Source organism: Passer montanus, unplaced genomic scaffold (assembly GCF_014805655.1).
Source record: "Passer montanus isolate IOZ18808 unplaced genomic scaffold, ASM1480565v1 scaffold72, whole genome shotgun sequence".
NCBI classification, from domain to species: Eukaryota; Metazoa; Chordata; class Aves; order Passeriformes; family Passeridae; genus Passer; species Passer montanus.
The window spans coordinates 2615423-3768855 of NW_024372370.1; the positions used below are offsets into that span (position 1 = coordinate 2615423).

The 1153433-nt window shown below is 39.9% G+C and overlaps 10 protein-coding genes and 1 long non-coding RNA gene across 27 annotated transcripts; 6 read left to right on the forward strand and 5 right to left on the reverse strand.

The window, feature by feature from the left end:
• Nucleotides 1–78623: 78623 nt before the first annotated feature.
• RAP2A (RAP2A, member of RAS oncogene family) lies at nucleotides 78624–110190 on the reverse strand. The gene is made up of 2 exons (XM_039730418.1): nucleotides 109726–110190; nucleotides 78624–82658 (listed from the first exon to the last, which is right to left on the reverse strand). The coding sequence occupies exons 1-2, from the start codon at nucleotides 110037–110039 to the stop codon at nucleotides 82421–82423; spliced, it is 552 nt and encodes a 183-aa protein (XP_039586352.1). The 5' UTR covers nucleotides 110040–110190; the 3' UTR covers nucleotides 78624–82420.
• Nucleotides 110191–127461: 17271 nt separating this feature from the next.
• Nucleotides 127462–234178, reverse strand: MBNL2 (muscleblind like splicing regulator 2). Of its 9 annotated transcripts, none has more exons than XM_039730488.1 (10): nucleotides 234030–234178; nucleotides 195824–196671; nucleotides 160833–160997; nucleotides 157649–157849; nucleotides 156232–156495; nucleotides 150580–150633; nucleotides 149757–149910; nucleotides 146527–146562; nucleotides 145031–145125; nucleotides 127462–130412 (listed from the first exon to the last, which is right to left on the reverse strand). In XM_039730488.1, the coding sequence occupies exons 2-10, from the start codon at nucleotides 195995–195997 to the stop codon at nucleotides 130398–130400; spliced, it is 1158 nt and encodes a 385-aa protein (XP_039586422.1). In that variant the 5' UTR covers nucleotides 195998–196671; nucleotides 234030–234178; the 3' UTR covers nucleotides 127462–130397. The 9 variants fall into 9 exon arrangements, with proteins under 9 accessions (XP_039586422.1, XP_039586425.1, XP_039586424.1 ...); XM_039730491.1 differs by lacking the exon at nucleotides 234030–234178 and adding an exon at nucleotides 233456–233742; XM_039730490.1 differs by lacking the exon at nucleotides 234030–234178 and adding an exon at nucleotides 217426–217648.
• Nucleotides 234179–321165: 86987 nt separating this feature from the next.
• OXGR1 (oxoglutarate receptor 1) lies at nucleotides 321166–322140 on the forward strand. The gene has a single exon (XM_039730456.1). The coding sequence runs from the start codon at nucleotides 321166–321168 to the stop codon at nucleotides 322138–322140; it is 975 nt and encodes a 324-aa protein (XP_039586390.1).
• A 38640-nt stretch (nucleotides 322141–360780) lies between these two features.
• HS6ST3 (heparan sulfate 6-O-sulfotransferase 3) lies at nucleotides 360781–633269 on the reverse strand. Its single transcript, XM_039730476.1, has 2 exons — nucleotides 632552–633269; nucleotides 360781–364657 (listed from the first exon to the last, which is right to left on the reverse strand). Exons 1-2 carry the CDS (start codon nucleotides 633082–633084, stop codon nucleotides 363952–363954), a joined length of 1239 nt encoding a protein of 412 aa, XP_039586410.1. The 5' UTR covers nucleotides 633085–633269; the 3' UTR covers nucleotides 360781–363951.
• Nucleotides 633270–648786: 15517 nt separating this feature from the next.
• UGGT2 (UDP-glucose glycoprotein glucosyltransferase 2) lies at nucleotides 648787–728125 on the forward strand. 4 transcript variants are annotated; one of them, XM_039730457.1, is made up of 39 exons: nucleotides 648787–648981; nucleotides 650897–650979; nucleotides 659212–659342; nucleotides 660439–660551; nucleotides 664847–665021; nucleotides 666972–667071; nucleotides 668159–668240; nucleotides 670279–670379; nucleotides 673305–673404; nucleotides 677138–677198; nucleotides 679935–680026; nucleotides 681079–681229; nucleotides 682221–682340; nucleotides 684829–684914; nucleotides 686080–686215; nucleotides 687722–687853; nucleotides 688559–688723; nucleotides 689159–689282; nucleotides 689381–689479; nucleotides 691302–691396; nucleotides 693760–693966; nucleotides 695186–695317; nucleotides 697305–697432; nucleotides 698735–698830; nucleotides 699959–700061; nucleotides 704678–704757; nucleotides 706198–706387; nucleotides 707192–707350; nucleotides 708379–708464; nucleotides 712843–712927; nucleotides 714395–714480; nucleotides 717213–717311; nucleotides 718556–718640; nucleotides 719059–719241; nucleotides 720475–720635; nucleotides 720943–721057; nucleotides 723583–723699; nucleotides 724641–724785; nucleotides 725754–728125. In XM_039730457.1, exons 1-39 carry the CDS (start codon nucleotides 648824–648826, stop codon nucleotides 725774–725776), a joined length of 4584 nt encoding a protein of 1527 aa, XP_039586391.1. In that variant the 5' UTR covers nucleotides 648787–648823; the 3' UTR covers nucleotides 725777–728125. The 4 variants fall into 4 exon arrangements, 3 of the variants coding, with proteins under 3 accessions (XP_039586391.1, XP_039586392.1, XP_039586393.1); XM_039730458.1 differs by having other exon boundaries at nucleotides 666975–667071; XR_005629992.1 differs by lacking the exons at nucleotides 724641–724785; nucleotides 725754–728125 and having other exon boundaries at nucleotides 718540–718640; nucleotides 723583–723671.
• Nucleotides 728126–729323: 1198 nt separating this feature from the next.
• On the reverse strand, nucleotides 729324–760071 carry DNAJC3 (DnaJ heat shock protein family (Hsp40) member C3). The gene is made up of 12 exons (XM_039730421.1): nucleotides 759870–760071; nucleotides 753952–754062; nucleotides 750806–750930; nucleotides 749586–749660; nucleotides 743825–743977; nucleotides 742351–742532; nucleotides 740319–740438; nucleotides 738444–738549; nucleotides 738228–738348; nucleotides 734343–734475; nucleotides 733419–733567; nucleotides 729324–732980 (listed from the first exon to the last, which is right to left on the reverse strand). Exons 1-12 carry the CDS (start codon nucleotides 759949–759951, stop codon nucleotides 732823–732825), a joined length of 1515 nt encoding a protein of 504 aa, XP_039586355.1. The 5' UTR covers nucleotides 759952–760071; the 3' UTR covers nucleotides 729324–732822.
• Nucleotides 760072–764191: 4120 nt separating this feature from the next.
• Nucleotides 764192–766109, forward strand: LOC120512310 (transcription initiation factor TFIID subunit 4-like). Its single transcript, XM_039730438.1, has 2 exons — nucleotides 764192–764386; nucleotides 764468–766109. Exon 2 carries the CDS (start codon nucleotides 764982–764984, stop codon nucleotides 766107–766109), a length of 1128 nt encoding a protein of 375 aa, XP_039586372.1. The 5' UTR covers nucleotides 764192–764386; nucleotides 764468–764981.
• DZIP1 (DAZ interacting zinc finger protein 1) lies at nucleotides 765652–804853 on the forward strand. 4 transcript variants are annotated; one of them, XM_039730427.1, is made up of 21 exons: nucleotides 765652–765738; nucleotides 767473–767544; nucleotides 768736–768805; nucleotides 768881–769375; nucleotides 773986–774070; nucleotides 775591–775715; nucleotides 777839–778000; nucleotides 778743–778880; nucleotides 779886–779948; nucleotides 781188–781328; nucleotides 783779–783827; nucleotides 785128–785187; nucleotides 790978–791037; nucleotides 794064–794209; nucleotides 794499–794694; nucleotides 797194–797323; nucleotides 797502–797552; nucleotides 798358–798560; nucleotides 798907–799037; nucleotides 802002–802173; nucleotides 802904–804853. In XM_039730427.1, exons 3-21 carry the CDS (start codon nucleotides 768803–768805, stop codon nucleotides 802984–802986), a joined length of 2493 nt encoding a protein of 830 aa, XP_039586361.1. In that variant the 5' UTR covers nucleotides 765652–765738; nucleotides 767473–767544; nucleotides 768736–768802; the 3' UTR covers nucleotides 802987–804853. The 4 variants fall into 4 exon arrangements, with proteins under 4 accessions (XP_039586361.1, XP_039586360.1, XP_039586362.1 ...); XM_039730426.1 differs by lacking the exon at nucleotides 765652–765738 and having other exon boundaries at nucleotides 767493–767627; XM_039730428.1 differs by lacking the exons at nucleotides 765652–765738; nucleotides 767473–767544 and having other exon boundaries at nucleotides 768668–768805; nucleotides 794499–794688.
• CLDN10 (claudin 10) lies at nucleotides 804726–859457 on the reverse strand. Of its 2 annotated transcripts, none has more exons than XM_039730431.1 (5): nucleotides 859209–859457; nucleotides 810714–810875; nucleotides 810468–810549; nucleotides 805800–805907; nucleotides 804726–805098 (listed from the first exon to the last, which is right to left on the reverse strand). In XM_039730431.1, exons 1-5 carry the CDS (start codon nucleotides 859420–859422, stop codon nucleotides 804984–804986), a joined length of 681 nt encoding a protein of 226 aa, XP_039586365.1. In that variant the 5' UTR covers nucleotides 859423–859457; the 3' UTR covers nucleotides 804726–804983. The 2 variants fall into 2 exon arrangements, with proteins under 2 accessions (XP_039586365.1, XP_039586364.1); XM_039730430.1 differs by lacking the exon at nucleotides 859209–859457 and adding an exon at nucleotides 818054–818352.
• Nucleotides 826859–851393, forward strand: LOC120512304. The gene is made up of 4 exons (XR_005629990.1): nucleotides 826859–826921; nucleotides 832510–832626; nucleotides 837674–837818; nucleotides 851077–851393. It is a non-coding gene; the product is annotated as an uncharacterized LOC120512304 (long non-coding RNA).
• Nucleotides 859458–890444: 30987 nt separating the features above from the next.
• Nucleotides 890445–1031942, forward strand: ABCC4 (ATP binding cassette subfamily C member 4). Of its 2 annotated transcripts, XM_039730451.1 has the most exons (31): nucleotides 890445–890746; nucleotides 903761–903871; nucleotides 905800–905920; nucleotides 906548–906757; nucleotides 911046–911135; nucleotides 911469–911632; nucleotides 915745–915870; nucleotides 918653–918902; nucleotides 921057–921161; nucleotides 925623–925712; nucleotides 926062–926253; nucleotides 927769–927863; nucleotides 927971–928057; nucleotides 934253–934349; nucleotides 935555–935773; nucleotides 937131–937271; nucleotides 938647–938684; nucleotides 938994–939094; nucleotides 942008–942154; nucleotides 967298–967377; nucleotides 985160–985310; nucleotides 985952–986071; nucleotides 989362–989472; nucleotides 990947–991047; nucleotides 992762–992953; nucleotides 997075–997230; nucleotides 1001364–1001453; nucleotides 1001923–1002095; nucleotides 1008347–1008452; nucleotides 1022617–1022751; nucleotides 1027551–1031942. In XM_039730451.1, the coding sequence occupies exons 1-31, from the start codon at nucleotides 890673–890675 to the stop codon at nucleotides 1027656–1027658; spliced, it is 3981 nt and encodes a 1326-aa protein (XP_039586385.1). In that variant the 5' UTR covers nucleotides 890445–890672; the 3' UTR covers nucleotides 1027659–1031942. The 2 variants fall into 2 exon arrangements, with proteins under 2 accessions (XP_039586385.1, XP_039586386.1); XM_039730452.1 differs by lacking the exons at nucleotides 1008347–1008452; nucleotides 1027551–1031942 and having other exon boundaries at nucleotides 890594–890746; nucleotides 1022617–1022741.
• Nucleotides 1031943–1153433: the final 121491 nt, after the last annotated feature.

Here is a 1153433-nt window from a genome sequence, read left to right on the forward strand (position 1 = left end):
AAGTTCACAGGGCAAATCTTTAATGGATCTTGCTGATGCTGAGGAGACACTTGCTGCTTCATCATTTTGAACACCCCAGGCAGCATTTTAATTTTTCAATTCTGACACCAGACAAGTCAAAAAAGCCAACACCATATCTACACCCCAAACCTGGACAGCCTGGCTGTCACTGTGATTAAATGCAGTGAAGAATCTGATCCTATTTTTGGAAAAGACTTTTCAGTCTAAAAACATGAGATAGCCAAGACTTTGTTTTTGATACATTTCAAATAAGAAATCAATCATAATACATAGTTTTTGTGACTTTGTTCTTCAAAATAACATTCGTAAAGAGAGAAAGTCTGGCCACCAGTGCACAATTCATGTTTGGACCCACAGAAATAAAGTCAACTTGACAGGCAAATCACTACTAAAGGTGTCTCCGGCAACCAGGACCTTCAGGAACTAAACTTATCAAGGTAAAAGCTCCCCTACAAAAGATCTCCTCCAAAAACTCTCTTTACAAAAGATATCCTGCCAAGATCTTTTGTACAGCAAGTTTTGAAAGTTTAGCCCAATATTAAGAGGCAATACTCCATGTAGAGTGTTTTTAATGTCTTATCTGTAAATATAATGTAGCAGAAAATGCATGCTGGGGAAAAACCCAAGTCATATTTGTGGATTTATGAGATTTCTGCAGTTTGTCAGGAAACTCCTGGTACTGTGTTTTCCACAGTACAATGCAGCATTGTTGGGAGGGTGGACAGCAGCATCTCTGCAAGAAGGGACATGTCACTGCATGTGCAAACCAACCCCCTCTGTTGCAGAAACACAGTCCCATGTCCAGTTTCTCTTCTGGTTTTGCTCTGGGTTGGGTTGCTGCCATCTTTCTAAATGTTACCCTCATGCTAAGGTATACATGTAAGTATAATTTCAACAGCAAATTGCTACAATTATTTATGCAAATTATGGAAACAATAGTTTGACTGGCATGTAGGGTGATATGGAACTTGATTATTTAGAAGTTAAGGGCAGTCACTGAAAAAGAGAAGCGATTATCCTTAAATAAAAGCAAAGTCTGTTTAGAACTGGGTTTCTTGTACGATTAGCCATTGTAGAAGAGTAAAAATTTATTCTGTCCCTTATTATTGCCTGTATTAAATATATTACTAAAATATTTATTGCGTCTCAGTTACAGTGTCACCACTAAGGTAACATGCAGGGTGATGTGGAACTGATGTTTACAAGTTAAGGGCAGTCACTGAAAAAGAGAAGCGATTATCCTTAAATAAAAGCAAAGTCTGTTTAGAACTGGGTTTCTTGTACGATTAGCCATTGTAGAAGACTAAAAATTTATTTTGTCCCTTATTATTGCCTGTATTAAATATATTACTAAAATATTTATTGCGTCTCAGTTACAGTGTCACCACTAAGGTAGTCCATATAAAATCATCACCTGCAAAAATTTAAAAAGTTTGTGTAAAAGGATGACCACCATTACCACAGCTTAACTGAAGTGTTAACTTGGTGCCCAAGGTAGAAAATTAAATCTCACCGCTCTATATTTAGAAAAATAGAATTCTAGTCACTTCAATCTTGGCTTCTTCTCAACTTTTGCTAATAATAGGAACAAAATTAAAAACTGATGCTTTGAACAAGATTTCAAGGAAATATATTTTTCAACCTCCTATGGTGTTCCAACCAGTTACTCACAATATTTTTGCCTATGCATCTACTCTCATAACTGCAAACTAAGAAAATAATTTCCTAGTTTACACATCTTCATTTACAAAATAATGAAATTTACATATGTCTCTGTACTGTCAAGTATTGTATATTCTTCTTCATTATACCCTCATATCATTCCTGTTTTGTCCTTCATCATGTACACTAGTGTCTCACGAGCTACATATTTAATTCTCCTCATGTAATTGGTAATTTCTCATTCACAGTAAATATGGACTTTCTTGTCCATTCAGAATCAATTCTCACTTGATTGATAGGAGATTAACCAATGTTAAATGTTTGTTTCACCATTGTAAGAGACATCTGTGAACTGATTTCTTACTACAATTGTTTAAATTGACATAATTATTTTAAATGACACTTAGATGATTCTCCTTTCCAGAATTTTCAGTATAAACATTAATGATTGTTTACCAGTCTTAGGTAGAGGTTAAGCAGAGAGCAAGAAGTTTTATTTCTTGCTAAGGTTCCCTGAGAAAGAAAGGGAATAAAGAAGGCTAAACCACAAGATTTTTAAATTGTGTGTTATTTGTGTGACAGAGGAAGGAGCTGTAAGACTATGAGCAACAGCGCCTACCAAAATAATTTGTCCTTGAGCACATGGGCATGTACACAGGTGGATGTTTGCATGCACATAGATGCTGATGCCCAAATCTTCCTTACGCAGCCTGCTGCAACACAGCTTCTGCATCACAAACAAACGGGAAGCACACTGTGACTGCCAGGTTGGTGCATGGATTTTGGCATATTGACCTTCTGTGCTTTGTTTTGCTGCTGTTTCTGAGGGGGACATGGTGTTGTGGGGCAACTCACACAGACATAACAGTGTGCAGTGGCACATTTTACACAGTAAAACCGAAGGGTTCATCCTGTTGTTACATAGAAAGGAAAGATGTTGTGCATTGCTGGAATGCAGCCAGCTCTCAAGTCAAGATTAGCATCCTGGAAACAGCAAACATCGGCAGCTGCGTGCTTCTGAGCCCAGGAGCTCTGTGCAAGGCTGGCAGTATGCTCTCAGGCTCTGCTGACACCCCTGAACAAGGCAGGCTGGGGCCCATCTGCAACAGGACATGAGTGCAAGGTGTGCATCCCCTCCCTGTTCCTGAAGGGGCTCATCCACCAGGTCTGTGATAGGGGTCAATGCTGTGATGGAAACATCTGCCCTGATTCTTCTTGTGCAGGAGGGATGCAGACTTGGTGTGTGCATAGATGTCCCTCTGTTTCCCAAGTCTGGAAGGCCACAGGCTAACCAAATGGTGGAAATGGCAGAAGTGAAAAGCTTTGTTTTGTGAGGTATTGGATTGACATCCCCAGTATGACCCTCAGAAAGATAGAGAGCCATAAGAGCTACCTAGCAGGCTGTCTGTTGTAAAAGTGAATCCTAAGTTTGTGAAATTGCATAAAACAAAGATTTTAAGTAGTGGTTTTATTCAGAGCAAGAAAAAATATCTGCAGATAATTGATCCTTGTCAAATTAAATGAGCCTTAGGAGAAACCTATGTATTACACTCTCTCCTATGTAAAATAATCAGCCTGTCTTATCAAATGCATTCCACCGTTCAGTTTTGTCAGCCCAAACTGGAGGCAGGGTTTCTGAACATTTTATGTTCAGACTTATTGACGCTATCTGCTGAACACTGTTTGTACAAGTGCAGGTTTGTTGACACCACCAAGCTGTGTGGTGCAGTTGCCACACTGGAGGTAAGAAATACCATCCAGAGGGACCTCTGCAGGCTTGGGAGGTGGGTCTGTGGGAACTTCAGGAAGTTCCACAGGGCCAAGTGCAAGGTCCTGCACTGGGGTTGGGGCAATGCCAAGCACAAACACAGACTGGGGAATCCAGACCAAGAGCAGCCCTCAAGAGAGAGAGCTAGGACTCGTGGTTGATGAGAAGTTCAACATCTTGGCATTGTTGGCTTGCAGCCCAGAAAGCCAAACATATCCTGGGCTGCATGAAAAACAGTGTGTGACCAGCAGGTTGGAGGATGTGATTCTGCCCTTCTCTTCTCTTCCTTCCTCTTCCTCTTCTCTCCTCCTCATGAGACCCCATCTGCATCCAGCACTGGGGTCTCTAAAACAGGAAAGACATGGACCAGTTGCAATGAGTGAAGAGGAAGGTCATGAAGACTATCAGGGATCTGGAGCACCTCTCCTGTGCAGACAGGCTGAGGCAGTTGTGGTTGCTCAGCCTGGAGAAGAGAAGGCTACGTGAAGACTTTAAATCAGCCTTTCAATAACTACAGGGGGCCTGAAAGAAGGCTGGAGAGGGACTTTTTACAAAAGCATGTGACAGAACAAGAGGGAAAGGCTTTCAAGTTAATAAGAGTAGGTTTAAATTAGATATTAAGAAGAAATTATTTACTGGGAGGGTGTTGAGGCTCTGGAACTGATTGCCTAGAGAAATTGTGGATGCCCCTCCTTGGAAGTGTTCAAGGCCAGGCCGGATGGGGTTTTGGGCAACCTGGTCTAGTGAATGGTGTCCCTGTCCATGGCAGGAGGGTTGGAACTAGGTGATCTTTAAGGTGCCTTCCAAACCAAGCCATTCACTGATTTCAGGATTCCCTAAACTTACACAAAGGTTATATAATTCATGGAGTTGGTGAACAATCAGGCAGGACATCAATGGCATATTAACAAACACAAAAACTCTACTGCATTCTATCTTTTAAGATAAGAATCCTTGCTATGACAAGAAGGACGCCAAAAAAGCCCAATAATAGCTGTGAGGAAAATAATAAAGGACAAAAAATGCTAAGAAAACCACCTTGATTTGGATTGCTTCGAAAGTAGTCCTCTTGCCTTTTAATCAGCAAAGGCCAGGTCTGAAGTCAGGGCTAGATGTACAGCCATGTGAGGGATGAGCAGGGCCCTTTTCTGACCCCCAGGCATTTCTTCTCCACAGGAACCTAAGGATAAGCAGGGAAAATGTGTGAGACTGATGGCCTTAAGAAGCTCCCATAAAAACCTTTGGGACTGATTCAGCCTGGGCCAGCAAACATCAGGGGGAAGGAGAAGAAGCTGCTTCTTAAAAAACAGAACGATTCATATGAAAGTCTACACAGGAGACTTACATGAGGTTTCTCAGAACCAGGGTACACATTATCCTTCACTCAAAAACTCTGAATGCAATGAAAATTATCCTGTTTTCTTGACTTATCTGCACTTTCCTCTGCAGCAGAGTGAAGCTTTCAGTGAGAAAAAGCAAAACCCAATTTATAAAATGACAACCATTTTAAAGCACTATTGCCTTTAGAAAAGGCTTTCACCTATTAAGCTTTATGCCTTACAAAGCCTAACGTTTGTATTGAAAGAGTCATTGAATCCATACAAATGCATCACATGGTAACACTTGTTATAAATCTCAGGTCAAAAACAGAAGAAAATAAGTAGACAGGCAGCATCTTTCTAGACTATTTTTGAACATAATTTAGAGACTGTAAGTAGTCTATTTTCAAAAATGCATTTTACTGTAAAACCCACTAATATATAATTCTATTACTCAAGCAGCAGAACAAAAGTTATAAATATTCATCAACATGGCAAAAAGACAAAATTTACAACCGGTTTTAGCCTATGTAACTTTTGCACTAATTTATAGAATTAGACTCTTACGTTTTTGAAACAGATTTCAGAAACACCACAAGAGAATTTGTGCATTCATCCATGTAGGAAAGAGAAAGGCAAATCATCTTTATGTATGTGACAGCACTGTTTTCTGGATGGCTGGTGCCTGTTGTGCTTAGAAATGGTTGCCTATGCCAATTCAGAGCTACTCTGGAGTCCTGCATGCATGCATAGTTCCATTAATATGTCTAGATTGCTCTAAATTTTGGTTACAGTCCACTGATAATACTAAATTGCTCTTTTGCAAAATAGCAAGATATTTTTTGAACAGGCAGCGGCATAGACAACTCTGACTCAGTCTCATTGGAAAATATCGAGTCATTTATGTCTACTTTGCTTCAAATCTGATTGAAGTTGATAGCAAAACCCCTTGACCCTGATTGCAGTGGAAACACAGATGGAGAGGTTCCAGCCTGTGTCTTCAGTCCAGTCTGGTCAGCACGAAGGGGATGGGGTGAGTAGCAGCTAGTTATCATCACAGGAGCCACACCGTCCATCTCTGCCTCCCCAAGTGCTCTGTGTTTGCCACTAGCTAGGTGTGGACAGGTGGCTTTGCAAAGCTTTGGATGTGTTTTTTCTCCCCACAAAATATTGTCCAAATCCCACAGGCACTTAAAGGAAGATACAGACAAAAGGGAATTGTCGCTGATTCACATGGTAGGAAAATCCACATAATGTAAATTTAAAAACTAGATACTCTGCTATCAAAGACTATAATTTAAAACATTATTAAATTCATTGATGTGACTTTTTCAGTAGAAAATTGCAGTCTGGTTTATATCAGATTAGAAATTTAATACATCTGCTGTTAAGTATCTAGAAAGCATTGCGTAACTTTCATCCATGAAGAACAGAGCCCGAGTAAAAGCACTAGAAGATGAAGGGAAACCTGCAACAGGGGTGTTGCATGGCAACTGAAAGCTTGGCTCTGCCAGTCAGTGGCTGCTCTTTGTACTTTAAACTCTATGGTAGGGAAATTAGTCATTAAAGTGAATCTCAGATGGATGACTCTTAATTTCTGAAATACAGCTGAAGCTCTGCTGTACACAAAAGCTTGCTTATGAAAACATCTCATTTTGAACACAAGTGTGCTTTGTGAAGAGCTGGAGATTAAAAAAAAAAAGAAAAAAAAGAAAAAAAAGAAAAAGCCTGGTGCACCTTAATCAGAGACAGCCCTTTGCTCTTTTTCCCTAACCTCAAATGATTGAACATGCATCCTGGTTTAGACCTCACACAACATTCAATCTGTCCTTAATTTTAGAGAAACAATACTTTCTCTGTTTGGAAAGCAACATACACCAAATAAAACTGCTTGGCCCTGAAATTATATTTTCTTCCCATCCCCTACCCCCCAACTTGTTTCAGTAATCAGCAAATCCCATAGAAGACAAAGGATTAGTTACATATGCATTTGCTCAGTTTTTCCATAAAAGTTGCACAGACTGAGCAAGGATTGCTTGTAAACATCTTGTCCAGTGGGTGATCTGTTTTTCACAAAAGGCATAGAGAAGCAAGAGAGAAAGGTCTTTAAAATGACTGGCTACTTCTTTTTCTACCAACAACCAAAATCTGGGAGCCACTTTTATTTTCTATGTATTGCCCTGGCTGAGGGCCATGGATGCATGAGGGCTGGGACCTGCTAGGCTGGGGAGGTCCTCCTGAGCCAGGTCTGTGGCTGGATGTACTTCTCCTGCACAGGGGGAATTTTGTCAAATCCCCACTGGGAGGAAATCATGCAAAGGTGTGTGGACCTTAGTTCCTTCTCTAGGATCTGAAAATGTTCCTCATATAACAGTGAAGACTACTAAAAGGAAGACTAAGGCTTAGTCATTACTGTGCAGAAGACAAGATCAGTTGTGTTGTACCTCAGGCTTTGATCATGGGTTTCATGGTGTTTGATTTTTATGCTGAACTTCCTGAGTCTTGTAATTTGTGAAAATTATATTTTTGTTAATATTTTTGGACACAACACATATCCAGAGGCAAACCTGTGTACCTGGGGAACAGAGGAGGTGGTGGTGAACAGCAAGTGTCACAGACACTGCACAGATGCTGTTGCAGATATGTGGTCCTCTATGTTTTATTTCCAAAAGATTTATTTTACTGAATTTCCAAAACTGAAGTAGCTAAAGATGAAGCAGCATGCTTGGAGAGAGGCTGAGGGAGATGGTGTGGAGTGTTTTACTGAGGGTAGGCAGGGACGTGGTGGAAGAGAACTCAGAAGAGCCTGGGAGGTTAAGGTGTGAATGTAGTGAAACAGATGAAGAAAGATATGTAAAAGGTTTAAATTTGATCTGCTGATTAAGCCGTTTGTAAGTTGAAATGTTTATAAATGTTCACACTGTATCATCTTAAACTTCAAATGTGTTAGACCTGTGCCTGCCTTTTCAGTTTATTTCCTAACACTTCCTAAAATTTCACATTTCTCAGAGAAATAACTCTTCTCTCAGAAATCTCCCATTTGAAACGTTTACTTGTGCTGTAGAAAGAAACATCATGGGCCCGTGTCAGGGTTTCACTGACAATCTTGCTGTTAGAACACCATGTACAAATTGCTGCAAGGCAAGTGCTTGCAAGAAGGGTGAGTTAGAAGTGTGCTGCATCTCCTTTAGATTCAGAAAGCTGAGGAATCAGCTTCTGAATAAGGCCAGCACTGCTGGGGCCACTCTAGTGTCTGTGGCTGGGGCCATGGGGCTTGAGCACTGAAATCACTGAGCTACCTTTGAAACCCCATTCTTAGGATGCTCAGATATGAGTGTAGGACACCAGCTTGGTTTGGATCTTGGCAGCCTTTTTGAAATAAAATGATCTGAATTCATTAGGTACATTGAAATCAGTGTAAGCAGGTTTTCTTTCCTGGCACCTTACAATGAAGCTGTATTCTTGATGAGTTTTTGCCACTAAAAGTTGTTCCAAAATAAAACAGTCTCTGTTTTATAAATAAATTCACATGTTTAATTCCAAATGCAGTTTCACTAAACTCAGAGGCCATGTTTTCCAGGTAAAGGGATGCATATTTTACAAAATGTGCTAATGCCTGTGGCTATTTTCTCATATTAAGACAAAAAACCTAATTAACAATAGTGCTGGTTTAAGTTATTTTGGATTTAACTTTCAATTTAAAAAAACCCTCTATTACAAATTTGAAACAGCTTTAGTTTGATTTTAGTCACAAATCTGATTTTAAAGAAATGGTTCCAGTTGGTCATTTGTCAAACCCTGAGTGGAAATCTTTAATGTGATTTTTATTTTGGGCACCTTCTCATGGATTTTAAAGGCATATATCACCCTGAGCAGAACTTCCTGTGGATTTGTATCCTGTTTTGTTTAAGCTATCCCTCTGCAATATTCCAGCTGTCCCTCATGTCTCCTACAGTGCTTCTGCTTGGTAAGCATAAGCAAACACTGTCACCAGCCAGGTGTGGTGTTCCTGTGGCTTGGGTTTCCAGCTGCTTCCAGGTGATAAATAATGTGTGAGTTTGGTCTGCTTTTCTGCCAGTGGGAGCACTAAGTTAGCTTCCTTTGTTGCCTGGCCATGAGCATTCTCAGAACCTGTAGGAACTTGGTTGTCCTCAGCTGCTACACATTAAGGTGAAAAGCCAAATTGGTTCAAGAAGTGTTAGGGAAAACTGGCAGACATACAATGTGACTGTCTGAAACTAACTTTCTGAAAAAAGGAAGCTGACAGGGAGTATTAACTGTAGTAGACAAGAGGAGGGAAAAAGGTCACATGTTATAGCTTGTGCTGTCATTGAATTTACCTAGAAAGAGGAGGGAAAGTATGGGGTGACAGGTGGAAAATTGAAGTACTGCAGTGAAATGGAAGGACTGAAGATATGGTGGAAGGGATTAGGGGCAGCAGAAAGGATTCAGTGTTGGTGGTAACAAATTGTAAAGGGGAAAGAAAAAAGTCCTGCACCTTGAGAGGATTATGCTGGAGAGGCTTGGTCAATCTTCCTTTCCCTCTGGGTCTTCCTCTCGTTGAAATTCAAAGAAACCCTCAAGGTCTCCATGAACACAGAGGAAAATTGTGGATGTGATATAGGCAGAGAAACAGAGTGGTTGTCTTCCTCTGGGCAAGGCTGCTTTGATGGATGCCTATGAGCTTCCCAGACATAACTTTTGGTTTACCCTTTCCCTTCTCTCCCTCCAAAATAAACAATCCACTCTTGTTTGCTCTTTCCTCACCATCCCTGGGTTTGGTGATTTTAGTAATTCTGGTCTTGTTCTGTAATCTTCATAAGTCTGGGAATCTTCTCTATTCCCACTGTCCTCTGACATTCATCCATCCAAGAAGAGTTCCCAATACATCCCTTTCCCCTGTGTGATATCTTTCAGTACCTTGGGTTGTTTTGTTAGTTGAGCCCCAGGCTGGAGTTGTCCAGCCATTTTTTTTCCTTCCATTGCTCTCAGCAGCTGGCAATTTCTCATTTTGCTGTCATATTGTCACAATGCTGGAAGCTGTGGTGTACAGGAGTGGGACCTAAATGCTGCAATCTACTGCTGGAAGGGGGACAATGGAGAAGATGGAACTCACCTTCTCGGAGAGGTGCACAGCAAAGCATGAACAGGTATTGTAAATGCAGGCAAGCCCCGTGGCAGGGAAGAATAATGCTTCTGACTCCATCTTATCAGAAGGCTGATTTATTACTTTATTATACTATACTATACTAAAGAATACAGAAAGGATACTTACTCAATGCTAAAAAGATAATAATGAAAACTCGTGACTCTTTTCAGAGTCCCGACACAGCTTGGCCCTAATTGGCCAATAGGTCAAAACAACTCACACTGGAGACCAATCAAACAATCACCTGTGGATAAACAATCTCCAAACACATTCCACATGAGCACAACACAAGAGAAGCAAATGAGATAAGAATTGTTATCCTTTTCTCTCAGGCCTCTCTCGCTGCCTTTCAGCTTCTCAGGAGAAAAACCCTGGGTGAAGGAATTTTTTCAGAGAATGTGAATGCCACAAACAGGAAACAGTAAGGAGCTGCAGAGAGGAACTGTTGACTAGAGACAGATGAAAAAATCTTCCAAAAAGGAGGGTTGAACATAGAAACAGATTGCACAGAGTAGCAGTGGATCCTCTCTCCATGGAGGTATTAAATACTTGAAAGAGACAAGGTCCTAGGGAACCTGATTTAACTTTCAAGTGTCTTGCTGCCCTTTTGATCTGGTCACCTGTCCAGGCTAGTCAGGAGGTCAAAGTCCAAATCCTCCCTGAGACCTGCAATAAGCAGATTTACGTGTCTTCTGTAATTGAGATTTGAAAAGCAATTTTACCTCAGGCAGTATTATAGCAGTCAGTTGTCATGTAGACAAGTGTGCTGTCTGAAAGAGGCATCCATGTAAACAAAGAAACACTGGCTTTTTACAGACCCTTTACTGTGACTTTTCATAGCTCCAGTTCTCTACCAGAACACCAAAAACCAATCACTTTTGATGTACAAGGTAGTTTTCTTCAGGCACATGGAGAATAAATATCAAATCTCCCAATGTCCAAAGCATCAAACAGAACCCATTGTCTGAACCCCGAGGGGCTCCACAGCTTGTCACAAATGTCAAGAAGACCAGGCAGGTGAAGGCTTGGGATTCAGCTGAGCAGTGAACTGGGTGAGAAACAGGCTCAGCAGTGAATGAGAGAGTTGTTTAGGGAATGAATCACTTAGGGAGAAAGTTGTGCAATTAAACTGATAAAGTTGGCAGCAAAACAAAAAGCAGAAAGAGAGAATGAATGCAACAATCAATCAATAAAGCAGTGAATCAATTGTCTAGTTAATAAGATGGTTAATTATGCAGAACAGAGCAGGAAAGGCAGTGTAGTTGGTCAGTTTGGCTTCAACAAATCTCACCAGTATGTTTCAGTCACAGCATCATTTACTTTTGCTGATTTTTGTTAACATAGGCAAGGTTTCACATCTGAATTAGTACTGTCCTATTTTAAAGATGTTTCTAGGCTGTTATGATTTTTTTCTTTATATTGTTTGAAGAAAGCAAGAATTAGGTTATGATCTGGGAGAACTAGTATTCTACTCTGTAAAAGCAATACTTACCTATCAGCATATTCTCATTTCTATTATTTCAGTATTTTATGTTGTATTTTATTATTTAGTTTCTATTTTATATTACTGTGCTGTTTATTGATCTTTCTACTGTCAACACAAATATTCTAAGTGCTTTCTAAACTAGAATTTGCAAATCTTTCCTCAAAATAGTTTCTATTCTGAAAGTATCCACTTTTAGAGCACTTTGTTATACTGTTGAAAGAGTCCTCTCCACTTTCTCGCCATTGTACAACACAGAAACTTGGATAAAGGACTGATAATTCAGTGTCCTTGCATCCTAAAGTGACACAACACCGTAATGCAGGAGGCAAAGAACTACATGAAATAGTCACCTTGTTGAGGAGGATAGAGGTGAAGGATTTTGAGACATTGTCTGAGGCTTGGACCCACCATGTGGATAAGATCTTACTGTAGGATCTGTCTACATGATTTGTCAGGACTTTTGTGGTACTGTTGTGATCAGCTTTCACATAGTGTATCTGCAAAACTGGGCAGTTCTGGACACAGCCCAACAACTGTCTCCATGCTTTGGCTGTGGCTGTGCCTTTACTCTTGGAGATGGACTTGAAGATACCTGAACCCCATGAGAACTTTGGGGTTTTTTTCTTCTGAACTTCCCAAGGCCTCCTAAGCTTGCCTCTGTGTCTGCATCTGCCCACCACTAGAAAGAGCTCATCTACTTGATACCTGTTTCACTCCTGAACCTGAAAGAGATCGTAATTCAGCTTTCCTTGTCAATCCACAGAAGTCTCCTGGTCCCAGGCCAATTGCTCTCTCTGGCATCCAGCTCTGCAGAAACTGCAGTTCAGGTGGCTGGTCTCTGTTCAGATCAGCAGCCATGGTGTGATTCCCATCTGCATCCAACAAGACTTCAGTGGAAATTAGGAATAATCCTGCCAGCAAACTTCTGTGGAAGGATCATCCAGAGTCTGATGTGTTGCAAAACAAGTATTCTACTTGAATTTATGACTTTTAATATTCAGTCAGAAATAGTAGTTTCTGGAGCTGTTTTTTGATATGGTTTTGAAGATAGTCCTTACTATTAAAGATGGAGGGGTTGAAGATGGGAAGACTATTTTGTGAAACACTGCTGTTGAAGATAGTGCTGTTCTTCTGTATGTGAATTCAGTCTGGGTTGCAGGGGTTGCTTGTTTTCACTGACATGGTTCTCAGGGACACTAGGTGACAAAGGTTTTTGTTCTGAGATGCACATATGAGAAGACCTTTATTTACTGGTGTTTCTAACATCACATTGGAGAGGTTTACATTTACTGCACCGGCCTGATATTGCTCCATCCAGAAAATTTAAGTCCACTTGTCCTTTGCCTTGCTAATATTGCAGACACAGAACAATCTTGTAAAAAGGTTCCAGCTGTCTCCTGGTCTATTTATGGGGTAAATATGGCCATCTCTGACTAAAACTTCAGACACGTTTTCACGGTTAGTAACCTGTTCATTATGTCTCCTTGTCCACCTGTTGTGGACTGAAATAATTTTAGGCAGCTCATCTTGTAGTGTCACTAGAGACTTCTCTTTGCCTTTTTACATTACCTGGTATCATTTTGACAGAAACACCTTATATGGGAGCAGTAACTTCTGTGAGGAAGTTGGGACAAAATGTTCTACAGACACCCAGATAATGGTCTCTGCTCCTCTAATTCTTGTTAACTTCATTTACTCCTGTGCAAGAAGCCTCTTTGCTGAAATGACAAACACTTTGACATTACTGAGTAGGTATTAAGACCTCCATTAAAATTCTGGTGACTGTACTTAGATCCTTGCAGTGCTGTATGTGACAGGTTGGAGCCTGCCTGCAGCACGCTGTCAGATGCTTACACCTGTGGAACACACTGTAATTGTTTCGTGTCTCCCTCCACGAGCTGATCTGCCTAAAGGGAAAAGTGTTTTTATTCCTAGCAGACACAGCAACCATTTTTCTAGCTCAGGAAGTCAGTGTTTGGGGCTATATGATTTTGTTGTCATTAGTTCCTCCTAGTCATATTTTGGGGACTGAAAGGCTTGTAAGGCTTGCAAACACAGCCAGTAAGCCTGATTTGTCATGCTGAGGAGAAACACTGTGAAGAGGAGCTTGAAGAAAACAACAAATATGCTCTGTGGAGCAGCCAAAGCATTATAGACTTTATCTGGGCTATGTACAATAACCTCTTCAGTCACTGTCACTTTCTAGAAGCATGTAACAAGATGCAGAAATATAAAATAGTGCAGAGGCACTCTAGGAGCTTAATCAGAACATGGCTTATTACAGTGGAGTGCCAGTCTATAAAGAACTACTTGGTAATATCAGCTTCCTGTTAATCCCATAACAATCAGATAATGGTGCAATGTTGATTTATTCACTGATTTACTCTTAGCTAGATTGAAATAATGGAGTAAAATGAGCCCATTTAGACTGGTCCTTAAATTGAATGCTCCTAATTGCATTTGAAAGAATAGACCATAATGCATTTGAGTATCGCAATGACCCTGCTAATCTATGCAATTAGTTAACTATTTTGGAAAGGAGACAACCTTACATGTAGATTTGTCTTAAAAATTAGAATATATTTCTCATGTACTCTGTGTATAATTCTGTACTGAATTCATTGTCCATGTAAAATCCTCAGCTTTACTCCAATACTAGTCTCTTTCTGTGTAAGTTTGCAATGGAACAGCTCAATTACTGTATTATATTTCCATTTAATTATTCAACTAGAATTCTGAAATTTGCACAAATTCATTCTGGGTCACAGAGTTCAGCATGGGAGGGAATTCCAGATTACACATTCCATTAGATATTATCAAAAGGCCATCTGTCTTTCTTAGTGAGTTTCAATCACTCAAGAGCCTGAGGATATTTAGGCAGGAAAGGAGAAGTAAGAGAGAAAAACTCTTGCAGTAAATATCTGACTAAGGCACTTGCAAATTTCTAATGTTTCTAGAGGGGTAGGGGCTGACTGCAATTTTACAAGAATCTCCTGCTCCTCTTAATGTTTCTCATCCTCATATTTTTGGAGAATCACTTTTCAATTTATGTCTCAGCAAAGACTTGGTGATCTCCTGTCTGTTGAAGCTGCTGGCTATACTCCTGGCTACTGAAATAAAACAAATGGAGGAGACAGGCTGGTGCTGGGCATTTGAGCACTGCTTCCAGTCAGGATCCCCTCCTTGCCTTTATTCAAAGATGGCTATATTGCCAAGCAGGCATCATTTAAAATGAGATGTCTGTGTTAAGCTCTTCTGTGTGTATTTGCATCGTGGTCCATTTTTGCATACAGCTGATCATTTCCACGTTTCTACTGTGTGCAGCTGCAAATGGGAGTAATTGAGAGCAGGAGACTGTGCATCCCCACAGCCTGGAGCTGAACCCACCAGTTCCACCTGCTGGGTGTCCCTGAAGATAAAAGAGACAAGCTGGATGAGACTGGACTATTACTGTCTCCCTGCATTTCTGTGTTTAAACATTTAATTTCTAGGGTTTTCAGAGGTTATGGCTATTTTTATGCCTGGCCTCAGATTCATGCCCCACCCTTGTCCTGATGCATGCATAAAAGAAGTCCCAGGAACACTCTAGCCTTTAGCCTTCCAAGTACAATGGAATGCTTTATGCCTGTACAATTAACATGCTTTTAAAATATGCTGTATGAGCTTTGTTTGTTGATATTTCTGGATTCTTTCCTAAATAATGCAAATGTTTTCAAGTCATGAGACAACTGTTACAATAACAGAATCTGACACTCTGCTTAACACTGATGGAGTATTTTAAGAGAATCTCCTGGGAGATGAGCAATAAATGGTTTATCAGACTCTTTGCAGGAAATAGTTTGGGAAAAAACTATCAGAAGGGCTGCAAAGAGGCCTATAAAGCTAGTGGCACACAATTTCTGCAAGTTTCCCTTCCTGAGCTTGTGGAATTGGTGGGAAAAAAGTGCAAGAGTAAAGGCACTGGATGCATCCACACCTCCAGCTGTAGATTAGGCTGAGAAACTTTCAGGTTCCTCAGATTTTGTAGTAGATAGCTCTCTTGATAGTAGAGCTATCCAAGGACAAATAAAGACAACAATTTCTAGGGGCTGCAGCACCATCAGCAGTAGAGGAGAAACCTCTCCCCTACAAAAGCCACCTGCCTGATGGGCTCCACTACATCCAATGCAGGGTGTTCTGTTCCCTTTCAATCAAACATTACAAGAGCTCTTGGGAGAATATGAATGGTGAAATGGTCAGGTGTCCTCACTTTGAGGATGGTATCCAGCTGAGTGTACTGTGAAGTGTGCTGTTTGTCAGGAGTCCCAGTCCAAGATGCTCATTGTTAAATCTTGAGTTCTTTGCCATGAATTAAAATAAAAACATATTAAGATAGTCACAGCATGGGTGAGATCATCTGGTCCAACCCTGCTGCTCAAGCAGGGCCCCCTAGAGTTGATTGCCCAGCCCATACTTCAACAGCATGTCTATGAGGAGGTTATCAGAAACAGTTCCAAGAGCCTTACTGAAGTCAAGGAAGAAAAGATTTCCTGTTCTCCCCCCATCCGCAAGATGGTAATTTCATCATAGATGTTTGTCTAGTTGCCAAGTGTGACCTGCCTTTATGAATTCATGATAACTACTCCTAATTTCCTCCTTGTCCTTCATGTGCCTAGAAATTATTTCCAGCATGACTTGTTCCATCACCTTACTAGAGACTGAGATGAGGTCCATTGGCCTGTAATTTCCTGGGTTCTCCTTTTGCCCTTTTTGAATACAGAAGGGATAACAGCAAGAGGACAGAGAATGTGCGCATGAGATGGATGGTTTCAAGTTCCTGGTGTCTGATAAAATTCATCATACTGTATTTACAGAGCACCAGCAGTTCAGGAGTTGTTGGTGGCATAGTTAAGAGCTTCTGAAAAAAAGACTGAGGCCTTAGAAAATCAGAAATGAGAAAATTTTGTACTTAATTTCTAAAAGAAAAAGATGGGACCAGTCAGCTTAGCCTCAATTCCTAAAATTGACTGGAGGAATTACTAAAGTTGTTGTTGAGCACCTGGAAGTTACAATAAAGGCAAAATTGTCAAGACCAATTCACGTGAAAACAGTCTAATATCTTCTGACAGGTTTGGCTGATAGGAGAGGATCTGTATCTGTCATTTCTTGACTTTGGTGGAACTATTACACCTGACATCCTCATATGGAAGCTAGAAAACTCAGTTCCAAAAAAAACATGTAGCAAAGAAATGTACAAAAATGCATTGCTTTAAGAATAGATACCAATAGTTTGCTGTGGCAATGGGTATTTATGGTCATCTGAACTACCTCTCCTACACAAACAGCACTGCCTCAGAACCTCCTTCCCTTTGCAGACTTTCTTTCCCTTTCTAAATGAATATTTCAGGCTGCATAAATATATAAATATATATATATGTCCCTGCATATATATATGCTAAGTCACTTGGACTTTTTCTGGGAAAAAGAGCAGGAGATAATTAGGCAATATTGCTGATAGGCAAAAAAAAAAAGATATATCAGAAGGGAAGGCTTCTGTTGGGTAAGTTTATTGGAATGTGGCACTATGGGTCATGAATGTGAGAGTGGAGTCCCAGCTAAAAACATGGTCTGAGGAGCACTGTAGTTTATGTGAGTTTCTCAATCCTTCTCTGCCAGTTTACATTTTCAACTTGCTTTCCTGCCTCAGAATTGATTTCTGTGCTCCCAATATTCATGGAAAACTGAAATTCAGAACAAGGTTTAGAGCCACGTGTCACAGCTTCCCAGTTTCCTAACATCTTCCTCTCTGAATCCTCTCTCCTGCCACTGTTGAAAATAATATTTATAGAGAGCTTGCTTGTGTGATGAAACCACTGCCTGTCAGGCACATCAATATCCAAACAGAAAAGTAGATGTGAGCTAAATCTTTGGACAATAGTCTTGAGATTTCATAGGAATGGAGTTTAAAATATCTTATATCACATGGCCTAGTATAGCCAAGGATGAGAATGTGGAAGGGATTATGATATTTCTAAAGGATGATAAGGACTGGAAATAATGGTGCTACTGCATATTTTCAAAGCCTTCCCTTGCAAAAAGAAGAACCTTGTGAATAATAGAGCTAGACAAAGGCTGCTCCAGGAAATTCACACCAGACACCACTAACAAGGACGTGGGAACTGTCCTGCGTTAGCAGCTTCCAGGTAGGCATAGAATCGTTAAGGTTGGAAAAGACCTTTAAGTTCATAATGTCCAACCATCAACCTCACACCACTACCATGTTCACCATTAAACCAAGCCTTTAAATGCCATGGCCAACACACAAGTGTTTTTTGAACACTTCCAGAGATAGTGACTCCACCACTTGCACGGGCAGTCAGTTCCAGTGCTTTATAACCCTGTCCATGAAAAGGTTTTTCCTAATATCTAATCTAAACTTCCTCTGCCACAACTTGAGGCTGTTTCTTTATTGTAGAAACCTTTCTCCCAGCCATCTCCATTGTCTGAACTTCCACATCAGGCATAGACATGGTGGTTTCTTTGTGAGGAAATGGGGAATAATATGGAAAAGCTCATAGAGCATAAGTAAACTGTAGGGTTAGTTCAAGTGTGAGATGGATGATGAGAGTTGCTGTGCTTTTGAGATGGATTTCCCAAATTGCATCTTTCTGCAGTGAAGGTGGAGCTGAGCTCTTTCTGTGTCTTTTTCTGCCTTAAATTTATCACTGTCACTGTCCAGATCTGGATAAAACCTGCACATTTGACTTCACACACTAGGCAGCAGTGCTCAGTCCCCTACCCCTTGCTGAGCTGGTCCCCTTTAGTTCAATAATAAATAACAGTGTTTATTGGAGCAGGATGTGGATGGCTGCTAATGTCATCCAGTTGGTACAAATCTGCCAGAGAAGCGTGGAAGCTGCTGCTAGGAGCTCTCCTCATGTAAATTCATTGTCTGTATTTCCACAGCTGCATGCCAGATAGGGAAGACTTGTTTGAAACAAAAGTAGTTGGGTGAGCCTTACATCCGGCAGCAGAGGGAAGAGACACGAGACCTCCAAATAGTTTATACCCTTTGTCTAAAGCAACAGGTATCCTAATTGTTTATTCCTTGTTAAAGTCCCTTTGTCCTTCTTGTTCTTGATCTGTTGGGTTTTTTGTGGGTGTGTTTGTTTGCATGTTTTGAGGGTTTTTTTTCTTTTTAAATGTTACCAAGTTAAATTTTTCCTCTTGGATTCCCACATGGTGATGTAAGATTCCTGCAGAACTCCCACAAAAGTGGGGTTTGTCCAGAGGACACAGTAATTCCTGTCCTGCTGCAGAGAGGAGACTGGGAGAATGTGCTGCAGGAAGCAGGAGCAATTTAGCAGGAACCCTTAAAGTGCAGGCAGAGGTTTGAGCTGAGATGAATGTCAGATGTTGCAGGAGATGTACAGGCTGCCTGTGGGAATCACTCCTCATGGTCTTTCTTGACCTGCACCATTCTTAAAGACAGTCTCTTTGTAACTGCTTCCATAACTTTTATGGGATGAAAAAAACCTTTGGGTTTCTTTTTTTAGGACAAATATCTCTGTGAAGCTTTCTGTGGATTATTATTGCCTATCTAATGCCAATTAATTATTAATCTTTTTAGAGCTGCAGGTATGTGTGAATAACATATTTAAGCACTGAAATTTGGATGGGCTCCAATTTTAAGCTGGTCTACACAGACCTGGAACCCCCCAAAATCTTCACCCTCACTTCTGGGTCAGGGAGCAGGTCACTGCTGGCACCCTGGCTGTAAACACAACTCAGGCTCTTACAAAGGCTTGATGAGTTTTTCTGTCCAGCTCCTTTCTGAACACTTAACCCAAGGTTAAAATTTCAGACTGAGCTGGGCCCTGCAGTGAGGAGCTCAGAGAGGGTGAGGGTGACTTCCCTGGGAGGTGCAGCTGAAACCCCCACCAAAGATGGGAATTGTGGGAACATGCTTACCAGAAGGAGCCAGGGAACAGCTGGAGGAATAAAGAGAAGGCAGAGAGGAGGAGAGCAAACAAGAGAAGTTTTGGACAGCCAAATTTCTGCCCTTTGCTTACCTGTATGGTTCCTGTAGGTTGCTATTTTAACCAGGACCTTCAGGCAACAACTGCCAAGAACAAATCCCTTTTCTTATGTGCTTAATTGAATTGAAAATTAACAATAGACTAGATCTGGCACTTGACTGGACTTTTTTTGCCAGTGTTCAGAAAAGGAAACAGCAGCTTAAGGACAAATAGGTCTCTCAGCTCTGATATTTCTCAGAGTCGTGTCACCAGATGGAAGAAGTGATGGCACTGTATGGTGCAAAATGCTGAGAAAGCCTTAAAAAAATCACAGGCTTGATATGGATCCAATTATGTTCAGGACTAGGATGTGTTATTCTAGCATACCACAGCAAACTATAAGCTTGTTGAGAATGAAGTACCAATGGAAAAAAAATAAAAAATCACATTTCCATGATACTAAGGCAAGCCAGAGAGAGATAGAGAGAGTGTGCCTGGGAACAGCATGTTATAGGGACTTCATGTCTGCAAGGGAGCTGTGCTAATGACTTCCCAGTGGGTGGAACTGGAGAGGAAGTCTTATCTCCAGCCTCCTCAGAGATAGGCAGTTGGAAAACACCGGCTCCTAAGCTAATATTTCTGCCTGACTAATAGAAGTGCAGAAGTCAAAGATATGGTATGTGTTATGTGTCAAAGCTGCAACAGTTTTCACCAAGTCTAAATCATAACTGCATTGTCAGGCAGAAAACCTTATGGGGAACGCAAGGATAATGACAAAAATAACAGGAAGATAAATAAAAGGTGGAATCCAAGGAGCCACCCAACCATCTGAAATCCTACTATATTTAATTTGCTTCTAAGAGAAGTGTTCTCTTGTGGCAGACAGACAAAGATGCATCATTGGTTGAAGTAAATCAGAATTGCCCTTCTGAAGCCAGCAAAGCCATATTGATTTACATTACTTGATGGTCTCTGCTTGAAAATTCCTCATTGTAACAAATACTATAAAACTCTAGGTTTGTCACCAGCAAAGAGCCTTTAGGGATGGCAGAAGGGAGTCATCCTTCCTGCTTGAACAACAGGATTACTCAAATGGGAAACAGGCTTGCACCAGTCTTCCTTCAGGATATGATGCCACAGCACTATGAGGCAGAGCAGTATGGGCAGTAATCCTGGAAAGCAGATGAGTCGCCAAAAACCAGGAACGTCTGGCAGGTGAAAATGTTAAACAGGAAGGAAAGGCAAAAAGAAAGAGAGGCTTGTAAACAGGACATGAGTGTTTTACTGGCCATACACTCATGGCCAAGGAACTGCATGGATGGATCTGTACCACAGGAGCAGAAAATGAAGTAGGATAGTCTCCATGGGGTCTGTGTGAGGAGCATGGTGAAGCCCCAGTCTTGCTTGGAAAAGGAATGTTGGTTGGGGATTTAGGCTTTGTAGGAATGGAGAACTGACTTTAATCTATGACTTGATTTGAAAGTAGCACACCACTGTGCACAGGTTTGGGAATGCTGCATTCTTGGCCCCAGCAGAGGCTTGCCACCCTCAGGAGCCCCACAAATTATCAGCCATCAAGTAAACAAGTCCTGATATATACCCTGTTTCTATTAATGGTGCCTTTCTTATTGCAAACAGGGGTCAATTCTTTCTTTATCTCATTGTCTGAGTGGGGACTGTTAGTGGATGTCATCTTTCTACATTTATTGTATGCCACAGGAGCTTGCTTTGTACTGTAGAACAATCCTACACAACAGAGGGAGTGCAGAAACTAAGCAAGCAAAATCATGCAGGAATTCACAGAGCTTGTCATTGCCTGTGTTTAACACACACTAGAACCAGCAAGCTCATAATCAACATTTTTTGTTATTCAAAAGACCTCCCAAGCCACTTCCATCAGCTACACGACACTGGGGGAGGAGAATCTGCGCTTATTTTCTAAGACATAAAGCAGATGTTTCATGTTTTATGGATGGAGAAGACACCACAGGTACCTTTACATATACAAACACATCATCGTGTGCTCACGTGCCCAAGCTTAAGCATTGCATGTCTTAGTCCAAAGTCCTATTGTATCTTGTGCTTTTTAGTAAGAAATTTGCTTTTGGTTTGCTTTGGTACTCAAAGTTTGGCAAGCTGTTTTTTCCATCTCTTTTCTTGGTATTGTGGCAGCAGCAATCTAATACTATTTACCTAGAAGGCTTCCTTCTGAAATATATCTATTTATCTTCTGTCTAAACTGTCCCCCCTCATATTTCATGTACCTATAGGATTTCATTTCTGTTTTTAAAAGCAGAGAAGAAATTATAGCCTGTGACTTGATAAGGACACTTTGCAGCAATCTTGACTTTTGATACAGATGACCCTTATTTTCCCACGTGTAAAATTCAGATTCAAAATTTTCTTCCGTTTTGCTGCAAGGCCTGATTTCCCAGTTTGTTTAAGACCTTGGAATGGGAAATAATTGTGAAGTGCACAGAGAGCTAAATTAGCCTGGGCAGTAGAAATATACTTTAATGGGGCCAGACTGATTGAAGTAGCTGAGGTTGCACAAGTATTTTGAGACAGTGCTGCTTGGCAGCCAGACCCTTTGCACTAAAGGATTTCCCCTGAAAGTGTGGAGCATCAGGAGATTATCTGCCCAGCTGGCTGACTAACAGTCTTGAGTGAACACACACACTTCAGTTTAATTGTCTTCAGTGTGACAGCCACCTCACTAAATGCAGAAACACAATGATATTAAAATTATGCACCCTCAAAGGTTGAATTCCCATGGGTCATTAATTATACAAACATGCAGAGTTCTTCCATACATTTTTTTAAACAATACTGTTACAATATGGATTGTATATTGAAAACTAAAAATGAATCTGGAATCCTTGGAGGGCTTGAAGATGACTCAGACAGTGTAAAGGATTTGTCATGTTGTCCTGAGGATATGACAGTAATTTATACTGATATGGATGTGGTGACAGAGAGCCACATCCTGCAGACCCTACTGAGGCAATCTGTCCCACATCCCTGCTGGCCACATCCCACCAGAGGATATCTGTTGGAGATACAATGATAGTCCCAGCATCTGAATCCCTAGCAAGTTGGCACATCCCCAGAACAAATCCATGGATGCTTCATTTGCACACATTTGTATCAAATGGCTTGGACTGGGATCTAAAAGGATGTGGCTGTTACTGGCTGCAGGAGCTGCCCTGGATGCCAGTTTCCCTGGGCTGACAGGGTAACAATGTGAGGAAGGCATCTCCTGCTCCTGAGGCCCTTCCTGAGGGACATCCCATATGGGGCATGGCAGACCTAGCACTTGGCTGAAATTCTCTGTGTGACTGCTGTGCTCAGCCCTTTCAAAGGCTCAGCCTGGCAGCCTGCTCACATTTTGTCCCTGATTTCCTGGGTCTCAACATCCTTACTCTTCCACAGAAATATATAAAACACTGGGGAGCTTTTCTCCCCACCAGCTGACTTTTCAATTTTGCTTTTTTTGTAAGGGCTTCTCCCTGGGGCTCCCCAGCAAGACTGAGGAAAACTCCCACACAATTTATTTAACTGGCTTCTCACCCGCTGGTCTCAAAGGCACATGCTGGGCAGTCACTCATGCAGCAGCATGTCCCTGGCCTGGGGTGCCAAACTGAGGGGCTTCACAGTCAGCCCTGAGGGTTCAAAGAACGTCTGATAACCCCCTACTGCCACTGGGCTGCTCATGACCTCACAATGTATATATGCATATATACACATATACACTCATACATATATATACATACATATATTTTATAAATATATATATATATATTGTTTTGTGCATATGTTTGTGTATTTATACAGTCAAGGTATACAGAAAGCATGAAGTGAATTCTAACATACAGTGAGAACACTTTTTACCCCAAAACTGCTTTCTTGTCTTAACACTTTGCAGTTTAATTTAGGGTGCAAATTCATCCTGAATGACTCCGACATGATGGCAGGATGCACTCATCTGTTCACTTTTGAATATGAAAATCCTCAGGGGACATCAGTCAAGCTTTCCTAGTGACTTCCCACATACATCCATCCATCTTCTATATTTTTCTACATGCTCACGATGCAGTAAGCTTGAAAACAGAAAAGTTACAAACCCAGAGCTATGCAACGTTGTATAAAATAACAGTATGTCTCTGGTCGTAATTAACTGCAGAACTGACACTAAATTAAAGCCAGCATATATGGATGTGTATGTGTAGGTTTTAAATCCAGTGGATATAGAAAAAAAATTGGGCATTGCCAGAAGGACAGAGAAAAGAAGCCATGAGATGTTCCAGAGTCTTTGTTGTGCAGTATGGGTAGAGAGAAAAGTAGGATATGGTCCAGGTTTGGTGAAGGTGTTGATGTTCATTATCTAGAAAAGTGACATATTATCTCTTTTTCTGTGTTTTTAATTCTAACAGGAGTTCTTTCCTGTACAATTGCCAGAGTCTTGCTCTGTGAATGAGTTCTCTACTTGTCAGCTGGTTTTAAGGAAGCCCTGCTTTCCTGTCTTTCTGTAACTTAGCTCCCTATGTGAGGCTTGAGTTGACCCTGTCAAGAGCCAGCTTCACTCTGGCATAACTCTTGAGGTCACCAAAATACATAAACTTTCCCACCACCTCTAGATGCTCTCCCCTGGGAAGTATCATCCTACATACACATGTATATATAGAATAGAAACATAAAACCTGGGAACTCTGAGAAGGCAGCAGCCTCCATGACTTACAGGCACAGGGCATGTGATGGAAGTGGGAACATCCCCTGAAAGTTCAACCCAAGATTTGTCCCACGTGTATTACATGCCATGATTATATACATTAAAGTGTCTCAAATTTTAAATATACTCCAGATGCTTTTTCCTGCCCTTTCCTCCCACTCAGCTTGACTTTCCCCCAGCTGACTGATTCTCATAGTTTATGTTCAGGGATTCAGTGTTTTGCTTACTTGCCAAATTAGCTGTTTTCGGCACACCAAAAGCTGCCCCTTGAGCCTGGGGAAATGCAGCGTCATCTGCTGAGGAGCTACAGTGTATGAGAATGGGATGAGCAATCAGAGTGGGAGTGTTCAGCTGTACTCAGCACCAGACAAACACTGGGCTTTGTGAAGTCAGCAGGACTTTTCCCAACAATTCTGAAAGTACAGAATCAGGCCAGTGTTGGAAGAGCTGACAAATGCAGTCTATCAAACAACAGGGAATCATTCCTTCTGCTGTGATTCTGAATTCTTTTCATATTTTTCCTTTTGTATGCTTCCTAAAACATGAAAATTGTAGACTACCTTTTGTCCCAGGTTGCCTGCTGCATGTAACTTATAATTCTCCATTGCTTCAAATTTCTAGTGATGGGCAAACCCTACAAATATCCAGAAATCCCCCCACCATTTTTTATTCTCTGCCTTTGTACTGCAAACTCACACCTTCCCTCTCCCCAGAGGAGGAAGCAGCATGGTCTTGTTCTATTAGAGACCTCACGAAGATTGCTCTCTAGGCACCAGTTGTGTGTAGCCTGTAAAAATGAAAGGAAGATGCAAACACACCTGGGACACGACCCAAAGAGGAGTGATATTCAAGAACAGCCCTGGATGCAGAACAAGCTGTGATCCCATGAGTCACAGAGTTTTGGTTTCCTTCTCTGGCAGCTGTCAGTGCCGGTGAGATCCCGAGTGAGTTTGGATATCTCTCAGCCCTCTTTAGCCCTGGAAGCTAAAACCTGTGGGAAGTTTTTGGAATCTGCTTTACACATACAGGATGGAGGAAAAAAGCAATATGTCAAAATTCTCATGAGGGCATGCAGGGAAGTGCTGATACGAGGAAGGAGGAGGGCTGACAGGCAGCTTCCTTTTCAGGGTGATTGCACAAAACCTCTACAGCCTCCACTTTTGTTTGATTCATTCAAATAGTTCTTCCTGTATCTAGTTATTTACATATTAACAGGAATAATATTACTCATATCTGATGATAATGATTACCCAACTGTACTTAGATGTACTAAGATAAAAGAGTATTTTTTTCTGATGCTTTAAAGTAAGAACCGTATATATATTCTTATCATTAAACTTATCAGACTGCAGACAACACATATACAGAAAGCATCATCTGTCATGGATGAGAGAACATGAGAGAGCTGGATTTTCCTGCCTTGTCTTGTTTTGCCATGCCTGTCCTGGCCTTTCATCAGGGGCAGAGACCACTCATAAGCTCTGTGGTGACATTAGCCAGTGAAATGTGTTCTCCACAGCACTTTAAGTGGGGAGGTCTCCTTATTGCTGTACTGAATCACTGGTGATATCAAAACTCAAGATCCCTTGCCATCTGCTCAGGATCTCTTGGCTGGTACCCCTTGTCAGCTCACCCCATCTCACCTACAGGCGTCACTTGTTTGGCCCCTTAGCAGAGAGCAATCACATCCATTTGTTCACCTATCCCCTAGAACTGACATTTTAGTGAACTACATTCCCTAATGCTGCTCTTCCTTGGTTTTGTGATGCCTACTTTTTTTCCTTTTTCTAGTGTGAAAGAACACATTTGATTGCTTATGAACCAGAAGAAGCAGCACAATGGCAGAGAACATAGGCAATTCACTGGCATAATAGACTAAAGTAAATACAACCTGCAGTGCACAGGTCAAAGGGAATTCCAAAATCATCATGCTTTTCCTTGGCACTTTATTGTGACCATTTATTGTTGTTTTATTTGTTGCTGGTTTTGCAGCAACATTATTTTTCTACTCTCTCTGACTCAATTCTTTACTAATTCACAGACAGTATTACATTACATTATATTCCTCAGCTTTGTCTTCTTTAGACAGAGAAAAACATGGTGCTAATTACTCCACTTATACTATTTTTTGCATATTCTTAATATATTCTTTAGATATAACATTCCCAAAAGCCTTTCACTCTTTCTGCTCACATTTATTTTTCTTGAACTTTTAACTCCTACTGTACACAGCAGTACAGATGATATCTCCCTGCTGCCTAATGCAGTGGCATTAATATTTCTCCATTTCTGCTAGACAAACTAATGTTTAAGGAATGCATTTGAACTTTTCACAGCCTCACCAGACTGGTAACCTACAATAATCAAATGATAAATAATACTCTTCTTCCTTTGTCCTTTTGCATAGTGTCCCTGGTCTATAGCAGAAAATCTTGTGAATTGTCTGGATGTACATTATTCCTGCCTTTCAAGCTTTTGCATGTAATTTCATTTCAATTATGTGAGTCTGCAAAATCATTAATTTTTTCACTCAAGATATTCAAGGCCTTGTAGCAAAATGTCTTTAGCACATTTCAATAGCACACTCACTTTGGATCAAATATATTGGTGAAAACATCAAATAAGATCAGCCCCAAGACGAAACCTTGAAAAACTCTGGTCACAACCTCCCTCCAGGCAACAGCTCTCTTTTCACTGGCCTGGTCTTCTGTTCATCTGCTCTCTTCTCCCTTACATTTCCCATACCAGTGCTAATTTATACTAATGGTTTCCAATGTAACAAAGTACCATAAGCTTTAGAGAATCAATACATGTATTTCCTTTGTCTGAAAAATCAACACCATTTTAAAAAAAGGTACCAAATACAATATACCTTTGATAAACCTGTGGGGTTTATCATTCTTCTCCATATTTTTGATATTTCTTGCCTTTAAAGTCTATTCTAAAGCCCTTATCTGTCAGAGATCAGGTCAGTTATCCACCAGAGTTACTGGGACCAGAATGATGATCCACCATAGCACAGACTACCTTCCCATTTTCTTGGAAAATACGTCATGAAAGGCTCCACTTGTTACTCTCTATTCCAATTACACCATCTCTGAGATGTGAAAAAGTGCTGAAGATCCTTGCTACTGGCCCTACAGTTGTACATCCATATTCTTTGTGGACGATGGGCTCTAGCCCAGGTGCTTTGTCATTTTTGACCTGAGCACTGAATTTTGCTTTTCTAGTCCTTGTTGCAATGCTCACTTTAATTGATAGTGCTCCTCTGCCTCCTGTTTTTTTATTGACCTTCCTTTGGAAGTACATTAAGAAGGGTCACTGAGTTTTGTGCATGTGACTCAGGCTCATTGTCCCCCACTGCAGCTGAACAGATACCATCAGGATCTTCCCAGTCAATTCCCTTTGTGGGACTTGGGTTCCTGGCCCTCCACATCACTTTTTTGGAGAGGTCACTAACTCCTGTTTTTCCATACTTTGGATATCTTGATAATCTTGCACTGAGTCAGATGCGTTTGTTGTTCTGATAGAAATAACCTAACCCACAGATAAAGAGCCAAATTTCTCCACAGAGTCAGTCAGATTGCCCTAGGCAGGATCCTTAATGGGCCTCATCTCTTCTCAGATAAGCTGTGTTTTCCCCATGTTTATACCTCTGTTCAGAAGCTCCCATACCCCTGTTCAGATAGGGCATAGGTATCCAAATATTAGAATTTGCAAAATGTTTTTTTACTAAAAAGTAAAGTGAATTTTTACCTTTGTTTTTCAGATAATGTGGGTGTTTTTTGTAAGCTTTGAAGTGACTATTTCTGTTGTTTAATAGATCCCTCAGGATCTTTCTGGGTGTTGCAGGGAATATGGATGGTTTGTGATGCTTCCACACAGTTGTGCTGCAATAGGTTTATGTGCACCCTTACTGAGAAGCAACTGTCCAGACCCCTGTGTGTTTTACCACTGGAATGCTCAGAGCCACACACACTTCATCTCCCACCCACACAGCACAAGGGAATGACAAAACACAAGTCCTGAAATGTACCTAACTGTGCCTCCTTGTCATCCAGATTTTAAAATTGATTTCTTTGTTTTGTTATTGCCCTTGTTTTTGCAATTTGTTTTTGTCTTGGATTTCTACAGAGGTCTGTGCACGTTCCTTTTGGCCACATCAGAACAGTATCAAGGTTTGTAGAAGTAAAATGATACACTACTGACCAAAAAGCTGTCAAGTTTTGATAAATATGTATTCTGGTCCAAAGAGTGAGGATCTGCTCTACCAGAGCTCTTGTGTTAAGCTGTGATAACACATCCTACTCCCTTCACAAGGAAAGCAGCGTCTCTCTCAGCCTGCTGGCAGGGCTGTTGATGTGTATTTGCATTGGCTCTTCTTGTTTGGGGCTGGAGGCAGAAGAGCCAGTCAGGAGGGGTTTTGTGACTACAGAAGAAATAGTGGGATGTGGAGAAAATAGTAAAGTCTAAAGATCTATAGTGCCAACAGGGTGTTTTTTGGCTTTAGAACAGGCCTTGAGCTGGCCAGAAGCCAGACCAGAGTGATTTCTCTGTATCTGAAACTGGTCTGTTCTGGACCACTGCTGTAAATGCAGAGGATTCAGTAACTGAAAGTGCAAGGGCCTCTTCTCTCTACCAACTGTGAAGACAGCCAAGTGCTAACTCTGCCCTCACAGCACTTTATATGTTGATTAAAGATTATTTTGGCATGAAGACAGATCTGAGGAAATACAGTAGGCCTATCTAGTTGCAAAACAGGGATAGTATTACAGTGTTCTTGCATTTTAACCAAAAAATGGCAAGATTTCCTTTCAGATGGCATGCACCTTTTCACTCCAGAGAAAAGTATGTGTTAAACTTGGTGATGAATAAAAGCAGAAAAGAATATCAAGGTAACCTTTTGTAGGTAGATGGCATACTTTATATCAGTGTGTACTTAATAAGTAATACTTAATAAGTATCCATTCTACCTGGCAACCTTGCCTTACCCATATTGTCAGAAAATTGCTGCTACAAGAATATAACTAATATAGAAATACATTTGTTTACACAGTTTTTTAGGATTTCTATTCTGTTTATTTTCTAGATGGGGAAAGAAAAAGTTCTTTCCCCAGCTTTGGTTTGGAGGAAATTTACTACTGAGATCCCATACAATAATTCTGATTTCCCTTTTTTTTTTTTTTCTTTCTGTGTGACTAAAACTAAATCTTCTTAATAGCATTTTGGTATCTTTTCAAGTTGGAAACCATTCCCTTTCTGATTAATTCATGCTGCCACACGAGTCCTAGAGCTATGCAGCTAAGCTGAATGTACCACACTACAATATCTGTGTTGTAAACCTAAGGGCATTCATGGGCTTTTCAAGTGAATGCACATTCATACGTGAAGTAGGCAACACACAGTGAATGAGCTACATTATGTGAATGTGCTCAACAGCTGAAAAATGAACTATGTCATGGATTTCAGCTTCATGGAGTGAGCAGCTGAATTTGTTGGTGACACTGGGAGATTGTTCTTCTGTATGACTCAGATTGATTCACTGCTCTGACAATTCCCCCTTCTTTGTAAATCCTTCGCACCTGTAGATGCACAACACTAACAAAGGTCTAATTCTGGCACTTAGCAAAATCCCAACTGTTAGCATGTTGAAATAAGTGCAGCAATTTTTCTGATGTCCATGTTCCTCCTAACACTCATTATATGCTGAAGAATAGCATTAAACTGATATGTTCTTTGAAAAATCAGTTTAAGATTTTATGTCAGAAAAAATATCCATGCTGAGTTCAAAAGACTCTCAAGAAAATTACAGAAAATATATGATTCCTAGACTGTAACACTGCAAACTTGAAGCCAAATAGAATGACAGTTGCCTTTCCTTTTAGGCCACTTTGTACTAAATTCTTTGCAGGATAAATAACATCAAGCCACTAAATGAATATTATAGATTTCTCAGGAAATCTAAGATGACATTCCAATGTCAAACCACAGAAAATCCCTACAGACTTTAACCATAGATTTTCTAATCAATATACCTCCAAATAAATATTAAAACCAAAACCACAAATGGCATTTTCCTTGCTGCTTGAGATATACACTGAGCTGTCAGAATATTAAAACTGTCTGTACCCAGGTTGTTTATAAAGACAATAGTGGCTGTAACAGAGCTGGAAATAAGGAAAAAAATAATCTACATGAAGCTTGCTTCTGGCTAACTAACTTCTGATGAGATCCCCAGTTTAACTGTAAATCAGGTTTTAAAAGAGAAAGGGAAATAAATCATTCCATATGCAAGAAAAACTCATCCAAGTTTTTATTGCAGTGGAAATGTCAGCACCTAATTTTTAGCAATCATTTTATGAAAATGCCACTGAGAAACCATAAATCTTCAAACACTCCTGCACACCACAGAAACGTGCAAGAACCTCTTGAATGCACCTAGAAGTGAACTACAGGGCCAAAATACAAATTTGGATGAGATGCTGAAGCATATTGCTGGTTGTATGATGATAAATGGTGTGTTCAAGGTTCTTGTTTGGGATTGTAGTTCAAACACGGAAAAAAATAGAGAAGTGCTTGATTCAGGGTACAGCAGTCACCTCAGGTAACTGCAGCCTAGCCTGGAAGCCAGGCTGTTGAATTCCTCTCTGTGTGATCAGTGACGCAGCCCAAGACCAAAAATGTCAAATGCAATAACACATGATTCAGAAAAGATTCAGGAAGGGCCCAGACAAAAAGAGCAGAGAAGATGGAAGAGGCCATGCAAGGACAAAAGAGGAGGCAAGGGAGGTTTTTTCTCACTGCTGCCTATTCAGGCAAATCTAATTTTAAGGGCTGTGAGTTTCTTGAAGTATTACAGATTTTTTTTTTTTTTTCTTTACAAAGACATTTTCCTTTAAGCACACAAAGTCACAGAGGAAGAGCTTTGGCTAAATCAAATGCATAGATTGGATTGTGCTCTGGATGCCTGTTTAGATACATCATTAAAGGTGATTTGATTGCAGCAGTGGTGGCAACGCACATACCTAAGGAGTCCCTTCCTTCAAGAGAACTGTTTTTGGAGGTACCAGCATTAAAAGTGCCTGTGCCAGCTGGCCAGCACACCATCCCAGATGAGCTGTGCATATTTAAAGGGCACTTCCATCTGGGAATAGCCTTCTCTGGGCAAAACTCTCTCCAATTCCTTGGGCTGTGCTATTGCTTTGTGGGCTGAGACAAAGATCTGAAAATGCCTCTTCTCTACTTCTACAAAGGACTTCAAGGCAAACACTTCATTTCTGTTTTCAAACTGCAAAGTTTTAGTTTAAAATAGTAATTTTCATGAGTATAAAGACATAGAAATAATTGTGGTAGCTTTTAAAACTGTCTGAAGGACAAGGTTTGCTGCCATTTTTCTCTTTCTTCCCCTAAGTGCCAGTCACCAAGTGGAACCCTTTTATTTCACAGAGGTGTATCTGTACTGTATTGGAAGATGCCTTGAACTAAAATTAGTAGGAGTAAAAGCAAGGACAGCCAAGTAGTGTCATTTGCTTAATATAAATTGAATCTTTTCATATCGAAATATCTGTGACCATGGCACTTTGCAATGTCATAAAGGAAAGACCAAGTGTTCCACATACTCAGAACAGTGCCTACTCAATATGGGACAGTGGGTAATGAAGATGGTAAGGAGGGTAAGGTATGAAGGATTAACACTGGAAGCATAATAAGAGACATCATTAACATAAATTTAAACATTAGTTTTGCAATTCTTAAAAGAAGACTGCAGACCTCCGAAAGGTGGACACAGAGTGAAAAGGTTTTGGAAAACTGAGAGGCTCTTGGTAGCAGCTCTGCCCTAAGTAAGGAGAGTAGGTGGGAAGGCAGGAGCCCAGGAAATATTCAGCCTTCTGCTCTCCATCTATCTGAGACAGAACATGAGAGTAACCTCACTCAGCAGGACCTTTGCTAAGCTCCTGCTTAAATGCTCTGTTACACTGCTCCTGGGCACCAGGCCATCTCTTTCCAACTGCAGCTCACTGAAGTCAGAGCAGCTAAAAAAAAAGATGAAAAGTATTTCTGAGTCCTGGGACAGCACAGGGTGACAAGAGACCTGATAGAAGAAGCTTATGATTGCAAGGGCAGGCACAGCTCAGGAGTGTGGTCAGAACAGCAGCAGGTTGCCTCATGAGGGATGCCAATGAACACCATGAAAAAAAGGACATCATCAGGTGTCCAGGAACATGGTGAAACTCACAGGATGATGAAAAGGGGAACTGATTTTCTTGCACAAATAATTGCTCAGAAGCCCTTCTTGCAATTTAAATAGGAAAGGCTTCTTCTCCTTTTTTTTTTTTTTTCCCCAGTGTTAAATGAGAACACTCACTCTCATTGGAACAGAAAAAGAAGAGCAAGAATGACAAGACCATGAAGGAGAAAAAACCCCAGCAGTGTAAGCCAAAGATACTATAATTTCCACTCTGCCCTAAACTAGGAGCTTCATAGGATGAATTTTAGTGAAATCAAGCCTGGTTTGCACTGGAGTAGAAGGGAAAGAGGCATCTTAAACCTGACAACACCACTGGGCTGCTCAGCATGCCAGAGGAGCTGCTGCAGCTCCTCTGAGCCTGCTCCTTCACTCTGCTTCTCCTGCCCTTTTGGCCTGAAAAGAATACAGGCGGGTCCCCCTGTATTCTGTGTTTGAGCAGGGTGTGGGACAGGCTCCTGCATTTCTGTCCCACCTTCTCCCCTCTGGGTGCTGCTCATTAATGAGAGACGAGACGGGCACAGGCATAGAAGCAGACCTGCAAAAATTGTGAGAAAAAAACTGTGATAGCCCAACTCATTTAAATGCCAGGAGTCTTTAGGTACATTATATATTCAACTTATTGTTGGGTTTATGGTCAGGAGCCAATTTTGCTCTAATGAAAATAAAGGAAAGTGTTGAAGTTCAGAGGCTATGCAAATAGAGATTAATACACACTTTCAAAATGGTTATTTAACATTTTTACTGCTTTAAAACTATAATGCTTTTTGATTTTGAACATTTTCAGGGTTATTAACTTTGCTCAGATTTAATGCAAGAAATTTATATATGTGAAATGGAAAGACAAGCATGCAAAAATTATTGTACAAAGTGAATTGCAGAGTGAGGACTGTATATGGGTGCTGAAAGACTCCAAGTATTTAAAGACAATAATTTTGGGGATAATGACGACTGAGTCATCATCACATACTGCATGTCTTTATGTGCCAAATAAGAGTAACAAATGTAGTCATAAGGCAAATCTGTGTGACTGAGTAATGAAGGCTGAAAAAGACCTAATGGCTGGAATAATTATGGCTGGGAGGGTTGCTTGCTATGATAATATGTGGTTTGCCTAATGAGGAACGGGCACAGAAGAAGATTCAAGATATTGCACTGTATATTAGAAACCAAAAGACTGAGGGAAGATGGCCAAGTCAGCACGCAGGCAGACTTCAAAGAGCTTGTGGTGCACACTCAGTGCGTCACAGAGAGGCACCTTAGAGCTGGCAGGGTGACAGGGTATCCTTCTTCCCAGAGAGTTTGCACCTGTGGCTGCTGCACAGCATGGCACACTTGATCTGTGCTGTGGGGAAAGGAAATGGGCCTTGGCACACCACGCTTGAGAGGATGATGATGATTGTCACAAGCTGCTGGTGGGACAAAAGCAAGTTGTCTTGTTCATGGGAAAGTGGGAAGTGATTCTGGAGAGCTGTTGGTGGTGCCTCTGTACTGGGAGAGGTTTTGATGCAAACAGTGATTTTCCAGTTCCAAAACACAAACAGGTTTGGAAAGTCTGCACCTTGTTTGAAGATATTTCAGTGAGAGTTTTGCTGTAACTTCAGGAGATTAAACATTTTTTCTACAGATGTCTGTAAATAAAAATGGTGCAACACTGAGCAATGGCTTAGCTTGAACAACCTAATATGCCAATTGTGAAGTAAATTATCTGCCTTAAACTCTTCAGTTAACAGAAGCAATGAACCATGCTCTAACTTCATTGGTAATTTTCCCTATGTAGATAATAATTTCTCATTAGATTTCAGTGAAGTCTGTATTTTGGACCTCTGATAAGAGTGTCATGATGATTTAATGATTTTTATCAGTTGAATTTATTAATAAATTTTATATTAGTTATTTCTGAAGGCCTATAATTTAATCAACACGAAATGCAGAAGAATTTCTCAGTAATAGATTAGCACTATCTATTAGTTATCACTTACTGTCAAAACTAATCAGTGAAGAAAATTAATGTTTGGGAAAAGCCTGGCTTGTCCACAGTGAATATACCCAAGTTTTGCACACTGTGCAGGACAAATATGAGAGTAGAGATAATTTTGAGCATTGCTGGAGCATTCACAGGGTCATTTCTCAAACAGAGCCTAGGTTCACAGCTGAGAGCTGTGGCAGAGAGCTGCCATGGAGCATCCCCCTAGTTCTAGCCCCTATGCTTCATCTCTCTGAGCTATGAATAATAATAATATTATTATTATAATATTAATGGATAATCATGCATGAGATCCTGGGTTTGTGTGTGCTTACACCCAGCACCCTTTGGCTGCTGTGCTTACCTCAATGGGGCTGTTAATGAAAATGAAGGTTTGCTGAGCTATCTGCAGGGTTGTGTGCCTAAGGGACAGAATTTTTAATGGGTCATAAATCCAATCAAGATTTTCATACCATGTGAGGAAGCTGTGCAGTTTGTGGAAAACAAGAGCCTCCCTGAAAGCTACTGTTATGCAAATATCAACACATTTGCAGCATACATTAACGAAGCCCTCAAATTACAGCTTTCTGGATTGACACAGGAAATAAAATGAGACCGGGAGGGAATAGTACTGGTCAATTTGCAAGACGAAGATTAATGAAAATAACTTATCGAATGATTCACGTGGAAATTTTATTGTTAACTCAGTGTAAGTTTTTTTAAAATACCTCTTTTTAACTTTCTGTACCAGAACTATGATTCATTCACACACAAAGGTTATATGAGAGGCACAATTTCTTAGTTCATTCAGGCTTTCCTGTTCAAAGGAGAGAGGCTTTTATGAGATCTGCTGTTGTTCAGAGAGGGAATTAGTTTCATTAGCAGTGTGTCATTCACAATGTGCCTTACACATATACCAGCTTCCTCATTTCTTTTTATTTTCCCAGTTTGTTAGCACTGGCATGGTTTGGGATTCTCAGTATGAATAAAACCCATTTTCTGCTTCCAGTATTCTCACCCAGGAATGACATTTCCTTCTGACCAAGGACACAGGACTCCCAAAAAAGAAAGAGAGCACAAAAAATCCCCCAGCAATGCTATTCTTGCAGGATGTTGATGTTACCAACTGATTTAACCACAGAAATCTTTCTGCCTCATCCTTTCTTGAACCTTAATGTGTTGTTTTTTGCACTGAACTAGCTCAGGAGCTTTTCCAAGACCTTTTGTTCTCTTTGCTAAGAGCTGCATGGATGGTGCTAGAATTAATTCCCGCATTTGGGAGAACATTGAGGCCGTTCTCTACAAAGTGAGCCTTTATTATTCACAAATCCTGCTAGGATCACATGAAGCGTGGGGTGTCTCCCTGGTCCCTGGCAAGCAGACACAGCAGCCACAGCCAGCCTGCCCTGCTCTAGCTCTCAGACAGGAGGAGTGGGAGCACAAGAGGTCTGTGTCCCCTTGCTGAGGATGCTGTCCATGTAACTGGTGTCCAAAATTGGCTGCCAGCAGAATTTATGTGTCTCAGTTCAAGCAAACAAGCAAGCCAGCCCTTCTTGCACCAGGGCATGGTTGGATCAGCTCTCACATGCAGGTGACAGAGCTCTGTGCTGCATCAAGGAAGTATCAAGCATTTGTAATAATTTGGGGTTTATTCTCAGAAATTAGAAGTCCAGGGGGAACTGCGAGTGACCATCTCTCTAACTGCCTGCATATTGCAGATGGTAAGCTTTCTTCAAATTAATTGGAGCAAGAGCATCTGTTCAAGAAGACATTCAATTCATTTCAAAATTCTCAGTACCGTAGAAACCAAAAAGCTAAGCAGACTCAGAGAAATCACATACTTAATGATTTGTGCCATGTTTCTCGTCTGAAGTTTTCTGTTTTCAACACCTGGGCACTGCCTGCTGTTACATTTTTCTTTGCAGAATAAAGAACCTTCAAACTTCTGTTCCTTACATTACTAGCTGTAGGCTGTGACCATATTTCTTCCTTCTGCTTAAGTAAAACTGATGGAGTTTCTGGATTATTTAATTATTTAGCATATTTTTGCGATCACATTCCTTGTCTTCTGGCTTTTTTCCTGAACACTCCTCATATTCTCAATATCCTGCTTGACCAGAGTATGGGTAATGGATAGTCCACTGTGGCAATAACCATATTTGCTGCAGGTATGATGGATGCATCCTCCTCCTCCTCCTTCTGCTCCTCCTCCTGGAGCCTGTCCTGGTTCTACAGCTTCTGATCAAGGCTTGTTCAGACCTGCTGGTGCAGCATGGGCTATTGAATAGCAGTGGGCATATTTTAGAGGCTCAGGTCTTTTCCAGGACATCTCAATATACCTGCAAGATAGAGTTCTGTAAATGCAACCTATATTCTGCAGTTACAGGTTTTCAATTTCATATTTGGCTGTGCTAAAATGCCCTTGGGTTTCTTCTGTTCAAAGCAGTGCATGATTTTTTTTATCACCTGCAAGTTTCTTATTTGTGATTTATTTTTCTTTTGCTCCTCTCCCTAAATCACTGATTAAAATATTCATTAGAAAAAAAAAAAAAAGGAGTCAGTAATTGATCTTTGTGGTACCTGCTTAGAGAGAAATCCACTCCTGAATAATTCCCCATTCACGCAGGCCTTTAGGGAGCTGTCAAACAGCTTTTAATCCATACTGCTAAGAGCATAGCATTAATTTTGACACTATTCATGCCCCAGTGTAAAGGAGCATGTTCCAGGACTGCTGTATTTGACCAGAACTAAGTTGAACCTGCAGCTGTTTGAGTTTTCATGGGATTCAAATAGCAGACAGCTGGCTGACCATCTCAGGCTGTTCCAGCTTGATAGCTCCATGGTTTTTTGAAACGGAAAGGCAAACCTCTGCAGTGATGTGTTGCCAATGTTTTAAGTCAGAGTTCCCATAAAATGTTCCAGCTTGGTGTTATAAATCTAAATATCTAAATTAGCCTTTGCAAAAAAAGAAATATCAAGGAAGAACAAAAGAAAAAAAAAGGGGGTGTGGAATCTATTATTATATCTTAACTCTTTATGTGCTTTCCTATGATACAAGAAAAAGAAGAATGAGAGAAAATTTTCCTTAGTTAGATATAATGCAAGCAGCTATAGACTGCTCCTGGTAAATATGCTGGGGATATTTGCAGAGCCCCACTTGTGCACGGGTATATGGGCTTCTGGGCAGAAGAGGTGCCAAATGTTTTCTGCAGAGAGATTTTGCTTTCAGTCCACCAGAGCCTTTGTACACCCTGAGCAATTCCATCTACAAATTCTTTGCTCTCTGTAAGCAACCAGGATGTACTCCAGAAACCATGCTTTTCTGGATGGCAGAGAGCTATTACAGGGAATTATGTGCTATATACTTCCCAAAGCCTCCCTTGGGTCTGAGGTAACGCATGAACAGTTCACAGTGCTCCCTCCTTCTCTGAAAATCAGCTGTAGGGGAGGAGCAAGGGGAGAAGTTTTGGGCAGGGCTCTGGCCAGGACAGCAGGTGATGCCTGGATACCCCCCGGGTGCTCCTTTCTCAGCACAGTGAGAAAGCAGCTCTATAATGGTTGCTTTTAGTGCTGTCACTTAAGATCCTTTGATGGATCCACAACCACAGTCAGGGACAAGGGGAAAGTGGCATGAAAAAAATCCCTCTGGTTCTCATAGGTTTCTGTCCATTGTGACTGGGTCTCTATCTGCTAAAATGAGCAATTTTTTCTGGTGGGAGATGGAACAAACAGGCGGAAGCAGCAGGTAGGGCTGCAAACCCAGCCTGAGGGTCCTGCAGTTAACAGAGCGACTCCAAACTGAGTGGAAGAAGATGTCTCTTTTAGGCTGAGATAGTTTAGCTATCATTTATGAGAATTATTCATACCTTGAAGCGTAATAATCCATGAATGTTTATATACCAGAAAAGCCCCAGATCTTCACTGAAAATGAAGGATGCAGAGGCACTGTAAACTTCTTGAAAACAAGCAAACAAAATACAGGCAAACCCCATAGCAAGCAAAATTCAGCACCTAGATCTTGCTGGTTGAAAGATGAGCAGGCCTTTTCTTCCTCACTCAAATCACACTTAAGATCATCTATCTTCATTCTAAAATTGTAAGACCAGCAGCCACTAACTTTGGCACATGGGAATAATTACATAAGAGGCAAATTCATCCGCTACAAATCTGAGGGAAGAAATGACAGAAGTTTCCTATCAAACGTTCATCTTTCAGGAAGGACAGAGAAATCAAATCCATGAACCAGACTAGCTAAACATGCCTCATTTCTCTTGGTCTTTCTAAAAAAACAATTTTTTTTCTCCAGTAAGAATACAAACTGGTTTATTTGTGGAACAGATTACTATAAAATTGCAGCTAACAAAAAAAACCTATTAAAAATTGCCTACTGCTCACCGATAATGGGCACAATTTCTCTTTGCAGCAAGTGAAATGAAATCTGGCACATCAGTCACTCTTACAAGGTTTTTCTGCTGCTCCTATCCCACTCACTAGACACACGCGTGTCAGTTGTGCTTGCATCATTGTTAAAAGCCTTAATGACTGACTCATTTTTCCATGGCATGTGGCGAATGTAGGCTGGACTTCTGCGGGCTCTCGGAGCCAGGGAACAGGAGGAGGTTTCGGGGAAGGAATACCTGCAGGAGGGCAGGCACTGGGAAGGCAGCACAACGGGCAAGGCTCCCCCCACCAAGCTCTGTCTGTCATTTCCCCGTCTTGCTTTGCCCGCTCTGTGTGACTTGCTTGTAGCCAGGCATTCACTTTGCAATCTGATCAGCTGATGGAAAACCATGCTGACTCCAGATAAATGCCATGACTTCTCCAAGGGAAGTGACCACCTCCCCCTCACACTTCTGTTAGCAAAGGGGGTGGCACAAACACATCTTCAGGGACTTCAGGAGCGCTCTGTGTTTTCCTGGCTCCAGCTGGTTGCACCAACCGAGCTCACCTAAGCCAGGGAAGAGGGAGGAGCATGCACAGAAGAGGTGCTCACATATACAGGACAAACATTGGTCAATGTCACCGTTCTCTAATATCTTCTCACACAGAAAGTTGCTTGATTGTTTTGGGGAGTGTTGCATCAGCTCATCACACTGTTCCAAGAGAAGCAGTGTCCTGTTTTTTGTCCCAGGCTTCCTTAGTATCATCATCACTTTTGGAGTTAATAAATGATAAGGCAATTATTCTTTTTACTCAGATGTTCTTGAAAAATTGGTCAAGTTGGTCCAGAGTAAACACGTCCCAAAGACAGTCTCTGATTTGTACCAAATGGATACTTGGATAGACAGGCAGCTACAGCAGCGATGTTTAACAGCGGCTGTAAAGTCAAGTAGATCAAATGTTTCAATTTTACTTGGTTTTGAAGTAACAACAGCTGTCTGCAAAAGGTACCAACATTCTGACTCTTCCATGCGTCTGTTGTACATCTGCTGTGGTGTTGAGGCAGGGTTACCTTGCTTTGGTGGCCAGAGGGCAAGGCTTTTCCAAACCTGTTGTGTGTGACTTGTGTGCTCCACGAGACTGGCATCCCCTGTGGGACTGGCAGCCTCCATGCTGCCACACAGAGGGTGCCATCTGGGCAGTGGCTGGGCACAGCTTCTTCTCACCTTTTGGATAACACATCTCAGCCCATGTTGCAAGAAGCTCACTTTCAGAAAGAGGAGACAGACATCCCTGCTTGGTTTCTGGCTTCTCTCCTGCAGCAGCAAGAGTATCAATTAATATCAGCAACGATGCCAGTTAATTAGTGGTGGTAGGCTGGAGGACACTGACGCCTTTTTGCTTGTATGTCCTCTCGAGAACAGATTATTCCCAGGCGGGTCAACCAACTGTGTGGCAGATGGCTGCAACCCTCCCTGCTGCTCAGCTTGGCTGGGGCTGATCTTGATGCTCAGCACTGCCCATCTTGGTGTTCAACATAACCTTCCCAGCCTATCGTTCAGCCACACAGAATTTGGGGTGAGATGTTAATTCATCAGCTTAGTTTGGAGAAGTAGATAGAAATCATAAACACTCATGCCACAGGCACATTTTTTTCAGAAACCAATCTCTCAAGGAGTGAATTCCTTCAAGTGAAATTTCTATACAGTTGAATAGGTCAGTTCAAAGGCATTACACACTAATGCTGCTGCAATAACCTGTGCACCGTTCAGCTTTATGATACTCAAATATAATTTCAAGTAAAGCTAATCTAAGACCTCATTCATCTGTATTGATTCCACAATAAGGCACTAAAGGCAGTCTGGGAACACCTAGGATCAGCTCCAGGCTTCACAGTGGACTTTGCCGTGTCACTCCCGTTGCACATTCATGCTACCTCTAGACTTAGTTCTTCTCCTTGAAGTTAGTTGTGTTGGCTCCTCCTAAGACACCAGAGAGTGTGATGACCTCATCTTGCTCAGGTGATCAGACAGGAGAAGACAAATTGCTCTCTGGTGACCCTTTAAGAGGTCCCTTTGACTGGTGTTTTTCTTTCGTCCAGAGATTTGTTCCCTTTGCTTTTAAACTGTGCATTCTTGGCATGATATATGGGAGGCAGACAAAGGCTTGTGCAGTAGAGTTCTGCACCTCTAGAGCTACTCTGCATCTTTGTGACAGAAGCAAGGATCAAGCTCAGTTTCAAAGTGTGCTGCACAACTTCTGGAGGAATATTAGGTCTGAAATTATTTTAACTACGACTTCTCTCCAAGACTTTTTACTACACCGTACATGCAGATGGTTACAGAGAAAAACACATTTCCTTCAGTGTCAACAGTGAAGAACCAGGCTGCTCTGACTCCAGTGCATGTACCACCCTGGAGGGGTCAGTGGGCTCTGGGGCAGCTGACCAAAGGCTGGAAATAGTTGCACCTTCCTACCTTACCATGCCCAAACATGGCTGTTCAAAGAACAGTGATCTCATCCTTCAACTGCTCTGAAACTTCCCGAGTCTAACAAGCTTTAACTACTGCAACTCCACTTCTCAGAGCAAGAAACCATGAAACAAACTTCTTTTATATGTGTCTCCAACAGCAAGGGCTTATTATAATACAGAACTTTTATATTTTTTTGTAATATCTCTCCGCCCATCTTTTCCCACACATGAGAGTTGCATTTCTGTGGGTTTTGTTTCTACATTTTGCTTGAAAAGAGGCTTGAATGTTGGGGCACAGGGGGGTGCTGTGGGGGCACACACTTTCCAGCTGGAATTGGCACATGGATCTCACCAGGGTGGTGGATTTCATGGCTTTAAAGACCCAAAAGAAGGAGAAACCCGGCTAATGATATGCTAGAGACATAGGCTTAAAATCAGGCACCAGTTATGACTTGCTTGTTAATTCTTGTTCTCAGAAGGAAAGTCCTTTTATCTGGATAAGCTATACTTAACTGCTCCACTTCATAGAACTGGGAATTGAGAAGCTTTCCCAGTTGGGGAGGCACCAATGTGGGCTAATCAACTTTCATGTGCTTCTCATTTGGCTAGTCTGAGCTATCTGCTCCAGGTGAGGGCCAAGATTAATGCAAGCATCCAGCAAGATACTTCCCACATGGAGAGGGTGCATCTCTTTCAGCAGGCTTGCCTCTTCAAAGGTGCAAACTGCTCAGAGCACTGAAGTCAAAATGAAATAGGCACAGTAGAAACATTGCTTTCCTTTGCCTTTGCCCTTCCTTGTGCCTAGATTTTCCAGTTTTCAATGACCTCTTGAAAAAGTGGTCCAGCCCTCAGAGATGAAAGTCAGCAGTGCCAATTATCACCCAATGGACAGAGGGGCAGAAAACCAGTCCCTGTGGTCTTACCACAGTCATCTGGACATCATACCCCATGTGGGTGAAGCATCCCCAAGCTCTTGTGGCCTGCAGCCGGGGAAACAGTGAGCTTGGCTTCCTCAGCATGTCTCAGTGCTGATCACACCACGGTTCGAGAAACAAACCGAGCGAGCACCAGAAGAGACAGAACACAAGGAAATGCGTAAGAAGTCCTCTGCTGGCTGCAGTGATTAACCAACCATACAGAATGTTCCTGTGGCGATAACATTACACAAAATTAGAAGCAGGAGCTTGAGACAGGTTTAAAATTATGAGGAAGAAACTGTAATTGTCCAAACAGAGCTGCTCTGCACCTGTGGGGAGCAGTGAGAAGTTTGCTACTTCTGCTCTTCACTCACTTTTGAGTGTGGTGAAGAGCAGGTATTAGATACTGGGAATTAAGAGGCAGTATTTATAGGAATGCCTGACTGAGTCTGTAGACAACCACTTCTCTCTGTCCCAAGGCCTCCTAATTACCAATTTTTTTTCCTATGGCTGGAAAGCTGATGCAAACTGCTGCTAGGTGGATAATAGCAGATGTGTTTGCCTCTGAGCTATTGGCAGCCAAATTATGGCTTGACCTGAAGTTCCTTAAAAGATCACTCCAAGTTTTTCTCTTACTTGGATGTGGATGCAACTACTTGGTTGAAGAAAAATTTAATCAATGAAGGCAGCAGCAGCACAAAATGTGCCATGTGAGATCAGCTTCAATTGCTGTCAGGAGGAAGAAGCTGTGGGAATCACTGCTTTTACAATATTGTGATTACACCAAATACAACATTCCATTTTGGATCCATCCCAAATCAAACTACTTCTGAATTCAGGACAAACATAAAGGATTTCCTGAATCAATTTAAATATTATATTCAACTCCCAATTTTTTTTGAATGCTTTCTTTTCATCTGGGCAAGGGGTTGGAATGTTTTACTCAGCAGTGTGGTAAGAAATAGGAGGAAGGTGCAGATAGACCAAGGTTCTGACCTGGGGCAAAAGATAAATGAAAGAAGGAAATCTAAGCCACGTCACACCTCAGAATCATGTCCTGACTGCTGGGAGTGTCTTTCCATGCTGCATGGTTTTCTGACTGGTGGTTGCACAAATTTTCTCAAGTTTTTCCCTTTAAGCAGCAAGTATTCCTCAGAATTTACAGATAATTAAGTCTGGCTGAAACAGAATTTTTTTCCTGCCAAGATCTTTTTCCAGGCAAGACATAATTCAGAATTGATAGCAGGTATGTAGCAGAAGTCTGCCTGACTGTGCCATACAGAGGTAATAGAGCCTGCAAAATGACCCCAGAGGGACAGGAGTCGTGCCTTCCCCCAGCCTTTGGACATGATTAGCCATTGTTAGTCCTATAGTATATTCATCTCAGAGCTGCAGAACCTCTTTGTAACAAAGACAAATGTATATTGTATTTCTCCAGCTAAAAAGAGATGAAGTTGGCAATTTATAATGTTGAATTGCAAGTTCAGCCGAGTTTGGTGGTTTGCAGAGCTTAATCCTCTTTATTTAAAGTTTTATTCAGTGTGGCTGCTTCATTCTGAGCAAATTTTTCAATTGACCCTCAGTAGATGGGGAATCATTTACAGCCTTTGACAGATTTGATCTCTTATCATTTTTAACTAGGGATTTGGAGATGTAATTATTTTAATGCTTTTTTAATTTGAAAATTAAACTTGCATTTATTTTAAGAATAAAAGGACTAATGAGTTCCTCAGAGGGAAGGCCCTGCAATGAAATAACAGAAGCATACAGTAAGAACATAGTCTTCGAGCTGGTTTGGGAGGAGCTGTCTTTGAGCCAATTCTAAGATCAAGATTGTTGCCATGTTCATTTTTGGAAGCCTCCTCCATTGATTTTTCATTTGTGTATTCATTAAACTGAAAGCCCACAAAGTGCAGTTGATAATTACCATCAATGGTCTGGTTTGAATTCTTTTCAGACAAAGTTGATAATTCAGCTAAGTATCTGAATGGCTGAGGCTGCTTAATGCCAGCCTGCTACGTTGCCTTTCATTTCTTCTCTTGAAGGCCTTTGTGAAACAAAGCACGGGCACACACACAGATTATCCCCAGCTTTTCTTGGTGGTGAGATGCCAGCTCCCCTGTTGATGTATATCGTATTTTTGCTGCGGGAAGTTTGGGCTCAACAACCTTGTTTTAACAGAAATTAACAACCTTTTATTTTACAACAATGCAAATTGAAAATAGTTGTATCAAGCAGCAGATCAAAATGGTCTCTCCTACCTGTGATTTAGGCAAAATTTTGACCATTCACTCTTCAAGAACAGGGATGCAGCAGGTACTGTTGTACTGTGAGGTTTCCCATTCTTTAAAAGGTATAGGAAGATGTAGGGGAAAACAGGCCCTCCACTACAAAAAGAAGGTGGAAGATGAGAAGAAAAGGTTATTTTAATATCACAGCTTGCAGGTTTTTGATGGCTGTTCAAGGCCAGTAATAGCTTATGGTAAGAGTTACTTTTTTAAAAAAACTTGAAAGATAGGGACATCATAATGTATAACAAAGGGTTTCATGAGAAAAATTACTCAAACACAACCCAGCCTCCTGTCAGCCCCCAAGACAAGACTCCACAAATAAAGACTGGAAGTGAAAGAAGTAGAAGACCCCTAAATTCTTCAGATGCAGCTTCCAGACTGTAAGTAGGCTCTCATCTTCCCCCCGCCGTGGTGGCTGCTTTGTGGGGGTGGAAGATATAGCTGCTGAACATGCAGAGCACCGAAGGATGCTCCTGGCTGAGACTTCTGATAAGCCTGCTGTTAGTGTGTTCTCCATGTAATCATCCATATTTAGTATTTTTTTTAATGACTAGTTGAAAGTTCCCCAAAATTTAAATAAAATTGGCTTGCTAATGAAAATCTGAAACATGCAAGAACTGTGACCTTGATAAAATTTTCAGTTTTTAAATATTTCTGGTAGAGTATATTTATGCTTTTTCACAAGGAGTGCCTAGGAAAGGGTGCTATGAAACTGCCAGGCATCAGCAAACAGATAAATCAACATTTTGATATTTTTGGCTTATGTAGCTCACAACATCCAGAGATCATGAAACACCTCAAATTTCAGACTACTCTTGTTTCATAGATTAGAAGAGAAAGGGGATAGCTCTTGGTCCTCCAGTAACGTGCTAAAAATTAGTGGAAACCTTTCCTTGACATTATTTTATCGCACTTTAAATCTGTGTGATTTTTTTCCCCTTAAACAATGTGATAATTTAGGTAGGTTTCTGTACTGGCAGCCACAACACAGAAGGTATGGTGAAATTCACAGAACTTCTTTTGTATGAGAGCTGTCGTGCCCCAACACGTCGATTGTTATTTTTAATATCTCAGCTCTGAGACAGCTCTGTCGAAAGGCAGCTCCTGCAGCATGCTCAGCACCCACGCTCCCTACCCTGGCTCCAGGTGCCGGGAGGTGGTGCTGATGGAGGTGAGGGTGCTGTGGCAGCCGGTCTCGGGTCACCCATGGATCCCTGTGGCCCCCCATGCTGTGCCAGCCACAGTGTTGCAGCCTCAGAACTGGCTGGAGTAGGGGGATGGATGGAGTTTGGGATGGTTTGCCAGAGCAGATTACACTGGGGTCTGTCACAGCAGGTTAAATGAAAGCATGCCTTTTGATTTACAGTACTGTCCAGGTTTGCTAATACAGGGACATCCAGGCTTGTGTTGAGGGGCACATTGCAATCAGATTCTTATTTCATTTTTCTTCTGAATAGAAATGAAATGTTGTAAAATATTTTATTCTCCTAGCCTGGTTATTTTTTCAGCACGGGTCGTTACCAAATCACTGCATCACCGTCGACATGCCTGAAATACTTATCTTGCTTCAGTTACATTTCTCTGGAGCCCTGGCTGGCTGTGTCTGCCAGATAACAGAGGGTGCGCCTGGAGCTTTCTGTGGGAGCCGAGGTAAGTCATATTGTGTAGGCTGAGGTGTTCTAGCTTCTGCATACTATTGCTCATGCCTTGCAGTCCTTGGAGTCACCTTGCTGCCTTACTCTACTGACTTTTTTAAGTGCTGCAGTGCTGTTTGTTACTAGGTGGAGAGCAAGGCTGAAGACTGCTTTGAGGAGGAGGTTGCTGCAGCTCTGGAGTGGCAGCATCCAGACCCTATTTACATTGTCCTTCTGGTCTCCTGTCTTCAACTGTAGTTATGCAGAGAGAAGCTGTTTACTTATTTTGCATGGCTCCCAAATGTCATTTAAGCATTATTAACACGAGGGTTACTACCTCCCAAATTTCTAATTAAGGTCTTCCCTTCAGTCTATTAGCTGTGCTTTTCTGGACATATTCTTTAATTAGTTCTGACTTTCTGACTCCAGTGCAAAGTAGTTTTTAACTACTGTCTGCAATGCCCACGAGTGGTGAGTCAACCTATTAAAAATTAAAAATCAATTTTAGTTTCACCAAATGAACCAAGTGCTATTTCATCTTATTTTCATTATCACGATGACTAAGAATCCAGGTGTTGGAGAAAGCTTTACAAACAGGGAGTAAAACCAGCCACAGCAACAGGCCCTGGCTGAGGGAAGGGTTGTGCCCCCATGACCTCATCCCAAGGAAAGGAGGGGATGTATAGTAGAAGAAAATACAAGGTGGATAACTTGATAGGATGGGGATGCTGAAATCCCTGGGTTTTGATGTCTGCCCTGTTATGGGTGCTGACCTGACCCCACCTGGTAGCAGCTCTGGGGGAAGGAGACCCCACAGATGTTTCCCTTCCTGGTTTTGCCATTCTGAAAAAACACTGTGTTTTTTCACAGCCCTGGGGAAAACATCTTAGAGACTTTAGACAGCAAAACCCTGAAGATAATGGCTCATCATAACCTCAGGTCATTTTTATCTGGGTTCATACTGACCTTTTGAAGTCACACCTGTGCACTCAGCACATAGGCATCCAGCCTGGGTCCAGTGCCTGCTATGGTTCCTGTCCCGAGTGTGACAGGAGTGTGGGGTAACACACATCAGCTCCCAGTTAATGACTCCACCCACAAAAAACCATTCCCACTCTTCCCCTCCACCTCCCACTAATGTCCTTGTACCCCTTCAAGGAGCTAAACTGGCCGAAAAATCCCCTTCTGCTGGCTTTTCTTGGTGCTGGCTGGGGAATGGGACAGGGACATGCCTAAACCTGGGCCAGGGAGAATCACTATTGTCTCTTGCAGTGGCTGCTGGTGTTTAATGGACTGTAATGAGCAATGTGAGGACACCAGTATCCAGAGGGATCAGAGGGGAAAGGACATCCACCTGGAACAAGGAAGAGCATGACTCCCCTTGAACATATGTGAAGATTCACATCTAGATTTGCAGCCCTCAGAAAAGGAAAATTTTGAGGCACAGAGCTGTGATTGGGCCCTTTATTCATGCTGCCATGATCGGATGCACACTGGTTCAGAAATCTGCTCAAAGCCACTTGCAAGATCAAGGCCTTTCTTTGTAGCCTCTTGTAGACCAAAGATGGTCTCTTTTTCTAAAATGCTTCATGTTCCTGCAGCCTTTGCAAAAGGAGGAAATTATGCCAGCTCTCTGAAACATTTGTGTGAAAACTTTTTGGCTCAGACTTGGTGTTCACCTTTGTGCTCAGGCTTGATTTTCTAAGTGTGTGCATAATTATTAATGTATTCATTAAGAGTATTTCCCATGGTGTCAAACAACTCTAAATAGAAACCAGAACAGAGGGTCAATCCAACCACTGTGAATAAAAGGTTAAAAAAAAAAGATCTGTAAAAACAGGTCAAGAGGAGTCTAATTATGGAGCATCTTTTGAAAAAGATTCATATGTAATTTTGGGTATATATTTCAAAATTTAAAAAAAATTCACAGACCATACTGATTCTGTGTTAACGAGAACTAAGGATAAATTATCTGCACAAATCTAAATATAATAATTCTGTTATGCATATAATTTAGAACATACTATAGCACATCAAATGCTCTTTGAAAATAGTAAATTATTCACAAATATTGACATTGTCTGTCAAAATTTCATACTTGACAGTTTGCCACAAGTAGAAGAAAGTCAGTCACTTTATGGCCTAAAGTGTTTTCTGGACCATGTAAATTTTCCCCAAGTGTTTTTGCTTTTGCTTTAACCACATAGCATCTGAGTGGCAAAAATTATGCAGTACTAAATTATGAGGTGCTGGGAATAAAGTCTTAATTCCAGGGCCTCTACTCTAATTTTGGTTGAATTCTTCTGCTAGCATCATGGCCAGTAAGAAAGGAAGACTTTCGGAGTTCAATTAGCAGATTGAAAGAGGGTAAAAAGAGGAGTTTAAATTTGCCATTGGAAAATGTTTTGGACGAAAGAACCTGGAGCTGGGACTGACTAGGTGTAGGAAACAAAAACATAATGCAGGGATGAACAATGGGACATGTTGCCCTGACAAGTTGTGCACTGTCTGTAACTGGAGGCTCCCAGCATCCAATAGGACAAAGTAACATGGTCTGAAGCCAATGCTGACCTAGTTCTGAGCCATAAGTTGGATCTGAAATCTGATGTCCCTTCCTGTCTGAGTGACTTGGCCCTTCAGAGTGAATGGGTCCACCACAGCCTAAGGTGAAGTGGCTTCATAGCGAAACCTCCAGTCCCAAACACCTGACAATGCCTGTTTGGAGTTTGCCAAGTCTGGCTGCCTCAGAACAACCCAGAGCTCAGGACAGGGGAGCTTCATCCCTCACCAAGTCAGGATCTGTGCATGGCAATAGGAGCATGATCTACCCATCTGTAGGACCTGTGTGCTCCATTGCTCCTGTTCCCCTGCCTAAAATGGGCATTACCCATTTAGGTCAGACCCATAACCTAAAGGGATGCTCATGGAAACCATTTCCCTCCCACCACTGATGGGGAAGAGCCTCCAAGAGAGAGGCAAAAGCAGAGGAGAGGTTGACAGGGCTGTGTTGGTATCTTCCCCTCTCTGGATGCCACCTCTTGCGGATGGAGAACCCAGCCCCTGGGCTCAGGGCCCCTCATTCTGGTTCTGACTTTGCTCCATTTTCCCTTGGTTTGTTTTCATGGTCCAGCATGTGCACTGCTGGGGTCCCCCCTAAGTTCTATTGGCATGGAGGGGCCCACACAGCAGACACCAGCTGGGCATCACCTGTGATGCCCAGGTCTTCAAAGGTCTACCCTCCATCTTTCTCAGCTGAAAACGACAATGTCTTCACATGCTGGCATGTGAACTCAATGACACATCCAGAGGACAGGCTAAGATAGCCAGTCACCAGGAGGATATTTGGGGACTACTGCCCGCTCCCATCTTCTCAGCATCCCAAGGTGGCTGCCAGGGATGGGGCTGTCTGGGGCTCAGGTTAGCCTCTGTGCAGCTCTTCTTCTCTTTGACACTGCTGGAAAACCACTAGGCATGATGGGCATCTGGACCCAGAGAGGTCCAGATGTTCTGCCTGTACATGGGAGGGATGACCCCAACATCCCAACAAGCACCAGGAGCTCTGCAGCCAGGACTTGGCTCGGCACACATTAAACAAACCCCTGTGAGGAAGGGGAAAAACCTACCCACAAGGTCCTTTACCTCCCACCAGCTGATCAGCTCAGCATTGCAGCTGGATCCTCAAGCACGGGTTGCAGGAGTTTTATTGCATCTCAAAAGGGAAAGACTTATTTCCTCACAACTCCAGCAGAACATCCCACCCATTTTTCAAATCCTTTGGCAGTATTAGTCATTTATGACTATAAGTAATGATTTTCCAGGCCTCCCTTCACAGCCAGTAACTAGGAGAAAAAAAAAATACGCCAGAACAGAAATTGTTTGTGTTTCTAAATCACAAACATCAGCATTGTGTTATCCTAACTGCTATCATCTTTATTTTTAGTATATTTAATCAACTTGAATGCTTTCAGATATATTTTAGTCAGACCACTTTGCTCTAGCTTACCTCCGAGTTCTGGTTGCCATGGCATAACAATGATTTCTCTTCTAGCTAAAAATAAACCTTCAGCAACAAATGTATTAGCCATTAAAAAAAAAATCACCAAAACCAACAAAAAACCCCTCAAAACCAACCAAACCACCAAACAAACAAAAAAAACCCACCACCAAAAAAACCCACCAAAAAACCAAAACCAGAAAACCCCAAACCATTATGAAAAGAAAGCACCTCCTCATATACCAATTCACATCACCCCACACAGCTGCTCCTTTGGCATTAGTTGTACAAGGTCTTTGATGGACTCTCTCTGCCTCTCCTTTCCTATTTACACACTTCTATATTTTGTTTAAGGAAAGACAGACAAATGCATAAAAATGCATTTTAAAAACAGCATAAAATCAAGTGCTGTAACAGAGACTGCTGGTCCTAAGTGAGGCAGAACTGCCTGTCCTCAAAGCCTCTGTAGCTCCTGGGTGCTGTTGGGAGAAATATTTTCTTTCTTTGGCATGAATCCAAGCAAAGGAAAAATCCCTTCCTTGCCAAAGAGGCTGATGGAAGACAAAGCTGGGGCATGAGGTGCTTCTTCCCCAGTGTGGAGGCAGCCCTGACCCCACGCCTGCTCAGCCACCTGTGACCTTGGCAGGGTGGTAGAGGATGGGTGAAGTTCTACTGCAGTCTGGTACAAGGCATTTCATCCCTACTGGTGAAAAATTCTCTCCTTTGCAGCTACATGTTTTTGTCAAAGACAAAGCAGTATGCCACATATTTAACAATAAAATTAAATTACTGGAAACCAAAAATCAAATAAGTCACCTTATGAGCATCTCCACATGATTTGCAAGTGTTAATTTAGAGGTGCAGAAGGCTACAGCAATGCTCGAGATCATAAAAAAAATAATATTGGTAGGTTCAGGGAGATGTTTTCTTTCAGTTTTGAGTACAAAAACCTCTTCCTTTCTCTTACAGTCCTCTGTGAGTGCAGTGCAAAAGGAAGAGGGCAAGTCTGGCCAGGTCCATCCTGCCCTGCCCTCATGCCTCTCAGCCCAAATGACTGGGTAACCTGCCCACTGGGCCCTGGAAGGAAATGCCTGAGCCACGCAGATCCCAGCACGCCTGTACAAGGGTGTGGAGGAGAGCACACAGCTCGTTCTGTTCCTTGCTACCAAAACAGCTGCTGGCCAGCCACAGTGAACACAGGCAAAATGGTAACCTGGATGCTTTTGAAGTTCACTTAGAGAAACAAGACTGCAGCAAAGAATAGAATACCATCTGTAATTTGGTGGAAGATGACTGGCTCTTTCCCACACTGTCCATATTTGCCAGGTCCTTACATTTGTTGATCCTCATGCTTCTCTTTTAGCCTGCGAGACTGATCCTTGTCTGTCTCTGTAAACACAGTAGATAAAGGAAGGAGAGGAGCAACTCCTGTCCCCAAGGACTGCCTGGCTCCTGTCCATGCAGCAAAACTCCCCATCCTTGATGTCATCAGCACACTGTTGAGAACAATATGTATAAATGTATATGTATAAAATACACCTATAACGCTGCTGTCCTCTTGTAGCTGCTAAAAGCAGAAAGGTTGGTGGCTTTGAGAGTGTTTCCTTGTGAACCTGTTTCCTCAGCTCCTGTAGAGACAGCCAGCAGGGTAATATTGATGGTCCCATGGTTAAAGCCTGGCAGGTTTGGGGCAAGGAAAGCTCTGTCCTCCAAGACCTGTGTGTCAAGGCTGGGGAGCTCAGTGGGTGTTCCCCAGCCTGCAGCAGGGGAACACACTTTCAACATGCTTGCAATGGGTGTCCGGTCCCCCTTTGACCAAAAACAGATGGAGCATGGGAGTTTCTGTAATTGGCAGCTCTTTCAGAGCAGTTGATGCCCTGGGGCTCAGCACTGGTGTGGATGCTAGCACAGTGGCTAACCAACCCAGCAGGGTCACCAGCTGAACTTCTTGTTTTACCTGTTGGCAATGCCAGCATAACACTACCTGAAGAGCTGGCCTGAGATCCTCTCCCAAATTTGTACCTATATCCACACAAGCCAGGACATCACTCTTCTGCTTTTCTTCACAAAACACGGCCCTCAGGCCTGGAGTTTGTATTTGGGTAAGAGAACAAAGCTGCACTTTGTAGGTGGATGGATTAAAGCCTCAGGCACAAGGCACCGTGGCTGGGCCAGCATCCCCAGGTGTGACCTGAGAACCTGCAGGCTCAGGGAGGCTCTCCAAAAAGACACTTCATGTTTCTTCCTTCTCAGGCTTTGATGGACATAGAAGGTTCATCCCATCTCCTCTTCTTACTAGTGAAACACAACAGTAAAGAAACCAATGTCACTAACACTGCTGATGGGCTTTGTGAAGATGGTTTTTCCATAGTTCCACTGTCCAGCCTCCTCCTTTCATGTCTTAGCAGCACAGGTTTGGAGGAACAGAAGAGCAGGTTCCACATGAGCCGTGCCATGAGCTCACAGTGGAGGGGCTCACAAGCTGAGTGAGGATGATGGGGAAGCTGGCACAAGAAGCACCAGAACCATGCCAATGCCACCAGTACTTGGAGGAACATGGCCTTCCACTCGTTCTCTTTCTCCTCTGGGCTGTGGGAAGAGTGAGAAGATGGTGGGTCTGTCTGCAGGTCCCAGTCATGGCAGAGTGGCTGTGGAGCTTTGGCTGCCTCTTCCCCAGGGCCTGGCTCCTGAGGAGGATGTGTAATAGCCCATGTGCATAGAAATTTCTGGAAGGGCTGCTCAATCTTGAAATTTCTTTTGGGAGAGACAATGAAGAAAGCAGATCCATTTTCTGCCCCAAACTCAGCAAAGCTGCCTTTATTGGGCCTACAGAAACACTCCTCTGTCTCTCCATTTGAATTTCTGTTTTCCTTTAGAGCTCACATTTTTTCCTTTCTGCTGCATGAGTTGAGCTGACGTTTTTAAAGATCTTTAAAATCCCTATTGCAGTGTCTAATGGTTTTCCCAGAGCATCTTCCCTGTGTTTTACTCTCCTCCTCTCTTTGCTCATTATATCCATATTTTCTTCTGGAATGTGTCTCCAACCAGCTACAGAAGACCCTTCCCTCCTGAAATTATTTTATTACTAGTTCATCATCTTGGAAACCAACTGTTTTCCAGCTCTGCTTTTAATAGATGAGGTCATTTCTCTTCACAGATACCCAAACCTGAGTTTCTGAGAACAAAAATCCCTCTGTTGATTATCAGCGTTGTCATTGTTTGGGCTTTATTTATATTGTTTCTTTCCACCTTTCCTCACAAAGAGAGGCTAAACCCACTCTGATGCACTGCCTATCGTGACTGTCAACTAGCTGGCATTGTCATTATTTTCACTGAAGCCAGTGTGATTTGTCTGCACTCAGCTAAATGTGATTGTGTGTGTTTGTAGGCTTGAGAACAAAAAAGAAATGACAATATCTGAAAACTTATGATAATTTATGGATCTAGACTTCCACCCCACTAATGGAATCCCTGTGGAGGGTGAAACAAACTGCCACTGGTCTGAAACAGGATCATGCAACCTAAAATAGCCCCATGCTGCCTCACTCCAAAGTGCTTGGCATTTTTTGCTGTCATCTGTCTGGCGGACCTAAAACAGCAAGGGAGCCTCAAAACGTGGCATGGCCAAAAGAGCTCCCTGAGCTGTTCAGCAAATGCAAAGAGAATAAGGGGTTAAAATCCAAGAAATAATTTTCTTTGAATTTATCTGAAAAATCCATCCTGGAAGCTTCTGCAGGAAATGTTGCATTGGGCAAAAAGACGCCATACACTGGTGCACTCTCGGTGCTTCCAGTACTAAGTACATTTTTTAAAGTACATGCTTTAAGGTCAAAGAGGTGGCAAATCTGTGGGAGAATCTTGCATCAGACTCAGAAGGGCTTAAAAAAATCGCAGGATTTTAATGACCTCTTCCTCCTCCTCCTCCTGTGAGCCTCTTGCCTAGTCACTAAATTGTTTTCCTGCTGCTCAGATGTCATCCAGCAATGGAAGAAAAGTGCCCAAAAGCTGTGTGCTGGTCTCTGAATGCACAGCATGTGCTGCTGCCCATTCACAGGAGGAGAGGCACTTTCAGATGACAGACAGGTATTTTAACATCACCACAGAGGCTGAGAGCCTGGCTCACCCCTGGGCACATCAAACATCTGCACAGCTGTGCCTTGGGTGCCTGGCTGGGGGAATCACGGAGCCGCACCTGCGAGTCAGCTCACTCTGTTTCACTGCTGCCAAACCATCACCCAAGGGAGGAGAGCTAGCTAGCAAAGTAAAGGTGGTTTGTAGGTGGTTTCCATCAGGACTGCACATTCAAGAGATGACATTGCCCCCTTGGTTAGCTGAGTGTTGAGGACACTGTTTGGAGGGGACTGGTCATCACCCTAGGGAAGTCAGAGTCTGCCAAGCAGACACCATGTGAAATGCCAAATTTTGGGCTATTTTTCACTGGCTATTTTCACCCATTGAGTTTCATCTGGTTTTCCATGCTCTTCCTCTTGCCCTGGTTTTATTCTGCCTGCATTTCTGTTTAACAGTGTAAGGGAGATGCTGTCTTTAGGTTATCACTGTCCTTTGTAAAATCGTATCCAGAATAGGTATCTAATGAGGTCAGGTAAAACACCAGTGCATTCACATGCTTAGATGTCTATGACTCACCCTGACCATTCCTGATAGAGCCCTTTCTAAGGGTGTGACTTTGTTCAAAACTACAGGTACCATACCTTGTACCTACGTGTAGATAAATATATGTTGTGTGTGTGTGTGTGTATACACTCATATAGTCTTTAAGACTGTATTTACATGAAAAATACATATGAAGCTAAAATAAATATGTATGTAGTTAGATTTTGGTAGCACTACAGCCAAATGGGTTATAACTCACCTTCAAATGTACAGTCACTGTCTGCTGGTGCTGTGAGTAGGTTAGCTGTTGGTTAGGTCTTTTTCTGTGTGCACATATCTGTTGAATTAAGAAAGTTACTGATTTTCCTGTGTAAAAGTATAAGTAAAACTACATCGTGGAGGATGCTCTAATGAGCTTGCACAGGAGACCCAATACTGAGAGCACCTGCTCAGCCCCACTCACTCCTCAATCAATTCAGAAATCTTGGTGAGAGCATCCAGCATGTTAGGGAAAGCTCTTAACTATGGCTAATTTGTGATTATTATGCCAGAGGAAATATGATGCCCTGGATCCTGATATGAGGAGGTGATGGTGGGCACAGCTCCCCCAAAACCTATTCCGGGGTCTGGTTTTCTATCTCATTCACTGTGGGAATCTGCTGTGAAGCAGAGCAGCCCTCTTCTCCCAGCCTGCTCACAAGGAATAGAAATCTCCAAACTCCTCTGGTGGGTTTCCAAACTTCCAGATTGCTACAGATTCAAGATTTTTTTGACATTGTGTTCCAGATTGAAGTTTTCCCATGGATCATGTTCGTAGTGGAAAAAAGAATCACTCTGGGTCAGATAAAAATTAATTTAGAACTGGGATATTTTTCATCACAAAAAGATTTTGCAACATTTATTTAGAACCACATATCAGAAAATTCCTGTTTCTATACACATCCCTATAGAAAAAAAAAGTTAGGACAAAAGATCTCAATATGCTCCAAATGTTTAGGGTTTTCTTTTCTTCCCACATTTAAAAACAAACAAACAAACAACCCAAACAACTCCCCTCTCCCCCGTATGGCTTAAGAAGATATTCTGGATTTATCAGAATGCTTCTGGGCATAAAATACCCAACCAGAAAGACCTGCACTTGGTTTTAGTTCCTTGAGTCCTCCCTAGAAACTTGCTCCTTTCTTCCACGGCACACCCTGATCATTCCTGTGGCAGCCAGAGCACCTCCTCCTGCAGCTCCAGGCACAGCAGGCAGCTGTGGAGCATTCAAGTCCCAGATCAAGCCACAGCTTGATCTTGTAGCTGCAAGGGAAGTAAGTGCTGGCCTTGCTGCTCTCTGGGATGCTGGAGCTGGCCAGGCATGGAGCTGGGAGTCAATTTCTACAGGTCAGAAGTTAATAGAACTGTTCTTATAACACAGGCACCTTGACAATCAGCTTTGACAAGCAATTCAGGAAAGCTCCTCTGTACTCCTTCGAGCTCCTTGAGTTTCAGGGTAACAGGGGCTCTGCTGTTAAATTAAAGTAGCAAAACCACAAAAAATGTTGAAGAATTGGGGCAGCAAGTCTGAAAAAAGCTGTGTCTAGAGCAAGGGAGATACAGGAAAGCAATTCCTCTGAGAACCTCCTTTTGAATAGTGTTGTCCAGATCTTCTGTTTGTGGACCTGCAAGTGTCTGCATCGTGTTTTTTTTTTTCTGAGTTCAGAGTTCATGGGCCAGTGCAGAACAAAGAGGGATTAGTAAAACAACCACATCAATATTTTCTAGCTTTTTCCTACTTCTTTTTCCCTTGCTCTTATTCTGACTTGTCTTTATTAGTAGAATTAATGCAGAACTAAACCCTTAATTCCCTACATACTAACTGGCCACAGTACTGCTGTCCATGGGGGCATTATGGCAGGGCCAGGACTGAGTCATGGAGCTCAGGGATAACTGACTAACGTAGCAGCAGAAGATTGCACAGCTCATTTTGATCTGCACTTTGTTGAACAGGGGCCAAAGTTCCAGCACTAATGTGCAATTTGATGTGGGACACTTGGGCAGATCAGCCCCACAGCAGTGCTGGCACATACCTATATTCTCTCTACAACTATGTCAGTCTGTAAATACCATTTTCAGCCAAGGCTTTCTTGTGAATAGTTATAAGATTTGGTAAGCCTTTTGCTCAGAGTGGGACTGACTTGGGCAACAGCAAGAAAATACCCTGAAAATTCCTCCTGTCACTCTGTGAGGCATTGGTGGGATTTGTGGTCTGAGAGTCTGGGCAGTGGACACGCTGCAGGGACAGCGCAGGTTGCCAGTATTTCACCTCCTGCCTCCATCCTGTCCCTGCTCTCTGCCATGTCCCACCATCGATGTCTGTATGGCCTTGCAGCAGCTGTTCTCATGGGAAAATAATTTATAAAAACTCCTGTACTGAGTTTGCATAGCTAGATCTGGGTAGCAGGGGGCAAACAGAGGTGTCTTTTGTGAGAAGCTTCCAGAAGCTTCCCCCATGTCCAACAGAGCCAATGCCCAGCTCCAGGATGGACCCACTGCTGGCCAAGGCCAAGCCCATCAGCGACGGTGCTAATGCCATCAGTAGGCTGGGGCTGGATCTAGTCTGGGCAGTGGACATGTTGCAGGGACAGTGCAGGTTGCCAGTATTTCACTCCTGCCTCCATCCTGACCCTGCTCTCTGCCATGTCCCACCATCGATGTCTGTATGGCCTTGCAGCAACTGTTCTCATGGGAAAATAATTTATAAAACCTCCTGTACTGAGTTTGCATAGCTAGATCTGGGTAGCAGGGGGCAAACAGAGGTGTCTTTTGTGAGAAGCTTCCAGAAGCTTCCCCCATGTCCAGCAGAGCCAATGCCCAGCTCCAGGATGGACCCACTGCTGGCCAAGGCCAAGCCCATCAGCGACGGTGCTAATGCCATCAGTAGGCTGGGGCTGGATCCTTGGAGGGGACACCACTGACCCAAATTAACCAAAGGGTTATTCCACACCATGTGATGTCAACTCAGATATAAAAGCTCAGGAGAGGAGGAGGAAGGGGAGGAAGGGAGGCGTTAATTTATTTGCAATGTTTGCCTTCCGGAGCCAGTGCTAAGGGTGCTGAAGCCCTGCTTCCCGGGAAGTGGCTGGGCACTACTCACTGATGGGAAGTAGAGAGTAAAGCCATGTTTTTTTTCTTTCCTTGTGCGCATGCAAACTTTCTCTTTTGCTTTAGTAAACTGCCTTTACTCAGTAAAGGCAACCTGTGAGTCATTTTCCATCTTATTTTCTTTCCTCTGTCCAGCTGGGAAAAGGAGTGATAGAGCAGCTTGGTGGGGACCTGGCATCCAGCCAAGGTCAACCCACCACAGCTACAAATCTAAGTTAAGCAAAATTTCCATGTTAAAAACTGTCTTATAGGCTGTCTGCCAGCAGCCTCTAAAATAAAAAGGAAAAATCACTCTTTAAAGTGAAAAGAAGGAAAGAGTTGCTAAAATTTATGCTAGGCTTGCATACAAAATCCATCGAATTTTCATGCTGGCAAACATGAGGACTGGGTATATCAACAAAGCTGTTAGAAATTGAGTTGCTGAGCACCACAAATAAAGAAAGGTCCCTGACTGTAGGGCAGGGCCCAGCCCTTCCTCTGAGAGCTCGAGACTCTACAGTTGCCTGCTTGCTGCAAATGCAGCTCCAGGTTCCAAGTGCATTTGCTCTTTGAAAACAGAAATTACCTTTTAGATGGGTATTTTTACAGAGTTTGAAGCAATGACTGGGCGTTCACCCACTAGCTCAAGATACCTATGGACTTATCAAATTGCTTCTTTTTTTTTTTATACTGCTTTTCCAGAGTTACTGGTGTAAGAGCACTGCTTGTTTTGACAACATGACATACGTGCAAGACAGTAAAGGTGACCAAAGTGGCCTCAGTTACTCAGTTACCAGTGTCCAGACATGCCAGGCTGCCTCCCTGCAGCAGGGTGTGTGCTGCCACCACCCTCCTGCCTTGCCACCAAGGCTTAGGAGTCCAAGAATGAGCAACAGGTTCTCTCCTGGATTTCCAACAAGCAAGCTGCAGCTATCCCTCAGGTCTGTACATCCTGAGTCAGTAAGCTTGCCACCTCACTGACCTTTGGTTGGCCTATGCTGCATTTTAGCTTCACCTTCTGCCATGTCTTCAATTATTTGTTCGCTCAAAATGTGTTTTATAGGGTTGTAAACCAATGAGGTCGGATTAATGAGTGTGTAAACAGCTTGGATCATACCCTCCTTCCCATTTCTCACACTAACTGGAATCCTGTGTTATGGTATCTGTCTCTGATTTGATAGATCAGAAATCCTTACTATCAGACTGCCAATTTCATGGGCCAGTTCCCTCAGCTCTGGGGATGGAGATTATCTGGTCTTTTTAGCTGGAATATATTAAACTCAGAGTTTAGCTTCCATCTGCAGCAGAGTAATTTCCATTTCTCTGAACATTTCCATTAGTCATCCTGGCTCTGACCCTGCAGTCTAGATAATTATTCTTATTGAATTGCAGCGCCAAGCTAGTCTCTTATGTTTTGAGACCTGAATAAATTGTTACTCCTTTTAACCTGAGCAGGAAACTGAATGTCAGGATCTCACAGATAATTTCATTTGGAAGGTAAATCAACAGGAGGAATTGAGTGGCTCTGAAGAAATTTTGTTGGTTTGCTTGCAAAGAGGTGCAAAGACCAGAACAAAATGCTCTGATGGGTTCCCAGCTGCCTGTCCCAAGCCCATATGGATGGTGCTGGAGCAGCCAAGACCAGGCAGGGCTTCCCACAGAGCTGGGGCCACTGTCACTGTGGCCACCCTACCCTGCCCGCAGTCAACTGCAATGCCTCCTGCCCAAGCACGCAACATTTTGTTCATCTTTGAGAAATTTTTCTCATTAGCCTATCATTATAATTTAATTTTGTTATCTGTTAACTTCAGCTGAATCTGCTCATGCCCTTTTGGACCAAGGTCATGTTCTGCAATGAGATTTTCTATAACCAGTCCAAAGGATGACAAATTAGGTTGAGGTAATGTCACCCTTACTTGGTTCAACCACAAGTGAACTGCTGCATCCAAGAATACCTGGGGCTTGTAACTATTGGCAGAACTATTTTCCAGATAGCAACTCTGAACTTCAGGTCTTTTCAGTGATACAATTCTCAAGAGTGTCTATTTCTGCTGAAACTGCAAAGCATTCTCCCACTTCAAAAGCTGCTGCTCAGTGTGTGTGGCAGAGCACACCAAGTCTGTTTCACAGTCCCTAGTTCCCCAATCATCTATTCCAAAATTAGCTGGTAACATCCCTTGTTTCTGTTTGCATTGGTTTCTCTGTTTCCTTAACAGCTCATAGATTGCTCACTGTTCCTTCTGTTTATCTGTTTGTCTATCTATCCATCTATTATCTTTAGCCTTACCTGTCATGGTCATTGTTTTTGCTCCACCATTGTCTATACAATATCCACATTTTCTTCCCTTCACTCACCCTGACCAGCTCCATAAAAATTGTGCAAACACTGCATTTGTGTGTTTCTGATCCTGTGCACATTGTTACCTGTGTCAGGCCCAGTTCCTCCCCTTCTGCACTTTAGGCTGTATGAAAGCTTTTTTCAACAGTTGGATTTTCCTTCCATCCTTCCTTTTCTCATTCCTTTGTCCATGGATATCTCTGCTTTTAAATTGCTTTTCTCTGTCTCTGTAATAAAATCAAGCAAATGGCTTTACTGAGTCTCACATAACTTCTTCCTCCTAATTTTTTTTTGAAAACTCTTCTATTTTTAGGCTTGTCAGCATTTATCCCGCCAGACTGGTAGATTAGGCATGCAGGTGAAGTCCCTTTGCCAAGAGAAGTTCCATTCCTGGAAATGGCTATTATTGCAGCAAGAATGTGATGAATGTTGTGTTCATGCTGTGCTGCCATGAGGGATGTCACATGAGTTTTCTTTGTCCTGGACCCCTGAGTACTTTTCAACATTATTATCAAAAACTTATAAGAATTTGCTGATTATTTGTGGAAAGTTAATCAAGCTGAAAAGTAGATTAACTGCATTAATTCACTTGCACTTAGCTTTTACTGGAGTTTACTTATTCAGCAGTTATTTGCTGAACTTGGAGATTGTTTACTTCACCTTGTGAACAAACCTTTATGTCTACCTGCCTCTGTAAGTGTCTGTAGCTTTTATCTTTTAAGGTTGTCAAGGTAGGTGTAGATATACAAGACACAGCATCTTGACTCATCTGCCCTGGCCCCTGGCCGGGGCTGGAAGTGTTGAGATAGCAGTGCCACTGGCTTTTGTTGGGATCACATGGAGGGTTGCACCTCCTGGGTCAGCCAGACATAACCTGGCAGGAAAGAAGTGATCCAAGGAGAGCAATAGCAAACCCATTGGTGTGATGATGTGAAAACAAGCCTTCAGGCCAAAAGGCTTTTGCAGACATAGACTGAGCTGTTTGAATAGCCATCATGCCCCCCGGTATGACTGCACCCCCCACTAGCTGGGGCTGTCACCATGACAGCAGGGCCCCATCAGAGCTGTATGGAGACTCTCCATGCCACTGTGGCAGCTAAAATCTGCTTCATTCTGCTAAAATCCCTGGGGAGCTCACACTGAAAGGGAGCTGGAGCACTCACACAGTCCCTTACAGGGCTGCCTGTGTGGTTGCCCATCAAGGGCAAATAATGATCACCTGGGGTGGGATTTCACCCAAGGATGCACATCTAAAACTGAAGGCAAATCAGATACCTACACCCCACTGCACTTCAAGAGTGACTCAGACACTCAGATTTAGGTATACACTGGAAGGTGAGAGGAACAAATTTAGGAGTCCACCAAATGAACCTAAATCCTGTTTTTGATGACCGATAAAACCTTCATCTTCTCCAAAGGTTTCCTAAATCCCTACAGCTGTAAACCCAGGCACTTAGTAAACAAGTTGGAGGCTTTTCTGCAAGGTCAGTCACAGACCCAGAAAATGCTAATGGTTATCCTCCCATTACACACTTTCTCCATCCATCCTTGGGCTGGAGAAGATACTCCAATCCCCACCTCATGCCTCTTGTGCTAGAGCTGGAGGGAGAGCAGTGACTGCTCCTCTCCTGCCCCACAGGTTGTGCCACAGATGTGGGTCAGCACAGCTGTTGGGTGGCACACACAGGGCAGGGGAAACAGTCACTTCTTCCTTTCTATTACTTGTGCTGTTCAGTGCCTGGGGAGGGAGCCTGTGTTGGACTGGGGATGGCATCTATGCCAGTGTGTGGCCCCATCCCCCCCTCTGTCAGTCAGGGCAAAATGGCTTAGTGCTGTTCCTCCTTTTGCCCAGTGGAACTGCAAGAGGGGTGCATTTTCTTTGCCATTTCTGTCTGTGTTGGACTGGGGATGGTATCTATGCCAGTGTGTGGCCCATCCCCCCCTCTGTCAGTCAGGGCAGAAAGGCTTAGTGCTGTTCTTCCTTTTGCCCAGTGGAACTGCAAGAGGGGTGCATTTTCTTTGCCATTTCTGACACCTCTAATCGCTGTTTCAAAACAAGCTTTCTAAAACTCAGGAGGAAAAGCATTTCCCTCCCTTCTCAGCATAGATGTGTTTTCCTTGTTGCCTGTCTTTCTGCACTGCAGTACCAGCAAATATGCCTCACAGGAACATTCAGGCATCTATTTGCTCCAAGATAGGAGCACCGAGACTTTTATTTCCACTGCTTAACATGTTTAACCTTGTTTGTCTACTAACAAACCCCATTTAAGTGCTGCTCTTTTTATTTTGGTTGCTGTTGCACAGAAAAAGAAAGTTCATCAGGAGAAAAGCCTCTCTGCTCATGCCAAAGCTTGAAGAAAAATAGGTTTGGGTTTGAGTTTCATTTTTTCCCTTGCAGAGAGGTCCAAACCAATCACAGGGCTCCTCAATTCCTTCAGTGAGTCTGCAGCTGATGCCCTCTGGGAGATGCTGTCTGGGACCACAGGGCTTCCCATCCATTTCTTGACCACCTGGCAGTGATGCAGCGGCAGAACTGGGAAAGGATGGCAATGGGGAACAAGTCAGTGTCCCCAGGCACACCGATCCATCTGGCAGGTTGTCCTGAGACCACATGGGGACAAGGATAACAAGGAGTGGCCTGTGCAGCAGCCAGCTCATTCTGCTGCATGGGGTGCCAACCAGATGTCATGCATTCCCAAGAGAGACAACTATCCTGAGGGGCAGTACCTGACTGGCATGTTACCATTTGATGTGTATGTTAAGCAGCACTGATTGCAAATTAACCATTTTTTAGCCTGCATTAGAGTATTGCCATAGAATAACTCTGCACAGCATGAAAATGCCCACTGATGGTAGGGCAATTTGAAGATTAAAATAAGTTCCCCTTGAAGTGGGATATGCACAGTTACAGCTTCTGCAAGGTGATGGTTTTTCCATGGTACCCCAGCCTGGGCAGATAAGTGCACTGAGAAAACACGAGTCAGAATGCTTCCAGAAGAACCCCAATGTAAACAAAGAAGCTGTCAGGACTGTTTAACTGAGCAAAGACTCTTGGAAGCACATTCTAAGCCCCGGATGATAAATCCCCAAGTCGTGCTGTACTGAGTTGGAGCGTTCCAACAGCAGGAGCCAGGATTTGCCCCTGGGTGATGCAGGTGACCTTCTAACTCACGGTGCTTCTGCCAGCTCTGTACCATGAAACCACTCTGGGCACCAGATTTTGCTTCTGGAGAATTGTGAGAGGTTGGGACCAAGAGCAGGTCTGCACCCCCGGTGGGCAGGGAGCATTTCAGGGAATATTTCAGGGAGCATTTCAGGGAGCCCTGTGGCTCTGTGCAGAGCACCTTAGGCAAAGGGGTTTGGGTACAGTGCGTCCCTCAGAGTGCACATCGTGCTCATGCAAGGCAAAAAAGGGGGTGGAGGGTGGAAGCAGGGGAGAAAGGAAACAGCTGCCTCACACATGAAAAGATTTTCCAAACTCCCATGGTTAGATTTAATAGCTGGGTGCTGCAAGCTCAGGAGAACAATGTAATTTATGTCATTACTGCTAAAAGGCTGGTTTGATGGCAAGGGCTTCATTTGAGTTGCCTAAAATGTTTAACAAAGGGGAAAGTGAAAACAAACATGAAAGCTGTATTAAAAATTAGGAGGATTTTGGGGAGACTGCCAGGTATATTTTTCCAGTGGTACAAAGTCCTCTCCTGACAAACAGCTCATTTTGCCTATGCTAACTCTAAGATATGAAGCTGGAGCTAGAGTTAGAGGGAAATAATTAGGTTTTGCTTTAGCTACTGGAACAGTAGTTGGGTCACCCTGTTGTGTCTGAATAGCAGAAGGAATAGTGTGATTTTTTTCTTTCAGTATTAATTGTCTCTTCTTGAAAATCTACTTAGCATCTTTTAAAAGTATTTTGGGGATGGGAATGGAAGGAGACAGAATAGGTCCAAAGGGAGGAGGTCTGGGTGGTTGTGCCAGACCCACCTTTTCTATTAGTGCATTGAAGATGACAGTCCTGTTCTCACAGCAGCAAAAGCAGTGTGTGTGGCTAACCCTGCTGTTCTGCCTGGTTCTGTACATGGTGCTATTTTTAATGCACCAGCTCATACAGCCTTGAGTGGAGCATGGTGGGAACTCAAGTTTAAAAAGTGCTGCTGCTTCACGAAGGCACCACCAGGCTGCCCTCAGCTCTGTCTGCTATGAGGCCATATGGTGCTGGGTATGTCCAGTCCTCTCCCAGGAGCTCCAAATTCTACTGAGTGCTGCAGGGGAAGCACAGCTTACAGGCAGCACATTCACGATTTTCTCAGGGCTGTGCTGAAGCTGGGTCAGGGTGCCTTCCTTGGCCGCCTGCTCATCCTCTGCCAGCACAACACTCTGAAGGACTCAGCCACACCAGGAAAACTGAGACAGTGTCAGCCTCTGGGTCACCATTTAGGCTGAAGGGCTTCTCTGGGACATTCTTTCCTGGAGCAGACAGGTGGCATCAGCTGCCATTGTAGCCAGGGTCCTCCTGCAGCGCTGCTTAGGGTGGTAGTGCCTAAATCACTCACGTTGGGAATTCTCATATTCAGGAACACAGATCCCCCAGCCTGCAGAGGCCTGCACCTGTCTGTATTTGCCCACCATTTGGCACTGGTGGGACCACTGGGAGCAGGCCAGGTGCTGCCAGCCCCTTTCCCTGAAGAGACACGTGCTCCTTACACCAGTTTGCATTCCCACCAGAGGCTCTTCTCCCTTGTGCAGCCCCAGGCAGGCGTGCCAGGGCCGCTGGAGATGGCGGTGAGCTCACCTTCATCCAGCAGCGCTCATCTTCGCTTGCTGTTAACCACAGCCAACAGGGCAGCAATGATTTTGCACAGAGCGGCTGCCAGGCCATTCAGATTATCTGCTCCAGCGCTTTGAGAGACAGCTGGTAAGGCAAATAGTAACAATCCAGAGAAATTATCTTTATTTGCCTGTAAGCACAGCACTGTAATGCGAGGCTCAAATGAGCCTCTTTTGGCACGCAAGGTCAGCGTTGCCTTTTGCATATGGCATGTATTAAGATAAGTCCCAGCCCCACATAGCATCTCTTAACCAAGAAGCTGCATTTCAGAATTAGATGTATTTTGTTGCTCTTGTCAGAGATCAGCTTACAGAATTGCCTGGCAGGGAGATTTTAAGGTCCATGTGTGCAAATACTTGAATACTTTTGGATGAGTTTTAAGAATACATTATTATACTTTTTATTGCTCCAAGACTTGTTGCTGCGCACAGGAGATGGTCACCAGCATCCCATCAGCTTTAATAGGACAAGATGCAGGGTATACACTCAAAAAAATCCTGATTTTCATGATGCTGAACATCCCATTCCCCATCCCTTCTACCCGTATGAGGTTAATGTTATAAAGCTGGTGGCTATGAAGGTGGTTTCTTATAGTGTAAAATATGCCTTTTGTTGAACAAGCCAGACCCACAGATCCTCAGACTCTGAAGATCTCTGTAATGTAAGGGTCTGACATTATTTTTTGTGGGTTTTTTTTTTTTTTAATAGGTGTGTGCTTTGCTGCCCTGTTCTCTGACTCTGAAGCCAGGGAAACATGGCAGGAGAAACACTCAGCGATGAAGCTGCTGGATCTCAGCATAAGGGTCCCAGGCACTTCACAATGCACCATCATACAGGACTTCCACATGACTGAGGCAGTTGTGTCAGGGCCCCAGGAAACCTCTACCCTCTGTCTCAGCTGCCACTGCCTATGGATCCCCACCTGAGCATTGCTGAGGGTGCTGCTGGGCTGTGAGGGCTGTGTGAGGACAGGCACATCACACATGGCCAGCACTGTGCCAACCTGCTTGCAAGAAACTTCTCTCTTAGCCAGTAGACCTGCAGTCTGTCCTCTGGCTGGCTCTTCCATGGAGCTTTCCAACAAGGAGAGTGCTTCAGTGCTGGAGCCAGCTTGGAGCAGGTGCTCCATGGAGATCTGACTCAGACATGCAGGTTGCCAGATACCCACCAGCTGCCAGAGTATTTCAGTCATTAATAATGGCAGGATTAAATGAAAAGTATCAACAGTGTTTCCAGAATGAGCCAGGCTTTTCAGCTTTACTGCCTTTTGCTTTTTCTTAAAGGATCCAGATCCAGCATGGATGGTGCCCCTGGAAAGGTCTTTGCTCTTCTTCAGGTTGTGTTCATCATGTTTGTACCATTCCTGCACCGTCAGTGCCACTGAGTGAGGATGTCACCAGAAAGAGCAAATGCTACTCCTGGCACAAACATATAAAAACATTTCATTGACTCCGCTGGACCATTCCTCCCAAGGCAGAACATTTGAGGCACTTTGTCTTTTCCCCCGTGTCCAGCAGTGGCTACTGAAAATTCAAGACATTGGTTTGGGTGGCTCTGGAGCATTATGGCTGCTGCTGTGCTTTTATTCCCTTCCATCACTATGCATTTAAGTGTTGTATCAGTTTCAGCACTATCAATTCCTTCATGATGCAATAAACGCCACTGCCTTGCATTTGTGCTGTCTTCAGATGTTTTCCCTTGTGGAGTTGTATGAGACAACTGGTGCATGGACTGAGCTGGATCTGCATGCAGTGTGCTACTCACCAGTTGTCACATCTTCACCTCTGAGTCTCATCATATTAGACTCATCTCTGTCTTGAGCAGTTCTCTTTTCCCCACTGCTGACTGCAGAAGTTTTGTGTATCACTAATCCTTTTCATTCTTGTCTCTGGCTCACTTTGCTGCTGCTGATGTATGATGTGAAATGGCAGGCTAATAACGCTCTACAATCTTTCAAGTGGGAGTACAATAATTTTATAAAAAAGCTCCGCATTTTTGTCAGTTTTCAGATTTGGTGTCTATTTTGAGTCCAGGTTATTGAACACAATGAAGTGCAACAATGCCTGGATCGAGGTGACTGGAGTTACTCTAGGACCTATGGTCTATATGTAATGAAAACCTTCAAATCATCCCTTTCTACAAGTACCTGGAAAGCACTGCTGTGCTATGCATCTAGTTTTCCCAGTTAGCACCATAACCTCCCAGTCTTCCCTGGTATTTATGAAAGTAGCTGTATATTTTGCTACCAGCCAGTTCTGCACCCACACTGCTGTTACAGGTTGTTAACAGCTCTATTAATCATTGCTGCCAGTTTGGAAGGAGAGCATACCCAATTCCTCACCTCTTGTTGAATTAAAATGAATACTTTCTTCTTCCTTCTTTGTCTCCTGCCTGTTTCAGTTAATATTCAGAAGCATTTTTGCCCAGTCTTGCCATTTCAGGGCTTTTGCTAGGCGAGTAGGAATGACAGATTTGACAGTGCCAGCGAGCTCTTCTGCCAGGTGGTTTTTGCTGACCAAGTTGCAGAATTGTTCAGATTGAAGAGGACCCCGACAGAGCACCCAGCTCTGAGCAGAGAAGGGAGTTGTGGGAAGATGTTTCTGTGGTGTGAATAGGGTGAAATTTCATGGAACACTTGAGTGTACCTCCCTTTTGGCTCCAGCAGTACTAGTTCCTATGATTGCGGCTGGGCAAACGGTCAACAGCCAGCCCTGAAGATGTGGCAATCACTTGTTCTGAGTTCAAGAATGTCCAGGGTAGCTCCAGGAGGCAGAGGCTCAATAACTACCCTTCCCATGGCCACAGAAGAGGCTTGCAGAGAGGAGGACAGCCTGCAAAGGCTTTAATCACATTTGCTACCCAGAAACCAACATTTGAAGGAGAGTTTGCAAAACAGTGAATTTCAAATGCCTGCAGAACAGGCACTGGAAATGAATTTCAAATTCATGTCAAGCACTGGTGAGAGGAAGTTTCTTCCAAAAGCCACGCTCAATCAGGGAATAGATACACCCCGTGACCTTGCATCCCATCAACATGGCACGAGTGCTGAGAATCTCAATTAGCACCGGCAGTGCTCACAGCAAACATTAAACTACCATCTCCTGGGCTGGAAGAGCTTATTCAAAAGTTGCTGGGTGGAGGATGGAGAGCATGTTGTCACTGAAACTCATCACCTGTCTACTAAAGGGATAGTGACAGAGGTTGTGAGGGCTTTGACTAAAACTGCTTTTAGCCCAACAATATGAGGAGAAAAAGAGTGCAGTGAAGTATAAAACCCCACTGCTGCCACCCATGTAAGGCTGCCCTCACTGACTGCATTTGAGGGACGTCAGGCAGGGGGGCCATGCTTTGCAGTTTGCAGTTCCTAATAATTATTGCCTGCAGGGCTGGCAGTGAGCACAGGTTTTGCACGTGGCCTCGGAGGAGCTTGTATCCATTTTCTCCCTCAAAGAGCAAAGATCTCTCTTCAGTGATGAAGGCGGAGAAGACAAGGACACACAGGCACGCTTTGCAAAATGAGCGTGCAGCCTGTGATGCAGGTACAAGAGCATCTCTGACCACAGCCTTCATTTGAGAGGTTACAAACAAAAGTACCCTTGGCAGCCGAGGCTCTCATCCCAAGGAAGTGTTCTAGTGTGTGTTCCACAAGGACCCGAGCGCTGGTGTGGGCAGCAGAGCAGAGGAATGGTTGTCAGCACTTTTCCATTAGCAGGGACAAGTGTCTGTGTGCAGCTCAGCAAACAGCCAGCCCTGGGGAGGAGGCCCTGAGCCCAGGGCTCTGGCCATGATGGATCTGTTGCCAGCAGAGGTGGCCAGCAGCCCCCACAGGGGCACAGGCTCTGCTGTGGTGCCGGCCCAAACCCCCCAGCTGGACCTTGCAATCCCTTGGGTGTTTCCTTTGCCTTGTCTGTGCATCTTGTCCACTCAGGCCAGGGCCAAACCCTTCCTCAGGAGTGTCAGCCACCTCACACTGATGCCTTGGGAAGCCTGTCCTGGAACAGAGACTAGGTGGAGCTGAAGAATAAAGCAGGTATTTATTAGGAGGCCTCAATGGATCTACCTTGGCCAGCACAAGAGCCCAGCCAGGGCTACAGCCCAGGTGAACCCAAAAATGGTCACCAAATAGATGACCAGTCATGGGGTCTCACACTTGTATAAGTTTTGATCCATAAGAATAATGGAGTTAATTGTCCAATTACAGATTTAGCCCGTGAAGCCCCATCTTTCTTGTTTTTCTCTCTTCAGTCCACTGTTGTTGATGCTCTTGGGCCTGAAATTTGGATAATTTCTCCTTGGTCCCCAGTTAGAGAAGGAATTGCTTTGTCTATCTACTCTATGAAGAGAGCTTACTATTTCCTAATATGAAGCCCAGACCCACACACTAAAGCAGCACAGAATCTGAAGAATATAAAAGCTAAACCTGAGGCATCAACGCCAGCCCTGACTCGACAGTGCTGAACTCTCTGACAGGTTCATGTGGAAAGACCCTTTGGTGTGTGCATTCCTCCTGCTTGCCCAACTCTAAGGTGTGCGAGTCTGAAACAAGATTGAATTTCCTTTAGCTTTTCTCCCTTGGAGGCCATTTTAGGCAAATTAATTTACTGGGGGATTTCAGCTGGCTTCGGCCTGAAAATATGAGGAGGGTTTAAAAATTGTTTTTAGCAGCTCTAAGGAAGCATTTCTCAGTAGGTATGTGCCAGCAGAGACTGCCAGTTCAAATCACCTCACAAGGGCCCTTCAGAGCGGCTCTCAGACACAGGCAATTTTGATAGTGAGAAGAGACATTTCTGCTATCACTTTTGCTTTCCTCTTTAGAAAAGAATGGCTACTTAGCTCTCTTTTTTTAATGGATATCATTGGATTGGGGTTGTTTATGTGGGGGACTTTTGCATACTGACTTATCTCCTGTTTTTATATTGCTCCCTCTCCCCCTGCAAATTTCTCAATCAGTAAAAGCAGTTACTATTAGTACAAACTTCTCTCCTGATTTCTCTTGGGATTTGCATGACAACAGGAGTCTGTGGAATCACTCTTTCCTCAGTCCATTCAGGGTATCCCATGCACTCATAAGCTGGAGTGCACCACAGTGGTTGCTTAAACACTGGCTGTGGGAAGATCTGCCTGCCTTGGTAGGGGCTGGAGAGTCCCCAGAAGGCTCATTATTCACCACACACTGCCAAACAGACTGGTGAGCTTGCTTCTGCATAGTCAGTCTGTGATAACAGGTTCATAAAGCATTGTTCTGGCTTTTTCTCTCCCCCACAACTTAAAGATCAGGAAAAGAATTCAGCATCTACAACCAAGATGTGTGCAAGAGAGTAGCTCCGTCCTTGCTTCCCTCTTTTGAATCCACCCAGCCAGAATGCACAGAGAACCCCCAAAAAGCATCTTTTATTCCCTCTGACCATTTAAATTGTGAGCAGAAACATGCTAATGCACAAAAATGTACCCTTCTACATTTGTAACAGCTCTTTTAAATAATCCCTGCCAATTTACTAAGCCTGACCTCATGTTTCCCTGACATCACAAAGGCCAGCTCTATTCAGGCTGTCACTTTCCAGGAGATTCCCCATTCAAGCGCTTGAAATGCTTTTTGTCTCTTTGGCCACATACTCTCTGGCACTAAAAGGACTAGAGTAGAGTTTATGTTTACCCAGACTACTTTTCTAAGTACATCAAGATCTACAGAGCCACTTCTTACTGCATCAGGATTTTTAAACACAGGAAAAGGAAAGATTGAAGGTCCAAGTTTTTTTAACAAACAGAAATAGTGCCAACTTCATTTCCTCCCTTGTTGCTTTACATTCAGTATATGCTGATGCAGAATGGTTTCAAAACCAACGGTCTTCCAAGTTTATTTAGTTTCAGGATTTAATTTTTTTTTGTCAGTTATTTTTACTAGCAGAATAACTCTCAGTGAGGGGAATTTTGGGATCTGTTGTACCATGGAACACTCCTTTGGATGAATATCTGTTTCTACAACATTCTTTCCACAAGCATGAAATGAGGATATAATGCACACATTTCACTCTAGAGTATAAAGCTTATTGCCTCAGAGCGTGATATAAATATAGACTATAAACTCCACGAAGGAAGGCAAAAAAAATCTGTTATTTCACAACAAGAGATTGTTAGACCATTAAAACAAAAGACTGTTGATAAAGCTTATGTGCACATTTGGATAAATTACTAGTAAAGGATCTTTTAAGTATCAGCAGAGGAAAGGATTCCTTATTCCCAGATTTTAAGATGGCACATGTGCAAAGGTGTCTCCTTGCTTCAACAGGAAAAAGCTGGGAAGGACAGATCATTTGAGATCCTCTGACTCTAGGTTCCTGAATCTAAGTCATCCTTGAGCCACTCAGCTGAGGAAAATGTGACTGCACATCTTTTCCAAAGTATTTTTAAATAGTTGTGCAGAAAGCAGAAGTTGGAAAAATAAGTCTTAGCTGGAAATTTCGTTTTAATTCAATATCACTGGTTTTATTTCAAATGCTATTGTACTGTAATCCCTAGATGAGAAGACTTGCCAAGTTTAATTTGATTTTTATTTAGCTTTTTTGTAGGAGCCTCCAATTTACCAGTTTCCATGACTATTTAGTTAACTACAGGAAAAACTTCTGTGCTCTCAGTTTGTTGCTTTGGTCAGTATTAGTGAAGTAATGTGAAGAGACATTATTGAGTGTTTTGCCAGTGAGAGTAAATTGTGCTTACTGAGAATTGGACAGGTAAATGGTCAGGTAAGAAAGACCCCATCCTTTGAAAAACCTCAGGTGTGTTGGTAGTGAAAGAGAAAACATCCTACGTGCCCTGACACAAGGACTCCTATCACCTCCTGCACCTTCAGTGACTTGCAGGTGGCCAGATCCTCTCTGCACACCCTGAAAATCTCTGAGTAGAGAACTGAGTTCTGCATCCCACTTGGTGAGTCCCTCTGGGTGGGATCCCCTGGGACTGTGAAATAATGTTTGCAGCCCCAAACACTTCAGCTGTGCCTCAGAGGCAGGGCAGGCACACCAAGGACCAGGGCCAGCCACCCTGTGCCTGGTGTGTCTGCAGCACATGGGTTAAGGATGTTGTCAGGGGATGTGCAGGAAGCACATCCTGGAGAAACTGGGGTAGCAATGCACCCACAGTGCAGCACAGAGGGCATTTCACAGTGCTGGAAACCCACACAAGCATCTGGGGCATTGAGCTGCTTTGCTCTTGGTGCCACTCAGAGAAATTTATGGATCCAAACATGCTGACAGCAAGGATGCTGAATTGCCCCCGATACACCTTTGGCAGAATGTTTGTCTCGGACAGCCATGTTTGCCTCAGCCATCAGGCAGCAGCCAGAGCTTTTCTGGAGTCTGTCCACACAAAGCCAAGGCAATGGGAAGCCTGCTCTAAGGGGATTAGAGGGGATCTCTGCTTAATTAGTCTAAGAGGGCTGATCTCAAAGATTATTTCTCACACAGAGCAGAAAAAGCTACCAATGATCTCTGGGTCAGTCAATTACTGCCCATATTGGGTGATGTGGCAGAAAACTGGTTAAGACTTTGGATGTAGAAATCCAGTAGCAGAGTATCCATCCTGACACACAGCTGGTCAGGGGGAAGCATAGGCCATACCCCTCTCACAGGGTGGCAGAGCAGCAGCCTCTGAAATCATGCTGGCCTGATTAGTCCAGCTTGTCTGGAAACATCCTCCGTGGTGGCTCCTGAAGGCAGAACAAGTGTTCAGCATGATCTGGTCCTGCAGTTCCTGACTAACACATGGAAGAGAAAGATGCCCTGACCCCACCCTTCCTCTGCGATGGACAGCACCTGAAGGTGGTTTTTCAAGGAAAATGCAGGTTTAGGAGCAATTACATCAGTTAAAGAAGCTGCATGTCTCTAAATGCAATAAGTCCCAGCTGTGGTCTGCAGAGAAGCTTTGCTAAAGAAGGTGACTGTAGCAGCTGCTGCAATGCTAATCCAGCTTTCTCAGCACTCACAGCACCAGTGCAGGAGCAGGCTGCTCACATGATGTGGCAGACACTGCTCATTCAAGCACTCCCTTACAGGGACACATGTATGGGTAGAACTTTTCTTATCATTGCTGCCACTGAGCCCCAAGTGACCACCTGCTGCCACCATCTCCTTTTTGTACTTGATCAGGGAACTTCATGGATTATTTTGGTATTGCCATCCAAGCTCAGTGAGATGTAAGAGTTCTTCCCCTCCCCAAGTCTTCCCTTTTCCCGCCTTTTAATTTGCATTTATAGGTTTCTAGACACATAAAGGTGACAAATAGTAGCTGAAACCTTTTTTTGTTGTTGTTGAAGATAGCAAGATGAGGAAACCTGAATTTGGTTTGTACTGTTTTTTTATCTTGTTTGCTTGGTTTTTACTGTTTGGTGTTTTTTGTTCATTGGTGTGTTTTAAAACTTTTGACAAACATGCCAAAATCTGGAACAAATGAAAAATGTTTAACAAGGAGCAGCACTGTGAACTTTTGGAAAGTGTAGTTTTCATAATTTATCGGAAAACTTTACCACTTATAAACAAGCAATCTAGGTTTATAGCTTCAGTGATGCATAGGCTGTGTACATTTCTGAGTCAGAATGTCTCCAGAGAGCAGGGGAGACGCAGCTTCTGCCATGAACTATTGATTCGAGGGCACACAGTGGTTGCTTTGTGCAAAACCTATACAAGATTAGGAAAAAAAAAAGAAAAACAGACAAAAAAAAAGAGGAATAAAGGAGGAAGAATCTCTCTTGTCTTACATGAACCAAATTGTTTTCCACACAGAAAAAATGTGAAAAAAGAGGAATATAGGAGGAAGAATTTCTCTTGTCTTACATGAACCAAATTGTTTTCCACACAGAAAAAATGTGAACATGAGAACATGATGTTCACCCAACGGCAGAGGTGACTTCCCTGGACTGAAGACCCTTTAACTTCTCTGTCACTATCCTTCCTCCATACTGACAAATAAAAGGTTTTTTACCAGTGTATGCTTCTGGATAAACCAAAGAGCTCTGAAACTGGGGATACCTCCCCTAATGGGAAGAAAGCAAAGTGAAGAGCCTTTAAGAGCAGTGTAACTTCCCTGTCACTATCCTTCCTCCATACTGACAAATAAAAGGTTTTTTACCAGTGTATGCTTCTGGATAAACCAAAGAGCTCTGAAACTGGGGATACCTCCCCTAATGGGAAGAAAGCAAAGTTTATTGCTCTTCAGATTTCCTGTAGCCATGAAAAATGGCAAGGAAAACGAGCATTTTGCTTTAGATCTGATACAGAAATGATAGTCCCCTCCCCACAGACATTACAGAGAGCTTATTTGCAGGTGGATGTTGTCTTGCTGGATTAAGGATATCCACCTGATGGGTTAACTTTAAATGCAGAGATTAGGAATTATCTCAGTAAACTACCAAGCACAGCATTCCCTGGTTGAAAAGGGGAACGAGTAGACAACATGCTGTAAGTGCCCACCCAGTCTTCATGATCTCTGCTTGAATAAGCATGTCCCTAGAAAAAAACACAAATAGCACCTTCATCAAGAAAGGTTGATTGAGTTCCCCTAATAAAGAGGTGCCAACTCTTATGAATCCTTGAATCTTCACAGTTTATCTTTTCCTGAAAAAATTAGGCAGAACTAGAAGGGTCTTTGGTGTTCTCCCTCCATCTTAAAACACAAAGATAAATGTTACATCAATTACTGCATTTAAGCGTTGTCTTGCCCCCAAAAAAATTTCAAGAGAGCCACACAGGAAAAAATAAACTTTACCTAAAAAGCAATTAGAGAAACACAAAAGCCTAGAATGAATCCAGCCCAGTTTGAGCACCATCTGTTACAAGTCTTGAGGCTTCATGGAGAATTTGAGAAGCACCTCAATTCACATAGCATTGAGTGTCCTCATCCATTTACTCTCTACCAATAGGACACTTATGTATCATTTATTCTGGTGTGTGGAATCTTATCTTCTTTGCGTTAATCAATTGTTTGTGTTCCTGTATTTAAAATCCCACACTGCAAATATTATAAAGGTTAAATTATTTTTGCCTTACTTAGGCAAGGACTTCTATGCAAAAACACACTAGCACTTTTGGGAAGTTTTTCTTGTGTTTCTGTGTCAGTGGCATGCCATCAGGCAGGTTATGAGGTTCCTGTGTTCAGACCAGTCCTCCACTACTGGTGTTAATGAAGTCTGCCTCTGAATCTGCTCCTAGATGACTTCACTGCCAGCAAAGCTGATTTCTATTCCTTAAACAAGAAACATTAAGATCTACAGTTGGAAATCCTCCCTACTGAAGTCTCATCCCACTCTTTCCCACTCTGTTTCTCAGCTCTGAGCCAGTGTGTACAGACAAGGACTGTGCCTCTCACCCAGCAGTTACTATATATGAAATACAAAGAGCAAAAGCATATCCAATCCACTTGAAGAGTCTGGATGCAGACATTTCTCCCTCCTTATATTAGGCAAACCATTTTTTCAGAGGCTTATAATTTGGCCAAGTTTAGACCCATGCACCACTATTGTGGTGTTTTGGGCCATTTCCCAGTGGTTCAAACCAGAATGATGCCAGGTTTTGACAGAATATTTTCAAGAATTTAGCATATGCAGAATGGTGCATCTTCAATTGTTTTATCCTTAGAAACTGAACCATTAAAAAATAGAGAACAAACAACCACCCCCAAATCTGGGACAGAGAGATCATCCTGAAAAAACTGGAGCTCTACTAATTAGTTTGGAAAGCAGAAAAATTTTTTTTTAAAAAATCACCTTGTGTCATTCTGGAAAGTGCCAGGCAACCTCTATTCAGTTTGATTATTCCATCTGCATGAACAAAGGGTGAATAGCAAAAAGAAGCCTATGTAATAACCAAAAGAGCTGTGATCTAGAGTATATTCTTGGCTGTAGGATGAAAGCATGTTTTGTTTTCCTAAGCTGTGTTGTACAACTAGAAAGCTAAGGTGCCATGTCTCAAGTATTTGGGGATGATATTTGAAGTTAATGTCTTTTGGTTATTAAACTGTACAAGGATTGTAAAGCAAGAAAAAAATCAGAATCTTTCCATACAACATCTCAAGAAGCAGCTTTATACTTATTTCAATGAAATGTCTTGTAGAAGGCTACACTTCAGATCCAGTTCTCTGACCTACCTAATAAGCACTTTTGTGCAAGAACATCCTTAATCTTAATACTCGTATTTCTACCATTCAACATAACACTCAGGGTACCTACATATTTTTCTTTAGCAGTCTTTGAGGTTTATAAACTTACCTCTATAACTTAAATCTACCCCCATTCTCCTCCACTTCTGCCAGCTCACTGTTCCATTCTTCAGTGAGACTCCTACGTGGCTGTCTGGTTGTCTACATACGTGGTCACTGCACCGTGAAGAAGTTGAAATAAATTCTCAGTGCCCCACAGACTATTTCATATTCCAGTCAGACCACAAAGCATGTGCTTGAAAGTACACAGAAAAACTGTTCCAGCAGAGAGGAATGAAGATGTGCCGTTAGCAGCTCCAGCATCGCACAGTGCCTGGCTCACATCAACGCGCCGTTTTCTTCCACCCACTTGCAATCCAGCCTGTAAATGCAACCCACAGCTTGGAGAAGAGAAGGCTCCAGGGAGCCTTCTGGCAGTCTTCCAGTGTCTAAAAGGAGCTTGCAGGAGAGCTGGAGAGGAACCTTTGACAAGTGCCTGTAGTGACAGGACAAGGGGGAATGGCTTCAAACTGAAAGAGGGCAGGTTTAGATTTTAAGGAAGAAATTTTTTCACTGTGAGAGCGGTGAGGCACTGGAACAGGCTGCACAGGATGCCCTATCTCTGGAAGTGTTCAAGGCCAGGATTTGAGCAATCTGGTCTAGTGGAAGGCATCCCTGCCCACAGCACAGGGATTGGAGCTAGATGAACTTTAAACATCCCTTTCTGTTTGAATCATTCTATGAGCCTATGACTCTTAGTACTTTTTACTTCCAATGTGAGAAGGAAAAGATGTTGGTCATCAGACAACTGAAACCCTAAACAACTAGAGTCAAAATCCAGACGTATTAACTGACCTCCCTATGAAGAAAAGAAACCTAAATATCTGACTGCAATTAGCAAAAAAAAAAAAACCAAAAAAAAACCCAAACAAAAAAAATGCAAGAAAAGTTCTTTCTACAGGTTTTATGGCAAAACAGGAATTATGTTTAAGACAACTGAGTAGGTCACTAGTGCATTCAAACAGTCATTGGAAGATAGAAATTTCTTTCTTAAATGAGAATGACCAAGATGGTGGCTGCCAAAGGAAGAGATGACTACACTATGGGCCAAGACAGAGCAATACGCAGTTTCCAGCAATTTCAAAATAAGTCTTCCTGCTCTCAGAAAAATAGATGTCATTTGATGGAGAATAAAGCACAAGGTGAACAGCAACGACACAATGCTACTGGAGGTAACTTGGGATAGAAGATGTAGTCCAGTGATTCCCTGGTCAAGCAACAAAAATATTGACCAAAGGTTGGTGTTCCAGTTAGACTGATACCTGTGGAACACTGATAACAAGACATTATAGCCAATCAAAATATTTTACAGCGTAAAAAACTTTCTGCAGTAGCTAGAAAGAAAAAAAAAAATGGGGGAGAAGTGTGCAGAGGGACAGAGAAAGCATTTGCTAGGAGTGAAAAGTTTAAAGTTTTCTAGCTGTTCAGTTATTTGAAAAGAGCATGTCATAAATTGGCAATTTTCCAGCTGTTCAGAACAGCCCAGTGAATTTGTGTTGTCTCTCTCTAGGTATCTTCTTGGGCAAAACAGAAGGATATTACTAAGCTAATGGGACTGGAAGAACCCATCAGCAAAAGTTCCCTTGGAACCGATTTACAGAATGAATGGGCAAATCAAAAACATGCAATTAGCAGCATGTGTCAGCCTTCTATATGATCCATAGAACTAAAAGCATTTAAGATGTGCCAGCCTCAGGTTTCTTGCTCCTTAGGGCATGCATGACATGAAAACAAGAGACTACCAAGCACCCATCATTACTGAAAATAGGGTATTTTAGTGATACTGGCATGACTAAAATGTAACTGCTGATCAGTGCCAATTAGCTAGAATAATCCTGTTAGCATTAGCTCAACTGTTCATTTATAAATCTCTGCAACACTAATTGTATTTGAAGTTCTTTTAACACTAACTCCTTTTTTGTGGTGCTGAAAGCCTTCAAAACACTCATCAATTGAACAGCTGATATAACAATCTTTCTTTAACCCTTTGCAGTCTCAGTGCTATAAAAGTAGTTCTGCATATTAACTATATCATATATTGAACAAGTTTTTGTTTTTTTGATATAGTGAACATTTCATTATATATTTAAATAAACACTATTTTCTCTTCCATAGCAAGAGCTGTATCTTATCAAATACTGAGTATTACTGATTGCCAGTGTGTACCCCACTAAGAAAAGTGAAGAGAAAACCCCCTTCCATTGCTATTGTTCTTTATCAAGCTCATAACTCAGATCACAACATCCATCCATTCGTCAAAAATAAATTATAACTGATTTTTACTTATTGCTAATTAATTTGTACCAGAGGAGCATTTTGGCAGGAAATACTTTCCTGAACTGAATATAGTTGACAATGTTGTTTCCAATTACTGGGCACCCTCATCAGCTCTGGATGAAGTTTTTAATCAAATCAAAATGGACAATACAGAAAATACAAGGAAGATTTCATTAAATAAATTTATTTGTTAAAATAATTTAACTCCAAATACAACTGCTGAGTTTGCATTGAGTTCTATGTACAATTCTTGTTTTATTTGAAACATCAAGGTTTAAACAACTGACATTGTTACAAAACAAACTGTTGCCCCATTTTAAGTTGCCAGTTGTATTAGAGCTCAACAATTAACTGTGAAATACATTAATTCACCCCTAGGAAACTCCAAATCAACAGCGTTAAGTCTGACTCCAGAACCCACTTCAGTCTTTCTTCAAACCCTGATCAAGAATTAACAGATGCACAACAATGCAGATAAAAGCCTCCTGCAGTTGTCAAACATTTGCTTTTGTTGCGGAGTTTCACAATTAAAGCCTAACCAGTGCTTTGATGGCACACTGGTAAAAAAAAATTAAAAAAAAATTAAAAACAAACATGCACAAAACCCCCCAACCAAATGGCTGACATCTTTAGGTAACATTCTATACAGGAAAGCAAATACCAGTAGTTTTCCCACAGAAAAGTAATGGCAACTGTAGCACTGGGGTTAGGGAGAGGCTAGAATCAGAACAGAAAATGTCACCAAATTTCTTTTCTTGATGCTCTGAAGGGGTGGGCAGGGGGATGGGCACAACAGAAAAAAATCAAACAAAATCCAATGCAAGTTGTATTTAACACTCTTGATCTGATTCTGGTTTGTTTGCTTTGAATCACTTTTGTGTGTATTTTTAAGGGAAAGAGGAAACAGTTGCTCTCACTATCATAGCTTAAAAGAATAAAAGTTGCAACTTTTTTTAAAAAAACCAACAAAACTGGAGAAATGCTGCCTTTGTAGAAAAGTACAAAGCTCTACAAGAACAGCCAAAGGAAAAGTGGGTCTTTGGAACAAATCATAATATTTTAAGGCATGTTACAAGAAACTTTCAAATACTATAATTGGTAATCCTATCAGGGTACAAATGAAACAGTGACCCAAGACCAGTGATTCCTGCAGGGTGGCCAGACAGCTGCTGTGTGGCTCACCTACTGCCTTTTCTGCTAACCCTATAACTTGAAAAATCTGTCGAGTGCAACTGTCATTGATTCAAGCTCCACTATCTTCACATTAGTGGAAATACAAATAGTGCATAACTACTTCCTCAGAACTATACAATAAAAAACAACACTTACACTTTGCTCCCCCAGCCAAGTTGCATGGTAGCTTACATATGGCCTATGCTTTTGAAAATGTAAGAGTGTAATGAAGAAACAAAACTGGGAGATATTTTCTTTAATATTTGTTACAAATTTACTGTGCAATTTTCCCTATATTTAAAGCCCATCTGCTTTATATCATGAACTTCATGTTAGGCTGTTCATACTCTACTTCATGCCATTTTCTTGGCTGATGAACAATCTGTCAGGTAAGATTTTTAACATCTCTGTAAATAATCTCACATAACATGCACTTCCAACTCAGTTTGAAATTTGGCTTTTGTTTGTTTTTTTGTGGGTTTTCTTTTTTGAGTGCTTACGCAGTGGATCTCACACTAACAAGCTGTTTTGTGGATGGATTGTGCTGCTTGATTAACCATTTCCCAATCTAGATATTTGAAACCCTGAAATATCATTAATCAAACATCTCACATCTTGTTTAAGCATGGCAGCTGACACAATGGGCAGGCAAGGGGGTGGTAAGAGAACATTCATACCATCTAGTTTAGGCATGTGAGTTCTGTGACTTGAAGGACTAAAGTTAAAAGCCTAAGTTTGCTATACAGTCAATGGAAAGAGGTAGGTGCCTCTAGGAGGGCGATTCAGAGCACCCAAAATGGGCATTCAGATGCCAGAAATAAACGGTGTGCCTATCTCCCTAAGAGAACAAAGTACAGTAACAAAAGCTCTGCAAAGTAGATGGGAAATGGGCTACATTTACGTTCTAGTAAGGCTTAATGCTCTGTGACATCTAATGCCCTTTGTCACACCGGTTGTGGAAAGGTCTTGAAAGATTAAGGGCAGAGTTGGCCAGTTCTCTTCCGTGAATATGATTTTCTTTAGTTATCATCCAGTGAACTATAATTCAAATGTTAAGGATATTTATGTATGGAAATCTGCAAAGTGTTTTCTACTCCGTGTCCTTTGTGGCAGATGAGAGCGCTTTTAGGAAGTTCTGCAGATGGAGGCAAAACTCTCGAACCTAACTCCAATTACAGCATTTCTAAGGGCCATATACACACACACATACACACTCAACACACACACACACACAGCCCAGCACCCCTATTTTCACTCATTTAAACACAAGGAACTACACTGTTACTGCACAAGATTTAAAAACTAATAAACGCATGGTGTTATTTAGACCACAGGCTCAGTGACTGTATTTTTATGGCCAATTTTACCTATAAAAGATCCAGCTCAAGACAATCTCTCCAGCATTTAAAATCTAAACATTGCGATTGAAAACTTTTCTATACTTTGATTGTAAGACTTTGAAATAGGTATTTCTGTGCCATTAGTCATGCAAATGATAAATACTTCACTGCTATGAAACTAGCAAGTCAGAGCTCGAGCATCCTTTCCAAATAAAATATTTGCTCCCACCATTAAACACTCCAATAATTGGGGCAACCTTTGAATAGTGTGTCAGGCAATTAAAGAGCCATTTCCACACTCACCTAAGGAATTACAACCGTAACTATTTCACCTCTGAACCAAATGATTTCACATGGTTATTCAATTTAAGTTTTCAACATTAAAGCTATCAAATAGCAAACTGGATTTTCAAATGTTAGTTTGGGATCACACCAGAGAATGTAGCCCTTAAAGGCAAGAAAAACTGTTGTCTTTAACAAACTTAAAAATGCAGGATGTTCATACTGTCCCACGAGGTTTCTGCAGAAGGGAACATATGGATGAAACATGGCTTAATTTTCCTTACAAGATGGTACTAGTTAATCTATTAAAGTGTTCCTTGTTAGTAAGGCTCAGCAATTTTTTTTTTCATCACAGTTGCTTCCTCCTGGTTCAGTAAAGTGAAAATAAAGATGCTTCCTGCTTTGTAAACAGAGGGTTTGTTTGGCTTTTTGTAGACCAAAACCTGAAGCGATCCTCCATTTTCGAGCAGCAAAATGAAAGATTTAAAACATTCCAATGCCAGACTGTTTCTTCACCCGTCACTTGTTTCCAGATCTTGCCTCTCATTTCACACACTGATACAATGTTTTCTATTTCAAGATGTGGGATAAAGTGTAGAAATAATAGCATTGATTTTGAAAAGAATCCAAACTGTATGGGTCTCTGGTAGCCTTTTCCTCCAACACTGTCAGAAGTCCTGGTGAAATCAACATAACTGACTGAACAAACTCAGCCACATGTGATAGTGTCCATTCTGAAGCGTGGTAATCAGACACCAAAAGACTTGGCTCTCCTTTTCATGCTTATGCTTGTGGTGGAAGGTCTTCAGAGATATCCTCTCCACTGCTTTTGTCTCCGTTTCCAAAAGGATTCTGTCCTCTTCGGAAATAGTTGCTGTTGTTGCTGTCTGACATGACAACACACGTACGTTCGACTGGAACGACCCTGTAGATCAACTGACTGTGCCATAAAATTGCAGGTGCTCAAAGGGAAAAAACGGGTGAGATGTGGTCATTTAACCCAATTATATTCAGAGTCAGTGATTGACTTTCAATGCTCAGCTCTGAGTTAATGTTGCTACTTCACTACAGATGTATTTCAAGTGACCCACAAACCAGGAAGTGAAGTAGACAGTTTTACCACCTTACAAAATTTCTTCAAATTAAGTCCAGGTTAGGTCATTTTTAATGCTATTGTATATTACATGCAGAACAGCATGGATCATCTTTGTCTGGCTGTGCTGCATAGTTCATTTGTCTAACAATTTCCGCAAAGAGCTCATCCACCATTGTTTTACTTTTAGCAGAGGTCTCCATAAAGGGGCAGCCCCATTCTTCAGCTAAGGCTCTGCCTTCACTCAATGATACTTCTCTCTCACTTTCCAGGTCCACTTTATTACCAACCAGAATTACTGGCACCTTCTCATACCTACAGTTGAAAAATAAAAACAACAACAATAATTACTTTTTAAAAATGGCAACATTCTTCAAGTTAAAAAAAAGAAGAAAAAAAATCTATTTGCAAACAGTACAAGCCCTACAGGAGAGAGACATTTGAATGATCTTAAAATGTTACATTTGAAAAAACGTGTATTTCACATTCTAGCAATTTGTTGCACATCTTGTTCCCCTCAGAGCTTTCAGAGTTCTACAAAAATCTTCCTCCTCTGAATTTAAGAGACATTTGAATGATCTTAAAATTTTACATTTAAAAAATATGTATTTCACATTCTAGCATTTTGTTGCATATCTTGTTCCCCTCAGAGCTTTCAGAGTTCTACAAAAATCTTCCTCCTCTGAATTTTCCTTCCCTCCAGGAAATATGCCAGGAATACTTTCACACTACAAAAATGAGGAATATAATACTATTTTCTCTGTTTGCAATCTCCATGTGTAAGAACAGGATGGACACCAAATCCTCCCTTCAACATTACACCCTCCTTCTCCCTGAACAGATATTTTGTATCTCCTGCTTGGGATAACAATGCAACACTCTCCCTTTCAAGAGAACGTTTACCTTTGGTCAATATACATGGAACTCTCTGAATAGAAATAAATGAGACAAAACCAAAGGTCCAGTAAATCTATTCCAAATTTCAGGAAATGTAGTCCACTTCAAGTACTGCATACACACATAAGTACTGTTACATAAAAACACATATTAGATAATACAGAATGTATATCTCTCCCTTGCAGCATTCACTTCATTATGCCAGTTAAACAAGTCGAAGAGACAAAAAAGTCACAATTAAGTTCCAGGCAATACTATCACAGTTCTGCTTCATAATCAACTTGGACAGCACAACAGATCATGTTGCTATGAAGGAATTCTTCACTTTGCACCTCCTTGTGAAAAGATCCTTGCCAAATTTTTTTACAAAATTGAAATGCCTGCCTTTTTTTTCCATCCTCACATTCATAAACCTTTCTTCAGACATGAAACTGTTTCATCAGGTTTTGAATTTACATATTTGCCACAGAAAAGAAAAGAGAGAAGAAAACACTGGGCCTATTTCCAAAATACTCTTAACACAGGTTTTCTCATGAAAGCAACTAGGACTGAGAGAAAAACCACTCATGACTTTTCAGCATTCAAACCAGACCTAAGAGAAGCAAGATAGTACCTTCTTAACTAAACCTGATTTTCTCCTTCGTATTTTCTTAGTAGTATTGCTTTGAGTCAAATTGCTGGAGTAAGACTGAACTGTGGGCAGACAAAAGACGCAGCTGACACCTGCAGCAGCAGAAGATGTCACCTTCCTTAAGCTACTTTCTTCATCCCTCCCACCCATCCCCCCTGCCTGCCAGGCAAGGCAGCAGAGCAGTGCTGGTGCATCTGCCTCATCTGGTTGAGGGGAACAGCCTGTTTCCCTGTCTGCCCCCACTCTGCATGGGAACAGGTACCCTGTGTGCTCCTGCTGCAGGGACAGCAGGCTCCCTCAGAGTCCAAAAGGACAAAAGGCCAATAATGTCTCAAACCACATCAGCAACTCTTACATCACCAGACTAGTATAAAAAAATTGTCCAACTATGTCATAAGATGTAGCTAAAATTCTAAACTTTGTTATGCCTCTTTGCTTACTAAGAGAATGTAATTTGATCCATAGTCCAGGCTGTCATCAATAACTGCAGAGAATTCCCCTCACTTCTGCCATTTTTCCTGCTTTCATTTACCATCTGAATAGACAGAATCCATCTCTTACTCCATGAATAAGTGTTTAGCACAATGATATCGTTGGAACTCTTGCAAGAACTAAGCTGCCATTAATAAAGTACCAAAATACACACAAGCATCTTGAAATCTGTCCTCCTGCATTTAAACACAAGATAGCATAGTCTTTAATTACATAAGATGGATGGCATTCAACAGATAAAAAGAAACACTGAATTGCTGTCTTATCTTTATTGTTCAGATGCATGTGCCCTATTGTATTTGCTATACAGCATTAAAAAATCCTTTAGTGCAAATAGCATCAGGTACCCCTTTCACTGAATTTCTTGATTTCTGAAGGCCCCGAACTTCCTCTCACTCTCCACTGGCTTGCCTTCTGGTAAAACTGAGAAATCCAAAGCAGGTGCTTGAGAAAGCCAGATGAACCAGATTTAAAACACAAGATCACCTCTCTGAGTTTTGTGACATCAATTGTTGAGAAATATATAAGGAAACATACACACTTGATGCAGACTTACAGTCAGTTCCACTGAAAAATTCAAGTGCTTAAAAGGTTTAGGAACCCTAGAAAAACTGGGCTCCAATTGTTGAGAAACATATAAGGAAACATATACACACTTGATGCAGACTTACAGTCAGTTCCACTGAAAAATTCAAGTGCTTAAAAGGTTTAGGAACCCTACAAAAACTGGGCAGCTAAACATCTGAATGTCTGTATGCTATGAGTACTCAGCACCTGGGAAATGGAGCAGTGGAAACCCTGATGTTTTGTACTGAAGAACAGAAAGAACTGATGAGCTGACAGAAAAGATGTGAAAAGCCTAGTTTAATTTATTTGCACACGACCATCAAGGAACTATTAGGTGGAACTGATAGAAACAATTTTCTGTATTGCTTTTCCTGTTGCATTTACCCAATTCACTACATACCTTCACCACCTAAAATGAGATCCTACAGTCAATAGCCTTATTCACATAATTCATTCACCCAAACAACCAATAACTTTACAATACTGAAATGTGTAAGAAAGTGTTTCTGCAAAGCTCTCATTAGGTCTTCTTAGCAAAAATAAAGTTGTTCTTGCAGAATACATCCCTGTACTACCTAGATTTTGAGTAGTTAATTTTACAGAGAAAACACATTTTATATATATATATATATACATATTCTGTGTGACACATATTTTAGATTTTTATATATACTTACATCTGTCTGTAATAAATACCATTTTTCTTTCTACATAGAAGAGTCAGTGTCTACTACCTAGAACACAGCAAATAATGGAAATACAGTCCACAGATACTGAGCAGAAGACTGGCTCTGGTATGAGCTGGACTTAAGTGCTCCAGCTCAGTATCAGTCCTGCCAGACCTAAGCTGAGTAGAGGGAGTCAGATCAGACTTCTGTGTATCATATTCCCCAAGTACCAATAGGATGATGAACAGTGTGTCTTCATTCAGAGTCCTCAGGGCTTTGCACTTTCCAGTTTTAAATTCTGGTAACACGTTATAGAAAATCTAGCTCTTGTCTAAATCAAACTCTACAAGCTCTGAAGTTCACGCTAGCTCTGCACCCTTTACCTCTCAACACTGCCAGAATTTCCTGCCTCAGTATCCTGAGCAATTGTTTTTCTGATCAGTACGGGGAGATCCCTGGCTCAATACTTTCCCTACTACAGCTGCTGATCTCACTGGAGGCAACTTCTGCCTGCATCTGGACATTCCACTTGATACTCAGAGCTTTGACTAGCCAGATGTTGGACCCCCACCACTCAGGTGCTGTGTGGCAGCACAGGCCCACCAAGGGAAGGGCAGTTTCTCAGATCTGGGGGAATAATATGATTCTAATGAAATTTGAAGGGAAGAAGATAATCTCTTCACAGGCTTTTCACCCTGTTGAATTTCAGTGGCCCAAGAGAAAAATAGGTTCTTTACAAAGGAAAAAACAAATAAACACCAGAGCCACCTTGCAATGTCCAAGCAGCAACTCATAATCCTTCCACACAGCCACAAAAATCAAACACAGGAATTCACAAATCCTTCCTCCAGTAGGATCTAACTCACAAATACTTTTAGCAGAGCAAAAGAGGCTAAAACCCCACCACCTATACTGAAGCCCTGAATCTAGGCTGCTGCTCCCATCACAGGATCTGTGAGAACAGCTCAGCCTGCAGCAGGAGCTGGGCAGAAGTTTTGCCTTTTGCTGCAGCCCACCTGCCCCTGCCTGTTCCCTTAGCAAGGGGAAAGTGGCACAGTTCTGCTCATTTCTGGAGCATGAAAATCCAATTTTCTCAGTATGGCTGAAAAGCTTTGAGCAGCACTGATCATTCCTAATGAAAAGCATGAGGGCCACCTGAAAATAAGAAGTGCTGATACTTTTGTCAGTATCAAAGCAGCACAGTATGTATTCTGGGGCAAATATAGCAGAGCCTGTAAGAAACACTCTCAAATGTAGCCGGGGAAGGCTTGACTTGGTAAGACCTCTTCAGGAACAAATTTTTGCAAGACCAATTACATGTGTTTGCAGAACACGATTAAAGAACAAGGCACTTCACCCTGCTTAAATGGTCTCATTATCTTCAGCTCCAATATGACAAATACTGAGCAGTGGCGACTCCTGAAGAGTAGCAGGACTGCAGACATTTATAGTCCTATGAGAGACATCAGTACAGAGTCAAATGCCATCATATCTAGGGTTTCCACTAGTGGCAAGGTACAGTCATTGCCCCATAAAAGACAATCAGAGTGTATTTCCAAGTTCTAGATAAATTCAGTGCTAAAACCCACCCTGTTACCCATCTTTAATAAACACCTGGGACCAATAGCCCACAGTACATCTCTCAGTTTTCCTGAGGATGGACACCACAGCCACAATAAGTAAACAAGCATCAAATGTTTTATGTGGCCCAGTTATACACCACTGACCACACAGCCTTATATGTCACACAGCAATAAATATTTCTATATTTTATCTTATCTCACACAGCACACACATAATCCACATTTCTTTACATTACTATGAACACTTTGATTAACAGCTTAGAACATTTAGAAAGCATCAAGGTGAATGGTATGAGAATGATCTTCAGAGACTTTTTCCTCACAGCTTTTCCACCTCCAATCACACCCCAAAAAACATGGGCAGTACCTGACTTCTTTTACAAGGTACTTCTCAGATTCTGGTTAGAACTGTCATTGGATAAAGATAAAAACAAAGATGATGTGCAGTGAAAATATTAAAAAAATGAAGATTGAAACAGCAAGAATTTAAAAACAAAACCCCCAAATATACACCAAGGCTAATAAACTGATCTGATTCCTTTAAAGAGTGGTAGAGATTGCCCAGTACCCCTGTGCTCTGTGTGCGTGTGTGAGTTGCAGTAATCAGTAGTGAAAAATGTACAAGCAGGTTCCTGTTTTCTAATTTGACATTCTGGAAGTGGTGTCTCTTTTCTAAGGTTTTTTCCCTGGGCTTCATATCAGACCCAAATATTTTGAACCAAATCATTCTATGTAATAAAAACAAACCAAGACAATACCATGTATTCTTAAAGACCATTTTTTAAGTCCTGTTGAAGTTTTTGGAAAGAGGCATGATTACAGCTTTATATGATAAAAACTGGGACCACTGAAATACAAAAGGTATCTACATGGAATAATCAAAAGGAGTCTCCAGTACTAAATCTCTTTTATTGCTTTCTACATACAGGGCATCTCTCTTTTTTTTTAAATGCATTTCTGTCACTTTTGATAGTATTTAAGAAAAGGAAATTAATTTAAGGGATACATATATTAGTGTTGAAAATTATGCAAATAATATCAAAAAGTCAATTAAAAATTGTTCTTCATTTTAGACTTAAAAGAATTTGTAGTATGAATCTTGCCAAAACACACAGCAAAAGAGTTATGGGTAATATAAAATAAAGTATCAGAAATGACAGTTAAATGTATTAGGTTATTTACAAATTCACACTAAATGTAACAAAACATCCTTTTGTAATGCAACTTGCAAACTTTGATGGCCTTCAGTAAAATCTGTCCAACTTGAACAAGCAGTTTCCTCCTCTAGAGGAAGAACATATTCCAAGTGTAACTATCAAGAATTTTTCTAATACCTTTCACATAATTACTTGGATATTGAATGCAAAATCCTTGATAGCTAAAACTCACATCAGCTATGAAGGATAAGAAAAGGCACCGGGTGTCCCCTGCCTGGTTCTGAGCCTCTCAAACACCAGGATGAGAGGAAGCAATACCACAGAATTTTCAAGGAGAAAACCATCTTAACCCTTTCTTGAAGCTACCAATACTTGAACCAAAGCAACAGGAAAAAAAAAATTATATATACACGCACACTTCTGAAGCTATTACTACCTTAAGACACTCAGACAGAGGAGACACCTCACTTTTACCAAACCCCTATTATTTGTGCTTTGGTAGCTTTAAAAACTGCAGCTATTGGGGATCACTGTGCAGAATTATGTTTCCATGGACTCCTGCAAATAGACACCAACAAAGACGTGTCAATACCTGTATACATGTATAAATGTGCCAGAGAGATACTCAAATCTGAACAAAGGTAGGTTTCTGCAAAGTTTGAGCACTTTTCCCTCTAATGGAAATTGTTACAGCTTCTCAGGCAAAACCACACAGAACAGCTGTAAAACTCCCACGATTCTGCTGCAAACAAGTCATTCCGGTTTACTAATTAATTGCATTTAATATTCAGTTTTGTAAGTTATATTGTGTAGTGATTTAATTTCTTAAGCAATAACTCCCAACTAAAAAAACAGTCTTAAAATAATTTTTATAAATGAGTAGATGTTAAAGAGTTTATTGGAAGTCCTACTGCAATTAGGTGTCTGAGTCATGAATCAGTTTGCTATAAAGAACAGTGTATGGCCTAATTGCAGGACTGGGATCTAACATTTTATTCTAGGCTTTGACACAGACTCCTTACATAGCCTTTGGGAAAACAAACTCTTCAGATGGATAGATTGAGGTATATAAAGTCATGATAATTGTATTTACTCATAGGACAGCAAATTAAATAATAATTGCAAAACAACTTGGGAGGATAATATTAGAATAATAAATAACACCACACCATATCACTTTTGAGGAGGCTTCAGAAACTTTGTTCTTGTACACAAAACTTTCTGGAAATAATGCCCTCAGCTTAAATAAAATACTTTAAAGCCAATTCAGTTCTGTGGGTGTTAGAGCTGGCTTCACTTGCCAGTTTGGCTCATCATTGGTGCTGTGCTTGTAAGAAATTAGAGGAAATAGTTCCAAGCAAAAGCCCAAGAAACAACAACCAACCACAGTATACAGAAGCACTATAAATATCTGCTTCCCAGCTCTCACAATAAGCACTTTCCAACCAAAGCACTTGCACACATTATTCCCAGGCAGCTTACAGCTGAGACCTTCCAAGGGACTAGAACCATGGATTGTACAACCCAACACACATACTCAAAGGACATGCAGTAAACTTACACACCCCTGCTGCAACAGGATGTAATGGGAGAATGGTATGAGAACGATCACATCATCTCTGTATGAAGGACACCAAAGATCTTTACAGGTCATTTCCACTCACTTCAGAGAAAAATTCTTATCAACAGAGGATTTTCTGCAACTAAGATTCCATAGGAGAACTAGAATAACAAACTCCTTCCATGTTTTCAGCCCACTTCTGCAAGTCACTACACATAGAGCCTACTTTTGGCTCTTCCTCCAGCTTTTTAAGATAAAATGTCAAGAGCATCTGAAAATTCAAAGGTCTATCAACATGTCTTAAGGGTTCACTAGTCACTAAAGTAAGGCTTAAAAAAAAAAAATCCCTGATCATTAAGATGTTAGGGAGACATTTTCTCATTAAGCTTGCAGAACTCCATGAATGTTTAAACTATGCCCCATGATGCTGTCTGCCAAGGGACTAGAACCATGGACTGTACAACCCAACACACATACTCAAAGGACATGCAGTAAACTTACACATCCCTGCTGCAACAGGATGTAACGGGAGAATGGTATGAGAACGATCACATCATCTCTGTATGAGATGATGTGATCTTTACAGGTCATTTCCACTCACTTCAGAGAAAAATTCTTATCAACAGAGGATTTTCTGCAACTAAGATTCCATAGGAGAACTAGAATAACAAACTCCTTCCATGTTTTCAGCCCACTTCTGCAAGTCACTACACATAGAGCCTACTTTTGGCTCTTCCTCCAGCTTTTTAAGATAAAATGTCAAGAGCATCTGAAAACTCAAAGGTCTATCAACATGTCTTAAGGGTTCACTAGTCACTAAAGTAAGGCTTAAAAAAAAAAAATCCCTGATCATTAAGATGTTAGGGAGACATTTTCTCATTAAGCTTGCAGAACTCCATGAATGTTTAAACTATGCCCCATGATGCTGTCTGTTCCCCTCAATGTAAGGCTCTGGCACAGGTGAAGGAAAACAGTTTTCTGAGTGCTGGGGATGACAAGGAGCCAATCACACAAGTAGTTTCAGTTCTCATCTACTGCCATTTCAGATGCTCTGAAGTCTTCACAAACAAGAAGTTATTTTTCACCTTAAAAGGAGACTTCTCCCTAGTATATATCATTAAAATTCATAGCTAACACTGAAGTCTATTATCAAGAATGAAAAGACTCTAAGGGATATATAAAATCTACCTTCTTAGCGGCAGGTTTGCTGGGAGCATATCCAAACAAGATTTTAATCCTCGAGTTCCCTCTCTATGCCAATCAAAATTCTCATCTTAAAACCACTGAGCATCAGCATCATCTTGTTGAAATCCTTGGCACATTTAGCAACTCAGAAACACTGGAATTTTCAAATGGGAATTTTCTGTTCCTTGGTTTAGCTTAAGAAGCAATAACCACAAGTAAATAAAAGGCAAACGTTTTACCTGAGTGTTTCCATTGTGACTAGCTGCCTTGTTTCTAAAAGCAACTCAAAAATCAGAATGTCCTACCAATCTGAGATTCTCACAGCTGCACCAATTTCATCTAGGTGTTCTCTCTCTACTCAGTTCATATTGAAAGAAGTCTGCTTGTCAAGAAAACTACTAACAGATTATATGGCATGCTATGGTTGCTTAAATACAAAAAGTTCTTGCTCAAAAAATTTCCAGACATTAAAGCCAAGCACCTAATTTTTAAAAAAATTACTGCTATTGCTGTAGGAATAACTCAACATCCTGAAAATTAGGTCTCGTATTTCAATATTTAAGCTTTGCATCCATAATTGAAAATTATTCTTAATAACCACATTAGTTTTCTTACTTGAATATTTTTAAGCCATATCCATGCTAATATACTAATGTTTATTCTAATACAATGAGCATGACTGGATATGTAAAGGCTTTCAGTACCTAGCAAATGTGTAATATATAGAAGATTCTAAAATTAAAGAGGTTACCATCTATCTTTTGTTTGTATGCTGAAGTATCAAAAAAATTTCTTTTAAATGACAACTTTTTTCAGACATAGCCACTTACAATTAAATCTTATCCTCAATGTCTTAGAGCAAAAACATTAAGCATCAAGCAAGAGGAATGCTGATATGTGATTTAAGAGATGTGGGTTCAGTTTCACACCCTGTTATAGACCACCTGTGCAATTTCTAGCAAGTCCCTTGAACTCTGTACCTCTGCTCTCCATCTGAAGAAGAGCTGTCAGCTTTAACCTCTATTGCCTATGGCACATAAACACTTCTGAGGTCCTCCATCCCTAGTGATGGAGGTAATCTGAACATCTTGAAGCATGCAGTAGCAGTTTTGCTTGCTCTTCAACTGAAAAAGCACCCTGCATCCCAGCTATTCTCAGCAGTAAGCTATGTAACACCACAAAACTTTGGGATTTCTTTACAAAGTATTAGGAACGTTAGGGCAGATTCCGTGCCAACATCAAACCTGTCAGTAGCAAGACTAAAGCTGGCGGATTAGGTGTGCCTTGAAGCAAGAACACCAGCTTTGGGGTCAAAGTCAAGGTTGTTACCCCACTTCAACACCACCAACTTGAGCAGAAACTGCAAAGGCTCACAATACCTTTAAACATACGCTGACAGAGAGATTTCTCCTCTTTCTTGCTCCTCTGTACAAAACTCTACCAGGTCATAAAACCTGCCTGTTCTGGTGATGTGGGACTGAATAGGTGCCTTTACAAAGGCAAGGAAAAATGCAGCTATCTATTAAAAGCAATGCAAGCTTCTTGCACATCATACAAATCTATGGATTCCAGTTGTTTTATAGTTTAAAATTATTACATTGATGTGTTCAAACAACAGTGACCCTAAAATGTGTTACTATATATCAACACACGCTTTGTCACAAGAAATTTCTCTCGAAGCATATCTTGATGTGAAAATGTTTAGATAAACTACTGTAATATTTTAAAATTCACTGTAAACTTCCTGTACAAGCAAGCACTGACAAAGGTGAGAGAGGAGAAAAAAAGTGACCAAAGAGATTTGTACCAATTCAGATATATCAAAGTTTATGCCAGTAGCTCAGCTAAAAAATATCTTTGCAATAAAATACCGTTAACAATCCTCCTGGAAAAGCTGTAACAGCATCCAGACTTTGTATAAAGCACAGAATCTGTAAAGTAATTTATGAGTACAATGGTGAGTCTAGTTTCTTATAGAGTCTATCAATGCTGCTATCTAAAGTTCCAGTTTTTCCTTCTGCCTACAACTTTTCCCCTCACCATTCTCCAGTCCATAAATAGGATTAAGCATGTGCCAGTTTCTTCCATAACTACAGCAGCGACAGTATGTCTTTCCCACCAACAATTCTGACAGAACGAAATCATTATTTACATTTCTAATTTGTTCCAGATGTTGATCTGGGCAGGAAGGGACCTTGGGAAGTCTCCAGTCCAACCCCCTGCTCGGAGCATGGACAGCCAGGAAATCTCAACCAGCTTCCTCAGGGCCATGCACAGTTCAGTTTTGAAAACTTCCAAGGACAGGTCTTCCACGATCTCTTTGGGAATTTGTCCTAATGTTGAATTTAGTTTAACTGCGCTGCTGAATTCAAAACCTACTGACAGGTAATGGAGGAAGATGAGACAAGTGGACAACTGAGTTGCACAGTGCTTGTTTACATAGAAAATGGCCGAGAAACAAATGACAAAGTTATATAAATATTTATAGCCATTCATTTATGTAGAGGAAGTGATAATCATAGTTACAGGCCTTGAGATAGACACGTATCTTAGAATTTTGAAGGCAAAATGAACTAACCAGATTTTGCAGAATTAGCTAAAGCTCAAGCATAAGTTAATGACAACTTCAAACCCTTTATCCTTGTTTATTTAAGCTATAAAATTGAAAACTTTTTGGTGGATATATAAAGTAAAAATAACAAAAAATAGTGAAATGCATATGCATTTTAAAAGGGCCAGAAGACTATAGTTCTCTAAGTATTAGTTCACTTTTCAAAGCCAACACACTCTTATATTATTTTAACCAATTTATAATCACTAATAAAAATTCCACTGCAAAACTTGTTTAAACTATTTTAATAGGATTTTCTCTAGCTCATTAAAATTACACTTTAACATTCTTCAAGAATAGACTTAACAATTAATTCAAAACCTTCTTAGTAGCATCACCCACTTCCAAAGGATTAGAGTTCAGGAAGAATCATGTTGTCCTGTCCAGTCAGAACCACAGGGAAAGAAACAGTTTCTCTTCCATTTCAAGGTAAGAACCTTTTACTCCAAAAAGTCTGTGCTCCTGACTTTTGGCATTACCCAGATCTGACCCCTGAAATGCAAACCTTGGTCACAAAACTGACCTCTGATAATTTGATTGCCACGATCTAGTCTGCAGAATCAAGCATTACATACTGATAGAAACTGCAGTTCCATAGAGGCTTTTATTTATTTGCTTTTCAAAGAATTTGACTGTTTGCAATGAACCTAGCTGCAGGTCACTAAAACTAAAGAAAAAGTAAAACAAAAATAACAGGTCAAATTGGCAAACAACCTGGCCTGAACTTCTGCTCTTTGATCAGTCCCTGAGTAGAAGCTAAGGAAGGTAGATACTGGAGTTTTTGTGATACTGAATAGCCTGAAAAGAATTTGTGTGTCTAGTTCAAAGCAGAGACTCGCGTTGCCCTAGAAACTAAAGAAGAATACAGCTTAATGTCCTTCAAGCTAATAAAAACATCCCACAATGCACACAAAAATACTTTGCAAAAAATGCTCTGCTGAGACAGATCTTCCTCACAATGGTACAATTAGAGTGGAACTCTGGATATTTTTCAGAAGATGACCTACTTTACAGAAACTCTAAGCAACTGACCACACTGATCCAGTGAACCAATTCAGGACAAAACAGTATAAATGCATTTTCTCTTTTACTGCAGAAATAGCATTCTTTTTTCAGTTCCTTTTGACCATAGTCAAACCCTCCTCTACCAAAAAGTAAAAGTCCAAGGCCTTGACTAGTATCATGAGCAGATGCTCTGAAAGCCTCTTCACTCCTGCCAAGTTTCTATCAGAACATTTTATTTTCAACTTGGTACGCAAAACCATTCTGCCATGACTTCAGAAAGCTGGTGGCCTTTACCTTACAGAACAATTTATCTAATTATCATATGCCTACTATAAATAAATAGAGCCCCAAGAAGGTTTTATTCTCCACAGGTTTAACAAGTCAGCTCCATCTTCAATATCTCAACTTTCTATCTCCAGAAATTGTATTCAAAAAGTGTATATTGTCTTGTTAAGTGAAACTGTTTCCATATCTAAAGATGAACAGACCAAAATAAGAGCTTCAGAATTGTCAGGATTTTTTGATAGTTTGATAGTTGTTTGTTCTTATTAAAATAAATTCTGGTTCATCTTCAAATACAAAATATTGCCTCCCAACATACTACCTCTAAGTGGAATAAAGACAAATATAGAGAACAATTTCTTGATAACCTCCCTTCTATCTTGAGCATAAACTTCAGAAATAATTTTCTTAGGAAATATTTTCATTGTTTCTACAATAAGATGGGTACCAATTAAAGAAAAACAACAGACCACTTCATTCTGAATCAGTGTTGTGAATATAATCCATTTGAATATCCAGATATTTCTTAGTAAGAACCTGTTTATAAGATGACATTAAATACAGGGGGGTACCTGGTAAAACAGTAAAATCTAAACATTTTACTTTTTCTCACATACATAGATGTGTGTATGAATAACTCAAATCTAATACTTGATTAATTATCAAAATGAAGCCATCTAGAACGAGGAACTCAGATATAGTCATCATCTCAGATGTCGAGCTATTTATATTTTAACTACTGTATAAATGTTAATTTCCTTGGGTCTACTCTAGGTTATAAAAAGCTTCTCTTTCCCAGAAGAATTTTACTAACCTGTCTGACAGGCATTTTATTGTCCACGAAGACACTCCGTGGCAGCCAGTCAAGCCTGCAGACTGTTTTATCTTGTACCTGTTAACCCCAGCAGCAAGGCTGGCCCCTGGGACTCCACCAGCACCACGCTGCTGCATCTCTGGGGATGTGGGCACCTTGGCCGTGCCAAAGCTGTGTCAGCAGCACCAGGGTCAGAGCCCAGGGCTCCGGCTGGCAGCATCCCTTGGGCAGCGGAGCGGCTCCATGCTGGCATTCTGCCCGTGGCCGTGTGCCGGCCGCTGGCCGGTGTCACCCAGCGACGGAGAGCACGGGCCTCCCTTGCTGACAGAAAAAGCAACCCCTGCACAGGTGTGTGAGAGAGGGAAACGGAATTAAATCAGTGCCTGTGTTTCTTACTGACATAGCTTTTTTTTCAGAGGGAAACACAAATAAGCCAGGCAAACGCAAGAAACTTCCTTAAATGCTGTAAATTCCTGCATGGATACCAATTTTCATATTGCCCAAATTAGGTATGAGACAAACAATGTGGCTTTACATTAGTTTAAACAAATTTCAGAAGCAATTTGGTGAAAGAATTTTCACATGTAGACAAAGCCTATTTTAATTTTTTTAAAACAGAAGATGACTGCAGAACCTGATAGAATTCATTCATTTTTTTCCTTTTATCCTGAGTCCTGATCCCATATGGCTAAAAGACTGAAAATCTCTTGTGCGCATATATGCATATATTTGTATGTGTATGTTGTACACACATTTTAAACATCTCTCCTTCTGAGCAAACTTAATTAAAAAAATCCAGCAAGTACTTAATTTTATTCTAAGAAAGAAAATATTACCCCAATATTTACATGTCTATTTGTCACATTTTAGGTAGAGAAAGGATGGTAATTTGTATACTTAGCCCTGTAAAGTAACAGTAAGAAAATATTTGAAAATATTGAAATATTTGAAAAAGAAGATTTTCTTTTAAGAAAGAGGTTATGTTTAAAGGTACTGCGCACACATCCCCGAGTCCATTACACCTTCTTCATTGAATCACTAATTGGTAACTAGAATTTCCTGAAAACAGTTCATTAATTATTTTTTCCACATTAAGTTGTCCTATTCAGAAAGGCCATTCCAATTAATCTGAAGGTGTGTGCAGAGGTGTGAAGCCTAGTCTGTTCCCAGTCCTTTTAATCTAACCACATTTCTTGCTGACAAAGTCTTTCAAAGCAAGTGTTTTGATAATTTCTTGGAGAAGAATGTAAACTTCAATTACCAGACTAATTATCCCAGCTAGGAAGGCAATACAATTGCTTAATTTTAGAGTAATGACGGACTTTCAAAGTGTGACTTCTCAGCTTTCATCCAAGGCTGAGCTCACCATTGTCCCTCTCTGGCAGATGAAGCTACCACAATGGCAGTCACTATTTCTGACTAAAAACCAACTGGAGGAGAATTCAACATTCCCCAAGTTATGCGATTTCACACCTTTAGGTTATTTGTTTTCTTTCTTGAATAGACTAATTAAAAAAAATTATGCTTTTCTCTTTTTTATTTTTTACCAAATATAGTTCATGAGAAAAAATAGAAAAGGTAATATTCTGCAATAAATTGCAGCAATTATATTGAATGATGAAGTTTTGAGAAGCCATGGAAATAAAATATTTTCTTTTTTCAAAAATCATACTTCTTTCCTCTGTAAAGCCTACAATGCAGCAAATCTTTCCAGAGGCGAAAACTTTGTAAACACAGGGTGGTTTCTTTTTCTCCAATGTGTCCCTGTCAAGCCTAGGGACACATTAGCAAGCCCTGCAATTCATAGCACCCACCTTCCCTCTTCCTTATGTTCCAGAGCAATTTGGACATTTTAAGTTCAAGTACTCCAATCGATGCTTTCTGCATATTTTGTTTTCCTTTCCATAAGAAAGTTACATTTTAAGCTTTGGTAGGTAAAACCTGAATTGCATGGATTTGTTCAAAGAGTTAGTAAAGTACCTAAGACAAAGCAGTCTGGATAAACCACATTTCCACCATCAAGCTACCAAGATGTTTATCTTCAGTGTCTTGTGATATAATTTTGAGAGATACAGGCCCTTTGAGCAGGTCTGCTACAGTTTAGTCTTGTGATGGAGGGTTCATTTCATCTGCAAGTGCCTGTCACCTCCTTCCCTTGAGAAAGGGCCCTGCTTCCCATTAAATGTTCACACGTCCTGTCTACAAACCATCACTGCAGCCCAGCAGTTGAGCTCTTGGCAATTACAGGCGTAACCAACAGTGTAACATCAAAAAGATGAAACAAATAGTAGCTCCAGTCCATCAGGAGACTGTCCAAGGACTGCACTTGCTCATTGTGGTTCCTGAAAACCACCTTCACACAGATGAGGAGAAAGTCTTCCAATTACATGGTCAGGGCGGAATCTGGGGCAAAAGGCCTGGTGGCAGCAGCACCATTCCCACAATGTAAAAACTGGAACTTGGAGTGGTAATATGAACAGTATTCCGTGCCAAGGGTTGTTAACAGACTCATCTGACAGGTAGCAATATTCTGATTTTGGTTGCTAAGAGATCTGGTTACAAGACAGTATGAGAAATAAAGGAGTTACAAGAAGTTTGACTACAAACTGCTAGATAGTAAAAGGGACTCAGAAATTTGCAACAACTACATAATTAGACAGTGATACTTTGTTAAGTAACAGGGCTTCCAAAATCCCAGCTGGGACAACTACATCCTGTATGGTACCAGACTAAAGGTGAGACTATTAGATAGCTACCCATTCATTCAGTCCAGGCAAAATTACCAGCTGATCCATTATGTTATCTTTAAAGGCAGCAGAGGACTCTTGAACCCCACTCCCATCAAAACACAGCCACACACAGCAGGCAGCCTGGCATCTCTCCAGTTTTAATCAATTTTGGGAATATTTGGATTGAGTGAAATTCTACAATGTGTCATCATGCTTAAATTTTCTAGAACATCAAGGACCAAGGAGCACAAGGCTATTGATTCTCTCACATGGCTAACCTATACCAGCTAGTGGAGAAAGAGATGGCGTGAAAGGAGACTGCTGAGCATCTGCAGCTTCTGACGTTAAGCGAGGCTGCAGACAACCAAACGAAGAGACAGAAGAGATAGCTAATGAAGGCAAACTAATCAAGTTTCTTCCTGTTTGATAGTGAACACTAAAACTCTATGGACTCTTGACAGGCTATCCTAATATCTTCTCCAGTTTCTTTCTAGGAAAGAGGCTGTCATCCCTCAGACAACGATTTGTATAAGGTTAGACTTCTAAGCAGAATCTACTCCAAATAAAATTTTATAAACAGCAATATAAGCTGTGCATAGAACTCCTTCTAGAGAAGGAAGGGATCTGAAGTACAAGACTTGTTAAGCCTGTGCTGTGGATGATTTGATCAAGGCTGTGGCCTACTCCATATTCTATACTAAAAAAGTCATACAAAGGCATTCAGAAACTCACTGCCCAAAACATACAGAATGAAACTGATGTGAAAATGGAGGTAGAGAGATTTACTCTTTCTGATGGCAAATATTTCTGGGTCTGAAAGCAAAACTGAGGTAGAGAAATATACTGGGTCTCCAGAAGTGTTTAGAGGCCCATGACCAGGAGACTGCTTCACAAAATGTCTCCCTCCCCAGTAAATTTCTTGAAAAGCTGCTCCCACCCAAAGTTTTTGTCAAAGCAAGGTATCTGTCTGAAGGCCTAGAGCTGTGCAAGTCCAGCTGAGCCACATACTGGAACCAAAACAGGGTCACACACCGAAGGTCTCTGCAGGCTTACACAAGCAGCCAAGCCCCTCAAGAGGCCTAATTCACTAAACATTACTTACTGAGGCTACTAACACAACAACAGTGAGATATTCAACAAATCCACAACAGAGATCACTTCCACAGAAAGCCCTGGGAATAGAAGCCAGTGGTGTCAATGCTGTTTCTCACATTTAACATAGTACAGCGATTACAACCCTGATCAATGAGGTGACAGACCTGCACTACACACCTCCTTTAGTCACAGGAGTTTCACATCTGCCTTTCCCAGAAGACTGTTCTAACCACTCATCTGCAAGACAAGTTCAGAAAACACTCTTCAATCTTTTTGTTGAAGATGTACCACTATGAAGGTAAGTACAGACACAAGGCAAATTCACAAATCCCAAGGGAACCACAGAAAAGGATGTACACGATAAAGAAAGGTACCAGGACTGGTACCCAGTCATTTCTCAGGACTGCTTATTCTCTTTAGATTCTCTTTAGATTAAGAAATCACTGCAAAAATGCAAAATTGATATCCCATATAGTTAATGATCACCAGAAGACTCCCCTGGTCCAGGTGACCATAATATTTCAGGAAAGGTCAGCTGTTGCTTCATGATGACATACTGACTTCTACTTCTCTCCCATTCTTTTTAAGTGTTTTGACTCGTGGCCAAGCCTGTTTCTCAAGAGAAAAGATTCTGTATATATAACTTGGTAGTTTGAGTGGTTTGCTGCAACAGTATTATACACCTTAGAAGCAGATTCCTAAGGAAATGACCAAAAATAGCTTAGTGTTTTTTTTCCTGAAAGGCCTAGGTCTCATTTATTTATAAATGAAATGCATTAAAAGAGAAGGTTGGCATCGGAGAAAAATATTTTTAAAAAGGCATCTGTTCCAGAGCACTGCATGTTCAGAAGACTGATGCCAGGAGTGCCTGCTTGCATCCTGCACATTTGGTACAATAACGAAACCAAGCTCTCCTACCTCCAAAGCCTCCATGCATCCTGAGGAGCTCATCTGTTAAAGAATCCAAGCAGATTGAACAGATTTAAGTGGTACCACACTGAACACTGCCACTCCCCACTCTCCAAACCTAACACCACACCCAAATGGAAAAAAGGAATGGGAGAACTCACTTCACATTGTCACTCGGACTTTGACAGTGGACTGCAGCAGCCTTAACCCAGCAGAAGGTGACTCATTCTTCTCTATTCCAGGCATTGTAGGGAATGACATGCATGTCAGCTACCAAGAATCTAACTGCATCTGAAACTGTTATAACGGAGCAGATGCCTTCTTTAAGCACTGAGATGGAGAACCTGGATTTAACTGGAGACTGAAAACACTCAGACCAGTTTAGATTTTTTGCTTTGTGGGGTTAGAGGTGTATGAAAGGCATCTGACAAAATCCTCCAGAAGAAATAGTTCAATGATCATCTTCTGCCCTCCCAATTATTAAAGAAACCCCAACCTGAATTTTTGAAGCTAAAAAAACCTCACAACTAAACCACAAGACACCACTGTGTGACAGGCCTTCAGCAGAATTATTTCAGCAGAAGGGCAAATTCTGAACCTGGTGATAGAAGACAACTACTAGGAAAACCCATAACACATCAAGTTCTTTTGGCAGAGGAAAGTCATCCACAGACTGAAAACATACCTTCCTAAAAACATGTATTTACAAGTAGCAGTATACAAGTTACGACTGATGTCATAGTTCAAAAAATACACTTGTTCAGCATTTCGCAGCACTAAATACAGAGGTGGGTGAAAAAAAACCCCACCAGATTTTTTTCCCCACTCATTTATAAATTCTGGGGAAAATGGTATAAAACCCCAACATTTTATATTCATTGTTTAGTTTTAACAAAACCAAGGAGTTTATAAAATTTATAAATTAAATTAAAAACATAGTAAGGAAATTTCAAAAGTAAAGGAATTCCTGAGGAAAGAATTGATGCATTTCTATATTGGTCTTATAAAGTTCATAGCTTTTTGAAAAGACAGAAGCATTCCAATTATTTTATAAAACGTTTCAAGTAAGATTTTGCTCAGCAGTTTAAAAGATGTTACAGCAGTGCTGGAAACTGCAACCAGATCTAATCAGATAAAGTAGGTTGATCAGTCCTGGCTTACACTCTTTACTGTAAAATAAATTAGGGGTAAGAGGGCAAACAATTCAAACATTCTCCTATGAAAACTTGCTCATAATTCAGCAGACATGCTTATAGGCTAGTGGTGACCTATTTGGCTGTTTCTTGAAAGCATCCTTTCTTGCAATTAATCAGAAATCCAGGATCAAAGCTCTTCTTCACAACATTCAGAGCACTTAAGTTCAGTGCCTTATCCAATTCATTTCCAGTTTAAATTAAATTGTAGTTGAATTGAAACTCGCATGGGAATCTCAAACACTATTAATCTTTTAGTTAAGGTGGCTACCTGTTAACCAGAACAATAATGGAAGTCCCCAAACCATTCTTGAAAGTAAGAACTGTATTTTATTTTACCACAGACCACTACCCTAAGTATTGCATCCTAGTATTTTAAAAATGCTTTAATGTCTTCCTCATTACCATGAATTTTGCAGAAGATAATAATTAAAAAATTGTTAAAGCTCCATCTACAAGACACAAGTGATATTTCAAAACATACGAATCAATCCTAAAAACATTCATTTTGTTTGTCCTTCACCTGATCTTTCACCCAGTCTAGGGCTAACCAAGGCAAGAATTAAAATACTGTCACCATTGCATTTTTGAAGAGTACAGCACCCAACTGTACTGAGCGAGCCCCATGACATTCATGTTGAGAAAGGATAACATGCTCATAACACACCTTTAATTCTCTTGTCTAGACTAGGATTTAAGACAACACAGCTGCCAAAGTGCATCCAACCCATTGACAAAGAAAGTGTTCAAGTTGCACTCACCATTGTAAGCTGCACCTAGACTACAGTGTTTGCCTTAGTGCAGCAAAAACTGAATACTAGTCCTCTATTGGAAACCTCTGGAAAACAAACCCAGAACAGAACAAAACAAATCCAACCCCCAAAAAAAGAGCAGAAGCAAGCTAATGAATAAGAGAGCCCATAGAAGCAGATAGCTATAGTTCTTGTTACCTTAAAATCTTTATACATAAATCTTTATACAAGTCACTACGTGCCAGGATAATTTAGCATTGCAGTCCTGATTGCTTCCCTATTCTCTCTCAAAATGTTATCATCACATACCACCTACACAATTTACAAGGAGGAAAAAAAACTGTTTGAGCAACACTTCTAATGCTCCAGAAATTAAATAACCAGTAACCCCAGGTTTTTTCTTAGGTACAAGAAATAAAAATCTGACATTCAATTATTAAGAAAACCAGAAAAGAAATTTAATGGAAGGATTTGATGATTTTTTTGGGCAATCCACCCACTCAGACATTTCACATTTTAATTTAAAAACTTTCAACAGCCAAAGAATGTCTATTTTTGAAATTCTGGCCTAAAAAGTATGCCTGATAACATAGGAGCTTTAACTAAACATAATGTTACCCAGAATGCTTCACGTTTGACCAAAGAATGAAACTTATTTCTATCCACACACTATCCAACTGAAGAATTATTTTGAAAGAAAATATTAAACTTACTGACAACTGTGTTGGCTATAAAAAACAGTATTTAAAGAATTACTGGCCTCTCAGCAAAACAGAAATTCAAATGCAAAACTAGAAATTCTAATGAGCAATAATTTTTTTAAAATAAAATTTTCCAAATATTCAAAAACTCTTTGTCAAAACAGTCTAATGAAGTGCAAGATAGAAAACATTCAACCCCAAGCACTAATGCTATATTACTGAACTAAATTATGAAAGCAATTAAAGCCATGATAATATTTGGTCTTTAACACATTAAATGACATTTTTACAACACAGACACAATCAAGCAATATTGCACAACCAAAAACAAATTCAAGAAGTTTTGCCACATACTGTTCTACTATTCGATAATTGTAGCTATCCAAAAATTATCCACACATCTCTACAACAACATAAGCTACAGCAGCAATTAAAACCCAAACCCAGAAGATGATGCTAAGGAAGGCATCATTAAAAAAAAAAAAGCACTATACTCTAAACTAGCACAATCTAAACTAAACACACATACAAAAGGAGCTTGCCTACCTGGCTTTTTCAATAAAAGTCCAAAGAACACCTAAAAAGCAGGAAGGGATAAAAAATATTTATATTCAGTGTTCAGATATGAAAACTATCATGTCATTTTACCTTACAGAGAAAAATAATTAAAAGTTGGGAAGGAATACCTATAAAATTATCTGGACTAGGCCGTGGAGGTGGTAAGGAACAGGGAAACAGCCAAAAAAAACCCAACACATTAGAACACTCTGATTATAAGCATTGTCTCCAATTTTCACATTTTCCAATGAAAGAAATTCAAAGTAATATGAGTATTTCAGATTATCAAGAATGTGAGAGTGGGAAAGTGTGAGGGGGAAGAGTCAAGAGAACTCTGCAAATATGTAATTAAATTCAAAAGTTACTACAGAAAAACATTAAAGGTTACATGTTCTGAAGATGCACGAGCACCTTGAAATACGTGATTTTAAGATTAAGCCAAACAACTTTAAAATAGTCTTTTATAGCTTAAAATTGTACATTGTCAGAAACATTTTTTAGAGGACTGTCTATATAAGACTTGTAGGAACCTATAATTTTATCTGACAGAATTAGTTCATTAATTTCATATTAAAACAAAGGTAGATTCACACACACAAAAAAATTAATCTAAGCTCTGTACAATGCTTCTTTTGGTCTCTAAAGTTACTTTAAAAACATGAGAGCACAAATCTGAGTTATGCTCTTTCTATTACAGACACTTTCTAGAGGACAGTCTATGTATGAGTTTCCCAATAAAACACAAGAGATGGCCAGACAGCTGAAAGTTCTGATATTATATACAGAGTCAATTAAGTATGACTGACTACTTCTGTTTACTTCTCCTTTATATCTCTACAGATGCTTAAAGCGTTTACATTTTGTTCCTATAAATCTGTGAGGTTGCCACCTGATAAGCAGCTATCCATAGGTGTCCCTTAACTAAGAAAAAAGAAAAATGGAGAGCAGTAGAGTTCTTCTATCGTACTTGAATATGTGCAAATGTTTGCTGAGATTTAGAATCTGTTAATCTGTTCTTCCAATGAAGTCCCAGATTTCATCTCATGGGTGCACAAGAGTGGCTGGCAGCTTGGCCAAGGGGAGAATGGGGGCCATGCTTTTTACCCACTCTGCCTTTTTTTACCTGAAAATGAGTACTCAAAGCAATCCATTACATTAAGATGATTGCACAAAAAAGAACTCTTCCTAAAAAAGACTTAAGGATTTCAGTGTGTGCTTATTTCTGCCACCTCTACACAGCTAGCACCTATGAAAATGCATAGACATTTGTCAAGCTTTGCATACAGCACGCTTCAGAAGAAACAGGATTTTCCATACTTCAGCTCTACCAAACACTGCAGTGTTTCTTCCTGAAAGGTTGAAGCCATGTTTGTGGTTGCAGGTGTTATACTAGTGTTTATGAACAATCCTCTAACTACTTCTCAAAAGTAGGAAAAATATTTTCTGAAAATAAGGATGCAACATACAGAGAACTTCAGAAAACTGAAAATTTGACCTTGTTTAAAGAGGTCTTATGTTCTTTGAATAAAAACCATACTTCAATTTCAAAGTATTTGGAAAGCAATATTTTCAAGTAAACTTTTGAGCAATTTGTAATTTCAAATATAGTTTTCTAGACTTAATCACCATTAAGTCACTAAATACATCAATTATCATTGACTGAAGATGCTGATTTCACAATTAATAAATTTCAATGATTACATTTCTTGTATGTTTTAATACTACACAGAATTCCTAGACTGGGAGGCAGATTTTCATCCTGATCATAAACCACAGAGACTACAAAGAATATTGTCATCTCAAAGATAGATTTCTGTGATATTTCATTGCAAGACACTTATATAATTTAGTCTACATTCTCAGCCAATCTAAATAAAATAAATGTTCTGGTCTTTTTCTTCTAGAGAAAAAGCACTAGATTAATAGAGTTTTTTTCACTACTTGGAGTCAAATAGCACTTCTGAGAAATACTGTAAGTAGGCTCTGTTAGTCTCTAAAATGTGAATGCAACAGCCCTGTACCTAAAGCACAGGTCAGACATCTAGAAAAATTACAAGTGAAGAACTTGAATTAACTTTGAGTTTGCTTTTACTTCTAGGCTCTAGTTTTCTGCTTGAATAGAAATAGCAAAACTTTCCTATTTCATGGGGTTCACCTGAAAAAAACACCATAAAAACACCTGTAGAACAGATTGGGAAATTACACTATTGAAGGCTAACCAAGCACCTAGAACTTTAAAACTCACCCAGTGAGTTTTAAACATACCTTCATAATAGAAGAACACTGGCAGTCATATTAAAAATTAAAATTCAGTATTTGGCAAATACCAACAGATTCTCTTTAGAGAGCTTTCTAATCACAAAACAGACAAACACAAAAGCGTTAGAAGATACCCAACTCCTTTTTCCACAAAAATAAAAATAAAATTTGCACTACCTAATCTTCATTCTCGCTAATTACTTTTAAATCTTGACATCTAACTGGGGTATACCACTTCCAATCTGTTCTTTTGACAGCTTCTGTTCTTCCTTCACTGCAGACCTCTGTTGGCATGGGCCCACTCATCCAATTTAGCCCTGCTCTCACAAATAGAAGGTTTCTCCAGAAAACAGCTCATTCTGAAACGATGGTGAGTTCTGTCTGCAGCATAAACAAGTCAGTTCTTTGCTGCCAAGCCTGTAGATCTAAGGAAGAAGGCCCCAGAGCTGCAGCACCTACCAATGCACAGGTGACATATTTTGTGTATTACCTCACCAGGAGGCAGTAAAGCAGCAGCTGGTTCTTTTTATCCTTCTTGAATACAGAAAGTAAGTAGTCTTCAAAGCTACCTTATGTACACTCCACCTTCCTAGCAGTACAAACCTTCAGCATACACAAGAATCAAGAAACAAGGCTTAATGGACCTATTTGGCAAAAGCATGGTCCAGAAACCAGTTCTAAGTGCCCAAACTGGGACTGGATCAAGGCATTTCAGATGAAGCATCTGGAGGAAGAGCAGCAGCTGTGATTTTGTACCACCGTGATCCTTCATCTGACGCTGGCAGCACTCTGCGCTGCAGGAAACTCTGGCCCAGAGTACAGTGAGCACTTCTGAAACCTCTTCCTCCTCCTCATCCTCTGTCTAGGCAGAGCTGCTGGGGGTGCACCTATCCACCCCAAACTGGCAGGGCTCCCTTCTCAAGGTAAAGCACCTGGACTCTCTCTTAGAAAGATCTAAACAATTTTTATTTTTTTTTTACCTTGAAAAGAGGAATACTGTTTACATTTTAAAATGTTCCCAGGAAAAAAATTTAATTATCTGTTTAAAAGTCATGGAAACATCCTCCACTCTTGACAAAGCCGTGTACCATGACTGAAAGGGATGCAAGGCCTACACACACTACACAAGGAAGCTCAGCTTCACAGTTTTGCCATTAGGGGAGTTCTCCGCAAGCTGGCAGAGCTGGATTTCAGACTAAGCCTATTTATGTGCTAATATTAAATAGCCATTTAAAGAGAACAGAAACTAGAGTGGCAAGAGTGATCTCAATCTCTTCTGACCACTAAGCTTCAGAGCTAAGCGGAGGTCCACTAGTTTCCTCTCTTTCATTCATGAACATGTCACTCATGCCTCTAAGGTCACTCAGATTCATCAGGTGGGGTGCAGGACTCTCTGAGCTTAGCTGGCCTGGTATGTGGTGGTTAGACCAGGGAAGCAGAAGACTCAGGTGTGCATCTCTTATCCCAAAGAGGGAATTTCAACTGGCTTTTCTACTTCTTGGCAGTGTAATTAAAATTACTCTCTAATTATGGTATAACACAGGGATTCTTTCATCCGAAAATAAAACAAAATAGCAAGGACAACATGTAAAATGCACAGATACCTACCACTTAAGAGAACCTGGCCAATTGGTTTTCGGTACAACTAAAGCTCAGAGATTTTTCAGAACACGGTTTTGTATCAATACAAGCATACAGTTGTCATCCAAACCCCCAAGAAAATAGTACTATGATTATTTGTTTCTCAGCATGGATTAAATGCCTTTCTGCAACTGTAAATTATAATTTAGAAGTCCTTGTACAGCTGCATATTGTATCTGTAAATATGCATTTTTCAGGTTCAACTGGTAAGAAAGATGCAAGCTTAAGTCTACAGCACATTAGGTCTTACACTGCCTGCAAACCTGAGTTCCAAAACATAACACCCCCACCACAACCCACATATGTAAATCAGGCGAGTTAACAAGTAAAAATCTGGTACCCTTGCTGAAGCTACATCCCTTTAATGCATCATATTCCTTTTAACTACAACTCAATTAAAATTATCTGGGCTTGCTAAAATTTTCAGGATTTCAGCTGCATTTAGATTACTTTGCATAAATGAAATTTAGGATTACAATGTTGCTCATATGTCTCACAAAATATCTAACCAAAAGCTAAAAGCTGGAGTCTTGCAGTAAAAGAGCTGGCAGATGAAAAATGAGAGCAGCATTCAGACCCACTCTCAGCAGTGCTGAGTCAATGTAACTATGGAAGTACAAGTTGCCTTCTATTCTGCTTCACCTATCCACAGCTGGTCAGCTGGGGTCTGAATGCAGACGCTCCAGCACAAGGTACAAAGCAAGCTGCAAAAGCCACAGATATAAATTCAGAAGCAGAATGAATTTATAGTGACGATTATGTACAAGAAAACCAAAAGCATTTATTAATTAATGAAGCCTATGTGAACTACTTAAAGAAAAAACCTTCTTCTGCAAGGTATGCGCAAATGATAAGAATGGAAGGATACTGAAAATGCACTTTTTATAATAAATTGAAAATAACTCCATTACATTGGTCTTTGGAAATCTCCACTGAGAGAGTCAGGACACACATTAAGAAACACCCACTATGAAAAAGTTGCAAGTCTTTAAAAATAGCAGCGCTTTGCCTCCTCCCTCCCCTTTCCCCTACTCACCCTCCTCCCCAATTTCAAAATACATCTTCCCCAGGCCTTGGTCTGGAATGGCAGTTTCTGTGAACAGACCATACCCGACCGTACGATTAGCCATTACTATTATCATCACCTATTATGCTCTACTCTACATTAAGATGCAAATCCAACAGATGTGGTCCAACTAAGTTATTTACAAGGGTTTCCCTTTCAGACGCCCAAGCCAAAGCTACAACCAGTTCTGCGATATAATTACAGCCTCTCTCCACGGGCAGTAACAGACCTCTGTCTGCGATGGTCTGGCCAGCGGCATTTTCTCATCTACGCTCTGGTTCAAACGGTTGCTATGATTTCAAATGGTGCATCTACCCTTATTTTAGCGCGACTGGCTGCGTTTCAGCTGCCGACATCTGACTGATTGATGCACATCTAAACAACGCAGCGATTATAAAAACACACTGGCAGTAGGCACCGGTGTTTCACCACCGTGGGCTCGCTCCTAACAGAGCGGCTGGCAACGAGACCGTGGGAAATTTAAGAGAAACACCAGCATACATGAGGCCTAACACTCACAGCCGTCACTTCCAGCGAGAAAAGAGGCTGGCGTCCTGCACTTTTAAGAGTGGGAAGTTCATGGAAATACCTATGCAGGTATCTATCTGAACAGGCAGATCTCTCGCCTGCCGCACGAAAGCATCCAGGTGCTTCCCCTGCACATCGGCCACAGCACGTCCACCAAGAAAGTGCACTCGAGGGCTGGCTGACCCGATGCACCACCGGGGCAACTGCTTTTCCGCCCCCACGGTTCCAGCCTCCGGCCAGATTCTCCACCGTATTCCATACGGGAGCACCCTAAACTCCCCGCACACGCAACTGGGGGGAGGCGAGCGGCGGAAGCCACCGGAGCCCCCGGCCCCTGCCCCCGCTCCGCCGCCCCCGGCCGGCGCCCGCCCACGGGGAGCCCGGGGCTGGGGGGGGGGCAGGGGGGGGGCGGGAGGCCCGCAGGCCCCGGCGGGGCGGGCCGGGCCGCAGGTGGGCGTCGGGCGCGGCCGCCGGAGGAGCGGCCGCCGGGCAAGTCACCTCTTGACGCGGATGATCTGGTCGCGCATGGGTCGGATGTCCTGGAAGCTCTGCTGGTTGACCAGGCTGTAGACGAGGATGAAGCCCTGCCCGTTCTTGATGTAGAGGTCCCGCATGGAGGCGAACTGCTCAGTGCCCGCCGTGTCCAGGATCTCCAGGACGGAGGGGGAGGCGTCCACCTCGATCTCCTTGCGGTAGAAGTCCTCGATGGTGGGGTCGTACTTCTCGATGAAGGTGCCGGTCACGAACTGCACCGTGAGCGCCGACTTCCCCACCCCGCCCGAGCCCAGCACCACCACCTTGTACTCGCGCATCCTCCCGCCAGCGCGGACCGCCCGCCCGACCCGCACCTGCCGACGGTCCCTCCTCACCCCCCCGCCATCGGCCGCCCCGCCCTGTGCCCGCCGCCGCAGCCGCCTCCGCTCCGCTCCCCGCCCGGCGGATGCTCGGGGCCGCCGCGGCGGCTCCGGGGTGGGGCGGCGGCCCCGCCTCCTCCTTCCCGTGTCGCCACGGCAACAGCCAACGGGGCGGGACGGGGGAAGAAAGAGCGGGGAGGAGGAGGAGGAGGAGGAAGAGGCGGGCGCCCTCAGCCCCGTCACGTGGCGCGCCCCCCTTCCTGCCCCCGGGCGCGGCGGCCGCGCGTGATGCCGGCGGGCGGCGGCGGCGCTGCCGTGGCTGCTCTTGCGGCTGCTGTCGCCCGCGTCCCCTCCCCTCCCCGCGTCCCCTGCCGTGCCGTCGCTCCGGGGACACAGCGTCCCCCGGCCCCGCCGCCCGGGCCGGCTCCGAGCGGGAAGGGGCGGGACGAGCCAATGGGAGCGCGGCCGGGCTCCCGCGGTTCCGCTTCCCGGGCGGCGGGAGGCGGCTCCGGCGCGGTAAGTTCGGGCCGCTCCGGACCTGGCGGCTTTCCGGCCGTGGGAGCCCCGCTGCTGCGTGTAGAAGCCAGCGGGATTCGTCAAATCCATGGCAGTGATCCGGAGCGCTTTGGATGCCTTTGAACGCACTGCGGTCTGGGCCGTGCCTGCAAGGGGGCGGCCGGAGGTGTTTGCTGGCAGTGGTGCCTGCCTTCTCGCCCCCTTCTGATACAGGGAAGGGGCCAGAAAAAGTGGTGGTGCAGTTTGGGAAAGGTCAAAACAGTACAGAAAATGAAGATGATTGATGGGATGGAATTCACAGATCCTCCCAGGATCTGGTATCACTCCGGAAAGATTCTGTCCTGTATGCTTGCCTGTCTGCTACAAGACAGACTCCTTAACGCTTCTTTTTTATTTTTTTTTCCCTCAGTCATAATTGGCTAGAATTGTTTGATACAGGGAGTAAAGACTGTTTTCATTAGAGGGTCGAAGGTCAGCCAGAGCCCTTAGTCTGCTGTTCAGATGCTTTCTGAAAATGCTTTCTGGCTGTCGGAAATGAGCCCTGTCCTGGTGCTGTGTTTCTTGTTGTGCTGTTCTCCCCACTGCATTGTCATAGCTTCATCTGAAGTAAGGCCCAAGGTGTCGGCCTGCTTTCCAGGCAAGGCTGGTTCTGCTTCCCTTTTGGCTTGTTTTCATGTTTCCAAGCCTAACAGTGGCAGACGTATTAAGGGCTTTTTGGAGCACATTGGTCCCTGTCCAGGTTTTTCAGTTAAATGCTTGCCAACTGCAGTATTTTAAGCTTTGCAGTGTTTTGCTTGAGTATTCTGTTTGGCTTTTCTTCTGTATGTTTTTAATTCTTTTTTTTTTTAATTGCAAAGCTTCAAAACAAATTTTTCTTAGTAGGATGTCGATAGCTTTGGTGCATTGAGAAGAAAGAAGATTATCTGCCAGCTTCTTGCAGTTCCCATGTCCAAAGCTGCCAAAGTAAACCGGAAACCACATGTATTTGAGTGATTTAAATATATCAGTACCAAAGAAGTAGACAACTTTTTACAGGACTGTCAGAATGCATTTGTAAATAATGCAGAGCCTGGTCAGAACTGAGTAATAGTTTCAATGAATGACCTAATTTCTATTGGTGACTTGAGACCTTCAAGTATTAGAAATGAGCCTACAAGAATGTGTCATATCACAAAATACAAGACACTGTACAGATTAATAACTATTGTACAGATTAAATAACTGTAACAAATTAACAGTAACAGAGTAATTAACTGTAACTAATGTACAGATTAATAACTATTTGAAGTGTGAATCCAGGAACCCTCCAGCAGAATAATGGGAAAATACCTGGATTTATTAGTCAACAATGAAAGCAGGCTGACAATTTAATGTGGTTGTGAAAAAACTGACTGTGACAGTGGTGTGCACACAGCCAAGCTTCTGGGTGACTGGTGAGACATTACTGTATCCAGTTCTGATAAGTCACATCCAGGAAAGAGGAGTTTGTGCAGAAGTACTTCCGGGAGGGTTACTGGAGATGAAAACAAAGCTTATCTACAAGAGTGCACTGGGAATATTTGTTTGATTAACCTAGGAAAAGCAAATGCAGGGGAGGGTTATGAGTAACCAGTAAGGCAGGGTGGAGTCAAGCTCAAGCAAATAGGCGTTTAACCTAATGAGCAGCACTGATGGAAGAACACGGATCTAAGCTGATTATAACCTAGGTAGAAAACTAAGCCCTGTCTCAGTGCAGTGAGGGCTTTGTCTTCCATGAAGAACAGTGAAAATGGACTTATCTAACAGGCTTTACAATTTGTTGTGCATCAGAATAGGAAGATTATATGTAATTATACAAAACAGATTTAAGTGATCAGTGTTGGAGGGAGGAGTTTTGGGCCTCCCTGACTTATCCTGAGACCAGAGCAACCTCCTGGTGTTCAGCAGAAAAAAAGCTGTCAACTGCTGCTTCCTGGTGGGGAGGGTGGGAAGGCCACAGTTGAGAAAGAGGTAATAGGAATGCTCCCACTAAGGACATTTACACCAGGGGTTCAGTCTCTTAGATTTGATGGGCAGCAAAATGTTTACTTAATAAATGTAGAAACTGGAAATACAGAAGGGTAGTGTATGTAGAGTATGGAGGATGTAAAAGAAAGTGGAGGATGGTCAACAGGAGGAGGTGCTGGATGCTGTGACTGTTCCTGGGGATCTCACATAGCTGTTTTGAGGCTGAACATCTTGTCATTGCCCAGTGCTGTTTTTCTGAACTTCATTTTTGATAGTAATTCATCTGACAAGAGCAACAACACTGAAAATTCACCTAATAAGTGCTGGAGGCTCAGCCCTGAAAACAAATACAGTATCAGTTATGTGTAGTTATTTATAGTGAGGTGGAGAACATGGGGTCATTTAGGTACTGCCAGTCTGTTTTTATTGCATGTTGCTTATACTTCTGTTCTTCTTTACTGAAGAACGGGAGAAAAAAAAATAAGGTAGTAAATTGCAGGGAAAGAGAAACTTCCTGCCATAAAAGATTGAATTGGGCAAGGCTTGCCAGGCAAATATCTCAGCCCACAGCATGATTTCCCAGCGTGACTTCCTTTGTAGCTTCTCACAGGAGACTCGAGAGTCATCTAGTCCCCCTGTGCTGTACAGCTGGGCTTTTGCCGGCTTCCTAGGATTTAGAAACTTCAGTTTTATTGCTCACTTCTCAAGTCTTTTTATGTCTCGTATCGAGCTGTCTTATTTCAAGCTTCAGTGGCCTGCGGCTTACCGCACTGTTTTATGGTAGCCTGGAGTTTCTCAATAAATATTGAATTTTTATCTTGTGCAGCAACCAACACACTGGTTTGTAATTTTTTTGCTAGTATTGTAGCCTCTGATTATGCATTAGGGTATATATTTAAAAAGAGGAAAATGGCTCTAATACCTATTTCCATTTTAAAGCCAGGGTTTGCCAATTCTTCACTATTAACAGTATCAGTTGCAAAGTGTACAATGTAGCACCATGAAAGATGGGGGAATCCGTAGTTCCCTTCCTCTGAGAGCTGGTGATGGTCTTTTGGCACTGAAGTGCAAGAAAATGTGTGATAAAGCTGTCTGTGTGCTGCAGACTGTTCTGGTGCACATTTGTTTCCCATGGTCAAGTGTTCTTTTAAATGCTTATTAGTAGAACACAATTTCCTGTCCTTGCTTACCATCATGTCTTTGCACTCAGGCTGTCAATGCAGTTCCATCATCACATGGATTTCTCCTAATTGTGTGTCATTGCTGTATTTAGGAAGTGTTGAGGATTAAGATTTTGCTTAATCTTTAATATTTCTTCCTAGATAAATTGTCTTGTTAGTAGTGTCCATAAAGTTGTTAGCAAATTGAGGATGCAACTAGTTGCAGTAAAAGGTGGCTGACTTGGCTTACCCTGTCCTTAGCATTTTAACACCTTACCAGGTTATCAGACTGGTAATTTCCCTTTCACACTGGCAGTAAAGTTGTCCCATTCTTTTAGTAAGTGCAAAATTATAAATGTTTGACACCTTTGTTCATGCTCTCTAGGTGAGAGCAGGAACTACCACTACCTGTAAAGGTGAAGGAGGCTGGACCTCCTGTCATGTCTGGTGGCAGCTCGGGTTGCCCAAGAGCCGCCCATCAGTGACAGCCAGCACCATCTCCAGCCTGCTGGAGGGACTAGGATTTGGGATTCAATTTACCATACTGGAAGAGCATGTTATGGAAGCAAGGTTTCATTAACTTCTCTGCTTGGGGTGTTTTGTTTTGTTCTTAAGCAAATCTAAGCCCTTGTTTTGGAAGGTGAGCGTGCTTTAGTTTTGTAGTGGTGAAGCCTTGTGTGAGCTCTGAGTGTATGACTTTTGTCTCTGTGTGTAGCCTCACTGAAGTCAGGGGTGCCAAGATGAGATAGCAGCTCTCCACAGACCTCCCTGTAAGACAGAGTCAAAATCTGCAGTGATGAATTACAGTCATCATTACTTGTCTGCGTTGGCTGGAGCTAACATTTCCCTATGTGCAGGGTTTCATTCCTATGTGCCATCCTGAGCTCAGCACCCTAAGCTGGTAAATCAGGCTGATCTTCCAGTGTAGCAAGTGTGATGGACATCAGTATTGTTATGCTTTAGTTCTGGTACCTGGTTTTGGGAAGACAATTCACAAAGCTGAGGTAAGCTCTAGGAAATTCTTGGCAAAACTGAGACTTTAGCACTTGGATTCCCAGCAGCCAAGCATGCTGAATGGTGAGATTTTAAACCAGATGATTGGAAATGTTCTTTAGGCAACTCTTTTCTGCTCAGTTTTAATTGCTTATAGCCTTCACTTAAGCACATTTAGAGTCAGAGAGTCAAAATCTGAAGTGGTCTCGTGTACTTCCTGTGATCCATAAGGGTGAAAGCAGACCCTGGAAGCTGGATCTGTTAGCTCCCCAAATCTGCCCAACCCCACACTGCCTTTCTCCCTCTGACACCTGTGCTGGGCCATTTCAGCTCACGGAATTTGTAGAAAGTGAACCCAGACTTCAAATACAAATTGCTTTATAATTCCTAGCTGCCAGGGGCTCAACCATGAAAGAAGAACAGAGTTAACTCTGTTAACTCACAGTGTTGAGTTAACATCCTCAACTTAAAACACTTTAACCCCCCACCTATTGATTCCCAAGAGACTGTTTTGTGTTGTGAGGGAAAACAAATGAGATTACATTCCAGCAGAATGAGATTCAATTAATGTGTTTTCCCTTACAACTAGAGAGGACAACCAGGGTGAACACAATTACTGTGGCTCCACCAATAGATACTCATTAAATTGCTGTACCTGCCACTTTCAATTGTGTGATCCAGTCCCCAGGGTTTGGGTTCTTCTGGTTTTTAACAGTTTGCAAGGGATGGAGACAATAGGAGTAGACATACCAAAGTCTTCTCTCAGTCATAATTTAATTTTCTAACCAGAAAGGAGCATTAAGGTAGTTTCAGTCCCATGGGTTTATTTCAAAATTCGATAGGTCCACAGATCCCCACAGCTTTCTCATTATTGATCTTTCCTAACTTCTGGTTAACTGTTAAAAGAAAGGGATCACTTGTTGAGGGATAGGAATGATGATTTTTTAAACTGTTTTATGCAGTCAGTTGGCCATCCCTGTCATGTATTAAGGTCATTGTGTTTAATTGAAGATGGTGGTTAAATTAAAAAAGAGTAATTTCTCCTGGCACCTCTTTTTACTAATAGTGAAAATTTGATAAACCATCCCCCCCAAAGTGAATCAAAGTGAAAATAGTATGAATTAGCTTGTGACCTGATTTTTACTGTTTTCAGTGGTTTTGGTGGACTTTTGCTCATGTATTATGGCATTTCACAACGAAGTTTTCCTTGCTTCCCATAAAGCAAATGAGAAATCTGGATATTTGATAAACCACCCCCCCCAAAGTGAATCAAAGTGAAAATAGTATGAATTAGCTTGTGACCTGATTTTTACTGTTTTCAGTGGTTTTGGTGGACTTTTGCTCATGGCAATTTTGGCATTTTGGTATTATGGCATTTCACAACAAAGTTTTCCTTGCTTCCCATAAAGCAAATGAGAAATCTGGATAGTGCAATTAATTTAAATTAAAACTTCCACTGCATATTTAAGTTTTGTAAGAAATAGTCATGACTAATTAAGTAAGTGTTCAGATGTAAAAACAGGGGAAGTCAGCTTCAAGATAGAAAAAACACAGCAAAATAAACCAAAACCAGGTAATTTATTATTCTATTTGACTCTGCCATTCTCTCTCCTTATGATGTTTAAAAATAAATCAATTCAATCACCAGACTTAAGAGAAAGTTAGGACAATGATAGTCTGTTTTTATTAAGATACAAAAGTTTTGCAATATCTGTCATAAGTCAACATTTTTTTCTGAGTCGGACTTTAAAAAGTCCTTGTTTGTAATAATCATTGTATAAGCATCAGGGACATTGTACTTGTAGACATCAATAAATATTACAGTTACAATAATATTTGCTTGTTATGTGGTTATTTTTTTGCAAAATATTCAGAACTGAAATCGTAAGATGTCTTAATTGCTCTGAATTATACTGTAAATTAAAATAAGATTTCCAATATACTTTTCACAGAAAAAGGGGAAGCATTTAATCTTGTTTTCACATAATCCAGTCATTACTTAGATACATTCAATTCAGTACATGAACTAAAACCAAGTAGGTGGTTTTGGTGCATATCCAAAGGGATGGGTTTGTTCTGAATGTTCGGGTTTACATCATCTGTCCTGGTGGAGTTGGTTGCTGTGCCAAGCATTGCAGTCACAGTGGGAAAGGCCTCGGGAGGGTCCCTGGGGTGAGAGGCAGGTTTTAAGGGCAGGAGAGGTAGGTTAAAGGGGGCTGGTCACTGCCTGGGGGAAGGGACAGCCCCTGGAAAAGACCCAGCTGCCACTTTGCCAGCAAGTGCTGACCCTGTCTGTGCACACAAGGAGGTGGACAAATGTGCCGTAACTTGTCTCTGCATGAAGGTCTGGAGTTTCTGCTTGTAGGAGCTTGTGGAGCCCAACCTCTTAATTAGTGGAACAGGAAATTTTAACTGAATGCTTCAGGATCATGTGGTTTATATATGATCTTTATCAACACAGGAGCTCCTAACTGCTGGCCTTCAGAGATAAACATTAAGGGCCTGAAAATAATTGCCTCCCAACATTGATTATTGGGTTTGCCTTTTGGTCGTCAGTTGTTGTTGCTTCTTTTTGCTGCTTTGTGATAGATTGTTTGGATTTTTTAACAGAAATCAGGAATCTCATGTTTTTGATGCCAGTAGCTGATGCTTTAAGACAACCCAATACCATATATTTATGATAAAGTCATTCTGAGGCTAAAGAAAAGATTCATGCAAGGAAAAACTAAAAGCAGCTGAGTTTGTGAGGTTTACAAAGCTCTCATACTCTTCTTTAGGTCTCCAGTGCTGTATGTGAGTGCAACAGTGAGTACTGTTTTCAAGCAGCCTTTCAGAGATGTGTTATAGTGGGAGGTCTATGCAAGCAGGAGATCTGCATATCCTACTTTAGGAACCACAGCTCATTTGCTTGAGGAAAATAATACCAAGAATTAGCTCCAGCCCCTCACGGCATTTTCTCTTGGGCCTTCAGTGAGAGCTGATACAATTACAGGTGGATGCTTGCAAAATAATTTGGGAGCAACCCACAACACACCAAACAAATCCATTAAATTAGATTTTTCCAGAATTATTTTGGGACTTTCATATAGATCTGGTCCCACTGCACAGAGATGAACTTTATCAGGATAACTTTTCTGGGACAGATTCCAGCAATATTTCCTTGTGGGTTTGGGATGAACATACTGGGCATATTAGATGACTGAGGAAAATGCTAGAACTACTCCATGACAAACTTCTCAGGGTGGTTAGTGTCTAGTCATGCCTCCTCTGTAAAAAAAGCATCATTAGGTGATTATTTTTATCAGGTAACATGATGGCTTTCTTTATGTGGAGGGAGACGTGAGCAAAATTAGTGGTCTCTGTGGCCCTGTAATGTTCTCTTAAACCATACAAATCAGCCACCACCTGTCCAGTTAAGGACTAGTTTTTCATAAAATACTCTTATAAGCAAAATTTTAAAATTATGAAGAGGGTGCTGGAAAAATTGGTGTAGTGTTTTAAAAAGTGATAATTCAATTTCCATATGTTGTCTAAGTATGTGTGTGCGTAGTTAAGAAGATATGAAGGAGATTAAAAAAAAGAATTCCTTGCTGCAGTGTTTTCCATGGACATGAAATCCTTCAGCCAGTGTTTCTGCCACTATAAATTGGCATAAACTCTGATATCTTAAAGCTGTGTTAGTTTATGTGACCCAAGATGACCTCTGGGATTTGTGGGACCACTGTGTAAATACCAAACCTGCCAGGACCAAAATAAATAACCTCTTTGGTACATTCCTGGCTCCATGCTTACATCTTACTCCTTGATTTAAGCAACATTGTGTGAAGCAGAGCAGGAGTAAGGGAGCCTTCAGCAGCTCTGCATCCATCCCCAGCAAAACCCCTACCAGGCTGTTGCCATTTTCATCTTGCAGATGGAAACTGATGAAGAGAGAAGCTGTCTCCTTACTGTGGGCTAAAAATGCACTTTGTTTTTGGCGGACAAAAGAGGCAGTGGCACAGCTTTCCAGCACTAAGTAAGGGGCAAACCCTTCTGAGCAACATCTGACATGACAAGAAAGCTTTGTTCCTCCCAGCCCCTCACTTTCCTGTGGAGTGACACAGAAGGAGAAATGCTCTTGCAGGGCTGCAGCTCTGCCCTTGTGCCCACACAGATGCTTCCTTTGTGTCAGGACAAAACAAATTAAATGGTCCCCACTGGCTCCACCTGTGCAATGTGCCCCTCTGTGGGGGTGGGTGGATGGACACTCAGGGATGGAGCTGGGCAGGCTAAATTGCTAGGAATGTAAATGCCTGAAGAACAGGCTTTTAAAATTGTTTTATTTTCCCTCTGAGACAGAAAAGGCAGTGATTAAAGACCTTGGCACTTTTTGCCAATCCGAGCTTTATCCAGTGGAAAAATGCAGCAGTCTGGGAGGTGCCAGGGATGCTCCTGGCAGGACTAGCAGAGCGCAGAGCCATTCTTCCCTGCAGCAGGTTTGCTCCACTAGCAGGCATAGCTGCAGGCTGCTATCATCATAAACCTCCAGCTATTTTCATTTCACCAAAACAAATGCAAAGTTTGCCTCTAAACAGATATAAAATGCTCTAAAAGAGTCTTGGGCTTTTTCTCACACAGGGAAGATGCAGTGAGGCAAGCCCTGTGTGAGTAAAGGTGTGGGGAGAGACACCAGGAAAGGCTGAGGAGCAGTTGCTGGGAGGCTGGGCTGAAGCTGAGAGAACAGCTGCATGTGAGCCTGTGCCACCAGCATTGAATTAGTGGGATGGCTGCAGGGTTGAGGGCCTCAGGCACACAGGTCCAGCCAGGTCTCCCTTCTGAAGGAGAAGGAGCTTTGGCAGCTCCTTGGCTGAGCAGGGACCATCAGTGGCCAAGGGATGCTCAAGGGCAGAAACAGGCAGGTGTGTGGCAGGCAAGTTTTGTCTCACCTCAGTTGCCTCTGAGATCTGCAGGTGCCCTGTGGAGTTAATCAGCCTCCCAAAACCCCCGACTTCTTAATTTTACTGATTTAAAAATAGCCTCAGGCGCCCTAAGGGGCTGCAGTTGAGGAGACTCCCTTGTAACCCAGCTGGCTGAATGAGCCCTGTAAAAACTCACCTGCTCCCTCAGGTCCTCCACGGGGATGGTTTTTTCCAAGTGTGGTAGAAAAAGACATTTTTACATTTCTGTCTTTGCATGTGCTCCAATTCCTGTGTTTTGACAGAAGGAAACATGGCACAAGGGGATGGCTACAGGGGATGCCAGTGCTGGTCTACAGCAGAGTTTTGGCAGAAGAAATCCCAACAAGGAGAAGCCAACAGGATTTACTGTAGAGGCCACAGACTCTTCTTCATACTTGCTAACTTCTCAGAGAGCTCCTGCTACTTCTGATGCCATAGGTTAGGGGACTTCGGGTTCTATTTATTTACAGTGATGCCATTTTTCATGTGCAGGAGCAGGATAGCTGGCGAGGCTGTTTAGATTCTGACACAGGATGTGTTGAAGGAATTAAGATGAATTCCCCAGACTGTGCCTCTGAATCCTCTCCTTTGGGCCTTCCCATTCAGCTCTACCAGAAGGCTGTAGTGTGCTCCTGTGGTAAATCTAGAAATCTGCTGGACAAAGCACCAGGCACCTGAGAAGACCTTCTGTGTCTTGTTGACAGCCAATCTAATTATCCCTGTAGTGATTGCCACAAACACACACATTTTGGGATCCTGAAAGTAAAACATTGTTTAAAAAGATGAAGTACTTCCAGTTCTGTGAGACAGGGTACTTTTCACTGCTGAGCAGCTACCCACAGCTCTTGCAGAGCATGAGCAGTGTCCATAGATCCACACATTAACTTCTCCTAACACCCTGCTCAAGTAACCCAGCCTGAGTCTATTCCTTTCAGCTGTGCATCCAGCTCCAGTAATAAGTGTTCAATCCCAGTGCAGCCCAACTGCTGCAGGTCTTGCTTCTGGGGGACCCCCCCACAAACTCTGGATGTTTCTATGGGTATCAGCCCCTGTCACTGGGAGCTTCTGACACCATAATGCTGCAGCATGCATTTCTAGATAATACTCACCTTGGGACATTGCTGAGCAAACTAAATCCAAGTTCTACAAATGCCACATCTTATCAGGGCCATTTTCTTTATTAGTTTTATTGCAAATTGGCTTCAGTCTATTGACTCCTAGAGCACGAAGCCACATCCAGCTAAGTCTTAGAAGCTGGAAACTAAAGGAGATGCAGCTGTTTCTCTCTGGAGCATTCATGAGGTAATAATAGTAACAATAAGGGGAAGGAAAATAGAGCAGTTTCATTGTGATATTTTTTAGAAAGTAAGGATTCCATTGAATATAAAATGGTCATTGATTTTAGGCACTTTGATGGACTAATGTTTGGTTTTCATAGAATCATTTTCTGAGAAGAGCAGGAAAAGCTGTGTCAAGAGGGAACAACCCTCACTTTGTATGGAGAGGTGTTGCTGAGTAGAAGTGCTAAAGTCCTTTATTGAAATAGGGGTAATTATATTGCACAGGAAACTTGGATTTGAAAGCAGTTCCTCTGATACATTCCTCTTCAGGAGTAATTTTCTGCTGCATTCACCAAAGCCCGAAGGCTGATCTCATATCACACTGGATCCTCTGCATTATGGCTAAAATTAAAACAAAGGGAGAGGAAACAAGTAAGAAAGGATGTAAAACTCCAAAATGCCAGGTCTAAAAGGAAGTCCTTTCCATCAAGATGGAAGGTGGAATGCCTTTTAGGGTGAACATCTGATGTAGATGGAGGTTAAAAACAAATAAGAGAATAATTACGCTGCACTTGGCTTCCACCAACTGGCTTCTCGCCACTTGATGTCCCCTCACTGCTTTGGACCTTCTGCTTTTCATGGGGTTTCCATCATACCCAAGGAGCTCTTATCAAAATCTTTCCTGTGGACAGCATTCACTGGGAAAGACTGGAAGACTTCTCTCTTAATAGCATGCAGAGAGTTGCTTCTGCTGCTGAGGTGGAGACTTGTTTGCAGTCAGCCTGCTTCATTTGTCTTCTTCCTGACCATAGAATGTTGGACGGAGCAGATGAGACACTGTCTTCATGGAAGTCAGATCCTCTCTGGGAAGGCTTACACCACCTTACCTTCCATGCAAAATGAATCCGTAATTAAATGATGCTTTAAATGCTCAGACTGTTGTGGTTTCCTTCTTTAGTTATGAAAATGAAGTTCATTTGGTCAATTCCACAGGAACTGACTCACAAAGGCTTCCATAACCTTGCAAGGCACTTTTCTGTATGGTCAAGAACAGCGTGGCCCTTAATTTGGATCTATGGATCTCCTAAGGAAGGCCAGCAGAATCACATGGGTGAAGCTAAAAGCCTCTGCACAAATTAAGACACGATTGGCTAATGCTCTCCCTTAAGCAGCAAAAGGACATTTCCCCCCTGAAGTTTCTCTAAACATTAAAGGATTCACATTAATGTGCATGTGTAGTGGTGGGGAAAGGTGTTTGATTACTGCAGAACAGATCACTTAAATCATCTCCTCATCTTTCAGGCAGCATGCTCAGTCTGTGGGGGCAAGATGAATCAGTTCATTGCTCCCATTACAGTCCTGTGGGCCTGCAAGGGCCACAGCGTGCTGCCTGCCACATGGTGCTGTAAAAGCCTACATCGTCTCTAGAGTCTAGAGAAGTCTAGAGAAGGAAGAAAAGGGGAACTAGATGGTTTGAAAAAAACAACCACCCTCAGACAAAAATAAAGGCACAGAAGCAGCAGGTGGCATGGGGTTCCCATGGTGCAAGTATGCTTAGAAGACAAGCTCGGGTGAAAGCCAGAGCAAGAAGGAGCTGGAGGCAGGATTGGGAATGCACAGCACCCTGCTCTTTGTCCCAGCTTGATGGAGGAGGGGTCACGCTAGGCACCTCTGTAGGCAGCAGGGCTGGAAAGGCTTCAGAAGAAGCAATTCTGCCTAGAAGTTCAATGTTGTTACCCTCTGGCAAAGCCTCAGTCACTCTCCATTTCCTTATACAAGAACCCTGGGGCTGAATGCAAAAGGTCTGAATTTTGTGTGGTAAAAGCATGTTTCTGTTCTACCTGCACACAGAAAAGGATGCTCAGGAAGAAACTGTTGCCACTGTTCAGGCAATCCATACCGTCCTACATCTGGCAAATAGAGTGGCTGCAAGTAAGAAAGTGCTGAGCTGGCTGACAATTGGATTTAATTTGGTTTCATTTGCTTTATAGGCTCTCTTTATAGAGTCATAGAATGGTTTGGGCTGGGAGGGACCTTTCAATGTCATCTCGGCCAACCCCCTACCATGGGCAGCTTGTTATCAACTCAGCCAAGTTGCTCAGAGTCATCCAACCTGGCCTTGAATGTTTCCAGGCATAGGGCATCCACAACTTCTCTGGGCAACCTGCTTGAGTTTTTTGTTATCCTCATTGTAAAAACCAGAATTCTGTCTTATATCTAATCTAAATCTACCTTCTTTTATTTTAAAACCATTATCCCTTGCCCCATCACCACAGGCCCTACTAAAAAGTCTGTCCCCATCTTTCGTATGGGCCTCCCTTAGGTACTGGAAGGTGCTCTAAGGTTTCCCTGGAGCTTTCTCTTCTCCTGTTAAGCACCCCAACTCTTTCAGCCTGCCTTCAGAGAGATGCCCCAGCCCTCTGACATCTTCGTGGCCCTCCCCTGGACTGACTCCAACAGGTCCACATCATCCTTATGTTGGGGACCCCAGAGCAAGCAATCTAACAAGTTGGTGAGAAAAACACCAAAAGAAAATTCCCATACATACCTTCAACTCCAGACAAAACTGGACTTGAAGAAGTCCAGCCTCTCCCATGATCTAATTAAAATGAAATAAAATGAGAAGTCCCTTGCCACAGCAGGAGTTGCCAGCATGCTTCTACTGCTGCCCAGAAGCACTTACCATGAATTCTGAGATAACAGCAGAAGAATGGGCAGTACCATCAGCCCAGGGACTTCCTCCAGTGACTGCTCCTGCAAAGTTCACACTCGTGGAGGAGTGCATTGATTTTCTACTAGAAGAGTTCAACCTCATTTATTTCCTCTGGAATGGGTATAAAGTAGCCACTTTTAAGGTCAATAGAAAAGGAAAACACTTTCTATCCCATTCTGTAGTTAGAAAGTCCACTGAAATCTGCTTAAGGCTGACCACATGCATCCATGTGAGTTCTCTTTCACTTGTAGTTTCTTATGTAGCTTTTCTTTTGAGCCCATCTGGCTCGAGGAAGGACACAAAACAGGACTCTTGCCTTTCATAATCATTCATCTTAAACCTAGAAATGGATGTGTAGGCTTTAACAACGCCTGTCCTAAGGCAGCTTGTTATCAAGACTTAGAGAAATTAAAGCAACATAACTTGGTTAGAGTGGGGTAGAGTCAGTTCACATGTTAAACAGAGCAATTTATTTGCATACAGGGACAGTCCATCCCATTGCAACTGCACTCAGCCTATGTTGTACTGATAACATCACACCTTCATTGGCATAATAACTGAATAAAGTCCATGTGGAAGTTAAGCCTGAAGAAATCATATCACATCATAAAGGGTTACTATATGTTGTGACTCCTCCCTACAATGTGGTAAAACATAAGAACAGCTTGAATTCCTGTTGTAAATTTTCATGAGTTTCTCAATAATTTTGTGAACTGCTCTAGATTTACACCTGTGAGTGCAGGAACATGTTAGGTGACATGAAAAGCATTTCTAGGTACCACAGTAGGAGAGAAAAAGCTTAAATATGCAAGCTGAACATCCTCCAAATACCTACAGAGAAGATCAGGATTTTTAACTATCAGACAATTTCAGTCAATCTCATGATTTTGTGATTTTTTGTGCATGATGGGTGTTTTAAAAGCCATCAGAACCATTGTCCTTTGTGAAAACAGGCAGGATTCATTGACTAAACTCATCTAAGGTGTTGTAGAGTACCTGAGACACCTGCATGGGGCTGGCAGACTCAAGTTAACATACTCACCCAGACCTGTGCTGCTCCATAGCAGCAGCTTTAGGCCAAGTGGGTACTCTGCAGTGTCCCATTTGAGACTCCACTGATACAGAAAGCTGGATCCCACTCCAGCAGTTTTCCAAGTGTGAAAAACTTGCCCACTCGCAGTCCTGAGCTGTGCTGTAAGCTACCAACTTTAGCATCTCTGGATGTGCTCCACTGGCATCCAGTGCAGTGGCGACAACCATAACCCAAGGAAGTAAAAGCACTTTTCCTTCTAGCCCTGTGTGAAAAGGAGAGGCAGTCATGGCGAATGCAAACACAGCTCAGGTGTAGCACAGGCAGCACCTGCATGGCCATCCCTGGGGGCTGTTCCTACAAGGTGAACCTCACACCACTGTGGTCACCCTGACACCTCCACATCCTGGCATCTCTTTGGTCTGGTGGCCCTCTGAGGAACCACACAGGCCACACCTTGACTTTTTTGTGACAATTAAGGCTAAGGAAGACAGTCACCAGAATTTGTTTTCCTTAAAGGTAGTATCCAAATCCAGCCCTTTGAAGATGAGAGGAGCAGGGCGTCTTTCCTGTAGTAATTTTCCTAAATCATAAAGCCAAGTGTCTTCCTCACACTGCAAGAAGCCTTGATGGAAATAATGCAACTGCAACCCAGCACTGAGTAAGCAGCTCACACCAATACCTTTCACATTTCTTAGTATTGCATTTTTTCCCCTGTTATAGCAGAAGGTATTTTCTGTAATAAAACATGTAATTTATTTTCTACAATTTCTATGTTTTTTATAATTATAGAAGAATAACACTTTAGAATGCATTTCCATAATTTATCCATTCACAGATAATCAAACTATCTATTGCATACCTTTATGCTCGAATACATAACATACCAGGAGTAATGCAACAGCTGAGGTGATTTTGCTCTCACACACACTCACTCCAGCAATAAGCATAATCTTGACCCATGTAAAATACCCTCCAGAACTGTCAATTATATGACATTTAAAAGGCAGGCTAGTGGATAAAAGGCTTGGCTAGAGAACTGACTGCAGGCACAAAGAGCTCGGTATGCTCAGATGACCGTACAATCAGATGCCAAGGAAGGTGTCCAGCAATTCCAGGTGAGGTAGTTTTTTTGGTCCCATGAATTCATGCAATAAATGTCAGTAGCTGGACATGCAATGCCTGCACTGTTGAGCAGCCTTGCTTGCAAGTCCTTTTATCTATTGTCACCCACAGTATAGAAATGTTGGGTTGTTCCTGGGCTCTCTTCTGGAGTGAAACAACTCTTTCGGAAAGAAAACCCAGTTTCTGTTTCAGTAACTTGCACAAGAGTCACTCCCAAAGTGCAGCATGAATAAGGTTCAACCAGTTTTGGCTTCCTTTGCTGTATACAAACATGCAAAACTATCCTAGCAGTCTATCCCTCAAATGTCACATCCTCTTTTGTTTCATGCTTTTAATTTCAGTGGATTGCGAGAACACCCCAGTGCTCAGATTACTTCAGACTTTTGAACTGACAACCAAGCAAAACAGAGAATAAGTCTTATGGCCATAGCTACCTCATGTGGGGCTCGGGGGAAAACCAAAGGTTTCTAAAGGCTCTTCTCTAGAAGTAACTTGCTCCATTTTGGAAACTCTGATGTTATCTGAAGGGAGGACGCTCTGCATGTGGACACGTACAGACACTGTGGGTGTGCTGTGGCCCCTGAAAGCTCACGGCTTCCATGAGCACTTCTCCAACGCCAAGAAAGTGTCAAATTTGACAAGAAGCAAAGCAGCTTTTAGACAAGAAAAGTGACATATCCTGACCCTTCTTGGCAGTTGACAAGTGTCCAGGTGGGGTTTAACTTAAGAAAGTGTCAACAGACAGGCTTCCTGCTCCTGAGTCATTAGGAGCTCAATTTTAATAATTTGCTGCTTCTGCTCTACAACGCCCTTGCAGCTCTCTAAATGCTCCAGTCCTTCCCTGTCCCTGCAAGTCATCCTATTTCTCCTCTCCATCCCACATACTCATTCTCAGCAGGCTTCTGGCTCAGTACACCTGTGATACATCCAAATGGACCGGTGGACCTGGTGGTTTTCCACATCACTTGTGACTTTGGGCTCCTTTCAAACCAGCTGATGAAGTGTAGACAGCTTTATGACACAAACTCTTCTTGATTCTGCCGGAATTGTATTTTCTTTCTTTAGAAGCATTTAAAAAAATAAAACAGAGAAGGCAGTGTGAAGTAACCACAGAGCTGCCAGCCAGAATGTTTAATTTAATCCCTCCTCTGTCACTAGTTTGCCATGCAACCCCTGCCTGTGGGCACACAACCCCTCTGTGATTCTGCTCTCTCCAGAGGAACTAGCAGATAACAGGGATTATTTGTTGGTGTAACACTCTTCAAGATGTAGGAAAGAAAAGAAGATGCAAAGCATGTGCCACCAGAAATTCTCTCAATGGTCAGGCAATTGTGAGGCACACCCCTGGGATAAGCAGTGCCTGCCTGCACCCCGGCACGCACAGTGGGCGGGAAGGGCTCGGGATGGCTCTTGGAGCCCCGTGGTGCAGCATCCTCAGCAGGAGAAGGGCAGGGGCTTCCTCACACAGCATCTCCATGTTCTGCACCCAGGGATTGCACTTAAGGATTTGTTACCTGAACAAGCAATTAAGGAAAAAAAAAATTTAAAAAATACATATCTTGTAAAGATTCCTATCTTTTGTTACCCCAGGCCCCTCTTCCCAGAGCGCGCCACAAGAAAGGATCGCCCCGACTCCGCTCTCATTTTAAAATGCTTCTTTTTATTTCAGTGGTTGTACATTGGGTGAATGAATTTAACGTCACAACAGAAATAGAATGGCTATTTAACAGACCACTAGTAATTATATATGCTGGAAAAGAGTGAATGGAGGGGTTTCTTTTAACTGTTACTGAAATATTCATTGTACGTGTCGTCAATTATGCTGGATGAGAGAGGCAAACAAAAAGGTATTTTGGTGAGGTGCTGTATCCTTTGAAGGAAATAAGCACTGAGACATCTCAAGTCACTTGAACTCATGTCCCAGCTACAGTATTCACTGTCTCCGTGTTGGCCCATCTCATGGTTTTTTAGGGGGTTACATTTCTTGTTGTATTTTTTTTAATTAAACAAAGCATTTAAAATTTAATCATTTTCATTAGACTTTTCTTAAAATATAAACAAAGTTTTGGCAAATAATATTTATACAGAAAAATAGTTTTAGATCTTCCCAAATTTTGAAATAGTCTATAAAATTACTTTATAAATAAATAAAATGCAGAATCTGTTGTACACGTATTTGCACATCTCTGTAATTGCCTCCTTACTGTTAGCATAGGTTTGTACTTGTACAGTTTCAGGAATATTACAAAGTCATAAAGTCGGAAAGTGGATCTCTTATTAAAAATACATTTTCTCTTTTTGTCTGTCAGTTTATCTGAATGAAAGACCTGATGTATCTGAAGCTTCGTCATCCATGGGCAAAAAATAGTAATATTGGATTAATTGTAAAAAACATAGAATAACAGTAATTTTGAAACATAAAAAGTTCACATAAAATGATGTCTTGAAGAGTTATCTACATAAAATATTTAAACATGGATAATTTACCATTTAGTATTATACAATAAACTACCCAAATGCCTAAATTAACTATTATAAAAAAATAAAAACAACTTTGACAGATATAGGCAAGTTGCAGTGTCAACTACCTAGTTATAATGACTGAGAAAGTCTACAAATATTAGTGTTTTAATAGTATATAATGGTGATACCTTAACTGCTAAAGTAACAAGTTAAGATACATTATTTTCCCACAAATTAAACTAACGCAACGTTACAAGCACTATGTTAATTTTACAACCAAATCGTGATTATTTTTTTTTTCTTTCGGATGATCAAATCTCCAGCTTTATATATAAATAGATAGTAATTAGACATCGGACAAACAAGATTTAGCCTGGAAAATAATTTCCTAGACAAATAATAATATGGTTAGTGCCTTCAGTCGTTCAGAACAGGCAGTGCTGCCAAAGTTTAAAATAGTTTACAATCAATCTGAAGAGGTTAAGTTAAAATACTGCAATCACTAGTAATGTCCACATAGAAAACTTATGCTGCAAACAATTATACATAATATCCACTTATAACAGCTGTCTTGTTTTTTTAAACAATAATTTAAAAACTATGTCATTTATGTGATACATGTGCAACATATAAAATGTGAAATATGAAATATTTGGTACAATAGTGCTTGAAACAAATCTCAAATCAAACAAATGAAATTTTAATTATACATATATAATTACCTTGTAAATCAACAAAGTATTTAAAAAAGTAAACAACATTAAAATCTGCTTCATCCATATATATGTATGTATGTATATATAACATGTATATAATTGTATTAAAGATATCTTCATACTTTTGTGACATAAAATATGTTTTTAAAGGAAAACAATTAAAAGAACTATTTTTTCTCCACTCTAATCTGGTTACAATCTTATAATCCAATTAAAAAAATGCAAATACAGTAATGATTTATTAAACTGAATCTCATTCTACATTCTTAGTGTTCAGTTAATAGCCTAGATTAAAGTCACCTATGAAGTCCCAGTGACTCAACTGAATTTTAATTAAATTATAGTATCATACAATCTCTTCATCTACAGCCTTTCTTTTTTTTGCCTTTTCTTTTGTTAGTTTGGTCTTGGTTTTTTTATTTTGTTTGATTTTACACTTCTAGAAATTACTTCTTAACAGCTTGGATCTTTTTGGTAACCTGACTATGAGTTTCAAAGATTATTCACGTCCGATGAGATTTGACTGTTGGCATCAGGCTCACTTTCATCAAGTCTGATGTGACAAAATTTAGGCACTTCTGCAAAGTCTATTTTAAAAACATTATAAATATACTCGTAAAATAATATTCTCAAGACTTTGTTCTTTTGGGGATTGAAAGGGGTATGAAGTTCATACTGTGCAAAATTTTTAAAATTTTCTTCTGCTATTCTGCTATGATTCAAATGCAACTTCTCCATACAAGTCAAACACCAACCATGTGCATCTAAAGACTTTGTGCTTTACTTTGGACTTCTGGCTAAAATATCAGATTGGCAGGATGATGTGCAGGACACCGGGCTGTGTTTCACCTCCTTTGTCTTGGAATCAACTCACCAAGGGAGCAAAACCAAGATTTTTTTTTTTTAACTGAGAAGAAAATCCCGAATCATAGTTTGGGTGAGAATTAAACCTGCAACTGGGGAAAGTTTTTAGTCAATGCAATTCAATTATTGCTGAGCTCGAAAGATTCATAAACACGAAATCTCACGAGACTAACTGATCTGGACCATTTTCATTAGGTGTAGTTATGGAGAAACGACAATATTTGCAATAAGTAAACTATGCTTAGAAAATCTTTAAAACTAAATGTTATCCTTTATGTCTTGAAACATCACAGCTGGTATCAGGTAGTTAACTATTTTAGGTTGGAGTATAGTAAGCATACCATATTTAATATTCATATATGACATAGCAGCACTAGCTTTTTTGAGTTTTTGATTTGTCCATAAGAACAAATTCTTGACTTAGCATGCAGTTTGTGGCAACTCTAGAGAGGAGGAGACGGGGTAGTATGTACAGTAGCCGTGCTTGGCCGTCCGCAGGGAGGCTTCGTGACACTCCGTTCCGCTCCTGCCGGCTATTTCAGGATTATCTGTTGAGAGAAAGGGAAAGCGTGATCGCGCTTTAGGTGACGCGGGAACAGCAGTGCGCCCAGCCGGCCTGCGCGGGCCTGGCTGAGCTCAGGCACAGCTCACACAGGACAGCATCCTGTGGGGGACAGGGCCCCATGTGGAAAACGTCCCCTGTGGGACAGTACCCATGTTGGACAATATGGGACAGCATCCTGTGTGGAACAGCGTCCCGTGTCCTCAGGCTGCCTGGGAGGCATTTGTGTCTCACACACCTGGTTGTCACCCCCTGCACACACGTGCATGAGAACACACAGAGGGGGTACTTTATGTCTCAAAATACTGGAGGGCAGTGCTGAATCCAGGGCTGGGCCATAAGCAGGGTGTGCACCCTCAGCGCCCTGCCCATCAGTGGAGGTGGAAGCCCTGCACCTCCCGGAGGAGCTCAAAGTGCATCTGTGCCCAGGGCGGTTCTCCAGCTCCCACTGTGCTCCCAGAAAGTCAGGAATGACCAGGGGACACAGTGGAGGCAGGGCTCCTTGCCACTAACAAGCAAAAAGATGTACTGGGCTGGATGTTTTGACTAAGCGGAAGTGTCTTTCCAATGCATTTCTAGCAGCTGCTTATTCCCTAAAAACATTAACTGCAGATCAGTGAACTTGAGAGGTTTTATCACACTTCCTTATGGCAAGGATTCCAGGGGGATTACCATAGTGGTACCTCTGTGCACCTAACTAGTCACTAACCTTGCTGCTTTACCTTCATGCTGTCTCAAATGGAGGGTGAAACAATCATTTTACAGGTGTATTTTACTTGTGCTTCCAATATTGCGAAGGTTAAATGCACAGTGTGCTCAGCAACCAACTCCACCTGCTCACAGTATTGGAAAATGGTTCAGATTTCCATCACCTGCCTGAAATGGCTGTCAGTGAAAGTGATATCAAAAGGCAGAGGTGTGATATTTTCTCCTGCCATTACTATCCTAAGCTCCACACTTAAGCATGAGTCAAGGAATTAAGAGTGTATTGCTGCTCGTCCTCTTTCATTTGGCTCTTGGCATATTTTAAGCTGTATTTGCAGGTGGTATGCAAGGCAGTCTGACAGTACTTGGACCTACTTGTGTATTAGGAAGCTAGACCACTGCTTAATGCAATATTTCTGTTAAATGAAGGGGGGAAAAAGGTGTTTGGAAAGTAACTTAAGCAACATACTACCTCTGACATACACACCACTGAAAAGAAACACACTTGGCTCTGCATGGCAGGTGCTCATCCAAGTCCCCTGCCCATCACCCCACTGCTCCTCACAGCTGCACTGCCTCACTCTCTGTACACAAGCACCATCTCCCTGACCCCAACGACCTTGCCAGCAAGCCAAAAAGCCATCTTTGATTGCCATCAGCTCTGGAAAGCTTGTGACATGTGAGGCCCTGTTGTAATGACACTGTACAAACACCTGCTGCTCCAAAGGACTTAACATCTAAATACATCATGCACACAACAAGGACATATATTTTTAATGAACTTCCACCCATTGTTAGTTTGTTAGCTTATCACCTATCTTCTGTTTCCTTTTGAAATAACAAAGAAATACCTTTGCTCAAATAATAAAGCCCTGTCTGTGATAACCCTGGTCCAGCTCCAGCACGGTGATTTGACAATACGCATAAAGAACACAGCCATGCTGAAAATAAGACATGACCAAGATTTTCAGCACTGGTATTTTTAGCATGTTACAACCCAACATTAATGTAATTAATAAAGCAGCTTTAGCTACACTGGGTTAGCCATAATCACACAAGTGTATTTAAAGGATCCTAAAGACTCACTTAATGGTACATAACCTGAAACTTACTCAGTAAAAGCCCAGAATTTCAGACACTGCAGCTGACTACATCTTCTGCCAACTTTTGAGGGGATAAACTTGCATTTCCTATAGCTTTTTTTCCTCAAGTACAGGGAGACAGTAACTGCCCCTTGTGTCCCACTTTGGTCAAACAGTCCCACAAGACTGGTGTTCACAGTTCCCCCAAAATGTGTGACAGAGAAAGGCAGAGGGCCTAATCTCAGGCTGTTTCTCAGGAAAATGGTAGGACAATTCCTAGCATTGTGATTAACCCAAGTGCCACTCATCCTGCTGTGTGCCAGGCAGGACAGAGGGGTCCTGGGCAATGTGAAAGAACAGAGACCCCTCCTCTTCCCTGCCCTGCTGAATGGCAAAACCCACGGTAAGGACTTCACTGCTGTGTCCCTATTCCTGCCTTTTCTCTCCTCCTGTCAAAACTCAGGAAAACAGTGAAGACAACGTGAACACTTTCCTTTTCTGTGCAAGCTGTCCTGTTTGTGGGTTGCAGGTGCCAGAGGAGCAGCTGCCATGCCTCTCCTGCTGCCAGTGGCTGTGGAGCTGGCTTGCTCCCACCGCAGCATCCTCGATGTGCCGCCCCTTGTACAAGGGCCGTAACTAGGGCATGCTGCACCCAGCTATTTCTAGCACACGTAGGAGTCCTCCTAGGAAAAAACCCTCAAGTCTCTCTTTCAGAACAAGCTTCTCCAGTGCAGAGTCGCGGAACTGAGGAGCTACATTTCTTTTTTAACCTTAGCCACAAAGTGTAAAATGTCTCCCGTAGTCTTTAATTACATGTTCACACCCTATTTCTCAAAAGATATCACAACTCTGCCACAGCTACGTACACAGGCATCAGCTTCTGCCAGTGTGTTTTTTTTTTTTTTTTTTGCTATGTCTGACAGAGAAACAGAAAATGCTAAACTACTTTACATGGAACACACACTGTGAACCTCTCCTGTTTAACCTACAAATGAAGTAATAAACTGTGATGGAGGCAGAGGTTATCTAAGTCTGCATCACTGCTAATTGCTCCATCACTAGCATGCTGAAAAAGGAGAAGCTGTACTGGAGAAAGAACGTCCCTGCAAACACTTTCTACAGAGTCTGTACTCCCTTGTTACTTGTAAATAGGTCCAGCCACCTTCATGTTCACCACTCTTTGAAGAATTACATCTCAAATGCACATATATATGACTTGTCATATTTTCTCTGATACCATTATAATATTATATTTCACAGCAATAGGATGCAAAGTCATGACACTTTTACCATAGTATATATAAGAAAAAACCCTGAAAAACAAGATTATACAAAGACAGGTCAAGCATGGGAATGCATTCTCTCATGCTCTGAATGGTTAATATCCACAGGTCTGGATACAGACATGCCAGAAAACACACCTTCTGCTACTGCAGTAAAAGATGTAATAAGAAGACTATTTCCAGCATAAGCAAAATAGCCTGGCACTTAAGAGTCTTGAGTAGTACCTCACAGAAGATTTAATAACAGAAAAGGGCATTTTTTTGAGGTAATCACAGACAAAGGTACCCTCTTCATCATCTTCTTTCTTGGTACCTGTTTGAAGTGGCAGAAAGCTGTCTACTCTTTAGATTAAAATCATTCACACTGTGCCAATGACAGTAACACAACAAGTGAACCCAAATTTCTGCAAACTACTTCCTAAATTTTTCAGCTCTTTAGAGGTGACATTTTCAGCTCCTAAATGTCAAGATTTTCCTACCACAGTGTGCCTCTTTTAGACCTTTACCTTCAGGGCTTCTGAGTGATCATAGTGGTGATTAAGCCCCTTGTGCAACACAGATCATCCTGAAATTCAGGGCTGCTCATAAGGTACAATTCTGCAGTGTCATCCAGGGGACTGACAACCAAGAGAGATATTACTGCCAATGGTTTCAGCTTCTCACTAACTATCAGTGCAGATAAATTGATTTGGGAGTTCCACAGACTCAAAGGTGGCTGTGATCAGTCACTGCCTCAAGACTGAAAAAATAAAATTGAAAGTATTTTTAAATTAAAGCAGAAATTCCATTTTTGTGAACTCTCTTCTGACACCCAGGTTACTGCTTTACTTGATACAATTCATGGAATCGACCAAATTACTGAGAATTGTGACTAGGTTCTAGGAATTACAAGAACACGGTTTGGCTTGAGATTTTCTGTTTTGAAGCTACAATTCACAAAGCTTCTTTATAGTCTCTGACTTAAATTCATTTTCCAGTTCCAGATTTATTATACAATGATGAATACAGAAAATTTACCATTCTGCATGAATTCAGTGAACTCTTGTTCAACTAAAGACCTGTCACAGTGGATCAGCTGGAAAACATGACTTTGCATCTACCATTGACATGTTTCTTTTGCAGAAGTTTTGAAATTATTACTCCAAAATACAGTGTGCTTTATAAGCTCTAATCTATTTTAATAAGCTGTTAAGATTTTATTTGATCTCTACATTAGAAAGCATTTACCCCTCCAAAAATTAACTCAGACATAGCAAACATTCTGGTCTGCTCAGCCTTCCATTTTGAAAGCAATGTAGTAACAGGAGTTTCTTGTAAACAGGATTTATCTCAGAGCATCTCAGACACGAATGCCTCAGCCGGTCACCCATTTTACATCTTCCTAGGCTACCTCAGGCAACTTATTTTAGCATGAGACAGATTATCAACTCATGATGCTTTTTTGCCCTCCACCAAATGAAAACCTGTGGTGAACAGTTTGCACCAAGGTATTTAACTTTTGAACACCTGTGTCAGGATAGATCAACCCTTCCACAGTGACATTTTCTGTTTGCATGTTTTTCACACGAGTAGCAGACTGGTCAGATGTATCTGGGGTATACATTAAAAATGACAGATATTTTCAGACAGCCGGCTCATATCAGGCTGTCTCATAACTTCTCCCTCTTTCTAAAAATAAAAGTAACACCAAGTATTTCTTCCTTATGACAAGGAACCCAAGACTATTTATATTTCCCCATGCCTTTGGGAAATGCCTCCATGTCTTTATTTTTCATTTTCTCTTAGAATGTTCTCTTGTGATATGTGCCTTGTTCCTTTTCTTCAAAATAAACAACTTATTTTTTTTTCTTATTTTTTTTTAAATTAGTAGTGGAGAAAGATGAGTAAATGTTCAGACATATCCCGTGGGATAAGTTTTGCCTCTGTCTTGACCAGTGACAGCTGAGCCAGCTCCAACTCTTGCTTGCATTAAATGCAGCCTGGACTTTTTTCCTTTGCTACTCCTTCTCCCCTGAAACCTCGTTCTCATTTCCAGAATATTATCATTTAGTGGATATGTGCTTTGTTTTATTCACTAACCATGGTCCTCTCTTCAATCCAGGGCTGAATGAGGATTTTCTCTTATTGCTTTCCCATTAATCCAGTTCAGCCCCAATATATTTGTCGACTTTGCTCATCAATAAGATGACCTCTGATTTGAACACAGTGAGCGAGATGTCTGGGCCACAGATGCTGCCTGCCCATACAGGGTCTAGTATGGGGGCATCAGGTGTTTCCTGAGGGCTGGAGGTCCTATTTCCTTGCCTTTCTCATAGCTCATTCCCTCACATGGTAATTCTGGCACCCTGTGCCATCCTCTCTTTTCTGAATGTGCCCAGTTCTGCCTGTCCCATATGTTGACAGTATGCCCCTGGAAATAGCTGAGGGTCAGATGTCCACGCTGAAGTGGGCACATCTGCTTGCACATTTTCATTCCATCACACACAAGCTGTTGGACATCAGAGTGTCATAAAGCTGACAAAGACCTTGTCTGAATCCAGCTCTTCACAATGAGCTAAAAAAAAGTTCAAGGCAATTATGGGATCCCAAAGGGTTCAAAGGTTCAGCAGCACCATTTTTCTCACTTAATTGTCAGCAGGTCTTGAGAAAAGAGACCAAATCCACTTGTGCTGCCAACTTCTTAGCTTGCCTATGAGCTTCAATAGGTATTTACTCAAGTAATAATGTACAATATTTAAGTTCAACTTAATAAGTATTTACTCAGTCTGGAGAAACAGAGGATTAGGTGGTTTAGAAATGAAAGCAATCTGGCTTTATTTATTCTTCTTTAAAGTAATAAATAATGCAGTGCTAAAAAATTGATCATAATATACGCTAATATATTCTACCAAAATCTATTTTTAACTCATTGCAGAGGCAGCAGACAGACTATACAGAAGTGAGAAAACCACTGCTGTGGTATTTTAGGAGCACCCATACAGGGACTGTTTTGGATAGCCACTCAATTCTACCTCCCAGCAGGTCTGAGCTACTGCAATAATCTGTATTTTTCACTTCCTACTTTTAGGTCATTTTCCTCCTCTTCTTGAATTTTAAAAACTACCAGAATAGGCTTGTACAGAGAAACTGAGAGCACAAATTAGTGAAAGCCAAGCCCAAGTTGTGCATTATCTGTGGAAGTGCCCATATTTCTCTTGCAGGGGTGTTACTTCCCCACCCCGACATCCTCGCTTAGCCTTTTTTTTTTAACAGAACCTGCTTTGCATTTTCCTTTTAGACACTAAGCATGCCCACATCATGCAACACAAGGCTGCCAATACACATACAGCATCCTTTTTAGGTGAAGGCCCCACTGCAAACAGAGCACAGCTGGCACATCTGCAGACTCCTCAGCAGTTATCACCTCTCCGAAACCCCTCCTCTCCCAGAACCTGGCACTCCACTTCAGACTCCCTTCAAAGCAGGAGACAACATCCAGAACTAAACTTGAGCACAGAAAAGGACCAAATTTATGTTCATCAAGGGTACTCCTAAGACCTTGAGTTTTATAAAACTCACTGTACTAATAACTTCTCTGAGGAAATCTCAACCTTCCTGGCTTTTGACTTACCACTTCCTTAATTTTCTTCTTATCTGATTACTCTCACATAAACAGCCATGCATACTAATGTGTGCCATGGCAGGTAATATTGCACCAAAAATGAAGTCAGGCAAGTTAGCAAATTTTTGCATCCAGCTGAAAGTCACAACAGACACAATCAACAAAAAGAAATATATAGATGTTTTCAGTGTAGCCTACTGCACACTCAAAGCCAAAGACTGGCATTTCTAGTAGGCAATAAATCATACACCAAGATAAAAATATGATCTTTGTTTAATTAAAGGGAAAGTACTTGGAGCACCTAGAGATGTCCAGATGTAATTATTTTAAAGGACAGGATCCCAGACAAGTACATCTGGAGCTCCATGCTGCTCTGTGTTGTTAAAATTTTATGTGGGAAAAACCTGGACTCACATGGAGCTGTGTGTATAAACCATGAAACAAACCCATTTTCCCCCAAATGCCTACAAAATTAGTGGACCTCAGAAATAATTTCCTATGTTTAAATATATACCCCAAAAGACTTTTACTCCACTTCTCAAAGTATCAGCTGTTGAATAATTGAAATCAAGAACATAAAAAGAAGCTATCATATCAAACACTAACACTTCTTCTTTAAATTTCTATAACAGGGAAGGGAAATCTGTTTTGATTTTTGTTATATAAAAGAATGAAGCCTTTGCTTACTGCTGATGTTGTGTGACACTGCCATCTAGCAGGATACCAGAGAAAGTCAGGTTTTAGTCCTGTACAGGGGAGAGGGGTATGATGGGAGAATTTCTAAAAAAACCACCAAAACAGAACCGAGATTTTTCCATTTCTTCCCCACTGGCTTCTTGCATATGAACATGCAATCTAAAGTTCCATATACAAGCCTGCTGGAACTTTTTATCATCTACAAAGAAACAACATGCTATGTTAAGAGGACAAAAAATTATTAAAACAAAGACTCAGTAAAGTTTGCATGAAATTAAAATACGAGTTCCATTGTATTTTCCAGGTTAATCTTTTAGTTTTGCTTCTCTGGTGCCTTAGAAAATAGTTCTGCCACTTATTTTGTACCATCAGTTGTTTCAAGGCAGTTCAAAGGATGTTTTCTTGATACTGTTCAAGATTTTCTGTGGGCTTTAATATTGGAAACTCTCACTTCTTGAGCCTGTGAGCCCCAGCTATTTACCTGTGTCAGACAAAATAACTTGAGATGAGCCTTGTGATTCTTGTGTGTCTAGCATGAAAGAAGCAGCAAGGAGTTTAAGTTGCCCTTCCTACTTTGACAAGCTACTACTATTTAAATACCTTCTCTAGAGAAATGATTCTTCATGATCAAGGGTCACTCAGATTTGTTTTTCCAGCCTGGTGCAAGTACAAAGCAAGCTGGTCAGTCCTTAGGTGGGCTCGCTAGCTGCCCAACACTGTTCTCCTCTGAGCTGGCTCCCTGAAAGTATTCCCTCTGATAATGTGTCTGAGGATGGAACCTGTTCCTCCGTCTCCTTTTCTGGACTTTTCCAAGTCAGATTCAAATCACTGTTTCTGTTGTTGGAATGCAATTTTCTATAGAAACATTTAACTTGGAACTTTATGGAACTTTCAGTCAGAAAAAAACCCAAAACTAAACTAAAATTATTTAGATACTCAGTATTAGTCATTATTTTGATACTCATTATTCCCAGAAGAAGTGCTTTCCTACCTGTTCCCTCATTCCCTCAGAAACTGCAATTAAAGGTTTTCTATGAATTCTATGAATTTCTGTGAATTTTGCAAGGCTCTTATTTGTAATGTTCTTGTATGCTGGCACTAAGGATGTAAATAACATTTGTTTCCACTTCCCACCTTCTTTCTCAAAAGCTTGCTTTTAAACAACAACAAAAAAGTCCATTTCCTACTATTTACCAGATTTTTCAATTCATTTTCTCAGCATATTGCTACTTTTCTCCCTGTTTACAAGTACAGCAGGTTTCCATGAGGAAGCAAGTGAACGTGAGACAGTGAAAGCCTTGTCAGCGGCGCTATGGGCAGCTCTCTGCCCTGCCAGACAGCCTCCTGGGGTTACAGAGCAATGGACAGGAAACCCTGCTGGGGGACACCAAGGAATATTTGCACCAGGGAGCAACTTGCATGTATGCTTTGTGCAGAAGGGGAGATCACCTCGAGCCAGTGCCCCTCAGACCTTCTGGTCTGAGAAGAATCTGCCTCCCTTGGGAGTGGTGCTGCCTTTGTGGGCACCTGGGCAAGGAGAGGTGCTCTGTTGCTGCATGTCTCAGCTCTGCTCCTTCCTGACAAAGCCACCACACATGGTGTCCCCAATCCCAAATCCCCAATCCCTGACATGTTTGTATTTTACACTATGTTAACTAGTTTTTCAATTCTGGGGCAAATATTTTAATTGTCCTTTTGTTTGTGACACTCGAACATAACTATTTTTATTTTTGCTTCACTGTATTCTAACAGATTTTGACAGAACTGAAGGTTACTGAATGATTTCATAATTAATATCTGCATAATTGCCACCTAATTCAGTTAAAATGCTGATGCATAATTTAAAGCAGCTGTGCCAGATAATCACAAGCCTTAGCATTAGACAGCCTGTTGATCTTATATTTCTTTTTAGACACAGGCTTCAAGTATTTCATTTTTCTTTTGGATATGTTCTTTACTATTTCCTTCTTGATAAAAGGTCATATAACCAGTAGAATAATGTCATGAAATAACATCTTTAAGCATCATTCTCTATTATGCTATTTTTATACAATCAGTCTCTGCTCTCTGCCCATTTTCATTGGTACAAAAAGTAAAGCCATGTACTGTCATGAACTGATGCCATGTGAGCAAGACTCACATTGCTTGGAATTTGGTATATGTCCTCTAATAACTAGGAACTATGGAAACACTTACTGAACCTGAGGACACAGATTAGGACACAGAAATGAGATGACACAACCCAGTTAGTAAGCCAACAAAGCTGGAGATCCCTTCATGTGGCCACCAGCTGCTGGCTTGGGTCATGTGCTCACAGGGGTTTACTACCACTTAGGCTAAGGGCTAATGTCCCTTCCTGTCATCTTGCTGCCAGTTCAGAAGTAGGTGTGCAAATTTGTCTGTAGGTCCTGTATTGCATCTGCCAAGCTTGTGAAAAGAAAATGTCTTGGGAAATGCAGACATCCAAGGTTATCTTAGGACAATCTCAAACATCACCAGACACATGTTTAGGCAACTGAACCAAGCCCTGTGAGACTTCTGAAGGACAAGCCAGGCTACTCTCCAGATTTCACCTGACTGGGCTGATAAATTTCATGGTCTACAATGGGTACTGAAACTTGTATCTTGCATGCAGACACCCATACTTAGACACCAACACTTAAGTGTCTTAATTTTGGGCTGAGTTCTAACCTTCTAATCCTTGTAGGACTCACCAAGATGAATATATATAAATGGAACAGTAGTGAGGCTTTCTAATTTAGACATTTAAAGCCCCCACAAGGAGGTGCTTACCATTATTTAAAACTGAACTTCAGCCCCAAAAGTCAGAAAAACATCTCTCTCAAATAATGTCAGGATAAACCATCCTCTATTAAATTACCTTTGGTGTGCAGGGTGGAGGAAGTCAAATTTGTCTGCATTTCCATTAACAGGAACATCCTTATCTCGAAATAGGCTCTATCTAATCTTCCTCCAAGTTTCTAATCCTGTATTTTCTCATAAAGTAAACAGCAAAACAAGAAGAGAAAAAAACCCTCCCAACATTATTTTCCTTAAGATCTATGACTTTTATGTCATCCTGAAATTGCAGCACTGTACATGCTTAGCCTAAAAAACCAGTCAGTAAATATTGCTCTTTCCCTCTACAACGAACCGAAACAAGGTGGGGACTGGTCTCTTCTCCCAAGTAACAAGTGACAGGATGAGAGAAAATTGCCTCAAGTTGTACCGGGGAGGTATAGATTGGATATTAGGAAACAATTCTTCATGGAAAGGGTTGTCAAGCACCGAAACAGTGCCCAAAGCAGTCACTATCCCTGGAGGTTTTTTTTAACCCTGGCAGTCCTGGGTTAACACTTGGACTCGATAATCTTAGAGGTTTTTCCAACCTAAATGATTCTGTGATTCTACCAGTGAGTGAAGCTCAGCAGGTAACAGTTTCCAGGCTTGCTTGAGCATTGCTAGCCCACCAGCTAAAGGAATAACAAGAGCTTTGTTAAAGATCTCAGAAGTACATATTTACACACAAAGACTGTATTAATATTTTAAGCAGGACATCTTGCATACCTCTGTCCACATGCATGCACTAGAGGGAGCTAGGACCAAACCCTCTGTATTCACATCCTAATGCTACTTCTCACCATCATTTCACATAGTTTCAAACTGCTCCAAGAAAATGCTGTCAGCATCCCCAGACAACTGAACTGAAAGTTCATCAAGCATCTGCTGCTGAAGTGGGGTTAAGCAGCTGAGGCTTCAAGCCCCTCCTGGCAGGAATGGCTGGAGCAATTGTCAAGAGCAGAAGAAGGAAAAGAGGAAGGGCCTTTTACCTCTGACCAGTCATACTCCTGGATATGTACCTTTCCAGCTACCCTTCACCGGAAAGCTGAAGTCCCCTCCCCTCCATTCCCTCTCACCACAGCCTGGCAGCTACAGTAAGTGAGGCATTTTGCTGCATCCTGTTTACATTACATTGCACCAAAGCAATTCTCTTCCCCTCTGAAGTACACTGCAAGAAAATTATTTTTAAAACCTAAGCTTTGTAAGTCAGGAAAAGCAAGAGAAGCCAAATTTCCATATATTCTTAACTGGTGTCACCCTGCATAGATGTTCACAGTTCAGCCTTTAACTACACATGTGTCTCGTGCCATACATTGAACACACAATGCCCAGAGCCAAGGATGACAGTGTGTGCCAGTGCAGGTGTATTTTGAGCTCTAACTCATTATTTTCTGAAAGAAAGGATATACAGAAGACATAAGACATAGTGATTTTTTTGGTTTTTTTCAAAATAGAAACTGACAGCACATACTAAATAATTTACTGGACCCAACAGAGTTATTATGTTTTATCAGTCATCAGCTGAGACTCCATAACTTTTGGGATGTTGACTTTTCCCTTCCACTTGTGCTTCAAAGACACTGGGATCATCACACTCAATCCCAGGAAGACCCACAATCTTTCCCCAGGTCAGAATATTAAACAAAATGATATTAAGATAAATTATTAAGCCCTACTGAAACTTTCTTTTCATGCCCAGAATTGTGAGAAGCTGTGGGACCTGAAATGGGACAAGCTGAAGGCTGCAGGTTGTAAAAAAAGTATGGTAGAGACACTGGAAAGAGGAAACTGTACCTCACAGATATGTAAAGTAGTGTGGCACAGGCCAGAAAAGGAAATTGTATCTGGTTGGGAATAAAAAAGTCTTTTTCTGAAATACTCAGGAGAGTTTAAACCCATACAAGAGGACACAAAGAATGCTATGACTATGAACAAAGTCATGCTAATTACCATGTTAATAACCTGCTCCTGCTATGTTTCTTGGGTTAAAGAAATACTGAGAATTAGAGTCACAGAGTACTGTGGGGCTTTCCTAGCATTGTAGCTTTGTCTCCAATCTTAGGACATTGTAAATAAACAGAAAACTTGGAGTTTTGTCTTTTATAAAGAAGAATTAAATACTACTGCTTTCCCTACTTTGAAATACATGGTTTTTTAACAGTAGCTTTTAAAGACTGAAAATGGCTAAAACAAAGACAGGAGAGAGAAAAAAGAAGACTGTGATGGCACATGCTACAGAAGCCAACAAGCTCCTGAGGTGGGACTCGGCTCCTCCCCGTGCAGTGGTGCAGAGCTTTGGTAGCATTCATTCTACAGGCAAGGGACAAAGGCAAGACCCTCCAGGGCAATTTTCCCTGTCCTAACACACACTTCCAGAAAAGCAGATTATCTAGATGCCAAACTTACAAATGGCTGAAGTAAAACAAGTGAAAACCCATTCTCCTGTTAAACCATCCATTAATTTCAGCATGGAATTGTATGTACACACACACACACGCATACATGCAACTAGATAAATACAGACTCTTTCTACAGTTCCTGTTAAATTTAAAATGCTATAATGCTACAATGCAAACAAAATCTGCACTGGGAAAGAAGGGGCTCTGCCTACCATCCTGACAGATGAAGAAGAGCATTAAGACACACCTTTGTCTTCTCAGTGGCACTAGTTACTTGCATGAAAGTGTTCTCATTAACTCAAAAAAATACTGCTTACTCGTCCTTTTGTAGGCATTCATGTATTTATTCTACCTTCAGCCCCAGTCAGCCCCTCTGGCACTCAGGAGCTGCCCCAGCTACAATCCTGTGCTGGAGAGGGTCCCTGGCTCAACCTCTCCCCAAACCATCCCATTTTCTCTTAGTCCCTTAGCATCTTCAAGTCCCTCTGTCACCACTTTGAGATCACAAAACTACACTGGATACCACCAAACAATTTTCTGCTGTAGACACTGTTCTGGGAAGGACTGTGTAATGCACTGTTTGCCTGCTGCACTTTCAACCTTAACCCAAGCATTTTTCACAAGCTAGCTCTCAGAAAAGTAAGCACAAAACAACAATCCTCTTGTGATGAAAATGCTAGAAGCAAAAACATCACAATGTCAGCAAATTACCCTTTAAAAAACCCAAAGAAAATGGACTGGTTTGTATTTCTTTAAGAAAGTAGGATGTATTTCAGAGGTAGTATATTTTTCCTAAATTATTAAAAATAAACTCTTGCAGTGAGTTCTATTTTTCCATGAGATACCTCAATAGTTTTGGGAATGCCAGTAAAAAAATAAACCTGTTAGTATATCATTATTAAGCAAAACATTTTCACAGATTTCTTTCTAAGTCCTTGGCAAGTGGAGGGGAAGGAACCAACAGGACAGCATTTCTACTGGGTCTGCAACAGCTTGTCAATCTGTTCAGGAGCAACACAAGGAAAGATGATGGGGATGTAGCCCTTTGCTTTCTTCTGGTGAGCAAATCTGCTTGTTTGCTTTTCCATCTGACCTCTAAGAACCTGAGGGGAACACATCTCAGGTGGAAGTGCCTGAGCATGGTTCCAGAGCAAGAGAAAAGCCAGAGTGATCCAGCTGCTGTGCAAACTCCTCTCTCAGCACATCAGGGTGGGAACCACCCCAACAGAGGAGTCAAAGCTACACACCCCGGGCTGCAATATATGTGTCTTCCCTGGGAATTAGGTCCTACAGGAAGAGGGAAATCCCAGCCAAAATGAAAACTACTTAACTAAAATGCAGAAGAAGAGGAGAAAGTATAATCTTTCTTAGCCTACCTCAGACAATAATCCCTGGGATTCTTTCTATCAATGTCTTTTCTTAGGGAAATATAATTCCCAGGTTAAAGATACACTTTCAAATATAAAGCAGGCATAGTCATAAATACCTTCATTGCTGTTTTGATCACTAGTATTTACAGAAAACATTCAATTTTTTTTCCAGCTGCCTTGTCCTGCTTGTGATTTTTTGACAGCTTCCATGCTTACAAATTAGACCTCATAGAGAAGGCTACATTAACACACCTGAATATTTGAAACCTGTGATGATCCTCCTTCTGAACTTAGGAGTTAATAATAGACTTTTGTAAGTAGTCCAGTGCTACGGTGATTCTAACTTCAGCTGGGTTAATTACACAATAATTAGGTACAAACATCGCAACACAAAACACAGCTACATCATTATTTGCAACAAATGTTAACTCTAAATAAGTGCAACCTGTCCCACAAACACTTGCTATAAACGACTTAAAAATAAAAGTAAAATTTGATGGGGTAAACACAGAAATAAAAAAAAAAAATTCTCTGTGAGAATTTTTTTTGTTAAAAAAATAAAATAAAAATCTCAGCACTCATTTAGAGTTCAGGATCTTGTGAAAGAAAGCTTTAAAAGGAGCAAACCTGATTTGCTGTGGCTGTTGCGGCGAAGGGAACACTTGTTGCAGGAGTTGTTGCTGCAGAGACAGTGGCGGCCGTAGCGTTGTGCATCATGGGTACTTTCAGGAGGGGAACCATGGAAGCAATGAACAGGAGGGTGCAGCATTATGGTAAGAGAAGTGGTATTTTTGGCATGGTGAATATCAAGAGCGGCAAGCCATCGTCATGGGTTAAACCGGCAGATGGCATGCAATCACAGTGCAAAGCGAGAAAGCGTGGCGGAGAAATAAAAAAAAAGGGAAAATAGCTTATTACAAGTACAATTAAAGGAAGGTTGTCAACACAATCGGCGATTCCCAGAAAAAAAGAGTAAGGACCACTGAAAATGCAAGTGCTGGCTCTAAGAAGAAGATTACTTGTGCAAATGAGGCCTTTACCAAAACAGCCCATTACCTGTGAATTGTTACGTGCATAATTTGTTTTCCCCTAGTACAGCTATAATGCACTTCAAAATAAAATCCCAGTGGTTTACACTGGGAAGAAAATTGTTAAATGTTCATCTTAATTTTTAAACACAGTTAAAAATGAATTATTTTCATGTATCTTCATTTTGAAGTAAGCTAGATACTCACTGTCTTTCTTTAAAATCCAATTTATGCATTTTTTCCTACTAGCACTGCATAACTGTTTGACTTTATCAGAGTTAAATTACCATCTGCTTGAGGCAAAAATCAGGAGAGGGATGATAATAATTATCCTGATATATATTCTACTTTGTTTGATCTAAAAAAGCAAGATCGATTTTGTGAAAGACACAGCTTTTGCTCATTTTAAGAATGAATTTTAATCAGCATCTTCATAGGGGAATTATTAATTTGATGTTTTAAAGGCTTGATATTTTAACTGTTTATGTGAGTAGGCCCAAAACCCAGGAATGAAATCACTGGATAAGGCAATAGAAGAAAGATTACTTTTCTGTCTCAGAGGCTGTGGCATTGGACTTCCACTCTGCATGCCCAAAATGTTAATTTCAGGTTGCAAATATATTTAAAGAAGGAGTGAGATTCTGATCACGAGTTTCAACAGAACCTCTGTGCATCAAAGTAGGCATTTCTGGGAAACGCTGATAAAACTTTCTAACACACAGCAAAGGAGAAATAGGCACACCACTATGAAACTTTAAAACACTGATGAAATTTGCTGGCTTTTTCCAGTATTTTATGATTTTATAGTACTAGACAATATAAAATATAAAGAGAAATAAAACTTTGAAAACTGAAAAGCAGACTGGAATTCATGGTATTATGCTTTTGCAGTGTAGTTGTTATAGCAGGTGATATCATGTCTAAACTGCAGCTTTCATCTACAAATCTAAACACTCTGCAAAGTCAACCAGAAGGACAAGCGAACCTTTAATTCTAGTCAGTGGCTAAATCTCGCCTAGAATTTTTGAAACAAGTGAATATACATCATATACAGTATGAAAAAAAAAGAGATCAATAAAGAAATTTGGAACCTACCAATACTGGTAGCGGGTGTCATGCACAAAACTGACCCTGCGTGTCATGCAATGATAGGTGAAAAAAGTGGATAAAGGGAAGAAACAGGTTAGCTGTTTAGAGTTAACATTCAAAGTGAGATTCAAGCATAACCACAGAGAAGTAAGTTAGTTAAATGAAACTGTAAGGTCATTCACAGTTTTGCTTAAACACAAAGAGGTGATTGTGTTCTTACTAAACTCCTGTATATACTGTGTGGGTTTTGGCATGTTTCTGTACATATTCAAGATACTTCATAAACTTTTTTACTTATTAATGTTATCCTTTCACTTAGTGCTTTTGCAGCAACAGGTTTTTGTTTATAAAAACATCTGTGGTTAAAGACGAGAGTATCTGGGACTTTTAGAACTCATTGCATAATTCAGACAGCTCAATGTTGCGCAATCAATTTTTTGACACGTGGCAGGAAAAGAAAGTGGAATTAAGACAATATTCTATTGCAGGGCTTTGCCAAATTCGTGTTTGATGTTAATGTACCCATTCTTAACACAAAGAAAACAGTACTTTGACAAGTCCCAAGCTAAACACCTCAAAGCGTGTAACATTCCAGCAGAAGGCTCCCAGCGCACCACAGAGATGCTGTGGGATGACTGCTCACCTGCCAGACAGTTTACCTTTGGTGCCTAGCCCACCTTTAACCTTTCTGGAAAGGCCAAATGAAAGAAAGAGATCAGCCTATTTCCAGTACAGTGCATACAGCGAGCTGGTGAAGGCAAGCAGGTAAGGAGACTAATGCAAGGTAGGTGCATATTTGACACAGAGTCGAATATGCTTCCTTTATTCCCGCTGAATTACTACTGCGGCCCCGTATGGGACCGTCGCAGGGCTTGCGTGACTATGAATGACCTTACCCAAGAACAGTCCCCAGAGAACACACAAAGTTCCTCCTCTAGAGGCTATAGGAACACTAACAAACAGCAATGAGAAGAGAGAAAAGATCTGCTGTTTTTGAGATCGTTCACCGAACAATAAGGAGAAGGTGACAAAGCAATCAACTGATGTAAAACAAACAAAGTGCAGAACTTCGGAGGTAAGCCATGCTAAGTCAAGCCCCACACTTTTTATTGGGGGAGCCAGTGGTTAATAAAGCAGAGAAGTTATATAAAACAATTAAGTTTTATATATAATCCAGCAGCAAAACTTGTCTTAAAATTTAACACACACGCACACACACACAAGGAACACATTTGAAAATTATACCAGTTTAGAAAATATCACATAATCATTTAAAATCCAACGGATAATGTCATGCATCTCTCCTCAGATGTGGGTTGCATGACAGTTGTTACACCCACCAAATCCAACCTTCCCAGGAAATGTGGGAATATCAGATGTATCATCTTTAATGGAAAGCTCATGACACCCATTCCTATAGAGGGTGTTCCCCTTTCCTGAACTCCTCCCATACCCCACTCCTCTCTTTAATATCCTTCCTTGGAGCTGATGGTGTTTGAAAAGAGCAGGAGGTTCATCACTTTAAGAAAGGTTTTCTACTTAGGGGCTTGGGCTCCAACTGGTATTTTATACCTCTGTTTCTTCCTTCTTTTTATGCACTTGAGTTGGGACTTGACAACAACCTGGCTCTTAAGGTTTGGTTCCAAGATCCACCCTTACTACCACCAGAAATTGGTCAGCTAAAACTAGAATTACAATTAGCTGGAAAGAGGGATGGACAATAAAAAGTACAAAAAGTGAGGTACTTAAAGAAGCATGAACATTCCAAAAGTCTGGAAAATATCCAAATGCTTTCTCACCAAAAAAGGTTTACTGTATTTTCCATAGTTAACTTGAAGTCCTTGTCAATTGCAAATAAGAGCAGTAAGCCCTGAAGGGGAGTGCTTAAGAAGGAAAAATACCTATCATGCTACAAATTCTCATAGTTTCAATGTAAAATAAACTTGTGGACATTTCTGTATGTTCTTCAAGCACAGGGCAGTCTTCCTTCATGTTCAAATAGGCAGTCTCACCATTTATTTACTTTTTTTCAAACACTCCCATAAATGTCAGTGTGTTTTCTGCCACACATATTCTGGTGCACCAATGTGCTAAAAATAAGGCTATGCTATTACTTACTATTACAAATATGGGGGCAGGCTCCAAGGTTGTTACTGAGGCCTTATAGAAAAATTCCATGAAGTCAAAGCCATCTGTGTTTGTTTTTTATCTTTAAAAACATATGGGAATGCTGATAGATTGGGAAATCATCATGTGTTGCCTTTCATTCCTTGTTTAACCGACATTATTTCTATAAACTAAAATAACATTGCTGAAATGTCAAGCACATTTGCAAACATGTAGTTTTAAACTATTCTGAAGTTCACACTTGAGAACACCCTGACACTAAAATATGTAATTTGTTAATTATGAATGAAATCACAGAATTCCTTAGGAGGGAAATTCTCCTTTGGGAAGTTGGAGTGGGGGTGACTGACACAATTTAGAGGGTGGTGTTGTTGCTGCTTACAAGAGCACCCAGCACATCCCTTCTCTCGCCCTGCTACCAGCCAGGGTGCAGGTCAAGCCATCTCTGAATGCTCTGATTTTCACAGAACTCCGAGCACTGAAATATAAATTACAGTCACTCATCTTCAGATCATCCCTATGAAGAATTATAACCCCAGCTATGAGCCACAAATGCTAGGAAAAGTTCTGGTGGTGCTCCAAAACCACGAAAATGCATCTGGTGCCTGAAAACCCTTAAGTGCAGGGAGTGATGTTTTTTGCCAGTGCTTCCATGCAGGTATTGACTGGAAGTTTATGGCTGGTGTTTCCCTTCTCAGGGTGCCTGTGTGGGGCTGGGGAAATCCCCACAGCTGCAAGACAGCAGCTGAGGGAGCAGGAGGATGCTGTGGCATCTCTGAAGCATAATGCTTTTCCCAGCATTTTTTTTAGTGGAAACAGATACGAGTCAAAATCTCTCTTTCTGCCAATTTACAGTAGGCAGAAAGGGGCAAACTCTGGAGAATGATGAGCAAGGCTATGAATGTGCAAAAAAGCAGATTAACGGCACGTTGAAATTTCTGCTCGAATTCTTGTCCTTTGCAAGAGGAATTAAAATAATGTGCAATCTTCAGTGCAGGCTTCATCTCAAGTGGGGAAGGGAGCATAATAAAACCTTCTGTTGAGTGCAACTGCCTGAGACAGAGGCTACCTCAGGGACACTAAAGTGGTTCAATGTGGATACAACATACCTGTCGGGATAAACGCTGCATGTTGCTGCAACTGAGCATTGGCAAGAGCCTGTTGATAGTGCAAGACACTGGGATTGAAAACGGCACTGGCACCATTGCTTTTTTCAAGTGCTTGTCTCTTTGGTAAAGGGTGAAGAACACCAGGAGGAAAGGCCTGTAAATAAGAAAGTTAGTTAAAATGGCTCAATTTTTAAGACCTTGTCTGTAAGATATACATAAATACAAAAACTTAGTATTTTTAAAGCGGCTAAGGATGCCTCGCCATGCATATTAACTCAAAGCACAGCAATGTAAAATGGGTGAAATTTTGTTATTGGTAGCAAAAGCATGGTACTATTCACCTAGAACTGTAGCAGCACAACTACTGAAAAGAAACGTTTGCTTTAAAGCAACGAAAATGGCATTGCCTTTAAGTAGGTTTTCGAATATTACAGGGAGAAAAAACCACTTGTGTTTCATTGCCAAGTATTTTATTTTATTTTTAAATTTAAATATAATTTCCTATTATTATACAGATTAATGGATTATGTTATGCATTTTCAATTACAAAAGCAGTTTTATCTCAATTCAACTTTTCATGAAATATTTAAAAAAGATGAAACTGTGTTAGGAACCAAACTAAATCATCTGCGGTCTATTACGTATGAGAATGAGATGGATAAATAGAGCTTCCGGTAAATTAATGAGTATGTGAAATCATTTCTGGTTGATGTTTGAAAAGTAAAGCGATACAAATTTCATTAGTTGCTTCTCTGAAGGAAAAAAAAAATTAAATAAAATAAAAAAAGCTACATGCAAAGCAAAAGGTGAAAGGTCAAAGTACCAGGTCTACAGTTGCTTCGAGAGGTCGCTTCATTGCTTTGGCAGTCGACTGAGTCTTTTAATAACAGGCAGCGAGCACATGATGGCAGTGGGCCAATGGGAGTCAAGCGAATTAACATACAGGTAAACAGCAAGCAGAGGTGCGTCATGGGAACGGCATTGCATTTGTGGATAGGTGAGAAGGAAAAAAATATTCTGAATGCAATATACAACATACAAAACACTAGGCATGCACAACAACAAAAATGTCTTCTAAAGAAATGAATATTACACTTTGAATTAGTACCGAAGCAAAAATGCATCTACTATACCTTAGTTAAAAGCATATAAGAGAGTAAAATATAGATGTTTGAAATTCAGGAAAGTTGAGTAAAACAGCAGCTTGCAGACACTATTAAGCATCATATAAACACTTCACAAAGATGCAGAAAGTTTTAAGGATACACCTATTGGAATTCCTGATAAGTCAGTTTGGTCACATTTTGAAGTGGGAAAATTAATTTTGGAGGTTACATTTTCAAATACAAAACACTAGTGAAAGTTGTAATGCATTACAAATTCTATTAATATCAGTGCTTACAAGGTGATTGTCTTTTAATTTAGAGAAGTGAATCATTCAATGGTGAAAATGAAAGAGGTTCTCATTCACCAATATAAAACACAGTACATAGGATGTCCAGTTACACTAACTTATCATTAATTCCTTTTCTTTTCTCCTACAGCTGGGTCATTTTTGTAGATTTTTTAAATCTTGTAACTTACCACATTACATTGAGAGGGAAAAAGGTCTTTCAGAATTGAAAACATACTTTCTAAATTTTGCTATAACCTTTAGTACTAGCTTCAGGAGCAGGGAGTAAAATTGGGCTCCCAGTTCATAAGCCAGCATTAACATATGAGTTATGGTACTAGTCCAGCATTTATTAATTTTTCAAAAGAAAGTATTTAGGCATAGTACATAGGCATATACATTTATGTATTCTTTCACAGTAAATTCAAACTTATGGCTGATATGACAGCATTCTGTAAAAATTTTCTTGTATAAAATATTACTTTCAAGTTTTATAGTGTAAATAATTCCTACAAACCTTTAGAAAGGAAATAAAAATTTAGTTTGAAATCAAAATTTTTAGTTTTATTTTTTAAACACAGGCTGATACTTAGCTCTTTTTAGAATACGCAGATTATGTCTACCTTGAAATCAGTATGTGGAAATAGGGAACAAAAGTCAAGGCGCAGGAAGAGAACAAGGCACAAAATGCCTGCAAACACCTTGTGGTGTTGATAAGGTGCCAACAGGGTATTCTGCAGGATAGTCCTTATTTTACTCATTCCTTGTAGCTGCCTCTGTACCATGAGTCTTGTCAATGCCCTCCTCATCTCTTCTTTAGCACTTTTCTGCCTTACATACCCTGATCTACAGGATCTGCTCATCTCTCTGGACCCAAGACCCAGACACAAGAAGAAACACCTAGTCTGAAGTGGGGATTGGGACAGACTTCTGTCTAAGCAGGACACTGTGCAGGTACCACTGCAGAGGACATCACTCCACTGCCTGGGGCACAGCCTCTGAGCTACTCTGCCTCCACCACAGAGGGAAGTCTGCACAGAGGTGATGCAGTGCAACTGAATTCAGCATTATGCGGTGATGAAGTCCACAAGTTCAAGCCAACATCGCTAAGAGTAAAGTGTTTTCAGTTAATTACCTTTATTATCCAAATACAAATCTTATCTAATCTCACTTGATAACTTATCTCTCTGTTTATTATTGCCTTTCTCCAATTTTTCTCCATGCTCTTCTTAACATCACCTTCCTACTTTGAAGCTTTCTTTTGGCTTTCTCCTCATATTCCCCAGCAAGTTCAGTTTTAATCTTCCCAACCTGAAGGCTTGGTCTGTTCTAAACATACTCATCAACCTTGCTTCCATGTAGTCTCCCATTCTTTTCAGACTTTCAAACTGCTCATTTTTCTCTCCAATATCAATATTTTCTTTTATTTCATCCTGATACTAAAACCTCCTTTGCCTCTTTCTGTTCCATCAGATTATCTCCTTCTCAGCATTTGATCTACATAACTAACAACCAACGAATCAATAGCTACAGGATGGAGAGGAAGAGGATACCAAAAGGAAATAAAGATAATATTAAAAATGACCTAACATCCAAGGCATAGTATTTGCCTGCCATATGGCACACATGCTATAATTTCTCCTGGAATACAAACAAGATCCAACAGCAGTGGCCTCCATGAATGTGCAAGGAGCTCCTGACTAAACTCAAATGAAAAAAGGAAAGCCCACAAGAGGTGGGAGCAGGGACAGATGGCTCAGGAGGAACAGGGACACAGCCTGAACATGCAGGGATATGTTAGGAGAGTCAAAGATCACCCGGAGTTGAATCTGGCAAGGGATGTGAAAGACAACCAGAAAGGCTTCTGAGCAACAAAAGGAAGACTAGAGAAAATGTGTGTCCACTGCTTAATGGGGCAGGCAGCCTGGTGACACAGGACATGGAGGAGGCTGAGGTTCAGAAAATCCTTTCCATCTCAGTCTTTACTGCCAAGACTGGCCTTCAGGCCAGTGGGAAACCAGTGGGAAAGTCTGAAGTGAAAAAGATTTTCCCTTGGGGGAGGATGATCAGGTTAGGGAACATTTAAACAAGCTGTATGTACACAAACCCAACCAACAGAATGCACCCTGGGTGTTGAGGGAGGTGGCCAATGTCACTGCAAGGTTATCTTACTTATCTTTGAAAGGTCCCCCCAACTGAGGGAAATTCCCAAAGACTGCAAGAAAGTAAATGACACCCCTATCTTCAAAAAGGGCAGGAAGGGAGGTCTGAGGACTGGCAGGTTGGTCAGCCTCACCTCAGTCCCTGGGAAAGCAATTGAACAAATCCTCCTGAAAACCATCTGCAAACCCATGAAAGCCAAGACAATGATGGCAAATAATCAGCATAGATTTATGACAGGGAAATTGTGCTTAACCAGCCTGACATCCTTCTATGATGAGACTGGTGGAGTGCTGAAGGGAGAGCAACGGATGTTGTTTCTCTTGATTTCAGAAAGGATTTCAACACCATTTCATCCTCACAGACAGATTTATTTATCGTGGGCTAAATGGGAAAGAGGGAGGTGGACTGACAATTGTCTCACATGCCAGGCTCAAAGGGATGTGACCCATCACAACACAGAGCCCAGCTGGAGACCAGTCACCAGTGGAGTGAAAGTTGGAAGAGTGGTAAATACACAAGATAGACGTGCTACTGCTCAGAGGGTCCAGGAAATCTGGAGAAATGGCACAGAGGAACTTCACAAAGTCCAACAAATATCAAGACCTGTACCTGGGGAAGAACACCACAAGGCCCCAGTACATGCTGGGGGCCACAAAGGCTTGGCAGAAAAGAGCCTCAAGATCCTGGTGGACACGAAGCCAGCAATGTGCCCTCAAATGCAAAGGCAGCTAATGGAATGCTGGACTACATTGGGAAGAATATCACCAACAGGTGAAGGGAGGTGATTCTTCCCCTCTACTCAGCCTTGGTGAGGCCACATATGGAGCCCTCTGTCCAGGTCTGGGCACCCCAGTAAAAGAAAGATACAGGCATACTAGAAAACACTCCCAATAAAGTACCTGAAAGATGATCAAGGGCCTGGATTCAGCCTAGAGAAGATACAGATGAATCTCATCAGTGTATACAAATATCTGATTTCAGGCTAAAGATGGAGCCAGTGGTGCCCAGGGACAGGATAAGAGGCAATAGAAACAAATTTAAATAAATGAAATTCCATTTAAATGTAAGATTAAAACAAAACAAAAAAAAACCCCGCAAAACATTTCTTTTTACTGGAATTATGAAGCAGGTTTTCAAGTTATGGCCCAGTTAGAGATATTAGTAATCCAAACAGACACATCCTGGGCAATCTCCTCTAGCTCCCCTGCTTAAGCAGGGGAAACAGGCTGGAATATTTTGTGCATATTTCTCTGCAAAATGTTACCCTGAGTTACAGGTCCCTGTTGCCTTCTCCTGTGACATTAGACTGATAACATTTCAATTCTGTGTTTCCAAAGATGCTTCATCTTGCTTTGAGGCTAATGCAACTCTAATTAAGCCTTATTTAAAACCCCAGGATATATATCTGCAACCATTACCGAAGCACAAAAAAAATTAATCCCATCATCTCTCTCCTTTCTTATTTAGTATAGTGCCTAGAAATATTACATTCTCTAAATGAACAATAAATATTGCACAACAGAAGCTAATCAGAATAAAAACCCAATCTTCTCTGCTTTAATTTCCAGATGGTATTCAATTCCTGCAAGCACAGGAAACTTTAACTAAAAATCATCCAATTTGAAACAAAGGCTGTGATACTATTAGAGAAAGAATATTGAAACTTAAGAAATATTCTTCTGCATGATGGTTTACTTTCTTGCATAACTTACCCTTTGTCCCTCAAAAAAGTCTGGTCTTTTCTAATTTGTTAAATACAATCGCTTGGGGTGGTTATGTACTGTACTGTATTGTGTTTCTTGTAGGCCTTTAAACCAGAGAATAACTGTATTGTCTATAACTATTGTATGCACTGCCCACAAGTCCACAAACCACATCTGCTTAATTATTCGTCCACTGCCAGCAATGAGGACAATGATTCTTTGATTTGCTGCCAGCAGTTTTGTCTCTCAAGTCAGATCCTGGGTGTTCAATTTATTTAACTTTATTAATACCACTGCAAACTCATCAACTTTCCTGGTAGCAACTGTAGGAGGAATCCAATCCTGGTGAAGGGGTGGGCTGTCTTGTCTGAACAGTTTTAAGTAAGAGGTTAAAATATCTGAAAATAAAAGCCCTCACTCTCTTTTCTTCTGACTGTAGCCACAATGTTTATTTCCTAATGATTCCCATTACAGTTCACTACTGTAAAACCTCATGATTCAAGCAATTGGCCCACAATAGCAGGAGAGGCAAGAAGTCTCCAGGCGTGAAATGTGTCTAACCAAAGTTCAAAAAGATACAGGCAACACTTTTTAGTCATTGGTGATAGTTGTAGATCTACAGAGGGCAGCTCTTTCTCATCCTCAAGCAGGCACTAATGGTACATCAGATGAGTGTCCTGGTTTTTCTATTCTACCAGTTCAGTGAGACCAAGGTGGCTGGCTGGTTGTCTCGTTTCTAAGGCAGACTGTGCTGATCGCAATACGGGTTTCTGTTCTACTAGTGATCTCTGAAGCAAACACTGTCTCTTTGCTTTTCTTCCAAATTTCCACATGTATATCTGCCATCAAAGAGCTAAAGCAGCATATGTGTCCCTGTTTTCCTGGGAACACTGAAGCTTATCAGTTTTGTTTCTGTTTGGAAATACGAGGGGCAAATTTACATATAATTAAGGCAGAGAACAGAAGTGGTATAGAGTGTCATTTGCTTCACTGTCTTGAATAGAAATACAGCATTAAAACAAGGGCATAAAGAAAAGAAAGTGCTTCCTCCCATCAAGCAATAGTAATAATTTTATAAACTCTTATCTTTCACCAAAATAAAAAAAAAGAAAAATTAAAAAAAGAGGCAAAAGAGAAAAGAAAGTATAAGCAAACAGCATTAAATTGAAGCAAAATAGGCATCAAAAAAAAGGCAGCCATACATGCCAGCACTTACCATCACAGTCGCAGCTGCCGCAGCTGCCTGGGCTGCCACTGCAGCCTGGTTGGCTTGGTGTTGCGCCGCTTTGATTTTGGCCTGCAAATGTGCAGGAGGGTGAAAATACTTGCATTTCTCCCTCATGCAACGACCTTTTATGTAATCCATACACACGGTTACGGTGTTGTCATTTGTGTCAATCATTGTGCTGTCTGCCGGATGCGCAAAGCGGCAATCAGTCTCTCCACGCGCACAGTTCCCCCGCTGGAACTCCCTGCACACCTACGCGCAAAACAACACACATTGCAGGGGCACAGCTTGGTGCAGCGTGAAAGGCAGGGAGTGTCCCACGCCCCCAAAAGACAGACCTGCCCCCTTCCCCTGTTAGTTCAAGTTTTACAACAACTTCAATCTAATAAACCCTTCATCTTTTGGTGGGTGAGGGGAATGCACCTATTTTATCCTTATGTTCTTGGCTCCTTGGTACTGTGGCTAAATAACAGAAGCATTCCCAAATGCCTTTCCTTTTTCCTGTTTAAAAAGCAGCTGGGAAGGATACTTACTTACGTAACTGCTCCTGCAAAACTAGCTGGGAATCACAAAATATTTTGTCTCTTTCTGACTACACTTTGTATTCTTGCAGGCAGACTGGTAGGGAAGGAGTTTCTCTTGCTGCAACCCAGGGAAAATACACATCAGATGCACTGCATTTTTTATGGAGTCTACAAACAAAATTGAGAGCCTACTTAAAAATAATTTTCAAAAATGGGCAGAATGAACACACTGATTTTCCTGAGAAGAAATGTGCTCTAGACACCAGTGCTTAGGCTTTTGGGAAAGGACATTCATTTCTGCTAGATCTATTTGGCCTCCTTGTGTACTTGGATCACAGATTCCACTGAGTCCAGCCACGAAGTGATCCAGCAACTGCTGGGAGGCTCTACACATAGCTTGAGGGCTTGTCCCTTCAGAGTGCTGCAGGGTTGGTAATATTCCACATCTCCATTGGCAGCTCAGGGCTGAAGTGCTACACCATTCCCCTAATATCTATCCATAAAGCTACAAAATTCCCTTATTATCAGTGCAGAAAAACCAGGACAATTATTACAGAAATAAAAAATGTGCTTGATAGATATTTCATCGAGGGATGCCTTTACAGTCACGTATACCTGAGGTTTTTTTTAGATGATGAACTTTAATAAAAAAGGAAAACTCATGTTGATGTCTGTGTATTAAATATCAGCAAAAACTACCTTAAAAAGATCAGTGTTTAATTACCACTGGCTGCAAGTGCAGAAATCCTGCCTGGTTACAAGTTTTTTATCTGTACCAACTACATTTAAGCTTCACTTCTAAAACAACCGTTATGCCCTCCAAGACCTCTCACACAGCCTAACAGAGAATGTGTTTCTAGCCACAGTGGCGTCTACAGTACCTCCAGTTTATCAGTCCTGAGGAGTTTCTGGGTAGCAGTTGAACTGGGGACTGAAACCGGTGGACTTCCAGGGACAATGACAGGCGGCGTGGGTAGGATCTCAGTCGGGACTAAGCCAACTCCTGGTGTTACTGGCGTTAGGTAAGGAGCAAAGCTAATAGCCGTGTTCGTTCCTATTGTGGGACCCACCGGAAATGTGGGCTGAAAAAGGAAAACACACACCAAGATGAAACAAAAAGCCCCTTAATCAATAGCTTACTAGTTGTCCTTTGCTTGCTGTTCTTTCTGGCGCTGATTCATTTTCTTAATGAAAAAAACTTTAAACACCTGGCAAAATACACAGTATCCTCTCTTCTTTTAATCACATAACACATTCCAGCAGCACACGAAGAACCACCTTTGTAACTCTATTATTGGAAAAGAGTCTGCAGATGCAAAGGAAGTCCTACTTTTGAACCTGAATCTGCATGGAGGTCTTGCTTACCCTGCAGGCTTATTTACACACCTAAATGTAGAAATAACATAGACTTTATTGCTTTTTCTCAATATCTGTTTTCCTTGGGAAAACAGGCTGTTTTTCAAAGTATTCAGATTTCATAGCTGAAGTGTTATTAACTATATTAAAGCCATATTTCTAATAAGAGTACATATAATGAGCTCTTTGGCATGTAGCTTCCAGTATGTTTGCATACCGTATTTTGCCACCTCCTGCAATTGCAAGTTACTGTGTCTGTTACACTGAAAAAGCTCAACTTCACAAACGTTTGTGTGCTCAGCTGTCACCAGTGGCAAGCAGAATAAATATTACAATCTCAGCTGGACACAATATTTAGAAAGGGATTGTTCAAGCTTATATTAGTTCATCATATGAAAAACTTTGATTGGAGGGAATGATATGGGTCTAAAAATCTTGTTTTGTTTCTTCCTACAGTGAGTCGGTGAAGTCATGACCAGAAGAAAGAGCATTTGTGTGATGCTACAACAGCCATGATGAGGCAGAATAGTGGGTTTGTTAACACCAGCTCCACAGGGGGTGGAGGCAGAACATCACCATGGTCAGCTCATCCTCAGACCTGCAGAGTGCTTTAGTTCTGCAGAGCTGAGTACCCCAGAGAGTGAAGCTATAATTATAAATGCAGAAAAACTATGTGGAAAAACGGGACACATCTCCGATCAGCTTTGTCAGAAATTAAGTTCCCAAATAAGCCAGCAGCTAGAAACGCAACAATTCAACACTAATGCTTCAAAACACTTTAACAAAGGAGTCTTTCTCATTAAAGTGGCCTGCATGACACAAAGTATGTAGAAAATACGCAAGACAAAACGCAGAAGCTAGAAGGCAGTTTTTTCCTTTTTTGTTTGTGTTTAATTTTCTTGGGGTTGTGTTTAATTTTCTTGGGATTTTTTTGTCTTTGGAACCAATTACTAAATTATAAATGGATGTGACTTAGCACCAATAAGATGCTCTGAGTATGTAGATTAACCAGGATAACCAAGTATACAGAAATGGCATCTAACTGCCCTTAAGAGTTAAAAATATATTATGCTGTGCTCTAACCAGTGATCAAATCTGCTTGATATCAAGCAACCCAGTTTATATGTCAGACATGAGCTAAATTCTGAAGAGCATAATAATCAACATTTATATGAAACAATGGTTTGACTATGTTGAAAACAATATGTGCTATGTGAAATACAAATAACAGCTTTGTGTCAGATCTAATTTTAAGAATAAATCCACTCATCAAATGACTTCTATGAAATTTTCTTTCGTTTTTTTATCCATTTGGTCAAGGCTGAGTCATCTTAATCTGGCCATTTGTGTGAGACAGACCTGGCATTTTCATCACAGCAATCAGTATAGAAGACATTATGTCAATGAAATTGTAAAGTTCAAATGATGAAAAGGATGAGAAGAAAAAAGTATAATTTTTCCACTTCAATTTTTCTCATAATATTAAGTGGTGGAATCTATTACTTCATCAAAACTTTTTCTGGTGAAAACTCAAGGAGTAAATGCCCAGGAAATATCAAGGCAAACATCACCAGATACAATCTGATGAACATGTACCAGAAATTTAGGGAGTCCTGACACTCAATGCCCAATCCCACCTGACAGTAGATGTTTTGATTATAAAAATACATTACTGAAAAAGGCATCTAGGGTGAGCTTCCTGTGACCAAATGCAGATGTCTTCTTCTGAGATACTTACACTTGACTTCTGTGGTAGCCCATGGAAAGACAAAGGCACTTTGAAAACTAGATCATCTAATCCAAATGCTGATGTCTGGAATAAGCCGAGCCAATAGTAACTAGGAGTGCTTATGTCTTTTGGTAAACTATAAATGGACGTTGGAAACTCACTGCAGAAGTTGATGCCAACACTCCAGATGCCTCAAGTTAGAGAAAAAAATCCTACTCTAGTGGGATGCCTTATACTAGGAATTTAGATTGAAGAAACATCATTAGCAGCCATGTGTGAAAAATTTAATTCAGATTACTTGCCACACCATGCTTTGGAATTCTGCTACACTGAGAAGCCCAGACGCAAGGACTGCCCAGATCACTTCAGTGCATATCCAAAGATGCTGCTCATGCATGCCAGACTCTAGTTCTATATCACCTCCTGGGTACATGGTGTCTCAGGCACCGTAAGAATCACCTTGAGACAAAATACTGAGTTTGAGAAATTCATGCACCACCAATTCTCTGTCTTATCCTCAGACACTTCAGACTTCAACAGAGTAAGAAAATGCTAATCATTAACCTTTGTTCCTGGTATTGGGATTAAATAATATTTAAAGCCATTCAGACCCATAGGCTCCTGAGAGACTGTTTTCCTACTCAAATTACTTACTAGCAAATTATTGCTATTATACAAATTTTCACCTCCAGAAGGATTATAGATATAAATCTTGCAAACATGACATGAAATGCATTAAGGGGGCAAAAAAAGAGAGAAAAAAAGCAAATTATTATGGCATTAAAGAAAAATAAATCAAGTCTACAGCAACACTCCATTACATCTTGAAATGCAAATATAAATTAATATATCTCCAGCATCTTGACCATTCCTTAAGTTAACAGACAGGGACTATTTTTCTTGATACTATTTAGAGAACTTTTGCAGGTCAATAAAGTCTTCTTTACTTACCATTAAGACCACCAGAGAAATATACTTACCACTGGCTGTAGTGGTGTCCCTGGAAACATGAACTGCATTTGCTGGGCGAGCATTGCTGCTGCAGTTTTTTGCTGGATTAAGTTGTTCCTGCCATTGATTTCCAGTTGAGTTTTTAAATGTGTTGGTGGATGAAGGTACTTGCAGTTCTCCCTTGTACAACGACCCTGGAAAAAGAAGTCACACTAATCAGTTGGCTGCTTTTGATGATAGTTCAGTGCCTTTGAGCAAAATATTACATCATAAACTAAGCAAGAACTAATGAAACACAGGGTGTTTCCTGGGAGCTATGTAGAGGGCTGAAAGGAGCTGATGGCCTTGAGCTCTGCCTCAGCCCACTACCTCTGATTGATCATTAAGGCTATTAGCCAGGGAAAAAAAAGGAGAAAATCTGTGAATCAGCATTTTCATTGTTAAGTACACATCGCTGCCATACAATTAATAATCTCAGAACTGTCCAGACTGCCTGAACTGCCTCTCATGACATCCTGGCTAGAGTACCTGCTGTTACCATAATATAAAAGCTTTTTATTAAATGACATCACATGATGAATAACCAATTGAAACCTTCTTTAAGAGAAATGCAGCTTTTAAGTACATCATGTTAAAAATAATTGTGTGATTATAGCAGGGAGGATCTAAAGTTGCCACTCTCTGCTAGCGTTCTCTCACACATTCACCCTTATTCCAGTTCACTGCCTTCCAGCCTCCTGTTTTTATTACATCAGCACAACTTTGAACTATTTCCATTCAAGTATAAAAGAAGTAAAGGTGGTACTTTTACAGCCTAAATTTAGAAGCAGTGCATGGATCTAAATCTGAAGGTACACAGCGAAAGGACAGCTCCAGTCAACATGAAAGGAGGAGTTTTTAGACAGTTATGAGATAATAAGAGACTATAAAAATATAGGTGGGCTGTCATCTTGAGGTGGCTTGGGTAGGAGGACATGGATGTACAAGCTGACCACAAACATAGGTAGAGCGGCATAGGATGCACTGATATATTTTCCCCCAGAAAGGGAAATTGTAGGGTGCACCAGGAGGTTGTGCAGCTGCAGGGCAGGACCTGCTGAGATCAGAGGCTGCTTGATGACACGGCTCACAAACAATCACAGAGTTTTAAGAGCTGCGACTAGAGGCCCTAAAGCATTAGTCAAACCACATTGGATACACTCAGCTTCTGTAAATTTTTTCCAGATTGAGAGGTTTTTAAGAAGTGCTTTTTAAATTTCCCATTCACTGGTATTAGGGCTTTACTATTTGTAGACAAGTAGGAATACCTCCTATAGTCAAGAAAGCATCCAGATACCTATGCAGGAATATCACACAGTACAGACATACACTGACTCTGTGTATGCACACACATACACACTGCTACAAAACTTTCAACAGGCTTCAAATGTCCCAAAACTAATGTTATTGTTATACTTTTGACTTAGACACCAAAAAAGAGTGGATTCTGCCTCTAATTTTCTACAAGGATGTCATAACTAACTGTTAAGGGGTGAGTTAAACATGTTCAGGAGCTTCTCCTGTGTTGAGGCTGATGGTAATGCAAACAGCTATTTCCACACTATTAAACTATTGAGAACAGCCCTTTTCAGAACTGCCACTAGCTGCTGCTGGTAGTATACTAAACAGCAGAAGCCAGAAAATGCAAGTAAGCTAAAAATTTAAGAACAAGCAATGGTCTCAACACTCAGGAGCAATGGTCTCAATGCTGTTTTAACCTCTTAGTACAGTTGCAGCCACTTTCAGGATATTAGGCCTTCCTTGTGTTGAGAGAATCACTAATGATGCCTGATTTAATGAATTACACAAAAAGAACATTACTTTGTCAGCTGGCATGAGCAGAACCAGAAATAGCTGTGATTTGATGGATACAAAAGAAAGTTGGCTCTTTCACTTGGGGGGAATGTGGCCTTTACCATCATAATGCTAAACTGGAGCAGACTCAGCACAGACAACGACCATATGCTTTTTTGTTGGCTGATGAGGCCAACTGATTAAGACATTTTTAATTGATATCTATTTTACCTTAGCCTATTTTGTATATCAACGGCTCCTACAGCAAATCTAAAAATTAAGAAAACAAAATCAAACTACTGAATCTGATGGAAATATCGACCTATAGACTCAAAAGGTTTCCTTAAACAAGGACTGAGAGCAACTCTCATGCATAGTGGCTTCTGAAGTACCTTAAACCTGAAGAGTGCCTTCAGCCAGACCTCCACTCTTACCTCTGAAAGCACACAGCTACTGTATACTATCACTTCAAGTTCTGCAAAGCAACCCACAGTGCACAAAAGATTGGTTATTTCTGAAAACTTTCAAAATAATCCAACCATACAGAAATGTACTGTCCTCTCTGAAGTTATTCATGTCTGTGCATCGTTTACCAGTTTTTTTGAGCTGCCGGTTAGCAATGAACGTATGTACTATAAAAGAGCTGTGTGGTCCTGCCATGCTGCTATAGAAAGCCCTCTAAACAGATCAAGCCTTGTTGAAATTAAATGACCCAAAATAAACTACAGTGGAATGAGTACTGAAAATAGTGAGTAAATTAATCCGCTCTCACTACCAAAATTAAATAAATTCTGAGACCGGCTTTTTACTTTTTGAATCTCCAGTGGTAGCAGGAGAGGAAAACATCTAGAGGAATCTTTCATTCCTTTTTTTTCCATATGATCCATTTCCCAGCTACTAATTACTGCACAAACAAAAATTCAAACCTGTAGTATCATTTCAGTCAAATGAAATTATATTGACCCTGAAATTTTTTGTTTATTAAAAAGTCAAATATGAAGTCCAACTCACATGGCAGCACATACCAACTAAAAAGCAGAACAGGCAACTATACACAACATGCAGGGGTATTCAATGCTGGGTCACCATCAGTGAGTCCACTCTGTAAAAAACTACTATGCTACAAGGCCTCGTCATCACAAATGCAGAGCCAAAATCAGGTACTTTAACTTTCAGGCACATCAATACCAAGCTACTGGAGCAAGGCTTGCTTCATCTTAAAACCACAGCAGTTTAGGAGCTGTGCCACAGACATCCAGTCCCTCTGGCACAGGACGGCACAAACTCAGCAGGATAAGGTAGGCGGCAGGGGAAAATAATTGCTTCTTACAACTTTTAACCTGCTGCCAGATATAAGTCAGAGTCCTGAAACCGAGGGAACAGACAGGTTGGTTTGAAACTGGATCCCTAGAAACTCCTGTCACCCATGAAGTGAAGGTTATCAACAAGCACATCATAAGCGGTTGTGCACTTTTCATGGGAGTTCATGCAAAAAAATCACTTTCAATGAGCTGTCTCCTTATCTGCAATGGATAGGAACAGCGAACAGACATCAGATCACATTCCCAGCAGTCTGTTACTCCCCTCATCCTGGAAGGATGGTACCTAACTCTGACCTTTTATTTTTTTGCCTTTGTCCTCTACAGTTGTCCAGCCAACTGCCCAGCACCCCATTTCAGGCAGGTAATGCAAAGTTTTAACAGAAAAACTGCTAACTATCCAGACTAGATTATCTACTGCTAATTATCCAGACTAGAACATGTTGTGGCTCGCGTCACGCTGTCCTACAGGTTTCATTCTAGCAAAGCAGTGAGAGAGGGAAAGGGTGCATCAAGGAGCTGGGAACTCAAAGGACTTCAGTGCCCAACACTAGGGCACAGCAAAGAGAGGCTCCGCTTCGACAGAGGAAATGGTCTGGGGAGCTGCTGCCTGACCGGCTTGATTTCAAAAACACATCCCTTAACAAGCCATGTCACACCATTGGCTTTTTTTTTTTTAAATCAATAGATTTTCCCATTAAGAACAATAGGTAGTTTGTCTAAGATCAATGCCATGAGACAGCACACAGACAAGAGTATATTAAAAAGCTAAATATGTGCTTAGAATTTTACATTTAAAATAAGCAAAATGAGGTGAACATAGAAGTAACACCCCATAACTTTGCATGTTAACACATGCAAAGGATCTACATAAGGATCCATCTCCTGTCTTTGAATATTTAATAAATTCACAACTTCTTTCAGTATTTTACTCTTGCTCTAATAGTAACAATAACAATAATTAATTCAAGCTTGGGAATTACTTCTGTAAAGTAATGAGCTAGCTTTAACTTATTAAAATCATCATTCATAAAAGTTATATGTTTAAATAGAAAAAAAAAAGGCAAAACAATGTTTCTTCTATCTCTTAAGGCAAGAATCAACTAAAGCTTCCAAAATTATTTTGCTCAGGTATGGAATTTCAGGCAATTTATTGATGCTATTAGTGGGAGATAACAGAGCATGACTCTCCCTACTCAGAGCACACAGTTAAAAACAGGTTATTCAATGAGAAGCAGAAAGGAGGAGGCCTGCTGCCTTGGAGGTGTCTGTCCCTTTTTCTAAACCTTTCTCCCCAGGGTGCTTCCAGCTCCCCCTACTCAACTCTCCGTAAACTCCCAGCTTCCTGCTGTACCCCACCTTCCTCCTTCCTTCTCCCCCAGAGCAGGCTCCCACCTCTCCTAACTATAGCCCAGGAAACAACTCACAGGACAATTATAACTGGCTGGAGCCGCGCGCGTCCCGAGGAGCCGGCCAAGACGCGCACGCTGCTGGCAGACCACGCTCGGGAGCGGCTCAGTGCCCGCTCCTGCCTCTTCCTTAATAGGGTAAAAATTTGGATCTGCCTTCTACCCAGACACTGGTTTTTGCATAACCAGCAAGAACTTTGAGATATGTCTTCGAGATGTCTGCTTCTAGCTGCTTTGCTTGAAATTGGCTACATTGTTCAGAAGTTATTAGGGTGAGAGGATGACGCTGGCAAAAATATGGACAGTGCAACCTGTTTCCTTGAGAAAATAAGCTAAACCTAAAATGCAGATGAAATTGTACGAACTCTCAAGATTGAATTGCGGTCTAATGAGAAAAGAAGAAAAGTATATGACTTCCAAGACATAAATGGTTTCAGAAGGCATCTGAGCAACTCGTTCTACAAGGGAAAAGAAGATTTTCTGGTTTCCAGATAGACACTATGAGATCTAAACATTTGCTGGAGTAAGAAAAGACATACACAAATTTTTAAAAAGTAATAATCATCTAATGCCACAACTATTCCTCCCACTCGAACAAAAACTTTTGCAATTTTCCGCATGCCTTGCACATGCCTATAAAGATCTGAACATGTTTTAAAACAGTAATGCCTTTGCAGCTGTGGGCATGCTGCTTAGCTAAACATTGCCTACTGAAGGTATTACACACTGTTAAAACCCAGCAGAGTGGGAGCTAGCACAGGCCACTGTCCAGGGTGGTGGCAGCACACAGCAAGAATAGCCACAAAGACAGCAGTGTCAGCAGCTGGGGCGGTACCTAGGGCATAAACACTTCTTTGGAAGAGTTTCTGTCAACAGCAAAAACTGTTTTTTCTCCTTTGGGATTCCTCCTCAGCAGCCTCTCAGCAAATTCTGTTTGGGAACATGTGTGGCCTCACTCAATCAATTAAAAAATGTCAGTATTACATAAACCAGGAACTTTTCAATTGTGATAATCCTGTGCTCCCTGAGGCTAAAAATAGTCCCAGTCAATAGGAGGGCAGGTACTTTGAGATATTTAAGCTTCTGCTCCTATGCATAGACAGCCACAACTAACTCTACCAGCCCAAAACATCCAGTTCAGAAGTTATTTTTCAAATGCAGAAATACCAAAAAGGAAAACAAACCCACCCCAGAACTAAAGAAGACACTGTGTATTCATACACAGAGTGGGATGATTCCTCTTCTTCTATAGGATTTGAATGCAGGCATTTCCCCACATATTTTAGTACATTAGAGTTCAATCATTCAAGCACTTTCAACAGCCACGGAAAACCCTCAGACTCCAGTTCAGACTGAATTAAAAAGCACTTCCATCTAATATCACAATCCATGAATTCAATTTTCCTATGCAGGTCAATCTGCTTCCTAACTTCACTCAGGAAGTGAAAAACCAGACACCATTAAGACACAGCTCCATTAAAGTATTCCCTTTGCACTTGCTGTGAATATGCACCACCTCACACAATCTGTAGGACTACACATGCTCATAGAGTTGTGCATATGTCCAAGGACTTAGGGGATTTAGTTAAGCCTTAAGAATGACTAGTCAGAGATTTTTAAAAATGTAACATAGTGTTTTCTTTCTTCTTTAAGGCATACCAAAAAATTTCAATTTTTTTTCAGTTTGCATAATTTCACATTGCCTTGCAAACATGTATGCTTATGAAACACATTTTTTAGCCTAAGCAGAATTTTATACAATTTCATAGAAATAAATGGAGATCAGAATAAGATCTCTCATCTTGAAAATGGGGCACACTTGAACTATTTGTGAAACTGAAAAATAATTCAGACGTGCCAAACTATACTACTAATAGAAATATTAAGCTTTTGATGGTGAGTTCAAATACCTCAGACTTTACAATTTGCCATACATCTTATAAACACAAAGATCTAAAGGGAAAAAGGTATTTCAAAACAACACAAGCATCTCTTATATTACACTTGAAATGGTTTTTGGATCTGTTTTCCTAGGAAAAAAAACCAAACAAAAAATCCAGACAAAAGCTACCCACAAAAACAACTTAAAAACAACTTTAAAACATTGCTGAGAACTTAGTTCTGTATTTATAAAGCCACCTTGCAAGTCCACCCACCAAAGTTAGTGAGTGTGCATACATATTTATACGCACCTACACACTTCCGTTTCAAGAAAAAGTAGAAGGCAAATTCACTTTCCTACTTTAAGGCAGAAAAGAAAGAAAGAAAAAAAAAATTCTCAGGTGACTGCAGTCTGATTCAGTTTCCAACAAGTTAAGAAAACCCATTAGCTACTCTTTTAATGACTTCAATTTTTTGTAAAAAACTAAAAGCTGGTAAAATAAAAATGATCATTTTATTCATAAAACTAGAGAACAAGAACTGCCTGTAACTGACAGAAAAAATAGAAAAATATTGAACAAAAATGGAAGCCTTACAAAAAGATGGAATGTCTAAATGATGTAAGAGTCTTACCACTAAAGACTTAATAGGAGATATTTATTTAAATGGAAAAAGACAAAATGTTCTACTGAAGAGCACATTTGCAATGCACAAAGAGCTCTGAGTCTCTCAAGATGCTCTTTCAAACACATGTTGAGCATAGCTATAGAGAATGGTTTAATAATTTGCCTTGCAATATCAAGGGAAGTGTACTCAATATTAAATTGCTCAGAAGACAAAGAAGTCAGGCAGATATAGCAGACACCAAATAAAAAAACAACCACTTATGAAATTCTAAGTTGTTTTACAAACATCCTCAAGATTATTCTAACAAATAAGAAGAAAACTCAGACAAAGAGACAACAGTTTAATATCAATTTATTTTATCTCTGTGTTTACTGCCTTGAAAATAATTTGAGAATAATAGGGCCATAGAGATTATTTCTTTCCAAATTATGTAGCTCGTTTTGTTTTTCTTTTCCCATTCCTCCCCCTTCACTGGCACTCAAAATCAACCAGTTATTTTTATCTTAGCATCAAGTTTGGCTACCAGCATTGATCAGCAGTACCTCACAAGCAACAATCCTTGAAATAAATCTTCACTCTAATGCACACAGACAACTTCCACGGAATGAGAGGCAGCAAACAGGTAGTATAAGGGGAAAACCCAGCAGAATGAACATAAAGAAAGTGGAGGGAAGCATAACCTTATTTAGATAAAATTCCTCAGATGTCTGATTTCTATTCCATGGGTGGTGAGAGTCTTCACATGGCACGAAGCTGCCTTGTGCAGGTCTCCAACACAGCTCCCCTGGGGGAGGACTGGATGCAGCCTGCCATGGGACTCAAGATGGGTTTCAAAAGCAGAGCAGAGATTTAAGCCCTCCAACTCTTCCCAGCCAGAGAAGTCAACATATTCACTGATTCCTGCATTATAGAAGAAAATGCATTGTAGAAAAAAATGTCTAAAACCTTTACAGAGTCTCAGAAGAGAGTATTACACATACTTAACTGTTAGCTGGGCAGCTTTAACACATCTGCTCATCTCAAGGATTGAATGTTTTTGTGGAAGACAGAGGAGAGATGTGTAAATTGCGGGCTGGACCACACAGTAAGTCAAGGTGACACAAATTTTTGCTGGTAAACAACATACTACACCATTAAATTTAACTTGACTGAACTGTAAAAGAAGAGCTTGATAAGAGGCAATTTTTCTTCAATTTTTCTCAATATCTCAAGAGCAGACAAAAGTAGCCGTTGCAGAATAAATAACAGCAAAGAGAGGTAAGTTGTTTGGCTGCAGGGCAGATGGCAAGAGAAAAAGCAACAGTGGTGTAGCAGAGCAGCAGAACACTGAACAAGAAGAAGATGGGTACAGCTCAGCACCACCTCCTGACATACACCTTTCCCCACCTCCTTTCCAATTCACATAAAAACCTTCAACCAGACACATGCTGACTTTAATGCACGCTTGCTCATATGAACAGGATTGAGATTAAATTCCCTTGTTTTGGAAACACCACTTTGCAGTGGTAAGGTAGGCAAGGGTAACTGCAGAACTGACAGCCAAACCCTGAGACACCTTATTTCTCTCGCAGTGGCCCGTAAAGAAAGGGCACTGTGGCTCAGCACACAGACTTCACCCTCCTATATCCATAGCACATATCCTCCACCATAACTACGTTTGAAAAGAAATAGTGAGTAATGGGGAGAGGTCTTTGCCAATGGAATGCCCATAGGATGAACAGCCCAGCAAGGACCAGGCAATGAGCTGGTGTGCTGGCACTGGTTCCCTCAGCAACACGCCAGGAACCTTAATGCACCTCAGGAAAAGCCATAAAACCAGTTATGTGGCATCAAAAAGGAACAGAAGATACACTTTGGCACTGAAGAGCCTGGTTGACTGGATCAGAAAGAAAGTGGGAGTAGAGTGCCATAAAAGCGACTACATTGGCTTCCTACAGCAATTCACCTGGCCAAGGGAGTCTTGAGAAGTTGCTTCATTTGAGAGTTGCAGTGAATTAGATGTGACTTGGAAAAGGCCCATTATTTGGAATAGTGTCACCATACGGCATCAGTATGATGTTCCAAGTCCCTGACACACTAAGGGAACCACTGGTGTACTACAGAGAAGGGCAGACTCAACACACACCAGAAGCAAGGGACTACCTTGGTCACCAGCATGCCACAGCCCCCAGCTCTCAAGAAGGATGCCTAGCAGCCCTGAACTGCTAGCAGGTGACCTGATATGCCATTGGCAAACCCCTGTGCTGCTCCTTGGAAATATGTTTTCACTCCGGCCAGGCCACCCTGCACCCCTCCATTTGCTGAGGCTCCCATTCCAGCTGGGGCTTCCTGGGCTTCCTGGGCTTCCTGGGCTGTTTCACAGCCAATCATTTTGTAAACAAATGGAAAAAGCAAGGGCCAAGTTAAATACATAGATGGCCAAGGACACCTTACATAACTGCAGAGGTGAAAAGTACAGAGTCTTGTCCCTCTGCAGAGGAGGAGTGTTTACCCACTCCCAGTGGCAGCGCTGGCACTGCAGCTGTGTTATTAATAAATCATTGGCCTTGCTTCTAGGACCAGCCAGCAAGGGCTGGAGTCTGACACCAGCTCAACTGATTGGAAAGTTCCTGCGAACAAACAGAAATTAAAGAAAAAAAACACCTAAAAATTAATATATATGCATTTTCGAGGAAGAATCACACAAAATCCTCCTTAATTTTTATAACTGCTGAGAAGCAGCAAACAAATTATTGACATTAAAAGACATCATCTCTCTCTGGGGCTGCCTACAGAGAGAATCAAGTACACCTGATTTGAAAAGCCAAAGGGAAACAGGGCACCTTTCCTCACCTTTTCTACACCCAGTTCATGCTTCCCCTCTTCTGGGAATTGGTTTATCACAACAGTGAATAATTTTAGTTTCTGTCTTTTCTTGCAGTCTGACACGCCTTGAATTTCCCTCCTCAGGGAATAGGGAAAACAGCACTACTAGCAAGAGGGGCAGTGAGACCCCTTCTCTGAAGCAGCAGGACATAAGAGTTAGCAGTGAAAAATGCCCAGAGAATCAACACACTAAATCAGTTAAAAAAAAGGGGGGGAGAAAGAACAATGGTAAAAGGTCCATAAACTCAAGCAAGAGGAAAGAATGAAGCCCTGTCATTCCAGTAATCTAAATCTCCCCTCCACCCCCTTTTATTTTTGCTGAAAGGCTATCTATCCCCTTCAACCAGGTATTAGGAAGCTTCCAGAAGATATAGCAAAAATAGCAAGAAATATAATGCAGTTACATTTATCTGAAATGGTAGCTTATGGAATTAGGCAGCTAAATCATGGTTATGAGAAAAGATAAGACACATTAGGATATCTTATTACTCTCCCTGAATACTATATTCATTCCAGTACTAGAATATGGGATTGTGGTCTCGAGAGTGCTTATACCTTCTCAATACTGTGTTGAAGGAGCACATAATTATTCTCTTCCTTAAGACAGATTCAGCACTGACTAAATAAAATTCTAGGTTTATTTCAAATTAAAATAATGCCTCTAGGTTTTTCAAGGCATATATCCATGACTTTGGGAGGAACACACACACTAGACTCCCTAGCATTTATTATATGGCAATGACATTGGAGTGCCGTGACAATCTCTGTGGTACCTGTCTTCATCAGTAAAAGCAGTGATATCAACCTCAATTACATTACTACATCTACTATTTTGCACAGCCTTTTCCACACAGCAAATAGGCAGCCAAATGGTATTTCTTTTAACCCTGACAGTCAGTGGTCAATACTCCAACACGTGTTCACTTACCTCCTGGCCTGAATGCAAGCTACTCACTCCCTTTTGGGCATATGCATAGGGCTGGCTCTACGGGATCACATTAGGAATGGCTCAGTTAAAATTATTAATGGATTTCTCAGTCTTCTTGTGATATTAAACAGCATTACTCCCACTCTATGCAGAATAAACTCAGATCAAATATGGTTAAAGAGTTGAGAACTGCCTGCAGTTTTTGGCTGCAGGTGTCTGTCCTCCTTTCACTTTGCTGTTGCATCCACATGGCACATGCAAACGCCTCACTAGACACCTACTGCCCTTGGGATTTGGAAATCCACCCACCTCACGGCTAGCAGCTAAGATGCCAGCTTCAGCGACACACTCACTGGTTTCCAGAGGAAGAGGTAAACACCTGACCAAGAGTCCATCTGCTGCCAACTCTGCCACTGCCTGTCTCTCTTGCTGCACCAGAACCCTTTGGGCAGAGACCTGACCCCTCCATATGCCATCTCACACTGAGGCACAGGGAAATACAGGGCTGGAAGAGAGCACATGCTAATGTTGCCTGGACAGCACATCTCCAATACATTTTTCTTAACTCTTGGCTCCTATCCAGTTCACCTGATCAAACCCCTGCCTTACCCCCCTCTCTCTCTCCATTTCCTCACCTTCAGCCTCTTCTCTGCTCCTGGCACCAGCACCTGACACCACACGGAGCTGTGTCATTGGTCTGAAAACAGCTGAGTGTATGTGGAACCTGCCTGCCTGAACATAGCCTCTGCTAGGAGTGCATGGATGGTGAGGTTTCACACTTACAAAATGACCAAATTTGGGTGAAATTTCACAAAAATAGCAGAAGGTGAATTACTGATATCAGAGCAACAGTTGTGGTGCTGGATCTCGAGGTTCAGCTATAAACAATGAGAAATCAAGTTTATTATTGAGTCAGTTAAAAAAAAGTGAAAGAAAACAAAGGTATTTACCTCTCAACAGTTTTTCAAAGATGGTTGAAGTGTTTCACCAAAACTTTAAATAAACACTCTGAGTCACTAATTGAAATGTTTCAGCCCAGATAATTTCATTTTGAGAGACTCAGAAACCACAGAAAAGGAGGATATTATTTGGAAAGTGGTGGGGAAGATTAAATCCAGGTGATGATGATGGCACGCTGTTTATTGGTAATAAAACACTCATGTGTGCCTCATCAACATGCCTGACCAAAGGCTAATGATCACAGCAACCCCAAGCATTTATAGAGCAATAAAAGTATTTAAGCACAATGGCAGTAAGCAACACATTCATGTAAAAAATAAAATCTGATGGACCATTCATCCAGAAATACTTTAATAAAAGCAGCTGCTATATGTTCAAAGCTGATGCACTCCACTGACAGAATAAAGAGTTACCAAACAGCACTTAAGAGAATATAATGCTATAAGCACATCAACATCATTTCAAGGCAAACACTTTGTTCTACTTCAAATTGCATTGAAAGGAATCATGTACTAGTGTACCAAGACTTTCCAGTATCACAGCAAAGTCCCAATGATTTATACAGAAAGAAAAAGAGTCATGACTCGAATTGACCCATTTGACTTGACATGACTTGAACAAGGACTACTTTAATTTGTTTTCTTCAGCATTTTGAAGATGATTTAACACCTTTAACTCTTAGCAGGGAAAAGTTCATCAAGTATTAACAGCCTATCACAACATCTAGTGTGACACGTGCAAACTCACTTGGAGAAAAGAACCACTTTTGTTTACTTGTTCTTCCTTTCCCCTAAAGTTTCTGTGGGAGACAAGCAGGCTCCGCTGCAACAGCGACCAACTGACAATTTTCAGTGTTCTGTCTCCTGGAAGCCTTCACAGGTTTGGCACCATGCTCCTCTGTTTCTCAGGAGAAACTCAGGGTCTGAAATACTGTTCTGCAAACAGGAACTGAAATACAACATAATTTATGACTTTCCTTTGTGGGTAAAATGTTTTCACTGCCTGCATCTTATCTGAGCAGGAGTCACAAGACAGAGATTCCCATCAAACCTCTTTTTGTCAAATGCTTCCTTTTGTTTGGGTGCTGGGAGGGAAGAGGCAGGATGCGGTCAGGGGCCAAGAGCACAGCCAAGGCTTCCGTCACTGCTTTTTATGCCAAAATGACAACAACAAGCAAGTGAGAAGCTTTAAGTGAAGATTATACCACCCTCTCCCTCTCTGCTCCCAGGCAGGAACAGAGAGACCAGAAGTGCTGAGAACTTTCCTCTCTGGAGCAGGAAGGAAAAGACCACAACCACCAAGACCTCAAAACTGCACACATATTTTCAGAAGGTACTCAGCTCATCACCTGGCCTGGCAGCGTGGCTGAACCATGTTTTCATTGCTTCCAGGAGACTCATTCATCACAGTTACTTTAGAGGACTTTGGTCTAAATATTCTTTATAAATGTCACAAGGCTGAAGAATACATTAAACTAAAACTCTACAAACCAAAACAAAGTTTATGGAAGAAAAAAATGTATAATGATCTTATGTTTTCCACAAGAGTGGCTCTTTCACAGCCAGAAATGCTTCAGTATTTGTTTCTATTTTCTATTTGTCTGATGAGCACAACATAAAGTGATTACAATAATTGTGGCATCTCAGACTCAACCTAAAGGACATACAGGTTAGAATGCAGTATGGTTAGAAATGTTACTCATAATTGAAACCATCTTGATTCAGATTTTTCAAAAAGCCTTTGTAATTGCAGACAGTCTGGAAAAGAAGTATTTAAATGGCCAATTCAGTGGGTTTTCCCCATCCTGCTGCTTTTCAGCAAAGAAAAATTGTGATGGATGGGTACCATTCATCAGGGGAAATAGTCAAAATATGAGATCACTAACTAGCAACTAGACAGGGTTTAGTCAACTCCCTTGTTTAATCACTGGGGATTCAGTGTCTGGATGGAGGGAGGCTGGGAGGGAGTTTAGAGGATTCTTCAATTTAATAGTAACATATTTAAAAAAAATTAAAATATTATAACCTTTTAAACCAGGCTGTAGTAGCCTATTTCCAGCAGAGCAGAGAGAGGGACTCTCAATCAACACAGACTGCATGAAAGTTGGCAGTATGTAGCAATAAAAGCTATTTTGGCATGTTAGCAAGACAAAGACTAGAGTTAGGTCTTCTTTGTCAAGTGCAATCTAAAATCATGCCCAAAAGATACAGTCCCTGATACAAGCTATCATTTATCTCCCACCACTCATCCACAGGGCAGCTTATAGAATATTAGTCTTCAGGCCATTAAATCCTTATGCTATACTACTTAGCAAATGAATAAAACAATAAAAGCCAAAGGAAGTTGTCAAATGTGTTTTCACATCTTCAGGCCAGTCTTGGAGGCTGCTCTGTGGGGTAAGAGGACACCAAAACACAGTATGGGAACTCATTAGGGATCCCCTAGGTGACCTGTGAGACAAATGGAGTATCTTCCTATGAGGGCAAAGCTCTGACCCGAGGCACTGCAGCATCGAATGTGAGCACACAGGTGAAAGACGGAGGAGGCTGGGAGGACTGCACTCATTTCCTTCATTGGTAGGCAAGCCAAACACTACAGAACCCATGGATTTTATATATATGCATACCAATCACATACAAACAGCTTTATAAGAGTACCTCTACTTCTCTAAAAATATGGCTTCTGACACAGAGATTGCTTTGGAAATGAGTTAAACATGAAGGCACCCCAAGGAAATCGTTATTAGCTTTACAATTATAGAGTTTCCTTTGGTTTTAGATTTTTAGATATCTTTAAAGCAGACTGATTAAAAGTATCTTGCCTTCCTACAAAACATATTGTGGAATATAGTAAGTAATCTCAGTCTTCCTTAGCAACTTCACAACAAAGGAATAAACTGCGAGTGGGGGAAACATCTTTTAATTAATTTAAAATCAACACTAAGATTACAGAAGTTTTGTTAACATTTTTTTAAGGAAATCGTCTCCTTCAGTACTTATCAACAGGATTTTAATTTATTTTATTTTACCATCCCACACTGAAAACCCAGTGTTTCATCAGCATGTATCTGAATTCTTCTCATCAATGGTAGTTTCAGCCTTAAAGTTATACTGAACAAAAAATACCAAATCAGCTTTAAAAGTCAACTGTGTTTTAAGAAGAAGAAACATAGTGAATTTAAAGGTGTGAAGGCCTCGGTAGAAGATTCATCACATCTACATCTACCCACCATACTGTAGACCATGCCTTATTCATTTTCCCATGCTATAATCCTGAGAACAATGAAAGAGAGACAGTAAAGAATGGAGATGCATGCCTGAAAGACTCCCTTGGCTGGAAATGAAGTGTTCAGTTTTAACTAGTTAAAGAACATTTCATTAGCATAGCATAGAAACCAAAGAAAAGGTAAGACTTTACCATCCCACACTGAAAACCCAGTATTTCATCAGCAAGTATGTATCTGAATTCTTCTCATCAATGGTAGTTTCAGCCTTAAAGTTATATTGAACAAAAAATACCAAATCAGCTTTAAAAGTCAACTGTGTTTTAAGAAGAAGAAACATAGTGAATTTAAAGGTGTGAAGGCCTCGGTAGAAGATTCATCACATCTACATCTACCCACCATACTGTAGACCATGCCTTATTCATTTTCCCATGCTATAATCCTGAGAACAATGAAAGAGAGACAGTAAAGAATGGAGATGCATGCCTGAAAGACTCCCTTGGCTGGAAATGAAGTGTTCAGTTTTAACTAGTTAAAGAACATTTCATTAGCATAGCATAGAAACCAAAGAAAAGGTAAGAGCTATGAAAAACCTTTTCAAACATCAAACAGAAATGAAACAAGCTTATAAATAGAGTTGCCTGCAAGCAAACAATTTCTGGAATGTACTGGGGGAAGCAAGGGAGAATCCCACAACAAAGGAGATTGCAAAAGCCAACCCAGTTTAACAAGTGGAATTACCAGTTTGGAGACTGCAGGGAAACAATGCAAAACCACCAGCAAGTCTGATACAAAGAACTTTCCTCAGCATTTAATAAAAAAACACCAACATAAAGGCCAATTGCTAGGCAATTAAACATGGCTCTTTGGAAATGCAAAGCCTTACACAGACTTGGTTAACTACTCATGGAGTACTAGAATTAATGAGGAACTGCAGGTTTCTTGGCGTAAAACGGAACAATTTCAGACACATCTGATCACAGTCAGAAAATGTTGAGCTATTTGAGTACCAGACAACAATTTATATATCATCAAACAGCTGTCTGCCAATTTATCATCTACTTCTTGCAGACACAAGAGATGATAACCTGTAAAGATCTCAAAACCATGATTCCAACACTTTAAATCTACCTTTTACGTGTGTTGTTAAAAACAAAGTCACCCATACACACTAGACCCGAGATGTACGATAACACATTTTTCAGATCTCTTACTACAGCTAAGAGGATGATGACAACCCTGCTATGATGGAAACGTGGTGGTTGCCACTGCTGTCCAACACCCTTAAAACCCCCACAAACCCCTTAAGGCTGTAGAAGAGTACAGGTAACTGAGATTTGCCAGTCTCAAAGTGAGAGACTGCAACATTTCTCCATGCCCATGCATGGCCCAAGCAGGCACCATGGCTCATGGATCCAAGCAGCAAGATGAGGAAGTCCCTCAGCTGTTTGACACCATACAAATACTCAATGTCCTCAGCTCCCACTGCCTCTTCCCACAAGACAGCAGGATTATCCAGGACAGCCCAGGGTAGCCACGCTGAGAGCTGTGGGATTGTTGGTGCTGGCTACAAACCAATGCCCATCTCTGAGGAACCAGCAGAAAAGCCAGCAACCCAACCCAACCTACCTTACCTTAGCACTGGCAGTTCCCACAAAACATGAGGTGAGCCAGCCTGGACTTGTGTGTTCAAATAATTAGCTACATAAGCACCTATTTAATGGACTTCAGATAAACATCGTCTTACCATTCGGAAAGGTAATTTATATACAAAACAAACTGCATCCAGTCTTGTCTTTTGATCATGTTCATGAACAGATCAGAGACTAACACTGATATCCCTACATCTCTTTAGCTGCCATATAATTAGGAAAAAAAAAATTCCTAATGCAGAAGTTTAATTTTTTTCTTTGTTTAAACCTAAAATAAAAAGACATGTAGGCGTTCCTTAAAATGAAAGTGCTTCAAGGACAGTGGAGTCAGATAAAAATATATTGCCTGTTGGCTACTGCACCATCATCAGAGAAGTGAAAATTGCTATTCCAAGTACTACAGCCAGGAAGTATTTAGGACAGCTATTCAGCCAACTTTAACTAACTCCTGAGCAACAAGTCAACAAAGCCCAGTATCTGTAAATGCTCTGACAATTTATAACATAAAGAAAGGGTGAAGGTTTGCCAAATTTCTAGCTCCTTTTAAAAATAGAAAAAAAGAACATAAAGGTAGAAGGTGAATGTATCATGCAATAAAACTTCAGTTAAGTAAAAAACACTAACCTTCTTGAAAATAATTAAATCAGATTATATACTTCATCACAAAATCCATTAATGATGATAAAATGGGTAAAAGTACAGTGAAAGCAAATTAGAAGTTCTAGTTTGGTGTCTAAATGTCGAAATTGGTTGAAAATTCTGGGAACACAAATCCTAATAAAACTTTCATATTTATATATGGCCAAATAAGCAGATAAAATTAATGCCCAGGAATCCTTTCAGATTTGTCTCTCACGCTCTCATTGTACAACCATTTTCCTTAGTCCAGCATCATTAACAACAGCCACATTTGGGTTCAATGCAGCATCTCATCAATGCCTTGATGAGTTCAATGGTACATAAATTTGGAATAGCAAAAAAATGAACATAATAAGGCAATTGAGTTCACATTTCTGTCTTCTTCTTAAAACAAACCAACCAAACAACAACAACATAACCACTAACTTCTTATTACATTTAAGTATCAAAATTAATGTTAAAACAGAAGTTAGTGTGAAAGGTTCTAGTTGTGGGCCCTTATAGTTTTGCTAAGCTGACTATTTAATAAAATATTTACCACCAACACTTTTGATATAGTATTAGGGAATTTGGACACCTCCTCTCACCCAGTTTTCTCCTATTCCCCTTCCTGAGCAGTGGCAACAACAACTACCAAGACTGGGGCAGATTTTGTTCCCCTCTGGCACACTGTATTTCCCTGAGGAATGCAAGCTGGGGTAGCTGCCCTCTTTCTCTGCTGTTGTGGTCTCCAGCTCGTCTCAAACATCCAGATTTTTTGTGAGTCACTCACTTTGTTACAACACATGCTTGTTGCCTCTGTACTTGACAGAAGGTTACAATTAGGAACACTTCTGTAATTACTTAGATGAGCTGTTGTACACCTCTGAATTTGTCTTCATATTCTCAAGAGCAAACCACAGACTCTGCTACTCAAGAGCCACTGCAGCTGCATACAAGTAAATAAATAGAAATCCCTTTTTTTAAATGCTTCAGCATTTAAGGAAATAAAACAGCTGTACTGTGTTAGACCAAGGTCCATCTAGCCCAGTATCCTGTTTCCAAAAGCAGTCAGCAGCAGATGCCTAGGGAGTAGTATAAGAACAAGGAAACTATTTAATGATATATATTGAAAATATTTTTCACATATTCTTGATGGAAAACAGAGATGGAATTTTGACAGAAGAGGGAAAAAAAGGCAAAAGAAAACAGGGAGTCCAACACACACTCCCTCTGCAAAAGCATGAAACATTCCTTTCAAAATAAAAAGAGAACTGAGAGGAAGATAAATCTTATAGATTTCCTCCTTTTTTTCTTTTGGTTTTTTAAAGAAGCCCTCAGGAGCAAGAAAAACCAGCAACTTACTTGCTATTCAAAAAAACCAGTGTAAGTACATACTGATGCACATCATACTGATGCACTGGCCAGCTAATTTTGAAGAACCCTTGACTATCAGTGTCAATGGCTTCTCTCTTGTGAAAGGGCCCTCATGGAAACCTACTCATAGGGATTCACATCATGAAATCCCAGATGAGAGCTCCCAAACAATTAAAATTAATGGATTTATAAATACAGCTTCAAAAATTATATACCTCAGTCAGAGGGAAAGCCTGCTCCACTTAATTCCCTGGGTCAGACAAGAACCATTGAGGCACTAAACTGGAAACAGGCAAACCAGGCTGCACTCAAAAAAGTACACAAAGTGTGGGGACAGTGATGTGCCCCATGAAATCAGCTGGAGGTTTACAGTTGGTATAGTGGAATATGGGATCAGTTGCAGAAGGTCATCCATGGGGACACAGGCTCCTAGAGGGGCTATGAAATCAGAGATGCAGAAAACAACTATTTTGATTACACTCTGAAGGTTCATATCTACAGGACACCAGATCCATGGTTTCTAGATCTGAGTTTTTCAGAAGCTGCAGCTAAACTAATGAAATGTGGTGGTGATGACTCTTGCTTATTTGGGAATGGGAAGACAGAAGCATCAGGGTATGACAGAGGATGATGAACTTGAAATTCAGAGAGCAAGAATCAGCATGAAAGAACAGAGCACTTCTAGGATGTGACGTGAGCCTCACCCATAAGTGCAGACACAGACTGGAAGGTGTGCAGCTATAACCTGGAGAGGGAGCTGGCCATGGCAGAAGAGAACATCATGGATGCTTTGATCAGCTACTGCCTGATGGTGGAGACACAGGTGTGACACACCATGGAAAAGGCAGTCACAGCCCCAGGGATGTATCAAATCATGACTGCTGGGCCAAGGCAGCAAGGCTTCTTCCTCTCCTGTGGAGACTTTATTTGCAGTGCCACACATGCCTCTGGTCACCAATGTCCAAATCAGCTGGGTTAGACCTGAAGCAGGCATGGGCGAGGGCTGCCAAGATGACTCAGGGAAAGGAAAGCCTGTCTTACAAACAGAGAAACAGAGTGTGGTGGGGTTTTTGACTGAATTAAACACAAGCTGAGGAGAGGCATGTACTAAACATTTCATCTGTATATCTACATGTATGTATGTGAGCTATGGATTCATGGACTCCTAGGTGCACGACAAGTTGTGTCAGTGATGCAGCTTTTTCCAGATATTTTAAAATACTCTCATTTTTTTAACAAGTGAGTACTGACAGGCACGCTCTGCATTTCCAAGATGATCTATAAATATTATCCAAAGAAAAACTTGTAAATACAAAAGTTGGTCTGTTTTTTCCCCAGCTATGTTAGCATGTCTAATAGAAAGGTTTGACTCTCCTTACTAACCTTGAACAGCTTAGTAAATTTTCCTAGTTCTGAAAGGAAAAGAGAGGCTAAGCAAAAAAGAAACAACCAAAAAACCCCATCAGTTGCATCCCTTTCACAAAGGGGAAAACAAAGGGGCAGAGTTGTTAAACAATTTCCTTGAAATAACAAAGAACATCATGTCAAAAACCATCGCTCAAAAAAACGTCTTCCAATACCCAAGGTTATCTATGACGCAAGTGCTTATTATGACTCGTAGACTGAAGACTATTTCATCTCAAAACAGGCACATTCAGGTGTTTTGTAAGGGTGGTGTGTTGAAATAGAAGATGGATATCTTCTGATTTACTACTCACAAATTTTTAGATGAATATGAAAGAAAGCCAGTCTGACAATTATAACTAAGATTTACAAAAACTGTAAATGTTTTACAGATTTTCAAGAGGTTTGTGCTGCATCATTAGACAAATGGAGCCTTAAACAGAGAACAGAAAAAAGTATCACCTTTAGGAAATTGTAACTACATGAAATTGAAGCACATCCTCTCCAAATTCTGTGGGGAAGGTAAGGCATCCTAAAGTTGCTGTATTTATACTGATAAATTATGGCTATCTATTTAAACTAGGGTTTTAATTAGACACAGTGTGCACATAAGAAATGCAAAATTAAAAAAGAAATCAAACCAAATTTTAATAATGATCCTGCAGATACCATATCAGAAAGTTTCAGCCTTCCATTTGGATCACCTGAGGCCTTTTTTTTAAATTTTCTTTGTCTATAGTTGCACAGTAATTTTTTTCCATATGATAATGCTGCTCTCCAAGCCAGTCTAAATGAAACAGCCAAACCTGAGGACATGCATTACCATCTAAACATCCTCAAAACAACCCCAGTATTCCCATGCTCTCTGCACCTGCTGGGTTTTTTATCATGCCTGGAAACAATGAGTTTAGAGAGAAGGTTGCCTCATGTCACATGCAACAGCAGCACATCTGTCCACAGCTTTCCCCTTTCTCTGTGCCTGCAGTATTCTGTGGAATTTCACTGAAAAACCCAGTGAAAAACACAGTTTTCCAAACTGTGCTGTCCTCTCCGTGGCCTTCTGCTGGTATGCACAGAGATCCAGAGCACCAGAGTCTATTGCTAGGCCCTGCTACCTCACCAGTGCCAACCTCTCTTCCTTTGGACTCCTCTAATCACATCTCATTTCAAGCCATAAAGCTGATGGAGATTCCAAGGACACTGGAAACAACATAACCTGTTAGGTATAAGCAGTTAATTAACTTCTGTTGAACTGAACCAAAAATCAATTTGCTACCATTTCTTTATGGCATCTAAAGATGCTACACATTTATTAACTTATTGCACTACTTTTTCATTTGATATTGCCACATCTGTATTAATAAGTTGACCCACTAAATAGAATTTGGCCACATATACAGATATTGGCCACGTATACAGATATATTATGAATTAATTAACCTTCAGTTGCTACTTAATTAGCCAGTGATAACATTTCTCATTTCACATTAAAAGCTTGCTGGCTACTTTCACACACCTGATTCTCACATGCATTGCTGAGATGCACAGCTGCTTTATAGCAAATCAAAGCACACCAAGATACAGCTGACACAAATCACAGTGGATCTTTTTGCAACATCCAGGACTGAAAGGCAAATAACTAATTAGAAAGAACAGCCTTATTTAATTACCTAATAATAAACTCCCTTGCTCGTTAAACACATTACATATATTGTAACAGCTGGCATACTGAAGTATCTGATAAGGGAAAACCTGCCTATAGTACTGTTGGTAATTTAGGGAAAGCTAGATAAATGGGATTTTTTTTATAGTAGTACTAATTTAAAACACCATCTACAGGTCCAACAGTGGAGGACTTAAACTATACTGCAACAATATCAAGGCTGGGTGAAGAAAGTAAGAGTAACCATCTCTTAGGCCAGCCCTGAGTGATGCAGAAGACCAGTTTACTGCTGCAGGATACAGGAACAACCCTAGAGGGCTGCTGCCCCAAAACCAAAATGAGATGCTATCAGCTTAGGACAAAACAGCATATGGTTCTTACATAAAGCACAGTCACCTTTATTTCCAGGACAGTATTCCTTTTTCTCCTTCAAGTGGCTGTCTAAAGAAAAAATGCCTCAAGAAACCCAGCAGCAGGGATGGTAACTGCAAACCTCCTCCTTCCAGATGAGCACTCCCCACAGACTCCAGCGTGTTAAATCTTCTCTCGCTCTCTCTTACTGCCTGCAGAATTTCTGTGGTGCTGTCTATACAACAGCCAGCTTCACTGAGGGGTGTCACCTTCCCCACCTATCATCCAGCAGCCTTTCACTGCCTTGCACACCCATAAGACCTAAATCTGCATTCCTAGTGGAAATTTCCTCCTCCCTGAAGAAAAAGAAGTCATGGTGAGCATACCAATGACTCAGTAAGATAAATTTGCTATTTGAAGAGTGAATATGGAAAATATCATGAAAACTAGGCTCAAGAAGCAAGCAGAGGCTAAAGGTAAGGGAGAATAGCTTTAGGCAGTCCTTTGCCACATGTCTGCCCGACACCATTACTATCATTAAATGGCTGGTGCTGCAAACATCAGCTCAAATGAAGGTGGAGCTTTACATCTTTGATTGCAAATCCCAAACCCCAGCTTCTTTGTGGTTAACTGAGTTTTAAGGATTTCCCCTTGTCTGCATGCTCTAAGAACCTCTTCCATGTGGGAGGGCTCATGGGTCTCTCTCTTTCTTCACTCTAGTACTAGGCTACCTGTTTTTAAAAAACTTGTAGGAACCTCACCATCCTTGAGAGTATGATCTCTGTCAAATTTGGCTGAAACTGGCCAGTGGGTTTACAAATTAGCAGGGGAGGAGGGAAAGAGAAGCAGACTGACTGTGTAAGCCTCATTTCCTCAAGAATCCAGGCTAAAAACAATTATAGCCAGAAGGTTCAATTAAAGGAGACTCATAGACATTTGCTGCACTTCAAACACAAACTGGTTCATGCATACTAATCAGTTAACACAGCTCTCACTGAAGGAACCAGAGTTTTGCAGCAAATTAATATTTATATTGATTTAAACCAAGAACTGTGGCAGGATGGAATTTCAACAGCATCAACATGTTCAGCATGAAGCACACAATCACCCTCACATTCCTTCATACTAACACTAATTTACGTACATGATAAGATGCTCACAGTATCTCCACAGCAATATCCACACACCTCCAACTCTGCACATGCAAAACCCATGCCTGCATTTTTAGTGATGCTGACACACATGGTATGACCAGTGCTTTGAAGCACAATGTGAGGCAAAATGCGTGCGGGGAACAGCCTGTATTTTCATGACATCCATTATTATCCACTAGTTAGAAAAATTACCATTAAGATACTGTTGGAAAAGGAAATGTCCTTCTCTCTTTTGTATCTGAAATCAACAAACTACATGTATATTTGATAGCACTTGACAGATGTTCATGTGTTCACATCTGCAAATGAAGTAAGGAAGAATTGTACTTCAGAGGAACAAGACTTCCTTGTTGTAAATTTCATGGTTTTTTCAAATGCATATTCTGGTTAATTTCTAGCTTTAAAATCTTCATAAAGCAGTAGTAAGGGTTGGTATTTAATTTAGATTTGCAAAAGGTTGTCCATCTTTTTATTTTTAACAGGCTGAGTTCACTGCCATAACATTCCTAGAGAGGTTTTCTTTTTCATAGATTTACCTTTCTCATAGGTAGGAAAAAATGAGTCCAGTTACATGGGTCACAATCATTTCAAACCAAGGAATTTACATTAGCTGTTCATGTTACTAAGGGTGAATTCTAAATTACCCATTAGTTCATTCCCTTCCTGGTCTCCACAAGGGCATTCTTCCACTACAGAAGACAGGCTTCTCTGAGCCTGGCCTATATCCCAGCTTTTTTCTTAGCCAGATCATCACTATGGCAAATGCACTGTCCACCTTTTTACCCAAAGCAGCTCACACCAGAGTTTCCAGTTAGTAAAAGAGCTAACACTGCCTCTCAAGAAGGGCTTCACTCTGTTACCACAGAGAAGCCAGCAGGAGCACTTGGAGCACCCTGGGATATTCTGGACTGTAGCATGGTGCCAACAAAGGCGACACACTTCTCTGATAAACCACTGAAAAGCCATCAAGAGTATCCAGGGCATCTCAAAGAAAATCAGATGCCTCTGATCAGGCAGCTCAATCAAGCCCAAAGACTCACATTCTATCCTCAGCAAATAAATATATATTAATTTTAAAGTGATGGCCTAATCTAGCAAATGATCCTTAAAATAACTTCCAATCATGATACATCTCCTGACCTTCATATTTTATATCTAGCTTAAAAAGTTGATTTTTGTTGTGTGTTTTACCCAGTTGGGGCTGAAGGCTAGGGGCCTGTTTGATAACAGTCAGTGGGGCTTGGTTCAATGTCTGACATGCTGGATTTTATTTTTTGGCTCACTGTGAACCAACAGAGAAGGTCCCAGCAGCTCAGCTGGCTTTGAATCACAGCTGAGCAGTTCTTATGGCCACTGCATACCTGTACAGAGGTAAGCTCCTCTCGTGAGCTCTTGTGAGATCTAAGATGGTAAACAAACTCATTCAGTCAGAGGCACAGCTTCATTGTGGAATGGGCAGTTCTTATGGCCACTGCATATCTGTACAGAGGTAAGCTCCTCTCGTGACAAGATCTAAGATGGTAAACAAACTCATTCAGTCAGAGGCACAGCTTCATTGTGGAATGTTCAATGCCCAAAGTGAATTTCAAGCTAGAGTAAATAAACTGGGGTTTTACAAAGTTTAAAAGTTGCCTGGCCTACTGGCCATCTGGCCATGCAGGTGAGGTGGCAGCAGCACACCTGGTGGGCTGCTAGGCAAGGCCATCCCTGCAGCTGCCATGACACTGCACTTTGTAGATCTTCTCTCATTCAAGCCAAGAAGGCCTGTGAGGAAGCAAGGGCTGAGAACTTGTAACACCTCAAGAGAAAGGGAAGATCTACAGTGCAGTGACTGCATCAGGTCACCTGTCAGTCAGGAGCATGGCATCAGTGCTGGGCTGTGGAGCAGTGTGTGAGCCTGCAGGGTGACAGCAGCCCAAGGGAGCAGGACACCTCCCTTGGGCCTCTGAGGCAGCAAGTACACACCAGGGTTTGCACCACAGCTGCTACATCCCTCATATGCTTTTCATACACAGTATTCCACTGATTCTCTACTTCTTTGTCTTTACTGCTTGATGATTTGATCTTTCCAAACATTAGGGCTTTCTGACTCTTGAGGCACTGCTCACATCCCCTTGTAACACAACTCATTAACAAAGCAGAGGAGAAGACAGTTTATTTTCACCATTATTAATTTCTTCTTTATTGTGGTCAAGACCTTCCAGGAATCTAATACTGCGTGGCAGACCATGCCCACAGCCACAAGACAAACATCAAGGTCACAGAAAAGGGACACTTCTAATTGCCTTTTGCGTTTCAGTTGTGGGACTTATACCTCACAGCAGGTTTTCAGTGGTGTTCCAAAATCTCTAAAACCACAACAGTTTTCCTTTTATTGCAATACATTTCAAATGAAGTTCATCTCCTCAAAAAAAGGTGCCAGTCCTCATATGAGGAGATAAGTTGGGAGAGGGCACAGCTGTCAAACAGACTTGCAAGTAAACTCCCCAATTATTTTTTTATTGATTTTTAAGATTTTAAATATCTTTCCAATGCTGGGGATGAATTGGGCCAATAGGAATACAGGTCTTGTTTCTGCTAGGCTTCTCCATCAGACAAGCACAACCTTGTCTTTTGCATTTTATGATGCAGTCAAAGTATAACATCTTGGGAAGAAGAGCTGACGCCTGAGCTGAGCGAAAGCTACGTACACAAGGCCAAGGGAAAAAAAAAAGCACCTGGAATGAAAGAGGAGCCACCTGCCAGAAAAATAAAGGAGTAGGTGGGGAGACCTGGAGAGAGCAAGCCTGTGGGAACAGTGAGTGACCTGAGTTAATAGGGAGTGTGGGGGAGGAGTGGGCAGTGAGCAATTGCTCTTGTGTTCAAAATCCTAGTGATGGGATGAGTCAGAGACTCTGATTGAATTTTGCCTTCACTACACCCACAAACTGGTTATTATAAGGCTTAGGGGAGCATGGATCTGTGCAGCAACAAAATCTACACAGTGAATTGATGGGTATATGAAACACCCCGGAGTGCCTGCAAATCTGAAGCACATCTGGCAAACACCATGCCCTTTCATACTAGGTTTCCTGTGGCCATAACTAATCTGCCTTGCTGCTCTTCTTCACCTAATAAGATTTAGACTGATAACCGAGTCGCAGCTGCATCTGATGTGAAGGGGTATGGCACAGCACCTGGAAATGCTCTTTGCAAGTCTCTTCTGGAAGCAGGAAGCTGGAAGAGTTTGCTCAACCCAGCAAGACCAGTGCCCGGGAACTACTACATACTCCTTTGGTCCTTCAGGATAACACACTTCAGTGATGACAGATTTGTACCACCTCCCTCAGTGACTGTTCTTTAACTGCTTTTGCTTTCAACCATTTCTGCTTCTCATGCTCATCCTTGTCCCCAGGCCAGGTGACCTGCTCAGCCAGCCCTAATGCACTGAAACCAGCAGTGGAAAGAGCACTGGTAACAGACCCTCATTCACATCTGGAAACTGCACTGGTAACACCCCCATGCTCACATTGGAAACAGTGCACTGGTAACCCCCATGTTCTCATCAGGTGGCCCTAACAGGCCAGAGGATGACAGGCTGTTGTGACACATCTGCTGGTGAAAAGTGTCTGCTCTGACCATGGGGAGGCTTTGCCACTGAACCGCACCGCTGGGAAGAGAGGCTGCCTGTGACTGCAGGGGGAAGGAAGGCCAGGGTAGCTCAGTACCCAACTGCATTCTCCTTTGAAAATGGAACTTATAACAAGGTGTGCAGTTTTAAAATCTGGCAGCTCAGGTGGTGACAGGTGATAGCAGTGACAGCCAGGACAGCTTCGTGTTCTTGGTGCTGCTGCTGAGAAGACAAATGAGGAAACAAAACAAGGCCTTGGAGGGGACACACAGCTTCTGAAGCAGGCTATGTAATGAACTTCAACTGGTTCAACTTCTCTGCTCTTCATAGCCTTGGTCTGAAGCCAGAGACTTGGGCAGCAGGTTAAGACTTGCTCCTCTGAGCAGACTTGATGGCTAGTGGCCCTCTACCACAGAGGTCAGCCCTTGGCTTAGCTCTAGCAGTTCACCGGGGCTCCTGCAGGTTAAACACCACAAGTGGTTGGGGTCAGCTGTGCCTCCAGACTTTCTTCTGAGATAAATAAAAAATTTTCCTCTCAGCAGAGAGACAAACCCTAGCAAGGAACATGATGCCCACTGCAGTGATCAACAGCCTTTTTAAAAAACAAGATTAAAAAAAAATTAAAAAGCTAAACACCATGTAATACAACAGCTAAAGGCTTACTGCAGTTTCTCTCTTAACCAATTTAAGTCAAGCTCATGAATTTTTAAGTGTGTCAGCCCAGCAGTTCAGCTACTTGGTTTTTAATTTTACCTCCCTTTTAACCCTTTGAAGCCAGAAGAGCTGGCATGGAAACAGCTGCATGAATAGATATGAGGGAGACAAACAGGAAAAAGGAAGTACTAAAGGAACTTGTGCCTGCTGAGGACTACAGGGGAACATAGAGAGTTTTTATCAGAAACCAAACAAGAACAAGTGATTAAACAAACAAGGAATACTAAGAGTCCCTAAGCTCAGAGATAAAGAAGAGGTCTTCAAAAAAAAGCTTATCCGTTTTTAAACCCCTTTTACCTCAATTTATGGAAGATGGTGCTGCCCAAATGTGTAGTTTCAACTTATATTTAATGCAGTTCTTCCCTTTTCTTTAGATCAACTCAAGTTGCATGGCTGCATGACCACCTGAACAGAGATAAAAATGGGGAGCTAGCTGTGATAGGCCTGGATGGAATCACCTCTTTTTAGCAGCTGCACACAGTTGCATGGATTTGGTATAAGATGAAATACACTATCAGGAAATAGAATGGCATAATTCCATGCAGCACTTAATTCTGAGTGCAAAAATTGCCATAGCCTGAAAAAGCAGGGCCTTTGGGAATTGTACCTGTCCTGAGAACAGCATTTTCACAAAGCAGATTTAAAACCTTCTCTCATAAGGCTTCCTTTGAACTCACCAGGGAGAAACATGCCCCTTCCAGAGTGATGTCAGTGGAAACAAACCCACCCAGTTTCATCATGAGGACAATTCAGAGGAGAATCTCTTCTATTTTCCAGTATAAGAACTGGGGACATCCACAAGATGGGGAGGTTTGAAAAGAACAACAGAAGTTGGTTTCCATATTGTACGTAATGAAGTTGTGGAGGAGGTTGCTGTGCATGTTGAATGTGAGCACAGTTAAAGTGCAGGACAAATCCAGTGGAAAGATGGTGACTGAGAGCTATTAAGTACAAGTATTCAATGTCCTTTGGAAGCACATCCCTAGGAGCCAGCAGAGTACTCCAGGAAGCCACTGCATGTTTACACACCACCTCCAAGACACCCATTACAGCCATTACTGGGTCACTGGGCTAAATGGGGCTTTGATCAGCCCCAGGGTGGCCATTGATATTCTGAACACAGAAGGAGCCCACAGAGTTAATTCAGTCAGAATTAACTCTACAGAATTAATAGTTATCTAAAACTGGCCTTGATTGGCACTTTCTCTTCAAGCCCACACTTTGCAGCAACTCAGACACATGAAAGCTTCTGCCAGGTAGTGTTCTCAGACTACCTAGAGATTATTGGACGTTTTACAAGAAAAAACAGAGGAGGGTGAAAAAGGAAGCTGTTCTGCAGGAAGAATGAGACCTGGATTCTGTATCCTCCATCTGAAAAATTACACCCTGCAAGTTCCACATCCCCAGAGCCCATAACTACTGAAAAGGGCAGCCTATTCCCTAACATCCTGCTGAAACTGGGTCACTGTGAAGCAAAGCAGGCAAAATTCATGGGCCCAGGAGGTATAAGCCACTCTATCGCCCAAGAGAAATTACTTTGCCCATTTCAGTCATTCTTTCCCACCAGCTGTGGGCACAGTCCTTGAACTCACCTTGTCTTTGAACTCTGTCACACCACATAACCAAGTGATGGACAAAAATTCAGCCAGCTAGGACACTATAAACACTCATTTAAATGCTTTCTAGTATAGACAAAACTAGCTAATCCCCTTTCCTCATCTGAACATCTATAGTTCAGAATGCTTCACCTGCCAAGTGTGAGCAGGTACCACTTACTTCAAATTGTGAAATGATCCTGAATTCCTGACATTTGTAAAACATTCAGAGACCCACAAAAGAATTACAGGAAGACAAATTACTACCTATAGCCTCCCAACTCAAAGCTCATTCTGGTACAAACACCCTGCTCACTTTATAAAGCCTTTTCCCTCCTTTTTCTGAATAAAGCTGAGGCCATCTTAAGAAGATTATTTTCAGTCCCAGATCTTTTAACATAGCGGATGTCCTAAAATTTCTTTTCTTTTGTTTTCCCAGCAACCTTTTAACTTGGTAAACAAGCCTGTGCACAGCTTTCAGTTACTTTTTATTCTGTGGTGCCAAATGAGACCAGATAGACATATTCTTAAAAAGCTGTCATGAAAATGCAGATGACCAGTTCACAACAGTCTGCTCTCTCAATAAACAGAAGAGTTTGAAGTGTTTAGGCATTCTGAAAAACCGAAAAAGTTATCAGGAGTCCTAAAGAAGCTTTTGCTTCCTTGTTACCACCATAAAACTTGCAACAACAGTATCTTCCCGATACCACCGCTGTTACCTGTATTAACTCAGACAACATATCTTTCAGGTAGCTCACCTGCAGAAAGGGTATAAATCTGAGTCAAGAAACGACACCAGGACTGAAAATTCAGACTTGCCTGCAACATAAGAGTTAACTCTAAGCTAAATGCACATGATTGTATTTTCTTATTTGCCAAACTTTCCCCTTTTCCTCCTCCTAAACATCACCATTCATTTTGTTGTGTTTTTAAAAAAAATATTCCAATTCAGATACAGCAAAGTGTTGCATGTTCTTGTCCTCACACATTATATTATATATTAGTATTCATTTGAAAGGATTTTGTTCTTTACTACTAACAGGACAAGGAAGTCTTGAAAACAGACTTGCTTATAGTGTTCAACTTGGAGGGATCTAAATGTGATATACTAAATGTTGTACATGCACGTTATTCAATTCTAAATTAAGCTACTTCAGCCCAGAGAGAAGTATAAAATCATAAATGAAGCAGTTTCTGAAATTCAATCTTTTGTGTTAAACAGGTCACTTCACTTCAGAGACCTTCCAAAGGCATCCAAAGGGGAGCCTGTGAGGGCTCCAAAAAGGTTTCAGGATAGTTATGGCAGCAGACAATGCTCTGGCAGGGCTTCCTCTGCCCCTTTATCTTCCCACCCTCCATCAGGGCTCAGGGCCCTGCCAGGACAGGTCCCCTTCATTCACCTCAAGCACAGTGAACCAGATTAGCCCAGAGTCACTTTCATCCTCACACTAAGCTCACCAAGGTCACTTGCCCAGTACAGTCTTGGGTGAGTTTGTGTGGCCACACTGGTGACCCAGTCATGTGGGGCTTCTCCTGGCTGGAGCCTCATTGCTGACAGCAGCGTTGTGGCCACCTAATGTGCACACATCTATGCACCATCCGTGGGGTGCACAGGGATGATGCATCCTCATTCTCCTAAAACCCCACAAATGCCCTGTTCAGAACAGAGCAGACTTTGTCCTTCACCAAAGAGGGAGAAACAAATGCTGAGCTGCCTCTCAGAAGCACATACAGCAGAACCTGGCTTGAAACCAGCAGGTTTCTGGCCTGACTCTGACCCAGGCTCATTAGTCTTTAGCTATTTCTGTCTAGCCTGGAGCATCTCACAGATGAAGGATATTCAGAGCCCAGACAGTCTTCCACAGTGAGCATTTTGGCTCCTCAAAGCTGTAATCAGTCCAATGGGTTGCTATTGCAACTTTTGATGGGTTTAAAGTCAAGTATTGCAAGAATAGGTATTGGGAGCCAAAAATGCCTTCTCAGTTAAAAGTAAGCAAGGTGCACTAAATTTTGTTGACCTTTTACTTGGCACCACTGGAACTACAAATATACTTCTTTAACACAGGATAATTTGGATTATGATGCAATTATTTTACTCCAGAAGGCCAGCCTAAGGCCACAGCACTGTCACTGGCAGAAGGGATCCAGTGCTCTGCTGGTGCCACGTAGCCCTTTTCTCTTCTGCAGCAACTACAGCAACAACTTATGTTTCCAACCTGGTACGCTGCACAATCACAAAGAGAGCAGTGAGAGCACAAAGGAGGGCATGGTGTGACTTAGAGGCAAGTGTCCCTGGCTGGGATTACATCCTTTGGTCCCAAAGCCAGCTTTTGCTAGATGAGAAAAATCCTGAAACAATAGGAAAGTCTGTGTGAAGGTGCCTCTGGTCCCACAGTCACAGGATAGTTGCAGTTGAAAAGGTCCTCTGGATGTCATCTGGTCTAACCCCTGCTCCAGCAGGGTAACCTAGAGACAACTGCCTGAGGACTGTATCTTAGACAGTTTTTGAGGATCTTCAAGGATGGAGACTCCACAACTCTCTGGGCAACCTGTGCCAGTGCTCAGTCACCCTCACAGTGAAAAGGTGTTCCCTGATGTTCAGAGGGATCCTCCTGTGGTTCAGGTTGTGCCCGTTGCCTCCAGCCCTGTCACTGGGCAGCCCTGAGCAGAGTCTGGCTCTGTCCTTTTTGCACCCTCCCTGCAGGTGTTTATACACATTGATGGGATCCCTGAGCCTTCTCCAGGCAGAACAGTGCCAGTTCTCTGAGACTTTCCTTATGACAGGGATGCTTCAGTCTCTTCATCATCTTTGTGACCTTCCACTGGACTCTCTCCTGCAGCTTCATACTGGTGCTCTGGTAGTCTGATCCATCTGCCAGACACTGAAAGCATGCTCCCTTGTCTGCCCTGGAAATCTGGAAAGAAGATGGCAGGCAGGGGAACATATGTCCATATCCAGAACAGGGACTCTTTTGATCAATCAGTGTGTAAAGGAAAGTCTGTCTCAGAGTCCTGTATCTTGTGTTTGACTGACTTCTAAGAGAGCAGCTGTAACTACCAGGCACCACCTAAATGTAACATAACTCCAGTACAGACTAAAAAAAAATAAAATTGTCTTTTCTGGGTAGAAAGATGTTTATCCAGAGACTCAGCATAATTTATTTTTACAGCAGATATACCAGACCAAGACAGTCAAAAGGCTAAGTCTCCAGAGCTCTAGATGCTATGTAAATAAATGCTAAATAATTGCCTGCATTAAACTGTGGTTCAATGTTCAGCAAGGAAAATAGCTCTTGTTTTTCTTAAATTAAATTCTGATTTTATCTATAATTCTAGACTATTTTGCTTGTTCATTTACATGAAAAGTCATCCTACTTGTTAAGTGCCAAAGCCTTATTCTCAAACTGTATGATTAACACCAGTACTTCCAAAAGCTACATACCAAATAGTTTTATGTGACTAACCTAAAGTCCCTCAGACAGCAATATAAGCATACTGGCCTAACCAGGCACACACATTCTTGCTGTGGAAATGTCAATTTACAAGCACTCTTCTGAATAACTGAGATAATGACTGTGAGGACACCAGAGAGCAGAGCCCAGAGCCCTGCACTCACAATGGTCCCAAACAGCTTCTTGTGCACAGCAGCATCAGGTAACACATGGAAATGCACAACTCCAACTCAGAGCTGGTGGGCAGAAACCTGTGCCTCCACCTCTGCTGCTTCAGGCACAATCTGAATTCTTGCTATAATTGCTCAGAGCCAAGGAGCTGCAGTTGAAGGCACTATCATCCCACTATTGGATTTCCCTTAACCTGTAGCAGAGCTGGTGGGAAGAAACCTGTGCCTCCACCTCTGCTGCTTCAGGCACAATCTGAATTCTTGCTATAATCCCATCTTTCCCAGCAGATGTAAGATGGAATGAGCATGCACAGTGCATGCTCTCTTCTGCATGAGAGAGGGTGATGATGGGCAGTGGCACAGAGCAGCACCAGTTCAGCCACCAGAGCTGGGCTGGAGTGGGATGGCCCTTCAGGACAGATGTCCTCCCACACTAGGTGAAAACATGGCTACTTCCTTTAACTACATTTTTTTACAAGGTTTTGGATTTGTCTCCACTGAGCAATGATGCTGGTTGTCAGTAAATTATCCACTGTGATCCCTCAGGATTTCTCTTCACGGTATTATTAGCTTAGTCTGTGACTCCAGTTTTATTTGCAGACAATAACCATCCTGAACAAAAGTCTCCAGCTTGAGTAGCTGGCAACTCCACTGTGGGTGCCCAGTAGTAGCAGGGAGAGTGATGCTGTCCTCAGGCATCAAGGACAGGTGCATCACTGCTTTGGCCAGCACAATGCAGCAGCAGCACCTCCTTCACTGCAGAGCCACTGTCCTGCCAGCCCAGGGGTGACCGAGTCCTGCTGCCTATCTCCAGCCTCCCAGCCACAGACCTGAGACTTTACAGCACATAAAAATAGTACATAAAAACCCCCTTCCACTGACCTGCTTGTTTTTTGTAAAATCAGAGTACTGCCCATTTGCCGCAGACACTAGTCTGCTTGTTAAAAAAAAATATCCCATTGGCAGACAACCAACATACAAGAACATCTACAAAGACGCTGTTACAGTTTATCGTGCAGTAATCCATGGATTAAGGTCATTAATAGCCCTCTATGACACACTGCCATGACTCCAAAGGTGCTCTTCTGGCTTACAGGACAGATACACAGAACATAACCCCCTCATAAACATATTCCCTGAGATACTGTCTTCTAAGTCTTCAAAAGAAAAGAAAAAATGAGAAAAAACAGAAGGCAGATGCCTAACACAATATCTTGCATTGCATAAAAAAAAAAAAGTTATAATGGAAATAAACAACATTGAGTTTTTTTATCTTTCAGACTGATGTTTTCACAGTAAAAGAGTCGTTGGTAACCGAAATTTTGAACCTCAGAGCTAAAATAGCAAGCCAAGACATTCTCCCATGCCCAGAAGATAAAGTCATAAGTAAAACTTTCAAAATAAAATCTGAAATTCTCAATTCTACCCTTCAATTATTTATATGAAATAAGCTTTCTCCTCCTGTTGACATGAGAACACAAATATATCATCATGGAAAACACTGTGTACTCCTCAAATCCCAGGGGGTCATTAATCTTCTTTTATGCAGTACATGAACTGTTTTCACAGAACTTTTTTAAATAGTTTTCTAAAGCATGCCTGATGTCATTAGGAAGTCTGAAGTAGCTTATATTGAAGAACAATATAATTGCTAAATGTCCTCCAAAGAAGAGAATCCCTTTGCTCTTCCTAAACTTATGCTCATGTCTGCACTACCCATACATGTAATTATCAATGCTATTAATTTACCTGAGTCCCCAATACCAAGAGTAAACAACCTCTGTGTCAAATCTGAACTAATGGATAGACTTTTCTCACTTATGTTAATCTAAATGAAAAAATCTGCACTCTTTCCATATGACTTGTTTCTTTAGGACTCTGGGAATGGCATGGTATTGTGCCACTGTGTATTTTCATTTACCAGGAAACAATTATAATTCATAAAATGTACTCAGGAGAATACAATTGTTCTACCAGCTGCAGCCAATTCTGTATCCCCCAGTCACATGCAATTTTTGTAAACAACATAGTGACATTTAAAAGAAAAAACCAAAACCTTAGAAAGAAACTTAAAAGCTTCAGTAAACAAACATTAAGATAAACAACATTTGTTTCAATATACATCTCACCAGGAACGAATCACTCATCATTTCCTATTTTACTTTCACTACGATGTAGTAGCATTTTCACTACACATGCAGTTTCTTTTTCTTACCTTTAAGGAATCAAAGCAGGCAATAACTCTTCCATTTTCAACCTGGCAACTTTTAGGGGGGTGTGCAAATTTGCATTCTTCATCAGAGCGTGAACAAGTTCCCCTCTGAAACTGCCTGCACACTTCTAATGTCAGCCATTTTGTGTCTCTTACGGGAGCAACATTCAAAGCCATGATGAGAAGCTGATGTTGAACTTGTAAGTTGCTGTCAGGCGAATTATGCTGAAGAAATTTCCAAAACTAATGACAAAGGAAAAGGGCAGGGGGAGGGGGGAGGGAGGAAGTCAGAAAAAAATAACTTCAATTCTAATGGAAAAGAAAGTTAAAAAAAACAAACAGTGGGGGACGATTAACGACGTCCAACGCACACAAAGCAGAACAAGCAGAGAAAGTTTATCAGCAAGCAGTCACTCATCAATCATTAAGTCCCACTTGTAGACTTTTGGCTGGGAAAACACATGCTCAGTCGCATTTCTGTCTGTAAAACACGTGGGTTTGTTGATTGTAATCACGGATGCACTGGTTTTAAGCCAAGGTCCATCAATGCAATGGCACTCCTTGATAGAATAGCAGTCCTCTGATGGTTGCTTGCCGGTATCGATTACACGAGAAAAGCAGTGCAGTCATTTGTTCATGTCCCAGGAATAAAAATAATAATAATAATAATAATCCTTTTTCTTCTTTCAGTTTCCCATCAACTAATTGGCAAATGGAGACAGCTGAGGTATCTTCTGCCAGATGTAGGTGAAGGCAATGTCTGGCTGGCAAAGACGGGATTTTGAGAACACGGGCGTAGCAGTCCTCGCTCGTAAAAGTGACTTGGCAAAGGCACTTTTTAAGTCACTGACCTGACAAAACAAATACAGCATCAGTTCACGTGCAACTCATTCAAATCAACATTATGAAACCTACAGTCCCTTTTTATCAGATATTATAAACATACAGCCAAAGTTCACTCTTAAAAAGAAAAAAAAAATCATCCTCCTTTGTGAAGTTACACGTGATAGGGAATAACCAGTTGAAACACGTACTGCAGTAATATTCCAGGCAGCAATCCAAAAGTTGGGAATGATTTAAATAGATGAATGTGGCAGACACAATAATTAGGCATGCTAGTTGTGAAACAATTCAATCAAATGTGCTTAGTCTCCAAAACTGTATACAAGAACCCTTTTCCATTAATTTATCACTTGGCCCTTTAGACTGTGTTACTACATTATAAATTGTTAGTCATTACTTGTTCTTTCTTAGAAACCAGGATGGTAGCATTCTGCTCAGATTTTTGCATCTCCCTCTATTTCTCAACAAAAAAGAAACCAAAAAATATCATTCCAAATAGGAATAGGAAATAATACCCTCCAAATGCAGACAATATAGTTAGTTTTCCCATTAACCTCGATGCTGTTTCATAAGGGCTTCATTAAAAGGCTTAACCACCAAGTCACCGTGCTCCAATAAGTCCTTTCTAATATGAAGCAGTCTTTATCTAAATATTCTTTTGATTTAATTAGTCTTTGTGTACCTCTGCAAATACATCCTTCAGCATCAAAACATCAGATTCCAATATGGCACTTAAACTGTTTGGGGACTATAAAATACCTAGGATATTTTACAGAAAAACAGATCTGAAAAATCAAAGGGTTAAATATTACTAAAAATTTTAACCACTAACTACATTTTATACATAAACAGTGAAACCATAGACTTGATGTTTCCTTCTATTCAGCTTTAAAGGAACACAACTTTACTTTGCAAATACCAGCCAGAAACAGTTGATGGATTATTTTTGTGTAAGAAAAAAGAAAGGGGGAGGACTGGAATAAGTGAGATTTTAAAACACGTCAATAAAAATAGTTCTAAAAACACTGTCAGCTTTTCCATGTCAGAACAATTACCATTCTGTGCTTGGATTCACTGGTCTTAACTGAAGTCAGTATTGTTAGTTAAGTAAGAATTACTCACACCCAGTTTCAGGACCAGATCTCAGTTCTGACTTCTAGGTCTTCATATCAAAAGGCTTTTCTACCACTTAGCAACGCTACCAGAAGAGGTTTTACCATGTGACCAATACTTCCACCAAAAGTTCCTACTGCTAGCACAGATAAAGGCAACACAATGCTAATTGCTCAAAAAATCAGTTTCAAGTCCAATGTGCAATAAGATGGGTCTGGATGACACTTAGCTTTACTTGGTCATGAAGAACAACAAGGTGCAAGAGAATCAGTACATTTTGAAATAATTCTATGCAATTATAGTACAGCACATAAATTACCAACTCCTTAAATTAAATATTCCATCAATGTTGTCTGACAGCATCAATGAAGAATGAGATTAAGCTAAAAGCATACAAAGAGGTGAGAAAATACTCATAACTGATGAAAAGGAAAGAGAGGAGGAAATACAAGAAGAGCCTCTCCACAAGGGCTTGTTGAGCTGATAGCTTGTTGGGCTGATGATTTAGCTGGCTAAATGTAAAAGAGGAAATACTCTCCCTAGAGCCACACATTCCAATTCAGAAATGTCAGTAACGGTTTTCAGTAATAGATGTAGGAGACAGACGGAAATTTTGGGAAAAGGGTAAATGTTATACTGCACACTGCTAAAAGTCACAAGTAGTAATACTCTGCAGGGCTGCACACCATAAAATTGACAAAGTTGTTTCTCAAGTAGTAGGTGTTAAGACTGAAAAAAACCAGACACAGCACGTGGCAGCAAAGCAAACAGCACACAGCATAGAAATGGCAGTAACCATGGTTTTTAAAAAAGAAGTGCACAGCAGAATCACATACAAGATTTGTGAGACTACAGCAAGAATTCACACCAAAAAGCATTTGGGGTTGGAGGATAGATGAGTGAAACACAGTATCATCCTATTTCCTACCCTTATGCTACAGGAAGATTTTCTAAAGAAAGGGAAGCATGAAAAGTTTGGCTCAAAAATCCACATCTTGTCAAACATAACATTGCCATGTGATTTCTCAAGAGTCATCAAATGCCTCAGGAGTTTCTATTGGTATAAACTCAGGAGACGGAACTGAGTCCTTTCTGAAGGAGGCCATGCCTTCAGCAGGAGGCAATTTCAAACATGGAGAAGACAGAATATTTTGGAGTGCTTCATCTCTACCACTTAAATGACCTATGTGTTCACAACCACATGCTAGGCAGCTGTCATACCTCCTCTGCCCATCACCTGCACCAGGAGGATGAAGGAAGAGATGCCACCTTGAAAACCTGAATGTGACAGACGCAAGACGAGGAGGAGGGAGAAAAAAAACAAAGCAGAGAATGAAATTATTCTTCCTGGAGAAGCCAAGAAAAGTAGAACAACATATGAGGAAAGTGCTCAAGAGAAGGAAAAAATGGGAGAGGAAGGTAGGAAAAGGAAATGGCTGGTTATGAAACAGAAAGGGAGAGACTTCATAGGAAATGGAAGAAAGATGGAGAAAGGCTATGAACATTGGAAGAGGGAGAGACAAGAGGAAATTTTAGAAGAAAAGCAGAAGAGACTGTGGTTACAGGGAAAAAACTCCAGCAGTTTGAGTAAACAGGGAAGTAAATAAGGGAAATGAATGGAATTTATATAAGAAAATATAGCAACAATGACAACAATAATCCTCAATAAAATGCCTGCCAGGTTACACACCATTATTAACATCGTTGCTTACCTTGACCTTGCATGTTGCAAAACCCACCTATCGGGAGAAAACCAGTGGCTTCAGCAAATGCAAACTCTGCTCCTCTTCCCACTGCTTCTAATTGTGTCCCAACATATCAGCCAAAGTTAGCTGTCCTGCCAAAACCAATGGTATCTCACTGGCATAAAGCCCTCAGCACCAAGTGTCCCTTATCCTGGCAGAAGATTTTGTTTGCTTGATGGTTTTGTTCAGTTGTTTTGTTGTTGTTATTATCATTAATGATCCCAGCTCAAGACAACACTCCCACTGTAGCCAAACAATCAAAACTTACAAGCAAACAACTGAGCTGCAAAATATTCTTACTGAAGATGAAGGAAATACTCAACATAAGAACAAATTCTGTTTTTTTACAACAATTATTGTTTATTTTCACTCTCACACAGAGTTGGATCAATGGAATTGATCAAGAATGCACACGTACAAATGCAGCTTTTTGTAGGTTTATGTGAAATTAAATTCATGGACATGTATTTGTAAAGGTTATTTAGCTTTGGATCCCTTTTAGGATGAGCATCACTTCCCTTTCACAGAAAGCTAGCAACGCATAGCAGTAGAAGGCCTTTGTCATGGTTAAGGAAAAAAATCCTTTTAATTATTAAACAAGACAAAGCACACAGACACTAGAAGCCCACAGAAAAAGTTCTCAGAGAAACACAGGGCAAACAGCCTCATCTTTGGGAATTGCAAGTGAATACAAAGCCCTGCCTTATTATAAACCAGTTGGATCTTTCAGCTGGAAAATAGGAGCTCTTGCTATCTACAAAATATGAGGTGCATTGGTACAGTAGTTTTACTTATCAGCCAGATTATGTGGCAATGGATTATGCAGTATCTGTCTAATGGTGAAGCTGAGACTTCCTGGATGTGATGTATTCATGCTTCAGCAAATAACATGTAGTAATGAACAAAGACCTCATCTTCAAAAGTCATCTCTGCAGGTGATGACTTCCAGTAAAGGAGCACAGTCTTCTAGATGGTCTCACCACAGACCTCTAGACGAACCACTAAGTCCACTCAAAAGGTGTTAAAACAGTTTTACACTTTTTGAGGTTTAAACACTCTGTATTATTCATCACATCAAAATTTTCAGTAAGAGACGTCAACACTGGGACTCAATTTGTTGCTCCTACTGTCAAAATTTATCACCATGATCCATATATGTCTTCAATAAATATAGCAGAAACTCAAGAACTAAAAAGTTAGAAAATCCTCAGTTATACTTAAAGGGGACTGTGCAGTTTGAAGTATATAAGCTCTTCTTTCCCAGACAGAAGAGATGTACTAAATATACTTAGCCAAGTACAAGTTTGATAATTTGTATTATTATACAAGTTTGATAATTAGTAAACAATGTTCTGTTTTAAAAACAAGGGAACAAAAAAACAAAACCAAAACACTCCCCAAACCCTAGAGATTCACTATGCTGTAAAAGCAAGGTGAGCCTTCTCTAGGTCACTGCCAGGGAGAAACATGTTGACTTACAGACTGCTACCCAAATTCAGCTAACGCATGAACTCAGGTGGGAAGAAACTCACCTTCAGGACCTATCTACATCCACCACAACTGACCTACTGGATACTCCAATGCCAACACAATGTATGGAGAATTTAGTTTTCAAACCCAGCATACATATACTGCCACTCTTCAGAGACAAACGGTTTTCTCAGCCAAATGTGAAATCTTTTTAAGGAAGACCAAGGTCAACTCTCTAACCCCAGGGAAACAACACTGTACAATTTTAAGCCTTTGGCCCAAAGAAGTTTGCTTCTACAACTTTTATCCATTTACACATAAACAAAAACTCAAGTTGCTTTTTTCCAGAAATCATGTTCATAGTCTTAAATTTCAAACTTTTTAACAGAGAAACAATAACAATGACCCTGCAGGAGACACCAGACCTAAAGAATTTCGTGTCAAAATTTTCAAGTCTGGCTGGAAGCTGGGAGCAGTAGAAAACAGGGTCTCTACCCTTAGACAGGGTTAACCATAAGCATGACTAGCTTCACACTCCACAGCACAAGTTCACGAACCAGCAGTGTCTTGACCACATACTACTTTAACTCAGATTCTCATGATGCTCCTTTTTGTTCAGGAAATAAACAGATCTCTAAGAAAAAAAAAAACCAACAAAACAGTTTATCCACTTTTTCAGCCTTTTCAGCCTGGACTTACTAGTTTTGAATCAGATTTTCCCTGGGTCAGATGATCTAGGACAAAACACATCCATCTCCAGATGCCTCAGGACATCTGAAAACACAGACTAACCAATGTGCCCACTCCACAGATGCATCTTCAGACTACTGACAAGAATCATGTTCCTTCAAAAAGCTACTGCTGGTTCAACAGTTGACCTATTTGCACAGGAAACTAGCTTTGCATTTCACTATGTTTACAGACAAAACCCAGTGGAAAGATTCCATGCATAAGTTTAACACATAGGAACGCTTCTGTAACCAGATCAAGTTACATATCCTGAACATTCACAATGGAAATACAGATATTTGAAGGCTAACAGCTACTGAATCCTCACCTTTATTCCAGGAAAAAGCATTCAAATCCCACTAAGTCATACCTCTTGTTTGCAGCTGCATAGTGGACTCCACTTTCAAATCATTCAGGACACAGACATGTGTTTAGAAGACATTGGCATGTATTTTAGTCCAAAAGGCGGTGGAACTTTGCTTCTATTTTTCAACTAAACCTCATATATGCTCTTAAATGTCCTTTTTCCCCCACTGTTTGTGCTTGAAATAGCATTCAAGGCTTCTAAACCAAAGATAAGCTGCCCACTAAAGGACAGCCACAACCCCACAAGCTCACTCCACCGTTGCTTTAAATGCCAGCTACTTGCCATTTCCTCGACTCCCCTGTGAAGTTCTCCCTTGAGCTCCCCCAAACTCCCTGCTGAGGAAAGCAAGACTGCGGCTTAATCCCAGGCTGGATCCATTCTGATCTGCCTCACCAGGTGCAGAGTAACACAGCAGCATGATGTCCCCTGCCTTGCACATGGCCAGCTCAACAGAGACATGGCCACCTGCTCACATCCCACTCCAATGGAATAGGGAGCAGAGCAAGCAGGACAGGGCACCCCACCTGCAGCAGGTCTGGCTCCTCTTTGCAAGCACCTTTAGCTACAGTGCTGTATCCCACAGGACATGCTCCCTGTCCCTGGAAAGCAAGGCTGGCTCTCAGGCACCACACACTGATTTAAACTTATTCCCCACTAACCAATACAAAGAGGATCCTACATCAAAAGATGCCAACATGAATTAAGTAAAAAATAAAGTAATTTCACAGGCAAATAATGTGACAGACAGCATGCTTGTTAATCACACTTGAATACACTATATCTTAAAGAAAGAACATGTGGAAGACTCTCCTGTGGTGGATAGGCTTTTCTCATCCCATCAGCTTTCCAAACTAGGGAAAGAGGACCAGAAGTGATGCCTGAGTACAGAGGTATCATTCATCAGTGAGTACTATACCAGCTTTGTGCTCTTCTCTTTAAAACAACTTCTAATATTAATATTTTTTATATGTACCCTTATACTAGATATCTACTAAGACTGGACAATGCACAGTAGAATTTAGCAGTGTCTGCACAGTAACATAAAAAGACAGCATTAAAACCAGAATCGAGCTTTTGGCTCTCCTCCGAACTATCGTGGAGTCACAAAAAGTAATAATCCCTAAATTCAAGAAACAAGAGAGAATAGGACAGGTTTCCCTGAAATATCATCCATTCTTTGATGGCAAATATGAAATCTTTCTGTCACCATAACATTTTTAAGAAGAGCCATTCAACTACAGCAGAGCATGATGAATGCATTTTCTTCTTTGAATCTCAAACAAAACTTACAAACATTTCTTTAATCACTTTCAGGGGTTTCTTTCCACTCTAAGATGTTAAGCAGCTCCCATCATGTGAAACTGAGGAAACCAGTATTGCTCAAATGAGGAAGAAGCCAGAACTGCCGTATTGGGCAAGCAGCCCACTTATTTGATCAGGTGGCTGGTAGTCAAAAATTCTAAAATTCTAACCCTGGATCTTGTATTAATTCAACATGAAGCAGCTGAAGTCAGAAGTGTCAGGACTTACAAAAAAAGACATTATTTATTTTATTTGCTTGACTTGGAGGATAACTATTGCAACATCTCTTTACCTGTTATACAGCCAGCAATGAACATTTATGAACTGTAATTCAGATGAACACTTTACACAGAGACCATCCTAACTATTTTAGTTAAGCTGACTGAAGTCCAGGCCAGGGACAGACTAGAAAACACCAGTCTGCTTTATTTAAACTGAGCATGACCTTCAAATCAATTTTGCTAAATGAGCCATATTTTCCTTGTCATGATCACTAATGTGCCAGGTTCAGGCTTTTTAATATGTCCCCCACTATTTACAGCATGGCAATGAGCTTCTTGTTAAAACCTGCCGCTTCCCTTTGAAGCTGGCTTTACAATATAGTAACACTAATGTCCTTTGTCCCCGGGGAAGTAGGTGAGGAGGAAGGTGTACCACTGACTGTGAGACAACCTACACAGCCTGGGACCTTTTCAGCAACCCACTGTACTACTTTGCTAATGGACCGTGAAATATTTCTGCTGAACTTTAGGTCAGTGGATGACTACAGCCCACAAGAGCATTTTCAAAAACCAAAGTGCTTCGAAGTCTTGCTGGAAAAAATAATGCTTATTATGCTTCAGTTAAAATGCAATTGCAGAACAGAGTTTTCTTCTTCTAGCAAACTACTTTTGTTTTTATTCTACTCCTCCTCTCTTGGCTTGTACCTTCTCACAGTTTTTAACTTCAACATTTTCTAAGTCCAAATTAACCTGATTTTATCCTCTATGTGTATGAATCTCATACAGAAAATTCTGTTCCCACCTTGACAAGAGGGCAAAAGCAATTTCTGTTTCTGTGCCTCGGCAAGCAGAGTTAATCATCCCCAGCAGCAATGACGTTACCACTTGGCCTCTTGTGGACACAAATGTTTTGCTTTTGGCAGAGTGCAACATGTAATAGCTATTAATCAAACCCAATTCCCCGGGAAAGGGTACCCCAGTGCATTAGGAGCTTCTACTCACACCCAGCTGCAGACATGCATTGTATTTATGGTTTTTTTAGGACTGTAAAATATTTATAGAAAAGTGTGCTTACATACTGTGAAATTTTTACAGACTGGCATGGAGGGAACGTGTGATCAAATGACTGCTCTCACCTGCCAAAGGACTGATAACATGCTGATACACAGGAGCACAATCTAAAAGAGCTCAGGCTGTTGTAAATTTTCTATTTTCTCTAGTCCAGTTTTGCTCTAAGTCAAGAAGGCAGAATTCTTGCTGAGATACTTGTTTATGTGACAAACAGCATCCCTTTGCATTGAAAGACAAGGATAAGTCTGAATAAACCAAGGACTGTATGTAAATTAATGACATGTTGAATTCAGAAGCTGCACATGTTTTAAGATGGCCAACAGCATTATTAATAATATACTCCAGCAAATTACCCAGCTCTGGGAAGCTGCATGGCACATCCAAACCAAGGTCCTAAGGTGAGTGCAGCAAGAACACTACCTAATGCTATTAACCCCAACTGCTTCTTAAGTGCTTAACCCATTCTGCTGAACAGATTTCCTACACCATATTCAAGCAGCATCACTGTTCTGAGATAAAATACCTGCATTCCTATGCCATTTCCTCCACCTTTTATCTGAGTACAGAATAACAACACACAAAAGAATGACCCTAGCAGATGATCCAAAGAGTCCATCTTGCCCAAAATGCAGCCTGCAACTACGACTTATACTAGATGTCTTCAGAAGAGTGCAGAACCCGGGCAGGCAGAGCATGATAATTTCCATGAGTTTTCTCCCAACAACCTGTAACTGATGTCTTTGAATTTAATAGGTCTCGCTGAATTTTTCTTCCATGGATTTCCTCAATCTCTTTTTCAAATGCTGCTCTGTCAGAAATGTCCTTTATAATGGGCATGAAAAGCAGGATAGCAAGAAGAAGCCTGACTGGCTCTCACAATTGTTGACAAAAGTATAGACTCTCGGGAGAGAAGCATGGATATGGAAAGAAACACTTGTGGACTTCTTTAGAGATTCACAAAAATTTGAAAATCACATTTGGAGCTGGAGATGACTGATTACAAAAGCCCTCAAGAGAATTCATATTGTTTCACCAGTACTCCTGAGTGTGTTAAACTAAAAGCTCTAGGAAAAGAGGAGCTTGGAGAAAAAGACTTTTAAAACCTACTACAAGAGGAAGAAACACCAAGACCCCTTCCTTTGCACCCCAAGCTGTATCACTTCGTAACATTCCCAGAAGCAGGGATCTCAGCAACCCAACGGAGAAGGAAGAAAACCTGAGAGGCTGTCTAAAGGAGCCTAAGCAAGGCACTCTTGCATTCTACCAGACCCAAACCATTTCATAAGCATCTCAAACATATTTTGGAAGAAGCAACTTATCACAATGGCAAAGTGCTTCTGGCAGGGAAAAGAGAAACCTCAGTAGTGTCTTTAGTACTCAGAGAGTTGCCCAAGCAAGCCTTCACCAGAGTCCATTTTATCACAAGGATTCAATTCCCCTTTCACTCCACTAGTAGCATGCACATAATACACAGCACTGGCTTTATTTACTTCCAAGACTAAAGAAATCCTCATGAAGCAGAACATATTCAAGTGCTTTACTGCTGAAATATCTCACAGGACACACTGCAAAGCCTGATTAGGTGCCTATGCCAGAATACTTCGTATCTTACAGCAACTAAAGTCGGAACAGCAACCTAACTTTAAAGTCACCTATACAATAGTAGGTAGTTAAATTAATAATCTTCAATTATGATTTTTTTTTAAAAATGTAAATAGTGTTTTTATACTAACATTCAGACAGGAGCTGAAATCTCCCATCAAAAGCCATTTTTTTCAAAGACCCTTCCCAGTTAAGAAAAAAACAGAAATGGGGGGTTTAGCATGGCCTTGAAGAAAAAAAGGTAGTATTTAACAGGTTGGTCTCTATTGGTCTCTTCTGAAGCTAGGTTGCCTTTTTGTGTTGTAAACAGAGATGGCTTTCTGCCTGATTATCTTTGGTCCTCCAAGGTGAATAAAGAAAATATTTAATCATGTTCCATGTGATGATGACAGTAAGAAACTTCATTTTCAAAATTCATGCATTTGTCCACAAGAAAAAACAAACAACAAAAAACCCTAAACAAAACCAACACATAAAACTTCAAAGGCTACCTGTGTTGCATTTGACAATACATAATGCATGCTCTTTCTTTCTGAAATAAAATAAATTTGCATTTAGTGAACCACTATTTAGTTGTCAAATAGCTATCACAAGTTCAGAAAGAGAATACTTTTCTCCTAAATCTGTTTTTGCAACTGGTGGCAGAAAGGAAGAGACAAGCTTTTCTCATATGACTTGCAACTTCTGGTGAATGTCTGCTTTCCTGGAAGTCTTGAATACTTCTATTTAGTCCTGAGGCAAATAATGGAGTTACAACTGCAAGTAGTGCACAATAACCATCTGCAGACATTGCCTACCAAGTAAACATTTTTTTTTCCCCTAAGCTCCAGGATGACGAATTTTGGGTTTGATGTGCAGTACTGCTACTGACCTTCCTTTTTGCTTGAGCACCAATTAAGAAGCACTGACCCAATAAAAATGGGTCATATCGATCTGTTGTTTTGATTTGTGTAATATGTCTCCCTCAGCCCAAAAAGCTCCCACCCGTTGCCACTTGAAGAAAGTTACTTTTCAACTCAGTTTCATTTTAGAGAGTAACTTCTTTTCTTATATTTTTTTTTCATTTACAACTAACAGGAGATAAAGTACTTAAACACAGAAAGGCTACACAGAAATCAACTTCGAAAATTTATTGGCCTACAGTAAGGACACTGTATGAGTTCACACTCATTATTCTATCATGTGTATAGTTCATTTGTCTGCAACAGTAAGTGGAAATAAACTACATTCAGGTTTCTGTCAGGGGGAAAAAAATCCCAAACTACAACAATAATCTCCAGCCAGTATCTTTCAAGAGCAACTTCAACATATGGAGCCTTGGTTTTAATTTCTCTTAGCTTAAAAATTGAAAAGGGCATTTAGGCAGCTATACAGATTAGGCAGTGTTAGCCTATGTCTCAGAACTAGGCATGTCCTTACCTTAAATCAAAAATTTTCTCAATATTCAAATTACAGCTTCTATTTTAACTCAGCTACTTATTGTGAAGAGAGCAGTAGGAAAAAAATAAATTGAAAAATCAAGTGCTTTCATGCTTTGACACAATGAATTGCAATGTTTTGCAGTGAAAACTGAACACATTTCCTATTAAATGGTTTGAGCTCTCTTCCAGTCTTTTTTCTACTGTCTCTGCTTACTGGTAACTGCAGAGATTTCCCTGTCCTACTGGCAATGGCAGAACAGGTAAGCACAGCCTGGCATTTTTGAAAGACAATGTCAAAACTTCTGTGTTACAAAGCTAATATTATTTGGTCTAATAAATAACATCATCACCATCTCCCAGAGATTAAAAAAAACCTTATATAAACACAAGAAGTGGATTGTTTCTGTTATGCTTACACATATTTCTATTCCAGAAACAAGTTTTCAAAAATTACTTAAAATGTGTTTTGAATGTGCCCCATTTTAGTGCAATATTTGCTCAGCTTGTGAATAAGAGATTTTACAACTTCTAACCTTCAGCCTGTACACAGCATTTCCAGGATAAAACAGGTGAGACATAAAATCAAACCATACCAGAAAATAATACCCAAACTAAAAAAAAAAAAACAAAACCCAAAAAAAACCCCCAAAAAACCAAAAAAAACCAACCTCACTCTCAGTCAAAGTTATGCCCTCTAGTAATCCTCCACAACTTTATGGGATGGAAAGTTTGCACTACCAATATTTGGCTTTCACAGAGATAACCACTTTATAGCAATGCATAGGTTCTAGAAATCCTGAAAGACTATTTGAACGGCTCTTCTCCACATTGATCCTTCTGCCCACCACCTGAAAGAACAGAAACCATGGTACCACTTTATAGCAATTGTACAGGACTGTCCGCTATAAAAAAAAACCAACTCCTGCCCACCAAAATACAAAAAAACCCCAACAAATAAAAACCAAAATAACCAACCAACCAAAAACCCCAAAAAACCAAACAAAAAAAAATCACAAACAAAAAACCCCCACAAAAAATCCAAAAAACAAAAAACCAAACCAAGCCCACTAGCCCCCACCAAAAAACACCACAAAAAAAATTATACTCTGAAAAGACAGAAAAGAGAGGGACAACAAAGATGCAGTGGTATTCTAGCTCTATGCTTTCTTACAACAAAAGCTCACTTAATTTACATACTGGGGAGTGGTCAGTTTAGTTCCTATGGTTCTGTAAAGTTGAATGGAAATCCACAATTTAAGGCCCCATATTTTTTCACCACATGAACAAAGCCCATCAGGAAAACACTTAAAGAATAATATTGCATGGTGTTTCCTAAATTTCCTAACTGCAAAACTGGAGTCAAAATAGCCACACAAATTTAAAAAAAAGTAATTTGAAATCAGAAAAGTAGAAACCTGTCCACAAATTTTAATGTCCTCTTTCAAGAAAATAATTTTTACCTTCCAGTGAAGCACTTCAAACATTACGATCATCACATATACCTTTCCCCTAAGTGAAAAGTACGCTGATGTTGTGGTGATTGGAGACCCAGATGGCTTATCTTCACCCAAGGTGATAGCCCAGGTGGTTATCTTCACCAAAGCAAAACATTACTTTTAATTTCATTTTAATTTTTAATTTAATTCAATTTAATTTCATTTCTCTTTAAGGAAAAAAAAATCTGCCAAAAAACCCCCATACCAAACCATCACCACCTTATCCTGATTCCTATTACAAGAATCTTCAAGTTAAAGAAGAGAAGATACTGCAGCACAGTTATCTCCTGCCCATTTCACTGGAAATCTGAAAACATTAAGTTCATTTCATAAAACCTTATCACCTACAAGTATGTTTACAAGCAACTGTCAGTTTTCATTCAGAAGTACAATTCTGACAATGGTAGGGCAAAGCTAGGAATTACAAAATCTAAAGGCTCAAAATTAAGCAAAATGAAAGCAAATTAATCATCTCATCTTTGTAACCTGATGATGTTTGTGGAACCCAGTTATCATGACGACTTAGGCCTCATGGATGTTAAAGAAATTTAATTTAAAAGAGCAGCAAGAAGTGCTAAGCATTTGCAGACAGCATGAAGACTAAAGTCAGAGCAGAAGTTCACCACAAACTCACAAGATTAAATATCATGTTTTACTTCTAATAATATACTGTAATTTTTATAATTAGGTTTGCCAAGAGAGTTTCCTTCTCTGTTTCATAACAATAGCCATAACCAAAAAGACAGTTCGCAGTTAACATAAAATTTTTGCGAAGTCATACCTGAAGCCAGCTGTGAGGAGTTACAAAAGGATCTCATGATAATGAGTTCACTGGGTGATAAAATGACATCAGTTTTAACATAAAGATAGGCACAGTAATGCAGATGAGGGGGAAAACAGACAAATAATGAATAGCAAACACACAACACTAGGTTTCAAGAAGACACTGCTACAGAGGAAAGACCATGCGGACATTAGAGGCAATTCCATGAAGACTTCTGCAAAACATTCAGCAGCTGATGGAGGATAAAACAAGCAGAACATTTGGCACTATCAAAGGAAAACAAAAAAGAATTACACTAGTGTGTACAGACATGGAGTATGTAACTCTGGAATGATAAAAGAGTGAGAGAGAACAGTAACAGCACCATCAGCACTGCGGAAAGGCTTACATGTACAAAGAGGCAACTGCAAGGCTTTTGACAACAGAAAGAATACAAAATTCATGTAGACTGATGATGAGGATCACCACATTTTGACTAGGAGGCAGGGAGAGTTCAGTCATTTACCAGGGGGGAAGCCATGGAAAAGACAGCTGGTTTTGCACACAGCAAACAGCACAAGGGTGAAGTTAAACAGCAGATGATGTCAAAAGAAAGTCAAAAATACCAGTAAGTTAAAAAATAACTTTTTAATTAAAAATCAGATTATTTAAATAGTAATCAGAATTAACAATGGCTATTATTGGCCATAATCTGGCCCTCCTCAGAAAGCTTCTCACCCCGGTAGCTCAAGCCATGCACCAGTCAAGGCACTGCCATCTTCTGCCTTCTTCATCTTTGGAAGGCAGCACCTTACAAGCGACCTAGTTCTGCAACCAAGACTGGCTACAAATCCATAATAGTCATCAGAAGCAACAATGGCTACTATGTCTGAGAAGGAAAGCCCTCCTCAGAAAGCTTCTCACCCCTGGTAGCTCAAGCCATGCACCAGTCAAGGCACTGCCATCTTCTGCCTTCTTCATCTTTGGAAGGCAGCACCTTACAAGCGACCTAGTTCTGCAACCAAGACTGGCTACAAATCCATAGGGACACACTGATCCTCAAGCCCCATTGCAAGAAACTCAACATTTTCATCCCCTAACAAGCAAATGTATTTCAGAGATGACAGACTCATCCCACCTAGCTTTGAGCACTTAAATGAGTCACTGGTGACCAAAAAGCACTATCTCCTTCACCCTCCTTGTGCCAAAGGGGAGACAAGCACCTGGGGCCACCATGAAGCCACCAACCTGACTGGACAGACACATGCCCACATGGACCAGCAGATGGATTGTGCCACTGCCTCTGCACTCCAGAGGAAAGATTTACCAACTTGAGACAGCAAACAAACCCAAGCACCAACATATTTGCTCTCAGGCCTTACTCTCTCGCCTTCCACTTGTGTCCTCCTCCTCAAGAAACTGGGGAAAGAAGCTGGGACAGAACCAGAGTGAAAAAGCAGAGAGGTGAGAGGGACTGTATCCCTCCTGCCCTACAGAAGCGTCCAACCAATTCTAGCTCCACAGATGAGGTCCAGGATACAGATGCAGTTACAGGTATCACTCTCCAGCTCCTCCCACCAGGAGGGATGTTGTGGCTTCTTACCACTTAGGACCTTTTACACCAGGGATTAAGCTGAAGGCTTGTTCCCCGCTGGCATTTCGACTTCAAAGAGCTGCTACTGTGGATACTAAAGCCTTTGAAAGTGGCCTTGCTGCACAGTCCTGAGCATTAAATGAGGTCTTTAAAAAAAAGGAGGGGGGGAAAAGTGGAAAGTGCCCTGGCTTTATAAACACATCAGTGGGGCTACTTTCAAAGCCTTTTATGCCATCTACAATGTGACAGAGAAAATCTTAGAGTTTTTAGCCACCACCACCCCAACTTCCTTAAAATTATGGCAATAAAATAATCCATCCCCAAACTGTTTCCCAGCGTTAGCAGCGGGGAACTAAAATACACGAGGGAATTGTAAAAAAAAAACCACACACAAAGCAAAAAAGTTTTTAAAGACAAGCGCTAGACTCCAGGACAGCGGCGCGCCGTGCTGCCAGAGCATGTTCAGCATGCCAATAAGGACTGCAGCACTGCAATCCCCAGCACCAGCAGCCCACGCACCGGCGTCCTCCTCTGCAAAAGCCTCCTGCCAGCTGGAGGAGGTGCCCCAGGCCACACCACTTTTTGGCTACGGGGTGAGGAGATGAAGGTGAGAAAGCTGGCATTGGTCTCCTCACGGCAGAGAGACGCTGTAGCAGGGAATGCTGTGCCACAGGTGAACACAGCCATCAGAGAAATCCCACACGTGTTATCACAGCCTTTTAAGTAAATAAGAGCGAGGCAGTGCTAAAGTCCTGAATCATTAACTGGGTGCAGAGGTATGCTCCTGCCAGCAGCGAGCCTGCCTGTCCTGCCAGGGGCACTGCCAGAGGGGTCTGCTGACAAACCAAGGCAGCTCTAGGCTTGAAATATGCATACAGCTGCTGATGACAGCACTGCAGATAGTCTGAAAAGTGGAAGCAAATACCCAAAAATATTTAAATGGATTAAAATAGGGCTTTGCCAGTGCTACAAGGACTTTACCCACCTCAGCATTAGCAGGAGTGCCCCACAGAGAGCTACCAAAGGACACTGTGAAGGCACAAACCTGACATGCTGAAACCCAGCATTGAAACATCATCCTTCTGAACAACGGGAAAAAAATGGAAAACTTGTCTCTTGGAAATTGTAGGTTAGTTTCAGACTAATTTCAAAACACTGCCTATGGCACCTATAAAGTACGTAAGTCATGACAGACTCAGAAAACTAGGGGCTGGGGGACTGTGCCATTTAACATGCCTGAAGTATATATAACAGAGCAGTAGGGTAAAAAAACCCAAAACAACAACATAAAATTTCTCAGAAACTCAAGTTAAAAAGTATTCAGTCTGGATAGGAGTGAACACTAGAGGGTTAAAAAACCAAAAATTTATTTGCCAGGCCTCTTAAAAGCGATCATACACAAAAACTGTACTGAAAAGCTGCTTTCAGAATTCTCATGGAAAAAAAGAAAAAAGGCATTTCTAACCAAATCCTAGCTTTCTCCTTCCATAAAACTACCACAGGTAAACCTTCCTGCATTTTTCCTTACTTGCACTCTCTAATCCTGCCTACTGTCAGAGGTGCTGTATTCCCTGCAGGAGACAAGACTTTACAGCTCATGAACCTCCAGACTGACCTTGTCTCTATTTATGAGCTCAGCAATGTATGATACCCAGATCTTCCCAAAACACCTCCAAAATGTTGATCATCCACTCAGAAACTGATGAAAAAAATAATTATCTAAAATAGAAAAAATTAATAGACTCTGATATGAACCATCTGCTCCTACTTCTTGATCCACTTCTTTATGCAATATCACTTAATCCCTCCCACTGTCTTTATTAGCTATTGTTTTTGTAGTACAAATATCACAAAGATGAAAAAAAAAAATTATGAGTGTGTGCATATTATGTGTGTGTGTATGTATTCATGGACATATATCTAGGTAGGAAAAGAAGGGAGAAAAAAGAGGGAAAAAAAGAAAATAACTAATAAAAATAGTGTAAACCTCTGTGTTTACCAATTTGTTTACAGCTGAGCTCTTCTAGCTGGCAAAGATTCAGGTATCACAAGCCCACCGGGTCCTTTGCCAGACTTACGACTCCAGGAATCCTACAAGTCTTCTGCAGTAGCAGCAAACTACTACAGTAGCAGCAGGAATCCTACAAGTCTTCTGCAGAAGCAGCAAACTGCACACTGGCAGTTCTCAACAGCTTTAGTCATCATCTGTAGCACAAAGAGTCCCCTACATAATTAGTATTTCTTTGTGTTAGTTATAAGGATTTTGCATATAATCCCCTGTTAGGTATGCTCTTCAATCTTCACAGCCCCAGACTTTTCCTTTTTTAGCACGCCTGAAATACGGAACTAAGAACTTGACGTTGCCAGCTTTACTGGGGAGAGAGCTCGGTGTGTTAACGGCCCGGTTAGAAAAGAACAATAAAAAATTGTGGTGATTAAGAAGTTGAAAGATTCTAGAAAGGAGATGCATAACTTCCTTCTCCTCGTGCACTCTCTACTCCAAATTGAGCCAAAAAGTCTGGTTTTAAAAGAAGACTTTTTAAAAAAAGAAGACTCTATTTATTAATAACCAACAACTGTCGCTGCATTTGCTAATAATGTATAAGGAGATTAGTTTAATTAGTCAAACAGTTAATACTGCTATTATTTGAACTAGTTTTAAGCACTGACACTCTCTTGAAATGAGTTTTATTTTCCTCAGGCTATAATTTCAGCCTGTTTACAGACCAGTTACATAGCACTGGTGCACATTAGTTAACCATAATACATTGTATTAAACACATCAAATTTGCTTCACAATCAAAGGTTTTAAAAAGACAATACATACTAACCAACTTTTTTCAAAGTGATTTAGTTATCTTTTGCTAAATTTTTTTATCTTTTTTCATAAAAAGAGGGAACAAATAATTTGACTTAAAAAAACCTGTTTCTTCCCTGGAAGAGAAACAACAATCCTCAAAGTCAGAAATTCCTAGCACGGTATCACTAATAGCTATCATGTGAAATTTAAATATTAGCAATGTGTTAAAACTGTATGCAAAATAATTCATTTCAATTAAACACTCTATTTTTCATCTCTCAGTATAATAAAAGTGGAATATTTTACAGAGATTTTACAAATAAACACAGTACAGATTACTTCTGACATATTTTTGAGCAACAGAGAAGATAATTCATTCACAGCTGAGCTGATACCTGAGTGCCAGAAATCCCACGCAACATTAAGAGCCATTTTTCTTGCTCAGAAAAAAAAAAATGGTAGCACATAATTATCTCACACTTCTGTAAAATGTACACTTACAAATTAAGAAGTTGATTTGCCTTTATAAATGCTCTATTGTCAAGCACTATACTTCAGGACCTTTAACTCATTATAATAAATTCTATCTTAGGAAAACAGAGCAATTCTAAACAAAGTAAATATTCCTTGAAAATAGACAGACTGCAGTCAGAAGGTTACCACACTAATAGCTCTGATGAAATATACAGAGCGATTAAGCAGAAAAGATATTACTAAATTAAATAGGCACCAGAATCTGATCTGAAATACTTTTAATACCAAATAAATGTAAATACAGAATATTTACTGCCACCTCTACTCTGTAAGCTGAAGGTTCATTTACCTAATCATACAAAGTAGTAGTATATATATGCACCTTGACCAGGAAATATTTTTTTAATCCTTTTGTCATTTGACTGTCTGTCAGTAGTTTGATACAAACTACTTGACTAAGTGATGAATGCAAATTTTCACTTTGGCAGTCAGGCATAACAAGATAACTCCAGATACTGTGATCTACAAGGTACGGAAACCAGACACTGAAATTTTCTGAAAGTAAGAGATTGTCTCAAAACAGGAAACTGAAAAGTTTTCTCTGAGACCTATGCATGAAAACAGTTTTATTTGCAAAAACTAAATATTTGTCTCATATTTTACAGAGAAATCTCTTGAAAAAGATTATTTTACTCACTTGCTTCTAATTATCAGTCTTTGCCTCACATGCTTAACACAGTCTGCACACAAACAACACATTTAAGCATCAATAGTGATAGAGAGTTAAACATATGTATCCATACCCTATGGATTTATAATAATAACGCTCTACATCCTGACACTTGTTTCATTTGTTAGCAGATCTTGAAATTCTCAAAAGACACAAGGCTGTTTTGACTTAGAAGACTGTAGCCTTCAAAAATAACTGGTTCATGAACTGAGTATGTGTCAACAACCCAGCCACAGGTCACCAGCAAGTACTTGGCCAGGGAGCAGGGAAGTCGTATCAACCTTCCCTGAGCAGAGTCAGCTGTGAGGAGGTGGGAGGTGACATTTTGGGAGTTCTGAGTACATGTCCTGTACTTCTCCTTGAAAAATGGGAGGGGCAATGGACAGTAGGTCTATGGATAGTTGGGCTAGAAGGGCCTACTTGCCACAATACTGTTAAAACTTGTGTAACTCATTCCTAGGATGAAGGAAATCTTGAAACTTTTCCCCTAAAGTTACACCACTGAAAGGTTTTTTTAGGCAGCAAAAGGTTCTTCTACCTGATTTCTCTTTAAGAAATTGATCTTTAGTCTTCCTCAGTACATACACTTATTTTATCTATCAACATCCTAGCTGAATATAAGTATGCACTGTACATGGCTATTATAAAATAAGTAAGAATGCAACATTTTCTTATTTTAGCAATGGGTAATCTTAGGGAAAAAAAAATTTTAAACCCAACTATAGTATATACTGCACATATAAACCATGCTGCTGTAACACAACTGAAGTCAGCATGTTAATTTGGGTCACTAACTAGGTGACATCCTGAAAGGAACTGAGCACCATCAATACATATGGCAGTGTGAGAAAGTTGAAAAGGCTTCAGCATATAACAGGATATGGTAATGTTCTCAGAGCCCTCCTGCAACACGATGGTAAAGTTTGCTTTCTATCTAATAAATAATAAAAACAATTGAAAACTACTCTATTCTTCCAGAATTTTACAGACTTCTGCTCTCTCTAGAGTATTTAACATAAATCTTCTTCATTCCTTACTGAGGCTCCTCCTCTGGCAGAAAGTTGATGTGCCTTAGCACAGTGAAATCATTGCTCTGAAAGCCAGCCTGCTCATTAAATTATTCTGCTAGCTGCGTGTTCTCTCATTAAAAATGTATAAAGATCAGATAATTGCAGCACATATTATTAACCTTGTTTTCCTTGTTTTCATGTACAGGTTCTGTTTTGCTGCCTAGACAAAGACTTGAAAAGGGCAGTTTTCTGCAATAAACTACCATAAGCTAAACTACAATATGAAAAATTTCCCCAGATTTCATTGAAGAGCACAAGGAATCACAGCACAGTCAAAAAACCCCATACTTTCATAACAGGGTAAAATACTCTAATCTTGTTGTATACACCTTCAAATCTAAAACAGGCAGTCTTGGCTTCAGTTAAAGCTTCTGATAGGGAATTATTTAGATCAGCCAGTCTAATTCACCTAAATCTTCGAACATAGCTGCTATAAACTTCACAGATTTCCAGGTTGACTCCTTCTCCTTCTTAAAGCCAGGCTGCACTTCCAGACAACAACCCAGCTAAAAATCCAATTAGGGTAGCAGCACTTCTGAAACACACTGACCTATTTCTTTTTTTTACTTGTTTTAATATGCATATACTCATGTTCTATTTCTGAAGAGAGCTATTTACACTGGAAATTAATACCCTTTGAAAACAAGTTACCATAAAATCCACCTATTTCACTCAAATAGAATCCATTCACGAGAGAAACAATGTTTCCCCGACTCCCCCGAGCAACACATCCAGTATGCAGTATACTGCAGCAAACTCTTGAAACATTCGATAAAAGACAACAATCCTCCTACCTTGTTTAGCCCTGTCTATTCGACACATTCCCAACGTGAACAGGAACATCTGATATAAACAAACAGCCGCATCTTCCCCATCGCATCATGGTAACTAATTCTCACACCAAACGATGAGCAGCCTGTAATGTTTTGGGTTTGTTTTTTTTTTTCCTCAGAAAGCCTTGTGACTTATCGGGGGATTTTTCCTCAGATGATGAAGCAGACACAGCCTAAACTCTGTTGCTGAAAGACTGCAGCCCTTCCTTCTCACAGAGCCCTCCCAGCATATGGCAGCCAATCACACCCAGCTTCGTCAGCCCTACTGCTCTTAAACTGATCCTAACGGGATGATTGACACAGCAACACAGCACTTCTAATGTGTAAAAACAATGCATCCATACCAATGAACCAGGAATTTCCCTCGCACAGGGAAGGAGTTTTACTGGTGAGGCAAAGCGATAGCTCCATGAAATAACACACACAGCAAAAGCAAACAATTCCCTTTCCCCCCACTGCAACAGCAGCTTCAGCATTTCTTGCACAAGGATTTTCAAAGCTTTTGCCATTCGTAAATGTGTGCACAAACATTTCTGAAACCGCAAAACTGCAGTGGTGCTGTTTTGTGTGTAAAGGTGAGACATGCACCATAATAAATCAAACCATCTGTCTTTTATTTTAACATGCAGCCAAAACATGCCCCGATTCAGGCAGTAATATTCTCATTTTAATACTGCATAATCTTATGTGCAGTGTCTGCATTTAACAGCAATACACCCATAACATCTTTTTGATTATTTCAGACCGGTTGTTAGGGACTGCAGGTATGGGATGCTTCTCAACGAAAATGCAATCTATATGATGGTGTTTTAATTCACATCCATGGCAGACAAATCCCATCAGCAGCATCTAAACTGAAGTCCATGCAATTAGCTTGCAACTGATGTTCATTTATGTCAGGGTTCTGGCATAAGGACTACGATACCAGTTGCCATTTTCAAGTCAAGCTGTGGGCAGCTCAACACGCTTGGTACACAAGGTCTGCTGTCAACCAGTTTTACAATAAATTTTTCTAAAGTTTTAAAACAAGAGAACAAAGCAGCCAAGGATTATTAAACAAGAGTTGCAATTAAGAAAAACACAAAAAGGAGCTTAAGCTGAAAGTCATTCTTTATCCAAAAAGGGATAAAGACTGCAGTGCAACAGTACTTTAGGCAGCAGTTTAGGCAATTCAAGCCATTACACAAAAAATGTGTAAAATGTGTATAAAATGCCACTAAAAGTTTAGAAATATGAATAGACAAGAGGAAAACAAAGCTCTCATTCACTGGCAGTTCTGTCCCAAGGCCCCATTGTTTCCTGTGGACTATTTTGCATATTATAAACACAGCTTCCCAAAAATCCATTATTCCTCTATCCAGCAAGCAGCAACTCTCCTTTGGGCTCCAACATCTCCCACACAATTTGTGAAAACCCTCCCCTTCCAGGCATGGCTGAAATGTGTTCTTGCCAAGAAGGTTCCTGCTAGCCAGCCCTTACTTTCTGTTCAATCACCCCCTCCATTCTTCTTTATTCTGCGCTATATAAAAAAAAAACAATAAAAAACAACCCTCCTTAAAAAAAATAAATCCAAACAAATGGCTGATTCTGGTGGGTTCAAGAGACCCTGGGACCCTGGGGACAAGGGTGGTAACTCCACCCATTATTAAGACAGCTTGGTGCATCTCGTCAGGATTTTCCACATTCTTTTGACTCTGCCAAACTTGAGCTGCCCTTGTTAAAAATTTTCCATGCTGGACATCTGCTGCAGGATTTATTGACTTTTCTGCCAAAACACAGTTTGCCTATTTCTGAGATAACCTAGACAGAAACATGTTGCTCTGCCATGCTTGTAACTCACTGAGGAACTCTGGCTCCTCTGCCCACGTTGGGGCAGCTTTCAAATTTGGCAAAGTGTTGATCCCTTGCTTTTTTGATGTTGTTTTTCAGGGGGTATTTTTAATATATTGAGGGGGTTTTATATGTTTTGCTATGCATATGAAAATATTTTCCTATTTGACAAAGCTTTAAAACCTGCTAATATTCAGCTGACTCACAGCATCTTTTTAATTTTTATTTCTGATCCCTACAGTGCAAATCTCGGAAAGTGCTCTGCAGTAAGCGTCTGACTCCTTCAGCCATCCGTCCATATGCGGCTGGAAAGGCACCAGCCCCACAGTGCGACTGAGCATGTAATGGGCTCAAGTTACAGGAGATTAGCAGGATTTCCCCTGTAACTGCTGCTCCCATCTGCCAGAGACCAGACATTGGAGCTGACAGCAGGAAGACAACCTCAGAGCCTGTTGCTCTCGTGACCCTTCGGCTGGTGCCCCACGGACGTGCGCAAGACAAGCCCTTCAGAGCGCCGCACAGGGGATTGTCAGAAAGGTCAGCTGGCCAAAACACACCACGAGGCCGGGCAGAAAAGGGAGAGAGGGATGAGAGGGAAAGGGAGGAATAGATGCGAGAGCCAGAGCCTGGCTGGTCTAGTCGAGCAGGTTACAGCACAGAGGAAGATGGTGCCCTTGCCAGACAAGGCAGAGTAGGCAGCACCAGCCAGCAGGAGCCGGCCGCCCTCTCCACAGACCCATGTTCATCCATACCACAGCCCCACCAAGAGCTTCTGTGGCCCATTAGTTTGCTCCAAAAGAGGGAGGAAACTTGCAGCTTCCCACAACTCTTCCCACTAACACAACCCCTGAAAAGGCACAGGTTCGGCACTGCCTGTACAACCCAATTTCTTGTGCCACTGCTTCATAGTGCACACACTGGTCTCTAGCCACTGCAGAGCTTTAACTGCAGTAAAACGGGGCTGTGGTGCTTCCATCTGCCAGAGACCAGACATTGGAGCTGACAGCAGGAAGACAGCATTCCTAGGACTCCCAAACCACAAACACAAAACTAGCAGCCACACACCCATCCAGATCCTCATGTTGGTTATTATGTTACAGATTCTCCCATGACAAAGGATCAGAAGATCCTTGACTCAATTGGGAGCACTGATAATACATCACATCCCATTTGCGAACCCTTTAGACCCATCAAAAAACTCAAGAGAAAATATATGCTCTTGAACCCTTTAGGTAAGACCCATCAAAAAACTCAAGAGAAAATATATGCTCTTTCTCAAAAATGGCACCTGAGTAGTACCATAGTAAGGCATGACTTCATGGACTGCAAAAAAAAAAAAACAAAAAAAAAAAACCAAATAAAAAAATAATTGCTCTGTACAGTGAGGAGTGAGTAGTTCTCAAATGGAGATGTACCCATGTACCCATTAATTTTTCACATCAGTTACAAAGAAAAAGGCCAGAAATTCAATTTTCACTCTGATTTATACAACTATATTATGTATTTAATTGCAAAACAATATCATCTTACAGAAGCTGAGAAATTCACATGTCAAACTCAACAAAGAATAACAAAGGTAAATTCCCAACTCAAAAAATGCCATCTGCTGTGCCTGATATGCTCCTGTAATTAATGAATCAACGGAAAAATGCTTCTATCAGTGACTATTAGACACAATTTTCTGAATGGTCTTGATACAACTTTTGGAGAAAAGTGAACTATTTTGGAAGTACTAAAGAGGAGGAGAACTGAAAAATGCAGAACCCACGCAGTTATTTTTCCTTCCTTACTCTTGAATCACAGCAATTAGGTCTAATTCCAGAAACAACAAAACTTGTCAATTTAAAGGGAGTTTTGCAAGAAGGGTGGAACATATGGAACACTAGCACTGAAGTCACCAAGCAATTGATGTGATATTCAGTTGCAGCTGACTGATGATTTTGAGCTGTGCCTAAAAGACCTATGGCAACAGTGATGTTTTGGTAAGTTTGCCAATGACAAAAAGAACTGTAAAACTATTTCCTGTGTCAGTAATAGACTCTTCCCTTAGTAACTTCCCACAACTGTTACTACAAGCAAAATTCAGCTTTGGTAGCTATGGTCTGAATGACAGCATAAAGAAAAGTCAAAGCAGCTGCCAAGTTTTTAAAACTAGGCACTCCTGCATAATACCACTGATGCCAGCTTTTGCAAAATACCTCAATCTCTATATTGGGGCTGAAGGGATGGTGGAAATCATTATTAAGTTAAAAATTTAGAGAGTAATATCAAAATTCCAAATTACTAACTGGGAACAGGTTCTGAAAGGATGGGTCTAATTTTTCTTTTAAAAACAGGCTTATCACAAGAACTAACTCTGGCTTTTCAACTGTTTTAACTTCCTACCTCCCAGACATCCCAACATCTCCCTAACCTAGGAAAACTGGAGATTGTGCACAGAAAGGAAAACAGACTATTCTATTTTCATCATATATATGCTGAGAGAAATATAAAATGGAAATGCTCCACAGAAGCGAGCACATATCCATGTTACATGTTAGGAATCAATCTTACCAAAATTAAGGTGGCTCCTGGAGGCTTTCCAAATGCTCTCTCTCCTTCCGCTGCTTGCACAAGGAGTTTAAGCCATGTCTAAATTGTGAGATCCAAACACATGGATTCAGGCACACATCCAGTCTGCATCCTGACTTTATTTTAGGATGACACCAATTCCCCATCGGGATGAAAACTAAGTACATGTGCACAATTCCTTTAGAGGGTGGTTCCAGTTGGGAAGGGTGATGAAGGCATCAGCCAGAGAAGAACTGCAGTTCAGTCCAACCAGGCTTTTGTAGCTGAATGTTTGAGACACATACACAAGGTGCCATGGAGAGCTGATCTGCCTCAGGATTGTAGCCTTATGCACTTAGCTTGAAATACATTTGACCAAATATAAACAACCACATTTCACTGAGTCACTTCTACTCCCCCTCTCTCTTTATAGTCACTGAAGAGAAATAGGCATTTGTGGGCTGTGATTCATCCTATCCCGAAGTAGCTATTCTAAGAGATTCCATCATATCCTAAAAGCATCTGTGTTTCTGTATTGGTTACCTGAGATGGTCACCCTTAGGCTTTTTCTATCATGTCCTTCATTAAACATGTAGGAGATGAAATCTTACTACAGAAGAAGCCTTATTACGAACATAAATATTTAGATATTTCAGTTACACACACTGGACAGCACTTTAGATTTTCAAAATCAGTTCAAATAACTAAAGACATTAGCATAGAGCTAAAGGACACCTGTATTTTGACAATGTACAGTTACAGCTTTGGTGTAAATCCTCAGCTTGCCATAAGCATGTTCCAGCTATGTTGCTATATAAGCTACATAAGCTTGTTCTCTAAGCTATGCTGAACATGTTCCAGGTTTTTTTTCCCCTGACTGAACAGCAATCTTTGCACTCACTCACGCTTTCCTCCTCTGAACAACTGATGGACACAAATTAACCTAAGAAGAGTGAACCGGGATTCTCCTCTTGATTTTCTTTTTTGTTTTGGAAGGGGACATTTTTGGGGAGACGGAAGGGTGGTAAAATAACCATTATCTTGCTGACTCTATAAGGCAGATACTATAAACTGGCAAAATAATAAGCTCAGAAAAATAAATTGGCAAACCACCTACACTGCCTTACTCTTAGAACACTGACTTATGCAAAAGTTTTTTCAGGAAAGTGATTCTGTTTTTCTTCATGACAGCTGAATAAAAAGCCATTTTCAGTTTGCTCATCTGAAACACCAAATCATAGAAGTATTAAAATGTTAAAATTGAAATTTTAATCATACAAACTCAGATAGATATCTAGTTTCTTCTAGATGGCCTAGGGAATTTCTGTTGGCATTCAGTGGCCATCGCTGGAAGGACCGGGTTACTGGTATGTCTTATATTTGCCAGTCCCACACAGATGTCCCAGATATAAAATTGTCTAGTGCCATTTTAGATACCATATATTTAGATACCTGTACCCATCCATAAATGCAACCATTTCTTCAGAAATATTCCTATCAGAACAGATCTTCCCAAATCTTCCAGCAGAATGTAAAAGGGTTATATACAGAACAGAAACCCTTTATCATCAGCTGCTGAACCCTGTCCAGAATATGTTTTATGAATCACAAGGAATCACAGTGTAAAAGTACGAGCACTATTTAAGCCAGAAACATGTATCATAAATTCAAGATAAATCTCTCTCTGCTAACTGACTTCATGGCCCCCTAATTTGTACAATACATGCCACAGCCAGGAACTTACCTGATGGAAGCCTCCTGAGCCTTTGACTTCAGCTGAAATAAACACCAAATTCTTAAACCTTCACAAAAATGTATTGCAAATCCACGTGGTTAGGAAGAATGCTTCCCAAATGTGTCAAATTAAGAAGAAAGTGAGTGTTGTACCTTTAAGTTTTTAATACTCAATTGGAAACAATGCAAAGGTGTAATCCAGCACTACCCACTAATGCATAAATCATCTCTAGTGAGATCCCCATGTATTGGGAAGTTCTTCCATTGCTGATAAAAACATGCTCCTTCCTCCTCAGACCCCTCCATGACTAATTTCCTCCATACCCATTGTTCTGGCCTCAGATTTGGAGTAGTTCCTATTCAAACCCACAACAGGAAGAAACCATTTGATAAATCACCTTTTCATAAAACCTACTAACCTCAGCCACAAAATCACGCGGGCATCGGAAAACCCTCTTGTGTTTCAAGGAATGTAGTGGAGGATGCATACACTAAACTTCTGCCCCTTATCTTGGAGATTTCCAACATACTGAGAAGACACAGGAGCAAGAGTTGACCTCCAAGAAGCTTGTAAATGACTAAAATTAGTACTTCATGTAACTATATGAGAGATGTATTCCAAGTAAATTTTCTACATGCAAACCCAGTATTTTTTAAATCTATGAAGATTCAGTTATCAGCCTCAAATATATTTGAAATCCTGCATATAATTCAAGCAATGGCTTCAAACAATACATCTTTAAATGAGTGATGTAATGTTAACTCTCTAATTATCCTTTAAATCAAAAGCTCTATTTTATTAATCCATTATAAACCCAAAGGGAAAAAATGCTACTGAAACTGAGCTACATTTTGAATTTTCCCATCTTCAATTAGCACAAAAATAATTCAACTTGCTCTTTCTAATTCATTAAAATTACAGTATTGTTTTGGCACACTACTGCAATACAGGTGTAAAACAACCTAATTTAAGAGGTGATGCTGCCTCCCATTTCTCTACAAGCTGTCTCTTAACAGCCTGAGTCTGTAGGGTAGATGCTCAGGGGCATGCAGCAAAATCAGCAAGCAATCTCCACTGTAAGCAGAGAAAATAGGCTCCAGGAAACTTCACAGAAAATGAAAGCCAATTGGATAATTTTTGTTTTTTAAAATCAGTAAGAGCAGCTTTCAATCCCTCACCCTTTTACAGCAATTAATAACCCACACATGTAAGAGCAGAGGACTCTATATAATTAAAAAAGCATTACTTTGGCAAGAAGAGAGGGCCTGGAGTATGTAAGTGCAGGGTTTTATTTCTTTCTGTGAAGTATGGATGACAGGTAGGAGAAAGCTATGCCAAGTGAACTGTTGGCAAGCAACTAGTCTTTTGGTTAACAGGCAGCTCTGTTTTGTGAAGTCTATGAGTTTGTGTTCACTTAGGCAAGCTTTTCTTTAAACATTAGACTTAGATGCATTCAGTCATGAGTTTTGCACCAAATTTCCATTTGCACCTCAAAAGAGGTTGCTTTGTTTCGGCTTGTTTTCTGATTACTGTGAAGTGTCAGGAACACTTTGTTGTATAATGCTTTTAAACATTACATGTGGATCTTTGCCTAATTACTCTGCCACAAAATACTAGATACATGAACATGAACCTTCAGTTTTCCCAAATGTCATGTAGCAGAAACCAAGAAATAAGTAACTGTAAACACAAAGAGAAACAAGAATTGTTTTCACATAGAAAAAAATAAACAAACAAGTATGAGTAATGCAGGGCAAGAAACAAGGTCCTCTAGCAGAAGCACTGTGTGGGATAAAATGGCATCCAACAGCATGACCTCTGAAAACGGCATGTTTCAAGTAGCACATGTCAATATTTAATCCCACCACCAGAAAAATGAAGTAAATTACAGAAAAAAATGCCTCAAAAATCAAAATGCATACAGCACTTCATTCACCAGAGATCCAAAGAAGGAACGGAGAGTTTATTTGTAGGGAAATGTCTATAAAGGGATTCTTTCTAAAGCTTTCTAACACAGCTACTTTACCCATTCTGTATTTTTCTCCAACTCTCCTTTTCCTCTTGCTCTCAAAAAAAAAAGGCTATAAATTGACAAGACCATTCATTTGGCTGTTCCCCCTCATATCAGTTCTAATAATGATAAAATACAACCACTAACATATTAGTAGAGCCACAATAAGGTTAGAATATATCCTGTCTGCTACTTTTGGCTTACTTAAAGGTCGTACTACTAAGGAAAGGGGAATGCAGGGAAAAAATACAAGATGAAAATTGCATAGGTCTTTTGCTGTGGGGTGTATAGTCTTATAAACTTACGATTTTAAACTAAATTTCACTGCAGACCACCTGCCCTTTTGGGAACTGTAATGCCACCTCATCCCCCAAAGCTATCTTCAGCAGACCCATGAGGAGAGGTTTGCCTGTTAGGGCAGGATTGTATTAACCAGCAAAGAGTTCTGTCCCTTCCTTCAGGGACAGGTAAGAACAAAAGAAACCTGTTGACAAAAATATTCTGCTGGTCCTCAGGCCATAAATAATAACAACAATACTAATCTAGGTATAGTACACTGAAACATTACTGTATGAACTAAAAAAGCTGTATCGAGGACATGAAAGTAAGTTTACCACCAAGCAACCCACAGTAGCTGGTCAGCTCAGTCCAAAATTGTCTAAAAAATTATTTATTTGAGAAGGAAGGCGGAGGGGAATTTTCTTAGAAACTTGGATTGTGAAGAAACCGAAGGGGCTTTTTTACCTAGTCCAGCTTCTGCCTCAAAAGAAAACTATCATCAAGAGCAGACTGGGTCAGCATTGCTTTTCCTTGGTGAGTCCTGAGAAGCTCAGAAAGCAGATGATACTTGCTCCTCTGGACGATCTGCTGGTGTGCCGCACTACTCTCCTAGTAACAAGATTTTTCCAATATCCAACCTGAATCTCCAAAGAAACAATTGGTTGTCACTCTCCCTTAGTGTCACCTGGCACTACTAAGTACAGTTTGGCCCTACTGTTTTCATAACCATCCTCCAACAGCTGTAACAGCTACAGGACTGTCCCTTGCCTACTTTTCGTCCAAGCAAATAAACCCAGCTCCCTCACCCTAGACGCCTACTCATAAAAGTAACTTTTCAATGGAGCTAGACCTGGCAATGAAACTTCATGTGAGCTAGAAGTATTGCCTTGACAAAATCTGTGACCATGTGCTCAATTAACACTGGATGAACTAGAAAGACTTCTGCTTTTCTCTTCCCTCTACTACTGGCTACATATACAAGGGACTACTACTCAGATGTTTTGCATTTGCTTCTTTTGATTCCTCTTTCTACTGCTGACAGAAAGGATATGTTAAAAGCTCTGCAACCCGTACAGAAATGTCCACAGAATTTCAGACCTTTCTATTTCAGTACTCTCAGATATTTTGCATATTGAATGCACTTCTATTTTACAAAGGTATCTAAAACCAAGCCACCTAACAATAAAAAATGAAGTTACCAGTGCTTATTTTTTATAGGAGTTCTTTATGGGTCCTTTAAAAACCCCCAAATTTTATACAGCTGTTTCCAGTTATGGCCATCTCTAAAGATTTTTTTTTTGAGACAATGTAACTTCAAGAGTACTGGCAACTAAAAAAAAACCAAAAAAAACCCCACAAAAGTCGGGGGGGGGGGGAAGTCAATCAAAAAATCTAACCTTTATGGATATCCATTCATTCTGCTCCTTTTTCAGTCTATTATGCAGAAATCAACAAATAACTAAGAACCCGCTGACAAAATCTTGCTGGAGTAAGCAAAGTGGAACTACAGCAGTTTCAATTATTCTTCCTGTTTAGAAAAGTCATTATCTCAATCCTAAAAGCCTTCTGCACAGTTCTGCACTAATGACATTTTCCCCCACCCCAGTACGTTTCCAGCAGCAGACTCCACCAGGGACTCGGCAGCAGTGGGAACCAGCTCTAGCAGATTAGGAACTGCTCGTACCACGTAAGGAGAAACACTTCAGTCATCTTTGAAATTTGTAAAGAATGGTGTAAGCTTTCCAAAAAGCAAGTACAGTGCTGTAGTAATCCTCCTTTCAGCCCCAGGGCCATCTCCACAATTTAGATGACCAAACTCTTCTGCTGCTTTGTGAGGGAGGAGTATTGAGATCCACCCAGCTCTGGCCTCCAGTTATTGCCACACCATTAGTCAAGTGGCCCTTTTACAGCCCAGGAAGTGGACAGATTTTTCTTTTCCTTTCCTTTAACTCATAACAGCAAGGACAGGTTATTTTAAAATAAAAAATGACTGCCTGAAACCACCAACACCATCTTCTGATGGAATGTGCCTTAATCTTAGCTTTACTCTGCCCTCATCCTTCCTGTCCACACTCACCACAGCTCCCATAGGAGGCATGTCCAGGTCTAACCATTCCCAGGATTCAACAGATTGTGCCTCCAAGACAAATCACTTGCATCTCTTGTGGGACCCAGCAAGCTGAATGACATGGCACACTTCTTTTGCCAAGGTATAAACTGGACTGGGTTTTCCACAGAATTAGAGGGGAAAAAACCAAAGAAATCAGATACTTTCTCGTAGCTTCAAGTAGCAGAAGAAATACACTCCACTACGAGCAGGAAGCAAAGAGCACAAAGCATTATGAAATTAAGTGAATGAATTGAGTAATGTAAGACCTACCTCTAACTGCCAACAGGCAACACACAATCCCGAGAGTGAAATACATGACATGCATTGCATCACCCAAAGCTCTCTCTAGATGAGACATAAATCCCATGTCTTTTTTCCCTGTTCCTCACAATACAGTGTCCAAGACAAGCAGACACCAAGAAGCACTTTGTTCACCTGTTCTGCAAATGTAAAATCTAAGGTGCTTATATTAAAGCATCTTTATTAGATTTCATTAACCTGGAAAGCCAAAGCTAAAATTTATTCACTCAAGTATTACAATAAAGAAACAACTTTAGGAAGGCTAGCATTAATACTATGCAATGAAAGGTAGCAGAATGTCCCAGAATTACAAAGCTTGAGAATTTCAGCAGATACTTTGACACAAGGTTGAACATGATAAAACCCCCAAATCTTGTCTTAAAAAACCTTATTGGCTTTTTTAAGAAAAGCCAATTCCTCATAGTCTTCTTGGCACCTCCACAGATCACACTGGAACAACCTGCAAAGCTGATCATATTTTTGACCTAACACTTGACAGAGAAGTTGAACATTATGGATATCACAACACTACGCAGTTATGGAAAGAGCATTGCCTCATGCAGGAAGTGAAAGCATGGCCAGCTTCCCAGGAACCAGAGAAGGCCTAAACAGAGTAAGGACTGAGAAACTCCAAAATCTTGCAGATCTCATCAACAGCAGCAGGGCAAGGGCCTGAGGGCTCAGAGACCCACACATCAGCCAACAATCAAAACCACAGCCAACTCCTGACAAACACTGCTCCAGTAACATACCCAAAAAATCACCTTGATGTTATCTATCAGTATCTCACCATAGGCATAGGACAGAAACTCAAATGAAGAAATGGCCAATAAATGCTGAATAATCAAAGCCTATGGTAAGGCTTTCCATGCTCAAGGCCTATGACATCCATACAGACATACTGCACAGCAGGGAAATACTCCCCTTTGAGAAGGCCTTGTGCACACTTGGAAAGCCCTCTCAGGAAACAAAACCATGCCTCGCCCATACCCACCAACAGCCAGCTTACACAGCTCAAGCCAACCACATTTAGACATCACCTCATCTTAAAACAGGGTGTCTTTTTTTCTCTGAGACCTACAAATTCAACCATGCTCCTTCCAGTCTGAAATCATTAAAAAAATACTTGGAGAACTTCTTCCTCCTTGAAAATGTAACAGACCTACTACTGCTGAGGAACTTATTGTGGCTATACTGCTCAGAGCACCCACTGGTTAGTGCCAAATCTCCCATTCCTGAAAAAGATAAGCAGCAAAAGCAATTATTGGCCCATTTCAGTAAATCCAATGGTACAGACCAAGGACATCAAACTAGAGAAAGGACCTGGATCTTCCCATATTTCAAATTATCTCTTTTCAGAGGAGGTATGGGATGATATAAACTCAGCCTCACAGATCTCCTTTTTGATACCATCAGCCATGAAATATTTGCCTCTCACCAGGGGGGATACCTCAAAAGGGCCCACAAAAATATAGTTTGGGTGCTTCCTAGATAAACTAGGGGCAATGGAGAAAAGCCAGCAGTAGAAAGGTGCTTCCACATCACCTCTTCCTTCCCCTGTAGAGACCTACAAAGCTCAATTCCCTATACACTACTTTTTAACATCAGTGTCAAACCACCAGGTGAATTAGCCAGCAACAGTCTCAAATTCTGCCAATGTGAAAACACAACAGATCTATTTAACATTCAGCACAAACAACTGCAGCACTATCCAAGCAAGGAGGAATAGCTGAAGTTAAACCTAAACCTGGAATTCAGTGCAGAACAGAGGAAGGCCCTGTCAAGAGTTTGCAGCCACAGACAGATCCTAGGTTTGTTGCTTTAAGATACATGATCCCAGCTGGTCATAGGTCAGAAGTATTTCTGGACTTTACACTGACATTATACTTTCATACTGAAACACTACTCAATAACAGCATTGCTGTCTCATCTCTATCTAGGCAAAGAGTCATCTGTGTCCCCATGGGCAGCCCATGAAGCCTTCCAATCTAGGAAATCCGATTACTCCAGAATGTGTTATGTCCTTCCCTAGGAACATGGCGTGATACCATCATCCTCCCATCTTCCAGGCTGCATCCTACCTGCTATCTTAGAGCTCCCTGAGGCCCCAGCCCTGGGCAGCAGCAGGGCTACCTTGGGCTCTGCAGAGGAACAGCCCCTGACAGTCACCACTGCCATCAGTCCATCAGGCACCCAACGTGTTCTCAACACTATGGCATGCAGCTGCAAGGCAAGATAAACTGTTGAGTTCTTCAGCACTTCAAGATTTTTGAAGAGGCCTACTCTTTCTTCATACCTGTAGTTGATTGAGCCATGTGTTTTTATTCTGAAGCTAGTTGAGTGTTTTGATACTGTGTTTCTCTCAAGCCCTAAGCCAAACGATTGTGTCAAATGCAGTTACCACAAATAATCCAACCACAATGATCAAGACAGCAAAACGCACAGGGAAACAAAGTATCAGCAGTAGAAAAGAAAGAGATTGTTTTTGTTTTTGAAGGTTTATTCATGAGAAATGAGTAACTTGAAACTGAAAAGCATTTTTGATTAACACTCTGCATTGACTTTCATTTCAATGACATTTTAATGAACACTTTCTAAGTAGCTCTACTTGCAAATGAACGTGGGAGAATATTGAAGAAAGGTAATGGGAGGGGAAAAGAATAATCCATCAGTCATTTTATTTCTTAGGTGCCTCTGAGAAAATAAATAATAATTCATCAGGGGAAAAGTGATCCAGCAAAGATTCGACTGTCAAAAGACATCTAGAAAGGAATAATAAGTAGAATGGAAGAGTCTGAATTATGATAGAGGGCTGTGAAGAAAGATACAGTGTGATCTGGAAGCCAATTAGATGACTTTGTAATTCTTCAAAGATGAAGGCAGTATGTTCACATCTGTCCCGAATACTTCAGCCACAGAGAGCTAACAATAAACTGTCAGAAAAAAATTTATAGAAGAGCAGTAAATGTGATTGTAGGACTGGCTGGAGCCATGAGAAGTGAGATTTCTACCCGAGTAACTGACAGCACGAAAATACCTTCTTTGATAACAACTTTAATGTGATTCATAGTTCTTTATTTCTATTTTTATTGCCAGATTCAACAAAATTCAGAAACGCTCAAGTAGAACTATAGTAAGACCCGTGAGGGCCTATTAAAAGGGGAGTGAGGAGTGAAGGCAATATAAACAAGAAAACGGTTTATTCACCTAGCACGGCACGACTTTTAGTGAGAACATGCCACATCTAAATAAATTAGGCTATATAATTCTACTTGGCAGCATAAGGAGTAAAATAATCACATAGTGTTGCTGAGATTCCAAGAGTTACCCAGAGGATGCAAAAAGCTAACACCATCAGGCAGCAATGGGAATACCAATTTAATACACTTTTTCTTTCTTCCTGCCATAAATCAGGACAAAAAGTTAACAGAACTTTTCCCAGTGCTTTGTAACCAAGCTTTTAACCCAAGGAAAAGCAAAACTAAGAAGGTTCCCCAAATGGCAGTCACATGCCATTGGTGGCAGGATTCATGTACTACTTTGCTATGGTTGGTATTAAGTTTAAGAAACCCTAGGAGAAAAAGCATTTAGTACTGCACAGTACAATTCTAGAGACTGCAACCAGCAGAGAAACTGCAGAGCATCTGGAGTATAAGAGATGAAAATTTCACCCACCAAGTGTTAGCAGCAAGTAGACTTTATTTTTAATCTTCTTATGACAACTGTTATTCTATAAAAGCCAAATTTAAGAAAATGATGCTCAGATGAAGATTTCAGCATCACAATCCCAAACATACCAATTCCAAAGATTAGAGATCTTGGCAGGGCTGCTGTTGACTAAACCCAGGCTATGTCTTCAGAGAGAGGGCCATAAATAACAGAGGAGGTACATTTCAGAGGAGAAGATATGTTCAAGTGACCCGTGTTATATCATCCACCCACCTATGTGAACAATGCAGATAGGTACCACTCCTGTGGTGATGGCAGGCATACCACAACAAAACAGCCCATCTCTTCAGCTGCAGGAAACAGGCACCATCCTGCAGCTTACCTTGCATGGACAGACAGACACCCATGCTGTACAAATCACCAGGGTGGCCCACTGCTATTCCAAATTTCACTGACACGGAGATAAGCCATAGCATATGCTTGCAACTATGGCAAGTGCTGAAGACTGGCGTGCCCCGACTGAGAGCTCCAGCCTGTGGCAGAAGTTCTGCTGCTATGATCTCCAACGAGACCCACTGGAGCTGGCACCCCACCACCACCTTATCACTGGAGAGAGAAAGCGCAGGGCTGGCTCTGCCCAGGGGTTCATGCATCCTCTAAAAACATGAGGTTTACAGTGCACAAAAGGGCCTTGTCCACAGTGGGAAAAACTACATCCCTTCCAGCAGCAGTATCAACTGTACTTGACGAATGCAAATAGTATCAGTGCCAAATACAAGCTACAAACTGACATAATTGATGCCGGACCAACTATTTTTTTAACTTGAAATATACTCAGAAACTGTATGAAAGACGCTTTCCACTAGTCCTTGAAAGTAACTTTAGAGCATTTCCCAGAAGAGTTGAAATATGTATTTGGCCCTAAAGCTTACCGCAGGTACCTTTTTCATTTGCACAGCGTGGTACGTGCACACATGAAGTGAAAATAGAGGACAGATGGCTAAATCTATGCATATTTACCAAGGTACGAATACCACGTTAAAATCATAAGTACTAGGCCAAGTCACATGTTTAAAATTAATTACACTTCCGCTACTACCTACAAGTCCACACTGCTTTAAAAATCTACAAGTCTGAACAAGATACGTCAGTGTGACACGATCACTTAAGTATATTAATCCCACATGGATATCCTCTGCAGCTGAATTAAAGGCACACAAGTTATTCCTTGCTACTGCTCAAATACATATTCAGCCACATTACTGCTGTCTGTTTCCCTCCCAGCGGAAATGTAAATATGCCCAAAAGAAAGAGAAAACAAAACATCTGGAAACAGAAGCCTATAGGCAATGTTCTCACAGTTCAAAAAATACGTGTGCATATTCTGTGCACATGCAGACAACTACATATGTACGTACAAGGAATAAGTATATAGGGTATCCACACAAAACCAGGAGTAAGAAAAACATTTGATTTCTGACAGTTTTTCCCCCTCTGTCACACTCACCTTCACGGGTGGCAGTCCCGTGTCGTGTCCCCCCCAGGAACCTGCCCAGCGCTATTCCCCGCTGGCTGCAGCGAGCCCCCGGCGCGGGGATGAAGCGGGCGGGCATGGAGTGGGGAGGGAGGATTTGGAGGAAGCCGCTGGGGCGGCCACGGCCCCACGGGGCCCTTTCCCTTTCCCTTCCAGAAGTAACACAAAGTTATGACTCCCGCTCGCCGCTCTCCCCGCTCGCACGCCGTGCCAAATGCTGAGTTAACAAAACCATAAATCACCGCTGAACCAGACGCGACGGCCCGGCAGCAGCGCCCGCCGCCTCTCGCCCCGTCCCACGCCGCGGCGGCTTCCCCAGGGAAGCCAAGGGGAGGCGAGCGGCGGGGGCAGCGGGCACCCGGACGGGCGCGGGGCTCGGGGCGCTCACCCTCGGCGGCGGCAGCGGGGGGGACGGCGGCTCCAGGTGCGGCGGGACGGGCGGCAAAGCGGCGGCAGCTCCCCGCGCAGCCCGCGCCGTGGCCCCGCAGCGGGGGTGGGCTGGCGGCGGCGCGGGGAGCACTGGCGGCGGCGCGGGCGGCTGCCTTACCTCGGAGCGGAGCGCGGAGCGGGGCTTCACCCGCTTCTCCCAGCCGGGCGGAGGCGGCTCCGCACAGCGGCGGCTTGTCACCTCTCCCGCCGCGACCGCGACGGCGGCGGCTCCTCGCGTAGGGGCGGTCCGGCCCCTCCCTGCCGGGGCCGAGCGCCGCTCGCACCGCCCCGGGGCCGGGGCCGGGGAAGGGGCCGCGGCAGCGCGGGGCCGGGGCTCCGGCGGGGGTGCGGGCCGGGCCGCCGTGCTTTGCCTGGAGCCCGGCCGGAGCCTTTCCTCCGCAGAACAACGCGGGCAGCGGCGGGCGGGCGGTGCTGCAGAGCGGCCAAAATCCTGGGTTTGCGTCGTGTTGTTCGGCTTCCTTTTGACTGCTGGAGCTATGGCGTGTCACCCGCTACCGTGGACGATTTTCTGAAGGAAACAAACGCGTGTCTTGGCTTCCGGGGCTTATTCTTCCCGCATTTTGACCCGAATTCGTGAGCAGTTTCTGTTGTGTGAAGTGTCGTTCACAGGCAAAATGGGCTCTCTTCCCCTCGCCCGCAGCAGCCAGCGCAGGGCCCCGGTACCCCCCTGCCCCCGTTCCCCACAGGCCGCTGTCCCTGGAGCAAAGGTTGGCGCCTTTCCCTAAAAACCATGGAATATTCCCCATCCAGAAAGAGGGGCAGCTGCAGAGGTTCCCGGTTTGCCTCCACTTGCGCCAGGTGAAGCTGGAGGTGCGGTGGTTCAGCGGAGCTGTCGGAGCACTGCCCGCTCCGGCCGGGCGTCCCCGGCGACCCCTGGCCCGCAGCGAGCCCTGCCCCGAGTGCTGGCAGGGCTGCAGCCTCGTCTGGCAAACCCCACAGCTCCTTTCCAGGCAGCTCAGGTCCCCGAACAGGGTCTCCAGAAAGCCAGGCAGCATCCAGGGGTGAGGCCACAGCTGCCCCATCCTCGATGGACCTTAACCGCTGCAGCATCCCAATGTAAGGGTGGTGGAGCAGGAAATAAATCAGAAAGCAGCTGCGCTTCAATTTCAACTAAATTCCTTTAGACTGTCCATGAAGTCTTTCACAAGGATCAGCAACTGAACTGCTACAGAAAAATTTGTTACATTTTGAGAAGAAAAGTAACCCTTTCAACTTAGCCACATCCTTTTGGCGTCAGGAGGCTGAGAAAAAGAGGCAAAAAGAAAAATCTGGGGGTTTTAATTTTTTTTTCTTTATTTAAGTAATGACCAGAATGACAAATTATTATTTGAAGGCTAATTGGAAACCAGTTCTAACCAGTCTGTTCAAGGCTACCCCATGCTTAAATGCGTTTGAATATACCCAATGAAATTATGGTAATATTGTTCTACTTTGAAAGGGAAATAGAATAAATAAACACAAAGCCGAGCTAGAGCCTAGCTGAGGATGCGACCAGGTACAGTAAGCACCCTCCCCCAGTTTGTAGGAGGAGACAATGGCTTTGAAAAGGGTGGAAAATAAAATTTAAAACTCTGCTGCTGCTCCAGCATAACCCAGTGCTGAATATGGTAGCCCCTAGGTGACCAGAAGCAGCAACATCTCTATTCCTACCCTCCTTTTGTATGATTTTGATCTTGGTGAATGGCAATTTTGTGAAAGAAAATAAATGAGATTGTAACATTTTTTTTTCTCTGGCACATTGTTATTAATCTTCATTAAATGAGAGAAAGCAGAACTAAAGAAGTTGTTAAATATGCAAAAAGCCTCAACAGGAAGTTCCATCAATGAGAGTTTAGTGCACAGCTGATACCATAAAACACAGGATCTCCTGAGGCCTTCTATTAAGCATCTATGCCCAGAAGCAGAATTGAATATATTTCAGGCCAAATCCAACACAGGTTTTTACCGTGCTTTTAAAAACCAGCCATGAGGTGCCTATTCTCTTCAGGCAACTTGATGTGCCAATCAACTGGCTTTGAACAAGCCCCTCTTTCTGCAAATTAACCTGATTATTAAATTCTGTCTTCCTCTTTTGACTGTGGAGGATGACTGATGTTATCCTATTTATGGCAATCTTTTACATATACATCTAAAGCTATAATGAGTTATAGTTTCCCTTCTGATTTTACTGTTTGATTCAAATTGCCACATTTTCTCAAACTTGTATCATTCTTGTTGCTCTCCTCCAGTCATTGGAATGAAACATCCACAATAGGACACTGTAGACCAGCCAAGCCTCAGAAGTAATGAAGAAAGTAGAATAATTAATGGTGACTTATATATTGAATTTTTGCCAATAAATCCCTCAATGTGATTTGTTTTTGTTGCAATGGCAATTTCATGCTGACTCATTGAGTAGTGGGTCAGTGCCAAGAGCACCCTTTCTTCACCAACTCTTCCCTGTAAGGATTTCATGCCTTCCTAAGTGCCTAGCCAGCACTTGCCCCCATCTTGTTCATTTTGCATACAAAATTGAGAGCATTTTTTAGTAGCAATAGTTTATCAATGTACATTCTGAAGTGGCTTATTGATCTTGCAGTATGGATCATTAATTTTGCATTTTTCTTTAAAAGATTATTTCTCAATCAGCTTAATGAGGCTTAGTCAATATTATCCTACTTGGAAAGGTGCAGCCCAGAAAACTGATGAGAAGACAAGACAAAGCTGAATACCATTAACTCTTTAATATTTTCAGGGATTTTTTTGGTCTTATTTGTATTATTAATTTTTACTACAAACGTACCACAAGGACTAAAGGGGTTTTACCATTTAAACAAGATGTTTGAGTAGAACTATTCATATTTTTTAAAATTATAAAATGATATTCAGAAATTATGCTGTATTTTGCTGAAACTTGTCAGCTTATCTGTCAAATCTTTTAACCGAACACAAGATCCACGTTTCTAAGCTCCATTCTCGCCTTCCCTGCTGCACCAGGGGGTTTGCCCTGGAGCTGCCCGCTATCCATGGAATCCAGGAGAGTCCCACGAGCTAGCCCATGGAAGGAGCCAGCACACGTCCATTTTCCACCCGCAGCCATCCCCCGCCCAGTAGTGCCCTCATGTGTCTCCGCACGTGAATTTCAAACACTGGGATTCCAGGAATTCGTTGGACTTATGTGTCACTAGAAACCCGGCATATGCCATCTCTGTGCCGTGCAGCGCCTTTCTCTCTAGCCTAAAATCAGTTTGGGAATTTCCTACTAGGGAAGGATGTATGGAGTGAAATAACTTGAGTCCATACCGGCATAATCTGTGGTTTTACTTGCTTTTATATACAAATGGCTACCAAGAAAATCCAACAGTCAGTTTCAGACCATGGCAAATTCCTAGATTCAGATATGAATTCTCCTTGCCCCTTTATTTTCAAGGCTACCAGTAAGAAGAAACTTTACAAATTACCCTTTTTTCTTTTTCTATCTATGTATTCATGTACTGCAGGAAGGGAAAGTTGGCATGGTTTCACTGACATTATGCCTGTCTCCACAAGTTAAGATTAATTTGCTGTTTCAAAGGCCATCAAGCCAGTTCAAGCCTATGTCATTTTTTTAAAGCATAGAAAAATTCAGCTGAGTATCAAGTTTTCCTCTGTGTGGGCACCAATATATGTACATACAGAGGCCATTAGAATTCATAGCTAGGTCCATAACTCATTATTTTCCCTATTTTTTTTAATAGTAAGGAGAAAACATGAACTCATGCAAGTTAATTGTATAAATATTTTATTATTAAATTCTGGAGCAAAAGATTACCTAAACAACTCACCCAAAGTTTGTGCAATGCCATTATCCAAAGAAACAAAGTATGCAAGCTGCTGCTTCTGCACAAGTTTTGCAATGTCTTTTTTTCCATGTATGCAACATTAAATTTGTTCCTATGACAATTGCAGCATCTGCCCCATCTGTTCAGGGTGCTCTTGGGAAATAACACTTCAAATACATTCACGATACATTTATTAGGAAGTTTTGCAGTCTTTCATTATTTCAGGACTCAAGACCATATTGAATCAATAGATTACAGATATACCATGTGCCATGTGCTGTTAAATTTTCTCAAGGCACAGCCACAGAGACCCAGCCCAGTGACATTTTTCTCATCTTCAGCAATCACAGCAGAAGCTGTCTTACCCCACAGCAGACTGAGCTTTGCATGCTGTGCTCAAAGAAATGGAGAAGCTGAAGATGACCAAAGGCCTGGTAGGGGCTGGCTTCTTCTTTAATCTGTAGTGGTGCCATATTGCCAGATGATCCTAAGAGAAAACCATTGCCCTGTTCTTCAAAGGATGACAGAATAATCCTTACTTGGAAGCAAATTATTTCCCATTTATAGATTGATTGAATTCTTTGCCACTTCATTCACTGGGAGAAAAAGCTGTAGAAGACAAGTATCTGAGAAGAAAGTTTCTCCATATAATTGCAGAAAATAAGTGCTTCCCACCAATATTCCAGCTCATTTCTAGTGTGTCAGAGTAACCCTCTACCCACAAAGTACAATTGGGCTATTGTGCAGCAGAAAGAAGTCTTTCCATACTGTGACAGCCAACCAGCTGAAGCCCAGACATACAAGATTTTAATACATTCATTGTTTTAATGAAGAGCTGTAAATGAAATTAACATGGTCAGGGCAATACAGTGTTCATGTCCTCCAACAGGACTGCAGAGGGACATCTCCATACTACCTACACATGACTTTTCTCTCACTCTAACTCTTCTAACTTGACCCTGTGATCAAGTCACACTTTGTGTTTCATGCCCATGGCTAAACTTTCTTCTACGCCCCTTAAAGCTGGCCACATTTGTTCTGCCTAGTGTGCACAGTTATTCCCTGGTCTCAGAACATGGTGGTGTGAGTTTGCATGCTCAGTATTGTCTGAAGGTGTGTCATGCAATGGTACCATGTGGTAGGTAGTTATTAAACAGTGCAGAGGAAAGCAGACTGCTGGTGCTGAGCCTGTGCTCTTGCCCTGTGCAGTTTACTTCTATGTACATAACATCGTGGAATTTTCTGATCCCAAGTTTCCTACTCTGTACACACAGCTAATGTTGCCAGATCCCACATGTACTTCATTGTATTTGGCCTTTTAATTTGACTTTTTTTTTGTTGGATTGTGGCTCTCAATGAGATGATTCAGACTCACTGGCAAAAGCAGTACGTGCTTTGCAGTATTTACTACCATCTGCAAACTTTGCCATAATATTTTATGTTGTCTAGATCATTGATAAAAGTATTAAGCACAAAAATAATTTTCTGGGGGGAAAATCATTACAATAGCCTCTTTTGTTTATGTCTTTTCATTAACAATAACATCTGGAGATCAAACAGCGAGTCAGTTTTTAATCTGTGTAATGTTAATTTCGTATAATGGAACTTCTTTTAAATCAAAGTGTTATTGCTGTATTGACTGGGAAGCTTTGAAGGGATCAATGGCTGTCATGTGAACACAGTTGTCTGCAGCACTTGGAATCACACAGTTTTCAAAACAAAGGAGGAAACACAGACACAAACTCCCCAGCAGAACTATAGTAACTACTTTCTTGGGTGCTGTGTTGACAGATCTTAATTGTATTTTGACCTCTAATTTTTGCTAATAAGTTCCAAAATTAGCAATCTCTTCCTGTGGTTAAGAATAACACTGTTAGTTATCAACAAGTCCTTTCAAAGTTTTCAAATCTGATGCAACTTTAACAATATTCTCCTGGAATTACCCATGACCTAGGAAAATGCCTTATTAGCAGCTGAAGACAGGTTCTGGAAGTTTAATTTCAGCAGAACTTGGCCTGCTAGCTTTCTTAAAAGGTGATTTTTTTTTCTCACTCTGTCTCACATGGCTACATAATCCCTTTGTTCCAAATACCAGACAACTGTTGTATTGCTTACCTATCGTATTTCATGTGTACTTGAGGTAAGATTCTTCCTTGCTTTTCCTCCTAATATTTATGTAAAGTGCCCTTTTTACTGCATTTAATCCAGTTGCCTGCTACTACTCCAGCAAGTAACTTTTTCTTTTCTTGCTACTTTTAATCCCTGTCATTAATTACTTTGTTTCCCCACCTGAGTCTTTACAAATTGATTTTCTATTTTCTCATTTCCTCATTTAATTTTTTAACCAGGGTGGCTTTCTGCCCAGTAAAAGCTTTACATGCTAATGAAATCTTGTCGATCTACATATCCAAGTGGCTATCTTTGAACGACTGGCAGTTTCTCTTAACGCTTTCTACTTCAAAGCCCTGTTCTCTGTCCTTTATGCTGACAATTAGTCTAAGCTTTGGGTAATTAGCTCTTTTAGAGTTTCACAGATGAATATTGGTTGCTACCATTGCCTGTTTAGGCAAATGGAGTGTAATCAGATTCTAATGAGAAATACATAAACAACAGGGTAATTTTTAGAGTGACAATTAACTATACTTTGTCAAGAGAAGGTCTTGTAATGACTCATTCCCTTTGGGAGGAAGGATACTGCATTAAGAAGATTTAAAAAGAAAATAATCCTTCTCCTTAAATGTCATCACTTTTGAGTTTCTTTTTCTGTGTTTGTTGTTGTTGTTGTTTTGTTTTGCTTGGTTTTTTGTTTTTGTTTTTTTGTTTGTTTTTCCCATGCAAACTATCCAGCAAACATTCCCTGGTTAGACTTAACCAATTGTATTTATTTTCCATCTAAGTGCTTTATATGTAAATCATAAGCTTTAGCATAAAACATATTGTCATTTGCTGAGATTCAAATGTTTTGACAACTCATATATAGGAGAACATATTTCAGGTGTTCTTTACCCTTTAGCTTTTTAAGGCCAGTTGAGACAACAGCTATAATCCAATCAGGTGTGCATTAAAATAGGACTTACACCCAGGGCACATTCACCTAAATTCAGAGCATCAAGAAATCAGACATATTGTCCATGATGCTGTATAAAATGGCAGAAGAAGTTGTATTTTTAAAATAATATTATTTTATTTTTATACAACACTTCATTGTGTATCTATTTCACCACATGCCTTTTTAAAATACCATTTTTGGACCTAAATGTAATCAAACCATTTAACTTTTTTAAATGACAGCTCTCATATTTTTAAATATTGTTAGTCCTTGCCAGAGAAGTTTTCTTAGACCCATTAGAAAGGTTGCCACAGTTCATACTTTACAGTTTCACCTACATCTATTTAATAATTTACAGGCTGGGAATTGCAACACTGAATTCTGTTTCAACAAAGCACTTAACTTTAAGGATTTGTTTAAGTTTATCGCTATTTCTCAGACCACTTAAGTATGTCTTGAAGTTCCAGTGGAGCCTTGGTATGTTTAAATGGTTTGCTGAACAGAGATTAATTTAAGAACACATGTTTGTTTTAGGGGGCTTTTTGTAGGTTTGTTTTTTTTTTTTTTTCTGTATTAGAGATTTATTCTTCAATTTAGTTTACATTTTTCAGCATTTCTCCTATTAACTATCTAAGAATAATAGCTGTTTAAGAACTTTGATTTTAAATTTATCCAGGAAAAATAGGCAAATATTTTTATAATTTTATCATTTGAACTAGAGAATGAATCCCGATATCCAGTGCCTTATAAACTATAGCAATTTTTAAAAATTTGCAAATTACTCTTATAGGGATATGCTCAATGAATACGTAACAGATCCCTAGAGCTACTGGCATAACTTCACAGGAATTATGTCAGAATTTTTTACCTATACAGTACTTCTGCAAATGAATAAAGTTTAAATGATTAATTTCCTTCTACATGAAATGCATTGACAAGCATAGGTGCCCTCCCATCTACCAGAGCCTCAGTTATGGTGTGAAAAAACAAGTGAGAGTTTCTGGAAGCAAGAAGGTACAAAACCAACATAATCATAGAATCGTTTAGGTTTCAAAGAGACCTTTAAGATCCTTAAGTCCACCTGTTAACCCAACACTTCCAAGTCCACCAATAAACCACAAACCTGAGCATCATATCTACAGTCTTTTAAATACCAGCAGGGATGGTGACTCAACCATTCCCATGGGCGGCCTGTTCCAATGCTCAACAAGCCTTTCCATGAAGAGATTTTTAATATCCAATCTAAACCTCCCCTGGCACACCTTGAGGTCACACATTTCATCTTGTCCTGTTGCTGATTTCCTGGGAGAACAATCCCAACCTGGCTACTCCTTCCTTTCAGGCGGTTGCAGAGTGTGATAAGGTCTCCCCTGAACCTCCTTTTTTCCAGCTGAAGAATCCCAGCTCCCTCAGCTGCTCCTCACAGGACTTGTGCTCTAGACCCTTCACCAGCTTCATTCCCCTTCTCTGGACACACTCCAGCCCCTCAATGTCTGTTGCTAGTGAGGGGCTCAAAACTGAACACAGAATTACATGTGTGGTCTCACCGGTGCTGGGTACAGAGGGATTATCACTGCACCTAAGTCATGAGCAGTAGTTTTTTTCCCAGGAGAATGCTGTGGGAAGCAGTGTCAAAGGCTTTACTAGAGCACAGGCAAACAATATCCACAGCCTTTCTCTTACCCACCAGATGGATCACCTTGTCACAGGGTGAGATCAGGCTGGTCCAGGATGACCTACCCTTCATGAACCCATGCTGGCTGGGCCTGGTCCCTTGGCTGCCCCACATGGGCTGCATGCAGCCCATGGTACTCAGCATGGTCTGCCCCATGACCTTCCCCAATATCCAGGTCATGCTGGCAGGTCTGTAGTTCCCTGGCTCCTCCTTCCAACCTTTCTTACAGCTGGGTGTCACACTGTTTAGCCTGCAGTCAACTGAAACCTCTCCAGCTAGTCAGGGCTGATGATACAGGATGGGAAGAGGATCAGTGAGCACTTCTGACAATTCCCTCGACACCCTGGGGTGTGTGGCATTGTGGCCATAGACTCTGTGTCTCTAAGTGGTATAGCATGCCACTGACCATTTTCCCTTGGCTTATGGGGACTTCATTCTTCTTCTCATCTTCCAACTCAGAGGGCTGGGGCGTGCCCAGAGAACAACTGGTCTTACTACTAAAGACTGAGGCAAAAAAAGCATTAAGTACCTCAGGCTTTTCCTCATCCTTAGTCACTATGTTTCCCTTCACATCCAATAAAAAATGGAGATTCTTCTTAGCCCTCCTTTTGTTGCTAATGCATTTATAGAAACATTTTCTATTATCTTTTGTGGCAGTAACCAGATTAAGTTCTAGTTGGGCTCTAGGTCTTCTAATTTTCTGCCCTGCATAACCTCATGACCTGACTTAATGAAGTAAGTAATGTAAATTCTGACATGAAAAATGACTGTTGAAAACAAGAGGCAGCTAACCCATTTAAATGTTTTAATCCAATAAAATAAAACAAAATAAAATAATATAAAGCAGAAATTTCCCAACTGCAATGAAGCAGACTCGCAGCCAGGTGATTTTGAGTGCCCCAGTTCCAATTATCATCTGAATTGAATATTAAAAGTCTACCTGCAATCACAGAGAAAAGGCTTGTAGTGACCAGCTAGGAGCTGCAGATGAGACAATCACATTGGGTGATCCTGGCAGAACATGGAACTGGAACTAAGCAACTATTTGAGCAGCACCAGAAGAGTTTTTATTTCCAAATCAATAGAGCAATACAAAGTGAAGCAGCAGATGGGAAAGTGATACATGCTTTCACATCTCCATAATTCACCACTAAAGTACAATTCATATAAATGCTTTCATGTGGATGAATTCAACATTGCACTGTGAAGAAGCAGCACATCTCTGGGTTAACTTATAAAGGATGTGCCAGTAAACAGGGAAATCTTGTACTTGATTTCACATCTTGTACAGATGTTACATATGGAATAAAAATCTGGTTTGGCTATGTCCTATTTCTAATTGTGATTTGGCTAGTCTGGTCCAAATTTACAGCATGTAGGGTACAAACAGTACCTTAAGTATGTTGAATGTATGCCCTGACACTTAATTGTCCTTCTGTACTTTGTTTTACAAATCTGAAGAGCATTTTATCTTTGGCTCTTCTCTCATATGTTTTGTTGAGTGTCCTTTTTTTTTAACCAACATAATGCAAAGGAACTTAGCAGCGGAAGTTCTCTACTTACCTATGTTATAATCCTGTTCATGCTAAAAATTTTTAAAATAGCCTTATTGAAAAAACCCCAAAGCAACAAACAACAAAGAAAAGAAAAGAAAAAAAACCAAACCCCCCAAATAAACAAACAAACAAAAAAATGCAGCTGTGAAATATGTTTCTCCTAGAAGCGTTATGGAAACATGGTACTTCACCATGGCAAGCTGAGCTGTGGTTATATTATCTTAGATACTATTGTGGCTATATTATCTTAGATACTACAAAAACATACAATATAAATTCATTTGACTTAATCTTATTAATAAATCACCCATCTTTAAAGGAATGTTTATTTTATAGAGCAACATATCTTAAGGGAGCTAGGTAGGGTTGGAATTATATAAGACTATTACTGTAAGTTCTCACTGGATTTAAAACTGCAGCTAAAATTTAGCTGCAGTTAAAATTTGCAACCACGTGAATTCTAAGTAATAACAAAGGTCATCAGAATTTAGCCCTTCTTATTGTGTTGTTTTATCAACCATTAGAAAATGTCCCATTGTTGTGGCACTTGAGATCTCCAAAAGCAAATTCAACCCACTGGAATGATAATACAAAACAAGAGTGGCACCACAGGAAAAATGAGTTAGGGAAAATGGATACTAAATCACTGCATAATAAAAGAAAGCACTCTGTATGAATTGAGGGGGTTGTTACAGAGCTCTTTCTGTTACTGATCTTTCAGTATTTGGGAAACTGAGGATTACATGGAATTACTAACTTGGGGCAAATCTGAGTTTTGGGCTTCATTTTCTCATTGCCGAAACAAATACTGATACTTTTTTACTCCCAAGGAAAACTATCACTGTCTTTTTAAATACTCAATGTCATCTTTTGCTGCATGATCAATACTTCACAGCACTTTACCTCCTCAAAGTGCAAAGCAAGTGCTATGAATTAAATATAATGTTAGAGTAAAGTTTAGTAGGCTAAGGATTATAGTCATTTAAGACAATGCTATTTAGTTAGAAATTAAAGTGAATCCTCTTGTTTGTGTTATTGATTAGGACTATGTGTATTTTCTTCGAAGGCTTCTAAGCCCACCTACATTGTTCTTGTCTATTTTAATAGGGTCTAATACCAATGCTATACCATTTGACTTCTTCTGTACTCTCCCTGCCTGAACCATCATAGAGTTTGTACTCACTTCCTAGCAATACTGCAATACAAAGACTTGTTCCTTAATAATCTCCACACAAGTTTCTTCTTTGTACTGAATATATATGAAAAGATTGTCTGTCACACCATCCTTTTTCTTCCTTGTCTTTTGATATGGATGCACATGTCTATACTAAAGGATTTTCCTACTTGGTCCCATTGAGCCTGCAATAAATACAACATATACTAGTGGTAAATATTACTGGCTTTCTATCTTAGATATAGGTTTCCTAAGATGGTGCCTCACATGTCAGGAAGAAAAGGCAGCAATGGCACATTTCCCTTGAGGACAAGACATAGAAGCTGTCTGGCTCATGTCCAAACAGCCTTGGCACACACACCACAGGTATATATTCTCGATGCATCAGGCTGCCTGGGCTCAAGAGAGGTCTAAGCAAAAGGAGGACTTTATTTCTAGGCCTGCAAAGAAGCTAACAAGCAATATACTAAGCCAGAGCCAGAAAGCACAGATACAATGAGGGATTTGAGAAAACATTAATTCTCCAGGGGAAAGATTAATGTGAGTGACAGAGGCTCTGGAAAGAAATCAGTTTTGTCCAGATCTTCATACATGCTGGGCTGTCTTAAGGATAAATACTGGTTTTGTCCCTTTCCTGTATCTGAAGAGGGCCACCCTTGTAGTTAAATGAGACAAAAATGTGTATAGGTTGTTTGCTAAAGAAATAATTTCTAAGCACATTTTACTCAATTTGCTAATGATTTTCATCTTGCTTTCAGAAGGCATTTTTCTCATTCTTACATGATTACCATGACAATGGGAAGTTGACCCAGATGATACAGAACCACCTGATTGCAGTCAAAGGGAGTCAAAAGTATTTACTTTCTGCATCACAAAAAAGGTTATCTTTGTGGTTCTTCGGGAATTTCTTGGCCTGCTATATTTTTCATTCCATCACTCAGGATCAGAATGTTATATCCCTTTTCCCCCATAGCAATCTGAACAAGATCATCAGTGCTATTTCATCTGTGTGTTTAAATCCCCACCTAAAATATTTACTCTAGTAATATTTTAATAATATTGAAAGCAGCATCCATTTAGTTATGTGCTCCTACTCTTGCAGATAGTGCAGAAGACCTTCACACACAGTTTGCAGCTGTGTACTAGCACTGTAATGCTTCCAGAAGATCCTTCCACATTCAGGACATACACACATAGAGAGTCTGATTCATATTCTTAGTCCTTTAGGATGATGTTTTTTTGGACAAATAGAGAAGCGGATATTTACAATCTTTTCAGGTTCCCAAAGAGACATGGAAATGAAGCCTGTTGTACAAGTTCCAATTTCTCATCAGATCCAGAAAAAAACCAGCAGAGAAAGGGAGAGATTTGGACACAGCATTTTATTATGTTGGAATTCCTTATGAGAGGAATGGTGATACTACAGTCTTCTTCAAATTGTCTTCTGAAGCACGTGAAATGGCAATGAGCAGTGACTGATATTACACTTGCATTATTTACAACCCTCTAAAAGGCAGATTTAAATTATTCTTTTAGTTACTATGGCAATCTAGGAGACCTTTGCAGCCTCCAGCTTTCTGAGTAAGGAATGAACTGTTGCTTCAAAACACTTTCAATATTCCTACAGAAGATTATTTATGGTGCTTTTTTTTTTTTTTAATCTTTCCCTTTTATATTTGTTTGGTTGGTAACACATTAGATTTCTGGCATCTGGAGTGATGACTTCAACATAATAATTCTGCCACCAGACCTGTAGACAACATGGGTTAAAGACTTTTATCTTCCTGTATTAGGATGTAAACCTAGAATTGCCTCATGTCAAATCATAAAAGTACTCCTGATTAATAAAATATGAAGCAAAAATTTGGAATGTATTCTAGTATGATGTTGCATGGACTTTTTCTCCCCATTTTCCTATTTTTTTTAAGTCTTCATTGGAGGATTTGCATGGAAGATAAGATCTAAGTTATTCTTACAGATATACTTCCTATGTTGGAACTTATGAAAAATGTTTACAAATATTAGCCTTGACCTTCACCGGAGAGTACTAAAAATTGATAAACTGCTTTAAAATATTACTCTGTTATTCAATTTTCATGCAACCTGTGTGCAAATAAACAATTTATTTGTTTCAAAAAAGGAGCTGTGAAAAGTGGGAGACTGGAAGGACGGTGAGACCTTAACTCAGAGAGAAGGTGCGATGCCGAGTATTTCGGTACTGCAGGTTTGTGTGTGTCCTCACCATTCTGCCCACACCTCAGATGAAAGCATCAGCAGGATAAGAAGACATTTCCTGTCTCTATGCTCCTCTACCTGCTTACTGTCCAGGTACCCGAGTTCCTTGTTAGGCATGGTGGAAGTGGGTTGGAGTTTTGTGATGCACGCGTCAGTCTTCAGGGAAATCGGGCTGACATCACCTGTATCAGGGAATGGTCATCCCAGTGATAACAGCTTTTAGACATTACTGACTTGGATTTGATTTTAATCACAGATAAAAGGATTAGCTTGAAACTTGTTTTCAAGTTTATTCTTTCTTGTTTCAATGTCAGTGGATATAATTTGCATTCCTTTCATACTAGGCATAATTCTCGTGTTGATTAGAAATTATGGTTTCAATTAAAACATATACTTTTAAACCTTCTGCTGTTGAATTTTCCCCAAGTTTGTAAAGGTAGAGGCTGCTAAGCACTCAAGAAGCTTGAGTAGGTTTTGCATTCAAATCACTTGCTTTGTCCAAACTCCTCTATATACCACTTGGAAAAATTCTCAAAAATATAACATAACTTTCAAGTTTGTGTGAACAATCATGTTGCAGTGGTAGCTACAATTTCGGGACTCCTGATAGCTTGAGTTGCTTTCCTGGAATTTAAATCCATTACTTATTCAGCATCAAAATGTAAGTAAAATTCATATTGATACAACTCATGTTACTTGCCAGAGAAAGGCACTGAAATAAAAATTTGGATTTCTCCACCTCATTATGGCCCATTCTTCAATTTCAAACTGCTCTAACCTGCTCTTTCAAGAGAAAGCATATGGAATGACACCAGATTTTGAGTTGGACATAAATTGTACACATCTTGTTGATGTGAAGGAAATGTTGAACAAGTGAGCAAATATAATTAGAAAATTAATTAGGCTATGTCTATGCTGAGATTTTGACTTGAACCCTTAAAGCATTTTTGAATCAAATTCCCTAGTCGGTCACACTTGCTGCACATTGTTGCGTAAAAGGAATGGGGCTTGTATATACAAACTGTATTTCCTTCAGAGGAGCTAAATCTCAAGCCCTACACCAGGTGCTCCCCAAATGTGCTCCATCCCCACGTGGGGGTCCAAACCACAGTGCCCAAACCTAACATCAGACAGTTTCTAACCACGTGTGTGCCAGAGACATTTGGTCCAGAGCAGCCCTTTAGACCTACTCGGAGTGGAAACTTCAGACCAGGTTTATTGAGCATGTAGGAGGCTCAGCACCTAACAGTAGATCCATTGATCTTCCCCTAATGCATCATGGTGCTGGCTGACACGCACATGGTCTCCCTTCTCTCTGCATGTGCAGGCCTGCTGCAGCCAGAGGAGGGGATGTCTCTGCGTGCCTTTGCAGAGCATTGTGCAAGCCGTGTGCTGGGGCTGCTGCTGTGGATGACTGCACCACAGCTATTAAACCTTGCCCTGGGACGTGCTGATCATTGCTCTAGCCCTGCTACAGGGCTGCTGTGTGCTCAGTGTGCAGGCCAGCTCATGCCTGCCCACCAAAACCTGCATGCCCATCCTCAGGGCACTGTTCCACACGTGCTGGATGGGATTCTGCACGGAGCTTCCTTAAGAGCAGGAAGATCACCCAAGGATGCCGCTCCCAGGCTCGGGGCCTGTTCCTTTTCCCCTCGGAGGAATGTTCTAATGATGGCATGTGAAATTATACAACACTATCAGATTTCAGCCAAATCGGACCATAGGTCACGTACAGCACAGAGATGTCTGGAAAACAGATGCTCCTTGTAGCTTTGGTTATCTAAATGTATGTGGTGGATTGCCTTTTTCGTGTTAATGAATAGAAATCATGGGAAGCCTTCACATAAGGGGTCAAAACAGAGGTCCGAAGATGTTTTGCAAGCACACTTAAAAATGCAACAGCTCTGAAACTACAGTGAATACTTGACAAAAAGATTTGTCACTGTCAATATGCATAATGTTCTCCTTATTGTTGTTGATGAGATATTCAGAATAAAATTCTGAGGCTTATTTTTAAGCCTATTTGTGGATTACTTCCAGCAAGTTGGTTTTACAAAACAATCCTAACAAAAAGCACACGGTGTAGCTCTTTATAGCAGTATATTTCCTATTCCTCTTTTTTTATAGCTACTTTATAGTCCGCCCATCTTATCACATAAAAGGAAAAACACTTTCATTACTGAGAACTGACTTTCATATGAAATAGCATAACTCAATACTTTTCTGCTAGGTAGAAAAATTAATCCTCCCTTATTAAAAAGAAAAACTGTTTTCATTTTACTCTTTTCTCTTTATCAGCCAAAGAAAAGATGAACAGAATTCAAACATATGTTCAGTATTTCAGCTAAAAATCTACAAGTGTATTTGAAAAAAAAAAATCAATCTTCAAACAGGCCAGAAGATAGTTTCTTTCTTGTGGCACAAGTTTGAAGGACACTTGCCAGACACTTGCACACCCACTTCCTCAGCCAGAAAATCTTTTAGTAACTAGAAATTACAGTTCAAGCGTACATCTAAGTGCTAAGTATTAATGCCCAACATTAAATGCTCTGCCATCTCTACAGCCACAATGCAAAAGAGCTTTGCTTTCTCTTTTTCTGTCTTGCAGTTACTTCAGCTCCCTGCCTGCACTCATCTTTTCCTTTCTTATCAGACATAGAGACATTGTAAGACTAATATCTATAACAGCTTGTTCAAAAAATAGCTTTTTTCCTGCAGGGTACAGAGGACTGGATGGCCAAGCAGTAAAATTTGCTACTGTGAGATCTATTCCTACAAACTAAATGAGGGAGAAGGGAAAAAAAAATTACTAATCTTCCTAAAAAAGATAAATTCTAACAAAACCTTGAAATACTTCCTAGCATTTCACAGAGTTCCATTTTCACAAAATTGATCTTACTTCTTACTACTTCAAACTTCAAGGAAATAAAAGGAAAAATATCTTAAGTTAGTAACTCCTGACTTTCCCAGCCCAAGACAAGTCATCTTCAGTGTGCTAGAGATCTTGATGGTTTTTTAAATGACTTAAATCAGCCAAAATAGTCCCGTTGGAGTCAAGAAAAAATTAACACCACCTAGTCCTACTGTGACCTCAGCTGGAGTCCAGTGAAAATAAAAGGAAAAATATCTTATCCTGACTTTCCCAGCCCGAGACAAGTCATCTTTAGTGTGCTAGAGATCTTTCTAGTTTTCAAAATGACTTAAATCAGCCAAAATAGTCTCATTGGAGTCAAGAAAAAATTAACACCACCTAGTCCTAATGTGACCTCAGCTGAAGTCCAGTGTGCAGCTCTGCCTGACCATGCTTAAGAGAGAAGGGCTGAAATTCCAGCAGTTGCAAATGATATTCAGATAATCCAAGGAAAGGAGAGCTTGTTTTACAAGAGTAAACTAAAAGGCCTTGGATTGCTTAGTCTAGCAAAAGGGTGAGTGCCGGGGAATGTGATTCATATCATGTGCCTGGACTTGCTCCAAGCTGTGTGGATTCTGAGCAGCAGGCCAGAACACACGTGCTCGTTGGTTAACGGGAAGGCTGAACAGATCAAAGTCATGTTGGAGTCTCTCCAACTGTGGCCTGCTGATGTGCTTGCCTACCTAGCAAAGCTTTTGGTTCCTTAAAACTCATGAAAACTTCACCTTTCAATCCGTTTGACAAATTCAGCTGAACTGGAGCCATTGCTTCAGAAGATACTGAGTTTAAAGAGGACTGATACAGACCGACTGACAGGCACAGACAGAATCAATAGTTTCTTAGGAAAGCAGCTACAGACACCTCATTAAAAATGTATAGTGATAGTAAACATATCTAAAACAAGGAAACAATGTGGAGACAGAGAAGTGAGGGAAAACAAGAGATATTTGCATACACTGAATAAGCCAGGAGAGAAAACAGCTCATTTATGTTGTTGATCAGCAGGAGCAGTGTGTTACCTTTTGAGCTTCTCCATTAAACAAATGTAGATTGCAAGTGGGAACCTCTACATGAAAGATACAATAAGCAGCATACTGCATTATTATTTCAGATTACAGCAATCACAGTTTAAGGAATTGCATTGCTGAAAAAAAAAATCAGCAGTGTGGTTAGTGAATCTGCAACTCAGTTTGCCTACAAAAATAATGCTACATTTTAGCATTTAAACACTTATTTTATGTAGGCTGGTTCACCAAGGTAACTAAAAAGCAAAAGAGATGAGTGTCTCTGAAGACCTCTACCCCTTAACTTCTTAAAAAACTTATTTTGAGAATGGTTATTCAACAGGCATCCAAAATTGAGCTACAAGTCAGTTATCCAAGATACATGAATTGAACATGATACTTACAGTGAAGTATCTTAAGTCCTCTGGTTTTTTTTAATCAATACCTTATGAGCTGTAAGAAAGCATTTAGTAAGAAACCATAAAAGTAAGCACCATAAGAAAGCATTTCCTTTCTTTTTACACATGCACTGTGAACAACACAATATCCTGGTCTCCAGCATTGTAAAGTGTAGATCCCTCCCACATACATTCAACATTTTAACATCCCACTGAAACTTTTATATCTTGTTAAGGAGATGACTTGAAAGGCTGAATGATCAAATAGATTTAAATAGCTGCTGTCATTCATGAGTTTACATAAGACAATGTTGAGGTTTTCTGCCTTACATGTAATGTGGGAATTAAACTCTTTTTGCAGTCAGATTTATTTACAGGAAACAAGAAAAAAGTTTAACACTCTGTGGAGTTCCAGACTTGAAGGATCTGTAGACAAGAATTAAAATACATTTGAAATACTGAAACATTATTATGTTATGCTTATGGATTTTAATCAGCAAGAGACATTGGTGACACTTTCTGTGAGTATCCAACTTTTACTTTGCACCAGGTTTCAATTGCAGTCAGTACAACAGATGCCAGTACAGGAAGATTTTCTCAGGGGCATGAAGGCAATGGGAAATATAAAAGAAGACTTAGTGAGAGGTGGAGGGGGTCCTGTACCACCTGCAAGAGGAGGATTGCCAGGTGGCTTCTACACCATTTCTGTGGAGCATGGCTTCTGAGACATGCACACACAGCAGAGAACTGGGGAAGAAAAAGAGTGCAGGGGATCCCAGGTCATGCATGGTCAAGCACAAGGAGGATTGTTTAGTGACATCACTCAGCAGGGTGATGTATGCAGCACTCCAGGTGGCTCGGAGACACCTTCCTCCAAATTGCTGAAGATGGCAGCTTTGCCTTCCCATTGCCAAAGGCAGTGCATGCCAAACAAGCTGAAATCCAGATGCTGGAACTCTCTCTTGTCTTCTGGATCTCTACCAGTGAACACAAGCATAACAGTGAACATACCATGATCCTCTGAAAAACATGTCCCTGTGAAGAAACCATATGGAGATGCAGAATTGCAGTTTGACAGTTTTTACAAAGGTGGGGACTTCTTTTCAACAAAAGCCTTAAAAAGAAACAAAACAAAACAAAAAAAAGTAAAGAAAAAAAATTTAAAAATTAAGACCAAACCAGTATATTCTAGGCTGTTTTGCAGTCTAGTTCTCCACGGAAAGCCTGTCTAATCTAGCAATTTCCTCACAGTGACTCCAGGCCAGTAACTGAAAATTATCAGGAAGACCAGCATGCTGCCATAAAGCCCCACTGAACTGGACCACTGCTCAAGATCAGGTCTACCTAGCACCATAATTACAGCAAAGTTTTTTTGGTGAACACAATGTATTTAAAAGAGAATGATCTATTTAGAATTTACAATATTCTAGCACTTATTTGAGACATTAGAGACTGCACGGCTAAGCACAGTCTGGGCAGATGGACTGAATGATTCAATGTAATGAAATCCTTTCATTTCCAACATCTGTAACAATGTCTCCATTTGGCATTTGTGACAATGATCTTTGCTTGCTGTATTTTGGATTAGTTCTCCAACTGATATCCTTTCCAAGTATTAGCAGACAGAATAATAATAGCTCATCGTTGTAGATGGCAGCAGGCATAAACAGTAGGAGACACTAATTATCACCTTTTTGGTTTGCAGCAGCAGAGACCACCATTAAAAGAAAAAATCCCAAGTAAAGGATAACCCTTCACTACAAAAGCTTCTTTTCCTACCAAAAGGTGACTTAAAAAAAATAAAAAATTTGAAATTATGCCAAATTTGATTTTTTTTTTTAATGCAGTATAGAGGCATTCTGGAAAAATATTTTTTGATCCTCCAATTGGCAGATTACATTTGAAATTATGATTTGTTGTATGTGGAGGACAAAAGGAATGAGGGTCTGAGATATGCCACTAGAAAGCAAGCACAGGAAGAAGGAAGGGACTTAGATGAAGTGCCTGCCTATATGTTGGTAGTGACAAGACCATAGTAAACTAAGACAAAAGGACAGATGTCACAAAACTTAAAATTCTCCTTACGCCTCTGTCAAAACTTAGTTTTTTGATGTAGCCACATTATCTTTGTCTTGGTGTGACAGTAGACTAATATCAACTCATTGTTGCCTCAATTGCAGTTTCTTCTTTTCATTATTACATTAATAAATCTGCATTTTATGCTACAAGTATTTGGGGCATTATTGCAAGGAAGACTTTCAAAAATGTAGCAATCTGTGGTATCAAACCAATTCATAGCAAGCAATTGAAGAAGTGTAACATTCATCATAAGCATAAGGCTCTCTATCTGTGTTGTGCCTCTCAACTTTATTACTCTTAGACAATTTTTGTCAGGGTTTTAGAAAAAGTAATAAAAAGATCATGTTAGCCCTGAAGTCCCCCTTAGAAAGATATAGTTTAGGGAATCTTCTCTCAAAAGGAGATGTGATTTAAGGTGAGGCTATAAGAATGTACTAGAAACATTTTTAAATGGTTGGGATATAATTGAACTTAAATAATGTAATGCTGCTTTACTCTGGAGATCTTTAAATGCCAAATCTGCATCTTGAGGTAATTAAGCAATAATTCTGCTTTATCAGTTTCATCTATTTTAGATTTTCTATTTGTAATCCTGAAATTGACCAGAGGTGTTGGATATAAAAGCTGCAGAGCAGCCATTTGGGAAACAGTATGCATTAAAACCAAAATCTTTTATCCCAAAGAAGATTTGACACTGATCCAACTGACCTGTCACAGCATAAACACATTGCTGCTATACCACATCAGCTTCTGCAAAACTGACCTGTGTGATTTATTGGCTTGTGTGTTTGTAATCTCATCCTCCGGGTTTTCAAGGCTAATGATTCTTCATCTGCCTCTTGTTGGAAGTTCCTAATAGCCTTGGCTATGTATCTGATATTTGATATATACCAAACAAATCCAATTTGATTTTTAATGAAGCACCCCAGCTCTGCTTTTCAACAGTATCTCATACCAAGAAGTAGATGAAAGCTCTTGAAATCTCCCTTCTGATGGGATTCCAGGAAGGAGAATTCTGGGACACAGGGAGGCACAGACACAGCAAAGCCACCTGTGGCAGGTGAGGTGTTCAGCCTGGGTATCCTCACACTGTTTGTTGATTACAGATACTTCTGCATAAAGCTTGTTCTACCACAATTTGCCATTCTGAAGAAGGCTGTACATCACAGATTTCTCGACAGTTTAAGAAAACACTGCCACTGAAAGAAGGGGTCCCCCATCTCCCCCACTCTCGGTGCCTCACTCCCACTGTGAGCAGAGTTGCTTCCATGGCTCCATGCTCGGTGGGAAGGGACATGGGGACGGGACATGGGGACAGGACATGGGCTCTGGCTCTGTGTCAGCCTTCAGCCGGGCCGTAACCCAGCCTGGCTCATGGCGTAACTGCGCAAACACGCACGGCTCCATAAAGCAGTGAGCGAGCAGCTGGGGACCAGTGAAAGCTTATTTGGGCTTAAAGAGTTCCTCAAATTACAGACTTGGCTGTGAGCCACACTCTGTGATGGCTAGGAAGGCTTGTCAAATCCTGAAAAGACCCCCAGGAACATCAGAGGGACTTACCCTAGTGAGGCAAACAAATAACATAATGTCAGATTAAGCTCAATGTCACTGGATAACACATGTGTGAAGGGAAACTTGGAGTTATTTGGAATCCTTATTCAGGAACGACACCTGTTTACTACTAGAGACAGCTCAAGTGAAAGCCTTTCTTCAGTATGCAACTATATTCAGAGTCAAAACTTGCCCTTATATTGCCTGTGCATTGAGAAAAAACACACACAAAAATTACTATGTACCCATTATATTAAAAGAAAACAGGTTGCAACAGTATTTTCACCATCTACCAACAGAATGCAGTACAAAACAGAGGTCGTGGGTATTGAGAGGAAGGCAACAGAACTGATTAGGAGTGGAGAAAACCCATGCATGGGTAGATTGAAATGGGTGGGAGAGTTCATTTCACAAGGTAGACATTTAAAAGAGAACATGATAATAGCAGTTAAAGTAAGGAATGGTACAGGCAAGATAGATAAAAACCTTTGTTGAGACAGCTCTGTTCCCTGGCTCAACACAGGACTATGGAGACATTAACTGAAATTGTAAGGTAGCAAATTAAAAGCTGATAAAAGCCTAACACCTTTTAGCAAATATGTAATTAGAAGATGTGGTACTGATGCAGGCTGTGGGGTGACTGAAGTAATTTGAGGTTTCTTACTCTTCAGAGAAAGAATAAGGTACTTAGGGTGCAGAGTAAGGTAAAAACCCACAAAGTTACGCAGTTACTACAGATCAATGACTGCCACCAGCTGCTGTCAGACAGGAGCTTTCTGTCTATCCCGACTTGTAACCATCTACCTCTTGTCTACTTGAGGGGCTTGCATTTTGACAGAGAACAAGGCTGGCATCTTCCGAATTCTGTGAGAGATGTCTACTCAAAGTCAAGTACATTCACGTTATGGGATTCAATGCATCCAGGCACGGAATCGTGTAGAAAGGGATTTCCTAAGAGTTGTCTACAGGGGACTTTTGCTGCCCACAGAGGAGATGCATCATCACAGAATGTGTCTGTTCTGCTTCTGGACAGATAAAGTGTTATGTCTAAAGATCTAGGCCAAGTTAGTGTACCCAACTCTGGGTATGGACCTGAAGTGACAGCTCCCATTTTCCCACTGTTGGGCAAGCAGTGAAGATCAATGCGTGAAGTCATCCAAAAAAAAAATCACCTTGGAATAGAAGATCTAAGTCTGTATTGGTCATAATTAAATTTGAAAAATTAGTGCATGAAACACTTTGTGGCATGGAAACACACACACATACACATGCACATTTCAGAACAGACTGCTGACAAATGACATTATCCTGTAGACAAATGACTCTCTGCACACAGCAATGCTGGATGCAGCTGCACTTCACCCATGGGTTTGGGATAGAGACCTCACAGACTCATCACACCCTGTGTCCATCCATGAGCTGGGCTTTTCAGATCTCACGGGACACTCCCCTGGGGATGGTCAGTGGGATGGCAGGACAGGGTGGTTTGTACATTGCTTGTTCACCAGTCCTGCCTGTGGCACCCTTCCCCTTTGAGGCAAAGGAAAACAGCAATCTCTACAATTTTAGTCATGAATCTACTACTCTGTATTGGGGGCTGGAAGTGAGACCCAGAGAAGCAGTAGGAGAAGCAGTAAATCTATATTGGTTTCTCTCACTTTAAAGTTCTGTCTCACCAGCACAGCCCACTTGTTCTCTCAAACCCTTTTCCTCTTTGATGAGCTGGCTCTAACAGGCCAGACATTCTGCTCCCCCTCAGTCCCCTCCACTCATATGTCCTGCAGCCATGGAGGTTACTCTTCCCCCTGCCTCATAAAAAAATGAATGATCACAGAAGTAATTACGTTGAAAAAGGTCTCTGAGACCTCCTCAAGTCCAACCTGTGACTAAAACCACCATGGCACTGAGTGCCATGTCCAGTCTTTCCTTAAATACTTCTGGGGACAGCGACTCTACAACCTCCATAGGCAGCCCATTCCAATGTCTAACCACCCATTCTGTGAAGAAATTCCTCTTAATGTCCAACAGGAACCTTGCCTGGCACAGCTTGAGGACATTTCCTCTTGTCCTGTCACTAATTGTCTGGGACAAGAGGCCAACCCCTACCTGGCTACACCTTCTTTCAGGCAGTAGTAGGGAGCAATATGATCATTCTTGATCCTCCTCTTCTGCAGACTAAACAACCCCAGCTGCCACAGCCACTTGTCATAAGATTTGTGCAACCTGACTTATGACAGCAGCTCCATTGCTTCATTTTGGAATGACCTGCTGCTGTCTCTCTACACAGCATAGTCTTTCATACATGGCAATCTCCTTTCTTCTTTAGACAAGTTTTTCATATTAAATAATGTTTGGGGTTTTTTTTCTGTTACATTTCTCTCATGATTTGGCTTAGGAAGGCATACAGTTTACTCAGTCTAGTTATGGTCAAATTTTTGCCTCCCTGTGATATAATTTTCAATAAATATTTTCTGACTTTTCCCTTCCATCCTCCATGTGAGAAACAGAACAGCCCTGTAGTAATTTTTATATACATATATATATATATATATATTTTTTATATATATGACATGCAAGGTGGACATGTCATATATGGGGCTTCAGTAGGGCTGAAAACACTGGAGGATCTGGACTTAGTTATTAGCACAGCCTCAGCCAGATCATGTTACTTTAATTTGCAGTAGTTTGTCAATGTTCTGTGAGAGCAGAGGACAAGACAATCATCTTTAGCAAAGTCCTTGCAATTTGGTACAGAGCACAGCAACTGTCCAGAGAAGGTTAGGACCTACTTGTTGGAGAGCTCACCAAATAATTTTTTACTATCAGGTAAAAAATTGTATTAAATGAACCAGAAAACAATCTAAATTGATGAGGATCATGAATTTTTCTACGGAGATCTGTGGAGCTGTTTGCACAGACCAGGCACCTGCCTGAAAGTCTGCAGATAACTGTGGAAGAGTACATTCTTGGGATTTTATGATGACTAAGCTTTGCCAAGACAGGTACTGATATTGTCATTATAGCATTTGATGAATGGCAAATCCTTCTAAATTATCTTCTCTCCTCAGTGTTGAAACTTAATCTCAGGATGATGTTTTGATAAAACAAGCTTGTGTTCACAGACTAGTAAGGGGAAGAGTTGCACCCAGACTGCCAGTATTTGGTACACAAGTTGATAGAAGAACTGTAGAATTGGCACCCTGAAGCTGTCAGACCTCACACTTGTAAGAGAAGATACAGCTTGCTTGGTACTAATGGTGTCTGTGCCAAGGACTGTTAAAGTGTCTTGAGTTCGTGGAAATGTTGGCAGTAGCACTGAACAGGATCTTTATATTTACAGCAGTACTAAATCCAAATGACCTATTCAGAAATGTAGAGGTCATCACATTCATTTTGTAACAGCTTTTGTTAAGTGATATTAGCTATAAAAAAGCACTGAAAATTGATGTTATTTTAGGCATGTTTCTCTCTGAGGAAAGCTGAAGACCATTTTGGCTCCTAATCTCAATGTATGTCCTGTCATTTTTTTGAAGGAGAGCTACAATAAGCCAGTGAAGTCAAGCAGAAAATACTGGACATAAGTGAGAAAGAAAAAGAAATCCACTATTTCTCCACATGGCTCATAAAGTGAAACTGTTAGGTAGTTGGAAAAAAACAGGCTGTGTGTTTTGCCAGCAGAAGCACAAGGTTCAGGGTTTACCAAGAGAACCAAAGCAGAGACAAACTGCCTAACTTTGCAATGTCAACACAACTTACATTCAATAATTAAGTGTGAGACTGACCTAATGAGACAGGCAATAACCATATTTCAGGTTCAGTGGTTCTCAATAACCGCACTGGAAGAGTACAGCCGAGACTGGAGACAGGAAGGTTATTTTTAGAAGCATTAATACTAGTGCAGTGATTAGAAATAAGATCATTTTCTCAGGTAATAAGTGTTTTAACCAAGAAGTGCAATTCCCAATGTTTTGAGTCATGACTGTGTGACAGAAGTCAGGACCAAAATCTTATACAGACACATATCTCTGTTAAGCAAAAAGCAGAGATTAACTTCTTTCCTGCTTGAGGGAAGAGAAAAAGGATATTTACTATGAGACTGTCATAGTAAACTGTAAGACTGTATTTTCTGCAGTATAATTAAGACCCCTCTATCTGCTTCTTTGGACAGGGAAAAAAAGAAAAAAAGAGAAAGAGGTTTTGGTCTCACTGAAAACTTTGTAAAAAAGCCAGTAGTATGATCAATATTTTTGATGAGACATTAAAAATGTCTAGATATGTCTATATCCTTGGTTTATTGAACTTAAGATGAGGTTCAAATTAATCCACTGGAGTTTTGTGAACTGCTGTTTACATGCATTCATCAGTAGAAACATTTATGGCAACTAGAACAGCTAAAAATTGAGTATTACAATGGCAATACATGTAAGAAATAAATTTTGTTGACCCCAATGGATGTAAAATATCTCTGGGTTTTTACTAGTGCACAGTGGGATACAAAAAAGCATTCCTGCTGGTATGCTAAACTGTTCTGTGATCAATAAAACTGTTTGAAAACACGAGACTGGATAAATAAAACTGTCCCTATAATTAATGTCTTCTCTTCTCCCAGAGTATTGCACTGCTCTTCTCTACCTCTGAACTTCCGTGCTCCCACTGCACGGCTGTGGCCATCTCACATTTTTATCATCTGCTATTTTGTTCTGCCTTCTCCCTTGTCGTTGTTTTGTAGTGTGTCAGGGACACAGGAGGAGGGAGATAGTGCTGTGGTTTTATCAAATGGCTACAACTGGGGGTAAAAACACAAACCCACTAACCAAAACAAACATCTCAGCTCTTATCGGTGACCCATTGTGAGAGCAATAGAGAGGAAGGAGATCTTGAGCTATTAACAATGTGGTAATTCTGTACATCTACTCGTTCCAGCTGTGCAGCTCATCAAGATCCAAAGCACTTTTGATACAAAATAGTAAGTCTGACAAGAACTCATACTCAGCAAAATGACATTTGCCAACCAAAATATTCACATATCTTTCCTTCCCTCTTGCTGTTCTACTGACACTCCTTTGCCAGTCGTGTTTTCTCACCTGCGGGCGAGTGAGTGGGTTCATGAGTGTGCCACTTGGCACCACTCCTGATAGCAATACCCTTTCATGACATTTTACTTCCGGGCTTTTGAACAACAGAATCCATTGAAAACTCGCAGATTACCAGAGCACTGTCATCTTCAAAACAGCTGATTTTCTGTGCCCATTTAACCATGTGAAATGGCCATAATTTAACAGAGATCATGGGTACTCATGGATGGAATAGCCCTGCTTGGCAGTAATCTCAACACTCCTGCTAAACTTTACTGCATATAAATTACCCTAATTCTCAGTACAAGTTGTGCTGTGATACTGATTTTCATTGTTTTGACCTGTTTTGGAGCAATGATAGCTGATGACTGGTTATAGCGTGCAGTAGCCTTGCAGAAAGGAATATGTGGAAGGAAATCCTCAAATGTCCTTACAAATACAGTTTGTTTTGATTTTATGTTCCCAAGAAAACCAGGTTTATTTTCAGCCCCTTCCACTCAGAGATTATGCCTCTCTCCAGAAGGGAAAGACTGGCTGCTCTCTGGGGCTGGCACGGTGCGGGAGAGATGGCTCCCTGAGCTGGGTGGGTGGCAGGGCAGGGCCTTGTGAACCAGGGCTGTCCCACAACCCCAGCCAGGAGTAGGGCAGCCAGGGACGCCAGGACCAGCCCCTGAGCATCAGGCACCTTCCTGGGGTTGGGTTGAAGATGAGACAGGACTTCAGCCCTGGCTTGGTGTTCACCATGCAGCATCTGGCAGGGTAGCAACGTTAGCAGCGGGATATTGAACCAAAGCTAAAGTACAGCAGCACCAGGCCTTCCAAACCTCACAACTGTGAATTCTTATGATTTCAGAAACATCCTGTAATGAATACATTTAACTCCATTCAATGCAGTTCCTTTGAAAACTGTCTTACATATATCTAAATGAGTGATCCTGCATAGGACACAAAAGTGTTTACTAACCTCTGAACCAAAAGCCAGTAAAGAGCTGCAAGTACAGTTAATTTGCTACTGAAAGTAGTTATCAATTGCTAGGAGGAGGTCTTCAAGAGTTAAAGAGATATATTTAAAGGAGTTTAAACAGATTCATGATTGCTGGGACTGTTCTGGAAGTCCTGGACATGGCAAAAACTAACATGTTGCCTACTTAGTTTTACTGAGTGAAAGACACCTGAGGTCAGTTCCTTTTCTATGCATTCATTTTTATAATTATGGTGTCACAGAAAGAGATTTTGTGGGCAGTGGAGGTGGAGAGAGATGCTATTTTGAAAAAAAATTGTATCTGGCCAACTGGGAGCAAGGGTAGGCAACAGGGAAGCTTCTGTCAGAGAGATTTCCAACAGAACTCAGTGAATGGATGACAAAAAAATCTAAGTGTACAAGACAGAAAAAATGATAGTATTGTACACTAGACAGTACTATAGTATATTATGTAGTTCCTTTGGCCAATGGAATGAAAAAAAAGCAAATAAAAACTTTGGGTTTTTCTTCTGAGGCTCTGTGTTGCTGAGCACAAATGGTGATTCACTTTTCCTACAGGAGCAGCAGTCAGTGGTGATGTACGTAATTGTGCGTACAGTGTACTCAAGTGCATAAACAATCCCCGTCTCCTCTCCACAGGCACATTCTCTCCACATTTTTCTATTCTGCTGAGCGTACAGCGTGGCAGTTGTTGCACAAGTTCTAAAGAGAAAAAGATTTGAAGTAAACCATGCCAGACCAGATATTGATTTGCTTCAGTGTGGAGCAAAAATATGTTTCTTCATCACTTACTATAGGGAAGGGGTGAAGGAATCCTCATTCTTCCCTCTGTTTGAAGATGCACTTTGGTTTGCTGAAAGAGAGCAGAAGTTTCTCCTAGATCTCCTGCAAATTATTGAGCTCAACACCTAAGTAATTTCCTCCATGTACCAAACTCAAAGCAGTTTAGTGTCCGCTTGAAGGCATCTAAATGAAGCACCTCCACTGAAAGCTTAGCTCCCCATGGTCCCCGTAGGGAAAGTGGAGGGAGACAGCCCTCTAGAGGTGTCTGTTTTGCCCTATTGAGATATGAATTCCTTTCTGGAAATAACATGATGGAAAACATCAACAATCAGCATTGCCATTAAAGTATTTCAGTGAAGTAGCTAAAATGAGATGGCATGAACTTTTCCCAAAGAGAAAATCCCTTCCTGAGATTTCTGTTATCCAAGACTTTGAACTATTGTTGTCAGATGTCTTCAGTCACTGCTCAGGATCCTTTTAGAACTTAGTGCAGGTGGAGGATGTACACACACCTTCCCTAACACCCCATTCTCACCTGCACCTCAAGGATTCCTGAAGTGACCACAATACAAAAGTTTTCATGCCCAGGTCAGGGTGATGTGTGAACAAAGCAACCAAGGCTCTTTGCAAGGTTTTCCAGGGCAAGGGGAGGGGAACAGTGATATTAAAAGGTATATTGTTCTCGAATGCTTTTGTGTATTCCATACTCTCTGTGAGCAGATCCTCAAAGGCTCCCAGTTGATGCTGAAGTACCTGAACTTCTACCAAAACTTAACTTAGAGTTAGAAGCTTGGTTATCTCTGTACATCATGGCCTAATGACACTATGTTCAGGGACATGAAAAGCTTATTATCTATTTATGAAAGGCCATGGTTACAGGCTTGTAAATAATGCAGATAAATTTTATTTAATAACAACAATAAATTTTAGTTCTGCATCCTGTATTAACAGTAAGTGGCTGATGTTTAGTATTGCTGGTGCAATGCAGAGCAAAATAGATCCTAAAAGGCCAAGTTAATTTGAGGTTCATCTTGTCCTAAGGGAGTTGTAAAATATGGCAATACTGTGTCTTAGAACTGCAGAGAGACTGAAAAAGAAGAGAAATAAAGCTGCTTGTAAATCATACCTCAAAACTGTGTAAGTGTTCCCCTTCTGTGTCAACGTGACTTGAAAGCATAAATAATTTTTACTGAGAGTTAGGCTGCATGGTGCATATGGCATCCTGAAAAAATATAACCTGTATTCTTAAACCTTTGATAAAGTAATAAAAGCCCTGAAGAATCATATGAGCACAAAAAATTGCCACAGAGTTGCTTGGTCTGGGAAGGAAAGCGTGATTTGGGGTATTGCCATGGCCTGACTGTACAGGAGTGCTCGCTTCAGTGCCGAGTACTGCAGAGGAGCTGCTCTGATGCAGCTCTGAGCCAAGTTCATGGAAAACATTCCACTGTCGTCAGTGAAAACTGGACTCAGGTCTTGATTTTGTGATAAAAGGATGGTCTTTCTCACCCACGGTAAAAAGGCAGGCTGAGTTTTTCCCTTTTGTGGTTTTTCACTTTGGAGATGCCCTTGCAAGCTTTTATCTATTCTAGGAGTCCCATGAGACAAGAACATTCATGCTGATTTCATGGAATGGACTGAGAAGTTTCAAGTGAGCTTCTGAGAAGCACTTTATGCCTCTGGCTAAAATCTGAAGTACAAATCTACAAGAGAATAGGGAATTAGGCTAAGAAAACCACACAAAACAGAAAAGAAAACAAAAGAATTATACAAGAGATGAAAACATGGCAACAGAAACAAAAACACGTTTCCCTCTGAAGTCATAAGCTATTACATTTATTCTCTGTAGAGGGAAGAAAAAATTAAAATTCTACTTAGGTAAATACAATGGAAAGGCATGGAAGTAAGGGACTGAAAACAGATACTGATGGATCTAAATATTCACTTTTCAAGGCAGGGATTAGAAAGTTCATCCTGTAATGCCCTCAGAAAACTTCTTACCTAAAGTCACCATCATTTTAAAAGGAACCTCATTACATGTTTGTTCCTTGAGGAAAAAAATGTAGACAAAGTTTAAACAAAACTAGAAAAAAGAGCAAAGGATAGATCCTGATTTTTATCTCACCACTCTTTTCTGAAGATCTCCATCAACCAACATCTGAGCATTCATGCAGGGCAGCCAGACCTTCAAATTACCCATAGAAGATGCTAGAGTTTCTCTTATTTACTCTTAGAGGACACTATTATTTCTTATCACAAATTGTTTCAGACTGGAATTTAGCCTCTTCCACATGAGTTCTTTTTTTCACTTTCCACTGTGGTCTATATTAGTATCTGGAGAGTGCACTGGAAGGAAAAGTGGTAGGATAAAAATTAATGGTGTTCATTTTTCTTTGATTAGATCAAACAGCAAACAGTGTGAATTTGGGTAGACAAAGGACCTGTTGTTCCATTTTTGGGTGAGATTAACTGCTACATAACATAAAAGCTTGCACAGTGGTCTAGAAAACTGTTATCAGACTAAAAGGATAATAAAATGTTTTGGACAGAAATACAAACAATGGTGAATAATGAATATCTAGCCATCTATAATTATGACAAAGGTTTTTCTTTGAGGCTATGTGTTAGAACTACATGCACATACACATGCTCAAAATACTGCAGTACTCAGCATGATTTATGTACTTGATAAAATGTCTCATAGTAGCCCAAAAATAGAATTGCACCAGGTGCACAACAAACAGACATGCTACTTTTAAAAAACTCAAGTAAGCCAACTGGAGTGGGAGCCAATGAGAGCAGATGATCAACATATTTATTTTGAAAGCAGCCAGAATGCCTCAACCTTCCTCAGTCACAACTATCTGAACTAAGTCATGGCAGTCCCAGATTCAGCTAATCCCTGTTATGGCTCTGTTATCAGGTGAGAGTAAGAGTAATTCTTTTACTCCGGCCAGCTTTCTCATTTCTCATGACTCTCACGATTGTTTACTTTTACTGTCCATGGTCAGATAAATATGAGGCTTCTTGAAGTCATGACCTAAGTTCATATAATTCAATGTCCAAATAAAAACACAGAGAAGTAAACAAATACAGCTCCAATAGCCCAAGCTCCACAAATACAGGGAAATAGGCCAGTGACACAAAGAAGTGAGTTGATACAAAGTCCAAGGTAAGGGGACATAATTGCTCTGGTAGGGCTGAAAGAAAGGAATTACACCTCCTGCTAATGCAGAACTGTCTTTGAATGAGGTAGACTCTACTGTGAATTAAAACTGGACATTCTTTCTCACTAACTTTTCCTAAGCAAGGGAAAATATCTTTGAATACTTGTATTAAAATTTTAGATTTTATTTTAAATGTTTGAGATGTAGAAAGATAGAGTAATTTTAATTTATCAGTGAGATATTAATATTTTTTAAAATAAATAATCTGGGTAGTAAAATTAAAAAAAAAAACCAAACAAAAAACCAAAAAACGAGAATTATAGAATCTTAGAATCATAGAATGGTTTGAGTTGGAAGGGGCCTTAAAGACCATGTATTCCAACTCGCCTGCCAAAGGCAGGCCACCCTTCATCAGACCAGACTACTCAGAGCACCATCCAGCCTGGCCTTGAACACTGCCAAGGATGGGGAGTCTACAACCTCTCTGGGCAACCTGTTCCAGTTGGGAACAGTTTATATAAGGGCCTCACTGCCCTTATATAAAGAATTTCTCCCTAACAGCTAATCTAAACCTACCCTCCTTCATTGTAATGCCATCATCCATATGATATCTAAGTATGGGCAATGGTAGAAAGGAGGGGAACAGAATAAGCACAGATTTGGTGATAAACAGCAGTTTTCCAGAATGTAATTCTAGTATCAGACTAAATAAGAGTCAACCAAGTAGAAATTCTGCTGTTGTAAAGTTATCATTGCTAAAAGTTTGAAGGGAGAAAGTAAATGTCCTGTCTTATAGCTGTAAGGACAATGTACTATTTGGTCAAATTGATAACTTGACTTTCCAAATTTATGGATGGTGAAAGCAATTGTTGAAAAATTAGATGTGTGGAGGTATTTTGTAGTGAAGACGAATTAGCACAGGATCAGAGAGAAGAGTGAGATAGGAAGAGAAAATACCAGAACAAGAAAAACAAATCTGGACTTGACAGAGGAAAAGCAGAAATCAAAGGGTTTATGTGAGCAGAGAAAAAAGCTGGGGGAGTGTGACAGGGAGGTGAAGTACAGGAGTCAGACAGCAGAGGAGGCAGCTTCATGGAAACACCTTAACCATGACACAGTGATTTTACCTTGAGAATAGGTTGGTGGGTGTAGGGAGAGAAGGTTAGGAAACCAGAAAGAAATCAGAAGTGCAAAGCAGGTACAAGGAGACTGGCAGTGCAGAATGTGAACACTGTAGACTTCAAAAGGAATCTGTTGATGTGGATTTCATTGGATGTCTTGTGTTTGCTACGAGAAAGGTATCAAAATGGAGACCCATTTAACAATGTAGATCTCTCCTGGAACTGTGGTAGTGTACTTTTGTTGATTAGCATTTTAATGACTCATAATAAAATATAATATGCGGATGTAATCTGTGCACAAATGCTTGAGGAAATGAAAGACTGACTAACAACCACTGCATAATTTCAACATGGAGAAGTTATTGCCCAATTCAGATGTCAAAACTATGCAAATAGAAATGCCTTGGTCCTACTAGGTTAATGTTCAATTTGTTTTATTACCATTTCAAACATAAAGTAACACAGGCAATAATATTTCTGATTTGGATATTTAACCTTTATTCCAGTAATTTCTATTCTGGATGAAATGAAGCCTAGAGCTAAAGCAATCTAATTGAGAACAAGGTTTGTCACCTAAGTTCCGTGATTATGCAAGCATCTTCACATAATAAATCTGGCAATACTTTCCCTTAAATCAATATTTCCAGGACAAAAAGGTCTGTGGTAGACCTTCAATTCCTAATTTATTGAACATAACAATTCTCAAGTCCTGAGCTCCCTTAGAACAATGGATAAAAAGCTGAGAACCACTATTACTTCAGTAAAAACCAGTGAATTTGTTCAAACCTAAGTTATATCTAACCACAGCCACAGGGCCCCCAGCTGAAAGGTATGTAATGTATACTCCTAAGAAGAACAAAAACATCTTTATTTTTAAAAAAAAAGAACTTTAAAAATTAATCATTTTCCTGCCCCTCAAAATATTTGGTTTGCATGCTTCATCAGAGTAGAAATGGATTTTGAAATCAGTTTTCCATATAGTTGGCAAAGGTTGTGTCTTAAATGACTTTCCTTGCAGAATGGTATTTAATGTTCCCATGAATAGCGTGAAGAGAAGGGAATACAAAGTACCGAATCAGGGAGGAGATAGTTAAGTAAATAGGGAATTTAAGACAAGGAACCATTAAGCACACTCCTATTAGTTCAGGAGTGAGTCCTTTTCAAGGACAAGGGAAAAACAAAATGTACAATGCAGCTCCATGGCAGTAGGTTTAACATTTTAATAGCTGGCACGCTGCCTGTATCTGATGCACTTGTTCAAATAGGCAGATGCTGGATTGGATAAATGGAAGGGCATGTAAGGACAGGGAGTCTAGCTCCTTGCTGCATTTATTATCACAATAACTCACCGACTACAGAATGTGGGAAGAAAGTTCCCTGGATGTTAAGAGAGGCTTTACACTGACAACCTGAGGTGGAGGCTGGTGCTGTGATTAATGGACACCAGAGTCACAGAGCAACTGAAATTATTCCAAGTCCAACTCAACCACTGCTTGCAACACTTACTGGTAAAAAAGACACTTTCCCCCTGCTATCAATTCAAATATAACTCATGTAATTTATGTTCTCACACAGGTAATTCTATACCACCCAATTCCTTATTAACAGGTATTTTTATTCTGCACACTTTTGTTGTTATACAAAAGCCAAATACCTTTTTTTTTTTTGACTGGTTGTGATGGATGGCATGGCTCACTAGAGACACCAGATCACCATATTGCCCTATAGCATCCAGCTGGTAAAGTCTGATAATCAGTAAACTGATGACAAGACAGCTCACGATTTTAGAGCAGAGGGATGTCAGGTTTTTCACCTTTTTTATTATGTTTTAGCGCCGACATTAAATTTTCTCTTACCCAAGCCACTAGGGATATGATTTTACTTTAAAAATGGATACGATTTTCTTTGGACACGATCCCTCGTAACTCATGTTACCTGTCCTCGCACAGGTAATTCTATACCACCAAATTCCTTATTAACAGGTATTTTTATTCTGCACACTTTTGTTGTTATACAAAAGCCAAATACCTTTTTTTTTTTTGACTGGTTGTGATGGATGGCATGGCTCACTAGAGACACCAGATCACCATATTGCCCTATAGCATCCAGCTGGTAAAGTCTGATAATCAGTAAACTGATGACAAGACAGCTCACGATTTTAGAGCAGAGAGATGTCAGGTTTTTCACCTTTTTTATTATGTTTTAGCGCCGACATTAAATTTTCTCTTACCCAAGCCACTAGGGATATGATTTTACTTTAAAAATGGATACGATTTTCTTTGGACACGATCCCTCACGCAATTTTGAGCGGATTTGAAAAGCTAATTTTTAACCAGTGTGCATTCTTCTAGTCCTTGATGGTATCCCCCACACTTCATGTACCTAGGATGTTCTTGTTACTAAAAACTGCCAGGAGATAAAAGCGTCACCTGGTTGCTAAGGCACGGCGCTGCGATCCGCAGAGCACCTGGAGTCGCAGTCGCGGGTGGGGGCGGCTCCAGCCGCACAGGTACGCCAAAAAGCTTCCCGGGAGCCACATCCCCCGCCATCTGCCGCTGCCACGGCCAGCGTCACAGGTGTCCGTGAGTCAGCACTGCAGTCCGTCCTGCTCAGCGCAGGGAGAGGCTGAGCCGAAAACTCCCGCAAGGAAACAGCGCAGCGGCCGGCCGGGCTGGGATGCGCGCAGGGATGCTCCCGCAGGCTGGCTGCGTGAATTAAAAAGGGAAGAAAATGTTGATTGGCTCGTGCAGCCCTGGATTTTGGTGGGGAAGGGGTTTGTTTTTCTTTTTTTTATTTTTTATTTTTTTATTTCTTTCCGTTGAGTAATGACTGCTCTCTGCTACTTGATAGCCAAGGCTGGCAGCGCTATGGCAACCGGGCTGCGGGAAGGGCGGAGGGGAAAAGTCGCTTAGCAACTGGAAGCTTTAGGCAGGCGAGGCTGGTTTAAAGCACAGCAGTTAAAAAAAAAAAAAAAAAAAAAAAAAAAGCCACAAAAAATCCTCTCCTCAAAACAAACCCGCAGTTGCTACTAGAGATGACTAAAATACAGATCTGGGGAGTTCAGAATTTAGAAGAAAATAAAAGAAAAAAGTGCATGACAAAGCCAACAAAAAAGGAGATAACAGCTTGGAGGGTGGTGGTGAGGGGGGGAAGCAGAGATATTTCACACCGATCATCCTAGATACAAGCTTCATCAATGCAAACAACAGCCCTAAACCAGCACAGGCTGTCAGATGTTTATATTTTTCTGCAAAGCAGAACTCCACAGGCATCACTTCCCTGGCCCCTCAGGCTTTGGCTGAGCATGCAGAGGGGCTGGGTGCATCCCTAAGCCTGGGTATAGCCCCCGGGCATGGCTCCCGTGGACTCCTGGCACACCCAGCCCACTGCCAGTGGGGCCACCACTACTTGGGGAGGTGGAGGGAGCAGCAGCCTGTCTAGTCTTACCCTCTCTGCTTGTTATTTATAGGCTTCCTCTGGCATGATAAGGGCTCTACGTTCAAGAAAAAAAAAAAAGTAATATGAGAGGTTATCCAATGCACCAATTCAGATTTTTAGTAATAATTTTTTCTGAGATGTTTTTCCAGTGCTCCAGGCACCCTGGCACTTCATTAATAATGCAGTAAAATCCCAGCAACATTACATTAATCACCCCGGTGGGAACCCAGCCAGTCAGGCACCTCTTTTTCAACCCTCCATCCTCAGCCTTCTCTAAGCACTGTCTCAAACAGAAGTCTTTCACTGCATGCTTGGAAAGCTGCCCAATTTGAGCTATTTTGGACTAACAAAGGGACAATTTCATCCAAAGACACAGAAACCCCACAGAGCTACTGCCCTCCCCCTCTCCAGTGCAATGGGGGTTGGGTGTTTCTGCTGACCAGAATTGGCCAGGCAGGAAAACATAAAAGGAGAGGCTGCCTCGGTCTAACCTTTCCCTTTAAAGTCTACCTGGAGGCCAATGGGAAGCCAAATCACATCTGCAGGTAAGAAGAGCCACAGACTCCTCCAGGAGCGCGGGGCCCGGCGGCTGAGCTGCGACATTTGGCGTTGTTTTGTTAATGCAGAGAAACCAGTTCACCATTGGAAAAACCTGATCAGGCAAAAAATCAAAATAGACGCTGTGAATGTGTCAGTCTGGTCAAATATCAGCGTGGTCAAGCCACAGGCGGGTTGGCAGGCAGATCTGGATGGCAGAGGTGTTTTCCCAGCCAAGTAACCCAACCAGCAGCCAGCACGAAGCCTCTGCCCGAGCTCCTGGCCACTCCTGCGCCCTGGCCTGTCCCTGCAGCCTGTCCACTGCTGGCTGCCCGTCTGCTCCCTCGGACCTCTCTGGCTGCAGCCCTGCCACCTCCCGGGCTCCCGGGCTCCTGAACCAGTGCTTTTAGGCTCATAATGCTACAGCATTTCTGTGTTCGCGTTTACCGGCTGCATTGTCTCCCCAGCAGATAATGCTGACTAAATTGATACTTTACAAAGGCACAAAGGAGTCAGCTTGTGACTGATACACAATACTGGTTAACAAGACACATACAATGGTGGTATTAGTGGGAGGAAAGAAAAGCTCAACTTTCTGTCAGTCATAGGTTCATTAGAAAGTAAAGAGTTGTTAGCATGCAGAAAAGCTCTTTACATGCATGAAAATGGTACCGGTTTTGAAAAAGGGAAGTAAAGGAAAAATTAATCTTGCTTTAATGGTAGTGGAGGAACTGACTCAAACTATCTTCCCTCAAGAAGCAGGGAACTTTTTAAATAGAATTAAGAATTCTATTAAGAATTAATAAATTAACCTTTATTAATAGAATTCTGAAATGTGTACACTAAAATAACAAGATGAGTTGTGGGAAATGGATTTGTAAAGAATTTTAAAAACTTAATAGAAAGTTCACACAGTATTGTACATCTATATGGGAAATCCAACAATCAATGAAAATCCCTTTTTTTTCTTTTCTTGTATATACTTTGTCCAGAGATGGGTACTGTCAACCTGAAGTTTTCTGGGGAATGTCATAGATTATTATAACACTAATGATCTTGCTTTAATGGTAGTGGAGGAACTAACTCAAACTTCTTCCCTCAAGAAGCAGGGAACTTTTTAAATAGAATTAAGAATTCTATTAAGAATTAATAAATTAACCTTTATTAATAGAATTCTGAAATGTGTACACTAAAATAACAAGATCAGTTGTGGGAAATGGATTTGTAAAGAATTTTTAAAACTTAATAGAAAGTTCACACAGTCTTGTACATCTATATGTAGATGTATATCAATGTATATCTATATCAATGAAAATCCCTTTTTTTTCTTTTCTTGTATATACTTTGTCCAGAGATGAGTACTGTCAACCTGAAGTTTTCTGGGGAATGTCATAGATTATTATAACACTAATGGCCAACAAAAACTTCTAGATTTACAAGAAATAAATAATGTGAAAAGTACATTATCTTTTCCATTTGTTTCTTCTAGTTTTTTTTTTCTTTTGAAGATAAGGGAGTTCTTGCAGCCAGAGGATATGAGGAGAAAGTATATAAAATGCTTTAAATCCTCCAGTCACACACAGAAAATAGAGGCTGCAAATTTTTCATTTAAAAAAATAAATTCAGTGATTCTTGAGTTTAAAAGTCCAAGAGACATACCTGCATGCCCTAGCAGCTAGGTGTTGATTTCATTTTTTCCTTTCCAACAGCTTTGTGCTCATCATATGAGCTGTCAGAATCTCCAGCACAGCCTGGGAATCCTGCTCCTTTATTGCTGCACAAGTTGTACAAACCTTATTGCAATTCTGTTTTTGTTGGACCAGAAATGGCAAAATGCAATCCACCACCTCTCATGGTCTTACAAATCAAATAGACGTTGATTTTAACCATGGCCTATGGAAGAAGGCACCACGCTCAGCACAGGACACAAAAATCCTGATACAACAGCGAATATGTAGATTCTCTCATCTCTTTGCACTCTCACTTAGCCTTTCCAATTGAAAAAAGTCCCAAAAGTGAAAAGTCCTGATATTAAAACATGTAATTCATATGGATATTGTGAAGTGCACAGGCACTGCCATTTACTGGGCTGCTGGCTGCCAGTGACACCAATGAGATACTGGACTCAGCTAGGTAAGCTGCAGGTGTTAGGTTTGCCTGGCTTTGTCATAAACAGCAGCAAATAATATATGTGTTGGCAAGGACAAGCAAAACAATCTTTTTTTTTGTTAAATAGTAACTTTTGGCCAAAGATAGTGGTATGATCTAATTTTGGCATAATGCTAACAATTTGTTTGTAGTATCAATATTCTCAGTTATATAAGCCCTTAGAGGACAGATGAAAAAAAAAACCATGGAATAGTGATATGTGCCCTTGAAGGTTCTTGTAATAGATGCAAAACAAGCTATACTTGCTCAGGCCACCTGTTTTCTTTGTTAAATTTTGAGTATATAATCTCTAAAGTTTAATGGTCTTCAATAGAAGTTTCTTGCGCTACAAGAAGTCCGTCCCTTTTCTCCTTCTATATGCAGGGACATTATTATTATGGTTATCACGGCTGGGAAAGCCTGTGAAGAAAAACGTATTGCCCTAGTACCATCTAGTGGAGGGAGTGCTGGAGAGAGATGTAAATCGAAGGAGAAGAAATAATGGCAATTATTTGAGATGGAAGCTAAGCTCATCAGGGCCGTGACAGTTCGTGGGGGAAAGAAGATGAGAAATAGTCGTCTTCAAGCTGTGAAGAGACTTTTTCAAGGCTCTCTCTTCCCAGCTCCCATAGAGATTAGTAAATTATCTGGGACTGAAACACCTTTAAATAATACAGACCATCAAGCTTAAGAATATTTTGAAATTATACCCTGTTTTTCTGGAGAAATCTAAAGGCAAACAACATGTCAGTGATACCACCTGCTTCTTATTTGACAGGAACCATCTGGACAGCAAACACTCTAAAGCCAAGAAAGTCATTGCTGTCTGCAAGGCAGAATAGAGAGCTGTAATTTAAATGCCCGAATGTCATCTGCAATGTGGAGGATTATATGTGGCCCAAGGGCACAAAATGGAAAGTGTGCCTGTGGCTGTAAGCCTTGCATTAGAGAAAACAATGATTAAACATGTAATGTAGGGACTTGAATGGTCTCCTACTCACCCTCTTCCTGTTTTCAATGACCCCTAGACAACAGAGAAAGCCCTTCCAGAGATTAAACTAACTTAGAGGTGGCACAAGCAAAGCAAAAGTACTGAAGAGCCCGGAGGATGCACCTCATGACCTCATTCACAACCTGGGCAGCAATGAAGTAAACAGCCTACACATGCCTCAGCTGACTTCTGGCTGCTGGCTGCTAATCTGACTCTGCTTTCCCTAATCCTCCTTCTCAGTATCCCATCAGCCCTCTGTTTACCTTCTCCTTCTTATTTCCTTCCACCCATCCATTTGGTTCCTAAAGATTAAATTAAAATTTTTAGAAAGTAAAGAAACAAACAAGCAAAAGAAAACAGAAAGAGCACTAGAAGAGTCAAGTCCCACATCTCATTGCAGCAGGGCAGAGCTCTGCACAAGTGAGAATAACATTCAATGGAAAGAACAGGTCAATGAGACAAAAATAAGTAAACATTGGAAATGAAAGTGTATAATTTCCCTACCTGTAGCATGGTTATGTTTAGCATGATAGGTCCAAGATATTTTGGAATCAAACTTCAGTACCTCACGCTTTCATCAGGAGATGCAGTAGAAGGTCTTTCCCATGTGATTCTCCCAAAGATATAAGTATGAGAGTGTTATGTCCATAGCAATGGCCCACACTCCTGCCACTGAGACAGGCAGCCCTACCTGACACCTACAGCAATCCCTCAGAGAACTGTAGCTCAGCCTCCACCTCCTTCAGCATCATGGAGGAGCCTTTGGCATCCACCTCTGTACTGGAAGACACTGAGGGACCAGCCCAAGTCAACATTCCCTGTACTCTGGGTTCTGCATGGAGATGCTAAAAACCCTAGTGTGGTTACCTAAAAGGCTTGTTGTACATCTCACACCTAAAATGTGGACTTTGTGTGAGAAGATCCTACTAGGTCCAACTCAGAATATTCTATGATTCTATGATTTTATTATTATGGGATTCAGCTAGACTGGTTTCTCTGCAAAACTTTAGCCTAGAGGAGCTGGCATGGCCATGGCATCAATGCTACCAACTGCAGCCCTGCAATATCCCTGAGGCTAAGACTGACACCGAAAGAGAGCAGGGTGTTCAAGTCAGCACAGGCAGAGGGAAGAGAGGTAAAAAGCAGGAAGAGCCCATCTGTCTCTGCCATGTGATGAGTCCCATGGTACTTCCCTGCTGTGTCTGTAGGCTGCACTGCCAAGTGAATGGAAAGCCTTGTGCTATTTCCAGTGTCTTGCTGGGAAAAGGAGACGACATTCAAGATCAATAATAGAGCTTTGGCTTGGTTTGCTGAGGAACTTGCTGGCAATGTCCTGTTCATTGGAAATATCTGGGAATGCTACCAAAACCCCTTTGCTCCCTGGGAATTGGTCTGGAAATGGCTGCAGAATGTCCTGCACAAGTAGTTTACTTCATTCTCCTAACACAAGTGACTGCCGTTGGCAGGAGGGAATCACAATGCTCCTGCAGGATTCTGAAATTCCAGGTAGCTCTGCCCAGAGCTGGTATAAAAGGTTTCTCCCCAGTCTTGGTGTTTTGCCTGCCTCAAGAAGGGAGCAGTGCCTTTTTTGTCCCAGACAGCATCCAAGAATCTCCTCAGTCAAACCTGTTTCTTCAGAATCCTGTCCTACACGTGCCAACCTCTAACCAGAACAGCACCTGGAAGGCCAATGTTTGGCCACTTCTTCAGCTTTCTGGGCACCAAAACAGACACTAAATCTGGGTCTGAGCTGTGGAGGGTTGTAGACCTCTGTAAGCTGCACTGTACTCCCAGCTGAGGTCCATGGGAGAAGGACTGGGCTGCTGAGTTCCTGGCTCTCACCAGGGCCTGGGCTCACCTGTGCAAACTAACACACTCCAGGGCACAAAGTGTGACTTCTTCCATCCTACACAACTCCTGGCTCTCACCACTAATGTCTTTTTTCTTTTTTTGTGCAAACTAACACACTCCAGGGCACAAAGTGTGACTTCTTCCATCCTACACAAGCTCCTAATGCTATCCCAGAAGGTTTTATAGCCCCACATGTGCCATACACACAAGCAGCTTCATGTCACACAGCCACCACCTCAGCACGCTGCAACACAGGATATAAATTCCTGCACACATCTTGAACTGGCCAAAATCACACCAAAAGAAGCATTTTCCATTGGACCACGTAGGCACCACATGGGATGAGATAAGTCACAGGGACAAGAGCTGTGCAGCACAGATCAGTCTGTGCTTACCCACTCAGCCTCAGTACTGAGGATTAACTCCTGGCTCTCTTCTATTTAGCAGTGTAGCCACAGGGCCTAAGTAACCTTCTTCAGTCCTATCACAGCTAGAGTTGTAATAACATAATCCTATTATTCTAAATATAGCTCAAGCTCCAGGGATCACTGTGAAATTCAGCCATCTTTCATAGGTATACTTCCAGACCATCTGAAGGAAAAGATGGTTGGGTTCAGCCTTTCTGAAGAATAATTTCAGGTCGGTTTAGATCCATACCATGCATCAACAAATACAGTCTAGGCCAAATAACACATTTATAGAGGTGTGGTATTTATTCCATTATCTTTTATATTTGAAATGATTGCAGGTTGCCTTTTTTATTTCTTCTCTCAAAAGTACAGTGTGGCATGCATATGGCTGGGGTACTGCATTTGGAATTACCAAAATGATAAAATTAATTTATTAGGCTTTTCAAGAGCTCTTAATCTGAAATAATAAATGAAACATCATAGATCCAAAAGTTATATGTTAACAGTCAGAGTGAAGGTAATTAATAAAAAAAGGGCAGAAGAACTTGGCCAAACACCTCTTTACTTTAAGAAAGAGCTAAAATATAGATTAATGCTGTTTGAAGAAGAAGGCAGATTGATATCATGAAATGTCCATAACCAATAGGAAAAACCTACTCAGTTAAATGGATGCCATCTGTGTATTCTGGCATTTGGTAACATAAACAGCTTTTGATAGATTTGGACTCAGAAGCAAAACTCGATCTGATGAACCTTCCAGAAATCATAAAAGACTATGAATTCACAGTTTTCAGCAACTCACATTTCATGCTTGTAACTTAAACTTTGTTCCATGACTTTATGACAGGAACAAGAAGTAAGACTATCTTTGCAGCAGCCAGCAAATGTCTTTGTCATTGACAAGGATTAAGGAAAGAAACAGGAGAAGGTGCCTACAAGAGGCTCAGAGCCAGAATGCAGCACAACAGGCAGCTCTGATATGGATCCAGCCTCCTATGGGCTGCCCTGGGTCTGGGTCATCTCTGTTGCTTGGGACTGGACAGTAGCACTGGGGCATAAAAAACCATTTCTTTCATCACAGTTGTTTGCATTTGGAATGTAAGCATATACTGACTTGATTCAGCCATGAATCAAATCTATATTGGTGTGATCTGTGTTATGGGAACACTAGTTTAATTTATATGCCAGCTTAAATCTCTGTGCTTACCTCACTGAAGTAGGTTAAATTGATTTTTCTTAAGTCTTTTATAGCTTGTTTTGCCAAATAGAGACATGGAAAAACTTTCTTAAGGTATATTTGTTTAGAAAAAAATAATAATGGCGGTGTGTAATTTTCGGAAGGCAGATTCTATTGGAAGGTGATACTCTTCAAAACTTTAGTTATTGCAAAATCATAGAATCCTAGAAATGCTATCCCAAATATTGCTGGAGTGCAATTCTTTTTCAGAGGAAGGCTGGTGATTATTTACACAAATCTAGCAACAATATGTAATAGTTTTATATTTGGTAGACAGCCAAGGAAATGCCACCAGTGTTTGAATTTACCTATTGCCTGTCTTTAACCCAACGTGATCCAGAATTCTGAAGTTAATAAAGATACTCTGTAGAGGAAAAAACATTTAAAAAATGGTATTTGAAATAAAGATAAGTGAGGAATCTGTATTTCCTTGCTTTCCAGCTGTCTGCTTTTCAGGAGCACTGTAACCTTCCTCAAATGAACACAGAGGACACAAGAACTGGCAGAACTACAACCTACCATCATCTCGGTGCTGTCTGAATCAGGGGGCACTTCCTCCCTTCAGGCTGGTAGGACTTTGGTGGTGGTGGGTGGTGGCAGACTCTGCCATGACCAAGCATGATCTGCAGAGCAGTGGAAGTCAGATTTCCAGCAGTGAAAGCAGAAGTGTCTGTCTCAGGCACCTAGACGTGGGTGGGATGTGTTACATTCACAGGTGCTTTTTGTAAACCACAAACTAGTCAATTTTGTTCAAAGCACAAAGAGAAAACATTTTAGAAATATACAATGTTGATTTTCAGTGTTTTCAGAGCAAAAAAGGAATTACTACCTCCACAGAGGAAATTAGGTACTGGAGTGCTCTGTTTTCCACTGAATAGCTAACATAAAATGCTTTAACATTCATTGTAGATGAACTGGGATCCAGGCTGCTATTATACCATAGAACTGCCAAGGAAGAAACTGGCTTCAGCTTCTGAGAAATGAGTGCAAGTTGTAGCATCATGAATGACGCATCAAAAGAGCCCGCAGTGAAAGCCTGATTTATGGCAACTCAGTGTTAACAACAGAAATCATCTTCCTCCTTGGCATTCAGATAGGTTGGAAAGCCCTAAGCAATATGGGTAATGTGTCCAAAAGTCTGTAATCATCAGATATTTGAGTAAGTGAATTATAAAAAGGATTTTGCAAGATATTTTGTGACAGTATTGGCTGCCCTAAAACTTCTTAAAATCCCATGTTGTGTATCTGTGCTGAGTAAGCCACGTAGTAATTTATGAACGTAGCAGTGAAGTCATAAATATAAATAGTGACATAGTAGCTGTGCTTTATTTTATATATGATAATGAAACATTCATCTTACACAATAAACTGTCCTTCAAAGCAGTAAGCCTTGGTCCTGGATGCTTTGTATTGGTTTGGGGTTTTTTTCCATTGAATTTGCTGAGAAGTCTGTTGGACACTGCAAAGGCAGAAGGCCAGACATCGTAATTTCCCTTCTGCCAGTTGAAAGGATTTTATGGGGACATTGGAAATATGAAATGCTTTGTTGAATAGCTGGCACTAATGTCTTTTTTTTTTTTTTTTAGGAGCTTAGAAAGAGTGTAGCAGCTCCTTTTCATTGTTTGTGGAGAACTTTAGTCAAAGAAGGACTTCATAAACAACTGCCTTGCATGGGGTTTGGTATGTGCAACGCTATTAAAAAGCTAATTTAAATGTAAGGTAGATCTCTACACACTCAAAAGGGTTGTTTGCCTTCTTACCTTCTGATTTCCAAACACAGTCTTTGTCAAAATATACATATAACATATGTTAAAAGAACAGCTGAGCTGGGTTGTTCTTCGTCTAAAAATTAAAGGGCCCCACCATCATCATCATAAATGATTCATTACCTTTGAGGTTTGGCAGGCTTTTAAGGTCACCTCTCTTTAAATTTGAAAATGCTTGCTCACATTCAAGTCTTCCTGCCAGGAGGACTCAATTCATTAACTTGCACTTATATGGATGGCTATTTTACTGTTACTTTAACTGAACTTTTATGCTGGCTGCCTGCTGTGTCCTGAGTGCTGTGAGCATTTCAGAAAGTAGGTACATGCTGTGAAGGCAGCCCTCTCTGTAAATAATGTTCCAATTAATAAGACAATTATACAGCACTGCAGTACTTTATTGGTGTTCTCTGTTACTGCAGCGTTGGTCAGAGCACAATAGTGAAGAGACCATCAACATTTTCTTACAAGCCCTTCTCTCCAGAAGCTTAGACTTAGAAATTCATACCACTCTGGAAATTCAATGTAGCCAAGAAGAAAAAGGCATAGATTTTACAGTGTTCCTATATAAAACTGTTTATAGATTATATGAGTAAAATTAAAATGAGAAGGGGGCATTTGGTTTAGTGGTTTTCTGTTTTGTTTTTTTTTTTAACATGAAATGCTTTCTATTTTATGGGCTGTAAGAATAAAAGCAGACTGGAAATGTATCTTCAGTTACATTTTGAAATGTTTACTATGACTCTCCAAAGGCATTTTAAACTGAAATTTTACAGGTCATTAGTCTGTTATATAAATGGGTCCTGGAACAAATGTAGATTGAAATTTCTAAGGTCCAGGCACAACCTATAAAGACCTGGGTAGAATTTAGTTGCCCAGCACAAAAGATCCTGCATTCCCCTGCTGAGCCATCAGTGTTCCTCTGTCTGAAGCCTGTGGTCTACAGCTGCTTTGCTCTTTTCATTTAAAGTTTCCCAAATGCCTCAGTTTACATTTCTGGTCACAGAAAGCATTTCTCTCTAAATCATTTGGTACCAATGTCATGTCTCAGCCCAAAAGAGATGCAAGAAGTAGCATCTCTTTTCCCCTCTGGGCCCCAACACTGTGAGGGAGCCTCAGACTTTGCCCTCCCAAGTAACAACACCTAAAAATGTCAGTACTGCATTATTTCGAAATGTGTGAGAAGGAGATGCTGCCAGTTTTCCATTTGACAGCTTTCTCATCAAATAGTTAGAGAAGTAATAGAAAAAGGAGTATGTACAGGATGAGACCAAGAAATAAATGGGAAAAAGAAAGCAGAAAGAGAAGAACTTACAGCCCTGTGGCAAAACCACGCAGAGTAGGTGACAGTTTTGGCTCTCTGTACCAAATCCAGATACAGTCTTCCATTCACCTGTAAGTGAATACATTGGTATAGACACATATATAATCTGGAAAATGTTCTGAGAATCTTATACAGTTCATTTCAGATGCGATCAACACTAAAAATATTAGTTTAAGTAACATCAGTATCATTTTTCCATGCCTCTGTTGCAGTTCATTCAGCCACTATGAACATTTGAATTCCATAAGATGTAGAACTCTTTTTTTGTATATTTGTGGAAAGTCCAATGCATTGGAGGTCTAATACTCCATTTGGATCCTTCAAGTCTGTCATAATATTTAATAAGTATCAGGTTTGCCCATCTTGTGCACACATGTGCATTTTTCAGATTATCAGGAAATCATGCTTCTTTTCTGTCCTTATCAGCTCTCACAGTTTTACTGCAGATTATTTACTGTGGCTTAGGTTTCACAGTATTAAATTTAGAACACACACTTCAGAGGTTTTTCTAATCTATTTGATCTAAAATCCACTGCAGAAATACCTAGTCTCAGCACCATTTTTCTGAACAGGTTGAAGCTGTCCTTTAAGCTGACCATCAGCCAAACCACATGAATTTGTACTATTGTCAGAGGACGAGGAAAAAAAAAAGTTTTTCATGTGCCTGTGATCACTTTTCAGGAGCCCTCCAAGGTCAGCTACTAAAACCCCCTCCAAATTCCTCTGGATTCAGTTTAGGTGCCAGTAGTGAGGGGATCCACACCTAAGCTGTTAACTTGTCTCCAATTGTACCCCAAAATGGTTTCATCAGTTGGTAAAGTCACTGGTGTTTCAAGATCAAGTGAAATAACTTAATATTTGTTTTATATTGTGGTGCCCAAAACTGCTCACAGTACTCAAGGTGAGGCTGCACCACTGCTGAGTAGGTATAAATACAAGTTTCCCTTAGGCTTTCTGGAGGTGCAGATGTTCCCCTTGTTGTGTGCCCAACAAAACAAAGACAGTTCACTGGTTTCTGTAGGGCCTGACCCAGAGGAAAGGCAATTGCAGAGAGGAGAAAGAGGCAACATGACACAGCAGGAGACACAAATAGACCTTGGTAAAATGATCTTTCTCTGCTGGAAACATTCCTCTTCTAATGTATTGCCTCGTACTGCTGTTGGTGCTATTTGTTTTATATTCTGGTGCCCAAAACTGCTCACAGTACTCAAGGTGAGGCTGCACCACTGCTGAGTAGGTATAAATACAAGTTTCCCTTAGGCTTTCTGGAGGTGCAGATGTTCCCCTTGTTGTGTGCCCAACAAAACAAAGACAGTTCACTGGTTTCTGTAGGGCCTGACCCAGAGGAAAGGCAATTGCAGAGAGGAGAAAGAGGCAACATGACACAGCAGGAGACACAAATAGACCTTGGTAAAATGATCTTTCTCTGCTGGAAACATTCCTCTTCTAATGTATTGCCTCGTACTGCTGTTGGTGCAAATGTAGGGAATGGAAGCTTCTGCAGGAACCCAAGTTTCCTCATGGGAAAGCATGGAGGCAGCTGTTGTGGGAGACTTTCCATGTGTGTATGGCTGTGGGGAAGAGGCTGATGAGGAGGGAGGTGTACCCATGAGCCAGGCTATCCTGCAGGTCTGTGTGACACGTTCTTGCTCCAGAGTTTAGGTGAAAAAAGTTGTGACAGCTAAAGGAGGTTGGGCAAGGAGGCACAAGTGAGCCAGCTTTCACCACAGCCCCCTTTTCCACCAGGAACCAGTGGAGAGCTGTCACACCAAAAGCCCTGCTGTCCTGCAGACAGGGCACTAATGACTAATGGGGTTTCTCCATGGCAGGGCTTGGACATGGCACTGGGCGCCAGCCATCACATCATGCAGCAATTTTGCAGAGGGGTGTCATACACAGAGCCCAGTGCCTGTTATGGAGGTGGATGTGGCTGGAAGTGCTGAGCAGAATGGCTATTTTTGTGCTGCCACTGTTACACAGCTGAACAGCTGGTTCTGTGCTCTGACAGTCACTGAGGGAAGTCCAGCATGGCTTGTGAGAGAGGAGTGAACAATGAAATCTGCATGAGAGGTTGTAATGCCCAAATCAGGCCATCAAGTTCCTTTAATTTCTTTTGGTAGTTTATAAGAGAAAGGGGAAGAGGCTGATGAGGAGGGAGGTGTACCCATGAGCCAGGCTATCCTGCAGGTCTGTGTGACACGTTCTTGCTCCAGAGTTTAGGTGAAAAAAGTTGTGACAGCTAAAGGAGGTTGGGCAAGGAGGCACAAGTGAGCCAGCTTCCACCACAGCCCCCTTTTCCACCAGGAACCAGTGGAGAGCTGTCACACCAAAAGCCCTGCTGTCCTGCAGACAGGGCACTAATGACTAATGGGGTTTCTCCATGGCAGACAGGCTCAGACACTGCACTGGGTGCCAACCATCACATCATGCAGCAATTTTGCAGAGGGGTGTCATACACAGAGCCCAGTGCCTGTTATGGAGGTGGATGTGGCTGGAAGTGCTGAGCAGAATGGCTATTTTTGTGCTGCCACTGTTACACAGCTGAACAGCTGGTTCTGTGCTCTGACAGTCACTGAGGAAGTCCAGCATGGCTTGTGAGAGAGGAGTGAACAATGAAATCTGCATGAGAGGTTGTAATGCCCAAATCAGGCCATCAAGTTCCTTTAATTTCTTTTGGTAGTTTATAAGAGAAGCAATAGAAGCAGAAGAAACAGTAGGAAAACCAAGAACTATATATCTACTTTATAAAAATATGTCTGTATTTTAAATATCTTACTCTTAGGTTTCTCCGGGCACAGAGAAACCAGAAACCTTTCTGGGGTTTGTCTGTGACATTACTTTTTCATTTCAAAGTTGTAGTATTTTTCTGGAAGCACTTACTATAAAATCCATAAGTTCTTACAAGCTTTCTAAAGGAAATCCCAGTCTTCTGATGAATTTTGTGGAGAGTGTCTGTTATAGTTGGTCCTGTGTGTGATTGCTCTGCAGACTTTCCTTTGCTGTACAAGCCAAGGACTTTGCCAAGAAATCAGGCCAAAATGATTACAACAAAGTTATTTATAACAACCAGAAAAATTAAGTCTTATCAAGTGATAGCATTATCTTGTGGTAATAGACAAACTCTTCTTTGTTTGAAAAAGCTATTTTGTATATTAAAAAAATTCAGGCTGACAACTAAAGCATAACAGTTGATATATGGAAGATGATTTGGTTTCCAAGGTTTAGTGCATTTATTGCTGCTCTGAAAGCTCAGACAGACCTTTAACATGCCTAACCAGTGGCCCAACATGTAAGATTCTTGCAAGCCTCATAATGTTACCAGCAGCTCCATTTCAGGCTGTTAAAAACCTTTAGTAATGCACCACAATAACTGGTTAAAAGGAAAACACACTGTTCAAACAAATCTCCATTAAACTGTCATCTTTACTTTTGTACTTCTTTTATTGCTGTTAAGGGGATTTGCGTGATTGCTTCTCCTTTTTTTGTTTGTTTGGTTTTGGTGTTTTTTTTGGTTTTTTTTTTGTCTCTCCATTAGGAAGAGGTAGCAAGTGAGTCCCTAAACAGAATTTTTCATGGTTTGAAGTGTACACAAATTGAGCAAGCACTGTACACAGAACATGGAAACAACACACAGCAGTGCTCCTTTTGTCCAATTAAGCAATGTAGAGTCTTAAAGCAAATTCAACTACAGCACTTCACATACATATGTTATAATAACTTATATTATACAAAAACTTAGGTCTGCTTCCTGCTCACAAGAAAATAGCCTTCACCTGGGCCAAATACACTGCAAAAATTCTGACCCATGCATTAATAAATATAAATGTTAATGTGGAAGGGTAGTAAGTTTATTAGATTGAGATACAAATAATGAATGGCATCACAATTAATTTTTTATTAAAACCATAAATGAAAATGTAGCAACAGAAAAATTCTGAGCAGGGCATCAGAGGAGTATTTTTTTAAAGGCCAGGGGAAGAGCCCTTCCTGGGGTAGGAGCCTTCCTGGGCTTCCCATTGCCTCCTCCTCACAGGGCTAGGAGTGAAGCATTAGGCAGAACCCCTGGGAAAAGTCATCCAGGCCCCACAGGAGGGATGCTCATGGTTGGGGTGGGGGCATCCAGGTGGTGCTGAGAGGAGAAGAGGCAGAATTTGGCTGGTGAGAGATGGAGGAAACCTAACTCTATTCCCAGGTGTCCATCAAAGGGCAAGCGGAGACACAGTCACTGGGGACAGTAAGGAAAATGTCACTGCCAAGTAATGAAACAGATTTTTCCCCATGAAGCACCACATAAAGGTGGCTAAGCACTGAAGATGTTTGCCCAGGAAAGTGGAGGATCCTTGGAGATCTCCCAAATGAGACCAGTGCTCGTTATTGCTGTTCTCTGACAAAGTGGCTGACACCAGCAGATCCCCGGACCTTCGCTGTGTGCTGTCAGGGAGCTGTGTGAGCTCAGAGATGTCCTGCCTTGGTTCGGACACATTGTTTAAAAATCCTGCACCCTGCAGCAGCGCCTCCCTGGGAAACGCTTCCAGCTGGCCTTGCTGCCCATGCCTCCGCTGTGCCTGCTGAGTGTGAAGTCCTACAGGGAAGGTCAGAATATCCTTTAAACTGCACAGTATCCACCAAACCTTTCCCTCCTGCCAACTCACTCGCTCGTGACTGCAGGGGGAAACAAATGCGCGCCCTTTGGCAGCTGTGCAGCTTTTCCTGTGCCACAGCACTTAATGACATGCGGAGCATAGGATGCAACAAGCTTTTCTTCCCACCCTCTGCTTTTTTTGGTAGCTCTTTCGCAATTGTCTTTCCAGTCTTAGAACTCATTTCACTCCTTGTCTCACTTTCAGAAATCTTTAGTGCGGCACCAACTCCAGTTTTTCTCTTTCCTGTCTGGAACGTTAGACTAAGTTTTTAACAGATAAATTATTTGTGTCATACTTGCAACTCCGAGTCCAGTGTCTAATTGTTTCTTTTAACAGAAGCAAAGTCTAAGTAGCACCAGGGCAGTTTTCCACCATAAGGCCTTGGTGAAAAAATTGTCAGTGTTTTCTATCTAGGCTTGGTAAATGAGGTTGACAATTAAAATCAGATAAGAACATCTTTTTGGTAAACACTTTTTTTACCTTCAAAATAGTGCAGTATCAGCAGCCTGCTGAAAAGTGTTTTAAACCATGACACAGAAGGTTCTCACTGTGTAAGAATGGTATTAAACAATAATATTGGGAATGCCAGTTGCCACTGAAGATTATGGTCAACTGTTCAAAAAGTTATTTTAAAGCACTGACTGAAAATACCCAGTTGTCAGCATTAAAAGGTCATATATTCACTCCTTTAAAGATAGCAAATAACCAAATAGTTAATTCCCTTCTAGCTGCACCTTTGTAATTGTTCCTCAAATTTTGTAACATTTTATTGACTTCCATTGACAACGCCAGTCTTGGTCCCTGTTAAAAGGCAACCCATTTCTGTTTAATCAGAAATGTTACTTGGCCCTTGAACAGGGAACATACTGGGAAAAAATCCTGTCTTCTGACAAAAATATACACATATATTGTATATACATATCTATTTATAAAATAAATATACATTTATATTTATAAATAAATATACATATATTTATTTTCAAAGCAATTATTTAGGCAAAGTCAGAGGAGAAACATACTGAAATTTGACCAGAGTGTAGCCAAGAAGTCTTTTGACATTTTGGTATATATATATATATATATTTTACTTCACAGTGATGAACATTTGAAAAAAAAAGATTTTTTTTTCAACACCATAATACATTTTGCTTTATGTAGCCCTAAGGCTGCAGTGCATATGTGCATGAGGCTCACTGCATAACTTCTTTTTCCTTCAGCTGTCACACTCTCAGGAAGGTATGGAGCAGACTTTGGTAGATGACAGCAGGTAAAGCAAGGCTGACTGCAAACATAAGAAAAAGTTCTTGCATTCATATCACTGGGAGCACAAACAGTTGCAAAGAGAGAGGAAAAAGCCCTTTCCAGCAATTATTTTACTGTCCATATGTATTGCTATGGGAGTTTTCCTTTTGAGCTTCTAGTAATGAATTTTATTGTGGGAACTATTATTGTTAGTTCTGGGTAATATTTTTTAGAGAAAGCAGTTAACATGGAAAAAAATGCTGGGTTTATTTTTTCCCCATGCCAAAACTACTTTTCCCAGGTTTTTTATCTGACATTAGAATCAGACTGGAGTGGGTAGCTGTGGTCATAAGAATTGCAGACAAGTTTCTGCCACCCCCTGAGTGGGTGGCCAGCAAACTGCAGTGCTCACCTGGGAAATGGGGTAATGGGGTTTAACTTCTGGTATGGTCACCAAGATTTTAAACCTAAATATCCTGCTTCTCATGAGCATACTGTACCCTCCATGTTATAAGAAGCAGAGGATGAAGTGGGGGAAACACCCTTAAACCTTGTTCATGGCACAAGACCTTGAGTAACTGAGCCCAGCACTTGAGGATAAGCTTCACTGACACTCTTGCTGTGAGCTGCTGTTGAATGGAAAATTACAGTAAGTGGGAGATGGCACAGCCCAGCTGTTTTCATTAGTCTTCACTGCTATGTCCTAAAAGAGAGGCACAAAGCTCAGGAATATTGCCTTTCAGCATGGTAAATATGTGAATAGCTACTGTATGGCATCCATAGAGGCATTACAGTCCTGCATAATAGTTCCATTTCAAGAGATATAAAAGAAGGAAACCCTTACATAATGTTTCATAATCACATATTTCATTCAAAATATGTCTATAAAGCCCAATTTTCCTGTCCTACCAAACTTCTGCTCCCAGTAAGGAAAAGCATGAGGCCAGCATAAGTCTCCCACATCTTTTGTTTGCCTGACAGGCATGTGGCTGTGCAATGAGCTGATAATCAAAGGCTTTACATAAGAACAGCCATAATTTTTCTGATCTCTTCATAAAACATATAAGCCTTATAGAAATAATTCAAGTTTGAGTCTATGCTTCCAAAGGAGGCTTGTGGGTGTTTTGGATTTTTAGGTTCTTGTTTGTTTGGTTGGGTTTTTTTAAAGGATGAAAACATTACCACCTAGTGGCAAGGCTTCAGAACATAGCAAACCTAATGTGAAATCTTGGATCAAAAACCACATATCCTGAGATTCTGTGCTCAACAGAAAAAGAACAAGATGAAAAGTAATTATGAATTAAAACAGGCAGCAGAAAACTGGGTGTAAATATGTCAGCATAGGGGTGAATTTCTGAAATTCTCAAGTTGAATTCTGTGGCTTGACAGCAGCAACTGGTATATGCTGGTTGTAAAATTTCATCTCATCTGAACTGGATAAACACAGCACATCATGCAATGGACAAATAAATGTGAGATGAACCCTACAATTAGGAAGCTGACCACACACTGCGCTTTTGCAGATGGACTATTCAGAGCAGGCAAATTAGCCTACAGGTGATATAAAGAAGAGCTGGTGCTGGTGAAAGGAGCTCCCAGTGTGAAGTAGCAATCTCAGAAAGAAGAAGTGAGTCTGGAAAAACAGCAGCATGTATCTGGCCTGAAGGCATAACCCAGCAGTGGGGAGGATGGAGGACACCATGGATAGCTTGCAGCCCGTAATGCCTGAGGCTGTTAATGAAGAGCAGCAGCACAGCAGAACCAACCTGACTTTCTGCTGGGCTGTCCTCAGTCAGTGCCTCGTCCCTGCTGAGACGGATGGTGACACTTGGTGACCACAGTGCTGGGGTCAGCCAGGGAGCAGGTGGCTCAGAAAGTAGAGTAAATCTCTTGTTTCTTAAATAAGCCCCAGTTAATCCAGAGCCACTGCAGGTTGTTGTTCAATGTGTCTCACCCATGAGAGCACCCTATTTCCAAATTATCCTTTTCAACTAACTACTATTGCCAATTACTATGTATGGTTGAATTAATGAGCTTTCCCTTTATATTATCTAAGCCCTTTGTTTAATTAGACTTACACACGTGCCAACAAATTTACTTTTTTTTTTTTTACATACTGCCACAATTTTGCACAATCTATGATTAGGTGGATGCAACTCACTGAAAGAAGGTGTACATTGACTTCCTCTGGAGAAATTCAAGAACTGCCAGGCTGACATACAATCCTGACAGGGTTATTAATAGCACTGCTAATTTGATAAATCTGGCATTTTTCAAACATTCTTCTATAAACAAGCATTTAATGCTTGACTGATATCTCTGTTGGAGTGGGTATAGAGTGGGATTTGGAAGGAATGCAATGTGTGGCAGATGTGTATTTGTGAAATATCTCGCCTTCAGCATCTCTCTCAAATGATGTCCCAGTTGTAATTCTTCCATTCTGCTTTTCTCTTGAAATTGTATATCCACAGAAGACATTAATTATAAAGAAAATTGGTGTCTCTTTTTGGAAACACCTTCTGGTTCTAGCAGCAAAACTCTTGGGATCCAGACACAAATGGAAGCAATTGTGTAATTATTATATCAAAACTAGGGATTTTTTTTTTTCTGCCAGGAAAATTATCTTATGTGAAAAACCTTTCGAAAGTCTACTATTTGAGAGAGGAACTGATTTTTATAGATCACAGCCAGATCTTTAGAGGAAGTCAGAAATTACTGTGATTTCCCCACATTGTTAAAAAATTAAGTTTACTGTGATGTACAGTGAGAGTTGTCCTCACCATGAAAGCAACTAATATTTCTTTTCAGGCAACCTGTTTCTTAACTTACTGGGACAAAAAGGCAAATAATACAGGTACTCCCACAGGTTGCCATTTTGCAGGCATTTTTCCTGTGCCTGGGCACTGGTCTGTTCTTCCAATGGACTGGTCTCAAAGAGACTCTGGATATGTTATTAAAACATGAGTGAGGTGTACTGACACTCTTGATTGTACAACTTGTCTGCAGCCTTTTGAAAGCTCCAGCCCTCAGTGCTTGGGGGACAACTGTGATGAAGTGGTTGCACAGCTTCTAGAGAGCTGCTGAGCAGAAAGGAAAGCAGGCTTTGCCTGCGTGGCTTGGGCCGGCAGCCTTCCACTGTCAGGCACTGTCACAGAATTTGTTCTTCACACACAAGATGGATGGCCAATAAATTCTCCTTTAGCCCCTCAGTACCCAAATTTACTATTAAGTTTCCATGGATTAATGTATCAAAATGGTGACTTTTGGACCAGGTTGGCATAATTTAGCAGGCTCCCAAAACACATTTCAAAGACTGAGCTAAAACAAACCAATGAAACAAAAAAATAAACTGTAACAAAAACCACACCAGAAATACACACTTCATTAGGGATTCCATACACCTTTCTTTAGGGACTAGGAACAAGGTGGAGGGAAAATATCTTGTTTAGGAAGGAGAAGGCTCTGACCATACTTTATTGCAGCCTTTGAATACTGACAGAGGGCTTATAAGAAGGCTGTAGGGGGACTTTTACAACAGCATGCAGTGATAGGAAAAGGGGCAATGGCTTTAAACTGAAGGAGGGCAGTTTAAGTTAGATATATGGAATAAATTCTTTACTGTGAAGGTGATGAGTCACTGGAACAGGCTGCCCAGAGAAACTGTGGCTGTCCCATCCCTCAGGTATTCAAGGCCAGGCTGAATGGGGCTCTGAGTAACCTGGTCTGGTTCACAGTGTCCCTGCCCACAGCAGGGCCAGGGGTGGAACTAGCTGATCTCTGTGAGTCCTTTCCAATCCAAGTCCATTCTGTGATTCTACAAAAGTCATAATTTGCTATGTAGGCATTTTAAAATCTCAAAATAAAGTTTTCACTCAGTAGCAATTATGATCAGCAGTCACTCTTCCCTCACAGCTATACACATTTAACTAAGGATAGAGCATTTCAGTAGAAAAACCAAGAGGTTGCCCAGGGAAGCTGTGGATGCCTCATCCCTGAAACATTCAAGGTCAGTTTGAATGGGGCTTTAAGTAACCTGATCTAGTTGAAGATGTCCCTGCTCATTGCAGGGGCTTGGATTAGGTGACCTTTAAAGGTCCCTTCCAATCCAAACTGTTCCGTGATTCCATAAGTTAGGCAAGAGTGACATCTACTGTCCATCAGCACCAGCAGCCCAGAGCGGATGCAGCGCTGTCCCACTGGCCAAAATCCTCAGAGAGGGACCGATGGAATGTCTTAGCTCATTTCCACCCTCAGATTTTCAGATTGTGTTATCAGTTAAAATGAATGAGAGGCAGTGTTTTAGTAAATATTATTCAATCACACAAACGTCTGGTTGATGAAAAAAATGGAATTTGGAGCTGTAATTCCCAAGGCACACATGACCAAAGCAGTATGACTAGCAACTCAAAACTGATTGATCAAGAAAGTGGAAGCTCTCAGTAACTGAGGGTGTGTAAGCAGAGAGCCAAATCCTCTTTCATTTTGAAGAGGAATCTGCAAGGCATGAGAATCTGGGCTGTGAAATCAAACTTCAATTAAATACATTGAAGCATTTTGATACTGACAACAGATACAATCTAATCTGTGAACAGATCCCAAGGCCTCTCCCTATGGACTTGTGTGTGACCTTTGCCCTGTCCTACACTGAAATACCACAGTGCAGACCTGAAAAAAAAATCCAATTAAAAACAAACCTGACAATTTGCTTATCAGAAATAAGATTAAACAGTAGAAATATTTTTCAGACACCAAGTCAAGTCAAATGTGTAATTTCAGGATACAATTTTCTATCTAAATACATGCTACTTTCTGCATGTGAATGCTCAGCATAACCAAGCACACAGACATGTACACAGCCATACATATTCAGCTCTTAGGCATTAAGAAGGAATAGAAAGGACTGCATAATATTGAGGACTAATAAAATAGAAAAATTAAGCTCTTTCAGCTGAAAATTTTAGTTTGGCAACCTCATGAAAAATAAGGAGTGAACAGACAAGCCTGTCTGGTAAACAGAACTCTCTAGCTGTGGAAAGGATTAGATGTAACACAGGGTAGTTTTTCTATAAGGTCTGTCTTTCCTGAAGCAGTAGGACACATATACTTCTCATTCTTGAAATGATGGCTTAGTCTTACTCTTGACTTTTACAGTTTGCAGACTTCATAGGAGCAAAAGATCCTGGAGTCAAGCAGGTTGGCAGGGGCATCAGGCGGCCTCCAGTGCAACTGCCTGCTCCAAACAGGGTCAGCACTAATTTCAGACCAGGTTTCTCAGGACTGTGTCCAGCTGGGATTTGTAAATCTCCAGGGATGGCACCTGCACAACCTCTGTGGGTGGCCTGTTCTACTCCTTGGATGTCTTGAGGGAAAAAGGTTTCTCTTACTGTGATCTCCAAATGCTTCCAAGAATATTTGACTGAATGGCATTTTTGGTTTTGGGCCACAAAAAGGCAGAGATAGAGGTAATAAGGGAAGACACAGGCATTTTGAAACATCATCAGGTCTGTGGGCCTGCTGAGCATGCAGGTGAAGACTACACAGACACCAAGAACATGCAGACACTGGCAGACTGGCCAAACACTGCTTGGGACTAAGAAATGTTTCACAAGAGGTGATTATTATGCCTAGATCTGCACCCTCATCTACACTTCCACTAAACATGCTCAGTGTTTGTAACTGTGCTGGATGAGGATGTCATATGTAAGACTTTTATTCTTGTCTTCCAGTGAAAGGACACAAAGGCAAAGGCGGTCCATGGAAATTTTAGCTTTTTGCCTGAGCTAATCTTCCCACAGCATAAGAACTTCAAGAAAGAAAAACAAAACACACCAAAGACTAACATTTCCTGTCTTGTTGTACAAGGCCTCACAAATATTTTTGGCGTCCTTCAATGATTTTGTTGTTTCACTCCAAGAAACATTTTAAAACATGTGGGAAAAATAAATTGGGAACAAACTCATGTCTCTGGAATACCAACATCTGACTTGCAGAGCTGCCATGCACAGGAAGGGTGTGGATCGATCCAGCATGCACCCACCTACCCTGTCCTGCAGTCACAGTGATACTTCCATGGGGGCAAAGATGCTACACCAAGAGGGAGAAATCGAGGTGCTGGCATCCACCACGTTTTAGCAGTCAGAGTTTCCCACTGAGTGCAGGAAGGAAGTGTTCAGTGCAGGAAGGGGAATGAATAGCCGGAAGAACACATGGTGTAGGTGCCTCAGTGGTGGAAACTGCTAAGCTGCCAATGCTCACAGGACGTCTGCACCCTGGGAATTTTATGCAGAATCAAAGGAAAAGGAAAGCTTTTGCCAAAGGAAAAACTGTGGGTGTGAATGAAAATACATGTGTGTGTTTGGTGCATGTTTTAAATTGTCTTGATGACAACTGGTGAATGCATTTCAATGGAATGCCCTTAAACTATCTCAACTGCAAGTGTAAAACCTCTCTGTTGAGAAAAGAGGGGGGGAACACAGCAGGAAGGAAGACTGTGGCCAATGAAATCAGATTAAATTTATTGGGGGCATGAAGGGCAATTAGCATCTGATACCCATAACACTTTTGAGAACCTCGTATCAGTCAATGTGTGTGCATGTTTTAAATCGCCTTGATGACAACTGGTGAATGCTTTTCAGTGGTATGCCCTTAAAATCTCTCAACTAAAAGTGTAAAACCTCTCTCTTGGGAAAAGAGGGGGCAACATAGCAGGAAGGAAACCTGTGGCAAATGAAGTCAGATGATATTTATTGGGGGAATCAAGGGCAATTAATATCTGATCCCCAATGATGCCCATAATACTTTTGAGAACCTCGTATCAGTCAATGTGAAATCTGGCAATCCGACAGAAAACATCTTTGAAGTCTTCAGTTATAAGGCACCCAAAACATAATGACAGAGTAATTTCAAAGTCATTCTTTGCACAGTATGAAAATTGTTCAAAACTCTTTATAGGGAGATTACACAATGGATCATGTGGGATTTGTGTAAAAATACATGCTAAGGAACATCTCAATTTCAGCAAAGAATTTGAAAAAAACTAAATTATTTAAGAAAACCTCTTTCCAAGGAGAAAAAGCAACCAGGTTTTGCTGGGAATGACAGCAGGAGAATCCCCTTATTTTCTGACAGAAGGAGGCAACCTCTAACAACTGAATCACCTTAAGGTATTTATATTTTGGCAGCAAGCTGGAGACCACATAGCCCAGCATAGTCACATCTGAAAAACAGGAGAGACACTCTGACAAGGTCTATGGTATGGAGGCTTTCCTTCCTGAATTTGCGTGACAGCAGTTTCTTTGCTCTATAACTGTTCTTTGCTGTATAACAGTTCTTTGCTGTATAACACTGCTCTGTACGATAAAAGTGGGCAGCACAACACGTTCTTTGCTTTGCTGTTGCTGATGCAGCATCAGCATGGGGTTTTTTTACTAATTGTAATTTTTCTTTCTGCTTTTCCTGTTCTGGGATTATGCTGTGGAGGCTTTCCTTCCTGAATTTGTGTGACAGCAGTTTCTTTGCTGTATAACTCCACTGCTCTGTATTATAAAAGTGGGCAGCACAACACATTTTTTGCTCTGTTGCTGCCAATACAGCATCAGCATGGGGTTTTTTTACTAATTGTAATTTTTATTTCTGCTTTTCCTGCTCTGGTTGATGGTTTCCTAGCCCAGTACATCTCTTTATATTCCCATCTCTCCACGTAAGAGGCGGAGGAGAATATTTTCTCAATTTTTAAAGGGAATAGGGGTACAAGGATCTCTCCTCCCATCTCTCCCCCATGGCAGGGCAGAAAGTGCCCAGCGTCATCACCTGGTGCTCCAGAAACAGAAAGAAGGAATACCTTTGTCATCAGTGGATGAAGAGACAGAAACAGTAAAGATTCACTGACTGCTGCAAGAGAACATTATGTCTTGGAAGGGTGGAGTGTGCAGAACAGTCCACCCTTGACACCTCAGCAGAATCCTGATGCAGCTTGGGCAGAGCTGGCTGGTGCATGCACACTGCGGCTGCCTGGGGTGTCTGTGAGTCTGGTACTGCAGGCAAAGACATGGCTTCAGCCAGAAATGCAGAAACCCAGCATGGAAGCTGGAGGACCTAGAGTTCCACCTCACAAAGCCAGTGGCAGCATGAAGAATAGGTAGAGAAGCCCAGATGCTATCCCAGAATGCCTAAGAGACAAAACAATAGGAAAGAAGTGTGAAAAGAGATTGGATTATTAAATTTAAATATTTACACATACAAAAACCAGCAATTGCTAAATGGGCTTCTCTCTCCTTATAGCAGAGACACATATGAAGAACTTAAAAGGCTGAAAGTACAAACTAGTGAGTCATACTAAAGTCTAAACGTGATTTCAGCTGTGGGCATGATTTGCCATTAGAACAAACTATCAAAGGAATAAGAGGATTTTCTCTCTCTCTCTCTCTCTAAATCAAAATGGTCCTCCTAGTAATAGCTAATAAAAAACCCCATGCTTAATACAAGTTATAGGAATTCAGAGCTAAAATCCTATGGCCTTGAGTGTACATGGTCTTGGGGATACAACCTCTTCGATTGTATTTTCCAGAGCCTTTAAACCCTACGAATCTGTCCTGCAGCGTTGTCTAACAATATCATCTCATGTTTCTCTGTGTCTGTACTAATACTTATGCAAAAGAAACTCAACACTGGTTCAAAAATTCCAAAGATGAAGTACCATCTTACTACAGGCAATTGTTTCAGTAGCTACCCACCCCCACAAAGAATTACTTGTTCTTCACTGCCACCCTGCAGTGGCATATCTTAAGCTATGTGGATGCCAGAAATCTTCTCCAATGAACAGGATCATGGCTATTGCCTGTTTTTGTTTAAATATGCTCTCAATTAATTAATCTCTAAAACCTCAATGTCTTGCAAGGCATGTCACAACATCTCCCAGTACTCCATTTATTCCTGAACAGCTATTCACAACTTTACAAAATCTTTTTCTGAACTACAAACACTAAATCTGAGATGAAGAATACAAGTAATGATGCCATTTAATATAATTTGAATTGTAATGCCAGAACAATATCCAGTCTTATTCCAAAATATCACACAAGAGCAGAAAACTGTTTCTTAGACAATTAATTGAAAAATAATAAAAAACCCTCTATCTCTTATATATTGACAAGAATTCACAAATAAAATGCAGAAAGTCCTTCATCCATGTACATAGGGGTAAGCTGGGACTCCTGACTTCACACACTTGGTCTCTCTATGACTCCCCATATGCCCTTTGTAGCATGTACAATTTCCATGATGCAGAGTACTGAGATTAGTACCATCTGGCACCCAAACACATGGTAAACAATTATTTCAACCCTTTCTGTAGACAATGGTGGTTCATATCAGCTATTACTCAGGAATTTAGAAATCCAAAAATAATGCTCACTCTCAAGGTGATGTTACATCATTTATCCCAGAAAGAGTTAAGGAGAATAAATTGTTTAAGACAAATAAGCTGAACTTGTCATGTGAAAATTGCAAATACTGAAAGCATCAGGTAAACAGGACAGTTATGCAACCATTAAAAAAGTTATATTTATTACATAGTTTGAGTCTGATTCATCATTACATTATGCAGTACATAATTGCTGATATCTCCAGGTTCACATCTCTTATCATCATGAGAAAAAAAATAATGCCTTCAAATGAGATCTGAGATGAAGTTCAGTGTTGGAAAGCATTCAAGTTTTTTTCAGCCTCATCTAAACATTTCTCTCTCAAGATAATAACTTTCCTACCTGTTCACAGAAGTTTGCAAATATTTAATCAAAATCAAATCTGGAATGCTTATGCTTTTGAAAGTGCTTTATTTCCAAAAAAAGAGAAGCCTGGAACCAGCTTAAAGATCACTGCTCTGAAACAAGGTGGAAGTCCATGCAGACCAGTCAGCACACGTCAAAATCTTTTGAAGAGAAGATCAAGCAAAACATGCAAATACTGGCACTACAGGAGATCTCTGCAATCATAAAATCATAGGATTATAGAATTATTTGTATTGGAAGGTACCTTTAGAGATCATATAGTTCCAAACACAATGTCATGAGGACACCTCCCACTCAACCAGATCTCCATTCAACCTGGATTTGACCACCTCCAGGGATGGGGCATCTACAGCTTCTCTAGTCAACTTGTTCCAGTGTCTCACTACTCTCACAGTAAAGGATTTCTTCCTTAGATTTAATCTAAACCCTCCTGCTTTCAGTTAAAAGCCATTCTCCTTGTGCTATCACTACCTGTCATAATAGGGTCACAGCAGGGTCATTGTAGCAAGAACTACACACTGGAAAATGGAGTCATCCCATGAAATCTTCAATGTCCACACCGTGGTTACACAGGAACCTCTAGGTGGGCCATGCTCCCTCCAATTCACTCTGCACAGGACGTGAAACCCCTGCTGTAAGGCACACAAGAATAAGCACTTCCATCTCTAAAGGAAGAGGAGATTTGTGCCAGACCCTTCTTGAGAGCTGGTCATCACATTCAAGAAGTGCTGGTCTTTCTCTTGCTTTATTGCCAAGTTATGTGGGGACTGCAAAATGCTCCAGATCACAGGGCAGGCTGGGTGTTTTTATAACCATAATCAAAAGGAGCACATAGGTTGACATAGGTTTCTGCATTCATATAATCATGGAATAGTTAAGATTGGAAATAGACCTCCAAGATCACCAAGTCCAACCTTTGACTGAGCACCACCATGTTGACTAACTTAACACTAAGTACCATGTCCACTTGTTTATAGAACATCTCCAGGGACAGTGACTCCTGCTCCTTCCTGGGCAGCCCACTCCAACATCTAATCACCCCTTCAGGGAAGAAATTCTTCCTAATGTCCAACCTGAACCCTCCCTGCACAACTTGAATCCATTTCCTCTTGTCCCACCACTGGTTGCCTTGGAGAACAGGCTAAGCCCCACCTTGCTACAGGCACTTCTAAACCACAAGTTGTAGAGAGTGATAAAGTCTCCCCTCATCTTCCTTTTCTCCAGACTAAAGCTTCTTCAGGTACTCCTCACATGATTTAATATTTAGACCCCTCTGAGTAAGATTCATGTTTGTTCTCTGGACACACTCCAGCTCCTCAATGTCATCCCTGTAGTGAGGGGCCCAGAGCTGAAGGCAGCACTTGAGGTGCAGCCTCGGCAGTGCTGAGTACAGAGGAACAATCACTGCTCTGCTCCTGCTGCCACACTATTGCTGACACAGGCCAGAATGCCATTTACCTTCTTGGCCAGTGGCACGTTCTGGATCATGGTCAGCTGCCTTTTGACCAGCACCCCCAAATCCTTTTCTGCTAGGCAGTTTTCCAACCACTCTTCTCCAAACCTGGAGTGCTGTGTGGGATTGTTGTAACCCAAGTGCAAGACCTGGAACTTGGTCTCACTGAACCTTCCAAATTTGACTTCAGTCCATCAATCTAGCCTCTCCTGATCTCTCTTCAAAACCTTTCCTCTGGCCTCTGGACAAGTCAGCAGTAAATGAAAGAGTCATGTAACATCTTTCTGTCATTCAGAACAGTAACATTATTATCTGTCATTCATGCAATCTTTTGCTCCATCAAAACCTGTCTCCACCTGGGTTGCCCTCACAATCACATGTTCTTAAATACCTCTCCAAGACACAAGACCCATCTGAGCCCTGGTTTCACAGTCCTTGCTCTCTCAGTGTCAGATCCATCTATGCAGAGGGACAATAGATCCCACCAGCCTCCCAGTTTGGAGAGCTTTGCTGTCCTTGAGAGGCAAGGATTTGGTCTGAGCTCTCAGCATCCACCAAGCTCTCTGCAGAGAAGTTCCTGTCGGTTCAAAACCGCACTCTTTCCACATCCTTCCCCCATCTCCCACCTCTGCTGTGCTCTGGGACTCAGAGAATGGGAATCCCTTCAGACAGGCACTGAGCTGGTGCTGCCTCTCACTGCCTGAGTGCTGCTGGCCTGCCGCCCTCACTGAGGGCTGGAAGCAGCCCTAGCAAACCACTCCAGCCAAACTGGGCAGGTCACAGGCAGTCCCAGCCGATTGTGACAGCGAGACAGGGTAGCTCTTTAAGTCCTAAACAAGGAGGCCAGAAGGGAGGACAGGTGACACCAGGAGAGCCCTGCTACTGGGGACATGGCAGCTAGTCTGCAGGTAGGTGAGAAGGGGCAGACCTGCTCTCACTTAGCACCATGGAGCCCATGCTGTCTTCACCTGGCAGAAACCTGGCAACAGAGTCAGAACGTTCCCACAGCTTGCCTGATAGCCCATGCAGGCTTTCTCAGCCAGTCTCACTGCACAAACCCATGGAATTTAAAGGCAAACTCTGCCAGCTGGAGTAAGATATTCAAGAAACCATCTGTGAAGAGGAGAGAAGACAACACTAAGGGTTTATAAGTAAAATACACATTTAGATTTAGAGGCAGGAACTTGGAGGGAGGAGCAAAGTGGAGAGATGAGTAAAGGGTTACAAGATGATGGAAGTATGAAACAAATTAAACTTACCTGAGATGCGCCCAACACTTAAATCCACATGCTCTTTCTGCATGAAAATATCTCCTGAGTTATAAATGGTAAGGAGGGCTCACATCTCGATCCCTAAGTATATCATTTGTGTCTTTTAAATCTAAGTCAGTTGAAGAGTTGAACACTGCGAGCTAAATTCTATTTAATTTATGCAGCAACACATCTGTGTGAAATATAGTCCAATTACAGGCACTAGGTTACTTTGCCATGGCTGCAGCCATTTGGCTTTTATTTCCAGCAGGCTGTAATTAAATTATCGCAATGCAGGAGCAGACAAGTTTCCCTTATACGTGACTGCAATTAAAGACATGCAATCACAACATTTTTTAAAGTGACTCCAATCAATTGGTTACAGTAAAGAATACCATGTAATAAAGCAGTGACTCCACCATTAAGACTGAAAGAGGGTTTCTATTTCAATAATCTAGTTCCCTTCTAGTACGAGTTCTGCTTTTGGATAATTTATTTAAAGTTCATTATGTGTCTACAGCATATATCATTTGCCCTCAGCCTGGGCTGCAGAAGTGCCATTATGGCCAATTACTTAGTGTGATAAAATCTGCCACAATACAAACTGTTCCTTAATTAGATTTAAGTTTTGTCTAAATTCTATTTGTAATTCAGACAGCAAAAAAACAAGGCCAACAGCAAAGACTCACTGTCTTCTTCCTTTGGTCCCTGTTGTAACCTGCTGTAACCTTAGGGCAGTTCAGAACTGACACCCCACACATTTGCTTGTCTTGCAATGTTTGTGCCCATTTTGTGTTTCCATAACCAGTGCAGGGCTTGGGGTGTGGTCTGGCCTCTGGGGGAGTTTCTTGACCTGCATCCAGCCGTGACACAGAGCACATGGACAGTGAAGGCTCCAAAAACCCCTGAAGTCAAGTGGCCACCAGTAGGAACCATACAGCTGAGTGCCACTGATGTGTTTTTGGTGATCACAGGCATTTCCCCTCTGGCCTCTATCGTTTGCTACAACAGCATGGTGCTTGGTGGTGAGCGAGCTGCTGACAGGATGAAATTCTCCCATAACCACAAAGAAAGCAGTGTGGGGAGCAGCTCCCAGCCATGCTGGCTCCCTAGCTGTGCACTGTGAACAGTGGGATGGGCACAGCCCTGGTGTCCCAGTGTGAGAGAGCACAGCACAGCTTCTGCAGGGTGCAGCTGCTGCTGCCAGCCTGGTTAACCATTAGCCACGGCAGAGGCTTCAGTTTTGTTTGGGAATGATGGCATTGCTGCACAACTGTGAAGTAGGACCACTGGATTTATCCAAACTACTCCTGCACTATCCCTAGCAATGACAAGAGGTTTAAAACTGTTTTGCTCTTTAAAAACCATTGCCAGTGTTTGGCATACATCTTTTCAAGCTCCAGATTCAATTTTCAAAGTATTTTAAATATGTTTGAACCAAATGTTCAATACAAATTTGAATCCAAATCCTGCAACTTTTTTTCTATGCAACCTCACAAGTGAGGGTAGAAGCTACAGCAAGAAAATTCAGAGTGAAACAAGAAACAGAAGCAGTGATTCAGTAGGATCCATTTAAACAGATCCAGGCCACAGTAATTTGAGGACAGGCATCATCCTATAAGAAGCTGCATTTCTCTGGAAAAAACATATGCTAGATGTATTAATTTTCTTCCAGCAGAACATTTGCTCCATTTTAGAAGAGGGCACTTCTTCACAGAAAATGTATTTACTGAATGCCATGTTAACAGTTATTTGCTATGTGCAACAGTGACCATCTATTTTCTGCTGTAGAGACTGTATATCAGGCTGTCTTTACATTCCTTGAATCCTGCTCAAGTCCCATATTGTATCTTGCAATTGGCTGCTTTACAAAACTGGATGAATTTATTTTGATATTTCAGAAAATTTCTATCTAAGACTAATGTCAAAGCAAAACACCATTTAAAATTTTTACAGGGATGGAAATTTACATAGCAGCTAACGACAAGCCTAAAAATAACTTATTTCTTGGCAAATCAATCTTGTTAATGAACTAAAATAATGAAATATTCCTCTATGAGTGGTTTCCAAGAAACAAGAAGAAAAATGTAAAAATATTAACCAACCATCCTCAGTAGCAAAAAGAATGTGAAAACATGTTGACATCCACCTTGGTTTTTGGTTTTTTTGGTTTGGTTTTTTTTTTTTTTTTTTTTTTTTTTTTTTTTTTTTTTTTTTTTTTTTGTTTGGTTGTTTGGGTGTTTTTTGTTTGTTTCAGTTTTTGGAGTTTTTTTTGTTTGGGTTTGGGTTTTGCCTTGGTTTTTGTTTTTTTGGGTTTTTTTTGTTTTTGTTTGTTTGTTTGGATGGTTGTTTGGGTTTTTTTTGTTTGTTTCAGTTTTTGGAGTTTTTTTTTGTTTGGGTTTGGGTTTGGGTTTTGATTTTTTTTTCAACCTTACCAGGTCTGCAAACCTGGGCACAATCAGGTGGCTGCTGACCAGCCTGGCCTTCTTCTTGTCCTTGCTGACAGTGACTCTGTGCTATGTGCTCATCATTGCACTTTGGCCACTGGCCCCACATATGGGCTTGCTACAAACAGATGCTCTAAGACTCGCTGTTGTTCTTCCCTTCCCTTCCATGTCTTTTGGGTGGCTCTGTTGCCTAAGACTGGAAGAAAAACGTGGTGGTACTTCCTTCCCTTCCATGTCTTTTGGGTGGCTCTGTTGCCTAAGACTGGAAGAAAAAGCTTTCATTAAAAGACTGCTCTCCATGTTATCAATTCTAATATTGTTTGGAAAGTTTTTCTTCTAATCTTAGGCAACAGCTCAGGTTAACTACAGTTGTGTCCAGTCAGCTGTCACATGGAGAATAAATCCACTCTTCCCACTGTGTCTCTGGGCCACTGGCTCCACTCAACACATGTGACAACTTATTGCTTTATGTCGTGGTGGGAGACAACTTCCAGCAAGCCATGCCCTCTCCTTCAAGGTGTGAGTGAAACAAATACATCCAGAAGCAAGTAGTCCAGGAGCAAAAACTACATGACCATCACATTAAAGTTGTGAAGGAGTACCTTGAAGCAAATTCCAGAAAAACTAGGATGGCTTTGGTGCTCTAAGCTCCTAAGACAGTAGAATTGCATCTGACTTTGCCCTCTCCCTGCTGCAGAGGACTTGTCAAAAAGCTTTCTTGGAAGCATGTTTATATACACCTCTCCTAGCAACCACAGAAAGAGGAGGGAAAAGACAAGACTATAAGCCACCTCAAAGGCAAAATTTAAAACCATGCAGCCAGAGTGTTCCCAAAGACATTTGGGAAACACAGGGTTCTCTAGCTCTGGGCTTTGCTATTGATTGCAGAAACATGGAGAGCTTAGTCTGGACATGAGAACAACTTCCACTGATTTCAGTGTTGTCACTGATGTAGTGCTTTGTTTATTACAGCCTGAGTAAAACACAGCAGATATTGTTAGGGTTGCTGAAACCACTGAATTGCACACCTAGAATGCTCCTAGATAAATCAGATGTTTTCAGATTGGATGGAAGTTCAATGAACTTCATCATAGGGCACTGAGCAATTTAGTGGAGAAATCTGTTGGCCTAGGGGAGGATGGGAAGAATAGGAGAGGAGGACATACATGGTAACTACAAGGCTATATAAGTACACACACACACACACACACACACATATATATATATATATATATAAAAAAGTATATATAATTCTTATATATACTTATATATATATAGGAATAGATTATTTATATATTCTTATATAAATACTTATATATGTATAGGAATATATATATATATATATATATATATAAGAAAAGGAGAGGAGGACATACATGGTGACGACTACAAGGCTATATAAGTGTGTATGTGTATATATATATGTATGAAAAAATGGAGAAAAAATTAATGAAATCATATTAATCTACAGAAGATAATTATAGATGAGTACCAGCCTGTATGAATCTATCAACTGTGTATGATCCCAGATTATTCTGATTTCCTACTACAATAAATTAACAGGCTCGTACATGAAGGATAGGATGATGTCACATATCTTTACTCCAGAAGAAGTTTTGGCTATCTGAGTTGACTCTCTTGTGTGTAAGCTAAGGAAACTACTCTAGCTTGTTCCAGAGTTCATGCTCAGAGTCAAGAAATTAGTAATTTACTATCAGAGTAGGGGGAGCCACAGGGTGGGGATTTGACCAGTCTGTCCTGGGTTCAGGAGTATTTAGTGTTTTCATTATCAAATTGGATAGTGAAATAAAGTCTGGTTCTTCTATTTACCTATTTACTTGAAGCTGAGAGGACAAAATTAAGCTGACAAATTACAGCTATGATCTGCCAAGACACAGACTGCTACTAAACAGTGACAGGTGCAAAGTTCTGTGTTTAAGTAGAAATAATGAATTGTGCAAGCACAAATAGAAAAAAAAAGGAAACCATTATTTAGGTAGCAGTTTTGTAGAGAGATATTTGTGGTTACTGTGAATCATAGGCTGGACAGGAGCTGACTGTTTCAGTGGGCTGACAGTGTCTGCTGTGGCAAAAAGAGCTGATGTATAAATAAAAATAGTACGTATGATGCCTTGTGGATATTTAAAATACTTTACTAAAAGACCATCCATCAGATATGTCTTTCAGAAGCACTGCCACAGACCTTTTGAGATGTTTTCCAGTTTAATTTATCTTCTTCTGCACTGTTGCCAAAGGCCAAATTTTACAGCTTGCCAGTAGGTAGTGATCAGTCATGGTCAAGCTACGTGGTTTCACATATGCATGGTTAATTCAACCTCAAAAGTTACACAACACAAGGTGATTCACACAAAATAAATATTTTCTGCCATAGATTCATAACATCCTAACCCTCCAACAGGTGTAAAAAGTACAAACACACTGCACAAATTCTCTTCTCCCACATCAGTGAAAAAACAAGATGTGTCTACCACTTACATGTCTACATCTGAACAAGTGGATTAAAATTATCTTTTTTGCTCTGTCAGAGCATTTTTAATTCTTGTTCTCAGAAGCTCTTCCCTCTCAAGCCCAAGATGAGCTTATCACACTCAAGCAGAAGCTCTTCAGTATAACTACATGTTCAATATAAAATGAAGCAGCTGAAGGTAAAAATTGTGAAATTGAAGTGTTCAAGGCTTTCCATCTCTAACAGCAAGAGTGACAGTCTCACAGTATCAGTGACTTGGAGAGGGGCTATCCTTTTGTCCCCTCCTCTCTCTCCTTAATAAGGATGTTGTTTGGTTGCCCTCTTCCTACCTCACCTGCTCATCCACCATGTCTCCTAATTTATTTTGGGCTAAACTAGCTGATTTTAAAGTGCCAGAGTAGGTTAGGGGATGGTCCTGGAGCTGTAGTTCACTGGTGGGGAAAAAAACCACCAGGGGAAGGGCAGTCATGTCCCCCAGTATCATGGCTGAGTCTGGAAAAGGAGAAAAGTTCAACCTTAATAGACACTTTTAAAGGATTCAAGGACTGCTCAGGTGCTCTGTAGGAGTGAGAGATCATTATCTCATGCAACTCATTCCTTTTGCTTACTGTGAAGCTCGATAGCGTCTATTTTTAGCTGCTGTTAAGTTTACTGCTGAAACAAGGATAAGTGCTTCAATTGCAGTAAATAGGAGACACTTTTCAGGCTCTGTACACAGTGTGACAATATAGCTACATAAATTACTGCACTCTTGCAGGATAATTCACACCATAGCTATGCTCCAGTGAGCAAGCTTCTATCAGAAGTCTCTGGTAGGTTTGTCTGCAAGGACAGGACACCAGCTCAAGCACCTACCAGCAAGCTGCTCTCTGCCTGGGACTGCAGAGGGACCAAGAGAATAACTCTGCAAGGCAAACCTCTCAAGGGAATGTCAACTCTGATGACATTAAAGGTGAAACTTGCGAGCTGCCAACTGTTTCTGTAGACAAGACAAACCTTATTCCTCACAGTGACTCATGTACTGTCACAGATTGCAGCAGAGATATTTTCTACCTTTGTTTGTCCAGCTAGGCAATCAACAATTTTTTTTTTCCTTTTCTCCCCAATTCATGTGTTCTCAAAAGAAATGAAAGCAAAAAGGCCTTCCTCATGTTCAAACCTCCCAGAGAGCTAAAATACTGACAGTAATGTCCTGCATAAAAGAGAATTCACAAAATCTGTACTAATCTGGCTGCTATGCAGAACACCTACGGAGAGAGTTGTGTAGAGGACTGCATGTAGCATCAAAATGAATAGCTGGGTAAAGAGCTAGTGGAGAGAAATGTTAAAATGACTTGGAAATGGTCTACTTTGACAATGTCTGTGTTGGATATTGCTGTGACAGAAGGCTTCAATTTTGTCCTGACGTAATGAGATATATATATATATGTATTTTTATATATTTATTTATATATATATATATACACGCATATATACATATATATATGTGTGTATATATCTACATCTATATCTATATCTATATCTATATCTATCATCTATATCTGTATATATCTATATATGTATATATCTATATATCATCTATATATCTACATAACTATAGATCTATATATCTGGGGTGTTGCTGCAGCAGCTGTGCAGTGTAACAGTGCACAGAGCCATGATCCACCACAAGTAGTGCAGGGCAGTGCCAGGCTCACCACTGAGTCATTTAGGCCTCACATAGATGCTGCCATTTTGCTGATAAGGCTAAGTGAGCAAAATGAACTTTGAATGACTGCTTCCATCTGCTAAGATGTTCTGCTGTGAAAAAGCAGGTTGAGTGAACCTAAACTTTAAAGCAGCAAATGACTTTTTTTTGAGCGCATCACTGTTCAAGTCCTACCAGCTCTGAACTCAGTTTGCTTTTCCCTGCCAGCAGAAAAGGAGTAGACATGTAAAGGAAAATACTTTGTGTGTTCCCTTATGTTTTGTGAAAGTAGAGGCATTCAACACTGCCAGCTAATGCCACTTCAATGTAAGTGCCCCAGAATTGAGTCAAGAAGGGGGAAAACCCATTTATACTGAAGAAAATCTCTTTCAAGGCCTGTTTTTTAAATAGCACCCAGAAAAGAGCAGTATTTCTGACTAAGATGTCTTTCTGGCTTGTTGCCCTAGCCCACAGAGTGCTGTGGTAGAGGCCAGAGTGAGTTGCATGCCTCCTAAAGAAAGAGAAAAAATTGCATTCCCACCTTCAGTCAGAACTGTGCTTTGGAGAAAAGGAGAATGAGACAATTAAAGTTGGTAAACCAAGCTGCATATCTTTCCAAAACAAAATTTAGAGCTGAAATGCTGATTTTTTAAATGCATAGAGGAAAAATGATTTTTCAGAGCTGCTGCAGGCAAGTATAAGGCTCAGTATGTTTGATTCATCCTTGCTGGAACTTTAAAAAGCACTTGAATTATAAGGTGTGTTATCTTCTAAGATTACTCCTTGGTTTCTCTACTCCCCCAAATGGTTGATATCACTGATTTCTGAACCAAAAGAGAGATAGTTGCCTGGAAGCTACAGTACCAGTGATGCTTTCCACTCTTAAAAGAAAACAAAAAATTCTGAGTTTCTGTTTTGTTTATTGAAAAAAAAAGTGTGGTTTCAAATTACTTTATTAATTCCCTTCTATTTTGTAAAATAGTGCAAGAAGATGAGATGAAGCAGAAAGAAATACAATTTTGCACACAGATGTCTAATGCCATACTAAATGCTAATAAAGCAAGCAAGAAAATATAGTTCCTTGAGAAATCTTCCTTTTTTTTAAAACATAGTTGTATTTCCTGGATGATCCCTGCTACCCAGACCAGCAAACCTGATAGCAGGTTACTCCATCTTTGCTTCTACATCCAGCTTAAGACACATTCAGTTGCTTAAGACCCGTCAGCTTTCTGGAAGAGTGATTAGGAAGTTGATTTTGTCCCTTTTAAAAGTTCTGCTAAAACCTTTGTGGTTCCCCTTTGCCCCTGAATGGCACAAGATGAGTGGTTGAAACCCAGGACCTTTCCAAGACAGCTCCTGTGCATCTGGCAGAATTGGTGTTTTCTTGGCAGATCTATGACAAAGTGTTTTGGTACTACCACAAGAACACCCTGTGATATTCACACTACTCTAATTTTCAAGGACTTTCATGGTGCCAGCCACTGTGCAAAGTGATGCCCTGGACCTGCAGCTGGCAGGGATAGAAAACGCCTTCTCTGTAGGTGCCTCAGAGGGTACCCAAGGTAAAAACTCCAGCTCTGCTCTGGTTACAGATCTGTAAAGCTGGGCAAAGAAAAAAGGAGGTGGCTTGGCACAAAGCAGGAAAGCATTATGGGTGGATTTATTTCCAGCCCCAAATGATCCCAAAGGGACAATTTTCTACTGAGTGAGCCAGGCTGGCCCATCACTTATGGCCTCAGCAATGAAGAAGACCTGGCAGACAGTGGCACATAAATGCACTGTGCAACAATTTCAAGCATAAATCTTTTTGGAAATTCTCTTTTCCCTTCAATCCATGATGTTTTTTATCAACAGAAAGTTATCTTAACAGACAAGGCAGCAGCACCTGCCTAGAGGAGTTTCCTCACATTACCTTTCTGCTAGTAAGCTGCTCTGAGATATTTATATATCATCCCTATTTTACAGGTGATGAAACTGAAGCACAGGGGAGTTAAGTGACTTGCCTCCAGTCACAAAGCAAATTAGCAGCCAAGTGGGGAAGAGATCAGTTCTCAGCCCAGAGCTTTTACAAAGTGCATTTTTGGCTTAGGGAAAGATTTTCAAGGGAGTCTTGATTGCTCAGTGGTGGCACTTCAGTAATAGAAGCTGAGTTAGAGCAGTGTCTGCACTGCCCAGGCCCTGCTTCATCCCCAACATCATACTCTGTATCTGTGCAAAGAGCACTCCTATTTTATTTCAGAGAAGGTTTCAGGGAACCATCTCACTAAAGCTGATTGACTACCACTGTGTATGACCTTAGCCAAGAGCCAGTGATTAATAGCTGTATTCATCCTTTATAGGTTTGTATCAAGAATTTTCTAATTTGCAGGTTAACACAAAATATTAGCAGTATACAGGGAAACTTTTCTGGCTGAAATGTGTGCATGGCACCACGGGTTGGGAGGTTGTTCTTTGTGGGGTGCTAAGGTGAGAAATAGATTCCATCACTACCCAGCTGCCTTCACCCAAGGGAAGGGTAGCACTGCTGGCCATGCATGTGTGCCAGCTCTGGGAGAGCACAGGGTCCAGCTGTCATTCCTCAGAGCTGGGCCAGGCCCTCTCCCTGGAGACACTAATCCAGATCCAGCAGCCCATGTTCTGCCTTCAGAGCTTTTCTTCTACTGGGAGAAGAGCAAATGGAATTAAGATGTAGATTTATCATATGTCTTCTAAATTTCCATCCCTACTTTGACTCAGCATGATAAATACAGCCACACTTGCTTATCAGAGCTAGATACTTGTCAATGAACACCAGTGAAAAATGAATCTGTCCCTCTGCCATAACAAAATCCCAGCAAACACAGTCCCCATCCTTTTTGCCAAAATGCAAACCTGCATCTCACTGAGGGAAGAGAAAGACAGGAATGGGGCATTGACTTTTTTGGGAACACTACGAAGATTGGCTGTGCAGTAATTCCAGGGTTGGCTGTGCCCAAGGGACTCCACCCTTCTGTACTTCCGCAGCTGGGATCTGCAGGTGTAATAACTCAAATTCCCACTAGAGGGTAGACAAAACTTTTCCAGTGAAAGGATCGCTCTGGAAAAGCATAGAGTATGCAGGAAAGCAGTGTCTGATTTGGAAAGGCAAATCTGTGCTTGAGAAGCAGCAAAGAGTAGGAAAAGGAAGAATATGTTTATACCATCTGCAAGAGCAAGGTGGGAGCATTGTTTCAAATTTCTCTAAAGAAACATAATCTCTGCTTTGTACTTTAAAATCAAATACAGCTGGAGCGGCTATGTTGTTATAAATACATAAGCTGTAAATCAGATTTACGGAAAATACAGATTTGTGATTTTCAGAAATACAGCTGGTTTTAACCCTGCAGATGTCTTACAAACACTGATAGTGGCCAATTAGGAATTTCAAATATTTAGAAAGGATAAATACAGGGAATTAGAGTTTAGCCACTTTGGGAGTGAATTCACCCCCTCCTGATGGCCTAGCCAGAAACATCAAATAGTGTATCTCTCTCTCTTTTATTACTGACAGTCTACTATTGCAGGTAATGATGGTTTGTGTTTTCTCCTCACACATTTCTCCACTGCTGAAATGCAGCCAGGTTTCTCTGAACCTTGCTGCGGGAGGGGAAGTATGGCTGCAGGCATCAACACATCTTCCCCTTCCTGCTCTCCCTGAAAGAGCAGCTTCTTTCCAGGTGAGATCAGCTGTCTCAGGGAGCTCCCTGCACTGCAGATAAGGGCACTGTGAAAAGGTATTCTCACCACATATATGACCACTCCAAAGCAAGTTTTCACACTGATTCAACAAGCCAATTCTAGGGAAGTTAAAGCAATTCAGAGTTTATTTTCTGAGTTTATTTATTTAGTTCCAGATCAACAAAGACGTCCTAAGACCCCCAAGCATTACCTCTCTGAACTAAACGACTTTTTTTGAATGCTAAGCAAAGATTTGCTTCAATCTTCTGAAACTTGTTTGTGTTGGCAGAGGTATGAACCAAAGAAGAAGAAGGAGGCCCAGCAAAGCAGCAGGGCTCTCAGAGCCATTCCTGCAGCTGGAACTCCTCCCACAGCTAGGATAAGTAAAGGCTGAAGTAACTGCACTTCACAAGACCAGCATGACAGTGTTTGCTGTCACAAGCACTGCATTTATCTCATCTGCCCCCTAAATAGGGGTGGGCTTTTGAAAGGAAAACCACTGTTTCCCTTCTGTTCTGGATGTGTCCCATCTGGTCCCACATAATCTGGTGGGTGGCAACAATTCTCTCTGGCTACATAAGCTGCTGACACTGAGTGTCACTACAGGCAGCAGTCTCATCACTTGTCACAGCAAAGGGCTAAACAGGAGATATGCCCGAAGTAGGATTGTATTTGTGGCCCTAGAGAGCCAAAGAAAGGAGCCCTTTGGGCAGCCAGACAGGTTTTCCCTGCAATAAGACACAGGAATCCATGGCAAAGATTTTCACAGCACAGTATCGGGAGCAAAGGAAGAAGAATTAATCCTGAAATACAGTCATGTATTCTCTATCTGACTTGTGCTGTAAGGTGTGTGGCAAAGATTTTCACAGCACAGTATTGGAGCAAAGGAAGAAGTATTAATCCTGAAATACAGTCATGTATTCTCTATCTGACTTGTGCTGTAAGGTGTGAATAATGGGTCTGAGGGATTGTGGTATGGGCATTCCATGGGCATTCCATGGGCATTCCAGAGGTATCTGGAATCTGAAGCAGGACTGCATTTGGTGTCCACTACACTGTTTCATATTCCCTGTGGTTATCAATACCTCTACCACCTGTCCTTGCCATGATAGCTGCAAGAATTACTTCAAATGATGCACATCTCATGCAAAAATCTCCTGTCTTCATAATTCTGAAAAAATAAAGACTATTTTACTGAAGAAAGTGTTAATGCTATACAAAAGTCTGTGATATGAGGTGAAAAGTAAAAAATCTCTCTTTCAGGGAGACAAGGAGCTGGATTTAGTAAAAAGCAGATGGATCTCAGCAGCTGTGCTCTTTCACCAAGCAGTTGCCTCAGGGTGGCAGTTGATGTTAAATTTTCTACAAAATTTCCTTTTCTTGTGTGTATTAAAGGTATCAAAAGAGAGAGAAAGAGATGACCTTTATTGTGGGACCCTCTTTTCCATTTTTTTGTGAGGATTTTGTAGATATTGAAGGCTCTTCAGTTGGCTTACAAAGCTAAAACCACACACCTGGTCTCAGCTGTAAAGAAAGTCTTCTGTTCCTGTCGTCCTGGGGTCCATGAAATGCACCATCTCATCAACACAAGTTTCCACACTATTGCTCCCAAGCAGAAATGTGATGGTGAAATGCTACACCAAGTAGCATTTATAAAGTGATTCCATAGGATTTTTTACAGTTATAACAGTGACTTAATTATAGATTCACAATATTCACAACACCCGTATCACAATCAATTCACACACACATACACACAGGCAAAGGGACATCTATATCTGGGCATGTAAAAGTACCCATCCAAATTTTCCCTTGGAAAATACAGGGAAATACAACAAATCCCTGAGTGTTTCTCCACAGACATAGACTGCACCTTGAGGAGAAGGTGTGTGTGGGGGGGTATCAGCCTAGTCCTTGTCACCAGCAAGGAGCAGCTGAGGGAGATGGGGTTGTTTCACCTGGAGGAAAGGAGGCTCAGTTTCTACAATTCCCTGAAAAGAGGTTGTAGTGAGGTGGGGTCAGCCTCTTCTCCCATGTAACAAGTGATAGAAGGAGAGGAAATGGCCTCAAGTTGTGCCAGGAGAGGCTTTGACTGGATGCTGGGAAAAATTCCTTCTCCAAAAGGGTTGTCAAGCACTAGAACAGGCTGCCCAGGGAAGTGGTGGAATCACCATTCTTGGAGGTATTTAAAAGATGTGTATAGGTGTCACTTAGGGACGTGGTTTAGTGATGGACTTGGCAATGCCTGGTAAACTGTTGGATTTTATGATCTTAAAGGTCTTTTCCAACCTAAATGATTCTAAGATTGTCCTTCACCTGGGCTGGTAGAGGCAGCAAAATTCTTTGCTGCTACTTACCAAAGTGATCAGCAATCACTCCTTGCTGTCCTGGAGACTTCAGCTCAGTCCAGGTGCTGCCATGGTAGTGCTGAAAGTTATCTGTGCATGTGTACTAAGGGAATGTTTTAGGAAAGAAATTGCCCTGCCTGAGATGAGAGGTTCATCTGACCCCTGAATTAGGATTGACTGTCTCAGTATCTTGCTTATTTGGGAAGAAATCAGACAGGTTGATCTCAGCTAATCAAGTAATTTCTGACAGAATGCTTCTTCCCTGCAAACTGTTGAATCAACAGAATCAAGAAGTTTAATGTGGATGTCTTTAGTCTATTAAAGAAGCTGATAGAAACCAGGTAGGCAGAACACAGGGAAGCCCCCCAGCTAACCAAGCAGCCCCAGACAGAGAGCAGGGGAGCTGATGATGGACAGGTCTGCTGCTTCCTCCATCAGGATGGTCCAGCAGAATACAGCTCCTTTCTTGGGATGGAGCAGGCTTCCATCTGAAATGCTCTGTAAGAGAGCAGAACAGACACAAAACTTGGCAATTTTGAGAAGCAAAATTTGCTCCTTTTCTCAGATTTTTGCACAAAAACCAGCACTACTGGGAGCTGTGGCTAGGCTGCTACTCCAGGCACAGATAATACTGATGTGAGTTTCTAGGAGAGAAGTGCAAGGCTCAGCTCTAGGATATTTACCATGACAAAATTTTCCATCCAAGTCCAGATTATGCAGTGAGCTCACCCTTATTATATTCACTAGCAATTTGGGCAATGGAGTAGAAAGTATACCCTTTAAGCACGCCGATGACAAGTGAGGGGACTCCAGGCTTTCTGGTAGATTCATTAGATTCAAAGCAATCTACAGAACATGGAGAAATGGTCTAGAAAAAAATAGAATGCAAAACAATGAGGACAAATGCAAATTTATGTTTGGAGATTAATCAAAACTCTACAAACTGGACTATCTGCTTAGGCTGCAGTACTGAATCTGCTCAGGACACAAGCTGAACATCAGCCAGATATCCTCTGCTGTTGTGAAAAGGGCAAAGAGCAGAATTGGGTGTAGAAATAAGGCACAGGCTTCCAGGTAGGATGATTAACCCCACTGCTTTTGTAATGTGCCTCCTGGGTGGCATGTCTGCTCCAATACTGCGCTTTGAGAAGGACGGGGACCTGTTGGATAAGGAGCAGAACAGAGGTTCAGAAAAATAAAAAAATAAAATTTTGTGAGATTGAGTGTTCAATCTAGGAGAAGGGCCACTGAAGGAGAAGTGATGGTGATCACACATCTGACCTGTGTCTGGAAAACAGAGTGGCCCCAGCTAGGACTAGATCAGGAAGGTGACAGGCATGAGACAACTCATCCTTTGGGCACAGAGAAGCAGGGTAATAGTTTGGTAGAGAGAGAAGCTCAAAAAACATTGGAAAAGCACCTGCTGGGACTACCAAGAATATGACCCCATCTGGGGCATGTCTTGGGTTTCCTTCTACCCCATCTCCTGAAATGCCATGGGAAATACCCCTTTGAATCATGACAGGATTTCAGGAGAGACCATCATCCTGCTGCATGCACCAAGAAAGCCCCTCAGAGAGGAGAGATGTCTGTGCTCAGGCCTTTGCAGTGACTGTGCCATGAAAGACAATGGATTAGATGCTGCTGAGGTGGGTTAAGCTGAGTTAAGAAGTCAGTGGCAATGCACCACTTTAGACCTCCTTAGAATACGATGTGCAAAACCTGATAAAAGTTTGGTTAGAATCCTCTCCTCAGATCCCAGAAAGCCATCAGACATGGCAGTATGAAGCAGGAGAGTTGTATGTTGGCAAAATGCAGAGTAGTGGGTAAAAAGCCTTACCCCAAACAGCCTGAACATGCAGAGCATTGAAATTTTTATATCCTTTAACACACTGTATCATCTCATTTTATCAGCAACTACTAAGCAGTTGCCTTTTAAAAAAATCAAAAGCCAAGGTCAAGCACAGGGAGCTTTTTCTGTCTTTTCTTGTGTCATCTTCTGTCCCATGGTGATGTGATTTCTTCAGTTTCTCTATTATTGAAAATGTCAATAAATACAATAGAATGACATTCACATTTAACAAAGTGCTGGTGTTTTAGCTGAAACTCGTGCTCTGATGGAGAAAAATATGATACTTCAACTTACAGCAGAGCTCCCCAGCTGACCCAGATGTGGTGAATAAGCCCAGTGCTCTGGTAATTCAAGTCCTGCAAAGCTCAGAGGGAGATCCTGAAGCATTTGGTGAGAGGTGGCATAGAAAGGCAAAGCAAGAGAAAGTCTCTGCAGAGAATAGCACCTCTCTTCCATGTATTTGATTTAGATAAGAACAAAATAGCCAGGAAAAAAAAAAGTTAAAAAATAATGAAAAGTATGAATTCCACAGGTTCAGTTTGAATGAATTATCTCTTTGAAGGCTATTTTAGCAATCTGCACCTCCACCCAGTCTGAATTGTTGGAGAGCCAGTTAATGGCCTGGGGATAATAATAAGCATCATTTAAAGAGCACAAGACTTTTTCAAATGCAGGGAAACTGCATGTCTCTCAGGGTGAGGCTTGCAGAGCTGCCTCTGCCAGGAGGAACCAGAGGGAGCTGGTTCTCTATCATGAGGGATGGAATGGGAAGTGCTTGGGCTGAGGAGCCTGAACACCTTCTCTGTTGTACAGCTCTCTGTCTGATAAAAATGGAATTTGCTCCAAAAAATACAACACCTTTGGCTCTGTGGTTAAGTGATGATTTGCAAGGCATTTCCTTGTGGATTTCTGCTTCTGTTATGTCAATTTTTTTCAATTTGAGTGAAAATTACTTCTGCTTACTGCTTTATAATATTAAAATTTTACCTGATAATTTCAGCTACCTGTTTACCTTACCAGAAACTAGTGCTAAACAACTGCAACAACTAATTCAGTGGTACGTAATTTCAGTATGAAGCAAAGAATTAGATGATCTTGGGAGATAAATTACACTTTTGAAATATGAAATGGCTGAGTTCCCTTCCCTGTCCTGTTTGTGCTCCTCTTGGCACCAGCCCCACTGGAAAAGGCTAATTTCCAGAGCACAAGTGTAATTTCCAGAGGTGGGAACCAAAGGGGTTAGGGCTGCAGGTAGGAGCAGACATGGGTGGTGCTGGTAGCACCCAGAAGGACCACCCAGAGTCCTGCCAAGAGCCAGGCAGGGCTTGTGAGGGATACTTGCCAGTATCTGCCTAATAAGAAGGCTCATCTTTGGCTGGGTACATGAAATTCATGTGTTGAGGGCTGTGATGCTACAAGTCACCTTCTGAAGACAAAGCCTTATTAGAGTGACCAGAGGCAAAGGGCACACTTTCCTTCACGTGCCACAGCATCCTGCAACAAATTACAAGAGCAACGGCACCACAAGGGAATATATCTTCAGTGACTGAAAACTTGCTTGTACACTGGAAGCCACACCAGCAGCATTCTTTGCTGAATCCTCTACTGACCCATTACTGAACACTAAGGAACCTGCTTCATCTTGGAACTGAAAAAAACCCAACAAAATAATGAGGCAGCAAATCGGTCCTCTCTGTTTTCAGTCCCACTGAACTGGGTCATTTTCAGGAAACAGACTATTGCCTGAAACAATTATGGCTGTTGTCACATCTCCAATGGGTTTAGTTTGGTTTTTAGTGTCTGCTGGGAAAACTTTAACTGGTGCAGCTGCTGTGTTTAGAGCCACTTCATAGCTGGGTGCTCCTGTGGGGCTTTTTATTCGCCGGTTTATGCTCTTGGCAGTGCTGCACCAGAGTACCTGAGCACATGCTGGCTTTGAGCAGATAAATTGTCCCATTGTCTTTCCTCTCCCTATTTCCCATGGGGCAACACACCTTCTGAAAGTTTAGTCATCATGTAAGGGCTGCAGTAGATTTTATCTTCTATGCCCTGTAGTTGATGAGCTCCAATTCGCTTTGAGGACTAATATTAGGCAGAAAAGAGTGTCTCAGATCCATATGGGCTATTTTTGTAACTCTGTGGAACTACTTCTGCTCAGCTGACGTGGCAGCAGCACTGCTTATATTCCAGATTATATATGTAATTTTCCTAAGGTAAAATATCCCTTTCCAAAAGTTTTCATTAACAGTCTCTATTTCCTACATAATTAGATGACAGCATTTAACTGTGATTAATTTAGAGTTACAGTGCATTTAGGGATTAAAAAACGCTGCCCTTACCATTCTGTCTCAGGGAAGAAAAACGAAGGGAGAACTGGAGTTGATTTCCCCATGTGATGAAGACACACAGTATCATTCTCGACAGAACAGAGCATCTCCCAGTGGGTGGTCTGATAACAATGGTAATTAGGTATTCAATCACACACAGAGTAAGATCAGCCAAACAAATGCATGTCTGCTAAGGGAAATAACCCATGCAAAGATTATGTGTTTGCTGAACCAAAAGTAAAATGTATAATGAAAGCTCTTAAGACTCTGGAGCCTAACCCTTATCCAAAAAAATGCCTGTTCTCCTGCACAATTATTAATCAGAGCCATTTCTACTGCACCACACTGGGTGCTGTCATGCCTGAAGGTCTAATTCTGAAAGGAGTCTTTCAGTCATGCCTGTGGATTTTAGGTCAGGTTTTATGAAATGAGGATGGCCCCTGTGCTGTTTGTGGACCCTCATGCCTGCAAAGCCTAATTACAGTTAAGCTCAGCAGTGATGCTGAGACACAACAAAAAGCCCTGCTATGGCCTCTTCCACCCCAATGCCCACAAAAGGCAATAGCCAGCCCATCTGGAGGAGAGAGACATTGTCTGGAACCAGCCACAAAGCAAAATAAAAATACTGGGCGTTGTTCTCCACTTCTGTATTTCAGACTGGAAGTTTTTGAAGGAGGTTGTGTGGCCCAGGAGGGCAAACCCGTCAGTCATCCTGTGCATCCTGTTCACCTGCCATCACAGAAGGAAGAACACAGTATGAAACGATGATCCTATTTGTGACATCACTCTCTGATAACTGGCTTTGCCTGTAGAACAAAGTCTCAAGAGGAAACATTAATCCTACCACCAAGTCATTCCAGTTTCCTTTCTATACAGCGACTAAGAGCCACATTAATACATTCACATGAACTCCATAGAATTTTATTATGTCAGGGAAAATGTCAGCCCCTCTGACTAATTAATCCAGCCTACCTGGAAGGCTGTTGAAACACAAAGTAAGTGCTGTCCCTTTGGAAACATTGCTGGAGACCAGCTTCAGCTGGTGACTGATTGCTGGGTACAGTGAGTGAAACACAACTTCACAGCAGGAACCCATGTACAGCTTCAGTGCCAGCCCCAGCCAATCTACCCCTGCTGTTGTCCTCTTGCCCCCAGCCAGTCCCCACTGCTGCTCACCATAAACCCTGGAGCCCACACACCCACAGAAAAAGCCATCACCTGTCACAACAGGGCCATAAAGCCAACAAAAGATTAAGAAAACTGGTTTGGCCTCAGCCAGCTCACTTATCCAACACATCCCGTGGTTCCACAAGCACTGGGGTCGTTGAAAACGTGTGGTTTAGGATGACAGGAGGAAGGTGGTGCTGCCAGCTCTTTTGACTGCAGCGTGCAATTAGAGTCACTTAAGCTGACTGTGGAACTACAGGGTATTTTGATTTCCGTCCAATGCTCATAGAGGGGAGAAGGGTGAGGGCAGCCTTAAAGTACAAAAAGCCTCTTGTTTTTGTGAAGGATCACAGTGGTCTACCCATGAGACGACTTAAGATGTCCATGGACATGAAGTGGAGAAATGGCTGGTAGAGAGAAAAGGTCCACAAACTGAAAAGTTGAAAGTCACACTGTAGAATCATCCCTTATCCATCTAGATTCTACATGAGGCTAGATAAGCCATTTAAACATGTGGTCCTTGTTAGTTTATTCTCAATTTCCCTAGTGCCTGACAGGAGTCCTAGGGCCAGTCACATGGCTGTGACAGAAATCAATGTTTCCAAAGGTCTCTGTGCAATGAGGAGCTGCTGTAGCCCTGGTGAAAAATGCAGGGAGGATGCAAGGATGCATCCTTGTAGCCACAAGGTCTCTCCAGCTGATGATGGGACAAGATTTGGGCAAACAGGGAGGATGCAGGGATGCAGGGGTGCAGTAGCCACAAGGTCTCTCCAGCTGATGATGGGACAAGATTTGGGCAAGCTAAGGAGCATATCTCCTTCTCCATGCAGAGCAGCTCTGTCTGAGTTGACCTTATATTAGTCATTATCTCCCAAAATTGGTCTGAAAACTTGTGTTTTGTTTTCTTCTCTTCTCCTGTCCAGAGTTAGAAATGCAGAGCTATCTCCAAAAACTTGTGTTTTGTTTTCTTCTCTTCTCCTGTCCAGAGTTAGAAATGCAGAGGTGACCCAGGGTCTGGTTGAGACCCCAGCACACCAAATTCCTGGCAGGTCTAGGTCACAGTACCAGGAAAGCCCATTTCTGATTTACCTCAGGCACTGCCAGTGCCAAGGAAGAATAAAAACCAGGCAGTGCTGCACAGGTTCCCCATTGCTCAGGGGTATAATGGATTAAGTAGTGAATGCATTAAATGATCCCTAACTATAATTAGCTCCCTCTGTGCTTGTAACGCTACAGTCTCATACAAATGGTTTCTAATGACACATGCAGTGCCTAGGAACAGGGTAATAGCTATTTAAGCAGTTGCTGATCCTTCAGCTGGTACATGACAGTGTATTTTACAATTATTGAGAAACTTTGGACATTTTTTAAAAGTGCTCTGTGCATTGACCTAGAGAAATCTTGGTTAGAAGAGAGCAGAGAGGGTGCCCTTTCCCTAATGGTAACAGACAGACAATGATCTAGGTGTCAGGCATTACTGCTGCCCCAGTCCTGATCATCCCCATTACCACTCTTCCCTGCAGTATGATTAACAAAACAGATAGCCAGCTCCCAAATTCTGCCCAGTACAGGAGAGCCAAGACACTCTTCTGAAAAATACTCCTATATGTACATACATACATAATGTTCAGGCATGAAAGCTTGCTCATTTAGTACTGCACCGTAAACTCATCAGTGAGAACAGACCCATCAAATGTACCCAGACAGAAAGGCTGCTGGCCACACTGAGCAGCTGGAGCTTCTGTGCATGTACCAGGTTGCCAGCTCAAGGGCTGAAGACTGCAGTTTCAAAATTCAAGATGCAATGACTGTTTTAAAATAATAATAATAATCTCTTTTGATCTTGTTCCTCGAGCTAAGGATAATAATGAGATTTTTTATTCAAGAACAGTCTTTTGGCTCGAGAAGCACAGAAAATTGCAGATCTTGTGAATTATGAAGCCCAAAAGCAAAAGCTCAAAATAAAACAACTTTGCAATTTCAGCTAGTCCAGTAATAACCAGCCAACACACTGTTGATATTTTATTCACCAAAAATAAGCAGAAAGAATGCCACATTTTCTGAAAAGCACATAATGCCAAAAGAAACATTCATTTATTTCATGAGATGAAATTTGTACTCCATTAGAAGTTTGATTTTAATGAAGACAGTGTGTCATAACACATTTCACCTGACCTTGAATTGACAACATGCCTTATTCACTTTGGTGCTCAGGTTTCACTTCACAGGAAATGGAGAATAAATTTAATTTCATCTTTCCTAAGCACATGCACTCATACATACATGCTAATTTTAATGTGATTTGCTGCTATTTGAATACTACAGGTCTGCCTCAGCACACAGAGCTGCTGCCAGCAAAGCCTCATCTGCCCACTGAAGGCAAGACAGGGTGAATGACAGAGGGAAAAAGGGGAGTCCTTCAGCCACCCAGTTCCAAGAGCTGACACTTGAGCCAGTAACTGAGGTTTTCTGCCAGTTTCCTAATTCACATGGAGCCTCAGTCAGACAGGGAGTGAATGTATATGGCTGCAAAGCCATACTAAAACCTGCTTCACTGCAAGGAAGACATAAATACATTTCATTTCAGCTCTTTACTCAAAGCAATATCAGAGGGAGAAGCAGAATTGCAGGTTTTCAGGTAAGCAGTATTTCTCCATTTTCAATTTGGAGGGTTCAAGATTGTGGTGAAGAACTGATCAGCAGTGCAAGAAAGCCAAACTGGGGATAAATCAAATATTCTAGTAAATTTGTCTAACATGATATGAAATATACTGGAGAGGCATAAATGTGGGTGACAGTGGTATCACTGAGCAGCAGAAAAGAGAGAAAACATGCACACCCCTAGCTTTTGTGATTGTAAATCTGGATTGGTTTAAAACAAGCTTGACAGCCTTTCCCTAGTACATCTTTTACTGCAAAGCTTCTATACCAAATCCAATACTCATGTTAAAAAGTATTAGCATTTTAACTAAATCGTGGGGAAACTGTTCAGATTTCACTCTGAAGTGCTTCTGAGTAACAAAGAGATAATCATCTTGCTGAGTTGTTATGATCAAATAATGCCCGTTGTGTCCCAGATTTAATGAATGGGTTTGTCAGAGCAAATTGTTCATGTTCTACCAGTTATTGGGATAAGGAACAGTCATTCAGGTAACATGTTGAATGCTGTGAACTGAATCACATTTTCCAAGACTTTTTTACAGGTATAGTGGGTTTTTTTGGGTTTTTGTTTTGTTTTGGTTTGTTTTTTTCTAATGTGTTGATTTCACCCTGGATGTTTCATGTAGCACTGGTTAAGTTTAAAGATGCTGTTTCTGGGACAAGAGAGGATCTAGGCTTGATAATACCCTGTCTAGCACTTTATGAACTTTCTTTAGAATATTTTCTCCCATGGAATTGGTTCAAATCTGGAAGAGTGGTACTCACCTGAAGTGCTGAAGACACACAGTGGCACAGCTCTTGCCTCACTTGAGATATCCAAGGCTGAACTAGTCACCTTGGGCTACCTTTTGTATCAGTGGAAAGAAATAGGTATGCCAAAAGAGTAAATAATTTGTCTTAGAAACCTCAGTTTTGGGTAGATACATTATGTCTTGGAGGAACTTACTTCTGTCCTTTGATGATAAAGTGAGGCTTAGGAGGACTGGCTCCAATTTAAGCATTTAACTTTCTGATACCTGAAGTTAGATGATCTTCATGTTTTCAGGTTAAAACACTACCAAGAAATGTTATGTCTTTAACTCTCTGTGGAGAGATCCAAATCGGCTATGTCAAACAAGAAATCATTTCAGAGACAAGTCCACCTAGCTCCAATTGGCATAGAGTGGGAAGTAAGCTTTCCCTCTGTCCTTTCCATTTTCCCTCTTCCTTTGAGAAACAGTCTTTAATAAAGTAAATCAATTTCATGCCACTGCGGAGCTTGATTAAAAAAAACCAAAATAAAATAACACCTCTCCTCCAAAAAACAACCCTCCAAAAAACCAAAACCAAAACATTTATACTACTTTTATACTCTGATGACTCCAAGAGAACAAAATCATGTTCAGGGAGCAATCTGTCAGGTTACAGGGGCATCAGGTCTTGAGATCTGTAACTAAACCTAACATTGTTTGGCTTTCATGAATGCAGAATGACATCTCTGTTCCATGAGCACAAAACACTGATTAGCTCAGATTAGTGAAGATAATATATGGATATGGTTCTACATTCTGAAAGGTTAAGACTAGTTCACTTGCAAAATCTAAGCCCAAACTCCCTCTAGCTCTCTAAATGTGTGCTTCCTACTCCTGAAGATTTGCAGATAAGCAGTAATTGTCTTCTTCAATGAAGGAGGCTAAACAAAGAGAGAGAAAAATTAATAATTATCAAAATTAAATGTGAAAGAGAGGAAAGAGTGAAATTAAACATTTCAATGGTGTTATCTAGGTCAGACTGGGTACATTAGCAAATCCTCATTTCTTCTCACTACTGTGCCTTCCCAAATGTACATTTTCTCCAGCAACAAAAGGTTTAACTGACAACATTTGTTCCAACAAACAAATTAAAAGTAAACATCTGATTTTTGTCTTAAGGAGACTTCTGCAAACATGGCATCTGAACGCACCAGCAATTTTACTGCTCAACCCAGCTCTGCAGACCGATTGACAAGCTGCAAGGATGAAGATTTCTTACAGGAGAAATTGTATGTCTCTGTCCTTTACAGCCTAATCTTCCTGGTGTGCTTTCCAGGAAACATTGCAACAATTTTTGTTTACTGTGTCAAGATGAGGCCCTGGAAAAGCAGCACCATCATTATGTTGAACCTGGCTATCACTGACCTACTCTATGTCGTCACACTTCCTTTCTTTATACACTACTATGCTAATGGAAACAACTGGATTTTTGGAGACTTCATGTGCAAATTTATTCAGTTTTGTTTCTACTTCAACATGTACAGTGGTATTTTCTTCCTTAGCTGCTTCAGCATCTTCCGCTTTATGGTAGTTGTGCGCCCAATGAAATCCATTTTTCTTCGGAAGCGGAGATGGGCAGTGGTGACCTGCGCAGTCATTTGGATGGTTTCCCTGGTGGCCCTCAGCCCCTTGGCCATCCTGATTGTCCCAAGTGACAGGCAGAACAAGACCATCTGCCCAGACCTGGTTGCTGCTGATGACTTCATCACAAGTCGCTGGTACAACTGGGCACTGACTGTGTTTGCCTTCCTCTTGCCCTTGCTCACGGTGACTCTGTGCTACATGCTCATCTTTGGCATCTTGGCCACTGGGCTCCACACACAGGCTAGCTACAAACAAAAGGCTCGCAGACTCACTGTTCTCCTCTTGCTGGTCTTCTACGTGTGCTTCCTGCCCTTCCATGTCATTAAGGGGATTCATCTGGAGCTCCGAGTACAGCCAGTTAGCTGCCACTTGAAGAAAGCTATCCTTTTAATGTTTATTATAACTAAACCTTTATCAGCATTAAATACTTTTGGAAATTTGCTGTTCTATGTAGTGTCAGGAGATAACTTCCAGCAGGTGATACTCTCGCTCTTCAAGGTTTGGACAAAGAAGAGTTTGAAGTAGAAGAAATTGATGCAGTTTAACATTTATGGAGGAAGGATTGAAATCTGCCCTCAACCAGCCAAGCACAATCTCCCTGCCATTAGATTACTCAGGTTAACCCAGCCAGTGCCAAAGGAGAGTTAATCTGTTGTGGGTTACAAAGTGATCATCAAAGGAGAAAATTTATGATTAAAAATAAAATGTTTTAAATAAAATACTAATAAATAAAATGTGAAACTTCTCAGAAATGTGTCTGCAGTTGCTTCCTGAATCCATGGTAGCTCTTTTGGAGAATGGCCTGTTCTGGAAAAAAATACTAGTCTATTAGTGGAAGATAGAGATTCAGGATGGGAGTAATGCTAAATTAATTTTATTAACTTAAAATATAAGTGTAGTCTGAGCTAGAGATCTGTCTCACTTTCTTCCTAAGTCATGGAGACCGGTAAGATCCTCTGGAGATCAAAACCTGTCTTAGGCCTGTAAGAGGTTCATCTCACCTCCCTGGAGACATTGACAGGGTGGGCGTGTGCATATAGCACCTTGTCCTCATTTTATAATTTTCCATTATAATGGAAAGAAATAAGCAGTCTTAGAGTGTGGTTCATTGAATTATTCTTGATGTCTGCATTTGGACAAGGTGAATCCTGACCTAGAAGTGCCTGTTTCTCTCCACTGACTGTAAAAGGTAAGTAGATCAGACACAGACTCAAATGTTCGTGCCTGCTTTTAAAGAGCTGAGGCACAGTTCTAGTACTGACTTTTGGCAACTCCAGAGGTTTCCAAAAGTGCAGGTTGCACCATAAGACTCCATTCAGTGCCTTTAGTGATTGCCTAAAGAGTGATGGTGGGGTAATACAAGATCACTCTTACAAGGATTTCCCACACTACTGATACAGAATCTGTGGAATCATAGAGCAGTTTTTCTTGGAAGGGACCTTTAAAGGCCACAGACTCAGTCCCCCTGCAATGAGCAGGGACATCAACTAGACCAGGCTGCTCAGAGCCATGTCAAGCCTGATCTTGAAACTTTTCAGGGGTGGGACATCCACCACCTCTCTGGGCAACCTGTGACAGTGTTATACTATCCTGATTGTAAACAATTTCTTCCTCATATCTAGTCTGAAATGGCCCTATTATAGTTTTAAACCATTACTCCTTTTCCTATGGGTAAAGTCCCTATTGAAAATATCTCCTGATTTTTCTTATAAGCCCCCTTTAAGCATTGAAAGGCTGCAATCAGGTCACCTTGAACTTTCTCTACCACAGGCTGAACAATCCCAACTTTCTCAGCCTTTCCCCATATGAGAGGTGTTCCTGCCCCCTGATTATTTTTATGGCCTACCTCTGGACTCTATCCAGCACTGGGGCTCCAGACCTGGACACAGCACTCCAGGTCTCATGAGAGTGGAGCAGAGGGGCAGAATCCTCTGCTGGCCCCATTTCTTTTGATGCAGCCCAGGATATGGCTGGCTGTGAGCCTGCACTGCTGGCTTGTTTTTCATTCACCACTACCACCAAATCCTTTTCCACAGTTCATAGGAAATCAAAATAATTTTTGCCCATTACATTATTCAGTGAAGCTCTTCTTGGTCACACCAAGTAAGGAACAGCTTTAAGTAATAGCATATATTACAGGCAATATGGGCTGTCTCAGGGGGAAAAAATAGACTTATAGAAAAGCGTGAGTCCAATACTTGAAGATATACCTAGAGAGGTCCCAGTACCAGCTGAAGTACCCTGGCCAACAGCAGTACAAAAATATTAGCAACATAATATTCAGAGCCCAAAAGTATGATCACAGAGTGAATCCTACAACACATTTTTATAACAGCCTTATTTCATGTTTCATTACTTTTGCTCTCTACCCCAAAATGTCCATTAATCAATGGGAATACGTGCTGCCTCAAGCTTCTCTTGCAACCCTTCTCCTTATGCAACCCCTGTATGCAGCTCTATGGGCTGTTCTTCCAGTGACCACCAGACCAAGACCTCCAGAGCACCACCCCCATTAAGCACATGTCTGAGTGACTGGCAAACAGCCTGTGACTCCCCTGTGGCACAGGGAGCCCATTTCCTGCCTATCCCACAGCCAGCTTGGGAAGAACAAGAGCAAACAGAAAGGAGCAGGTTTGCTGAGGGAGTGAGAGGAGATAAGAAACCATCCCTGACATGGGACGGAGCAAGATGGGGAAAGGAGCAGCAGCATTTCTCTGGGCTAGGGCAGAACATGCCTGTGAAGAAAATATTCTGTCAGAAATCAGAGGAGGAAGCCATTTTGCTCCCAAAATGGGCCATTGTATTTTAATCCAGCCTTAGCTACTCCTCAAGGTGACTTCAAAAACTTCTGCACAGCACAGCATGATTTCCCCTGAGACCACTGTCCAGCCTCAAATTGTGCATGAGGTCTTATGGTGAAGAAGGAAGCTAGGCATTAGAGGTGTTGCATGATGCAACCATCCAAAAGATGCAAAGAAAATGCCTCCCACAACACATGCATTGATTTTGACAGTCTTCCAAGGGCAGCTCCTCCTTCTCCACTACACTTGCAGTGCTGCTCTCAAGCACTTGCTCCTGAAACACCAGACACAGAAGACACACCTTGAGAAGGCAATGATGAACATGACATTTTAGCTGTTTTTAAATTTTAAGTTATTCTATCAAAAAACCACCACTTTTGGAGGTTTTTTAAAGTAAAATCAGGCTTATACATTATCTTTTAAGCCTCTACTGCATATCAACACCAAAGTTTTATTAACTCAAATCAAGTCCTACTTTATTCAGCTTTAAATAAATCTCTGTATTAGCCCCCCTTCAGCTCTACTTGATGTTTTCTGGATCAATTACTCATACATCCAGGCTATGTACTCTTTTTATAAATGGAAGATGCCTAGAACATTTTTCAGGGATGGGGCATCCACAACTTTGTGAACCTTTTTACACAAACAAGGGAGAAACCATTTCAAGGAGAAACCCAGGTGCTGCCTTGAGCATGACAGTGGCAGATTGCTGCCATATTTTGATGCTCAGATTTTTGGCGTACTCTAATAGCAACTTGGGTCTCCAGGACCTCACAACAGTGCCACTAAAGAAGAGAACAAGGCTAGTTTTGTAAGGTGTACAAAGTGCATTTTATCCCTACCTCTGAGGAGACAGAAATGTCCATTTTAAGACTTCTTAAAGAGCCCAGCAGATAGTCCAAGCCTACCTAATAAAATGCCCTGTACTTTCCAATGACTTGTGTGGGGGCAGGAGGGCAGAAGGGACAATGAAATAGGGAGGGGAGGAAAACCCATATCAACTTTGCTGATACTCTCATCTTGTCTGAATGAATATGATACACACACACACTCTTTCTTTTGCTTATTTAATATAGTTTTCATATTTCTCTGGCAGCTTGTGCTCTGGGATACCTCTGCAGACCCCACAAAGGCAGGACAAATGGGTCCACCTGCCCAGCACAGCTGTGGGGAGGGAAGGCCCTGCACACAAAGACTTTGTAGACCAAGTCAGATGGTTACCCTTGGTTTAGAAGTGTAACCACACAAGGAAGGACATACAAAATGCTCTGTGGTCCTGCATCAGAGGTGGAGGACAAGAAGCTTATGCCACTTTATCAGCTGTGTCCATTCCCAAGGAGTAAACCTGAACCTCAGTTAAACGCACCATTATATAAGCACTGTATTGAAAAACTATGACTGCCAGTAGCCTTTCTTGTTCTACATGTACAAATCCGATGCAAATAACCACCTAGAATTTCCCCACAGATCCAACAGCGGATTTCCACTTTATAAAACTACCGACCCAAACATCAGCCTCAGTGGCTGCTCAGGGGTTTGCATATGCAAACCCTGAGGGATAGAGGCAGGATGACTTAGCTAAAGAAAGCACATGCACTAGGTTGAGAACATTAGCCACAGGCATTAGCACAAATTGGCCACAGGCATTGGCACAGGCATTCAGGCTTTAGCCACAAATTATGTTGACATTTTGAATCTCTTGTCTAAAGCCTTCCCAAATTCCTGTGATATGTTGGGCCAGGCTGACAGGGATGGTGACAACACCAAAATAAAATATTAGAAGAGTTTGGGTTGAAAGGGACCTTTAGAGGCCATCTAGTCTAACCTTACATGAGCAGGGACACCTTCCAAATTGACAGCCTTCATATGCTGGGAGCCCCAGAGGTGAATCCAACACTCCAGGTGGGGTCTCATGGGGGTGGAGTAGAGGGGGAGAATCACCTACTTGTCCTGCTAGCTGTGAAGCCCATGATATATTTGGGTTTCTGGACTGCCAGCTCACATTGCCAGGTCATGTCTAGCCTCTCAGTAACCAGTACCCCAAATCTTTCTCAGCAGGGCTGCTCTCAATATCTTAATCCCCCAGCCTGTGTTGATACTGGGGGCTGCCTCAACCCAGGTGCAGCATCTTGCACTTGGCCCTGTTGAAACCCTTGAGCTTCCCATGGACCCACTTCTTGAGACTGTAAATAAATCATGGTTTTGTATAGTATCAGAGAATGAGCATGTGAGAGATTTCTGAATTTTGCATAATTCCACTGGGGAGGTACACTGGATCTGCCAATCACACCAATTTGCAGCATTTATTCTCACTGCTGCATATTGCAACCACAACAGAAAGTTTTGCTCCTAAGTTTTGCTCCAAAGTTTTGATCTTCAGAAGTCACTTGAGCAGGCCTTAAGAAAGTAGCCTCTTTTGCTCACTCTTCTGATCAGCTGGGCAGTTTCTCACCAGAGATATGAAAAGATGGGAGAAACAGGCCAAACAGCTGCATTTGTACCATCATGATTCTCCTCCATCACCCACAGAGGCGCTGAACTGAGTGCATCAGCAGCCATGCTCTGGCTCATCCCCAAGCCAGCAGGGCTGACAACTAATGCAAACACAGAGGAACAAAATTTCTGCAAGAACCACCGCTGCAAACCAAAACTCCTTGTCCTGAGCAAATGCAGGTGTCTGGTTTTCAGAATGGCTCTGGTTCCTTGGCCATAGAGAGGGGTGGAGGTCCAGAGCTGTTCCTGTGACTTGCTTTTCATGTCACCTTGATCCAGATCCAAAGACAACATCCTTCCTTCCCAGTCCAGATACAGCTGCATGTTGGAGATCAGGGCCTGAACTTGAGGCACAGAGATGCTGGTATTTTGGGAAAGTTGTGGAAAACATTTGGGAATGTTTTGGGAGCATTGTGGAAAGTGGACATATAGAGCTAGGAAGGGTGGCATGTAGAGGTGTGCCAGAACTCACCGCTCCTTGGTGGTTCCTGGTAATGTCCCCTTGGGGAAAGATGTAGAGGTTTGAGGGCTTCCTCTTACCTGTCCTTCCTTTTATGTGTGATGGAGAAACAAGCCCACAGCAGGGAAATGTTTTCTTTCTCACTCCTACCTCAAAAAGAAGCCCAACAACAGCGAAATCTTTTCCTTACATGAATTGAATTGTGCATGTGGAAAACCAGGGCTGATTTATGCCATTGGGGTCTTCTCTGGAAGGGGCTGATACTGCTGTGCAGCTCAGCTGTGGTTGGGGACATCCTGATGCTGTGGTTTGAGCACAAGAGGGAGGGACTGTTTGGCTGTGAGCCCAGGATAAAAAACCAGAATGGTGCTGCTGATTCACCAATAAATCAGTGCCAGACAAGCACAAAAGCTTGTTCTGATCCTGTAGCTGAATGACCCTCCCATGTAACCACAGAGAGTCACCGCATCTCCCCCTAATTATTTCCCCTGCCACATTTTATCCTCTTAGAGTTACAAGCTCTTTGGGGCAGATGTCTTAGCGAGTATTTGCACAGCAGGACCCGAATCCCGAATGGGCCCTCCTGGCATTATGAAAATTCAATCAAAGGCTTGAGCCATAAAAATGTAAACGATGTAGCTACTTATCATTTGTGCGTTTAGAGACACATAAACACACATATGCAGATACAACTGCACGGGGAAGCAGTGCCTAATGCAAAAATACAACTCTTTTAAAGCAATGTGCCTGAGACTCTTCCTCTGGATATCCAAATGCATTTTACTTGTCCCTTTTCTCTCTTGTAGAATAAAAGTAGTGTGACACTGAGGACAGAAGTCAGCTGAAGAGAAATCCCTTTTCAGGACAAAAAGCAACTGCTACAAAAGTAATTGCAGCAATGCACAAAATCTTCTCAAGCAGTTTAAAATGTTTTGTGATTTTCAGGCATAATTTTCTGTTGTATACAAATTAGTGAGATTTCACTGCTAATTTGAGGACCATTCCCTAAAAATGCTTTTTATTTATTCCTAATATCAATAGCACCTAAAACTATATAGCTTTTCCTTTTTTTCCCATGGAAAATAGCTGTACTTTACTGTACATAATGTTGTGTAGCAAAATGGATTTGGATATATGTTCAAGGGTAGGCTACTCAAGTCTGGGGTGTTTTCTTGTGTAAAGTTTGCTCTCTAATATATTGGTATTTCAAGATTATTGAAATTGATTATCATTATTTCTCCACTGCAAAATTAAGTGTGTCTTACCATCCCAACAGTTTAGGCTTATTCACATATGCAGAACACAAAGAATATTCTTATCTGACCTGCTTAAATATACAATTTACATTACATAGAGCTGCATTGCTCTCGTAAGGTGACTATTTTTGACCTATGTGCTATAAAAGATGTGGGTTTTTTCTCCTCTGGGGAAACAAATGTCTTTTATCCCTTTTGTTTTATTTTAAATTTTCTCTTTTTTTCAGTAGTCATTCTGGTTAAAATGTCCTCAACCAGCTCCAGATAACATAAAGGCCTAGCTCTGAGACAGCTGTCTAGAGTGATTTTATAGTCAGCTGGCAGAATTGAGAGCTTGGAGGGACCAATTATCCCCCACCAGGTGGGTCAGATGAACTGTGCCTTAGAAGTGCCTGCACAGGGAGTCAGTGGTGTCCCTGTGTCTGATTTCAATGCCAAGGCTTTGGCACAATGATAATGTTCCACTGTGTCTCATCTGTAGGTTGATTGTTATTTCTTACGAAAAGCTTGGCAAAAAGGTAGGTTTTAATATTGTGACAATTTTTAGAAGAATTTGTGCAGGGCATTACGTTGAATTTTTAAAAATTCAATGTAATGCCCTGCACAAATTCTGGATCATCATCTTCAGGTAACCTAGTTTAAGAAGTCTGGATTATATTCAAATGTCTGGCTAAGTGACAGGCTACAGTTACACAGACAATAATAAAGAACATACTGTATTTGCCCTCAATATGTATTCTACATATTGAAAGAATATATAATGGAACACATAGAACCATGAAGAAATAAAAATTAATGTAAAAACTTTCAAGGACAAGACTTAGCTCAAATAAGTGGTACATGACACTTGAGGTACCCCAGCTCTGCCCCCATCCCCAGCCCTCAGGGAACATCCCACTACCATCCTGCATACATCCACAGGGAATTCACACCATTTAAAGGGTTGATTTTCTTGTGTAAGCCAGGTGCTGACAGGACTCTGCTGCATGGGGAAGTTGGGTCAGGCCAAGGCAGGGGACTGTGCTAGGATTTGGCTTTGGACTCCAGGGAAGAGCAAGAGCAGAACTGGTAGGGATGACTGGAGCCCTTTCTACAGCTGAAGAGAAAGAGCCTTCTGAGCTGTAAGGGGAAAAAAGCTGGAGAAAAAAATAAAAAGAGCTTACAGGATTTGAAAATATGAAAAGTTATTTAAAAAATTAATAGAGGGATATCACAAAGAAAGAAAACAAAGACTCTGGTGTGTCCATACAGGTGCATGTACACACACACAGAGTGAAGCTGTTCAGAGGGTTATGTTGCCCTGTGTCCTGTTTGTGCACATTTGAGGTGTCATTGCTCTGTATCCCTCCAAACTTTTTGAATTTGCTGGAGAACTTTTCTGAATGGCCCTTAGAGTAGCTTGTCCCAAAAGGATTTCTCATTAGACACCTTTAAATTTTCATAGCTCTGAGATGGGACACACTGTGACTGACACACTAAATGGGTAATTTAAAAAAATATTAACAAAATTCAGAAATACAATTTATGGTCTATTCCTCCCTGTAATGTAACCAAACTATTAAATTTCTTCATGAAAGTTCTGAAGCACATAATTTTCAGTACTGAAATTGAGGGGCTGCCAAGTGCCTGAGAAATATAGGTGGTAGGGAGATTAAAGTGAATGGCAGCCTGCAGGATGACAGCTGCTGGAGAGATATCTTCACCACCTGTGGACCCTGCTCCTGCTCTGACAAGCATTAATGCTCGTTCCTAATACTTAGTAATCTCTAAGCTACATGTATAGTTAAAAACTGACACAGCTGAAAATTTGTCTCAGCTGTACCCAAGCAATGCCTGCATCAAAGGATAGAACATAAAAATATCCTCCATGTACACAACGATAATTGTTTACATAATAGCTTAACCAAAAATTGTGAGAGGAGCAGGGAGGACAGACATATAGAGGGTGGATGTATGTGGCTTATTCCTTGTGTCCTGACACTTTCACTGTGTCTTGTGGATCCAGTTTTTTATACTGTCCATTCAATATTATCTTGGTCCTCTAAAATTTATGAAGACACACCAACCACAGCAACAAATTAGGAAGAGATTAGAGAGCTCCTTATCTACTCACAGGATCCATGTTTAAGTAAGCTAGCTACCAACCACAGCAATAAATTAGGAGGAGATTAGAGAGCTCCTTATCTACTCACAGGATCCATGTTTAAGTAAGCTGCCCTAGCTTCTCACAATCTCAGTTTTTTCAGACACCATTAAGGGCTCATAAATACAGGTTATTCTGATAATTTTCCCCAACTTGTTTAGAGTGTTGTTTCTTTAAGAGAATTGTGGTCTTCTTCCATGCTGGGAACTCTTGAGAGATCACAAGCTGGACAGAGTCCTCTCATTTTCCCCAACTTGTTTAGTGTTGTTTCCTTAAGAGAATTGTGCTCTTCTTCCATGCTGGGAACTCTTGAGAGATCACAAGCTGGACAGAGTCCTCTGTAATTCAGCCCAGCAGATCATTGGATTCCTTGTAATGACATAAGGAAATTCATCTGCTGAGGATGGGACCTTGCTGGAACCCAGGGAATATTTCTCTCCCTGTCCTCACAGGTCCTGATTCCCAGGAGAACACTACTTTTAAACTTTGTCCATGAGGAAAACTTCCAAGACTTTGGGTTGAATTGGAATCTATGAGCGTGTGAAATGGATAGTAGTATAGTTTATCACAGGACAAAAAAATTAGAGTTTTGGGGTTTTAGTATGGAAGTAGATAGAAGACGAGATGGAGGACGTTGGGTGTTGTCTGATCTCCTTGTTCTTCATCTACTCCATTTACTACAGTGTTGGTAGCACAGTGATTGGTTAGAAAGAGCCACAATGCAGATGTTGCATGAACAAACAAATAATTAGTAATTTTTTAAAATGCTCTAAAAATTAAAAATAATTTTAAAAAACCTTAAACCTGTATATCTTATAACTTTTCAGTACTAATAAAAAGTATAACTTTTTAGTAGTAACTTTCTCTTTATACACTAAATCTAATATGTAAACAATGTAATAAACTATTAATAAAAAACCCCAACAACCTAAAAACAAACAAACAAAAAAAACCCTCCAAAATCCCATTCATCTCTCAGTTCTAACACAAAACTTTTTAAAAGTCTCCCCATCCAGAAAACTTCCAAAAGGAGTTTCCACAGGAGCTAAAATGTGCCTGCAGCTCAGAGGATGGAAAATCAGTGGCCAAAACATTACATCCCTCCATCAGCAAGAGCAGAAAGGCAGGTACCCTTGACAGCAGAGGGAGGAAGGACTCTCTCCTTATCTACCCACAGCTCTGGCCCACACTTTGAGCTCATCCACTGGGACCTACCTCCAGTCATTGGAAGGAGGCAGGCATGCCCACAGGGACTTCTTTCCTCCTAAGCCAGCTGACATGAGGCACCGATGGAATCTCTTATCCAGGCACCTGGATATATCGTCCATTTACATATCTGTGCATGGACAACACTGGGGAATCATGGAATGATCGGGTTAGAAGGGACTTTCCAAGATCATCCCCTTTCACTAGCCCAGGTTGCTCAAAGGCCCATACAGTCTGGCTGTGAACACTTCCAGAGATGGAGCATCTGAACACTTCCAGAGATGGAGCATCCACAGCTTCTCCGGGCAACCTCTCCCAATGTATTATACCTACAGGTGACCTGTGTACACACATCACCCTCAAAACACACTGAAAAGCCCAGACCTTGGTCTCACTTTGGTGAGGCCAAGGGCTTTTCAGCCTGAGTATCTCTTCCAAAGAGTCCATGCAGGGGGACAGGGTCTGAACTGCCATCATCTCATGGCTAGGTGCTGTGCTGTGACAGTCACCAGTCATCTCCTTACCAGCTTCATCATCTCTCTCTTCCCAGCAAAATTTGCCTTCATCTTGCTTGCATACCTGTGTGATCAATTTTATTTTCCTTTTAAGATGAAGATGTTTTTATTATTCAGCTTTCATTTCCAAAGCACTGGTCATTTGTCACAAAGTATGCACGTCTATAAATATTGTCACACCGCTGTCACCCTCACTTGTGTGGCAGAGGGTTTTCTGACACAGACCAATGGCACTGGAGCTGACTGGGACCACCACTGGCAGCTCTTGCCCCACCAGTGAGACAGTGTATTTGAGTATAACTACTGACCTGTTGACAAGGTCAGTGGAAGAAGACCCAGAGCAGTGATGAGTGCCAACACAGGGTAGTTCCCAGTTAATGCCAGCATCCTTGCTCATCCATTTAAGTAGCTCCACCAGGGCTTGCTCCTCCACGTGCTTTGCAGTCACCAGCAGCACTGGTTATCAGATGTGGGGGAAGCACCATGCCAGAAGCATCCCTCAGAGCAAGAGAGTTTATTTACCTTATTCTAGGCAGATAAATGTTTTGTTGAATGTGGCTGCAGCTGTCATAGGATAATTAATGCACATATCTTCTATCCATGACTTATTTGAATATGTATCTGCGTCTGCCCCAAACATGGCATGTCAGCTACACAGATTTGTCACCAAGAGATAAATTAATCCTGCCCTCAAATTTATGATTCATGTGCTACCATAGAAAACCAAATGCTATGTTTAATTAGCTCCTGGACTAATTAATTAATTTTATTTTTAAAAAAAATCCTCTAAAGCATTCCTAGCTAAGCATTTCTGAGACTACTGCTGGTCTGACAGGTGCTAATGAGCCACCAGCAGAAGATAAAGTCAACAGCAGATCCAGCACCTGGGCAAGCAGCATCACTCCAGCACAACATTGGAGTACAATGGCCAGTGATATTTATCAGATTGATAATTTTGAGATACACAGTTAAATAATGACTAAATGCCCTACTTTTATTGAATGCTTCTTTTTATCACCCTCAAAAGGACCTAAGAGATGTTGGGACTTAGTAAGCCTCAACTTTTAAGTAGTCCAAAGCAAAAATTACTTTAGAACCAAGAGTGCATGCTCAAACCAGGGATGAAAATCTAAGCGTACTAGAAGTGGTAATGTTTCTCTGGTATTTTTTAATTAATTGTACTTTTAACTAGTATTTCAGTGCTCTGCAAACTCCCAAAATAGTTGACTGCAGGCTCTTTTTGAAGTGTTTGGCATCTCTGCTGAGAGTTACAGATTTTCACCTCTCTGCCCTGAATCTTTAGGCTGAAACATGAGTGCTGTCTCTATAGTGGCTGGAGGGTAACCCTCCAAACAGCTCCAAATTCACCTGACTCCAGAAGCTGAGGCTGAGAAGCAATCAGCAAACCTCTGGTTCCCAGGATCCCCCCCTAAGCCTAGAGGGAGTATCTTCACCCAGGTCTGTGCAAAGGTGACAAGTGTCAGAGACAGACCCTACACCAATGGCTTGCAGAAAAGCAGAAAACCTCCTCCACCAACGCTGTGAAATCAGCTGGCTCTAAGATACAAATGCCATCTGTGCAATGCTTAAGGTAAGCTGCCATTTATAAATCCAATCCCAGCCAGCTCCTATCAGAGCACAAACCCTCCAGCAGAGCTGCACACAGCCCCAGAGCAAGACTGGGACCATAACAGTTCTCAGCAGTGTATTTCTGACACTGTAGCATACACTAACAGACTAGGAGAGTCGGTGAATTCATGTGTCCACAGTTAAAGCCTGGTTTCACTCCTAGCTTGTTTCCTGGGATCACTTCTTGTCACGTAATAAACATCATTGTAATTAAAAACCCTGGGCCCAGTCCTGAGCTGCACCCTGTGCACCTCAGCCTTATTGAGGACTGCAAGCACCCACCAGGTAGTGTTTGTTTGCTACATAATGCTTATTCCTACACCTGCACATTTATATTAGAACCCTATTATTTAAATTGTAAAAGTTGGTTTAAATCCCTTTCAGAAGCAAGCAGTACAACAAAGCAGAGCAGAGGAAAAAAAAGCTCTGTGTGTAAGCAGCCTGAACCTGCACAGTGCAAGAGCTAGAGCATTCTAATCCTGTGCTGTGTTCACATAGAGATTGGACTCTGGCAGTTGTGAATAACCTTCAGCTCTTTGGGCCTGTGGAAATTATATAGTTTGTGACTATATAATTTGTGATTCCAGAGCTAGAGGATTTCAAGTGAAGGTGCAGTCACTGTTTGAAAGACGAGAAATATCACCAAGAAATTACTGCCATAACTAATAAGCAAACAATAAAATATCCCCCTATCCAGCTACTTTTGCCATTCTGCTCCTCACTGTCATTCCCATCATCTCCTTATCATCTTTCTTCTCACATCACAGATATTTTGAATATTTATTTAGCCTGTGGAGAATTGGAGCAGAACAACATGAGAAGGAATACTACTACTTTTTTGGTCAGTAATTCAGTTCCTTGAATCATCAGGATAAACTACATGGCCTTGAAGAGCGTTCATCCACATGAGAATTGGATTACAGTCTCATAAAACAGCACAGTGCTCCTATTATCACCCAAATAAAGCTGCCATAATTCTGGAACAAATAGGTGGAAGTAGTCAGCCACCAAGTATCCAGTGTTGAAGTGAAGAATAATAAGCTGACATACGGTTCTCAAGAAATTCCTCACAAGGAGGCAGATTTAAGGCCCTGAACACCAGGCTTTTATGCACACAAAAACACACACTCATCCTTTATATCACTGTCTTATCTAAGGCACTGAGGGCTTAGAGACAGGATCCAGGTGCAATGCTTTCTGAATAGCTGATGATGACAAAGCATCCACCACATTATCCTCTCTCACAAGAGGGTACCTGACAAGTTTCTCAGCATTTATAAGCTAGGAAAGGAGCTGGTTTTGTTGCAGCTGCCCAAGACTTTACCTGGCTCAATACAAAATCCTGGTTGATTAAAAACATCTCACTGAGGTTTCTGCAGCTTATGGCTGAAAAATGAGCTGGTGAAAGACAGGTTCTTGCACAGGGTCAGCTGGACCCTGTTCTCAGTAGCTGAGCCACTAAAAAAGTAATTTTAACTTCTTCATGTGTCTATAAATGGGGACAAGTCCATTTTTCCAAACATCTTCACAGAAATACCTAATGACAGTGGTTTGTAAGTGTGATGTGCTGTCACTATTCTTTCTCATCTGGATAAGGTGATGGAACTTACTATGGGATTCACCCCACATGGGTGACCATGCATTTACAAAATAAGGATGGACAACCCATTTAAAAGGGATTTTAACCAAAAGATCAGACCCTTCTCTTTTCTAGAAAGTGCTCATACAGCTGTTTCACAAGGATCATTAGGAAACATATACCTTCAGGACTAGGTCAGGTGGTAAAACATATAATTTAAGACCTAGTCATCCCTCACAAGGACAGCCTTGGCCAGTGCACAGGCACCAATAGGGGACACATCCACTTCTGCCTCCCCTCTGCCCTCTCCCTGCTCCCAGCTCTTTGTTCCTGCTTCTTGCCTTGTGCCAGTGAGGGACAGATCCCCTGTGGGCCATCTTCCCTCACATAATTGCAGAAAACTACCTGAGAAAGAACCTCAATTTGTGTAGTTTCCTGCTGGTAGAGTCAATTGAAGCAGCTCAGCCAGAAGTTCAAAAAAAGCCAAACCTGTACAAGCTGATAGAGCATAGAGCCAAAGGACCAGACAGACACAGGAGCAGGGAACAGGCTAAAGTTTCCCCCTATCAACTTCAAAAAGCAATGAAGAGCCATGAAATTGGCCCATCTGCCTGCAGAGAGGGATGTGAATGAGCTCATACAATCCCTAGGCAAAGAATGGGCCTTTCTGCTGTACACAAGGAGGCAGCGTCAATCCTGCAAGCAGCATTGTTGGGATTGGTACCAGCCACTGGTATCCACTATGGATGCCCACACTTCAAATGGATGCTAAAGGTTTCAAAACACAGCTACAGGAGCAAATGTACTGAGAAACCCCTGATGTTCGACTTGTTTGGCTTAACAAAGTAGGGGCTATGTTGGACTAGTCTGATGTTAGGTGTATCTTCATGATGAAATCTGTGCCAATAGAAAATTCTTTAATCCAAAGAACAAATGCATATCAAGCACAGCCCTGGGCAGGGAGAAGAAACTGTATTAATTGAGATTCAAAATGAGATGCACAGACACGCTCGATTCCCCAGTACTCAAGGTGTTTAAATCAAGGCTGGATGCCTTTTTAAAGGCCATGTCATAGCTTAACAAGGAGTTACACGCCTGGTGCAGCAATCTCTTGATACAGTTTTATGGTGTGTAACACACAGTCCCTTCTTGCCTTTAAAATTTCTGCAGGACCAAAATCAACAACAAAACTTGGGGTCTGTTTTTTGCACTGTGCCCCCTGCAGCACACAGGACTCCCAGCTCCACTTTCTCCACTGTGCACCCAGCTCTGCTCCCCAGCAGAGTGAGGAAATTGCTTACAAGACTAAATAATATGGTGGTAAATCCAAGGAGCTGCCTGGACAACTGTGTACGCTGGTGCCACTGCTGTGATGGGAAACCCAAGCACAGATGGGGTCAGACCTCTCTGCCACTGTCTCAGCAGGCATCCTGTGCTCTAGTAGCAGCACTCTGTTCCTCCAGCTTTCCAACATTCTCTCCTCTTGTTGATTTCCTGCCCTCACTCAGGGCCTTTTTGGTGTTCAGCTATGGAAGAATTCCCTGTTCAAAGTCTGAGCTGCTGGGGTTTGCCCCATGAGGCACACACTGTGGGTCCACATGCACCATGATGCTGGGACTCTGTGTGTGTGTGAGGCATTGGGGGTGGGAAACACTGGATATGGACAAGGCTAGTGCTGCCAAAGCATGAATGGTAGGAATGGAAACCACACCACAGAGTCCTTCTTGCAAGGTGCACATCACACACATCTACAGCAGGAGTCAATTGAATCTGTCTTTCCCAGCATATGCAAGAATTTCCCTGTACTCCAGCCAGGATGGTGACTGAGTTTCAGTGCTTTGCAGTCCTCTCGAGTCTCTCCAGCTGGCATATGTAGGTCTGATCCTACTCTCAGTGCTAAAGCAGTATTTGAGGAGTTGGAGCAAGCAGAGGCAGACTGCTGTGTGGTCACTCTGTGCTCTGAGGTGTAAGATTGCTGCCTCGTACAAGCTCCTGCCCAGCAGTCTCCAGCTGCCAAAGGGAATATGAAAGAGGTGAAGCAGCCTTGGAAGACAAGCACGAGACCCCAATAGTGTGCCCCATTCTGCACATGCTTTCTGTTCCCTGAAGCAAAAGGGGTGGCCAGCAGAAGGCACTCCCCAGTCTAGAGGCCACCCTGCCCTCCACATCCACTGCAACAATGCCCAGGTGACAGGGTTTATTCACAGAACTCCAGTCATACTTCTCACCCTTATCCCCATCCTATTTTAGGACCTGAAGTGCTCAGCTTACCCTTGCAGCTTTTAACACAGCCATAAGCAGCTACAGCATCAACATATTTTTTCTTAATCATGTCTGCTTCTTTTGCTTGATGGAGGAGGCTGTGGAAGCAGTATGGGGTGTTATGACATCCAGTGGTCACTCAGGTACATCACTGCTTCTTCCCAAGATCCCTCTCCCCAAATTAGAGCCACAAAAGGGTGCATCTTCCTTTGTGCTGCAACAAGGTGAGTGCACAGTCAGCTTCCAACAACAATGCCATACTCAACAAACCTCAGCTCATTCCAAAACCTGTTTGTTCCTAAGCATACTTAGCCAGCAAAGTGATAACTTGCTAAGCAAACAGCTATCCATGAATCATACCTCAGGAGGCAGAGATGCTTTCTGAGAGCACCAACAAGAGCAGACTGATGTGTCCTGTGAATACACGGTTTCTGAAATGTTTCTCTCTTATTTTCTCTCTGTCCAGCTCCAGCAGAAGTGGATGGACAAAAGCAGCAGGGTACTAGGAGAGCTGAGGAGCATCAGTAAGCAGGACCCAATAAAGCTGCTTGCAGAGCAGCCTGAGTGACTGATCTTTTAGGTTTCCATGGCTAATTCTGGGGAAGGCATCAGTGCTTAATTGAGCATAAATGGAAGAAGAGCAATCAGAAAGCAAACTTAGGAGCAATGGTATCAGGATATATTTAGTTTTCCCCAAGGAGAGACAGTGACATAACCAGAATTATTACTCACTGTTTTGCAGAGGAACTGTTCTTCCAGAGGCTGCGAGGTGGTGGTTGCTTTCTCAAGTGCTCAACTCACTCCACTCCCACTCATGTCAGCAGATTGGCTCACAGATAATTTAAGTCTTTTAACCCAAACTACCTTTTCTTCCCCTCATGAGTGTTCTTGCCAGGGAGTCTTCCTGAAAAGCACAGCAAGAACTAGATTGCTCAGGTTTACAGCACATTGGGAAAACTTGAAGTAGGAGCAACAAGGCAGCTGCTCCCCATCAAATATTGCAGTAAGGACCTGCCTGCTGAGGAGACATTAATTTCTCAACTCCTGGGGGATGATGGGGACTTCAAAAGCCTCTTTCTGGGACTGAAATAATAATTCTTTTGTGATCAGTCTTAGCATAAGATCTTTGTATGTGTTTTGTGAGAAGACAGATACTAAAGAACAATGTAATTTCACAAAAAAGTGGAAAAATATCAAAAGATAAATATTTTTGAAGCTGGGCATTGCTCAGCCTGAAAGCCTAAAGCACTTTCTCTTCTGGTAGAGGTGGCTGCTGGGGCATGCATTTGTCATGAAATCTCCATTGAACTGGAAATGGTCCTGGTTGGAGGGACCCCTGGACCCCAACAGAGGCACAACATCTGATCTAGCAGTCCCTTCAGCAGCTCTTCTTTTGGTTTGGGCTCTCCTTCAGCCTGGTGCACCAGACTGCAGGCAGCCCCACTGGTTTGTGAGTGGCTTGGACATCTTTGCCTCAGCAGCAGCTGCCTCTGACAAGCCAGGGAACAAGGTGAATGGCCAGGGGGAGATGGGAAGCAGCTTCTGCCATTCAGTTTTAATCTGCAATTGCAAGGCTGCCAGACTCTGTCCCAGTTTAGGCAGATTTAACAAGAGGAGGTGAGGAAATGCCTCTTAAGGTGTCCCTTATCTGTGTCTGGCTGTGAATTGTTTTGGCCCATTCCATTGCAAAGTCAGATGTTAAGGGTGATTTATGCTAACATTTCAGATGTTGCATGGAGAAAGCCTGGAATCAATGGCTGGATGGCTATCACGGAAAGCTGAGGGGCTTGACAAGCTGTCCCTGTCCTGGTGTGAAGTTCTTCCTTCCTCCCGTCAGTGCGAATACTCATCTTCTCTTTCAGCACAGCAACAACAAAAAAGTGTTCATTTAAACTCTGTGAGGGTGGCCAAGAGGAGCCTTTGCACAATTAGGCACGGCTCAGAGACAATCTAAGTGCTTTAGTGCCTCTTTGCTGCTTCCCAGCTGAGACGCGGGGTCTGGCTATCTGTTAATTTGAATACAGCAATTACAGGCTGAGAGCTCTGCTGGGCCAGATCCCAGCCTCCAAGTGTAATGTCAATATAGCTATAGCTGCATTTCTGGCATTTATGGTAAAAAAAAAAAAAATCTGCCTTTTATGCACTTTTATTTCCATACAATTTTATGCACTTTATTTCCATCAGGGCTCTCTTAGGACCATTTGCCCAGATGAGAGCTCCTGGTATTCCTCCAAATCCTGGGACACCTACATTTGAGCTCAAATTAAAAGTTGTTGAGGGGTCACTTCTATTTGGCTCACTTTGGAAATAACTTTTTTTTTTTAAATCTCTGTCAGATGAGGTGCTAGAAGAACTTGGGAGGAAAACTTGTGGTATAGAAAGTGCACCATGACACTTAAAAGTTCACCTCAGTCACATTAAATGAGGGAATGTTTTAGAGTTTGGCCCCTCAGCATTAAGCTGTGGGTGAGGCCCCAAGAGCACGGCAGGAGCCAGCAGCAGCATATTGCTGGGATAAGCAGGGGATCAGGCAGCAGGGACCTGCAGTCACCTCACCACAGGCAACAGCAGCCCCTTACCAAGCAGCCCACGTGTGTCCTTTGGAGATACCTTGTAAGCCAGTTTTCTTCTGGCATGTTATCTTCCCTGTGATGACGTGCCTGTTTATCAAAAGCATAGACTGTTTCCTAAATCCTTTCTAGCTCACTGCAAACAGCTTCACCTGATGTCTCAGCCCTTCACCCACTGCCTCCATGTGATTTTTCCCTTTCCAGCTTCTGCTCAGCCCCCTCCTGCCCAGGATATAAAGGCTTGTTGTCGTTTTTGCATTTAAGCAAGCTTTTGCTAAGAAGAGGTATCTGAGGCATGCATATACTGTTTTTTAATCCTTTACCTCCCACACATCCCTCTTTTCTTAAACCAAGCTGTTAATAAGAATACAGATTACTGCAGCCAGAATTTATAGTAAGAATTTGCAGTAGCAAAATATAAATTTGAAAAAGTGGCAGCAGCATGATCAAACCTCAGCTCTGCTCATAAACATCTCTACAGTGTATATTTTCCACAGTTTGCCAACCACAGCTTATAGCCATAGATATAGTTTTAAATGAGTAGGCCTGTTTTTAAGGATTTCCTGCCTGACAACCATCAGAGACAACATTCCATATCTCAGTGTCATTAAGTCTGCAGTAACTGTGAGGTCCCAATGTGATTATCATATGTAAATAGAAAAAAAAAAAAAAAAGAAGAAAAAATAGGCAAACCGCCTCGAGAGTCCTGCTGAAAATGGAGAATGCAATTCTCCACATCCTACAGATTCACTTCAGGGAGGGAATTGAGCAAGTGGGTGTCCCCCTGAAATGGCAAGCATAAAATGAAAACACAGAAAAAGTGCTTCTCCTTCTTTGTCAAGAAGAAAATTTTAATCCAGGTTTGAAAGATGTGGTCTGGTTGCCCTTGGCTGTTTGTGGGAGAGGCCACAGCCCCACCAGGGGCATGGGGTGGGTGTGAAAGAGCCCAGAGCTGCCGGACAAGCAGGCAGGCACACACAGAAATGGGAGCAGCCTGCAGACAGTGTCAGGCCAGTCAGGTTTAGGACATGGAGCTGGTAGCAGGGCAAGCTGAGTTGGTGCTTGGTTGCTTTATGAGTCCCCAGTCAGGTCTTTGTCCCTTCAGCTCCTGTTCAGATGTCTTTTACTCCCCTTTCCCTCACCCTTTCCCAGCACAGACTCATGGTGGCACAAATCCCACAACAGCAGTCAGACGTGCCCAGGCACTGCCAGGATGATCCCAAGGCTCTGTGGACCTCCAATCCCTGTGCTGGGAGGGTTCGGGGTCAGCTGCAGATGCTCAGGGCTTGGCCAGAGGAAAAGCACTCCATCATCACTGCATGTGTCTCCAAAGGGGCCTTTGCCTCCCTCATTCTCCTCCTGTCCTGCCAGGCAGTGGCACAGCAGGAAGCCTGTCACTGCAGGCAGTGCCAGCACAGCACCGTGGTGGCTCTGCACACTCAGCCATCCTCTTGTGCCGAAATGTCATCTGGGATCACCTCAGGTCAACCTTTAATCCTCACCCCAATGGTGAGTGGGAGCCACACACCCTTGTGTGTACTGTGTCCCTGACAGCTCCTGCACAGCTGGGACCACACTGCAGTTTCCTCTTATCTTAATGTAAAATAGCACAGAAAGTATCTTTCAACAATACTTTACCATGGCTACGTTTCCAAAGGTAGCTTTCTGAGTCCATAGCTTACATATGTGTTACCCAGTACCCACCTGCCTCTCTTGCTTTTGACCAAACCTCATAATGGCTGCTGGTTTTGAAATGCTCTTGCATCCCTCCACTGCTCAGCCCACAAGTCATGTCCCTGCCTTCTCTTGTATGAAGTTGTAGCAAATGTTTGTAGGCATTTTTCTTTGCAAATTTTTTACAGTTTGTAGCCAGCATAAAACCTGACAATTAGGCACATTTTAAAGGTGTAGTTTAGCCTAAGTACATTAGTCTCAGATGATTGCAGTGCTACTTCTTCAAAAAGCAGTAACCCATCACCAAAAAGGCTTCTGCATTAGTAGCACTTATGCTAGTTGTGCATATTTAATATAAAATTGCCCATGAGTAAAATGGCCATTACATCTCTCAATTAAACTGACATACACAGGTTATGCAGGTCTCACATCACCTTTGTGCCCTCATTCACTGCTGCTACAAAGCTCCATAACACAGAGCCTCTCCTGATGGTTTTCCCTGCAAGGGACAACAGGAAAGGACATCCCAACACCCCCTGGTTTCTGCACCATGTGGTATTCAGTGCATTTGCCCCGTTCAGATTGGGAAATGAATCATGGCCAATGCAAGTGATAGCAAAGGAAAGTAAAAACTTATTAGTCATGTTTCTTGGAGAGGATGAGTTTCACACTGCAGTCTCACACTTCATAGCTAAAAAAGCACGAGGCATCACAGCACAGTCATTATTTAAAGATCTGTTTCAGTCAGTGGATGGCAATGCTTGTAGAGGCAGGGGAGACAAAGCAAGTCACATTCCTGAGTTCACTGCGCGGGGCGCGGACCACAGTGTTTAGACAGCCTGTGACACTAAACATTGACACTGCCAATGGATGCTGCCACACCTCCAGTCTCTGCAGACATGGGGTAGGCTGATGGCTCTCATTGGGGATGTTCTGGATCTCAGACAAGGCACAGTCTGCAGAGTGAGTCCCTGGGGTGCAGAGGAGCAAATGGAGAGCGTGCCTGAAGCTCTCAGCTATGCCAAGGGACTCCGATCACAGAGCCTTTTAAACTTTCCTGCTTTATCACCTCCTCTAAGGAAATCTGTACTCCTAAAATACAGCAGCCCTACTATGATCTAGTCAAACTAATTTTTCTGCTGTTCAGATGCCTGGCAGCTGAAGGAAGCTTTGCACTCTCTTCTTATCAAACACTTTAATGGGGTTTTGACCCAGACTCCTCGATCACTGCTGCTCTTTGTATCTGTTGCTGCAGAAACTCCAGGAAAGAGGGGAAATCTTTGCCCTCAATTGCTGTCCTCTTCGGATAGGCACCTGTTCAGTGTAATAAACACACATTTGGGTTTTTATCACAAATTATTGACTGCTCCTACAAATCTGTTCAAGGTCTTGGGCAAATGCTTCTGGTGTCTCCCAGCCTGCTGCTGCCAGACTGGGCAAACATATGAGATATTTTCTAATGGAGAATAGATAGGCACCTGTTCAGTGTAACACACATTTAGGTTTTTTATCACAAATTATTGACTGCTCCTACAAATCTGTTCAAGGTCTTGGGCAAATGCTTCTGGTGTCTCCCAGCCTGCTGCTGCCAGACTGGGCAAACATATGAGATATTTTCTAATGGAGAATGCAGCTGGCTACATCTACACAAGTGGCCCAAACTGAGGTGTTCTGATTTGTTAACGTTCTTCCCAGCAAAGTTTTGATGTGGCTTTCCCTCAGACACTGCCTGGGGATAGTTTAGGGGCTGGCACATTAGAGGGAAGGCTCCTAACAAGTTGTACATACAAGCTTATCCTGGTTAGGGAGGAGATAACAGTGTCTGGTACTGCAACCATGAGTTGAGTCTGAAGCTCAAATAAGTAGGGAAGGAAGTACTCCCTCAGCTTGCAGGCAAGCTTAGCCTGGTTAGGGAGGAGGTAACAGTGGTACTGCAACCATGAGTTGAGTCTGAAGCTCAAATAAGTAGGGAAGGAAGTACTCCCTCAGCTTGTCAGAAATAATGAATAAAATATGCAACCATGTCTACTTACCATCATTTCAGCAGTGGGCTAGTGAACAGAACAGCCAGGCCAGGCATAACCACATTCAGGGTGTTGGCTCTAGGAAAGGCCTTTTCAGCCCTTGGGTGGTGTATATTCAACAACAGCATAGCCCCTGTGTGTTTGTGTTGACCAACACATTGACCACCTAACCACATGATATCCTAGGTTTTAACCTGCTATTCTGTTGCTATTCCCTGCACAGTTTTCCTTCAGGCTTTTCCTTCTTCAGACTTCTGGTTCCTAAAACCACAGTGTTTCTTATTCCTTAAGGCAGGTCCTACTAATTATAGTATCTAAAGAATTCAGCTTGCTATAGTTCTCCCAGAAACATTCTTGATATTCATCACTTGCTTGGCAGATGGCTAAAGAGCTTAAAAGAGCTTAAAGAGCTTAAAACCAGTGTGATATACCAAGACAGTTGGAGAACAGGACACAAGGCCTCATTTCCAGCTTAAGTGAAAGAAATAATTAAATACTCTGTTTCATTACAGCAGTTCTGATAAGGGCTCTTTTATGCTAAATAACAGCTTCTGTATTAACTCAAGAATATGTTTTGGAGATCCTAAACTTTATGTGGCTTCCACTTCAATAAATCAGAAACTGGAGTGAGTGATGTCGATTTCAAAAAAACAATCCTAACCACATCTTACTTTACCATCCTGTCCTCGTCCCTCACCCTTTTCTACTTACCACAAACTCCTCCAGATCCCACAGCCTTGTCCCCACAAAGTCTTCCTTCCAAGCACCCAGTCAGCAGAATCATTAGTTGATGGACCTCTCCAAGCAGGATATACAGTTCTATTGCACTAGAGCTGCCTGGCCAAGAACAGCTCTTGACCTTTCTCAGTACCAATGACACACTTGTGCCTTTCTTTATTTTGTGGGTGGCTTAGGCTCAGCCAGCAGTAGGTTACAGAGCTGTGGTCTCAAGTGTGTTTCTTGTGCCTCAACAGGGACACAGAGATGGGGATTGCAACAGATAGATCCACACAGTAAATCTTCACCTAAGGTAAAGCTGCAAAGCAAAGTGCACAAGACAAAATGATTCAGACCTTAATATGTGGTACAGGAGGGGAATCAAGTCTCTTCATATTCAGGATGATTCTCATGGAGAAAAAGCTGATTTTTTTGTCCTTGTTTTTAAGGTCTGTCTCATGTTAAACTGATCCACCTGCAGGCCTAGTGCTTAAGGCACAAGAAAATGCTGATATGAAAACAGCATACCAAACACTAACCTTGAAACAGCAGCTTGAGTGAAAGAGAACATGTCTCTGGGTGCTAGATAATTGATTTAACTTTAAGCAAACCAAGATTAAATGCAAGATCACTGTGGCAAAAAGAACGTGAGGTCAAACCCAAAAAACTCCTCTACATGGTGATGAATTGAAGAAGGGCAATCCAAACAAACCTGGAGACCTCAGCCAACTACTCTCTGTTGGAAACACAACTTCTTCCTTGTTGACATGTGCATGTAAGAGGCTATGATCTCCTTCACATTCTCCCAGCCCAGCTGAAATGGGAGCACAGGAGGCTGCTTACCTGCTATTCGTCCTTCTTGTCCACCCTCAGCTCAATTCTGCCCTCAGCTGAACTCATGGGCATGCCAGGCTCTTAGGAAGAAAGATCAGTAGGCTCAAACCTCCTTGACCACAAGTATTTACAGGCTACACTTATGTAGCCTTAAATCTCACTTCCACTTCCATCATGGATGCATAGAGAGGTGCAGAGCATCCATGCACACTTGCACAAGACTGGCACAAGGGCACGGGGAGTGAAGCACCCTGGTGTGGCTGAATGCCGCACTGGTGCTGGATGCCAAGGCAGAGGGAAGGCTCTGGACACTGTGCACCTACAAAATAGCTTTCCAGACCAGCTCTTTCAGGGCTCAATATTGAGTCCCACTGAAGCCCTCTATGTTCCCCACCACCCCCTAACTCAGCACTCTAAGTGCCACTTGGGAGTGTAGTGTCAACTTTAGGCATTTCCTTGTGAATATCACCAAACCTGTTGTGTCAGTGGCTGGTAGTTATGGAAATATTCTGTATTTGACCAATACTACCTTGGCCATTGGCCTTTCCACAAGGTCTACTCCTCTGTGTTTAGGGTACAAAAGTCTACAAGGGTACCAAGTGATTAATCTCTCAATCACACAACCACATCCATTAAAAATCCTACAACTGAAATAATGATTTTCATCTCCTTTAAAAATGAGATTTATTTATTAAGGGGAAAATAAAAGGTAAAAGACACTCTGTTGTGACATCTTTCTAAAGAAAGCGTGTAAACTTTATTTCAGCTGAAGGCTTTACCTTGCTCCTCTTGTCTCAGACAATCCACCAGGGACAGGGCTTGTTGCCTCTGGGCGGCTTGTATCCAACTGAGTGGCAGGAGAAGGGAAAACCGCGATTGTTTCTCTTAAGCCTGGTGTCAGTAAGCCTGGAGGTCTTAGGGAAGCCAAGCTTAGTGAGCCTCTTCCTCTGGGTGTGGCTGTTCACAGTTGGCACTGATACCACCAGCCCAAACCTCAGAGCTGCTCTGCCAGAGACCAAAGCCTGGAGGTCTTAGGGAAGCCAGGCTTAGTGAACCCCTGGGTGTGGCTGCTCACAGCTGGCACTGATCCCACCAGCCCAAACCTCAGAGCTGCTCTGCCAGAGACCATGTTTTGTTTTCCCATTACCTTGTGGCCGTCATGACAAACAAATGTTTTTTTCTGTGCCAGGTTAGTTTGCCTCTGGCAGGAGATATTGTGGTCATGAGCCACCCAAACTGCTGTAATCATTCCTGAAGAGTGACAGCCCACCTGAAATTCCCCACCACATGCAATGTCCCACTCCCCCCAGCCCACTGCATGGCAAAGGGGCTGTTAATGGCGCCTCTGTCTACACAACAGCAAAACATTAGCATTACCCAAAAAAGATAAACTCTGAGAGTTTGCCAAAGACTTAATTAATAAGCTCAACTTCTTCCCCTCCTCACTGAGATCTCAGTGTTGTCAGAAGGGCATCAAGGATTTATCTTTGTTTATTGGAATTAATTTACTTCTTCCCCCAAATGACAACTGCAGTTTGGTTAAAGCAGTCAGTCTCACACTAATTTATTTGTTCTGTGAGTAGCTTTCAGTACCCACAGAAGTTATCAAATTAAAAATTGTCAGTTTCTGTAATGGTCTGACCTTTTCAATCTGACAAAGTTCAAAGTGCAGCTCAACAGGTTCGAAAGGACAACTGCTAAGAGCTGGAGCATCAATGTAAATGTTCCAGCAGGTAAATAGTCACTGGGAGAGCTTGAGAAAATATCTTGCTGGGAGAGAAGAAGAAAAAGTGCCATGTGTAGAATGAATTAAAAAGGATATAGCATTTTAGTGATATATCCTAGGGAAAAGACAGACCTCAGGTATCTATCTAATCAAACTCAGACACTGAAAGGTAATCTGTCTCCATACTCTGAATTCAAACAAGGGGAATAACCAAAAAGCCAAGCTTGCTTGAACAGAAGCTATTAACCCTGTATTGCCTGCCTTTTCTTTTTAGCAAATGTCTATTACCAGATATCTTTAGCAAACTTGGACTTCATCAACACTGAGAGCCATTGTGACACAGCCCATGCAACTGTACCCTTGGAGACTGGCAGGGCTTGTGCTTGCTGTGAGCTTGCTGCAAGATGCTGCTTGAAAAGACAAGCCACAGTGTTCCCTCTCCCCCTGCTCCCTCATGCCAGCTACTTCAGCATCCACAGAGGGAGTGGGGGTCAGCTTGAGCCCTTTCTGCAGGACTTCCAATGTTTGCCATCTATACAATGGGTACGTGACCATGGTGGCATGGTCAGAGGCAGGGAGGGCAGAGCAAACCTGGCCTCTTCTCTGCTAGAGGGGTTCAAGAATGATTTAAATAGACCCCAATGACGTGATCCTGTTTCATCTGACATATGTGAGCAACTGTATACAGTGCCAAGGCTTACATGGGGACAGAATTAGTGCTGGGTTTTAGCCAGACACAGACGTGGTAGATCAATGCAGGGAAGGATGGGGTCTAGCCAAAGCAGTGTGTCAGTATGGACACCTTGGGCTGTTTGCTGTCATTAGCTCTAACATGGAATTGCTGGAAGGGTCTGGGGTTTTGTTTCTCTGTTTGCAGTCATTGAAAGCACCATATGGGATTCCTGTGACTCCCAGAAACACATGACCTCTGATGTAAACTTACCAACACATCGTGGTGTATAATTTACTAATGGTTTTCCCATTAATGATGCAGATTTAAAGTAATAGCTGACAAGTCCTTGTCCAGATGAACGGTAAAAGCTTTCACAAGTTAAAGTTTGGTCTCTCACAGAGACCAAATCTGAGGGAGGAATTAATGCAAAAGCTCTTGGTTCCCTGATATAGCTGAAGCAATGATGGAGTTAATGCACAGGGATCTTTGGGATTTATCTCAAATCTGTGATGAGCAAGGGAAAAAAAAATAATGGTGTCTCTCTTGCCTTTTCAAAGTCCTTGATAAATTCCTCAGGGACTAAAGGCTTTCTTCTGGCCTCCTGGCATGACTGTTACCATAGAGTTTAAACAGTAATTGCTCCATGGGATGCTCTCTGCATCAACAGAGAACAGCTTTGGTCCCTTGGATTTCATTTTTTTTAATCAGAGATTCAGCCATTTTACTAATATCTAGGAGGCAAAGTTGAAAGCTACATGACAATGCACTCCAATTACATTATTTCTTACAGCAGTGGGGGTCTTTGTTGTTTTAAGTATTTGAACATAGATTTTGGGAATTTTAACAATGCTTGCCAGAAAAGAGGGAGGGCAATGAGGAGAGAGAATGAGCAGACAGCTTACTGGTTAATTACAGCTTAGAAAATATCATGCCTGGTCCCTGAGATTACTTTGCTTTGATTACTGTACTTCAAGACTGCATCACTGGCTCTACAGACCTCTCAGAAAACATTTTACCAGTGGAGTTAGGAAGCCAATAATTGATGTCACCAGGCCTCCAGCCATTCCTACTGCCTACCTGGCTTTTTTCCTCCATGTGCTTTAAGGTTCAGAGTACAGTTAGCTTTTGTTTACTGCAAATGCTTCCTTCATGAACACTGATTCTGCCTGCCACCTGTGCATTTGACCTGGTAATGCAAGCCCCTCTTGGCTTCCCTCCTCCCCACCTTGTGTCACTGTGACTTCCTTCCAAAAGCAGGTCCAGACCCCCTTTTGTTCCCTCTGCTGGGCTTGCTTGCCTTTGATGAACTGTAAAGTCAAAGCAGAAAGTGGGTGGCTTTCAGGGAGGGTCTGTGGTAATTACAAGCTTTTGAATGATACATGGCCCAAAGAAGTTCTTGGTGTGCAGGTAAGAACATGGGAAATGTCCCTGGAATGCAATTTTCTTTCCAATAATGAAGTTGCATGGGGACAGATGTTGTCAGATGTGGTCTAGGCTTGGGAGGTTTTGTTTTAACTAGGTTTTACTTTCATACTGAGTTTTCAGTGATACTTTGGGGTATACTCCAAAAAACATCGAAGGTATTCCCTTGATGGATGGTGCACAGGTGTGGCCACAGCTCTCTTCACAGAGAACAGCAGGCACAACTTGCCCAGGATTCTTCATGGAAAAGGCAGTGAGAAATCTAAGAGAAGAAGAAAAACAATTCTTAGCTCTACTTGCTGCATCTGTCGTTTGGCACATGTGGAATGTGTTTTGGAGATTGTTTACAAAAAGGGATTTGTTAATTGGCCACTGGTTATGGTTGTATGGATTGATTGACCAATTAGGTCAAAGCTGTGTTGTGACTGTCTGAAAGGGTCATGGGTTTTCCTTTAGCTTAGTATACTATAGTTTAGTATATATAGTATAGTTTAGTATGTAATATAATATAGTACAGTTTAATAAAGCAATTGTTCAGCCTTCTGAAATCACTGGTGTCATTACATGTTATTCCCCAGCTGGGGAATGCCCTGCAACAATGCACAGGCATGTATGACATTTTTTTCCATGCTGTATTCCTTATCTGACTCCTCACAGACACCTCCTCATGGAGAGGCAAGAAGGTTCCCTGGGTTTCAGACAAGGTTGTCTTCCTTACAGCTGATTGACAGTCTTGAATTAACTGTCCACTGAAAGGAAAGTCAGATATATTGTTGCAGACCTTAAGCCATCATCAGTTTGAGGTTCCTTACCTGGAGGTTTAGTAAGAGCCAAAGTTCTGCACTAGATGCATAAGCAATTCAAAATTCCCAATGCCCGGACGGGCCCACTTTGACCCTCCAACCCAGCTCCAGAGGATGACTTTTTTTTTCCATGCTGTATTCCTCATCTGACTCCTCACAGACACCTCCCCATGGAGAGGCAAGAAGGTTCCCTAGGTTTCAGACAAGATTGTCTTCCTTACAGCTGATTGACAGTCTTGAATTAACTGTCCACTGAAAGGAAAGTCAGATATATTGTTGCAGACCTTAAGCCATCATCAGTTTGAGGTTCCTTACCTGGAGGTTTAGTAAGAGCCAAAGTTCTGCACTAGATGCATAAGCAATTCAAAATTCCCACTGCACGGAAGGGCCCCCTTTGACCCTCCAACCCAGCTCCAGAGTCACGCCATACTGATGGGCAGGCAGCTTTTAAAAGAGAAATGCCTGATTTAGGAGAGAGTGTATTGATATTCACCACATTCTTACAGCCTGGGCATGGGAATGCACCTCCTCATACTGCTGTATTATTTATAGGTTAGGCCAAACTCCAGGATATTGAAGTAAGGCTACAAGACATTTTCAGTTTCAGAAACAGCTCATAAATAAGAAGTTAAGTCTTATATTTTAAGAAGAAACACTAAAGTTTCTGTCCCTGAGCTTTACAGGAAAAAGCTGAAAAATATATGCTGCACAATGCTGCCAAAATCTATTAATCTGACTCTTCCCCAGCTCACCTCTATTGTAAACCAACTTGATCCCATGTCTACCCTGCCAGCAAAGGGGAACCAGGTGGTTGCTGCCTCTGCAGTGGAAAGGGTAAAGCAAGGGGAATGATTTACCCAAAAGCCCTGCTGCAACAGCTCCTTCCTCTTACCTTCTCCTGCTCATCTCCATTTCCTGCCACTCTCCAGTACCTGACTGTAAGGAGAAAGGCATCCACCTCTCTTTCTTCTGCTATTTTCCTCCTCCTAATCTGTCAGTTTATGAAACCATGTTCTGCTCAGGATGAAGGCTTGTTTCCAACAAATGAGGAACTGGAGTTATTTACTTCATAATGGCTTTAGTATCCTTGAGCACCAACCCTGGGTCAGTTGCATGCTCCTGAAGAAAACACACCACAGACCCAGACCAGGCTATAGCAAGGTATCATGGCTGATCCCATTTTTTATGGCTTCTAGAGTGGGTACCTTCTCACTTTTGTATCCTACTGCAGACACCAGAGAACTAACCAAGCCTGAATTCTTGCATCCTATTGAAATATAAGCATTAAACCATTATAATTATACCTTTCTAGTACCTGTTAGGATGGTAAGTTTGATTTTTTAGCTTCCAAACTAAAACAAAATTAATGAGATTTTTGCAGCAGTAAAAATGCCTCCCCCCTTATTGACAATCTCTGCATGCACCTCAGCCTTGCTTCCTACTGTGTGCAAATAATAATGTGGCTATTGCTGCATTTTTGCTATAATTTCTAAAGGCAGCTGGAGCAAATGAAATCAGAAAAGGAAGTTTATGGTACTTCACATTTTTCTGTGTAAGGTTTCATGCTGTGTTATACACTGTTCATCACTTTCTCCGTACTTTATTTGCTGTGAGATATCTGAAATTCTTTGTCTTATCTGATCTATGATTTAAGATTCTGACCTTTTCATCTCTCTGTAATTTCACTGCCAGCTCACTCAATATGCCTTTGTTTATAGCCTTACAGCAGGGAAACCAAGACAAGATGAGAGTTGCTTATGCACTGGAAAGACAGAAATTTCCATTTGCTAAAAATTTGCGTGTGAAAGAGGGAAGCAGAGATATAATTTCAAAAGTTTTTAAAGAATCTGGAAATACAGATGAGAAAGAGGATTAGACACCCTTTCAAAGAGGACTTCCTGATAAAAGAACAAATGCAAAAGCAATACCTTTCTGTTAATGGCGACCTGTGTGAAAAGCAATTTCAACACTAATAAAACCTGATTTTTCAGCTCCATGGTGAGAGCAGCAGAATGGCAGCACACATCCCAGCACTTTCATCAGAATGGTTGGGGAGGCAAATGAAGCCTTTATATCTGCTACTGGGATGTTATATCAGCTTGCCTCGAGTTCTGCTCCCCCGCTGCCAAGGCAGGTTGCAGAACGAGCTCTAGGGATGCTAATTTGTGCTGGAGAATAGCTGCTAAATTATTCAGGGTACTAAAGACAAGGGCTGAGTGTGAATAGCAGAAGACCCTGATGATATAGAGTGACGGCAATAAAATGACAAATGAAATTCAGCGTAGATAAATTTAAAGTGAGGCACCTGGGGGGAAAAAACCCAATTTTGACTTTCCATACACTGTGCTGAGTTCTGAGTTGACTACTGATACTTGGGAATGAGATCTTGCCATTGGAATATATCATTTTATGGACATGTCATATTTGTGCTCAGAACTACTCAGAAAAATCCAAAACTAAATTTTAGGAAATATTATGAAAATAAAAGTAAACAACACGCAAAACACCACTCGTATTCACCTCATATGAATTCTTGGTCTATTGAGTACTATGGGCAGCTGTGGTCACTCCATCTCCAAAGAAAGATGAAGCAGAATGAGAAATGCAGCAGGCAAGCTCAGTCAGTATAACCAAAGACATGGAGACTTACTGAACAGTCTTATGTTCTAACACCTGCTATGGACAGAGGGAAGAGAGATACAAAATACAGAGAATCACAAAATCAGGAGCTGCATGAAGAGGAGCAGAGACTTGTTGCTCAGTATCTCTCCAAATTTAGCAGCTAGGTGTGCTTCAATGAACCTAGAAGGTGTCCAACCTGAAGCAACCAAAAAGCCTTTTTCGATAATAGTAGTTTTTCTGTTGTATTCATGAAACTTTCACCATAGTTAAGCTAAACAATACTAGAAGTTAATATTTAAATGCAATGAGCAACTGAGTAAATTCAAAGAAGAAAAATGTCCATGAAAAGCCCCTTAAATTCCAAGATGCTAAATTTGGTCAAGAAGTCCTTGACCTAAAAATGATTGGCAGCTAGGAGACAGATTGTCATATATATATATATATATATATATTTAGACATACATGCTTTCCTGAATATATATACATATATACATATATTTAGAAGAAGCCACTCAGGCCTCTGATGTGGGTCTCCTTGGCCATAGCTGAACTCTTCCAGAAACTCCTTTTTAAAGTAAACCTTTATTGTTTGGGTCATGGGATGATATTGGCAGAGGGAGATGAGCCAGGCAGATTTCTCAGCTACAGAAGTCACTGTAAGCTTCAGTTCATCCTGTGATCATGGTATCATAGCAGATAAATTAGAGCCTAGAGATAAAATTAATCTGATTTAGATTTGTTTAATTTACCTTCCTTTGTAGTATACAGAAATAAAAAGACAGACAAGTATGTCTAGGTTTAAGTAGGTGTTTCAGGAAATGAATCAGCCTCTACTAGTGCCTATATTTCCCAAGTCTGGGACAATTATGAGTCAACAAGAGAGCACATTTTGCCCAGGAGTACCAGAAATACATATTTCCTACATATTAACTCCTTCAAATAGTTATTATTATAAACTCCAACTAGGATTTATCAGTCAACATTGTTTATGCTACCTCTAAATCTATTTAAATAAATCACAAAATAGGAGTTTATAAATAACGATGCATCTTTGAAACAAAATCTGGCAAAGACAAGCCTGTCTCAGACCTAGGAGAAATTTAAATTCAGCTCATGTTCTGCTGAGCTAGCTGCCCAGTTGATCCAAATAGAAGATGAAACATCCTGTGATTGTTTATCTAAACCTTACATAAACTGCAATTCATTTATTTGCCACTTAATTCTCATAAACACAAAGCTGAGTAAACTCAGGGTTGAGCAATTTGGATGGTCAATGATGAATCCACCACCCGACATATGACTCACTACTGGGGTGGTAGGGTGGCTGTAGCTCCCATACAATCCATCTGTTCATGTCTCCTTTGCATGGAGAGCAGCAGGCTTGGAGCAGGCAAGGATCATGGATCCATGTGGCTATCCACGGGTCTTCCAGACCATGGACAGCCACAAAGATGAAGTGCTTCTGTAAGCACATCAGAAGTCAAAGAAGGCCTTACAATAAAAAAAACCCTCAAAACAAGAGCAGATGCATAGCTGGGCTCTCTCTGCCTTCAAATCCAAAGCATGTGTGTCCAACATGTAGGGATCAATCCAAATAAGTGGCCAGCAGTGGCATTTTGACAGACATCAGGTGTTTGCATACATGGGATGCAGGCACAAGCACACACACACACACACACTTATACACACACAAACACACACAAGAACCCCAGTGCTCCCTCAGACCATACCTGGGCTGTGCAGCATTAAAGTCTTCCCAAACATTCATGCAGTATTGGTAATGTTTATTTTGCTGAAGTTCAACAAGGCCAGGTGTAAGGCTCTGCACCTGGATTGGGGCAATCCCAAACAGGTTGGGCAGAAAATGGATGAGAACAAGCCATGAGGAGAAGGACTTGGGGTTGGCTGATGGATGAGAAGCTCAAAATGAGCCAGCAATGTGTTCACAAAGCCATTCATATCCTGGACTGCATCAAAGCAGTGTGGCCAGCAGGATGTGATTCTGCTTCTCTACTCACTCTAATGAGATCCCAGCTGGAGAGCTGCATCCAGTTCTGGGGTCCCCAGCATAAGAAGGATGTGGACCTGCTGAAACAGATACAGAGGATGGTGCAGCAAAGCAGATTGTCCTGAAGATATTCACATCCTTGCTTGCCCTTTGCAGTGGTTGTCTCTGTGTTCCTGATGCTCACAAGCTTCCCTGTCCCCCTCCTCCCCTTATTTCCTATTTATTTCTTTGCTACCTCACTCATTACAGTGACTTTTGTCATCGCCTTTTACAGAGGGTCCCGAGATCTTCTCTCAGTCCTTAAATCTCCCCCTCTGATCTTTGTTGCATCTTCAAATGTTTCTAGATCTATCCACTTGGAAGCCTTGATTCCGTTTCAAGCACAGTCTTTTCAAAAGTGAAATGCTGCTCCATCATTCTGTGGCACAGTTGAGGTTCTATCTTCTCAAAAGTATATTTGGGGATTGTTTTCCTCTCTATGAACAGAGATGGCAAAGACACATTTCTGGGATGAGACTCTTCTAAGCCAGCATAACCATCATAAATATCCAAAGTGGTCAGATGCTCATGCCTGATGAAAGTACATTTGCCTCCATCACCCACAGGGAGGTCCCCAGGGGTTGCCTGAGGACATTGGCTCCAGCTGACCTCTCCTTATGTGAAAGGAGTCTCATTCAATGTGTGTCACAGTGAAATGGTGAGCTGCTTACCCAGTGGAAAAATTTCTGCAGTAGCTTCCATGTGTGAGAAGGGCAGCCCTTATGTCCTCTCACCGCTGCACGTTTACATCACTCAGGGCTCCCCCAGGATGGTGAGATTTATAGGTCATTGACTTACCTCCATATTATCTAATCTCTCTTGCTCATGCTCTGAATTTTATTCAGAATGTGAGCAGCATACTTACAAATTCCTTAGCAAATGTTGAAAGGTGTCACACTTTTGGTAGAGTCTAGAGGTAAAACAGAAAGAAATGTGAATGAAATCTTAAAAATCCCAGCCTTTCTCCAGTCATATGTAATACTGGGCAGCAATGCTGAGTCTCACTCTTGCTTTTAACTGTGACACAAACTACACATAACAGCACAATATTCTGATGTACTTCTTGAAATGTAAAAAAGTATGTGGCAAAAATTATCTGTCTCCTGGTGGCAAAATCAATTTCTCCTTTGGCTATATAGCAGTATTCGTCAGCAATACAGACATTTATTTCACTTATTATCTTGCTGCTCCTGCTTTATAACTGCTTTCACTAAAGTGCAGGACCCAGAAATACAGCAACATTCATTTTCCTCCTCCATCTCTCACACTACCCTTCAGCACATGCAATTTTGTGCTCAGAAGATGATGACTTTCAGTCTGCAGACCACTTGTCTCAAGTGACACCCCCAAATGCTACAAACACTGTGAGAGAAGTTTAGGCTCCTAACCATAACTCTCAAGGAGAGACACTGTTGGTTGGACATTTGCAAGTGTCTGAGATATCTGCACAGGGTTTACATATGGGACAAAGCCTCTGTTCTGAGATCTGTATCCTTCTGGAGCAGCAGCTGAAGGTCAGATGGGCAACTTCAGGGCACCATAAGCAGCACTGGATTATTCTGTTTAGCAGCCTGTATTGCTCCCCAGTAGTATGAACTCTCCATGCCATCTTGCCTTCTCCATCAGGATTTGGGCCCACTCAGCCAGCAGCTTCTGGGACTCTGGTTTCAAACAACAGTGTGAGTTTATGGAGGCTGACATCTGTCTCCCAGGAAGTAAGTTAGCTCCACATCAAGAACCAAGCAAGCAGTGAGATACCACCACCACAGTTTAGAGAAATCTGGAGATTACAAAGCCACCCAACCCTTTTGTTTCCTCAAAGTGATACAAGTGGCAGGAAAATGGATAGTTGCAGTAGGGATTTCATTGGTGACACCGAAAGGAGCAGCAAACATTATCTAACACAATCCTGCTGCAAGGCATATGTATAATTGTACATTACTTTTTCCTAATTATTAATTCATAGCCTTTCCCTCATCCACTGTGTGGGTCACCTTTTCATAAAAGATCAGGTTGGTCAGACAGGACCTGCCTTTCACAAACCCGTGCTGGTTGGGCCTCATGCCTTGGTTGTCCTGTACGTGCTGTAAAATAGCACTGGAGCTGATCTGCTCCCTGACCTTGTGTGGGTCACCTTTTCATAAAAGGAGATCAGGTTGGTCTGACCTGCTTTCACAAACCCGTGCTGGTTGGGCCTCATGCCTTGGTTGTCCTGTACGTGCTGTAAAATAGCACTGGAGCTGATCTGCTCCCTGACCTTCCCTGGCACTGAGGTCAGGCTGACAGGCCTGTAGATCCCTCTTCCAGCCTTCCTTATAGTTGGATGTCACAGCTGTCAACCTCCAGTCAACTGGGACCTCCCTGGTTAGTCAGGACTGCAGATAAATGATGTGAAGTGGCTCAGTGAGTCCTTCTCCCAGCTTCCTCAATACATTCAGGTGGATCCCACCCAGCCCCACAGACCTTTGTGTATCTGAGAGTGTAGCAGGTTTCCGCCTATTTACCCTTGGATTATGGGGCAACCTTCTGTTCCTGGTCCCTGTCTCCCAGCTCAGGGGCTGGATACCTGGAGAAGAACTGGTCTTAAGTACCTCAGCCTTTTCCTCATCATTTGTCACTGTCCTCACCCACATCCAATAAAGGATGGAGATTCTCCTTAGCCCTCCTTTTACTGATGATGTATTTAGAGAAACATTTTTATTGTATTTTATGGCAGCTGCCAGATTAGGTTCTAGCTAGGCTGTCACCCTTCTAGTTTTCTCCCTGTGTAACCTCCCAATATCCTTGTCCTCCTGAGTCACCTGCCTTTTTTCCTAAAGGTCTCTACTTTACCCCAAGTTCCAGTCAAAGCTCTCTGTTCAGATAGACTGGGGTTCTTCCCTGCTGGGTTGTCTTTCAGTACATGGGGACTGTCTGCTCCTGTGCCTTTAGAACCTCCTTCTTAAAGATTGTCCAGCCTTCCTGGACTCCTTTGCCTTTTGGGACGGTTTCCCAAGGGACTTTGTCAACCAGGCTCCAAAGTCTGCCCTCCTGACCCAAGGTAACAGCTCTGTTGACTCACACCTTACTTCCTTGAGAATTGGAAACTCTATCACTCTGTGATCATTGTGCCCAAGACAGTCTCCAGCCATTACATCACCCACCAGTCCTTCTCTGTTGGCAAACAACAGCTTCAGTGAAGCCCTGCTTGGGCTGCCCACCAGACATACCAGGAAATTCTCTTCCACACACTCTGTTTCCTCTCCACTGTACTGTATTTTCAGAAGAAAGTAAGTTCAAGTCCCCCATAAGAGCAAATGCTAACAAATGTGAGTCTTCCCCCAGCTGCTTATGGAACATTTTATCTGCCTCTTCAGCCTGGTTGGCTGGTTTGTAACAGACTCCCACCAAGATATTGTTGGCCTTTCCCACGATTCTTACTCATAAACACTCTTTTGATCACTGTCAACAAACTCTGGAGAGTCAGAACACTGCCTACCATACAGGGCTACCCCACAGCTTTCATATATGTAGACTTCAAGAGCAAACCAGCAGTATGAGGCTGACAGTGCAGCAACACACTTCAGCTTCTCATTATCCCCCACAGAGCTCAGGAGATTATCCTGACAGTTTGGGCTGCTCCTCAGTGCTGTTGGAGCAGAAATGAAGTCCAATTGGGAGCAAGAGATTTGGTATTGGGCCCTAATATAATTAAATAATAAATTCTAGCAATATGATTTTCCTCCATGTACATTTTGTTAAAAACACACAGTAGTTTTTTATTATGACATGAAACATTTTCAGTCATTTTTATGGCTATGTAGATAAGATAGAATCTTTAGTGTTTCAAAAACACAATCAATGTTTATTTGTTCTCATAAGTAATTCATGGACCAACAATATTCAACAAAACTTCATTTTTAACAGATCTCTTAATGAGCATCTTTTTACAGAAAATCACCAACAAATAAATATATGAAAACAATTGCTTTTGACATCACAATGGTTAAACACATTAAATAATTCATTAAATTGTGCTTTACGTCAATGAAAATCCCTAGGTCTACAAACTATCTTTTAAATAGGAATGGAAGTATATATGATTACTCACAATACAATCTCTCAGTAGCATAATTCACAAACATTATTGCACATAAACAGAAGGAAAATTCCTAAAGAATAAAGTAATTTACAACCTATTAATTTATTCTTTCATCTTAAATATGGCAACTGATGGGAATTCTCTTTTTTTTTTTTCTTCTCTTCCAACATTTTTTTGAAATTACAGAGCAAGTGATATGGCCAAGAGGAAAGCCAAGGACATTGCAGGCATGGAACCCATTTCCCTCCACAAAATGTAGACAAATAAAGTATTACAGGAACCAAATTGAAAGAAGAGTTACAGTGAAAATTTGGTACCTTTTTTGAGCCTGCATTTTTTTCCCTCACACATACAGAGGATCCAGCCATCAACTCCAGCTGAATGACTTTATTGTGGTTGTTCATCTTGTACATAGTATTCCCCGCCAGTCTGGAAACAAGATAATCCTTATCCAGACCAAAAAAAAGAGTAATTCCATATGTATCAGGGAAACAGAAACAGAGGGAAGAAAAAGTGAGATATGAATAAACAGAAGTGCTCGTAACTGATACAGGAGTGCAGGTGGGAAACAAGATCCCACTAGGGCAGAAGGAAGCGTGTGCTGACAAGAAGACCAACTTAAGAAACCTCCTGATTTAGTCATGGATGAAAAATCTGAAACATCTCCAGACACAAAGGTGATGTCACCTGCCTTTGGTTGAATGGGTATTATGCAGTTATGAAATGTGGCTCTGGATCTGACTTCCATCGTGGTTTTTTCTGCATTTCTGTTTTTATTGACTAGCAAGTAATTGTTGCATATTGGGTAGAATCCCTAGCAAGGCTATGACAGCCACATTAACACAACAGCAGTGTAAAATACCCAACATCATTTTTTTCTCTTGATGGTGAAAAAGGTTTTTACTGTCAGCACTGGTGAGTTGGGAAAAGAGGACAAATTTTCATTCCTTAATAAGGCCATAAGGCCATACGGTGAGTGCTTGGACTAGACATCAAATTATCAGGAACAAGTTCTAATGACACAACATATTTCTTTGTCCACTCCAAGCCTACTGTGAATTATAACTGGAAAAGGCAGTGCTGGGAATGTGATGGGAGAGATTAGCAAGTACATCTCCATTACAAAAGAATGAGATTTGTTTCAGCACCACGGTAGCAGAAGCCAAATTGCCTTGCTTAAGCAACAAAATAATGCCAGGAAGATGGACAGAAATCCTATAGCATTGCTGCTCACAAAGCTTTAGAAAGAAACATGCTGCTCCCTGATCTTATATGGGCCAGTGTAATTATGGTGAAGTTTATGCTGTCAGAGCAATGAAAACCTGGAATAACAGAGATATGAAGCAGAACCTTTATTTTGCTTTTGCATTACATTATTTCAGGCACAGTGCCCAAGAGGTAAAAAGCTGCAGGCCTGTGTCTTAGAAGTCAACCTGAAGGTGTTTCCAAACTGCTTTATTTGTCATGTGTAAGGAAACTCTGCTAAGAAAAACAGGATTGTTGGTGCAGTGAGTTTGCTGGATCTGGGGAAGGAGGTGCCTTCAGGCACAGGGTTCTGGGCAAAGTCTTAGCTGCTGACTGCCCACCCCTCCAAAAAAAAAACCCAAAACAACAAAAGCGCTGCCCACCCCTCCAAAAAAAACCCCAAAACAACAAAAGCAGCAAACCTACTCCTGCACAGCCAGGGCTGTTACACAGGCTCCAGAGGGGAAAAAAAAATCCAAGAAACCAACTTCAATTTTAACTAAATCCCAAGTGTTAAGGCAAATCCCATTAACATAGATGCCACAGCACATTAACAGCTCTTCAGGACCCTAATCTTGACTCCTGGGAAATGACTGATGAAAAAGGTTAGGCATCACATTAAGATGTTGCCAAACTATTCAAGCTAATGTAAACCACCTAGAAAACATCTTCGATTTTCCTCATTAGGCTTTGTTTTGTATCAGGCAGAAGGAACAGTCTGGAGAACAGTTGGTGTGCTTAGACAGCTGAAACTGATACTTACAGTCACTGGTGAGGCTCCAGGGAAGTATTTCCGAGCACTGCCTCCTCTCCCTTGGAAAGAAAAACACTGCATTTTCTAAATGAAAAATGGGGTCCCAGTTGCTTTGAGCAGCACGGAGAGGTGGCCTGCTGAGCAAAGAGGTATGTGAGGAAGGGACAATTTTTTTTGCATTTAGGAGGAAGAGGAAAGAATGTTCTACAGAACAAAAGATGAGTTGGAATTTATCTTACTTCCTTGCTTACCTTGCTTCTTAATGTGAATTTGGCCTTGCATCTTTCCTTCCACATGGCTGGTTTCTCCCCTGCCCTTCAGATCTCCCCAGCACCCCGAGCTCCCTGTGCTCATGGGGACAAGAAGGTCACTGACAAAACTAATGCACCACAACACCTGGAGACTGAGCATCAGGTGCCAAAAGCATTCTTCCTTCCCCTCTCATGCTGTTTGGTCTCCAGCAAGATGCGGCAATGGGCGTAGGAATGGGGAGATGAAACAATTCCCATCAAAACAGTTCCCATCATCCCTGCGTCACTGACCCAAAAGCTCCTTCCCTCCACAGGGCCAGGGCCAGCCCAGCCTAGAGCCCTGGTGCCAGCAGCTAAGATGTCAGATCACTGTGAATTACCTGCACTGTGCTAAGGTGCAATAGTGCCAATGAGCCTTAGCTCTTCATGGCCCCACTGTCCTGCAGCCAGGACACGCAGAGTGACCTTCAGACCTCAGCTGTAAAGATTTCAATTTAAGTCTTGTAAGGTTGGTGTCCATACTGGAACGAGGTGTCAGAGCGCCTCTTCCAGGCAATGGGGATCCAAGCAGCACTGTCCAGGAACCCAGGGAGCTCCTCACTCTTCCCTAAGGCAGACGTCCCATGCTCAGACCGAGAACAACAATCTTCCTTTTCCCTTCTGAATGTGGAGGTGGGAGAAGATGTACATGAACCATGAGTGGAAGAGGTATTAGGGACCAAACCCCACCACTACTCACCCCAAAGTAACACACTGACAATCAGATGTAAAGCAGCATATTGTTAATGAACTACATTGATAATGAGGCATCATCCTGGTAGCTCTCTTCACTTCTTAATGCTATTATGATATTTCATGTTCAATGTATTATTGTATGCATTAACTTTCAATAGGATCATTAGACTCTATTTTTGATAATCTGCATAGATCAGTAGCAATAGCATTTTCAGAAGAAAAGATACAGCATGCACAAAAAAAAAATCCAACTTGGAAATGAAGGGAAAAATTTTCAAATTGAGCCTCTTTTTTCTGCAATACATTATTTTTTCAACCAACTGGATAGAAACCTTGAATTTTGAAAACAAGTGAGAAATGTGCATTCACATCAGGTACTCCAGTACTTCTAATTAGCAAATCTATAAGGTAAAAGCCATTCATGCATGCAATAATATACTTTCAGCATCTTGATTTAGCAGCCATGTTGAGGCACTTAGAAAAATTTCCTCCTAATGCTTTACATTTATGCCAGAAGAAGAAGGAAAAAAACTCTCAGAAGATCTATGGTGCACAGGACCCTCTTTTTAAAATTTCACTATTACAAATGGAATAACATAAAATCTTGGAATGAGCAGATGCAGTTTAGCCACAAGAATGGAACACATAGAGGAAGAACCCATTGAATAATTTTCTAGACAAGGAAGAAAAACAGATACAGATCTCTCATCATGAAAACAATAAATTTACAAAGAATCCTCATATAGAGTAATAAATATCAAGACTTTCCACATATCCATTATGTAGCCTATAAAAATGAAAGCTGATTTTTTTTTCTAGCCACTACTGTAGTTAGAGAGAAAACCAATTTAAACTGTATGCACTCAGCATCAATGTATTTTAACAGACAATATAATAAACCTGCCTACCTTCACAGACAATGTATCTCCAGGCTTTTATATCAAATCTGGAAAATGTCACACTAATATTTAAGCTTTTCCTTCTCTCTCTTTCCTGTTCCCTGGAGTTTGCTTGACCCCTTTTGTGAATGTGAAGGCAGATTTCATTGCCCCCAGCCAGATAATCTCCGTGATGTGTGTTCAGCTGCCACGTGGACCTAATTTCTCAAAGCTTTCCTTTGCCACACACACTTAGAAAGATGGTTCCTACCTGGCTGGGCTTGGTACCCTCAGCACCTGCAGGGAAATAAGCCAACCCCTCCACCACCTCACCTATAGTCGATGTCTCACTGCTGGCCTTTGGAACAGAGCAAGAAGTGCCCCAATCCAACACTTCCTATGTCTTTTTTAATCACCTCATCAAATTCTTTCCTTATTCAAAACACAGCATGTAGAAGTTTGAAGGGCAATGTGTGCACCTTCTCCATTTCATTCACTAGAAAGTTATGCACTACCGTTGTAATGAACAGTACGAAATAAACCAGCTCTCATGCCACAAAAAAACCAAGCCAGGTATTTTTCCCCAATTTATCATTCATGTCTGCACAAGTTTTAGTAGCTCAGATTGTACAGGGTATGTCTGTTAATGCAAAAAATCTCTCTCTCTCTTCAACCCATCCTCATAGCTTAGGCCTTTGAAGGAAGTCTTTTCTGGCAGGAATCTTATTCTACTGCCATTTAATAACACTAATCAATACCTATTGAGAAAAAAATACATTCTCACTGGCAGAAACCAAGAAAAACTGAGACAAGGAAGGGGAGTTGTCAGTCGAGGTCTCATTTACCAAAGCAGTAGGTGTCCCTTGGCTAATTCCCAGGTAGCCACGTTGCACAAACAATCTGATCCTCTCATTGGTTAGGCAAGATGGAGGAGCATCACCACCTTGCAACCTGACTATTATAATCTTCAGTAACAGCTACTTCTGCTGCCTCTTCCCTTGGCCACTGGTGAGCTCTCTGCTCCCGCAGCAGTCGCCGCTCCTCTCGCCTCTTTAGCCGGTTCTTCTGATGCTCCTCTTGCTTGGAGTACTGGAAGCGCTGCAGGAACAGGTCCTTTGCGTATTCATACAGCTGCATGTCCAAGAAGTTCAGCTCCTCTATCCGCTGCCGCACATCCTCGCCGATGTCCACATTCGAGGCCCGCGTAACGTTGAATTGGGTGAACGGGGAAATGAATTTTAGGTTGAATGTCCTCTCAAAGAGATACTGTGTTTTCCTCTGAAATTCCGTCAGCCCGAAGAAGGCCATGTTTTTCAGATTGTTCTTGGCGCTTTGGAGAAGAATCATATTTCTCTCACTCTCGTTCATGAAAGTCAGGTTGTAGCACCCCACCAGGCTGAGGTCTGCCAGCATGCGCACCTGGCGGTTGCTGGCCAAGTTGTAGCTACAATCCATGAATTCCTGTAAACTGACTCCAGACCAGTCATCTCCTTCGTAACAGGTAGGCAGCTCATCTGGTGTTGGGCTTCTTCCATCGCACATATGAAGGGAAGTTTTCCACGTCGCACCCCTCTGGACATGTTTCCATTCACTCAAGTACCGTGACACTGGATCCCTCAGCATGGTGATGTAATAGAAATTCCTGAAACATATAATTAAACACAGGTTTAAGATTTCAGTAGATCTTCATATTTATTCTCCAATAAAACTATTACCCAGCACTGGCACCACACCCTTCATTTTTTCCAGTGCAATGTAGGCACTTCAGGTGACTCTTTCAGAGACAGTAAAATCTTCATAAATACTGTGAATAAAATACAAGGTAAATTGGGAGAGAGAGAGAGATATGAAAGGAAATAAGCAGTTATCAGAGAAACAGAATTACTTTGACCTATCAAGCGTTTAGTGATAGTTACTTTACATAGAAACCAATTAACTGAAGTGTGCTCCCCTCCACATTGAAGTATTAACCACCAGCAATATCAGAAACTGTGTGAAAAGTGATTGAAATAATCCTGCCACTTCTCTTTGGACTGAGACACGCACGTCTCACAAGATGCAGGGGTTGATAATCCCTACAGCACTTGGGCATAACCTAAGAAAAGCTTAAGCAATTTCATGTGGAAGGTGTAAGTGCTAAAAATAACACCATGTGGAAGAATGGCATGAGCCACCTACTTAAGAAAAACCCCATTATTAAGTGGGTTGGAGTGAAGATAATAAGAAACCAAAAATCCATTCATATGACTTAATTTTAGACAAGTGCTTGATTGAAATTAGTTATAATCTTGCAGTACAAAAGCATTTGTTGGTGTAAGGATTATTATTATTCAGTCTCACCTGTCAAGAATACAAAAGAGACACCAAGATATATTGATCTGAAATAGAGAAAATAACTATGGAGCTCACACTGTCAGTTCATCTTTTTGCTATTAAATTCAGTTTGTATGTCTTATTTATGGCAATCTGAAAGGGACTGCAATTAAATACATATCAAGGAAACTTTCACAGACTGAGGGTTTTGTTTTTTTTTTACTGAGGGATGTTTTACTCAATAATAACTCACCTGAGTTATAAGGTGATATCATAAACACAAAGCAAAACTGAAATACTTATGATTTCTCTCAGCTAGAATAACCAGAAGAAGATTCATGACTAAAATTAACACATGATCTGGTACAAAAATAGGCTCATGAGTTTGCATGACTCATCTTACTGCAAACTACACATTAATAAGTCATGAGCCCCAAGATTTCTTAAGAAAAGTCTGATATCAGTACTTTTTCTTCCGCCTGGAGAAGGATGAAGAGAGTAAGCAGGCAAGAGACAAGGATGAAGGAAGTAAGCAGGAAGCAAGCTTGCTGAAGACAAGCTACCTGTAAACAAACCAACGTTTGGAAATGTCGTCTCATACAAGAGCTAACTCCAGTAAAATAAAAAATCTCAAAAATTTTAACACCTTCCAAGACAATTACTTTGCTCTTTCAGGAATCACCCACTTCAAGCCACTAAAGATTTACCATCTCCATGAAACTTAGGTTTATTTCCCCACATACTGCTAAATATGCAGATATATTTCCAAGTGCAGGCAAAGCAAAGGGAAACAGGTCTGAATACTTCATTCTTATTCATTCTGAATTTTCCACCTACAGGACCTAGAATACATTTTCCAGAATAAGGTTATGAGACCAAACTATGGACTGTGTTCTGCTGCAGGGTAATTTTCTGAGCTACTATCTAATGGAAACAGACATTTCAATACTTATTTCACAGCAGAAGTTTTACAGGTGGAAGGATTTAAACTATGGAGTGTCATGGACATATTTTCACTATCATTTGCACTGGAAGCCAAGATTTCTGTCAGCATCAGATGACACTTTGCAGGATGATATTTCCAGAATCATTTGGAGCTTGGGTCTTCTGACTGCTGCTCACACATGGCCAAATTGCACATCAGCTGTTTTGGTCCCCTTCAGTTACTTACACTGCCCACATCAACAGGAGCCCAAGAATCACACAACCCTTCACAGACAAGTATTTCTCAAATCCCTCTTCTCCTGCAGAGCAGGAAGTACCACAAATGCTCCTGTGCACTCTGCAGGATTGTTCCACTATGAAAAAGCAGTCTTTGGGCACTTCAGACACAGCTTTCTCTTCTCAGATTGGATGCTTATCTCATCTTGGCTCTACACTGCATGTATGAGAGCACATTAAAAACTACTTTCCATTTTACCAGGAAGAAAGGGGATGCATTTCACAGGTGCTGTGCAGATAAAACAGCCCAACTCTCAAACACCCGTCAGCTCTGAGCATAAGAAGCTGTTGTTAAAACATCCAGCAGGCACTGATAGGGTTGTGACCAAAAATGGCTGAAACTCCAAGGGAACAGAGATGAAAAAAAATGGACTAAGACTCAGAGGCAGCTGCAAACATCTACATCAACAGAGATGGGGCATTGGCTTAGTCTTGTATTGCTGCCCCTCCTCTCTTTCAGGTAATTTTGGGTGTTAATATGTGGTAACAGACAGATTTAAAAGTTGCTCTTGACAGTTATTTATACCTCTAATAATAGTTCTGTCCTTCCTCACCCACCTCCAGCAGTCCCAGTCAGGTATGACTCAGAGCAACAACAATTAACAAAAACACCTCCTTTGCATCAATCATTTCCCTTTCATCCCTGGATATGTAAATGTGTTTGATGTGCAATAAACAGGAGTACAAAGCAAATGCATGGAAATGAGAACAGTACATCTTTGGTTAACATCCGCAGCTTCCCTTCTGCATACCGGGCCAGAAACCTTCACCAGCCTGCTGCTGCTCCTCCTTGCGAGTACCCAACTTCTGCAGCTGTTTTCACTGCCCGGATAAATCTGCTGCTGGTTTCTGCAGCTTCCAGAGAGTTGCCTTCTTGTGTTATCCACTGAATGGATTACATCTGGCACACAACCTTTAACAGCAGCTTGACACACATTTAGTTTCTGAGGGGCTGATAACTTACGCCGCATTCGCAGTTTACAACCTTCTGATTAACCTTCTGGCTGTGACCCTCTGTCACCCTTTTAATCAATTTGAGTTTGGAAGACCTTAAGATTTCTTCCACCTTATCCTGGACACTGTCCAGATGACACTGTTGCGTCCTACCCCTGGAGTGGGGGGATGCTACACTGAAGTTGTGCACCAACATTTCTTTCAGGGAAAAGGGTGTCCCATCTCTAGAATAACGATACAAGTAAACACATGAAGGCCATGTGCAATTGTTTCAGTTGGAAAATTATATAAATTATGAAATTATCTTAGGAAATTGTTTTCAAACTGTTTTCAAATGTTGACATTTATGGAATAATTATAGAAGCATTTTGGAGCCCTCAGTGCCTCATACACAAGCATTCAATCACACTGGGAGCAGCCGAGGAGTCAGCTCATAATAAAGACAAGAAGCAGGTTAAAAATATGAAACAAGATATCACCTTTCTTCGCCGTTCAGTAAAATAGCACAAAGTAAGCTAAACACTGAATATGCTTGAGCTACTCTGAATACAGATGTGCACTTGTTCTAGTTGGTGTAAATTATCCTCTTGCATCATCCATGCTCACACTTATGGCTGTGTTAAACTCAATGGCTACCCACTGTGGGAAATACTGAGCAAAGAATTAAGTAATGACTTCTGTTACCGTTTGTCAAAGCAAACTCATCACAGACTTCTTGGATTCATTTTTATAGACTCTCATCATCAATTACTGAAACTACTGGCGTAGATACCCTCAATGCTTAAAGGCTAGCCAAAAAGAATATACTGGTATGTCAGGGAGAAGATATTTTTCAGAAAATATTCCTAATTAATTAAACCCATACAAACTATATCTATAAATTTATGTAATCAATATTTATATCAGCATGTGCATGTAAAAATTTACACTGAAATCTGGCCATAACCTGCTTTTGTCAATGACAGAAAAATGACAGTAAATGCCTAAGTGTGTGTTTGCCAATGTATCTTGTGACTGTCTCTACAAACACATAGACATGTAAGAACAGTCTAGATTAAATTTTAAACACTAGCCCACTAGTTGCAGTGTTAGCTCCTCCTTAATGGAAACTTTATGCAGCTTCCCCAGATTAAGCAATCTCCTTTTGAGTGTGATGTACTGAAAATAATGGATTACTGAAGCTGTCATTATGGGATACTTGATTTTTTGGACAAGTGATGGTCACAGCAAGGGCCTGATGATCCATGCAAGGGCTCAAACAAGCATCAGTGTGAAGTGTGGGCAGCACACTATTGTTTACACTGGAATTATGAAGTACTTGGTAATTCCTAAGGCTCTAGTCCTACTTGCATGAAATCCAATCTCTTCATTAGCATTAGGCAAAGAAAACCTTTAATTAAAACAGCAGATAAAATGAGCTTCCAGTTATAACCTAAGAAGATGTATTTCTTCCACATTAAAAGGTATTTTAATATAAATACTCTAATCTTACATTAATCCTTCAATAGTATTGCTCTGGTTTAGAAATTAATTTCAGAGGAGCAGAGTCTGCTATAAGCAGAGGTGATCCCAAACCGGGGCACTGTGCCTCTTCTATCACCATGGAACAGATGTCCCAGCTGAGGGAGATTTACTAAATACGTGAAGGATCATCGCACACTGAGAACAGAAACATCCTGTAGAGCCTCCTGGGGAAGCAGGATGAATGGCATCTTCATAAAAGGAGAACAGCGTGTTCATGGCAGCGGATGCAGAGACAGAAGAGTATTTGAGGTGGAGAAAAAGAGTCTCCACAGAATATTTTGGAAAACACTAGCAGACAGAAGAAAGAAAAACCCAAGTGACTGAAAAAATCCAGGTGCATCATAAAACTATCTACATTTTGCTTCTTCCTGGTAGAAAAGAAAATAAAAGCCCTGGTCAAGTTTATGTCCCAAGTGGAGATAAGAAGTTAGAGGCTTTAATTGTGGGAGTGAGTGTGATCCTGAGGAAAGGTCTGAAATACCCACCAAAAGCCATCCTGTCAGCACACTTCTGCTACCAACAGAGGTTGTGGCAAGATGAAGGCTTAAGAAGGATCAGCATTATGTGAACAAAAGCCTTATACTTCCCAGTTCTATCCTGAAACCCAAATTCTCACAGGCAGTAACAGAGTTAGCCCACAATCAGTAACCTCTCTTTGGGCAAAGTATTGTCAGTATGGGTAATGATGAAAGGAAGAGGGTAAACAAATGAAACAAAGGTAAGCATAATGCAGCACTTGTACAACTAGGGAATGAGAACACACAACAGGAATGATGGGGGAAGGCAGAAAGCAAAGAAACATTGTCAAGTTAGTCTGAACTGGTCAAAGTCAGTGAAATGCAGATCCATCAGCTCGAGGCCGGCAGCATTTCTGTGCAGTGTCTCTGTATCCATGGTGTGTTTAATTTACAGATAAACTGCCCAAAATAACAAGAACAGGCTGTATACTTATCCAGAACAATGGCACTGTAACAAAAATCTATGAAACAGTGCACAGAATATATGCATGTCCATCTGGCTGCAGGAAACATCACACAGCTTATCCACCAAGCCAGACAGATAAACCCTAGCTGTCCCACAAACTTGTGCAAAGATGATGCAGCAGGAGCACACAGGATTCTTAAGCTTAGTGTCTGTCACAGGATGCTAGACACTGTGATGGAATGGTTTTCTAAGAAATCCTTTACATAAGTTTGTGAGCTTAATACTATTATCTGTCCTTTCAGGTTTTCATGGGTTTCTTTACAAGACTATTACTGAAAGAACAGCCACCACCATTAAAAAGTGAAGGTTTATCTGCTCTTACCACATGCATCACCTGCTCAGCATGCAGCCAAAGCACTTAATTAGCTGTTTTCTCAGAGGATCTGAGCACTCAGCACTGCTGCAGTTTTTATCTGGGATGATGAGCACTTTACTTAAAACAGTAGCTGTAATATTCTATAGACACTTTGCATTAAAGGAAAACTTAGCTGAGTTATATAAAAGAAAAATTTAAAAATCCCTACTTGAATTTTGAGGTATAAAACTACAAAATTTTAGATGTGTTTCATTATTCCTTTGAGATTTTGTCCCATGGCTCTAAATCCAACTGGAATAAAAAGTGGCCATTGTTTCCCCTTTCCTAGTTGGTCACAATCTCTATTGTTAAACTTCCCCTTTTCCTTACCTCAGTGGCAGGAAGAGCAGCTAAATCCATCCAACATACCTGCCCAGAGAAGGGACTGGATGCTGCTTTCAGGGTAGGACAGCTAAGTGCAATGGTGCACATATGAGCTGTGCATCGAGGCAAGCTCTGAAACCAGCAGGGAGCTGCTCAGCACAGGCAGTGATGGGTGTCTGGCCATGGCAGGAGCCACCTCTGGCCTGAGCTGTATCTCTTTTGAGGCTCCCTCTGCATCACACCATGTACCTTGGTCTCAGAGGGAGCTTAGTTGCTGACCTGGAGGTGCCTGTGCTGTACAGGCATCTCTGTCTGCAAGGTGAACCAGGGTTGGAGCCAAAGGGTCCTTGCCTGGAGGGACGTATTCACAGAATGCAAAGTTCAGGCCAACATCAAAAACCAACTACTAACATAACATTTTGTAATGAGGGGGAAATAACTACAGAGGATCTCCATTTCACAACTCTTTGTACCTATAACACATCTACCAGTCATGGTATAATATCTCTTTCTAAACATGCTTATAGAGTTGGAACATTCCCCAAAGCAAAACAAAGTTTTTAAGCAAGTTCTGTATTGTTTCATACAAATCTCCAATCCAGCAGTTAGAAAAGCAGTCCATTTTAACTTTGTTGTCCTTGCTGACACATCAGTATATCAGTGTGACAGAGGGAGGGCTGGGAGTCAGACAGCTGGGATTGTATTTCTGGTTCTGGTAAGAAAAGGAGGTCGCTGGGGAAGTAATTTGTGGTGACACAGACTGTTACAGGCAAGAGAAATGTGGTGATTGGGCACTGGGAAGCTCTTAAGAAATGTGAAATCTTGTATTCCTTGCATGTTAGGAGGAATACTCCCTGTCACTAACTTCAGTTTCTTTTACAGTAATTCACCGCTTTCATCACAACAAAACTCCCAATTTTTCTGTTTAGATATTGCAAGCCTTTTTTTCTTTAAAAATATCCTCTGAAATATCAGATTAAATTCTGTATCCATGCCATCATAAAAACCTCAGGAAAGCTTTATAGCACTGTTTTTTGTTTTTTTTGCACAGTTGATCAGAAGATTAGTGTCCTACAACTGATTAAAGAAAGACAGATGACAAGGAGTGTCTTTAGAGATCACTCACTCTTTGACATCAAACAACTTTTAACAGTAGTGATTTAGGGTAATCCAGAAGGGCAAAAGAAAGGGAGTGAACCTTTAGCAACATGAATGTTACACATACAACATTAGGAATTTTTCCACCTAAAGAGTTCAATTTTTCTTGATGTGAAACTAGAACAAATTCAGTAATGGCATAGAGCTATGCAAAGATATTAAAAGAATGAGATAGTAGGTAAGCTATTTTAGCACAACACTGGTTCATAGATTCATATAATACTGAAAAAAAGATTATTTTCAAAACCCAGCACTACATTTGTACTGAAAACAATGGTAAAAACTGCATTTGTGGAGACTCTATTTTTTTTTTCTTAAATACTTCAGGAATTAAGACAACTGGCCTCAGACTGGGCAAAATGACAATTTATTTTTAAAATGTTGTCTGCTTTTAGACCCAGGATATGTGATTTTGTACTTTTTTAAAGTAATGAATAATCATGACAATAATAATCACATTTTGGACATATCACATTGCCACAAGCCCTTCAAAATTATCAGTGAAAATGTATCTTGGGACCTGCTGCAAAAGGATAGTGGGAGTGCTGAGAATTTTTTTCTTGGCATAGAAGGATATAAGTTTGTGAGGATACAGACTTTAATGATGTATTTCAAAGATGTGACTAAGACATGAGGTGGAGGTCAAACAGCAGCCTTTCAGCACCTAAGAGGGCAGTGAGAAGACAATAAAAGCTTTTCACTCTTGTGCATGGTGGGATAGCTAATGAGGGACAATAGTCATAAATGGAAAAAGGTGAAAATAAAAGGAAAACAATTTTCATTATCAGAATAATCAAGCATTGGAAAGCTTTGTCAGTAGCAGCTCTGCATCCTCCACCCTCAGAGATTTTGAAGGTCCAACTGGACAGAGCTCTGAGCAACCCCGACTATGCTCAGTGGTGGCCCTGCTCTGAGCAGGAGGTTGGACTTTTCCTGAAGTCACTTCCCAGCCCTGGGGCTCTGGGATTCTGAATGACAGCAGAAAGTCTGCTGTCACCAAATGCACAGTCCTGTCAGACAATGCAGAAAACATGAACCAACTCAACAACTAAATTATCCCCTTCTCCCTTGTTCTTTCCTGGCCACCCAAGGAACAGTACAGATGATTTTTAGTCTCTTTTATTAAGATTTTAACTAGGCCTATAACACTCCAAATCAGCACCTCATGAATTATTGAGGAGCTTCATAAGTACTTATTTCAATGACATGCTATTCAATATAGAGCCTCCAGAAACTGGAGAGGACAGTGCAGCCACTACATGTCCCTAAAGAAACTAATTCTGTTCACAAGTATCAAGTCTGGATCTTGAGCAGCTCCTAGGCTAATGAAATTATGTAGTTACCCATGGTTTTGACCCCAGTATTTTAGAAAATGCACATGAATAGCATATGAGTATGTGTGAGCTCTCTGAGCTAATATAGGTTTTTCCTGTGTGACACCTTCAGGATTTAGGCATATATTTTCAAACAGAGAGCATAAAGTTGGGCATTTTACTCTATATTTAAACACATAGGGAATCTCAGCCTCACTGGCAATGAAGAAAATAGAGAGTAGTATGAGCAGATACAAATAAATTTGCTAATTTATTTAGAAAAAAAAGCTCTCAGAGACACCACAGTGCCCTTCCAGCACAGATAACAGCACTCAATTATCTCTTTCCTAACCACTTTTGAAATATCTTTTTCATGCCATTGCTCCTACTGAAAATATCTTGTGAAGGTTGCTTCTTACGGTTAGGAACACAAGTCTTATTCCCAGACAAAACCTGGTCTTGGTCTACTCAGATCCAGTTGTTCTTGAGTTAACACTGCAAATACATCAAGGAGATTTATAAATGTAACATCAGAGAAGGAGAAATAGCATTTGAGATGAAGATCAGAGAGCAATCACACCTCTCAACTTTCAATTTACAAAGCTGAACTACTTTTTATTGTCTCCTCTGATAAGAAAAGTCCTAAGTGACCAATCTGCAGTCTCCAAAACCCTTGGGTCATGCTTAGATCCTTTTACTGAGTTTTCCAATATCTCAGCTTTTCATGCTAGCTTTTGATAGGGGGCTTACAGAAGTAAGGAGCTCCTGAGATTTGTTCCAGGTGTTGGTCATCATAGCGTCCTTTCCTGGCATTTGAACTTGCACGCTTCAAATTTCACTATACATGGCTAGAATTGAGCAAATTTCACACAAGGCTTTAGAGGTGCCTTGTACAATAAACATTTCTTACCTCCAATGGCAATGTATCCTCTGATACACCCTCACATTGCATTTCGGTTTTTTGTGGGGCCACGTGACTCTGGAAACTCATACTCACTGTGTCACTGGCTCATATGGTCCCTGCCCATGGCAGGGGGTTTGGAACTTGATGGTCTTTAAGGTCCCTTCCAACCCAAACCATCCTGTGATTCTATGAAATTGAACACTCCCCATTTTGGCTGGTAAGCACTCAGTTGATGGAGGACAGCTGTTCCTGCCAGCTTCAGATGCATGAACCATGCACTTTGCACTACCAAACTTAATTTCCCCTACTTTTATTAAATCCTCAATGTCATTAAGCAAATTCCATTAATTTGCTTAAGATTTTAGTGCCAGCATCATTAATGGAAACATGAAATAGGGTCAGAGTTAAGACTAGCCCTGGAAATTCATGGATAACTTTCCTTTAGGTACCTCTTTCAGCATATTCTGTTTTGCTACCAGCTTCTTGTTCACCAGAAAATTCTTATGCTCAGCTTCATGCTTTCTGCCTTGTATAATAACTTTGCACTGGTCTATTAAATACTTTATTGAAGGTAAATTTCCATTCTGCTATCAGAGATGGATGCTGGACTTACATGTCACAGCCCAGAGGCTGGTGGCCCCAGCTCTTTGGTGCATGTGAGAACACAGAGGTTGGTAAAAGATAGGGAAATGACAATTTGTTTCAGAGTGAAGTGTCTGGAATAGAAATGTGTAGATGAGGTGATTTCGTGGAAAAACAAACAAGCTTGATACAAATTGTAAATCATTTCTTGATGAGACACAAATCCAACGAAGTTCCCTCCAGTGAATTTTGTTCTTTGCCTAAATTATATCAGCTCAGTTGTTCTAAATATTCCTTAAATTGCTGAAAGGAGTGAAGTAGCAAGAACCTTGCTGAAAGAAATACAAATAGAAAATGCAATAATAATTCAAACAATGAGAATTGTATTGTTCTGTCAAGCACATGCACAAAACAACACTTGTACCTCTTAAGAAACAGGGTGTGAGCACACACAGGAGAAAATACCATTCAAAAGCAATAGATGTGCAGTGTCTTACAAGATTCTTTAAAGATATGCAAGGCATTTGTGCTCAGGAAAATAAGAAATCTTTTGTGGAGAGGACTGGGAAAGGGGGAATTCATTGCTCACATCACCCCCATCCAATCTACTGTGCACAGGTGATTGTTGTGACTCAAAAGAACCAAGTAAATCTGAGGTACACATGACCTCTTTACTCAAAATTGTTTCTTTTTTTCTCTGCCTCTGCCAGGCCACCGCACAGAATGGAACATGAAATAAGGGTGCATTTGCACTGCTGTCCTACCCACCTCCTCCCTGAGCTGCCTCTAGCCCCAGCCTGGGGAGGAAGATCCAAACTTGCCTTTCTCAAGAGGATGTTACAAGTGCAGGGGAAACGAGCTAAGGGGATGGCCCACAGCAGGAAGTGGCAGCAGAAAACAAGAGCTGGCCAGGGAAAAGAAAGGTGATGACAGACAGCGGCCAAGAGAAAAGCAAACCTGAAGACAGTGCTGCACAAGGGACCTGCAGTTTGAGCTTGTTTTGCCAATATAGCCTTAAAGGGTTACAGAAACCTGTTTGGGAAGAGACTCTCTGATATCTAGAGTCATGGGTAACAGGGTAGCATAACAGAATTCGTAAAATATCCCTCATGCACACAGGACAAGCCACAAAACCCTCCTCACAATCAGGTTGCAGTCTCTTAACAGCTGCCAAAAAGGTTAGAGGAAGTCCCTGTGCCCGGAGGACTCTCATGGGGTCACTGCTTGGGCGACCGAGCACTCCTCCAGCTCCAGTGGAAAAAGGTGAGGACACAGAACTCCTGCCTATCCAATAACTTAACATAAGGCCTTTCATAATGGTTCTAAAGGAAAAAATCCCTGCATATTTTCGTGCAGAATTATGAGAGATCTGTTATCACAAGGGTCCTGGCTGTCTGCAGGAATACACTTGGTTGGTAAAATTCAGTTTCAAAGAGCTCCTGAAAAAACAAATCAAATGTAGCCACATCCTTAAATCTTCCGACACTTACATTTCTTCAGTCAGATTTTGTTAGGTCTAAAACAAAGCAAAATTAGTTATTTTAAATACAACTACAATGTTTATTTTCATCCTTTTCCTGTTTTTTGAAGGAGCTGTTGCTATCCCATTTTATTCTCTGGCTAGGTGACACAGCAGCATCAGTGTTCCTTTGTAACTGGCTTCACTGGAAAGCAGTTTGTGCCACAAGTGTAACAAGGCTCCCTCCCCAGCTGAGCTTTCTCTGATTTCCAGCTAAGAGCTCACTCTTTTCCAAGTCTGGAATGCTCAGATAAAAGTTCTGTGGGATTTTTCACTGCAATGCATTTTGAATCAGTACAGTAATTCTGCTCAATTAATAAAGTAATTAACAATAAAAAGGGCTCAGTAATTGAAATCCCTTTGAAAGTATACACTAATTTATTCTCTCTAAACTTTGCCTCAAATCTTTATTAATTCTGACGTCAAGCAAAATGACCATAAATTATAAATGATCATCACTAAATCCAGGCATCACAATTATTTTCTTGTCCTACATGCTGAGTTTTTAAAGCCTAAGGTAAACAACAAGGTAAACAAGCCATAAGGTAAACAACATGGTAATACAGATATAAAATAATTTCAGGTGATTTTACCAGTGAATAGATTATAAGACAAGTGTTCCCTATTTGTACATTGAAATAGTTCACAAAACTTACAGAAATTACCGAGCTGTAAAATAAAAATGCTATTATTTTCCCCCTAAAATTCCTCTTTTTGTAATGCAACTGCATGATTTTACCTGTAAGCCAATAAATAATAAGATGGCAGGGTATTTCCATTGAATACTTATATGACAGACTGCTGACTTTCCATTTTACACTGAACTTCGTGTTTTACTAAAATAGCATCTGAGCAAACCCCGAAATATTTGGTACAAATATAAGAAAACCTAGAAATGTTTGGTATTAATAATATAACTCAAATATAAGCAAAATTGCCATTTTCCTTCTCCATTGATCTAATAGGTACCTTTGTACATATATAAACATATACACACATACATAAAATCTCCACAAGGGGGCCATCTAATCTTCCCCAAATCTTCGCAAAAGCTAAACCTTCTTTCCAAAAATTGATGCCATAAAGCTTTTGTCTACAGATACTATGGTATCTTAGGAAAAAAGCTTTTTACCAACTAGAAGAGACTTTGTGATAGAATTTCATACAACAAAACCTGTAGTTCAAAAGGGAATCACTCTTTATGCACAATTCCCACTGTATACTTGGCATGCAAAGAACTTTGATCAAGTTTCCCAAGTTCACTACTTGCAATACCCAGCCAGAATGAGACCTTTTACACACACACACGGACACAGAGCCAGCTCACATGGCAGGGCGAGGCAGCCTCCAGTCTGCAGCCTGGTTCTGTGTTATATTGTAATTTGCAGGCAAAGCCCAAAGTGAGCTACCATGAGTGATTTCAGCCCTGTAACAGCACATCCCATAGGCACCACAGTTAAGGTACAAATGGTATTAAAGTTATTTGCACTGTCTTCTCAGCTCCCTGCAGACATGAAAAACAAATCTGGTTTGTCATACCTTGTTATCTGCTTTAATATTCTGAATGTCTTACAGACACAGTGTTATAAGTCCTCATCTTAACTCAGCTGTAGCTCCGTGATGTTTTTATTATTTATCATGCCTTTGACCTTGGAATACCTAGAGGAAATGGGACTATCTCCTTCTTCTGACCTCAAATCTTAATTAAGCAGGCTTAGTCACACATGCCATGCTGTGGACTGCACTGTACCATCAGTTGTGGATGTTAATGCTCTGAGAAAGAAGCTAGTAAGATGAAATAAAGAAGTCTAGGCTTCTAAACAATTTCTATGAAGGATTTTTTGCACTTCAAGAAAACTAGATAGAGATTATAAGAATTCAGTCCTCCAGATAGAGCACAAACCCACCAATCTGCTGCCTCAATCAAATGAATCTCTGCACCTTGATCTCCAGCACAAACTTTAAGCAAAGTTTCCATGATTTCTCAGTGACAGTGCTGTATGATACAGTCATGTTTAACTCATGTCCATGACAGAGTTCAGGCTGCTCCAAAACTTGTGCATTCACATAAAATAAAACACCCAAGAACCTCATGGGTCTCCATAAGAATACTGGCTCAACCAAGTCATCATGGACGCCTGTGGCTCTGCAACTTTCCTCTGAAATGGACAAATCCTAATCAATGAAGCACATCTGTACAGTGGCAAAAAAGCACTTGCCAGTCCCTTCAGGCCATGAACTGACTACTTGAAGCATGACATTTGATTAGCCTTATTATCTCAACTCATTTATACATAAATGTTTTCAGGGCCCATGAAGCCATCCAGCCTTTATTAAAATCCAGCCACATTCTCTGAATTGATGTTCCCTTCTCTTCCTTCTTCCTTTTTGTCTGTAAAAACAAGGAGGAATGTGTTTTTCTTTTCCTGTGGGCTATCATCTTTGCAATTTTATTATTGTCAAATAACCTTCTCCTCATAGATAAGTGCAGCAGACTGTTGCCATACATGCTCACATATGCAAATAGGTCAGGCTTTCTAGTCTTTCCCCACAGAGCTATTTGACATTGAGACTCAACATGATCTAGCATCTTTCTGAACTAAAGGCCAGGGGAATCGTGTGTGGGACTTCATTTCCAAAACTATTTCTCATGGAAATTAATGAACATCTGTGCAGATGCTGAATGTGAATTCAGGCAGCAGACAAAGCCTATCTAAAATTGAACTTAAGGTCTAGAAATACTTAATGGTAATCATGTTTATCTTTTGATTTCTTCCTTTCCTTGAAATAGTCAGAGTGCTCTTCAGGTCACAAACTTTTCTTGCTCTAAAAGGAGTGGGATGATGACAGGGTTATGAAAGCTATTTTAGCATAAACAAGGAGCAAAGTTGCTGATGTGTAGCCTAAGTAACACAAAGATTGAACATGAAACATTCATTAGGATTTCTTTAAAGACTCTGCAATTTCAACAGAAATTGCTTTCTGTTTCATACAGAATATTACTGTCAATACAAGTATAGAAGTGATGCAAACAGAAAAGCAAAATTCAGGTTAAATATTAGATATTATAATGAAAATTCTTCTGCAGTTTTAATGACTTCAATATTTCTGTCTTTTATCTAATAAAGATTGCATAGTCTGGGTCAATCTTATTTGTGATACATATATTGAATATTACATAATTTAACATCAATTAACACCTGTGAATTTAAAAAAGAAATCTCATCAGAACTGAGTAACTGAAGATGTGCTGCCTCCCTAGAAAAATTACCTAAATAAGAGAAAAGGTTGCAAACTAATCTGGTTTTGGTTACTTTTTTTTACTTTGAAGATGTTCCTTCTAATTGGGCTTTTTCTAAAGCAACATTTTTGTTTATAACTGCATAATTTTTAATATATAGTAAAACTATATATCCCAGTATCTCACCAAGTGCTGTTTAGCACTTATATCCCTGCTCTCCCTCTGGGGATAGAAGCCACTCTATGTTCAGGCTAAAGAACGGCCCTGCCTGGATGAAAAGGAAGCTTGCATGCACATAGACCTTTATTCATGACACTTTAATTTGCTCCATGGCCTTACTAAATACACCAGCATTAAGTGTTCTCATACAAACCACGACTCTAAAAATGACTCCCTTCAGACATTTTTTCATGTTGTTTCCAGTTACACTGCTTTTTCTACAAGGAACAACAACTAGTACAGGCTGGGTTTTATCATGGAAAACCCACACTTCCTAGCTTCTCTCTCATTCTTTGGCACCACTTTGTTTCTTTTTTCCTCTATTTCTGCTCTTTGTTTTCCCTCGTTATTTGTGTCCTCACACAGCAGTAGCATGACTTTATGCCTGACAGAGCTGCAGAGGAAACAGAGCATTTCCATGTACCACAGACTGTTGGGCTGATACAGAAGAAATTCAGCCTTCTCCCAGCTAAGTTGAAGTTTAAGCCCATTTGCTCCTGCAATGGTTATAGTTATAGTTTCTCTATACAGGGAGCTGGCTGCAGGGAAAATATGAGTGGCAGTGGGATGGTGTCACTCAAAGCCCCTGTCAGCACAGAGCTGAGGTGCTGCTTGTCGGGGTGGCACAGGGGCTGTGCAGCTGGCTCAGGAGGGCAGCCTGAAAGCTGGAGCTGGGGGACAGCTCTCACCTGGAAGTGTATTGCTTTAGCTTTGTGGTTGCTTCCCCACAGGCCATTTTCACAGTGCTGGCCTCATCTGTGCCTGTCCTCTACAAGCTAACTTTTTTTAACTGAGAATTTTTAATTTTAGCTCTTTGAAACTGGAACGCCTCATTTTTGCAACCCAGGCACACAGACTCTCTGAGGGCTCAGTTTAGATCCCTGGGCATTAGGTATATTACTGTTAGTTCAGGCTTCCTTAACAAATCTGAGAGCCAAAAATTATTTTGAAAACGTTGGTATGCAGTCCTCTCCCTTCTGCAGGTTTACCCCTGTTATTTAGAGTTATATATTGGCATAACCCTATCATTCAGCATATGGCAAGTGGCATCAGTGTAACTTTCAATGCCAGATATCCTAAGGCAGTCATAATACTACAGTATTGCAATTGGACTTCGTTATTTTAACCTAGCCTGGACTTAGCATTGCTTCCTAAAAAGGTCTTATGGACAATAATGTTCTATAAAAACAGCTGAATTAAAAATATCATGTTAAAAAGGTGTTGAAGAAGCTACTTGACATGTCAGATAAACCCACCAACAGCTATTAAGTACAGAGAAATCTTCAATAAGTAAGAAATTCTCAAGCCTTGAATTTTTCAAGCAGGGGAGTATATTCAGGGGTATCATCATTACATGCTTGCCTCATTCTTATCCTCCTTGGACTCTCCATTTTTGGAGGCAAGGTGTTAGGTTAGCTGGACCCTTGGTCTGACTCAGCTTAGCCATGCCTGTGCTACTTCAAGCCACCCACATAATTGTACTTTTTTTTCCCCTGACATTGATGAGAGAAGTATCTCATGTTGATGAGTTAAGTCAAAGCAAAAAAAAAATTAAAAAAAAAAATCTGTACTGTTTTAGTCATATGCATAAGGAAGAATCTGGATGTCATGCTTGCCATAGAAAATGTTCTCTCACCTTCAATAAGAAATCTGTTTTCTGTTTTCTTAAAAATGGATGTGGGTGTTACAAATGGCAGTTCTTTACCGTTTTTAAAAATGAACACTTTCCATTCATTTAAGAAGAGACTATCAGAAAATATATTATTACCAAAGGTTGGTAGGAGGCAACATCAAACAGCATGTCAGTTCTGAAAGAGAAATGAACCATGGAAACAGAGTGAATGCAGGAACCGACCGCTGAGGTTCAGCACAGAGGACAGGAGCATCCCATTGAGGCCACGGCACAGAATGGCAGCTGAGGTTTTCAGCTGGGCTGAGAAATGGCTCAGCCCCTCCTGACTACTCCAGCGCTGCTCCATTCCAGGTCTGCGTGTGGCTATGCAGCCTGGCACTGCAAATGTCACCCATGGCACACCTGGGCAGCATGAATCAGCTAAAGCACATACCAGCCTCCACTGGCTTTATGTGTTCACGTGTGATATCTGATGGACACAGACAGATACAGAACAAACCAGCCTGGTATGGCACAAAAACAATTTGCTGACTCCTTCTGAACAGCTTGAATTGGCACAGTGGTTTTATGTCAGAGGAGCAATTGGCATCATTGTTCAATGCTGCTTTTGAGCATGTTCTAGGATATCTAAAGCCAGTTCGACTGTATGGTCAAAGCAAAAAAAAAAAATTGTGGCCTTTGTACCTAACCTGTTACAGCTATGCAGGAGTTGCTCTGGATTTATCAGTGTGCAAACACACCAGCACAATCTGCTTCATTCTGCTGCCCTGGGCACTTCTGTGTCTGTCACAACTTACCAAGCATCTGCAAGTCTTTCCATGCAGTACACATTTCCTTGTGTCAGTCTGCTAGAACTATATGAATGAAAGTAAATGACACAACTAAATTATTAAATTCCTTAAATGTTGAATATCACACATAATATTTAAGGAGTGCAACATATTTAATTACAAAAGCATATCAATTCCCTGAGAAAAGTAATGTAGAAAAGCCTCCATTACAAGGTGAAATATTTTCCAGGGAGTTGAAAAATGCCAGAAAGAATATTATTTGTGCAGCTTTTATTTTGCCACTATAACACCCCACTTATTTGCAATGAAAATTATTATTTTTCCATAGAACTCCAGCTTTGTTCAGTGCACTGAACAGGCAGTGCTCAGTGAGATGCCTGTTCAATATTTCTTTTTATGATCATGTGAAAGCCCATAGTTCAGTGTTTTATTTACAGCTGATTGCACAGACTCTGCTCAGGCACAGAATATCACATCTCCTCATTGCTTTTACAATCACAATCATCCTTGCACTGTGCTGTACTTTATTTCTTTTTGATCAGTATTTTCTACAACTCCTATTAAAGTCATATCCTTGCACTTTTGCACATAAAGTTTTGATTTCTTTTGGGTCGAAAGGAAATATAACCAAAGACTGGGGGAAAATTCCTTCTTGTGTACAGGAAGTAAACAGCTGCAATAATCTCATAAGAATGGAAAAGGCAAGCTTGAGTCTCTCAGGCTATAGAAGAAAATGAAGAAACATCCCTCAGTTCCTACATACCACAACCAGCTTTTGACAAAAGCAGACCCGACTGTTATTTGGGGTAGCACTCACATCTGCACATACCATGTGTGCCACAAGGATCCTGAAGGAAGGTGTTTCCCACTTGCGCTCCCCAGGAGGGATGCAGGGGAGGCTGGGAGGAGATACAGCCAGGACAGATGACCCCAACTGATCAAAGGGATATTCCAGACCATAGAACATCAAGATCAGTATGTGAAGTGGAGGAAGGAGGAAGGAAGAGGTGTTTGGAGTGATGGTGTTTGTCTTCCCATTACAGCTGATGGGGCCCTGCTCTCCTGGGATGGCTGTACATCTGTCCACCCATGGAGAGCAGTGAATTAATCCCTTGTTTTGTTTTGCTTGTGTGCATGGGTGTTGCTTTCCCTGTTTACCTCTATCTCAACCCATGGGTTCTCTTGCTTCTACCTTTCTGATTTTCTCCCTGAGCCCACTGGTGGGGGAGTGAGTGAACAGCTGCATGGGGCCTGGCTGATAGCTGGAGTTAAATCATGACACTCACTTTTCATTTGGAAATGGCTGTCTCATATTCTTCATGGCATCTTTCAGGCAGTACAAATTTTAATGAGGAAATGACTGACATTAATAAGGCAGTAATGTGTTTTCATAGCCACCACTTAGTGGCAGATGCTTAGAATAACTAAGACACAGATAATGGACAATTAACAGAAAGATGATTTGGTTTTGTCCACCTATTTCTCATGAAGACATATATTCCTGAATGCAAAAACTGTATTCAAATAGTTGATAATGAAAAAAAAAAATCGAATACACAAGGAATATTTGAAATACCCAAAAATAATACAAAGTTTTCTTTTTTAATCCAGAGGACAGATGGATGAAATAGGTATTGTCAGTCAGCCAACAAGTAACATTAATATCCTTTAAAAGCATACTTCTAGGCTACACAGAAAACTTTATTTTAAATTCAGCCTAGCACTTTATACTCACTAATGGGCACAACTTCACAGGCAAAGTTACTTGAAGACAAAATTAACAGCTCAATTAGATGGGGACCAGTTGGCCATCTTGTCGCCATTACCACCTTGTACAAAGTTAAAGGCGTGTCTGTGCACTTTGCTGGACAAGGACAGCCTTTAACTGCCTTGCTGAACCAGGACATCAATTATTTGTGGACATTAAAAAAGGTATTATCTAATCCATTATGTAGAGAGACAGTTGTTAGCACAGTAAATTAGCTGGATGATAGGTGGAGGATACATGCTTGGAATTAAAGCAATCACAGCGTTACTTTCTCTGACAAGGTTTATTCACTCAAAGAGCAAGTAAATGATGTAAATATGAGCAAACAAATAATTGTCACAGTAATATCTCAATTCTGGAGATGTTTTTGATTCATTTGAGTTTGAAACCTGACTGCTTCAGGCCTCAAAAATCTGTAAGGAGGCATTATACCTCACAGGAGCAGAGAAACAAAGGTTACAGGAGACCTACTTCTGTCCAAACACCTGCAAGGGCCCAGGCTGAAACGCAGAGGTGAAAGGATAGGTAACCCCAGTGAGGCACTGTGTGCCTGACTCACCAAGCAGCATCTGTGCAAAGGTAAACCGGGAAAGGGCAAGCCAGTGTCCTCAAAAGACAGACTTCTTCAGTTTAATTTTTCAGATAAAATTAATATTTTTGACCTTGAAAATACTGAAATATGTCCAAAATAAAATCATGTGACTCTCTGGGTTACAGTATTCATGATTATAAAAAAACATTATATCTGATATTTGAATTCTTCTTTTTCAGTGACTGGAGATATCTTTTTTTTCCAGGCAGTCAAATTTTTGGAGATTCTTTGGATACAATGGTCTTCTTCTGGTCTTTGAAGTCTGTAGGATACTACTGAACTCATGACATCCTCTTTCTTTCTTGAACTCACAGATTTTTGTGAGATCTCTTCAGAGATCTACAGACTCTGTTGGCCAAAGTTCCTCTCACTTTTCCCACTTGTGAGCTCAGAATTACCATGCCTGTACTTTGCTGTGAACCACTGAAATAACTGATCTCTGTAAATGATTTTTGCTTTAAATGTCCTTGCTCTGGAATCTTGTCAGTGCACTCTGCCAGTGCACTATGAAGTAGCACAGATCTCCATGGTTTGAGAACAGCTGTGTCCAGTCTTCCTTACTCTTTTGACATTTTAATTTAATTTAATTATGTGGATAAAAAGCTTCCTCTGGGGAGTCTGGCACTGGGAATAGAAAACAGGCACCATACATTCCAACACAGATATTCTTTATCTCTTATCTCTAAAATGTCAGCCTCCCCTATTTCTAATCTATATTGTAGGATGAAAATGGTTAGTGTAAATGCATTCAAAGCATCCTCAATTTAACATACAGCCATTTGGTTCCTGTTGACACCTACTCTTTCTCACAGGACTTCTAGGGTAAGACCTACTCAACCTGCTGTCTGTCACTGCGAAATTCTGAGTCTCAGGCAGTTCATCTGCAGCAAGCAGAGAAAAGCAGGTAGTTTCAGAGATGATTTATCCCCTACTAAGACAGCTGTCTTCAATACATGGAATGAGTTTGTCTCTGAAGGTGTGTTCCAGTTGAGCTCTACAGAGTTATATTCACGTTTGCTGGCAGCCCCCTGCTACAGCCACCATCACAATTCTTGATGTCAGTGATGTCAGATCAAATGCAACTCAGTGACTGGCAGGCAGCACACACAATGATGCCTGCACTTAGCAGATACTTCTTTCCTTACAGCAATTGGTGAACAACATGGCAGCCATTCATAGTCTTTGATGGCCAGCTGGAAAGACATTTCCCCCAGTTAACATATATTACTGGAAAAATTGCTCAGTTGCATCACTTTTACAAAATGCTGAGTTTTAAAAGATGTCTCTCTGAGTGCTACTTGTGGTGATTCATTGTTGGACTGATTTCCCCAGCTTTGTAAGTGTGGCTGCACAGCAGTCCACTGAGCCATTGGTTTATTGCCTTATCATTCAAAATAAATGATGGCCCAATTAATTTTTCAAACTTTTGTGTCAGAGCTTTTGGCAAGACCTGTTAATGGCTGTCACTTGGCAGAAGACATTACGATGCTGTTTGGCATATGCTTGGTAGGTGTGGAGTTACTCAGGTCCTTCTGCTTCCAATGAGAAAAAATAGGATTGAGGGCTTCCCTTGAGAAATGCAGTAGTGGGTTGCCTGGGCTTAGGGTTTGATGAGTGATAGCAATTGTGTCCATAAATTATAAGCTCAGACGCCATGAGTTTTATAAACAGGATGGAAATCAGGCTTTTAAATGGGTGTCTAAGATCCCAGTAGAAGGTGACTGGCTTCTCACACAGTGGATAATTGCAGGGATTTCAGTCACCACAGTTCAGGTATTAAAGGACTGCGATAAATTATACAAATTGCTGTAAAATCCAATATTGTCCCATAAAATAATGGAAAAAAATGCTAACATTTCTCAGCTGTTGACATAGTTATACAGACTGGTAATTAAACAATAGGGGAAAAATTGAAATTAACATCAAGTCTGGAAATACTGCAAAGAGGAATTGATAACGGGTGCTATTTTGATCACTCTTATTAGATGCATTGTCATCCAGTATAATATACAATGATTAAATGCTTTAAGAGAAAAGGTAGCCAATGAACTAATTATGACAATGACAGTAATTTGGAAGATACTAGTTAACTTCATGAAAACAATATAAAGATACTTGACACAATTTAGTTTAAAAAAAGTATAGAAATACTGCAGAACAATATATTCTGAAACAAGTATTTTATGGAGTGGAAACATTTTAGGCCTTAAAAATACCTGTGTTGGATAGGGCCCTTAGCAACCTGACCTAGTGCATGGTATCCCTGCTCATGGCAGCAAGGCTGAAACAATATTTTTAGAGGAATGCTTGCAACTCAAACCATTCCACGAAGATTCTATGAATATGGAATAATATGAGAAATGCTTTTTACATTTATATTTTGGCAAAAAAAGGGAATTTTGTCACTTTACATTCAGAAATATCCCATTGTATGGTATGACTTTGCTGACTTAAGCCTATTAATGACTCACCTAATTATAACATTTTGGGATAAGAAAAAATAGCAAAAAATTTGAGGGTATGGCAGTTTTGATAGGACAAAATAAATCTGTGTAGCTGGGCTACATTAACTCTTGCTTCTTGACTTTTGAAGACAATTAAATTCAGCTACTGCAGTTTCCTCAGGACCATGTCCAGTTGGGTTTTGAGTGAGTGTCCCTGCAGATGGAGACTCCACAACCTCCCTGGGCAGCCTGCGCTGTGTTCGGTCACTCTCACAGTGAAAAAGTGTTTCCTGATGTTCAGGAAACACCTCCTGTGTTTCAATTTGTGCCCATTGCCTCTGGTCCTGTTCCTGGGCACCACTGAGCAGAGCCTGGCTCTGTCCTCTTTCCATCCTCCGTTTTACAGAATCACAAGGTTGGAAGAGACCTTCAAGATCATTGAGTCCAACCTGTTCCCTGACACCTCAACTAAACCATGTCACCAAGTGCCACATCCAGTCTTTTTTTAAACACATCCAGGGATGGTGACTCCACCACCTCCCCGGGCAGACCATTCCAGAACTTTATCACCCTTTCTGTGAAAAACTTTTTCCTAATATCCAACCTATATTTCCCTTGATGCAGCTTGAGACTGTGTGCTCTGGTTCTGTCAGCTGCTGCCTGGAGAAAGAGACCAACCCCACCTGACTACAGCCACCTTTCAGGGAGCTGCAGAGAGTGATGAGGTCACCTCTGAGTCTCTTTTTCTCCAGGCTAAACACCCCCAGCTCCCTCAGCTGTGCCTCACAGGGCTTGTGTTCCCAGCCCCTCACCAGCCTCGTTGCCTCCTCTGGATGCGCTCAAGCCTCTCAAGGTCCTTCCCAAAGTGAGAGGTCCAGATCTGGACACAGCACTCAAGGTGTGACCTCACCAGGGCTGAGCAGAGGGGCAGAATGACCTCCCTGTTCCTGCTGCCCACACTATTCCTGACACAGGCCAGGATGCCCTTGGCCTTCCTGGCCACCAGGGCTCACTCACTGCTGGCTCATGTTCAGCTGGCTGTCACCAGCACCCCCAGGTCCCTTTCTGCCTGGGCACTGTGCAGCCACACTGCCCCTAGCCTATAACACTGCAGGGGGTTATTGTGGCCAAAATGCAGGACTTGGCACTTGGACTTACTAAACTTCATCTTGTTAGACTTTGCCCATCCATCCAACCATTCCAGGTCTCTCTGCAGAGCCCTCCTGCCTTCCAACAGATCGACACATGATCCTAGCTTAGTGTCGTCTGCAAACTTACTAATGAAAGACTCAATCCCCTCATCCATGTCATCAGCAAAAATATTGAACAGAACTGGCTCCAGCACAGACCCCTGAGGGACACCACTGGTGACTGGCCCCAGCTGGATGCAGCACTGTTCACCACCACTCTCTGGGCCTGGCCATTCAGCCAGTTCTGAACCCAGCACAGAGTGCTCCTGTCCAAGCCATGGGCTGCCAGCTTTCCCAGGAGTGTGCTGTGGGAAATGCCTCGTTGAAGTCCAAATAGACAACATCCACAGCCTTTCCTGCATCCACCAGGTGGGTCATCTTTGTGTATTGTACATGTTGGAAAAATCACTCCTGAGACTTCACTGATCCAAGGCCAAACAGTCTCAGCTCTCTCAGCTTCTCCTTATACGCCCAGTGCTCCAAAACTTAATTATCTTAGTGATCCTTCACTAAACTTTTTCCAGTACACCCATACTGGGGTGTGAGAGCTGGATACACCATCACACCACAAATGTGGTCCCACCTATGCTGAGCAGAGGGAAAGAATCACCTTCTTTCTTAATATCAGTGGTTGCGGAAATGGGGTCCCTTAAAAATGATGCGATTTAAAACTTTATAGTTTAAAGAACACAAAAAAAAGCAGTGAAAGAAATCTATTAGGAAAAAGTAAATGGCTAAACAATAAGGAAAGACATGACAATGATTTATAACCCTTGTAAATTAAACAGGAAAAAAAAAAAAGATACCTGGATGGTGGCAGCAGTATTTGCTCTGAGAAATTATGGCAACTGCACTAACTTAAGCCATTTGGATTTGTATTAAGCATAACCAGATCTAAAGCACTGGGAATAGACACTGGCAGTAGCAGAGGGAAAAACAATGTTAGAAAATGCAATATGTCTCTTCCATTTTTAACTTCTAGGAACATGTGTTGCTTCCTTTCTGAATGCTAGCAGATGTCAGCACCCTGCAGACTGGTTTCTCAGTGGAGGAGAAATCAGAGTGGATATACTCTAAACGCAAATTGAGTAATTTACATTTAGACACTCATCCTGGAGCGGAGATTGTCATAAATAACACGCAGGCGATCCCTTCTTTCAAGACACTCAGCCAAACGCCAATGCCCTGTTCCCAGGGAGCAGCTTCAATCAAAGATACCGGCCGAAAGCAAACTCTGCGGCCTCTCACACAGCGATGGCCTCATCAGAAAGGTGTATTAAAATGTCAGCAGGAAAGAGATGCCAATCTCTGCCTTTTCTAGCACACAATGACATTTTGAAACCAGTGCCACCTGGTGACACCTGCCAAACAACACTCTGCTGCTCAGCGGAGCATACACCGCCTCAGAAATACCTCAGAGGAGGGTCTGGAATTGACTGAAACCAAAAAGAAGAAGAAAAAAAGAAGTGGCTTTTTTATTTATTTCCTTCTATAGTTCCTTGTCAAGTTTCCACATGCAAAAATCTTTTCTCTTTTTCTGAATAGTGGTGAGAGCAGGCGATGGTTTAATCACTGTCATCAGCTCCTGCCTGCTGGCACTGTAATTTATCTCAGCGGAGCGCAGCTCTCCCCTGTGATAAGCTGCTGTGCTACCACACGTATTGAATCCTCTCACTATACAGTGAGGCTGACCCACAGCCAACAGTACCAGGCTTGGTACAGAGCAGGTTTTGAAGCACAGGAAAGCTGATGCCAGAGTGATCACACAGCCTTTAAATGCTGCAAACACCCAAGACAATCGGGAGCAGCATCTCATCCTCACAAGGCCAGCGCAACAGTTTTGTAATGCTGGCCACCATGAGAGCCAGCCTGCTGCATCAGGAATGGGCCCCAGACAAATTTGTACACTGGGGTTTAGTTACACAAGGTGAGTCAGCTTTCTTCTTTTTTTTTTTTTTCAGTTTCAGTTCCACATCAAACTATAAACTGTAAGTATAAGGCAGCCAAGAACCTGCAGGCTGAGAGGCAAAGCAATACCTTCTCCATAAGCATCTCAAAATATGGCAGGGCTGTTACACAAAGCAAAAACCTATTGCTTTAAACTGTCATATCCTTCAGCTGCTGTAAATGTAGTCTTTTATCTGTCCTCTGGATCTATTTTTACTTGCCTATTCCCAAGCACCAAAATTCAGCCAGCAAAGAGAAATCTGTTGATGCTGAAGGTCTGTGCAACTCTTAATTCCCCTTAGGTCTTGCTATGCATGCCATCCTCTGTGTCCACTGAATGATTGACATTAATTACTTCAATCACAGCATGTACACTAGCTCTGTAGAAAAGGAAAAGGATTAAAGCGGGAGCAAGTGGAGGAAATTTTCTGTGGGAGGATGCAACACCTCCAGCCTCAATAGCAACTTCTGCTGGCACAGTGTGTGCTGCTAAAACCGATGCCCACGCTGTGACCTACCCGGACACTTGTAAGCATCCAAACCATCACGGTGTTTAAGTCCAAAGAATGGACGTGTCATGCCATCCAAGTAGGAATGAAAAGAAAAGAAGCTTGCAAATCCTTTGTGTTGAAGTGTTTTCTTCCTCTTCTCACTTGCAAATAAAAAGACCTGATCACAAAAAGATTGGGAGGGGTCTCTGAAACACAGAACACCCAGTACACATGCATATAATAAAAACATCAGAAAAGGGAAATCACCCATCAAATTTCCCTCAGACTTCTGGGTGTTTTTTCAGAAACAAATGTTCATCGAATTTCATATGGGAGGTGGTTTGATATATTTAATCATCTAGTTGCTGAAGATGAGGGCAAGCCAACAGAAGCCAAAGCACCATAATGAGAGGTTCAAAGCGCTTTAGCCATTTTCTTGTTTCTCTTTAAAATGGGGATTTTTCTTCCTATTTAAAGAGCTATTAAAACAAAGACAGAGATAGTGTCAATTCATGCTCTGGATCTAAATATTTTAAAAGCCAAGCAATAACACTGAAAATATCTGGATGCATATATTCCACCATGAGTCATTGTATTTTAATATTTCGGCGTCTGGCAAATCACCAAGTGCATCAGTATCTACCCTGTGAGATAATTAAGTTTAAAAGTCATAACAAATGTAAAATAACACATAATGAAACAATCTAAAAGCTATGCATTCACATTTTCTTTGGAATATTTTCTGATTACCCTCTTGCAAATTGTCAGCTACCCAGTGATAGTAAAATTGTTTGAATAATTTTAAGAGAAAAATCAAACACATTAACTTTTAATAGTATTTTATGAGACTCATAATTCTTTGGGATGTAATAACCTCTTATCCTACTGCGATTAGTCACTGGGATCCATCATGCTGGTCCCCTGGTTACTCAAGACAATCTAAATTTTGAGTAATACTGGAAAAGGTAATAGAGATCCAAAATTAATATGATGCTTTGTGCTTGTAATGTTATCCCTAATGGAAGCGGGTTTTTTTATAAGAATTCAAATTTATCAAGGAGCAAATTATGAAGATCCAGAAGATGGCATAATTTGTAGGAGATAACACTGTGATGGGACTCTGGTACAAGGATTTAATAATTATCTTGAATAACCTCTGTCCTTATGACAGTCTGAAACTACACTAGACACTGTCAAGGCCAGCAGCAAGAGGCAGGAGGACAGTAAATCCCTCAGCTTGATGGAGTGCAGGGAAATCTCCCAGTAGCATTAGCCAGCCCAGAGCTCACCAAGCCCACCGTCCCAGGCTGTGGGTGGTACTCCATGTCTCATCAGAAAAAAAACCCAAAACACCTACCATAGAAAACCACCATATTCCTCTTCCATTCTTGTCATCAGAACTGTTTGCAGCCCTGCTTATCAATTTAATGCCTTGGCTAATTTCACCCCAAAATAATGTTTGTTTACATAAATCTATTCACCATGGTAAAACAGCTCACACTTGAGTGTTTCAAACTTTACCCTATTAATGGGAGACAGGGTGGCAAGAGTAGATGTCCTGTTGAAAATTAGCACACTCTCCAATTGCCTGTGTTAGTCCTGCCTGTCGGTAAGTGGTGATTAACACCCCGCTGGCTGCAGCTGTACTTCTGAATATAGCTTCTCTGAGTAGGAGGATGCACAGAGAGTACCTCATTACTATGTCTTTAAAGCTGTAAAGCAAGGAATAATGCAAAATAAATCCTTTAAACTAAAGGTCATAGACTAGAATATGTTGGCACGAACACCTGCTTGCACTTTCTAAAGAAAAAATCACAAAGACAAGTGATTTATCTACTTTTATTTCGTTCCCTTTCATTGCAGGTACGCAGAAGCCACACAACTGGATGTTAATAATTCTCAGCCACAGCAGTATGTTTTTATATAATGCCAGAAAAAAAGCTTAGGAATTTAGCTAACAGGCTGCCTTGCTGGCCGAGACAGTAGAGCTGGCATTAGCTATTTCTTCTCCTTGCCCCAAGCTTTTTGTTCATTGCAGACTGCAGGAGAACAGACCAGTCATCCTGGTCCCTCCACACTTCCAACACTGAAAACTTTCTTCCAGTTCAAGCCCAACTTGTGTGCACATTCAATCTGTTAACTGATAGGTAAAACCTGGCTGTATTGCTAAGTTACAAATTCCAGTAACTGCAGACTTATATGAGAGAAAATTACTGCCTGACAATGTAGAGAAATATGCAGGGTCACCTCCTCAATAGATTTTGGTCTCCTTGTGGATAATGCTTCTGACCAGGGACGATGTTGGTGGCTACCCTCAATCTTTGTCTTTTGCTGTCACTCACACAAACTCAGAAGCTGTACAGTCACACACACAAGGATGGGCGACACTGCCAGGTGTAAAATCTAACAGTGCTTTGGTATGGTCCCATCAATTCCCCTTCTAGGTGGAGATCAACCCTTTGCCTTTGCCAGACACACCCTGAGCTCTGCAGGGTGCTGCAGGGGCCCAGCCCCAGCACATGAAAGGAGCATTGCCAGGCTGAGAGCAGGCACCCAGTCCTTTTCCAGGAGGATCCAGCACTCCTTGGAAAATCTAGTCCTACATATGAGCAGCGAATGTATCTAAAAATATAACCACAAATTAGTTAGGAAGTCTTCTTGCCCTATTACCTGCTGTGGGCATGCTGGAATGGATGAAGCTTCCACCACCACTCCCTCTGTCACAGAGGTGAAAGTCAGTCCTGGGCAGATGTCGAGGAAGAAAAATAAAGAAAGAAAATAAGGCTCTTCCTGATGAAAGAGTCTGATTCAGAAGTACTTGAATGGGAAAGGTTTTTTATGCAACCTTGGGCAGATGTTGAGGAAGAAAAATAAAGAGAAGAAAGAAAATATGACTCTTCCTGGTGAAAGAGTCTGATTCAGAAGTACTTGAATGGGAAAGGTTTTTTATGCAACTGAGCCTTTGCAAAGCAAAGCAATGTGATCCCAATCTCCCACTGCTTCAGGAACTGAGCACAGCACCCCTTCAGATCACAAATGCATTGTCAGGCAATAATTTTCTCTCATATAAATCTGCAGTTACTAGTTTTGTATCTTAGTAATATGGACTTTTTTTACTAAAGTCCATATTACTAAGATTTTTACTACTCGTCATTTTGTGGATTGAAAGTGAGCATAAATAGACAGACATGCAGACTTAACTGTCCCCAGAAAATACCACCTCTCACTGCACAGAATTATCCTCCCAGGCACAAGGTTCACCCATGTCCAGACTGGCCAAGCAGACTGAAGAGAACCTTTTCAGGAAGAGAATTGGAAAAACATTCACTTTCTGTTTCAGTGACTGAAAGAAACAGTATGTTGGAGACTGAGCAAGAGCTCTGAGAGCTCTGAGAGCTGTGAGATGCTGCCTAAAGTCCTGGCTGGAGTACTGCACTATTTAGAAGCTGAGGACAGATTCTCTCTGGTTCCCCATTGTCTTGCTGCTCAACCAAAAAGCTGCCAATGATACCAGTCCTGACAGCCTCTGTGATCAACCAACATCCACCTTCTACTCCAAAACACTTTGCAGTATTATTATAATTTCAGAAACTATCACGTTTCTATAAAATTCACAAAGCACTGTTGAACACAGAACCTGTACTTCTGTTTGTTTCTGAGCTGGCTTGTTCAGAAAGCAGGAACAGGGAGTCCTGCTGGGACTAGGGATTATCCTTTGTAAAATCTCGGTTTTAATACTCCCACTGAGATGAAAGCTCTCCCTTTCCACAGCAAATGAAAAAACATCCTGCTGGAGCCTGAAAGACCAGCTTCTTCCATCTCCCAAAGTTCCACTGGTACTGCATGATGAACAGCCAGCAAAAGTCAAATTCAAGTAAGACTCTGGTATGGGCTGAAAGAAAATAGGCAGTGCTTTCAAGAATTCAAAGTTCTTGTGGAATTTGGAAGCTGCATGTGGGACACCACCCCTTGATTCAGTAGGTTTATTGGCAGATCCTGGAACCCTCAAGATGTGACAAACCAAGGGCACCGAGTATCAGTGGAGAATGGCAGACAACTCTCTACTGCCCACCCAGCATCAGTGCTCCCTGTGTGTGCTACCTCCAGGGCCTCAAGTGAAGGAGCTCTGCCTTCCCCTCATGTGAAACCTGGAAAAGACCCAAGATGAAAAAGGCCAAGGATATGATGGAACCAACCACTTAGGCATATAGCCTGCCCTGGCAACCCACTGGGTGTGTGGCATAATTCAGCTTTCTGAAGTGACATTTAATATTTGCATTTCCCTCTAATACACATGGGATTACCTGACAAGTCACATTGCACTACATATTCACCACTGCCCATCAGGATAATTAAATTGTCACCAAATGGGGGGAAGATCACAAGTTACAGAGAACAAACTTGATTTAAGAGCCAAGCCTGGACTATTGAACATTTGATTTGTCTTTTTACTTATTTTAAAAGAGATAAGAATAGTCATGAAACATGTGCCAAACTGCAAAAATTTAGCACAGCTTTCCCTTAACATGTCATTTACAGAAAAAAGCACAGAAAAAAAGTCATAATTAGAAGAACTAATCACATTTCTAGAATTATAAGAAATAGAATATTTTTTTCTTTTGAATACTTGGGAGACAGTCTAGTTATGTCAGAAGGCTTTAGATGTGACTGATAATGTAATATACCAAACTTGCCCACCTTTAGAGATGCATTACAACTAAGATTAAGAAACACGTCACCAAGAAAAGCTTATGTACCAGAGTCTGCAGATTTGCAACTGGAACTGGTAAGGAATTCTTGAGGAAAAGGTCCTTATGGAAGAAAAAAGTGAGAGAAGTTCAGAAGAGAGAGTCCTGATTGCAGCAGTTCTTATTTAAACCCAGGAAGTATTTGGGTTTCAGACACTCTCTGCTTCCCAGCATTGTTTTAAATCTGGAGATACCACAGGTATCTCTGGTTGTTTCCAAACAATTGACTTTACCTTCACTGAAGACCTCTGTCCCCTGGAATACAGAAATCTAAAGGAAGATCTAAAATATCTATGATTTTCCATGTGTTTTGACTGAAATGGTGACTAGAGAAAGCCCTCAGGCAGCAGCAAACAACTTCCCTCTAGAAAAGCTGTACAGTGAGATTTCAGAACCAAATGTGAGCCTCAGTCACCCTCCATTAGGGTAATCCTGCAGGGTAATGCAACCAGTGAGGAACCAGCAGTGAGGAGGTGCCACTCCAGCCTGAGCCACACTGGCACAGACTCTGGGGAGATCCTGTTACACTTTTTAATACACATTAAGCATAATTGTACTGTCTTTGACCCCATGAAGAATTATTATTATTCTTCCTTATTGCATGGAAGGCATGGTTTGCCATGAGCCACCAAAAGTCATTATGGAGATTACGCCTGGCCTGAAGATGAGATAAAGAACTTAAATCACACCTGAACCATGGCATAACTGGATTTTCTCAATAATGAGAAAAATGCTTAATTAATCATATATTTTTTTTACTTTTCAAAGATTATGGGGTTTTTTTAAAGGTCTATGATTACATTTTTAATTTTAAAAAGGGAAGGGCGTACAATTTTTTGAGTGTTTCCATAATTTCACCTAGACCCCAAATTCATTAATTCAGTAAATTACTTGGTAGTATCAATACAGACTGTCAAAACCAGTTTAACCTTTTTTAAATCTTCCTGTTATTTTCATAGTCATTAACTATTACACAACAGTACACTTCTGGGAGCTCCACACTTAATTACCTTTCATGGATAAGAAAAGTTTTATTTAAACATTCATACTAAATACATTCTCTCATGAAAGAGTATGTCTCAAAGCTACATTAATGCAAAATATGCACAAATAAATGCATCTGTGTGATCTGTGGTAGCTTTTTGATGCATTAGAATGAAGACAACAAAAACTATGAAAAAAATCTGACATTTTTCTTAAAAAGAGGTGCTTCCAAAATACATGCATAGTTAGTATTCTCCATATGCACAGCACTCAACTAAAAGACTTTCAGAAACAGCCTCATTCTATGTCATGGCAAGAAAAAATACAAAACATATTGGTTATCGAACGGCTGGCATGAATTTTTACTGCATATAAAGAAGCATTAAATTTCATCATGTGAGTTACCCAGCTGCCTTAACAAGTGCAAAGGATCACATTTTCTTAATTCTGCAGTATGGATTCTTCATGAAGCCATTCTGCACAATATTTATTTATTCATGCCATATGAAACACAAAACTTCCCAAACAGAAGGAAAGCACCATTCAGAAATAATTATGGTTCACAAAGTTTAAACTGTTCTTTAATCAGATTTTATATAAACATACAACATTTAGAATAGATGCTTATAAGCTGATTGAAAATTTAGTGCCTGGGACCGAATGCCATTCCTGCTAGGATTGCCTTCAGGAACACCTGCTATCTTCTTGCTGGGACAGAGAGGGTCAGCCCAATCAATCCAGGAGATCGATACAGCTGCAATCCTAATGTTTGTTTTGAAGAACACCCTGCTATTTGAGAACAAATAAAAACAGAAAACATAACTTTCAAGCAATTCATTGTATAGAAGGGGCAAGCCACTCTCTTACTACTCTCTAACTAAATTTCAGAAGCTTCACTCTGTCACAACAGCACATTCATGAGCTCTACCAGAGGTGCAAGAAAACAAAGAGAAGCTGTGTACAAGTTCAGCCCTGGCTGCTGGGCCAGTGCAGCAAGCAGGTCTTTGGGGAAAAGCCTGAAGGGAGAGGGAAGCACTCAGTAGCAGCTTGGTGCCGTGTAATTTATCACTGCACAGCCACAGGCTACAACATATGGTGCTCTCAGTGAAGCACCCGAAGGCAGCTTGGTAGGGCTCTATGAAGATCAATGATACACCAAAGAATACCATTAAAAGACACATTCATCTTTCTCCAATCAATAACAGCCTTAAAATGATCTCCGTGACACACTATTCTTACAAGCATTGCTGCTGGGCTTCTTCAGCTCACTTGTCATCCTCTGGCTCAACTCTTATTACTGCCAGCTACTCCACATGCTCCCCTTAGTGGAGGAATTTGGCTTCCCCTGAAACTCAACAGACAGCATGAGGAAATATAAAAGTGACATCAAGTTCAATGAAGATACTGAAATGCATTCAGTCTCTTCAACAGCCTCTGATAGAAATGGTGCATGTGGCAAGCGATTTTTTTTGTGTCTTCTATCAGATCAAAAAGTTTACTCTTATACACCCTTCATAGTTTTTAGCAAGCCATTGCCAAGGGGATTCAGAATTAATCAAAAGTATCTCAGATCTGAATAAAAAGCAATTAAAAAGAAAGACACAGCTGACTAAAAATGCAAAGCATAATTTATCTTTATGCACAAGCAAAGGACTGTGTGAATTTGTGTTCTCTCCATCAACAGGAATTCTCTCCTTCCTGGGATGGGCTTTATCTTCTGCATGGAAAACCAAGACTCAGTCCCTGATGCAAGGATGCACTGAAGCAGCACCTCAAGGGTGCCAGAGTCCCATAAGTTTCTTGACCAGGCTGGCTGGTGTCCCAGTTCCTGAACAAATGGAAACTGGTAGTGGCCTGTGTCCTTGCACTTCAGCTGCCCTTGGGGCACCTCCTAGAGCAGCCTGCAACCTCCTGGAGCACAGCAGGACAGGTCTCCCTGTGGTCAGGGTAGCACAGAGAAGACCAATATTTTCCTTGATTTTTGGAAAAATACATAGGCAGTTTCCTTTTCCACACAGAGGGATGCCTGTGGGTCCTCAACCTTCCCACTAGGAAATGGTCTTTCTAAGTAATTCAGTATTCACTCCCTGAAAAAACAAATACTATGGTTTTGCTTTGGCCGAGAGAAAACAGATGCTTCTGTTTGCCAGGGGGCTGACACATGAGTTAATACTCCTAGAGAAATTCCTTTTACTTTTGTTGATTAAGATACTAAGTCAAGACACCTTAAGCATTAATGTCAGAGTGACATTGCTCATCTGCTTTAAAATGAGCTTGGTCAGCGTGATTAAGCAGGGTTTACCTTCACAATCTTGGGGGCAGTAACTCAGAAGCCATGTAGGAAAGGCCTCCCACAGTCAACGTCCAGCAGTAACTCTGAGAAACTTCCCTCACCAATGCCACACACTTGTCCCTAAATTCACCACATCTGATTTACTGCTCTTCAGAACCATGTGGAGCACACACAGGAAGCCCTTTGCTTTCCTACCTAGCTGGAGTTTAGTTCTGCCTCATTAAAAACATCACTGTAGCTATATGAATGAGATTTCATTAGCTTCTTGACAGATATTCATTTGGTAGAGGTCACAGCCATGACAATATATGACTGTTTCTCCTGGACCTAAAACACAGTTCTGCCCAGCTATTAATTTCAGATTTGAACCCACTGTGCTGGGAAATCCAAACCACAAGTATATGTTTGAATTCAGAACTGCACTTGAGGAAAACTCTAGTATGGACTGAGATGAGAGGCTACACCCCTAGAGCATTCAGAATTAGTAGCATTGAAATTGAGGCTTTGCCCAACATGATTCTCCCATCTGATGCCAAAACTTGCAACTGTGAAAAGGTTTATATATACTTAAGAAACAATTACAGCTAGTGATGCAAAAATAATTCCCACACCAGAAATATTTCAGAAATTAGGAGAAAATATAACTCGATTTTGATTATAATTAGGTTTCCTGTGGTTAGTTAAATGCTTTCTCATTTACCCTTTCATTCTAGCAGGGCAATCAGTCACCTGGTTCTTTATGAACTGTGCACCATGGTGTACATGCAAAACTGGCTGGAGACAGACTCAGGACCAGCTTCTGCAAATGTGATGCCCCAGGCAGGAAATAGGCATGGGGCACATACACATTAGAAAAAAAAAATAAAAATTAAGCAACAAAGCTTAGCTCCACTTTATTGCTTAAAACTAATGTAGTTATTATACTGAGCAACAGGACTTTTAATTTCTAATTACTGTATTTATTTTCCTAAACAGATTTCAAAATTGTTGCAAAAACCTGGATAATTGTTTTGCATGAGCAATTAAATATTAAGACTAAATAAACCATATTCATCAGACAGTTATGTTAAACTATGCAATTATTTAGGAAAACCTCAAATGAATGAATAGTTTGCATTTCTAGCCTTTGGGAAAGAATCACTTTTGGAGTTTCTTATTAAAAATGGGAGGATTTTTCCTGTCTTGTAAAATTCAGACTTGAGCTAGTTTAGAGAGTGCTGGCAAACCGAATCCATATTTGTGGTGAACATGAAAACTCTAAAGAATGTTCATTCAGCAGTTAAACTGCTTTTGAGAATAAGACTCGAATAAAAGAATAACATTTTATTGAGATTTTATTTGCCTTTGAAGGCAAAGGAAATTTGGCAGGAAGTTGAAACAGGACATAATGAAAAAAATTAACTTCTCCAAAACTTTCTGTATTTGGTTCCATCCCATTGCAGCTTCTCTCCTTTGCAGGATGAATCAATAAAAGATATTTCCACTTTTAAAGAAACACAGAATTAGAGTAGTTTTGGCAAGTACCCCATTTACTACAAGGAGGTAAATTAAGATGGGTCTGTGTGATTAGATGCTTTGCCTAGGCTCCCACTGAAGCTCACCAGCAACTCATTAGTGCTGCTCTAATTCCAAGACCATTCTCTGCATTCCCATTTAAACACTGTATTTCACCTGTATTGAAAATAAAGTTTAATATATGTTTTGGGGTTTGCTGTCATTTTTTTTTTTCGACTGGAAGTTGCACAGAGATGGTAGGGGAGAATCTACCCCCAACTGCTGCCACCACTTCCATTTTGCAGCTCAGTACTAAGAACCTCTTCATGTGCTGTTCTTAACTTCAAGCATCCAAATAACATTTTAACTAGAAGTGTTTCCTAGATCAGGACATTGATCTTTCATTGTGGTTTATCACTTTGAGACTGGAACAAAGGAAACCTTTTTTAACCTTTAACTGTTCGTTGGCATGAGAACAGCTTCAAAAAATCATGCCAACTATCCCCTAGATAATTGTATGTATTTGTGCATCCACATGTGTTCATTTCAATGTACTATCAGTATTAACCAGCTGTTCCTTTTACTGAGTACAGGGAATACAAGCAATACTCTAAATGTTGATGTTGTCACATCTAATTGCCCAAAATAAACCTGACAATATTCCAGGGAAAACCACTGCAGGTATCACTACACCTGCTCACTGAGGGAAGGCTAATGAGGAGTAAAAACAGAGCACAGAATGCCAGAAAACACCAGTGTTCCCACCTAGGTTTTAAGTAACATGGACTTTATCAAAAACTAGTGATTACAAAATTTTGACTTTATAGATATTCCCCTCTCAGCTGCACATGAAGTTGTGGCTCCATGGAAGCACAAGTGAGCAGCTTGCCTGGTGCTTGCAATGATTTTTCATGAGGGAAAAAAATAAAGCACTGCAGTATCTTCCAGAAAGGGAAAATTTTATTGGAAGGCTTACATGACAAAGCCACTCATACCCTAGAAATCCAGACATGTTTTACAACTAACCATTTTGTAAAAAAAGAGGCAATTTCAGAGCCAGAAACCCATGAGCACAAACATTCACAGACAATTTATAATTCTGTACCATAAATAGCTGGTCCATAATTCATTGACGAAGAGTTAATGAGAATATTTGTAACTAATACCCATAAGAAAGATAAGGGATGGTATAATGTGGTTTATACTTTCCTACAATACTTTTCAAGGACAGCAGGGAAAGGCTCCTGACAGCAAAAAGCAACAAGAAATATTGCACTGACCTACCAATTTCCTACAATCCCATCAAAGTAATCCATGTGTAGAGACATTAAAGAACAATTTGTCCCAACTGACAATTTCCAAATAACTAGATGCCTTTTAATTGCTGGCATCATTAACCTTAATAGTATAATTGTATAGCTCCAAATAATAATAACAATAGTAATATAATTTCCTCTCACTTCCAAATTGTTCAGCAAAAACCTGATGCACAGAATAAATTCTAAGAAGGAAGAGAAACAGAAAAAAAAAAGTTTCTAAGAGATAAGAACAGGAACTTTATCAGTTTTATCTGTCAGCTCACAAGCTTTAAGGAATATCTTCACATAAAGTTCCTTAGACAACTAATAAATATTAATAATTGCCAACCGCCTACAGGTTTTAAGTGACCTTTTCAAACAACATGTCAGCTCTCCCCATTCTGAGGACACAACGTGGAGCACTGTATAAAACCAGAGTTGTCTTGAATGATTCATTCCAGGGGAAACACAGGTTTCAGCAACGCTACCTGCTACAGTAACCTCTGCTAGAGACTTACTGACATACTTCTTCATTGACAAGTTTAACTATGCATACAAAAAAAAGGAGGGATGTTCTCTCCCTAAACAGACCAAAAGGCCTTTCCTGCCTAGGCTGGAGTTCCTGAGACAATCAGGGTTGGATATTGGTCACTGCAAGTTGTCTCTGCATTCAAGAGGGAGAGAAAGACATCTCTAAAAGGCAATTCAGATTTAATGTTCTCAGTGACCCTCTGGGGGTAATAGGTGGTTAGTCTGTACCTAGCTGGTGGTGAGAGGCACTTGGATTAAAATGATCTACCATGTTTTATACAGCACATGTGAGGTGAAAGGAAAATTCCTTTTGTCAGATAAATCTGACAAATAATTGTAAATAGCTGGTATTATAAATAATTGTATTTTTTTTATTTTAGACAACCTGACTATTCTACTGTCTTTGGCACAGTGATGTTCATGATAAGGGAAGGGCCCAATAGATCCCTTCATTCTGCATTAGGGAGCATGATGTAGCAAATGTCTGATTCAGCACATGAACCTCTGGGTAAGGAGAGCTCGCCTTCAAGGGGAGGCAGCTGCTTAGTGTTTCAATACATCCATAAGTGCTGCATTAAATATAAACCTCATGTTATGCAGTTCTCCCTGTCAGTGAAAAACACAATTATATAACCTGAATATTAATATTTGAGAAAAAAAACATCACTAGAAAGCAAGGAACGAGGAAGAACAGCCTCCTGGATAATGCATGAGGCTTGCCCTCATCTGTGTTCCTATTCTGGCCATTGTTACTCTCTTCCAGTTGTCCTTTGCCAGCCTTTTCATCATCTTTTGACTCCTTCCTCACACATAAAACAGGAATAATAATTCTCAGCTCCTTTAGGTAGTGCTTTGAGACCCATTGATAAAAAGCTAATCACTACAATGAGGTTTCTACTGTAATTATAATTGTCCTGAAAGGCATTGAAGTATACAAAGAGAATAGTCCTTACATTTTGAACTGTAAAATATGCTTGGCTAAAATAATTATTTAATCAGTGTCATTTCCTAAATGTTAAAAATTCAACAAAGCAGGAAGCTTACAAAATTTCTGATTCTTGTACCTTCAGTTCTACATTAAGTACACTGATTTTTCAGAGAGGAGCCACATCCAACAGCAGTGAACACTTCCTTTTGAATCTATATTCTGGATGAGCAGTACGGTTATACTATAATATATTATATATATTTTATATATATATATATATATATACACACTGTTAAACTATACTGGTGCCTGAAAATGTATTTCCAGGGAAGAGTACAGGGCTTGAAGCCCTCATCAATTCCTATAAAATCCTCATACTGTTGTTTCTGAGTTTGGTGTGGCCCATGCTGGGGTTTGTGTCTACCCTCTTCTGCTGCACTACAGCAGGCAACAGCTAATCTCCACAAACCTTTCTCCCCTGCAGTATAATATGATCAGTAAAACCTAGATAGGCACTGCTCTAATTCCAGATAGGCTATTTGATTTCTTGGCACAAAGTCACTCAGCTTCAAAGTCAGCCACAGACACACTTAATGCCCTAAATAGAAAAGTTATGGAGTGGTTGGAGGACAGATGTATGCACAACCTCCAGTACTTTTTAAATTTAGCACTTCCGTTGAATATTGCATTTTCTTCCCCACTCTGTGTTCAGAGTTGATGCTTATATCATACCATATCATATTGTGGGACAGATCTATCAAAAAATCAAAAGGATTTGATTCTTGCCATAGCATACACACATATGTACTCTGACTTAAAAATGGAGTAAGACAAAACAAAACTAAAACTTGATTAACAGATGTTTCCATAAAGGCTCAGCTCAAGCAAAGCTATCTCCAGTGCACTATGAACATTCTTGTTAAAAGGGACATTTAAACATTGTGGCTCTCTAGAGCAGCCTTGTTGAGATCTGTGTGGCAGGAGTGTTATGCATGATACTCTCAACAGAACAGTTGAGAGCTTGAGATATTCCATAGACAACCAGTAGCAATCTTGTCATCAGTCATCTCCAAATTTTATCCAATCCATTCATAAACTGTTATTTAATATGACTTTGTCTGGAGAAGCTTCTAGGAGAGCTCCTACTTCTAAAGAAGCAAAGAAAAAAAGAGCTGTTGTTAATCTTTCATGCTAAGAAAACAAGATTTAGCTAAAAAAAATAAAATTAATCAGTTCAGTGTAGTGAAACACAGCCAAGCCTGCTGCCTAATTTTTTTTTATTTTGTTAATGTCAATTTTGGTCTTTCTCTTGTATTTTTGTAAATACCAAATTATTCTCTTTTTAGTTGCATGGCTTAGGTATACTATTAGGACATGGACATTGGGGTATAAGTGTTCCTCTGTAAAACACTCTGTAAATCTGGGGCAGATTGTGTTTTTCTTTGCCACTAAAAACCTCTTTTGTATTAATCTTCTCTGCAGACAGCCTTAAGGCTGTGTACGAGAAGAAAATCAAAGAGAAACATGCAGATTGTCTCTTATAAAATGCTGATATCAGCAGAGCACAGGCTTTTTGTACACAGCGATGATATTTTCATCCATTAACACCTCAACCAAGTATTAGTGGTTTTTCTCACCTATAAAATTGTGTATTATTTTTAGGCTGCAGACTAGCAGTCTACATATTGGGAGATGGCTGTCTATACTGTATTTGCTACGTGCTGCATAGCAAAAGAGTTGACATTTCCTGGGAACAAGCCACCACACTCACAGAGCTTCATGTTACATTTGATATTCAGGGATGTTCTTCATTACTTTGTGACAGCTGTTGCCAAGTTTTGCTTCAGAATGCACTGTAAGAGTGAAAGCATACCGAGATCAAAGGTAAGCTTTATAAAAAAAGACTGCTGTAGAAAAGTTAGAAGAGGAAAAAGTTTGCTACTAAAATCACATAAGACTGCAGTACCAGATAACTTATACAAGCTCATTTCCCCTGAGATGAAGATGAACTAGAAAACTGACTACTTGGGACCTCTGAACTGAAAAAGATTCTTCATTCTGCATGTGATCAGACAGAAAGAACTCTGTAGAGATAGTCCTGATCAAAAATATCTGCTTTGTGCAAATGAAGGTGGTACCATATGTTAAAAACACATTTTTGACACTTACAATGAACAATGAGCAATTCTTCTGTTGATGTACTTTAAGAAGCTGCTAAAGACTATGACTTTAAAAGGGAGGTGATGAAAAGATTAAAAATTGAGGAAAAAATATATAGATTTCCAGGAGCTCTCTCTTAATTTGATAGAAGTTCAGGAAGTTTCTCTCCAGATAGGAACAGTTTCTCTCCAAATCACAGCAACAGATGATTTGACTGGGGCAAGAGTGATCTCAAGAGCAGTGTCTTTTTCCTTTGGGCCTTCTGTTTGTTCAAAAAAGCTAGGAAGAGTTGTCCCACATGCCTTTTCAGACAGGCCTAAATAATTGTGCACTTCTGCAAAGCTCTTATGAGGAATCAGCTGCAATTCATGAGACCAAGGCACTCATTGTAGTTCAATTGGTGTGTTACTGACTGATATTGCTCTTGATTTTTGCCATTATTACTGGAGTTTTCCGACTTCTTTTCTCCTTTGGCACATTCACCAGTTTATTGATACATGCATACACGTTTAAACACTTGTGAAGAAGTACAGTTGAGATTTTGATATTTAGTGTATCAAAGCATTCTGCAAGGACAAGGTAGGTTGGCTGTAGGCTTCCTTGCTTAAGCCATCCAGATGGCCACGTTATCCAGCTGGATTGTTCCTATGTGACACAGAAAGAGAGGACCGATAAAATGAATATGGAAAATGATGATGGAAGAAGAGTTAAAGGGGGAAAAAAGGCTGACTGCTTTAGGCTGTGCCCAAGAAGAAGCTATTACACCCATTTGCCTGCAATCCCTTACAGTGCTAAACTGCACAGCTGTGATGTGGCTTGGTGGTCTCATTCTCTGCTGGTATTGTCTGGAACTTCAGGGAAGGTAGTGGGCCAGTAAATAGCAAACAGCTCATAGTCCCTGAAAGGTACTATGATCTTTTTGAAAGAAGTATCTGTCTATTCCTATGGAAATACTGGATTATAATTTCCCAAAACACATTAACTACTTATGTCCAGCTTGCTGTATTGAGCTAAAAGCTTATTATATTCAGCTCACAAGTTCCTTCTCACCCTCTCAACAAAATATACCTACTTACCCTGAGGTGTTTCATAAACAAGCTATTTGCAACAAAACTCAATGTCCCTTCTAAGTAAGTCTCAGCAAAATACCAGTCAACTCTCAAAATCACTGAAGCCCCATAAAATGCAGTCAGCATGGAGGATTCTCAGTGGTCTTCAACAACACTAGAAGAGGTTTCTTTCTTTTAAGAGGCAGCAGGTCACTAACATGGTAAATTCTAGAACTTAACAAGAATGAATTGCACTGAAAATTATAGCTCAAGTAGCAGACTCCTTGAGAAAAATGCTAGTAGGTCTAACAGCATGCATAAAAATTTCTCTGTCCAACATTCAAAGGATTCCTATAAAAGCATCTGCCAACCCCTAGAGCTCAGATCATTTAGAGAAATAATGTAAGTGAACATCCTCCTTTTAAATTCAGTTTACACATTCACTCCAGTCTTCTGCTTCTATTTCCTGACTGGAAATATATCTAAGCCAAGAGGAAAGAATTCACTTTTATGGGGCAGTGTGATCTTATTTGGTTTAAAAGCTTCTGATCTATAACATGATAACAAAACACACAATGTGGTTCCTGTTTACTTAATGCACTTTTTTTCCCCAGGAATTCTGGCACTGTCATAAATATAACCTCTTGCTTTTATTCCTTTAGAGATATTTCCATTTTTCAGTAATTCTAACAGAACTAAATTGTTAACATAAATTTTGCCTTCTTTCCACTAATACTACCAATCAAACCTATGGGATAGTAAGCGGTGTCAATACTGCCATGAACATTTTTCTTCTAATAACTCAGTGTGGATGGCACTTTTGTCTCTTGAAAGAGGCCAAAAAATAGACTGTTCAGGGAAGAAATATCTGGCACCTCTGCATGTCAGACATAAACTCCCATTCTGTTTTTATGGCCACTGCCAGCTTGACAGGTAGAGCAGAGGGTCAGCCACCTCCTCTGCACCTTCCCCCACTGTGGTGGTCAACAGGTTGCCCTGGCCACCAAACTGCAGCAGGGAGGATGGGGTCTGCTTGGGATGCACAGATGAGAGAGACATTGTGCTTTTTAGAGCATTTGCACTCAATCCCTCTTTGGTGTCTACTGTCCGTTGTGAAGCTGGCTCAGGAAAGGAGACACCTCTGCCTTGTGTCCTGTCAGATGTGAATCTTCATCAGGAAATCTATGGTTATGGATTATCTTGTCCACTGTCCTTCTGGAGGTAACCTTGCCTCAGGTGGTCCAAGACCTGGCCACCAGCACCGACCTACATCTGAATTCCCCAAGAGTACCTTGAACTTTGATCCTTCTGATGGCTCTGTGAGAAAGGAATAAGCCCTGCTTTTTCCCCTGTAAAGCCATTGGATTGTCAATCACTGGAACAGACTGCCCAGGGCAGTGGCTGAGTTATCATTGCTGGAAGTATTTAAAAGATGTGTAGCTATGGTGCTTAGGGACATGGTTCAGTGGTGATGGCTCTTCCTGTTTCTTCCCTCATCATTCCCTGAACTGGAAGGACAGAAGAGAACCTATGCTCCTGATCTCTTAGCCGGTTGTCCCAACACCCTGAGGTCTCTTTTAATTGCCATTGGGATTCTTGTTGCAATTTCATTGCTGCCAACCTGAAAAAACAGTATCTGAAGGCTGTATCAGGGTGAAAATGTTTCTCTTCATATCTTCAACCAAACCCCAAAGGAGGCAGCAGACTTCCCTAAGAAATGGGTCCAGGCTGCACACTGGGCCTTCTGTTCCCCTCAGGAGACAGTCTTCTATGACAGTGACCTGTCTTTTCTGCTTCATGGAAGCAGATTTGGTGACTTAACCTCAGTGGCACCACCATGCTGGATGAACCACTGCCCTCATCATTGCTTAGTTCTGCTTGCACAACCTTGTACCTGTGATTTTGGGGTGATGTGGGGGAGTTGCAGGGGAGATGTGCCTGCTGCGCTGGACTTGTTGATCTTAAAGGGTTTACCCAGCCTAAATGTCTGTGATTCTAAGTCCAGCTGTGCAATTTTATGATTCTTGAGTGCACTTAGCACCACCTGAGTTACACCTTGGCAGAAGCACCTGGATGGTTGCTGCACTCCCAGCACCCCAAAGGAGCAAAGGAAGGCTGAATGGCAGCAGCATGTGAATGGCAGAGTTTAGAACCACTAAGGAACCACATCAAAACTACTGGGAGGAAGTCCAGGTATCCTCAACAGAAATTCAGTAAGTGGTGTCACAGTGCCACTTTTTTTTCATTTGGAGAGCAAAGACAATAGAAGAAAAAAGAACAACCACAGTTTATCTTTTTTCAATCTGACTACAGGTCACAAAGTTTCTATGTTTGCTTTTCATAAGTTTTAGACAAAGTAGTGTGTATGTCAGAAACCTGCATAAGAGTTCTTATCTAATTGGTTGAAAATTAAAAAAAAAAAGTTACTATAGAGAACTGGCAATTTTTTATTGACCTTTCTCTAGGAAGGAAAATAATTTTTAACTCCTCTCTAAAACATTAAGTTAGTTTTCCACCTTTCTATCTTAGGCAAAAATCCTTAACTCCTGTCAGTGTGCTCAAACCTAGGCACACTTGAGGCTCCTACAGCTCCTACAGCTATCCAGTGTCTTATCTAAGAGGTTTGCTTCTCCACAGTAGATACACTCCTTACAATAGGTATCGTTACCTGAGACTTTACTTACTTCTCAGTCTTACACAATATTTTTAGCAGAAGTTCAGACACTCGTTTTCATTGACTGTGCTACAACTAGAAATTCATGCTGCTTTCTTTGAATTCCTCCATTCCAAAAAACCAGTAGGAATTAAGATCCTACTGTGGATGGGGCAGAGGGGGACTGGAGTATGTTGCTCCAAAAGAGTTTAATTGCCCGGAAGAGGTCACAAGGAGAAATGGCTTTTCCTCCAGCTCACAGGTTCAAATACCACCACTGAAGTGGTGAGAATACAGAGCTTAAAATTCTCATTTAGTTCCCTACATGAAGTCTCCTTATCCTTGACTTGAGAAGAGCAAGATGAATTTCACTGATGGAGAATTTCAGGACAGTGCTTGATACATACTGACTTTATAATTTAAAATATACAACTGAAAGAAAGATGGTCATAAAATGTTGCCTAGGGCTACATCTAATACATGATGTTGTTTTAGTTTCCTCCTTACATTATATTTTTATCATCAGCCCAGGGAGTTCATTAAATCTGTAAAGCTGTTGGAGGTTATCTGACAGCAGATTGTATTACTAGAGAGAACTATCGATCCAGGGTACTCAGTCTCATTACAGCACACTTCCATAAAGCTTGCAAGAGGCAGCAATCTGTTGCTTCTGCACTGACTACAGTTATTTCTCATGGATGGAATAATGAAATGTTTTCTGATGTATAATCATGACAGATTTTATCTGGAATGAGTAAAACAAGTAAAAGTCACTCATAAAATATAGCATGGCTGGAATCAGAGGAAGTAAACTCCTCTGCTCTTCCATCAGATTGACAAATAACTAACATATTGTGCAGCTCCTTGCATATGACATTAAATCTCAATCAGTTGTTTTCCTACTGTGAAATTAAAATGGAATTATTTATCTGGAATATCAAAAAGCGCACTGCATCATGAACTCTAGTCTTGTTTTATGGATGCACTATCCCAATAAAGACTAAAAAATGCCAAATGAACTCTCTTATCATTGAAAATTCAATATATGAAACCTTTAGCAGCACAGGAAATTACCACTTGAATTTTTAAAAAAATTATTAAATAGGGTTTACATCATAACCTAATGTTGGTAACTGGGATTCATTAGCTTGAAATTTGTGAGGAGGAACTCAGCTTAAGCAAATCTGCAACCCAAAGGACTCAGAGGAACCCCTTCAGCAGGTTTTAGTAATGAAATGCCAAATTATATGTACCAGTTTATGTTACTATATTGACAACTGGCAGTACTATATTCTGCTAAAGCAGTGATATGGTAATTTCAGTACTCTCAATTTAATCAAATTTCAATATCTGGGGCTGTGGTTTTCAAAGACTAATACATGCACTTTTTTTTTCCCCAGGAAAGTCAGTGTGAAAAAAAATTTAAAAAAAAATCTCTTCTCTGTATCACCCAGTTGAAATGTAAGAATTTACAATCACTTTATGGAAGAGTCTGAACATGGTTATGATTTGGAATAGCAAAACACAGCTTAGCTGCTACCTGAGTGCTAGGAGTACATGCACGTTGAGGTGTTACCCAATTGTTTCACTTCCATGAAACAGTTCATACAGATTGATCCCTGCAGGACTTCCCTCCTTGGGGAGGGAAGGGCAGTGGCAGAAAAAGATCAAGAAAAGCCTGGGAGCACACTCCCATGGAGAATTTAAGATTTAGGGACCTCTCAGCAATGCTCTGCTGGCAGGAGAGAGAGCTGGGTGAGAAACTCACAGTTCCTCAGTCTGGCTGCTGCTCTGCTCTCTCTGCCAAGAGTTACCTGCTGCCTCCCAAACTGCAGAGGTCTGCTCCATGCTGTGGGTGTGAAGGAGTCTCCTGCTCGGGACTTGTGTGAGATAATTCACATTAAATGCTGTATCTTGGCACCTCATCCCACCTTCTCCCTACCCACAACCCAGCACACTTTTAAATATTTAAATTAAAAATTCAAAGATGGCACAGTACAACTGGTAAATGAAGAATTCTGTATGCAACAGCTCATCCACCTCGTAACAAAGTTTTTGTAATTATGCACTATCTCAGTATAATTACAAAATAGGCTTGTGTCAGGGTGAATATGCTCCAGACTCTGGATTATAAATCACATACATGAAAGAAGGAAATTAAAACAACATGAAACTGTTTTACTTCTGGCAATCTTTGACTTCCACATGCTTAATTTGACACAGGAACACTCTTCTGAAAACAGGTTTTTTTGCATGTCTAGCTCTTATACTATTACCATGTATATTGTACTTTCATTGCATCCTCTAAATGTCTGTTCAGTATTCAAGTGCTGCTTAGAAATAAATGAAAAAATGTAATTTAACCTGGAAAAGAATACCCTACAGGTAGACTGTATGAAAGGAGTGAAAATGCAGCAGAATGTTGTGGCATCAACAAGCAGGAAGGAACAGGAATTGTGTACCTGGGCTAGGGCTTGAACTCCAGTCAAATCATTTCTTACGGTTAGAACACACAAAACCTTCCCTCTGCTTTCACTGGGGGGAGCCCACAAGAGAGACCTTCCAAGCAGAGTTCCTCCAACCAGTTACTCTGCTTTATGAAATGCATAGAGGTAATAATCTGAGACCTTTTCACCTCTATCAATTTTTTTACAGCAGATTCACTGAAGAAAAACAGTCAGACAGATATGGTACAATCACATAACTGAGAAAGGACTTTGCTAAAGTGCTGTTGAGAGAGCAGAACATAACCAGCAATCAATAACCCAAGCACTATGATTTGACAAGTGAAAGACAAGAAAAATCTGAGATGAAAGACAGCTTGCTGAAAAGACTGCACATATATGATGTACAGCATGGTCAGTTCTATAATTAGAGAAGCGTAGAAACCTCCTTTATAAAGGTGTCCTTAGATGTTACCAAATAATTTCACAAGCGGCTTCCTGATGCTTTTGCACAGGGTGGTTTCGGAGTTTAGATCACTATATCAGAGCCTTATTTCTGAAAACTTGACCTCAAACTCAGTGGCTGCTTCCCGCTGGACTTTAAAATTGGCTGAAGCACAACAAAAATTCTATCAGGTCTGCTACTGCAATAAAGCAAAAGCGTGTTATACAGTAGATTTCTTTTTGCCATAAAAAGTGTCCATTCCTTCCATAAACTCTGGACTGCCACATTTAGTTTTTATTTTCTTCTTTGGAATGTAGTGTCTTTGTTTATTAGAGACCCCACAAAAGACAGGAAAGTGCCCTTCTCCAACAATTAATGAGTGATACAGTGTCTCTGTTCTCTGAAAACTGGCAAGTAAGCTGGACTGAATGAAGAAATGTCTCAGACAATGCAGCAAAAATATGAAATATAGCATTCGGTTTGATAAATAAAGCAACAATTAGAAGAATGATAACTTTCCCTCTAATTATCCCATGGGTGGGAACATCATATAGCATTTTGCTATTTTCCTTTTACATTAATGAAATAGAAGTGGAGAACCTATGCAACACTTCACTGAGAGCTGGGAAAAGTTGTTATGGTGAAGGACTTCAGAAATTAAAACTGTTTAGTTTTCAAAATAAGACCAAGAAGAGATTTGATTGCAGCAAAGCTCTACCTTCTCAGGGAGCAAACGCCAATATTAAAGGCCTATTTAACCTAATGGGGAATGACTTAACAAGAACCAATGACTAGAAGCTGAAGCTAGATAAATTTAAATGAGTATTAATGCCTCTACTTCTAGCAGAGAAGGTGATTAACCTTTGAAACAAACTACCAGAGGAAGTGCCAGTCACTCCATTTATTGAAATTTCAGATGAAGGCTGTATGACTTTTTGGAAAATATCCTTCGGTCAAACAGGTCAGTGGGTTCCACATGCAAAGCTTTTCCTTAGGAGTGAAATTGACTTTACTTCTTGAATGCCAGCATTACAGCTGTCACATTCACATCCACATCCACTGACATACGCATACACATCAACACCTTCACTTTTGTAAGACTCCAGCTCTTTCCAAAGTAAGAAAAGCTTCAGTATACTCTATAAAGAGACTAAAGAAGCCAAGGCTAAATTGCTCCTTTTCTCTTCTCTTTCCACATTAATAGTGAGGCAGGATATAGCTCCATTTAGCATTGTCACTCAGAGGGGACATTACTGCACTCCCAATACAAAGAGCACATGTTCTTGGTGGATCACATACTGCTCTTTGATTCCAGCCCCATTCAGCCACACACCTTACTAATGGATAATTAAGCCCTCTTTGCAACAGTTGGAAAGCTACTCAGTGGTGTCAGTCACACAAACTGTCCCACTGCATAAACTCTTACTGATGTCTCCAAATGGGCACTCCTCTCCACCTGGAAGAGGCTGGGGGTGGTTCAGGAATAATGGCAGTGCTCACCAGGGTGATGGTAAATGTCTCATCCATGTGCAGCCTCACTGCTCCAATCTGCCACAACACCCAGGATAGAGCAGCAGTCATGTGTTAAGTCATGTGTTTTCAAAAGTGTTTCATTAAATGATGTACAGAGGATTTCCACAGTGGTGTTTTGAAGTACCACTATATCACAGAAAATGACACTGCAATAAATTTATGTGTGTTTCTTAACAGGATGGTTAACTGATTTTTTATATTAGAAGAAGACTTTAGGCGCATATTTTATTACACTATCATTGTAACCTCACTGAGGATAGTCTCCATATTTTTCCAGATAATGCATAAAGATTTCCAAGTAACACAAAGCAGATACATCACTACACAGCAGCCATTGTCAACTCTCCATCTGACCCTTTTACTTTGTTTTCTCATGTTCCAGAGCCCAGAAAAGCTCTTCCACCTTCTTTCCTCTGCTCTTTAATTATAGAATCACAGAAAGGTTTGGGTTGGAAGTGACCTTGAAGATCATCCAGTTCCAACCTCCCTGCCATGGGCAGGGACACCTTCCACTAAACCCGGTTGCTCAGAGCCCCCATCCAGCCTGGCCTTGAACACTGCCAGGGATGAGACATCCACATATTCTGTGGGCAAGCTGTTCCAGTGTCTCACCACCCTATTCCACCCCAAAGTTATCCTTTTCTCACATAGCAAGGTTTGCTTTGTGAAAAGTTCATGTGAGGGAAAGAAAACTGTGAGATGACCCATTGCTGTTTATTCTTGCTATCGGCTGTTTACTTGGGTGATTTTTACAGTAAATTGGTATAAAACTGGCAATGGAGATTTCACCACCAGCCACATCTCTTCTCTCCTACAAGACACTGCACCCAGCTCACAAAGTTGTGATGAGCCAGCCCAAGTGTATTTATTTCAAAGACATCCATTCACTGCTTGATTTTCTACTGCTGGCTGTGCTGCAGTTTAAAAAGTGCACCCTTCTCATGAACTACTTCTGACTTCAGTGATATCCCCTGTTATTTCAAAGAGGGAGTATTGTCATTCTACAAATCATACAAAATATTTTTATTTTACTCACTACAAAATGTCAACTCCACAGTTTTCGATGATTCAAAAAAAACCTCTAAGTTTCTCTTTGTTTTATGCTCATCTTAGTGGGGATGCTTTCCTCTGTTTTGGCTCAGGCTTTTCAAATAAACTGTGGCAGGCAATTTTGCCAGGGTTAAAAAAACCACTTACCTGATCTGTCACAGGCAGTCTTAAAGACAGATCAGCTAAGTCTGTCTAAGTAGTGCCTCCCACCCAAATATTTAAATAGCAAGTTGTTTAATATGCTATAATAAAAACCTGCCTGATCCTGACAGCTCCAAATTTTGCAAAGTAGAATGTAGCTGATGGAAAAATAAGGATTAGGCCAAAATGTTCTGTCATTCCAGCATCAAATGACTGCACTACAGTTTTTACATGACCCCCATAACCCAGAAATAGAAATGCAAACTCTAACTTCCCTTGTGACAGAGGTGACTCATTGTATCTCCAAAAAGCAAATCATAAAGTATCTTCTACCAGGTTTGAGTAAGTCTTTTAGGTGTTACATTTAGAAACACTTCACATGTTCTTTGAGATATTTATGACCACAGTGGTATTTCCTGCATGTATAAAAGGGAATATTGATGGCAGGAATACCAAAATTGAATATTTAAGTGTATTCATTTACAAAGCCTTCTTCAGCTTGGCTAAAACATCAAAACACTGGTTGCCTTGTTGTCAAAGCTAATTTCTTTCAAATTTTCTGAGTATAACCAAAGAGCCAGCTCCCAGTGCCCCTGTCTTAAACCACCAGGAACTCTGATCAGTAGGTAAGGAACAGCTCACCAAAAGAGCTCCTTTCCCAGCCACAGATCCAGCCTGAAGCAAACCCAGAATCATATTTGTCTGGGATCCCACCACCTCCTGCAAAGCTACAGCTTGAATAGTGTGTTCATTGAACATTCCCTAATAGGAGAACTCTACTCAAAAATTCCAGTGTAAAAATTTCAAATTATTTTTGTGAGTCTGCCAGTTTTAAAGAGGTGCTTGAAAGAAACGTGAGACTCCCCAGTATGCTGAATTCTTGTATCCTGCTGGTTCATAGTCCTACATGACTATGCCAGCATATGCAGGGTCTTTCACTAGGCATTATCTTAAATTACCTAAAAACATAAGTATCTCACCTACAATCAAAAGATGTCCTGAATGACCATTTCTGTATCTGTAGGAACAGTTCCTACTGATCATGGGCAAGTGTCTTCTCTAGGTACAATCTGTAACTGCAAAAGAGCAAAGAGACTTCCTCAAAAACTGCTCAGCCCAGCAGGACTGATAGGGAAGAGTGTGTGTTTAGCAGAGTAGGGTAGCAGCTTAATTTCTATCTTCTCAAATCTTTTACCAAAATGATTAAAAAAATCTTACCTGAAAGGCTGGTGTCATCACTTCAAATCAGAAACAGTGGAACAAACCCAGGAGATGTCAAGGGATCTAATGTGCTTGTGCTACATGTTTTTATTCATTAAGTATTTTTCCTAGTTATACTACCTGAAAATACAGTAAGGATATAAAAATATGCATTCTGTCCATCTGAGTGTAAGCCAGACCAGAAGCCAGGCTCTCAGATTTATAATCTTGCCATCACTGAAATAAACTGATGACAGAATACACAAACAAACAAACAAAAAATCATAGTTTTCATTATACCTCCTCACCTTCAAAGTGCACCCTTTACAATGAGGTGCATTAAAAAGGAGAGAATGCTCTTCTTTTTTTTAAGTACTAAAACCCAGGAAAAAAAACCATCAAGATTTAGAGGAACCACTGATAAATAAATTATACTATGACACTACAATTTTTAGGATGCATGGGTTTTTTATTAAAATCAGCCTTTGAGCACCAAAATGAGAAATCACAGGAAATTAGACCTGTGTTTCTGCTGCACTGCTATGGCTCTGAAAATACAGGGCCCCTGTTGATTTACAACACTGGCACTGTCGATTCCACCACCTGACTACTTACAGGCTTTGCTGCTGGTTTGAAATAGTGCTGAACTTTGGCCAGTGCAGGAGTTTGATTACAGAGGCAATGTCTCCTGGTCCTCTTCATTATGCTGATAAAACAGCAGCCAGCACTTCGCATTGGGCCGAGCTTCTACTTTAATTACAGGATTTTTACTAAAGCTTGTCTTTTGGTGTCACTTCAGGAAATGTGGAGTCTGCAGTGCAATGTAAAAACAACTAATTGATTCTGTACCACTGTGCCTGCATCACTACTTGCAATAGATTATGGCTCCTGATATGTAAAGTGTGGAGAAGTAATATAGTGATATCCACTTGCTATGTAAGTAAATATTCAGTATGAAGAAAGGCCTTTTCCTGAATGGTAATGCAAACATTGAATTAATTTCTTTTATTGTTTTAGATAAAACTTTTTATTAAATATACAGAAGTTTTATATGGAGAATACTTAGAAAAACGGCTATCTATAGATGGTGACAGATTACTCAAGTTTAAAAACTGAGTCAAATGCTGCATTTAATCAATATGTGATTGTGATGACAGTCAGATTCATGAACATTATTAGAAGCAGAGCTGCTAGGAATAAAAAACCCAATTCCTAACTAGAAACAGGCAGTACCTCATATGAATGCTGATCTTTCCAACTTTATCAGAGATCAGAAAGAAATCAAAACACAGCACTGCACTAAATTCTCTCATGGGCCACTGCATTCTTACAAAGTATTAATGAAGGTCACAGGCTACAGGACATTAAAAAGAGTTCAAAAATGAAGTGATTTCTGCTTTCTTTTCAGGCATCAGCCATTTTCAGGAATTGTATTTCATTTCCCTCATCAGGCCCCCATGGGGTAATCTTGCTTACTTAGGACATCTGCAGACACACACACCAACAGCCAAAGAAGTGGTTATAAACTGGCCTTCAGGGTTACAAGTAATATGACAATTTTGGATGCCTAATGACACCATTTTGGATGCAATGAATTGTGCCCTAAAAGTTTCTATTGCTGTCCATAGACTGTATGGACAGTAATAATAACTAGATATAATAATAAGAAGAGGCCAGACAAATAACTAGAGCAGGTATCTCCAATTACAGAATCACAAAACATTCTGAGTGGGAAGGACCTGCAAGGATCCTCGAGTCCAGCTCCTACATTAATGGCCCGTACAGGATCAAACCCACAACCCTGGCATCATTAGCGCCATGCTCTGACCAGCTGAGCTGATCTCAGGGTCACACAAATCCCACCCTCATGTCACTGTACCTGCTCCATCCTAGAAACTTGGATGCACAGTTCTCCTACAAAGACGACCAACATTTTCAGGTATAAGCACGGAGGCTCTTTCCCAACTGTACTGCTTCCAATATAACACAGTTAAGTGGCCTGCCACAGCAAAATGCACTTCACAACCAGGAGGCACCTCCATGTGACAGAGAGAGTGCCTTTCTGCTCTGATGAGTGGGTGTAAATGCTGTGCAGCAAAGAGGAGTTTGAGCTCCTTTACCCTCAGGTTGAACAGTCTAATCTCCTTACTGCTTTACAAGCAGTACCACACACCAAACCTGGGGTAGCTCTGTTTGTGCTACTGCAGCTCTAAACTTGCTGATGGATTTATTCAGCCACCATTCCCCACTCCATGGGGGATCATCTCAGCCAACATTTCTAGTATGAAAAGCCAATCTGTCCCAGAGAATTACTCTTCTAAGTACATTTCTACAAATTACTGGTTCTGTTTTCAAAAGTGACCAGCCATATAGATAATAAATGTCCTGATGTCAATAGCAACACTCAGCACCAGACTATAAATAAGCGAGGTCTAATTCAATCCTCTCTTTCCTAAGTGTGACCCAACTCTACGCAGTTACTACTGTGAGTAAAGCTACAATTATTCAAGAAGCCTTCTGTAAAATTATTTGTTTGCAGACAGAGACTGATAAGTGGCCATCCAAAAACTAAGCAAAGCAAAAACAAAAACCCAAACAAAAAATGGATATATTTTTGCAGAATTTTTGGGGAAAAGAAAAAACTAAAAAATAATTAAAAGGTGAAAGGCAGCACTTCTCCTCACCTCTGCAGCTTGTCCTATGCTTCAGTGGGCTCAGTAGAGGCTGCTGCATCACCAGCATGCAGCATGCTGGATCCTCACTTGAATGGGAGCCAGCCAGCCATGGCAAGGATAGACTCACGGGCACTAAGCAGAAGAGAAAGTCAGTTTTGAGGTAATTACATGTTCAATGCCCTTCTTAACCCGCAGCTGTTGGGGGCATTCAGCACATATGGTTAAGGTTGATGAAATTTTTAAAGTCACTGAAATTTATACGGTTACCTTGGCAGGCCACCCAGCTTGAATGCTTTTCTTGCTGGAGTACAAAACAGCAGAGAGTGAGAGCACACTGTTTACTGATTGTAGAAGGGGAATGCAGTCATGCTGTGTCAGAAACTGCTCAAGGACCAAAACTGAACCAAAACTCCTCAGTGCTCCAGGGAAAATGACTGAGGGAGAAGACAGACAGGAATAATTATCCATTGCTTCCTATAAAGCACCTTATCACTGTCTTGGCTCTCTCCATCCCTCTACCCCAACTTCAAAAGAGAGGGAAGCATTAATAAAGAAAGATGCTACTTCCCTTTCTGGCTGCTGCATTCCTGTGGATGTGGGTACCTCCTGCAGTGAGTAGGGGAGCTTCTTACAGTGCTCAGACTAATTTTCAGCTCAGTGAGGAATTCTGACAATATTTTTTGAAGGAAAAATCCTTGAGAAAGATCACTGGGGTTGTTTGGTTTTTTTTTTTTGTTTGTTTGTTTGTTTGTTTGTTTTGTTTTTTGTTTGGTTGGTTGGGGGCTTTTTTGTGTTTGTTTTTTTTTTTTCCCCAAAGAAACACATTCACAGAAATGGATTGGCTCACAGAGTTGAGGCCACTTGCCATCCCCCTTAGATTTTTGTCACATATTTTATGATCCCAGGTGGGTGGCTTCAAATATAACTGAAGTATGTTACCTTAGAAAGACTTATTACTTAGAATAGACTGAAATCATTTGGAGTTCTTCTTTCTAGTCAGCTCTTGGGACCATTCCCCACTGTCACAGAACTGAACCCCTGTCTTTATGAGGATCCAGGCACTGAAGAGCTGTCAAGAATAAATAAGGCTTTTTGGCCTTGGATGCTGCCAGGAGAATTCCCCCCTTACTTACCAATTCTTCTTCTGTTATTCTCTGTTAATAGAGGGGCCTCAGCCACAGCCTCCAATTAAAGTAGCCATGACCCTGCTCCAAAAAATTCACTCTCAAAAAGAAAATATATTCTACAAATTTTCTTGCTTTTTCTTTTGAGCCAGTCTTTAAAGCAGTGTTTGACATGTGTCTACAAGCAGGTTTCAAAAACAGACATGTACAACATTATATGAGGCAGTAAGACATCAGCTGAACAGTGCACAAAGTCAGAAGTCATCTGATTTGGAGGATCTGAAATGATCTTTCCTAACAAAAAGATGAGGCTTCTTTTAATTTTTCACTCTGTAGGAAGGCTCCAGTGTTCAGCCCTGTGCAGTACAAGTTCAGTGTTATTACAGAGTATTTCCATGCAAATCACTGTGGAATTGCATTGGCATTTTCAGATAACTAATCATGATAAATGTGTTGCAAGCTGCTTTACAGCTTTTTAACTAGTAAAAATGTAGATCTGGGTGACTCAGAAGAGGCATGCTTTGGACATTCAAAATTTGTGTTAAAGCAACTGTAGCAGTAGGACAACATTACTGAGTCCTTGCTACTAAGATTTCTTCAAGACCTCATAGAAGATGTAAATAGACCTGCTCTTTGGAAATCTTATACCTTTTATCTAGAAATTAGTTGCAAATCCTTGACTGAGTTTAGTTTTGAAATACAAAGGTGTAAAGTGAAAAACAGCAACTGCAATTAGGAGATCTGGTCAAAGTACATAAAAATCATCTCTAGATTACAGGATTATTGCAGGAGTTCAAGGAAAAAAAAGACTATGCATATGCATGGAACTGATATTGTAGAATATTCGGTCAAGACTCAAACACATTCATATTTGCATGCAGCTGATCCCAGAGATACAGGGCATTACAGACACTTAAAACAGCCACATACTGGCCAGGTGCCTGGTAAAATTGATAACTGAGGTATAGTTAAACTGATACGTATGCATACTGTGATCTCAAATACCTATGCATTTTGGTATAACATTGAACTTGAAAATTAAGTGAAGCTTAAAGCATGGCAGGTGAAAAATTACCCATGAATTTTTTCCTTTTGGAAAACCAGACTAATTTGCAGTACTAATCAGTCTTGCAACAGAGGAAGAACAGAAGCCAGCCATAATGGGCAAAGGCAATCAACAGTCTCAGCCATCTGAAGGGAGGTAAAAAGATCTCCAACTTTAGGAACAGAGATTGAGTTACATTTTCTGCACATGGAAAACATTCAACTATGATAGATGTAGGTCATCTCTATGGGATAATGAGCTGAGTCCCCAAGTATTAACCAGGAAGTGAATGGGAATCACCTTTCTATGTAAAGATTATTACAAGCCACTCACCCTATACCATGATTATCAAGAAAGCAGGCTAATGTAAGTAAATAATTTTGAAAAGGAAGCCAAACTTCAGATGTATATACTGGATGATGGAGGTTAACAACTCTAGTGATTCTGCTGTCAGTTGCTTTATTGCTGGTCTTTATTCTTAAGGAAGAAGGCAACAGCAAGTCACTGCTGGGACAGAAGTCACAGTGGTTTCAAGAGACCAGGTAAAGTCCCAGGTAAAGTCCATTCAAAGCCCCTTCTTCCACAACAGCCACAAGAGCTGTGTGCAAGGGTACTTTAGATTACTACCCAAGAGTAATGATGGTGCTCACCAGCCATGTGCCTTAACACCACATCCTAGGACAAGCTGTGAGGTCCAAATCAGACTGCACCACACAAACAGACTAGCTGGGGCTCCTGGAAATATTTAGAGAGTAGATTACCAGTGAGGGGCTGCTATCACTGCATATAACAAAGAGTACCTTAACTACATAGTCAAGCTTACTTAAGTGAATCAATAGGGTTTCCTGACTCAAATGCTACAAATAGTTATGAGGGACCTGCTCCAGCCCCTAAAGCCAGTAGAAGTCTCATGACTGGAAGAGCTCGTTGACAGGCTTGTTGCTGCAACCCCTCCAAAAGGATTTGGGATCTACCTTGTTGTGTTTTGCTGCTGAAAGTGTCTCTGTTGAAAAAGGAAGAAGATGCCTCATAAGTGAGTGAGTCAACAGGAAGAAGTTAGCCAAGGATTTTGTCTGAGAGGGATCATGATAGAAATATCAAAGACAGAATGGATAGAAACTGGAAAATCAGAATTTCATTCAGACAAACTGGAGCCTACAGACTAACGGAGTAGGCAAGCTTCATGGTTCAAACCTCTGTGACTTCTGTAGTGCCATCACTCAGTGTTGAGATACTAATGCCCAAATGCCCAAATGCTGTGCCCACAGGAAAGTCGGACTACAGCGAGTACTGATTTCTGCCAAAGAAACAGTTAACACCAAAGCACACACAGTTTTAGTTTAAGTTCTCCTGCTATCTACAGGAGCTAATTGCAATCACAGGCTTCTTCCTTTCCCAAAGCACTAGCAATAGGTGATGGCAACATTTGTCATAATTATCTTTTCTCAGGAAACACAAACCAAATAAAATCACCACAACACCGGCTGTCTTGAAAAGGTATCGGGATGATTTATTTATGTAGAGAGTAAGATGAAGTATCGCCCACACTCACAATATAGTATATTCACTAATCACACTGGGACACCACCAGCACCTTCTCCTTTGAAGAACTGGGCAGAAAGAAACCAAAGGAAAAAGGCAGGCTGAAAATCCCTCCCTGCAGTGATCTTATGTAGGGGCACTGTATTTGTGTTGTGTATGAGGAGCTTCAGCAGATCCATATGTTGTTACTATTCCTTTAGCCATCCTTTAAGTGTTCAAACTTCACTGCTAGTGTGGGAAGTGTGTGACAGATACACAGTTAGTACCTCCAATAATGATACAAATGAATGACATTCTATTCAAACAGTTTAGACAATGGTAATAAAAATAAAAAAGCACACTAAAAAAGAAAAGGGAATGTGTATGTCAAATAAACTACCTGGAGGCTTGAAAGATGGAGGGACAATTTAAAGTGTGCTATTAGAGTAGCAGAATTGAAGTGAATGTCAGGCAAGTTTGAGGCCAACATGCTCATTTTTCCTTTGATTGCAGCATTTCACAGTATTTAGCATGTGATGGAGAGCTTTCACTTATTTATGGAAAGAAAAGTAGAGTACAAATTATTAATAGCTCATCTCATTCACTAAGTGTTAAAAAGTAGCAGGAGGAGTGAGTGCAAAGGCTGCTTAGAAAGCTCTCGTTTAGGAAGTTTAAAAGGAAGTTCCACATTCAGCCCAAGCTAATAAAACACCTTTGAAAGATAATACAGTTTAGTGGCACCACTTCAGGGCAATCTCTTAGAAACCTCCCAGTGTTCCAAAAGGAACTAAGGCAGCGTTCCAGCCAGTGCTCTGCCATTTCAGTGGCTGTCAATAGCATCCCAGATTTTCTGCCCACCACGTATGAGTTCTCAAAATTCATTCCCAAGACAAACCACCCAGAGGAAAGATTTATTTGCTTTTCCTGAACCAGAGCTGGAATCTTCAAGGAGCCTGAAAACTGGCAAAACTAGTAAAGACATGAGGCTGGCACAAGGAAGGAGCCAACTGGGAAATAAAAACCAAACAAAACTAATCCAACAAAAAAAACACCTCAAAACCAAAGTAAAGGTATGTATCTCTGAAGATACATATCCCAGGAGTTCCCTGGGAAGCCTAAACACTGGAGTAAAAACACACATGTATTTACCGCTGCCCAGAGGGACAAATTCCACAACTGTAAGTCTCCAGAATCAGGCCAGCACCATTCTTCTGTGTCCTCTTCCTGAGAAAACCTGTTAGGTTAGGAATTGGATGTGACTTCTGGTGGAGATGCCTCAGTCAGTCATTCATTGCACCTTCCACACTTAAAACTATTCCTGACAGATATTTGTCCAACCAATTCCTAAAGAGCTCTGCCAGCTCCATTGCTTTCTTCATTATTCCTACTGTTGAAAAGTTTTCCCAGTATAACCTGCAGCTGACACAAAATACCAATTCCTTACCCTGGACAGAAACTAAGTTTATTGAAAACCTCCACAGGTGCACTTAGATATCTGTGTTTTCTTCTATTTTTAGAAGCACACCTACTGATAAGCTTGTGTAACCTAAAATGAGCAATAAGTAACCATGACTTATATTTTAAGACTCTCGAAATAAAAACTCGGACTGCCAAAGAACCTCAAGTCACACTTTAACTAACTGTATGGAAAAATCACTTCATCCACAAGCAATAAGTAGACACCACTGAGATAAAAAACACCATCTGCTTAGCAGAACTCCATGACACTACACAAGAGTTTATGACAAAAAGTGAAATTCCAGGAGGACAGCAAACTGATTTTTAAAAGTTCTGCATCTATTACTCAATAGCTCTTCTCCCAGTATGTAATTCTAGTAACACCTGCTCTCCTCAGTGTCTAACATCTCAACCTTTTACTCCTTTTAGTTCTGTCTAGCCATGAGATTTATGGCAGCTGATCTTGTAAAATCTGAGTGAGTTTTGGCATCAATTTCAGAAGAACAGATGGATTGATGGCTTGGGTCATGAAGGCTGCATCTTCAGCAGAACTTGGCAAAAACAAACTAAAACAAAATTTGTATCAGGGACTTCAGTTTAGAGTTTCAGTAAGCTGAACTGAACCATCTTTTGTTTGACCAAACATAAAGTTGTACCAATAAAATTAGGATAATAAATTCAGCTTGTACATATGTTATTTTATATACATCTGGCAATTTCTCTTGGAAGGATGAAAACAAAACTGTGTAAGACACTTCCATAGAAATTAGCAGTCATACTGGAAAGACATACTGGGTCACACATACCCATAACTGAAAGAGCTGTATCAGTCCAGAAATCTGTCCTTAGATAACAGTATGTAAGAACATACTTTTTTTTACTCCACATGAATGATGCTTCATAGTTCTTACAACTAAGCACAGTTATAGCAGGAAAGATTGAGAAAAAGTAATGCAACATTTTTACACCACAGTGGTTAAGGCCAGTGTTGCAAAGTCAAATCCTTTCCCTGTCTAGTTCAGAGTATGGACATAACTTAAATCTTCTCCATCCTCTTCCTGTTCACAGCTGTCATTCTAGGGCAGCTCACCACAACCTGCCTGCTGAAATTGCCTTACTTTATAAGACCATTTGAGAGTTTGTATATGCAGAAAGGAAATTGACCTTTAGGCAAATGGACTATTCATTTAGAATTTACAACTGTCAAATTGCTACACCAAAGAATTTAATAAGCAGTGAAAGAGTCTGGCCAGTCTCCCACTGTGTGGAAGACTAGAGGTAGGAAGACCTGACTAATGAATTCATGCACTTACATGGTGAGGACATCAGGTACCATGCTATTACACATACCATGGATTGCTTCTCCTGTTTTGCTCTAAACAGTTTGTTTCTCTAAGGTATTATTGGAACTGCTATTTTCACTTGAAAACAGTCATTTTTGATGAGCAAACATTTTCTTGTAAATCACTTTCCAGCATATTCTCAGTCTCATTTTAGATGGATACCTGTCACATTCTGAACAACCTTTACACCCTCAGACATTTTCCCATCTAAATGCTAACTAGAGGTGATACTGCCTACTTAGAAAAGTCATATGAAGTCATAGCCCACATTACTATAACAGCAATAAAAGGGCAAGAAAATGAGGAGCTGTGCTATTAAACATGATGAAAATAATAAATGTTGTAGCGCTTGCAAATGGGCTGGGGAGTATTTTGAAGTGCAAGCATTTTTCTTCCCAGTCTAGAACAGAGCTTGGTAATGAGGAGCAAGGTGCCAGAAGCAGACACATTACTCTGAGACATGCTGGAATTGGTGGATCTTTCCAGCCAGCTTACTGCAGATTAGGCAAAGAGAGTAATGAACTCTCTGCAGCGCACTCAGGCTGCAAAAACTACCACCTACTAGAGGACAAGGCAGATTTCAAGGAGAGACTGGCACTTTACAAGGAAGGTACTGGGATTTTGCTACACCGATAACTTTTATAGGAACGGTTGAAAGTGGGTATCAAGGTCTTTTATAGTCAGGCAATAAAAAACGAGAACTATGTGAGAAAATCTTCCACCGTAGCTGAAAAAATGTATCTGAAGCCAGGGGGGGAAAAAAAATCAAACCTTTTAAAAACAGAATGAAAAAATGGCTATTTTCTTCTTGGGGATTTATATATCTTTTTAACAAAAAGAGAAAGAAGAAGCCCTCTCAATTTTCCAACTCTCTTTGTTCAGGTACATCCTTATGGTTCAGATTCATCCTCCTACAATAGACTCCTTTCTGGTGTTCAGCATCAGGTTAATAAAGTATTGTTTACATCCTGGCCTTGCTGTGCATTACTCTAATCTAATCCACTTAGGTCCCAGCTGTCCATCTGCTGGCCTCAATCTGCCCCTCCAGCCCTTTCTCAAAGCAGGAGATGAAACCTCTCTACACAAACTCAGGCTAATCCCACATTGATCATGGGAGCTCTGGTAGGTAGAGAGGAGGAGGCTTTCCCTCCTCCCATCTTTAAAATGTGGAATGATACAGATTAGAAGCAATGAATCCCTGAAGGATGACAGGTCTAACTCTTCCCTGATAACCTGCTCTTAGGCTTTCCCAGTGGGGACCACACCTTGGGCAGAGGCAGTTTGCTCCCTGGCTGAAGGAAAAGAATATGCCAGACACAAAATAAAGGCCAATCTATATGCCAGATATTCATCCATTTAAATAACACAGGGAGGAAAAAGGCCCCAACAAACCAAAAACATTTAGCTGCAATGGTGCAAGATTCTGTGCAGACAATCCCGAACCTTGATAAAGTCAACACAGGAGGAGAGGAGCAGTCACTTGCACTGAAAATAACCATCAGCTAGTACTCTCTGTACTGTTTTCTACAGTTACTTTCAACTAATTTACTTAGAAACCATAATCACCCATCTTGTCACGGCAGACATTAATTAACTACAACATTTACAGAATTATAACAGTCAGCCAAGTATCTCAGTTCTGACAAGCAGTGCAGCCAAGGTAAAGCCAACTGATGCAAGCCACTGGATTTCCTTCAGAAGAAAGTCAAAGGCTGTGAAATACACTTCAGGAAGATCCACAAATGAATACAACCCCCAGCACAAGGAGCAAAGCATGCATCACTGACACTGCCCTCAGCTGCAGCACACTTCATTATTAAAGAAAACCAAGGCATTGCAAGCCTTAATTTCCCTCCAAGAAAAGGAACATGGAGAGTGAGACTGACACAAGCAGCCTAGCATACTCTGGGTAATTAAGTCACAGCATTCTCTAGGGTGCTGTAATTCAGATGCCATAATTTTGAAACACTGGAACATCAGCGGAGAAAAAGACAATTCAGTTTGACTTTTAATTTGCTATTATGCAATGATTAGTTTATTCTAGAGTTAAATTTTTATGATTATAGTTTCTGACTTCTCAGTCTTCACTCCTTTTCAGTACCTATATGTTCTCTGTTTTCCTGTTAGTTACATCAGTTTTCAAGAACATTACATTGATATTCCATATACTTCGGTTTCTTTCTAACATAACAGATTTTTTTGTTTCTTCTTCAATTGATTTGATGAATGATGGCTTTGTAATCCCTTTCTCAATAATTGCTCACATTAATGGAACTCCCTCCTAAGCTCATTCATACACCCTGGTCATGCCATTTCTTCAACTCTGGCTTTGTCGTTGTTGTGAACTTGATTATTGGGTACAAACCAAAGCCTTTTTTGGCTTTCTGGAGGGGTAAGGCTATAAAACCAGATAATATGAGGCAGTGTGTTCAAAGACTACAGAGCTTTGAATATGTCACTCTAAAATTTAAGAGCCTTGTGGCAACTTTGGACCCCTTCACCTCAACCTCTTTACTTACTTCAGCTGAAAGAAGCTTCGCTTCCTATTAGCTTTGATCCACTTCATAACAAATCAGAATTAATGCAGGCTAAGGAAGGCAGAAAAAATCAGAAATGAATTTCCAGCATCCCGACACATAGCCTTTAGGGAACTTAGCTGGCTTGGTCTCCAAGTCTGCTACAAGCTGCTAAGACTTCAGTGGACAAAATGTTGTGACCGTAACTAAAAGGAAACAACTGAAAGAAGTCAAAAACCCTGATGTGATTTAGGTTTAAACAAGGACATAGACAGTGGGAAAGGATTTGATTTGTGGTAAACATGAAAAGAAATAATACTGTGTGTGTGTGTTGCTATTTCACGACCCACTGTGCAAACATTGCTGTAGGCATGGTGGGTTTTATTGCTCATTAGTAAATAATCAAGTTAAAAATAAGATGGTTGGGAAACTGCTGATTGATGAGGAATAAAATAACATGACATAAACATCTGTCTCCCAGACTAATATGTGTTAGTAGAGGAAGACATTGCTAAGGCACTTGAATGCTCAATGCCCTGATGAGATAGTGATTACATTGTGAACAGTGTAATGCAACTACAGCTGCCATTCCCTTTCCCACATGGGGAATGTTACAGAAACGTGGGTCTGGATTGTTTACTTCCACAATGTCTTTAATCTCCTAAGACTTCCACAGGGTACAAACTTTCCTTCCACATAAAACTCTGCTCCCAAGCAACAAAGCTCTTAGACTTTTGCTTGGAGCATGAATCCCTACTTTACTGGAAAACACTTTCCCAGCTACAGACAGTGACAGCTGACATGCCCTCTCACCTCAGGCATGTCCAAATCTACTCTGTCAAAAACACAGATAGATCTGTATAAAAAAGAGTTTTTAAAGCTTAGGCATTTAAGAAAAATATTCCTCACAGGTATCCCTATTTCATTAAAAGAGTTTTCTGGCAGAGAAAGAGCAACACACACACTCTTCCACTAAGGCATCTTCTTCAGTCATTTCTTCTATTAGGTTTCACACCTACAGAACTAAAATCACTGCAAATTTTACTAGTGAACACAATTTTTTCAATTTGTATCGAACTCAATTTCTGTCCTCCAAAGAGGATAGAAATATAATTTCTCCTGGGTGCCACCCACACCCTGCTCCTTTGGTCTGCCTTCACATTGAGAAGAAAAAATCAATGCAATGACCATCGTTCTATATTTTTAAACCCATAAAGATCACAAACAAATAAAAAATAGACTCTTTTCCCAATTAAACAATGAAATAGCAAGCAAGTATCTAGCACTGCTGAACAGCCTCTCCTCAGAGGTCAAACAGTATTTTGGGTTTTCCACACCTGGAAAAATAAATATGAATAAAACTACAAAGCTGAATAAATACATGCTGTAAGAAATGCAAACAGTTTTCAAGATATCAGCATTTACCTCACATCATAATACACTTATTCATATTTTAATAGGCTGACTTCAGCCTACTTTAGATTTACGAGCAAAAAGATACAGATTTTGTATTTAAAGAATCTACCTGCTTTCCCTGGCCACACCACTAAAAATTTATTTATGTAAAAATTAGATAAAAAATACTGCTTATTATAAAAAATATTAAAACTTGGGTCAAAAATAATCACCTTGACTTTGATTTTACATTTTACTTAAAGAATCAGTAAGGGAAAGAAACAGAAGCAGTATTTTCAGAATACAGAATATAATGTCATACCACACAATACTCCACCTGAAAAACAAATGCACGCACAGCAAAAAGTCTCTGCAAAGAATATAAATTAAGATTGCTGACAGATAATGAGTGAAAACAGTATGAAACAAGGATAGGTAAAGAAAAGTCCAGAATGGTGCTGATGTCTTGGATTTATGTAACATCCTCATTAACAATTTAAAAACAATAAACAGTTCACTAAGCTTTAAATTGATGTATTAAACGGGGAGTAGGAAGCAGCTAGATCAGGAAGACTGAAAAGAATAGGCAGAAAACACTACCTAGGCAGAACACAAGAGACAAACACCTGTGACAAATAGGCAGGACTGGTATACCAAAAGAGACAGAGACCACAAAACTGGGAATGAAGGCAGAGACAGGCGGAGAACAGCAAACTAAGATCAATCTGCTATGCAACACAGCTGTGGCAAAGGCACAGCAAGGCTGCCAGTTTGCACAGACCACAAAGCCTGCAGCCAAACCCAGGTCTGGTAGACCACCAGCACAAATGGCTGCCCTTGCCCATGTCTGCTTGCCTTCTGTAAGCACCACCAGCACAAAGGTTTTACAGCGTTCATCACACACACAGTGACACAGCGCTGACACGAGCACTGCATCACGTCGGGTCTGGTGGCCATTCCCAGGGGGCTTCAAGGACAGCTCCCCCTCAGGAGGCCTTGTACCACATTTCTAGAGGAGATGTCCAGCCAAGGAGACAAAGCTACACCTAACCTAAAGCATACATAACCTAAAGATACATATCGAAAATAGGATGAGCAATACGGAATGTAATCAGAGCTGATGAAAGTACCTCCAATTATGTAATTTAAATTACTTAGGAATATTTGCTGGAAAGTAATGTTGCATAAAGAAAGGAGTTGAAGAGATTACTTGAAAAGTTTCTTTTTCACTTTTCACCTGTAAACAGGCGAAAAATTTCTCAGGCTGACTGGGACCTCTGCTGCATTCAAGAACATCTGGAGGAATTATCTAAATCCCTTGCAACTATGCTGTAGAAAATTAAACTAGAAGATCCCAATAATTGCAAATGATAAAACACTCAGGCATCTAAAATCTAGAGTGTGTTTTTATCAAGAAGAGTTGCTAGCTATACTTCCTCTGTACAAGCTGAGACTTAAAATGGAGTCTCTTCACCAATAATTTGGGAAGCTGAACCTCCTGTCATTTGAGAGAAAAACCAGAAAAGGTTTTCAAGAGCTACAGAAAGGAAATTCTCCTACTCCTACTGACAGTGTAGAAGTTCTTCCCTCAACTTTCCCACTGGTTGGTTTCCTAAATTTTGAACTTTTTTATACATATGAAGAAGCTTTGTCTACATTTTCTAGAAGTAGTATAGTAGTATTTTGGGGAGCCAAAAGACTTAGAAGATCTTGGCCACAGAAGATGGAGTCTTGCAGCAGTCACATCCTTATGTTCTAATGAGTCTTTCATGACTCACTGTTTTCACATTTTATATTGCTGCATCTTGTTGTTATAGTTGAAGTTCTAGTTTCTGTAATGTGTGAATTACATATCTTTTTTCCCCGTTCCACACTTTATCATGCAGACAAAAGAAATACATTTCTGTCTATTTTGGATTATCTTCTGAAGGTCAGTTTCCCAACTGCTCCTGTTGCCAGTCAGCCCAGAATGCGCTAATGTACAATGTCTAACTCTGAGCATGATTATCATCCCACTGTATCAAAATTTCCATAATGAAGTCAGAGTAAAAACTCTCTTACCAGCTGCCTCAAAATTAAGAGATGTGGAAGGTCTCAAATGAACTGCCTAAGTTCATAAATTGATTACCACTCTCTTTAAAACTGTATTTACCAAAGCAAAACTACTGAAATCTTAGGAACCTTATTGTCAGCATCCTTCCCCTTTGAGACTGCCATTTCCCCCCAGTGAATAAAGTCAAACCACCAGAAACTGAGCAGAGTTCTTCTATTAGTGATGGTGGTGCAGATGCTCTGTATTAATAGAGTGAGTTGCCCTGAGGAATTAACCATCTATATTCATGGACTAAATGAAACCATGTTTATTGAGCACTTGATGACAGCACAGTTGAAGAAAAGGTCAGTTCTTGTATTCAGGACTAAATCTTTGCTTTCTATTGCAGATGAAGGATATTTTCCATGGGTTGAACAGTATTCCACCCAGCCCCTTTTCTCCTTCACCAGTGCTCCAGTCTTCTCCATAACTGGGATTTTAACTAGAGTCACTAGGTAGAAGTGTGTTTCATGGCAACACACAAGAGTACAATGAGAACTGATTTAGGGAACTGATTTAATGATTTACTAGTCATTAGTAAGGCAAAATGCAAATAGCAGGTACTTTTGGAACCTATATAGATACCTTTCATACCTTAAATGGTATCTTAAAGCCAGGCTACTTTATTGTGACTATGTTATCAACAAGGGGTTCAGCAGTTGGCCTCCTCCGAGCTAAAAGGTTCCATGTCCATTCATAGATCCATCTGAAGTCAGTGAGGTGTTCAGTACAGTGAAGGAGCAAAATAAAAATGAACATATACAGAACAGACCTGAAAATAATAAAGAAATGAAACAGCACTGTATGGTCAGGTGCTAAGTACAGTCTTTTATGAATTCTCTTTTTAAGGTGTTTACTTCCATTTTTATCTTTGCACTGCATCTTTCCCCCCTCTTCAATGACTCTCCTGTGACACACATGAAACAGCTCCTGCTGTGAAAGGGCTTCAAGAGTTCCCTTCCCTTTACCCCAAATGTTCACTTCGTGAAATAACCTCAAAATCAACTGGAGAGACCAACCAAAGGGAGAGCAAGAACAGATATGTCATTTCCAGCCTGCAGAGATACAGTCATCAGATGTCACAGTCATGTATTCAGCCTTGAAACCGAGGCACTTCTGAATGCATTCATGAATACATGCACCAATTGGTCCAAAAGATTTCCTTGGTCTGGATAAGCTCCAGGACTTGGCCTTTCTCTGAGTCCTCTGGTATATCTCTTTGGAGCAGGATCCCATCCTATGATCAGTTTGCAAGAAATGAACCCATACTTTATTTTCAGGAAATTTTCTGCCCTCCCGTTCCTTCTACCCAATAATTCTGACAAACACACCTCGCTTCTTGAATGTGAACACCTTTGTCTCTCTTGACTGAAAGTATAACATCTGTAGTGTCCTATAAAGTTCATTGTATACACAGACCTGGTGCAGGAAGCTGAAACATATATCACTATTTCCCACTTCCCTTGCTGCTTGGGAGCATTTACTGACAGATGCAAGCTCCTTCTGTATCTCCAAGGCATGGTGGGGACTGCTCCCACCTTCTGCCCAGGACACCACTCTCCCCCTCACCCCTTTGACACAACCCTGCCCAGGGAAGACCTGCTCCTGTTTCATTTTCTCTTGCTCAGATCTTCTGATCATTCTCTGTGAGTTTGAAGCACTCATATTCCCAGACATGAGTTCTGATGTTCTGGAACCAGATATTTACAGTGTTCCAAACCCCCTACTTTGTGTATCCTAACATGCTCACTGCTTGTTCATCATTAACATCTTAATGCTTAACATCTCCTCAGCATTCCTCATTTACCAGTACATGGGCTAGAACTGGCAGGGAATCCACGCAGACCAAGGCATTCTGTGGAAAAGTCCTTTCCAGAATGCGAGACTTTTGCACAGCTGGTATCTCAGTGGTCATGGCTGTAAATACACAGAGGGTGCAAGATGGTACAAAATAATATCTGTGGCATTACATCAAGAAATACAAAAGCCTTCTCTGTTCCCTCAGCCCACAGAAACACTGTGTTCTATTTCCACATCACAGTTTTTTCCACATCTCTGGAGAAAACATGGCCCCTTTTTTTCCTTTCAAGGTCTCAGCCCAGCATCATATACATGCTAATACAGAAATTAAACATTTGTTGAGTAGCTTTAGATAAGTTTAGCAAACAAGAAAATAAAGTAACTAGACTTACCCCAAGGAAATTAATATTAGAATCGTTTGCAACCTTGGCACTGAAGTTTTAAGGAAAATAAAGTACAAGTAAGTCCTCTAGCAATGACTGTGCCTGCCAGGTAGGTAGGGAATATACCTTTTCACTCTGGATTTATAGTTTCCCATTTGATATTTAGATAACTGTATAACATTATTCATTATTAAGGCTGGATTCAAATCAGTAACCTTCAGAAGGGAAGTTACATATCCCATTTGTTACTCAGTTCTCCAGATAAGTGCTTTTGCCTCAAACTCATGCATCAGCTTTGATGACAGAGAAGCACTGTTCACTGAGGTGTTGCTAATGCATTCCTGAGTCTGGCTAATTACACACAATCAACTGATTCTCAAACATCAGGATGCCAAATATTGCCTTAAATCACTACCACTTGATGGGAAACTTTCTATTGCTTGAAGAGGTGAAAATGGTTGAGTTAGTAATGAAAATCAAATCCAACATTTTGAGACCAACCTCCTGAAGGCAGCTACACAGAAATGAAGGCCTTTAACCCTCCTCCTGTTGCACAGAAAATAACTGCAGCTATTTTTTTTCTTTCTTACAAAATTGAATAAATATAAGCCTTAAAAAAACCAAAAAACTACAGAAAGTATTTATATGTGTTCAGTAAAACTATTGTTAAAACTCTCACCTGACTAAATTGTGTGATAACACACTGTCTGGAAAACAACAGTCTGGAAAAAAACTCTTTCTCCCAGGAATGTGATTCCACAAAGAATTCCACATGCACCTTGGAACAGAATCAGCCTTCTGCAGATAATCCACCAGGACCGTAATCTAAAATCAGCTGCTACCTTCATTCTAGATCAACTAATTTCACTTTTATCTAGAGTTCTCTAATATTTGAATAGCTCAAATATTGCTGATTAAGGCACCCTGAAACATCAAGATAATTAACAGAGGAATCCGGATGTGGAAGAATGTTTCTGTGTTTGTAAATCCCTGCAGATGTGCAATAGCAACAGACATAGCAAGATGACAAGGCCAAGGAAAACAGCAGCTAATAAAACAGACCAGGATGAAACTATTGATACAATAAATCCTGCAACAGACTGTACCATCAACTCAGCTTTGTTTCCCAGGCTAAAAGTATAATTTAATTAGGTGCTACAAATCTAGATAACTAGCACTTGACCTATATCTGTCAATGTGGTCTAATGGTGACAAACGTGGAAAGAATTCACCTACCTGGAGTGAGGCATGCCAGGGTTTGATCACCCTCTCTCCAGGCACACGCCTGTCTGTGCCCTGTCACCCAAAACACAGCAGTGCCATCCCCTGCTTTGCCAGCAGGCTCTTGGTTGTGCTCCTCATCAAGAGGTTTAGCTATCTACCGTGGGACTTCTGAGTAGGTCAATTACCTCCTCCTCATCAAGGGGTTTAGCTATCTATACCGTGGGACTTCTGAGTAGGTCAATTACCTATGCCTGAGTCAGGTCTTCAAAACACCCACATCCTCATGTTTTATGCTGTTAACACAAAATACACTCGGCATTGTACCCCAGAATTATTTGGGGGTAACCTGACCAGTGTCCTTCAGAGTTATGACTGTTCACTCATTTCTAATCAACCTTTAATAAGGCTCTACTTTGAAACACTTCATTTCATAGTCAAAAAAAAGGAGGGTGGAAAAAGAACCCCTAAACTCAAACAAGCCAATTCTCCATCAGTTTGGACATCCTTAGACTAAAATCAAGATTGCACCATTTATGTGTTTATAGAGAACAACATTTGTATAAGGCTCCTGGAAAGGATGAAGAAGGATCTTTCAATGATTTGAAGGAGACAGATAAACCTGAAGAGGGTGAGAATTCAAGATACAGCCTGAACTGCAGCGTTTGACCTCCTCAGTTTACGGCATTGCTTTGCGCTGTTGATCTCCTGTGTGTGTCACTCTCCCAACATCTGTTAAACAGAAGTCAGGCACCAAGATCACAGGTGTGGATCTAGGGAAACATAATACCTGCAAGAACAAAGGCTTTCTAGTTACAATGCAAATGCACATCATCATCATCCATTCGTGTGCAGGACTTCCAAACATTTTTCCTGATTCTCCTGAAATCAAACAAAAATGCAGCACTGGCTACCATTCCTATGTGAAGCAGAGATACCCTCTTAGAAAACAGGCATTTATATATTGACAAGCTGTCATCTCTGATGAAGTCAGGAGTAAAGTGCTCTTAAATCAACCTTGGAAGATAAAACTTTTAATGATAGCTTTGCATTGCTGTAACTGGAAATGGATCTGCAGCTTTGTATTTGAAAGGCCAAATCCTTCTACTTCTTTGTTCCTTTTTTTATTTTCCCTTCCCTTTTCCTTTCCCCTTTTTCCAAATTAACATTTGGAACACTTGAAAATGCTAATTGAGTTTCACTTCATTCAGACAGGAAATAATGACCTCAAGATAATAAGACAAGTTAATAGTCCCCTGCAGGTAAATTAACACAAGACCAAATGCTTGAAGACCTTGAGGATCACAACTGTTAAACTTAAGTATGCATTCAAAGCAACCCTGAGCACCTAACAAAGCAGGTCACAGATCATCAATCAGAGCTACCGAAAAAAAAACTCTTCAAAGACAGAAGTGCAGAACACATGAAGGTAACTTCTTTTCAACATCTCTTTTAACACAGCCAACCGAAAGATGCTGTTAAGTAAATATATAAAAAACCCACAACCTGCATGCTCAATGTGTATGAAAAGGTGTGCTCAATGAAGTCATTAACTCATCCCCAAAATCAAAAAGATGTATTTCAGTAAGCCATGCATCAGAAGCAGATATGTTTCCATTGCAATAACATCGTATTTTCTTTTTGTAATCACTTTATAGGGTACAAAATATGAATTTGATTACAGCATATCCATGAAGATGAAATGCTTACAGAAATCATAATGCTGATTTAAGTCACAAAACAAACATTTCACAGCCCATAAACTGAAAAGTGCTATGAAAGTGCCTGAAGCACAATAGTCACTCCACAAATCACCTTCATGTCAGAATAGACAAATTTGTCTAACCTAAAAACACTCATAGAAAAATATCCTCTCTCTTTAAAATACAGCTTTTGACAAATAAATGGGTAATTTTCATAAACTACTCAAGTTTAAATTCATAGCCCTCTATTATAATAGCACCAATTTGTTTAGAAAGTTAAAATATGTTGCTGGATCATGTAGAAATTAAAAAAACAAATAACACTGGTTAAAAACCATAACTTATTATGAGAAATCCAGAATCTACATGTTCAATGCAGTTTCAAAGATAGCACTGTATCTTATAAGACTTTAGGATGCTATATTATCTTAGTGTTTAGAAAGGAGAAAAGCTGTTATTTACATCTTCTATTTTTAATTTGAAGTTTTTCCCTTAATTACTTTTTGTTTCAGCACAACTAGCAGGTGTCAAGAGCATATTTTCTTTCCTTGCACGAGTTCATCTACAGTTAAGACACCAACTCTGAATTGAAAAACCTGAAAAACTCATTTTCCTCTCCCAACACATGAATATGAATTACGTGGGAAGAAGGAGGATCTGGCAAATTGAAAATCTGCAGGACATGCACAGATATTCATGGGTGCCCAACAGTACAGGTAGGCAGCAGAGACCTTTCTGACAGAACATTGTCTCCACTGAAGGACTGCAGCAAACAAAACCCTGACACTTTATCTGCTGGGACACACTGCTGAAGTCTTTGCATTGATAGCTGATGAGACATCCAGAAAACCCAGTCCAACAGTGACTAGAAACAATAATGACACTCACTAAATCTGTTGCTTTGAACTGGAAGCCTGACATTGACAGAGCTACGGTAATAAGGATATAATAAATGCAATCACTATGAATGTGATGTAAAATTCTAGCTTTTCGTGTAAAGCACTTATTTCCATTCAAACGGGAAGGACACAAGTAATGAGAGAAATAATAAGCAAACATGAAATATATCAAACAGCATTATCTGTGTAATAAAAATTAAAGAGAATAATTTGATTGGAGCTTGCTAATGATTAAACCACTTGAATTAATGTTCTGCATAAACAGTATGCTGGGTTTGCAAAGCGAGGCCTCAAAAATGAATGTGAAGATTGTTTCAATTAGAAAAAACTATATATCAGTCGGTTTTCCTGTTCTTTGCTCCTTCTTCTGTAAACAAATGCAAAATAAGATTAAAAAAACCCCACACTTAAAATATACATGTTTATTTTATCACTACTGTCATTACATTAGGCTGTCATTAGAGACTTTAAACCTTCTGTTTAAGCCAGTTCACCCTTTTCATTTTTGTGCTATTCTCTAAGTGGCTCAGTTTGCTTTTCTAATGATTTTGGGTTTTATTCTTTCTGAACATTATATAAAGCACACTCTAAAGTATTTTCTGTACAGTTTTGTCTGTAGTGGTTACCTGCATCATAGCAGTACTTTCTCAAACAGCACTGATACTATCTCATGGTTTCTGAACAAAGCTTTTCAATCAAAAGTCTGCATCATCCAGGTTCAGGATGGCCCCTGAGGAACCTGAAAGGGCTTCCAGAGAGACTGCATGCAACTGCACACAGGTCACAGTTACAATGACTGGCCCACAGCAAAGCGAAAACAGTGCTCTGGTAAAGAGTTGATATTTATCCCAACACTTTGCTGCCAGTGCCCCAATCTCACATGAAAAACAGAGCACCTGCATACATGCAAATGCATCCCACACCATTACAGCAGCACTGGTGCTAGTCCATGCATCATTCCAACCTAAATAGCTCCGTTGCTTTCTCCACATTGCCATTCTCATTTTCAATAAAAAATTATTCCCCGAAGTCCTGTGCAACATCTCATGGATCTTTGCCTTCAAACTAAAGAAGAGTTCAGACTTTTATGAGAAGTACTGTGGAGGACACCAGTTTTTAAAACCAACAGGGGTAAGGTTTAACCTGAACAAAACACTTAGGTAACTGGACCACAGCTGGAATACAGATCAACCTAACTAGGTGTCTCTTCTGCTAAACTAAATGTATATATTGATTCTCTTTCAATCAGTTTAATAAAGTTAACACTTAGAGGAGGTCTCACTCACCTCACAATGGAGGCCTCCAATTAGTCTGAGAAACCTAAATCCTTGTGTTTTCCAGACTTTGTGGCATTACCACCCGAAAGCTACTTAATTCTACCTCACTCTCTAAAAATGAATCCAAAAAGATCTGTGTAATATTTATGGAATGCTGTGCTACCATATAAAGCACTTTCTATAAGCACCTTCGTACAGAGATGGAGTGTATTAGAAAAACCAAGTTTCATAACTTGTATACAATTCAACTCCAGATGTGGCATTAATTTTTTCATCCAGAGGGATCACAGTTGGAGTTGCTCTGATTTGCTTATTTATACCAAAGAAACAGAGGTGCTGCAGTGTCTCATTTAGGCAAAGAGGAGAGAAAATGGTACAGCATTTCCACATGAAGTTCTGAGGAAATATGCATGATTGAACCCAAATTTAATACAGGTTCATATTGTCCTTGTTTAGATGCACATATGTAATAGCCAGATTTAATAACGTCAGAGATCTGCTCACAGAATTTCAATGCTCAGTGGGCTTAGTCAAGTTGAAAAACTCATAAGTCTGTGGGAAAATATTAGGCATTGTTCAACTAAAATCTTACATGACAATGACTGAAACAAGGTCATGAAAAAGGCAGTTAATTTTAGTATTTCCTTATGTAGTTTGTCAGTTCATCTTTCACAGTTATAAATATTCATGGGAGAGCAGAAATAAAAAAAAATGTTGAAAGGATTTTTTGTTTACTAAAAAAAATAAATTTGCCTTCTTACTGTGAACTCTCACCTTCGTCCTGCTACCAGCAGCTTTGGCTACTTACTTTTTAAATTGGTTTTTTAAAAAAAAAATTTAACCCTTCCCTTTACATTCTTCTCGTCTGGAGAAGAAATGGAAATTATCATCTCTTTTGGTTCCTTCTTTAACAGCAAGTGTTCTGTTGTTATGCACATGCATTACTAAATATGACTACTTTGACGTGAATTTATGAAGACTGACTTCTGTTTTTAGTGCCTATGTCTCTACCTACATTCTGTCCTGCTCATCTGTTGCCTAGTCAAAATTGTCTGAACTTGAGCCAGTTTGTACATTGCTTTATAGTGCACGCCTGAGTGAGACCTTAAACTTTAACTAATATTCTAAGACATTATTCCTTGCAGAACTGAATAAAAATATTCTAAAAAGGAACAGTATTAGGTAAAAATTTATCCTACTGCCACACAGACAAAATGTCCAGGCACCAGACACACACTGGGCTTTTCCCCACAGATCTGCAAACACATTTCATCCTGTAGGTGTGATGGTCCCAACTAGAAGTCATCAGCAAATTTTGAAAATGTTTGTGGTTCTTGGTAACCTTTCAGATTATAACCCTCATTGGAGCAAGGAGTGCAAAGCGAAAGCAGGTGACACCGGGAGATATTTGGGAAGAGAAGACATGGAGCATTTCAGATCCCTTGTGCATCATTCTGCAACACCACCTCAAAAATTTTTGCAGGTCTGGTGAATCAACCTGAGGCATGAAAGGACAGGACGTAGAGAAAGCAAATATTCTTCATTTAGCTTGTTTCCAAGTTGGCCAACTGAAGTCCGGGTAGACAGCACTCATTTTTTTAAAATACACATACAGTTGGTATGTTTATCTTTCTCATTATGACAGTATGAGGCTGTCACTCCTAGTGACAACCAGCAGTTTCCTGAAGACTTGAAATTTCTGCACACACTGGAAATACATTTAATTCATAGATTCATAGTTTTACATCAGTTTTTGCATCAACTGTCTTCAATCTTTAGAAAAGCAAGTAACAACATTCTTTTAAGAAACAGGGCTGAATCCTACTCACACTCGTTTTGTGTGTAACTTAGTCATGTGGACTACAGCAGGAGAGTAGGGAGCAATCTCTCAGACCACCATACTTATACTTCTTCTTCAGAGCAAGTAAGTCCATCTGGAAGTATAACTGGAATATCTTCTTGGCTCTATTAATGCACAAGAAATTTGTGCATTTTGAGAGGGAGACTAAGCCTGCTCAATTTGTGCAATGCCTGTGAGAGAACAGGGTACCAGCTTGGAACTGGAACCTTCAGTCAATCAGATTCAAGAATGGATTTTGATTTTATCAGTAATGGTGCAGTTTACGTCCATATTCTGAGGAACCCTGAGCTGGGAAGATGCGCTCAGCATCCTCCTCACTCATTAAACCAGCTTTCTTGTTACCTGCTTTCTCACTCAGCCCAACTTTCACAGCACAAAAGGCGACAGCTCTGCTGAGGACACCTCAAGACTAATTCATTACCAGGGAATCGGTCAGGCCAATTCCCTCACCAGGAGATTAGGTCATCCATCTCCAGGCTGATCAGCAACCAGAACCTGTGTTCCCCACTCCCCAGCCAACAATAAAAAAAACAGCCTCCCACCAAAATCCATTTCAGATCTGCCCATATCTCGTTTTCTGGACATCTCTTGAAGATTTATATACTACTTTTCTAAATCCATCTGGTAACACATGCAGGGCCCAAATCTTCCCTAGGCCGCTGGAGTTAAGCATTTAGGGACCTTAGTGAATATCCAACAAGTTCAAGAATGCAATTAGCTATCTCCTGAAATTCATCAGACTGGGTGTCTGTCCGGGCTTAAACTCTAGATATTGAAATCTTAACACAGGGTTTTGGAGTCTAATCTCATCCATGGCCATCTACAAATCACAAGAGCTGCAGCATAAACAGCTCACGATCCAGGCCTCAGCTGAATTTCTACAAAAGCGGAAATTATCTGAAATCTATGGCTTCAAACAGCCTATGTAACCCTGAACTAGCTGTATATACAAAGTGTGGGAAGCAAAATCAATAAATAACTCAAAAGGTCACCTAGTCATGAGTATGCACAAATTCCTTCTTGACAGATGTGCTTACCAACCTTTAGCACTGCCTATGGAAATATGGCAGTTCATCCATTGCAGTGTTTCATTACCCTCACCATAAGATAGTCCTAATATCTAACATGATTTTTTTTTTTATTTTGGTAGTGAAGTTTGTGACTTTGCCATCCTGTCCTTTTCTCCATGTAGCAGTATTTATGCATAAATACTATGTTTTAATACAAAGATTTCCTCAATTCATTGAACATCTCTTCTTAAGTTTCCAAGTATCACTGACAACAAAATGATAAATCTCTGCTTCATAAAGTGTAATAGCTGCTTCATTAACTCAGATAGAATAATTATAGTCATTTGAACAAACCTGAATTACACCCATCCAACTAAGCAAACCAGCATGATCCAGAAAGTTCCCAATTTCAATTAGCTGTTATTTCCTATGCCTGAAAGTACTGTGACCATACTCACATAGTATTTGAGGGCTGCTGTTCAGTTCTCCAGACAAGTAACTACATTATAAAAAACATCTTAGAATATGGAAGTCTCCTAGAAGAGACTAAAGGACTGAGGGTGGTTGGACAACTCATCATTTTGCTGGTTTGTTTGAATTAAAATTGAAGGTTTGGAATGAGAACTTGTCATTTTTCCTAACCCTGACTGAATATTAAATGATTGTGCAGAAGGCAAAGCTTTCAGGACAGAAATATTCCCTAAGCCAGGGGAAAGCAAGCAAAATGCAAAAATGCTGTTTTCTCTCATTAGCATGGTCTTAACTAACCTTAACTAATCAGAGCTTCTGATCATTACATTTTCTCACTTAATTTTCAATAAATAAAACATACCTTATGTAAAAAAACATGGCTCTGTATCTTGAGTCTTGAGTGCGTCTGCCTTTAATTGTCAATAAAGTCCAAAATTTTAAAAAAATGCAGTACTGAAGGAATGTCTATAAATTTAATCAACTATGACCCATTGCTCACCACTTTCCAACAGCTAGGGAAAAAGGAATTGAGCTGTAAAATTTGTTCTGGGCAGGAACTTGGCATCTGCTATCAAGTCAGAGTCCAGAGAAAATTAACATCATGAATTTTAAATACATTGGCTTATCTCACGTAACTCAAAGCCCAGAGATTTGATTTAAATAATAATGGGCTAAGTCCTGCCAGACAGTCAGACCCATGCACGGGACAGGAAGGATTCTGGCAAAAAGAGAAAAGGGGGTACAAAAGTCCTAAAAGATTTTACCTTTGTAGGGTGAAGTGTTTGACATCTATTTTCCAATGCTAGAAGCAGATGTAAATACCATTTAATCCATACCTGTGTCTCTCCCATTAAGTACTATTTAATAAAAAGCATTTGAGCACTGCATTCATCAATCCCATCCTTTTTGACTGCACAGTTTCAAACACTGTGATAGGTGAAGGCCTTTTGATGGCTCTCTAAAAATGCTATTTTAATTTTTATTTAGGACTCACCAGCAAACAGCAATCCTGTTCTCTCAAAACCATCTCCGAGCTTTAGAAGATATGCTTGAAGCTAAAGGACTGGAAAGGTTAGATTCCTCATATTTGATAGACCAATCTCATCATAAATAAGTAGCAAAATGGAGAGAAATACTGGAATTTCTCATTAATAATTTATCCAAAACTACAGACAAGTTTACTTTTGTTTAAGAAGAATATATCTGCTAACGTAACAAAGTGTGTTTCATAACATTGTAAGATCAAAGCATTCACAGAATTTACAGTAAAAGGAGAAGGAGAAATACCTTCTCATCAGTATTCTGCAGCACTTTGTTATCTGAAATGCACTTTTCAAAACACTTCTATCAGTCATCAGAGATTATACTCTTTAGGGGAGAACAGAATTAATGTGGCATTTGCCTTACCTCTCTTCAAGCTAACTCATGCTAGAGCAGTTCTGATGTCTTCTGTGTCAACTTGTACACCTGCCATTGGCTTGGTATCAGAAGAAAACACTCCTCACTTCTACACAGTGGAAAAACATTTTGGTTTCCACATTTTCAAGAAGCAGTCAGAAGCATGTCATCAAACCTGTGAAAGGGCTGGGATTTCCAGAGTGGGCCAGGTTCTTCTGTGACACAAGCCAGATCTAAAAGACTGCTCAGAGCTCAACAGCTCAGGAGAAGATGCAAAGGCAGATGAAGTACTTAGCCTATGGTTTTACTCATAATATTAGATACTGTTTTGGTAATTGAGTTTGTAGGATAGAGTCCTCACCTATTTTCAGTGTTGTCACCTTCCCCATAATGTGTGTTGCCTTTTTCCTAACCTGGAAATGAAACTTGAGATAATTTTAGTAAGGAGGTAATATAAAAGGGGATTTTTATTTTAAGGCCTTCAGAGGCAGTTATGGAAAGATGTCCACAAAAGCCCACCCCTTCAGGCGTGAGTACATTTTTAAAGGTTTTAGGAAACTAACATAATCGATAAAAACCACCAATTACTAAGACAAGTGGTGATGCAATTCTCCCCCAGGGTCAAGCCCCTTCTCTGGAGGCCCCCTTCAGTATTAGCTGTACTTTGTCCATGAAACATCTCTCGAAGAGTTGTTCTTGGCCTTGGTTCCCAGCAAGAACCAAGATAGGACAGGGGCCTTGTACCTCCTGGTGCTTGGAGCTCTGAAATTTGTTTTGTCTTTCTGCTTAAGGAAAGGCCATGGAAAAATAGGACAGGGGCCTTGTACCTCCTGGGGCTTGGAGCTCTGAAATTTGTTTTGTCTTTCTGCTTAAGGAAAGGCCATGGAAAAGTACTGGGAAAATGAGTTACTAATACAATAGACTACAGAGCAACAAATATATGTGAGAAAAACATAAAAAACACATAAAAGAAAAAAAGGCAAAACCCAAACCGGCATTGTGTGTGTGTAACTACAATTATTGTGGCAGCATAGTTCATAATTGAAATTTCCTGGCACCTCATTTTCCCTGTACAGCACCATTTGAGGAACATGAGAGCAGTTTGTTACACCCATCCTTATCTACAGTATCTTTCTGCTGCCTGTCTTGATTTGGGGAAGACATCACTCAGTCTTTTGGAAGAACAATTTGTAAGATGAGTCAAAGACGAAGGCAGGACTTGGAGAGGGCAATTTCGTCCATAGCAAAGATGGAATGTTTTACTTATAATTGGATAGCCACTCCAAATAATTTTTAAGTCCCAAAAAGCTCTTTCTATTCATACATGTTTTAGGTGCAGTGATTTCAGAGATAGTTCAGTATGTGGTGCGTACTTTGCAAAGCAAACACCAACACATAATTATCTCCCATAATTATTTAAGTACTTCTCAAACAATTTCTTTTCTAAATTACATTACTGTGCAACTGGAACCATTACAAATGATCATATTGTTTAATTAGCCAGTTTCTACTAATTTCTTCTACATTTCAGATTTTTAATTAACATTTCATAGCTCTTAAACTGAGTGTAATTACTAACAGCTCACATGAACTCCAAACTAAAATTAAATCTTAATAAACTGCTATTCTGAAAACTGTAAGGAAATTTAATATTTAATTATTAAGCATTTGTTTGGCTAAAATCCTTACCTATTCCAAATTAAGAATTAGTTCAACGGTCAACATAAAAATGAAATAAAATGCCCAAACACACAGCAGTCCCTGTTTCAGAAACTAAAATAACAACATAGTAAAAAAAATGTGTATGCTGCATCTCATATAAAAAATGCATGTTCTCATTTTCAGCTTCTAAAAGAGATGGAAGGCAGAGTTTTGACTTGGGTGAAGATAAAGGTGACAGAGAAGGTCTGAAAAGGCTAAATTAATAGTGGGGAGCTACCATTTTGGAAGAAGCAAGGCATTGATTTGTACGTTGAATCAGTGAAAATGCTTAGGGTACAATCCAAGGTTTGGGAGGTATAGCAGGAGACTGTTCCTAAAGATAAAGATATTAGAGAAGCAAATAATTTAGATGTGCTAGACATTAATGGGAAATTATGGGGAAAATCAAGTGAAAGTAAACTCAGCAAGGTGGAGAGGAAAGCAAAAGAATTTTGCTATTTTAAGGAAAATGCTATTTTAAGGAAAGGATTAAGTGTAAAGGGCAATCACCTTGAAAAGTGGAATTCAACCTACCCAGGGAATAGGTTGAAAAGGTCTCTTGGGAGAGGAGCAGAAAGAATGGAAGTGTTCTGGAGAACTAAAAGAATTTTATTAAATACAAAAGCAAAGAGCTATGCTATTGCAGAGGAAGGGTACACAGCACAGTGATAAAACAATATGACTGCTTTTAGAACCCTTCAGCAACCTCAGAATAAAAAACACTATACAGAAAGCTTAAATAAGGACACCTATTTATGGACAAGGACACAGGAACAGCACCAGCATGTAGGACTAACACTGCAAAGGTTATGACACAGGACAAGTTACAGTTTGTAAGGGACATAAGAGGCAACAAAAAAGGTTAATAGAAGGAATAGACAGTGAAGCACTTCATTTCTGGAATGGGAAAAGAGAACACACAATGAATAAAGCAGGGAAGTCTTTAAGTATTCAACACCTACCATCTTTCAGTCATTTATTCTTCCCCACTCCAAATTAATTAATCCCACTCTAACAGTTGAACAGGATTGTGAAAGAACAAGCTGGGAATTACTGAGTAGTAGTTATCTGAGTCAGGTTATTTGAACTGCCCCCTACACTCCTTTAGGAAGTAGGTGAGAATGTCTCTGAACCTAACCCACCTCAAAATATTGTCAACAACATGAATTTGTTTAAAGGGAAAAAAGATTTGGACTGAAATTCCTTCTTTAACTAGTTCAGAGCAGGAATTTCTCCCAAAGTCTCCTTTTTTGGTAACACTCCTATATCAGAATATTACATGAGAGCCTAAAATAGTCTTTAATGTTTTGTTGGAGCTGTTTCCTCTTGCATAGTGAGCTTTACCAGCAAATGAAACAGACAGCATGAAGAAAAATACTCTATAATTTAGATGGCTGGGTCCTAGTCCTTGTCTCTTATCCATAGTGAAAGCATGCCAGTAGGAAAGGCAGAGGATGAGAATCTAGTGCTTAGGTGTATTTCAGATTGGGAAAATTTCTGTTTGTGCCCTTGAGATAGAGAGAGGAACTGAATAAAGTTCTCTCACATCAAGGGTGAATGCCCTAATCACCAAATTAGTTATGGGATTAACAAATAGAAAACTTCCAATTAAGCCTTGGATTTTTTCCAGCCACAATTATTTGATGCATTCAAATGCTTCTGAGACTTTAAATCACACTGTTCAGCAAATTTGCAGTTTCTTGGTAAATATAAACATACAGCCCTAATGAATATTGCCTGAAGGTGAACAGAGAAGGAAAGAAAACTTATAATTAGTTGAGCCAGAATACAATTTTCTGACAAAGTGTTCAGCTGGCAGTTATGGCCTTCATCCCTGCCACCCCACTTTCCCCTGGCTTCCTCTAGTGGATCCATTCTGCTTCCAGAGGAAACCTCCAGATTGGAAAGCACTTTGCTTCCTGCATGGCATGGCAGAACTGCAGAGCAGCAGCAGCTACTTCACCATAATATCATTTACATTGCATAAATATGGAAAATCAGACTGTATTATTTCCTAAGAAATGCTTTTAAGCTCCATATGTTCCTAGCACTGTTCTCGCTCACCTGTCTCCCTTCTCACCCTCACATTTTTAAAAATAACACCAAGTTATTATTCAGTCTTTGTGATAGAAGGCATATGCAGAGCACTAATTAGCAACAAAGGGTGAGAACACTGTATTAGCTAAGTCTTGAAAATATTTCTTATTCACACCCATTACCTCACTTTGATCAGGCTCACATCTGAGTCAGGGATTTCACCCAAACTGCTGTTCAAGGAGCAATGCAATAGCCAGATGGCAATGGCAGCATCCACATCATCTTCATATTCAGTGCTCACTGAGAAGGAGAGGAATGAAGCCACATTTAATCCTCAGAAAAGGTCTGGGGAAAGCAGTGCAACTGGTCATCAGCTTTGGGCTTCATCACCACTCCTCCTGACTGCAAACCATCAATGTACTGCAAGGGATTGCAGCCAACCATTCTAGAACTGCCAGTCTGTCCATTTTCAGTGTCTATAAAATATGTTATCAAAGCCATCTCCACACCCTTTCCATAAGGAGACTAGGAATTGATAGATTTTGGTGGAGTTAGCTTTCCTTCACCTTTCTCATAGTTTTGCATAAGGAAACCACTGTTGCCAAGCTATCATTTTAAACTGCTAAATTCGTGTGTCAGGAATATTTTATTTTCTCCTTATGTTTTAAGTCAATCATTCTAAATGTTTCTGCTATGTGCCAGTTATGTTTTGCCGTTTGAAAGTGAAACCTAAACTACCAAATATCTTATTTTTCACTGTAGGACAAATCCATGTTTATGGTAAGAGACATAAGGTTCTGTGAGCAACAGTCTAAAGTTTTAAATCCTTGTATGTCATCTGGTGTAAATGTACAACTGAGATTCTCTGAAAAGGATCTTCAGTATCCTTCAGGCTCTAAGAAGCTTTCTCCCAAACAGGGAATGTTGGCTTAAGAAAGCACGAGTTTAGCTATTTGCTTCCAGTTAGAGCATGATGGGGTGCACCATTCTATATGCTTGCGTTTTACACTCAGCAACCCCACGAAGACTCTTCCAAAAATGAAAGTATTTACATTATTGACACAGGAATGAGCAATAGGCACACAACAGAATCAAGCCAAACCTGAGGAGCATGAGGGACAACTCACTAAATAGCTCAGCTCCATACTGCATATGCTGCATTACTTGAATTGCAGCTCAATTTCACACAGCACGTGATAGAAAGAGAAGTTCAAACAGAAGAGTGAATATCTGCTTCTAAAATACAAAAAAAAAATTAATACTCATGTAGGACTAGAAATATTTAAGAATTCCTAAAGGAATTTCAATATAGTTCAATTGTATTTGTTCATAAGCAGCAGCACATTACAGGCAGCTTGTGATTAATATCACCTACAGAAAATGAAAGGCTTGCAGAGAGCTGTAAGAGTGGTTAATACAATACAGACAGCAATTTGTTTTAATGAAAGTTACTCTCAGCCTTCAAGTAGCTTGAGAGGCCAAAAAACCCTCTCAGGATCTGTACTGCCAAACTTGCAGGCTTCATTTTAGGTGCCTAGAAAAGCACTCCTCAAGGAAGTAGGGAAGAGGCAGGTGTCCCTGAAGGCTTCCAGAAGGAAAACATCTCTGCCCAACTTTCAGCCTTTTTGTCATCAGACAGGTTCACCTAACATATTTTAAAGATTCATCTCTAATCCCAGTAGTTAATGCTGTATTATTAAACACTTCACTTTAATTATGAAGTAAGTATTTGTCAATCTTCCTTGCTTTCATTCTGGATGTGATTACCCTTCCAGGTTTCTGCTGCCAAAAGTTAATGGCTTGATTTCAGAGGTTGGTAGATGTTATTTTACTGTAGAGTTTCTGCACAGGCAACAACCTACTACCAATAATAGAAGAAAAATACTGGAATCAGACATGGAAAAGTTGCAAGAAAAACATTATATGCTGGGGAAAAATAGTAAATTTAGAATGTATGGTTTTTCTCTCATTGTATATATATATCTGCAGAATACCTTGATCAATAAACACTTACTAAAGCTGAGAGAAACAGAACAAGCGAACATCCTTGGCTGGCCTCAGTTATTGTAACCAAAATAGATCAAGTTACAGAAAAATGTATTTTTAATTTCATCTTGACAGAGAAAGAAAATGAGATTCATCTGTGTGGTTCCTAAAGTTCTTCCAAACCAAAAAAGCTGTATAAGAGTTATTATTAGTTACATAAATCTTGGAAGCTTGTTGCAATCTAGACTGTGATCACTGATGACTGCAGAGCAGAAATCACAGTAAAAATTTAGCAACAACGTGGTTTATCTACCTGAAGCAATAATAGCAGCCCTACACTCCCCTGAGAACTTCAGCTTTCACTTGTCTGACCTGTTTTAGTTCCTTGTTCCCATCACCATAAGATTTCATTTGCTTTGGCTCAAACAATTCAGTGGTGGTTTTTTTGGTTGTTGTTGTGGGATTTTTTTTTTCCTTTGTTTTGGTTTTTGAGGGTTTTTTTGTTGTCCTTTTTTTGCTACTCTCTCAGAAGCCTCTGTTGCTCCACTCTCCCTTTCCAGGCATCACCAGCCCTCCTGCTCATCCTTCTCTAGTTACCTTCTGGCATCCAGGTTGTATGGGATACATAGTGCCATGGGAATTATGAAGTTTCAGCAGAATTCAAGACCTTTTCATGGCTCTCCTGACAAAGCTGTTTTCAATTGTCTCCTTCCTTTCCTTTATGTAGCCCATGTTGCTGGTCCCTGGGTCTGGATCATTCCAATACTTCCTTCCCCTGAACCTGCTTTTACTCTACAAAGACCATTTATCTTTGGTAAATACTGAAAAGTATCCCCAGTGATATTCACCACCACTGATTCATCTACTCTTCCTTTAGCTCAGCCACCCTCTACTTCCTTTTAATACATTCATTTTAACTCCAAGAAATCTCACACTGACAGTCACTGAGACCTTTTCGATGTTCAGGATTTGTTCCTCAAAATTCCAAAGCATTTTGTGTCTTTGCTTCTCTCTCCACATCTAATATTGTTGATTTCTTTGAAAAATACCAAATGAAAACTTATTTTGGCCATTTTCTTTCTTTCAGTCCTACCTTCCATGGAGAGAAATGAGCCAACATAGCTCTGCCATGTCTCACATCTCTCTCTCCTATAAAACCTGTGCTTCCCACCTGTCTTATCAGCTGGGATTCATCTCACCCCACTGTTGACACATCTGCACTGTAAATGTCTACAAGGCAGCCTGTTAGACACAGATGGTAATTTTTTTGCCTTTACATCAACAGGGAAAAACATCCCTTTAGTGCACAATTCACCTTCCTCCAAGTCACCTTTTAAAAGAGGACAAGTGAGTTGTGCCCCCAAAGTCTCTGCTTTTCTGCATCACCCATAACAGGAACCTCCACAATGAAGTCAGACAGACGTAGCTTGTTAAAATAAAACAACAAAACAGACCCCCCGCTCACATCTGTATCTGTCCTCTAGCTGCCCATGCAAGTTCAACACGACTCAGAAGCTTGCCATACCTCCTTCCATGTTTCTTCTGATCACCACCACAGTGCAGATCCTGGTCCTGCAACTTGTACATCAGACTTTGATGTTTTTAAAACTCTTTCTTTTCATCAGGTTATCCCTAAGTCCTGCACGTTTCCAACTTAAAGCAAAATTGCTCCTTAAATCTCTTCCCATGGTTCTGCATTGCCTCCAGCCTCCCAAAGCCAGGCCAATGGTACTCTGTGCAAATGCTGTTTATCACATCGCCATTTAGAGCACTGCATGGTATCAGTAACTGCAACAATACTGTACTGCTCTATTCCTTCTTCTCCTGAAATACCTTATTCTCTCATCTCAAATTCAAGTCACTAATTCTTAAGGACAGAGATAATATTTCTGTTCTGCATTTGCCTATCTTGCAATGGGATACTGTATCATGACTATGCCTTTGAGGTATTATAAATATAAGTAAATAACAAATATAATAACACAATTACATTGGTTTTGCTTACAGCTATGCAATTTTTCTTGGGCATTAAACAAAAGAAAAATGAGACCTAGCAAATGCTTCTGTGGAACTTCCTCAAATTAGAATATTTCCTTTATTAGAAATGCCACATCACAAATAAGAGAAGAGTAATAGGAAACCGTTAGCAAATTTACAAAATGACTAAAAAGCACAGATATAATTGTATCTAGTTTATTGCTAATTTGTAGGGCTCAGAATACTTCTGTACATTTCCTTTCTTGTGTTTTCCTGATTTGGTTTTGGTTTCTTCATTTTGCTGTAGCTCACAGACTTAAACTTGACAGCACTAAAAAAATAAGGCAAGACTACAAAGTTGTTTTCACAGATTTATCCAGCTGTAGGAAAAATATTACAAGAATGTCCTATTTACTTTGATATTCTGAAACTGTAAACCTTCCCAAGTTTTCAAAAGTAGGGTTTCAAGAGCAATTCTTTCTATTTGTAAGAGGTTATTTAGTTATTCCCATCTGTCAGTAAGAATCAGAAACTGCCCTTTTGGATGGCAGGCAAAAAACTATGCAAGGTCACCCCTGCAACCTGAAGTTTTTTAAGATCTCTTAAGCTATTTTTTCAGGTCTGCTTATAAACATTTACAATAATAGGATTTTTATTACCCCAAAATAAAATAATTATCTTAATGCTGAAGAAGCACGAAGATATAAATGGTGCATTTTTTAATACCTAGAGTATCATTGACATAATTAACCATATAGCTACTAGGTTATATATGTACCTACACTTGCAAGCAAGGCAGAGCTCATTTGCACCTCTTTAATTTGATGACTTTTTCTTTTCTTTAATTGTTGTTGATTGAAATCAGTGTCTTAATGTTGGACAACTCTGTCTTTTGTTTACTGCAAGTGATAAAGGCAACCAGTGGCAGTATTTTTTCTCAGCACTATAAAACAACACAAAATAACACTTTCCAGTTCTTCATTTATTCATGCTACATAAAATACAGCTGGAAATTCACTTAAATTCCAGTACTGCAGTTCATATGCAGACAACAGCCAGCTTCTGGCAAGAGAGTAAAGCTTTAACACACCTTGTCCACAACACAAGAGAATCCTGTGCTGGTTATGGGATATAAGGGGTTTTGTGCTAAGGCATGTTCACTATGAATTGTCACTTGCTCTGTGAGCTGCTGAGTTAGACACTGGCCTAACGCTGTGTGCACACTGCATCAGCTTGACCAAAACTTTTGGTTTGTCAATAGGAAAACTAGACAAAACCTCTACATTCAGAAGTTAGAATTATTCTGAACGTGGTTTTTTGTGATAGTCTCTGTGTCACATTCAGCAAGGGGAGTTATAGTTTCCTAAGATGTCTAATATTCTTCTCACATTTCCTCTCCCAAATAGTTACTGCACTCCTTTAAATGACTTCTGAGAAAACTCAGAAAATATAGTGCAATTCATCCAACCTACATTTCACAAACTTAAAAAGGAATAAAAATGTTGTTAAAGCTGCATAAATGACAACTTAATCCCACATCAGGTAGAGGTAAACATAGCAAGAAGCCAAATTAAATGCCATCTCTTTTTCTGTTTTTCTCCTTGGACTGCCACACACCAAACATTTCATATGATCTATGAGGTTTCCAGGATAATAAAGGAAAAAGATACATTTGTATAATTCTTTTTGTATTTACAGCAAGACAAATTGTCTTGTTTTGAAACACCAGAGGTGATTGGAGTTGTACAACAGGGTATAAAATTGTCATTGCAGCAGTCTATGTTTGCATATAGTCAAATATCACACTGACAGTACAAGAGGAGTTCATTGTGTTTTGAAAGAATTGTATCTGTACATTGTTGTCTCAACTAAACTCCTGAAATCTTGCTTTACACTTCTAATTTTCTAATTTTACTCTGTTTGCTATGTGTACAGATTGATCCAAGATGCGAATGCAAATCTGGAAAAATACCAGAAAGTTATTTTTACCTATGTTGTGCTGGCTCTACTAAGTTGTTTTGGTATTTACACAAAACATGTTTTCTGTTTGCAATTTTTCTTCTGTTTATTCTGTGAAAAACTAAAGTGATAGCCACCAATGTTTTCAACGGTGGTGCCCAAAACTATCCTTCCATATTTAAGCTTATGGCCTCAATTAAAATCAGACATACTTTAGAAGACATTGGGAACTAAAGTGTTTTCAGCAATTTGATCATGGTCTGAAAATTTTGCATCTTATAGACCTAATAAGACTGGATGCCTACACATGGCACAGTATACACAGTTCACTCCCACTCCAGCTAAATCCAAGAGTGCCGAGCATCTGCATGGAGAAATCTCCAGTGTGCTCACGACTGCTCCCCCTCACGCTGAGGTCTGGGGCCCTCATCAAAGCCCAAGACCAAGCAGCATCAGCCCCTGCTGCCACCTTGTGCAGTTGTGAGTGGGACCAGCTCACTTCACGAGCAGCACAAGGAGAGAGCGGGGGCAGATCCAAAGCTCCACAGAGCTCAGTGCCAGGAGCCCACAACTGTGGAAGGTTGGAGTGCAAGCATGGATAAACTCCTAGCATGCAGCAACTTTTGATTCATGCACTTTCTAGTCCAAAGGGGGCAACTTTCAATGTGAGTGGATTTTTCTTTCATTAATTTGCTCAATGCCTTCTCGAACCTCTAAAAAGTTAGAGCATCCATTCATTGTCACCCGAGGGGAAAACATTCTACAGCTCAAATAAATGTTGCATGCAGAGGTATTTCTCTGACAGAGTTCTGCTCATTTTTGTCATCTATCTCTAGAATTACAACTATTGACAAGATTTCCTCATCCTATCCAAAGCTACCTCTAAAATAAAAAAGACTGCCTATTTCTAAAAATCTCCACTTCCCTGAAGTGAGAGCCATGAACAGAACTCATCATTCCTTCCCAGTGCAAAGCAATGCAAATCTAATAGGAGTAACTAGGAAAACTTCCCAGCTTGCTTGGTGAAGGTGATGCCCCAGGTTTTAGCTTTTGTATTTTTCAGATTCTGTGCTGCTTTGATGTGTGGGTCTGGGCCTCATGTAAGGGGATAGTAAGCTCTCTTCATGGAGAAGGTAGACAAAACAATTCCTTCTCTAGCTGGGGGTCAAGGACAACCAATTCAGATCTCAGGTCCAAAAGCATAAACAACAGTGGACTGAAGAGAGAAAAACAAGAAGGATGGGACTTCATGGGCTAAAGCTGCAATTGGACAATTAACTCAAATATGCTAATGGACCAAAACTTATAGAAGTGTGAGACCCTGTGACTGGTCATCCATTTTTTTAAGACCATTTTGGGTTCTCCTGGGTTATAACCCTGGCTGGGCTCTTGTGCTGCCTAAGGTGGATCCACTGAGGCCTCCTAATAAATACCTGCTTTATTCTTCAGCTCCGTCCAGTCTCTGTTCCAGGTCAGCCTTCACAAGGCATCAAAGGCACAGAATGCCCTTCAACATCTGTACTCCATAAGGAATCTGAATACAGAAAACTTTGTAAGAGGGTCAGCCCTTTGGCATATCAACCACTGCTTTCATTTTATATTGTCTGTGAACTTGCTAAGGGTGTATCCTGTCCCATCAGCCAGGTCACTAATGAAGATGGTAAGCAGCAGTGGTCCTATTGTCCAGCCTTGGAGCACACCATTGGTTACTGGTCTCTGGTTGGACTTTGTGCAGCTGATCACAATAACCTTTTGAGTTTGTCGTTCAGCCAGTTTCCAGTGCACCTCAGCATTCACTCACCTAGAAAATTAAATCCCCAACAGACAGTAACATAAACATTCTCTGGTAAACTGAGTTGGACAGAAGAATGCAGAACGTTTTGGTGCAAAGTGCATCACTTTGTAAGTCAAATACTTCAGCCCAGGCTCGTTCACTTTCAGCTGCAAAGTGCCTGCTGTGAGGAAAACAGTGGGTTATCCAGTGCCATAGGCATTCTCCATGGTGTTCAGACTCTCACTGTACATGAAAGCACACTAATGATGTTAGTCTTACCTTAGCTTTTCTTCCCTGAGATAAAAGAAAAGGTCCTTAAGTGGGATGTAATATGTCCTAATATAGTACTGAGGCTTTTATCAGTAGTATATAAAAATTCTGATTCCCTTAAGTAGATTATTCTATGGCCATGTGGATTTTCTGGGACATACTAACCATTGTGATGCCTGTCAGACATCATGCTCTTCACAATTTCACTGGGAGCAACAGAGCTTACAGCAGGTCCTGAAGGATGGTCTTCATGGTTCAGCTGCTTTGCAGGAAGCAAGCATGCCATCATGGTGTCTCCCTCTATCCAAAACCCACACAATTTTTACAGAGCCTGACTGTGCCATTGGTCAGTCCAATGTAAAACCTGAAGAGTATCCCACAGGCCAAGGAGTCTGACACCTGCTGCTTAGAGCTCTGCTGAACCTGCAGGATCCACACAGTGGCACAGGACCCACAAACTGGCACACCACGCTGTCCATGTGTCACACAACCATCTCGTGGTGCAAAGACTACAGCACCAGCATTTTACAATTAGCCAGACAAATTCAGAGGCCACATAAAAGTGGGATCTAGAAGTTTTTAATCCGTTTAGTGTGTCTATGCTTTAATTTTTTTTCAGTGAAAATGTGATTTCAGTTAAGGAAAGAAATCAATAGCAGCTCTGCCTTTGAGCCTTGTTTGTGAGGGCTAAGTGACCCTTGAGCCCAGTAATCCATAAAGGCCCTGTTCCCCATTCTTTTCTGTTTCTCATTTCAAACCTTCGATCCTCCTAAAATCTTCTTTCCCCAGGCACTTAGGTCCGTGATTAATTTGGATATTTCACACTTTGCTGTGTGTGAAAGGTTTACTTACAATCATAAATGAACTAGGCTATAAATAAAGTCATCACTGTACACTGATTCACTGAGCTTCTTTCTTTTTCATGTTGGTTTTTTTCATATAGCTTAAGCAGCTGTACTACAAAATGGCAGCCTCAATTAAAACAGGATGAAGAGACATAGTTATTTGCCACCAGACAAAATGAATATAAAATTGCCACTGTTCTGTTACAATACAATTTCAAAACTTTTGCACCCACAAGTCTCGAGCAGCATAATTTCCAGCTCTTATAACTAATCTTTAAAAACAAACCCATCAATATGTTTTTCCTTTAATAAAGTCACATAAATAAATAAAGTCACATAAAATGCAGATTCTTAACCAAAGTTATCTATTGCCTGATTTCCAAATTAAACAGTTGCAAATGCTGAGATAACTACAAATATCTCTCTTCCTCATTGTTTCAATTCAAAGAAATTACTGAAGAGCTGCAAATTCTGTTTTGCCAGGGATCACAATTGCCAGAATTTCACAATAAGTTTCAGAAAATCCTGGAGTAGCAAAGGATCCCAAAATATTTGCAGAGGACAAAGCAGTCCAGCATTAGACTGCTGTCTGCTGATGAAGAATAAAAGCCACACAGATGAGAAGTAGCTGATTATTTGAGAAGAGGTTGGAAAAGGATGATATTCATCTCTCAGGTGAAATATACTATATATTATATAATATTATAATATAATATATATAATAAAATATATTGTCTTTCCCTGAAAATCAAAGCTCAAAAATATATGGGAAAAAGACTCCAATATGAAATGAAGGCCCACAGAAAAATGTACTAGGAGAAAGAAGCAAGGGGAAAAAGAGTGTTCTGCTTAAAAGACCCCAGGTAGTATACTGCCATTGCATAAAAAAAATCAATTTTCTGTATTTGATTAAAAACAAGATTTGTGTAAATCTCTCATCAGAAACCAGAAATTAATCATTTAACAGATGATTTCTACATACTCATAGGTGGCAGGAATTTCCTTTATTTTCTTTTTGCCAAGAGAGATTAAAGATGACATGGGAGGAGGATGTCAGCACTGCTGCCCCTGCACAGGCTCAGATCAGGAATCACTTTAGAAACTATGAAAAGTTGGTGGTATCCTGAGTTTCCTTAGCAGAAATCAATGGCATGTCCTACTTAAAGTTCTCAGTTCAGGTGAAATATCCTGTATGTTCCCTCAGTAAGTGTCCTGGTGTATCTCCATAATGAAGCACAGCCTGTGCAGGAAGGAGAATGCAATGCTCACTGCAGAAATAATGCTTAATTTTTCCACATTCAGAAAGGGCTTATTCAATGTCTACACTAAGCCTAATGAACCACTAATTCCAGCTTGGAGGTCCATTAGGAAGTAAAGCCTTTGCACACAGACAAAAAAGTAAAGTTATGCCCCTCATTCAGGGAGGTAGATGGGAAATGAGGAAACTGCAGGGAAAAGCAAGAAAACAAAACTTTTTTTTAAGTCAGGAAAATATAAAAGAAGCAAAAATTTTCAAAATACCTTTTATATGAACTTTCTTCTGTTAATAAAGATTCAGGAGAACTTCAGTAAAACAGGTAAGTCCTACACACCTTCTGGAAATCCTCTGCAGTTGTAAGTTACAATGATGAAAAAAAGGTGAAATGAGGTTAGTGTAGACCTGGTTCCATCCTGCCATACTGGACAGATATTACCATAATTATTTATGACATATTCCAAGAGCACTCTAGGAAAAATTACTTTAAAATTAATTTTAATGTACCTTTAGATACAAAAGATTCACATCATCAAGACAAATTGACATCCCAGGTTAAAAATGCTCTTCTAATGTAAAACCCAAACACATGTCCCTTTATGTCCTGTTCAGCATTCAGCATTACTTTTTAAGGGGAGTGGGTATGGGTTTGTTTTGGTTTGTTTTTTTCCCTCTTAACTACAGTCATCCAATCTAAAGTTTTAATATAAAACTTACATGGATGTTTATAATTGTGCTGGAAATAAAATAGCTAGAGCCATTTAGCTCAGTCGAGCATGAGGAAAGATGGCTGGGGGTAAACCAGCAGTCCCAGCTTTCCTGGAGCACTGACAGACACATCAAACACTAAGGGTAAACTTCCCCTTTTCACATGACATCGGGCCATTAAAATCTTCACAAAAAGCTATTTGCAGTCTATTAGAAAACCATAAGGTTTCTTTCAAAGTTTTTAAATATTATTTTAAAAGAGTTGCTCTGCAAGTGCAATAATTCATGGCACTGCTCACAGAACCAGTCCAACACAGAAGGCTGGTCATCAATCTGATTTAACATGAGCCTGTAGTGGCCAAAGAGAAGCATATCTTGACACATTTCATTTTTACACACTGAATTGTCCAATCACATCCCATCTCTTAAAATAAACCCCAACCCAAAGTCATATCTCCACTGATAATCATTCCTTCATGCACTTTTTGGCTTTAGATACCATGGTTACAGATATAGGTATGGTTACAGATAGAGGTCAGCACACATCATGCTATAGATTGAACAAAAATGTAGGCATTTTCAAAAGAAGAATGCAACCTCTTGGAATACCAGATGCAATGGTCAAGAATATGCAATCACTAGAACAATAAAAAAGGACTTTAAAGGAAAGCAGCTGGATTTCTGTGTTTTAAGAAATAGACAATTCATATTACAACTGTCCCTTTATTGATTGTGTGCTATATGGATTAAATCCTATAAAAGAATGAAAACACAGGAAAGTCACAGAAGTAATCTGATAATTTTTTTCAATTACGTAAGAAAATTATTATGATTATTTTTCATGTTGTTCCAAATAGGCATTTATTTTTCTCATTAGCAGGATAAATTAAGTTATATATTTTGATAACTGTAAAGTAGTTAATTTGTTTTCATTAGCTTCTACAAAATTTCAGCATGATCAAATACCATTTATTTGTAACTAATGATTCGGGAAGCCTCTGTTGCAAGATCCTTTCAGCAAGTCCGCTTTGGGCATGCTAATGACAAGTACTGTCCTATCCTTTTCATCTCTGCAGCATCATTCCCAGAAATCTCTATTGAACACCTTAATATTTTTTCAGAGATACAAGCTAAGGAGTACTCAAACCACTTAAATGACACACTGAGGTCAGCATGTCGGTTCTTGGCACAAGCATGCCACCTTCCTCCATTTCAGGGCTCTGAGAGCCCATCAGGCTCACCAGCACTTGTCATTTTCTGTTCCTTAAAGCACAAATAGCTTTCTACACAGGAGACTCCCAACAAAGCAAAGCAAATACACAAAACCAACCAAGCAAGCAGTCCCATCATGCAGCAGCCTATCTGTTGGGCTTGGAGGGAATTTGCACTCAGATTCCTATTCTTCACTTTTAGAAGTGGGAAAGCAGGAACCAGGCACAAGGAAACAAGAAGGAAAATTGCTGCTTATATCTAAACGTGCAGACCTTGTGGAAACATCACAGGAAACTCTCCTATTTTTTGTCACAAAACTCACCACATGGGGAAATTTCCTCAAATGGCCTTTTCTAGGGGCGAATTGAGAATCTCAGCCCTTATTTCTACCCACACACATACCCTGATGCATAATCGCTTCTAGTTTTCATTAAGATCCAAATCGTGTGGCTATTGCAAAACAAAAATGCATAATCATTACTGACCAAACAGAGGTAATTTGTGCTTGAGGGTGACAGACACACCATCTCATGACAACAAGCAGGTTTGCATTGATCCCAGCTGGATTATTGGGTGGGAAGGCAGATGCCTTGTGTGCTATCACTCCTAGAAATCAGACTCCTTACAGTCCCTAATTATTTCCCTCATATTAATTTTTTTTTCTCAGACTTGAAACTTATTGGGATGATCCTTCTTATTATACACCAAGAAAAAGATGGTGCAGGGGTGGAACACCACAGGTTTTTAGAAGCCTCCCTTAATACCCACACTCTTCTTCAAATACAATGGACCTGCTCCTTGTGTCCTTTCTTTGTTCCTTTCCAGACAAGCAGTGGCAGTATAATAAACTGCAAATTTTGCAAAGTGGTGAGCAGAAGCAGTTAAAGAGTCTTAAAAATAATAAAATAAAATAATAATAATAATTAAAAATGCCACAGAGTAATATGGCTTGCAATTGCCAGCTAAGAAGACCACATGGGAAATCAAGTCCTGCATTTTCCCAGCAAACAGGTTCACCCCACACTTTAGCGCCTCCCTGATAAGTCTGTTTATGAAAAGTAAAACTAAAATCCAAAAAAACCACAAGGAACAGACCCGAAGACACAGCTTGAGAAGTTCTCAAAATTGAGGTAATTAGTCATGGACAAGCTGAAAAAAATCTTTGGTGGTAAACTTTTAATCAGCACATTTAAAAAAACCTCAAGCCTCTCTTTGGAAACACATGTTGAGACTCACTTCCTCAGAGTAAAACATACTGTAGATAAGCCTTCTCATAAAATGCATTTGAATCACTCTTCCATTTCATCATTTTGTTTTCAGAAGTTGCAGTACATGAACATGTTTTGATGTCCCAATATCCTGATGTTTTGGCAAGAACTTTGCTTTACTGCCTGCCTGCTTAAAAGCCAGGCTGTCAAGATTATGCAGCATTTCAGCGCTAAGTCTGGTGTTTCTTATTTAAATAATTTGCTAGTAAGATGCTCTGGTACATGTCCTCCTTGTGCTCCTCTTGCTTTCTCTGAGACTCGTGTGGCAGATGGTTCAAATGGCGTGACACACGCTTGGTGCAGAGAAGGAAAGTGACAAGTTGGGTGGGGCTTTGAGCAGTCTGGCCTGACATGGTGGGAAGGTGTCCCTGTCTGCAGTAGGATGTTGGGAACTAGATGACCTGTAAGGTTCCTTCCCACCCAAACCATTCTATGAAACCACTGCTGGAACCCTGGACACGGCCCCCCAGAGCCAAGACTCCTGGGCTGAGGAGAGCCACGTCTGAATGTGGGGTTGTGTGGGTTTGGATGACTTGATGTACTTTGTGGTATCTTTCCTCTGTTATTTCTCAGACCATTTCTTGCTCATGCACCAGGAGAAACTAGGACTGTGGTAAAACAGAAGTACACAAACTGAGCTGCGAGCCCATATTTTTTCCTTTTCTTCCCTTTTTTAAAAACTGTTTTCATTCTTTTGAAATCCTTCTCCTAATTTTCTTCTTTAATGGAAGATTTTCAGTCTTACACCTAGAAAAGGGAATTTGAAAATAACCAAATGAATCATCCTCATATGAAAGCTGAGTGTTAGCAACAAAATTTTAAGCAAACACATTAAATTGTATTTTGGCTAAATTTGTGCGCATTCTGTACAAATCACCTAAAAGAGATTTCTGTTTCTCACAGTCCATTGTTCATTGATCTGGATTTCTCTGAAACATTAAGATTTCCAAAGCAATTCACAAACAAACAAACAGACCAAACAAACAGAAAGATATTTGTTCAGGCTTGCATTGTACTTTCTGTGTTAACCTGTCACCAAAAAAAAAATAAATATTGAAAATACTATCAAGAGTATCTACCCAAGCAATGTGTTGAAATGTGAAGGAGTTGGTGGAGTACAGAATTGTCTAACCCCAGGATGTGGGATATTTATTTTGCCCACCTCTATGGTTTTATTTCTGTGTTAACACTGTATTAACAAAACCCTTGCAGCTACACTGCCCTGTAAAATAAAATACTTTAGGGAATTGGTATCATTTTGGTCCACCAAGCATTTACATTAATTTTGCATTATGCATGCCACCCCACACTTTCCCATTTACTAGTTACAGAGCAAACTTTAACTGAAGTCAATAATGCACATTAATAGCCTCCAACTGTATGTTTACTAAGATATTCTCAAGTACTCAATGCATAGCAAGAATAGCATGATCATTTCACAAACCATTTCATCTCAATGTGAGGATGTGTGTATCTCCCTGCTATTTGTAAGAGCAAGTCCACAATACCAATATCTAACATAACACTGAGAGGACATTCTTTGTTTTCTAAATCTTGTCAGCTCTCTAATGTTGGAAGGCATTGTGGGACTAACTGGATTGTATTCTTCCATTAAGAATATCACCCAGTGGAAGAAAAGGTGATGCTACTTTGTTTTTTTACCTTTTTTTTTTCTCTTTGATGGAAAGGCAAGGCTCCCCTGTTAAGCAACCTTTGCCAGAGACTAATTCACTGGAAAATTGCTTCTCTAGTCCTAGCTCTTTTTTCTCTAGAACACCATCTGATTGTCCCCACTGGCAGATTAATATACACACATGACAGACATGGCCAAGAATTACTTTGCTTTTTCTGGTTTCAAATTACATATATTAATCATTGTTCTGATTACTATTTTCAATATTTGAAGTGCATTTTTCTAGTACTATAACTATCCCAAATCATTATTAGCAATGTTAAATTTGTCAATGCACATTTTCTCCTAGCTTAGTAATGATTCTCTAAGGCCTTTACACAGCCAAGCACTGGGATAAGAAAGAGGTCCAAATAAAGAACCTAATACCTGAGAGGAGAAAAGTTCTTTAAATTACTCTAGGAACAAATGGTCAATTTCTTTGGATAGCCAGAGGTGGGCAGGTACCAAAAACCAGAAAAGTATTTTCCAAATAATAACCAACTAATTGAGAGAAGAAACTTTGTTATAGTGGTAAAGTCTGTTTTGTTTTTTTTTTAAACACTTACAACCAAAGTGACTGTGTGTTAAAATGCACTTCAGATGGAATCACCAGCATGAATAGCTTACCTCTTAAATAACAAGCAAGCATCTAAATAAGAGCAGCTTAATAGAAGTCATGTTAATAATTTCCCTTCAGTGACAGCACTTGAATTATCATTGAAAAAAAATTAAAAATAAAAAAGTTCTTTTAGTGCAACTGATGTGCTGTCTCTTTCAATGAAATTTTCATTTGCCAGTCATTACCACTTTGGTGGAAGACTAAATTATTTGCTGCTTGTCAGTGAGGGGCAGAGTGTAGACCAAATGTAAGAAGTTGACAAGTTAGATGATAGAAATGAATAAAATTTATGTTCTTATGAACCTAATGGCAAGTAATTATCTCTGAACTGGCAGTACAAATGTGCTTTTTCATCATGAATATCTGACGTGCATTAGAAATTTCCAGAAGACATATTATTTATACAGTAAAGCAACAGAGTGGAAAACTTGTTAAATATATGGCTTCTGCGTCCAGCATTTAATAGAAAAGTTTAATTGAGTGGTGAACCTTCTAGAAATTTTTTATGCCATGTTAAAAGGCAGGTGCAAAAAAAATCCAAAAAAATAACCCTAAGTCCCTAAGTCAACATTCTAATTTTTTGTTTGGTGGTTTTTGTTTTTTTTTTCTTCACATTTACCAGAATCCCAGATATGACTGCATTGTATGTTCTGGTCACAACCTGCAGCATTAACAAAGCTGGCTATAGGAGGATGAGTGTGTGTGTGCCTGTGTAACACAACAGACAGTATCACAAAACATAGCAGGTCCTTACACCAGTATGAAACTGTACCTCAGCAGCAAGAAAGTTGCATATATCAGAATTCTGGTGGACTGTGCTACTGTTGTTCTTTCTCATGTGCTTATGTACACTTACGCTCCCAGCACAGAAGTCTTGATTCATACTTTTTCTAATCTAGGACAGGAGCTGTGCCTCATTTGGATGCACGGCGCTCCAGTCAGCATTTTGTGCATGACCCTGTACCTCGATTAGCAAACAATATTCAGATCCTGCTAGAAAGACAGAATGTTTAATTTCCTTGCAGACGGTACAACATTATTCATCCCTTAAGTACTTAAGTGGTTCACTAATAATTTATCCTCACAATATCCCTGAAAGATGAACAGCTGGTATTATCCAAACTTACAGATGAGAAAACAAAGCACAGGAAAATCAAGGTCAAACATAAAGGGAGATGCCTATTTTGAGCATCTAGACCCAGGCCACTGCCGAATACACAGCACAACATGGCTACAGCTGCAAACATTCACAAGCAGCTGGGAAGAGCCACCAGAGGAAAGCACAGTGAGCTCTTCCTTCTCTGAGCCAATATTTTGCCATTAAAAGTTCCATTTAGCAGTCCTGAATACAAGAAAATAGTTTTCATACCTAGAAACATCAGGAATTCTTAACACGCCTTGTGCATTCATGCTGAAAAATTAAATGCATGTGGCTTGGAAGTTTTAAGAAGCAAATCAGGCCTACTCACTATATTTGATTACAAAGTGCTTTTGCAGGAACTAAGTATTTTGAAGTTATGTAGGAGTACTACAAGTTCAACCTGTACAAAAATTATCTCAAAGAACATCTTATATACAAGTGGGCTGGATTTGCTAACTGATTTTTGGAGCTGATAAATCTAAAAGTGACTAAGCAAGTGTGTCTGATCCTTCAAAATTGTTGGTTTTTTATAATTATATTTCATAAAAACCCTTGAGCACCGCCTTGCAACAGAACAATGCAGAAGAGGACAAACAGTCCTCCACAGAACTGACAACTCAGAGTGGATATAAAAAGCTACATTGGGCAGACTGCCTTGTGCTCTTCAGCTACACTGCACTGAGTCCTTCCTTCCCAGGAGGAAGGAGGTGGGTGTGATTTGAGAAAACAGCACTCTCAAAGGATGACTACTCCCACAGGTACCATCCCAATGGTCTCTTCCCCAGAAGAAGCCCCTTTACTCTCTCATAAGCGATTCTCTCTAGGCTCTTCCATCCAGACACCTAAGAAGAGGGTTTAGCCTGCCTGGATTTCCTCCCAGTTTAATACAGCCCCCCATGATGGGTAACATTGGTCTCAGGACACAGAATGTCTTATTATTAAGTTGGCACCTCAGTTAGTACAAACAATGGAAGGAGCTCAGTTAAGTGAAAATCAGCTTGGCTGAAGTTTTCAGTCAACAAAGAAGAAAATTAGATTTTTTGCAGTATTTGTCTTCACTGTCTGTCCCATTATCAAAATATATTGAATTATCCTTGAGAACATCAAACTCTATAGTACATCAGTCCTAACAACTTCAGTATTGAAAGGGAATTATTTCAAAAAGCAGAAGCCCCTCAGAGCTTGCTTCCTAAGGCTGCTACAACAAATGAATTTTCCATTTTCCAGTACTTTGAGCAAGTTTGCTTTCACTGCATTATTTAATGATTTACATAAAAGGCATTTTATTGACAACAAAATTACAATATTTATGTCTTTAACCCCTATAAGACTACATGTTATTATCTGACAGCCATCAAAGGCCAACAGGTGTCAAGAAATGTTACCTTACATTACTTGTGTGTGATAGAGGAACAGTATCAGCAAATACCACAGAACAACAGCATTAGTGCACACGCACACCCTCCTGCTCATAGAAAAGTTAAATATAGTGTGTTTCCTAACCAGAACCATCTAAGAAATCAGACTGTACTTAACACACAACCTAGACACACAACAAATTCTTTGCTGGGTTTGTTGTATGCGGGTTTTTCCCCACCAGCAGGAGGAGCTCTTTGATTGGTCTTGTGTAAAGCATCTGACACTGTCCCACATAACATCCTTGTCTGAATTGGAGACACATGGACTTCACAGATGGGCCCCTTGGCAAATAAGGAATTGGCTGGATGGTTGCACTAAGAGAGTTGCAGTCGATGGCTCAGTGTCCAGGTGGAGACCATGAAGACTGGTGTTTCTCAGGGGTCTGTTTGGGATTTTTTAACAGTACTGTTTGGGTACAGTTTAACACCTTTTTTGGTGACCTGGACAGTTGGACTTGAGCGCAAGTTTGCCAGTGATACCAAGCTGTGTGGTGAGGTCAACATGCTGGAGGCAAGAGAGGGACCTTGACAGGCTTGGGAGATGTCTCTGTGAAACTCATGAAGTTCAGTGAGGCCAAAGTCCTTCACATGGGCCAGGGCAATCCCAAGCACAAATGCAGACTGGGTGGCAAATGCACTGAGAGGAGCCCTGAGGAGAAGGACTTGGGGTGTTGGTGGATGAAAAACTGGACATGACTTGTCTGCTTACAACCCAGAAAGCCAACAACAAAGAAAGTGGCCACCAGGTCAAGGGAGGGGATTCTGTTCTTTCCTCCGCTCTTGTGAGACTCCACCTGGAGTGCGGCGTCCAGCTCTAAGGCCCCCTAGATAAGAAGGACATGGACCTGTAGAAGCACGTCCAGAGGAAGGCCACGAAGATGATCAGAGGGCTGGAGCACCTCTCCTATGCAGACAGGCTGAGAGACTTGGGGATGCTCAGCCTGGGGAAAAGAAGGCTTCAGGGAGACTTTAAGTCTTCCACTACCTAAAGGGGGCCTCTGCAAGAGAGCTGGACAGGCTTTTTTTGAAAAAGCATGTAGTGACAGCACACAGGGGAATGGCTTAAAACTGAAAGAGGGCAGGTGTAGATGAGGTATTAGGAAAAAAATTCTTTACTGTGAGGTGGTGAGACACTGGAGCAGGTTTCACAGCAAAGTTGTGGATACCTCACCCCTGAAAGTGTTCAAGGTCAGGCTGGATGGGGTAGGAGGACTGGAACTGGATGACATTTAAGGACCCTTCCAACCCAAACCATCCTAGGATTCTATAGTTTACTAAAAGAAAATTGTATTAATTCAGTTTGCTGGAGGTTTACAGCCTCTCCTGAACAGAGAACAATTGGCAAAGAATTTAAGATGTATGAAGGTTGATCTGGAGGAAGGAAAAGGAAAAGGAAAAGGAAAAGGAAAAGGAAAAGGAAAAGGAAAAGGAAAAGGAAAAGATCCCTCAAATTAACAAATCAAACCCAAGAAAAAAATCCACACAAGAAGAGCAAAGACAGTATTCTTACTCCATTAATTTCTGAAAAAAAAAAAAAAACCACCCAAAACAAAACAAAAAAACCCCAGTCATTTAAACCACATATTTGTGGGCTTCTTGGGAGGACTACCAGTATGGGAAAACGGTAAAAATGCTGAAGCAACTGCCTGAAGTCAGTTCCTGAGTTAACTACCTGAAGTGACAGCACTTGGGTTTTCCCCCATGCATAGCAAAAAATGCCAAATAAAGTTAATTTTCTGAAGTTATAACACTTTATTGATTAAAAAAAAATCAGCTTGGGTGTTCTAATAATAAAATTTTCAGTTAAAAAGTAAAGATCTCATGCCTGCTACTAAGTGTAGGAATATGGACAAAAGGAATGTTTGAGCTGGGCATTAAAAATGAATCCTCAATCTCTGAGAAGTGAAAGGTTCCCTCAAGGTTTCTATTAGTGTTTCTCAGCAGGTCTACACATGCTGCAGCAATTTGGTGCTCACAAGCAAAAATACTGAAGGTTTAAGGTCAGTCTCTACTGTCCTAGTAGGAGAGAGAAGATAAAGAACTGAACAGCAGCTATCTTCAGTTATCTAGGATTATAAAAAACTGAAGGATCCCTTTTTATTTCAAACCCATGCTGGGCAAATCGGGTTAGCTCTTAAATCAGAAGACTCTGTTACACATCTTTCACCAGAGACATCATTACAGCTGTCACTGCAATTGTTTTCTTTTATTTTCTTCAGAAACCATAGGCAACTGTACAATTTTAGAAATTTCCTCTATTATAGATACCTGTTTCTCTTCCCTCTATCTGATTTGAAGGACAATAGATAAACTCTCTTATTCAATGGATATGTGACACTCTCACCTTTTCCTTTATCTTAAAATTTCTATTTTTACCCTTACACCCAATCTCTAAAAAAAATGTGCAGTAGGGTCACACCTGTTTCCCTTAAAATCTTTCAAAAGTCACTGATTGTACTCCGTATTTTGAGCACAGTACTTCCAACTACATCTGTACATTTGGTATTTACTAAGTCAATCTGTGAGGATGGACAGAGACGTGTCAATTTATCTCTATCACCTCTTACATCCACATGAGGATGGACACAAAATGCCCTCTGGAAAGGCCATGTAAGTACATTTTCCTATCCTGCATATCCACATTTGGCAGGATCAGTCCTGTCCATCATTGTTGCACCAGAATACCATAAGGAGGGCTTGTACAAGAGCTTTTTGGACTTACCCTGCCAGTGCTCACCTGACTCTCAGTGAGTCACTGCCCCGTGCCCATCCATCTCATCTCATTCCTTTTCATCTACTCTACGACTACTAGCTGACCCCAGTGTAAGCCACATTTTCATTCTGCCTAAGGACGCACCCTGCCATTGGTCTCTGGAGCCCTTTCTCCCTGGCTGACCCTTATGCAGGGAAGCAAAGTGCAATCAAAGCCTTTAAACAGCATCCCCACCTTCCTTCAAATTCTTCATGAAAATACCTCTTCTTTGCTCTTCTGCAAAGCAAAACACCCTTGCACTAATGAGGCCACTGGTTACTCAGGACCACTCAGTAACTACTCAGGACTACTGATTTATACATGCAGTTCTTCCCAAATCACCCTCCTAAACAAGAAACTCTGTTGTCATCAGGCTTCCTGAAGCTACTAAGAAAGTGCATTTTGTTTACCTGTTGAATCCCTCCATAATCCTAAAATTGTAGCTCTCTGGTTGGTTTAAATTCTATTTGTAAATACAGCCTGCATGACTGTATAAACCTCTGGCTACTGTCATGAACATTATTACAAATAGCTGCAGCCTCCTGCTCCTGGGTTGTACTGATCTGTTTTTAAAGAGAAAATTATAGCGTTTCTCAATTCTCTGAGTAAACTCATAGGATTAACAGAGACTGAGAACATTTTAGTAAAGGTATTAGCAAACCATGCCTAGTGTAGCCACCACCTTTACAGCTTTATCCTGCAACTTCAGTAATTCTTTTAAAGACTCCTTTTAGAGTTAAAATCATTTGCAGTGATCTTTCTTTTCACATGAAACAGAGAGCTAAATACCAATTTAGCTCACTAAAGCTTAATCATTAAGCTAAGGTGACTAATTTAGCCCTAAAACCAACTCCAAAATGTCTTTTGCATCTCAGTTACCTAATCATAAAGGGGCCTATATTCCTCTGTTGACTAGAGGAATGGAAGTATAAGCAATTGCATCACTAATGCAGGTACTAGCATCCAGTCAATCACAGCAAGGTGACTATATACCTCATGCTTGTGCCATCAAGCTTAAACCCAAAGTCGGTGTGCTTGATAAAAGGCAACTAAAACCACAGCATTACCCATTTTCAAAAAATCCTTTTAGAGGTCGAGTAACCACTTCAGACCCTACTCTGTGATCACCAATTTACTTTTTTTTTTGAGAAAAATAGTAAGTCCCAGTGCTTTTGCAAGACAATGTAATAGGATAATTTAAGACTGAGGATACATGCTGGAGACACATTCTGTCTCCACTTCAGCAGAGCACAACACAGTTCAGCAGGTTAAGGCAGATGAAGAATGGAATCTGTGAGAGCTCTTGTTTTGATGTGAAGCTGAGCTCATTACAACATGCCTGAAAAGTCCCAGTTTCTAAGCAGAATTCTAGCCTGGGCTTGTCACTTATTTACATCAATTGAGCCCTTTGGCCTATTCCTTTCTCTGTGTATTTTATTTTATCACACACAGGGAGTAGTTGCTGACCTCATTTGGACTACACTTTCCTCTCAATTGACTTTGAAGAAAAACTGTATCAGCATCAATAGGCAAATTTACTGGCATCCACTCAAGCATGACAAAAGGTAAGAGCTCATGTTCCCCTGCCCTGGCATTCATCAAAGCCAGAGAGACACACACAAAGGAAAGGGCACACTCCAGTGACACACACCCAGTGACGAGAAACCTGCCACAGCCTCAGCCCGGTGCTTCTCAGTCACAGTACATGGCAGTCACACAGGCTGCTTAGCTCAACCCCTGGAAAGATGCTGATTTGCTGTAATGCATATTTAACAGCCATAGCCACTTCAAGAAACAAATTTTGTCCAGTTGGGCATCTAGGCTGGTCATGTCCACCTTTTCTCTTTGAGTGACAAATAATTGATTTGATAAACACTATCAATATTAAAGCACTTGCTTAATGCTAGGCTGGTTATGTCCACCTTTTCTCTTTGAGTGACATAAACACTATCAATATTAAAGCACTTGCTTAATTTCAGGAGGGAAAAATACAAATATTTCAGATTATTTATATTTTATAGTAGAAAAAAAGACTAGAAAGTAGAATTCAGAAATACTAGAAAGAAGAAATAATAGAATAGAAGGAGAAAGTGTTGAGTCTGTTGGTCCAACACAAGAGTTACTATTCTGGGGATTCTTCTTATCTGATTGAAGATTCAGAGAAGCTCCCTTTTTCATCTTTTCTTTTGCACTGGCACTGGTGATAAAGTAATGAAGTGGAGAAAAAAAACATTACCCTGCACTGTTGAGCACACCACTGACTTTACAGGAGAAAAAGGAAAAACTGTCACCTAAAATTGGGTGTCCTGCTCAGAAGCAAAGCCTCTGATCTGTGCCACCCTGCAGAACCAGAGAACAGACCTACCCAAGTAACTCTGCAGAGCGCCGCTCATTAAAGGGAACCAGAACAGGTGGAGAAAGAACAGGCAGAAAGAACAGAACAGTCAGAGCAGCCCAGGCAGCAACAAAAACAACAACAACAAAAAAAAAAAAAAAAAAAAAAAAAAAAAAAAAAAAAGAAAAAGAAAAAAGGCACTTCTGTGACTTGCAAAAGAAGAGATTTCTTCTCTCTCCCTTTCCCAAAATTCGTAAAAAAACAACTGGATAAAGGGGAGAACAGAACATAATTTAATGTATGACAGGGAATCAAAAACTCAAGACAAGGCAAAGAATTAACTACAGGATGTAATGGAAGGACTGTGCTGGATTAGGCATTTCTGTACCTGGTGGCTTTGTTCAGCATTTGAATCTGCTGAAACACGTTCAGCATTTTCGGAGGGGCTGTGGATTGAGCTGGGCTACCCTTCAGCTGGTTCAGGCCCTTAACTAAGATATGTGGCCTTAAAATTTGGCATAGCTCAGGGGAATGAATGAGCAGAAACTGCTTTTTTAATTGGTAGAGCTTCCTGAAACAGTATGTACTCTGTATGGCACATGTTCTGTTTCTGCAGCTGACAATGGCAATTTCAGACAAGAAACAGTGAGGATGTGGGTGCTCAATGGCAAAATGTTGGTTCTGCAGACTTCAAGTTAAGCTGCTTCCTAGCATGCAATTTTAACTTCATCTATTTAACACTGTTCCTAACACCTTGAAACTGTACGTACTACAAAACTTGCAATTTTTGTTTTCTGCCACACTTTCAAACCAATATGCATTAAGGGAGTGCTCTGCAACACTTGGGCAATGACCTTCTGACATCACATCTGTGTGTCCCTCTGCAGCACACCTGTAGAAGTCACACCAACCAATTCCATTCAGAGATCCTGCCAAAAGCCCACTTGTATTCCTAAAAAGCAGTGTATGTTCCCCATGCATTAACCACCCACTACTGTGTCCTTTTATTTGCTTTTGCTTCACATGCTTGACACTCCTGGCCAGCTCTAATGATGCATGAGATGGTGGAGCAGGGAAGAAGCTGTGGAATTCCTTGGCACTGTCCTGACAGGAGGCATTCTGGGAAGCATGAGCTCATGCTACATGTTTCCATCCACAGCTTTCTGTCCTATGGCTGTCACTGTATCTCACTCTATGGACTGATGCACTGGGACTTCATCGATTGCAGAACTTTGATGTGGTATTTCTGGAAAATCATGAGATCTGCCACTTGGTCCTGTTGACCCCCTCACCACTGTAATTTTCAGCTCTAGTTTTTTACAAAGCACCAACTAGCAAATGCTAGGAAACATCATACTTTTATTGACTAAAATGTCACGCTTAACCCCGTCCATGAGAGCACCCAGCAGAAATGCCTTGAAAAACAATCAGTCCAGCTCCAAAAGCACATCTTGAACAGCATGGTGCTGCATCCTTGTGAGTAACCAGAGATGAGTCCTGCAGAGATCACCTGTGATTCCCCTTGGTTTGTTTTTGTCCATCGATCCATCTGTTCTCTTAAAACTGGTGAATCATTTATTTCATAACAATCACCACTATCAGAATGCATGTCAGTGTTCAGACGAAGGAGACAGAAAATGATAGAAATTATGGTGAGACGAGAACGTTATTCTAGTTCTGAGAGGACAGACTTAGGTAGCTATTTTGTGCCATTTACATCACTCTCTTCTTGGTTTCATAGCCATGTGAAGCAAAAGGAAAGGATGAGTGTTTGTTCCAAATTCATGGACAGATCTAAAATTAAAAGCCTAACATAAGACTGCAGCACCAGAGCTGACCATAAAAAGCATGCCTGGGGGATGCTGTGCCCAAAACTCTGCTGCTTCCAGTTATGGCACTATCCCAACTCAATTATCAGCTACCAACTAGCTGATAATGTATCTGAACTCACCCAAGGGAACAACCCAGTGAATTCTCTAGTTTATCACCTTATCTTTCAATAGATGGCAATCTACCAGGACCACACCGCTGCCTGTCCCACAGCTCCCATCTCCCAGCACATTTCCCAACAACTGCACAGGGGTTTATGCCACTCAGGAAGACAGGACACGGTAGAGCTCCAAATTGAACTTCATAAACATGTGCATGTGTGTTCCATATATTATAATATTTCTATATATTTCAAAACCATATTGCTTGATCCTATCCTCTGGTGATACCCATAATTGCAAAAATCTCAAGTGTACACTTCGGCTATCTTTATCTGTCTGTCGCTGAGTTTTTTTGGGGTTAGTGTTTCTGTAACACCATAGAAGTTGATGTGGAGGACCAGGTGCTCACACAAGCCTCAAGAAGAACTGTTTTATTTACTGATTGAGGAAATTGTACCTGAAGTGTGTCAGAACAGGGTCCTATCTGTGTTCCAGGTGGTAACACCTAAATTCTCTGCCTCAGGAGAGGAAAGTAAATAATCCACCATCCTACGCTGTTCTTCAACATGCAGAAAGCTGGTTGCTTACATAACCCTCAGTATTTGAGAAGCCCTTCATTTGTCCATCTAAGCAAGCTTTTATTCTCAGAACATTCCTCACATATCTTCCTCCAAGTGTGACACAACAAGCTACAACTTGCTGCTTTGCATGTCACCAGCACACAAAGACCCTGGGACATTTCCTGCACCATTTTTGACCAGTGGAAAAGATTTGTCTCTTTTGGACTTAGCAATCATCTCAGGTACTAGGTTGACCCAAATCAGTAGCAGCAACGAGACCATCTAAACTTATGCCTGACACAGCACTACTCCAACCAAGGCTGTAGCTCTGAGCGATGCTCACTATGGCACGGTGCAGTGCTGGTCAGCAACTGGCTTGCAAGTTGACCATAGGTCTGTAGATCAAATCAAACATTTTAATTATCTTGTATTTTGCATGAAATCATTACATCTCCTATAATCACCACCTGTAAAATTACTGTAGGGATAGGGAACTTTATAACCATCCCTGAGGCAGCCAGGCGTTTTGTTCTGCCTCCTTGGCATCATTCATGCCCTACATTCCCATTAAGCAGCCAGGTCTGACACCTGTCTCTTTAACCCACTCCCACAGATAACCACATACATCTGCCTGTAAATGATTAACACTCCCCTCTCGTGAAGCCACACATCTTTGCGCTCCAGTGAGAATAACTGCTTAATACTATTGCAAATAATAAAACGTGTCATTCAATCCTTGTAATAAGAGCTTAAACTCCAATGTGAGGTGATGTGGGTGTAAGTCAACATCAGCAATTTGGACTCAAAGGCAGTTTAAAGCTATTCATAGGTTCAAAGATGAGTAAATCTTCTCCTCTGGCTCCTATACTCTACCATCATCCTAGTATTCAGACTTCTGCCAATAATAACCTACTTGAACCCCACAGGGATCATTCTTCTTTGTCTACTTTCCCCTCTTAATTTTGGCACATAAATTACACTAGCTTCGGCTGACAGGGAAAAATGCAAAACTGATGTGTGGAATGGTGTAAATAACCCATATATAATAGCTTTTAAAAAGTTTACTCCTTCAGTCATCCTTACTGTTGGGCACATGTAACCTCACAAAGGAGTACAATATTCCAGAAGACATTTACCAGTGAACTCTTATCCAACTGTAGTGTATCTGTACTTTCATTTCTTAACACAGTGAAGGTTTCTAACATACATTCAGACAATGTTCTGCCCTCTGCCACAGATTTCCAGCCCCGAATAACAGAGCTCCAGAGGTGAATATTTCTCCTGTATCCTACCATGAGATACTAATGTAAGAAAGGGAGAAACACTGAGGAAACATAGATATTGTTTTAAATTGGGCTGGTACTATTTACTTGGAAAACAGTTTTTCTTCGTATTTCTTAATTTTCATAGGATAGTATGATTTGTTTCTATTTCTAAAAATCTATTCATAGATCCATGATGCATGACCTTTCCTTCTTCCACTAGAATGATATGTTCTTAAACTGAGCTCATACTGTATTTTATGCTTCACAACTGCTGCTAGAAATGTTCTTGCTCTTTTCCCAGGATCAAGCTAGCCTTTGCTAGAGGGAATGCTTGCAGGTGCAAAAAAAACCCAGAACTCCTGCCCTCAAAGTGCTCCTAATTCTGGGTGCAGGAGTAGTGACATATGGTTCTGGTACCTTTGTGATGCCATTTTTTAAAGAAGAGAACTACAGTAATCAAGTCAAACTGGTAAATTTACTGAAACAACAACAGGAAAGGACATTCAGAAAGATAGGAGAGTATCCCCTTACAGGGAGGAAGTGCCATACCAAAGCATTTCAAGTGTTATCCATCTACTACTTACACAGACCTTTTTGTGAAAACACTCTCATTGCCTGCAGTTTATCAGCCTTGCCCAACCTACCCAAAAGGTGATCTAAGGGCTCATATGCCATTTCCATGGGAGATGGGACATTAAAATAAAATATATTCCAGCTCTTTGATTCCCATTGATTTTGTGGGTAATACAATAACCAGAATGAGATAGCTGAAACCAATAAAAACTGATTTATAGCATTAAAGGCATTCTTTATAGCACTTATTTATGGTACATTACATCTGAAATCCAATTTCACAGGCTGCTGTTTGAAACTTTCTGTTCAATCATAAATACACTACATACAGCATAGCTCAGTGCCACAGAGTCAGATTACACAAATGCCTATGTTCCCAGAAGGAACTGCATTTCTGCTGTAAATGAGTTTGACAGTAATTTTTCCCAACCAACTTCCAACCAAAAAGTTCCAGGCAGCACTCAATAAATTTAGAATATATGGTTACTCCTTTAGTCATAATAAACAACTATTTATTAACGCGTTTCAGTTATTGAAAAGGCATTAACAGAAACCACAGAAAACAAACTTGGCATATGTTACATGATAAACCACTGAGTACATTTAAGCATTGTAGCAGGGACACTGTTTTAAAGCACACACAAGCAGGCACGTGTTCCACTCCCATTTATGGAGATGGGAATGCTACAATCCTTCTTGCGTCTTATTTTCAAAGAGTGAAAAAAGGAGCCTCCTCAGTGTATCTCAAAGCTGCTCACTTCAAAGGAACATACCACATTCAGGTCACTTACTATAATCACTGTCAAGAAAAGGGCAAAAAATCAGATCTGACTTTTACTGAGACACTGTCATTTGAATCTGGAGCAAGTTCTTATTTATTTGAAAAGACTTTTCCCTGAAAGTAAAATCACTGCAAACGATGTATGTCAGGCTTTACACAAATCTAAGCTGAAAGATGTTTTCTCTCTGTCTCTGATATGAAGGCAGACTTTGTCTTTGCGTGATGTTTCCTTTCTTGGATATAAAAGATTATTTTTAAAGATGGAATTACATTGACATGTTACAAAACAGAGTACCTGTAGTGTTAGTAACTGAAAAACTGATGGACAAAAAAAAATCATATTGTGCCATATGACGTTTTGCTCCTCTAGAGACCCAACTCCACAGAGAAATAGAGCAAGACAAAATTGTATCTCCAAACATACAGGAGTACTTCTGACCTTTGGCTCCCCAGATATAAAGCCACAGACTCCTGCAGGGAATAGAAAATATATCAATATTGTAGATGCAGACAGTGGCTGAAGACCTAGTGAGAGTAACAAAAAAATGTCGACTGGTATACGTTTTGGGGGTAGGGAGGGGAGGATGGGAAAGGAAAACCCAAATCCCAGGTTTCCAGCTGAGAGCAGACCTGACCCGACACATGTACTTCACTCAAACTTCTACAGGAAGCACAAGGGAGGGAAGGATACCTTCAGTAAGGGAACTTGAGACTGCAAAGCATTAATAATTTAATATCCAGACTTTCACCTCCAGAACACCAATTCAAATCTGATCCACGTCAGCGGTGACCCAAAGTTATTAAATGGCCTGCATGTTGAAACTATCAGATAGACTTAATTGGTTTCTAGCGTATGTGAAATAAAGCTGGCCACTACCTTTGACAGTCACAGCAAACTTTACAATGGTTGAAGGCAACAGATGAGACACACTCCCCCAGAACTGTCTCCCCCCTCCAGTGCACGCTGAACAGCTCCCAGGAGAGACTCCCTCGCACTATGAACAAAAGGAACCTACCTGGTGTTAAAGCCATGTAAAAAATATATCAATGAGAACTTGCCAGTGCGTGGTATTTTTCCAAAGAATAATCACTGTATAACATGGATATTTATTTAATTTTGTTACGTTTTGGGTGGTTTTGCTGCTGAAAGAAAGGTTTGGCCACTAAACCCATGTATTGAGCAAGACTGCACAGTTGGCTGACATGGATCTGAGCAACCATTGGACATCTTGTGTTGCTCTAGATTATAACCCAGATCCTACAGCTGCAGCAAGGATAAAAAGGGGCAGAATGCAAAAGAACTGCAGAGTCCATTATCCAGGTGCTGGTCACAGGCAGAAAAACCTTCTGTTTTCCTTGACATCACTTAAAACTACTGTACCTGAGAAAATACATATCTTTATACCATCTTAGAAGGCTTCTGGACCTAAAACACAGACTTTGGAGCCCTGTGGAAAAAAGCATTCATATACATTTCACTGGAATGAAAAAATATCATAGCACCTATTCTGAGTTTTAATGAAATAAAATTAACTAGGCTTAGTCACAAATTATTTACATACAAATTGAGATTTCACTTCAAGACAGGACATATCTAAGTATGTATTTCCAATCTTAACAATATCTCCAGACCAAAGCCCCTTCCATAGTTTTCCTGCATAAAATGAGTAGTACTGCTACAAAAATTATTTTTCAATTTTTCAGAAATCCAGTGTTTTGCTTACAATGCAGTTTAATTTGAAAAATAATTTATGATGAGCCTGCTCAGCATATTAAATACAGCATGCTAGCACTTTGATGACCTTTCCCATGGAAAAATGTCCCCACCCAACCCATCAAAAAAAAAACCCTACAAATTTCTCAAGGACAAATTAATAGGAGCAGTAAAATTTTGCAAATTAGAGAAAACATTTCAGTTGGTTGATCAAAATTTTAAAAAGGCCTGAGGTCTCTTGAAATACTTCACTTAAATAAGTGTACAATATCAAACACATTATTATATACAATCCATAAAGCTTAGAAAAGGACTTAGAGCACCCATATTTCTGAATTCTTCACTGAACCATTCTAGTGGGAAAAGAGTGAAATTTATATTGGATAGTTCACTGAGAAGTCACACCTTATATAGAAGTTCAGTTCAGATGATGGAATGAATTTGAAAATTAACTAAAACAATTAATCTATATTTTATGTTATAGACTGCAAACATGCAAACATGTTCTGTCCCAGTGAAGTACACTCTTTGAATATATAGAAGTGTAAGAAGGATCCAAAATTACAGTGATAATGATAAAAGATATGAGACTTTTTTAAGCAGATAAATTACTAAAACTATAAATTATGTTATATTTTTATGCTTTTCCTATAAGACAAGATGAAATTCAAAGATAACACATTTAAGTCTAACTAAAGGAACTTTAAAAAAAGATTAAATACAATACATTCCCACAAGATAAAGAGCAAGCTAGGCTGCTATAAACACAAAAATATAATCCAAAACCACTATGAAGTATGACAACACCTTGACATTACCCAAATGTCTTTCTGTTATTTTCTGTTAAATGAAATGCATAGCTCCTTATACATGCACAAAGTGACAAAAGTAATGCTGATGCAGCTGTAAAGCTTCACATTGACACTCAGCTTTTCTGTGGATACCTGAATAGGAAATTAATAGCACAACAGACATCAAAGTTAACATCTGAAGAAATCTAGCTCTACCTGCTTAACCAAAGAAAAGCAATAAAGAATCCCAAAATGGAGTCACCTGCAGCAGAAATTCAAACTTCACTGTCCACCTATGGATTGGTGAAGGGAGCACTTCAGCAAATCCTTAGTCTCCAAAATAAGGGCAATTAAAAAACACAAATGTTTTCTCTGTTTACCCTTTGTGTTCACTGTTATCAGACTTCAGAAAACTTACTAAAAAAAGGAAGAAAAACAACACAAATGAAAACATGTCTGGATAACACCTCTTGAGTTCTCAGTTGCAGTTTCCTTGAATAACAGTTACCTCCCCCATGCCCCCTCTCATGAGGGGATCATGCTCTGCTTCAAAAACAGCCAAGAGGGCAATCAGACATACAACAGCTGCACAGGCCAGGACAGATGTCAAAGATTTCTGTATGTGGAGCCAGTTTCTCTCACAAGAGAAGTTCAAAGATGAAGAAATGAGTCACATTGAACATTTCACACTGAAGAATGGCACATAAATCTCAGAGTACATTACCTAGAATCCCACCTAACCTCAGGGTTGTTGGGAGTCTTGCTGGCACTGTAAAAGGAGGGCCAGCATGTCATTCTCTGTCCCACCAGCAGCTCCATTTCCTTTTGCATTCATCCCATCCAGCCCATACTGGATGAAGCAAAATGATTTTGGGGTGGATTTTCAAAGCACTTGAAAGGGCTCTGCTGCACTAAACAAGAACAGGGCTTTATAACAAAAACTGAATGGGCAGGTGAATGCCACAGCAGGCAACAGGCAGCCAAGTGGCCACGCTGGAGAGAGCCAAGTCTGCTCAGGCAGTGTCAGAGAACTGCAGGGAAGAGGAAGATGAACCATGCGCCTTTTTGTCCACAACACTGTCTGAGAGCAGTTCCTACAGTGAACTATGCTCAAGCAAGGCAAACCCATACCTGGTGAAACCATCTGCCTCCAGGAAAGTGATGCATACCCCAGGAAAGCCTCCCTCTGCAAGAGACAACGGGTGACTGCTACAACGACTTTATCATCAAAACTAGATGCCTTAAAAAAGGGACAAAAGGTGGAGAGATGGTCCAGGGCCAGCACAAGAATGGCATCAAAACCATTGGGAGGAACATTTTGATATCTCTTGTGTCAGCCTGGAGTTGCACAGTCTCAAAATCCTCTGGGGCAGCAGAGAGGAAAGGGGCACAGACTCCGAAATGGCCCCAAAGTGCTCTCCTGCTTCATCCCCTGAGACAGCTGGAGCCTGACAAGCCACCAGCTGGCAAAAACCCAGGCCAAACCTTTTCACTCTTATTTGGTTCCAACTCTCAGGGAAACCTAAAATATATCTTTTCCCCAAGTTCTAGAAGACAACTAAAAGACTTTTGCCAATGTTTTCCCACTGGAATGTGGACGAAAGTCAGAAAATCACAGTACTAAAAGTACACAGCACTCACCAATTCAACATGAATTTACAGTATTTCTACCTCCCATAAAAAGACCTGTCTTGCATTAAAGTAGAAGTATAAGGAAAGAAGAGATAATGCACCAAAAAGCAAATTTAAAATAGTACCCTAAATGCTCCAGAGCTGTTTTTGATGCATAATATGCAGTTTCCTAATTTTCCCTTTTCATTAAAGTCTCAGTTCAATACTGTGCAATCTACTATAATTCAGGGACTGAAAAAATGTCAGTCTCAGCAGATCAGGGTGAAGATTTAATAGAATCATGTTGAAGCACACAATAAACAATTATAATTATTAAAGCAAACTAGACTTTGTATTTCATTTTCATTTATTTCACATCTAAAGACTTTATTTTGTTTTATTTACTAATTCATAAGATTGAAAAATTTGTAAGGCACTTTAAATTATTGATGTGACTTCAGTTTTCCAGTGTGCTCAACATATTTCTGGCCTCATAATCGAATGCCTAGAGGCTCTGAATTTGTTCATGTAACTGCTATCCAGCTGTTAGAGAAAAGAAGTGAGACTCCACAGATCAGCCACCATCATGTAACACAGAATCATCGTAGAATCATCAGAGAATGGTTTGGGTTGGAAGGGACTTTAAAGATCATCTAGTTTCAATTTCCCTGACATGATCAGGGACACCTTCCACTAGAGCAGGCTGCTCAGAGCCCCATCCCACCTGGCCTTGAACCATTTCCAGGGATGGGGCACCCACCTATACAAGATGTGGAAGTTTAACCTTGATTTTACAGTCTAAAATTACAAATCTCAATAGCAGCTGCCTAGGGGAGCCATCCCCTACACACTGAGTATGCGATACAGAGAATTTCCTTTTGTGTCTGAATACAGGTAATCACAGAAGGCCACATGCTATCATTAGAAATCCTGCATATTTGGAGGGTTTCACCACTCCTGCAAAATGTTATCAGCTTTTAATGAGAGAATCTCTATGGCAGAGTAATTTTTTTTCTTATTAACCGCGACAATTAAACAAAATATACTTGCTTGTTAACTCTAAATCTTTCAGGGAACATGTATCATATTGTGAAAATTATAAATTCTCACTTTTAACTGACTTTTTCCTAATTAATAACCAAAGTGCTTCTTGTGTTTTTATTACCACTATTAATGAAGTCCATGAACTCATTGAAATTGGGAAAGCTACTGCATGCCAAAAATGCTTCATAATTATTCTAAGTTAATGAATAATTTTTATAGCCAGGTAGATCAAAGCCAATTCACTTAACTTTCAGTTAGAAGTATTTTTAAATGCTATTATTTGCAGCAGTTGTACCAGATGGCAACCAAGATGCTCTGCTCTTTTTTGAAAGTTCAGAACATCCCTTTCACCAGTCATCTTCTCCACTGCAATCCAGTATTAAATATTTCTGGGAGTGTCTTTGACTGATAAAACAAGTCATAACTACTCAGGGAAAATACTGCCTAATATGCACAAGCTTGCAAAGATCTTTAAACTGCATCAACATTTTTTCATATTTTTAAGCAAATTTTTAATGTTTATGTCATCATAAAGCTCATAGGGGCTTGAGAAGGATTAAAAGAATAAAAATAAGTACCTGACTTCAAGTACTGACCTGCAGAAATTGCACAGAGGTGTGTAATCAGTGCAAGTGAAGCCAGTACCTGAGAAACAAACCTCAGTAATCTGTCGAAGCCTTCTGCTCAACAATGAAGCTCTGTGGAGCTGCCCTGCAGTAAGGGAAGTGAGATCACGTTCCCATCTTTGACTCCACACGACTCACTAGGATTTAGAGTTACACTGCTGGAACTCTGACTGTAGGAGCAGCAGTGTACAACTGGGCAGGTGTAAGCTCACTTTGTGCCTTTCCAATGCAATGGGGTGGGTGTACAGCAACCTCTGGAATTTTCAAGGATATATGTATTGAAAAATCTCATCCCATATACAAACCATCTGGGTACTGCTGATGTATTGCTAAGAGGCTTCATGGGTTCCCACTCTATGCTCTGCAGTTTCTTGACTGCAGAACTGAAGATGCAGGCAGGAGACCAACCTTCTCTGATGATTTCCCTGCAGCCATACACTAGAAAATGTTCCCTCTGAACTTCTCAGAGTCCAAGAAGAACTCCTACTTCACTTTTTTTCTCTTCCTAACAGATGCCCAGCAGAATAACCTGGACAGAGATGACAGAAGGCTGACAAGGTGAACAACAAGGCATTAAATTTATTCAAACTGGACAAAATATATTTTCAGGCAAGTCATTTTCTTAAACAAAACAAATGCTGAAACTGCCCATTATGAAAGGGAAATGGTCTCACACAGAGCAAGAAATCCAGGAAGAAGCATTTCAGCCCATGAATTTTTAAATATTCTTTTCTCCAAAACACAGAGGGGGAAAGAGGAAGAGTTTTAGATCATGCAAAACTAAACTCAGAAGGAGGAATTGAAGGATAAGGTCCTATTTCACAAATAGGTGCTAAAGTAGGATGGTAAGACAGTTCAAACTGAATTGCATGATAGCAAACAGCCTGCCTCTAGGCAGAAGCACCGTGGAGCTTGCAATTTATGCTGTGAGGGAAGAGAACTGCAGAAAAACCTCATGAAATCGAGTGATTAGTCAATAAAATGGCAAGTGAAATTCACTGTAAACAAATGTGGTGCACATGGGGAAAACAGTAATCTGAACCATGCATTCAGCCCAGCAATGAGATCTTAATGGGCTGTTTCCACTCAGAAATGAGGCTGTGAGATAACAGGGATTTTTATGAAAACATAAGCTCTGGACAGATCTTCTGCATTTACTCCAGGGTTGGTGGGTCATCCATACCAGATGCCTTTCTCTTCTAACAATGTATTCAAATATCCTTCTGCAACATATTTTTGTTGCAAACATCAGATTCTAAGGCTTTGGCTGTAATTTGTTTTGTGTTTCTGCAATATGACCACAATCACACTGGAAAGATTAAAATGCTTTATTAGGCCTATTTAGGTAAATCCGACTATGCAGTTTATTATCTTCAAATAATATTATAGTAATTATTCTTCAGCCATCTTCACATCTTAAAAAAAATATCAGAACACTCAATGTTACTGCCTCTTTTTTTCTAAAAATGCAAACATACCCAGGACTTATCCTTCACTGAAAGGGCTTTCCCTACTACCTTGAAATACTTATTAGTTAAAAAAAACACTCCCTGGAAACCTTTCACAAAATAAAGAAGCACTGCTTATTTGGTTAGGCAGAGCAATAATGCATATTTACAGAACTATGAGACTCAAATACTGTCTGCTGTTGCAGCAAAGCACAAAATTGAGATCCAGTGTCAGAGCACACTGGCAACCACACACTGACTCCTTCTCCATTGCCCCTGTTTGGTACGAAAGAGGAGAAAAAGAAAGAAATGGAAAAATGTTTTGCACAAGTTTCATGCTACTGAGCCTGTCAACTCTGCTAACCTCAGCAAAGAGAAGGGTCAGAGCAGCCTAGGAGCAATTCAAAGTGTTCAAAATCAGGTTGGATGGGGCCTTGAGCAACCTGATCCACTGAAAGATGTCCCTGAATGTGGCAGGGGGCGTTGAACTAGATGAACTTTGAAGGTCCAACCCCAGTGATTCCACAATTCCATGTTTCTGTTGAAATGAAGACTTCAGCAGCAACAACCCAGGAGGTGCATGCAAGTAGGCAGAGTAAGGAGAACACAGCACACCTCACTCACTCACTCACTCACTCACTCCCTCACTCACTCACTCACTCACTCACTCACTCACTCACTCACTCTCCTACTCAGCACAGGGGACTGCCCAAAAGAACGGGAGGGAGGACAGTGACAGGACCCCACTTTCATTCCCCCTTTGTAACCCATAGCAACATCAGGACCACTGTTGAAGACAGACAAGAGCAAGTAGGAAAACTGGAATTACAGCAAAGGTTAACAAAAAGGTGTAGCTCATGCCAGCTGTCATATTATGCTTTGTCTTTTCCTCTTCCCAAACAGCTGTCCTTTCCCTGCATAGGAAGGAAACCTTTTTCATGATGAGGTGGGTTCGTGCCATGAAAAATCTAATGAGTAGATGAAACAGCAGTTCATTATCTACTTAAATATTGCAGTGGGTTAATCCAGCAAATAAAAATGGAGCATGAAGCAGATGGCTCTTTATAGTTCTCATGATTTCTTAAATACTCCTTCCCAGTGCACAGTCATTCTTGTATTTAACATGAAATGCACAGCTTTCATCATGTGCACATTATGCAACCATTCATACAACCTCATAAACGTTACATCTTATACAGCAATTATTTTTTAATGCCTCTTTTAAAAGGAAAAGCTGTATCATGTCATGGCAAAGCATTCTCAGATGTCTTGAAATAATTTAAGGAAGCTGCCAATAGCAAATGATAAATCCACTAAACACAAATATTTGCTCAACCCACTTTTTGGACGTATATTAAAATTCTGGGTTCAAGAAATAACACAGGAAAACCATTTTGACATTGGATTTGGTGTAATATTTCAACTGTTTAGTATCTTGCAGAACACATGCCAGGAAAATAGGTATCTGAGCTCCTCTCTGCTTCATTAAAGCAATTACTGTCCATACTGAAATAGCAACTGCTGCTTTGGATTTCACAAAAACCTATTCTCTGCCACTGAAAAAAAGAAAATGTAAAAATGAGTGACTGTCTCTTAGTTGTTTGCATATGTGACAACCCAATCCAAACCTGCCCATATTCCTTGCAAAAACAGACTGTGCAAATACCTTAAAAAATACACTTCCTCAATTCTGTGACCCACATAAAGAGAAAAATTTCTAAAAATAATTTTTGTTATTAAAATGCACTAAGATGCTAACACACCAAATGCAATTAATATGCCACAAATTAAATCTGCTGTGTGCAGAAAGCCAACAAGAGTCTCATATACCAACTAATCTCAATTACAAGTAAAGCAGTACTCACTTACATATTTTGCAATGGGACATTGACCTCCAGATAAAAAACAGAATGTAAGCATTATCAATTTTATACTTTTGTTCTTTTTTTAACTACTATATTGGTACTATATTAGTGTAATCCAATGAGCAGCATCCAGGAATAGAAGGAATGCCTAGGCAGAGTCTGAAGAGCCTCCATGGAGAAGAAGCTGGAAAAAGCAAAGAAAAAGTCTGAAAAAGGATCGGGGCACAAAGAGACAAAGCAGGACAGAAGAACTTCGTGAAAGGTAGCAGGGACGTGGGCACCCAGAAGCACACTTTGTTCCAGAGCTGGAATTAACCCCAGGATTTCCAGCTCTGTAAGCCAGGTTGTATGAAGCTATAGAAAAAGTCATTCAGAGAAAGCAGCTGCTGACTATTAATTTAGGTTTAGCAGCAAAGCTCTGAACTGTGCATCTCAAATTTTTTAATCCTTACCATGATCTATTTCTGTACTGAATTATTGGTGCTTTCTTCCTAATGGATCCTCTAGAACTACTGGAAAGTGCAGGCACAAAATTGTGTTGAAACAACCTTGTGATGACTTCAAGTCAAGCACTCCAGAGATATGACAGCAGGAATCTGGCTTCATCTGCCAATTTAACTTACTCCCCTCCATGCACACAATTATAATTTGGTCCTTAATTGTCCCATCAGAGTAGTTCATGGAGGTTGGATTCAAGTGTTGGGATCTGTTTGCAGACTGATGCCCAACAAATTCCTGAAGCAGCAGTCTGGCTGTAGGGTGACAGGCACAGAAGGAGATATTTGGCTTTTTAGGCAGACATTTTACAGTGACTGAAAACCAAAAAGGTCGGCTGAAAACTTCCTTAGGATAGGTAAAACCACTTGAGAGGCACAGCAACTGGAGCACACTGATACCTGCCCAAATGCACCTCTTTACTCCACTGTTTGCCAGCAAACCTGATGCACTGCAAAGCAAGTTGTTGCAGATGTTTTGTACCAAAGACAAGACAAAAATCATAACCCCAAGGTGTCAAAAGAAACCTTTGTAGGGTTTGGGGAATACAAAGAGACATTGCAATGATCCTGCTATCACAATCCCATGTTTTTCTGATGGCATGAATCCACATGAGAAAGCCCTCAAGCTGAACAGATTCCTGAAGCACATGAAAGTTGAGTTTGAAATAAGAAAAAAGCTCTTAGAGTGTTCACAAGATTTCTTAGCATTACATGGTATTTTACAAAGCAAAGAATTTAAAAACCTAGGTCCTACTTGCCTAATTGTGATCAACTCAAGCATAATAATTTCCCCTGTAGTTCCTCAGTGGCTCACTCCCTTAGCTCACACTTGGCAAAACATCGCTGAGGCACTGACAGAACTCACAAATTTGTGAGGCAAACAAATCTCACTGTGACCAGGAAAAGAAATTTTTTCTCACATGGCCGAGATTATAAAAAAAATACTAAGGCAATTATGGAGAATAGGCTGAAGAAGACTATCATAGCAGGTTACTATATTTAAGGGAATGCCATGCTATCTAGTGAAAAAGCAAGGAAGAGATTCTGTATGAAAAAATAGTAAGAGATCATTTAATTGGAGGCTGTGTCACAGGCACAAAAATTAAGTTTGCATGCTGCTTTTGCAAGCTTATTATGGTCTTATTACAATTTCTGTATTTGCAGCAAATTTATATCAATATTTCATGCTATACTGAAGTAAGATAGATGCATTTAAACTGAAAATAATTGGTCTTCTGCTGAATTTATTTATATTCAGCAGTTTATATTTGTTTTTCTATTTCATATATTTAATTTGCATTTATTTCGGCTAGCATAGGATATTTAAAATGGGTATTATAAAGTCAAAGATATTCTTACAGCATGAAAGAGATTTAGAGAGGAAAATTTTTTCAGTTTAAAATTGGAGCAAGCATAATTGAATAATGAGAAGAAATCTGAACCATCTAAAAGAATTATAATTAGAGCCCAAGTCAAAGATGACAAATTTCACCATTTAGAGAGATCATGATGAAAATGGTAAATATGAGTTGTCATGCTTTAATTAAAAAGGAGTGAAAATGGCATGAAAGCATTCATTGTTAAAATGTTCTTAGCACTGTAATTATTTTTATTGATTAAAGTAATTATTAATTCATGAACAGGCTCTAAAATGTTGATACTGTAATTCACGAAATGAAGAAAGGAATATACCATCTCATTTATTCATGAAGCCCTTGTATTTCCATAAATAGATTTTTATAAATGCATGATAGCTAAAAAGAAAAAAAAAATCATAGCCCAACCTGAGACAAACTCCTGAACACATCCAAACTTACAGAGTGCAGAGCCTCACTGAGAAATCTACCCTTTGCTGTTTGCCCAGCACTGAATTATGCCATTGCTCAGCTACTCACTGCTTCTGAATGGCTTTTCAGCAGAACTGCCTTCACTGTATTACCCTGGTGACAGGAATAATACTGATACATTACAAAAAAGGGCTCTCTTCCCTCAGATCTGTCCTATTCTTCCTCCTGAAGATTTTTTGTGCCTGGGTGGTAGAAAAAAAAAGTATCCATATTTCTAAAATGTGTGGGACATTTTATACCTACATGCACAAGCTGGTGTGGATGACAGGGACTCCCTGATAAACCACTGCCTTGACACACACGAGCACAGCAGTTCCCACCTGTGTCAGTCTTGCTGTGCATATTGTGTCCTTGAACAGCAAATGGCAGCTTTTCTGGAAGCACCAACCTGACAGAGGTCAAGAAGTGTTTGGACAATGCTTTCAGGCATATAGTGTAATTCTTGGGGTGTCCTGTGCAGGGCGAGCAGCTGGGCTCAATGATCCTTGTAGGTCTCCTCCAACTCAAGAGATTCTATGATTCTGATTTTATGAGCCTGTTTTTTTTGTATGGAAGGTCAAGAGCCAGAATTCCCATCCCCTGCTGACTCTAGTTCAAAGGGCCTTATTCTCAAAAGGGAAAAGTTCTGGAATTCCTGGCAACTGAGTGTGGTGGGAGGTAAGAACTCTATGAGCACCCCTCTGTGGGATTCACATTCTCTGAACCTGAGAGAAGCACTGAGAGAAGCAGAGAAAAGAATGATCAAAACTATTCTTATCTCATTTGCTGTGCCTGTGTTTGTGCCAAAGTAGAATGCAATGTGGAGATTGTTCACCCAGAGTGATGGTGTTTTGTTTCCTTGGCCTGTCAGGGCCAAGCGCGTATCCAGACTGTCGGTCAGCAGACAGCCACAAGATTCTGCTCAGCAGAGTTGAGTGCTTGTGCAGTTTCAATTTAGATGTAGTGTAATATAGTATAGAATAATACAGCATAATAAAGTAATTCATTAGCCCTCTGATTTCAGTGGAGTCCTCCTCATCACTTCTTCCCTCTCGGGGGCACCCTGCAAATCCGATACCCCTCTGGCATGCTGCTGGCAATAACCTACACACACCAGAGAAAACAGCCATCCTCAGAGAACTCTTCTGGCAGCTTCTGGAACACTTTCCCTGTGCTAAGAATTTCAGGGTTGGCTGCTGACACCTCAGTAGGCAAAAGCAGGCACTGGGGAAGCTCCTGCAGGGGCACAGAATGGGACTGGCACTGCACAGCCAGCCAGGTGAGCAGCTGGGCTGACTGGGGGACTTGGGGGGCTCTGCACAGCAGGAGGGGTGCTGGGAAGAGGTGTTTATAACGCCCTGCAAGGCAGCCTAGGACAATGTCTAAAGCCTTCTCTGCCTGGTTGCTGTACCCTTCAGACAGAGTTCCATGCCCTGCAAGGCAGTCTGGGACAGTCTAAAGCCTTCTCTGCCTGGTTGCTGTACCCGTCAGACAAAGTTGCAGGGAAGAGGTGCATAAAACTGGCTTTGGGGTCTGCACTTTGTGTCATTTGACACACTCTGAAAAGAACCTTGCAAGTCTGACTGCACATCAGCCTGGACAGCATCTGCTGTATTCAGCCAGTGTGACTTTAGATGTATTCCAAAGGTGCTCCTCCCCTTTACTGACAGTCTGCAATGCTTAAACTCTCTCTTTTTGCATTTATTTTTACTACTCTTATTATTATTTCTATTTATTGTTATTTATTTTAACTCTGTTTCATTTTTAATGCCACCATTGTGATTGATTAATAGTACCTTGCTTTCACTCTCCTCTCCCACCCAGCCCTGCTCCAACTTTCCACTCATTTATGACCTCTGAGCTCTGGGGGGGGACACTGCTACTCCTGCAGCCTCTGTCACCCCATCAGCCCTCCTTGATGTGCTCAGCACTGGGTGCCCATCCTTCTGAACACTTCCTTCCCTCTCTACCTGGACAATCCTGATTCAAGTAAGCTCATGGACAAACCTTTGCACCTCATGTCTCACCAGCAAACCCTCATTCTGGTTGGGGAAAGCCTTGATGACAGCCCCAGTGAGGAAAACAGGCTGATGCTGACACAAAGGTGTCCCATGTGCAGGGCAGGTCTCTGACAGACTCTATCACAGATACAGCCCTAGTGCCAGCTCTTGAGTATTTTACCAAAGAGAAACAGACAAAACAGGCAAGAACTCACTGCTTTTGGAAAAAAAATATTACTAATTGAAAAAATTATGGTTTTCGGAGGCACAATATCCCTGTTGATACTGGTTACAGGGACACTGGGATGATGTGGGGTGAGGTGAATCCACAGATACCCAGTTTGAAAAAAAAAAATATTACTAATTGAAACAATTATGGTTTTCGGAGGCACAATACTGGTTGATACTGGTTATAGGGACACTGGGATGATGTGGGGTGAGGTGAATCCACAGATACCCAGTTTTTCTGTGAAGAGGCACCATCAGTCGGAGAGCAGCTGAAACAAGTGGGCAGAGTTGGGAGATCTGCATGCTGGTCCTTCTCCTGTCTCTGCTTCACCTCTACCTCTTTGATCTTTGCTTTTCCAGAGCTTGTCCCAGTGCTGCTCCATGTCTCTAGTGCCCCCTGTGCAAATGCATTTCAGAAACAACTATTCATTGGTTCATTCAACTGCTCATTAATTGAGAGGACAGTTGAAGGACTGCATGGGGAAATCTCAGCAGAGTACTGCCCGCAGTTGCTTTGTCAAGGCAGCAGTAAATAACTGCAGCAAAAAGCCAACTCACGTGTCTTTCTCCCTCAGCCATGACAGGGCTATGCAACACACAATTATCCAAAGCAGCAGCACACACAAGCCTACTGTTGTCCCTAGAACAAAGTACATGTCCTGCCATTTAGGTTTCTGAGCCTTGGCCTCTTCAAAATCTTGTCCTGCAGGAGAAAAGAAAACAGCACACATTACAGCGCTCTGTGCTACAAATAATCTCACAAGTGGCCTCATTCCCAGAAGAGCAAAGTTCTGCAATTCCTGGGAACTGGGTGTGGTGGGAGGTGAGCAATCTCTCCTCCTACCCCGACAAGACCACAAGCATCTCTGCTGGCAGTAACCTCCACAGACTAGAGACAGCAGTCATCCTGAGAGAACTGCTCCTCTTTCTTTCTCAACACTGCCTGCAGCCCTGACAAAGCCTGCTGGTCCCTGCAAACCAAAACTACCTGCACCTCCTCTGCAGCAGCCAAGGGCCCTCTCTCCCCCAGTGACTGGCAGGGTGCTCTCCCTCTCCGGGTGGCTCAAGAGCAGTTAGCTCCTCTGCACATCCCTCACACACTCCAGAAGCAACAGCAACAGCCACACTCATCTCACCAGAGCTATCAGTCTGCTGGCTGAAAATCCATCACCAGCACAAGTGCCTGCAGAATCTCTCCTGGATTGTCATTCTTGCCTTGAAGCTGGGTTTGCATGAGCCAAACACAAATTCAGCACACACCTGTTCCTGACATCTGGATATTCACATCTGGACAAAGCAACTCTGACCAGTAATTGTACAACTGTGGCAGCAGCTGCCCCTGGGACTCATCTAGGAGCTCAGCTGGTAGCAGACACTGTGCTGGACCATCTCTGTAGCTCTGCAGTCCCTGCAAGGTGGGAAATCAAGTGTCCCAGCAGCGAGGCTCTGACTGCTCCCTTCCTGCTGCACAGGAAGTTAAAAGTGCAGCTCCCCAGGTCCTAGCAGTTAACACTTAGAAATACTAAGTGTTTCCAGTTTCCCCCAAGCCTTTCAGGACCTTCTTTGTAACTTCAAGCATCTGCTGCAAATCATTCCCTGTTGCAGCTTTATATGAGTACATTAACAGAAATGATGAAGTTACATTTCACATGAACGACAAGGAAAAGGAAAGCTTGCTCTGTGAAGTCAGTAGAGACTCTCAGATACTCACTTGTGGGATGCAAGCTGGGAACCAGCAAAGAATCCACCTGAGGATCTGGAAAAGCCCCCTTTCTGGCCACATCTACAACCAAACACCCAAGAGATGTACTCATTACATGTTCTACTCTCCACTGCCATATCTGAATGCAGAATGTGTACAAAGGTCATGTAGTGACAGGGCACACACCAGGAGGTTGGCTAAACATAGCCAAGTGCTGAAGAACCCACTGCCAAGTTTCTAGCCCCACACTGTCACTCCCCACCCCTCTGCTTGTTAGGAACCCCTCACCCCCCCAAAGTGCTGCAGCCCCCCCTCCTTGTGGTGTGTTTGCCCCATGCTGCACTGTGGAGCCTTTCTGGCTCACCCAGCCCTAGCCCTGCTGCTGCTGCCAGCCTGGGGCTGGGTGCAGCTTGCCTACCTGCTCCCTGCCCTTCTGTTGGAGCAGAGAGGGTGTCCTGGGCTTGCAGGAGCACCAGAAGGAAGAGGAGGCACTGGGTGAGGACCATGACCCCCCATGCCCGCAGCATGCTGCTGTTGCTGCTGTTGTTGCTGCTGCTGTTGCAGCATCACCCACAGCTGGCACAGAACAAGTCAGAGGGGCTCTGTGACCTCAGGGCCTCATGGGGCCATGACTTCCACCAGGGCTCCCCAAGGTGCTCCCATTGTCTGTGAATTCCTGAATTTGCCCACCGTTGGATTTCCTGTTTCTGCATGAGCACGGAAGCAGCAGAAGTGGAGAAGGGTGGACCTATTTTGGGAGGCAGCACTGTGCATGGGAGTGCAGAGCCACTCAGGTCCTTCTTCTCAGAAATGCATATCAAAAGCTCTCTATAAAGACTGCATAAAAGAGCCAACTGCAAGTGCCTTTTGACTATTTTTGTCAGGCATCATTCGATGAAGAAACCAGCTTTTCCCCTCTCCTTTTGCTACAGTTTTATTACCATTAAAAATACCATTTCCTACCTCTGCTACTGTCCTTCTAAAATCAGCACGCTGCCCCTAGGCTTATCCCTAGGTGAACCAGTCTTATCCCCTTTCCCCTCCAAATCTAGTTTACAGCTCTCTCAACAAGCCATGTTAACTCCTGAGCAGAGATCCTTTCCCCCTTTGAGAGAGGTGCACCCCACTGCAGCCACCAGGGCTGTAAGCTGACCTGTGATCAAAAACCTCAAAATTCTGCTGGTGACAAGAGATTCTGCCCAGAGCCAGGTATTCACCTGTGGGATTTTCCTGTTAAACACATTGAATAATAGCAAGTGTCAGATTCTGCACTTGCAACAGGGAGACCTGGATGTAGGTACAGACTGAGGAATGAGAGGCTGGAGAGTGGAAAGAGACTGCTCTGCTCTTGCTGGTGTGGCCTCACCCTCAAGTCCACGTGCAGTTTAAGGCACTACAATAGAAGATATAAAACTATAAAAAACCACCCAAATGAGGACTACAGAGATGGTGAAGGGTCTAGAGACACAATATGGTGTGGCTGAGGTGACTTACCCTGTTCAGCCTGGAGGAGAGATCTCACAGTGGTCTGCAGCTCCCTCATGGGGGGAGGTGGAGGAGCTGGCAGTGATCGGTTCTCTCTGGTGACCACTGACAGGACCCAAGGGAATGGCATGAAACTCTGCCAGGAGAGGTTTAGGTTGGATATTAGGAAAAGTTTCTTCACCCAGAGCATGGTTGGGCACTGGAACAGGCTCCCCAGGAAGTGGTTATGACACTAAGCCTGACAGAGATCAAGAAGTGTTTGGACAATGCCCTTGAGCACATGGTGTGATTTGTAGGATTGGATTATTCTTGTGGGTCACTTCCAAGTCAGGAGATACTATTATTACTCTTGGTAGGGGGTTAAAAAATATATCTGTGGTGATATTTAAGGTCATGGGTTCTCAAGTGGTGTCTGATGTCAGGAGAGTGGGCTTGTATAAAGATCCATCAGCTGTGAGCCAGATGGATACCAATCCTGCAACAGGATATGACTGTAAGCAGGATGTCAAAGAGATTTTAATTATGCAACAACTTAAATCTAAGTAAGAAGAAAAAAAATAGGTGGGGGGAGAAGCTCATTTTGGAGATGTCAAGAATACTTTGTGTGACAGATTGCTAGATTCTTTTGTTTAGAAGCCTAGACAAGGGTCATAAGTGAGAAATAGAAGGAGCACAGCAGCTACTCATTTGTTTTTAATACTCACAATTTTTCTTGTAGATTAGCTTTGCATCATGCTGGAGTCCTCGAGGAAAGAGTTAGAGGGATGTTGGGTATGGCACACCATGCTCAAATCACTTCTGATTATCTAATTCCTTCTATAGCATAAGCACCCCAAACACAAACTGGAAAAAGGGAGTAAAAGCTTGGTGATTCTTGAGTTTGTCACTGTATTTTAAGGATTCTTCTGCCAATGCACTTCTCTTGACATAAGACTGTAACTACAAGACATAAAACACTCTGAATGGACACAAAAAAGGCAAGCACTGATCCCTATTCATGGGTACACAGTAACTTTGCAAACTGGAACTTCGGGGCACTGGAAACACAAATGGAAAATACCCCAATAAATGAAAATAGAATGTCTAATCACTTAAGGAAGATCTCCTTACTGTGCCTGTTCTGGACACATTTAGGTACTGTGCCTACACCTCTGAGCTTGTAGTGAGTCAGCCACGTACCCCACACTGTCAGGGTCCACAGCACACAAGACACTACCCAGCCTACAGCTACTAATACTGATAAAATAAGGAGTTCCAAGAGAGCCAAAAGGAGTGAACTACAAGAAACAGATGGTCTCTAATAGAACATATTTGCAAAGACAACACTGGAACTCCTGCAAAGAGTGCTGTCAGCGATTGCCAAGCAGCCACCTGATGCCCAGTGTGATGCTATCATGCAAACAAATGGAAGACACGTGAATCCCCACATCCAACCTTTGTCACTTCCTAAGGCTAACAATCTTAGAACCACACAACTTAAACTTTCTCTAAAAGGTTTGCCTTCAAAAAGCCTCATAGAACATGAATAGTCCTGTGATCCTCACGTTCCAGCAACACTATGGGAACAATCTCTGTCATGTGAAATAGACACTTAGAAATCCTGCAGAGCCCTGTTTCATTGAGGACCATTAATACAGCTGAGTAAAATCCTGCTTAGCAAGCTCTCTGGAATCCTGGATGCTTTGGATCAGAATCCTCCAGAAGGATGGGCACCAGAGAGACTTCTAAAGCTACAACTGCCAGTCCTGGGGAAGAAATTCCATACTGAAATTTGCTTCATGACAAACAGGACAAATCCAATAATTTCCAAGAGCTTATTTTAGCCCTCCTAAGTTTCTGTAGACATAATGATAAAGAATAGAGACAGACATCTCTTCCCATATGTTTTTACGGGAAATTTTGACACAGCCTTAGTAAATGGAGATGATTAATCATTTATAGAAACAGTCTCATTTCTCACAGCACAGGAAAAGAAAAAGGCACAAGTAAAGTTAAGATTCTCACATCTTTTCCACACCATGAAAAAGACTACCATAATCAAGGCCCACAGAGAAGTCTGTTCCTCCTGCAGACAAAGGTGGGAAATTGGTTCTGTTAGAACTGAAGAAAGTAAGAAAAGCTCAAAATAGTCAGTATTTGGGCTACAACCAGTTTACAGAGGTATTACAGCAAGGGAGAAGACCTGCACACCTGCATTACTGAGAGGGAGAAGACAAAGCAGACAGAAGAGAGAACGGCCAGAAGAACTTCATACCACACATGGCTCTGGCTGTCAGATGAGAAAATCTCCCCCCTTACTGCCTGAGCTGTATTGCTGCTGTCTATAGTCACTTTGCTTTGCACTGGAATTTTTTAACACTGTTTTGAACTACTGGTACTATAATACCTGTCACCATATTTAATTCTTCTGGACAAAATTTTGTCTGGCTAACTCACCCAAAGAGACACAAACTTTGAGAAAAGAAAAATAAATCTTAAGATAAAATGCTTATGTACCACTCATTTCTCTAAAAGTGTTGGCAGCTATTTGAGTTTGCATTTAGGATAAACACTCAACTGCCTACAGTTTCACAAAAGAGAAGAAAAATATTAAGGAAACATATTTTTCTATTTTGAATTGAATTGCCCCATAAACAGAAAATATTGTTCTATTTGTTCTCTGTCCAACATGTCATTTTTTCACACTTTTGTTTTAGTTGAAAATATAATCTCATGTGACATTTATACTACAGATTTTAAAGACAGGTACCTGCCAGGTTTTGAATCTCTTCAATGAGAACAGGAGGTAAATAAATTCAATACCTTTAAAAATGCATTTACTAACTTTTCATTGCCACACTGGAAAACATCAGTGAATAAAGCATTCTTCAAAGAAGCTGCTATATCATTACGTTTAAAACATCCCAAACCATTTCCTCAATCACACATTATAATGTGTATTGCTGTAGTTCAGTGATGTCCACACTTACAGCGAGGCTGGATTCTTCTCTTTTGAAAAACATTGTTGAAAATGCATGTGATTCCATAAGCCTAAGCATCTTCTGGGTATGATACATTTATCATTATCATGCACTCAAACAGCTTTCACAGGCTGCCAGTAACACTCCAAAGCATTCTTCCATGGACTTGGTGTGCACAGGGGGCAGCAGAACAGAGAAAGGGTGTGCTCCTGCCATCCTGGTTAGGACTGGTTTGGGCACAGCCACCATGTACCAACAAAGCACTTCCTTAATTGTTATTTTGGTACTGTGCAGTAAATGGTCTTAAACAAGGAGGATTTTATGAGTGTGAGCACCCCATTACGCTTCTTCCAGCTCTACCCAGCTATCACATGTAGGAGAGTTTACCCTTACATAGTTCTAACTCACTGGACAATTCATTATATTTGAAAAGTGAAGAGCACTTACTTTGCAATTAAATCTCTCAAGAAGGAGGTGCTACTAGGACTCCAAAGCCTTCAGAAGTTAGAAGCCTTGACTTCTGCATGAACCCTCTTATCAGAACAGAAATCAGACTCATAGTCTTTCAAGGACAGAAAAATGAAGCAAATTGAATGATCTTACAGAATTAAACACTGCTCTGAAAAGCTGTTGAAAATAAAGCAAATAGATGCTATAATCACAGACCTGCAAGCATGAGATAGCAGTGAGTTAGTCTTTGTATCTTACTTTTACAATACATATAAACCCCAAACCATTTCCTTCTAAACTGCAAAAGCAGATTCCCCTATTGACAGGGATGCTAAAAAAACACCCTCTACTACAACAGAAGCAAATTTTAAATACACCAAATTATAAAAGTACCAGAATTTAATTTGGCATTGAAATATGATTAAGCTTCCTGATTGAAATTAAACAAGAAAAAAGAATTGCAGTCTTGCATGTCTCACTGATAAAAACCAAGGAAACCTCAGAGCACCTTCTCACCACAAGAATATTTCCTCCTCATCTCCTCCCTTGCTTAATTACTGAAATCTTGAGGTACAAACTGTACAACAGACATAATGCGAAAATAAAACTTCTCTACCACACATTATCAGAACAAGAAACCTCATCTCTTTTTTCTAAAAGTATCAGCTATTTTTCACAGCTACTAATTATTAGGTAGGATAAGGAAGAATTCAGGAAAAAACGACATAAAAAGTCCAGAGCAGCTTAGCACTGAAACAGCAAATGAAAAAGTATCTCTCATTAATTCCTTTTCCCAGTTTTACCAGCAAAAAACCCATACCAATTATTTTAAAGCATAACAACTGTCATGTTGTGCATCAATTCAAGTTCCACAGCATTTATATGCATCAAAAACACATCTGCAGACAGTGTGGCAAAAGGTACGTTTGCAAGTCTCAGCAGGCAATCACATGGCTGAAGGGAAATGCAAATGCAGTCCTGCTCACAATCTACTGGTCTTTTGATGAGAAGAGAGGCCAGGATCAACCAAAAGAAGACATGTGAGAAAGTTTTAAAAACATTTTTATTTAAAATTTCTATGTCTTTCAAGAGTTTGGTATTGGTTTCTTAGATGGAAAACTCAAAACGAGCAAGAACAACAGACATTGCCTTGCTTCCAGATTACAAGAGGGTTGATGCAGTCATATTTATGGACATTATGCTGAGTGCTTATATGTGTCTTTTTATACAGATTTATACAAATTATTCATTTAAATGGATTTAAAATACATATTTCCTTTTTATAGGATCCTTTTAGAAGCTTGAAGGCTATAGCAGCAGAAAACCACAGAGACTTACCATAATTTAGGGCTGTTTAGTAAACCATGCATCTGTTGTAAATCCTATAGAGCTCAAACACAATCTCAATAAATAGTCACTGAAGAGATTTAATTTATAGACCTCAAAGACTCTTGATTATTGGATTCTTCACAGACATACTAGCAAGCCTACTACATTTTATTTAATAGCAGAGATGAAATAGCAATGAAAAGGAGATAAACTACTGGTTCTTTTGTCCTAAATATTGTTGTTTTATATACAGCTTACAGTCTGATTTCTTGGGAACAGAACTGCAAGTTTTTCACTACAATGTAAAAATCCAAACAAAACAACACCAAGCCAAGAAAACTCTCCAGCCTCACAGAGACCTTGTAAAATTTGCAACCAAACCCACTTTTAAAGCAGAAAGGACAAAGTTCAGGCCGTGTCCCTTCGAGCACATTTAAGTATGTGGCCAGAACTGCTGTTCTGCAGAACTCTGGCATCACTAGGGATAATTCTGCACATGCCTTTGATGACTCCTGCTTACTCTACTTACCTGAGCAAATTCCAAGCACAACTGCAAATGGCAGGGGGGCCTTGGTGTGTTTGTTTTTTTGTTTCCAAAATAAGACCACAAGACATAAGGTGAAGTGCTTAGAAAAAGAGATCTTTTCATTGATTGATGTGTAATTCACTGCACGTTCCTTGCTCAGCAGGAGCATTGCATTTTTCTCCTGGATGGTGTCTCCAAGCACAAGGAAATGCTAGGAGCAGCCAAGATCCTTTCAAACAATGTCATCTCCACCAGTCAAAAATACTTGTCCTTCCTTCCTTGATGCTACAAAATGGAGAGAAATAGAAATTACATTTATCAAAACCAAAGCTGGGTGTATATTAATAAGGAAAAAAATAAGCAAGCAGATTCTGGATCTTGAAACTTCTGAACTCCATCTGCACTCTCATTCACTGTCCAGCGTGCACCCCAAGTGGAAAATGAGTGCCCTGGAAACCTGTTCTTAAGGACTGCAATGTATGGTTCTGAGAAAAGGAAGGAGCAGTAAAGTGAAGCAGAGAATGATGTTTTTATATTTACAGCTTTCTAAGTTTTTAATCACTATACTTACTGTATGTTTGCTGGTAAGTTTTCTATGCAGTTCAAGCAGAAAAATTGAAAAACTGAGAAAAATAAATCCTACTGCATTCAACAGCATATCAGACAGTGGCAGCACCTTCATAATAGATGCATTCCTGGTGAGAGAAAAGGCTGTACTCAGTATTAATTTTTCTGCCTGAAAACTAACAAGTGAAACAAAATAGAGAAATGCCCCTCCGGCTTGCTGTACCAGGAACATTTTGTTTAGAAGAATGGACTAAACTATTCCCACCAACTGGCTCACCCAACAATGCATAATTTTGGAAAAGCACTTAAAAATAAAATCACTCTACAAAACCAAGGGAATAATTTTTGTTTTCATCCAAATTCAAATGCAAACGTAACTTAATGAATGGCCTATGTTAAAAGCTGATCACACAACTTTGGAACCCCCCTGAGCTGTTTCTGAACACTCTCTAAAAAGCCAAACATGACCACATTGCTAGTCCAAGTAACTCACAAGCTGACAGTTAGCAGGTAAGTATCTTCCTTTCTTTCCAGCTTTGAAACTGCCTTCTACAAAAAATGTCCATGATTTCTTAACATCTTAGGACAGAGAATTATATTTTCTACTTATAAAGAATATTTTTAGGAAGAAATTAAATTCACAAACCAGTGGAGAGTTCATGAAAATGAAAGAGTCCATGAAAACAAACAAAAAATATTTATTTTCCTGTAACTGCAAAATATATTACTGCTATGGAAAAATTCCAAATTCATACTTGGGTAGGCAATAGAGCTGGCAAAGTGAGTCCCAAATATTGAGAAATTGTAGGCTGGTGAAGAAGAACCTTGGGACTGAGGCATGCTGACTCAGCCTCACCTCTGCCTCGCTCTAGAGCCTTCACTGAAGTCAGCGTGCCTTGTGCAGAGCAACATTCATACATTTTTATTGCCACTGCCTTCCCTATACTAGGCTCTGGCATTTTTTGAAAATAATTATGATTATCTTTTAGCAAGACAAACCTAACTGAGATTGAAGTCACTTACATGATTTCATGAGCAAATGTAGCGAATAAAGTAAATAAAATCCTACCATGAAATTTCATCTTTATTGAATCTGTTATTCTCAAGATTGCAGAGGTTATGAAAACATGCTCTGTATCCTCACAGTAACTTGAAAAAAGCAATTTAATTACTTCCATCCTACGTAATGAAGTTTCATCATTACCTTTGCATCAAATCCAGATGTATCCTTCATTTTAATGTGCTATTTATATTTTTTTTTGCTTCATTTTAATTTGCTATTTTGATGTACTTACTTCACCTGGAAGTCTCTTTTGTCTTCTTAAGAAGAATCAACTAAGAGCTCTTCCCATAAAAAGTTTTTTGATTGATGAGCAGATGCTTAGTTCCTAGTGATATTTCCGAGGTTAGTCTACTCTAAATGAAACAGATTAGCTGAATTTTAGCCGCTGAAGAATCATCTTAAACAAAGGTCACAGAACATCTCACTATGCAATTAATAAAGATTCAGCTAGTAATTCCTTGATCAAATATTAGTATTTTTGATTGGTCCCAGAAGAAATATCCTTCTTTAATGCAAACCTGGCACATGAATCAAAGCCACAGCTGCTGCCTGATATAATCAGTGTACAATACTCTAATCCCATGAACTCTGACTCAGCAAGCATCTGTTTTCCAAATAAACTTTATCAAACAACCTTTTTTCTTCAGATTTTTGTCAGCCAGGGTTTAAAAGGAAACAAATTTAAAACCCTTTTGCAGATGCACTTTGAAGCCAAGTACTGTATCTTACCTTCTTTCCAGAAGATATTCCCTGGGAATTTGAATGGTTATGACACTGAGTCAGGCTGTTTAATTAGTAAAGAGGACACTGCTAAGTTTTGTTTTACTGACATTTTATTCAGGCCACAGTTAGAGGATTTGTTGGATTCACAAAGCTTGATGTGCAAATTTTAATTGTTAGTGGTTTAGTATACCAACAGTCCCTTGGGCAGTAGAAATTAAGTAAATTTATAGCAACCATGTTTAAGTCTGCACATTGATTAACTGTCTGCTTCTAAGCACACACAGAAAGACATAAATAATGGAGGTCCATAGCTACCATTCTCTCCCACTACCTTGCAATTAAAATCATAGTTTTGCGATTGCAAATTTCCCATGCAGTTTATAGACTGCGACCTTTCGTAACACTGACAGAAAAAAAATCCAGTTGCACATTCTTTCAGAAAGGAACAATATTGACACCAAAACACATGGACCTTTCAGGAGAGGCAGAATGCCAGTTTCTTCTCATCTTTTTGCCTTAATGCTTTTTGAAGTGCAATCATTTGGATTGTAAACAAGCAGTAAGATCATTCTGCATAGCTAAGGGTGAGCCAGAAAGAAGAAACATCACAGAAACATCATATTGTAAAAGGAAAAGCACAAAACTGTAGAAATGGTGACAGGGAACATTGTAACTCTGAGGTCCATTTAGCCTTCTTCTCAAACCAAGACTATGACCAGCATTGCACCATTAGGTCACCTAGAGTTTATCAAGCCAAGTCTTGAAAAACCCTCAAGAATGGAGACGTTGGATGACCTGTCCCAGTGCCACATGATCCACCCACTCAAGTTCTTTTTCTAATGTGCAGCCTAAACCCCCTCATACACCATCTGCTGTTGCCACTTGTTATATTCTCCATCACTACTTAGAAGACCTTGCCATATCTGTAAATGCTTCTCAAGGCATTTCTTCAGAACTGGAAAAGCCCAGTTCCTTCAACGTCACTCACACAGGATGTGAATTCTAGCTCCTGCTCATTGCAAGTAGCTCTCCTTCAACACCTGTCCGGTTTCTCAACATCCCTACAACCAAAATCTCATGCACAACTTTACAGAGTGACACACACACAAATAAAAGCTCCTCTCAATCTGTTGATCTCATTCCTTTGTACACACCAGTGAAGACCTGCTGAGCAGAGGGTGTAAGGATGCAGTTAATATAAAAGAAGCTTTGGCACAGCACAGACATTCACATACCACTGACAGGGGCAGGTGCACAGGTAGAAAACAAAACACAGAATACAGGGATGCACAGAATACAGGATGCTCCATTGCTTCTTCTCCCAAATTTGAGGCAGGCCTAGTTTTCAAACAGTATGGCTCCACCATGAGGAATATACTGTCTCTTCACCTCCTTTATGTGTTGGCTTTTATTGCTAAGGGTTTGCTGTGCTGTCTTTGCCAGTTATAACAGGACTTAGTACGTATGCCTTAGATGGCTGCCCATTTCAGGGTGGATTAATTCCCCCCCGAAAACATCTCTCTTACTCAAGTGAAAGTGGAGGGAATCTAGAGCTCAGATTCACTGTGCCTGTGTCAGAGCTCCACAGTATAGGTGTCTACACATGAATGAGTCATTTGGGGTGGATGCATACAGCCAAACACTTTCACAATCCTTTTTTTTTAAAACCAATATGAGAATAATTTTCAAAACAATGTTACATTATACCCTCTAAGTTATTGACAAGTTTGAAGATAAACGACTACAAAATAAAAGAGCTTAAAGACAAATTAGTCCTATAATTGGTTAACTATTGCTCTTTACCCGACACATACGAAGAACATTCCATATGCATTCAATCATTATGGATTCATTAAAGATAATTGCCACATTGATATAATCTAAAGCTATTTTCTAAAAAGTAATAAACATAAACAAACCTCCATTGTAAGATTCCATCTTTCTCCAGGTGTTACACAATTAAAATAAGCCCTCTGTATTTAAAATTAAATGTTAGAATTAGCATAAGCAACTATAATTGAGGTTACAGCATAAGAAATATTATTTCCTATTATTTCTAATAACTGCTAATAAGTTCAGAGTACTACTGTCCCTAGTTGAATTCAAAGATATGATTAACTAGTACAAAAATAAAATAGCTAATTGCAGTGGAGAAAAGCTTTATGAAAGTCTGTTTTAGTGCTATGGCATTGAGAAATCTCACTGTCCTAGGACTGACTTTTAGCTTACTTAAGTATCACATTCTCATTTTCCAAAAGCTACTTGTACAGCCCAAATCAGCTTCCAGTTACATGCCATACTAGTTTTACTGATGCTTGACTTTTCAGGGTTTAACCCCAGCTAGCAACTAATAAGTACCATGCAGCTGCTGACTCACCAATCTCATCCTCCATGTGGTGTGGATTGAGATAAGACCAGTTTAATAATTGAAATAAAATTGTTATTATTGTTGATCACATGCATTGAGACCTCATGACATTCATCTTGCCAGTTTATTCCCAAAACTGGATCTCCCCTTCAGTCTCTTGACCTTGCTTTGCTTTAGGGCAAAACTGACTTTATGAGGGATTTGGACTATTTTCTTCCCCTTCTCAAAACTTCCTCTTCTGTTACCTCTCCTGATGATGCCATCACTGTATTGCAGGTTTCCCCCAGCTTCATCCTGTTCCAGTACAGTCTGCATCAGTCCATGGCAGATGGCAGGGCTGTGTGTCCACCCCTGGGAATGCCCATTCCAGGTGTACTGGACACCCCCACACGTGAAAGCAAACTGTGGCCTGCACCCTGCCACCAAAGGGACTGAGAAAAATCCATTAGTGATATCAGCTGTGCTTTACCACTCGGCTGCCTCTGCCTCAAGTTCCTCTTGAAGGGAGTAGGACATACCCACTTTAAATTGCTGGAATTAAGTACCTGCCCCTATAATCCCACACACTCAGCCACTCCTGACTAGCCAGTCTCAGGACAGATCTCTGGGTGGCATTCTTAAATAGCTGTTTAACCTTAAATAAGACCTGGAACACATTCAGAAGAGAAAGCAAGAGGAACATGCTGGTTTGAACATCTCAAGGATATTCAAAATTCTGAAGAGCTATTGTTATTATCCTGAAGGAGAAGAGAAAGGGAAGTGTCTCTGCCATGATTTTGATCTCAGAGGAAAAAAAGTAAAAGGTAAAAGAAACTTATTTATAGTTTCCTGGAGTACAGATATGACTGCAATGCTGAGTACAAAGACCGGATTAGTTTCAAGACCAACAATTCTATCACATTATAAACCAGTGTTTGTTACAACGTGATAACCTTAGTCCAGTTCCCACAGGTATTGAACGACACAACAGGGAACATGTTCTGCAAGTAAGGGATTACATAATGCAACTTTAAGAACAGCCACACCAAATTTGAGAGCAAAGAAATTGTTGTGACTATTAAGTATAATGAATACTTGTAACAAATTTGTTCTAACACATTCTAGGCAGATTTGTTGTTAACTCAATCCACTGAGCCTCACATTGGGCATCAAAAGAACTGTCCTGGCTTAACCCAGCTGGCAACTAAATATGGCACAGACACCCACTCACAGCCTACACAACCCCCAAGGAATGGGGAGGGAAATCAGAAAACAAAGGTAAATCCTGCGGGTTGAGATAAAAATAGTTTAATAACTGAAATAAAATCAAATACAATTATAATAATCAAATTAAAAGAGAGATTTTTAAAAATAGGGAGAAATAAACCCCAAGCAGAACAAGTGATGCACAGCAGTTACTCACCACCCACTGATGGATGCCCAGCCCATCCCCAAGCAGCCATCAGTCACTTCCAGCCAGCTCTCCCAGTTTATACACTGAGTGTGCCATTCCATGGTATGGAGTGGCCCTTTGGCCAGTTCAGGTCAGCTTCTCCTGGCCGTGTTCCCTCCCAGCTTCTTCTGCACCTCCTTGCTGTCAGAGCAGGGGAAACTGAAAAGTCCTTGACTCAGGGTAAGCACTACCTAGCCACAACTAAAACTTCACTGTGTTATCATATTATTCTCATATTGAATCCAAAACACAGCACTGCAGCAACTACTAGGAAGAAACTGAACTCTATTCCAGCCAAAGCTACAAAAGTCTACATTATTACTTTAAATCTACTACCCATTAAAAAACTCCTGCACTTCTATAATTATTAATAACAAGTTCTTAGGTATAGTTTCAGGCCTCATTTAATGATACCAACTAGAAAGTCCCACTCCAAGTCCTGCCAGCATCATCACTGAGGATTTAAACTTCATGCAGGTCCTACAGGCAGAGACACAAGTACTAAACAAATCCATATGACCTCATGCTCTTGGAATGGCAACACGAAAGAGGAGAGCATCACAGGGTTCTCAAAACATTGCCCTCATGGGGGAACAGAAGGAGGAGTTGGAGAGAGAGCCTTGAAAATCCCCATCTTCCTTCAGCCAAAGAGGGATGAAGTGGCAGGCAGTGTGTGACTGCCCTGGAGGTGTGTGTTTCTGCATGCAGCCCTAGAACAAGGGACAAGATGCAGATGTGGCAGGGTAAAGGAAGCATCCAGGGAGTATGTGGGCTGCAGAAGAGAGGGGAAGCAAGAGCTCTCTGGCCATCAAAAGAACAAGTGGAGCAGGTAGAAAGGGAAGACGAATATCAACATTGGCTACTCAAGAATAACATGAAAATGATAAAGACTGACCGTATGCTGACAGAGGACAAAAGTACACAGGGAATCACAAGGCAGGGGTGGGCATCTGGGGAGTGAGACTGAAGAAAACAACAGACAAACACAGGAAAGAAAGTAACACTGAAGTCTCAACACGTTATTTATTTCAGATTTATATGTTTTGATATTCATTTGTTGAAGGCAAGATTTCTTTTTTCCTTGCCTTTTTGAAGACCAACAGTTCACTTCACTAAGCTATGTATTGCTAGCAGTGTACAGCAAGGCGGCAATTTGGGGTGTACAGGTATACCCTGCACACTCCTCCTCAACAGCAAAGCAGAGAGAGGGAGGAGACACCTTTCTTCTGAGCATAGCAAGAAGGATCTACCTTCCAGAGCCTGCAGTGTCTGCAATGAGAAAGTCACAGCGCAGGCTGGGGGTGCTGCAGCTTCACACAGAGACTGCTCAGAGCCAGCAGCCAACATCCAGACCTCAGAAAGTCAGGTAGAAGGAAAATTCCTCAGTATCAGAGGAGTCAGTGCAGCATTTGCTGCTATTTAGAGCCATTAAACTGCTTAGAAGCAAACACCTTTTGAACAGACACGCTGGTTTTAAATCAACAAAAATGCTGTATACTTTCTTTTCATTCCATCTTATCTATCTACTCTGAGTTTTCTGGATTTAAGAAGTTACTTATTCTAGCTTTGACTCAGATAAAATCATTCTTGAGTTCAAAAGCTTTTTGTCTCCTTCAGAGAGCTTATTAGAGGATAAAGATCTATGTACATCTACCTCAAAGGTCTGACTCAAAGATTTATTCACAGAGCAAATGAGGAAAGAAGGAACAAGCCTTCATCTGCAGAAAACCTTGTTTTGCCATGAACAGGTTCACATTTAGGATCTCCCAGAAATAAACTCTCTTATTCTGTGACCCTGCCAGAGCAAGCTACTGCATAAGCATGCACAAGGACACATCAACATTCTTGAAGGACAAAAGAGCTGGAAATTAACCAGACTGTCTGAGCTTAAGACAGAGCAGTGCAGAAAAGAGTGGAATTGTCCAGTGCAATTTAGTTTCATCCCATGGGTTCCCCTCCCAGGAAATGTTTGTAGCTTCCAGCAGCTGTGAGGGAAAGGGCTCAAGCTAATTGAATGCCCTTGAAAAGAGCAGATACTGGCTGTGCGAGGCAAGAAATGGCAGCAGCTGGAACAGGAAGAGGTCTTCCTTGTGATTTGGGCATTCCAGGCAATTCACAGCACAGTAGGTGTGACTAGGTTGTGGGTTACTGATGAGATGTTGCCTCTCAGAGCCTACTTAGCTACCTAAGGCGGTGGGATCCAGCATGGAGCATTTCACAGGAACCTCTGTGACTTTCTGTGCTTAGCAAAAGGAAAAAACATCAAGTGTAGGTGGTGTCTAAATGATATTCTGTAACTGAGGAGAAACTGTAGGGACTTCTGTGGGAAATACAGAGACAGCTTTTAAGGCAGAGGTAGAACAACATGTACAGTACCAGACTCATCACATACTGGTTTACTGGAAACAGAGCGAAGTCCAGTACCTTGTCTTCAAGTTGAATCACTTATGAGGAAAGGATGAGTTGGCAGCTGATTTTGACTGAATTAACCTGCCAACTCATGGCATATGTCATGTACCTTCATTCTCTTTCCTCTGGAATTCCCTGAAGACGCTGCAAGACAAGTGGGAATGACTTTGAAATGAGGCCTCTACAGTCAGGGATCACTTGCATGAGAGAAAACAACCAGAGCCCAAGCTTCTGAAGTACAAGGGTCTGTAATTACTCAAACAAAATTTGGAGAGGTTGTTTTATTCTTTAGAGACAGATGATAACATGCTACACTTAGGTCACCACTTATATTACAGTCTTGGTCCTCTACTCCACAATAGTGTGTGTTTTCATCAAAGTTTTCCACATTTTTTTCCCACGCTGACAACAAAAATAAGCTTAAACTGACAGAGAAAGTGATATCTTGCTTTCTTAAAAACACAGGCTCCCATGAGCAATCAAGCAGTTATTTCCAATCCCAGATCTCCATCCTCCTAGGTTTCCCCAGCATCTTTTCTTCCAGAACTGTGTGCTCTAAATTGTATTTGCTACAATTCTGAGATTGTCACTGGAGCAAATCAGGATGCCTTGGTCTTTAAAATGCATTTAGCCAAGTGATAATAGGCAAGCATTGGCTTGTAAATGTTTACTGCTGTTTCGTGCATTATTCCTCCCTTGTTAAACTGCTGCAAAAAGATTACATGCAATTTAAAACCTGATGGATGTATAAATACCAGAGCAAGAGACACATGAAATTGTTACATTACTGTGAAAATGACTGAGACCATGTGAATACAGAAAGCTCCATAAAATCCTGGAAAAGTCTTTGATTCAGTAGAGTGGAGTAATATCTGAACAAGGTCCAAAGATCATGTTGTTCAACTGGACACAAGTTTCTATACTCAGTAAAAAGTCTGTAGGAAAGACCACTATTTTTACTTTGTTCAGAACACCAACTAAGCCCATTCCTCTCTTTTCTGCACTACATATAAAGCACTATCAAATCTAAAATACCACCTTCTAGTTTTTTTTCCTCAGCTTTATTAATAAATCTGTCATGAAACTTTAGCTTCATGAATTTAAGTGTTTGGGGACACTGCAATGTAAAAAAGTCTGGAAATTTTGCAGTAAAAATGTAAAAAAAAATGTTATTTGCTTTAAAACAAGGCAGAATAAAGATATTTATCAATACAATTCTACTACATTTTGTTTGTTTTATTCCATTATTCAAAAATTTGAAGCAGCACTATTACTTTTTTGCTAGACTGGATGGCTACAATCAAAATGAATTTTCTGCCTCAACTCACCCTTTTATTCCAGACAATTCTAATTAGTTCTCAGGAATGGAAATGAAAGAAGTATACAAACTAAAAGATATTTTCTGTCATATCAAAGCAAAATCGCCATACATGCCTGATCTCAATGAAATCAATATGCAGCAACCCCAAGCACCTGGGTCCACTGCCATTCCAGACAAATTGGAGGCACTCTTGCTTAGATGGGGGTTCATAGAGTGAATTTAAAAGCTGCTTCAGCATCCAAGAACAGCCTTGTTCTGAAAATCACGTGCAAATACTCTGCTGGCACGAGCTAAGATAATACATACACTGCACAGTATTTTCTCACTGGTCTTTCCCAAAGGAGCAGCCTAGCACTCAATACAGGCATATCCAGATAGAAAAACAAATGAATTTTCACACTGGGCAAGATCAGGAGGAACACAAACTGGGTCAGCTGTGTGTGGAAGCTACAGCAAGGGATGGAAAGTCACACAGTGCTTGGCTATCCCAGCCCACAGTTCACCCCTTATTTATGACCAGACACCCACACAGCTAAACTTCGTCACAGCTAATTTAGGTGTCACAATTCAGGTCTCAATATTTTGAGTTTTTGTCACCCTGAGTGTACCTTTAAGATCTATACAGAAGAAAGTGGATCAAAAAGCAAGACCTGCTGTCCAGTGGATGCTTATCAATACACTCAGATAACAGTAAGGTCAGTGATAATTAATTACAAATTACACTGGCTACTGATGTGAGAAACTCTGGTCTGAAAAGGACGATCTAATAGCTAGCATAGGAACATCAGTCATGCAGACCAGCAAATCAGACAGCAGAAAAGTCATAAATCTTGAACACCTCCCAGCTTTGGGAAGAAACACCTTTTGGTGTTGAAAGGTAAGCTATACTTCAGCAGCTTCATATTTTTCTAAGAAAAACAACAATAAACCAGTTTGACAGAGACAAAACTGTTGTACCCTTAGGGATTGATTAGTTCTTGTATGTATTCAGCTGTCATTCTATACAAGAGTCCCCAATACAGATGTCCAAGTGCAGATAACACAAAATTCAGAGGACATCTGGTGGGCAACTACCTGGCAGAGTAAGGAACAAGTTCTGGCATGTGGGTCTTGAAATACACAATTTGCTTGTGCAGCATTCATTCGTGCAGCATTTGTGCAGCATCAGTTCAAATCACAGAACCAGCATCACCCAGGCACTCCTTGCAGCTTTCCCAGTGGCAGCTGTGCGACACATCTGCACTGACAGTGCTGGCAGTGCATCTGTGTTGTGGCATCCATCACAGAGGCAGGGCTTGTTGGGCTTGTTTGCTCCTCAAATTCTGCTTCTTGCTAAGCATTCCAGGCAACACTACTCACCCCTTGCACCTTCTACAGTCTGGAGAGAATAACACCTCAACAAGGTGACTTACCTTAAAGCAAAGAGGCAAAATAGCATATTCAGGCATTTGATTAAAAATCTTGATATGCTAATGGCAATGCTATAAAGGAAAGTGATTTTTAAATTTTATTAAAAGTACAAAATCCTTACAAACAGCTGAATATGCTGAGGAAACATAAAAACACAAGAAGCATTATTATTTGAACTCAAATACTCTACCAGCAGGGTATTTTTGAGTATTGCTGTAAATGAAAAATAACTTATTAGCTCCTTTCCCTTGATGACATTAATTTTGAGGACATTAGAAGAGACAGTACAAGACCTGAGACAATCTTAAAGAATCATAGCTCAATTAGTAGGAATTAGAAAAATTGTGCTGTTATCTTCAAGTCTGAAAGAAAAAGGCTTTGGGCTCATTTATGGAGGCATTAACACATCAAATTAAAATTAAACATGAATAATAGGAATAGACAGTGGTGTTACAAAACAAATGCCTGGATATTCTAAATGGCAGCAGAAGGGGGGGAAAAAAGATCCCCTCAAAAGAAGTATTTGGTTTTAAAATGGTGTCATTTCAGTGTCTGTGATAAATTAAAGGAATTCAAAATTTTTAAAGCAAAATTGCAGGACTAATATTTACAAAGTTTTTAAACACTTTATGTACATCTGGACACTTTAAATGTTCTCTGCCACACTTGAAGCACGAACAAAGCAGCTGGTTGCATCTTTCCATGTATTCTGTACTGTTTTACTCCTTAAGTTATCTTGAGATTTCTTTTAATAAAATTTGCTCTCCTGATATCCATGAGGGTAGAAAGAGATGCATTCATGTGGAATTTTGGAGAAGAACACAGAATAAACTATAGTATGTAACTGAGCTGGCCACTAAAATGCAGGTAAAAGCAGGCAGCCAGGCAGATCTGAGATCTTCAAGAACAACAAACAGAAAGCAGTTGTCTAATCTGCAAAGGCAATATCCAAAGGCCTATCCCACATCAGGAGGAGTGACTCAAAGCCAAATGGAGTAACACCTTGCTTCTAGATAAAAAGCTATTGGGATTACTTTAATAGAGAACACTTAAGTAATCATGTTTGATGGGTAAGACTGCATCATTTATCAAAAATCTATGCTAAAATTTAATTTTCCATGTGAGTCAAAGACAGCAGTGGCAGCACTGCTTGTTGTTGCTGATCTGTGGCTGCTGATGCCTTCTGAAGTGGAAATGATGGATGCCACATGTTCTAGCTGTGATTAAATTTGCTTTGACAAAGCAGCATGGAAATCTGATTTTCAATAGACTCTTGCATTTTACCCAGTGCTGAGTAAACAGATACACAACATAATGCTATGTGGTTGTCAAGCTGATGGCTAATTCATTCTGCCAGTCCAATCAATCTACCCATTAAAATATTACCTGTCAATATCAAGTAAGTTCAGCTTGGAAATTGCATGGAAACAGGAAGCTGTTTAGAAATAAACATTGTGAAAGCTGAATGTGTCATAAAGCTATTTCTCCAGGTTCTCCCAACAGCTTCAGTCAGCTCCAGTAAAAGGTCAGCAGAAGCCTCTTGCTTCAGCATGCTCAATGCTTCTCAAACTTCTTACTGTGCCAAAGGACAAAGGTACAATGTACCAAAATCCACTCTTGCTGTGCTGCTGCTTGAAGAGAAGGAAGCAGAAAATCACATTAAGATTACAGCTTATATACCTGCACCTAAACTGCCTTCAGTGGGAGACATCCTTCATACCCTGACTGATAGGGGATAGGAGTTGGCAAAACACAGTGATGAGATTTTTCACTGCTCTGAGCGCAGGCACCCTCACATAACCTTTTAGTTTTACCCTTCATTTGGAGGAAATTAGGATATTACCCACTAATCTTCATGGGCAGCAGTTCTGTGGACATTCCTGCCCTCTCCGCAGCGCCTGAGCGCTCCTGCCAGCTGTCATAACCACACATGCATGATGCTCCCAATATAATCTCTGCTTTCAGCATTCAGCTCCCCACCACACAGCAAATCAACATGGCAAGCACTCTGAGTATATGCTGAGTATATCCTCTAAAGGTCCCCTCAAAAATATCAGTATAATGATTTTTGTTTTGGCCTGTCTTTCTTTTTTTAACAGAAGGATGTTTAGAATCATACTATGGTTATTAAACTGTAAAACAACCCCTAGCCCTTTGACAGTGTCAAACAGAGCAGTAATTAGTAAGCTTAATTGAATCAGGATGAAAAATATAAACATGCCAATAAGCACTAGCAACCATTTTCTATTCTTCCTAGTCTTCTGCTATTTGGACCTTTAGAGCTTGAAAAAACAAGTTGATCTAATATAATCTCCTTTCTAAGAGAAAGAAAGGAAAGAAGATTTAATTCAAATTATACCAGCAGAAAGCTGAAAGCCTTTGGTTCATGGTCACATAATATGACATGAATTTCTGAACTTGGACAGAAAATCATAATTGAATAATATTTGTTATTTACAGAAAAATGAAAATACACTCTAAGTTCTTGTAGGTTTTTTAGAAAACTTGCTTTGTTTTCAGATTGTTCTGTTGAAAGCCATTTTTATTCAAAGTATTAATTTACCACAACTAAAGTAAGCAACATCTAAAGTAAGCAACTTTAGAAACAAAGTGAGTAACTAAATGAAAACAGATTTAGCCTACCTACATCAAGGTCAAACCTGAAAGCTTTCTTTCACTTTCCTCCAGGTGACTTCAACACACACTGAGGTCTTCTACACGCTCTATCCTAAGAGACAGTCCCAGCTTCACAGCCCACGCCTAGCAGCATGCCTTCACTTTCACTTTGCACTCCCCTGGGGCTTCAAACAGAATTATGTCCTGTCCTCATAATTTCATTACTTCTCCTTTATTCAGAAGGGAGTCTTGTCACTCCTCTTTTTCCTTCCTCAGATACGTAGAAATTCCATGTTAGATAAGGCGTTATATCTGGAGTAGCCAAAATCAACTGCTAGACTGGATAACAGAATAAATGCACTTCAGAAATCATGTCTTGGGTGGGGGACAAACCTGAGAGCTCTTGTTTTTCCAGAACTCTATTTTTCCTTAATCACAAAGATTCACTGGAATCACAAAATCTTACTGCTTTGAAGAAAGAACTAGAAATCCCTACCCACTCTCCCTAGATCTGCCAGCAGATCCTTTCTGCTGCATTCCTGCTGATATTTCCTGCCAGAAGACTATGAAAACTGAGCAGCCTGAGCTATGATACGTTAAGTATTTGTGGTGGATGATTTCTTAATGGATAAATGATACACTAGGTAAATAAGAAGAAACATCACAACAGGCACCTGGAAATTTTCCACCAGGAAGAACACAGAAGGGGGGGCTGGTGTAGTCCAGCTCAATGTTCCAAGGAAGAGACACAACGTGTTCAACGATCTCAAATCAGAAGTCCTGGAGCATTTGAATCTGTTGTATAATTTTAATGGGACACAAGATAGAAACTATTCTCTACCTGGCATGTTACAAAGACTGTGACAAAATTCCTAAGTAGAAAGAAACTACATGAGACAACATTGATAGAGGCGAGAAGCTCTAACTGGCACAAGAAACATGGTTTGAATACTGCATAGTTCTAATTCACCATTAAACTATCAGACTGGCTCTATCTTAATTCATTCTACTACAAAGGTCTAAGACTTTGGTCCAATTAATAAGCACAGAAACCTGAGGCACCTTCATCAACAGTTATGCAATTATATACTGTACAACTAAAAAATTCTAATGAAAAGCTTCACTCTACAGTGCTTCAAAAATGGTTCTTAAACTCTTGTGTGATTAATTTTAGCAGTTTCAAAAGGACTTTCCTAATTAACTGCCCCCTGTGCCTAAATTTCTCTGAAATTTTTCAATTTTTAATTAATGAAAATAATTTTTGAAGAGCCAAACCCACTGCTAGAGTGTAGAAAAATATCAAGCTTAAGCTTCAGGTAAATATATAACAAACACAAAAGCATTAATTTGAGTGTCAAAAGAGACTGGACAGGAAAAAAAATGAGGCCCACAGAATAACTGTTAATCATGTCTTAACTAGATTAGCATTACAACTAAGAGATAAATTAACCAAAAGACATGAAGTAGTATTGTCCCTCTCAACACCAACACAAACAGAACCAGCAAATTTATCTTTGACAAAACAGAAACACCTCTTGAAATTAAAGAAAAAGCAAAGTAATATCAAATGAAAGCAGAACAAAGCACTATCACCAACAGCAGATGGGAGGAGAGATGGACGAATGGTACAGCAAGAAAAAAATCAAGATGTGAAAAAACTATAGCCAAAACAAAAACTTACAATAACAAAAAACCTAAACAGGTCAACCCTAAACATTTTCCTTAAGGAAACTTTATAGGAACAAACTCACTGGAAATAAACTGAGACTCAGGAGTGAATTAACAAGGTGTTCACTAGTTTTATCGTGCAACCAGCCAGTGAATATATATTCTTGTTTTTAATTATTTTTTCGACATTTATTTGCATTCTAATACTTTCACAGCTATGGATACTTCAAAACGAAGGAATACTCTTTCACATGTAGACTACACCTCAAAACATTTGGAGTATTTCTTTTTCAATGCAAATTATGTGTAATTGTCACCAGTTCATATCCTACTGCTACTAATTGATTAGGCAACATTTCAGAAAGCAGCCACACTGAAGTAGCTTGGGAGTTGAATTTCAGAAGGGAGAGGAAGTGGGAAACAGGCCATTCAGTGATTTTTATCTTGAAAAAATACAGTATCATTTTCAAGCAAGCATCTTTAGAGGTTTTTGCTCTTCTCAACACAGATCTACTGCCATGGGTAGCTGATGTTATTCTTGTGGAATTGTGTACCATTAAGGTGTTGAACAGTGCAACAAATTTCTTGTTATCTTGGTTCTAGATAGTATGATGTGTTTCTCTAGGACAACAACAGATCTGCTGCATTGTGTACTATACTTGTTTTGTTTCCATTTTTTGATTCTACAAGCAACCTATCTGCTCATCTGGGCAGATTTCACAATTTACCATCACTATTGGTTTCCCATTTCAAAAATAATCTGTAAATTTAAATTGCTTTTATCATTATGCAGTGGTAAAACAATGTTTTAAAACCATCTATAAATTCAGAAAGCAGTTTTCTAGCCAAACAAAATCAAACATTTGAAAAAATGAACATAATTGAATCCAGAAAACATGCAGGTTCACTCTTTCATGAAGATTCATTTGATTCTAGATAATACATTCCTTGGTGAAAAAAACCCCAACCCACAAGTCAAAATAATTTATTGATTAGCAACAGACCTATGAAGGAGGATGAGCCAATGTTAATGCATTACCAGTGATAAGGACACCTAGGAAATATTTTATGCCATTCACTAAGATAACAAAATAAAATAACTTTTATATAAATTTTTTCTTTGACTGAGAGCATTTTGATGGCTGGCATTGATTAATACATTGGTTATAGCCCTAAGTTTTCATCTGACCACCCAAAATCAACAGAAATTTTATTGCTATTCAACCACTGCCAGGAAAAAACACAGGTAAATATAAATCACAATGTTATCAAAAGCCCACAGCAGTCAGAAACTGGATATGAAAAAAAAAATTTAAAAAGTTTTATCCAGGAACAGTTTATCAGTGATAAATAAGCAATATGCCACTGAGTCTTGCAACATAAATCAGGAAAGAGCTGGCTGAGACAATGTTAGCCTGACTAATACCTTAGTTAACAGAGCACATCACAGACCTCACTTCACCCTCAGTGCTCATAACTAAATATTTAGTCCTTCTGCTCTGCAAGCCCCTGTCAAGGTCAGGACAGCTCTCCTGGCCACCGCCAGAGGCAGAGGAATGAGGGAATTGTCACACACATATCATTACCAGCCGCCGTGTAATCTGTTCGCTGCACACATCATTATCTTCCACATTAAAAGCATCGTAAGGTTAAACAATACAGAGCAGAAAGCTTCCCTACCAACTGATACACCCAGGAACACATTCAGACATAAGATACAGATGGATAATGCTGGGCTGTTAGTGCTGGGCAAGCTCTGATAGCTTTGTCATCAGGTATTTTGCATACACAGTTTCAAATTACAGTGAATTAATATTAGAGTTTTTATCAGCAGATAAAATTAATTCTTTTATTGTCAAATATTAGCTCTCTCTTTCACCCTTAAATTCATGCATGAAATACTGAGGACTCAAGCAAGACTTACAGCCATATCAAGAGTATTTTAATTCCCTCAGACACTATTAATGATTCACAATTTAAAAAAATGTACAAATCATTTGCACAGTACTCTTTTCCAGATACTTGTTCACTCAGAACTCTAAAACTTGAATTCCAGCTGACAAAATATTTGGATTTAAAGTTCTTTAGTTAAATTTTATCTAAGTCTCTGATTTGGAAAATAAGTGATCACTCTGAAGTTTGTCTCAATTTTTAAGTGACTTCATCAAATTAAGGCCATTGCAATTCTGAAGCAGAAAGGTTAAACAAGGATTTGATCTAATTTAACTAACTCAAACTTGGTCACTTAGTGAATTCAAAGAGATGGAAACTAATTTAATTAATCTACTTTAAAAATCAATTTGGATTAGTTTTCCTGAATGACCCTGGGTAGACACCCCCCCATTCTCCTAACACGGATAAAAGTATTACTCTGCTAGCCTGCACATATCGATACGAGATGATTAGTTCTCAAATAATAAATTGCAGAATCAGCTAACAAATATACCAGCTGACAGCAAAATTATTTACTTCTCCAGGTCCAGCCCGGAGAAGAGAAGGCTCTGGGAGACCTTCCAGCAGCTTTCTAGTACCCAAAAAGAGGTCTACAGAAAAGCTGGAGAGCAACTTTTTATAAGTTGACAGGACAAACTGTAATGGATTCAAAACATAAGAGTCAGGTTTGGAATAGATATTAGGAAGAAGTTCTTTACCATGAGGGTGGAAATTCCTTACTGTGAGGCACTGAAACAGGTTGTCCAGAAAAGCTGTGGATGTCCCATCCCTTGCAGTGTTCAAGGCCAGGTTTGATGAGACTTTGAGCACCCAGATGCAATGAAAGATGTCCCTGCCCATGGCAGGGAGTCTGGAACTAGCTGGATTTCAAGTGAAGATCCCTTCCAACCCATTCCATGAGTTTGGCTATATACTGGTAACTATCAATGAAAGAGCAATGGAGCAACACCAACCAGCCAACATCAGCCAAGCACACTCCCTGTTCATTTAATTCCAGGTCAGCATCAGTGACAACCTTCAAGAGAGCCAAAGAGCTCAGATGGGGTAATGCCAAGTGTGACTGTGTCCTGTCATCCCCAGGTGCATATTCCCAGAGCTGGGTGGATATTCCCAGATCTGCATCACCTCCTACTTGCCCTACACTCAACAGAGGTAAACAAGATAGCAGGTAATACTGGAGAGAGGGACATTAAGAAATGTACTTCCCCTGTTGTAGCTTGGCATCTGCCTTGTGGCGTAGTTTGGTTTTGAGTTTTCCCTTTTCCACTGAGTTTTCAGTGAAGGTCAGACTCATAGTTTGCATCCACACTTGCATAGCTTTGTCTGATGGAGTACAGAGAACAGAGATTTTCTACATTTTTCACAAACCTACATTGACTGGAACAGTTCTCCATTGCCTACTGTAACCCATCAAATTATTAGTTACGAGGTGGTAAGCCATTTCTGTAAAACATTCGACTTTTAGATCCCCCCACAGGTGGTTCTTGCTTGTTTCCTTAAAATTTCTCCCAAAGGTTTTTAGATGCAAATATTGACAGTTGTTTTAACTGGAAGCAAGCATAAAGTAATTTAGTACACAAGTTTGCCCAGTATCATCACAATTGGAGTTCCCATTTTTCCTGCTCTGTTTGGGGATCCTAATTTTAACACACACATTTGAGAGAACACACATGAACACAAACATCTCTCAGATTTTCTTCCTCCTCTTTAATTCAGCAGATATAAATATACGGCTAACAAGTAAATGTTTACCAACTAATAAGCATTCAGCCATTAGGATGATTCTTATTTACTTTTGCCTCATGGCCTTTATGCCTTGTAATGTTTTTATTCTGTGCCATGCTTTGCCTGCTGTGTAGAAGGAGGGGAAGGCATTTTTCTACTCTACTATTAATTGAAACATGTATCATAGATTCAACATCAATAGTAATGGCAGGGGCAACAAAGCCACAGAGAAGCATCAGCATCAAATGCTGCTGGAAGAGAGTAAAAAAGACTTAAGGGAAAGGAATATAGACTCCTTCACACTACTCCCATTGGGAATGGACTGAAAAAAAGATGTATTTAAGTTACATGCAATTCTTTTGTGACATCGTAACAGTAAAATGCAGAAAAAAACCCCAATTTTTATCTGCACTCTTTTATACACTAACACTCCTAATCAAATACATAGCTCATATTTATTTGACTTCCTGCCTTTCCATTTTTATTGTTTCCCTGAATATTTTGAGTGCATTAATCAAACAATAAAGTCAACAGGAAAAGAGAATTTCCTCATAAAGAAAATACAATATTTAGTGATTCAGATCACATTTGTCTTTCTAAAATTTACATTCAGATGCTTTTCTGAGAGTAATTTGGATTTTAAAAAAGGATGCCAAAACAAATGTGTTTTAATGTATCCTCAAAAGATCCCAAGTTTAATCCAGGGTCCATACTGTCCTTTAACTACCTATAGCCTTAGCAATACAGTATTTTACAATATTTGCATGGCTAGACAGAAAGAAGAGTTTTAAAATGTGATTTCAAAGTGTGACATGAACCCAAGAGGTTCTTCCTCCATTTAAAACCTGTAGCATTTCAGGAGCTCACATCATCTCTTGACTCTCTAATGTTTGTATATTATAATGAGCATTTCCAAATAGGTGAAGACATACTACTGAACAAATTATATTCATGAGAATCATGTAAAGGGAATGAGAAAAGAAAATATCTGAGTAACATTCAAAGAGTCAGCCTCCATACTACCCGTTAACAATCAGCAGCTCTTCCATACTTCCAACAACTTCCCCATACATTAGAAAACCACCACCCTCTGTTTTGAGAAAATATCTGAGTAAAATTCAAAGAGTCAGCCTCCATACTAATCAGCAGCTCTACAACTTCCCCATACATTAGAAAACCACCACACTCTGTCTTCTTAAAACAACTGTGTACGGTTTTGCACATTAGATATCTGTCTGCAGGTACATCTGTACACACTCACATCTAAGAAAAGCTGTTTGACCTAAACACAAACCTAACCGTGAGCCACAAACTTTTTTATTGCTGCTACGGAAACAAAAACATAAATGGATGGAATAAGGATGCCCAAGTGGCTGTTTCATTAAACTGGATTCTCTCACACCTCTTCTGAGTATTGTAATGGCAGTCATCAATTTTGGCATTCAAGGACAGCAAATGATTTATAGCTGACTACACTAAATTAATTAAAAGCATCTTGCATAGTGCAAGATGAAAATACTGTCATCTGCTCGAAGCAGGGCAAAGGTGAAAACTATGCTGCAGAAAGATCTACAAGCAAGTTTCCTACTTGTTAGAATTGAATACACAGCAAGCCAAAGCCAGTGTTCCCAGTGTTCACACAGATGACAGATTTGTCATTCAGAATAATCAGATCAAAGGGAAAACAAGATGAAAATAAATCAAGAGCTCTATTTTCAATAATACTATCTACACTCCCACATAGTAGTTTTCCTTAGTAAATATAAAAGCCCTTGATTATAATTACAAAAAGCTAACAATTAACCTATTTCAGGGTATAATTTACCAGGTGTTTTTACAATTTTCTATGCTAAAAAGAACTGCTGACTTTTAATGACACTAGTGCAAATAAATTTAAAATTTTACCACCAGTTTATAGAAACACCATGGGGAAAGCATTAAAGATGGCAGTGTATTTTTCCTTTCATTCTATACATTTTAGGTCTAATTTAAGGATTCTCTTTTCTCTGGCACAGCAAGTTGCCACCACCTCTCTTTTGAAAGTTGCAATCTTCTCCAGGTATTGCTGGATGCAATCAGCAGGAGTCACGGCCAAAGGCAACAGGCAGAGTTTATATCCTGTGTGCCCTGGCCAAACAAGGTGGCACACAAAAAATAGGAACAGTCAACTTCTTTTCCTGGAAGCAGTGTACAACCTTGCAATTGAGATACAAAAAGGTATGTTCAATGCTAGAGTAGTACCTTATGTGCTGCCTAAATTCCTTGGGAATGCTTATGGGACAAAGTAACACCTGTTCCTGACCAGTAGTACCCCCAAAAGTGCATGGAGGAGGCTTGGCAAGACCACTGCTATTGGGAGAGACTGTCAAGTAGGTGGGGTAACAAGAGTCCCCAACCCTTGAAGCACCAGATTTTCTAAACTGATCTAAATTTGTGCCATATGTTATTATTATTTCTTCTACAGAACTTGCTTGGGGTTTTCAGCTGAACTTGAAAACAGACAAACAATTATACAAAAATCTGAAGAAAGAATCTAAATTTCTGCAGTAAACTCCCTAGGTTGGTGTTTATTTTTCTCCCAAACAATTTCTATTCACTTACAACTATACAGAAGTATGCCAAGCACTTGATCATACTCGGCAAATTAACAAAATCTAATTATGTATTTGGTTTTATCATGCTATAACACATGCTAACATGGAATAAATGATTGGTACTTCTTGTCACCTATCTCAAAAGCAAAAGCTACAGCAAGTAATATGTAAAATTTAAAAGTAGGCAAGTGGAAAAAACACAGAAGTACTTAAGGTGCCTCATAAGGTACAGAAAACTAAGGGAGGATAGAAATACACAAAGTACATAGGGTACACAATCAACCATTGCAAACATATTACATTGACTGTTTTCATTTTGTTATCCAGAAGAACAAGGTAATAAAGAAAGAAACTGAATGACAAAAGTAGTATATATAGAATTAATAAAGATATCATTTTAACATATTTTAGTTTAATAAATTATGAAGGGCAGGGTTTTTAAATTTCTAAATCATGTATAATTAACCATGGAGGTTGTTGCATGTGCATACATGCAGAAAAGATACTGACATAGGTACATCTGTTATCCATGAAATGAGATTACATACTCACAAGAACACTCAATTACAACTGGTAAGATAAAAAGACCACAAACCACTGCAGTGCTTCACAAAATAATCCATGACAGATGCTCACTGTGCAACACCACCAGGTATGGGATTCTGGAAAGAAGATGTTACTGGTTTATTCTAACACAGCTGTTCCTGATTTTCTGGAAAAATCTGACCTCTTCAGGAAACACGTGAAAGCTGAAAAAGGTTTGAATGAACAAAGGAAAGGAAAGGGTAATACTGTGCTGAAGCATTCAAATATAACACTTTTTTTAGGCAACAGGAAGAAGAACTACATAGAAAAAAAATTCTTTGGTATCACAATGATCAACTTCAGAGTTATAGAGAAAAGGGCTCATATGAATGCTAGGGATGTTCGGGGATAACACAGGAAAGGCTTTTAAGCCAGCTATTTACAATTGAAAATCTGTTAATTAATAGAAAGCCTGAAGGGATAACACAGGATTGATGGCACTCCAGTAAAGGATGAAAGGCAGCACACTTCCCTCTCAAGGAAAACATTTTAGAGGTGTCATCAGCAGAGGACAACTGTCCAAAATTCACCATCCTCCTGCCTGCCCTCATTTTCTCCAATGCCACTACAAATCAGGCCAGTATTGTTCCCCCAGGAATCCTGCCAGCTTCCAGCCCAACTAGATGGCAGAGGACAGACGAAAAAGACCCAGAAGGCGATGGGAAGTTGTTGTACCAGGGAGGGACCAAGTCAGAGCCTAAAAGTCCCCCTTCAGTCATGCATCCCTGCCACACAAAGCAGTTAATTTACAGAAGACGCATGCTGTGAGTTGAGGAGAAAACGTGTGATGGTAGTGAGACAGGATTTTGGTTTCGTTATGTCCCCTACAGAAGTTCACTGAGAAGGAAATGCAGCTGGTGCTCCCACCCCAAATCCCCACAGATCAGTGAAGATGTGCATTCTTCCCCTGCAGCATGGCCGACTGCTCTTTGGTCAGCACTCATCAGGATCCCAGGGACAGAAATGACAGGAACTGCATGAAATTGCCACTTTTAAGAACAGGCTTTTTTCCAGCACAGAAAGGTGGCCCTGGGAAGAGACCTTCCAGCTGCCTGCATGTATTTGTGTGTTAAAAGGTACTATAGAAACACTTCAGATGTCACTCAGCCCTCTGTCCTCTTCTCTGCAAATTCACGCAGTGGCTGCACATCCATCAGGAGTGGCCAATATGTCACTGAACAGGTGAGAGGTGCAGCTGCTCAGCCAAGCCAGAATGGGCAAATCTAATCCTTTATTTGGGAACCCAACATGTATTACCCTCCAGAGCTGAATTACAGCTTCAGTCTCTAAAATCTACAGCACAGAGAGCAACCTGCCCCTACTTCACCACTGCCCTGCAATACCCTCTATACAAGCCCCTGCCTACATTCTCAGCAGTAGGGAAATTCTCTGCTTGCAGCTTTCTCACACATATGTCACAGATCTGGAGCTCTGTAACACTTAAACAAAGGTGACTACACCACCACTCCCTCACATGTGCATTTGTTGTTCCTTTTTTAAAATGCACAACTAAAAATTGCCTTCTCCTTCTTTTTGAACCTTTTGTTTGGTGCGAGACAACCAACCTCGGATTGTGCTGCCCTTTGAATCAGCCCTTCTTACTGACCATCGAAGATGCAGCAGGCATGAAAGGTCACATCATCAGAGCTCCTTATCTTTAATCAGACATCCATTTCCCCCTCTGCTTCAATCACTTTACATCTCATTTTAGATCTCAGTAGACATTTTACCCCCTCCCTAATTTTTTATTTTCCTTTTTTCTGTTCCCTTATACGACAGAAAGCTCATCTGCACACACACAGGTATTACTATTTATTTCTGTACATATGTTATTTAGTCCTGCACAGAGCTCTCAGAGAATAAATACCAAGGAAAATAAAATAATTAAAAATTTAAAAGTACATAATATACTCTGCAACCTATTATGCTGTATTTTTGAGGACAAGCAAAGGAAGCTGAGACTAATTTCTGGTAATGAACAGAAAAGAAGCAGGTGATGAGAAGGGTTCAGTCAATAATCCTTGATGGGCTGGTATCCTGTAAAGATCTGAAGTGTCTTTTACAACTGAGTGAACCTGACTACACTGCTCTTTTGAACTCTCTCCCCCCACACACAGCAAAAGAAATGGAAGAGCACTCTCACTGAGACCAAACAGTCTTTTTGCCCAGGATCTTCAGCAACAGGACAAAGGGATCACACAGAGACACATTCCAGGGATATGGTCCCAGCTGGATGCAGATCAGCACTGTCCTGAATCACAGGCATATCACCTGCGTGCTTTGACAGAGATTTTCCTGTGTTCAGTGACACATTTTATTCCATTTTACTTAATTTCGCTTTGTTTTCTGAACCCATGTAAATGTCTGGAGCATGCAACATCCCTGACCACCCCACCCAGGAAGCATCTCCTGTTGCTCTGAACCTGACATACATTAGCTTTGCTTGTTGCCTCTGACATCTGCTGAGAGACATATTTTTATTCCATTTTACTCAATTTCACTTTGTTTTCTGAACCCATGTAAATGTTTGGACCATTTTGCAACATTCCTGACCACCCCACCCAGGAAGCATCTCCCTTTGTTCTGAACCTGACATACATTAGCTTTGCTTGTTGCCTCTGACATCTGCTGAGAGACATCCTGAAACTGCTCACCTTTTCCATTTGTGCTTATTATATTCACTGCTCAATTCTCTCACTCCAAGGATGGTAAGTCCAGCTTTATTTAATCACTTACTTGACAGAATTGCTTTCACACCTTTTTTTTCTTTATTATTTTCCATTGTACTTTCTGCAATTCTATTTATTCATTGTCAAGATGGAGGGGGGGACAGAACCCAACAAGTTACAGGTTTCTGCAGCTCTGTCTGCTTTGTTTTTATTCTCCACATAATCACCCTCAATATTCTTTTTCTTTGACTACCACTGAGCACAGAGGCACTGTTTTTACGGAATTACCTCTTATAATTCAAAGACTTTTTCTTGAATGGAAATAGAATGTTCAAGAACTCACTGCCACTCACATTAAGTTAGGATAATTCTTCCTTTTCAATACACTCTTCAATATCTCATCTGCCATCCATCACCCTGTCACTCAATAGTTTTAAACATATATTTCAAATTAGCATTAAATTGAGTAAACATCCTTCTTACTTGTTAGTGTCACTTAGTGAGCTTGCATAACTTTGATTATATTAAGCAGAAAATAAGCTTGTTTTGTTTTTTCAAAACAAACAACAAATACCTGTTAGCTCAAGTAGCATTATTTCACCCTCCAGTAAGAGTTTACTCAGATGATTTATTACTCACACACTGCTGTTACACAGTGCTCTAATACTTTAGTGTATTCCATTCTGCCTGGGTGCAATCCAGGTAGATTTTCTTTTCTCCCCTCCAGTAAATTTGTTCAGACAGGCTCAAAACAACATTAACAGTGTACTGTTTTTACACTATCCAACAAAGCTAAGAAGCATTCAGAGGAATTATTTCAAGTATTCATAGATGCTTTGTTTTCCTTGTAATTAATTTGACTCTCTGCCTGCAATACACGTCAGCAGCTGACACACCAGAAGATACAGCAAAGCAGAAGCATGTAGAGGTAGCAAAATAATACATTAGTGGAGAGAAAGGTGAGATGAGTTAATGGATAGTTTTCCCTTCTTTGATCCTCTAAAAAGAAATATTTACCCTTCTAAAGAAATCAAATGGATCCAAAAGTCTGTGACTGAAAAGAATTTTTACTAATTTACTCATGAAATAGAAACTTTTTCTACATTTGCTCCCTGCTTTTTTCTGAACCAAAGGCTGGGGGGATAAGGGCTTTATTTATCTGTTTATTTTCTTCTCCACACCTAGCAGCTTCTGGGAATATAGCAGGTTTTAAAGTAATAGGACCACGTCTGAGATGTTGGCAGCACAAGGCCAAGCTATGGGCCCCTGGACTGCAAGGGGCTGGTGCCACAGCCTTGCAGTGGGGTCAGCACAGGAGCAGCTGGGCACCTGGCAGTGCACAGCCTTTTGGGCAATTCTTAAACCACCCAAAGAAGCAACTGCAAAGTAGAAGCAGAAAACCACAGAATGGTAAGAAAAATCAGTCAAAAATCAGTCTTGAGCAGGTTAGAAAAGACAATAAATTTCAACTCAGTGAAAAATTAATTTGGGAAGCAGAGCACTGATTTATGTGCTGGATTGATTTGTCTATCCAAACAGCAAGTCAAAGTCCCAACAGAACAAATCCCCACTTTCTGTTTCTGGATGAGCAAACTGGGCACCACGTGATTACAGCAGAGCATTCAAGATCCCAAGTCTGGAATCCAATTCCCACAGGCAGACAGACCTAAAAGATGTTTCAGGAATGTGCAAAGTCACAGGCTGAGTTTGTCCAGGCAGCTGACACAGAAACTGAACGCAGGCACACCGATCTCTGCCTCTCCTTGCTCACCACTGCAGCACAAACTCATGTGACAGGCAGAGGTGTCTGGAAAGGAGCAGTGACAGGCAGCACCTGGCTGGTACCCAGCCAGCTCTTCAGCCTGATGTGCACATCTTCTAAACATATCAGTGGGCTTATTTTTTTTTTTTTTAATTACATGTTCATGCATCACAACATATTTCAGTTGTTGGACAAAAGCCAAACTGCCCTGCTGCTAGCAGGCTGTGTCAAAATGAAAATGTGTCATACAAATTATTGAAGTGTTAAGTCATGCAGCATGTATGCTGTCCAAAATATTAAAGGGTCAGAAAACTGCAGGGTACAAATATATTCATCTCTAATTTCAGGTTAAGATGCAGGCTTCTGAACTTAGGGAACAAGTTTACATATTTCTTGCCAGCCTTCTACATCTCTAAATTCCTGAATCCATGCGCCAGGTGCCACCCCAGTGGCTACTATGGATCATGTAACAGGTCTATACATCTTCTAAACATATCAGTGGGCTTTTTTTTTTTTTTTTTTAATTACATGTTCATGCATCACAACATATTTCAGTTGTTGGACAAAAGCCAAACTGCCCTGCTGCTAGCAGGCTGTGTCAAAATGAAAATGTGTCATACAAATTATTGAAGTGTTAAGTCATGCAGCATGTATGCTGTCCAAAATATTAAAGGGTCAGAAAACTGCAGGGTACAAATATATTCATCTCTAATTTCAGGTTAAGATGCAGGCTTCTGAACTTAGGGAACAAGTTTACATATTTCTTGCCAGCCTTCTACATCTCTAAATTCCTGAATCCATGCGCCAGGTGCCACCCCAGTGGCTACTATGGATCATGTAACAGGTCTAGATTGCTGCACATAGTCCAGCTTCCATGGCAAGGAAAATGAAGGAAGTCCTCAGAGGCAGGGTGGGCAGGCACACCCTCTGAGGACCTCTGGCTGTACCCAGGACATCTGTGTATATAACAAATGCAATTTATGTCACAGTGTATATAATAGGATATATAACAATATGACTGTACTCACAACAGAGGCAGTGGTAGTAAGTAGATCTTGCTGAACTAAGACATATGAAACTCGTGTGAGAACTAAATGTCTGATGCTAGTGGTATCCATTTTTCACTAACAGAATTTTTATTTAAGTAGAGATTACAATGTTTATCCTATTTCTTTGTCCATTTGTGTTCCTGTACACTCCTAGGAAAAGACGAGTCAGCATTGCCTTCTAACCAGCTCCCCTTTCTTCACACAGCACAGCAGACAAGCAGAAGACAAAAAGATTGCAGAGCCGTGGCAATTTTTGTATGGCTGTCCAAATGTTACCTACTGCAACAGATACAACATCACAAAAAAAATTTCAGGTTTCTTTTCCTGATCTTAAAATGCCACTCATGGAAAACAGAGCCATCATGGATATTCAGTGCCTACACCCACACTGGCAGTGTTAGGTATACACAAGAATAAAAGAGAATGGATCCTAGAGGTGTGGATCAGATTCTGCTGTGGACTACCTTTAAGCAATTTCCCATATTCTTTTTATTCTCAGAGTTCCTGGCTCTCATAAAACCTAGATTAGGGCAGCCTAAGAGAGGCATGCTCTTCCTTCAGAAACAAAGTGATTTGTGGTGTTTCACTTCAAAGGAAGACTAGTTAAAAAAACTGCCATATGGCATTCAAGCCCTGAAATTCAGCTACCACATCTTTTACAGACTCACTTAACTTCTTGCTTGTGATAGGCAAGAAAGTATGGTTTATATAGAAAAAAAAAGGAAAAAGAAAAAAGACATTTCACCTAAAGGTGGGAGATAAAACTGGAATTAAATACCACAAAGGTCTAAGAAAAATATTTTCCTTAATATAAGGTTGAACTGATATAAGTGACCTTGTAATGTTAAAGTGCATCTTAATTTTAATATATTTGTTCCTTAACAGGCTGTGTAACTCAAAAGCAATGAATAATTTCCCCCCATAGCTATTATAAGATAAAACTTTCAACATTTTTTTTTTAATGCAGGAATGAACTACCTGCAAGTGAATAGGAAAAATAATTAATAGAACATTGACAGTGAAATATCAGTAAGCCAAAATTGTCTACCCAAACAAATTTCTTACTTCTAATTGCTTCATTTAACCCTCCTAAAAAAATAAAAAAAAAAAAAAAATACCCCAAAACCTAATGTATAAGGTTAAAAGGTTAGGAAATATTTTGCAGATTGGTTACTAGAGAAGAGATCTGGAGACCAGAGTTTAAATCGGGCTGAGCGATGACTACCAGGGCACGAGGACAACCTGAAGAGCTTTTTGAAGCTCTGCAGTTTTTTTTCAAGATTGAAATTCCTTCTCTGCCTTTCCTCTGGGTAATAAATATGTAAATACAACCTGGTGGCAGAAGTATAGAGTGTGGGGATTAAATAAGACTCGTGGTGAGAGCTGAAGGAGCTGGTTACAGAGCAGCCAGGCTGTGCTAAATAACCTTTGCTCTCCCCTGGTATGGTCTACTGCAGAACACTTTCTGACAGAAACCTACTAAAACAGTATGTGCAGCCATGGCTTCACTCCTAATGTCCCAGCATAGATCAAAAAGAAGGATTCAACTAAGTCAATGATGGAGAAAAACTAATTTCATGGTAAAATAATTCTAAAATATATTTAAGGTACATTGGCAAGGCCACTTTAAAGGGAATCTGCATTACAAAACATGTAAGAGAATTGAAGACTATATTCTCATGTTCTTCTGCTGCTAAAAAAACAGTTATTCTTTATCACTTTCTGACTACAGCATTTTATGTAAACAATTTTCTGAGAATACTTCTTCCTTTCTCCAATGTTTTGGTTTTTATACAGAATAGAAGGCAGTGCTGCTTTTCCATCACCCAGAATTTCTACTTCCCTGTTAGACGACACAGAAAAATAGGATGAAGAGAAAAATTGAAAATAACATTTAAACTTATGAAAAAGCAATTGCCTAAATGTGAATCTGTAACACCTGCCTACGAGAAGTTACTTAGAACAAATGTAAAATTGTGTTTTCACTTTTACATATGACAATGTCAGGGGTCACTGCAGAAAACTTGTCAAAGCAGCTGCAGCTGAATTTTGCACATTTAGAGAGTGAGAAATGGAGGGTACCTCTGCACTCCCTGCTGCAGCAAAAACATTTCCTGGAAACACAGCTTAATTTGTTAGCAAAAATGGAACAGCCAGGTTTTCAAACCTGTGCTTTTCTAAGCACAGAATATTCAATGTTTGAACAATACCTGTGATCCTGAAATGAGGAACTTAACTTCTGACTAGAACACAGAGTACCTGAAAATAAATATCACTCCTGACCCTAGATTGCTAGTGTATTCACTACCAGGTTAAAAAACCCCAACAATCTATCAAATTGTTAGTACATGAGTATTTAAAAAAGAAGTTTAGCATGTTTTGTTTCCAAAAACAGAATTGTAACGGGAAAAAAAATTTCTAAGACCAATAGGTAAGAAACGCACATACATTTAACAGAGTTTAATTAAGGTATAACAGTGTCATTCGAAGTCCAAATTTCTGATAATGCTCTTTTATGTTTGCAGTGGCAAACCGCATTACAAAAATTACTTATCAAAAAAACATTTGAAATATACTATTTTTCTCTCATTTTGTATCTTGTAACTAGAGAAGCAAGTCCTTTAGCCAGAGAAAACGAAATTATTTAAATTATATCACTTTTCTGTAATTGTGACGTTTTCTTATTATTAAATATGATGTTACTTGATATAACTCAGATGTAACATCAAATTTTCATATCAGACACAAAATGAATTATGAATTTAATTTTATCATTAAAAATAAAAACGAAACAAAAGATTAAATGGATCACACATGGAAATAAATTGATTCATTTTCATTTCATGCATATTGTGAAATTAAATGGTTAAAAATGGTGAAATATGACACCAATCAATTATAATTTCTTTAACACCCTGTTACTGGCATGTAAATGCATTTCATTGTACGAATTTCAAAATTATTTACCAACCCCATGGTCAGTTGCCCTACCAAGGCTATGTTTGCCTAGAAAAAAAAAAAAAAAAGCTATGGAAGAAGACCATAACTGAAGGAGCATTTTTCCTCCCTTTCTCTGTAAAACCAATTTTACTCTACCATTCTCTTTTATAGACACAAGTCTATCTTGCCCTACCAAGGCTATGTTTGCCTAGGAAAAAAAAAAGCTATGGAAGAAGACCATAACTGAAGGAGCATTTTTCCTCCCTTTCTCTGTAAAACCAATTTTACTCTACCATTCTCTTTTATAGACACAAGTCTATAGCAACAACTTAGCTGGTTCCTTTCAGTATATCCTTTCTCACCCCATCAGGTGCTGGGAATACAAAGGAAATCCCATAAATGCCAGGCTGTAGAGCATCTTGACACGTGTGATGTGATCTGCACTGCAGCCAAGCCAACCCTCATTTGATTCCTGACACTGATCCATGTCACCTGTCCCAGAGTGCCACTGGTCACTACAGCAATACCGCTGAGACCAAGCACTACTTAGGCTCCACAGCAGTAAACCACAATCATCTCTGCCTGCAATATTCCCCACCTAGCCACAGACCTTTTTCTGCCATATTTTTCAGAAGAGAATTTTAAGAATATGGTTATTTTCATGCTTACAGTTAGGATTATTATTAGCTCCTTGGTTTTCTCACCTTGAAGGGATTTCCCAGGTGTTAACAGAGCCTTGCTCAAGCACTGTCTTAAGCCACAGACTGTGCTGCTGTCTTATCTGCTTCTGCCTGTATTCAGTATTCATTTCACCAGCTCCCCCTCTAGTCCCTGTTTGTTTTGTTAATGGACTTGCTGCCACGGCATCCATAAAAGCAATACTAATATGATCAGGGAAATTCAGGTCTCCAAAACGCAATCTCAAAACGTTTTGCTTTCTGTAATGGGTTGTTACTATAGCAAGTCAGAAAGTTTGCATATGAGAAAATGCCCAGAGCCAACAAAGAAACAGAAAAGGCAAAACTGGACACTGTAGCTTGAACACCAAACATATTTGTGTGGGAATCTGAGGTGATTGCTAAAAAAGAAACAAACTGTGCTGCATCATTGTTTATTCTGAATTTTAATTAGTCACTTCAGATAATGAGAACATACTGATAACCTTTTACAATTAGACTAACAGACTCCCTGTGCAAAGCACTTGAGTCCTATCCATTGTGGAGTGTTACTTTTGGACCACATGACTGAGCTGAAATGTGGCTCTAGGCAAAGCAATTAATCTCAATTTACCCCAATTTCTCTCTAAGAAGTTATCCTGGTTACTCTTTTATCTCACAGTCACATTTAGCATTGGTAAATATTTTGAAGGTGAAATTTTCCATCAGTGGTCTTCCAAGCACTAACCAACTGTTAGCCCAGGATGGCTGCTTTCAGTTCTCCCTGTCACATAGGAGGGATGACACAAGGCTCTTGCTAAAAACAGATGTGTTTCAAACAAAATGCTTACACAGAGAAAATCACTGTCTTCCCAAAGGAGGAAGGGAAAAACTTGCCAAAATTAAGATTATAAAAAATATTACGCTTTTCTAGAAAAATAATTGGGCAAAATTCAAGAGACTTGCACAGCCTTGTACATATTTTACCAAAACTTGCTTTCTATTGTACCTCAGAGGCACATGATGATGATGATATTTCCACGGCTGAATTAACATGGCCAACATTCTGCAAAGTCAATAGGCTCCTATTGATTAAATTAAGCATGGGGTGAACTTAAGCTGTTCTATCTGACTGTCAGTGAATGTTTTGCTGGCTGGGAATGTCCCGAAAGAGGAACTGAAGTGCTTGGAATCAATACTGTCCAAACCAATTTTTTTTCACTGTTATCAAGGACAACCCTGTAATTAAGAAGCAATTCCCTTAAACTGTCCAGCACAGTACACAAGGATGACTGCCTAAGACAGCTTCTCAGAGATGCAGTTTGCACCTTGCCTCATGGGTTTGAATAATGCTATCACCCAAGCAGGCTCTCAAGTGTATATAAAAAGCTTCACTGCAAATAAATTTTTGGTCCAAAGAAAAATGCCTTTCATATTTACATGACATCATCCTGAAGAACTCAGGGCATAAGCAGGTATCATCTTGAAGAAGTCAGGACATATTAGATAAATTACATAAAGCCAAGTTAGCCCGAGGTGTTAGGTTTGTAATAACCTTGATAATTAGGAAGTCCAAGCTACATTGCAGAACCATAGGTAATTTAATCCACAAAGATAACACTGGTTATACATTTGCCTAAAAAACACTGCAATATTTTTGCCTGAAAGATGTTGTCTCACCATATTCCAAAAGCATATGCACTGATTTCTTCACATCAGTAACTGTGATACATCATCACAATGTGCCCATTCCATCCATGGCTCCAACACAGACCTCCTTCCCCAGATCTGAGGTTTCCAGAGCATTGTGGGTGCTTGGCCTTATTGTACCTCCTCACTCTCCCTGTATTTACATAATTTCCCTGCCCAGAATATGTAAGAATTCAAAAAGAAAAAAAACTCCTGAAATTTACATTAGAGTAAGATGCAGAAACGGTTACTAACCAAAAGAAGAATCAAAAAGTTTACCTTGAATTTCTAAAAGAGAATTCATTAATTGAAATACCTAAACACAGGCTTTTCTCCTTTTTTGTTCTATTTTTTTTCCTTTGTTTGTTTGTCTCTTTATGGTTTTTTGTTTGTTTCAGATCTAGTTTATCGCTATGAAACATGAACTGTGTTATAAGCTGGCTCTAAATTTATGGGAATTTGGAGTTACAAGTCATTTTATTAGAAATAAACATTATACTAGAATATAAATAAGTTATAATGATGTTCAGCTAAACAGGCAAATAATGCTAAAGAGTAAGGTAAAATTATATATAGTGCTTGAAAACAAGTTTATGACAAATATTTGAATCTAACAAGTTTGTTCACATGAGCTATTTATTAGAATTACCACCTGTCTTGGCAAAGACTATTCATTATTTAGTAATTCTAGTAATTAAATGGTTTAATTTCTATCAGTAACTGGTAAATGACTTGCAAATCATTTATGGCTTGTGTGCTCCTTGCTGAGAAGCTCTTTTCAAAATATTAGATAAATTGAAAAAATACGTATTTTAGAGGAGAAATTTACCCATAAACCTGATGTATTTCTGTTGCGTATCTCACACCCTGGAAGGGTGCACAGAAAGGACTTCTCAGAATGAGTAATAGAGCACAGCAGCTTGGAAGAAATGAAGCACTGTAATTTTGCCTTTTTATTCATAATACTTCAATGCCCTGCAGACCCACTGCTTCTCACCAAGCATTTGAATAATGTGTGGTTCCTGAAGTCCTGCAGCTCCTTCATGGAACATCATCAACTTCGTAAAAAGGAAAGGGGCTCCAGGTAAAAAGCAATTGCTCAGGTTAGATGGTGCATTAAAAGTTATTTCAGCTGCAAGACAGAAAGGGTAAACTGTGGAAATGTTTTTTAACAAAGGAGATTGAACATCATGAAATCACATAAGACCTGTGAGATTGAGATGTTTACCATTTATCAGGCAAGATAAACAAGGCAAAGCAAACATTAGTTAGAGATCAGAACAGAAGACTAAGTTCCTCCAAGTTCAGAAAGCAGTCTATGTGACCACTGTTCCGCATCAATATTCAGTCAGCTCCAGGGCAGGTCCCCAGCAAAGTAACAGCAAACTAAAGCAGTGATTAGAGACAAATAAACCTGAGCCTGTATTTATGGTTTATACAAGGCCTAATGATCATTTAATACTATGATTTGCCTAGGAACTGATGCAATGTGAGGAACAGAGCAATACACAATGAGGTTTGCAGACTAAGAGTGTGTACACATTGCTGTAATTTCAGGATAATATCGTAGACATCGATCTTAAGGAAAAATACTTCGGAAGCTTGGTTCCCTTCTTGTTTTAACACTTTCTTTAGAAGTGAACACAGGATCAGAAACTTGGATTAAGATTAGATAGAGCCTGTTTGGAGCTGATGACGTGCATGTTAATGAAGATGCAGAGCGATGTGACTTCCCATACCCTGCATTCCAAAGATGGTTTAGCAGAGGACCAACAGCATTTATCTCCAACATATACACACACAGACGCTACACAAACCCCTCAGGTATGCACAGGCACAGGAGAGAAAACAAGATGCCTTCTGTTTCTAAGGCAGAAAGGTATGCTGGGCTTACAGAGGGGTAGTTCCAGGGAGCAGCACTGTGAGGAGAAGTTAATGGAGCTCTTGCTCCTGAATTGCCCTGATTTGTCACCAGCAGCTACCTTCTTAGGGAACGGAATAAACAACTTGGACCAGGATATGGGAATGCACAATTGTTCCATCTTGTTTTAGTGATCCTAAACACTAGAGTTCCCAGTGAGACCACTGTGCTGAGACACTTAGGGCAGTGTGTGTGCTGCTCAGGTGCTGGAATCCTGGATACTGAGAATTTTAAGCTTTCTGTGCTTAAAGGCACAGACCCACAAGAGGTGCATTTGACCTGAGGCTGTGGAGAAGGCTTCCAAAATCGATTAACAGCACTGGCATTACAGGTGTGTAGTTGGTTAGAAGTGTGTAATATCACAGGGTGGAAAACTTAAATTTTGGGGTTTTAGAATCTAGAAATAAATATGAAGCACGATGAAGATTTTAGGGTGGAGGCAGGTTGTTCTTCTTTACCTTCTTCTTCCTTCTTCTTCATGGGTTTGGGTGATGTTTTGTAATTGGACAGAAAAGTCCGCATTGCGGGCTTCAAGGGATCAGTTATTGGGTTAAAATGGAAAATAATCTAGATGTCATTTCTTATTTGGATAGTTTAGTCTTAAAAGACCTTGTAACAAGAGATAGTTAGCCATTTTGTGCCTTGCTAATGAAATGCTGCTGAATTAATGATTTTGAGGCTGTTTCGCTGATAAATAATAAACACCTGAATCCGAACATGAACTACCTTCTCCAGTGCCTTCAATCCAGACCCAGAGGAACCAATACTCAGGAGTCATGGTGAATGCATTGTACACATCATTCATTCTGTCACTTGTATGCAGAGTGATCTGTACACACTTCAGAGGTTCCTCAAAGAGTGGGATACTCAGAAGTATTCAAAATTTGCGTATGATGTACAGATATCTCTGCTAAGACTGCTTGTACTGCTAGAAGTTTGCACAAGCAGACTTTACTGCAATAAAGAAATTTAATTGGAGTTACATTAGTTAAACTTGCTTATATATTTGGGCCTTGATAAAAATTTGGGAAAGGTTAGGATGACACAAGGAGACTCTAACACCAAAATTCTTTGCAAGCACCACTTCACATCTATCAGCTTTGTTTGAATTGAGCTCTTAGCTTTTTGAAGAGAAGAGAATCAATTTAAAATCTGGTTAGGATTAGAACCCGATGGCTGTATGGAAGAACAGGCAATTCTTATTGCAAGCTTAGCAGGATAACTAGGAATGAAAGAGAACCCTTTACTTAACATGGGAAGATGCTATGAAGTCCTGGGGAGGAGAACCCATGAACTACTTGCATTCAAGAAAGGAAAATATTTTTAGAGTAACCCAGTAGACCAAAACATTATAAAGAAATGGGTAAAGGTAACAAAGAATAAAATAGATATCCTTAGAACAAGGTGAATTTTGCTTCTCCCTTTAAACTCTCTATTTGAAACAAGTAAAAGGAAACCAAAATAGCAACGATGAAACTTTTGAAGCAAGTATGTGAGGCAGAACCAAGGACCCTACACTGAGAAAGTTCCATGTATAACTTTCTGATGTGGAAAAACAAAGCAGTAAATCAATATGAAAAATCCAAGTAAATAATCTTTTAGCAACCATAATGCCAGCTAACCCTTGCCCTTCTGAAATTTAATGCATTTATTCTTCAACCAAAGGAAGATGCTGTACAAGACCAAAGATTTTTTTAATCTGCTTTTCTGTTCCTGACAGTGTCCAGTAGTGAAAGATCATAAAAATAGGCCAAGCTTGTAATGCTTTTTTCTTATCACAGTGGAGATTTCAGTTCAGGGATTTCCTGATAAAGAGATGGTATCTTTGTGTTTAATAACCCTCAGCAGGTTTGTTTTTCTTCCTTTACCTTTTATTTTTGTTCATGAAGACATTTAGCGATACAGGAGCATTCTCTTGCCAAAAAACCCCAAAAATGCAGTATTTCATTAATTAATGTGAAAAACTGTCTCAATGTGTTTATGTTGAACCTGCCCCCTGCTGACATTTAATAACTCCAAGTTCTTATATTACAAAAGGTAATGATAATCACGTCTCATATAAAATTTTATTCAGCTAGAACATGGTTTTACAAATGCTTAGAAGATCCCTTTTCCCTGAAAATCTAGACAAAAAAATTGGTGCAAGACAAGTAACAGTAGAAATTTTAATATATTGATTTCTCTCTTGTGTCTTATTCTATATGAGTGCTTGGAAGACAATCTTGTGTTTCCTGCATATTAGGTTCAGAGTCATGTTAAGATTTACATATTTATTGGCCACATCTTAATTCTATACCAATGGTTTATCATTCTGCAAGCAATAAACAAAAAATTATAAGACATTCATGAATGCATGAACATGAAGGGACAGAACATGAAAGCATAAGCAGCCCCAAAACTTCTAGCAGAGAGATAATGATTCAGGGGAGCTTGCAGTAGAGGAGAAAAAGCATGCCAAGGATGCCACCGGTTAATTTTTAATTCTTCCTGTGCAATCAAAAAGCTAATTAAGTTTCCCTGCTTGAACAGCATTTATATTTACAGTAACTTGTGAGACTTTCTTTTTTAAGATAGAAAATACAGACTTTATGAATTCAGAGCATTTGTTGAAGTTGTCAGATTAGTTCTGTGGTATCTTTATATTCCTTTTGTAAATTTTGAAAGGCTAAAAAAACAGCATTTGTCAGAGACCCTACACCTATATTGTAAAACCATAGCTAAGTGTTAAGTAGTTAATATGATCAAGTAGTTTTTTGTTTACAATTTCATATAACAATTTGCTTTTTAGTTCTCTCTCTATAATAGAACACATAAAAGGTCATAAAAAATGTTATGTAAAATAACATACCCATTCACCCATTCTCTGTAGTGAAATAGCTTAGACTCCAATTGCTGATGACTTCCAAGTTCTCAAATGTGAATCATGGATTTTTTTTTGATTTTTTTTTTTCCCAGAAATATTAAGCATTTTTCATCACTTGATGAACAATGTAAAAACATAAAATCTACAGGGAAAAACACCCATGAGCCTTTCTCAACAATAAAATGTATACAATTGGCAGACTTTTGCAACATTTCAAAATGTCAAGAATCCTTTTAGATACCTTAAGAACTAAAAACAAGTATAAGTAAAGTGATTCACTTCTCAAACACTTTTAGATTAAATATTCCTCTTTGCACAGTATCTTTTCTATTTGACTGTGGCAAAATGTTAATTAATCCAGCACAACAGATAATCTATTGCAACATCACAAAAAGTATCTCAGACAATCACACTGTACATATGCAAATGCCTATGTTTCTTTTACAGAAGGAAAAACAGCACTGTCTAGATTTCTCAAACTCATAATGGGAAAATGAAAGCAGTCAGAACCCAACCACTCAGCACTGGTACAGCCATACCTGGTTCCAGCACTGGAGAGGGACCAGCAAAGGGCCACTGCTAAGATGAAGAGGCTGGAGCAGCTCTTCTCTGATGAGAGGCTGTGAGAGCTGGGACTGTTCAGCTGTAGAGAAGAGAAGGTTTGGAAGGTTTGGAGGATCTCATGATTGTATGTAAGTAAGGGGAAGGTACAAAGAGAAGGCAGCCATCACTCCCTTCCCTGCTACTTCCATCCCTAGTAGTGGCTGGCACTGGATACTTAGCAAAAGAAAGTACCATCCTCATTCATAGAGCAATTCTTTCCTTCTGCCCAACCCTTCAGCAACCTTTCATCTTTCTGGAGACTGTGGTTCAGGGATTCCCAGTTCCCATCATCATGCTTAACAGTCCTAGATGGAAGTATCCATCATGAATTTGTCTAATTGCTTTTGAACCCAGTCAAACTTTAAGCCTCCACAACACTCTTGCAGCAATGAACCCTGCAATATAATTATGCACATAATGATGAACTACTTCCCTTCATTTGTCTTAAAGCTACTGCTTGATCATTTCACTGAATATGGCCTTGCTTTTGTACCATGAGAAAAAGCAAATAATAACTCCTTCTTCACCTTCTCCATGATATTAATGATTTTATATACTTCACTCTTAATTCTTCCGGGTTATTCTTTTTCTAAACTGAAAAATTCTTTAAAGTCTCTTTACACAGAAATTGTTCCTTCTCTCTGAAGAAAGACCTCTTGGACATATAAAGATCATGATGCTTTTCACTTACACTTTCTTCTCCTCTCATGATCATTTCCTAACATTATCAAAACCCTCCAACAATTCCTCCTTTTCAAGCTGAAGAAGGCAGTTTACTCTTTCTGTGTGGAGAATCTGTTCCATCCTTTATATAATGCTATTACATCCTTCTTGAGTGTGGGAGACAAGACCTGCATCCAAGAAAAAGCCATGCACTGTAACACAATGGCATTTTAGTTTTTCAAAAGCTGATGCTACCTGAACTATGCTGTTTTTATCCTAGATTTTGAAATCTACACTTTTTCTACATTAAAGCAGAAAATTGTTATGAAAAACGGCCCAGGTCATGAGAGAGAGAAAACAAATTTGAATTTCAATCCAATCAATAAACAGCTTTTTAAACAAATCTCAAAACAGAGTGAAGATGTACCTCTGACAAACACCAGCCAAAAGGATCATAAAAGCTAATAAAAAGTCAATACCACCTTGAAGAAATGTATGTTTTTGCTGGACCATTTATTACCATTAAATGGCGCACTGGCAGATCGATTGTTTTAAGCCAACCATTAGCCTTGCCATACAAGCCTGGCTCTCCTCAGTCCCTTGACTTTGCCCACGTGCCACACACAAACAAACTGTTACCTGGATGACAAAGCTAGCACTGCAACAACAGACACTACAGCTGAAGCCTGGCAGCATTGTTCCATCCGTGGAGTATCGTGTTCTGCAGGCAAACTCGGGCTGTGAGGTTTAAATGGATTTTCTTTTCTTGAAGGCTTCAGTCTTTCTCTGCTGTACCAAACCTTCATGTTTAGGAATTAATCTCTCTAGCAGGCAGTTACATTCTACCTCCATGGATATTTCTTTAGCCACTTGCTCCAGATGGCTTGACCATAGGTCTCGGACAAATTCCTCCAGAACTTGTCCAAGCCTGGCCCAGAGATGATGATCTGAGCAGCTCCATCTGTGGCACATCTCACGTGCACGGTCTCTCTGAGCTCCTGTGAGCTCATGGCACACTGCAGTCACCATCTGCACAGAACTGAGCGAGCTCTATGCTAAGATAAAGCAGCGTGTTTTGCAAGCACTCCTCCTGCTTCATTGGAGTCTCCAGCACTTTCCTTTCCTCAAAACATAGAAGGAAGACTGTACTGCCCCTTGAGACAGCAGGGAAAAGGACTTCAGACAAGAACTCAGAAGAATGTGAACAAAATAAGTACGTAGGATAGAAAGAAAAAAAAAAAACAACAAACCAAAAACAACAGGATAGAAGGGAATGCAAAATAGCAGTGGAAAGCTAGTATGAAGAGAAACAGAGCAGAGAAGATGGGAAATAAAATTACAAGCTTTAAAAAAAACCCTACAGACAAAAACCATAGATATGAACATTTAGAGTTCATCAAGGAGAAAAAAGAAAGCTACCACGGGCCCTGAGAAAAGGGTTATGACTGGGATTATGCTGACTGGAGAGTAACTCTTCATTAAGTCAGCTCTGTTCTGCCAGGAGGTTTGCATTCTTCGTTGATCTCTCTGGTATGGTCTGTCATTTTCTAGCAATGGCATATAAATAAGGGAGATTTTCCCGACTTGGCTACAATAAGTAAATGCCTGAGTGAAGTCACTGTGAACACCACTCCATTGTCAGTTTGGCCATCTTCTAGGAGAAAGTCTAAAGATGGCATTCTCTTCATCCAGATGCCTCCTGCAAAAAAACCCCTAAACACCAGAGATGATCCATCAAAGGGAAGGAAAGGAGAATCCACAGAGATTCAGCATATTCAGACTTTTAAATTTGGACATCTAGAATGCTAAAACACAAAAAGGATGCTAAAGTTTCAAGTCCACCATTCAAAGGTCAAATATGAGAAAAGAAACCCTATTTAAGCAATGTTGTCATCTCTTTGTTAAATGCACTATGTACATGATCATGTACTCTTCCATTAAGTTACATAAAGGATAGATGAATCTCTGAATGTCAGTTATACTTGTCTGTAAAATCAGCCATATGGATCTCTTTATTTCTGCTGTCACAGAAGTTAGATAGTGAGTAATGACTGAGAGAGAAGACTTGAGAAGAAAAGCAGATTCAGTGTGGTTTATACTCTCCAGAACTGGAGAACTGTATGTGATCTCTAACATTGTCGTGCAATCCCATATAATGTTGATCAAGGCTCCTCTTTGAAGATAATCATGAAGACCCAAGGTCTTCTCCACCAGTTAAGTCAGGTCTCTACATCAGATGATCTCTACTGGTTGGATGATCAGTCTCCATGAGATGCCATTCTGCATCTTCACTACACCCAGTATGACTGCTTGAGTTCTGATACATTATTGAATAAATCCAAATAGCTGTAACTGCCATTGACACAAAAACACAGCAAGATATTACTAAATAAAAACGGTCAGCTCCAGAGTTCCCAAATTCCTCTGGCCAAAATTATTTATTACAATATCTGTGCCTTATTCCCTCATATGTGTGCAGTGATTACAGCACCACCTCACTGAACAGGGATGCTCTAAAGATTGTTTGCAAAGATCTAAGAGGTTCCTGTAATCAGGGAGGAGATGGTGTTTTTTCTAATGTGCCTTTGATAACCTGACATTTTACAGAGAGGGCTACAAAGAACAGCTCAGGAAAATGAAAAGATTGTATCTCCTGTAGGATGCATCTGTCGTACATAAATGACGCAGAAGAATGCACAATGAACATGAGCATACAGCAAGTGCCTGTTCCCTCAACAAGACTAACCCTCTGGGATAAATGAGATGGGAATTTTTGCTGTTGACAACATGTTTGGGGAGTCATCATATTTTCAAGAATGATTTCTTAAAATGTTTTAAAAGTTCTTTTCCATTAAAAAGAATGATAAAGAATCATATCTGTGCTTCTAAATACTCACTATAAACAAGGTAAAAAGTAAAAAAAAATTACCAATATATCATTTCTGATAAGAAGAAAAATATAATTCCTTACCCACCTGCAGAGGGAAGAAAAAAAACCAAAACAGATTTATAAACATGAGCAATTCAGACTGATTTCATATCTCCCTAACCCACAGAAGTCATCCACAAGTGAAAAAAAAGTCTGTTATAAAACCAAATGCCCTATGAATGGCTCTTTAAATAGAACACTGTATGGCTTAAGCACCTACATTTCATGAAAATAAATAATTCCTTCAGTGATTGCAGACTTCTTATAACTTTCTGAAAACTACAGATACAAAACTCACAGAAGTGAATATGCAACACAGTGAGTCATCTGAGAAACAAATTAGTTCCATTTAATTCTTCAAGGTTACTTTATAAATTAAGTCTAATGAGATGTCTGAGTCATTAATGCTAGAAACGTCAAAGGAATACATTCTGTTCATAAATTTTCGTGATTTTGAGTTATATAAAAGTGTATCCAGTTTTCTGGGTTTTTTTCAAATTTGTTGCCCAAGTGTCTGCAAGCAGGTGATCACAGAAGCATGTACACTGTAATTTGAAAGACATTAATAACTTCAATGCTCTGACTAGGATACAAAAACAGCCACATGAATTTGTGCTTCTTAGGGCAGCAAGAGTGTAACCAATGACAGATCCAAGAACAGAGACCTTAAACATCACACATGCATGAATGCTGCGTAACTTCACAAATAACAAACAGTACTTGAAAAACAGATTATCTGAAGATGGTTACCCTCTACCATCGCTTTCTGAGGAGTGCCATGGTCTTTCTCAAACCCGGGTACACAGCGTTTGCAGGGAGGAAGGGGAGAATACACTCCCCAACTTCCAAATCACGCTTCTCGTTTGAAAGCGCGTATTGCCTCCACCGCTCCATATGGAAGCAAGAGCGACTCGAAGCGCTCGTGCCACATGTAGCTAGGTCAGATGGCTGGCTGTGATTAAATGCTGCCTCAGCTTACTGACCTGAATAAATTCCATGGCATACGGAACAAGATGATAAATTCTCACCCAAGAATACCAAGCACTTTCTCTAATAGCTGGATGATGTAGAGTGATTCAGTGTTACTCCTGGGACTCTTTTAAATGATAATCTTAGTCATGGCTTGTGTGTTGATTTGGACTGAATAACTCGCAAATTTACCACTAGGATTGTGAAAGGCACCAGAAACATTTGTGATAAATGACTGCAAAGGAAAAGCAACCTCAGAAAACCTTGAGAAGTATTCTCTCCTATTCAAAACTACCTTGTTAATTTTACATCAAAATATTTTAATCAATGTCATGGACAATTTGTTTTATTCCATAGAGAATGTGCCAGTGATGCTGACTAATTCCCCTGTAAATATCAGGTGATCCTGGTTCAGCACATAACAGCACAGAATTATTCTGAAGACCATAAAAATAGGCTTTCCAGACTTTTATTCCTGAATCTATTTCTTTCCAATATGTACTACACCATTTGCCATCACAAAAGCACAGTAATCCACTTTTGAATACATAAAGAAATTTGAGCCCAGCACGTATCCAGATCATGATCCATTTCTTCATTTATTCTTATTTGATGGATCTATTTTTAGATCTTCCTACTGAAGGTATCATGATTTCATAAAGTATTTCTGCTTAAGCATACTGTTGTGCTCTCTTGAAGGAGAATTAGGGTGTAATTTACTGGAATCTTAACATTTTTTCCTTTAGGCTACTTACACATATTACAATTAATCTCATTAATACCTTTTCTACTCATTATATATATATATATATATATATTTCAAAAGTGGCATAGAATCCCAGTGATACTGGGATGTAAAGATGAAATGTTGATACCCACTTAAAAGATTTCAATACAACATTTGAGCTGTTTTGCAGTATGTCCACTTCCACTTAATCTATTCAATTACTTCCACAAGGTAGTTATGAACACAAGCTACTAAAATAATTTGAAGATTGCATCTTCTATTATATACTACTGGCTAGATAAATTAGCTTTAAATATCAGTGACTAATACTGCTGGGACAAACTTCATAATTAAAAGAATATAAAGGATTGAAAAACAGAAGCATTAGCATTTCCTATATTCCGGTATTGATGCAATTGTTAATATACTTTTGCTTTTACGTTCAAATCTGTTTCTTTGAGAATAATGAGTCAGCAGTGCCCTGGCAGCCAGGAAGACCTGCCATGTCCTGGGGAGCATCAGGCACAGCATCATCAGCTGGGCAAGGGAAGGGATTGTCTTGCTCTGCTCTGCCCTGGAGCAGCCTCACCTCAAGTGCTGGGGGCAGTTTTGGGTGCCACAATATAAGAAGGACATGAAGCTATCAGAGAGCATGCAGAAGAGGGCAATAAGGATGGTCAAGGGGCTGGAGGGGAAGCCAAATGAGGAGTGGCTGAGGTCACTTGGTCTGCTCAGCCTGGAGAAGAGAAGCCTAAGGGCAGACCTCATTGTTGTCCTCAACATCCTCGTGAGGGGAAGAGGAAGAGCAAACATTGATGTCTTCTCTGTGATGAGCAGAGATAGGACTTGAGGACGCAGCACTAAGCTGAGTCAGGGGGCATTTAGCTTGGATATAAAGAGAAAGTTTTTTACCCAAAGGTTGTTGAGCACTGGAAAAGGCTCCCCAGGGAAGTGGTCACAGCACCAAGCCTGACTGAGTTGAAGAAGTTTGGAACATTCTTCCAGATGTGGTGTGCTTCTTGGGGTGTCTGGCAAAGGGCCAGGAGCTGGACTTGATGACCCTGATGAGTCCCTTCTAACTCAGCATATTCTATGATTCTACAAACACTAAATGCAACATACACAGACTAGGAAAATAATCAGAAATTCTATAGTAGGTAGATCCAAAGAAGCATTAGTGGACTTTGGTGCACAAATCAAGAGTGTGATGCCCACCTCCATTCTTCATGCTCTCCCTGTAACACAGTTCATAAATTTACTATTCCTATGGTCTTTCAACATGCCAGTTTCCTAAATATCTTTAGGGTATGTTGTGCATGGGTTTGGTTGTTTCCAGAACTGAGCAACTGGCTACCCATCTGATTACACTAGATTTGAAGCCAGGAAACTACAGAAAGCAATGCAAGAGCTCCCTGAGAAGCCAGTCATAGCATTCTACTAAGTACCAAATTCACATGACCATCCCCAAACCAGAACTAATAACTTCCTTTTTAAAATTGAGCAGCTGGAATAAAATTTTCCACATTTATGAGCCTCCTATGCTCACCTCTACCAACAGGCTGTAGAATAGAAACTCACACATCTTACTGCTCTGAACAGCTCTGCACAACCCCAGGTTAGACTGAAAAGGTCAACTCTTCCCAGTACTCTTGAAACTTGGCTAACAAAGCCAAGAACCAGGGCAGAAGGGGTTTTTTTTTGGGCATAACAGGCTGGGGCAGGGTAGGTCCTGCAAGAGTGAAAGAGAAGGTCAGGACCCTGTGCTGGTCACAGCCACATCAACAGCTGACAAAACACACCCATCACCTCCCATAACTATTAATCTTGTTTCTTGATACTGGAATCAGAAATTACAAGTTAATATAAACCAGCAATAATTTCCCTGCTCATAACTGGTTTTGCTCATGATGAGGAGGCAAAGGTTCTTCTTCAGTGTGTTCATCTGCACCTTGGATGATGTTCAGCTTCTGTTCCTGTAGAATTGTATGAACAAGTGAGATGAGAAGAAAACCCTTTTTCAAGGCTTTGATGGATGGCATTAGGTTATGGAGTCAGAACACCAAATTACTGTTAAAAGTGCCTTCCATTTCTGAATTAATTTAGATACTCTTTTAAGTTTCTTTATATAAATTACATTCTTTTGGATAGTAAGAAATACAGCAACCAGCCTGTGGAACAGTGGCACTGGAATTTACTGTGCTGTTACATGAAAGGTACTGAGGACATTAATTCCTCAGGCTTCTGGGCACAGAGTGAATCTCCATTTAAGATCCATAAGGAACCACAGGGACCCATAACCTCCCACATAACATGTCATACACACAATTTTCCACTCAGCTACAGTTCTTCACAGCTGGCCTTCCAATTTTATCCTTTTCAAGACAAGTTGAAAAATATGAATTCAGTATAATGAAAGTCCAAAGCTCTCAGCTCTCCACCTCCTGGTTTAACATTTCTATCAAATAACAAGCACCGTGTTCCTTTCCACATGCTTTTTCCATAAGTTTTCCACTTCTACATTTCCTCTATGCCATTTTTGAAGCTTTATTGTCCACAAACTTTCTTTTACACCATATTTGGGTAGCAAGGCTGGAGAGTAAACTCACCTCCTCTCCTAACCATTTTTCACGTTGCTCTGAGTGGTACTAAGCACAGCACCAGCATTTTCAGGCTCCTATCACAATGATTTCCAGATCTCTTTTCTGAGTGCTAATGGATAATTTACAGCCCATCACTGTGTTAGCAGCAACGTTTTTATCCCCTTTACTCTACTTTAAATTTATTGCTACAATTTTAATTCTTGCATTATTGCGCAGTCACTGAGTATCATGAGATTCTTCAGTAATTCTTTAGTTTTAATTTAAAGCTTTAATTATTCGATGCTACAGAATTATGTCTTTTTTATGACTATTTGTCATTTTTCCAGATTCAGAAATATGTTGAATAGTATATATTCAATGAAATTCCAGTTAGATCCCAGTCATAATCTGCTGCCAGATTTGTAGTAAACTCCCCCCAACAAAGAAATATCATGTTAACTCCATACACTATCTCACTGCCAAACTGAGTTTACAAACAAAACTTCCTACTCAATGAAGTAATGATGCTATCTCCAACATCCTAAAGCCTCAAAGAAATTAATAACTGGAAAAATGGAAATCAGAAGGTCTAGAAGATAAGGGATGACAGTATTCCAGGGATTGCCATGACTCCTCAGACCTCTTCAGTTGATCCTCCTGCTTTCTCAACAGGAGTTAATACTCCAGACAGCACCTATGTGAACAACTGGGTATTTCTTTGAGAAAGTGTCAATCTTCATGCTGAAATACGTGGGTTAAACTGCAATGCCATGACTAGCATCTAACCCAGCAGCAAGAGCAGTAATTTTCCTCTACCCTTACTCACACAATCCTTTGGCATCAGTTCTAGCCTGTCCCTTCATATGCTGATTCAACTCACTAGCCAGAAAGAGGTTTTATTTATTTCACTAGCCTAGTTTCTTTCCAAGCTACTGAGTTTAACTCTTAGGCAAAGCAGTGTGGGGAACATCACAGACAGGGAGTGGGAGCACAGCCCCTGCTTCCTTTGATATGAATTATTCCCATCCCACACAGCCCCAGATCATCAGGGCAGGGAATAGAGCAAGTTGCAAGAGCAACTCTCTCTCCCCCTCCCTTGACATATTAGATTCTACCTCCAACTCAAGAGACAAATATACTCACTGAAAACAAAAAGTTTCCTTTTTAAACTGAGTCTTCACCGAATTACCAGAAAATAAATGTTTTTAAAATTGTATTAATAAATGTCAAGATCGTATCTAGAATTTCTACATCAAATTAGTCATCACAAAATTATCATTTATTCCTCTAGGAAATATTAAGATTAATTGCCTGTAAATTCCCAAAGACACTGAATACTAATAATATCACTGCTAATGTGCATTTACTTTAATTACTCTGTAAACAAGCCTCTGGTCTTGAGACTGAGATGTCCACTCAGTATTCCAGGGAAACTCTTACGAGGTATTGTGATCATTATTTTTCTATCATTTTATAGCAACTCTTGGTGCCTAAGACCTGGGCATTTCAAAGTGAATTCATACTCATCATACAATCTGATCATAATAAGAGTTAGATGGGGGCAAAGTTTAGAGTGATTAAGACTGCTAGAAGTAATTTTTTCACTTGACTGAATGCAATCAACATCTAATTCCTCTCCAGAACCACCATCTGATGGTTATCAGGTAAAACCATGACATCAGATACCCCAACCCCAACTTATTCGCATCCTTAATGGTTGGACACAGACAAATCTGCTCAAAACCAGAGTGACTGTGCTCCAACTTTCCAGTGCACTTGTCCAAGCATTAGTGCCTTCTGATACTCCATGACATTGCGTTTGTCATAGTCAGTGGCTGATGCTGATCCAAGGTGTGCAAGTTAAGTAACCACTAATTCATCCTGCTCTCAGCAACCAGGCTCTGGTGCAGCTAAATCTCCCAGAAACGTGCAGTCAATTGTTATTAGATTATTAGTAGAGCCTCCCTGACCTTTGCTGTCTTGAAATTAAGCTGCTCAGGGACTGAAATAAGCATCTCATTTAGGTGCACAGTAGTAATTTCATCTTAAAGTATAATGCCTGTAAGCCATTTATAAGTATTTTCTAAGGTATCTGTGACTGTTACTTAGTAGTTGACATTTCCAAATTACACACTTCCTGAACTATTCCATATGGGGTAAAATGGCATCTAATTCAGCTTTTCATGCTCTTAGCTACATGGAACTTACCTTCCCTAATGTTACAAAACTTTGTGCACAAGCTATTCAATGCACCTTGAAGAGAGTTGTTAAGTGTATCCCTCAAATGCCTACAACAACTATTTTGTCCACAACAGGATGTAGTGTTTAAAATAAAAATTATTTAACTGCTGAAGCACATTAAGTTGTCTCTCATCTGTGTATATGCAGGAGGCAGGAATTGTTTACTCTTTTTCTACAGCCTTTAAATTTGCAGTAGGTAGCTTTTAGCACCTCACTGCATTTGATCATCAGGGTTTTAAGACTCATTTAATCTGGAGATAGCACTTGGTTCTCTATATTGTGTTCACCTATGTAAGTAAAAAAGTTGGAGAAACACAGTTTGACAATTACCTAATTTCTACCCAATTTCTACAAAAAATTTCCCAAGTCCCTTCACCAGACATTAGGAACCATATGAAGGAAAATAATTGCCTGCTTCACTTATAAAATAAAATATAATATTATTACCCACATTAATATAAGACTTGGTTTATGACCTACTTCCTTGAATTATACCATCATTTTGTATTTTCATTTTGTGTTGCCAACACTGTTATATGAGAATATTTAAAATAAAGAGAGGACTTTAAGGAATGATGCAACATCTTTGGAAGGCCATCATTACTCACACAGTTGCAAAATCTCTTTTAGGGATCTGAAGCAGTAAGTGGTATGACGCTGTCAAGTGACCTCTACTAAAAACAGACTTGTTTCTAGTTTCAGCCCCCATTTCTCTTCTCTAGAGGAAGGAGGACATGGAGGCTGTTTTCCTGATGTTTTCTAATGACTGTTTCATCCTTTGCCAGATATGGTCAACAGCTGAGCTTCGCTGACACTGGAGAGACCACAAGAGTCTCCTCTGCATCTCATCGTGAGCTGTGATGCTGGTAACTCAGAACATGTGAACAGACTGTGCACCACTCAAGCAGAAGATGACAGTAACATGCCCAAACTCAGGTTTGGACAAATATTTAGATCTTAAAGTCTGTCAACAAAAACAGTTGGGGTGAAAGAGTAAAAAAAACCCAAATATTTTTGATTTTTATAGGAGATCAAAATGGAAACCTACACAGCTGCTATTCCAAGGAATATAAGGAAGGTAAGAGTGTGAACAGACTGTGCACCACTCAACCAGAAGATGACAGTAACATGCCCAAACTCAGTTTTGGACAAATATTTAGATCTTAAAGTCTGTCAGAGAAACAGCTAGGGGTGAAAGAGTAAAAAAAACCCAAATATTTTTGATTTTTATAGGAGATCAAAATGGAAACCTACACAGCTGCTATTCCAAGGAATATAAGGAAGGTAAGAGGAGAAGAGAGATCTGTACGTGCCGCATAACTGGCCTCCCTCCCCCAGAAACAACCACGATAACAATGAAAATGGGTCTCATCTGCCTTGCTCCCTCCTCCTACACATCTCAGGAAGGGATGTGATGGGGTGGCATGGACAGCAGAACAATTTTAAAGCCTGGACTTACATGAACCAGGATCATCTCATCCAGATTTCAACCAGAACAGGAATTGCACCCAGCCATCTGTGCTCTCTATAGAGTTGCAGCAATCTCTGACACGCAAATGCAGCATCCTGTTGTTCATATTAGCAAGATCAGAAAGTAATTTGCCTTATAGTTGAGACTGAAAGGGATGAAACTGCTTTTCTGCTCTCATAATGAACCGGTCAGTAACTCCAAGACTCCTATGTAACAACTGGCAAGGGTAGATGGCCAAAGGTTTCAATGGATATGAAACTTGGCAGAAGGCCAACAGACATGTGGTCCCATCCAAGGGCAGACTGAGGGAAGAAAAAATAAAATCAGGAGGACTAGTGGACCTGAGCTTTGGAAGAACAGTTAAGAGCGTAAAGTCAGATCATCTTTGCCTGACACAGTCCCTAATTAAGATTTAGATGTATGCACAACAGGTGCGTAGTTAAATATACATGAATTAATAAAGATGCTGCCTGCCATTTGAAGTGGCACTACAGCATCTGTCCCACCTCCTGCCTGAGGCTCGAGAGTGACCTAGAACCATCAGACACACTGGACTGTGGGGAGGAACACTCAGCTCTGCAGTGTGCTTGGCAGACATTTCCAAGTATCTCTCTTGTGGATAAACGAGTAAAACATGCTTGATATAGGCAATTAACTTTTTCTCCCTGGCGTCCCTGCAATGTAACTGTAATGCAGAGATGGTAGCAAACAGATGTCACAGGAACTAAGAAATGCTGGGGCTTAAATAAGTGTTCAGAACTATTCTCATATTCAACTACAGTGGAACATAGAAACCTATGAACTCCCTTGCCCAACAGGACAACTCCTATAAATGCATTTCCAGAACCGAGACAAATAGCTGGTGAAGCCTGCAAGGACAGTGAGGCCAATGAAGTAGGAAGGCATTTCCCTGTAGCCTAGAGATCATGTCCTTATGGCCACTAAACCAACAGTAGTGAGCCAAATCTACCCTAGTCCTCTAACAGAAAGAAATAATCAGAAATCAAAACTGAAAGTTTACCTGGAATAGAATCATAACATTATTTAGGTCGGGAAAGACCTTTAAGATTGAATTCAACTGCAATGATCCTGCACAAAACTTAAAAGTGTCCAAAATCATATCAAAAACTTATCAAATTATGCCAAAACTGGAATTCTTTTGGATCCTCCCTTGAACTTTTTGCCACTTTTACTTGTTTCCATCAGGGGCAAATATATGACCTGTAAGCATTGAAGAAGAAGGGTTTAATCCAAATTTCCATCAGAGTTCAATGAATCATTTATTGAACAGCAGTTGTTATTAGCTTTTGATATTAGGAATCCTACAGGTCAGTGTCCAGCCAGTGTCCAGCCATTCCATTTTCAAAAAAAAAGTTAATGAACAAGTAAGGTGTTCAAGGTGTCACAAGGCAGTAAGATAAACCTAACCTTTTAAGATCCAAGCTTTGTATTAATTAGTCAACACCACGACTTGAGATTGTTTCTCCTATGAGAACCTAAAAAGAGAGTACGAACTACTACTAGCAGCATGAAACCTTCTGATTAGAAATATCACCGCTACTTTTGTAAATATGCTGCATTCAGACTGTGTAAGAACCTAGTGATCATGCTTCTACCTTTGAAAATGTTGTCCCTCAGAAATAAAAGTTCCCTAATTAGTGTCCATCCTTGGAAAACCTACCCAGAGAAAAAGAAATATATTACACAAAGCAGAGAAAATCTTCCCTGCTGCAGAAGGAAAGGAGAAGGGAGGATTTTTACCAGCTTGAGCCAGAGAAACTTTATTTATCTTGTTGATAAGTTTAGCATGGTAAAACTCTTATCACTGAAGTGATTGTCCTATCTTTGCATCATCATATTCTGAACCAGCTAGTCGTGCAAACATGACAGGGCTTCAAATGTACTGACATTACTGCAGGCAAGCAAAACTTAAATATGCATGAGGTGAATCAAGCACTCATTTACAGGATCACTTGGAAACAACGATCAGTGACACAGATCTCTTGCAGTTTTGGGGGTTTTTTTATTTGAACATGTTGGATAAAACTTCACATAAAAATATAAGTACTCTTCTCCTGCATTAATTTTGAAGGTTGGAAAGGATAAGAAAAATTAGCATTGGTAATCACATGCAAACAGATCTGACATAATTTTATTTGAACAAAAAATAGATTATTCAAAATAGCACAAACAGCAGGTCTGAGATGGATTAGTGGTAAGTAATCCTCCCAATACTTCCTTGTAACAGCTGATTACATTGTTTGCAAAACTGCAGGGAAGTTGTCCTCTACTTTTCTTAGAAACACTCCTTGTAATTTAGTTTGTAACCACCCTACCAGACTGGGCATCTTATTGCCCCAATTAGAGTTGTCACACCTTACAAGAAGGTTCTTGGCACTTTTTATTCCTTCTGCTGAAGGGACCACCACCTTCAGCTACTGTGACATTAGAGATGGACCTGCATTACCCAGCCGAACCAAAAGCAAAAGATTCCAGCATTTATGATTACATATTATGTTGGAAGATACCTACAGAGCTATGGTGCAGTTATTCTGAGTTGCTTTCTTGGGGAATTTAGTCAATTCAGGATTTGGCTTGATGGACTAAAAGCTCAACAGTCTGCATTTGTTCACAGCAGGCCCAGCTGTACTGATCCAACAAAATACTAGCAGTGATTTGTTTTATGCTAATATCAATTTTTTAATCCACAGCACAGCTACAGACCTTCAACATGGGGGTCCTGTGAGTCCCATAAAAGACTTCAGCAAACTGTGTTGCCTTTGCAATTTTTTCCTCAAAAAACAGTGTAGTTTGTAAAGACAGGTAAGATAGTAAGGTGCAACCTTTTGAGTGATTAAATGCCTCTTCACGAGTCCAATAACCAACTGCAACAATTTTCTGTTGGTTTGCTCAATCTCTTGTGGTTCAAGAGTAACAGCAGTTCTTATTCCATAAGTCTATGTTATTTATCACTGCTGTCCTTTGTTCCTAAAAGATCTGAAAGATGAGGGATTTCTGCAATCTCATTGGTACAACCAATGATACATACTTCAGAATGCAGGAAGAAAATTATTTATCATTTTTGCCTTTTTCCCCCCAAATCAACATTAAGATTTTTCTACCTCTTTCTAGTCATAAGCCTGTAACACAGTACTAATTTCTCTTTATCTGAATGGTTGATAGAATAAAAACCTCACTGCTTGCCTCCATTTCCTAGCTTGGAAGTAGATAGATACTTTCCTTGGGGCCTTTTCCTTACTCTTTGTAAAGGAACTCCCAATTTCCTGTGTATATCTTCCTCCCAGACAATTTTAAATACAGTTTCCCTCAGCTCTGGGAAATCAGCCCTTTTGATAGAAGCTTGTGATTGGACTTGTGCTCTATTTTCCTACACTAAATATAATCAGATCAAAATTACTGGTCCCTAGGCAACCATCAGCTTCTAATCCAGTGGTTATTTCATTTTTATCCATCAAAATGAAACCCAAAATTGACTTATCATATATTCAGCACAATACCTTTTTGCTTTAGCGAATTATCCTCTATTTTCCAGCAACAATAGCTTGTTTTATGTCCAACTGCACGGATCTTCCACTAAATGACTCTTAAATTGAGGTTCCCCCATAACAACAGCATTTTATTAACTGTGAATTACAGAGGTACTTAAAGTAACTTTTCTCTAGTATCATTTGATGGTTGGTACAGATCCCTCTGGCAGCATATCGATCCACACACATTCAGCACCTCACAGGTACTTTCTCAGTAACACTCAGAAAAGTAATGAAGTCCTTAAAGAATCAGAGTGATACCTGACATGTTATTCTCTCCATCCTTCACACAGTGACTCTAATTCAGTTCAAATGATCCTGATGGTTATATAAAACTTTTTATCACACCTTTTGCTTCTTAAGGTAGCTACCATCATTGAGAACAAGGAACCTAAAGTTATATTCTCCATATTATTTGGAGTGTCACTGTAACTCTCTTGGTTGTGCCAAGTAGCAGTCTGTATGTATTTGCCTTCCTTACCATCCTTATATAAAAATGGTAACTGAAAACTCTCCTGGTTATTTGTATGAAGTTTTCAATCAAGGTCATTGATCTTCTTCCTGCATGTTGCAGATCACCTTGTTTCTGTGGCTTTTCTGACTATATCTGCAACCTAGATTTCCACAAAAATGGACTTTCAACTTTTCCTCCACAGGAGTACCTCCTGGAGTAACAAAAGAAGGAATGCATAAAGGCTCCCAAACAATATCTTAAACTCACATGATGATTTTGGTCTCTTTTTTTGTCTTTTTTTTTTTTTTTTTACTATAAAGCATACATTTGTCTTCCTAGGACAATCCCTTTGGGAACTATTAAGAATATGCTTGGTCCATACCTTCGACTTCATTAAGCATCAGTGACAAAAGATCAGCAATACTCTTTTTTCCTAAATCAAATAGGTCGTCTAGAAAGAGAGAGTTCAAAATCAAGTCATAATACAGATGTTCGTTGAAAGGCATGGATTTTCTGATAAATTAGTCTTCCCCTATATTTAAACAAATAAACCCCTCCTTCTACACAAAACTGTGTTACACAGTTTTATTTAAAAATTAAACTTAAATACTGCCCAATATCAATTGTTTTGTAATCCTAATTCTTTCAAACTAGTGTTATGGATTTTTTGAAAAGCTCAAAATACAGTTGTTCCCAGTTTGAATAAGAAAATATCTAGCCTGATTTTCAGCTTTTATCTCCTTGACTTTGGTGTTTCCTGAAAGGAAGTTGGCTATTGTCCCTCTTAACTCATGTAACATTTTGCTGCTTATGTTTAATGTAATTGCAAACATGATGTGCATTCATAATTAAGCCCAAAGGGTAAGCCGAGAGCCTGAGACATGCTTGAAAATGCTAAAATCAGAGTGGCTAATCTCTTCAAGAGCAAAAAGTGGAAAATATACTACTAATGAAAATAAACCAATAAAAATATCTATTATAGTGCAAACATGCTGTGACACCATTGCCCATGACATTGAAAAGTATATAACCACTTTACTAATGAAATTAAATTATACTGGTTATAACAGACATGAGTCTGCACAGCCTGCTTAATGAGTCTAAATCTAATCAGAGGAACCTGTGATAGTCTGCTCCTGTCTGGACAGACCTGAAAAGCTGGAAGGCTTTCACTGCTACACAGCCATTAATCTTCAGAACCTTGCAACACCACTTCTGGTACTTGCTCCTTCCTCTTCCTTCACTCAATCTGCTGAAAAGGTGGCATCTAACATTACCCCAGGAAGCCTTCCCAAAAAATCCCCAAACACTTCAATAACTGTGGATGCATCTCACAGACCTTCTTTGGCACTATGACCTTGTCACAGACAAATTATGTACAGCAGACTTTAGAGCTCTAGGCTGTGAGAAGGGGGAGCTAAGATAGAGTATGTGCATGACTGACTGAAGGGGAGTAAATGTTTGCCTGGAAATTACAGCATCCCAAAAGTAACATGAAGAAATAACCCTAAAGACCCTATTTCCTCATGCTGCCCAAAAGCAGCATGAGGAAATAACGAAAAAGATCAAAAAATGGGACATGAGAAGAAATCATTCAAAGCAGTGCAAGATTCAGAGACTCATGTAATGGTCAGGCCAAGAGACTGGTGTTATATCCTGGCATGGTGCAGCAATTTTGTCAGAGGAAAGGGGGAAGATCCTCTCATGACCTGGAAAACATCAACCAACAAGACTGACAACTGAGCAGAAGCACTGGAGCCATTTTCTTCATTATAGGAGCTGGGACAAAACTACCTGTTGGTCCCTGACCTGGACCATCGCCAGAACAACTCCATCCTGCTCAGTGGTTGAAGCCCAGCCCAAGTAGCCTCCATCAGCCAGGGATGGAAGAGCAGGGGGAACTCCTCTGGATAGCCACAGTGTGGGCAGCAGTGTAGGCAACTGGAATAGGTCTTAGACATTGCTATAATCTGTTAATGCTTTATGCAGCATTTTCCTCAGTTTTACTGCTTTGCTGACCTCAGGTACTTTAAGCAGCTAATGAAATACGCATTTCAATGAAGCAAGGGTTTGCCTCTTTGTGTGGCAGTGCCACAATCGATCGGCTGCCACCGATCGGCTGCCACCGCTCCGCCGGGACAAAGCTCAGCGTGCGGGCAGGAGGTACTGCAGGTATCCAAAGCTGCAGATCAATCCCTGCCCTCCAGTGCCACAGCTGCCTCCTGACAAACTGGGAGAGCACATGGGCAGTGCGAGGTTGCCCCTGCAGTGCATAAATACCTGCATTAGTAATTTAGTAGAAAGCAACTTAAATGTTTCTCAGTAATTCCCCACCACTGCACAAAAGACCGTGATCTCAACTGTGTATTTATTTTACAATGAGTATGTGATGCTTGCACAGATGACCATGGCCACTCTTGGAATACAGCATGTCATGCCTTGTTGCCTTCTCATAGAACATAAATAACCATGAGAAACTGTGCTAATAGGCACCAAGAATCATGAATAATAAAAACGGAGACCAAAACAAAGGAAAATATCTTTGTATCTAGCTGACTGAAGGAAAAAAATAAAAATCACCCACAAACCCACGGAAGAAAATCCTTAGATTTCTCAATGGGAAATGGGTGATTAATTACCAGGAAAGCATTACCAAGCTGAGGAATACTAGGATGGTAGCAACTCCAGGGGAGAAAAAAAAAAAAGATCTTCAATATTCGGTATCCCAGAGGATACAGAACAAACTGGAATACCTTATGGTATTATGAACTTATAAATCCACTGTAGTAAAAATATCAAAAGAAATCCTGCCCTCATGAATTATTTAAAAAATCATATTTTAGTGCAATGTTATAAGCATAATAAGCACTATACTGGATTTTACTGATCATTCTCATCCATATCTAAAGGAAAACAAAAATGGAAGTAGATAATTTTGACAGGGGACAGATTCTGAGGAAGAATCTAATAAAAGTGCAATACGCAGAGGAAAGACTTGACAGCAAATGGTATCAGTCTATCCAGGCAATAACAGGAGAGAGACTGTAATAAGTGCACAAAGTCCCTTTTCCCATAACATGTTTCATCTTTTTCCCACTTCTGTAGCTCGAGGTCTACAAAATCTACCATTTTACAGCAAACACAAAGGACTTAAGAGCTGTTCTGAGACTGAAACTAGAAACTGGAAACCTGAAAACAAGACCAACCTCACACAAGAGCACAATCTTTTATATTGTGAAAACTGTAAACTCCAAGAAGCACTGGAGCTGAATAAGACAGTCTGAATTAATGAAATGCTGTGAGAAATGGACAAAACCCCAATAAAGCTAAAACTACCAGACACAGCAAATGAGCAGCAAAAGGGCTGATTACATGAATTTAAATACTAAGTTGCCTTAAGATCAGCATGAAAGGTGACAGAATGAAGTTCTCATGTGCTAAACCCTGCTTGTGCAAACATTAAACTCACAACAATCCACTAGTGAGCAGGAGTACTAACCTTTATATTTTGATAATAGAGTGAGAAGTCTCCTCCTACACATATATTCACCGAATATTTTAACATTATAAATTTTACATGAATTTCATACATTATGGAAAATCAGACCTCGACAATGACTCTATTGAAAAAATTAAACACCCCCCCCCAAATAACACATTAAAAGGAAAAAGGAATTGGTGACATGTTAAAATACATAGTTTCAGCAAGACTACAGAAAAACATGGAAGGTACTGTCAAACCTGCAGTTCACTGTCCAGTCTGCAGTCCCTGCTCTGTGCCTGCTCACCATAGCAAAAATCAACAGACATCTCATGGTAAGAATTTTATAACACAAACAAACATAAGAGGACTGCATGAATACAAGTATAAAAGGGCAATCAGAAAGGTAAGTTTGACATCTCTGTGCATATTCTTCCCCAGAAACAATGTCAGGCAATAGCTGCAGGCTTTCACACAAAAAACATGACAGCTAGCAAAAATGGAAATATTGCAATTTCACCTAAGCACTGTCTGCTTCCCCAGCTTCTTACTAGGCAGCTGAAAGTTGTGTGTGGAACAGCAAAACTGTAAGCTTCTGTCTCTATAATTTTTTTCAAAAGCACAGGGAACAGGGATACTAAATAATTCTCAGTACAAACATGTAAGTAAGTCAAATAGAAGACATTCTACTTTATGCAAATAAACATCAAAGAATTTTCATTCATATTTTAAACTACGGATTAAGAGAGCAATTATTCACCCAATCTGTTAATTTAAGAATCCATCAGCTAAAGAGATTAACGTGCCTTATGGTCACAGAATATGAGGCAGCTTTGTGCCTATACCTGCATTAGTTCCATTAATAAATGCAGTCTTAGCATGTATTAACATTTCTGAGCTGTCACCTGTGAAATTTGCAGTAAAGAAAGCATTCACTTCTCCCTTGTAACATACAGTAACTACAGTGAGGAAAGCCAACTCCAGGGATTTATTTTTAGTAAACTAATCATTGTGAAAAGGTAGTTCATTTTTCTTTACAAGACTAAATAAAATAATTGAGACTATTTAAGCCACACTATTTACAATGTGACTGTATGATAATAGGCTTGTTACCAGTGGCAATCTATGGCACAATTACATAAGATATGTAAGCTGCATAAGCAGCATTCTACATAACTCACAGTAACTACTGAGTTTTTTCACTACTCATTCACAAGTTCAAATGGCAAATATGCATCTCAAATTCAGCACAGCTTCTTACTGCTTACCATAAACCAGTGGGCTCAATCCATATAAGGGTTATATGACAAATCTAACCTGCATTTATATAACCTATAGAGAAAGATAGCTATTAGAGCAACAGAGTACTAGAAAGGGCAGACAAAGGGCCAAGCACTTTGACCATCATAACCTGCAGAATTCCTGGAACTGTATGGAGAAGGGATTAAAATACAGCAACATATCACCTTCAAAACATTCTGCAATGAAGGCATGTTAAAAAACAGAGTCTGACACAGCCATAGGTATTTCAAGGAGACCTCTTGGAAAGTGCATCTGTATGAGAACACACATCTTTTAAAAACGTCTAGGAAACAACATTGTGCCTATTTCATGTCTACAATGAAACTACACATGAAGTCAATCCAATTTTCATAGCATTCTTTATGTCCTAAAAATGAATTCTTTATTCTGAATTTTCCTTTTTTGATATTCTGCCATAGCAGCTTTAGACAGAGCACAACAACTATGCTGTTGTGAGCACAAATCCTCACAACAGGATAATGCTCCAGGCATTTTATTCCTGAAGATTATTTGCTAAAGCTGTACTCACACCCGCATTAATTTTTTTTGTAGAAGTAGAATATATATGCAGCATAACTACATTTCAGTAAAATACATGTTTGACCCACAGACTGAACTGCAGGTTGTCTCAGGTCTGAATAAGCCCTTACACAGCCAATGAAATGAGGGGATAATAAAGGAAGGCATTCCCCCACCACACAGCTTAGGAGGCACTCCATGTACCTGGCCATACAGCAGATCCAGATACTGCAGACACTTGTGGAGGAAACTTGCCTTTACAGTATCTGTAACATGTGAAGGTATCTATCAGGCTCTTCCTTTTGCTGTACACATGCAGCAAAAGCACTGTGTTATTTTTCCCCATGAACCCCTCTTAGCAGGATGCTATCAGGACTATCAGTAAGCCTTGGACGTGTACTCAATCAACATAAACTCATTTCCATTGTTTACTGACCCTTGCCTTCTGGTCTCTGTGCACATTGTCAGTACAGGTGATTTCAAGCATGACACATTCCAACTCAGACTGGGATATAAATCTCAAAAGTTTTTGGCAAAACAGTGACTAAAGAAACTTATTTAAGTGGAACGCTCCTCAGTACACTAACACACTTCCAGGGCAACTAGAACTTGTTTCCATTACAAATGGCTAGGATTATGAGAAAGGACTGCTTTGTACTTATCAGGAATGATAAGGGCTTTTTAATAAAGTCATTGATATGCCCTGATCTCCTGTGAAGAACAATCCCAGAGGTATTTCCAGGTTAGCTGGCTCTGCACAGCCTTGGACGAAGCTGTTATCTCACTGAATAACTGAGAAAGGACACTGCTAAACTTTTTGGCTTTTTAGTTATTTCACATTTACAGAAAGGCCACCTGAAAGGCTTGATCCTGGGCAAACAGGACTGCCTCCCACACACAGCATGTGTGACAAGCATGTCAAAGCCCCTGATTCCACAGGCAGAAGCTTGGGGAAAAGCAGAGACTGATGAATTCTCTGACTCCAAAAAACCCCAGGAGTCATGCACAACACTGGGAAGGGACTCGAGACAGACACACAGAGAATTCACTCCCAGTGACAGAGAGGCAGAGGACAAGGGAAAAGACACAGAAATCTCTCAATCTTTTTGTAAAGGTGATAACCACCAGAAAGACCCCTTTCCTAATTTTGATCCAGGAGAAAAGCTCCCGAGACAATATGACAAAATGTTTGGCAAGCCCATGAGATGTACAAAATCAAGTATATTGAATGTGGATTATTGCCCTTCTAGAAGTCAAATCCCTTGAGAGAAAAGAAGGGATCTTGCACCACAGAGCAAGATGTCAGCTGATGTAAAATTGAACCTGTGGAAAACTGCAATCATGTGCTTCAGAGTGCCCTGAGCTTAATGCAGTCAATATTCTTGAAGGATGACTTCCTCAAGAGAAAAGCTGTCACACTCAGTCTGGGGAGGTGAGAACAGAATCTCCCCCAAAACACTTCACAGCCCTTCTATCTGCAAGGAAGATCAGGTTGACCTTGGAAAAAGGAAAGGTCCACTATTAAAGCACTTCCTCTATCTCCTGCAAGTGGGATAACTTGACCTAAAGGCAAAGCTAGAACTGGGCATCAGGTGTGGGTTTGCCTCTCTTCTAGAGCTTGAAGGCATGTCCTAAGAATCATAAAATGAGCCCTTACAGCTAGCAAAGTAACTTGTAACACAGATTTTGGAGTTACAGAAGCCACAGTTATCAGGACAAACTTCATAATTTACAGAAGAGTAATTAAGTTTGTTCATTTATTCAAAAGACAGGAGAAGTATCTATAACCTTCAGGAAGGCATTTGAAACCCTCTTAGATAAACCTGTCTTTTGCCAAAACAGAGGTACAGGACTAATGCCCCCACCTACTGAGTCTCAGATTGATGGTAATCCAACACAGGGCTCAAAACTCAGAACTCCAAGAGCTTGGTGCCATCTGCACATAGTCTGGTCTCATCTCCCTCTTTATCCCTTTCAAACAGCAGTACTGAGATAGATATATAGCTAGAGATATATAAAATAGATAGATGATGATGATGATAATGGCTAGATAGATAGAGTTTCTATGTCTTTCTGCTTTGTTCAACATGATTTAATCTAGTCCACCAGTGAGTCCCCCTTAGCCCATGCTTTCATTCATGAAACCATCTACACATACTGCTCAACTTAAGAGGGGCCTCAGTTATATCCACGATTTGATCAAAAAACACACTCCATAATGGGCCCAACCTGGGCACACAGCAGTGGCTCCCATGGGATGATTTCTACTATCCCACCAGCAACCAAAACCTGTGTAAGGACAGTGACACCCTCTGAACAAACATTCAGTCCTGTCACCAGGGCAGCTGGATCCAAACATGTACAAACTTCAGTACAAAATTCACTAAAAACGTGCAGAGGTCACACACAACAGACTGTCTTTTGCACAGTCTCTCCTTTACAGCTCTCGCAAATTTACAAACCAAATACAGACAAACTCTCAGTAGGTCTGTGTTGCCCCACTTCCATCAACATCAATGAAGCTATAATAATTTAAGGCTGCAGAGGATCTTGCATCAGAAAACTACATGCCATCCTTCTCAAAATCTTACACTGCAATCCACATAAAAAAAATAATTTCTGCATAGCCCAAATGCTAAATATCTGTTTGCCCTTGCTCTTCACTGTACTCAAAAAGACAAAGGAAATCACACATCCCAGATGTTTAGGCAGGAAGACAGACTCTCAGGGGTTTGGTCTTGATGCTTACTCCAAACATTAAATGCTTAACTAAACCTGTCAAAATCCCTTGTTGCCTCATAATCTAAGCACAGAACACCTGGAAATTGTCACTTCTTGTGTCACTGATAAAGAGTAAGATGATGAAAGAAAACATTCAAAGGTTTTAACTCTATTTGGATGAAACAGGCATGAACAGTTTGGACTCTTGACCAAAGATCCTTTGAATATTAAGAACTGCAGCTGGGAAGGAATTTGAGGGTTAATTTGACATTAAAGCCCAAGAGCCTATGCTCTGTGCACAATATGGAAGAAAAAAAACCCCTTAATTCTTCCTATTGAAAAACAAAAGCTGACCTTTACTTAAGCAAAGAAGGCATAAATTCATGGGGTTGAATTATCAACCACTCACTTTTACAGGGTACTGGAGGACACAGAATCAAAACGGAGGACTCTGTGGATGCTGTTCCTCTAAAAAAGCAATAGAGACACTCATAGGGCCATCAGGGGGATCAAAAGCACCAAAATTATCAATGAAAACAAATCCCAAGTGTTGGAGAAAAAGCACTCCTTCTCTATGCTCTGACACACATTTCAGCACAGAGAGTTATAAAAACAGGGTGTTCAGAACAGATACATCAGTTGAGTCCATCAGCTTCATATTTTTTTCTTTTCATATTCAACATTGAGGCTGGTTCTCTCTTCACCTTCAAGAACATAGTCAGCCTGTGCCACCTGGACACTTCAACTTGTCCTTGGGTGTGAGTGTGACCTTCTTGGCCAAGTGCTTGCATTCTGAATTTTGTTTGGAATGTTCTTGCTTTTCCTTTTTCCCTTCCTCCTTTGTTCCTTGCTTTCTTTAAAAGTTCTACCAGAACCCTTTTCATTCCCACCACGACATTTATCTCATACTGCTCAGTAAAAGACAGTTGGCAAAAAGAAAGAATGGATGAGCAGAACAAACACTGATTTCATTTAAAATGTATTCTTTAAAACTTTGAGCAAAAATATTCTTCCTTTATATATCATTGAGCATGACTAAGTATGACTCAGCTCCAGGTAGAGATATCTAAACAATGCTGACTTGCTCTTCAACTTCACAGAGATTTAATTGCTACATTCAGAGAACCCTAAAGGAGCAAATTTGGCTCTCCTGTGACAGACACCTAAGACTGGTCAGCTAATTCACTCTTTAGGCTCTGTCACTGCAGTGATTTGATCTCCTTGGAAAGGAATGGCATGCTTGAGGAGAGATACCTAAATTACTGGATAAATAACAAAATTACAGTATTTTCATGCAGTTCCTCAACTTTATATGGACAGTCAGGCTTTAATAACCAAAACAGTGCATCTGTTTCTTTGGTGAGATAACACCTCAGAAGAATTCAAACATGGTCATGCCACTGGAAATGCCAGGTGAGGGTTCTAGATCAGACCAGGCTCTGCTGGTCCCCGCTCACTCATGTGCTGAACCAAGTCAGACACACTGTTTGCTGACAAAATGTGGGTGTGAAGTGGTGTCAGTGTTATTAAACCTGTATAATGTAAAGGTAGATAACAACCTCGTTACTCCAAGTTTTCCACCTTACTACAGTACAAGAATTACATCTGTTTGAAAGTTTTAATCCAAAGTTTTGATCTTTGTCCCCCATATTGGTGTTGAAGTATAAGCAATGTTTAATAGTCTCCAGCATCTATTCCAGAAAGATAATCTTTTAAGAGCAGTAGTTGTAGAAATTGGGCCAGCTTCCAACTATCTGACAGGTCTTCTATTGCTGCTGGAATACATCCAAAATGTGGAAATGTCACATGTTTTAATACTGTAACTACTGATTACCAATGTCACAGAATAATACACTTTTAGGTTGTGAAAATAGCCTAATAACACATAAAGGCCTAATGAAGCAACTTAGCCAAGGCCATTCCCTCTATTTCTATTTCTCATTGACACTTAGAAGAGAAATTATGATTTCATCTCTAAACCAAGGAACTAGCTAACCTACAAGGAGACTGAGAAAACTGTGGAACAGAAAAGTCAGTCAAACCCTATATTGAAAACACTAATTTCCTACTTGAGAGCAATACTTTTAAAGGTAGAAAGCTTTTAATTCACAAAGGTGTTATAAATATACACTAAAGAAAGTTAATTAACTTAAGTAGTGCAATGTAAACTACTTTAAGGGGCACACAAAAAATACAGGTGACACTTATGACATAATTAAATGAAGATGTTAACGGCTTCAGCAGTGTCCTATGTGGGTTACACATGGTTGGCGTTTAAAATGTGGCTGCAGCAATGGCAGTGCTCAGCTGCTTTCTCCTCTGTTTCTCAAGGATTCCAACTTCCAACTTCCTCTATTCCAACTTCTCAGCTCTCTGTAATATCCCATAAATGAAAAATGCCAGAAGTAGACACAGACACATACAATGAAACACTTTGTTGTATTTATCTTCATCCAGCTGCATAAAGCAACAGGCCGTTAACCAGCACCTACCTCTTCCCATGGAATATCCTCTGCCAACACCTGCTGCTCTTTCCTCCTACGAGGACAGAAGAGTTAAACTCAAGACCTTTCTGGTCCTCTCAACAGGGGCTTTGAAAACACCTAATAACTCAGTAATATTCCTGTTAAATACAGCCATTTAAGGCAAAAGATTAATCTAATAGTACAATATACTAACATTTATTGTTCAATGTTCTAAATGAATGCAGTTATTATCATATTGTCATGAACCAACTGAGATGCACCAACAGAGCGCATGTAAAAATAAATAATGTTATTTAGACCCTTCTTTAATTTTTACATAAAATCTTTCCCATGTTGCTTGATCTCCATTTGATCTAACAAGGGTGGTCACACCTCCAACTCATAAGGAATGCAGTGTCATGCAGGTTGAAGCCCATTTGATTACTACAGGCTTGCCTAGATACTCTTTTCACACTGCAAGAGAAATATAGAAACAAAACTCTGAGAAGAAAAAAAAAGCAAATAAAACCAGAATAAATTATCAGTGAAAGGCTGTGGTACAAGCTACTTTACCTTACTAGATAATCAATAACACTACTTTCACATGTTGATGGTATTACAATTACTTGTACAAAGTGAACTGGAATTTTTATACTTCCCTCCCTTGGTTAGTGATATGTCACAGTATTTAGAGTTAGCATAAAGTAATACATCGGTTCATCAGCACTCCTACATATAATATTTGGGAATAATGACCATAAGGAGCATTTAAAAAGGCAATAAGCTATTAATGCATATGTGCTTGAATAATTTTGTTTTACAGCATTTTATCTTGCCATAAATAATTTAGAAACAGGGAGGAGAGGGATGAGGGGAAAAAAAGCCAGGACCAGATAGAGACATCTGAGTCTTTAGATTTCTAATTTCCACATGATCATGAAATAGGTCTTTTAGAAGCAGTGAGCATCTATTTCTTATTCTTTAAAATAAAGCCCTGCTTTGCATAAACAGACGATTATTATAAAACCAAATCAGCCTAGTGCAGAATGGCATTATTGCTAGCACACCTAGACACATCACCTTAAAAATATAAACAGCTGCCAGGCAATTCTGACTGCCCCACACATGAATACCAGCTGGAAGCAAAAGATGTTCACAGGCCTGAAGGCAGTCCCTCAGTCCCAGCCCCTAAGACACAAACCATTTCAGCTTTCCCTCTTTTCCATCTCTCAACTCCCGTATTTTTTTTTCCAAACAAACACCATTTGTCCCTTTCCCCCTGCCAGAACATTGGCAGCATGGTGAAAAAGAAGCAAGGAGCAGAATGTCTCAGTTTTACACTACAGATTTCTTACTTTATACAGCAGATTTCTTATTTTAGAGGAATACATCCAAAGGCAGACTTGTTACTAAGATTTGGGGTTATAACAGACATCTCATTTTACACAGCACTAGATACCAGTATATTGACAGATAAAATGATAGGACAATTCTCAATAGTCTGCTCCCCTTTTTCAGTCATAACACCTTGTTTAACAGCATACCCTCCTTTAAAGTTCTTCTTTTTCACAGGATAATATTAGTTCTTAGTAAATTTGAAACCAATTAACCAGCTTGCTGGGCTTTTTGCTGTTACCAAACAGCTGATGGACTCAAATACAAGCCAGTGTTGTTACTGTTTGGAAATCAAAATTATTTGTGCTGACTAGTCTGCTGCTGTGAGATATTTACAGCAATACCAGCATACTTAATATGGTGTCTGAATATTATGGAACTCAACCTGCTTTGTACACAGTAAACACTACTATAAATTTAATAATAAATTCAGATTATTTCTTCTGGAAATTATGGACATACTGGATCTCCACTCAGTAAGATTACACATACTATTTTTAGTCCTGAATGGTAAAAAACATTAGAGATAACTCTTAGAAGTGGTTTCCATGCACAGTTTTCACATTCTGAAAAGTCCATACCACATTTTTCACTTCAAAAATGACTTGGTGATCCCTCTCATCCTCCCCTCATTTCATTCTCATCCAAGTGTAATGAAGCAACATGAAACTATTTTGCTCAAAACCTCTCCATTCTCCAATCTTTTTTTGCACTGTTCTTGCAGGAAGGACAGAGGCCACAGTAAGGAGCAAACAAATAGGCACGAATAACTAGCATGGGCACAGAGTAGAAAATAAAACTCAGTAGGTTTTTTTTCCATCATTCCCACAAAAAAAATTTCATCCCTAAAGCCTGGAATATATTTAGGCCTTATGAAATGCTCTAGAGATCAACTCCATGCCCCTTAACATTACAACAGAGATAAACATGACTTTCAGCAGCAATAAGGCAGCTACTAACAATACTCCAAAATTTGTGTATTTTAATAATTATACTTTCTGCTCAAATATATAGAGGACTAGCAAAACCAGACAAATTATTGACCTGTATCTTGTTTCATTCCCAATGTTCAAAAATCTTAATGTTTACACACTCCACTGCTGTCAGATTTGAAGAGCAAAGAAACAGTCAAATTTTAAGATCTAACATTGCTGATTTCTGGATCCACCACTTATTCTAATTTTACAAATTGCTCATCTGCAGAGATTTACCACAGCTGAAATAATACGAGTCTATAATATCAGCATTTTGTCAGGATAAAATTAGAGGAGATGCTCTTTCCTAACCTAATACAAAAGAAACTAAATTAAGGGACATTTTGTCTTTGACACACTATGATCTGTGGTTGCATCAGCTGTGTGAGATGAAACAGTGGAGACCAAGAATATAAGAGCATGAAGAAGTATTTAAATTTTGACATAGTTTTGGAAATGAAGATTCAGAATGCCCAATTAAAGGCTCTATTTGACCATCTCTGATTCTGTAGATCCATGTATTCCAATAGACAAACTACAGTAACTGCTCTGTCAATATCTAACTGAATGGGACACAGAAATTACAAACTAAAAGTCAATTCTAGACTGGAAGTGGAGGAGGAGGGTTGTCTGGAATTTTTGTTTTCAGTAGAGAAAGCAGTGTTTTTCTCTCTATTGTCACTGTGTATCTACTTTGAAAGTTCTTCAATTTTATGCATGATCACTCCTGTGGCTGAGCATTACAGTTTCTCAGAATCCAGTTCGTGATTCTGAGTTTTATCACTGTAAAAGGCCAGTTCCTGGTTGCACTCACTTCTACAACACTATGAATTTTGCTTTCATATCATGCTTCTGTATCTCACTTCAGGAGCAGAGTTTTACTCAAAGCGACTTTTACTCAAAGCTTCCCAAAGCCCAGTGTCCAAGACTGAGATGTCGAGAAGGTCAGATGAAGCAACAGCCAGCAGCTTAGCTTTCCTGACAAGTTTCCAGGGGGAAAAAAAAAACAACCAAAAAAACCTAGGAAAGCATAAAAAAAGGCCCCTCTGACATCTGACAGAAATGACTCCATAAAACAGGAATAATGTGCTCACACAAGTACAAGCTTAAGTTAAGTGGGTCACAGGCTGACATCAGGCGACATTTTGCCCAAGCAAAAAGACATGCCCAAGGCATGTCCCTGCCTGAAGTATCTTACTGAAGAAGTATTTTGGGGACAAAATATTAGTTTGAACACAAAAGCACTATTAGAGTTGATTCAGCTTTGAATGGTAAAGCAAGAGGGTCCTGCAGAGGTGGACAATAATGAAATTGAAATGTCCCTTGCACAGATATTGGGATCACTACTGGTTTTTGGGGGTTTTTTGGTTGGTTTTTTGGGGTTTTTTTGTGATCACTACTTTACCTATTGATTTTTAGAAGACTATACACCAGCAACATCAACTAAAATTAAATCCAGAAACTTACATACACTTTAAAATATTGTTCATTCCATGCAATGGAATATTGTTCATTCCAAACTCAAAGAAAATTATTAGGGGGGGGGAAATGGGCAAATTGATTTTTTTAAATGGTGGTTACGTAAAATTACACAAGAGATGCACCAGTGGCTCTTGTTTATATCATAAAATGCTGAAGAAGAACAAACAGTAAGTAGGCCTATTGGTCCTACTAGATCTAAGTGGGAAAAGAAAACTATTTCTCACTGAAAACTGTAAGGATCCATGACTTCATTTCCAAGGACTATCTTGAAAAAACAAATACAGATATATTAATCTTCTAGACAGGAACTGGCAGCATACAAGGTGGAAAAAAAGCATCATAGAGGCAGGTTTTTACTCTCATTTATTTTCCAAACAAAAGAGATATTAACTGTGTTTTCAAAAGATGAGGAAAAGGAGGCACCAATACTGGAAACAGCACTGAGGACTTATTTACCTGAGAGGTACAAAGGTATTTATAAAAACTTCCAGCACTGACTCCCAGCTGGGAGCCCCAAACTGTAATACAGCTGCTCCTGGTGTGATAATTGTCACTGCTAATGCCCTCAGTTCAAAAGACTTAAGCATATAACAGAGATACAACTTAAACCACGCCATGAAAGACAATGAGAGCTGAATTCATTCCACTCTACCTCAGGAACAAGTCTTACTAATGAGGTGTGCTACTCTCACATTGCAGGACAGGTGGCTGGACAGGTCTGGCACTTTTCAGTTTGTAGTCCTGTCACAGTGTAACCTGAAGGTAATTTCAGTAGAAAATACAAACCCATCTCCTACTGCTTGCATTCAAATCTCATCTTCACTCGACAAGAAGCAACTCCCCACCATGACCTTACTATTTACACCTGGAGGCACAGTGTTTCCAACCGAGAGCCACAAAATGAGCTGATAGTTTTCCCAGATACAAACAAGTACAAAATGTTCTGAGGTTCACTGTGGAGATGGTATTTCAATTGCACCACATGCATCACTCTGATACACTAGGTGACCCTGAGTAAGGACAGAAGACAGGGGAAGGGAGAACAGACAAGTTGGCTTAGGATGGGGTACAGGAATTACCAGAATCATTTTTGCAGGAGATGCAGTTGAATTAATGTTTAAACCGATTAATGATGTCCCCCACCTCTGCAAGTCACAGTGCAACTCATAAAAATTCAGTGTCCTAGGCTTCTACATATTAAATGTTTAAAAAGTAAATCAAGTTGTGAAGGGTTAAAATTTATAAGTATAGACCAAAAAGCATTTACTGATGATGAACCATTCACTCCCCTTCTCCCAAGAACAACTGTTTGAACCCCCTAAGCAGTCTATGTTCAGAACAATTCCCTGGAAAAATGGATTAATGGGAACACTGACTGGGAGGCTCTCAAAGAAGCGTGGCAAATGTGATTTCTGATCAACTGTGTAATTCTACACATGTATCACTCTCCATACTATTTTACCATATTAACACGTTACTTTTCATGTGCTTTTAACATCACAACATGGGCAGTGTATCAGCTTCTGCACAATATTTGTTCTATAAACAAATAAGAACTCCATAAAGTCTGCTGCTAAAACTCACTAAACTCATTTAGGCTGGAAAGCTTTTCCATGAAGAAAAATGCAAATATTCCTGTTATTAAACAGATAAATAGAAATTATCAAAAAAACCCGTGAGTTTCATGTGAACAGATGACCTCCTCTGAGCACCTTCTCTGGCATTGGTTCAGCATCTCCTACAACCTCCCAGGAGGTCAATAAAAGACCACCAGCTTGAGGCATGCACAAAGAGCAACTATGCCTCTCACACTACATCAGAGGAAATAAAATGTATCATGACATTAAAAGCCTTTTTAGAAGAGCCCTTTACTGTCTCTAAGCAATCAAATCACCAGGTTCCACCTCCTAGTGTTTCTCCTACATAGTGGAAAGACAAGAAATGTACCCAGAAGAAAAGGTTTTGCACTTGACAACAAAATGAATGTTCTTAAACTACACTAAATCCCTTAAACAATAATTAAGCACCAAATGAACCATTTAAAAATTCACCACTGCCATTAGAACAAATTAAATTAAGCCAAGATTAACATATTAAGTTTGCTCAGCCCAAAAGCAGATAACTTCACATAGCTCCTGTTTAGCTATGTGCAAACTATTTTTCAAAATACCTGACTGTAAAGAAGGGCCAACAATACATGGAATTAAGTAAATGAGATAACTGGGTAACTGATATTCAAAGCATAATGGAGAACTATCTCTATCTTTTCCCCTACAGTAGTTATGATACTCCATTTCCAAGGCTTCTACTGATAAAAATTAAGTTTTCACATTCTAACATATCCTAATACCCAATTTACAAAGCCGTGCCCCTTTTGATTAGCACCTGTGTGTTACTTGCTGATTCTTGTGGGGGAGAAGTAAGGAGGAAATTTCTACAGGATTCTTTAAATATCCAGCAAGTCTATTTCACTAAAAACTATTTTGTTCACGTGTTGAAATTTTTAGCATTCCTTTGACCTTCATGTCAATGAAAACAGCAGGATCTAGGCAGCTGAAAGACTTCTGTGCAGTAGGTTATCTTCTCTGTATTATTCAAACCCAATGGTTTGAATATGGTTTGGAATGCCCAAACACAGGGCCATTATACAGGGCTGTAGGTTAAATATAGATGTTTGAATTATTTACAGAAATAATACAAATTTCAATACTTAGAAGTGAGAAAAAAAGAAACCCAGATATTTTCAGATCCACATGCATGCTTTACCACATATAATTGAAAAAACTTAGCTTAATTCTGTAAAGAAGGAAACTCTTTTCTTGGGGAATTTACATTTGTTACCCATTAATGACCACGACAATGATACACAGGTAGTGTTTGCAACAATATTTACAGATTCAACACTTTTCACTCCTAACACTGATTTTTTTTGTTTTGTTTTGTTTTGTTTTTACTATACAAGCAATAATTCATAGAACAAGCTAAATAAGGCCATCCTTCCAAATGGTCATCTTGCAGTGAGGTGGGAATTAAATAGCTCATATTTTTATATAACGGTAAGTGCAAATAAGGACTATGCATTTAGCTTAGTTTAGAGTTTAGAGATAAGTTCAAAACCATAAAAAAGATGCCAATAATAAAGAAAAAATATCCCTGTTTCCCACGTTCCAAATGTTTCAAAATATGTGAGCTTGTTCCTCATTTCACAAAAATATAAAATTGAAGTAACTTTGTAAGAAATTCCCCCTAACCAGCTTCCCATGAGATGATTACTGATTATTCAGGAATATAGAAAAGCTGCAAAGTTTTTAAATTAAAAAATGCTTAATAACAGACCAATTTCCAGTACAACTACTATTTATGTTATTCAACAACCAACTATAGACACTGGCACTTATAACTGCCTCCCACAATCTGGATGAAATTGCTTTCATACACAATTTCAGTGTAAACTGATTAAACACCAACTAAAAAGCCAGGCAAAACACAAAGGCTGAAGATTTCAGTATTGAGCCTGAGCAACAGTTTATGCTATTGATGATACCTAAAAGTGGCCTCTGATGTGCCCTGTCCTCACAGGTGTAATGTGAAGAATGGAGAAAACTGCTCCAGAAGATGCAAACTCCCAGCACAAACTGACCAACATGACATTGCAAGTAACAATTAAATTTCAGAGACAATGCAAGACAATCTTTTCAAGGAATTCAGACATGTCATTTCATTGCCAGCTGACATAGCCTTCACATTTAACATCAATTACACTTCTATTATATTTATGCTATTAGAAACCTACTTATCCAACCCACTCATTCTAACCAAATATGAAAGCCACCTAAAATTAATTTTGACTAGTATATCTAAATTTCACCTTACTGTCAATTCAGTGATTAAGCCATAATTCTATTACACATGTATTTAGATTGTATCTGGAAAGGAAGCATATCAATAGGGTAAAGGACATTGCAAGCAGCTTCTGAGATTTCTACTTACTTTTTCACTATTTAAAGTAAAGGGAATAATGCAAATAAACAGTTGGAAATGGTTATCAAAGAAAACTAACAACCTCTTTAAAAACACCTGAGGGTTCTGGAGGGGCTGGTACCACTTTCTTTTGACTGCCCCATCAGAGCCACAAACTCCTCAGGGATGAACCTAAGACTTATAATTTTTCATAGTTTAATAAAACACTTTTATTTGTGTTAAATGCCGTTGAAAATTGACAATTAACAGCTCTTCATTAAAATGCTGGTTTTTTACAAAGACACAGAAATGCCAGAAGCAAGTGTAACTCCTACTCTGGCTGGCTCATACAATGCTTACAGTTAGGAGGAACAAATTAGAATCTCCTAATCAATATCTCTACTCTGCATACGGTTTTTTTGTTGCTTCGTTGGTGAGGTTTGGGATTTATTTTTTTTTGAGGGGTGGGTGTTTTGGTTTGTTTTTTAAGGAACAAGCCATTCTTATAAACTACTTCATCAAACTGGACTTTAAGGTTTTTTCCCAACACTCAGGAGACACTACTCCTCCCACCATCCTAAAAGACACCCATGCACAGGGTGGGCATGGTGAGGGCAAGGTGAACCATTACAGATATTCAGAAAGCACATTCTTTAGCAATGTACACCATATATCACTGTCTTTGCTGACAGCTACCATGCATTCCAAAGCTCCCAGTTATTACTAGGAACTGACATATACTCCACCACTTCAGCCTTAGCCAAAAATACTGGTTGACAAGACTTGAAAGACATACAGCATGCCTAAGCTATCCAATAATGAATAATTTAAATCCTTTGCAGAGACAGGACATAAATCAACCAATTTTTTCATTGAAAATGAAGTTGACAGTCCATCCACTGAATGGCAAAACTTCCTCTTTAGAAGCAATTAGACCCTTTGTCTGCAAGGTCAAGTACATTGAGAAAGATCTACTGGACCACAAGTACTGATGTCAAAGTGGTAAAATTGAAACAAGTGTCCTGTGGCTTGTTTCTCTTTCTCCCTTCATGAGAAAGAGCTTCTATTGCCAAAGATTACTTTTTAATCTTGTCCCCACTCCCAAGTTCACTATGTCTTTGTCAAAGCTATAAAACCTGGAGCACAAGCATAAAATTAGGAACAGCATCTTGATTTCTAGCTTTGGGTCTGGTGGTAGCCACACTGAAGTGCTTCTTATATAATAATTAGTCTGCATTTTAACGATGCTGAAGGATAGAGCACAAAGAAACAATATGTACTGCCCTACAGCTACTGTCTAATTTATGCTTGGCAGCAGAGCAAAAATATACAAGATATGACTGTGCCATACAGCTACAGCTCATTGCAAACCCTGTCTTGCTTTGATACAGGTGAGAAGGATGCCTACTTTATGAATACACACAGGGAGGAGGGAGACCACCATCAATATCCCTGCTGCAGTTTTTGGTGAACACCTGCCACGACTACACCACAAATGCTAACACACAGCATATTATTAACACATCCATGCCCAAGCCAAAAATATTGCAGTCCTAAGGGGTTCACATACTTTATTTGTCATCCAAAGGTGACAGCTCGTAGCTGGCAGAGGCCATGGGTGCTCACGAAGTGGCAACAAAGTGTGAAGTTTCCTTTGCTGGGCAGAAGAATTTGAAGATTTGGGAAAGAAAAAAGAAAAAAAAAATAAAGTGGTGTCTTGAGAGAAAGAAGAAAGGATTGAATCCTGGGTGGGCTTTTTTTTTCTTTCTCTACAAAGTCAAAAATAGAACAGCAATAGGAATTTCTCCCGCAAAGCAATAGAAATTCAGATGACCCTCAGGCCACAGGGCACTGGCCTTAAAAGCAGGTCCTGTGCTGTTTTCATATCCCATTCTGAAACTACCAGCTGACTGTGCAGCTGTTCCAGAAGTTATTACAAGAGAATGACTCTGGCACTGATGTCGCCTACACATGAAAATTACTGTTGAAATAAGAAGAGGTGGAAAAGGGAGAAAAGATAACAGATGTTGTTCACAGCATACAGGAGACCTACAAAAATGCATTGCAGTTCAGAAAATTCATATGAAGGCTCAAACTAAAAAGTTACTGTCGCTCACTTTAAAAAGTGGAGGTGGTTGTTAGATGCAGAGAAGAGTGTAAGCAACCAGAAGTGCATCAGAACAGAATTAACATAGTTGAGGGTTTTATTACTAAGAAGGAAGCCTAAGCATTGAGACAGAGTACTCCAAAGTACTTCCAGCATGGGGTTTGGGTGCCTGGGAAGCCAGAACTGTGCCAAATTGGTTTTTACTGGTAGGTCACGATCAAAGGGTTCTTCCCAAAGCTGCCTGCCTGCAGTGCACACCTGCAAGAGCATTGCTCCCCAGTTGTGGGAATACCTGCAGCAATGAGGAAGAATCTGGGATTAAACAGCAAAATGAGCTGACATTTAAACATAAGAAGGCTCTTTCTCTTTCTTGTAAGTGAGGATACCAAAAAGCCTCCAAAATTAATGCTTCCAAGAAGCTTACAGACATTGGGATTGCAATTATTTCACTAATTCCAAAACACAAAGCTGCTTTCTTTTAAAGCCAAAATGAAATTAGAAGACGATGTTTCAACACAATTAGAAGTATTGTTTGGTTAGTACCAGAACAGGGCACTGTCACTTGCCAAGCAAGAAGTATAAAGCTGTGAAGGAAGTTATTCAAGCACCAAGGGAAGAAAAGAAGACAGAAGCTGAGGAGACAAATGTTGTCAGACAGCTCTAAAGGGAAGAGATACTTCAGACTGGAACTCTTTCACACAAATCCCACAGCTGGGTAACTGTAATTTTACTCAGGAGCTATTAAGAAGGAATTGCTACAGACCAACAAAGAGCAGCTGTTCTAAAATGTCTACAGGATTTCAAAAAATTAGTTTCCCTTTTTCCTTCTTCCCAGCATAATTTATTTTATTTCTATTATGTACACAGTGTACAAAAATAGTGATAAACTTATTGAAATTACAGTAGTAGTTCAGGAGTTAAGATTTAAAAAATAATGCACTACAGTAATGGTAATGTAAAGTGAATTCTCCCCTTTTCACTGATCTTCATATAAAGCTTTATTTAAATGTTATCAGCTTCAGCACTGGTTAATCACTTTCACAATTCTTTAATATGGAATTAGTCCCCCTTTCTCAATAACTGGTGGAAGGTTATGCCAATCCAAATGAAGCAATTACAACAGAAATCAAGTCTAACCATTTACATTTTCATTCACTGTAACAGTCTTTAAGTGTGATTAATCAAATCAGTCTTCCCTTTTCAGCCAGAGCTGTAATTGCTAAGTGCAAATTAAAGCATATTATATATGACATATGATACTTAATCTGAAGACAAATTTTTATTAAGGTTTAAGTCAAACTTTGTTAAATGAGTTAAAGATATCCACTGAATATATCTTAACATTACATACATACCCTATGGGAAAAGAAAAAATATTACAAAATATTACAAAAATACTTCAAGCCCCTTAGATATTCCAACTGCTTTGATCAAAAAAACCCACAAAGAGTAACAGTAGTATCATGCTTGTAAGAATATACAGAATATCTTCACAGATTCTATCATGCAGTTTGAAAGGGGATAGCAGATAATTCTAGAATCCTAAACAATTATTTTCCAGCAATGATGTACAAAAATCCTTCATAATCATAAAACAGAACTACTAATTCTGTGAACAACTCCCTACTGGAGTAAGCTGGTAAGACTCCTGGTATTTTAATAATTGTTGACAACTGCTGGAAAAGTCCATTGCTATTACTGTCCCCTAAGCAAACAGGGGCAAGAAAATTACACCAGTAAGGGATCTAAAGGGTAAGAGTTGATACTCTTCTTCAATACCCTGATGTTTACTTTACCCTCTTAATTTTGCATCTATTGATAACCATATTGATGCTTTCTGGTGTGGTTAAATAGTCCTCTTTGTTCTACTATATGTATTGACAAAATCTAGAACAGAACAGTATTGTCTCAGAACGGCAAACAGGAAAAAGCAGGCTGCAGAACCTCTGAAAAACCTTCAGAATCTAAAAAGAAAAAAGAAAAAAACCCAACCAAAATATGACACAGTAATGCTTTTGGAGGGTTTGCTACCTACAGAAACATGACGTGGGATATTGCTTTAGGTCAAAGAGAAAAAACATTTGGGGTTATAGTAATGGAATCCGTCTTCAGTGCACTGACCAGTCAAAATGTAACGTATCTGAGGATGTACAATTATGAAGAGTTAATCAATTACCTTTAGTATAGTATTTTTCCTATTAAATAATCCTTCACAGAAAGCATTTGCTTCAACCCAATAGACTTTACTATTTACATCATAACAGCTAATATAATTTGTATTAATAATTAATATTTTTGATAGATAGATGACATCTATTCAGTATCCTGTCCCTTAAGTATACAAACAGTCCTCTTAAAAATGAAATCTCACCTGAAATAACTACACTGTTGCATACTACAGGGAGAAGTGTGTTGTATCAGATAACCCGATGTTTTCCACCCGGTTCACATTACAAGCCATGCATTTAGAAACATCTAGTCAGTGTCCTGTCCCTTAAGTACACAATCAGTCCTCTTAAAAAGGAAATCTCACCTGAAATTACACTGTTGCATATTACAGGGAGAAGTGTATCAGATAACTGTATGTACAGTTACATACAGTACAGTTGTATCAGATAACCCAATGTTTTCCACCCGGTTCACATTACAAGCCATGCATTTAGAACAGAAGCACACTTGTCACACAGCCTGTGACAGCCCCACTGGACAGCACAGTCTGACACCTGTACATCCCATACAGGATCTAGCAGGTGGACGATGACCAGCCAGCTGGCTGACCCTACATGGAACAAGACAGAGGAGGGCAGAGGTTAGAGACAGGCAGAGCTCCCTCTCCCAAAAGGAAGAAAGTTTCATCTCCTAGCTGCAGCAGTCACAGAACAGGGAATCTAGCACTTTGGGAACCTTCTTTTTCTTTACAATTTGAGAACTGGCCAATAGCTTCAGAAATTATTTTAGGGAAAGGAAGATGCATTTGACAAGTCAGCTGACAGACAAAGAGCAAGCCTCTGACCTCTACCATGTCTCCACGCCCTGAAACCAGGATGAAATGTCCTTGTGAGTAAAACTCACATAATCCAAGTGTGAATTTGTTCTATTAAATCCTCATCTTTCATTCACTAAGAGCAGTGTTTCTTACATATATCCAAAACCATCTGCACAATGAAGAATAAAGTAGATGCTAAAGGTGGATTTCAAGATGCCTTAGCTGCTATGAGACATCTGGATGTGAAAGCTTAATGCAGACTTGCCTATTCCACTGTGTGATACTTGCATTCTGTCTGGTACCTGAAGTACATTTTTGAAGTTAATTCAAGGCACAGTTAAAGCACTCTGCAATTATCAAATTCTCATTTGTTTTTCCATTAATTGTTGAATAGCATTTCTAATTGGATCTCACTAGTTTATAATATTAAACAGAAACACCTAAGAAAATCACCTAATTCCATCCATGCTGTATTCCTGTCATTACATACATTTCAAATTACCAGTTTAATACCTTATACCACTTGCACTCATCTGTCATGGACAGCAGGGTACAAAGGAAAGAAGAGAAAGACAAAAAAGGGAGAGAGGAGAATGAAAAAGGTGCAGGACTGTAATAGACCCCTACCTCTCCATAACATGGCAAGACAGCATTTCATAGGCTGGCTGTGAGTCCAATGGTAAATAGACTTTTACTTCTGAAATCAGGAATTTTTAATTGCAGTTTGCCTTGTACTGCTTAGATGAGGGAAACATCCTTCTCCACCCAAGCAGTGCCTGGGATCCAAAGCTGAAACCATTCATGAAGAAAGAATCACCAGATTCTAAGCTGTTGCTCATCAGAATGACTCTTTACATGCAAACTATGCTATCATTTGTTGTACATACAAAAACATTTCTCATCCTCTGGAAAAGTCTTTCTTTCATGACACAGTCTACCACAACTGCTACTTGTAATATTCTACAGAAAATATATATATATATATATATATATATTCTACAGAGTATCATCTTTGCTTAAATATACTCAGATGCTTCATGAAATCTCTGGATTTACAAAGTTTTCTTTGAAGCTGCCTTAATTACAGGAAGGCTTGTGCCTTTTTTAAATTAAGAGTTAAGAGAAGCCAAGAACAAGATGATTAGTAGTCACAACATTAATCTTTTCGCTGTACCTAACAACTTCATTACTATATAAACCCTTGTGGAGTTGCTGTTCTATTGAGCTGATGTTGATGTACTTGCTAGGGAGTTACATCTACCTCTTCTATTCTCCTCTGAGATGTAACAGATGGGCTCTCAGGAAATTGAATCTGATAGGAAACACACTCACTGACTTCAGTGAGCTCTTACAAGGCTAAAACAGAAAAATAAGGTTCACAAGTGACAAAGAAACTCAACACATTTCATTTAAATACAAAGGCTTCTTTGGCAGTGGAAAAGAATTCCTGCTTCAGCAATGAGTTTCAGAAAATATACTGTCTTTTAATATTATTATTATCATCACTTCATAAAGATGTATCTTAACAATTTTCTGGACAGACTCTACATACATTGCTTTCATCACTGGCAAGGAACAGCACCACTCACAATGCACACTGAAGAGCAGATTCCAGCCCTTAACTCCCCGGCACAGTTGAGCAGCTTCATGCTACATTACTTTGGTAATGCAAAAAGAACCCAAAAATAGAGGCATTTGTAACTTGGACTGTCTAAGTCTCCAGGGAAATGAGGCTTAGGCAGTCCCTCATCTGTTCACTTGTCACATTTAAATTTGCTGGCCAATTTCAACTAAATTTGATAAAGAGTTTGGATACTCAAAAAATAATTAAGTTCCTGCAAATTCTACAAAATTAGAAGCTGAGTACAAAAGAGACATCTTCAAAATGCTTATACGTGAAAGCAAAGAACTTTTAACTAATCTACTATCCATCACCACATTAATGAAATAAAACCACTCAGCATGTGTTGTATTTGAATATATATTGTGTTTATGCATATTTGAGTAAATATTCACCATATATATTCAAAACCTTACAGGGCAAGCTGCTCTAGACAGCCCTACTTGAGGAAAGGGGGTGGACTAAATGATCTTTCCTGTCTGACCAGCAAAATTTTGGGGTGGTCTGGTGGTGTCACATGTGTGGTTTCAGAGAAGCCACAACAAATAATATTGAACAGGGAAGGAACTCCAGGGGAAGAGGAAGAAGACCTCATTGAAAGGTGAAGGAAATAAATCCAAAGGCAATTGAGTATTAGCCATCATGCTAATAATGGTCCTTTTTTCTTCGGTGACCTTCAGAATTTCACTGAAGACTGTCACTTCAGTCTCCATGTTCTATTAGCAGAATCATTGTGGAAATAATCTCTAAGGCTACAAGCTACACAAATGTCATTACAGTAGCGTAAAATGTAGTTTTTGATGCAAAGACCATTCATTTAACCTTTTACACTGATGTGAATGTACCCACATTAGGAGTTGCATGGAGTTTGAAAACACATACTCCTTATTAAATGAAGAAATAAATCCAAAAATGTAAATATGAGGCTTAGACTTGTCATTTTGGTGAAGGAGAGTACTGGAGAACAAATTTTGAATCAACTACAGGGGAGAAACAGTGAGAACCAGTAAACTACAGCAAATGGGGAATTTAGGGAGATGACTGAACTTTTCCAGCCTAACTGAATGCTCCAGAAGATTCTTGTACAAGCCAAAGAGTAACAGTGGCGTCTGGGAGATCCATGGCTGGGTCCTCCCCACCAGCAGAGCATCCATATGCACATTTCCTGTGAAGTGCATACTCTTTTGTGAAGGAAGCTGAGAACAAGACAAAGGCATTGTGAAGCCAACAGCAGATTCAGGGTGGAGCCCTGGTAAGGAGAAAGGTGACAGATCACAGGAACAGGATCAGCCCCTGCTGTGGGCATGCAAAAGGAGGCATCTGCAAGTGAGTTTGTCATCTAAATTCCTCTTAGAAACAGTGGGCCAAGAAATCCATTAATTCATGAGGACTGGAACAACCCCACCCTAGTCAAATTCTTGGAACAACTGCATCTGCAATAGTCTGGGCACTTCTGATTCCTCTTAGTACTGAAATGATGTAAACGGGAAAGTTACTGAGAAGGACAGCAGGCACCTTGAAACACATGGAATATGCTAACCTAGGGAATTATTAAGACACCTGGATCCTCAGTCCAGAGGATGAGGTAACTGAGATATGATGGTAATTTATAAGATAATGAATAACATGAAAATGGAGACAGAACAACTGTTCAGTGCACCTTCCAATTTAATAACTGAGGAACATTAAATGAAGTTAATGTGTGTCAAGTTCACAGAGGGCTTTCTTCACTAGTCATTATTCTTGCTCAAATACCTGCAACAGACATCAGAAGTTTCAAGTTTAAAAAGCAATGGATGTATTTTTTTGGACTAAAACTTCTTCAAGCAATAAAAAACAAAATCCACCATAGGCCAGGAGAGTATTTTGGGGTCTTTGTCCAGTGACAATGAAAGTCACTGTCCTATTGCCAACAGGAGACTTTAGTCAGTGCAATATTTTTATATTTTACTGGCATATTTCAGTAAAAAGCATTGGGGAAACTGACATTTTCAGACACATTGACAATGCCAGATCCTCTGATTTTGTCCTAACCATCAAAGCTATATTCATCATATTCAGAATAAGGTTTTAAGAAGACTTTTGCCTACCAAAGATACAAAGAAAACTTGGCTTTCATATATGACTAATTCAAAAGACAGACCTACTAGTGAATATTTATATCATCCCAGATTTTCATGAAAATCTGTAGATTACAAATAAATCTTTATAAGAAGTTTCTGTTACATAACCAAGCTGTGTTATCCACTTCAGAAGGCATCACAGGAGCTAATCTCAGCTCTTTACATGCAAAGCAATACTTCAATTATATCTCCTTGGCCTTAACTTTCAGGCTAGGTAGGAAAGAGTCTAAGCAGTAATATATGTAGAGCAACCCAAGTTTGCACCTTTTTCTGTAACATATGCAGCCTAGACATAATATCCCGGGAAGCAATACCTTAAAATCTTCATACATTCCACATTAACAAAGTAAGGCAGTTAAATGGAAGTCCAATACAGTAAAAATAGCTAGAGGAAAAGAGATGAGAGTAGCAGGGGGAAGCAAGATATGATAGTATTATATATCCCCAGTGACATGAATAAATTTTTTTGTTTGCATTTAATCTTCATATAGCCTTTTTCCCCAGCTCTGAATTTCATTTATCACTGTATGCTGATAAGCTGTCAACAGTGGCAACACTTTCATATATTTTTGTGCAAGAACAATAAAAACATGACCCTTATTAGGACTTCTCAAAGAGGGAAAAAGCCTAAAATGAAACAGTAATTCATATTATTCTTATTTTCCATCAAATAGAAACAGAATTTATTCCACAGAAACAGCATATGCGAAGTTTCCCTTGGGGCAGGAGGGAGAATGTTACTAAAACAGAGACAAAGGGGCTGCTTTGCAATATATCATAATAGGTTAACCAAAGTTCAAACTGTGAAAAGTTAACATAATACATGTTTTACAAGATGAGAGAAACACTGGAAAGTTTTCAGAATTATCTTTTAGGAGGATACAGATATTGCTATTTTTAAAAAAAGCTTTTCATCAGGAACAGCTTCTGAATCAAAACAATACGTTCAAGAACATGAACCAAAATCTGCCTACAGAGCAGAACAGCATCTCTAACAGAACTTACATTTATTTTCATTTTTTAAACAGGTTAATTTAATAGTTTTTCTCCAATACAAAACAACAGGAGAAATAGAATTTGAAGAGTACCTAGGACTCCCTGCACGACACTAAAAACAAAATCTTTGAACAGTTCTCACTGCTACAAAGAAACATGTACTGAAAATATGTTAAAAAATTTAGCCATGCACTGAAGCTGTTGGAGAATAGAGAGTGTTCACCATCTCAAGATCTGTAGGCCAACTGTTGAGTTCCACGATGATAGTCGAGAAACTCCAGTTATTTTTACAGAATACCTTTAGAGACAAATCCCCAGATAAATTACATTTAGCAATTACCTCTAGTATCGCAACAATGCCAACAACCAGCCTTTCCTTTAACATGTTAAGTAAACAAATTCCTGGGACAGATAAAAGTACTTTATCTTTAAGCAGTATTTGGTCTTCCCAAAGCTATGCAATGAGACTTCTATATGCATCCTTAACATATCCAGGTCAGTGTCATGTATGAGCATATCTACATCATCCTTTCACTGTTCCAGGCTGTGCACACTCCAGTATTTGATCAGCAGGTGCACAATGTATACCCACCTGACAATACATGCAGACATACAAATTTCCACAAGTAAGCAAAAGACAGCTGTCAGGGCTTTTACCTTGATTTGCATATTATCTTGCAAACACAGCATGTTAGGCAAACCTTTTGATTTTTAGCTGATAGACCCTTTAGCAGGTTTTTTTTAGCCTTCAGAACTGCTAATCAGACAGGCCTCATAACACCTTAGGATGGGTTTTGATGGCACACAATCACTTCTGGCTAGATGGTGGCACATATATCTACTCCTAGAAACTTTATTTTTTCCACTTAGAAAATCAGTCCAAGAAACTCTGTCACAATAGAGCTTGAACACATGAAGAGCCTTCACATATTCTAAAGGCAGGCAGAGTTTGTAATGAGAAACTCTGCAGAGTACTCAAGTCCCCAGGGAGAACCAGGTACACGACACCCCCATTCCTTTGGCTGCTGCCAGTGACACAGCAGACACTGGACAGAGATGCTGTTGCATCCACCACTCCCTCACTAGCAGAGGCATCCCCTTGATCTTTGATTTGACTTGAGAGGGAAGAAACTTAACCTTCCTTTCCTCTGCAATGGCTGCTACCTCTAGTTTCTAGTTTCCAAGCAAGAATCATGACACCTGACAGCTCCTGGGAACAACTGCGCCCACCAACCCAGGGCCAACACAGGAATTTTTAGAAGGCCTTTGAAAAACAGCCCAATGTAATGAGTGTGTTCCACTATTGTGATTCAGGTAACAGTTTAGAAAATGTTGTCTTCCAACATCAGTTTCACGCCAAGAACTTCACAAATTAAATTAATGTAATTTGTTGTAAAATTGTGCTGACACACATGATCACCTTTAAAAATTAACTGTGTTAAACATACTTAGTGTTAAAGGTACTTTGTTATTCATACACATCATGTTGTTCCCAAAAAATAAATCCATGGGAACAACTTTGAGGGAAAGAGGGTCTGTTTATTAGAAAAAGGAACTCTTAATGAAAATACACAACTGAGCTTCATGCAGTGCAAGCAACAACAGTTACTAATTTTAGTAAAATTCTCACAGTTATTCATGTATTAAGCTTTGGTCCATGTACACTACCCACACATTGTTTGTATTCTGTAACCATGTGGTTAAAACCTGATTTAAACAAGAGCGTATAATATACAAGATGGCAAGGATCTACATGTGGCATTTACTTAGATAGTCTAAAAAACCAGGATCATGGATAAAAAATAAATAAGCTTTTGGACTATATAATCTCTATCATCAATCAGCTTAACCCACCTGAATAAATACTCAAAACTTCTAGAACTCTTGAAACATCAGTTTATGTATTCATTTTGGAGTAATTTTTCTAAGTGAAGACTTTATTGAGGTCATAAACCCCACTTAATTCTGACTTGTGCTTGGAGATAACCTGATGCTTACATCACCACCCCCTTTAAAAATAAAACCAATTTTAGTTCTATCCATAGACCTACCAGCTTTCACTTGTTCCTAACAATAGCAAAGCAGCACAGTAATTGTGCGAAAACTCAGGAACAAAAAAAGAAGAGTGAAAGGAAAAGAGTATCATTTTACAAAGAAGATCTATGCTGAAAGTCTTCTTAGAAAAAAAAAAATAATCAAAAACCCCAGTTTTGCCTGACATCAGTTTTTAGTGACCTGATTCTCTTTGGAATGCACAGTCCTAAAAGGTAACTTATCATGTGCTCACTTCTCCTCTCCTTTTATCTAATAATACACACAAGCAACAGTCTTTTGAAACCTTTACAGAAACACTGTCAGGTACTTAGATCCTACTGAAGACAGAGTATGGAACTACACAAAAGAAAATCAGCATGATAGAAGTTATCTATGCCTTAACTTTTTGGGGATTACAAAAAGACAGGAATAAATAGCCACAGTAAAGAGGGAGTAACACAAAAGAATGCTCACAAACAAAGAGCTTTTACCAAATACAAAAAGATACAAGACATACTTGATAAAAGTCAAAATCAAGAATCAAGCATTACAACTGTTGAGTGTATTCCACATGCTGCCTGGGGTTTCTTTTTGCCTATTACAGGTAATACGCAATTACCAACAAACTTCATTAATAATTGACACATGATAAAAAGATTTGCACTGAAAAACATGTAAAAGCCCCAGCCTGGGTAACCTTACACACTTTAAAATGTGTTGTTAATTGTATTAATGATTATGTTCCTTTAAATAAGGATTTTGACAATGCCATCTTGCATCTAAAGACATGTGGCTCCAAATTTCAATCAACACATGAGCTAGCTGAATCTCTGAGAAAAGGATGATAGAAAGGGAATCCCATACTTCTCTTAAATTTAAAGTGGCAATAAACAAAGCAAACAGCTAGCTAGTATTGTTCTAGTCAACTTATATTCACATTTAGGCCTCAAATTCCACCAAAAGGTAGAACTCCAAAGAGGACTGAAGGAGTCCATGCAGAAAGAACTGGACAAGAGATTACCCTTTATTTTATTTTCTTTACTGGTAGTACCTGAATGTTTTTTTCCTACATCCCAATGAATTGTGCACCCTTCCCACCTTGGATAGCACTGGTCTCCAAAGCCACCTCTTACCTAAGTACTACTCTGCAGAGGCACAAGAAAAAGAGCTATATATTCACCAGTCCAGGTTATTAAAATGCACAATGGAGACAGCTTTCTTGTTCTTCAGAAGCAACCTTGAGTGGTACTCAACCATAGCTCAAAAACTACAAGCTGATAGCAGACACCTCTCTTGGCAGCATTTCTATTACGTCTTACATAAGCAAATTGCCTGGATTTTTCCAGTCTCTTGTTGTGTTCCAGACTTTGCCCCAGATAATGAAGAGCTGACAGTAGATCTGCCTTGCTATTTCAGTCCTACCTCCAAACAGCTGGTGTGGAAACACAGGCAGCAAATGCTATTACTCAGAGAGGGTGAAATTACATCTTATAATTCAAGTCATTGTCTTTAAAACAAACAAAAAAAAATCAATAGGCTATTTCATTGTCAACTAACGAATCACTGAATAACACCCAGAAACTTAATTACTTCTCCCTATTAAAATAATTTTAACCAGAGTGGAAAGCAGGACTTCTCCTCTGCCACAAACTGCTTAAAAAGTGAATCAGCAACAACAAAAAGGAGAAGCCATACAAACAGCAAGACTCCTAAGAAACCACACTGAACACACATCAACACTTCCTAGAGAAAAGCTCTTGAACAAGAGGGGGTATCATTTCTCCTCACAATCACAACTTTAATTTAAAAAGTACTCTCCAGACCCAATTTATTGCAAAAATAATGTATAGAACAGTACTGAAGAGTCACCATCTGTTACATTAAGCCTAAACCAGATATAAAACACAGATTTTGTATTAAGCACTCAAACCAAAACAAGGCAAACATTCACCACAGTAACCACCATGCTGCAAGGTTATCATAGTAGGAGTGATCCAATTAAACTTCTCTTCACAGCTAGGTGTCCACCCCAGAAGCTTCAGACTAAATAGCCTCACTTAGTCTTTTCAACCACGACACCTAAACTGTCTAGTCAAGTACAGCCTGTTGCACAAAGACTGAGCTCCAGAACCAAATGAAAGCATGACACCTCAAGCCCAAGAATGCAAGAGTAAAAAAATCCAGAGGCCTTTAGGCACATTCAGGAACTCCAAAGTTTATAGAAGACGACTCTTAATACTTAGTTGCTGCTATGTCTAAGCTCTACATGACTGTCTTTCTTTGGTGGCTTCCCACAATGATGAAAGAAGCAGACTCAATTTGGGAAATAGCCAAATAACAGTCACTAGAAACACCATCTACTTGGACTTCATAAATTCTTTTTCCTTTTTAGTTTTTTTTTTCACCTCCTAATCTCAATACCAAGTTATCCTACTCAATTTCAGATTCCTTACTTTTAATGCTTAATTCAGAAAGTGAAGTAATTCGGTGGGAAATGAGGCAATTTATATCTATTCCCACTGCTGCTTCCTCCCAGTTTGAGTGTGTATAAATAAACATATAAAGTCACTCAAAGGGAAACAGCAGTCCCCAAATATCCACTGCTTTAGAACAGCATGACTTCTGGCTGCCCTAGAAAATTGTGTCCCACCACAATTTCCTGAAGTGCACTGTCATGTAACACAACCTCTATTTACTGCTAGACTGGCACAGCCCACCTCAAACATAGGTGATGGCCTGAACTAGTAAAAAGTTCTATATCCATCAACTGTGTGGGAGAGAGATCACCCTAACTCCTTTAAGGGGGAAAAAAAAAAAAAAAAGCCAACCTGTATACCTTTTCTCCCAAGCAGGTAGGAAACCAAATGAAACCAATATCAAAAAGAAGTAATCAGATTTATCTCCTGAAACAGTACTTTGTTCCTATGACAAGCCTCCAAAGCATATATGTGGTGGTGAAAGCAATCTCATAGAGACTCATTCCTTTACAATGTAGGTTAGAGTGCTTTTTAAATTACTAGTCCTTGAAAAGACTCCTTTTAACATCTGTAAGGCATTTAGACATGCTTTCTACATAAGAACAGTTAGAAACTTCACTGCAGACTCAAAATAAAAATTTATGCTCATTTATTTATAGCTGAGTTACTCTAAGACTTTGATCAAGACAGAGCAATAGATAGAAACAGTATTTTAAAAGAGCTGTTGGTTTCTCAGTTGTAACAACCAACTCAACTGAGGTAATTCAAACTCCATTTTTCAATTTCTCACATTTCTAATGTTCTGAAATGCTCAGTGTAAGGCTTAAAACTAACATCTCCTTATTATAACTTGATTTCAATAGCTTGCAAGAAGCAGCATTTTTCTCAGCTCCATTTTAACAGCTTTGCCGATGCACACAGCACACAAGAGAAACACAGCCGTGAAAAATGATAAAACAAGCCACTTGGATAGACTCAGCATCTTGCTCCCTGTGAAACTGCTGAAAGGCATCAGAAATGAGAGATCTCAGAGAAAAGGTGCTGGCTTGTGATTATAACTATGAGTAGGAACACAACTGTGGGGGTACGTGACAATTGTAACCCTGTCCCTGATCCCCTCTCCCTTTTTGTAAACGCAAGGACAGATGAGAAATCTCATTTATACTGGCTTGGTACCCTCCACACTGCCACAGGATACACTGTGCTCAATGCCCATCTGCCACTGCAGAGGGCAGGTTGAGTGGCAAACTTGAGAGTAGAAAGAGATCTTCATTCATTTATGTTCTAGGACAGCTTGTATCTTATATATCAATGCATTGCAGGTGCACCCATTGGTGCTCAGACTGCACAAGTGCTTTTTTAATCAACAGGAAAACAATGGCAATGCTGAGTATTTCACAGGACAAAAATATTATCAAAGACACTTAAACTGGGAACAAAAACAACAGAGTAGGAGAACCTCCTCTTTCACAGCTATGAAAGATAAAGTGATCTGGCTTGCATCTCCTTTCTTATTCACCAGAGACAACCTGTATGTTAATGGCAGGTAGAATCCAGGTCCAGTGCAACCCTGCTCTAAGGAAAAGCTACTCTTTTCCTTTGCCCCTTAATAAATTATTTAAAAATCCACAGACAAGTAGAAATAGTTGACTTCTGAGGCTCTCAGACCATCTAGGAAACAGAGAAAACAACTCCCAGATTCCAAAACATAACCATTACCTTGGTGGCAAGAAAAACCTTGCCTTCTACTGTGTTACACAAGGTGATCTAACATTTGAAGAGTGCAGATCTTGAAATCCATGTCATTCAGGATATAAACTTGAATGTCATTGGAGTTACTTGAAACAAACTAATTCAGCTTATCAACACCAGAATCACATACATCCAGTGCTTCTCATTGTGGCAATCTGGTATGTGTTCTTTGCCTTTACACTATCTATGTTTGGTTTTTTTTTTCCTTCATGCACCACAGCGTTTTAATTGATTTACAGATACTGGACACCCCCCAAAAAATGATAAGGAAACATGAGTTCATTCTGACAACTAACATTGTACATACTCTTTGAGAAGTTATTTTGAATTCAAAAGATGCTCTGTAATCTATTAAATTACTGGACTCATCAGCCTAAAATGAAAGAATATGAACACAGAAGATAAAGATTACAGATGTACAGAACATGGTAACCACTAAATGTCAACATTTTTAGTTGTCAGATCTTGCTTGGCAGATGTTTACTTACAAGCTTTACTTGACTCAATAGTAGTTTCTATAAAAATATTTTTTCCTATCTCTTCAGAGCTGTTTTTTTCCTCTATTTGAAGGAAAACTTACAGCTGAAATTATTCAGCATCTATGTGCTTTATACACTATACAAAATTAAGTAGTCATTTTTCTATAGGGAAGGAATACAACAATCATGTGCAAGCATACTTGCACATCTGTTATTTTGAACATTTTTTTTGTTTGTTGCTGGAGGGTCCAAAATCCCCAAATAATTATTGCAAAGGCCCACTGCAATCCAGTTGTATAAACACAAATAAACCTAAGATAACGCCCTGAGCACTAAGAGTAATGACAGAGGTGGAAGAGATAGTTTAGTCAGGCATGAAATTGATTTTATAATAGCAAATATCTGTTGCCTTCCATGTGCTAAGTAAATAATTCTAAAGAAGAGAGTAAAGATAATAAAAAAATAATCATTACCTGCTCCTACTAAATCAAATGAAAGACTGAAACCTGTTCTTACATTGACCCTGAAACCTGTTTAATAGCTAATTAAAGCAATTACTCCAAGCATTACAAAATCCTTAATCATCAACAACTTCAGATGCAGAAGACTTTTTTTTAACTTTCTTAAAGTTATTAGTATTTTCTTTAATTGAGAAGTTTATGTCAGCAGAACTTTCACCAGCAGTCACTACATTGTTAACCACAAACACGAATCTTAACCTTCAACGCGTCTGGTTAACAGAAAATATTCTTCACAGACTTCACCAGAGCTGACTGTTCAGCAAAAGATGTATTAAAGTATTCAGTAATTTCAGCATTTTTCTCAAAAGACTTCAACAGTACAACACCTGAAAGTAACCCTATAACAGACTTTTATTCCTCCTATTCAGAAACAAGTTTGGTAACCAACAGAAATCCAGTATTATTGCAAAGCAATTACCAAAAGCCCTCTTCTGGACCTCCCCACACCAGCATCTGGACTTCTGCACTCCTTCACATTGCTCACTCTTTTAAGCTTCCTTCAGTTATTTCTCTCCTCATCCCCAAAGCCATCTGACACAGCCTCAACCTGCATTCCTTCAGTAAGTCCCAGCCACAAACAGTGTTTTCGTTTTAATCAAGCTTTATGTTCAGGAACTTTTCACAGCCTTTTAATAGCAACTAGTTCTCTAGTGCTGTTCCTGGTGGTCACTGGAGTTAATTATGCTGCTGTTTTGAACACTGATCATTTTCAAGTTAGTAAATGTTGCTGTGCTGGAACAAGACACAGAACAATAACCAGAACTAATGGCTTGGCCCTTATGAGGTGTTCAGCTTGACAGTATATCCAGTCATAAAATTAGATAACTAAAAGGTTAACAAAAGGCAAAGGCAACTTTATTAAACTTTACCTTAGCTTTGGTACTTCTGCCTACACTTAAAAACCCCAAATTTTCTTGAGTAGATCATTAAGGAATAGAAATACTGTATTAAAAACAAGAAATAAACTCAGTCAATCCTATTCAGTTAAGATCTTGAACAATTTTGAGTTGAGGCAGGGGAAATCCCCAAACAAATTCCAAGTTGGAACACATGACCACATTGCTAAAACAGAAATGCTCAAAACACTCATTTAATAATGTTGTCTTCTATTCAGTTCAGAAGACCCCCAAAACCCACATTCAGCTACTAACTAACATCTCCTGCAGAAAGACAAGAACGAAGCATCAGGAAACGCTGAAAGGGATCAGCGGATGCCGGTAGAACAGCAACATCTTTCATTGGCAGAAAGTGCATTTTTCTAAAGTTCCTATACAAAACATTGTAACTTGCAAGTAACTCCTGTTGCCTTTTCTCCTCTCCTTTACAGCACGGCAATAGTTAGAGCAAGGGAAACCTGCCAACACACGAAAATGTTCAGTTGAAAAAACATTAAATACATTATTTGAAAAATCACCTACCTTTTTTCCTTGATTAAAAAATCCATTCCTAATGTGTCTTAAAAAATAATAATAATAAATAAAAGGAAGGACAAGTATTGGGCAAAAGAGCTCAGAAGAGATTTAATAAGCTGTCATGCAAGTTCCATCAGCTATTTCATTCATGCAAGAATAATCCAGAGAGATAGCTAAAATAGTAATTTATTTAAGGGACAAATGTAATTACTCAAAGTAAAAATACCTGTAATTATTAAAAAATATATTATATATAGGGCTGCCTTATTAGATGAAGCTTAGCTAGTTTGCTCCCGAAGTTAATAAAAAGTTCTTTTGGTGTCACCAGAGAATTTTAGAGACAAAAGACAATTTCACTCTTCTACAACAACCTGTGTCAACTCAGTTTTACTTTGCAACTTTACTTCTTTTTCATGTGGCAACAAATCATCTGAGTTGGCTTTCACTCCACCCTCTCCCTTTTTCTCTCCTGCTGCTGTTAAATAAAACCCACACTGTTTTCAAACTTGATTTTGAGTTCACTGACTACATACCCACCAAAAGGCACTGATACATCTACAAGCAGAACCTGGACTATCACACTTCAGGCACAAACCAGCAAAGATCACGTGCTGTTCTTCCTTCAAGCTGACTTGATCACAGAATGGGCCACACTGGAAGGGACCACAGTGACACCTCTTTGATTTTTACAAGTTTAGAGCAAAGATTTCCTTGTGCTTTCAATCCAGTTTCTTCTAGTGAAACACATTCTGTAGATAGGTCTAACAGGGCAGGCACAGGGTTCCTTTCAAATTAGAGCCCACTCAAAACCAGGCTTTTATCTTTCTGTTCCAATAACATCAGACAAGTTTCATCTACATAAAATCCAAATGAGCCTTCTTTCATAGCAGTAATGAATATCATCATAGCTACTTTTCTACTGCATGAATTTCACTTGCAATTGTTAGCACAGCAATTACAGTCAGAGGACGCAAATTGTCCCAATATCTATCATTTCAGGCACGATAGCTTTACTTACAATAGAAATTACTTCTTTTAATGGCTTATTACAGTAAACACATGCCACTAGATTTTCTGTTTCAGGGTGTTCCTGATATGATTAAACTTTAATCTTTTAATCTTTTATCAAAATGAAGTGACTGCCATTTCATTCTTTCCCATATCTGTATGCAGCATCTCTGTCAGACAAATTTGAACTTTTATTAACCTCATATATACTCAGAACAACCCTGCCTATTCTCCACAACCTTTGCAACATCAGGGATGGGCCCATAATCCTAGCTTGCAAGTAAGGTAAAATCTTACTACAGATGTGCATCAGGACTTAGCAATAAAATAAAGATCAAGTACCATACTGGCATTCTTGTTAACTCAGATTTTAGTGGGCAGGGCTTATTTTGACAAGCTAGGGTCTTTCTTCCCTCTACCCACTCCTTAAATTGCTACCTGGGAGAAGAAACCAATGCCCACCTTGCAACAGCCTCCATTTGGGTAGTTTTAGAGAGCAGTGTCTCCTCTGAGCCTCCTTTTCTCCCGGCCAAACAATTCCAGCTCCCTCAGCTGTTTGTCACTGGACTTCTGCTCCAGATCCTGCACCAGCTTTTGCTGCCCTTCTTTGGATATGCTCCAGTAATTGATGAGAGGGACACTTCAGCCACCAAGTGTGAAAAAAGCACAACAAACAAAGGGCTAAGCTTCTCCATAATAAGGCAAAAAAAGCAGTTGGTAAACAAGATATCAGTGAAGAAAAATTATCAACAGAGCAATTCAGTAAGTGATGTGAGTGCAATAGAAAAGTCTCTTCTGATGGTTTTGTTGCAGTTTTGTGCATTGATGGAATGGGCCAAACAAGCAGCATGGATATTGCTTCTTTTAATAGTTTGCTAGAGTGAAGTGGTATTTTGCTAGAGGCAAAAAGAACTGAAGAGAAAGAATTAAAAATAAATAGGCCAGAACGAAGCGTATTTTCAATTTCAGTTGCAAAACCAATGTAGCAACAACTTTCTCTTCTTTTAGTATGAAAAATAATTATGGCATATTGCAATGTCACCAACGTAAAACAAAGACTGAACACAAGGGTGTTTGGTGCTTGCTTTTTTCATAATATCGAGAGAAAATTGTTTGCTCTACTGAGAGGTTTCTTTATGAATAGTAACATGAAAGTAGAAAACCAGCATGTAAATCTGATATGCTCAATCTCTATATTTGAGTTTCCACTGAAATAAAAGAAAATAATCTTTACAACTAACTGAAAACTTAAAGATGTCTCCAAAATAAGGGTGCTTGCTTCTCTTGCTTTTAGTGAGTATGATTTTATTTACACATGGTTCAGCACTTGTTCCAAAGTGACTGTGCATACGCCCCAAAAAGTGCAAGCCTAAGTCATGAAGGTCAAATCAAATTCAAATATCAGACAAATAGATCTATTGACCATAATAAATGCATTTTCTATTTTGCTCCTGAAGCCCCCAGACACTGGAAACAAACCTTTCGGGAAAAACAACCTAGGGGTTGACTTCTATTGCTGTTATGGGTCCACCAACCCTTAGAGAAAAAGAAATATAATTTCACTACCATTTTCTGGTTTTACATCTTACCAGATCTATTAAAGACAATTGAAGCTTTTTTCTCTCTCCACTGCAATACTAACACATTAGTTCTCAGTTCTATTTTTGCAGGCTGGAATAAACTAGCTCTACACTTCTCCTCTGGAAGTCACACACTTTACACATTTTTCTGAATAATGTTTCCTCTTTAAAGATGAGGAGTTCAGTGATATGAACAAGTACATTTCACAGGTGGGACTTGAGACTAGTAACTTTTCCTTACCAATATCATCAACATCAGCTCTGTAAGCTCATGAAATTAGATATGCACCAGCTAAGCATTAAAAAAATGGCTTAAAGGAAAAAAAATAGTTTAAAAGTAGGTACTAAGATTTCTATAAATATACTAATTACTATAGATTAGAAAAAATTATCTTGTCTCTTGATTTCTCCTTTGGAAATCGCATACTTCAGACCCTAAGTGTTCTTATTTCTTTCTTCTGTACTATGTTTACCTGAATTATGTTTCTGTTTTGTGTTTGTCTCTCTTACAGCACCCAAAATGGGGCAGAATAATTCAGAGGGTTTAGTAAGGCTGAACAGAACAAAAACTTAACTACTTGTGCCACATGCCTGCAGATGATGATCCTTTTTATGCAGACCAATATAACTTAACTTTCATCAAAAGAGCCTGACATCATCAAACAGTGATCAGCTGCAGCTTGTGTTGGTTGCAGCTGGGGTAGAGTTAATTTTCCTCACAGTGGCTGGTAAGGGGTTGTTTTGTATTTGTGCTGAACAGGGTTTGATAATATAGAGATGTTTTTATTATTCATGAGCTGAGCTTACACAGAGCCAAGGCATTTTCTGCTTTTCCTTACTGCCATGCGGGCAAGGAAGTTGAGAGTGCACAGGAAGACTCCTCCAAATGATCAAGCTCCCTTGAAATTCTGAAACCATCCCTTCAACATCCCAGCAGATGCTCTCACCTCGGTCACAAACATTCATATAATTAAAAAACTAACTACTCATGTCTTCAGACAGATGAGCCTCAGGACTACAAAGTAATTCCCTGCAAAAGTAAAATACTGAAATCTGTTCTGCATAGTTTGCAAACAAATTTTGGACCCCACTTGCATTCTTCTTCTCTGAGCCATTCTTCCCCTGCCTAACTTGTGAATATCCCATTTCAGGAGCGCTCTAGATGTCATGTGGACAGCACCTAATACGTCTTTCCATACCTTCACCAACACTTGATATGCACAAGTCAGGTGATTCAATCCCACCTTGGAACTTCTCATTTTTAAAGAAAAAACATTACCTTACTCAGAATGGCAGTGCTCTGCTTTCTCTATTAGCTGAGTTTTTATTAGATTTACTTAAACACTCAGATTCCCCCCAGCTGATACTATCTGTTTTTTAAAGTTCAAATTCAGAGATAGAAAGGGAACTGGAGGGCTGGTAAGGTCAGTCCAGCTTCATAACCTTAAACATACAAACCAAATAATACGTAAGTCAGCTCACACAGATGGTGTCAGATGATACATTCATAGGGTTTTGAGCACAAAGCACATGGCATTAGAACATCTAGAAGAGGATCCAAATGGAATTCCATTTTAAGAAATAAGTCTACTGAGTACAGCCTTCATTAAAACACTGGAAAAGTACCTTGTTGTGATATTAATAAGTGTTCAAGCCTTTTGAATTTTAAATGGTTTGGGGTTTTGAGTAGCGCTTTCCCAAAACGTGAAATATTTAGTCTGACGTCAGTTGATCTTCAGGTCACTTAAATCCAGAAACTTGGAAGATAAATATATACTTAACTTCTGGTCTCATCAAAAGCCTTTAAGATGAGTAAACACATTTTGAAGTCTGAGCCTTGGTGTCTCTGATTCTTGATTTTTGTATTTTCTTTTATAGATTTCAATACACTGAAAATGTTTTTCCTCTAGCAGTACCTCTTCATGCAATGCAAGATATATTTACACCTTTGTTTCTGGAAGTATTGCTCTTAATGTTGGCACGAGTGCAGCAGAAACAACAGTAATCAATTTGATTTGGCCTTATGAAACAAGTGTCATTTTGATAAATGATCCTAATTAACTTGATATTTCAGGTAGAAAGTGTATTGAGTTAATGTGTTGGCATCTCTCTAGTTATAGTCAGACAAGTACAGATGTTGCAATAAAGCAGCAGCAGTACATTATTAACTTTGCAAGTCGCTCAGTCTGCATTCACAAAGCTTGATCAGAGCCACACAACTCAGCAATTGAAACAAAATGCTGATTTTAAGTTTTAATTATTCAGCAACATACAGAAGTAGTAGTCCCAGGAAGTTTCAAAGCTATAGGTCATTCCTTGATGATCCCTCTTCAGCATGGAAATGATTAATTAGTATAGTGGCAGCACAGTTGTTTAGAAAAGCTTGCTTAGACACCAAAAGACAAAACCTGTGTTTCTTCTCTTTTACATAAATCTAATTACCAAGTGTCCTGTTAAGGCTAAAAGACATCATACATTTACATAAACCTAATTACCAAATGTCCTGTTACGGCTAAAAGACATCATACATTTACATAAATCTAATTACAAGATGTCTTGTTAAAGCTAAAAGACATCATATGTTTATGCATTACTTTCTTATGCTGTGCAAGTCTTTGATCTGTGCCTCATGGTTGGCAAATACAAGTTTAGTTTCCATTTAGCAATCGTAACAGATAAAATAAACACTAATCACCTGCTCTGAAGTCAAAGCAGTCTTACATTTTCCCCATTTTTCTACTGAGTCCTCCACAGCTCTAAATCAATTTATTGTGCTTAACAATTTGTACAGACTTGCAGCTGCAATTCCAAGCAAAGCCCAGCTCTCCTGAAGGATGGGAGCAGCTCTGTTACCTGGCTAGGACAAGCAACCACGAGCACCAGTGGGATGCCACACAACTCTGTCACCGCGAGTTTGCGCACTCCAGCTCAGGCTGGAGCTGACTTCTGCCAGAAGAGCTTCCTCCCCAGACACCACTGGGCTACTCATCCCCCTCTGGAATCGGCAGGGAGCTGCCAGCCTGCTGTGCAGCCAGCAGTGGTTGAACTCCAAGACTCCTTCCCGCTCTCAAACACTTCTTGGAAACACTTCCGAAGCACAGAGACTGAAAAGGACAAAGTGCCTCCTACCTGCAGCAGGTTTCAAATGAGTTTGGAGAACCATGCCCCAGCTCCACAGCTACTCTAACCCTCAGTCCTACAGAAATCATCTTCCCTTTTTTATCAAGTTTGGCCTGCTAAAAACAAGCATGTAAGGCTGAAGATAGCTTCTGAGGTTTCTTATATCCAATTACCCATCTCCTCAGGGGTTTTCTCTGGCAAGACAGCTGAAAGAAGTGGTTTCTCAAATTTTTTTCAGAAAGGTGTCCTCTGGAGAAACAGATTCTGTTCTTAAAATCTACCTGTCAAAAATCAGGATAGTTTCCACAGGTGTTAGCCCCAAAGAAATATCCTTGACATTAGCCTCTGGCAAGACAGCTGAAAGAAATGGTTTCTCAATTTTTTTTCAGATCCACAGAAAGGTGTCCTCTGGAGAAACAGATTCTGTTCTTAAAATCTACCTGTCAAAAATCAGGATAGTTTCCACAGGTGTTAGCCCCAAAGAAATATCCTTGACATTAGATCAGTCTACTTTCATGTTGTGGACCATGGGGCAGAGGGGATCAGTCACCAGGGTTGTAACATTCAGGCTGACACATCAACTAAGACAGCCTAGAAATGGATGTACCATGGGCATGACAACAGATGAAAATTACTTCAGGCAGCCACGCCTCTGTCAAACTTAGATACCTCAACACAAACACAAAAAATAATAAAAAACTGCACACCACAGAAAAATACATACTTTATACAGTAATGAAAACAAAGAAAAAAAGCTTAAAAAGTACAAATTTAGTAACTTCAGTTGCTTACAACAGTAGAATACTCTTCTCTGGTCAGAACAAAATGGAATATTTAGGCATCATTATCCTAATAGTAAAACTACTAAAGACTACCACTGGGGTCATGCACTACCATGTATTTGTCCTCATCTGGTACTGCAAGAGGGTACCCCTGAATCTCAGCTGGGCCCAGAATCAGCTGCTTTGATTTCAGTTGGCATATATCAGTTTCTAATAAAGTGCAAATCATAAGGGAAATATGTATTAAATACCTGGGATCTTTTCATTACAAAAGTTAAAATTACCAAGGCCGTGAAGATCTAGAAGAAAAAGCTTTCTGTATCAAAATCACACCTTAATCATGGCTAAATCTGTTTAATTTTAATTTCAAATATTCCTTTACACACAATGCACATATAAAAGGGACAGAGTTCAATACCAATAACATCCAACGCTTAAATAATCCACTATTTAGTTTAGTAATTTTGCTATTCTGTTGAATCACTTTGCAATGAAAGAAGGATCTGTGCACTAAGCACCACTCAGGAAAACTTCTAAAAATAGCATATTAGTCTCTCTAGACTAAACTTTCTTTTGAATTTTTTTCCCTACCACAGACAGCTAAATCTTCTTGCACCGCTGACTTGGAAGCAAGAAGATGTAAAAGCTGCAATTCATTTCACTGCACCATCTTGTGGTTAATAGTAGCAGCCACAACAAGAATGATCCACAGCAATATTGTCAGATGTTGACAAGACCTCTGCACTGCCCCACGCTTCTAGGATTTAAACTCGCTCCTTCAAAGTGTGCCATGGAAAGCTATCTGTCTCAGCCAGGTTACAACAGAGGGCATAAAACTATGAAATTTCTTAGTTTTGGAGTGTTTATTTGGCTACGCAGCAAGTTTTAATTTCTAGGATTTAAATGGACTCCTTCAAAGTGTGCCATGGAATGCTATCTGTCTCAGTCCCTCAGCCAGGTTACAACAGAGGGCATAAAACTATGAAATTTCTTAGTTTTGGAGTGTTTATTTGGCTACGCAGCAAGTTTTAAACATCCACAATCATACAGCCTTGTTATCTCACTTCCTTAACTCTGGATTTTCTTCCCTTGACAGGAAGGGTCCCTACAGACAGCCGTTCATTACAAATGCAACAAAACCCTGACAAAGTTCAGGCACACAAGAGGACAATCTTGTGGCATGTAGCATCAGAATGTGGTGCACCACCTTACACCTTTGCCTGTCAAGTCTGAGATGGCAAAGAAGATGTGCCAATTGAAAAAACTTAATGTACAGCAGCTCTTTTATATTCATCTAACTGAGAAAACTGGAAGGCATTTGCAAACAGCCACAGGCACTGACTATAGTGGTTATATCCCCTTCTAGAGTTGAAAAAACTTAATGCACAACAGCTCCTTTTATATTCATCTAATTGAGAAAACTGGAAGGCATTTGCAAACAGCCACAGGCACTGACTATAGTGGTTATATCCCCTTCTAGAACCCCTTGTGCTTGCAGAGGCGGCAAGGACAAATTTCATACTGGTGCATGAACATGAACATATGTGAGCATTAACACATTTTCAAAACCACTCCAGCATTTTTATTGTTTTCCAGTACTCTCAGGTGAAACTGAAAAAACAAGACAAGCAGAAACCTTACAGCCACATTTATCAACATCTTAATGCTGCTCTTGAAAGGAAATAGAATGTAGAACATGGAATTGTTAACGGGAATACAGCTGTTTTACTATATAGGGCAGAGAAGGAACAAAAACCAGGGAACACTTCACTAGATCAGTTGATGCAGTCTTACAAAAATTAGCTTTTGATGACTTTTAATGAATATTCAAGCAGTTAATATTTGGGAGGCATTAAGGCTTTGCAACTAAATGACAAAAAAGCTACACTGTTGAGTATTGTTCAATAAAACCACTTTTAAAAACTTTACAAAATATCAATAAAGTATTAACATCCCAAGAGCAGAGAGCTATTAGCTCATTCCTAGCAGTGAATTTAAAACATTCTCATCTCCTTGAAAACCATTAGCCATCAAAATATTTATGCACAAGCTGTTATAAAGGCCACTTTACTAAAACCAGACAGTTTTTCTATTCAACAGTGGCAAATTAAGAAGATACTGGTATAAATGCAGAAAAGTACTTATAAAATCACAAAAGGGAAAAGGAGGGAGCACACTCGCTACTGATGATATGAAAGGAGACCCCTTAATAGGTTAGGTTTAAATAGCATAGTTGTTCTTTGAAAAGTTACTGACACAGTAAATCAGTATAAATAAGTGTACTAATACTGATTCAGCAATGCTTAAAGCCATCAAAGCAATTACTGACTGTACTGGTTTGATGCTGGCCAAGTGCCAGGCACCCACCAAAGCCACTCTCTCACTCCCCTATACAGCTGGATGGGAGACAAATGCAGAGAAGGGTTCATGGGTTGAGATAAGGATGGGGACAGATCACTCACCAATTACTGTATGGGCAAAACAGATATGAATTTGGGATGTTAACTGCATTTACTGCTAACAAAATCAGAGCAGGATAATGAGAAGCAAAATAAAAGAATTTATTGCAAACAAAATCAGAGAAGGATAATGAGAAACAAAAAAAAGCTTAAGAAACACCTTTCCTCCATGCATCTGATCCTCCCATGCTCTCCTTCCTCCCCCCAGTGGTTCAGGGAGACAGGGAATGGTGGTCATGGTCCGTTCATCATGCACTGCTTCTGCTGCTGTTCATGGAGAAGAGTGGCTCCCCTGCTCCAGCGTGGGCTCCTGTCTCCACTGGTCTGCAGGTCCCTGCCAGGACCCTGCTCCAGCACAGATCTCCCTCTGGTTCACAGCCTCCTCTCAGGCATACACCTGCTCCAGCATGTGCTCCTCCATGGGGCACAGGTGGATCGATCTCTGCATCTCCATGGTCTCCATGGGCTGCAGAGGAATCCCAGCTCCAGTGCCTGGAACATCTCCTCTGCCTCCTTCTGCACTGACCTTGGTGTCTGCAGAGCTCTTCCTCTCACATATTCTCACCCTGCTCTTCTCTGGCTGCAATTACAACTACACAATAAAACTTTTTTTTTCTTTCTTTTCACGTATATTATCACAGAGGCATTACTATAATTTCTTATCAGCCCAGCCTTGGCCAGTGGCATGTCTAGAGCCGTCTGCCATTGGCTCTGCTGGACATGGAAGAAGTTTCTGGCCGCTTGTCACAGAAGCCAACCCTGTAGCAGCTCCACTATGAAAATCTGGCCATGTAAACCCAATGGAGTAGCAGTTAAAGCAGAATAATGAGCTCTTTTTTAGGCACCAAGTGCAAATGAAAGAAAAAATTAATCATGCTAAAACTAGGTGGATTTTTTTTCGTCAAACACACCAGCCAACTAGCAAATACCATTTCAACACAGCATTGTTGGGCCACAAAAACCTCCAAACCTCTCCATTAGTCTACAGACATCCCAATAAACTTTTATCCCATATGCTCACTACCTGCAAGTACTTTACCTACAACATTCAAACCACTGAACTGAAACCTTTCATTATTCTATTGTGCTCATGCTCTGCACAAGATGCAGATCATGGAGCTTGTTCAGAAACAGTCATGCTTCCCTTTAGCTGCAACAGCAGCAGCCAAAGGTACTGCCCAGACCCATATCAAAGGCATTTAGCACCTTCCTGCATAGATACCTTGACAGTTGTTACACAAAAACCTAAAATCACTTCTCCATTATAAGCTGTTTGCTTCCTAAAACAAACTTAGGTTTCTCTTAGGTATTTCTTCCTACAGTTTACATCAGCCTCCTAGACGTTGTATTAAAATGCTTGTACCGTTGAATCTGGAAAAAGCCAAGGGAAATAAATTCTTACCTAAAATTTATTTATAACATTAAATTTAGCTACCCAATCTAAAATTATATTTAAATATATTAAAAGCTATGTTAGAGACTAATCCAACTAAAATCTGTCCTGCAAAGCTAAAAGTTTGCTGTTTAAAATGCAGAACATCCTCTAATAAAATTATGAAGTTGCACTAGTGTCTGACACACGGAACTACAAATTCCCAAAGTGGTAACCCAGTTTTGCCAGCACCATCATCTTCTGCAGAATAAAAGGCAGATTTTTGTCATTTTATTTTGTTCAACCGGTTCCACTCATTACACAGATCCTTTGTAGTTAAGAATCTGACTGGGAGCTAAAGAGGCAGGAAAACTTTATGCACTTTCACATGAAGAATGAGCATTTTGAGGTGGATGTAACAACACCTACACATAGATCCCACATATACAGTAGTATGAAAGCATGTGTCCAATGAGAAATAATGGGATTACCACAGCCTAGTTTCAAAGAGTCTTTTGAAAGATGAAGTAAAGGAAATTTCACCAAGAAATAGAGGAAAAATCTGCAGACATTCTAGTGCATTATTAGCAGGCAGCGTTACAGACATCATACAACAAAATAGATTTTTAAAAGTAAAATGCTTTCCAAGCATGAATACATAAAAAGAGAGGTCTAAGTATCTTTTCAAAAACATATGCAGCTTAATATGAGGCAAAAAAAGAGAAGATAGGTTTATGTGGGAGGAATGATACATTACATACCCTAATAAGATGGATAGAAATGCACTTCTCCATTTGTTATCGTTTTCTACAAGGGTAAACAAATGAGGGCTTGATTTCATTCACTAATAAAAAGCATATGTACAGTTTTATATCTTAACATATTTCTATTTAGGTTCACACCATCATTTAGGTCTGATGAGCACTGCATATATTTCACATCCAAGTGCACAGAACAATTAATAAGACAAAATAATTTTACAGAAGCTTCTCAATTTAATAAATCCATATTAGGTTCCAATATGGATGTAAAGACAAGATCTGTTACTTTGACTGCTATCTGAGAAATAGAATTAAAGCCTAATTTGTTGAAAAGCACTTTCAGGCACACATACAGGATCTGATGGGCATGCAATTAAATAAATTATACTTTCAGATTAGTAGAATGAATGCTAGGTAACAAACAACCTTCTAGGAAAACCAAACCATGTGCAGGTATTTTCCAACATCATTAAAAAAATCTAAATGTCATTCTACCTGCATCAGTTGAAAGCTTTTTGATCAACTAAGTTAAGTGGCAATATTACATCCCTTGCTGGCTCATTTTTGTCATTTGGTTGCAAATTATTTTTAAACAATACCTGACAAATACTTGGCTGTACTCTTCCAGGATCTGAATCAGGATGAACACATCCAGACATCCTAGAAGAAGTAAGGGTGGGGGGGAGCGAAGTGGAACCCAGTATCTAGAATAAGCCATTAGCATGATCTTACACCATGGCCCACATCTGGTTGCACTTATTATTTTTGCTCTTTCTTTGAAACAAACACTGTACTCTATTTTTGGAGCTCCAAGTCCTACTTAAAACAAGTGGAACCCCTAAACAAAACCCAAGAAGTGAATGTTCACAACTGCTGAATAAAAAGTCCAGAGTTACTATGATAAAAGGAGTCTGTGCTTTCTTATTGCCACATTTAGATGCACAAACTTGTTCCTGCCACTTTCCAGCCTCCCTACCACCCCCTACAGTGATTAGCATATGTGGAAAGGAATGAGATATCCATGTGGGAGAGGGGAGAGTCTAGATTCCAAGTAGTAACGATACTGAATTAAAACTCAAACTACTTCAGAATTCTCATGCTTTGATATGAAACTTTAATTATTAAAGAATCCAATATCTTTTTTGCTCTGAATTTCATTCTTCCTCTTTCCTGACTTTTAACTGCTTATGCTATATACAGGGCATACAATGAAAGCCAACAATAAACACATAGCAGTGTATTTAGGCGAATAACTGTCCAGAAATAAATTATGAATATAGAAGCATATGTACACTACATCAGTATTCATATTAATCTTAAGTATCTCCAGAAAACAACTATCAAGAAATGACATTCAAATGGGCAAGACATTCCTATTCCTTAATTATTTCTGACAGCACTGAAGGCTTCTTTGAGTGAAAATTTAAGCTTTTTATAGCCTATTTAAGACTATACATTCACAGTTATTAAATAAGGAGAGCATCTTCAGTTGCTGTATGAATGGCTGAATGAAACTGAAGTTGGAATTGTTATTTAAAAAAAACTTGATCTAGACAAACAAAAATAAGGGACTGGAGAAAAACAAGAAGTATATATGTATGTCATGATGTCATTCATCAGTTTGGTCTCCTTTCTAATACTACATACAAGGGACTGGAGAAAAACAAGAAGTCAGTATGTCATGATGTCATTCATCAGTTTGGTCTCCTTTCTAATACTACATACTGCAAAGCACTAAAATCTTGGTATCAGAGTGAACTTTAATGCCACACAGAAGATCTAATAGAGAGAGACTTACAGGAATTAGAATAGTTTCCATAAAAGATAAATAATAGATTGCTGTTGTTTGCTTTTATGTTATTAAAAAATTGTAAGTCTCTGTGGCATGTCTATGAACATCACATCTATCCTCCATGCTGAAGAGGGCAGTGAGTAAAATAAGCCAATAAAAAGTCAACAAAGTAAGTGGCAATCAGTAAAAAGCATCACATTCAGCAAATCTTGTAAGTCTTCAGCAATGACTGCCAGAGTTTGTCTACACCAAAACTTAGAAGGGACTGGTATTAATGGATTTGTAACAATTATTGAAATGGAGATGCCCAATTGCTTCCAGCAAAAGATTTGAGGAAAAGAGAGACGTCTACACCAAAACTCAGAAGGGACTGGTATTAATGGACTTGTAACAATATTGAAATGGAGATGCCCAATTGCTTCCAGCAAAAGATTTGAGGAAAAGAGAGAGAGCATAATATTATTGCACACTGACCCTACAGAATCCTTTGGGGTTTGTTTTGTTTCGCTTTGTTTTCCTGGCTTTGCTGCTTGGTGGTTTGGGTTTTCTTTCTTTTAAAGGTTTGGTAGTGAAGACATCTAGACAAACCAGAGAATTTCACCCAGCATGGCAAATATTTTTTCCATATGCTTTTCTCCATGCTAGTATGCATCTTGCATTTGCAAACATCAATAAAACAAGCTGCATATGAGACACTTGAAAGCTTCAAATTAGAAAAAAGGCCACTAAAGCTATAAGTTATCCAGCAAGTCTGCTTTGCACATCACCAAACCAAGAAATAATTTTGATTGGACAGGATTCTGGACATCTCCTGTATCCAAACACGTGCCCAAAGGCAGTCTGATCAGATAGCACCAGGCAGTGTCCACTTGTGAACATCTCCAAGCACAGAGACTCCAACAATGAATGAGACATCCCAGACCAACATTTTGACTATCCATGTGGTTAAAAAAACCCCAAACCCTAAGATTCCTACTCCCCAGACACAGCATTTCATATGCTTCCCTAGCTGCCAAGCTCTTCCTGAGGTTGCCCAAGGCCTCGTGTTAGTTGCCCATAGGGAGGCACCCTGGGGGCAAGGTGAAAGCACCAGCAGGCAGCATCAAGGCTGTGGCTGTCCTGGAGCCACACTGCTGCCCTTAGAGGCCTCTCAGCTTCTGTTTCCCCATCTTGCCAACCTGAGCCCACTTCCCTTCTTGCCAGCCTATCGTTCCACCCAAAAGATTGGCCACTTACTTGACTTGCCCCCACTCAGGCACTTGTATCCCTCCCAGGGGCCAGCCCAGCACCTCACACCCACTGCTTGGCACACCCAACTGCTTCATATGCATCCTGGGAATATTTGCCTTTTCTCTGAGGTAGCAATCTGGAAATATAAAGAATGTAAGTAATAGCAATAACATCTATATAATACAGCTGAGAAGCATCTGCCATCTTCAGAGCTCTGCTGGCAGAAATGAAACTCACAGAAAACTTCAAGTTGTCCAGAAAAGCTGATGGAGAAGAAAAAATGTATTCACTAACAACAGCCCAGGCAGGAACATAGAGGGGATGAAAGTGTCAGGAATACAAGATGTTCTCCAACATTGTAGGGAGAACCAACAAAAAAAAAGTACCTCTTGCACACAAGAAATATATTACTTACAAGCATATATTTCATCAGACTGTTTTATTAGGAGAGTACAAAAGTCCACAGGATCTTCCCTTTTCTGATGGCTATGAGAACAAAACTGGGGCTTTTTTTGGTGTCTCACTCAGGCATTGCCTCTAGACAGCATGGTTTTCTATTTCAAACATCAACTACCAGCCTGCAGTCTGGTAGGCTTTTCAAATCCTATCACCGTGTGGTGGGATCCATGCTTGGGTGGGTGGGAGATACATGGAAACAGAAGGAGCAAGGAAGTAACTGAACTAAAACAGGAAACAAGAGTGAGGTAGGAACATGACACAGAACAACAGGGAAAAAAACCAGTAAGAATAGCACAATAGGAGCCCAGAAAAGCAGGGAATATGTTCTGTAAATCACAACCACAAAGTAAAAAGAGGAGACAGGAAAAAAGCAGGGGAAAAAAATCCCACAAAACAACAAAGAAGAAACAGCAAAAAAATCTTCAGGTATTAAGGAAATCTGACTTTTTGCTGATTCCAAAGTTGATTTATACTTCCACCTATTAAACTTAACGCTCCAAAGCCAACACAGCCTTTACGTTCTCTGTGTTAAAAGAGTGCAAGCTTTTTTTTTTTTTTTTTTCCCATTGGTATTTTGAATCTATTTCCTCCTGGTGAAGGAAAAGATTACCTAAAAATTTTCAAGGATGAGTGATTTCTCTAATGCTTTTTGACTCCTTAGGACTGTATGCCTGGTGTTTCCACACGCATACTTTTTCCCTGCTGGAAAACATCACCTTTGAAAACTGGTGAATCCTAGCTGCAGATCATAACAGCAAATGGTGAACCATGACAGAGGCAAAATTTCACATCAAATATGATATGAGCATGATCTAAAGCTGCACCTGTGTGTGATATTTCTACAGCTGCTAAGCTCAATTGATTGATTGTAACCCACAGCACTGATCAAGCTGGCAGAAGAATCAACAGCCTCAGCCCTCCCAGCCCCAGTTGTTATCCTCACGCTTTCTTCCTTCCCTTACGTGCAGCTGCACAAACGTAAATATAGCTAATTTTAATTGAGACAGAATTCCAAAACAATTCAATTTACAGCCACATGAGCTTTGGGGTTGAGGAAGGCTGGGCAAGGAGAAACAAACATTAGCACAGTAACTGAGATAAGAGAGAAGTGATTTTGTTTGAGGAAGTGCCAGTTTATCCTGGCTGGAAATCTACAGCTGTAGTTTCATACCCATTTCAAAGCAGCTCACAGGACTACCATCCATGTGAATGCCTGCAAGATCTCCTTGAAGACAGTAAAGATAGATGTGGTTAACCACAGCACACGCACTATTTAGAGATTAAAATAGGGAGACATCTTGTACCACGTACCTAGTCCCATAATAACCCCTTTAGCAGTTTCCTTCATTTTAGACATTAAAAACAAAGAAAAAAAACTTTCTTTTGCAAGACCACATTTCCAGAAATGGCTATATTGGTCCTGCAACCCAGCAGGAGTTCACTATCAAACTCCTTTTTTCCATGAAGTGGGTTGTTCCCCCACAGCTGTACAACTAAGGGATGTGGACAAAGCAGCAAAGCATCAGCTTGCCTTTCCACATTTACCAGTGCCTTGAATTTATGCTAAGTTATATTTGACTGAGCATACCAATCAATATATGAAGACACTTCAGGATAAAACCAGAAAAGCTTCTCCTGTGATGGGTATTTTATTACAGAACAGGCCACTTAATGAGATCTTCCCAAAGACTCCTCTAATAGAATCCTTAACATTTCAAGGATCTGAATTAACACCTTGTAGAACTAAAGTATTAATTAGACAACAATTTGAGAGACGTTGACTACTATAATAAATTGCTGTGGGCATGAAGAGCTTTGATTAATCTTACTCTCCATATGCTTATACATAACATTAATTTATAATATCCTTCAAATAAAAGCCTGCCACATTTCAATAATCTTTCAACTAGAAACTTTTAAATGGCACATAATTTTTTCCAGAAGCTACACATGGCAGATTCAGAGCAGATATTAAACCATTTTATCACAAAGAATAAGCTTTATAGCTCTGCTATACACAAGGAATTCTTACTATATGATTCAAACAAATTTTCAGTATTCTAAAATGTACCTTTTTTACTACTCTGCTTTAATAAAGCAATGCTGTAATTCACATGCAAAAAATACTTTATTAGTCTGGGGAGGGTTTAAACATTTTGATTTTTTATCAATAATGTAGAGGGACGGTTTGGGTTCATTTGGGGGATTGTTTTGTTTTATTATGTTTTAGGGGGCAATTCTTCCCACTTTCTTAATATTTTGTACAAATTTCCAAGATATAATACTAAACTAGGCACAGAAGCACACAAGCCAGTACATTCACACAAATAAGCACATGTACCACACATGACTAGATATGAAAAATCCCCATGGAATTCATCTTTGTACATAAGTGAATGTTACAAAAATCATTCACTGCACACCAAAAAGGTTCAGAGGTATACCTGAACACAAAGGAATGGGTTTATTGTAGGTTACTCTCAGAAATACAATAAAATCTAAACATGTAAAATAAGATTCCTACCTGGGACCTCTTGTGCTGATGATGTAAAGACGAGCCTCCCAACCCAGACCACAGAATCACTGAGTGGTTTGGGTTGGGAGGATCCTTGACAATCAGCTAATCCACCTTTCCAACCACAAACAGGGATATCTTGCCCTAGATGGGGTTGCTCAGAGCCCAAGATCATTCTGTGATACAATGAAACACACACATGATAGGGTCTCAAAAATCAAACTGCAGAATGAAGAAACATAAGAAAATCACATTGTGTAAAGCAGACAGAATCACAGAGTACAGTCACATGCTTGTGCACAGATAAACATTCATATATCCAAAATAAAAGTCAAAACTTTAAAAGAAAAGAGAGTACAGATCAATGTGAAGGTTCTTTTGCAACTTTCTTTCTCCACTATTACAATGTACACCGGTAACTTTAAAGTTTGGGTAACATTTTAACAATAAATTCACAGAAGAACCAATTCTGCATAATAATTTCAATGACTTATATACTTTAAAGTGTAAGAAAAGGCACTGACCAACCATTCACAACACTGGCAAACAGAATCTGTTTCTTGTACTGGTAACATCTAAAGAGTTGCCAAGTCATTTTGCTTAATATTACACTGAATCAAAAGCATTCAAAAAAACCACTTGCTCCAATTTTGTTTCAGCCTTCAGCAGGCTACCTAAGTGACAGAAACACAACAGCTACATAAAACAGATAAAACAGACAGAACATTTGGAATACCTTCTAAGCTTTAATTCCAAGAGCAATTTTTAAATATTAAACTGTTCCCACTTTATTGCCCTCTGAGTCAATTCACTTCCCACCAAGATTATTTAAAAAAAACAAAACTATTCTGTTGGGTAATGTCAATTCTACCAGAAATTGACTTCAATATTGATGCAAAGCTGACTGCTAATAGAATAATCTCCCATTTTCATTTTAATTTATAACAAAGCAGTCTAAAATGTACTAAAGGCAAAAGACATACCAGAAGATCATTTTGTCAAATTGCTTTCCCATGCATTTTATGTAAAGAAAGTGCCTTTTAAATAGCTTTATTTGTTCAAATTCAATTAAATTTAAATGAAATTTTAAAAATTAGTATAATGATAATATAAGAATTGGTGGTCTTACTGGAGACTCAACAATTGGAGGCACAGCTTGGGCTACACAGGTGTGTAGAAAACAAGGCAAATGTGGTTTGTGGATAAAAATGCCTTCCCTGAAAACTCAGCACTCAATGATTCTGCCAGACAAGTGCCTTAACTACTTCTGGCACCTTTGAATGGCTCTGGATGAATTTTCTTTCCATGACTTTGTGTAGCTGTGTTTCAAGAGGCTGGTTTCAAAAGGAGCAATGCCTAAGGTAAATAATCTACTCTTTTTTTTTTCCTCACTATACCAAGAAAATTTTTTAAGTCACAGAAAACATACTAAGAACACTGAAAGAGGTTTTTCCATCTTTGTAAGTACACTGAAGTCTCCATGCAAACTCCAAGGAAGTTTACAGCTGGAGAATTTGTTTTCAAGAAGCTAAGGGTTAGTGCTCTGTCAGATGTACTTGTGGAATACACACAACCTGAAGTGTTGTGATAACACTGAAAGTATTTTCTGCAACACAAATTTGAAAATGCTTTTATCTCTGAATAAGCCTTTCCATAATAATTGCAATATTCTCACGGGAATAATGAAAAGTTACAAATACATGATAACAATGTTGTAAGTGATTACTAACAGCATTTCCATCAGACAAGAAATAAACTGTATGATGTTATTCACACAACTTCTAATCAAAGACAAGAACCTCTTGAAAACTGCCAAAAAGAAAACACTCTTGCTGGTGAAGTATAAAACTAAGAAATACATCATAACTCTTTAAAATGCAGAAGAGCCAAGAGATGAAGATTTTCTGTTCATTATATATGACAATATATTCTTTTTCAAGCTCAACAAAACCATTGAAAGGGACATACTACACCAGCTTGGGAAAAGCTGTGGAGAGTGTACTGATTTTTGCAATTTTCTTCACTCCTTCAAACAGCACACTCTCATTACCTCTGCATCACAACAGGCAACAAGGGGCTAAAACATGAAGAGTGGCAAGAGAAAAAAACTACTACATACCACAGCATGGGAAAAAGGGACATAACAGAACAGCTTCTTGAAAATGCAAGTAAAATTTTGAAATAGCAATTGTCCTTTGAACAGGTCAAAGAGTCATCATATTCAGCTCCATCTGACCCAGAGAAAATGGTTCAACCTAGTATTTGGAAGCAAAAAACCATCACAAAATTTAATTTATAATTGCTAAACTGGCTAAATTGTTAAACAGGTTTAACAGATTCACATGTCTAAGAAATATTTTTCTTACTTTTCAGAACACTTAAGGCTATCAACTTCTCTTTTGCATATTTCCTAGTTGTGCATGAGGTAAGGTAAAAGACATTCTGGTTGAACCTATATGTACAACTTGCTTGAGCTGCTGACAGCACACAAACATTGGACTTCCAACAATTTTTGGAAGAAAACCTACTTTGATCCAACATGACCTTGAGAAGAACATCCCAACTTAAAAGAAGACTTAAATCCATCACCAGGAATGTAATATACACACAGAGGTCTCTCATGCAAGACACAGATTGGATCTTTACTAGAGTATCCATTTGCAAGGGTTACTCATTTACTCCAATACTGATTGCTTTCATTCCTTTGAGTAGTTAGTAGCAGTATTTTTAATAATATACAATAAAACTTGGCAAGGAGCATACAACATGTAAAGTCTGGAACAGGAGGTTCACACTTCTGATTTGAAAATGAAGCATTGATAGGAATGCTTAAACTCTTTTAACTCCAGGCTGTAATAATTTGGACCCAAAGAATTCAGACAAGTTTCTTCAAACCACTGAATTTCTTTCAGCATTTTATTATGAGAGGACAAATGGGTTATGGAGTATGGCTAAATGACTCCTATCATAGTCCATTGTCATTTGCTATTAAGTTTTGTCAAGCTTTGCCATTAAAGCTAAAACTTACCTTGTTTACTGTCTGTATAAGGCTTAGGCAATATTCTGAAGAACAACAGTAGAAAAACAAAATGAGACATAGATGTATAAGTAGTGTAAGGGGAAAATTTCTGTGAAATCACTTGGGTATTATTCCAAGAGAAAGAATAATTTTAAAAACTCTGCATGTAATTGAAATGCTTGAAAAATTCAATAAATTAAATGGGACCTTCCATAGAAGATCACTTGGATGTCAGGAATTTGCCTATGAGAATTCATGCAAACATGATAAAGTTTGATAGATGTGAACAGTCCCTTAAGTCATCTAGAATTTAGCAGCATCTTTAATTTTCAATTTTAGAAAAGATGTATTGAAACAAAGTAAACAAAATACCCTTGAGTATACTCTGGCTTGAAAGGTTTTTTTGGGTTTGGGTTTTTTTGGGGTTTTTTTTTTTTTTTGGTGGCTGTAACATCAGCTCCCCCTGCAAAGCTGTCATTACAGCATCACTCACTAGCAGAGAAAGAAACACAAGGTCCACTCCACCTATCAAAGGTTTCTCACCCTACTGATAGGAGAGGGGAATGCCATCATATAACTCCTCTTCACATCTTTTCTACTGTAATTGCAGCTTCCAGACTTAAAGATGCCAAAGTACAGCCACATATTGTGCTCATGACGTTTTACCAGCTGGCAGCTGGAAGAAGTGCTCTGACCAGGGACCAAAACTGGGCAAAGGAAGTTTGCTTAAATATAAAGTTAACAAGAAACTTTATTAAGGTTTTTAAGATTTTATTTCTGCCAGTAAGATTTTTTGTACACAACTAAATCTGAGTGCACCCATACTTTAGAAACATCTTCCATGGTTTTCAAAGAATCCTTTCCATAGTCATTGATTAGGGAAGTTCCACCCTAGGGATAAATCTGTTGAACTGGGCCAGAGATCCTCAGTGTGGAAGGTGGTGCTTCTTATTTCTCTTGCCTTCTTGCTCCTAAGTTATTTTCCTTACCCATCTCTTCTTTTAATCTGTCTTTGATTTAATTGGAGTAAAAGACTAAATCTTTTCCTGTGGATCTGCAACTACAGAGGCAATCAGAAACAGCATCTTAAAAAGACAGATGCTGCAGTCTTCTGCTTGGCAGTTCTCCAAGTGGCTAATAAAACACTTTCCTATGCCAACCTAAGCCAGAAGCTGCAAAGTAAGGGGTCAAATACTAAAACACAGGATTTTTTCCTTTTAATCTTCCAATTGGATTGTAAGCAGCCCTGCAGAGAAGGACTTGGGGTTATTGGTAGATGAGAAGCTGGACAAGAGCCAGCACTGTGATGCTGCAACCCAGAAAGGCACTTGTCTCTTGGCCTGCATAAAAAGAACCTGTCCAACATGCCAAGGGAAGTGATTCTTTTCCTTGTGAGACCCACCTGGGTACTGCACCCAGCTTTGGGGCTCACAACATAAGGACATGGGCCTGGTGGAGCGACTCCAGAGGAGGGCCACCAAAGTGATCAGAGGGCTGGAGCACTCTTCTGTCAGGAAAGGCTGGGAGATCTGGGGTTGCTCAACCTGGAGAAGAGAAAGCCCCAGGGAGACCTTTTTGCAGGTTTTCAAACCTTAACAGGGACTTAAAAGAAAGGTCGAGAGAGCCTTTTTACCAGCAGTAGTGATGCAGTAACAACAGAACCAAAGGTAATAGTTTTAACTAAAAGAGGGTAGATTTAGAGTGGATTTGAAGTAATGAGGGTGGTGAGACATCACAGGTGTCACAAGGGTGCCCAGAGAGGCGGAAGGTCCATCCCTTGAAGCATTCAAAGTCAGGCTGGATGGGGCTTTGAGCAACCTCATCTAGTAGAAGGTGACCCTGTCCATGGCAGGGGGCTGGACTAAGTGATCTCTCAAAGTCTATTCTAACCCAAAACATTTCATGTTATTCTGTATTTTTACACTTGTCAGATCATCTCTTGGCCTTAATAGGGTGTTGAATTTTTTTTGTGAGGTATGCAAACATTGTGGCAACGAGAACCACAGAAAATTCCACAGAAATTAAAGCCTCCAGTAAACAGAGCCTGAGACTCAAAATGAACGACCAGGCTAAGATAAAATATTGATTAATGTCTTAGGAGGTGAGTATCATCTATCCTCTTCACTGAATGAGATAATATTGGGGATGGGGGGAGTGTCAAGGGAGCAGAGAGAAATATATAAGTGATTATGCAGCCAGAGATTGTATCATACTGCCCATGCACAAGGGGACAAAGGGGTAAATCAAAAACATACCACCTAAATTACGGTATTTCTTAAGCATGATGTCAATATAAAAAGTGTTCATAATTAGCACTGCTGTCTTTCTACTATCAAAGCAGATTAACAATGAATTTAGAAACATCTTGAATTATTTCATATATAATTCATTATATTACTATTCAAGAAGGTAGAAGACTAAAAAATACTGATCATTGCATTATTTCACATTACTTTTATCAACATTTTATTCTTTCATTTTAAAAATCCTCAAATGTTACCTATAAAAAACAGAGTTTTTTTAAGAGTTCTTGTTTGAAAGCATTAGGCTTCAACTAATTTGCATTTGCAAACATTCACACTACTGTAACGATCCAGAATTAAAGGAAAACAAGCATTTTGCCTGAGGAACATTTATGTACTTACAGATGTGTACAAAACTAAACTCAGTGTGCCTGTGTTTCTCCACAGAGACAGATGCAGCCTCCACTGGTAAGGCACTTAGAGTATAAACAGAGAAACTGATTTCAAAATGTTGAAACACACAGTGCTGCTTCTTAGGCAGTTTCTTTCCTTCTGGCCATATTTCAACTTTTCCAAAATAAAACGAAGATATTTTTTAAAAAAAATTAACTGTAGATGCCACAAAAGACATGGAATTCTAAACAACGTCTGAAGTTAAATCACACATCTTGGATGTATAATGTGACCTGGAAATCATGAGGCAGCAGTAATGTACACCTTGTACAAAGAGAAATTAATACAGTCCTAGAAAATCCACCAAGCTGAGCTTTTGAATAGAAGAACAATCATTTCTCTGCCTACACATAAACTACTATTAATATTTAAGACCACTTTAAAAGTGTAACTGAGCATGCAAAGTCATTTTTACTCAACCCAGTGGTTCTCAGAAGACATTCAGTGTCAAATAAGATACACTCGTTTAAATGCAGGCAACCAGTTCTTTTCAGGCATCCTAAGGTAACATCCCCCTCTTCCTCAGTGTCCTGGTTTTTCTTGGAAGTACAGTAGGTCTAGACAAATCTGCACCTTCATCTCACCCCCGGGCAGTTCTAAGTGCCTACTGTACCCTAAGGGAACCAGAACTATCAGCTTAGTGGACATGGGGAATATCTTAAAACAAAAAGCCTCTCCACAACATTTATACAGCCAATGCCTGCCTTCAGCTCTGAAAATAGAGTCCCTCCTTGAAGTTTGGCACCCTCAACTTCTAGTCACTTTGAAAGAATGCTAGTTTGAAAAAGTTAGCAATTCCAGTATTATCCTCACTTAATTCTTCAAGCTATTTGGTTTTGATCTCATACAGCTGGGTTTTCTTCCTTGCTTGGTGCTTCCATTATTTAGTTCATTCTCTTCCCTCAAGTGATTGACTCTGTTTTCCCCTGAAGTACATTCTGCTGTCCCCTCTCAATCTCACAAGTGTCTTTATACTTATAAAAAGTTATATCTAGCAGATTATTATCAGTGAGCAAGTACACCTGACTCATTCCACACAGAAAATAAATAACACTTCTTTAAAACCTATGCATTCAAAGCGTAATTTCCGCTCACAGTCATCAAGGCACACGTATATTGTAAAGCTGGTTTCCTTAGTAATGCAAAACAATGACAAATAACTAATTTTTAAAAAGGCTAAACATTAATGCAACTGTGAAAATCAGTACTGATTTTAAGGGCAATAACTATTTAGTCTCACTTCCTGTCTTCAACAAAATAATCTTCCTGACCTTTAATGCAAATCTGAAGATGTCTATTCATTTCCATAAACATTTGTACTGAAAATTATTAGCTCTTGAAATCATAATGTTGTTCTTTGTGGTCAAAAGAGTACATTACCATGAACATTAGTTCATCCTGAATTAAAACAAAACAAAACAAAAAAAACTACTGTTCAGTATTTTGCTTTTTATAATCCTTAAAATTTCAGAAAAGCTATCTCATTAGCTAGTAGCTCAACAGTGATTTATTTCCTGCTGTATAAAACAAAACAAAACAAAAAAAACTACTGTTCAGTATTTTGCTTTTTATAATCCTTAAAATTTCAGAAAAGCTATCTCATTAGCTAGTAGCTCAACAGTGATTTATTTCCTGCTGTATTCCTTAAATAATGTCCGGCCATAGAGAACAAAAGAAAGTGATCTGACAGCTAGTTTAAAAAATAGATCAAACACATTTTATACAATTATCTACAAGAAAAAAATAATTACTGCCATTATAAATCAACTAGACCTTTGAATAGTAGATGCAAACCTTCCTCTGAAAAATTACTGATTTGAATAAAAAAAAATTGTATAAAGATACAACATTTCATGTGGACTTCCAGCTATGCCATTCTAGAAGAATACTGTTCCATGTTTTACAATTATCAGATTTTTTAAAAAATTAACCTGGACTATTATAGCAAATAAATAAAAAAAACAACCTATATGAAATCTGTAGCACTCAAACAAAATACCATTATCCTTACTTTCAAATGCAAATAAAAGAGGGACTAAGTTCCCTTCCTGTTCACCATTTTTGTCACTTATAGAAATTAGTTTATTAGGGAGGGCAGAAGATTTTGGTGCCAATATTAAAAAAAAAGTAATTCTGGGCAGATTGAAGCACTCACAATTTCAAATGAGGAAGAATTTCAAAGAGTGGCATTGAGGCCAAAAGTCCCTCATATACCACACTGTCATTTGTTAAAGATTACCTTGCTGTTAATATGACCTGAAAGTCAGAGAAATCTGAGCCACTACCTATTTTAATGAAATGCTGAAAGCAGTCTAACACTGCCAGTTGCCACTTAGCAACTCAACAAAACATCTTAAATGACAGATAACACTGCCTCAAAAACTGTAAATATCAAAATAGCTGGTTATTTTAGATCTTACTTGAAAGGATAAAGTTCTGAAAGAGTTATCAAACAATCTGAAGTCTGTGGTTCTGTGATATCTCTGAACTAGTTAGCTGAGTTTTTAAGAAGGGAGGATAAACAGGTATTTTCTTAAAAGTAAGCAAGTCATTTTGATTAACTGGCAAATTATTTCTGGAACATTCAGTGAAGATTTCTACTAGAAAGTGAGTATACCTCATATTGTATTAAGGAAACCCCCACATTTCTTTATTTGAGAAAAGTTTTCTTTCACTGGTATCACTTGAGGAGATCTCAGGGTGGCCTCTCAATCTTCGTAGCACAAACTGTAAGTTTAGTTAGTGGGACTGGTTCCAGATGAAGCATTTGAGTCAAGCAGTCTGAAGTATTGAGATCAGTGAGTGACCTCCCTATTTATTGCTATCTCTCAATAGCAGCACAGGAATATGGGAAGCTATAGATAAGCATTCACTCCATCTCCTGAAACAAGGATGCTGCTGACATCATGACTTTAAATCCTATGCAACTATGGATATAAGCATTCTCTGCTACTATAAGAAGTATCTAAAATATAAACAAACAAACCAATAAAGCATTCTCTTTTAAGGAAAATATTTTTCCCCTTCCTTTTCATCCAACAGCCAGAAGATGCAAATGCAGGCTATATTATTTGATAGGACTGCCCAACATATGTGACTGAATTGCCAAAGCATGCACCAGGGACACTTATGCAATTGTAAATAAAACTCTGTGTGCGCTGGGGGAACAGTTTGCCTATAGGCTAGGCAATAACAAAAAGACACATTTAGCATTTCCTAAATTAGAACAGATGAACTTCAGAGTTTCATTTACCCATGCCTATAAACATAAAAGGGTCTTAAATCCATATAAATCAGAATTTTTGTTTTTCTCAACTTGTCAGCACTGAAAAACTAGTCTCTGAACAGCAAAGCAAATGTGTTAAGATGGCTATTCTAAAATACGTTGGTAATTGCAGTCCTCTTTCCACCAAGATGAGATGCTTAGGTGTTCAAAAATGAACATCAAATAACCTATAGTAAGGCTAATCTGCAAGAAAATAATCATTCTCAAGCTTAAATAAAATGAAGTCTCAAGTCCCACAATAAAGTGGGATTTAAAGCTGCATGTAGGTTCTGTGTAAGTAGAGTATGATGTAATTAAGTTTACGCACACTAAGCTTATCAGTTAATTGCACATTTTATCAATTCCTCAAGAAATTTAAGAGAAAAGCAGTTGTTGAAGAAGCATTAGACATTCATACCATCAGCTGCAGGTACAAAATTTGCTTCTATTAATGTCAAATAAAAAAGTTTTATAGTGTCATTATGCCATTATTATTTACATCCAAAGCAGTCATTAATGATGGTGGTACATACTGCAGTGGAGAAAAGGAAATACAGCAAGGGAATCCTCACCTGAGTTCCTAGGAAGCACAAGGAAGCCCTGTACCATCACTGCAGCTCTGGAGCTGCTTTTCCACCTGCTCCACCTTTGCTGCTCTCCCCACAGGCACTTCAGCCTGAGAAGCACACAGCACCTAATAGTATTTGAACAGTACTATTAAATCCTGTGTCTAGAGAGGGGACCAGAGAAGTACCTTGGCCCTTTCCCCCCCACTCCCTTCTCTACACTCAGTAGCCAGTCACTGTTAAATAAGAAAATAATAATCTACTCTAATTTTGATAGGACCAAAATCACTCTTGACCTACTTTCAAGAGAAAAAAACTGAATGAGGTGTCATTAGCTTAAGATGTCTTCCTACTCACTTCCAAAATATTAAGGACATTTTTTTCTAATAAGTTCTTCTCCACAATACACTTCTTACCTCTTCTCTCTAAAACACATCCACACATATGTACAGGAACAACATAAGGAGTGCAAAGGAATATGAGCTGACATAATAGGAATAAAATACCACCTTGATTGCTCTTATCACAGTTACAAAGGAAAAAAAAGAGGTCACTTAAGAGCTGTAACGAATGTGAAGTCACTGTCATTGGGGGAATACTGAGAGAAAACAAACACTATTTTCCTGTATGTAACTGACATAAATGGTCAAGTACAAGCCTCTGTGGCAAGCACTCAGGAAAACAGAAGCATAACAAACTCACACTTAATATTATGCTAAAAAGATACAAATTCATGTTCATCCTTTACAGAACTTGATGTTTTCACTATTTCATGAGGTTACAGTTTACAGTACAACATAAAACTCCCTGCAATTCATAAAATGCCATGTGGCAGAGACTAAGCCAGCAGTTTGCAGGAATGAGATGGTAAAGAAAGGAGATGTCTTCCCTAAACACTGAGCACTCAGCCATTAAAAATATAGTAAAGAAGCACACATGTGACAGATAGGGACAGATGGCAAGTAGGGAAGCTACAGGGCAGCTAAGACTGACAGTGTTCTTGACAGCTTCAGAAAGCAGAACCACAGTCAGGCATCAAAAGGTGACTGAGTAAAGATATTTTCTCAGGGACTCCGAGGAAAAATCTCAGTATGGAAAATGCAGATTGTCTCAAGCTGGGGAATCACTGCGAGGGAAGAATGAATAGGGTTTCAAAGAAGGACTAAGGAAAAGCCAGCGCACTTGAATGACATGAAGAAAGCAGAAATTTGTTTTTCAGCCTTGTAACTGACTCTCCTTCATCCTCAGGTTTTCCTGGGTTTATCTAGTCATGTTTGCTGTATTTGTTTTAACAAAGTCTTTACATTCACCGATTGTAAAGTTCAGTCCCTATGCTAGATATAAAAACAGAAATGTGGATGCATATAGAAAGTAATTCCAACTAAATGCACTGTCTGATTCAGGGTCCTGAGTTGTATTTCTGAAGGAAAAAAAAAATCCATCATTTTTTAAAAAGGCTTGTAGTTGAAGATTTAAAATTACATTTTCAAGAGCCAGTGTGGTTTATCTTACAAATGCCAAATGAAGGTAAAGGATTTCTTTGCTTTATACATATTTAAGAACTCACAGGTAGTATTTCTAAGCATTGCTGCCATATGTACCTGTGCTAACAACTGTACCACTAAATAAAAAGCTGTCAGAATTTGCAGATTCAGAACTTCAGCTGAAAGGGATTTACCATAGCAGATGTATCTAAGCACATCTTTTTATGCACAAGTACTTCTCATTCCGACATCTCATCAAGCCAAAAATGCCTTTTCATTATGGAAAGGATTAAAAGGCGCATATACATGCAGCTCACAGAAACTTCACACGAAGTTTACTGTACTCCATGATGATTACTTTGATTCAATGGATTTATAATGCATCTATTGCAGTGCAAGTGTCTGTATGAGTCTGAATCTGAGTGCTATATGGGCAATTAAGACCAAGAAACTTGAAGATGATATGATAAACCAGGTACCTGTAAAGGCAGGAAAAAACTGGGGCATGCAGAAACTTCTTGTCTCCTTACCTCAAGAGTTTGTGTTTTATTCAGGCAAGTTACAAGGATTTCACTTCTATTATTTATAAACTGTTTCTCTATCAATGATTCTCAAAATGATCACTCTACTATAAGGAGTCCCTTCATGTACAAGTTTTGGACAGGCAACTGCTATGAGTCCAAGAATTTGAGTTGTTTCCAAAACCAGGAAAAATATACCAGGCTCACCTATTGCGAGTTTTAAAAGCTGGGAAGAGCAGTTCCAACAGTCTCCATTACACATCACTGCCAAACTACAGATACTCTTCAGTTTCTCCTCTCCACTCCTTCCCAGGTCTGAAAGGCCCCAGTCTCTCACAAATACCTACAGCCTTACAGACATTACAGCTCTGATTCCACCACTGCAGTCCACCTGGGGTTACAATACAGTGTCCTTTTTTCCACCAGTCCTCCCTCACACAAGCCTAAAAAATGGATGCCTCCTCTATGCCTTCCAAATATTTTAATTACCATGTCAAATTCAGAATTCAGTCTCAAGGTTTCCCATATTTCTAACCATGCCATTATCCTCAACTTTTTCTTCCAACATTTCCTAACCTAGGTGTGTCTGATGATCAACTTCTTCAACTGAATTTATCACCTTTTTCTGTATCTTCCAAGTCACGATAAACAAGTAAGCCAATAAACAAATCAACCATTTGTCACCCAGGGTTCAATTTTCAGAGACTGAATTTCACTTAGATTTTTAGCCTATCAAGTCTAACATCCTGGTTTCAGTGTACAATATAAACACTTAAAGCCTCATTGCCAGCAATAGCAAAAAAAACCCAACCAACCAAACAAAAACAAAAACAAAAAAAAGAACTTAAAACAAACCAATCAAAAAAGGGAAAAAATAGTTAAAGTGAGAGCAGCAGGACAAACAACACTCAGCTCAGATGTAAAACTTTTTTTTTATACTAGCAGCCTAAGTTCCACACCAAAAAGCCCAAAATGAGACACTTGGCTTACTACCATTGCTGCACAAGCAGAGATAAAACTAGTTCATTTACAGCATGAATTTCTGCACAACTTTCAGTTACATCTTTGCAACACTGTCTTGAAGCAAGAACAGTGACTGGAGCATTTTATTGTTGGAGAAGTGCACAGGCCATTAATCAGTTCTGAAAAAAAAATTGGAAAAAAAGGGCTGAGCCTGCTCTAAGAGCTTTTCAGTAACAAGACACTGTTGCTGAACTTCTCATTTAAGAGATTCTTCTTCTCACAATGGCATTCCAGATCTAGGAGACTAATCTTAAGTGTTGCAAAAAAAGTGTATTATAAGACCTAAGAATAAAATCTTAGTTCTTCATTTGGAATCTTTTCTTAAGATTGTGACCAGAAAAAGGTTTGAAGGCAGAAAAAACCATACAAAAATAAATATGATTACCATTTTTATCTGAAGCATACTACAACCACTCAACTTCCCTTGCAGACAAGTTTTTAACCCCTTTCTAGATCCAACAACATTATTCAGGCATGATTTTCTATTACAAAAGCCAGGTGAACTTCCCACTGTGCTGTACGAGGCAACTATCTGCTAATTCTACTTCCTGTAATAGTTTCTGCTAGTTTTCCCATTGCAGATGATAAGTTTATTGTTAAGTAGTAGGAGTCTTTAAAAATTACTTTCAAATTGTTCAAATGCAAAGTTTTAAGCAGAGAGATACATCTGTATTTACTAGTTTGGTAGCTTAATTCCTGAGCTCTTTTCAATATCATCTAGTTCTGGAAACTGGCACTTTTAAATACCATGTGGTTTATGTCTTTTTTTTCTCATCCCTCCTTTTTCTTTTTAAGCTTGTTCCATAATTGCTTCTACCAACACTTCAGTTTGAAGAGAGATCCTCTGATACATCCTCCATAATGAAAGATTACAGTTCAGAACTTCTTCAAGCTCAAAAATGAAGTTGGATACAAGAGGTAAGACAACAGCTGCTTTTTTGATAGAGCTTCATTTCTAGAGCATAGAATAACAGATTATCTATTAGCCCTATGCATTCTCCAGTGGGCTTCTGGTTCACAGTGTGTTTCAAAAAGATTAATTTTATACCTCCTGCAAATTGTTCCTCAAACACTTTTCTTAGCTGAATATATGCATTCTTACCTTACACTGCCAGAAATTTATGAAGCTTTGCATTTTGCTCTTGCAGACAAAATTTAACTTTCAAAAAATGGTGAAAACTGCTTTGTGTAACCACCTTTTACACTGCTGTTTAACTATGCCATGCCAGTTTATTTTTGGACTTACTATCTTTGATAGGTGCATGCATTTCCTCCAACACTCCCACATGGCATCTTCAAGTAGTTTCACTGCCACTTACTGGGATTTTACTTTTATAAATTTTCTTTAATATGGTTTTTAATTTTAAGTCACTTTCTTTAGAAAAACAAAACCTACAAAGCAGGGGATTTTCAGAGATGGAGGTAGATGATTCTGCAAGAAATGTAAATACATTTTACAGAATGACAGTAACACTTTGAACCAGATCCTGCACACAGGAGTCAGAAGCACATACGAAACTGCTTCTCCCTCTTCTGGTTTGCAGACTAACTGCTCCATGGAACACTCACCAACTGTGTCCAGCAATTTAGTCCCCACATCAATCACTGCCTCAGCCACTGCTGCTGCCACGCAGGCACCAGGCTGACCAGGGAGCAACAAAACCAGGAGGTTAGAAGAGAATGCAAAGGCTCCAAAGAGAAAGAAGGAACAGAACAACCACACAATAAAGTCAGCTTGTGTGCATTTACACACCACATTGTTCATGGGGCTTCAGGACTTGGAGCAACATACATGATTTTTCATGAGCTGCTATTTCCCTTAATTTCAAACCCGTGATTATAGAGAAAAGACATAAGAATTCAGATACTAGATGTGAATTCAAGAAGTAGGAAGCAAACAAATCTGTATTAAAAGATAATGAGAAAGCATGTGCTAACTGCTTAAAATTAGCTCTCAAAAATTTGAAGCTAAAATTTGACTACTGAGATTGAACAAGTCACTGCAGAGCAAATACACCTGCTGAAAATTAGCTTGATACAGCAGTGTGCTTGCCTGTGTCTTGTTGCAAACAGATGTTCTATTTGGATTTCCTTGCATATTGCTTCTCTCATTAAATCCTTTTTTCCTCTATTTAACCCAGGAGTATCTAAGTTCTCCTCTTTACTTCATACATTTCCAGTCCCATCAAACCATCACCTTTTCTCCCCAGGTTTCAGGAGCCTCCTGTAACACCTCCCTCCTTTGCCTCTGTGGCAGGGGGACAAAGCCAGGGCTCATCTGCCTTCCTTCACCTGCTGGGAAGGACTCCCCTTGATGCTTCAAGTTTTAGCTTTTATGGTTTTCAGATTCTGTGCTGCTTTAGTGTGTAATGCTGAGCTTCATATTAGGGGACGGTAAGCTCTCTCCATGAAGTAGGTAGACACAACAATTCCTTCTCTAGGTGGGAACCAAGGACAAAGGATCCAAATCTCAGGCCCAAGAGCATAAACAATGGTGGACTGAAGAGAGAATAACAAGAAGGATGGGGCTTCATGGGCTAAAGCTGTAATTGGACAATTAACTCCATTATGCTAATGAACCAGAATTTATACAAGTGTGAGACCCCATGACTGGTCATCCTTTTTGTCACCATTTTGGGTTCACTTGGGCTGTGGCCCTGGCTGGGCTCTTATGCTGCCTAAGGTGGATCCATTGAGGCCTCCTAATAAATACCTGCTTCATTCTTCAGCTCCATCTAGCCTCTGTTCCAGGTCAGCCTTCACTCCTTCAGTAAGAGAGGTTACTAGCCCCTAAAATGAAGCTCAGAACTACACACAAGCAGTACAGAATCTGAAAAATATAAAAGCTAAAACCTGAGCCATCACCCTGCTCCTGCCCCAGGATGGAACTGGTGTCTCACACTGCAGAGCTGGTTTCAGTACTGCCATCGGACAATTAATGGTAAATCACAATATTTTTCTGCCAACACTGTCCACACTAAGCTTAAATACCTTCTTCTCCAAGTCACTGCAAAAGTAAAAGACTGAGCCATGTGCTATTGAGACAACTTGCAATTGTTTAATGCTTTATCCCAGGACAAACTGAACACAAATTAAAAGGAAATAATTATAAAAGCCCTCTGAGCAGCAGCTTAAGGGGAAAGACAGAAACACAGAGTTACACAAAAATACATCTTTTCAGACCCCTGGTTTTTGAGGTAGGAGAAAAAGACAGTTATTTTTTCTTATTGTTTCTGTTTACTGCTAAGGAAAATAGAGAACAATAAAAGAAAGAATTTAGGATAGATTAAACTGGTCAGTTCTGGTAGCTCTGGCAAAGGCAAACAGCTAAAAGCCCCTTTGAACTTCAACAAGGCAGACAAGCTCAAGAGCTGATTCAAGCCTGCAGCTTGCTGGACACGCTGAGCAGAGAGGAGCACTACTCCAACCAGCTCATTCTGTATGCACAGCAAGCAGGTACAATGCAAAGGAGATGTGAGTCACACAAGAAAAACATATAAAACAAAGGCAAAAGAGCTGGCAAGACAGAAAGGACAGCAATGTGGGAGAGTGGGCAACATCAGGCTACCAAGAAGGTAAATCAGAAGTGTAGAACGTGATCTGAATAATACAAGAAGTAGTAGGTATCTTTGCAGAAAAAAAGATAAAAATAAAAAAGTGATTGTGAAAAAGAAATCTTGCATATTCTTCATGTCCTTCTAAGCTCTTCTGCTATCCACATATACAATACAAAGGGAAAATCCTTTAGGCATATAGTATAAATTTACCTCCTGAAAGGATACACAGCTTGCAATTTACCTTAAAATCTCAATGCAATTCCAACAACCCTCTTGCTAATGAAGACTTCCCAATTCACCTTTCTTTATATTTTGTTTGGGTTTATGCTTATTATTTCCATTGAAACGACCTGATAATGTTCTGGAATACAAGTAGCAGAGCACGAAACAAGAATGATAAACTTTTAGCATTCCCACTGCTCTCCTAATCAAAGCCACAGCTCTGTGAGGCTGCACTTAAGCTTCCCAGTCAACCTGTAAGTCAGATGCAGTCCATCAGTTTTCCTATTACTCTACTGCAAGGCCCAGCAGCCATTTAGATGGCTGGTACTGACCCCTATCACAGTGGGATTCTTTATCCCATTGTCAGGTATCTGGCAATTTAATCAAAATGAAAGGTATAGCCTGATAAAAAGTAATCTGCACAAGTCAGAGGCAGTGCTGCAAAACTCAACGTACATTTACATGGTCCTGGAGAGCAAAACAAAGACTTTGCTGAAAAAGGAAATGTGTTAGAGGGCCTGAGCTATTTAGGAAAAGTAATTTCAGTTACTCTTTTTATTTAGGCAGCTAAATTCTCTGTTTGGATGAAATAATTTCGATGGGTGTTTTCAAGTTTTAAAAGCCTGACAAAAAGGCATGACCACTTTAACACAGTTGACCTGAAGCTTGACACAAGACTGTCTTGAAAACAGGGACTTCAAACCTTTACTTCATGTAAGTAAAGTGTAAAGCAGTAAAAAATAAAGATGCACACACAAACTAATTATTTTATATCACGTCTTCTGAATCTTTTCTGCTTGGCACTTTAAAGCCTTTATAATCCACTTTAAAAAAAAATGTAAAGTTCTTTGTCTATATATTTACTGCTTTTTTTTTTTTTCTGGATTCTGTATTTGACTACAGAAGCTTTGAAACTTCCACAACAAAATCTTACATATATTGAAAGTTCAATAATTCAGGGAAAAAAGGCAAAACAGTTATGTTCTTTCATTACAAACTCTGGGAAGTTATCTCATGTTAATGCATGAGGAAGTATTACACTATTATTTAACTGTGAACAGTTTAATAACATTAGCACTATAGATGGAAGTTAGAGCTTTGAAGAACACCATCTGCAATATGAATATGGAAACTATAAAAATGTTAGCTTTATGGATAAAAATAATTCAAATAGAAATGGTTGACTCAACATACCCTGAAATAAAAAAAATTTAAGAAGACAAATATGTGACTGCGTCTTATTTACTGAACTGCTACTCAAGGTCTAATTACCTACTAAAATCAGTTTAGTAGGAAAAAATGTACCCTCACAGGCACCAAAGAAACATACCATCCCATTCTTACAAGAAATGTACAAAAGAAGATATTTTTTGCAATACATGCTTAATGCCAACTTTCCACTGGATTTCACAGATGCATTACAGCCCATGTAATAAGTTATTGCTCTAATAAGTTGTTTCTTCCAACAAACTAACATAATGTCCACAGTGAAAAAAAACACTGCATGTATCCTTCATTTATTTAATAAATATAGCTTCTGAGCCTGTTACAGGAATTCTCAAATTGAGGAACAAGGAACAATTAAAATACTTACTTCAATACTTTCTCATGTTGCAGCACCTTCTCCATTGTAATCTTTCTTCCCAATTTCCAAAAATAAAAACCAAACTGAACACTTAGCTTCAAGAAGGATTCAAGGAACTGCACACTGTGAGTCTCATCTCCACCCCTGGCAAAGTGATTGAGCAACTTCCCTGGAGCAGTGGATGTTGTTTGCATTGACATCAGCAAGGATTTTGGCATGGTCTCCCACTGTGTTACTTGAGGCACGCTGGTGAGACAGGGGTACTACGCAAAATCCAACTGGTGGCTGATAACTTGTGGTGTCACTCAAGAACTGGCAGTGATACCAGTGGTGCTTAAAACTCCCTATTAATAACCTGGATGGTAGGACAGAGTCTACCAGTCAGCAGGTTCAGGGGTAACCCCACACTGGAGAACCGTGTTGATGGAAAACTCATGAAGACCAACCATGTTAAGTGATTTACTGTAAGGGTGGTAGGACTGAGAAGCTCTGGACTATCTCTGAAAATGCTCATGGCCAGGTTGGACAGGGCTTTGAATAACCTGCTCTAGTGGAAGCAGTCCCTGACCATGACAGGCAGATCGGAGTGAGACGATCTTTGATATCCCTTCCAACCCGAACCATTTTACAATTCCATGATTCTAAGTAAAAGAAAAAACTCAATCCTGTGGTGAAGCAACACCCAAAACAGGCTGGGCATGCAGTGGACACATGCAGAAATACATCTGAGGCTCTTGATGGACACTGCTGAGTAACAGTCACCAAAATGCACCCTTGGGAAGTGAAGCAGGCCAACCTAGGATGGAGCTCTGTTGGCAGGAGTGACTAAGCAGGCTGGGGCAAGTGACTCCACCTTTCAGCAGTGGTAAGGCAGCACTTGGATTGACATGTCTGATTTTGAGCTCACCAATAAAAGGCACACCTTGGTACAGTGGGAACTGTCAGCAGAAGGCTACCAAGATGATGAAGGGACTGGTACACATGACACATGAAGAGTCACCAAGTGAGGCTTGTTCTGTCTGGGGACAAGGTAGCAACCAGGCAGACCTCATTACTCTATTCAATTTTCATGTGGGAGTAAATAATAAAGGCATAACTTGACTCTTTTTAGATGCACACAGCAGTAAGACAGGAAGAAACCAACACATTTTGGAAAATGGAATGCTGAAGAGAAAAGCTCTTTTTCCCATGAGGGTGGCCAGACACTGCAAGAAGCTGCTTAGAGAGCCTGTGGCATCACCATCCCTGGAATTACTCAAAATTTCTGAGCATAGCCTAGAACAACCTGCTCTAGTTAGACTGATTTTAAGCAGTGGTTTGAGCTACATGACTGCCAGAGGTCCCTTCCTATGGATTTCTATAATAAATCCAAATGACTTGTAGTAGAAAGCAACATAAAATATTTCATTGAGTTACTCTTGTCATCTGAATCTTGTTAAGTCAGGAACAGAAATGACCTAGCTTTAGCCTGACGGAGGTGTTTCTGGCATGAAAACAAAAGTTTTGCAGCTACAGAAGTTATTCATCACTTACACTGGGAACTTCTTGGAAAATAATGGTCCTACTCCTATCACTAAAAATTAAAGTCTAATTAAAGGATGAAAACAACACCTAACAACTCTGCTGTTGGGGATTTACACTGCTGGAGCTAAGATGCTTAATTTACTATTTGGCTCTTTTATTACAACACTTAACTAAAAATAAAATATCTATGTTAAACAGGAGTTCAAACTACCAAGTGCTTGAAGTTTTTTATTACCTCTGTATCTTTCTCTTCCAGCAAGTATAAAAGGAACACATGGAGAGCTTTAAATCCTAAAACATATGTACTGGAAAAAAAATAACTTCAAATTGCATAATTTTGATCCTTCCTTGACCTTCCAACACTGCAGTTACTTCTGCTCCCTGCTCTCTCCAGCTCTCTTCCAGACTTCACTCTCACTTGAGGCTCACAACTTATACCTACACTGCTTCTCCTCTTTCTTCTCTTCCTTGGAGGAGCTCCTCAAGCAAACACCAGCAGTTGCTATTCCTCCTCACCTCTCTCTCTCAGACAGAGCCTGTGTGCAAAGATACATGGAATTAAAGTAAAAAAGTGCAAGTAGACACTTTCAGTATATGTGTATTTGTAGTAGCAGATACAAATGTATTTGCTACTTAAACAAAAGCCAGCTTACAAACCAAATGGAAATCTGCAAGTCAGCAAGCTCTTTACATTGATACATTAGAATTTAGATGAGAAATAAGAAAAATTTGTAATTTTTATTAGTGCTTTCTGAAGGACTTTATTTCACTGACCTCACTTTCAATTTCATTTATTTGCAGAAAGTAACTGGTCTCAGAGATGTCAGCTCCTCCACACACATCCCCTGAAGGGACCATTTCCTTCCAGTATCAAAGAGCACCATGTGGCAAGACTTCTCATCAACATCAAGTTACTTCACAGAACAGGAAACACTCTTGAGTCAATTACGAAGATGGTTTGTTCCATCCTTTGGAAACTGAAGTTGCATCTGCTCATTGCTTTCCCCATTCCAACATTATTCTTCATATGGCATTCAAAGTTCATCCACTGCTATGCCAGTATGTTTGTCATTTCACAACTGACATGTAACTGTATATTAGTGCATATAACTGTACCACATTTACATCAAGCATTTTCTAACAGATTACCAGTTAAAAAAGAAAAAAAATGGGGGTCAAGACACTAAGTTTAAACACTGTTTTTTCTAAGATGACTTTAAGCCTCCAAATCTTTTTAGAAGTACACATAAGACCACCTAAGTGTAAGCTTCACAGCAGAATCAAAATCCAAATAGGTCCTATCATTACAAGAACCCATTTTATACCTTTTCAGTCAATACATATTGAGATCTCAGGCACTGATCATGTAACAGACCATAAGTACTTCAAGAGTTATTGATTTTGCTAGTCTAGTAATTTCTCTGAAAGAAGATTCATGCCATCTCAAACAAAATCCCAAAATACATCTGTTAAGTTTTTCCCCTTAAAATAGTAGTTCTTTCAGGGCTGAATAACTGTAATCTAGCAGTTGTCCAAATGAGGCTCTTAATTCATGCAATTAGCCTCCTACACAGTGTTTAAAACCTTGCTCAGCAATAATAGAGCTTTAAAGGGACTTAAAGTTACCTTCTGAAGCAACTGGGAACATAACAACATCATAGAAATTTGGGTTATAAATACTTCCAGAGAACAGGCAGCAAATTGAATGCAATACTAAAAATATTAAAGAATACAGGCTTCCCCTTGCTCTCATTGGATCTCATTCTGCACAAACAGCAGCAAAGGTTTTACATTATATATAAGTTCAATTCACTGAAATGGCTTCACCAAACTCTGGGAGGAGATGCTTTACTCTTACTTAGAAGTTAAGACATTGACAACTGTCAACACACCTGAAGTGAGATATCATTCAGTTCAACCAGATCTTTACACTTTCCATTCAGCTTCCCTGTGATCACCAGAGCTGAGCTGGCAGAGACTTTTTTCTTTTCCACAAAGAGATCTCAAAAAAAAAAAAAACCTCCACAAGCAAGCTAAGAATTTTATTCTTGTTTTTGCCACTGGCTGGATCTACAGATCTGATGTCTATCTGTGTAATGGCGTTCCACAGCAACTTTTCCCATTCACAAAGTAACCTTTCCCATTCTGCCTCAACCCAGTAGATACCCCAATGCTCTGTAAGAATTTAAGCAATACCCTACTCAAGAGGATTCTAAATTAGGCAGCTGATTAATAGAAATTTAAAAACCATAACATGAGAAAGCTAAAACAGCTGCTATGTCTTATAACACTGTACAGCCCTAGGGGATGCTCCTGACACTTTCACTCTTTCCTTCTCCCACAGGACTTCTCTGCCTGGCTTCTGCACAAAAAAGAGAATAGCTCCTGCACTGTAAAGAAAACCTTATTAGACAGCCTATTTTCCAGAAAGAAATACCAGAAAAAGGCCAATTTGCTTGGATAAATCACTACATTCTCTTTCAGACAACTAGAACTGCAGTTCAGGTGATCATTCTCATAGCATGCACCTTCCTGGCTCAAAACTTACTCAGTTCTTATTCATCTGTCATTGTAATTTATGGATAACTGGAACAATCTGTTCCCATTTGAAATAGTGCTGACCACTCTTTTATCATTCCTGGCAATTAACAGTAAACATGAGCTCTAGTCATTTTTTGTAGGCAACCTGCTGAGATTTATAGCAGTATCTTCAAAAGTCTGAAGACGAGACTTGGGTGAAAGATTTTTCAGGGTTGTGACAACCTTGATGCAGAAAAGTTCTGGTACATCAATCATTTGTCTGCTACTCTGACAGGAGAAAACTCACAGTTGACACATACATTGCAAAAGTAGTTAAGGATAGTTGCTAGTTATTGCCACAAGGTCTAGACAAGTAGTCTGTAAACAAATAGAAGAAAAAATACAGCATTACTATCTCAATCAATTTGGATCAAAACAGCCTAATTTCCCTCTAAAATACAGCAACTGACTTAAAATAGGAACATTAGAAAGGAAATGCTTCTCAAAAAAAAAAAAAAAGGACAACTTTAATCAACATCTCAAATTACGCCCATAAACCAAAAATCTCAGAGTTTAGAAAAAAAAATAGGATGTGGCAAGGACAGAACTCCCTGGAAAGCAATTTTGAGAGTTATCAAACAAAAGATTTATTACAAAGGGATTTCATTCTATTCAATGTGTGCATCAGCAACATGGATGCTGAAAATAAAAGCCATTTTTACTAAATGTGCCAATGATGAAAAGCTAGGAAGAACAAAAAACTTAAATCTATTTTGCAAATGAAAGAAATTGACAGAAGGGGAATGAAATCCACTGGGGATGAGCACAAAACTTCTACAAAAAGACAAAGGAAAATATAAGTAATAGTCTTTAATAAAATGAATAATGTCTAAATCCCAAGACAACACTCAATGTCAGGCAACTGCAAAATGGTAAATATCAGTGAAGTGTACAACCACAAGCACAGCTTTCAGAATAAGCCAAATAATCTTTTCTGGTCCATTTTGTACCACACTTAAGAGACGAAATACTGTACTCCCACTGAAACACCACTTTTCAAGAAAACAACTGACACAAACCCAAAGAGCAGGCCATTCTTTGTGTTCCTGCAATAAAGACAGAGTGAATTGGATTTGGTTACTATTTAAGCAGGGAAGCTTGAAAGAGGGCTTCCTAAGAACCAAAGTACCCAGAAGGCTACTGCAGAGAAAACGAGATCGATTTGTTCTCAGGTTCTCAAAAGACAGGAGATGCAATGGGCTTAAAATTGAAGTTAACGAGATTCACACTAGGCACTTGGGGAAGACAACACCACTTTTCAATTTTAAGGACAATGAAACCCTTGAGCAGATTACACTGGAGACAGGTAAGGAAGTAAAAAACCCACAGTCAGTAGCAGGACTATAGGAAATTGTTTAGTCTTTGTTGTTCCTTACATTTATTTTAAAAACTATATAGAATTTACTGGCTCATTTCAGTAGAAGATATTAAGGTACAATAGATAATTTGTGCTTTTTTTCAGTTTAAATATTTGTGACTTTTTATTCTCTTCTCTCCACTGTCTTCACCATAGTCCTATTTTTCAATTAATACTCTTACATTTTTGTAATGACCAGTTACCACAGCTGCAAAGACCAGTCTGTCTTATGTTCTATTATAGCTAGAGCTTAAAAAACACACAATAGTTAAAATATTGGAATGCAAAAGAAGGAAAAGGAATTCCACTAATATTTTCTATTCAACTTTCCCCATTTCAGGACTCATGGGTTTATTGATGATTTACACTTCCATAGAAAAATGTAGCATATGGCAAGTTAAAAAGGACAAGGAAATAGACAGTATAATGGAAGTGAATTAATGAAAATCAATAGTTTTGAAGACTAAACTGCATTAACAATAAAGCTTATGGGGTTTACACAACTTGAGTGATTTCACTGTTTCATATTGAAAAATTAGACAAAACTTTCAAGTGTTCTTTCAAGTGTGTAGTTTCATAGATTGCCTTCCTAGTTTAATCAAACTTCAAATAAACAATAATGCATAATTATTCATTATACTGCAGGCATCATCAGCAAGGGATAAAAAAGTGCCTTGATCAGGACTTACCAGGTTCTCTCAACCTCTCCTCCATAGAGCAGAGAGGCAAAGCAAGCCCTACCTCACACCCCAAGGATTACCTGGCAACCTTACAGAGGCAGACAATCAGTTTGGACAATGTCTTTGCAACATTAGATGTGGAACTCTCCTTTTCTAGTTTTTGACACCAAGTCCCAACTCACAATTCTAGTCCTTCCCTAGTTATCAGTGGATGGAAGAACTGGCCCTCCAGAAGGTAACTCAGCAGGTCTGAGACCATTGAAAGGACTGCCTGTGTTATTCTATTCCTCCCCACTGTCTGCAGAGGCAGCCTAATGTCACTCAGAATTGACACCAACTCTTCCCTGGCGTACCGGGTTAGACATCTCACACTATTTCTCTTCCTCTTCTTTCCTCAAGCAGCGATGGCTAATATTCCACAGTCTCAGCTTCTTGCACCTCTGAAGGAAAGCCAAGTTCTGGGGCTGGAGCTGAACAAAGCATCACCAACTTCAATGGCTTCCACAGAGGGCAATGCAAACACATAGAAGACTGTTTCTTTAAAAAGAAATTTTTAAATGAAAAAAAAAATTAAAGGCACTATACAGATAGCAGCTTTTGTAAAGGTGAAAGCTACACATTAGTATGAAAAACTAATATCCTGGCTCTGTACACACTTAAGCAGGTATTTTAGCAGAAAACCTTACATCCTGAAAATGAAAACATACACAAATATTTGAAGAAATGAAGTCTACAGCTTTTGTCTTGGTTGGGTTGTTTTTTAAAGTAATGTCATTCAAAATAATTACTTTGTTTTCTAACAAAAGAGATAGTTCTACAATTTCACAGTGGCATCCAATACATTAATAACAAACAACTTTTCATATTGAAGCTGGGACAAGGCACAACATACCATTAGGTCCCACAGAGGTAAAAGTCCATGCTGACACTTGGGCTTAAAGAAGTTCAGATTTCTGGAGCACAGCATCAGTTTTTGCCCCATATTCCGTCTTGGGTCCTAAGATTTCAAATCTCCAACATCGGGAAGAGCAAAAACTTAGACAAATTCTCTAAGAAACAAATTTTTACCATCATACACTAAAAATCCTTTATTCCCTCCATTCCCTGCATATACAGGGATTTGAAAGAACAGATTCTACTAACACCTGCTAGAGGAGAAACAAACAAAAAATCTGAAATATGGCATATACAGGGATCTGAAAAAACAGATTCTACTAATACCTGCTAGAGGAGAAACAAACAAAAAATCTGAAATATGCAAAACATCTTCACTGCATCAAATGTATGGCACAGGAGATCAAACACCTTGGTAGCAAATCTGTAGAAGTTTGTCCTGCCAGCCACAAAGAAAATCCATTGTCAGATATTTAACCAATTTAGTCTAATTTTCTGACACCATAACTGGAAGGCAGAAGAGAAAAGCTGAGTTATTCAAGGAAGTCTAGTGCTTCAAATACATGCAGGAGCTTTAAAGGAAGACTTGAAAATATTCAGTATGGTTCACATTAGACCTGTATGCTAGTTTCTTGCCTATTTTAGGTATTCAGTCTCCTCAATTCTCCATTCGGACATTAAAAAAATACTTAAATGCAGGCCTCTAATAGTACAGCAAAGTCGTTTGGGCTTGATTCCAATTTCACCAGGAGCAAAGACATTCACAGCAGAGATAATCCATACTTCAGGGTTATTTGATTCCTTTTAGAGTTCCTTGAGAAGCAGAAGCCAAGCTACATGGTTATAATGACAAAACAAAGGGAAAATGTAAAGGTGTCTCCCAGCACAGGTTATAATACAAGAATAAACAAGTATTAAAATGATGCAATAAATTATTCACAATGCTTTCTTCATTTATGTAAAGACAAAACAAGAAGTGCAGTCTTACACTAGCCAAATAATCAATCCACTAGTTTTTAAAAAATCAGTAATCAAAAAAAAATTCACAAAACAGTGTTCACCTACCAGCAAAGTATCACCACACGTCTTTTTTCAGTCAAAGTAATTACTAACTATGCACTGAATAACCACTATGACTGGCAGTGCAGTTCAACTTGAAGTTTTAAATTTACCTAATACAAGAATGGTTTCCTGTAACAGTACTGAAGCCACTGCTCCAATTTCATTGCCCATTTGTTATCTTTGTAATTGATTTTAGCACTCAGTTGTTTACCTACTAATATTCTTCACGAGAGAGAAAAAGTGGATTTCACTGGCAGACTACGTATTTTCAGACATTTTTACAAGTATTACTCTTCCTCCTCCTCTCCCTTTTACATTGCAAGTTTCTTGAATATTCCTTAAAGCTCTACCACCAAGATATTTTGTCTTTGAAGGCATTCACAGCATTTCTCTTCCATCAGCAAATACATACACTTCATACTCAGCTAACTTTTTTTTCATAAAATTGTATTAATTACCTTAACAGTATTCTGCAAGTACAACCCAAGTCCACAAGCATCCACAATAAATTCAAATTATCCTGACTGAGTCTGTTCACATGCAACTAGCTTTGCTGTATGGGAGGGCCTTTGATTTTCACATCAAATAACCCTCAAATTGTTCAACAACAACAATAATCAACTCTATTGTCTTGATGAATAAACCCTGTGAAAATGTGTCCATGAATGTCACGGACTATACGTGTTAAGTGACCAAATACAAACCACAATGTGCAAGTAATTCTACTGAAAATTTAAAGTTTCTGGACTCATAAAATCAAGATGGATACTAAAATGAAAGAACGTAAGGTAGCTGTCAAACTATGTAACTTTTTATGAAGATATTCTTCTTCCTGTATTTCTCTTAATATGTTACAGAGTTGAAGCTACAATTATTAAAGTGCAGAGGCTTAAGCGCGAATTCAGCTCACAACTCCTTAATACACATGCCCAAAATCAGTCAAACAAATAGAGACAGATTCTAATGCTAGCCTGAATAATCTGACTGAACGGTGAACAAATCAGAACAAAGGCCAAAACTTACTGAATCACCCAGAGGTATCTCTTACCAAGAGAGATCGCCCCTCTGACAATTATTCCGTAGGGGAAACCTTTGAGAAGACTCAACAAAACCACACTACAACACGCAGAGAGGCATCATGCACACAGAATTCCCTTTTCCACTGTCATCAGGTCACCAAAGGGACATTCACGGTGCGTTTTTTGCCAGCACAGAGCCTGCCACGCATGGTTTCCCGACTTTGAGCTGGCACCGAGAGCGAGCGGGCAGCAGGGCACGGGAAGCACAGACCCTGCCCGTCTGCCAGCGCCAAACGCGGCTGAGAGAGTTTAAGGGCTTCTGGATACTTCGACTCCGCTAGTTACAACACTCGGCACCTGCAACGATCCATCACATTCTGCAGAGGCACTCTGCTCGCTGCAGAAGAGCGTAGTGATTTGCTGAAGGCAAGTTTCGAAAGGACAAACTTGCGGGAGTTTCTCTCTCGCTAACCCGGACACAGGGCAGCGGCGTGCGCGGAGCCAGCGCCGCCGGTAGCACCCGGCAAGGCAAGAGCCCACAGCCGGCCCTCCCCCGGACACCAGCCTTGCCCCGCCGCTTGTTTCCTATTGAGGACAGCCGCGGACGATTCCCGCCCTGCTGCCCGGGCGCTGGGAAAGGCGGGATCTGATTTGGAGCATCAGGAAAGCAGGCACTGACCTGAGGGTGCGGTTGCCGGCGCAGCCGCGGCGCTCCATGGCGGCGGGCACGCAGCTGGTGAGCTCGGTCCAGTCGGCGTGCAGCCCGCAGCTCCAGCCGGTGGAGAAGCGGGAGAAGAGCCAGGTGTCCTTGTCGCCGCCCGGGCGGTGGCAGGCGCACTTCTTCTGCCCGGCCCGGCAGTAGCAGGGCTGCTCCAGGTGGATGTTGCGCACCAGGTGCCGCCCGAAGGTGGTGCCGCCCGTCTTCTGGATGTGCAGGAACACGATCACGTCGCGGCCCCGCATGTCGAACCGCACCCGCCGGCACAGCTCCCCCCGGGCGAACGGGAACTTGGCCGCCAGCCGCGGCATCGCCGCCGCCTCCTCCTCCTCCTCCGGCTCCTCCGGGCCCCCCCCGCGGCGGGCGGCGGAGGCCGGCGGGCGGCGGGGGCAGGCGGCGCCGGGGCAGGCGGGCGACACGTACTGGTAGACGATGAGCAGGAAGAGCAGCGCCAGCAGCGGCGGCAGCAGCCACCTGTTGAAGCGCTCGTCCATGGCGGTGCGCGGGGGCAGCGCGGCGCGGGATCAGGCGCTGCCGGCCGCTGCCGGGGCGGCCGCCCCGCTAGGATCCCGCAGCCGAGGGCTGCCCGGCTCCCTCCCCGACGGCATGGTCCTGGCAGGCGGGCGACCGCGGCTGGCTCGCTCCGCTCAGCCCAGCGCGCCGCGCCGCACCTCCCCTCCAGGTACCGGACCGGGACCGGCCGCGCGCGGGGCGGGGCGGGAGGCGGCAGCAGCCAATCAGAGGCGGGGGCGGGGCGTCGGCAGCCAATGGGAGGGGCCGGGGAGCAGCCAGGTGAGCGGGGCTCCGCTCGAGTCCTCAGTTCCCATCGCCTTCCCGTCGGGAGTGGGGGGCTGGCACCGCTCGCGCTGTCGCGCCCGTCATTGTAACCCAAGTGCTTCATACAAGGAGGTCGGAGGGCGCCGACCACCCCAGAGATTAACTGACTGTGGGGCAGCTGGTGCGCGGCGCTGCTGGTCCCTGCGGTCTTCAAAGCACCGAGTCCCAAACCAGGAGCCCCCTTTGCGAACACTTTAATCTGCCCGAGCCAATAACATGGGTTCCCCAGCAGCGCAGCTGCTCCGTTACACTGTCAAAAGGTTACTTTTCAATCCCTCTCGTGTATTTACAACAATCCGCATCCTGAAACTGTATTGTTTTCCCTACTGAAAATTATCCTTTTTTTTAATAGACATTCAAATCTTTAGCCCGCAGATCACACTCCGCTGAATTTTGCCAAAAAAACCCTGCACTGTTTTGCCTGAATTGTGCTCCCCATAATGTTAAAAGTCTGTTACAAACACTTCATATCCAAAACCAAGCCTCATATGGCTCCTGGATTACAATATATTAATATGCAAAGCATTTTGTCTTAGAACTGATTGCACATCTTGCTTATTTAATTACAGAATACCTTTATTTACTGAGGGATTAATTAGATATCTGACAGTGCTAAAGCAACTTTTTTTGCTCAACTCTAAAGACAGCTTCACCTCTGCACGGCTGATAATAGAAGAGCAGTGCCTTCCCATGGGATCACTTCACTTTAGAACTTACAAAAATAGACAAATGTATTTTAAACTGAAGATTTTTATATAGAAACCAAGAGTACCTGGATTTTTTGGGGTGGAGTATCTGCTCCCATCAGAGCTTGCCGGAAATCATAAAAATTATCAGAAAATGGTCAAAACAGCAGGAGCTCAAACTGTAAATGTTGAGAGGTGTCCACAAGAACAACAGCCTACACCACCCACCTCCAAACATCTACCACACATGCATGCACACTCCCAGCGTCCACAGTAGTGGAAACACACCAGTAAAAGTCTGACAGTTGCAAGTTTTTGGGTCTTGCCAAAACATGAGAAGAGATTATGTACTTCTACCTTCAGTGACATTTTTTAAGGAAAATGTCATGGGTTATTTGGTGAAATTCACCCTTGTACAGCCACGCACCATGGTACTGGAAGACCTTTCATCCTTTGGAAGAAGAATTCAGAGTCTGGTCAAATAAACCTATTTAGTCTTCTGCCTCTAATGACAAAAGATGCTCACTCACTGACTCTTAATAAAGTAGAAAACAGCATCTGCACCTTGAAAAATCACCATGTTCTTTGCCAGCATGAGCAGCAGAGCACTCACCTTCTCTCTAGGGAGACCAGACTCACTTCTCTGCTTTGGCCACCACTGTGCTCACCTGCTTTCACACTCCCAGAGTGTGGATTTAGTGAGTTCATCTTTTAACCTCTTTCTTTTACTAGGTGACACAAAGCCTGTCCTAGAGAAATTTAAATGTTTATATGTGTAAGATACAGAAGCATTTTGTTCCCATCTCAGCCTATTCACTACTTAACAAGAAATATGGCTAAAATCATTTGAAATAGAAGTAATGCTAAGGGATTTAGATTCAAGTGTCTCTTCTGATGCTTTTAACATGACGCAGAAATATCATAACTTAAGATTTTCTCATTAAATACCAGGTTGTTAACATTGTACCTTTATCTCCATGAAAAGAAGCTCAAAACTAAAGTTGATAAACCCTCAATTTCACTAGAATTTTAAATTTTTATTTATTTACACTTACTTGAGACAGTTGCTGATTCATGAAGACTGGCAAAAAATTAATGGAATAGATGTACAAGAGAAGTAAAAATATTTATAACGATGTTTATCTGAAAAACTTGACTTTTAGAAGATTTTCCTTTTTCTGAAACTAGAAGAAGTTACTTGCAGTAAATGAATTAATGTGTTAATGCAGCTTTCAAAGGCAGGCTTTTACTTATGAATTTGAATGCTCTTAATGATGTTCTGTGGACCACACTTTATGTAAAGCCACAAACCATGGCACAACCAACAACAAAGAATTTTCATTTGGTAGTATTTTATGTTCTCTTTATAGAGACCCATGTTTCTGTGCAAGTCCCTGTGGGATTAAGTTCTAATAAAATCATTTAGCTTCTTTGCAAGTCCGTGGCTGTAACTCCTTAGCATCAATGAAGCAATGAAAAGGGTCATTTTGAAAACAGTAGTGTTCCCATTTTTTTAATGGGATCATGACTGGGTTCAAAATGAAGCCCTAAAAGTTGCAAACACTGCTTAGTCACAACATTTTCCCTTTCAAACATAATACATCTATAATTCTCCAATGAGACTTTAACTGCAAGGAAAATCCAAAGTCAGTTAAAAGCTAATTTCGAGATAATCTTACAAAATCAGTGTCGTTTTTGTGGATTTCATTATGAAACACCTACATGTAAGACTTAGGATTCTCTTTTTTTTTTTTTTAATAAGATCCTGTGCTGACAGCAGATATCTCAGAGTTCACTCACCAAGCATTCTAATAAAATAATACTGGAATGACCTGTTCCTTGTAACAATTTTAGGCAGAATACCTTTACCTGTTAAAATTTACATGCCAAATCTACTGTCATTTCTACCAGATACAGACTAATATGTAAAAGCCTTGCACAGAAAAGTATTTCAGAATTCCAACACAATATGTCCCTTGTCCTTGCCAGTTCCCAGGTAACGCTCAACACATTTTCCAAGTTGCTAAAAATAAAGACTGGCATACTTACAGTATATTTTAAAGGATAATACAGTACTTGCTAGTCTGAAGCAATGGGCATGTGAAACAGTGTCAGTGCCAACATCAAAGTTTGTACAAAATGCATGAGTAAGCAAGTGATATTTTATGAAGCAAAGGTACAAAAACATGATTTCATTTAGCAATTACACGTCTGACAAGGTTAACATCTAATAGATCTGTTAATATAAAATTAAAGTGACACCTACCTCATATTGGTTTCTCTAAATTATTTATCACGGCTTGACCTGTGCTGTTTCAATACTTGTAGCCAGTTGAGACTTCCAATAAACCAATTTTTCATCATGCAGCAAGTCCCAGGTGTTTCCCTTGTCATGAGGATAGAAGTTGTTAAATTAATAAATGAACGCTAACGTCAGTAATTTGTCTGGGATTATTTTGTTTCAATGTTTAAAGTGTAAACCTCCCTTATTTTCATCAGATTAAATTCTAGTATGTGCACTTATCAAACACTCATTTTAATGGCACATTGAGTGCCTTATTCTTCTGTGTAAAAGAATTTATGCATCATACTGCCAACAGTCCTTCTTCTTATAAAGTTGTAATTCAGCATAAGGCTTGTTACTTTACACTTCTCCTGTTTGCCATTCTTTTTCTGGGTATAATAATCTTATTATACCTATGACCACCTTTAATTTCCTTTACTCAGAATGCAACCACTCCAGAAACAGTGTTTTCAGCCAATGTCTCATATATTCCAGTCCACATGCAGGAGCTTTTGCAGATTCCCTTTCTACCAGGCAAACTTTGTCATCTTTTGTTTTTTGTCTCCTGGGTTTTGCAACAGGGACATCTAGCAGAATAAAGAACGACCAAATATTCTAACCATGTTGGGGCATGTGCCAACCAACACTCTCTCAAACAACTCCTGGACAGAATTTGGAATTCAACCATTCCAGAAAGCATTTCCAACAGCACTCAGTGACCAAGATTATAGCTTCAGTGTAGGTCAGACCATGTCATGCTATTTGGTGTCAGTACCCAAGACAGTTTCTGAACGTGTTTAATTTACTAATGGAGACAACACTGCTGAGCATTTACAGGTTTCAATTTAAGCCAGAAAAAATTTGTGTTCACCCTCTTGCATTTTGTACTGTGGCATAACCAAGTTACACTTACAAAACTCAGCTGGAAGTTACAGTGTTTTAACTAGCAAAGAAAATCTCTGGCATGTAAGGCTGCACATGGGTTTGCTGGAGTCCACTGCCCAGACAATGGAGAGTAACTCAGGGAGCTATAATCCCAACTAAAACAAGGATGATGATAAGCAAATTAGTCAAAGGGCCTCTGGCTGCTGTGGCCATTCAAAAGATGTGTGTGGCTTTATGATGTGGCCAGATAGAGTCAGTGAGTGGGAAGATACTTTGAGTGAAGTGAGAAATATTCCAGTTATTGAGAGATGCAATATCAAATGACAAGCAGCCAAAGGGAGAAAGCAAAGAGTATGAAATGCAGGGTTCTTTTTTTGTAATCCCAAATCCTAAACACAGGGTGCTTGTGTATGCTATCTACAATCAGAATCTGCAACATGGAGACAACATGAGGAAAGCGTTTCACAGGACACACGAAATCGTAGTTTTGTTTCTGCCTTAGAAAGAAAAGGGATTCCTTTTCCACAGATTCCTTCCAGCCCTCAGCCTTCTGAATCCTGCAATATTTATGATGCAATATCTAGAATGTAGAGAAGCTTTTGGGTACTTATTACAGATAAAAGGCATGTCACCTGCATTATATCCATACATATTTTTCCACATTTGGGTCCAAATGGAGATGCTTCAGACTCAGTCACTCTGACAACCATGTGAAAGATATCGCTGCTGCATTTTCATATGGTGTTTTGGTTTCCCTAGTAAAGAACAGTCTAGCAGGATGTGATAAACTCCCTTGTTTAAAGATCAGGGTGTCCAAGAAGTCAACACCCAAGTTTTCATATTGCAGCTTCCTCTCTGATCATGGAGGTCAATACACAGAAAGATGCAGCTCTTCTGAAATTGGTGCATGCTTCCTCCTGCCTAACAAAAACTAACAAATACCCCTATCAACATTCCCACCAGGACCCCAAAACGGCTCATACGGCAATGTATAGGAATTGCAAGACTGTGCAATACTGCCACCTGGTGATAAGCGTCACAGAAGCATTTTCTTACTCCGGCCATCACACAAAACCCTTTTGCTTCTTTTCAGGTGCTCTTAATCTGCAAGGGCCCATCAAACTTCACTTATCCAACTATCTCTGCTTGTGCTTAGAAGTGAAATTACTGAGGTTTTCAAAGTTATGAAAGCCATATCTTGTCTTTTCCTTCAAAACAGACTTCTAGATATGCCATGGACAGGCATAACTTATCTTGATCCAAATCCCTATCACAACTCCATACGTAGTCTAGAAACTTTAGTGTCTTCGGAGACAAAAATCTGAAGTAATATTAGAAATTATCCACTAGACATTCCCTCTCCTTTTTTATTTTTTTTTTAATATTTTCAGTCTCTGGGTGTAATGTAAAAATAAAAATAAATAATTTTTTTAAAAACCCACCAAAAAAAAAAACACCCCACAAAAAACAAAAGGCAAAACGAAAAAGCCCCAACAGAAACAACAAAAAATCTTCCAAGAACTTTCCCTTTCCAAGATGGAAAAAAAAGATTTCTGTAGTACATGATCTTTGAGTCCTTCATCTGATCTCTGTGGGATACAGGAGAAAACTGGAAAAAAAACATGGCAAACGGTAGATCAGGCTCAACTTCTAGCACCCCTATCTGGCTTTCACAGCTGTCTGCAAGTCTAAACCTTTCTTTTATAACTGACCTCCAACTCCTTGGTGAAAAACGGCAAGCTGAGAACTGCTATCACTTTCTGGGTTGCTGCTATTTCATACAAGACCTTTCTTAGATTCTTTTCAGAAAGCCAACCTGAACCCTTTGAAGTTTAAATTCAAGAACTGCACTTTTTAATGTGCTGCTATGAGAATTTTTAGAATAATTCAGTCCTCTTCTTTGGGGATTTTTCTTGGCTCTTTCTTATTTAAATATCATTCTGTAAGCACCTAAAGGCATGTAATCAGTGGTTCTTCCCTAACTTATGGCCATACAGAGACTTAATGTTTTCTCTTTGTGTATTCATAATATATAAGAATGGTAATATTTATTCTTTAAATTATCCCCCCAAAATCAGTGAAATACTGGTCCCATCATCAGTTAAAAGTTCAGTTGGACTTCTGGAAAAGGCTGAGAGGAATTCAGGTTTAATGCTGAAGGGATCTAAGTTATTTCACAGTTGAGGCTGCAGCGGAATTACTCCTATTACCTCAAATCTGGCCAACCTACAATAGTCACAGCACAGAAAACTCACTAGCACTGTAGGTGAGAGGTTAGAAGCTCAGTTTGAAGTCTCAGTTTGAGACATCCATATCTAGCACTAATTTATCTTATAATCTTGGATTAAAGTATGTTGGGAACTGTAACTACCACAAGAACCAGGAATTTTAACCTACAATGGCAATGTGTGGTAGCAAATGTCAAGACTAAAATAGCTCTCCTAAGCCTGAGCAGAACTATCTGTTTGCCTTGCAGTCCATTTACAAGAGACAAGTGACTACATAAGAAATATGAGAGGGAAGAAAAATTGTTCAACACTGTGACAAGTTCCAGGATAAACTGTAAACTCAGAAGGAGAGTTGAGGTGAAGCTTGCTGGAGTGTTCAGATTAAGAATTGGCAAAAAATAAGGGAATAATTATTTGGCTGTCAGAAAAAGGCAATCAAAATACAGATTGGTGAAAGCAGCTTGTTTGGCCAAGAGGTCTAAGGGCACCTCACACTGAAGTGGTTCAGTGAGAAGCATGTACCTACAAACTACCAACACGGCATGTCATCTTGTAGTAAAAGAAAAACGGGAATAGAATAAGAATTGCACTGCTAAGAGAAGACAGAGATCATCTACAGCAGTGAAGTCACACTGTGGCTTGCAGACCATTGGTGGTGAGTGAAATACCAGAATCTGACCTGTAAAATAATTAGCAACCTTGTACCCTGTTCCATAGTTTTGTGCAAGTAGAACTGAGAATTGACAAGCATTAAAATATTTGAATTGATGTTTACAACATAAAAAATCACATGCTATAAATGCATTTTATCTAAATACAGATGTTTTTAGCACAATTATCATAATCTCTCCCAACTGCTAAGAAATAGTAGGATGCAAGTTGTCCAGACATCTTATAATTGTATTCCTTTAATAAAGTGGTTTGGAATCCCAAAGTTGTAGCAAAACTGTGGGGAAAATAGAAGCTCGCACTTTCTTTTTAAAGGAAGACTCTTCGAAGGATTATTTTGAAAAAATTTGCTGGGGCCTCCAGCAGGCAGGATCTCACTTTTCATTCTTTAGTATCACAGAGCAAACCTATCATTTCACCTTAATCCTTTCAGAAGGCCCAGGTCTATCAGACTAATATACTATAGTAAATTCTTGTTGACAACTGCCAGTTATCAAAATTATAGTATGAACAGCAGTATATCAAATGTGAATAACCACTACAAGAAGTGTATTTCTGATTTAACTTCATTTAATATAGGAAGTCAGGACAAAAGAATAACAGGAAACCAAACTAAAGCCATTTTTTCCAGACAGAAACCTATCTCTATTACAATTTAATAGACAAACATAACTTTCCCTTAGTTTGGGTGTTAATTCTGTGTGGATACCGTATGGTAATCACATAGAATTGTGACAAATTTATTTAATTTATAAGGATAATTTTATTTCAGAGACAAAGTTATTCAAAAGAGGATGCATCAAGATAGCATTCATCCAGCACTAATCCTGTTGCCTTCTTTTTTTCTTCTTTTCTGTGTCATCAGTGTCCCATAATTTGGAGCTGCACATTGCTCCTTCAGCAGTGCTAGAGAGGGGAGAAAAGCTCATCCCACTGCTCTTCCCAGCAGAAGGACACAGGAGATAGAGGTAGCAGCAGCTGGCACATCAAGGGTTAAACAATTTTCTTTTCTTTAACAACACTTCATTTTTGCCCTCAAAGTTTATCTACATTAAAATATTCTAAATGTAGTGTGTTTCTGTAAGTCTAATTATATGCGGCATGCGAAAACATATTCGATAATCACATTGCTAATTATGTGCAATCACTTCAATACACAGGTGCAAAGCTCCAGAAATATGCATATTTTAATCACCTTGTATATAGATATAAACCACAACTTTTCATTTAAGTGTTCAGTGACTACCTTTTTTTGAGGGGACTTCACTCCCTTGGATTTTTGACTGGATAGGGCCAGAAAAAGAATATGAAGCTATTACAAATCTGGAATTTAATTTATATGTGTATGTTCCAGTACTAAACAAACTGTAATTCCTTACTTTTCCATGGTTTATGAACATTTTAAAGCACACATTTTATAATTTATTGATGGACACAGCATGCTGAATTCAGAGATATGGGAATCATAATTTTTATTTTCTTTCTGGGAGCCTTAATTCTCACAGTGTTCCTTTAGTATAAATTTGCCTGGAAAATCATGTGTATGTGCATGGGAATGTGTCTTCTCCAGTTTGGATTAAACTTGAAGGACCTTCTTAATGGTTTAAAAACAGAAGGTCATAAAAATCTTGAGCAATAAATTCACTTTTGTTATATTTGTAATAGCTTGTGGCAGCACTTTTTGTTTCTCTTTCATTTACATTTAACTGTTATTTTTTACATTGATTTTTAAAGCTGCCTTCACAAAATGGATTGCAATTATCTTCGTGTGTAAATCATAAAAACTGAAAATTTTATATAGTCAGATTAACTGAAAAGGACATAAAATATTAATTTGCATAATTCAAAAGTAATATTTCTATCTTCCCTCTAAAGATATTGAGCATAAATTACTGGAAAAAATAGCTTTAGATTACTTGTCCATAAGTATTCTTTTTCACTTTGGGTAGTGAGCTGAAATGACCCCTGAGAGACAAGAAACTGATCTACTGGTCTGCCTCTAACATTAACAAAAGGACAGACCAACAGAAAGGACACAGCAAAACCAGAAAAGCAGCATTGTAATTTCTTCTACTGGAAACAAATCCGTCACATTTCACACAATAAAGCAGCCAGTTTGTTCTGTTTTGCTTTAGCTACAAAAATTTTTAATTAAAGTAAATTACACTAAGGAGTCACAGAATAGTTGTTACAACTATTACACATGCTAGCCACCGTAACAGCGTTTGACAGGGTTTTCATTAGATCAATAAGCCAACAAGAGACTCTTCAACGAAGTCCTTTTTATAAATAGTGCTATAGCTTAAGCTGGGTGCCCCCAAAAAAGGACCCCGAACAAATCACTGAGCAATTATACTCTTAAAAGTTTCCAACACCTCATGCAACTGACTGGACCAGTAGTAATACTAAGCTCATGATGAAGCATGGGGATCAACATGAAGCACAGGAAGATCCATCTAAACGTGAGCAAAAGCTTCTTTACTGTGGGGGTGACAGAGCATTGACACTGGCTGCCCAGAGAGCTTGCGGAGATACTCAAAATCTGCCGGACATGATCCTGTGCACCTGCTCTAGGTGAACCTGCTTTAGTGGGGGTTGAAACTACGTGACCTCCAGAGGTCTCTTCCAACTTCAATCATTCCATGATTCTGTGATTCTGACCGTGGTCTTCCCGTCCTTCCTTGGGTCCCTTCACAGTCTCCACATGAGCTATTTCTCTTCTTCTCTCTAAGGTTGCAGCTTCTGCTGATGATTACAATTTCCTAATCTTCTGACTTGAACTGGCTCTGGGGCCTTCTTTTACTTGACCATAACATGTGTTCAAAACATCTAGGTGAAATTTCACAGCTTGCAACCTACAACTTCTGCAACTTTAGATATTAATGCGAAGCAAGTTTGGTATAAGTAGCACACCAAATCGCACCACACAGTTTAGGCTGGATGAGGGCACTGAGGATCAGCTAGTTCTACTCATGAATAAAGCAGGACCAGCTTCAAAGTCACCTCAGGTTGCTCAGCACCTTGTCCAGTCAAGGGTCACAGCACCATAAAAGACAGGTGTAATTCCATGTCACCACTGAAATTAAAACAACACAGTGCACAGAGGTTTGGAAAGTAATTTTTGTTTGGTGAAACATTGGAACAGGTTGGACAATAGGTGGGAGTTTCTCCATCCCTGGAAATATCCAAGGCCCATGGGGATGGGGATCTGAATAACCTGATCCAGTGGAAGGTGGTCCTGCCCATGGCAGAGGGGATTGGACTAGATGATCTTCGGTGGTTCCTCCCAACCAAACTATTCTATGAGTCTGTGATTCTCTCAAGAAGTGCATTATAGTCTTTGTTCCTGCATTAGAGGTGCACTAACAAGACATTCCATGGGAAGTGAGGAATAAACACAAGATTTGTCCTGCCAGCTGCTCAGTCACACAAAGTCTGCAAGCCAGCAGGTCGTGGCACCCAGCTCTGCCGTGACCCGAATGCTGCTCCCTGCAGAGCCAGGAACAGGCAGCACTGCACAAGTTACCTCTTCAAGAGCCCATGCCGCCTGCAAGGCAATGGTTTCTGCTGAGTCTGAACTTCAGCCTGAGCCAGGAGCTGCTGTCAAATACAATTGCAATTCTGACACGGTTTAAAAAGGGTAGAAGAGTTTGTTCAAAGAACTGCACTTGGCTTTAAGTAGACAGGACGTCATGGCTCTGCAGTCCTCGCTTCTGTCAAAGGTGACTTGGTTGAGTGCACATTCAGGACTCCCTGGCTAATTTCCCAATTTACATTTTTTTAGGCATTCTGGAAAGTATTCAGAACTCTGCTCACTGATCTGACTAAAAAGGAAAAATCATTTATATACTTTGTTGTACAGGTACATTTTATCTTTATATTTGCCACCTTGCATGTAGCAATAGCTTTTATTTTATCCCTACATGATAGGCCTACAGTTCAAATCCTAGTACCCTATTCTGGGAAATAGTGTATTTTCTCAGTGAATACACCTATACCTTCACACTAAAGTCTCTTTTGGTGCTGGTGTGGCACTATGTGGCCAGAATTGTCCCGAGGCATTTCATTGCACATACCAGCTTCCCAGTTAAAGTAAAAATACACAACTTCATGCATATTATTTATAAATATATTCTCTTCTGAAGTCATAATCTCCCAAACAGTTGCATGTGACAAATCAGATCTAAAATATAAGTATGTGGCTATTATTTGAATTATCAACAATGGTGATTTAATAACCTTATTGTCCATTTTAGGCTAAATTATATATCATCAGCATACACCACTTATTCTCCTTTCACTGATACATGGATTCACAACTTACAACTAGAGAAAGAAAGAAAAATGTACTTTTTTTCAACACCCAAGAACCTCACAGCATATTGTAAATAAGAGATTAATTATGAGCACATGACAGTCAACAACCAAGATTGTTAGTTGACATCAGAAGTGCCAGCTCATGCTACATGATGAGCTTGACCCAGGAATAATAAACTAAGATTTAGCACAGACAAACTCAGGAAAACCCTGCAACATTGTAGATAAGCCCTGCTTTTATCCACTGGTGCAGTTAGTTGCTCAGATTTGGCAAGGTAGGAGCTGAGGCAATACAAAAATCAATACAAGTACACTGTTGGCACAGCAGAGCAGTGGCATTGCTTATGAACTTGAGCTGGTGTATCCAAATGGAGCTGCATTCCCCACTAGAACCATTCTACTGTTCTCCACTACACAGCACAGACATGCCCAGAGTTTTGTAAGAAACTACAAAACTTTATTGACCTGGTCCAGGAAGTATATTCTACAGATATCTGAGGTGGATAATTTTAAATAAGAGGCTGTAACTCCTATGTTTATTTCACAAAGCAAAATAGTTTCTTCAGTTTCCCTTTTTATATTTTTCCTTTTTTTTTTCTTTTCAGTAAAAATTGGAAAGAGAAGCATGCTGGCAGCAAGCCATTTACTATCACTGCAGCTGTATGCATGGGCATGGCAAAGCAGCATAAATTCTCATTGCTAGAAAGTTGCCACTGAGCAGATTCTGTGAGCTGTAAAAACCAGGCTTATCTTACTTCTGCATCACCTCTTCTTTCACTGGCCCATCCCTGTAAATCAAAATGAAAAGTTAACAGACTATTAAATATATTTCGCATGGTCTGCTCCAGAATAACACTATAGAATAACACTATATTGAGATATGCTAATCAAATAACCATGGCTGGTCTATAAAGGAATGGGCAAAAATGCATGCACTACAGCATCCTTAGTCTTTTCAGGGAAACACCTCAAATGCCTGTCATAGTAGTGACTTTGACAGGTTCTGAAGAGATTGGCCTCCAATCTCACACAAGATAAAAGGATGCCAGCAGCTACTGCTCAGGAGGCCACCAGTTAATAACCATGTAACAGGAGTATCATTTGATTAGTGTTTGACATTTACATTACCTCCAAGTAAGGGAGAAAAGGAGCCTTTCACCATGAAAATTGTTTTCAATCTGTTAAGAAAATAAAGTTTTATTTCCAGCTAACTGAATACGCTGATGAAGCTCAACTTCTTTTTACTTATTGCTACTGTTTCTATAAAATAGATATAGCTTACTGTGACTTACAAAACATTTGCATCTTACTGAGAAGCATTCATTAATCACTCCCTCTATTCACACTGAAACTGCTATGATAATCAATTCCTATTTGCACAGCTGCGATATGAATAATTTTAAATTTTGGGTCTAATTGTTTTTCTGTTCTGCTGAAAAATGGTTTCAGAAAACTAAGAGGTTTTTTCATACACACATATATATATGGAATGTATGTACAAGAATGGCCAAGTGTTATTTGAAATACCTAATTAAATAAAATTCTGCTGTAGAAATGAAGATTAAGTCTGCTCTCCATCTTCTAGGTTTGCATTTTTCTTAACAGATTAAAATCTGCTTTTCTCAAATATACAGAAACAGATTTTTTTAAAAGTGTGTACTAGCTCTTCGTGGCTAGAATGTAGTTAAGATAACAAAGCAAAGGAAAAACTGATAAATATGCAAAAGCTTTTATAAGGAATGCAATGTTCTCTTACAACATGGTATTTCTTTCCAAGGAGCAATCCAAACTGCATCTTAAGCAATGGATTAGGTTGCCCAGAAAGGTTGTGCAGGTGCCTGCCTTGGATTTTTTTTTCAACACTTGACTGGACCTCAGACCTAACCTTGTTCTGAGCTGGAGGCTGGACTAAAGACCTTCTGAAGTTACTTCCAACTTCATTTTGCCTATCTATGATCATAAATTCAAGGCCCCTAATAAAACAATAACTCAAATGAGAAACAGAGATATTTCAGCAGAGAGACTCTTTCTGTCTAACACAGGTTTCTGTATTTAAGCAGAAGGGATCTTTTCTCAAGAAAACTACTGGACTAGCTGTTTTCTGTAGTGCACCACAGACTAATGATCAGATCTTTGATTCAGAGATACTGTTTTATCTTGCCACTGAATTCAAAGCTAGTTATATTTCCATAGCCAGTCCCAATAGATTTTATTTACCTTCTTGTACGGCAAATCATAAATTGTCACAGCTCAAGATGAAAAAAGTACAAGCTTAGGAGTTTACATTTAAGCTACAATAGCAGGCTGTTCAATATCAATATAAAACAAAATATAACATAGCAACTTTATATAGAAAAGGAATTGATAGATAAAGGTAAGGTGAGTGCATTCATCATCACATTGTATCACATGGAGATATGAAAAATGCATGATAAATATATATACATGGGGAATGTGCTATGTACATCTCAGTATTGCTTGAAGAAACATTAAAAAACCCAACTTGTAACTCCTTTAACTATAGGATTACTTGGGCTGTCATGTTTTTTGGTAGATGGTCAATATAAACCAGCTATGCCCTGTGCAGAAGAAGTGTTGCATGAGCTCTTATACATTCAACAAAAGTATTTTGAACTTTGCTAGGGAGTTGTGGAAGTGTATTTTATCAGTTAACCACACATGCACTTACTTTCTATGGATGGAAGAGTTTGGTCCCATACCTGGGTTACTAGCACAGAAAGACAAGGGAACCAAAATTACTCATCCATACAGTACACTGGCCTTGCCATCCCTGTTACCAGCAGCAACCCCTGAACTGTCAATATGAAAGAAATTAAAGCTGCTTAGCTTCATTTCACAGCCCTTCTCCATAGAAAACATGCTGATTTTTTTTAATTTTTTTTTTTTCTAATGGCCTTACACATAAACCAAGATGAATACTCCTGTGGTTTTCATTATTTCTGCAGAGGTGTATGTACCAATTTTAGGTAAGGTTTACTTAACCTGTTAACATTAACACTGGCATCACTGATGTGACACAGTGGTAGCTGGAAGTTATCTGAGGTCTTGTAACAGCACAAATTTGTGTGAATAAGTCCAAAAAAGATCAACCACAAAGGCCCTAGAATGAATTTATATATGAATGCCCCTCAGGAGGTATTTTTCATACTTTAACATTATAAAGACCCAGAAGCATGTTAAGTACAAGCATTCTGTGAAGGCAAGTTCCTGTACCATAGTTTGAGATGAGCACTAGCCATCCGAACTATAAAATCCATCGCCTTCTCCCTGGAGTTATGCCCTCACTGGCTCCCACCACCCACAAAGCAGCTTCGAGCAGTCAGGAGATGACTGTGTGCAAAAGAAATTAAAGTGTATGCAGCAGTAAGACATTCCAGGTTTCAGCTTCGAGTTCCATGAGTCACATCTTGGAAAAGGCAATGCCCCCTATTTTTAATACAGCTGGGAGATTCTTCCTCCAATGAACAACTGTGCAGAGCTGCTCTGTATTAGCATCCCAAAACACAGCCCCAGCAGCACCAAACTCTCTTAGGTCTGGAAAACTGAGGGAATGTAGCAGCTTTGTTGAGGAAATGAAATGAACTTCGGAGATTTTGAACACAGGAAGAAAATAGAAAATAGAGAACACGAGTCTGGAAATTCCAAGGTAAGCTAGGCAGAAGGCAGAGCTCCTGTGAAGCTCATGCTTCTTGAGAAAAAAAAAAATCAGCTAGGAAAAAAACACGTCAAAATTTGGGAAACTTGGAGGAAGGGGAAATTAAATGCCTTTCTCTCAGAGGAACAACCGTATGTGTCTATTATGTGTGAAGCTGCCCACCCAGAGCAGGACTTTGCTGTTCGTAGGCTGAAGGCAGAGCAGCCCGCCAGGACACGGCCAGCGGAGCAGGGGCAGCGCCAGGGCAGGCGGCTGCAGCCCCTGGTCACAGCCATGCCTTTCCTGCAGCCACCGCCACCCTACGTTAACCACACACTTGCACTAAACAACCTGAAACCTAAAAAAAATAAGAAAAAATGTTAAAAATAACGGGACTGCCCCGATGCCGGCATACGGGTTGGGGTCAGACGCGCCTCAGGGCACAGAGGAGCGGCAGCGCCGCTTCTGCGCCTGCGCACTCCTGGCGCCGCGTGTCACGGCGCCGGCCGCCCCGCTATGTTTTTTTTCCGTCAGCCGCTGATTGGCCTCCGGGCCGACCAATAGCGCAACGCCGAGGGCGCGGCGCAGCCAGTAGGAGAGCGGCATGGTTGCGTGGGCGGGGCGCGGCGGGGGCCGTGCGGGGCCGGGCGTCCCCGCGCGCCGCTGCTCCTGATGGCGGGCTGGGCGCCGCTGCTGCCGCCGGCGCTGCTGCTCGCCCTGCTGGGCGCCCGGCCGTGCCCCTGCGGCGCCGCTCCCGCCTCCTCCTCACAGCCCGTGACCGCCCGCCTGGCGGCGAAGTGGCCGGCGACCCCGCTGCTGCTGGAGGCGAGGTGCGTGCAGCCTCCTCCTCCTCTTCTTTCTCCTTCTGCTTGTCCTGCCAGCACCGCCCTGTCCCGGCTGCCTCCTGGGGAACAGGAGGGCGGAGGGACCCCCTTTTCCCTCCGCTGAGCGGGAAGGAGGGCTGGCAGCGTTTCTCTCTGTCGGAGGGTGTGTTAAAGTACTTTTTGGATGTGAGGCTGAACTGCTTTCTCCCCTCGGAGAGGCTGGCCAGGCTCCCCCGCGCCGTGAGGGGCTGTGCGGGCGGCTCCGCATTTAACCTGCTCGGGCGTAGTGCAGGTCGCTGGGTCGGGGATATGGAATGGCCAATTACACACTCCCTGCCTTCCGCTGGGTAACATCTTCTGCCCCCAAGTAGTTTGCACGTTAATTATTATAAAGGTACTAGTGTAGATGTGAGTTTATGAGAGTGAAACACGGTGAAATACTTTTAAAAGGTATTGTTAACTTGTAATTATAACTTCAGCCTGGAGAAGAGGAGGCTTTGGGGTGACCTAATTTCAGTCTCCTGAAGGGAGCCTACAAGAAAGATGGGCAGGGAGCCTTTCTTCCCAGTGAGAGGACAAGGAGGAATGGCTTCGAACTGAGAGCAGGTTTAGACTAGATGTACGGAAGAAATTCTTTACTGTGAGGGTGATGAGCCACTGGAACAGGTTGCACAGAGAAGTTGTGGGTGCTCCATCCCTGAAAGTGTTCAAGGCCAGGCTGGATGGGGCTGGGAGCAAACTGCTCCAGTGGGAGGTGTCCCTGCCCATAGCGGGGACTGGAATCACATGGTCTTTAAGGTCTTTTCCAGCTCAAACCACTCTGGGATACACAATAGAAAGGGAAAATGTTTTCCAGTTTTAGATGCTCGTGGCTCCTCTGCCCATTTGGTTTAAATTTGTTTTGTTTTTGAACTTACTTGCTGCTGTTTGGAGAACACCCATGAAGGGCAGAACCGCAAGCTTCTGTAATCAAAGGAGAGGCAAACTTCCAAAGTAAAGATTAGAAAACAATATAGTCATGCTAGCAAATGAAACTTTTTGGTGGACATAAGCAGGGGGAGTGAAAGCAGCTGATGTTCCTGTAAGGAAAACCACAAATCATAGAAATGTTACCTGTAAATCATAGAATCACAGAATGGTTTGGGTTGGGAGGGACCTTAAATACCATCTAGTTCCAACCCCTCTGCCATGGACAGGGACATTTTCCACTAGACCAGGTTGCTCAGAACCCCATTCAGCCTGGCCTTGAACGCTGCCAGGGATGTGTCATGTTCAGCTTCTCTGGGAAACCTGATCCAATGCCTCACTACTCTTACAGTGAAGAATTTCTTATGTATATCTAACCAAAATTTTGCCTCTTTCTGTTTGGAAACAAAAAAAAAAAAAAGGAAGGATGGTATTTAGTATAAAGTAAGCCCTACCTTTTATGGTTTGTAAAGATTAACCTGTATTTGAAAGTATTTCAAAGATTGAGTCTCCTTCCATGCAAAGGAGATGTCATCGATGAAAGCCTGTAATTTAATGAAAAGCTATAACTTGACAGAGACTGTGTTTTTATTTGTATAGTTAGCAACTATTTAATAAAATCTGTGTACTGAATTGATTTAAGTTATAAGTGTATATTGGAATATCTGTGGAAAAATAAAGTGAACATTTTGGGGGTTTTCTGTAACAAGAGAAAAGTCTGCATGCTTTACAGCTCTGATTGTTGAGTTTGGATGATAGTACTTTGTTCAAAATATCTTTTCACCAAAATACAGCTCAATTCAGTGTTTATGCTCTGGAGATGGTTGTTAGTCATTGGATATATAACATTCGGTTGCTGATGGGTATTTATTATTTTAAACAACTCAAGGTTTTTGCTGTGGTACACCTTTGGACAAAATCAACCTATGGACAATTAATTTTTATTTTTAAACAGTGAATTTATTGCAGAAGATGGTAATGAGAAGTTTTGGCAGTTCTTGGAAACTGTGCGGGAATTAACAGTTTACAAGCAAGGAGGTAAGTTAAACAGCATGCTGGTTTTTAATATGTTTTCTTGTGCTGTATTTAATTTTGAGGCACAACACATTAATTAATACCGGGCAGGTCATGCCTGACTCTTCCATTATTGCTTACTAGGTAGGTTTCTTTCAGAAAGTTTTAGCAAAATTTTCCCTAAGAGCAATACTTGCAGAGGAGTTAGAAAAAAAAAAGAAAGGAAGACGAGAAGGACTGAACTGCTCTTACAATATGGAACAGAAGTGTTAAGATTAAAGATACCTGCCTGCTTACATGAGTTGCCAAGAGCTTATAGGATATTGAGACTTCATGTTTTCTGTAAGATGGATGCTTCAAGGGTATAAAATCACACAAATAACTAAAATGAGAGTGCTAGGAAATGCTAAAGGAAAAATTAAAAGAGTTACCAGAAAAGGTTTAATACTTGTACATAGCATGGAGACTGTTTTCTAGCATCAATACTGATGTTTTAGAGTAAAGGTTTATTACTGACAAAATAGGACTAAAAAAGCCTTGCATGATTAGACAGAAGATTATTAAGTTGTCAGAAACTTGGAGAGAAGACCAAAGCATATAATCCAGCAAAAGAAACATACAAAGCCACCCCAGAAGAAACCTTAGAGAGAAATTTACTAGAAAAGTCCATGATAATGAGAAACTGGGATCCTCGTGGTGCTTTACACCAGGTTGGGCTGTATTAGACCTGCTTGGTAGATCAACAGATGAACAAGGTGAAAAAGACTTCAAATTAATGCTGCTTCATGCTGCTCGTTATTTACAGAACAGTACAACTCTTTAGGTGAGTGTGAGCACCTAACAGTACCACTGGAAGAAGGGGAATCGAATGTTAAATTAATAGTCATAAGCTAACAAATTGTAGAAAGATCATGCAGAAAATGACAGTGAGAAGTGCAGATACATGAAAAATATTTCTGGTATGTATATGGGAGAGAGAATTTGAGAAACAACATGTTTCAGCAATTGTGACTGACTGAATACAACTTGAAAATGTGCATCTGGTGATGTTATTTGAGTGCTCAGCAGTGCCCCAAGCAGCCAGTAGACTTAAAAGATTACTAGGAAGGGAACAGGGACTCGCACGGTAAACATAATTTTGCTGCTCTTGATTCCATGGTGTGCTTTTATGTTGAGTAAAATGTGATGTTTGACTTTACTGTCTCGCTGTGTTTTCCTCATTGTTTCTTTAGAATGGAAAAAGTACAAGCAGAAAACATACAATGAGCCATGATTTTAATGAAAAAAAAACCACCCAAAAATTTCTGTGAGACAATGACCCCAAGGTCAGAAGTAGATACAAAACTAGAGAGTCACTAAGAACAGAATGCCCAGGTGGTGAAGGCTGCTAAAATCCATCCTGTATAAGGCATGGGGACATGGAAAATGGAAGTAGGTGCAGAATTTGACCTGTGGTCAGCTGCTAGTAGCATTTGTTGAGGCAAGTGCTGTTGGCTAATGCCATTTAAGAACTTCTTCAGCCCACAAGACAGTGGCATGTGTTACACCCTCCAGAAGGTTGGGAATGACATAAAACTGGGAGGAGAATGTGGAAGGTAGGACTGTAATTAGAGGGACCTTGGCAGGCTGGAGAGACAGGCCAACAGAAACACTGTGAAATTCAGCAAAGGCACTTTAGAGACTCCCTGTGCCCTGCACGTGGGCTGGAATAATCTCATCAACAGCATAATCTTGGTGCTGATTTGTCACTATGGCACACAAGACAACAGAACGCAGACATGCTGCTGCTCTCAAGGCAGGAAAAAAAGTTTATTTTCTGACTCCAACATTTATAGATTTCTAAAGGTGACAGTGGATTGGAGTGTGAAAGTGCCACCTCTCCAATGGCACTGGACAAACCAACAGTCCATCAAATTTCTCCTCCTCTATAAAAGAATGCAAAACAATAAGTTGTTTACAGAGAGTGTGTGAGAAAGTTTGCTACAAGAATGCAAACATCAGAAGGCTTAGAAAATCTTAAAAATCAGGACAACACTGATTGACTAGAATTGTTTTTTTGAGAGACAGAATGGGGATCCTTGCAAACAGTGAGAAGGCTGACTGCATGCCAGTTTGCAGCAGCAAGAGGGCATCCAACAGGTCAAAGAGTATTTGTTCCACTGTATGAGGCATTTGTAAGACTGAATCTGGAATGTTGGGGCTCCCTGTGAAAAGAAAGGCAAGAGTCCATCATTGGAGCAAATCTAGGTGAGGATCTCTGCAATGTTTAGGGAGGTGGAGCAGACTTCTGAGGAAAGGCTGAGAGAACTGTGAATGAACCTGAGAAAGGAGTCAGGAGAGACCTCATATCTTCAGTTTCCTAATAGGGAAATGTGCAAAGGAAGTGGAACCAGGCCCTTCATGAAGGTACAGCAGTATGAAAAAAAAGCAAAGGGCAGAAGTTGAATTATGGAAGTTGTGGTTAGATATTAGAGAAAATGTTTCTACCATGGGATTGGGTAAACACTAAAACACTGCTCCAAGAGGTTCTGTAATCTGTTAATTTAGATAATGCAAAATTCTACTGCATCAGACCTTGAGCAGCCTAGTCAAGCCTTGCAATTATATCTCTAAGTAACAGTTTGGATAAGGTGACCTCCAGAAGTCACTTTTAACTTACTCTTTTTTTTCCTGTGAGTGGTTTAGATGCAGTTGGTATTGCCTTCAGATAAGACTGCTATATTAGATGATGTGTCAGAGGTTTTTTATCAGCCATCTCTTTTTTGCTTGCTTAGACACACTTTCCAAGGGGTTTAAAGCTTTAATGACATTTATTATTAGTGACACAGATGTCTGTTGAAATTAGCTGTTAGTTAAATACCTACTTCACCTGGATAAATTCTGTGATTGAGAATAAATAAATTACAGTAGGGTGATCTCCATGACCTGTCATGCCAATGAACTGTTTAGATGCTGGCAGTTGGCAACCTTGAGACTGTACTAAAATACTACTTTAATTAGATATGTTGAGTAGTTGATGTGTATATTTATCTGTATGGCCAACACATACCTGTGAGAATAATGCAGGAGATTTTGAAGTTCTGGCACCAAAGGATTTTCCTAAAAGTTGTGTTGTAGTTGGGGTAGTCTTAATCCAAGGAAATGGATGCTCTTCATGAACAGGAAGTTTACATTAGATGTTTACAAGAAACTGCTTAGCTTGAGTGAGGAGTCTGGTACAGCAAGACTGCAGTGGCACACTTTACAGTGAGGTGTGTAATACATAACGTCTGAGGAGAAGCTGGTCCTCTGTATGGTGTGAAATATGAGTTCTGTCTTAACTGCTGCATGTCAAGACAGATTGATGTAGAGGGGTGGTCGTGATGTGTTAAAACTGATATAGCAACAACTGCTTCAGTAAATTAGAAGATCTGGCTGAAAAAGGATTGGTTGAGGCAATTGACTTTTCAGTTATTCTCTGAGTGATGCCAAGAGTAGACAGGATGAATAAGCAGGAAATTAACACATTGTTTGTTTGTTTTTCTAAATAGAAACATTTTCGTAAAAGCTAAAGAATTCCTAGATTTGAAGCTGAAAATCTGGATTTATAAAGGAATTCAATGATAGACTTGTATCCCAACATACAGTTTAATGTTTCAGAAGATTTGTAAAGTGTTAAAGCTAGAAGGCAACTTAAAAAATCAAGTAAGGTAGCTAGCTTTTTTTCTTCTAAATCCTCCCTTGGATTATTTTTAATCTGTTTTTTTTTTTTTTTAAATCAGTTCTCAGGAGTTGTTTTAAATTTAGAATAATCATCATCTCTTGTTAATTTGCTAATTTAAAATATTTAGCATTAGTGAATTAGGTTTATTAATGGTCTGTTTAGCTGTGATATTTGTAGCAGTTTAATGGATTTGGTAGGAATTATCTACATGGAATTTGGTGAAACATTTAGTCTAGTGATGTATTTGATGGTTTAAACTTTTTTCCTTTGTAACATGAACTCAAATCAACCTTGGCAGCATCTTGATTATACCATATGGAAAACATAAAAAAGTTAATGATGGGATACACTGTATTGAATTAATGTCTTCCGGGAACTTGGACAACACTGTTTGTATCTACTTCATAGGCAACATATTTTCTGCCAAGCTTGTGAAATATTAGGAAAGGCAGATGATCCTATTTTGAGCTGCAGGTATGTTATAGAGAAATGAAAGCTGCAAAAATTTCATACCAAAACCAGCACTTAAAAAACCCTGAAGATGGCATTTTAAACTTGCTGCTGTTTTTTTACCCCTAAAGGTTAATTTGTGATCACTGAGGGAAAGTAAGTAGCCAGTTCCCTGCTGACTAATTATCACTTGAGTGTTTACTGTCTTCCCAAGTGCTTCAGTTTATATATTGAATTTTCAGCAGCCTCATAAATATATATTAACAACCAAAACAAAACCAACATGCAAACATATTTTCTCTATGAAAGCAATTTTCTCTGAAGAAAATGTAACTGTATATTTCATATAAACAACCATCATGCAATTTTTTTTTTGCAATTTAGAAGACTACACATTACTCACAACTAAATTAAAGAAATTTTTTTTATGTATGTATAAACCTTAAAGATTCCAGAGGAATCAGTTTCACACACTGATTTCTATACTAATAATGCAATAAAATAAAGTATTCCCTCTTTACTGGCATCTTGCTTGGATGGCACAGAGATTTGACTGGCCACTGATTGCCTGAACTGCTGTTCACTGAGATCTCTAATTCTGTAGCTGATTTGTGGATCCAGATATTCATGTCTATGCACTTGGAACAATCTTCATACATCCACCCCACCAAGTAATTATTCCAACACACTGTGTTCTTCTGATTGATTATGTCCCTTACATATACTCTCCCTACCTCCTGTGCCTCAGTACTTTGAATTCTCTTGTGGGTTACCAGCATATATTCAGATTAATTTTGTGCTGTGTGTGCATGAGGTCTGAGGATCTGTGCTATAATACTTCCTTTATCTTTTGTGATTGCCCTGGTTGTCTCTTTTAATTATGTTTAACTTGCCTGTGATAAAAGATACTGCTGTAAGTTGTGGATAGTAAATGTCAACATTTAAATGTGAGTCTGCTTCACTGGCTGTTCAGTTCTTGCTGTAGTCAGTCTAATCAATTTGGCTACAGGAGTTGAGAGAGTTTTTCAGCAGACAAATTAAGGCATCTTCAGAGTGAGCTTCTCAGGTGCTTTCAGATGTCTGGAGCTGTATACTGTTAATGTGGTCTCTCATTTACTTTTAAATTGACTCTGTTAATGATTTAGAAGTAATATGCTGTCGTAAAGGATTTTATAACCAGAAGAGTCTGGTTCTTTGTGATTCCCTGTAACATCCTAAGAAACTTACTATGAATTCTACTCTTTTGGCAATTTTAAAATGAACTTGGAGGGCAGGTAGTACCAAATTTAAAAGATTTGGTACTATGTGAAAATAATTTGCAATGCTCAAACCATAGTTCTGATTAACTGAAATTAGCTCAGTTGGTTAGAGCACGGTGCTAATAACACCAAGGTCACAGGTTCAATCCATGTACAGGCTTTAAGAGTCCACTTAAGTTCACTGTAATGTTGAACTTGAGGATCCTTGTGGGTTCCTTCCATCTCAGAATATTCTGTGTATATAATAAACTCTAAAAATTTGGTTTGCATTAGGAAGCTCATAGCATTTGGCATGAATTCACGTGTCTTGAAGTTCAAAGTACAGTTGTATTCTAACTGGATCTATCTATCTATCTATCTATCTGATCTATCTATCAAATCATCCACTCCTACTACTTCAACTTCTATAACACTGTGAAGCCAACAGTGTTATAGAAGTTGAAGTAGTAGGAGTGGATGATTTGATAGATAGATCCAAAGCAGATGTTTATCTGCTTTGTCAAGGCAGATAAAAAACCATCCTTTTTATTTTTACTTATTAAATTCATCATCATCGTAATCGTCTTCCAGGAAATAAAGTCAGCTGTTTTAAATACACCAGTGAAAGCACAGATGAAATTTGTGAACCAAAAAAATTAAAGACCTGTGGTAAAAAATATTTTATTGAGGTAGTATATTTAGAATTACATATTTAATGGCTCTTCATTGTCTTTAATAGGATGTTATTAGGTGGAGAGGCGGGAATTTCAGGTTTAATTTTATTTTTGTGGAGATAATTTGAAGAAAATTTGAAAAATTGAAGATACAGTTATTGGAATAAATTTTAAATCTGGAAGGATTTGTTGCTTCCAAATTTTTATATTCAATGTTTTGAATGTGTGAAGCCAAATTTATCTCATTTAGAATCATAGAATGATTAAGGTTGGAAAAGACTTCCAAGGCTGAGTCCAACCTTTGACTCAGTTAAACCATAGCACGAAGTGCCACGTCCAGTCACTTCTTGAACACCTCCAGGACTGGTGACTGCACCACCTCCCTGGGCAGCCTATTCTAATGCTCAACCACCCTTTCAGTGAAAGAATTCTTCCTGATGTCCAACCTGAACCTCCCCTGGCACAGCTTGAGGCCATTTCCCCTTGTCTTGTCGGTACTTGGCAGGGAGAAGAGGCTGACCCCAACCTGGCTACAGCCTCCTTTCAGGTGGTTGTAGAGAGTGATAAGGTCTCCTTTGAGCCTCCTCTTCTCCAGGCTAAACATTCCAAGCTCCCTCATCTGCTTCTCATAGCACTTGTTCTTGAGAGCCTTCACCGGCTTTGTTGCCATTTGGGTTCTGCTAGGCTATGTGTAGGTGTAGAGAACACAGATAGGTTTTTCATCCATTGAATTTTGTGTAAGACAGTAACAATTACATGTCATGGATTTACCCCAGCCAGCAGCTAAGCAGCACATGTCCATTCTCTGTCCTCCCCAGTAGGATGAGGAAGAGCATTAGGAAAAGGCAAAACCTGTGGGTTGAGGTAAAAACCGTTTAATCATTGAAATAAACTGAAATATAATAATAATAATAGCAGGAAAAAGAGAGTGATAGAACTTCTCTCAAGTGATGCACAATACAATTGCTCATCACCCACTGACTGGTGGCCAGCCTGTCCCCAAGCAGAGATTGACAACTCCCGGCCAACTCTCCCAGTTTGTACACCAAGCGTGACATTCCACAGTATGGAGTGACCCTTTGGCCAGTTCAGGTCAGCTTCTCCTGGCTGTGTTCCTTTCCAGCTTCTTGTGCACTTCTGTGCTGGGAGGGCATGGGAAACTGAAAAGTCCTTGACTCAGGGTAAGTACTGCCTAGTCACAAGTTAAAGCTTCAGTGTGTTATCACGTTATTCTCATATTGAATCCAAAACACAGCACTGTACCGGCTACTAGGAAGAAAATTACCTCTACCCCTGCTGAAACCAGGACATCACATAGAATTCATTGGAAGGAGCTTTCTTGAAATTCAGATTATATACTTTTCTAATGTTAGTGGTTTTTTTCTAGTGAATTGCAGCAAACTGAGCCTTTCTAAATAATGAGTTTTAAGGAAGAGAAGGCAGAAAGAAGATACTAGAGGCTTTGAGAGCAAAAGATTTTTTTTTACAACCACTACAGGTTGTAAAAGAAGAAAATGAGAGGACAGAAGCTGCTTAGTTATGAAAATTGAGTATGCCTCTAGAATGAGAATTGAACGTTAATTATTTCCAACCAATGTTCTGTATTATCACTTTTGTCATTCCCAGACACCATCCACCTACCTTCTTACTCAGAGTCTTAATTTTAACTTTGAAAATACAAGATATGCAAGGAGCGGGGAAGCTCACATATTGTATCCATTCTCATACTCTTGTTTATCATATATTTTTAAGGAAGAAATAGAATATGTGAGAGTACCAAAGGATGACACCTTTAGAAGATTTTTATTTATGAAATTTGTGTGGTTGGAGTGTTTCAAAATGAAATGTTAGGAAATTATTTGTAAAATAATGTTCTATTCAGGCCTCTCTGTATAGGTTTTTTGAGTGGGTTTTGATATTGCTGAAAATAATTTCAATATTAACTAGTGCTATTGAACTCTCTTTTGTTTTTTGTTTTTGGTGGTTTTTTTGTTTTGTTTTGTTTTTTGTGTTATTAGGCCTCTGGATTTGTAAGAAAGGAAACAGTTATTAGTGGACAACACCGAAGACTTTTGAATGCCAAGCAGCATGGCATTAGTACTTGTTTATTATGTAGTGTAGGTAGAGATGCCACATAATTTAGGGCTAAATACTAAAAGTTTGTCTTGTCTTTTTCTTCTCTCTTCAACAGATTCAGAGTACTCCTATTACAATTTAATCTTGAAGAAAGCAGGACAATTTTTATCCAATTTGCAAATCAATCTGTTGAAGTTTGCACTTTCCATACGGGCTTACTCTCCAACTGTTCAGATGTTTCAGCAGGTGACAGTATTGCCTGATATATTTGGTACATGATTGAATGAGGTGTTTTGGCTAAACAATGTTCATTGTTACAGTTCAGTAAAATATATGCCAGTATTATCTGGAATCAAACATGATAAATGTGATGCTTTGTAAGCTGGTTATATTGACAGGAACAAATATCCATGTTCAGTTGTATGGGTACCATTCCATTTGCAGTTGTTCATTTTGAAAACTCAGGTCATGGGGATTTTTTGCATTACTTCAAATGATCCTGTGGGAATTCAGACATTTCCAGAGTAGGACATTTCCTACTAGCTTCAAGTAATTTATATTTGTTATTTAGTGGATTTCTCATCTTTCTCATTGTTCTAGTATTTAAAAAGTTGAAAAATTAGAACAACCTGCTTTATTAATGAAAAAGTGAGAGGACATAAATTCACTCTGCCTCTAAACCTAAAAAGGCTACTCCCCCTTTTTGGCAATGCCACCATTAGGATAAAGTGAGAAGTCCATGTTTCTGAAAGGTAATAAACTATAATAAAATTAGGGAGTCTTGCAGGTGTTCTCTGGAGGAATATCATAATCTCAGACTCATGTATTTTTGTTTTTACCTTTCTGCTGGTGAATTCAGACTCACTGACATGTAGCCACATGATTCCTCTTCATATTGGAATAGCTGAGTACAGTTTAAAAAAAAGGCAGGGAATGGAAAAGAGAGAGAATCAAAAATTAACATTATTTGTTTGGGATTTATTGGTGTAGAAGTCTAATCTTTGGATGTTAACATGATTGCTGATAGCAACCAAAGTTAAATATATCTGAGTCCAGGTTGTGATTGTAGCTTGTGGAGATGATTTCTCAGTTCTGGCTTTACAGAACATAAATGTACTTTTCATTTTCTGGAGTATAACTGCATTTAATAGACTGTGTCTCACAAAGGTTATAGAGTCTTAATCTTCTAATATTTTTCTTTCCCCCCCACCATGTACCCAGTTTTGAATGGGCTTAATTAGAAACACAGCTTAATGGCAGCTGTTGAGTTATTTTAATCAAAGGAATGTGAGTTTAAGTGCAATCAAAGCATTCTGGTTGAGTATAATTGTTGAAATATTAGATTGCAGCTGATGAACCTCCACCAGAAGGCTGCAGTGCATTTGTGGTTATCCATGAGAAGCACACCTGTAAGACTAATGAAATAAAAAAGCTGCTGAAGAAGGCTACTAAGAGGTAAATATAATGATCTGGTTTAAGAGGAAAAATAGATTACTAAAGAGCTTAATATTAGTAGAGTTCATCAGTTATGAATCAAAGTAGAGTAGGTTTTAAAATAAAGTCATAGACCTTTGATCCTCTAATCATATGGACAATTTTGTATTTTTTCCTTTTTTTTAAACATGGGATAGTCAGGTTTAAGTTTCAGTTTACTTTCTATACAAACTTAGAGTTTCACATGTCTGACACAGATCTGTCAGCAGGGTACTTTATAGTCAGTGTCACTGCAGTTGAGGTTGTCTGGCATGCAAGGACTTGGCACAGGAGTAGAAGAGGAGTCTATCTCATAGATAGGGCATAGAAAGGTATAACCTTTCCTCACCTCTTCCTGGATTTTCTACCTATCAACCCTTTCTGCAGGTTTTTTCCTGTGGTAACTAACACCAGTCCAGAATTAGTTTGAGCTCTGAAATAAAAAGTGTAGAACCTATCAAAATACCAGTAACAGAATAATGAAAATGTAATATTTAATCTCAGTTTAAAAAAAGATATTATTTTGTGGGTTGTTAAAACCTTTGTGTAATTTTTTTTCTTTTTTCCCCTCCCTGCAATGGTCACCATGATACACATTAGTGTTCATACCCTCAGCCAGTTCATAAAGATATGCAGAGCTGAAAGATGATTTAGTAGGGTGTATTTCTTGGATTTTGCTTTCTGTCAAATATAAATTGGCGGGGGGTGGGGGGAGGAACCCTGAAAACCTATAAATTTGTTTCTCTGGGGATTGGCTGCTTCTGAAAATAATTTTGTATTCTACAGGTGTGATTTCTGGTGTATTCTAAGTCCATTGATACAATTACAACCTACTAAGTCATTGTCTTTTGTTCATTCAATAGCCAAGGTTTCTGTAAAACCAACTCACTGTCTAGGTTACAGTGTCTATTTTTACCAATTATATTCTTCTAAAAAATGTCTTTGTTTCCTAGATAAAAGCCAAAATATACTATAGATAATTTTATGTTGTTGAATTCTTGTGGCCATGTATTAAGGCATCACAAGACCATAACATTTTATTGCAATGTCTGAATGTAGAAACCTCTAAAGCAATTAACTGGATTCAGCACATTTTCCTCTCTGGAGATATTATTTCCAAATTTACAAAATTCTGGAAAATCACAATAATAAACGATAGAATCCTGAATTATTTAGAATTGAGAGAGTTAGACTTGTAGAAATCATTAAGGACTTGCAACAAAACTGAAGTTTCTTTATTAGATTGTTCTTCTATTTTCAATAACTTTGCAATCAGTCACATCTCCCCATTCAGAGTTCGAGGGACAAAATCTTGATAAATTTTCCCTCCTTCTCACCACCCCAAAAGTAGTTGTGTCACTCAAATATTTAGAGTAGCTGGAGCTAGACTCTGAGAAAAACATGTTCACATTCACATGTTCACGTAATTGTTCTCACCGTTAGTGCCATTGGTACTCTGGGTAGCAGATGCTTTCTGTTCTTTGTTTTCTACCAGGTGAACAAATGATATAAGGGACAGTGTGCTGTGTCAGAGCTGGTTGCTGTAAACCAGTCACTCTTTTCCTGTCTTTTCACAGAAGACGTATTTTTGACTTATTGATTCTTTTTTTATTTCAAAGTATTTTCCTTTGTGTTTCATTCTTTGTCTTCTCTCTGTCATGACTCTTCCAGTTCAGCCAGACCGTATAGGCTATGCTTTCAGTTTTCACTCTATTTGGATGAGGATGCTAGAAATGTTCTGATTTTAGGGACTGATAATTTCAAATCTCACTGGAAGAGAAAGAAGAGGGTGCAGCATTCTTTTTGTGTGGATTCATCATCTCAACCCAACGTTCAGGATGTCTCAGGCTTTTTGAACTAAGGAGAGCCCAAATATTCTGCATGTTAAGGTTAAGGTTTTGCTTCATTCAGTTCTTTATGCAACAGCAACTGTGGTTATGTCTTTTGCATTTTCAGCCATGTAGCAATGGTCTGTGTAGGTCTAATTGGAAATATTTTGTGTGAAGGTGCAGTGGCTCCAGAGCTCAAGGGCTCAGGGCATGTCAAAGAGCAATGGTTAAATGGTTGGGACTGCTTATCTTGCTAGCTGTCCAAAACACAACACTAAGGTTTCTGGGGCTGTCACTGTGAAGAGCAGAGCCATTAACAGAGGTCACATTTTGCTCAAAACAATCAGTGCCTTACATTTGTCAGTACATGTTTGCTGTCTTCTATCCCATTGCTTCTGCATCCTATCCTGGGTACTATCTAGACAAGCATATAGTTGCCTGTACTACCCTAGTAACTGATTAGCAAGTGCTGAACTCCACATCTGTTTAATTTTTTTATAATTTTCTTTTCATCTGCCTAGCTGTTCTTCTTTGTCTTTCAGGCAGCCTTCTTATGAGCATCTCTTATGGCAGGAAATTAATTACCTTTCAGTTCTAAGAGCAGGAGAATCAATTCCTTGTCACTACTATTCAGTGTTGAAGAGAAACAAAGAACAGAGGCTTATCTTGGATTTATAAGGGCTGAACAGTTTACTTCTCAACCCAAGGTCATTAGAGGAGCTCTGTGCAGTGTTATTTCATTACAGCACTTAATATTTTCGTGAAGTATGTTCATTGTGATATAATACCGTTACTATTGAAGTCATGGCAGCATTCAGTCACCACCTTAGCTGGTTGGTTGAAGTATAGTGGATAAAGTTAGAAAGAGAGAAGGTCACTTGGTTGAGGTTTTCCACTCTCTTCATGAAAGTGGCAGCTTTTGTCTCTCTGGTTATGAGAAGAAAGTTGCACACGTCACATCCTACACGTATGCTTTTATTAGGGCAAATCCGGATCAGTTCTTCCACAGAGGTTACTCATTCAAGAGTTGTTTCACGTTGTCTTCTTATTGCAAAAGTTCCATACCTTCTTGGTGATTTCTCATGGGCAGCTCCTCGCAGTACTGACTCCTTCCTCACAGCATAGCCAGCAAACTTACTTCTCAACCAGCCAACCTACTCTTTCACAATACCCATCCTAATTGGACCTAGCTGTGGCCTATAAAGGGCAGGCCTGTTCCTAATTCTTGATAATTAGCGCAGCTGTAACTCCTTAGGGGTGAGATTACCTTCATAACTATCTCTATTCTCCGACGTTCCATCCATCCACAGTTTCAGACTCCTGGATCTCACCTGTTTGGTCTGCCTTGTCCTGTGAAGCAGTGGGACAGATTGCCTGATATTTCTGTGACGCCCGACTACCTGCACCCAAGTTAATTCTTAAACTGGGCCCCTCTTATTTCTGCCTTACAAATGAGGTCCTTAACTGCATACCCATCAAACTTACTTGGGACATTGATGTTAAAACCCTGAGTAACCTCATACAGATGGCTCCTGCTTGAAGTGAGAGTTTGCAGAACATTACCTCCAAAGGTTACCTTTGCAGTGTAAATTATTCTGTGGTTTTTTACATTGAATATGTTCCAAAGATCTGCATCACAGAAACTGTGGTGTTCTGCTCACACCTTTCAAGTATGGCTCTTCAGTGAGTGTCTACCACATACAGTTCTGTACTGTGTGTTGAATTAGAGTTTCTTAGCTCATCTTGGGCGTGCTTGGAGAGAATTTACTGGTCTTTTGATTGTCGGTGCAAAGGCAGCTTTGAAAAAGTGTGCTCATCAATAATTAGTACCTTGAGTGTATTATTCAATCATATCTTCTGTTACTTCTCCATCTTTCCCAGGTTTTATTCAAAAGATGTCTTTTATTCATCTAAGAAATCATTGCAGCGTAACTTTTCTAGTCCTGGTTTTCAGTTAGAAGGGTAGGAAGGTAGTCAAAATTTGCAAAATTAGCTAAATTAACAGAACCTGATGGTTTCAAAATAGTATAACCCCAGTTAGTTTTCAGGTGTGTTGACAGCTTTCTCAAACTTCACAGAATCTCCCTCTGCTACTCTGTTACTCGCTGATGTAATGTATCATTCAAATTAAAAGTTTTAAGCCGTTACTAATGCACAAAATCTCCAAGTGCTATGCTTTTCATATGCTTTGTGTTGTGATTTGATAAAATATGTTTCAGTTATTTATACCTGATGCTGATTTTTTCAGTTTCTTCTACTTTCATTTGTGAATTTGCTGTTGGGTTTGTTTGTGAGCAATCGTGCTTATTTTGTGATGATTTTAACATGGCTTGTATACTTTTGGCATATAAACACTTACTAGTTTTTTTAATTATGAAGTAGAAAAGCTGCCTCTGTTTTAATTAATTTTCTGACTTCTTAATATCACCATTATTTGTTTTAACACAGACCCAGGCCATATCTTTTTAAGGGAGACCATAAATTCCCAACTCTCAAAGAGGATGGTCCTGTTGTTATTCTATATGCAGAAATGGGTACAAAAGACTTTGTCAAATTCCACAAGATTTTATCTGAGAAGGCCCAAAAGGAGGAAATTGTTTATGTTCTCCGGCATTATGTTCAGGTATGCAATTGAAATCATTGTTTCAGTAAATGGTTAGCATTCTGTCTTTGTTTGGCTTGCTTTTTGACAAAACACTTTTCCTACATGTATTTTTTGCGTTTGCCTAAATTATGTGCAATATATTTTCTAATGTTAAAACTCTGTAGGTAAGTAATTCATCAGATACAAACTACGAAGCCAGGAAAGCATGGTAATATTACCAGTCCTGCATGCAAGCACTGATTGCATTACTGGTCTCGAAATACCTCTTTTTTGGTTTTATGTCTGGTTTTTGTACAGTGTGTGATCTCAGGCGAATCTTGGTGCAGCAGACTGAACATATTAGTAACTAGAATTAGAAAAATTGAAAGTAGAATAGGGAATCAAACTGAGAAATTACCAATTATATTTTTACATATTCTCCACATAATTTCACGTTCATTGAGGTTACAACAGCATGGACTATCGTGGCCAACATCATTGACCAGTTTAAAAATGTTTGTGTTCCATAGTGTCACTATTTGAAACATTATGTTTCTGAATTCTTAACTTACTCTTCTCCCTGACACAAAACAAGGAAAATACCAGTACATGTACCTGTATTGTCCCCAGTTTTGATTATTGGAAGGCTTTTGTGATTTATATTCAAAGTACAGCTCTTAAATTGTGTGACTAATCTGAGAATAATCTGATGGAGTGAGAGGTTGCTGTGATTTTTGTAGACCAGGAATTTCAGGGAGATGAGATAGGTAGTTTGCAGACGACTTTGAGTTGTTTGCTCACAGTAATGAAATAGAGAAATTGAGGAAACCAGTCTTGAATTCAAAGTTGTATGAGGTTTAGTTTTTAATGAACTTTGTTCTTTTATGCTTTTATTTCAATGAAATGCCTACTTGCATATTAAATGTCTCATTGCTCTGCCTGGCTTATGCATCATGGTCTCCCCAAATGTGTGTTGTCTTCTTGCCTGCACCTTTTCTCTCTTTAGACCTCTCTTCCCTTTTCTTCCTTCCTTCCTCACAACCTCTACTTTTGTTCTTTGGTACATACTGGGATGGCTTCTCTCTCTTTTTTTACATTAAATACCAGAAGAGGGAATATTGATAACAGAGGAGGTACGGTCTTTCTGCTCTTTCTTTTTTTAACCAATATTGCTGTGACTACTTATGGAGTGCTGTCTGCTCCCTCTGCCTTGGAGGATGGACAGAGAAGCCTCCCAGCCCTGCTGGGTTTTCACTTGTAGTCTGGAGGATTCTCAGTACAGAATGGTTCTTAGAAATTGCAAACTAAAGCTCAAAAGGCTTTCAAGAAATTGCTGCTGTACATGTGCAAATTGCATTTTGCAAAGGGGATTTGCATACATTTGTGTCAAATTGGGACATGTATTCTGAAATAAGTATGTTTTGTGTAATTCCACTATTGAATGTCAAACTTCCAGTTCAAAGTTAGAAGTAGCTGTTGTTTGTTTTTAGTAAGTGGCAACCTGTTTTTCACAGTGGCACTTTAATACATTTTATTAATACTCCTTGCAGAACGTGATTAATTGTTCTATCAAACGTCTTTAAAGAGTAAGTCTGATGCAAAAATCAAGTGTTTCCTCTTAACATCCTGGAAGTCTGGCAACATTACAAAAAATGAGTATCAGTTGAAAATGTGAATTTTGAGGCATCAATAATTGTGTAGAGTGCTATGAACTGTGCCTGTTCCAGTCACTCTTCAAGTATTGTGTGAAGACTACAATTTTGACCAGCCTTTCTGTGATTTGCAGGAGATAAAGGACATTGTCACCTTCTTTTACATGCCTTCTCAGTGGATTGCCAATATGCCTCACACTTTGAATTGAAAGACGAATTTAAGTAATGACTTAAATGTCACAACATTTTAAAGTTACAATATTAGCTGTTGTTAATCTCCTTTAAATACATTTTGTAAGTTACGTTTTTTTTCTTCTGTTAACATAATATCGTCAAGCAGAAACCAAATTCCAGGAAAATGTATTTATCTGGATATGGTGTGGAACTGGCAATAAAGAGTACAGAATATAAAGCAGTAGATGACACACAGGTTAAAGGTATGTGGGTTTTTAATTGATTTGATATCTTGCTGGAGATACTATTGAAATGCATTAAAACCTTCAGTTTGTAAAATATTCAGTCATTAATGTTTTGAAAGTTATACTTAATTTCTGTCTACAGAAGGAAATCTCAGGTATTAGGAACTAAGAAATCAAAATACCTGAGAACATTTGTAAAGATCTGTGCTTAGGACACAATTAGGACCAATTATCCTTTTATGTTAGGATCAATTTTCTAACCTCTAATTGCTGTTTTCTATGGCTCTTCAAAACACAATCTTGTCTTCTTCCCCTCAGAAATTTTAAGATAGTTTACCTTTGTACTTCATTTACTTTATGATTGTTGGCATCATTCATATTCTAATGGCTACACTATCTACGCATTAGTGTTTCAGGGCTGAGGGTTTTTTTTTTTCTGAATTTCTATGGAAATACTTTCACAGTCTTCTGTAGGAAAGATGTGATGTACTATAGAATTTGTACTGGTGCACATTAAAATGTATTGAAATAAGACATTTACTATAGAAAGTTGTAACTACAGCATGGGGACACAGAGATATTATTTTGCAGAGACATTCACAAGATTAAAGGAAAGTTAACTTTTCTTTTGTAAGACTAAGGTTCAATGACTTTTGAGCCATGTCAAAAAATAGCTTAGGTTTTTTTAGGGGGAAGAAGCTGATCTACGATTTACATCAAATGCCAGCTGGAGATTCAACTGCTTTAAGGTCATCAGCTTTTCAAGTGTAAATCTGATAGTAGTTGACTGATGAGAGTTATACCTTATCATTTAATCAAACTGAGAAATGGCTGTTTTGGGAGGTGAACTGTTAAACCACACTTATTTAATTTTATATAAAAATTGTTACCACTGAATGAATTATATTAAAAATTAATTTTAATGTTGCAAAGTTCTACAGACTAATTAATTTGGATGCCAAAATATGTAAGTATACATTGAATTAAAACTGCATCTGGGAATGACAACTTTGTGATTATATGTTTCCATTAACTGTTTTATAATTCATAAAAACATAATACTACAATAACTTTCTTGGTTTATATTGTCTACTATTGTCTATAGGAGCAAATGAGACAAGAGAAGAGGAAGATGAGGAAGAGGAGGAGGAAAGTGATGTTCAAGGATTTCTCTTTGGCAAATTAAAGTGAGTTTATATAAGTTATAATTAAACTTTTACATTTGTTTCTGGAACCTCAACCAGATGGGTTTTTTTTAATAGAATAACTGAGATTTATGTTTGAATGTGGTGAAAATTTTTCATTTGGTGGAAATTATGATTTTTTTTATTTTTGTCTTGTGAACACAAAGATACAACGATTGATTATTCTGTTAATTGCAATGTATTGCTTTTAGTTTTCTAATTATCTTACAATGTATACAGTAACTTTTAAAATTAAAATTATCTGCCTAGGTAACACTAACAAAAACTTAGAACCTTGTGATTTCACATTTGTTAGATAATTAGAATCAAAATGTTGGTCTTCAAAATGCAAGAGTAGCACAAGAAATCCAAACACGTGCTGTATCTCCATAAGTTGTTTTTAAGAAGGATAGTAATGGATTTCATGGAGTTAAGGAGTAATACTTCCAGGAAGATGGGCTTATTGTAGATACCATCTCATTCTGGAGTTTGTGAGTTTGTATTATCTTCCATCAGGAATTCTTATGTCCAAGCTGTAATCTTAAATGAAATTGAATGTTACCCTGCTGAGCACTCCTTCCAGTCCTCAGCTGTATTATTTTGTGGTATCAGTCATCCAAAGTGCTTCCCTTTTCCTGTAACAGATCCATGTCGTGGATCATAAATTTTTTTCTTCAGCAAAATACCTCGAGGTTGTGGGTCTTCTATAGATGTCATTCTCTCATTATTTAAAACAAAAAGTAAACTTGTTTGTAAATATTGTCACTAAACAGTAAATCTCAGAGTTCAGAGCTGCTAATTCTGTCTAAATTCTTGGGAGCCCATCCCCTGCCTTCCTGCCTTTTTGCTCTCAAACATGTTGAGGTAGAAGTGCTCAGATCTTGAGGCTTCTCTGTTGTTTCACCTATATGTTTAAGACTATGCACAGCAGGTAATACCAAGTGCTTATGCCATATCTGTATCTGAGCTTTTTTCCTTGAGTTTTGCTAGGTTTAGCTATACTTAGTCTCTTAATTCTGCACTGTGACTGATTTGTGAAGCTGTCATATAATTCTATCTTTCTGACATTGTTTCTAGATTCATTGGGTTTTTTTCTCTTCTACTTTTCATACAGGAGGTGAAATAGATGTTTCAAGTAGTCTGTAAATTGTCCCTCTGTTACAGCTATGTCAAAAGTTTTACTTTTCTCAGCTATGAAATAGTTATGAATGTAAGCACAAGACATAAAATGTTCAGAAATTTAATGGAGAATTTTTTCAAGCATATCTTATAGCAGGCTGAAATATTTGTCCTCAAAACTTCTTTACCTACCTATTATGCTGTCAAAACAAATAGCTAAGCTTTTGTGTACCATATTCTTTAGCTCTGACAGATGATTTGTGTGCTCAGTAGATTGATTTTGTCAGTGCTGTCAATTTATAAAACATGTTCTCAACGTTATATTGCCTGTACCTCTTGTGGTTAATGCCACAGAGTGCATTCAGTTACAGTCAATATGTAGTACAGTTAGTTACACATCATCCTATAGTAAGTTCAGTAAACAGTTACCTGTATGGCATGTTAATACTGTCCCATCTTTGACTTTATTTATTCCATCTAAATTTATGTGGCAGGTTTTGATGCAGATCACTACAAAATAAGTGAACTCCTGGTATTTAGTAAGAATTTCTTTACAGAGGGATTTGTCAAGCATTAGGACAGGCTGGCCAGGAAAGTGGTTGAGTTGCTGTGCCTGGGTAGATGTGGCACTTAGGACATAGTTTAGTGGTGGACTTGACAGTGATGGCCTAATGGTCAGACTGAAGGACTTTGGAGTTCCTTTCTAACTGAAATGATTCTATGATTCTCTTTAACTGGGGTTTAGCCCTCAGAAATCCCCTTTTCTCACCCAAAATCCATATTCTTGTTTTAATAATGAATTAAAGTTCATTCTTGGTTGTTATCCTAAGAATACAGTATTAGCTGTGAGCAGTACTAGGAATAAGAACAGACATTGGTGGATATAATTGATGCTTTTTTGTAATAAAATGTTTTATTGTAGACGGATGCATCCTAATTTGAAAAACAATCTGATGGAGTTTAAAAAACATCTAATTGAAACTACTAACAGCATGGAACCCCTGAAGGTTTGGGAGATGCAGGGTATGTATTGCATTTTATTTTTTTATTAACACAGTACTCTAATATTTCTTTTGTTAATTTAATGTATTGACTTTATGATAAAAGCTTATTTTAAAAGTAGAGACATAGTTTAATGAAAAGGCCTTAATATCTCAAGTATTTAAAAGGCATGTGCTGATACCTTGTATTTATATGCTAGAAATTTAAGGAACATTGAAGTAATTTTATAAGATGGAGAGATATATTGCCTGTTTTTCTGCCTGATGTATCATCTCAGGTATTAAAACTTGTTTTAGATACTTTTTTTAGAGGTCAAGCAAAAGATATAATTTTGACATGACTGCTGGGTTGGGATGAAATACATGTTAGGACAGCTTGTTTCCTTTAATTTATAAATTTTATCAATGTACTGGAGTTCACATAGATGCATTTTTTTAAAATATAATATCAAATGGAAGAACATGCTTTTGGAAGCTTTCTTGTAGAAAAGGAAAACAAATACATTGATTGCAAAAGCTTGAGTGCTGATGACTTGCAGGACATTCTGTAGCTTGAATTAAATATAAATCTCTCATAAAATGTAACAACATTCCAAGTTTATGCAATTAAATTTCCCCCCTTACAGTCTTCAGCTTTAGAGGACAACCTGATAAAATTGGTTGCCTGTATTAGTGCAGTGAAGGAGACTGAGCAATCATCTGGGCTGCAGTTTCTTTTGGGACCCTGATGTTACAGAGCTTGCTAGCAATGTCCAGTCTGATATTAGCTGTGTGAGATAATTGTAGTTCACTTGCAGTCTTTTATCAATGAAGTTCAACTGCAGGATTTATCTTTGTCTAAAATTAAAAACAATTGAAAAATATTACTTTAAAGTTCTCTTGAGAAATCTGCTTTGGAAGAAAATAGGAAAAGAAAATAATGGGTTGGACTATTTTTCTTTTTGTGTGTGATGGAATGGCACTTGGCTGATATTAAAGCTGAAGCAGCCATGAAACTTCAAACCCTTTAATGTCTACCTTCAAAAGACAGTATAAGGTCTCTGTTTAGTGGTAGTCTTTTCTGTGGTGTTATGGCTACATACATAAAAAAGGAAACTGGTGCTGCTCCCCAAGAAACTAGTTCTTAAAGGTGAACATATTAAGTGTTGGGATGCTGTTAATTTTTGTCAGGAAAAATTGTAGTGGTTTATGGTGCAGGATCTTCAGTCTTCAGCCCCACATTTTTTGGTGCAGTTATTTTGATACCCTTACTGCTGATATGACAGGGTGCTTTCTCTAGTTCATTCTTAATGACTAATTATAGTGGCTGAATTAATGGCTCAGCTTCTCTCTGATTTCCTTTAATTAGCTTCAAAGTAAAAACCTAGCTAAATTTAAGCAAAACTACTTCAGCTATAGGGCATACTTCTATTTATAAATGAACCTAAACACCATTCAAGAGTTGTCTTTCAAGAGCTTTTATATTTTAGGTAAGTAATTAGTAAGTACTTTTTCCTCAAGGTGCCTTACACTGCGCTCTCAGCTGCGTTAGGGTGCTGCAAGGGGAGGTCTCTAAGTGGCAGCCCTGACCAGAGATAACCAAGGAGGTAAAAAGATGTAGTTGGCCTCACTGGTGTTTGAATATTTGCATCCTAGCTGTTCAGCATACAATGGAAATTATTAACAGTTTGTGAAGGGTTTTAAGTGTATGATCCAAGTTTACAGCTTCCTCACTATCTGCAGTAACAGCAGCAACTGGGTGTTGTTGCTTCAACAGATCACAACTCATATGCATGTTGAAAGGGTCCTGAAAGCTACTTTTAAGAGTGACTTCTTTTCTTATTAAAAGTATTAAGAAATAGAAGTTGACATTCTACCTCTTGCTCACCTATTTTTGTCATCCAAGAAATATCAGGCTAAACTAGGAATGTCTTACTCACTTTGATTCAGCTTTCCTTTTTTTTAATTCCTAATTGCTTCAAGAAGATGGTGCAAACTTTTACTAGGCAGCATCCTGTACATCTTTCTGGCCAGCACTTTTTACTATATGTGGCATCAGTTTTCCTCAAACTGAATAACCTGAGGCTTTCAGTTTTTGTTTAAACATGTTAACTAGAAAATTCTGGGGAAAAACCATCACTGTATGAGTTAGTTATGCAGATGCATACAAGGTATGTGGAAGCATCTAGTATAATATTGCCTTACCTCATTAGTACCAAAATTGGATGTCCTAGTCTTACATGTCAAAATTTGTCACGTTCAAATTAGATTCCAGAGATAGCTAACTGAATTCCATCATTGTTTTTTCAGTGGATAGATAGTTTAATTTTAAACTGTCCCATTATCTGAAAATCTACTTTGTTCTGAAAATAAGATCCCTTTAAAAATGTGCTAGGTGTTTATGAGAACTGAAATTCTAGGCTAGTTTGACTTTCCATTTGCAAGTCACCATTTTCTCTGAAGTTGCTGATCCTTTTGAAAATTGTACAATTCACATGTTCAGTGTAGCTTTCTACATGAAATATATTTGTCATCTAAAAAACTTGTGTAGTCCTGGATCTGGAAAGGTCCTGCTCTTGCTCCTGCAGTTATGGGTGTTTGTGGGTTGGTGTCTATTGAGGTTTCAGTGTGGTACTACCCTTTTAATGATGGCATAATGACTTGTGATGAATGGTCTGGGCTTTTTCAGAATGTTTCTGTAAATTTATAAATTGTATATACAATGTATATATTCAAGAAAGTGAAGCAGAATTCTACAGAAAAGCCTGAATTGAATATTTCCAACTTTAAGGTGACCAGTTTTTCAACCTTAATAATGTAGCTTCCATAATTGTTGAATCAATGACTGAAACATAAAATATGCAAATAGTGAGAATGTGTATATGGAACAGTTTTTGACTGTAGGCAGTAACAATTGAGTGATATTTCCAGTGATTTTTTTAAATTTATTTTTCTTCTCCCATCCTAGATCTTAGTTTTCAAGCAGCTACTCGAATTATGTCTGCCCCTGTTTATGATGCCTTAAAGGTAATGAAAGACATTGCTCAGAACTTCCCAATAAGAGCCAGGTATGGTATTTAAACTTTTTTTTTTCCAAATGCTATTTTTATGTTTGCATTTGACTGTAATGACAGTAATGTAGATTTATGTCCAAATCCTGCAGTCACGTATTCATGTTTGACAGCTTGCTAGATGGATTCCAGACAATTTCATTGAGTAGAAGATAAATCCAAGGAGCGCTCATGGACAGCCTCTAAAATGTTTCCTGTCTGATGCAGGAGATCCCATGAGGACATGCTAATCATTACTTGAGGCACTTAGTCCTCATGGATTTCACTTGGTGGATATTTTCCCAGGTGAAACTTCTGTTGAATTAGTAGCAGAACTAGTCACAGTGGGAAGAGGCAAAATACCATTAATAAATTTTGTGGGGATCCACACACATTAGTTCTAAGCGCAGTGTTGCTGTCGAGATTGAGCCCTGGCTGTTGTGTGGTAGTGTTCTTACTGGGGAAGATCTGTCTTCCGTAACAGATTACTAAATAAAACTTCAAGAGAAATATTAAATAAATGGACATGTCCTGATATTAGCTATCCAAATATAAAAGATTGTTCTTCCTGTAAGCCAGTAGTATTGTAATTGAGAAATGCTTTTCTTCATACTTATTAAGTTCTTCATGTAATCCTATCAGCAATATTTGCTTGAATTACTGAATTAAATGTGATGCTAAATAGGGTTCTTAACGCAGCGTGCTTTCACATTTTGCCACTCTTGTTTAATTATCACAGTATTTCATTGTCACTCCTGATTGTCTGTTGGAGAAAATCTACACCATAATGGAAATACTACCATTGTAACATCTTGTGTCAAGGAAGCAAAATGCCTTTTAAAATGCCTGAAGCATAATTATTACTAAATAGTATGGTATATAAGTTTGCACTTAGATTAGCAATCAGAAAATTCAGGAGGAGATAGTGGAAGCATACATAATGTCAAACTTCAAGTCCAGTTCTGTTCTTTAAAGGACAGGAAAAAAGCCATTTTGAAGTGTGCCAGGTGACATTTAAATCATGGATTTTACAAGTCATTAAATAGTTACATTCCACTCCAACTCCCGTTGTGTATTTTTGGCATTAGAGAGCTCAATTTACCTACTCTTCAAGTGTTTTCTGGGTAAAAGTATAAGAAGACTTTAAAATTATTAAAATGGGAATCACTGTTTCTGTCCTGCATGATTTATTCTAACATTCTAATCTACCATGCTATTTTTAACATGAGAGATTACAAATACTTAAATAATTAAATTTACTAGGTCTGTGCTGACAACTTAAAAGGGCATTGTGTAAAAATAGTGCACAGCCTAAATTTCATTAGTAGTCTAATCATGCTTAACCTGATGAATCAAAATACTAGTTTGGAAAAAAGAAAACCTAGAATGAACAGGAAATGAAGAGATGTTGCTTAGTCACTTTAGATAAATAGCCAATCATTATAATAATAGTATTTTTAAACTGTGTAAGTTTCAGACAGTTTTATATGAAAACAACCATTTTTATTACACAAAATTTGGTTTTAAAAGGCTGTATGCAAATTTTAGAACTGTAGTTATGAAAGTAAAATACTGCACATTTCTTAAAAATGGGGTTCCTTAGACCTTTAAAAAAATTAATATACCATTCCTCTGAAATTTTCTTTCACTTTCTGATTTGCCACCTGTATTTTTGTGTCTCAGTATTTTAAGATGAAAAGGTTAGTCTGAGGTAGATTTTACAAAATGTCATCAGATGTAGACAGTGTACCACCTGATATATGTCATGGCAACATTTTGATAATTCATTTTATAGGGTATTTTTCATATTTGATTTGTTATATACTTGTCATATTATTGCATTCTTAAAGAGCAGATAATTAAGTATTATAATGCTCTGTTACTTGCTATTTATTAATCATTCACTAGTGTTAACATTATGACCCTGTGAAAGGTTTCCATTTTTCCCCTCAACATTCACTACTACATGCATGAAATGATAGAGAATATTTCAACCTTAAGGTGATTCAAGAACATTGCTACATCATGTAGAAAGATAAATAGCATCCATTTCAGCCAGCACTGTTTCTCTTTAGTTAGAGTCTTTCACTTGACAATTACAAAAGCATCAGTAAAAATTTTGTGAAGCTCTGAACAAATGGAACAAAAGACAGAACTCAAAATGAACAGATGTCTTTCACAGGTATGCCTGTTACCTCAGGTTGGAAGGGTGTCCTTTTCAAGGATCAACCATCACACTTTCTCCATTAAATTATGCTGGAATCCTGCAATGTCAACTGCCATGCATGAACAAGGAGCTGTTTAATGATTCCTTGGGTTGCTTTCCTATTACTAGAACAGCTATCTAAAGCTTACCTTTTGCTGATTTTACTTCCTTGCTAATGTTAGACCAGCTTTGTATTTTCCTTTCTGTCCTTTTATTATTTTCACATTTTTGTATTATTTTTCTGTCTAACTACTCACAGTAGGAGCCATTTGGAAATAGTCAGGTAGTAATTTTTATCTGTGCATTTTTTATCAATTCAGTATACTTCTGAGAATTGCGGGCCCTACTATTTTTGTTGAGTTCAGCATGATAAAATTCAGATTTTTAAAATATTTTTGGAACTTTTTTTATTTCAGAACTTGGAAATCATACTGTTTGCTCTTACAGTATGTCTCTTTGGTTGTCTGGAAAGCTTGAATAGTTATTTAAAGTAAACTGATTTTATTCTGATATATTCTGGGAAATGTAGAGTATAAAGATCTGTATAAATATCTATTCTAAATCAGTTTCTTTAGGGGGGAGATGAGAATTTATATTATTAAATGCTTTCTTTTCCACGAGTTTGAAACTGGTTTAGCAGGATCATTCTCAGTTTCCTTAGTTAACTTTCAGGTTTAAGATGACTCCAGTTTTTCTTGATGCCCCGTACAAATTCACTAAAACATGTACAGTCCTGTTTTGAAAAAAAATGTTCATATAGGCAACTAGAATATTTATTTTGGCATTTATCAGGACAGTCAGATTTAGGTTAATACGGTTTAGGTTTTTTTAAAACATGGAGAGATTTATTTGCCTCTGGATGTGTTTTATGATAAGCCTGATAATTATAAACCTCGCGTACAGTACACTGTGGCAGGGGAAGAAAAAATAGTCTTCCAGAACATTCATCAAAGGTAAAAAAGACAAATCAATGTGTTACCTTCAAAAGATGGAATGACTAAAGAAACTAAAACTTCTCTCTGTGAACGCTTAACATTTTCAAGGGTCTCTGTCTGCAAATCTCTTTTTTCTAAGTCTCAGCTAATTTTACAGTGGTCATTGTCTGCATGTTTTCCTTCCCTTTGTCCAGACAAATCCATGCTGTAAAGTTGAATACCATGGAGACATTAATATTAACTTAAAATATGCAAATATGCTATGTATTCAGGTAATAATTTAGATGACCAAACAACTTACCTTTATATACTATACATCTGGAAAAACAAGCCATGAGGAAAGATTGAAAGTGGTAAAAAATACATTGATATTACTGTAAAAAACAACTAGCCTGAATCTGAAACATGGGTTTACTAGAGTAAAACAGAACTATATTATTCTTAAAAATTCTGTGTTTATGATACTGCAATACTCTTTTTTTAAGACTTAATTACAGCATTCTTCAGTTACAGTGCACTGGATGTTTAATTAAAATACCAATTTCATATAAAATAATGCTTTTTAAAAAATACATGGTGGTTGAGTGATAAAAATATTTTATTTTAACAGATCACTTACAAGACTACCTGTAGACAAGAAAATGCAAAATGAAATAGAAGAAAACCAGAAGGTTTGTTGTTATTTCTTCCAGTGGACATTTCAACTACTATTGTATTGCAGCTTTTGGAGATTTTTTTTTTTTTACTGTAGCAACTTTGATGGTTTATGTTAGAGAAAAAGAGCTAATTGTTCTAAAAATCTGTTGTGAAACAAGTAACATTAAATTATGTAATTCAAGTATTTAACTTTCTGCTATTCGTGAAACTTTTTCCATTCTCTTTTGGTTTTACAGAATTAGGCAAGGCCAAACAATTTTCATGGAATGTTGGGTTGAGTCACAGATTGTGTGCTGGGAAAGCAAAATAGGTATCAGTTACTTTTTCTATGGCTTTGGTGTTGAATCTAAGCCTGCTGCTTGTATTATGTTCAGCAAATGCGAATTTTGAGCTTTCCACATTCTCAGAATCACACATGCAGCTATTTTGCAAGGTGTTTGCAACATCATCTGTGACAGATGGTGGTTTTGTTTTCATCCTTGATTCACTGCATCTTTTGTGCCTTGTGCCTTGTGAGGAGTCCCTGTTCTTGTGATTTTTGACTGATCTGAGATTTATTCTGAGATGCCTCTTAATATTTGTTGAATCTCTTATGTTGGTCTCTGTTCAATTTGGATTTTTTCTTTCAAGTTGAGTGTTGCAGTTAAATGTTAGGCACCATTCTTGTAGGACTGGTCATGTGAAATGACATCAATGACTGGTCAAATGAAATGATTGGGGAAGTAACTTAAAATTTGGATCTGAAACAAATTACAGTGGTCATCTGTGGTTGGTCAGCTGAATCACTCTTATGATTCCATAAATGTATTAACTACATTAAGAGGATTTTATGCACTTATTACACTAAGTTTTAATTTCATGTGAGGTCACATCCTTCCTGTAGTCTAAAGGCCTTTAGACAGCTAAAAGCTGAAATTTGTTGAATTAAAGTAAAGAAACTTCCTGAACACTGCTGCTTGAGCACAATAAATTGTCATGTGCATTCTTGAACTGCAGTACATCCATCTAGCAGCGGGAGAGATATGATCCCATGCTGTGTGTAACTGGATGATTCCCTCTCAAGATAATGAAAGTTGAATAGGAAATGCAACGGGAGGAAATAAAGTTATTAAAAGTGAAAGACATGTGATGATTTAGGTGTAATGAGTTGATACCTAAGCAAGAAATAGACAAAGAACTGCGATAGATAAAAGAAAAAAAAATCTCATTAAACTGAACTCACAACTTGCAATGCAATAATTTGCTGAAGTTTAGCAAGAAAATGCTACATGAATATTATCAGCATTAAATTCTAGTGTTGGATGCCTAAATACTCCTTCCATCAACGTTTTTATGACAAAGTCGATGCACTTCTAGACAATCAAATATCTAGCATCAAAATTGTATTAGGAATCTTATCTCTGATTTATGGATATCTATAAGTATCTGAAGGGAGGGTGTCAAGAGGATGGAGCCAGGCTCTTCTTTGTGGTGCTGAGCAATAGGAAAAGAGGTAATGGGCAAAAACTGATGAATGGGGAAGTTCCACCTGAGCATGAGGCAGAACTTCTTTACTTTGTGAATGACTGAGCACTGGAACAGATCGCCCAGAGAGGTTGTGGAGTGTCCCTCACTGGAGATACTCAGGAATGCATATCTGGACACTATCATGTGCAGTGTGCTTTAGGATGACCTTGTTTTGGGAGGAGATTTGACCAGATGACATACTGTGATCCCTTCCAACCTTAACCATTCTGCAATTCAACTCAGTTCTTTTCCTATTTGCATTTCTTACTTACATTTAACTGTGTGAATGTAACCACACTGCTTTGCAGAAATTATACCGTTTTCCATGTTCTCTCATTTTTGCTCTTGTTTGTCCAGTTACAGGTTCATATCAGGAGTGATATACTGAGCATGAGTTGCTTGCTGTAGTCATGCTTTTCTTAAAGTACATTTTTTGTTCACATTTACTTTGTTTAGCAAGTGGGAGCTAAATTGGAAAAAAAAATATCTCTTGTGTATTTTTTCGTGTGTTCTATTTCTCTGTTGGGAATTAAGGCAGATCTGGAAATCTGACTGCTTCTTCCGTCATGAGTTAGAATACACTACTGCTGTTGCTCCTGTCACTTATCTTGCTGCAGACTGAATGGTGTTGTGCCTCAGAGCTCTCTGTAGGAAAATGATAATACATGCTTTACTCCCTAAATACCACCTTCCTCTTGTATTTGTTTGTTGTGGATCTTTTCTTCTTTGCCAAGTAAAGATGCTGTCCCTTTCTCATCTGTGTTCTTTCCATAGTCCCTTTCTTAGATGAGATTTTAAGTTTCTAGTCCATTTTTCCTAATTCCCTGAAATAATTCAATTACAAGTTTGTCAGAATTGAGAGATATTACGTCATTGAGAAAGCTGGTTTCATGTAGAGGGACACACGTAAGGTTTCCCTTTGCTGAATGGATATATAAAAATAATTTAAAATCATACAAGCTGTATTTCGTATGTGTGTATTTTCACTTTCTGTTGGCAAGCACTGAGAATGTCCTTTTCTCTGCCTTGTACAGGTAGGTTGTTTTCATTTGTATCTGTATATCTGAAATGTATTAAATAGCACTCATAAAATATGTGGTCATTATTTATTCCAACACTCAGATAAAAAAAGAAATTGTGTGGAAGAGATTTGATGTGTCTGTTTCACAGAATTGCTTAAAGGTGTTTATATATGTTAGTGTAGGCATATACCTAAATAAGTAGCAGTACTTTTTATTTTTTAGCATTTCCATGAAACACTTGGAGTTCAACCTGGAGAAGCACGTTTATTTCTAAATGGCCTTCATATTGACCTGGATTTTCAAGATCCCTTTAGGTAAGATGGTAACATTTTGTTTGAAGGTCACAGAATTACTAGTAATACTGGGGAGTTGTGCTTCTGGTCCTAATCTCACCTGTTGTATTTTGGGGGCAAGGAAGTGTTCCAGTAGGAGGAATACTAATTTACAGTGGTTTTGCTTTGAGTATGGACATTATATAAGTAATTGAGAATAGCCTTTTCTCTTGGAATATGTTTTCTTATTTGCTTATCATTTTACAACTCACCATGTGAAATTAGTTTGGAAAAGGAAGGAATCTAACATGTCCATGTAAAAAGATGTGGAAAGCACCTTATAAAAAAGTAAGTAATGCTTTCATAGCCCTGTTACTTAATAATCAGGAAAATACAGACCTAAAGGCAGTCACAAAGTCTTGCTGTGTTCTGCTGCGGAGTACTTCGGGGGGTTTTTTGTTCTCAAATTTGAACTTTCAGATTGCAGCAAATGTTCCATTCGGTCTTCTGGGAAGTTTGAAGGCAGTCACAAAGTCTTGTTGTGTTCTGCTGCGGAGTACTTCGGGGGGGTTTTGTTCTCAAATTTGAACTTTCAGATTGCAGCAAATGTTCCATTCGGTCTTCTGGGAAGTTTTAGGGTGTGGCTGTGTGTTTCCTCTATGCTGAGTTCTGCCATGATACAGACTTGGAGTTCATCTGTGTCTCCATCACTTGTTGCTTGCTTCTCTACTCACTTGCAAAGCTGCTTCTTTGGGTACCCCAGCTTGGATTTCTGCCTCAGGCAGGACAGTGCAGCAAGAAAACTTTCACTCTGCTGTCCTGCCACTTCTTACTAAAGATGGATAAAATTGCTTTGTATAAAATAGATCTAAATTAATAAAATAATTGTATGACCTGTTGTAATTATGTTTTGAAATGAGTTAGAGGCATAGTGTTATGAATTGATGTTGTTTTTAACATAGGCTGTGGGAAAATATAAAGAGAAAGCATTCTTAAGACTATTAACATGAAAATTGTTTTCAGTTTTTAAAATAACTTTTATGTCATGACAAGAAATCTTTGTAGACATTATGTACTTTATTTTTCTGAAAAAGCATTTTAGAGACTCTCAAACTGGAAGGAAAAGTGATGCAGGGCCTTCATGAACTTGGAATCAAAGGGGAGACCCTGAGTAAATTTATGAGGTTGCATGTACATCCTACAGATAATAATTATGCACTAGATATTCGTCACTCTTCAATAATAGTAAGTAACTAAAGTTATTTTTAGAGATTACATCTTTGATAATTGTCTGTATGAAACAATTTTTATTTTTTTTACTGCAGTTGAAATACTCTGCATAAGGCCATATATCAATTAGCTGTTTAAAATGTTTTCAAGGGTAATATCTCTTCAATATTTTTATGACTAGTTTTCTCTAGTTTATACCTTATTAAAATATTAAGATATAGGAGGGTGTTTAAAGGAAAATAAAAATATATTTAGAGTAGTTGCACACTCCAAACTATAGAATTTTTCTTTTATAGCAATTCATATAAAAACATAATACTACATAATATCCCATATTATGCAAGACTAGGTGTACTTTACAAGTATGATAAGTGAATTTTGGGCCACTTAAATATGTTATTTCTAGCTGTCCAATGACTCTGGTTTTTAGCCTTCTTCAGAATTTACACAGGTTTCATTACGGAGGTTATACATCAGGGGAAAAGGCACAAACCAAAACCACTACAGCACTAAAATATTATTTTCATGCACCTGAAAGAGCCACATTTCACTCTTCTGTTTGCCACAGCTTACACAGAAAGGACTAGAAGAACAAATCAGCCACATGTTAATTGACTATTTTCATCTATCTCAAGTTCTGTTGCTGCAGTCTGAAGATAAATACTGTATGTGGATTACAAGATGGTTGTGCTGTATTACACACATCTGTGTGATACATTGTTAAGATGTTTGCATTGTGAAAGTAATTTTCACCGCTGAATAAAAAATGGTTTATTCACATCCTTATACACAGTACTAATGGTCCTTTTTCCTTTTCTATCCAGTAGTAGTATTATTGTGTACTGCAGATAAAAACAGTTTGATTGAAAAGACAAAATAAAATTTGGAAGCTATTTCCTGTTATTATTTAACAAAAGAAAGGGAGACATTTTATAGTATTATTATGCCCACATATTTTTCTCAGTCTTCAATACACATTTTCTAAATGGCAGCCCTTTTTTTTTAGTGGATTAATAATATAGAACAAGATCAGAGCTATAGCACATGGCCTGCAAGCTATCAGGAACTGCTAAAACCCTCATTTCCTGGATTCTTACATGAGATTCGACGAAATTTGTATAATTTGGTAAGTTTGAACTTTGATTTTTTTGCATACTGTATACGTTAATGTATGGGCACTTATTAAAAAGTACGCATGCTGGATTTGTTAAGTTTTCTATGTGCATCTGCTAAGAGCAGTGAAAATACTGCTTTTTCTAGTGAGTCATATGGGTTGTTAGTTTGATTTGCAGAGGGATTTGGGCACAGTTTTGTGAAGAGTTTTTATGTTCCTTTCCATGCTATGCATGGAAAATTCACTACTGTCAAAGCATGAGGGAAGGTAATGATAGCTGTCCATGGTTTAGAGACAGTAATCTGAGGTACAAAGGTATTTAAGTTATAAAGCATACTAATTATTAATGTCTTGTAGCTTAAGTTTTCCTCTGTAAATAGGATTCTGTATCAGTATCTGTATCTGTTTGTTCCTCAGCCTGTGTTGATAAACTGGGAGTTAGCCCAGCCTAGATGTAGCATTTTGTACCCGGCCTTGTTGAAACTTGTGAGGTTTCCATTGACTCACTTCTTGAGCCTGTCCAGGTCCCTCTGAATGGCTTCCCATCCTTCACGTGTGTCAGCTGCACCACAGCAAGCTGACTTGCTGTCCTCTGCAAAGCTGTTGAGAGTACACTTGATCCTTTTGACTTTGATGTAGTTGCTTGAAGTAATGCAAAGTGTGTGTGTGTAAAAAGACAATGAAAATACCAGCAATAGAGCTAGTAAGCTGTTGCTGATTCAAATTAAAATTACAAAAGGTAATCTTAGGAACCACAGAATCTTAAAATGGTTTGTGTTGTAATGGACCACTAAAGGTCATCTAGTCCAGCTCTCCAGCAATGACTAGGGACCAAAACATCATCCAGCCTGGTGTTTAATTTAAATGGTAAATGGTGTTTAATTTAAATGCAAATGGATGTGGTTTCATCCCCAGCTTCTCTGAGCAGCCAGTTCCCCTGTGACACCTTTGGTGTCTCACCATCCTCATTTCTTCATATTCAGTTGAAATCTGCCCTCTTTTAGTTTAAAACTGCTGCCTCTTGTTCTATCATTACAGTGTCTCTACTACTGGTAAAAAAACCCTCTCCTCCTTGTAAGCCTCCCTATAACATAGGAGAGGTGCTCCAGCTTCTGATTGTTTTTGTGGCCCTTCTTTAGACCCACTCGAGGTCCATGTCTTTCCTGTGCTGGGAGTGCCAGAGCTAGATGCAGCATTCCAGGTGGGGTCTCACTATGGCACAGGGACAGAATCCCCTCCCTGGCACTGCTGCTCATGTTGATTTGGGTGCAGCCCAGGACATGTTTGGCTTTCTGGGCTATGAGTGCATGCTGCCAGCTCAAGTCCAGCCTCTCATCCACCAGCAACTCCTAAGTCCTCCTTGGCAGGGCTGTTCTTGATCTGTTCATTCCTCAGCCTGTGTTGATAAACTGGGAGTTACCCCATCCTAGATATAGCATTTTGTACCCGGCCTTGTTGAAACTTGTGAGGTTTCCATTGACTCACTTCTTGAGCCTGTCCAGGTCCCTCTGAATGGCTTCCCATCCTTCACGTGTGTCAGCTGCACCACAGCAAGCTGACTTGCTGTCCTCTGCAAAGCTGTTGAGAGTACACTTGATCCCTTTGTCTTTGATGTAGTTGCTTGCAGCGATGCAAAGTGTGTGTGTAAAAAGACAATGAAAATACCATCAATATGTAATAAAAAAGTGTATGTTTATAATGAAGTGTAAGATGTGTGTAATATGAAGTAGATCACATTACCTATTCAGGGTTAGATAGAAGAGCTGTACTATAGAAATCTATAACACAGCATTTCACTATAATCTGAAGGGGGGCGGTTCAAAATTTTTTAAGTTACTCTGCTTCATTTCAGCTACTCTAGCAAATTTGATGAGTTGTAAGGGGAGTTTGCAGTGCAGAGTTGAATAAATGAGGTACAGATGTCCAGTTAAATCTACATGAGGATAATTTGTCTATGCAGATACATCCCAGTTTTAGATTCTATGCATGCCTGAAAGATCTGAATGTATAGTCCAAGCTTCATTAAGTGAAAGAGTGACTACAAAGATAGGTATGACAGGAAGCTCAATTTTTTACTTGAAGATTTTAGCCCAAATATTGCTGATTTGTTTTTTGTTTGGTTTTCACAACCGAAGAGAGTTTGTTAAAAGATGTAACAGAAAAATCAGCATTATATCTTTCTAAAATAAATATGGAGTTTATTAATAAAAGCAGAGTAATGACACAGAGTCTTTCAAAGGAGGAAAGTTGGATCACTTGGTTTGAAGTTCAGTGAATGGTTAAATCCTGTTTTCATTTTTTGGTCCAAATGCCTTAATTCTGATGTTATTTTCATCTATAGTCTTAATGTTTTCTTACAGTAAATGCTCTAAAAAATTGAAAACAGCTGGGGTGTACATCTTCTTTGGAAATTAATGTTATTGTCTTAGATTTTATGTCTGAAGGAAAAATAAAAACATATCAAGAATAAATATGGGATGCCTGGTATGTTTTCTCTTAGGTACTTTTTGTTGATCCTGTCCAAGATGATACTGGTGATTATATGAAGCTGGCAGAATTATTCTATCATCATGATGTACCACTTAGGTAAGGAAAACTGAGAGTCTTGAGGAAAAATCTTTAAATAAGGATTCTTCCCTTTTTTCTTCTTCGTTTTCTATTGTACTAGATGAGGATGTGAATTCATGTTAAATCCAATGTAACAACATTCTAATAAGGCACATTGATTACCTATTTGTCAAGCTTACTCAGGTATTAAGTATTCTTAAGCAAATAGATTGCAAGGTATAACATACCTGAGTTTTTGTAAGATGAACTGCAAAAGCCTGATAATTTTTTATCTTGTCAAATAGTCCCACTGGGCACCCTTGTGACGTTGCATTCTAATAAAAATATTTGTTTTGTAAAACATGCTTTGAGGGAATCTTTAAAATTCAGTTCTTTCAGTTGCAGTTGCTTTATCTAATGTTGTTTCAATATACACTCTTAAAGACCAAAGTGAGATTATCCTCACCAAGTTTTGAATTTCTAAAAGTGAACATCATTTGAGAGAGAGACACTTCTGAGGAAGAGTCTGGTTGATCTGAGATACCTAGTTGTAAGAAAAAGTGAATTGGTCTCAGAAATGGGTGTTTATTTCCACAGTTTATAAAAGAAGGATATCCACTGATGAATTGCATGTTAAATATTTAAAATCCTCCTGTGAAATGGCTTTTTGTGTCCTCAATTTACAGGTGTTTCATTTTACTTTAAAATTGTACTAGTTCTGATCTTTTTTTGTAGTTGTTTTTCTTAATTTTTTTATCATTCAGTTACAAAAGCGTAATGAAAGACAGATTGCAGTGTTCTGTGTGAGTATAGTATAAGGTTTGGGTTGGAAGGGACCATAGTATGGCCTAGTCTCAGACCAGGCTTTTTACATGAAAACAGTATCAATGCACCACCTCCAATAAGCCTTTTAAAATCCCAAGCCTCATATTCCTTTGGGTTTTCTTTCATTTAATGGAAATGTAGGCATTAGTAGTAGGTGTGTTTAAAACCAGTATGGGTGGAAAATGAACAGCAGTGCCAGGGTGGTGGAAGGCCCAGAGGGTTAAAAAGGTGAGAGAACCAACCAGGTACAGGGTTTTTATCTCTACATGCTGGGCAGATCACTTGAATGCAAACATTTTGTTCTTCTGTGTTTGTATTGGAATTTGTGTGAAGCAGATATTGTGTTAAAAATTATGATCTCTTTTTATTTTTTTTATAGAATTGGAATCGTTTTTATTTTAAATACAAAAGAAGAAATTGATGGAAATGAAGATGCGGGAGTAGCTCTTTGGAGAACTTTTAATTACATTGCAGAGGAATCTGACACCTCTCAGGCCTTTATGTCGACAATTAATGTTAGTTCTTTCACAAGAAATCATTTGTTTACTTCTGGTTTATAATTTATTGACAGTTAGGGTCTTACTACCTTGTGATAACATGAGATGTATGCATTTACTTTATACAGAAGTATTAAAAGCATGTATAGCATTAATAGTCTATAGAATTATTTGCAGAAATACTTTCCTCTTGCGTCAATCAATTTGGTCTTGTAATTTTGCCTATTGACAGGCTTTCTTCAATAATGTAAAAAAGTAGGTGCATGCCTTTCAGCTTTTATTATTATGAAAAATTATTCTGTATTAATATTAACATAATGTGCCTGTCTTTTTCTTTCCTGTGTCTTTTGGAGTAGTTTTTAATATCATTTTGGCAGTCATATGAGATTTGAAAAATCCTTTCTTATTGTCCAGTGTAGGAAGTGAAACAGTAAGATAATTTCTTTTCTTTGGTCATGCTTGAGCTGTTCATGGGTGCAGAAAGCTTAGAAGTATTCCAGGGTTGCAGCTTACTGAGCCAGGTTAACTTTGTGAAAGAATGCAGATTCTCATAAGACAGGAATTTCAGAGATGAGAGATGAATGGAGGAGAAATAAGGTGAGCCGTCTATGTAAAAGGTAAAAGTTAGAGAATATGATATTCATACTTAACAATTTTTCTTCCGTTTGTTTTCTGGTTTTATGTTTAGTGCCTAGAAAATGTCATGATGTCATGAACAAATGTAGAGAGTTTAAGATTAAAAGAATTGAAGTAACTAGGAATACCGTGGAAGAGAAATCCACAAATGTTAGGGAGCTGACATGCATGGGTAACAATTATCCAGGACTAGATAAAGAAATACAATTTACAGAGTGCTTTTGAAAATGTTGTATTCCTCTCTTTTCTTTGTTTCATAATATAAAAAGGGGGGGATGATAAATATAATTGCAAGATAACAAAAATAGAAGCAATCAAATAAACTTTGAGCTATTCAGAGCTATAGAGGATTTGAAGAGAAATGAATAATTTTCACTTTAAATTTTTATTGTATGTATGATGAAAGTAATAAAATATTCTTTGAAATAAAATAACAGTGAGGAAAAATTATCACTGCAGAAAAAAGGATCACTGGCTAGTTTAGAATTGGATTAATATGGATTTAGGTAGCTACCCATGTTAGTTGGTTTATAGAGAGTATTTAGATTACCTGTCCAATTAGGAGAGAGAAATAACCTTTCACATTTAGCTCACATACATGTATTTCGTTGGCCACTTCAGATTTAGACTAAAGGTGTAATAATAGATCAGTCAGAGCACTGCTCTAATAAAAAATTGTGCATATGTGCAATGGTGATAATTACTAAAGCAGCATAAAAACTGCAGTACAGCAATAAAAGTAATATGAAACTATACCAGTGTAAAATTTGCTAGCTCACTATAAAAAGATTATGCTTATTTATTTTTTATTTATTTCTATTAATTTTATCAAGTTGTTTGACAACATAACTGTATTTTTTTAATTTATTTTGGTTATAATTCTTACAGATGTACCATGAAGTGAAAGATGGAAATGTTCTGACAGTAGATGATGTGAAACATGTTCTTAGGAGTGAGTACCCCCATGCTGATGTTCAGAGTGTCCTGGGTGTTCATTCTGAATACGATGAAGGGAGGAAGGTATGTTGAGAGCTGTGCTGAGTAAGAAATACTGTAGTGTATATAACTATGTGTTTACTAAGCCTAAGGGTTGCTAAATGTTAAAGCAAATAAATACAGCACCTTTGAGTCAAACATTTCTTCAGCCACCATTTAGTCATTAATGGGAATGTTGTAAAGGTTTCTGCATTACTGCTCTCACTATGAAAATTTACTTTTGCTTGCTGCTTTCAGGAGCTACCCGTATTTTCTGGTAGGCATGCCAATGGGTCTCTCTTGAATTCTGCTTTGTTATCAAATAAAGCTTGACTTACAAACATAAAAACCTGTTGACCTTTTTTTTAGGGCTCTTTCTTTGGTAAAAGCAGATTTTACTGTCTCAGGGTTCTTCTCCGATGTTATTTGCTTCATTTTTATTTAAAATAAAAGAATAAGCTAAAAATGTTAAACAGAATAAAAGACAATTTCTCAGCAAGATGTTAAAGCAAAAGGTCACAATAAAGTGTATGGATCTGTAATTTCCTTTGTCATTCTGTTTGACAAATGAGTCCCCTCTGTCCTGTTAGGTTTCCAAAAGCTTTCTGTTTTGTCCCTGCCACTCATGACAAGGTGTGACAGTGAAGAGCGCTTGGAGATTAGAGTTCATCCTCTCTTGATACTAGTTTCATTTCTTTACTACAGTCAGCCACAGTCTGTTTAATCCTGTGATATTTCTGATTTGATCAGGCAGGAGCAACCTTTTATAAGAAGAGTGGCCTGGGCCCGCTGCCTCAAGCGCTGTTTAATGGCGTGCCCTTTCCCAGAGAGGAGATGGATACGGCAGAGTTGGAGACGCTCATTCTTCAGAGGATTTTCGATGCCACCGGCTTCTTCCAGCGGGCAGTGTTCATGGTATGCTTAACATTTCTGAATGAGTGCAGGATGAAGCATTTGACAGTGAATTACTTCAGTCATGTTTAGATGTTATGGGTTTTAATCATGAGATGGCTTGAAATTAGTAATATCACATTACAATCATTTGTGGTCATGGTTTTGAAAGAGTATTTGCAATTATTCAGGGCTGAAGGATCAGCATGTAGTCATTATATGGATTTTTTTTCCACCAGAAACTGAGAATGTACTGCAGTTGTTCATTGAAAAATGTATATCTGATATTTTGAATTGCTACCTGTATGACATTTATATGGTTTTGACCTGACATAGTCCATAACTTGGTGTATGTAGAAACGTTAAGCTCAGTTGAACGATTTTTTACAAATACTTGGTCTTTTTTGTCTTGAAAATCTGTCTTAAAAGTACAGATTTTACATTTTTCTATTACTCCAGGGTTTGTTAGATGATCATGTAAATGCAGTGGATTTTCTTATGGATCAGAACAATGTAGTTTCCCGTATAAACCCCACTATTCTTGGAGCAGAAAGAAGATACATCCATTTCAGATCCACTTCTGGTAACTCCTTTTCTTGGATATTGTCATGATTTGCGGGTTGTCTTTTGGTTTTGTTTTCATATTTTAAAGTCTAATACTTTGTGGTTTACATTATGCAGTTCCATTTCATGTGGAAGACTTCTCTACTTTCTCCTTTTTGGACTCACAAGATAAAAGTGCTGTAATTTCAGATAATATGAAGTATTTAACGAAAAAAGGTAATGAATTTTCTGTATAGGTTATCTGTCTGTTTATATATGGCTATTACAAATTGTTGAAATTTACCAGTAAAATATCCCAAGTAAGTCAATATTCCAAGGATTCCATGTAAATTAAATTAAATTAAATATTTCTCAATTTCCAAGTATCTTCTTTCAGGAAGCAGAGCATATATCTAAATATTATAAACCTAAATTAATTAACAGGGTAGTTAGTTTTTGTGGCTTTGAAATGGGATGGATGTTGTGGCTAATTGTTTTTGTTTTTCACACATGAAGTTAAAAACCTTTACAAGACTTTTGCAACTTTGAAGATAGACTCAGCTTCCATACATACGGTTTTACTTGAGGATGTTGAAGTCTGTTCAGTTTTCAAGTGACTCTTACTTGCAGCATTGTCAAGGGCAGAATGTATAGAGTTTGTATGTTTATATCAAAATTAGGTATTTCTAAATTTAAGGAACAATTTATTATGTTTCTAATTTATTAAGTATCTCCTTATTTTTCTTCTAGTTAGATGGTTTAATTTTGCTGAACAAGCCTTTGTCTTTCTACAGAAAATAAATTGAGTTTATGTTCTGATTAATTATAACTCATTTATACATTTTGTCTTTGTTAAAACTCAAATGGTTTTGTACATTTTAAATGCTTTTTGATATAAAATGTTCTCGTTGCATATGCATATGCATATCTCTAGTACTTCTCCTTGAGTGAGAAGAAATTACAACAATGGGGTCATAATTCTGCATGGAATTTTACAATAGTCTGTGCCTTATGAAACAGCTCCTCATTTACATCAATCCTTCAAGGGACACAAAAACCCTGTTAATAAAGTGCTTTCTTTCAGTGATTTTATATGGTATTTACAGAGTTTTACTTAATTCATTATCAGAAAAAAATGCCAAATACTTCAGTTTCTTTAAAATAAATTTATTTGACTCTTTGATTCTGTGTCTGTAACCACAGGGACATCCCAGTGAGCTGTCAAATGAATGGCTTTCAGTCTGTGGGTTTATTTCTAAGACTGAGATCTCTTGTGGAAAACCTATAACCTTTAAGCTGGAATCTACATTTCAAATCTCTCTCCCCAGTGTGTTTCTCTAGACCACAGCAGCAGTTAATAATAACAACCTTTTCCTAGCATCTCACCAGAACTCTGGGAAGTTTCTATCCTTATGCATTATGTTTTAGGGGATGTTTGGTACACCTGAGTAGACTGATATTCTTCTACAGATAATTTTGCAGAATTTTTCACCTACCGTTGCTCTTCTATGGCAACTAAAGAACAGGAGACCACAGAGCAAGAAAAATAGAAATTATCTGCGTGTACGCTTACACAGTAGTTTACTTTCCTTGAACTGTATTTAGTATATTCCCATTGGTGTCCAGAAATGATAAGTTTTTTCCTGCCTTGAGTTGAAGGACTTCTCCTATCCTGCCAGATAAAGTGACTGACCTAGTTTATGTGGTCTTTTCATTCCTGGCTATATGATGAGCCTCTATCAAATGTTCACAAGTAACCTCAGTTAAAGCAGGTTTTGTTAATGGGAACTAATTATTTAAGGCCATCTTGTCTCAATGCTGTAACAGTGGATCAGCTCTTTTAGTCTCTCTCTCCTAGTAACATGATAAATTGACTTCTAAGAATCTTACTTCAGTTCAGAGGGCAAAAGATTCTGATGTGGCAAAGATTATTCTTACAGCTGAAGTCAGCAGTCAAACATACACATGATTTTAGAAATGACAAAGAGGATTAATTTGATTTTCGTTAGTCATGAGAAGATTCTCCAGAACGTAAAACAGGATTATATTTAATTTTCAGATGAAGATGCATTGTATGCTGTTACTGTCTGGATTGTTGCTGATTTTGATAAGCCAGCTGGTAGACGACTGCTTTCTGATGCCTTGAAAAGCCTGGTGAGTTTCTAGCAGGTTTTATTAAAATAGTTATTATGAATATGTTCTTAACAACTCTCTCTGCACATTGAAAAATCATACTCTTAAATAAAAGTGTTCATGCACTTTTTGTTCATGCACTTGTGAGGCAGGAGACAAACTGTTACACTGTGTATTAAAAGGGCGAGTTTCTTCCCAGTTAGCAACTTTGATGTTGGTCAGGCGCAGACTTAAGAGATTGTGCTTTTGTTTTACTCAATTCCTGAAGGGAAATGATAATTTTGTTCATGCACTTGTGAGGCAGGAGACAAACTGTTACACTGTGTATTAAAAGGGCGAGTTTCTTCCCAGTTAGACTTGCTTCCATCAGGTAGCCCAGAATGTTACCTGGAAGGACTTTGGGATGCTGCCTGTTGATGTGAATCATTAAGCAGTGTTCTCCTGTATGATGTGGCACAGAATCAGCCATGAAGCAACCATTTTCCCCTGTACCTTTCATGTGCTTCTAAGATCAATTTTCATGTGTGTTTTAATATGGTAGGAGGATCATCCACATTTATAAGTTTCCTTATTTTTAAGTTCTTCTGTGTTAATAATAGGATTTAAGGTAGGTCTGAAATATAAATACACTTCAGAAAGTATAAATTTCAAGTCAATATAAAACACAGAAGGACCTCTGTTTGGGACAGGTTAAAAGAGTGCTTAAACTGAAATCGGGAAAGCATCTGGATTTGCCAATCAGGAATGAAATAGGAACCACTCCAAGGGAACTGGAAAATTGGGTTGTTGCCAAGAGAATGTGAAAACAACTATGTCTTAGAAAGAGGCTTTAAAAAAGATGAAGAATGTTCAGTACAAGTCCTTGTTACAGAAAAACATTTAATTTCTTGAACTGCTGATTTATGTCAGGCTTGACAGATGTACTCCCTCTGTAGCTTAATTTTTTAACTCTCTTCAGTAGGGGAAATGTGTCATGGCTCCCACCTAAGAGGTGAGAACCACCTGGGCAAGTCCCCTTGTGTTGGTGAGAAGAATCTAGGAAAAAACCCCAAAACATTAGATAAATTTCATGTGTTGCTTGGTCTAGTCATTTTCAAATTTCATGAGAATTAAAACGAAAGAGTATTTTTTTTAAGTCCATTAATTTTTATTGAGGTTATTTACTGCTTTCTAGTCCCTTTTATCTCTCAGGTCAAGGTCTAGTATAGCAAAATTGGCACAGTCACCACTTGCTCATGACTTGCCATCAGCATTTGAAAGAAAGCATGCAAAAATCTGGTGGCAAAAATGGCTAAAGGAAATTAATTTCTAGCTATTCCCTGTAATACATGCTATTTTGAAAACTCTGATACATTTTGACTTCCTTTGTAAAAACCTTGAGCTGTCTTAGCTGGAAGAGACCTCTCAAGGTCATCCAGTTCAGCCTCCCATTCGAAGTAGAATTATTGACTTCATTACATCAGGTCAGCTGTAGGTGTGTTTGAAGGATTTCTGAAAGTCTCCAAGGAGATGACTCTGTCCCTTCCCTTTTCAAATTATTCTGGTGTTGCACTGCCCTCCTATTGTAGTTCTTTTTTGCCAGGCCAGAATTTGTGAACATTATCTCTTGTTACACCCTTTGCTGGTCCCAGGAAGGGTTTAGCCCTGTCATGTTTTTCACTCCCCCTTCAGTAACTCTTGGTTGCTATTCAAGTTCTCTGTAGTCTCCTCTTTGCCAGATGGAGTGAGCCCAGATTCTTCAGTGCTTCCTCATAGTTTTCTGACCACCTTGGAAGTACTTTGTGGAAGCCTTGCCAAGTGCTGAATACCAGTGGTTGCATGGCTTATTTTTTTGTTCCTTCCTGCATTGGAGTCCATTTACCTTTTCTTCACTTAGTGGTGTTATTTGATCCTACCTTAGAATCATCACACTCTCTGGTAAAATTTGAGTGGCGTCACTGATTTTAGCAAGTGAAGGATTTTACTGCTGCTGAACATTAAAGTGATAAGTGGATACATTCTCTTGCATTTATTTTATGCTTAGTTCAATAATTTTTGAACAGTAGACATCTATAAAACTAGTTCTGAATCTGTAAATGAACACTTGTGTATGTCCTTTGTTAAAAACATGCTTCTGCAAAATGCTCAAAGGCAATTGTTCTATTAAAGAAACTTAACACATATATTTCAAATATTTATCACAGAATAGGTAAATCCTTACTAATCACATTTTTACTCACAGTTGGAGTTCTGAATTAGTCACTGATGTATCTTTTCTAAAGACAAATAGCTGCAAAAAATTAAATACTTAAGGGCATTTCACATAGTTATGAATGATATGAATACATTAGGTAACAGCAGATGGAACTGTAAAATTACTTATTGTTCTGTGTTTTTCTTTGCAGAAAACAAGCAGTTATACACGAGTTGGGATTTTGAACAATCCTTCATCCAAAATAAAGGAAGATAACACAGCCATTGCAAGAGGAATTTTGGCTGCTTTTTTAACCCAAAACAACAGCAACTTAAAAAGTTTCCTAAGTAAACTCAGTAAGGAAGAGACAGCAAAATCCCTTGCTGCTGGAACTAAAATTGTTAAATTCCTCATCCCAGTGAGTTCCTTTTTTATTTTACATATATCTTATTGGAAGGAGGTGGTGAGAATAACAGTGTTTGGCCAAATGCCATGATGTTTAAATATACAGTTTCTTCTCAAGCAGATTTGGATTTTTTGATGACTTTCATGTGATTGAAGAATAGAACATTTCTTTAAAGGGAGAAAATATGACACTACTGAAAAATTCAGAATATGGGTACCAGATACAATTGAGACCAAAACAGTCTGATTTTTACTTGTTGATCTTTTTAATAGCTTTCTCATTTAGTTAATTTTTTTAGTAGCTCTCTCATTTAGTTAATATTTAGTTAAGTATTAATGCTTTTCAAGAATTTAGACTTCAGGAAAAGTTAAGATTGCATGAGAGTGGAGCTGACTTATGAAATAACATCTGCTATGAAATAACTACTAGCAGTTATTAAATAACTGCTGGTTTTTGTCTCAGGAGGAGTTGTAAATTTTAGTCTTTTTAAATAGGAAGAGTTGGGAGACTAAGAAAACTCTCTGGAACCATATTAGAAAATGAATATTTTTTGAGTCATGCTCTTGTTTCATTGTTTAATAAATTTTGAAAGACATAAAGGTCTCTAATGAAGCTGTGTATGCTAAGTATATTACTAATTAATGTCATTGTATTAATTGTATCTGAATGAATCTGTTTGCTTTGTCTGTTTATTACTAATGAAGAGATACATATCAGAATAATTTTGACAGGTGAGGCACAATTCCAGTATAAGTTTGGCATGTTTTTCCCCATTTTGAAAATGAATTCATGTGTCTTTCTGGATGATGTTGGCTTCCCCAAAATATGTTCAAATTGTATCCAACAGCCATATTAGAACAACTGTTAGGTTTTTAGAGTATTACAATTCTTTTATATCTTTTTCCTAAAAGTGAGAATACAGTTGAGTTGTTAACAGAGTGTTACTTTCCATGCAGCTGTTGTGCTGGATCATGGAAAAATTGCTTAACCTCAGGCTCAGCTTTGCTCTCATGGTTATTCACAGTTGCCCCGGGGTACAGACTGCACTCTTGGTGCTTGTGAGGTGTGGCTCACCACCAGCAGCTATGTGCTTACACTGAAGCTGAGGTGGCTGTTTTACTTTGATTTCTGGTTACCACGTAACTTGAAGAAAATCTTTCATTTCCTCACCTGTTACAAAATTTATTTTTGCTGAATCATTCCAGCATCTCATGTTTTACCCTTGCTTTAGGGAATGGATGGTGATACTTTTGAGAAGAAGTACAACACTTTAGGACTGGATTTAATTAAAACTCAACAGATGTTCTGCCAGGAGGTTCTGAAGCTGCTTCCTGGGCAAATGGCTGTTATTAGCAATGGCAGGGTAAGAAGGAAATTAAGTCTCTCAATCTTTTTTAGGATTTTTTTACTTCTGGAACTTCCGTTTCAAACTAAAGAAAATGCATTATATTGATTTCCTGTTTATTCAGACAGTTGTTAGAGAATGGTATCAATGTTTGTCTTGCTTTTTTATTTTGTTTTATTCCTAATTTGTTCATTAGCTCAATTCCATTGAAGCTGCTATGTGTGTATGTCATTCCCACAGCTATTTTAGAGTTAATCTGACAAAATTCTCAGAATAGGTTAGTATCTGATTTATTATTTGTGATCTTTAAGAATAAGTTTTGATCCTGAAGTTACTTTTATTTTACTATGTACATAAATGTATATAAATTACGTTGAGTAGTTTAGTTTAGTATTTCAAGCTCTAAAGCACCACATTTTAATAAATATTTAGTTGTTTTATAATCTTAATTGTTAATATACCTATAAAAGTATAGTAATTTTGTTGTTTCAGTTTCTTGTACGTATATGCTGAAACCAATAGCTTAATTACAGTTTGTCAGTAGATGATTTGTGATCAAAAAATATAATGCTGCTTTCAATATTCAGTGCTTGTTAAATGGCAGTTAGTGCCTTACATTGCAAATACAATATACAAACTACATTTTAATTCTTCTATTTTCGATTTACTCCACCATTTGAAAGAAATAGAAGGAAAATTGTGTTGGCATCTTATAACTGGAAACTCTAAAATTTAGTGAGTTTAGTTACTCTTATGCATCCTAAATGCTTCTGAGATGCAAGTGAAATACTGCTAAGAAACACACAGAAAGCATTTTTGTTGATGAAGCCTTAAAGAATTGTTGGCTTTTTTGTGTCAACTCGCTCATAACTCAATTAATGAGTTTATTTTATAAATTATTATTACTGTTCTCCATGCCTGAAAAAGCTCAAATAATGGCATATTTTAAGTTTTGGGGAAATAAGTATCATTAAAATATTTGGATAAATTTAATAATGTATATTCATATCTCTGTTTTCACTCTAAACTGTTACTTTTAAAAAGACATGGGATATCCTTCTCATATTTTAAGTTTTGGGGAAATAAGTCTCATTAAAATATTTGGATATATTACTTTTAAAAAGACATGGGATATCCTTCATTTCTGTCCTTGCTATTTCATCACAGAAGTTTTGCTTTTATGAGCAAATTAATTTTTTCTAATTGACTTCTCCAAATTACCATAGTATTTCATAATTACACTGTGGTTTCATCTATCTCATGCATCATTAATGAAAAAATCAAAAGTGGAATTTGTTATATAACCTCTCATTTATAGGAAGCAGTTGAATTTTGAGGAAGAGGCATTCAACACCCAACTTATGTAATGAGATTCTACATCCTGGGAGCCCTGCAGGCTGTTGAAGTTGTCTTGGGTCAATTTGGCCTCATAGACTGAGTAGGAAATCCAAACAACAACCTCAAAGCTATTTTCTGGGACTCCAACACACTTTCCTTTCTTTCAGACACCAAAAAATGTAGTAATCCTGTATCCTCTCATATTAGGCATTTTGTATCCTTTACCATTCTATCCAGTCTGTCCATTGCTTCATTTGACAAGTGGTAGAAGGAGATTGTGTTCGTAGAATTAAAAAACTAAAGAGTGTGGTAGACAAATAGTAATTTCAGTTGAAAATATTTTACATAAGATAGGATTTTCTTAGAGTTATTTCTAAATAGTGTATTCCTTAACAGAAGGATGTATAATGAAAAACAGCATGGATATTTCCATTGCAACCATCCTTCCTGATTGATAATTAACTGTAATCATATAACTGTAAAAGCATAATCCTGCATAGTTGCTATAAAGTTTAATTAGTTTTGTAATCAATAGTATTAATGTATATAGAGATTGAGGTTTCATATTCAGTATTGTGCATTCATTTAAAATATTAGTATATTTTGACTTACAAACAGAGCATTATTGGGACATTCTACACTCTATGTTTTTTTTTCTCTATCTAAGATACTGGGCCCTTTAGATGAAAATGAATTCTGTGCAGAAGACTTTAATTTGTTGGAAAAGGTAACATACAGTACCTCAGCAGAGAAGATTAAAGCTATTATCAAGGAGATGGGAAACAGTAGTAAAAGGTAAAATTCTCTTGCCTGCTAACATGTGTGCAGCTCTGCTGAATTACTCCAAATACTTTCCCTACTTTCACTGTCCTTACAACCAAGAGTACAGCTAACAGTAAACGATTCTTGCTAGGTTTTGTTTACATAAGAGTAATGGTAAAGAAAAATAATAAGCTTGATAAAATACAGTGCGTCTTAAGCTAAATCTGAGTATTAATGTTTGAAGTCATTGTCTTTGAGAATTGTTAGTAAGGGAGCCTGTAGAGGCATGGGCTGATGTTGTGCCCTGACACCATAGTAGAGAACATTCACACATCTGTTCACTGAAAAGTGTAAAGATGAGATGAATTCAGGCCATCTTCTAATCTAAGGATACAGCTTGTGTACAAAGAAGAAAGAAAAATTATGTTCTTCTTACAGTATCTCTCGACTTTAAGAATCATTCCTGTTATCTAGAAGGACTGGCACAACTGAAAGAATCATCACCACAAAAACAAAATCAACAAGAGGTAGAATTCAAAGAGATAAGCAGTGAGAGACAAAACATATTTAGACAAATATTTGCATTAACAACACTGAAATGGTACTAAGATTTCTAAGGAAACTTCAGTAGGAAATTCCAATAGAAAAAATTAAAAGATGTGGCCAGACTTGAAACCAGGTCATTTATGTCTTCCTTGATGTTGTCATAAATGGGAAAATTTTAAAGAAAAAAAAATTAATAAAGAACTAGAAATATCAGCAGATCTTAACATCATATACTCACTTCTTTTGATTCTGAAGTAGGTCTCTTTGGCAAATTTGTGACTAATAAAAACTTGTCATTAATTCAGGTTTAATTTGTCTTGTGGACCAAGCCTCACTTTTTCATCAAAGCCTCACATTTTCATCAAATTACACAGATTTGAAGACCCAACAATTGAGAAAAATAATTGCTGTGAGGCTGAATGATAACTCTGTGAATTCTGCATCTCTTAAAATTAAGAAGTGTCTATTTCACAAGGCTGCTCTAAGGCTGTAGTGGTTCCTGGGCATTGTCATGCTAAAGATTTAACTCCAAGCTACAAGTCCTGAGGTGCTAATCACCTTAGAGTCAAGGTCTGGGATGGAGGCTTCTCTAAGGCTGTAGTGGTTCTTGGGCATTGTCATGCTAAAGATTTAGCAAGCTACAAGTCCTGAGGTGCTAATCACCTTAGAGTCAAGGTCTGGGATGTGGGCTTCCTAAATATATTTTATGCAAAGAGATTTACATTAAAATGTTAATGTTTTATTCCTTTTCTGATGAAAACCAAATTATGTGTGCCTTATTTAATACAGTGGCAGTGACTTGATTATGAAAATAGATGCCCTGCTGTCATCTTTGCCTAAAACAGAGATGAGACAAGATGTTGAATTGCTCAAAGAACAGCACAGGTCAGTTTTGTCGTGATAATGCACTTAGAGTAATTTTTTATTAACATTTGAATGTACTGATGATTACATAGTCTTTGGAAAGTTGAGTAAGCATTCTAATTTTGAAACTGTTGTATGAACAGCCTGCTCATCTCCATAGCATAATGCATCTTTACCTTTTTCCTAATAAATTCATTGGTAATACCTATTGATTTCCCAACATTACTCTTTGCTGAAAAGAGAGCAGAAGAGTGCATGTTTTAAAAGGACATATGATAATACAAAAACTATGATCAAATTACAAATTTTTATAAAAACGTGTCATGCTGTTTCCAAATCTCTACTTGGTTTTTTTTGGTAAAGGTGCTCCAGTGTGTGTGGTGATGGGCTGTCCCTGTTGGTGAAGGCAGGAGTGAAATCAGTGTTAGCCTTTTCTAAGAGGCTGACACCTTTTCCAATGTTACACTAGTAGCAGTCAGTACTGTGTATATGTTTTGTGGAAAACAAATTCCAGTTGTCCCTTTTCTGTATTTACAGCATATGACAGAAATCCCTTCTGCTTTTTTTAAATTTTTTTAAAATGAAGTTTATTGACCTTTCCTTCCTGTAAGTAGAGAGTACTCTAAATAGGGTCTACTTAACTTAGCCTAATCAAGTCTATCAAACTGAATTATTTTCTGGAATGCATAAAGCTAGTCCAGCCTATCAAGTTTCACACTTCTCAAATGCCATTTTGCCCCCTCTTTTTTTCTTTTTAAATTATGGCACCACCACTACTTATCTGATCCAATGCTTCCAGATCTCTATGAAGGTATCTGTAAACAAATGACAAAAAAGATCTTTTTTAAAGTCTTACTGTGTTCTATTTTGTTAATTTTGTTTTAGAGAATGTATCTAATCACTGACCAGTATAGAAGTGTGTAGATTAATGATATATTTTTTACTCCTGTCCACATTTAGCTTTTCTAATTGTATCACAGGGAGCAATCATGATTATTGCTTGAAATGAGGGAAGTATTTTCTTAAGCAGTAAAATCTTAAAGCAGTAAAAATCTCTGATGTTACAAATCCGTCTCTAAAAATGTTTGTCATTTCAACAAATTCAGCTTTGAGTTTTCATGTCACTTGTTTTGAATACTTTTTTAACAGTGTAGTAAAAGTCGAGCCCCAAGAGAATGACCCATTCTATGATGTCATTGCTATTGTGGATCCATTGACAAGAGAAGCACAGAAGATGACCCATTTATTGATTGTAAGATGGTGGTAATTTCTTATAATTTGCTTATTTGTACTTCAGTTGTTACTAAACTTTTTCTAATTTCCTCATACAGTGTAGTAAAGAGTAAACACAATTTGGTTATTCTTTCTTTTCCTTTAAAATATGTGCTTAGTTATTTTAATTCCTAAAAGAAGCTGAGGATGACCTAGTTCATCATTATGAATATCTCATTTGAAAGTAAAGTTCAGATGCCCCATGGTCCAGTCCTCTTAAAGTGAGCCTGTAAGTGCTCTCTACAGTCAATAGAAAGAAAGGAGGACATTGTGTACGTATTTTTTTGCATCTCAAAATCTCAGGAGATATGTGCTTCTTTCTGTTAAACCAGATTACCTTAGTTTTCCAAGGCACCTAAATGAGGTGGTCTAAATCTGACTTGTAATATCATCATAAGAAGATTGGGCTATAAAGCTTTCAGCTCTTGGAGGGATATTTCTCAGTTGATTAATGCTACCAAGTATATCTAGATAGGCTTCCATTGTGTGTAGCTATTGATCTTCTAAAGAGAAACTGTCTTAAAAATACAGCTGCTAAAATTATTTTCTTCTTTCACCTACTGCAGAATATCGTTGTGTCTCAGGTTCCTTTATAGTTTCCCATAAAAATGTAAATTTTGTCTTCACTTTATAGTCTGTTATAATTCTGAAGCCTACAACCTGATTTTTGCTGCATCCTATTTTATCTTTTTTTTCCTAGAGTAATTATGCAAGTTTCATAAATTTTTAAATTGATTTTCCCCCTCCCATTTTCATACCCTTTTATATCAAATGTTGAAGCATCCACTCACTCTTCATATAGTGGAGCAAAGCAAAACATTTTTTAAAATCCATGAAAAATTTTGCTATTTCAAGATTCTAGAATACGAGCTTATCTCTAGAACTAGATCTCTCATTTCACCCTTCTCAGTGAAAATGAAAGCTTGATATTACCAAATGAAAATATTTTCAAGTTGAAATGGACTGGAAACTCTCAATTTAGTCAGAAGTTCATATTATGAGTATAAATCACATCAAGGATCTTGTGGCTCAGAGCAGAAGCCTCGATTCCTCTGAGCTCAACAGGCTCTCATGCATGCCAAGGCAAATGACTCCCATGGTGTCCCCAGCTGTTCAGCTGTTGCAGATCCTGCTGGAATCATAGGAGCTCTAGCTGGATTCAAGAAGCCAGCCCTTAGGAGAGGCTAATGAAATGCTGTTGAAAGTAAACAAACCAGAAATATTTTAATGTAGATTAAACTTTTCAATAATATCTTTTAAAAAATGAAAAATAGCCTGGAATTTTTTATATATATGCAGTTATTATTACCTGGAAAGCCACCATTTCCTGCTGTAGAAACAAAACAGACATACAAATACAGCAAGCCCTAAACTCAAAGTTCTTAAATGAATGTCTTTCTGATTAGTTTAGTATACATACATGATTTAAATACTATAAACTTGAATCACTGGAATATATTTATATGTAAAGGCTCTTTTTTCAGTTACATAATTGGATTAGAGCTGAGTATATTGGAGTGGCAACTATTCATGGTGCAAAATTTGTTGAGTAACTACCATGGTAGAACAGATAATTCTTGCATTTAATATGTCCATATAATTATTGGGGTTTTTTCACCCTGGTGAAACTATTGTATTCCTTTCTGTCACTTAATAGCTACTTCAAATAAATCTTTTGGTATTTTTTATTAAAAATACAAACAAAAAGTTACTCATATTAAGTGGGATTGAAATTGAGAGAGGTGTAAATAGCTATAGGTAGGCTGTAATCTAAACTTTACTGCTTAGTCTGATGCTGGCAGTTTAAGGATGGAGGAAGGTATGAGTCAGAGCACAAATGAGAGCTCAGTCAAAGCTGATGTCTCTTTTTATATATGTACTGGATTGTATCATAAGAACTGCTCTAATCCTCTCCAGAGTGAGACAGGTACCACCTTCCATATGGTCTGTTTCCTTTTTATCAAAAAGTTTTGTTACAGACTTCAGCATCAAGTGTTTCCAGACAAAGCAGAGTCACTGTCCACTGTAAATATTTAAATGCCAGGCATAACTTTACCATGGTTAGGCCATATAAGTTCTCAGGAGAATATATGGAAGAGCTAACTAGTCCTGAAGTTATGAAGATAATCTATGAGGTGATGTGAGAAAAGTAGAAATCCCTTCTGCTAAAATGGAGGACAAAATTGAAGAATTGTGGATTTTTTTCCTCATGGTTGACTAAAAACAGGAGGAAAGATTATTCTATATACTCCCAGGATTATCCACATTTTTTTTCTTGTTCCAGTAAGTATCCAGTAGTTCCAAAAAGTGGAGAAAAAAATCAAACCTTTTATATTTTTTCTTGTCAGTTATCTTTTGCCTTTTCTCCTTTATTCATTCTGTCTTCAGTGAGGACTTACTATTCCATGCCTAAAGTAAAAGGAATCCCTGAAGGAGCCCCTTTTGGTGATCTAGTCCGATTGCCTATATAATGCATGTCACAGGACTCCTTTTTCACAATTATTATTTGAAGTAGAAATAATTTTTAATCAATTCCTAATTTAAATATTATCAAGCAGTTGAGTACAGATTAGAGCTCTTACTGAGATTTTCCAGTGGATAATTAACCTTACTGTTAACCTGTAATTCCAAGTCTGAGTTTTTTGTTTAGATCCATGCTGTAAGCATTGATGTTCTCATCATTTTGCCAGTTCTGTTGAAGATTCTAAGTTTGTTTTCAGTGCAGATGCTTTGTATTATCCTAAAGTTCACAAACAATTTCAAGTGCCTGGTTGAATAATCATGGTTTACTGAGTTAATGTTCTTCAGATGAGTTGGGGTAACTCAAGTAAGTGTCTCACAAATGACTTTTTATTGTGTACATGCACAATAAAACTAGCTCTTGAATAATTTTCAGGCCTCCTGAAATATTTCAGCCATGTTTTACACTGCTCCCTGAACTAAATTTCCATGCTCTTTGCATTTTCTTATTTAAAGTAAACAGACTGAACTCTTCAAGTGTCCTATAAAAGAGTCTTCTTAATTTTGTCACCATTTTCATGTGTTTACTCAAATGCCCTGGTTTCTGGTGTCCTCAGAAGCCCTAAATAATAGAACCAAGTTCAGTATTTCAGAAGTTGCATTGTTGATACAATAATGAATTGTGAATTAAATGACAGATAATGAATTATTGTCTTATTTGTCATTTCCTATTTAAAGTCCTTTGAAATGTTAATTAAGAAAGGGATTTTTTTGGCTACTGTATTAAATTTCATGGTCACCTGATAAATTGGGATGATGCATCAGCCTTCTGAAAGATAATTTCATTCTATACACAAAAGTCTATCAATGCAGATTGCTGAAGAATCATTCATTCTTTCTATTGGGATGAGGTTTTTGTTTAGTTTGAAGGTAAAGTCCATACAGGTTTTTATATTCTCTTTATTCTGAATGGTAGATAGATATTTGAGTCACTTTGACCTCTATTTTGACTTTGGTCTTAAACTTATGTCATGTAATGCTTTCTCTTTTTATGCTTCCAATGGTCTTGGTTTCTCCTTTCCTGCTTCTTCACTTGCACACAAATATGCTATTCCCTAATCTTTGTTTTTTATTCTGTAGTTTTTCAGTGATGGTATTCAGGTGACACAAAAGATAAGAATAAGAAACTAGGAATAGAACAGGTCCCTCAGGCTAAGTAAAGTTCCAGCATTGTAATAAAGAATGTGGGTAAGCCATGGGCTGAACTGAGGAAAGAAAAATTGCAGTCATAATAAAAGAGATTTAATGATGACTATTGTCTTGCTTTGTCCCAATTTATTTGCTATTGTAGTAATTTTAGATATTAGCCTTACTAGTATTGGTGTTGTAATTTAGCTTTTATGTCTTACTGGCCTTTCTAATATCCATAAATGTAGGCACAGCTGCTTTATGCTTTCAGGTAAGCACTTTGTGTCACAAACCACAGAAATGAAGGTAATGTGATAAAGGTTTTTTATGAGTGCTTTGAAGAAATTAACAACTTTATTAGCTTTAAGCAAAACAAAACAGATTGCTCACAAAAATAAGAAAAAATACTGTCCTAATATTATGGTTTCTATATAACAGCATCCAGAACATTACTATTTCAGAAATGAACAGATGAACAAAGTGAGAGGAAAAAAAATACAAATATGTTAACTTACCAAAATGTTTTGGAGTTAATTGAATGGTTTAATACATTGTTAATCTATTGCTGACGTTTGAAGTTATTAAGTAATTGAAGTTCTCTGAACTTCACTGTATTTAAAGTAACAATGGTGATAAAATAATATACTCAAGCATTGGAAAATGGGGAGAGCTGCTCTTGAAAAAATTGCATTAATAGGAGAAGACATTAATATTTTGACTATCAAGAATATCATGTGCTAAATCACGCAGTTTTAGGAAAGGGCATATCTTTATTTACAATATCTAACAATAACTTTTAATATACAGATATATTTACATCTTTTAAAAGGTTTTGATTCCTGCTGAAACTTGAGAAATGGCAGGATGTCACAAGGGTAACTTCGGCTTATTTTCAAAGTTTGGTGATTACCAAGAACCATTTTTTACAGAGATTTTTTTTTTCTGTAGGTACTCAAGGACATTATCAATATGAAACTCAGGTTATTTTTGAACTGCAGATCTAAGCTGTCTGAAGTGCCACTGAAGAGGTTAGTAGTTCATAGCTCGTCATGCTCATTTTGGAAAAACAACCTTAATGGTGTATATTTTCTTAAAAAGTAAACTTTGCTTTGTGTTTCTGAATTATTTTTGTTGACTCATTTTCCACTGAATGTTACCTAAGCAATTTGCACTTCTTTAGAGAAGTTCTTGTTCTAATGTGTCAAGCATGGTACCACAGGGAAATGATCTAGTCCATCAGATGCACCTCTCATAAACAGGCCTTAAATAAACCAACAGAGTCTTTTATGCCTGTGAAAAGTTGCAAAGGGGAATTATCTGTCTAAGTTGTTCCCTTCTTTATAGCCCACTGTTTGTGTAATGAATTGTACAGATTCAGTACTCCTAAGAATTAAATTCATCTGAATAAACATACAGTCTGCATTTGTTATATTGAGATGTTGTTATATTTCATTGAGAATATGATAGCTGAGTGTATCTACCAATAAACATACAGTCTGCATTTGTTACAGTCTGTTATTTGTTATTTGCATTTGAGATGTTGTTATATTTCATTGAGAATATGATAGCTGAGTGTATCTCCTATAAATTGAAGCTTATTTTACCTGTGTGTAAAAATCAGGGTTCACTAATTCAGTGATAGACATTTACATTGAAATTAATTCCCTCCGAGAGGATTTCTTTCTCTCTAAGAGAGATATTTAAGTACAGCCATCTCCTTGGCTATAATCCTAACACCTATATTACTAATTACCTGTTAGAGAGGCTGGTGGTAGTGCCTGTCCTTTAGCCAGAGGGTTGCAGAATTAATCATTTGCCCACAAAACAGATGCCCTTAGTTTTTACGCATTTTGAGAGGAATTACTCACGTCTCTTGTTCCACAAGAGGGTCTTAATTATGAGTCTTGTGTGAACATCATTATGATGGCTTTTGAAGCTGGGCACTTTGCAGGTCTTGGTGCCTGGTTCTTTCCTTGTGCTTGGGAAAACTTTTACTTGTGGAATAATTGGGATAGGAATTGGAGAGGAACAGAGCAACCCTACCTTTCCTCTGCTCTGTCCTTGCTGCTGCTAGTGGCAGTAGCCATTCTCAAAGGCTTTTCTTCCAATAGAGATTAGTCCTTCTGCATAGTTCAGTGATACAGATTCTGAGAGTTCAAGGCTACTAACAGTCCAGCTATCTAGATGCACCTCTTGGGTATTCGCTTTCATAGCCTTTGGAGTGTTAATGGAAAACAGGCACATCCATAGAAAAATTACCAAAAGCATTTTGGTCTGTGTTCATCAGCCCGTTTGAGATGCTGTAGGTATTGTCTGCTGATATTCCAAAAGAATAAGGAGCTACTTTGCCTCTAAATTTAATCAGGCTTGGTAAATATTCACTATATTTTAAAATATTTTAGAAGAGCTTCATGTTTAAACTCAATATTTCACTAAAAGTTGGTGTTTTGTCAACTTCTTTCCAACAGCTTCTATCGTTTTGTTCTGGAACCAGAATTAACTTATGGAATCAATAAGCACCTTCCTTCTGAACCTGTAGCAAAATTCCTAGAATTGCCAGAATCACCTCTTTTGACCCTAAACATGATCACTCCTGAAAGCTGGCTGGTTGAAGCAGTAAACAGTTCCTGTGACCTTGATAACATTCATTTGCAGGAAGTAAGTAATAGTTTACAAACACTGTAAAACTTGTGTTGGCCCTTCTACTTCCAGAGGGAAGTGGAAATGTTGCAAGATTTGTCTTGTGTCAGTTCTCCTGAAATACTTCCTTTGGTAATCGATTATTTAGGCAAGATTTTACCATTTCTATTGTCATCATCTTGTCTTCCTTTTCGCTCTTAAAAAAAAAAAAAAAGACAAGTCTTAAAGGAAAGCAATGGAATAGAAAAAAATCAGAATGCAAAGTACGAGTTAAAGCAATATACCTGCTATGTTGAGTTTTGTGTTTGGAGAAATACTGCATTTAAGATAAAAGTAAAGCAATTAAAGGATTCTTTGTGTTTCCTAGTTCTTGTAACCCAGAACTTCATATAAACTGGAATATGTGACTGTTTATTAATGCAGTTCAAAATATAATTCACCCTCTTTTAGTTCACAATTCTTTCACTTATTACTTAATTCTGTTTTAATTCCCTATCTTCAAAATCATTAGATTTGTGCGAGTCAATAAGCTTATGCAAGATATTGAGGGTGTTTGACCAAAGCTGTGTATTTGATAAGCGTATTGTGAAAGTAAAGCTGGGATTGGAGAGAAGGTCCCTCCAGAGAGTGATCCTTCCTCTTTGTCTTGGATACCTGTTTTATAATTGATTTCAGTTCCTGTGGGTGGACTTTTCTTTGGGTTTTTTTGACTGTCAGAGTTACCTTGTGGTAAATCCCACACAACATGTTTGTGACTGTAATATTTTGGTTTTCCCACATGGTTAAGTGACTTAATTTATTAATGAAGCATTCCTTCCATAGATAAAAGGGGCAGTTATAGCAGAATATGAGCTGGAATACATATTGCTTGAAGGACATTGCTTTGATGTGACAACTGCACAACCTCCTCGAGGGTTACAGTTCACTCTGGGCACAAAGAAGAATCCTGTCATGGTTGATACTATTGTGATGGCCAACCTTGTAAGTACTTAGTACAGGAATAGTCATGACAATTGCACACATCTTGTGAGAATTCTTCATGAGCATCTTGTTCTTTAGATCCATTTCTCTGTGTTGCAAGCTTAGTAATGCTAAAAGTAACAGGCACATCCTGGAGCTGAGCTCATCTCCAATTTGTTGAGCTTTCCCCCCGGCTTCTCTCCTGTGATGCAGTATAGGTTTGAATACAGCCTAATTTTATACTCTTGCCTGAAGTGCCTAAACTGGCAGCCTAATTGCCTCTAGTAGGTGGTAGGAGGCAGTTATATTCAGGCTGAGATTAAAATAACCAAATAACCCTTTTTGTTACACAATGATCCAGGCAAAAGAAGACTCCCATTTTAGATGCTTCAGGTAAGTGCTGAAAGCCTTGGTGGGACATACCCACACCTGAGAATTTCTCTCATCATGCAAAGTAATTAGTTTTCGTGTTAGCAGTCTGTAGAGCAGAAGACCATGTGACTTCTGAAGTGAAAGATTTATTTTCTATTGGCTATGGGAATTTGATAGGAAAGGATTTTGATGAATAAGACGTTTTACCTATCTGCTGTTCTCTAGTCTTTGTAAATACTGTATCATAGGGAATACTTAATAAATTGTGAATCTTTGATTTTTGCACAATTATTCAATATGGATTCAACAGTAGATGATGTTTGGCATGATGAAACTTCTAACAATTCTTCACATTTCAAAGCTTGCTCTCTGTGACTTTAACATAGCAATAGCATTTACAGTGTTCCTAAAATGGGAAGGAATTGCATTGAAAGTTGTTCCAGACTAAAATTTGGAGTTTCAAAGAAGCTTTTCAATTTAGGATCTGTTCAATAATTTATTTCTTTGCTGCTCTTTTACTTGCTGTCCTTGAACAGACCTGCAGGAAAGGTGATAGTTCTTGCATCACTGACACACTTCTTTCAGGGCTAGTACAAATGCTGAGTAGTTTATTTCTGTATATGAAGATGGTTGAGTCTGAAATGCAACCAGAACAAGTGCCTGTCTTTTTTACTTAGGGGTATTTTCAGCTGAAAGCAAATCCAGGTGCTTGGACACTGAGATTGCGTAAAGGAAGATCTGAGGAGATTTATCAGGTTTTTTCGTAAGTATGAATCCATCATTTGGAAACAAAAATTAACCTGAAAGTGCAACATAGTTTGAAAAAAACTGACAACACTGAAGGAAAGTGAGCAAAGATAGCATTAAAAAGTATAAGATGCAAATGATGATTTAAAGTTTGTAAGGAATATCTTACTTCCTTGTATTGTTAGTTGTTGTTTGATGGCTTCATGTTTTTGAAGGCATTTCAGTATATTAATGCACAATAAACCTAAGCTGTTCAGCTAGACTAGATGCTAACAGTGTCCCTTACTACACAGTTACACAGCTACCAGACATCTTCCTGTCAGTTCCATGCATGGTTAGCATTATCACACAATGGCGCCAAATTCTGTAGAAATATCAGTTATGTTAATTAATATTTGGGCATTCCCAGCATAGTTAATATGTAATTTCAAGAGTATGTCCAGTGGAGCATTGCTCTCCAGAACTATCTTGATCAGCTGGAGGAAAGACCACGAATTTCCCTCTCACAATTTTTTCCAGCCCTGAGGATGCCTCTGAATGCAGTATATTTATAGGTGGCATCTTTTTATAACAGTAGCATTGTAGTTATTCAAGTTCTAGACTTCTTTCTTCAGTTAATTCTGACTGTTTCTTAGTTGTCTAACTGTGGTTACACCTCCACCTTAGGATATCAAAGCACCCTTCTATATTTTGAGACCCTGGCTGCATGTTAACTGCACCACATTTCCCTCTCTTGGGAGAAACCTCTGGCCATAGAAGGAAAGTTGTATTCCTGTAACTGGCATTTGGGAGACATCTCTATGGCTTCTGTATCTGTAATTTCCATACAGATTTTGATTTTCCTGTAAAGGAATATATGTGCTCACCATCATTCCAACTATTCCTTAGAAGAATCACTTTTTCCCCATGTTTTATGTAAAAGCATAGTTCTGTAGCCTATGAGATCTTTCTCTTGAAGCTTTAGATATAATAACTTCTAGAGGAGCAGTATTGTTTATTTACTTTCTACTTCAGTTTTTCCTTTTTTTTTCCTTTTCCTGTTATCCATTTTCTCCTCAAAGTAATTGTGTGGTTTGAAATAGGTTTATTTCTTGTAAAATATTTATTATTACTTGAAGCCCAGGAATACATAGTTCCATATGTTGTTAATTATCAGCTATTTAAAAAAACCAAAAAACTTAATGAACCCCATTGTGGTTTTGAACATTTAGTTAATATCAGTGTTACAGGGAGAAATATAAATGGGATGTTAGATTAATTCTGTTTGTTTGCAATTTTCAATTTATTTTTTTTTTAGAAATCACAATCTGTTGAGAAAGCAGAAAAACATAGTCCTTACCCTTAGAGGTTCACCTAATCTCCACCAACTGTATCTGTACCATTTGTCTAATTTAACATTTAATTCTTAAGAAATATAAAGTGATTTATATAAGATAGCATGGTTTAAAAAATAATGTAATGAGGTGCAGTTGGGTTAAATAATGAAACAAAATGAAACAAAACCACTCTACATTCTAGCCTGGATCAAAGGAAATTTAAATTATCTGCTGGGGTTTTGCTCATTTACCCTCTAACACAAATGGGTTTAATTGAACTCAGCTAAGTTACTAAAAACTAATACCTCATGAGGAATCTAAACAATGCAATTTATTTCATCTCATTATTCAAACTGTAGACTTAAAGTGCAACAGGAAAAATATGTTTGTGGGGCTGCACCAGGGTCTTTGATATTTCTTTTATAGTATTAATAGGATGAAGTTGCTATCAGAGCTCAGGCAACTGTTTAATGGGATGGAATTTTGCTAAGAGCTGTTGCAGTATATTCTCCATCCACATATATTAGTCACACCCTCTCCTGTTGAACTGTGAAATGAACCTGTTTTCTTTGAGGCACATTACAAAGGGAGTTTTAGAATGTTCTACATCTCAGTATTTATCTTATTTGCTTCTCTCATAGTTGGAAGTAATTTATTTTTTCTATACGTAAATACATAATATTTGACATAAGCTACCTCTTTCTTCTTAAAGACTGCTTCTAACAAGGATCATTATATTGATGCAGTCACACTTGTAAATCAATTTGGTATTAATAAATTACTATGAATATTAGGAAAATCAAAATCGTTATACTCAGCAATAATCTGAGCACTGCTTGTTATTGGGACTTTGATGTTGGTAGGAAAACAATTAGGTGTTGTGAGATAAGATTGCAAAAAATTATTTATAGCTAAAGATATATATATGATGAATATTTTACTTTTTAAAAAGGCAGGTAGATATATTAGATATAAGATATGATATTATTATAATTTGATGTCATGCTGACTGCCTAGTCAAAGGTGTATCTTTTATAATTTAGGAAAGGAGCTGTATGTTTGTTTCTTGGGCTTGAGGTTTAAAAGGATCTCCATTTCTTGAACCCAAATTCTTTTGTTCCCTATATGGAAAATGATAATTTGTATTATATTGGTACTTACTTGTATTTGTATTAAAAGCATCTAAGTGTTTTGAAGTTAAAGTTGGGACATAAATAGTCTGCTAGACATGTTTTGCTTTTCACAATTACATAATGGTAAGGTAGCTGTTATTACATATGTCATAGTGCTGTCAGTATGCAAGATATTTTGCTTAGATTTAAAAAGGTTGTTCATAGTAGGACAGAAATTCATCACACTGAGTTCTGTGCAAAGTAAAACAATTGGCACTCAGTAGAGGTGGAGCCCACAGGGAAGCATCCATGAAAGAGATTTAGGGAGACAAAGCAATGTTGTTGAATTTACATCCAAACCAAACACTCTGAGAATACTGCAGAGATTCTGGAAAATCCTCTTTATCAGCAGAATCCTCTGTATCTACCTACACAATTCATAGCATAGGGATTTTGAGGTAACTGAGTGAATATATTGAGAAACAGAGAAAATATTGGTTGTGAGAACACTGGGAGCAAAAATGGAACATAGGGCTGGATGCTGCTATCAGCAGTTTGTGTTTGGATCAAATTTTACTATTTTAGAACTTTTTGGTGACACGCTTTATTTAAAATTGAATTTATATCTGAGCACTATACATCCCTGTGATGCAAAGACCATTGGCTGGGTATGCATATGTATGATATTTTAAAAGTGTGAAAATAAAACTCCAAGAGAGAGTAGAAAAGTTCAGATAATTCTGAACATTGTTTTATTCAAGGATAGGCCATCTCCATGAGACTTTGTGATTACAGGCACATTTTACAAAAAAATGTATTAAATAGAAAATTCAGATGAATGTATAAAATCCTGCAGTTCAGGGAAGTGGTATGATACACATTGAAACAAGATTTAAATACTTCTGTTTTCTAGGGGAAAAAAAATGAAGCCTAAGGGGTAGCAGGTTACTTTCTTAAGCCCATTTTTTGTGTGGGTAGCTTTAGCAAGAGGAGCCCACATAATGCTGATAGAAGAGGTTGAAAGGGAAATATATTGAGGGGCTATTGAGGTGTAAAACAAGAAAATTTGAAAATTAAGTTGTTATTATACTCTATCACAGTAACATTTTTCATATTAACTACTCTGTGGACTGCAGTAGTTTGGAGACACCTGAATGGCTTTAAACTGATGTTCAGCAGGGCAGAGGTTCCTGTGGTGCTTGCACAGCTGTGTCTTCAGGGGCACAGTTTCCAAAGCCAGCCAGGGGAAAGCCAATATTCACTATCTGAGCACTGTGATGAAGCCTTCCCTATACTTTTAAAAGCAGATCTAATTTAAAAGTCCATTTAATGCCATCACACAGTTTCTAAGACATTTTCCATATTCGAAAAATAAATTTAATTTTTTAATATTTGAATATTTTATATATATATATATAAAATATATAATAATGTGTTTATCTCTAGCTTACTGCAGTCTTTCATTGATTAGTAAATTTCCTGTGAAAATTCAAATTAAAAAGTGAAGGCGATGACTGTGGGCAATGTCCAGTGATGAAGCCTTCCCTATACTTTTAAAAGCAGATCTATTTTAAAAATCCATTCAATGCCATCACACAGTTTCTTAGACGTTTTCCATATTCGAAAAATAAATTTAAGTTTTTAATATTTGAATATTTATATATATATATATATATATATAAAATAAATATAATAATGTGTTTATCTCTAGCTTACTGCAGTCTTTCATTGATTAGTAAATTTCCTGTGAAAATTCAAATTAAAAAGTGAAGGCGATGACTGTGGGCAATGTCCAGTGATGAATAAAACTCAGTGTTTTTGAAGTTGAACTGTAATTAGATGCAAGTGAAGTAATTTTTTTCAGTAAATATCAGCAATTCTAGACGTTATTCTCTGATTAAACCCAAGCAACAATGCATATTTTAATGAGACAATGTGTTTCCCTGGGCTTTTTTTCTCCTCACAGCCATGAAGGAACAGATTCTGTGGCTGACCTGACAGACGTTATTGTGGTATTAAACAACTTCAGAAGCAAAATTATCAAAGTTCAAGTATGTATGCAGTGTTTCCTGGTATGAAATATGACTTAAGCTTATGTGTCTCAAGCTATATTTAATTGAAATATATATACTGAAATACATAATTTAGATTTTGTATAATTAAAAAGAAGGATGTGCAAATTAATGTAGTTAATTTGATCCAATCAGGCTGTACTAATTGTGTGGGAGATTTGTTAAGTAGATGTTAAACATAGATAACATTTATCTCATCTAGCTCAAGGTGCCCAAATGTGTAGCCTTGTGACTTAATGTGTAGCCTGGTGACCTAAATCCCTTTCTGCTTAGCAGGAGAAGGTCCAAAGGACTGCTCATCCCTGCTCAGATATGGATCTAAACTAGGAAAATGACCTCTTGAGGCATCCATTTCTCTCCAGTGAGTGAGGAGAGATTTTACACAAAGTCCAGATTCCAGAGTGGAAGTCAAAATCAGTTGTGTTGAATTTTACCCTAGGCAACCAAATTTGTGTCAATGAAATTATGTTACTTTCATTAGATGTATCAAAAACAGCTAATGGAGCACCACTTATAGTAAGGAGAAAGATCCTCATCATACACTATATTTTCCACTATATATTTTAAATATTTTTAAATATTTGTAAATATTTTAAAACATCAGAAATGAGTCTCATCCCCAGTCCTGTAACTGAACGTTTCCAGAAGCCAGGGAAAATGTGTGAGACTCTGGAGCATGATGAGCCTGTCTTTAAACAACAGAGAATGGGTAAAAGAGTGCCTAATTTTCCTATTTTGAGCCAAAATAGAAATATTATTTTATGTGAAAGATGGTATGTGTATTAAGCTTATAACTAGAATATGTAAGCTCTGCCACTCAGTTGAACTCTAGAATCACTTCACCGATCTGTAGGATGTGGCTTCAGGAGCATTGGCTAAGAAGACTCATGATTTAGTGTCAACAGAAATCTATGTTAGCTTGACAATATAAACGTGTGAAATTAATATGATTAGATTCACACATTCAGGTTGTAAGAAGCTATTTGGTTTTCAAAAGCAATTAGATTTCTTTTAATCAAGGAAATTGGGGTGGTATATGAAATTAATCTTGAGCCACTACAAGCATCTGGATAAGACAGCAGAAATTGCTTAAGGATGCAAGAGCTTATGTTTCAGTGATAAATTTGTCACTTTCTCCCTGTGAAGGGCTTTTGAAAATGACAGTTTCCTCTCAGGTAAGTTCCACTGTGAGGTGCTACGCTTCTGCCAGCTAATGGCTGGATCATAAACTTGTGAGGGAGGAAAACGAGATAAAATTCACCACACTTGTAGTTGTTGTTTGCATAAAAATGTACAGAGGGCTTGAAACATGCTGGCTGATTTATTAATCACCACACTTAGTGGCTCCAGCCAGTTAGCACACTGCAGTGAGATATCACAATACAAGTAGTAATTACTATCAACTACCTTCCCAAGTTGCACAAACGCGTTTATTTTACTGAATAGGTACAGAAAAAGCCTGATAAACTGAATGAAGAGCTTCTTACAGAAGGAACAACAGGAAAAAAAGGAAATGTGGAATCAGTTGCAAGGTAATGCATAACTTGATTCTAATTCAACTGTTCCAGGACATGTTTATTATTACTCATAGCAAGTAAATTTTCTTACTTAATACTGATACAAATGTGTAAAAAGTCTCTCCAAGAGATTTATAATGTAAATAAAAATGGGGAAAGTCAAGCTGTAATGTCATGTAAATCTCCTTTTTTATTCCCTTCTTAGGCCCTCCTTTGTATTTCCAGCTTCTCTTCATTTTCTCCTTTGGCTGTTGTTTCTATTTTGCTGTGGCAGGGAATCAGTCTCAATGTGAAAATCCCAGCTACTTATGTGGTACTCAGATATGTCAAACGAACATCAGAAAGCAGAAAATGCTGCTTGTCTGCTCCTGGACATAATTTATGAAATCTCAAGTGTTTTTACCTTTTACTTTTGAGTTCTTTAAGTAATTGTAATAAGCATCTCAAGCATTACATTTGGGGCTAATAACTTTGTAGTATTTCTAGTTTGCTGTTTTCTTCAGTTTTTAGTAGGTTGGGCAATGGTTATCAGTCACAGACTGCGAAAGAAAATAAAGAAAGGGCACAACCATTCTACTTTATCTACTAATCACTTGGCTCCAGTCAGTCCTGTACACACCTCTCTTGTAGATCCAGGACTGGCTTCTGTTCCAGCTTTGAATGTCTCATGATGAGGCCACTTGTGCCACAAGTACCTTCAGACCTGGGATTATCTTGAGTGTCTGTTGCTGATTTTGTGTTTATTACCATTTATGATTTTATTGTTACAATGGAATCACAGAATGTTAAGGGTTGGGAGTGTCTTTGAAGATCATCTAGTTTCAAGCCCCCTGCCACGGGTAGGAGCAGCTCCCACTAGACCAGCTTGTTCAGAGCACCATCCAGCTTGGCCTTGAACACTGCCAGGCATGGGGCAGCCACAGCCTCCCAGGGCAGCCTGTTCCAATGTCTAACCACCCTCACACTAAAGAATTCCTTCCTACTATCTAACCTCAATTTCCCTTTTGCAATTTGTACCCATATTGACTAGATTCAGAGACCCTCCCAGACTACTATGCTACGACTCTCAAAAATTTCTTCCACACTGGACCCACATTGCTGCACAAAGGTTCCTCTGAAAAATGATGTTAGTTGAAGGAATTTTTCATTGACTTCAAACTTCCCACTTCTAATTGGCTGCATCAAAGGATGTATGTGCAGAGATCAAAATCTTAACTCCTTCTAAGAAGGTTACAAGGGCAGAGGTCAGCCTTCCAGGTCTTGCCTTTTATCACAGTAGCATTCATCATGCTCTGAGCTTGGCTGGGCCAAGGAAGCCACTCACCCAGTGAAGTTTATTTGCTCTTCCCAGTGATTCAAGATTGTGGCTCAAGGGCATGATTTGAGGCTGTCAGCCTTTTGCCATCTAGGATCTTGTCCAATACCCTTCCTTTTTGTTATCCCAGAATGAAAAGAATACCGACCTGCACATTGTTCATTACAGGATCCCACGTGTGCTCTAACATGGGAGATGTGCACACCACTTTGCCCAAGCCCTTTCATACCTGAGCTGCCCTTCTCCCACTGACTGCTTTTCCCATGTGACCTTAAAGGTCAGCCCAGCAGCTTTGGGAAATTTCTGCTTTCTGTACAGCTTTGCAGAATCAATATTTTCAAGATCCTTTTATCAAACCCCAATTTTCTTTTTTCACATGTGATGGCTGCTTTATAAAGAGCTTGACATTCTTTCAGTCCTGCTATCACTAAATATAAGTCATGGGACAAAAAGTCAGGAAGAAAGGAGATTGACTGCTTGGACCTGTGAGCTGCAGTCTGTTTAGCCTGTGAGAGTTCAGTGCTGGTTGAGAGGTTGTCTGTTTTCTTTGAAGATGCCACACCATGCAGACAATGCCACTCCACTGATGTCTCTCTCTTTCAACCATGCCTGAGTGAATAGAACGTGGGTTTCTCAAAAGATTATTCACACCACTTAAACACATTGCAGCCTCTCAGCTATTTCTGAGCTTTCAGCTTTGTATCAGTGGAGTGATCTGAATTCTTTTGAATACATTGGAGATCTGAGACTTGTCTTATTTGCTCTTAAAGATTATGAGATACCTATTTTTACACTTTCTAAAGGATACTTTTAAAATGGATATAACCAGAAGAAAAAGTAATAGGATGACTCATGCAATCTAAGTGAGGAATGACTCATCTCACAAAAAAAGACTATTGAGGTAAATTTCCAACAGTATCAAATGGCTTGATAACCATTTGATAACTATAACCAATCTGGCTCTGCAGTTCTGAGATCTGTGAAGCAGTGCCTGAGGGAGACTGTAACCACCATCCCCTGCATGTGTGCACGTGATTAAAAAACAGCCCTGGTAAACTTTGGTACTCAAAACAAGCAAAGAATGCTGTGCAGCAGAAACAGAAACCTCTCTACAACATACCTCAAATACACAGGTTAGCTTCTAGGGACAGGATCAGAGTAATCTGAAGAAGAATTCAACAAGTGTTACAAAAAACACTGGGAAATCCCATCACCACAGACCTCTGAAATTTATGAGAATGTTCTGGGGAACAGTATAACTCCTAAGCCTAGGCGTGTGCAGTGGAAGTAGAATGTATTTGTTTACTGCAGGATGTGTATTTCTTTTGTGTATTTTTTTATTTTCAGTTCTCTATGAGCTTAATGATAATTTAGTAGGATTTTTTTTCCTGCAGAATTTTTACGTTATATAATTATTTATAATAATTCTTAGAGTTTCAGAAGAACTTCCAACTGATGAGAAGGAAAAGAAAAGTGATGTTCTTAACATTTTTTCTGTTGCTTCAGGCCATTTATATGAACGTTTCTTAAGGTAAGGAATGGTAAAAGGGGAAACAACAATTTCATAGCAATACTCTACATTTTCTTAGTAAAACTAAGCAACCTAAAGAAATTGACTTTTTAAACATCTAAGTAATACATTTTCAAAACCGAGAAAAGTTCTGTACAGTGAGAACTAAATTAATCCTTAAGAACAAAGTGATTCAACATATAGATGTTCAAAAATACCGTTATTCTTTGAAGACAGAAAATGTCTTTCATGTGTGAAGTACAAGCATAAAAGATGAAGCTCAGCCTCTCTGTGTAAAGACACAACAGAAGTGACTTCATTAGAGTTGTGTCTGTTTGTGTTTCATACTACCTGGATTTTCTACATGCACATACGGCCTTATCTCAGGATTCTTTCAATGAGCAGTGACTGCTTTTAAGGAATTCTTACAGTGTTGAAACTGGATTTTCTACATGCACATATGGCATCTCAGGGTTCTTTCAATGAGCAGTGACTGCTTTTAAGGAATTCTTACAGTGTTGCCTGATCTCTTCACAACCATCTGTGTTATTTTTCTGATTTGAGCACTGGTGATTTGATGGCTGAGTCATCTGAAGTTTGAACATGTATTTCTTTCCTTCAACCTGCAACCACCTTCACAAAGGGAAAGACACGTTTACTTTAAAGGAGAAAAAGTAAAATGTCCTAGTTGCTGCTTTGTCTTATTTTCGAGTTCATTATGGCTTGATTTTAAGGCAGACTTGACCTCTTGTAAGGTTGTAAGTCACTGCTTATCTCCCTGGTTACACCAAATAAAGACCACAGTAGTGAAAAATAATTGAGCCCAGAACAGTGATTCTTACAGTTATTAAGGGTTTCCAGAAGACAGTCAGTCTGTGTTAAACTTTCTTTTTTTTCTTTTCAGTAACATATTAAACTCAACCAATAGATTCTAAAATAAGTTATTTCAGTGGCCAAGTTAATATTTAAGGTACTAACTATTATTCTGATTTAGTCAGGCACCTCTCCTAGAATAAAGCGTGTTAATAGATGCACTTTTGAAATTGTTCCTTCTACCATTGCTTAGCCAATCTGGATCAAATAAGGCCATCTCAAAGTGCCCTTGAACACACGCTCTTTAAAGCTTTTAATTAGAAGTAGATAAAAATTTCAACTTAAATTGGGTTAAAGAAATTATGCTTGGAGTTTTAGTACTTTCTAAGTGCAGTTAAAGTTTAATGACCCATGTGTATTTGTTTGTTTATTGTAGACTTGTATTTCCACAGAATTATGATGCTTTCTGTCCTACGTCATACAAAAACACCAGTTAAATTTTGGTTTCTGAAAAACTATCTCTCCCCAACATTTAAGGTAGAAGTCTTCCTCTTATTTTTTTTCTTTAAAATTTCAAGTAATTTTGTTTTAATTTCACTTGACTAAGTATATAATTCAAATTAAATTTTCCCAGTGGAAAATAATCCTTGAATCTGTTAAATATCAGTGTTAGGTATAAGGTTCTTCTCTTCTGGGACATGAAGCCCAGTGATAAATTATAATAATTTATTCTCTTTTGATAGTCTCCAAGAGTTTGCATGAAATGCTATTTCTGTTGGTGTAGCTGAGGGTACTGTTAAAACTAAGGGAACATTTAAAACTAAAAAATTATGTAGTCAGTAAGGCCAACACAGCTGCAGCTGCCTTGGAGCATTCACTCCTTTTCCTTTAGAGTCCTTGTGTGTCTCATACATGTGCACCTGATGTTTTTTTGTTCTTCTTTTTATTCTTCTAGGATGTAATTCCTCACATGGCTAAAAAGTATGGGTTCAAGTATGAGCTGGTCCAGTATAAGTGGCCCCGCTGGCTTCATCAACAGACAGAAAAACAAAGAATTATCTGGGGCTACAAAATTCTTTTCTTGGATGTTCTCTTCCCTTTGGCTGTGGATAAAATAATATTTGTTGATGCTGACCAGGTAAGAAAAAAATAATGGCTTATTACTGTATGAGGAATTAATTTGGGCATAAATTGATCCAGTTTCATTCTCTGTGGCCGTTTTATTCAGATGTTGGTCTTGAAAGACTATTGCAGTTGCACAGACAGAACTAGTGGTGTTGCAGAATGTAAAAGCAAGAATTTCACTTGTCCTCAGTCATGTGGACATTAAGAGTTTCCCTGTACTGAGTTGTCCTGTATTGTTTCTGTGGAGAGAAAGGTGCCTAGAGAGATGTGTGTGATCTTAAAGGTGCATTTCACTGAAAGCATATTGGAGTGATTCCATCTCTGGGCTGATTGTGAGTGGAATTCTCCTCTATGGCCACTAAGGTGATTTGGACCATTGGAACAATTTCTAGATGGCTGAAATTCTTCAAGATTAATCCTATCTCTATTTTGAATTTGCATGCAGTCCTTCATTCAGGAATGATCATTGTGTAATGTACTGAAAGACAAAGTGCTGTCTCAGATGAGGCATTGAAGAGTTTATCACAACGTTATTAAAAACCCTGAGATAATTTCTGATGTATTTTGGTCCTTTTCCAAAGCTCAAGAATAAATTAAACTTAGGTGTAGCAATGCAGACTGCAACTCTCTGCAATTTCACCTGGATACACCATCTAGGAACACTGGTTGTCTGTCCTAACTACTGTAAGGACTTCTCTGTGCTCCCAAATAGCTAAAACTTTTTTTTTTACCACTGTTAAATTAGGTAAGTAGGATTTGAAGGAAGAAGGATTGATTAGCAAATAAAGGGCATTTGTAAATGTCATTAAAACCTCTTTTTGAAAGTGCCATTGGATACAAGGATTTTTCAAATGATGCAATAATTTTGGACTGCTCAAGGTGGGTAACAAATGAGGAGGATTCTTTAGAAGGGACATGATTGGTACATTTCAAAAGTTATGTTTCTTAATTAAGGAATTTTATATCGGGCAACCAGAAACACTGGTCTGTGAATTAAAAAAATATTGCCAGTTTTATAGAATTTACTCAATAAATGTGTTACACAGATGGCCACTGTTAATATAATAAACAGTAATAAATAATAATTTTTGAACAATAATTGGGCAGCTGTCTCCCAGTGGAATAGTTCATCTATACGTCACTGATGTAGCATCTGAGGGGCTTTTTCAAATTAAAATTAAACATAGTGAAGCCTGCTGCAATACCTATCCTCACAGAAACAGTACTAAATTATATTCTTGTTTAGATTGTGAGGAGTGACCTGAAAGAGCTCAGAGACCTGGACCTGAATGGAGCTCCCTATGGATACACCCCTTTCTGTGACAGCCGCAGAGAGATGGACGGGTACCGCTTCTGGAAATCGGGGTACTGGGCTTCACACCTCGGCAAAAGGAAGTACCACATCAGGTGGGACAGCCCCTTGCACACTTCTTGTGCACTTGGGGAATTGGATTAAAATCTGGGTGTTGGTGTTGAGGCATTCAAGAGCCATTCACTGAAGCATTCATGAGCCATTCTCTAAGAGATGAAGAAGGCAGGAATTCTGATGGTGCATTGATTTCACTGCTTTATGGTAGTTTCAGCCACTTAATAAAGAAAAATACCCCTTCAGGATGGGAACATGTTTTACTTTCTTGTTACTTTTATTACTGTTATCAAAAAGAGGGTGAACCCCGAGAAATCTTATTTCTTTGGGTTTTTTTATTCCTTTTAGTGCCTTGTATGTTGTGGATCTGAAGAAGTTCAGGAAGATTGCAGCTGGAGACAGGCTTCGGGGCCAGTACCAGGCTCTTAGTCAGGATCCAAACAGTCTGTCAAATCTAGATCAGGTATATATGGCTTTGAGCATTTTTGGGTTTATTTTCTTTATCTTTCCCAATATGTATGGAATATCTTCTATCTCAGCATAAATGTTACATAATTCCAAAACTGTTTGCCACTTACTGCTGTTTTAGCCTATTTTCAGGAGTGTGTATGAGCACAGCTCAGAAAACTGCTGACTTCTTTAAATTTAAAAATGATGAAAAACTCCAACTTACAGAACTTTTCACCTTTATTTGTAGTTGTTCTGTGTGCATTTATGTTTTTTCTGATTACAGAAAACCCTACATTCTGATAACAGTAATTATATTCGTGTTGTTGAAACAAGAGCTTGTTTCCTTTCTCTTTTTTTCCATTAACATAAATTAAATTTTCTTTTATAAGTTAACTGCAAATGCACTCTGGTGGTTGCTGTACGTGGTCACCTTGCAGTGGCTGGAGTTTGTCTCACTTTGAACCTCAGAAGGCTTCATAAGTGAAATTGTCCCTGCTTTTGGTGTTTTCCTTGTGGAATTACTTAAGCACAGAAGATTTTTACCTGCCTCTAGCAGCAACAGGATCCCATGGTAGCAAAGCCCACATTGCTCAGTGCTTTTCCACACCCCTGCTCTGCAAGCAAGTTTCTCTCTTACATAAGGACATTATTGCCACTTGCATTTTTTTCTCCAGAAATAAAAGTAAAATTTGAAAATAGGAGTTGTTATGATACTGGACAAAGAAAAGTGGGGAATACAGCCACACTAAAAACTCAAACTTGACTGGACACCTGCAGCTGAAGCAGCCTTTAGCTGTATGTTAAGAGCAGAAGGGTGAAATAACAGCAACAGTCAGAGTTCACACCTTTCTGGACAACAGAATGAATTCTTGGCCCTGATCACCCATGCAGAGTCCTGATGTGATAGAGCTGTGTGTTCTCCAAACAGTCTTACCCACATGTACAAGGTGTCTTGCAGAAAGATCTTTTAGGATTCAGAGATTACAAGGTTTTTTTCAGAAAATTGGTTTTCAGAAAATTGGTTTTATCTAATGTTCTCAAAATATTAAAACTTCTCATTTGAAGATTCTTATTTTTCCAATTACAGCTTTAATACATGATAGCATATATCTCCTATAAGCCTCTTGGATCAAATCAAAAGCCACTTAAGGACCAGATGTTAAGGTAGCTAAATCTTGGCAGAATGGAATTGGAATTGCTTTGGAAATATTTCAAAGTAGTATTTTCGTAATAATCTGCTTTGACTGTATTGGTAGGAGAGACTTGCTGTCTTCATTGCTTCTTCTTACGCAAAATACAGCAACACTCCTAGAAACACAAACCACAGTGCAGTCTATTTGAGACCTGGAGAGCTTTCATCTATTGCTAAGGATGCATTAGAACACTTCTATTACTATTTTTGTTTTAAATACCTGTCTGGAATGCTCACTGCCCTTCTCAAAGAAGCAGCAATCTCAGCTCTCTGTTAATCTCCCAGCAGTGCAATCTTCATGGGTGGTAGTTAAAGTTCTTAAACCACACAAGAGAAGTAGATAAAAGGAGAAATGATAATTTTAAATGCAAAGGAGAGTAAGTATAGAACTCCTATGGAGAAAAAATTACACATCATAAAAACTAGATTTGAAGTACAGTAATTTTGTTCAGAGGGCTTTTTGTATTAATTTTTTTTGGTTTACTTTAAATCCTGAAACTAACAGCTGACTTTCTACATTTTACTGCATGTAACAATTTTTAAATTGACAGCTTCTAAAAGTACTGTAGTAACTCAGGAATTGTGATTTCGTTTAGAAAGTCAGAGGCACAACAGAAAACCAGTCTCTCTTCTTTTGGAATTGAAATGGTGATAAACCATTCCAAATGGTGATAAGCTACCTTCCAAAAATTTTAAGTTTTTTAAAAAATAAAGCATTTCAATTAATGTTGAATGTCTTTGCTCTCCATATAATTTGATGTAATTCTTTGGTACTAATGTCTGTATTTGAGTTAAATTATACATCTTTCATAATGCAGCAATATGTGCTATTTTATTCTGTCACATTTAGCAGGGTGAATTGGCAAAATAAGCAACTAACACTTGAGTGCTGACATTTATTCTAAAATATAATGTAAGGGTTGCACATGTGAGGGAGCTTACAAATGGATGTGCCAGTTACTGCCCCTGCTCTTTGTAACTCTGGCCAGAGTAGGTGCCTGCAGGGAACAGCATTTATAAATGCTGTTCCCTGCATTCAGCCAGATCTTGGCTCAGAGTTTTCGTGACAAGATTACCTGACTATGTAATAAAGGGCAAAAAAAAAAAAAAACCAACCCAGAAATGAAGTAAGGAACACAGCCAGAATAGCAGTTTAAAGCTTTTCCTTCTCAAGCTCATTTCTAGAATCTGTTTTCCTAGAAGTTGTCTCAATTCAGAGTAGTGGCATATGTACTATATGTTCTTGTACTATATGTTCTTTGAGTCAGGGGGGTTTTTTCAAATTTAAGGAATTAAAAGCTGTTTTCTATTCAGTGCTAATTTATGGCTTTACAAAACTTTTACAGGATCTTCCTAATAATATGATTCATCAAGTAGCCATTAAGTCTCTCCCTCAGGAGTGGCTTTGGTGTGAAACCTGGTGTGATGATAAATCCAAGAAAAAGGCTAAAACAATAGACCTGGTGAGTTGATCCTGATTTAAATGCGTTGTACAGATTAAAAATTTTGCTGTGATTTTGGGGCATTTCAGGTTAAGTGTGTGTCATGTCATGAAGGCAGCCTTGCTGGAAGGCACTTCAGCATTCCATCCCTTCCTCTGAAACATTTTCTCCTCTGAGACCTCTCCCACTTGCTCTGCACCAAATCTGCTTATATTAAAGCTGAAAATTATAGCAAAAAGTTAAGTATTGTTGTTTCTTAACCAGATGGGATTGAGGCTTTTCATGCCCATATATGTATTTTCCTTATAATTTTTCCACAGTCAGCCAAGTTATTGGAACTGTGACAAAGTGCTGTTACCTGTCTGGGCCCTTAAGGCTGCTGCTGTTCTCCCCACATAGAAGGTTCCTCCAGAACCTTCTGTCATGGTTTTCTTGGTCTGTTTCATTGCTATGAACAGGAGATGAAGCAAAGTCTTAAAAGCATAATGCTCAGGACACTGTCCACGTTATTCTTTGGTAATAGAGACAAAAATCTTTTTCCTGTCATTATTATCCCCATCCCCTTTTCCCCCATTTAGATTTTTTGACAACACACATACACTATTTGTGATGCTTTAGATATAATTTGAAAGGAAAACAGACAGCTGGAACTTGGTGTGATTTTTCAGTATGCAAATAGTTTTTGTTTTCTTCGTGTCTTTACTGTTAGAATGAGTTTGTGCTCTAAAGACAGGTGCTCTCTGTTCAAAACCCACATCAGGTTCAGTTTCAATGTGCCAATGTCAACCTTGCATCTCTCTGGGCAACTCTGCAAATCTTAGTAGTCTTGTGCCAGCCATGTCTGTGCTATACTGACAGTCAGCAAAAAGAAAAGTATTTGCAATTCATTTGAGCTAAATTCTCTGAAAAGGTGTTATTTTCACATTTGCTTTGTTTACATCTAATATGTTTTAAACTTTCAGTGCAACAACCCCCAAACCAAAGAACCAAAACTAAAGGCTGCTGCCCGGATAGTTCCTGAATGGGTTGATTATGACTCTGAGATCCGAAACTTAATACAGCAGATTGAAAGAGAGAAGAAAAATCTATCATCGTTATTTCAAAAAGGTAATTTACATACATATTTAGCTGTTAGCTTTTAAAAATAAATATCAGTCCAGTTGAAATTAAGATTGGGGTCAGTAGGCACAAATCTTGTATTTGTGTAATTTCCCTTGTTCTTAGAGAAATGGTGTGGGGTTTGATAGCTGTGTGATGCTTCTTTACACAGGAGTTATACTGACAGGACAAACCCTCTTGTTTCATGCCAGAATCTAAGAGAAAGCTCAGTGGTCCTGTTCCTGCACCTCAAACACAACCAACAGTTACATAATACTAGCCACAAGTATTAAGTGAAGCACATTAGCTTAGACTTCACTTGGATAATCTAAAGCTCATGTCTATTAAGCAGCTGGGGACTGAGTGTTAATTTGCCTCTGCATCTCTCTTTCTCCAGGCTTATCTATCCAAGCCTTTTTGCACTAGACTAAATTCTATTTTAGTTAGTTTGGGGGGTGAGGTTTCGTTTTTTGTTTGTTTGGGGGTTTTTGTTGTTTTGTTTGGCTTTTTCTCTTTGAACTGAAATTGTTTTAAACTGAATTAATTAAATAACATGAAAGCCCCAGACCAAAAAAAAAAAAAAAAAAAAAAACCACAAAATGAAAAAAAAAGCCACAGACACATATGCAGGACTCACTCCCAGTAACACTTGACTTCTTGGACTAATGTGAAACAAAATGAAAGAATTATTTCAGCTCTCAGAGTTGAAGAAAAAATTAGTAGATAAATATTTATATGTCTTGAGGGGAGGAACAAATTCACTTTTCTTTTTAAATAATTCTTAGTGGGTTTTATTCTTTGTGAAAGCTTCTGGTCAGCTTCTAGCAAGGCTCCAAAACTGAAGTTCATATTGCTGAAGTGACCAATTAGCAGGATATGGAAACTAAAAGGTTTTCTCCACATCTTACACATCTTACAAACCCAGGCACTGTCTCTATGTAACTCTTTTTATGTATTTTTTTTCCCTTTGGCTACAGGGCTCAAGCACGATGAACTTTAGCACAGCCTGTGACCAGCAATGGTGACAGCTCCAGAGTCTTCTGGGAAGGACTGAACAGAATTTACAGCTGTTACATTGGCACTCTTTGCAGCATTCTTTAATGTGAAGTCAAATATTTTATAAATTAAAGTGTTATTTAAAACATTTTAAATGCAATACAAAAATGAGAAATCCACAGGTATTTGGGGGTTTGGGGTTTTTTAACCGGTATGGAGCAGCTTTCCCAATGGCTTTGCTTTTCTTTTCCTTCTTTAAAGTACAGTTTGCCCAGAGGACTTTGGAATGTGCAGAAAGATGTGCTCAGCATTGTCAGTCCAGGGGAGGACACACACATTAAATATGTACTTGAAAACTGTTTTGTGCATATTCCATGCATTAGGCTACTGTATTTAAATATCAGAAATTTTGGTTCTATGCCCACAGTTTTGTCCCTCAAGAAATGCTGTGGTCACAATAAAGAATTTCACAAAAAATAAGATGTCTAATTTAGACCACACAGAGATAACTCCACGTGGAAGCTAAAGCAAGGAATGACAGTCTTCATTTATTATGCAGGATTGCTGCACTCTCAGAGATTTTTAAAACTAATTTTTGATTCTTAGGCTCCTTTTGGCCACTTAAATATTTGTGTGTGATGAAATTCCATTATGGTTTTGGTTGAGGTGATTTTTTGACCAGCATACATTGCATCAGAAGGTCAGTACCTGAAAGCTGTTTCTACTCACTTTTGATTATCATCGTCCTGTTTATAACTGAAAAGAAAATAATAAAATACATGAGTATTTTTTGACTATCAGTGGTGTCTCCTGTAATTTTCTAAACCTGTACTCACAAAACTGTTGCTTTAATGGGATACTGACATTTTCATCCCACAAAATTGCAGGGAAAAATTCTTGCAATACACATATTTGAAAATGGGGAATTTGTGTCTCAAAGTGTAATAGAGTGCCTTAAATACACACCCTGTTGTTCAGGCTGTGCTGGTTTCAAAATGGGATTGGATTGGACCACACATTTTTGTAAGAAATCTTCCAGTTTAAATGCTTGAAATTACACAAGACCAGGTAATTTGCACTTAGTGGTGAATCAGCAAGAATTGTACATTATTTCCATAACAGGAAATAATTGAATAAACAATGAGATAAATGAAGCAGATTTTGAATCCACTGTCATTGTCCTCAGCTGTTGGTTACTTATAATTTCTTACTGTAAGAGCAAGTATTTAAAATCACTTGTTGCTGATATCTTTCAAGTCATATTACTAAGGAATGTGAGACATGCAGATTTTTTACAGCTCTTTGTATTTTCTGTGGTCTTGCCTTTATGTATTTTGAACAGTTTTAACATGTCACACACAGGTTTTTAAATGTCTGTTGAAGGATTTCCTTTGTATGAAGTACCCAACAGAGCATTTCCTGTATAATCCAAGAGCAAAAGTCAGTAAAGCCTCATGTCAGTTCTCTTTATGTCTGACCCATTTCAGTGCAGGAGCTGTTTTGTTATGCTTGTTCTCTTCATTACTTCAGGATATCGTGCAGCAAGTCAAACATACTTGAACATCAACTTTAAGTTGGTACTTTTGTACCACGGTGATGGACTTGTAATTGACTCAGCAGATGCCTGTGCACCATTAGTATAAATTCCATGCATAACAAGGAAGTAACTGATTTGCCATAGCAGAGGAGAAAAACCCCCAGACCATTATTCAACTGTTTTCTGCATTATTTTATTTTATTTTCAAAATATTTTTCAGCATTATACTTCCATCCTGCTGCCTGACTCTGCAGCAGCATTGCACATGGATCTGCCCTGGTATTCCAAGCTTGAAGCATATATTGGAAAACTTGTTTTAGGACAGAAGTTAAAGGTTCTTTAAGAAACCTTAGTTCTCTTTAATTATGATCATCTGTGTGCACATGTTATGCAGTAGAAAAAGTGGGTAATTCAAGCACTGACTTCAAGTTCATTTTCTCTGTTGCATCCCGTTCTTTTTAAAATTGGATTACCTCTACTGGCTTTAAAAAAAGAAATCGTTTTTAAATACTTTTCCCTTGAGATTGCTTAAATGATTAGAATATAATTTTATAAATGTAATTTGCTGGAGATATTTTGAAGGTGTAAAAGGTTTCATGCAATTTTCTAGTGTTTTATATATTTGTACAAAATGTTCTAGTGTTTTTTTTCCTGCATAATACTACTTTCAAAGAAAGCTCTTTTTTTTGAGATATACAGTGGTTTATGAAATAAGAAAGGTCCCACAAACACACAACTTTTTAAACATCTCTTTAAGGCAGCACTTTGAGTCATTAGCATATTATATTTTAATACTAAATCCATGGATTGTGTATGTTGTACAAAATATTAAAAGGGTCCACTGGAGAAAAAAATACGGATTAGTATTTGTACAAAATGTTCTACTGTTTTTTTTCCTGCATAATACTAATTTCAAAGAAAGCTTTTTTTTTGAGATATACAGTGGTTTATGAAATAAGAAAGGTCCCACAAACCTACTCACTACTTTTTAAACATCTCTTTAAGGCAGCACTTTGAGTCATTAGCATATTATATTTTACTAAATCCATGGGTTGTGTATGTTGTACAAAATATTAAAAGGGTCCACTGGAGAAAAAAATATGGATTAGTTTCTCTTCTTTCTTTTTGTATTACACAATAACCATTCCCTACTTGGTTAACAGAGACAAAGAAAAAAATGGCAGCAAGTCCTCAACTGCCTTTCCTCTATAGAAAATGTTTTTGCAGGGAAGCAACAGCGATATTCAAATCAAGGCATCTGCTGTGAGGTGAGATGTAGAGCTGCAGAGAGCGCTTATTTTTTATTTCCAGTCTCTGTGCTCTGCCCTATGAAAGGGAAGAAAACACATCCTGGTTTAGTGTTGCCAAAACATGGTGCAACTCAGTAAGTAAACAAAAGAATATTTGAACTATTCAAATGAAGGGTTTTTACAATTTATATTCCTATGACAGAGTCTTTTCTATGTCTTGATCTTCTGGAGATCAGCTGGTAAGTTTAACAGAAAATGAACAAACTAGGCATTAGTGCAGTGTTGTTGATGAGCTAGAGCTTTAATACTAAATATATTTCTCAGTAAGGTTCCTTTTAACGCATTCCCTGAATCAAATACTTGCCTTCACTCTGAGACTTCATGGAATCACATGATACCAGCTTGGAAAGGACCTCAAGGATCACTTGGTCCAGCCTTCTTTGGCAAAAGCACCTTTGGTCCAGGTAAGATGACTCAGCACCCAACCAGGCAAATCTTATTGTCCAACACTGGGGAATCCAGCATTTCCCAGGGATATTCCAAGGGCTGGTTGTTCTCACTGTGAAATCAGCACTCCACAGGGCTTCTACAGTTGCTCTAGTTGACTTCTACACAACCAGGTTCTCTTCCACACAGAATGTGGCTGCTTCCTCCTCTTCTCCCTCGCCTGCACAAGTGCCCTGTGCATTCCTGAACAGCTCCAGCTTCAAACCTGAGGAGCAGCATGAGGAAAGAAGGGAAGACAAATACACAGCGGTGCTTTCTTGTCATCATAAATATCTTTATTGTGAAAAATACCATAAAATAATTCCCACAGTTCTAGAAAAAACAGTTCTTGCTTTGTAGATTTATGATTCCATAGAAAGACATTTTATAATTTGAAACATTTGATAAATCTCTGGCTAACTTTACTTACCCTTCTTAAAACATGAAACTGCTACTTAGTCATTTGCTGAGGGCAAAGAAAAAATTATCCTCCCATTAATTTTGTTGCGGCTTTATGGATAAAAGTGTGTATTACAGAGCAAACAATACCTTAAAATAAGGCACTTTTAAATGCTATCCTGGCTAGTTTCCAGCAAAGCTCCTATAAATCACAGCCCTAAACAGAAGAATAATTCTTGTTCCAAACACTGGTCTGAAAACTGAAATGATAATAAGTGTTAGGGTTTGTGTGTTTTTTGTTAAGAAAAGTTTAAGCTAACACATTTTCTGCATATGTCACAAGTTTGAGCTCTTCAGTTTGTAATTCACTTTGATTCTCTTTTAATACTGATCAATTATTATATCAGTATTTTACCAAGTAAAATATGCTCCCCCCCCCCACCTTCATTTTAAAACAAGTTGGAAACGAGTTTATTAAAACTGAAAGAGCTCCACAGAGAAAGTTTGCATCTACAGACAGGCCAATGATGGGAACAATGCTTCATGCACATCTCAGGGTTGACAAACTACCGAGACATTTACTTCAATGTTCAGTTACTGAACATTATTGCACTACAGACACCCACGAATAAATAAAAAGGCGAGTTCAGCTTCCTGGCGTGTCGCCTGCATCATTAACACTCAGCATGGGACCAGCACTTCATTTGCCAGAGTCATGTCAGGAAATGCAGCGCCGGAGCTGGAGAGCCTTGCAACATAAATGGTTTCCTTTAAACACAGTTTTGTCTTTCTGTTTTCCCAGAATACCTCAATGCCCTTCAAAACAGCACCGGGGTGGTAACACTTGTTGTGCACAGCAGCTGCTCGATACCAGGAAAACCTTATTCTGCGCTGTCACATTTTGCTATTGTTTCCAAGAACCTGTCTTCCAACAAAAGGAATCTATGAACAGCAATCATACATTAATCATCTTCCTTCTTCTACTGACTACATTCAAGCTTTTTTGTTCTTGAAATGTAATTTTCCCATTTCAGTTCATTCATTTTCAAAATGCACACGGTCCTTTTTTGTTCCTCTCTGTCCCGCTGCCTCCGAGAAACAAACCCACACTGCTCCAACATCAGTGCCTTGTATGAAGAATTTACTCATGAGGGAACATCTTATTTCTTCTCTAGACAAAAAAAAACTAAACCTCAGGAAACAATTCTCTTTTAAAGCAGCACGCGGGCAGTCCTTTGAGAGAGAACTTACTGCCAGCAGCCCCCTGGCACACAAGCACAGCTGTCTGTAGTCTTTACTGTGACATCCCATAGCCCAGCCACTCCTGCATGTACAACATCGGGCACATCGCTCACGCTGCTCATTCAATACTCATTCTAAAGCAGCCCCTGCTGTAGTGAACAAGGCAATACAAAAGTGTTGCAATGGCTCACACACAGGGCCAGGGCCAGTGCAGCTGGGTGGAGCTCACCCCTCAGGGCCCAGGGCTGACAAGAGCCGCAGGAGGTCACGGACAGCTGCCCCCACAGCTACCTGCCCAACTTTAGGAAGTGCCAGCAGGCAGCAGGTGCACAGAGGCCAAGCCCATGGGGCAGCAGGCTCCTCACTCTGCAGTCAGTTCCTGTGTCTGAGCCCCAGCCCCTGAGAGCTGTGCCAGCCTTGAGCGCTCTCAACAGCCCTGAGCATCTCTTAACACTTCAAGCAAAAATGTTTCCGAAATGTAACAAGCACAAGCTGAACTTGTAGAAAGTTATTCAACTGAGTGAACATCCAACACTGGAGTTTAAGAGGCTGCTGTGGTGCTTTTGTACCATAAACCATGAGGAATCACCACACAGCCTCCTCAGTTTGCAGATAAATTTGTGAACACTGACTTCTAAACCACTGTTGAAAAACATTTTACAAAGCTGGCTGGCCTCGCAACTGCGTTGGTGAAGTACTTGAGGCAGAAGCCAAGGGTTCTGCTTTCGCTACAGTAAGAAACCCCTCCCTTTCAGACTGAAGACCTTATTTGCTTATTTCATTTGTTTTACTGAGGCTGCTTAGGTTTTCAAGTTGAAGTGAGAGAAGACTCCTATCAACTGATTATTGTTTTCCAGTTAAAATCCAATCAAGACAACACTGATCAACTGTAATTCTTGCATTCCAAGAAAATGGCTGCTGATGAAACTCAGTAATTATGTCAGTAATTATGACAGATGAAGTAACAGAAGGAGAAGACTCCTCACTCCTACCAGCTGCAGCCCTGGTAATACCACACAGTGCATTCACACGACTCCCACAACTACACCCAACCCATTTTAAGTACGTGCATATAGAAAAAAAATTAGACTTTTGGCTAGTGGGAAGCGAGTCCCGCTTTTTGCACACAGCTGTCTCTGCGGTACCAATGCTGTTACATGAAACATAAAATTACTACAATTTCATGTCGTATGAACTCCCTGTTGCATCATCCAGCAGAACTGAAGTTGTATTGCAGTGTAAGGCTGGAGCTAATATCACATTCCTGCAGTACACTCACATCACAACCTGTCTCAGTTCTGACTTTATGTACAGAACCAACAAATTGCTGCAGAGTCAGGGAAATGTCACATCAAACTTTCTGCTCAAATCTGAAGCAGGTATTTTGTTGAAGTGCAAACTACTCAAAAATCATACTTAACAAACACCCAAAATCACATTCAGAAAAGAAGTGTTCTGAAAAACAAGTCTTTCCCCCCATCCCCATCTCACTGCTGACAATTCCACCAAGAAAATCACCCCAATTAATTTCAGGTTAGTGAACAACAAAGTGAGCAGGTATTTCAGATGCAGTTACTCCCAAGCACTCTGTCCAGAGCGATTGTTGGGACTGGTTCAGTGCGCAGCCTCTTCCCCACCTCTGGCACTGCCAACACCAATCCAACAGGTGGTCACTTGGGCCTCCTCTTAAAAATCCTGGGAGATGGATCATTCTGCTGAGCACAACCAACAGTTTGTTAACGTAGAGACTACTGTAACTACCCTTGTCATGTTTATTAGGCCCCAATCCACAGAAATATTTACATGCATTTTTATCTTTAAGCATATACTTGAATTCTAAATTTAAGTGTTGTCCTAAGTAGCATCTTACTGTTTTTTCCATCCGTAGGAATAAACGTGTCCTGCATATCCACAGCAAATACAAAGGCAGCACAACCCCCATCAGTGTGAACTTGTCAAGCTCATCACAAACCCAAACCAATGAAAGAAAAAAGGAGCTTCCTTCTAGTGCAGTAAGACTCTGGGTTAAGGACAACATTATAGAAATTAAGATTTTGGGTCTTGAACTGAGAGACGTTTTATTTTTCAATGAATTAAGTAAAAAACAGCAGCAGCCACGCAGAAACAGTCTTGGCTCTAACTGAAGTGAAATTTGAATGTAAATGGTCCTCCTCCAGAACCAAAGGGGTTGAATCCTTGCCACGTGTTCCAGCTCCTGTGGAAAGGGTTGTTGCCGCCCTGCTGACTCTCCGCATCCAGTGGGTCCTCTCCTGCGTCAAACTTCCGCCTCATTTCTGGAGGAAACAAAACCAAGGTGGAATCACGGCACAGGAACAACAGGGTTGCCCCAGAGTACTTAGTTGCTGTTATAATCAAAATGCACTTTGCAATAGCACTTGAAGGAGGAGACACACGTATCCTTGACATAAGTATATCCAGAGCTGGTCAATCCTAGAAATCTCTACAAGATATTATTCCTAGAAGAGATCTTCAAAATATAATTTTTATTTGACTTTTAACAAAAGTCACTGAAACAAACACAATAAGTACAGATTACATCTGACTTCCTGCAATAGACTGGATACAAGTATTAGTGTACTGCTTTCTCAGTAAGAGATGGGTAAGGGCAGAAAGGGAAAAAGGGAAGCTGAAGTGCTTGTTATGACTTACATGTTTGTTTAGATTTTAATATAAAAAAACTAACTAAAAATAAGAAGCCACTGCATCATTACCTGGGTCAGTGAGGACTTCTTTAGCAGCTGCGATATCGATGAATTTCTTCTCTGCTTTCTTTTTTTCTTCCTCGCTCTGGAAGTTATCAGGGTGCCACTGGGATGCCAACTTTCTGTAAGCTTTTATGATTTCTTGCTTTCGAGCATTTCTAGATTAATAAAATTACAGATAACTTCATTTTCTGATTGCTCATATACCACACTAATGAAGTTTATTTTAAACACTGAGACACTAATTAAGGGCATCAGGAAAGTTATGAGGTGCTTGCTGTTAACCTTCTGCAAGTGGCATTGAAGACTCTACACAAAACAAAGGAAGCAAGTTGCAACCTTAAGCAAAGATTCCTCACTCCTTCACCACCTTCCTTCCACCACTTCCTTTACCACCCATATACTTCTCTTGGAAAGATGCTACTGCCAGTGACTCTGCAGAATACAGTTTTCAGTCTGAGGAATTTACCATCAGATGAATAACAAAAACCAGATCAAATTAGTTCACAATTGGAAGGATGACCAATACTAGTTCAGAAGTTTTCTTGCTCCTCATTAGCAAGGGAAGTTTTTCAGTCAGTCCTTTAAGACTCTTCCAATCTATCACACTATGCCACAATTTGTTACTTTTAGTAATTCTTGCCAGTCTTCACTTCTTCCCCAACTCATCAATATGACTCAGGGTCATCTATACTAAGAATTTCTTCCTAATTTCCTCTCCTCCTGCTGTTGTTTTTCAATTCCTTCTAAAGGAATTGTAAACAAATGCCACTTTACAAGCTGAGCACTAAAAATCAGTACAGCAGAAGAGTGAAGATAGCAAGATACAGAACAAAAATTAACACTCAGCAGAACAAATTCAATGATCAGCCCTAGAAGTACTGGTTTAAATAACCACCTTTCACATCATCATCTCTGGAATTAGTATCTCACCTTTTCACTCCCAGGATTTTATAATAATCCCTCTTCTGTGATTGCTTCAGCATTCTCTGGGCACGTTCCAGCCCTTCCCGAATCTGCTGGTCATTTTCACTTTTGGCTTGAGCAGTCTCATAGTCCTTAATAGCTTTTATAAAAAAAGTCAATGAAAAAAGGTTTCACTACTCTACAAAGTTCCAGTTAAAGAACTCAGCCACTCAACAAAACTGAAGCTTCGTTATTACCACACAGAAACATCAAAACTTTAGTTTCAACTTTACATGTTTTGGGGTTTTTTTTTCTAAATTAGAAAATCTTGGAATAGAGGAAATTCACTTTCACACATTAATTAGGTAATCTTCTTTCTTTAGATTCATCACATTTGTGGGAAATGAAAAACAAGGGAGAGTACCAATGTAGGTCACAACATTCTCTGGATATTACTACAGCCACAAGGATGAACATAATGAGTATCTCGGACTGGGATGAAGAAACAGAAACCAAGAAGAAACATTCAGTAATTAGTACTTGAAAAGCCCACTGCAAATTAGTCCCACATTGTTGTTCAACTGAAGGAGGATTTAACCGGAGTCCTTAAATGAATATTTTCTTCTTCCCCAGTCTGCACTCAATCAACACAATAGAAAGTCTCTTCCTCTTTAGTGACTATAAAGACAGATTTCAGACTACCAGTTCACATTGTTAGCAAAAGGCAAATATGGGCTTTTTACACCTCTGCATGCATAATATGCAAATACTTATATTTTAGTGGGTTTTTTTTCCCCCACAGGCATGCTCTCGCTTTTATTTCTAGAGTTTAATTTCTCAGGAATGAAAGGAAGAGAAGAAAATTTTTAAGAAATTTGAGGTCTACACTTCATTAAGTATATTCTATTATTACTGCAAGTGCAAGACACCAAGTTTATATAGTCTTTAATACCAAAATTTATCAAGGGAAGCAAGTTTAAGTCTTTAATAAGATTGGTCTTCTTTCACTGTTATAATAATCCTCAAGGTCTCATTCGTAGATTCAAGTCTCTTAGGTTTCTCAAGTTAGACAAAGTACTTGCATCAGATTATTTCCAAGCAGATGCTATTTCTCAGCAGGTGTTACATTTGTTTTTCACTGTTTCTGAGCAAGACAGCAGGAAGTGCTAATGAATTTGTATTACCCAGACATCTGATACCACTGCAATCTTGATTCAGTTACTGAAAAAAACTCTCCAAAAAGTATTGCCAGAGCCCAAACAATTTCCTAGGCTACTACAAACCAAACGAAATTTCCATTCATTTTCACATAACAGGACACAGCCCTTGCTGCATAAAGCATTCTGGCTTCTACTGGTATTTTTAATAATCTGTCCAGTCATTTAAAAGACCCCAAAACAGGAGTGTGCACTAACACGTGTGCTGAATATATGCTATCAAAACTAATAAAAGCAGCAAAAATGCAGGGATTTCATTATTCTGCTTTATTACACCAATAATGTTAAGCCCCACTGAACTTCATCTGCTTCAGGTAATTCTAGGAGGAATGTCCTGCCAAATGCAGGTCAGATTGCTCAGCCTCCCTGAGCACCACATCACCTACAGCACCATCGTGGGAAACCTGCCCAGGGGCCAACTACCTGATACCATGACAGTATCAGATTTATCTTTTTTTTTTCTAAATCAACTTCCTTATATTTAAGGACTGCAAGCATTAAGCACAAGGGAAGGTGTTTCAGTGCTGCACACTGCAGAGAGAATGCATCCAGCACACTCTGTAAGTACACGTTGCACTTTCCCTCCTTAATTTTGATGGTACACTTCAGTATAGGGATTTTCCTCCTTCAGAGAGCTAATTACTCTCTCCATCTGAGGGGCAAAGGATGGAAGCAGGTGGAAAAGGATGGCAACTTAATGACCACAAGAAATTTGCTCTGAAGCCAGGAGACTTATTACTAATTCCTACTATGTCAAGTGAGAGATTTAATAAATTCTTTTGAGTCACTATTTCTAAAAGTAGTAGTACCTCAGAAGCAAACAGAGTCACTGCTGCTTCTTATTTGCCTGCTAGTTCAGAAACTTCCTGTCATCCTTCTCCATGATGTGAAAGGAACAACTATTCCCCAGTGTCACTTTCAGTTTAAATACTTCAGTCAAATCTAACTCTCATTATTTCCGTACAAGAATCTTCATGATCTCTCAAAAGGTAATCATGTTGTATCTCTAAACAACTTTGCTGGCTTTGGTATCTTGCCTGAGTTTTTAAAATGGTGACTGATTAATTCTATATGTGGAATGATTGCCAATTTCCCATCAAACAGGAGCAACTGCAGACAACCTACATCCATGCCAAGACTGTTAAGAGAAATAACAGAACTGTTTATGTTCTTACTGAAACCTCTACAGTAGTAGAGTGGGGAGGGGAAAATAGAAAACACAAAAATTAATATGTTCTGACTAATTTTGAAACAGCAAGGCAGGTTTTTTCCTTTTTTCACAAAACCTGTGCTCTAGACAGAAAGACTCCTGTACTTATGAGGTATGCCAGAAATGGAGTCATTAAACATCTGTCTCTGTAGACAAGCCCTGGATCCCATGTGATTATGAAGTAATTAAAACCATCTCATGAACACAGCTATACAAGGTGAACTGCATCTTGAATACTTAACAATAATCACCTTCCAAGTTCTGAATTACAAGTACTTTGAAATTTCCTACCTTTAACAGGAAAATAGGTGCCTCCAGCTTGAAAATATTTTTGAGGGAAGAATGAGAATCATTTTGCCCCTTTAAATATGAGTCTACAATTTTAATTGCTCTGGTATTCTCTATGGCAAAGAGAAACCAGCCATCAAAAGATAAATGAAGACACCTCCAGGCAGATGAACAGTAATGGGCTGTAATGCTGTTGATGGAGGCTCTGCTGGAAGGCAGAGTATAACTACATCCACCTCACTGCTGTCAAGGGCAGGAGGAAGGCACAGGAGATGTTACACAATCTGGAGTTCTTCTGCTCTAGCATGGTTCTTCACTTGGAACTAGGCTAGACCAAGCCCAGCAGGCACCAGCACAGGAAACAAGCTCTCACAAATCCCAGGGATGTCCTCTCTGTTTCCTTATATCCTGTAACAGGGAGGCATTTGCCCCAGCACAAGACCAGGCTGGCTGTCTGCACTTGTACAGAACCTTGTTAAAAAACTTTTCTTTCTTCCAATTTGCTACAGTTTGAGTCACCTCCCTGGAAGTATTTAAAAGTGATGCAGATATGGCATTTGGAGACACAGTTTAGTGGTGGACTTGGCAGTGCTGGGTTAATGGTTGGACTTGATAATCTTAGAGGTCATTTCTATCACTCCATGTAATAGGATGCGTTGTACAGAAACTCCATATGGAAAATGCAGCCCCAGGAACAGACTCAGTTTACTCTCTGAGCAACACTACAGAGATCCAGGGAGGAGAAGCAATGGCTGTTACTGTCTTCTGCCCTCAGCACATGCTAGAGAATAGAACAGTATTATTTATTGCTGCCATCTCAAGACATGAAAATGGAGCTCCTAAAATGGATTTACATTACCCTAACTCTAATTACCTTTTACCTCTAAATGCAATTCTCTGACATTGCTGATTATATAAACGTCTCTGAGTTGAGTAATCTGCAGTCTCATAAAACATCCTGAACACAGTCCACTGTTGTAAAGACAACTCTGCTGTAGATAAAACAAGTACATTCCACTTACACTAATCAAGACAAAATTACCATCAAGTATTTTTGTAAATCTGCAACTACCAGGCCTAATTAAGGATAACATGGTGTAGAATCAAAGCACATGTAAAAAAAAAAAAAAACCTTTGAAATGCTGACTACATTTTAAATGTCCACATTAAGTATATGCCACCAGCATACAAGTGTACCTTCTTCATACATGTCTTCTAGCAAATAAGCTTCTGCTCTGTCTTTCAGGGCATTCACATTGGCTGGCTCCAGCTGCAGAACTTCTGAACAAAGTTTGATGGCTTCTGTAGCCTGCTGATTCTAGAGAGGCAAAAGTAAAACCAAAGTAATGTAGTTGTGGAAGTTTTGTTTCATGTTTGTCTTGAAGACATTCAGAGGGAGATAAGCAGAATTACCTTTGATAAGCAGTGACAGATCCTTTCTTTGGCACGAGTAGAATAAATTGGGACTTCTGGCTCAGTTTTCATTACAGACTCATATTTACTGATAGCATCTTCATACCTGTGTAAATCAAAGCGTAATATCATGAAATGTAATCGCTATCTCAGTGTGTTGCATTTTATTTAAAAATTCTTAAAATTCATAGATTCTCCCATCCTTCTACCAAAGGACCTTCCCTTCCATAGCCTTAAAGGTGAGGGGTGAAACAACAGTACAAAGAAAACGTGCAGGCACTTCAATAATTACATTCCCATTTCCTTTTCTGTGCGGAGAGACAGAAGAGCAGGCACTAGGCCTGTCAGGCTTATGCTCAAGGCAACAACAACAATCCTTCACTATGCACACCCAAGGGTCTCCAGATTTGCCTCCTGTCCAACATGACACTCCACTTCAAAATAAGCATGTCCCCCACTGATACCTGAGATGGACTCAGTTCTCTGCTCACAGTAAGGGTCCAGACTATCTGCACACTACAAAAGGTACCTATTCACAGAGGTACAAAAAAGCTCCTTATGCCAGTTTTAATCAGGCAGATGTTTTTGCCTTTTCTTCTTCACAAGTCACACAGTAAAGTGTTATTTTGCTGTGAAGGCCTCAAAATGCTAAAGTTACATGGTTTGAGCGACAAACAGATTAGAACATTTACATAAAAATACAAGAGTGAGATTGAATTCACGGGTTGCTACAAGTTAGAGAAATGCAAACTCTCAGACTCCCTGAAACTTCGCTGATGCTGGATTAAATAAGTGAAAAGAGTCCAAACAGACTTCTGGCTTAATAGAAGTGGCATCAGTTGTGCTAATTCACATTCCTGATATACTTCATTTACAAAAGCCAACTTGACAATGTCTAATGATTTATTCGGGGTCCTTACAGCTGGATGTCATGTGTTTGGGAACACAAAACAGAAGTAAAGCAAGAACTACAAGAACACAAAGGCAGTTCCTATCATTTAACAGGGTGCATAGAAGAAAAAAAGTTTATCAGTCAGAACCACTTCTGCCATCAAGGCACTGCAGAGTTACAGCCATCAAGGCACTGCAGAGTACAGTCCTTCCATCACAGAATAGCTGAAGTTGGAAGGAACTCTTAGAAATCAACTCATCTAACCCCACTGCCCACACAGGGCTACCTCTAGAAATCTGTCTACGACTGTGTCCAAAATGCTTTTGTATAACTCTGAAGTGGGGAGACTCCATAACCCTCCTGGACAACCTACACCAGTGAAAATGAGGCAGTGTTAAAAACATATCCTGATGTTTCCATGGAATTTCATGTTTCAGTTTGCATCCATTGGCCTGATCCCAACACAGAACACAACTGAGCAGAGCCTGGCTCCACCCTCTTTGCACCCTCCCTTCATGTACATTGATGAAATCACCCTGTAGCAGAGAAGTCTCAGGGCAAACACTCTCAGCCACCCCAGCCTTTCCTTGGAGTGGAACTTCACTGGACTTTCTCAGTAGCTTCATCTCTCCTGCACTGGGGAGCCCAGTGCTCAGGTGGGGTCCCATCAGTGCTGACTAATAATATATTACTGAAATATATGAGCTGAAAATTCCCATCCCTATATTTGTCTTACTACCTGCTGCAGAAAGAAGTTAAGTATGCAAAAAGGACACAGTGGCATCAGAAGGAATCAGAATAGAATAGTTGCTATGCAAGTCAATATTTATTTTAATTGTAATTTGAGAGCTCTGCTCAGTACCCACTTCAACTGACACATGCAAAAAGCATCACTTTAATCAGCTCCTCAATCAGTAAGTTGGTGCCTCAATTGTGAGTTTTTTCTATTTTTTTTTCCCATTTATATAGTAGTGAATACTTACCTGCCTTCTCTGATGAGTTCCTCTGCTGACTCGATCTGCTTATTGAGTTTCTTTACTTGCTTATAGAGAGAGAAGCACTGCTTATGGTCTTGGTCCAGTTTCAGACACTCCCGGACCTCACTTTTCACAGGGAGGTAAGGAGAAGTGGGGAAAGAAAACAAAAAAAACAAACAAACCACACCTAGGTCACCACATACTATGAAATTTTGCCTGGCGACACAATGCAGCATGCATATAAACTGTTCAGAACAACACGAGTTCTTTCACAGATCTCTCCCTTCATCCAAATATTAATATAAAGTAAGACCAAGAAGAGTATTCCAAAATATATAGGGATATTTATCTGGGTTTGTTTTTAATTCTTTTGTATTGCCAAACACACAAAAGATTAAATGCTACATTAAAAACTGACTAAAGACCTGAAGAATACCTTTGAAGAAAAAGGCACTCTGTGAAAGAAATTATATTTAGCAGTTATCAGATGAACAGATAGGAAAATTACCATCAGTTGTAACTCAGATATTACAAATCCCTACATTCAAGTGTATTTTGTGTCGCTTGAAATAGAAAGCTCAACTAAGACACAAACCTCCTTGATGGAATCTCAGCCAAGCCTGAGGCTGGTGTTTCACCGTGAAGAATGATTAATCAGACTCTGATTAGGGAAAATATGTGTCACAATAGTCCAAAGTCTAAAAAAAATCCCATAAAACCTCCAGAATGCAGTCACATGAAGGAATAAATGTTATGGATCCCATAGAGTTATCATAGCACAACCACTATGTCAATTTCAGCAAGAGATTACAAAATCTTATTTTGTTCCTAAGCATAGACAAAAATATCTTACTATTTGAAAATAATTAGGCCTTTAAGAGGAAGAAACTAAGGGAAGGACAAGAGATAGCACTCAGCAAGTCCAAGAGCTTCTCAGCATACCTCGTGATGCAAAAATTAATGGCATCAGATAAGAATAAAGGAAAGAGAATTTTCTCTTTCTTTCTGATTCATTCTGTTCTTCAACAGTGCCCTCTGTTGTGCTTTTAAACACCACCTATACTTGAAATCACTGGGCAAAGTGATGGCCACCTCCCAAAAGTCATCACAGAAGTGACCTACGAGCTCACAAGATTAAGTAGGCTCTGTAAAGAAAATGCCTAATGCAAACCAATTACTTTCATGTTACTTTTGGCCAGCTATAAAACGAACTTTTGCAAGTATAATCACATACAGTTTCCATCTGCCAAAAAAAGAAACACAGACTTTTTCAGTTCTCTTCACCTTATTGAAGGGACTCTGTGGCAGAAATCATATTCGAAGGATTCTGGAGATGAAGGCAGCACATCTGAAATTATGACTGGCACAGAAACTACTTCTGTGCAACAGGAAGAATTCCATCATTTGTGCAGCTAGGCACAGAGCACAAACTGTACTGCCCTTGCCCAATCTGGACTGTTATCTGCCAGACAGACTAGGGACATATGGGAATAAGACCTTAAATTTAACTCAGTATGAATAAAAGGACAGGGCATTATCAAAAAGTCATCCAGGACTGTCTGCAGGAATGAGAGGCAAACAGCTCTGCACCCCAAGCTCTTCATACTTGGATGCCCCTATACTTTTTATTTATTAAGCTTGCAACATGAATGTATACATCTTCTGTTTCCATTTTAAACTTAACTTCAATAGAGGTTTAATGTTAAACAAGCTCCACTACAGGAAATTTAGAGAAGCACTTCCTTCTAGGAGAAATGCAATGAGAACAGCACTGGTAAGCAACTCAGATGGAGAGGGACTCTGGCTACTGTTTAAGGAAACAAGGTGCCTGGAACCATTCATGGCTGGTACTGCCAAGAATAAACATGGGTTTCTTCACTGCCAATCAGTTTCTAGAAAGGAACTCCCTTGATCAGATCTAGACCACAGTTGATTCTCCATCCAAACCTCACACAACAGATACTTCATGGTTTATCATTACCTATATAATTATATTTTCTGTCTCAATTATAATGATTACAGCAAATAGTAAAATTACCTGAGAGATAATTCATGGTCCCCCAGCTGATAATATATTCTGCTGATTTTATAGAAGGCTTCAGTATTATCATTCTTTAATTTGGCAGCAGCTTTCAAGTCACTAATGGCTTTGCTTGGTTCCCCTTCCTTTATGTAACACTCTGCTCGAAGTTCCCGTAGCTCTGCATCCCAAACACAAACCTTGAGAAATCAAAATTAAAGCTTGTTTTTGGTCCATAACACTTCACATCTTTTCCTCCCCAAAAGAAAAATCCCATTTAATTTCACTTTGCCAACTGCAACAGCATAAGGTTCAAGCTGCACGCAGAGCTCATGAAATTAGCATCTCTGCTTCCTGGTGGATGCTGTGATGCACCTGCCCAAATAGAAAAACAAAGGCCTGAAAATTTTGTAAATTATGCAATGAACTCATGCAGAGAGATGAATTAAATCTACTGGCATTGCTTAAACTAGGACAGTCTGTTGAGCCTCCAGGAAAGGATATCAGAATCATAAATTACTGTATCTTCCCAAAAGAACAGAGGTAATGAACAGCAAGGACCAAGCTGTCAGTTGTCCTCTAGGAAGCAGCCTGTGGGTAAGATGCAGCTCCACCAAGTTTGACCTTAATATTTGGATTTTAGGAATAAAGAGAGGTAAAATTGTCACAGTAAGGCAAAACTAATTACTCACAAGGAACTGCCTATCAAAATTTGATTTAGGGAATTAAATCTGTCTAAGTCTTATCAGTTGTTCAGAAATGACCCTCTTAGAGGAGGCTTTCCTGCTTTTCCACATTGCCTCCCCATAAACCAATTCCTGCACTGTGGCAGTTTCATCACCAAAAGCTCCAAGTTTGTAAACTCCAAGTCAACAGCAGTAATTTGTATGTGCAGAGTCATAGCACATAACTGTCTTTTAGTGTATTTTTGTATGACACACAAAATGCCCACATGATTGAGTTATTTACCCTTGCACTATCAGGCTATTTATACCAATTAAGATTCAACAGATACAGATACCTAAGGAACAAGATGAAAATTCAGCTAGCTATCTACATTTTTAATTTTGTAGGGTTTTTTTAAATTTTATTTTACTTCACTTTCTCAAGACAAAAACTGTTGGCATATATGCAATGAAAAATCCAGATTAAAAATCATGTAACTTCTATACTTGACAAACCTCCATTGATTTCAGAAAAACTTCTTCCCAGCTTCCCCAAGAAGAACAAATTGTAGAAAAACAGGCAAGTATAATCAATAAAGTTATCTGTAACTGAGGTGTCACTGAAGTATCTTTAGACAGACTATGACTTCTTGTGCCGCTAGTGCTCAGCCCTCTCCTCTCTCCAACACTATTAACAGACCTGCAGTGCTCAGCAAAACTAAACCGGTTACACCAAAGTTATTTTCACATCAGTAAAGAAACTATTCAACAAAAACAAAGATGTCAGAAGCTCTTACTTTCACAGTACCATCTGACTTAACACTTACTGCCAAGATTTCATCAAGAAGAGAAATAGCAGCTTCATAATCCTCTTGCTGGTAGGCAGATAATGCTTGTGAATGTAGGCGCTGCAGCTCATCAGATTTTGTCAGCTGAGTCTGGGCTTCTTTTTCCTCATTATTGCTAGGATTGGATTTGAGCTGCAAACATGAACAAGGAGAGAGTCTCAAATGCTTGTTTAAGAATCTCTTTCAGTCCCATAAATAATCATATCATGGAGAACTGACTAAAGCTGAGAATAAAGCAAAATGAGTTTCAAAACCCCACTAGAAGCATTTCTACCCCTGAACTTCAGGAGAAAGAAACATTCTGAGATGCAATGCAAGATGTCAGAAGTCAGAAATCCAATTCTTCATGCTTGATCAATCATCACTGGACACATCATACACAACAGCCACTGTCGCCCATCACCTGCTGGGTGTTGTGAACCACCTTGTAACCTAATTTATTCACCTCTGCTATCAGCTGTTAAGTGCTGGATTCCTCAGCAGCAATAGACAGTGTAACCACGCAGCATAATTGCATCTCTCACTTTAAGCACTATATATATTTATAACTTCATAACAGAAATAAATGAAACATGTTCCAGACAGTTGTTACTGTGAAGCCGTGTTTCTCACATTTTCCTCACAAAGAGTGGCTGCAGCAGCAAGTTAAGTGGCTACAACCAGGGAAAAGACTCAGCTGGGCAGTCATGCATTCTGTTTCTTACACAGTTTTAAGTCTAACATTTTGTCTACAAGAACTCTCATTTCTCTAATCCCTCTCTCTGAGCAAGTGGAAGTTGTTACATTGTACTTGACTCTTTCATTTAGGGAGGTTTGTCTTTTCAAAGAAAAATTTTAAAAAGATCTTTCAGGCAACTTTACTATCACCCAGGAAGATACACATGGCCAGAGAGAATCTCAGCCATTCCCTTGCAAAGCCAGGGAATTTGTAGCATTACTGTAGCTTGAAAGAACCACTGACTTCATACTTGTTGCTGATTAGAATGACTTTCAAAGTTTAAAAGGGACAAATCACCTTGACTTTATTCTGTTTGTTTTTAAATAAAAAATTCCACTATCTTGCATTCTATACATAGAATGTGAACTGAAATCATTCAAACACATCCAATACTTTTTTCTTTCCCCACTTATCTTGAAGTGGCCACTTCTCTTTTTCTCACCAGTATGTTCTTGAAAGACAGGTATTTTGTGTTTCTGTCTCTAACATAATTCAACTTCAGCCCTCAGAAGTCCTTTACCAGAATTTCCCCGGTTCTACCACTTGAGTACATCAAAGGAAAGAGCCTAAATGATACATCAAATCATGCACAGGTCCCACACTTTGTCTTCAATTCCTCTTTATAACTCTTTTTGAACCTTATGCACTTTTTCATTTTACCTGGCAAAAACCAAGTTGTACTTAGACCTGAAAATTCTCCTTTATTCCCTACATTGTCTTTCAGCAAGAGGAGAGGACTGTGATCAAAGAGTTTTCTTTGTTTGTAGGATTCCCAATATAAGTCTCATAAAGCTTTTCTTCTGGTTAGAACTCTGTCTATAAGCCCTTGATGCTGTGCATCCACTCTCTCCCTAAAATCTGAAGCTTGTAGCAGAGGCAAATTTCAGCACCTGTAATTTCAAAAAATACCAAGTCTACAAAATTCTCTGAAGTTCTGAACTCTTTAGTTTCAGAAGACTTATTTGATTTCTTCCTTAATTCCTCAGCATTTTCTTCCTAAAAATTAAAAGCCTTTGATATGGATGAGCCTTACACTTCCATAAAAACTTATGATAACACCACACTCCTCAGACTGACAGTATGTTTCTTGTATTTGGAGAAAATGTCAGTGGAATATGAAAAGCAACATTACAACCATGGAGGCAAGCCCAACAGTAATCAAGACCATTTGAGTGAATCATCCTAGGCAATTACAGGTAGCACAACATGTCCTGTTCAAGACAGGGAAATTTTTTCAAGGTATCATTCAAATGAAAGTCATTGAGTGTGTGCTACAGTATGATGAAAATACACACTCATAAGCTCTTATTAAGTAATAGCATATTGCTATGGCGTTTAAATCATTAATGTTAACTAAAGCAAAAAGAAGCCTCCTCATTCAGCTTGTGAAAAACATCCTGAAGGGAACTGAGGGAACCTCCACGGTTTGTGGTATCTAAGACCAAGACATCCATACACTCACAGACAGTACACAGAGAAAAGCCCTGCACTGGTAAAATATCAGGTAACAGAGCTCAAATTACAGACAGATTAAAAAAAAAATCCAAGGAAATATTTAATTACCCTTTATTCTTTAGCTCGGAAGCTACAGATGATCACTGCAGCACAGAGAAATATATTTGGAAATATCTAATGTTATATTAAATATCTCTGATGTGGTTAAGAGAGCCACAAACACCCAACTAGATTGCCTAGTAACTTAACCCAATTTGTTTAACTTACAGTGCCATAAGATGGCCTCTTCCACCTACATCCAAAACAATACTATTACACATACCAACCAACCATGGAAAGCTGTTGTCCAATGTATTTAGCAACAGGCAAGGGTTTAGATGAGAAAGCAATTTGCAGAAGTGCAGAGCTCAGTCGCTTGGTCTTGACTGACATCTAGTGGAACTAGACGCAGCGCCTTCAGTGTCGAGCCTTGAAGTGTTTGCTTTTCCAAGGCAGACAGAATTGTATATTCAGGACATTTCCATTTACAGTATTTATTGCAATGAATTGCAACTGTTACAGTCAGTCTTAAAAAAGACTAAAATTTAAAAGAAATTTAACAATTTGGTCCTTTCCTCACTTTCCAACAGACGAGGCAGAAGTTCTGCTCTAATTCTGTACCTTCTATAGATTCACCAACTCAAATGCTTGTCATTTCCTCTGGAACATAAGCAGAGTCACTGACAACACTGTAAGGCACATACACAGGGCTGCCAGGATTTGCATTGTTTTTGTCACCTTTCCAGAAGGCCTTCCATCAATGAAAGTATGCCAATATCACTTTTATTTTCAGTAAAAATCACATGCTTACAGGTAGAAAACATTCCAGGGCTTTCATGGCTTGAGACCCTGGACACAAATGTTGATGCACCCACAGATCTGACCTGCTGACTTCTATCAATCAGAAGCCACTAACCCAAACAGAAGGAACTTGATATTAAAGCATATGAACACTAAACCAAAGTTGTAGCAGAGAAATAATTACTATTCATACAGCATAAGCAACTTTGTAAAGTTAAAAACTTTAACTTTGTAAAATCACCAAAGGAATTTTGCTTACTTCTTGTTTCATGTGAAAAACATGATCCATGTAAAAAATCTAATCAGCTTGATTCATGTGTTAGCCAAAAGGAGAGGTTTCTAGAAATGCAGTATTGCTTAATACATGAAGGCAGAAGTCTGAATCACACCCTCTATCCAAACCTCGCGATTAATTCCAGCCAACAGCAAAGTAGAGAGTAAAAAAAAAAAAAAGACAGTTAAAAATAACACATGAAGGCTGAATCTCAAGAGGCTCTGCTCCCAAAAAGGAATACTGTATCCTCTGCAGCTAGGCATTTCCACTGCCTGCTCTCTCACACACTGCCTCACAAAACAGCCAGTACTGATATGCTAGAGAGGGGAGGAATATACAGAGAAACTGCTTAGCAATCAACCATTTAAAGATATTCAGGGTGCCCACCATGAAACCTTCTCCTGATACTATGAAATTATATAGAAAGAATTTGAATACATGAATTTTCTTTCCTTTTCATGAGTGCACATTAAAGGACAGGTTTACTGTTTTATATGAAGAATAGTTATGTTTTTTTTAAGTTCTACACAAAGCCACTGGTCTGACAAACTGCAAAAATTTACCTGTGATCCTTCCCTCCATTTAGATGGGCTGAATTTTTCTTGCTTTCTCTCCCTCAAAAATTACTGCATCTCCTAAATTATTGAGATCCCTTTTAAGGAACATGACTACAAGAAATGGAATGGGAAATCTGGAAGATTTAGAAAACAAGGAAAACCTCTCAAAGAAATAGGTATTTTACTTAAAGATTTCAAGGTATATAGCACAATTTAACCCACTCCACACATGAGCAATTTAACCTATTGCAAATTATTACTTTAGTATTTACTCGTTTTGCTTGAATATGTTGTACTTAAATGTATTTATTACTTAATATTATTAAGTACTGAAAATTAAGCTTTTCAAAACAGACCACTCTAAGTACACAAACAACCTTGTTCATAAAAGGAAAATGGAAGTCAGACTGAGAACTAATATGCTTGTTTCCTAAATTAGCTTCTGGGAAAAAACTCTGTTCCACTTCAGACTTAAAGCCTGATTGAGAATTGTAACTATTTGACTGACCAAAGGCAGCAAATAAATTTTTGCAGCAGGTTTGGCAATAGGAAAAGATATTTACAGTTGACTGGAGAAACAATTCCATATGTAGCATTAAGCAATACTTCAAGAAACAGTATCTGCAAAAAGATGCAGACACAGACTCACAATGAACCCTGACACTGCATAATTGTTACTGCAGCAACTGTGTCCTCAGTTAATCCGAGCTGAACAACTCTCTCCCACATTTGCAGACAGCAGGGCTGCGCTGCTATCAGACCACACACTCCTAAGGAACTTACTGAGGAAGAAGCAGCCAGAGATGCCATTGCTACGTGAACTTCAGAATAAGCTGCTGCAGCTCTGCTACAGACACAAGAACTGCCTGGTGCATTTCTACCTGCAAGAGCCATTCCTCGTAGCTGTCCTGCAGAACATACAGAATAACCACTCCAGTTTTGTCATCCACACTTACTAGTAAGATTTCCATTAAACAGCTGCTATCTGGACCACACAACTTCTTTTTTCATTGCTCTCTTCAGAGACAGCCAACAAGACAGCATCTGTTACTTTGCGAATTCTTCTTATTTTGGCTTAAGAGACACACCAGCTGTTCAAACTAGCAACTCTTGAAGAGCAAGCAAGAATGAAGAATGTATCTTATTTATACACATTTACATGATTTTTGTGCAATACAGAGGAAATCCAGACTCACATTTTCTGAGGGCTTTTTTTCTGGGGTTAGATCAGTTTATCTGTGCAGCATAGGGCTGAAATGTGCAAAATACCCATCAAAACTAAAAACAGCCCAAGTGAGTTCTGGGTGGGTAATATCCAGCTACTTGTAGCTGGAAACTGTGATTCCTGATCATGGAGAGAAAGTACTGTCAGACATTCATAAAGATTGAGAACTCCACAGATGAGATAGAGGGATGCCACTGAGATGTACTGATTTAACTGCTCAGTGACTAAATTGAAAGTCAACAATTCTTTTGCAACCAGTAAAAAGAGATGGGAACCTGCAACGGTTGATCCATGATGTCCCAGGAAGACATCAATATAACCAGAGTTCAGCTACATACTTTTGAGTCCCACATCACTTATTTTTGAATGAAGGCTGCTCCCTTCAGCTATCAGCAAGCAGAGATCATGAAGTACCAGGCACACACAAGAAAGACTTTCCAAAGTGCTCCATCGTCTCAGGCAACACCACATTTCATCTGCATCACTATACTGCAACTTCACTGGTCATTTATTCATACAAGGTTGCTTAGCTACTATGCCTGCAAAGAACAGGAAATAAACTCAGGCCTAGATAGCATATAATCTACAGAGCATCAGAGTTCAGATGTGACCCTGGCCCAGAACCCAACTTTAAAAGTAGAGATGTAGTTCAACACTGGTCTCCAACTTACCACATTTTTAAAGTCATCCTCTGCTTCATCAAATTTTCCTTGCTTAAGCAATAATTGTCCTCTTTGTAATCTTGCCTGAAATGAAACATAACTTTTTATTTACAAAAGGGAACTGAGCAAAGTATGAACACAAGTTTCATTTTAGTATAGCTAACAAGCTGAAACAGGGATCATGACACCCATTCTTTGTCTTTTTGATTTATAATATTCTTATAAGGCCTCTTCAACGGCAAAGGATTGCTCTGCACCAGAGCTGAGGGACAAAAAGCAGACAATTTTTATGAAAAGAACTCATGTGAGAAGTTTCACAAACCACAGTGAATGTAACTTTACACCACTTGCCTGATTATAACTGCTTACAGATAAAATAAATATCAGAATACACAACTCCCACATTTAATTATTTCATTAAACTCTCAGATAAGAGAAGCTATGTAAAAAGAAAAGTCAATGATTTATAAGACTTTGATTTCTAATACGAATATTTTCACACAACAGTGAATTTAACATTTGCTCCTTTATTGTCAACTGCACAGGACATGCTACTGCCCACAAAAAAGGGGGGAGAGGACTTCAGCATCCGTTTCCAGCTAGCGAGGCAGTCTCCACATAGAGTACACAGAACAGAGGAAGGGGTAAGCAAATCTGAACTTGCAATAGTCACACAGGAATGCAATGAGATTAGGACAGTTACTGTGGAGAACAGATACCTCAAATCTAATGCTGTTTAAGAGAAAAAGAGGAAGAGGAAGAGGAAGAGGAAGAGGAAGAGGAAGAGGAAGAGGAAGAGGAAGAGGAAGAGGAAGAGGAAGAGGAAGAGGAAGAGGAAGAGGAAGAGGAAGAGGAAGAGGAAGAGGAAGAGGAAGAGGAAGAGGAGAAGAAAAAAAAACAACCCAGAGGCATCTGTGTGCTTTTGTCTCCCTGTCCCAAATGGCAAAGCCTGGTGAACAACAGAACAACCACAAGTGAGAGAAGTGTTTAGTATAAATCCATGAACTTAGCAAAACTAGTAGTTGTTCAAATAACTGTCTAGACTGTACTCAACATCATTGCAAATTAAGGCACATATACCATTGCTATTATTCTACCCACTTTAAAGCCTTCTGAGGGATAATGTATTCTCTATTCCTGTTGAGCAAAGTCTGAAAAAAAACCCAAACGTTCTTTGAAGCAATTTTTTTCTTTACACTTGAACAATCTTCAGTTCCAGTAATACTTACTGATGTGAAGTCCTGCTTTAATTCAACCACTTTACTTAAATCACGAATTGCTGCTTTAGATTTGCCCATGGCCAAGTACACTGTGGCTCTTCTGTAATAAGCAATGTAGTTCTCAGAGTCTCCCTCTGCAAATGAACAAACAGTAATCAGAATACTATCTCAAAACTACTGAAATTTCTGGTACGGTAGAACTGTAATGACTAAAAATATATCATCTGACTTTTAAGTCACTGGAAGCAATGGTATACATTAATAAGACATAAAATTGGCAACATTATGCAAGCTGTATTTTCTGTGCATTTAATTATTTACCAACAAAGATTACACAAGTACTATAAATGCCAAATAATTGAGAGTGAAGGTCAAATATGCAGGTGTTCTTCAGCTTTATATGGGAGAACAGCCTCTACGTACTAATGCTTTACCTCCAACTGCAGGCCTACATTTGAAAGTACATTAATTCATCGTTTTCCAGCCCAGGTGCTGATCACCATATCAGATAAATGCAAATACTCCCAAAATTTCTAATATGTTAGTGCAATGTCAACACAGACACTAACTCTTTATATCGTTCATTGAAATATCAGCAACTTCTTTCTTTGGTAATAAAGTGGGCACCAACATTCCCTCTCACCAGCAGATAAATGCACACACACTATCAACATGAAGGCTAACTTCAGGGCCCACACATTCCATGTTGTCTCCCAGTCAAAATTCCACCAACTTTAACATTCTCCAAGCTAGCACACACTCCTGTACAAGAGGTAAACATCAGTCTCTGAAAACAAGAATAATATTCTTAACATTCTTCTGTATGCAATATTTCACAGAAACAGGTGAGAGTTACTGTGGGCACTCAAGAAAAAGTAACTTCAACCACCGAAACAACCCAATGCTGGAATACAGAAAATCTTTTACTACACAGTTAAAAACATAATAATTAATCCAGAATTTGTAGACAAGAACATCAATATCTGAGGAACAGAAGTAGTATTTTTCTTCTTCACATTGTTTGAGGTTAAAGTTGAGCTTCAAAATAAATGGAGGATACAGCACCTCCAAAAACCTTATGATCAGCAACGAAGTTTCATAGCCTGCCACCTCCATGACCAAGAAAAAGCTATCTGCACACTTCCTCTACAATATCTTAGTTGTGAAAATGCTAATCTCCAGAACTGAAATTGAATAGGCACTCCCATACTGTATGCCTCTTTGTATGTCAGCATTATAAACATCAAATAAAGTCAACTGTTAGCACCCTTAAAAAAAAAAAGCAGCATTGCGTCCTAAATGTGTAGGCTAGGTACAAATTGACAGCTGAAATTAAGGAACTTGATTAATACACAGAAGACGAAAGGTAGGAAAGAGCTATCACAGAATGCACATTCCAACACCAGATGATTATCTGACACATAGTTTTGCCTCAGTACTCCAGCAACAGTAATGAACAGCAATTGACATTTACCCAGACAGAAGGCAAAAACTGGGATTGAAGAAAGAGTTGAAAACTTAACTGAAGAGAGGTAATAGGGACAGCAGTTTTCTTTTATTTCAGATATTTGCAAAAACACCAAAAATAGACGGGCTGAGGCAAGACAGAAAAATCTATTTACCTCAAAGTCTACAAGGATGCAGGAAAGAATTCTTAGCTCCTCACAAGCACAGTTGGCAAATCATGATAAAATCTTTTCAAAAAGGCAAAAACCAAAGAAGAAATCTGATAAAAATGAGGCAATCAGGCTAAAATCAGCATCCAACTAAGAATCCCATAAAGGTCACAACTGAGGTGGTCATCCCATATTTCTACAAACTGCTCAAGCACAGCTGGCAAAGCAGTGGGTTTCACCCATGCAGGCACCTCACACCACTGCTGCCTCTACAACACCACCAGGACCTGCAGAGCCACACACTGAACTGGTCTCCTCATCAAATCCAAGTTCAAGTTTGCCAACCAATAATAAAGGAAAAAATCACACTGTAGCACTAACTGTGCACAGACCCCACAGAAATGCTTTGGTGGCAGCAACACACCAACCAAAGGAGTAACAGACTGCATCTAGGTAGAATGAGGAACTTCCATAACAGAAAAAAAGGGAAGTTGCCTCCTCCATTCTCTTTATATATGGGAAGTCGATCTTGGAGAATACAAAGAAAATATTAATAACTCAGAAGCAACTCATGTTTCATTTATATCTCACTATTAAACCAAGGCATAAATTAAAAAGTATCAACCGTACAACTCATCAATGTATAACATCTTAGTAATATCTTCACAGAGAAAAAATGCACTTGCACACATTATAACAAAGTCCAACAACTTAAAACGAGTACAACTCATCAATGTATAACACCTTAGTAATATTTTCACAGAGAAAAAAATGCACTTGCACACATTATAACAAAGTCCAACAACTTAAAACGGTACCATGAAATTAAGAAACTGTAGTGTTAATGGACACTGCTCTTTACCGGGGCTGTCTCCATGCTTCAATTAAAGGATTTTAATCAGCTAAGCAAACATTTAACTTCTCAGTTTGCTGAAAATGCAGAACACCAAACAAGAACAAACTCACTATTTGACTACAAGAGAGGGATAATTTTGCTCTCCACTGCCAATTCAGTATCTCAAACTTGCAGCATCACTTTCACTGAGATACCACCTACTTCAAGATTTAATTAAGAAAAAATAAGAAGAGAGAGAGTGACTATTTTAAACACTGAATTTTTTACAGCATTGGATAGGAGAAAGCATGGATAAAGTCAGCCTTTCAAAGACATACTCATACTTTGAAAAACATCATAAAGATGAAACCTGATCTTGATGGGATTAGACAGACAGGGAATACCTCATCAAATAATATAAATCATAATTCCTTCCATACAGCAAGCTTCTAGAACAACGGTGACTTAATTGTGTATGTATCATGTAGTTAATTTAACAGTTTTCTTTTATCACAACCAAAGCATAAATATTCTACTGCATCTCTGCTGGCTCCTGTCCAAGCTGCTGTATAAAGATTCCCCAAATTCTGTGATTCATGAAATGCAATATCCTGCAAGAAAGCAGGATATTTAATGAAGCAAACAGTGGGAAAACCACACCCAAAGGTATTTCAGTAGAAGAGTCACCTCCCTGAGATACGCACCTATAGCCGCATGAAAGTGAGACAAAGCATCTGCAAGCTGTCCAGCAGCCAATAATTTCTTCCCCATTTCAAGCTGTTTTTCTACTTCTGCATTTATTCCACACTCAGCTCCTTAAAGAAAAACAAAAAGATCAAGGTTGTGAAATAACAGTTTAATTACATCAAACACATACAGTGACAATACAATACATGTAACAAACCATTACTGATAGAGGCAGAAGTCACATCCTCCTGCACTTTAGGTAATGTCAGGTCTTTTCCAACCTAAGGGATTCTGAGACTCTGTAAAGCACCCTGCAGTCTAATAACCTCATAGCATGTCCCAGTTAGCATGTGTCAAAGGACACAAGATATTGCTTTGCACCCCACTGTGACAAGGCACCAAATCCACACATGCAGTAACACAGTCTGACTTTCAATTCCAGAAGAATCTGGAAAGCACTCGTAACACACACAAGCAGCAAATACACACAGGTTCTAAGTAAAAATTCATTACCCTGAAGGTAACTTAACACTTAACTGAGAACTGTTTGGCTACTTAGAGATTGGCTTCTCATCTACCACACTTGTCTCATCTTCATAATTTCCAGGGCAAACTTCTACAGGACTGCAAGTTTAGACAAACAAAATTCTCACTCCTTTTTCCTTCAACCAGTAGCATGAAAACCATACTAAAGTGGTAAGTCTTTGAAGTGCCAGTTTGAGTTTCAAGTTAATAAATTGCTGCTGCTCAACCAACAGGGAAAGACTATTGTTGAGAAGAAATGAGCAGCCAAGTGCAAGTACATGCTGTACGTACATCAACTCAGCAACAGCTTTTTCGCTTGTCCTGCTTCCTGCAGTCTTCACATCAGGGCAGAATTCCACTACAAATTACTCACCAGCTTATAACTATTAAAAAACTTTCACACTAGAAAAATTTTCATTTATTAAGAGGATACCCCATGCCTAGATTTAAGCAAGGCAATATACTGAAATCCTGAATAAGCGCATTATATTAAAACCTAATTATTTCTAACTTACTTCACTCAGATTTTGCACTGAGCTGATTCAGATAGGCACTTTAAATACAAAAATGCAGCAGCATTCCAAAGCTGTTTCTTAAACCCAAATAAAAATGTTACAGTACAACTGATCGAAGGAAAGTATATCCAAACTTCTCACATTGAAAGGTGGTTAAACAACAATGTATTTGTAACGAACAAACAGTAACTTCTTATCATCAAATCACCACAATTGTAGATGTAGGAGCTCTCAATACCTGGGATCTTAATTTATATTTTCTTTTCTACTCCATTATACAGCTCATAATTCTTTGAATTCCACATAAGAAAATCCTTGAGCTGCCTATACTAAAATGAACAAAATCCCCTCTGCATCCACTAGAGAAAGCTCTATCTGCTAAAAGACTGACAATAAGTCAGCACACTGGATTCAAGGGCTTCAACTCAATTATTTGTTTCAGAACAATGACAGAAAGCATTAATGGAAATTACTTCATGAAGTCCCAAATTTTCAGTGAATATTTTTTGTTTAAAAATGGTAGATGGATTTAAAACTGTCTACATGATAAATAATTATTATTTGAGGATCTTACTAAATGATTCATTTTAAAGGCAATTCTAGGCATGTAAAAAATGTATTCCCATTTTATGTGTCCAATTTGCAGCAAAAAAGGACATTCTTCCTGGCCCATTTTCCTTCACTAGCTTAATGCTTCAATCATCAAGTAGTCCAGCATCCTTTAAAATGACAAAGCAAGTATAAGAAACACAATGAAAAAACTAAGAACTGAAAAAAAACCTCACCCTGGCTTTGGAAGCATGCTAGCGGTAAAGCAGGTATAAAACTAGAAACAGACTGAAGGATTTAACATGACCCAATATCAACTAAAAATTCTTTTCATTCCTTCTGTGTTTCCCCACACACAAATACCTGAAATCTTTCAAAATTTGTCACCTGGAGTGGTATCCTAGAATTGGGCTATAAATTACTCTTTGATGGACTTCCCATCTACCCAAATACGGCATTCAATTCCCACAGTCTCAGGTATCCTTGTTTTACATTCAGTCACATCAGGATAGCTCCAAGAATACGTTTTTCCACAGTAAGACGTACCTACACAGTTTAGTGTCTTTCAAATATGTTGTGTACAGTACAGTTTTACAGTTACATAATAGTTTAGGTGGAAGAGCCATCTTTTCCCTTGAAAATAATGAAGACAATTACTAAAACAAATGAGAAAGGTGCCCACTGATAGCAAACAAGTAATAAAAGCAGGAGCAACATGGATAAATAAAGAAGCAAATTGTGAAGTCCTCTAGATTCCCTGTAAAATACATTAAGCATTGGCATACATTAAACTGTACATTAAACCTCAGCTCTGCAAGTTGCTGAACATCATAAATTGGTGCATGAATCTCCAGGAGCAGCCTGCATCATCAGCCTAGCGACGATGAGAAGTGACATTTACCATAACTACTCAGGAACACCCTGCACTGACCTGATGGTTGGGCTGCTTATTCACAGAAATCTTTGCTTATTCATTTTCTGGCTGTAGTCAAACAATTGCTCTAAATAAAGCAGCCCACAGTAGACATCTGAAAACTGATAACATAAGCACAGGAGTCCAAGGACTCAAATTCTCTGCAACCTATTTGGATACCTACGCACTCTTTGGTCTGGGAATGAGCCTAAGAAGTAAAGTTCAGCTGGAGCAAAAAAAATCAGCAAGCCTCACCTCACAGAGCTCTTTACAACAGATACACACTGGTGAGCTGGATACCACAGGCCCAGTTGAAGAAGCTCTGCATACTCCACCGAGCAACTAAATTTACCCAAGAGATGTGCAAGCTTCCCATTATTTTTAAAAACTTCCATGTATTTTAATTTGAATATAATTTCTAAAGACTGCCTAAGTGTTAAATATTCACCCTGGGCCTCAAACAACCACACACATGAGCTGTTAAATCAAGTCAAATATTCTGGATAAATTCAGAGCCTGTAGTCCATGCAAGTCTGGGACAAGAGTCTAAGAGTAAAAAAAAATTAAATAAACAAAAGCCAAACCAACACAAACCAAATAAACACAAACCCCCAGACTATTTCCATATAATTGGTACTAACCCTGACAACTCTTCAAGGGACAACAATCAGAAGCTGCAGGGAAAACAAGCAGGTGCAGCTAACCTGTTTTTCCAGTTAAATACACTCACTTGAAATAAATTATAACTTCCTGGTAGGATTTTTGTTTTATTAGGACAATTGGTGCTAATATGTAGGCACCCAAGTCTACAGACTTGAACTATATCCCTGTATAATTGGCCCCATCCACATTGCAAAGAACGCAAGAAAGCCCTACAACTTGAGAATAGTTTTAAGATGTTACATTTGTCTACACACTCCTGTTTTTCCCCCTGTAGAATTTCCACCTACTTTTTTTCTAAATCTTGTTTCCAAGCTGAGTAACAAGATTATGAAAATAAACAGAATTAGTTCCTACTGTGTACCACAACCGGTTGTTTGAACGATAAAGCAGCAGCATGCATGCCATTAATCTTAATTGCATTCATCTAAACCTTTACTTTTCTCCCATAGAGCTTAATGGTTACCTTATCTTGTTAGGAGAGTGGAAGATCCTGCTTTTGCAACATTTTTATCAGAATGACCCTGAATCTCAAGTTTGCTGTTATTTTTCAACAGTTTGGTCTTTGCTGTAAGTGTATTCGCTAACACGATTTTGAAGAATGACACTGAACTAAGTAAGATATGGACAAACACCAACAGTTTCAGAGGCAACACTTCTGAGGTTCACAAGGAGCCTCAGAGTACACAGCAGAGATACGTGCAACTTCCACCCGTCAAGTTTTCACTCCTTCCGTTTGCAAAGGAAGTTGGTAAACACAGCAAAGACTGACAGACAAAAAAAAGCCCCACCCTCAAGTAGCCTTTGTATTTGGGGCCAATAAAAAAACCAAAAAAGCTCCCAAAATTAGGGGGAAAGAAAAGAAAAAAGTGGGGGGGGAAAGAAACACATAATGCTTGTGGCCTGACAGTAACAAACTGAGCTCTGTATACTCAGAGCCCCTTTATTCTTCCCCATATTACATTTCCTTTCTTCTGCTATGAGGAAGGAGAGGGAAAAAAATGAACAACACTCCTTTATTCCTCCTCAGCCACCTCTTTTTGTTGTGATAAGTGTGGACAAACAGCAGTGAAGGATGAATCTTACCAAAAGAGGATCTGTGCCAAATTCATCACAAACTGAGGTGAAGAGGAGGAATCAAAACCATTTTTACTAAGTGTATTTACCAGCCAGATATAAATAGTATTCATTGCCATCAACTGTGAGATACAAAATTAATAGAGAATGACTCTTCCAGATTCATGAATCAGATGACAAAAGGCAGACTTCTATTATCAAGACATCAAGATACAAATTTAAATGCAACTACGAACACCTTTGAGCTCAAAGACTAGCAATATTTGTGGGGAAATGAACCTAGATACTTAAATAACATAACCCCCCAAAAAATTCTCTAACTATACATTCTGAAAAATTAACTCATGAACTAAGAAGTCAATGAATTCAGTAAATAAGATCCAGTACCACCACTTCTCATTGTATTACTGTGCTCTATAGCTTTATTAACTGAAGTTAAGACAATGTCCCCCAAATTAGGAAATGTGCTATACCCAAACAGCCATTAAACCACATACATGAAATAGGCTGGCAACTCTAAATTATGAATTTAGAGAGAGAATATGGAGCACCACTGCCACAATCTAAAGGTGGGGGAGGAACAGTATGCTCTGACAAAAGTTACTATTTGTCTTCTAACACTACTAGAATGCATATTAAAAAAACAAAAAGGCAAATTGACATCACAGTTTAATGCAGGGTGTCTTTGCCACAGTACGTTCCTGTTGTCACCTGGCCAGCTGAACTATTATTTTATTTAGTGTATCAACTGAATTTTTAATGTTAACCTGTATCTTCCTTAAGCCCATAGCCTTTTTCTGACTACTGACAGCTTCAGTACCACTTCCATCTGCCACTGGCAGGTAAAGAATGTCCCTCAGATGAAACCCTGACTGTAACCACCACTCCATAACAGAGTTAGAAACTTCATAGCAGGCTGTGAATAAAAGTCTGGCTACACAGGTGTTGCTGGCAGTGTTCTATGAAAGTAAATAAGCTGCACAAAGCACAGATAAGCTGAACTTCAAATACTAATGCTGAGAGGTGGAAAAAAAAAAAACCAAAACCAACAAAAGAACAACAGAAACCATAACAACAAAACAAAACCAGAACCAATTCAACGCAACCATCAAAAGCCTCAGCGAATTTCTAAGTATGGTACTAATACTGGCTGCGGCTGAGAAGGGCAACTGGAAAAGCCTTTGAACTTCGGAACTACACCAAATCCACACAGGGGAGTGCGAGATTCACGGCTAGCACAGAAGGGCCAGTGCTGTCACAGCTGCACTCGAGGACAGCGGGGCAGTGGGCTCAGAGCGGCGGCCCCGGCCCGTCCGTGAGCAGGCCGGGAGCGCCCGGCGCACACACCGCGAGCCAGCGCACCGCCAGGATCTCCCCCTAACCCCGACAGGTCACCGGCTGCGGCCGTGCCCTCCTTACGCGCCCTTCGCCGCAGCCCGAGTGATGAGGTGGCAGCGCTGCACCTCCCTCCTCGCACCCTTTCCCGAAATGTGCCCCCGCTCAAGACACCACGGGCCCGGGCAGGCGGGGGTGCGGGGTGTGTGCCCCGCCGCCACGGCGGACCCTGCGCACCCCGACAGGAGGGACGGAAGGAGGGCGACCAGCCGCCAGCCACCGCGGCCGAAGGCCCAGCCCCGACGGGCCGCGGCACGGCCCCCCGGCAACGCAGCCCCACAGGGACCCCGGCCCGGCTCACCCTGGTACTGCAGGTCGAAGAGAACGAGCAGGAAGGGCAGCGCGGAGCCCAGGCGCCCGGCGGAGGCAGCGGGGGACACCATCTCCTCCTGCTCCGTCGCCGCCCCCTGTCCCGACAGCGGCGGCTCCGGGCCGGGCCCAACCGAGCGGCGGCTCCAGCTCCTCCGGGCAGGGTCGTGGGCGACGCTGATTGGCCGCGCCGCGCGCGCCCGCCCCTGCCTGCCNGCGGCCGGCACGGCCCGCGGCGGGGATGGCGGCGCTCCGCCCCGGCCGCCCGCTGAAAGGCGCACGGGGCTGCCTGGCTGCGTCTGCATTTCATCTCCTGTCTCTTTGCCCGCTCGCGCTGTGCTCGTCTTGACATCCCTGGAGTCAGGAGTAGTTAAAGATTTGCCCAGAGAATGAAAATCGGATTGGGAAATACAGTCTTGCCTTATCACAGAAGGACAGAATTTCCTAAGTTAGAAGGGATCCATCAGGATCATTAAGTCCAACTCCTGGCCCTCCACAGGACATTCCAAGAGTCACACCATGTGCCTGAGATTCCTCATGGCCCTCCTCTGGACACCCTCTGACAGCTTCATGTGTTTCTTATATTGTTGCACTCAAAACTGCACACAATATTCAAGGTGAGGCCACACCACTGCAGAGCAGAGTGGGACACTCACCTCCCTATATTGCAAAGCAATATAGCTGAAATATAAACACACTTTCAAAGGGATTCATAAAAATTAGGCTGGTTTCCAAAACAAATTCCTACAGAAGTCTTGAGTGTGGCATGAAAGGGTGGATGACAAAGACTACAACTATGTTCAAAGTGCTGGAAAAACAGAAAACTAAGGAATTTCTCCTGAGCTGCTGCTGGTAATATATAGTAACATCAGAGGGCAGTAATTAGCAACGAATGACTCCTCAAGCTATTCATTGCTTCAGAGACAGTGAACTGAATAAGGTGACATTTGTTGGAGATAGTTCTATCTGTGGAGAACCCTGGTATGCTTAGTGATACAACTGATAGATACAATTTCATTAATAATCTCGATTCCAAAACCACCCTAACAAAAGTTTCCTGATCCAGGAAGAATATAAAAGCAATGTAGCAGACGTTGTTTTGCTATTCTCAGTAGCAACACAAGGTAGTATTCTCAGGACTACTTCTTGTAAGAGGTTTCTCAGTCCTTGTACCTCATTTTTGTTCTCACCTATGTGCATCCCTGTCAGAAACTTAGCTGTGATGGAGCTAAATAGTAATAGTAGTGCTAAATAGAAATCGATATAGAAATAGTAGTGTACATCTGCTTAACATGGGATTCTTGTTCATGTAGGCTCATCTTTTGGGAATTTCACATTTGGATTGGTGTTCACAGGAGAGGGCTGTGAGGAAATTCCTTCATCTGGGTTCCTTAACAGTAAATGGAAACAGAAAGGCTCCTACTACCCATAGTTCAGCACAAGAACTTAATTTACATGCTGCAAACTTGCACTTGGAGAAGCTGATCTTTGTCATTGGACTTGAAAGGTAGCGTGAACGTCCAGTCTTGTCTAGGGCAAGGGAGTAAAATATTTAATTTATAAAAAGATGCCCTTATTAAAATGTATATATATATATTTTTAGGGCACAGAATATGTTTCAATTAAAATGCTGCTCTGAATATCAATAAAATTTGCTTCAAATATTGAGATACTGTTATTTTTCTGAAATAAAGAATTTTGAAAATATATGAAAAATGTTAACATAAATGAACTCTTCCTGTTTCTTGATTGAAGTAATTTCTGAAATTTAGTCTATTTGCATAGTTTTGATATTCCTGAAACTGGTTTTTTGTTTACTTATTATTAATTACATATATTTTCCCCAGCAAAACTGCAAGTTTCAAACCTCTGTGATACCACAAAGCTCTTTTGCTTCTCTGGAATGCCTCTGGTTTTACAAAATGTGAAAGATACCACTGACAAAGTGCTGTGCCATCACTGAAGGTGTTTGTTCTTATTTTATGTCTACCAAAACACCAAACAAGCAAAGCTCGTACTTCCAAGCACTTAAACCAGAATTTAGAGCATGTATGTGTGCAGCCTTACCTCCGCATGCTCTAGCAGACACCTCCATACTCTTCCTTCCTAAGTTGAAGGACATCATCTCTCAAGACATTATTCATTCAAGTCACTGGCAACAGAAAACCCCTCTTAGCAGAAACCTCCATACTCTTCCTTCCTACGTGGATGTTTCCATCTCTCAAGACATTATTCATTCAAGTCACTGGCAACAGAAAACCCCTCATGCAGAATTTTACAAGTTCATGTAAGCCATTGGTCTGTGATGCCATCTAGCACCCTCTTTTCGCCACCCAACTGCAGGCTATTATAGCCACATCAGTGAAAATAGTTCCACATAGTGAAAAAGTGCAATGTAGTTGTTAGAAAAAGTATCTAATGTATGCCATTAAAAATTCATCTAGAGGTAGTTCAGTGTTAAAATCCAAGTACTTGCTTGTGTGACCTTTCTATTGTTGCAATTGCATCAACATGTCTCTGCAAATGCATCTCTATAGTTAAGTTGAATTCCCTCTGAGTTTGGAAGAAAGAAAGATAAATGAGCTGACCATATCATTAAAATCCATCTAGACTTGTTATGCAAAGAGAAACTTTTAAGAGAAACTACTTTATTTGAAGATAAAAAAGATTTAATTTGAAAATAGTCTGAAGCACGCAAACTTGAAAATAAAATGTATTAAACTACATAGAGCAGTGTCTATTCAAACTACTTAATTGTGGCTGGTGGCCTTTGTTGGATTGAAGGAGGTGACACGAAAGGGTCAGGAGAGTGGTTCATTCTACCTTTCTTTTAAATATTTTGTTTTCCTGTGATAAAAATACATAGATTATTTCCTCAGATAAAATGAGTGATGGAAAGTTTGAACAAATGGAAGTATTATAGGTATTTTTCATAGTTTAACCCCAGCCAGCAGCTAAGCTCATTTGAAAATTGAAAAATGTGCTGTGTTGGGAACTGGCAGGAAGGAAAAGATTAAATAAACTAAGAATCTGGCTAGACTCATTATTATACTTGCACCATTCTGGTGAAGTCAACTTTCCACCAGAGTTAATGATTACTTGTATGCGTCACTCTGAGAACGCTGTAGGAGAGAGGTTACTAAAGAGTCTATTTCTCAGTTCCCAAGACAGTTTGTCCACTGCCCTCTCAAATTAAAACATGTTGTACCACATGCGTAGTCCTCCTCCATACCACAAAATAGACCAATAACTTTTTCACCTAACACGTTGCATCCGTGCTCTGGGGGCACTGCCAGGCCTGGCTGTGCCTGCCCAGCCTCCCTCAGTGCCCAGTACCCCTGCTACTGAAATGTCCTTCTACTCAGGACATTCCCAAATAGCCATTGCCGAGATGGCATCATATTTTGCCCCACAATCAGAATACTCTCAATTTTCTGCTCTCCAGTTGCAGGTACCCTCTGTGAGTCCCACAAATACCTTGCAAATGCTCTTGGTCCTCTCCTAGTAAATCCACACAAGTTTTAGGAGAGCACTTTTGTCACCAAGGTATATAAGGGTAGAACTCAGCACTAATGTGGGTTAAAGAATACCCACCCTTGCCAAGTGAGGCTGTACCGCTTACAGCTAGTAATTAAAGATTAATCAAGCTCTGGAACAAATTAAGAGTAAAAGAATGAAAGGGTGAGAACCACCCCTTCAGCATAAAAATCTCGGTTATAGCTCTCATCCAAGGCCTGCTTGTGTATTTTGTATTAAACAGATACTAGAATAAGCAACCAAAATCCATATTTCTGCATACTTCATATACCACTCCCCTCACCCACTGAAGAGCATTTCCAGCATTTTTGCACACAGTTAGCATTTACTTTGATATAAAAACCACTTTCATAGCAAGAGAGATCCTTAGAAGACATGCTGAATGGACTGTGGTGTTGCCATTAGGGCATTCTAAGGGCATGGGGTACAAAATTTCTTGGGCACCCAAGGGCCTGCACTTGTTAATTTTGCTCTCTGAATGCTCCAACTATTCACATAAAGTGTTCATCAACTTGTATTGCATATTGACCTCTAGGCCTGACCCACAGAGGCTGTGACTGTCATACTGCAGGGTTTCAAAATCCTTTCTTAGTTAAGGTTTACCACACTAAAGCATCTTCTTCTGGCAATGCCTGCTTTCCATTTTGCTCTCTGAACACTCCAACTATTCACATAAAGTGCTCATCAACTTGTATTGCATATTGACCTCTAGGCCTGACCCACAGAGGCTGTGACTGTCACACTGCAGATTTTCAAAGTCCTCTCTTAATTAAGGTTTACCACACTAAAGCCTTCATAAAGCATCTTCTTCTGGCAATGCCTGCTTTCATAGCCAAACAGATACAGATCTGCAGAAGCAAAAGTCACTAGTACGGAGGACTGGATGTCCCCATTTGATGTATGTTCAGGTTTTCCTTCAGACTAGCCTGATCCTCTGTATTGAAAACCCATTACTGACTGAAGCATGCTGAGGTACCCTTGGAGCATCAAAAACTGAAGCACCACTAGCCTGATCCTCTGGATTGAACCTATTAGTGACTGAAGCATGCTGAGGTACCCTTGGAGCATCAAAAACTGAAGCACCAGAATGATTGCCTCTTTTCTTAAAGCTGGTGTTCACAGCAAATGTGCCCACATCTATACTGTCGCAACAGAATTTCATGGTTCAGTAAGGTAAATTAGTGTCTCAGTAAGTCTGTGTACTTTGGAAAACAAAGTGGTATATCCCTGGCCAAATGGAATTCCTAAATGAAGATTAGGTGTTGTAAATGTCTAATGATTACTTCCATCACTGAATTTGCCAGCATAATTTATATTAAATACAAACTGTTTGAAATTTTCCTTGTGGCCAAAAAGGCTGCACAACATTTGCAACTCAACAATTCAGAACACTTACAGGGAAGAGGAATCAAATCAGAAGGATTTGAGGCAATCTGTAGCTGTTGGAATTGTTCTATCTGCATGGTACAATACATATTTTCATTGAAAATAACAACTTCACCTGACATTACTCCGTTTAAGATACCTTCAGGAAAGCATACTCCCATCCTTATCCTGGTACTGGAACATGGTGTTTTCCTGCAAACGTCAGAAAACTCTCATGAAAGCTCCTCACCATCTCCCGTTGGAGATTATCGCTACGCTCGTGGTCCCTCGGGCTTCCCTGCAGCTCAGCAGGCAGGCGAGTCTCTGCAGCCGCACAAACCCCTTTCCAGCTCGTGGGTACGCAGGATGCTGCAGATCCAGAGACCCCGCTCCACCTCTGCGGGCAGATGGGATCCTGCAGCTCCTCAAGACCCCCTTTGCGGCAGGCAGGAGGGCTCCTGCAAGCCGCAAACCCCATCCATCTCGGTGGGCAGGCGGGCTCCTGCCCCCGCCCCACCGCTGCCCTGCCGCGCCGCCCGCCCCGCGCCGGCGGGGACTCCCCATCGCGCTAAGAACTTCGCTGCTCCACAGGTTTAAACGTGTCGTGTTCGGCGACTGCGTGGCAAAACGTGCCTTGAATTTCCAAAGGCAGCCTTTCCAAAGCTTGTTGCAACTTCCCTTGCATTTTACAAAAAGGGAGAAAAAAGGTTGCTTCTCGGTCGGAGAGGCTCAGGACCGGACCAAGACAAAGGACATCCCGCCTGGGCATCAACATCTGCGGGGCAGGTTTTCAAGGAGCGGGAATCGGCGAGCAGCGGGGGAGCCCTCGCCTGCCTCGGCAGCCGCCCCCGCGGGCGGGCTCGGGGCAGCGGGGCCGGCGCGGGANNNNAGCGGCCGCAGCCCCGCCGCCCCTCCGCGCCCTGCGGCCGCCGCCGAGACCCGCGGAGCTGCAGCCGGAGGTGAGCGCAGGGGTCTCGCTTTCTGCCCCCCAGCCCGGGCGCAGGAGGGTGGCGGGAGGCAGAGCCCGGCGGGGCCTCTCCCCCGGGGCGGGCGGGAGGGAGCGGCGAGGCGGCCGCGCTCCGAAGCGGAGCCGGAGGTTTTGGCAGGCAGATGGAGCCCGGCTCAGGGCCTCCCGCAGGCCCGGCCGTGCTCGGCCGCCTCCCGAAGCGCCGGGCCTGGCCCGCGGACTCCGCCGCGGAGAAGCGCCGCTTTTCCCCCGTCCCGGAGAGGAGGGGTGGCCGCGGGAGCAGGCGGTGCCATCCTTGACCGGGCCTCGCGGGTGGGTGGTGACCCTAAATTCCTCATGGACACAACTCCCAGAATAGAGTAAAGCCGGCAGAAAGAAAAGGAAAAAAAGATCGAAAAGGGCCGCCTCCGTACTCTTTCTGTCTCCATCGAGATGCCTGGGCGGCTTGTGCCTCTTTTCAACTTCGTGGTGCCCCTCCCATTCCTGGCAGTGTTCAAGGCCGGGTTGGATGGGGCTCTGAGTGGCCTGGTCTACTTAGAAGGTGACTCTGCCCATGGCAGTTGGTTGGAACTAGATGGTCTTTAAGGTGCATTCCAACAAAGACCATTATATGATGCATAGATGATGTACCACTGCAGGGTCACGTTCAGTTAAAGCAGGTTTAGTTGGAGCAGCATGCAAATCTGTATGGATATTCCTGACTAGATACATTGGTTGAGGAGAACAAGCCATCCTCATGTGTGGTTTACTTTGCTGGCTTTAAATAATGTTTGTTTATCTTTTTCTAATTAAACCCGTGCATCTGTCAGTGAAAGGCCCTTATTTAATGTGTGCTTTTTCAGGCTTCTTCTGCTTGACACACAAAGTGGTAGCTTTCAAAATTCACATTTTCTGTAAAGAGATTTCTCCCATGTCACATAAATGGACCACATATTGGGCTTAGGTCTTTGGGAGTTAGATTTCATTATGTGTAATATGGCAGATCTATATTTGATACACATCAAATAAAGTTAAATAGACTTCTTTGAAGATTTGCTGGAGACTCTGTTCATGGAAAAGGAAGTGGTAAAAATGCCATTCTTGCAGGAGAAGACTGCAATGTTGCAGACATCACACAGTATCTTTTCTAAATTAAAAACAAGTGGTGTGGTAAGTGATGGAAGAATCTCAATGGAACTGAACCTTGGGTATAAGTGTCACCAGTAAGCTTAAGGTTCAAGGTCCAAAAAGCAACAGCCAACATAGAAATCTGCATAAAACTAAGAGCTTGTAATTTGCTCATGTTGGTGCACGTTGCTGGTATTTACTGGTGGACATGTTACTGTTTGTATTGGAGAGGGCGATGTTAAAAGTGCAGATGAGAGATGAGGTTCATTACAAGTTCCTAGGAGGTGAATGGAGGGAAATACTAATGGGGGTATGAACTATGTGGAGGAGCTGAAAGGGGACAGAGTAGGTCTAACAACATGGTTAGGATCTACATGATCTATGAGAAGAAAGTGAGGGCTTATTTTGTGTCAAGAAGAGAAGAAAAAGGGGTGCTCTAGTGGTGGCCTACAGTTACTTGAACAATTGTGGCAAAAATATTCAAAACATTTTTTGATCTTGGTAATAGCAGATACTTGGTGAGACATTAAGAAATATGTTGTCATCAGGAGGAGAGCACAGACATGCTACAGGTTGTACAGGGAGGTGATGGATTGTCTGTTCATCTTAAATGCCACAGGTGATGTGAACTAGTGTGCAGCAGAAATTTGGACTGGACAATGATCACCAGAGATCCCTTGAGAACATCTCTGTGAGTCTATAACGCATGATGTAGAGGAACATATGGAATGGAGTGTATGACCATATATATATTGTGTGGCTGCTCTTGGAGAGGTATGTATCTAGGAATGACCAAGAGGATGAGAAACTAAAATATGTGTGGAAGGGATGGAAAAGTTAGGGAGGTATAAATGTGGAACATGGCAGTAAGGCAGACGTAGCTAGGGGACTGAAACATTAAGAAATGGTAACAGGAAGAGCAGGTTTTTGGAGAAGAGTGGTAAGGATGAGGGGGGGAATAGGGTGATTTTGTATGATGGAGGAGAAAGATGCTGCTGCTTAGAAACAGTGTTTGAAGCAACTGAGCAGGAGCAAGGAAAACACCAAACTGGGGAGCACTGGGAATTGAGGTGGGGCAGGGATATAGGCAGAAGTTGTTGGTTGCATTGAAGAAAACCATGGATGGTAAAGTAGGTGATGTACACAAGGCATGAGGTGTTTGGGATTGGTAGAATGAGACAGGAACAACAGATGTGGTAAGGTTGTGGGGTTGTATGGTTGCAAGAGTGGGTCTGGTGTGTGCAGATACCAGGCAGAGGTGTGTTGATCTGATGAGTGAGGACAGCATGCGGAAGCAGCATGCAAAGTGTGTGACTGTGTTAAGTTGAGGAAGGTGTTTGAAAGCACCCAGGAGGAGGTTGGTGTGTGGGCATTGGGAGGGGTATGTTGAGTTGAGTAGGCGAGGCTGGAGAAGGGCACAGGACAGCACAGGGGTAGAGGAGTGTAAGTCATGGCAGAGTGAGAAAGGTTGGAGTCAGAAGCAGCACGGAGGAGGTACAGGACGGGGAGGCACACTGATGCAGTGAACAGGCGAGCAGGCTGGCATGTACAGACTTCAAAGTGCAGGGAATGTGGAGAGAGGAAGCGTATACTGTGTAGCTGTGTAAGGATGCAGAAGAGCGGAGCCGAGGATACGTTTGGTGATGGGAGCAGTGTGTGAAGATGGTAAAGGATGCGCTGCGTGCGGGGCAGCGGGAGCACCGGGACCCGCGGGAGAGAGCTCCTTAGCGCGGCGCTGCTGTGGAGGCGTCGCGGGAGAAGGATGCCGGGAGGGAGGACAGCATTCGTGCCGAGCTCGGAGCCGACGGGCCGTGGGGCGGGGAGCGGCGGGGCGGGCGGGAGGCGGCACAGCCCGGCGTCACTGCCGCCTCCCGTGGCGCAGGCCGGGGCTGCTATAGCGACGCGGAGGACGCCGGCGCCGAGCGGAGCCGCGGGGACGGAGCCCGGACATGGTGAGCGCCGGGCCGGGCGGGCGGGCGGCGGGCGGGGAGTGCCGGCCGGGGCTGAGCCGCGTCTCTCTCCCGCAGCCCTTCTCCCAGCGCACCTATCACCCGCCGGCGACCGGGCCCGGCGCGGGGCCGGCGGCGTTTCCCGCGTTCCAGTTCCGCGTGCGGCACGAGAACCCGGACTGGCGGCGGCTGAGCACCGTGGACGTGGAGCGGGTGTCGCGGGAGGGGGACGTGGCGGTCCTGCAGGCGCACCTGGAGCATGTCACCTTCTGCAGCGCCGAGCGGGAGTGCTGCCCGCACTGCCAGGGCCCCGCAGACCCGCTGCTGCTGAAGCTGCTGCGCCTGGCGCAGCTCTCTACCGAGTACCTGCTGCACTCCCAGGAGTACCTCAGCGGCCAGCTCGGCAGCCTGGAGGAGGCCCTGAGAGAGACGCAGGCCCAGCGTGACCAGCTGGGCAAGGAGGTGGCCCAGCGCTCGCAGGAGATCCAGGTGCTTAAGGAGGAATGCCGGCGGAGGAAGAAGATGATCAGCACCCAGCAGATGATGCTGGAGGCACGAGCCAACTACCACCAGGTGAGAGGAGAGGGCCTGCTGGCCGAGTCACCCACACCTTGTCAGCTCTGAGCCTGCTGGGATGGGCAGCAGAGCAGCCCAGCTCTGCTGGGGTGCAGTTGCTTGCTGGGTGAAAGGCTGGAACTGCAAGGACCAGTGATCTTCCAAAAGGAAGTGCATTGCTGGCACTTGTTTTCTGTCTGTGTTTCAGAGACTCTTGGGAGAATGCTACATCATCTTTAACAAATCCTCTTTTTACTAACAGGTGCTCTTTACTCTTGGATTCGCTTTAGATGCATCTGAAATGTCAGATGCACACACATACAAAACCCGTGATAAACATGTTACTACTTTGTTGTGTTGCTGTCTTTCCTTGTCTGCCAACTGCATGGTCAGAAAACACACGGGGCAAATGCATCGGAACTGATGCTGAGCCATAATGCACTGTCTGTGAGAAGTCACTGTCCTGCACTGATGGTCTCCATGCACAAAGTTTCTGCTTGCATGTGTTACTCAGAGGTGACTCAGGCAAGATGGTAAAGAGCTTCAGGGAGTTAGCTCAGCTCTGATTCCAGAACAATCTGTTCCTAAAGGGTCTTCCTTAAGAACCTTAATACACAGCTGTTCTGACTGAGGCGTCATGGCACTCTGTTTTTATTGGGAGGGGCTTTTTGTCTCACTACAGTGTGGTAGTTTGCTCTAAGTGTTTTTCAGTGCCAGTATTTTCAGGTTTCAGGAATGCAAATTTTGGCTTCAACTGTAATCTGAAGTCTAAAGGGTAGACTGGACACAGACTTGACATGATTTCAGGCTAGCCCTGTATGTTTAAACTTACATGCAAAGTTGAATATTTAAGACATCAGCTAAGTTGGCTCAAGTGTTTCTGTAAGGGAAAAGATCCTTATGCCCCAAGAGTAGAACTATACATGAGGCAAGGTTCATGCATTCAGTTGTTATTCTCGAGGACAAGCTGCTGATATGGTATTATTTTAAAAAAAAACTTTATGCAACTCACAAAGCAGTTTGTCCTGTGTTGCAAAATATAAATGTGTCATTTTATGTGTAAACTTAAATAGTTCTCATACTGTGATTGCCAAATATTATCACATTTTCCAGAAATTTGCACCTGTCTCTGTGGAAGCTGAAAAGCATGGTAGTGAACTTGTCTCATTGCTAATCTGTTCAATGGCATTTGCAGAAAAACAGAGATTTCCCATTTGTAATTTGATTTCATATAAAGTAAACTTCTGATCTCTCCTCCCCCCTTTCAGTCTTCTGTTTCTTTTCACTAGAAGTTATTTAAGTTCACATGAGAAAAATGAGTTCAGGGAATGATGTTGAACAATACCCGAAGTTCCTGCAGTGTTTTCAGGATTCTGAGTTTGAATGCCAAAATAAATAAAACTCTTCCCAGTGTTTGCAAATGCAGGGTAGCAGTGTCATCAGTAAACAATTGCTCTGTGATATTTATCTTTGCCATGATCTTAGTTGCTAGATAATAGGAGCTCTTCTGGTGTTCCTGAGAGGGTAGTTCAGATTCCATCCTCTCAAAGTCTTGGATGTTTTGCAAATAAGCCTGTTTCTTGTTTACAAATAAGCCTTTTTTGGCAGAGGTGCACTTTACTAATGTAAACATTTTGGAATTCAGATGTAATGCCTTTAATCCAAGATCAATATAAGTGTGACCATAAACGCTACTATAAAATGGTATTGATACCTGCAAGTCATAAATTTAAGTCTTGTTGGTCAGTGCCTTCATGTGAGTAATACAAATTTAATTTTAAATAATATTTTTCACTTTTTTGATACTTTGTTCAGGAATCTTACATTCTCATGTACAGTGTGGGCATAAAGTGCATATTGTAGTTTATACTGAAAAGTAGTTGCAAGAAAAGCGTTGCATAATTCAAAACCTAAATATTCCCTATGTTAATCCTGTTTCCTGCAGTAAGAGCTTTCTTTCACTATCAGCAAGTCAAACTGACATGAAGTTTGTGCTTGACTGGATAACATTATTTCACAGCCAATTTAGTTCTGTAAATTGTGTGCAATCTGCTACACTGTAAGCTCCCATTTGGTTGGCAGTAATGCTTTGCTGCCATATTATATTACTTTATTTTGGTTTTATATTAGGTCTTGCATTTGCTCAGCAAAATTTGTCTTAATTATTTATGGTTTTAGTGTTGGCTGAAAAGTGTATTTTATAGGATACCCAACTACGAGTGGCAGCATTTTAAATGTAATATGAAATTTAAATATAGTACGAAATCTGGGAATCTCACATAATCACAGAATCATTTAGCTTGGAAAAGACCTCTGAGGTCATCAAGTCCAACCTTTGACTGATCAACATCTTGTCAACTAGACCATGGCACTAAGTGCAGTGTTCATTTATTTCTTGAACACCTCCAGGTGGTGACTCCACCACCTCCCTTGGCAGTCCATGCCAATGTTTAACCACCCTTTTAATGTAGAAATTCTTTCTGATGTCCATCCTGAACCTTCCCTGTCACAGCTTGAGGCTAAATCCTCTTGTCCTGTCATTTGTTGCTTGGGAGAAGAGGCTGACCCCTGTGTAATTGCATCCTCCTTTCAGGCACTTGTAAAGAGTGATAAGATCTGAGCCTCCTTTTCTGCAGGCTGAGCACCTCCAGCCCCCTCAGCTGTGCCTGGTAGGTCTTACCCTCCAGACCTTCACCAGTTCCATTGCCCTTCTCTGGACATGCTCCAGCAGCTCAATGTCCTTGTAGTGAGGGGCCCAGAACTTTACACAGGTTTTTAGGTATGGCCTCACCAAGGCTGAGTATAGAGTATCAGTGCTCTGGTCCTGCTGGCCACACTACTGCTGATACAAGCCAGGATGACACTGGCCTTCTTGGCCACCCGGGCACACACTGGCTCATGTTCAGCAGCTGTTGACCGACACCCTGAGGTCCTTTTCCACTGAGCAGCTTTATAGAGACTGCCCCAAGCCTGTAATGCTGGAGGGGGTTTTGTGGCTGAAGTGAAAGACCTGGTGCTTGGTCTTGCTGTACCCCATAAAGGTGGCCTCTGTCTGTCAATCTATCCTATCCAGATCCTTCTGCAGAGCATTCCTACCCTCCAGCAGATCAACATTCCTGTTCAATTGGTGTTGTCTGCAAATTTACCTAAGGTGCACTCAATTGCCTCATCCAAATCATCAATAAACATATTAAACTGGGCTGTTCCCAACACTGATCCCTGGGGACATGACAGTGACCAGATGCCAACTGGATGCAACATCACCACAATCTCTGGGCCTGGACATCCAGCTAGTTCTTAACCCAGAGAAGAGTGCACCTGTCCAAGCCATCAGCTGCCAGCTTTTCCAGGAGAATGCTGTGGTAGATGGTGCTGAAGACTTTGCTGAAGTCCAATAGGCAATATCCACAGCCTTTCCCTCATCCACTAGGGAGGTCACCTGGTAATAAAAGGATCAGGTTAGTCAGGCAGGACCTGCCTTTCCTAAAGCCCTGCTGGCTGGGTCTGATTGTTTGGTTGTCCTGTGTGATCATACTGAAGATGATCTGTTCCAGAACATTGCCAGGCAGCAAGGTTGGGCTGACAGGCCTGTAGCTCCCCAGATCCTCCTTCTGGCATTGATTATGGTGACAAGATCTTGAGCCTGTTAAGCTGGTTTCTTACTGTCATGTCACACTGATAAGTAAAAATTACTTTTTTGAGTGTCTGTGGTTTGTTAAAATGTATTTATTTGAAAAAAAAGTATGAGATAGAGGTAATGAATGACCCTAAAGTGATGAGGGGTCCTCATGCATAGTCTTAAAGTATGTTAAAAAGTTTGTAGATGCAGCTTCTGTCCTTGTACTACCCATCTATTTTTAATATATTCTGAACATTAGTAGAATGTATTTTGAAGGTGAACACAAAGGGTATTTTGAAAAGGGTGGGATTCAAATTTGACTTCAAATTTATATTCAAAACTAGTAGGTTAATTATAGAAACTGTAATTGAAAGAACTATGTGCTTCAGAAGGATTCTAGGCGGCATACTAATGTAGCTACATACCTTTTCTTACAAAACTGTGTACTGTTACTTTACTTTGTTTGAAATGTCTGAGTATTTTACATGTCCTTTGGGTATTGCCATCTTACAACTCATCTCAAACCCATCTTTACTGTTTTTTTCCAGCTGTGGGGTGCTGTACATTCTGGTATTGCATGAACCTTAAGAACACCTGAGCTACTAGTTGGCTGGAGTCTGTGTGTTGTGCTGAAGAGGGTTGTCACGCCTTTTCTTTATAGCTCTCTACCTACCATTATCTGTGGTTTATATCTGAATTTGAACTTGCTTGGCCAGAGTCTGTTCTATTCAGTTTGTACAGTGCCTACCACAATCAGATTCTTGCTTGTGACCATCACTGTGAAATGTTAAATAGCATTAATATAATAATGACTTTACAGTAATTGGGTACATGAGAATTTTTATTCTTATTCTTGTGAGATGCAACTTGTTAAAGTTACCTTCTTTTTACATATGAACAAAATGTAGTAACCTGTTAAAAACATTAACCACTGTATTTACCAAAAAGATGTTAGTAATGTGTTTTTAACTGTTTGGGGTTTTTTTTGTTGTTGTTTTTTTCTTTGTAGTGTCCATTTTGTGAAAAGGCTTTTATGACCTATTCCTTTTTACAAAGTCACATTCAAAGGCGTCACCCAGGAGAGTCTGAGATCGGTATGTACTTTAACGTTATAAAAAAAATTGAGAGAGGTGGTTTAGAAAAGTGTAAATACCGTGAGGATGTGCAGTCTGTGATTCTGTGTAATTTGGAAGAAAAGTTTTTACTTTTCATTTTTGAATCACAGATCCCAGTTTGTGTGAATGCAAGTGCCACTGACTGATACAAGGTATTGGGCAACATATGTTTCAGTCCCTGGAAAATAACTAACAAACCCCTGTGTGCCATATTTGCAGCATCTTTTCAAACTAGCATTTCTGTTGAATACTTTAGCCAGTAGCACATTTCAGAACACAGTTGCTCTTTAGGCATGTATGTTACGAAGGCGTGGGTGAAATGAACAAGCTGCTCTAAAATAAATTTTGTAAATATATAATTGTTAATACAGAAATAGTCCACCCCACCTGAAATCAGTTTGAATAGGATTAGGGTCTCCTGAGCCAAACTGACTGGAAAATGTAGTGAGAAAGAGAAACTGTTAAGAACAGTCTGACTTCATCTATCTATGGTACTCAAGGTTGCTTTACCTCTAACTTGCATACTTTTTTCTCTCTTCACTAAAAGATGTTTAGTTTGAAAAACACTGATCTCTAAGATTCTTTAATTCATAACTAATTTCTCTCCTTCCTGGTAGGCTGCATTCTTATGATTTATGGCTAAGGACTAACAAGTAGCAGTGATTAGAAACAAGTTAGGAAAAAAGGAGCATTTGGGAGGAGAAAAAGTGGGAAGAATCTAATGAGGTCTGAAGTGTAGCTTGTCAGGCAAATGAAACAACAGCAAGAGTGAGAGGGGTCTGAATAAGCAGCTGAGGAAGTGTGAACATATTGGAAGAAGAAAGAAGCTCTTGTGCACCTTACACTTGATAAAAATGATAATGTAAGATGCTGCAGAAACAGTTGAAATAATTGTTGTATAAAAGCCTGAAATGGCTCTCTGGGGAAAATATCCCATTCAGTTATTTTTGAAATTATATTCAGATTCACAGATGATGGTAAATAATTGGTAAATTAGCAAGTAAATAATTGGTAAATTGATGAAATGTTTCACAGTTGAAGATTGCTTTGATTTTTGCACATTTTAACATTTTTTGTTTGATATTCCCCCAATTCTTTCCACGTAAATAATTTGTTGTATTCCAACTGGACTCCTTACAGGAGTTTTTTAGAATAAACTTAAACTAAGAAATTGAATAACTGAGGTTCACTTTGTCCTTCATACATCTTTTTATGAGCCTGTGTTGCTTAGATCCCTTTGAAATTAGGTTATAGAATACTTTTTCATATAAATATTTCATAAACTATTTCACATGTCAGTGGTACAAGTATTTGAGGGTAAGTTAGCAGTCCAGAGAATATATGTATTTAAAAGCATCTATGGTGAATCATGGTAGTGGGAGGGCAAATGGTCTACTTTGTGAAAATGTTACTGAAACACTAGAAATGTATTTGCAGTAAGTATTACAGTCCTAGAAATTGCAACAAACCTTTTTTAAATCTGTGTTTCTTTCAAACAGAACAGAAGAAGAAAGGAAATATAGAAAAATTGCAGGATGAGATTGAAAAACTGAAGGAGCAGTTGCAGCTCACCAAGTCCAAGTTAGAGTTTGAGCAACAGGCTAATTTGGCCAGGTTGTCAAAGGTAAAACTTATTAAGTAATGTGAATGTCTCAAAAGAATTAGCACTTTGAACTGTGTTCACTCAGCCCACAAAAGTACTGGGTTTCACAAAGTGGAACACTTTCAAGATTCAGCTGGCCAAAGTCTGGGGGCACCTTGTCTAGTTTGTGCTGTTGTCAAGAAAGGCTGGACCAGATTATCCCAGAGGATAATCCACCCTGATAGTCTGTGATGGATGATTATTTTCTTCCTTGTTTTCAGAGGAAACCCTGATCTTCTGTAAAACATGGAGTGTTGTTTTCCATGAACTCAGCTTCAGACATCTCTTTCTTCAGTCCTTTTGTTCCCCCTTTCTTGGAAGTGTTCAGCTTCCATTTTTAAAAGTCCTGAATGACCAAATCAAAAGCTGGAAGCTTTTCACTTAGGAGTACAGGCACTGTCAGAATAATGGGTCTTAGCCCTGTGTGGACATGTGGAAGGTATTTTACTCATTCATTTTGTTCCTAGCTTTTGAAAAATACATCTATAACATATTTCTCCTGCCCCCAAAGCATTGTTTTGTTTATGAAGTGTAACTTAGAGTATTCATAACAGTGCAATGTAGATTTTTGGTGCCTTAGGGGCCTCTTTTGAAGTCACTTGTCTTAGCTAAGACTCCTAAATGCAAGGGAACTTCCTGAAATGTCCTGAAGCTATAGTCTGCAGTGTTACACAACAAGAAGCTTTCAAAACTTATGTTTTTCTGGGATGTCAGGGAAGATAGAAATGTGTGGTGTGACTGGTTACAGTTTGTCTGCCATGACTGACATCCACCGTCAATTCAGGAGTCACAATGTTACTATCTTTTGATTTAAAGAGCAGAAGATCTTGTCCTTAATTGAAGGATACAGATGATCCCATTCTTCCTAGTTGTACAATGATTGCATGTTAATAGTTAGAGAACAAATTCAGAGTGAATGCTGTGATGGAAAAATGTAGGTGTTTCCTAAAAGATATGTATGTCCTGGGAAGTGAAATGCAGGACTTTAAACAATTTGAGAACTACATAAAAATGCATTGTGATGTAGTGGAATGGTTGAAGTAATCTAATGGATGAAGTGGGGTAAATGTATAAGGGGATAAAATAGTTCTCATTTCATCTACGAAACAATGGGTTCTGAGCTGGGTGCTGTTACTGAAGGGCAAGATCTTAAGCTTGTGATATGTAGCCCTGGGGAAATGTTAAAAGCAGCTAGCAAAGAAAATCAAATATTACCAATTATTCTGAAAAATTACTGTGCAAACCACAGCCTAAATATGTTGTGTGAGTCTAGTCCCTTCATCTCAAAAAGGATAGGATAGAGCTATAAAAGTTATGGAGATGGGCTACAAAGTCAGTATTTAGAATGACTGAGCATGCTGAGAGTTGTCAGTCTGAAAAAGAGACAAACACTTGATGAAGATGGAGGGTGAGATAATGATAAGTGTGGAGTCATGAGATATACACAGTGAATAGTGATGAACCATTCTCTCTGTTCTCCAGTTCAGGCCTCAGAATCCATCAAATGTACCTAGCAGGAGCCAGATTCAAACAACTAAAACAAGAAAAGTTCTTGGCTCTTTATGCAGCTTATGGAGCTTGTTGGCAAAAGATATTGCAGTTGCTAAAGCTGATGCAGCCACAGGGCGATGACTGCAAAGTGTATGCGGAGAAATGTATTGAAGTTTATGCAGTTAATGAAGTTCACAGGACTGTATCAGGCTCCAGAAGTCCTCTGAGCTAAAAACAGCTGGCAACATAGACACTGTGAAGGAGAACATGCACGTTTGCTGGCCCCAGTATTAGCCTTTCTTACTTACACACTTAAGGCCTTAGTAAGAACAGGATACTGAAGTCAGTGAATCTTTGATATGACTGAGTAAGGTTGTTTGTGTGTTTTTCAGTGAAAAATAATAAACTGCTTGAACTGTTTTGAAGCATACTTGTTTAGCTTGTTTAGCAAAATATATAGTTTGCTACCCTAGAATTCTTAAAAAAACCTAGTGTTATGTTTTTTGATGTCACAGGATTTTGCAAATGTTGAAAGTGATTAATTCCACATGTAGTTTGGGAGCTTGAATTTCTATTGAACATGAGGAAAATAACATTTTTTTTTAAAATTTCAGGAATGCGAGCAGCAAAAATCAAAAGAAGAAGAGTTTCTACAATCATTTCATAAATGGAAAGAAGAGGAAAGAGAGAAATTTGCTGATCAAATAGAAAAAGTGAAAGATATGTTTACGAAAGAGCTTAAGGACTTACATTCAAGAAACTCAACTTTAGAAAATGTACGCAATTTAAATTTTTGAACATTTTAAAGCATGAATCCCTTACAGTAGATGGCAGTGAATTTCACATATTTGCAATGTAATTTAGTAATTGTAAAGCTTTTCCTACAGAACTCTTAAAAATAATGATTGAATGGTAGATATAATTATATTTTTGTGTACAGGTATTTTATTAATAAAACACACATAGATATAATATATATATATATAAGAATATAATATATCTAATTAATATAATTTCAGGTTGCGGGTTTTTTTAATTTAAAGAAATGCTTTGTATGAATCAATGATCCCTTCAGCAGTTATGTCAGTTTTTTCCTGTACTCCTCAGCCTTTGAATGCCTGTTTATAGGTCAGTAGATATAGTTGTGGCTGCTGCATGTTAGGAATCCTTATGTTAATATTTTCATAAGTGTTGTGGAGGTCACCAACCTCTGCATTGCAGTCCTGACAGAATTAATTTTTTTTCAATGCATGCTTTGGCAATGCTCACTAGCAAGAGAATCATAAAAGTATGGCGGGGTCAGAAATCAAATCTGCATGGCATTATCAGAGCAGCTTATATTTTGTAGCTGCTAGGTCCTGTGTACTTTTACAAGTCATATTTATTTTAGATGTAGATATTATTGATGATGTGAAATTTGATAAATACTGACCTCACATGAAATGGGAGAAGTATCTGATGCAATCTCTGCATAACTGTGTTTAAAGAAAATTTTGTATTCCTCCTCCCTCTTATTAGCAACTGTTAGAATTACAAAAGTCCAGTATGCAACAAAAATCCAATTTAGGAACACTGAAAGACAGCCATGAGTTTACAGAGGAGAAACCTCATCATCTTCGGGATCATCCATATGTGGTTAAACTTCTAGAAAAACAGGTAACACTGTAACTTAATGTATTGCTTTTGACAGGTTACTTGCTTTCTTTTTATTTTTCTTTATCTCTGAGTAGAGTATGAAATCCCTGAGTAAAATTTTCATTATTTTTAATGCCAAAAATAGCTGGTTTTAAAGATTTAATACTATTTAATACTATCCCTATAATGGCAAACAAGGATTTATTTTATCTTTTATAAATTAAGTAATTCTTGCTTATTTGTTGATATTCTCTTATTCTTTATGATTAAGTATATCTGTCTTTGCCAAGTGTGGTGGCAGTTCAATTCCAGAAGGCTCTAATAAAGTATTTATGTTTACTCATCCACGAGGACTTGCAGAAAAATTGGAATATTCCACTTCCCAAAAGGAAAAAGAAAATTAGGAAACTTTCTGACAGGATTTTCCAACCTGTGCCTTTTGTTTTCTTTCATGGTTTTTGGGATGTGAAGGTCTTTGTTTACTGCTGGTGTTTTACAGAAGTTTGATCACCTCTATGCAGAGATGTGCAAAACTTAGTTTTGCTTTATGTTTTGGTTTTTTTTTTTTATTTCATCAAAGAAAATTGGCTTCACTGTAAAACTCATATGCTAATTCTGTCATTATTATGCGAAATACATTGTTAATGAGCACTGAAAATTACATTCTTTAGAGGGAAAACTCCCTATTCTTAATACTCTTTTTGTTAATACACAGAGATGTATCAAAATGCTTGTGTATTTCTCACTCACTTTGACTGCATATACAAATCAGAGAGAAAATACAGTCCTGGAGTGATTGGTAAGATAACCACACTCAGATGTATAAATCAGCTGTTCTAGGCATTAAATACTGGGTTACTCAAATTTTATCAAATCTGTCATGTTTCTGGTATTTATGCTTTATTTAGAAAAATGAAGCTGTATGTATCAAACTAAATGCTCATTTGCTCTTAACAAGAAACAAAGCTGCATGTATCAAACTGAATGTGTTGTTAACAAGAATTAACATGGATTTCCTCTATGCAGGAAAAAAAGTGGGTGTCTTGTATGCAAGCCAAGTGTCATGACCATGAGACAGAAACCTCCATGGTAAGTGGCACAGGAGACCACTTACACCTAAAGGAGACTTTTTTTTTTTAACTTACTCTTTCAGTAGTTCTTGATATGCTCTAGTACGTCTGCCAGATATCAAGAGTTTATAAGGGTGTGTCCTCTTAGCTGTATTTAGTGTCTGTGTTTCTGTTATGGTAGGATCCTGGTGTTTCAGTTAAGGCCAGGGTTGAAAATTAATTTATAATTTCAGAATCTGCCAGAAAACTGAAACTGTATCTGTCTTTTGAAGAGCTTACAGCTGGTTCTGTGAGCACAGTATTATACAGTATTTTCAATGTTATGTTCCTGAATAGTTGACATATGACTTGCCAACATGTAGCTTTCATCCACCCTGTACCTGCTGCTACCATGGACCTATGGCGTATGTCTCAGTCTTTTTTTTCTCCTTCCTATCACTTCTCTATTGCTTTTTCTGTTGTAGCTTTCTAATGCAGAATCTGTTCAGCTTTTCCAGGAGAAAACACCATGGGATTTTATTTTGCATCAGTTTATGTATTTTACTATACAAAGCCTTATTCCTCAGATTTCTTTTTACATCTGCATTTCTTTTTAATCTCTTTGCTGCTTTGTTTCTCTTGCTTCTTTTCCTTTCATTTTCTTTTCATCTGCGTGACCATGTAAGAACTGAGCAGATCATAGTGGTTTGACCAATGCTTCTCCTCCTCTGGCAAGAAAACATTGGGGATGAACCATGGAACAGTCCCCAAAAAGGATGTAGTTAAAGATACACCCACATACAGTGCAAGAATAGAATAAGGGAGAAGTAATGTAAGTATTACTTTTGGGATGGTGTACCTAAATAATGTTTCCTTTCTTCCACATTTGGAGGTAATATACTAGGTTTATTATACAAATTAATGTATCACCTTCTTAAAGTATCATTGCTGGACACTGTTTATAATTAAAACATTTTTATAGATCTATACACTTTTTCCTGCTGTCTTATTTTTAGGTACTCTCAGCAATGTGTTTGTATGTGCTTTTCTTTATATTGAGATTTAAGTAGTCTTCCTTGTGTAATTCAAAAGTGATCCAGACAACTGTTCTATGATACGTACAAGTCCTAGTGAAGTCACAGAAGACATCAGGTTTTTGCTGAGAAAAAAAAAATGTGAAAAGTATCTAAGCATGACACTTGCTTGTTTAGACTTTATAACATTAAAATATTTTGTATAGTTTTAATATGATGTTACTTTTCTTTTGATTGCTTTCTAGCTACGGTCAGAGGTTGAGAACACCAAAACATCAGCGAGGGAAGACCTGAACAGAAATAACATCTTTTACAGGAAGAGGATAGAAGAATTGGAGAAGAGGCTTCAGGAGCAGAATGATCTGATTATTAGTCAGAGGAAGCAGGTCTGTTCTGTGAAACGCTCTGTTTCAGAAAGCACAGGACACACAGGAACACAATGTTTTTTTTCTCCTTCCTATCACTTCTCTATTGCTTTTTCTGTTGTAGCTTTCTAATGCAGAATCTGTTCAGCTTTTCCAGGAGAAAACACCATGGGATTTTATTTTGCATCAGTTTATGTATTTTCATTTGGGTTTTGATGGTTCTCTGACTGCATATTCAATATTCGCAGTTTGTAATAGTATTGCTGGAGTGTTTTGGTTACACTTTGAAAATTGTATTGATAAATAAGAATAGATCTGGAAAAGAGACACAGGAATGTACCAGGAATTAAAACACATTTGATAAAGAAATGCTTAATAAACCAAAAATTTTTTGATGGTGAAAAGGATTTAATCGTAATGGAATCTAGTATTTGAAATAAACCAAAAAATTTTTGATGGTGAAAAGGATTTAATCGTAACGGGATCTAGTATTTGAAATCTGAAAATACATTACTTCTCACACTAAAGTATCATATTCATTACTGTGAGAATAATTATTTAAAATATTACCATGTGAAATGTAACAAGACCAAGTGTCAGATTCTCCACCTGAGATAGGGTAACCCTGGTTATATCCACGTATTGGGGAACAAGAGGCCGGAGAGAAGCCCTGCAGAAAGAGATCTGGGAGTTTGAGATGATGTCAAGTTGAATGTGAGTCAGCAGTGCCCTGGCAGCCATGAGGGCCAGCCATGTCTTGGGATGCATCAGGCACAGCATCATCAGCTGATTGAGGGAGGGGATTGTCCTGCTCTGCTCTGTGCTGGTGTTGCCTCACCTCAAGTCCTGTGTGCAGTTTCGGGTGCTTCTGTATAAGAAGGGCATCAGACTATTTCAGCACATCCAGAGGAGAGCAAGCAAGATGATCAAAGGTCTTGAGGGCATTTTAGGAGGAGCACCTGTTGTTACTTGGCTTGTTCAGCTTGGAGAAGAGAAGGCTGAGAGGTGATCTCATCACAGCCTCAAGGGGGGCAGTGGAGGAGGAGATTTTGATCTCTCTGGTGATCAGTGATAGGACACAAGGAAATGGAATGAAGCTGGGGAGGTTCAGATTGGGCATTAGGAAAGGGTTCTTCACCCTGAGGGTGGTCGGGCACTGGAACAGGCTCCCCAGGGAAATGATCATGGCACTAAGCCTGTCAGAGCTTTTGGAGTGTCTGGACAATGCTCTTAGGTTTAAGTTTTAGGTAGTCCAATGAGGGAATTGGACTTGATCCTTGTAGGTCCCGTCCAGCGTGAGATAGTCTATGATTCTGTGTTTGGAAATGAATTAGTTTTGCCTAAAATAAGGTTTTGTTGAAACATAACTATGGATTTTTAGAGGTGATTGGTGGGGGAAGATCTGGGTAGTCTGGAGTTTAGAATATGGCATGATTATGTGGCCTATTCCTCTATTAGATTGTGCATTCTTTGTAAATCTGATTTTACGCATTTTGCTTGAGATTCATGTTAAACCTATACTTGAATGCTTAAAGAATGGAAAGACAAATAATAGCTTTTACATCACCAGCTTCACAAATTTTATAGCTGGAGAAATGGAGGGCAAGCATAGATGAATTTCCTTCAATAAAGTGACCTTTGGAAAGATAACAGTATGACCACAGATTTATAATAGGTTCAGAGGAGTCCAGGTTTGGTGTTTGTGAAATAGAGTTGTGCAGATCTACATTCTCAGTCCCTGGAAAATAGAAGAGCTTGAAAAATAGCTAACACTTTCACAGAATCCAAGCTTAATGGACAATGAATAGAGGCACTACTGGCTATAACCAAACTGATAAATAAAAGAGGATCAGGGTCCAGTATCTTGTGCCAGCTCCATCTGACAGTGGCTATGTGTTTGAATGAATTGTGTTCATCTCTTTGGGGAATTGGAGTGCAGAACATTGTTTTAGTGATATGGATTCACAAGTTTCCTTTTTTCTTTAGATCACATTACAGACAGCATGTTTCCATTACTCTTTTAGTTCAGTGCTTGTCCTGGGGTGTCAAATAGATAAACCTGTAAAGCAGAGAGGAGAACTGTTCATGCATTTAAAATCAATGTGTAATTAAACACTCCAGTGTTGCCCTGTGGTAGAAGCCAGGCTTGCAAAATGTATGAATTGCTGAGGAGGAAAGTATTGAAACTCTTAAGTGCTGAAGTGGCCCCTAAGTCTGCTTTCATTTGACTTTATAACTTGCAATAACAGGATGTACAAAGCATGAGTGCACATTAAGACAACACAAAAACATTAATTAAGCATGAACAAAATATATATTGGGCACAGAAGTAGTATTTTTCTCCCCAAACCATAACCAATAATTTCTCTTATGGAATAGTACTGAATCTAGGTATTTCATGCTAAATGTTCATTCACATATCACATTCAATATTGATGGTTTTCATTTATATCTATTCTTTTCTCCTTTAGATAAGAGAATTGTCTGTGAAACCGGCTCCAAGTGTTAAAACATATGATGGTGAGTACAAACTGTAAGAAAAAACAGACTTAGTTTCTGATTTCTGCAGCCTGACTGAAACAAATGTAGACATCAACTTGACTAACAAAATACTGAAATAAAATCAGTACTGGAAATGTATTTGTTTTTCATAGTGTACCTACTTGTTTCCATGCCACAATTTACAAAGATCGTGCTTTGTAGCTGTAAAGACTCCTAATGTACAAAGTTGATTGCTTGAGTAGTGAAAAGATGTGAAATAGAACAACTGTATTTTGTATTATGTAAAAAACTTCTAAATTTGCTTTATGAAGTACAATTTTAATTGATTTTTTTTGTGCTTGACTGTCCTTAGGCTGCAGAACTCACAAAAGGGCAAATACTGAAAGAAAAGACAAAACTGATTAACTTGTCAGTTAAGACACAGATGTTCAAAGAATGTTAAGAACTCTTATATTTTTGTCTGTGCAATACTTTAACATCTGAAGTCTATTACAAATAGCTAAACCTGATAACAGTGTTTCAGGATATACAAACACCCATATAGTTAATGCTGCAGTTGCAGTGACTTGAAGTAAGTTTGTTGCAATAGGTGATGACTGATGAATTAATTCTGATCCCAGTCTGGAAACCATTTTGCTGTATTAACAAGACACTGGCTTGAACTGAGTCAAAGAGCAGGGAGTAGGTTTAGGTTGAGGAAGGCCTAGTAAGAGCATGGCCATGTGGCTTTTCAGGTGCAGCTGGTCAGATTCATTCACACTGAAGCACAGACAAGTAAACGTCCATGGCACACAGGCAGATTTGCTCTTAGCCTCAAGCTGATCTGAGGGATGTAGGATTGAAGTGCTAATTCACTCCAAGGCTACACCCTATACATGATCTGTAGATGTATGAGTGTTTGTACTCATTGATGTCACTTGTGGATGCTGCAGATCCTCTCTGGGGAATACAAGCCCTGGTCAGGCTGGTCTTGACTAAGTAGCTTTGAGCCAAGACTTCTTCCCAGTGACACAAAGGCAGCATGCACTCATGGCCAAAAAAATGATCACATTCTAGTCCAGTGATGTTTTAGTTAGTAAATTCTTTTCCTGATTCTAGAAATGTTAAAATGCTAAGCATACATAGAGATGTACTTTTATGTTGTGAAGGAACGGTTTTTACTTTGTAATTGTTTTGTTTATTTTTTTGTGCATTAATGTAAAAAAACAACTGATTTGTAAATATGATTAAATATTGCTATATTTAAGAATCTCTATTTGTCTGCTACTGTTTACAATAGTACAACTTTATTAATTTTTTTACTATTATGTTATTTTAGTGAACACTCCTGTAGAGCGTCTTCTAGAACCTAAACCAAGTCCATCAGTTCCCCCACCTGGTAAGTTTTTTTGATAGGTCCAGATCCAGTACTTTCAAATCTAACCCCTGCTCTTTTCAGATATGTGGCTTGTCAAATCATAGGTCTAAGAGTAGTTATATTGAAAGAACATAATTTCTATGTCAGAGTTGAGAACTTCTATGAAATAATTATAAGGATGCACTACTGAGAAGAATAAATGAAAAACAAATTAAAATAATCTGAGAACATTTCCTAGAAGAGTTATATTATTGAATCACTTAGATTAAATTTATTGAGGAACAAATTTGTGTTTTCTGATGGAAAATATGCTTATACTGGATAGGTACATGCATCTGCTGGAATTTGTATCGGGAAATGTGGAGATGTTTGTTTGGAAGTCTTGAAATACTGTATTTTCCATGTGACTTCAAATGGCAAGGAGTAAAAATACAGAAGAAATAATCAAAATAGACAGTTATCCTGTCCTAGTTATTCCAGAGTATACCTGTGGTTACATATAGGTCATTATTTAGGTATTTTAACTTGTGGCACTGTGGTATCCTTTAGAAGGGGAGGGGGGCAAGGGAGCTATATTTACCTTGTTTTGTACTTTGTGAAAATAGTCTGGTTTTTTAATCAGAATGCAAATTAATTGAGAGTTTTGTTACTATGCCAATATTCTGTGATCAACTAATTCTTTATTTTCCTTTTAAGTGATGAAAAAGGAGCAAGCAAAATGTTTAAAAACAGTTGATTGATTTGAATTATAGTTGAATAATGCTTTTTTTCTAATTATTTCTCTTAGTTTTTAAGCCTGCCACAGGGAGACTAAATGGAATTTGTCTGTGAAAAATGTAGATAATTTTTTCTTTTTCATCAAATACAAAAAGTTCTGAAAATGCCTCTGTGGAGAAAGGGCATTATGTATCAAGCTTTCGATAACTTGATGAGGAATGCAAAACTCATGTAGTGCTCATTTTCAACTGTGTGTTATGACAAGAATTAGTTAAAAAAGGAAAACTGATTGTATTATTGCTAATTATTCTGTGGCAACATTATTTGAATAATACAGAGATTTCTTTCTAAACTATGCAAGGTTTAGTAGTTCATTGCTGGTAGCTTCCTAAGTTAAACTATATGGATGAATATTGTGTAGACAACATAATAGTATATGAAGTATAGAGAATAAGGAATAGCATTTTGAACAATTAATTCTTTTTCATTTAAGCCAACCTCATTACACCAAAACAGTAGTTCTGGTTCTGACTAAGAAGTCTCACAGCATGTAGTTTAGCAATTGCCCTGAATTTAAATTTTATGGAGGTTATTGCTGCTAAGGACTTACCCACCAAGTTTGTCAAGCATTACTTCCTTTGTGCATTTGCTTTCATTTGTACTGAGCACAGTTCCTGAGAAACAGTCCTGTGAACATTAATATTTTTTGTACTCTGACAATTCAAATCAGCTCATTCAGAACTTTCATATTTTCTTGCTGCTTCAAATATGAAGTTTGTTACATCTTGTGAAACTTCTCAAGATAGAAAAGGCTATTCCTGCCATTGATACACAAAAGATTCACCATCAGTTTATTATGAAACCTCAAAGAAGGTGTTCCTTTCAGATTCCTTTGCTGATTACTATTTTATTTATCTCTGCAGGTCTCTCTGTCTGTCCCCTTTCTTACCTTCTGGATTGTTTTTTAAATTTGCCTTACCTAATTTTCTGGAGGTTAGCAGAAGTTATGGTGTCTTTCCCGAAGTTTTCAGGACTCCTCAAGGGATTGACTTACTGAATTAAGACATCATGGCTGCATCTCATGCCTTTATGAAAAGGAAAGCACTTCCTGGTAACTTCTGTAGACAAATTTATTTAGCACAGATCATCTTATAACTGCCTGCATATAAAATATCTTCATTTTTTAAAAAATTAATTCTAGAAAAGGCTCTCTGATGTGAAGTATACTTTTCAAAGCCACTCAGATGCTTTTGCATCCTAGTATTAGCTCTGCACTTCTTAAATTTGTGTTATGAAAAGATAGCCAAGTTGCAAATGTGAGCTATCCTAGGTGGAAAGTAGGAGAATGGCTATGTTAGTCTGGTGTTTATGTGTTAATATTCCTGACTTCTTGTAAAAGCTAGTAGAGCTCCTTGAATGCCATCCTGGCAGAACATTCTTCTATCCGTTTCTGAGCTACCTGTAGGATTTTGTGCGGATATAACTTAGGTCTTATTTTCAGAGATTACTTCAGTCTCACAAAAAAGGCAACAGAATAATTACAATTTATTTTTTAAAATAATGTTTTTAAATTAGGCTTTGATTTCTATATTACTCTAGAAATGTTGGTACTTGTTCAATATTTAGTCTTTGTTAGGTCAATAATATTAGGTGGAATTGAAGACAGTAGTTAAAAAGCAAAACTACCAATTAGATTGTTCACAAAAACTTGTGTCTCAGTCTACAAACATGGTGTGGACACCAAGGCCCTGCTATCTCTAGGGACATAGCTGAAGCATTTCACAGTTTGGTTCAGCTGAACTAAGATCTGAATGCTCTTTGAAGTTGCCTGTGTCCCTTCAATGACTGTAGAAGGAGTCTGAGGTGACTGGGTTCCTAACTTAGGGGCCTCAGGTAAGTGTAAAAAAAATTACAGTTAGGAATACTGGTTTAAAATTAATATTTCTGCTGCTTATGTAAAGTATGTGGCTTTCTATTGATCAGTTAGGAGAAAAAATATACAGAGTACATTAATTGAAAAACAACAATCCAAATTACAGGTGTTACAGATTAGGTCTGGCAGCTATTTGTATGTGTAATTAGAGTATAAATTAAAGGAGCATGAAATAAGTGTAGCCACGACTTACATTTTTCATATTTTTCTAGGTTGTTACATTGCAAGTGCAAAGTGCTTACTGTAGATGACGCTACACCATAGATAATTTTATTGCTTCTGTTCAGGCTAAAAGTTTTTTAGCATTTCATATTTCAAGATAAATAGATGGGATTTCTTCTTTAAATGTGGGTCAGAAGACTACTTCTCCAATAGTACTGCCAAAATATTTTTAACTTGTAGATAAGAGCAGACAAATACTATATGATATGCATGAAATATACACAGCCTGCATCCTTCATTATTGTTAAATATATTTTCCTGTTCCACCTGCGTATAAATTGTCTTCAAATACTCTTTAAAACAGGTATTTAATTGTTTCTTAAAGTATGCTGGGCATATAATTTTTCAGCTGTATAATTATCCACTAAGAAATTAAGGTAACCTGTACTTTTGATACATCTCATCTGTGTCTCCACACATACTAGCTGGCAGAAGAGATACTCTGGAAGATATGAGATGATAGAAACACCTCTGCTGGCCTTAATGATGGCTAGAATTAATATTTGATGATCAGATGGCCAGAAGAAGCACATCTCTGGTAAACATAAGGAGAGGACTCCTTAAGGGGGGGGTCATCTCCACACCTGCCTGTAAACCAGAGTAATGGTTTTTCTTAAATATGATTCCATTGTGATGTTTAATAGATAACTCTTAGAATATGTGTACAGTGAAGAGAAAGAAAAGGCTTGTTTACGTAAGGGCAGTTGGTGTTCTGAGATGTCTCACTCCCTCCTGCCTTAGCACTTGATCTCTTCTGTTAACACGCAGTGAACAGTATTACACATAACAGTAATGCATTTTGGGTCTGCTCTCACAACTGTTCTTAGGAATTCCTGGTTTTTCATTTCCTCTGTTTCTGGTACACTGAGGAAGAGAAGCATATACCTTTATGCCTGATCAGCAGACCATTTTCAGGTCTGAGTTCTGGGGAACTGGGATTTTCCTATTGCATTAAGTCACTTGGCAAGGGCTTGTGCAGAGTTGAGTCGGCCCCTTTGAGCAGAGAGCATTTGAGTAAAGTGCAGGTAAAACAAGCATAGATTAAATCCAAATACACAGCAACTGTCTTACTGATTGGTAAGTCCAGCCAAGAAACTCAGAGGCCTCAGTGCCCATGCAGCTTAATTAAATCTTCCTAGAACATTTCATCTGTGCTTCAGGCTCTGTCCTTCTAAACAGACACATTTCAGGCTTTTGGGAATGATTCCAAACTGTGTCTGAACATGTTTTGGAGGATCTTAGTTGGTGAAGGGCAGCAGTGTGCCAGGAGCAGTAGTGTAGAGGATCATGTTCCAGTGTCCAGGAATGCTCTGGCCACTGGTAAATTTTACAGCCTTAGAGATTGAAAGATCAGAAGCTCATTTATCTCTCAGAGTTTTGCTTTTAAATGTTTTCCTAAGATATCTTGGTATTTACATCTTGTTAATGACTTGTGATGGTACAAGAAGTATTTTTTTAAAACTTCTTATTTAGTGCAAGTTCTGTGGGAGCAAATCTTAAGTCTAGTAATTGGCTTGGAAAAGCAGGTGAGAAGCTGAATATTACCACCACAGGCATGGAGAGACCACCTCCCATACCCAAGCATGCTGAATATTATCACCACAGGCATGGAAAGCATGGAGAGACCACCTCCCATACCCAAGCATTTATGGCATCAGATTTAATCCGCTTTACTTGGGGAGTATTGGAGATGCGGCAGTGACGCTTAGCCCCAAATGCTCATTTCACTGAGATTACCTGTCACAGTGCATCCATGTTTGTACCTGGTGTACAAGAAATGCCAAAGAACATCTTCATGCAGCATCACTCCTCCCCTTCTACCCACAGAGCATAACAACCATTTAGAGTGCAGAGGTTTTTTTGTGAAGGATGGGAAAATGCATGTAGGCCCAAAATATTGACCAATAAATCGTTTTCTCTTATAATGCCTGTAGTTGAATGCTGAAAGTACAGTTCGCACACCTGTTTTTATTGTAAACCCTACAAGACACTCAAGCTCTAGTTTTTCTTGATAGCAATTAATTTGTAGAAGGTGAATGTTAACATTTTAAAAACCTGAATTGATCTACATATAATAATTTTCAAGCGTGTCTTAAAAGTTTATAAAGTTGTAAATAAGCTGTAGTCTGACTTTATTTTTTGTGAAGCAAATTGTACCTGATAGCCTATAGAATGATAAATTCAGTGTATTTAGGAAGCTGTTGCAGCACAGACATTTCAATAATTCTTTAAAACACATGATAATACTGAATCTTACTCAATTGAAGTGCTTGAAGATTTTTTAAATTGGTTTGTTGGGAATTATCTCATATATATATATATAAATACATATATATACACACGTGTTAAATCTCTGTCTTGCACATATGGACTCAGTACTTAATAACTCTCTGGAATAGTAAGTTCATATATTTTTCCATATATTTTTGCGGTTTACTTTGTCCATTTCACTTGTCTTTTTTAAACTTTTAGTATAAAATTGGACATAAATAATATTTTTAAATGCATCTTTAAAAATTTCTTCTTATGAGAAATGAACATCAATATTGATTTATGTAATCCTGGGTGGCCCTGTCATTGTAGATGTCTAAAACTACTCTACCTGGCCTACCTGGTGCCATTCCAGAAGTTGTGTGGTGTATCTGTCAACCTTGCACTGATGGCTTAAAACTCTGATATATCTGGGATGACACCATATCCCTGTGTTTGGCCAGCAGAATCACTCCTGAAGTGACTATTGTATTAGGGTCTCGTCTACAAAAATGTACCCCCAAGGCAGTGAAGAGTCATCTTGCAGTGGGTTTGTGATGGTTAAGCAGGTTGTCAGCAATCAAGCAAGTTGATATCAGTGTGGTGGTTTTTTTTCTGACTTTCCCTCTTTGGACCTTGACCTTTTTCTGTCCTTTTTGTCTGGTGTTCCTATTCTTCCTCATTGTTAGAGCAGGCACCCTTGGTGCATATGCTGGAGCCCATAGAGGAGCTTTCAGAAGAGGAAAAAGGTAATGATTAATTCAGCTCAAAATATGCTGGCATGTGTTTCTTGAAAAGAAAAAATATTACTTGATACCTGCAGTATTTTTCATTGTATTTCATTATATTTATGTGATTTGGGTGGGAATATTGCTTGTGTCAGTTTGCTATTGCTTATAAATATTATGATTTCCTTATCCAAGTTCAATGTTTTTATGAAAATCTGACTAATTTCTTTAAAGCAGTCACATTCCATATGTCTAAAGGGACTTGAACTAAGCAGAGCAAAAATGATGGGGAAAAGCCCCTGACTAGGAGATTTTTGTTGCTGACACTATTGCAATATGAGCTCACTCCCTTTTTAAACTCTGCATAAGAGGATAAAGAGTTCAGGTGGAAGGAAGTTCATGGTGGAGGTTGGAGTTGTCAGCTTTCATGAATGCATCACAGATACTTTTACAAGTAACCTGACTTGCACCTGCCCATAATGAGCCACAACTCCTGCCAGGGTTGTGCAATTCAGAATAAAATTGCATAGCCCAGCATCGGCAGCTGTTGTGCCTCTTCTGAGGACATCTTGGAGAAGGCCACATTTATAATGACAGAACAGAAAGCACTGGTTCATCCTGCATGGAGTTCTTCTCCTGAGGGCAGCTAATAGTACCTTAGGTGAGACACCAAATAAAAATCTCTTCTGTGTGTGAAAATCAAAATCAGTCTTGAACCCTACAGCCAGTGAGTTTAAATTTCAAAGGAATGATGCTGTTTTGAAAACAAAATCATTGTTTGAATACGTCTGTGTGTTGGGAGGTTTCCCCAGGGAAAATCCAGTGACTGAACAATCTGAAATAAAGACTGTTTGCATTTTTGCCGTTCCTTCTGCTGTTTCTCTTGCTTGCCATCTTCTCTCTTGATGGATTGTCTTTGTTTCTTCTGCTGTGCCTAAAGGCATGGCCTGAAGTGCAGAAGAGAAAAACAAAGAATGCAGTCTGAAAAGATAGACCAAGATTTTTTTGGTTTTGATGACAGTCATTTGTAAGGGAGAGTGTGAAAATTCTTGACTCAGAACATAATTTTCTAGGATTATGTAGGAGCTGAGACAGTGGACGAGTTGTAAGGTCCCTTGTCTCAAAAGTTAAATCTAGTATTTGGGAATAAATAAGCAAACAGTTCCTTAAATAATTGCTCTGGCAAAGAGGATTTGGCTTGAGTTAATTAGCAAGAATTAGTATCGTCATTAATTAGGATAATGCTGGATAGTCTTGTTACCCTTATTAGTATTTAGTAATTAGGAGTTTTAAAATTAGTTTAAATGTATCTATTTTATTGTAAGGATTAACATTGGAAAGAGATAGGATTTTCAGAAGGCACCTGGGAGCCTTCCATTTTAAAATGTCTCATATATGGCTTTCTGGGAGGATTTTGTACTGCATAATGCCATCGTGTCCTGAATGGGGATAGTCAGATAGCCCTGTGTTTCCTCAGGACCAATTGTTTGACTCTTCTAGGACTCAGTTCTCCAGATAAATCAGTTTTAATGTCATCTCTGTCAGGGACTGAGTTGTCCACACAGTTCCCAAAACCAGGTGAGATTTCAGCCTGATTATGTCCTCTTCAACACAGATCTAATAGTATGGCAGATGGACTCTCAGTTTTCATTACCTATAGTTCTTCCCAGGACCCCATGGGAAGGCGGTTTCTCAAAACTGCCTAATATGTCATTTGTGCATCTTGAGGCTTTTTGTCTCCTCTTTAGGGTGCTTGTCTTTCCCTTAAAGAAAAATGAAAAGTAAATGGAACTGCTTTCTAATAAGCTGTCGTTGTTTACAAGTAGAAAAAGTGGCACGTTTGTTTAAAAATATAATATTTGAAAGTCACAATATGGAATTATGCCTTCATTCCTGTCCTTGTCTATTGGGTGGCAGATGACTTTGCTGCCCTGTAAGGCATACTGGGAAGAGACAAACCCCTGCCCAAGATTTTCCTGTTACTTCAGGGGAGTTGGGAGTGTGGTTTACAGCATGCTTTCCTGGAATGTTTTAAACCCTTTGCCAGGTTTGCTGACCACTTCCAGAGAGAAGCAGCCATCATGGTTCCACAGGTTATAGCTTCATTTACTTTAAGTGGCATTCAGTAAAATTTTGTCTTGCCAGTGACAGTTTACAGACAGGTTCTAAATGGATGTGTTTTGTTTCTTTACTTTCCTGTAATGACCCAACAATACTTTGGCCTAATTTAAATGTCAGTCTTCATTTTAGATGGAGGAATCTGTCTAGATGGTTCTTTATTGCTTGCATAGGAGTTTTTTATTGACATAAGTGCCATTGTTGACACTTAAAGCAAGGGGAAAAGATATGAACTTCTTTGTCTGCTTTTAAGTATTTATGACGTCGCAGACTTGCATAGAAGAAAACAGGACACTGAACTTTGTCCTTGAAAGATTTTTGAAGATGGCTATTATCCATCATGTATTTTCTGTGAAACAGTCTGCCCCAAACAAGGTTTTGTCTTTACCAAGACTTATGAAAGTCTTGGTAAACTTTGTTTATAACTTTGCAAAGTTATAACTTTGCAAAGATTTCAGTAGGTGATTTTATCAGAGAATATCATTTTGCTCCAAGATTTTCTTAAGAAAAAGTTTGTAGTATTCTTGTTCTGATTCCTGCTAGAATTCAGCTTTTCTTTGAAATACCACATTTAGAGAACTTAAGTATCGGAAGATAGTCTTTCTTTATCAGAAGTTTTCAAGTACAATGATAAAAGTAAAGATCTTTGTTGCCAAATATTCAGCGCAGTATCTTTACAGCGATTCTGTAATGAGCAGTAAGATACTTGTGATGGTGAGTACAAGGTGCTGAGGTACAGATTCCAAGTGAACTGGCTTTTGTGAGCTAGCCCAGTATTTTGAAAATTACACAATTCCATGTAGATAAAAAGTGCACCAATATGTTTATGCTGTTTCTAAAGAATGCATGCTTCAGTGCAGTTTTTAATTGTCTCATATTATGTGGATTTTAAAAATATCTCTTAACAGCATTTTTCCTTCTTATTTTAGAAACTGAGAAAATTGATTTAAAACCAGACAGAAGTAAGCACTATTTAATAAATGCTCTGAAGTCTGATCCTTCTTTAACTAAAGAATTGCGAGTTGTTTTGGAGCAAGCTCTGGAGGAGAAGCTGGAATCCTTGGGAATTAAAGCAGTAAGATATTGAATTATTTAAAATAAGGGTAATGTTTGTATCACTTTTCTTGTGTTCTCTTTCACTCCTGTACTACAGTTCTCAACCTATAAAATCCAAAGCTAAATTTCCATGTTTTAAATAACTGTAATTCCTTAACCAGTAATCTTTGAGGGGATGGCCATCAAATTACAGCTGTGGCGGATATGGTTACACTTGTGAGCAATGTTACCAACTTCTGTGATTTTTCTACAAGCTTTGTGATGTCTGAAGTTTAAAAGAGAGTTTACAATACGATTTGTTTCCTTAGGGTGTTCGTGGAATATCAAGTGATCGCTTAAATAAAATTTTGCGAGCCATTGAATATGCCAGAGAACGCAAAGGGAGGCAAGAGCCCGCCATTCACGGAATTCGAGAGCGCCTTGAACGTCAAGTTGGCCTTCGGGTTGAAGAGAAATCATTATCCTCTAGCAGAGCTGATTCCTGTGCTCAGCTTCCTGGTGAAGGTTACAGTGGATTTTGGGGCTTATTTCATTATTTCATTGTCTTACATTCTAAAACTACTGTTTAAAGTTTTATTTGATGACATTTCTATATAGCTGCTTTCCTGCTTTTCCATATCAATATTCTATATAGTTATGGATAACTAAACTGTTTTCTTTAAAGGGTTCTTGACATGGTGTTTAACAGCAAATATCTTAGCTCTGGCAAGATACACAGTGTTGTGTTGGAAGTGTAGCACTTTGGCAGCAAATTAACCCCCTTGCTTTCCAGCTGGTCCTTACAGATCTGAAGGGCTGAGTATGGCTGCGCTTAATTTCTGATTTTAATCAACTCAGCACTGTGAGTCTGGTCATGTTCCCAGGTGCATCAGTAGTGTGGGTCACAGTGTCTGAGTCTGGTCTCGTTTTGTGATCCCAGATTCACCAACAGTGACACCTTAGCCTCAGTCCCTCTTCCCTGGCTGAATGCAGTGATAAGGGTCATCCAGCCTCTGCTTGGATGCCTCAGCATGCCATCATGGCCACATAATCCCTTAGCTACACATCTCATGGCATATCTCATGGAAGTCTCTTGAACATATATCTCATTGCCGTAGGCCTCGTTCCTACATTATCCACTCTGACTACAGTCACACCTTCAGTTTGGTGCCCCTATCACACCTGTTTAATGGATTTTTGAGGAGTCTCTATAGAGCAATTGCTCATACCTCTCCCCTTCATCCTTCATTATATCACACCCAGACCATATATGTTTCTGACTGATTATTATCCAGATTTTTATGTACATGTCTATGATAAAAGCAAAACATATTGCAGTCAGGATTAACATAGCAACAACATGATGAAGTAGTTTATTGAAAATTCTTCTAGCTGTGAGTGACCATCTGAAGGGGGAGTCTGACCACTGATGCTGTCCAGCTTCTTACTGTATTCTTAACAAGGTCCAAGTAAAGTTGATTGGATGCTACCAGGACTGAAATCCCCTGTCAAATTCAATGTCATTGGGGTTACCTTTCTAATTTCAGTGGGCAAAGTGCCCTCGTCTCCTTCCCTTATAATTGCTGTAAATTCAGGCAATTTCACAGTAAAATTCACAGGCAATTTCACAAGTGAGAAGTGTGTGTGGTACAGAATGTACTCTAGTTACCATATTGATTAGCTTCCATAGATAGAAGTAGTGAGGGTCTCCACCCTGCAGGTCGAGTTTGTTAATGTGTGAACCAAATTTGGTTCATGATGGCAATAGTTGCTTCTACAACAAGGATAAGCAGTCCTCAGATTATTAACTTCATCTTCAGTGAAGTTGTGGTGGCATCATTCTCAGTATCATTCCTAGAAAAGGAAAGCAATACAGCTTTCATTGGGGTTTGTCCAGACAGGTTATCCCTTAGTGGCTCAAATTGTTTAACTGCTTGGACTAATGATTAAAATCCCTTTTCCAGCTCAGAATATCTCTGTTCTGTCTCTTTAAATGCAATTGGGCTGAATGTCTCTGGTCCATCAGGGCTAGTGTGAAACAGGCTGCAGTGCCATGTTCTCTACAGAATCCCATTCTGCTGTAATAGGGTCACTGGGGGGGTTGTGGGACCAAGCTCTGGAACTGCTCCATGTGTTGCTCAGCCCACTCCCATGAGTTTTCCTTTTTGAGCAAACTGTACAAGGGATGGGCAATAATAGAGAAACCAGGGATGTTCGCACCAATATCCTAAAGTTCCCATTGACTGTTGTAATTCTAATCTAGAGAGATTCTACCTGTGCTCTATTTTCCCAAGGTATCAAAAGCAGCTCCATTAATCTATCAGGCTCTGAGGAACTTAACCTCCTTTGTGCCCTTGACACTTGGATGTAGGAATGTCGAAACCTAGGGCTATTAACCCATTCTTCCCCTTTTCTGCTGCACACACAACCTCCACGGGGCCTTCTCCCCCTGGTATTGTATCACTGTGTTGCAAAAGTGTAACCGCAGGCCCCACACCGGGTGCATGAACAGCCTGTTAACCGTAGGTCTGGTCACATTCCAAAGAGCCAGTCTATCAAAGTATGTGGTTCTTTTGGCTTGCCAGAAATATATATACACACATATGATACATGCATGTATGTATACATACATACATGTATATGTACATACATTTGTGTGTATATATATATTTATAAACATTAACTTCAGGGTAGCTGTTTATAGCACTAACAATACAATTGCAATCACAAGCTTAATTTCCTGGGTCAAAACACTTGGCATAGCCAAGGATTCAATTCTGAAAGGTGCTTGATCTCTGAGGACCAGCTGTAAAGCAAGGGGGTTTATTTTCTTCCAAATTGCTACAGCTTTTAACCCAAACCATGGTAACTCTGAACTGATTGGTAGAAAAGAATTGCATTTTTTCTTTTTTTTTTTTTTTGTGAAACTATAATCTGCAGCAGAGACATCTTTAATTATAGAAATTAAATGTGAAAGATACCGAACATTGATTGTATGAATGACGTGGAAAACTTTTCTTGTAGAAAAACACAGGTTCAACCCATTGGTAATTTCCTCGCTTGCCACACCTCAAAAACCATCCAAGTGGTCTCCATCAGCTGTCCGCCCACCTGGACAAAGAGCAGTCATCCCTGACTATAGTTCTACACCAAAGTAAGAGATGCCATTCTAAAAATACTCATACCTCAGATAACAGTCCTGTGGGTTTGGGTTTTTGTGGCTGATGTGAACATTTCTTCAATTGTAAGAATTGAGGAAAGAATTCACAAAACTTCCATATAAGCTTTATGTTTTCTATCAGTCTTGAAATAACTTGTCTCATTATTTTTAGACCCAGGAAGATTATTGGAAGTGGGGCTTCCAGAAAGACATCTAGCATCACGTATGTTTTGTTCCCTTGCCTTTTTGAAGATGACATTTTTGTTGACATGTTTGCTGCACAAAAACTATTATTAAGCTAAATTCATAACATTGTCTGGGCTGCATACTTCATTTTTTGGTTTAAAGTGTTACTCCATTTGAGTGTGTTATTATAATCCCTGAAAGATAGTATGTTTTCCTTTCAGCATATGTATTCTTTGTTGTGGTTGAGAAAGAGATATTCAGTATGATCAATAACTTCCTTTAGTTTCTCTCCTAGATGCTTTTTCTGACTGTGTTAATTTAGAGACTTTGGAGACCTAATTTTTTTAGTTTATTGATATTTTCATACTGCAGCCAAAATGAAATACAATATTCCATGTTCTGTTCACATCAGGTACATTACTTTGACACTTCCTGCACTGAAAAATTCCCACATCTGACTGTTGTCACAAGAGACTTTCTGTGGCACAGATTCCTTGACCCTGAAATTTGCTCTACCTGCTGATCCATGAAAGCCCATCTGTGTTTGCCTGGCAAGACTTGTTTTATATTGGTCTCTTGTTTTGTAAAGATGGTTGCATAAATTGAAAGTATTGTGTGTATAAGAGAGCATTTTGGGATAACTTTCTGAATTCAATTAGCAGTGTGATTTCTTTTAATTTTTTTTTCTTTTAAATAGTTAAAATTTAGGGGAGATTCTGTCATTTTGCACTAAGAAAAATGCACATTATTGGAAAGGAAAATACAAGGAAGCTTAAACATGTATGCATTGATGCATGCACTGAAACCCAGTAAGTACTCATGTTGTGTGTGGTTTTCCTTAGAACACCACCATTCAGTTCAGAGGAAGAAGCTGATGAAGATGATATGAAACAGTCTTATGTAACACCAGAGGCATTGCAAAAGCAGTCAAAACCATCAAGCAGCATAGTCCATGCTTTTCAGAAACCTATTGGCAAAAGCAGTGGGGATGGGATGCAGGAAAACGGACCTCAAGAAACTGGAACACCTGCCAAAACTTCTAAAGGTTTTTCACTGCATTTGTATATGGATGTTGTAGCAGCTGTGCATGATTTTGCATTTCATGGTAATATTTCTGTGTTAGAAAACATAGTGAAGGCAGACTACCTAGTCTTGAGTGTGTATATATTATATAGGTAAACACTTTATGTTTTTGCTAATGTGTTTCTGTTAATGTATTACTTAGAGATGTGTGTCATGCCCTTCTATATAAATGCATGAAAAGACACAATCTTTGTCTCAGAGAGACATCTTTTACTTATTTTTACTTTGGGGAAGATTTCTAGAAGGTTTACAGTAAAGTCTCTCCTTGCAAATGGAAACTGTGAATTTAATTTTTTTCTGAATTTTAGGAACAGTAATTCAAAAACTGACCAAACAAGTTGGAGAGAGTCTTTCTAACCATGGAAGTAAGAACAAACCAGCTGGAGGAATTAATGTTGCACAGGCATTTATTAAGAAAGAAGGAGTGAAAGAACCGAAGGTATCACTTTTAATATGCAGCATTATTGCATTCAATAATTGAACTAGATGTATGTTAATTTTTTTTTTTTCATGCTGAAATCATCTTAATGCAAAAAAGAACTTAATTCTCCAAGACAGCTTTGGAATTAGAGCTAAAGTAGTATTTTTGAGTACACCTGCACTGGTGTATAGAAAAGTTCTAGCAAGGGACCAATGGCAAGTTATTTCATCCACACTGCTTATTTAGCTTATACCTTGATGAGTTTGGATCACTACAGCTCAAAAGTTTGGGCATGGCATCATTCTTATCTTCTATTCCAGCAGCATAGAGAGTCCTCGTTACTTGTTTTCCTAGTGTCTTGTTTTGATGGAGGAAAAAAGGAATTTGCTTATCTAATATTTAAAAACATTATTTCTGGAGTTTTATCTAATATGGGTCTCTTAAATACATTTTAATGAGCTTCATCAATCCACAATCATATACTGCTTTCAGACTACATCAGATCTGTTGCTGTCCATTGACTGTGTTCACCAGCAGAATACTAACACAATGGATTCTTTATGCCTTGGGCTCCTAAGGTCCTGGTCTTCTCCTCAGTTTAGAGTTCTGTAATTGGGAAACCATTTTGCTGCAATCTGGGGTCTTTGCCTGAACAGTTTTTAAAAGGAACAAAAGTTACTCCAAATGAGACATCAACAGCAGATAGTGATTTTATTTCAGTTTGAGTAGTTGTTACTAGATTGAAATAGAAAGACAGCTACTAGTTGTATCATTCAATACAATATTGTTTCACTAAATTAGCCAATAATAATTACTGAGAATCCTGTTATCCATAATAAAACTGATACCATAGGGCTTCCTGATTGTGAGTTAAATCTGAAACTCATCACTCCCCCCAGAAACAGTGACGCTTTATTTCATTTTCTAGAGAGGAGTGATTGTCCTAATCAACTTTGGCCATGAGGGTAGCATAATCACGTTTATCCTGTGTCCTTGTAATTGCCACTGATGGCACCTAAGTTGTCCATTGACTGTGGGAGCTGCAAATTGTACCAGATTCAAAGTTATCAACATAGACATGATTATTACAGTGCAATTTTCTGTCTAGCATTACTTCCAAATTCTTTGTAATTCTTTGTTCTTCTGGACAGAAAATTAAACTATAATGAGAAGACAGTAAGTTTCAATTAGATATTAGGAAGAAATTCTTTACTGTGAGGGTGGTGAGGCACTGGAACAAGTTACCTAAAGGAACTGTGGATGCCCCATCCCTGGAGTGTTCAAGGTCAGGTTGGAGGGGACTTTGAGCAGCCTGGTCTAGAGGAAGGTGTTTCTGGATATCACGGGGGAATTTGACTGCATGATCTTTGAGGTCTCTTCCTCCCAGGCATTACCATCATCTTATGAAAAATATTGTTGCCATGATTAATTTAGAATACATTGTGTCCCTGATGTATCCTGTATGGACAGGATAAGTTCAGAATACGCTTATGAAACCAGGGTAGGCACTGCTACTTTTTTTTCTGCAATCTTTACAGAAGATTTTTCTGCAATCTTTACCATCTTGTATGCTTTGGTAATTATATGCATATATTTATGCCCATATTTATATGTTTAATGTAGACATCTTTATATAAGTCTTTGAGTTAATAAAACTGTTTAGCATTTTTGATTGGTGCTATGTATTTACACTCAATCAAAACTGAATTCTGTCTGAAGTTGACATGTTTATCTCTGTTTTTTACTTTAACAATCATTTGGGACTTCTTGAATGTTCAAGGAAACTCTTCCTCCAGCATTTCTTAATATATGTGACTGACTTACCACACCCTCCAAATGCAGATAATTTGAAACAGTGAAATAATGAATTCTGGTATGTTAATAATACAGCACACTGAAGAGATCCATCAGTTTTTGAAAAACAGTCTGCAATGTTAAAATGAAGTTATGTTGCAAGATAAGCATTACTGCAGTCTCTTACCCACTTTTGAGACACACAACATGTTCATATTTGTTGATTTTTCTCTAGTGTATACATACCCTACATTGCTTTCTAATAGCATCTGACCCTTCCTTCTGTGCAATGGAAGCACCATCTACATCCTTACTGTAATACCGGAGACACCAATGAAATAAGGTTTTAGCTTTGGGGAAAAAATATTGTTTGCTTTCCACAGTTAAGCTCTCTAAAAATAGCTTAAATCCATCAAACCATATTTGACTGAAAAATAGGGAAATTCTGTAGCTCTTCTTGCTAAAGGTGAATGAAGATATTTAGTTCTCAGGCAGATGAGGTAAGAGGGACCATGAACTCATTGCCTTCAGGTTAATCTGTTTGAACTGACTCTCATTTTGTGAACTTAGTATACAAATTCACCACTTAATTAAAATATGTTTGTACATGCTGACACTGAGTCTTGAGGGGAATGCATATTTAAAATTTGAGCACCATGTAGTTTTTTAAATGTTCATTATTTAATTTTCTCTTTAAATAAATTAGTTTTAAATTGGAAAGACCTTTACTGCAATATTTTTGCCTAGTTTGACTACAGAATGCTTGTAAACTGCCACCTTGCATGTCATATCTTTATTTTCATGTAAGTAACCTACATTCTAATGCTTAAAGGACTTTCATCTCATTGGAATATCCCAGAAAAGATAATCCGTTTTTAAGGCTGCCGTATAATACCTGAAAACAGACATTTAGGCCAGATACAGAACTGGAAGAACTTTAAATGTTTGCAGTTCCTGACTTTAAAAAAAAACCAAACAAACCTCTTTTAGTTTTGGAACAATAGCAGTGAATTAATATCATTTAGGTAATTGAATTAATGTGGATTTTGAACTGTGATGATAGATTTCATAAAGGCCATGTGCCAGTGCATTCTTCTTTAGCAGTTTCACATTGTTGAGTTTAGGAAAGAACTCAGCACATCTTGAACAGAAAAAGGAAAAATGCCTGTTTTTTCTTGTCCCTGTTAGCTCACAGAAGCTGATGAAGATGATTGGGATATTTCATCAGTAGAAGAAGACATTTTATTGCTGAAAAATGACAGAGGTCAGAAGGCAATGACAGCTCAGAAAAATGAGCCCAATGCTGCATCTGTGGTACATGCATGGGGCCTTCCCAAGAAAAGTGCACCAAAGGAGGAAGGTAACGTATTCACAAGTGACCGACCCACCTAGAGGAGGATTAAGTACAGTGTATTACACTTTGTAATTCAATAGATAGTGTTTTGTAAGAAAAGAACAAGAAAACTTTTGTGTTTAGTTTCTTGCTATCACGTTTTTATGATACTTAGTGGTACATAAACCACACACACACACATAAATACACAGAGATACCAACTTAAATTTGAGATTTTAAACTATAATATTATCAGACTTCAACATCACCTTAAAAATTAATCATCTGAGGTTTTTTTTCTTTCTGAATTTAAGGGAGCAGGGAACCCCCTTTTTCTTGAGAGTAATAACATTTCAGGTTTGTTCAAGGTATCTAACTGATTTACCAGGCTGCGATAAATATTTGAACTAATGCTAAAGCCTCAATCTTACATATAATTTATATAGTAGTTTCTAACCCTAACATTTCAATGTGTGTAAAGGTTAAAGCTGTATCAGTCACATAAAGATATTTCTGGTTGTTTTTGAAGGGAAAGTAACACTGGCACTGACTGCTTGTACTGTGCTTTATCTTCTGTGAGAGAAACAATCTACATATTATCAACACTTGTCATTTGCTTACTGGTTGCTGTTTGGGGCTTCCTGAAGTCCACAGGTGTTTGCTCACATAGCATGTAATTTTATTTTATAGACAAAGTAAAAATATCCCCAAAAGAGTATTAATAACTATTAATTGTTCTGTCTGTTTGTTTTAAAAGGCCTTCATGAAGCTGATAACACAAGCACGTTAAAAAGCAGCTTAGTCACTGTAACAGACTGGAGTGATTCTTCAGACATATAATTGTTCCATTCCTGATTGGAGGTCCTGCTTTTGGGTTCTGCTGGGGTTCAAAATGCAGGTGAAAACATCAAGTGTTTCCCAGTACCTTCTCTCATTGGTCCTGTAATAACAAGGAATACTGTTTACAGAGCTCTTGTGTCTTTCAGTCTGACTCTGAAAAAGAATATTGAAATATGCATTACTGGCCATGTCTATTTGGAAACAAAGTAATTCTTCTTTCTTTTTGTGGCAGTTTAACCCCAGCCAAGCCCCATGCAGCCCGTCATTCACTCCCTCACCTGTGGAACTGGGGAGAGACTTGAAAGAGTAAAAGTGAGAAAATTTGTGGGTTGAGATCATGGCAGTTCGATAGGGAAAGCAAAAGCCACACACACAATCAAAGCAAAACAAGGAATTAAGTCACTGCTCCCATGGGCAGACAGGTGTTCAGCCATCCAAGGAGAACAGGGCCCCATCACACGTAATGGTGGCTTGGGGAGACAAAAGACACTCCAAATGTCTTCCTCTTCCTCCTTTTTCCCCCACTGTATATACTGTGCATGATGCCATATGGTCTGGAATGTCCCTTTGGTCAATTTGAGTCACCTGTCCCACCTGTGTCCCCTCCAAACCTCCCGTGTACTCCCAATCCTTGCCGATGTGGTGGTATGAAAAACAGAAAAGGCTCTGTGCAAGCCCTGCTCAGCAATACCAAAACCATCTCTATTATCAACTCTGTGTCCAGCACAAATCCAAGACACAGCCCCATACCAGCCACAGTGAAGAAAATTACCTCTATCCCAGCCAAAACCAGCACACTCTCATGAATTCAGTGGTGAAAGTCTCTTTCATTTCTCTGAGGTGAAGATTTTGCCTCTAATGTTTACATTAAAGATTGAAACTGGTCTTGCAAGAAAGCCTGTTAACCAATGAACAGAATATACTGTGGAGTATTACTTTATACAATCTTTAATGCATATTTTTTATATTTTATCATGAACTTTATATAAAATTGTCAACATTTTAAAGAAGATATGTCCATGTATTAAACTATTAAGTTTTTACCATGGTTTACAATAAACACTAAATGAAAAGAAAAAAGCCTCAGCTCCAAAACTAATCATTATTAAATGCCTCCTATTTGGGGAAGTCGGTTTGTTTTGGGTTTTTTTGTATTGGAGTTCAGTCTTTCTTAGCATATAAGGACAACAACTGGAAAAAAATAACAATGTCAAGGCACAGTAAGGAAAGCACTAACCTGCCATTGCAGAAGTACTTGACATTTCTGCTTTGTCCATATTGACTGCCTTCTTTTAAAAAAGGCACTAGTGTTTCTACTTAAATAAGTACAGAAATAACATAAACTAAAAAGAACCTTGATTTTGTAGTTCTAATGTAATTTAGATAATATCAGATACAAAACTTTTTCTATACTGTGCCATTATTAAGTAGGACTGTTCGTTTTTTATATTTACGTGGTTGTTCCAAAATAACCAACTTTTATTGAAACTCCACAGGTCCATCAGTTCAAACTTCACCAAAAAAAACTGAGTTTGTGTCTGATTTTAGGGACTTACTCTAGAAAGCATTTTGTGATTATTTGTAATCTCTGTTCTCATTCATTGACTTGTACAAATACTCCCTCAAAGCCATTTCCATGGACAGACAAAGAAAAAAGACTAGCTGTATTTTTGAACTGCAATATGCCAATACAGTGTGTGTGATACCATTCCCACAAGCAGCTGACATGACAAACTGAATTAGTAAATACCTCGTTTATTTTTTTTCAAGAATGCAACATCAGCTCATGATTTCCAGGTATAAACTTTACAATACCAACATCAATCTTAAAATATTATATAATAAAATTTACATCAATATGTAAAAAGCTGCAAGTTAATATTTTTAAAAGTCATTGTCTTAGTAGTACGTACACTGGGCTTGGGGTGGGGGGAATTACTCTGAATGAAACGTACAAAATCACGTTCAAAAACGCTTTGAGTCTTCCAACAGTGCAACTAAACATAAGCGTTCTTGTCAAAGTGCTTGGGTGGGGTTTTGTCAGGGATGCTGTTGTGCACCTTTGTACGAGAAGACATCACAGATGTGGCTCCATTGTAGGCATACCCCCTCCTGAAGAGAAAAAACAACCATTTATAGCTCTTCCCACAGACAGGTGACATCTCTGTATCCAGGCATTCTAGTAATAAAGCCAGAAATGTATGGGAATGTACCTACACATTTCAGGGGAGGTGGCATGTTCCTACTCTGTGTGGTCCCATCCTAGTTAAACATTGCCACTCCAGCTATCTCCTTGCACCAGTCTTTACACTTTCCTGTAACACATATTCCCTCGTTCACAGCTGAGTAAACTAGGGCCTAATCATTAAATAATTTAAATTGTGGCAGACCCTAGGTGAATAGCTACTCTTTACAGCTGTTCCTCTTTGTTATCACCCCTCTTCAGCTGCTGGAGGTCCCACTGCCACCACTGCTCGCTTTTGATCTGATGATTTGAGATCAAATAAACTTGTCTATTCATGCCTGTAAAGCCACCTGACCATTTTTCCTACATCAGTGAATGCACTGTTTTGCAGCTGTAGTAAATTTATATATGTATATCACAAGTATTTGTTCTGAGCCAGTAGCTTTTCTTAATTACATTAATGGTGGACAAAGCATTATCCTTACATCCCCTTACTTTCTTTTATCCACACAATCTTTTTCAGAATCTCATTACAAAGTGTTTTGAAACTGTAATCAAACTGCATACATATAGTAGGTAAAAATGCAGAGGTATTGATTTCTTTCAGTAAGTACAACTTGTGTTTTACCTTGCAGTATTACTGTTTTCAGCTATTGAGAAGCAGAATATAATGCCACCAATTATGCAGAGTGATGCTCCAGCCCATCCAATGAACAAAGCTGCTCCTAATTCATACCTACAAGAAGTCAATAAATGTATTTAACAAAAGAGAGCATGGATTTATAGGGTTATTTCCAGAATAAAATAACTAAATATTATGTTTTTCTTGAATAACTTTCCATTGACACATAAATTATTCACCACAAAATCAGCAGCTCTGCCATTCACCGGCGTTCTTTTCATTACTTCCCTCTGACTAGGGAGGCAGACTCTGTCCCTGCAGTACACTTGGGCAATGCTTCTCTCCCTGCTCGGCTGGGGTTAGGGTTAGGGGAAGGCCTGGTCTTTGTGCATCTCCTCCTGGATTGCTTTGCTGTGGGCTTCTGTCATTCTGTGGCCTGTTTAGAGCACCAGCTCCTCCATTTCAGTTTTGTTCTTGTTGGCTCTCAAATCAAACTGGACTGAGCTTTTGCTGGGCCAGAGACTACAAATTCTGCCTACAAATCTCCATAAGTTTCCCCTCTGGCTCTCAGGATCTGTCTGCCTCCATCCCTCATCATCCACACACCAGCCTGCTTAAAACATGAGGGTTTGTACATATGCATAATATGCATATGGAATATACATGTAATGTATATGTATGCAACATATACATATACATGCACAGGTGTGTCTGGTATAAGCATTTGCACACACAGGTGCATGCTCCTGCATCTTTTGCCTTCTCTAGTGCCTGTGACTAGATTTTATCTGGAAGAAGCTTTTCCCCAGCACCTTCATGGGCACAGCTCACAGTCACCAGCAATGGTCCCCTCTGCTGCCTCAGCCAGCCACAAACTGTTTGCTGCCAGGAACTGCTCCGTTTGTCTCCGAGAGGAGACCGTGGTGCTTTAGGAGCATTATCCCACTAAGTCCATGTTTCTCAAGTAACAGTAGTAAATGAAGGGAAAGAAGGGCATTGGGAAGAGATTCTTTTCTTTCCTCTCAGTGCTGATGCTTTAAGACAAGCAGGAAACCATGGGTGCTCCTTGTCTGCTCCATTCCCCAACTCTCTGCCTGAGTACTTAAAGCACATTAAGGATGGCCTGCTTTAGGCTGCAGCCCAACTTCTCCAGATTCTCCTATTCCTCATCTTTAGAAAACACTTGTGTGTCTCGCTCTTTCTCTGCTGCAGTTTCCCCTTGAGGACACCTTTATCTTCTCCACGCTTATGGGATCTTTCATGGAAACACAGGCACATGTCCCCGATCCAGCCCCAATTACTAACCAGGAGTATGTGCTGTTCAAGCAGATGCTACTAAATTCATTTATTGTAAACTGTGGTGAGGCAGCCAAATAAAAGCCCCTGCTTGACAGCCTGCCTGTGCAACTGCAACACGGTGTAGTTGCACTCAGCTAGTTGTGAACATTTCCATGTGCACAGGCCCTAATTCCACATTACCAAAATATCTAACTGAAAGTACCTGTCAGCTGTTCTGAAAAACTTATATTTTTACAAAAGAGCATTGGAGAAACAGTCAAAAAAATCCAGTGAGGTGTTAGAAGACTCCATACCATAAATCATCAATGGGCCAGGAGGCACATGCAAGATCCGTGAAGAGCACATGAGGATCAGGTGCACAGACTGTGAGGGGATAAAGACCCAGGGATTTCTTTGTTCAGGCTCCCTCTCTGAAGACACCAAACTCAAGCTGAAATAAACTGACTCTGCCTCAGAACCCTTCCTCAACACCAGCATGGAGCTTACAGACCCAACCCCCAATTTAAACTGCTGGGAACCATAGCTCCTTCCTGGAAAACACTCCACCCAATCCCATTTCACTTCAAAATCTGCCAAACCTGTAAAATTTTAATTCTACTTATGCTCACATTTCCAACCACCTTGCTACGGTTTTCACATGACTCAAGGAGATTTGTGTCTCTCTGAGGACAGGAGGTTCTCTGATTAGAAGCAGAGATCTACATCAGAGCTCATCACCTAAGATCCCAGTATATTCAATATGCAAGAAATACACACAAAGTGCACTTCTAAAACATTGTCAAGGTACCTCTTTCATTGACCTGTGAAAGCAGACCAGAGGGACTAACTCAGATGTGGGAAAAGCTCCCTCATGGGGATCCCTCCATCCCTACAGAACTGCCAGAGCACACCTAAGGTATCAGGACCAGGATTAGGCTCCCCACAGAAGTCGATGCAGATCACCACACTGCTGGAGATCAGAGCTGGACCAAGATCCAGCATAGCCATTGCAGTAACAACTTATTTCCCAAGACCATTTGCCTAGAAAGTGGGAAACACAAGTTTCCATGTTTTTATCTAACAAGAAATAGTTGACCAGAGGCTGAGGGATTTAAGGAGATCAAGCGCTATCTTCCCTTCCTGAAACTCTGATTGTACAGAAAAGAAATCATTACCATATTTGATAGAACTGGGTAGAAAAGGGAAGAAGAAGAAGAAGAAGAACCCCAGAAGACATGGGGTTCAGCCTTTGTAGTTGGGTTTGTTTCAAAGGGATACCTGAGTGTTACCTACTAGTTGGGACAGAAGACATGGGGTTCAGCCTTTGTAGTTGGGTTTGTTTGAAGCAACACTTGTTATTATACCATGATTAAACAGATTTGTGTATGGCCCTGGTCGAGGGACTGCCACACCGCCAGGTTAATGAGTTCAAGAGCTGTCCTGATAGGTCTTTCTTCCACATCTTCAAACAACCTTTCTGATTTATACTGGTACTTAGGAGGAAAACTCAAGATTTTTCAATTGCATATCAATGCCTATATCTTCTTCCACATCTTCAAACAGAGAAAACAACCTTTCTGATTTATACCGGTACTTAGGAGGAAAACTCAAGATTTTTCAATTGCATATGAATGCCTATATGGGAAGTTAGTCAGATAATTGCAATTAAAAATAGTAAAGAAGGCTGGAGGGAAATCCTGATGATTGACACAAGGTGCTGAATGCCTCACGTCATTTGTTTCCCACTAATGGTATCTCAAGCCTGTCTTTGACACTGCCAGAATAACTTCAGGAGAGAAATGTGCAGTAAAAGGCAAAAGGTTGAAATCCTATCTCAGTGAAGACACAATTCCAAATTTCCACAATATCACAGCAAACATATGAAATGTGCCTGCAATGCATAACAAAGTAAGGGTTTGTAGGTGGCAACAAATGGAAATTTTACATCAGTTGAGAAAACAAATGGAAATTTTAATGCCACCACTAGCTCAATCTGATGCAGGGTCACTGCATGAGCTACGTGCATTGTGCACAACTCAAATTAAAATTTCAGGATTTTCTCTCTGCCTTCATCTTTGTAATCATGATTATATCTGCCCACAGCTGAGCTATGCTGGTTGTCCACAAAAAAAAAGGTAATTTCTGAAGAGGATGTTTTACTACCGTTATTTCAATATTTAAACTGGATTTCTCATTCCTTCACAGTAAAATTCCATTGTGAGGTCTGCCTGCTCTATTGCAACACATGAGGGTAGGAATACAGTGTAAGAAAAGGACTTCTGGCAGCAATCATGGCATTTTTCACTAAGAACAGTAAGCCTGATGAATAATTAACTTCTGTCTATATAGCCAGGCTCCATTTTCTTCAAAGAACCTCACATCCTTCTTTCTTATGGTGGCCTTTCGAGCCTGTCTTCTCTACATCAAATAGGCAGAAAGTATAGGAGAATTACAGAGAAAACTAATACAAGATTGTATGGAGAAAACTAGTACTGTTTCAAGATAGAAAAAGCAGTGTCAACCCTACTGCAAATGTAGATCCCTTTAGTGTTATTTATTCAGACTATTTTCTTTCTGTCAAAGTGAAACATAAAGGCTCAGGTTTCCTTACCAATCCCTTACTTGAGTATCAGGGAAATGTACACCCTATGTTTGGCATATTCTGGAATCACTGCCAAGAATACTTTAAAATCCTTGCCTTTAAAAACAGTTTACATCACATATGAAGGCAAAACAGGAGTCTCCGATGCTATAATTTACAGCCAACATTTTCAGACTTGGTAGTTAAGAATGTCATTCCAAAATCCAAGCGTTGTTTTGTGGATTGCTGCTTTTGCAGGTCCTGAGAATTTAAGTATTTATGCTAGTGCTCAAAAGATCATGGGTTTTGAAAAGGTTTATGATCCAAATTTCTGAAAATTTGTCAGCAAAATTCCACCAAGTTTGAAGAAACCTCTCCTCAAGAGGGATCGAGATTGCACAGTGCTCAACACCTTTATCGAAGCCACCTTCTATCAAAGGCTCAAGGCAATACTTTTGTCCCTTCCCTATCGAATGATGCACCTAATGAGCCCCTGTGTCTTGTGCAATCCTTTTGCTGCACCTCTGGCACCCAGGCAGGCTCCATTCCCAATGAGCCCCAGCTGCCCTGCCAGCCCGTGGTAGAGCTGGGCACATGGATTGCAGAGCCATCACTGTGCAGCGAAGTGTTTATTCATTGAATTTCAGCACCTGGTTGCTCCAGCTAGAAACTGTGGTTAAGTAAAACTGCAGCCCACTCTCCTCCTGTGCCCAAGGGGAGAAGCAGCTGCTCTCTGTCTAAACAGGCTCTGGTGTGCAGTGGGAAACCTAAGGTCTACTTGTTTGAAAGATTTATGGGTATAGGAAAGTACTTACTTTTGTGCAACAAAAGAAGGGTCAAAGAACTCAGACGTAATCCTGTTTGCATACAGGGAACAACTAGTCATAGAGCACAACCCTGAAAAGCATAAGACAAACCATTCAGTGGAGCTGGCAGCAGAGCTTTGGGCCTGGCCCTGAAGTCAACGAAGTCATGGCGGATTGTGCACAGGTTTCTGCAGGAAAGAAACAGCTCCGGTATGACTTCAAATATGCAAACCGATAGAAATAAAGTATATTTACCAGAGAGTATGAAAATCAGTCCAGCTAAACAAGCTATTTTTGCTTTAGTCTGATCAGAGCCTCCGACTTTTGTACATTTCATCCCAACCAGTCCAAAAACGGCACCGAAGAAGCCCAGGCAGACAGCGGAGATCATCAATCCTCTGCATGCTTGGATGTAACCTGTGAGAGAAAGAGCAAGGCTAATATGAGAACTGGGACCATGAGCAGTGTTGCTGTAGTTTCCCTCCCTCTGTGCAGCATCAGGCACTCACTATTGCAAATGGAATCGGACTTTGGCTGGAACAGTATCACTTCACCACTGTGTGTTCCTCTAGGTGATATGTGCCCTTCACAGGGCATCATCACCCATACCCAGCTCATAAGAATGATACTGTGGCACTCAGGGCTTCAAAACATTATCCCATGGCACTGAGTATAGCATCTGCAAGAGGTTGTACCCATGAGGTTTAAAAGAGCAGCTCCACGTGGTCTGATCAGGTCAAAAGCTGCAGAGCCCCCCTGTGCACTCAAAGCAAGTCTTACATCAGTCCACTTGTGCATGTGCGATATGGCTGGCAGTGACCCTGGCTGGGGTCCTGGGCCTGCCTGGATGTGCCACTGATTTGATTTGGATGTGCCCACAAGACCCTCATCTGCAAAGAAGTCAGCCATGCACTCAGCTCCATGGACAGCAGTAGTCCCTTGGGATAAAGAAAATCACTGCCGTATTTAAACCTGGACAAGCAGCTTGCACCTGTCTTCAGCCAAAAGAAATTTGGCTGTGCTGCCCAAGACTGCTCCCAGAGGGACCTCCCAGGACAGGACCCTTCACCAGGACAATGGGCTGCTTGGCCTCTTTTCCCTTCTGAGAATATCTTGGAATTGAAGGGCTGTGATAATCTCATATCGCTGCTTACGGTGTGGAACGCTGCAATCTTACACAGCTGAATAACCATCACAAGATGTTTTTCTTCATAACCTGTTGTTACATCTCATTTAAAATGAAAATGAACTCCCACTATTAGGGCATTCATTCTTTTTGCTTTGATCTCCAGTGGGTGGAAATGTTGAGAGCTAAACCACATTGTCATTGCCTATTACACCAAATTTTATGTAAAAATAAATAAACAAAAAACCCCCACCAAATCCTGCATAAAAGTTTTAATATGTAAGAAAACAATATACTAGCTGCCATATTTAAACCTGGACAAGCAGCTTGCACTGTCTTCAGCCACAAGCAATTTGGCTGTGCTGCCCGAGACTGCTCCCAGAGGGACCTCCCAGGACAGGACCCTTCACCAGGACAATGGGCTGCTTGGCCTCTTTTCCCTTCTGAGAATATCTTGGAATTGAAGGGCTGTGATAATCTCATATCGCTGCTTACGGGGTGGAACGCTGCAATCTTACACAGCTGAATAACCATCACAAGATGTTTTTCTTCATAACCTGTTGTTACATCTCATTTAAAATGAAAATGAACTCCCACTATTAGGGCATTCATTCTTTTTGCTTTGATCTCCAGTGGGTGGAAATGTTGAGAGCTAAACCACATTGTCATTGCCTATTACACCAAATTTTATGTAAAAATAAATAAACAAAAAACCCCCACCAAATCCTGCATAAAAGTTTTAATATGTAAGAAAACAATATACTAAAGCAGGAACCAGAGGACGTCTGATGGAAACAGAAGGCAGCAGATTCAAAACAAAAGGTATGCTTGTTTGTAAAATGAAGCTGTGGAATTCCTTTCTACAGGATGTGTGGACACTAAGGGTTTACTGAGACTCAAAAAGAGACTGGATACGCTCCTGATGAAGAAGTCTGTGTCTGGCTGGAAGGGCTTTGAGATGCAGATGGCTACCACAGACACGTGGCCACCTTCTGCTATCCTTGCTGCCACCTCCTTTAGCCACTGCTGAAGGTACGTCAGCTCTAGGATGACCACCCCATGCTTGAACACTGCTTTAAATCCCCCATTGATTCACAGCTCTGAGCAACAAAGCAATTTGTAGCACATAACACCCCATTTTAGCAGGTCTGCTGAACCTGGGAGCTGTGCTGCCCATCTGTGAACACAACCTACCAGCATTTATCTACCTCTGCTGGCACACAGACTTTCTGTAGCCCACCTGATCAAGAAAGACACAGTCAGTGGCATAAGTGTGACTGTCATACTGCTCACATGTTGGAATGCAAGAGGGTGATTTGTGCAAGACACAGGTTTGAAGACAGCAGCCTTGCTTTCTAAATTTTTGCTGTAGGCATGGAAAACTTGGCTTATGCTGCTTTAGGTGGTGTGTAATGTATTTCTTGTAGCAGACAGGTAAAGCATGAGATGAAGACTGGAAAGGAAGCTATTATTTCTGACAGGTCCAATTTATTGACAGTGTTAGTTAGCTAATTGACACATTAAAGTGCTGAACCATGAACATGTTTACCCGGAGGTCCTCTAAACTTTTATTTATGTCTGAACCTCCTAGGAAAACCAGTAAATATTCACCCCAACTAAAATATCCAACACTTGCTAGTAACCACAGGGCTGAAATTCAGTTTTTCCTGAAGGTCAATACACAGTTTTAAAATAGGTAGAGGGTAGTGAGACAGCAAGAAATAATTAACTCACTCACTCAGAAATCATTTTCAATTATAAACAGCATGAACTGGAGGACTGCTCAGTTCTGCTGAATGAATAACCTTTCTCACTAAATAATTCACTGAATTGGGCAGGCCAGCTATAGTAGGACTTGTTTCAGTTCACCAGAGCAATCAGCCAACTGGCACACATTTTTAAAACAAAATACAGGGAAAAAATCCCAATTTACACCAGTACTGTGGAAAAGCAGAAGGCTCTAGGAGTCCCATGAGGTTGACTGGAGCATTAGGAAGCATGAAAGGGTGAAATCAACCTTTTCACCAAATCAAACTTCCTATTGCTTAGATCCTAGATTCAAACTCTGTATAACATTTGGCTCCAAGAGGAACTAAACCTCTTTTTTGCTGGCACCAAGACTAATAGGGCTTGCTCATCTTGAAGAAGAAAAGGATCTCGGCAGACCTTCCAGCAGCCTTCCAGAACCTAAAGTGGGCCTACAGGAAAGCTGGAGAAGGACTTTTTACAGGAGTGTGTAGTGACAGGACAAAGGAAAATGCCTTTCAACTGAAAAAGGGCAGATTTAGGTTAGATATTCGGAAGATATTGGATATTAGGAAGAAATTCTTTTCTGTGAGGGTGGTGAGACACTGCAACAGGGAACCCAGAGAACCTGTGGATGCCCCTTCCCTGGAAGTGTTGAAGTTTGGATGAAACTTTGAGTAACTTTCATTAGTAGGAAATGTCCCTACCCATGGTAGGCAGGTTGGAACTAGATGGCCTTTAATATCCCTTCATTGTAACCCAAAACATTCTGTGATACTATGGTAATTAAGAGGAGTGCAAAAGGGAACTATTTTTTCACACTCCTCCACTCAAGACTAAAACCTGTCCTTTCCCAAATGTTTATGTTCTGTATTTGCACCAGCTCCTGCAGGAAACTTGTCATGTACATACCAACCACGCAAATGAAGTTCCCAAGCAGCAAAAAGCCATGTGTTTTAAACAGACAAGCAGACAAACATGCATTGCTCATAAAGTCATGTTTAGCAGCATTCCAAGAGAAACCTATTTCAAGGTGGTTTTTTTTGTGTGTGTGTGGTTTTTGTTTTTGGTTTTTTTTTTTTTTTTTTTTGTTTGGTTTTTTTGTTTGTTTCAAACAAATGTGTTTTGTCTTGCATTGAAATTAATCTTCTTAGAGCTTCATCTTTCTTGCCTCACTGCTCTCACACTTGTCTCATGCTTACAAAGACTTAGAAGGCATTCATGTACTCATATCATATGACACTATGGAAAAAAATATATATGCAAAGTTCTGGGGATTGCCACTTTCACAATAAATGCCTCTGGTGGCATTTTGCAGTCTACATCACGTGAAGTGTAAGAGGTTGCCTTACAGATTCAGCACAGATTCCTTCCAAAAGTACACACCCATTGCTTTTGTATGTCTTTCTAAGCTCTAATACCCTCTTTTAGCTCATAATTGAATTTTTGTTCAGCTCTCTTCTTGCAAAAGGTCATCAGATCCACTGTAGGAAACATGGAAACTGATACGTCCTCTTTTGGGGAGGTGGTTTCATCAGTAAATTTCCACCTATGACCAGTGGCACAAAAAGTAAACCCAAAATTACTTAAAGCCCCACAGACAGGAAGAGCATTTTTGCTTACATAAGGAATGTGGGGCTCAGCACTTAATGAGGGCTGGCCAAATTGGTTTCTTCTACAGGAATGCATAAAGGTGGAAGGTGACCACAAGCAATTTTCTCTGGAAGCCATTTGTGCGGAGTGATGGCCTGAAAGCCGTCAGGGCAGCCCCGCTGCTGTGCCATCCCACTGCAAGCTGGGCAGGACAGTCCAGGCCCACTCCATGACAGAAACCAAGACAAGGGTAAAGAGGAACCATCTCCTGAACACCCCTGACCTGAACTGTGACACTGCTTCTGAAGAAGGAAGGACTTCTGCACTCCACAGGAGAGCTCCTGGTGTAGAATCACAGAGTCATCGAGGTTTGGGTAGGGAGGGACCTCAGAGGTCGTCTGGTTCTTACCCCGTGCCACAGGCAGGGACAACTCACACAGACCAGGATTCTCAAAGCATGGTCACACCGATTTGTTTCCCCCTCACCTTGCCTCTGATCCCCTGGAAGACCTGAGCAGTCTCTTGGGATGAGAAATCCAGCTTCCTCAGAGGTTTCCAATTTGACCAAAAAAAAATCAGTACAAGAGGAACTGCTCTGAGAGGCAGATCCTCTCTATCTGTGTGACGAAAGAGTGGAGCTGAGCCACATTTCCCTAGGACAGTAGAAATATTTTTAGGAATTTTTCAGTCATGCTTTACCATTTTGACGAGAGTAACATATTGTCACTACATGTATCCTTACAGGGTTATTGTTTCTGCTCACAAACACTTCCCTGAGAACAGAAACCAGATCTGCCCTGCTTGTGTATTCTGAGTCCCTCACCTGAGGATGGTGTCAGGAAGTTCCCACATACCCAGTCACAGGGAATGGGATCCACCTTGGACATGTAAGTCTGGACAAAGGGGAAGAGGAGGGAAGGAAGAGGCTAGACAAGGGCTGAGGCAGACTTGTCTACTTGTTGAGACACAAATTCTTTAAGCCACGAGTGACACACCACACGAAGTGCACTCCCCCACAGGGGAAGGGTTAGGGTGAAGAGGGGACATACACACCCACAGTCAGATGCTGACAGGTTCCCAGCAGAGCCTGTAACAATGAGGAAGGGAGTCTGGGCTAGGCTACCCACTGAAACCACCCCCGACTGCAGTGGCTGCCCCTCTGACCCCAGCTTGCCTGGTCTGTGCTGGGTCGGGAAGGGGGTACATCACTCTCCCTCCAGCCTGCCTTTCATTCACACTGTGCCTGGGTACCAGAATCTGGCCCCACAGCATTTAAAGATGCTGTTGAGAAACACTGAAGCCAAGAACTCTCTACTGCTGAAAAACAACCTGGGACTGAAGTGTTGGGATAGGGCCATTCCAGATGTGCATTTCAGATTCACTTCTGTCCAAAATGAGCTGGTGGCTCTTTCACTGTGCACAAGGCACCTCAGAAACTCATTCTTTGACCAAGTGGAACATGCTACCCAACATGCAAGGTTTCAATGCACAAGCATTTGGGGGAAAGGAAGAAAAGGATTTTGCTGTCAAGTGCTGTCTTCGTTTTGAAAATTTAAATGTTCCAAAATCTTCATACTTTCTAATTGCGCTTTTCTTACTTTAAAAACAGATTCACCGAGACCTAAAAGAACAGCTAAACAATAGGTTCAAGAAATCCAAAAGGTTTCGCACCAATGATCGCTCCATGCCTGCCTGCACAGAGACCCCTGCTCCTTGCCCAGTCCTGGAAATTACACTCTCAGCTGCTGCCACAGAGTGACTGATGTCAATGGAGGCCAGCCAGCTCTCCTATCCCTTTGGAGGAACTGGCAAATTCCTCTGCTGCCACAGGGCTGGGTCAAAATAAAGTCTGGGAACAGCACTTCTCCCCCCGAGGGAAGCATCCTGCAGTAGTGCTGCTTAAGGGTTGCCTGTGTTACCTCGTTTTGGTATCTTGGCCTCTTTCAGCCTTTTCTACATACAGAGGTTAAAGGTTTTCTGATACTGGCATTAACGTCATGTTCATATTAATCCCTGTTAGAATTAGTATTAATCTCTGTTAGTGATTAGATTAACAGACCTTCCTTTCCTCTTAAACAGAGCTTTTACACCAAAATACCTGCTCAGCCTCCAGTGCAAAGGGAATGTCTTGCCAGGCTGTGAACAGTAGGCATGATCTTTTGTGAGTATCAAAGCCACTGGCAAACTGCATATTGCATTCATTTATAACTGCAAAAACTTATAAAAGGTGCCATAATTTTAGAAGCCTTTCCTCCCGTTCTTTACAGCCACTCCTGAAGCTATAAACCAGTGTCATACACACTTCTCCTGTTTCTACCAGCCATAATTGGTGTGGATTTATCAACTAAAAGTTTAGTTGTAGAGATTTCCTGCAGTGAACAGTTTCCCAGTACAGCTTCCTTAAAGGGCAAAAATGTTGCCCCTTAATGAGGGAAGAAACGCAGCACCAACTCAATCTTTGGTTTCAAGCCCTATAGCAAAACTCTTAGCTTTGCTTCAAAATAGCACTGCCTTTAAAGCTGAGCAAAGCTATGCATCCCTTCTGCATACCTTTGCATCCCTGACTGCCCCGAGCTTTCACACTGTCATTTATCAATGAAGCAATTACATCTGAGTTAATAACCACTTAGCAAAACCAGCAAAGGAACATTAATTAAAACAAAACGACGCCAAGGCTTGTTCTTCTCCACCGACCGTTGCATGGCTGGCAAAACCATACAAAAGAGGAATGTCACGGCAGTCGGAAAACAGATCGGCAAGAAAAATCTGCCTGCATTCTTCTTGTGTCAAATCCACACACACACACTCTTTCCGATGGGGAAAAAAAGGCAGGTAGTGACAGAACGAGAGCCCAAACCGGACACTTGGGCACCAAACATAATCTCAGCTAGTGGGTTTTTGGGAGGAAAAACCCCCACTTCCACAGGTGCGCACAAGCAGCACGCTGCCACCTGCCTGGGGACACGGGGGCACCTGCGAACCCGCGGGGGAGCCGCCTTCGCTCGGGTCCCGCCGCCCCCGGCCCCGCTCGGCGCACCCCGAGCCCGCCCCCGCCCGCCCCGCCGAGCCCGCCCGGGAGCGGCCCCGGGACACCGGGGAGTGTCGGGGGGGGGGGCAGCGGGAGCCTGACCGTCCAGCGCCAGCATGGAGGGGAAGTCCTTGCAGTTGGAGACGCCGGTGGAGTCGGTCACGCAGGTCTTCCAGAGGTTGGCCCAAAAGGTGGCGGTGGTGATGACCGTGCCATCGATGGTGGACACCTTCCAGTAGTCGGTGGGCAGCGTGGAGGACACCAGCACCCATCCCGAGATGGTCAGCAGGAACGCGATGATCTCCGCCGACGTGCTCGCCATGGGCCCGGCAGCAGGCGGCGGGCGGCGCGGAGCCGCGGCGGATCCCGGCGGAGCCCGGGGCGGCGGATCCCGGCGGCAGCGGGCGGAGCGGAGCCGAGCCGAGCTGAGCCGAGCCGAGCCGAGCGGGGCGGGGGCGGCAGCGCAGCCCAATCAGCACGGGCAGCTCCCGGCATCGCCCCGGGACCGCCCCGCCCCGCCCGGCCCCGGCAGCGCCCCGGGACCGCAGAACGGACCTGGCGCGGTCCGGAGGGGCGCAATGAACCACACCCGAAAGCAAACAGCGGCGCAAATCAGCCCTGTAATTTGGGGTTAGACGCCCCTTCCGCCGCAGGTGCTCCTGCAGGGGTCCGGAGGGGATGGCAGGAGCGGGACAGGCGCGTCCTTAGCATCTCCTTCCCAGCTGCGGGTTTGCGGCTCTTTCCGCACGACCCCGCGCCATCCTCCCCACCAAGAGCCTCGCCAGGAGGGTGGCTTCGAGGAATACTTGTAGAATACAGGTGTGCCGACCGCGAGCGCTCCATATCCCTACAGGGGCATAAACTTTTGAAATGCATAACAGGGTTTTTTAATCCTCTGAATTTCAGCTGGCCCCTGATATTATCCAGCCACAGGTGGTACCGCATTTCATACCTATTTTTGCAATGTGAGGTGGTGAACTTGGGATTTTCTACCTCAGTTTTCATGCAGTGGCATTCAAGCCTGCAGCTCACAGGTGGAGCATTATCCACAGTGGTTTCTCCTCGTTTGAAGCTGTTTACTTTCCACATCAGTAGTATATTTGCCATTGATGTGGAAAGTACACTGCCGGTCTTTACTTTCCTCCTATTTATGTCAAAACTATTGTTACATTTTCTAAACCTTTTTGCCAGATGGGCAATCACTGGAGGATAAGAAGCCATATTTGCATCATTATTCTTCTGATGAATGCTCTTTGGTTTTGCCGTGTGGACACAAACCCGGATGTAACCACCTTACAGACATATTAAAAAAAAAAAAAAAGAAAAAGGGAGAAAGAAGAAAAACCTCAAAGTTTGATGTACATTTGGATGTGTGTCACAGTGGGAACAGGGTGTATTTTGATGTTAGTGCTCCAGCGGGGTAAAAGGGGGTCCACAGATGCATTTGCTGAAGCAGTGGCTCCCTGCCTGCTCTCTGCCTCCTTGGTACCCTCTGACTTTCAGGTGACGCACAGCAGCACTGGCAGGGAAGAGGTAGTGGGAAAAGCAGTGTTTGCACAGCAGCGCTGGGCATGGGGCATGCTACAGCTCCATTCAACCTCTGTGCCAAGATGCCTTCCTCTCTTCCCAGGAGGGAAAAGAAACAGGGTCCTGAAGAAGGTGAGCCAGCCTCCTGTGTGGTGTCAGGCTGTAGCCAGAGCTCACTTTGGAACACTGGGATGACTACAGATCCAAGTCCCATCTCCATGATATTATGATCTAGTTATCCTAGGACATGGCAGCAGAAGGGAAAAAGGAAAGAAAGATTTTTGCAACATTTCCCAACATCATAGTGCTTTGAGCTCTTGCAGACTGGAATTATGTTGGTAGTGGTAAAGTAGATCAAGCTATCAACTAGGATCTAATTAAGTTGAGGTAGGAGGCTCGAGTCCAAACTTGGGTCATCGTGTTTCTTGACAAGGAAAGCTCACCTATTGTTTTGTTGATAGCAGTGCTTTGCTTATGAATCCAGGGAGTAGCATTTGGGCAAAGTTTGGCCAGGGCCCATCAGAACTTTTTAGCACACTGTCATGCAACAACCAGAAGGCTGGAGGGAGTGTTGAGGGACAGGAACACAGCCAAGACACCTCTAGGAGAGGAAGAGGATGTTCCTGAAGAGCATAGGCACCGCTCCCCAGAGGGCCAGCAGAAGTGGCAGGCTGGTGAGTGACCCTGCTGAGGGTGGGCAGTCCTGCTGAAGCTGCCGTGGCCTCTGGCTGTGATGTCCAACAGCCATTTGTGCTGTCCCAGACCTGCTGCTTTCAGCAGAGCCAGGCTTGGCTGCCATGTACTGTGTGGATCCACACCTCTTTGAGGGACACCTGTCTGCTGCCAGGGACTTCAGGGTGAGCCCATGCAGGTGGCTTAGGACAAATGAAATTATTTCAGCCTCAAACCCACTCTCTGTCTGCCCATAAGGACCCTTCAAGCAAGGCTAATTTATACACTCGTTCCCTTGTAAGCCCTGTTTTATCCAGAACGTTGTGAAGTGTCCTGAGTGTGAATGAGAACCAGACTTGCTTTGGCTTCAGAGAAAGGCTCCTCCTTTCATCTCCTGACACTGCTGCTTCTGAGGATGTTTTATGTTACTAGTCCAGCTGTTACCATCTTTCTCATCTAAAATCAGAGAAAGGTGTTGCACTTCTGATCTCAACTTTGGTGATCTAAGCCCAAAAGGACATAGTGCACAGCTGAGCGTTCCCCCCAGGCTGAAGAGTAAGGGAAGTTGCAAGAATATACTCTTCCATGGTGACATTTTCTTCATGCTGGCTGGAATCTGTAAGGATAAGACATTGGAAAACATTCATCTGAGAGCTGTGTTTTTCCCCTGTAAATTTTTTTCAGCTTCTTTGTCTTGTGCAACTGCAAGTCCCTTTACTATCATCTTAACTCATGCATCTTCCAGTTTTCCAGGATACTGTGGCCTGTTGATGTGGCAGGAGCTTTAACATCCATATGAAGACAATTCTATATTTCTCTTCAACCTCTGTCTTCCTGCCACCATAGTTCTGGCATTGGATTTGCTTACTTGGCTTTCTTAGCTATTTATAGTTTATGTAGTAGAGCAAAAGACTCAGCCATTGTTTGTTTGTTTGTTTGTTTTTTTGTTTGGTTTGTTTTTTTGGTTTGGTTTTTTTGTTGGGGTTTTTTTTTTTTTTGTTGTTGTTTTTTGGGGGGTTTTGGGGTTGCTTTTTTTTTTTTTCATTCCTGTGCTTCGCAACAAGTTATGACTTGGAAAGTTTTTGAAAGCTCCTCAGGCTGCTGTGGGACTGATTTCTGTTTTCTTCTCTTCATAGGTTGATCATGTCAATACAATCACACAGTTTTGTGCTGGGTCATTTGACTGATATGGGGTTTATTCCCTTGGACTGGGGATGGTTTATTCCCTTGGATTTAAGAAAGGTGCTCATGTGGATTTTTTAAAGAAAAACAACCATTGTGGTTCATTTTTTGTGGAAAAATTCATTGATTCTTGGGCATAAAAGTAGAATTTAGGGGAGAAATATTAGTATGTGTCTAGAGTAGGCTATTTCATTTGGAAGGGACCTGTGTTGACCATCTAGTCCAGCTGCCTGACACTTCAGAACTGACCCAAAGTTAAAGCATGTTACTAAAGTTTTGTCCGAATACCTCTTAAATACTGACAGGTTTGGGGCATCAACCACCTCTCCAGGAAGCCTCTTCCAGGGTTTGACCATGCTCTCAGTTATGAAGTGCTTTTCCTAATGTCCAGTCTGAACCTTCCCTGGCACAGCTTTGAGCCATTCCCACGCATCCTGTTGCTGGATTTCAGAGAGAAGAGATCGTCTTCAACTTCCCCTCCTCAGGAGGCTGCAGAGGGCAATGAGATCACCCCTCATGCAGCTTTGAGCCATTCCCATGCATCCTATTGCTGGATTTCAGAGAGAAGAGATCATCTTCAACTTCCCCTCCTCAGGAGGCTGCAGAGGACAATGAGATCACCCCTCAGCCTCCTTTTCTCCAAACAAGACAAGCCCAGAGCACTCAGCCACTCCTCACAGGACGTGATTTCCAGCCCTCTCACCAGCTGTTGTCCTCCTATCGCTGCATTCAAAGACCTCAACATCCATCTTAAATTGTGGACCTGGCACTGCACACAGCACTCTGGGTGAGACCACAACAGTGTTAAAAAGAAAGGGATAATCTCCTCTCTTGGTGGGCTGGTGATGCTCTGTTTTATGCACTCCTGGAAGGGATTTGCCCTCCTGGCTGCCAGGGCACTTGGCTGACTCACACTGATCCTGCTGCTGACCAGCAGCCCCAGACCCCTTCCTGCAGACCTGCTCTCCAGCCACTCCTCTCCCAGTTTATACTTATTCCCAGCATTACTCTGTCCTAGGTACATAGCACATAGATTTTTTTAATTTAATCCCATTAATAGGATTAAATTTAATCCCATTAATTGCCCAATGCTCCAATGTATTGAGATCACTCTGCAAAACCTTTTGTCCCCCAAGTGTATCAACAGTACCTCCCGGGCTGGAATCATCAGCTAATGGTGTGTTCAAGCCCAGGATCAGATTGCTGATATTGAACAGATCTGGCCCCCAGGAACGAGGGGTGAGGAGCGCCACTGGTGACCATTGACCATCCATATATGGCCCCTTTGTACAACCCTTTGGACTTTGTCCTTCACCAGCACACCATGAATCCATTCATCCCACAGCTGGACAACTTGTGTGGAAGGATGCTGTAAGGGACATTATGAAATCCCTGACTTAAATGCAGAAAAACTCCCCACCTTCCCTTCATCCACCAGGTGGGTGACCTTATAATAGAAGGATATGAAATTAGCTAAACAGGATTTTCCCTTTGTGAGCCTGTGTTGACTGTGCCTGGGGATCGCATTGTTCTTTAAATGCCTTTTGACAGTACCCAGTGTGATCTTCTCTGCAACTTTTCCAGGAACTGAAGTAAGACTAACAGGTCTGTAGTTCCCTGGGCCTTCCCTCACATCCTTCTTGTAGATTGGAATAACATTGGCTAGCTTCCAGTCAGCAGAGACCAACCCCAGGCTACTGAGGTTTTTGAACTACATACATACATTCTACTAATCAGGCTGGAATATTGATAAATAGTTGAATTTTTATAATGTACAAACGTTTTATTATATTGCCATGTACAGAAGAGCCCTTCACAGACAGTTTTGCTCTCAAGTCTGAAATACAGGATATTATTTTAGCTCTTGCAGGCTCAAAATTACAAGTAATCATTATTGCCTCATAAGTTAAACACTGGATGACAACAGCATTTGTTCTGCAGCCAGGATAAGCAGGCTAGGGTCGTCATGCCTTTGTCCTGGAGTAATTTTTCTTGTAATTTTACCATGCATAAGTTGGGCAACTTGAGACTCTTTCCTGGCTTTGCCATGTTATGATTTCCAGGGTAGCTAGAGCACTTGTGCAAAAGGAAAAAGTCCCAACTTTATTTTTCTTCAGCTGAAGGACAGCTTCCTTGTTTGCTAGGGTTTTCCTGAGAGTCTGAATATTGAAAAAGTAAGGCAGACATAGGGAACATAGACAGGCTTATAAGAGTGTCATCACTTGGGTCTGTTGGCAGTGCTAGGTCTGGAGAGGGCACCCCAAACTGGCATGTAGGTTAGAGGAGATTAACACAACAGTAAGTGAGGAGCTTGCAGGGCACTCTGCATTGTGCAGAACAAAGTGCCGCCTAAAAAATGAGCAACCAGATCCTCTTCCTCAAAAGAGAGCAAGCAAAGGAATGTTTCTGTCTCACCTAAAAAAAAAAATCCATCAGACTGGGAACATCAGTTAATAATCACCAGTCCTTGATGGGGGTGCTATCGTTGTTTTTCTTAAGTGGTGGAAAAAATAATTAAATTAAATTACTGCATGTCTTTTGTAAACTGCCAGGACAAGAATGATTTTTAGCTATGCAGTTCATATATTACATAACAAAAAGTAAAAAATTAATAGGAACTGACAATCCAGAGCATTTTAAAGGAGTGAAAAATTGCATTCCTCAAGCCATAAACTTTCCCCTCTCCCTCTCTCTGTTCAGTGCATTCGGACATTACTGACTTTGTTTCTTGACACTGTGATTAATGCTTTGTTTCTTTCTTTCTTTCTTTTTTTTTCAGCTTGCCTTAATTTTGTTGAGAAAAGCCTGTGTAGTTCGCTGAAAGTTTGTAATACAATCTTTTAAAAATAGATATAACCTGTTTAACAAACTCAGCAGGAAATGTGAAGAAGTGCATCTCCTACTTTCCTGGAGGTGCATTCCTCCTGGCCAACAGCACAGGTGCAGCTCTTGTCTGTCAGAAGTGGCCGCCACATCAAATTAAGTTTTGCTAAGATTGCTGTGGAAAGGCAGGAAATATCTGGACAGATTTTAAGAACATATAATTTCTAAAATCTAAAACAGATTTTAAGAGCCTATGTAATGCAATTTAGAAAGGTGCAAAATTTTAGAAAGTTTTTAAAATAAAAGGAATATTGTAAGTAATAGAATTTAAAATTATTTAACTGAGGGGGCAGGCAGAAAGGAAAATGGTTTTCCAGAGCAGTCGGTGTTCAGAAGTTCAGATCCTTGCCAGTGAGCCATAAAGACAAAGAAGTTGGATCCTGACCAGTGCCTGAGTGGCAGGACAATGTTTGGATATTGGTTCCCTGCAGTGGGAATGCTTTCCCACCGAGCATGTCCTCTGCCCTTGTGTGCCACAGCTGGTTTCTGCTCTTTCCTGAGCACCTGGTAGATCTGGGTAGGAGGATTCTGTGATTTCTTACAGGCACCAGGATAGCTCCAGCCAGAGGACACGCAGAAGCAGGAGCTGACCCTCTGTGGGGAGCACAGCAACATGACAAGGGGCATGAGTTGGAAGGCAGGAAATTCCCTTTAGGTATTAGGAATAAATTGTTTACCAGGAGGATGGTCAAGCACTGGGGGCGGGCTGCCCAGAGAGGCATCTCCCTGCTTGGAGGTGCTCAAGACTTAACCGGTCATGGCCCTGAACAAACCCATCTGATTAGATGTGTTTTGGACTAGATGACCCCTGGAGGTCCCTCCTAACCTGACTTTATTACCCTGTGATTTTGTTACCTCGCTGGAGCAGATGGAGGAGCACTGGGCTGCATTTGATTTATTATAGCTCTAAGTGGCACCCAGGTGCACTAATGATCACAGATTATATGTTGTGCCCAGAACATGATTCCATGTGGTCCCTGCTACCCTGTTATTTAGCACACATGCTGAAATCTTCTTTTCACAGATAGGTGCATTTCAGTTCATAACAGCAGTGCATTTAACTACTTTTTCAGCTGTTTACACACAGGAAATTTTCCATGGTCATCCTCTTTTTTAATTTATTTTTTTAGGATGCCTCTGGACACGCAAGAGAAAATCCCAAGGGGGGCACATGACACAGAGACCTTTAGCTCTGCCAGTGGAATACCCTTCCTGAGACAGCAGGGCAGGGATGAAAAGAAGAGACAAGCTCCTGGAAAAGAGGGATCATTTCCCACGTGGATGAAGGAGCAAAGATGTTCAGTGTGTGCTTCACCTAATGGGGGGTGGCAGCAACTGGAGAGAGTGGTTGAGGAGATGTGAGGAGACTGGCAAAGGCCCTGGAGGAGGCAGAAATAAGCTGCAGCACAGCATGAGTGAGGTGATCATGTACACGTGCTCTTTACCTAGCCCTGCTTAGGTGTAGCCTGGCCCTCACCATGCATTTATTTGTTCCAGTTTCCAGTTTGAAGGAAGGAGAGACAGGCGAAGGTGAGTTTCTGCCTTTTAGCTTTCCACCAGCATCTCTATTTGCAAGGAAGCTCTTCCACATGCCTTCCTCTGGTTCATCACCCCAGTTCCCACAGGGGCTCCTTTTTTACTCAGGGAATGGTTGTGCCATGAAGATGGTGTTGTGGTTTTCTGTCCCTGGCCCACTGTTTGTCAAGCACCAGTTGTCCCAGCTGGTGGCATAGAAAGATATAATTTAACTGAGAACCTGAAAATCGCAACCTGGAGCAAAGCAGCTTCTGCAGTGTAATTAATTTTAGAGCAAACGGACTGGGATCAAAAAAGGTCACGGTGACAAAGCGGAGTTAAAAGCTGTCTTAGATCAACATGCTCAAGCAATTCAGAAACAAAGGGAATAAGGAAATAATATGTGACAGATTCAAAAATCAATAAACCGGTTGTGGTTAGTGTGCATTTGATCCATCATCAATACTGCTCCTTTTGATCCTTCTGGTTTGATTTGGTTTCTGACGTGGTGTGTGTATTTCAAAGAGAAGTGGGTAAAACCCTCCAGTGAAAGGGGGGGGTTGCCTTCAGGTGTAGAGGCTCTTGGATAAAGAGGACAGATTTAAAATTAAATTTAAATTTTCTGAGCGTAAGAAATCACAAATAAAAGTGGCAGTAACGAGAGATGAGGACAAAAAAAAAATCTTAAAACATAGGTGTCAATGTCAGTGTGTTTGTGCTGGGGGATATGATCAAGTTCCCCTCATCTTCCCATCTACTGAGAGCATTGCCTACTCAAATATTGACTGGATCAGACAAACTTGGAAGTTTTTTAGTGAACCAAGCAACACTTCAGCTCATTTTTGTGTGCAATCTGTGTGCAGCACCATGTTTTTCCTATTTCTTCAGTGTAATGTTCAGCCGGCCTCCATGCTGACTCCTGAAGAAACAGTCCGCTACTGCATGTAGTAAATGAAGCAGTATATTACCTAGGAGAAAATTCATTTGGACTGCTTATTTTTGCTGGGTCACAGTCCAGAGTAGCCAGCAAGACATTTGCCAAGGGCAGGACATAATGTGCTTTGCCTGTTATGTTAATGCTTTCATGGTCCCATACGGAAAGTATTTTTCTTCCATTACATTGCAGTAGTTCTACCTTGCCATTGCCCTTGCAAAGAAATAAAGCCTTTTCCACTGATAATAGAGATCCAGGTATGCACTGTGGGGTTTTCTTCTGTTTTCCTCTTTGTTTTCCTCTTTGTTCAAGTGTCTTTTCTCAGCTGATTGTTTATTTCAGTGGCTCATTTATGTGCTCATTGCAGCTTTTAAATTCCCTTTAGCTGCAAACCGGGTGAAGAAGGGCAGAATTACTTTTGAAAATTCATTATTATAATTATATAAAGTATCTTTTTTTCATATCATAAATGCATTTTGTCTTTTAGAAAAGGAGAAATTCTTAAATAGTTTTGACTTAAGTTGCAGTTTATAATGTGGGAAATTGAGCATGTTTCTGATTTTGGCGGTATTATATGGAATTAAATATTGCACTGCACTTTTTATTTTCAAAAAAGTGGTATAGTGGCAGGCAATGGGATGATGCAGAAATCTCTTTACTTGGTTCTAGCTCTGGGAAAGTTCAGTTTCCTTTTCTTTTCCAGTGTTTGCTGTAGTTATTTTATGTGGACAGGAATTAGAAAATCTTTCAACAGCAAATTCATGTTTCAGAAGTCTCCGGGTGACAAAACAGTGGGTTTTGATTGTAAATTGCTTGACAAATGCCAGCAAAATAAAAATGCCAGCGGATGCCAAACATTGAGACTGGAGACACCAGTGTGTTTGATTTTCTTTAATGACTGCTCTTTGTTTTTCTACTGGATTGCACACTATTGACAAAAATTACTTTCAGTGATGTCTGAGGATTAAGGATTTATTTGGAAAGATGGCCCAGAGCATTTTGTTCATGTGGTATTCTGGGAACTGTTAACTTTTCTAAATACATACAAGAAAAACCTGATTTTGTAAAAGAGAGCTAGGACATGGCATGCAAAAGCTACAGGCTGAGTTTATCCATTAGAGAACTGGACAAAAACATTAAAATATAGCTGGAGGAAGTGTTTGTGCAATTGCTGAATATACTGTTAGTGTGAAGTTCTGTGCTTTGGTATGAAATGCAAACATAAAAATGCATGAAATTCTATTGCCAGCCAGAAATCCCACCCTATGCCCTCCAGTCCCATTAAATACAGGACATCTCTGGAAAGTGTGCGGTGCTATGCAAGGAATTTTCCTGCTTGTAAAGGAAATCTAGAGGCATGGGCTGTAGGCACCAGCTCACAGATGCCTGTGTGCAGGCTGGTCTGTGACTGGAGCTGTGTGGAGCTGCAGTTCTGTGCCAGCCATTGTCCTCCTCACCAGGCACCTTCCAGAGACACGTCACATGCCCTGAGCTGTGAAAATATTGATTTTGGGATCACATGCCTGAACAAGTCTCAATTTTCCTCCCATCCCAAACAGGATCTAAGCTCAGGCTGGGATCCTCGTTGAGCAGGTGTATGCCCTGGAGGTTGCTGCAAGCCCTTTGCCTGCCTGTTCTTTGCAGGAGGTTATGTTCACCTCTGCCACAACTGTTCTCCAACTCCGGCAGCACAAGCCCCAGTGCAGACTGAGGACGGCTTAAGCATGACCAAAAGCACAAGTGCCTCTCTCCTGCCTGCAGGCTCCCCCTGTGTCAAACCACCACTTCTGTGGGAATGATGGCTGCAGATTACCAGCCTCAGGCACAGGTCACCCCCCAGCTCTGTACAGGGTGACCAGAGAAATGGAAGACATGACAGGTTTTGAGGCCTGAGTTTAAAGTACAGAAATTAAAAACCACAGTTAAATTAAAGGGAAAGTGCAATCCTTCCCTGTGTTCAACAGAAGTTAATTCTTGTCTTTTTCCAGCAAATCTCATGCTGACTGAGCAGCCTCTGTTCACCCACGCCAGCAGCCCAATATTGTCCTGGGTTCTTCAAGGCCTTCCTCCTAGCTTGTAGACATTGTCTGCCTGTTCTCATCCCAGTGAATCGCAGCATGAGTGGCTCAGCAGATGAGCCTCTCGAGTTTGAAGCGCTCATCCCTCTGCCCCTCTCACATCTTCAGCACTGGCTCCCACAGCGAGTGCCTTGTGCAAGCAGAAGCTGCCCAGGTGCCCCAAGTACCTCACAAGTGCTGAGGTGTTTCTTGGCTTTTGGGAGGGAGCAGCAGCATCCTTGGATGCATGCCTGTCAGCTGAAAAGATCCTTGCCCAGATGCATTTCAGTGATTAATCTGCTGCCTCTAGGCTTAGGGGTGTCCATGCCACACAAGAAAAGAGAGGAAGGTTGGATTTGCTTGAACAGCCTGGGACTGGTAGGGTATCCCAAGGGTGGGAATCCTCCTAGATATTCAGATCAATATCTACCATGTGGTAGGAGTGATGCAGAGCACTGTAAATAAAGCACATAACAGCTTGTGTTGCAGACCTGTTCTACCAACAAGGCTTGGAGAAGTCAAGGGGCTCTCTGTTTTCCAAGGCAGGACTGTATGAGGTCACTCTCCTGTCTGTGCTGCCCCTGAACTCAACCTCTCTTCTGTGAGACATTTCTGGGCACGCTGGTGGTCTGCTGGCTTGTGGGAATGGCCTCTGCCAAGTTTTTCAGGCATGGAATAGGTCATTCCTTTCTCATTTGTAAAGTGTTGGGTTAATTTCTAATCAGAAGTGCCTTTGAACTTCCGAACTTTGAACTCAGTGAAAGAAGCCTACTCTTGAGTACATCAAAGCTTGTCACTGTGCTTGGGGGAATGATTTATGCCACAAACTCATCATGCCAAGAAATCATTGCAAGTTCTTTTTGTGGCACTGGCATCATTGAATATATTAATACGCACAAGTAAATAAAACAACGCCATTATTCTAGGATGCACACCCCTGAGAGCAGAATTTTCTCTGTAGGTTTTCAAGAAGGCTGAAATACCACCTACTGATCTTACACAAAAAAATCTCTCGTGTTAGAACACAGCAAACAAGAACACTCATATACATATTTATTAATTTATATTGAAAGGATGTGATACAAATTATTTTATATATCCCTGCCTTATACTATGTCTCAAAAGAGATCAGGCTCTTGTCAAAACTATTATTTCCTAGATATGGAAGAAAAATTATTTGGCAACAACCCCACCAACCACAGTTTCACATTTGCTTGATGACATTAAACACATTACCATTACAAACTGATGAAACCAATTCATAAAATAGCAAGAGAGAAATAATGGTTTAGGATAAGTAGAGGAGACTGAAACAACCCAGGACACATACCATCCCTTCTCTTAGCTGATGAAAATGTTCTTTTCCCTTTCCTTACAGAAATCTATAATAGGACACTACAAATGGTGTCTACAGCAGGGTCTCTCTTTATCCAGAGAATTTCTTCTGCAGTCAATGCTCTCACATACTACTGCACACTACCAGTATATCCATAGGATAATTAATTACTAGAAGTGGGATGGGTATGTAATAATTACAGCTGTCCATTAGCCTTATCAGGAATTATCTAAATTTACTTGCAAAACAGAGAGGTACTTCCTTTGTAATTCCTTTGTAGCTTTGCTTTGCAGGCCTAAAAATGCCCACCAGGACAATAATTTCATTAGGATTTTGCTTCTCATCCTTTTTTTTTTTTTTTTTTTACACTGTCTGGGAAGAGAAGTTGCTTTGGTGTGTACTCCATAACAGAAGAGCTCCCAAATGAGCTGGTTGTGAATCTCAGGTCGCTATTGTTCCTCATCTTCATTCAAACAGCAGGTTACAACAAAGTATGACATTCTGTGCTGGTTTGTTTGTACAACAGCTGAGTTTTTTGCAATAGGGAAGTAAAGTGCTTGAGTCATGTCCATTTGTTTTCAATAGGACTGCAGTAGTATTGACCTGAGAGGTGTTTGTTTCTGAGGTTTTTTCCCTGATGACTTCCAGCATTTGATGCTGATTTCACTTTTTTGCTTGTATGGCAGAAGTCATGCCTGGTGAGATAAGCCACCTTAAGCTGTTCCTGATCCTCAGATGAGCACTGAGAACAGTGTTTAGCATTTCTGTGGGCATACTCTGTACTGTTGCAACACAATACTTTTCACTTTAGTGTTCCATCACCTTCAGTGACTATTGTCCCAAAATATTTGCAAGCTTGGGAATACCCAGAGTTATGATGGTGGCCCTGTATAATCACCCTCTCATATGATTAATTTTGGAGTAATTTGTACTCATCAGTAGAGCTTGCCAGATTTTCTATTAGAAGGATGAAACTGCCAGGTCATGTCAATGACCTCTAGTCCTGCTCTGCCTTGTGTCTCCCTTCAGAACAGCCAGGCACTGGTTCACACAATTACTTCTACACTGTGCATCCAGAGACTTGCAGCCTTATTTAAATTATGTCTGCTCATGACCAGCTCCCTAAATGGTTCACATAAAAAACTAACTGCCAGTTGTACTTTCTTCAAAAGTGGAAGTGGAGGGGCAGGTACTGATCTCTTCTCTCTCATGACCAGAGACAGGACCCAAGGGAATGGCATGAAGCAGAGTCAGGGGAGGTTTAGGTTGGATATCAGGAAATGTTCTTCCCCCAGAGGGTGTTTGGATACTGGAACAGGCTCCCCAGGGAAAGGGTCTCAGCACCAGCCTGACAAAGTTCAAGAAGTATTTGGACAATGCTCTCAGGCACATGGTGTGATTCTTAGAGATGGTGCTGTGCAGGGCCAGGAGTTGGACTTGATGATCCTGATGGAGCCTTTCCAACTCAGAGTAGTCTATTATTCTATGATTCTATGATTATGAGCTCATCCTGGTGGCATTATTATTATTATTATAGCAGTGAAGGATCTATACCAAAAGAGGAAAGTCAATGAGGGATTTACTTTCTTGATATTGGAGTATTTTATTGATGGTGTGAAGCAGCTGTGAGTGCTGTTTCTCCAGCTCCTAAACCACTTTCTGATGCCTGTGTCAGAAAGGATCTCTGAATGGTGATGGAAAGGGTTGACCTTGCCTTCTGTATTAGTATGCTCATGTATTTTTTTTTAGACTCTTGTTGCTTCTTAAATTAAGAGAATACTACTACATTAGTTATCCCTGCCTGCTGGGAGCGAGGGTGAGGCTGAGATGCCTTTGTGCCTAGGAAGCAATTTTCAGACCAGAGACTCCAGAAAAATGCAAATTTTTGCCCACCTTTGTATGCTGAGACCACAGAGGGCACACTGTGTAACCTCCCCATTTGGCTGAACCATGGCTGGAAATGTGACACTGGCTTTGCACCTGAGCATGCAGAGACACCTTAACTGAAGAGTTTTTGTGTGATGACTGTATCATATATGCTTAAGGGGCAGGGTTATGTCTTTGAGCTGAAAGAAACTCCTTGGGAGTACATAAATCACAGAAGAACTAGGTTTGAAGATTGTATCATATTCAGTGGAGGTGATAAAATCTCCACAGCATTTCTATCTCTGAAATTAGTCATTATTTTGAATAATGATGCATACTTGCTCATTTTCATATGAACAGTTATGAGGAAAGCTTAGCATGAAGGATTTACTTCAAGCTTTCAAACTCTTCCTCAAGATCCAGTGGTCTGTGAAGTTTAAAGATCACTGACTAAGGCTATGTGAAGTGGTAACAGGGATTGATGACACTTGAATAAAGAGAGTTATCGATCTGTGTGACAGCTGCCATTGCTAACAATGTGGTCTAACCACACTGACACCTCTCTTCCTCTCCCTTTCCTTGCCAGCCAAGACTTCTTCAATGCCTCTGCAAATGACCCTTCAGTCTGCTCTGTATTGCAACATTGATGGTAGCCCCACAAACAAAGTAATCAGAGCTTCCCACAAGTTCATTTACATCTGAAGTGAGTATGATGCAATATGACAAGTGGTGTTTGGCATTATCACATTATAGGCAACCCTGTTCCACTCTGTCACTGTAGAGCATTTCCTGGCAAATGCAAAAGGGGGGATTCTGTTTAGCTTGGATGGCCAAAGCACAGTTGTCCACATCTGGGCTAGTCATCAGAGCTCCATGCACCATAGTCAAAGGAGTCTGCAGAGCTACTCAGCTGATAAATGTAGGGTGAATTGGGAGAACTGTGTCCCTGAGTGCCTAACTCATTTTATTGACTGTAAAAGGAAGCAAAATGGGCAGGTTCTTATGGAATCATCTATATTACAAATGTCATGGGATGACTTTTTTTACTGTCAAATATTTTAATGTCGAATCCCATATTTACAAACGGAGATATTTACAACCTGAAAAGGTTTTGTCATTCACAAATACAGGCGGGCAGGAACGTAGTGCTTTTGTATTGCTGGAGATGAATTTTGCACCCTCTACTGGAAAATATGTTTGGTGCATATAAAACAGGGAAAAGGGACATAGATACAGTGAAATCCTCTCCTCATTGTCCTAAAGCAGAGCTGTTACATGCTGACTAATCCTCTAATTTCTGGTCACTTATGAGTACTGGCACACGTGACTCTTGAATTGTGAATTTACCTGCTGCCAAAGTTAATAATCAGACTGTGGCCTCTTGTGAAATATGATTTCCAAGTGAATACACTGAAGCTCAAAGAAAATAAAGATTTTTTATTATTTTTTAAATTTCCATTGGTATGTATTCACCTGGAAAATCCAGAGCACAAAACAACATGAAAAACCTGAATATATGCTCCACTATGGCAGTTTTGTAGTGACATTGCTCAATTAGTGTTAGGATCTATGCAGCTCTGAGTTTGCAATCAGTTCCTCTACCCAGTCACAGGAGAGCAAACAGCAATTATTATTTCACTTGTAAGAAGAAAAAGCTCTTTTCAGGGTTACATCACACGCCTTATCTCCCTGAACAAGCAAATGTGGCAGGCGGATAATGCAAGTGAAAGAAACGGTTGGTCCTAGAAAGTCTGACCTTGGAAGAATGGTAATTTCAGCCATCAAAAAAGAGAAAGCTGATAGTTTACCCTCTAAATGAGAGGTTCCTTGACTGAAACTTGAAATGTGTGAAAAGGGATGTGAAAGGAGTGTGGACAGCTTTCCAGGTGGGATGTGGACATTCCTGTCTCTGAGTTGTCTCATCCAATTCAGCTGAATGACACTTCTTCCAATCTTCTGATTTAAGCAGGATAGAGTAAAATGGAGCAGGTAGTTACCAGAGTCTGATATAATGAGCCTGTATGCTCTCAGCAGAAGTGTTTGCAGGGAATCTGCTTTCCACTGATATGACACGGTCATGTGGTGGAGGTGTGTGGTCACTCGGAATCTCACTGGATCCTGGCTGGGTATCAGTAAGCAAATAGCAAATAAAACACATCATCAAATGGATTTACTGTGTTAAATTTGCAAAGATCACAAACTACTCTTTGCACTGCTGACAGGCCCTGGTCATAGCATCTTTGGCAGTCTTAGCCAAGGGTGTGAAAAGGATCAGCAAAATAATCAGTTCCCTCCAGGCATTCTGAGAAAGAAAAGGCACTTTGCCAGGAATAAGAAATGAGATCTGTTTTGTGAAACGAGCTGTTCTTCAGGCCAGTTCTTCTCCCCAGCTTGAATAAGGCAGGATCAGGTCAGACATGGTACTGACAGCTAGCTTTGCTGAGCTATCAGGTATTACCTTTGCTTACTGTCTTTGAAAAGGGTGAAGCAGTGGGGCAGCACATAGATATGAAAAGATGAAGACCCACTTCTTCTGGAGAAAAGGACTAATACTGGAACATACAAAAAAACATTTAGTGTCCAACCCTTTTGCCATTCCACAGAGACCAGGCTGGGTCTCAGCTGCTCTTACCCACAACTACACAAAAATGACTATAGATATGCTCAAACATCAGTAAAAACCTGGGGTCCTATATGTGGCTTCTGGTCCATACTGGGTAGTACAGCAACCACCAGCATTCCATGTGTGATGGACTGAGTCCAGTGCAGAGCTCCAGTAGCCCCCAGCTATCCCCAGAAGCATCTTTTGTTCCCCTGAAATGGAGAGCTTGCAGATCTGGCCATGCTCCACATCCAGGGAGCCTTGACTGCTCCCCACTCCCAGCCATGCCTGTGTGAATTAGTGGTGGGTCCCATCTTCTGACATCTCAAAAGGCAGCATGGCTTCCTGCACTACATCTGATCTTGGAATTGAATGCATTTTGCTACTGGGATCTCACAGCAGCAGGGCCCATAGGCTTTCTAAGGATGGGAAAAATCTGTTCTTTGGGAACTGAATTTCCCCTGAGTTCCCAAACTCTGCACAGTGACAGAGGAACAGTTCTGTTAACATTTTTATACTCCATGCAAGCAACATGAAAGCATGGGGATGCACAGCCTGCAACAGGAGCGGACAGTGAAAAAAGTGAGAAAGGACAAGAGAGAAACAAACTGGTCACAACAACTCTGGAGGAAATAAATCTGTCTCCTGTGGACCTGAGAGACATGGAAATGTCTGGCACTTCAGAATATGCTGCCTGTGGGCAGGGAAAACTTGTGTGAGGAGAAGTAGCAAGCCCTGAGGAAGAGCCTCTCAGCTCTTAGGAGTGTTCTGGCATGAAGGTAGGAAGGCACAGCAAAATAAGAGATATGGTCATTTTATAAGAAAGACTTACTCTTCAATAACACAGCTGTGGATAGGGAGGAATCCATGAGGAATTTGTATTACAAACACCTGTGAACCACAAGCCTGAGCCATTTACTGATTTTGAATGGGATCTGTCTGTCTTAACATAGTTGTCTCAAGTTTAGGATTTAGCCTAAGCCTAAGCCACTGACTCTAAACTCCATGTCTGGTAGACGGACACTTCCAGTGGGTGGTCCAGTTCATTGACCTCATACACATTTCTCTGGGGATTCCTGTCTCCTTTCACTTATTGCAGAAGAGCTTTGAGATTATTACCTTAGACATCCTCTTTAGACTGCTAAAATTAGTGATGTGAGCCCCACCTTCTAAACTCAAGAGTTTAGAGTTGCTCAACGCAAGAGGCAGTGCTGTTGAAATGAGTGACCGGTTGTGCACCTCTGAAAAAGCAACTTTTCAGACCAGTGATGAACTCCACACAGTACCCACAATTTGGCAACTGTCTGAGGCATGTCCTGTCTGTGAACAGCCCCACTGGTCACACTTGGGAAGGATTTCTCTCTTCTTAGATGATGCCTGTTATATCCCTGGATGGTTGAACCTGATTGTTGACAAATAAGATATAGACACAAACAAAAAATTCTGCTTTCGTCATACCAAGTGGGTTGGCTTTCATGCACGTGGTAGGATATGGCCTCAAATTGGGATGAAATTGAGTTATTGTACTGTGGACAGCTAGAACACAGTGAAAAGGTCACATCAGGAAAAGGAAGGCATCCAACTTTGCTCATTATTCTCCCAGGTATTTTTGTACTGTGTGTGCCCTGACAGCCAGAGTACAAGGCTTTTGAAGCATCCTTCTTTGCCCCAGAGGCAGCAGGTGGGATGAGTGGATAACACTGTCATCCCTGCTGCAGGAATCCATCTGATCTGCCTTTCAGGGCTAAGGAGCAGCAGTGATATGTTTCCTTCATGTCTGCTCTTTAGGGAAAAGGTTGTGTCCTACCAGTACCTTGGGAAATGCAACATTCACATTTACTGTGTTATTTATGATGGGGTGAAATTTCACACGGTGTTGCAAGTCGCCTGGAATGTGTTTGCCTTGGCATGCCCTCTTACTGCCCTCAAGTGAATTACAGGCATCTCTTCAGGTATCTATTCAGGCAGACCTTGTCCACTGAATAATTTACTACTCCTGGGAGGGAGAGGTGCTGGGATGTGCTGCTCTGGTCTGTGGTACTGGGCTGTTCTGATGCTCAGCAGGTGGCGAGGGAGGTGGGTCAGTGGGAACTTTATTGCTTGGCACTTGCAGAACTGGCAGCTAATTAATGTCCTCCTGAGGTTCCCACTGGGAGTAGCTCTGGATCTGTTCTTGTTACAAGACTGCTGCATTTTAGAGTGTGGAATGGGACGAGTTGGTGGGAATTTTTTGAGGCAAATGTATTCTGGCCAAAGTGATCTGTATGGAAATATCTGTTCTGTTCTGTACTTTGGCATTTGGGGGCGTAGTAGGGAAGTTCCAGTGTGAATGCTTTAATCCTAAAAATAATGCTTTTCCCAGGCAAGGTCTACTGCAAATTTGCCATGTGAGTAGACCTCAGCATATGTTGGTGAAACCATGACGATGCTCTTCAGCTGAGTTATCTGATGGGCTTTTACATGTATTCTTTTGTGCTTCATGGCATCTCTATGGGGGAGGGAAAGGTTTTTCACCTGCTTACCTCTCTACCTGAAATCCTTTGCCATTTCAATCTTCTGCCATTGCTTTTGTTTTCTTGCATTATATTTTTTTCCTTTTCACAGGCTGAAGTAAAAAATTGATCACTTCTTCCCATTTTACTGACTCATTCAACTTTACCCCACCTACTTACTATTTATTTTTTTCTCTTTTAGATGTCTCAGCTATCTCTGTGTTCTGTTGAAGAGTTTCAGATGTTATGGGGCATATTAAATGGTCCCTCTAATAGTGCACCTTATATTTCATGGAACAGTGTTTTCTTGTTTGAGGATTCACATATCTCAACTGCCCCACAATTTTAAATTACCCCAGGAGATTTTTGGATGTGGAGGGAGAGACACAGGAGCAAGTGTGCTGGCAACAGCATAAAATGTCCATTGGCTTCCCTCTCACAATGTCCCATAAAGTTGCCCTTCCTAAGGCAAGCTCCATTTTCAGTGACAGTCAGTAGTGCATTTATTCCTGGCCAGGAGCTACATCTTCACTCTTGTAGGTTAAAGACCTACATATGTGTATATGGGAGATGTCCTGCCACTTTCCCCCTGCCTTTATTACAAAAATGAACAAACATGGTATTGATTTGTTACACATGCTCATTTTTCTCTGTAGATTTGCCCAATCCCCTTGATGGGACACTGCAACATCCTCTGGTATTATCTGGAATTGTGGAATGAGGCTACTTGACTTTCCAAGCATCAATTCTCCAGATACTATTACATTTTCAGCCTTTTAGGAGAACTAAATGTGAATTACAGTAAGTGACCTGGTTGGTGGTGCTTTTGAGTACATGAAAACATTTGTTTTCCTCATACCATTTAATTTAATTTAATTTCATTTTTCTCATCTGAGCCTTACAATGGCAACTGTACAAGCTTTATAGTTTGGGGCTGACCTTGGAAAGAGTGAAGTGTGTGGCAGTACTCTTGTTTCCAGCAGACACTGAGCAGAACATCGCAGGGCAGGTTGCATGGTTACATAACAGACGGATGAGCAGTCTTAAGAAACACTAAAACTGTATTTAGGATCAGGTTGAAGATAAAGAAAAGGTGCTGTCTATTGGCAAAGCTGATGTGTAGAGCCTGCTGTCCTCAGAAACACATGACAGTCTGTATTTTAGTCAAATGAATTCATTGCCACCAAAATAGATGCTGTAAGTGAAATAAATTACATAGAGTGGACAATGATGGTGGGGTTGATGAAGGGCCTGGTGAAGACCCAGTCAGCGTGGGCAAATGCACCTGGAGACTTCAGTCTCTAAAAACTGACCCCAGATAGCTGGGAGGCACCTGGATTCACATTACACCTGGAAGAGGCTAAAACATTTAAGGACCCCTATTCTTTATATCTTGATATCAGGGCAGGATGATAAAGACATATCTTTATATCAGGGCAGGATGCAGCTTAGCCAGCTTTAGCTAAAAGATTTGCCTCAAATTTTTTGGGCAGATTCTTATAGTTTGAAGAGAGAAGAGAGGCAGTCCCAAAGGACAATTTCATCTCTGGTTAGGGCACTTAGAGTACGCTAAAAAAAGAGCTAAGGAGCAACTCAAGTAATAAGCATATAAGGCTAGTGCCATTTTAATTGTCTTAAAGCATCTTCCAGTGCCCTAACTGGGGGATGTGTGTCTTCTTTACCATATTTTCCAGCCCTGCAGAAAGTTTCAGGTATTTTAAGGACTTTGCAGATATCTTGTGTTTAAGTATCTCAATTATTCCCTTCTGTCTAAGTTGTATGAGCCTTTCTTTCAGACCCTGATTCATTCAATTTAATTCAGGAGTGTAATTTCCCATGCTCCTTCTGTAGAGAGGTCTGGAGAGATGTACTCCATTTACCTAAAATTTGATCCCCTCCCCTCCAGAGATGTCTATACAGTGCTGAAGCTGTGCAAAAATGCTGGCTGACAATGATTATTACTCAGATTACCAGTATACTTAGAGATTATCCTATTTCCCATGGCCTGCCCAAATAACAAACAGGTATCCCCTTTAAATGCCTCCTTTTTTTTTCCTTAACCAAGCAGGCAAAACGACCCATTTCTTAACATGCCACTCCAGCTTGTGATTATCTTTATACTCTGAGTTCAATGGAAGTCCAACACCTCAATTAAAGGTCTCAGTTTCATGGCCCATCATCTCAGCTGAAGGAGAAATTCACTTTTTGATATAAGAAGCAGTCTGCCCAAGACCTACAGCATCACAAAGCTGCTTACCTGGGATCACATGAAACTGCAGCAATTCTGCAGCTATGCCTGAGAGGTCAAATGCCTCAGTCCATCTGGAAAGAATCACTTATTCCTCTGAGCATGGGATTGGAAGCAAGGATGGCCAGACCCCAATTTCTTCTTGGGACAAACCAGTTCGCTTTTGTAACTCACTTTTTTGTGCAATAAGGAACTATAAAAGCATGCACGCTTGACTCTCATTTTTACATAGAATTTTATCATGAAAACCTCTGCTTGCTGATATAAATCTCTGCCTTTACTGCTAAATTATTTCTTTTAAGATCTCTTACAACAAGAAATAACCCTGAAAGTATTTCTCTCCTTCATCGAGCTCAAACACCTCTCCAGATAAGGAATACATCTGAGAATTGATTTCACATTAAGACTTGATTGACATTCAGGACAATACAATAATTCACTAAATGGCCTTTAGAGGGAAGCAGATCCAAAGAATCCATGGAGAGATCAAGAGTAAGCTTTTTGCAAAAACAGGTTGCCAGATCTTGTTAAGCAAAACTTAAAGCTGAGACACTTGGCTCATTCCCTATGTCTCTGTGTAGTACTGGGTGAGATTTGAACACCCCTCACATTATTCCAGCCTGAAACCTGTCATACAGTGAAGGACATCAGGGCTATTTTGTCTTAATCTGCTCATGTCAGGAGACCTTGCTGCTTTGTTTCCTGAGGAGTCTTCCTTTAGCCTTCAAAAGCTACCTTGAAAGTTGGGCATGAAAGAGAGCCACAGGAGAATCTGGGACACTGTGCAAGGGGTAGTCAGCAAGTCTGGAAAGAGATACCTTCCTGTCTGATTTTATAAACTATGGGCTGAAGTAAATAAGTGACCTGATGTTTCCTGACTTCTGTCTGCTCTCTTGTGAGGGATCAGACAAAAATGTTGTCTGAGAAATACCTACATATAGGCAGAGAGCCAAAATCTCAGAGGGTGATTTCTAAATACTACATATTTGAAGGGCTGTGGTATGTGTGACCTTGTAATTCCACCTGTTTGAAGCATTCTTTTTTACACAAAAGTGTGTTTTAAAGGTAGAAAATTATTTTAAAGATCTTTGCAGATCAGAAATGACAGCAAATTCTCTATGGGTAAAGTTTTCTGCCCTTGCCACGTTCTCTTTATATCTTGGGGGCATGCTGATGGGGCAGGAATTACTCAGTGGGCAACTTGCCAAGGCAGCTTGCCTGTGTGCTGCACTTCTGGCTGTTGTTTTATGAGGACAAAGCAGATGTGCTATATATAGCCTGGAATGAGATAATGAGTCTGAAGCAGCCTGAAAGAAGTTAATGCAATTTTCAGTACGTGCATACTGCTCTATACAGAAGGTCCAAGCAAAAAGCTTAGGCATTGAACCTTGGCTGCCAATTGTAAAACTTCATGGCTCAGTTTGAGACAACTGTCTCTCCCCAGCATAAATCAGCTCTGGAGTGTGCCCTGAGCAATCCCAGTCACCAGCCTGCCCTGCTCTGTTTGGTGCCACAGATGGAGCCTTCACAGATTTGTGGAGGATTTTGAAATGGCAGAAGCCTAGAGAAAGACAAACAGGGCTGAATTTTTAAAGATATCCCCAAACCAGCAAGCATCAATTATCAGACTTTCTTTTAACAGGTTGTGAAATTAACTACTTGTGAGTACCTTTAAAACAATAAAGAGACATGTAATAGGATAGATTAGCTATATTAAATCAATCTAATTTCTTTCCTAAAATGTTAGAAGGACAGTTAGGTAGAAAGGTGTACTTTAATGTTGTATAACTTGAGTTTTCACACTCAATACAAACAATATGAGGTTTGCTGAAAACATTCTAAGGCAGGATGCCAAACACTCACTGAATCATCAGTACCTTCCTGGCCATGATGCCCCCAGAGGGGTCTGCAGGGATCTGTGCTGAACCTGCTGCTTTTCACCCTTTGTTAGCACAACAAGCAAATAGGGACCTTGTTACTGCTGGCAGAGCTACAGCACATGCTATTGAAACAATGTGTATGTAAATTAAACTATTCCAAATTCTGTCACATTATTTGTAAGATGATTTTTAGAGTGACACCTAGCTCCCTGGCAGCCCTTGCACGCCCCTTCTGAGAGCAGGTGCTGCCCCAGACATGATGGGTCACAGTGCTCCAAGGAAGGTTCCTCTGGAGTTCCCAGGCATATAAAAGAAGGTGTATCCCCTTTGTAAATGAGATGTTATACTCCAAACTTACATAAACAGGGTAATTCTATCAGGTTTGGTGCATACCTTTTCACTGATATTGCTGAGGGAAGCTCTAAGCAGATTAATGAGTTCTGGGTGTAAGTTTAAACTTTAATCACATGCATTAGCATCCAAGGGTTGTGCAAGACAGCATTTCAAATGAAACACAGAAAGAAACTTTCATAACATTTTACCTGTTGTGGAAACCTTACCATCTCTGTGTACTCTTACATGTATTAGTCATAACTGGACAGAATATCCTAATAATATGATTTTAGGCTTTTACCAGTGAACTTTTGAATCTTTAGAAATAGGAATAAATTCATAGAAAAAAATCCAGCAGATAAACAACAAGGTTCTTAGGCTTTTCAAGGACAAAAAGGATTATCCACTGTAAAAGCTCTCCTCTTTCCAAATAGAGTCCAATTGACCATGCCAGCATAAACAGCAAGGAGAAGAGCAGAAAGAAAAAACACTTGTGCCTGAGCAAAATGACACTTCCCTCTCCTTTTTCCCTATGGGTGAGAAAAGTTTTATTTTCCGTGTGGACAGTAATTTGTGGATCCCCAAATCAAATTTTCAGGAATGTTTACCCTAGAAGACCAAATCAAACTTATTAATCCTGCCAGCAGGCCAATTGTTGATGTATTTACATAAAGTTCTTCCCCTAATATTTGTTTCTTGGACCTTAGTTTCTGCTGTAACTGGCTATATAAGAGCTTCTGTCATATATGTGTAATGGATGATGATAAAAGTTGAAGATTGGACTTGATGATCATGGAGTCCTTTTCCAACCCAAATAATTCTATGACTCTATAAATTAAATATTGGTAGAAAGGCAGCATACAAACTCAAAGAAATAATCTGATTCTTCCTAGGTATAACAAAGAGGCTTGGATAAGTGGCCAACTCATCTCATTCCTAGTCAGATAATTAGGACCAGACTCATGTCTACATCAAAACATATTTTCCAAAAGAGAAAAGAACAGTGTGAGAGGCATGAACTGTACCATAGAGGAAAATTCATATTGCTTATGGTATAGAGGTCTTGAAATAGGTGAATAAGAGCACATTATTGATGAGGATAACTATCTTTATTACTTCCTCAGTTGTATCGACTGACAGCCTCCTGAATTATTTTGGAATGGACAGCATGAGGAATCTCGTCCACTGACACTTTTAGCCTTTGTGATGGTTACTAAGAAGCTGTATGATCAAGACAGTTTTTATACAAAAATATTCCCTACACAAATTCTTCTCAACCTTGGATTTGTTGTTTGACTAGAAAAAAGTGTAAAGACATCTTTCTCCTAGAAAATTTCTGTTACCTAATGCCCTCTCCTCAAGAAACTCTCAGTAAAGAATTTCTTCTTTAGCTCTGTCTAAGCCTGCCCTCCATCAGGTTAAAGCCATTCCTCTTCTTACTATCACTGCATGCTCTTGTGAAAAGTCCCTCCCCAGCTTTCCTGTAAGCCTCCTTTAGGTACTGGAAAGCTCCTGTAGGGCCTCCCTGGAGCCTTCCCTTCTCTAGGCTAAATAACCCCAACTGTTTCATTCAGTCTTCATAGGAGAGGTGCTTCATCCTTCTGATCAGTTTAGTGGCCCTGCTCTGAACTCATTCCAGTAGGTCCACAAGTCCCACGAGCGCTGGAGAGAAGTGGGTTCACCAAGCCCCAGATGCTGCTGTCAGATGTGGTTTCCCCTTCTGTGGTCCAGCTGGGACAAAGGGTTCTGGCTTCTGCCATTTCTCTGAGTGCAGTCTGACTGGACATTGTTCATCCTTTTCTTCAAGATGACAAAGAGATAAAAGCTATAAAGCATTTCAAATGGAGAGGACGGGTGCTGTACCTTCTTGATTTTGACAGAAGTTATTCCAAGCTAAGAAATGCAGCAGTGACTGGTGGAGTAACTCCCAGTGCCCTGGAGGAACAAACTTTCCAAGAACCTTCAAACCCCACCAATGCAAAAGGATTTTTTCTTTTGTGAAGCAGGGTGATCAAACAAGCTTGGTTGTCTTCTTCTACCTCCTCCTCCATTTTGCCATAAACCTACCCACTTCTTTTGAAGTTTGCTCCCTAGATTATAAATACTCTGGGACAGAGCTGCTTTGTGCTTTGTGTTTGCACAGTGCCAATTACAGACTAGAAGCCAATAATAGGCAATCAGCTTTTGTTCAGGTTTCACTGGTTCCTGATAAGTGCAAATAGAGCACAATGCCTCTGGCTGGTTCCTTTGTGGAGCACTGCATCAGAGAGATGTATTGCCCTAAATATGTGAATACAGATGACAGCTGAGCAGTGAAAATATCTCAGGAAGCAGATTAGATTGACAAATGTCCTAAGCACCCTACAGAGCTATACTTTCCTTCCAGTCCTTGCCAGTTCTAAAATCTCCGTAGTTGATAGTAAAAACGAAAGCGGCACAGATTTTCCAATGCAAATACAGTTTTATCCTTCAAGAGAAAGGATGTAACTTTTTGGATATAACTGGAATTAAAACTTAGATATGGAATTCAATAGTATATGAACTACTGTAAAAAAGAAGCCAAACTTAAAAACTACTATTGGTCACATTGCCAGATCTCAGTGCAGATATATGAAGCCTATGAGGATTGGATCCTCTATGCAACAAGGCCAGTTAATCTGCTTACTTATCTGACATTAAGCACCCAAACATCTCAGTGCAGATATATGAAGCCCATGAGGATTGGATCCTCTAACAAGGCCAGTTAATCTGCTTACTTATCTGACATTAAGCACCCAAAGTGTAGGATTTTAGGCTGAAATAGCAGCTATTGGGAAACAAACACTAAGTAGATAAGAAAAGCTTTCTCGCAAACTTTTTAACTTCCTCAATCCAATTAAAAGCCGTGCTTCTCCTCTCCCACAAGATGTTGCACTGCTTGTTTTTCACATGCTGTGCTTCTTCCCGTCCATGACTTGTGTCCTTTGCCAGACTAACAGGCATTCAGAGGAGGGGTGTAAGGACACAGGTAAAACAAGTAGCTTTTAAAAAATATTTCATACTACAATAATGATTAATATATGAGCTAATCACAAGGATAAGTGGACCAATAAGAACATCACTGTTATTATTTTGTCTGTATTTTAGGACAAGAAAAATTTAAAAGAGTTCAGACTGTGTATTTTAGAGTAGTAAGGTAGATTGCTTAAGGCAGCATGTTTGGGATAAAGCACTTGTGTTACCTTATCCCAGCTCATGTTGCCATATGTTGCACACCCCCCAAAATTTCTTGTACCAGTAGGATGCAATTTCCATAAACTTTTTCTGAAATTTTCTTTTTAAAGTATTTGACAGTCTGTTTCTAATAGGAGGAAATTCTGTTGGCCTCATGAAGTCTGACTCTGATGTAATTCCATCAAAATCTGTGGAGTTTCCCTGGCATTCAAACTGAAGTAATTTAGGAATTACTCAGGCTTTGCATTTCTTAGATTTTGCCAGTAGGAACTTGGAACTAGCAACTCAAAAATTACTTTTAATTGCATCCGGAGATCCCCATTTACTTTCAAAGATACGATCTTCATCGTCACACACTCTGGATCTGCACACTTGCATTCATGTTTAGAAGCTTAATTATGCATCAATTACATGGGGGAATTTTAAATGAGATTTGCTGTTCCTTTTGTTTTGTGGATTTGACTAAAACATTCTGTTTATTTTGGTGTCACTCTCATAGCTGGCATGACTGATTTCTCTGATGACTAATTTATTTGAATCCAGCCAGACATATACTGCCAACATCTCAACAAAGGGCTCCTTTGGAAAGGGTTTATAGAGTTTCAGTTCACTCTAGCTATTAAGCACTTTATGAAAATGTCCATTGATTCCTAAGAGCTGCCTGGTAATGATATAGCCTTCAAGAGTGAGCTTAACCAGCCCTTCCTCTTGATTAGCCTTTTTGCCCACTGTAATTACTTCTCCACCAGTCTGGGATTTGTAGAGGACCTTTCAAGAAGTGAAGCATCTTTAACAAGGGAAACAAGGGACAACTTGAATTTGTGTGGACACATGAGCACAAGGACTATGTTTCATGTAAAAGCTTGCTCAAAGGAATACATGGCAGGCTGATTTTTAAATAGCTGGCACTATCTCTTGCTTAAGTGAGATGCAGGCTCTCAGCAACTGCCTATCAGAAACTTCTTTTCCATACTCATCACCACACTACAGCTAAAGAACATGGAGTCCAATGGGGCACCTGGGCTGTGTGGAAAGAGAGGATGACAATGCTTTTCACACCAGGGACAGCCTGAATCCTGGTGAGATAAAGGTCTACTCAGTGAAGACTGAATGATGTGGGGTGAAAGGGGCTCCTAGATCTGAGGTGACAATTTAAAGGCTGCAGTGCTTTGCCCCTGCACCAGCTTTTGGTGGAAGTGTTGCTCCCTTCAGGCAAAGACTAGGAGAGAGGAGATATGTGAAATATGGGAAAATTAGCTGCAGAAGGACAGAAGGACATTGCTTTCCATATGCTCTCATGTTTGTATTGAAAGTTCTAGAAATGAATTATATCCAACTGATCTGAGGTATGGGGATCCACCTGTAGGTATCTTCTGAGTCAGGATAGGAATCAGTTGAATCCTGCCTGGTATGTCCATACCTGCACTAATCATCCATCTGCTGTACTGTCAATTGGCACGTCTAGACTGCTCCTTTGACCTGCTGTAGGCATGTCCCAGAGATAAGACAGAAGCTGTCCCAGAAGGTTCCCTTTTCCTGTTGCCTATAAAGTCATTACAGGGTGATTAGATAACTCACAACGTTTTACAGTGCTGATGCCTAAAGTGGTCTGGGATAAATCCTAAACCTCTGCTTAAGATCCAGTGCTGCAATTTTATCTATATCCAGCTTCAGGTGCCTGATGAACTAGGATAACATCTCCCAGGCAGGAAAAAGGAGAACTTTAGGACCCACACCACCCAGGATTCTTATATGTGATAGAAGAAGGATAATATATAGCTTGAGTACTTCAAGGAGTTTGGCCTATATTGTCTTTCCCTGTCCCCTGGGCCCCCCTTCTCTTTTGGACTCTTTCAGATATGCTAGGAAAATAGAATAATGTTTGGCAGAATAGCATGGAGAAATGAAATAGGATGAATGTGAGTTTGCTGCCTTTGTTTAGGGCTGTTGGTCTCTCAGCAACATCTAGGCCAAGTCATGGGCATCAAATGGGTTGCACAGAGCTCAATGCTCTGTAATCACAGAGCAAAACACCCTCTCCAAATTCAGAAAAAAAAAGTAGGAAATACTTCTAAAAAAATGCAAGAGGATTTAATACCAACTGGCCTTTGCAGATCAAAAGTTCACTAAAAGACCTTTGTAGGCCAAAGGCTACTGGCAAGTGGACACTGGCTGCTGCATAAATTGTATTTTCTGAATTATGGCTTTCCATCTTAACAGGCTGTATGGGAGAGTCCCACAAAGAGAGGTGAGGACATCAAGAGGCACATTTCACTTCTGGCAGCTGGAACTGAACATGGGGTATAAGGCTAAGCTGATTCAGGTATCTTAGATATCATAGATCTCAGATATTGGAGGTAATCACAGAGTGAAACAACTGCAGAGTAACAAAAGTAAGCTAAGGGTTAGAGACAGGCTGTCCATAAAAATGGGCTGTTGCTTTTAGGATGGAATGATAAAACTGCTAATTTTTAATTCTTTGTAGTAATCCACTCTCACCATTTCCTGTGGTATTACCACTGGACATGGGGAACTGATTATACTCTTCCTGTTTTCAGCCACTTATTACGTACTTGAAGACTATCTCAGTGCCTACAGCTAGTCTATTTTAGACTAAACAGTCTCAACTCTCCCAGTCTTTCCTCAGAGAGCATGTTTCAGAAACTTGAGGGATTCTAGTTGCTTTTATCTGTGTGCCCTTTCCAAGTCTTCTGCATCCTGCTTCAAGTGTAGTACCTAAAGTGGACACACAACAGCAGCAGAGGCTTTGTTTGGGCCATACAGGAGCCATCTCACATCTTACAGACAAACAAATTTGAAAAAGGCTCGTTATTTGTTTTTTCTTTTGCAAAACAGTACAATCTATATGCATTAACTGATTTCAGCTGAGAGGATCCTGGATATTGGATTGATCCCTGCTAGTCTATCTACTCAGCCCCCACAGCTGACCAGAAGCTTGAAGGAATTCTTGTTCTGCTGAGTTTCCTGTAAGTTATTTAGGAAGAAGAAGGTTGATATTTTGAGGCAAAGGAGAGGATAGATTATAAAAATTTAAGATTACCTAAGCAACTACCAGGTCAGACATAGCACTGACCTAATTTATGATCCTGTCTCTGCTAGCGGCATGAAGGAGACAGTAAGGCTGCAGGGATGTTGAGAGAAAAGGAAAACAAAAAGAAATAAATCCATTTTGAAAATATTGCTGCTGGTAGAATTGAGTGAAAGCAGATGTCACCCAGTGAACTTCAGACCCTGAAGAAATGTTATTTCTTTCACTTAGTGAGAAAAGTGAGCAAGCCAGCGAAAAAAGTCTCTGGCTTTAAACCCACTTTGAATGACTCATGCATAATAGAAATAAATCTTGGTTGGGAGCAGACTTTTCCTCATCATTCCTTTTTCTTTTAAAGATCTTCTCAGGAGTCTTGTAGATCTCAAATACATTTCTTTGCTTCCTAGTTCCTGTCCCTCGTTCAGCAGTGCTTTCCCTTCAGTGTTAAGGACTATAACCATGTGCTGTGAGTGTGTATGTGAGGGGATATAACATGGATTTCTGTTGCTAGACACAGATTCATTATATTGTCCAAGGTTCAAAACTGTAAAGAACAGGTGGCTGAAAGCACTGAGTCCTCAGATAAGAGCTGTCACTCACTGTGTTGCTTAAAATGCTAGAAATTTTTGTAAATCAACTAATTTCTCCCAGTTGAGCAGGTAGATTTTGCTGAAATTGAGAACTTGGGTCCAGTCCCCCTTGTTTAAAAGTGGTGGCCAAATTGTCACTATTAGGTCAAGGCAGAGCTGGCATCTTGCAAGCTCACTTTCTGCTTTCCTAATGATCTATGTGTTTGGGATGGCTGTGTTTTTTCAGGAGTTCTCTTCCTGCCCCATGACCCAGCTGTTGTACACCAGACTCGCTTTCCTTGTCTGCAGGTGTTTTATCTCCTTGCAAACTGTTCCCAGGAGAAAGCCATTCCTATCTCCCAGACTCTCCTTTCACCGGGTTGTATGTGAGTCTTGCACACATAGACCTTGCTGATAAGTGAAAATCTTATCAGCTGGCCTTGACAACCTGTGGTGTCCTAGGCTGCCTTGGGCTTGCCCTTAGGCGTCTGCAGAAACCAGAGCAATCACCTCACTGCAGCACAAGCAGTGAGTGACCTTAGGAAGCACTCAAACATTTGCATATTATTGCATACATAAAAACAATAATAAATGTTGGTGGGATGTGGAGCTTATCAACAGGCTCCACAAAAGCTCCTTCATTTGTTTATAAGGAACTGCAGACCAGAGATGCCTGAATTTGCAGACAGGAAGGGTGAGGGGGGAAAACACCTCCACTTGTTTTCTCCTTTGAACAACAACATTTCTCTTAACCTTAACCATAGAAGGTAGTGCAGCCACTTGGCAAACAGACTTGGGTGAAGTATCTTGGCTGGAAATGTTGGCTTGATTCTGTTAACACACAGAGTGTTCTGCTCCATGCCTGCTGAGGGCAGAGAGGGGAAGGACTCCCCACACTGCAGCCCTCTGCACCCCCCAGACACAAGTCTGGGCAGCAGTTTGCCTGCAGACACACACTACTGGCTTCAGCTGCCATCTCACCACCTGCCTCCCTCCCTGGTCTCCCAAGCACAGGCCCTCAAGAGGGGCCACCACCAGCAGCCAGGGCAGGGGAGCTTTGCTGCTCTGAAGCATTGGGTTGGGGTGCTGCAGCCTCAGTGAAACCCAGGCCAGAGTATGGCTGTGGCAGTGCAGGATGTCCTGGCTGTGGAGGGAATCAGAGCCTTGAGGCACAAGAGGCACCGACACCTGAAAACCCTGCATTTCTCAGAAGAACGGAGTTTCTAGGGACAATATTAAGTAAGCACAATATTGGAGGTTTTGTAATAGCCACTGAGCAAAACAAAATTATGTGTGGCTTGAGGATGTTGAAAGGTGGTGTAAATTAAAGTTGTCCATTGCATTAATTTTGCTAGAATATAGTTTATCATCTGCTTTGTTAGGAGGAACATTTACATTAAAAATACGATATGGAAAAGTCAGATGCCATTAATGATTAGTTAGTTAATTAGTTAATTAAATTACCTCTTTTCCCCACTTTGTGAGATAACTATTTGTGTTATTACCAAAAGGTGGCTGACTCAGGGCCCAGCATGTGGTGTGATGTTTGCTGGGATGAGATGCCAGCCTGGGGCAGCAGCTTGGGCACGTGGTGAGCTTGCAGTGGAGAAGTTGTTTATATATCCCCAGAGTCCTGCTCTCCCAATAAATACCACACAGAGATATGGACAGGGAGTCACTTTCACTGTTTCTTACTGGCTGTGGTTTGGTTTCTGCTTTTACTGCTTACAGGATGAAATTTCAATAGAAAGGCTTTTATGTGACAATCTGTGTTATTGTTTAGAGATTCGTTTGTGAAGAAGGAAAAGGCAGTCTCAAAAAAACCATAAGATTTTGGCAGATGTCCATCTACAGAGGAAATTTAGAACTTCAGAGCTCTGGTTTCCTTTGGAAATATGATTCAGTGAGTGTTGCACTGAATATGACACATCTTTGTGTCTGACTGCTATCTGCAGAAGAGTAACCTCACATCTTAGCTGGATACAAAAGTAATAGCAACTATAAAAATTGTTAGAGTGGACCTGGTAGAAAACCAGCTTATATTATTCTGAAAGCACGTGAATGAGAATCTTCAAGCATTTAGTTTTGCTTCTGATTTTGACTGTCAGGTTATGCAATTGTATTCTTTCAAACACCAGCTGAGTCTGTATGATTAACTTCTGGAGGGGGATAGAAGTAAAAATTTGGAGTCTATCCAAATATAATCTTATAAAATAATATTAATGACACATCCAAATGGTGATGTACAGTTTTAAAATCTACCACATGGAAGCCTTGTTTATGGAAACTGTTCAATAATACAACATATCTTAGCTCAGGACGTACAGTTTTAAAGTTCTGCCTTTACACAGGTTAATCCTCAGGAGGTGTTTTACCAGATCTTGGTTAATTACCTCCAGATTAACACATATTTTCTTTAGAAAAGTTAATCATAAAAAAACAACATAACTTGAATGTTCAAATGAATGTGCCAGTAGACTTGGGCATGGTCTTCAGAAGTGTTTGGTACCTCTGCTTTTTTAACTGTTTCAGGTAATTTCCTAGAAAAGTAAGTGGCAAATGTCTGTGTGTCCAGCACAAGCTATTTAAGGGGTGATATGAATGAAATGTTCTCAGGAGACTTTGCGTGTACCAGAATTTCAGCATGTGCTTGGCTGGATTGAAAATAAAATGTTTTCCATTCAGCAACTGAGAAGTGCTCTGGCACTTAAGAATGGCCTACATTAAGGCACAGAAATCTGAGGTGGTGTGCTCTCTCCTGTTTTAGGAAATGCATCCCTGAAGAGGAAAGTCATACAGGAGACCCAGGCTTCAATGTCACCTGTAGAGAGAAGATTAGGTGGATTATGGGAATCCACTGGGCACAGCCAGAGGTCCCTCCCTCAGTGGCACTAGAACTGAGTCTGAAAAAGTGGGGTTCTGAAGCCCTGAGTTGCCCGGGGCAACACCTCATCTCCAAGCATTTGATTTAATTTGAGTCAATGAAAACCTGAAGGGAAGACATTGACCAGCCTCTAAACCAGCAGAGTGTCCCATGGCACCCACTCCAGGGAAGACTCATAAGGACAACTGGACACTGTAGGACTTGAGGCATGTGGGATGTGGGGAGGAATCCCATGTGCATATCTCTAATAAAATGTCTGTGCTCATCTGGCATTTTGCTTTACATTGCAAAACTACATGTAAGTACAATGAGAGATAGGGTAATATGTGCATTAGGGGATTTAATATCTCTACTGACTGTGGAGTGATTTATTTGCTCTACCAATGTGAATGTGACTCCTACTTGCCTAGCCAACTCCATGTAATAACTGTAGGAGAGATTTTTATGTACATATATTTTCCCCCTACATTTCCCCATACTCATTCTCAAGGTATTTGCTTAGCTTCTGTGCTCTGCCTTGCACTACTCCATGATGGAAAAATAAATATTCAAGAGCTTAAATTTCAGCAGTGAGAATTTCAAAATCATCAGCTTTAATGATTTACAAATTCAGTACTTCAGTCTCCTTCTCTCACCCTCTGCCTATCACAGCTGGTTTTGCCAGGCCTCCTTTCCCCTCCTGCTGTAGGGACTTGTGAAAATGAAATGGATTGTATCTCTGAACTTTGAATGAAGCTCTGGTTGTAGCATGACTGCTGAAAAGATAAGAAGAGGTACATTGGCCTTCGGCTCCTCAATACATGCCAGAGGGAAGCTCCCCTCACCCACCTCAGTGCTCACAAGGCAGACCAAGGTACAAAACCTGTTTGAACAGAGATATTTTAAGACATTGGCTGCATACCAATTACTGCTGTGTCCCATTCATTTTGCAGTACACTCTGCTGCTATGTAGCAGTAATCAAAGAAAGCTAAAAGCAAAGTGGAGATAACAATCTATCCTGATGTGAATATTAGAAGATGAAAGAGCTTTGTTATTAATGCCCCAATAACAAGTTCTGCATTTCTGTCCTTGTACCAGCTACACCACACTAACAAATAACAGCACTTTCTACTTTTCATATTTCCTGAATGATTTTATTCAAATGAAGACCACTCTGAGTGGCAAAAATCTGTAAAACTGAGTGAAGAGAAGCAAAAGCAACATTACTCTTGTCTAGATGCCAGATTTAGACAAAAGTGAAAAAAACCTCAGCACTGTAACCTCTGTCCTTGTCCAGTGAGAAGACAAAAGGCTCAGAGCACAAAAAGATGATTACCAGGTGTAAATGAGCTAAAAAGGAGGACTGGTCTTCAAGGTCCTGTGTTTTCCTGCAATTCTGAAGATTATAAGCAGTTTCAGAATCTGTCTTTTGTAACCTGCCACCACCTTCTCCAAAACTGGCAGCAGTCTCTGAAGGCTCCATCCTCAGTGTTTTCCATCTAGCCCCATGCAGTCTAGTCCTGCAGTTCTTGGACTCCCTTTCTATATAATTCTGGCTGCAGATTTCCCAGTAGGCAGATCTCTTTCCAGTCTGCCCACAGCTCTGGACTACTCTGGCTCAAGTAATTGGCCAAAGCCAGACAGCCTGCATAGCAAACAGCAGTAAATAGTGATTCATTGTGGTTTAGATTCATGGATTTTCAGAGCATGTAGATTAAAATCGTGGAATCAAAGAGCTCAAACAGAAGACAATATTCAGCAGCAGGAATCCTTGAAAACCACTTCAAAATCTTTAACTTATATGTCATCTCTGAGTTCCACAAATCCAGGTTTCACAGGGTTGTTCTGCCTCTGGGGGGTTCCCTCTGGAACTTACCATCCCATTGGAAATCCTGCATTTTGCCGTGTTTCTACTGCAAAGCTGCTGCTGGAGCTCCCTGTGGGAAAACTGTCTTGGATATATGGGAGTTAGCTTCCTCCTTCAGTTCATATCTGTTCTGCCAGAGGCTACTTCATGAATGACTCTGCTGCATATGAATCAATTCATTTTCTAACTTGAAACCAGCCTAATAATAAGGCATGGCATGGCTCTGACTAACCATTACCTAGAAATGAACTCTTTCATTTACTTTGTTCATTAATTTTTGGTGTGGGGGCAATGATAAGCAATATAAGAGATTCCAAAAGTATTTGCTGTATAGAGTAATGAAGTTTCATGACTTCTAGTGCATTACCAGACTTCTCTAGAAACCAAATGTGTTTCGGGCTATAGTGTTTGAGGGGAGAGCAGACTCAGTCATCTAATGTCAGAAGAGAGGCCATGAGCTTGGAAATAACCTTACTGCAATGGATATGCAAAACTGTGAGGATGGAGAAACTTTTATTACCAGGGTTCAACATCCTATTCCTATGCATAGACAAAAGAGCCCATGCTGAAATCAGCATTTCAGTCAGCCCAAATCGTGATCCTCCTGCCTGCAGAAAAATGGACAGTACTTAAAGAATTTAAGCCATGGGAATTAAGCCATTAATAAAAGTCTGAGAGGAATTCTGTCTGTGTTTCATGGTCATCTTTTCAAAATTTGAGCTATTGATCCTAATGTATATTTCCTTCCATATTGACTCAACTTTGCCAATGCTGTTTTGACGTGGGTTTTCTAAGTCACCAAACAGATGCTGTACTCATTGAACAGAAAAGCTCAGCAGAGGGGTGGCTCAGCCTAACGAACATGGATGTGCAAACCTCCCTTCAGTATGCACTTTTCCTAGGATTTGCTTGCTACAGGAAAGTTATTTGGCACAGTTGTCCTCTAACCTTAATGTTGGATCCTGTGTTCTGTTTTTTTGGCTGTGGTAGAGTTTTGGGGTTTTTTTCCTAGTAGCTGGTACTATGCTGTGTTCTGTATTCAGAAAAAAGTTAATGTTGATAACCCCCTGATGTTCTTTGAGTTGTGGCTAAGTAATGTTTATCAAGGACTTTACCCTTTCCCATGCTTTGCCAGTGAGGAAGTGCACAAGAAGCTGGGAGAAAACAGAGATGAACCAAAATAGCCAAAGGGACATCCCATACCACAGGCATATTCAGCATATAAACTCGGGGGGGGGGCATTGCCTGTGAGGGACTGATTGCTGCTCGGAGATGAGCTGGGCATCAGTCAGTGGGTGGTGAGCATTTATACTGTCCATCACTTCTTTGTCTTGGGTTTTACTCTTCTCTCTCTTTCTCCTATAGTTACTGCTATTGTTATTGTTATGTTTTGTTTCATTTCAATTATTAAATTGTTCCTACCTCAGCCTATGGGTATTACCTTTTCCTGATTCTCCTCCCCATCCCACCGAGGGTGTTTGGAGAATGAGGGACCAGCTGCGTGCTCACCAGCTGGGGTTAATCACGACCCCGTCGCTCTGTCCCTTTGACTACCCGGAGGATCCTGTGGCTGACCATCAGCCAGAAGAAAGCCGTCCCGGTGGATTTCTCCCTTCCTGAATACAGCTGAAGCCGATCACCCCGGACTGACAGCGCGGCCCCTTCCCTTGCCATCCCCCCAAAAGCGCACACAGCTGCTGCTTGCCGGGCTCTGGGCACAGTTCAACCTCTCCTCTCCTGTGGCTACCCCCGCGGGGCAGCCGGGGCGAGGCACGCCGCCTTTCCAGCTTGCAGGGCAGCTGGCTGTGCCCAGCCGGGCGGGCGGCACCGCCCCGGGCACGGCCGGCGCCTCCCGGGGCCGCTCCTGCAGCACCATGGAGAGAGGAGCGCGCCCGCCCGCACGGCCCGGCACGGCACGGCGGGGCAGGGCACGGCGATCAGCCAAGCAGCAGGCAGCAGGAGCGCAGCCTCCATCCCCAAGGCTCAGGCAGCCTGACCCCCTGCAAACCCACTCAGGATGGGTGTAAAGCCGTGGTATAAAGCCATGGTGTTGGCTTCTGGAGGGTTTAGCACTAAGAGCCCTCCTCTAAGGCTGAGGAGAAGCCTAGCCTTGGCTGCCGTGTGTATATCTGGCAGGCTTGTCGACTTGCACCAAACAAATGCATAGTGTGCTTTCCCTGGCAGTAAGTTTCTGTCAAGTAACTCTCATGTCAGTCCTTTCCTGCTCTGGAGGCTGAATTCTCTGGCAAAATTGCTAGTGTCACCCTGAAGCCCAGTTAGAATTGCCCCCCACACCCTGATGAACTCGAATGGTGTTTAACTGTTCAAGGCTGCTCTGGGTACAGGTGCTGCAATAGCAGTTGTCTGGTATCAACTTCCTTCTGCTGCTTATCTGCATTGCAATGGCAGTATCACCAAAACGCAGCCCTGCATTGGTTTGCTGATGTGACCCAGAGCAGCTAGGCATTGCCTGCTCCATACTGGCTACCATCAGGATAGCACTGTTTGCCCCATCAGGCTCTGCCAAAACAGGCACTGACAAGATGCCAGCAGGAGATTTGAGGCTCAAAAAAGCAAAGGTTCAAGGAAGCAGATTTCTCTTAGTTTCTTTTACACCTCCCTGAACTCACGGTATGGAATACCAGAACATACAGGAGTCATAAAGCAGCGCCATAGGCAAGGCATGCAGAATGCCAAACTAATTGTCTGAAGAAGCCGAGTAGCTGTCCTGACAGACTGAGGAAGGTCACAGAAAATGGATCTAGACACAGCTCAGTTAGCTAGTTACAGTTCTGTACTTTATATGAATGAAACAGCTCTGTGTAACATCACAGAAGTCAAAATACCTAAATAAAGTGTCTAAGCCATAATTGATTGCTAAAAGATGGTTCTTGTCAAATCTGGGTAATTCTGTCATTGTAAGAGTTTAGCTTGAGAAGAATGGCAAAAGAGGTTAACTATTACCTGTGAAGCACTGGGGAGTTAGCAGGAGGCAGGCTGGGTTCAAACTCTGCCATAAAAAGTCAGTATCTTTCCGGAGTTCATGATTCCAGAGTTTCAATTCTCATGCTCATGCTTTGAAGGCTCTTTATGAATCTTTCTTGCTGATAGGGACTGAGTGGTTAGTCAAAGGTTACTCTTTTTGAAAAAATGTTGTCTCACTGCTAGTTTTAATTTCTGGCATTTATTGGCTGTGTGAGTTTATGCTTGTGAGTAATGATCTCTTGGTTTTATTTATACAATTTCCATGGGTGTATCTGATGCTCTGATAATCATAACCAAGTTAACTGAAGAGACAATGTTCCCAGATAATATTTAGCTTGAAGCTTGTTGTATTTGTGTCAGATCTGATGAATGACTTTTTGCATGCTTCTCCCAAAGCAGTTGATTTAATAAAAGATATTGCTTCTTTCCACAAACATTGCCTTAAATGACTGTAGCTACAATGCTATTACTATTCAGGATCTCCCTCTAAGATCTTTCATCTGAGTGTTTCAGTCACTGCAGCAGAGCACACCGTGGCTGGACATGTGAATGCACATGTACATTTGGCAACAGCCCAGCTAGCTTTGGATACTGTTAGCAGTGTGGTCCTGCTAACCCAGACTTCCAGAAACATGAATCTCTCAACATCTCTACCTAGCTGGGTTGCAGAAGCAGAGCTTTCCTATGCTCCTATCAGCACAACTACTCCTCAAGCTGAAAGTAGTTCTGGCAAATATCTACATACTGCCTACACTGCAAGGTAATCCTGCTCAGAGCAAGGCCTCTGGAGTCTGTTTGTTTCCTTTTTTTTTTTCCCTGTGAAAAACAGAAAAAAACCCCCCCAAACTTAAAACTTCACAGATCCCCTTTTGAAGCCTCCCTTTCAAAATCCTCACAAAAATTGCAATTAAACATTTAATGACCAAATTAATCTGCTTTGGAGTAGGAATGACTTACTACACTAACATAATACTGTTGCTGCTACTGCTAATACTTTCTGTAGGGTAACCTGAAAATGGAAAGATAGGAATGGAATGAGGAACTTGTGTAATTTGTCTTTGTCTATAGGAGAAATTCCAAATAGGTTCCATAAAAAGATGAACGTGCAGAAGAGAAGTTATATTGCCAGCCCTCTTTGGCCTCAGTATGCAAGTTATAATGATATATTGAAGCTCTGAGGACAGAGAGAGTTCATTACTTCTTTAATCTGAGCATTTTATCATTTTACAATCCATGACAGAGTGACAGTGCAAAGCCCTCTCCCTGTTAAACTCTTGTTTTCCTTGGATTATCAGGAGTTTATGTTTAGCAGGTCTTCCACACTGAATACCTCACTGTTTCCCAGTAGTGCTTGTGCTACATGTAACATTACCCTTTGCTGGTGCATGCACTGGCAAGTTAAAATTAGACTTCCTAAATGTCATTACATCAGCTTGTTACTCTCTTACTTGAACAAGAGTATGTTACTTTAATTAATGAATTTCTACTCTATATAGCTCTAAAAAACAAACATGCAAAATCTTACTCAGATGCTTAGTTATATATATCAACAATGCATGCATAACATGCATGTTCTGTTTATTCAAATTTCAATCTGTCAGTGATGAAAATTATAGTAACAATACAAAGTGGCAAAAAGATTACATCTGATTTTTCTGAAAGCAGATTTTGTGCTACTAACAATAGTAATAATGGTACTTTCTAATTACATTGTTTTAAACAATGCCTGAGAAGAAGAGCTGATTTTCTTCCTTTAAATATTGGTAGAAATAATGTATAAATGGTTATTTACAAAATATAATATTCAATTTTCAAAAATATGTGTGAGTTTCTGTGCCTTTTAACTAATTTTTGATGAACAGATTCTTTAAAAGAAATAAAGTCCTTCTTATCCGTTCACATTTCTCATGGGTGATGTGTGATGATTTGAAACAGGGCATCACAAAACATGTAGAGAAATTATGCAGAGTTTTATCTCAAAATTGTATGTATGTGTAAGAGTTGATCTGTATGTCACAGCACACAGGCTGATGTGTCAGGGGCATGAGAGGGAAAGAAAGGTAAGGATCTGGAACATCCCCAAGCTTCCATGCTTCCATATATGTGTGAGTTTACGACCCTGTCCATGTAATATACCGTACGGTAACAACCATTCAATGTTACATTTTCTATTTCACTCAGCCGCTGTCATTATCTTAACAGCACTGTGCTTCTTTCTGGTCTCTTAAAAGCTTTGGGAAACTGGTTCTGTCTAGCCTGGGTTTATTTTCTGGCTCCCTAAAAGACTGGTGTCTTAACACTTTTTTTCCTACTCTAGTCTGACTCCATCTTGCTTGTGTGCTGTGCACCCCAGGGAGAGCAGTCCTTCTGCCCAGGCCCTCAGAGTGTTCGCACACAGTTTCACTGAAAACACTATCTGGCCTACTATCACAAGGCTTAACAGCAAACAAAACCAAACATCTTCATTTACTGCTTTACACATAGAGAGAAAAACGAAACACATTGCATGGTACATTATAGCCAGCCCCATCTCTGAGAAAAGCTGTTTCTGACATAAGGCAAGAAGCCTCCATTGGTTTTTATTCTCTGATAGATGGCTTACAAATCTAGCATTTTCCATTAAAATGGGCATTCTGAAACAGCACACCTTTTATCTTTGAAGTGAAAATATTAGCCGATTATACAAGCAAGTATATACACTAGCCACTTAATTCCTAGTATATGAGTATTTGCACAGGACGCACATATTTGTGGATGTGGTTATTTGCTCTCTGATTTTTTCAGACATTCAAAAGAGCTGTCACAGACCTTGTATCTTTCTATGTCTCACCATCCAGCAAGCACAATGCTCCTTTTGGCATGGAAATTAGACCTGTAAGACTCTGTTTAGTCCATTTCTCTGCTAACAGTGGTTTGATACTGACAGCTTATTACTGGCACTATGTCCAGTATACTTATCACATATTACCAACCACAGAGTAGAGCTTACTGTCTTTCTTGGAATACACATCATTTCTACAAAGTTGTTTCTGATATTCTGCCTACAAGATCCTTTGCTTATATTCATCACAATGCTTTAAACAAAATCTCTTGCACAAGCCAAAATAATCTCTTACTCCTCAGGCTCTCATCTTGCAATACACATGGCTTTCCATAAGTTGCAGTTAAATTATGCTTCCTTACCTTCTACTTTGAAGATGGTAAGGTGAGGTCTGCAGTGAAAAGCCCCCAGTGCGTTGCCAGCACAGTTCATCCAAAGACCCTGGAAGACCCAGGTTGCAGTGATAACAGAAGATGCTCGACTAGTGACTTTCCACTCATTTGATGCAGTAGCAGCAATAGCAGCTCCCAGCCCACAGAAACAAAATATGAAAGCTATAATCTGTATTGCCAGCATGTTTCTCTGTAAACCAGGGACTTTCTAATGCCACTGTGTGGAGAGGAAAGCACTTCAGTCACGTGTGTAAGCAAAAAGGCATAACATAAGCAAATTATACTTGAACAAGTTCAGTACCACTTGCTACAGAAAGTTAATGTGGCTGAAAGAAATTTTCATGGTTGAGTGATTTAAGAAAGGCCCTAGGCATTACAAATATTTAGAAAGAAAGTCAAGGTACAACTTTACAGGAATTAATTACTAGAACTTACTTACTAATTTCTAATTGTAAAAATTAATTGTTTTCATTTTTTTCTGACAAAGTATTCCAGTTAATGCTTAATTTTTAGTTAATTGGAAACTTACAACCATTCCATCTAGTGAAATAGGTTCAGAGTCCAAACTGTACAGCGCTATTTAACGGATTACCACAACATTTTAGAAGGATCACACAACACTTGAAAAATAACTCATTGAAAGGCTGTGAAATTAATTCAGGCATAACCAGCCACCATGCAAGTAGCTCTAAAACTGGAGGAGGTAGTGTCTGTGGGTATATTTGTAGAACAGCAGATCTAGAGCAACAAGAGAAACGGCAAGTGGTCCCTGAGCAGCGATGCAGCTGCGGCAGTCAGCAGAATGAGCCTCATGTAGCCCCACTGAGACTTTTCACTTGGTCATTGTAGAAAAGGTACTGCTTCTCACACTCTGCATGAAATACTTAGTGCAGGAACATCTGTCCCACCACTGACTGAGCTCCTGCAACCTCATGTCATGAAGAAATCTCAAGTATACAACTGACTTAATAAAATGTCATCTTTGAAGCAGCAGGCACTGACAGCACAACACAGCAACAGCTATTCTAATTAAATTCCTGAGTATACAATCATTACTGGACTGGGACATACACAAAATTTTGCAGACATATGTGGCCTTCACTCTTTTAAAATTCCCAACTTCCAGCTGTATTTATACTTTTCCTTGTACTTCTGGCCTCCTCCCTAAAGAAGGAGCAATCTCCTTTTCTCTTTGGTGCTAGTGTATGCCATTTGGTGACATGAAATTATGCTGAATATTGGGTGTACACCTTCACTTTTGACAGTAACAGTGGTCTATATTTTTCCCTTTGGGTGCTTCAAGTGGTGATTCTCCCTGTTACTTCTGTGATAAAATCCCACACTGAACATTGGCATTGAAATTTTTCTGTAGACTTTTCACAGCTCATAGAAGGGTTAAACAAGGATGCTAAAACATCACTAACATTCCATGTAAAGAGCAAGAGGAGTTTCACTGGAACTGTCCTGTTGAACCATCATCTGGTACTCCCACTTTATCCAGCCTTTGTCTCAGCACTGAGAAGAGGACCCAAAGGTTGATTGTGCAGACCAGAAAATTACACCACAAGAAGGAATTTCTTTTCAGCCTCATTAGTAGGCTCACATCCCACACATCTACAGTGAATAGAAATTTTTTTGTAAACACTGACAACTTGAAAGACACGGAAAGTGGGTTTGCTACAGAGCATCATTATAATATAGCAGTTTGTTTTAATGTTGAGGACAATATTACACAGGAAGGAAGCAATTTTGTATTTCTGTTAAATAATATAGTAATATTTTTCTTATGTTAGGTGTCAAACTTCATTTAATCTTTCATATATATTTACACTAAATTTGAAAGGGTATAGAGGAGAATACAGAAACGGGTCCAGCTTTGAAGCAGATTCCTGAGAGCTGAGATTATTTTTTGTTCTATATCTACCATACAAAAAGTTGGTTTTTGGTTCATTTTTTTATTTGTCAAAGACTATGCAAATTCACAAAGAATACTGAGAAGACATTTCACTTTTCTTTTTTAAACCCTCTGAATGACACTAATGTTGGCTGAGCACTCAGAGTAGCTCAAAGATATGTTTTACATTTGATGCTAAATTCCAGCCTAGTTCTGGACTTTCCTTGAGTGTTGTCAGTGACAAAAAAGCCCCCAAAACCAAAAAACCAAACCAACCAAACAGAACAACCAAGAAGCTCCCCAAACTCAGAAGCTGCTCATTTGGACTGCAAAAGCAAGGATGTGTGCATGCAAACACTCTCTCATCCCTCCCTATTGAATATGAATATTTTGCTATTCACAGCAGTGTGCCTTATCAATACAATACAGCCTGTGAGCAGCTCCCCAGGCTCAGCAGGACAGGGTCTGTTTCTTAGTGACCTGAATCTAAAACAGAGGTATCTTCTCAGTAAGACCTTGCTCTTTTAAACCCATTATCATGCTATTATCATGGGAAGGGTTTTCACATTTCTAGTTCTAGATAAACTGCAATACATACTCCTAAGTCTCTTCCCCTTCTCACTCAGATCATTTTCTACCGACATCCCACCCAGTACAAACTCATTACTGTTATGCTGGTGGGACACTGAAGGCTACTTACTTTAGTGGAAAGTGCCTGTAGACACCACTTGAACTACAGACTAGACTTTCATGGCTTAAGGAGGACTTAGTGGTTTCTTAGCCTTTATCTTCCTTGTTTTCTAGTGCATGACTGTGGAATTCATGGTCACAAGCACTTCACCCTGCATTGTTTCTAGAGAGTTAGTGTGTGAGTGATGAATAAATTAAACAGATACTTAAGTGATAAGAAAGAAGTAAGCAGTCCTGTTTACAACACTCATTTCTTCTATAAACTGTAAGAAGTAAGTTAATCAGTCATTTAAGAAGTTTAAGGAGAAGTTGAAAGTTAACTTGTTAATGCTGTTTTCCATTATATCAAAACTTTTTTCTCTGTTACTGAACAGACAAAAAGTTGGAAAACAGCCAGGAGTTTAAAGACTGTTTAAATATGAAGTTGGAAAAGGGAAAAGATTTTGCTATGGGCCTTTGTTGAACAATTTTCCCCACACTCCACAGATGCAGTAACTGATTATGTGACATATTGCTGTCTCTGTTAAACTGGACACTGTGCCAGTAACATGCAATATTTCTTTTACTACTGATATTATCTTTTAAAATGTCCAGTGCCAGCTCCAAGCTGCAGTTGACACCTTTGTAGCAGGACAAGAATGTTTACACAGATAAGCTGTAGCTTTCAGTCAGTGAATTCTACTTCAGCCTATGTCAATTGTTGTAAACTTTTTAATTGGATGGGTTCCCAATGCTGATACAGATCTGGCTGCTGACAACATATATTTTGGTCATGAAGACAAACACAGCTAGAGGAAACACTTAGCTAACTGAATCAGTTGTGGAGAAAATGACGGTAAAAAAAAAGAAACAAGTGCAATGTTATCTAAATAAGAGAAATGAGAGCTCTGCAAAGGAGATACCTAAGGTAACATGGAGACAACAATGTATGAGATAAATAATCAGTCATGCCAAAGAAATTCTATGCAGAGTGGGTGGACCATGCAAATTGATCCTGAGCACTGCCAAGAAGTTGGGAGGCCTAAACAACCAGAAGTTGGACAAGCTATAAAACTAGAAGTTACAAAGACAGAATCAGTGACTCAAGACTTCTGGAGAAGTCAAATAAGTGAAAACAGTGCGTAAAGAAATCAAATGCTCAGAGACATCTCTACTAAATTCAGTCAGGCAAGGCAGAAACTGTATGGTAATATGACTGGTCCTATTACACAAACACAGAAAGAATTCCTGAGAACTGGCAGTGAAGTATGAAATGGTGTTGAAAGAAGGAAGGGTGCATTCCAGATGAGCACCAAGTTCTGCTGTCTCTGCCAGATGCATGCAACCTAGAAATCAAGCAAGCAGGGTAGCAGGCATAGGCTGAGGGTGTACGACCTACAGAGGAATTTCAAGGAGCAATGAAATCACTGGAAGTGGGAAAGTTGAGGAAAAATACAATTTCATAGTTTACTATAACAAAAGGACAATATAATGTGTCAACATTATAATGTAGCAGTTTGAGATGTCTGCTGTTCAACTTGTTAACCGTGAAGTGCTGGACACAAACAGAGAAGGAAAGCTCAGTTCAATGTTCATTCCAAATGTATTGTTTTTTTATTGAGCACTGCAGTCACAATACTAATGGTTATATTAGTGTTATGTAGTATACTATAATCCCATTATTAATAGTACAATTTTTATATTCCCATTCCCGTAAATATTTCAGCTCAGAGCCAATGGGGTTCTTAGTAATCTGCTCTAATTGAATATGTCCCAGCTCATTGCAGAGAATTTGGACTTAGGTAGTCTTTAAAAGGACCCTTCAAAATCAAACCATTACATGATTCAATGATATTGCTGTAGAAGAGAGATAAAAACTTCATATCCTTATAACTAGGAGAATTGCTTTGCAAATATATGGATACAGCAGGTAACCCAGTTCAGGGTTTACACTAAATTTATACAATCTAGGTATACATGCATTTAGGAAAATACATAACTATGTATGTAGTTATATTATAGATATATATTATATATTTTATATATATATAATATTATATACATATTATATATATGTATGTATGTATGTATGTATGTATGTATGTATGTATGTATGTATTTAATATGCAGGTACAAGCTATGCTTTATTATATTTTAAAGCATTTTCTGTTAGTTGTTTAAAGGGCAAACTCATGCATTATTTTATATGAGCACTTCTTGAATATTTGTCTAAGAATGTGTGGGATTTTGAACAACTGATTCAAATCAGTGTTTGGTATGAAGATAAAAGCACATAGGATTAACTTTTTTTTCTCATCATGTTCCTTAACTGGGCATTAAAAATAAAAGATGAATTTGAAAATGCTACTTTAGGATGATAGAGCATTATGGTTCTTATTTTATGCTGTTGACACTAGGCACTAGTAACTTATTTGGATAAAAGATATTTGCTGTCACTAAGTGCATTGTTGCTGCTGGCACTCAACCTAGACTTGCAGTAAGTGGCAAAAAGCCAAAATGGCTTTGTCTACATAAAAATATGAAATCAAAGAGCTAAAATGCAGTGAAGTTAGAATGATAGGATAAATCATGTGTTTGATCAGTGCTGAAAGCTGGGCTGAAATTCAAAGTCATTGTGCTTTGCTGAGAACTTCCAAATGGTTATAGATGAAGTGATAGGCTCAATGAAGAGATCATGGTTTTTACAGAATGAGCTGATCAAACCCAGCCTCTATTAGAATAAGCCTGTGCTACAGTATACTGATAGCATTACTGGAAGCTGTAGTGTTAGACAGGAACAAGATCCAGGGTGCTGTGGATAGAAGAGTTCAGTGCTTTGAATGATGATAGATGCCAAGTGAAAAGATTGCAACACAGATAAAGAAGCAAGGAGGCTGGGAAAGAGGGAAGTAACAGAAATATTGTGTTATAAGAGCTACAGACATATGCAAACACTGAAGCACAGTGCTGAAAAAATCATTAGTTTGTCATACAAGTGAACTCAGCCTCGAGGAAACCTGTGTAAGTGTCCTGAATGCATCCACATCCACCCTTCCCAGAGGTTTGGTTGCTGGCGCTTAAGGCAAGCTTACAAACGGTGCAGCTGATGGTGCACATCTCCTTTCCTGCTGGAGATGTGGGAAGAGACTCCCAGCCAGCACGGTGCTGCGGAAAAGCCATGGCAGGTGTCCCTCTTTGCCCTGTGGGATCCGCTTTTAAGCTTGGTCCTTGATGCAACTACAGTGCCTGGTGCCTAGCAGCCCAGGCTGTCCTGGGCCATGGGCCACTGATCCAGAGCTGGACCCTGTCCCTGACCTGCAGGCTTGACTTGCCAGCTTGACCTTGGACCCTCACAATCACTGGGCTGTGTCTGACACTGGGCACTGTCGCTCCTGGGGCTGTCCCATTCCCTGGACGAGGCCCCGCCCTGCCACCCCCGTGGGGAGCCCCCTCTGCCCTCTGGCCACCTCAGGCCACCATGAGTGCCAGTGCTGTGGGGCCCGGGCCCTGCTGACCCTTCCTGTCCGAGAGCAGCACGCCTGCCCTGACGCTCTCCACAGTGTTCGCTCTCTGCACAGCCCTGAGCTCCAGCTCAGCCCCAGGTGGACTTCCCCAGTGGCATCTGAACACTCCACCCAGCCCAGAAACTAACCCGGGGCAGCTCCAGTTCCTCCCATGCCCCTGGAGCTCTTTAGGGATGGTCTGACACCCCTGCCCCACTGCCTGACCTGGACTGTATATTGACACTCCAGCAATATCAACCCAGGCTTGCTGGCCACTGGGAATGGATATGTGTCACCCACCCCACTCCAAGCCAGGGAGCTGCATAGACCCTGGAGATTGTTCCTGGGGACCTCCAACATGGCCTGAGACCCATCAGACATTTCCCAGGATCCCCTATCCTCATGGCCAAGGCACCTCACACCCAATGTGTATGACCTCAGGTCTGTGCAAACTGTGTGCACTTTTGAGGCAGCAGTGAGCTCAGGTGGCCAAGGAGGCCAAAATTATCTGGGCCTGCATCAAAAATAGTGTGGCCAGCAGGACTAGGGAAGTGATTGTCCCTCTATACTTGGCACTGGTGAGTCCCCACCTCAGATACTGGGCTCCTCAATTTGGGAAGGACATTGAAGTGCTGGAGCAGGCCCAGAGAAGGGCAAATGGAGCTAGAAAGTCATAAAGAGAGCAGCTGAGGAACCTGGGGGTGTTTAGCCTGGAGAAAGGAGGTGGCCTTATCTCTCTTTATAGCTGAAAGGAGGTTGTAGCCAGGTGAGGATTGGCTTCTTCTCCCAGGCAGCTAGGGGCAACATGACAGGAAATGGGCCAGGGAAGGTCCTGGTTGGACATCAGAAAAAACTTCTTATCTGAAAGGATAGTCAAGCCTTGGAAGGGGATGCCCAGGAAGCTGATGGAGTCACTGCAGCTGTTCAAGAAATATTTGGACATGGCACTTAGTGTTATGATCTAGCTGACAAATGTGGTCAGTCAAGTCTTGAATTGATGATTTTGGAAGTCTTTTCCAACCTTAGTGATTCTATGACTCTACAGCATCCCTGATTGAGGATTCCATACCCAGGGCTCATCCCTTCCCATGGGAGCTGCTCTGAAGACAAATCTTTGGTGCTGTGTCTTTAGAAGAGCCACAGACCCCACAGCATGCACCTGTCTGTGGGCCCTGCTGACCCTGACTCAGATCTGCACCCATGAGCCAATGCCTGAGCCCAGCCACAGCCTGTCCCCATCTCTAGGGAGGTGACCAATGCCCAGGACTGGAGCTGTCCTGGTGATCCTAGCTGCCCTGCTCCGAGATGGGAGGGTTGGACGGGTCCTGGAAGCCAGGTCCTGTCCTGACACAAGGAGCCATGCCCTGGGGAGCCTTTATCCAAATGCCAGGGCATTAAAGGCAGAAACCACGGTAGAACTGAGGAATCACAAGCCCTGTCTGTACATGGTTCATGTTATCTGATTGTATTAGTAGTTTTGAATGAGTGTATTTAAAAGTACATGCAAACAACCATTTCTGGGTACGGTGCCATGTTATTGAGTACAGTCAGAGAGAAAAGAGCTTGACATGAAGAATAGACCTGAAAGGATGTTATAAATTTTGAGGATAAGGTCCAGCTGTGACAAAGTAATCCAAACTGCCTAGAATATTGTGACATAAAGTAATAATATTATGAAAATTAATGGAGATGCTGAATTACTTTCCTAATGCTATGTTTTGTATGCCAGAAAAAGTTTGGTGCCTTCCCAGTATTTCATCTGATAATACAGCTATTTAAAATTGCAACACATAATCACATTGCAAAACTTTTTACACATCTCTTTAGCCTATGTCATAAGGACTGTGGAAAACACATCTCTCTTTGCCTCTACCAGCCTGCCATGGTACCAGCCCTCTGGGAGGCTATGACTTCACATGAGATTTAGGCAAGAGGGAAAAAGTGTTGTTGCCCTTCTGCAGCATCATCTCCCCTCCTCCTTCAAGAAGGTGCTTCCACCCATGTCCCATACTGGTATGGGAGGAAGACACCTCTGCTTAATTAGTACATGTTTTGGGTATCTGCCAGTGTGCACTTCTCATGACTTTGCTATGCTGCTAGTCATTCTTTCCATAAAGGCAGGGGAAATGCATCTGCTCATAAGCACACATATGTACACCTTTTTCTGTTTTAAACAACTGAGTCATTGAACATGCTATGCAAGCTCCTGGGAGCAATGCCAACCTGTTCTGCTCACATAAGCACTTTAGGACCAGCAAAGACTAGGTGATATCCCTTAAAGCTGATGCACAAAGGGAAGAGACCTCTGCTTAATTAGTACGTTTTGGGTATCTGCCAGTGTGCACTTCTCATGACTTTGCTATGCTGCTAGTCATTCTTTCCATAAAGGCAGGAGAAATGCATCTGCTCATAAGCACACATATGTACACCTTTTTCTGTTTTAAACAACTGAGTCATTGAACATGCTATGCAAGCTCCTGGGAGCAATGCCAACCTGTTCTGCTCACATAAGCACTTTAGGACCAGCAAAGACTAGGTGATATCCCTTAAAGCTGATGCACAAAATACAGAACTATGTCTACACGTCCACACAGCAATTCCTGTGACTTCCTCATATTTTGAAAGCAGAGTTTAGTAGAGTTCTGCAGTTTTATGTCACAGAGAAATTATCTTCAATAAGGCCATTAACACATTTGCTTGTCACCAGCGACATCCCAAATCCATGACATGTCACACATACCTCTTCCAAGGCCTATCAGTAGGATTGGTATAGGTTCTCTCTGCAATTTCTTTGTATTGCTTCTGGGAGCAGTGCAAAGTGCTTCACTCTTGCTCTAGCTGTTTGCCTCAGACCATTTCCTGTAGAGCAGAAAAGAACTCTTTTACTTTTCCTTCTTGACTCCTAACAGTGCTGCTTGACCTGTCAGAAAGCCCAAATCTGTGTTTTCTACAGCACGTATGGAATAGCTTTCAGGTCTGGTCTTCAGCCTTCCCTTCAATGGGAAACTTCCTGAAATATTAAAGAAATCCTTTACCTCTTCTGTTTTCAGGTAGGAATGGATGTTAGACTAAGGTGGGATTGAGTGCAGATGACACTGTTCTCAGTGTTGTGTCCAGTTTTTTAAAACTGGAGAAGGATAGTATTGTTCTGACAGTGTTTCTGAATGTTTTAGCCGCTGTTCTCAGTGTTGTGTCAAACTGAAAGCCCAGGTTTTTAAAACTGGAGAAGGATAGTATTGTTCTGACAGTGTTTCTGAATGTTTTAGCCAATTAAGACAACACCATCATGTTTTTTCAAGAGCAATGAGGTGATTACAGAGATCTGTCTCACACTTCCAAATGGACCAGGTGTAAAGCACATGTAAGGAGCTAAAGGTGGAGCACAGCTCTTTGTTTGCTAGTGTTTTCCTAGCTTACCACCCAGCTAGACTTAGGGCCACCAGCTACAGCCCTTTTCTTAAATCCAGCCCTTACTGCTAATTAAAAGCATGCCCAGGCAATCCATCAGCCATGACACACACCTGACTGAGAACTGCTAACCACACTAATGTCATCCAAAGTTTTCAGGAGCTGATAAAGCATGATTACAGCCTGCCACAGGCTAAGTCCAGTTTCATCTGTTTTATAAGAGCCAGCAGACAAATGCAGCTTCAGGGCAGGCAGGAAGCTGTTCAGTAGGATCTAAGCCCTTCTCAGCTCTCAATTCATAGCAGGGCAAGCACTGAAGAGGAGGGGAATTAATCACAATGCTGCATCTTGCTCATCACTTACTATCTGCCTCTCATATAGATGACTAGCTCTTGATATTGCAGTGCCTTAAGGGAAGAAGGAACCTTTAAAACATTTCTATCTTTTTGTATGTCACAACATGGGTTAGATTTCAACAATTTCACCTTTTTTAGTATGACTAAAGTCTATCTTTGGAGAAGTCTCTGTTTGCTTCTGATTTAATGGATGAAGATGAAGCCAGGAATGTGATTCTGAGTTTGTTCCAAGGGCAAAATTTGCTCAATATCTTAAGTGTATCTTTATCACTCAGTGTCTCTTCTTTTGTTTTATTAAACAATCTTTTAATAATGGCAACTCTGCAAATGAACCAGGTTGGATGAGATGATCTTTTGAGATCCCTTTCATTCTGGGATTATATTAAACAATTTTATACTGGAGTCATTGTATGATCTCAATTATGTTTTTCATAATCTAAACACATTAAGTTCTTTCAGTCTCTTGAATTAAATATTTTCATTAAATATTTTCTTGAACTTTCAGATACTTACTGGGGCTTTTTTTCCAGCATTCAATATTCTTGTCAAATTATGGGGAACAAAAAGGAAAGTTATAGTCTGGTATTGCCTGTTCCAATGTCAGTTCTGTTTTTTATTCAAAATAACCTATTAACTTTATTTTCCAGAGGATATTGGAAAGCAATGTGTTCCACAGTGCTTTGGAAACTCATATGCAGTTATGACTCTTGAGAACTTTCTGAAAGCATTATTTTCCAGAACTGGAAATTGAGTAATGTCCATACGTTATTTTTTTACAGTTTACTCTGTCAAAAGAAAGTAACATTTGATGTTGCTATGTCAAAGTATGGCTTGCTCATTTACTGTCCTCAATGAAAGATAATAAAATATTTAAAAACAATACAGAAGTATTGATAAAAGTAATAATTTTTGGAAATTAAGAAATGAAGTCATCTTAGACAAATAGCCCTTGCACATGAACAACTGCTTTCACAGAGTAAAATTAGTACATCTGGAAAACAAGTAGTTCAATAACCTCTCAACATAAAAACATATTCCTCCTAAAGCTTTTAAATCCTGGCATTATGCCAGAGGTACTTTTTTGATTTACTGACCAACCTTTCCCATTCTGTGATCTGCTTAATTCCACACAAGCAGCCAAATGTCTTGCATGGTGCTTGGAAAGCGAACCACAGGTTTGTTCTTAGAGATTATGATGGAGAATACACAATTGACCTGCTTAATTTTGTGGTGCTATCTACTTTGGCAACCAGAGCAAAATAAGTGCTGTCTTGTAAACAGTGGCTTTCATGCTTCTCTATCTCTACTTAATCATGTCCCAGCAATGTTTGCATATTTGCCTGAGAAGTTCTCAGGCTGAAAATCCAAACTCCAGAATACTTGAGGACAATAACTAAGGTAATTACTCCTGCAATTTCATTACAGAAGTGGCGATGTCTGAGGAAAAACTTTGTTGTTTCTTATAGCAGTGTGGGTTCTGCAGGTTCAGAGAGTAAAATAATTTCATTAGCAGGGTAATGGTATTTACATGAGATTACACATTGTGCTAAAGTTTGTAATTAATTGTTATTATTTCATTTGGCTTGGGAATGGAAGGATGGGAGTAGGAATGAAGAAAAACCATCACTGGGAAGATTTAGCTGGTGTAATTGAGTACTGATAATTATACTTCTCAGAGGCTGAATTTTGGCAGGAATGAATGTTGTACTCCTATGTGAAGCGGGCTTCTTGGGGGTCCACAAGCAGAGTGCAAATGAGAAGGTTGTGCCTTCTCCCATTTGGTCCTTGGCCCTGAACTGAGGGAATTCTCCTTTTCCTTTCCCTCTCCCCAGGTCCTTCCTCCTGAAACACAAGCTGATGGCAGGACAGGAAAAGGAAGGGAGGGAAGGAGAGGGGAAGATAGGGGGAAGGATAACTGCAATCAGTCACGGTTACTGGATAGCATTGATCCATTTCTCAATATGAATGTGTTCAGGGGGACAAAGTTTAGGGCTGAAACCCATGCTAAACACATCTTAGGAATAACAGCTTCTTATGTTCCAAAAGCAGATTACCTGCATTTTCTTTCCTGGAGATCCTGAAACAAACCTTGATCCTCACCCTGGGTGACTGAGCTGACCAGTGCCACAGTTGTGAGTCTGATGGAGCATCACGGGGAATAGCTTTGTAAACATTCATATTGTCTGAGTTAACATCACCTCCTTGTCTAAACCATCTTTGATTCATCCTGCATGCATAAATTGTTGTTTGTCTCTGTTTAATACTGAGTTCCTTATTCACAGCCAAGTGATAATTCAATCTGGAAGCTTTTGCATTTTTCAGGAAGTACTATTAAACAGTGTCTAAAAGCAATTGTATACAGATGTAAGGCAAAATAAGACTGTTGACATGACTTCAGTAAGCACAGAAAAAAATACATTTTTCATTTGGGCTGCCAACTACAATGTTTCTGAAAGCTCTGTATCTCTTTGGCCCTGCCAGCCTTGTTAGCTATCATTTACTTTTTGGAATTTGGAAGGGACTGAGGGGCCTTCTGCAGCAGGTATTTTACAGCTGTCTAAATGATGTTGTATCAAAGCCTCAACCGTGTTACACATATATTGCAGATGTTCCAGTGTTTAACCCTGTGGTTTTCAACAGATTTGCACTGGGCTCAGAAAGTAGAATTTGTTTAGACAAACAGATATTCATAAAATCTCTTGTTTCCTATGAATAGCATGCATAGTTCAGTAGTGGTGAATAATATACCCTTTGAAAAAAAATTTTTGAATTACCATTCTGCCCTGATATTCTTTCTTGTTCCAGTCTGAAAGAATTCATCGTGCTGATTCTTACAAGAAAATACATTTCTTGACAGGTATATACCCACTGTCTGACTCCTGGCTGATTATTTATAATCTCCTTAAATGAGTGGTTTATTTGGGATTTGATGGAAGCAAGGGTGTTATGTTTACTGAGAAGGGCAATCATGACAGGAGAATAACTACTGAAGTGCCACCTCCTCACTTGTGGAAACTTACGGAATCTCATTCAGAGAAGAGACACAAAACACATCTTGAAGTGCCAAATTCTTTGTCTACCCACCACTCACAGCTGCACATATTTCACAAATCTCCACCCCAAAGCCCAGCTCCAAAAGCAATGCCTCATTTGGCCAGAGCTGCACTGAGGCATTGTGTTAAGACCTTAAATAAAGCTGATGCTACTCACCTGCTTTATTTCCCTTTCATATTTTCTACCCACTTTAGGTGATTGAATATTATCACTGCTTCCCAAACACAGGATAACTGAAAATCATGCTTAAAAATATATATATTTTATCTCTTTTAAATGAAAGCATGGAATTTGCATATTTGCCACTCTTTAGTTCTCTGTGATGAAACTAAGGTAAGGATGTGACTACACATACAAGCAATGAAACAGAAAGTAAAAGTAGCATTTATTTAAGGGGATATATACTGCTCTAGAGAAAGAAAATATTAAAGTGGTTCCTATCACTAATGTGATAAACATATCTTTACTGTAATTCATGTATCATTAATGTTATTATCATATCACTAATATGATAAGATTGCAAGAAATGAGGAAGGAAAATGTGCCTGCACAAGAAGCCATCTAGGTCTAAGTGCCTCAAAAGATCACCTGCTTGCGTAACACGGGTAAAGACCACTGAACTTGATTTTTCAGAGGACCAAAAAGCTTGGCGATTGTATTTAGAAGATAAATAGTTCTGATAATTTGGAATCACTGTGATGGAATCCAAAAAGGACATGATACCTTGGCAACAAATTCCTTTGTGTTTTCTGACTGGTCCTGAAGAGCCTCCTTTCCTCCCTGTCTCTTTTCTTTGTTGATCATGTTGTGCCAGCTTTTCTTGTTCCTTGACAGGTCCTTTACTACAGGTCCATTCTGTAATGTAAAACCTTGGCAGACATACGTGGCTGTAATTGCAAAATGTTAGCTACCTGAGCTGCTTTACTTCTCCTTTTGCTCATAAACTTTCCAGATATATATTGAAAACTTACTTCTTCTGTTTCCTTAGTTTCAATAGAGCATATAATTGCTGACTGTGAGAGATGACAGGTTCTTCTCCAAATAGGACTTTAAACATCAGGAACTAATGTAATTTTAAACTTGGTTTTGAAATGTGTGCTTTGTGGTACTCTTGTTCTGGAGTAAAACTTCAAAATAAGTGGTCACATAATGATTCAATTTAATAGAGAGAAATTCAGGTAGTTTTGAAACTAAGCTCTCTGATTTTGAAAGAAGTGGTGATAAATTCATGGGACTTATTCATAACTGCATAAAGTTCAAGAACTTGGATGCAGAAGTCTATAACCTGCAGATATACAAAATGGAAGAAACAGCTTCAAACCTACTGCATGAATAGGAAAAGGTGCGTAGCATAGACTATTTTAGCCTGCTAAACTACTTCTCTGTAGTTCAGAACACAGCGGGAAAACATTAGGAATGCCTGAATTCAAAATGACTCAAAGCTCACAGAGGACTTCAAAGTAAATGACAAAAGGCATTGAGATGTACAAAGTCAGAGGGGACAGAGAAAGAAAGTGTGGGTCCACTTGTATGGAGCGAAGGAGGTACATGAAAACTGCTAGGCTGGTATGAACCCAAAATGAAGGGTTGGATCCAATAAGGGACATGGTTGTGCAAGAGTCAGCACCCAGTCAGGAATGCCCTTGCAGTTGTTTGTTATGCATTGTCTGAGGAGATACCAGCACAAGCACTGGGATTTGTAAGCACTGAAAGAGTTAAAGCATCTCTGAGACTTAGCAGAGAGTACCAAAGGGTGGTCTCAAATGCTGTTTGTTTCCTGGATTTAAGCACTCTGTTGAGGGCTACAGGAAGTGTCCCAGTGAGACCTGGGTCCATTCTGTGCTTTGTACGTACATCACATATTGGGATGCAGGTGACAGGCTCATGACTTCCTTAGTAAAGATGGACAGGAGGAATACATGGAAAAAGGAAACAATCAGTTCTGAAAAATTCTGTGTTTACTAAAACAGTTGACAAAGATGTGGAAGACACTTTCCTTGACTTATGCAAATCTGAATTTCCTGCTGCTAGGGAAATGCTTCAGACTGTGTGATCAGTGGATTTTGGAGCAAGTGGAATGAAGAAACAACTCAGCCTCTGCCTTAGACAGCCACAGAGCTGCTAATGCAAAATTCAGGATTTCAGGAAAGACATCAGAGCTGACCCCAGGGCCCAGCAAGTAAGGGACACAGATGGACTTAACATCATCTCATCTTTCAGTTCTTGTGTACTTTATGCTATCCAGTGTCATAGGATAAAAAAGCTGAAATCATTTTGGTATGAGGAACCACCTAAATACAGGCTAATAAAGACAGTCTGTGCTTGTATTTTCTTTATCCCTTGAAATCAGTAAAGCAGATAAGCTTCCATCTGGTTTCTTCTCCTCTCATTATTGATATCAACACTTCCTAGGACACTCCTCCTGCAGTTTGCAAAATCTTTTGAGATTCTTCAGGGCAATATTAAAGCAAAGATGACACAACATCTTTATAATTTCCACATGAGTGAGGAAATTAATACCTCCTGCTATACACTTCAGAAGCAATCTGTGCAGGGTACACTTTCTGGATGCAGATTTGTGCTCTTTCTCTCTGGCAATGCTTCAGTTCCTCTGTAACCTTCAGCTTCCAAAAGGTGCCTGCAATGTGACCATGATGCTTGAACTTCTTTCTACCAAGGTCTTGAGGGACTCATTGTCACTGGGCCAGTTTTACAAATTAAAAATTCCTGCATTTCTAATGACTGGTTCATCTGAAAAATCTTTTAATCTAATTTACAAATGTTCAAAGTAACAGAAGTCCCATTCTTTGAGGCAAAAATAGGAACAGCAGGTCTACCAGCCATCTGTTTCCTGAATAGTTTGAATGGGAGCAGAGCATTTACCTTCTTCAGTCTTAAATCTTTTGACTACCTCAGGATTCAGATGGAGAAAACTCAACACATTTTCTAAGACATCTGACTTGTCATGTATTTATAAATTCAGGCTTGGGGTTCAAGAACATGACATCTACTTTAAAATCGCAGCTTGAAATGGATGGAGTACTTTAAACTGATGGGCAGTAGTGCCACTTCCTGCTGAAAATGCAAACAAAATAAAGTCTTTTAAAAGTCCAATTCTTCTTTAAAATTTTGTAATGATGATTTTGTTGAAAAATCTCTCTAATGGACTCAATTCAGATATGCCACAGACTGAGCTCATGGAGGATAACATAATAGTACTTAAGATGTTTATTGCATCTCACAAAATGACCTGTTGTCACTCATGAGGATACATACTAAGATGCTAATCCTAAACTCCAAACTAATTTTTTGGCAATTGTTTTTGCTGTGATATCAAGTGGTTTGGTTTAATGTTCAAGTATCATCACTCATCAGTCATTGCTCATGTTTGCAAAGCCTACAGACTTAGTCATGCAGACATTTATATCACCTAAATTAATGTAGGGCCTAGGCACCTACATATCCCTGCCAGTCTCAAATCCAGGGGTCACTGTGCTATTATAGCATTTCTGGCAGTGCCTTCAAGCCCAAGATTCCATAGAAACAAATGCAACAGGAAGAGTTAACCTTATTATAAACATATTAATGTCACAAGTGTTAGCAGACAAAATAAAATACACAATTACGGAGCTTATGAAGCAGAGCTGAGCAATGACCTCATGCTGCTCACCAGCCTGTTGGTATGTGTTAGCTGCTGCTGTTAGGCTGATGTCACCTCTAATGCAACAACTAAAACCACATTCCTGGGTATGTGTTTGCCTAGACATTGTCCCTCTTCCTCTATTTCTTACACAGCAGCAGGAGGCTCAGCATAGGCAGCACAGTAAGCACCAGAACTGTCTAAGGCTGTTACACAGGAACACATGAGAGAGAAAAGTCAAACATTACCCACTCTTCATGGGTCTTTCTGTCTCTTCCCACCCACCCCATCACCCAGCCTACATCTCCAAGGCATGGCTCCGCACTCATCTGCTCCAAAAACTGCAGTGGTAATAGGCTTCAGAGGGACAAGATGGCATAAGATGACACATTTGGTTGTTGTCTTTCTCCTATCTAGCTTCTGGCTAGGCTGGCACACAAGAAGGAAACACCATTCAGTGCATTCTGTGTCACCCAGATATCCTCAAATTGTGTCCCTGTCACTGCTTAGTCTGCTAGTACAGAAGTGGTGCTGTCCTATTGAAGACAACCCCAGGAGAACAGCACTAGCAAACAAAGCTTTCAGTGTTGGCTGGACATCCTGCTTGTCCTCCACTGAAATGCAGCCACCTCCACAGTCCTGCTTGCTTGCTCTGGAGGAGGGAAAAATACTTTCCAGGACATTTAGAAATGCACACAGCCTGCCAGAGCTGGCGATGAGGAACAGCACCATGTCTGACTGAAAACAAACTTTGCTCTCCCATGTCTGAGAAAATAAGTCTTCATGGGTTTCTCCTGGAAGAATACCAGAGGATGGTTTTGGCAGGGGGCTGTGCCTGCAAACAGATTGTGAGCTCCTTCTGCAGTGAGGGTGAAAAACAGAAACAGGCCTTGAGGTGCTGCAAGGAGCCTAGAGAACTTGTTCTGTCCTTAGGGCTTTCTCACCAGATAGTTGTGTGTTGCTCTAACCACATTAACTGGCTGATCTGCTTGGACTGAATTGCTAAAAGGCAAAATACACATTTATTTCAGGAGTTTTCTGAGAAAGGTATACCCAGGAAAGTTCCATCCAATGTTGTGAAGCTTTTCAGACCCCTAGCAGTCAAGGCCAACCACCCAATCCCACATTTCTGAGTTTTCTGTGGTGGTCTGAGAGTAACAGTCCCCATGTTATGCTGCTTTGGGAAGACTACAGGGAGCGCGGGATTGACATTCTTTGGGTGCTGGTTGTAAGGGTCTGAATTTGCCCAAGATCTTTGTGAGGAAAATGAAAATTATCTGTCCTGGATATGAGCAATAGTAACTGGCTTTTGTTAGGTAGCAAACATGTTTTGTTTTAGATTGGCTGTACTGCCAAAATATTGACACGCTCAAAATATTCCCTTCTCCTGACTCCATCTATGTCAGCCAAAGAGATGCACTCTATATTCTCCTGCAGCTCTTCTGAATCTGGAGCAACCAAAAAGAGGGGGGCATCCAGGCATTCTGACAATAGCCAGAGACTGAGGGAAGCACATGGCTCACTGTGGGATAAGGTGGGGTGGAAGAAAGGTCCTATCCCATAGCATGTTTGCATGGATGTGGTGGTACTCATTAAAATTGGGCAGTTGATAATAAAATTCTGCATAAAAAGAGGTAATAAAGAGGACAGAAATACATTTTTTCTTGTTTCTTTGCAATTAAAAAATATATATATTTACATTTAAATATTTTAGGGCTTTTGTGGCATTTTTTTGTTTCTTCCTGTGATACTTCATATGTCAGCTCTGTTTCTGGGCAGGAGAAGAGACCAACTGCATGGAGACAGTTGTGTGCGTCTGTTTAGAAAAGTGTCTATGTCTGTCTGTGTAGGAATATGATCAGTGTATGCTTTTGATTGCATTCTCTGGCTAACACAGAAATGCATCTATGTAATCAGAAAAATCTGCTTATAATAAAAATGGAAAGGTTAATTATTCTAGTGCAGATGTTATTGATAATGCCTTTTATGTGAAAGAACATGAACAAAGCAGACCTCTGACCTTTAAAGAGACAAAAGAAAGGAAAAAGCCTAATAGTGTGCCAAATTTTAAAAAGAGAAATGCTTCAGGGAAAGAAAAGTAAAAAGTTTGAGAGTGCAGAGTAAAAAAAGCAAATAGGAAACACTATGAAAGCGATCTTGTCATTACCACATTCATTAGAAAAAATCTATTCTGAGTAGCCTTCGCAAAATATCAAATCTTCACATCTCAGCAAAAAATGGGGCACATAAATTTTACATCAGGAGGGTTGACTTACATTATATATTGCTTGAGCTGTCTTCAGATACTTGCATCCTCAGCCTATAGATACAGGGGCTCTAGAAGATAATGCTCTTTTATAGGATCAGAGGAGTAGAAACATTTAAACCAGATTGGCTAAACCCAATAATAAGTATCCTGGGTTTGGAAAACTCTCATCCTGTTTGGTGTTTTTTCCGATTCCTCCATGATTGTTCTGGTTTGCTTGTGGTGCTGCTTGGGGCAGCAACTTGAAGAAGGCTTTGAGTGAGGAGTGAACTTGGCAAGAGCTAGTGGTCTACAGAAGGAAGGAAGGAAGGAAGGAAGGAAGGAAGGAAGGAAGGAAGGAAGGAAGGAAGTTGTTTTCTTGACATATGAGGCAAAATGTTCAGTAGTCTTTTGTGGAAAAAAAGTAATTCTGGCAAGAGAATTCATTCTAGGTTCACAGAATTCATAAAAAAATCCAAATTGAGAATAACAGCAAAAGACAAGAGAAATATTAAATTTTTCTGTTAAAAAAAGTTTTGATTTTCAGTTTGAAATCACTTGTTCAGTCTAGAATTTCTTTTAAGATTAAAAATGTAAAGTGCTCAGATTGACAGGATTATTAAAAAGCTTTCCTCAACCTGAAATTACCTCTTCTATGAAATTACCATCAAATAATAATAAAAAAGTATCATTCACATAGGTTCATCCATCCATCTAACTGCCAAAAGAGCATCCTTTTTCCCACTTCCATTACTGCTTTTACTCTCTGCCATCCGATATTTATTATTATTTAATTGTGCTGCCATTCATCCAAGCCAGGGCTGAACTGTGCTAGTTGCTGCATGATTAGGTAGCAAAACCTTTAAATTAACAGTTTCACTAAAGCAACCTTTTAGATTAGAGACATAAATAAAAAGGTTTTAATCGAATATTATCCAGTGCAGTCAACCAGAAAAAAAATGGTTGCCATGGTAGCAGAATTTCCCTGTGTAAATGTTAGGAGCTGTGATAGTTCACTGGTCAAGCAACAAAGTTAGGAACCCCTGCTTCTTCCTTGTCTGTAGAAATGTATCATGGGTCTTTCTCTCTGACTTCTTTATTGGATCAGCTGCCAACAAATTTAGGTGTGAATTTTTATGTTGCTAAAGTCTACTATGGAATATAAACTTTCTGTTCCTCTGTATAGATCATTTGTTGTCATTCATACAAATTATTCCACCCTAAGTGTATTTTGCAAATGATGCTTTTAGCATCATGTCCCATTAGGGAGCTAAGGATGTGCTTAGCCTAAGCATTTTGCTTTATGGCTGTCATAGCTTTCAGCTAGAAGTAAAACTCCAAGCTTCTCTACTGGTTACTGTAAGGAAGCAGAGACCAAAATGCAGATTTGTCTCACCTTGGCATTTGTGGCATTAGACTGTATTATATCACCACTGAATTACTGTGTGATTTTTTTTTCCCTTGTGGCAAAGACAATGAGAATTACAGTTCCATGTTTCTTTTTTAAGGTTGCCACACTTTTAGAGAGAAGTATGCTATCTCAAGTGGTGCCTAATTCACATAGGATGTCACCTCTTTCACACAGAAGGGACAACACCACTTTATATCTCTGGATTCCCAGCAGCTTATATCTTTCTGAATAATTAAGGGCTGCAGAGATGTATCTCATATCTGGACTTACCTGAGGGCTTGTACAATGAATGGGAACAGCCCACTTGGGGCTCAGTAGGATGCTAGATGCATTTTGATTTCCAAATGTCCTATTTACTCCTATTTACTTATTTGGATGCTGTCAATCTAATTTATGTGCAGATATGTCCAAGGAAACAGCCAGGTTTACTGAGTCACTCCTGCTGAACAGAAACTCTGCAGGAGGAAGTGAAGAGCACTTACCCAGTTCATCTACAAATGTTCCAAAGCAGAACTTACAAATGCCATGGTTGTCTTACACTGGGTGGACCTTCTTCCTTCAAATAATGAACTTCCTATAAGGAAATATCATTCTTACAAAATTACTTAAGGAAAATATTTTTTTTTAATTTGGCAGGCTAAATGATTAACTCAAAAGTGTCATTATTTAAAGTGTAGAACAAAAGCTGGCAAAATTACTCTTATTCTTTTTCTGTGATAATGTAACTCCTGGGAATCCAGGTCCTGGAGCACAAGCTGTATGCTAGTGCTGGACAATTAAAGAATGAAAGTGATTGTCAATCCCCAAAGGAGCTCAGTTTTAATACATGAAAACAGTGGTTTATCCAATCCTCTTGAAACTCTGTATTATAAAGGTTACCAGGTAGGAAAATGAGGAACGTCACAGAGTTTGCTGAGGTTTTTTTACTCTCCATTTTCCTCTGTTGAGAAAAGCAAGCAGGAAAAGTCATCAGGACAGGTGACATTGTTAGCAGCATGGCAGGATTGTGGAAAACTGATTCTTGTTGAGAAAGGATAATCATGGTGCTGCCTGCACTTAGGAGGTGAAAAGCTTTTTGATATCCAGAGAGAGAGGAATGATACTTTTGTGCAACCCTTGGGTGGCTGGTCATCTGCTTTGAAGATGATCTGGAGAAGAAAGGAGCACACACAGTGGCACCAACTTTCTCTGGCAGAAGGGATGATGGTGTAATTTTGCTGCTGTGAAGTGTATTTTGAAGGGTATGAAATGCATTCATTTACAGAAACAGAATTACAGCTATGACTTCTCATACATCCTAAAGCCATTCTGTGCATAGAGATATCACTTCATATACACGCACATTTATTCCACCTATTCCTACCTGCCCCTGGTCATAATTGGGGAGACTTGTAAAGTTTTCTGTCACTTTGGTCTGTTGTCAGATGTGATGAATGCATTTGGCTTGCTGGACAAAGCAGCCATTCCACATTTACCCATCTGCTGGTCATCACAAATTTATTCCACCTATTCCTGCCTGCCCCTGGTCATAAGTGGGGAGACTTGTAAAGAAGTTTTCTCTCACTTTGGTCTGTTGTCAGATGTGATGAATGCATTTGGCTTGCTGGACAAAGCAGCCATTCCACATTTACCCATCTGCTGGTCATCTCAGTACCTGACACAATCATCCTCCCTCCCTGTCCCCCTTTAATGGTTAACCTCACCTCTCTCTTTTTCTATTATGCTTAGTTTTCCATCATTCTACCTCATTTTCCTTCCTTCTTGCTTTGGCCCCATCTTGGATCCACCTTGTCCTCAAGCCTTGGATAATACCTCCCTCCAGTCCTTTTCTTAATCTCTGTGACTCATGTAGCAGTCATTACTGCCACAGCACTTGTTCTTACACTGACTTTTTTAACTTCATGGTTGTTTCTCCTCCTTGTACTATTGTCTGGAACCACCCTCTTCTGAAAACATCTGCAGCCTTTTTATAACTCTTTGACACAGAGAGTTTAAAGGTTGAAAGGCCATCAGAGTGAATTTGCAGGCTAGAAATTTGATCAGGAAGCAGGTAGATGCTAACAAATAAAAAGATTAAAATGTAACAAATGCAAATATGGCCACAGGATTCCCAGGAATGCTTTGCAGCTTCAAAGCAAGAGGAAGAGGTGGGTATGTATAGGTTTACATCTGGCCAGTTCAAGTCATGGCATGGGAGTGCTCCTGGATTTTTCACCAGTGCAAAAAATTTTGTGTATTTTGTGCAAACATAAGTGGGCCTTTCTCTTATCTCCCACAGAATAGGCAACTGTGTCTTAGTTTGGTGGTATGCATCTGAAGCCATGATATTCTTCTTTCTTTTTCACACTTACACACCTACCTGTTCCCTCAGGACTATACACACTCTTTGCACTTGGACATAAGCCTTCAGCCCATAGGAAATACAATGAAGTGCAGACTACAGAGTGCACATCCCTGGGGTTAACATGGAATACTGTAAACACATCTGGTTTTTATTCTCTTCTATGTCTTCCATGAACTATTGTTGAATGCAAGATCTCAGTTCTTGCCCTCCAAGTGAACTGTTGTTTCTTCTCAGAGATCTAAATAAATGCCACAGCAACCAAGGTAAACATCTTCCCACGACAGAGGAAGTAGAATGTCCCTCTGCAAGAGTAAGCCTTCCACTGTGGGAGACAAAACTTTCCACCTTGGTTTGTCTGAGGCTGAGAAACAAATATGGAATGGGAGCACTAAGGAAGACTCCATTGTCTTCTCCTCTAACAGCAGTATATATCATGCCAACCTTTTTTTCTCTACCATAAACACAGCTGTGAGCATATTAGCTTGAAGCCGCACAAACCAAAACAGATTAAGAGCAAGAATAAACATGACATTTAACATGTTGCTAGAAGATACCTAGATGCAACAGTGATTAAGGTGTTGTAAGACTCTACACGCAGGAAAACATGTACTTGGTGCCTGTGAGTCAGTGTTTATAAGCATTTGAGTCACAGCAGCATTGAATCCTTCAGGCTGGCAAAGACCTTTAAGATCACTGAGTCCAGCTATTACCTAACACTACCAAGGCCATCACTAAACCACGTCCCCAAGTGCCACGTCTACATCCACGTCTTTTAAATACCTCCAGGCATGATGACTCAACCACTTCCCTGGGCAGCCTGTTCCAATGTTTGACAATTCTTTTGGTAAAGAAATTTTTCCTAATATCCAAAATAAACCTCTCCTGGTGCAATGGTCATTTCCTCTTGTCCTATCACTTGGGAGGAGAGACTGGCCTCCACCTTATTGCAGCCATCTGTCAGGTAGTTGTGCAGAGCTACAAGGTCTCCCCTAAGCCTTCTTTTCTCCAGAGAAAACATTTAATAGTGTTTGGGCTTAAATTTACCAGATAAAGGAAGATTTTAGCACCAATTATTATATTAGAAATCTTGTAAAACTCTGACTCACAAAATGCATTCCTGGTATGTAGCCCACCTGCGCTTGAAATACCCCAAAGAAGTGTCAGGCTGCCAAGAAATCATTAAGAACTAAGGGCCACGCCCAGTGGTGTGTGGATAGGAGCGAGGAGGCCAAGGATTTGTGGACAAAAAAAATTGCTTTTTGGGAGTTCTGCTGACAGCTGTGACCAGAAGCGTCAGAGAAACTTTTGTTACTTCTCAAACTGCTGGTGCCCCAGGAAAAGTGGGAACTCTGAGTGACCCAGCCAAAAGTCAGGCCTTGGACCTACATGTGCTAGACCCTGGTGAAACAGCCAAGAGCTACGGAAGGCCAAGTGATAACAGTATTGACAGACTGTGTTGGTCAGAGCTGAGAGTAACTATGCTTGCAGTCATTTTACACGGTTTGTGTTCTGATTCGTTGGTAAGCACCTCACACCCAGGTCAGACATGACCCGACATACATTGAAGATGTCTCTGCTGGCCTTAGATTATTTCTTTTAGAACAGAATTGCCTTTTCCCCTTTCCACGTGTCATTAGCTTTCCAGAAAAGTATTGAAAATTGAGTAAAGTATCCTCTCATTTCTCAGCAGAAAAATAAAGAAAAAACTGCATATTTTTGAAATTATAATTAGAATTATTTTTTTTACTTTCCTGTCCTTAGCATCTTCTTAGCATGTCCGGTCACTTTCAATGCCTTCTGTTTCGAAAGGTAATGAATGGTGTACACACATACAGACTTGCATTTCACTTTGCCTTGTAAGATTCTTATTAAAGTTAGAAATCAAGTGTGCAGTGCGTTTTATTTTCTATTGAAACTTACATGATTTTATGATCTCTAAATATTATTCACTTAGCAGTATTCTAGCTTTTCTCCATCTTCATCCTGGATGCTGGATGACATCAGGCTTTCGCTTAGTCCATTGGTGGCAGCAAATACTCCCAAGGCATCTCAGAAAAAGTGAAAAAACAGTTATCATATCTTTTAGGTTCATTCATATTTGAAGAAAGTGTATAGACAGAGGGTCTCTACTGACAATGTATGCAGTTACTATTGTGAGGTCAGAAGTCTTGCCTTATAACAAGAGAAGTTACTTTAACCATGTCCAAAATCCCATAATAGCTGGTAACCCCCAACAGGGAAAAAGCCACTCAATTTAACGGGAAGCCACTCAATTTAATAGGGAAAAGTGCCACTCAATTTAAGTAAGGTTTTCTGTGACTCTCTGTTACAGAAAGAAAAAAGATCTATGCAGTAATTTATGATGTTTTTCTGTGTTGTCTTCTGTCCCCTTGCTATTGCCAAAAATAATTTTATTAAACTTCAGCCTGGAAATGACAAATGAAATACAGTCAGGAGCCAGATGATCTTGACAGTGATGTTTCATTCTGAAAAGTGACCTACATGTCTCTCACTCTGGAGCTTGTGGCTTATTCATGTCATTGCTAGGAAGGAAAAGAATTCTTCTGGAAAGACTCTTTTGTTTTGTTTTGTACAATGTCTTTTTTTCTGATTTTAGCATGTAAGTAGAGTGGCTTCAAGAAAAAACAGAAATATCTGGACTGTAATAGTAGAGCTGCTGACTGATTTGCTCTGTGGCTTATAAATTTTTGAGTGCTCACTGTTTGCCTTTTCCTTCTTAAGATAAAGGAGAACACCCATGGTTCCACTTCTGATGTCTCTCCTCTCTCTTTTCCCTGTTTAGGTTAAGAACAAATGAAAGAGAACATGCAATGGAAAATGCATTTATATAAATAAATGTGGAAAATGCGAAAGGATGCTGTAATCAAGAAAAGCATTGAAAGAAGCACAGATGTTACTCACTCAAGTCAAACAATGTTATTTGCTGGTAGTTTGTTACATGTCTTCATAGTCACTTTTGAAAACAGAGCTTTCTTACCAAAGCCATTTGAATTCTATGTTTTACATGTGTTCTGTGTCCCAAATTTTACTTTCAAAAATCAAGACAAAACTTTTAGGCATAAGATTCTCATCCACATAGCAAAAGCACAGTATCACTGGAATTGGACCTACATGAACTGAAATGAACCATTCACCTCCAGGGTGAGATGAGGTTTTGAAAAGGAGTTTTCCCCTCCATTTTCTGGACGTCATGGTAAAACCTTGGCAATCTTGCCCAGTCAAGTGAGTCCATAGACATCGGCATTCACAGGAAACACAGAAGTCAGAAGGTCAGCCAATCCACTCCCTAGTCTCAGTCTAGGTTGCCTACACTGAGCAAACATCATGACAAATATTACAGAACCATTGAATCATAAAATATCTCAAGACAATGGAGTCCAACTCCCTGCTCCTTGCAGAAGCAATCTCGTTTTTAAAAGTCAAGGATGGGAAGTCTTCATTTCCATAGGCCATCAGTCACAGTCTGCACAATAATTGCAGCAGGTTGATTTTTGTTTGCTGACTCACCTTTGCCCTGGAACTACTTGAATTTAATTTTTTTGTTACTGTAATTCACTGTTGCTTGGGGATTATCCCTGGCTGTGTGCATTAGTATTAAGCTAGAAAACCAAGAGGTCAGGATAGGAAGGAGGCAAATAAAGGGCAAGATTTGCTGTAACATATAATAGAGAATGTAAAGAAAGACTTTCATCTTCAGAAACTGTATTATCAATATTATAAATGTGGTTCAAAAATAGAAGACTTGAAAATATAATGAATAGAAGCAGAAAGATTAATGTCTGTTACCTGGTGAGAGTAGAACAGTGAAATGAGCTTTTAGCTGCTAATGGAGAAGAGAGGGCTATGTAGCTCAGGACAGCAATATTGTAAACATGTAAGTCTGTGTTTTCACTAATAGCACAGGGAGCTGCTGCTGAAGGTCTGCAGCATCCTCATCCAAATCATCCTACAAAAATATCAGTCTCTAAGTGCATGAAGTACAAGAGATGAAACTGTTAGGGGCAACTGAACAGCTAGTCACTGAGTCAGTTTTAACTTTAGTTAAAACCTTTTCTGATACTTTTCTACTGCATTAAATATTCAATTTAATAGAAAGTAACTGGTTTGAATCTTATATTAGCAGATAATCCATATAAACTATTTACTATAGAGAAATTTTTTAAACTCAGTTTTGTGTAAGGCAAATAAGTATATCTGCAACTACAGTAATTTGTAAGAAATCAGAGACATCACCTTGGGATAGGCAGGTAAAGCACCATTAAAGGAAGGCTGAAAACTTCTGGAGTGGTAACTTGTGGCTGCATGGAATATCCTACCGTGTCTAAAATGTAAGTGGGCACCTATGTGTAAGCACCTGATTTGCACCATAATTTAAGGAGAATGAATTAACCCAATTAGCACAAATTGGCATGTAGAAGATTGATACAGGGATGTAGAAGAAGATATATGGAAAATAGAAATGGCTAGTGGGGTAACAAGCAGAAATAGGAAAGGCATCCAAGGAAGACTGTTGACATTACATGCTGATGATCAGGCTGAAATAGCAGAATTACAGCCTGGCTCTGCAGCACTGCCATTTCCGCTCTGCAGCTGAAGGAGAACAGGCCAAGATGTCTGTACTGCAGAAGGACAAGCACCATTCCCCAGTGGATACATCAGCCAGATGATGAGTCAGGCCACTGGGTAGTGACAAGCTGGGCTGCCAGCCAGCGGGACAGCCTGCTTTCCTGCCAGCAGCGTGGTGGGATACAACGCTGCCTGTTCGGGCTGTCAGGCAGGCATACGGTCTGCCTTTCTGCCTGGCTTCAGTCAAAAACATTAAACTCAAACAATGCACGGCTGCAAAGCCTTCTCATTCTGCTATCATAGCTTGCCTTTGGAACACTAATCCCTCCAACATCTTTCAAACAGCTTTGAATTTGATTCTGTCCCTAATACTGCCTCAGAAATACCACATAGTGTTCAGCAAATCTTTTATACAGACTTCAAACACACTTATCCACAACTTCTTGGTTTTCTGGGTGCTCATCTCAAGGCCCTGGGGATATGATAAGGAAAAACTCTTCAGCCCTGAAATCAATGGCTGCTTGATTGAAAGGGAAAGGTTATAGTGCTACATCCTCCAAAAGACTAAACTTTAAATTCCTTTTGCATAACAGGGACCAGTGCCTACATTTCACCTCAAGATCCATGTTTTTATTTGCCATCTGGATATCAGTGGAAACTGCCCAGTAATCTTCTAAGGGTTTTGAGAGAAGTGGATGTCTATGAACTCCCTAATGGCAAGTGCCCTAAAAATGCAGATGGAGAAACTTATTAGTCTGACTGTATTCAAAGTGAAAAGACAGTAAAGAAGGCATAAGGCCATGCATGATAAAATGCTTACTTAGTGACTACTGTCTTTCTTGTGCACTGAATAACAGTGAATCTCATGTGTTTGCACATTTGTAACATCCCCTGTGATCTGAATTTATTTCCCCAGAACAATGTATATGCATAACAAGTTTAACTCTGTTGTCACTGCCTTAATTTGGCTATTGGCCTACTTGAATAGTTGGCTTTTCTAGATCATTATCCATATGACTATGATAATTTAGATTTACAAAGTCACACTTTTGATTAGTTTATTACATATCTTGTTCTCTCCATGTGAAAATAGCGTTGCCATAGCAAGATGTTCAATGCATAAATTGGCAGTTACTTTTTCTGACTCCTAAAATAGAAAGAGGATTATTAAATTCATTACTGTGCTCTTTTCACTTCCCATTCCTCTCCATGGACAAGCACTTCTTTGCCCAATTGTTTCACACTTTTTTATTACTGCATCAGCTTCTAATTGCACACTCAGCAACTAGAATTACAGGTTAATCTGGCTTTCAGGATTTATTTTATTAAATGCTACTTTCCCTTTCCATTTTAGTTTTTTCTTCTCCAAAACTTATTTGGAAATGTTTTGTTTTGGACTTAGGAGTAAATACTAATATGTATTTTCAAAATTAAGTGGTGTCAGCATTCATCAGTCATAATGACGGCAAATTAAAAATTTATTTCTTGAGGACTGCTTTTTGTCCTTCTGCCATCTTCACAATAATACTGAAGAAAAAAAGTTATTTTAATATTTTGCTTTAATACTTTTACCTGCATTGTGGAAATAAATTACTTGTTCATGAATAGTCTACTACTTCCTTCCCCAAACTAAGAAATGTTTGGATAAACTTTCATTGCACAACTACTTCACAAAGCTGAAGTCAGCCTTAAGATTTACATTTTCCTTTCTCCCTCTCCCTGACCCAATCTTTATTAACATTTTGCGACTTGCACTATGCTGTCATACCTTTTAATTCACTCATGAGTATCTAGTTAGACAAATTTGTCTCACAGAAATCTAAACCTGTTGAATTTTGCTGACAGGCAGAGCTTTTCTTCACAAATTTTGGGAGGTTCTTTAAATTTATTATCCAGGTTCTGGAATAGATAGGGACTATTTTGTTAAAGACTGCCCTTTCAAACCACCGTATCCTTTCCACAAGTTTTTTTCCCTTGTTTTTATCTGGGAGGATCTAGAGAAAGCTGTTGACATGTGTATTACTTACTGTTCAAGAAATTCTGTGGCACACCATCTATGCACGAGCAGCACAGGCTGTTTCCAGCCCCATCAGTGCTCATTGACAGCAAGCTCAAACTGGATTTGTCTGGCATATGGTTATGACATTCTTTCAAGCATGAACTGATGCTATTTATTCAATAATGTAGTGTAGCCCCAACACTCTTTTATCTCAACAACATGTCAACTCTGATGTGTATAATTAAAGTTAGATGCCACCCTTGTCAATAGTTTCACTGTCAATAAATTTAAGCAGGAGAAGATAGGGTTGGTTACTCCTGGAGACATGAAATGAATACACAGAACATAAGAATGGTGTTTGTTTTGTGGCTGGCTCAGAGTGGAAAGGAGTCTAGGAGATCAGGGTTGTGATTAGTTGCTCAAAATCTAGTTGGAAGTCAGTAACTAGTGGTGTACCTCAGGTGTTAACATTAGGTCCAAAACTATCTGACATCTTTATAAATGATTTGCAGGAAACAGAGGGCTGCCTCAACAACTTTACTGATGATCACAGAATCACAGATCCATTAAGCTGGAAAAGACCTCTGAGATCATTGAGCCCAACCTATGACCTAACACCTTTGACCTTGTCAACTAGACGTGGCATCAAGTGCCACATCCAGTCTTTCCTTAAAGACCACCAGGGATGGTGACACATAACTGGGAGGAGTGGCTGATCAGTGACAGATAACACTCCACAGACTTGTGCTGCCATCCAGAGGGACCTCAGCAGGCTGGAGAAATGGGCTGACAGGAACCTCATGAAATTTGAAAAACAGAAGAGCAAAGTCCTGCACCCAGGGAGAAACAATCCCAGGCATCAGTATGAGCTGGGGGCTGTCCCAGCTTGGGGTCCAGGTAGACACCAAACTGAACATAAACTAGCAATATGTCCTTGTGGCAAAGAAGATTAATGATATGCTAGGATACATTAGAATGAGAATTTACCAGAAGGTGATCTGGTAATCAAGGGAGGTGATCTTTGCTCTCTACTCGGAAGTGAGGTCACCCTTGGAGTCCTGCATTAAGGTCCAAGAGGGACATGGACATGTTGGAGAGACTGCAGTGAAAGGTCACAAGGGTGATGAAGGGATTCTAGTTACCTTTCCTATAAGGAAAGGCTGAGAGAGCTGTTCAGGCTGAGAGGGACTGGAGAAGACCAGGCTGTTCAGCCTGGAGAAGACAAGGCTCAGAGGGGTCTCATTAGTGTGTACACTGATGAAAAGAGGACAGAAACAGGCTGTGCTCTGTAGTGCCCAGTGACAGGACCAGAAGCAGTGGGCACACGCTGAAACACAGCAGGTTCTGTCTGAACACCAGGAAACACTTCTTCATTGTGGGGGTGACTGAGCACTAGCATAGGCTGCCCAGAGAGGCTGTGGAGTCTCCATCCGTGGAGATACTCAGAAGCTGCCTGGACATGGCACTTAAGCAGCAGGGGTTGGACCAGCTGACCGCCAGAGCTTGCAACCTCAGCCATCCTGGATTTCAAAGACTGCAGAGAAATAACAGCATGGCAGGGAATCATTCTGCCACAGAAAGTAACAGTTCTTTGGTTACTTCAGGTACATGTCCTGCATTTTCTGCTTTCCTTTCAGTTTTCGCTCCCCTTTTTATCAGGGTCCCTTTGGCAGGCCATGGATGACATGACTGGAGAGGAGTTTGGTGATCACTTGCTGAACCTTTGAGGACTGCCAATTTCAGTGATGCACCACATCCTAAAATTAATTAGCTCCTTTATTATGTATCGCCAACCTCTCCTAAACATTGTTCCTTTGGTTTGATTTTCGATTTCTAATAGAAGAATTGGGAAGCACCGCTGATAGCAAGTGTTTCTGATGGCGTTTGCTCCCGCTATTCCTGAGTCACGACGGATTTTTCTGTCCAAAAAAGCCGGGTGGCCACCCCTTAGCGCTCCGTGCACCGAGGAGATGCTTTCCATCAGCAAGGGGTACACACAGGCGCGAAACCGGGGCGAGCGGAGCAGAGCCCCCGGGCGGAGGCTCGGCCCGCACTGAGCCCGCCGCGGCGGAGCGGCTCCCGGCGCTGCCCGGCAGCTCCTCGGGCTCCGCGGGGAAGCCGGGCCGGCAGGAGGCGTCTTGCGGCGGCCGGCAGCAGGAGGAGGAGGAAGAGGAGGAGGAGGAGGGCCGAGGCGGGGGTGCCGGCTCTCCCGGAAACAGCGCCGGCCGGCGGCAGAGCGGCGGCGGCTGCCAGCGCTGCCAGGTCGCTCGTGGTCCTGCGCCCTCGCCGCACGCCGGGTGGCTCGGGGCGGCGTGGCGGGCAGCATGGAGCCGGTGCCACGCGAGGAGAAGCCGAACCCGCTGCAGGATGCCAACCTCTGCTCCCGGCTCTTTTTCTGGTGAGCGCCCGGGCAGGGCAGGGGGAGGGCAGCGCCGGAGGCACGGCGCCGAGCTGCCCGCCGGCGAGGAAGGCGCCGAGCACAGCGCCGCTGGCTTCACCTCGCCCGGCCGCTCAGGAGTGCCGAGCCCCGGCTAAAGGTGCCCGGCTCGCACTTGAGCGCGGCTCCCGGAGCGTCCGGGCGGGAGGCAGCGAGCGGGGAAGGGAAGCGGCGGCCGGCGCTGCCCCGCGGGCTGCCGGCGGTGACTGTGCAGGCGCGGCTCGGCGCGACCTGCCGCCCGCCCCCGCGGGCCCGGCTGTCAGCGCCGCCGGCCGGGGCAGCCCCGGCTCGCAGGTGGGCTGAGGTCTCCTGAGGTGAAGCCGGCAGCCCGCGATAATCCCCGGCTGCGGTCTGGGGACGGCGCAGCCGGGGGCCTGCCTGTCTCGGGCACGGCGGCGCTGAGCCGGGCGGCGCGGCCCCCCCGAGCACGTGTTGGGTTCCCTCGGTCGCTGCGGGAGGACCGGGGCGTCTTCTGCTTCCTGGCGCGGCTAGCCCTGCCCGGGACTGCGTGCAGGGCTGCTCCCAGGCATTGTTCTGCTTCCCCGTTTGAATAACGGGTCGCGGGCAGGGATTGCTCATCCCGGCGAGGCGTGCTGGGCTCGCCTTCGGCATGAGGCTTTGCCCTGCAGCAGTGAGGCGCTTTCTGACCCGCGTGGGTACGTGGGAGCTCCCCGCCCTAAGGGATGGCTGGGCGGCATCCTGGCTGCTCTCACCCACACATCTGCTGCCTCCGCTCCGCACGGGCTCGGGGTCTCGCAGAACGAAGGCTGGCGGTGTTGCCAAAAACTTTACGGGGCCACGTGGCTACCAGCCCAGAGCTGGAGCTTGGTCTCTTACTAGTGGGGACCTCGGCGTGGGTATACAGCTGTACTCAAAGAGGTGAGGAATTGCAGCTCAACATTTTAGTTGCTTTGAACTGTAGTAGGAAGACATGTGCGAAGTAAAACGGGAGAGCACCAAGCTTGTTTGTCCTAGCAGATCCCGTTTGGAAGAGCACTTCCAGAGAAAGGTGTTATCCTGCTTCACCTGCTGCAGCCTGGACCAGGGGGCACATGTTGTGTGGTGGAGGAGGGGGAAGGAAGGGAGGCATGGCGGGTGAAGCTCTTTTTTGGGAAGTCTCTGAAACACAAATAAAAAACTCTTTGATTCTATAAGCAGGTCTGAGCAGGTGCAGAAGTCCCCTTTGGAAGGTAGGGGATTTTAAAAACCCTGACAAGTTTTAATTAAACATGGTTTTCAGTCAAGGATATGTTCTCAGAGATACTATGTGCAAAAACAAAGAGAATAAGTAAGTTATAATAAAAAGGCAGCTTGTATGCTTGTGCAGAACTGCCTGTGTTCAGCATTTTGACTTTAATATTAGGGATGCCTACGTTGGAAACAGCTTTGTTGTGAAATCCAGGAAGAATGGGATGAACCTAAGTTGGGCATGTAGCATTCCAGGACTGCTTCTGGTCTGTTCCCTTTCCCTTGCTGGAATCTTGTGGTGGTACTGGTAGTTCTGCCAAAACCAATTCAGCTAGATGTGAAAAAAAAAAGCCTGCAGTGCTGATAGCCAGCTTTCTGACTGCTTGTATCATTCTTTTTTTTGGCCTTCTGTATCACTCCTCACATATTGCAGAGAAGCGTTCAACAGGAACAGTGAAGTACCTTAAATTTCCCTAGTTTTAGGCAAGCACCTGAAAGGCTCCTTTTACCCCAGAGGTGGTTTTAGGTTCTTGATTTGCAAAGGGAAAGATAGATGGAAGGCTGGGCTTGGGCGATGACAGGTCTGCTCAAAGTCCAGAGATCGACTGGGACTGGAGACTTCACAGTCAGATGCGGGTGTACAGCCATAAGGCTTCTGCTTTGGAAAAGGGTTTGGTGGAGCATGTAAAGCTTTAGAATTTACCCAGTGTCCTGTTTCTCAGGCTATTATAGGTGTGTAATTCAGAGCAGTGAAAATAGCTTTCTAAAGTCTTCTCTCTTAGCTGTGGTGTGTGTGATCACAACTAACATTGGTATATTAGTCAACAAGCACTAGTGTTTTCGGGGTGTAAATTTCAGCTGAAATGATACATTCACTGTTCTCCACTGTTCAGCCTGGAGAATTGAGCCTTGTGGGTAAAATTGAATAAGCAGGGGCTGTCAGTTTTCTGCAGGATAATACAGTTTTGCATAAAATCCAGGAAGTGTTAAAACACCCTCTCATTTAGCTGTAAAGCTAACTTTAAGGATAACTCTTAGAATTACTCTCCCTTTCTACAACAAGTGTAGCATCTCCCAGCTGTGTGAGTAGTGCTTCATTTTAGCTGATGTCTCACACAGGACATTGTGAGATGTTTTCAACTGGAGAACTGGGAGAACAGTGCCTGAGGAAGGCCATCCTGGGAGTAGCAGCAGCCACCACCCTGCGGTTGTGTGCCTGCTCTGCTCTCCACATTCCAGGTATTGGCTGCTTGTTCTCAATGAGGGTAAAAACACAACATTGCAAACTGCTGGGCAAAGGTCCTTCTTATTTTTATTTTGTTTATATTTTTCTCCAAAAATGTAATTTCGCCATTGGAGGAAACACCCTCCCATTTGTTGCCAGTGGTACAGAATAAAAGCTTACATTATTGCCTGGTGCAAACAGGATCGACTCCTGGGAGAAAAAAAGTCATGTTTTCATTGAGTTATAAATCTCAGGTAATGAGTGTGTAGGCTGAAGAGGCATTCTTCTTCCATTGTTTGAAGCTTGTCTTCTTGATTTTGGGTTGTGACTTTAGCAAGTATGAGCTTGATGAATGTTAAATGCTCCAGCAGTACATTCATGGGAAAGAGCAGCATCTGGATTGTGTGTTAATATTGTTACTTTTCCAGTGCATCCCTTGTGTAATGTTACAAGAATGAAAACTATTTATGACAGAAGTGTGAAGATCAGGGCAGTTGCAAAATATTCTTGTTTTCTGTGTCTATAGCTATATTAACAGAGGTTTATCAAAGCCCAAATTTGCCTTCTGGATGTTTCAGATATTATTGTATCCTCTGACTTTCAAGAGTCACAATTTCCATGCCCACCAAACTTTTTAAAGCCCTGGCTGGTATTTCAGTTATAGTTTGGAGTGCTTGTATTTCTGATTTACTTCATTTATGTTGTCAGGTTGTTGGCTTTTTTTTAGCTGGCTCAGTTTGCTGGTGAGAATGAGGACTCTGAAGGAGGGATAGGAGGATTTGCTTTCTTTTTAAGGTTTGTCCAAGGAAGAGAGAATTCAGCCGTGTTTTTCATGTTTAAACAGCTATTCAGTTGTAGAAAGCTTAGGAATTGAAAAAGCCTTATAGGCCCCCATGCAGTTGAAAACAGCACTTTTTGCATCTTTTTTTCTGATGCAGATGGTGGAGATTATTAAATTAGTAACTTAAGAGAGTACGAATATTTCTCATTTCTGGCTATTAACCCATCTTTGATCATGCATGTTCATTAAGTAGGAAGCATATCTTTATTTGCTCAGAGCACTTGTTCCCTTGAGTTACTAAATATGTTTTTTCTATATAGCAATTGAATTTTTATGCATTTTGCTGTTTGGACGTCAAATCCACTTTAGTGGAAAGTTGCCAAACATAGGGTATGATTAATTTTTTGAAAGACTCAATAACTTTTATGCTGTTAACAATATGAGAAGGAGGGCAAGCTGGAACACCCTGGAAAGAGTATCCAGCATTTTTGTGCAGAGAAGTAAAATAAATTAAAGTTTTTCTAGATCTCATACAAATTTTTAACTTCATTTTAATAATAACAGTAATTACGTATCTGTCACAGACTCACCATGACTGTGACAAGTCTTTGGGTGTTTTGGAACACTGAACACTGTCATCATCCTCAGGCTAGATGCCTTTTCACATCATGACTTGACATGCAGCAATTGCCATTACAATAACAGCATTAAAACATGATCTGAAAACTTGCAGCAAGGCATCTACAGAGTTGTTACTCCAAGGAATAAGTCAGTGATTGGTTTAGCATTACCTGTTAGTGTCTGGCAGCATTGTTTTTATTTACTATATGTGTGCTTTGAGGAGAATGACAAAACCACTAAGTCTTCATGGATCTGCTGTGAAGTGCAGTGGGAAAGAGTAAAAAACAATCTTCATTTTTGGGTTTAAGTGTCGTAGACATGTAAGTCCCAGGATTCTGAGTGAGGGCAGTATGTAGCTGCTTGCCTGACCAAATGTCCTCATGTCACAGATTTCTCTTGTAGCAGTGTAAATAAGCTACACACCTTATTTAACTTCCTCCTCCTCTCTCACCCTTCAGAAAGGCCACTGACTGATTTCACTAGATTTCTCAGGCAGCCTAAGTATTGCCTGCTTATCTGTCTTCAAGAGTTTCTTGCCTTGCATTGAAAGAAGTTATGGAAATAATTCATCATTGTTTTTGGATATTTCAACTGGGCTCCAGTAGTGCCACAAATAAACTTGGTTTGTGTTCTTTGCTGTGTCAACGAACAGATTTGGCTATGATGATTTTACATTTACTTAATATGAAAATATCAGGCTTTGTGACTTGCCTGGGATCTTGCCTGATACTTAGTGAATTCCCATGGTCAATGCCTGAAATTGTGTGGTAATGCCACTTTTGTAAAGACCTCTGAGGTGGCTAAGGTCATTACTGACTTACTGGTGCAGGACAGTTGTGGTACTGTAAGAAACTCTGAAGAAATATGTAAGCATTTTCAGTATAGATAAACAGAAGGCACATTTTCTGTACCCTGAGATGGGAATCGCACTTGCTTCTATTTTTCTCCTGGATGAAAAAAGACTGAGGATCATACATACAACTTTTTTGAAAGATAATGCCTTGTTTGTTCATTTATCAGATATTTAATATCCTGCTGTCAAATTTGAATCATTTGTTCTCCCAAGCTACTGCATTAATTTTTAAGTTTTGCATGTTTATTTGCAAGATGTCTGTATTATGCAAAAGAAAATACTTGAAAATTGTTGTTTATGAGCTAGTAAAGTTAAAATATGTGGATAAAGAGTGCTAAATAGATTATATGGATTACAGCAAGTGTGTATAAACTGTTGAAGTGTTAGCATTTGCTGTCTACTGTAAATATCTGTGCTTAAATATGCAGTTAGATGAACTGTTAAGAGTATAATGAAACACAGACTATTTGCCTTTGGAATGCTTATGTAAAGCCTGCTGTGTAATTTATGAGAGAAAATGTCTTCTAATTCCTGCAAAACTTCAAAACTAAGATTATGTCATGATGCTGTTTTTGTCTTCTTTTCCAAAAATAATTTCCCTATCCTGCTTCTAGAAAACTAGGCCGTATGTAGAGTGGAGGAGGAAGATAGCCCAGTTAGATTTTGGGAGTGGAAGGTTGAAAAGACCAGTCATCTATTTTAGGTTATTTGTTTTGTATCTCTGGCACTGTACTATTTGTAATAACAGTGGGAACTCACAGGGCATTTTAATTCTCCCTGTTTCCATTGCCTGTCAGAAAGGATGTTAATACAGAAATTCCCACCATTAGATCCTTCTTTAATGAGTAATTACTGAACTTTATAAGTCACAATCTTCGGACCTTTACATCAAATCTTTGGTACTTTAGTATTTTCTTGATCTGTGGTTGCTGGGTTTGGAATTAATATTTTAATGATAGTCTTTGAAATGGCACAGGTACAGGTGATACCACTCCTCTCTCCTCTGCTTCTAGGCCTGCAGAAAATGTTAGTTTGCAGTATGCTAGTATGCCCCCCCTTCTTCTTGCCATGTCTGTGCTTTTTGCTGTCTGAAATACCAGGAAGTATGCTAGATTAATAAGGTAATTCTATACCTGGTTGATAAACAGTATGAAAACAGCCTGCAATGAATACAGTCCAATACCAGTTGTGTTACTGTCAGCATCAGAAAATGGGTGTTCAGCAGCTTAGCTGCTCACACTGGGCTGTGGAAAAAGCAGCAGCTTGGAAGATGAGATGGAGTTGGGTATCAAAGGTTAATACAGCTGGTATTGAAACTGGAAGCCTGAAGGGCGTCTTTGAGTTAATATGGCTTTGAAGTAATTTCATTGTATTCCTATTTTTTCCTTCTGTAAGCAATGAGGAAAGCTGCTCTTTAATCCACATTAAGCTGGGGAGGGAAGTTGCAACCAAAACACAGTTGAAAAGCATCTGAAGAAATACATCAGACTTACTTTGCTTATTTCATTACTTGTGGACGACTGCCTTCATAAAGAGAAGTGGGAGAAAGCAACTTACTAATGAGAATGGATGAACATGTGAAATGGAAAGCTTAAAAGAAAATAATCACGTGGTGACTACAAACTGTTGCTAGGGTATTTATGAATTCTTGCAAAATGACTCTGTGTGTGTGTCCTTCCTTCTGTACATCCAGAAAGCCAGCAGTGATCCTCTGGACTGAGAGCAAGCACAGCAGTGCTGAATTGCGTTGCTAGTGTAAAGTGTCAGATCACAAAGGTGGGTAAGGAACAGTGCAGTGAGGCAGGCAGACTCCTGGGGTGAACCAAGGAGAATAAGCAATGTGCATTATTATCCAAATAGCCTGTGAGGAAACCCCATTTATTTTATCAAAAAAGCCATCTCTAAAGTAGGTGATTAAAGAGAAAAAAAAAGTGTTACTTTGCAGCTTTGTTGTTGTAGTAGTGCTTCCAAGCTGCTCAAGGGAGACAAAATCCTAGTGTTACAGAAGAATTTGAGTAAACAAAGACTCTCCTGTGCAACTGTTGAAACATAACTGGACATTGAGTGTAAACAGGTGATGCTTGCAATGTAATGCACAAATAAGCTGAAGAGGAATGGGGAAAATGCAGTTTGTAAACTTTATGGAATTAGTTGATGAGAGCATACCGGATGTGGCTTTGATTGGGTGCTGTAAAATTGACCAGAAATCAAACTTCTGCTTATTATTACAAATACAGAAAATATTTTCCTAATCAGGCAAGCAGTTTGTGTAATCTGATTTTTCTGACTTGTTCTGTGATAAAGCAGGAGCTCTTGTGAAACTGATGAGAAAGAAATTTTGCACTTGTGCAAAGGAAGGTACTGTAATATGCAAGTGACAGACTGTGGGGTGGTTGTTGTGGGGCTGGTCAAGGCAATTGAGACTTGTGGGTGCACCCAGGGCCCTTACAGACACATCCTTTGATCTTAGGACGTTTTTTATTTGTCTCAGCTTTGTAATGTAATTGCAAATGCTTCTTGACTGATGTTTTTTGACAGACTTTATCAGTTTATAAAGAACTTGCAGTGTGTGCTTGGGTTTCTGGAAAGCTCTGCAAGCCTGCTCTGCAGTGTGAGAATAGTACTTTTTGGAGTATTTGCAAGCAGGACATGATACAAACCCAGAGGTACAGCAGGTCCCATCCCTGTGTTATTGAACCATTTGAGCTGGACACTATTAGTTTCATATACCTACCTGTAATGTATTTCTTCCTTGGCTGATAGGAAATTATTTTCGGATGATAGGAAATCTTAATTTACAAGCCTTCATTTTTAGGAAATTTTATTTCATATATGAAGCAGAATAGCATGACTAGCCTTAATGATGCTGCCTTTTGGATAGCAGGGCCTGTTTCTCTTTCATGCTGTCTTTGAAGAAGGGAACAACTTCTGTTAGGAGGGTAAACAAACACTGGCTTAGCTTTTTTCTGCAATCTTAAAGGCTTTCCAGTATCTTGGTGGAGTTGCTGTCATAACAATTGGTAAAAACTGGACTTTTCCCGAGCAACCAAGTAAATTGTGGCTGGTTGACTGTGTTGTAATCTTAAAGGGTGTGTAATGTCAGGGCCCAGGAGTAGGGAAATGCAGGAAGTGAATGTTTATATTGTGGTCTTTGTGTATCTGCTGGTTCAGAAATGAATCACTTTCTTTTTTTATCAGTGCCCAAGATACTGCTGCAGAGGTGAAAAGCCTTTTGGGGTCAGAACAGTGATTTACTGTTTCGCAGCTGGCTCCCTCTGGGTTTGCACCAGGTTATAGAGTGATTTTTAAATTTATTTTTTTAATCTTTATTCCAAGTGACATCAGTATTCTGGCAGTACCAGGGACTTATTCTGGGCATGTTTCCAGACTGATGTCTTTGATCAGCTAATCGTTTTGATAGAACAGAGGCATTCCCAGCAGAACACAAGGTACTCAGGATTCTTACAGATACTCACATTTTTATGCTTAGGTCATGCTAGGAAGGATTTGGGCTAAGCTCTTTGAAAGGCATCATGTGAATCTTGTGTTCTGAAAGAGTAACTAAAATGAAACAATGTGTAGAAAAAAAAAAATTCAAAATTCCTAGTGAACAGGAAGGTACCTGGGAAAAGTAAAGACAGTTACTAAGGAGTCCTGTTTTTGTTGAAGTTGAATAACTTCTTCAGAAAGAAATACAGAAAGGCAGTGTGAGTCTTACCTCCCCAGCATGTTGTTCCTCTCTTTCTTGCAGTAAAATAGATTAGTGTTGAGCCCATCATTGGGGAGAGAGGAGGGCTTTGCATGTCTGTCTATATATTTACTTAATTTCTTTAATTTATGTTATTATTTAGCTTTCTTATTAAAGAATAATGCAATTTGCACACGTTCTCACACATTCTGTTTTCATAACAAATGCTGATTTTTTTTTGTGAGCTGTTTTTAATACTCTTTGAAGAGATCTGTGCTAGCTGATCTCATTCTGACAAAAGACAGACCACTCTAATGAGATGTCTTCCTTTATGGCTATGTTGGGGTTTCAGGGACGTTCTTTATGTAGGCCTTTGCTGTATTTGTCAGCCTCCTCTAGCAGCCCTCTGACAGCACTCTGATTTAACTGAGCCTTCAGGCAAGAGAAGGGCTTGGTTGGTTTTTGTGTGTTACAAATGTGTGACTTGAGTAACAGCGGGCTGTGTGAAATAGGTTGGTCTCAGTTCTGCTGTGAGTGCAGAGAATTCCACAGGGCATAATCTGCATGTGGCATTCAGGTGGAAACTTTTACTTTAATGACTGATTAGGAGCATGTGCTAACTCTTCTGTCTGACAGTAGCCCTTCCAGCATAAAGTTCAGGATGCATCAGTGAAAGGGTGATGTTCAAACTCTTCTTGCTGTACTTAGGGTTTGCACAAGACCTCATTCTTGGGATGAAAGCCCTTCAAGGACTAACCATCGTTTGAAAAGAAAAATGTTTAACCTTCTTCTAAAGGTCTTAAACTATACTCTGTTAAGACAACATACTGTTAAAAGCTTTTTTACTCCTGAGGTCTCCATAGCAGTAGCTCTTAAAGAAGCATGTTTTGGGCGGGACACTAGTCAAAGGTCAACAATGGATGATTTTTAAAACTTTTTATACAATTTTTTTCCCTAACCTTACAGAAATGTGGGCTTGTGCTGGGTCTTTGTCATGTTGTCCATTATAATAAATGACTCACAAAATGAATTGCTACAGTTTTCCGCTTACTCTGGATTGGTTTTCCTTGCGTTCTTCCATGTTAACATAGGTTGTAGTGCAATATTTTACTCTTCTCAATGTTATGGTTTTACCTGATGGAAAAAAGGGAGAAACCCTGAAGTTGCACTAGGTCTCACTGGAACTAATAGCCTTGAGATTTCTGACAGTTTTTACCCTGCACTATAATTTCTCTGCTTCTTAAATCTTTCAAATTCACTCACACTGTAGGTACAGTGTGGAGACGGGGGGGGGGGGGGGGGCAACAAGGGATTTACTGCAAACTCTTAAGAAATCCTCAGTGGAGATGGGCATATAATCTGTAAGTTGTTTTGGGTGTTTAAGGACAAAGGATAAACTGGATGGCTCTTATAGTCCTGTACACTTGAGAGTGTTGTCTTTCAGCGGGTTACTTTGCAGTGGACTGCACATCTGTGGTCAGCACGTGCTGCTCTTGGCTGTAGTGGGAAATCAAATGCCATCAGGACTGAGCAATTGCCTTCAGCAGAAGGCATTATTCTTCCTGTTGCCTGCCTGTGGTTTTTTGAACAGTCTAAGTAGAGGAATGGTGTTCTGCTGAGTAAGATTAAAAGCATTGGTTTTATTTTTTAAGACTGTATATTTAAGTCTGTTTGTAAAGTGTCTTTTGTTTTCCTCTGTGTACTCTGCTGCGTGCAGAAAGTACTTTATTCAGCACTGCTGAGGCCACAGCTGGGGCCCTGAATCCAGTTCTGGGGTCCCCAGTACAAGAGAGACATGGACACACTGGAAAGAGCACAGCAAAGGGTCACAGCAATGATTAAGGGTTTGGAACATCTCTTCTGGGAGAAAAGGCTGAGAGAGCTGGAACTGTTCATCCTGGAGAGGAGAAGATCAGGGGGATATCATCAATATAGAGAAATATTGAGGGGAGGGTAGAAGGTGGGCAGAGCCAGGCTCTTTGCAGTAGTGTCCAGGAGCAGGGTCAGAGGCAGTGGGGCCGCAAACTGAGTAACAAGAGGTTCCCTCTGAACATCATGAAACACTTCTTTGCTGTGAGGGTGATTGAACACTGTCGTAGGCTGCTTGGAGAGGTTATGAAATCTTTGTGGAGATCTTCAAAAGCAGTCGGGACATCGTCCTGGACAACCAGCTCTAGGTGGCCCTGCTTGAGCAGAAGGGTTTGGACCAGCTGACCTCCAGATGTCCCTTCTGACACAATCCCAGCCTTTCTGTGATTCTGTAATAAATATCCTATTTATGTTCCATGTTAAATGTCAGAACCGGTTTTCTTTTCACTGCCTTGGCAGCAGTAGCCAGTGAAATCTCACAACTCTTTCCGTAGGTGGGAGAAGGATTTAGCCTTTGTGTTTTCCTGAAAGGGCTGCCTCATTCTGATTCTCATGCTAGGAGAAAGATAACTTTAGCCTCTGTCTGAAAGGAGACCTGTGACTTGTTTATGGATTCATCCTAGGTTAATACTGATGTTTCAAGAGAAGGAACACTGGGTATCGACCTCAGGAGTCAGCTGAAGTCTGCAGATCTTACCCTGCCTGTCCTGGAGCAAACAGAGGCTATCTCATCCAGCAGGCAGAAATTATTTGAATGGCTTTGAGGTTATTTGCGTCATACCTGCTTTTCACCTGTGGTCTGCAAGAAGTGAGGCCAAAGACTTGTTTCAATGGAGCAGATTCCTTGTGTCAAAGCAGGCAGAAGTTCTGCTGCTGGTTGGAGCAGTTGGTATTTGGGACCTTTTGTTTGGACCTTTTGTGGGGAAGTTGTGGTAGTGATTGGGGCCTTATGCTATTTAACCATAAGGTCTAAGCAACAGACTTGTCTGACAAGTACTTTCTGTTTCTAATTGTACCTGTAACATACATTTAGGAGTTAACAGCTCACATAAACAAATCTTCAGTACTTGCTCCAAGAGTTTAAAAAGGGCTGTTAGGCATCAAAGGTGCTACTCTAATGATAGAGAGTTAATTTTTGAATGAGTCATTAAAACACTGTGCTAACATGCTAAGTAGTGAAGGAACAACACTATATAATCCCATTTGTTACTTGCAGTTGTGCCATGGAGCCTGGGAAAAAGGTTTTTACAACAGTGCTATCTTTGAAGAAACTCTCTGAGCCTCCTCTCTAGGGTTCTGCCTGCCCATCCACCCTCTCTAAAACTAGCCAACAACCTTCTTGCAAGCCAGTGTAGACAAAGCTTAATTAGAACATGCCCAAGCAAGAAATGCAGAGCAAGTTGATGAGTATTAATAACCACTGTTGTGGTTGTGAATAAATAAATACCCTCACTGTAAACCACCCCAGTTCTGAAATCTCACATGTAGGTCTTCCAGAAAATAAATACACGATTCGCCTAGCACACCACACGTTCTTTTAAGAACTGTGTTGGTGAAGTAGGGGAGTGAATAAGTATCAGAAACTAAGCAGCAGTTAAGAACTTTCACAGGCAATTGAGATCAGACAGCTTGCCTTGAGTGCAAGAGTGTTTTTTCCAAAACAGATCCCTAACTTCATGATTTTGATGGTGTTAACCAGTTGAGAAAGTACTTGTAGGAAAAGCCTTAGAGCCCAAATCCATGTCTCCTGGAAACAAAATATCACAAATTCAGCAGAGAGACAAACTAAATGGAAGACTGCAAGTTCCCTAACTCCATTGTTCCCACTAAGCCATGCCTATTTTGTACGTCATTCCTTTTCTCTCCATCTCATGGACAACTTGGTCACTTTTGTGCTTTATGCCATACAACCCTTGCTCTGTGGAGCACAACTGAAACTGTTTGGAGTTCCCTGATGTGTTTCAGGCTGAAGGATCCAGGTGCATAAAAATCTAGTCTTACTGTTCCCTGACAGTTGACCTATTTGATCTAACAAAATACAGCATTTTTCAACAAATCTACAGTACTGCTATTATAATTTATCTTCAAAGTGTTCTCATAAAATACTGAGCTTTTAAGAATCTTTCCACTAAGGAAACTGAGCTGTTAGGCATTATTTTGCTTTTTTGAACCTACACACTGTGTCAGTGTGCTTCTGTGTATATTTCCAAAAATGAGTAATGTACAGTAATAATCCATTGTTTTCCCATTTTTACATTGCAGTGATTGTCTTTAAATTACTGGCCTTTAATACTTGTCAAGATGTCAGTTGAACAGCAGCTACTTTTCTCCTCAAGTAAATGTTACAAAAAATGTCTTTAGTGTGCATTACAATTTTATTTACAGCTTTAATGCTTTAATAGTTGGGTTAAGTTCTGTTTTTTTCCTTCATATTTAAAGGAATGCTGTTTTTCCTTTAGTATAAGGAAACACTGTGAGAAAACAATTCCCTTAGGCCAAGAAGGGTTGTTATGCTGTCTGACTGGATACCTGGGAGTAAGGTGTTATGGGCATAAAGAGATTTAGGAAGTGGGAAGTGCTTTCCCATTTGCAAGATAGGGGTGGACTTAATTCTTAGATAGAACTGCAGTGAAATGTGTGGATGTTGAATGATTCAAGAGGGGAAAAGAAGGGGATGAAAGAATTATTATGTAAAGAAATTGCTCTTTTTGGTCTGCTGGTCAGTTTACTAATAATTTGTATTTAACTAGGTGGTTGAATCCCTTATTTATTATTGGCCATAAACGGAAGCTTGAAGAAGATGATATGTATAAAGTGATGCCAGAAGATTCCTCAGAGAAACTTGGAGAGGAATTGCAGTGGTAAGGAGAAAAATTGTAGAATACTTTGGGCTGGAAGGCATAATTGTTCTCTTTTGTTGTATTAATGCTGGAGAAGGTGAAAATCTTATTTCTAGTCTAAAATCAAAAGCTGTTATTGTACAGTTTAACAAGGTTAAAATTGCTGTGTATAAAAGTGGAGAAAAAAGTTTTCTATTTTATTTCTTTTTGTTTCTTTATTTGTTTAGGGTGCAAACTGAATTAAGCAACCCTTTAAATATATGTGTATATATGTATGTTGAAAATCTGCCCCTCACTGGTAGAATGGGCAAGATGCCTTGGACAGCTGAAAGCATGTATCTAGGAAGTGTTTTTATTTGGTTTTACGTACTTTTTAATGGACTGTGTACTGATTTGTAGTGCTGTGGACTCAGGGGGATCTATATTTTAGTAGGAAAATATCTTCAAATAATTACTATTTATATAAATTATCGTGAACCTCCTAACAGAGAGGATTTTTGTCTTCAAATAATCTATTGCTAAATATAGTTAGAGGAGAAAATGCCTCCTAGTGAAAGGTGGCTTCTGTATTAAGAAAGTGTGGCCTTGCTGTTTCTTGCCATTACACTGAAGGCAGAGCAGATGGGTTTTCCTGATAGTTTGGTTGGGATGAGAGACTCCTAAAGAAGCAAAAAGAATCCAGAAATGAAAGGTTGTGACCAGGTCTGACATCATCCTGCTCTGGATAAGTTAACTGAGGAAAGAGGGTCAGTGATGAGCTCATAAGAGTTGCAGCTTTTGATGTCTTTGCAGCTGGAGAGCTTTGCCAAATTCCATGGTTGTGTCTTCAGACATTCAGGGACTTGGCTGTAGGGAAGATGGATATTTTTCCATGATTTTTTATAGTAAAAGTGCACACTTGCATGAGTGAGGAAATGGTAGAAGAAAAAAAAAAAAGAGTGGTTTTTAATTCTTCAGTGTGCTTGACCAAGAAGCAGAGAATATAATTCATAAATGGCTGCCTACAGAAGTAGTCTTTTCTCTTGAGCCAAGAAACCCGACAGAACCTACATAGTTTCTGTTTTCAAAGCATGTAGACAATAACTCTGTAATTCTTGTAACAAAAAAAGAGGGTAAAATAAAAAAAAAAGTGTTCTTATCTGTATGCTTTGAACTGTTGTGCTTTGTTGCAAAATAATTGTCTTTCATGCCTTAGACTCGTTTCACCCCTCAAACTATCAAGGTCAGAGGTTTGGCAGAGAACACTTAGCCTTCAGAAGAAAGGGGGAGGTTCCTTTCTGACAGAAGTGTGCTTTAAGAATCCTGCTTAAGTTGTGGTATTTTCTTGCTAGAATCATCCTTGTTATTAGTGTCTGGTTTTTATGTGAGCAGATTGTGTCCTGCTTGTGGGCAGACGTGGTGGTGGAAAGGTCTTTGCCACTCTGCTGACGAATCCTCGCCTTCAGAGAGTTGTGCGGAGTGCTGGGTGACAAAATCCTCAGTAAAACATGTGGTAGGGAAAAGACAGGGCCAGACATGAGAAAAGGGTTGGACATCACAAGCTCTCTGGGCAAGCACAGGGCATATGGATAGATAAAGACACTGTGCTCCCTCAATTTAGTCCATGCTCAGGAGATCATAGGATAGGAGGCTCTTAATTAGGGTGAGTGGTGACTGTCTGAGCTGAGAGGAGAAGAAATAAAGGAAGAGTTCCTCATCAGCAGATATGTCAAGGGTGATAATAGTCAACAGTGGTGAATTGTTTGTGATTAACCAAGGGCAAATAGGCCTATAGTACTAAGTACCAAGTGTTTATGTGAATGAGAAGACATGATTAACTCCTTTTGTTTTATTAGATTTTATTAAGGTGATCAGGGCAATCTGGCTGCTAGTCTGAAAGTGTTTTATTCTAAGTAATTGCGTTGTGATTTTTCTTCTGTTCTCCAACATATTTGCACTTTGTTTCTCAGGTACTGGGATAAAGAGGTGCAAAAAGCAAAAAAGAGAGGAAAAACGCCACATTTAACAAAAGCCATTATTCTGTGTTACTGGAAGTCCTATTTAGTTTTTGGAATTTTCACAATGATTGAGGTAAGTGGAGTAAAATGTCACAGAACCTACTTCTTGGCTAACAGCAATGTGAAACTTGTCCACTTACACTGCATGACATGTACTTGTGACTTCATCCTGGACTGCTCAGAGAATCTGGCAATGTTCTCAGAAAAGTGAAACAGAACTATAGCCCTGCAGAGGCTGAGAAACTGAGTCATAACTGCAGGATTATGGAAGTGGAACAGAGAGCTCATTTCAGTGCATTATTTTTGAGACGTTGCGAACCACTGACTGGCTTTGTAAGGCTTATCTGTATTTTATGTATCTGAGTGGCATGCCCAATAGAAAGAGGTTCTTTTGCTCTCTGTAAGTGGCTCTAAAGGACACATGGCATTTTAAAAAATAGAAGTGTAATACATACTCATGCAATTTTTATACCATCAAAGAGTTTTGTTGTAATTGAGAGAGTTCTTCTTGAAGTTCCAGCTAAATTTTAATGTGGAACATGTTTCTTTTGGATTATGTGTTGATAAAAATTGGCTTAAAGACAGAATAATAATGGATATGGTTTGCACCAGTAGTTTGCTCTTGTTTGCCTGTTTACAGATTTGGTTAGCACGGGGTGATAGGAAATTACTAATACTTTCCCCCTTCTTTCTCTTTCAGGAAACCCTCAAAATAGTTCAACCAATTTTTTTGGGAAAAATTATTAATTATTTTGAAGATAAGGTAGCTTTGAATCTTGCCTATTACTACGCAGGTGCTCTGTCTGTGTGCACACTTATTCTGGCCATCATGCACCACTTATACTTCTATCATGTGCAGCGGGCTGGCATGAAGCTGAGGGTGGCGATGTGTCACATGATTTATCGGAAGGTAAGCAAACCTGGTCACAGCTGTATTTTGTATTTGACAGCTGTTCTGTTTAAATGTTTTAAAATGCAGTTATTTATTATGCTCATGATTGCAATTCCATTCAAGTTACTCATTACTAGAGACCTAATGTGTCAGGCCTTAGATGTGTGCATGTGGCTTTGCTTTCTCTTTGGGGCTGATGTGTCTGAATGACAGCTTCAGGCCTGCTTGGTGAAGGTGGTGAGTTAAATAGCCTTAAAGTGATGGAAGAGCTTCTTTTTTTGCCTCCTGCTGCTGTTGGAGAGGAGTCCCCCCCGCCACTGCTCTTGAAGTGTTGTGTGCTGGAGCTGTAAGAGGTGTCAGCATAGAGCAGGAGAGGGACAGAGCTCCCAGGGAATGCTGGCAGCTACTCAGCCTTGCAGCTTGATCCCAGGGGAGGACGTGGTGCTTGGCTGTCACTAGCTGCTGCAGCACTCTGTCTTCTGGGAATTGCTTCACTGTCCAGGTTTCCCCCACTCCTCTTATGGTTAATGGTGGGATTTATTTTTGTTTTATCCCATCAGTGATGTAGAACTAGCAGGCTGTCTCCTTTGCAGATCAGAAGCTGCTCCCCTCTCTTGGGGCATCCATCAGGTTCCCTTGGGGCATCCATCAGGTTCCCTTGGAAGCAGCAGTTCTGTGGAACTGCTGCTTCCCCCTCCAGGCAGGCAGGGATGCTTGGCATCTTCACCTTTATCCCTCCTGTTTGAGGGGGAAGAGAGAGAGGAGCAGACACAGCTCAGAATCAAGTGGAATCCTAAAGGCAGGGAGTTAGTTTTTTATTACCATTTGCTGTTTTTTTTTTTTTGTGGGAGTACTGCAGCCCTCCACTAAAACCACTGAAATGTGAGAAGGGATGTGTGTTCAGGCAGCTGTGGTTTCTTTGCTGCCTCTGTGTCCTGATCAAGAAACAGCTGTCCTGAACTACAGATGGAGTTAAGGCTGCTGTCAGAAGGAAGGTGGAGCAAGGGAAGTTGAGTTTTACCTACAGGAGGGAGCTGAGCAACATCCAGGACAAAATGCTGTTTCCCAGTTGAAAATGTCTGCTTCACTCTTCTGAAGTTGTTGGCAATACCCAAACTGTGAGCCTGTCTGCTTCCAAGCAGGAAATTTTGCTGAGAATGCTGGAAGGGAAAATGCCCCATTTTTCTATCTTTGGTGCTGCTGGAATAGTGACCTGCAATTTCAGACCTCAGCAAAGAAGTTTAATTGAAGAATCAGGACTGCACAGTTTCTTTGGAATGTAAAAAAAATCCACATTATTTTAACCATTAAACATAGGTTCCATCAACTTAACATGAACACTTGTACTACTGGTGTAGGTCACGTGAAGTTTTTGGACAAAGCAGTAAAGTGAGGAGAGTAAAAATGTCCCCATTTTAAGTGGTGATTACTTTTCATAAACACATTTATTCTCTTCCTCTTTTGATACCTTGCAAAGGATCCTCTGGGAACTTGGCTCTAACATGGCACAATGCTTTCTTGTACATAGACATCTCTCTAAGGTATTAATTTACCAAACTGATTATCGAAACAGAATTAGTGGAAAACGTATATAGTGATGGTGTTTGTTGCTGAGTTGATGCTGGCTCAGAAGCTTGGAAAATAAATATTTGTAATATGCACCTTTGTTTCTAGAGACAGGATTAAATGGAAAATTAATCAGCCCTCATTTTTACTTCTGAGGGTGAGGTTTGAGGTAACAGCAGAACATTGACAAACGTTTCTTATAATTTTTCTTCATTATGTGCTGCTTATAAATAGGTCATATTTTCTTTTTAACCTCATATAGGCTTTTGAAAGAAACTTGGGTATTTATTTACCAGCGCTTTAGCAGAGTTTGTTAATTGCTGTAGAAAAGAAAATCTTGGATTTGTAAGGATAAATAGATTGGATAAGAGAGCATTCTTAATAGACAACTTCACATATTCATAATTCTTAAGTTTTAGACCCTTTTTCATTTCCTGGAAAGTTCAGATCTAATTTGCAAAATCCCTGTATTCAAACACTTAAGAAGTTTGTTACCAGTGAGAAGTATTAGTGATGCACGTAGAAAACTCCTAACAAAAATGAAAGTGAAATCTGTCACATGATGACTCGGAATCTTATGTTTTGAAATCAAAGGCTACTTTTGGGAAACCACTTTTTGTTGGTTTTATTATTGTAAGACTTAGCTTTTAGAAGTTCTTTGAGGTCAGTGTACTGACTTTAACTGGGATGGACTTAGTTTTCCTCAGCTCATATGGGGCTATGTATCAGATGTAGTAAAAAGAGGAAGGTACCAGAACAGGACTTTTTGGTAAAAAATTGGTTACGAAAGTAAAACTGCTACTTTGCAGTAAAGACAGAGCCATTCAGCCAGGAAAATGCAAGGCTTATTAGACTTAAAAAGAAAATAAAAAATCAAAACCAAGGACTCAAGGAAATACTGGAATGGCATTGCCACTGATGGTGGGAATGGCTGCCTCTTCCCTGAGAAGACAGATCAGTCACAGAGGAGCACCCTCCTTTTGGCTCAGATGCTTGTATGGTTCCACCTGAGACTGTCTTGGTCAAAATGAGCTGGCCTCATAGAATCATATTAAAACTGGTTTTGCTGCTTGTGTAGAAGTAGCCAGGAAGAAGTCAGAAAGGTGATTGTGTGGCAGGTCCGAGACAGACCCAGGCCATGGGCCACTAGCAAGACACCAGCGTGGTCTTGTGATGGTTTAGGTGAACCTCAGGCAGCAAATAAATTGTACAAGAGGTACTGTAAACATCCTGATAGGAAACTTCCCCAAACGTGCATCATGTAAACTCCTATTTCTATGATCTGTGGATTTCTAACATCTTTTCTCAGAACTTACCAACTTTAATGTGTGGTGGGGAGCAAACATGATAGCAGCAGGCAGCTACCTGGGGCATTTCAGGTGGATGAGAGACAGGTGGCTTAAGACAGGGAATGAAGCAATAATTTTCTCAAACAACTAAATCTGATCTTTCATATACCTAGTATCCTAGATTTACTTTGTGGAATATCAGAGGAATTTCATAGTGGAGTTTTAAAAGTTTCTGCCTTTCAATGTTTCTGCTGGTTTCAGTGAAGTTAGGGTTGGGATTCTCTCTGTGATTAACAATGTCTATAACACAAGAGGTGCAAGAAATGTAAGGAGCCTTGTTTGAAATTATGCTTTGAATAGTGCTTTTATGGCTGATGTTCTTCTACTCGTTTCAAAATACTGGAACAGTATTTTTGAAACAATCAGCACTTTTCAGGTTTGATTTGGTTTGACTGGTCAAAAAGCAACCTGAATAATGTTTGGAGAGGGAGAAGTATATGTGAGCTGCCTAAAATGTGAAGTGTTTTTTCAGGAGTGAACTATTTCTGTACAGAAAAACATGGAACGTGCTTTGTATATTTTTTTTAACTTGTGCTGCAAACCTGTGTTTTCTCTTTAGCAGGTGTAGGAGGAAGCAGGGTGTGTTCTTGGTATTTTAGAGCAATTTAAGTTTGGACCTTTGCAATAAGGTTCAGACTGCATATTTCCGATGGGGTTTTTGGGGCGAGGGGTGGGGATATTTTATAATATGCAGACATATTTCCGATGGGGGTTTTTGGGGCGAGGGGTGGGGATATTTTATAAACATATTCTATTTTCTACTCACTAACTTTTTTATTAACATGTAAAAACACTTGATATTTACTCTTGGTTTTTTTTTTTCACAGCATGTGCTAAACTTCATTTTACATAATTCAGAAATGTTACGATTTTTCTAGAGTTAGTGATTTGTAAAGGGACACTCTGATTTCCAAAGATAACTTGAGGGGTTTTTGCCTTCTGTCTGATAACACGTTCAAAACAGAATTCTTTCAAGTGGCCAAACACTGTTCTGACTTTAATCTGGCCTTCAGGTGGAGTTTTCTGTTCCTGTTTTGTACAGACGCTCATAGTGAGGGGGAGAACAATGCACATGGAAAGTTACAGCTCTTTTGCTTAGTGACTTGCTGTGTTGGTATTTTCCTATTTTTAATCACTTCAGACATGAAGAGAGCGTGTTTTTATTCACACAGTCCTTCCCTTGACCTTTTTTTTTTTTAATACTTTTTTCTTTGAGACTTTGTTTAGGATATTTCATCTAATCCTCATTTTATCTAAGGCCCCAATGCTCTCAGGCAAAAACTGAGATGTAGCTTCAGCTTTAGCCCTGGTACTGTATTCATGTATTTTGTGTGTATAGGTGTACTGTGCTTTATAAGCTGTGATAATTTGAACTGTTCTGACTTTTTTAGGCACTTCGTCTCAGTAATGTAGCCATGGCGAAAACTACCACTGGTCAAATAGTAAACCTGCTGTCAAACGATGTGAACAAGTTTGATCAAGTAAGGAGTATTTTACAGATCTTTCCAAGGGGCTGAAGAAATTGTGGGGTTGGAGTTAAGAAAGTTTTGTTTAAAACTGGTGATTAAATGTTTCTAATGAACATTTCTTCTAGTTGTTTCTTAAACTTGGAATATTTTGTGTTGGAAGGGACCTTAAAGACCATCTTGTTTCAGCTCCCTGCCATGGGCAGGGGCATCTTCTACTAGCAGGTGTCTCATAGCCCCATCCAACCTGGTCTTGCCACAGGCAGAAGTACTTCCTAAATGTTACTAGGGGTTTAATTTGTCAGCTAAGAGCAAAAGTTAATTTTTGATTCTTAACTATTTGTTCAGGTCACAATTTTCTTGCACTTCTTGTGGGCTGGACCACTTCAAGCTATAGCAGTAACAGTACTTCTCTGGATGGAAATAGGCCCATCGTGTCTGGCAGGAATGGCAGTTCTGATTATTCTTCTTCCTGTGCAGACCTGCATTGGGAGGCTTTTTTCTTCCCTCAGGTAAGGCTGCATGTTTTGGGTTGTAGCTGTTTTCTGTGCTGGGTTTTAAAATGTGCATATTGGGTGGAGGCAGAGTATCAGCATGTGTCTGGTGATATTTTTTGCAGTGTCTCTTGTCTTTGCTAAAGTTTTTTAGAGCTGCTAATGTGAGATACCTGAATTCCAGATTATGGATTTGAAGTGGTCTGTCTTCCAAACATGCTGAAAATATCTGCTGTTTATTAGCTATCCAGTGCATTAAAATAGTCTGACTATTCTGTAGCTGCGTTGCTGTAGATTGTGGCATAGAATTGTGAAACTTGAGCTTTGCCTTCCTGCAGTAATTCTTGGGGAGTGATTACTCCAAAAGGGATGTAGTCAGCCCTTCCCTGTGTGACTTGCTGGGGTGACACAGGTGTTGCAGCAGAAGGCTCTGGAAGTTTCTTGTTCAAAGATCTTGCTCACTCTGCTCCATGACAAAGATGCAGGGAGAAAAAAGGGGAAGGAACTGAGAGAGAAGGGAAGAAAAATTTATCATGGTGGTTTTGATGCCAGTTATGAGGTTTCCAGCTGCAAGGTTCTAGGCTGTGGAGATAAGAGTTTGGAGTAATTTTCCATTGTCAGACAAATTTAATTTGTTTTTCTGTAACTATCCTAAAAAACCCCAGCAAGACTTGCCTCTGTTGGGATTGTTGTGGCAAGTTCTTGCATCCAGGTTTTCTGTTTCTTGTGTAATTAGCCATGCTTGGCTTACATTATGACTTTGTAAAAGGCTTTTACATCTAAGTGGAAATATTTTTGTGTTCCTTTACTCTGTACACATATGCTTAGGAGTGTTAGGCATTTTTCTTGGCATCTTTTTGTTGAATGGGTTCCTTTAAGCTCTTTGGATAAGTAAAATTTCTGGAAGTGAACTACTAGGTTTTTTTTTCAAGTTGTATTTCAAGACAGATTTTCTAGACATACTGAGCCTGGCATTGCCAGTGCATGGCCATGCAATGGTATGAAGAGAGAGATGAGAATTAAAAAATGAAAACAACTTGTAGACCTCTTCATTTGTAACCAGTGTGATAGTCTTCAGTCATTACATTCATGTGCTTTTTCTCAAATAATGTTCAAGGGCTATTTCTCAAATAATGATCCATTCAGAGTTCTCTGTCAGATTCTAAGGGCTTTTCTTTACATGATAAAGTCTGTTTGTAGAACACTTCCCATATGTTCTTAGATGTCCATTTTCACTGCATGTGCAGTATGCATGCAGAAGTATCTGGCTACTTCATTGCTGATTTTTATTAGTTCTAAGTTTTTGAGGCTTGAGTCAAGAATTAAAATACCTAGGGCTTAGCTAGTCCTTTATCCATGGTGGCAGGCTTGCATATCCCCATTTTACGGATGGGAAACTGAGGCACAAAGAGATTAATGGACTTTTCCAGGGTCAGACAATAGGGTGACAAAAATCTCTTTCTTGAAGGTATGTATTTTAAAAATTAATCAGTGGCAATGTAACAGTGTTTTGGAGTTTTTTACCCATTTAGTAACAGCCACTTGTTTGGATGCAGTGCAAGGAAAAGAATTTGTTGACCAGGAAAGCTTCTGCTTGTCTCCATGTGCACAGATCTTTTTCTTTGTGTACAGAAAAGTGCAATGAGCAGAAGGAGTTAATGGTAAAACTGGAATAGATTTTAGCTCTGAGTGAGCTGATGAGTGTGTTCACATGGCATTTTCTGGGAATCTGCATGGATTTAAGGAAGGCAGCCTATGAAGAAGTAATTTAAGGATTAAAGCTTTTGCTAAAATCCAAGCATGCTCCGTGTGGCAGTTAATTTGTGCTATTATTCAGACTTGTTCTTGTGACTCAGTCTGTAAACACGCATGCACACCAGTTCATGGGGCAGCCACTGGCCTCGGTGCTCTGGGACTTTGCAGATATGGATTTGGCATCCTGTGGAATGGTATCCACTGCACTCTGCAGTATTGCTTTTACTTGCACAAGTACGAAAAGTTTTGCAAAATACACATGACCTAGTATATTATTTGAGAAACCGTTCAATTATTGGACTGAAGACTATATGTATTTTATTCACAAGAGCTGGATGCTTTCACTGCTTAGTGATGCAACTGTAGTATTGTTATTTAAAATCCTTTTTCTTGAAGATAAAAACTGTGTCTAACTGCTGTGTCAGACATAATTAAAACCCACCAAATATGCCTTGTGAAAGCAAAAAGGAATTTTGTAGCTAGCTTCATTTCGAATGGTTTTTAGTATCATCGAGGGGTCTTCTCAGACAAAAATTTTCAAGTCCTTTCTTACTGCACTTCCTTATTGACATGCTATGTGAGCATGTATTGGACTGGTCTGTTTGTACTCTGAACTTAATAGTTTTGAAACCAGGGACATGCCTTTCTCTGCAGTAACTTAGCATCAATGCAGTGGATTGCATTATACAATGCATTATACATTATATAAGCATTATACAACATCACTGAACCTGTGGCTTCTGGCATCTATGTACAAAACATGCTTATTGCAAAGTAGGGGAGTGTAACTTGAATAAGTTTTAAAAAGACCACTCCCCCAACCTCATGAGCATTTTAAAGCAATTTGAAACAGAATGGTTACTATGATGACATTTCAGCAGGAAAACTGAAAAATTGGTTAATGAGAACTACAGCCTTTTTTGAGTCACACCATTAAAAAAAATAAACCTCTTAATTTTATTATTTATTCTATCATCTTCAACTTTCTATTATATGGAAACCAAGCCTGGAAGTTAAGTGACTTTCAGGATTGTAGGTGAGAGTTGCTTGCTGCTGCAGAGCCATGAGTAACACATGCTCATTTTGTCTTTTCCAGTGGTGGTGTGTGTATGGAGAAGAAATTATGACCTATTACATTCTTTAAGCAATTGTTTTTCCGTTACTGTTTATTTTTGAAAAAGGGAAAGGATGAAGTAGCAAAGATAATTTCATTCCATGTCAATGTGTGGTTGGTTTAGGCTAAGTTATTTTCCTCAGTGTTATTAAGAATCCATGATTGCACTAGGGCTAAGTTGCTAAATGCCTTTTGTTAATTCCCTTGTATAAATATTTTTTAATACCCTGCTTCAGCCATCCTAACATTTGTGGAATGCTGGTGCCGAGAAGTTTTTTTAAATGACGAGTAGGTGCTTGAAATTCTTCAACTTGCGTTCTTTAATTATGGTGATTTCTTCCAGTGTATCAGAGAAATCTTTCAGGGGACAGATTAAGCTGAGAAAGCCCAGTCACGCCTTCTAAAAAGATTTGAATTTTTTTTAATGATCTCTGAGTCTTAACTTGCGTTGTTATATGCAAAAACAAGTAATTTAGCAGGTAAAGGTAAGTTTTATCAAAATAAGGTCTACCATAACTCTCCCTGTGCAAAGTGTTTGTCTACATGAATGAATTCAAAATTATAACAGGCTCTGTTATCATGACTTATGCATATATTATGTGGCTTCTAACTTTAAATGCTTTTTTCCTAATTAAAACGGTGACTTTATTATTTAATTGTATATATATTTCATTTTTTCCATCAGTGCAAACATAGTGTGGGACTAATATATATATATTTAAATTAGTGTTAATTACAATTAATGCTTAAATAATAATTTTTCTTTTTTAAGAAACCATATCTAGATTATCAAATGAGTTATGGTTCATGTACTAAGTAATCTCTGCTTCAACTACAGTTAATCCTAAAAAGTCACAAATTAGGCCAATTTCTTTAACAACATCAGAAGAACTTTACGACAAGGGTAGTTGTTTTGGCATTTTGAAATATTTTAAAAGTAATTTTCTGATTTTTGTTTAGTTGTAAATGCAATAAACAGCAGATATGTTGTTTAAGGAATACTGCATGTTTGCACAAACTGACATATAGTCCTGAACATTGAATCAGCTTTCAGTTCTCTGAGAAGCAGGAATACAAACATACCAAGTGTGTCTGCTGTGTGTCAGCTTTAAGATGCTGCTCTTCAGGAAAACCCTTTAATGCAATTACAGTTTTATGAATCGTCTTTACAAATAAAAGCAAAAACTTCATACATATGTTATGTGCTCATAAATTGTCTTCTTTAGGGAATCTGAGGATTTTTCCTTTGTCCTATTTTCAGAAGCAAGACAGCTGCCTTAACAGATGTCAGGATTAGGACCATGAATGAAGTGATAAGCGGCATGAAGATAATAAAGATGTACGCTTGGGAAAAATCATTTGCGGAACTTGTGAATGGTTTAAGAAGGTAATCCTGGAAAGATACAGTTTGATGTATGATCAGTGTCATTTTCCATTTTTTACATGTGAATAAGTGCTTTATTTCATGCATTAAAATGCGTTTTGCGTGCACTTTTGAGCTTTTTTTGAAAAGATTTTATATAGCAAGAGTGGGAGGAATGAAGATACATTCTAAGGGAATAAAAAATTTAAAAATCCTCCAAACTTGAATAATTCAGGCTTTTTTATGCTTCCTCTAACAGTTGTGTTCAAAATGAGCAACTAATGAGCTGTAGCAGTTGTAATGCAGCAATTTCAACCTCCTTTTGTGCATTTTATTACTCAATCCACCTAGGAAGGTAGAAGGGAGAAAGATAGCAGATCAGAAATTCCATCGTTATTCATCTGGCAAGGCCAGCTGAGTTTGGTATGCTAAGACATTTAATTTCAGAGATTCTTTGACATCAGACTAAAACATACTACTACATTTGATTTTCAGTCAGTATTTGCCCTTTTGCTTGACACTGTAACAGCATTCAGTACTAAAAGTTAACTGTAGGAGTTTGGGTGCATATTTCTTATAAACTGATTTTCATGTCATGTACCCCTCCAGCATATGAGTAGAACGTTGGTATTCTGCTGCAGATTATCTGACCTTTTCGTTTTAAATGTTTAATTTTGGAAATCCTTTTCTTGAAAGGAATTTTTTCCTTTGCATCCATGTGCAGGCTTGCAGACTTGCAAATGTTCCCTGAGATGTTCCTTCCCATGCACATAATTGTTTCCTCTGTTGGATTATGGGATCCTGTGCTGATTAATTTGTTCATGACTGATGGGAAGCTTTACTGTCTTGCATGGAGCCAGAGAGAATATTTCTTTATTGAAAGCTTCCTCAGTGGGTTGTATTCACATCACGACATTTTAGATTTCCAAGTTAAACACCTCATTAGGATTAGAGGCTTCCTATTTAATGTTGGAAAGAAATAAGATCTTCCAGAACACACCTTGAGCCCTATTTCCTTTCCTGAGCTGTGCTGAGGAAAACTGTAATTAAAACTCTTAAATTTAGCCAAATGCTTTATTGTCCAGTATTTCCACATGGGCCCTTGACAGTGGCTAAGATGCCATCTGAACTCCTCCATTGCTCTTTTTTCTTGTGTCTGTCTGTGTTAGTTTCCTTTTATGTAAGTTTGTGCCTCAAGACAGTGTAATATATAATATGCAGCCTGCAGGTAGGCTGTAATTTATCTGGTATTTAGGGAGAGTAGCACAAAAAACTTGCCGATCATCCACAGATAATGAGAGGATTATTAAGGATTATTGAAGGGTGGGAAAAGAGTTTCATCCAGGGTTGTAGAAGTAATTGAATTAGACCCAATTCAAATAGTTTACATACAAATGTTCCTTCTCTGTACTCTGGAGGAGATTAGAGATGGTGAACCCTTAAGCTGAAAAAAGAAGTCTTTGAAACCCTTTGAAAGTCTGTCATTTCAGCCAATTTGGCAATTATAGTGGGAAAGTTGCTTAACTAGTTTTCCAGTAGTGCATCCTGCATCCTTATCTTCATTAGGTGGTTACTTAATTTACTTCAAATTGTATAATCACAACTTGAGTTTCTAATCTTAATGTATAGTTCCAAGTGGAAGGTGATCAAAATTATTAAGATTTCCATAAGAATTGCCAGAATATGTGGAAAGAGAAATTAGGAATTGTTTTGAGATTTTATATTTTATGGTATTAAGTAGACAAAAAGTGGAATATATGGGGAACGAGTAAGTTGTTGTGGCTGTCTTGATAAAAAAAATGATTATATTAATAAAGAGGTAAGCCTGATAGCATCCACATTGTAGTAGATGATAGTGCAGTAACATTTTGAGGATTGGACTTGTTGAGTCATCCAGAAGTGGAAACTGCAATTAAATTAAATGGAAATTGAGAACAAACGCATCAGCAGCTTTTCAGTTGCTGGAGGGAGACTTATGTGTCTGTGCAATACTTCAATCACTGTTCAGCTTGGGCAGTGACTGTCAGAACAGTTGGCCTCACAGGTCAGTGTTTTCTTAATTTATGAACCAGAATTCCTAGAGCAAAAGAAGACAAGATCAGGGTCCAAACTGGGAAGGATTTAGACTGAGATGAAAGGAAATACTCTAAATCCTGTGATATAGCTTGAGGAGCAGCAGCTGAACAATGGCAGATACTTGGGCCATGGGCAAACTCTTGATCTTCTGGCAATTGCCCTGGTTTTTTTGACCGCAGAGTATGTGTTGGTCTTGTCATGAGTTTTGTGACTGAATTCCAGTGGATTTTGATATTGGAAGGATAAGGAGTTTGTGGGTGCTTGGCCTTTATACATGTTTTTTTTCCCTCTTTGCTATTGTATAGAGCCTGAAAATATTTGAAGCAGATTAGAATCTGAATTAAAATACTAGTTTGACTAGAGAAGAAAAAAATAGTATGTTAGTTTTCTGATTCTGAAAAATAATTGTTTTCTATAGCTATTATGGTATTAAATATAATTAATTTCTTCTCTGAATTTCCAAGCCTCTTAAATAATGGTTGGGGGATTTTTTGTTTGTTTTGGGTTGGTTTTTTGTGGGTTTTTTTTTTGTTTGTTTGTGTTTTTGGTTTTGTTTTGTTATTTATCATACAACGTTTTCTTCACAGTTGTTTGCATATGAGTTGGAGTGGTGCAAGGAGAGGAGAAAGGTTATGAAAGTAGAATCCTGAGAGGGGATTTCCCTCATCCTGTTGTTGAGGGTAGCAGTAATGGGAGAGATCGATCTGATTTGTTTGTTTTGCATTTTTAGGAAGGAGATTGCCATGGTTCTGAAAAGCTCTTACCTTCGAGGGCTGAACTTGGCCTCATTCTTTGTGGCAAGCAAAATAACAGTGTTCATGACTTTCATGGCATATGTGCTACTTGGCAACGTCATCTCTGCGAGCAGGGTGTTTGTGGCAGTGTCCCTCTACGGAGCAGTGAGACTCACAGTGACCCTGTTCTTCCCTTCAGCCGTGGAGAGAGTGTCCGAGTCGTTGATCAGCATCCGACGGATCAAGGTGGCCTTAGTGACGGGGAGGGGGTCTGCATTCCTTCTCCTACTCTGTCTTTGCTCCTTCTCTTACTCTACCTTTGTCTCTTTCTCTACATTTGTCACTGATAAATGCAGCCTTATTATGGTTTTGCAGTTTGGGATTTGTAATGAAATAACTTGTTTTGGAAATGGAACGTGCCGCTGCGTAGGAAGGATGTTGAGACGCTTGAGTGCATCCAGAGGAGGGCAGCTAGGTTGGTGAGGAGCATGTAACACAAACCATGTGAGGAATGACTGAGGGAGCTGGTGGTGTTTAGCCTGGAGAAAAAGAGACTCAGGGGTGACCTTATCACTCTCTACAACTCCCTGAAAGGTGGCTGTAGTCATGTGGGGTTGGTCTCTTTCTCCAGGCAGCAGCTGACAGAACCAGAGGACACAGTCTCAAGCTGCATCAAGGGAAATATAGGTTGGATATTAGGAAAAAGTTTTTTACAGAAAGGGTGATAAAGTTCTGGAATGGCCTGCCCGGGGAGGTGGTGGAGTCACCATCCCTGGATGTGTTTAAAAATAGACTGAATGTGGCACTTGGTGCCATGGTTTAGTTGAGGTGTTGGGGCTTGGGTTGGACTCGATGCTCTTGGAGGTCTCTTCCAAACTAGGGATCCTGTGAATTCTATATGCAGGTACAAAAAACCATGAATGTGCTGTAGGGTGGGCTGAGATGTAGGAGAAAAGTGTGCGTGGCAAAGAGGTGTTGTAGACATTTCTGTAGTAAGAGGACATGTGTACAGATATGCAGGCATGCTGGTATTGGGGTTTGAAGAGCAAAGCAGGCAGATGGGAGCTACAGGATTCATATGCACACTGCATTACCCTGTCATCTGTGGAGGACAGGTGTGAACCCTAGCTTCTCTCTTGTGGCTGCTTTCAGTGCTGGAGTGAAGACTCAAATTCAGTAATAAGGAGCATTGGCAGTGCTGATGCTGGTCTAACAGAGCCAGCATCATGTTCTGATGCTCTTGGGTGTTAACAGGAGTGTGTTGTACACCATGGACTGCTGTGTTAAAATGCTTGGCTTCTCACTGTGCTCCGTAACAATGCCCACCAGCTGGAGTCTGAGCAGTACCTCTGTGCCTGGAAAAGCCTAGCAGCAATCTCCCTGCCCTCCCATGGCTCCTGACATCCTCCTTCTGCTTCCTCTTAGTTACTGCTTTCTGCAAGTCTTCAGCAGCTGTCTCACATCTGCAAACTCTTAGCTGAGTACTTGTTAACTAGTCTTGGCTTCTATGATCAAGATGTTCCTTCTCTTCCCAAAATATTGTCTGCTGCTGCCTGTTTAAGGTCTTTAGACTCCGTGAGTCAAAGGATAAAATAATTTTTTTTTTTAGGTTTTGTTGCAAAACTGTGGCAGCTGTTAACCTTAAAAGGTTTCTGTGGAAATAGACACTTATCTCTTTCTAAATGTCTTTGGGCTATTTATAATCTAGCATCAGGCAAGGTGTGGTAGAAGTGTGGCTATGGTACAAAGTGCACACTTAATGCAAATTGAAGGAAAAGTTTGCTGAGTGGGATGTAATGTAGAGTAGAAGTGCAGTAGTGAAAGTGAAGCGAGCCAGCTTTGCACATGTAAGCAAGTTTCTTTTTTTGTTCATGTCCTGGACTTTAAAATGAGGAAACGTACAGAGAGTGTCTTCTATTGGCCACTTGAAGAATGCTTAATAGAGGCAGTGGACAGTTGCTTACTGTATCCTCATTATTCTCCCAATGAAATAACATAAGCTTTTGCCAGTAGTGGAATGAGAAGGTGTTGCAGTGAGGGTTTCACCTTTTCTGCATGGAAAGAGGGAGTTAATTTTAAAAGTTGTTAGTAATTCAAGAAAAAGACAGGACAGGTTCTTAAGGTCCATTTCTTTCTGGAATTCTTTATTGAGCAGGTGATTGTTAGAGTCCTCTCCTATTAAGTCTGCACTTTTGGAGGTTCTTTGGGAGGGAGAGCAAGCTAGTTGCAGGTACACACACTGTTGTAGTTGTGCATTGCCTTGGAAAAGCAATTCTTTGTGGTTGTTTTTTCCAACCCATTATTAATGTTGTGTATGCTGCCTTCAAAAAATGTGTTTGGGTTCCTTTCCTATTCTCAGTCTCACTTTGGGCAATATCCTCTGCTTTTATTTTATTGCAGAACTTTCTGATGCTTGATGAGGTCTCACACTTCAAGCCACAACTGCATGGCAGTAATGAAAATATCATTCTTCATGTTCAAGATTTGACTTGCTCTTGGGATAAGGTAAGTTTACTTGCATATTAAGTGCATTGATGCTGTTGGCATTTGAAGTCTAAAATGCAGTTTGTGTGCGTATGGTGTGCTGATACTTTGTATTTCATCCTTTGTGTTTGACAGTCCTTTCAGTATGTTGAGCTAACTCTGTGGAATAGTACTGAAGACACTATCAAGTGCATCTTAAAAGCAGCTATTTCTCAATACTATACTAAATGAAAAACTTTGCATTTCTCGGGGAAAATCTCTTTTTATTAAGCAGCACTGTATTGTGGCTGAGGTACTTAAATTGGAATTGAGGACAGACAGCACAGCAAGGTCGGCCTTATCATGAGGGTTTTTTTTCTGTGAACTGAATGCTTGATCAGTCCATTAGTCTAGAACCAGTACAATATTATACTTCTCACAACAGGTTTGAAAGCTTTAGAGACGAGTCAGCACATATTTGTTCCTCTGTATTTTGAGGCTGTTCAGCTGCACATTTTTTCTGCTTAAAATGCACCAAACTCACCAAAATGGCTAGAAAAAGGGACAATAAATATGTGATAAATTTATTATATATCTCTTCTATGTAGTAAAGGCAAGGGTTGACTGTTTCTGTTTTAAAACTTTAATTGCTATCTTAAGCAGCAGTTTGTGAGGAATTGGTGCTATTGCAGCCTGGCAGTATCCTCACACAAGAGAGACTTCAGTCTCCATGGCAAGTGCTGGAAGCTCTAAAAATGACTTTTGCATGTATATGTAATGCAAATAAGACATTGCATATTTCCCTTTCTAAGCCCTATTCCTCTACCTGTGCTGTGTTCCAAGGAAGATCAGGTGTGAAAACATATGTGGGGATCTACCTACTTGTAGCTACGTAGCTGCAAAAGAAAATTGCTATTTTATTCTGCTTTACTTTCTCAGACTTCTCTGTGGCATCAGTATTTCTGAAGCATTGACCAAGCTTTAAAAAATTAATAGATATGAAAGAGTTGATTGTGAATACATTCTGATGCAAAATGCAGTGTATTGCTTAATCTTTGTTTTCTTCTCAAACTGACTTCGGTACCACCATTAACAATTTACAGGAAATGGTTGCATAAAGTGCCCATAAAACACTTTTTTTTCATTAGTTGTTTATATTGCATAAAGCAGGGTAGCATGACTGGAATTACTGGTTTCCTTTCAATTAAAACCAAAACCCAAACCAAGCCATCCACAAAACTGTTAATGTAACTTCCATTTTGATATTTAATTGCAGTTTACATGGAAGAAGAACATTTCTCTCAGAACTGTTAAGATCTGCTTAGAAAGTTTCTACTATATACTCTTAAAATTATGAAAAATAATTGTATAGACTTGCTCACTGACAAAAAGTGCTAAGTTCTCATAGAAACAAGTTGTGAAAGGAGTAATATAAATATATATCCTTTGTTAATCAGTAGGCTTAGCTTGCTACCCTGACAAAGTTTCTCGAGACACTTTGGATGTCTGTGCAGACACTCTACAGCAGGATGATTTTTTTTTTTTTATTTTTTAGAGATTGTGTGCCAAAAGCAATACTAGAAACACTAACTGAGAAGCAACCCATGAATCCGAAATCACTTGATGTAAAAAAAGGGATTATTAGCTACACTTTTAGGAAAGCATCCTAACATGGTCTATTACAGTTTCTCAAAAGATAAACAAAACCAATTAATTCCTGGTCATACTTAGGCAAGTATTATCTGAGTACCACAGGCATGGGATTCTTCAGTACAGCTTTTTACTGATGCTCCTTGAATTTACAGAACAGTCTGCCTGCTCAACTGAGCAACTTCAGATTTAAAATCTCAGCATTTGAGCAGAGGCCAAATTTATCCCTTGTAATTTTAGTCCTTACATGAGAAGCCTAAGTAGTATGGTACTTTTATACAATATATGATCTCTGTGTTCCCTTAAGTGGGCAGAACTATTTAATTTGCTTGTGTGTAGAATGTGTAAGGTCTGCCCAAGCTCACCTAAGGAGTTGCTCCCCTGAAGGGGTCATTCCTGTGTCCTCTTGTCCTTGCATTCTCTGTTGCCTCCCTTATGCTGGTTGTTAATGCTGGTTTGTATGACCTTGTGCTGAAGCAGCTTGGAGGGATAAAGCAATAGAGAATGAATCACTTTTAATGAGATCAGTTTTCTGATAGTTGAGTCCCATAAACAACGCCTGCAAGGTTAGGCAGAAGGAGGAAAGTTAGGGGCACGGGAGAGCTGGGACGTTTCTGATAATGAACTGTCAGGTGCATTTAGCTGCAATATTAGTCTGTGCTCTAATTTAAGTGCCTCAGTTTAATGCCTAAAAATAGGTGTGGTGAATTCAGGACAAATTGTCTTTAATTATAAGGAATGCTATTTTTGAAAAATATCGTATTTCTTAGGTGTGTGTGGCTGTGCTGTTTGCTTGAATTACTACTTTTGTGTAGGCTCTATGATAACTTCCAGTACTGCTTTAATGTATAGTATGGCAGTAATAGTTTAGAAACTTTAAAAAAATCTTTCTGTAATGTTTTTTTGCCTCTTATATTATATTTTTTGAAGTTTTTGATGTGGATGGAAATGTCTTTGTACTTCTGTGAATACAGAAGCACAACCTCAAGAGGTCTGAAGAAGGGCCTGTGTGTTTGAAAGCTTATTTATTTTTTCTATATAGACATTGATTTAGGAAGAGATATTTTCTATTCCTACAAACTCTGTGTTAAAAAAAGAAAATCTTTGGCAGTCATGAATTTGTAGTTCTCCTGACCTTAGCACTTGGGTGAGCACCTGAGCTGTGTACTCTGGGCAGAAGAATCAGCTGCAAGGTCAGGTGCTGCTTGTAAAAAATCTTTCTGTAATGTTTTTTGCCTCTTACATTATATTTTTTGAAGTTTTTGATCTGGGCGGAAATGTCTTTGTGCTTCTGTTTGTGCTTCTGTAAATACAGAAGCACAACCTCAAGAGGTCTGAAGAAGGGCCTGTGTGTCTGAAAGCTTATTTATTTTTTCTATATAGACATTGATTTAGGAAGAGATATTTTCTATTCCTACAAACTCTGTGTTAAAAAAAGAAAATCTTTGGCAGTCATGAATTTGTAGAGTTCTCCTGACCTTAGCACTTGGGTGAGCACCTGAGCTGTGTACTCTTGGCAGAAGAATCAGCTGCAAGGTCAGGTGCTGCTTGTGGGGGCGGTGGGGCTGTGCAGAGGAAAGGAAAAAAATCCCGATGGTGCCACCTTGTGGAAATGTACAATGGCAGCAAAAGTGGTTCAGCAGAGCTGCACAAGGAGCCCGAGTTCAGCTTCTGGCAGCCTGAGCATCTCCTGCGAGCCCTGCAGTGTGTCCCAGAGATCTGGCAGCAGGGCTGCCTGCCAGGGCTTTCTCCTGGCACATGTGTGCTATCCCAGCCATCATAGATGTGGACGGATACTGGATTTCTGTTTTTTCCTAAATAATTGCAAATGAATTGCAAGCTTCCTCCTTTGCAATCCCTGAACTTTTTTTCTTGTGTCATCTTTTGTGTGGAGTTATGATGGTGGCCTTTTCAGCCCCTTGAACTTCAAAAGGTGACTGGAAATTTTAAAGTATTCTTAACCTTGCTCTTCTGGTTTTGGAGCTTAAGGCTGGGTTTTTGTTTAGTCCTTTAATCAAAGTACTTTTGGGTTTTTTTTTAATGCATATATTTTACTGTTTGCATTTTAGTGTCAGTCATGCTTAGTGTGGGCAAAGATGCCAGTGAAGGCAGATTATGTTACAAAGGTGTTTTGCTTTAATGAGAGGGAGCTGCACCAGGTCTTTAGAAATTGCTGTTTAGCATAGCTGTTAAAGACCTGAGCATCCTTTCTTTCCACAAGTAGGCACTTTTAAAACCTTGATAGGAGAGGTGCAACATATATTGGGAAATGAGCTCATCCATATCGTAAAGGATAGGCATACTAGAAAGTATGTATATTAAACAGACACTCCTAGGGTAGTACAAATCAATATCCAGTATGCAAGATGGTTGTGTAAAATCAAATGGCATTTTTATGGTTTTACTTCGGATAGAGCCTGGACTAGAGCAAACACAGCCCTGGCTTTCCTGAGGCTCTGAGAGCCTCAGCTCTCCATTTGTCTGTGTGCTCAGTTGCTGCGTGTGTTGTGCTGGGGCTGGGAGTGCCGGTGTGGTGGCCAGCACAGAGCTCGTGTTCCTGAGGCTGCCACCCACGTATGTGGGCTGTGTGGAAGCCCTGCTTCTGCTGCCTTTGGCCTCTTTATTCCTCGAATGCTGTTTTAGCTGTGTTGCATGTTCATGGTGAAGGATGAGAGTCTTTCAAAAGTGTTTGTGAATTACTGAAGAGTCAAAAATCATATGCATGAAAATATGGTGGGTATATGGACCGGTAGTTTATAATGATGTATGCACATTGTTTTCTGTTTCTAAATACTAATTTTGATGTTTGATATTTCATTACTGAGAAATCCTGACTTTTTCTCAAATCCCCAGAGTTTAGAAACCCCAACACTTCAACAGATTTCATGTACTGTCAGACGAGGGGAGTTACTGGCTGTGATTGGTCCTGTAGGAGCTGGAAAAGTAAGTCTTAATATTTACACCATTTCATGAGGCTTTTGAGTCTATCCAATGTGAAAACTAGAAACCTGAAAATATACAGAAAATACACACATTCCACATAAGGATACTGGCATTCAAGATAGGCCAGTGTCCTTCTGGGTGGGGAGGAGGTGATGTGGAGCTTAACAGTGTTTTCTGTGTTGCTTCATGACTGCATGAAAAGGGTACTAGTGCTTTTCTACTGTTAGCAGTAGTTTGAGACACAAGGTGAAATAGGCCATCGTGGTAGTAAACACTGCCCAGTCTCTGTGATGTCTTTAATGCAACCAAACTTTTAATTTTTACTTTATTTTTTTTTAATCTTTTCCAGTCTTCGCTCTTAAGTGCTGTGCTTGGTGAGCTGCCTAAAGACAAGGGTTCAATAAATGTTACTGGAAGAATTGCCTATGTTTCACAGCAGCCTTGGGTGTTTTCTGGCACTGTAAGAAGTAATATACTGTTTGACAAGGAATATGAGAAAGAAAAATACGAAAATGTTTTAAAAGTCTGTGCTCTTAAAAAGGTAAGGCTTTCTCTTTGCGTATTTTCTTTCCATTGTTATTTTTGTTTTAGTGTTCTTTCAGGCCTGTGGTACAGGCTGCAATGTACAATATATGGAATCGATTGTTATAAGGAGCATGTGAAATAACTCCCGTCGCTCATCAGAAATGTGTAATTATTTTTGCTATCCTTGTGTAAGGCATCCTCTTCTAATTCCCAAAACTTACACTAGGGGGAGGTATAGCATGTGTGAAACACTGACAAATTTGGGAAAAGCTGTTCCCTATTATTTTTTTTCATAATTGCATTTTAGCCCTTTTCATGCATATTATGGTAGGGGTGTGTGCAAATGCAGTAAGAGGCAGAAAACAAATGATCAAGCTAGCACTCTTTGTGACTTTGGTTTCATAAATATCCTTTATGCTTTCCTTTGAAATAAATGTTGTGTTTGCTGTATATTATGCATTGCAAACAGCTATCAAAAGAACCTTAGGGCTATGTACTGGAGAACTTGCTGAACCCAAGTAGTTTTATGAAAAAATATATTTGAAAGGTTTGTGTGCAAAGGAGTTTGTGACATGAGATATAGAAGAGGATTAAGCCAGATTTGTCAAGAAACAGACATTTTGCTTGGCAGCTAAAAAGGTTTTGTGCAGCATGTTATGATATTTCTGTCAGCAGCGACACAGGTGAAAAGCAGATGGTTACTGTAGTGAATGTTTTTTGCGAGATTTTTACACTTGGCAGATAGAGTTTTAGTGTCTCATGCTGATATTCAGTCATGCTGTTGTCTAAACTTAAGGCTTTAATGACTTTAAAAGACAGCAAACAGCATTTAAAAAATCCCCACTTCATATTGATGGTAGATTTGCTTTCATAGTTTTCTTGCAAATGTATGTGTCTTAAAAAAGCTGTGAAGAATATGTTTTGTACCTTAATGTAAACCTTCTGTATTTCCTGAATAGGAAATATGATAATATGACATGGAACGCTGTAATTTTTCTGTCTTATCCACAGTCCTGAAGTCCCAAATTAACCAAATCTGTGTGATGAATGTTGTAGATATTTTTCCTGAATACATTGCAGTAAGAATAAAAACAATGCGGTTTTTAGGGATGTTGACAAGATAATTTACTGATAATAACTAGTGCAATTTTTAATTTTTGTGACAGCTAATTTTTTTCAAATAAAAACTAGTAAATTTACTGTTACACTTTTTAGTATTTTATTTGATTTTTTGAATCACCAATAAATATTCATTGCAAGACTAAGGATAGTAGTGCACTTTCCTCTGGCACAGCTGCAGAAAATGTGAACTTTAGGATCTCATCTATTTTTTCTGCTTTCTCAATTACCTTTTGCTGAAAGTATAGAGTCATAAAGTAACTGCAGATATTACATTTAGTATGAAACCTTGTATTTTAATGTGTTATGTTAATACTTTTCAAATAAGAAATGTTACGTTGAAACAGCTTTGTCAGTCTTTGAAGTTAAAATTATTTAAAAAATATTTTTATCTGTTCTTTTACGTTTGCAGGACTTGGAATTACTGGCCAATGGTGACCTAACAGTAATAGGAGATCGTGGAGCTACTCTGAGTGGGGGACAGAAGGCCCGTGTAAATCTGGCCAGGCTAGTGGTTTTGCTGTTTCTAAAATTTATAAATTATCAGATTCCAGTGACTAAAGTAAACTAATGTAAGACTTTTTGTGATACTGACATTTCTTTAAACCTTTTAGAGCCGTCTATCAAGATGCAGACATCTATCTTTTGGATGATCCACTGAGTGCAGTAGATGCTGAAGTTGGAAGACATTTGTTTGAAAAGTATGTTAGTGCTTTATTTTAATATAAAATGCAACTGTTATATTGTAATTCCTTATCAAAAAACCTGAGAAGGCATTTCTGAGGAGATGGATTTCTTCACAAAACTTTGTACATTCACTTTCTGATTTGTTTTTCCCCTATTTTATGTAATTGGAGGATACAGGGTATTTTCTTCCCCTCTATTTTTGGTTGACTTTGTTCTTTATTTTTGAAAGCCCTGTTTTGAAGATATGATAAATATTCTTAAGGAAATATGTGCCATTTTCTTTGGGAAAATATCGAGTTTCATACATGAGTATTGGGGTTTGTGAATAATGGGGTTTATGAATATTAGTACTGAATGAAGAATAAAATGGGGTGGGATTTTAAATCTCTTCTTAGTTTGCTACAACTTTATTTGCTAGTAATAAGCACTTAATTCAACTGGCTAAAGGAGAGGACAGAACTGTGTTAGACTGTTGAATAATTTTTAATTTTGATTCTTGAAATTTCTCTTGGGTAGGTGAAACAGGGCATATAGCCTGCAGAGTAGACAGCAGAGAGCAGAAATAGAAGGAAAGAGAATGTACACATTTACTGTGTAAGAGAGGGATACTGGACCTTCCCCCATTTCCAAAGAAACAGGAGAGTGTTTATTAAAAGTCAGGTTCCCTTTTCAGTGAGTTTCTTCTTCTGCACCCTCTGAAACTGTCTAATTTAAGGTACATATGTGAGTATCAGAATAATTTGGTTAGTCCTAGCCAGTGTTTTGTCCTTACTTCTTCACTGCTTGCAACTCTCTATGTTAAAAGGCATAATCTGGAATTTACTAGAAGGAAAAGCTTCTGTTGAGGAAATTCAGTGGTCTTTGGTTAAGGCCTTCAGTAAATGTGTTTTGTTTAACATACTTGCATCCTTTGAATTCCATGCTCCAAATACATGAATTAATTTGGTTTTACTATTGTTCTCTCCTGTCCTCCCCTAGATAATCATAAAAACTTGCAGAAATATTGCAGAAATGGTCATAGAAGTTGCACTGAGTAGCAGTGGAATGAATGTTCTTTTTTCCCCATGCAAGGAAGCTTTTAGTATCTAAATTTGAAAGTTGTACATCCTGTTGATGTTTGCAGTTTCAAATCTTGACCCTCTGAAACCCCTTTAACATTTTGCTTTATTTTACTGATGTTTTCAAAAGGGTATTGTTTGTTTCTGTAGGCTAGTATGGAGTAAGAGTTTTATGATGCATGGGCTATATGTTGATTTTTCAGCTGCCATGACTGATAGATGGAGTTCGTCACCTGTGTGGTTCTTTTGCACTATCAAATTCCTTTAATGCCTGTTGAAGTTTTCTAGGCTTCAGCTGCTGCTTTTCTGTTTCTGCACAAGATCTTTCTGCAATTCTAGCATCTGACTGTATCAGTGCCTGAGTTCTGAAAGTGCACCCACCTGAGCTGTTAACCTGTCTCTCCCTGATGTCTTAAGGTCTCTCCATGAAGAGGGAGACAAGAAAGTACCCTGGTGCCTTGTGAAGGGGGTCAGGCTGCCTCTTCAGCTGACTCTACTTTTCATGTGAGCTGTGACACTGGCAGCATCTGCATTCTACTGCAAACCTGGAAGTGTGGATATTTGCATGTACAAAACCATAAAGGAGATAGAAGCCATTGCACTGTGTTTTGCTGATAAGCGTGTGAGGATGAGGAGGAATAAGGAGGTTATCTCAGAGAATTTGAAACTCAGACAAGTAGCTGGGGTTGTTCCTGTACTTTCATTTTCTCTCTGCAACTCCAGATCAGATTAAGCAAAACCCAGAGAAGTAGAATAAAAACATTTTTTAGAAAATGGTCTGGGTGGAGTAGTACTAAGAAGGAAAACCGAGCAATGCCTCCCTACACAAGACTTTAGGGGAGGTTTTTTTACAAACAGAAGTTGTTTTCTGAGTGCTTCATGGAATCTGTAAAGGTATTGAGGGTAGTGGGGAGAGCATTATGTTCAGTAAGTTGCTTTGAGAAACAAGTCAAGGCATGTACTTTAGTGCTTCCTGAGTAGTGCAAGAAATGTGGAGAAGACAGAGAGCTCTTGGGCAAGAATGATTTCTTAGAAGATGGTGCTGAGGAATGTCCAAAACACCACTTCATGCAGGCAGCTCCCCCAGGAGTCCAAACCACGAGGCTTAAAACAATGGATGAGATGGAAGAAACAGGGGATTTTTTAATGAGAATCTGAAGTGGATATTGTTCAGTTCACTCGCTCTTTTTTTTTTCTTGCAATTTTATGTTAAAGTTTATTTTTTCTACAAGTGTCTAGTCTATGTGTTTACAAAGATAGGTATGGTCCTAGTAATTCCCCAAAGCTATGGCATGTGGATGGCTGTTCATTATGTTTGCTGCTTTTCTATGTTCTATTTGGCTACTGTAGTAAGTAGTTTAAAACATATAAATACTTTTCAAATGAGAAAGAATGCAAGTAGCACAGCTCCAGTGGGAAAACAGACCATGGTATTATTAATGAAGGACTTTAGCTCTTATGGATTTCTTCCTGATACAGACAAGTTGTTCTGTGGATGATGGAGTAGATAAAGGCAATTTTTCAATTAATTCCTCTTTCCTGGTCAGATTCCTTGGAAGGTATAAACTGAAGATTTCCTATTTTTGTGTTATTTGTTGCCTTTTTTCCTGTGAGTCCTTGATAGTTAATAGTAGGCATGCTTCAGCTGTTTTCCGGTGGGGGGGTTGCCAGTAAAGTTATATGTTTTTTTACATATTTGTATTTGGATAGAAAAGCTGCTTTTGTTTTATATTTATTTAAATTAAAATAGCTTTTAATTCACTTTTAAGAAATCCAATATTTTGAGACCTCTAGTTTCAAAACGAGGCACAGCCATCAGAGATCCAGTAGCACATTTCTTTGTATGGTGAAGTTTGGAGTAGATGAGGATTTCTAAGAAAATCATTAATTGCACTTGGATCTCAAGGAATTTTCTACTCTCCCTTTTTATCTATATATTGCTATAGATTATATGGTTTCAGATCACCTTTAGATAGAGATAAAATTGTGTCCCACCAGTGGTATTGACTCAAAAGTCATGTATTTAAGACTGAGATTTATATTCCATCAGTCTGTTGTGGCATGCCTTTCTCTAGGTATTGTTACTTTCTGTGTGTCTTTTCCAGTGACAGGAGCTGTGTGCCAGTCTCAGTTGATGATCAGCCTGATTTCTTTCTCCTCTGTGCTTGTGAGAGTAGACATAGTTGCAGGACAGTTTAGGAATCTTTTGAAATAAGACCTAAAGTTGTGATGGTTGTTGGGAGTGGTATACACATCATTCCTAATATCGGACAGAATTAGCACAGAAAAAGGTCACAAACACCAGGATCTCTGGCTCAGAAAGTTCCTAATGTATGGACTCCGGAAGCTGGAAATGTATGCCAGAAGAAGCATCTCCCTGTGTACTTTCTCCAGCCATCCAGTGCTACCTGGTGCCTGGAATAGGTCGGTGGTTTCTGTGGACGAGTCGTATTTATTTGTGACCAGGACTTGTCATGAGATGGAGATAAATGATTATCAGGGTAGGCATAGAAGCAGAAGCAGCAGAGTAGAAAAAGAGACAGCAGAGCAGAATATGTAAGGTGTGTGGGTTTTTTGTCTCTGGCAAGCATAGCATACTTATAGTACACTTTTTAAAAAATTTTGTAAATTTTGAAATGTGCAAAACTAATGGGGGATTGTTCTCCCTAAACTGCTTAAATTTAAATGGAAGAGAGAGGAAAACAAATATAGGAAGTAAATTAATGTAACAAAGGGTTTATGCCTGTGAGCACTTCTGCATGTGCTTTAATTTCATTTCAGTGGTTATTTTCATTGAAATGAATATAAGTATTAACTGGAGTAAAGTTAAACTTGCATGTGAACTTCCAAAAAGGAGAGGGAGAAAGAATGGTAAGGAGGAAAGTAGAATCATTAAAGAAGAGACATTTTGCAGAGGTGAAAGAAAGCTGGTTCTTGGAGATAAAAACTTAAAAAAGATTGAAGAAAAACTTGTCTCAAAGAAAAGCAGACCTGATAGGGAAGGAAGAGCAAATGAGGATTTGTATGCATGAAGTGCTGAGACTCTGCCTTTGCGTAGGAGAGCACTGTGTTGTTGCAGGCCCCTTTCTCAGTGTCTCCTGCTTCATGGTCTGCACTATCAAAGCTCAAGCTAATTATTTTTTAATTGTGTAGTAGTTTGCTGTCAAAGTGTAGTGGGTTTTTCAAATGGATTATAGTATCCTGTTACTTAAGTTTGTTAACTTGAAATACTCTTTGCTTATTTCTGTTCAGTCAGAAGGGTGTAGTTTTCTAGAGTGGTCTGTTCTGATTCTGGTATTTCTGATGATGTATGAAGGTCATTGATGGTACATTTTTAGGTGATGGAAAACCAGGCAATACTAAAGGCATTTCTGGAAACAGATGTTTGTGAAGTTTTATCTATGGGACGTGAATTAGTAGGTGCATGCAGCAGGGAAAAGTGCAAAGTGTTGAGTCATTGAAGGTACAATGAGCAGGGATCAGTAGTGTGGTGGTTAATGGAAAAGGAGGTGTAGAGTGTTGTAGATGACAAACCCAGTTATGAATCAGTAATGTCAGGGTCTTCGTAAGGAAATGGCACTCTGAGATTTATGACTAGTACTGTGTGGCAGTATAAGTAAAATAATACTCCTGTTAAGTTTTGCACATATAAGTCTCAGCTGAAATAATGTTCAATTTTGTGCCCTTCAAAAAATGTATAGACCAGCTTCATACTCCAGTGTAGGTGGTCAGGAACATTCAGGTGTTCAGGGCAGGGAGGCAAAAAAGAAAGCTATCTGCAACTTAAAAGAAAAGTCTATTTGGGAGACTTCTTTATTACTTTTATTTGTTTTTCTTTCATGTCTGGAGGAGAAGGACTTCAAGTATGGAGGGACCTTGTACACAGGAATGAACTGGTCTAGGGGCCCTTGGGGATGTAATGGATTGAAATTGCACCAAAGGACTTGAACTTCAGAGAAAAAAAATTATAATGGCAAGGGTAGCTTGTCCCTGGAATACATTTTCAAGGGTGTTGAAATTTCTGTTTAGCTTAAACATGGAGAAGAACCCATTTAACTTCTGCCAGGAACATTTTTACGTTTAAATTGATTCCTAGTTGGGGAAGAGGATGCAACTTTCACAGTCCCTTCATCTCACTTTTTTCTGTACTCAAGAAAGGCTGAAGAACCTTTGGGTGTCCTCTGTCTGGATCTTGTGTGACTGTGTGCACACTTGTGCGTGTGCTTGTGCATGTAATAAATGTGACAGTGATGACTGCAGTTTGTGCAGCAGTTTGTCCTGTTGTCATGCCTGAAGTGTGATTCACAGTCTAACAAAATCTGCCTCTTAAGAGTAGCAGACAGTCCCAGGGAAGGTGAGCTATCTGGGTTGTAAAAGGCAGGTAAAAAGGTTGTGGCAGTGCTGGGCTGGCCCCAGCAGATGTCTGAACTCTTGGACCAGTTACCTGCCCTGCTGAGAGGGCTTTCCCTGGGTTCTCTGTACCATCAGTGAGAAAGGGACACGCTGTCAGATCGTGATTCACTTAGAATTGGGCTTTTCACCTGGCTGTTGTTCTTCAGTTATACAGAGCAGTACTTCTAAAAGTACATGGATGATGAAACTAAGCCTTAGTGAACCAGTTGGAAAAATAAACATGGACTATTTTGGAATGTTTTGGGGTTTTTTTTTCTTAAATCAGTAATACTGTTTAATTCTCCAGAAATTTCTGTGGCTCAGTGTTACGGCTGGTCTGAAAGCTTCTCTCATGGAAATTACTTTTACTGGCTGTATTTCTCCTTAATTTTCCACAGTATCTTGCCCTTCTTTCTCTTTCCTTTAGTATAACTTTTTTTAAATACTGTTTTTGCCATCTAGTTTATGATATGTACATTTGTGACAAGAATGTTTAAGACAGCTTTAATGAAATGTCTTATTGCCTCCTCTTTTTTTTTTTCAGACCAGAAATAATTATATTTCTTTTCCATACCTTAAAAACTTAAGAAGTTAAATAAGGAATATGTTTGTTAAGGTTTTGTATAGTTTTTGTAAATATAGTAAGCATGGTCATCTTCTTATTTTAAAAAATGAGTAATTGAATAGAAGAAGTTTTCCAGAAATAAATAAAATCTTTTAGGACATTTAATTTTAATTAATCTTTCAATCTCTTTGCAGATGTATTTGTCAGGCCTTAAATCAGAAGATTTCCGTTTTGGTCACTCACCAGTTGCAATATCTACGTGCTGCAAATCAGATTCTAATTTTAAAGGATGTAAGTGATTTAGTGTCTATACTTACACTTTTTTATTATCCTTTTTAATATAAGAATGGGAAAAAAATCAGGTTTTAATTTTTAGTTTGTAAATATATTTTCCATCTACTTATGACTACATATGGTTTTTCAGTTTTACAGTTATTAATAAGTTGATTTTTCTTGGAATATCTTCCCTGAAAAATCTGTTTCTGAATTTTATCATGCATGAAAATAATCTTGCATTAATAATACTTATTTCTTCAAACACTGTCTGGTTTTGAAATAAAAGTTATAGCCTTCCCTTTCTTCAAATTTAATACAGTCCGAGACTGTGTTAATGTTTTGCTATTGTTCTTGTTTCTTACACTTCTGTGTGAATTAAGAACTGTGTTAATTTTGCAACAAATCAATTTTTAAATTAAGGCTGAGAAATAGTCTCAGATGCCTTTGAGAATGAGCATGCCTTCAGTACAGCTGGTTCCTTCCCATCTTCATTGTACCAGATGCTGAGAGGCAGAGGGGAAATGCAAGAACTGCAGTTGGGTTTTTTTTTCTGTTATTTTTTTTTTTTTTTTTTTTTTTTTTGCTTGTGTCATCATTTCCTGGGGGCTTTTTTTTCTGGTTTTTTTTTTTTTTTTTTTAGGCTGGGTAGTGAAAAATTTGAAATTACTTTTGATACATCACAATGGTGCAAAAAAGGGCATGGTCCCTCTTTTTCTTTCCATTCAGATTGCTTTAAAAGTTTCAGTAGTTCTTGAGAAATGAATTTGTGGTTGAGCTGAAAGAAACATGGACATGGTCAGTGTTGCTCCTTGTAAGGTTCTGTGAGGATCAGAAAATGGAGATGGTGTTTACCCCTGGGATGGAGCAATATAAAAAGACTGATGGTTGAGTATGTGGTTTAGCAGGTTGTCCTAAAGCTGCATGGCTTGGGATGTCCCACAGCTTCTCCAGGGAAGTGATTCTCCCCTGGCTGTAGCTGGGGCTGTTCTCATCCTGTTTGTTTGTTGGCCCTGTTAGCTTCTACAAGGTGACTGGTCAGAGCTTAAAGAGCTTGTTTCTGCTCCTCTGAGTGAGGAGCTCATAGAGGCTTCAGCTCAGTTACTGCAGTGGGAAGTGTGCCCAGCAACTGCAGAACCCCAGAGGTAGCAAGGACAGGTAAGAAAAATTGTCCTTTATGGAAAGTATATAATGAAGGTACTAAAAGTTTATATTGATTGTAGGGTAAAATGGTGGGGAAAGGTACCTATGCAGAGTTCCTGAGATCTGGCATCGACTTTGCTTCCCTTTTGAAAAAAGATGAGGAGGTGGTAGAGCAGCTGTCAGTTCCAGGAACCCCCAACCTGAAGTCTGCCCGGAACCGAACCTTCTCGGAGTCCTCTGTCTTGTCCCAGGATTCATCCGTCCACTCACAGAAAGATGGAGCTGTGGAACAACCACCTGTGAGTGCTCAGAGGAGAGAAGTGTCTTCATTCTTGTCTGGCTGGTTTTTAACTTTAATTTTGATATGGGCTTTATGGGCTTTCCCTGCTGCATTGGGATTTCAGGGAATACTGAATTGCATTATTGGGTGAGAGCTCGCCTGTGGAGGACCTGCTGGCTTGGCTGGCAGCTCACACTCAGCGTGGTGCTGCTCAGACCCAGCAGAGTCAGTCTGTGCAGCTCAGCATCAGCTCTGCTGAGTGCTGGGAGCATTCCTTGTATGAGTCCAGAGCCACCACAGTGCTTCTTTCAGCCTGTCCTGACAGCACTGTTGTAAAGGGCCAATCCCACTGTGTTGGGTGGCTTCACTGTGTTTGTGCAGTGTTGAACCAAAATGAACACTTTCCCTGAAGTCCTTGAGCTCTGGGAAGTGCATGTAGAAGCTGTGGCTTTATGCAAAGTCTGTGTTTGCATGGTTGGCATCAACATACCCATAAATATACCCACATGATCTTGAGCTGGCCCTGCGGGGGTAATCCTGGGACACTGCTGCCTGGCTCTCTGCAGCCCTTTTGTTGGTGAAAACAGAAGGCTTTCTGTGGTGCCAGTGTGACTTCCAGGTGCCTCCTTATCTCTTGGCCTGCCCAATGCAAAAGCAACCCTAAACTTTCTGTAGCAGAGGTTGCCTTCTGTGGTGTGTTTGCATTCACATCAAACAGTGCATCAATCCTATTGTGGATGAGTAGGTTGGATTTGTCTTTTCACGTCTGTCAGGTCTCTTGATTCCACTGCTCTTGTACAGCCATGTCCTGTGGCAACAAAATCAACTGTTACATGTCCTCTGAACTGACACTAGTTTTTATATTGCATATACTGTAAAAAAATGGATAATTTGTAAGTCTTGGGTATATGTTGGTTGATTATGGTACATACTGGTAGAAGAGTGTTTAATTTAAATGCTTTTCTGGGAAGGAAAGGTTGCTCACATTTGCATTCTGAAAACAGAATCTTCCCCAAGTAAAGGCCTTAATTTCTGGAGCTGTAATGAGTGAATGTAGTATATAGGAAAAGAAGAACCCAGATAGTGGTCAGAGTAAATATTTCTGGCTATATATGAAGTTGTGTTATATTTGGTGATGCAATGCCAAATAAAATCCTTGAAGTGTTGCTTTGCAGAGTAGATTTTTCAGTATTAGTGCACTGAGACTAATTATTTTTGTCATAGCTATAGTTCAATATTTAAAGATTTTATATCCTTAATCACTTTATCTTCTTGTTTAATTGTTTGCTAATTCTGAACCATGACTTTCAAGTGGCTTAGTCTAAATCTGTAACTACAAGGTTGATGGGGTTTATTCTATGGACTTTTTCTTTCAGGGAGAAAATGCACTGGCTACAGTGCCGGAGGAGAGTCGCCATGAGGGAAAAATAAACTTTAAAGTTTACAGAAAGTATTTCTCTGCAGGAGCAAACTACTTTGTGATTTTTATACTCATATTATTGAATATTTTGGCACAGGTAAGTTGTTGGAAGCCACAAATAATATTGAATGTATTTTGGGGTTGTGAGGTTCCCCCCCACCTCCTTTTTTTTTTTTTTTTTTTCTTTTAATACAGTGCATATTTGTTGCTGTAATGTTTAATCTAAAATGTTTGGGTGTTTTTTAATAATTTTGTAGTGTACCCAAGTATCAGCATGGAATTTTTGATACAGCATTAAGAGGTCTTGCACTGATCCTTATTTCAACAATTTTAATACCTCACTAAAATAATTATTTTGATAACATGACACAAAAATTATAAGCCAGTATACTTTTATTTAGAAAAAAGAAAAAAATCACAAGGTTTAAAAAAGGGTATTTAACAAACCAAAACAGTCAGAATGTTTCCAGTTGAGGAGGGTAAAGAGATGTACTGGGTGTGGGAGGACAGAGCCTGACAGAAGTGTTCAGAGAACAGCTCACCTGTTGGTTAGTGCAGGTTATGTGAAAAGTTTAGAAGGAGGGTCACTGTTTAGCAGAATGAGAAAGTGAGGAAGAGCATAGGCAAATATTTTGTGTGATGCAGACTGTAGCAGGTATGTAAAAGATTTTTTATAAAAGGAAAGTTATTTACAAACTTACTGGAAGCAGTGGTGAACTGAGGAAGTGGAGTGAGGATTTCTTATTGCTGTTTTCTCTGTTTCTTGCTGAGAAAGCTCAAATTAATTTCATGGAAATTATTTTTCTTGGCTCTAAAAATATAGTCTATATATTTTAACATCTTACATCTTGCTTGTCCTTGAATTGAGTCTGTTGGAAAGATAGCTAAGCAAGATCAGATCCCTCTAGTAGACTGCCCACAACTTCAAATTGACATGAACAGAAGTGTATTTTGAGATAATAACCCAGTTACATGTTTGTAGTCACCTTTTGTCATGGAAGGAAGGTGGCAGAAGTAGTTTTTCCCTCCCTCTCCTCTCTCATCCTCCTTCAACCCTGTTTCTGGTAATTATCTCCTGTAAACACAAATTTCTGGACCAGTAACATCAGAAAGTTTGTTAATCAAAAAGCATTTTGGAATATCTCTTGTAGCAAATTTAGGAACTGAGAAAATGGGTTCTTTAATGTTCAATTAACATACATTAGGAAGAGCTACTATATTTTGTTTGCTAAAGTGTATTGCTTTCCTTTAGTTTGCTAACATGTAAGGTAATTTAAGGTAACTTCTTTCTTTGTAGAGCACCTTCTAATGTGCTTGGCAAATTGCTGCTGGTCTTGAAAGACTGGATGGCATACTTTTCTGAATATGTGATGTTTTCCCAGAGAGCTTGAAAGAATAGCAAGGAAATTTAATTTTCTAATTTTATTTTTAATTTTGTGAGATGATTCTTATATTTGCTTCTTTTGCTTAAGGTGGCCTATGTGCTCCAGGACTGGTGGCTTTCTTACTGGTAAGTTGGTGATAATAAGTGGCTGGTTGTTTCTGCCTTTTCAGTCAAGTGCTGTTTGTTTAGTTGAAAATAAATGGAATCTGTTCTAGATAGTTCAGATCTTCCTCTGATTTCCACTTCTTTTTGGGGGGGAAAAAATTTTAAACCTTTGCTAAGTGTAGACTGTAATTGCATCTATTCATGTCGTGATGCATGACAGCATCGATACATGAGATCATTTGAACGAAAGATTTCAGCTAAGGAGTTGAGTCTGGAAACAGCTAAATGCACTTATTTGATGATGGTTATCTTCTGTGTGCATTTCCACAGGGCAAATCATCAAGAAAAGTTGAATCTCACAACAAATGGAAATAATGGAACAAATAAGGCTGATCATCTAGACCTTAACTTCTATTTGGGAATTTATGCAGGTAATTGCACATGCACATGTGTATGTGTGTCTGGCTAAGAACTATTTATTATCTGAGAGAGATTTTTGAGAGGTGCAAAGCAATACGTGGGGAAATGTGATTTCAAGCAGTAACTGAGCAATGTCTTAACAGATTAGAAGCCTGAGTCTTGCTTTCTGATTAAATAGATTGCAATAAATAAAATAAATCTAAACAGGAGAAATAGGTTGAATGCAGAGTCTTTAATTGCTTTGACTGGATTTTGGGAATAAATCAGGAATTGAGTATCTGAAAAGTCAGTCACATTAACGTTGTGGTTATTGTCTATATATTAATAAGTAATTGAGCTAAATCTTCAGTCATTATATGGATGGCAAGAGGGATTAGGAATGGATCTTTGTTCTGTGCTGTTCTAAAACTTGGCATGGCTACATTTCTTGGGAAGTGCCATAGCAAAAGAACAAGCTTTTAAAAGGCATCCTAGATCGGTATGCAAAGCAGGTTGTTAAAAAACATTTCAATATATTTCAATAGGTAGCATTATGCTTCTGAATATTCAGAAAAGGGCGTTGATCCTTGCATTCAGGCATCCAAACATCTTGAAAAACTGCTCTGAGATGTAGTAAAAATTGCCACAGAAGAATCATGTGCATGCTCTCAGATTCAGCTATTTAACACTCCTAGTGATGTACGGTTTTGTATGGCATGGTAATTTCTTCATGGAGATGTAAATGATTGGTGTGAGAAAACAGGTGGAATGCCAGAAGAATATGCATTGAATGTATTCAGAAACATCTCCATGGCTGAGAGAATAGGTGCAGGATTTTTTGTTTAGTTTGTTTTCTGGAATCCTGATCTAAGTGGCTGACAGAAAACATTGTGTTTGGCCTGGAAAGCAACAATTTAGAAGCCAGATGAACTTGGCTCTTATTTTCTCTGTGTAATGTCTTATTTCATGAAGAGTTCCAGTGGAGTGCACAGTATGATTAAATATGGCAAATTTCACTTTCTCTGACCAGATAGCCTAAAGCATTAGTGAAAATTTTATCCATTAAGGAATATTTTGCTCTAGATAGCAGAACAACCTTTATATTGAAACGTTAGATGACTTAGTGAGATATTTGCAATGGTTGAACAGACAGTGTTGACTTACCTACACAAAACTGAAGTTGACAAAGTTATAAAAAGGTAGTACATTTTACGTGAAATACATAATCAACTTACCTTTTTGTATAATCTCTTAAACAGCAGAAAACAATTTGTCATTTTTATTTCTGATTCTCAATGTTTGAAAAAACAAACCCACTGTAGTAGTTCCTTCTTAGTCCTTGTTGCTTCTGTGAAACAAAGATTTTTAAGAGTAAAATTGCTGTTAATAGGGAACACTGCTGGCCAGACCTGAGGTACCAATTCCACACCTCTTCTATAAGGCAAGCATGCAAAGAGCCCTTGTCTCTCTCATACTGAGGTTCTGAGCTCATGAACAGGGAAAGCAAAGAGACAGAGCAAGAGAAGGACTTGGAAGCATGTCTTGTTTCTCCTTCTCCTGAGCCATCAGGTCTGTTCAGGTGTTTTGTTCTGGGAGGTCGTTCCAGCTGCTTCCAGGCCTGACTACAGTTGTACAGAAATAGAGGGTTTCCAACGTGTTGTCCCTCTCCTCTGTCGCTCCCATAGACTGCTGTTAGGAATGGGCTGTGCCTCTCCTGCTCCGTTTTTGCATGACCCAGCTTTCCTGTTTGGGTATGTGCAGGTATTCTTGGGAAACTTGTCTTCTCCTACCTGGCCTGGAATACAGCAGCTGGGACAAGGCAAAAAACCTCTCATCCCAGCCACCATCTTTTTTCTTAAAAACAGCACAAAATGTGAGCAATAAACTGCAAGAAGCCAAATGAAATAGTGATGATACCTTTATTTACTCCCTGGGAGGATACAGGAGGAAGCAGGGTGAGATAGCTTAACCATGTCGCATAATTTAAAACCTCCCTCTTTCCCACTGTTACTATTGCTGTTCCTGAATTGTGTATGAATTTAACCTGCCCTGAGAATAGGCAAGGTTTTCTGCTGATAGTTGGAGTCTAACTTCAGCATGTCCTCAAGACCTGAGGTAGCTGTGCTTCCTGAAGCAGAACTCGTGGAGCCTGAAAGCTCTGCTAAATGTAAGGTTTAGACCTTCACTGTTCACTCTTATTGACAGGGAATTTGAGCAGCCACATTGGAGATTATGCACAGCAAACAGAGCAACAGCAATCTCATTATTTATTTCAGTTTTTTGCCCTGTAGCACCCTTGTGTTGTAAGCAGAGTTGTGTCCAGAAGAGAAACAAAGAGTCTGCACACCAGTTCCCTAGAAGGACTGTTTCTTCACGTAGCATAAGAAATGCATCTTACATAGTCTGAAAGACACATAATTTAAATGATTTGGTGTGTTTTACAAGGGGTAGAATGGGATGAGTGGTTTGGGCTGATTGGGAGTAAGTCAAGGTTGTGTCTAAATAGCCATGTATATATTACTTGTTTAATACCTGCTGGCAAGTGTTGAATCTTCACAGTGACCTGCGCAAGCCACAATTATACATGGCACTGCGAAATGAATTTTTTAGTAACGCTGTTATGCAGAAAGTTTCAATACACATTTATCTCATGGGTTAACAGACATTTCCTACATTTCTATGAAGTACCAGTTCTTTCAAACAGAAAAAGAGAAATGGATTAAATTGATTCTGTGATAGTAACTGAAGCTAGTGACAAATGTATCTGTGTTTTGCACTCAGTGTTAGTGCCCCTAGGCTTAAGTTTGGATTCTTGCTATGTGCAGAATCCAGAAAATTTGGTTTTAGTGCAATTTTATTTTTAATTTATTTTTCTTCTGAAAAATCCATGTCTTTTTGGAGGCTCTATTCACGTTTTGGGATTTTGTTTGTTTGTTTGTTTTCAGGTTTAACAGTGGCTACAACACTATTTGGCATATTAAGAAGTCTTCTGGTGTTCCAAGTTCTTGTCAATTCTGGTCAGAATTTGCACAACAAAATGTTTCAATCCATTTTGAAAGCCCCTGTGTTGTTTTTCGACAGAAATCCTATAGGTAAGTTTATTGTAAAAACCACCCAAGCCCCTCAATATTTAATGTATCTCCTTGATTGCACAAATGGTATCATTTTTGAACAATTACAATTTGATTATATTTTTGCACTTCTGTTGGGTTCTTTTGCTTCTATTACTTAGACTTTCTAAATCTAAAATTTTACTTAAACACTTCAAATTTTACAGTGTAATTCTTTTCAGTTTCAAACTCAGACTGCTTATTGATGGTTCATCTTACTGTTTTTAAATGCAGCTTACAGAACAATGAATTAGCTGTAGCTTTGGTGTTGTACCTGGACCTGCATTTGCACTGTTGTTCCAGTGCAGTTTCACAGGGAGTCTCCTGTGTGCTGAATGTGCATGAATTGGTTTTGTAAAAATTTTTAAATGCAGCTTATAGAACAATGAATTAGCTGTACCTTTGGTGTTGTACCTGGACCTTTGCACTGTTGTTCCAATGCAGTTTCACAGGGAGTCTCCTGTGTGCTGAATGTGCATGAATTGGTTTTGTAAAACTGTGATCCAGATCCTTCTGTTCTTCAGGAGAAAGGAGAGAGAAGCTGGAGCAGAGTGAAGAGAGTGGGAAAGTGGGTGGCACTGATTGACTAGCCAAAGGTTTCTCTTTTACATGAGAACCAGAAACCTGATGGTCTTCACTCCCTTGGAAAAAAATTGACTTGTTTTCATAGCACCAGGAGACATTTAATTTTAAGTATCTATAGGGATGGCTTTATTGTTTCAGAGAAAGTAGTCATATTTTCAGGAAATAGATACTTATGTGGAGAAAAGGTTCACGGCCGTAATATGATGAATGAAATGTGTACAATTTAATCTTAAAGAACGCCCCTACAACAGCAGAAAGTTAGGGCTGTGTTACATGGCCTGCTTATACTGTGAGTGTGTGGAAATGCAAATTCAAAGCCACTGCAAAGGTTTAGAAGGCAAGCTCAGGAAATGGGAGCTAGTGAGAGCACGTGCATGAGAAGAAGTCCTAGTGCTGATCTGTCAGGGGTTTTCCTCTTCTCTGTTGTGTGTGTGTGCACAGCAAACGCAGTAACTTCATTTTTGAGGGAATACATAGTGATCTTGTAAGAATGCCCATAAATGTGGTTCATAATAACAAACTGAGAACTAGAGAGAAAACATCAGCAACAATGCAGAGTAACACCAGTTTGATTTGTAACACTGTGAAGCTCTAATTAGCAGTGCACTGTAAAACTGACATTCTTTAAATCTGCCTGTCGCTGGTATTCACACACTGTTGTGACTTAGATGTGTGTTTCTGTTAATCAACAGATATTTTGTAATAGAGGATTAACTTCAGGATGTATATATTTCTTTCCCTTCATCTTTCTTTTGGTCAGGGTGGCATGCAAAAGTTCTGCTGTTCTGATCTATGCATTCTTTGAAAAAGTAAAAAAGGGAAGAAAAAAGATGACACATGAGACAATGTTCTCATTCAGAATTGCAGCATTTAGTAGTTCTGAAATATGTTTGTAATATCTGTATTTCATTGTCTGATTTACATGGGTTTTTTTACTGTTTATTTATCTTTTTGAACTTCACATGCTGTTTCTTGCACTGAGGTGGGATTTTTTTCCCTGCCTTTTTTTAAATATGCCTATGAAAGACATACTAAAAAGAAATTTAAGTTATTAAATGTGCTTTTTTCTAGCCTGTGATTGTGATAGCTAAGCCAAACTATTAGTTATCATATCCCATATTAGCAAAGCTGGTATTGTAATGTCAGATCTGTCACTTAAGCATCCAGCATGTTCTCAGTATTAGTGTGAGGTCGCTAAGAACTGCAGAAGCAGTTGCTGAACTGAATTTTGCTGTTTCATTTATCAAAAAATAATCAGTAATTAAAAAATGCCACGGCTAGTATTTTTAACACATGGTGATCTGTGTTCCAGAGTTGAGTAAGGTAACTTAAATAAACAGACATCCCAAGCTCTTGGTAGTTCTTATTGGGGAAGCAGAGTAACGAGGAGCATCAGGGAGTCGACATTAGGAAATGGAAATGCGTGGTGAATCATGACATGTCTGTCAGCTCCCAACAGTGTAGATCCAATCAGTCTTGGTGAATAAATGAGATGACTTATTTCTAAAAAAACTGTGCTTTGTGAATCAGTTTAGGCATAAGCCCAAGACCTCTCTTTACAGATTGCATTAGCAATATATAGGGAGGAGTAGGTTGTAAGGGGAATAGTAACTAGCATTTTATCCAGATGATAGAAGAATGTCAGTGTATTTTTGGAACCTGGATTGCATAGCAGAGAGAGAGAAAAGGAATAAAAGGACCCCTCTCCCGTCTCCCTTTCCAGCCAAAAAAATATTTGTACACAGATTTCACCTTTCAATTCAGTATAGGTCTAAAAAGAATTAAACATTACTGCATATTTTGCGCTGGAAGAACCTTATTAATAAATGACTGTCCCTCTCTTTGCTTCTTAAGTGTTTAGTCTAACCCTACTGAGCTGGTAGTTCTAAGTGGCCAAAGAGCATTGTCTTACCCAGCATGCAGAAAAAATTGCCATTTATTTATGACTGAAATTCAAATCTAGCAGCAGGTATCTGCTGCATCACTTACACAGCTGTTGTGAAAGCTTGATGGTTAGTTGAAGTGTTTAGTATTTTGGGTTTCATTACATCTGACTTGTCTGCATTTGTTCATAAATGTGGTCTTTTTTTGAGTGTAGAATTTGGCTCTCTGGAAACTTCCTTTGCTCTTCTACCCATATCTCAGTAAGAGAATGACATGAATGTCAGAGTATCTGTAAAGTAGGAAGATGTGGAGGTTTGCTATTTCATAGTGAAAGCTTTATATATTGCTCTTCACATGTCACTTGCAGGAATAAAAAGGGGTTGATTTCTCTGCATGTCTAGCACAAGAGGGCAGCATGATCTGTTTTATCCCAGTCGAGCATTACAGAGGCTTCTTAGAAGGATAACAAATTTCATCTGTTGTGTTTTTAGAGATGATATTTGAGGAGTGAATTTTCAGCTTCTCTGCTGAGCAATAGTACTGTGGTTCCATTCAGTTGTCTTAATTATCTGCAAGAATAGTATTTTCTCCTGATCTTTTACACAATAAGCTTTTCAGCTTCATGTAGTGCTGAGTTCAGGAACTTTTTTCATTTTGGAAATAGTGGCCAAAAATTCAGATAACCCTCTAGAGTCAGAAGGCTCCCATCAGGGAGACCTTCTTCAGCCATTATTCCTTTTAGTATCTTTTTCAAGATGTTTGTAACATTTCAAAACAGATTGGTTATAAAGCTATGTGAAAGGAACCTGGACTTCAGCAGCAAAGACTTGATTTGGGACTGGCCTCTTTTGAAATTAGTTTCTTAGTGAATAGTTCAGATGATCCTACTTGTGACAGGCTTCAGGATTTGATTCAAGATTACTTGCTTAGCTTGTAAATGAATTGTTCCTTTCTGGGATTTATGGACAGAGATTAGAGAAGTGTTTCTAATGTGTAACTGCATAATTTTCACTTATGGTGGTTCTAGTGTAAATTCTGTGTAATTTTGAATTGCATTGAATTTAGGAAGCTGAAATCTGCTGCTGCTCTGCTGATGGGTAAGAAGGAATGGATGATATACATTAATTTGTTCAGCTAAAATAGAAATCTCTTCCCCTTCTAGAGAATCTGCCTGAAATTTAAATTGAACCAGAATCACTACAGAAGTACAGCTTTTTTTTTTCCCCCAAATTGTATCTCCCCAAACTCTTGGTTCTGAGTTACAGGAGGAAAAGAAATATTTTGGCAGACTTTGCAGCATTTCTGGCCTTCTTAGAAATGAGAGGCACTGAATTGTATGATGTTTGTCCTTGACCTGTTAAATTAACAGATTTTTTCTTCACCCACAAATGCTTTGTGGAAACATTGAATAAATATTGATCCTTTTGGGTACTTATCTAGACTTTGAGATTTGACAGGTTATAGAGAGAAATACTCTTTTTTGGTTTTGGCAGCCAGAAATGACACGCTGAACTGATAGCTAATAGCAGCACATGAAAGCAAACTCCAAATATAAAAAGATTAAAATGTGAAAGAAAGCAGTTGTTATAATGAAGTTTGTGTTTCTTTAAGGCATAAGGATTTTAATTATGGTGTTCATAAGTCAACTGCTGAAACGCTTATAATTTGACAGAGAAAGTTTCTTTATAGGATTAAAAGCATGTTCATCAATGCACAAACGACTATCTGCATTTTATCTGACAGAAGTGTCAAATGGGCAATGTTGTTACAGCGTTTCAACCATATAATATTTGCAACGAATATGATATTTCAGCAGTCTGAAAATTACAATGCTGATAATGAGGTTGTTAAATTATACTTTATCAGATGGATAGTGAAACTGCTCTAGTTAGTGTACATTAATGTATGCTTGTTCACACAAGTGAATCTGCTGAACAAGTAGCATGTTTAAACAAGAAATACTGGTCTTAAACGGTGTGATTTACAGTAGGTGGTGTTTTGGCATATCATGCAGTTAACAAGGCAGAGCTTCATGTTAAGATACTTCGTTTGTAGTCTCATTCGTCAGTGATATAAATATTCAGTAGTAATGCCAGGAAATGTATTGTATTCCTCTTTGACTCAATGACTCAATTGCTTTCTTTTTTTCTTTTTTTTTTTTTGGAAACGAGATCTGTCCTATCTTTCTGATGCAGTTTTCAGATATATCCTTGTGGTCAAGATGAATTCTGCAGGGTTGTGAAAAACTGTACCAGCTCTTTTGACAGCTTTCATGTTCTCTTAAGCTAATACAAAAAAATACATTGTCCTTAAAGCAGCAAAGGCTTTGTTTTTGACTCTCTGTGCCAAGCTCTAAAGGGCATTCACATGTGCACAGGTTTGTTAGTTTACGTTGAAAAAGAAGTCCCTATAGGACAGCCTTTTGTTGTAAAATAAAAACACAGATTCTCTCTTCCGTGTTGGTAATCACTTGCATTTGTTGTTATTAAGATGGCAGCACAATGGGTTCCATCAATCATCAAGATCCTTAACAACCACACAACGTTGTAAATATTATGTTTGGGTGTTTGAGTGGAACAGCTCGTCACTGAAGTAGGTGTGGTAATTAAAACCTGTTAGGTTGCTACATGTGTTAAAGAAAAAACCCTTTAATGTTTTTTTCATATAACAATGGCGATATGTACTTTAAATCTTATCAGGGCGTGATTATTAAATGATATTTTATGGGAGTTACTCATTTACTGTTAGTATTATCATGGCTTTGTTAAGAGTTTAAATAGTCTTGTGCTTCCATGTGTTTTATCACCATTATGATTCTGTCAAGAGCCGTACGAAGCTGATTGCTATAGAAGTAGTCTGTAAAGTCAGTAAATGGCACTCTGGAGTTATGTTTACATTCATTATCTATTAGCGTAACTCGATTCAACTCTGTCCTGTTCTTTCCTGCAATAATAATTGAATGAAACTTGGCCATAAACCGATGAGACAAGCCCATTACATTTTCAGTTCACCGAGTCAGAGCTCACCCCATTTATGCCTAATATGGGAGATAAAATTAAAAGCTTTACAGAAAAGCTGTTTGTAGGAGGGGATGAGACATTATTTGATAGGGAAATAGCATGAAGCTTGCACTGACAGCCACTTCCAAGCGCAGCCTCTTGCTTCCCTGGCACAAGATTCCGCGTCCCTTCATAGGGATTTTCGATCTTCTTCACATTAAGATTCCCTGGTGGGGAAAACAGCCTGCTGTGAAACTCATTTCTGACCGTATGCTGACCTGCCCAGATACTGCAAAGTCTAGTGTTTTCATTTACTGAAGCAGCTACAGAGAGAGCTGCTCTCGCCCCACCTCAGCCGAGCAAAAAGGAGGCATGGAATGTCGAGCAAGACAGGGAAGCCTAATTAAAAATACTGGCTTTAGAAGACTGCACAGAAGCTGTTCAGAGACATCTCTTTCCTGCAAGTGTAGCTGGAAAATAAAAACAAAATTTTGTTTTAGTCTTGCACAGTTGGCATGCTGTTTTGGGGAGATTTGTGGCAATGGGGAACTAAGTGTCACTTGAAAACAGAGGGAGAGACTGCTGTAATATTGATGAAAAACTGCAAGGGGCTTAAAAAGAGGGCCCAACTGAGGTGATACAGCTACAAATAAGCTTTTAGAGATAATCCAAAATGGAGAAAATTTTTGTTTGTTTTGATAATAACTATTTTAAATATGTACCTTTCTTTGCTATTTTTAATTTGTTTATAAATTGTGGAATGCTGCTACGACTGCTGTGGATAGTGGGAACTGGAGGTGCCACATGGATAGAATATCCTCTCTTGCTGTTCATGGATGTCTCTTTTGGATGGGAAATGATCCTCTCTGGGAAATGAGGAAAAACTTACCAAAACTCACTTCATTCAACCTTGGAACAAGGCATAAGCATTTCCAAAAATAAATTACTTTGGAGAAGAGCTGGGCAGGGATAATGAATAGCCAGGTGGTGAGACCATGTATATGGAATGTAGGAAAGGCAGTCCAGCTCTTCTCCCCCTCGGGTTCAGTGTGAGCTTTGAACATGTGGATCCCCCACTCTGGGTGACAGCCATGCACATCTGACTCTTGGCTGTGCCATAACCTTCCACTGCTGTCCCCTATGGACCACAGACACAGTTGGACCACTGTGGTGTTTCCAGAAAAACTAGCCTGCTTTGATGGGATGTTTTGGGGTTTTTTTTGTTTAATCTTGAGTAGCTGGAAATTAAAATGAAACAAACACTATCACAGTGCAAACTCATTTCATTAGCACTCTTCTGCTTTATGCTGCACAGAATTCTTTCTCCCAGACGGTCCTAGGTAATCTGCACTGCAGCATCTGGGTGAATTAATTAGTTGAGGTTTCTTTCTTTTTTTTCCTTTTTTTCAGATTGCCAGCATCTTGCAGATTATGCAACAAGTGAAGATTAGTTTGTGCCTGTGGTGATCTTGTAGAGTGTTTGGAAACAAAAGGCACTTCTCGATCCAAAATTAAAATTTTAGTGTAGAAAAGAATGGCTGTTGTGTGTGAATCTGCCTGTTTTGGCAATCCAGAGTAAAGCCTGAAGAATAGAAATAACAGCAGAAGCAGAAGTATTGAATCGAACTTTACTTCAGTGTGTTTGGTTTAAAAAATACAAACTTAAAGGTATTTACAAATAGTACAATACAGCATTGCTTGCTGTCTTCCACCCTGTCTTCCCCAGATAATTTTTTTTTCCTTCATCAAAACCATTAGGTACTTTGTCTGGGGCTTTTTGTTATGTATTCAGATGAACACATTTGCAGAACCTCCTTCAGGTTTTGATTTTTTATGTCGTTTTATGGAAGATAATGTTACATTTGGAGTGGGCAACATTATTACAAGCTGTATATGTTGATAGATACCAGCCTTTAGAGAGCTTTTCAAAAGTGTTCTAAAATAGCATAAGGCGTATGAAGAACATTTTTTGGTTTGTTTGTTTTATTAGTTAGTGGACAATAGTCCTGTAATTAGAGTGGTAGTATGTAATGGACATTAATTATTGCTTGTGGTTATATCGACCTTGAGGCAGGTAGCTTGAAACTGGAAACTGCACGTTCAGTTTTGTTTGGGGTTTGTTTTAATGTTCATTTAAATTTGTTTTAATGTTCATTTAAATTTGGGCTCCTGTTGAACATTTTCTTAGGTGATTCTTATTTGCATACTTAGTTGCCATAGCTTTTGATTTTGACTTGAGCAGAATATTTAGTTGTGGTGGTCCCAAAGGGAGGTTGTAGATTGAGGAGTTTTCTGAGAAGTCTGTACAGGCTGGAGCTGCCTTAACTATTACTCACCTAATGATGGGTAGGAAGTTGTATTCACAGAGCCAGCAGGCAAAGCAAGCTTCTGAATGGCAGAAAGGTGGCAGAATCTTCATTCTCAGCTGTTTGATTCAGAGTAGAGTGCCTTTTGTGCTCAGGAGGTGGTTTTGGTCTTGTGTTCGTAAAAGACTGTTGTAAAAGACTTACAAATTACTTTTGACCTGTTTGTCTTCTAGTTGTAGGATCCCTTCATTTACCAGTTTAAAAAGAGCATAAAGGTCACTAATATTTCTCAAACTTGAGCTTTTATCATTTGCTACTTGTGCAACATTTATGGCATTTGGAAATTCAAAGGAAGTTTAGAGTTCAACTTTTCATAAGGTCATGGTTTCTCTGTCTACTAACATGGTTCTCATCAGTTTTCATCCACTGTGTTCTGAATTCACCCTCTGTTTTGTCCAGGAATGCTACTTTTCCTGCCCGCTTTCAAGCATAAGTCTTCACTAACTTGATTTAATGTTGGGTCAGAGAGTGCAGAATAATCTGAAGATGTTTGGAAATCTGAGAAGGTGAACATTTGGAACTTGGACTTGCTAGCAATTACAAGGAATAATAGATGGAAGAGAGATGGAAGAACTCTTCCTCAGTTTTCTTTTTATCAGATGTGATGAGATTTCTGTGTGTGTGGTAAACTTCTTTTTTCTCAATGAAGTTACTGTCTGTTTAATATGTAAATGATGCAATGCAGAATATTGCTAATTCATGTATAGACAAGAAAAAACACTCTTCTTTGTGGTAAACTTCCCTTCAGTGGGAATACATGCTTCTTTGTCCCTGTGTGTATTCATTTCTCAGCATAATTTCATGTTCATGAGTTTGAATGTCCACAACCCAAAATAAAGAGTTTAGTCTACATTTTAGGCAAAATTCCTACATCTGTTCTTAAGATGTCATTATTAACTTCTCATGCAGGAATACTGTCCCTGCCCTTTCCTTTCTAGGACATGCTAGGAGGACAGTTAAGTGATTGGATGCCAGGGGCATTTGCTCAGTGTTGGGTTTTTTCCGCACTCTCTCCTTTTCAATGTGAATATTTAAAGCTGTAAACATTACACTATCCTGTTCCTCTCTTCTTCTAGAGCACTTATTTTTTTGTTTTCAATCCGTCATGCTTATCTGTAGAGAAGAGATTGTGTCTGTCTTAACTTAGAAAGTTAAGTCCCTGTGCTTAAGGATGGGTATCTAGGATTTGGAAAGTGCCACTTAGAAATTAACCATATTTTTAATATTTATTTAAAAAAAAATGTTTATGTAAAGCCCCATTTGCTTTCCTTGACATTGGTACAATACTTCTTCCCTTTCTCCCCTCGTTAATTCCCCAGTTTCCTTTTAGGAGAACAGTTCTCCTTTCCTCTCCTGTCTGAACAACCAGCCAGTAAACAATTACAGTTAGCTTTCCACAATATTTCTGGTATTCCCTGACTAAAAAATGTTGAAATGCTTTAAGGAAGAGTTAGTAGTTCTTAACCTTTAGTCACCTGATATTCCCTTACCATTGGGGAAAAAAATCCAATTGTTTGGATTTTTGGTGTTCCTTTGAGACTAAAAGATGCCTGCAGAAACCTCTGCAAATTTAAAGCCTCAGAACTGTGAAATATAGATGGTTTTAGCTTTAGAAGTGTCATCTTTTTTTTTTTCCTATTAAACTAACAATATAGAGAGAATTTTTTTCATCAGTATTTTTGACAGAAAACTAGTTATTCTAGACTTATTCTAATATTAAGAAATCTTATCTAAGGAGCGCTTTCAAAATAAAGCCAAATTTGAGAGAAAAAAGTGCCTTGAGGTTTTTATGAAACTGACAAGTTCTAATATTCCAAATACATAGTGACAATGATCTTCTTTTATAATTAAGCTACAAGTATGATCTAATATTGAATTCAAAGCCATTCACTGAATGCTGCTTATATTTAAACCCCCAAAAATCCCCAAGAGAAAAAATGGAAAAAACAATCCCAACATATTTTTTTAAATTCAGATAAGAAAAAATAAACTCTGCTGCACTTCAATTTAATAACCAATGTTGCTCAGCTACTACTGAAGGCTTAAGGACAATGTTTAGAAGTGATTGTTCAAAAATAAGTGTTTCTCTAAGATTATGAGGGCTTATACAGATGATTTTGTTCACCTGCTGAGTGTTCAAGAGTGGAAATGTCCAATCTGACGCTTTGCAGAAGTATTTGTTTGCTTGAAAAAATAGAAACATTCCTGTGGAAAAATAGGATTTAATTAATTGTTGTCCCTTCTTAGCCACGTACTAAAGCAATATTATTATGTACTTTTTAATAGAGACACAAATGTTTAGTGGAATACAAAATCCCAGGTTTCTGAAATTATATGAGGTGTTTTTAGCTTAAAATGTAGTGCTGTGAGCACTGCTTAATTTGTTAATACCTTCCTGCTCTTCCTGTGTTGTTTGTGCTTCTCATGAGATGCAAGATGTTAAAATGCTTGTTGAGTACTTGTTATTAATTTTTAAATGGGCATGGAAGTGTTTTGAATAGAAATCTTACGTATTGTTCAATTAAATGGGCAGAAAGGGAGTAAGTTAGTAGAACTGAAAGACAGTCCATTTATATTAGATATTAAGAGAAAATTCTTTGCTGTGAGGGTAGTGAGGCACTAGCACAGGTTGTCCAGACAAGCCTGTCCATGCCTTGTCCTTGGAAGTCTTCAAGCCATGTTGGGTGGGATTCTGAGCAGCCTGGTCATGTGGAAGGTGTCACTGCCCACTGAAGGGGGGCTGGAACTAGGTGGCCTTTAAGGTTCCTTCCAACCCAGGCCCCATTCTTTGTTTCTTGCATTTTATGGGTCTTAGAAAAACAGAAGGTTGCATTCATTCTTAGACTCCCTGAGAAGGAGGTGCAAAAATACTCTTCCAGCTAGTGACCTGCAGCACTTTGGTAGCTTTGGGTTGTATCTGAATTACCACAAAGTAAAGGTGATGGGAAAAAAGTTTCAGCATGGAAGAAGGCGGCTTTTATACCTCTCAAATTTGGTGCAAAGCAGAGATTTGTACTTTCATCTAATCTTAAAAGGGACTGTGGTTCTTTGTAGTGGAGCTTGAGCAACAGGATGGACAGAGAGTGCTGTTGGTGCAAGAGGAAGTGTGATGGGTGTAACATTTACTCCTTAGACCAATTTTTCCTTTTCCTCTATGCCTTTCTGCTGTGATACCAAAGCAATTCAGAGAGGAAACAGAGCAAGGAAAGCAGTTGTATTAATTAGTGAATTTTATCCTCAGAGGCTTTTTGATCTAATTTGGTCTTCTGATTTTCTGTTGATTCTTCCAAATGCTTCAGACTTAGTCAGACAAAAGCCTTTTTCTTCACAATTGTCAAATTTCATTGAATCTCGAGTCTTGGTGATAGGGCTTAATTGTCAGCAAAATAAGTCTTGGTTTCTCTAAATTGTTTGATCCTCAATTGGTTTAGAAGTGACAATATACTTTCATTTACAGGGTTTAGATACTGTTTTCATGTGGCATGTGGAGCAAAGTTGGACCAACCAAAAACATTATTTCAGTTGTTTTCTGTCAGGGAGGCTTAGACAAAGAGCTTAGTCTCAGATCCTTTAAAGTTCAAGCATCTGCCACTAGGGGCAAAAATTATTTTCCTGTAGGCATTCATCTTTTATTGTAGATTTACTGTGCTGCTTCACTTGGTTGATAATCTAATTTAAACCTCAGAGATGATTCATACCTCCTCAAGGGGATTCACAGCTAGTTCAAATTGTCTGATGTCAGAACTTTTCAGTTCTTCTAGGATCTCTGTTTTGAACATAATGGTCCTTTGGATGTTTGAATGCGCTGAGGAGCAAAGAATGTAACCCATGCGAGTGGTAACACTTGAGAGATATGTTTTACAACATACTTCAATTTTTTTCAAATTTATTTGGATTTCTAGTTCAGGTAGCTGGTGATGTCTTGACTTAATTTAGATCCTAATCATGCCAAGTGGTCTGTTGTGGACAAACTTCTGCAGTTATGAGCATGGTACCTGTTGAAGTAAGGAACTTTCTGGAAGGTAGAATAGACCATGTGCTGTGCTAGAGACTTCTGTTTCATAAGCCCAGCATTTTTTAAATCTGTAATATGACAGTTTTCCAGAAAAACACTGGATTATGAAAGGTTACAAAAACTTGATGTCAAGAGGCATTTTTAATTTCCAATCTCAGAAAACCAAAAGAAGCAAAGAAACAAACCTTCAATTGTCCAGAAGGTCCTAAAGGTTTTAGAGTCATCCAAAGACTTAAACTTGTTTGTGACCCCTTCCTGAAGGCATGACCATTGTATAGTTGACCACTAAAAAGTTTAGGAATTTAACGTTCATATTAGTTTCATATTATATTCATATGTGAGCTGCTGTTTGAGGAGTTCTTCTCTAGAGTCAGGCAAGGACAAAGTAAACGTTCAGAAAATTAAGAAGTGTTGTAAATACTGTTCAGCTGTGATGAAAGGTTCATTGAATGCTTTTCATACGCATTCTAAAGTTGAGCTACATTTTGAAAACTATCACAGCCAACATTAGTTCTCCAAATATTCTAATTAAAATAAACTACAGTGCTAAGTTGTTGCTAATAATACTCTGTAATTTTAATAGTGGTTGGTTTATTAACACAGTTTTGTCTTTTGTGGTTTTTTCGCTTGGAGGTATAGTTTTGTTTCATATGTTTTAACGATGTATTCACAAATTGATCCCCAATCAAGTTCTGTGCTCATGCTGTTCTGCAAGAGGGAAACAAAAACACAAGATATTTTTCTGTCATTTTCCTTTCATTGTTATATGTGTGTTTTTCCATTGTATTTATGCCTTATCAGAAATTTGGTGTCTTTTTCAATGCAGAATAATGGCAAAGCTGTTGTTTTAAAAGAACATTTCTCAAAATGTCTGGGGTCATATTATGATCAGTGATTATTTGCAAAATTTTTTATGCATACTACAAAATGCAACTTGTGCTTCAGGTCCATGAGAGGATTTAATAGTGGTTTATGTATTGGATATGGATTGTCATAGTCTTTACATGGCTCCTCTAGTTGTCCTGTTTGTTACAGTTCTGGAACTTGTTTCATCTTAATGTGTCTGATGTATTTTCAGCAGAAAAGCTGCCAGTTCAAAAAAGTTACAAAACCAAATTGTGGTGAAATTGGATGTTGGGAAAACAAAATCAATGTGTAAGTGAACTGTTAAAATCCAATGACAGACATGTTTTGATGGAAGAAAGAAAACTCTTGCTGATAATTCCTTTACCTGAAATCTTAATTGGCCTTGTGAAGTCTTAAGACCCTTTGTGAATGAAATTAAGCAAACTAATCAGAGTGTACTCTAAAGACTAATGAGACACAACCATCTGTTTCCCCTGCAGTTCTGTAGTTAGCAGAGTGAAATATGCTCCTGTAAGAGCAGTTTAAAGCAAGAAGTAACTAAAATCCTCTGAATTGTTTTCTAAAGACATCTCTTTCAATAGATATAAGTCTTCCCTCTTCTGTCAGAGTATAACCTTGTGAATAGTCTGTATGTGTGCAGCCTATGGTTATGCAGTATGTCCTGGATGCACTTTGCCCTCTTCCTTCAGGTGACACTGGCTTTTTGACCTCCACAGTTCTAGTTTGGGAACCATTTCAGAACATGATCTCTCCATTGCTGCATTTCCCCTGTTTTTCTGCATAAAGCACCCTTTCTCATGCCTTTATGGCTTATGTGTTATTTCCCTATCTGGCTCTTTTTGTCACTCTGCATTTCCAAAACATCAGTTTAGGCACTTTTCTGGTTTTAGGTGTTGCAGTCACCTTGTGTTCACCTTCTGTTCTCAGTTGCTGTGTTCCCAACTCTTCTGCATTTCCTAGCCTGTGTTGGGCTTTGTGCCTTGGTTGTGTGTGTGGGATGGCATTGGTACTTAGAGCTTGTGCCATGTCGTAGTGAAGGAGAATGGAAGAACCAATGTTGAAGGAAGAGAGAGAAGAGGGAATGGATTCTGTTCTCAGTTGCTGTGTTCCCAATTCTTCTGCATTTCCTAGCCTGTGTCTCGCTGTGTTGGGCTTTGTGCCTTGGTTGTGTGTGTGGGATGGCATTGGTACTTAGAGCTTGTGCCATGTCGTAGTGAAGGAGAATGGAAGAACCAATGTTGAAGGAAGAGAGAGAAGAGGGAATGGGGAGTGGGTATTCAGTGTATGAAGCTGAGGGTGAAGCAGAGGACACATGCAAGCAGGGCAGAAATTCAAGTCAGTATGTACACAAAACTCTCTCAATATCCAAACAGCCCAGGCTTGGTGAGGTCTGTGATTGTGACTGCCAGTTTGTCTCTTCACAATTCTGTCTTGCAGCTGCTCCCCAGGGCTGGATGGAGGGAAGACCTTTCCTTGATCTTACAGCCATCTTATACTGTGAGGGAGTCTAACAGGAATTTTAGAGAGGACTATGACTTGGTTTGCACGTTAGCCTTCCCCCCATGCAAAGCTTTTACTATTTCTGCACCTGGTAAATGGAGAAGTTGGCACATTCCAGTGTTTTTAATTACCTCCCTCATAATTTTGCTTGTTTCTCTTTTATGCTTACATCTTTGTAACTTCCTGCTCACTGTGCACTAAAGTTCATCCACAAGCTGGCACTTTTTCATCTTAAAATCATCTCTGAAGATGCACCAGGAGCATTGTAACCGCAGTACACTGACAGCAGTTAAACATATGGGTGGGGAAAACTCATTAATTCCATGACCCCTTTGTGTTCCTGTACTTCAAAACACATCTCGTCCTGCAACTTTCTGTTCCAGCTTACTGCTCCATCTTCCCCTAGCTCCTTATTCCTCCTGTAGTCAATTTTGCTTGTTTCTCTTGACTGGTACAACAAACTCTTCAGGGCAGGGCACGCTGCTGGCTACGTGATGGTCCAGCCTGCATCCCAGTGAGGCTCTGCCTCCTGCCCCAGATGCATTAATCCTCTTCTGGCTGTTTCGGACATGCAAACAACAAATGGCAGCATTCTCAGGAGTCCCTTGTTTCGAGCAGCGCTCTTCTGCTTTAGCCTGTTTATTTATTTAGGAATTCGTACTGCTGGACAGCTGTAAATCAGAGCTTCACAGTGAAGTCTGTCTCTGATCTGAACAAAACCAAAAGGGTTTGTAAATTGTATTCACTTCTGCTTGAATGATGGCTCAGTCAAGTATTTTTTTTCCTCCTTGATGTGTGTGAACTTTTTTCTGTGTTCATAGAGAAGTGAAAAAATGTTGCTGTTAACATATTTATCATCCTAAGTTTCTTAGAATTAAGAAATTTTAAGTGTCTTATTTAAAAGCCATGAAAAAGCAGAAATTATAGGATTTTTTCTTTAATTTTAAGCAACACATATGTAAGGTGTAATAAATATGTAATATTTAAGTTATATTTATACATAAACATTAAAGGTTCTTTGGTTTTGATATATGCACGACTAATGTTTTAGTGTGGTCAGCAGCTATTTCTCATTTGTAGCTGCTTATTTCTTGTATATTTTTCTTTTTTGTTTCTTAGATGAAGCTTTCTAATAGTTGCCCAGTAGAGGAGTACAGTAGAGTCAAAGGCAGTGCAGTATAGCTTTTCAAAATGCTTATTATTTAATAATGTAATTATTGAAATGTCTTTCTTTTAATGAAATTAATAAGATATACTGAATAAGATATAATGAATAAGAGCAGAGGTCATATTTGGATTTTTTTCTGATTTGATTTCATTTAAGTTAATTATAGTTTAGTCTGAAAAAAATTTACTTTATAGTGAATTTTTTTTTTCCCCAGAAGCCAATTGCCCAAGGAAATGCATTGTTAGACTATATGTATATTCTCTTGGACATCACTTCTGGAATAAAACTCTTGGGTTGTGATTGCCTTCAGCTTTTCTGAGACAAAAGATTTTTGGTTGTTTCTGAGGCAAGATTTGCAAGTGGAATTTGGTGCCAGTCACAAAAACGAGTAGGTGAAGTCCCAAATTGAAGCAAAATATTTATTTTCATGGGGCATGAGGGTGTGGGGTGTGTCTTCTTTAACACAGAGTAAATTTTCCAAGGGAATGCTTTGATTATTTGCACAGCAGACTAAGTGAGCTTTCTGACAGCTGTACCAGAATGTCTCTTGAGTTTTGTAGTAATGACCTTCCATGTGAGGCAGGAAAAAATCCATTGAAAATTATCCAGTGTCATCCATTGAGCATTCTGGATAGCCAAACCCATGTGGTTTTTTAATAATTTTTTTTTAATCCCCAGTGGCTTTTTTTTTTATTGTAGGAATAGTTAAAAAGGAAAATGTGTTTCAGGAATCATTACATGGTTATATAATGAATGACCTTTAGAGAGAATCCCTCCTTTCCAAACAATCACATATTCCAGAAGAAGAGAGAAAGAAAAAGGAACTGAAGCTAAAGAAAAATGAATGATCAAGCTGAAGGAGCATGCCAAGCAAAAGAGAACAGTTTACAGTCAGATGAAGATGTGAAATGCCTCTGCTGTTTGGCCTGTCCAGAGGCTTTATCCTCAGAATGGGTGGGCTAGGTAGAGGCCAGAAGTCTTGGCTGTCCCAAGACAGCCTCTAAAAAATTCCCTCTCTATAGACTTCTAAACAGAAGAAACAGTTCCTATAGAATTTTCTTTCATGGTTCTGAAAAAAGGAAGAAGATGAATGGGGATCTGAATATTTAAGATTGATAAAATGTGGCATATTACTTGGTTTTGGAATGATAACCATATAGCAGTGATAACCAGATAGCAGTTTCAACTAAGATTTCAGGAGTCAAATCTTTTATATTCAGTAATGTCCTATTTCTCCATTGTTATTTTAGACTGGATTGATGATTGAGCCCCTCTAGCTCCAACACCAATTAAAAAAAGAGAGGGGGAAGAGAAAAACATTGGAACATTGGAAATTAAGATTCTTATTATAAAAATTATGTTTAGAAGATAGAATGGGAAAAGCAACAAATACGAGCAGATTTGCAAGAGCTGTGTGAAGTCCACATCAATATTTTCTGAAATAAAGAAAATTAATTTATATGCGGTATTTAAAGCTTATTCTGAATCATGTCTTAATAGTATAAATAACATAGGAAACTCCTTTTTGTTGTTGGAAAAGCCTTATCAGGAAGGTGACATATATTTCCATTTTTATTTTAATTCTTGCATTGATATATATTTATATATATATAGCTCCCAAATAAAAAAAAAATGGTTCTAATAGCATAAGGTCCTTTGGGTGTTTGAATGCACTGAGGAAAGGAAAGAATGTAACCTCTCTCATGTAACTATTCCAGTAACAAAATACTCTTTAGATACTTCATCCTGTTTGTAGTATTCTGTTTATATGTTCTAAGTCCCTTTTCCAGCAAAACAGCACTGGGGACATATTTTCAGCCCAAATTTGCTTTGTAGCAGAAAGAACTAGGCTGCACAAGTGCTCTTTTATAAGTGGGCACATTTGTGGTTAAATATTTTAGCCAAGAATTAAATTCATAATTGTGCCAGTAGAAAGTCATTATAAGACTACATTTTGTAGGTAATGTTTTGGGTTTCTGTTGTACAGATGCTTTGCATTGTGCTGAGAAGTTGAAGTGTAGGTAACAATATATGGAAAAGAAGATGGTGTAAAGCAATGGAGAACTTCATCAGTAGTGTATAACTTGACTACTTTTTAAAAGCCAGTTGATAATAAGTTGCAAATGGCTACAGGTTTTTGTTGTGTGTTTGTTTGGGGCTTTTTTTTTCTGTCTGTTTGTTTTTTGTTCAGTTGGACTGTGTCCCTTAAAAATGGGACTTAAAAGTCACGCTGCTTATGTTGAAGCATACAGCAGAAATTAAGTTCTGATGTATTTTGGCAGTTCATTAGATTTGGTGGTGTCATTTTAGGTTGTGAGTTTTTTTGTTTCAGTATGTTTAAATGTAGAATTTTTTCATTAAACTGAGGATAACTTAAAACAGCTTCAGTGGACGAGTTTAAAATGAAACAGAGAGGATATCCAGAGCTTAACTTCTAGAATGGTTAGAACTTTGTTCTGGCAAGCTGCATCACATCACATCAGAGGATTACATATTAGAAGTTTGATATTACTCCAGGGATTCAGGGGTTGCAGGTGTCTGCTTCCATTGTCATTCTAATGAAGCAGAGATGTAGTTTTGTACTCAGGTTCTAGCATAAGACTTTTATATATTGCCAGAAGTTTGTACTTTTAAATTATTTTGAATCTTCCTTTCATAATCAATTACAGGGTATGATTGCAGGGATCAATAATTAGAAAATTGCTGATGAATATATTATCCCAGCTCTAGCATACTTTTTTAAACAAGATCACTTTGTTAGCAAGTATAATACAGCACCAAAGTTAAATTCTCTTCTATAAATGCTGTTACATCTGGAATTGTAACCAACTTAGTTAGTGGGTAAGGAGATGCAATCAGAAAGGCAGTTAGGATGCAGAAGGTATGTTGAGATTTGCCAAGAAAGCAATTTCAGACAGAAGGAAAGTTGCACTTCCCTCTCTTCCTCCACACAATCAAGAGGTTTTTCCTTTGTGTGCTTCTGTTTTTAGTGGAGACTGTAGATGTAATTTCTGCATTGTATCTTATGTGAGGAGGCTTTGGCTGGTGATAACAGATGTTAGTACATGTGCTCTTGTGAGTACACCCAGCAAAAAGGACAAATCAACTGTACCACATAAATTACCAAAAATATTTTAAAAATTGTACAGAGCATTGACCTATTTTGGTTTGCCACAGCACGGTAATTCCAATCAATGGTATGATGGACTAGAAAGCTCCAGAAACAACGGTACAGTTAGGTTCAGTGTATTCATACTAGGTAATGTAGATGTCTCCATCAGCAGTAAAAATAAAAACTAATTTCCAAAGAAGCCTGTTTTCCATTCTTATCTTTATCATAGTTATTCTTCTTCCTTTAAATCATACACTTAAAACCAAGATCAAACACAGTGTTCGCGTTTTCTTCTCATTTCCTAACTGTTTTCTTGTTTGACAGCATTTGTGTAAAAAGTCCGTTTCAAGTAGTAAATTAATTTGATAGAAGGCTTGCCACCTGAATTCATTACATGCTGGCAGTTTAGATAAATGGATATTATGGTCTCAGCATATTTCGGCCCAGCACCACTGTGCCTATTTGCAAATGTCTAAGAAAGTGATAATATTCCTATCAGTTTCAGACTGCTAAAGAAAAAAAATGGGGTAGAATTTCTTATTTATATTTATAGGATGCCTGTGGGGAAGACAGCAATGCTGTATATGGCAGTTTGTGTGGACATGTGGTGCTAAACATATATTAAAAAAAGATAACAGACCTTTTGACGTTTCTTTGTAGAAATATGGAAGAAAAGCCAGAGTAGATCAGTAATTGACAGTTATGCAGGAGATGCATTTCCAGATTTCTTTCTGAAGAAATATTTCACAAACTTACAATTCCTTTCAACGTCGGTAATCCATCTTTAATTATTTTGTTGATTTCATAGTTGTATTTTACAAGGTTGATGTAATGTCTGCTTCCTGCCAACATTTGATACGGACAATCCACTTTGTCATTGCTTTGATGAAATGGCAGGCTGCTTGTAGTTGCAGTACTTTTTTTTTTTTCGGGGTGTGTGTGTGAACTGAGCATGGGTAAAGGCTTATCAGTTTCTGAATGCCACAGCTTTAACAGCAAGATCTGTGGGGAGCTGCCAGTTTGTACCATGGACAGAATGGGAAGCATGTTCAATGCAGTTCAGTGAACGTTGTTTATATGTACCCGGTTCTGTACAGCTGTTTCTTATATTTGTACTTTTTGAGTGTGCCTTTATTGCCGCACGTACGCTTGAGCATTATTTTGCTACCAGGTGTCCATTTGAAAGGGCTTTGGTGTTCCAAGCTGTAACTGGGACTGCTGGAGTGCAGGATCACTCTCTTTGGGGTCAGAAGCCCACGCTGCACCGTGGATGTTGCAGTGGGGGCACCCAGCCACCCTGGTGCCACGCTGTCAGGGGGCTGGGGGACACGAGGGGCTTCTGCTCATTCAGCAAAGTCAATGGTTGCACAGTGTGTGCTTTGGGGTTGTCTGACATGGATCCATCCAAAGATCGTCTCTTTGCAAGCATCTCCTTGGCTTGACATACCTTCAAGCAAGATGCAATCCTAGCTGGGGCTGTTTAGGTTTAGTTACACGTAAATGACTAAGTACCGTCTTGAATCTATTCTTAGCACTACAGGTTGCCTTTAGACAGGTTTCGGCAAGAGGCAGAGGAGAGTGTAATTTTTTCTCCATGGAGGCTGAGCAGTGAAGGTGTTCTGGCTTCAGAGTAGCTGAAGAGATTTTGAATATTTTTTTTCCCCCTAGTGAATGCAGTACATGGATAGGGATATTTAGGCCAATTGCAATGGAGGAGTTTAGGTTACTATGCAAAGCAGTATTTATTAATAACATTTGCATATTGAAATAAAAAGTCTGATGCAATTAAAATTGCCTGCACTGAGGATTAGCCTGATCTCTGAGGGGAAAAACATTCCAAGACTGTGCACCTATGCACACACGAGTGGCAAAATCTTTCTGTCTGTAGAGGGCCCTTTTCTTAAACCCTTCTCCTTTTTCAAAGAGGCGAGTCACTGAAGTAGAGAAGTAGTGACAAAGAATTTCTGCAATGTGTGATGAAGCAAGTGGGTATAAAGGTTTTGTAAACTCATTGCAAGGTATAGAAAATCATTGTGCCTACTCTATTGTATTACACAGAAGTATTTCAGTGAATGCCCTGGCCAACAAAGTATACTAGAAGTGCCAAATACATTTAGAAATAATGTACTCTTGCTCTTAGGGTCGTTGGAATTTAGGTTGCACAACATTGAATACTGTGGATGGCATTTGGCTATTCTAGTGGAGGATCCTCGTTTCTTGTTTAAAAAAAAAATCCATTTCTGGTGTTTACATCTTGAGTGTTGATTCAGTTTGGATTGTATTTCTTTCATGATGAAGTATGTATAAACATTTTAAAAAGGTGTGGCACAGTCAAGTGTTTTCATTATTTGTATGATAGGTTTGAACATCTATTCCAAAGTATCAGTAGGCACCTGCAGAAGCAAAAGTGGGTTTGTAGCACCTGAACACATTCTCATTCGTGCAATTAAAGCAGTTTACAGAGCAAGGAAGAAAAGAATATCACATACTGAGGTTTGTTGTCTTTTTCACAGAGGACAAAAGAGTTTTGATTCTTTCACTTCAAGTTTAGCCTAGCTATTGTGTAGGGGAGGAGTTTTAATGAATCATTGTTTAACTTTGATACTGCCAAGTATTTGACCATTAAATAGTCTGAAATGTGTGTATAGCACTTTGGTGACAGACCCTTATTTAACAGTGATTAATTGGCATTGAATAGTTATTTAATTACTTCAGAAGAAATCTAACAACAGTGTGTGTTCTGATTAAGTTATTTGATGTAAAAACAAACATAAGACTGCTGAAGGGAGCACGTTCCCTTTTGCAGCTTGCTACTAAAACTACACACTGCATGGAAGCCTGAGTGATTGAAATAGCAGATACTATTCACCAGTTTGGATGCTGTTGTAACATTGGCATACTTAATCCTTGACTTTTTAAAAGACTTCTTTTGTTTATAGTTTGGTGAAATTTGACTTACAAGTTTTAGATGCAGTATTTTTTCTTTTTGCTTTTGTAGCCCCTCACTGGGATAAGTAAAGGATGTAGGTATTAAGAGAGCTTAAATTTTTTTGTGAATTGGATATACTGGACTGATCTAAGAATTATTGCTTCTTGGCATGTATGTGTATGTCAGAGATGCTTGCTTAAGGAGTTATGAAAATATCAACTATGGTGGCAGGTTATGTTGATAGTCTGTAAGTTTAGGAGAGAAGGATTTAGAGGTTTTGGAGAAAAAACATAATTTTCAGGATGAGGGGGCAGGTAAGTTGTGCAGCTCCTGCCCTTCTTGAATAGCAGGTGCAACAGTTTCCATAGTCTGAAGAAGCATTCTCAAAAGTTAGGTTTGCCCATTCTGGAAGAATCTGTAGTCATAACTTTAAGCATTTTGAGTCCTGACTCCAAATAGGTACTTTAATTTTTAAATCTGGAATGTTTTTTCTTGCATACTTAATTATGCATAAGCAAGTCACTGATTTACTGTGCTTCCAGTAAGTGGAAATAGTTGTTTCTTCATACCTTGTGAAATAGACCTCTTGTACTTGTAGACATCCTTATAAATGAAGCAATTGCTTTGAATGCAATACTGTAATGGCTGTGGGGCATCTTGTGGATATTTCCAAAGCATAACACTTCTGCTTGAAAGTTGCATTGCTGTCCCTGCCATGTGGTGAAGGAACTTGCTTCATTGAGTTACTGTACCTTCCTTCTGCATAGGACATGCTGTGTAAAATGCCAGTTCAGTTACATCCGTGTGAACAGGATCTGAAATGCACCTCTAGTCTTCTATTTTCTCTTCTACTTTCTCTGGGGTAATAGAATTGAAAAACAGCAATGACAAAAATAAAGCTAAGAGTTTGTTTCTTGCCTTTAGCTGTAGAAAAGCATTAATGGTCACCAGATAAACAGTACAGGAAGGAGATACAGACCTCTTAGCAGTAAGCAAAATATTTTCCTGGTCTTAATGACTTCAGGTGTCATTTTCCAGGATTTCTATGTGCAAACACTAAATAGACCTAATTTTCAGTAATTTGAAAATTCAAAAACAGTGCAGCTCTGCTATCAGAAAATCGCTTTAATGTTTATTTGGGAAGCAACTGATTCATCTTGCCACTGTTTAATTGTATTAGGTGGACTGTGAAAGGTTCCAGTTTTCGATGTTTGTCTTTTTCATATACCATTTCTTTTGCTCACTCAAATTTTGTCAGCGTCATTTTACAGAATTACTGTATTTACATTTTAAAGAGGATTAGGCAGATTAAAAGATGTTTTCATGTTTTATTGATAACATCAGATTAATTTCTACTTTCCTAGTGGCAGCTCACAGAACTGTCAAAACAGAGGCTATAGAAACATTGTTATACTTTACAATTCCATAAGGCAGTTGCAAAAAAAATGCAGTTTTGGCAATTAGCAGCGTGATTACCTCTGGGAGCTGGAGTGGTTGGTGGTAACATGGCAGAGACAGTGAAACCAGGGATTGCTGGGGACAGCTTGGCTGAGCCAAGTTTTCTGTTGTGACCACGTTGCTCAGAGAACTTCACGGGAAGAGGAGGAGAGCCACAGTCACTCTCAATGTGCAGGCATTGCTCCATGGCTGGAGGTGCCAGCGTGGGGCTGACCTTGCTGTGGCCATGGAAGAGGAGCCAGCCTGAGTGACCTTGCTGCCTCCTGGCAGTGTCACGTGGGGTGGCCTTTGCGCAATGGCTTCTTATATAAGTCTGAAACCACTACAAATAAAACTTACTTGGGGTTAAAAGGCAAAAAGGTGATTCTTAGGCTGGATTAAGGTGGGGTTTGCTTGCTGTGGGAACAATCCTTTGCCCTTGTGTGCAGCTCCTCATTGGTGGGTCTCACAGCTTTTCATGGAGGGCCTTAGCACCGTCACCTCTCCTTGCTCTGCTCCTTGCTCTGTAAAATAAAGTGAAGTCACTCAGAAGACAAGTGACAAAGCTGTGAACAGATTTCTAATACCCTGAGCCCAGTCTGTTATTCCACCTAGTTTTCCTTATCTGCCCTACCTGGACATTTTCCTGGTAAGGAAACCTCTATCAACAGGAAGCATTTAACCTCTTCAAATGATTTTCTTTTTGCCAGTGAAATCTTGGTTCATTTGAAAACAACCTAGAATGTGATATTTAAGGATATTAGTGACAGCATGTATACAGCATGTGCTTGATCACTCTTCTGGGACTACTCTCCATGAAAGAAAATCATGGCAAAAAGAAAGTTTTTTTTAAAAATTGTCTTGGACTTTCTTCTGATGTATCTACCCTGATAAAAGGGAACATCCCCACATGCTATTCCTAGTAGAAAAAGGTGAAAGAGATTTTTCTGAGTGTTGTGCTGCTGTACACCCTTCCTCTCTGTGTGCAAAGCGTAAAACCAGGATGAATTCAGCTGTTGGCTGCCTGAAGTAACTGCCTTGGGTAGTGAAGTACTGCAGAACAAGCTCTTTGCCACCAGTCTCCTCGGAGTCATGTCCCAGACCTGAGGAGAGGATGTTTTCTGTATTGTTTGGTGTGCAACAGAAATTCCCTGAAAAAAGAAATGAATTAAAAAGAGCTGTGAGCAGAGAACTAGCATGATGGCTGCTACAGAAGTTACTTCAGTATCTCTTATCTCTAAATTACGTTGCCAGTGCACTCTGTGGAAACTTTAAACTTGCTTTCAGTTTAATGAGTTCCTTTGAAAGGAAAAAAAAAAGTCTTTTGTTGCCAGCGCAGTGAATATGTTTGTACCAGTTAAAAGTATAATTGAATCAAGATATATGCAGATAACAAAGCAATGTGAATGCATGTATGGGCATCACACACCTTAGAAATGGCCAGATTCCCACCCCTGGTTTAGTTTCTTTCCTGGTGAGTAGAGATACTGATTAATAGAGAAAGATACTAATCCACTTATGGGTGGCAGCGCTGTGACTTTAATTATGAAAGAAGTCTTGATATAACTGCCTTTTTTCACTCAAGTAGAACTTGGGAAAATAGAGAAACGTAAATGCTTCACTGACAGCAGATTAAAAATCGTTTTATTAGCTTTAATAAAGATCAGTATTGTCAAGGTTTTCAATAAGTATAAATGGAGAGCTGCATGAATGCCAATCTATCTCAGATTTTATTTTTGAAACGCCTGCAATTTGGATCCATGTATAATGTTGAGGGGTGAGAACAGAAATGCTAAAAAAGATCAGTTAGATCAGCTATGATCTATCTGAGACATGCATGCACTAGTGAGTTTCAGTCAAGGATAGGAGCAGATTCCAGCTGATGTTCCTTGATGAAACTTGCATTAAGTTGTCTGACCTGTAAACCTTTACCTGCCCATGTTAAGCATACAAAGCATGTGTGTTTCACCTGTTAAATTCTGTTGAAATATTATCTTCAAAGCCCATTTAAATTTTTTTTCTAGCTGTCTATGTAAAGAGTTTATATTTGGGTAGAAAGCATTTGTAAAAAAATTATTATTCTTCAAAATATATTGCAGTGGTAGTAGGAGACTCACTCCCCTCATGAGGGTTTCCAAAATTGTTTTTTTATTCTTTAAGTCCAGCTGTTTCCTTTTAATTGTTTTTGAGTAGTAAAACATGGATCTTTTCAGGAATTATATTTACTTCCCTTTTGTTTTTCTTCTCAACCCTGTTTCTATAGGAAGAATCTTAAATCGTTTCTCCAAAGATATTGGCCACTTGGATGACTTGCTTCCACTGACCTTCTTGGACTTCGTGCAGGTAATTCAGTTGCTGCTGTCAGAGACTTCTGCACTGCATTCTGCATTTAGATTCCTGTATGCTTTGCTGAAGATCAACTATTTGTCACAGATGTAGCTGAGTCGAAGGAAAGTACTTGTTTGTGAAAGAAAGGTGCGGTTGAAATTTAACGTGTCAGTGAAAAGCTAACATGAGTAATAACTGGTAGGTAGGAGTGGCTATACACAGCTTGCTATTATGTCAAGATTTCAGCTCATAGCAGCTACATGCTTGGTAAATTGCTCCTGATTTGCCTCCAAGCAATCTGGCAAGCTTATTGCTGTTATAAGAAATATGTCCATAGTAAAGAAACAATCAGCTCACATGAAAAGATAGCACAGATTAACCTAATTACATGTCTACTTCCACAAAGAATCAAATGCTTACCACACCATTTCAGATTAAAATAGGTGTGGCTATTTACAAAGAAAAGATTAGTAGTAATAGGCTGAATATAATAGCCTTAATAGGAACAAGTGAAATAAGTTGCTGCAGAAAAGAAAGATGGACAAAGCGTTGAGATTTTGATAGTGATGAAATGATAAAGGATTATACGTGACATCAAGGTGGTTTTTCTGTTGCAGTTGCTATTAATCTTTCTTGTAAAAAATTGCAGGAGGATAAATCTGAAAAAAAAATGATCGTACTGTATGAAAATAACATGAATCACAGAATATACAGAATTGTGGATGCTAGATAAAAAAAGACTTAGTGGGTTATCTGGATCCACTTAGTGGATCACACCTGTCACGCTGAGGTCAGAAATGTTTTAAAGGTGCTATTACTAGCTTTGCTTCGTCTCTTAAAGATAACCTAGTCAGGATCTAAACCATGTTTTGACTTACTTAAAAATAAACCAAAGACATTTCAGGTTGAGCAGTTTAATCATGTTGTTCTTCCTGAACTCTTGAAAATAAGGAAAAAATTATTGCAAGGAGTAAAAATGCCTAAGATAAAGTGTTTTTTGTAGTTCAGTGAAGTAGCTGAAATTGAGGTGTATGTTTTGTTTTTCAATTTTCAAAATCAAAAAGATTTTTACAGTGCCATTTTAAAGTGTCATTTTGGGGAAAAAGGAAACATAGTGTATTGTACCTATCAATTACAGCAGTTGGGTTTTGTAATGAGTTAGGGACTTGCTTACAGAGAATATTAGGATTTTTAATACATGGTCACTTAATTTCATTTTAATTAAGTTCTTCTTGAAAGTGCAATATGATTTTTCTATAAAAACAATTAATTTTTTACTGTTTGTGCAGATTCCAAGTCCTCTTCAGTCTCGTTAACTGTCTTATTGGTCAGAATATCTTTATTTCAGCTGTCTTGAGACTATACATATGTGCCTTTCTTTTTGACTGGAAGTTCAGTTTGTCCTGCAGTCCTTGTCCTGTTCTCTTAGCATACAGTTTGCATCCACAAAGTCAAACCCATCTGTCCTGCACAGTGTGCTGCTTGTCCATTGGGCCAGAGGGTTTATATGTGCCTCAGTCTGCCCTTTACAGCAGACTGCACTGTGTGTGTTCACACTAGGTACTGCTCATGGCCAGAGCATCCTCTGGGTCCTGTGATCCTGAGATAAAATGATTAGCCATTTCTTTTAGTTCTGTATATTTACAATAATAACGTGAGGGTTGTGTTGCAAGACAGCATAGTGGTTTATAGCAAGAAACTGAGTGGGTGTTTTGCACGCCCTGGCATGTGGTTTAAAGGCATGTGGGGTTGTCTGAGGATGCAGAATTTGCTGAGAAAATGATACAGAAGTCTGCAAAAGCAGAGGGAGCCACAGTTGGTGTGATCTTGTCCATACTTCCTTTTGGGAGCAGACCCTGAAGCAAACTGCCTTGAGAATTGCACTATCTTACTTTTGACAGAACAAACTGATCTGCTTCAAAAGGAGGCTGAGAGAGTGTCTACCCTGTGTGCATGGCACATGGCACAGAGTGTACAGAGAGCATCATCTACCAGCACATTGGAAAACCTAGTCAGTGGCCAGGGTATAGAACCTTTAGGCAGTGTGTGCTTTCTGGAACTGAACTGGTCTGGAATGGAAGAGTGAAAGCTGCTTCTATAGATGTGATTGTTTTCTTCTTTCAAGCTCCTGCTGTAAACCACATTTGGTAAACATTTTCCTTCATCTTGATTAATTTGTGGGGTTTTTTTTAATTGGCTATTGAATTATTTGTCAAATTCTTGAGTTTGTTTTTTAAGTGAAAAGTTATTGCTTTCCAAAAAACAAAGTATATTTTACAAGTCCAGTACAATATTAAAAAGACAGTGTGTTTCAAAGCTTGCCTGCTCTATTTGGCATCAGAAAAGAAAATGTAGGATTTTACTGTTGATTATTAATGCACTGCTTTCCACGAGAAAAAATCACTTTCTTCTTGGCAGGTTTTCTAAAATTTACTCTTATTGATCAGCAGGCTTCTTGCTTAGTGAATGCTTTTGCAATTCAAGAGCAAATATATATTTATTTCTGATGAAACAGAGATCTTTACAAAGGATAACTGTTATCAATTATGATAGAGATCTTTTGTCACTTGTTTTGTTTGCAGGTGTCTTTTATAACACTTCTTATAATCCCTTCAGGAAGAAATATTTTCTCCTTTCTAAAAACAGTATTAGCTGGATATAAAAGCCCTGATCCCAGCCATTATTGTTGATTCTTTGAGAGACATTTCCCAACATTCATTGTTTAAATGGTTGTCAGGAGGAATCAAGTGAAACTTAATAAACAATGCAGTAACTGGTTCATCTTACTTTGTGTGTAGAAGCTTTTCTTGAGCGGATTTGCATTGAAGAAGTGGTCGTTTTTCAGAGTTATTGCTAGCATCATTGTGGAGCATTCCACCCTTTTACTGTATTGGCAAGTGAGTGTGTAATTTCAGCACAAATAAATACAATGTGATTGGACACCCAAAAGCTACAGTATGAGCCAATTTAAATACTGATAAATAAATATTTAAATGCCACCTTCTAGTTTCCTGTATTTTGTAACTATACAAAATACAGATTTTTAAGCAATGCTAAAAAATGATCATATTCTTCTGGAGTAAGTATTAATATTTATATACTGCACTACAGCCATAATGAGCATTATTAGTCTAGACAGGTAAACTGGATGAAAATTAATTCTTTGAATAGAAAGAGTTTAATTTTTTAGATCTTCCACTGAGTTAAGGAAAATAAAGACTCTCTTCAAGACAGTGGATAGTCTCTGTGCACTTTCTGGTTAACGCAGAGATGAAAGGTATGTGGCAAGCACAAAAATACATCATGAACCTTGTGTTTTCTTTTGAAAATCTGGTTAGATTTTACAAAACCATGGCTTTGCAATATCTCCCAAAGTAGCTACTTGCATTGCATTTAAAGTTTTCTGCCATCTTTTCATTCTTTGGTTTGAAGTGCACCAAAATATAACACACCTGTCTTGAGAGCTTGAAGGCAAGAGAAGCAGTCCTCACTGGAAGGCAGTAATTTTTTTCTCCTTATGAATTTTAACAGCATATGAGGCATCTCACTGCAGCTGACTGTGTTTTGTGGAAATTACTGCTGTATCCACAAGGTTTATGAATTAAAAATAAGTCTCTTTTATGAGAACATGTTTATGGCTATGTTTGACTACATGGCTGGAACAGAATGCTGTGGGTAGATGTGAAGTAGAAAAATTGATTTGAGAACCAAAGGTTAATTTAGGTGTTTCAGCTAAGATATCTTTAATGGTATGTTTAAAGTTCTGTTTGAAGCTCATTTAAGTTAAAAAAACCCTTCAAAATCTGCAGTCTACGCCTGAGTCTTATCTTCTGTAATGAATTCTGGCTGATCGTAAGGTTCTGTACGAGTTCTCCTAAGAAAGTAAACTAGAAAGCAATGTTATGTTCAGTATGACACTTGTTATTTCTACTAAATTGGCATTACATTTGTTCATAGAATCGGGTAGTAATCAATGTTTGTAGGTTGACTAAGTCAAAAAGCTGAATTAATTTGTTTGGCAAAGATGGTGGGGTTTTGGCTTTTTTCTTGTGAGTTTGCATTGTTTTAATTATTGTTGACCTCCTTGGCCTCTGTCTGCATCTCGTTCTCTTTTTCTTAACTGGAGTTACTTGGTTTTGGCAACTGTTCTCCAGCTAAGTTACAATCTCACCAGCTAAAGGACAACTTGTGTGATGGCCATTACAATGCTTTAAAACTTTCTAAGAGGATTTAAACACCTATTTTATTTAGATATAAATGTCCGGCCTTAAGCTCTGTGTGAGTATAAGGTTCTGTTGATGTGGATTCACTGGTAGGTGTGGGGTCTGTAGTGTAAAACCGTAGGCTCACAGCATGCTTTGGGTTGGAAAGGACCTTAAAGATCGCCTAGTTCCAAACCCCTGCCAGGGACAGGGACATCTTTCACTAGACCTCGTTGATCAAAGGCTCATCCAACCTGGCCTTGAACACTTACAAGGATGGGGCATCCACAGCTTCTCTTGGCAATGTTTAGCTCAATGCAGCACTAATAAAACACAATTGGGGAAAAGGTCAGCCAAGAAATAGAATAAAATTTTGAGGGGGTATTAGGAATTGAAATTAATGAGGGGTTATTAGGAATTAAGAATCCAATATATTTAATAGTTGTTTATGCACATTAGCCCAGATATTCCTAAGTGGCCAGTATTTTGGATGCTGTAGTTTTGAGACCTCATAAAAGGCTGAATCATATTCTGTCTCAAGATAAATCTGCAGAGACTTAACATCTTTAAACTCGGATCTCAGACTTTGCCAGATGAGTACCCAAACTGACAAACTACTTGGAAATTATATCTGTAAACTGATTGAATACATAGGACAGTGAAACATTTCAGACTTTGTGTTGGTTTTGTAAATTATTCTGGTAAATTTTAAAGGGAAGATTTTCTCTGTAGTTTCTTGCCCTTGTAATTTTTCAGTGATCTTATTATTTGTTAACAGAGTTGATTTTCTGCTTTAGTTTCAAGTGAATTTGAGTAATTAATGCGATGGCCCCTTCATTTTGATTTCTTACCCTATGTTAGATTGAGGGGAGGGGTAAAAAATCATGATCTGTTTTGTTTCTGGAGAACACTGTGAACATGTGAACTATCTGCAGCTGCCCTTGAAAAAGGGCAGTGATTTATTGAGGAAAACTGAATTGCAAAACCTTTTTCCTCCCCAAAATCAACAGCTTGACTGAGTTTAAATAACTGACTTTTCATATCCTTTCATCACACACAAAGACCTAATCCTGAGACTACTTGAACCACCAATGTAGGCTGTGGCTGAGACCACCACTGAATGTGCCATTCCCTTCTCACTACACACAAAACACATTGACTGCAGCTTTATGGAGTGAAAATAGTGAAGAAAAGGAAAATGTGAAGGAGGTGTCCACAGTCATTTCTTAAAGAAAAAAAAGAGAAAGGGGGGAAAAAAAGCTGCTGCATCTGGATATTAGGAACAAAAAGTGCCTCAGACTGGAATAATAGCTTGGGTCACTTGCTTTCGTATGTGCACAAGAGTGGAACTGCCGTTCCTTGTTTCAGTACCACTGACCCCTGCATTTTATTGTGTGAGGATGTCAGGGAAAGTGTGTAGAAGGAATTTGAGGATCTTTTAGTTTAACAATGACATTGTTATTTTGTGCTTTCTGTGAGAGGTGGTATTCCTGAGGAGTTCGTTGCGTTGTTTTTTCCAGTTTAGCTGAGTTTAGTCTGTATGCATGTGTGAGTTTTGAGAGGCATTTTTATTCATTAAAGAATAATTCTTTCTGTGTGTTTGCATGTGTGTATTCAAAATATGATCAGCGGTGTGTTGTAAGAAAATAACCAGTAGTGGGATCTCTGTTAAATGTCAGTATACTCTGTTGAGCCTGGTGCCTAGTGCAGACCTGTGCCTTGGATACCTGGGATACCTTTTAGCTTCCCTTCTGCTGGATCATGGTAGTTTTGCTGTGCTGAGGTTTAAATGCAAAATAAATAAATTAAAGAACCACAAAACAGTTGCCTGGTAACACTTGACAACTGAAACTTTATGGGACTTTTTCTTGCTGTAACTTCCCAAGAGCCATGTTAAGGGCATATGACTATTGCACAATGAAAGACAAGTTAAAACTTTAATAGGCGTATATATTTTTTCATTGGTAAATTTGAGCTCTAGTTTCAGAAAAGGTTAAAATTATCATTGCAATAAGATCCTAATTTTTGCTGTGATCATGCAGTATTTGCATGTGCTTTTAGTTTCGGTATTTTTTAATTAACCCCACTGTCTTGTTAAAAACAAACAAGCAAACAAATAAAAGGGGTGGGAAGTGGTGGAGGAAGAGGAGGCTTGGGTTGCATTTGTGTCTCCAAGACTAACATGCAGAAGCTGTGAGTTTAGCACAGACACTTGTCTAAATAATGCAGTTTTTTATTGACCTTTTCTTCTCTGTCCTTGAATGTCTTGGTTGTTAAATCTCAGTAGCCAATTAGTCTTGTTGATGGTGACCAGCAGTGGGAGATAATCTATGCCTAAGCTATTGCTGTTCTTTATTTTGTACCTGTCATCACATTCCTTTGAATGGAAGGGTGAGCGTCCTACAGACTGCATATTTACTCAGATTGGAAGTGTGTGCACAGGATAAATGTGTAAAGTCTGGAGTCACTGCTAATGGGTGAATTCCTGTTTATATATGGACCAATATTTACTCAGATTGGTAGTGTGTGCACAGGATAAAATGTGTGAAGTCTGGAGTCACTGCTAATGGGTGAATTCCTGTTTATATATGGACCTCAGTTTTCCAGGGAAGGCTGTGTTCTGTTCTCACTATAGTGTCTGTGTATCCCCAGCCTAAGCCTTTGCCTCACCCCCCTTTTTTTTTAAATTTATGTTCATTTGTAGAATTTTTTTAAGAATAGGTATGCATGCAATTGTCCACATGTTAGTGTCAAGGCAGCAGAGATCACTACTGTAACAAAACTAATTTGTGTAAGAAGATAATGTAAATGCTTTAATATTTTAGGGTATTTATTTACTTGATATTAATAAAATTTGAAGATTCAACACTTTATCTGACATGGGAAAAAAGGTAAAATAATACTGAAAATAGGGTGTCATTACCTTCTTGTCCTCTTGCCTCCTCTACTACCTTTCTTGTTTTTCTTAACCCATTTCCTTTTAGTTTTTGCACTTCTGCATTTATGTGGTAAAAGTAGGTCATAGTTTTGTACTGGGCTCCTTTCATTTTCTTATTTGTGGAATACAGGTGGTTTGAATATAGTGCTCTGAAAAATAAAGCTAGTTTTCAATTAGTGGAATTCTGTCTTTTTCTAGAGCATTGTGAGGTGTAGTCTTTATACTACTTTCCCTAACATTTGCGCAGATTGAGGTTTAATGGTAGTTGTTCTTGCAATATTTTGATAGTTGGAACATGTAAATACAAAATTACAGTCAGGTGTAAATAATCTCTTCTCCAAATGGGCTTCTCTGTTTTCTTTATCAGATTACTTTCAATATATTTTCAGATAATAGAAAGCAGGATAGTTTTATGGAAGTCCAGTGATGTTCACCCTGTTCTTTGTGGTTTGGAAATTTCCCCACTTTAGTTAAGGTGGAATTTGTAAAAATTCCAGAAAGATTCTATTCATTTGGTTCATACCTTTTGGAAGGTATTTTCTCGTTTGCTTTTCTTTGTGTGAAAGAAGGCAAAGAAATATTATCAAAGTGTATTTATGTATGCAAGTGAACTTATTTTTTGTAGTTTTCTCCTTTTTTTTGCTCTTTCTTTGTGTATATACTACTGCTGTTTTTAGTGCTAGAGTGGAGATTTTTATCATTATTTTATAGGTATTTCATCGGTATTTTATAGCTTATAGGTTTTTATAGGTTTATTGGTATTTCCCTGACTTTGTAAGCATTATCACAACCTTTCATATCTGTGTCTCAGACTGGTGATTAGTCTTACGACTTCTGAAAATCATTAACATTTCTAACACTTTACAGTAGCTAGAAATACTTTAATTCTGCTGTCAGTCACAGAGTGTAACAATACTGTTCCAAATGGTGATAAGTATAAATCTTCTAGATTGCCTTTAACTACTGATATACTATAGATAGGACAATGACTGCTTACAAACAAATTAGGATTTCACTGTTTGGCAAAAGGATTGGAGATTTCTCTTTTGATTCACGAAGGAAGGAGAAACTTGGAGGTAATTTGAATTACTAAGCCATGTAGCTGACATGTGTCTGTGTAAATCATTATGCGTATTTATGCCCAAAACAAATGTGACACAAGGAATTATCTTTAGCAAAAATAAAGACTTCATCTCACAGAAATGTTCTGCCAGGGTTATGTGTGCACCTGCACAATATAAGAACTTTTTTCTTGCTGAATACTGTGGCTACTTGGTGAACTGTGCAGCTTTGAAAATTCCAGACAAGTTTGTTTGTCAAAAGGTAGAGGAGATGCAGTGGGGGCAGTTCTGTATGACAGAAGATGAGAGCTCAGGTGGTAATTGAATGTCATATGTCTTTTTATTATGTCTTTTTATTACATCTACATTAAAGGACATTTTTGTACTGTTTAAAAGAGATTGAGTCGTTTAGATTGTACTCCTGAAATACAAAAGTCTGTGTATTTAGGCTCTTTCAAGGGCTTAATAATATCTATTCCTGCACAGTGGAAGAATAGAATGCTGAGCTATTTCATTTTCTTTCACAATCACATCCCTAAATAATTTTCTTAATAGTGTTTAAAATCAGTCTAATGATTAAATAAACAGAGCTCTCTTGCTATATATGTCAGTCGCATGCTAAAATAAAGGGCTTAGATATTCTTATAAAAATGCTGGTTTGATCGTTGATTCAGTTGTCCATCCTTCTATCAAATTCAACGTAACACTTCAAAAAACAATTTTTCAATTTTCTCACTAATAGTCTGGATTTTGGGATCAGATCAAACTTAACTATTAGTTAGTTTTGTAAGTGTGCCCTTGTTGATGGTTTGTGATAAATAAAGCTTCTGAAAAATCTTCTTGGTGGTTTGCTGCATATTTGTAACACATAAAGAATGAGCACGCACTTACAAGACTAAATGATTTTTATTCTCTGCTGAGGAATTTTCTCTTTACTCACTGGGTTCTGGACATGCACAGAGCAGCTGAACTGGGTGAAACTTGCTGGTGGTGGAATGAGGCTGGTGCTGATTATTTTAAATATGCTGAAAGCATCAGACCACTATTCAGCTTTTTGGAGGTGAGTGATCATAGATATCATGTAGTACTGAGAAATTATGAGTCAGGGATTTATTTTGAATAGGAAAGTAGTATTTTATAGCCCTATCAAAGTGGCAAAGTTCTGAGGAAGTTAAGGGGGAAAATGTCAGGGACAGGTTAGAAAGCATTTTTTGCATATCTCCTGTGAAAGAGTGTGACCTGAAGGAAAAAGAATGTAGTTTTATTTCTTTGGATAGCTGATGCTGTAGTCCTTAATATTTTTCATAGTTTTCATTTAACTGGGGCAGAGAGGCTGTTGTGGTATTACAGAAATAGATTACAGAAATATGAGTAGTTCTTCATTCCACCTAAAAATAAATACATGAATAGTGTATTTCTAAACAGCAAGAACAACAATAAAATGCTTAAAAGCTTGTAGTTGCTGTAAGGCAGAAGAGCTGTGTTACTGAGGAATTGATACTCTCTTTAACAGAAAAGCCCACAGTTCAAATGTAGCAGAAAGCTTTTAAAGTTGTTGAAAGACCCAGAATTAACTTCTGGTGAAAGTTGGACTTGGCTGAGCAGAAAAGGTCATGCAGTTGAAAATGAGGTATTCTTGAGGAGGGTGCACAGCTGCTCTGGCATTGTGGCCATGAGGGACAAGGGACACAAGGCAGGAAAGTACAGGGCTCAAAGACAAAGTTTGCAAAATTGTGACACGTGGGGCGGCAGTGTCTGTGGGAAGTACGATTTTGAAGGTGCATAGTATGGGTGAAAATGTGATAACAGCATCATTAGCTCAGAGGAATTCCTCACAGGAAGAGAGGACAGTATTTCAGCAAGTAAATTAATGGACCAGACCGTAAGAACGTGAACTAATGCCATCAGTGGTCTGTCTAGGTCAGTGTTTTTTCCCCGGCAGTGACAATAGGAGATGCTGTTTGTAGAGGGCATGAGCTGCTTTCTGTGATCCTTTCCCTGTTTAGTATCCCAGCACTCACAGTTTTGTACTCATGGAGTTAAAAGGCCTAACTTTTCCCATTCCTTTTACAATGCATTTTTTGCGTCATTTTGTATTTGCCTGTAAGATCTGCCTCCTGCATCCTAATAGCCTTAAAACAGTGAGATTTTTTTGGGGTTCTTTTTTTGTTCTCATTCTGTGTATATGTTCTCCCTAATTATCACTGAAATAACGTCTGCTTTCAAAATGGTTTTTTAAATGGGATAAAACTGAGACAAAGATCAATGAATCAGCCTCTGCTGGTAAAGTGCTAAACATATGAGTGAAGGACAAAATGGGAAATACACCACTTAGTAGCAGTACTAAGGAGTAAAATATCCATTGTTGAATCAAATGTTTTGATTTCATAAGGCTCTGTACTCAGTGGGGCTGTCTTGGGCTTATATAGCTGAGGAAACATCGTGGAAAGTACTTCTGAGAGGTAGGAGGGGAGCAAAAATTGTCAAGCCATTTTCATTTTCCTATAAAAATATCTGTTACTCATCAGCAAGGACTGACAGAGGAGATACAAAAATGCATTTTTCTGAGAATATTGAAGCAAGTGCAACAGCCAGCAAAGCAACCACACTTGACAATGGTGGTGAATGTTGGAGACACAACACCCCTAAATAAGTATGATGGAGAAGAGATGCTTTCTGCTACCTGAGGAGTAACTCGGGGAATGTTGGGTGATGCCAGACATTTTTCTGTAGTGTTTCAGGCAGGTTCTGGCAAGAGCTGTCAAGAAAGCAAAGCATGTATGTGTGCATGTTCTACACTCACTGATTAATGCTGTTTCCTCAAGCTACCATGTAAAGTTGTGCTCGGCATCTGAGGTGTTTCACAGGAAGATAAAATGTATTTTTCATGGTACAAAGACCACTGTAGTTTATGTGAATAGTTCTTGTGTGTGCACTTTTTGTCCCTTGGGAAAAGAGCAATATAATGTAGCCAAGGCCTATTCACAGGAGAAGTGACAAACAGCATTGTTGAACAGCAAAACCATAATAGCTCTTTATATTTTTCATATGGGGAAATCACAGTAAAGTCATAACTAACTCCTGTGACTTCAGGAAGACCTCTCACTTTTCTATAGATCCTCATTGCAAAGTTGTGACTTGCTGCCCAAATCATTGAGAACACTTCTGTGCAGATGTGCTTAGGGGGCACAAGGTGCAATAAACGAGGAGCGCTTCAGAAAGTCAGAGATCCTGTTCAATATTCTGCTGCTTATAAATACAAAAATATATTGTCCACAGCCATTTATAAGAATGGCTGTTGGCACTGTCATTTTGTATATTAGTTTCCATGTCCACTGGTTATGAGCAGGAGCTGCATGCCTAAATAGAGGCTGTAGCTTTGGCTCTGATAAAAGCTTTTTTTTTTCCTTGGAAAACCTGTATTGGCTGGAAGTAACTTACTACCATGGGCAAAGAGCCCTGGCAAAAAAACTTCTTACATGAGTGAAGATAGTTTATTCTTAGAAAGAAGATAACCTCTGTATGTTGTAGGACTGTAGTGCAGAGTTCTAAGCAATGAGTATTCCAAGTGTCTGTCAGAATCACCAAGTCCAGAGCTTGGTTATGTGTCTGTTTCTCAAGCATCATATCTGGAAGTCTCAGACAACGTACAGACTGTGATTTTTGAAAGCTGCTGTTACAGTCAAGTTCTGCAGGAGACAGTTAAGCCTCCTGGCCCAGGGTGCCCAGAGAACCTATGTCTGTCCCTTCTTGTAGGGTAAGAGATTACTGATGATAGGATTACTGTTTGAATATGAGAGTGGTGGTGGTGCCAATGTATTAAAGAAAACACCCTTTTTATTGTAAGGTCACTTGTTAAAGAACAATTGCACACAGTTTGCTGTGACCTCAAACAAATATTAAGGCTTCTCACTTAATGACAAAATGCATGCCAAGTCAAATGAATGAGCATGTTGGTGGCACAGAAAACATTTGCCCTGAGGAGCTCAGTATATGCTTGTTCACTTGGAAAAACAGTGATCCAGAAGGACTGTCTTGTAGAGACAAAAACAAATAGGAGGTGCTAGCATTAAGGATGTGATTGGAAATTTTAAATACATTTCTGGCAGATGTATTCAGCCCATTTGCAGTGACATATTGATTTAGTTAGATAACCTCTTGTCAACTAATTGCAAATAGCAGGATTGAGAGGAGATGAGAGCATTTCGCAGGAGATAAGATGAACTTGGTCTTTTTGAAGCTTTTAGAGCTGGCAGTATTTATTTCTTACTTTCTTCATTCAATTTATCTGAAATTATATTTTTTGTTTCTTCTCCTGCTGTGTCTTTTTTTTCCCCTTTCAGTGCATTGGTTGTCATTGCCTTTAAATTCCATATTTTCTTGTGGATGCACATTTTCCATAGCTGAATTAAGACTGATTGAGAGCTATCATTCCTGTCAAATATTGCTGTCCTTGGTTGCTTCAGAAAAGGACATTGTCAGAGATGCCACTTAAATATTGTATATCCCATGTGTTCTCCTGTACTCATAAATCTTCATTGCATTTTTGCTGAAGACGAATGTGTTCCTGGCAGTTTGATGCAAGCAATAGCATAAACAACCATATATGCTTATTTTTAACCTGTTCCAAAAGAAAACCCATAAATTTTATTTAAAAAGTAGTTTGAAGACAAGACTGCTCACCTCAACTCAGCTCCTTTAAGTGAGCAAAATGAAGTAGAATTGTTTAGGTGCTAGTTTCTCTTTGGATGTTTCCTGTGGCTTTTCGTAATAAAGGGGAAAAATGCAGAAAATCTACACTGTGGTTCTGGGTGGAGCTGGCTTGAGTAGAGTGTTTGTCACTCTGATCTTCTCATTGCAATGTCATCTTCCCAGAGAGACTTCTCTTCTGGTGTCCCAGTGTAACCAGCCACCTGTGCAGTTTTTCTTTAACAGAGGTGCAGGTCAGTCAGTCCAGACAGTCTGGTTTGAAAAAGTCTGTTTGAAGGGGGAAAAAAAGGCATTCAAGGATAAAGAAAATGTCAGAACTGGATTAAGGATTGATTGTACATGCAGTTATTTGGCAGAGTCAACAAGGAAATAATTTCTGTCAGGGGTAGGGGAGAAGAAGGAGGAAGGGTGATGCCAAGCAAGTATGAACAGAGTGGGGTTTTGTAGTTTCTTGACATGGCTTTACTTCAGACAGCACACCTGACTGAGAGTGCCTAAAGTTAATGCAGTGAAGGTTCAAACTAAAGTCAAGGACATGTGCCTTTGCTATTATTAAATTAGTATGGCTTTGTGGCAGTTCCGTGGGCTAATATAATCCTCAGGAGTGTATATTGGGGCCCAGGGAGCAGCATTTGGGAATTGGGGCTGAGTAGGTGTACTTGGCATCTGCTTAAGTATTGGTAAAACCAATCCTGGAATGCTGCAGTTCTTGCGTGGGATTTGACTGTAGATTCAGTCATCAAAATTTAGCCTTGATGGGCTTTAGGTGTTTACTTTGCTGTAGTCACCGGGCATCAAGTAAATACAGTTGGTGGATTGTAGCAAAATACTAAACCACTTAGGTTCATTAGATATGCTCTTAAAAGTTAGATGAAGTTACTACCATCCTTGGACATGTTTAAAAGATGCACACAGACCGTGCTTCAGGACATGGAGTAGTGGTGGACTTGGCAGTGCTGTATTAAGGACTGGACTCTATGATCTTAGTGTCTTTTCCAATCTAAACAACTTTACTATTCTATTCATCACTTCTAAACTGTTAAACTAGGACAGGAGTTTTACTATGTAGGCCACATCTGGATTCCCTCAATGAGGTTTCCAAGTCTCAGATCCCATCCCCTGGGCTCCTCTCATTGATGAGGAATCCTACCAGGTCAACAATTGCAAGTCCAGAATAGTGTGGTTCCTATACCATGTTTTTTTGCTCTGTGGTTGTGGCACAGAAGTACCTGTTACTCCTAGATCAAGAGCTGTTTGAGATAAAAACTGCAAAATACCACTCTCAGCACCTGTAAGAATAATGGAGAAGTAGGTCATCAGATGGTGAAGGGAAAGCAAGTTTCACAAGTGAACGTGCTGATCAGGGCGTTTGTTTCCCCAGAGGGTTATAGTTGGGTATGCCTGTTGCAGTAAAAGAGGAGATTTTTAAGGAAAAATAAAAGCCACAGTAAATGGAGTGACTGCCCAAATCATGAGGGAAATTTCTCAGGACTCTTATAAGCAAGAGGATAACTCCCAACAGAAGCAACATGTGCTTTTCTGTACTCTAGGGATAGACTGTGTGCTGGCTGTGTGGGAGATTCATCTTTCTCCAGGAAAATGGAAGCAAGTTTGATGGTGGACATTGGTCACTATGTCTCCATTTGGAAACAATAGTCTTTTCCTGAAACTCTCCAGGTCTTTTGGGTCTTGGTAACCAGTGCATCTGTTGTATTTTGTTCAAGATGGCCTTGTTTCAAATACTGTGCAGATAGCTGTAAATGTAATTAATCAGCTCCTGTGTTTCTGTTTTAGTTGCTTTTTTCTTTTTATTTTCAGTTTGACTGTTACTTTCTACACAGTCATTACATTTTGGATGCTAAAATTAAGAAATACATTAAAAGGTGCTGGGTTTGTAGACCATATTTCTTTTATGTAGGAAAACCTTGGACTTTTGATGCAATTTTCCGTTGTAAGCTGATTCTTCCATGAGAAGTCCAGATACCCAGTCCTGAGCATTTCTTGCTGCTTGTCTCCAGAGAGGAGAGACAAGCCAGACACTCATGTTACCATTACTGTCAGCCTGCTGATTATCTTGGGTCCTGCAGCTTGCATGCAGTGAAGCTGGTAGAAGTTGGGGCAGTCTCCAGCTGCAAAGGTTGGTTGTCTCTTGTGAAATTCAGGAGCTAGAACCTTTGCCTTACCTCACGCAGTGACTACATGATTACAGTCTGCAAATGGTTGTGTCTGCCTTTCAGACTACTTCATTAGGAGTTAATTTATATGCAAGTTTGGTTTTCAAAAAAAAGAACACACATGACTGATCCACCCTATCATAAATTTTTATAATGATAAGGTGGTGCAGGCTCATCTAAAATTCCTTCCAAAGGCGGTGTCAGATTTTTACTTTAGTCATCCTAACCATCTTTTCCTTCCCTGTATTTCTGCCATAGCAAGGCTTTGTTTACATGAGCTGGATCTTAATAGTTTTACTCCCACTCCCAGCCCCACTGGCACTTTGCAATATATTGTAGATTATCATCACTAAACTTCAGTTTGGCTTCTTTGTTTTTTGTTAAGAAGCATTTGTTTTCCTCAGAATTCTTTTCCTTGAAGTAGCTCTCCACAACATTTGACTTCAGGTTTGTGGCTGATGTTATGAGGAGACTACACTGTAATTCAGAAACAGCTTTTCTGAGACGAGGAAGTGGCGGAGGGAGAAGGCAGCAGATGTATCGAGCAGATTCAGGAGTGAGTTTGGAACAGAAAGGAAGGACTGGACTTCAGTCTCTGCTGATAAGGATGGAGGTGAAGGAGCCTTTAGAAACTTGCCAGCGTATGGATGGCTGGCAGGCTTGGCAGAGATAATGAGCATTACTGAGGAGAGTGGAGATCTAGAACAGGAGAAAATTTGTAGGAGGTCAGGAATCTTTTTGTCCTTTCTCCTCACCCCATGATAAAAAGGAAATACGTTTACAGAGCTCTAAAGAATGCCAGAGAAGTAGAAGGTAGAGAAGGGCTGGTGGCAGTGCTGGTGAGGAGCCCAGGGTGCTTTGTTTTGCTTTGTGCTGACACAGCCATGTGCATAATTGATCCAGGTGAAACACTGTGCACTCTCATTGCCACCTTGCCTCCTCCTGATGAAATCGAGGTAGACATTTGGGATCTGTATCTATAAGGTCAAACAACATGATGCTATCAACACCTTAACCCACAGATGAGCAGTGTAGTGGTAATGCAACTTCCTCCAGAGCTCCTTTCCTATGTCTACCTTTAGCAATTTTTCTTAATAGGGTTATGAGACCCTAAAATGTGCTTTCAGGATCTATGAGATGGGGGGGCTGTAAAAATCTTCTTTTCATCTGATTTATCACTGATAAATTTTCTTTCATGAGCTAAGACCTCTAAGCCTAGAGGTGACTCATGCAGTCGTAATATGTAAGGTGTGTGGGTTTGCTCTTTGGTCAAGTCAAATTAGGATAAAGTCGGAGAAGCCTGAAGGGAAAAAAGCAAATTTAGGGGTAAAGGTTGTACTTGTTTTTGGCCTCAGTGCGCTACCAGAAGTGCAGCAGGAAATGCAATGTGTCATAGACACTTCCACTGAAAGTGTTTGAAAGGTAGCTCTCTGGTACCTACCTTAGCTGATGTGTTGGTTATATGAGCACCAAATTGGAAAACTTGAAGGGACTGGAAGCATTTTTGCTGCAAGACATGCATTTCTGGCACCCAGTGGTCGCTAATGCATTTTTGGAATCTAAAAATCAGGCAGCCACAATATTTAGCTGGAATCCACTTCTGTGTTGCATGAGGTGATGAAGAAGGTGGCTGCTGTACAGTCCATAAAATGAAAAATCTTCCGAAAATATTTTTATTTCTAAGGAATATGTTAATGAGAATAATACAGGAGTTTAATCTTGAGCTAGGATTTCGGTTGTCTGGTTTTGGTACTGTATGGGTTGGATTTTTTTCCCCTTTTTTAAGGAACAAGTGGGCACATCCTAATTATAGTATATCAGGACTCCTACCATACATTCATTCATGCACAGCTGGGTTCTGAAAGAAGTTTGTGTACAGATGATGGTTTTGACTGTCTGTTCAAACTGAAAGTTTGATGAAAGACATGAAGGGGTTTGAAGGAAATGGAGGATTTAATTTAGAAAGTTGGGCCAGGATCCTAAGCAGCAGAGTTTTCCTCATTATATCTGGTTTTCTAAGAGTAAAGTCAGGTTTACCTCACCTGTTACATTACACTGTAGTAAACCTGGTGAAACAAGCCTTTTATCACATTTCTTGCAGTGTGTAACATTTTCTTGTTATTTGTAATATTTCACAATGTAATCCTTTGAGAAGAGGAAGCCCACTTTCTCCTGTCCTGGGTTTTCTTTCCAAATGGGACAATGTTGTGTTTAGGAAAACATTGCAAGCCTATTTTGAAAGTCTCTCTTCCAAGTGTCAAGTCTTTCAACTCAAGTTGAAAGCCAGTTTTTCACCAGTTTCTTCTTAGCAGGAGTGAAAAAAAATGTCCTTGATTCACCAAATAACTAGGATTCATTAAAGATTAGTTGTTCATTACATTGATCATTTATTACTTTATTACAGGAGTCACAAAATAGTCTACCAAGAAAGACAATTTTCAGTCAACCAGTTTTGTAAAGACTTATTTTAAGGAACAAATAATGTGGAAGAAAACCATAAACTGGAAAAATAGTCAATTTAGATATTACTGTAAATTTTCCACGTTGCTTAAAAATAGATGTTGCTCATATGTTATACAATGCATCCACCCTTAAATGTAGTAGTTATGTTTAAATATTTAAGTGTTTCAATAGTGTTAAATAGTTTTATACTTGTTCTAAATTAAATTCTTCTGGCAAAGAGTTTTTTATTTTGTTTCTATTGTGCTCCAGACTCTCCTACAGATTTGTGGTGTGGTGGCTGTGGCTGTGGCAGTGATTCCTTGGATGCTCATCCCCTTAATTCCACTATTTATTCTTTTCATTTTTCTTCGACGATATTTTTTAGACACTTCAAGAGATATTAAACGTCTAGAAGCCACAAGTATGTAGTTTGGTGGGACTTAATGTTAGTTTGACCCTACTTATTATTATGTGAAATGCTAGTATTTTATAGACAGTCCATCAAAGATTTTTTTCTTTTGCTATGCAAATAACTTCCTTATTGCCTTGGTTCTCAACTAGTGAATTATATGCTTAACTCCTGTTTTGCATAATGATAAACCTAGGGTATATCAGTTAACTATCTGTAAATAAAGCTAGTTAAGAATATGCTAAGCTGCTGGTCTTTGGGACCTTGCATGCATATACTTATGGTATTTCTGACCTTATCTGACTCCTATGCCTTACTTTAGCTTGACTATGATATGGAATATTAAGCATTATGAATAACAAACATGGGTGCCTAATGTCATTAATAAAGCCCTAAGAATTTCTACGGTGACAGCTATTGTTAAAATTGTAAGACATATTTGTATAAATTAATCTGCCTGGCGTCTGACTCATTCTAATTGAGTAAGAGAACATTAGTTAAAGATATTGCATATTTATTTTAAAAGATGCAGTAGACTAGTTTGTATGGTTAAATATAAAGTGGTAGGATTAAAGATTAGTGTGGTACAAAAAGAATTAAATGTTGTCCTTCATCTATTGTTAAGTTAACTCAGCTCTCATTTCCCTTTGTAGCTCGAAGTCCGGTGTTCTCCCACTTGTCGTCATCCCTCCAGGGGCTTTGGACTATTCGGGCTTTGAAAGCAGAGGAAAGATTTCAAAAACTATTTGATGCACACCAAGACCTCCACTCAGGTTTGTGATGAATTGATGTGAAAAATCAAATACTTTGCACGGTAGGAGGGAAATATCTTATGCCCTCAGCGACATGTATATAATGTGCATTAAAATCAGTAGGAGCTGTGCATTTGTCTCTTTAGGGTAAAAGTCCTGTATTAGAACAAAAACATTATCTGTCTAGATTTAGAGAGTTTACTTTAGGCTGTAATATAATTTAGAATACCCATGCATATGTTTTAATAATGTGTAAGATAAACATTTGAAAGTATGCCTGATAAGAATACTTAAAGAATAATTTTTAATGTTTTCTTGGATTCCATCTTTAAGAAAAGGAAAGGTGGGGGCAGAGCAGAGAGCAATGTGATGGGAACAAGCAATATAATGAAACATTTGACACTAGGAATGGGCAGATATCATTAGTATAAATAATCTCGGAACTTTCATAAATCTAACTATTTTTTACTTTGAGCAGCTTTCAGGGCTTACATCTAAAATATGAAATTAATGTAATTGGAAGGTGTGAAATATCGGTGTTCTGCAAGGATAAGTAATATAATTCAGGTTTGCACTGTGATTCTTTGACTTCTGCTATTTAAATGCTCTCTATTACAATGTTCTTCAAGATATAGCAGAATGCAAGTTTTGTGTTTGTTAGGTAAAATTTTGACTTTCCTCTGTTGTAACACATACAAGTATATTCGATTGCTGTTTTGTAGTTTATAGGTTTACAAGGTTTCAGACAAGACCAGCTGATCCTTTCTGAAGTACAGTTTATCACAGGTTGTAGCATCATACACACTGACCATGTTGAGCCCGGTGACTTGTGGCTGGTGTAGGGCATCTTCCAAGAGGCACCTCTAGCTTTGAATTTCCCATTTCTTAATATTTTATAGTTGCTAGTTATCTGACCAAATCAGCACTACAATACCTGATAGTGAGGGAAGACAAAGTTATGGTTTAGTTTTATATTAAAAGACATCTTTAGGCAATTAACTGTACAAAGAGGACCATGACATATAAGAGAAATATTTTTCTGTATTTTAAGGTCAGATATCCAGGGAACATAAACCATTTTTCAGTCAGTTTCGTGCATCTCCTTAACAAAACTGTCAATAATACCCCTCATGGACAGATCATGAACCTGTTTTTGAGGTCAGACTTCAGTTCTTATAGTCACACTCTTCTGTATACCTGCAGACTTCATCTTGCTGTCTTTCCCACGCAAGCCTTTGGGGTACACCAGCTGGCTTGAAGTGTGTGTGGTTTTTGGTCCTCACAGGGAATATGTGCCTGGACAGCAAAGGAGGCCAACACCTTTGAATTAATAGCAGCATGGAAAGGAGGGAAGTGATGGTCCCCCTCCACACTTGTTAGCCCCCACTGGGCGTGCTGCATCCAGTTGTGGACCTCCAGCTCTGCGAAACATTATAACAAACTGGAGTGAGCTCTCTGGAGGGGCCATGAAGATAGTAAGGGTATTAACAGGAGAGATTTCCTTTTTGGGGAGGTACTGGGCTTGTTCAGGTCACAGAATACAGAGGATTTAATGGCTGCCTTCCAGTACCTGCAAGGATGTTGCCATAAATACAGGTTCCTCACCATGTGGTACATAGTGGTAGGAGCACCGACTTGGATGTAAGTTGTAACAAGAGATTTTTAACCTGAATTCAAGGAAGAACTCTTTCACTGTGAGCACAGTCAAGCAGAGGCAAGGATTGCCCAGAGGTGCAGGCTTCATCTGTATAGATTTTCAAGACTCAAACTGCATAAAGCAGCATGGTCTGACCTCTGACCTGACTGTGCTTGAGCAGGAGGCTGAGCTAGAGATTTCTTGAAGTTGTTTTCACCCTGGATAGTTCTTTGATAGTAAATGTGAGCAAGCAGTAGCTGATGTGAGAGAATACCTTTCATAACATCTCACCAAGTTGGAGTCCTGGGTTTTTAAGTCTCCTGAAGAGTTTTAAATTCTTTCCTGCATTGCCAAAGGCTCTCCCAACCAGTGACGGTTTTATTTAGCACTTTTAACTGGAGTAGTATCTTCCTCTCTTATTTAGACCTAAGCCTAGGACTCAGGACACCTGCTTTGAACCCCTTTGAAGGATGCCTATGAATAGAGTATTAAATAAATTTTAGATAAAAAAACATCTAAAAGGCATGCTGACATTTGACCAAACCCAAGTTTCCTTCCTGCCAGTGCCCATCTGTATAAGCAAGCCCATGACTTGTCAGACCACGATGATTCTTTATTAGTTCCTGTGACTGTCAGATTCCTTTCTTTATGTGACCCCCTATTGCATAGAGAGGTTGCAAAATGACCCATCTCAAGGTGGCAATGTAACACACCTCCCTGGACAATTAGGATCAATGCAGCAAAAGCTCCATAATCTGACTATTGATGATCAGGCTTAAAACCACACTTTACCTCCTCTCCATGTTACAGAAGGGAGAATTTTTTAGTCTGAATTTTTCCCAGCACTGGGCTAAGGAGCACTGAACAGTTGAAACTGCAGTGATCTTTAGCAGGGAGTAATGGCAAGCAAGGCAGAAGGGGTTGGAATGGTAACTTTCTGCTGTGACTGGTAGCAGCTGGAACAATTCCTCTGAGTGCAACCTAAGCAACAAATAGTGCTACACTATATTATGGCCACTTTGCTTCTGATTTTGGCCCTGGATTCAAACACTTTGCCTTCTGTATTGCAGTGTCTTTTTGTGCTCCCTTACTTTGTACTGTAGCACATCTACGTGGGATGGAACTTAGCACCAAATTGTTGAGTGGAGATGTCCACCTGTGAGCTTCCCCAAAAGTAAAATTGTGCATCTAATCATCTGAATACCTCTGTGTAGCTACACTGAGTAGCTCCTACAGGAGCTTAACCAGCTGCAGCTGCCTCCTAAAAAACTTGGCTCTGACAGTTGTGTTGTGATATGTTCTAGCTAAAGGCCTGTAGACTCTAGTCCAGCTGCAGCAAATGCAGTTGTACTTCTGCTTTTTGTATAAGACTCTTGAGTTCACTCAAGTTGAGAAGAGGTTTCCATTGTGAATAAGTGGACCATGCTTCGAGCCTTGACTGTTTTTCTTTCTCTTCCTATTGTGGTTGCTACTGGTGCGAAAACTAAATTAGACAATTTCAGGAAAACTGGTCAGTAGCCTGATCATCATCAGCCCATGCAGACACACACTTGAAGATGGCATGGTTGGGGTTTTTTGACAATTTGTGTTATTAACATGAATAAATTTAGTAATAATTATACAGCTTCATTTCTAATAATCCACTGGTTTTATGTCTTTTTAAAATACACTTTAGAGGCCTGGTTTCTCTTCTTGACAACCTCAAGGTGGTTTGCTGTGCGTCTGGATGCCATCTGTGCCATTTTTGTTATAGTGGTTGCTTTTGGTTCCCTGCTTCTCGCCAACAGTAAGTACAGATGTTAGAAAAAGTTCACCCAGTAATTACCATGTATAGTAATGCCTAATTCTTTTTCATATGTTGCTGTTTCTAATTATTTAAAGGCTGTAATTAAGTTAAATGTTTCTTTTTAGATCATGATCTCTTCCTTAGTCTAGGGCATTGGGGCTGTATCTGCTTCCCTGCAAATCCTGGAGGCAGTTCAGACATCTTCCAGGCTAAGGCATACATCTGTCATCATCCCCAAGTGTGCAAACAAACGTGTTCTTCTCTAGTCTTCACTTTTGAGATTCTGGCTTTCAGAGCAATAACAAGAAATAAATCTTCTTTTTCCCTGCCTTTGTCTTTCTCTTTTGGGCCTACAGGGCTTTGCCTTTTGTACTGAAACACCCACAGAGTTGCCTCTTAACAAGGTTTTTCCTTTCTGCACGTGGCACAGTAGGTCAAAAGGCAAGGTAAAGTTCCTAGGGATACTCTTCTCGTATCTTGGATCAGTGGGATAGGCCAGTTCCAGAAAGAAAATTGCCTCATAATAATACATTTTATGTTCACTGTCACTCAGGAACTGTCATTAGTGTATGCATCATCCAGGATGTAATTGGGTTAGATGTGCTAGAATGAGATAGTCATCTAAAACATGAAGGAAGAAGTAATTATCTTGGACATGAAAATTAGTGCTAATTTGCTGGTTTTGTTTCTTTTCTTTTTTCTTTGGGTAAGTTTTGTATGTGCACGTGTTATTTTAAAATTTGAACACTCTGTGCTGCACAACTCCAAATTTTGAGCTAGGTTTGATGTTACTAGGATGCAAAAAGACAAGTCAAAACAATGGTCCTGAATCTTGCCTTGCCTCTGGATGGAGTGTTTCTCTCGAAGTCAGTAGGACTATGTTAGGATAAAGTTCACATAAGTCAGAGGACAATCATGCTTAATATTGGGGTAGACAGAATACATTTATTTTGTGAGTGTAGACCCACTGAACACAGTAAATGCTTTTATAAACAGGGGAAGAAATATTCTGTCCTGTTACTTTATCTGATTGGTTGTCAGGGTACAAAGTTGATGTAAATTTCATAACTAATTGTGAAATAATTTTACACAAACTTTCTGCTTAGGTTTAGGGCCTTATCTGATTTGCGTAGAAAAAAATCGAAATGTTAACTAATGCTCAGCCAGAGAGGGATGACCCTAAAAATCTCTGTAGGTTTGGTCTTGAGAATGAACCTCAGTTTTTAGATGAACACTAGGCCAAGGAGAGTTTGAATTATCTTGTCAGAATGTGTCCAAAACGTACCCCAAAAATGCAGCAAGCAGCTGTTCTGCCTGGAGTTACTCATTGCACAGATAGCAAGCAGCGCATAACCAAATAAAATTCTGGCTGTGATGCTTCCATCATGTAGGTAACCTCATGAAAGAGAACTTAACTGAGATTTTGTGTAATTACAATGTACCTATTTGAGTCTCGTTTTCCTTTCTTCTGCAGGTCTGAATGCGGGGCAGGTTGGTTTGGCGCTCTCCTATGCAATCACCCTCATGGGAACATTCCAGTGGGGTGTTAGACAAAGTGCTGAAGTTGAAAACCTGGTAATGTTTATTTCTTCCTTTCCCCCTCTTGTTTCCTTTCGTGCTTGTGACATGAAGCCTTAAGGATGAGATTCTTCTTAATTAATTTAGGGTATTAATACCTTAGCAAGTAATTGAGGCACCACTCTGCAGTCATAAAGAAAAATTACTTCTTTTAGGTTATGATTAGTCTGACTGATTTTGAATGTTTATTGAGATGAACTGTGTCTGGGGATTGTCCTGCATTCATAGTAAGGGAGGTTTTACAATCTCCCTTTACAGAAGAAAGGAGACAGTCTAGTTACAGTGTAGACAATTGCATTGCAACTTGCTAAAGTTGCAATAAATTAATCCCTTTCTATAAGGAAGATTTTAAATTATGTGTTTATATTTGGTATTTATAATTTATTGTTATTTATTATTGCATTTTAAAATTTTATTTATATCCCTCACGGCATTTTTAGAGTCCGGTTATTCCATTGCAAAGGCTTATAACTTTTTAATTCATTCTAAGTTAACACAAATGTGAAAGTATTTTTTTATATTCAGCTAGGTTGAACACACACAAGGTTGTGTGTTTTCCAAAATATAGAATATAAAACACCTTTGACCAATTCACAGTATTTACTAGAATTTGCCTGTCTACTTTCTTAAGATAATACATAAGAAAAATACATTGTAAAGAAAACATGCTAAACATAAACCTGGGATTTTTTTTGTTGTGTTGACAACTGAAGTTACTTGTAATTATAGATTGCTGTACATAGTCTAGGAAAGGTGTGTAGTCCTTTTGTAGAAGTTACAAAGCCATACTTAATTAATGAATAATAATAACAAAGTTAGATTTTTTTGCTACCACATTGCTTTTTCAGTGCATTTTCACACACCAGTATACTGATGGTGACATTTTCTGAGAAATGGGAAGAAATTTTTCAGGTTTTTTCATACCTTTTGGGATGTTTTGGAAGTGTCTGTGGGAGTGTCACATGTGCTGAGTGGCTTTCTTGGAAGCTGTGACTGAGAAATACCTTGGAAGAGAAAGGCCATTCACTAACCTGGCTTTGGTGTGAAATGGTGATTATTTTATGGAAGTATGATTAGCATCAACTTCTTTAATTGCTGGAGATCCACCAAAAATCCCTTGTTATTAAAAGTTAACTACACCTGAGCATTGAAGCAGGCTCCCCAGGGAAGTGGGCATGGCATCAAGTCTGCCAGAGTTCAAGAAGCATTTGGACAATGCTCTCAGGCACATGGTGTGATTTTTTTGGGGTTGTCCTATGCAGGGCAAGGAGTCAAACTCATTCATGTGTCTGCCTGGAGTTCATTTGGCAGTTTCATTTCTAGCTTTATCTTTCTAACACACAGTGGATTGGTGTCATCTTAGTCAAGACTGAGAGACAACTCGCTTAGCTTAATTTTCTTTAAACTTATGCACGTATTTAGGTTTGTAATTAATCCTACTGATGAGAAATGCTTATGAATGGCTTTATGTATCGTAATAGATCTGGATCTGTAGTAGGACATGAGATGCATTCCTTCGACTTTTCCAGTTGTATAAAGCCTAGAATGGCGCCAAACACTTACCTGTGTTTAAAAAAAAAAACAAACTGTGGAGTAATTTGCATTGAATCTCTTTGGTAAAAACACACACACATATTTATATGCAGGCAGTATTTGCAGTGTATGCCATAGGATGAAGCTCATGTGTGCATGTCTTCTTTCCTCCCCTTAGATGATATCAGTAGAAAGAGTGATGGAGTACACAGAACTTGAAAAAGAAGCTCCTTGGGAGACCAACAAACATCCACCACCAGAATGGCCTAACCAAGGAATGATAGCATTTGAGAATGTTAATTTCACTTACAGTCTAGATGGACCATTGGTTTTAAGACATTTGTCTGTTTTAATTAAGCCAAAAGAAAAGGTATGTATATGGCTGTCTTTGGATATTCACAGAAATTAAGCAAAGATGATGAGTTGACAACAAGCTGCATGCTAAAAATGCATTATAAAATACATGGATGTTAGGAAAATAGTAAGTGTTCTTTTGAAAAATATGCTTTAGTTATATTTAAAAGCAGAAGTTATAGCCTATTTATTTCCTGTAAGTGTTGCATAAATTTGTCTGGGAACATGATCTTTCAGTCTGTCAAAACAAAGGATTAAACATACCCGATAATTTCCTTAAAAAATTCTGAGATTCTTCAGAAAGTGGCAGACATTGAAAATACTAGACAAGCCAAGAATGTTTGTTCAAATCCTAACCAAATGGAGCTGCATTAGGAAATTGGGTATTCAACAGAGGGAACATAATTGGAATCGAATATATCAACAGACAAGGTGAGCAAAACCAATAGAAAATAAGGAATGTACATGCTCTTGTACTGTGCCCAAAATGCAAGATAGAAGAAAGAAATACAAATCAGTTGCATAACTTCAGAATTTGGGATTTTGTTTCTGTTCCTTTTGGCTACCAATCCAATTAACTCTTGTCATTAATTAGATTGGTAGCCAAAAGAAACATAGAAATAAAACTCTTCCTCCTCTGCAAATTTGACTCCTCCTCCCCAATTTTGACACTATCCTTGTTGAAAGAGTGCTGCAGGGAAGGTCTCCCCCACAGACAAAATTAAATTGCAGCCCTGAAGTGTTAATTTGTGCTTTGCTACATTTCAAATGCAGGTGTACTTTTTTGATTAGGTCTTCCCTAGGAGGATGGTTCAACTCTACAATCCTTGCCCCTGCCTCCTTTTCAATGTATTTTTCCATTCAATTCCAAACACATTCATTTCCTCACGTGGACCTTTTAATAACATGCATGTTACAAAAACTCAACTGGACTTTGCTACATTGAGGTGATTTCCTGGAATTAGCTGTGAATGAGTCAAAAATGGTTAAAAATCTTCTCTTTTTGAGAAGAAGAGCCATGTGGGTTGTCTTCTTAGCTGTTACAAGTCTCTCCAATATGGATAAGAAGTCCTATATTTCTCAGTGAGAGACAGAAATAAAACTAAAAATGGAAGGAAGAGATACTAGCAATGCATGACTCAGTCCTTGGTGGAGATAGGAGATGGAGGGATGACTGAGGGTATTTATTTTTGCTGAGCAGTTATGCTGTGGTTTCATCATCCTGAATTTGTCCAGCTTGAAACTATTGCCAAGAACTTTGTGTTTGCTTTCTATGATGTTTTGCACAATACTACAGTAGGCTGCCACTGTGTAAAATAAATCTCCCAAGCATCTCTCCTCCTCATATTGGTTTTAATTATGGAGAAGCATCTTCTTCAGAACAAGGTTTCCAGATCTGTTGGGGATTCTGCCCATACTGCTGTCATTGAGAGGCTCTTATGCCTGTTCAGGCCCCTGGGTTGTAGAGGCTTCTGGTGGCTGCAGTGCCACTGGCAGCAGGAATGAGTTTAGGCTTCTGCTGTGCTTGTATTTGTTCTTGTAGCCACCCCAGGGCCCAGTTTGGGAAGCTGTGGGTATGGTAAGAATGAGGGAGGTGATTGCTAGCAAATCACTCATGGGTTAAGGTCTCTTTTGATCTGTTTGTCTTGGCATTCAGTATTTCCCTAGAGTCAGAGGAGGCTGGGAAGGACCCTGTGTTTTAAACATCTTTGCTGAAGTAGTGTGGTCTGACAGAAACAGACCAGGGAGACACAAACTGCCGTGCCAGTAGCTGGCAGGGATTAACCTCCTCTGCTACTATAGCTGCAGCAGGGGAAGGTTAGCATGTGTAGTATTGGCTTTTACACACCCTCTTTGTTTCAGGGAGCTCATGAGTGCTTATTGGCTAACATACTGTTAAATGCACCTTTTCCTGACAGCTCCTGGATCTGCGGGCTGCATGAAAAGGTTGAGAAGGTGCACATGTAGATTTATGGCATGGCAGCTGTGCTCCCATGACGAAAGGGAGGTTGCCTGAGGGATAACAAAGACATGGGCAGTTTCAGTGGAGTGGCTGACATGCTGTAAATCTCACATTTTTTGTGCAGCTCTGCTGTGAAGTACAAGTGACACTTGAGTAATGATGAGCCCAGCGTAGCAGGTGTACTCCTGTGTGTGCACTGGGCTTGTAGCAGGCAGCACAGTCCTGCCCGTGTGATTCCTGATAGGTGGCACTTCCATTTGCAGACTGGTGCTGTATATGCACTGGCTGGGAGTGTGGGCCTGTGAAGAATAAAATGTATTCAAAAAATGGATAATGTGTATACTGAGAGCTCTTTCAAATTCCTGTCAGTTTTCAGCAGCCTGTAGTCAATTGGACCGAAGATGCAAATAGATTCTTCTAAATGTTGAAGAGCATAGTCCTTTCATTTGATGCCAAACTGAAAGTGGGATTTTGACAATATGCAGAGCAGCTGCATTTTTATTTTAAGTATCAATGTATTTTTATGTTTCTTTTTCTTTATATCTTTGATACAATACTTTATATTGACATTTGCAGAGGAACAATTGAACTTTCATTTTCACAACTCTGATTGTCTCTGTTCTCTATTCAGCACTTTCTGTGCTGTAGTTTATCTATTCAGAACTACTTTTCCGTTGTTTCGCTGATACAATTTAGAGTACTAGACATTTTATTATTTATTGTAACACATTTGCTTAAATTAGTCTGTTCAATAAAAAGCATTGTAGAAATGTTAATTAGTGTATATACAGTTGTACAATAATGAATTGTTGGCTGAAATTGTTAAATCAGAATGTAGAAGGAGAAAATATCTTTAGATTATGCAGCATAAGTTGCTCCTTGAAATGTACTTTTTTAGTGTGTTGTGTACTTTTTATCAAATGTGGGCACTGCTGTTCTGTCTGAACGTAGTGTCTCTGACTGAAAGTTTCTCCTTGCACTTTGGTGCAGTTTCCTGTGCTGAATTTCATTTCAGCAGGCGTTGCTGCATACATGTGAGTCTCAGGCAGTAGGTAATTGCCCTCTGGTGTCTGTATGTACACTCATGAGTGTTTTCATCTTTCTTCCTCCTTTCTGCACCCCAATCATTTCACCAAGCCATATTATATGTGTTTAATCCTCATAAATCCTTCCCCATCAAATCAGGATCTCCAACCCATATTAATTTTGTGTTGCACTGTTCTGAACTTTTTCCAGTGTTCTGATTTTTTTTTTAATGTAGGGATTAGAACAGAATGCAGGAAATAACAAATTCTGCCAGATCAGATCTGTGTAGAGGGTTACACCCATTATCTTCTCTGATACAGTTGATTACTGTACACTCTTTTTCTCTAAGAATCCTTTACCCAAATAGAACATTAAAAAAATTAAAAGAGAAGAAGTATTTGTTGATCTTAGCCCCTTGACATTAAAGCTATCAATCCCATATTTTTCATGGTCTCTTTTTTTCTGAAAGCTTTCTCTTTTTTTCACATTGTGTATGTATTCCAGTTTTTCTTGGGGAACAAAGAGAACCCTGAATCTCAGTGATTTTATTATTTGCTGTTTCTTTTGTTTGAAAAGGAATTTCACCTTGATGTCATGGCCTTGTAGTTTCAATGCTTGCTGAAGATATCTGAAGTATGGATACAGTTTATAATCATGCTACTTTAAAGTACTTCACCTTAACCATAACTAACCAAAATCAGTCTCAGTTATTTAAATTGGGAGTACATTGTTCCCAGAGTGCTTTATGGGAGTCCTTTCTGGGGTTGAGTAGTAGATGCATGCCTGAAATGATTTGCCTAACATCACCCAGCAAACCAGGTTCAGTATAAAAATTAACAACCTTGAATCACGTTACTGTATGCATTGAGCCACTTTATCTTATTTACACAATAAGACACCACACATTAAGGGGAAATCATTCACCTTTCAATATGATCCAAGAAATTGTCATGTATACAAATGTCACCTGAATCCAAACCGATTTAAGGGGAGAGGATTTTTCCTCTTGGAAGAATGTTAATTACAAAGAAGTTTTATTTGGTGCATGTTCTACTGCAAATCCTGTGAAGCTGTAAAAATGTTGCTTGACATACTAATTTCTCCTGAAAAGCTCACAGTTTAATTGTACAGGTGTGCTTGCTCCTTAGGTTGGAATAGTGGGAAGAACCGGAGCTGGGAAGAGCTCTCTGATAGCAGCCCTCTTTCGCTTGGCAGAACCTGAAGGAAGGATTTGGATTGATAAGTACTTGACATCAGAGCTGGGACTCCATGACTTGCGGAAAAAAATTTCAATTATACCTCAAGTAAGAGAGTGACTTGGTTTGCCATGGATGTTTTGAATATAATGCCATAGTGTTTAAAGTGCTCTGCTGGAGTGTGTTCCCCTTGCACCTCTGAATGCAGTAGGTACAGGAACTGTAGCTTGTAACTATTCTTACTTGTTTAAGGTCTTGATTATTTTAAGATAAACAGAATCAGTTTTGTGGGCTGGAGCATTTTTTTTCCATTTTTATACCCTGTCTGTTCCTTTGGAATATCTGTGTGTTAGCTGTATGCTGTCCTCCCATAGTCTGTGGAAAAGCAGAGAAAATCTGATAAGTGTATACCAGTCTTCAGCAGTCCTCTGAAGTCACTTGATCCTTTGGCAGCAATTCCTGCCTGATGCTTCCTTAGTAAGGGACTTGGCAAGACAACTTTCACCTCTCTAGTAACCCCTGTACAAACTGAGTGGTGCTAGATTTAGAAGGAGCAAATGTGCTACCTAGAAGTGAGCTATCAGCTTTTGCTTTATTTGGAGAAGGTGGGTCAGGAGAAGACCAGGGGAACAGGGTAAAGAGTAGGTCATTATAACCCATAATAAATAAAACTTGATGAATTTTAGAAGCTGAATGCAAGAAAGGCTGCAGTACAGGAAAGAAACCCAATAAGGCAGTGATGGAAATAGCCTCATCTCTCATGCTGGAGTAAAACAAAGGCTGTTCAAAGAAATCCAGTAGGTCACAGGACTTCCCTTGGAGTCTTACTTTCATGAGACATTGTATCAGAGAAGGGTTATGTGTAACCTTAAAACTTAGAAGGCAAAGTCTGTGCATGTTACAGTTTCATGAGAGCTCTGATCTCTTCTCTGGGCATTTGCTCTCCAATGAAGAGGGAGGAAGAGTGAAAAGCTCGTATGCTGCAAATGTGAAGTCGTATTTTGGAAAGTAGTTCATCTGGCAGGTAGAGTGAAGAAAAGACTGTAAACCAGAGGAATATTTTTGCCATATTTAGCATTATTTCTCAGATCTCTCTATGTTGTAACAGAATCTGTATTTAGGGTTATGTCTGAATGTGTGCTAGTCTGTTGGCAGGGTGGCAGTCAGAGTGCATTAATTTCTTTAAGTTGAGAATCTAATACAAATGGTAATGAAGCTTTTTTTTTTCCTCGAAGAATAGGAGTCAAAAAGAAACAGGTAGGCTATTAAAAAAAAAAATTAAAAATAGGTACTTCCCCAGCAATTGGATTGTTGCCTAATGCAGGATGTCTTTTGTTTCTGCATGCTGCAGGCTTTGTTATTGCAGTACTCACTGGAACTAGTCATCTTTTGTATGTAAAGAGAACTTTATATGGATTTAAATTCTATTTTTTTGTTTGTGTGTAGCGTTCCTTTCTCGTGAAAGCAGATGATCATCAGTTCATTCAAGGTCTACAGCTTTTTGAAAGCCTTGCCTATAGCTATTCTGGGTGATTTTTTTCATTTTGAAGAGTTCAGCCCAGTTGAACAAAATAGGACACTGATACAGGAAAACTGCAGGTCAAATAGAGTTTCTACATGTTGAATGACACAGATGCTCAAAATTCACTGCATTCAATTGTACATGTGAGGTTTTTTTCATACATAAGTCTATTGACAGAGTTTTAAAACTGTTTTAATCCATTGGACCTCTATGATTTTTGTCAAATTTGTATAAGGTTTGCTCATAGTCACAAAAGTTTTGAGTGCCCAAAGGCTAGCAGGTTGGGGTTTTTTGGTTGATTTTTTTTGGTCGTTGTGGGGGTTTTTTTTTGTTTGTTTGTTTTTTTGGGTTTTTTTGTTTATGCCCATAGGCTAGCAGGTTGGGGTTTTTTGGCTGGTTTTTTTTGGTCGTTGTGGGTTTGGTTTTTTTTTTTTTTGGTTTTTTTTTGTGGGTTTTTTTTTTTTTTTTTTTTTTTGGTTTTTTTTTTTTTTTTTTTTGTTTGTTTGTTTTTGTTTGTTTCTTTTTGGTTTTGTTTTTTGTGTAAGGGACGGCTGTTTCAACTAAAAATATGCAAAACTATCAAGTGGTGGTACAAAGAAGAGGAGGAAGGAGGGTTTGGAATCAGGTTTCTGCTCTGGTAACTGTATGATAGGCATTGTCTTGCACTGTGCTAATAGCAGTGTCAATAATAGCAATGTAACATCAGGTAGTTATTTTGCAGCAAATATCTTCATAATTATGTGGGCAGCTGAAAAACCAGAGAGAGAGAGATGCTTATTAGAATTGCAACATAAAACATGCTAAACAGAGCCATTCCTAGAGAGTGATGAGGCAAGACTGAAGTTTTCTTGTGTGTGAGTTTAAATACCTACCTGGAGAAATAAAAATGTGCTTAGACTTCTAATTGCTTGCTTGGATGGAGCTGTGTAAAGGTTGTGTTTGTAAATCTTTTCTATGCAAATGTTGTCTGCCTCTCTGACTGCAAGCATTTTTACAACAATTATTTACAGGTTAGTCTTATTGCTTTCCTCTCATAAACCAGACTGTTTTAAATAATAATCTGTGTCAGAAATGGTAATTAAAAAATATCCTTATCTTCTGTTGCAGTGCATGTCTGTTGTTAGGACTTCTATAATAGTTGTGAACACTTTATAGGTTCAGCCTCTTCTTTGCCAACCTATAAAAACGGATTGAAAAGGAAAATAAATTTAACAATACCTTCAAAATACACTAAATGGTGTACTAAAATGTGTGTTGTTAAACAAATTAGTTTCTAGGTGTTTTTCAACAAAATTGTTTTTTGGCCTGGAAATGTTTTGTGTTAAACCCTTTTGCTCATTCAGCAAATTTTTAATGACATTGCTATTGCAGCAGATACATTTCTTGATACAATATGCCAATTATTTGAAAGTATATCTTCCTTCATATTACTTATGGTATGTTTTGTCTTTAAATTCTTTTATAGCACTCAGATGGTTTCAAAATTCAAAGACAATAAAAGAGTTAAGGTCTGAATTCTCTTCTGGTTTGCTGCAGCACTTTGGAACTGGGCATCATTAGGGTTAGATGGGGAGAAAGTCATGACAGGTTAATCTCAGAGTAAGCTGAAGTTGCCCAGTGTAAGTTAGATTTTATTTCCTAGAGAAGAAAGAAAAAAAAAAGAACACATTTTTGCCTAAAATTTCCCCAATTTAAAGAGGACTGACAACATGATGAATGGTCTCCATTTAGGATTAGCACTGTTACAGCTTTTGACTTGTTTTTGTCTTTATGTGTGGTATTAAGATGAGTTTAGCCCTAAAGTCATGTCAGTGCATGACTCTCAGGTCTGGCAACTCACATTACTGAGTACTGATCTGTTGCTTAAGGAGTTCTGAACCAAAAGTCCTCTTCCAATTCTTAAATACTACATGTTTCAGTGTAATTTGATTTGTGCCAGTTTGATTAATTATCTTTTATTACTCTGCCTGGGAACTGAAGTAGAACAAAACTTGCTTCAACCACATTGGTACCTGAATGGGAGAAGGTACTGATTTGACTCCCTGGTATAATTTGAGTGAGAGCTTTGCCCAGCAGTGCTCCAGTTCTAAGTAAGTTTGCTTTGGTGTTGTGGCAGTATAGATGTGTTTAGGTTTTAAATGGTGAAAGCTGTTCCTGCTTAGCCCTGATGGTAAAATGGTGAAGGGCTTTTATGGTGTGAAATGAAAAAAAAAAAAACCAAACCCACAGCCAAACACAGAAGGAAAACCAAAAAGCTCTTTGATTCCCTCTGGTTTATGTACTTCAAAACCAGGTTTTCAAAACTGCCCAAAAGTGATTTAGGAGTGTGAGCTCATTGACAGTGCTAGTTGTTGGTTTTCATTAACAATACCATGAGGATGGGAGTGATTTCATATAAGTATATATATATAGCTTGTGGCATCAGAGCAGTGGCATGTAAATGCCCGTTTAAGTACCGACATAACTGTGTACAGCAATTTGCAAACAGACCTGTCCTGTTTGGTAAATTATCTTCATACAGAGTAGCTGAACACTTGCCTCTCCCCATCCCTCTTAAGCATGCAGTTGTAATGTACACCTTTGCATTTCAGAGTTGATAGCTTGTTGTTGGATATTTCTGTGCTATTGTTGATATAGATTAGCTGTGATTATCATTAAATTATCTGTTGCGTTATAAAACCTGTATTTATAGTGGAATGCTGATTTTGCTGGGTTTCAGGAGCCTGTTTTATTCACTGGAACCATGAGGAAAAACTTAGATCCTTTCAATGAATACACTGATGAAGAGCTGTGGAACGCCTTGGAAGAGGTGACTTAGAAAATCTAATAATGTACATCTGGTATTTAAAATCCACATAACAATAACATTACGGTGCTTGTGTGTGTTAGGTTTTGGATGTTTTCATCAGGTTTGATAAAGGTATAGCTGTTGACAGAAAAAGGAAGACTATCATATGTGCATTTGTGTATGTGTGTGTGCGTGTGTGTGCAGGTGTGTATATTGTTATATAAGTCTTTTATGAAAAAATTATCCTTTGGGATGATGCCTTGGTTATAGTTTGATTCATATCTTGGTTTTAATGAACATTAATAGATTCTTAACAACATGTTTTTAGAATTCTAATAACTGACACACACTGTAATCCAACTTGGCACTTACTCATTTTGTGTCAGAATATAAAAGGCAAACCTTGCATACTTATTGTTGTGTCATCAGACGCACAATAGCTGATTTAAAAGAGAGTTACTCATCCTACAATATGTTGACATGTCAACAGGTGCAACTGAAGGAGGTTGTGGAAGATCTACCCAACAAAATGGAGACACAGCTGGCAGAATCTGGATCTAATTTTAGTGTTGGTCAGAGACAGCTGGTGTGTCTTGCCAGAGCAGTTCTAAAAAAAAATCGTATTCTTATCATTGATGAAGCAACAGCAAATGTGGACCCAAGGTAAAAACAAAATCTGTCATATTAAAATAAGCTGGTTTCTCTCCTAATATGTTCATCTCTGCTGTAGAGATTAACTTAAATGCTTTATATTTCACGTACTTTGTATTGCTGTTTTATGTTTTTGATGATACCATCATTTTTGTCTATTCAAAACGGGGCGATTGCGCTTTGGCTGTGGAGCAGATGATATAAACTAAGCACTCAAAAGATCCCTAATTTCAGTGCATTCCATAGAGTAGGGAAATTAATATTCAAAGCTTATTTGTCCTGCAGCCATAGATTAGAAGACAAGAACGTTCTTGAAAATGCATCTCTGTAACATCAGAATAGCTAGGAAACAAGTTGAGTTCTGTTGACTTCTGGAAGAAATGTTTGTTGGAAATAAATAAATAAATAAATACAAAGTATTTAATTCATCTTGCTCCCAAAACCCCCTAAAACTAGAAAGGTGAAGAATGGCTGTAAGCAAAACCAGATACTTCTGGTTGTGAGATGCTGTCCTTTCAGATGCTGGTGTGGTAAGTTAGAGGTCAAGTAGGGGCAGGGGCAGAAGGTAAGCTGTCCTAAACACCACAGGAACTGCAAAGCAGATTTGGAGATGTTTAGGTCTCCAGGATGGACTCACTTATTCATTATTCTATCTTGTATAACTCAGGACAGCAGAACTTTCCTGAATTCATTTCTGTCTGAACTAGAGTGTACTTCTGGAAGAACATCCAACCTCAATAGCAAAAAAAATTCAATGACAACCCCTGTTAAATTGTTCCAATAGCTAAGTACCCCCACTGTTAATTTTTGAAGCATTTGAGGCGCTGGTGGAAATATTTTGGAAACAATACTGCAAACGTACTGCATCAATTAGTCTGAGCTGAATATATAGTTCCAACAAACTATGGCTTGAGGGAGAACTCAAAGTCCAAAGAGGACAATAACACAGCAAGTCCCTCAAACAGATGCATTAAGGATTTTGTATGTCATCTGGGCGTGACTCATTTTTCTAACATCTTCTTAGAGGAGAAGTGGTGCCACTGGTGAAGCTTTACAGTTCAGCTGACAGTGTATTTCTAAAACCTGTAGAGAAGTGCCTTCCCGGAGGTTCTCTTTTTTTCTTTTTTTCTTTTTTTTTTTCTTTTTTTACTCTTAGTTTATTTTTGGCTGAGCTCTGATAGATTAACTGTGATTAATCATAGGTGGGGAAATTTAATACCATCTTACTCATCCTCCCTATTTTGGCATCTCGCATGTGCGTTCTCAACTTACACTATCCATTTAATTGATCTTGATTAATGTGTGCTGCAATATATATTATAATAAGGTAAATGTTTGTTTGTATCAACTCTAGGCATAACAATACAAATAATAACTTGGAACTTCTTCTTTGAATTCAGTTTGCATTACAGTCATTATTACCTTTTCCTTAATGTGTTGGTATAACTAGAGCCAAGTATTTTTTAGCTCTGCAATCTGATAGGATGATCATCAGGAAATGCTGATGTGGGTTGCTTAACTGAGCAGTTAGGGAGGCATTTTTGGTGTGTAAGGAAAACCTCCTACTCTTCTGATGCACAACCCCCATACCTGGCACCCTTGTCTCTCACCTGGTGGCAAGCACACATCATACCGAGCACCTGAGATGGGAGACCATGGCAAGCTGCCACCAGCTCTGGAGATACTTTCCTCTTTTTTTGGTTTGTTTTTCTGGCTTTTGATCTATCTTCCTTGGCAGCCTCAACTGCTGCTGCCACCATGTCCTTTCTGCAGTTCAGCCTGTGTTGGACAACACCCTTTTCCATTTCCCACAAACCTGGAAGCAGGTGTGAGAAGGCAGGGGTTAGGGGTGGCAGGAAGAGAAGGAAGGGTGAGGTGACGTGAGGCAGTGGATGCTGTCTGGTGGGCACTGTAGCTTTCCTAGGGGACTGAGGGGACTCCCCACCACGTTTCAGCTCAGCTAGGCCATTCTTGTCTGCTACTGGGAGTGAAGGGAAGGAATTTGAAGTTCATCTTCTCCCTTCTCATGTGTTCTGGCTTGCCTGTGTACCCTCATTTTCTCCCTAGCTCCTCATAGATGCCACCTGCTCTGCATGTGGCAGAGGTGTGAGTGCTATTTGGGGGGAAGGAGGAGCTTGCCATAAAGAAGGTTGCCCTAAGTCAGACTACCTGCATGATTTATATGATGACTGACAGACATTTAATTTGATTTTATCTTCTTGGTCCATTCTCACCCTGAAGAATAGAGTCTGGTTTTAAAGCAGTTGAACTGTTCTGGAAAATTGTGTGAAATCTGGAGCAAAAGAGCTGAAAATCTTCATGTAGTTGCTTTGATGATACACAGAAACAAAACCATTAGTAACTGAGACTTTTTAAAAATACTGAATTTATTTTAGTTGTGTTAACTGGTATTTTTGCCTATAGAGAACAAAACTTCGGGTGAGCAAACCACTGCCATCTTTTTACATTGGTTGTTCACTGAGTCTAGTAAAACCAGCCATTGCACATAGTTCAGTTCATTAGCCATCTTAAACTTGTCAGGTTTAACCTTTTATTACGTCTAACTGCTATCTGTAACTCTTTCTCTTTCTGAGAAATTATCTAAGCCTCTCAGGAATTGTGTAGTGTGAAATACGCTTTCAGGACAATCCCAGGAGGACATTAGAAGATAATGACTTATCCAGTTTTCCTTTCAGCAGCTTGGTTCCTTCACATTCAGATCATATTTATTCTTCCTCTTCAGATAGTTTTCTTTGTACACAGTCAACTAATTCAGGTTACACCAGATCTTGGGTTGCTGGGAAACTTGGTGTTAGTTCCTCAACTTGTGGTGCCTGTGGGACAGCTATACCACCATTTTGTGCCTTCTTATTGTATTGTTCCTTGCAGTAGGGAGTATCGTGGTTCCCATTTTTATATAATCAGATTAGGATTGGGTTTTTGTCATCCAGCAGCCCTGGTTTTGGTATTCAGGTTGCACCTTTGGTTTTTGATGTGCCTGAAAGATGCTGGGGTTTGATCTACTGAGGTGGGTGATGAAATCACTTGGCACTTGCCTAGACACTTGCTCACTTGTGGGTAGACATCACTAAGAGTCCATTTATGCCCTGAAAAAGGGACAGAAATTATGTTTCCTTTGGTACTTTTCTGGCTCTAACTGGTATGTGGTACAGTCTCTACCCTCTGTCAGCACATAATTGTGCATACAAATGCTTTTCTTGATGTTTTCAGATTTTCTTGCTTTCCCTAGCTTCTTCCTGAGATTCTCCTGGAGGTTACTGATGGTGCTTCTGCTTGCTGTCCCAAAAACTATGCTCCAAGATCTACCATGAACCTTGGAGAGGATCTAGCCAAGTGTCAGTCAGCAGACACGTCTGCATCAGATCTTGTTCTGTGATATTTGAAGATGGAGCTATTAAGTCTGTTCCTGATTACTCTGAAGTCTCATTTTAGAACATTTGTCACGCCCACAATATGGACAGCAGTTTCTTGTTAGTGATAAGCTTGTGTTCAAGAAATACCTGTTTAAGATGATAGTTTGATATTATCTCTCTAAGAATGAGAGGCTTTTTTCTTGTAAATGTAGGAAGAGGTAGTGCTATAAAGAAGACATGTAATAAAAGGAGATAATATAAATTAATGCAGAGGACAGGGATAGTCAAAGCTATCTGAAAACAGTAGGAATAACATGAGTTACAAATAATTTTAAGCCCTTTGTAAAGTTGTTCTCAAAGTTCCTGAGCCAGCTATGATTCTCATGTTCTGTAGTAGCTTTGGAGAAAACTTCACCTTGAGCTTGACGATAAGGAAAGAAAAAGACTTCCTTTACAAAATTCTAGGGAGTGTTGAATATTGAATATTTTGTTTCTGTTTTGCTATTTCAACCATTGTACAGAACACATCCTGTTGTCTCTATAAGACTCTTCCATAGTGAGTGTTTTCATGCATGTCCCTGCTTTTTTTTTTCCCCTTTTGGAGGTAAGAGTAGTCAGGTTATTGAGGCATTGCTGAGAAGAGAGCAAACAAATACACATGCATTAACACTGGGGTGAAAGGACTGGTATAGCTGTGATGTGGAATATGATGAACAACTTCCTTTTCTTAAGGCGATAACACACAACTAAAGAGCCTGACCCTGTCCTGACTTCTCCTCCTGTTTCTTTTCCTGATTGCTTACTGGCCTTTGTTCAAAAGGAGTTGAGGAACACCTGCTTCCCACTTTGTTTTTGAGCTTCTTTTGGGAAGTAGGAGCAGAAGGACCAAGCGTCTCAGAATGTGGTCCAAAACTCAATTCTCTTATGCTATGAGAGACTTTAAATGTTTCTGTTACCAGATGAAGGTAACAGTTAGAATGCATGCAATTCTTACTTAACTGTTTATGTCTTCCTTCTCTCTGATGATTCTTCCTGTCATCAGCAAGGATCTGTCTTCTCCTTTGTCATGCTGATTGCTTCAGCTTAGCTTGTAACAGAAGCTGTGTTCATCCTGAGCATGAACTCATACTTTCTACTGTGGAAATGTAATAGTTACCTCATTCCTCTAAGTCATCCTGTTCTTCCAAAGTTGTCTGTCCACTTCTTATTGCTGGTGCCTCCTGGCATGATGGCCTCGGAACAATTCTCTTTGCATAATTCATGAAGTGATATCAGATACTCATTCTGTGCAAACAGATTCAGTGTGGAGTACTACTTCTGTCTAAAAAAATACTACTTAATCAGAGGAAGATATATTTTATGAATCTTTCATGTGTTTTATTTTATTTTCCCATTACTTCTAAAGATTTGAAGAATTCAGACTTTGCAAGCAACTGATTGTAGCCAACATGTCTGCCTAAATATTCTAGTTTATTCAGATATCTCCCTTGTCTTTTTTTAACCCCATCTGCACATTTTATTATTCTCCAGTCATCATATATGCAAAATAACAAATTCATGTTTTAATAGAAATCCTGGAAATGAGGCCCATGCCTTCAAGTGCCTGACTTCTTGCCTGGAGCTTCCTTGGTTCAACTAACGCCAGTATATTTTGAGTTCTTCGTTATCCTTCTATCTTGGAGGAAAATTTTGGGTTCTGTTCCTTTTTCTCAATTGTCTTTTGGGTTTTTTTTGAATGCTAGGGGGCAACATGTGAGTATTCCCAAGGCCTGGTGGTGGGACCCAAGGCTACCTGTGCAGTGCGGGCTGTCAGGTGCCTCTAGAGGGCATTCATCACCGGATGGCTGCCTAGTCCAGGTTCTCAGATTTGCCTTCCAGCCATGCCTCTTCCCTTTCAATGACTTAAGAGGGGACTGAAGAGATCTCCACATATAAGTCTGACTGGTGTCCTCTAAGTTAGGTGGTGTCAGTGCTTCTCTTGTACAGTTAGTTACTTCAGTAAGCTCCAGTTCCATCAGTATTGTCCATCTTTTGCCTTACGGCTCATTTACATGGCTAAAGAACATTCTAGTGTCTTAACTACCCATCAGTGTAATTTTATTTCCTTTTCACAGTTCCCAACTTTATTTGTGACAGTTTTCACTTCAGCCCTGTATGTACTTCAGTGTCTGTGCTCTAGCTTGGTTTTCATTCTTTACAAGTCTTATGTTTCCTGCTGTCCTTTTCTTAGGTGGTGGTTAATTCATACAGTAGGCTCACTCTTAACTTGGAATCTTCTATCTCTTTTCTTGGGTTGTGCATTCCAGTTAATGCTTTTGATTTACAGGGTATGCCATTTTGGTTTTTTTCAGTGTTCAAGTTATTGAGCTATTCCAGTGAGCTATTCCAACCATCTCCTCTAATTAATCTTCTTTTGCATTTGAAATCAAGAACCTTAGTTCTAGGCTGCCTTGTGTTTGTTCTTCAGATGATTTGCAATAAGAGATATTGTACTTTGACCAACTTTTCTTCACTGTTTGCATGAACTAAATCTTGAAAGAGAACAACAATTTTTTTTGGTGTAGAAATCAGTAGAACTATCTGAATCTACAGAATTTTCCCTTTTCTGTTATTGAAGGCTGAGAAATTAGTCTCCTGAAATGAAGCCTTTTGCTCTACTTAAAAGAAGAAACCCTTTCCTCATGAGGTATGAAAGGGTAAATTTTGGAGTGTGTTTCATGATATGCCTCCAAGTCATCTGGTATAACAAGAGGAAGAAGCGCTGTAATAACTTTAGAAACATATTTCCTTCTATCCAGTCATGTTTGATGAAGTCATAAAACCTGCCTGCCATTCAGTTATCCATGCAAACATCTTATTTTTGTCTGCATTGCTCTTGCTGTGTTTCAGAACAGATGAGTTCATTCAAAAGACGATCCGTGAGACCTTTGCTCACTGCACAGTGCTGACCATTGCACACCGCTTGAACACCATTATTGACAGTGATAGGATTATGGTAAGACAGTTAACTGCTTCACTTTTTTTTTCTTTCCTGAAGAATAATGTTATTGACTCTTCTTAATTTTGATCTGTAAGTGGGTAGGAGTGTAAGTCACATATTAGGCTTATCCAAGTTAACTTCATTATCCTAGCTACTGTAACTCACAACTCATAAAACTGTAGATGTAATGACTTGGAAAGAATTCTTGCTTTCTCTGACCTTGTGCTTTCCATCCTGCAAGACATGGACCCACTGCAGGTGAGGTGCAGCAGGGGACCTGAGCAAATTAGCTCAGCCAGTACTGGGAGCCTGTGAAGTCACACCTGTGAGTTCTGGACAGTCAGCTGGGTTCAGGCAGGTGTATTAATGCAGCCTCAGTGGGCTGAGGGAGGCAGGGCAGTAGTTGGTGTGGGCTGTGTGAGGAGGAGGTGGTGGTGGAGGTTCTGGGGCAGGATTCATGGAGGCAAGGAAACAGCAGCTGCCCTGGGGCAGAGGTAGTGATGGGAGAAGTAGGACTAGACTGGTGAGGTAATGAATATGGCCAGCTTTCCAAAGCAAGGTTCAAACAGAGAAGACAGACCAGGACCAAAGCATCACCCTCTGCCATCTTTGTTCCCAAGAGAGGAATGTTACACTGTATCTGCCACCTTGTCTGCCCCACAGTGCATTGCACATGCATAGAAATTAGGAAACTCTTGCTGATTATTTTCATAAAGGCAGTGGTGTTCCCTGGGCTCTCAGGAAATCCACCTGGTTTGTGTCCTTGACATAACGTGCAGCCTGCAATTTTACAATTTCCTGCAATAAGAACACGAGCTCTTTACAAACATCATCTTCACAGCTGGTTAATAAAGTAACTGGCATAGAGGGCAAACTGTGTTTGGGGAACTTAGATGGGTGGAACTCAAATTTAACTGGACTTCAAGCAGAAATTAACCTTCACCTCTGAGGTATTCACCAATACCTCTCAGCTTCTGTCTTATGAAAGTGAAACATAATTGTTTCCTTTTTTTTTTTTTTTTAACAAATCTCTGATTGAGTAGAGTGGTTGCCTGAAGTACACAAAATAAAACAATTCCATCTGCTGAGGTGAGTGGTGTTCTGAGGAATAGAATAGATTGTGAGCTCAGTGATTATAGTTTACTTACAAAGAGAGAAACCAGCAGAACTGCCATAAGTAGTCATGTAATTGCAAGCATTTAACGTATAATAAATAAATATTTTCTTCTCTGGTGAATACCTCCCCACAGGTCTAATGGATATGTTGGTGTTTTCTACAACTGAAATGAACAAAAGATTTGTGAGGAAACAACTGTGACCTAATTAATAGCTGTGTGTGTTTGTTAGCTGTCCAAAGGGATTTCTGTGGGTTTTGGTTCATTAACTACCATTAACATGTTAGGCACAGAATGCTCTCTCCACAAAGATGTTTTCCTAGTTTACCTTTAATGTCATGAAGTTGCAGTGAAAATGAAGTGTTATATTCCCTTTTTATGCCAAAAATTTTTGGAGCAAAGCATAAAAATCACCCTTTTGTCCAAACTACTCAGGATAATTGCCAACTACATAGCTACTCTATTGCATTTTAAGTGTCCATGCATTATTCTTGCCCTTATGTTGTTTTAGTTTCATCACTGTTAAGATTTCTAGTTTCCTAATTGTCTAATAGTCGTTAATGCTTTTTGCCTCTTTACAGTATTAAGATAGAGATTTGCAAGATGTGTCTGTGAGTCTGCAGTCAGTAGTAACTTCAAAATATTTTTCGTCTTTTTGCATTGCTCCATTTTGATCTTACAGATTTCTGTAAACTAGGGGAGGGAGGAGGGTGAGAAGCCTGATTTAAAAAAAAGGAGAAAACTGACATGTAACTTCGTAACAATCCTGTTTTCTTGACATCCTTACTCAGTTATTGATTCTGTTTAGGGGCAAATCGGAATCACGATCTCATATTTAGAATTGTCAGAGTTATGGCAGGTGTGCTTCTGTTACACTTAATTACTTGGTGTACTCGGGCATTTAACTCCTAGTAGGAATAAAACAGAATTTTGGAAGAAAAACATGTTAAAAATGCCAAGAATAAGAATATTCCTCTAGAAGACTAACTATTCATTAATAAGGGCTATTAATAAAATCAGCATTCATGCAAAATTAATTATTTACTTCAATATCACAAAAAATTAGAAGACTTAGCTAAGGAAAGCTTTTAGTGTGTTCTGTAATTTGCTTGGTCAGTGGTATGTTTTAGTAATTCACAAATTTAACTTGATGCAGATTCTTTTTCAAGAGGCAGAAATGCACAAAGAAAGTACCTGGTATTATTAAAAATCCTGGTTTTGTTTCTCTTTTAATTGAGACCTCTAGGTGCAATAATGTCTTATTTATAAGCCATCCCAAGTCTGTGTTGTTTGTCTGTGATACATTTTTTTAGAAAGTGAAGGAAGAACAAAGATAGAACCTGGCAGTCAAAATAGTAACAATTGTCTTTTGACAAATAATGAATAATTTATTTTTCCAACAAATTTTGGACAAATTTGTTCAGCTCTCTTAAATCAATCACGAGTGTTCAAGCCCACTCCTGAACAAGTGGACATCACCTGGGCTTTCCTCCTTTCCCATTGAGTCAGATTGAAAGGAACCTCCTGCTCTAAGGAGGGTCACCACTACTTTCACATCAGGTTTCTCAGGATGTTTTCCATTTGAGTCTTGAAAAGTTTGAGAAATGGAGATTCCACAGTCTCTGGGCTACCTGCTCCAATGCTTAATTACCTTAGTCGTTAAATCTTTTTTCTCCTTATATTCCAGTGAAAACCTTTCTTCCTTTTATGGCAATTGTTTCTTGTTTTCCCACTGTGTATCTCACTAAAGAGCCTTCTGTCTTCTCAGTAACTTCTCTGTTTTATGGGTGGGTTGCTGTTAAGTCCCCTGGAGCCATCAGTTCTCCAGCATGAACTCGCCTTGCTCCATCAGCCTCTCCTCATAGGTGTTCCAGTTCACTGACCACCCTGGTAACCCTATTCCAAGCTTTCTCAAATTTACCTTGCTTTTTTGTGTACTGGGGGGTCAAAACTGGTCGTCATGTCTTGAGAGTCTTGGCTGCAGTCTCCAGCTTGGCATTGTCCATGAGTTTTTGATGTAATTCCATTTGATTACTGGTTAAAGCAGAACTTTCCAAAAAGAAACTGTTCGCCTTTAGGGTTAATCTAGACATTTAAAAAAAAATTAGAACAGAAAATAATTTTAAGAAAGTCATGAGAAAATGTCAAGTTGGATGAGTATGGAAATAGGAACTGAACGTGAACTGTTGCATGTCTGCTCACACCCGTCGTAATAACCGGTTCTATTTTAGAAGAGAAGAAAAGCCTACTCAGGGAGGGAAAAAAGGAAGAACAGAATATATTTTATACAACTGTAGACAAATCTGGCCCCAGGAGTTGTTTTAATTCTCGTTTGTTCCATTCCCAAAACCATACCTCTGCTTTCATAATCCAGGTCACGCCTTAAGAGTATTTCCATTATATCTGTCTTGGTGATAAACACATTTTATCAGAACTTCAAACGCTTGAAATCATTGAGGGAAGAGCTGTATTGTGTAACGTGATACTCTCTAACCCAATCGCCTCAATGAGTAATACTACATTGCACTTGCATAGGACCTTTCATCTGGAAATTGTAACGCTCTTTATAAACATTAATTAATTAAACTTCAAACACCTGGGTGAGATAGGGAAGTATCCATACAATCTTTGGAACCAAAGTTGGAAAGACTTGTTAAGTCAGCCCATCAAATAATACTACCATAAAATTATAATCCAGCGGTTTTCAAGCTCCTTTTTTTTTTTCTCTCTGTGTTCCTCCAGCATCTAATAGGACACTTTCTCATTCCTTTTCCTTCATTACAGAAGCTAAGTTGCAACTCTTCCCATCAGGTGCTAGCAGTACCCCTTTTCTCTCTCTTTGGCACAGGTAGGCACTGCTGCCTGGGTGGGAGAAGGGGGAGGGTAGGATGAAAGCTGCAGTTACCCCTTCTGTAATGGCAAATGCTGGCAGAAGCTCAGCTCAGGCTTGCTTCATTGGTCCCTCATTCCTTGTAGCTTCCCCACCACCTCAACAGCTGATTCCCTGTTCTGTCCTCACCATAGAGGGCAAAGGCCTTTTATGTAAACTACATCTGAAACTTGTGGCAGCCAGTGGGCACAACTCCCAAGAGTATCCCAGGGGTATCTTATAAAATCCCTGTCACCCCTTTCTCTGCTCCTCTCTGCTTCCTTCTCCAGGTTGAGAAATGCTTTTTAGTAACTCTGTTTTTACAGAGGGGAAAAAAAAAAGCATGCAGGAATTGAGGCTCACCCAGGGGCGTAGTGGTTCAGTAGCAAATAAAGTATATGCATCTGGCAAGAACCTGATGGAGTTGTTTGCTGTATATACAATGCTGTGGCCTCTCCAGAGGAAAGCCACAGAGTCAAAACTTGTGCACTTTTCAATGACAAGGATGTTTCTCCAGAGAGTTTTCATATCAGTGCAATACTTCTTTGAAATGGAAACTCTTTATGCAAGCAGAACTTGATCTAGTAATTAAAAACTGTCATTCAAATAGGAAGTTTTTGATGAGAGAATCATGGGAAGAGATTTGATTTATTTATGGGAAAACCTGTTGTGGTTACATTCTGAAATGACTAATATTCAGGATAACAATACAATGCACTTCACAGCCAGACCTGCGTTGTTTTTTTTTTGGTCAATAGAAAATGACTTCCCACGTCTTTCCGGTACGCCTCCCTCATTCATTATTCTCATTTTTCTGATGTTGTGTTTGCCATGGAGGAACATCTGGTCCTCACAAATCAGGAACCATGTTTCCTGTGCTGTAGATTTCTAACTTCAGCAGAGCAATCAGTCCACCAAGAGTAAGTATAAACATCTTGGAATCAAAGAGAGAGAGAGATCCAGGCAGCATGGTGTGTGGTGAAAAGGCCGTCACTTACAGCTGTATAGAAAATGCTGTGCAGCAGGAAATCAAAGAGAGAGAGAGAGATCCGGGCGGCGTGGTGTGTGGTGGTGAAAGGCTGTCACCTACAGCTGTATAGAAAATGCTGTGCAGCAGGCAAGGTCTGAGCGCTTGTCTCTCTCTGGAGTTCCAATTTCTGACCCAGTATTGCACATTAATATCCTTGATCCGTCCAGGGGGAGATGAGACAGTGGTGATAGATATTTAAGTGAATATAGTGGTGATGGCCATACTGCCCTTCCTTACCATGCGGATGACAGCATTCTTCCAGGAAGTGCAAAAATCTGTGCTCTGTCTGAAGAGGTCTGGATGCAATGCTCCCCATTCCCAGAAAAATGTCATGTCCTCTGTGTACCCAGGGTAACCGGGTTAAGCCCTTCCTTATGAAGAATTGCATTGCCAGAAGTGCAAGAGTCATCAAAGGACAGCAAAAGGGAGTCTAAATCTGCAACCCAGTGAGAGATAGAGCTCTTACAGCAGTGGGGAAGCCCCATCTGTGCTACTGATACCTTCATGTGAGCTTTCACTGCAGCGGCCCCGCTTCAGATGGAGATGTGGAGAACTCAGGGAAGTAGTGGTGGTACACTTTAATTAGTAATACCGAGTTAGTCAGAAAAGCTATGGTCTGCTGACTCTTCTTTAGGTGGCTTTATTTTGCACTTATTTAAATATCACTGCTGGAAAATGAATGTGTTTTACAGCAAATCTCAACATTCTGTTTAGGGTGTATTATGTTAAGTCACCAGACACAGAATGTACAATCCTGGTTGTAGAACAGTTCTTTTTGAAAGCTGTGTCCCATCATTGGTGTGACTCTGGTCTTCAGTGTGTCCGTGTCAGAGTGTTTCCTTGCTGGAAAGCTGCCCACTGTCAGACACTGGCCATCAAGTGCTTGGGATGTCTAAGAGAGGTCAGTTGATGAGACCATAAATATTCCTGGAGCCTGGGGTGATAAATTATGAAAATTTTTGAAAATAAGAATTTTATTACTTCCTTCAAAATTCTAAAGCAGGACAACTGGATGTGTATAAAATGCGTATTTTTTTCTCATTCTGTAACAGAAAAGTGGAAGCAGATTTGACCTTCTATGAGCCCAGTATCTGGAGTGTGGTTTAATATTATTGGATATTATGCTTGTGCTATTGAAGTCTATTCTGTTAAAGAATGTAAAAGGACCTTAATGGATTATAGTAGCTAGAATGGATGCCAAATTTTGCAACTAAGCATCTAATTCTTCATAAAAACCTTAAAGTACATTGTAGGTCTGAATCCAGTAATCTGCAGTAAAATTGTTAAATTCATACTGGCGCACCTGCTGTCATTATTCAGAAGGAACAAACACTAATAAAGCTCCTTTTTTGACTCAGCCTCTGTCTTGAAAATATGGACTAAAGAATATTAGAACTAAATTCATTCTTGTTTTTATTCAGCCTAATAAAGATTCCCACTGAGTTCTGGGACCAAAGTCTCTTGAATAAGGAAATGTGAAGACAAGAATATGAAGGGTACTCATAGAAGGGGACCTGCATGGAGAGCAGAGGGCCTGGAAACCTTTCTTTTGTTAACTCAAGACTTCCAGAGTTTCTGTAAGAGCTAAGAATTCAGCAAATAATTTTTCAGAAATGGTCAGTTTTGATTGTGAATAAAGGCAGTTTCCAGTCTTCCTAGATCTTCTGAAACTGGGTTGTTGTTTACCAAACCAGAAGAGAAAATAAAATTCTTCCATTTTCTTTCTTGGAATTTATTGAATTCCACAAATACTAGCAGTGAAGACAATTACTTTCAAAGCTGAGTAATATATACATCTTTACCATTAAGAGAAGATTCTGGTGTTTAGGCCAGGTTTTGCATAAGATACTGAACCTATGTGCCATGGTCCTGTACCAGAGTGGGTCTTGTCAGCTGAAATGGAGTGTCAATGGTAGTTGTGAATGTCACACCTGGCCTATCTTAAAAGCTGCTCCCATTTCAAGAGGGCTGCCCAACAAGATTTTTCTTTTGCCTAAATAAAACAAGTAATTATTGAGGCAATACTTCAGCTGGAAGCATTCAAACAAAGAATTTGAATTTGAATTTCTGCAGGAAGTGAAGCCAATGTTTGATGAACTTTGATCTCTCATTCTGTCAGGCACTTGTGTGTGAAGGTGTTTCCATCAGTATAAGAACAGGATGGTTGTATCATATTTCTTTAAAGACAATGGTATGGAATCTAGACTGTACTAAAAATACTAACACATCTTTAGAGAATGATTTTTCTTGCTTAGAAATACTGTATTATTGTTTAAAAGCAGATTAGCATAGGTCATGCTGGTGGCTGGTGCCCTGAGCAGAGAGTTTCTGATAAGGTGAAACTCTCTTCATGGCAGCTGAGCCACAAGTTCATTGTCATCAGAAACTGATAAAACCAGGAGACATGCTCAGTCATCTGCAACAATATTCCTTAACCTCTTGAAGAGTATAATATCCTGGTAGCTTATCTACCTTTCTAAGACCCTCAAAAGCCTTATTAAAGAGTGTGATTTTTTGAACTGAAATATATCTCATATCACTTCAGGGCCACATTTGAGCCATTCTGCAATCCCAGTTGAGAAATGTGGCTTTGCAGTGATGGAAGCAGTCATTACTGATTGACCAAGGGGAGTTTTGTCAGCACATACAGGTTTTTGTCAGCTGCTGGTAAGAACTGGCAGGAGGCCCCTTCATACTCTCTGAAACAAGGGTTGGACTTACACTGTTGTATCAGATGTTTGGAGGTGAGGAAGCTCTGCCATACCAGAGACATCTGCAGTGTGTGGTTAACAGAGTTCTTCAACGAGAGACAGAAGGAATTCCTATCAGGGGATCATCACTAGAATAAGTCTCATTACTGCCTATGTCGTTGGTATTTTTCCCCATGACATTCCATCCAGCTTGCAGCGCAACTCCATCAGCTGGAGGAAAAGAAGGTAGGTTTTTTTTAATCTCTGCAAAGAGCCTAAAGAAAACCTGTGTGAGCCAATTTACCAGGCAGTGCTGCTTGCTCAATTCCCCCTAAGTTGCAGCCAAAGAAAATTTTCAGTTTAAAGAAACCCACTTTTTCTGATTACAGAACAAGATGTCTAAACTTGCCTTTTCTGTGAAGCAGGGGATAAGGGGGTACTTGTCAAATCCCAGTGACCAGTGGCAAGTCTGGCATTGTTACAGCAAAGTTAAACTCTGCTGAGGTGAGCTATTTGGAAAATGTGAAAATAGTAATTCACATTATAAGAAGGTGAATTCCCAGCTTTGCTCTGCTCTGTTCATGTACATGATACATGAAATATACATTATTTGACACCAAATTTGTCTGGAGTTACTGGTATAATAATTTGTGTAGGAGCTCTGAAGGAGCATGGGGAATGTTTTGAATTAACCTGAAGGCTTAAGAAAAATCAAAACAAAAAATCCAAGAAATTACCAACCAAAGCTCCACCACCAAAAATTAAAAAAAAAAAAGAGAGAGAGGAAACTTCCAAAATAAAAGAAAAAACCTTTTAAATGGCTTCTGAGTGATATTTACAGCCTTCTGAATGTGCTTCAATGTTCACAAACAAGTTTAGATAGGTTGATATTTATAAATGATTCCTCAGAGAAGTATGTGCATGTTTCTGATCTGTTTTGACAAACCATGATGAGGCAGAAGAGACAGAACATGCTTGCATCTGAACTTAATGCCAACTGGAGTACAGGCTGTTGACTCTTTCCCACAAAGCTATGTATTGTCTTGGGTGAATATATTTCTTATAATATGATGTAACCAGAAGCATCTCCTGAATATTCTTCTCTTCCCAGGACTTTATTGAAGATCATCTTGATGTATGCTCTCTGAGGAAAACATTGTTCAAAGTTGTACTCCTAGCAGAGTTTTGAACTTTAATAATTATTTTTTTGTTTGGTGATGTCTTCTCCAAGTCTAAATTAAATCAGATGTATTCCCAAGGAGATAATTTCCCTGAATTATTTTCCTTTTGAATAGGAAATAAAAACATTTATGATCAACTCTTAAATGTCCCATTTCCCCTCTAGCTTAATGGTGAATATGAACGTGAATAAGAATACTAGTCATTCCTCAATAATAATTGAAATAAATTCCCATGCCCCCCTCCTCTGTTGCTGAACACTTCCAACCTTGGATTGTTTTTTTTTCTCAGAATGTTTTATAACTATTGTTCTCTTGGTTTGTCTGCTTTTGTTGCTGAAAGTTAGAAAACACAGGATTTAGAACTTTGGGTTTTGTGTCTAAGGATAGCTGTAAGTACATGGTGTTTGTTACAGTGTTTTAGAAGGCCCTTGTTCTTTCTCTCTCTGTGGCCAATGACACTTCTGTTACATATATTAATCTGCAAAAAAGATTGTAAAATTCACTTACAAAATGAGAGTTGGCTTCTTCAAAGTCGTGTGCAACAGAACCATATAGATTATTTGAAGAATCATCAAGGAGAAAAGGTGTTCTCCTGGCTCTGCTGCCTAGGTTTCTGCTGGAAACTCAACTATCTTGGCATAGTATCCTCATTCATTGTTCTGTTTTTCTCTTTTTGTGGTGAAATGGATTTCCTGACTCCTTTTTCACCATTTTATGTTTTACTTTTTGTCTTCCTTCCCCAGCTTTTTTGTCTTGGTTAATCCATTAAATTATGAAGCTATGGGATGAAAATACTGCAAAGCTTGGGGGTTTAGGGAGGGACCTAGGCAAAGTGGGGATAGAGCCCCTGGTAGGTTATAGCTGAGGCAAAATGTAGTGCTCAAATCTTACCCAAATTTAGTTCAGCAACATTTTTGTGGCTTAGGCAAATACTCCTGTGCTAGTTAGAGTTAACATAAACACATTTAAATGGCTAATAATCTTCTCATGTTTGATATTGCAGGTCAAGATCAAACACTTCTTTTCTGTTTCTCTGTCCTTCCCTGTCATATTTTAATCATCCCCTTTCTGTGTTATTCTGTGCCCCAAAATTCAAACAAAGTGACGTTCAAAACTATGTTGTCTTCTACCAATATGGTTCCTAACCTTCTGGAAAGATCACAATTCAGATGGGCAGTCACTGCCCCAGACTATTCAACCAGGATGAAACATGAAGTGAAATAGAATTAGATGGCATGGGAGGATATTACTCACGAATCATACATTATTTGAGCCCTGTTTGAACTTAATATGTCTCTCTATTGCTACTTGAGTAATGCTAATTTGGATAGCTATAAGTGAAGATGTTTTCACCATTCTCAGGGAGGTGAGCAAATTCCATTGAACTGCAATTTTCCTGCATGTTTTCTTTTGTATGATTGCCAGCAGCCAATTTTGTAAATTTTGTACTGTTGGAATTACTCTTTCATATGAGAAAATCCTGTTGAAGTCATAAAGGTGGTACTACAAAGGCAAGAACAGTGCAGGCAAGGTAAAAGAAGCTGCCAGTGCAAGAGGGTGGAGAATCTGGCCCTGGTTTACATATGACCACTTTGGGTTTATATAACTCTTGTGTTTGTTTTTGTTTCACTCTTGGCTGTCTAAGTATTTCACAGGCAGTTAGCTCCCACAGAAGTCTTTATTTCATGTATTTTACAAAGAGTCAGAGCGAGGAGCTGAAAAGTTGAGTGATTTGCACAAAACCCCTCTCTCGATATCTGCACTGCAGTCTGCGATGAAATTCAGGTCTGATTCAGAGTCAAGTGCTCCTGTGTGTGTCCTCCACAATCTCCCTGCCGATCTGATTTTGCCAGCTACAAGCTTCTCTGGCTCTTCTGTATCAAGTTCCACTGGTACAACTGCCTTGGGACGCATCTGGGTTCGATTCTCTTGTATTGTGCAGTGATAAGCGTTGCAAGTTGATCGGCAAATATGTGGCTGGTAAACACCAGATTCCACCTTTCCTGAATGATTAGCTGGCTTTTTGAAGTCCTAATGATTTTAATTTGGCTTGGAGTCAGTGAGTAAGAGTATGCAAAGCCTTAGCCAAAGTACCTATTTATTTATGTAAATCTTATCAGCACACATTTCTTCAAAGAAGAGTACCTATCTCTTTGTCTAAGTGCTTTTTAATAAATATATAAATATATATATGTATAACTATCAAGTAAACCAGCTTAAATTTTCTTCATTGTCTCATGGATGACAACACTTAGTAGAAAGTGGTTTTCCTTAGTGAACAGGGTTTATAGTGTTCTGACTTGTAAGAATTATATTGTCTATTCAGTTTCATTCTTCGTTTTTCATTTCAGATTTTTTTCTTAAAAGTAACAGAGCTTATTTTTCTGTGGCTGTTCTGTCTATCTTTAAAACACAAGTTTGTTTTATTCCCAAAGAAAGGCTATAAGTAGGTTAATGATTTGTTTAAAATGTGGATGGAGTTTCTCTGGACAGAAATTGCTCCCTCAATCCGTTCATCTTCTGGACTTGACTGATTAAAACTTTCCAAGGAAGAATATTTTTTTCCCTTTCCCCACGTTCTCTGGAGGGGAAAGATTGTCTGTGTTTGTGGTTGTTTCAGATATTGGCAAAATTAATATTGAAATTGCAATACTGCAGTAATATCTTTTTTTTAAACCCTTTACTTGTCTATTGGAGTTCTTTACTATTAAGAGACACATTTAATGAAGATGCTTTTTGTTTCCTTTCTTAAGGAATGTTTGCATAATCTAGTGCTATGCAGAGAAAACTCTACTTACAGGTGACAGAGATGCTCTATGCTGTGGCACCCTGATTTAAATGTTGAATTGTAGACAATAATTTATTGCATTTTTAAGGAAGCTGTCCTTACCTATGGCATACAATGGCTTTAAAGAGATTGTGATAAAAATTATATTTATAATCAATCACTAAATATTCAGAGTAAATAGGATAGGATTAAGCACATTGAAAAGTCAGCTTGTGAGTAAGTACAGTAGGTGAAATACTGCATGTATTAAATGACTGTAGGTTGTGCTGTGCAATATTACTAATATTTAAGATTTTTCTATGAGCACTTTCTTCAGCTGCAATTCTAAACCATACTAGAAATCACTTGCAAAGGAAATTCATAATATAGGCTGGGTACTCTTAAGTTAAAAGCTTTTGAAAATAGCAAATATCTTCTTGTAGGTTTCTGTGCATACAGTTCATAAAATTAGATGTAATTATGCTGCTGTTTGTTGTCTGAGTTATTTTCCATTCAAATGCCATGCACTTAATTGAACCGGAAGGGTAGGAGTGGGTCCCTTTTCCCTGGTGCTGGGTCTCTGGTGTCAAACAAGTCGGCAGTGATCTTGGCACTGCAGTATTTTCACACTGGGCTCAGCTGTGCCCCTTCCCTGTGGGCTTTGTCACTTACTGGGGTCCAGGCTGCGTGGTCCAGGCCCTTGGCCGTCAGGATGTTTGGTTTTATGGAGCTGCACAGGCAAAGACACGTTTAAAAGTTTCCTCACAGGACTGAATTTATCTCCAGGCTTGTTGGAGGTTCTTCTTTCAAACAGAAAGTTTGCACACTATTTTTGTTACTTTGGAAGTTGTCCTCACAATACCTTTTATTCATTTCTTTCCTGAAATCAACAGCTCCATTTTTTTAGATCTTTCTTTTTTTCTCACAAGTATGTACACCACAATTATGGCTTGAGTTACGAGTCCTTGAAGTCCTTTTGTTGTGGCAATATCTTTGTCAATAGCACTCCTGTGCATTCAGTTTTTTTATTTATATAAGAGCAAAAATATTTTCTGAATTGTTTTCTCGCATAAATTCTTTCCCTTTTTTTTAAACTCCATTACTTCTACTCATAGCATAAAGTACTGAACTTGTAGACTAAAACCCAAATCTCTTTTTTGAGTCAATACCATTAATTTATAAGCCAGTTAAGTATTTGAGTGCATTGCATTTGTCAATATTGGCTTTTCCCTGCTATTGTGTTTCTCATTCTCTTAGGTTAGTTAGGTGTATCTGAACCTCTGGTCTAGTCTTATCTGCACATTTTTGTGTCATTTGCAGGTTTGTCACTTCTCTGACACCTCTTTTTTGGTGCTACCTTTCTAAGTAGCTACCACCTATGCCAGAACAATATGGTTAACACCAGTTCCTACCTGTTCAGCTTTTTACAAAGAAAGCTGCACTATTTAATTCAAATCTCCTGTTTTCTGTCCAGATTTTTGAAAAGCTTTGTTCTTTGTAGCATGGTTATTTAGTTATACCAGATATCTTTCTGGAAGTCCATATAAACTATTTTTCCTTATTTTTCTTCTGGTGCATTAAAAATTATGTCAGATTTGTGATTGCTAAAGCTGCAGAGAACGAATTCTACCTGTGATCTGTGTGTCTCCTTTCGTTTTAATGACTGTTTCAATTAATTTGGTGTCTTACATCAAAATATATATGCTAGTCTAAAATGTCCTTGAATTAATCCTGTAAAGGCTTTTGAAAATGTAAGGTCAGTGTTTGCTGCCATGCAGTCCTTAAATGACGTCACTAGTCTGAGAACAGTTTCTTAGAGGTTCAATCAGCTCATTTTTAATATTTTCCTATATTTTCGACTGTGTATATTCTCTGTGGATTATTGACTTAATGCTTATTTAATTTTTCTGTTGTTCTTTCTTTCTCCCTTCCTCTCTTTCTGGGTACCTGTGTCCATGGTGGCATCTGATCTTTTCTTTATGTGGAAAGAATAGGGTCAGGTTTAAATATCTTTCTAATACATAGTTGGCAAAAACTGATGCAAGAAATTGTTTATCTTTTCAGCAACACCCTCATTTTCTTTAATTACACCTTCACCACTAATTCAAAAGACCTACTTATTCTCCCTTAACCGTCTTGGTGGTTATTGCGTGGTTTTTACCCACAGCTGTTTACTTCAGAGCCCATTTTGGACCTCTTTGTTTCCTTCTTACACAATGAATCTTATAATCTGCTTTGTTGGCTGCACAAACATTGTATTTCCATATTCTGCATAACTTCATGTTGGATTCCTATAGGTGGAATGGCTGTAGGGCACTCTAAAATTGTACAACAGGTCTGTAAACTGAGAAGGTGCTATACTAGTTTGAAGAGGACAGAATTAATTTTCAGGGTACAAAATTCATCTTAGTGCTAAAAATGCATACATTTCCCCCTTGCCTGTAGTCGCCTACATTTGGTTTCTAGTCTTTAACGTTTAGTTTTTAATTTTCTTATGTTAATACATTGGTTTCTGCTGATTTAACAGGTTTTAGATGCGGGAAGACTGAAAGAATACGGTGAGCCTTACATTTTGCTGCAAGAACAAGACAGCTTATTTTACAAAATGGTGCAACAAGTGGGCAAGACTGAAGCGGCTTCTCTGATTGAAACAGCAAAACGGGTAATTTCAGAAGAGATAATTAAGTTTGTCTCTGCAGTTTGTTTATCTGAAGTTAGCATATTCAGTGTTGCAGTAAGCCTTCCACTAAAGGATCTGTCAGTTTTGCAAGGCAAAGCCATAATTTTCAGTGGGATATACACAGACTTCCAAATGATACATGTACTTATATGGCCCAAGTTGAAAGACTGGATTTCTTGCATCCTTTTGTGTGTACACAAAACAGTAAGTGTAAATAATACAGGACATACTCACTTGTGCTGGGCATTGACCTCAACTTGCTGTGAAAAAACACGTTAGGGCTGCAGAATCAAACATTTATATGTTACGTCTGTTTTTTAAAGGGTCCCTCAGATTTTATTTGAGGCTCAGTGCCTGTGACCATGCTGTGGTGCCTGAGGGTTTGATCACATTCCTTCTGTTGTGCATTTCCTTACTTTATTCTTGTACCCTTGCTCTCCGTTCTGCACCAAAGATGAGCAGGGCTCAGCTAGGAAACAGCTGTTTAATGTTTTGTCACCTACTTGTTCCCTGCAAGGCTCTGTGCCTGATTTTGAACGATTCAAATCCTACTCAGAGTATGGAATTGTTAATGTAATTGTGGGCATTCCTCTGGCAATCAAAGTGTTTAAGAGACATCAATGGATTCATTTTCATAATATGCCTGTGAGGTGAGGCTGTATCGTCTCCACTTCTCTGGTGGAAAGCTGAAGCAGAGATAAGAAGATAAAAAAGAATGACCTGTGATTGAGGATCTCTTTGACTAGCTTTGGCTTGCTTGCTTGCTTTTTTCTTGATAATCTACCACACAGGTCGTCCAGAGCAAGATTTTAATTCCCTCAGTGCCAACAAAGTTTCAGCATAGCTCCAGCTGAGACTGGCAGTGTTCAGTTTGGCAGCAGCTTGCTTGGAACCCGTGTAACTGTGCTTTCAGCATGCAAGAAAGGTATCAAGCAGGAGAGCCTAAGAGAGCCTTTTACAGGAGAGAGGCAAAGCTCCTTAAGCCTTTATGCTTTCCTTTCCTCAAGTTGCTGGATGTGTGGAGCAGAGCTAGAGGAACACAAAATCTAAACTGTTACCCAGGGAATCAAAAGACCGATAGACAGGGAACAACACACAAAGACAGGAAACAAAATGGCAGGTTTGACTATTTTCCAGTAAAAAAATAGATGCATTTCCAGCAAGTTGGGAAAAAAAAAGAAGAGTACTGCTGTCAAGGAGGCTGTGTGCTAACGTCTGGATGCTATTTTACTGGACTTTTTGAAGATTAGGGAAGAGATTGTGTCGTTCATATTCTCAGATTTTATTTTTTAATGAGTTTTTCAAGTAAAGTACTGTAGCTAAGAGCATACACTATAAATTCTTGTGTGACACAAATTGAAGAACTGAGGAAACAGTTTTGTCTTGAGCTAAGCTGCATTACAAGTTCTGCTGTCCTCTTCCATTGCTGCAGTGTAGTTTCATTTATTTTCTTATTAGAAGGGAATGGGTTAGCCATGTTTTCTGTGGTATGTGCATGACAATCTGGAGGTTATATAAATGATATTTAAAAGGGTAGCTTCAAATTCATGTGACCATTGTTTGTCTGTAAAGTGAAGGCCAGCTTCCTAAGGCTTGCTCCTTGGAAAGACAAGAGGTGAGGCTGTCCAGCTGTCATCTGTAGAAATTTAGCTATGTCATGCTGTCATTCCTTCCTTCCCTGGAGCCCTCCCCAATTGCACAATTGCATTCAAAGATGATTCAAAATGTATAAAAATAATTGCCTGATGTTACTTGCCCATATAGTCATCTGCAGTTACCACATCAATGTTATGTGATTTTGTACAGGAAGGGAAGAGATCCAGGAACCAGTCTCTGCTGAAATGTGGTTTGATGAAAAAGTTTGCTAACTCCCAGGCTAGAAGGCAGATACAAGCTTTAGCATCTGCCAAGAATGCAAAGCATGGTGCTTATCCACACTCGGACCAAAAATATGGGAATCAAGAGACTGTATCTCCAGTCAGCAGCTACCCAGAAGCAGAGTTACAGTTCCTTCTGTTTGAAAGACTTGGACAATTCAGGGGTTTTGTTATTGCTGTCCCTTGTGCTTCATGCATACTTTCAGAGAAGTCGCTTAGTCAGAAGAGCTGATTCTAATGGCTTTTCTTTTTACACTACTGGGTCTGCTGCATGTATTGCTGTTGGTTTCCCACATTCCTACTGTGGTTACTAAGAACTGTTTTTATGAAGAACAGCTTTCTTTCTGTTTTTGGAAAACAGCATGCTGCACATAAAAAGAAATGGTAATATGACATATATACATAGTTTTCAAAAAGCATTGCAGTGAGTTGCTAAGGAAAATGGTTTGGAATGTGGCTATGCTTTGGCAATGATTATTTGATTTGTTGCATTTTGGACTTGAATCTTGATTTATTTCAGTTGCGACCTGTACAACACAAACTTGTACCAAGATCTTCTTTCAGTAAGCTGAAACTTCAAATGCATTTTCTGGAGAAGTACTGATTTTGCATATCTCCTTTAAGTGCAAATTAGGAGGTGCTACACATCTTAAATTGGGAAGACTAACTTGGACATATTTAAGAAACACAATTTTTAAAAAATCTCATGGGCTCTTAGCAAAGCATTGCAAGACTGAGGTATTGCTGGACCCTTAGCTCAGGCTTCCAAATTGATCCAGTTGCTATTGTATGGCTCACTTGGTCACTGAGTATCCCCATTTTTTGTGCAAATGTCAAAGAGAACAACACAGGCAAAACGGAAATTGAATACTGCTGAGTATGCATCAAACAGCCCATGAGCCTGATGGCAACTGAGTTATCCTTGACATCGTGACACTGTTATTATCTTTTCTTGGTTTACAAGAAGCTGCGAGGAGAAAATCCTGTGGGAAACAGAGAAATAATCATCAAGTAGTGAAAAAAGAAAAAAAAAAATAAAAGTGCTCAGTTATTCAGATAAACAGAAGTTGGTGTGTTCTCCCTGCTCTTGGCAGTGTTGAGAGAGGCTTTTCTGCAGTCTTTGGTGGCATCAGGATGGGGATGGGTTTCTGTCAGTCAGGTTTGAGTACGTTGAGGGAAAAATAAGGGTTATTTTATTTTACTTTAAAGCTATGACAGATGTGTAAATATTAAAATACTAGGTGTTATCTCACCTCAGTGATTACTTTTAAAAAGGTTTCAGCTCTGTTGGCACTGGAAGAAACTTGTGTAAAGACTTGGGCATTTAATATCTTGAGGGATTGGGCTCAGGGGAAGAATTGCAATGAGACAGTTGAAAAGCAGCTGCCATTTCATTACATCTCTAGTAATGTGCCAAGGTTTTCTATTAGCTTTCCATTAAAAAAAATTCAAAAGCTGCATTAAAAGTATGCCAAAGTTTTGTGTTTTAAACCAGGAACGGGATGGGAATGCTGAGGCTGCCGTCTGCAGCCTGTGTGCAGTCAGCAGCCTCATTAACTTCCCTCTGTTGCATCCGATTGTGGCTGGTTACTGAGGAATGTCTCTTAACAGGACTCCCAATTCTTCTGTTGATTCAAATCACATTTTAATATTCTTTGAAACTTGTAAAAATGCATATACCCTGCATTAGTGAGTGCACAAAAGATGACAGTGGTACTTACAGGAACATTTTTGTAGAATGACTATTTCTTTTTTATCCCATGTGTCTTATATTCATGTATATGAAAAGGACATTATTATCAAACAAACTGAACTTTGTTGACAAGACTCTTAAATATAAATTGCAGAAATGTTTCATAAGCTGTACTCAAAGCAGTCTGACTATAAGACCTAACTCGTGACACGTGTCAGCTTCAGAGAGATAGTGTATTTTCTGTTTTTAAAGACTCAAACAAAACTTTTCACATTCTTCTTTGGAAAAAAATTGCATTTGAAGTCCTTTTTCACCCAACACATTTTTAGATAAGAGCACACAAGTCTTGACATTATTTCATTTTGTTATGCGCATCTGTCAAGGAACAGAGATATGATACAGCTGCTAAAAACTGATGATTGTGGAACAGTGAAACTTGACAGCATTTCATTTCCTTTATGTTCTGATTATACATTTATCAGGAAACCTGTATCTCTTCTAGTTGAGCTAGAAATTGGTAGAATTCAGGAACTCAAAGGCTTGGCAAAGAACTGTCCTATTATTTGGTATCATCTTACATTTTAGAGAAGTTGCTTGGTTGAGTCATTGTTAAAGCTTTTGCTTCTTCTTTCATTATTGTGGTTCACTATCCAGAGATCACATTTCTATAGGCCCTATAACTGCTCTGCAGCACAAATTAAAGACTGGGATATTTCATACATATACTTCGAAGTTTCAATGGTTGTCAATCACAGTTTGTAAAATATAGGGATTACAACCTGATTTTAACATCCAAATCCATTGTGCTCATTTTATGTGTGAAAATGAGAAACCCTTGTGCAGACGCAAGATTTCACAGCCTCTTTGTCATCCTGTTTTTAATTTATCTCCATGTTTTGAGCTAGTGAAATGATTTTACTTATCAGTTTAATGTAAAGTGATAAAACTTATCTATTCATCTGAATTAACAAAATTTGAGGGATCGACAGGTTGTGTGGGATTTTTTGCACATTTTGTTTTATTGTAAGTTCATATAGTAATTTTACTAATTTTTCAGTGACATACATTTACTGAATGACACTAACCTGAAGTTCCTGTTGTATTCCATAAGGATATGTATTTATCTCTACTATATTTATCTGCAGAAATATTGTTTGAAGCTAAATGGATTTTGGTACATAATTACTCATAGAATCTAATATTTTTCCTAGGTCTACTTCAGTAAGAATTACCCAGAAGTTGTTCAGAATGGTCAGCTTGCCACAGACTCCTCCTTGGATCCTTCCTCAGGATTATGCATAACTGAAACTGCACTGTGATTCCTCATTGCCTTAACTGTTCTCTGTAGAATGTAAACCTGAGATCATCTAAACTCAGTGGCAACATTTGCAAGTGTCAACGGGAGAGGAAAGGGGGGGGCAATTCTTTGCACTGGACATCCTTCCTATTTAATACTGAGAAGAAAATTTATATTGTCCCTGTTTCTTTCATTTCAGTGCAATATGTTTTTCTTTCCAACTAATTATGTTTGTATTGCTAAGGAAATTAGGCAGATTCAGTTTTTATTTGAAAGTTATGTGGTAGAGATCTCTTTTATTTAAACAGGTGCAGGACACCTAACAGGTCTAGTGTGCTTATTTGGAGCTTACTAAAATAATTGGAATGTGTCCTTTTTTCTTTTAGAAATATTTTGATAGCAAGCAAAACCAAAATTTTTTCAGTGTCTCTTTAGAATGACAGCTCTGTCTGAACAGCAGATTTGGTAGTGTGCAACTCACTTGTCTAGAGGAACTGTCTTTCTACCTGTCACAAGTATCTATGCAGGCTGGTAGAAAAAAAACTTGAAGAAGCCAAAAACACTTTTTCATTTTGATAGAAAAGTACTATATACTTTTTTTTTAAATAAACAGTTCAAATAATGCTGTTCAAGATGAGTGTAAATGTTAGTTTTATTTTGCTAAAATCCAAATGCTGAAAAATCAATCTCAATCTTCTGTACTTCAGAAGAAAATTACCATATTTGCACTGAAGAAATATTTAAATAATTTAACATACATTCCTCTTTTTACCCAGGTTATCAAGGAAAAAAGGTATTAAAATAACTTGAGGAAATGTTTGAATGACATGTCATTATACCTAAATACTGTGTAGTACAAAGTTATCTTCAACACAACACATTGAAATGTATACATTATTTGCATTTATTGTGCCTTAATATTTGTGCCTTCGAGCCAAAGCTGTAACTGCAGGGTACACAACAAATTCATTAGATATATGTTAAAAATATGTAACTTTAGTTTTGCATCAGGGGTTCTGTCGAACTTCAGCTGTATGAAGTTACCATCCTGCCAGAATAAGTAGGAAAATACAACCTGTAGTTTCGAATGGCTGTTGCTGATAGAGAGGAATGCAGTGAGAGAGGGGTTCAATATTCATAAGTTATGTCCTGATTCAGCAAAGCACTTCAACACAAAGGCACTGTTCCCATGTTTAAAAAATAAACCAAGCAAGTGCTGTGCTGCTTCAGATTTTTTCAAATTTCGTGAGCTATTCTTTGAGGTCCAGTAGAAAATACATCTATTCATCTTGCTGTTTGAAGGGCACAGGAGAGACTAAAAGGCAAAAGATTTCTTCGGGACATGGAAAATATTGTGCTTTTTTAAAAATACTGAAGATGCTTGCTATTGCCTTTGTAGTGCCAAACAAGTGTTATTTACCCAGTGTTCATCCAGTGGTCTAAAAGTAAGGCAAACACTAATGTTTCTCATTTCAAGCAGTCCTACCAGAATGCAGTTTAGTCAGATACAAGGTTACTTCTTACTGAGAAGTGAATTGAGGCCAAAGTCTGTGCCTCAGCACAACCACTCATCTTGCTGGAGCTGCTCTTCCTGCTCGGAGCCAGCCCGATGGTGAGAGGCAGAATCCTTGTTCCCCTCTTACAGCATCCTCCCTGCACTGGGGCTTGCTGTTCTGCTCTGAGATCCCAGGAGAGAGGGGATTGTGTCTGCAGTGCCACCAGCCAGCTTTAGTGGGACAGGGGCTTTTGGAGCTTGTGGAACCAACATCAGGCATCTGTGCTTGCTGGTAACATCCTCTTAACATGCTTAAAAATCATGAGAGGGGAGTTAGAAAATTAGATGCTTTTGCCCCTAGCATTTTTTGTCAAGTCTTGCAGTGTGTAGCACCTTACACTGTAACAAGTTCCACTGAGATCACTGGAACCGAACTTCGCACGGTGCTGTGAAGCAGGAGGCTTGTGCTACATCTGATGATAAAATACCAGCTACCAGCCACCAAGCCACGTGGCACAGATGTGCTCGTGTGTGCAGTGCTTGTGGCAGACCCTTCTGAGAACTCACCAGCCACATCCACTTGCTGTGTTGCTTGGCCCTTCTCTGAGCTGCTGCAGTCCACTTAGACGGTGTCCTAGCACACACTTATCATCCTGTGTGTTCTGTGGTTGTTTTATTTTTCATTAACATTGACTGAAATAAGGATAGGGATGTTCTGCAGCTGAGTGTGAGTAGTGGTTGCATTGCACAGGTAAGTGAAGATGTAAAGTTTAAATGTGTAAAGTTATGCTAGATAATTCTAGGGGACTGTGTAAAGAAAGTTCAACCTCATGGCCTTGTCCACAACTGCCTTTTTGGCAAAGATCCATGGATCCTGTCAAAACTCTGCTCAAGCTTTGCCATGGAAAAAACCTCATTGGAGTGGTGCAAAACGCAGCTATGGTGAGCTGACCAGTAAGGCAGTGCACTGCATTGAGTTGGGAGTTTGAGCTCCTTTGTTTATCTTCTTTTTTAAGCAGTGTGAATACATTCAGAGTCTGTGTTCTACAATATGGAATTCTTATTATTTTTAAACACTTAGTTCTTATAGGAGAAGAAATGTGATGTATAATACAGAGACTTTTAGATACTAGAAGAGAATAGTAAGTTCTGGCCATACATACCTCGAGTTTATATTTTTTTTATCAGACCCAAGGAGATCTGCACACATAAACCAAGGGTATAATTACAGTTTTAGTTCATTTCAGCTCTGAAATGAATCTATGGTAAGTTATATTTCAGAGCAGAACTCCAAAACGCTGGCTGCTGCAGACTCACTCATATGAGACCCTGACTGATCTAGCTATCAGTCTATAAGCTAGAATTAATTTGATCCTGTAGCTTTTTGAATGTGCACAAAAATGTTAGGTATCTCTGAAAATGCTGATTCTGCTTCTCCATGTGTTTTGGCAGGACACTACTTGCTGTAGGTATCAAATATCAATATAAGACAAAACAAATTTTGTACAAAATCACACTTGAAACCCATAAATTGCTGAGTAGAACAACTGATAGCAAGTCATTCATGTCTGTCATTGGCATTATTTCATCTTTTTGGTTTAAAGCAACAAAAATATTTTATTCAGGAAACTGGTTTTGCTGGTATTGATAGCTGTTTTGTTCAGATGTTGATTAAGACCGACTGACCCATTTCATTCTAGTTGGGTAAAAAAGGAGCAGTGTACCTGAATGGCAGAACTGAGATCAGGGGAAGAAAAAGGCCTTCAGTTGGTGAAGGTCTTGGTCTGTTAAATGAATGCATTATCTTTCCATCAAGATGTCTTATGTTTCCTTACAAAGAAAAATTTAAATAGCTTTAAACTTCCATTTTGAAAAATGTTGTGCTTTATTTAGAAATAGCAAAGCAGGTTACTCTTGAGTTGCATACCTTACTGGGGATCTTGGAAGAAGAACTCAGTCTCCTGAGTTATTCAAGCCTTTAAAACATTTCTTCGCCATGAGGTGCCTTAAAGTATTCCAGAATCTTATTTCTAATAAATATAATTTTATACTGTAATACTGAAAATGATCAGTTACAGAACTGTTGTTTCTTAGGTGTAAAAATCTAAGAACAGCCTCTACTTCTGATCTTGAGAATTGTTTTTCACACATTTTTTTGGTATGTCTTTGCTCCACCCCTTCTCCAAAGACCAGTGTGAGGTGACAGAACATGTTGGCATTTCCAAAGCCACAGTTTGCCAGGATAGATTATTTCATGTTTTACTTATTTGCTTGTTTTAAGGACAAAAATTCTCTTTAGTGAACTGCACCATTTGCCAGATGGACATAATCTTCTGTGATGCCATTTGTACTGGTGTCTTTGGAAGAGGGAGGACTTTCTGACCAGCCTCAGTAATGCTGGTTGCTTAAGTAATATTGATGGTTTCTTTCAGCTTTCCCAATACATGTGTGAAATAAGATTGCAAAAAAGAATCAGCAAAAATGCTACTTTTTTTTTTCTTTTGTTTTTGGTTAAACTGACCCTTTGAAATATCTCACTTCAAAATTTGACAATTTTTTTGGAGGGGGGAGGAAAGAATTGAAATCACTTCTTTCTTACGATGGTGATGAGCATGACAGTTCTGCAGAAGATGTGGCTTTCTGTGTATGTTTTACACTGTGTAACAGTGCTGCTTTTTCATCATTTTAACTCTGGTTTTGTTTTGGTTTGGTTCTTGCATTTGTTGTAATAATTTGATTTTGGCATTACTATGGAATGATTTCTTTTGTGGACATTCACGTGACAACTGCTGTCATACAATAAAAGGCATTTCTCAGAAGCCTGTCTTAAGTCTGTTGTCATTGCAAATATGTGGCTGAAGGCAGAAGTTATGGACTGAGGTAAGTCAGGACATGTCTGACATCTCAAAACACCTCTCAGTGGCATCAGTAGCCCCAAGAGCTGAAAATGCACTTGGAGGTACAAAACATAGTAATACATGCCAGCTTGGTTTTACCAGCTTTCCCAGTCTGAGATCTCTCAGATCACATTTACCAAGATTTTAGCTTTAATTGTGGAAAAGTATTGCAAATATATTTTTAAAAATTGTGATGGAACAATCACTGAAGTTGCACCAGTGCAGATGGGGTATGGTCTCTTTCTGAAGCAACTGGCAAGCTCACTGGGCTGGACAGTGGAAATGTGGAAGGTCAGTGGGCAGAAGTGAGGTGGGTTAACAGCATAACTCCAAAATCTGATGCTACCTCTCAGTCCTGTGCTTCTGTCTGATGAATTTGTTGCTTAATATAGCAAGACACTCAGAAACTGCTTTTTTTCTGAAAACCATGTAAAATTCCTTCCTATGTCTTCCAACTGTCTCAAGTACTTTACTCTGCTATTTTGATGCAGGATTTTTAGTACTGGATGAAATGTGCATCTGTCAGTAATCCCTCAGTGCAGCAAGTTGCAGGACCTGGTACAATATGAATTGTCACCTCTCCTTTTCTACCAGGGAATATGCGTTAAGAATTTCTCATATTTCTACCAAAAGTCTACCTCACAACCACCATGCAGCTGTCTTAGTTGCCTCTAAGTGAATTTGGCTTGGGTTGTCACAGCACAAGTTGCCTGTGGGATGTGCAGTATCCATCTGGAGCTATATCCTTCCAGAGTGAGCACTTGCCAATTATGTGTGCTCCTGTGTTAATACGGCAGTTCTCTTTTAGAAGTGGAAGAGGGAGATTTGTTCCCATGCCTGAAAGAGAGCTGCTGATAAGTAACAAAGCCAAATATGATTTTTAGGAATCAGCTCACAAAACAAGCATGAATTTCATAAACTCAGTGTTTAAAACTGGTTCATAGATTTGGAGCAATATTAATGTACAGAAAATCAGGGCCGTACTCTGGTGTATGAAATCGGGTTTCCACTGTCTGCACCTTGGCACCACTTACTCCCAAACTGACCTGGAATCAACAGCTTCATCTGTTTAGAGATACAAAATTCCCTATGGATCTTAGCCACGGATCCAGCACATGCTGAAATGTACAATAACCTTGAGAAGAAACTGGAGGTAGTCCCACTGCCATTCAGGAGCCAGGGCACATACTGCTTTTAAGTTGCTGGGCTCAACATGGATACAGGGATCATACTTGCTTTCTTCAAACATGAGTTAAAAGCTGCACCAGAGCTCTTGTCCCTTTCATGCATGGGATACCCTGGTTTTTTAGAGTATACTTTTGGGTGTTGTAGGTTTTCCTTAGGCTGAGCTGCTTGGATTTTCCCATCTAGTGCATGACCAAAACATAATATTGAGGATCTCGTTGATGGGAATGTTCACCGTGAGTGAATGACATGGGGCATTGTTTACACCAGGACAATGATTTGAGTCCAAGTTCTGGGAGTATTTATGCATTTTGTTTGACTGTCAGCAGAAATTACCAGGAGGAGCTGGGGCTTCTGCTCCATTCTATCAGCATAGCTGGGATGTTGTTGGGCAGCAGGATCCATTTGCTGGTGTTCACTCCTGCTCTCTGGCCCCAGTGGGGCGGTGGTGGCCCAGGCTGCAGCTGCCACCACACAGGTCTGACAGGTCTGCCCTTTGCAGTCAGTGCTGCAGCTGTTGGGCAGCTCTTCCAAGGCAAACTTGCCTCTCCTGCCTCCCCAAGGATGCTGTTGTCCTGAGTGCCATCGCTACCATGTGGAGCTCTGCTCCAAGATGGGATGCTGTCTGTACCCAGCTGTTCCTACTGCAGCTGCTGCTCCTCCAAGATACAGGCAGTGAAGTCTCCCTATGGACCAAGCTGTTCTTAGAAGAAATAAAGCTCCTAACAGAAGGGCTCTGGAATACTAGCTGAAGTTTCTGCGTTTTCCCTACCCAGAGAAAAAGCTCCCAGTTTGTGCAGTGTAAATCGCTGTGTTGCATCCAAGGGGATGTGTATCATCTTCTCACAGTAACACCTGAATGTGGTGGCTGAAGCATGGCTGGTGGATTGTGGTCATGCTGGTCAGGCACATGAGACTTGCAAAAAACTATGGTGTTTTTTTCCCCTCTTTCTGCCTTTCTATTTTTCAGTTCTGGATATGCTATGGGGAATTAAAATGAGGAGAAACAGTGAAAAATAGTTCCCTTTGTTTAATTCCAGTAAGCTTTGTACCTCACAGTTCAAGTACAGATGGCAAATAAAGGAAGGAGTTATTTATCCTGTGTATTCTGAAGAAAGTAAATCTTGCTAGTGTTCATGCCAGCTGACCGTCTTCATGGAGCTCTCTATTTTCCAGGAAAGAACCGTAATTATCTTATGGCATTAAATTGAGTTGGGTGGGAAGTACAGCCTCAGATTTATTAGTCAAAGTTTCACTGTCAACAAGAGCTTGTTCTTGAATATTGCAGTCCTGGATTTTCTTTTCAATGTAAGTGCCAAGCATGAATAGGACAAGTGAGCACTGTTGAACTGTCTCTTGAAAACATTGCCAGGATAGCAAAAGAGAGGATTTCTCCCCCTCCCAGCCCAGCTGAGAAGATTTTTACTCATTCTGTACCAGCAGGAAGGCAGCATTGTACCAAGAATATGGACCGCTCTGTGTTTTGGTTGATTTAACATGTATGCACTTTTGCAGAGTAGTGATTTCCTTGAGTGGAGTTATGCAAGTAATTCACCGTGAGTCATTCATGCAGTGAATTAAGTGCCTCTTCCCACAACCAGGTTGTCTTCTGACAATCCTTATTTTTTTTCCGGAATTACTCAACAAATCCTTTTGCAATTACTTTTAAGCATTCTGTGTAGATCACGCGTTTATGTATGTGGTTAATGTTTGTTGATTTTTTTTGAGTCATATTCATAATACATCAGAGAAAATACAGAATGTTTTCTCTGTATTGGTTAGTATAAATGTCCATACCTGAAAATAAAAATTTCATTTTCGTCTGGTTTCAGGGGAGCATGTGCCTGTTCTTTTCTGTGTGTACTCCTGTCAATAAAACCAGATTTACTTGAATGGTGCGTCACATTATGCATACACATCAACACAGAAGGGAAAGGAATCTGCATTTTTCAAATAGTTTTATGGAAAAGTCTCTGCTGCTTTTTCTAGTAGCAAGTGATAGAGGCCATCATGGGCTTGGGGGAACAGGAAGATGCCTCCGCACATGCCAAAAGAATGTAGAAAACAGCAAGATGCCTGCAGTCTGCTGGGATGGAGCGGGGCTGGAAGGAGTCTCCCTGCACAGGTTTTACCTGCCATGGTTCTTTGTGTGTTTCTGTGTGTATGAGAAGTTGCAGCAGACTCTGTGCAGAACCAGTTCAAGTTGCTGAAAGCATAAAGTGAAAGGCCAAGTGCTGCTGGTAAGCAAGAGCAGGTGTTTAGCCTGTGCCAGGCATGGCTGAAGCCTGTTCCTCGCAGGTGTCCTTACAAGTGCACTGGCTGACTGTGCCTCTGCCCCTTGGGAGAAATTTGGCATGTTTTGGAGGAGAATAAGCCCTCCAGAAAGGAGAAATTTTTAGGAAGAACTTCCTAGAGCATGAAGGAAGCAACAGTGAGGTTTCCCTCAGAGGTCTCCATCTCACAGGAAAAAACCTGTTCTTTTCTGATTTTCAGGAGGTGTGCTGGACCCTGCAAGGAAGGTCCCACAGTAACAGCCCACAGTGCTTAGGAGGACCTCTTAATGGGCTGGCTAAGTGGCTAATGCGGATGCCTTTGCTCCAGCCAAATGGATTACTTAATAGAGACGTGTAGATCTTTGGGAGATGACTGGGCTGCCAAAAGGAACGGGCAACAAACCAGTTGGAGCTGCTGATGCTGTTGTCACAGATTTACCAGAAAATCTGCTTTTCCTTCCAGCTGGCTTTTTTTTTTTCTTGGTAAAGAAGTGATTATCAGTTCAACCTTTCCCTGGAACTGATACAGAGGCAAACTTCTTTCAGATATTGCTAACTGTAATGTGCCTTTTCATGACTTCTTGGCTCATGATGGCTTCCAAGCTCACCGGATATTTTGGCCCTGTTACTGAAAACATGGCTACTGTTGTCATAGCTGTTCAGGACTTCCATTTGCCCATCCTGAAGAAAGACTGGTCTCTGCTGTTAAACTGTTTGCATAATACATTTTTTCTTTTCTTTTTTCTTTTTTTTTTTCCCTATGTTTTAACTGGGAAAGTTGATCTTAGACTGGAATAAGTATCAGTAATGCTAGAGTTTTAACATGAAATCATATCTGAGTGATTCAAGATGAGTGTGTCCCTCTTCTCTCATCCATTGCCTTGAAGTTGAGGAAAGTGCTTGATTTCCCACTTTGATTTCTCTGGACAACTCTTAATCCCAAATTTTAGTGAGGAGCTGATTTATTGTCTAGCATCAGGGAGGGGACATTAATTCCGTCTGCCACCCAGTGTGCCTGCTTGGAAAGAAAGAAACCTCCTCTGCTGTAGGTAAGATCAAAACCAAAGGGTATAAACTGGGTTGAAATCCATGTGTTCAGGCAGCTTGTCTGGAAAACAAAACTCTACTGCTGCTTAACCCTGTAGCTGCCTGGAAACCCCTGAAACACCTCACTCTTTACCTTCAACCTCCCCCAGGTGCCCAGAACCACCTCCTTGGGGTCTCCAGAGCGGCCAAAACTTGCAGCTTAGTGCCTCATGCCTGCCAGAGCCTCCCTAGCATGGAGAAAACAAGGATTTTACTTGTTTAGGGGCTCGGTGGGCCCTGGCAGCTGTGCTTGGCATGTTCCCACGCGGCACCGTGGCAGCTCCAGCTCCAAACGACTGCTCCACAAAATGTGTGAGAGCCCTTGGAGCAAGTGGGAGAGGGGCAAGGGAGGCCCCCGCCTGCTGCCTCCCAGGGAAGTGTGCTCAGGGGCAAGGATGCAGTGCCCCCTTGCTAAAAGCCTTTCCTAGAGTCACGATGCCAAGGAGAGAGGAGGAATTTGGGTGCCAGAGCCCGCAGCCAGCGTGTAAAGCTCCCGGGATAAGAGCTGCCAGGGCAGTGAGGAGGCAGCCCGGGGCTCCCTGGTGACAGCCCCACAGTGAGGTTTCGGAGTCAGGCACACGCTCCCTCCTTGCTCTCCCTCGCAGCCCCCTCCGCCCTCCCGAGTCAGAAATTCCTGGCTGCAGAGTGTGGCAGTTTCAAAGCAGGGGTGGAGGAGGCTCCTCCGCCCAAGGTAGCCTCCAGCCTGGTTGTTGGGGCACTCTCATGGGATGTGGGAGATGTGGGTTTGGGCCCCTCGGGCTGGGGCGGGAAAGGAACCCGGGCCTCCCACTTCCTCAGCATATACTTTGAATACCGAGGCATTATATAATAAAAGCTATCACCACCTTTTCTTCTTCCTGCTTTGTTTTTAAAAGACTGATCTGTGTGGAGTCTTTTGAAATAAAGGGCGTAGGTACCAATCTCCAGGAGAAGATTCCAGACAATGGATCCCAGGCAGACAGGATTGCCTCACTCCAGCCTCAAGGGGCTTTTAGTGCAAGAGAGAATTGTAGATACACCCTTGTCCTCCACTTTCCTGTTGCTTCAATGTCAGCAGCTGCATGCTCCCTTCAAGAAGATCCCACTGTATCCTGCCAGCTCTGTTGTGTTCAAGTCTTGAAGCACCCAAATTCCGCCATCAAGCACACAGGGATTCTGAGTGTGGCTCATGAAATGCTGGAGGCCAGATCATCTAAAAGCCAGTGCCCAAACCCCTCCTGAATTTAACCTTAAATTCTCTACTTAAATTAGCTTGTGCAATCCAGAAGAAACTACTGGCCTCTTTAAAAAATACTGGAGATAGAGGCCAGATCAAGAAGGACATCCTTATATAATCTCATAAACAGGTAAAAATATTTTTGCTACTTTGAAAATGTTAGAGGACTTCAGACTAGAAATAAATAGTAGTCCACAAGTAGTCTTAATCATTGCACTCTGTGAATACTCATTTGAAATAGTCTGGGCAATCAATTCTGATGTAGTTCTTTGGCTGGAAAAGCCCAGACAGTCCCAGATGTCTCTTTGATGCAGGATCACACAAAGATTCAAGTTTCCATTGCTCTGATGAAGCAAGATGTCCCTTGCCCTGACTGAGGGGGAAGAAGTCCCTGTGTCCCAAAATATAAATGTGTTGCACATGGTGCCTATTAATCAATGGAGTAAAGTCTGGAGCAACATCCTCTTATAACTTGTACTCAGTAGCATGATTATACAAATCCATGTATCTCTTCATATATCCATACATCTTTCCATGACATTTGAAAAATTATGGTATCTGGGTGAAGTTCCTGGGGACTGGAAGTAGGAAAATACTGCAATCATTTTTTAAAAGAGTAGAAAGGAACAGCCTGGGAAGTACCAACCTCTCAGCCTCTGTGCCTGGGAAAGTCATGTAGCAGATCCTTCTAGCTGTGCTAAGGCACATTGAGAACAGGAAGATGATTTGAGACAGCAACCCCCAGACAAATACAGTCTGGAAGACAAAGAGATAGAGAGCAGCCCTGCCAAGGAGGACTTGGGGGTGCTGGTGGATGAGAGGCTGGACATGTCCTGGCAATGTGTGCTCACAGCCATGAAGGCCAGCCATATCCTGGGCTGTATCCAAAGGAGCTGGGACAGCAGGGTAAGGGAGGAGATTCTCTCCTTCTACTTCTCTTTGGTGAGACCCCACCTGGAGTACTGTGTCCAGCTCTGGAGTCTCCAATATAAGAAGGTCATGGACCTACTGAAGTCAGTCCAGAGGAAGGCCACAAACATGATCAGTGGTCTGGAGCATTTCTTCTATGAAGATGTTGGGGTTATTCCACTTGGAGAAGAGAAGACCCTAGGGAGAACTTACTGTGATTTTTGGTTCTTCAGTGAGGTATGTAAGAAAGATGGGGACAAACATTTTGGTAGGGTCTGTTGCAACAGGACAAAATTTAATGGTTTTAAGCTAAAACAGAGTAGATTTACACTAGACAGAAGGAAGATTTTTTTTTTTACAACGAGAGTGGCGAAGCACTGGAAAAAGTTGCCCAGAGAGGGAAGTGGTGGATACCCCATTCTTGGAAACATTCAAGGCCAGGTTGGATGGAGTTCTGAGTAACCTGATCTGGTTGAAGATGTCCCTACTTCTTGCTGGGATGTTGACCTAGATGGGCTTTAATGGTCACTTACAACTCAAACTGTTCTATGATTGTGTGTAACCTGTTTTTGAAGCATTCCATCTATGGAACTCTTATTATTTCCCCCTTTTTCTTGGCAGAAATCTCACTCCAGGGGGACGAAGGCCAGCTCATAAGTGGGTCTCCATGAAAGATGAAAATCTTTGGTTGTTTGTGGTAGATATTACAAATCAAAGGAGACCAGCAACCAAAATGAAGAAAGAATGTCACTAGCCTAGCCACACTTTTATCAAGAGAATTCCCTAAAGGATGGCAAGGGCTCTCCGCAGACCCTTCATTCACATCTTCATTATCATAAATTGCCAGTGGAGCACCCATTGTAAGGGACACCACCTCTGGTAGAGGGGATTGAGGCTTTGTCCCCTCTTTGAGACAGTCAGGAAAGCTGGAAGGCATGGAATAGAGACCTTCCCCAGCATGTCCTGAAAGTCTAAGTGTACATTTAAGGAAGTCCAACCACAGGAGAAATGGCTGGTTACCCTGGGCCTGGACTGACTGGCCAGATATGATGCTTTGTGGACCCTCAGGTAGTTTTTGCCAGGTGCTGTGATGAGATGCTGCTCTGATACCATCAGGAGATGCCCATGGCAGAGAAATAAAAGACAGAAGGCACTATAGAGGATCATTTCAATACCTGACACTCTTACACTTGGCTAATTGTATTTGTTCATTAAGATAAGGATCAGCATTCAGCTTCTTCTACATTTAGGTCAGCCTTCCAGTACATTTGCACTTGCAAGAGAGAGCTGCTTTAATGAGGGATAATGAAACTTGCTACACATTGCATCATAACTTCTGTGTTAATATCATTTACACATGATAAAATGCAAATAGTATTGACCGTCAATGCACAATCATGCTTAATCCTCTAAGCCCACACACACACACACACACACACACACACACACACACACGCATGTGCTAAAAGTAATATCCCTAACAGTAAACAAAATATACATCTGTACCTCTCTCTGTCCTCCTGAGAACATCTGTTTTCCCTAAACTACAAGGTGCATCAGCTCTACCCACACAGCCAAACAGACTGCCACTGGCTCCTGTAGGTACCCTTATTCCCTGTTTGCACTTCACAAAACCATGGCAATGCAGTGAAACCTCACTGTAAACAACCCTACCTTAAACAGACCCACACTGCATTACAGGCATTCAAAGGGCATTTCCAATGTACAACTCTAGATTACTCTCCCAATCCATTGTGGGTGTCCAAGGCCTGCTTGTCCATCTTCTGTAGCACCCTGAATTCTGAAATAGGCATCTTAGCTAAATGATAGGTGGCAGAGATGCCCAAACTCTTTTTCATTTTGGATTTGTGCTGGTAGAAGAGTACTAATATACTCTTTTGCATCTGGGTTTTGTAGTTGGAAGGTAGCACAAAAGGCTAGGTGAAGTGGGATCAGTTAGTGACTAGCCACCTTCAGTGAATAAATGTTCCCTGAAGGTTAAATGGGTCCGCATGAACTTCAAGAAATGCAGATTAAGCACAGAGTGAAAGGTAAATGTAATTAATTATAATTCTGTTGTGGGAAGTTCAGCTTCTTTTTCTTTGGAAATTTCTCACCCACCTTATGAAACACAGCATTGCAGCAACTCTTTGCTGCTTCTATTTCTCAGTGCTATAGGCAAAGTGCTGCCTTGGGTTTTAATGATGCAGAAAAATGCAACAGACAGCAGTTGTCTGGGGAAACCATACATTTGTGCAGGACATGATCCTTGGGGAGGCATCCCGCTGGTGAGGAAACTCTGAGGAGCAGCTGAACAAGCTCAGTGCCTTTGAAAGGCACTCTGCTCCTTTGATTGCACAGGCTCTTAATTCAAGAGGGCTGCTTCATGAAGCTAGTAAAATTTAGCTTCGCTATGCCTACTGGCCAAGTCTCACCATGAACAAAGACTGAGTAAATGAGGTTTGCTTTCCAGAGAAGGGAAATGTCCCAATTTTAGTCACCAGCTGAGTCTGACGAACATGGAGCTGGTCAGAGTGCTCAGTGTTGAATACAGATATGCCTTTTTGACACTTCTTCCCCATTTAAAGCTTTGCACTATATTTCTGTGCCTACCTGAAATCACATTGTACCCCTCAGCAGCCATAAAGTCAAAACTTTTTTTTATTTTATACCCATGAGGTAGATGTTATTCAGCTTTTAGCATGCTTTCAGTGCCTGAGCAGCTGGAAAGACCAAGTGTGTGCCAGAAGTGTGTGTTAGAAAACACAGCCTGTACATCCAAGCTACAAAAGAATGCAGGTGCAGAGGCAGAATCTCCTCCAAGCAGACCAGGAAGCCCATGGACCATGTCAGAGGTCCTTGAGACACAAGTTTCTCAGAGCAGCTGAAGGCAGACTCCTCTCATCGGACACGCACTTAGTTTGAGGGTTATGTATGTTAGATCCTTGCTTTGATACCTCCACTTACGCAAAGCCTTGGCTCTATCAGTTCCAGCGTAGTCAAACTTGGGTGAATCAGCCTCCCTCAAACCATGCAGCCTGACTCACACGCTAGGAATCCGGCCTCTCCTTGCTGCAGACTAATCAGTGCGAGCTCCAGCAGTGGAGCTGCATTTGGTAGCAGCTCTGTGGGCATTTTTGTAGGCAAACCTTTTTTTTTAACCCTGGTCGTCGTGGGTGTTCCTGGATTGTTCCAGCTGACTGGGTTTGTAAAAGTAAGGCTGTGTGCATGGAGGGTGAGCTTGTGCTCCTAAGGTAAAGAAGGGGAGGTCTTGTCTATAACCTGTAGGTTAGAGGGCATGAGCTCTGTGCTGCAACCAGCCACACTTTTTGGTGTGTGTTCCCCAGCATGGCTTTGGCCCATGAGGGTAACATCCTCCTAGGTACTGCAGGTTGTAGCACACATCAGACTGATATTCATGGACCACATGGATGAGGCCAAGCGTTTTGGATGGGAAAGTGTGTTTACTCATGCATCTGCACGTTGTGAATGACATAAAAAGGATTTGCCATCTGGGTGCTAGAGACTTCTCCCATTGCTGGCAGTGTGCATGCAAACATACATTAGACTGTGAAGTATGAACATGTGAGACATTTGTGCATGTATATATGTAGATATGTGTATTTATATACATGCACACACACACACTGCACTTTGATGCAATAACCAAGTTTAATGCTGTAACTACCTGTACTGCAGACTAAGAATCACGCCCTTGTGTTCTGTTTCTTTTTTGGAGAAGGTCAAACCATGCTAATTTTAACAGGTCTCCCTTTCTGAGCATCAGTGGGCTTCAATGCCCCCAGCACAACATGTGGTGAACTGTTTTTTGTCCCTGAAGGGTGATGGAACTGGGTTAAATAATCATAGTGCTACTGCCCCTCTGCATTTTCTGCCCCGAGTGATGTTGCTGAAGTCTAGCTCCAGCTTCCCTCCCATCATTGTACCATTATATCTGAGGTGCCTGATTTTGTTCCCTGCCTTTTTTTGTGATTCTCTGGACTCCTCTATAGCCAAGACTCACTTACAGGCAAAGAATGCTAACATACTATTTGCTGAAATTCTCATGGATGAGAAAATTAACATCCCCCCCCCTCCTTTTTGTTGTTGCCATGGTCACAGGAAAGGAATTAAAGCATCAAAGCTTTCCATTTCCCGATGATGGATTAAGGAAATTATTAATTTGTCTTATAGAAAGGCAGGTTGTGTCTCTGCAATTAATGTTAGAAGGCTCTTCATGAGGGGAATTTCAGCCTCCTGGGCGGAGAAAGCTAAAGCATCTGCTTGTTCACAAGCTTAGATAGATGGGACGACTATGGGGGTCTGTGCCATAATTCCTGCCTTTATTAGTCACTCCAAATAGTATTTGGCTGTCTAGGCAGTGGTTTCCTTGGGGCACAGTATTAAAAATTCAAGCCCACCTACAAATTAAGTCCTCTCCTTTATCCATTATTTTATGCTCAATCCATGATCTCAGGTTTTTTCTATTGCAGGGTGAGGAAGAGAAAACCCAGGGAAAAAACCTACTTGCATGTAATTGTCTTTGATATGCTCCTGCTCATCTCTTTCCCTGCTTTCCTGGCTCCCTGGTGCCTACCATCTACCTACTGGTGAGGCAGCTGTTTATATGGGAGCACTTTACAAAGATTAGCTTCACAGTGAGATGTGTTCTCCCAGAAAGCTGCAGGCTTGGCCATGGCCACCATAATTGACCCAGCATGGGGTATAAAGATGCAGTCCCATAAGGACTTTCTGATGAATCTGGGCCTCTTTCACCAGCTACATCTTGCAATGTTTCTTGGTGACCTGTCCCGGCTGGAGCTGCCTATGCTTGCAGGAAAAAATGGGGAGGAAAATATCTTACCCTATCTGCTTCTGGTGTCAAAAGTTCTTTCTTTTGCTTCACTTTTTCTTTTCCATTTTTTATTCTAGTCAATTGCAGAAAATAGAGTTTTTAATTGTGGCATTTTTCTTCAAAATTAGGAGACAAAAAATATCAACACCAAAACATGGTGATTTTGATCTTGATATTCTTGGCTCCATAGAGGGTCACATTGTCCCAGGCTTGTTTTCAGCAGCTTCTCTGTGCTTAAAGGTGCTGCTTTGGCCTCCCACTGCCAGCAGCAGTGTTGTCTGATGACAGAACACAGCACGCCACGTAGATTCTTTTAAATTCATCCTTTCATATTTCTTCTTGGTGCGTTCAGGTAATTTGGCCTCTTTATTTACTTGATCCCTTTTTCTTCTTCCTGAAAGAGAGTTTCTTAGTGCTTCCCATTGAAACCCGTGGAGGTAAATAGTTGGAAGATAATGCCTGGTGAGCAAGTGCCGCTGGGGCAGAGGTGGCAGAGCAGCTTGTGACACAGAGCGGTGCCGCATGCTAACCTCGTGGCTTGTCCCTTTGATATGGTGTCTGTCAGGCGCTGCGCTTTGCCTACCTTGCTGTGGGAAAGGAGGGAACTTGTTTGTCACTTTTTCCTATGCTGACGGGGCATGAAGAAGGAAAGGTTCTTTTCTCTGAGTGCTAAGCTCCTATTTCCCTTTGATCTGCTTTGTGGGAGTACCTTTCCTCTATGAATGAGAAAAATGCCAGGACTACTTCGTGGAAAAGCTGAATGCAATTTGGAAACTTAACAGGAGTTTGCATACCTGCCATATTCCTATGAATAATACAGTGCTGCTCTCCCAGCGACCACACTCAGCTCAGATATCTTTCTTGAAGACACTGCAGCAGTCAGGAAGACTCCTTCAGCTGATTGAAAGATAGGAAACCCTTGTTCCTGGGTCTGACGGGTCTGTAATTAAGAGCTTTAAAACCAATGTTGTAACACCATAAGGGACATTTCTTTGGTGTTACATGTGTCAAATGACCTACTCCTTTCAGATGCTGAGCTATAACCCTTAAGGTCACAGTTGTTGGGGAGAAAATCCATATTTATATCTCTGTTTGTGCAATAGTCATGGGGCTTGGTGATATTTGTGTCACAATAACACTTTGACATTAAATAGATGGATTTGAAAACACAACATAAACCTACAATGTCTAAAAAAGTAAAATGTTTTGCCAGGTGTACCCTGGATGTATTTATATACAGTTAAGCTCACTTTGAACTGTTCCACAGTGTACCCACACCATTTATTTTTCCTCTGATCAACAATGGGTATACAATATGCAGGGTTTAAAGTAGGCACCATAGGAGTTTACCTTCTCCACAGATAGCCTTTGAGGACTCAAAAACACAGATGCCATCTTCTTTGCTATGCCTTTTCTCCCAGCTGAGCTGAGTAATTGAGCTGGTAGCCCAGGTGGCACCTCAACACCTCCACAGCCCTTTTGATACTGAGCTTCTTTTGGCCAGCCTGCAGCAAGTACGCATTGTGCTCTCCTGTTGATCCTTATTTTCCCTGTATTCAATACCAGAAGGCCATAATGCCACCATAATCTCTCCTTATGCTGATGTGAATGTCCAAATGCCAGTGGCCACATGCAGATATATCTTGGTGTTCAGCATCAGGGGTGTGGGGAGAGGAAGATTTATCTACCTAAAGAGAGAGAAGAGGGAGATGCAGATATCATGCAAAAACCCTATACTCACACCACAGTTTACATTCTGTTGTGAGAAGGAGTTAAACTTACATGTAAATCCCTTTAAACTGAAACATCCACTGTCTAATTCAGAAAGAAAAAAATTATAAATCTCACCTGTCTTCCTTTTTGCATCCTTCCAGACTCTACCACAAGTCCACAGAGGAATTTTGCAAATGTCTTCCTCTCTATGGCAGTCCTGCTGTTAGCAACACATGCTTTTTAGGGAATGTGGAGGATGCTATGTGCCAGATAAACTTTTCTTTCTCTCTTTTACTCTGTCTCCTGAACTCCAATGTGAAGATTTCCAGGTCATGCCATGACAGCCTGCTCCACAAGATAAGTGAAGCTGAGAGCAGACACTTCAGTCATGGAGTCACTCCAGCTGTCTTTGACTCCTTGGGTGATGCTGATGGAGGCACACAAACATGCAAGTGTGCTTGTACAGACCTGGTAATCCATTTCCAGAGGGATATACATCATCTTTTGTAAACATGTGGAAACCAGAAGGAGAGTTATGCTGCTAAACTTAGGCTGTGGAAAACTCAGACATGAGCTTCTTCCTCAAATGCTATGAAATGAAGTACTCAGGATAGAAATAATTATAAGACAGCCTTATTTCCAGGTAGCCAAAGGAGAAGAAGTGGATGCTCTTTGTTTTGGAGCTTGAAGACCAGCTCACTTGTAAAGGTGAGGAGGGAAGGAAGGAAGGAAGGAAGGAAGGAAGGAAGGAAGGAAGGAAGGAAGGAAGGAAGGAAGGAAAAGTTTAGGTACATAAATTTTCAATATAAATACTAGAAATTGGTTGGTTAGATCAAGAGAAAGATACAGCTGGTATATTGAGAAAGGATGATTTCTTTATTTTGTAGACACAATAGCTAGAATTTTATTTTAAAGCCCAGAAAAAAATACCATAAAACTGTTGCAGCCTGATTAAATGAGTTAAATATATTAGAGGGGGGAAAAATGCAATTTTCTGCTCAATTTGCTACTAAGAAGATGGCTGGCAAAATAGTGGCAAAAACTATAAAACTGCAGAAAACTTCCTGTGGCACATGGGATGTTGCTACTGAGGCACGCTAGGCTTTCTGCAACAGGAGGGTGAAACTGGTTTCTCTCCTGCACCATGAGAACAGGCAGGACATTATCAGAAAGCTGCTGGTTTTGTGATGGCTTGACCACGACAGGATAGAGGCAGAACTCATGTTTCATCAAGCCCCTGAGGTTCCTTGAAGAGGCAATGGGGCTGGTGGGAGGGTTTTTTCTCCATGCTAAGGCAGAAGGTGTGTGCATAAAATAATTGTGGCACCAAGAGGTGCACAAAAGATTTGTAAGCAGGCACCAGCTGAGGGGAGGTCCCCCTCGTCCACCTGCACATAAATTTAAAGGCCAGTATTTGAGAAGGTGTAGTAGGAAAGAATATCTTCAGAGAGGGTGCTGCTTAGGGGAGGATAAAGAAAAGTCATTCCTGAAGAATGGGAGACTAAATAAAAATATTCATGCTGTGGACACAGATAGTGCTGCAGACTGTAAGACTGGGATAGCCAGTTTAGAAATATTCATCTTGCGCAAGATGGATAGAAATATAATCTGGTTAACACCCTGGGTAGTGGGGAGAGACTGAAGATGAAGCTGCATGTAGGATCATAACACAGTGGCTGTCATCCTGCTTTGGCAGTATTAAAGAATCCTTCCACGACATTTCACTAATGCAGACACCAGTGTTGCTGAAGATTTAAAACTCCAGGTGGATTGGAAAAGCTAGGACAGGGGCTGGGGATCTGTATAGTACCAGGAGGAAGATATCAAGCACTGCAAGAGCAGAAAAAGCCAGTGAAATTTAACAAGATTGAAGTAGGAGTAGCACTGCCCTGCCTCTGCCCAGCACCTGAGTGTGTGGCCCAGTTCAGGACAGGTGCATTCCTATACTAGGACGCTTCTTGAAGGAGCTTTTCCACCCCAGGTGCCTTTGGTGGGGAGAGGGCCAGGCACCTCAAGTTAGGCAGGTTGACTAGGGATTCAGCTATGTAAAATATTCAAGGAGAGGATTGCTGGATCCCGAGGAACGTGAGTCACCCTTTCATACTTGGCACTCTAGGTCCCACCACAAGAGCATGCTTCAGCACATAGCAGAGAAACTTTCAAGTCTCGGGATGTGGCAGGGTGTTGCAAAAGACTGTCATGGATATTATCTCAATAGTGATTTCTGGCCACACCAAAGTGGTTGGTTTTTTCAAAATGGTTATGATAATAGTTTACCAGGTTACTAATTAGTCTATTAATTTTGAAATGGTTCAGAACAAGGTTGAAAAATGATGATTCATATGTATTGTTTATCAAGAATTATTTCAGAGAGGGCAAGTACTTATTACAAGTATATCACATTATGAAATGAATAGAAGAAGAAAAAATAAAAAGCCCTCAGAAAGTAATAAAAACCCTGAAGAACACCATTCATCTACTAGGATAAGACAAAACAGATGCTACTATATGCTCAGAAAATGAATATGAATAATATGAAAATAAACTACAGACACAGCATTCACTAAGTGTTGTAAGAAGAAATAATCTTATGCCTCTCATCTTCTGCTCTTACCATTCTGCTCTTATGTTTCTTTTGTCTCCCAGTGCAAGAGTATACAAAATTGCCTTTAAAAAGGGTCATCTCCCTGATTTTTTAGACTCTAATCCTAGTCCTGTGTTCAGATGTAATGCCGTTTCTCAGTCAGATTTCTCAGTCATTAGAATCCCTCCCCAGAGATTGTTCTTTGACAAACTCCAGGAATTAGGGCAATGGGAAGACTTCCACTTTGGTCCCAGTAAGGTGTAGGAGTATTGCTGCTGGAAAGCTGAACTTGAGGTTCTTTTTACAGCCCCGATGTACTTTTATGACAGAATCACAGGGTCAGGTTGGAAAGGACCAGAGTGGAGTTATCTGGCCCAACCTCCCTGCTCAAGCAGGGTATTCTTAGAACCCACTGCATAGGATTGCATCAAGGAAAGGTCCTTCCTACTGACCCTGTTGCTGGAAAATGCCCACTTTTCTTGCCATGTGCAGCAACAAGGGTGGACGCCCTCCGCAGCTGGGGAACCTGACTCCCAGCCCAGGTTTCCCTGCCTGGTAAGTACACTCTAATTTACATTCCTCCCGAGTTAGTAAGCTCGAGCTTAGCCTTGAATCCTTCTTGAAAATCCTGGACTGATTCATTTTCCCCCTGAAGAAGCTCCTCATAAACTCTGGCTCACCCCACACACATACATTTCATTTTAATTAAAAAATACCTTGCTGGCATGACAAGCTATACAAGTTTCACTAAAATATTAAATAATAAAAAAAAACCCCTCTGAACCCTCAGGTCTCTGTCACAGAGAGATACAATACATCAAACATCTGTCCAGAACAGAACTGAGGATAGTCATAGCATTTTGGAGGTTTAACTTCTTTCCATTTATCATTGTGACGTGTTTCGGATTTGGAGGTAAGTTCCTTTGCAGCACGATTGTAGGTCACTTTTTCTTTTCCCCCATAGCTGTACGAAAGTTTTCCTCAATTTTTCCTTTAATGGAAAGTCTTTTACTACTTTAAAATATTATTTTTTAAAAAAAGAAAAACTCCTCCTCACATTTCTACCTGTTTTGGGCACAGAAATAGGATGCTTTTCTCCATTTCAATTCCTCTCCTATCACATTAGTTGTGCAGTGATTTCTTTTTAGTTCTGCACTGTGCTTTGCCTCTTCCAATTTCAACTCCTCGTTTACAGTCATTGATTCTTCATATGCTGAGGATCTACTCTAGGCTGGCACATTTCAGCCTGTGAAGCTATCCATTAGTCTCAAAGAGCTATTTAAAACTCTTCAGCAACTCCATCTTTGGGGCTTTAATATCTCTGTGACAGTGACCTGTATATAGTTTTGTGGTAGGATTAGGTCTGGGGGTGGAGACATGCTCTTGCTCCACTTTTTCCAAAGTCCCAGGCTCCCTGTCCCAGTGCTGGGGGAGGATATATAATCCACAGGAAGTTGTGTTATGCACTGAGAGCTGTGTAAGCAAGTCCATAGCAATAGAAAACAATGAGGTGGAGTGTAGGTACCACCTCTGGTATGTGGGCAGGCACATCCACCTGCTGGGGTTCTCAGCCAGCAGATTTTTGGGTGTTGGGAGAGGGCAACTGAGAGCAAGCAGCCAGGGAAAGGCATACTGTAATAACACAAGGGTGTTGAGATGTTGCCCCAGCTGGACAATTAGCCTGCTGTTAAAAGCCCTCTCTGAAGATGTTACTGGGGCATCTTGGCATTGTGCTGTGCTGGCACTCCAGCTGCAGCCCACAGTCTGAGAGTTCAGACACCCAGCAGAGCCATAAGGGACCTGGGTGAATTCCTAGGCAGCTATTTCTGCTGCCTAGAAAGTACTTAATTGCAAGGTGCTGGGTGCACTCTGAACTGGAACACCTTCCTACCTTCTTGGGTAAGGTGAGTTACTGTGCAGAGAAGCTGCCCAGTTTTGTGAGACCACAGAAGTGGTGGACAAACACTAAAGGGAGTATGTGCAGTGTGCAAGCCATTGGCTTTGTCAGGTGTTGGAGTGCTGCTTTTGTTATGTGTGGGTCCTCAGTTGTGATGGTTTTCCTCTGCTGGTCCAGGGCTTGGCTTGGCTGCACCAGGTGTTGCAGCTGCCGGTGTGCAGGACGTTCAGGGCTGAAACCAGGAGCAGCACAGTGAAATCAGTGCAAAGCTGTGTTTCAGTGGCTCAGCTGCTCCTCTCAGCCCAGCCTTGCTTACAGAGTTATGCCACTCTGAGCTCAACTACTACTTTATTTTCTGCTTACATAAAGATCTTCCCCCTGTACTTCAGTTCAAAGCCTAGGCATTCCTGAAAGTGCCCCCAGGGAATTTATCTTTCTACCAGGGTGCATGTTGATATAATTTCTTATCATCCAAACTAATGTTTTCGTTTGTTTTTGAATGTCTCTTTCAGTGACAGTCCTCTGGAGTGTATTTCTTGGCCATATGAATTCCTTTCCTGTTCATCCATGAACTTAATTTCAAGAGCAAGCCACCTTCATGGCAGAGGTGTTCCACCTGAGAGCCATTTTGCTGAGGTTTCTAAAAGTGTGGTCTTGTAGATTTAATATTTATTGTTATTTGTAGGGCATTTAATACTTATTTATTGCCTGTATAGTAATAAACATATTTGAGGCTTCCAGTGGCTCAAGAAAACAAAATCCAGCTAGATAGCATTAACAGACTGCATACAAGAAGAGGAGGAGGAAAAGCAGCAAAGAAATGTCATAAAACTGACATTTCTAACATTTTTGTAGTGAAAGAAAACCCAGAAAGAGCAACTACAGATAGTCTTACCCACTGTCTGAAGTCCTTAGCAGCACTGCATATGGTGAAGTAGGTAAGAAATTGCATTGTGGAGAATTGCAGTTTGTTTATTGCTAAGGGAAATTTGCCGTTGTTGAGTTAGAAAAATGGTATGGGCTGTATGTAACTGACAGTGGGGCCATGACCTTCTTGGTTTCTCCCTTCTACACTAAGACCTCAGTTCAACATCCCATGCTCCCTCAGCCCCCTGCAATGACCTTGACAATGAAGTGCTCACCTGGAGACTTTTGGGTGCCTATAGAGGAGGTGCATTTCGTTTGTGGGGTGTCCCGATGAAGGAAGGAATGATGAATCTGACTCTATGTTCTCAGAAGGCTAATTTATTATTTTATTATACAATACTATGTTAAAGAATACTAAAGTATACTAAATAATACAGAAAGGATAGTTACAGAAGGCTAAAAAGATAATAATGAAGACTTGTGACTCTCCAGAATCCCGACACAGCTTGGCACTGATTGGCCAATAAATCAAAACAATTCACATCAGAAACCAATGAAGAAACCACCTGTTGGTAAACAATCTCCCACCACATTCCAAAGGAGCAAAACACAGGAGAAACAAATGAGATAATATTGTTTTCCTTTTTCTCTAAAGCTTCTCAGCTTCCCAGGAGAAAATCCTGGGCAAAGGAATTTTTCAGAAAATATGAATGTGACAGAGGTGAGAGGACAGGTTCTGGCAAAGCTGATGCCTTAGAGCAGAGCAGGCAGCTGCCCAGCAGCCATCATCAGAGGCATGAATCAATGTGGAATTGTCTGGCCCATGCCTCTGTGGAGATCCTCTACACCAGCCTGCCTTGCTGGGGTGTTGCTGTTTGAGGCAGCAGCCCTGAGTCCTCCTCACAGGCTTCTGCAACCACAGGACATGGATATAATGTAAAGTAAATTTTTAGAATGTTTCTTTGTGCAACTAGTCTCCTTGTGATGGAACATAACCTGGGTTTTATTCCAGCTGATGTATCACAGTTCTCAATATCTATATAAACACAGGTCCATTTTAAAACCCTCTTTTTCTAACCTCAGTAGTATCTGTGGCTTAAGGTCCCACACTTTAATTACATGTTTTGTAATAAAGCATTTCCTTAGCAGCTCCTTAATTTATAAAGCAGAAAATACCTACTAGGTAGCATTTCATCTACCTTGCCTGTGTTTGCTATTATTAATTTACTCTCAAAACCGGCATCCCAATTTTCCTGTCAAGCATTTCTCTCCCTGTCAAGTGCTCTCCTTTATCCATTTTGAAGTCAGAGAACATCCCTTAGCACAACATTCTTTTAGGTGGGTGCTATACCTCATAGTTTCAACATTATTTCCTAAATAGTTTTGAAACAAGTTAACTTTGAGTTGTTTCAGAGTTTCCTGGGCTCCTGGTGTTCCTGCTCTCTGTCCCTCTCAGGTCTGCCATGGACCTTCCTTTCCCCATCCCTCAGGAGTATCCTATACCCAACACTGTGCAGAAAGTCTTGCACTTCTGTCTTCTGCTCCAATTACTTCAAAACTGACAATTCCTTTGAAACCCCAGTCTTGCCCATTTTTGGAGAAACTGACAGGAAAATCAGAGATTTCTATGGAAAAGGGATGAAGAAAGCACACCCTCCTCAAAGATTTGAAAGGGTTTATTGAGCAGTGGTTTCATCTTACTTTCCAAGATCTGAAGTTTATGTAATGATGGAGAGTTTCAAAACTTCTATTTCATTTCCTTATTAGAAAAAACTTTTCAAAGACAATGATAAACACATGCTTGTCACTTTTTTCCTAGGGAAGGTGCAAGGAATTTGCCCCATTTCCCACCCTGCACTCCTGTTCAGAGACAGAAAGTTTTATTATCAATGAAGTGGTAAGCAATGAGAGGTACTGATGAATTTTTTAGGCTCAGAAGTGTTTCTGTGATGCACTCTTGGTAATATTCTCCTCCACACTGCATGGGCTTGGCTAACAATGTGGCACACACAGGAATTCAGCTACCTATATAAACCCTTGCAAAAAATTACAGTCTGACGATGTTTTCTTCTGTGGTATGCTTTTCATTCTTTTGCCTTTAAATTTTTGAAGGTGTTTCCAAATAAATCAATTTTGCAGAGAGTTAAAAGAACAATAAAAATGTGCTAAGTGTGCAGATATTGAAGCTGTGAGGTTCTGATCCAGATGGAATTTTTTAAAGTGAAATTTTTCTCAACTTCCAGTGCAGGATTTTTTTTTCTGTTTTTTCTTCATGTTGATAAGTTTGAGACTGTGATTCTCTGTGTGTGTGTCTGTGTGTCTGTGTGTGTGTTTGTGTGTGCTTACACGTGCATCTGTGGTCTCCGCTATTTCAAAAACTATAATATTAAGAAAGTGTGACCTTTTTATAGACCAAAGTTTACACAGAGTTTTTTTATTTATCTCTCTTTATCAATTTTATTTATATGTATGATTTTAATAGCGTCACCCCTAGCTGTAAATAAATAGATACATAAACAAGCAAATGCTGGGGTTTAGCATAGTGGGAGGCGTGGACTGAAACTGGATTTGTGTGGCTGAGGATCTATGTACTGAGCTGAATGTAATTGCCTCTAGTTCCTGTGCACAACATCTAATTTGTGGATTTAAAAGTCCATAAGTGCTCATTGCCATGATGGATCATAACAGCTTTTGAGGCAGTTTTTCAGCACCAATGTGGCAAAAGATATTAATTTAAAATTACTCTGCATACATGCATTTTTCTGCATCTGTGACAGACCATCAGTACTGACCGCTATAATGAAGGGGGTCCATTATGGACTCTCCTGTGTTCCCAGAGGAGAAATCATGAAGGACAAATAAAGGGAACTGTGTGCACACACAAACAAATTTTCCTATTGCGCTGATAGGCTTGAGCTGAAATAAGACAGGAATAAAGTAACCTGGTACCTCTTTCAGGCTAAGAGGTTAAAGTGTGGGAGCTTTAATCCAAACTGGTGTTCTAGGCAATCTCCATCAGTGCAATTTCAGGCCAGGGGAGGCAGAGGTGCAGAGGGGTTTTGTGAGCCTGCCCTTATTCACCTTATCTGTGTCTAGGTACTGCAGGTAGTGGAAACTTCCATCAGGGGTCTCTGGCTAGCAGATGATCTTTACACATCACACCAGTGATACATGGAAACTCAGAGGCATCTGAGGAAAGGGTTGAAGCTTTCTCACTCTGTTTCTATAAAGGGAAAACCTGCCAGATGAGGACAGAGGCCTTTGGCCACGGCGCAAATGTGACCCCTTGCATGGGACATCCCAATCCCAATTACTCTATAGTGCTTAGCTCCCTGAAATTATCCTGCACATGTGTGCAGAGTGTAAAAGAACCACAGCACAAATGTGCCAGCACAGTCAGCCCTTGCATGGGCCATCCCAATTACTCCATAGTGCTTAGCTCCCTGAAATTATCCTGCACATGTGTGCAGAGTGTAAAAGAACCACTTAAAAACAAAAAAATCCAAACCCAATCTGGTGTCTGGGGCTGCACTTTTAGCCAAGCTGCTGAAAGTCATGGCTGCCGATGCTGTGAAAATTACAGGATTGTGTCTGGAATGCACACATGAGGGGTGGCAGGTAGTACCCTTCCCTGTGTCTGTTTTTATGGCCAGTGTGTGTGTGGGGGATTGAGAGGGTGACTGCATGTGTGTTGGTGGGTGAGGGGGCTGGAGACCAAAAAAGCATATGTAAAACTGCAGGATGCTGCTGCAGGTAAGAGCTCCCAGTGTAAAAGGGGCTTTGCCCAAAGGATCTCAGCTGCTTCTGACTAGGTAAGCTTTGGCGAGTCAGATGAGGAGCAGATACACCTGAAAAGCACAGATCTAATACCTTGGGTTTGGGTTTGTTTTTCAGATTATGAAATGTGGAAGTGGGAGAGGTGAGGAAAGGGGTCCTGAAGAGGCACAAAATCCAAGTGACAAAACACCATGCCCTGCTTCAAGAAGGATCTGTCTTCTGCTGTGCACAAGGACAAAGAATCATGAAGAGATATAGTAGCTTGAGGGGACAGTTTAGCAACATTCTTCTTTCTGCCAAAAATCAGGTCCTTTCCTCAGCTGGCAAAAGCTGCAGACAGCCCCCTCCTTGTATGTGTGGGGATCTTTTCTGTATAACGTGAAATGAGGGGGAGGGAGAACATCATTTTCCCTTCACAGCAATTATTTCAGCTTTCAAGAAATACCCAGGGTATGTGTACAAAATATGTTCAATATATGTAGGAGCTGTTTAATGTATAATCAGAAGTTACTGTGACACCTGTGAGAGAAAATAGTCACATACAACATATTTGTAGTACATGTTGCAAAGTTCAATGTTTCTCTGTCATGGATACATACAGTGTATTATCTGTACATTTGCCATGTCCATGCATGCTTACATACTTACATATTTATATTTTTCTGTAGAAAGAAGACCAATATTTAAAATGCTGCAACATGGGTAAATGATACAGTAAGTACAGGTCAGATGACTGTTTTCATAATTTTATCATTTTGGGGATTCAATTAGAAAAATGTAAATTGCCTAGAGCCTGAGGAGCCTAAGTCTCATATTCAGAAGTAATTTAGAAAGAAAGTCTCCATCACATAAATTAACTTTGTATTGGTTTTTCTGAACTGAACTTGACTTTATATATATAAGTATGTAAGTATTGCAAAATGCTTATATATGGTCTCTGTCTGAATGTGATTTGAATTTTTGAGACACACAGATAACAGCTCTAATGGGACCCCAGTCTCACTGTTAGAAAAAATTTTTAAAAAGACACTCTTGGCAACTGTAGTAGAAAACTGCTCAGAATTCAGCTTAAATCTTAAATGTCATGTGCCTAAGTTTTTGTGGAAGTGTTTGTGATGGAACAATAAGGCTCTCCAAGGCCTGTGTGCTGTCAGGCAGACCTGCAGTGTGCACAGGCTTCCAGTATGGCTGTGTTTCCAGGAAACACTTTCTGTGTGGTATCATTTTTTTCAATCCTGCTTTGGGTCGTAAGGCATGGGTTAATGCATCCTTTCCCAAACAAGTGCCAGCAAAACCTTTATACTCTGCCCCAACATGGACTATTCTGTGAATGCTACCTTTTATTAAAGAAATATTTTGGAACAATCGCAGAGGGTTTTTATTAACATTATTGGCACTCCAGCCTTCTGCCTCTAAAGCCAGATGACTTGGGGCTCTGTAAACACAGGCAACACTTTCTTCATGTCAGTAGCCTTAATGATTTCAACTCTGTACAGTACCTGTAGCAAAACCGAGAGTGCACCTCAACCACATGAATAAGGTTTTTTTCCCCCTTTAAAACTTTTCACCATACATCACTGTTGTCATAATTTTATGTTATAGGGAAACTCAGGAATTTCCAGGATGATGAGCAAGCATCCCACAGGAAAGGAAAAATTCTCTCCTCACTTGGTGGAATTCTCTCCATTCTCAATTTACCTCACAGAAAATCTTCAAGCTGGTCCCAAGCAAGCCCTACACTGAGCCTTGGCTATTGCAGTCCTACAGAAGTCAGTAGGACTAACACAAGGATGGGCAAGTTTCAGTGAAGTTTGAGTAGTTTTTGTATGGGATTCAAAATCTATTGCCTGCTGCAATCAGGAGGTTGTCTGGTGGCAGGAGACATGGTGATGGTGCTGGTAGTGGTTTCCTCTTGGACTGGCTGAGGCCCTAAAGTACTGGAGCCCTATAACCACCTGCAGCATTAGGGAATTTGTGGGAAAGGAGGGGATTTTTAGCCAGAGGTTTGAATTGAAAAGGAAAAATAAATAAATGGGAGCTGGTGTCAGCTGTTTTGTGCTTGGGAATAAGGACAGCAAAGCCAAGAGAAGGGTCTGAGAGGGGACAGAAAATGCAGGTGACTGTGTCTGGAAGGCATGAAAAGGTAATTTAATCACCTTTGTGATTTATCACATACCGATCCCCCCGCATGTGTTGTGAGGAGTGTGTGCGAAGGCGGGAGGGTGCTGGGCGTGTGGGTACACGTGAACCCCTGAGCACACAGCGGGGCCACCACACGGGGTACCTGCTGTGGTACCCCCAGCACCACCACCGTCACCACCCCCGCCACCCTCTCTTTGGGGCTGGAGGCAGCCAGATGCCCCGGGAGGTTTTACACCAGCCCAGTGACAGGAGCAGTGCATTGTCCTATGCGCCTGTCCTGGCTTTGCCCTCCTGAGCAGAGCAGCACAGTGGGTGCTGGCTTTTCCCACTTACTGGGGTGCAGGCACTGTGGGAGCAAGCCACCCCCAGAACCTGCTTCACTGCATCCAGCTCCCTCTGTGCTGCATTGGGCAGGAAGAGCCTGCCCTTCCCCTTACTCAACGTGCTGCTGCTGCTGCTGCTGTAGAGAAAAGAGATGTTGCCAATCCCTCTGACCTGGCAGGGTTCCCTTGGCATCTCTGCAGCTCCATCTGAAAGCAGTGGGGCCGTGTGGATTTGGGGCATGGTGGGGTAAACTGACACCTTCTGGCAGGTGACATGCAAAAAGCCCTTAGCCCCCACATGCTTTTGCCCAATCTATTTTGCAGAGCAAGTGCCAAGAGCAGGACTGAAAGTGGGGGCTGCCTACAAGCTTGTTATGGCTGTGCACACAGCTGTCTTAATGGGAAATGCATTTTGGAGTGTGCTGCTTTTCCCCTCCCCTGGCTGCACTCTGAGGGAGAGAGCATCCTGCATCCCATGTCCTGTACCCCACACCCCATATTCTGCAACAAGCATTCCTCATCCTGTGTCCTATGTCTTGCATCTCAGACCTGCACCCTGCCTCCCACATCCCATGTGGGATCCAGTGGAGAGAGGACTGGACCACTGTCTGTAAGCACTGGGTGCATTCTCTTGGTGCTGGGAAAATTAGAGGGCTCCCAAGGTGCTTTATTATCAGGCTGCTCTGCACGATCAGCAAGGTCACAACAAAAGGCATGGCCACCAGTGTCAAGGGAAGGACTCTGTGGTGGCACTGCCTGCAGCTGAGCTCGCAGTTTTGTGCCAGCTCTGAGGAAAAGCCCTGTGTGGGTGGAGGTGGCAGCCTCCATGAAGTGCATCCTGCCTGGCCCAATGAGCCCAGGACTGGGATGTGCCTTCTTCACGGGCCGGGCTGTAAACAAGCACCCAAGTGTGTGTCTGGCCTGAGTCAGCCCCTGGCTTCCCTCACTGCCGCCAAGGCTGCGGGAAATTTGGGCAGTAAATTCCCTCCCATGACTGCCAGTCTCTTTGTTGGGAGCTGGGAAGAAAACCCGTCAAAGTTGAGGAGGAGGAAAGGTGTGCCGAAAACTGAATTGCAAAGTAGAAAGGCAATTTCAACTTAGCCAAAGAGTCTTGAATTTCTTAGTCAGGAAAATAAAAAGCAGAGTGTGAATCTGCAGCTTAAGAGCCTTCCTAAAAGTGTCAATAATTTCCATATACAAAGAATTTATTTTAGCCTTGGATTTCAATGTAAAGTGATTCAACTAGGGAAAGTAGGACCACTTTATTGCTGTTCACAAATTCACATGCATTTATTCTGCTGAAAATTTGATATAGGGCATTTTTTGTATTCCCATTTATCGCTTGCCAAGAAATAATTAAGAATAGGAGCTAGAAGATTAATTTTAAATAAAAAATCTTCTCAAATGAAAATGTCAGGTCATAAAAATTCCTTTTAAATCATAACAGCATATAAATCTTTGAAATTAACCATGTAATTACAATGTCTATCAACTTTTACCTTGAGCTTTGAGCCTCTCTTTTTAATCTCCCATTCTTTTTTAATGAATAGCTATTTTGAAATTAAAAAGTACTGTTCATTACACATGCCCCACTATAATAGGGTTTTTATCATATTTGCTCTATTTAAAAATACTTGCTACTTTGTAATTATTCACACGCCGATCCCTTCCTATATTGAGTAGAAAATAAAAAATGAAATAGAAGTCAAAGGTGCTTTAGAGCTGAATGATTTACACAATTCATTAAGGACGGTGATTTTTCAGTTAGCATCAGATTAAATGGTTACTTACTCTCAAATAGCCCTTGGGGAGTTGAATTGCTGGGTAGCAAACAGATTAAAGTTTGCATTGAAAGAAAAATTGAATTCAGAGGTAATCAATAGCATAATAGGGGCAGTGAGTGGTGCCTGCTGCCTGAAATGAAATTACCATATTTTTAATCTTAATTTTCCACTCTGTTTATCTGACAGTGTGGATGTGCAATCCAAACAGATAATGAGAGAGTGGGATATTGACACTGCTGTCCTCTGGAGTGCTTGTTTTCAGTGATTAAATGCTGTGATCTGTGATTACTTTGTGCAAGGATGTCAGAGCTGCTGGCCAGGACTATGGGAGGGACACTAGCTCAGCAGCTGTAGCTCTCTGGTCTCTCAGGTCCTAATGTCTGAAATTCATTTTCTGCTGGCTATACAGGGAGGGGGGAAATTGCCTCTTTATGTATATACTTCTGCTGCACAAATTACAATAATTAATCCCATTACTATTGTTGTCCTGATTCAGAAAGGTTTAATTAGATCAATATGTAGTGCACCCTCTCTGTAAACGCTATATTAAGGAGCCGCCAAACTTGTGAGGGATAGTAAGACATGAGTTATTATACAAAGCATGACTAGCAAAGTTTGGAGGTAAAGTGAATTATCTTTGTAGCAGAAGAAGATGGATAATGGAAAGCATGATTGTACCAGAGATCCAGCAAAGCCAGTTGGTGCAGATATATGGAAATCTGAAATGTAAATAATGCCCATTGTAAGTATAACATCCGCAGTCTTTTAAAATGCAAATGTAATGATAGAGATGTTTTTGTAAAAAACATAGAAGGACTTGGGAACAAAACATGATTTAAAAATTTTAATACATTAACATAGCTAACACAACTGGAATGCAAAAAAATATAATGATGCAACCCCTTTTTGACAAACAACCTCGAAGATTTCTCAATTCTCTGAGTATGAAATCTCAAAATATTCCTGGTGTTTGTTGCTTAACCCAAACGCAGTGTAAGCCATTTGCATTTTGATTAGAACCAGAGAGATAGTATGTTCAGTATCAGGGCCTGATCCTGCCTGATAATGGGATTACTGGCATGTAGCAAGGTTGTTTGTGTTCCTCAGTCTTTCAGGGATCAGGCCCTGGAAACAGAATTTAGGAAGCCTTGAAGTGTGTGTGTATGTGTGATGGATGGGTGGGTTACTTGAACCAGACTATGTCAGGCCTTGGCAGTGTATTCACCGGCGACAGCTATCATGTTCTCTGGAGAATTAGCATCTCTCTAGAATACAAGTTCCACGTTTCATTACAGCCTGAATTGAACTTCTCACTTTTCTTACATCACCACTGGGAAACTCTCCTTGTTCATCTTCCCAAACCTTTGTATCAAAGATTGCTTTGGCCTAAGAGAGGTTATTACTTCAATCAGTCATTAGAAATTTAGCCATTTTCAGGTATTTTTATGTATTTCAGGTATTTTATTTGCATTATTTTTTAGGGTTTGTTTCTTTGGGTGGGTGAGTGGGCTTTTTTATCTTTTACTACAATGCAACATAGAAGGTAAGATTTTGTTTTCACAAGTGCTAGATTCTCACAGCTACTGTCGCAGTGATTACCATCTGCAAGATTTCGCTCTTCCTGAGATTGAGGTGCAGTATGAAGAGCTGAAGGACTCCTGAGTGTAGCTCTGAGCCATAAGTGCAGCACTCACTGTCTGTGAGTGTCTGCGTCTTCTAGGAGGTCACATTCCTTGAGCTCTGCTTTGACAGAGGGTAAGGAGGGTACACCTCACAGCAGGTACTTCAGGAATGCCCAAAAGTCAGGTACATCCTTCCTTGTGTGTATTGATGTAAACATGCATGCAGACTGCTTTCCATGGATGAAAGCTGTAGTCCACAAGCATCCTCAAACTTTGTCCCTCTATAGTGATTTCTACAGGCTGGAGCAGGGACATGGTGCATGAGCTAAAATAGAGGTGCTGCTTGGTCAGGTGCTCTTCACCAGACAGGGCTGTATTTGCCCTCTCCCTTACAACTAATTCAAAGAGATGTCATAACATGCTGAGTCATTCCTAATTTTACCCTCCCCTCTCTTTGAACACAGTTTGGATGCTCAGTTTGGAAAGAATGCAAAAGAGCTCCTTTAACTAGAGAAAGCAAACCTTGGGAACTCTGTAACATCTAATCCCTGAAGGCTCGGAGAAAGCCCTGCTTTATTCATAGGGAGAAAAATTAGTAAAAGAGCTGCTACTCTGAGAATTAATATAGAAAATGGAAATTGCCACAGAACTACCAGCCCACTCTCAAAAACTGAAACCTGACTAAGTCATGAAATTTCCTCCGTTGACTTCCTTAAATAAGTACTTTACTCCATGGGAAACTTGTTCCTACTCCAGATAAAACCAATAGTAAAAAGGACTTCAAAGGGAAATGAAAAAGAAAGGTAAGTCAGGAAAATACTTTGGTACATGTGTGTGTCCCCTGTACGGGTGCTGAATTACACCCTGCGCAATGTCCAAAGGTGCAGATCTGAAATATTTCCATGAAATTTCTGCATATGATAAGAATGTTTAGGTTGATGAAAGAAATATAATGTAGTAAAATACATGTAAACTGAGATATCTGAAGGTATCTGTTAGTCCCTGTTAATATTTTTCTCTCAGTAAATTGTAACTGGCCATGTATGTTGCATGGTGCTATTTCTTCTCCTTAATGTCCATGAGGATGAAGGTTCTGATGCAGCACCATTGAACTCTGTGGAAGTTTTATCACTGACTTCTGTGAGAGTGAGACCAGGATTAAAATGCACATAGAGGTTTCCCCAGTCTTAATTCTCTGTTTGTGGGTGACCTAATGAGAATATTGGACAGAACCATAAGGACACTCCTAATTTTTGTTGGTTTGTGTTTGTTGGGGTTTTTTTTCCAATTTCAAATCTTGCTGTTGGTTCAAATGAAGTAATTATACCAGTATTTCTATCACAAATTGTCATGAATGCTAAATTACGGTGACTTTTAAAAGGAATACTTAAATATATTACCTTAAAACTTGCTGCTTTTTTTGGTTTTGTTTAATTTGTTTGGTTTTTTTTTTTTTCAAATACCAGTAAAATTGAAATACACTGCCGTGCTTGGAAAGTGAATGCAAAAAAGGTGTGAGTGAGGCATGTCCGATCAAACATTCATGACAGTATTCACCCACATTTAGTAAGAAGATAGTATCCAAAATATTCACATAATTACAACCCATGCCTTCAGCACACATTCAAGATGACATTATTCTCATATTAATCTTTGAACAGTGCATTGAGGTGATACTTTGTCACTTCCATATGGTCAATGACATGAGTTCCCCTCAGAATTGCCAATATCTCACTGAGTCACTTGCTTTACCATATTTCTTTGAAACTGTTTTCTCCTGAAATTACTATATCTGCTGTGTTTGTCACATCCATTAATATAAAATACAATGAATTTGTATTAGCAATATTTTTAAAAATTGCTAAAAAATCCTGATGTGAGAAACTCCTTTGATGCATGACGTGTGGTCCAGGTTTGCTCTCCTTATTCCACAAACTACTTCAGATAAAGATGACAGAAATATAGGTGTTTTCCACAGTTATTCAGAGTTTACAAACCTGCTGAAGCTGAGGAGTTTGCTTGAGCATAGTAAAGTAAGAAACTGTCTTTCTAGAAGAGGTAGAAGCAATAGTGTTGCTGTTGTTTCACAATATATTAACACCCAGCTACCATTTATAGAAAATAATAAACTCAGATGTGAACAAGACTTAGTCCTCCAGCTTTCTTTTAAACAGGGACATCCATAGTCATTACTGCTCTTTGCACTGTGTTATCTGTGTGTGCATCAAACTCCTTATCAGCACTTTAAAATGCTGTCTCTGGGACTCAGTGATATTGCTAATAAACACCCATTGAAATGGAAAGTGGTTAAAAAACTGTTTGAACTTCTTTCCTGTTGTCTGACTATAGAGGTATAGTCCCAGCAAACGCTGGGGTTTATAAGAGCACAAAAGCTTTCTTCTGCCCATGTACCTGCAGTCACCACTCTAAGTATATTGAGCTTCAGAACACACAAAAGAGAGGCAGAAAATCCAAACCAATCTCTTCCCTTTCACTCCTTAAATCCTGACATGCTCCATCACCTCTTCAAAATAGTGAGCTGCCCTTCCCCAAAACGGAGAAAAGAAACAAAATCAAATGCAAAACAATGAAGGAGGGATAATCTGATCTTTAAATAAGGAGACATGTTGCTTGGGGCTTAAGCAGGGTAAAGTTTCACAATGATGTCACCTTCTTCTGAGAACGTGACCCCCGTGAGAGGTGAAGGGTGAAATATAAATACCACTAATCCATTGTGTTTGTATATCTCTTAAATATGTGCCAAGTTTGGCATGGCTGACTCCACCAACTGTCTGGCAAACTAGGAAGTCTTCACTACAGGCTTTGAATGAGCAGTATTCATGGAAATCAAACGGCTGCTCTTTTTTTTTTTCTGACTGAAGTACACCTCATTGATGTATTTTCTTTAAAAATAGACCTATTTTTCTGTCTCGTTTCTGACAAAAATGTCTGATTTTTTCAGACAAAAGCAGAGGAGCCATTTCTTCTCATGCAGACAACAATATCCTCCACATACAATGGTTTCCTCAATCCTAAGTTAAAAGTCAAGTGTGTGAGATTCACTGTTTGCTTCTTTATTTGTTTGTTTGTTTGTTTGTTTGTTTGAAAAATCTGCTCCAATCCAAACATTAATGTATTCAGGAAAGTCACATTGTCCATGTGAGAGAAGTTGTTGGGAGTGGCTGACTGGCAACATGTCTCTCCTTGCCCAGTTGTCTATGTGTTGGTAAAGGTGGAAGGGAGCTACAGTAGCAGAGATTTTTATTTTTAGGAGATTATCATGAAATATATTGAGAACAGAAAAGTTTAAGATTTTTAAGGATGTCAGTGATTAACATTTTTTTGTTGTTGGAATACTGTGGGAGAAAACTCTGTGTCAGTGTTGTGGGACCAGAAATGGAAACTGAGACCACTCTCCAAGCTTGTTTTATAGGCCTTGTGATACCTGCCTACTTTTAAGACCAGAAAAATAGGAAGAACAAATATAGATTTCATTTTAACAATATTTTTATTTGAAAGCACAAATGTTCATAGGCATAACAGCTGGTAAGAGGCTGCTGCCCCATCTCAGAGAATCGGAGCAAATTCTGTGCCCCACCACTTGGACCAGGGAATTTGTTTAATCCAACATTTGTCTGCAAAAGAAGTTTCCTGTGAGGGACACAGAGAGAAGGAGGATGAGAGAACAAAGTGAATATACTTACTTATTTTCAAGAGGAAAGCAATGTTTGGTACAAATATTGTATCCCAGGAGGCACAGCTTTTCCAGGTAGATCCTGCAAAATGCTTTCTGTGAACTTGAGAAATGCTTTTTTGACCTGTTCTCATCTAGCCAGATCTACAGGAATTTTTGTTTCTCTTTGACTCTTTCTCCTTTTTACTGCACAAAAAAATGTTTGCTTTCACTAGTAAGGGCTTTCACAATCTGTTATTGTCCAACCTTTCATCTTTATTTTAAGTAGCTCCCCACTGGTTTTGACTGGGCAAAATATTTGTCTTTTCCATGCTAAATTTATACACAGGTACTCCCAGATTTTTTTGCAGTGCCTCAAAGTGTTGTGTGTGACGATGTCAAGATTAGCAAACAACACTGATTCCTTTTATATCTCTAAGTCCTGCTTTTTCCTTGGAGCAAAGACATTGCTAGTTTCTGTGCTAGTGTGCAGAGTACTGGTCATAACAAAGTCCTAACCCAAGGCTGAGGTGCCTGGTTGGTCCCATAGTACCAATTCAGTAAAACCTAGAGCATGAAAGGCTGAATATTGATTGAATATCATATCACTCATCCTGTTGCCATGTTCATGCTTGTACCAGTCTTCACTGCTGAGACTCTGAAGGGCAGGAGCTGTCTTTTACAGTCTCTGTGTGCAGGGAGATGGATGAAGTCACCAAGTGACTCTACTCAGGTGAGTCTATAGTCATTTCAGGTGTCTTAGAAGGTCAATGACATCCAGGTGGGCTAGGAGGTATGACACGGGACCTACAGGACCTAGCCACGAGGACAGGACCTGCAGGAGAGGCCACGGAGGCCAGGTAAGACACCCCAAAGCAGGTAACATGACCCTGTGCACCTCTCAGCTCAGGAACCGTACCTGAGTGACTGTCCATGAGCTGCGCTAGGCGGCCGTGTGAGCCTGAAGGTGTCTGTCATGGGTAGCCCTCCACACAGGCCAGGAGAGCGACTGTCCATGAGCTGCGCTAGGTGGCTGTGTGAGCCTGAAGGTGTCTGTCATGGGTAGCCCTACAGGCCAGGAAAGCTGCCAGCAAACAACAAAAGTACTCGAGGAACATTAAAGTTCCAGCCTAACTTTTATTTAGCTGCTAATTAAGCCACTGGCTGTGTCTAGACTAGAGGACCTGGGCGTGCTGCCAAGCGCCCGTGCACGGCGTGCGTGTACCCACCCTGCTGCATCCTGGCTCCAGCCCGGGGCGTGATGCCCGTGTTTGCTGCCCACGGTGCCCAGCCCCACCAGGAGCCCCAGCCCACGCTCAGCACCACTGAATTTGGGTGTCTGTGACCACCTCTGGGAGCTTTGCAACACACAGCCAAAGGTTAGTGAGAACACGGCCTCTGTCACTGAAATAGAAGACAACTTTACTTTTCAAATTAAGTCCCCTCAAATGCTAGGTTGAAAATGTTGAAAAACAGTCTTCTAGACATGCTAATGAAAGACTAGTAAAATAATACAGCCAAGTCCCACTAGCTTTGAGAAATTAAGTAGGCAGCTGAATTCAGCCTATGGTAAAATGAAGTGATATTTAGTGATTTTGGACAGACACCAATTATCTGAATTTTTCCTTATTAGCAGAAGGAAAAGCCAAAAGCTGTTACCCTGTATGCTGAACCAAAGATATGGATCAAGCAATCAAATGCATGGGCTTCTCATTAGGCACAGCAAAGAGGTTGGTTCACTACTTAAAAGTCAACAGTGTTCATTTGTTCACTCAAGCTGCAGATCTAACTGGTACAAAAATCATGTGCTCAGTCTTGTTTTGGATCAATATATATTTAAGGATATCTCCTGTGGTGGTATCAACATCTGAAGTACACTTTAGATAACTTCATGGACTAATGCAAGAAAACTGTGAAGAAGAGAAAGGAAATTGGTCTTGGAAGCAACAGGAAATACAAGAGCTGGTAGCAGGATTTGATGGCAGTTTAAGGACAAGGACAGAGCAAGTGGCAAAAAGCAAGAAACTTGTGCTGCTTGAGTAAATCAGCTCATATCACAGCACTTTTCCAGGCTGGTGTATGAGTCTCAATGTAGAACTGGATGACAAAACCAGTGCATGTTCATAAGGACAGAATCACTTTTCTTTCTGAAACTTATGTGCCTGGTAGAGGTGGCATTTACCCAGACACCGATGAGAAACAAGAAGAATCTGTTTAAAAGATTTATCTGATCACAAAACATACATCTAAATGAGCATTTCTCTAAAAAGTGTAAATTTCCCCTCCTTGACTGAGACGAGATTTCAGAGCAATCATCTCATGTGCAGCCATCTACAGGTCAGGAAAGAGAAAGCTGGTGCAGATATTTGCTGCCAAGCAGAAGGAAATTGCCCATGATCTTTTCTCTCTTCTCCACACGTTCAGGTTTATGCACTGTGCAAAAGCCATGTGCTACACCGAGCTCCCTGCTTCCTGAGGACATCCAAACAGGAGCACTGCACCTGACACTTTTGTCATAGCAGCAGGTCCAGACCCTGTGTTTGTTTTGAGGAGCAGAGCCTGCCACGTGCTAGGAAAACCACTGAGACAGAAGAGACAAAAGGATGTCCAGTCATTCTTTTGTGGTTAGTGGTGTGATAACCTGGGGCTGTGCAGGGCAGCCTCCAGAGAACACCAAATCAGCCACATCATCTCAAGACACACCAAAAACAACCTGTCTGTTTTTGGGTAGGGAAGAAAGTGTCTGTCTCTAAGAATCACCACCCAATTTCCAGAAGTGGAGAGTAGCTCTTCTTCAGAAATAGACCTATTTTAGAGATGAAAGGAGAAAGCAAATTCCCTTGTTGTTCATACAGCTGTACTACCTAAACCTTATATACACCTAAAGAGTGTATAATATTTACAGTATTTACTTGTAAAACAGAGTTTTTATATCCTGGAGTAAAATCTTGCTATCAATCTAAGAAAAACAATCTGGAACTCAGACTCCTGCCACAATATTATTTTCATTTGATACTGTATTTCATTTGAGCTTGACTTTAAAAGGATATATGTGCCTGGGTGTGTTAGAAAAACCATAGATTTAAGTGTGGAAAGTGGAGTCAGCAGTCATTAAAACTTTTACCATGTGACAAATATATAATCTCCCTGTAACACCAGACCATAACATATAATATATAGCTGGGAACTGAGCAGAAAGGAGAAAATCAGTCATTTACAAGTGGTCCCTTGTGTCTTACCTTTATTACAGAAGGGCTCTGCATAAAGTCTGTTTTGCCAGCTTTTAGTGTGCCACTCTGCAAATAAAAGGGAGGAAGATTGCCAGGCAGCAAGCTTGCTGGACACAGGTTATCATTTCTCTCTCTGTTAATGGTGAGTCCTGTGAAAACAAAAATTATTCACTCAGTGTGGGGCACGTAACCTACTGCATAGAGAGATTAGCAGTGATATAGAGCCCTGAGGATGGCAAATGAAGAGTTAGAACAACTAACCTGGATGGCTGCAGGTCTTACAGGTACTACTCACAGATGGATCAATATGTGACAGCAATTCACATGCCTTTACTGTATCAGGATCTGTAAAATTTTACTGACTATGGCTGTAAAGATATAAGGGATAATTCTTATAAGTGTTAGCAATGGTAGTAAATATTTGTGTTTATATTATGGTGGTGTCCAAAAGAACCAGTAGGGGACCATTATGCGTAGAACCATATAAGAAAGAAAAGATATAATCCCTTCCCTGTAGAGTTAACCATCGAGGGAACACAAATAAAAGGTAGAAGAATGGAAATGAAATATAGATGCAAATGAGTAAGCAATGAATTGGGGCAGCTTTGTGAGTTGTATGACTTTTTTTAAAAATTTTTCTAAGGAAGATAAAACCGTGCACAATGGTTGCTATCAAGTCACTGGGACATTCTAGGGGTCTGGAATTAATTTCTGTTTTAGAAAAGTGAGTTTATGAAAATTCTTTAAATTTTGGGGGAGGGTTTTTTTTGTTTTTATTTGGTTGGGTGTTTTGTTGGGGATTTTTCTTTGTTTGTTTGTTTAAATAGAGGAAGAGGAAAAAATTAAATCATAGCAATTTCTGTTTCTTTGGATGTGTAAACTCCAGACTAGGATTTTATCAATTTTAATATGCTAAGAATGAGCCATAATTCACAAGTCCTGTATATATATACATTCAAAACATGTAAGAGATCCAGTTGCTGACCACTGTCACATCTGGTTTTAGTGTGGGTCTCACAGGAACAGCACAGCAGCAGCATCCACCTCTCTCCTCGTGGTGCTGCGTGGAAAGCAAACATCCCACAAGTGGACATACACACCTGATGAGCAATTCCTGTTCTCTTTAAGAAAAATCAAAAAATCAAGGCTAAGTTATGCCTCTCCCCTTTCCAAATGCTGGTGGAAGAGAGGGAGGCGGAGAATCACCCTGGGGAGGCTGTGGGACTGATTGACATTGCTCCTGGACTGCCACCTCTGTGGCAGGGGGAGCTGCCCCACTCGCAGACCTGTCCCTGCTGCCCATGGGAGCAGCTCTGGTGGCAAGTGACCCTTAATAGGAAAGAAGAGCATTCAGATTTGATATTTAGCTCCTGAGCTTCTCTCCCTGAATTGTTGATTGTTTACCAGCTAAAGTGAAGTTCTTGGGGTGGATATTAGCAAAGAAGGAACTAATTAGGCAACTTCTGTAATCCTGTCAACACTGTTCTGGCTTGCTTGTGCAGGCTGAGGCATTTTCACATTTTATTCTTCTTTACTCTAAGCATTTCCCAGGTAACAAGGAAGGTAAAGAAAATTATCACCTTTTAAAACTGCTTCCTTGCAACTTACTTCGACAGAGATGAAACTGCTTTTTCTCATGTTTTCCTGGCATAATAATTTCTGTCTTTTATCCTTCATTTCATAGCGACCTGTAATCCTGAAACTGATCTAAAGAGACTGTGTTTTGCATGTATCTGTGTCTTATAAAATGTTTTCTTCATCACTCTTCAGGAAAAACGTTGTCCTAGGACACTGGGAGCAAAGCAGGGCTTCAAGCAACACAGTAACAGTTTCATTGTTTAACTTAAATAATGAAGGCTTTGGGGTTCTGGTTTTTATTTTTAAATGTTGGAAATGAAATATGGTAGGGATGTTTGAGTTATGAACAATGTCACTTATTCTTTTACTGCTTCAGAGTCAATATTACAGCAGTGTTCTGGGCTACAGTGCTCTTAGCTGTGGGCAGTATTAGTTAGATTGATTTGGGGCATAAATAGGTAGAAAAAAGAGATGGCAAGGAACACTAACGCTGGATTGTGTGCTACTTTCTGGAAAACTTGATTCTTGTTTGTTGTAGTTTGTCCTTTTTCAACATGACAGGAGTAAAGTTGATTAAAGAAACAAAGAACATGCACAAGTATAATATAAAGTTGGCAACTTAGATTTGCATAACTTAAATTCTTAGTTTAAGAGACATAAATAAGGAAAGAAATTCCCTCCAGGAATTCAAACAAAACTTCTTTGGATTTTGTATTTTCCACATTATAAACAGAATCCTCATTGCCCAAAAGCAGAAGAAACTTAAAAGACTATAGCTGCAGGAAAGGGAAGAAGGCGATTTAAGTTTCTGAGACATATTAGAAATTCATTCTAAGATCAGAAGGACAGACATTTTTATCTGTTCTGACCCTAAATGGCTTTGTCTGATGGTTTCTTTTGTGATGGTGCAGAGAGCTGCTCTCTTGGAGAAGGCTGTTTAACAACTACCAGTGGCTCTTCCTAAATTACTGACAGACAGGTTAGAAATGGATCTCCTCACCATTCCCTCTGTGGGTGTTCTTTTTGTTTCTCCACTTATGGCATGAATCCCATCTCTCTCCCCTGCAAGATTTTCATTGCATATGGGTTTAGTACTATATTTTTTAAGTTCCTTTTTTTTTCTCTCAAAGATTCTTGTTTAGTCTGTGCACACAAGCAGTAAGACCTCACAACATATTACACTGAATCAAAGAGCTTTCTGTTTTGTAGCTCAGAAATAAAATACTACAGGTGTGTCTGCAAGTGTCAAGTGAAAAAACTAAAAAACAAAATTCAAGACAACATGGAAATAGCAAAAACAGTAGCAGCATTAGAAGGGTTTGATTATTCACATGAAAATGAGCAGCTTTAATGTGAACTTTTTACATAGTCAAGGCAGTGAGATCAATTTAATCCGGGTGGGTTATTCTTCTCTTCATGTAAAAGACCATTGATTCCTTCTATTGGCTCAGCGAGGGAGCTCTTCAGCACAGTGGCACACTGAGGAAGCTGGTTGAAAGCCACTGAAATCAGCAGGAGCTTTTTAATTGACTCTGAATCAGGTCCCAACACTGCACATAACTGCTGTCCTTTCACAAAACTTTGTTTCTTGAATACAATTGGATTACCTAAATAAAACTTGGGTTTCACTGTTAAATATTCTGTGTGAATCAATTCTTTATGGAGAAAATATTTTGCCTGCGATACATTTGCTGTGTGTTTAAAGTCTGAAAGTGTTGCCAGTGATAATTGCTTCATCATCTTTTGTTCAGGTGACTAATTATAATAAAATATATTTTATGCATAAACCAGTATGAAACTCGTTTTTATACATTTCATTTAATTACTTTTTACTGTGACAAATCACATTGTTAGAAATGTACTAACAGATGGGGTGGATTTTAAAGTCAGTATAAATTATGACTCCTTAATTTTTGCAAGTGTTGAAGAATTTAATTGTCTCCATTCAGATTTTTGGCTTAACTCCTGTGGTTTGACTTGTTAGGATTCCAGACATGCAACACAAGGAGCAGAGAATTTCTGGACTGTGCAGAGTCTTTTGCGGGGGGGTGGGGAGAAAAAAGTGTCCTAGGAAGGAAAGGAAATTAGGACAAAAGGAAGGTCTGAACAGAAGTGTTGAAAATGGCCCATCCCAGAGCGAGGTTAGGAAGGGCTCTCTTTGAATAGCCCTGCTTGTTAGGGGCAGTAGAAGCAGTGCTCTCTTGTGTCACCCACATACCAGCTGCAATGAAATAAAGGTTCTGAGTGTGACCCTGGCCCAGGAGTGGGGGAAACTCTTACCCAAATATAAAATCAGAGCATTGGTAGCTGCAGCTAGCAGTAAAACATGGTTAGCAGTGAAACGCTGTTTAAGAAAGCCTTTTCCCTTCCCTTATTTTGGGATGCAGAAATTCTTTCAGCTTCAGTAATTTTAAATTCAGATGTTCCTGTTGAGACTTCTCTGGTATTAGCTGCCTTCTCCCCTGTCCTTCAGCCTGCCCCAGCTGTGAAGTGTACTCCTGACACTTCACCCTCCCTCCCTTCCTCACACAGAGCAGATTTTCCTCTGGCAAGCCTGGGCAGGTGGGCCACCATGGGCAAAGCCATATTTCTCACCCACTGCTCCAAACCTGCCACTGCTCTTGTTAAACCCTCCCACACTCATCCTTTGATATATCACTCACCTGCAGCTCTTTGTGGTGTTCACCATGGTCCTCAGCCTGAACTGCCTGAGTAGTTCACTTCATCAGGCAAGCACCAGGACTTGTTGAGAAAGGTCTCCTTGAGCAGAGGCTGATTGTAAACTGTGTCAATGGGAGGCAAACAAGCAGCTAGGTTTCCCAGAGGATCAAATTGAGCATGACAGACCCAGCTGCCTCCACGTGTCACATCAGCCCCTCAAGTGATGATATACACCATTCTCTTTCCTGCTAGATCTGTGCTTGGCACATCCATTTCCCTTTTGGATCCAAAATTCACTTGTAGTGCTTTCCAGATGCTTGCTCAGGCTCTCACCTGAAGAAAGGCTTGTGCTCATATTCTCCAGTGGGTGGAGAACTTAGACCTGTGCCCAAAATGAGGCAGAGATACTATTTACACTGGCACTTGCTGTTTTCAGTGCCACTAATGTCTGCCCATGAGGCCTCATTCATACATGGAGTGCACAATACAGGTGTGTGGAATAAATTCCACTAAGTGTGCCATTCTACATCTGAAGATAAAAACCACATTAAATTAATGAGGAATGTCATCAAGTCCTAGCAAGTGATTAAGCTCAGAGATCTGTGGCTATAAGGCTTGTGTTGAGTAGTAGGGTGTTGTTTTTCCATGCCTTCCAGTTTTGAACTGGTATTGCAGAATTTGGAAACCCTGGATTTAGAGTTTGGCTTTGAAAGTTCAGCTGATTCAGAGATTAGGAAGCACTAGTACAGCATCTGTACCCATTATCTCATGATTTAAATGTTCTCTGTTTTACATTAGCTAATGATTTAAGTGCCATTAGATATCTTTGTATGACATCCAATATGAAATAATCAACTAGCTTAGAGTAACATTGGTCCCATCCATCAAACTCCCTGTTCCTCCCACAGCATTGTTAATGAAATGTTGGTAAGAAAACCAACAGCCCTGACTATGGCATTAAAATTAAGGGGTGAAAGGTGATTCATTATTCAATTTTTAATTATTTTTTTTTTGTCTTTGAATCCAATTTCATTTCGACAGAGAGTCCAGAAGGGACATTTGCTCAGAAAATGTTTTATAATTCCCAAAGTATCTGTCCTAACTACTATTTATGTTTAAGCTGATTATATAATATAGCAACATTAAATGGAGGGAAAAAGTCATCATATCCTTTAAAACATACCCGATGCTGGAACTTGCCATAGTTTCTTTGAGAGGAAGTCCTGTCAGGTCTTTGTATCTTTGTGGTCTTCATGGTGAGATGACTGACAGCTCAGAAGTGGTAGTTTCAGTGGAGACAAATGAGAATGTTGTTCCTTGCCTGACTGATTTGTAGGTGAGGGTGAAAATGTGCGGCTATAAAGATAAAACATTGTCATGTGCAGGACCACAGAGTTGCTGTCAGGTCTTTCAGGGGACTCCTCATTAAAAGATAACATACCAGGAAATTAAAAACAAACCCAGCATCATTGCACACTGTCGTAATAGAGGGCTGAACAAGGAGGAAGTGAGAGGCATGGCAGGAAGCTGGACCATTTTGTCATCTTTTTCTCCGTCAGCTGAAGCCTCCAGATGGACTCAGAGATCTTCTGCCTACATGGGAACTAAACAGGCAATAAGGAGAGGCCTCTGGAAGGAGAAAGAAGAAGGATCTGGGGCAGAGGAAGGCCCAGGGAACAACCAGTCAAGAAGGGGCTGGTGATTGTAGTGTGGAGTTATGTTCTGTGAAGTTAATAAAAAAGATGAATCCCAGGAAAGTTGGAAAGCAAGCCTGTCTGCATCTCTTCTTATGTTCAAAGCGGAGTAGGGACTCCAAGTGCTTGGAGAGTCACCTTTCTTTGAAGCAATTTTGAGGTGAAAATCTCAGGCCTTTGTGCAAAGAATTAAAGCTTTTCTAATTCCCCTTTAATTTGGGAGTACTCTGGAAGCTCTCAGCACTTCTGCAGGTAACTTCAAGGCTCATTCCTTAACAAGATTTTTTTTTTTTTTTTGCTAAGACACCAGGTTTGAATTATTGTAACATATATGGAAGAGAGATATTAATTAATTCCAAGGAAAAGATGATTTTTAGCCTATTCTTATAATTATCACCTAAAGTACATAAACTCTCATCTGGGACTGGTTTCTTTTAGGGCTGTTTCAGATCATCATGAAGTCTTTTTCAATTGGGCACAAACTCCACTCAGTGAAAAAAGCCAGTGTCTCTGCTCTACTGCCTTGTCCCAATAGTGTACTAGGGCACAGCCAGCTGTAATAGAAAGGGTTCAGATTGCTGGTTTTCTCCTCTTTGAAGATTTATATGGTATTAAATAGGAAAGAAATGTGTCCTTCTGCTTGTGAAAAGAAGGACACTTCAATAGGTTCAGACTTTTTCTTTTTTTTTTTTGTGGAGGAGTAAAAAGCTGACACTGAATTCTGAAAAGTGTTTAATTAACAGCTTGGTTTTGCCAGACTTTTCTAGTGAAGAACTAACTTAGCTTATGGACTATAACTCCAAAAAAGAACTATTGATATGTTAATTGTATATGATTATGAATGGTTATTTATGGCATTGGATCCCTCTGCTAAACCAATTATGCTCTATTTGTGAGATTTGCATTATACTGCATCCATGGCATTTAATTAAACTTCTATTTCTCTTCTTTCTTTCTTTTTGTTTTCCTTTTCCAGCCTTACATATATGATAAACTACAGTAAGTCACTCAGTGGTTAAAGCTAAATCAGCTATTCATTCGATCACCCCTCATTCACATCCTACTCTGTTTGTTTGGCCCAGAAAATCTTCACTGTGCCCCCTTAAACGTTAACTAGCCAACTCACCAGGTCAAGTTCAATGAATTTTTATAATTGTATTTTATGTACTTCTAGAACAAGATACAGCAGTCACTCAAACTCTATTGGTGAAAACCATCTTCTCTATTTTAATGTATATTTAAATATATTTATATAAACATAAAGGAGATGTTTAAAAACAGTGTAATGGCACAGCATGCTATAATCTGAGTTTCTTTTGGTCTCCCTCTGCCAGTTAATAAACAGCATGTAAAGTCAACTGCATAACCAATGCTCTAATTCAGAACATATCAAAAGGTTTGCGTGGGTGAGGTAAATTGGGCTGATAGTGAGTCAGGAGCTGGCTGGATCCCTCATTTGTTCATTCAGAGCATTTTTTATGTAGAACTAATTTTCAAGTAGTTGGATTTCTGAAAAGAAAATTAAATCCTTAAGGGGCAATTTAGCTGGAATCCTCTGAAACACAGTTCAACACGGATTGCCTTTTCACAGCTGTTTTGTGTGGAAAAGGATCTTAGGTTTTCAGTCCCTCGACACCTGCTTGCTGCTTCTTTTCTGGAAGTGCTTTACAGTGCACCTAGTGAATGAGCTGTTGGGATTCATTGGAGAAAGGGGTTAAATCATTATATGGGATATACTTTGTTAATGGAAACTTGCCTTGCCTCCTACTCATAGCATCAGTGCCAAGAAATGTTGGTTGGGTCTTTCAGTGGTTGAAGTGTCCAAAAGTGGGAGCAAAGAGAACTGTATCCCTCTTCTCTGCAATCCCTTGTGTGTACTGCTTGCTGTATTACTGGGGCAGGGTGCAGAGAAATCGGGAACTCGGGAGCTGATCTTCCAGTGCACATATATACACAGACATGCATAGATATATGTGGATCCACTGTCCCTGCCCAGGCAGTGGCAGGCAGCACAGAGCCTGTTCTTTGGTTTCAGAACATAATAATATCTTCTTCCTGGCCACAATGCTATTCATCACAGCCTTTTGCCAAATAACAGGCCTAAGTGGCCTGGAGGTCTTTCTGTGGACACTGTTCCAGATTCAGTCTCCCAAAGAATATTTTGAAACATACCAGTCCTAAAATATTTTCAGTCTTATTCAGAAAAACTCTCACTAACTAAATTCTAGTCTTGGATCTTTGTTCTCTGAGAACCTGAGTCCCTTCTGTCTCGGTTGAAGTCTCAACAGAAAGGAGTTTTAGCATCTTGCTTGCATCTTTAGTGCATAATTTAAAAGGTTGGCTACACAAAGCAGGAACAATTGGAAGCTTTCTTCTGTGTATGATCATAGGGATGGGAGAACATAGTTGGAATAATTGTATCAGAAGGGAACCTTTTTAATTATGTTCCTTCCACCCTAACACATAAGCAAATAAAGTAGGACCACTGCAAAAGCATTTATTTAGTCTGGTTGTCAGGGCAAGTACAGAAGTGTTTATCATTTTGATATTACCAAGGCAGCCATTGCTAGAATATAGCTTGAAATAGCTGAAGAAAAAAAAATTGTAGCTCTTATTTCAATTGGGGCAATTTGCAAATACCCAAATCTTCTGTTGTCTGAAGGGTTTATTTTGCGACACAGAACCTATAGTTACTGCGCCCCAAAAGTTCTTTTTTATGATTAGCTGAAGCACAGGCAAATCATGAAAAGACAATTGTACACTTTCTTGTGTGGCTTTATGGGCTTTAAGTGCCTACAAAAAAGGATTCCTTATGCTTTAATTTCTCTTTATTTTTTTGACTGTAAAGACCCATGGGGTAAATGCCAGTCCCACAATCCTGCAGTTATATGGTTACTGTCAGCCTGCTCAAATGATGCTTCCTGTTCATTAGGCATCCTTTCATCTGACAACAATGTACTGGCTTTGCTGCAATTCTTAGTCAACGCCCATCTCTTCAATAGCCTGTGAATAGTATTAAATAGTGTTTATGCTAGCTATTGTTGCCTTTTGTGTGGTTTGTCTAATTCACAGAGAAAAGTCTGCTTTTGTGGTCTAAGGCTGGCTACGTCATGGCACGCCATGTGCCTTCTGATGGGATCCATTCCTGCTGAGTGATAACATTACAGGTCTCAACTCCTTTGCAATACAATCCAGCATTCTTAACACAGTCAATACACTCACAGGCAATCTAGTTTACTCTTTATATTAAGAGGTTTAGGGAGACAAAGCTCATCTAAATACCTGCTCGTGAAACAAGTAAGATGAATTCAACCGATTTGAGAATTACTTCCCAGCTCCCACACAACTACACAATGAGCACCATAAATCAAAAATTAAAAAAAAAAAAAAAGAAACTGAGCAGGGAATGCCCAAATATCCCAGGAAGAGTCATTCTGCACACAAACATGGCACATTTTAGCATATAGGGTGGCATTAGTGTTCCTAGTTAAGATGAGGCTTAATACTGGAGTCAAAGCGGCCGCTTTTCTTTGCTTAGACTACTCACAAAAGAGAAGGGATATTGTAGGGATCATTACATTATCCCATAGCTCAGGAGCCTTTGCAGGGCAGGTATGTTGCTGTGCCTTGAAAGGGCTTTTGATGTAAGCAGATCATTAGAGGCTCAGTGTGTAACTGATCCTCGGCTGTCTCTGGCTTTTGCAGTATATGGGTTATTCTTATCTAACCATATGCTCCCTGTTCTAGGTATCTAAAATCTTATTGTTCTCCGTCCCTCCCTCCCTCAGTCCCTCCCTCCAACCTTGTCACTGTACAGCTGAAATTCGTTTCCAGCTTTGCCTTAGGAAATGTACAAATGCAAACACAAATGCAGCTGGAAAGTGAGGCTTACACTCCTAAATAGTGCCATTTGTTTGTCCCAGGAGTTGTTATCCTCCATGCGTCACGCTTTGAACAAGATCAAGAGTGGCTTCTAAAAAATATGGCAATGAAAAGAATGCATACAAATAGTAATTATTGCTCTGTAGCTGCTCAAGCTATAATACCCTCCATGGCCAGAAGCAAGCAGGGAGGCAGGGGACTGGGTGGGGCTGGGAGTAGGTGGAGGCTGAGCTTTGTTCTCTGAGCATCACAGGAGAGCAGTCAGATTGTCTTTCTGATCAGCATAACCATACCCACACTTCTCCTGCTGTTGTGGGCCACATCCACAATGGCATTCAGGACGATGAAGCTCCTGGCAAACAAGGGACTCTGGGGTGAATACCCACAAAACAGCCTGTAGGTAGACTTGTCCACCTAAAGTGACCAATCTTTTGAGTCAATTGGAAGAGACTACTCACTTCATCCTGCTGTTGCCCTATGACGTTTTTCTGTTGAAGTATACAGCCTTTTTTTACTGCTGCTAATGACCATAGAAATGGCCACTATAGACACCAAAAGTCTGGAAATGTAAGTCCTACCCAAATGTACTTCAGTCCAGGTTCTGCTGTCTTTAGACTAAAAGCTGTTTTATTCAGACAGATAGTATGGAAAAAGTATGATATCCTTATTAATTATCTTTTTTTATTTTTTAAGCTTCTGAGTGCCTCCAAGCTACACAGAAGACAGTCATTCTTTCCATCTTAGAGTGAAAAATGAATACAAAAATCTGTCATAACAACATGAAAGCATTTCCTGAATTACAACCCTGACTGCTGAATGAGTGTGTTCACCTGAAATGAGTCAGTACAAGTGCAAAGTCTGTTGCCAAAAAACAGGGAGGAACCTGGCAGTCGAGAGCAGTTGCTAGATAAGAGCTTTTCCCTGTATTCAGATCACCTTCCTATGGAAACAAGTTGTGCAAATGCTTACCCAGAGTCAGTAAATGAAGGAGAGTCCATGTCCTGCAGAAATGCATTACCTTATTCTGCTCCTGAAAATGAATGAGGTGGGCTTTGACTAACGCTTTCAGCAGCAGGCATTGGGAATGAACTAGGGCTGTCAGGAAAGATCATTGATTTTGCAGGACCCATCCAAATTATAGGATACAGTTTGGAGACAGAGCACTTCCTTTTCAAAAGATAATTTTTCAATGTACTGCCCATGTTTGTGCTTTTGTGCAAGCAATAATGTTTAATAAATGTTTTATATGATTGGGGTTTAGCTATACCTGGGAAGTTGGCAATTCTGACTAGATTTTACAGATACCAACTTTTTTTACCATTAATACTTGGTTTTCCTTTCTGTTTATGTTCCCAGATTGATTTCCAATAGTTAAAATTTAAACAATAAAGGCAACTTCAGTTTTCAAATCTGCAAATAGGACAGACAATGTATGCAACCTCCTCATTGATTGCCTCTTCTGTTTTTATAGATTCACCCTCTTGAAAGAGTCATTAAACACCAGAGAAAATGATTTGTTGCCATTGATTACATGACATACTGCTCTGACATACACAGTTTTTATATCTAAGTTATTAATTATGTTGTTAATGTAATTTGCAGACCACAAGATAAATCATTCAGCCTCTGGCTGGATATTACTGGATATATTGCATATATAAATACATCTCTGGGTGTGAAGGTAACTGTTACCAAGAGTAATAGATTAGAAGGCTTCTAGTTTGCCTTATAAATCATAATGAGCTAAGGAAAACTTCCTCTGCCCATTTATTTTATTAACTTGGAAATGCTGAGTTTCTCAACATCTCTGCCATTTATGTGCTACAGTGATGCACATTATCACTTCATTTCAATACAGAGGAAACATTTGCAATTGTTGTGTTCATGCTCTATCCTCATTTTCTCAAGAATTTCACAGTTTAAGATTAATAAGCTACAGGACATAAAAAGTCAAGCTTAATTTGTGTCCTCCCAAAGGCTTCACTAAACAATTTTTCCCCTCTTCTGGTGTTGGATACCTTGTGCTATCTTCATGCTCTGTAACTTTCTTTTCCTAGCAACAATTGCCAAGAAATTAATTATGACAGCCAGTGTCACAAATGTGTGCCATGGTAGTCTGAAGCCACTAGTGACAGACTCATGTGTTTCAAAGTGGAAGTCTCTGCACTTGTACCAACAAATTACTTTTAAAAGTTCCTCCTGTTTTGTACTTCATTTCAACAGGTCTGGGTCTTTCCTTAATTTCAGAAGGGTTTAGCAGCAACTATTCAGCAGTTACCCTGGGAGCACACTGCAGATTATGCATGCTTGCCTGACATTTGACAGATGCCCTTAAAAGGCTCGGTTTCCTTTTCATAGAGGCCAGGGGGTTGAGGAGGGTGGAGGGCTAGAAACATTTTTGAAGTGAGTGACATATGTTTAAATGTCAAGGTGGTCTTACTGAATCACTAAGCACAACCCTTGTACACTGAAGCTGTGGGAAATGTCCTTTTTAGCTAGAGCTAAAAATTCACATTTTTTAATATTCCTGATCCCAGAGATGACATAGTCCTTTATTTGGAGAGGAAGCTGAATGCTGAAGACTGTTTTGTTGCCAGTGTATGCTAAGACTCCTCTGAAAGTTTCACCACATGTGAAGAGTGAATAAAACATGTTTTGAAAGAGGTATTGCTGCAAGTGTGAAACTCAAGGAGGTGAGTTATCTTCCCTCCCTGCTCAGCTCTGTCTGTGCAGAGGTTGACATTGAATGTTGGTACAGTAATGATAAACAAAGCCACAGCTGCAGCTGGAAAAAGGCCTGAGTATAAGGAGGGGAAATACTCATCTTTAACAGGTTTCTTGGCTTCAGAAATGTTCAGTGTCTCGATACAAAGGTCTTGAACATCATGGTTGAAATTTTTAAGAGTGTCAGTGCCACAGTCATTCCCAGATTGAAACAGCAAGTTGGTCTCAAAGAAGGAAGGTGGTCCTGAGTTTGGATCTGGATGTATATCTGGAGAAGTCCTGTCCACAGAAGGAGCCACACATCCCCTCACTTCTTCCCTTTCCTTTGGCTCAAGGCCCAACAAAATACAAGCTGTAGGCTTAAATTATGTGCAAGCCTAAGTTCAAATGTGTCTTCAAATCCCCAATGCAGATGACTGGTGTGCCCCAGTCAGGAGCATGTTCCTACATGTTTCAGCAGGTGAAATGCAGAGACACTAAAAGTTGCATTTGAAAATGTGTTCCTCAAATATAGCAATTATTGGGTCTAGGGATCCCTTTTAAAACCAACAGAAGTTATTTCTGCTGTCAATGAGGATGCAGGTTTAAACCCCTCCAGCAGATACTCTGTCTGTTTTTAATGACTTAATTATTTTGAGTATTGTATAGAAATTTCATGCTCCTATCAACTAGGAATACCAGTCAGAGTAAGGAATGGTGCAGGCAGCCCTGGTTCAAGGTTTGGTGCCCAGCAGCTCTTATCAATCTTAGATTTGACTTGTCCTGAGAAGATATTGCCAATTATGTCATGGTAGCTGAGGTAGATAGATATCTCCTTGGGAGGAAAATAATGGCCAGCATCATTTTGACTTCCCATCTAAATTGAATTTGAACTCAACTCTCTAGAGAAACACAACCACTGCATTAAACAAGTGGCGGAATTAATGCTCTCATCGATCCTGCTCATCATTACAGATGTGTGTGCTCCCATCTGCATCCAACCTCTCCATCTTAGGGAGCCAAACTCTGGCCCTGAATGGGCAGAATGTGCTGGCTTTTCCAGCAGTGTACCAGCCCTGCTGCTGGTCTCACAGTTCCTCTGGATTCACGCTCATGTGAATGAGTGGAAGTAGAGGTTGGGTGATGGATGAGATGCAGAGGTGATTTCCCCTTGTTTTCTTCAGTGCCCCCTCTTAATTGCAAGCAGAAAGCAGAAGATGAAAACAACTATGTCAGTTAACACTGATGAGCAAGTTTAAAATTTAAGTTTATGTTATAAAATGCATATCAGCAAATTTGTGTTTTGCTATTCATTTTTATGACACAAAATTTCTCAGAAGAGTGTCTATAATATGAAAATAGTTCCTGTCTATGAGATGAGGACTGAAAGTTTAACAGCTCCCACAGCTAAAGTATAGTAAAAGCTACAGTCAAGTACTCACTGATTGCATCTAGACTCTCCCACTTGGACACTCTGAAATAAAGGCCTTTACTTGCTTTATGTTGCATCTACTCACAAAAGAATTGTTATAGGCTTATTTCTGGAGAGTTTTGCTAAAGCCCATTTGGAGTCTGAAGATGAAGCACACAGCACTTCAGGGATATCACATTTTTATTCTTGATGCTTTGAAATTTCAGAAGGTTTTTTAAAAGGTCTTTATGATCTGACCAATAACATATATAGATATGTAAAAGATTTAGTTACTACAGATTTTTTTTTCTCTTTTAATTCCCCTTATCCAGAATAGCAGATAAATTTTTAAGAGGAGTAGAGATTTAATAAAATGTATGAAAAGAAATTTTCATAAAAATAAACTGAACCTTTTTGCTTTATCAGTTTATTCACACAAATTGACTTAGTGACCAATAAGGAGGGCAGGGGGTAGATGAGCAGAAACGAAAGAACAGCAATCTTGGAGTAATGACAAAAGGTGCAGGAAGGGTCCCAGGTTGTCAGCACCATGCAGGAAGGGAGTGGAGGACAGCATGCTGATACCCTTTCCTGTGTGCAGCTTGTGTGATGGATGTGAGGAATGAGGCCAAGATGCAATACAAGCTGCAATAAAGGGAAGCTGGATCACCTAATAATCCCAGGAGTATGAGGAAGACAGCTGTGTCACAGAATCGTGGAGTGGTTTGTGTTGGAAGGGCCCTTTAAAAGTTATCTAGTCCAGCCTCCCTGCCATGGGCAGGGATATCTTCCATGAGACCAGGTTGCTCAAAGTCCCATCCAGTCTTCTGATAATCTTCTTGTCCCTACTCTGGACTCACTCCAACAGATCTACATCCTTTTTATAGTGAGAAATTTCTCTGTATTCCTCACAGGTTACCAGTCCTTGCTTCCATCCTCTGTAGGCTTCTTTTTGTGTTTGAGATGGTTCAGGAGCTCCTCTTTTATCCTTGCTGGTCTTCTGCCATTTTTGCCCAACTTCCTTTTTGTTGGAATGCATTACTCTTGACCTTGGAGGAGACGATCCTTGAATATTAACCACTTTTCTTGGGCTGCTCTTCCCTCCAGAGCTTTATCTCATAATTCTCTATGTATAACCTTGAAAAGAACAAAGGCTGCTCTCCTTAAAGTCCAGGATAGTGAGCTTGCTGTGTGATTTCCTCCCTGCCCTAAGCAGTGACCACTTCATGGTCACTATAGCCCAAGCTTCCCTTCAGCTGCCCAGTCCCCACCAGTCTCATCCTGTCAGTGAGAACAAAGTCCAGCATAGCATGTTTCCTCATTGGCTCCTTTGTCATTTGGAGAAGGAAATTAATGTTGATGCATTCCAGAAACCTCCAGGATTGCTTATGTCCTGCTGTGTTGTCCCTCCAACAGACGCCAGGGTGGTTGAAGTCCCCCTTGAGGACCAGAGATTGTGAATGCAATGTTGTTGACACTTCCTGGCCAGGTGGCCTGCAGCAGACACCCGCTATAGTGTCACCTCTCCCTGTCCTCCCCGTAGTCTGACCCATAAACTCTGGCTTGGCTCCTCACCCATCCCCAGCTGCAGCTCCATGCACTCCAGCTGGTCACTGATATAGAGGGCAACAGCACCTCCTCAGCTTGCCTGCCTGTCCTTCCTAAAGAGCCTGCATCCTTCCATTCCAATACTTCAGTGTCACAGCCTTCCCACCATGTCCCTGTGATGCCAGAAAGGTCCTAGCCCTGCAGGTATCTGCACATCTCTAACTCCACTTGGGTTTTCCCTGTGCTATGTGCAAACACACATTTAATATTGGTCCTGATATAGCTGACTTACTTGTTGGAGTGGCTGGAATTCTTTTGTGCTGCTCTCCAGGTGCTCTCCTGCTGACCTGCGATCACTCTCTGGACTCTGGACATCTACTGCTGGCCCTGTCATCACTCACTGGTAGAAGTGGGATGGATCGGGTTCCCCAGCCCCAGCCATTATTTTTCCCTCTCTATCAACTTGGTAACCCGATGACTGAAGAAGCTTCTGTCCCTCTCTGACACATGGTCTCCATGAACCCCCAGTAGAATGTTTAAGTCCAGCATAATTTAGTACTAATATTGTTTAAGTCCTTAAAACTAGTTTATTTGTTTATTCTTATTTTTTTTCCTTATTAGATTATTTAATTATGAGTCTGCAAACTTTGAACATTCAGGGAAAATCTCTTCATATGCTATTTTCTAATAGACCTTCATTATAAGAAATTAAATGATCCTCCAAACTTCCTATAGACTTCTCTTTCTTCAAAATGCACTTCTCACTGAGGAAGTAGCATGGCAAACATAGTGTTGTCTGTTAATAAAATGCACATAAATAAGAGACATAAGATTAACATATCACAAGATTATGAAATCACAAATTCTGTTCAGTCTCTGTTCCATTTGCCTTCCTGTCAGTTATTAATTTGACCTCTGCAAATATTCTTTGCAGTACGTCACATGGTTATAAATCAGCAAAGCCTTCAAAATTGCAGTCAAATCTCCAAAATGCTAAAATAGCCTTATAGTGCAAAGTCAAACGTTCAGCTGCTGGTAAGGCAATTAAAAGTCTATTGGTCTCCACAGGCTAAGAGAGTAGAATTTTGCAGAAGATTGTATGGCAAGCATGGAGTGCAGCTGGAGCAGGATGCAGTTTACACAACCCAGAGGGTCCCCAGCTCTAGAGACACCTTCTATCTTCTTGCCACTTGTCGCCACATTTTATTTCATTCCTGAATTATAACTTCAATCTTGTTTGTAGTAGCATTTGTAAATTTTAGGCAAGTCAAACAAAGGAATAGGTCATATACTCCTTAGCACAGGAAATCTGTGGGAGAGAGACAAAAGGAAGATCTGGGAGGTGATTAGAGGGCTGAACCAGCTCTGCTATAAAGACAGCCTGAGAGAGATGGGGTTGTTCAGCCTGGAGAAGATAAAGTTCCAGGGAGATCTTACAGCAGCCTTCCAGCATCTGAAGAGGACCTGTAGGAAAGATGGGTATAAACTTTCTAGCCATGTCTGTTGTGATAGGATAAGGGATAATGGTTTTAAACTAGAAGAGAGTAGATGTAGATTAGATAGAAGATTTTTACAGTAATGGTGGTGAAACACTGGAGCAGGTTGCCCAAAGAGATAGTAGATGCAACAACCCTGGCAGCATTCAAGGTCAGATTGAATGGGGCTCTGAGCAACCTGTTCATTGCCAGGGGACTGGACTAGACAATCTTTAAAAGTCCCTTTCATCCCATACCATTCTATGATTTTTAAGATCTGTATAGCTTACTGTTTACAGACTGTCCTATCCACAAAAGAGACCATTAGTATTTTAACTGGAAAGTAAGTGGCAGAAGTAAGATTGCTCTTCTTTATCACCCATACATGAAGACAGAGTGGAAAAACTCCAGCTGGTAGTATCTGCCATCTACTATCTAAACCACAGAGAAGCCCTGGGAATACTACCTGTGGGTGATCTTTGTGGGTGTCACAGAGTCCAGCGCACACCAGGCAGAAGTGATGTTCATTTGGCATGCCTGTGCTGAAGAGCAGTGATAGGGAGTAGTTGGGTCTTGGATGTGCAGTTTCAGTTCCTTGCAAACTGATGTCCACTAGTCCATGAACACCACCAAAAATTTACCACTCTTTAACCAGTTGCTGTTTCTCAAGTGAATATTTCTCAGCATAAATGACCTGGGACACGCCCTCAGCCTGCAGCAGAGACAAGATGGTGTGTTCCTGGGAAAACTTTTACAAAAAAAAACTGCTTAACAAGCAGATTGTTAAACCCGATGGGTAAATCCCATTCCAGCACCTGCCCTTGGACAGCCCTTTATGGCAAAAGAAAAGTCTCTGCCAAGTCCTCAGGATCCATACAAAAAGGAGTTTCACTTCTCACCTTGCAAATCAGTCCTGGTGTCCTCTTCTTACACGCCTGCTAAATCCAAAACCAGGGGGCATAAAGCTGTAGATAGGCACCTGCAGGTGCTGATATGCCTCTCCCAATCTGCCTGGAGGCTCCCTGCCTGGATACTGTTACCAGCATCCCTCTTTGCCAGCACATTTTTCCATTCATCTTCCTTTAAAAAGTGTTGCAGAGCAGTTAACAGCTTCAAGAGGAGCTGTTGTCATTGCTAATGTTTAGGGATTAGAAAATGTTCGTTCCATGCAAATTATACTTAATTAGTGTTGTAAGATAATAATTATTTATCGTTAATGGAGTCCTAAATCTTTGAAAGCCTTAAATACTGTATATCTTATTATGCTGCACAGTACAAAACCAGTGAAACCCTTTCATTAATTCATTAATGATTAGTTGGAAAAGCAATATGACAGATTATTTTACATGTTACCAAGTACTATTAGTACACTCACATACACAGCTTAATTTAGAACTTTAATATTAGAGTTTTAGTTCTTCAGCCATGGAAATTGAGTAGAAAATGACTATGAAGATAAATTTTCATTTGATTTTTTTTTCAGCTACACTTTCCACGATGTACTCCTTTTTTACAATCCACACAATAAGAAAAAAAAAACAAAAAACAAATATGTCTTTAACATGGAGGACTATTTTTTTTTAAGCTAAGTATCATTTAGATAATAGATGTCCAGTTACACAAAATATCCAAATCAGCAGTACCATACTTTTGAAAGCAGTGAATCCTCTCGCAACTCAGCTGAGAGACCAGGCAGAAGTGCTTAAGCAACTAAATCAGACCTTTAGTTATGGACTTCTACACTTTCCCAAGGCAAAAATGCCAGAAAAATGAGGTTAAGTTTCATCAAAGTAAGTTAGCGAACATCATCTCTTTAGAGAGGGAAAGAGAGAATGAGATAAAGCATGAGTCTTGTTCTCTTCACACTTTTGTCTCAAGAGGAGACAAGGAACACCTAGAAGCTGTCTGGGATGGGCAGGCAAACAGTACTTTAAAAGCAGCACCTTTATCACCCTGTGACTGTTCCCTGCAGATCTGCACCTCACACACAGACTCTTGCTTGGACAGGAGAGCTGTTTGGACACTGTGCTGTGTGTAAGTGCTCCCAAAGCCAGGCTCTGACTCTGCTATCCCCTGTGCATGATCAGATTATTCAGGCCACTGGCTCTAATTTAACTGGAGTTATCACTACACAGAAAAAGTAGATGACTGAAGAAAAAGTCATACATGTTTTGCCTGAATGCACTCTTGCAGCAAAGAGAGCCAAGACAACATGCACAGGCTCTGCTGCTCTATTTTTGTGAACTGCACATGAAATACGGAGAAAATTTCTTTAAATGGCAACTTTGGAAATGTCTGTTGGCAAAGGAGATGTTTTGCAGGACATGCCGCAGTAACTTCTTGCCTGGGGGATAGGACTCTTGTTCTACTCTTAAAATGGAAGGAGAAATTCACAGACCAAGTCCTCTGCTTAAGTAGATGCTAGGGGAGAAAGCACAGAAAGGTATTTGTCAGCCACCAGGTATTTTCTTCACTTCTTATCCCTTCAAGGTTTTGGGTGGTCTTTGGTGGCTGCAGGCCTCTACTCAGGTGTACCTATACTAAATGGAGAGCTCAAGATTTCCATAAAATCCTTGTCAGAATACAGGCTTTCTTTTTTAAGAAGTCTATTCTTTTGAAATGTGCTTTGATCACACTGCAATATCAAGTCAGGGAGCTAATATTATACATGTGTCAAATAAAAAAAACCAATTAACGAATCAACAAAAAAGCCCTCAACAACCTTTAAAAATATTACGACACTTTAACTATTTATTCTCATATCTTTAATGTTGTAGTCTATAAATTTTAATACTGGAATTCACAGAAAAAATTAAATGAGGGCTTGGTGGTTTAAACAAGAAGTTTCAACCCTTTCACATGGAAAACTCTGTCAAAGTTGTATGCCTGCAAAAAATTTGCAATTCCTCAAGTCTGTCGTCCAGTAGAAAGGTCTTCCATCAGAAATGTTTTGTATTCATGAATTTACTCAGAACAAGCAGTTTCACATGCTCTAATGAGCTGTATGTGAAGACAGTAGACATGCACTTAACCAACAAACAATGTTTTTCTCCACCCCATACTCAGCAGAATGCAAAATAAATTCCATTATTTGCTTCATTTGTGTCTTTTGAGGACAGTAATATATTGTAAACATTATAAGTGCTTTACATTGACATCTGTCTGTGGAAGGACTCAGAAGTTAGTCTTACCACAGGGTGTAAATTATCACTGACCTTCTGGAAAGAAAGTCCCAGACTGTGGCTGGGAAGACCAGGAGTGGGGATGTCCCTGCAGGCCAGCCAGTCTTTGAGAATTTTTTTGTAATGCTCATTGTAAATCCTGAAGATGTACAGAAAACTTTAGTTTCTGTGATGCTTTCTAAACCACAGGAATATATTTAACACATTAATAAAAGGGAAAAAAAAGCCAAATAAACCCTAGGAACAATCCAGCTCCTGTCATCTCTCTTGATTTTTCACTTAGTAGACTTCTTTATGGATTAAAAAACTTTTTTTTTCTCCTTCTTCTTGTAAAGAGTGTTCATTGAAGCTTGGCCAATAGATGGTATCACCCTTTCCAAAGTCTATGCTATGGGAGGCCTATGGAAGCATATCTGCTCAAGGCATTCATGCAAATTATTACTTACTGCCCTATATGCTCATAAATTAATAGCTTCTCTGTGGATGAAAAACAGAAATTAGACAACCATTAAGGTTGAACAATGTATAAAGAATATTAAATATTAATATATGAAATGAAAAAATATTGCAAGAGATATGAATAGATATGCCAGAAGCATAACAAGCCAAACCTAGGAATGTAAATAATAAAAACATGTTTTCAGCTAGATATTCTGGATGGTTTAGTATTCAAATTAAAGTTTGTTTTCCCATTCAATAAAAACAAAACAAAAAGTATTTACCGTTGTTGCCTTATTTGCATGAGAGTTCATTTTCCTCCTGTGAACAGAAGCAGATCTTTAAGCGGAGGCGAATCAGGATGGAAAGGCCACTTTCCCATCAGTGCGTTTTTCCAGGAATGTTTCAGTGAGGTGTGGATGGCAGCTCTGCAAGTTCAGGAGCAAGAATACCCCTTACAATTTAAAGTGTTATTTGAATGAATAATTGCAAAGCTAGCTTGTGCATTTTAATGACTTGTGTCGGCAGCAATGATAAAATTGAAATGGAAATTGGATGAAGTGTTTACTTAATAGTAGGATAAGGCTGCCTGTTGCTGAAGCATTATGGCTGACTGCATGTGTCACTTGTCTCTGGCAATGATGCTTTTCCTTGGAGCCCTGTCAGAGCTACAGGACCTATCATTTCACACAGCTCATCAACTGTGAAGAAAATCATGTCAAAAATACCTGATTTCTATGTGAATCCAAGTTCATTTTTAAAATATATTACACCCTGGCCAGCTTCAGCTCATTTCTGCTAATTCTGAATTAAATGCTACTTTTCCCTGTCCCTGGGAGAATTATTGCAAAGGTGCTCTGTATGGATTTTGACCTTAACCATGGATTGCTTCAGCCAGACCTTGATTCAGCCCCCTCTGAGGCCTGTAGGAGTGACAAGTGCACCCATTTTAAACACACATCCAGTGAAACATCAGATGGAGAATGTGCTTGCTCCCATACTCAGTTTTATACAACTTCATTTAGCCAGATGTTCATTTCCCAGAGCTTGGTATGAACTGTCTCACAGGGAGGTTTACAAAAACTCTAGATCCCCTCCTGGCTAAAACCTTGTGTGAATCCTACCAAGATTAAACAGCTTCACTTTTAAATTGAGTGCATAGAGCTGCACGGGCTCCACTTTAGTTAGGATACTAAATCTGGGCTGTTCCCATGCTGGGGGCCGTTTTATGGGATTCCTAGGAATGAGCAAACAGTAAGAAGGAATCTGGTCTATTTGTACTAGGCAGAAAATGTTTTTCAGGATAGTCCCGAAACAGTCTAATGAACATACATATCTAAAGATTTCAGATCCAGATGCTTGGTTTAATCAACATGCACATGCACACACACAGAGCACATGCTGGCTCAGAAAACTGATTAATTACTAAAGCTTTTGATTAATACAGATCATGGAAAACCCCCAACATTTGTTTTAGGAAGGAATGCTTTTCTTTCTGCCTGTAGTTTGAAGGAAAAAATTTGACTCCTGACTGCTTCTCAATTCTGATTGGAAAAATGTTTCAAAATAACTGCTGTGTTTCTATAAAACACAATAACCACACAAGGCAAAGTACCAATCCTTCTAAAGGCACATGATAGTAAAACCTGGCCTTCAAAGTACTTGGGGCTGTGTCCAACAGAGAAAATCCAAAATAACATTGCACAACTGTACTATCAGGCATAGGGTCAATCAGGTTCAGCTCCAAAGGAGGTGGCATCTGTTACCTACCTCATGTTTTAGTAAATAGTCTGGTTTTTATGTGACAAGTGCAAACAGAGATACAAATTAATGGGAAAAGAAAAGCCCCAATTGTCCATTTGTGTCACATTGCAAACTGCTGGGTGAAAAACAGCCCAGCATCATTTAATCATCCTGTTTTCCCTCTCCTTTTTCACTCATTACATTCATTACTGGTCACAAAAGACTGCTCACAAAACAGCTAGTGATTTTAATTTAATGCATCCTTTCTAAAACCTGCAGGGAAATTAAAGGAGGGAGCAACCTGGGGAGGGCTGGGGAGCAGAAGGGGGAAATGGCACATCTGAAGCTTTAAATGCTAATAGTCAAACATTTCCCAAATAGATCTGAGCTGACCCTAAACACATTGGGAGGGCTTAACTCATTAGTTTGCAAATTGAGTCAAATTGACACAAGGAGTTTCCTTGCAGGGCCTTTAAATCTCTGATGGAGGCTGGTGAGTGACCTCTCAATCTGACAGACCAACAGTTGCCAAACCATCTCAATATCACAAAATCCAATAAAACAAGCTACCCAGGCAGATCACCAAGGGCTGGTGCAAGTTGTTTTTTTTTTCCTCTACATTATGCAAAAGATTGTTGTTGCCACCTCCAGCTAAATATAGGGGCATCATTGCTTTACAAAGGGATAACTAAATAAAAGAGCAGTAATCAACCAATCTAATCAGTACAGGGTGTAATATTAGGGAAGCATGACAATATTTGGTTGGAGCTGTAGAGACCCCGTGGAGCACAGCTCACCTGGGGGGTATTGCTGTAGAAAATGGCACCCTTCCAAATTGTTCCACGCAAAATAGAGTGGGGGCTTTGATGGTAGATTTGCTCTTTCAACATCAAATCATCCTGTGTCCTCATTTACTGAAATAAATAGAAAGGCTCTCACTGACCCTAGAAAGGTGAGAAGAGGGAAATATGCACTGTGAGAGAGGCAGGAAGGGGCTGTGCTGGCATGAGAATGACCTGTGACAAGGCACAGGTCACCACAGCTGGAGGAATGGGATTTATCTCCTCAGAAAGGTGTTTACATTGGGCTATCTGCCCACAAGCTAGATGCTTACACTGGCAGATGCATTTGCCCCTCCCTGAGGTCCCCCAGTCCCTTTGACCAGATCTCCAGTAGGAGAAGCCTCAGCACTCAGCTCACCCTGGGCCCTGCATGCTCTTTTGCCTGAACCCTGACATCCTGGGTGGTAGCACCACCCTTCTGCTTTCCAGCCTCTACTGTGCACTGTTTGCCTCCTCTTGCAGAAGATGCTGCCATCTCTAGCCACCTGCTTCTGACTGGAAGCGATGCAGGGAAAAAGCCCTGCTCCTGCAGATGTGCTCCAAAAGACCTTAATGTCTCCACTATTTAACACTGGGGAAAGCTCTTTGAGGCTGATTTTGGCAGCAGGTTGACAAAGATGCATCACAACAAAAGTAGAAGACTTCTACTTAATTTTCAGAAAGAATATCACAGTGATCTGAGGAAAAAAATATTGCAGAGTGTGAAAGATCTGTTTAAATATGAATTTAATAAGGTTAATATGCCTAAAGCATACAGAGCAAAAGTCCTCCAACACACTAGTGTACACATCTTCCTTGGGATGCAGTCCAAAGTCCATTGGTCTTGACTTGACTACCAAGGCACTTGACTTGGAAATTGCTCTCAGTGCTTATTTTTCTCTTTTCCGTATTGGTTCTGGTATTTTACCCAAGGCTCTCCAAAATATTTCATGTGTAGTCTCACACTTTCTACCCCCTTCTGCCAGAAGCACGTGTGTTGTGATGACCCCAGTCAAGTAACCCATGAGTTACCAGCTGAATGCACACTTGTAACGATGATCATGGGATGAAGGCAAGCAGCCTTGGGAGACCAATTAAACCACATGGTTGTTTTGACAGATCATGTCCAGCCTTTCAAACACAAATGGGAAGTATATGTCCTTCAGAAATATTCTTGTGTCCTCATGCTCAGGATACGGACATGGGAACTAATTACTGCTGTGTTTAATTTGTTCCTCTCCCCACAATAAATTCTCTCTCTCCGGGCTGCCTGTTACTCTTTATTTACTTACTGAGGAGGAAACTCTCCCTCATGCACCCCATGATCAGAACTGGTACAATGGTTGTTTCTGCAGGGCAGCTGACTTATACCAAGTTCACAACTTCTCCTCCCCTAGCAACTTGTTTGTATGACCATCCTATAAACATATAAAATTAATTTTACACTAAAAACAGAGGTAGTGAGCTATGGTGATACAGTGCTTCAGCAGTTCCATGCCTAACTGCACGTCCTGTGCTGAGACCACAGCTCAGATTAGGAGTTAGGAGTCCAAAATCTTAGCTCAGTTTCACCACAGCATCCAACAGCAACTACCAGGGCTTGGCCTTTTCGTAGCTCAGTATTGCCTTGTGGGAGACTGCAAATAATTCCTTCTGTGTTGTAGCATGAACTGTGTCCCCTTTAGCTTGACTGTTTACCCAAAAGAATTATTTTGCAATGCAAACTGGTCTTGTTATCCTGGGTGGAGTTCCTGTTTCTTCCTTAAAACTGAATTTTATAAATAATTGGCTGCAATTTACCTCTTTTTATTTGAAGAGGGAAAGGAGGGAAAGCCATAGTAAATGAGATTTTGGACACTTGAGTCTAATCTCCCTCATTGCTTATTTGTTCTCTTTTGCCTTTTACTAATGAGTGCAATACTTCCCTTTATTCTCTTTTTATTTCTGTTTTGTTGAAGAACTTCTTTTGGTTGTCTCTTACGTCCCTTGCTAATTGAAATGCATTTTATGTCTTAGCTTTTTTGATTTTATCTCTGTCATATAACCCTCTGTTTGGTGGGAGAATTTTAACAAGGGGGTTTCCAAGAGACTTTGCAGCTTCTCCTGCCAATGCAGCAAACCATTGTGTTGTAAACACATCCAGGGCTGCTTGACGATTGTGGGTTATTGTGCTCCTCATACTAATTACCCTCTACAGGGAGATAGTGTGCAGAAACATTGTGAAAACCTTGTCTTCTCTTCCTCCAGCTTTTTGTTCCATTCTTACATCCTTGGCATCCAGCTTTTCACCACTCCTCAGCGTCTCAGGCATTTCATGTTCCTTTTTCTCAGCCTCCTCTTTTGCAACAAATGAAGAGTCTGTTTTCTTAAAATCCCTTCCCTGCTGAAACACCTGCTTTTTCTACTACTCCAATGCCCATCCTGTAAAGCAGCACCTGGTATAAACACACCATTTTTGGTGTGGTCTTACACTTTTCCATCTGCTGCCAGGAAGGAACTTTATTTCCAAGTTAAAAATGGCTCAGTTCCTGTCTTGGATCATGCTCAACAGTGCAATAGCTCCACTGAGATCCTCATCCTGGTGATCCAAGAAAAATCATCTTGTCTGTGCAAACATGCTCAGTCACTATTTACAACGAGGTACCCTTTGCACACAGTTATTTCTGTTTCCCCCTACAGACTCAAGGCATTTTAGGATGAGAACTATTCACTTGGCCTTTCTGTAGTAAGATCTGTCACATTATGTCTGCTGTCATAAAATATAATAATAACTGTTAACCTGTGAGTGCCTGAATTAGGAGAGCTGACTTACCTGCTTGGCTGAGAGAAGCTCTCTTGGTGTTTGAAAATCCATTTCTTCACATGGATAAAATGAAATCTGTGGAAAGAAGCTTTTGCACAAACTTTTTAGACTTCTGAGGCAAATCAAGGGCCCAGCCTTGAATTCTCTTTTAGAGATCATCCCACCACTAATTTGACAAAGGAATAACCCATACCAAGGGCACAGAATGAACCCCATCTAGTTTTTAATGGCTTCCTCAGTCTCCAGGAGAATTCTCCAGTCCCCAGGTACAGCAACATGTCCAGGCCTTGGTCTTGTGCCACCCCAGGTGAGATCTGGTCATTTCTCCATATTTACCCTCCTTCTTTCCTTGTCTCTGGCTCCAGGGAAGGGCCTCTGTGCCACCCAGGCAGCAAAGAGCCAGCGCAGCAGGGGTGGGTCAATACCTGGAGCCTTTATTTAAAGGAGAAGGAGCACAAATGCCATTTTTGGCTCACTAGCCTGGCTTGTGAGGTCTGGGAGCATGTGGCCTTCTTTTCTGCCTTACTGAACAGCAGTCATGCTCATCAAGTTTTTGAATGATGGCAGTTGGAGGTAAAATACCCTGATGAATGGTGGCAGGGATACCTGATTTTTAATTGTTTTAACATGTAGGAGAGTGGAAATTGTGCCTATAACATGCAGGAAAACCTTCTGTATTTCATTTCTTTTTTGGCATGTATTTAAAAATTAATAAAACTTTCAGAAAAATCTGTACACATTTAACATCTGTTATCTCTTTTCTAATCCTCTAAATCCCTTCATTTACTCCAAAGTTGCTTAAACTGTTATCAACCTCTTTTGAGGGCTCTACATCTTAATCACAACTGTATGACAAATATTTGATGATACAGTACGCACTTGGCAGATACTTAGGACTCAAATGATAATACTAAAATAGAGGTTTCATATGATTACAGAGACTAAGGGATTAGAAACCAGATTTAAATGGGTCCAAGGGGCAAATTCAAAGACTTCAATCATCTTTTTAAAAACAAGATGCCGTGGTATGTAAAAAAAATTCTAAAATGAATTTGCCAATGAGCTCTCCTCCAGAAATATTCTATCACTTCATCAAACTTACTTATTTATTTTAACTGCCTTTGAAGCTCTTTTATTTCAAGCGGAAAAAGACCCCGAGTTCAACTGCATACATTACACAAGGGGAAAAAAATAACACTTATGTAAAACCTCGGTGGGAAATTTCCCTTCTTCTGTTCTGTGAAGAGCAGACATTTCCCCAGAGCTGCTTTCGAGTTTCGTGGTAAATCGAGCCTCCAGGTAAATCCTTCTAAGTGGGAGTGAAGTGCTGAGAAATGGCACACACGGACAAGCTGGGGTTTGTTCTCCACGTCCATGCAGGGAGCTGGAGGCAGATCTGATGGAGCATCCTTGCGGTGATGGGGTCTGGGTGGCCGCTAATCCCGGTGGAGGTGGATTGCTCAGCACAGCTGCCCACACAGAGACGAGCGGTGCTGTCCAAAGTGTCCAGCAAGCCCAGCAGGTCCCCGCAGGGCTGGCAGCCACATGGCACTTCAGGGGACCCGTGCCCTGGCATAGCCTGGCTGGCAGCTGGTGCAGTTTGGAGTTACAGATGTGACCTCCCCCACAGGGCTCACCTGGCTGAGGCACTGTGCTGATGTCACCATAGCACTGTCATTTCCAGACAATCCTGGGAAAGACGTTGCAGGAATCCATTTCCTGCAATCCTGGACCTGGCTTGAGCACCCCTGCATCATGCTGAAGGATCCACTAAGGACTCACTGAGCAGGGGAATCACTATTCCAAGCTAGCATATCTCTTTCTCATCTCCCTTTCCTCCAGAATGAGATAAGGTTGGGTCTAAATTTGTAGGATGCCCATTATCTTGAAGAACTGCTCAGCACATTTAGGATCAGAGTCTGCAAAAATTTTAAGCTTTCAGTCATTATTTTTTTTAATCCCATGTTAACTTTTTGCTAGTTTCATGCCTGGAGCTGGCTTGTTAGAGGTTTGCATGAGTATTGGTACAGGAAGAAAAGAGAGTAAAGAAATGTGCAGCCCAGAGTGGCGACAGAGGGTGGCCTAAGTCACCCTGCAGGAGCACCCTCTGAGGCACAGAGGTGCAGAACATCCTCCAGAAAGTCTTTAGCATTATCAGTACTCAAGACTAAAGACATGAATTTTTCTTTTTGCTGTTAATTATATTTTACAACACTGATCCTCTAACCAAACAAAGAGAGCTGTGATGCAGTCTCCACTCTTCCTTTCCTACAAAGAATCCAAATAGGGGAAAAGTGTCTAGAAAACCTGCTGGGACATGGGGGAGGAGAGCACCATGGCTTTATTCCTTTGGGAGGGGAACTGGTGGCTGAAGAGGAGCAAAACCCATGTCCTCAGGATGCAATGGAAGGGAGGAGGACTAATGCTGGAGATGCCAGCATGCAGCTGATGTGCTGGGCCTCAGCTCTGGTGCCTGCTCTTCCTCCTTGCTGCATGTCTCACTGTGTTGCCATTAGCTCCAAAACTGTGATAGTGAGCAGTACTCAAGGATTCCAGGCACACCACAAATCCTGAAGAAGGTGCAGAAGCATGCAAGGAGAGGGATTTGCCTGCCAGGTGATTTCTGCTTGGACTGGCGGCACTAGAGGGGTGTATGGCCTGTGCCCTTGACCCAGCTCTTCCTGCTGAGCCTTATTCCACCTGAAAACCTGGTAATGTAATTCTCACTTAAAGACATATTCATACTGGGTTGCTGCTACTCGCTAGGACTTTTAGTGGGGGTTTTTTATCCTTTTCTGTTTTATTTCCCTGTATGAAACCTTGAAATGGAGAGTCATGGCATATCAAGAACACAAGAAATACTACTGCTTGTAGATGAAGTAGCACTTAGTACAACAGTGATCTGAAGGAGTATATATTACATTTTACCAGCACTGAAATTTCTAGCTTACAAAAGGGAGAAAGCAGTCTTCGCTGGGCATGTGCTCTGAATGGTAAATTCAGTTTATGGATTCAAGTGGCTCTTTTGGTGATGTTTGACCAATGCTTAGAATACTATAATAAAATAAAAATCTTGTGAGCAAAAGACAGGCTTTGGCTTTCATTTCTGCTAACACATTTTCCAACATCTACAAACAAACTCAGCTCAGGTGTCTTGGGCTACTGTAAACTTCACAGGCAAAGTTTAAGAAGCAAGATGAATTCAAAAGAGTTTGTGTTGTCAGCTACAAGAGTAAAAAAATGTTATCAGCTGCTGAAGCACTGCTGACTAATGTATATTCAAAAGCAAATCAACACAGTTGCACCCACTCTTCAAGCATCAAGGAAACCAGATGAGACCAGTGTCTCAGAGATATGGTGTCAAAGGATTTGGTGTGTGGTTTGTTGTTTTTTTTTTTTTTTAGACAGTAGATGGAAGGGGAGAATTGCATTAAAATGTAATGTTTGTCAATGGCAGTGATAAAAAAAGAAAACTTCCCTGGCCGTTGCTGGCTGCCGCATGCAGCAAATCTGAATACATTGGTAATGTGAGGGACTGATTAGTCCTGTAAGGCTGCCTACAGGTTAGCAGGCCTCATTTCAAATCTCTGACAGCAATATGTGTCGTTTCATGCTTCATCCTCATTCCCCATGTTCAACACAAACCGGGGTCACTCTATATATGGAAATCACTGTCTTCAGGGCAAAAAAATTAAAAAAGGTGAGATTGCCGCTTTAACCTCACTGGCCTCAGAAAATATGTTTTAGTCTGATACATTATACTAGTAGGAATTATTTATCAAGAAGATACAAGCTCGATATTTCAGAAATAATGAGATGTTCTGGTTTTGCAGCTGAAATTTTATGGTCCAGAGAGCATCAGCTATGAATTCAGAGAATGAAGTAAACTTGCAATGAATGATACACAGCATGCAGCTGAAGTAAAATGGCTGTGCAAAGGGTAATATGAAAGTTATAACACAGTGCAAAGCTCACTATGTCTTAAGTGCCTTTGTTGCCAAACAGACAGATGTTTCAAAGACAGTGCAGGCACAAGATGCTTGCAGTATTTACTGCAAGAAGTTCTGTTTGGGAAAGGAATTGCCCAGTGAGAAAGTTTAGTTGCCAGCCCTCAAATCCCACAGCTTAGAAGACCTACTGAAATATTCAGGCCAAAACAATCTGAGAGCAGAAATGCAATGTTCAGGTGGTCAGTGTGGAAATATTATGTAGGCTGCAGCAAGAGCTGGAGGTGTTCTCCCAGTAAGGGGTGGATTTAATTCATACCTTGTTTTGCTAGAACAAAAGCAGCGTATAAATCCATGAGTGTTGTTTTACACCACTGTTCCTAGCAAATATTATTTTAATAAGATGATAAGGGAGCAACGTATGACCTCAATATACTCTCTGATTTTGTTTAGTTTGCTCTCTTGTCTGGTCAAACAAGCTGAGTGAAGAACTTGCATTTCCTCTAATATCAGTCTTGGGTTAAGGTTCAGCAAAAATATTTAAATACCATACAGAGAATCAGTTACCAAATGTACAGTGCTGTCCAAAATAATTAATTTGTTTGACATGGCTTGTGGGAATTATAAACTCCATGTGACTTAATGTGAACAGAAGCACAGCCATGAGGAGTGACAACCCTTGTGGCTGCTCACATCCCTAAAGACAGGACAACATGCAGGTGCTTAGTAATTACCAGAGGAAGCAGGGCTCTGACCAGGGACCCAGCCCACAGCCGTGCCATAGTCTTGTCCTTGCACCACCCAGCCTTCTCCTACATCTCCTTCTCTTTCTGCTGGCACAGGCTGGGTGGCAGCTTATAGTCTCTTTTGTAGTGTTTTGCCATCTGTAAAATTAAAAAACAAAAAACAGCCAGACAATTTAATAGGTTGGGACCTACAGTTGTTCAAGTTTTTGACCTGGCAGTGTTGCTTTCTATCTTGCAGCTGATCTAAAAAATGAAAAGAGGTATAAACTGAAACTAAGATTTTTGCAATCTGCATCCAGTGATCTTTAGAAATGAACACAGTAAGCGGCTCCTCTCTTCCAATTTCAGTTTGTTCAAGATCATTTCCAGGCAGCTCTTGGGTGCAGGAAAACACTTTTCCTTCCTCTGGGGTTGGTAGAACAAATCAGTCTCTGAGCACCTGAGACCATCTTGGCCCCAGCAGGTTTGCACTGCTGAGTCCACGTGGCACATGCTGGTGAATCCCAGGAGCAGTGCTACCTGTGCAGCACATCTCCATCCCAACAGCAGGGCTGGCCTCATGGAACTCAGGGTAAAACTCACCACAACTGTCTGTGGAGAGGATGGTGAGGAGAGGGTGGTAATGGAGAGGATGGTGAGCAGCAATGCTTCTCAAAACTTAGATTTCATCTAGATGGCTATCATCAACCACAAAACCAAAAATGTAGTAAGAGGGACCTAACTAGGACAGAAACAAAAAAACAAATACTTACATAGTTTGTGCTGAAAAAGGTGCAATTTTAACTGGTCTAACCTCCCAGGAAGTCTCCCTTTGGCTTACACAGGACAGGCCCATGATACAGCACTGACTAGGAGCTGGCACTCAGGTGTGTAGCAGCAATGGAGTCACCTTGGGCACCATGAAGTGACTTTCAGCTGTGTCTCCCAAAATGTGTTGGTCTCTAGGCCTGTGCAATCTCCTCCAGCCTGTGCAGAACTGTGGGATATCCAGTGTATTTCACAGCATTTAATCCTTCTTTGAAGAAAATGTGTGTACTATTTCAAACCCTCCTATATTTTCAGGTCTGTTTATTCAACATAAATACTTGGGAGTTCTTCTAACTGTGCAAAGACTGCACACAACAGAATGAGGCCCCTGTAAATGAGATGTGGCATTTTAAGCCATGAGTTACAGTTTGCATCCTGCACAGGTCTGTGCTTGTGCTACAGCTGCTCTATCTAGACTGATCCCAGATGTATTCCCAGCTCCTGACATCCTCTTCTGTATTCCTGTCTTTGGACACACTCGGTATCTACAGTGCCTCCAGGCCACATTCCTCTTCACAGAACCCCAGAAATCAGAGCAGCCCGATCTGCATGCTCAGGGGCAGCTTTTGTAAGAGAGTTTTGGCTGCTGAGGCTGAGATCTTTCAAAAAAGGAGCCATTTTTAAAGTTTACCTGCATTATATGTGTCACCAGAAGAACACAGATCCTTGGAGGTATTCTGAGACATCTTCAAATCAGCATAGATCTCGGACTGAGAGCTAAAAATGAGAAAAAGCAGAGCTCAGTCTAATGTAAATTTATTGTAAAGTATGATTCAAAGCTGCTCTGTGTGACTTCATCCAGGGTAAAATAAATCAGGAAGGCACCTCCACTTTGTGTCCACTGTCAACACACTCATGGCAAGCATCAGTGTAAATCCTGGGTGAATGTTGAAACTCTAAGTCTATAAGGTGGGCTCAGAACATACTTATGAATAACAATTAAGAACCTGCATCCCTTCTTGCTCACTGGCTATGATGAACTCCATTTTATCCTGCATAAATTATTGGGTTGAATAGCAGGCCAGTGTCATTCAATATTGATAAGCCATTGTAGACCTCTGAATCATGAAAATGCACAGAATCATCCACAAGCTACCCCAGTTCTGGAAAGAAGTTTTGTTACTGCCCTGGCTCTCACAGCAGTGACTCAAAGATTCTTCAATGATTCTATGTTGAATCACATGTTCTTCTCAATAAAGAGTTTCATGTCTCTGGTCTGGAAGACTTAGACCTGAAAGACTTAAAAAGTAACCTTGCACACTGATAATAAAGAATCTTTTGTTTTGGACTTACTGTGTTTCTTATTTCCAAATGTGCATCCTCAGTGTAGAGTTGGAATCACTTCTGAGTGTAATCATGTAAATTGGGCACTCAGTCTTTGCATCACTTGTGATTGTATACCCAGCTGAGATCCCGGGAGTGCAATGAAGGACTGAGATTAAATATTTAAAATGGATATATCTCTTTCAGAACCACCTGGCCTCATTTTTGGGCACCCAACAGTTCACCCACTTCAGGATTCCAAACATGGTGGCATTTTAACATAATCAAAGGGCAGGAGGAGACACTTCCCGAAAGGAGGGTCAACCTTTTTGGCATTCTGGCCTGGCTGTCTCCATCTGGGGGATGCCCTTAGGTGATGTGGGTGTGGATTCCCTCCTCTCTGCACAGCCTGACAGTGACTGACACTCTGTCACTGACCACGGCGTGGCCTGTTGGCTCTATCCTAGTCCTCAGCTCAGTGTTCAAACACATCCAGCTCTGAGCAGTGCCAGGGTGATGCCACCTGCAAGTATAAACAGAGAAAACTCATGGCTCTAGAAAGAAATTTCTTTGTATTACCATCACAGGCTTGTCGAGCTGCAGTCAGAGGCAGTGTTCTCATTGCTGGTAAGTACTTTGGGATTTGGCCCTAATCATTGACACAAATAGGCACAGAGTTGATCTTGACACTGAAAGGAGAAGGAGAAGAGAGGATAACTATGTACAAAGTCATGGCAAGAGAAAGGCAAACAGAGGAAAAGTTCATCTGAAGGTGACAATGCTATTTTAGGGCTGTTGGTTGTTCTTTGGATCAAACTTGTGTTTAGTTAATGACTCATTTTCCTTTTTCTTTACATTTTCTTGACTCTGAATTCTGTGCAGCATCTCTGCACAGAAAAAAAAGCATTTGTAGAATGCTGATTTTCTGCAATTAGTTTCTGATTTTTCAGATTTGTCCTTCACTCCAAGGCTTTTGAGCCTCCATCAAGCAGCATTTTTGAGAGACTATGGGAAAAAAAATCCTTACAAAACAAAAACAGTATTTTCAGAATTCCACTCTACTGCTTTCAGACTATTTCCATCAACCCTCTTATTCATTTTGATTTATTTCCATCCATAAGCAGACTAACGCTTTTCTATGCTTTTATTGTTCTTCAAGAATAGGCCTTCTATTGGAGAAAAATAATGTCTCTACGACCACCACTTTGCTCAATGCAGATCTTCATTAATCTGCAGCCACAGTACAGGCTTTTAGCAGCAAGCACTTTTGATGGGAATTGAATTTGATACTGCATTATGGTTGTAGGGCTTCTCACAATAGACTGTGTTCTTTTCTGTGTCTGTGCACAATCAGAGAGACCCAATTAAATAATTTGGTGCAATAATGGAGAACAAAAGAGTATGAGGGCTTAAAGTGAGGGCTTCAGCATTTGTATTCTCCCTTTTCTGTATCATGTTAATTAATTTGCCTGAAAACCAAAAGAAAGAACATAATGTGAAAAGCATAGCTCATCTACAACATGGAGGCACTTTAAATGCAGATACCAGACCAAATCAACATGTAACAAAGGAACATTCATTACATTTCCATAAGAAAAAAAAGTTGCCAGCTAGTGTTGAGTGGTCCTAGTCATGGCCACTGGAGCCAAGGGTAGCTATTTTCTGGGGGGGGTGGGGGGGAAGCCCTCCAAGTGTTAAGGGCAGGATAATACCTTGTGCCCCTGTGATAACATCTACAAATAAATATGCACTTTTGCAACCTAATTGGCGGGTGGAAAAGAACTGGATGTAACAGACATCTCAGTCTTTCTGGTCTTTAACTTCCTTTTTTTTTTTTAAATCTTCTGGGCTCAATTCTATTCTCTTCTATTCTTCCCACAACAGCTCTAAGCAGACATTTCCAGAGAAATGAAGCCCCACTCCCCTGTTTGGTTTAGAAACTCCAACACTATTTCAGTGGGCACTAGGGCAGTCTCTGCTCCACCGTTATTCCCGTCTGCAACTGAGTTCGCCCAGCAGAAAAGATCCATTTACTCCCTGCTGGAATAAATAGTGTGAACGTGCAGCCCTCATTGGCTCCTTGGAGGCTGGCAGTGGAGGTCAGCAAGCTGAGCTGATTTGCAGCTCTGATGACAGGAGCTGCCCTGCATGCTGCAGTGCCATCCCTGCACAGTCCCCCTCAGAGGGTGGGCCACTGAGAGCTGCAGAACTGGCAGTCATGCAGCTCTCCTGTAATAAATCCTTTAAGCTATTAATTGTTTGAAGTCCTAAAAAATGCAAACCCAAGGATTAATCTATTGTCTCTTGTTCATTAGCAAGTGGAAAAGAATATCTGCACAGCTATGATCCAATTGCATTCATTACTGCTACCTGTTAAATAGTACTTTAGGGATATTAGTGGCAATAATTTACATTAAGGTTATGAATCTTATTTCACAGTATATTAATAAAAAGCATCTCATCTGGGTAAAAAATATGATCACAAATTGAGATTTTAATCCGGTTTGGAAATCTACACAATTATGTCTTTGTAAAATAGAAAGAAATGTGAATAGAAATATGTCTTAGCTACTTATAACTAATATCTTTCTGTCAGGAAATGCCATTTAGTTTTGGATTTGAGCTTCGTAACTGCAGCTGTCAGGCTACCTGCATATCACTCATCCTATTAAAAGTACTGAGAATGATCACCTCATCACCTCTCATCAAGGTGTATTACATACCTTTGCTGCTACGATATTGTACTTCCCAGCAGAGGTGTCTTTTTATATCAGCATTCCTCTGAATATTACTTGTGTTGACAAGTTACTAGGTTGAAACCTGGGTGGGAGGATCTGGAGGTATCACAAATGGCTAAGATAGTTGTGGCTTTTAACCATTGCAATTATCCGTGCATTTCCAAACAACTTTTTTTTAAAAGATGCTGGGGGTCTTATCTTCCTCCCTTTCCCTTAAACTCACTAAATATATCACAACAACAGTGTGCTGTTTGTTGACCACCACAGACTCGCCTGATCAACTTTTCTGGGAAACACCACCACCAGCAATCCTGGCTCAACTACAGCATGGGAGGCTGCAGCCCTGGTTATCAGCCTGTTTGCTATACGTGCGAGCTATCATGACAAGTGCTGTTCTTTATGGTAGGTCTTCAGTCCATAATTAAAATATATGAGGCTTACAGTTGTTATGTTTCTACTTCCAGCACGGGGACATGAAAACAGATTGTCCTCCTTGAATCTTAGCAAGTTACATTCTGATCCAGCATTTAAAAAAAAAAAAAAAAAAGGAAGGCATTTTTTCATATTCTCAGTTAATTCAGTCTAAAAGTGTCACACTTATTCAGCAGCAGTTAAAATAGTCTGTGATGAGAGCATGACAATTTCCAGCTAAACTAGAGGATAATTAGAAATGCCCCGTAGCAGGCAAGTCAGTGCTTCAATTTATTTGCTGTTTATTACCAAGTCCCTGCCCCTTGGGTGTAATGACTGTAAAGCAGCACCTGCAGCTTCCCAGTGTTTGATTTAGTGCTGTAAATGGTGCTCAGAGAGTAGATTAAGCTGGAATGTGATCAAACCTTATTTGCAATCCGATTATACAAACTGCTCCTTGCACTGACCAGATTGAAGTAATTTCCCTATAGAAACGTTACACTCACTTTGGTGTAAAAATGATTAACATGTGCTGACTGTAGGTCAGCCTTTCACTTTCAGTGTAATTCTTTATCAGGCAGGATGCCCATCTTTTTCTTGTGTTTGCCACATTTGTGTACCATGCGGTATTTAACCAATGGATATAATCAACCTCCTTTTTTTCAGGTCTTCTTGATGAATGATTGTAATAAATAAGCACTCCAGCATAAGCAGATTAAACCATTTTCCCCCTGTTTGATTGTTCAGCAGTATTGACATGCTTAATGATCTAACAGAGAACAGCTACAGAACGAAGGAATTTCCATATTTTACTGAAAACGGCTATTGAGGTATTTATAAACAGCCAGTACACACGTGGTACTCTAACTTCAGCGATGGGCAGGATCGCTGGGCACCCACATCAATCCAAGAACTAACTCACATTTCTTTCAAAAAGTGCCTAAATACTCACTGCCACTACTAATCCTTTCACTCTTAAATAATCAGCAACATAAGGCTTCTTGGTTCTCAGTAGCCTTTCTCTGGTTTGGTTTTTTTTTTTACCGTATCAGGAATGCTGGATGTGAAAACTGTTTCTCAGACAATTAGCCTCTGGTAATGAAATGCAACCAAATATATTCTGCACATTGAAAGCAAACACTTGGCTCTCCGTATATTTCTGTGACAATCAAAGAAATATTTTAGCCTGAAATGCATTATCAAGCCTGACTCAAATACCAGCAATAACATGTTTTGTTGTATAACATTTTAAAGCTGATTTTCTACAGACATTTTAGTTGTAACCCTTTAGAGACCACAGTCCTGAAGGTTTCACTGAGCACCGTGTTCACACCCAGCCTCCTGAGCTGTGAACTGGGAAAATGTGGCTCTTGTGCCGGTCAACAACCTTCAGGAGGGGATTCCTGAAGTGGTTTGCATTATGTATTGGGTGCAACCATGCAAGTACCATGGAGAAATCCCCAAATACGTCATGCAATCTTTTGCTGTCAAATAGATACGCTCGCCTGGTGACAGCCAGCAATTTGCCCCCACTCGTCTCCTGTGCCGGGGCTGCACTGAGGCAGCACTGCATTCATCCCAGCACAGCTCAGAAGGGCTGCACCCATGTTTGTCTGACATAAATCTCTTCTGGCTGTTTTTTTCTGATACCTGAAAGATTAGAATTAATTCATGCCAAAAATACCCATTTAACTTCAGTGTTTTTAAGCTTCCTGTACAACAAGTGTTGAAAAAATTAACATCTGCAAGTCAGCGGGCTGACTTATGGGTTTATTTATCAGCCTTTCATTTTACTATCTGATTGGAAATAGAGAAAATTTGGTCTTGTTGGATCTCATTGTCAAAGTCAATTTTACACCAATCCCACTGGAAAAAAAAGGCAGATCCTTCCCATCACAAAGGGAATAGATCAGCCCATTACCCTACAAAAAGAGGCTTTTCCTTGCCTTCTTTTCTGAAGATCACCTATAGCAGAATACAAGAGTTGAGTGTCCTAAGAACAAATGCCACAACACAGCAACTTATAACTTTTCATTGGGTTTTACAGCAGCAATGCACTTTCTTTTGGACAGTGCCACAGACACACAATGATGGGAGTGTGCACTGTGGGCATTTTTGGAGTGCTGTGAAAAACCACTTGGTTCATAAAGATAGCTCCTCATGGTAAAAGCAGAGAATTCCTCATGGTAGAACTGAGGAGAAATATTTTGGTGGCTCCAACTTAAAATTACTTTATTTAGTGTTTCACAAATTAAGCTCCCTTCCTCCTGGTTCTGGGCAATGTTGAAAAGAAATAAGGACTAGCTGCTCTTGCAGTCTTAGAGGAACAAAACTAGAGATCCAATGACATCCTGATTGCTTGAGTCCTACTGAATGGGCAAGGAATGAAAAGCTTATCCATATGGAAAGCAGGGCTGAGGTGACAGGGTTCTTATGTGGAGCAGCACAATAGGTCCAGTATCAGAGGAAGCAGAGGATGGCTTGGCGTGCAAGTGACTAGCACAATGTAGAGCTGTGTAACATACATGTTCTTGTAGCTCGTATAGATTCAAAACATGTATCTCAAGGGACTTCTGCAGAAGTCATTCATAGGTTGAATGACTTCCTAAGCATGGGAGATACATTTTATGCTTTTGCTGTTTCTATATTGTAATTCTTTCTCTGAACTTTTATTTCAGTCAATAAAACAATATCACTATTTTCTTTTTCTTATTGTGATGCACACACTGTTTTGAATCAATGTCAATGGGAAGTTTGGACTGGATTCAAAAATTATCGTGCTGGAAATTGTTTGATGTCAATAAGTATTTGTGTGTCTGTGTGGGGATGGGAAGCAAAAGCACAAGCACCTGGACCTGGCAGCCTTCATTCATGGAAAATGGGACTTCTGTTTTGGTGAGAATAGGTCTGAAAAAAAAATTCTGAAATTGTCCCTAATTCTGGCAAAATAATTTCTTTAAGTGAGAAAAAGGGGAGGCAGGCTAACTTTGGGAATGCTAGTTTTCCCTAAATTTGACATGGAAAATATCTTGCACTTAAGTAGCACAGGAGTCCAGATTGCCATGCTGCACTTTCCCATTGTGTTTTTTCCCATGTTGTACCATCTTCCAACATCCCACTCTTGCACTCTGCATTTTCTGTGTGTTTTGTCATTATTTATTTAGGCCTTCAAGAGACTTTTCAGTGCTAGCAACAATCCCCAGGGCCTGGTTACTGCTGAAGAAAGGTTTCTCTGTGATTTGTGCCTACACATCTGAGAGGGCTCAGGAAAGCCTCTGGGGGTTATGCCAGGGGCGGAAACTGCTTTTCCCAGGAGACTGCCTCTTCCATTACCCTCTTGCTTACTCCAGCAGCCAGCAAGGGTGGAAAGGGAGGAGGGTGTAACAGCCCCTGCAATGATTTCACAGAAGACCGCAATCTGTTGTTTCTTCAGGAGCAAGTGGAATGCACCAAGCTGTATGTTTAACAGGATGGTTATTTGTATACTAGCTATTGTTAATGACTGTGGGGGTTATCTCTTCATTGCCTCTGTTTTTCCAAGTTAGTAGGAGGTTCTCCTGTGTTTACAGTGGAACATACTGTGGACTATGAGGTATTTAAATACTTCAGATAAATGAAGACAAATGTCCAGATGAGGGTTTTTGCATGTGGCTGGAAGATTAAGAGATCTAGCATTGCCCTGGTGATATGCTAGACTTCTATCTTCCAAAAATTGGTCCTATGTGGAGCTATTCACATCAGGCACCTTGAAACTTTTTTTGGCAGATGAAATCAAATTTGACTTTCAGAAATTATTAGTGTGTATTAGTTAGGTTGCCATGAACACCACTAAGCTTTACTGGCCCTGATGGGAGCCCCAAGCCCCCGTCCTCTGGGGTGGCATGGGGTCCCTGCAGCACCTCTGCACCTTGTCCCCACTTTGTGGGGCAGTTCTACTCCTCCTGTGCCCTGGCAGTGTGTTCAGGCACCCATGGGTGGATGGGTGGGTGACTCAGGGGACCTCCATACCATGGGCACTCAGAGATCCAATAACACCGACACCTCACACAGCACTTTTGCTTCCACCAAAGAGGATTTCACATCCTCTGTTAGATTTTGGTGTCTGTACCTACTGCTTGTGTATGGTTAGGAAGTCCAGGTAAGGACAAAATAGTATTGGCTTACATGTGTAGACTTGCCCACAAAAAAAACTGCTTTTCCAAACTGGTTGTGCTTTCCCAAGGTAGTGCTCATTCCTTCCCAAACTTGCCGTACACTTTGGCATGTACAACACACAGAGCAGTTCTTGTGATGTGAAAGTAGGAGATGGGCACTGCCAATTTAATTTTTGATTCTTGTTTAAGCCAAGATTTGAATGTGATGGCCAGAGATTTCAAAATATTATTAAATTCAACACCACATATAGTGGAAATATGCTCTGTGCCTTACATGCATTACAGTCAACGTTATTTGACTGAGAAGGTCACTGGCTATTTTAACTCTTGTACTTCCCTCTCACAGCCAACATTTTGGATAATAATGGCTACAAATGGTCATGGGTGATAAGTAGTCACCTGATCCCATGACAAAAATTAAAGTGCTTTAGTCCAGCGTGATGGCAATGCCACAGCTGCTGAGAACTCAGATGCTGCAATCCCTCCCTGTCACTCCACTCACATAAATGAGAAGTTTTGTATCAGCCCACTTCATTACTGCAAGCCAGCTTGAGTCCAAGGGCTGGCTGAGTGATGGTTATCAGTTGCTAATAAAGAACTTGGAGTTACAGCCTGCTATGGATTTCTTGCAGGGGGATCTGCAAACATTATGTCTCCCTGCAAAATCCAACAGGAGCATCGAGATAATGAAATGCTACCTTATAATACACTGCTAACACAGAGAACCTGGCCCTCTGCATCTGCTCACAGCTTTATGTGGTAAATCCTCTCCCACCTTCCTTTGGAAAAGGAGGGAATGCAGCAGTGGTTCTGGCAAGTTGCTTGGTTTTGCTTTTCTTGAAGTCCAGGACTGAGCTTTCCAGCCCTGTGAACCCTGGGACCTAGAGGAAGAGGAAACACATGCACTGGGGAGAAGATAGACCTCCAAGGAAGGCTGACATACCTCTTTTTCACTTTTCTCCCTTCTTCCTACAGCAGATCCAGACTGCTACATGCAGCCAGCAATGCAAAATGCAGAAAATATTAATCTTGAAGGAAATAAATTATTGAAGAGAAGACATCAGCTCAACACCATCAGGAGCTAATTGTCGGCCTCATTAGACAACATCATTAATACTCAGAGATGAATGGGATATCCTGCAAAACAAAATAGGCATCCTGGCTCAGAATTCTGATGAAGAATGTGATACAAAATGCAATGGAGAGAGCTGGAGGGATTGGTCACAGGAATTTCTGCTGACAGCTTGGAGATTCCCACTTGGAAGAAAGTGCAGAGTAGAAAGACTTGGGTACGTCTGTTGGTCAGAGCTTCTGTCTGAGTTGCCAGTTGTGAAGCAACCAAGAAATATGCATGGAAAAAATAAAATAAAAATCTTTTAAAAACCACAAACAAACAAAAAAATGCAGGGAAATACTACTGCCAGACCAGTTAAAGAGTAAGGAAAGAAGTGCCAAGTTGGCACAACTAAGTCTATGAGGTTGCAGCTGCTGCCATCACTGCCGTGCAGTGAGTGGGACTGCCAGTGGTCAGAGGGTCTAGGGGGAAGTGGGCACCACATTCTGTAATGAGTAGAGAGGAGGGCTCCTCAGATGGCTGGGATAGAGTATATCCTCTTTGAAAAGAAGATATTACAAGTGTTTGTGATGCTTGGTTCAGCAAAACAAAGCTGAGGTGACATGCAGAAGGGCATGAGAATGTGCAGGGCAGAAGAGCAACTTGAAGGACAATAATTAATAGTGATAAGCTTATCCTTGATATCTTTCAGCTGAAAGCCAAAGTATTTTGAGTTATGAAGTTCTGGAATAACAATCAGATGTGGGGGAAATGAGTCCCTTCTTAAGAAGGCACAGAATAGTCCTGTGATATGTGAAGCGATGTTTATGGAAGAGGAAATTCCTGCGCCACTCATTTCCAAGGTATCCCCATGCTGTGTATCTAAGGGACCCTGACACTCAGAGCTGGGAGTTTGGCAGCCCCTTTCTTCCCCTCTTTGTCATGTGTGAGCCCAAACACACCCTGGGGAGCCCCTGAGGAGCTTTGCCCAAGCAGGGCAACAGTGGGTGCCTGGCAGGAGACAGATGAGGCTCAGTATCCTCCAGCTAGAGGTAACATCTGGAAAAGAGAATGAGGAAGGCTTTTTAGCCTGGCTGGCTTTCTTCATGTGTTGTTCATCAAGGTGGTTTCTGGGCAGTAACTGCCATGTGGAGGCTTAAGTGTGCAATAATGTGGATTTCCACACTGCAAGTTCAAGAGGAGAAACTAAGAGCAGTTATGCTTCAGAGTGCTGGAAAGCCCTTGTGTGTGAGACAGACCCAAACTGCAGCCTTATGGATGCTTCCACTACCTCACTATTCTCCTGCACTGCCAGAGTCCTGTCCCAGCATGTGTGGCACATAACTGGGGAAGCATGGACTGGGAACTACCTGTTCTCCCAATGTTTCCAAGTGATAGTCAGCAATCTGGAGACATTTCCCTGCATGACACAGTGTTAATGAGCCCAGAGTGAAAGGTTGCACTGTCATAAATAATAAAAATGAGAAAAGGTGAAGCAGAAGATTCATTTGTAGTAGCTACAATGCTAAATTATTACTTGCCCAGCCCATTTGAGGTTTTAAGTGCTAGATAAATCATTTTACTCTGACACTTAAAAAAAAAAACCTCTTCCAGCCTCATCCAGGCAAGTTTATAGAGACTAAAGCAATCCCAGTTTGGGTGAGGTTACAGTTTAAGAAACTGCTGTTAAAACATGTTAATTATTATGAATGTAACCAGCAAATTTCTCAGTAGTGTTCATGCATGCTGTTTGATCTCTAACCTATTGCCCTCAGGGATTATTGTCACTGCAAATCCATAGACTCCATCCCAAGTCCAGTTTTTAATGGCTCTTAATGTGCTCTCAATATGGTTTTAATAACCATCATCATATCTTTTCCCCATCAGAGCACTGAAAAGGCTTCAAGATGGAAAAGACATGGAGTATCATACCCACCCCAAGGAAGGGATGACCTCTGAGCACCAAGGTGGCTTTCTACAAGTGCCAGTAGAAGACTAACTTGCATCAGATTTCAGAATGTGAACACTTCACCAAAAATCATTAGTGCTGTCCTTGCTATTACTCTACTTTCTCAAATTAAGCCTGCCTCCTATCAGAGCTCTCATTCCCAATGGCCACCTTAGTCTTGTGCATGGCAAGTAGCTCATCTCATCCATCAACATCCAGGATGCAGCACAAGGACAGTTAACATTTCCAGTGTGGCATAATCTTTGTGGGTGTTTCATAAGAATGGATTTTCAGGACACACTTGACAGAGGAGAGGGATAGAAAGGCACTACAAACTCTAGCTGAAAAGAAAGACACTGATGTGTGTGGAATAAAACAATAAAGGGACTAGCAAGGCTGGTACTGCTGCGGTGAAGGGCATGAAGAGGAACATGGTAGGGGATAAAAAGCCTAAGATTCAGTAAGGTCAGCGTGAAAATTTTCTACTCGGTTTTGTAAGAAGCTGGGGTCAAACAAAAAGATTTGGTGAAAGGCATGAAATTATCTGTCCAAGGAAAGGAACCTCTTTTTAATGGCAGCAGAGCTCAGATAGAACTGATATAATGTAGGTGTCACAGAACAATGCAGACATGAGGGATTTAAAAACTGTATATATTCCTTGGCTACTGGGAACAATCCTAAGTACGTTATTAAAATGAAAAACAATCAAACAAGGAGACAGTGCAGGTATAGCAGGAAGCAGAGAGGGAAAATTGAGGATGTCTCCATGGCTCTGTGTCTGAATAAAGAAACAGAAGTGAGGCATTTTCAATAAAAAGGGAGCAAGTGCTGTACCAGGAAAAAAGATTACAACTGGGGACTGGTCATGTTAGCTGTGAACTGCTGTGCAGTGCAGGGTTAGTGTTTCAGTGTGGTGGGGAAGCACAATGGATTGAAAAAAGGCAAGGTTCCTGTGTTGTCAGTGGTGTCTGAATCCATGGAAGTGGAAGGCATTTCTCAGCATGATGTCTCTGGCATTTGACAAGGAATCTTGTAGATACCATTGACCGTACCGAGCAGTGGTGGATTCAGATGCACAAAATTAGGTAACCAGAGTAGCCTCCATCCAGCTCCTCTTCCAGTACCCATTAATCCTCATCAGATCTGCTAGCACCATGAAGATATCTTAGACACCTTAGGATAGGTTCAAAAGACATTTAAAATATTTATGCATTTGCAGCAACATCTCAGTCATTATCTTCTTAACCTCAATTGAGACCTGAAACACTCACATTAGGCATCTACACTGAAGACTTTTAAATTTCAATGCCCATGAATCTGGAGTTGATTTTCATTGTACAGAGTTGTAATTAATTGACATGAAGGGCTTGAGCAGAGCTACCTTCCACATGTAGAATTGTAAAGATGATTGCTTTCAAATCTTCTTTAAAAATGTGAAATTGGATGAAAAAGGATAAGTGTGTTCAATTTTTTTTATTTATTTTTTTAGAAAAACAGAGACCAGTTTGGAATTGGATTGATGTTTGGCCAACCTGTTCCCTTTCATCTCTAACTCATAATATTGTTATCTGAAACCAACTATAATGTATGCCTTTTCAAATCCTGATTTATGAATTTCACGGTTTGAAGCAAGTATGACAACTCTGGCATGTACACATAAATGAGATACTGTAGGATTTGCAGTTTGTGGGGCTGTTTGAGGATTGTTGATATCAGTGCAATTCCTATTTGATAGGTGTCTAGAGCATAAATGCTAAGTGGCAACTTGATTGTTTTATCTCTGCTGGTGAACTGGTTCAGGTGAGCCTTCACTGCCTATAATGAATACAGCCGACTAAATCTAGATGCGGACATGTCTTCCACACTCTGTGCCCTTACAAGTGACAAAAAAAGGGGGCATCTAAAGTACCTTCCTTTGATCAAATACAGTGTCTAGCTATTTGCAATGCCATGGCTTCCTGCAGAATACTGCTTAGTCAGAAGTCTGCTTAGTCAGATCCCTCGGATTGAACAAACCATATATCATTTATGAGCATTTCTTTTTTTCTCCTCTAAAGTCCTTATCTTCTTAAAAGAAAGAGCGAATAAAAGGCAAAAAGAAAATAAATCAAGGAAACCAGGAACAAGGAAGATGGGAGAAAAACCCCAGGAATACAGGACCAGCAGGGACCTATCATTCAGTTCAGTCATCTGTTATTGCAAGCACACTGGCCACATGACATATTTAGTAAGCTCACAGAGCTCTCTCTCACATGCTGCTAGCATTTTGCTCTTTCTTTTCCAAACAAAAGGTTGATCCAAACCTTCTGACAGCAGAGTACCCCCTTTCCCAGGCAAAGTTCACCCATGGCCAGTTCACATCTATTCGTTATTTTGCCAACATACTCATTAGATGAACAACTCCTGTCTGTAAATAAGTCAGAGGAGTAAACATCAGTAGTGATCAGATGTGATTACATCTGATTATAAGCAGCTAATGTAGCCAGTAGCTTCTAGGTCCTTATGTGAGAACAGACTCATTTTTCTTGTTAATGATTCTGTGAATGTATGGGATTGAATTTTCGTGATTGTTATGCCTAAAACTGTACATTCAAAATAAGGTGTTACTAGAATCCTGTACAGTGGTACAGGTACTTTTTTTCCTCACTTCTGGAAATATCTTGGCTTATTCCACCCTAGCAAGCAAGTTGGTTTCAGGATTTGGAGCTAAAGATCTAGAAAACCTGAAGCTAAAATCATCTGCAAGTCTTTCTTGTACATGTTTCTCCAACATAATGGGTCCTGTACAATCTCTCTCTTTTTTTGCCTTGTTTTGATTATCATCCTCCAGGATGTGCCTCCATTGTCAGGTCCCATGAAACATTCAAAATTTAGCTGAAGGGAGTTTGCATTCAGTACAGTGAAGAGCCAACATATGAAGGCAAGGGAGACAAGTTATGGAACATGTCACACCTGCTGTATCATCAGCAAATGTTTCTGAAACTGAAGAGTCATCTGCTTTACAACATGTGAAAGTTAGGATACCTTACAAGCTGGTGTCTTATTAAAGACCTATATACGTTTTAGATAAATATTCTGGCCTTACTTACTCCACACTTGACTCGTCTTATTCATTAGTTTAAAAATGGAAGCAGCCATTCATTTAAATAGAAATTAGAATAGTGTCTCTTTTCTTAAGTGCAGTCCTGTCATTTCACACCTCCTCGGTTAGTGACCCTTAAAACTCTAATGAAAATCCTGAGCATATATATAGAGACACAGGCCATTGATTTGAGGAACATTCAAAGCAAAAGTTATAGAAATTCATTATGCAAAGAGGCAAGTAATATATTTTCTCAGTGCAACCTCTTGCACTAAAAGGGAAAGATAGGCCATCTAAAAATATAGATAGCTGATAAAAACACAGGGTACTGCAACTACCTTTTCTAATAAAACACCTCTTACAGACATTGGTCTTTCAGAATTAAAGACCAGCTCAAATATGCTAAGGTGGGGTTTTTTTTCCCTATATCAGGAGACAGACATTTCTTCACTTATAAGTATATGGATTGGCAATACAGCAAACCAAAAAAAGCTGTCAGTCACAGACAAGGAGGAGAGAGTAACTTTTGTAATCTGTTGTTCACAAAAGGAGAATGCTTCCTAGGATATGTACATTAGCCAGCCTTTATAAATTTTCACCACTCTTCCCAGATGGGGAGCTGTTAATTTTCATGGGTTAAGACAAGTTTCACCTCCCTGGATTTGGCTATATCCTATGATGACAAGTGCTTGGCTTCTTAGTGTATTTTTTTTTTTTAATGCTTACTGTGTATCTGTTTTCTGCTAAATTTGCACAAGAGAGTAGAAAAAATAGATTCTATATGACAGAAATTGTCAAACTGCAATACATGAACATAAAAATACATTCTTCCAGGAGTACTCATTTCATGTTCCTAATTGTCAAAATGTTTGTCCTGTGAGATTTTGCTAGTAAATATCTCAGCCTGTCCATATACTGTATGAAATTCCAGTTCCTTTGTTGTTTGTCTCCATAGCTCACTTCTTGAAAAGTAGAATAGATTATGCTTCCTATAGTTTTCATTTATAAAAATGGTTTAAGATAGAGGAAAGTAGAAGAGGGATAGAGTAATTTAGCTGGATGATGGATGAATATGAAGCAATTTGACTTCCATGAAATGAATAGCCACCATTCAGGCACAGATTTCATGGTACAATTAACTACATTAAGGTTAGATGACATCTCACCAGTTTTTTGTTAGTTTTACAAACCCTTGACTGTGGCATGCTAAAGTATTCATTTTCCTATTCCTATTCCTCCCTTTTCAAATATTTAAAACACCATCTCTCAGCATGGTAACAGGCAAACCAAAACTGTCACACTGGACCTGCTCCAAGCTTCACCCTGTCCAGCAGAACGTCTCTAACAGCAGGCATTCAAAAGCCCAAAGAAGCGTCAAAAAGTTCCCAGTGGGCAAATACAGAATAAAGGCTTTTGCATTGTCTTGTTGCCTCCTTTAATAGTTAGAGATTGGCTTAAGACCCAAAGCATGACATTTAAGTCAATTAAGTACTAAACAAAAAGTGGAAGTGCAAGCTCTGAATATTATTTTTGTTTCTTGGAGAACACCCAGCACTCAGACACATGGAGTGGGCTGATCCCAGGGCCACTCGTACAAGCAAAAGTCTTTCCATTTGCTGTCCATGGGCTCAGGACCAGGTTTGACTTTAATGTTTTGGACATATAGAGCAGACCCAGGCCACTGTAAAAGCAAGGGGGATTTCATGCCAGCAATGCTCTGCTTCTGTGTGTGTTTGTGAAATGCCTCTGAGGTGTGTTGTAAATATTAATTAGTGCAGCTGACCAATGATTTAAGGGACCATAAGTGATGGAAAAGGGAAATTTATTAGTAGGTACATATTCAGATCCCTCCTCTCTGTTGGATTTATAATCAGAAGTGCCTGGACAGCTTGTGTTTTCTTTCCTCTGTGTGAGGTATTCAGGATATATTTACAGTAGCCACTCGTAGTTCATGAGCTTTTTCTTTGCAAACTTTAATTTAATAACTCCTAATATCTTCAGTCACTTTCACACACAGTGTGCTTACTGAACTAATGCTTTATATTTCCTTCTGAATAGAAACCACTCCTGCTCAGACCTTGTGCAGCAAGGGATTTGAGTGCAGTAGACAATTTCAAAGACTGCTCTTTCTATTTAACAATCAGTGCATTAGGCTAAAATATTCACACAGATGCACTAGCAATTGAAAGGGTGTGCAGTGTAGTGACAAGGTCCTTCTGTTACCTGGACTGTAGAATGATGAATGAGCATTAGTGGAATATTCTTTTGGCCTTTAGGTTTACCTTGATCTTCTCACAGAATGCAAATTGACACTATACCCACATTTCTATAGTATTTATTACTGTGGTCATGATGTGAGGGCTTTTTTCAATATGAATAGTGTAAAAGGGGAAACATATTACTGCAAAGAGGCATTATTGTGCTGGGAATGTATAAACAGCTGAGAAGAATAGAGCGACATGCTCATAATGGAAACTGAAAGCTCTTCATTTTGTCCTGATTGTCTACCCTTCCTTTTTAAACAACCTCCCTTTTTCCTAGCTATCAATACAAAGTTCTTTTTGGTAAAATGAAGTGCATTCATGCTGCCTGAAAGAAGCTTTTAAAGTTGATCTGTGCCCACACAAAAGGGAGGCAGTGTTTGAGCACATCAAGTTGAGGAAGCAAACTTGGTCAATGTTCATTATTCATGGCTTGACACTCTGAGCCTCCATATCATTTTGTAAAGAATCAGATAAACTTTCCTCGTGATAAACAACTGAAATAATTTTTCTTAGCTGTCAAGTCCTTTTCTCCCATTTCCAGCCTGTTCTCACACTCTTCCCAGCTCGTAAAAGCAACAGAGCACAGCTCTTTGGACTGATAAATGGGCTCCTTTCAATTGGTGGCAGGCTTCAGGAAAAAGAGATAATCCTGGATAATGTGGACACAGTTTTCATTTCATGTCACCCAATTAAACTGCAATTATCCGGAGTGCAACAGCAGAAAAACTGGAAAGAATGGTTGGAGAATGAGGAGCCCTGGCTCCCTGGGACTCTTTATACTACACACATTAGCCTAGATTTGTTCTATTCTGATAATAAAGTGCCAGTCTAAGCACTTAGCAGCACACAGTGAGAGACAGACCAGCTGCAACCTGTAGCTCAGAATGAAATACTATTGCAAGTGCTCTGGGAAACATCACTTCGATCCAGAGTAACTTTCTGGGACATTATTTGCAGCAGTAATCCAAAGCCCTGTGCTGTGGTTAATTACAACCAGAGCAATATGGTCAGGAGGTGCCCTGAACAATGGAGCCAGGTTCAGATTACAGGTAAAACAAGGACAAAAAAGCCTTTTCTTAGCATGACTCACAGTGGCACTGCAAGCCAAAATAAAGCAGATATCAACCATTTTATTACGAAGGCAAACTGCATTAATGTGTCTTATCTCTTCAGCATTTTGGCTGAGATCTAGGGCAGGATGAATTTAATATGTTAATATGTCTTATTAAGTTACCGCTCTTGCAGTAAAATAAACTGGATAATCTAACAGATCTATTTTATCTCTAATTACAATGATCCTGGTAAACTGCAATTAAATAAACAGATGGAGTTTTTAAGCTTGTGGCCTGGTGTATGGGAACATTTTAGTAATTGAAATACATGTATTTGTTATCATTGTTTTATTTCTTTTGCCCAGCCATGTGAGCGCATGGTGTCTGTCCCATAGGCATGGGGTATAAGCGCAAGGTAACAGATCATGTATCTCCTGCAACTGTGCTCCTGGATGTCTGCACTCTTCAACCTCTATTTTTTTATTCATTTACTCCTACACAAAGGACCAGGTGGGGCAACCCCAGGCTCTGAGGCAAGTGAAGCAATTCAGCCAACATTCCCTTTCCTGAGAGGAAAGATGGGCTTTAAGGTGCTACACTACTAGATATTGTGAACATGCAGGCAATAATTTTTGCCTGGGCCCTCTTTTCCCACTGGGAAGCAGCAGCAAAACAGAGAAACACCATTTTCAGTGACCACACCTGAGGCTGTGTGCAAGTTCCATGCCAGTGGTGCCAGTGTCTCTGCCCCATTTATTTGTGCAAAGGGAGCAACAAGGACCAGAAGCTTCTAGGTCAGACTCAGAGCTCTCCACCATGACTGTGGGAGGCTGTTAGGTATAACTTTAGTCCTCATCAGGCACCAGACTTCACAGGTTTTGTGTAAGACAATATCAAGTGATAAACTGCTTTTGCAATATTTTTTGTTAGCAAGCCCTGTAACAGAAAAACGTGTGACACTTGCAGGAAAGACAAAGCAAATCTGAAACTGTACAGTGATGAAACACAACCAATTCCCAAAGAAAGAACAGCTATTTCATAAGCAGTTAGTTTTTGGACTGGAAATATTCTGGTTTGCCTGGATTTTTCAATTTGGCCCTATATCCAGGTTTTTATCCAATGGAAAAATGCACTTCCCCATCCCACCTGGGAAAATCCCAGGTGCAGAAAGATTTGGATTCTTCAGAGATGTTAATAAAATTGGGATTTCCCTGTTTCCAAAATAATACCATTCCTCCCACGCTCTTTATTCCATCTCTTCACATTCCTACCTGAAGCAGGTTCTGGGCTGCTTTGAAGATTGCTTTTCTGTTTAAGACTTTAAAGCTACCTTGTTCCTCATGGAGCGTACTAAAATAGCAAAAATCTACACCTTAATATGACAAGGAGCAGTACAGTGGAAATAAGGGCTGTGGCAGATGTTGGGTCACTTTTAACTATTTTGTGGTCTCAAGAAACCTTTAAGCAACCATCCTACAAAGAAGGGCAGTCAAAAGCCGTAACTGGGGTTTGGTTTACCAGCAGCAACAAGGATAGCATGATTTTAAGGAACAAATGCATTTTATTTTTGGAAGCTCCATCTAGGGGACAAGGTCAGATGGCCAGTGATTTGCTTCCATTTGAAGCTGCCAACTTTTTTCAAAGCAAATCCCAGCATTCCAAAGATGACCAGGACTAAAGAAGTGAGGGGAACCTATAGGAGGTGCAAAGACTGATGTGCCTATGTAGGTAAAGCAAGGTGATTGTATTTGATTTAAGGAACAAAGTTTGGGCAACAAAGCAAAACAAATCAATCTCTGGTGGTTCTAGGAAGAAAAAGGTCAAATGGTTGAGCAATGTTAATCACTTGTCATGCTGAGATCTGTCCCGGTGAGCATGTCAAGACATTGATCTTATTAAGTGGCATTTATGTAAGTAAAACCAGAAATTAGGTCTTGTATAACACAGTATAGTACATTAGTCTTTTAGCAGAGTACACAGAGTGCACAGAATGAATTAACATTGTGTGTTAATAGCATATAGTGCAATGTAATGGAGAATGATGGTCCATGGACTCATTACACCCCTCCTGCCAGGCAGTGTGCACGTACTCAGTCCCTTCCCAAGCAGATCTGCAGTCCAAATAGGCAAGAGAGACAAACTCAGGCAAAACACCTTGACGTGCTGGGCACAGAATCTGGGCCTTCCAGCATTTAGCTCAGTTACCTCCCAAGAACTAGACATTGATGGGTAGGAGATTTGCATATCAGTCACATAACTGTTTTATCACCTATTTTGTTATCTTGGAAATAGAACAAGAATGTAGGATTATCCAAGCCAGATGCTGACTTCATTTACAGCTAGGGAGCAAGGGGAGTCACACCTTCATAAATGTTTCTATTTCCTCATTTCTTTCTCCAAAGGGAAAAGCTATCATGCACTAGTCTAGGTTACTAGATTGTTTTTAAACCCCTTTAAAAATATATGTATATTATATAAATGCATGTATTTTTAAAAATATATATGAAGCCTTATATGATTTTTCATTCCAGTGTGGAAAAGGCAGTTTTGCATTATAAGGGACTAGATTTTAAAGGATTGTAATCTCCATGTGATCCTTCTCTCCATTTCCACCTATTTGCAACTTGTGAGGAAGAAACAGAAACTCTGGAATGGCTGCCATTTACTGCCTGTGCCCCGTAAGTTGTTCTGGAAGGAGAAATACTAACTTCTCAGGATGTAGCTTTACCAAAGTATCAAAGTGTATTTTTCATAAGAGCTTCCTTAGCTGATGGCATTTTGCTTGATTACCAGCAGTCATTGTTCCCCTCAGAAAGGAGCAGTGTCAGATAATTTCACCCCCTGCTTTCTCTTTGGTTGCACAGTGGCCAGAAACAGGAATTAGAGACCCCCCAAACCAAGCGGAGGCCAGGGCTCTGAATGGAGCAGCTCTGTCTGAGTCTCATGCTAATGAGATCAGGAAGGGAGGAAATGTTGAACTCCAACCCCGAGCTGCCAAGCAGCTTGCCCCTGCCTCGGCAGTGGGCAGCGCCAGCTGGGAGCAGGGAGGGTCCTGAAGTACCCAGGGGATCAGGATGCTACTCAGCTGGCAGGAAAGGGAGCAAGAGTTTCGCTTATCTTAATAGCTCCTTTTGTTCAGGAATCACAGTAGCAGCCCTTATTTGCAAACTTGGATAAGTATAATGCACTCTGAGCTCTTGCACAGGTGCTGGGCACTAGGGATTTTTCTCCCTGCCTGCACAATGCCTGCTTTTTCTTCCAGGGCTGCAGGAAGGAACTGGAAAGACTCAGTCAGACAAAAGTGCTGGCTGCACATTTGGCCAAAGTGTTGACTGGCTTTTGTTGGTGTGTACATGCTGCCATCCATGAGCCCAGCGATGATGACCTAGAAGGTGATCTGACAATGAGTGTTTCTTTTGGAGAATGTGTCAACCATTGTAGAAGTTTGCACATTCGTAATGAGACTGACTGGTTCCAGCAGATAATTGCCTGGCAGTCTGTCTTGATAGCTGTGTAGATAAACAGTATATTTGCTTCCCTTCCCTCAAAAACATAACAAAGGATGCAAAAATAGGACTTGGAATGTCTGTGGGGATTAAATAAAACAAGAGCGAATCGTAGTAAGGTAGAGAACTTTAGAAAAGCAACACACTCTTTTTGAGCCACTTTTATAAGAAATTACATCCAGTGAGGAGCTCTATTACTGAACTTACATGGGTTTATACCACCTCAAAGCAACTTTGCTGAGTTGCTTTCTTTGAGAATCTGATGTTTGACTGTTTCCATCTTCAGTAAAGATTGCCTGCCAAATATGTTTTCCTTCTCTTTTCTTTCTTCCTTTTTTTTCCCCCCCTTCAGTTGTGGTTTACGGCTTGCCCAAATCCACAAGAAGAGCTGATTGATGTTGCCATATGTTGGCTAATGGATGTAATACCATCCAGTTCATGGACAACATCCTTTTCTTCTTAAAGATCTTCTGCCCCCAAGTTCACTGGGTGCTGAGGGACTGCAAAACTCAGTAAGTTGAATGTCTGAGAATGGAGAGAGACTTATAGTATTTACCTCTTCAAAATGGCAAGGACACTTGTGGATTAACAGTTTGAGGTACCTCAGAACATGTGGCTTTGTAATATGCTGGTGCTTCTACACAGGCTTTTTCTTTTTTTCCTGTGTTAACCTCTACTGCAACTTAGAAGAGGGATCAGTCCACCACACGTCTTTTAGGATGAAGTTAGTTAGTCCACCACTAGAATACTTGAAACAAAGTCTAACCTCACACACAAATGTAGTCTCTGCTGTAAAGATTACTAGAAAGAGAACAAGATGCTTAGAGCAACAGAGGTCCTCGCTGTTACTGAGCACCTTTTCCTTTTAACTTATATATTTTTTCCAGTAAGGAAGGAAGAAGGATACAAAATATCCTTAAGCTTCTTGCTGTTATGATTCCTAACCTTCTTCTGGTAGAAGATGTTTCTTCCTTTGTGCACAAGGCCATTCTCATAACCACTCTGGAACATTTCTACTGTGGTAGATTCAGATACCTTCCATCAGTACTGAGCAACTTTTGTGCTACAAACTTACAAATAAATGTATTTGCCAGTGTGATCAATGATGGATTATACATATTTAGCTTAATTATTTTAAATTATGGTATTACTATGTGCTTGTAATATAGATTATGGAAACACCCAGTTTTTTTTCTTTCTGGAAGCACTAATGGAAGACTTAATTTACATTAAATTTTGTTCCATCAGATTTTGCTCCTTGAAAAATTGTCCACAAGCAAACTATTTTCCTATTAGAGAAACCAGAAAGCCAAATACATTTCCTCATTCCACATGTAAATGTGAGAAGTAACACAGTGATACATAACTTGTTTTCCAAAACAAGTTACAATATTTTATTACAAGAAAAGTAACTAAAAAATAACTCTTCCAAAAAGAAAGGAAACTATTTGAGAAGAGTGGGAGATGTTTTTCCCACTTTCTTTGCAAGAAAGATAGGAATTGTAAGCCAAATGACCCATGATGGCTTCAGTCTGTAGTTGATAATTTTTAACTCTTTCAGATCTAGAGGACCAAATACAATTTTCTTTCCTGCCTAAAGATTTGAGAAAACATCTTTCACAAAGATACCTTGATACTTCCATTCATGAAATACTGAGTAGGTTTCTTACTCTCTCCCATAGATTCCTTCTTCAAAATAATTTAAATAAGTATAAGACAACAGGGGCAAGACGTGGACCCTGGTGGTCTTCATTTGAGTTAGGAGGCTCTCTGGGTGTAGTCTAGTAACCACAGCTCCTCAGCTGGAAAAACATTTAAGCAGTCATCAAGTGTGTGAGTAAGGAGGACTCTATGACGGATGAATTAGTGGGGATCTGGGAATCAAAAAATCAATGACTTGTACAGACTTCATGAGGATCTTGTTGCAGTGCTGGAATGTAGGGGACTGCCGACCACTGGATTTTATGTTCATCTGACCTGGCAAACCCAGAGAGCACAGTGGTGCATTGTCCTGCCTTTAGCATCAAACTGTGTGGAGGTCCACCAGAGCAGAGCATCCGCCCCGCGCTACCTGACAGCCGCCTGTGCAGGGCACGGCGCCGCAGGCAGCAGCAGCCGTGGGATGCTCGGCACATCGCTGTGGTATGTATGGGAATGAATGGTAACTGGAGTTCTTGCTGCTGTTTTTATTTTGCCTACTTGGCAGAGGTCTCACTATTCTTTAGCTTTTGAATTAGGATGATGTAAGAGGCCCAGGCACTATGCTAAACACTCCCCTACAAGGTTTATCAGAAAGGGCTGCCCATCTTGAGAGTGTTACCCACAATCACAGAGAAATAGCAACAAATTTTGTGGGGAGTCAACAAGTTTGTGGGCTGAAGGAGTGAGTTTGTTCCTAATCCTCTGTGGCTGTGGATGACTGCTATTCTGTAGGCTGACCACGCTGTATCTGTGGCAAGGCAACCTTGGGTGTGCAGCCAGGAAGGCCATCTGATGCATGCCAGCAGCCATGCACAGCTCTCCTCTCCGGGCTGCTCATCCCAGGAGTCTCTGGCACATGTTGTTAAATCCATATGCTTGAGCTGTCAGGCAGATGCATCACCCCCGTATGACCCTGGCTTTTTGTAAAGCAGGAAGAGGAAGCTTGTTTGGGTGAGTGTATCGAAAACAGGGGAGCTCAAGTGCTGGTTGTTATTAACATACCACACTGAAAACATGCACTACCTCAGCCTTGAGCCCTCCAAGATACCAGGTCTGTCACGGTGGTTGATAACTCCCATTCTCTGGGGTCATTCCCTGGGTCTCATGCTGACTTCCTGCATGACTTCAGTTGCTGTGTATCTGCATCATTTCCAAAAACAGTTTTGAGGTGCTTTGAAAACGTAAAACTGGATAACTCACACAGGGCCAAATTCAAAGGTCAGCGAGTCTTCCCACCACCACTGGTGGCTGAGACAGGAGCAGTCCCTCCTCTGGTTCTGAAGTCTTGCTTCCTACTCCCAAAGCTGGCTCTAATTAGCTTGTGCCACATGACCTAGCCTCGAGCTGAATCCTGTTTCAGGCCAGCCTGGTCCAGGAGCTGCTTAATTTTGTTTGTTCCAGGGTTGCAGTGGTCTCATGTGGGAGCGCTGACTATCAGCTCCTGTGCCCTATTGTTTGCAGCCGGTGTGCAGGGCTGTGTGCCGCAGATGGAGCTCCTCGGGAGATTAATGATGTGCTGAACAATGCCTTGTAGTTGATACCCTCTTGAACTCTGACACCTGACACTGGACACCTTCAGTAGGAGTCAAGGGCTCAGCAAGTAAGCAAATTGCAGCTAGATAGTGATTTCCCTCGAAGTATCTTCTGTGAATAATAACACTTCATTGGCGTATTTGTCACGGGTAGCTTTGCTTTTACCGGTTTTCACATAAATGCTGGCTGGAGAATAGGTCGTGTTTATGGTTATACATAGAAAAACTGTTTTGAACTCTGCCAGCTGGTACCTCTAGCCCATCTCTCTTAGAGGTGGGAGAAGCAGGTAATTTAGGCGTTTGTATAACAGGTTTTTTTGAGACTTCGGTCCAGAATACAGAGAAAAGCACCAGTTCCATTTTATCTTTTAACAGGGCCTCCCTGGGTGTCAACTGCCCTGCCTGAGGATATGCCTTGAAGTAGTTACCAGTGCCCCAAGACAGAGAAGCTCAAGACATCAGCTCTGCTCAAGTGGCATCGTGCACTCCCAGTAGCTCTCCCCCCGGCTGGCCCTCCCCGTCCGTCAGCCCGCTGCCCTTCAGTGACACGAACCCCAGGGCCGGGAAGGGCTGGGTATTGTTAGCACTGTTCCCTACAGTAGATTGGCAGCCAGGAGTGCCGGGGAATGACAGGTCCCATAATGCACCCTCACGGCGAAGATGGAGAGCGTCACCTCTGTAACATTCCCAGCTTTCATTAGGCTGAATGCAATTGTGCTAGGTTTAATTTTTGGAGTGTTTGCAGTTTTTCCAGCAAATAGCTGTTTGAACACAGTGTCCCCATTATATCACCACAGTCAAAGAGAGGAAAGATAAAGGCATTGTGCAAAGTTTCTGTGGCTTTGCAGACAAGGATTTATGTACTGGAGAACTCTCATCTGGCAGTCAATTTGCCTTTGTCTTTCAAAGTAGTGGAAGTATCAAGGGAGTATGCCCGAGAGTTTTATTTGCTATTTACCAGATTACTGAAGTATCGGGCATCCTTAGAACTGTTGTAAAGACAAATGCTTTCAAAATGATTTTGCAAACTTCTGCTGAGGCTGAGGGGAGAGGCAAGTGAAACCCTTGAAATGCTGTCCAGGGGAAGAAGCAAGTGAAACCCTTGAAATGCTGTCTTTTGGATTGCTAGAGGGGTGCATGATTGAGGAAGGAACTTGAGACTGTACAGTTTCATGGGTTTACAATGTGATCTGTCTGTCCAACATAGAGAAAAATGAAAAAATTCATCCACCACTATTGACTTTAGAGGGGTAACCATGAAAACAGTTTTCTCTGGAAAATGACAGTTCCTGGTTAGTGAATAGATGGGAAAAAAATCAACATTTTATAAACAGGCAAGGATGAGATTCACTTATATCGTACTTAGAAGCTATAGTCAGTTTACTGCTCAGCTTACAACAAGCAAGAAATATTGCAGTTAATGGGATTGGTCCTGGCTACCATTTTCCCCCTACATCTTTCCCTACTATTTGTTTCTGACTGACATAGCTAAAATTGTAGTGAAGGCAGAGCCTGTAAGACCAGGCTTTATTGTCTGAAAGCAGAACTGAATGGTATTCATCTAACACTCCTTAAAGTGGGTGAGAGCTGAAGGGAAAGCTGCTTACAAAAATTTGTAATTTAGCATTAAAATCAAATACGGTACTGGAGAGCTTGCACTATAAATACCTTAGTCACTCCAGATGATCCTGGGATTTATGGAACAGTTAGCATTTCTAACATGATAATTAACTGAAATAATACATAAACCAAAGTGATTCCCATGATGTTGCAAGAAAAAATCAGATCAGAAGCTGTTGAGGGAAAAAGGCCATTATACCAGAATAAAATATGACCCACTGATTTAGGGTTATCAATAGAGACCAGTAAATACCCAGGAATGTCTAATTAGCTTGAAAGACTACCACTGCCTGAAGCCAAGATCTGCAAAGTTCCAAAAAAAATACCTACCTGAATGTCTGCCATCCATAAAGTCCTTGTAGTTTCTGATTCCAGGTAAAATATTATGTGAAAGGCCATTCCTGTACCTAGCCTTGATAAATCCAAGAGCTGTGAAGTATCTCCTTAAATAATTCTTATCTCATATGGGAGATGTGAGACTAACCTGCTGGGTTTTCATTATCTCATTTGAGGGGAAGTTTCCTAGCTTATTCTTTCACAGGTGTAGGTGGTGTCTGTGTTTGTTTCTGAGGAGCTGGCTCTTGGCCAGATTGCTGAACTTGCCTGAGGCCCTAATCCACAGTGCAGAATATGGCCCCTTTTAAGACATAATTTTAAGGAATTTCCTTTGGCCAAGTGGGCCCTCCCTAATGTAACATGAGCCTTTCTCCTCCCGATGCCAGGAAGGAGCAGCCCAATGTCCTGCTGTAGAAAAGAGCAATGGTCCTGCTGGAAAAATCACCTTTTTGATACACCACAGGCTTCATTTCAGCCTGATATGAAACAGACATCATGAAGATATGACAAAGGCCAGTATAGTGTCAGTGCTGCCATTATTTCAGCCTTCCACACTGTGCTGACATTTTCTTCTGTTTGTCTGAGAGATTCTCTTTCCTGGGAAAGAGATGGGCAGGAGAACATCAACTCCAGCATTTCCCTGTGCAGCTGGTGAAGCTCTGCTCTGGTACATAGAGTGCTTTCAACTGGATCAGTGCAGCAGCCGCTGAACCAGCCTACAAGCATCTGCAAAGCATGAGCAGAAGGTCTGAGAGGTCCAAGGAAAGAAACCAAGGCTTCTCTTTGTGGTGCTGGTCTGAGGCTTAGAAGATGTGGGAGCTCTGCTTGGGTGACAGATCTTCACTGCTGGTTTAGCCTCACCATTACACTGTCTGTCTGTACATCTTTCTGTGTCCTCTGCTTGTGTTGCTCTGATTTTCTCTCTCTAGGATACGTGCGTCATGGGGGTGCTGATTCCATCTCTCTCTGTGGTTGTACCAAGATTGGTGCTGGGGTAAATCACTCTGGATACTCCCAGTAACAGCAAATATTAAAGACAACTGTGGTAGGTTATTTGGCATGTGATTTTGAGGAGAGAGACATGTACTAGATATTCTAAAAATAATTCATCTCCCTTTTTATGAACTGCAACATCAGAACTCTATTCTTCCAGAGCACACCCTCAGTTCTTAGGAATATACTCTCAGGACATCCTTGTAATAATTGCAATAACTTTTTGTTGCTATGAAAGGAGATGCGATTGTTGTCCTATTTTTATGTATTTTGGACCAAAAAATTTAACTACCCATCATCAGGGCTGAGCTGCCTCTGTGGCATAAGGTAATTTAATGCTATAGAATTCTCCTCCTGGGCATTGATTGTCCAAGTTTCTGCCTGGAAAATGTGATGCATCGGCAAAATTTAAATGCAGATTTTTATCACAGACATGTTTATAAAAACCTAGTTCTGTATATGATGCTACATCTGTATTTCTCATTCCAAAATTTCACAATATAAATTATTAAATTAATTTGCTTCAAATAAATGGGTTGAAAATTGCTTGAGTTTGGCTACAATACAAAGAAAGTTGTATCAGGGTTCTTATATGTCTATATATATATTTACTTCTATATATGTATATACACACACACATAATACATACACACATGCTATATGAATATGTAAAAGAGTATTTTCTGCCATGGGTTCAGATGCAAGGAGTATTACACAGATGGAGACACTGATTTATCCTTTCTGGAGCAACTTTAAGGCAGTCTGGATTTCCTCTCCTCTGCTGTTAAGAAACAAGCCAAAAAAGAAGTTCAAGAAGATCTATATTAAACTTCAGCTGTTGATCTGTCTCCTCTCTGGACTTGACCCAGGTTGAGCATATCTTACACAATACAATTATTCTAAGATCTTACAGCCTGGTGTATGCAAATGAATGTCCCCTGTATAAGGCCCAGAAGTGAAGAGAATACAAGGTTTATACTTAACTTTCAGCAGATATGGATAGATATAGATAGATATAGACAATATAGATGACATCGATGATATAGATATAGATTATATAGATATAGATATAGATTATATAGATATAGATATAGATATAGATATATGATATAGATAGATATAGATAGATATAGATATAGATATAGATATAGATATAGATATAGATATAGCTATAGATATAGATAGATATAGATAGATATAAAGTGCTTTGCTGAATAAGGCTTTGCCCAAGAACATGCTTATTTCTGATTCAAGGACTTGATCCCATCTATTTAGTGGAACCTTTAGATGAAAGCAATAAAAACAACAGAGGCATTCATTGCTGGCCCTTTCTCCCAAGGACCTCAAAAAAGCCATCATTCTCTAGGTAAGAACAAGATTTATTCCACCAGAATAAAAAACAAAGCTTATGAGAGCCTGTGTAACATGTGCCCATGGCAGAAAGCACACAGCAGCATCACTGCCCTAGGTGCTGCTCCCTGGTCTTGGGCCCTCATAAGATCAAATCTCACATATGTGGAGCTGGCTAAGTGTGGAACCAGCATGTTTGTGACTTGGTCTCAATCCAGTATGAGTATCCCATAAGGGTACAGCTGTAAATCCTTCTGATTTCTACAGTCTTTTCTCCAAAGCCTTCTTAGGTTTGGGTTTGGGCTTTTTGTTTGTTGGAGTTTTTGATTTTTTTTTCTGTTTTGTTTTTTGGGGGTTTTTGAGGAGATGGGGGAAGGGAGAAGGATGTTGGCATTTGTTATTTGTTTTATATCTCAGCTCCCTCTCTTTGGGTCATACTTACATTGTCCTCTTAACAATTTGGGGTACTGTATCACAAGTCTTGGCTGTGTACCAGAGCAGAGAATCTGGTGCTGCTGCAGCACAAACAGGCACCAGCATTTTGCTATGATTTATCTATTACTTAATCTTGGGATTGTACAACCTTTTAGGTTGGAAAAAAATCCTTTAAGATCATTGAGTCCAACCATTGACCCAACATACCAAGTTCACCACTAGTTCACCATGCCCCTAAGTGCCACAACTACACATCTTTTAAACACCTCTGGGATTGGTAATTCCACTGTTAGTGACTCCCCCATTTGACAGCAAGAAAGGGATTGACCTCCAAGGCCCAGCAAGGATTTGGTGGGTCTTTAGGGTGCTGATGGGGTCAGAAGTACAGCTGGAAGTAGGGTTCTTCTAGGGTTAATTTTGCAAGGATTAGGCCATAAAAATACAAGCCCCAGCTGTAAAGCATGCCTGGGGGAGTCAGAAAGTGATGATCCCTTTCTTTCTCCTCCACAGGTCTGGAGACTGAACATAAACCAGTTTCTCTGTTTCCACACAGCACTTTTCTGATCCCACATAACTAAACCCATGCTTGGCAAGGAGGGAATGAGTCAGACATCTTTCTATCTGGAAAATCACCATCCTGCTCTTCATGTATAGGAGAAGGTGAGGGGAAATATCAATTTTCTCCTCACCATCAGTGAGCCCTGATAAACTGATGTAGTTTGGCAGCCTGAATGACAAACTTCTCATGGACTTTTGTAGTACTCAGCAAGCAGAAAAGTACAAATGGCCTACTGCTGAAAACTTGAGGAACTTTGCCTTGGGAGGGTGAACATGCTACCACTTGGGCTTGCCTTCCTCAAAAAGAAAAATATGTGGTGCTAGTCAGGGGAGCAGCCAGATCTGGAAGGCCATGTGCTGGTTTTGGCTCACTGAAGAAAGCCAGCATCTGGTTCAGCTCTGTTTCAAAGTTAAAATTTCTTAAATGGAGCCAAATATTTAAATAATATTAATAATTTTATTTCCTGAATATTAACTATGGTATATGGTGAAATGACTTCTGTACCTGCAAAAAAGGGCTTTTAGGGCTTGTGAGCTGCTCAGTCTCTCTCATTTACACAGTCATGCAAGGCAGCTATTCACTGCATGGCACATGGTTTTAGCTACACATTCACTGCTTAATTAAAAGTACAACTTTTAAGAGAGCAGTAGGTTTTGGTTTCATTTTTTGTTAGTTACTGCCATAGCAACCTCCATACTAAAATACTGACTGCTAAGAAGTAATAAAAATTTATGAAATGCATGCAAACTCAATAAAATATTAGTTAAAAATTTATGACATGGTATGTCATTTTGTGTCAAGATGCACACAAGCACTGTTCAGAGGTATTTGGGGGCTGGGAGAAAATAACTCTAACATACTTTGTGGAGCCAATACTCAATGCCAATTTCCAGTAATTAGCTGGCATTCTCTTTTTTTCAAGTGGGTGGGAGCTTTGTGAAACCTTTTCAGGCTTCTCTCATGTTGGTGAACACCCTACGTTTGAAGCTACCTGAATTTCTCCGAAGGGTGTGGTACATGTGTAGTATTTGGAAGGTGAATAGAAGACCCAGTGGGATCCTCATGTTTATCTCACAAGAGGGCATCTCAGGCAATCATCTCCTCCCGAACGTCTCCAAGGTCTCCTTTCCCTTGGCAGTGCCAGAACAGTGTGGTTAGCCTAAGTGATCCTGGTGCTGAGAGCTGCTCTCAAAGCACTTTACCCCAGAACAAGGAAATTTTGTGATTTTGCCATCTACATATCAGCTACTGAGATGCAGACAGGTCACTGTTTTTTAAAAATGTAGAATTATTAAATAAAAATTCACTGGTTAGGTTGATTGCTTTCAAGCCTCTCCAAATTGTCTGTGGTGACAGTGTATGGCAGGTCTTTCACTTCCCAGAGATCATCCTGGGCACAGGGCTAGTGTTAGCAGGAACAGGAGACAGATGAGGAAAGTTCCCAGCAGGCTTGCTTCCAGAGAAGATTGTCCTGAAGTCTCCAGCTTCCACAGCAGAAGCCAAAGGGGAGGCAAAGGTCCCTTTCTGGTTGGGAAGAAATGGCCTCCCAGAGCAGCAGATTTGCCATACCTTCCTTCCCAAAATTTGCCACCGACTACTTCTGGCAGCACTCTTCTCAATTTTCTGGCTTCTCTGACTCCTGTTCATAGGTTCCTTGTTCTCCCTATGTGTTACACAGTCAACTCCCAACTACCTGTGGGTGGCTTGTCCAGGTGGTTGACAAACCATGGATGTTGGGATGCAGAGCCAGCTCACATCTAGCCAAGCTTATTAACTCTTACATAGCATTGCTCAGCTGCTGCTTGGGGCACCTGTGATTCAGGAAAGGAGCTCTGCACCAGGATGAGACCAGCCTAAGGCACCTGGATATGCAGGGAGCCAGACGGGCTCAGCTTGCTTTGCCTTTCCTGCCTTGAGGACAAGAGGGATGCAGCTAGAGGGATATACAGACCCTCCTGCATGGGCTCAGGATCACGGACCTGAGCTTCTGTGAGGCTGTCTGGCCCAAGAGAGTTCCTGAGGGCTTACTGCATGGGTGCTGGGACCCCTGTGCTTTCTGCTGTGCCTGTGCTGATTTTGTTCCCCATGCCTCACTTCAGCACCTACATTTGCAGTTCCTGCATGACTTGACCAAGGCTGCAGAGCAATTCAGTGGCTCAGCCCGAATTCAGACCGTCTACCCGCCAGCCCATGTAAAGTGGGTGAGAATGTCACACACTGAGAGCTCTGTATAGCTCCCCATAGTGAGCATTGGCATGGGATTCAACTGGAAGTTTGTTGTTACTGCTGCTATACAGTCAATATGTTTTGAAAATTGTAGGGAAAAAAATATTTTTTAACTCTCATTCTCTGTTCTCCCACTTCCTTTTTTTTTATTTTTTTCTCCTTGAAGGACAGGAAATGTGCATTTAAAATATCAGAGTCAGACATGCAGGCCAGAGCAGATGCTGACTACTCATAGAGCAATTGCATCTGGATATATTTAATATTATGTCCTCACATTTTTACACTCAGTTTTTACGCTTGTCAGCAGATTACTTATTTCCCAAATGTGGTATTTCTGGATTGGACCTGACAGTGGTGGCACGGTGTAGGAAATCTACTTTGGGAGCATGGGATGCTCAAGCCATGTGACCCACCAGTTAACCTCATGGGGTGATATAAGGGGGAATGTGCACAAAATACAGGCATTTCAAACCACATAGCCAGGAAAAGCATAGGTCTGTTTTTATCAATGAGTGTCTGGGCTGCCTTCTGCCTGGATGGCTTGGAAATTTTCTATTTCACCCCAGTGCCCAAAGGTGACCTCAGTGTTTTCAAGAAGAACAGAACAAATAGCTGATAGGAAAAGGAGTTAAAGTAGTCTTACTGAACAAATAAATTGGCAAGTGTATCTAATAATTGCATGGGTTCAGCATTTTTCTGCGATAAATGAGTAAACTTTAAATGTATCTCTGAGATGTGCTATCACAGGCATTGCCATGGGCAAGTTTTATCCAATGATGAAACAGCAAGGCCTTGTGAGATAAAGATGATAGAAGGGGTACTATCAGGTGGCAGCTGGGTAATTACAACTCTCTATTTGGGCTCTGTAGTGATGCTGCATGTGATAAGTGGAGAATAATGAAGGAAAAGGAGTAGTGATAATACAGGAGCTAAATGGTAGAAAATAGCCTATCATAGCCCAGAGCCCTCTGAGTGCCTATGGGGACTTTGAACTATCTTCTTCAGTTTTCAACCACAGAAAAAATACTCTCTCTTTCTTCTTCCTTTGCTAAATTTATGTCTGGTGGGACAAAAGGGAAAACTGAAAGGAAATCAAGGGTATGTGAAGAGAATATGACCTTTGCAAATAACACTGAAGGTCACTGTGTAATTATTCCAAAATAAAAGTATCCTGTAATCTTGTCTGTAACCACAAAAGATGTAAGACCATTTTTTAATGTGATTCCAAACAGTTTTGTTGGGGATCATGGTTTATGAAAGGTCAGCTAAAGTATTTCTAATTGTATCTTGTCTAGCTCTTTTCTCAGAAGAACACAAATGCCATTTGTTGTGATAGAGTCAAACTCTGATTAAGGAGAAAAACTGTCAAAAGACAAACTCATTACACGAAACCAAAAAACACTATTTCCTGAGTGAAGATTGGGTTTTGTAGCTTTAAAAAATGTCCAAAACAACAAGTCCACAGGAGAATAAAATACCCTGGAGCTGATCACTGAAACTTTTACCCCAGTTTGTTCCTTTTTATTTTTTCCTTACAGAGAGTAATACCTACTATAGGTCCTGGTGAGCTTGGCACAATGTGCCAGTTGTCTGAGTAACTTGGTAATTTTTTTCTATTCCCCTGAGTAAGACAATAGTTACCTGGCACTTCTTTCACTTGGGAGTCTGATAGCTAAAAGTCTCTTAGACTGGATGTGATACAGCGTGGGTGCATTCACATGTGAGGGAACTCCATGTAAAATATCTGCTGCCCAAAGATAAGACAGAAATTGCTTTGCCCTTTTTTAGAAGTTTAGCTAAATAGGTAGAGTAAAAAGTGTATTGTGTATCATTCATGTGTGTTCATGTCTTTTTTCTTCTTAGGACACTGACCCTTCATTGCCACAGACCAAATGGAGCAACATAGAAGATGATATTTCATCAGCACATTAGCAGGATGCAGAGCGAGCCTCTTAGGAGCAGAAAGATTCAAAATGAGATTTTTTGGTATAGCAAACTGTGATGTTTAAACATTATTGAGGCCACTAGTGAAAAAAGGAAAATTTTTAAGTAGTGCCTGGATTTGGGAAACGTGAAGCTGGTTGGTAAAACTGAGAAAATCATACTCAGTTTAGGGGGAAAAAATGAACAGAGCTCCTGGTTCTCATCCTGACAGAACCTGACTGGAGCATGACAAAAGCATTTAAGCATTACAGAAATAAATGGCATCTAATAAAATGCTTACAGTTGAATAGAAAGGCTGTTTATAGGCTGAAATGCCACAATTGAATAAACAAGGAAATTCACATACATGTAAGAAAAGGCTTTTTAAAGTATACATCTTATTATAATTATTTTATTATAATTTTTTTTAAATTTCAAATTATTACTATGTTTAGTGGGACACTAACATGAGTCACAGCAAGTCCAATCCTTCCACTGATTTAAGATAAAGATCTTGGTAAAAAAATAGAGCGCAAATCAGGAGTTCGTGGTGTGAAGAATTATTAGACCATCTCAGCCAGGAAGTGTAGTTTCTCATTATTGACTGACTCCTACTCTCCTAGAGGAATAGGGTTTTGTAATGACAAAACTCATTGACCTATGAGGCCTTATTTATGTGTAGGCCACTTAGTGCTTTGGCCATGTATGTGAGATTTAACTGTGACCATATGGCTCCACTTGGGGAGTGGTCCCCAAATGATGAGGCTCCCTAGGACAGGATTCAACCCTCCTACCTTTACACACCCAAAAGTTCATCATCTAAGTTTGAGTTACCCTCCCTGCTTCTTTTTTCAGTCAATAGGGAGAAACTGGCACCTTTGGAAAGAAAATTATGTGTCCTGTGTCAGACATCCAACTTAAGGAGGGATCAATTGCCCTCAGGAAATACCTATTACTCCTGATGGAATACAGAGGGAGCCTAGGGTGACTGGCTTAGAGTTTAACTTCGAGATAACTGAAGACAGGTAAAATGAATTTCATCCTGCCTTTAAAGGAGATTTGTGTCCAGTGAGACCAAGACAAGTCTCTATATTTGGACATTTCTTTGATTTTAAATCATGCTAAGTGCTTTCCAGACTGTAGGGGTGAATAACCTGATTGTCATTTATCTCAGTCAGCCTGGCTTGGGTTTAACTCATCTTTGGCTAGGCAAAGTTTACACGGGGGTTTTCGGGTGCCCATGATGACTCAGGCAGTCCTCTGCTCCTTCTCCTAAACCCCATCCTGCACAGATCATGTGTGTGGTCACACAGTGAAGCAGGCCAGCACACTGACCTTGCTGAAAACTGAGTAGGGAAAAAAAATTGTTGCCTGTTCTGGCTCAAATGACCATACAAACAACCATGTTTGAAAAATTGAAGAAACACCAGAAGAGCAACATTAGGGCTAGAGACTGCTTCCAGACAACCTCCATTATATGCCTTTCTTTTCTGTCATCCATTTTTCTTGAGTCAACACTAAAATCCTTATCAAGGCTTCACCATCTTGCCTGGATCCCTGTAGTTTTTAACTCATCAGCCACACTGCTCATCCTGTCCTGCCCATCCAGCAAACCCAATCCTTAGGGTGGTCTTCCTCACCCTATTCCCTCTTTAGACAACCTACTCACTTTGGGGGGAAGAAGAAAATTGCTACAGAAGAAGCAAGAAGTCATTCTCCAGAAGTGCACATCCAGTGCTCCCACTGCTTAAAGGCACTCAGTCCCTGGGCTTGTGCTGCAGCTAATCCAGCTCCAGCCTCTCTGAAATGCACAGGGTGTGGATATGAGGTCCTCAGCATCACCTGTTTCACCCTGTCAGTCTGCTCCTACTGCTTCAAAGTACCAATGGAGATGTATCCTATATATTATCCAACGTGACAAAACTAATTTCTCTCTGTTTCATATTTACCCTCCTCCCAAGACCTTAAAAGTCAGAAGCCAATTGCCTCTTTGCAAAGTGAAACTGAAATCAGGAGCAGCCTTTGAGGCAGATGACCAAGAGCACGAATAAGTTTAACTTGGTAGTCCTGATATGATCCCTGTCAAAAATCAGGTGTTTTGCCCTGACTGTTTGTAGTCTTAGACTGTATTCTTGGGGAATGATTTCTGGCACCTATTTCATAAAATGTACATCCATTGTACATCACTTTAATTCCTGCATATAAAAGTTTATAGACATGAAATCCTACACATATACACTTGGTGTCTACTGATTCCTCACTTCTTTTCTTACCAGTATCTTTTTACCTCCTGAAATTGCAAGGCCTATATCAGAGAAAGTCAGAAATTTTCATAATTTTTAAATGTGTTCATACAGGCAGGGAATAATCTGTTCTTCATGTCCCTGGTAAATAGGGCAAGAATAGATGAGCTTAAATTTCTGCAAAGGGGATTTAGGATAGTCATTATGAAAAACATCCTCGTTCAAACTTGGAATAGATTGCCTTGGGAGGACGAAGGATCTCTATCACTGATGTTTTTTTCAAGAATAGGTTAGACAAGTGTCTGTCAGGAATGCCATTGGTATAGTTTATGTTGCCTGGAGCTGGTGGAGGAAGTAGATGACCTCCCAAAGCCACTTCCAGCCTCTATTGCCAAGTTGATCTTCCAAGGTATTCTGAATGTTTTATTTACCTGTATCACTGCACCTCAGTATTTCAAATACAATGTTTATCCAGCAGAGAGGTTTGAAAGTTCCTAGTCCTCTAAGACTACAGATCACTCAGAAGTATTGTGTCTTGCTATCCATTGATGCTTGACACTAGTGCAGATACTGGTAGGGAATTACTGGCTTTGGCTGGAGCACTGTCCTGCACAATCTGTCTTATTCTTCCCAATTCTCCTAATAAAGTGCCATCTGAATTTGTAAATCTAGCATGTTGTTGAACTTGGATTTCAAATATTGGTCAAGATTAAAGACCTATTTGTAACACTTTTAAGACCAACTAGGTTATTTATACCACTAAGTTTTGAAACCTTCCATTTGGTCAATAGAAATAACTTTTTCAGCCAGTGGATCTCTAAAAGTAACAGACTTGAAATATAACAATATATTTTCCTTTTAAATACTTACATGTACTGAGTGGCATGACATTTTACATGCAAGAAAATCACACTAACATTTTACTCCAGACAGGATAATGCTCATTAGAAACACAAATGCCTGAAACACTATACAAACCAAATTGTGTTTTGTACTTTAACACTGTGCCACGATACACTGGTCTCCTTTTGATCTATGTGTTGGTGTAACAGAGTACTTCGTACCTACTGCTTCCTCCTTCCTGGTCACTCCCTGACTGGCTACTTCTTCTTACCTTCAGTAATATGTGAGTTCATGCCCATGAATTCAACAGCAGTCTGGTTTGGGAGACAACAAAAGCTGCCCAAAGCTGCCTGTTGAGAATGCAGCCCTGTGCTGAAACTACATGGCACTGAAGAGTTGTGTCCCACACAGCACTAACGGAGCAGTTAGAAGCCACTATCCTCCTTTTGTGTTGAGATCTGAATTCAAGGGTTTCTCCTGAGCCAAAACTTCTGGTTATGCTATGCTGTGTGATAGGGTAGGACTCAAGGAGGAGAGCTGCACTCGACATCTCTGAGATATCTGCTATCTTTTTTGAAAGCTGATATACCCTCTAACTTTGCTGAAGCTATTTTAGTTAAGCTATAGCAACTCAATTGGCTAAATCCTTACTAGTGATATGTAGTTAGAGATCACCCAGAGCTGATACTGGGACTGTGGATCTTGTCCTTAAGAAACTTTAAGATCTTCTTTATTTTCTCAGAAATGTCAATGGAAAACATGATAATAGCAAAGGATGGGCAGGGACATATTTGTCAGCAGTGGCATCAATTCAAATGTGCATCAAAATACAGAGGCCTGACAGAGATGAATGACAAAGAAAACAGTTCTCCCATAAAAACTTACATTCTTGCTGTACAACAGGCAATTATTTTGCTTAATCAAATTTTCAACTGAGCTGCCTACAGTGTCAGAAAGCCACAAAGTCATTTAATAGACAGCAGTTTGAATGGGTTGGAGAGAAAATATTTAAGCTGAACTGTTGCTGATGAGATTTCTCAAGAAATTCTCACATAAAGAACATTATGGGAAGGAAATGAGTTGGCTTTAGAAGGAGAAAATTTGAAAGGTTTTATTCTAGATTTGAAATCTTGAGCTTAAATTACATAGTATTGGTTGTTTTTGCCATTAATACATTGCACACATTTACAAATATATTGAGCTTTTGTAATTGCTGCGTATAAATGGATTTCCATCATTATATTATGGTGCAAGTCAGAGGAAGCATTCAGATTCTAATTTTCCCAGAAATGTTGCTCTGTGTTGGACAGAAAGGAAAAGAGGTATCCATGACATTATAATGTAAAGGGTACATTAATTATGCATATTTTGGAAATGTAGATGTTAAAGCAAAAGAACCACCTCCCAAATACCTACTTCCAAACTCCTGTACTGCACTAGATAGTCCCTGAAAAATCATTCAAAGAGGAATTCAGCTTTCTAAAACACAAAGCCATGTTTGGTGCCCTGGGTATACTGCCCAGCCTCCAGCTCTGCCCCAGCAGACTGTGGACCTCCTATAGGTTCTGCCTAAATCTGCCAGCCCCATGCCGAGATTTTGGATACCTTCAGATCTTTACAATGGCGGTAGATGCTTCTTACATTTAGGCCTGTGGATTGCACCCTTGGTTTTTATGTGCTCCAGTTTCCTGTCTACAAAATGATAAAATAGGCCTTGCTTCTTCCCAGCTTCAACCTGCACCAGTGTTTGCGGAGCTGTCACAAGTACTGACAATTCTGAGAATGCCAAAGATGTTTCCACTGCAAAGACCTCATGGATCAGGTTTAAGTCCATGCATAAAACTTTTCATGAGATCTTTGCAGGCAGCAATCTTATGCCTGTCGTCTTTTTGTGGATTCCTTCCCCTCAAGAAACTTTCATAGGTTGATCACAGGCTACATGGTCTAGCCCTGCACCCTGGAAATTTGTGGTGACATCTCATCTAGAGTAGCTGCAAACCTTCCTTTTGGAGGGCTTTTCCCTATTCCATGTATGCACAGGGATGCCTGTAGTATGGCCTCATCTAGAGCCTATCATTCTATAATAGGAAAATTCTACCACTTTCATTAATTGCACATTGAAGGTATTTGTGTAGAATAGCACAATTTGCCAATATAAAGCTGTTCTTTAGCTTACATCCAAACAAAAATTCCACTAAGAATCCATTTTCTTGTTCTGTAAAGAATTTCAATAAGGTATCTGTCATTTTAAAAAGTCAATCTTCTTATTTAAAGGTATTAAGCAGTCCTTCATTCTAGTGGCTGCTTTTCAGATGCTTCAGGCTTTCTGATCATCAGAATATCACCCACTGTCCTTTGGAACTGGGATTTGTGACAGCCCATGGTAAATGGCCTGGAACAGGAAAACATTCCACAGATAATTTAGCTGAATTAAATTATTTCAGAGAGAGGACTCTGCACTTCAGTGATACATTTATTGATTTGATAGAAAGTATTAATTTTCTGGTTGTATTATTTTATCATGTTAGCTGTCTATTGAATTTTACTTTTCCTTTCCCAGGGAATTTGTTCTCAAAACAAAGGTATTTGGTACCCAGTTTGAAAGGATTTTATTGAATCTTTGATAGTGTTTTCCCCTCCAGCTGACTTGCATTTAATCCTTTTGATTTAAATATTTCCCTATGTAGGAGTTGACAGCTAGGAAGGACTATAACATCAGGATACCTTTCACGCCACCCATTTTTAAACATTTCTCCTGAGGAATTAGTTCAACCACTGTAGGACCCTGTCAAAAAAATTTGTATGCCTCTAGACTTGATTCCTTGCCATTATAGGTATTTATAATTTCTTGTGCTTGCTGGTATCAGGGAGGCCAAAAGCAAATGTAACTATGATGAAATTGAGGAGCTGCTCTCAAGCCCCATACTGGCCTGATCAGTATTCTCAGATTAGGGGCCACCCATCCATGGGACTTCAGAAACTGTTTCCAACCCTCTGCCTCACATTCCCTAGTAAAATATCAAGGAGTTTTCTAAGTTGCTTGGTTTCTTTCTTACTTTGACTTTGGAGAGGTCTCCAAGCCCAAAGTATGAGAAATTTGAGGTACTGCAGGAAAAGGCATCAGCCACTCATCACCTTACAGCAGGCACTGAGTCTTGGGCCTCATCTGAAGTTACTCAAGTCAATAATATGACTCAGATATACCTGTGTGTGTTTCAATCCCACGTCTAATTACAAAGTAGATAATCTCTGTCAGTATTCTCTGGGGAAAAGTTCATTTACTTGCCAATCAGCTTGTAGATTAACTTTACAGCTCTGTCATGAACTTATCCTGAAGAATACCTCTGCTACTCTATGGCCTGAAAATATTTCATGTTTTCATCATTTTCAAGTGAACCTCCCCAATCTGCAGTGAATGTATTGCAGTAGGGACATATGGCAGTTTTATTAATACATTTCTCCATCTCTCTATATATACATCTTCTCCATTTCCCATCACTGTAGTCCTGGTACATGTGCTGTGTGTACAGAGTAGCCCAGGTTTCATCTTTTCCTTCTGCAGATGTAGTCATAACAAGTGATCTGTAAACAGGCTCCAGTTGTGGTCAGAAGGGGTGGGATAGTTTCCAGGACTTTCTCACATGCAGGTCTGGATGGAAAAAGAAGTCTTGAACCATGTGCTTGGTCAACTTGGATGCAGCTTGAGTATTCATCTTGCTCTTTACTGAAGTCAGATATGTGCACAGTTCTGCAATACACTACCTGGTATTTTAAATATGTATGTAGATGTTCCCTAGCAAAACCTCCTTAGTCATAAATCTTTAGCCATCAAAATCTAACTAGGAATTACTATACGAGAAGTCTCCAGATATATAAATGTATTTATTTATATAAATAGTAAGAATTTTTAAAAGATCATTTGTGTCATCACTGCTTTCAGATGAATTGCGCAGAGTGCAAGATGAGACAGATAAGATAAGCAGTTAAAATATTAAATTAATATGTAGACATGAATTTGCATGGACAAACAGAAGCGAAATCTCCTTCATCACTATTTCCTCACATTGTTTTGTGAGCAAATAGTCCTGAATGAGGAATTTGTTCAAGATCAGAACCTCTGCATATTTCAGTGTCTTCCCCATTTTATTCAATGGAATCAAGAACTTCCTTAAAGGGACCAGGTGTGTTCTGGTGATTGATTAAAAATTGATGAGGTGCTACAACACACAGAATTTATACAAATTATGACATTTACAGCACAGAGTGTACAAAGAATTTGAAGAGGGTTTGTGCAGCCATTTGGGAGGATGCATGGAGAGAATCTGCACAGATATGACCTGGTATATGAGATGGGAATTTAGAGATGATGGAGAACCCTCTAATCAAAACCAACACTCTCTGTAATCCTAAGAATTATACTCTCTCAGATACACATCCACACATCCACATTTATATTCTACTGCCCAAACGTACTATTAGATCATAAAATTTGATCTGCAGCATGTTAGATCTATTACTTCATCACCCAATTAAATCTGTACACAGCCCAATAACTTCTGTTTGATGAAAGGATAATTTGTGTTTGACTAATGCATAGCTTCTAGAGACTATCTAGTCTTGATCTCACAATAGCAGGAGACAGAAAATCTACTGCATGGTAGTTAGTTTGAATGGTTAATCCCACTCACTGCTAAAAAAAAGGTATCTAACTTCTGTCCTGGATTGACTTAGCTTCCAATTCCAGCCACAATTTCATTCTCTACTAAATACAAGATCACTTCAGTGCTCATGTTTTCTCTCAGGAAAGGATTTGTACACTCTAATCAAATCCCTTCTCAACTTTCTTTCTGATAAGATTTTTAAGGGAAAAAAAAAGGGTTTCCAATTCTTAAATTGGAATAAAAAAATACTTACTGTATTTTTCAGCACTTTCTCCACATTTTCAATGGTTTTTGAAAAAATACCAAAACTGAGCCCCTATTCTAGCTGTTGTCTTGGCAGAACAACATCTTCAAGTACTGCCACCCTTCTACTCCCATTCATTACTTGAATGTTTGTACAGACAGGTTGTGTCCCTCATGGCATAGCACTGCTTTGGGAGGGCCTGTTGAGTTCCTAGTCTGCAAAGACCACACTTTGTAGTATGCTATCAACTGGGGTTTTTACTGTTTGGAAAAGCAAAAGCAGCAGCTCCTTTTCCTGAGTTCTTTGCTTTCTTGTTCCGAGTGTTCTGCTCCCGCAGTCTTCCAGCAGCCTACAGGGTGTCATGGGACTTCTTAGAGCCACAGTGTCCTGCACTGCCACTCAACACAGCTGTTTGCATTTCCCTCATTAATGCCATTTCCAGGTACCACGGAGCTCTCTTGTACCTGGGAGAATTCCCTACTTCCCAGGACTGGTTGTTTCTCCTGGAGGCACCCTAACTCTGTATCATGTGAGCCTGGACTCACACCAACACCCTGCTACTGCCATCCCTCTGGTTTCTACACCAAGAGCACAGCTGTCCTGACTGGAACACTCCTGCATGCAGCTAAGCTGAGTCTGTGCCAGACCATGATCCCAGAGAGCAAACTGTGCACATCAGAAGACAAAGATAGCTGCTGTCTGTCCAGGTTGTCCCAATACATGTAAGCTAGAAAGCAGTAAGTTTCAAGAGGAGATGTCCACTGCATAATAAACCTTTTTTAAAAAAGCAAAAAAAACCACAATACCCAGGCTTGGAAGTGACAGTGAGGAGAGAGAGGATGCAAGAGTAAGATGGAAGAGTGAATATGGCATTGAATTATCTGAGGCTTACAAGTGGGCAAAAAAGAAAATGCCTGAAGTAGAAGTTGGCAGCTGAAATCTGTACTGGGGTAGCAACCTATTGACAAACCAGAGAGAAGAATTACTTGAGGAACAGAGGTCACTGTCAGCCAAGGGGAGACATGGGAGATGCTAAAAGGAAGAATTACATTTGTTCTGAGGAGGGGGAACATAGACAATCGAACACACGAAGACTGCCAGCAGTAGAGGCTGGGAACAGAGACAGCAGTCTGGCTGTACGGACTGTTCCCACTGTTCTCAGCTTACAGCAGTGAATCCTTAGGGAGAAGGAGTTTATACCTCCCACAATTCAGAAAATTCTACATCTACCTCTGAGCCCACCTATTGTTCAGATAGTAAAATTGCTCTAACATCAGGCCTATGATCCACAAAACAAAAAGTAGCAGCCATCTCAAGGCATTTTTCATTGGGAAGTTATTTTAACTGGTGGCTGTTACCAGTCAGTGCTGTACTCACCCCTCATATATTTCTAAACTATGTGTTAAGGAGAACTTGAAGCAAATAGGAGAGGTTCACCAAGGAAATGACAACTTGACAATTAAGTTTCTTTTCCTCAACTCACTGGGACGCCTTAGAAGAATGGGTACTGTATTGCTTACATAGCTTTCAGCCAGAGAAGAAGGTCAATATTTTACTCTTGCACTGCTCAGTGTGGGCAAGCAATTAAGATACAGCATTGAGAGTGAAAGATGGTGAAAGCCAAAAATCACTGTCAATGACAGTAGGTCCCTGTGATAAGAGAAACTCATTCAAGAAAGTGGTAAGATTTATAAGTTCACAAAATCTTGCAATACGTGTCGAATGCCAGGAATTAGATGTTAAACAGATTAGAGAATGGACTGGCTCATCAAGTTGAATAAATGCAGGAAGTTTCATGTTGGATCAATGATCTCCAAAGCAGGCTAAAGCCTGCTGGAGAGGGAGCACCTATACCCTAGCTTCTGTTCCTTGTGCCACGAGGGCACCACAAGCTGCTGACACTCAGCTCCAGCAGAGGTAAAGCAGGTTCCCTGGCTGCTTGAGGAACAGAACTTTTTGCTTGTTTTTTTTTCTGAAAACCCACAGTGTCCCCAAACTACCAGATGATTATCAAAAGTTTAAGATACATGCAATTTGTCTCCTTGGAGTACTTCACAATATTAGCTTCAGGTTTCAGAGTGTTGAGTGTTAAATTACTCATCACAAACAAAAGTTCTGCTGCAGGATAGGTGTTGATAATAATGCCTGATAGCTGTGCATAATGTTTCATTTGGCAGAAGGTAGTCTGACTACTACAGGAAGCAATTGGCCAGAGGATCTTGTTGAGGCACAAATAGTCAAAATGCAAAAATTTTACATGAGTGAAAAATTTGCACAATGTGGAAATGTGGAGCTCCGAATTTTGATTCCCTATCAAATAAAAAAGAGGTTTTCCCTTACTGGTGGGTTTGTCTCCTATGCAATGCGAAGAGAAAAATGAGAGACTGAATGGAGTCACTGAAGACAGACTCTGACAGAGATGGATATTTTCATTCAAAACTGTTGTGCCTTAAGGAACTTTTGCCCTGTGGTCATCAGAAGGCAAATGGAAATTTATGTGCATGAACAACTTCTCATTAAGGTAAAATGTGAAATAAACTACATACAGGACAGAAAGGGAGAGAGAAATCAGAAAAACACTCAAGGAAGTATACCAAATCCTAAAATAAAAAAAAAAACAAGATGTCCTCAGTCTGATCATGAAGGCACCAACACAACATGATTAGAGGGACAAGGGACCAAGACAACAAATATTTTATGGAAGGTATTTTCCAGCAGACACAGAAGTTTCCATCAGAAGCCAAGGCGAGAAAGATCCTTCTCATAACTTTCTTCAGTTCCTGGTCTGAACTGTTCCTGGGCAATTTCCATTGCCTGAAAGCCCAGACCAAAAGAAGAGCTGGATATTCTTTTCTCTTTGAGAATCAATGGCTATAGAAGAAAATATAAGAGACACTTTGCAATGTAGGCAGCCAAGAGAATTAAAGAAATATGCATAACATGGCTGTTTCCTACTGTCAACAAAGACAGAAACTCTGTGAGAGATGTCTGATGCCAAGCATTTTTCAACACTTGATATGTCAGCAAGGTTCTGGCAGGTGTCCTGAGGAAAACAGAGCACTCGTCTGAGCATGTTCAATATCCCCTTGGGAAATGCTGTTTTCTCTGCTGTTTTCAAGACTGTGTGAAGCACATGGTGCATTTTTACTATAAAATAAAACCTTTTTCAAAATAGGTAAACCCTTGAGACTTACCCATTGAAGGTCCTCATGTTAAAAAAAAAAAAATACAGCTTTGGTACTCTGAGAAGCTTTGGAGAAGGCCAGCTTTTACACACTAAACTTCAGCAAAACATTGACATTGTGGAAGAAAAATTTTGTACTGCAGCTGGTCAGACTATGGCACAGGCTGTCACATTGCCTTTGGCAGAAGAGAGAGGGACACAAGGACTGGACTCCAAAGGGAAGAGTCCTTCACAGGACTGTTGGTGTTGGGTGTGGATGCGTGACTTGCACCCTAGGAGCAAGAGTGTGCAAAGATGGGCAAATGACATAGAATCCAAGCTGTGGTAAAGAGAAACTGAACTAGTTAAATGAATCCATGTTCTGGAGTAAAGAATTCTGAGGGTGAGCTTAAACTAAGTGGTGTCCAGATGCTTCTAGGAAGGTCCAGACACAGATCTCCTACATCATCATAGCCAAGATTGGGTTTTACGCATCCCACTTGCTAACAGGTGTGAATTTACTCATGAAAGGTAGGAGGAGAATTAGACTTAAAGTATGGGTGTTAATGACTTTCATGTTTTTATATATAGGAGGTCAAGGTTAGCCTAAATTACCATAAACTACTTTCTGCCACTGCTGAAAAGGAACTGTTAATTTTCCCATTTCCATGCATTAGAGCTGGGATTATTTTTCCGGGTACAAGTGTATCATTTGCAAATTAAATATGAATGAGGAGATATTTGATTGTTTAGCCATAATCTTTGTCATCTGACAAAAAGGTGTGAAAGGGTAGCCTATGTTTTTGTTTTAATTAGAAAATAATTAATTAATGTTAATTAATTACATTACTTAAGACCAGACACAGCCCTTATTATCAATTTAAGAATGATCTCTAAGAACTGTCAAAACTTATTGATCATGTGCACAAGTCATTTTCAGAGAAATTCATGTTTAGACATGCGACTGCTAGCACCACCTGTCTCAAACATGACAAACACCTAGCAACAGCACATCTCATTAAAGAATTAAAATCATGCCCTGATCATACTCAGATCTTCATTTTGTACTGTAAGGCACCAGGACAGCTCCAATAAAAGATATTGCTATCTTCTGGAAACACCTTAAATCAGTAGAAAACTTAAAATAAAGCATGAGCATGTTTAAATAGCAATGTTAGAATACACATCTCACTGCTCATATAGAAGGGGAAAAATGAAACACAGTCAGTCAAGTTCATGCTCCTGGGATTCTTTATTAGAATGACAGTGGAACTATTTATGCCCAAGACAATATGTTGAGCCTTGAGGTCAAATCAGGTATTTCAGTGTTGGCAGAAAGCAGAGACATTCTGGGATGGTGAATTGCCCATTTTCCTCAGACAAGTCTAAAACTGAAAACAGTTGCACCATTTTGAGATTTCTGATTCTTAAACATAGAATGTTTGGGACAGATAACCTTTCTAGCATTCTGCAACACAGGGAATACTCCTCACAAGAATGTCAAAAGACTCATGTTGTGACCTATTTAATAGATTTGTCATAAGTATTTTAGATTCTGATGTTTATTGCTAATTTTTGATGGCTGTGAAATGAAGATGAGCAAACTTTACCTCCAGGAAGGTAGAGTAGCAGCTAGTTGAAGCTGTGTTATGTTCTTCAGTGTCTCACACTGTATAATGTTAACCAAGCTAAACCCAGACATTGAGTGGAGCAGGTCTCAGCCTGGTTCTTTGGCTCAGCCATTGCTCAGAAAAAGCATATACTTCTCCTACAGCAAACCTAAGATTATTGTTTTCTCTCTCTTTAACATTGTCTGGATCATCTGTCCAAGATAGGTTCTTTATCCCTTTGAAGAACTTGCTGCAGAGCACACAAATGGTTTTTCAGCAGACACAGCACCTTCTTTTCTCTGTTACATTTACTTTATATAGAGAGATGGCTCTTTCAAATCTTACTGTTGCAGTTTTCTCTCAACAAAAAACTTCTCATAGACTTCTTAGGGATCTTCCTTTTATTTTCTTTAGATTTACTTCCATTTATATGGAACTTATTCTGGTTATATTCTCTCTCCTCTCATTCTACTTCTAGTTTACTTTTGAATGCTCAGGTACTGCTAATTACCAAAGCTAGAGCTTTGGTACAGTTGCATCTCTGGCTGCTTTATTGTAGTAGGAGTGGGTAAAATTATTTTTAAAAAATCTTCAAATTTTTTAAAGGTTCTTTTTGTCTTTAGAATAATACCAATTTGGACTTCACCATTGCCTTTCTTCTCCTTTTGCATCTTGGCTAAGGTTAATTTCTTCAAAATCTCTCATTCAGTGACAGTCAACCTGCATCCTAAGTGAAGCCCCAAAAGTTAGTCCAAGTCTAGTCTGCACACCATGTCCTTGAGGGTAATTAATAATGATGCTGCTGCCAGCTGCTGCCCTGGACATTTTGTTCTGATATTGAAAGTGCTCACTCCAAAACAACTCTGGGTACAGTGGATGTGCAGTACAGATCTCCTGTATTATAGGCAAGTGTTCCTACCCCTTGTCTGCCTGGCAAAGGAAAAGGGACACCGCACATCCTCTCACAAGAATTAGCCCAGCACTGCATAAATATATAGCACCCACATATATTCTGGTTGAAAACAGAGAATGGAGCCTGAAACACAAGGGTAGAATTATGAAATTAAATATTGAAGAAATTAAGTCTTTTTTCTAAAGCAGTATTTGCATGGCATATCAGAAACATTTGATTTCACCCTGAATTGAAACAATAACAAATTCTCAGATGTCAGCACTTCTTACAAAAATTACATTCCATATCTCAGCTGGTCTTGTCTAACAGGATTTTCTCATTAACCTCCCTAAAAGATAGCATTAATACCTCCATGAAGACTTTTATTTTTCTCTCTTCATTACATTTCTTTAACATGTTGGTGTACGAGCATTGACTTAATAATTACCATTTTTATGCTGAATATAATGAAACAACCAATGATGTCTTATTGGAGAATCTGATTCACCCTCTATTCCTTTTGTTCTATATTAAAGCATCATTACAAAGTCACAAAGTCATCTGGTCCACCTAGGCTTGCTCAAAGCATGAGATACTGAGTTGCTCAGGGCATTGCCCAGTGGTTTTGAATATCATTATATGACCCAGGCCTGTAGGACGTGAAAACTTGTAAAGGGCTTGGAATAAGGACCTGCAGATCGTATTTATAGCACCAGTACCTGCATAGTGCTGTGGATCATTTTGAGGTGTAAAGTACATAAGTAGCCTTACTGTAAGACAAAAGTGCTTGCTTCACCTACTCGCATATGGTTGACATACAAAAGCAAATGACATCAATGTACAACAAGTGGAAACAGAAAAATGTCCAGCCACTGGGCTGGGTAGTGGCCAGAGAGAAGAGGAAAGAAACCTGAAACAACTGCAATCACCAAATCAATATGGGATTTTTCTTGCTCACTATTTCTATTCCCTAACTTTGAATTCCATAGGACATCCATGATTTTCTGGACCTGTCTGCAAGAATTTAGGGCACATATGTAGCTTTCTGTATCCTACAGGGTCAATAAATAAAAGCTAAATAATAATGAATATAATTGAAGGATTAGTATCAATATCTCAACAGACACTGCAATTAGCAACATGCCATTTTCATATTAAAACATTTTACATAAAGTAAAATCAAAATAACAAAGTGATGTTCTCTGTTATTACATCTCCCTCCCATTTCCAGATGCGTTCTCTAATAAAATCCTAAACATGGTACAAGCATGCACTAGTCTGTCATGCTACAGTTATGTTGCCAAACAGGTAGCATGAATTTCCCTCAGCAAGCTATAAAAAGTGCAGAAGTCAATGAAGCAGGATTTATGGTTAGAGAAAGAGATTACAGAATGAGACTTAAGCACATGCTTAACTGCTTTGCTGAGCTAAGGCATATATGGGGACACTGATAACTTCAACACTTGCAAAATCCTTCATGATAGCCAACCACCATTAACCCTGAAATGGTTATATCAAATGACATCATGCCAGAAGCTTATTAACAAAGCTTTTATTTTTAATGGAAGTTGAACTGCTTTGCTACTGTTTCCTATTTCTGGGTTTCTATCATGTTGTTGCATAGATAATTTAGATTGATAAAAATTTTTGTCATGACAACTCAGTTCTGTAAGATAGTATTGTACTTTTATTCTTAAGGAATAGATCCTAAACTCCAAATAGTGTAGAAAAAATACATAAAAGGGTTGAAATTGTTGTATTTTTGTGGATGAAATATTAAAAGGAATATGTTTAATTAGTAATTCTTTTCCAGAACTGGTACATGTCATTATTAGAACAGAATATAGATGCAGTGTAAAAGCAGTTTTTCTACAAAGGCTGGTTACAGTTATACTAATAATGCAAGTTCAGTGGGAAAGTGGTATAATTATATGCATGGCTTTGCAGGTCTAGGTTACTGATTCTTATCCAGGTCAGATAACTAACAGCAGGAATTCATTTTCAGGAATCATGACTGACTTTGGTACTGTTCAAGACATTTAAATAATAAAAAAGGTGACAGTGTTTATTCAATACTTTATCATTGTGAATTATTGTATATGCTGTAGCTTCAGAATAAATCAATTCTCTCAAAATTTTATTGGAGACAACATGTGATCAGAAAGTCTCTCACTCTTCAGCATGATTATTTTGAATATATATGCCCAGACAGTCTCTTGCATCCAGATTCTCACACACACCAGCTCTCTGATCCTCCCTAATCCTTGAGCTGTTTCTCAAGACAGCCTAGTCCTTGTGTAGCTGCCTATGGATCTGCAAGGTATCAGATCCCAGCAATGGCTGGCAGCTGGACTTCAGCCTGCTGTGTCTGTAGTCATTGCCTTCCCGAAGCTCGCAGATTTAGGCTGGAAGTCTTCACCTCTCCAGCTGGGGACAGGACTCCCAGCTACCTGTTCTGGGAAACAGATCCATTGACCTTGCATGTAATGAAGATCTAGTCATAAAATACTGCCTTAAAAAAAAATTAAAAAAAAAAAAATTGTGTCACCAACAGAGAACTGCTATTGATTTACCGGTGCAGATTATGTTGTCTGGATATTTACCTACTCTATCACAGCTACTGGCATCTCCTGCTTGAGACATGTGAAACACATGGCTTCCCTTGAGTATCCCCTCAATTTATTTCAAATTTCATGTTGATTCTGGCAGGTACTGTACATAAAATCTACTCTATATGTATACACACTTCTTTTCTGAAAGAGCACGGTCTTGATCAAAGCACCATTTTATCTCTCTACCTTTCTATCTGGTCAGCCTCTTTTCCAATGCGAAGGACAAAGAAGAGCAAGAAAATGTATGAGAGAATCACAGCACAACTGAGGTGGGAGGACACCTTTGGAAATTGTCTAATCCAACTCTCCTGATTATACAGGGTCACTTACAGCAGGTTGTTCAGGACACTATTTAGATGGGTCTTAAGTATCTCCAAAGCAGGAGAGCAAACCTCTCTGAGAAACCTGTTCTAGTGTCTGACCACCTTTACAACGCAGAAGTTTTCTTATTATGTTTGAAATGCCATTTCCTGTGGTTTAGAATGTGCCCATTGACTCTTGTCCTCTGAGTTGGCACCCCTGAGACGAGCCTGGCTCCACCCACCTTGCACCCTCCCTTCACGTATTTATGTGTATTCATAAAATTTCCCCTGAGCCTTTCATCTCCAGGCTGAACAGTCCCAGCTCTCTCAAACTTCTCTCATAGGATGGATGCTCCTTCATATCCTTAATCAGGCTCTTAATCATCCTTGTAGCCCTTTGCTGGACTCTCTTCAGTACACCGATGCCTCTCTTGAACTGAGGAGCCCAGAGCTAGACCCAGAACTGCAGACCTGTCTCACCTATGCTGAGTATAGAAAGGATCACTTCCTTCAACCTGCTGGTGATGAATTCCTGCTGGGATAATGCTTAAGATGCTGGTAGTCTTCTTTGTCTCAAGGGTACATTGCGGGCTGATAATCCTCCTCGTGACCACCCGGACTCCGTGAGGACTCCCAGACATCCTGTCAGCCCCAGACCCAGACAGCTGAGTCCTCCTTCAGGAGCTCAGTCTGCCTTAAGGTCCCCAATAAATCAAGATGGTGCTGGGGATCATGCCCTGGGGTACCACTACTGCCAGGCATCATTTCTGGTCCTGTTTCCTGCACCCTTCTGCATAAGGGAGTGCCCAAAGTGCTGTGCCTGTTGGCTGCTTCTGTCAGCTGCCCTGTCAAGTAGGGGGAACAAAGGATTCTTGAAGAAGGTAAAGCTGTCTAGAGATTTCCATAGAACCAGTGTGGATTGCACTGCAGGAACAATACCCATGCCACAGGATTTAAAGCAAAGTAGCTGCACCAAGACACACTACAAGATCTGTGAACTTACAGTCAAGTTAAAGTAAGTTCATCAAAGCAAGGAAAAAAAAAAAAAGAAGAAGAAACAAGGTGAAAGGAAATGACAAGAAGAAGGTCAAGAAACAGCAATTTTCAGATTTGCAGGTGAGGTTTGGAAGGGGTTAATTACTATGTTTCAAAACAAGGCAGTTGCAAGCCCCAGTTTTGGTAGAGAACAAAGCTCCTGTACAAATAAACAAGTGCTGACATTAGTGAATGAAGAGAGTGATTGTAAAAAAAAACAAAAACCAACCAACCAAAAAAAAAAAAAAAAAAAAAAAAAAAACCAACCCAAAAACAAAGCAAACAAACCCTGAAACAAATTCCCAACAGCATCATTCTCACTAGGAATGTGGCAAGAATTACTCTTTCAAGGCACTTCTGTACAACATCTGGACAAGCAATCACATATACCCCTAATGACAATCCAAAAACTGGTACAAAAGCAGCAAGAAAAGAGGAGTCGTAAATGGCAGACCTGAAAGATGCTTTTAGCATCCAACAGAGTAGTTTTTCCCACAAACCACTTGCCAACATCCTGACACATAAACACCTCTATATTTATACAGTATGTGATTTATATCTTGCCAATTGCAATATATGTCTCTTTAGGGATGGCTTCTATCCATACTGGCACCAGCAAAGAGCTCACAATATTTCTGCTTTTCAGAGATTAAAAAGAAAATAACTATGTGGTGTGTCAAAGACAGGTAACAGAAGCTGGAAATATATCAACAGAAGCCTTTTAGCACTAAAATACTAACAAGGTACCTGATATGCAGATTGTTCTGAAATTCATAACTTTTGAAGATAAAGCATGCAATTAGAAGGTTTTTCTTCTCTTTATGTGATGATTTATAACAGCACTATCTCTAAGAAGACATTGAGCAAATGCCTTTCCTTCTTAAAGGATTTCACAGCTTAAACACCATGCAAATAATATAGAATAGGCACCAGTGAACACACCTGTCTCCTCCACCAGGTTAGTGAATCAATTGCAGAATAGCACATTTTGTGTGACATGGCAGAGGCAGTTTGTGCCCACCATTATGCCATTGCAGTGTCTTGAGGACAGAGCCTCACATGTGTGTTAAAAAAGGAAATTTTATCACCAGAAATGGTCAAGATTTTTCTTGCCTTTGTTGGAAAATGCCAGCTCATGAAAATTGAACCTATTTTAAGGAGGCATCTTTGAGAGCATGCTGACCTGGGGCAGGTGTTTGAAAGTGCTGGAAGAAATAATTTTAATTGATTAAAATTAAACCTCACCATCTCTTTGTGAATGGTAATCCAAAAGAAAACACATGTAGAAATTCAAGTTGCTCAGTAACACATCCTGTGTGTTTGTCTCCAATGCTATTTAGAGTGACGTGTCCCACATTATTTAAGTGCAGTCCTTCCTTCTGAAGCTGGGCCACTCTCCAGCAGGAATACAAGTGTCACGGGAGTGGGTGGCAATACTAGCAAGTAGACTAACAGTTCTTGCTCTGAGTGCTCTGGATATGTATTCTGCTTTCTAAAGATACTCTCTACTGATATGTTTTATTCTGATAGTTTGCAAAAACTGTGGGCTAGTTTCACACCTTCCCTCTCCTGTGTAGAAAACAACCAGCGCCAAGAACACAACAAGATTAATGCAAAGAAACCCCAAAGACAGTATCCCCCTGTGGTTTTGTGGTTATGAGCCTTAGTGAGGGATGGATTTTTGCCTCTTTATTAATCATTCCTTACAAAACCAGACGAATACCCTTCATCATCACAGCTTATAGTAAGGAAACTAGGCAGAGAGATCTAAGCAGTGTTTGCTGCTGAAGCGAGGACAGTTTTAGGGCAAAGATTGCGTTTCAGAAAAGCTTAGAGCTTGATGGACACTTTGTCTTGTGTTCAGCAACAGTGCCAGCAGTTAGCCCAGACTTCTCTTTGTGGTTTCCATCTACCAAGGGGACACTGAAAGCAATATCAACTTCAGCTTAACCTAGCTGAAGTTGAATGTCCTAGTGATGAATATCCACCAGTTAGACTTTATGTTAAGACATCAGTCTTTAAACTGCCAGAGGTGAGAAGCTGACATGTTTCCTTCAGCCATCCCTGCTCCACATGCACTAACTCCTAGTGAAGGAAAAGCACAAGGTTAGAAGGGATGTTACTGGTTTAAATGACTCAACAAGAAATCTCTTGCCAGTGCACTCGTTTGTCAAACCCCATTTCCAGGACTGCTGAGACAAAAAAAAAAAAAAAAAAGAAAAAAGAACCTCATATCACCACTTACAAAATGTAATTATGTAAATCAAAGCTAAGAAATGCCCTTTCAAAACTCAGTTTCCTGAAGTTTGAAAAATTTAAAAAAAAAATAGACCCAGAAACCCTGAACAGAGAAAAATAAATCAGGTACCAAAAAACCTTCCCAATCACAGAAAAAATTTTTGTTCAAGTAAAACTTTGTGAGTTGGCCCTGATCTGCCCTATGTTTCTGGTACAGGTAGTTATAATGAAGAATCTCAACCTTCCACTTTTGTAAGCCACTAGGAGAAAAAGAGACTTAGCCAAACATTTTGGCACTATTACTTATCATTACTTAATATAATTAAATCATTACTTACTATAACTTATAAAGTCCATTTTCCAAGACCTTTCTAAAGATCTTCTGGATAACATACATAACAAAGATCTGTATTATTTCTGTGATGCTACCAGATTAATCTAACCTGCTGATTGTCATCAAGAGAAAATGTACTCCATAGCCAACACATGCATGTCAAAATTAGCAGAAAGGTTTTTCCCCTCACATATTAGAAAATACTTTCTTAACAGTTCACAAAAAATTGTGATTTGAACCAAATATTTTCTGCACCTGTGTTCAGTAACATTTGTATTTGATGGATTTTAAATTGAATAGGAAAAAAAAGATGCTTATATGTTCTTGTAAAATATATTAATGGATACAAAGTTCTTGTAATAAAAACTAGAAATATGTTCTGTACCCTTGTCCAATAATATTGTAGCCAGAACCTGAAGTTGCCAAGAGGTCAAATGTAAAAATAACTGGACGAGAAAAATAAAAATCATATGCGTTATAAAACCTATCAATAAATATATTACAGC

Coding starts and splice junctions, on each gene's coding strand:
- RAP2A (XM_039730418.1), bottom strand. CDS start 110,039: ATGCGCGAGTACAAGGTGGTGGTGCTGGGCTCGGGCGGGGTGGGGAAG. Junction 82,659..109,725: donor CAGATCATCCGCGTCAAGAG/GTGACTTGCCCG, acceptor TTTCAACTGTAG/GTATGAGAAGGTGCCAGTAA.
- MBNL2 (XM_039730488.1), bottom strand. CDS start 195,997: ATGGCTTTGAATGTTGCTCCCGTAAGAGACACAAAATGGCTGACATTA. Junction 150,634..156,231: donor CGGCAGCTGCGACTGTGATG/GTAAGTGCTGGC, acceptor TGTTATTAAAAG/ACTCAGTCGACTGCCAAAGC. Junction 145,126..146,526: donor GACACCCGCTACCAGTATTG/GTAGGTTCCAAA, acceptor CCCTCCTGAAAG/TACCCATGATGCACAACGCT.
- OXGR1 (XM_039730456.1), top strand. CDS start 321,166: ATGGCATCTGAACGCACCAGCAATTTTACTGCTCAACCCAGCTCTGCA.
- HS6ST3 (XM_039730476.1), bottom strand. CDS start 633,084: ATGGACGAGCGCTTCAACAGGTGGCTGCTGCCGCCGCTGCTGGCGCTG. Junction 364,658..632,551: donor GCCGGCAACCGCACCCTCAG/GTCAGTGCCTGC, acceptor TATATGTTTCAG/GAATTTCTATTACATCACCA.
- UGGT2 (XM_039730457.1), top strand. CDS start 648,824: ATGGCGGGCTGGGCGCCGCTGCTGCCGCCGGCGCTGCTGCTCGCCCTG. Junction 667,072..668,158: donor AGATGACACACAGGTTAAAG/GTATGTGGGTTT, acceptor TATTGTCTATAG/GAGCAAATGAGACAAGAGAA. Junction 698,831..699,958: donor TTGCTCAAAGAACAGCACAG/GTCAGTTTTGTC, acceptor CTTTTTTAACAG/TGTAGTAAAAGTCGAGCCCC.
- DNAJC3 (XM_039730421.1), bottom strand. CDS start 759,951: ATGGTGTCCCCCGCTGCCTCCGCCGGGCGCCTGGGCTCCGCGCTGCCC. Junction 749,661..750,805: donor TAAAGCAGGACTTCACATCA/GTAAGTATTACT, acceptor GTTTCATTTCAG/GCAAGATTACAAAGAGGACA. Junction 733,568..734,342: donor AAAATCCTGGGAGTGAAAAG/GTGAGATACTAA, acceptor TTATTAATCTAG/AAATGCTCGAAAGCAAGAAA.
- DZIP1 (XM_039730427.1), top strand. Junction 775,716..777,838: donor ATTTGGCCAGGTTGTCAAAG/GTAAAACTTATT, acceptor TTAAAATTTCAG/GAATGCGAGCAGCAAAAATC. Junction 783,828..785,127: donor AAGTGTTAAAACATATGATG/GTGAGTACAAAC, acceptor ATGTTATTTTAG/TGAACACTCCTGTAGAGCGT.
- CLDN10 (XM_039730430.1), bottom strand. CDS start 818,273: ATGGCGAGCACGTCGGCGGAGATCATCGCGTTCCTGCTGACCATCTCG. Junction 810,876..818,053: donor CTCCATGCTGGCGCTGGACG/GTCAGGCTCCCG, acceptor TTTCTCTCACAG/GTTACATCCAAGCATGCAGA. Junction 805,099..805,799: donor GAAAACAGTAATACTGCAAG/GTAAAACACAAG, acceptor TTTTCTCTTCAG/GAGGGGGTATGCCTACAATG.
- ABCC4 (XM_039730451.1), top strand. CDS start 890,673: ATGGAGCCGGTGCCACGCGAGGAGAAGCCGAACCCGCTGCAGGATGCC. Junction 927,864..927,970: donor GCCCGTGTAAATCTGGCCAG/GCTAGTGGTTTT, acceptor TAAACCTTTTAG/AGCCGTCTATCAAGATGCAG. Junction 1,001,454..1,001,922: donor TGTGGAACGCCTTGGAAGAG/GTGACTTAGAAA, acceptor ACATGTCAACAG/GTGCAACTGAAGGAGGTTGT.